The sequence below is a fragment of the Bufo bufo genome, chromosome 6 (assembly GCF_905171765.1).
Source record: "Bufo bufo chromosome 6, aBufBuf1.1, whole genome shotgun sequence".
Taxonomy (NCBI): Eukaryota; Metazoa; Chordata; class Amphibia; order Anura; family Bufonidae; genus Bufo; species Bufo bufo.
Window position 1 is genome coordinate 173,029,407 of NC_053394.1, and position 1,092,959 is coordinate 174,122,365.

Consider the following 1,092,959-nt stretch of genomic DNA (forward strand, 5'->3'; position numbering starts at 1 on the left):
GGAACCCAACGTTGTCAGCATCAAGGCAAGAAAACCCCTTTAAGCTTTTCCAGACCTCCATCATACATGTATGGCGGAAGTCTGGTCTTTAAAAATTTTACGCAGCAGAGGCCCGGGGCTAATGTCTGCGATTGGCAGTAATGCCAGTCGCGGACATCTAACTCCTCATGCCGTGGTCAAATGTGAGAGCACTAAAACCGGGAGCCGCTCACTTCCTGGCCCAGGCTGCCTTCCCCTGGCTGAGATCGTGGAAGGTGGCCCATACTAGTATTAGGCCTCAGTCTGTACAAGGCTTACAGCCCGATTTCTAGTACGTTTTTAAAAAAAAATATTTAAAAAAATTAAATACAAAAATTCAAACCACAACCCTTTTCTTAGAAACAAAATATGTTTTTTGGAGGGAAGATTTTGCTGGAATGATTTTGGGCACAATGTCGCATTCGAAGGGACACTAAGGTACCCATACAATAGAAACTCCAGTGACCCCATTTTGTAAACTACACCCCTCAAAGAATGTATTAAGGGTTGTACTGACCTCTTTGACCCCACAGGCATTTCATAGAATTTAGAAAAACCTGACTGTGAAATTTTAAGATTTCATTTCTTCAAATGAAATGTTGCATAAGCTCTGCATTTTTCATTTTCACAAAGGGTAACAGTAGAAAAAGCAAAAAACCCCAAATTTTGTTAAGCATTTTTTCCTGAACACGGCAACGCCCCATGTGTGGTTGTAAACTGCTGTTCGGGGACATGGCAGGGATCAGAAGGGAAGGAGCGCCATAGGGTTTTTGGAGGGTAGATTTTGGTGGAATGGTTTTCGGGGGCGGTGTCACATTCAAAGAGACCCTGAGACACCTATAGAATGGACCCTACAGGTGTTTTTAAAAAATGTATTCACAGCAGATGGTGCAAAGTGAAAATTGCAATTTTTCCACAGATATGGCATTGTATGAACATCCTACTTGTGGCCCTAATCTTTTTACCTGGACATACAGCAGGGCTTGGAATTAAAAGTGGATCATGGGCATTTGAGGGCCACTGTGGTAATATAAACTGCTCAAGATGACAACTGTAGAGGCTTCTCCCGAGAAGTTACCCCAATTTGTAAAGTACACCTCTCAAGGTATTTAGTATGGGATACAGTGAACATTTTGATGCCCCAGATATTTTGCAGAAATGAATGTGCAGCAGATGGTGCAAAGTAACAATTGCAATTTTTCCACAGATGGCATTTCAGTGCCCAATATGCCATCTAAGACTCACCCCACACCCTTTAATTGTTAGGTGGGTACTGCTGGGCATTGAAATACCATAAATGTGATTGTAAACTGCTGTCTGGGTCTGCTGCAGGGTTCAGAAGGGAAAGACCACCTTTTGGCTTTTGCAGCCCAGATTTTGATGGATTGGACTATTGAATGGCCTCTGGAGTACCAGTACAGCCCTTTTCTGAGAACCATTAGTTTTTGGTTTTTTTTCTCTCGATGAAGCTGTGTGAGGACTTGTTTTGTGAGATGAGTTGCCATCATCATTGGTTCTATTTTGTCCTATATAGTTTTGATCACTAATTTACCTTTTTGTTATTGTGGTGTGGGGAAAATGGCGTTATCTTTATTCTGCTGGTTAGTACGATTACAGATATATGATTACTTTTTCTGGCAATCGCCATGTGTGTGTGGGCTCGTTTTTTGCATTCACTTCTATGGGATGGCTCTGTAGTATACACTTGAATAGGAACGAGCCGTCCCATTGAAGTGAATGGGGCACACTGTTGACGGCGAGCAGGTAAACAAGCAGGGGAACGGTGCGCTCTCGTCAACTAGCTTATTGGTGACCCCCACCAATCAGTTATTGATTACATATCCTGAGGATAGGTCATCAATATTAAAATCCTGGCAATCCCCTTTAAAGTCTCATATACATCTATGGGCAGAGCCGTTTCTAGGGGCGGGCGGGACGGGCGGCCGCCCGGGGCGCTGTCAGAAGGGGGGCGCCGGCAGGGGCGCCCTGTGTGGTGTAAAAAAATAAAAAATAAAAATTGGTTATATATAATTGCCGGCCGGCGGCGCCCGTCATGCTGCGCCTCCTGAGCGGCTAAGCGCTTGCCGCTCCTCTAAAGAATCTCCTGCCTGCTGTCTCTGCTCTGTGCTCATGTTAATGTAGCGTGGCCGAGCTCTGGTCGGTCCGCGGTACTGGAGCTTCTGTTTCCTGTACCCGGCCGGACTGACAGGAAGTGCTCACTTAGTGTGCACTTCCTTTCAGTCCGGCCGGGTACAGGAAACAAATGCTCCTGTACCGCGGACCGACCAGAGCTCGGCCACGCTACACACTAGAGGTGACAATAGAATGGAAATGAGTGACGGGGGGGGGGGGGGAGAATGGAAATTAGTGACAGGGGGGGGGGAGAATGGAAATTAGTGACAGGGGGGGGGGGAGAATGGAAATTAGTGACAGGGGGGGGGGGAGAATGGAAATTAGTGAACAGGGGGGGGGGGGAGAATAGAAATTAGTGACCGGGGGGGGGGGGAGAGAATGGAAATTAGTGACAGGGGGGGGGGGGAGAATAGAAATTAGTGACAGGGGGGGGGGGAGAATAGAAATAGTGACGGGGGGGGGGGGAGAATGGAAATTAGTGACGGGGGGGGGGGAGAATGGAAATTAGTGACAGGGGGGGGGGGAGAATGGAAATTAGTGACAGGGGGGGGGAGAATGGAAATTAGTGACAGGGGGGGGGAGAATGGAAATTAGTGACAGGGGGGGGGGGGAGAATGGAAATTAGTGACAGGGGGGGGGGGAGAATGGAAATTAGTGACAGGGGGGGGGGGGGAGAATAGAAATTAGTGACCGGGGGGGGGGGGGGAGAATGGAAATTAGTGACAGGGGGGGGGGGGGAGAATGGAAATTAGTGACAGGGGGGGGGGAGAATAGAAATTAGTGACGGGGGGGGGGGGAGAATGGAAATTAGTGACGGGGGGGGGGGAGAATGGAAATTAGTGACGGGGGGGGGGAGAATGGAAATTAGTGACAGGGGGGGGGGAGAATGGAAATTAGTGACAGGGGGGGGGAGAATGGAAATTAGTGACAGGGGGGGGGGAATGGAAATTAGTGACGGGGGGGGGGAGAATGGAAATTAGTGACAGGGGGGGGAGAATGGAAATTAGTGACAGGGGGGGGGGGAGAGGGGAAATTAGTGACAGGGGGGGGGGGAGAATGGAAATTAGTGACGGGGGGGAGAATGGAAATTAGTGACAGGGGGGGGGAGAATGGAAATTAGTGACAGGGGGGGGAGAATGGAAATTAGTGACGGGGGGGGAATGGAAATGAGTGACAAGGGGGGGGGATGGAAATGAGTGACAAGGGGGGGGGATGGAAATGAGTGACAAGGGGGGGATGGAAATGAGTGACAAGGGGGGGGGATGGAAATGAATGACAAGGGGGGGGATGGAAATGAGTGACAAGGGGGGGGAATGGAAATGAGTGACAAGGGGGGGGAATGGAAATGAGTGACAAGGGGGGGATGGAAATGAGTGACAAGGGGGGGGGAATGGAAATGAATGACAAGGGGGGGGGGAATGGAAATGAATGACAAGGAGGGGGGGGATGGAAATGAGTGACAAGGGGGGGGAATGGAAATGAATGACAAGGGGGGGGATGGAAATGAGTGACAAGGGGGGGGATGGAAATGAGTGACAAGGGGGGGGGGAATGGAAATGAGTGACAAGGGGGGGGAATGGAAATGAATGACAAGGGGGGGATGGAAATGAGTGACAAGGGGGGGGATGGAAATGAGTGACAAGGGGGGGGGATGGAAATGAGTGACAAGGGGGGGGATGGAAATGAGTGACAAGGGGGGGGAATGGAAATGAGTGACAAGGGGGGGAAAATGTTAATGAGTGACAAGAGGGGGGGGGGGGGTAGAAGAGAGTGACAAGGGAGTCCCCAGAGCCAGACTGCAGCCAGAGACCAGATCATCGTATTGTCCTGGTGGTAAGTAGACAATGCAATATGTTTATTATGTAATTGTTTAGTTATTAATACTACATTGGAAACTAATTTACCTCACATTTAGGGTCCATTCACACGTCCGTATGTGTTTTGCGGATCCACAAAACACGGACAGCGGCAATGTGCGTTCCGCATTTTGCGGACCGCACATTGCCGGCACTAAGAGAATATGCCTATTCTTGTCCGCTATTGTGGACAAGAATAGGACATGTTCTATTTTTTTCAGGATCGGAATTGCGGCCCCATAGAAATGTATGAGTCCGCAATTCCATTCCGCAAAAAGACAGCTACAAGAAGCTGGATTAACCGTAAGGGAAGCATAGCAGTTATTTTAATTTAAAAGCTGAGAAAGGGGTGGAACATATGTGATGTCTGATAAGGGGGGGGGGGGGGGCGGCAATTTTTATCTTGCCTAGGGCGGCAAAAATCCTCGCACCGGCCCTGCCTCCCTCTGACATCTCGCCTGACCTGTGCCCGAGTGCCGAGTCCTCTCACTCTTCAGACAGTGCGGGCGGCACTTACTGACGTCACGCGCCTGCTCCTCCCACTAGGCGGCGCAGGCGTGTGACATACAGTGAGTGAGTGAGCGCCGCACTGCCTGCCTGTTACCGCCCGCCCTGAGCCCCTGAGCAGTGCTAATGCCTGCTGTGAGGCGAGTGATGGTCTGGGGGGGCATAAATTACAATGGGGGGGGGGGGGGGGCATTAATTGCAATGGGGGGGCATTAATTACAATGGGGGGGACATTAATTACAATGGGGGGGAGCACTGTGGGAGACATGAAAATGGGGGCCACTGTCACTGTGGGAGACATGAAAATGGGGGCCACTGTCACTGTGGGGGACATTAAGTTTAATAAGGATCAGTATGGACATTATTTAGAATGGAGGCTGCTGTGGGTGTCATTACTCATTATAACTGTATAATGTCAGGCCTAGTCCTGAGCTGAGTTATATCACCCTGCCCATGCCCTGTATAATAATGTACCCATCCCTGATACCCCTTAGTTATATTACCCGGCTGGGGTAATATAACTAAGGGGTATCAGGGTACATTATTATACAGGGCATGGGCAGGGTAATATAACTCAGGACTAGGCCTATCAGACATTATACAGTTATAATGACACCCACAGCAGCCTCCATTCTAAATAATGTCCATAGTGATCCTTATTAAAAATAATGTCCCCCCACAGGCAGGCAGTGCGGGCGGCGGCGCTCACTCACTGTACGTCACGCGCCGCGTGACGTACAATAAGTGCGGTGAGCACCGCCGCCCGCACTGCCTGCCTGTTACCGCCCGGAGCAGTGCTGAGAAAGAAGCCTGCTGTGAGTGAGAGCCTGAGACTGTGGGACAGTGGGTCACTGGGTGCGTCACTGTGACCGTCCGTGCAATGTGGTTCCACATTTTTTACAATGGGGAGACACTTATTTCATCGAGCAGTTTTGAGGCGGGGGTGGGGGGGCGAGTTTTTTTGACACTCGCCCTGAGAGAAATTTTACCTAGAAACTGCACTGTCTATGGGTGCTGCACCCAGGAGTTTGGGTACAATCCCTTACTTCTTCTGGGTGCTTCCTGGCTCTATGGGGGTCCCTGCCTATCCTTCAGGCCATCATAGAGCAAATATGTGGCTATAAGAGGAATTCTGGCAGGCCTCTGTCGCTGAGTGGCAAACCATGTTTGGCTAGGCCTGACTATGGGGCACCTATCCGTGCCTGTGGAGAGTGATGGTCATTATATTGACACTGAGATGCCACATTACACCTGTAGGATGGAGGCATGCTCTGTACAGTCCGGAGGATACTGCAGGCGTTATCACTGCATCCGATCTGTCCTTACAGCAGCCCACTGACAAACTACTACCGAGAAACTACAGCCCCCAGAATGCAGTTCGCGGTGTCCTTCCGGGCAGTGACGTGCGGGGAGGCGGAGCCTGTAGCTGAGCCGCAGCAGCAGGAGAACGGTGAGGAGAGCGGCTTGCGATGCTGCTGGTCATTGGCATGTGTGATATGTGTCATGTGTGATGCTGTGCTCTCCACGTCACGTTCTATGGCTGCCTGCCTTCCACCACAGTGTGTGCGGGATACTCCCTACTGCTGCCCGGATCCCCACCCCCGGGGTCTCCCCAATTATTGTAGCCCCCACATCACTTCCTGTGCCTAGTGGTTATTAAAGGGTGTTCTAGGGAGTTTAAAAAAAATGTAGCTGGGGCTGGAAGCAGACCCTGTTCTCAAGCTAGGCCTATCTAGACTAGGAATTTGTGGACCGTCCGAAAAAATAGGCCACTTTTTTCCCGTGTCCATGAAAAGAAATAGACGGTTCTGTGATATTTTTTTAGGCTGATAGTACTTGATTAGACTAATTTGGTGGTAATTCTCATCATTTTCCAGCTCACCGTTTATCGGTATATTGAGCTATAGATATGTATCATACTCATAATTTATTATGGTTTTCCTATTTGTCATCCAAAGTCGCTTCCTTCAAAACTTCGGAATAATACTGTACAGAAATTCGTCTCCGTACAGTATTAGAATGTATGGGCTCCGAGGAGCCGAAGTTAGTTATTCACAAAGTCACACTTTACTTCGTAGAATAAATTCGGTAGTTGGCTTTAAAAGTGGAAAACCCCTTTAAAACTTGAAACCGAACTCCGCTTCGCCTCCCAGGTACTAGTCGGAACGGAAGCCAAGTTTGGTTTCAAGTTTTAAAGGGGTTTTCCATTTTCAAAATCAACTAGCAAAGTTATTCGACGAAGCCCTGCGCCACTGTGTCATGGCTGGTCACCAGGCTTCCTCTTATAGTGGGCTCCCCAGTGTATTGGTCCAGAAGATGCTGTGTACTTATTGTGGTTTCCCCAATCATAGGGCGAGGTCTGGCTGTTGGGAGCTCATCAGTATTTTGCACCCTCCTTTGTTTTTATCGGGCACCGTAAACACTTTCTAGATGTGGTTTCCAACCTGGAGCCTTCACATTGCGCCTATTGTCTCCGACTACTCAGCACCGATGACCTAGTCCTAGAGCAGTTCTATGCCCTCACCTCAGTAGGCTTGCAGTCTCTGTAGGGCCAGGCTGTGTACTCTGAAGCTCACGTGAACATTGGGTTGGCAGCTAAAACTCCCAGGTCAGACTGGTGGGGAAGCACGTTGGCTAATATACTGTTTTGTGACTTCTGCAGTTGCTGGTCCATTATAACATTACAAGTAGTAGATCCTGTGGATGTGTAACCTACATGAGGACGCTGGAGAATTGCGCGTGGTCACAACAGGTCAGTATTATTCACACACTGGGCCAGATTTATTAATGAGAAGGCTCTGGCGCATGTGCTGTGCGCTGCATTTATGCCTCGCTCAACAAGTAGGCACGGCTTAGAGGGAAAGGGTGCGACACTCGGCACTCCAGTATCCTGAAGCAAAGGAAGCCGATGCACCAAATGTATTCAGCCACTGTGCTATATCTGGTGCATCTTTAGACCGTCTGGTCTGTTTACTCCTTCTAAACCTTAGGATTAAAAAATCCACTCCATCATTGTTCTTAAAGGGGTTTTCCAATACTTAGATGGTGATTATCCTTAGAATAGATATTCAGATCGGTGAGGGGCCTGACACCCCGCACCCCAACTGACGAGCACCAGAAATGATACAGTGGACAGAAGGCTTTTCTCCGCTGGCTCCCAATCCCTTGTATTAGAGCTGAGCTGCAGTACCCTGGAGCGACCACCACGCAGTGGACAGAACCTAGTGCTTCCATCTCTGTCCACGATATATCCGTGGCTGCCTGAAACGGTTGACTGGTGAGGGTGCGGATGTCAGATCCCCAACCATGTGATATAAAATCCCCCTTAATTCCTGCAGAGATATGTAAGGTGCATGTTCTCATAGACCATGTCAGTGTGAGAGAGGGGCAGCTTACTAAGCCCTGAACCACCAGGCATGTGATTGATGTTATGCTTCAGGCTCTGGAGACCATATGGTGGACCCCCACTAATGACTGGTATGGTGTAAAGTGGTCTCGTGTAGAGGAAATCATTATTCTTTAAACTGTTTCAGTCACAAGGAAGAAATGCTAAGTCTCTGAATATGGACAAGGAACGGAGTTACGTGACTGAGCGAATACTGAACCTCACCTTGGAGATCATCTACCTGCTGACTGGAGAGGTACAGTCTACTTGAATCCTAAACTTAATTAAGAATAAATGAAGGGCTATGTTGTAACTGTATAGTGTGACAAGACGGGCACTGCTGATATCACCCCACGGATGCAAGCTCAACACAAACTTGTCTAATACAAAAAAGAATACATGCAATGAAAGGGCGCACAGCAGAAAAGATCAAGAATAAGATATGGCTTTATTGGACAAAAGACCTTAAAAGCACATATAAAGAATCAGGGGTCTCAATAAACTAAATGTACCCGAGAACCTTCTGCAATAGCACTGCCCCCAGTAAGGCAAAAGAATACAATATATATAGCAAGGTCATCATTAAGGCATGCCAAGGATATAAGTGAAAATAACCCCCTAATCGTAATAAATAAGGAATTACCAAATAAAATACACCCAAAACTCCCAAATTAATATGAGAAGTTGACCTATGGGCTCAAAAAATGTCGGTAACAAAAAACTGTAAACAATATATAAATAATCACCAAGAAAAAATGTGCGTGCAACCACTAAAATATCACACACATTTTATACAATCGATAATGTGACATCACATAACCACAGCCAAGTATGTATGAAGTACAATTCTTTTTATTTAGCAAGTAAGGTATTTGCTACGGCAATGTAAATAGTGACGTTTCGGCACATCCGTGCCTTCATCAGACTGCAGCAAGAAAAGGAGATAAATCAATGTACAGTGAATATATCAGGTATTCATATCAGCATACATGATAGCGACTGTATTCTATATGCATCGGTTTTCAAGCACATAAATGAAAGGATAAACAATGATAATACTTAGAAAATAATAGAAAAGCTGAAAGTGAAATAGCAAAAAAAGTTCATAAGTGGATTTTGCAGCTGCAGTTCAAGGCTGTAAACAAGGTCTATATTGGCAAGGACACAGTCATTAAATAGTCATCCTCCTATATAAGAACAGTCATATCTGAGTTAAGTTAAGTAAGTAAACACAATGGAAAACAATACTAATATTATAATGCCTGGTGGCAGTGTGTTGCATATATCCATCATCAGGTAAACAGTTCAGAATGATTCCATAGAGGTTACTGGAAAATACTATTATTGTCTATGAGCTAGCAGGTGGGTACAGAAGGTCATGGTCCAGATACTCAGGAGTGACTTACCTAGTGCCGCTTGTAGTGCAGAAGATCTCAGGTGTGGACGCAGTGGAGGGAGAGACATGCGGTTGTACCTGATGTTGGATATATGCAACACACTGCCACCAGGCATTATAATATTAGTATTGTTTTCCATTGTGTTTACTTACTTAACTTAACTCAGATATGACTGTTCTTATATAGGAGGATGACTATTTAATGACTGTGTCCTTGCCAATATAGACCTTGTTTACAGCCTTGAACTGCAGCTGCAAAATCCACTTATGAACTTTTTTTGCTATTTCACTTTCAGCTTTTCTATTATTTTCTAAGTATTATCATTGTTTATCCTTTAATTTATGTGCTTGAAAACCGATGCATATAGAATACAGTCGCTATCATGTATGCTGATATGAATACCTGATATATTCACTGTACATTGATTTATCTCCTTTTCTTGCTGCAGTCTGATGAAGGCACAGATGTGCCGAAACGTCACTATTTACATTGCCGTAGCAAATACCTTACTTGCTAAATAAAAAGAATTGTACTTCATACATACTTGGCTGGAGTCTCTGAATTTATGATTGATAGGGGTGGGAACCCTACTCCAGCAGAAAAATCCACCGTGCTACAAGGGCTCTGCTTGCAATCACATAACCACAAATATATAAAATGCTAGTGCCAATATCGATGAAAATAAATGAACAGCATGGTGGATGAAATTGTGACCTGCTAGTGTATAGCTGAATTAATTACTACATGATAGCATAAATAATGGTGACATCGATGTTGGAAAGAGGCCTTCAGCACATGTTCATGGTGACATGCATGTGAACGTTCCAGTGGTAGAAAGAGTAGGTGCTTGCGCAGTGAAGCTATTGAAGCCACAAAGCATGGCAATTCCAGCACGCACAAGTGTAAATAGGAAATGTATAAACCCATGGGCACATGGTAGCTGGAGCCAAGGGAGACAATCCCATACCCAAAGCACACCTCCAACAAGCACAAAAATAATAAATCAGATGACCAAAGGCCACCCTGAAACATTTATACTGAGGTCCCTTGTTCTTTGTCTGTGATTTTTAATTAATTTTAATGTATTTTGTCCAATGATGCTATACTTTATTTTTGATATTTTCTGCTGTGCACCCTTTCATGGCATGTATTTTTTTGTATTAGGCATGCGCTATGTTGTAAGGCATGGAGAGAGAGGAGACCCCTATAGGACATACAAGTGCATCTCAATAAATTAGAATATCATTGGAAAATGTATTTCAGTAATTCAACAAGTGAGACTCCTATATTCTATAGATTCATTACACACAGAATGGTCTATTTCAAGCTTTTATTTCTTTAATGTTGATGGTTACAGTTTACAGCTAATGAAAACCCCAAGTATCTCTCTAGAATATAATCTAAGACCATGGAGGCGATCAGCCTGTGCCACTGCTGAGGTGTTATGGAAGCCCAGGTAGTTTTGATAGCGGCCTTCAGCTCGTCTGCATTGCTCGTTTTTCATCTTCCTCTTGACAATACCTCATAGATTCTCTATGGGGTTTAGGTCAGATGAGTTTGCTGGCCAACCAAGCACAGAGATACTGTGGTTATTAAACCAGGTACTGGTACCTTTGGCAGTGTGGACAGGTGCCAAGTCCTGCTGGAAAATGAAATCAGCATCTCCATGAAGCTTGTCACTAGAGGGAAGCTTTAAAATTTCCTGGTAGATGGCTGCGCTGACTTTGGCCTTGTTATAACAGTGGACCAACCCCAGCAGATGACAGGGCTCCCCAAACCATCACTGACTGGGGAAACTTCACACTGGACCTCAAGCAGCTTGGATTGTGGGCCTCTCCACTCTTCCTCCAGACTCCGGGAGCTTGATTTCCAAATGACATGCAAAGTTTACTTTTATCTGGAAACAAGACTTTGGACCACTGAGTCCAGTCATTGTTCTCCATATCCCAGGTAAGACGCTTCTGAGTGGCTTGACACAAGGAATGTGACAGTAGTAGCCCATGTTCTGGACACATCTGTGTGTAGTGGCTGTTGAAGCACTGATTCCAGCCGCAGTCCACTCCTTGTGAAGCACCGCGAGATGTGATGGCTTCTGGAGAAGTGTACAAGTGCTGCTCCTAATTGGCAGACCGCCGGATGTACACAGCGCTCCACAAACATCGCGAGTCGTGGTGTGAACTGAGAAGACACATCACTTCTCGCAATGTAAAGCTCCTCCCTTCCCTGAGTCTGGCGCCAAAACCCTGAAGTAACGGACAAGAGCAGAGCTGAAAGTGACTGATCTGTCAGTATCTTGTCACCTACTGTGAAAGGGAGCGAGGAAGGGACAGTGGCTGGGAGAGTTGAAGCTGGGGGACTCCCTCAGAGTTTATCTTGGCAGCTATTAATTGCCAAAAAACAGAGAATTATATATATACTGCAGGCGCTATTTTGTGCTGTAGGAATACAGCACATTTTTTTCATTAAGCACCAGTCAATTCCAAACCAGTTTATTTTTAAAAGCGTTTTTTATCCTGCAAGTAGCCAGCGTCACACATTTATTCTTTGGAGTGTAAAAGCGCATTAACCCACTGTTGAGGCATTCCTGTTATCCCTGAGAATATAGCACTCGTGTTTTATTTCTAGCTAATAACTACCTCTCTGTTGCCTATACACTCCACTGAACTAAACTATGTGCGATTTACTACGGCAGCTACAACAAACACTATACACGGTATTATGAACAATAAAGAATATTTATTACACAATACAATTATACAAGTCTAATAATATGCTATATCTATATATTTATAGATCAATGGTTATAAATATATATACATATAGACGCACACACCATAGTACAGCAATAACACTACAGTAAACAATATTATTAAACACAATACAAACCTAACTACACTACACAATACACAATTCCACCCCACACACTATCTATACATTACACTCGCACACATATAAATACCAACCCACCCGTCTGGCTACTCACTGTCCCTGCGGGGTACAAAGGGTAAATGGTGGCACTGCAAGGGTTAATACTTGCAGGCCAGGGATGTAGCCATGGGTACAGGTTCAGGGAATACAGGGTTAATACATCCCAGCAATGCAAGGGTTAAAGCGGGTCTGTAAACCACACAATCACTGCAATGTAGGGGTAATTACAGTGCTAGGGATGAACGACATAAAGGGGTTAACCCAGGGTTGGACATCAGGGGTTATCTGGCTCGGGTATTGGGGCTATTGCAGGGGACCAGGATATCAAGGGTTAATACAGGCCAGCAAGGGTATGCTGGGGCTGCAAACAGGGAATGCAGGAGAACTGGGGTGCAGGGATTGCAGGGGTTAATGCTCTGCATGGCAGGGAATGCTCTGCAGGGACAGGGAACTAGGCAGTGGTAATCCAGGAAAGGGTTAACAATGCAAGGGTTTCTGGATGGAGCAGCAGTGAAGGGGTTAACACACTGCTGTAGGGGTACAAGGCAGCAGCAGTGAAGGGGTTACTGCTATAGGGGTAAATACAGCCCAGCAAGGCTTCAGGGGTTAATGCTGGGCTGAATGCAGGGGTTCAAGGCAGACTCTGCTGGGCAGGATCAGTCCAGCAAGGGGTTAAATATCAGATGGGACACAGGGGGTTGCAGAGCAGGGGTTTTACCGATCTTATCGTCCGATATTCAGGATTTTCAATTTTATCTGCATCTATTTTGCCGATATGCTGATAACGAATCGGGAACAAGGATCGTGCTGCTCTCAGCGCGATCCGTGTTTTCCTCAGCAGCACAGGGGAGAAGGAAGCAGTGTCTCCTTCCGCTCTGTGCCACTGCTGTCACTGCCACCAATGAGAGGAGAGAGGAGGGGCTGTGGCCACTGCGCCACCAATGATGTTAACTCATTCATTCAAATTCAACAGGGGGCGGGAGCTGGCTGCAGAATCATATGGCCGCACCTGAGGGGTTAACTGCCGCGGATCGCAGCTACCGCTCATAGAGGTCGGGTGCGGCTGTATGATTCTGCAGCCAGCTCCCGCTTCCTGTATTTGAATTAATGGGCGAGTTATCTTCATTAGTGGAGCAGTGTCCCAAACCCCAGTATTAAAGACATTGGTGGCGCAGTGCGCCCCTCCCCCCCCCCACCCAAGCCCCCCAGTATTAGTCATTGGTGGCAGTGGCCACAGGGTCCCATCTCCTCTCCTCATTGGTGGTGCAGTGGCAGCTTCTGATCGGAGCCCCAGCAGAGTAATCCTGGGGCTCCGATCGGTTACCATGGCAGCCAGGATGCTACTGAAGCCCTGGCTGCCATAGTCAGCTCCCTGCTGCTGTGTGTACTATGCACAGGACAGCAGGGAGAGTGTGAAGTCCTATTCATCCTGATAGAACTCTATTAGGGTCAATAGGACAAGGGTTTTAGCCCCTAAGGGGGCTAATAGAAAAAAAAAAAAAGTTTAAAAAAACACAAACACCAAAATATTAAGTATAAATGAAAAAGAAAGATTTACAAAAAAAAAGCTAAATGTTAACAATAAACATGTTAATTTTCAGCAGATTTGTGTAGGGATTTTATTTACTTAAATTTTTTATTTTTTTTAATGAAAATGCACAGAATATCGATATAAATTATCGGCCTGAAAGTTCAGATTATTAGTATCGGCTCTAAAAAAAATCAATATCGGTCGATCTCTAGTTTCTATCTTTACAAATGCAAGTGTAAAATATAGCTACTAATCCAACAATCATAAAATGGCATTTGCAAAGAAGAGAAAAGTCGATTCCGAGTGTCGATCTTTCCAAGAGAAATGGACAAATGATTTTTTTTTTTTGAAGTTAAAGGCAAACCTGTGTGTCTAGTTCGCGGTGAATCGTTAGCATTAGTTAAAAAAGTCAATCCGGAGCGTCATTACAGCACAAAGCATGCTGAACTCAATGAATTGGGAGGCCAAATGTGTCGCGATAAAATAAATGCTCTACAGCGGAGATTGGAATGACAACAAGCCGCTTTTACTAGGCCTCGATGTGACAGAGATAACGTTATTCAGACAAGTTATGTAGTGAGCGAGCTAATCGCAAAGAAGCTGAAGCCCCATATAGAGGGAGAGTTTGTGAAAGAGTCATGGTGGCACCTGACAAAGTAAAATCATTTCAGTATGTTAGTTGGTCTTGTAGAACCGTCTCAGGTCGGATTACTGACTTGGCACAAGATATTGAAAAAATACTGAAGAATTCTGAAGGAGATTTTAATTTTTTTTCTCTTGCTTGTCATGAGACATAAGAAATACTGCCCAACTGGCCATTTTTGTTCGTGGGATAACTGCAGAGTTTAACACACATGCATGGCACTACAAGAGGTGAAGGCTTGTTTTATCAATGACAAAATTCGGGTAACATTTGAAAAGTTAAGTGGCCTTACTACAGATGGAGCTCCAGCCATGGTTGGCTCCAAAAAAGGATGAATTGCATTTGTCAAGAAAGAACTGATTCGTCTCGGTCTTGATCCAAGTGATTTCATTATATGCCACTGCATCATACACCAAGAAAGTCTCTGTGCACAGTCTTTGCACCTCAACAATGGGATGTCAACGGTAGTGTCCTGCATAAAATGTATCAAAAGCAGAGGAGTTACTGAATGATCTTGACTCTGAGTACGGTGATCTTGTTTATTACTGTGAAGTGAGGAAGCAGTTCATGGACATGTCAGAGAGCTCAGTAATAGCAAGTGGCTGTGTGATTTAGCGATCATGGTGGACATTACCAAGTACCTCTCACAGCTGAACGTCAAGCTGCAGGGTCTCAGCCAGCTTCCCAGCTCGTTGCTTTCAAACATGAAATCATTTGAAGCTAAATTTAAGGTTGTGGAAAGCGCACCTTGAAAAGAATAAGATGGTGCATTTCCCCACTCTGGAGGAACAAACACCTTCTAGTATGCTGGTGAATGTGCAAAATGTATTGAGGCATTTGTGAAAGATTCAAGGACGTCAAAAGTAAACAAATGGAACTGAACACCTTTCAATGTAGAACCATTAGATGTGATGACCTACAACATGAAATAATTGAGCTGCAAAGCAATGATGAGCTGGAAGCCAGGTACAGCAACCTTCCACTGCTTCAGTTCTGTAAATGTTACATAAGTAATGATGAAGTTCCCACTTTGAGGAGACAAGCACTGAAATCTGCATCTTAGTTTGTCACAACTTACTGCTACTACTACAATATTGAACTTTTTCACAGTATACTAGTTTTCTGAGATCCTGACTTTTGGGTTTTCATTAGCTGTAAGCCATAATCATCATGAAAAGAAATAAACAATTGAAGTAGATCACTCTGTGTGTGAGTTTCACTTTTTGAATTTAATTACTGAAATAACTTTTCGATGATATTCTAATTTATTGAGATGCACCTGTAAAAGGGGATGGAGCAAGTATTATGCTAGGCTTTTTGTGATCAGTGGGGGACCCAGACAGAGGGTAGATGGTTGTAACCATGGATGAAAACAGGCTAGGCATATAAGGAGCACATGGAAAAGGGTCAGATAGGTACAGCATTACTGATCTCCTTGTTAGAGTAATTTGTGTTGATATCTGCGTTATTTTCAGTTTTCTGTTCCATTATAGGAGCATAAAACCGTAAATTATGGAGCTCAAGATATGAAAAACACCAGTGGCGCTTAACTGACTCCATTAACTTATAATGAGGTCTATTGAGTTGCGCCTTGGTGTCCGTCATTTTACCAGAATCTGCAACACTGATTATTGTAATGCTTTATAAAAGTGATCATAAAATCACAAGTACAAACAAATAAAATAAAAAATGGGGTGGAATTTATAAACCGCTTTTAAACTGTTTTTTGGCAATAAAAAGTAACATTTTGTGCAAAAAAGGGTGCACATTATCAGATTTGCTAACCAAACCCAGCATGCTTTGCTCTGTAATGTTTTACAGGGCTTGCTCCACCTAGATAACATGGAAAGAGGAGGTGTAGGGGGTGTGACTACTGCAGGTGGAGGAAGAAACATTACAGCGCAAGCATGGTTGATTTGGAAAGTGCAGGCCTGAAGAACAGTAATGTGGGGTACAATACACAGTGTTTGGGGTATTCTGGGCAGATAATAAAATTCATTATGGGAACGGAGAACCCCTTTTAAGTCATTTTTAAAATATTTTTAACCCTTTCAAGCCATTAAAAAAAATTCTCTCCCTGAGAAAACTCCTTTATGGGGTAAAAGAGGACCTGTCACCATAGAATGCAGTGCAAACTGCAGGCAGCATTTTTACAGAGCAGGAGGAGCTGAGCAGATGGATATATAGTTTTGTGGGGAAATGCTTAGCAAAACTTGTGTCATGGTAGGGAGCAGTGGACCCTGAGCTAGCTGTCCCACTGTCCCTACCTACGTACTTGCATGATCCGCTTTAGGCAGTGTCCCACAACTAGTCGACAGTCAGTCCCTTCCTAGATAAGTGAGGGGGCCTGTAAGGTAGAAAGAACCTAGAAACAGATAGATGCCCAAGCCCCACACTAAGATACAAGTGGAACAAACTAGCTGTGTCAAACCAGGAGAGACCAGTATAAACCGAATCAGAACCAATAAGACAAACCAGAAGAGCAATCAGAGCAAAACAGAAACGATACCAAGCCAGAAGTCATAACTAGGGTCCAAATCGTCAGCCAAGTATCTGAGGTCAAGGTCCAAGCAGGGTCAGAATACTAGGAGAGTCAAGATAAGTTGAAGAACGCTAGTGAGGAATCCCAGGAGAAGACACCAATCACAGGCAACCTGTGGCCAGCACTAATAGGTCGCACTTCTTGGTAATCTGACATGTCTGGCATCACATGACTGATGACGTCAGTGCCACCTCAGATTGGCTGGCGCTCCTGCACCAGGAAGCCTGGCCCTGTTGTCCTGGCAACCAGACACCAGCGGCGCTGCCTGCTGGGGAGCATCCCTGCAAGCCAGATACGACAACTTAATTATACACTTATATCTCTCCTCTTTCTGACTTCAGTTGTACACGGGGGATGGGCTATCAATAATTGATAGCATTCTGTGTATACAGAGATAACTGTCAGTCTCTGATAGTTGTACATGGAGGCAGTCTTGCGTTCAGAAAGAGCAGAGGTTTAAATGTATTTTTTATATTGATGATCCATCCACATGAAAGGTGACAAATGTAAGAGAAAAAAAGTTTGAGAACTCTTGTAAGAAGTTAGTCTTTTCTAAGACTGTACTGGGCCAGAGGAGTAGGATGTCAAACTAGAAGGAAAGGCAGATAACAAACTTCCTTCTCGCTCTTCAAGGCAAAAAAACAAAAAAAATGTATATAGGTAGAGATGAGAGGGTCTAGAATATTGCATGAACATCAGCCATTAATGCTTGAGGAAATGAATTTAGTTTGGAATGTTCCATTATTTAGGATTACGCTCCTGTAAGAAAGACTTGTAATGATGTCAAGGACAGCCTTCAGCCCTGTATTCCAGGGAAGTTAAGCAGAACCAAGAGCACCATCACTGAGCTTCCTAACCCCTCTCTGATAAGGGATGAGTTAAAGAATGATAAGAAGATCCTAGACCTCACCAACAAGATCATTGAGCTGCTGACTGGAGAGGTGAGGACGGTGAGAAATTTTGGGACTATATACAGTAATATCAACAGGGGGTCTGGATAATGACTGTATCATTGTATTTGTCAGGTTCCTATAAGATATGAAGATATCACAGTCTGTTTCACTATTGATGAGTGGGAGTATGTAGAAAGACACACAGAATGCTATAAGGACATTTTAAAAGAGAATCAAGAGCCGTTGGTACCAGCAGGTAAGTGATTATAGGTGATCAGAGTGCCGCTCTTTCCATTTACTTCTATGGGAGTTCTGAAAATATAACTGTTCAACTATTTTCGGAAGTCTCATAGAAGGGAATGCAGAGAGCCCACGTGTGCAGCGGAGCGAGATGGAGCCGGTTCTAGAGATAGGGAAATGGGAATCTGAAGTGGGATATATGGATATGCCATAAATGTCCAGATGGGAATACCACTTTAACCCCTTCGGCCACCATAATGTACCTGTACATCATAGTGGTTAAAGGATTGTATGGAGTGGGCTGTTGTGCTGAGCCCGCTCCATTCATGGCAGGTGCCAGCTGTATAATACTGCAGGCACCAAGCCGCAATGATGCTGGACCTGGTCATTTAACCTGTCATTTGCCACGGTATTGATCATGTCATCTGTGAAGTCAGGCAGAGGGAGGGGGCTCAATGAAATTTCAGGTCTCCGATCTGTTCCAGGACAGGCTGCAGGTTGCTGAAGTATGTGGCCAAGTGATGCCAGGTTCTAGCCTCCTAAGGGGGCTAAAAAATTATTATGTTAAAAGTAAAAAAGAAAAAAGGAAAAAAAAAGATAAAAATAAATACAAATATTAAACATTCAAATTTCCCCCTTTCCCAATTTTACATGTGAAAATAAATGAGCAATACAAAAAAACATAACCGGTATTGCCGCATCCTATTGAGCTATTAAAATACAAAAATATTTTTTCAGCGGGGTGAACGCCATAACGGGGAAAAAAAATTATAAAAACATAATTGTTTTCCCCCAAAAAATGAATAACAGTAATGAAAAAGCCGTACTTACCCCAAAAATGGTACCAATAAAAACTACATTTTGTCCTGCAAAAAAACAATCCCTTATACAGCTCCATGGATGGAAATATTAAAAAGTTTAGATTCATTTTCCAATGGAGCTGGGAAAAATGAAAGGTGGAATCTGATTGGTTGCTATGGGTAAGTCAGTCAGTTCTACTTTACACCAGTTTGATAAATCTCCCCCATAATCTTTTGTTTGAGAAACCTACATGTAAGAACCTTGATGTCAGTCTCAAGAATTAATATGGAAACGAACTGCCTCCCTAAGTTTATTCAGCTTTCTAATAGTTGGGCCACGTATGAAAACTACTGGTGTAGCCCATAGTAACACTTAGTTTAATTTTCACCCAAGGTTTCATATATGAGGCTCATGGTGTTTCATTTCATCTTCCTTTCCAAGATCACTTTTGTTTCACAAGTCCAAACAAGACCAGGCCCATATCTCTAGCTGCTACCATCCTGAGATATGAGGGGTTATGGCAGCCCTCCCCTCTTCAGTCTGGAGGGGGGCAGTTGACACCTGCAAGCATGGCCACTGCTACTGGATTACAGGGTGGTTGTAACCATCAAAACAAGCAGTGTATAATGTGATGAAAAATTAGTCTACTCAGTAAGCAATATGGACAATCAAAGTACATTAGTAAGTGCCTTGTATTAACTTTCTCTAGATTATAAATGTCATTTGCTGGAGTGAGACAACCCATTTAAAGAGGACCTGTCACCACTCCTGACATGTCTGTTGTCGTAACTACTTGCATTCCTTGTGTAATAACAATTCTGGAGCATCTATTCCTATGGCTCTATTCTTCTACTAGAAGTTATGGATGAATTGCCAGCAGCTTGCAGTAAAGGTACAGATGGGCGGACTGCTGGCAATTTGTAATCTTCTAACAGGAATTATACAGGAATGGCACAACATAGAGTCATAAGAATAGATGCTCCACAATTTGTATTACAAGTAGTTACTAAAACTGACATGTCAGGAGAGGTGACAGGTCCTCTTTAAGGCTAAATGCAATTTAAAGGGGTTGTCCAACCATTAATATTGATGACCTATCTTCAGAATATGTCATCAGTATCTGATTGGCAGGGGTCCAACTCCCGGCACCCCTGCCAATCAGCTGTTTGAAGAAGAGGAAGCACTCCTTGTCAGCGCCGCTTCCTCCTCATTACACTGTACTTCGTCTCGGAAGTGCGCTGTAATACAAGTATCCGCTCCATTCAAGCTTCTCCTCATGAAACAGCCGATATTGATGACCTATCCTGACTTAACGGCTGGACAACCCCTTTAAGCCTGCTATGTGTTTTCCCTTGCCTTTTTTTACTATTGGCCTGTACTTTGCTGTACAGCACCTAAAGAAAGAAATCCACTCACCTGCTCTCCACCACTCAGTTCCAGCTCATTCTCCGCTCAGCAATGCTTCCGGCCCCAGGCATGAACACGTATGAACAGGGTCACAGGCACGGCTGTGGTCAATCACTGGCCTCAGCAGTGACATGTCCCCGAGTGGCACAATGCCAGTGATTGTCTGCAGCAGCACACACCACCTACAGACTTCAGAAAAAGCCTCAGCTCTTGAACGGAGTGGGTGAGTGGATTTATTTCTTTAGGTTCAGTGCATTACTGGACATTAGTAAAAAGTTGTCAAAAGCTGGAATAACCCTCTAAGGCTTTTTTCATGTTTTGAATACTGGAAGACCCCTTTAACTCACTGTGATATATCTGTTTCGTATTACAGATAATTATAGCGATGGTGATCGTGATGAAAAAAATAATGGCAAATGTGATGGACAAAATCAAAGTATCAAGCCAAACACATACAAGCCTGTTGCAAGCCTGGCATTGGACTTCTCATCTCACATTAAAGGAACTACAGTCAATCCTGTGTCTGAAACTAGCCCTCAACAGACAAAATGTGAATCTAGTCATATAGAGGAGGAAACAACCATAGATGACAAGAGACATCTGGAGTCAGAAACGTATGCATCTTCTCAACCTACGGTGTCAGAATGTTCTCAGATGGGAGAAGAGTCCATTTTTAATGAAGATGTTAATTATCAAGTCTCTTGTTTTTTCACTACAGCAGAACAGAAGGCTTGTGAATATTTATATATAACGGAAGACGGAAACACGCATGTCAGCAGCAATAAACTGGCTATAATGACTTGTAGTGATTGTAGTGACCGTTTTACTGTTGAGTCAGATGATGCACGTTTTCCGAGACTACACCCCTACAGGTGTCGTAAATGTTCTAAATGTAATTCAGGGACCGATGCAAGGGAAGTGCCAAAAGTGGCTATCACAGAGCTACCAAGAACATCTAACCTTGTGTATGAAGACTACGTGAAAAGAAACCTTGATCGTAAGAAAAGCTTTGCTAGCAGAAAACATTTCGACAGTAAAAAGATTAATAGGAAAAAAAAAGCCTGTTCTTACTCCAAATGGGGAGGTTATTCTGAAGATACTGCATCCCTTGATTCCTATAATCTACTTCCAGAAGAAGAAAAAGTGTTCATCTGCTCTCATTGTCGGAAATGCTTTAACCATGGAGCAAGTTTGGAGCTCCATCTGAAGACTCACACGGTGGAGAAAGCGTCCTTCATGTCTCAGAGTGGCAAGTATCTCCGAAACAAAGCTCTTCTTAAGGCACACCAACTAATTCACACAGGTGGTAAACAGTATAATTGTTCTGAATGTGGGAAAAGTTTTAAACGTAGTCTAAGCCTGGTGGAACACATGCAGTTACACACTGGAGAAAAAACATTTACGTGCCTTGATTGTGGACAGAGTTTTACCCAACGGTCAGCCTATGTCACCCATTATAAGGTCCACCAAGCTGGCAAACTTCACTTTTGCTTTGAATGTGGAAAAAGCTTCCGAACAAAGGCCGATCTCACCACCCATCAACGTATTCACATGGGAGAGACACCTTTTCCTTGTCCAGAATGTGGGGAGAATTTCACAAGACGTGCAAACCTGGTGAGACACCAGCGGATTCATACAGGAGAAAAGCCATTTTCATGCCCAGACTGTGGAAAATGCTTCACACGAAAGTTAGGTCTCATGAAACATCAAAAGATCCATTCGGGAGAAAAAGTATATAAAAAGGGATATAGGAAAAATGCTTTCTCCATGTATCGTGTAGTTGTGTAACTCCCTCCACTAGATGGAAATTTACACCTTAACCTCTTAAGGACACAGGGCATACGCCCTGATGTCCTGGTACGAGCGGTGATCGGAACTGGGTGCCTGCGGAAATCAATCAGCAGGCACCCTGGGTCAATGCCGAGGGGGGTCCTGTGACCCCCCCCCCCCCCCCCCCAGTATCGGCGATCGCTGCAAACCGCAGGTCAATTCAGACCTGCGGTTTGCGGCGCTTTTGGAAGTTTCTGACCGCGGGATCAGAAACTTCCAAATGCTTTTTTTTTTATGTTCCCACCCCCCGCAGCCCTCTTTGTGATGTGCCGGTGGGCTGTGCTAGGGGGGCGTGCAGGCGTGCGATCATCCGCCCGCCCCCTCTCTCAGGATGGCCGAGCGGTTTTAGCAGAGTGTCAGCACATTGCTGACACTCTGCTTGAAACGGCTGACATCTGTGCTGGCATAGGTATACATATTAGGTATTGCCACGTCCATAAGAACCTGCTCTATAAAAATTGTTACCTTACATCACAAAAAGTGTAATGGCAAGCGATCAAAAAGTCATATGCACCCCAAAATAGTGCCAATCTAACCGTCATCTCATCCTGCAAAAATGATATGGAGACACTAAAACATGATTTATTTATTTTTGTTTCAAAAATATTATTGTGTAAAACATAAAAAAAAAAGGTATACATATTAGGTATCGCCGCATCCGTAAGAACCTGCTCTATAAAAATAGCACATGATCTAACCTGTCAGATGAACGTTGTAAATAATAAAAAATAAAAACTGTGCCAAAACTGCTATTTTTTGCCAAATTTTCCATTTTAATCCATTTTTTCCCGTAACAAAGCAAGGTTTAACAGCCAAACAAAAGTCAATATTTATTGCCCTGATTCTGTAGTTTACAGAAATGCCCCATATGTGGTCGTAAACTGCTGTATGGCCACACGGCAGGGCGCAGAAGGAAAGGAACGCCATATGGTTTTTGGAAGGCAGTTTTTGCTGGACTGTTTTTTTTTTTTGACACCATGTCCCATTTGAAGACCCCCCTGATATACCCCTAGAGTAGAAACTCCAAAAAGTGACCCCATTTAAGAAACTACACCCCTCAAGGTATTTAAAACTGATTTTACAAACTTTGTTAACCCTTTAAGTGTTCCACAAGAGTTAATGGCAAATGGAGATGATATTTCAGAATTACTATTTTTTGTTACTTTGCCTCACAAAAAGTGTAATATAGAGCAACCAAAAATCATATTTACCCTGAAACAGTACCAAAAAAACTGCCACCTTATCCCGTAGTTTCGAGAATGGGGTCACTTTTTTGGAGTTTCTACTCTAGTGGTGCATCAGGGGTTCTTCAAATGGGACATGGTGTAAAAAAAAAAGGCCATCAAAATCTGCCTTCCAGAAACCATATGGCGTTCCTTTCCTTGTGCGCCCTGCCGTTTGGTCATACAGCAGTTTACGACCACATATGGGGTGTTTCTGTAAACTACAGAATCAGGGCCATAAATATTGAGTTTTGTTTGGCTGTTAACCCTTGCTTTGTAACTGGAAAAAAATTATTAAAATGGAAAATCTGCCAAAAAAGTGAAATTTTGAAATTGTATCTCTATTTTCCATTAATTCTTGTGGAACACCTAAAGGGTTAACAAAGTTTGTAAAATCAGTTTTGAATACCTTGAGGGGTGTAGTTTCTTAGATGGGGTCACTTTTATGGAGTTTCTACTCTTGGGGTGCAACAGGGGGGCTTCAAATAGGACATAAAACCATAAATAAACCAGTCCAGCAAAATCTGCCTTCCAAAAACCTCTACACCCTACCGTGTACCCGTACAGTAATTTACGACCACAAATTTACGACCACAAATGGGGTGTTTCTGCAAACTACAGAATCAGGGCAATACATATTGAGTTTTGTTTGGCTGTTAACCCTTGCTTTGTTACTGGAAAAAAATTTATAAAAAATTTGCCAAAAAATCTAAATTCTGAAATTTTATCTCAATTTGCCATTAATTCTTGTGGAACACCTAAAGGGTTACCAATAGGGTTGTCCCGATACCACTTTTTTAGGACCGAGTACAAGTACCGATACTTTTTTTCAAGTAGTCACCGATACCGAATACCGATACTTTTTTTAAATGTCATGTGACCGTTTTGGGGGATCTGTGGATCTGTGGATGACGCACTGTCATGTGGGGGATCTGTGGATGGCACTGTTATGGGGGACCTGTGGATGGCACTGTTATGGGGGATCTGTGGATGGCACTGTTATGGGGGATCTGTGGATGGCACTGTTATGGGGGATCTGTGGATGGCACTGTTATGGGGGATCTGTGGATGGCACTGTTATGGGGGATCTGTGGATGGCACTGTTATGGGGGATCTGTGGATGGCACTGTTATGGGGATCTGTGGATGGCACTGTTATGGGGGATCTGTGGATGGCACTGTTATGGGGGATCTGTGGATGGCACTGTTATGGGGGCTCTGTGGATGGCACTGTTATGGGGGATCTGTGGATGGCACTGTTATGGGGTGGGATATCTGTGGATGGCATTGTTATGGGGTGGGGGGATCTGAGGATGGCATTGTTATTTGGTGGGGGATCTGTGGATGGTGCTGTTATAGGGGATCTGGGAGGGGAACTGTTATGGGAAGGATCTGTGGATGACACTGCTATATGTCATCCACAGATCCCCCTCATAACAGTGTCCCCCAATACACCGGGCCCCGCCGCTCACCGAAGTATTTATAAACGTGAATCCTTATCCTGTTATTAAGTTGAACTAACGCTGCCCTCTCCCATGTTCCCCTGTATCCCCCTGTATCCCCACAGCACTTACTTAAGCTTCCATAGCAGGCAGAGCAGACGGCACCAGTAACGTCACTCACTGACGTCGCGCGTCTGCTCCGCCTGCTTCACTCATAAAGTGGGCGGAGCAGACGCGCGACGTCAGTGAGTGACGTTACTGGTGCCGTCCGCTCTGCCTGCTATTGAAGCTTAAGTAAGTGCTGTGGGGATACAGGGGAACATGGGAGAGGGCAGCGTTAGTTCAACTTAATAACAGGATAAGGATTCACGTTTATAAATACTTTGGTGAGCGGCGGGGCCCGGTGTAAGAGTACAGTGACTGCACCGGGCCCCGCCCATAGTTACGCCCATAGTATTCTATTTATGTATCGGGCGGGGTATCGGCGGCTGAGTACCGCCGAGAAAATTCGGAATCGGTCCCGATACCGATACTAGTATCGGTATCGGGACAACCCTAGTTACCAACGTTTGTAAAATCAGTTTTGAATACTTTGAGGGGCGTAGTTTCTAGAATGGGGTCATTTTTGGGTGGTTTCTATTATGTAAGCCTCATAAAGTGACTTCAGATCTGAACTGGTCCTTAAAATGTGGGTTTTTGAAAATTTCTGAAACATTTTAAGATTTGCTTCTAAACTTCTAAGCCTTGTAACGTCCCCAAAAAATAAAATGTCATTCCCAAAATGATCCAAACATGAAGTAGACATATGGGGAATGTAAAGCAATAACTATTTTTGGAGGTATTACTATGTATTATAGAAGTAGAGAAATTGAAACTTGGAAATTTGCTAGATTTTGGTAAATTTGGTATTTTTCTATAAATAAAAATGAATTTTTTTGACTCCATTTTACCAGTGTCATGAAGTACAATATGTAATGGAAAAACTATCTCAGAATGGCCTGGATAAGTCAAAGCGTTTTAAAGTTATCACCACATAAAGTTACACTGGTCAGATTTGCAAAAAATGGCCTGGTCCTTATAGTGAAAATGAGCCCGGTCCTTAAGGGGTTAATGGTGTTTGCTAATAATAGAGAAGAAACAACTTGCAGGTTGGGTTGAGCTTCCTACAAGAACACCTTTTATTGGACATTTAGGAATTTTATGCATGTTTGACACTTTTTTTTTTATGTCGTCTTCGGTGCAGGACTCTGGCACACTTGTAAATAATTGTAATATTTATAATTTGTTGTGCCGTGTCATAACTTTACCCTTTATTTTATTAAAATATTTTTTTAAATTTTTTGGCCATTGTATTATTTTTAGATTATTATACCATGTTTAGTAGCATAAACTTATGAAACATTGATAACTTGCAACAAAGACAATTTTTTTTCAGCACATGCACCTACAAGAACATAAACATGCTCATGCTCTCTTAAAGTAAACCTCAGGTTTTTAGCCCCTAAACCACTCGCCTAGCATTTTACAGATACTATACAACTGTCACAGAATAGCAAACATCTCTCACCCTACCCTGACCCAACACTATGACCTTCTTTAGAGGTCCACCCCGAATAGGGGGACACCAACCTCAAGCCTACTCCTGTTAAGGTTCTGATAAAGCCCTACCAAGATAGAGGGGATGGGGATATATATATATGAATGCCATTTGCGTCACACAGATGAACCCAAGGGTAGTTCACATCTCTTCACTATGCATGCATCGGATATTACCGCTGCTGGCTTGTAATGCCGCACACCAGGAGCATAGGACTGGATGACTCCTTTAGAACATACTCTTCACGAATAGCACACATTAATTTATCAGTTCCAGTGAACTTATAAATGAGGATCATCAATATTGGAACACCGGACACCCCTATAAATGTAGATGAGCTACAACATCCTTTACCACCAATGGACAAATGTGCTGCTGTTTTTTAAATAAAGCAACCAAGTAATTCTAATATTGTATTCAGTACAAACCCTTTAACCAGTTCAAAAGTGGGCCGAATACTCCCCTGCCTGACTAGACACAGTTCGTGTGTCTTCAAATGCCATAGCTTTTTTTAATTTGGTTATTTAAATAATTTGTCTGTACTGATACCTGGGCCTTTATTTTTATACCACTTTATAGTTTTTTGTTTTTTTAAACTGGGGAAATGTTTTTCAATTTTTTTTTTTTAATAGTACAAAGTGCAACTAAAATACATTGTTAAAGAGGACCTTTCAGTAGTTTAAAAACTAACTATATCAGTGGGCAGAGCGGCGCCCAGGGGTCCCCCTGCACTTACTAGTATGTCTGGGCACCGCTCCGTTCGCCCGGTATAGGCTCCGGTGTGTGCAGCTCCCTCTTTTGTACGGGGCGGAGTTTTTGTATTAGGGTTGTCCCTTGCTGCAGCGCTGGCCAATCGTAGCGCACAGCTCATAGCCTGGGACTAGTAAGTGCAGGGGGGACCCCTGGGCGCCGCTCTGCCCACTGATATAGTTCGTTTTTAGTTTTTAAACTACTGAAAGGTCCTCTTTAAATTGTCTATCCTTTCCGTTACGGTCGTTTTGATATAGGGGATATACAGATCATAGTCACCAGGGGTGGGGTAGATGGAGTCCGCTGTCACTGACAACCAGCTCCCACAACTGAATTATAATTATGCAGATGCTAACGCTGCAAGGAGGTTCAATGGGTACTATCCCTAACAGGCTACCCTATGAATTCCTGCAAGGGTCCTGCTGATGCCCCTTTTCTCGTGTCAGGCTACTTAGTGCTTCCCCCACTAAAGTCTGCTTAGTATTTCCCCTTGTTTCACTCTGCAGGCTGTTCCATAAATGGTGTGGGCTGGCTATGTTACACAGCTGACACCTGCCTACAGCGTATTAATACTACTCCAGAACAGCCATTTTTTTGGTCTCCTTGCACCCAATTTTTTTTTCAAGAGATCCTATGTATCCCAAAATGATACCAATGAAAACATCAACTCAGTCTACGAAAAAACAAGCCCCCACACAAGACCATTCCCAGAAAAATAAAAATAAATATTTCTCTAAGAAAATGGCAACACAAAAACATGATTTATATTTTATTTATTTTTTTCAAAATGCTTTCATTGTGTAAAAGTAGCAAAACTTAAAATTGGTATCTCTGTAATCTTACTAAACTGCAGAATAAAAGATAACATGTCATTTTTCATGCAGAGTGTACGTTGCAAAACCAAAACTCAAAAAACAACTGCAGAATTGCTGTATTTTCCTTATCCTGCTTCTCAAAGCAAAATAAAAAAAACTAACAAAAAGGTTGTATCTACCCCAAAATGGAGCCAATGAGAATGACAACTTATTGTCAGAAAATGGCTGTACTGGTCAGGGCTGTGGAGTCGGTAGATAAATGGTGCGACTCCGACGACTCAGTTTTTGGTACTTCCGACTCCGACTCCTCTGTATTTAATATGCGAATGTATTTTATACATTCCTTGAAGGAAAGAAAGGCAACATACACAGAACTACTGGCTAGGAAGCCGCTGCCTTCTCCTTTGTGTGCTGATCTTCTGCTGAAGATAGGGCAGTGGGACGATCCAGGAAGGGACAGGGGAAAGGGGCATTTATTTTAAAACACAATTTCCCTAGTACAGTGGTGGGCAAACTTTTTTGTCAACTGAGCCAAATATTGCCAAAACCACGATTGAAATTTCCACATTTTTAAAACCTAAAATATTGCGTCAACAGTACCAGTGAGGACTATTAGGGCTCATGCACACGACCGTGGCCGTGTGCAGCCCGCATCAAGCGCATGCACTACTTTTTTGCGGTGCGGAGGCACAGCCAGAAGCACCACGGAAGCACACTGTAGCACTCATATCCCGGATCCTGGACCCATTGAAGTGAATAGGTCCATGATGCGGGCTGCATCATGGACCCATTCACTTCAGCATACGCTAATTTTTTGCGGTGCTGGCAGTCGGATGCGGATCGTGAACCCGATTCAATTGAATGGGTCCGCGATCCTCATGCAGCTGCCCCATGGTCTGTGTCCATGCATTGCGGACCGCTATTTGCGGTCTGCAGCACAGGCACAGCGCCCTTACATTCGTGGGCATGAGCCCAGAGTGTGTTTTTACATACTTTTATATGTACTTTCTTTTATTTGGATCTTGATTATTATTTCATTTTATCTTTATCATTTTTTACGTTTATTAAACTTGTCTGCAGATGTGGATGTAATGTGGATGACGCACTTATGGGGGATATCTGTGGATGACGCACTTATGGGGGATATCTGTGGATGACGCACTTATGGGGGATATCTGTGGATGACGCACTTATGGGGGATATCTGTGGATGACGCACTTATAGGGGATATCTGTGGATGACACATATATAGCATAAGATGCTATATAAGTGCCCTCCACAGATATCCCCCATAAGTGTCCCTCCAGTAAGTAAAGTAATGTATTAGTGGGGGGAAGGGAGGAGGCAGGGACACTTGCGGCGGGGTCGGTGCAGTGCCCGGCGCTGTGCACACACCGGGGGCAGCTCCTACATTTCTGCTGCAGGACATTTCACTCCTCCTGAGCGGCGGCCTCTTCACCACTCCTCACATGGCCGGTGTTCTGCTGAAAGTCCGCCGCTGCCCGCCCTTCTGCTGCTGTGCGCAGCGTGACATCTCACCCTCCGTCATACGCCTCCTGCCCTGCCTGTCTGCTTCATTCATAAAGTGGAAGGAGCAGACAGACGGGGCAGGAGGCGCAAGACGGACATTTTGCAAGCTTGAGCGGCGCGATATGGCTGCGCGGCCGCCCACCCGCCAGCCCACACCAAAGAGCCGCATTCAAGGATAAAAAGAGCCGCTTGTGGCTCGCGAGCCGCACTTTGCCGACCACTGCCCTAGTAGAATCCCATAGTCATGTGTAAAGTTTAAGCTAACAATCTGAGTTTACAAGTTTTTATAGCCTTAGCTGAATGACAGCAGTTTTTCAAATGGTTTACAGCTTCAGTCTTGAACTATTGGCCCTCCATTCCCTTCACTTATACAAGTGTCTCTAGTCCTGTAAAAAACATATTTACTTAATCAGTTATCAGTGAAAGGCTAGGTTAACCATGGGCGTTGCGTTCCCTGTAACAGCGGAACACAACACAATGGAAAGTATAAGTATTGCCGCTCCTTAACTGTGCGTTGCGTGCCATATAGTGAAGCATATGAAAAGCATGCTTCTTCATGGTCACTTAACGTGTTTGTTTTGCAGTAACGTGACGCACTGCATGCATTGGCCTTTATTCTTACAGTAGAGAAGTACTGTATTCGCAAAAGTGGGGTAAAAATAGCAGTGCGTCTTATTGGGGGCGAATGCTGCGACCGTCCGGTGAATAGGCTGAGAGGGAGGAGGGGCTGGGGGCCGGCATCTGTTTCTGTAATGGCAGCGGGGCCCGATGCAGTCACTGTATTCTACTACACCGGGCCTCGCTCACTGTAGTATACGGTAATCATATCTAACTTGTGGGTATTGTTAAAGTATTCCAATCATCTTAAATCTAGCGCTGTACTACTTACTACTAACTTCTTGGCAGTCAGGAGGCCGGGTGGGCGCTCGTAGCGTAGCTCACGACGTCACGCGCCTGCTCCGCCCACTTTATGAATGAAGCAGGCACCGGGCCCCGCTGCCATTACAGAAACAGATGCCGGCCCCCATTCACTACACAGGGACACTGTTAAGTGGGGGGATCTATGGATGACACATAAGATAAGATGCTGTATATGTGTCATCCGCAGATGCCCCCACAATGATCCCCCATAACAGTGCCACCCACAGATGCCCCCATAACAGTGCCACCCACAGATGCCCCCATAACAGTGCCACCCACAGATGCCCCCATAACAGTGCCACCCACAGATGCCCCCATAACAGTGCCACCCACAGATGCCCCATAATAGTGTCATCCACAGACCACCATTAGTTCAAAACCCACCAAAAGCACACCTTTTGGTTCAAAATATATTTTTTATTATTTTCCTCCTCAAAAACCTAGGTGCGTCTTATGGGCAGGTGTGTCTTATAGGGCGAAAAATACGGGTAATTAATTATAACTTTTTGTGAATTGGGACATTTAAACTTGCTTTTTTTTTTTTTATTCCAATTTAAATCTAGTCGGAGTCGGTTCATTTTTTGCCAACTCCGACTCCAGGTACCCAAAATTGCCTCCGACTCCTCGACTCCACAGCCCTGGTACTGGTACCCAGAGGCTGTGTGAGAGCAACATGGCGCCTATAGACCAATCCACCAAAATCTGAGCTCCAAAAGTCAAAAGGTGGTCTTTCCCTTCTGAACCCTGCATCGTACCCAAACAGCAGTTTACCTCCACATTTACGGTATTTCCTCTGGAGAGAGGTATCTGGCAACAGTCTGCAAGCAAAAATGGAGCATGAGGGAACACAGGACCTGTCCAAATAGTCCTATTCACACTAAAAACAAAGCTTTGTGAATAGCGCCACGATGTGATTTTTTGCTACGCTTTTAGATTTTTTTCTTTTCGGAGTATGGAAAAAAAAAGTACTTGCTTTTTACCTATCAGTACATTCTGTACTATCCTTGTCCTCCCCTTATACATCTTAGGCCTCATGCACACGACCGTTTTTTTTACGGTCTGCAAAAACTGGGTCTGTAGGTCCGTGATCCGTGACCGTTTTATCGTCCGTGGGTCTTCCTTGATTTTTGGAGGATCCACGGACATGAAAAAAAAGTCGTTTTGGTGTCCGCCAGGCCGTGCGGAGCCAAACGGATCCGTCCTGAATTACAATGCAAGTCAATGGGGACGGATCCGTTTGACGTTGACACAATATGGTGCAATTGCAAACGGATCCGTCCCCCATTGACTTTCAATGTAAAGTCAGGAGTCCCTTTTATACCATCGGATCAGAGTTTTCTCATTGGTGGCCAGTGCGGCCGGCCCCCCCTCCCTCACCTGTAGTTAACTCTTTGTTGTCCAGTGCGGCCGCCCCCCCCTCCCTCCCATGTAGTTAACTCGTTGGTGGCCAGTGGGCCCTCCCCCCTCCTCCTAATTAAAATCTCCCCCCTATCATTGGTGGCAGCGGAGAGTACCGGAGTCCCAGTTTAATCGCTGGGGCTCCGATCGGTAACCATGGCAACCAGGACGCTACTGCAGTCCCGGTTGCCAAGGTTACTTAGCAATTTGTAGAAGCATTATACTTACCTGCGAGCTGCGATGTCTGTGTCCGGCCGGGAGCTCCTCCTACTGGTAAGTGACAGGTCTGTGCGGCGCATTGCTTAATGATCTGTCACTTACCAGTAGGAGGAGCTCCCGGGACTCCGATCGGTACTCTCCGCTGCCACCAATGATAGGGGGGGAGATTTTAATTAGGAGGGGGAGGGAGGGCCCACTGGCCACCAACGAGTTAACTACAGGGGAGGGAGGGCCGGCTTTTATGCAGACGGATCTTCGGATCCGTCTGTATGAAAGTAACCTACGGCCACGGATCACGGACACGGATGCCAATCTTGTGTGCATCCGTGTTCTTTCACGGACCCATTGACTTGAATGGGTCCGTGAACCGTTGTCCGTCCAAAAAATAGGACAGGTCCTATTTTTTTGACGGACAGGATACACGGTTCACGGTCTCGGCTTCAAAACGGTGCATTTTCCGATTTTTCCACGGACCCATTGAAAGTCAATGGGTCCGCGAAAAAAAACTGAAAACGGCACAACGGCCACGGATGCACAGAATGGTCGTGTGCATGAGGCCTAACAGTTTATACAGCGTGGATAAGGTTTGGCTTTACCCACGTGGATCTGAAAGCTTTGTTTCCTCTGAGCTGCTCTCAGCCTACATGGAAGGAATGACTTGGGATGGCAGGACTGTAAAGGAGACCTATTTTCCCCAAATCGCCCTATGGTCAGGTAGTGGTGAGTGGACTTGGCTTTATGCTGCTACTAAGCTTTAATGTGATTGCTGTGGGACAGTGTGTTAATTTCCTCTATAGAAATCGCCTAACAGTTGAAATGCCATATCTGTGGAAAACTTGCAATTTTAGGTTTGCATGGCCATCTGCTCCTGTGAAGGAGCCCAGCACCGCCTATGTCCTCCGAATCTCCTCCTTTCATCAACTATAGATTGCCGCAATCTCGCGATGCGCAGTGCCGGTATAGTGTTCTTTCCCTGTGCTGGCATCAGCCTCAGGGAAAGAACTGTGCATCGCGAGATTACGGCAATCTATAGTTGATGAAAGGAGGAGATTCGGAGGACACGGGCGGGGCGTGGCTGGGCTCCAGGAAGGTTAGTACAGCCCCTTGGACACATACAAGACTCATTTACATATATATATATATATATATATATATATATATATATATAAAATCATTTTTTAAGCACAATAAAAGCACACAGCTTTATGGGACCGGTATATTGCGGACATGCTAGCGGCGATCTAGCCGTGCATGTCCGCAGCTCTATAGCCCAAAACTTGGTGACAGAATCCCTTTAAAAGCAAACCTTACTGTAAGAATCTTGTGTTGGAACCTCATCTGATCCTGAGAACAGGCTGTGCAGGTGCAGTTACCTGTGCAACAACTGAAATGAACTTCCATAAACTTTCAATCCAGAGTGACAACTTAGGCTACTTTCACACTCGCGATTTGTGTGGATCCGTCTTGTATCTGCACAGACGGATCCGCACGAATAATGCAAACGTTTGTATCCGTTAATAATGGATCAGTTTGCATTATTCATAAAAAAAAAAGTCTAAGTCAAAACAGATCCGTCTTGACTTACATTGAAAGTCAATGGGGGACGGATCCCTTTTCAATTGCACCATATTGTGTCAGTGAAAATGGATCCGTCCCCATTGACTTACATTGTAAGTCTAGACGGATCAGTTTGGCTCCGCATAGTCAGACAGTCACCAAAACGCTGCAATCTACGTTTTAGTGACCGTCTAAAAAACGTAAAGGAGACCAAACGCAGCCAAACTGATGCATTCTGAACGGATCCTTATCCATTCAGAATGCATTGGGGCTAAACTGATCTGTTTTGGGCCGATTGTGAGAGCCCTGAAACGGATCTCACAAACGGACCCAGAAACGCCATTGTGAAAGTAGCCTTATTAACAGTTGGCACTGAATGTGGCCCCACCAATCTGACTTGTCATGCCGCACTGGTAAAGTGCCTCATCTAGCTATCTTAGACTAGGGTTCAGAATGACTTTAAGATTAGAGGAACAATAGGGATAAGAAAGGAAACAAGTTCTGGTCATCCTTTTATTCATCTCAATTGTTAGCTGCAGTTCCTAAACAGATTTCTTAGATGTCCATGTCCACACTGGGGAAGGATCATTTGCTTTGACACCTTTCATCTAACAGTCCACCTGCTGTAACAATTTTCTAACACAAGAATTTTTTTTTGCTCAGTCATGTTGATTCAAATTGGTAAAATTACCCAGCTCCTAGTAATCTTACGAAAAATATCTTCAAGCAAGGTCAGGTATTGTGTTCAGTCAGATATAGCTATGCAAGATAAATGTTTGGTAAGGTGGAAAGAGTCCTTAAAATGTCCTTTCTCTAGACTAAAGAACCTACATTTTCCTTCTTGCTTATGTAGCTAAACCATGAACGTGGTCAATGGGGCCCCCTGGCTAGTCCCATATATTTCATTTTCTTTCTTTACTTCATTGGTCTATATGTTAATATGTCTCCCGACCTACAGTGGGTATCAGTGGGCGAGTGGGAAATCTTAAAAGATAAAGAATGCCAGCTCACTAGACCTGTACAAGTAGACATCCGTTCACCATGAGGCAAACGTGACAGTTTCCAAAAGGAAAATTCAGTATCTGGGGAAAAGACTGCTGGCTTCACTTTATTACTGCATCTGGCACATACAACCAGTGAGAGAAGAACTCCAGTCTAGCAGTCACCGATCACTAATGAATGCGTCGTATCATCAAGGGGAGAATATAATTAAATTGACGCCAAGTTAACTCTTTAAAGGGGTTTTCCGAGACTTTTATACTGATGACCTTTCCTGTGGATAGGTGATCAGTATCTGATTGGTGGTGGTCTTACACCTGGGACCCCCCCGACCACCTTTTAGAGAATGCACCAGCACTTGCAGTAGCACAGCGGCCTTCTCCCTGCTCACCAGGCACAGCGCAGTATATAGAGACTGTGCTTGGTATCGTAGCTCAGCCCCATTCACTTCAATAGGGCTGAGCTGCGCCTACGCCACGTAACTGATGAACATACTGTAAGGTCACATGGATTAGGCTAAGGGTACTTTCACACTTGCATTGTGAAGATCCGGCAGGCAGTTCCGTCGCCGGAACTGCCTGCCGGATCCGGAAATCCGTGTGCAAATGGATAGCATTTGTAGACGGATCCGGATCCTTCTAACAAATGCATTGAAACACCGGATCCGTCTCTCCGGTGTCATCCGGAAAAACGGATCCGGTATTTATTTATTTTGCATTTTTAAAGGTCTGCGCATGCGCAGACAGGAACACTGGATCCGTTTTGCCGGAACACTTGGTGCCGGATCCAGCATTAATACATTTCAATGGAAAATAATGCTGGCTTTCCGGCAAGTCTTCTGGAATTTTGGACAGAGAAAATACCGCAGCATGCTGCGATATTTTCTCCTGCCAAATACCGTACTGTGACTGAACTGAAGACATCCTGAACGGATTGCTCTCCATTCAGAATGCATTAGGATAAAACTGCTTGGTAAGCTGAGAGAAGGCCACAGCACTCCCGCTGATCGGTGGGGGTCTGACCCCCAGGACCCCAATCAGATACTGATGACTAGGGATGAGCGAACTTGTGTTTCAGGTTCGGCTTACAAGGTTCAGGTTATCTAAGAATTCCGCTATCACGGACCCTAACGGAATTCTTCTATAACCCGAATACGAACCTTGTACACGGACCTATCCAGTGGATCGGTCATCAGTATTAAAGTCTTGGAAAACCCTTTTAAATGGTGACACCCACAATGGGGCTCCTGACACTACCAGGGGTGTTCAGAAGAGCAGTACTACCCTTCCTGCACATACCCCATGCTGGGAATGATCTACAGCAACATGAACATTTCTTAAAAACATATACAGTTCTATGACCAGTTCCAGGACCAGCTTCTATAGGAAACTGCTTTCTTTTCGTTAGCTCAGAAATATAACGCAACAAAAACAAGACCTCGACATATTATGATTACCACGCCCTAGGAAATGCATGGTTTTCAAGTTCAAGAAAGTCGCAGCAAAACGCAGTGTGAACACTGCACAGAGCCTGGTAAGTACGTGCACTGTCGCAAAAATAAAAATAAAAATAATAATAATAATCAAGCAATAGCGCCCCCTGTCTCTCAGCTCTAAAAGACGACTCGCGCTCTATGGTGGCCGCGGAGAGTCACGTGATAACGCTTTCTGAAGTGGCGTTCAGCTGCGTTGCCTGAACTACGCGTAAACGGTGACGTCACCACAGGTCGCCGTGAGTTGAGTGTGGCGGAGAAATACAGCTGTAAACATGTCGGGCTCGCGGAGAGTGAAGCTGCCACAAGTTGGTGGTAAAAGGTGAGTGCGAGACGTTTGTCCCCTCCACTACCAGCGTGTCTCAGTGACCTTTACAGTGTGTCCTTCTCGGAGTGTGTAATGGTGCATTCCACAACCCCCCCTCCCATAGTCTGTGTAATGGCTTCTTCCTTCATTCAGCACACACCCCCAGCCTGTGTAATGGTACTGTCCCAGTCACTCTCCTGTTTATAGCGCCCTCTTCACGCCATGTTTCACCTAACAACTCCCACATTGCTGCTGGAGGTCACCTTTAAGGGCCTGTATAGTTTTAGGAATTCATTATCGATATCCCATTGATGGCTCGGTCCATCAAGTGATGGTTCTTCTGATTAGTGGGGTCTCTGTGATCAGACCCCAGCAAGTATATCCCAGGAGAATACTATATAGTGGGGGTCCTACCTCTGGGACCCCTGCCAATCATGCTGATAACTTGCCAGTGTCCAGCCAAATGCCTTGTGGGCAAACAGGCTGCAGATGCTATGCAATTACCATACCCCTTTAATGACTCCTTGATTGATTTTGCCATTTACTTCTGTTTTCCATTTTTCCTCTGTGAACTCTTTTTCCCCAGCTAAGAATCCCAAATTGCCTGCTCGTTTCTATCAGCGTTGGCCGCGCAGACGCATGGAAAGAGCTTTGGCCTGCTGCTCTGGTGGCCGGGATTTGCAGGAACGAGCACGCACATATCAGCAGTAAAATGCGCGATTTTTCAGCGCGAGTGCAAAGCGTTTTAATGCGTTTTGCACGCGCGTGAGAAAAATCGCCATGTTTGGTACCCAGACCCAAACCCGGACTTCATCACTGAAGTTCAGGTTTGGGTTAGGTGTTGTGTAGATTTCATTATTTTCCCTTATAACCTGGTTATAAGGGAAAATAATAGCATTCTTAATACAGAATGCAAAGTCAATTAGGGATGGAGGGGTTAAAAAAAAAAAAAAAGTTAACTTACCTGCTCCATAGCTGCCGGTCTCTGTTCTATCTTCAGGACCTGGCAAAAGACCTGTGGTGATGTCACTGCTCATCACATGGTTCATCACCATGGTGAGAGAAGATAGAACATGTCCATTCACACGGACGTGTGAATGGAGCCTTAATCATTAATTAATCTCAAGCTTTAAAACAAGACCAGGATCAAAGCACTATCTCCTCAACATCGGGAGTTGCAGCCTTTGGAAATCGGGTTTGGAGTGAGCGGGTTTCAGCTGTTTTTACTCTCTACCATAATTTTAAAGGATATAGGGAAGATTTATCAAAACTGCTGTAAAGGAAAACTGGCTTAGTTTTCCTTAGCAACCAATCAGATTCCACCTTTCACTTTTCAGAGCTCCTTTGGAAAATTAAAGGTGGAATTAGGTTGCTATGGGCAACTAAACCAGTTTTTCTTTACACCAGTTTGATAAATCGCTCCCCTTATCTCTCTACCTATAGCAACTAATGCTGCAATCCTGGTCTTGTTTTAAAATTGATTGTCAACATTCATCTCTAGCTCTTACAGAGCCTGAGATATGAAGGGTTAAAGCAACCCTACAGCTGCCTGTGATCTCAGCCAGCCTGGAAGACAAGATCATTGGGGGAGCCGACAGGTTGCAGGGAGGAGAGAAAAACATCCTCTCTCATGACCCTAGGGGAGGATAACATGTATTTCTGGCCATGTTACCCATCCCCCTCTCTTCCATCAATCAGATAGCATCATTTCTCTCTGATTGTCACATATGTTTTTTTTTTTCCAGGAAAGTAGTGAGAAGATGAGTGCTTGACCATCTTATCGCCCCTCTGTGCCTAATTAGGTCATTTATTGAGGCCATGACTCAGATGTTCACCCATGTCGGATTACAGCGTCAAATAAATCACACCAAACTCTTGTACGCCGCACACAAACATCAATAAAGTTTCCATTGATGGAGCTGTTCGCATCTCGTTTTTGCTGTACTTCAAGTGGATATGTTTGTATACAGAAAAAACCTATGGAAACTTATTACTTGACATACCCATAGACTACCATTGGGCAAATGTAGTTTGTCACTGTTTACGTTTCTATACTTCCTTATGCAGCACATAATAGCTGACCATACCACACTTTTCTATCCTGTAAAAAAACGGAAATGTGTTTTGTTTTTTAAATTACAGTGAATGAGAGACGCAGGGGAACATAAAAGAATAAGTTTCCATCTGTTAAATGTATCCATTTTCTTCAGATGATGCCTTCAGATCTTTATTAAAAAAAAAAAAAAGTTATACAAAAACTAGTATGTTTTTTGTTTAAAAAGGACAAAAATGTATTGAAACGTATACATTAAAAAGGATGACTAACCTCAAAATTGCATACGTTTGTATACTTTTTTCACTGTACACACATGGACAAAATTGTAGGTACCCTTCTGTTAAAGAAAGAAAAACCCACAATAGTCACTGAAATAACTTGACAAAAAGTCCTAAATAACAATTTACTGAAAATCAGCTAATGAAAATCAGACTTTGCTTTTCAATTGTGGTTCAACAAGATATTTTTAAAAAACGAACTCCTGAAACTGGCCTGGACAAAAATGATGGTATTCTACAATATTTTGAGGCAATCAATGCAATAAAGCGATTTCTATAAAACCTCATTGACATCAGTGTCAGTGCTTAAATCTGTGAAAAGGTGGTCAGCGATGCCTCCGCGAAGATGTCTGTGATGGATCCGTTTTGGGTCCATGTGTCATCCGTGTTTCACTGACACTGAACAGCTGAAAAATAATTTTTAAAGCATCTCTTCCTAATGATCCGTGAAACACAGATGCCATCCATGTTGCATCCGAGGTTTTCACGGACCCATAGAGCGTGCATCCGTGCTAAAGTAAAAAGGACCCACGGACCGTGCTAAAACATTGACGTGTTAATACACACATTAAAATGAATGGGTATGTGTGCTGTTCGCGGCGAACACGTTCAGCACACGTCCATGGAAAATTGACGTGTGAATGAGGTTTAACTCTAAACGAGACTTCTGCACCTATCCACAGGTATGTTGGCCCATTCCTCGTGAGCAAACTGCTCCAGCTGTCTCAGGATTGAAGGGTGCCTTCTCCATGTTTCAGCAGATTTAGATCAGGGCTCATAGAAGGCCACTTCTGAACAGTCCAATGCTTTGCTCTTAGCCATTCTTGGATATTTTTAGCTGTATGTTTTGGGTCATTATCCTATTGAAGGGCCCATGATCTGCGACTGAGACCAAGCTTTCTGACACTTTCTGATAGTCTTGAGATTTCTTTGTACCCTGCACAGATTCAAGACTCCCTGTGCCAGATGCAGCAAAGCAGCCCCAAAACATAACCGAGCATCCTCCATGTCTCACATTTTTGCATCTGTAAACATAGAGCTGATATGATTTTCCAAAAAGCTCCAGTTTTGTCTCATCTGTCCAAAAGACATTCTCTTAGAAGCTATGTGGCTTGTCAATATGCATTTTGGCAAATTCCAATCTTGCTTGTTTATGATTTGCTTTCAACAGTGTTTTTTTCCTCTGTTGTTTTCCATTAAAGGGATTCTGTCACCTCGTATAACACAAATTCAGATTTTAAACCAGTCATGCTCCACAGCTTACCTTGAATCGGCTGTGCTGTTTTTTATTGTAATCCGTCCAGCAGTTTTGCAGAAAAACGACTTTTATAAAACCCTGAAGGTGCCCAGAGAGGCGTTATGTTCCCCTTTGTGTGCCCAGTAACGCCCCTCTTACAGTGCCCAAAACGCCTTCCTCCAGAATCCCTAACCGCCCACAGCGTCTCATCCCTCTCCTCCCCCTCCCTGACGGCCGAGCGAAGTCTCGTGCAGACGCAGTACCCACTGAGGGCTGCGCCAGTGCGATTTGCTGGAGACTGAGGGCAGGAGCTTCATAGTCGTCACTGGGCATGCGCCGAGCCCAGTGACGTCCGATGCTCGCGCAAGACTTCGCTCGGCCGTCAGGGAGGGGGAGGAGAGGGATGAGACGCTGTGGGCGGTTAGGGATTCTGGAGGAAGGCGTTTTGGGCACTGTAAGGGGCACCTTCAGGGTTTTATAAAAGTCGTTTTTCTGCAAAACTGCTGGACGGATTACAATAAAAAAAACAGCACAGCCGATTCAAGGTAAGCTGTGGAGCATGACTGGTTTAAAATCCGAATTTGTGTTATACGAGGTGACAGAATCCCTTTAAGTCCACTTTGGCAAAGACAGCGACAGATGGTGCGATCTGACACTGATGTACCTTGACCTTAGAATTCTTCTCTAATCTCTTTAGAAGTTGTTCTGGGCTCTTTGGTCACCTTTCATATTACATTATCCATCTATTCAAGTTATCATCGATTTTCCTTTTGCAGTCATGTCCAGGGAGGTTGGCTACAGTCCCGTAGACCTTTAAAGAGGTTGTCCAGTCCCAAAATCAAAATTGTTTTTGTGCTCCTAACATCCCTCACCATCCATACATATGCCCCCAATACCTGTTTGTCATGTCCAAGCTTTCTTTGTTCCCTGGAAGACAGACTATCCTGGCAGATCTCTTTACTTTCCTCCCTTCTTGTTTTGTTGAATACATAACTTTATTGATACACAAGCCTGGCTGCACTGCACAGTGATGAGTCACAGGCTGGCCACGCCCCCACACTGCTCTGTCTGCAGCAGCCACACCCACTACAACTCCTGCTTCCCTTTTTCTGCACACAGACATGAATCTACTTCTCACTCAGTGTCTAAATCCTATCACTGACTGTCCACAGGCTCTTCCCTCACCATCTCCAGAGTGTGATAAACAGCTGGAATCAGCAAGTACATCCAAAGACATCTGTATCTAATCCTATCCTGTGTGATACAGCCTGCTGAGCTGTGTATCTAATCCCATCACTGACCGTCCACAGGCTCTTCCCTCACATCTGTATCTAATCCTATCCTGTGTGATACAGCCTGCTGAGCTGTGTATCTAATCCCATCACTGACTGTCCACAGGCTCTTCCCTCACCATCTCCAGAGTGTGATAAACAGTTTGTGTATCCAAAGACATCTATATCTAATCCTAATATGTATGTGTTCCTGATACACAGCCTGGTGTGTGCGATACTGCCTGCTGAAGTGTGTATCTAATCCCATTTTGTATGATACAGCCTGCTGAAGTGTGTATCTAATCCCATTTTGTATGATACAGCCTGCTGAAGTGTGGATCTAATCCCATTTTGTATGATACAGCCTGCTGAAGTGTGTATCTAATCCCATTTTGTATGATACAGCCTGCTGAAGTGTGTATCTAATCCCATTTTGTATGATACTGCCTGCTGAAGTGTGGATCTAATCCCATTTTGTATGATACAGCCTGCTGAAGTGTGGATCTAATCCCATTTTGTATGACACAGCCTGCTGAGCTGTGTATCTAATCCCATTTTGTATGATACAGCCTGCTGAGCTGTGTATCTAATCCCATTTTGTATCATACAACCTGCTGAGCTGTGTATCTAAACCCTTATGCACATGACCGTATCCATTTTGCGGTCTGCGAGACCCAGATCTGCTAAATAAGGGTACTGTCCATGTGCGACCCGCATTTTATTATTATTATTATTATTTTGTAGTCCCATTGAATTCTATGGATGTCAGGTCTGCATTATGAGGACCAGAATAGGACATGTTGTTGTGTGTTTTTTCTTTTTTTGCAGAACTGACATACAGATGTGGACTTGGACTTCATCAGTGTGCTTTCCATATCCGTATATCAGTACAGCATAAAATAGAACATGTCTTATTCTGGTCCTCATAATGCAGATCTAAAACCAATAGAACTCAATGGCTCTGGAAGAAATGCACATCTCACACAGGCTATATCCTTTTTTAGCGGATCTGCTACTTGGAGAAAGCAGAACGGATACGGTCCTGTGCATGAGGCCTAATCCTATATTTTTGGGTTCTGACTGCTGAAGGGTTTATCTTGGGCCATCATGTGTGATACACGTGAGATAAGACTATGATCAGCCTGGGAAACACGGTCCGTGTGTCGCTGCATCTCCCAGGCCGACCGAACTGACGATAATGACAGTAATGTCTCTTATCTGGTCAAGGGGAGCCGAGGTTGGCCTGGAAATTGTGGCTGATACATGGACTGAGCCATGGATTCCTGGGCCGATCACAGTAGTTTGCATGATCCCTATCGCTCATACTGAGCCCCCATAACAGGGAGGTCCACAGTGCCCCCATAACAGGGAGGTCCACAGTGCCTGGTGATGGCAGCCTCGGCAAGTTGCTCTGTCTTTTTCTGTTTGTTTGATATGTTTTTGTTTTTCAACATTACCTTGTGCAACCCATCTCGGATCCTTGTCCTGCACTATCCATACTGTCTGTCCTTGTACTGTTTTGTTTGTGTCTGTCAAGCAACTGCCAAGTCAAATTCCTTGTAAGTGCAAACTTATTTGGCCAAATAAATTGATTCTGATTCTGATAACAGTGGCCTTCACAGTGTCCCCATAACGGTGGCCTTCACAGTGTCCCCATAACGGTGACATCTAGAGCGCCCCCATAACGGTGTCACTGTTATTGGAGCGCTGTGGATTAGGGTTGGACCGGGTATCGAATTATTGATACTTTTGTACCGATATCGATTCGATCCTGCGATTTGCCATTTACTGTTACTAGGATGGGCTACTGCACCGCCTAGTATCAGAGAACATGAAGCGCGCTGTTCCCTCAGCAGCACAGGGAAGAAGGAAGAAGTTTCTCCCTCCCCCTGTGCTGCCGCTGCCACCAATGAGGAGAGAGAGAGGAGGAGGGGAGGGGCTGTGGCCACTGTGCCACTAATGAAGATAAGTAATCCATTAATACAAATACAGGAGGCGGGTGCTGGCTGCAGAATCACATAGCTGGCACCCAGCCTCTATGACAGGGAGCTGCGATCAGCGGCAGTTAACCCCTCAGGTGCCGGCTATGTGATTCTGCCGCCGCACCCGCCTCCTGTATTTGTATTAATGGTTTAAAAACATTGGAGGCCCAGTGCGCCCCCTTCCCCCAGTATTAAATCATTGGTGGCAGTGGCCACAGGGTCCCCTCCCCCTCTTCATTGGTGGTGCAATGGTAGTTGTGATCGGAGCCCCAGCAGTGTAATCCTGGGGCTCCGATCGGTTACCATGGCAGCCAGGACGCTACTGAAGCCCTGGCTACCATGATAAGCTCCCTGCTGCTGTGTGCACAAAGCACAGGGCACCAGGGAGAGTGTAAAGTCCTATTCACCCTAATAGATCTTTATTAGGGTGAATAGGAAAAGGGATCAAAAGATCCCAGGTTCTAGCCCCTAAGGGGAAAATGGTTATTAAATAAAAAGTATCAATTTTTTTTTTTTTATAAAACAAACACCTAAATATTAAGTATTTCGCCCTCATTAGCTAACATATACATGGCATGGTGGGAACATACATACCTCAGTGAACAACCCATGGGCTACCTCCATACAGTGGTACGGGCGTTTCATTAATGATTTGCTGTTGGTGTGGTCAGGTGACTATGACGCCGTACCACTGTTTGGACAATTCCTCAGTGACAATCCTCTTAAACTTAAATTTACCATCCACTTTGATAGGGCCTCAACCTCCTTTTTGGACTTAAAGTTGGTTGGGGACAATTTTGCTCACAAGGTCACAGAACACTTTATTGCAGTTATATTATTTTAAACCTGCCTATAATGATAAGGATATATCACGTCTGTGTATAGATAAGACAGGATCCACCATTCACAATAGGTGATTGTCAGAGCTTATCTATTCTTTCCTTGTAAAATGACCTCTGCACAGATGTCACGGCTGTGTCTCGGTCTCTGTGTTTGCCGTGACACTTTTGCTGTGCATGCTGGTTGCCTGGGGCAACGTGTAGTTTATGCAGCATGTGTGTACACTTCTCCTTTAGGCTGGGTTCACACTTGAGCGTTTTACAGCGCGTTCAAACGCGCTGTAAAACGCTCAACAGATGAAAACCAATGCTTCCCTATGGCCCTAGTTCTCACTTGAGTGTTTTACAGCGCGTTTGAACGTGCTAAAAAACGCCCTACGCTCAAACAAGTTCTTGAGCTTCTTTGGGGCGTTTTGACGCGCGTTTGTGGCAATAGGACACTGCAGTCAATCACACAAACGCGCGTCAAACGCGCGTTTACTATTGCAAAAAACACGCATAAAAACGTGCGACTTAAACGCGCATATAAAAGGCGCTCAAGTGTGAACCCAGCCTTAAGGTTTGTTTCCCTTCCCTGTCTGGTGCTTGTGGGGGTTAACTACCTGGCTGGGTGTGGTCACTAGGTGCTTATATTGCCTGTTGCTGGTAGCCTGGAGTTGAGTTGTCCTCCAGGCTCTGTTGGTGCTGGAGCTATGCTCCTATCCTGGGTATTCCATCTGCCAAGTTATTGAGACATCGATGTCATCTCAATGTCACCTTCCCTTCCTTTCCCTATTCTATATGTGGTGTGTTATGTACGGGTTGGTGTTGTATGTCTAGTTGTTGTTCCATGTCTGGTCTGTCTATGGTGTGTATTGTCCTGCATGGATGCTAGACATATCCCCTGTCTCTGCCTTCGGTGAGAGGGCTCCTGGGTTCCCTGGAGGGGGAACAGCGAGTCATTGAGCAGCTCTGCCTGGGACCGCCAGGCATCCTGTCCTCTTGGGGGTTCAGGCCGTTGTTGGTGAGTTGGTTCCTCTGTTTGTTGTTTTGTACTGAGTCCGGTACGGTGTTCCGGTACCAGTACATATGCATGGGTTCCAGTTCGTTGTGTTCTGGACTGCTCGTGCGCCTTCCAGCAGCAGCGGCATGTAAGTGACCAAGTGTTCCGGTGTTCTTGGGTCAGTGGTTATTCTTGCCACTGGACTCTTACCCGCCGATCCAGTTTGCTTCTCACTGTCATCTCTCTATGTAAGCATGGTTTCTTACAGTTGCAGTGTAATGTTCTAGGGGTCAGGTGGACCCGCTCTAGGACATGACAGTAAGTTTTGATTTCCCGTTGTCGCTGGAAACTAGGCCTTAGGGAGACGCTTGTTCGTTCATCTGGGAAGAAACAGGTCTTCCCTAGTCCTGACATTACTTCCAGGGATCATTAGGGTTAGTAGGGCCCGAGGTTCCTGTGTATGAGCCCTCCTACCATCTGGGTTCGCTCACACTGTTAGGAGTCAGGGCTAGGATTAGGGTGGCATTAGGAGGTGCCATGCTCCCTTTCCTCTGTGTCCTGGCCTAGTTTCTGTCCCCGCTTCCTATCTGTGTTCCGTGTGGAGATTCCTCCTAGAAAACTGTCCCACAAAAGTCACTGAGGTCCTGACCATTGTGTCTATGGCCCATGGAGCTGCTGTAAAGCAATTTTTTTTTATGCTTTGTAAATGCTGTTAAGAACAGCTCAGGCAAGATGGCTGCCCCATAATCGTATTTGAGGAACAGAATTTAAAAAAAATCTGTAATCACAAAATAAAATCAGATTAGCAAAAAAGGAATGTGTTTTTGGTTTTAACTGGCAGAAAAAAGTTTTGGCAACACATTTCCTTTAAATATGCAGTCTGACTATTTAAGGCTACTTTTACACTAGCGTTTTGGCTTTCCGTTTGTGAGATCTGTTCAGGGCTCTCAAAAGCGGTCCAAAACGGATCAGTTTTGCCCTAATGCATTCTGAATAGAAAAAGATTTACTCAGAATGCATCAGTTTCCTTTGTTTAGTCCTCATTCTGCTCTGGAGGCGGACACCAAAACGCTGTTGTCCGCCTGACGAAGCAGAGCCAAACGGATCCTGGCACACAATGTAAGTCAATGGGGACTGATCCGTTTTCTCTGGCACAATAGAAAACAGATCCGTCCCCCATTGACTTTCAATGGAGTTCAAGACTGATCCGTCATGGCTATAGAAGACATAATACAACCGTATTCGTTCATGACTGATGCATGCGGTTGTATTATTGTAACGGAAGCGTTTTTGCATATCCATGAGGGATCCGCAAAAAACGCTGGTGTGAAAGTAGCCTAAGATTGAAGACACTTGTGATGCTAATTACAGGACACACGTTGGGGTACTTTCACACTAGCATTTTTGCTGGATCTGGCAGGGTCCAGCAAAAAACGCTTCCAATACTGATAATACAACCATCTGCATCCGTTATGAACGGATCCGGTTGTATTATCTTTAACATTGCCAAGACGGATCAGTCATTAACTCCATTGAAAGTCAATGGAGGACGGATCAGTTTTCTATTGTGTCAGAGAAAACTGATCCGTCCCCATTGACTTGCATTGGGGGTAATGCCAGGTCCGTTTTGCATCCGCATCCCAGGATGGAAAGCAAAATACAACATGCTGCGGTTTGCTCTCCGGTATGGGAACGCAACGACACAGAACAGAATGCATTTTGGAGCATTCTGTTCTGTTGAGTTCAGTTTAGCCCCCATTGACAATGAATGGGGACAAAACTGAAACGTTTTTTTCCGGTATTGAGCCCCTATGACGGAACTCAATACTGGAAAACTTAAACGCTAGTGTGAAAGTACCCTTAGTTTGACATGTCCCCATGGTCAAATTATTTTCAATCTTTTCTAGGCGTATCATCATTTATTTCGAAGCCAGTCTCATGTGTTGATGATTTTTTTTAATTACCCATATTCTGAACGATTCAAAAGCCACTTCCGATTTTCAGTAAATGTTTATTTATTAGTTTTAGCTGTTTCAAGTTATTTCAGGGACCATTGTGGGTTTTCCTTTCTTTAATGCAGCAGTCCCCAACCACCGGGCTGCGGTCCAGGACCGGGCCCTGGAAGAATGTTTGCCGGGGCGCGGCAATACAGAGGAGAGGAGACGCCAGATGCATGCGCGCCCGACGCGCACATCACACACGGCGCGCGGCCGTACAGTGGGAAGGAAGGAGAGCGTTCCTTCCATCCAACTGTGATGCCGGCCAGCCACTGCCACCAATGAGGAGAGAGTGGGCGGAGGAGGGGAGGAACTGTGGCCACTGTACCGCCAATGATAATTAACCAGAGGACCTTTCATGGGTCCGGACTTTATTAACTAAGTAGCAGGACATGTAGAGCGGCACCCAGGGATCTCCCTGCACTTACTATTATTCCTGGACGCCGCTCTGTTCGCCCCCTGTGGCCCCCGTTACATTCTCCCATGCTGTATGCTAATTACTACTATCTGAACACCAGGGAGGAGACATCAGCTTTTCCCCCTGGGCGTTCCTTCTCCCTGTCCAATCACTGCACAGAGCGTCACAGCCAGGGAGAAAAAAAAACTTCTCCTGTGACGCTCTGCGCTGCGATTGGCCAGCACTACAGCCAGGGAGAAGGAACGCCCAGGGAGAGAAGCTGATGTCTCCTTCTTGGTGTTCCGATGCTGTTACTTAGCATACAGCGCGGGAGACGGTAATGGGGGCCACAGCCGGTGAACGTAGCGGCTCCCAGAAATAATAGTAAGTCCAGGGAGATCTCTGGGTGCCGCTCTACATGTCCTGCTACTTAGTTAATAAAGTATGGACCCATGAAAGGTCCTCTTACAGATACAGGAGGCTGGTGCGGCACCTGACGGGTTAACTGCCGCTGATCGCAGCTCCCTGTCAGAGGTCGGGTGTCGGCTGTGTGATTCTGCCGCACCCGCCTCCTTTATCTGTATTAAAGGTTAATCATCATTGGTGGCGCAGTGCACCCCCCAGTATTAAAATCATTGGTGGCAGTGGCCACAGGGTCCCCTCCCCTCCTCCTCATTGGTGGCAATAGAAGCTTCTGATCGGAGCCCCAGAAGTGTAATCCTGGGGCTCCGATGGGTTACCATGGCAGCCAGGACGCTACTGAAGCCCTGGCTGCCATGGTAAGCTCCCTGCTGCTGTGTGTACTATGCAGAGGGCAGCAGGGAGAGTGTAAAGTCCTATTCACCCTAATAGAGCTCTATTAGGCTGAATAGGACAAGGGATGAAAAGATTCCATGTTCTAGCCACTAAGGGGAGAAATAGTTATTAAATAAAAAATAAAAAAATAAAAATACTAAGTATAAATCACCCCCTTTCCCAATTTTACATATAAAATATATAAACAATAAATAAACATATTACATATCTCCACATCTAAAAAGTCCAAACTATTAAAATATTTATAAAATTTCCTATGTGGTGAGTGCCGTAACAGAAAATAAAAATAAAAACCCTAAGCCCCCTTCCCCTCCGATCCCTGGGAAAATTGTCTTGCATGAAACTGGTCCTCGGTGCAAAAAAGGTTGGGGACCACTGCTTTAATGGGAAGGTACTGTCAGGATCATGACTTGATCAGACTCTGAATGTTAGCTTAAAGGGTCACCCAGATTTTTAACATCAACCTCCCACTCTGCTACTTTGAGCCACAAGGCTATGCTAAATATTCCCCCTTTAGCTATCGGACATCCACATCTAAGGCATATTAGCTGTCACCACTTGTCATATTAAGCGGAAAAGACCCCTTAAACTAGATAACTCTCAATTACCCTTTCAAACCAACTACTCTTTCTAGAATTCACAGGGTTAATACACCAATATACATAATGCTTCTTCTGAGGTTGTGAAATTGCTTAGAACACAAGAAGGCTCTTATTACAGTGAAGTTTTCATATCTCCAGGACAGTGCATACAAAAAATCAAGTTATCAAAAGGTAAAAAAGCAAGGATTTACAAACACAATGCAGAAAATAACAGTTTGCGAATAAAAAGGATAAAAGAAACGGAACCTATTATATTATATAGTTTAATACAGTTAAAAAAAAGACATAAGTCCATCAAGTTCAACCAAGGGATAGGTGGGGACATGAATTCCAGAAGGAAATGAGACTCAGACTTCTACACATTTTCATAAGCATTAATGTAATTTACTTTTAAGAATTTATCTAAACCCTTTTTGAAACTGTCCACTGTTCCTGCTGTGACCACGTCCTGAGGAAGTCTATTCCACAGCTTCACAGTTCTTACAGTAAAGACGTTTTGATGCTTCTGGAGACCGAACTTTTTCTTCTCCAGTCGGAGGCAGTGCCCCCTTGTCTGCTGAGGGCATTTGACATGGAACAGTTTTTCACCATATCTTTTGTATGGCCCAATTATATATATATGTATAGGTTAATCGTGTCCCCCCCATAGACGTCTCTTCTCAAGACTAAATACATTTAATTATTTTAATCTTTCTTCATAACTAAGACCCTCCATGCCCCTTTATCAGTTTAGTCGCTCTCCTCTGTACTTTTTACAGCTGCAGAGCGTCCTTTCTATGTACTGGTGCCCAGAACTGAACTGCGTATTCCAGATGATATCCAGTGGTATTATTACATCCCTTCCCCGCGAGTCCAGTCCATGCATGACAATATCCTGGTGGCCTTAGAAGCAGCTGATTGACATTGTGTGCCTTCATTTAATCTACCATCTACAAGGACACCCAAATCCTTCTCTATAAGTGACTCTCCCAGTGTTATATCCCCCAGGACATATAATGCACGGAGATTAGTACTACCAAGATGCATACCTTTACATTTGTCCACATTGAACCTCAGTTGCCAAGTTGATGCCCAATCACTGAGTGTTCAATTCAGCTTGTAGTTTATGGACATCTTTCATACACCGCACAGTACTACATAGCTTAGTGCCATCTGCAAAAATAGAAATGGTGCTATTAATCCCGTCCTCGATGTCATTAATAAATGCACTAATCATTGGGGTACACCACTTATTACAAACTATACTTTCCAAGCCTATAGACCTTATTTACCTATTAAATGTCAATGAGGGACAATATCAAATTCCTTTGCAAAATCCAAAATCAATTCTGTCCTGAATGTTCAAGTCAGCTTGTAGTTTATGGACATCTTCCATAGATTGTACAGTACTACATAGCTTAGTGTCATCTGCAAAAATAGAAATGGTGCTATTAATCCCGTCCTCAATATCATTAATAAATTAAATAATAGAGGACCCAGCACTGAACCTTGGGGTACACCACTTCTAACCCGGGACCATTCTGAATAGAAATCATTGACCACAACTCTCTGGACACTGTCCTTCAGCCAGTTTTCAATCCAATTACAAACTATGGTATGTAAATGGTAGAAGTCCGGTTGCCTGGGGGTAGCAGGAAAGTCATTTAGTTCATTAAACGAGTTGTCCCCCAAAGAAATGACAACTTGCTACAGTGACACATACACCTTAAACAGGACCTTTCATGGGTTTGTAGTGAGATAAATATCTGTACCTACCTGTTTTTTTCTCCCTGGCTGTGACACTCTGTGCTGCGATTAGACAGCGCTACAGCCAGGGAGAAGGAGACACTCACAGAGAAAGACTGCGTCTCCTCCCTATTGCTTCGATGCTCAGTATTAGCATACTGAGCTCAAAATTTGCGGGGAGCCATAACGGGGCGCCAGAGCGCTATTTTAAAAAAACAGGCAGGGTGGCTGCACAGCGTGGGGTACCCCGCAGGTACATATATTTATTTATCTCACTTACTACAAACCCCTAAAAGGTCCTCTTTAACCGCCTCCGGACCACCTAACGCAAGATTGCGGTCCGGAGGCGGCAGCCCTGCGCTCAGCGACGCATATACGCGTCATCTCGCGTGAGCCGAGATTTCCTGTGAACGCGCACGTTCACAGGATCGGAAGGTAAGAGAGTGGATCTCCAGCCTGCGATCGTTCGCTGGCAGGCTGGAGATGCGATTTTTTTTTTAACCCCTAACAGGTATATTAGACGCTGTTTTGATAACAGCGTCTAATATACCTGCTACCTGGTCCTCTGGTGGTCCCTTTTGCTTGGATCGACCACCAGAGGACACAGGTAGCTCAGTAAAGTAGCACCAAACACCACTACACTACACCCCCCCCTGTCACTTATTAACCCCTTATGAACCACTGGTCACCCCTGATCACCCCATATAGACTCCCTGATCACCCCCTTGTCATTGATCACACTCTTGTAAGGCTCCATTCAGACGTCCGTATGATTTTTACGGATCCACTGATACATGGATCGGATCCGCAAAACACATACGGACGTCTGAATGGAGCCTGACAGGGGGGTGATCACCCCATATAGACTCCCTGATCACCCCCCTGTCATTGATCACCCCCCCTGTAATTGATCACCCCCCTGTAAGGCTCCATTCAGACATTTGTTTGGCCCAAGTTAGCGGAAAAATTTTTTTTTTTCTTACAAAGTCTCATATTCCACTAACTTGTGTCAAAAAATAAAATCTCACATGAACTCCCCATACCCCTCACGGAATCCAAATGCGTAAAAATTTTAGACATTTATATTCCAGACTTCTTCTCACGCTTTAGGGCCCCTAGAATGCCAGGGCAGTATAAATACCCCACATGTGACCCCATTTCGGAAAGAAGACACCCCAAGGTATTCCGTGAGGGGCATATTGAGTCCATGAAAGATTTAAATTTTTGTCCCAAGTTAGCGGAAAGGCAGACTTTGTGAGGAAAAAAAAATAAAAATCAATTTCCGCTAACTTGTGCTAAAAAAAAAAAAATTCTATGAACTCGCCATGCCCCTCATTGAATACCTTGGGGTGTCTTCTTTCCAAAATGGGGTCACATGTGGGGTATTTATACTGCCCTGGCATTTTAGGGGCCCTAAAGCGTGAGAAGAAGTCTGGGATCCAAATGTCTAAAAATGCCCTCATAAAAGGAATGTGGGCCCCTTTGCGCATCTAGGCTGCAAAAAAGTGTCACACATCTGGTATCGCCGTACTCAGGAGAAGTTGGGCAATGTGTTTTGGGGTGTCATTCTACATATACCCATGCTGGGTGAGATAAATATCTTGGTCAAATGCCAACTTTTGTATAAAAAATGGGAAAAGTTGTCTTTTGAAGTGGTAAAAAATGGCCGGTGAAATCCGAAAGGTGCTCTTTGGAATGTGGGCCCCTTTGCCCACCTAGGCTGCAAAAAAGTGTCACACATGTGGTATCTTCGTACTCAGGAGAAGTTGGGCAATGTGTTTTGGGGTGTCATTTTACATATACCCATGCTGGGTGAGAGAAATATCTTGGCAAAAGACAACTTTTCCCATTTTTTTATACAAAGTTGGCATTTGACCAAGATATTTATCTCACCCAGTATGGGTATATGTAAAATGACACCCCAAAACACATTGCCCAACTTCTCCTGAGTACGGAGATACCACATGTGTGACACTTTTTTGCAGCCTAGATGCGCAAAGGGGCCCACATTCCTTTTAGGAGGGCATTTTTAGACATTTGGATACCAGACTTCTTCTCACGCTTTGGGGCCCCTAAAATGCCAGGGCAGTATAAATACCCCACATGTGACCCCATTTTGGAAAGAAGACACCCCAAGGTATTCAATGAGGGGCATGGCGAGTTCCTAGAATTTTTTTTTTTTGGCACAAGTTAGCGGAAATTGTTTTTTTTTTTTTTTTCGCACAAAGTCTCCCTTTCCGCTAACTTGGGACAAAAATTTCAATCTTTCATGGACTCAATATGCCCCTCAGCGAATACCTTGGGGTGTCTTCTTTCCAAAATGGGGTCATTTGTGGGGTGTTTGTACTGCCCTGGCATTTGAGGGTCTCCGCAATCATTACATGTATGCCCAGCATTAGGAGTTTCTGCTATTCTCCTTATATTGAGCATACGGGTAATGAGATTTTTTTTTTCCGTTCAGCCTCTGGGCTGAAAGAAAAAATGAACGGCACAGATTTCTTCATTCACATCGATCAATGTGGATGAAAAAATCTCTGCCAAAAAAAAAAAAGGAGGGGAAAGGCGTCTGCCAGGACATAGGAGCTCCGCCCAACATCCATACCCACTTAGCTCGTATGCCCTGGCAAACCTGATTTTCTCCATTCACATCAATCGATGTGAATGAATAAATCATTGCCGGTATTTATTTATTTATTTTTTATACACAAAGTGTTTGCCAAAGTATATGAACACCGCCACCTCCTCAGCTCATATGCCTCGGCAAACGTATCTTTTACTGCAGAGGAGAAATCTCGTCTTGCAGCGCCGCATACACCGACTTGTGTGTAATCTGACAGCAGCGCAATGCTTCTGTCCGAATGCACATCAGTGCTGCAGCTAGTCGATCGGTTGGTCCACCTGGAAGGTAAAAAAAACAAAACAAAATTTATTAACTTTATAATAACTTTTGAACATAACATATAAACTTTATTGAACTGAACGTTAACTTTTATACTTACCGGTGATTTTTTTTTATTTTTTATTTTTTACCTTTTATAGAACAAACCTCTCCTTCCCCATGGGACAATTTGCAAAGCGCAAATCGCCCAAATATGTGGCGAAGTACGTTATGCACTTTATCCCAGGTGAAAGGAGAGGTTTGCAGCAGCTGTGAGTAAAAGGGCCCTAATAGCCCTGTGTGCCTGTCCTGTGAGATGCAATCCCTATGCTAAGTGTACCTGTGTGTGGTACTTCTGGAAACACTCTCCTAAGCATAGGGCAGGGTGGTCAGGACAGTCAGGACAGAAATAGCGGGTGTCACGCCTTATTCCACTCCTGCTACAGACACATTTTTTTCTGTGACCGAAATCTCGCGTCTCGCGAGAGGACGCGTATATGCGTCCAGGAAGAATCAATCAACCACCTCCAGGACGCGTTGCTGCGTTCGGCGGTCCGGAGGTGGTTAAACAAAATTAGGCAGGTGCATAAATTTGGGCACCACAAAAAAGAAATGAAATCAATATTTAGTAATCCTCCTTTTGCAGAAATTACAGCCTCTAAACGCTTCCTGTAGGTTCCAAAGAGAGTCTGGATTCTGGTTGAAGGTATTTTGGACCATTCCTCTTTACAAAACATCTTTAGTTCATCCAGGTTTGATGGCTTCCGAGCATGGACAGCTCTCTTTAAGTCACACCACAGATTTTTTATTACATTCAGGTCTGGGGACTGAGATGGCCATTCCAGAACGTTGTACTTGTTCCTCTGCATAAATGCCTTAGTGGATTTTGAGCAGTGTTTAGGGTCGTTGTCTTGCTGAAAGATCCAGCTCCGGCGCAGCTTCAGCTTTGTCACTGATTCCTGGACATTGGTCTCCAGAATCTGCTGATACTGAGTGGAATCCATGCGTCCCTCAACTTTGACAAGATTCCCAGTCCCTGAACTGGCCACACAGCCCCACAGCATGATGGAACCACCACCATATTTTACTGTAGGTAGCAGGTGTTTTTCTTGGAATGCTGTGTTCTTTTTCCTCCATGCATAATGCCCCTAGTTATGGCTAAATAACTAAATTTTAATTTAATTTCATCAGTCCACAGCACCTTATTCTAAAATGAAGCTGGCTTGTCCAAATGTGCTTTAGCCCACCTCAAGCGGCACTTTTTGTGCTGTGGGCGAAGAAAAGGCTTCCTCTGCATCACTCTCTCATACAGCATCTCCTTGTGTAAAGTGCGCCGAATGGTTGAACGATGCACAGTGACTCCATCTGCAGCAAGATGATGTTGTAGGTCTTTGGTGCTGGTCTGTGGGTTGACTCTGACTGTTCTCACCATTCGTTGCTTCTGTCTATCCGAGATTGTTCTTGGTCTGCCACTTCGAGCCTTAACTTGAACTGAGCCCGTGGTCTTCCATTTCCTCAATATGTTCCTAACTGTGGAAACAGACAGCTGAAATCTCTGAGACAGCTTTCTGTATCCTTCCCCTAAACCATGATGGTGAACAATCTTTGTCTTCAGGTCATTTGAGAGTTGTTTTGAGACCCCTATGTTGCTACTCTTCAGAGAAAATTAAAAGAGGAGGGAAACTTACAATTGAACCCCTTAAATACTCTTTCTCATAATTGGATTTACCTGTGTATGTAGGTCAGGGGTCACTGAGCTTACCAAGCCAATTTGAGTTCCAATAATTAGTTCTAACGGTTTTGGAATCAATAAAATGACAACAGTGGCCAAATTTATGCACCTGCCTAATTTTGTTTAAACAATTATAGCACACTTTCTGTAAATCCAATAAACTTCATCTCACTTCTCAAATATCACTGTGTGTGTCTCCTATATGATATATTTAACTGACATTTTTTATCGTAACAACCAACGATTTATACAGGAAAATCATGACGATTAACAAGGTTGCCCAAACTTTCGCATCCCACTGTATCTGTAACCTCAGACCACTGTATATATTCTCTGTGCATATTGTGTTATATCTAGTGTGCCCTTACGGCGATTAAATATATAATTTAATCTTGTATTTCGATCACGAATCCCCACATCCGTGTTTTGGCCTACCGCAGGTTGGTTTCTCACCCTATATAATCCTGTTAGTGGACCAGGCTTATATCAAACGAGAAGCTGGTGGCAGATACCCGGGCTGAGACAGCGCTGTGTTCACTGCGGCAGTGAAAAGGCTCTCTCAGCTTGTTGCCTCTCTGTGCACGCGTGGACAGGAGGTGTCTGTGTAAACTGTACCAAGCTGACTTTACCTGCTCCTCTGGAGGGCATAACGTCACGCTGTGGTAACCTGTGACCATACCGCGTCTCGTGAGCTCGACGTAGGTGACGTCAAGTGGGCACGAGGTGTGGTATTCGTCACACTGGGTTAGACTCATATCCAGAGGTATGATGAGCTTCAGGATGGAGAAGGCTCTTGAAGCAGTGACTCCACTCAGCGTCATTATCCCTATTGCTTGTGCACCTTTTTCTACCAGATTTTTTCCTTCCACTCAACTTTCCATTAATATGCTTGGGTACAGCACTCTGTGAACAGCAAGCTTCTTTAGCAATGGCTAAATGGCTCATGGCTTACCCTCCTTGTGGATGGTGTCAATGACTGTCTACTGGAGAAATGTTAAGTCAGCAGTCTTACTCATGATTGTGTAGCCTTCTGAACCATAGTGAGGGACTATTTGTAGGCTTAGGAAACCTTTGCAGGTGTTTTGTGTTGATTAGCTGGTTAAAGTGTGACACCGTGAGTCTACAATACTGAACTTTTTCAAAACATTCTAATTTTCTGAGGTACTTTCTTTTGGGTTTTTAATTAGCCGTAATCCATAATCATCAACATTAAAATAAATAAACACTTGAAATAGATCACTCTGTGTGTAATGAATCTATAGGATATAGGAGTTTCACTTTTTGAATTTAATTACTAAAATAAATTAACTTTTCAATGATATTCTAATTTGGGATTCACCAGTATAGGAAGTCCAGCAAATAAAATCCACTACAAGATGGAATGAAAAGTTGCAAAACCTCTGAGGGGTGGCGATTGAAGAAAGAAATTGCTTCATTGAGAAGCCTTTTGGATATACCAATACTTTTACCTATTTTTTTATTTTTTTGCAATACGCAAATATGACTCTGTATATACCCATAAAAAACGTGTCTCCTTAAATGCACTTAGGTGTATTTGTGTCGGTATTACTTCTGTGGTAATTAGTAATTGTGAATGATTCTTTTCTACCCTTTCTCTTGTCACAATTCTTTATATTAATTAGAACACTAGCTAGTGTGTATTTAGACATATTATGGTAATATGACATTTTGGTTGTAAGGAGCATTCTTGTTTTCTCATTTCTACTCTCCCTTTTACCATGAGTGTACAGTCGTGGCCAAAAGTTTTGAGAATTACATAAATATTGGAAATTAGAAAAGTTGCTGCTTAAGTTTTTATAATAGCAATTTGCATATACTCCAGAATGTTATGAAGAGTGATCAGATGAATTGCATAGTCCTTCTTTGCCATGAAAATTAACTTAATCCCAAAAAACCTTTCCACTGCATTTCATTGCTGTCATTAAAGGGCCTGCTGAAATCATTTCAGTAATCGTCTTGTTAACTCAGGTGAGAATGTTGACGAGCACAAGGCTGGAGATCAGGCTGATTGGGTTAAAATGGCAAACTTGACATGTTAAAAGAAGGGTGATGCTTGAAATCATTATTCTTCCATTGTTAACCATGGTGACCTGCAAAGAAACGCGTGCAGCCATCATTGCTATGCATAAAAATGGCTTCACAGGCAAGGATATTGTGGCTACTAAGATTGCACCTCAATCAACAATTTATAGGATCATCGAGAACTTCAAGGAAAGAGGTTCAATTCTTGTTAAGAAGGCTTCAGGGCGTCCAAGAAAGTCCAGCAAGCGCCAGGATCGTCTCCTAAAGAGGATTCAGCTGCGGGATCGGAGTGCCACCAGTGCAGAGCTTGCTCAGGAATGGCAGCAGGCAGGTGTGAGCGCACAGTGAGGCAAAGATATTTGGAAGATGGCCTGGTGTCAAGAAGGGCAGCAAAGAAGCCACTTCTCTCCAAAAAAAACATCAGGGACAGATTGATCTTCTGCAGAAAGTATGGTGAATGGACTGCTGAGGACTGGGGCAAAGTCATATTTTTTGATGAAGCCTCTTTCCGATTGTTTGGGGCATCTGGAAAAAGGCTTGTCCGGAGAAGAAAAGGTGAGCGCTACCATCAGTCCTGTGTCATGCCAACAGTAAAGCATCCTGAGACCATTCATGTGTGGGGTTGCTTCTCATCCAAGGGAGTGGGCTCACTCACAATTTTGCCCAAAAACACAGTCATGAATAAAGAATGGTACCAAAACACCCTCCAACAGCAACTTCTTCCAACAACAGTTTGGTGAAGAACAATGCATTTTCCAGCACGATGGAGCACCGTGCCATAAGGCAAAAGTGATAACTAAGTGGCTCGGGGACCAAAACGTTGACATTGTGGGTCCATGGCCTGGAAACTCCCCAGATCTTAATCCCATTGAGAACTTGTGGTCAATCCTCAAGAGGCGGGTGGACAAACAAAAACCCACTAATTTTGACAAACTCCAAGAAGTGATTATGAAAGAATGTGTTGATATCAGTCAGGAATTGGCCCAGAAGTTGATTGAGAGCATGCCCAGTCGAATTGCAGAGGTCCTGAAAAACAAGGGCCAACACTGCAAATACTGACTCTTTGCATAAATGTCATGTAATTGTCGATAAAAGCCTTTGAAACGTATGAAGTGCGTGTAATTATATTTCACTACATCACAGAAACAACTGAAACAAAGATCTAAAAGCAGTTTAACAGCAAACTTTGTAAAAACTAATATTTTTGTCATTCTCAAAACTTTTTGCCACGACTGTACACATTGGCAGTAGGTGTGCATTCATGTTCTGAGGATTGTAAAAGGTGTCTTGCGTTCTCTGGCAATAGTCGGATGTACGTATCGGAGAGCTTCTGTCTGTTTTTCATTTTTACTTTTTTGCAACATGGTTTCTTTGGGTACACAAGCCATTTACTTTCAATCCTATTTTTATGGCATAGTTATATCTATCATTCGCCATTGTGTTTGCTGATGCAATTGTGCAAACAGGTGATGAAGTGGGGTGTTCACTACTTTAACTTAATTCATCGCTTTATTGGCTATGCTTGATCTTAAATATTTCCCTATATGTGACCTCCCGTGTGGTATGGGCGAAACGCGTAGCTGGGAGGATGCCATGAAGCTTATTATGTTATTTGTGCATACATACATATACAGTGGGGGAAATAATTATTTGACCCCTCACTGATTTTGTAAGTTTGTCCAATGACAAAGAAATGAAAAGTCTCAGAACAGTATCATTTCAATAGTAGGTTTATTGTAACAGTGGCAGATAGCACATCAAAAGGAAAATCGAAAAAATAACTTTAAATAAAAGATAGCAACTGATTTGCATTTCATTGAGTGAAATAAGTATTTGAACCCTCTAACAAAAAAAGACTTAATACTTGGTGGAAAAACCCTTGTTTGCAAGCACAGAGGTCAAACGTTTCTTGTAATTGATGACCAAGTTTGCGCACATTTTAGGAGGAATGTTGGTCCACTCCTCTTTGCAGATCATCTCTAAATCCCTAAGGTTTCGAGGCTGTCTCTGTGCAACTCTGAGCTTGAGCTCCCTCCATAGGTTTTCGATTGGATTAAGGTCCGGAGACTGACTAGGCCACTCCATGACCTTAATGTGCTTCTTCTTGAGCCACTCCTTTGTTGCCTTTGCTGTATGTTTTGGGTCATTGTCGTGCTGGAACACCCATCCATGACCCATTTTCAGTTTCCTGGCAGAGGGAAGGAGGTTGTCGCTCAGGATTTCACGATACATGGCTCCGTCCATTTTCCCGTTTATGCGAATAAGTTGTCCTGTGCCCTTAGCAGAAAAACACCCCCAAAGCAAAATGTTTCCACCCCCATGCTTGACGGTGGGGACGGTGTTTTGGGGGTCATAGGCAGCATTTTTCTTCCTCCAAACACAGCGAGTTGAGTTAATGCCAAAGAGCTCTATTTTGGTCTCATCAGACCACAGCACCTTCTCCCAGTCACTCTCTGAATCATTCAGGTGTTCATTGGCAAACTTCAGACGGGCCTGCACATGTGCCTTCCTGAGCAGGGGGACCTTGCGAGCCCTGCAGGATTTTAATCCATTGCGGTGTAATGTGTTTCCAATGGTTTTCTTGGTGACTGTGGTCCCTGCTAATTTGAGGTCATTAACTAACTCCTCCCGTGTAGTTCTAGGATGCTTTTTCACCTTTCTCAGAACCATTGACACCCCACGAGGTGAGATCTTGCGTGGAGCCCCAGAGCGAGGTCGATTGATGGTCATTTTGTGCTCCTTCCATTTTCGAACAATCGAACCAACAGTTGTCACCTTCTCTCCCAGCTTCTTGCTAATGGTTTTGTAGCCCATTCCAGCCTTGTGCAGGTCTACAATTTTGTCTCTGACATCCTTGGACAGCTCTTTGGTCTTTCCCATGTTGGAGAGTTTGGAGTCTGCTTGATTGATTGATTCTGTGGACAGGTGTCTTTTATACAGGTGACTAGTTAAGACAGGTGTCCTTAATGAGGGTGACTAATTGAGTAGAAGTGTCTAACCACTCTGTGGGAGCCAGAACTCTTAATGGTTGGTAGGGGTTCAAATACTTATTTCACTCAATGAAATGCAAATCAGTTGCTATCTTTTATTTAAAGTTATTTTTTCGATTTTCCTTTTGATGTGCTATCTGCCACTGTTACAATAAACCTACCATTGAAATGATACTGTTCTGAGACTTTTCATTTCTTTGTCATTGGACAAACTTACAAAATCAGTGAGGGGTCAAATAATTATTTCCCCCACTGTATATGTCTTTACAAAGTGATTTGGATAACTCCTTTTTGGACAAAACAAACCTGGTTTCCAGTATTAAATCCTTGTCATTGGAAGAAACCGATTCATCTAGCTCTAAGACCAGACCTCCTGGTCCAGGGTCCTCTCTGGAATCCAGATATCCAGAAATTCAAATTGACAGCATGGATCCGGAAACGGAGATACTGTATTCAAAACCCCAAGGTTTGTCAAAAAGGGTAACCTCCACCTTTAAAAAGTAACTGCAATTCATTAAAAAAATTGGAAAAAAGGTTGTTCTTGGTTGTTTACCTGCTCGCCATCGACAGTGCAGTGGAGAGCAGGTGTAATTACAAGTCGCCCCGTTCATTTCAACGGGACAGCTCTGTAGTATACACTGGAATGGTAACAAGCCGTCCCGTTGAAATGAATGGGATAGCTTGTAGTTAGACCTGGTCACAGCTGCTATGTCGATGGCGAGCAGGTAAACAAACAAGAAGGCTGCTTTCACATGGAGCATGGCCTTCCCTTCAACCAGCTGATCAGTGGGGTTGCCGGGTGTCGGACCCCTGACAATCTGATATTGATGACCTATCTTGAGGATAAGTCATCAATATAAAAATTCCCGGAAAAACCCCTTTAAAGCAGTTTGCAGAATCAGGCCAACTTTAAGACAGTCAGTCCCTCCCAGGACCCTAACAATAGTTGGAACTTGTGTTTGGCCATTTGAACCTGTGCAAGATTTGTCAATAAAACATCAGTCACTTGAAACAGCCCTTCTAGTGGTAATTACATCAACTCACAGAATAGGAGAAATTCAGGCCCTTTACATAAAAGAACTGTATCTTAGGGTCTGAGGTGGTGAAATCATCTTCAACATCGATCCATCCTTTTTTCCTAAAGTGGCTACTCCTTTCCATCAGAACCAAGAGATAATTTTACAATCTTTTTGAATCCCCAAAAATAAGAAACAGCGATTTCACACTTTGGATGTTAGAAGATCAATGCTGTCAAAGCCTCAAGATCCTGGAGAGAGGATTCAAATCTTTGTGTACAATTCTCTGAACGAAACAAACAGGGAAAAGTTTCAAAAACGGAGTTACGACAGTGCAGCGCGGGCCCCATCAAAGAAGACCAAGGAGGGTGAGTATCAGAAGCGCTTGCTGCGCTTCTTCCCCACTCCCGGCACCCGATGCATACTAGTGCACGCTTCCATAATGGAAGCGCTCACTAGTATTCGCCTTATACGCATTATCCGTATATCGGCAAGGTTAGATGCCGATACCGATAATGTAAAAAATCCTGAATATCTGCCAATAATATCGTTACTTACGATTATCGGTCGATCCCTACTAAGAATGTCTATTCAACAAACCTACAGATCACAAGAAAAGCACATTCAGGGATTAAAGCACATTCAACTAGAGCGGTTGCAGCATCATGGGCAGAGCAAACAGAGGCTTCTATAGATCAGATCTGTAGAGCTGCTACGTTGTCAAACTTCAGTACCTTTTGCAGACATTTTAGATTGGACTTTGGAAATAATGAAGCCTGGTGGTTTGGAAGGAAAGTCCTATAAGCTGTAGTTCCTCCCTAAGATATCTATTGGTATAGATCCATGTGGTGTTGTCATGGAGGACATCCTGGAAAGTAGGAATTAGTTCCTCCAGTAATTGGGTTTTCAATAACTAATATTTAGTTATTCCTATGCAGTCATAGATCTATTAAAGTGTATTCCAATGATATAAGAGTACCCCCTGTCCGCATTGTAAACCATGTAAAAAAAACTTTATATTCATCTGTCAATCGCATTCCTTTGTGCCCATGGGGCGTTTTTTCTCCTACATTTGTGCCCAGCGGCGCCCCAACTGTTGATTCCTACTGCCCCCCAGCTCATTATTATTCACTGCGCTGGGCGGCTCTTACATTCCCTGATCCCGCGCATGCCCGATAGAGACCTATGGGCATCGGCCTCAATCGGACCATCTGCGCATGCGCCGGATACCTGTAGCACCCTCCCAAGCCTGAAATTGAATGCGCCTGCGTCCCGTTTTCTTCTATGCAGCTGCTCTGTCTCCTGCTGCGCCTGCGCCGGATCTCTCCTCCAAGGCACTCGTATCCAGCGCTTCAGAGCGCTGATGTCATCCGAAATTCTGATAGTTAATGCGCCGGCCAAGAAACTCTTCTCTCCGCCCTCATTGCACGGGATCTGACAGGATCGGAGAATGTAAGAGCCGCCCAGCGCAGTGAATAATAATGAGCTGGGCGGCGGTAGGAATCGACAGTTGGGGCGCGTCTGGGCACAAAGGTAGGAGAAAAAACGCCCCATGGGCACAAAGGAATGTGATTGACAGATGAATATAAAGTTGTTTTTACATGGTTTACAATGCGGACAGGGGGTACTCTTTTATATCATTGGAATACACTTTAATAGATCTATGACTGCATAGGAATAACTAAATATGTTTATAGGGCCTGTCAGTGTCCCTTTAAAGGTGAATTGCGTTATGGATTCCATTACCACAGACCATAACACAATTCTATGATGGAATGCATAACGGAATGCCTTTAGAGGCATTCCGTTATTCATTCCGTCATAATGGAAGTCTATGGGCTGCAAAACGGATCTGTACCGTTTCCGTTATGCAGGGGAGTCCTCTCCTGCATAATGAAAACGGGACGGATGCATTATGCAGGCCATAGACTTTTATTATGACAGAATGAATAACAGAATGCCTCTAAAGGCATTCCGTTATGCATTCCATCATAGAATTGTGTTATGGTCCGTGGTAACGGAATCCATAACGCAATTCTGCTTTTACCACCAAACGAAGTGTGAACGAATAAGCGGAAATTCACTCATCTCTAGTAGTGGTGGCCGGGGCTTCTTAACCTCTGTATACCTGTCCCTACAATAGACTGGAAGGGCAACCTCCATGTGGTGCTGTCATGTCCTGGAAACCCAATTATCGATAGGACTAATTCCTACTTCTAGTGCCACCATTTTTAGGTACATATAACTTATGAACGTTACATTTTTTCGGGTGGTAATTGGGGAAAAAAAACTGCTCCACAATTGTTTTTGCATGTGAAATTTATGATGTTCACCGTGCATCATATTTATCATGTTAAGGATTATTCTATGGGTCAGTATGATTATGCCCATAAATACTGTAGTTGTATCTGTTTTTTTACTACTTTTGCACAATAATAGAACATCTTGTTATTTTGCTGCATTCCAAGAGCCAGAACTCATTCATTACTACGCAGTTGTAGCTGGTAGCTGTTTGAGGGCTTATTTGCAGGCTGAGAGGTAATTTTTATTGGTATCATTTTTTGAGTACATGGGACTTATTGATTTGGTTATTTTTTGGGGTGGGGTGAATAGGGAAAAAAACACATCTTAAATAACATGTTACCTTTTATAATACGGGTTTCGGCAAACACGGTGTGATATCATATATGTGCATTTATTTGCCACTTTGGGAAAAATAAAACCACTTTTGATGTAAAACATTTAATAAACTTTATTAACCCTTTATTTTATTTTTTTAAACTTCCTAGGGTACATTGCTTTTATAATGCAGTTGTATACCTTGTATACCTAAGCATTATAGCCTATTACTGTACAAGTCTAATAGAAATACAGCCATGGCAGTCCGGGTGACTGCGGCATCTAGGGAGTTACATCTGATGCTGGCTGGTTATCTTTGATGCCAACCGTTACAGCAGGAGGCCAGCTTAAGTCAGTGCTGGCTCCCGAGGTGATCTAGAGCACAGCATAACCTGTGAGGTCTGTTCAGTCCCTGCCACCCACGCCAGGATTAATGGTTCGGGCAACAGAGAATGAACATACTAGGGGCAGGAACAGAGAGAGGGTTTAAATCCCCCCCCCCCCCCACCACCACCAGCACCTGCGTTTCCTGTCCCTACAGAGGACAGGGGCAGAGAGAGGTGTTCCCCTGCCCTCCTGTGGTCTCTGTACTAATGCTGGGCAGGGGGTGATGTGGGAGGCCTTGCTCCGTTACTATACGTGAGCCTGCTCCTCGGTCGCGATCTCTCGCCGGGCCTCCTATGGCTGTAGCCGGGCTGCGCGCCGAAGCGCTTCAGGTTTGCAGCAGACGTCACTTCCGGTGGACAGAGGAAGTGACATCTTTAGGATGCGTCTCCTTTAAAACATTGGCACAGCACATGGAAGTGCCGAGCAACAAGCCGTTGTGTGTGCCGACATGTCTGCGGAACCCCGCTCCCCAGGAGACCCCTCCGTGCCGCCTGCCGTAAGTTCCCCTGTGGGGAAAGCGCTATTGCCCTGTTAACTGTGTCTGCACTGTTTTCAGGTTACCTGTCATTCATCCTCCTCCTCCACTCTTCAGGCTTGGGGTTTACATACTTTTCTATATATGTATGAGGTCAGCTAGCCTGAATGGGGCTATTTTCCCCCAGGTCCCTAAGGAGGCTCAGAAGAAAGTCAGGAAGCCTGCTAAATGTGTATCTTGTTTTAAGCAACTTCCGGACGATTACCGCAAAAGATTATGTAAAGATTGTATCTCTAGCGTTATACGAGAAGAACAGCCTTCCTTAATTGAGGAGCTTAGATCTATGATACACGAGGAAGTAAAATCCTCCTTATCCCAGCTCTCCTCCTTACCCAGGAACCTACCTCCATCTAAAAGACAGAGAAGGCCGTCTTTTTCTTCCTCGGATTCGGAAGAGGTTGCGGAAAACGCTTCATCCTCCAGACCCTGGGAGGGTGAGGAGGCTTCCTCTGATATAGAAATCTCTAAATCGGACAGAAGATTTTGTTTCTCCTCGGACGAGATGCCAGACCTACTAAGGGCAGTCAGAGCCACTATGGGGGTAGAAGGAGCTCCAAAAGCTCATTCTGTGCAGGACGAGATATTCGGGAGACTTCGTGTTAAGAAGACCTGGGTCTTCCCGATTAATGAAAATATACGCGACATGGTGCTCGATGAGTGGTCAAATCCCGAGAAACGCGTGGGGGTGTCCAAGTCCTTCAGGAATAGTCTGTTGTTCGATCCAAATGAATGTAAAATTTTCAATGAAACACCAAAAATTGATGTACAAGTAGCAAAAGTTAATAAAAAGACTGCCTTGCCCTTTGAGGACGCCTCCCAGTTACGCGACCCCATGGACAGGAAGGCGGATAGTCTGTTAAAGAAATCTTGGGAGGCCGGTATGTTTAACCTAAAATCTAATATTGCCGCCACCTCGGTGGCAAGGTCTATGGGGTTGTGGTTGAACGACTTGGAGTCTCATATTAGGGACAACACCCCTAGAGAAGAAATCTTAAGGTCCCTTCCCTTACTAAAATCCGCCAAGGCATTCATGGCAGATGCCTCGGCAGAATCCGTCAGATTCGCTGCTAAAGACGCCGGCCTCTCCAACGCGGCCCGCCGGGCTCTGGTGAGGGGATAACACCTCAAAGATGAAGTTGTGCTCCATCCCGTTCTCGGGGGAGTACGTCTTCGGCCCTGTATTAGACCGTATTTTAGAGAAAGCAGCGGATAAGAAAAAGGGCTTCCCGGAGGAACGACCCTATAAAAGAAAATATCCCTTTCGTGCCCCCACTAGCCAGAATAGGCCCTATAGGGATAAAGGAAAGTCAGGGCGTTGGAGCTACCCTAAAGGGGGCAGGGGGAGAGGTACCCCTCCCTCTTCCCAGAACAAATCTTCTGACAAACAATGACGCCAAGGTCGGGGGGAGATTGAAGAATTTTATGGCTCCTTGGGAGTCCATTACTCCGAACCCTTGGGTCCGGGACATCATAAAATTTGGATACCAGATCGAATTTTCTTCATCTCCCCCAGACCGCTTCATTGTAACCAACCCGAGCTCTTTCAATGTACGCAAGAAGATCCTGCAGGGAATTCAGAACCTTCTAGATATGGATGTGGTAATCCAGGTACCATCAACACAGCTAGGACAGGGGTTCTACTCGAATCTCTTCCTGGTAGAAAAGAAAGAAGGTTCATTTCGCACCATCATAAACCTAAAGACCTTGAACAGGTTTATAGTATATCGAAAATTCAGGATGGAATCCCTAAAATCCCTGATACCATTAATAAGGAGAGATGCTCTGATGTGTACAGTAGACCTACGGGATGCTTACTATCACGTCACAATCCATCCGGATTTTCAGAAGTTTTTAAGATTCGCTATTCAAGATCACAGGGGAGTAACCCTTCACTTCGAGTTTACGGCCCTTCCCTTTGGGATATCATCTGCTCCCAGAGTCTTCACGAAACTGGTAGTCGAGATGGTGGCCTTGCTGAGACACAAGGGCCTGGTGATCGTACCATACCTGGACGACTTTCTCCTGATTGGCAACTGAAAGCCAGCTCAAAACAGACCTAGTAAGCTTCCTGTCTCTCATTCAGGATCTAGGGTGGTTGGTGAACCAGAAGAAATCTAATTTTCTACCTTCCAGCACAATCCAGTTTCTAGGGGTCATCCTGGAGTCCCGGGTTCAACATACATTCCTCCCACCAGACAAGATCAGAAACCTTCAGTTACAGATCCGACGGTTTCAGAACAGGAGGTCTTGTCCCATAAGGGAAGCCATGAGCCTTCTGGGTCTCCTCTCGTCTTGCATTCCTTCTGTCCCCTGGAGTCAGTCGCACTTCCGATCCCTGCAGTTGTGGATTCTCAGAATCTGGAACAGGCAGCAGGATTCTTTAAATCACAAGGTGCTTATCCCTCCAACAGTAAAAGCCTCCCTAGACTGGTGGACGAGCACAAACAACCTGTCCTTAGGAGTTCCTTTGGAGAAGACTCCCTACATCCAAGTCCTAACAGACGCAATCGAAAAAGGATGGGGAGCGAAAGTGGGAGATCATTATTTTCAGGGTCCCTGGCGGCCAACAACTCACTCTCAATCCTCCAACTTCAGAGAGCTGAAAACTGTTTGGAAAACATTGAAAGCAGCAGAGGACCTACTCGAGGGCCTGCATGTGAAGGTCCTTTCCGAAAACACTACAACAGTAGCGTACCTCTCTCACCAAGTAGGGACGAGATCAGGAAAGCTGATGTTCGTGGCAGGGAAGATCTTCAATTGGGCGGAGTCCCACGTAAGATCCATCTCCGCGATTCACCTGAAGGGAGCACTAAACGTGGAAGCGGACTACCTCAGTCGACAGCTAATAGACCACACCGAATGGTCTCTAAACCAGGACGTGTTCCAGATGCTAATAGACAGATGGGGCACCCCTCAAATAGACTTGTTCGCCTCAAAGAAGAACACAAAGGTACCAACGTTCTGTTTCCTAAATCCACGAGACAATCCCTGGGCACTGGGATTGGAACCTCTGTTATGCATTTCCACCCCTGCCTCTACTTCCCAAGATAATCCAGAAGCTCAACCAAGAAGGTACAACCCTAATATTAATAGCCCCTTATTGGCCGAAGAGGAGCTGGTTCCCTTCCCTAAAGAACCTATCAGTAGAGAACCCATGGCCTCACCCATACAGGAGGGACCTGCTTCACCAGGGGCCAATCTTACACCCAAACCCGGGTTTCCTCAAATTATCAGCTTGGATCCTGAGGTCCAGATGTTGAAATCACAAGGTCTCTCTGATCGGGTAATCTCTACCCTGAAAGCAAGTAGAAAGAAGGTCACCTTTTCGATCTATCTGAAAATTTGGAAGAGGTTTTGCTCCTGGATCGGTAACCCTGCCCCGAACTTAGGGCCTCCTAACTTTCGGAAAATTCTAGAGTTCCTCCAGCAAGGTCTCGAGCTAGGTCTTAGACCTTCCACCCTGAAGGTACAAGTCTCGGCCCTAGCTTGTTTCTTCGATCAAGATCTAGCCAACCGGTGGCTTAGAAGATTTATGAAAGCAGCTTCTCGGCTCCGCCCTTCTCTAAAATCCCGGATCCCTAACTGGGACCTAAATACAGTGCTCACAGGCCTGACACTCGCCCCTTTCGAGCCCCTGTCAGATTGTTCCACTAAGCACCTATCTCTAAAAACCGCTTTTCTTGTTGCCATCACATCCGCAAGAAGGCTAGGTGAAATTCAAGCCTTATCAATACAAGAACCCTATCTCACCGATGATAGAATCATTCTTAGGCTAGATCCCGGTTTTCTTCCTAAAATGGTATCCGATTTCCACCGAAACCAGGAGATAATTTTGCCTTCCTTTTGTAGTAATCCCTCTAACAGTAGAGAATCCAGTTTCCATTCACTAGATGTAAGACGCTCGGTTTTACGGTACCTTGAGGTTACAAAAGAATTCCGTAAAACCAATAAACTGTTAGTCTTATTCTCAGGTAAGAATAAGGGTCTAAAAGCCTCCAAGTCTTCTCTAGCACGATGGATTAGAGATTCTATTTCTCTTTGTTATGAAATCCAGGGCCGACCTTGCCCCTCAAACCTAAGAGCCCACTCTACCCGAGCTATGTCCTCTTCCCAGGCTGAGAGGGCCGGAGCTTCTCTAGAGGACATCTGTAAAGCTGCCACATGGTCCAGCATTCACACCTTTATGAAACACTATAGACTAGACTTATCTAGTAGTTCAGACTTGTCTTTTGGACGTAAAATCCTTCAGGTGGTCGCCCCCCCTAGTTTATAATTTTTTATATCTCCTCGTGGCCGTCGTGGTGATGAGGTGGAAAGCCGGAATTAGACTTACCGGTAATTCAGTTTCCACGAAATCACCACAACGGCACATATATTCCCTACCCTAAATTTGGTCCTGAGCTTGGAGGTTATTAAGTAATATCCTCTTGACTTATTTTTTTTTTTCTCGCCACCTTTGTTTCTGTCTCTGTAATTTTGGACACACTGGTGCTGGTGGTGGGAGGGGGGATTTAAACCCTCTCTCTGTTCCTGCCCCTACAGAGGTCAGGGGTCAATCTCCTTGTGGCCGTCGTGGTGATTTTGTGGAAACTGAATTACCAGTAAGTCTAATTCCGGCTTTTCGCCCTATAAGACCCACCTGCCCATAAGACGCACCTAGATTTTTGAGGAGGAAAATAAGAAAAAAAATATTTTGAACCAAAAGGTGTGCTTTTGGTGGGTTTTGAACTAATGGTGGTCTGTGGATGACACTATTATGGGGGATCTGTTGGTGACACTAATATGGGGGGGATCTGTTGGTGACACTGTTATGGGGGGGATCTGTTGGTGACACTGTTATGGGGGATCTCTGGATGGCTCTTATTGGGGGTCTCTCGATGGCACTGTTATGGGGGGATCTGTGGATGACACATATATAGCATCTTATGCTATGTGTCATCCACATATCCCCTCCATAACAGTGTCCCTGTAGTGTGAATGTCCCCCAATACAGGGGGTGGGGGTCGCATCTGGTTTTATAATGACAGCGGGGCCCGTGCAGTGACTGTATTCTACTACACGGGCCCTGCTCACTGTATATAATCGTATCTGTAATTGTAGGCATTGTCAATATATAAAAATTCAGGGTAATCAGTGCCTGTATTACTTACAAGCGCTCAGTAGCAGAGAGGAGGGAGGAGGCAGGCCAGGAGGATGGGCGCTGGCAGTGTGAGTCACTACGTCACGCGCTTGCGCCTCCCACTTTATGAATGAAGCAGGCGGCAAGGGCGCATGACGTAGTGACTCACGCTGCCAGCGCCCGTCCTCCCAGCCTGCCTCCTCCTCCCTCCTCTCTGCTACCGAGCGCTTGTAAGTAATACAGGCACGGATTACCCCGAATTTTTATACATTAACAATACCTACAATTACAGATACGATTATATACAGTGAGCGGGGCCCGTGTAGTAGAATACAGTCACTGCACGGGCCCCGCTGTCATTATAAAAGCAGATGCCGGCCCCCAGCCCCTCCTCCCTCTCAGCTGATACACCCGCCGAGCGGCATCGCGGCGCAGCGTATTATTGAAAATTCAGCAAAATGCAGCTTTCGCCCCATAAGACGCACTGCTATTTCCCCCCCACTTTTTGGGGGAAAAAGTGTGTCTTATAGGGCGAAAAATACGGTAGCACTAAAGTCTCATGCGTAGAAATACGCACAATAGAGAGTAAAATTGCCTGTTTGAAGACTCGTGCGAGTGCTGCTTCCTCTAAATTATTTTCTGCACGTTGTCTCTCGCAGAGCAGTGTAATTACACTGAGGATAGGTCATCCGTAAGGCTGCAGTAAACTATTTTTTTAGAAATCGAGTATTCTATCATCAGACCCCCTGTCAACAGTCCCCAACACCCTTCGTTTTCCCCTGTGCGATCAGCCCAAGTGCATCAGTTTCCCCCAGTGCAAACAGGGATACCAGCCGTGTCCGTTCTGCATTTTGCAGAACGCACGCGGTGAGCCCTATGATAGAAATGCCTATTCTTGTCCGCAATTGCAAATAAGAATAGGACATGCTCTATAATTTTGGCGGGGCCGTGTAAGGGAACTATGGATGTGGACAGCACACAGTGTGCTGTCCGCATCTTTTGCGGCCCCATTAAAATGAATGGGGCCGCACCTGTTCCGCAATTAGTGGACCCATAAATCCGGTGGTGTGAATGTACCCTAATACTGTGCGATCCTGTGAGAGGAGGGGAGGTCAGCACGGGACCGGTCATGGACACACGCTCACTGGTAGCTGTCTGTCCTTATATGCTGCAAACAGAGATTTGGATTGAGGTGCAGAATCACTACATTCTGCTGCCCTCAGGTAGGGCACATCTAGCTGGTACACCATAATACTGGGCGCCTCTACAATTACTGACCAGAAACAATAGGGCACTACGGACAGCACTATCTATGCCAGTGGGGAATTTAAGTTAGCATGGAAAACGCTGAGTGAAGAGTACCACATGCAAGGCTGTACTTGTCATACACAGGTCGCCATATTGCTTGCTATCTCCAGAAGACCAACTTAGCAGCCTGTGACTTGCAAGCAGAGCGCATAGGTCCAGACACCATGGCTCTCAGCCTGAGCACCGGTCTCCTCCACAGGATGGTGCCACCTTCCTTCACTACACATACATGCCAGCCTAGCGGCCCCGCTGGTACATTACAACCAGACCTAACCAGCCATGAACAGCAACATCCTGTTCATATTGTCGTATATGAACGCACTAGTCACCTGGTGGCATTTCTTCTTAAGCTGAGACGCGTCTAACCAGACCCCGCACTCTTCTGGCTGCGGCAGGGCACGTTTTCTGCTCTTCATCTCGGGCACGGGCAGCAATGGAGGAGGAACACTGAGCTGGTGTCACTGGCCGCCTGATAGACTGGCTGTGAGATGCAGTTTCCAATTTTCCACGCCAGGTCCTTGCTGTGAGCCTGAGGTGTCCTGCACTGTGCGGACTACAGCCTAGTTGTCCGTGTAACTGCCTGCTCTTCGGTACTGAACATTGTACTTGAAGGCGAGAGGGAGACCCTGCCATGATTGGAGTACACAAGCAGTCAAAGGACATTGCAGGTGACCACGGAGCGGTGCGTCATAGCAAGCGCTTCACTCCCGCTCCGTGGTCACATGACACAAACTAATTTTGCATCAAGGATTTTTTTGTCTAATTACTGAATTCAATCGTTTCAGCCCTAGTCATCAGTATAAAGCTTAATTCACGCGTCCGTGTCCGTGCTCAAATCCGTGAGCAGGTGGTCAGTGATGCATCCGTGAAGCTGTCCGTGAAGGATCTGTGTGTCCGTTTTTTGCTGTCCGTTTTTCACTGACACTGAACAGCTGAAAAATAATTTATTTTTAATGAAACACGGATGGCATCCGTGGTTTTCACTGACCCATAGACTGCAATGGACATGATGAATCCGTGAACAAAATAGAGCATGCATCCGTGCTAAAAACACTGATGTCTGAATACACACATTAAAATTAATGGGGACGCGTGCTGTCTGTGGAGAACACGTACAACACACGTCCGTGAAACACTGACGTGTGAATGAGGCTTAACCCCACTGCGGAACCCCTTTAAAGGGGTTGTGTAATCAGAAAATGTCCTTTTGTTTAAATAATTATTTTTTTTATGTATGAAGGTGTGATGACACACTCACATTTGGTAAGAACTTAAGATGGTAGATATCTTTAATTGTAATAAAATAATGTTTATTGATAGTAAAAGAAGGTGTGCACTAAGCAACGTTTGTATAGAATCTGTTGTATAGCCACAAGTGGATAGTATATATAGACGTCAATTCAATCTGGATATACAAGGTGTTGTATATAAGTGTCAGTTTGGACACGCTGAGTTCATATAAATAGGCTAAATACATATGCTGGGTACATATAGATAAGCTGGGTATATATAAAAAAAAATATATAAAGCTGGATGTAGCTGAATGTATAGAATCTTGAATGTAAAGAAATATCAGTTGGATACGCTATGTTCATATAAATAAGCTGGGTACATATAAGTAGGCTAGCGTATCCAACTGATATTTCTTTACATTCAATATTCTATACATTCAGCTAATCCAGCTTTATATATTTTTTTTAATATATACCCAGCTTATCTATATGTACCCAGCATATGTATTTAGCCTATTTATATGAACTCAGGGTGTCCAAACTGACACTTATATACAACACCTTGTATATCCAGATTGAATTGACGTCTATATATACTATCCACTTGTGGCTATACAACAGATTCTATACAAACGTTGCTTAGTGCACACCTTCTTTTACTATCAATAAACATTATTTTATTACAATTAAAGATATCTACCATCTCAAGTTCTTACCAAATGTGAGTGTGCCATCACACCTTCATACATTGAATTTTTTTTACCACGCGGTTCCCTGGGTGTATCGGTGATAGAGCACCTCTATCCATACTACCTAATTGGTGAGCCACTGAACAATTATACTGCATATTTTTGAAATAATTTTTGGTCTTTTTAATTTTCTATGTCCCCACTATATTTAAACAAAAACAATAAAATCCTGCAGTTTTCGCACTGGCCACTAAGCCTAATAAATAGGAGCCACTTCTTGGTCTGTACAGATCACTTTACTGCAGGTCCCTGCTTATGTATACACAGAGGTGATATCATTACAGGCAGGATTAGAATGACAGATAAAACAGGATCCACCATTCACAATATGTGATTGTCAGAGCTTATCTACTCTTTCCTTGTACAATGACCTCTGCACAGGTAACAGAGCATGCCTAGAAAACTCTCCCATAGAAGTCAATCAGGCCCCCTCCTGAACATTGTGTCTATGGCCCGTGGAGCTGCCATAAAGCAATTTTCTTAATGCTTTCTAAATGCTGTTAAGAACAGCTCAGGCAAGATGGACGTCCCCAAAATCATGTTCAGAATCAGAATATAAAAAGAGATTGGCCTGGTATCACGGGTAGTAAGTAGATCATTGTACTTCCTTGGAAGCCAAGGATTCAAATTCAAAGATGAACCACAGGAATGATCATATAATGGTTGTAATGTGCTGTGTGAAGAGATTTTATTTTATTTTTTTACTTTTAGGTTCGGCTCGAAATGATAAACTGAAGTGAGGTTATCGGTTTCGTACAATGGCCTGGAACACAAGTAATAGGTTGCACAGCGTTTTAAGGTTTGCCATCAAGCTTAGACAGCTACTGACTGGAGAGGTAAGCCTCAATGAAGATATAGAAGTTGAATAAAAACAATCCCAATTCTTTCTTTTATCTCCTTTGTCTTCTGATCTTGTTTTTTCTTTTATTACAACTAAACTGAAAAATATATTGAGGAATCCTCTATGTATCCGAGTAGATCAAACATATCACCGCTTCTCCTCAATCCTGTGCCTGAAGCAGGGGCCTCCTCCAACTGCTCTGTCAGCAATAGGACACAGAGATTAAGCCCTGCCCCCTTGATTAGGCCACACCTCCGTCATTCATTAGTCAAAATGGAAGCGATCAGCAGGAGATGGATCATATGATCTCTGCAGGATTTCTCCAAGGGCTCATGCACACGACCGTGGTTTTGGTCCGCATCTGATCTGCAGTTTTTGCAAGTAGGATGCGGACCCATTCATCTTAATGGGGCCGCAAAAGATGCAGACAGTACATCCGTCAGTCCTTCTGCGACTAAGCAAAAAAATAGAACATGTCCTTTTCTTGTGAGTTTTGTGGACAAGTATAGGACATTTTTGAAGGAGTAAAAAAAAAAAAAACAGGCGGCACTCTTGGCCGGTATCCGTGACTTGCGGACCGCGAAAAACAGATATGGTCGTGTGCAGGAGACCTCACACTGTGTGTTTCAGGAGCACATGGAAAATCCTGCAGACTGATAGTGGGGCAGGGTTATTTCATGCTTTATTGTTAGTTATTTCTAAGTGTAGTAATTCTTTAACCCTTTAACAACCAATGACATACCATATCATTGGTCATTATGTAATGAATGGAGTAGGCTCCGCTCCTGAGGACAGAAGGCAGGTTACACAGCTGACACCTACCTACAGTGGCTAACCCCAAAGTTAAAGTCAAATTGTGACAAGGACATTTGAGCAGTTAGGTAGGCTAGAGCATTGTTCTCAGAGTGCCATTTCTGTGAGCTATTGTGATGCCAGCCCTCGGGCCTGCCAACTTACTGTTCGTATTGCACCATGTAATACAGACGCTTCAAGTCCCCTAGGAGGACTAAAAAGAAATGTAAAAAAAATTGCTTAATCAATAATTAAAACTGCAAATTAAAAAAAAATTCCCATTTATATTTAAAAAAATAAACAATTGATAATGGCCCATCCAGAATTACCCACAGAATAAATTGTCATTTTTATTGCACCATGAAAAAACCCAAAATTATTGGTGGAATCTAAGGTTTTTTTCCATTCCACCCCACAAATCTGATTACAGTTTCTCAATCTATTATATGGAACATTAAAGGGAACCCGTCATCACCTTTATGCTGACCTCACTGAGGGCAGCATAAATTAGTGACAGAAATGCTGATTTCAGCGGTGTGTCACTCATGAGCTAATAGAAAGTGGTTGCTGAGAACCAGCATCATAATCATTACAGCCCAGGCCTTTAAAATAGTCAAATCTACCTGAGAAGAGTCATGGTTATTCCTAATCTCCTGCTCTCACCGCCCATCTGCTGCTATAGAGAAAGGGGGAAAACTAGGTAGAAGCCTGTCAGACATCAGCAGGTGGGCAGGAGAGCAGGAATTTATGAATAACCAGGACTCTTCTCAGGTGGCCGTGACTCTTTTCCAGGCCCAGTCTGCAATGATTGTGATGTTGGTTCTCGGCAACCACTTACTTTTAACTTATAAATGAAAGACCGCTGAAATCAACTCACTTGTCTCTACTTTATTCTGCCGTTAGTATGGGCAGCATAAAGTTGATGACCGGTTCCCTTTAAAGGGGTTATGCCATGAGTGATGTAAAAAATTAAAATCAGACATCATATACACTGCTCAAAAAAATAAAGGGAACACAAAAATAACATCCTAGATCTGAATTAATTAAATATTCTTCTGAAATACTTTGTTCTTTACATAGTTGAATGTGCTGACAACAAAATCACACAAAAATTAAAAAATGGAAATCAAATTTTTTAACCCATGGAGGTCTGGATTTGGAGTCACCCTCAAAATTAAAGTGGAAAAACACACTACAGGCTGATCCAACTTTTGATGTAATGTCCTTAAAACAAGTCAAAATGAGGCTCAGTAGTGTGTGTGTGTGGCCTCCACGTGCCTGTATGACCTCCCTACAACGCCTGTGCATGCTCCTGATGAGGTGGCGGACGGTCTCCTGAGGGATCTCCTCCCAGACCGGGACTAAAGCATCTGCCAACTCCTGGACAGTCTGTGGTGCAACGTCACGTTGGTGGATAGAGCGAGACGTGATGTCCCAGATGTGCTCAATTGGATTCAGGTCTGGGGAACGGGCGGGCCAGTCCATAGCATCAATGCCTTCGTCTTGCAGGAACTGCTGACACACTTCAGGCACATGAGGTCTAGCATTGTCTTGCATTAGGAGGAACCCAGGGCCAACCGCACCAGCATATGGTCTCACAAGGGGTCTGAGGATCTCATCTCGGTACCTAATGGCTGTCAGGCTACCTCTGGCGAGCACATGGAGGGATGTGCGGCCCTCCAAAGAAATGCCACCCCACACCATTACTGACCCAATGCCAAACCGGTCATGCTGGAGGATGTTGCAGGCAGCAGAACGTTCTCCACGGCGTCTCCAGACTCTGTCACGTCTGTCACATGTGCTCAGTGTGAACCTGCTTTCATCTGTGAAGAGCACAGGGCGCCAGTGGCGAATTTGCCAATCTTGGTGTTCTCTGGCAAATGCCAAACGTCCTGCACGGTGTTGGGCTGTAAGCACAACCCCCACCTGTGGACGTCGGGCCCTCATATCACCCTCATGGAGTCTGTTTCTGACCGTTTGAGCAGACACATGCACATTTGTGGCTGCTGGAGGTCATTTTGCAGGGCTCTGGCAGTGCTCCTCCTGTTCCTCCTTGCAGAAAGGCGGAGGCAGCGGTCCTGCTGCTGGGTTGTTGCCCTCCTACGGCCTCCTCCACGTCTCCTGATGTACTGGCCTGTCTCCTGGTAGCGCCTCCATGCTCTGGACACTACGCTGACAGACACAGCAAACCTTCTTGCCACAGCTCGCATTGATGTGCCATCCTGGATAAGCTGCACTACATGAGCCACTTGTGTGGTTTGTAGACTCAGTCTCATGCTACCACTAAAGTGAAAGCACCAGCAGCATTCAAAAGTGACCAAAACATCAGCCAGGAAGCATAGGAACTGAGAAGTGGTCAGAACCACTCCTTTATTGGGGGTGTCTTGCTAATTGCCTATAATTTCCACCTGTTGTCTATCCCATTTGCACAACAGCATGTGAAATTGATTGTCACTCAGTGTTGCTTCCTAAGTGGACAGTTTGATTTCACAGAAGTGTGATTGACTTGAAATTACATTGTGTTGTTTAAGTGTTCCCTTTATTTTTTTGAGCAGTGTAGTACATGACGATCTTTTTCTAAGAACGCTAGAACCAGCCCTCTACCTCACATGGGTCCAGAGATCTCCCCATTCATTGCTCCAATTGTTCTGCTAGATTTATTTCGGGCTGGCAGCTCAATGGGCGTGTCCTTTCTTAGTGGGTGTGTCCATTTTGCTGTAGCTTTTTCCCTGTTAACCCTTTTAGGACCATTACATTACCGTCATCAACATAAAAATAATTATATATTTTTCCCTTTAAGAATATATTTTCAAATACTGGAAGCAGGTATTTTGATGCAACAGGAATGTAATAAGATACCTTTATTTGAGTTGATGGCTAAAAATTGGAAGGAGGCAAGAGAATTGTTGTCCCAGAGTGGTTTCCATGCTGACACCATAATGTGGGACAATTTTCATCTCACAGAATTAAAGTTTATTGAACAAAAAATCTGGTAGAAACATGGAATATATAAACTAGGCCAGGTATGGCAAGAGGGGGATATAATTCCCTGTGGAAAACTTAAGGATAACTGTCAATTGAAAAATATAGAGCTGAGGTTTTATTACTTTCAACTAAAGCAAGCACTGAATAAGTCAATAGGAAAAGGCACACAAATAATTGCCCTACCGCAGCCTTTGGCTAATATTACAAAATTAACATCAGGGAAGAAATTGGTCTCAAGAATATATCAATGCTTGTTACACCAAAAGACTAAGAGAAGAGCAGTCGATAGTTTAATGAACAAATGGCAGAGGGACCTAAACCCTCAACAGGAAGATTTTGGGGAAGTGGCCATACAGGCAAAAAATAAGGTCTCAAGGAATTTTTCACATAGAATCATTCAATTTAATATATTGTATCATCTATACTACTCCCCCAAGATGTTAATGAAGGGCTATAAGCCTAAAATCTTCACTTGTCAAAAATGTGAGGAGGTTGGGGTGGACGATATACATGTATTAAGGTCATGTGTAAAAATCCAAGAGTACTGGGAAAAGGTTATTGAAAAAATAGAGGAATATCACCGGATTAAAGAGTCAAGGCAATTAGAAAAATGTATATTGGGGGTGATGGATGCCCTTCAACATCGAGAGATAGTATCTAAACTTCTAAACTTGTATTCCAGGCCAGGAAATGTATTGTTGGACACTGGGGGGGGGGGGGAGAGAGGAGGCCCCCACGGTGAAAGAATGGGAGAGCTCCACTAGAGTCTCGCTCGCCATTGAGGAATCTCATTTGGTAGATGATAAGAAAAAATATAGATTCGCTAGGATGTGGCAGGAGTGGTTAAATAAAAATAGGTAGTTCCTGGGGAAGGAAAGTGGGGATCAGGGGGAGGGGGAGTTGGTGGGACGGGGAGATCGGAGGTGGGGAAGAGAGGAATATGAATATATATATATATATATATATATATATATATACACACTCACCTAAAGAATTATTAGGAACACCATACTAATACGGTGTTGGACCCCCTTTTGCCTTCAGAACTGCCTTAATTCTACGTGGCATTGATTCAACAAGGTGCTGATAGCATTCTTTAGAAATGTTGGCCCATATTGATAGGATAGCATCTTGCAGTTGATGGAGATTTGAGGTTTGCACATCCAGGGCACGAAGCTCCTGTTCAACCACATCCCAAAGATGCTCTATCTGGTTGAGATCTGGTGACTGTGGGGGCCATTTTAGTACAGTGAACTCATTGTCATGTTCAAGAAACCAATTTGAAATGATTCGAGCTTTGTGACATGGTGCATTATCCTGCTGGAAGTAGTCATTAGAGGATGGGTACATGGTGGTCATGAAGGGATGGACATGGTCAGAAACAATGCTCAGGTAGCCCGTGACATTTAAACGATGCCCAATTGGCACTAAGGGGCCTAAAGTGTGCCCAGAAAACATCCCCCACACCATTACACCACCAGCCTGCACAGTGGTAACAAGGCATGATGGATACATGTTCTCATTCTGTTTACGCCAAATTTGGACTCTACCATTTGAATGTCTCAACAGAAATCGAGACTCATCAGATCAGGCAACATTTTTCCAGTCTTCAACAGTCCAATTTTGGTGAGCTTGTGCAAATTGTAGCCTCTTTTTCCTATTTGTAGTGGAGATGAGTGGTACCCGGTGGGGTCTTCTGCTGTTGTAGCCCATCCGCTTCAAGGTTGTGCGTGTTGTGGCTTCACAAATGCTTTGCTGCATACCTCGGTTGTAACGAGTGGTTATTTCAGTCAACGTTGCTCTTTTATCAGCTTGAATCAGTCGGCCCATTCTCTTCTGACCTCTAGCATCCACAAGGCAGTTTTGCCCACAGGACTGCCGCATACTGGATGTTTTTCCCTTTTCACACCATTCTTTGTAAACCCTAGAAATGGTTGTGCGTGGAAATCCCAGTAACTGAGCAGATTGTGAAATACTCAGACCGGCCCGTCTGGCACCAACAACCATGCCACGCTCAAAATTGCTTAAATCACCTTTCTTTCCCATTCTGACATTCAGTTTGGAGTTCAGGAGATTGTCTTGACCAGGACCACCCCCCTAAATGCATTGAAGCAACTGCCATGTGATTGGTTGACTAGATAATTGCATTAATGAGAAATAGAACAGGTGTTCCTAATAATTCTTTAGGTGAGTGTATATAATATATATAATATATATAGAAAAAGGAAAATCCAGCGGGAGCACCAGCCCAAGTGTGGGTGCAAGGTCCAGCACAGGGTAACGGCTATACCCAATATTTGTAGAGACGGAAGAAGTCGGACTGCACTCCAAAATAATGGTGAAATAAAGTGTTTTAATCACCCATAGTATGGCAAACTTGCGACGTTTCGGCTCACAAGAGCCTTCCTCAAGCCCAAGATTTAAAGATTTATAATAAAAAAAAAAAAGAAAATTAATATATTTTAACAATAAAAAATGTATTTTAAAGGGTTTCTACCACTTTGTTTTCACATAATTAGCTTTCAGACACTAGCGATCCGCTAGTGTCTGCTCTCCCAAACAATCCTAATATAATAGCTTATTGTGCAGCCGTTTCGCTTAAAAACGAACTTATATTGATATGCTAATGAGCCTCTAGGTGCAATGGGGGCGTCATTAGCACCTAGAGGCTCGGTCTACCTTCACAAAATGCCGCCGCCCAGCGCGTCCCTCCAGCCCGCCCATTTCCTCCGGAATGCGATCCTCCCTGTGAGCCAGCGGACGAATTCTCGCGCATGCGCCGTGCGCGTCTGTCTTCGGCGCATGCGCAGTGAATGTCTGACCGCTCCCTGCTCAGATATCTCCACTGCGCCTGCGCCGATGACGTCATAGTGCTCCGAGGAACAGGCGCAGTGGAGATGTCTGTGCAGAAAGCGGTCAGACATTCACTGCGCATGCGCCGAAGACAGACGCGCACGGCGCATGCACGAGAATTCGTCCGCTGGCTCACAGGGAGGATCGCATTCCGGAGGAGATGGGCGGGGCTGGAGGGACGCGCTGGGCGGCGGCATTTTGTGAAGGTAGACCGAGCCTCTAGGTGCTAATGATGCCCCCATAGCACCTAGAGGCTCATTAGCATATCAATATAAGTTCTTTTTTTTGCGAAACGGCTGCACAATAAGCTATTATATTAGGATTGTTTGGTAGAGCAGACACTAGCGGATCGCTAGTGTCTGAAAGCTAATTATGTGAAAATAAAGTGGTAGAAACCCTTTAAGTTCTTAATCAGATGATACAGGCAATTAAAAACATGGGACAAATACGTCCCTTGGTCGGTCCTAAAAGGGCTAATTCCACAGTTTCTAACAGAAGATATGGTTGATGGCAGTTAAAGATTTTAACTGATGTACTGCAGACAACTACCTCAGTGAGGTGGACAGAGAAATAAGGAAAAATAACAGCAGGTGGCGCTATGTAGACACATATTTTATTTACTAGCGCAGTGGCTAAACTAAATTTTTATTACATGCAAATATAAAAGTATTCAGATCCAGGTACTGTGTTGAAAAATGTAGACTGTTTTTTGTGGCACAACCTTTTAAATTGGTGGCAATCAAAAAGATGAAGATGAAAAAACAAATGTTGCCACCAAAATTGGCTTGGTTTTTAAGTAGTTAAACTACTACTGACATGAGTTGTTTTAAGCTGATATTGTTCCTGTCAAATGCTCTTTTGTAGTTAATGGCTGCAGAAGTGTTACAAGGAAACTTCACCTTAAAAATCTTTCTCATTTCTGATTCCATTTTAGTTTTCACTGAGCAGGCATTAAGAGGTGTTCATTAAAATTAAGTCGGTGGATATGGCTGATTTCTACTTCAAACTTCTTGTAAAGCTTAAAGGGGTATTCCTGTTACATAAAGCTATCCTATAATTATTAGATTGGTGGGAGTCCTATCGCTGGGTCCCCCACCAATCACGAGAATGGTGACCCTGTATAGCCCCCTGAAATGATCAGAGCTGTCGATTTGCGCATACAGTCAGCTGCCCCAGCCATTTCTAAGGGAGTTCCAGAGATAGTCGAGTACAGCGCTCTGTTGTCTCAGGAACTTTCATAGAAATAAATGGAGAAGCTGTGCACATGCTCCACTGGCCTACTGTTCATTTGTGAGAGCTCCACAGGGTACATGGTCCCCGTTGTTGTCATCGTGGGGGTATCTGCACTAGGACCGCCACTGATCTATTAGTGATCCCCTATCCTAGCATGTGAATGGGGGAAAACTTTACATAACAAAAATACCCCTATAAAGGGTCTGTCCAGGATTAGAAAAACCTGGCTGCTTTCTTCAGATATTGGCACCGCCTCTGTTTACAGGTTGTATATGTTATTACAGCTTGGCCCTATTCACTTCAATAGAGCTAAGCTGCAATACCAGGCGCAACCCATAGACCATTGTGGTGCTGTTTTTGGATGTAAGCAGCCATGTTATTCCCACCCTGGACAATCTCTTTAACTCCTGAAGGACACAGTCTACTTTGGCTGCAGCAGTTTTTTTCATCTCTGCATTTTAACATCCATAATGTTTTTATTTTTTTGATCAACATAGCTGTATTGGGCTTGTTTTATATGGGACAAGTTGTATTGTTTTAATGCCACCATTTTGGTTAACTTTTGCTTAATGTATAATTTCTTAAATTGTTGTGGGGGGGGGGGGTGACATTGTGAAAACTCAATTTAACAGATTAACTTTAACTTTATTCTGCAGTTCAGTACGGTTGGCTGGAGATATCAAACTTATGAGGTTTTTGATGTTTTACTACTTTAAAAAAAAAAATACTTTGTGCTGCCATATTCTGACACCTATAACTTTTATTTTTTCTGCTGACAGCTGTGTGAGGGCTCATTTATTGCGAGGTGAGCTATAGTTTTTATTGATACCTTTTTGAGATACATGTGACATTTTTTAGATTTTTTTAATTTCGATTATTTGGGGAAGTAAGGTGGCAAACAAATTAGGGGAATTTTTTTTTTTTTTTTACATGTTCGCCTTGTGGGGATGGGATAATATAATGGATGGGATTGTTATGGATGCGACAATAACAGTTACATTTATCTTCTATTTTTTTACCGGTATGTATATGGTGAAATGGTCTTTATTTTTAGATTTTAGTTAAATATTTGTAAAAATTGTATTCAGCTGCTTGTTTGTTTCGTTTATTTTTTTTTTCTTCGTTTTTTTATTTTTTTTGGGGGGGGGGGGGGGGTTTAGTCCCATTAGACAACGTGAACCTGATAACTTGTACTATACATTGCAATACTTCTATCTTGCAGTGTATAAGCCTATTTTACATCCTCCCCTACAATAGAGACTGGAATATTGCAGGCCTTGGGAGGTGGGCCTGACTGCCATGACTGCTACTTGGCACCCCATGATTGCACTAAGAGCTGGGTGCCATCTGCATAACAAAACTGGCACCTGCAAGTGATGGCATGAGAACAATGAGTGTTTATTACATACACTTGACTACATGCACTTTACTACATACACGTTACATAATGGCACACTGTGCACAAAGGGGTTGCTATGCAGGAGAACATGCACAGGTTGCTATGCACAGGTGCCTGCGGAATATCTTCTGCTGGGGTGAACCTTTTTTATTGGCAAGGTAACCATGTGGCAGCATCTTACTTCGAAGTCCATGGCCATCTGTTTATCCTCCTGTTGACATCCGTAAGTATTCATATGACGTAAGAACACCAATGGTTTTTCAGAGTGAGAACTGCACTTTGTAGTTGCTTTCTGCTCTGGTTAATAGAATGGTGACTTAGTCAGGGAACTTATTTTGCTACCATATAATTTAGTACGGCATATAGAAAGGATTTGTCCTTACTTAAAGGGGTTGTCCAACCTTTGGACTTGACAACCCCTGGGGTCCTCTCTGGTCCCCCTAAATATAAAAAGGTTCACTTACCTGTTGCTGGCCTGCTGCTTTGTTCCCAGTTGCTTTTGGGTCCCGCAGGACCAGGAAGTGGCCCGTGACTGTTGTAACCAATCAAAGGTTTCAGTGGTCACATTGGCTTGAATGATAAATCACTGTTCTGGGTAAACTGTTTGAAGGTTTTCTAAGAGATGCTCTCCTGGAGTACCTCAATCATGGCTTCATGAGGGATTGGTCATGTCAAACTAATTTAATCATTTTATATGAGGAGGTAAGTTCTAGACTTGACCGCGGCAATTCAATGGATGTTGTATATCTTGACTTCTCCAAAGCATTTGATACTGTACCGCATAAAAGGTTAGTATATAGAATGAGAATGCTTGGACTGGGAGAAAATGTCTATATGTTGGTAAGTAACTGGCTGAGGGATAAAAAACAGAGAGTGGTTATTAGTGGTACACACTCAGATTGGGTCACTGTCACTAGTGGGGTACCTCAGGGGTCACTATTGGGCCATATTCTCTTCAATATATTTATTAAAGGGGTTGTCTGGGCTTTTAATATTGATGGCCTATCCCCAGGGTAAGGCTATTTTCACACTAGCGTTAATATTTTCTGGTATTGAGATCAGTCATAGGGTCTTAATACCGGAAAAAACGCTTCCGTTTTGTCCCCGTTCATTGTCAATGGGGACAAAACGTAACTGTACAGAACGGAATGCTCCAAAATGCGTTCCATTGTTATAACGGAGAGCAAACTGCAGCCTGCTGCGGTTTGCTTTCCGTCCTGGGATGCGGAGCAAAACGGATCCGTCTTGACCCACAATGCAAGTCAATGGGGACGAATCAGTTTTCTCTGACGCAACCCACTCCGCAGTCGCACACCACAACTGCCAACTCAACCACAGGACCAGAGGTAATCAATTTGTCCTCACGTCCTCTTTCCCAAGACAAGACTACCGCCCTTGAACTGGGACTTTCCTTTGTGCCCACCCCTAAGTTTGATAGGTTCACTGCTGTTAAAGATCTGAATCTATTCATTCGCAAACTAAGGTGGCACAAGCATTTCAAATACATTGATAAACGCCAATGCCTTGAGCTGGGTATTCCGGTAGAGTTGTTAGGAGACGTCCAACTATTGAATTCACTATCTATGATCGATAACTCAGCCTCAGGCCTTGGCCCTTTTACAGACCTTAAGTGTAAGAGCAACAAAATGCCACCCAGTTCTAGTGAAGTCTCCTGCATAGACGTCTTCCTAAACATGGTCACCAATGACCTGAAAAATCTTCAGATTTCCTCCCACCACTCCAATTGCACAGAGTCCATGGCCACCGCTATCTCCTCCCTTGCCAACGACCCCCAAATCATTATCAAACCTGCTGATAAATGGGGCAACATTGTGGTCATGGACTCTGTGCAATATAGGGACATGTGTAGGAGTCTCCTATCCGATAAGGAGACCTACGAGATCATGGATAGGGACCCCACGGACGTCAATATACGTGAACTCAAATCCATTCTTGATGAGGCCAAGGGCTCCAAAGTCATCTCACTGGAAGAGTACACGTTTCTGTTACCTCAATTCCCCCGTAGGTCCACATTTTACTGTCTCCCCAAGGTCCACAAGGGGACATCCCCCTTTAGAGGGAGGCCCATAGTATCAGGGGTAGACAACCTGAATCAAAACCTGGGGATCTACATCGACCGTGTCCTAGCGCCATTTGTCACTACGTTGCCATCCCATCTCAAGGATACTACGGACCTCCTCAAACAATTGGAGGGTCTAAGCCTTGAGAATGAGTGTTTGCTGTCAAGCATTGACGTAGAGGCCTTATACTCCTCTATACCACACCAATTGGGACTAGCGGCGGTTGAATTTTTCCTGAAATCTAGGGGGTGTCAATAACGCGCCCACAACCAATTCATCATCCGGATCCTGGAATTTACCCTGAACAGGAACTTCTCCTTCGATAACAAAATCTACCACCAGCTCAGGGGTACCGCGATGGGGAGTCCTTGTGCCCCGTCGTATGCTAATTTATTCCTGGGCTGGTGGGAGGAGACCCTGGTATTTGGGGAGAGGAATCCGGATGATCTGTCTAGAATTGGGCTGTGGGCGCGTTATATAGACGACATATTCATCACTTGGACTGGCAGCCCCTCTCAATTTGAATCGTTCATATCCCGTCTGAACCAAAACGAGATAGGTATGAGGTTCACATATGAGACACATCCAACCAGTCTACCATTCTTGGACATTCAAATTACCAAAAAAGATAGGGGGGAACTGGACACCTCTATCCATAGGAAACCCAATGCGACAAACTCTCTCCTGAGATGGGAGAGCATTCATCCTCTCTCACTCAGGAGAGGCATACCAAGAGGGCAGTTTTCTTCGTCTGCGCAGAAATTGCTCAGACAAGAAAGACTTTGTGGCGCAGGCAGCTGACCTAAGGGCTAGGTTTCTACAAAGGGGGTACCCTGATTATATCTTGAGATCTGCCTACAAGGCAGCACTTGCACGACAGAGACCCACCCTACTAATCACGAAACAGCCGAACATCTCTGCAACCAAACTATCTTGTGTAATTACCACGTTTGACAGAGGTTCAAGTCAGGTCAGAAAGATCTTACAACGTCACTGGGGGATCCTTAAAATGGACCCTGACCTTCAGGACATACTAGGAGACAGTCCACAAATCACGTACAGACGCGGCACCAACCTGCGTGACAAGCTCGTCCGCAGTCATTTTTCATCTATCGGCTCACACTCAACATGGCTGCGGTCCAGTTTAGTGGGCAGTCACAAATGCGGCAGGTGTGTCGCATGTAAATACATCATGACTACTAAATCTTTCACCAGCTCGGTCACGGGCAAGACGTATTCCATTCCACATTTCATCAATTGTAAATCCAGAGGTGTGATATACCGTATCCTCTGTGAGTGTGGTCTGGAATACGTCGGCAAGACCATACGGGAATTTCGGAGGAGGATCGGTGAGCACATGGGGGATGTCAGACACAAGAGGGACACCCCGGTGTCCAAACATGTGCACACCGATCACAATGGCAAAGCCCGGCTAAAGTTCATGGGCATTGACCTCGTGAAACCCCCACCAAGAGGGGGAGACTGGGACAAGAGCCTGCTCCAACGTGAAGCACGATGGATCTTTAACCTGAAAACAGCAGCACCAGGCAGCATGAACGAAAAACTAAACTACACTTGTTTCCTCTGAAAAATCACGTTCATCGCCATGCCTCGTCTGAAATTTTGTCTCCCTGGTGGTTCCCCCCTGGAGGGGTGGGGCATGTTGCACATATACATGCGCTTATTGTCCCATCTCTCAAACTGCGCATGCGCATCCCTGTGTGCACATCCCTCTCTCTAAATCTGCACATGTGTTCCCGCTTGCGCATACTTCCACTAGTATATAGGCGCATGCGTCCCTTGAGACACACTGTCTCCTGGGGTCGGTACAGTTGTATTATGTACATATTTACTGTACATCACGCTGGGGCTGCGCCGATAACGCGCATCCACAGGGATCCACCTTATCCCAAGTGCGCCTCATGTGATCACATGTTGTGCCTTGATCACACGGCACCTTTGTTCACCATATAGGCGCATCCCTATTTGCGAATATCTCACTTCATGTTGCCCAGTTAGTAACATCTCTAACATTATCTGCATCTTTTTTCACCTGTCAACCCTCGTTCTCTGCGCTAAATGCCATTAGCCGATTTAAGGCTTTATTATTCTCAGTGTTACTACGGAGAAGCATACACTATGCGTCCCATGTGATCACCAGACCATTTAACATTGGCTGAGTGATCTTGAATTCCGCCCATCTCCTGGCGCGATCCCGCCCATCCCACGTGGTGCCGCTGGCGTGTGACGTCACTGGCTGCGTCCGCTCCCTGCCTTGTATACGATGCCTTGGCTCAGGTTTCCCTGATGCCTGGGTCACGTGACCGGGCGGGCGGCGGCGCTCCAGGATGGCGTCGCGCACCGATGACGTCAGTGAGGAGGAGGGGCGACGGGGATGGAGCGCGATTATTTAAAACCCACTACCTAGGTATACTATTGTGGCTGGTTAATTACGTTGTTACCCCTAACCAGAAGGGTCTCCTCTATTAGGGATTATTGTATCCCCCGGACCGTCCAGCACACGACTACCCCTCCTGTGCAACACTGCATCCCACTCTGGGATAGCAGAGCACAAGCTTTTACAGCTTGTCCCCTTCTCCAGTGTTTACCCAGCCTCAGGTCAGATACCTGTGGCTATCCATCTGTCACCTTCCTGCAGTCATTCCCCTGAAGAGTCACGGACAGAAACATGCCACGTCGGGAGACCATTGGAAGCATTTTTTTTTGCATCACTGGTAAATTGTCTGTAGTTCTAGGGTTCAGGTCCAATACAGGGACAGGCTACCGGACGGGGTCGCCTTTTCTAAGGCGAGTGCTCCGTGTAGATAGCTAGAAGCATAATAGCCCCCTTTACCTTGATAGGGCTACATAGGACCAGTCCTGTTGCTCCATCTACCCGGCTATACAGATGCACTTACTCCCGCATGGCATACACCGAGTGTCTCCTGCCTCCTGTCACCAAGGACCTTTCCCAGTATCTACAAAGGGTCTGGTAAGACTGTTTGCGTCTTTACGGGCGGAGCAGAATTTTTCGTCTATACCAGCTAGGCACCATTAAGTTGGTCCTATTTGTGTATGTATGTCTACATTGTATAGTGAGTCTTATTATTCTGTATTTTCTAGACCATATTAAAAGTTATATTTTAAATAAGTATACTCCCCCCTTCCCCTGTGTAGGGGCCCATTGTCTGCCTGTTGCATCAATAGGGGCATAGATGCCGTGATGAGAACATAGTCCTACCACTTTACAAATCACTAGTCAGACCACATATGGAGTACTGTGTATAGTTCTGGGCTCCTCTGAACAAGGCAGACATAGCAGAGCTGGAGGGGGTTCAGAGGAGGGCAACTAAAGTAATAACTGGAATGGGAGGACTACAGTACCCTGAAAGATTATCAAAATTAGGGTTATTCAATTAAGAAAAAAGACGACTAAGGGGAGATCGAATAACATAACTATTTATAAATATATCAGGGGTCAGTACAAAGATCTCTCCCATCATCTATTTATCCCCAGGGCTGTGACTGTGACGAGGGGACATCCTCTGCAGGCCGAGGAAAGAAGGTTTGTACACAAACATAGAAGAGGATTCTTTACGGTAAAAGCAGTGAGACTATGGAACTCTCTGCCTGAGGAGGAGGTGATGGTGAATTCACTTAGAGTTCAAGAGGGGCCTGGATGTATTTGTGGAGCGTAATCATATTACAGGCTATAGCTACTAGAAATGGGTTGTTGATCCAGGGAGTTATTCTGATTTGCCTGATTGGAGTCGGGATGGAATTTTTTCCCCTAAAATTAGGAAAACTGGCTTCTACCTCACAAGTTTTTTTTGCCTTCCTCTGGATAAACTTGGAGGATAAGAGGCTGAACTGGATGGACAGATGAGCAACTAGTAAGTCCAGCTTACCTCATGTCCTCCGTGCGCAGTACGAGCCAAGGCAAACTCCGGCATGCATAGAAATCAAAGAAGAAAGTGATCCAGCACCGGACAATTCTGTCATTGCAACGTCTTTATTTTTCACATGCACATGGAACAATACATACGGTGGACATCTCCTCCCTCCTACTGCAGTTCGGTTGACATGTTTCGAACACTATGGTTCATGAGGCTATGATTAAGAACCGTAGTGTTCGAAACATGTCAACCGAATTGGAGTAGGAGGGAGGAGATGTCCACTATATGTATTGTTCCATGTGCATGTGAAAAATAAAGACGTTGCAACGACAGAATTGTCCGGTGCTGGATCACTTTCTTTTTTGATTTCTATGGATGGACAGATGTCTTCTTTTCAGCATTACAATGTTACTATGTTAGGTGGAATTCAAGCTGCTGTGATCGCTGAGTCTTGTGATTGGCCACAGCGGTCTCGTGACCAAGCCGATTCCTGGTCCTGCAGGCACTGGGAACAGAGCAATGGCAGGTCTGCGAACAGTTGAGTGGGTTTTTATTTTTTACATTCAGAGGGACAGGGGAGGACCACAGGGGTTGCTTGCTTCAAGGCCAAACAACTTCTTCTACGGGTGCAACTGTTATACACAAACAGACAATAAGGGTAATTTATTAAGACCGTCGTTTTAGACGGTAGTCTTAATAACCCCTGCCCTGGCGGTGGATCCACCAAAATTATGTAGAGGCGCATCCACCACCAGTCTAAATCTACTCCAGCTCCCTTGCTGGCATAGATTTAGAACATTTTCTACGCCTAAAACAGGCGAATGTGATTGGTCTGACAGCCCCCTTCCCTGCCAATGCCACGCTCCATTTTTAGACCTGACGTGAGCAAGGAAAAGTCGTATATAACCTTTGCGCCGCAATCTGCAACAGATATACGCCTGAAAACTGGTTTATATCACTTAATTAGTGACCCCTATTATCTTTATTTCTGCTTGGCTTGGATTGGGAAATGATGTAATATTCAATATAAGTCTACAACTTTTTAGGGTTATGTCCTCTTGAAGATTTTTGGGGACTCATTAAGACGCCATGGCTGTCTCACAATGTCTGCAGGAGTGAAAGGGTCTGATAACCCCACTTCATCTTGTATACAAGAGAGGAAGAATGATGAGAAGATCCTAGGCCTCACTAGAAAGATCATTCAGCTTCTGACTAGAGAGGTAAGCACTGCTGGCTTATTAGATAACTACACCTTTGGAGATGTCTGGATGATGACTGTATCCTTGTGTGTGTCAGATTCCTATAAGATATGAGGACATCACAGTCTTTTTTACCATGGAGGAGTGGGAGTATGTAGAAGAACACAAGGATCTGTATGAGGACGTCCTGGTGGAGAATACAATTCACCTTAAATATATAAGTAAGCACCTAATTCTTTGGGGTACATTGTAAATGGATGTAAACGGTTTCGGGGTCTGACGTACTCTTAGCTACATCACTACTTATGTGGAGATCTGTATACAACAATAGATATTGATATTATCTTTTTCTGTGGTAAGGTGACCATGATAATAAAATCTTACATAATACATCATCAGAGAAGATAAGTGACTCAAAGATTGTACATCAAGATAGGAATGGTGAGACTGAGAAGATTCTGCATCTCACTAAAGAAATCATTCAACTTCTGACTAAAGAGGTGAGGAACCGTCCAATATGTTCTCCAGATCGGATGAATAAAGAGGCTTTAAATAAGGGTCCATTCAGACAACCGTGAGGGCTCCATGCCCATATTGCGGCCCGCAAATTGCGGGTCTGCAATATACGGGCACCGGCCGTGTGCACTCCGTGACTTGAATGGGTCCGTGATCCGCAAGATACGGAAACAGATAGGACATGTCCCATCATTTGCAGAACGGAGACCCGTATTGGAAGCGCTTCCGTCTGCAAACTGAGTTCACACGCGTGGTGCCGGTGCATAACAGCATGGGCATGGGGCACTTCGTCTGAATGGACCCTAATAATCCTTATTAATTTCTGCAACAACTATATAGAAAGCGACATGGACCCCAGATCCTTATGCGACACATTTATCTATTGCCTCTCAACATAATGTATAATTATGAACACGAGGCGCTTTGTATACATCTTGAACAAAATGCCTAGGTCGATTCACCATGTCACGGTGGGCTCTTTAAATGGATCCCTGCACTAATGCATCAGAACTGCAACAAGGGACTAGTGAATGCAAATTATACTTCACTTTTTAAACTCATTCTGCCACTTTATTTAAAAAATGTTATCCCTTTGGAACATCTCTATAAATGGTTTTGTGTAGTGGATTATTTTGGACCATTAGTAGATGATTTGCAAGCCAATATGGGATATTGAATTGATTAAACGGGTTGTGCTTTCTTTAAAACTCATTGCCTATCTCTAGGATAGGGATAACTATCTGATAGGTGGGGATCTCTGGCAGTCCCATAGAGAATAAATGAAGCGTCAGGGCTCATGCTTGACCTGACACTCCATTAGGATGGGGAAATGGACCCCCATTCTCAGAATTAAGAGGTCTCAGCGGTCAGCCTTACCCAGTGAACAGATTCTTATTCTGTGAATAGGGGATAACATTTAAATATGGCACAGCCCTCTTTTATACTTTCTTATAGTATGTGTTGTTATATTATATAGAAATATATACTAATTTGGAATCATGGTAATCACACCACACCCAGTGGCACGGATCGTGTGTCAGGATTGATCACAGAATCATCACCCCCATCACTGATGCAAGAGAAAAAGAATGATGGAAAAATCCTGGATCTTACCAACAGGATCATTGAGCTGCTGAATGGAGAGGTGAGCACTGCTGGGAAATTATACAGTAGCACAAGGTATAATGTGTCTGTGTAATGACTGTATCTTTGTGTGTCAGACTTGGATTAGATATGAAGACATCAATGTATGCTTCTCCATGGAGGAGTGGGATTATATAGAACAACACAAGTATCTCTATAAGGGCATCCTGATGGAGAATGAAATGGTTGAGTCCTATGGTAAGTAAACAACATTTCAGAATTTAGGATCTAGTCCTCAATACTAGAACAGGGGTTATAACCATAAGGTAATTATAGGGGAAAGTAACTGCTATAGAATTCCTGATAAAAAAATATACTGTGAGCTGTGCTGTCCCAGTAATCAAGCAGTTTGTGCAGTTCTACATCCTCTCTGTCCTCCTCACGTCTTAGGCTGTACTGCATATGTGAAAGAAGCCTACCAGCAGGCTGTTCCGGCATTGAATGCCAGGATTCTGCCAGACAATGCAGTGTTTTTTATTTTTATTTTATTGCCGAATCCCGGCATATTTGCCAGGTAGTGGCCAGATCTCCACCAGACTCTACTATCGTTAATGGGGCCGTCTGGAATTCTGTTACCGTCCGGCAATGTCAGAAGGTATTAGCCAGTCATTGATCTGGTGTGTGGCAGGAACATTCCCAATTTCAAAATGCATGCCACTGATATGCCCCGTTTACTAAAAATATATGTGCACGCACTGATTTATTATGGAAATATGATAACATGGTGGTTAGTGCTGTTTTAAACAGCAGACACTTGGGGCTAATGTCTGCGATGTGCAATAATGCCAATCGCAGACATTTATCTGCTCAGATGCCATGGTTATTTGGGAACACAGCATCTGAAGCGGGATCCTTGGGAATGATGCTCTCCTGGGGCTTCAATAGCTTCCCCATGCAGGAAAAAACTCTCTGAAGAAACAAAGGCTTTTATAGCTGTAGTTTCTGTGGAGCCCTGGAAGTGGCAGGGCTCCGTTGGAACATAGTGAATCTGCAATGCATTGGAGTGGTAATCCATTGCAATGTATTGGAGAAGCAATCTTATCTAATGAACCTAGGGTGACTCAAAAAAATAAAACAATCAAACCCTCAATCAGACCTCAGATCACACACTCAATGTTAATAAGACCTCAGATCAGACCCTCAATCAGACCTCAGCTCAGACCCCAAGTTGAATTACCTCTAATCAGACCTCAGATCAGGCCCCCATGCTACAAATCAGGCCCCCATGCCACAAATCAGGCCCCCATGCCACAGATCAGGCCCCAAAACCTCATATCAGCCCCCAACCTCAGAGCAAATAAAATAAAAAATCCACTTACCTCTCCTGCTCAGGGCGCCACCACTGCTCAACTCCAGCTCTCTTTTTTTCTTCCTGCCGTCAGCTGTACTGTGTCCCGACGCGCACAGGACCAGGAAGCGGTGAGTAAAGAGCCCGGGGAGCGCTGCATTCACCGCTTCCCAGACCTCTGGTACTAATGAGCGCTTCCTAAATGGAAGTGCTCATTAGTATTTGCCCCATAAGACGCAATGACGTTCCCTCCCCACTTTGGGGGAGAAAAAAAAGTGTGTCTTATGGGGCACAAATACGGTGTGTGTGTGTGTGTGTGTGTATATATATATATATATATATATATATATATGTATGTATGTATGTATGTATGTGTGTATATATATATATATATATATATATATATATATATATATATATATCTCCGCTTCACAAAATGCCCACACTATTAAAATATAGACCTATTTATCCTCTACAGTGAGCAACTAAATGGAAAAATAATCAAAACGGCCAATTCACCAATTTTTTGTCACTTCACCTCCCGAAAAAATGTAACGCACACCAAAATGGTATCAACAAAAAGTGCAGATTACCCCGCAAAATATGAGCCCGCAAACAGCTCCATAGATTTAATATATAAAAAGTTATGGGAATCTGAATATGGAGATGAAAAGAAAAAGTGGAAGTTGTTTTTGGTTTTTTTCCCCACATGCCTGGGAGAAATTTCCTCGGGCCATGCAATTTCTGCTCCATCTTTTTGTAGTCCTCTGATATCTAGCTCTCACTTTTGCTGGTGCCCAGAGCATGAACAGCTTTCGGGGCCACTGGCAGTAATCTAGGCCCTGGCGCTGGCTTCAGCTAAGCTGCAACTCCAGGGCAGAGCTTTATCCCTGGTTGTCCTGCTTCTCCTTACTACCCGTTGTGAGTTCTTTGTGACTCTACCTCTTTATCCTCCACTCGCTGTACACTCATAGGGAGTTCATCAGCTACTCCATGACAATCAGTCGGTACATCGGTGCTCCTTCCACGCGGCCTGCATCTTCTCAGAGGGATTATGCAGCTACTCCTCTTTATTCTTGTGGTGGCACCACTACAGACCAGGGAAGAACTTCTAGCCTTCCTTAAGGGATAGCAGGTTACTCGCCATGTCAGAACACAGAAATAAGCCTCTAAAGAGGGGTCCCTTTGGTCATACATTTAGCTTGTTCTTCTTGTCGCACTAAATTTCAGTGCAGCCAATCAGAACCCCTCTGCATAGCTTGTCTTACCTCCCCTGCGCCTCTTCGACATGCTGCCCACATGGCCCCTGCAGCTCTGTTATCACTTGACACCTATTGAGCTTGTTGCCTCACTAAAATAGTACAGGACGTTTTCCTTACTAACGAGGCCACTGTGGAGATGCTGGGCCTCATGCCACTCTGTCCTTCAGGGTCCTCATCAGACTCTGAGGACCTTCCCAAAGGGTCCCAGCATGGTTGTCCTAGGAAAAGACCCAGACCTTATAGTTCATCCACTCACTTTGTGTCTCTAGGCTCCTTCACATCTCCACCCCCTTGAGGGAATATCTGTGTGATGCATCCTCTAGAGAAATGGACCATTCAGAGGGCAAGGTATCTGTTACACAACACGTTCTTCTCTATGCTTTATAGCCAAATTTACACAGTTGAGACCCTGCAACTCAAGGAAACTAAATCCTCTTTCACCCAAGAAGAGCGTTCTATCCAGTGCTCTCCAAAGTTTTACTGAACCACACAGATTTTGATTTCTCTCTGTCCAAGGAGTAGAATTCCCCAACCGACACTTTTCTATGCCAAAATGTCTGGACCTATACCTCTTTCCCCCCCCTTCATAGATCCCCTGATTGGTTTCCAACCTGGCTAAACATACTACTCTGACAATGGCAGATGCATCTTCCTCAACAAATTTGTCCACACAAAACACTGACTGCATACATGGAACTCGGGGAGTTTCTGTCCTTAGTCGATATCAGGGATGCATACCCACACATCCCTATCGGTGTCAGTTACCTAGGTCCCCTCCACTTCCAATTTGTGGTCCTTTCTTTTAGCTTGGAGACGGCCCCAAGAGTTTTCAACAAAATCTTTTCCATAATGGCCCTTTTGCATTTGAGGGGACTTGTCACAATTCCATACTTACACAACATCTTAGTCAAGGCTCCCTCTCGAGCCTCGAACCTGGCCTATTTTTTGTCATGGATACTCTGCATCACTTAAGGTGGCTTATTAACTTTCCCAAAGCCAACCTGATTCCCTCTCAAAGAATTATCTTTGGGATAGGCTTGGACACTTGTCAGGCCGAAGTCCTCCTTCCTCCAAGACGCTTTCCCACTTGAGCAGCAGTGTCCACCTGATTTGTTCTTCTCATCAGTGTCTAATTTGTCTTTGCATGCAGGTTCTGGGCTTCATGGTGGCTGTTATGGAGCCGTTCCTTATGTTTAGTTCCATGCCCATGCCCTTCAAAATGCAATCCTGACTAGATGGGACAAGTCTGCATTCTCTCTGTGTTGTCAGATCTGTCTCGCAGCCTCTGTACATTGCCGCCTCCTCTGTTGACTATCGTCTCCCTTGCTGACAATAGGCTGCTCCTTCATTAACCTTTCATAGGTTGTAGCCATAATGGATGCCAGCCTCTGAGGGTATGGAATGGTTCTCTATTTCCTCACAGTGAAGGGGATCTGGTCTCCCAAAGAGGCATCTCATTAATGTTTTTAAACTGAGGGCAATTCAGTTATCTTTGCACCATTGATCCAGTCTCCTAGATAGTGTCCCTGTCTGAGTCTGAGCAGTGACATAAATCAGTTACCAGGGAGGCACTCAGAGCTCATCTCCCCATGGGCAGAGGCACGCGTCCCAGCATTGTCCCAAGCTTCAACAACTGAATTGCCAACTTTCTCAGCAAGGTGGCACTTCATCCACAAGTTTTTCATGCCATTTGGAATTGTTGGGTTCAACCAGATGTGGACCTGGTGGCCTCTTGCTTCTTCCAAAAATTGAACGCCTTTATCGCATGGTCTCACAACCCTCTAGCCCTAAAGGTAGATGTTTTGGTCATTCTGTAAGGTCAATTCAGCTTTCCTTATGTGTTTCCTCCTCTCCCTCTCTTACCCCGGCTACTCCAGACAATACCCTGGTCTCTCATGTGTCCCCCAGTGAACGGAAGAGAAAAGGATTTTATGGTAGGGAACAAAAAAAAAATTTATTCTGAGAGTGCACAGCGCACCATGTGTAAATATACAACTTAATTTTGATATCCACCTCCATGCAGTCATTGTGTGCAAAAATTGGGTGAAAATTCAAATTTGCAATGTGAGGAGTTCATATATCCCACATGTCTCCATTCAATGCTGTATGTGTTAAAGAAATGCAGGAATGCACAAACCAACTTTTGCATGCAAGTATTGTAGTATAGTATAGAATTCTCCATTCCCGTATACAAACTGTAATGATAAATTCCTAAATCTAATATACAGTAATGTGTTAACTAAGGTTATCTTGCTTCTTTATTATGAACACAACAGCTGAACCTCCTGCAGTTCATCAGAATTGTAATTAGAGCACCATAACTCTGGTTCTGATGAACTGCTGGAGGTCCGGGTGTTGCCTCTATAAGGCCTCATGCACACGGACGTTTTTTTTCACGGTCTGCAAAAACGGGGTCCGTAGGTCCGTGATCCGTGACCGTTTTTTCATCCGTGGGTCTTCCTTGATTTTTGGAGGATCCACGGACATGAAAAAAAAGTCGTTTTGGTGTCCGCCTGGCCGTGCGGAGCCAAACGGATCCGTCCTGAATTACAATGCAAGTCAATGGGGACGGATCCGTTTGACGTTGACACAATATGGTGCCATTTCAAACGGATCCGTCCCCATTGACTTTCAATGTAAAGTCTGGAGTCCCTTTTATACCATCGGATCGGAGTTTTCTCCAATCCGATGGTATATTTTAACTTGAAGCGTCCCCATCACCATGGGAACGCCTCTATGTTAGAATATACTGTCGGATATGAGTTAGATCGTGAAACCTCATTTCCGACAGTATATTCTAACACAGAGGCGTTCCCATGGTGATGGGGACGCTTCTAGTTAGAATATACTACAAACTGTGTACATGACTGCCCCCTGCTGCCTAGCAGCATCCGATCTCTTACAGGGGGCCGTGATCAGCACAATTAACCCCTCAGGTGCCGCACCTGAAGGGGTTAATTGTACTATCATATCCCCCTGTAAGAGATCAGGGCTGCCAGGCAGGGCTGCCCCCCCCCCCCCCCCCCGATCATTGGTGGCAGCGGGTTACTAGCAATAGTACAATAGTAAAAGATTCATACTTACCTGGGAGCTGCGATGTCTGCTTCCGGCCGGGAGCTCCTCCTACTGGTAAGTGACAGTTCATTTAGCAATGCGCCGCACAGACCTGTCACTTACCAGTAGGTGGAGCTCCCGGCCGGACACGAACATCGCAGCAGCCGGTAAGTATGAATCTTCTACTATTGTACTATTGCTAAGTAACCATTGTAGTAGCGTCCTGGTTGCCATGGTTACCGATCGGAGCCCCAGCGATTAAACTGGGACTCCGATCGGAACTCCGCTGCCACCAATGATGGGGGGGGGGGTGGAGATGGGAGGACGCACACTGGCCACCAATGTTGTTAATGCTATAGAGGGAGGGGGGCCGATGGGGGGCGCACACTGTGCCACCAACGAATTATTACAATAGAGGGAGGGAGGGAGGGGGGGGGGGGGGGGGCGCACACTGTGCCACCAACGAATTATTACAATAGAGGGAGGGGGGGGCCGCACTGGCCACCAACCTATTATTACAATAGAGGGGGGGGGGCCGCACTGGCCACCAATGATATTCAAACTGGGGAGGGTCTGCCCCCTGCTGCCTGGCAGCCCTGATCTCTTACAGGGGGCCGTGATCAGCACAATTAACCCCTTCAGGTGCGGCACCTGAAGGGGTTAATTGTGCTGATCACGGCCCCCTGTAAGAGATCGGGTGCTGCCAGGCAGCAGGGGGCAGTCTTGTACACAGTTTGTAGTGTATTCTAACTAGAAGCGTCCCCATCACCATGGGAACGCTTCTGTGTTAGAATATATTGTCGGTTCTGAGTTTTCACGAAGTGAAAACTCAGCTTTGAAAAAGCTTTTATGCAGACGGATCTTCGGATCCGTCTGTATAAAAACGAACCTACGGCCACGGATCACGGACACGGATGCCAATCTTGTGTGCATCCGTGTTCTTTCACGGACCCATTGACTTGAATGGGTCCGTGAACCGTTGGCCGTGAAAAAAATAGGACAGGTCATATTTTTTTCACGGCCAGGAAACACGGATCACGGATGCGGCTGCAAAACGGTGCATTTTCCGATTTTTCCACGGACCCATTGAAAGTCAATGGGTCCGCGAAAAAAAATGGAAAACGGCACAACGGCCACGGGTGCACACAACGGTCGTGTGCATGAGGCCTTACAGTGATGGCTAACCTCCGGCACTCCAGCGGTGGTAAAACTACAACTCTTAACATGTACACTTGCTTGGCTGTTCTCAGAACTCCACAGAAATGAATGGAGCATGCTGGGAGTCGTAGTTTTACCACAGCTGGAGTGCTGGAGGTTAGCCATAAATGCTCTATAATATGGGCACACACAAAAAAAATAAAACTTGTATTGTGGCCGAATACAGTTTTTTTTGTTTGTTTTTAATTACCATAATAAAAAACAAATCATTTATGGGGACAGTAAGTGAAAATGTTTTTTCTTATTGAGGAATGTCTTAGGTTCCTCTCTAGTTAGAATCAATCGTTATCACTATTACACTAGTGTGTAATGGGTAACACTGGAGAATCTGTGTGCATATTTTACTCTACAGATCAGGTATAGACAGGATATTGACAGAGTAAAATGGAAACTTTATTGCTGTTTCTGTGTGGCGCAAGCATTTGTGACTTATTTGAGGTTCATATGGATGCTGGTTAATGACTGGGTCATGGTCTCAATAAATTGCCTAATTAGGTGCAGAGGGGTGATTAGAGGAGCAAGTGCATATCTTCTCACTCATTTTCTGGGGAAAAAAAACTTCCGTATGTAAGCAAGTATTGCTCTCTCATTGGTGGGGCTATTGAAAACATAAAGTCCCTATTACCCTCCCTCTGGGGTCAAGTGCAGTTATACAGGAAGATGAGGATCTATACCTCTCCTCCTGTCCTTGCAGGTTGTGAGCACATTTTCCACTGCCCCCCTCCTCCTGCACGCTGGCTGAGAGAAAAACCAGCTGAATGGGACGGGGGAGCTGCGTTAACCTGGTATATCTCAGGCTGCATAGACAATATAAGCTTTAGAACAAGACCAAAAGTACGGTGCTTTCTGGATACATTATACATTATATACAGCTCTCACTGGGACACATTGCTAAAGCCTGTATTTCAGGTTGTATTGCAGCTAGTACCATATTAGTCCTATATATAAAAAGTTCTGACTTATATCTCAAGCTGCTGTGCAGCCTGAGATATAAAAGGTTCAAGCAGCACCCCTTTCAACAGACCATGATCTCAGCTAGCATGCATGAGGAAGGGGGTAGCCGGTGTCGAATGCGCTGACAGCATACAGGGGCAGGGGGAGAAATATAGATCATCAGATCTCTGTATAACTGTATACCTTAGATAGTTAACAAAGTAACTTCAGCACTCCTTGGATTAGGTGAAATCAGTGCATCTTCTTATTTGAGTTTTATTTGCAGCCAATCAATATGTGTTGTGTGGTGTTTCGGTCCAATATGACTTATTTCAAACGCTACTTGCCGTACAATAAACAAGAAGATTAAAGAATCATGGAGGGTATGGCACAATGTAATCTATACCATTTTGGAGTGTATATTACTTTTTTGATCACTTTTTTCACTTTATTATTTTTTTTTTAGAGGTGGGACCAATTTTTTTCAAATCCGAATCTGAAAAGGTTCTCGAATCTCGAATCCTACGAATCCTGTACATAAGAATTGTGTAAAAAACAAAGTGATCCAAACACTTATGGGAGGAGGGGGATCTGTGGTTGGCACTGTTATTGGGGGGGGGGGGGGAATCTGTGGATGGCACTGTTATTTGGGGGGGGATCTGTGGATGGCACTGTTATGGGAGGGATCTGTGGATGGCACTGTTATGGGGGGGAACTGTGGATGGCACTGTTATGGGGGGGGAATCTGTGGGTGGCACTGTTATGGGGGATCTCTGGATGGCACTGTGATGGGGGGGGGGATCTGTGGATGACACATATATAGAATCTTATGCTATGTGCTATCCACAGATCCCCCCCCCCCCCCCCCCAACAGGGTCCCTGCAGTGTGAATGACCCCCAATACAGGGGCTGGGGGCTGGCATCTGGATTAGGAATGACAGCGGGTACTGGTGCAGTCCCTATTTACAAATGCACCGGCCCCACTCACTGTAGTATAATCTTATGATCTAACCTGCATTGTTAAGATATAATAATCCATCTGTATTACTTACATTACAACATTAAGTTCCGTAGCAGGGAGGAGGCAGGACGGGCGGGCGGCGCGTCACTCACTACGTCACGCGCCCATGTCGTCTGCTTCATTCATAAAGTGGGCGGCGCAGGCACGTGACGTAATGAGTGACGCGCCACCCTCCCGGCCTGCCTCCTCCCTCCTTTCTGCTACAGAACTTAATGTTGTAATGTAAGTAATACAGATGGATTATTATATCTTAACAATGCAGGTTAGATCATAAGATCATACTACAGTGAGCGGGCCGGTGCATTAGAATATAGGGACTGCATTGGTCCCTGCTGTCATGGATTCGAATTTAGTAAATGAGGTCGGGATTAGAGTCCACGAATCCCTCGAATCCAACAAGATTCGTGAATTCGACTGATTCGTTGTCCCACCTCTAATTTTTTTTTTATTAATTTCAATGGGACTTCTGACATGCTTGGCTATTTTTGGCACTCCCATAAGAATGAATGGTCCTGGACTTTGCGTGCTTTGTTCTAAGTATAGATGCGGGCCCCAGAGGTGGGACTCGCACCTACCAGACATTGGGGGCATATTCTAGCAATATGCCCCCAATGTCTGAGATCGGAATAACCCTTTAAAAGGCATTTTACAGCATAATGAGTGTAAATTATGGAGTGATGCCCAAAGTTAAGAACGTGGTACTAATTCTTATATCTTGTAATGAGGTTAATAGGTGTCTGTCTTGCTTACACTACTCATACCTATTTATTTCTTACCTACAGATACATCATGTTTCCTAGATTTAATAGAAGAAATGCCACTCGAATGTCTTCAACATTCAGAGAGCTCTTGTGTATTGACACACAACTCATCATACCAAGTGGGGAACTCAACAAAATCTTGTCATAATCAACCAAATATTGGAAAACATAAATGTAAAAGTAACTACAGAGAACAAACACCAGTTATTTGCTGTAAATGTGAAAAACCTCTTAAAAGAACTGACATTGGACACATGGAGACTTCTGACTCTAGTGGAAGCAAAAAATACTGCAGAAAATGTCTATTAGATAAGAGATGTAAGAACACACAAAAAAGGCGATTTTCTTGTTTAGAGTGTAGTAGTTGTTTTTCAAACAAGAGTGCACTTGATATTCACCTGAGGATACATACTTTGTCAAAAATCTTCACATGTTCAGAATGTGATAAGATTTTCACTAACAACACCTGCCTTGAGAGTCATATGAAAGTCCACACAGGAGAGAAGCCTTACAAATGTTCAGAATGTGGGAAATATTTTCTCAGTACTGGGAACCTTCAGGCCCATTACAGAGTTCACACTGGTGAGAAACCCTTCCCTTGCTCAGAGTGTGACAAGACCTTCAGGTATAAGTCACACCTTGTTGCCCATCAAAGATTTCATACAGGACAAACACTGCCATGTACCGAGTGTGGCAAACACTTCATCTACCAGTCACATCTTGTGAAACATCTTCGAATCCACACAGGGGAGAAACCCTATAAGTGTCCAGAATGTGGAAAATGTTTTCATCGAAGTTCCCAGCTCACTCACCATGAGATGATCCACACAGGAGAATCACGTTTTAAGTGTGAAGAATGTGACAAGTGTTTTCGGTTCCCCTCTGACCTGTTTAGACATCAGAAAACTCATACTGGTGAGAAGCCATACTGTTGTTCTGAATGTGGAAAAAGTTTTACACGCAGCACAAGCCTAAATGAACATACAATGCTCCATACAGGGGAGAAGCCATACTCTTGTCCAAAATGTGGGAAACGTTTTCTAACGTATAACTACATGCTCAGGCATCTAAAGACACATAATTCAAAAAAGAAAAAAAAGGCATAATCTAAATGCTAAGAACAGCAATCAGATTAAAGCTATTTGTACTCCTGGAAGAACATATTGCTGAGATTGGTTCTTTAGCCATGACCACTGTTTATCTGCACTACATTTTTATAACCCATAATCTTTGAGTTACTGTGCAAACTCAAAGTCATCAAGCTTTTTATTGGGTTTCTTTTTAATCATCAAAACTATCAACTATACTGTATTATTTATGATATGGTTTGAAATCTCTTTTTGAAAAATTGAGGTGAACATGTTTGCAGAGGAAGTCCTCTTGCTACAACTATCGATAATAGATTAGCAACCAGTTGGCTTATAGCCAAAGACGGGTCTGATCTGAAGTTTGTGATGAAAGCAGATGATCTCATGGGACATATACAGTATAATTATTTCTCACATTTTCCCCCAGTATGATACCATATAGGATCAAGGAGAGAAAGATATTAGTCACTGTACTTTCACACTATTTAATTCAATAGAGAATTGTGTTATTAAAAAATGTCTAATTTACCTCATTTAAAACCTGTATGACTCCCCCTGAAAACAAGCTGTAAAGACCTGGCTACTAGGGGTCTAATTTGCAGTCGATGGGCAAAGTCCTTCGCCAACAAAGAGAGGTAGGAGACTGCTATCGAAGTTGGTTGATGATGGTTCATAAGTCCTAATAGAAGCACTGTCTCTTCACAGCTGTTCAAAAGCAGAAAAGCATCCTGTCTTTCTGTAAGTGTGTTCTCACTCTCCTCCTCTGCTGTGTATGCTCCCTAGATGAAAACAGTGGAAAGTAAGGGAAGTCACTGCCTGTATAGTATTGGAAGACTTCCATAGAAAGGAGAATGCCCACTGCTTCTGAGAGAAATGCATTTCGCAGCACAGGTGAAAAGGGGAATAACTTGTCCATGGAAGACATTAGGGAACCCAAAAAAGACCTATTCCTTCACAGTTATGATTTTACAATAAAGCACAGCCAGAAAGAGATTCCCCTGTACTGTAGGTGTCTGTGAGAAGTCTATGTCAGCGTCCTTTTTAAAGGAGCTTACCAGTTATAATGATTTTTAAGCAAGTGTCTCCAGCTTTCCTGCTGAAACAGAAGATTAATACTTACCTGCGCAGTGCCAGTGTTTACATCTGGTGGTGCCTGGGCATGGTCACATGCACTTCTCCAGCCAATCCCTGGCTGCAGTGGTGACGTACTGCTTGTAGCCACATCATCGCTGAAGCCAGTCATTGGCTAGAGCAGTGCATGTGACCATGCCCATCAACAGTATAAAAATTATAACCGGAAAACCCTTTTAAAGTTTTTTTTTTTTTTTCCCTAAACATCCTCTGTTTCTGCTATAGCTGACCCTACTCTTCAGATTGGACATGGAGGTGCCAAGTAGTTTTAGTTTAATTTAGCAGTGACTTTGAAGTAAAATTGGTTCTGTTTGAACCTTATTAGAGCCACAGGTTAGCCAGTAAAGGAAAGAAAGTCACTAGCAACCTCTGTTCTTCCCTCCTGAGTTCTACAAGTACTTGACACCTACAAAGTTGTAAAGATAAATTTACATGAGACCCTTTGACTGTTCAAACTTTTTCAAAAGTGGTGGTGTCTAAACCTTGTGCTCCGCCGTTTTTTTTTTTTTTTTTTCTTTTTTTTCTTTTTTTATTCTTTGTGCCATGGCAAAATTCCATGGGGAAAAAAACCTAAATGTGAACAGGCCCTTAGTGGCAAAACTCTGCTGGAAGGAAACCCAAACCTTAGCTTCCTGACTACTATGTATATAGGGAAGAGGTAAGAGTTTGGCATTGAGTTAAGATTTTTTTTTCAATCAAATCGTTTTTTATTGTTCAAATAAAGTTGGCATATCACAAGACAATTTGCGTCACAATTTTTCTGATATTTTCTCCCCTCCACATCTCAAATACACAAAATTGTATAAAACATTATCATATGTCCATATATTTGATACATCTTCCACAGTCATTGTACATAATGAATATACCAAGATAAAGACAAAACATTTACAGAGTTATTTGACTGTTAAAACCCCAACAACTCCCCCCCCCCCTCCCCCAACCCCCCCCCCCCCCCCCAAATCAGAGCATGAATTTTCAAGACCTTTTATATTACAACATGAGTGTGAGACAACCATTCATTCCACAACTTTTCAAACTTCAGAGGACATCCCCTCCTAACAAACACTCCCCTCTCTAACGTTAACATATCATGCACCTTTCTCACAAATTCATCCACAGTTGGCGGACTCCCCTGGATCCACCTAAAGGCAATCAACTTCCTGGCCACATACAGCAGTCTCCCAACTGCCACCTTGACCGCCTCTCCCCCACCAATCTCCTTCACATATCCCAGCACACATATCTTTGGGTCCTTCTGCACCCTCAGCTCCAGGTTACGATTAATCAAAGTCAACACCTCGTCCCAATATCTACTTAGCACTGGACAAGACCAAAGCATATGAAACAGATCTGCACCTTCCGCCATACATTTTGGACAATTGTCATCAGTTCTAATCCCAATTTTCCGTAAAAACTCTGGAGTTTTGTAGACTCTGTGGATGATAAACAGTTGTGACAACTTGCCCTGTTCACTTACAGACACTCTCGGGACTGCATCCAATATATCTTCCCACTGTTCCTTAGGGATGTCCCCCAGATCCTTTTCCCATTTTCTCATCCTAGTAAGAGGGAATTCTATCAAAAATTTGTCTAAAATTGAGTTAAGATTTTAATTTGTTTGGGAATATAGGATTGAAAAGCAAGATATCTCAGGATATTTCCAGTACCGTGTGTTTCATCACCTCTTAGGATTGCATTTTTTTTTCCTGTAAAATCTATGAAAGAATTTTACATGTTTTAATAAGTTGAAGACAGCTTTATTCTGTGATGTCTTGTGATCTCATTACAATCCTTCCTGTTCTCTTTTCTGCAAATCCATCATTCCTACAGAGACAGTGTAGATCCAAATCGGCATTCATATCAATTCTCACAAAGAAAAACACAAAGTTGTCACTATTCAAGCTGTAGGCTTTGGAACTGTAAATTTCAAGCTCTGAATGGCCTTTCATATTTGTCTGTTTCTTTTAGAATGTGTTATCACATTATTAGTATTGTATCTTGTCCTGCAAGAGAGTAATAAAAATGTATGTATCAGTTTGCTCAATTCTTTTTATCCCTCTGAATACCAAAGTAATTTTTTTCTATGAATACACTGGATTTTTTATTAATAAATTTTAATAAATTATACTATCTATATTATAAAAATCAATGTCTGTTTGCCTGTCTGTCCTCTATACGCATCCAAACCCCTGAACCATTGGACACCAAATTTGGCACAAATGTACATCAGGTGTCTGGGAAGGTTTTCATAAAGCTCTCAGCTCCCTAGAACCTACCGTTTTTGAGATGTTTCCAAATAATGCAAATATGGCACTGTCACATGATCCATATTAGCCAATAGAAACTCGCAGCTCCTCTCATATCCTAACTGACATACACACAGTCATATGACCCCTATTAGCCAATAGAAGATCGCAAGTCCTTCAGTCTTTGCCCTGCTGACATACCCACAGTTTTACACCAGGTTTCCATAATAACGTAGCCATATAACACGGTTATAAGTCACTGTTAAGGGGGCATGGTGCTGTGGAGGTTACTGTTAAGGGGTGAGGTGCTGTGGAGGTCACTGTTAAGGAGGTGGGGTACCATGGAGGTAATTGTTTTGAGAGACGCATAAAATAAATGAAACGGTGTGTAACAGCAAGGGTTTATAGGTCTAGTAGCCCTCATGAAAAAAGAGGGCATGGATCGGCTTCCTGGGCACCCTTGGGACAAGTCCAATAGACGCCCGGACCAACACTTTATACTCAGGCAGGCCAGGTACTTTTTCTAGTTGCAAATAATCTCAACTGGATATCCATATGCTTACCATGTTTTCCTTGGCTATGAGCAAGCCAAGGATAAGCAATTAATATCAAAAGAGTGGACAACCTCTTTAAGAATAAGTCTTTTGCCATTTTTACAACCATCCATGTGGATCAAGATTGTCAGATTGATCACTTCAGAAGGAGATTTCCTAAGCTAAATGTGCCAGAATTCTGTCTGTTTGCACATTTGCCATGGACCACCTCTTTTGTAGGAAAATAGGTGTGATTTAGCATGAAGTGCTAGAATTTCTAACTTTGAATCTTAGCCTGTGATAACTGTTAAAAATCCTAATCATCTGCTATGTCCATTACGTTTCATTTCCATTCAGCAGTTATCTTATCTTTAGATTGTAAACTTTTGGACGGATGGGGTCATGTGCACCACTGTAGCTAATGACTGACATGAGGTGATTTTTCCTCAAGCGGTACATGACCCAATAGAGATGTGCCACTTGGCAACATGTCACCGCTAAGACCAAACATTGGTTGCAACAGAGCACATAACCCTATCTGTCTGGAGATTTCAGGATGGTGAAAGTAAGACTGCTGAAGGGAGCTGGAACAGAGCACAGGTATGTGTTTTTCAACAGGCTGGGATTCCAAAATAAAATTCTAGCTGGACAACCCCTTTAAGGGAATGATTCTTAATGAATTATTCTAACACTCCTTCCTTAACCACTTCCAGACCGGGCCATTTGCACCCTTCCTGACCAGATTTTGCAAATCTGACGTGTCACTTTATGTGGTTATAACTTTGGAAGGCTTTTACTTATCTAAGCCATTCTGAGACTGCTTTCTCGTGACACTTTGTACATCATGTTAATGGTAAATTTGAGTCAATATGTCACCTTTTTGAATCTCTCTGCTTTTAAGACAGTGATACCTCATAAAATACTCATTAATTAACATTCACCATATGTCTACTTTATGTTGGTATCCTTTTGGTTATGTTGTTAATTTTTTTAGGACGTTAGAAGGTTTAGAATTTTAAAAGCAAATTTAGAAATATTTAAGAACATTTCCAAAATCTATTTTTCTAAGGACCATTTCAGTTCTGAAGTCACTTTGAGGAGCTCACATAATAGAAATCACCCATAAATGACCCTATTTCAGAAACTACACCCCTCAGACTATTCAAAATTGGTTGTAGAAATGTTGTTAACCCTTTAAGTATTCCACAAGATTTAAAGCAAAATAGATGTGAAATTTTACTTTTTTTGCAGATTTTACATTTTCATTAAAAAAATAATCTGCAACACATCAAGGGTTAACAACAAAACAAACCTCAATATTAATTACTCTAATTCTGCAGTTTACAGAAACACCCCATATGTGGTCATATACCGCTGTATGGGCACATGGCAGGGCACAGAAGGCAAAGAGCGCCATATGGTTTTTGGAGGGCAGATTTTGCTGGAATGGTCTTTGGGCGCTATATTGCATTTGAAGAGACGCTGAGGTACCCCCACAGTGAAAACCCCGAAAAAGTTACCACATTTTGTAAAATACACAACCCAAGGAATTTTTAAGGGGTGTAGTGAGAACTTGACCCAACAGGTGTTTCATAGAATTTATAATACTTAGCTGTGAAAATTAAAAATTAAAAAAAAATTTTTAACAAGAAAATGGTGCTTTAGCCCTAATTTTTTTTCCACAAAAGATAACAGGCGAATATTCCCCACAATTTGCTACCCATTTTCTCCTGAATACAGTAACACCCAAATTGTGGTCATAAACTGTTATTTGGGGATACGCCAGGGCTCAGAAGGCAAGGAGCGCCATCTGGATTTTCTAACATGGAATTTTCTGTCATGGTTTTTAAGAGCGATAACTTTTTAATTTTTTTGTTGACTGAGCTGCATAAGGGGTTATTTTGTGCAGGACAAGCTGTAGTTTTTATTGGTACCATTTTGGGGTACATTTGGCTTTCTGGTCGCTTTTTATCTCGTTTTTTGGGAGGTGAAGTCACAAAAAAAGCAGTTTGTCATTTTAAAATATTTTTTTTTTTTTTTTTTTTTTTTTTACACCGTTCACTTGATGGGGTAGATCATGTGATATTTGTATAGATCCGGTCGTTACAGACGCAACAATACCAAATATGTCTAGTTATTTTTTTTTTACGTTTTACAAAATAAGAACATTTTGATGTAAGGTAAATTTATTTTATTTTTTTACGGCGTTCACCTGATGGGGTAGATTGTGATATTTTTATAGAGCCGGTCGTTACGGAGGCGATACCAAATATGTCTATTTAAAAAAAAAAAATCTATTTTTAAAATTTTTTAAATGGCTTAATTGTGGGAAAAATTATTTTACATGCGAGACTTTATCTTTTTTTTTTTTATAAAACCCCATTATTTTTATTTTTTATTTTACACTTTGTGTCCCCCATAAGGTCATACAAGAGACATTTAACATCACTTTCCCCCCCACTATTGATTTCTTCTGTAACTGGGGCTGCTATGTCAGCCCAAGTTACAGTGGAAATAAACCCCCCAGAAAGGCTGTACAGCATAATTATGTGCTGCACAGCCTCAGTTCAGGGCTGATCGAGGTCTATGGAAGACCCAGCAGCTTCTGCACTGCCCTGGCTGTGGCACACTGCTTCCTGATCAGTATACACAACGCTCGTTCTACTGTGTGTACAGTGATCTAGAAGGCAAGGACAACCGGGAACGGTCCCTGCCTTCTCTCTGGGGTGCCCTGCTAACAGCAGGCCCCCCGCTCGGCAGCTGACATCTCTGAAAAGACGTTCTAAAACGTCCGGTCAGAGATAAACCCAACTGCCCAGGACGTTTATAGTCAGTGGGCGGTCGGGAAGTGGTTAAAGAATCACTCCCACAAAAAAAAATTATTCTCTGACCTGTTAGAAAGGTACATGATGTAAACTGTAGTGAAGGTAATCTTCTTACCAGCTACTGTATTTGTGAGTTATAAACTCCCTTCTGATCCTGAGCTGTGTGATTTGGCCAGCACTCTGACTCTCCAAATAACACAGCATCTCATGTGTTTCTCTATGTATTCCTACAGAAACCTCAATGTCAGTCTCGTAAGAATGAATAGAGAAATAACTGACTTCCTGTCCTGTGTCAATTGGAGATCAGAGAGTTCTAACAGGTCAGAGAATAACATTTTTTGGTGGGAGTACATCATTTAATGATCTCTTTTCAATTACCTGGCTTAGTAATGACAATGGTGTTTGGACATTTTGCAACTCTGGTAGGCAAGAGCAATTGACATGTAAAATGTAAATTACAAAATGAAAATTCATACTACCCCACCCATACTAATATATTATTTGAAAGTAGACAACCATGCAAAATGCCTCTCAACACTTTATATACACACATACACATCATTTTTCAGAAACCCTGCATAAAAGTTATTAGCTGGTTAAAGTAACACGAGCAGAAAGTTATATAGTCCACACTACTTAAAAATAAACGTGCACAGTTCATACATATAAGTTGTGTGCATATAAGTTTAGGTCTATCTTCATGAAATCAAAACTAGAAAGACCAGTGTTTAAGCTAGAATAAAAAATGTAAAAAAAGTAACCTATAAAATGCAGGGATTACACTCTTTGAAAAATAGGCGCATCTTGAAATCTATATGTACAGTCCTGATCAAAAGTTTAAGACCACTTGAAAAATGGCAAAAAATCATATTTTACATTATTGGATCTTAACAACGTTCCAAGTAGAACTTCAACATGCAACAAGAAGAAATGAGAGTGAGACAAAACATTTTTTGAGCATTCAATTAATTGAAAATAATGTTTAAACTGAAACAGGCTGTTTTTCAGCTGATCCAAATTTTAGGACCACATGCCTTTAAAAGGCCAAATCTGTGCAAAGATGTGGATTCATTGTCATTTTCTGTAAGGTAGTCACGTTTTTAATAAACTCTCCCTTTTTGAACGTGGTCGGGTTGTTGAACTGCATAAGCAGGGTCTCTCACAGCGCGCCATCGCTGCTGAGGTGGGACGCAGTAAGACATTCATTTGGAATTTCTTAAATGATCCTGAGGGTTATGGAACAAAAAAGTCAAGTGGAAGACCCAAAAAAATGTCATCAGCACTGAGCCGGAGGATCCAATTGGCTGTCCGTCAAGACACTGGACGATCCTCGACCCAAATTAAGGCCCTTACTGGTGCTGACTGCAGCCCCATAACCATCAGACGGCATCTGAGACTGAAGGGCTTCAAAAACAAAAAAAAGTCTTCAAAGACCTCGTCTACTTGAATGCCACAGAACTGCTCGTTTGGACTTTGCAAGAGAGCACCAAACATGGGACATTCAAAGGTGGAAGAAAGTTTTATTCTCTGATGAGAATTTTTTTTACCTTGATGGTCCTGATGGTTTCCAACGTTACTGGCATGACAAGCAGATTCCACCTAAGATGTTTTCTACGCGCCACAGTGGAGGGGGCGCCATAATGGTCTGGGGTGCTTTATCCTTCAGTGGAACAATGGAGCTTCAGGAAGTGCAGGGGCGCCAAACGGCCGCTGGCTATGTCCAGATGTTGCAGAGAGCATTCCTCATGACTGAGGACCCTCATCTGTGTGGTAACGACTGGGCTTTTCAACAGGACAATGCTACAGTACACAATGCCCGCAGGACAAGGGACTTCTTCCGGGAGAATAACATCACTCTTTTGGCCCATCCTGCGTGTTCCCCTGATCTAAATCCAATTGAGAACCTTTGGGGATGGGTGGCAAGGGAAGTTCACAAAAATGGACAACAGTCCCAGACAGTAGATGGCCTTCGTGCGGCCGTCTTCACCACTTGGAGAAATGTTCCCACTCGCCTCATGGAAACGCTTGCATCAAGCATGCCGAAACGAATTTTGGAAGTGATAAACAATAACGGCGGAGCTACTCATTACTGAGTTCATGTTTGGAAGTTGGATTTCTGTTTTGGGGGGGGGGGTTTAGTTTTTTTTTGGAGGTGTGGTCCTAAACTTTTGATCAGCTGAAAAACAGCCTATTTCAGTTTATTCGTTGTTTTCATTAAATTGAATGCTCAAAAAATGTTTTGTCTCACTCCCAAGCTCTACTTGGAGCCTTGTTAAGATCCAGCCATGCTAAATATGATTTTTTGCCATTTTTCAAGTGGTTTTAAAGGGGTTGTCCGGGTTCAGAGCTGAACCCGGACATCCCTCCATTTTCACCCCAGCAGCCCACCTGACATGAGCATCGGAGCAGTTCATGCTCCGATGCTCTCCTTTGCTCTGCGCTAAATTGCACAGGGCAAAGGCATTTTTAGGAGTTACAGTGACGTACCGGGGCTCTCTATGGGGTTGACAGGAACCCCGGTGACGTCATCGGCACTGATGGGCGGGATTTAGCTCTGCCCTAACCAGTAAAACGGCTAGGGCAGAGCTAAAGCCCGCCCCTCAGAGCCGGTGACGTCACCGAACACACTGCCGGGCGGAAGTTACCGCCCGGCAGTGTGTTATTGAAAACAAAAAAGCCAGTGCCCTGCGCGATTTAGCGCAGGGCACGGGAGCACATCAGAGCATGAGATGCTCCAATGCTAGCCTCAGGGGGGCTGTCTGGGTGAAAAAAAGGGTATGTCCGGGTTCAGCTCTGAACCCGGACAACCCCTTTAAACTTTTGATCAGGACTGTATGATGAATGTGGACACCCTGAAGATTGCATTTTTCTTGAGAACCATGTCCACCTTAATGTAACTTTGTGACAAACAGGAAAATACACTGTTAAAAAAAATGAAGGGAACACTTAAACAACACAATGTAACTCCAAGTCAATCATACTTCTGTGAAATCAAACTGTCCACTTAGGAAGCAACACTGAGTGACAATCAATTTCACATGCTGTTGTGCAAATGGGATAGACAACAGGTGGAAATTATAAGCAATTAGCAGGACACCCCCAATAAAGGAGTGGTTCTGCAGGTGGTGATCACAGACCACTTCTCAGTTCCTATGCTTCCTGGCTGATGTTTTGGTCACTTTTGAATGCTGGCGGTGCTTTCACTCTAGTGGTAGCATGAGACGGAGTCTACAACCCACACAAGTGGCTCAGGTAGTGCAGCTTATCCAGGATGGCACATCAATGCGAGCTGTGGCAAGACAGTTTGCTGTGTCTGTCAGCGTAGTGTCCAGAGCATGGAGGCGCTACCAGGAGACAGGCCAGTACATCAGGAGACGTGGAGGAGGCCGTAGGAGGGCAACAACCCAGCAGCAGGACCGCTACCTCTGCCTTTGTGCAAGGAGGAACAGGAGGAGCACTGCCAGAGCCTGGCAAAATGACCTCCAGCAGGCCACAAATGTGCATGTGTGCATGCTCAAACGGTCAGAAACAGACTCCATGAGGGTGATATGAGGGCCCGACGTCCCCAGGTGGGGGTTGTGCTTACAGCCCAACACTGTGCAGGATGTTTGGCATTTGCCAGAGAACACCAAGATTGGCAAATTCGCCACTGGCGCCCTGTGCTCTTCACAGATGAAAGCAGGTTCACACTGAGCACATGTGACAGACGTGACAGAGTCTGGAGACGCCGTGGAGAACGTTCTGCTGCCTGCAACATCCTCCAGCATAACCGGTTTGGCATTGGGTCAGTAATGGTGTGGGGTGGCATTTCTTTGGAGGGCCACACAGCCTTCCATGTGCTCGCCAGAGGTAGCCTGACTGCCATTAGGTACCGAGATGAGATCCTCAGACCCCTTGTGAGACCATATGCTGGTGCGGTTGGCCCTGGGTTCCTCCTAATGCAAGACAATGCTAGACCTCATGTGGCTGGAGTGTGTCAGCAGTTCCTGCAAGACGAAGGCATTGATGCTATGGACTGGCCCGCCTGTTCCCCAGACCTGAATCCAATTGAGCACATCTGGGACATCATGTCTCGCTCTATCAACTAACGTCCTGTTGCACCACAGACTGTCCAGGAGTTGGCAGATGCTTTAGTCCAGGTCTGGGAGGAGATCCCTCAGGAGACCGTCCGCCACCTCATCAGGAGCATGCACAGGCGTTGTAGGGAGGTCATACAGGCACGTGGAGGCCACACACACTACTGAGCCTCATTTTGACTTGTTTTAAGGACATTACATCAAAGTTGGATCAGCCTGTAGTGTGTTTTTCCACTTTAATTGTCAGGAGTGAATAAATTAGCAGTGGGGCGGTGCTGGGCTCCAGGAGAAGGGGCGCGTCTGGGCTCCAACGGCCGAAGGGACAGCCTCTTGGGCACCTTGCTCAGGTAATTACCAAATTAATAAAAGCGATTTTCTAGACAAAGGACAACACTTAGAGCTTTTAACATCATCACATCAGTCTGCTCGTTTTGTATTAAAATATACTAGTATTACTACCCTGTCACTAAAATCCAGGTGACAGAATCCCTTTAAATACTCTTTTTATCTTCAGAATATCATCCATAACCTTTTTGTTATACAGTGGTCCCTTCGAGCTTTTAGTGATTGTATATAGTGTACGAAAATTAGACCACATGCGTAAAGCATGAAATATTATGTTATATCATTGTTTGACATTGGTGACTCAATATCAGGTCACTGTCCTGAGATTGACCACGTATTGCGGTTATTTCTTTTGTGAAAGTATATATATCAGGATTGAGTGTAACTATGCTGTAACGCTTCTGAGATCTTTTATTATGGTGCACCTCTTTGGCATTTATATAATTACCGACATGGTAGATGAATTATGTCTTATAATCATTGTGTCTGCGTCTGTTCCACCAATAGAATTTTTCTATACCCTATCCCTTTATAAATCTCTTCCTGGGTATGATATATGAGGCATTAATATATTTGCCTGTGATAGGTATGCCCTGATCTATATTAATGAGAAGTGAGGGCAAACTCACTACGGTTTATTGTATAATCATAGGTACGATATAATTCACTATAAAGCTTTCCCACTTAGATTTGGATACAACTAACCGATTTGGCTACTGTGCTGTAACTGGGGATGCAAGCACCGTGTGGAACGCATTAATATATCACAGGACCACACATGCAGGAACCAGGAAGAGATTTAGCAATTGGAGGCCGCGATTTGGAACGCATGTGCGTTCCAGAGACCAGAAGGACAGCACAGCATTGACTGTGCTAGTCTGCTGTGTCAATAAACGGAACATCCGCCCTGTGGAACGCATATGCGTTCCAACAACAGGAAGTGACATTAACCAGGAAGCCAGTTAGACTACCAATAGGGCTACAGGGCGCCAAGTGGCAGCACTTTAAATACAGCTGCAGCATCAGTAATAAATTGCCTACCAGGGGGAACATGAACACAGGGAAGGACTCCAGCATGTAAGTTAAATACACCTTGTCATTAGAACCATAAGTCTCTGGACTACTTAGCTCTTATTCAGCATGAGTGACTATGACTTTTGATTTTAGTGTGGGTCTCACTAGGACTTCATGATAGGGGGACAACAGGAATAAATTCTTACTGGGATCTTCCCTACTACCTTAACTGTGAGTCCGCACTGATCTCTGTATTTATGTATATCTGGATGACAAACGTCAAACTGACTTAGGTATATGATTATTTTCTGCCCCATAGGATGCAGAATATACTGTCTACCTCGGAAGGAGTCCACTGCAGGCACGATCATCAAAATGTGCACATAACTAGCCGGATATGATGCTACCAAGCATATCTACTGGCCTGATTATGTTCCCCCCTAATCAATTTATGTAGAGCAATTATCTCACTTTATATGTGCTACCTGGCTCTATGCTGGTGTATATCTTGTAGCACTTTTTCTTTGTGACCTGGCTTTATGCCAGTATCTATATGGTTGCATTTTCTTTGTATAGACTAATGTTGTATTATACCTCCTGATGATCCCATAGAACAGTATATGGGGGAAACGCGTCGAGGTAGTTAAGGTGTATGACTATCTATTCAACTCTGACCAATTGTATTTTTGTATATCTGTACCACGTTATTGTTGTTTTTTCTTTTCTTTCTTTTTGCATCCAGTTGATATATATATATATATATATATCTATTAATGATTTATATCCTCACCTCATATCTTGGTAAACTAGGAACATCCCTGCTGCACCCCCATAGGGACCTGTGAGGGGTAGGAGTTTAGGTACGTGGACAGGGGGCCTCCACCATTAGGAGCCCTCCCTGGGCTGAGGTTATAGGATAGGGGTAGTTATAGGGACAAATATCCCCGCACCCCAGGTTACCAAGTACACTGGATGTGATTATAGGATACACTATTCTGTTTATATATTATTTACGTTATAACAAGTGGACCCAAACGGGATCCCTTTTAAGGTATACCAATAAAACTGTTATTTTAGGGGTTACTTTATATGCTGGAATTGTTTACAACTATTTACCCCACTATATATTTATGTATATTGACTTTGCTGGAATTTGATTCTCTCTTACTGTTATGGCTAATTTTCTTTCTGGTACACTTTTCACTGAGGCTCTTATCAGTGAGGCGAAAGATATTTTTTCGGATAGGGATGTCCCGGGCTTGGCCACATCCTCATCGTGTAAGCAGGTATTTCATGAACTATACATTAGGTACAAGGATAACATCAAATCCTGGTGGGAAATAAAATCTATTGAGAGCTACTTGGAGCATAAAATAGTGCCCAGGGGCCTTCGCCACCAGGTCAAACCGGCTGAATGCATTACATCTGTAGAACTGATCGTCAAATGGGAGGAGGAATTGACTAGGAGTTCACTCGGATTGATGAATATCCTCTTAGAGGAACAGAAATCACTATTTGAGCGTACTTCTATTAAACTACAGGAGCAAATTGATTTAGCCCTCAAACTGAGAGAGGATCCTGACTTCGGTAGACGTGAGTCATCTCTACAAACCTTGGTGGAGAGATTCCAAAATCTACTGAAGGACAAATATCCCCACACCCCAGGTTACCAAGTACACTGGATGTGATTATAGGATATACTATTCTGTTTATATATTATTTACGTTATAACAAGTGGACCCAAACGGGATCCCTTTTAAAGTATACCAATAAAACTGTTATTTTAGGGGTTACTTTATATGCTGGAATTGTTTACAACTATTTACCCCACTATATATTTATGTATATTGACTTTGCTGGAATTTGTTCCTTCAAGATACAATGGCCTCAGGATACAATACTTTCAACATACAATGGTTTCATCGTAAGTTGAAACTAGACTCAACATACAATATCTCAGACTCAGATCCAACCAATCAAGGCCACTTCCTGGTAAAATAGCTGTATTAGTTACTAGTTAGCAGCTATTCCTGACTGTTATATGTAAGGACATGTTTTATCTGTCTTAGTTATTTCCTTTTTTTTCTTAAATCTTAATTTCTTCTTATCTTGGATGACATTTTGGGTCTTTGGAACCAATTACTCAACTTACAACGGTTTCAACATACAATGGTCCTCCTGGAACCAATTAATATTGTAACTTGAGGGACCAAAAATTCATCTTCACACGTCCGTATGTGTTTTGCGGATTCGCAAAACACAGACACCGGCAATGTGCGTTCCGCATTTTGTGGACCGCACATCGCCAGCACTCTCATAGAAAATGCCTTTTCTTGTCCGCAATTGCGGACAAGAATAGGACATGTTCTATTTTCTTGCGGAACGGAAGTGCGGATCGGGAAGTGCGAATCCGCAAATGCGGATGTGGACAGCACATTCTGGCCCCATTGAAAATGAATGGGTTCGCACCTGTTCACAAAATTTCGGAACGGATACGGACCCATTTTGCGGACGTGTGAATGGATCCAAAGTCAAATCCTCTCATCTTGTCCTGTTTGAATGTATGTAATTAACTTGATTTTGCATTTCGCATGGCTTACTTCATATAAATGTTTCTACATACCATATATATATTATATAAGTGTCTGTGAAGGTTCTTATTCATCCAGGCCATGGTATATTAGTATTAATAAGTCAGAGCAACTGTACTTGTTATACTTTCTATTAAAGACATTTCGCCAGTCATCCGACTGGCTTTCTCAATTAGAAATTGACCTGATGCTGTGCCGAGAGTACGCACGCTGCTCTGAGCTCCGACAGCCTCGACCAACTACCGCTCTGCAAAGCTGCCCTTCGCCATCAAAATTCACCCAGCCCTCTCACCAGCCCAGGAGATGACGAGGACAAAGAAAACACCAGGTCCTCCGACCAAACTCCCCTCCTTCACGGCAGCGCCGATCCAAGATAGCGCTCGCTCTCCCCATGAGGCAACACAGGATATGCCGAGTTCCTATTCCAAGTAAGCCACGAGGCAGCAGAACAAACATCCCCGGCAAGTAAATCAAGTATTTCAAGCGTGGGGGTCAGCACAAATCTCTCCTTTGGGAGCTAATTCTGGCAGTAATGCAAGACCTGAGCGGGAGGATATCATTACTTTGACTGCTATGCAGGACTTAATGGCAGATTTAAAAAGCTCCACCCAACTAGATATACAGTCAGCCCTAAATACCATAAGAGCTGATATTATAGCTATTGGGGACCGTACTGCTCATTTAGAAGTGAAAATGGAAGAATTTAAGGAGGCACACAACTCTATGGTAGACTCTTATAATGAAACCATAGGTGTCGCTACAGGGGGGCAAGGGGGGCCCCCCTAGGTTATTCCTTGCCCCCCGCGTGCCCCTCCACTGATTCCCCTTTAAAACGCTGGCCGTCGCTAGTATAGCGGCGATCTGTCCAGGGCCGTCTCTAACGCGGGGCAAAAGGGCCAGCTGCCCCGGGCCCAGTTGCTCCTGGGGGGCCCAAGACAGCTGCCTCTTGAGCCCCGATGGCCACTGGTGATGTGGGGGGGCGGCGGCAGGGCACAAGGAGATGAGCGCTTCAATTGTGGAAGCACTCATTTCCATAGTCATCTGTATCGCCATCCTCAGCGATACAGATGGAAGTGCTGCAGCGGGGCAGGGGAGGGAGAGGCGTCTCCCTTCCCCGTTCCTCTGATAGGCTGCAGACACTAGGCCTGCAGCCATCAGAGGCTGGTGCAAGCGGCGCGATGGTGTCATCATGCCGCCTGATCCGTACAGCGCAGGACACAGGCTGGAAGAGGCCTGCATCATATCGCTGGCAACATGATGGAGGTAAGTATAAGTGTTTATTTATTTTTTTATATGGTACTACTACTGGCACATGATTGGGGGGAATCTATGGGGGCACCTGTTACTGGCACATGATTGGGGGGCATCTATGGGGGCACCTGTTACTTGCACATGATTGGGGGGCATCTATGGGGGCACCTGTTACTGGCAAATGATTGGGGGACATCTATGGGGGCACTTGTTATTGGCACATGATTGGGGGGCATCTATGGGGGCACTTGTTACTGGCACATGATTGGGGGGCATGTATGGGGGAACTTGTTACTGGCACATGATTGGGGGGCACCTGTTACTGGAACATGATTGGGGGGCATCTATGGGGGCACTTGTTACTGGCACATGATTGGGGGACATCTATGGGGGCACTTGTTATTGGTGCAGGATTGGGGGGCATCTATGGGGGTACTTGTTACTGGCACATGATTGGGGGGCATCTATGGGGTACTTGTTACTGGCACATGATTGGGAGGCATCTATGGGGGCACTTGTTACTGGCACATGATTGGGGGAATCTATGGGGGCACTTGTTATTGGCACATGATTGGGGGGCATCTATGGGGCACTTGTTACTGGCACATTATTGGGGGGCATCTATGGGGGGCACATCTTACTGGCACATTATTGGGGGGCACTGTGGGGGCATCTATGGGGGCACTTCTTACTGGCACATTATTGGTGGCACTTTTTACTGGCACATTATTGAGTGGCTCTATGGGGGCAGTTCTTACTGGCACATTATTGGGGGCATCTACTGAGGCCACAAAGTAGGGGTATTTTATATGGAGGAAGGGGGAGAGGAATACTATGAGGGCTTCTACTGATGCCACAAAGAAGGGGTATTTTATATTGGGGGCTCTGTATAGGGGCATTTTATACTGGGGAACCTTATGTTGGGTACTATGGGGAAGGGGAGAGAGGAGTACTATGGGCTCACTAAGAAGGGGTATTTTATACTTGAAAATTATGGGGGACACTGAGGGCATCTACTGGGGCACTATATATGGGGCATTTTATACTGGTACATTATGGGGGGCACTAGGAAGAAGGGGGGAGAGGAGCACTATGGGGGCATTTACTGGGGGCACTATATAGTGGTATTTTATACTGGCACATTATGGGGGCACTATGGGGACACTAGCTCTACTGGGGGCATTAAAAGGGGGTATTTTTTGCACTGGCACATTATAAGGAGAATTAGTACTACTGGGGGGCATTATGATGGGCTTTAGTACTACTGGGGGTCTATGGGGAACATGAAGACTAATGAATCTTTTGATGCATGTGTCTTTACAGACGAAGAGGTTCTAAGTCAGCTGTCTAAAATTAATACAAATAAGTCACAGGGGCCTGATGGGATATACCCAAAGCTATTAAAAGAGCTTAGCGGTGAACTAGCAAAACCACTAATAGATTTATTTAACCAATCACTGGCAACAGGAGTCGTCCCAGAAGATTGGAAATTAGCAAATGTTGTGCCCATTCACAAGAAAGGTAGTAGGGAGGAATCGGACAACTATAGGCCAGTAAGCCTGATATCAATCGTGGGGAAATTAATGGAAACAATACTTAAGGAGAGGATTGTGGAACATCTAAAATCCCATGGATTGAAAGATGAAAAACAGCATGGATTTACTTCAGGGAGATCATGTCAAACTAATCTTATTGATTTTTTGATTGGGTGACTAAAATAATAGATGGCGGAGGTGCAGTAGACATCGCTTATCTAGACTTTAGTAAGGCTTTTCATACTTTCCCACATAGAAGGCTTATCAATAAATTGCAGTCTTTGAGCTTGGACTCCCATATTGTTGAATGGATTAGGCAGTGGCTGAGGGACAGACAACAGAGGGTTATAGTCAATGGAGTATATTCAGACCATGGTCTTGTTACCAGTGGGGTACCTCAGGAATCTGTTCTGGGACCCAAATTGTTTAATATCTTTAGCAGCAAAATTGCAGAAGGCCTCGATGGTAAGGTGTGTCTTTTTGCTGATAACACAAAGATTTGTAACAGGGTTGATGTTCCTGGAGGAATACACGAAATGGAAAAGGATTTAGGAAAACTAGAGGAATGGTCAAAAATCTGGCAACTAAAATTTAATGTTGATAAGTGCAAGATAATGCACCTGGGGAGTAAAAATCCATGAACAGAATATAAAATCAGTGATACAGTCCTAACCTCAGTATCTGATGAAAGGGATTTAGGGGTCATTATTTCAGAAGACTTAAAGGTAGGCAGACAATGTCATAGAGCAGCAGGAAATGCTAGCAGAATGCTAGGGAGAGGCATTACCAGTAGAAAGAGGGAGTGCTCATGCCTCTCTACAGAGCACTAGAAATGGCAGAAAAATGGTGGTCTGGTCTGAAGGTCTGAAAGGAGAAGATGAGGAAAGAGAACATCTACATCAAAGAGACGTAGTAGGCCTCGTTCACCCGACCGTGATGTTTTTTTCGGGCCGCAAATTGCGGATCCGCAAAGCACGGATGGCGCCCGTGTGCCTTCCGCAATTTGTGGAACGGAACAGGTGGCCGATCATAGAAATGCCTATTCTTGTCCGCAAAACGGACAAGAATAGGACAGGACTCATAATTTTTGCGGGGCCACGGAACGGAGCAACTGATGCGGACAGCACACAGAGTGCTCTCCGCATCTTTTGCGGACCTATTGAAGTGAATGGTTCCGTATATGGACTGTATGCGTAACACAGAAAACGGCTTGTATACGGAACGCAAAATACGTTTGTGTGAACGAGCCCTTATCCTATATGATGTAGGGGTGGATGGAGGAGTTATCCCTGCATCCACCTGCATACCGCAATACTCTCGTATTTTGTATTTATCTTATTTATATATAGTTTTTTTCAGTAGTATGATTAAGTGGTTAAAATTCTTAGTGCCCCCCAATTTTGACTGTGGTATCTTATGTGCCCCCCATGAAATTAAAATTAGCAGACCTGGAAGATCGCTCTAGGAGAAACAACATTAGGGCTCGTTCACACGAACGTGTGAAGCCCGTGCCCGTGCTGTGGACCACACATTGCGGTCTGCAATGCACGGGCACCGTCCGTGGGGCAGGCGCATGGGGATCGCAGACCCATTCACTTGAATGGGTCCGTGATCCTTCCGTTCCGCAAAAAGATAGAGCAAGTTCTATCTTTTTGCAGTGCGGAAGCACGGAACGGAACCCCAGAAAGCACTCCGTAGTGCTTCTGTAGTGTTCCGTTCCGTTCCGCATCTCTGGATTTGCAGACCCATTGAAATGAATGGGTTCACATCCATTATGCGGAATGGCCACGGAACGGTGCCCATGTATTGTGGATCCGCAAATGTGGTACGCAATACGGCAACGGGCATCACACGTTTGTGTAAACGAGCCCTTAGACTCAGGAGCCCTTAGGAATATCCCTGAAAGCATCTCAAATTACTCTCTCCAGGAGTTCCTGATAGACCTCTTCACGTCAATTCTTCCTGACACCCCTCAAAGGGATCTCCTCATAGATGGAGCACACCGGATTCCCAAACCCAGATCTATGCCTGCAAGTATGCCGAGAGATGTGTTAGTACGATAAAAAAATTTTATCTAAAAAATAACTTGCTTAAAGACATACCTGAAAGGTTCAAACAGATCCCATTCTATGTTACCTCTCTCCCGCAACTCTGGAGAGAAGGAGAGAATTTGCTAAATACACTGCTATATTAAGAGAAAACAATATCCCTATCCACAACAAAAGGTTTCCTCACATTTTTCACTCAAACTCTGAGCAAACCTTATTGCGGATGCATGACATGTGGAAATACTTGGGTGTTGGATTACTTACCTGGGTTACAGATGCTGTTGGAGAAGTCTACGATCCTCGAGGTGCTGAAGAGGTTTTTGATTGGAGAATCGATCAACTGGAAGTGTGAGATGCCTGTTAAAAGAAAATTAGCGGTTACTTGCTGCGCATTTAAGTAAGGCGCAGTGAAGAATCCGGACCTACGCTAGTCAAGTCATGGAAAAATTACTGAAACAACTCATCGGGAAGGCCGCAGCACAAGGAGGAGAAGAGTGGCTGCGTATTTGTATTCAGCGGGACTGCGATGTCAGGGATCTTCATCTGCAAGCTGATAATCCAGTCTGCGCTCCCTACTGTACTGAGAGCGCAGAGCTGGATAGGATGGTCGATTGTATTGCGGTGCCTGCTATCGGCGAAGCTCCTCCTTCTTCACCGCCCAAGAAAAGAAAAGAGGACCTTCTCACCATCGCTGGTCAACGCTAAACGCAGACATACAATTGTTGCTGCGCAAGCAGATATCAGCAACAACGGCACTATACTCACCAACAGTCGCCAGAGTCAACAGCCAAGAGACTGGTCGCATCTGAAAAAGAAAAACCACCGGTCAACACTCAGGCGGGTGAGCACCAGTATACTAACTTAAACAGTGACTGTCTTTTACAGTGCACTGAAACCCCTAGCATTACCATTAACAGTCCGGAGGAACATTGTCCCCAAGATAGGATTCAGCTATTCAGGGAATTTTTGGCATTTATGTCTCAAAAGGATTCTGATCATAATCAGGAATCTGCTTGGTCTTCTCCGGGCAGAGCTTCTGAATCGGATTGCCAAATATTCCCTGAATCCTCTAAGGCATTGAAGGATAAATGCCTTTTACCATCATTAGAGATGGGCAGTGGCATTAAAGAAATATCCTTAAAGGAAACTATGCCATGCCAGATATCCCCTTTGGGATTCCATTTAACTAAACAAGTAAAAGAAAAAATATGGAATAAAGAATATGTGTATGTTTTTTCCCTCCTACCCTCATCCAAAGAAACCTTGAAATATGACAAAAAGGAGGATGAGGAGAGGAGAAAAAGTCCACAAAAAACAATTTTGAATTGGATTCAAGCATTCTGCATTTATGCTGCAGTTTTGGGTGAAAAACATCCGATGCACTGCAGCGGTTTATTTCACCATCTTGACACTATATTAGAAGCTTATAGAAATTTTGGTGGTTCAGCATGGTGCAATTACGATGAGTCTTTTCACCAAAAGCTTGCTGTTTACCCTGACCTACATTGGGGATATAAAGATGTGGGCCTGTGGATAAATCTCATGTTGCCCCAAAGATAACATAATTTTAGTCTGCAATTACCCCAAAAAAGTGTTTGCTTTGCATTCAACGAGACAACTTGCAAATGGCAGGCAAACTGCAAATACAGACACGAATGCGCTTTCTGTGCTGGGAATCATCCAGCCACAAAGTGCTTTAAAAAGTTTGGTAACAACAATGAATCCATTAGAGGCGATGACTCTAATGAGACTGCCAAGGCTAATACAATGTTTAAAAATGTATCCAGACAAGGAGAAAGCTCAAGTACTAATTGAAGGTTTCTCTGAAGGTTTTTATGTTCCAGCATTCCAGGGTTCTGGTTGTTCTGTTGTTAATAATTTTAAATACGTTAATTTAAATAAGAAAGTGGTTTTGGGAAAAAGGAAAGAAAGAAATCTCTGAGTATAGAGTAGCAGGTCCATTTTCATCTTCTCCTTTTGAAAATTTCTGAATTTCTCCTTTAGGTTTGGTCTCCAAAAAAGAATCGGAGAGTTATCGTTTAATACATAACTTATCCTATCCGAAAGACAATTCATTAAACGATTCTATTGACAAAAATTCTGCTACGGTACGCTACGCTTCCTTTGACAAAGCTTTATCTTTACTCAGAAAAGCTGGGAGACATTATTTACTAGCAAAAGCAGATATTAAATCTGCATTCAGATTGTTACCAATAAATCCAACTGGAAACAATTCACTTGGATTTCAATTAGACGGTACTTTTATTATGACAAAGCTTTACCTATGGGTTTTTCTCTATTGTACTACTATTTTGAAGCCTTTTCCACATTTCTTCAGTGGATGATAGAGACTCATTATAGTGGAGGATATATTCTCCATTATTTAGACGATTTTCTATTCATGGGTAAAGAAAAATCTGAGGATTGTATCAACTTATTACAGACATTTAGGAACATTTCGGAATACTTCAATATACCTCTAGCCGAAGAGAAGACAGTTTATCCCACAAAATATATCAAATTTCTAGGCATTGACATTGATACCGTCAATATGGAATTCAGAATCCTAAAGAAAAAAATTTATTCTACAAAAATTGTATTGAATAACCTATTGAAATGTAAGAAATCTACTTTACAGAAATTGCAGTCGGCTCTGGGTTCATTAAATTTTATTTCTAGAGTAATCCCTATGGGGAGAATTTTCTCAAAACGTTTATACGCAGCCACAGCGGGTAAGAAAAAACCACATGATCATATCCGCTTAACTAGACAATTAAAAGATGACATTTCAATTTGGTTAGGTTTCTTGGAAAATTTCAATGGCAGATCTATGCGCCAAGAGGAATTTGTTGATTCTGATTCAATACAATTATATACAGATGCTGCAACATCAATAGGTTATGGTGCAATTTATAACAAACAATGGTCGGCTGAAAAATGGCCGTCTGAATGGTTAGACGAACCATTTATGAAAAACATAAATTTCCTAGAAATCTTTCCAGTATTGGTTTTATTATCGATCTGGCAGGATCAGTTCAGAAACAAACGCATCTTATTCCTTTCCGACAATAAAGGTGTGGTTTTCGCATTAAATTGTTTATCTGCAAAATCAAAAGCAGCTATTAACATATTGAGACAAATTGTCTTATTATGCCTAATTAATAACATGTGGATTGAAGCAAAATATGTAGAAGGTAGATCAAACATAATTGCCAATTTTATATCAAGACACGGAGGCTCATATTTGCTTAACTCTTTCTTTACTGAACATATAGCAGCAAAGACAACTGAAGAAAAAGCCATCAGTGTAACCATGGTAATAACTCCACCCCCATAGCCCCTATATAAGGCGCATCACCAGATGGACACCTCCTCTTTCTTTGCTGCTTCACAGATAAGTACATGGTTATTTTTTGCTCTGTACTGGATTTTAATCTGTATTTTTCATTATCTAGTGTATTTTATTATTAACCCTTTATAAAGGTAGGGTTCACCGTTTACTGGTTAGGGCTCCTTTGTTTGCCCGTTAGTCTCACACTTCTCTATGGGATTCCCTTTCCTTCCCCTCTTTTCTCTCCCCTATCAGGTGGCCCTTGGTTCTTTTTGTTATTGTGATTGTTTTTATTTCGGTCGGCCTTTGTTCTTGCCGCTTAGTCTCCGATACTGGTGTCCGGCGCTTGGGTCTCCTCCTTCACACTGTGCTGCGTTCGGCCATATTCCCCCCCCCCCCCCCCACTCCAGATCCTTACCTTCTTTCCGCTTCTTCCCGGGCTGCGCACGGTCGTAGTCTCGCGAGGTGCGAGATTCTCAGGCGCTATCTTTACTTTGATTGATTCTTGGCACCGAGATCTCGCGGGATTTGCGGACGTCATCCCTTTGGCGTCCGCTCATTGGAACTCACTCCTGGGAGGTGGAGACTTGTGGTTTCCACTCCCCCTCTTCTTCCCGGGCTTTTTCAGTGCGTCCCTGCTACCGGTACCTGCTGTATCTCCTCAGCACCGCACGTTTGCTTTTCAGCACATCCCTGCTATCGGTACCTACTGTGCCTCCTCTGCGCCGCACGTTTATTACTGTTTTGTCTTCCTTCTGCGTTTTTTCCTGTTGTCTGTTGGGGTGACTCACTCCTTCAGATTCAAGTTCATCATGTCCTCTGTACCAGCTTCTCCAGCCGTTTCTATCCAGGACAGACATACAATTCAGGTAGCCCCCACCACTCCTCACAGGGTTAATGAGGCTCCTGCTCCTGTAGTGCAGGCTACACATTTGCAGCAGTCTATTTCTGATGCGATTGTCACTGCAATGGGGACCATGTAAGCTTCGCTGACACAGTCGATATCACAGGCCCTTAGGGCGCACCCCGTTTCTGATATGCCCCCTCCTGCCTCCAGAACACTTCTGAATGATGGCTCTGGCCCATCCATTGACTGCGCGAATAAGTCGCGTAAGAGAGCTAACCCGCGCCCGGCAGAAAGGGTGCGATCATGGAAAACCGCCCGGGCACTACCGGATCCGGTATCTGATTCAGACGCAGAGTCTGTTGAGGAGGCAGTTGAGAATTGGTCCACCCACTCGGGGGATGAGTTAGTTGATATTGCAGTTGACACTGCTTTAGATGACCCGTCTCTGACAACAGGTGTCATTTCTGAGCCGCATGAAGACGTCAAGGACGCAATCATAGACCCCATGGGGGATCCTCTGTTTAACCCTGACCAATTACACCATCCACGGTCCTCTGAGTGGCTTCCTGCCACCCACGTGACTCAATATCTTGAGGCTAGGATCCGCACACCTCTTTCCAAGGAGGCTCGCAGCAAGCTGCGCGCGGAATGTCCCCGTCCCCTAATTCCTAACAGGATATGTGAAACCTCTACAGTGGATCCTAAAGTGGTCCAATTCCTGGCAAAAACCAGTTTCAACCCACGCAAAGGGCTTGATTCTGCACTCAAGGCTTGCCAGGATAAACTGCTTGATGTGACCGGCCCACTGGCAAAAATCTTTGATTTAGCCGAGGCCGCTAGGGTAGCTGGCACGCAGATCGACCCGGAGGATCTCAGCGGCTGGGCCCAAAGGGCCATATGTTTGGTGGGCAATGTAAACACTTCCATTGCCATTGAGAGAACAAAGGCCATCTTGATGAAGATAGAGCCCAAGTTAGCTAATCTGTCCCTATCTGAGTCTGGCAAGGAGGCGCAGGGCCTCCTTTTCGGAGATCCCTTTATTAAAGAATTGGGAAAATATGTTGGGGCCTTTACGGCCCTTGATAAGGCGCAGAGTTCTATGCGCCGTGTTTTCCAGCCTCGTTTTTCCTCCAGGGCCGGCAGCCTCAGGGGCCGACTGTCCGGCCGCTCCAATTTTCAGCCCAGAGGCACGGCAGAGGCTCCTTTAATTATCGTCAGTCCCTTCAGGACCCCAAATACAAGCCAACCTTCTTCCCGTCTCGCGGAGGTTCCTTCCGCTTCAGAGGATTCCGAGGCGCTCCAGGATCCAGACGCCCATATGGTAAGTCATCTCTGTGTGTCTTATCCGATTTCACCGCAGGTTGGGGGAAGACTCCGCTTCTTTTCCCATGCGTGGTCAAGGATCACCTCAGACCAGTGGGTCCTCTCCACAGTCCAGGGGTTCACCATCGAGTTGGTGTCCGCCCCAAGAAACCTTCCTCCCATCCCGAAGGTTTCTTGTTCAAACCAGATGCAGACACTCTTAGATTCAGAACTTTCAGCCCTCTTCCGGAAGGAGGCAATAGAGTTATCCCCCGATCCTCACACGGGAATACTGAGCAGTATCTTCCTGGTGCAGAAAAAAGGCGGACAATTCCGTCCAGTCATAAACCTCAAACACTTGAATGTCTTCGTTCGTTACAGACATTTCAAAATGGAGAGCATCCATCTGTTAAGGGATATGCTTCAACCAGGAGACTGGTTCGTCAAACTAGATCTGAAGGATGCATATCTCACAGTCCCAGTGGCTCCTGCATCCCGGGGTCTTCTCCAGTTCCTTTGGAAGGACCACATCTGGCGTTTTACCTGCCTCCCGTTTGGTCTGTCGTCCGCCCCATGGTGTTTTACGAAACTCATGAAACCGGCGGTGGCCTGGCTCAGAGGGAGGGGAATTCGTCTGATCATTTATTTGGACGACATCCTGATTATGGCTCAAGATCCGCCCCTTTTACTTGGTCACCTGAAGTTGACCCAAGACCTTCTTCAGGGCTTAGGGTTTATTCTCACCTGGAGAAGTCTTGCCTTTTGCCGGCCACTTCCATAGAATTCCTGGGTTTTACCATAGATTCTGGGAGTCAAATGCTCAGCTTGCCTGCGACCAAGGTCAAGGCGATCCGCAAAAAGATCCGCCATTCTCTCGCCCTCCCACAGGTGTCTCTCCGTCAGCTGGCTCGCCTGATTGGACTTCTAACTTCATCCATTCAGGCGATTTTCCCAGCCCCCCTTCATTATCGAGCCCTTCAGAGACTCAAAATTGCTCACCTCAGGGCGGGGGCTTCATTCTCGGACACTCTGGTCTTAGACATGGAGACCAGACACGAACTGGTGTGGTGGATCCACAATTTGACTGTGTGGAATGGCCGAGCCATTTTCGGCCCCAGTCCAGACCTAGTCATCGAGTCGGATGCCAGCCTCATGGGATGGGGGGCCCATTGTCACGGGGTGTCCACGGGAGGAGCGTGGTCTCCGGACGAATCACATCTACATATCAATGCTCTCGAGCTCTTAGCGGGATCTTTTGCGATCCGCAGCTTTGCACACAGTTCGGCTCGGGCGTGTGTTCGTTTACGGATGGACAATGTCTCGGCTGTCCGTTATGTGAACTGCCTGGGAGGGACGCGTTCCAGAGTCCTGTCTTCTCTAGCCAAAGATTTTTGGGAGTTTTGCCTGTCCAGAGGACTATCGGTGGTGGCTGAGTACCTACCTGGGTTACACAACACGTTGGCCGACTGGAGTTCTCGTTGTCTTTCAGATTCCAGCGACTGGAAGTTGGATTCGAGGGTTTTCCAGGATATTGTATCTCTCTGGGGCCCGTTGTCCATAGATTTATTTGCGTCGCGTTTGAACGCACAGCTCCCCAGGTTCTTCAGTTGGCGTCCGGACCCAGAGGCCGAAGTGGTGGATGCTTTCCTCCAGCCCTGGGACGGTCCTCTACTCTACGCCTTCCCTCTATTCGCACTCATCCCGCGAGTACTCGCTCAGGTGTGTCGCCAACAGGCCCAGTTAGTTTTGATAGTACCTTACTGGAGAACGCAGTCTTGGTTTCCCCAGCTACCTTGCTGGGGAAACCTGCCTTCTGTCGGAGGAACCTCGGCTCTTGCCATCTTTTCCACTCCTCCTGCTCGACCCTTACGGTCGTCCACACCCTCTACTTCTGGACGGATCGCTCCATCTTCTCGCCTGTCGAATTTCAGGGGTTCCTGGGACCCCTCAAGCTTTTCGGCAGCGACTAGACGGCTGTTGGAGTCTGCATGGGCTCCAGGCACTAGACGAGCCTATCACGCGGCATGGGACGTCTGGAGTCGTTGGTGCGATTCTCGGAACTTGGATTCCGTTCTTGCTCCTGTGACGGACGTCCTTCAGTTCCTCACATCTCTGTTTGAGGCGGGGAAGGCTTACCGTACTCTCAATGTGTACCGGTCTGCTATTTCTTCCAGGCATTCGGGTTTTGGCGGTGTTCCCGCCGGCCAGCATCCTTTAGTGTGCAGGTTGTTGCGCGGTTGTCGTTTAGCGCGGCCTCCACGACCTCGCTTCTCTTCCACTTGGGACGTGGCTACAGTTCTCAGGTTTCTAGAGTGTTGGCCTTCCAACTCTATGTTGTCTCTCTGACAGCTCTCGGCCAAGTTAGTGACCCTTCTTTGCTTAATTTCATGTAAGCGTGTCTCTGACGTCCGGGCCCTGGATATTGATGCTCGCTATTTTACGCCGGAGGGAGTTTTGTTCAATATCTCTCGGCGCACGAAGATGGGCATTAAGTCCGTTGCTTATCCGTCTTTTCCTTCCTCTCTGCAGTTGTGTCCGGTGGCTTGTCTCTGGGAGTATGAGGCTCGCACGCTGGCTTTTCGCACTGGGAATGATCCCCAGCTCTTAATTTCCTTCCGCCGCCCCTTTGCACCGGTTTCGAGCGTCACGCTGTCCCGTTGGGTTAAATGGATCTTGTCCCTATCTGGTATCGACACGTCTATCTTTACACTTTTGTTGACCGTTTCAGGTTCCAGGTTCTCGTCAGTTGAAGTCCACAAAGAAAGAGGAGGTGTCCGTCTGGTGATGCGCCTTATATAGGGGCTATGGGGGTGGAGTTATTACCATGGTTACACTGATGTCTTTTTCTTCAGTTGTCTTTGCTGATATATGTTCAGTAAAGAAAGAGTTAAGCAAATATGAGCCTCCGTGTCTTTCATAAAATCATGACTTTACGTCATGACTTAGGAAAATCCTGAATTCTTTTTCCTGACATAATTTTTCACTGTTCAGACAACTAGTTCCAGATGCGGAAAGAAGAGGAATACCATGTCCTCCAGAGCTATAGAAATCGATTGGTCTTTGATCAGCAAATTAGTTAGTAAAGCATTAGCTCCAAATACATGGGCTGCTTACACAGCCGCATGGAACATGTGGAATACTTTTTGTTCAACTCATGATTACAAATGCTGTGACAAGAACCTAATCCTAGACATTCAATTTATTGATAATCTTATAAGAACGGGTAAGAGAGGAGTATACATCCAAAAAATTTGGAATCTCGTTTTTTCAAAAGTTGTTGGATGTGCCCCCCTTTTCAGCTAGTTTTTTATTAAAACAAATCGTTAAAGGAGCTAACAGAGACATCCTCAAAATCCCTAGAACAAGACCTTTATGTTTAGATTCATTAAGGAAATTCACCGACTACTTACCTTCATTTGTTCTTCTAGTTACGAAGCTTCTCTATTTAAGGAAGCCTTTTTATTGACATTCTTTGGCACGCTTCGCATTAGCTAAGCCACAGCTGCAAACAGAATATCAGAGGCGCCATTACTTATCAAGGACGTTAGCATATCTTCAAATAAAAATTGCATTTGGATAAAAAGATCTAAAACTGATCAATCAGGAAAAGGAACTTGGATTAGTCTTAACAACATTTCCACTTTAAAGTTATGGCCGTTATGGCATTGAAAGAGTGGTTAAAAATTAGACACACCTCACAGGGCCCATTATTTATGCACCAATTATTTATGCACCCACTAACCAAATACGAATTAAATTTTATGCTGACAAAATTTTAAAAACATTTCAATTTAGAGAATGAAAAAATATCTTCACATTTATTTCGTATATGTGCGGCTACGCATGCCCATAGGATTGGGCTTCAGAAAAAAAACATTAAAAAGATTGGCAGATGGAGTTCTGATATATAAATTGTACATTACACTTGATCTATTGTGTTAATTTCTTTCAGAACTGAAGATCATTTGGATTTTGGGGTCTGCTGCTTGTAACCGTTCAACAATCAGGTTCAAATCGGATAACCTAGGTTTAGGTAGCAAGGTAATTATATTTTGGAGAGGCATCCCGAACATGCGTGTAAAAGACATTTATTTATGTGTACACTTCAAGAGGATCTGGCCTGGGGCCATTGCCGAAATTGTTAATCCTTCATGTGGGTTCCAATGATTTAGGTGAAGTTGGGACACATTTACTTATTAATGAGTATTAAATATTCAAGAACGTCTTCCTTTAACTAGATTGGCGTATTCAGAAATTGTTTCTAAATGGGAATAGAATTCTTCAAATTTGAGATTTATGGAGAAAATTTGAGTTAAAGTGAATAAAAACATTCATGTTAAAACACAATGAATTATCGTGTAGACACACTGAATTAGAAGGGTTTGTGTCAGGCTTATATGTCATAGAGAAGCAAACTCTTTCTGATATAGGCCTGGACATTTTTAACATTGGATTGCAGAATTTAGTGGAGTGTGGCTACGGTGTAGGTTAGCAATGTAGCCAAAATTGGCTATATGGCGGACAGGGTAATAGTCGCTCTACGAGCGGACTAAGTATTGAATTATTAATTTGTTGTTGGTAAAGTGATGGGTAGTTTGTGAAGTTGATGGTATACATTAATAAATTGTTGGATTGACATTAGTTTATGGTAAAAATAAAAAACACAGTGGCCAAATATTACCAATACATAATAAAAGATTTTAATGATTAAGGTGTGGTCTTCCTTTATTCATTTATTAAGGTATTTAAATATGGGTAAATATGACACCATGATAAAAAGAAAGCGGGTGTGATTATAGCAATTAAAGATACGGTCTCTTTTAACCTTATCTTATCTTTTGCTGATTCCCAAGGTCGATATACACTGCCTGTCCAAAAATAAAAAGCCGCCACCCAAAAAAAAGATCACACACTCTTAATATTTAGTTGGACCGCCTTTAGCTTTGATTACGACACGCTTTCGCTGTGGCATTGTTTCGATAAGCTTCTGCAATGTCAGAAGATTTATTTCCATCCAGTGTTGCATTCATTTTTCACCAAGATCTTGCATTGATGTCTGACTGCTGCGCAAAGCCTTCTCCAGCACATCCCAAAGATTCTCAATGGGGTTAAGGTCTGGACGCTGTGGTGGCCAATCCATGTGTGAAAATTATGTCTCATGCTCCCTAAATCACTCTTTCAAATTTGAGCCCAATAAATCCTGGCATTGTCATCTTGGAATATGCCCGTGCCATCAGGGAAGAAAAAGTCCATTGATGGAATAACCTGGTCATTCAGTATTTTCAGGTAGTCAGCTGACCTCATTCTTGGAGCACATACTGTTGCTGAACCTAGACCTAACAAACTGCAGCAACCCCAGATCATAGCACTACCCCCATAGGCTTGTACAGTATGCACTAGGCATGATGGGTGCATCACTTCATCTGCCTCTCTTCTTACCCTGATGCGCCCATCACTCTGGAACAGGGTAAATCTTGACTCATCAGACCACATGACCTTCTTCCTTTCCTCCAGAGTCCAATCTTTATGCTCCCTAGAAAATGGAAGCATTTTTTTCTGGTTTGCCTCACTGATTAGTGGTTTTCTCAAAGCTACACAGCTGTTCTGTCCCAATCCCTTGAGTTCCCTTTGCATTGTGCATGTGGAAATGCTCTTATTTTCACTATTAAACATAGCCCTGAGTTCTACTGTTGTTTTTCTTCAATTTGATTTCACCAAACGTTTAAGTGATCGCCGATCACAATCATTCAGGATTTTTTCCCCGTCACATTTCTTCCTCGAATACGATGGGTCCCCACTATCCTTCCAGTTTTTAATAATGCGTTGTACAGTTCTTAACCCAATTTTAGTAGTTTCTGCAATCTCCTTAGATGTTTTCTCTGCTTGATGCATGCCAATGATTTGACCCTTCTCAAACAGACTAACAAAATCTGTCTTTTGACATGGTTGTTTAAAAAATGGGAAGCAACTCATTGCACCAATTGGGGTTAAATAACTTATTGCCAGCTGAAAGATAATCGCCCATGCAGTAATTATCCAATAGGAGGCTCATAACTATTTGCTTAGTTAAATCCAGGTGGCGACTTATTTTTTTGGACAGGCAGTGTATAATCATAGTTTGTTCGATTGATAATCAGATTTACACTATTGCATCAATATATACCCCCAATAAATCACAAATTACCTTCCTACACCGATTCCTTACAACATTAATGTCTTTAAAACAAGGTTTCCTGGTACTATGTGGTGATTATAATAAAATTATAGACCCCCACAATGGATAAAGCATTGTACTCCTATCCTAACGCTCTAGTCTATACCTCAGTTTTTTTATCAGCTATGTTTGACATCACCAATGGTACTCGACAGGGATGTCCCATGTCCCCACTCATTTTTTCTTTAATTATGGAACCCTTAGCAGAGAGCATCAGAACCTCCCAGGTCATCACGGCATTAAAACCTAAAGGGCAACCACTAAAATTGGCATTTTTGCCGATGATACAATTTTGATTGTGACACAGCCCTCTGTTTCGCTACCAGCGGTTAAAGATATACTCAACCTTTTTAGCTAAGTTTCCTAGTGTGAGATTAATGTAAATAAATTCCAAATACTCTCTATAAACTTGGGAAGAGCTGAACTCAGAACTTTGAAATCCAAGTTTCATTTCCAGTGGGTCTTCCATGACTAGGTATAATATTATCTTATTCGCCCTCCACATTATTCCAATTGAATTATCTTGTTTTACTGGAAGAAATTAAAAGAAAACTTACTTCTTATAAAATGTTTGGTATTTCATGGATAGGTAGAATTGCTGTATCCAAGTTTATGATTTTACCAAAAATTCTGTACAGCTTTAGGAACGTACCGATTTATGTCCCATCTTCTTACATCAGAACATTGCAGGCCTTAATTATGAAGTTTATATGGAATAGAAGGAGAGCTAGGGTAAGGACGGACATCTTATTTTCTGATGTGTCTCAAGGAGAGGTGAAGTGCCCTTCTTTATCACTATACTATAAATCAGTAGTTTTAGCTCATTTGAAATCGCTCTGGATAAGAGATATCTCTAAGAGATAGGTACAAATCGAATTAGGAATGCTGAAAAATCATGACATTTCACTTTTTTTGTATGCGCGTCTCAATTTTGTACCATAATAAATCTCCCATTCTAACCTCCACATACAAAGCCATGATACGATTGTGGCTAGACCAATCTATTCATGGACTTTTCAACCCAATTGACATATTAGATATACCCATCGCTATTTTTGAACTTTTTATTTCAGGTCTTTCTTTACTGAGATGGACCAATAAAGGCCTCGTCTGTTTGAGAGATGGAGATCCTGAGTTGTTTCATTTCTCTACCATAAAATACGATTTCTTGAATCTGGACTACTTTATATACCTGCAATTGAGACAAATGGTTAAATGAAGGGTCGTTGTCCCCCCTCATATTTCCCAACTCTCTATATTACCATTGGGGTTGACAAACCCTAACTCCAACTCACACATTTCCTTCTGTTATAAAAATCTGTTGATGGGGAGAGAGATGGGACAGTGACTATAAATTATTGGCACAGAGATCTAAACCAGATCTTTTCAGATGACCAATGGCAGGCTGCTCTCTCATCTACTTTAAAATTTTCTAAGTGTACCTCTCACCTTGAGACACATCGAAAGATCTTCTATAGATGGTATTTTACCCCGAGTCTCCTCTCCCAAATATTTCTAGGCACTTCAAGTATGTGCTGTGTGGCAGAGCGGAAGGTACCTATCTTCATATGTGGTGGGATTGTAATCATATAAAGAGAATTTGGATCTAGACATTTCTGATATTATCCAAACTATGTCAATTTCCCCTTAATCCAGATCCAGCCTTAGCTCTCCTTTCGTTGGGTATCGATAGGTTTTCTTTTTTACATACTACCATTATCTCTCACATGTGTATAGCAGTGAGACAAAAAATTGCAGATTACTGGAAACAGAATGTACCCCTACACATTTTCAACATCATCCAATCTGTGAACGAGCAATACTGGTAAGAGAAGATGTCCACCTCGGGCTTTAACTACCTCTATAAACATTGCTCTAGGAGGAACTTATGGACTGCATCCATTTCTTATAAACCGGTGTATTAGTGTATATTTACTCTTGTTCTTATTTTGAACAAATGAATACGTGAACAAGATCTATATAGTTACCTCTACCTGTATAACTCTGAAATACATTATGACAACTGCCACAATGTAGATTGTACTTCGCATTCAACTGATATGATCTACCCCTCTTGTTGTTCAACAGGTATTATTTTTCTCATTTTCCTTTACGTTATTATATATAACAATGTAAACTAATACCATGTCAATGTAATCTACTGAATTGCTTTCTGTAACTGAAAATGGTATACCAATAAAAACTATGTTTAAAAAAAAAAAGAAATTGGGAAAGCCAGTTGGATGACTAGCAAAACATGTTTAATTGAAAATAATTACAGCCTGAAGTCTGGAACATATAGACATCACCAGACGTTGGGTTTCATCCCTGGTGATGCTTTGCCAGGCCTCTACTGCAACTGTCTTCAGTTCCTGCTTGTTCTTGGGGCATTTTTACTTCAGTTTTGTCTTCAGCAAGTAAAATGCATGCTCAATTGGATTCAGGTCAGGTGATTGGCCATTACATAACATTCCACTTCTCTCCCTTAAAAAACTCTTTTGGTTGCTTTTGCAGTATGCTTTGGGTCATTGTCCATCTGCACTGTGAAGCACCGTCCAATGAGTTCCGAAGCATTTGGCTGAATATGAGCAGATAATATTGCCCAAAACACTTCAGAATTCATCCTGCTGCTTTTGTCAGCAGTCACATCATCAATAAATACAAGAGAACCAGTTCCATTGGCAGCCATGTCATGACACTACCACCACCATGCTTCACTGATGAGGTGGTATGCTTAGGATCATGAGCAGTTCCTTTCCTTCTCCATACTCTTCTCTTCCCATCACTCTGGTACAAGTTGATCTTGGTCTTATCTGTCCATAGGATGTTGTTCCAGAACTTTGAAGGCTTTTTTAGATGTCGTTTGGCAAACTCTAATCTGGCCTTCCTGTTTTTGAGGCTCACCAATGGTTTACATCTTATGGTCAACCCTCTGCATTCACTCTGGTGAAGTCTTCTCTTGATTGTTGACTTTGACACACATACACCTACCTCCTAGAGTGTTCTTGATCTGGCCAATTGTGAAGGGTGTTTTCTTCACCAGGGAAATAATTCTTCGGTCATCCACCACAGTTGTTTTCCGTGGTCTTCCGGGTCTTTTGGTGTTGCCGAGCTCACCGGTGCAGTCCTTCTTTTTAAGAATGTTCCAAACAGTTGTTTTGGCCATGCCAAATGTTTTTGCTATCTCTCTGATGGTGACAACTCTTTGGATCTCATCTTGAGAGTTGACAGAAACAGATTCCAAATGCAAATAGCACACTTGAAATGAACTCTGGACCTTTTATCTGCTCATTGTAATTGGGATAATGAGGGAATAACACACACCTGGCCATGTAACAGCTGAGAAGCCAATTGTCCCATTACCTTTGGTCCCTTAACAAGTGGGAAGCACATATGCAAACTGTTGTAATTCCTACACCGTTCACCTGATTTGGATGTAAATACCGTCAAATAGTTAACTGTTTAACTGTTAAAGCTGACAGTCTGCCGTTAAAGCACATCTTGTTCGTTTCATTTCAAATCCATTGTCACTGAGTGCTGAGGTGTATAGTGCATAAAATACACCAACGCTCTGGGGACTCCATAACTACAGAGTCCCGACCTTATTTGCCATAAACATCAGCACAACAACTGTGTACCTTGAGCGTCCATTGCCAAGGAGCTGCATGCCAAACTCACATCACCATGCACAATGCCAGGAATCAGATGGAGTGGTGTAAAGATTCCACCTCTAGACTCTGGAGCAGTAAAAACATCTTCTGTGGAGTGATGAATCACTCTTCTCTATCTGGCTGGTGGACGAGTCTGGCAATGCCAGGGGAATGTTACCTATCTGACTGCATTGTGCCAGGTGTAAAGATTGGTGGAAGGGGGATAATGATATAGGGTTGTTTAATTTGTCTGAATTAAGGGACATCTTAATGTTTCACCATACTAAGACATTTTGGACAATTATATGCTTTCAACTTTGTGGAAACAGCTTCGGGAAGCCCATTTTCTGTTCCAGCATGATTATGCTACAGTGCACAAAGCAAGGTCCATAGAGGTATGGTTGGGGGAGTTTCTGTGGAAGAATTTGACTGGAAGCACAGAGCCCTGACCTCAACCCACTGAACACCTTTGAGATTAACTACAACAGAGAAACAGCCCCTCTCATCTGCCAGAAGCAACGTTCATCAAACAGAAAGCAGCCAAAATGCACACAACAGCATGACAGCTCCACCTCTGTGACTGAGACAGAAGAGACAGAGGAAACGGTTTCCTCAAAGCAGTGCAAAGCTCAATCATACCGTCTGATCTAGGGCAACATGAAAATGGTCCTGCACAGCCAAAACTGGCACATTTTCCATACGAACATTATGGCCTAAGAAAGCAAGCTTTCCAGTACAGTTTGTTTGAAAAGCATAACTGGCTTGAGTACTCTGTGCGAGAGAATGCTGCATTTTGTTTTCTATGTAGGAATTTTGGACATGAACAAAAGCGGAGTAATAAGGATGCCTTAATAAGTTCTGGTGGCTTCAAGAACTGGAAACAAGCATTGGATTCCTTTAAAGAACATGAGATGTCATAAGCTCATACATCAAACCCACAGGGCTGGCTTGCCTTCAAAGATTTCCAAAACACTGAACTATTATGGATCAGCTGTATATTGCCACTGAAATTTAAATAAGAGAGAGACGTGACTATATGTAAAGACTTGTCAGCATAATAAGATTTTTTGCACATAATACAATACCTATTTGTGGACATGATAAGACCAAAAGCAGCCTTAATAGAGGAAACTTTTTGGAATGCTTGAGTTTATTAAAAAAATTTGATCCTTTTCTACTATACACCCTCCCTGGCAATGCTACATATATATACACTCACCTAAAGAATTATTAGGAACACCTGTTCTATTTCTCATTAATGCAATTATCTAGTCAACCAATCACATGGCAGTTGCTTCAATGCATTTAGGGGGGTGGTCCTGGTCAAGACAATCTCCTGAACTCCAAACTGAATGTCAGAATAGGAAAGAAAGATGATTTAAGCAATTTTGAGCGTGGCATGGTTGTTGGTGCCAGACGGACCGGTCTGAGTATTTCACAATCTGCTCAGTAAGGCTACTTTCACACTAGCGTTCTGCTGTCCGCTCGTGAGCTCCGTTTGAAGGGGCTCACGAGCGGAGCAGAACGCTTCCGTCCAGCCCTGATGCAGTCTGAATGGATGCGGATCCGCTCAGACTGCATCAGTCTGGCGGCGTTCAGCCTCCGCTCCGCTCGCCTCCACACGGCCAGGCGGACAGCTGAACGCTGCTTGCAGCGTTCGGGTGTCCGCCTGGCCATGCGGAGGCGTGCGGATCCGTCCAGACTTACAATGTAAGTCAATGGGAACGGATCCGCTTGAAGATGACACCATATGGCTCAATCTTCAAGCGGATCCGTCCCCCATTGACTTTACATTGAAAGTCTGAACGGATCCGCTCAGGCTACTTTCGCACTTAGAAATTTTTCTAAGTTATTAATGCAGACGGATCCGTACTGAACGGAGCCTCCGTCTGCATTAATATGATCGGATCCGTTCAGAACGGATCCGATCAAGCGCTAGTGTGAAAGTAGCCTTACTGGGATTTTCACGCACAACCATTTCTAGGGTTTACAAAGAATGGTGTGAAAAGGGAAAAACATCCAGTATGCAGCAGTCCTGTGGGCAAAAATGCCTTGTGGATGCTAGAGGTCAGAGGAGAATGGGCCGACTGATTCAAGCTGATAGAAGAGCAACGTTGACTGAAATAACCACTCGTTACAACCGAGGTATGCAGCAAAGCATTTGTGAAGCCACAACACACACAACCTTGAGGCGGATGGGCTACAACAGCAGAAGACCCCACCGGGTACCACTCATCTCCACTACAAATAGGAAAAAGAGGCTACAATTTGCACGAACTCACCAAAATTGGACTGTTGAAGACTGGAAAAATGTTGCCTGGTCGGATGAGTCTCGATTTCTGTTGAGACATTCAAATGGTAGAGTCCGAATTTGGCATAAACAGAATGAGAACATGTATCCATCCTCTGATGGCTACTTCCAGCAGGATAATGCACCATGTCACAAAGCTCGAATCATTTCAAATTGGTTTCTTGAACATGACAATGAGTTCACTGTACTAAAATGGCCCCCACAGTCACCAGACCTCAACCCAATAGAGCATCTTTGGGATGTGGTGGAACGGGAGCTTCGTGCCCTGGATGTGCATCCCTCAAATCTCCAACAACTGCAAGATGCTATCCTATCAATATGGGCCAACATTTCTAAAGAATGCTATCAGCACCTTGTTGAATCAATGCCACGTAGAATTAAGGCAGTTCTGAAGGCAAAAGGGGGTCCAACACCGTATTAGTATGGTGTTCCTAATAATTCTTTAGGTGAGTGTATATATATATATATATATATATATATATTATCTCCATCTTCCCAGAATGAAATCATTGATTGTTGTGCCAAAGAAGTAATTGCTAGAATAATTACAGATGTAAAAAAATTCTGGGATGTATTCTGTTATGGCAGATGAGGCCAGGGATGGTTATAGGAAACCATTAGCTGTTTGTGTACGGTGTGTCAACCCTGAAAGTTGTACAGTTTTTGAATATTTGATTCAAAGACTATCACAGATTCCATGGAGGACAGCCTTAGAGAGTATGGACTGGACAGAATTCTCTGTGTTGCTCAAACTTATGATTGAGCTGTTGTTATGAGTGGGCGAGTGGTGGTGTACAAGCACTATTCCAAGACAATCACCCAGAAGCCATATATGTCCATTGTTATGCTCATGGGCTAAAACTTGTTCTATGTTACACTTGTAAGGCAGTACAGGAAGCAAGTGATTTCTTCTTAGGGTACTTTCACACTTGCATTGTGAAGATCCGGCAGGCAGTTCCGTCGTCTGCCTGCCGGATCTGGAAATCCGTGTGCAAACGGATAGCATTTGTAGACAGATCCGGATCCGTTTAACAAATGCATTGAAGCACCAGATCCGTCTTTTCGGTGTCATCTGGAAAAACTGTTCCAGTATTTATTTTTTTGCATTTTTAAAGGTTTGCACATGCACAGACCGGAAAACCGGATCAATTTTGCCAGAACACTAGGTGCCGGATCCGGCATTAATGCATTTCAATGGAAAATAAGGCAAGGCAAGTGTTCCGGAATTTTGGAAGGAGAAAATACCGTAGCATGCTGCAGTATTTTCTCCGGCCAAATACCATAAGAGTGACTGAACTGAAGACATCCTGATGCATACTGAATGGATTGCTCTCCATTCCGAATGCATTAGGATAAAACTGATCAGTTTTCTTCCAGTATTAAGCCCCTAGGACGGAACTCAATACCGGAAAACTTTAACGCAAGTGTGAAAGTACCCTTAGAGACATTGTATACATTTTTTACTACATCTTACAAATTAATGGATGTTTAGAGCTCTTTAGTTTTAAGAGAAAGTGAACTTATGCAGCTTTCAGACACACTCTGGGCTTATCAAATCCGGTCAGTCAATGCAGTGATTTCCAATTTCTCTCCAATAATTCAGTGTCTTTCAGAAATTAGATCAAAAGTTTCAACTGGTTTACTAATTACCTTCAAGAAGTTGTCTACAGTTTTCAGCCTTTTTATGTTTCAATCTCTACTGGTGTCCACCGATTGTTGCAAAAAGAAGATCTGGAATTTGCAACAGCAATTGATTGTAAAGACGCAGTGTATGATACTTTAAAAGATATGAGAACTGCTGAAAAAGTAAAGGAAATATATGATAAGCCAGTTGCTCAACAATATTCCAATTCCAGATGCTTGGGCGCCAAGGACAAAACAGAAAAAAATGTATGACTTTGTGGTTCAAACACCCTGTGTCATGAGGGAAAAGCTTAATGTGCCAGATACACTAACAAAAAATATGTTTTACCCATGTTTAGATTTTCCAGCATAAACCAGAACTTTTGAATGCGATTCAAGCATGTAATCCACAGTTAAAGAATTTTCTTTCATCTGACCTATGAGCATTAGCTGAACATCACAAAATTGAATTGAAACATGAAAAAGTACTTGTGGCCAAGAGTTATCTAGCAAGAAAGCACCAAGGTGCAGAAAAGTACACACTGAACACTCCTTTTGGAGACCTGTATCCACTAATGTTAACATCTTTAAAAGCAGCTAAGCAGCTGCAGCTGTATTATGACGACTCCATACCTGGCTAAGGCTACTTTCACATTAGCGTTTTTTGCAGATCCGTCATGGATACAACATAATACAACCGCATGCATCTGTCATGAACGGATCCAGTTGTATTATGTCTTCTACAGCCATGACGTTTTTTATTGTCAGAGAAAACGGATTTGTCCTCATTGACTTACATTGTGTGTCAGGGCGGAGCGTTTTTTTGTCCGCGATGGGGATGCAACCAAACGGAACGAAATGCATTTTGGTGCACTCCGTTTCATTCAGTTCAGTTTTGTCCCCATTGACAATGAATGGGGACAAAACTGAAGCGTTTTCTTCCGCTGTTGATATCCTATGACAGATCTCAATAGCGGAATTGAGAATGCTAATGTGAAAGTAGCCTTAGACATCCTTGCACTTGAGAATAGTTCTGCTTTCAGTTTCAGTTTGTATTAACTGTCGCTACATAAAAAAATGCCACTTGCTGAAGTGACACAACCCCTTTAGGCTTTTCCTGTCCCAACTAATAAAACTTTCTCTGAAATGGGCTCATCAGGGGATATTCTATTGTGCAAAAGGACAGGCTACATGGTGTGCAGTCTGGCAGCATTCTGACCTATGGTGCGGCCAGCTGTCAGTACTGCTATAACACTTTATATATCCAGAATGATTCCTCTCCAGGAGTATAGGTCAATCACCGCTGTACACATCAGACAGGGCTGGAGAAGCCCGGGCATACCCTTATCCAGTTAACAGTGAGAGGAACACAAACTCTGCCCACTTTTTCAGATTGATCCAGAATGATCCCTCCCCAGGAGTATAGGTTCAATCACCACTTTACACATCAGACAGGGCTGGAGAGGGCCAGGTATACCCTCATCCAGTCAACAGTGAGAGGAACACAAACTCTGCCCACTGTTTCAGATTGAAGGCCTGATAGAAGAAGCAGGCCAACCAGTCAAAGTGGGTGATCATGCACTGACAGCTGTCAGTGTGATTACACACTGTTAGCTAAGTGAGGTTCACAGAGATGCAGACAGAGAGCTGCACGGCATCTCACCCCCTGCATGTCACACCTCCTCCCCAATGATGTGAGACATATTTAGAGAAGGCAGGAGAGGCCACTGGGAGGTAAAAACTCTTCAGGATGTCTCTTATTTCCAAGTGACAAATGTCAAAAGGCCTAGTAACTCTAATCATATTTTTTTCTTCCTCCTTCGTTGGGGAACTAGAACTTCCATTCAATCACTGTCCCTTGCTCTGTTGTACACCTCACATAAAATTGCATAAAGATATCCTCGGCTCTGAAACTGTCCCTCAAGGATTTGGCTTCCTCCTCAAATGTGAGCATATCCAAGCAATTTCGCCTCACCATTAGGTATTGACCTGTTGGAATGTCCTGTTTTAGGGAAAGAGGTCTGCACTTTCCCATTTGAGGAGGTTATTTGTACCTTTTGGTTTATGAAATAAAAATGTACAGATCTCACCAGTTTCCTGCTTAATAATTTTTATGTCCAGGAAGCATATTTCCTTTTCGTTTATTTTATGAGTGAAGACAAGGCCAACATCATTGTTGTTTAATTCACTGATAAATTCGTGGGAGTCCTCTTTCATACCCTCCCAGTTATCAGGCTTGTCTATTTGGTGTTCAGCAAAAGTTGAATCAGGAATTTATTATGTTCATGTAGAGTACCTCTCTTCTCAAAGGGGTTCTCTGGGAATTAAAATAAAATTACTGAAAATACTTAAATATTAGTTTATTAGAAATACATTTCCAAGCAATCATATGGGGAAATAGCTGTCCTATTAGTACACACAAAACAGGTCCTAAACACACAGCACAAGTTACTTCAGAATGCTGAGGTAAAGAACTGCCTCATCCTCCTTTCTGCTCTACTTGTCAGAGATTATATTCCTGGAGTTCATGAGGAGACAGCTTAATTACAGAGAGTAGGTTGGGGGTGTGGTTAATTAACAGTGGCACTTGTATGCAGTGGGCTACATTACCACAGTCTGTCCTGTCCATCTTTACTTCAGCTGTCTCCTCATGAACTCTATTCCTACAGAGATTCAGCTGGAGATTGTATTAGCTTTATTCAGGATCATAACCCCTGACCAGCAGAGCAGAGAGGAGGCTAAGGCAGCTCTTTAGCTGAGTAGTCTGAATTAACTTGTGCTGCTGTGTGATTAGGACAGGTTTTGTCTGTACTAATAGGATGGCAGCAATTTTATTTCCCTTTATGATTACTCCCTAGGCAAAATGAGCCATTATAACTAATGAAAGGTATTTGGGAATATGTTTACAATAAAGTAATATTTAACTATTTTCAGTCATTTTATTAATTCCCGGTGAACCTCTTTAACCACTTCTTGACACAACAATTTACTTTTATTTCTTTACTCCCTGCATTACCAAAGCCTTAACTTATTTTTTATTTTTCCATACACATAGCTGTATGACGGTGCTGCAGATATTGATATTAATTTGGGTCCAGCTCTTCCCCCCTTCCTGGTGAGCCCTGCTAAAGAGTCACCTTGAATACTGATGTACTGTTGCTAAGAAAATAGAGGTCCTTAGGTGATCAATTAAAGCATATGTTCTCTGATTAGGACGAGCTAGTTATGAGATCATGGAGTCTTAGTGACATATTTAGCTTCTTTTAGATACTTGATTAGTGGACACTTGTTGGCTTCTTTAGTTTATGGCAAACACTTTCAAGGATAATGGAATCAGAGGACGATGGATCAAAGGTTAAAGATACATTAGATATTCATTCTCATACGTGTTAGAATTTTTTTTGCCAATTAACTATCATGAAATATAAGGAGGCGTAAGTCTTCCTTATGCATATTGATGTTGGAGGTGCAACTTAGGTACGTCAATGATTATGAATAGTAAAGTTATGTATAATAATGATGCAATAAGGTAATTTAGGTGTGTCACCATTCACTCCAATGGATTGCGGTACACTGCGGCAAACCTATATTATAATACTAATTATTTTGTTCTCTGGGGTATAAAAAAGCATATTTGGGGACATAATCACACACACAGCACTGCCATTTTTCTACTGCTGCTCCACACTTCCATCTATATCATGCCATATTCTGCCTGACTTTTATATTTATTTCAATGCTGCTCTTGTCTCTGTAAAAATGAAAGAATATTCTCAAGAAGTCGTCTCAAGAAGTTTTGTATTGCTGCGGCCAATTTCCAACAGTTGCCTTCTAGCTAGTCACACCTTAGCAACCCGAGATAACACAGGGCTGGCATCATAAAAGTCAAGAATCTAGCTATGCTCAGATCTTCCAGTGTCATCAGAGGATGGGGGGGATGGATATAGAAAGAAAAAGGTTAATAAGGTATAAAAAAAAACAGGGCTGAGTGTCATTTCTTGTGGGCTCTCCAAAGTAGTGAAGATTTGTCCTGGTTTTCTGCCTGCCCCGACACCAAAACCTATGCCATCTACGCGAGTGTTAGGTTTCTGGTTTATTCCCTTTTATTTTATAATTTCTGTATTTCTTTTATTACACCTTTTTTGTATATATATATATATAAGCATTGTAACGTTTTGTCATATTAAACTCCCTTTAATAAGTTTTTTCTTGTGTTCTTGAACAAATCCACATGCTAAGCTCCGAGCACATAAGGCTACCTGTTTAGATAAAAGTTTGGGAGGAAACTGTAGTAGTTAAGTAACAAACTTGTGTTGTGGTATTATTGGGGAATATTAATAATTTAGATAATTAGTTGTTTGTGTATTGGCTGCCCAGCTACACCCACACATCACGTAAACTCCAGCAAGGGTGATCGTGACAGAGGGCTTGTCTTTTTGCGTGAAAAGTTTTACTTACTATTAGTACCATTTACTATTGCATACCATGTAGTGAGAAACAGGAAAAAATTCCAAATGAGGTGGAATTTGAAAAAAAAAAATGCAATTTTGCCATAGTTTTTGGAATATTTTCTCTATGCAGTAAAACGGACCTGTTAACTTCATTTTCCAATTTTTAAAAAAAATGTTTTAAAGGGGTGCTTTCTCTTCACTGTTTACCTGCTCGCCATCGCAACTGCAGCAGTGAGCAATTACCACTCCACTGTCCCATTCACTTTAATGGGACAGCTCCTTCCTGTTCAAGGGAATACCGGTAGATGAGCTGTAATTACACCTGCTTGCTGCTGAAGTTGCGACAGTGAGCAGATAAACATTCAAGAGCACTGGATTCTCTTCAAAAAGCTAATCTGATATTGACGCCTTATCCTAGGTCCTCAATATAAAAAGCATACAATCCCTTTAGTACTTTAAAGGGAGGCTAAAGCCAGAAGTCAAACCCAAAAAAGAACATACCCTGGCTGGGAGGGCAAAAACTATTTTAAAAAGGCCAATTTCCCCAGGTTAATGGCAGCATTTCAGGTCATGGACAGAGTGGCTGGTGTCACACAATAGTGCAGAAGATAAATGAAAAAGCTTAAAATCTACGTTGAGTAAATATACTGCAAAATGTATTCCTGTAGGTAACAAGTGTAAAACAATAAACAAAAAAAGTACATTTAAAAAATACAAATCTAAGGGCCTTTGAAATTTACAAGGGGTTTAATAAGATCTGTAAAAAATACGGAAAAAAAAAAAGAGAGAAAATCTGCAAAAATACAAAATGAACAACAGGTGGCCAAAGAAAGCAAAAAAAATTTAAATCCCCCAAAATTCTCTAAATGTATAAATTCAAAAAACCAAGGTCAGAGCAGATAGGTCCCCTAAATAACTGTACTGGGGAGATGGTTTCTGAAGAACAGGAAAAGGCAGAGTTACTAAATGAGTTTTTTTTTTAGCTCTGTACTGTATATAAAAAATAAGAGACAAGAGCTGATATCAGTGGTGCCTGGATTGTTAGCCAATTTAGTATATTAGTGAATGTACTAACTGTATATATGGTCCAAGCTAAGTTAAATAAGGTAAATGTGAACAAGGCTCCAGGTCCAGATGAATTACACCCAAGAGTTCTTAATGAACTCCGTTCAGTCACTGCTATGCCCCTGTTCATAATTTAAAAAATTCTCTAGGGACTGTTCCAGTATCAAGCGACTGGTGCAAGGCAAATGAGGTTTTCATATTAAAAAAAAAAAAAAAAAAAAGGTCTTCCCAAAGTAATTATAGACTAGTAACTTTAACTTCTGTTTAGGGAAAAAATTTGAAAGGGCTCTTGAGGGACTATATACAGGAGTATGTGACTGTTAATATCATAAGTGATAACCAGCATGTGTTTACCTAGGACAGAAGTTGTCAAACTAACCCGATTTGTTTTTATTAGGAGTTAAGCAGAAGCTTGGACAGAGGAACGGCTGTGAATGTAGTGTTGTTGGATTTTGCAAAGGCATGATATTGTCCCTCATCGACGTTTAATAGGTAAAATAAGGTCTATAGACTTAGAAAGTATAGTTTGTAATTGGACTGAAAACTGGCTGAAGGACCGTGTCCAGAGGATCTGTAGTCAAACGGTGCCTATTCAGGGTCCATGAACTGGGGATTTGAGAAAGTTCATACCTCCGCAAACAGGTTAAAAATTACAAAAACATTTTGTGCCTCGGTTAGCCAGTGCCATAGTAGCACAGAGTAATATCATACAGACAGAGTTGTAGAATGAAAGCGATGCAGAGCCATGCTGTATTGCTGGAAGTTCAGTTTATTTTAAAGAAATAAACACAACATACTTTAACACTCAAAGAGAAACAAGGCCTACAGTGAGTTCTCTTCTCTGCTATATTATTTCTCTGTTCTACTACAAAAAGTGACATGTGGTAAACTATTGCCAAAAATAACAAGAAACATACACTGAGGTTATATGCCTTATACATGCAGTAATCAAGTACATGCAAAAGGTTTCCCATCTACATGGACTTGCAGATGTGCAGTGTAACAGTCTTTCTGGGTGAAGCACATCCCGCACTCTAAACATATAAAAGGCTTCTCATCTATGTGAAGTTTTTGATGTGCAAGATATGTTGCTTTCTGTGTGAAGCATTTTCCACATTCCAAGCACTTAAAGGGCTTTACCTCTGCATGAATTAACTGATGTCTTACCAAATAAACTTTAGCGCTAAAACTTTTTCCACATTCGGTACAGCCATAAGGTTTCTCACCCGTGTGAATTCTCTGGTGTACGACACAACTTGCCTTTTGAGTGAAACATTTGCCACAGTGAGTACACACAAATGGTTTTTCACCTGTATGAACTCTCTGATGTGCCACAAAACTGGCCTTCTGAGTAAAGCACTTTCCGCAGTCGAGGCATTTGAAAGGTTTCTCATCCATGTGAATTCTTTGATGTGCATTATAACTAGCTTTCTGGGTAAAACACTTTCCGCATTCTGAACACTTAAAGGGTTTGACGTCGGTGTGAATCAGCTGGTGCCGCACCAGATATACCTTAGAACTAAACCGCTTGTTGCACTGACAGCACTCAAATGGTTTCTCTCCTGTGTGAATCCGCTGATGCACAATGCAACTAGCCTTTTGAGTAAAACATTTCCCACAGTGAGTGCACACAAAGGGTTTCTCTCCTGTGTGGATCCTCTGGTGTGCCACGTAGCCTGCTTTCTGTGTAAACCGCTTCCCACAATCTGGACACTCAAAAGGCTTCTGTCCTGTGTGGATAATCTGATGTCTGACCAGATAAATCTTGGATGTAAAACATTTGCCACATTCAATACAGAGAAAGGGCTTCTGGTCTGTGTGGATACGGCGGTGGACAATGAGGTTTGAGGCACTGGTGAAGCATTTCCCACACTGAGAACAAACAAATGGTTTCTCACCAGTGTGAGTTCTCTGATGCGATACATAGCTAGCTTTTTGCGTAAAACATTTTCCACACACAGAGCAAGCATAGGGCTTCTCCCCTGTGTGGATTCTTTGATGTATGATACGGTTTGCTGCATTGGTAAAACATTTGCCACAGTCTGAACAAGGAAAGGGTTTCTCACCCGTGTGTGTTCTCTGGTGCTCATCAAAGCTCTTTTTTAGTCGGAAACACTTTCCACAGGAAGAACATTCAAAGGGTTTCTCACCAGTATGGATCCTTTGATGCACCACACAACTTGCCTTCTGTGTAAAACACTTCCCACACTGAGTGCACACAAATGGTTTCTCCCCTGTGTGGATTCTTTCATGAGCGAGGTAGCTAGCTTTTTGAGAAAAGCACTTACCGCACTGAGCACATACAAATGGTTTCTCCCCTGTGTGGATTCTCTGGTGGGTAATATAACTAGCTTTTTGTGAAAAACATTTACCACAATCATTACACACAAAGGGCTTTTCCCCAGTGTGGATTCTCTGATGTGCAAGATAATTTGCTTTCTGGGCAAAACATTTGCCACAAACATCACACTTGAATGGTTTCTCATCTGTATGAATTCGCACATGTGACATGTAACCTGATTTCTGGGTAAATCGCTTGCCACACTCCATGCACTGAAACGGCTTTTCTCCTCTGTGGATTAGCTGATGCCGAACAAGATAGATTTTAGAACTAAAGCATTTTCCACACTCCAAGCACTGATAGGGTTTCTCGCCTGTGTGGATTCTCTGGTGCACAATGCAGCTTGCTTTCTGGGCAAAACACTTGCCACATTGGGAACAGACGAACGGTTTCTCACCTGTGTGAATTCTCTGGTGGACGATGCAACTTGCCTTTTGAGCAAAACATTTTCCACACTGCGAGCAGACAAATGGTTTCTCACCAGTATGGATCCGCTCATGTGCCAGATAGCTCGCTTTCTGCGTAAAACATTTTCCACATAGTGTGCACATAAATGGCTTTTCCCCCGTATGAATTCTCTGATGTGTGAGGTAACTGGCTTTCTGTGTGAAGCACTTACCACAGAGGGCGCACACAAATGGTTTTTCTCCACTGTGGACCCGCTGATGGGTGATATAACTTGCCTTCTGTGTAAAGCATTTGCCACAATCCATGCATTTAAAGGGTTTCTCTTCAGTATGGATTCTTTGATGGGCATTATAACTGGCTTTCTGAGTAAAACACTTCCCACAGTCAAAACATGCAAAGGGTTTTTCACCAGTGTGGATCATTCTGTGTCGGACTAAGTAGATTTTGGAGCTGAAACACTTCCCACAGTCACTACATTCAAATGGTTTTTCCCCTGTGTGAATTCGCTGGTGCACAATGCAACTTGCCTTCTGTGAAAAGCATTTACCACAGTGAGAACAGATAAAGGGTTTTTCCCCAGTGTGGATCCTACGATGTGCCAAATAACTTGCTTTTTGAGTAAAACATTTACCACACTGTGAACAGGCAAACGGCTTCTCCCCAGTGTGGATCATGCGGTGTCTCATCAAATATACCTTTGAGCTGAAACATTTTCCACACTCAAAACAAACAAAGGGTTTCTCTCCTGTGTGGATTCTCTGATGAACTATGCAGCTGGCTTTTTGAGTAAAACGTTTGCTGCAATGAAAGCACACAAATGGTTTCTCACCTGTGTGAATTCGTTGATGTGAAAGGTAACTAGCTTTCTGGGTAAAGCATTTGCCACAATGAGAACACATAAATGGTTTCTCCCCAGTATGGATCCTCTGATGCACTAAACGGTTTCCAGCACTGCTAAAGCACTTTCCACAGTCCGAGCATGGGAATGGCTTATCAATTTCATGTATTCTCATGTGTCTATTAAGGTGAAGGCTAGTAATGAAACACTTTCCACATTCAGAACATACATATGGTTTCTTGTCTGTGTGAGTTTTCCTATGCATGATGAATTCAGAGGCACTTACAAAGGATTTTCCACATTCGTCACAAGAAAAGTTGCTCTCACCTTGGTGGATTCTCTGATGCTTTATGAAACCTAACTTAGAAGTGAAGAGGTTTCCACACACAGGACATACAAATTGTTTCTGTTTTTTGTGCATTCCCTCATGTTCAAATAGTTCAGACTCATAAGTCAACATTTTACCAGCATCAAAACACGCAAACAAGTTTGCTTTACGAAAGAGTTTCTCGTGCTTAACAAAGTCTGCATTCATTATGGACAGGTTAAGAGGTTTATCGTCTTGGTTTCTTTGGGTGTAATGAGTTGTAGAATATTCAGTCCAGGAACTGTACTGATGTGAAGGAAGATGTAAAGAATGGAATCCATTTTGTTCTTCTGACTTTATTTGAACAGGAACAAGTGACGACTTGCTTCTTGTAATTCTGGGAGTATATTCTTGAGTGACAATGGAAGGTTCCCAATCCAATGGAGGAAAGGGTGGGGAATTTCTCTCAGGAATGGTGTCATTGATGGACTCACCAGCTGAAATGAAAGAGAGATACTGAACTCTAAATGGCGAGATTCATATATTGTGCCACATGTCAAATCTTAATATTTGCATCTATCTCAAAAGACTTGCAACAACTTCAAACCATTAGAATAAGAAGCCTAATCTTTAACCCCTTAAGGACCGGGCTCATTTTCACCTTAAGGACCAGGCCATTTTTTGGAAATCTGACCATTGTCACTTTAAGTGCTAATAACTTTAAAACGCTTTGACTTATCCAGGCCGTTCTGAGATTGTTTTTTCGTCACATATTGTACTTCATGACACTGGTAAAATGAAGTAAAAAAATTTTTTTTTTTTGCACAAAAAAATACCTAATTTACCAAAAATTTGGAAAAATTTGCAAATTTCAAAGTTTCAGTTTCTCTACTTCTGTAATACATAGTAATACCCCAAAAATTGTGATGACTTTACATTCCCCATATGTCTACTTCATGCTTGAATTGTTTTGGGAATGATATTTTATTTTTTGGGGATGTTATAAGGCTTAGAAGTTTAGAAGCAAATCTTGAAATTTTTCCGAAATTTACAAAAACTCAATTTTTAGGGACCAGTTCAGGTTTGAAGTCACTTTGCGAGGCTTACATAATAGAAACCACCCAAAAATGACCCCATCTAAGAAACTACACCCCTCAAGATATTCAAAACTGATTTTGCATACATTGTTAACCCTTTAGGTGTTACACAAGAGTTATTGGCAAATGGGGAGGAAATTTGAGAATTTCATTTTTTTGTCTAATTTTTCATTTTAACCCATTTTTTCCACTAACAAAGCAAGGGTTAACAGCCAAACGAGACTGTATCTTTATTGCCCTGACTCTGCCGTTTACAGAAACACCCAATATGTGGCCGTAAACTACTGTACGGCCACACAGCGGGGCGTAGAGTGAAAGGTGCGCCGTTTGGTTTTTGGAAGGCTTATTTTTATGGACTGGTTTATTTACACCATGTCCCATTTGAAGCCCCCTGATGCACCCCTAGAGTAGAAACTCCCTAAAAGTGACCCCATCTAAGAAACTACACCCCTCAAGGTATTCAAAACTGATTTTGCATACATTGTTAACCCTTTAGGTGTTGCACAAGAGTTATTGGCAAATGGGGAGGAAATTTGAGAATTTCATTTTTTTGTCTAATTTTTCATTTTAACCCATTTTTTCCACTAACAAAGCAAGGGTTAACAGCCAAACAAGACTGTATCTTTATTGCCCTGACTCTGCCGTTTACAGAAACACCCAATATGTGGCCGTAAACTACTGTACGGCCACACAGCGGGGCGTAGAGTGAAAGGTGTGCCGTTTGGTTTTTGGAAGGCTGATTTTTATGGACTGGTTTTTTACACCATGTCCCATTTGAAGCCCCCTGATGCACCCCTAGAGTAGAAACTCCCTAAAAGTGACCCCATCTAAGAAACTACACCCCTCAAGGTATTCAAAACTGATTTTACATACGTCTTTAACCCTTTAGGTGTTGCACAAGAGTTATTGGCAAATGGAGATGAAATTTGAGAATTTCATTTTTTTGCCTAATTTTCAATTTTAACCCATTTTTTCCACTAACAAAGCAAGGGTTAACAGCCAAACAAGACTGTATCTTTATTGCCCTGACTCTGCTGTTCACAGAAACACCCCATATGTGGCCGTAAACTACTGTACGGGCACACGGCAGGGTGTAGAGTGAAAGGTGCGCCGTTTGGTTTTTGGAGGGCTAATTTTGCTGGACTGTTTTTTTGACACCATGTCCCATTTGAAGCCTCCCTGATGCACCCCTGGAGTAGAAACTCCATAAAAGTGACCCCATCTAAGAAACTACACCCCTCAAGGTATTCAAAACTGATTTTACATACGTCTTTAACCCTTTAGGTGTTGCACAAGAGTTATTGGCAAATGGAGATGAAATTTGAGAATTTCTTTTTTTTGCCTAATTTTCAATTTTAACCCATTTTTTCCACTAACAAAGCAAGGGTTAACAGCCAAACAAGACTGTATCTTTATTGCCCTGACTCTGCCGTTTACAGAAACACCCCATACGTGGCTGTAAACTGCTGTATGGTAGAATAAAACAACACCCGTCAAGGTATTCATCTAGGGGTGTAATGAGAATTTTTAGCTTTGTTATGGGTTTTATTAGAATGCCAATTGAAATGTGGAGAAACGGGAAATTAGAATTTTTACCAGCATACAGTTTCAAGGGGGTGTTTTATAAAATGATCAAAGGGGGTTTAGTTAAAAGTCAACAGAGGTGTGGTAGATTCTAAAGCAATCTTTTATGCAAAGACCTGGCTTTGAGGGGCACGTCTCACAATGATGAATTGTGTCTTTCCTGATTCCATTTCTGGAGCATACCCGACACCTTTTTTGTGGCCTTCTCCGTGTCTCTGTGGGGGGAACTACCCCAGGGAAATGCTGTCCTCGTATTATTCTGCTCTCACTTCCTGTGGCCCTGCTCCCTTCCCTTTCCTGTTCCCCAAATAAAAAGTTCTTTATTACTTTTTCTTGAAAGTGCAGGAATTTTCCTCTGTTTCCTGCACTTCTGTAAATTACAAAAGCATTATAGAGGGCAATTTGCGTCAGGTTCAATGCCAATTTTTTATACCATGCCCGAGTTTTGCGGAGGGCACTGTATGGTTGCAGTACCTGGTCTGACAGATCCACCCCTCCCATAAACTTATTATAGTCCTGGATGCACACAGGTTTGGGGACTGATTCTGTGGATCCACGTACTGGAACAGGGGTTGATCTGTCGGCATGTATGGTAGTAAGTACAAAGACGTCACGCTTGTCTTTGTACTTAACAAGCATCATGTTATCATTGCAAACTGCCCTGCTTTCCCTCACTCTTATCCTTTGATCTATAAAATTTTTAGGCAGATGTTTTTGGTTTCGTCTGATAGTACCGCATGCAACAGTGTCTCTGGAAAACAGGCATTTCAGTAGTGGGACACTTGTGTAGAAGTTGTCAAGGTACAAGTTGTACCCTTGACCTAGCAGGGGGTGAATCAAGTCCCATACTATTTTTCCTGCTATTCCAAGGAGAGGTGGGCACTCTGGGGGTTCAATTTTTGAATCTTTTCCCTCGTAAACTCTAAATTTATGTGTATAGCCACTTTGGCTTTCACATAGTTTGTAGAGTTTGATGCCATATCTGGCCCGTTTGTTGGGCAGGTATTGGCGAAAATGCAGTCTGCCTTTGAAGTGCACAAGGGATTCATCAATGGACAGATGCTTTTGGGGGGTGTAGACTTGGGCAAACTTGACATTATAATGATCTATAATGGGCCGAATTTTGTATAAACGATCGTATCCAGGATCATTAGGGGGTGGAGAATCGGCATTATTGTTATAATGTAGAAATTTCAGGAGACTTTCGAATCGGGTCCTGGACATAATGGTGCGGTATAGTGGTGTGTGATGTAGAAGGTCATTACTCCAATATGACCGTAGTGATGGTTTTTTAATTATCCCCATATTAAGTATTAGACCCCAAAATTTTTTCATCTCCAAAGGGGTCGTGGGAGTCCACTGAAGGGGTCTTGCATAGTATGAGTTCGGGTGGGCGGCTAAAAATTGATTGGCATAAATATTAGTTTGCTCCACTATCATGTCTATCAATTCATCAGAAAAAAAAAGGTGGAAAAAATCAGCTTCCGTGAAACCTGCAGTGTTCACATGAATGCCTGTAGTGGCCGTAAAGTCCGGCAACTGAGGTACAAAGTTAGTAGCAGAAGTCCAGCTGGGGTCATTTGTAGAAGCTGATGCGCTGCTAACTCTACTGCGTCTGTGAGAGGGTTCGTCAACTGAGGAATCAGATGAAGAGCTATACACAAGAAAAGATTCTTCTTCTCCACTGTCAGCGTCAGACTCTGAGGCAAGTATTTCATAAGCCTCCTCAGCGCTGTACACCCGTTGAGACATTTTGTAAAATTTATATATATATATATATATATATATATATATATATATATATTCAGAAAAAAATGGAAAAATAAAATTGTGGAGCTTTATATCACTGGTAGAAGATAGAGGTTCGGAGGTATGGGGGGGTTTGAAACAGAGTATTTATAATCGGGGACAAGTACGGACGTCCCCAATATTTTTTTATTATTTTTTTATTATTTTTTTTATTATTATTATTATTTTTTTTTTTTTTTTTTTTTTATTTCAATAAACGTCTAACTTACCCTAAAACAAGAGCTCTAACCCTAATAACTCCCTAACTAACCCTAATGATTTGCCAAAAACAGGTATGGATGACAGGGACTGGGGTGCTGATGTACTGTCACTATTGGCAGACAGCACACAGGCACAGGGTCACAGGGGACTAATAAGTGGGGTGATGAAGGGAACAGGAGACAAATGAGGGGTGATGAGGATCACAGGGGACAGATGAGGGGCACTTTTGGTGTGTGTGTTTTATCACAGGTCTAACTGCACTGCCTCCAACTTCTCTGACTGAAATGACAGGATCGAAGGTGAGAGATAGCGTCCTGTACATAACTCATTGTGATTGGTCCTGACTGTGGACCAATCACAATGAATTATGTTCAGACAGCTATTTCTCGTCTCCGATCCTCTCATTTCAGCGACAGCCGGGTGCCAGAAGAGGAGGAGATGTGTGCGCGCATGCGCACACGCGTGAGATCGCTCTTTTGAACGAACGGGATCTGCGGCGGTGATCTGCGGCCGGGACCACTGCTGATCGGTCCCTGGCAGTCAAGGGGGAGATGTTTGGTCCCCGATACAGCACGGTAATATGCGCATCAGGTGCGCGATCTCGGCAGGGGAGCTTTTAAATGAACGCCGTGCATGTACGGCGTTCTGCGTTCTGGCACAGTTTTCCCCGCCGTACATGCACGGCGTTCTGCGCTAAGGGGTTAAAAACAACATTTTATGGTAGTAGGATTACTGAGCACCTACAAAAATGACAACATTAAATTGGAAGATACTGATTGTCCTTGCAGAGATCCAGTAGCTACGGAGTCTTTAAAACAATGTTCCCTGGAGAAAATGGTTATCCAAGAAAATTCTCTCATTAGTGCTAAGAAAAGGTGGCTAACCTTTTAAAAGGCTTTATAACATGACTGAGGTTATTAGCCAAAACCAGAGACACAGCTACAGACAAGCTGACCAGTGAGGGGTGTCGGTCAGGAACCTGCCAATGTGATAATGGGTTTCAGAATACCACTTTAAAGGATAAAAAAAAGTCTGTTTTTTTTTCCTCCAAAAAATAGAACCGCGCCTGTCCATGGGTTGTGTCTTGTATTGCAGCTCTGCTCCAATGGAGTCAGTGAGGCAGAGCTTCAATACTGCACAGAAGCTGTGGGCAAGAGTGGTGCTGTTTTTGTAGGCAAGTAGTCATGTTTTTCTAATCCTGGACAACTCCTAAGGACTTTTTTATTGTTGTTGCAAAAGTTTTAGATTTTTAGTTATAATGTTTATAGAATTTTTTTCTTTTACAGTAAATATTTTTTTTTCCTTAAATTATTACTCACTTGAACATGAATATTCTGGAAGCTCCTTCTCAACTGAGTCCTGCGTGCCCATCAAATATGGTTCCTCTCCTTGTTCAATAACAGATACAATAGGAGGCTTTGCGTGATCCAAACCTACAAAAAAAGTTCTCCAATGATTCTCAGGTTACATTTTCCTGCATTTATACTAACATACATTTCACTGGAGCTGTTAATGATTGGCAGACTTTCTATGTGGAGCTTCACAGAAGGCAAAAGGACGGTGAATAATCCTTTTGTAGTACACGGTTATGTAGTACTGTACGGAGAAATTACTTACTTCTCCATACTCTAGAACAGGGATGCCCAACCTGCAGCCCTCCAGCTATCGCAAAACTACAACTTCCATCATACTCGGACAGCCTACAGCTATCAGGGCATGCTGGGAGCTGTAGTTTTGCAACCGCTGGAGGGCCGCAGGTTGGGCAACCCTGCTCTAGAACCTCTCTTCAGGTTGGCTACTTACTGTTGCTGCTTTTCTTCCTAATATTTACCCTTCTTTACCATCTGCACTCTCAGGAGCTCACAATTAGGGATGAGTGAATTGACTTCGGTTGAAACATCTGAAGTCAATTCGCATGAAACCTCGTTCTAATACTGTATGGAGCAGGATCTCTGTACAGTATTAGAATGTATTGGCTCAGATGAGCAGAAGTTATTGCTTAGCGAAGTCTCGCGAGACTTGGCGCAATAACTTCATAAATTAGTTTGCACTGTAAAAACCATTTGGAACCAGTGGTACCTTGGAACCGAACCCGAGTTCGGGAAATGGTTTTTTACAGTACAAATTAATTTATGAAGTTATTACGCCAAGTCTCGCGAGACTTCGCGAAGCAATAACGTCGGCTCATCGGAGCCAATACAATCTAATAATGTATGGAGCTCCTGCTCCGTAGAGTATTAACCCCTTAGGGACTTAGGTACGTCCTAAGTTTAAATGTAGATTGCGGCGCGGCGGGGGTTAATTGTGACAGGATGCCCGCTGAAATCATTCAGCGGGCATCCTGTCACAACGTCGGGGGGGGGTCATGTGACCCCCCCGTATCGGCGATTGCCGCAAACCGCAGGTCGATTCAGACCTGCGGTTTGTGGCTTTTACCTGGTGCGGCGGCGGTGGTGCCATCGGGTCCCCATGCGGCTGTGGGAAGGACCCGATGGCATGGAAGGCAGCGCGATGTCTAAGGAAGGCATCGCACTGCCTTCCGTTGGAGAGCCTGTGAGATCCAGCCCTCTGGATCTCACAGGCCGGAAGCTGTATGAGTAATACACACAGTATTACTCATACAGCCAATGCATTCCAATGCATTAAAAGTTCAAGTCCCAAAGTGGGACAAAAAATAAAGTGAAAAAAAAGTTTTCCCCCCCAAAAATTAAAATTTCAAGTAAAAACAAACAAAAATGTCATTTTCCCCAAATAAAGTAAAAAAAAAATGGTAAAAAAATAGGGGAAAAAAAAAGTATACATATTAGGTATCGCCGCGTCCGTAAAAAAGCTGTTATTGTGTAAAACTTACATAAATAAAAAAAAAGTATACATATTTGGTATCGCCGCGTTTGTATCGACCGGCTCTATAAAAATATCACATGACCTAACCCCTCAGATGAACACCGTAAAAAATTTTGAATAAAAACTGTGCTAAATAAACCATTTTTTGTCACCTTACATCATAAAAAGTGTAATAGCAAGCGATCAAAAAAGTCACACGCACCCCAAAATAGTGCCAATAAAACAGTCATCTCATCCCGCAAAAATTATACCCTACCCAAGGTAATCGCCCAAAAACTGAAAAATTATGGCTCTCAGACTATGGAAACACTAAGGCCTCCTTCCTGCACACGACCGTATGGCTTTTTCAGTGTTTTGCGGTCCGTTTTCACGGATCCGTTGTTCCGTTTTTTGTTTCCATTTCTGTTCCGTTTTTCCGTATGGCATATACAGTATACAGTAATTACATAGATAAAATTGGGCTGGGCATAACATTTTCAATAGATGGTTCCGCAAAAAACGGAACGGAAACGGAAGACATACGGATGCATTTCCGTATGTGTTCCGTTTTTTTGTGGACCCATTGACTTGAATGGAGCCACGGAACTTGATTTGCGGGCAATAATAGGACATGTTCTATCTTTAAACGGAACGGAAAAACGGAAATACGGAAACGGAATGCATACGGAGTACATTCCGTATTTTTTTGCGGAACCATTGAAATGAATGGTTCCGTATACGGACCGTATACGGAACGCAAAAAACAGCCAGTAAACGGGGGGAAAAAAAACATGCAGGAGGCCTAAAACATGATTTTTTTTTGCTTCAAAAATAAAATCATTGTGTAAAACTTACATAAATAAAAAAAAAGTATACATATTAGGTATCGCCGCGTCCGTATCGACCGGCTCTATAAAAATATCACATGACCTAACCACTATGAACACCGTCAAAAATTTAAAATAAAAACTGTGCTAAATAAACCATTTTTTGTCACCTTACATCATAAAAAGTGTAATAGCAAGCGATCAAAAAGGCGTTTGCCCACCAAAAAAGTACCAATCTAACCGTCACCTCATCCCGCAAAAAATTAGCCCCTACCTGAGACAATCGCCCAAAAAATATAAAAAAATATAGCTCAGAATATGGAGACACTAAAACATCATTTTTTTTGTTTTAAAAAAGCTGTTATTGTGTAAAACTTACATAAATAAAAAAAAAGTATACATATTTGGTATCGCCGCGTTTGTATCGACCGGCTCTATAAAAATATCACATGACCTAACCCCTCAGATGAACACCGTAAAAAATTTTGAATAAAAACTGTGCTAAATAAACCATTTTTTGTCACCTTACATCATAAAAAGTGTAATAGCAAGCGATCAAAAAGTCATCTCATCCCGCAAAAATTATACCCTACCCAAGGTAATCGCCCAAAAACTGAAAAAATTATGGCTCTCAGACTATGGAAACACTAAAACATGATTTTTTTTGCTTCAAAAATAAAATCATTGTGTAAAACTTACATAAATAAAAAAAAAAAGTATACATATTAGGTATCACCGCGTCCGTATCGACCGGCTCTATAAAAATATCACATGACCTAACCCCTCAGATGAACACCGTCAAAAATTTAAAATAAAAACTGTGCTAAATAATCAATTTTTTGTCACCTTACATCACAAAAAGTGTAATAGCAAGCGATCAGAAATTCACACGCACCCCAAAATAGTGCCAATAAAACTGTCATCTCATCCCGCAAATATCATACCTTACCCAAGGTAATCGCCCAAAAACTGAAAAAATTATGGCTCTCAGACTATGGAAACACTAAAACATGATTTTTTTTGCTTCAAAAATGAAATCATTGTGTAAAACTTACATAAATAAAAAAAAGTATACATATTAGGTATCGCCGTATCCGTGACAACCTGGTCTATAAAAATATCACATGATCTAACCTGTCAGATGAATGTTGTAAATAACAAAAAATAGAAACGGTGCAAAAACAGCTATTTCTCGTTATCTTGCCTCACAAAAAGTGTAATATAGAGCAACCAAAAATCATATGTACCCTAAACTAGTACCAACAATACTGCCACTCTATCCCGTAGTTTCTAAAATGGGGCCACTTTTTGGGAGTTTCTACTCTAGGGGTGCATCAGGGGGGCTTCAAATGGGACATGGTGTCAAAAAAACCAGTCCAGCAAAATCTGCCTTCCAAAAACCGTATGGCATTCCTTTCCTCCTGCGCCCTGCCGTGTGCCCGTACAGAAGTTTACGACCACATATTGGTTGTTTCTGTAAACTACAGAATCAGGGCCATAAATATTGAGTTTGGTTTGGCTGTTAACCCTTGCTTTGTAAGTGGAAAAAAAATTATTACAATGGAAAATCTGCCAAAAAAGTGAAATTTTGAAATTGTATCTCTATTTTCCATTAATTCTTGTGGAACACCTAAAGGGTTAACGACGTTTGTAAAAATCAGTTTTGAATACCTTGAGGGGAGTAGTTTATAGAATGGGGTCATTTTTGGGTGGTTTCTATTATGTAAGCCAAGTAAAGTGACTTCAGACCTGAACTGGTCCCTAAAAATTGGGTTTTTGAAAATTTCTGAAAAATTTTAAGATTTGCTTCTAAACTTCTAACATCCCAAAAAAATAAAATATCATTCCCAAAATGATCCAAACATGAAGTAGACATATGGGGAATGTAAAGTAATAACTATTTTTGGAGGTATTACTATGTATTATAGAAGTAGAGAAATTGAAACTTGGAAATTTGCTATTTTTTACAAATTTTACCAGTGTCCTGAAGTACAATATGTGACGAAAAAACTCTCAGAATGGCCTGGATAAGTCAAAGCGTTTTAAAGTTATCAGCACTTAAAGTGATACTGGTCAGATTTGCAAAAAATGGCCAAGTCCGTAAGGTGAAATAGGGCCGAGTCCTTAAGGGGTTAAAGTTTTATGTGAATCGACTTTAGATGTTTCATCCAAAGTCGATTCGCTCATACCTACTCACAATCAATTAAGGGGACTTGAGATGTGTAAAAGTGAACCTGTTGATTCTATGCCAAAATTCCTTTATTGCAGTGCAGATACATATGCAGTGATACCTACAGTTCAGCCTGGATAATAGTAAAAAATCAGTCTCTTCAGATTATGCCTTTCCCAAGAGTGATATTGGCCTAGTTGTAGATGTGGAGGGTCTCTTACACATAGCTAGATGGAAGGTATGTAGTGTTCAAGACCATACTCCCTAGTTTTCAGCAGGATGTCACCAGTCCATTTAGACAAGCAAGTCTGGGAGCTGATGTGTTCTGGATCAGTCATTAGAGCTTTACATTTTCTGTAAGCATCTGTCAACAGTTTTGACCATGCTAAACTGCTGACATCACTAGGCAGGGCTGTGGAAAGCACTACAAACGTACCTTTTGTGGGGCTTTAGCATAGGGAGTAGTGAGAATATGAACTATTATTCAATCAGATTCTGCTTGTTAAGTGCACTCTGCATTAAGCTGCTTCATTACCCCTCCCCTTTGAGTGACAGTATGCAGTTTCCCACAAACAAAACAAAAAACACTTGGACAACCTTTTTAAGCAGCACAATCTTGAAGACCTTACTCCTGATGAAGAAAGCTCCACAAAAGGTATGCTTGTACTGTTCTTCCAGCTGCTGCCCAGTGCTGTCAACAGTTTAGTATAGTCAATAGTGCTGACAGATTACCTTAAACTGGAATGTAGTAGAATAATCTGAATACAATACATGATTGCCTTCGACATCTGTATATCTACCTAAAGTATGCCCTAATAGGTATCATCACAGAACACCACAGCAATTACAATGTCAGACAGAAGAGGTGGGTGTGACCCCCTACGTTTGGTAGAACTCTTTAGACCAATAGTGTGGTATCTACTTGGTTAAAAAGCCAATACCTGCTGCAATAGTGGAAGTGTCACTGTCAATTACCTGAATACAAAGCCAAAGGTCAGTATCATCTTGACAGAACCTACTATCAACCTTAGAAAAAAATAAGGGGTTGGGTCAGCACAACCTGCTGCAGGTGCAGATCACTATGGCGAAATACATATACAAACGGAAAATGCAAATGTGATCGCACACTACATCCAGCACTCTGCCCTCCATGCTGGATGAGACATTGGTTTATATTTTGGCCAAAGCATAGTAAGCCACTCACCGCGTCAAGGCTGTCCCATGAGTGGTCCCTAACTCTTGTTCCCACCTGTTCATGGGCCATGACAGCCACATAAAATCCAGGGAATGCAGGTCAGCATGCAAGCAAAGTACACTTTGCTTGTAACCCCGTCCGGTGCCATTACAGCTTTCATCGGATCCAGGGATGCAAGTACCAACATGCATGCTGAACCCACCATACACTTCTCCTGGAGCCAAATGGCTAATGGTAGGTTCTATACAAGCAGACTCAGTTTTATACTGACTTTAAAACCAGCCTCAAGGACAGATTAACTGGTCAGGTGTGCAATGACTCCAAGGAGATCGCCACGCCTCCAATATATACTACAAAGAAAAAAATAAGGGGTTGGGTCAGCACAACCTGCTGCAGGTGATCTGCACCTGCAGCAGGTTGTGCTGACCCAACCCCTTATTTTTTTCTTTGTAGTATATATTGGAGGCGTGGCGATCTCCTTGGAGTCATTGCACACCTGACCAGTTAATCTGTCCTTGAGGCTGGTTTTAAAGTCAGTATAAAACTGAGTCTGCTTGTATAGAACCTACCATTAGCCATTTGGCTCCAGGAGAAGTGTATGGTGGGTTCAGCATGCATGTTGGTACTTGCATCCCTGGATCCGATGAAAGCTGTAATGGCACCGGACGGGGTTACAAGCAAAGTGTACTTTGCTTGCATGCTGACCTGCATTCCCTGGATTTTATGTGGCTGTCATGGCCCATGAACAGGTGGGAACAAGAGTTAGGGACCACTCATGGGACAGCCTTGACGCGGTGAGTGGCTTACTATGCTTTGGCCAAAATATAAACCAATGTCTCATCCAGCATGGAGGGCAGAGTGCTGGATGTAGTGTGCGATCACATTTGCATTTTCCGTTTGTACTATCAACCTTAGGCTGACCATACTAAATGGCTGCATAATGTAGACAGACTGATTTCAATAGTCTGTTACGTTTGTGCTAACATTAGTTGGTTGAGGAGAATAGTCATGGTTAGGCTGGGACTACACAGCAATCTTGGCCGACCAAAGATGCTATGTAGCAGTGCATAACCACTCTACTTACAAGTTACCTCGATCGCAAAAAATCAGCAATGTTGGATTTTTGGGGTTGCAGTAACTTGCGAGCCACAATGAAACCCTATTCAGTTCAATGGCTGTACTGCTACACAGCAATCTCTGATCTTGCAACAGGTGTTGCGGCCAAGATCTTTGTGTAGCCTCAATATTTTTTATGAGCTTTGGGTGAAAAAGATGCAGAAAGCTAGAGGTTCCCCCACGATAACATCTCCCCTGTACACAAGATCAAATATTTATCACCTATCCTAGTGAATGCTTGTGATATTTGCTATGCAATTATTCAAATGTGCAAACCAAGACCAGAATTCCATGAATAGCATTTTTAGCAAGACTGCTGCTATCTGGGAATGAGGAACACGGAGGCAGATTTACTAAGTCTGTTAATCACATAAACTTCAAGGGATTTTCTGGGAATAACTAACTTTTAAGTGATGCCAGCAGACTGCCTCTGCTATTGAAAGCGTCATCCTTATCTGCTCCTCCCTTCAGTCCTGCACGCCACGTGTCCATGGTCCCTGGCTTGTTTACTTCCAGCTGGAATTTACTCACAGAAAACCCATTAAGACAGGGTGTCTAGACCAGCACCAGATTTATCACAGGGGCGCAGGCTGGATTAGATATGCGGTGCAGGGACGTACTTTTCTCTGACTCTATACCAACTATTGATATGTTTACTTTGAAATAGAAATTTATACCAGAATTGTAGTTTAATTTTTGGAGCAAAATGTGGTATTTTAGGCCATACCCTTTCCATAAAGCCCTACAGGGAAAACTCCTGGTTGGCTGATGCATAGCGGGCCGCTGGCACCCTCCTCAGTTACTTCTTGTTATTAATACTTTTTACCTGTAGATTGGATTGAGCAATCATTCTACAGTGTGTGGATGATTTTTTATGATTTTTATCTCATTCATCTTTCTGCTTCGATAGATGGTACAGATTTGAACTGCAGTGTGAATTTTAATTCCGCAGCATGTCAATTTATGCTGCAGATTTCTACCAGAACGTTACCTTGATGACTTGTGTATTAGGCTACTTTCACACTAGCATTTTTGCTGGATCCGGCAGGGTTCAGCAAAAATACTTTCGTTACTGAAAATACAACCATCTGCATCCGTTATGAATGGATACGGTTGTATTATCTGTAACATTGCCAAGACGGATCCGTCATGAACTCCATTGAAAGTCAATGGGGGACGGATCTGTTTTCTATTGTGTCAGCATGCTGCGGTTTGCTCTCCGGTATGAGAACAGAATGCACTTTGGAGCATTCCGTTCTGTTCAGTTACGTTTTGTCCCCATTGACAATGAATGGGGACAAAACGGAAGCGTTTTTTTCTGGTATTGAGACCCTATGACGGATCTCAATACCGGAAAATAGAAACGCTAGTGTGAAAGTAGTCTTAGACAGCTTACTGATTGCTTTGCCTACCACTGCATGTATACATTGGCCCCACTTACCAGCAATGTGGTCATGCGTAACGACTTGCTGACACCACTTACAAGTGTTTGCCCCCACCTACAACATGGGGCCACTTTTAGGTTTTCTTTTTCCACAGCAATCTTAAGTTTCTAATCAGCCCATGAGTGTATTACATAATATTACTATTGGTAGATTTAATTCTACATTATAAAATATCTTCCTTTGGGCTAAGACCCCAGTTCATTACTTGCCTTGATTCGGTTTTGTAGCCCCTACATGTACAAACTACTTGTGGTATCTGTATTTTAAAGGACATCTGTCAGAACATTTGTATCTATGAAACTGGCTGACCTGTTCTATGTGCGCTTGGCCGCTGAAGGCATCTGTGTTGGTCCCATGTGTTCATATGTGCCTTCATTACTGTGAAAAATTAAGTTTTAACCCCTTCAGGACCCTGCCATATTTCACCTTAAGGTGCATTTTTTGCAAATCGATGTGTCACTTTATGTGGTGATAACTTTAAAATGCTTTTATCCAGGCCATTCTGAGATTGCTTTCTCATCACATATTGTACTTCATGACAGTGGTAAAATTGAGTCAAAAAAATTCATTTTTATTTATAACAAATACCAAATTTATCAAAAATAATCAAATTAGCAAATTTCAATTTCTCTACTTTTATAATAGATAGTAATACCTCCAAAAATAGTTATTACTTTACATTCCCCATATGTCTACTTCATATTTGGATCATTTTGTGAATGATATTTTATTTTTTGGGGATGTTACAAGGCTTAGAAGTTTAGAAGCAAATCTTAAAATTTTTCTGAAAATTTCCAAAACACACTTTTTAGTGACCAGTTCAGGTCTGAAGTCACTTTGTGAGGTTTACATAATAGAAACCACCCAAAAATGACCCCATTTTACAAACTACACCCCTCAATGTATTCAAAACTGATTTTACAAAATTTTATTAACCCTTTAGGTTTTTAACGGAAAATGAAGAAGAAATTTCATAATTTAACTTTTTTGGCAGATTTTCCATTTTAATAAATTTTTTCCAGTTACAAAGCAAGGGTTAACAGCAAAACAAAACTCAATATTTATGGCCCTGATTCTGTAGTTTACAGAAACACCCCATATGTGGTCGTAAACTGCTGTAGGGGCACACGGCATTGCGCAGAAGGAAAGGAACGCCATATGGTTTTTGGAAGGCAGATTTTGCTGGACTGGTTTATTGACACCATGTCCCATTTGAAGCCCCCCTGATGCAGCCCTAGAGTAGAAACTCCAAAAAAGTGACCCCATTTTGGAAACTACAGGATAAGGCCTCATGCACACGACAGTTGTTTTCTTGGCCTCCGTTCTGTTTTTTTTGCGTATAGGATGGGGACCCATTCATTTCAATGGGTCAGCAATAAAATGTTGATAGTTCATCCGTTTGTGTTCCGCGTCCGTTGTCCGTGTTTCCCTTCAGCAAAACAAATAGTGCATGTCCTACTTTTTTCACATTTGCAGATGAAGATAGTCATTTATTACAAGGGATCTGTGGAAAAAAACGGATCCTCCAAAAAAAAACGGATGCCGCATCCATTTTTTTTTGGCGGACGCAAAAAACAACTGTCGTGTGCATGAGGCCTAAGGTGGCAGTTTTGTTGGTACTATTTTAGGGTACATATGATTTTTGGTTGCTCAATATTACACTTATTGTGAGGCAAAAAAATTGCTCTTTTGGCACCGTTTTTATTTTTTGTTTTTTACAACGTTCATCTGACAGGTTAGATCATGTGGTATTTTTATAGAGCAGGTTGTTACTGACGGGATAATACCAAATATGACAACTTTTTTGGTTGTTTGTTTCAGTTTTACATAATAAAGCATTTTTGGAAAAAAAATAGATTTTTTTAGTGTCTACACATTCTGAAAACCGTCGTTGTTTTTTTTTCGGCGACTGTCTTCTGTAGGGGCTCATTTTTGCGGGATGAGATGACAGTTTGATTGGCACTATTTTGGGGTGCATCTAACTTTTGGATCGCTTGCTATTACAATTTATTTTTTTATGGTGTTTACCTGAGGGGTTAGGTAATGTGGTATTTTTATAGAGCAGGTTGTTACGGACGCGGCAATACCTAATATGTGTATATTTTTTTTTATTTACTTAAAGGGGTTGTTCGAGTTATGAAAAATATATATATAGCACTGAAAATCTGATGGGCAGCAATATATAACTAAGCTAAGCAAGTTTTATGCAAAAAAAATAAATATATATATATATTTCCTCATTTCCCTGGTTCTTTTCTGGCCCTTTGTTTACATGCAATAAAAAAAAATCTGTGCCCCTTCCCCTGCACTGCTAAGGGATTGAATACAAGAGCTGCCCTGAGTGACATGTCTGCCTGCTGGGAGACTCAGCAACATGTTGCATGTGTAGGACTACAAGTCCCAGATGTATAATGACACTGCTAAGGGAGTGAATACAAGAGCTGCCCTGAGTGACATGTCTGCCTGCTGGGAGACTCTGCAGCATGTTGTATGTGTAGAACTATAAGTCCCAGCTGTATAATGACACTGCTAATACACACAGGATCTTCCCCCTACCTTCTTGTGCAATGCTCTCTCTAGTCCTTCAGCTCCTGTGCCCAGAATAGTCACTGCTGCAGATACCCAGTGTGTGCAGCTGAAGGGGTTAAGAATCCTAGCAGAGAGAGCAGATGGCAGTGAAGGGGGCGTGGCCAGCACAGTGAGGTTTACAGGCTTGTAAACAAAGTTTATCAGAGCAGGGAGAGAAGCTGACATCACAGGTCATGTGACCCTCAGTGAAATTTGAGAAACCAGGCACTGGAGATAAAGTGAGTTAATTGGAAAGCTGTTATATTTGCCCAATTAGGAACATAGAAAGAACAAAAAAATAACTCGGACAACCCCTTTAAGTTTTACACAATAACAGGATTTTTTAAACCAAAAAAATTGTGTTTTAGTATCTCCATATTCTGAGCCATATTTTTTTTGTATTTTTTTGGGTGATTGTCTTAATATAATGTAATATGTCCACCTTTTTTTTTTCCTATTTACTTTTCCTATTTACTTTATTTTAGGAAAAGGACGCTTTTTTTTTTTAACTTTACTTTTTTTTGTAAAACTTTCTTTTTCACTTTTTTTTTCTGGGACTTCAACTTTTGGGGGTCTGATCCCCTTTACAATGCTTTACAATACTTCTGTATTGCAAAGCATTGGCTGTAAGTGTATTCCCAATTTAATACACTTACATCCTGCTTGCCTGTGAGATCCAGGGGGCTGGATCTCACAGGCTCTCCCGGAAGGCAGCCACCATGCCTAAGTAAGGCATCGGTCTGCCTTCCATGCCATCGGGTCCCTGTCACAGCAGCGCGGGGACCCGATGGCAGCTCCGATCCCTGCATGGACAGCGCACATGCTGCGGTCAGAGCGGACTGCAGCACATCAAGGTTTAATGTGTTGGCATATGTGTTTTCACTGATGCCGGCGCATGCAGCAAGGGTCCGGTTTCAGTGACTGCCGGACCCCTGCCACGGATCGGTCCTTAAGTCTGTATGGAGCGGGTCCTCTACTGGTTAATGTATAATGTATGCAAATAAGTCTCTAGATGCAAGGGGGGCATTGCCATTACACACTAACCCCTTTATTTACCAGAGTATCCTATTCTTCGGATTGCTGGGGAGGCCTGCCCCTGGAATCTCTGCCATTTAAAAAAAGAGAACTGAATGGAGCTGTAGTACCTGGTATAGTTAACAATATAGGCAACAATGAAGACCGATCAATTTTAGCGATACGAGGACACCTCATCAATTAATTAATCAATGAAGGCCTTTCAGAAGGAGAAAACTCATTTAATGAACATTATTGCAAATACTATTTTTTTAATAGATTCTTAGCAATGTATTTATTATTTTCTTTGGGGATGTTATTATACTAAACTATAGATTTCTAGATTTCCTTTTTTTTTTGTAGCCCCTGTTACAGAAGGTAACAGTTTTGAAAAGCTGATGAGCCAACAGAACTACAGATGTGGACAGCACATGGTGTGCTGTCCAAATCTTTTGCGGCCCCATTGACATGAATGGGTCTGCATCCGTTCCGCAAAATTGCGGAACGGATGCGGAGCCAAAAATACAGTAGTGTGAATGGACCCTTAGGGTCCATTCACACGTCAGTATTTTTCTTTTACAGATTTCCATTCCTTTTTTTGTGGATCCGTGTTTCCGCAAAAACCTTCCGTTTTTACCAATTGTACATCCCCATCCGTTCCATTATTCTGCAAAAAAAGCGGAAGGAGGAATATACACTGCCCGTCCCAAAAAAAAAGTCGCCACCAAAAATATTTTGATGGACCGCCTTTAGCTTTGATTACGGCACGCATTCGCTGTGGCATTGTTTCGATAAGCTTCTACAATGTCACAAGATTTATTTCCATCCAGTGTTGCATTAATTTTTCACCAAGATCTTGCATTGATGATGGTAGAGTCTGACTGCTGCGCAAAGCCTTCTCCAGCACATCCCAAAGACTCTTAATGGGGTTAAGGTCTGGACTCTGTGGTGGCCAATCCATGTGTGAAAATTATGTCTCATGCTTCCTGAACCACTCTTTCACAATTTGAGCCCGATGAATCCTGGCATTGTCATCTTGGAATATGCCCGTGCCATCAGGGAAGAAAAAATACACTGATGGAATAACCTGGTCATTCAGTATGTTCAGGTAGTCAGCTGACCTCTTTCTTGGAGCATTTACTGTTGCTGAACCTAGACCTGACCAACTGCAGCAACCCCAGATCATAGCACTGCCCCCACAGGCTTGTACAGTAGGCACTAGGCATGATGGGTGCATCAGTTCCTCTGCCTCTCTTCTTACCCTGATGCGCCCATCACTCTGGAACAGGGTAAATCTGGACTCATCTGACCACATGACCTTCCATTGCTCTAGAGTCCAATCTCTATGCTCCCTAGCAAATTAAAGCCTTTTTTTCTGATTTGCCTCCCTGATTAATGGTTTTCTTACGGCTACACAGCTGTTCAGTCCCAATCCCTTGAGTTCCCTTCGCATTGTGCATGTGGAAATGCTCTTACTTTCACTATTAAACATAGCCCTAAGTTCTACTGTTGTTTTTCTTCGATTTTATTTCACCAAACGTTTAAGTGATCGCCGATCACAATCATTCAGGATTTTTTCCCGCCACATTTCTTCCTCGAATACGATAGGTCCCCACTATCCTTCCAGTTTTTAATAATGCGTTGGACAGTTCTTAACCCAATTTTTGTAGTTTCTGCAATCTTCTTAGATGTTTTCTCTGCTTGATGCATGCCAATGATTTGACCCTTCTCAAACAGACTAACGTCTTTTCCACGACCACAAGATGTGTCTTTCGACATGGTTGTTTAAGAAATGAGAAGCAACTCATTGCACTAGTTGGGGTTAAATAACTTGTTGCCAGCTGAAAGATAATCGCCCATGCAGTAATTATCCAATAGGAGGCTCATAACTATTTGTTTAGTTAAATCCAGGTGGTGACTTTTTTTTTGGACAGGCATTGTATGTTGCTAGGGTACTAAAAAAAAAAAAAAAATTTTTCCTGGAAACGGATCCGCAATTGCGGATGACATATTGATGCATTCCACATGTCATCCACATTTTTGCACACCCATTGACTACAATGGGACCATGGACCGCATTTTGCAGACAATAGTAGGACAAGCTCTATTTTTTTGGGCGGATCTGCATAACGGAACAGGGCCATTGAAATAATTGGGTCCGCATTATGTTCCGCAAATTTGCGGAAGAGATGTGGATTACAAAATGCTGCCGTGTGAATGGACCCTTAAGCTGAGTTGGACAATAAGAAGTCCAACAGATACTTCTCCCCATGCCTGGCTCTTTCTAAAATTATAACTTACACTTACACTTACTAATGTGATTGTCCTTAGAATGTGCGTTGTAAAATATACCACAGTATAACAAAATTTAGACATATTTATAGGGCAAAACGGAAAAATCCAATGCATTGCGATAAATCTGGTGCATCATTAGACTGCCTAAGTTTAAACTACACTTTAGACAAAATTAATAAATTTGACCATGTTTTCTAAACTCAGATTTCATTCAGTATATTTCAGAGGTCTCTTGGAAAACTAAAGCAGCAACCTTTTCCTAATTTCCTTTGAACCAGTTAACATTACATCTTCTTTCCCATTAAGTTTAAACCATTTCTGCATTCTCAAAAGAGTGGCTTGGCTGTCTCTAACAGCAGTGCAGGCATAGCTGTGATTCTGTGAAGCATTAAAATGTTAAGCTGACAATAATCTTAAAGAGGACCTTTCATCTGGCAAAAAATTCTGAACTAAGTGTCATGATCTGTACAGCGGCGCCCAGGGATCTCACTGCACTTACTATTATCCCTGGGCGCCGCTTCGTTCTCCTGCTATGTCCTCCGGTATGTTCGGTCACTTGGTTATAGTAGGAGGAGACTGCCCTTGTTCTCCTGGGCGTCTTCTTCTCTTAGGCTGTAGCGCTAGCCAATCGCAGCGCAGAGATCACAGCCTGGGAGAAAAAACCTCCCAGACTGTGAGCTCTGCGATTGGCCAGCGCTACAGCCTGGGAGAAGAAGACGCCCAGGAGAACAAGGGCAGTCTCCTCCTACTATAACCAAGTCCCCTAAGTCTCCGCCTACTATAACCAAGTGACCAAAGATACCGGAGGGCATAGCAGGAGAACGAAGCAGCGTCCAGGGATAATAGTAAGTGCAGTGAGATCCCTGGGCGCCGCTGTACAGATCATGACACTTAGTTCAGAATTTTTTGTCAGATAAAAGGTCCTCTTTATTCCCTAAAGAGAATGACATGTCAAAACGTCAGGGAAAAAAATGAAAAAATTATTTTGACGTGCTGCAATTTTCAACAAACTCCAGAGACCTAAAAAACACCAGCTAAAAAAAACAACAAAAAAACAAAAAAAACCACAGCTAATATCTGGAGCTGCCAAAAAAACACACCAAAAACCACAGGTGCAAGAAAAGCCCCTAAAGCTGCAATAGTAGACAAAAACACTATAAACTATGTGTAAACCCACCCTAAAGAAGTTGTATGTTACAGAAACATGGTTGCTTTATTCAATAGGCTGACTTAAAAGGGGTTATCCAAGAGTAAGACAAATCACCAAGAGTGGCCAACCCGCAGCTGGGTTCAGTGTCTAATGCTCCAGAGCCAACTCTTCCTGCCTGACAACTGGTGACATGATGCAAGAGGAGCAGGTCACTGCTGCGGCCTGTGATTGATGGCAGCGGTCACTTGTCCCCCTGTCAACGGATGGTGCTCTCAGCATGGCAGGGAGAGGAAGAACCATCCCGGGAGCATCAGACACTTAACCCAGTGGTGGGGGCCAGATAAGTATGAACTCCACTGCAGGTCAGCTGCTTTGGGAGGTCAGTATTACTCTTGGATAACCTCTTTAAAGTCAATGGCCACATTTGGGGAGGGTCTTTTTAAATTATTATTATTTTAGTTTGATAAGAATTGTACTATAATGAGTATTTATGAGCTGTCAGGAGTTCAGAGGTCTGGGGTACAGACCGAGGCTTTAGAGTTGCTGTCTGACAGTAAACAGAAAGTCAGTGTCTCCGAACAGATAGAAACTGAAATCTTCACAGAGAAAACAGCTGAACATTTATAATAAAGACCAATTGAAATAATGATTTTAGCCCAAAATGAGTAGAATGCAATAATAAAAAAAAATGCCCCCAAATGTGTCCATAGCTTTTAAAGGGGGCCAAGTGGCAATACAGGACCCTGCCCATAGACCAGACTGAAGTTAAGAAAAAAGTCATGTCTAATCTTACACTTTTTTTATATTTTTTATTCTTCAGGCATACATGCCCCTATATATACAGGATAGAAGTGTCTCAGGATAGAAGTGATCTTGCCTGTATGAACCATTTTTTTTTTTTTACTTTTATTCAGAAACAAATAAAAAACAATTCAAGTTATGTTTGTCAAACACACCATCAATATGAAAAAAAGGTAATCATCATACAACTTTCCAGTGTATAGAACGCAATATTGCATATTAAAACTTAAAAAAATAATACTTGGTGTAATCTATAGGCCTCCTAACATCACAGAGGAGATAGAAGCTCAACTGTATAACCAAATACAGTGGGCTGCACAGGTTGGTACAGTGGTCATAATGGGAGATTTTAAAGTCCTAGACACTGACTGGGGTAATGGTTCTGCCTCAACTGCAAAGGGGAGAAAATTCCTCAACCTGCTGCAGGACCACATTATGGGCCAGTTTGTAGAAGATCCCACTAGGGGCGATGCTCTGTTGGATCTGGTAATTTCTAATGATGCAGAGCTTGTTACTGTTCGAGAAACACTAGGTAATAGTGATCACAATATAATTATATTCCCCCTGAACTAAAAGAAGCAAACTCTGTCAGGCAGAGCAAAGACACAGAATTTTAAAAAGGCCAATTTCCTCAGGTTGAGGGCAGCATTTCAGGGCGTATACTGGGAGCAGATACTGTCACATAATAATACTGAGGATAAATGGGAGAGCTTTAAATCCACATTGAGTAATTACAGGACAAAATGTATTCCTGTAGGTAACAAGTATAAATGGCTCAAATTAACCCCCACCCCCGGCGTTATAATAAGACGTATTTTCGCCCCATTTTTCCCCCCCAAAGTGGCGTCTTATGGGGCGAATACTAATGAAGCGCTTTCATTTTGGAGGCGCTTCATTAGTTCCGGAGGACCGGGAAGCGTTGAAGGATCTTTACTCACCGCTTCCTGGTCCTCCGCTCGGCTGTCTGCTGTGCTGTACTACCTGTTATGCGCCATAATGGCCGCCATAAAGTTCAGGAAGTGTTGGTTCCACATGCATGCTGGGTCCACTCTGCTTTTTAAAATTTTTGGTGACATAAAGGTCTCCATTACTTCCAGGGGATGCAGGTACCAACATGCATGCCAAGCCCACTCCATACCTCTCCTGGCGCCAGACACCTTCTAATGAATGTAGTGAGAGCAGGCCACAGCTTTATACTGAAACTAATTAAAATCAGCCTATGGGGCAGACAGGCTAATCAGGAGTGCACGACTCGACTGGAGTGCCACACCTCCAGCGCTGTAAATCTGCAAAAAAAAAGGGGGTTAGTCAGCACATTCCAATGCGCAGGTGCACGCTGCCATGGCTAGAAACATAGAGAAAAAAGACAATGCAACAGCACTCTGCAAACCAGATAAAGTACAATAATGCCATAGTCACAAAAAACATTAAAAGTGCTAATGCTACCTGCATCCCCTGGAAGTAATGGAGGCCTTTATGGCACCAAAAATGGTAAAAGGCAGAGTGGACCCAGCATGTATGTAGAATCAACACTTCCTGAACTTTATGGCGGCCATTATGGCGCATAACAGGTAGTATTTAGTGTTAGGTTCCCGTCTTACAGAGATCGCCTTAATATTTGGCAGACGGGCTCAAATGGTTTTGTACAAAATGCATTTGCCAAGCATCTCACTTTATAAATAAGCGTAGCATTAGCACTTGAATGTTTTTGTGACTATGGCATTATTGTACTTTATCTGGTTTGCAGAGTGCTGTTGTATTGTCTTTTTTGACATGGGAGCATGATGGCTGACATGGGGGGCTGATGGATGACATGGGGGCTGATCTGAAGCATTGGTGGTCTGATCTGAGGTCTGATTAACATTGGGTGGCTGATCTGAGGTCTGATGAACATTAGGGGTCTGATTGGGGCTGTGAGCTGAGGTCTGATTAACATTGGGGGTCTGATTGCTTGTCTAACCTGAGGTGTAATGGAAAATATTTTTTTCTTATTATCCTCCTCTAAAACTGTCTTATGGACCGCATCGAAAAATACGGTCCTCAAACCAGCAATTGACTGAAGCAGAGAGAAGATACCAGGACCACACAGAGGAGAAGCCAGCTTCTTCAGACAGGACCCGGGCCAGGTGAGCTGCGAGTGGGGGGGGCCCCCAAAATGTAGCTCCGCTTGTGTTGGCAAAAATCCTTGCACCGGCCCTGCTCACCCCCCATGGCTAACAGCTACTGTAAAAAGGGCAATAAATAACAAAAAAGGGCATTTAAAAATGCAAATCTAAGGGGTCAATAGTTTACAAAAGGCTTAATTATATCTGTAAAAAGGAGAGAGAATCTGCAAAAATGCAAAAGAAAGGCAGGTGGCAAAAGAGAGCAAAACAAATCCCAAAAATTATTTTAATATATAAATGCTAAAAAACCAAGGTCTGAGCAGTTAGGTCCCCTAGATAACGTTAAAGGGGGATAGTCACTGAAGATAAGGAAAAGGCAGCGTTACTAAATGTTTTTTTTTTAGCTCTGTATATACAAAAGAAGAGAAAGGAGCCAATATCAGTGGTACCAGGGCTGTCAGTATATCCAGTAATATACTCAACTGGCTAATTGTAGATATGGTCCAAGCTGTTAAATAAGGTAAATGTGAACAAGGCTCCGGGTCCAGATGAATAACACCCAAGAGTTCTTAAAGAGCTCAGTTGTCATTGATGTGCCCCCTCTTTAAAATTTTTAAAGATTCTCTAGGTACTGGTATAGTGCCAAGTGACTGGTACAAGGCAAATGTGGTGCCCATATTCAAAAAGGGATTGAGGCCCTCCACAGGTAATTATAGACTAGTAACCTTAACTTCTATTGTGGGGAAAAATGTTTGAAGGACTCTTAAGGGACTATATACAGGAGTATATGACTGTAAATAATATCATCAGTGATAACCAGCATGGGTTTACCAAGGATAGAATTGATTTTGAATTTTGCAAAGGAATTTGATATTGTCCCTCATTGACGTTTAATATGTAAAATAAGGTATATAGGCTTGGAAAGTATATTTTGTAATAAGTGGTGTACCGCAAGTTTTAGTGCATCTATTAATGACATTGAGGATGGGATTAATAGCACCATTTCTATTTTTGCAGATGACACTAAGCTATGTAGTACTGTACAATCTATGGAAGATGTCCATAAACTACAAGCTGACTTGAACACTCTGAGTGATTGGGCATCAACTTGGCAAATAAGGTTCAATGTGGATAAATGTAAAGTTATGCATCTTGGTAGTAATAATCTCTGTGCATTATATGTCCTAGGTTATGTAATACTGTGAGATTCACTTATAGAGAAGGATTTGGGTGTCATTGTAGATGGTAGATTAAATAACAGCATTCAATGTCAATCAGCTACTTCTAAGACTAACAGGATATTGTCATGTATTAAACGAGGCATGGACTCGCGGGGCAGGGATGTAATACTATCACTTTACAAAGCGTTGCTGTGGCCTCATGTGGAATATGCAGTTCAGTTCTGGGCACCAGTACATAGAAAGAATGCTTTGGAACTGGAAAGAGTACAAAAAGAGCAACTAAACTGATAAGGGGCATGGAGGGTCTTAGTTATGAAGAAAGATTTATTGAGTCTTGAGAAGACTTAATAAATCAAGGGGGGGCACATGATTAACCTACACAAATATATAAATGGGCCGTACAAAAGATATGGTGAAAAGATGTACCATGTAAAATGCCCTTGCACTGCCTCCGACTGGAGAAGAAAAAGTTCAGTCTCCAGAAGCGTTAAAGCTTTTTTACTGTAAGAACTACAAATCTGTAGAATAGACTACCTCTGGACGTGGTCACAACAGGGACAATGGATAGTTTTAAATTCTTAAAAGTAAATGACATTAGTGGTTATGAAAATGTGTAGAAATCTGAGTCTCATTTCCTTCTGGAATTCATGTCCCCACCTATCCCTTGGTTGAACTTGATGGTCTTTTCAACTGTATTAACTATGTAAAACCTGTGATAACATCAATCAAGCACAATAATAACTCAAATTCATTCCTGTTCCTTCCCTAATCTCTCTCACCCCATATTCTGTTTCAAAGGTCCTAGTGTGCCCTTTACGTCCTCTGTATAATATCAATTTGTGTGTATGAAAGTCGACATAAGTGTGACTATTTCCTCCTGGGTGAGGACTCTAATAATAAATTGCGTCCATCGTTTAAAGAATCTGTTGGTTTTGGTATTCTTGCTTCTTTCTACCTCACGTTTCTCCCTAAACATGTACTGTTTTAGCAACCAATGAAATTTGCAGACCTGTTGCAGAAAATTATAAGTTCCTATGAAAGCATAAAACTTGACAAAAAAAAGAGCTTTTTAAAAACCCCTAAGGGCGAGTTCACTTCTGCATTTAGCTTTCTGTTCTTCTGATCAGAACAGAAAAATGAAAAATAAACGGATCCGTCTTTTTTTTTTTTTTTAGCATAAGTATTATAACTGGCATCAGTTTGTGTCAATGAAAAGTCATTTTTGATGGGAGGAAAATGTCCTGCACGCAGGACTTTTTCTACTGTCAAAAATAACTGCTCTCTGACAGGAATAACACAATTTGATGCAAACTGATCATAACTGGTGCCCAAAAAAAAGACAGATTAGTTATTGTTAGTGCAAACTGATGCTAGGTTTCCTTTATCCAGGAACAGCCTGCTGGATCTCTCTGCTCTCTTAAAGGGATTCTGTCACCAGGTTTCACCCCTGTCAGCTAAACATATGCTGATGTTCAGGGCCTCATCACGATTCCTAATGTGGGCTTATAAATGTGATCTGTAGCCTTATTTTGCTAAAAAACAGCTTTTACTAACCTGTCACTCAAAGAAATAAGGTGCCCAAGGGGATGTCAAGCGATGAAAGGTGCCCGCCGCACCCACCGCCGTTCGTGCCCAGCGCCACCTTTCCAGACTTCTGCGCCGCCTCCTAATCCTCTGTGCCGCCTCTCGCTCTCCCTCCCCCTGCTGTAAGATCTCGCGCGTGCGCACAGGGCTCTGAGAGGCTGGTGCCAGAGTGCAGGTCATACAGGGGGTTGAGCAAAGTGCCGGCGCATGCGCACTTCGCTGTAAGAAGCCAAATGGAGAAGTCCGCACGGGCGCATCAGGCAGAGCCCTGTGCGCACGCGCGAGATCTTACAGCAGGAGGAGGGGGGAGGGAGGGAGAGCGAGAGGCGGCACAGAGGATTAGGAGGCGGCACAGAAGTCTGGAAAGGCGGCACTGGGCACGAACGGCGGTGGGTGCGGCAGGCACCTTGCATCGCTTGACATCCCCTTGGGCACCTTATTTCTTTGAGTGACAGGTTAGTAAAAGCTGTTTTTTAGCAAAATAAGGCTACAGATCACATTTATAAGCCCACATTAGGAATCGTGATGAGGCCCTGAACATCAGCATATGTTTAGCTGACAGGGGTGAAACCTGGTGACAGAATCCCTTTAACGCTCAATGCACATGTGAGGTTGGTCTACGCCAGTTTTCTGGTGTCAAAAAGGTTAATATTTTGGTGCCCCACTTGCACAAAAATTTGCTACTTCTTGAGTTTTGCTGAACTTGCTTTTTTTAAGTGGGTGGTGTGGGGCCTAGACAACACATTTACTATAATTTACAACAAAAAACTGTTGTGAAATTATACCTGAAATTTACACTAGCTCTTAGCTGGTCTAGAAATCAGTTCTGGTGACACAATTATTAAGAGGTGTTTACCATTTAATAACAGACTAACGGAACAATGGTTTAAAACCAGTGTATAAAACAAAGGCCTTAATGTCCTCCAAATAGTTAGATATCTGAATACTGCCATTATATAGATCTGCAGCTCTCCTTTTCTAGGCTACAGCTGAAATCATTACTGACCATGATAATATGACAGCCAAGCAGCAGTGGCATGGACCATGTGGTATGTTGCAATACAGTTGTAGTATTTCTTGTGCTGTCTGCCAAATAGCTTATGCCAATGCTTCTCTGGAGTCATGGTCAGCTGCTGCCTAGTAATAAAAAAATGGAGCCAAGATGCATACTTACCAATACTGTACTTGCTAGATTTGAGGCATATAAGCCCCACCCCAGGATTGTCTCCAAACCCATCAGGATCACCCATTTCATGGGTGGGGTACTGTAAATCCCACCCAGTTTTGGCCCAAGACACCCCAAATTTGCCAGGATTGAAAATCAGGGACAGTCCGAGCAAATTCAGCACTGTTGGCAACTATCCAAGAAGTAGCTCCATCATGACATGCCAAGAGCTGAATTATTTAAATTCTTTTGCCTGGAAATCTCCTTCAACAGCAATGCCTCTAAGACAGTTTTGATCCAGAAGGATTGATAAAAAAAAATTAACAATACTCACCCACTCAGTCTGTTGTGGCTTTGGTGGTCCCTGCCAACTTTGTTTACTAGCAATGATGTCACATACATTCACATGACTGCTGTAGCCAATCATTGGCCTCAGTGGTGATGCTAGCATGGATGGCACCTGACTGCTGAGGCCAGTGGTTGGCTGCAGTAGTCACATGAATGTGTCTAATGAAATTAAGGAGAAGTATAAAGAGACCATTGAAGAGGCAGGAGGATAGAACAAGTGAATAAATTTCGTTGTGTTTTTTTTTTTTTTTATTCACTTTCCTGCTGTTTGCAAATTTTTTGATAAATACACGACAAAGCCTTTAAAGTGTTGTCATCTAGTGACCACTATAAGGAAAACAATGTACTTCGCACAAAAGCTTCCTCCCTGGTACACCTGTATATAATGTGTGTAAACTTCAATCAATCAGAACAAAAAAGGCAAGAGAAGACCTCTACTCAGACCCATTATAGTAGGACCACGTCCCACTACCTCATAATCAGGTCACTGCAACCCCCACAATGGCCACAACAACTGCAGTGTTGCAGAAATTCTTTCCAATCGAAACAAAAAGAGGTTGAGGTTTTGTCCACAAGTACCTAGAAGTGTACTGTAGTGGCTGTGTTTCTCCCCATTCTTATAGGTTAAAAAAAGGTAATATTTGGATTGTGGGTGGGTTAGAACTGGCACAGCATGTAATATTACCATAGCATTTTAAGACTTTATAACATTATCATTATTATAAAAAACTTGAACACAGTCTTTGGATCAAAAATAAATAAATTTGAATGAATTTCCAGGTCTTGATCTCTTATGGGCATTGTAGATTTTGTAACTTGGTAAAGTTGGTAATTTCTAATTACTTAAACATAACATCACACTTAAGAAAAAAAAAAAAAAAAAACAAGATATGATGGAATATGTGTTTATTGAATTTCTGTCATGACAAGTACCACACCAGCCTCACCATAAATGTCACCTTCTTAGTCACACCAGATGGCCACTGTTCTTTTAAAATTAAACTTGTATGAAAATGTAAGATTTTTTTTATGTAAACTTTATTTCACCTTAACCTGGGAAAAAAAGTTGAAGAAGGATGAGTTAAACAGTCAGACATATTTGAGGGCTTAGTAATAGAGGAAGGGTGAAGCCATTGAATTCTACTAGGCAAGAACATATAGACATATATCCAGATGGACAGCAAAGCATTTGTAGAGCTTATAAGCAGCAGCTTCAAATTCATCATTAGCAGGTGGCTTTATATAGGGCTCCTAGAGCTGCATCTCCTACTCTGATTTGAGGTTAAATCACTTTATTTAAAAATGTAAAGAAAAAATAAAGTATTCCTGTTTCATAGTTGATAGAAGAAACCCAGAGTAATGTTGTCCACTGGTCTCTTTGAACAACACACTTCCATAAGCCCTATTATGGCATGTGGATGTAATAACGGCCAGTCCATCAATGACTCCAGATGACCACTGGCAGACGTCCACCAATTTCAATACTTGCTGTATAAGGCTTCATTTTCTATTAAGAAGTAATTACTCACCAAGCAGACTCCCGTGAGGTTTAATTAACCAGATAGCAAGCCAGCAAACTGCATTTCTACAAGTTGGCTTGCTGAGAAGGTAAAGTTCTTGAAAATAATACAATAGAAATCTGTTTACAGTCTGGTTGACATGTTAGATGAACACAACTTATCGGACAGTATAAGGGAAGGAACTGAATATGGAAGGTCCTACAACATTCATGAAAGGTCCTACAACACTCAACAAGAGGGAATGTCAGTTTATTTCATTTATTAAGAGTGAAACCAAACTATTTGACACAACACCAAAAAATCAGAAGACAGCTTGGTTGGTTATACCAAGACTGGATGATTTGAAAAGTATTGTCTTACCTAGAGATAGAAGGGTCTGATAGTTCTCCATCATCACCTCCCTATAGAGGTCTTTTTCTTCATCATTTAAGCAGTCCCACTCCTCCTTGGAGAAGTAAATTGCAACTTCATCAAATGTAGACCGAACCTGAAAAATAAAGTCTTTAATGTAGATTTTTTTTACCGCAGTTACACTCTCCCAGTTAATTGAGAAGCACCACCACTGTTCATCTACTATGTCAATTGCTATGTGGCTGTCATGGTATACTTCTACGAACTACACAGGTGGTAAACTTACTCAGTGACACGGTAAAACAGTGAGGACAGTTTGGGCAGCCACTTTTTACCATGGTTCTAGAAAATTATACTTACCTTGGGTTAAGTTCCAGTTTAATTTCTCAAATGTTGCTCCAAATCACAATTTCACCGATGTACCAACACTGACACAGCCGCAGCATAAAAATGGTCAAGAGCCAGTTAATTTTGAAATTTCTTTTCTACAAATGCAGTTATAATTTACAGCCTGCAGCCCTCCAGGTATTATTTTCTTCTATATAATGGGGAAGTTCAAAGGGCACGGTGAAATTAATGTACATAAAGTAAAGCACAACATCATGAAAGGCTTAAATGATGATGAAACAAGAAGTTTAAATTTAATTTTAAACAGGCTCCATGGATCAATGAAATTGGATTCTGGTACTCATTAAGGAGTTAAAACTCATAAAATTAAGAAGATCATTAAGTAGAATAATTACATGATTCAAAACTATACTGTATGACTACAGAAGCTAAGCCCCAATGCAGTACGAGTAACCAGTACCAGGGTCCATATGACATTTAGAACACTGCTGTCTTCTTACATGGCAGGGGGGCCTTTGGGACTCTGTAGGAACCAGGACCTGGCTGATACCTCTGCACCCCCTCCCCCATAGCTACACCACTTGCCAGTGGAGGTTCTCACTAAGAAGTTACATGGAATAAATGTCTAGTGTGCCATGAGTAGCAACTTAAAGAAGTTTCATGATCAATAAATGGTTAATAGTAGTCAGGCAGTCTGCTTATTCAAGAAATAGGAGTCAAGCTTTATTCAGCAGATAGGAGCTCTATTCCAGTTCACAGCTGAACCACATGAATGGCACTCAAGACTTGCCAAAAATTAAAGCAGCCTATGTATGGACCAGAAGTTACTTTCTCTACTCATTCGCGTGAGGCACTCAAACTGAGTCTCAGTAGTGGTAATGACTTCCAGTCCACATATAAGATGCTGTGAGATTCAGCAAGTCAGAGTGTGGGTCATGTGGTTCAGTGGAGGAGTAAACAGAGCTCCTATCTCTGAATAAAGATGCCAGAATACCTGACCTACGACTTACATCATGTAACTCAGTAGGATTCTTGTAGGAGTGCTTCAGAGAGACTGCATTCACCGAAAATAATCGGCATACCAACTCAACTCAAACAGGGTGTTTTGTTCCTCATTTAAAGGGGTATTCCAGGGGGAAATAAAACCTGTTACTTACATCCAACAATGGCATTGTATAGCATTTCATCCTAGGAAAGTCTAATGTTCCTCCAATGCTTTCTGCACTTTATCTCCTACTTACCAGGCCCAGGAAGTCTTGTAGTTCTATCCCGCTCTTCACCATGCCGTCTCCTCCATACCGCTCCTCTGCTTTACTCCCCCTCCCTGCCGAGATGACGAATCATCAACCATGTGGCATCAGGGGGTGTGGCTTCCTTTCCTTACTCAATAAAAAAAAGCACCCTTTTTCTCACAGCGCAGTATGGGCCTGCATACCTCTGATCACATGACTAACACAAATCAGTTGACGTGATCAGCAGAAAAGTGCTTCGCAAATTCCTGAAGTAAAAGCCGATTGGCCCTAACGGTTCACTTGCAATTAGGTCATGTGACAAGGACCTAATTGCATAAGAGCAGCTCCGCTACATTACAAAGGACGGGATATGGGCAGGAAGAGGGCATATCGGCGGTAAGAAAACGTGAACACGACAACCGACAAAGAGGGGAGGAGCTACAAAGGCAGTTAGCGGATTATGGGTAAGCTAGTTTAGAAAAGTGCGTAAAATTGCATTAAAGTGGAAGTTTATGGCATTCTGGCAGTGGAGGGAGAAAGAAGAGCAGGAGGTAAAATAGCTAAAAATTGAGCTAGAAATAGATCTGAAGGAAGCTGGAGTCAGTACTTGACTAAAGCATGGTATTTTTTTTTTTTATCCATCAGACAACCCCTTTAAGTATATTAGGAAGACTTCTACCATTCATTTTTGCTTAATGTGCCAAACTTGCATCCAGAACACTTGGGTATCCAGCCTCTTTCTTTCCAAGCCATACTTTATATACTCCATAACAAGCCTAAAACAACTATTTGAAAAGTGGGATAGGCCTGGATGTACCACTGGGTCACAAAATGTCAATTTAACCAAATGTAACCAAGGTATTACGACTGGATTTAGCAATATCTACAGTATCACCATTAAAAGTTTCTCCTAAAGATATACGGTAGTTAGCGTGGCTCCATCAGTCAGTAGTGTATGATGCTTTTTTGTTTGCTAGAAATTTTGACTTGTATATACCATTTTTCTAAAACGTTAATGCTGTGCTTTGTATTTTCAAATAGCAACCCTTAGTTGAATGATTCTCACGTACCTCTCCATTCAGATGATATGCATTGCAGGTGTAGTTTACCAACTTCTCCACTGCATCATCCATGGTTTCCAACTTCACTATGTGTGAATATTAAATTACCAAGATATATTCTCACTGTCACTGTGGTTGCTCTTCACCTTCGGCCATTTTGCTGTGAAAGGAAAAGTTTTATTTTATATCTTCGTGTGCGCAATATATCTAAACAGACAACAAAAAGCCTATTAAACCGGCATTTAAGAACTGTTCCCGGCACAGAATGTCAGAAGACTGGAAACAACCATGCGATTGGCTGCACACTCACTAACTTCCATTGAATGAGATGTCACCTTGGAGGACCTTTTCGTTATTGTATGTTTACATTTTCATGTCCTCCAAAAATCGTGCACTTATTAGGTCCACCGTAAAACAAGTTCTCTGGTATCAAAAGAAGGGTTAGCTCTCAGCAGATAGGAAGCGTGCTCCCAAGACCTGATACTCACTTTGGTCACAAAAGATGCTCCGAAAAGTGGATTTTGCAGAAGTGATGTACATTGGGTCTACAGGAAACCCCGATCCAAAGTACAAAACCAAACTATCTTTTAATATCACACATGTCTACAGTCAATGGTCACTTTATTACACCCATTTGAATTCAAGCTCAGGTATTTATATGCTTTATTATACATTTCATTAAATTCTTTATACATGTCTTCTTTTACCAAATCAGAGCTCATTGAAGAAGGCCTTTTCCTTTGTGTCACTACTGTAAAGACCCGATCCCACTGCTCAGGTTTTCCTTTTGTAAATGGACGATCTATTTATGGGGATGCTCTGCCTTTGCTACTTTAGAGCTCAATGTTTAGACATAAATACAGGAAAGGATTCTTTACAGTTAGAGCAGTCAAACTATGAAATACCCTACCCCCAAATACTACAAAAAATGGCCAGATGGTTATCTAACAGCAAACTGCATTGGTGGATCCTATAAATCTAATAATTAATGCTGTAAATTCACCAATAAAGGTTGAACTTGATGGACCGGAGTCTTTTTTAAGCTTATGTAACGTCTTTAGTAAATCTTGCACCACCTCTTTCCCAATGGGTGAGTGTGTGTGGAGGGGAAGGGGTACTCTGCATTGATTGTGGCAGCTTCAATATCTTATCTATTTATTTGCTGCTGGTCTGCTCAGTACTTTCTAATTTTCCCCTCATCCATGACAGCACCACAAGAGAGAGAGGCTCCGCCCCCATAGACAGGAAACCTGAAGTACAAAAAGGCGGAGGCTCCCCTCCCACTTCAGTATGGTTTCCTGTCTCTGGAGGGAAGCCTGGAGTATCGTGGGGCTTCTCCCTTGGGTGCCTTCCTTACCTGTCATTCCACTGTGGGCAGCATTCGTTGATGTGCTGGGGGTCAGCAGAGGCGCGGTAGCCGGTTTGAGGGCTCTGGAGCGCTTGGGGGCAGCTTGCTTGGTGGCGTTGTTGCGAACCATAGGCAATTAATTTTGGCCCAGGGGAGGAGCAGACACTTTCGGAAGCCGGAGCAGCGTAACAGGAAGTGGAGTACGTCAGAGGCTTGAAACGCATGGCGCGCCAGAAGAAAGACGCGACCACTGATGACGTCAGGGGAGGCACATATAGTGTGTGCAACCCGGAAGTGAGCTGCCAGCAGGTCTAGCGGGAATACAGACCGCATGTGAGCGTCTCCTGGTGGGTTCCCTGACAAAAACCCTCTTTAGGAGCGTTGAACCTCCAGGCAATCCACAATGGAGGAAGAAAGGAAAGATACTCCTGACAATCCTCCTGCCGCTCTAGCACTGGTACTTACTAAGGGGGGTTAGCGGCCACTCGCCATATTTATTAAAATATTCTATGCTAATGGTATATATATATATATATTACAGGGAAAGCCTAAAAAGGCATTGGCCAAGAGGAGAAATAAGGAGTGTGCTATATGCAGATCCTCTTTGTCTTCTGAGTATTCAAAGAAACTATGTCAGGGCTGTATTGACAGAACTGTAGCCTTGGAGTCACCATCGTTTTATAAAAATCTACAGTCCTTGGTTAGGTCTGAAGTTGGTTCTTCACTGGCCGCAAAGAAGTCGCAAAGGTAACAGAAGTTTAAACGGGCTCAACCGTTAGATATTATATGCTCTTCTGACTCAGAACAGGAGTCAGAACCCCTATTCTGAGGCTTCATCTTATTCTTTGGGGGGAAGATTAAAAGGAAATAGGAAGACCCCTTTTTCCGGTAGAGGATGTTGAGCGTCTACTGAAAGCAGTAAAATCGACCATGGGTATAGAAGATTCCAGGGAACCAAGTCAATTCAGGATATGATGTATGGGGGTCTTGAAATTAAGCATCGAAGATGTTTTCCGTTCCATAAGAATGTAGCATCTTTGATTAAAGGGGAATGGAATAGGCCCAACAAAAGAGTGTATATTTCAAAAAATATTAAAAGAAAATAGCCCTTTTCAGAAATGAAAATTGATGTAGCAATTTCTAAGGTAACTAAGAGATAGTGTCTTCCCTTTGAAGACATGGGTTTTCTTAGGGACCCGTTAGATAAAAAAGCAGATGGGTTTATGAAAAGGTGCCTGGGATGCTTCTACTTCTTCCTTTAGACCCTCAATTGCGTCCACCTGTACGGCCCGTGCTTTAATCATCTGGCGCCGGCACATATTGCTCATGGGCCAAACTGGACCACCGGGGGCATGCTGTAAATCCCAGTGACTGCATGGGACCATCCATTCCTAGTCTGGGCACGCAAGTAACATTATCTAACTTGCATGAGATGGCACACACTATCGATTATACACTCACCTAAAGAATTATTAGGAACACCATACTAATACGGTGTTAGACCCCCTTTTGCCTTCAGAACTGCCTTAATTCTACGTGGCATTGATTCAACAAGGTGCTGATAGCATTCTTTAGAAATGTTGGCCCATATTGATAGGATAGCATCTTGCAGTTGATGGAGATTTGAGGGATGCTCATCCAGGGCACGAAGCTCCCGTTCCACCACATCCCAAAGATGCTCTATTGGGTTGAGATCTGGTGACTGTGGGGGCCATTTTAGTACAGTGAACTCATTGTCATGTTCAAGAAACCAATTTGAAATGATTCGAGCTTTGTGACATGGTGCATTATCCTGCTGGAAGTAGCCATCAGAGGATGGATACATGTTCTCATTCTGTTTACGCCAAATTCGGACTCTACCATTTGAATGTCTCAACAGAAATCGAGACTCATCAGACCAGGCAACATTTTTCCAGTCTTCAACAGTCCAATTTTGGTGAGCTTGTGCAAATTGTAGCCTCTTTTTCCTATTTGTAGTGGAGATGAGTGGTACCCGGTGGGGTCTTCTGCTGTTGTAGCCCATCCGCCTTAAGGTTGTGCGTGTTGTGGCTTCACATATGCTTTGCTGCATACCTCGGTTGTAACGAGTGGTTATTTCAGTCAACGTTGCTCTTCTATCAGCTTGAATCAGTCGGCCCATTCTCCTCTGACCTCTAGCATCCACAAGGCATTTTTGCCCACAAGACTGCCGCATACTGGATGTTTTTCCCTTTTCACACCATTCTTTGTAAATCCTAGAAATGGTTGTGCGTGAAAATCCCAGTAACTGAGCAGATTGTGAAATACTCAGACCGGCCCATCTGGCACCAACAACCATGCCACGCTCAAAATTGCTTAAATCACCTGTCTTTCCCATTCTGACATTCAGTTTGGAGTTCAGGAGATTGTCTTGACCAGGACCACCCCCCCTAAATGCATTGAAGCAAATGTGATTGGTTGACTAGATAATTGCATTAATGAGAAATAGAACAGGTCTTCCTAATAATTCTTTAGGTGAGTGTATGTGACCATCCCTATTTGGCTGTCTAGTGGTATATCATCAGGATTATTTATCTGAACATGGTGTGGAATTCTTAGAGTATCTCTACCCTAATGGGTCTCCGCTCCGTGCGTATTATCTCCACTGGGAATGTTTGTGTAGGCGTGTCCTGTGGTTCTCATGTCCGACAGGACGAGCTATTCAAGTATATCATATCTAAAGGGTTATCTACCATGAATGTCTGATGCATTGTCATTAAGATTGATGGCTCTTGACAATTTTGCCATCTTTACTGAAGTGTTGATGCCTAGTACGACACTGAATTAAGTGTCCCATGAAGAGCCCAGGTCATTGATGTGGGTGAAACGCGTTGGTATTAAGGTGCCTAGGTGGATGCCGCTGCTCTAGGGCAGCAATTCCAGGCGCTTTCTATGAGAAAATATATATAAAAAATCATATTTATACCAGTAAATGTGTTTTGGCATTTGAATATATACATAGATATCTGCATGTGTCTTGGTATATACATAGATAACCATACATAGTGCATTTTGGGTATCGAGAAGACGACACACTAAGAGCGATTGCTTATCATCATCTAGGGTATCCACAGCCGTGGATGCCCATTAATAAGTGGCCTAGTCTAGGTACAAAAAATAAAATAAAAATTGTCATACAAAGAGCAATAGCTCTTTGTATGACAATTTTTATTTTATTTTTTGTACCTAGACTAGGCCACTTATTAATGGGCATCCAACACGGCTCTGCCTATAACAGTACAATAGGGTCAGCCTAGGGCATATCAGGAGGTTCCAGAACACGGGATCGCCCCTATCGGGGCAGCTATTCCGTTTTTCAGGCAGGGATTAAATAGTAGAGGGCCATATCTATGGATAGGCCCAATATCACAAGAGACTACCTTGCCTATACCTTTATATTCTCAAATCACAACTGAGGAATAGGAGTATTGCCACAGAGCATATTTAGTATGTACCCCTGATGTGTTGTCTCTTTATTTCTTTTCATTTCTATGTTTTGTTTGTCTGTGGGAGTTTGTTATTTTAAATGTAATTAATATTAAAGGCTACGTTTTACAACAGGAGGTACCCTGTGACTTAATAATTATACATACACACCACCTGTGATCATTACTCCCTCTGACGGGATATTGTCTTTTTAGCTGTGATTTTTTTCTGAGTTAGAGGATCAGATTAAAAACAAATGCCCTAGGGAGGAGATTTTGGCAGGGCTGTCCACTATTAAAAAAGCAGCTGACTTCTTAGCGGATGCTTCAGCATACTCTATTAGGCTGGCAGCTAGATCTTCTGCACTGGCTAACTCTGCGTGTGGGGGCTTTACAGCTAAAAGGCTGGAGCGGAGACTTGCTTTCTAAAAAGCAATTATGTGCTCTTCCATGCAAGGGAGAATATATTTTCGGTCCTGCGTTAGACAAGCTTTAGAGAAGGCCGCAAATAAGAAGAGAAAATACCCTGCTGAATCCTTTGCTGCCAGGGAGAGATCTGACCGTGCCTTTCGCCCCTTTCGAGGTAGAGAGGGGGATAAAAACGACAGAGTTTAAGTTTAGACCTCAAAAGAGGGGCGGAAGAGGTTTTTTCTTCAGTCAGTCCTTGGGAGAGAAGAAAAAGCCAGATCAACAATGACGCCAGATGCCATGTAGGAGGAAGATTGGCAAATTTTCTACCTGCATGGAAACAGATTTTCAACAGTTCTTGGATTCTAGATACAATAGGCGAGGGGTTAAAACTAGAGTTTCGTTATCCTCCTCCAGAGAGAGGAAGAAGCGACTCTATGGAACGAGAGGTTCTGGAATTATTAAACAAAAATGTTCTGATACCGGTTCCAGAGGGACAGGAGGGAGAAGGTTTTTGCTTCATTCAGAACAATAATAAATTTAAAAAAGCTAAACAGGTTCTTGCTCTAAAAAAAAGTTCAGAATGGAGACTATAAGATCAGCCATTAATCTACTATTTCCCAATTGCTTCATTGCAGTGCTGGACTTGAAAGATGCCTATTTTTATCTCCCTATTCATGGGGACTTTCAAAAGTTTCTCAGAGTAGCGGCAAATTTGACTTTCAATGGCACAGAGGGTGTTCACGAAGGTGATATCAGAAATGGGGGCTCACATCAGAGAGAGGGGCATTCTCTTTATCCCCTATCTAGACGATTTTTTGATAGTAGCAGAAACCAGAGAATCCTGCAAGAAAGCAGTAGAAGTGGTCTCACAGATCCTAGAAAAGATGGGATGGATCCTGAACAGGGAGAGATCAAGACCATAACCCTCCCAGAGTCAGCAGTTCTTGGGATTACTCCTGGATTCAAGAGTTCAGAAGTGCTTTCTGACGGAGGAGAAGATTGGGAAGTTAAAAGAAAGGATTCGGGACTTAACCAAGAACCCAAAGAAATCCCTGAGAAAAGGTATGTCGATTCTGGGAAGTCTAACGTCTTGTATTCCCGCTGTTGTATGGAGCCTTTCCAGGGATCTGCAGTGGGACTTACTGACAGCTTGGAAAGGGGGAAAAGAACTCTTAGACAATAGCATAGTAATTTCAGTTCGAACTTTAGAAAATCTGAGATGGTGGCTGATAAGGGACAATCTGATTCAGGGGCTCCTTGGAGGAAGTAAGATCTCCCATACTTAACAACAGACGCAAGCCCCTGGGGTTGGAGGGCTCATATTCTGAATCAATCCGTGCAGGGTTTATGGATGGGGAGCCTAAAGTCAGCCTCCTCGAATATGAAAGAGCTAATGGCGGTGAAATTCGCAATGTTGGAAGTTCTCCCGTTAGTGTCAGACAGGCATCTCAGAGTTATGTCGGACAACAAGACTGTAGTCTCTTACTTAAACAGACAGGTACCAGAAGCAGGAGTCTGATGTTAATGGCGGGCGAAATTCTCTGATTAGCGGAACAAAATTGCAAATTCATTTCTGCGGTTCACATCAAAGGGACAGAAAATATCCAGGCAGATTATCTGACCATCGTTTGATTTCTCAGGGGGAGTGGAATTTGAGCCAGAAGATTTTCAGGATGATTACAAACAGCTGGGGTCTCCCCTCGATAGATCTTTTTGCTTTAAGCCAGAACAAAAAGTGGAGAGGTTCTTTTCCCTGTCTCCAGAGGGATCCCCCTGTGGTCTGGATGCTTTTCTCCACAGATGAGACTTCCCTCTAGCTTATGCCTTCCCTCCTTTTCCCTTAATCCCCAGGGTTCTGCAGAAGATAAGGGAAGATCAAGCAAGAGTAATCCTAATAGCTCCGTTTTGGCCCAGAATGACGTGGTTCACGTGGTTAAGGAGGATGTCTGTGACGGACCCTTGGGTTCTTCCAGAAGTCCACGACCTTCTATCTCAGGGCCCGGTGTTTCATCCACAGATAGGGAACCTCAATCTGCTGATCAATAGGGGGTTTTCTTCAGATTTAGACAACACTCTTTTAAAGTGTAGGAAAAGGGTTACGGTCTATCTATGCCAGAGTATGAAAGAAGTTCTTAAGTTTTGCTGGTCTAGATTTTAGATGCATCCCTTCCCAAGCTCCAGTTTGCCAGATTTTAGAATGTCTTCAAAGAGGATTGCAGATAGGTTTGTCTCCTAGCAGTTTGAAGGTCCAGGTTTCAGCTCTCTCTGCCCTGTTTAACAAAAATGTGTCTTCCAATCCATAGGTTTGTAGATTTTTTTAGATCAATTTCCAGATTTTCTCTGAATATTTCTCCCAGTGTAGCTCCTTGGGATCTAAATTTGGTTCTGAAGGCCTTAACGAAACCGCCCTTTGAACCCACTGAAGAAATTTCTATTAGGCATTTATCATTTAAGCTATGCCTCCTAGTAGCTCTAACGTCAGCACGTAGGATTAGTGAGCTTCAGTGCATTTCTATTAATCCTCCCTATACTAGCATTTTGGACGATAGGGTTATCATCCGTCCTGACCTTGCATTCCTTCCTAAGGTTGCTTCTAGGTTTCACAGGTCCCAGTCCTGCCTTCCTGACTATGACTCTTTCCTAAGTCCAGCACTGCTCTTCCTGTTTCCATTAGCTGGAGCAGCGCGCGGGGGGGGGCGCTCTCGGGCTGGAGCAGCACGCGCGGGGCACTCTCGGGCTGGAGCATCGCGCGCGAGGGGGTGCGCTCTCAGGCTGGAGCAGTGCGCGCGGGGGGCGCTCTCGGGCTGGAGCAGCGTGCGCGCGGTGGGGCGCTCTCGGGCTGGAGCAGGGGGCACTCTAGGGCTGGAGCAGCGCGCGCACAGGGGCACCTAGACTGCCAATTAACAAAAGTAGGACAAGGAAAGCAAGAGCTCATAAATAAGGGCCAATTCACACAACTGCTCTCGGTCCAGGAAACACGATCCATGTGTATACTTTCTTCGAAACCGACTGCAGCTCCCCTGACCCGAACTGACTGCATCATAGAGTTTTATCATACAGTAAGTTCTCTGAAGACAGATCAGATAGGAGCTATCATAAAACACTATGAGGCAGTCAGTTTGGGTCAGGTGGTCGGTCCGGGAGAAGCACCATGGACCATGTTTCCTGGACCGAGCAAGCCCTATGATGCTTTTATGCGTGAATTTTATGTGGAAATCCACAGCATATTACACTACCAGCTAAATAGATGATATTTTCAAAATTTCATGTACATGTTGCGAAAATTTGGAGTGATAACTGTGCGGATTTTCAGCGCAGATTTCACCTTCTGCAACACAAATGGTGACATCTGGGGCATGTGCTTCAGAATCCCCAACAAAATCCACAAGATACCATGCATATTCTAGAAATGTGACTCAGGAGAAATATTCAGGAGGTTCTCAGAAACCACTGAATATTAGCTCATATGTACTGATGAGCAAACTTGTGTTTTCAAGTTCGGCGTACAAGGTTTGGGTTATCTTAGAATTCCGTTATGGATTCCACAAATTATGGTCAGTGGTAGCGGAATCCATAAGGGAATTCTTAGATAACCTGAAAACACAGGTTCGCTCATCACCACTCATAACCATTCAGACCAGTCACTGCTCAGAGATCACAGCTTCTCTTTAGGCCTCATGCACACGCCAAAGTCCGATACACATTCATTTCTGTGGGGCCGCAAAAAATGCAAATAGCACGCGGAGGTCACATGAAAATTATAGAACACGTCCTAGCCTTCTCTGCTCTGTTTTGCAGCCACAAAGAGGCATTTCTACAATGGGGGGTTGAGAAAAGTACAGGATGCACGCGTCCAGTATCCGTATTTTGCAGACCGCAAAACACATACGGTCGTGTGCATAAGGCCTTTTATTACATATACCTACAAATTATTTCTATAAAAAAAATATGAAGAAAGAAAAATGCTCAGTATAAAGACTAAAGAAAAATAAATGGTGGTTGTAATATTTCCGTGATGACCTGGGTAATGGCCGGCCTCCTTTATTGAGGAAATTTCCAGGTAGATAATGAGCGTCCTCCGTGGTACAGAACTATTAGGTGTAAGTACGGTGTGTGGCCGAGCGGCAGCCTTCTCATGCCAATAATGTAGAGATGCCAACACATTTTATCAATGAGGTACAAAATAAATAAAATATACAATACCAATGCAATTAAAAACAGATATTAAAAAATAAGTTTAAAAAATATATAAAATGAAGAAAAATGAGAAAGTAAACAAAAACAAGACCTTGGACATGAAGTGAACGCGAGCTTTTCCCAGCATGCCCTGCGCGCCCCGCACACTGAGCTGCGGGCTCTACATCCAGGTATATTAGAGAGGTGTAGGCCCCGCACATCACTGCTCCTATTGTATGACGGGTCCGCGGGCCTCTGCTCAGACCTATGCAGATTCGGGCGGCCTCCACACCCGCACATACCTGCTTGTCTGCAGCCAGGATCTGCTCCCGGTCTCCACTAACACCTCCCTGCTCTCCCCGCCACCGGGGAGAAAAGAACATCCCGAAAGACGCAGAGGATAACAATACGCATGCGTGAGGGACCACACAAGGAGCGCACTGCGCACTGCTCACCGGTCTGGTGGTTACCTGGGTAACCGGGATGCTTTATATGACGTCATGTAAAAGTATGGGGCGGCCATGATTGATCAGGGAGAAGAAGTAACTGTTTAGTGTAGGATGGAGGGAGCTTGCTGCAACAGATTTACTGACTCTTATGGGAGAAGACAACAATCAGAAGATGTATAGTTTTACAGGAGGAGACGATATGGCATGTGCTTGTCACAGTGATCAGACCCACCTCCTAGCAATGTGTGTGCTGTGAAAACTCCTCCTCCCTTTATGTGGTAATAACTGTGGAATGCTTTTACCAAATTTTTCGCCCTATAAGACACACCTAGGTTTTAGAGGAGAAAAATAAGACCCGCCAATGTTAATAAGACCTCAGCTCAAAGCCCTAATAAGACCCCAATCAGACCTCGGCTGAATAATAGCTATGTTTTAAATTTTTCTGCTTTTAAGGCTAGTTTCACACTTTTAGTCCGGCTGCCTCTCGCCGTGACGCCGCCGGAACTCCGCCCCCGCCCCTATTATAGTCAATGGGGACGGAGCGGCAGTCCGGGGCACACGTAAACTGGCGGCAGGACGGATCCGACAGACTGTTCACCCGCCGGAACAGCCTGCCGGAGTCCCTTGCCGCTAAAGTGAAAGTACCCTAAGGCTACATGCACACGAACATTGTTTGTTTCCGTGTCCGTTCCGTTTTTTTACACCGTGTGCTGTCCGCATCAGTATGTCGGGTAACGTAGAACATGTCCTATTCTTGTCCGTTTTCGGCATTGTTACAATGGATCCACAAAAAAAAAAAGGATGGCATACGGATGTCATTTGCGGACCGCAAAACACATATGGTCGTGTGCATGTAGCTATAGACAGTGATACCTCAAAGTAATTATTAACATTCATCATATGTCTACTTTATGTTGGCATCCTTTTGCAAATGTAATTTAATTATTTTAGGACATTCGAAGGTTTAACATTTTAGAAGCAAATTTTAATATTTAAAAAAATAAATTTAAAACTCACTTTTTTAAGACCAATTCAGTTTGAAGTGACTTACATAATAGAAACGACCCATAAATGACCATTTTAGAAATTACAGTCCTCAAGTTATTTAAAAATTATTGTACAAATTTTGTCCAACCCTTCCACAGGAAGAAAGGTTGAGGTGAAATTATTTTACAGATTTTCAATTTTTTATTTTTTTTTTTTCATGTAACACAGCAAAACAAACTTTGATATTGATTATCCTGATCCTGCAGTTTAGACCGATATGTTGTCTGCATGGGCGCATCACAGGGCTCAGAATGGTAAAGGGCACCATATGGTTTTTGGAGGGCAGATGTTGCTGGAATCGTTTTTGGGCGCTATGTCACATTTGAAGACACATTTCCATTTTGGAAACAACACCTCCAAAGGATTTTTTCAAGGGATGTCCTGAGTTCTTCGACCCAACTAGCGTTTCATTTAGTTTAGAAACACTTGGCTGTGAAAATTACAACAAAATGGAGATAAATGGAGAAAAATTGAGAAAATGCACTCCACAATTTTTACCCATTTTCTCCTGAATATGGTAATGCTATATGTGGTCATAAACTGCTATATGGGCACACCTCAGGGTTCAGAAGCATTGGCGTAACTAGAACTGACTGGGCCCCACAGCAAGTATTTGAACAGCCCCCCCAGTCCCCTTAATGCAGTCCTCAAACCGAACCCCAAAAAATACTGTACCCAGGGCCGGACTGGGGATAAAAACCAGCGCTGGAAAAAGTTGCATACCAGCCCAACAGCAATCGAGCAATACGAAATTGTACTAATCACCAAAATCCACTCAGCAATAGCTGAGTGACACAGCCCCACGAGCCAAGTCTCAACAAGGCGAGGCCCCCCACAAGCACTGCAGCCATTTCTCAACCACATTCTGCAAACACACATTAAAAATGTCAAGCCCCACCTCAGACAAATGCACGTCATCTGCTCTATACAACCCTGACTCAAAGCCTTCCAGATCAACGTGCCTGTAACTAAAACCACCCAACAGTAGAAGAAATTTCGCCATGGCCCTATTCACCCGCTTCCTAATCCTCTCAAAAAAGGCACAGTCTGCTCGCGCCCCCAACACAATCTCGAAATTATCTCCGAAAAGACCAACTTCGTATTCGGCAACATACACTGCAACAGAGAGAGGTCCTTCACCTCCCACAACAAGTCACACGTCTTAACCTTGCCAATATCATTACCCCCTACATGAATAATAATCAAACCAGGCAAAGGCCACATAGCAATAAGCCTCCTAATCTCCACCATCACCCTTTTCCAAGCCAGACCACGAACACCCCACCAAAATAACTGCAACAAAGAACTGTCAAAAGCCAGATTCGATGAATACGATCTCTTTTCAGCTCGCTTCTGAGCCCAGTATATAAAAGAATGGCCCAGGATCCACACTACACCCTGGCTGCCTGCAAAGAACAAACACATACAGTATTAGCTGGATATCAACAAATCTGGTCTCACATAAAGCTTGACTCTATGAGAATCCCAACGCCCGATCCTGCGAATTACCGACTCATCAAGACCACACCTGGCTGCCTCAGTAGCCGCGCCAATACTAAATGAATGCAACGAAATCTTAAGAGAATTAAGCCGCAGAACACCCAAACATTTCTTCAAAACTGACCCAAACTGAAATCTAGTCAACGGCGAACAATCCCTATGCAACAAAAACGGGCCCAACTTAGAAGGACAAACTGCTACCCAAGACCTAGCCACCGAAACCGGACAAAGCACCGACCCCGGCCATTGATTCAACTTAAAACTCTTCCCCTCCCAAACTGATCCATCTTAGAGTACCTCAATAATACCTCCACCGATGATTCCCTAACCGCCACATCCGAATACGCTAACCCAGAACACAGCGACTTACTCGCCGCCACCAATTCCCCAATCCGCAAAGCCACAAAAAAAGCAAAACTAAACGCTGTCCTAAATAAAAGCACCTCAAACTCATCAAAACAAACCTCTGATAACACCCTGAACAAATCCCCCAGTAACGGAATTGAGATCGGCCTCCTAACATCAATATTAGAGAACCGCTTCCTATACCCCTTCAACATCTGCCTAATCTGAAAACAGGAAGAAAGAGGTGGATCCCCATACAATTTCTGAAAAAAGGGAACCCCTGCGACCGTCCTAGAAACCGCAGAAAAGGACAGACGTCTTTCACACAATCCAGCCACAAATAACAAACCTTTCCCAGGAACACTACCAAATGACAACCAATCACGCCATGCAGCCGCATAGGCGGCCCATGTTCTCGGGGCCAAAGACCACACAATATTGTCCGTGATTATTCCCAAATCAGGTCCCACAGATGACGAAAACAAGGAATCCCTCGCTGATCCGCCTCCGGAGCGAGCTCCCGGAACCGCGGAAACTGCAAGCGAGACAAAGAATCAGCCAAACAATTTGCTGCTCCCTTCACATACTTTGCCTTAATCCAGATATTAAATTTCATGCAAAACAAAACTAAATGCCTTAAAAGCTTAACCACTAAATCGGATTTGGAGGACAGCGTATTAACTGCAAAAAGCACTCCTTTATTGTCCGTATGAAATAAAATTCTCCTATTCCTAAATTCCGAACCCCAGATGACCACTGCCACGACAACTGGGAACAATTCCAAAAACACAATATTCCTGGTGACACCAGACCTGACCCATTCCTCAGGCCACTCCTCCACCGACCACTTACCGCTCCAAAAAACACCACATCCACAACTCCCCGCTGCATCTGTAAACAAGCCCAGCGCCTCAGAATCAACGAAATCATACTGCCATAAACTAGAACCATTGAAATCCCGCAGAAATTCAAACCAAATAGCCAAATCATCCTTCAAACCCTTAATTAACCGGATATGAGAACCAGGCGACTTCAACCCTCTAGTAGCAAAATACAAGCGCTTAGAAAAAACCCTCCCAATGGGGATAACCCTGCTCGCAAAATTGAGCGAACCCAAAACCGACTGCATCTCCCTCAATGTACATTTCTTCTTCCTTAATAACGAAACCACCAAATACCTCAGCTTGTCTAGCTTCATTTCTGACAACCGAAATTCCATCCTTACTAAATCAATCGTGATACCCAAAAACTCAAGACAGCGACACGGTAACACGTATTTTTCCTCTGCTACGGAATGCCAAATGAACTACACATGCCAAAAAATCCTAACAATAACTCTGAACAAGCACTAGAACAGGGGGGCCAACAAACCAAAAATCGTCTAAATAATGTAAAAACCCACCCGAACCACCCTGAGAATGCAACACCCAATGAATAAAACCAGAAAACGTTTCAAAATAGAAACAAGATAAAGCGAAACCCATAGGAAGACATTTATCAAAATAATAAAAACCGTCAAACTGAAAACCCAACGAACTGAAACCAGACGGCTTCACAGGGAGAAGGTGAAAGGCTGATTTAATATCAGCTTTGGCTAACAAGGACCCTTCTCCATAGCACCTGAGCAAGGCTAAGGCATCATCAAAGGAAGAATAATTAACCGACGCAACCGATTTATCCACCATGTCATTCAAAGAGCCTTGCTCCGGGAAAGACAGGTGATGTATCAGCCTAAATTCCCCCGTCTCTTTCTTCGGTACAATACCTAACGGGGACAGTCTAAAATTCGCAAAAGGAGGGTCTCTAAACAGGCCCGCAATCCTCCCCAACTCCAACTCCTTCTGCAACTTCACCCTAACAACATCCGTATGGACAGAAACTGATTTTAAATTATTAACCCAACAACAACCAGTGCCAAGGAACTCAGGAATCTCAAACCCTTCATTGAAACCATCAAAAATCAACTTAGCTTTCTGTCGCTCTGGGTAGCGTTCTAACCATGGGAGCATTGCGGACAATTTCACTGGACCCAATGCTTTTAAGTAACTGTTCCTTGGTACCGGGCTGCTGTTGACTTGATTGTGAGTTTCTTTAGAAGCAACGCACCATGGGGTGTGCGCCCCCACAAAAAGAGCACCCGTGCCTGTAACGACAATTATTTAACCATTTGCATGAGCTTTCATTAAATGCAAAGCAAAAACCCTTCCTTATAGCAAGCTGAGCCGTAGTCGCAGTCCTGACTGGGGCTGATTTCATTAATTAAACATTAAATTTACCCACAGACCAATATCCTTCACACCCCACTTAAGCGCAGGGTGAACTGCCAATTTCTGGCGAAACATCTCATTATAATAGAACCAGGCTAAGCCCCCAAAATTGCGATACGCCTCAATAATAATATCCAGGTGTTGAAACAAACCAGTACAAAATTCCGGGTGCTTCTCACCAAAAACAGCCAAAAAAATACAGAACGCCTGAATCCAATTGTTAAGTGATCTAGGCATAGTACGTCTCCTTTCCTCATCACCTTTCTCATCCTTTTTATCCAACTTAGCTACTTGCTCTTTAACAGAAGGCAGTAATGACATAATGTCAACATATTCAGAACGCCAAATCCTCTCCTTAATGCTGATGCTTAAATGAAACCCAAGAGGTGACACTTCACATGCCAGCGCCTCCTTAACACACGTTTCCCTGACACCACTGCCTTTATCCAGAAGCAGAACATAAACGTCAGCATTAAGAGATTTGGAGCCAGCGCCCCGTACACCCGCAGCAGCATTACCTGTCAACTTGCTCACTGCATTAACCCTCCGACTACCCGTATCAACACATACATCCGCAGCAACATTACCTGTTAAACTGCTCACTGCGTTAACCCTCTGACTGCCAGCCCAATCCATAACTAACTTAATAAAACCATTCAAAGCTTCAGGGACAGGGACATCGTTCTTACCACTCTGCTGCACCTCCTGGAGACCACCAGAGGTTGAAGGTACCACTCGTCCTGCAGATTCATGGGGGTCCGGAGAAGGCTCAACCACATACTGTGGGAACCCCTCAACAGGCAACCCCAGCGCTTCCTGACGTCTGCTGCCAGCTCCCAAAACAGGATCGATCATAACAGCTTCCTGGTTCCGCCGAGAAATGACGTCCCCCACACAGCTGCCGGCTCCTCTATCGTTCCGGCCCCTCTGCGCAGAGAACTCTCCATGGTGCTGGAGGACCGGAGACTCCTACGGCGAGACTGCGCTGAAGTCTCGCGAGAACCGCTCCTCAGCAGCAGGGGGAGGGGCATAGGCAGCCCTGGCTTTACGAGCTCTCTTGCCTGGGCGCACCATACCCCCCCCCCTCCCCGCTCATACCCGGCACAGACATCGCAGGCAGGACCGGACCGGCACATGAGGCAAAGCGACGTTCTCTCTCCCTGGATCCTGGAACTTCGGACAGCGACACAGGTGATGATATCAGCAGAGGCGACGACATCACACCAGCAGGAGTCAGCTATGTAGGCAGCGGTGAAGGGAGGACAGATGGATCAGCCGGCGACGGACGAGGAGGTGAGTTAACCGCAGCAGCAGTTGGCACATAAGATGGCGGCATCTCCAGGCAGGCTCTCAACCAATCCTCCCCTCCAGACCCCTCGGCTTTCTCGATCAAGCGGCAAAGTAAGGCTTCCATCCCTCAGACAGGTGCGACGATCCGGTCTTGACAACTGGCCCAGAAGCACCTGCAATATAAAGACAGAGCACTTCCCGCCACAGTAATAGCCACCAACCAGGGTCCCCGAATCGCCTCAGCAACAGCAGCGGGCCAACCAGCTGAGACCCCAGCTGTCACCAGGGTACACAGGTAAACCATAACAACTCATCCTGAGGTAACCTGTAACAGGGATCTCAAGTCTCCCGGAGGTTCAGGGAGTCTCCCGCTATTAGATAGCGGCTCCCTGACGCCGGCATGTGAAACAATATATCCCGGCATGTGAAACAATATATCCCGGAAAGGTTTACTGATAGCAGAGCAGAGAGATAAGAGAAGTGACAGGACAGAGTTTAGATTACAGGTTGAATTAACCCTTTAGGGTCAAATTGGCTTCTCAAGGAGATATATATGTTAAAGGCATCCCTTCTTCTGTCTTATTCAGTAGCTATATAACTATTGAGAGAGATGTATTTTTTTTAAATACATTTACACATTTAACCCTCCATTTTAATTATATTATTTACCCCAGTGTTAAATTCCCACCCCCTGGATGCTTGATTTTTTCCTACAGTGGGGTAGATAATTACACACACGGTTTTAAAGAATAAACTTCCTGACTCAGACCAAAAGCCGACTCAGCGAGTCAGCAAGTGAATCGAAGCATCCGCGCAGGCGCATTGCGCAACCTAAGCTTCGGTTCACTTGCTTCTTGTCAGCTCAACGAATGAACCGAAGATTAGATTCATGAATCAGATCATTTGAATGAACTGATTCGAATGAACAGATTCATGTGAAAGATCCGAACTTCCCATCTCTAGTTTACTCGCAGTAAACCTTTCCGGTCCCCTGTAGCAGTGTCCCCTTCTCGGCGCGTGCGCACAGTGCAAGAAGAAGCCGATGCCAGCAGTCCGCAACGGCGCATCAGGCTGAGCCTGTGCGCACGCGCAGGATCTCAAAGCGGGAGGACGGAGAGGCGGCAATGAGGAGTAGAAGGCGGCGCTGGGCACGAACGGCGATGCGTGCGGCCGGGCACCATGCATCCACAGACCTCCCTTGCTTGGGCACCTTAATTCAATGATTGACAGGTTAGTAAAACCTGTTTTTCTGCAGAATAAAGCCACAAATAGCTTTTATAAGGCCACCTTAGAAATCAGAATGCTACCCTGGACCTGAGCATATGTTTAGCTCACAGGGCTTCTAGGTGGTGACAGAATCCCTTTAATCATATACATAAATATGATAATTTGGGACAGGGTAATGAGCCCAGTCCTCCACACCATAGAGCAAAGTGTGCAGATACTGCATATGTTTGGAAAATGTAATAAAAAGTTCGTGAAAGAAAACCTCCCTGAAATGAGTTTTTGCAGGTTGGGATGTCTGCTGTAAGAAATAGCGGAAAAGAGACAAGGAAACAAGAAAGTGTGTAGGGGGAAGGGGGAGAAAGGCAGCCATACTAATAATGTACCATACACATAAGCGACGTGCCATTGCCCCCATGTGTCCCCCAAGCGAAACGCTCTGGGGGGCCCTCTCATTCATTTTAACCGGTTGCCGCACACGTAACGCCAATAGGCGTCCGGGTGGCAGCGCTCTCAGGTCTCAGCGACGCCTATTGGCGTCATCTCTTGAGACCTGAGATTTCCTGTGAACGCGCGGATTGCGCTGTTCACAAGTAGATCTACAGCCTGCCAGCGCTGATCATTCGCTGGGAGGCTGTAGATGTTAAAAAAATTGTTTCAGAAAGGTATATTAGACGCTGTTTTGTTAACAGCGTCTGATATACCTGGTCCTCTTGTGGTCCCTTTTACTTGGATCGACCACCAGAGGACACAGGCAGCTCTGTAAGTAGCACCAAGCACCACACTACACTAAACCCCCCCCTGTCACTTATTAACCCCTGATCACCCCATATAGACTCCCTGATCACCCCCCTGTAAGGCTCCATTCAGACGTCCGTAAGTGTTTTGCGGATCCGCAAAACACGGACACCGGCAATGTGCTTTCCGCATTTTGCGGATCCGCACATTGCCAGAACTATATACAGTCAGGACCATAAATATTGGGACAGGGACACGATGCTAACATTTTTGGCTCGATACACCACCACAATGGATTTAAAATGAAACAAACAAGATGTGCTTTAACTGCAGACTGTCCGCTTTAATTTGAGGATATTTACATCCAAATCAGGTGAACGGTGTAGGAATTACAACAGTTTGCATATGTGCCTTCCACTTGTTAATAGACCAAAAGTAATGGGACAGAATAATAATCATAAATCAAACTTTTACTTTTTAATACTTGGTTGCAAATCCTTTGCAGTCAACTACAGCCTGAAGTCTGGAACGCATAGACATCACCAGACGCTGGGTTTCATCCCTGGTGATGCTCTGCCAGGCCTCTACTGCAACTGTCTTCAGTTTCTGCTTGTTCTTGGGGCATTTTCCCTTCAGTTTTGTCTTCAGCAAGTGAAATGCATGCTCAATCGGATTCAGGTCAGGTGATTGACTTGGCCATTGCATAACATTCCACTTCTTTCCCTTAAAAAACTCTTTGGTTGCTTTTGCAGTATGCTTTGGGTCATTGTCCATCTGCACTGTGAAGCGCCGTCCAATGAGTTCTGAAGCATTTGGCTGAATATGAGCAGATAATATTGCCCAAAACACTTCAGAATTCATCCTGCTGCTTTTGTCAGCAGTCACATCATCAATAAATACAAGAGAACCCGTTCCATTGGCAGCCATACATGCCCACGCCATGACACTACCACCACCATGCTTCACTGATGAAGTGGTATGCTTAGGATCATGAGCAGTTCCTTTCCTTCTCCATACTCTTCTCTTCCCATCACTCTGGTACAAGTTGATCTTGGTCTCATCTGTCCATAGGATGTTGTTCCAGAACTGTGAAGGCTTTTTTAGATGTCGTTTGGCAAACTCTAATCTGGCCTTCCTGTTTTTGAGGCTCACCAATGGTTTACATCTTGTGGTGAACCCTCTGCATTCACTCTGGTGAAGTCTTCTCTTGATTGTTGACTTTGACACACATACACCTACCTCCTGCAGAGTGTTCTTAATCTGGCCAACTGTTGTGAAGGGTGTTTTCTTCACCAGGGAAAGAATTCTTCGGTCATCCACCACAGTTGTTTTCCGTGGTCTTATGGGTCTTTTGGTGTTGCTGAGCTCACCGGTGCGTTCCTTCTTTTTAAGAATGTTCTAAACAGTTGTTTTGGCCACGCCTAATGTTTTTGCTATCTCTCTGATGAGTTTGTTTTGTTTTTTCAGCCAAATGATGGCTTGCTTCACTGATAGTGACAGCTCTTTGGATCTCATCTTGAGAGTGGACAGCAACAGATTCCAAATGCAAATAGCACACTTGAAATGAACTCTGGACCTTTTATCTGCTCATTGTAATTGGGATAATGAGGGAATAACACACACCTGGCCATGGAACAGCTGAGAAGCCAATTGTCCCATTACTTTTGGTTCCTTAACAAGTGGGAGGCACATATGCAAACTGTTGTAATTCCTACACCGTTCACCTGATTTGGATGTAAATACCCTCAAATTAAAGCTGACAGTCTGCAGTTAAAGTACATCTTGTTCGTTTCATTTCAAATCCATTGCGGTGGTGTATAGAGCCAAAAATGTTAGAATTGTGTCAATGTCCCAATATTTATGGACCTGACTGTAGAAAATGCCTTTTCTTGTCCGCGGACAAGAATAGGACATGTTCTATATTTTTGCGGAACGGAAGTGCGGACCCGGAAGTGCAGATCCGCAATTACGGATCCGAGCGGGACAAAGTCTGTCCCAATAGAAATGAATGGGTCCGCAATTCCGTTCCGCAAAATGCGGAACAGAATTGCGGACGTGTGAATGGGGCCTAAGGGTCCCTTATCACCGCCAGTTAGTTAGCTACTTGTTAGGTAGTTAGCGCCCAGCCCACCGCACCGCAGTCACTGATTAGCGTCATCGCTGTCGCTAATCAGCACTAGTACTATATAGTATCTGTAAGTGATCAAGACTGATCGCAATCAGATCTATATAAGTACATTAGGGTCACCTTAGGCTCTACAAAAAACGCAGTGTTCGCCCGATCAGGCCTGATCTTGTGCGCACACTTGCGTTCAGTCCGCCCCACAGCAGTGACAGAATTTTTTTTTTTAATGATTACTGCAAAAACACTGTAAAATCGCTGCGGCGCTATAAAGATCACTTTTGAGCTTTTTGGATCTTTATTAGCGATCGAAGCTTTTTTTTTTTTTGCACATTTTTTGGCAGAGATTTTTTCATCCACATTGATGCGAATGAAGAAATCTGTGCCGTTCATTTTTTCTTTCAGCCCAGAGGCTGAACGGAAAAAAAAAATCTCATTACCCGTATGCTCAATATAAGGCCTCATGCACACGACCGTGCCGTTTTTTGCCGTCCGCAAACGGCGGATCCGCAAAGAACGGAAGGCGCCCGTGTTGCCTTCCGCAATTTGCGGAACGGAACGGGCGCCGGCAATATAAATGCCTATTCTTGTCCGCAAAGCGCGGAAAAGAATAGGACATGTTATATTTTTTTAGCTGGGCCGCGGAACGGAGCCACGGATGCGGACAGCACACGGAGTGCTGTCTACATCTTTTGCGGCCCCATTGAAATGAATGGGTCCGCATCCGAGCCGCCAAAACGGCGGCTGGGATGCGAACCCAAACAACGGTCTTGTGCATGAGGCCTAAGGAGAATAGCAGAAACTCCTAATGCTGGCCATACATGTAATGATTGCGAAGACTCTCAAATGCCAGGGCAGTACAAACACTCCACAAATGAATCCATTTTGGAAAGAAGACACCCCAAGGTATTCGCTGAGGGGCATATTGAGTCCATGAAAGATTGAACTTTTTGTCACAAGTTAGCGGAAAGGGAGACTTTGTAAGAAAAAACAAAAATAAATCAATTTCCTCTAGCTTGTGGCAAAAAAAATAAATCTATGAACTCGCCATGCCCCTCACGGAATACCTTAGGGTGTCTTCTTTCCAAAATGGGGTCACATGTGGGGTATTTATACTGCCCTGGCATTTTAGGGGCCCTAAAGCGTGAGAAGAAGTCTGAAATCCAAATGCCTAAAAATGCATATACCCATGCTGGGTGAGAGAAATATCTCTGTAAATTGACAACTTTGTATAAAAAAATTGAAAAAGTTGTCATTTAGGCCTCGAGCTGCGATGTCTGCGTCCGGCCGGGAGCTCCTCCTACTGGTAAGTGACAGGTCATTAAGCAATGCGCCGCACAGACCTGTCACTTACCAGTAGGAGGAGCTCCCGGCCGGACGCAGACATCGCAGCTCGCAGGTAAGTATAATGCTGCTACAAATTGCTAAGTAACCATGGCAACCGGGACAGCAGTAGCGTCCTGGTTGCCATGGTTACCGATCGGAGCCCCAGCGATTAAACTGGGACTCCGATCGGTACTCTCCGCTGCCACCAATGATAGGGGGGGAGATTTTAATTAGGAGGGGGAGGGAGGGGGGGCCCACTGGCCACCAACGAGTTAACTACAGGGGAGGGAGGGGGGGGCCCACTGGCCACCAACGAGTTAACTACAGGGGAGGGAGGGGGGCCGGCCGCACTGGCCACCAACGAGTTAACTACAGGGGAGGGAGGGGGGGCCCACTAGCCACCAATGAGTTAACTACAGGGGAGGGAGGGGGGCCGGCCGCACTGGCCACCAACGAGTTAACTACAGGGGAGGGAGGGGGGGCCCACTGGCCACCAATGAGTTAACTACAGGGGAGGGAGGGGGGGGGGGCGGCCGCACTGGCCACCAATGTGTTAACTACAGGGGGGGGGGCTTCCCCCTGCCTGGCAGCACCTGCCAGGCAGCAGGGGGCAGTCATGTACACAGTTCTTTTAGTATATTTTAACCTGAAGCGTCCCCATCACCATGGGAACGCCTCTGTGTTAGAATATACTGTCGGATCTGAGTTTTCACGAAGTGAAAACTCAGCTCTGAAAAAGCTTTTATGCAGACGGATCTTAGGATCCGTCTGTATTAAAGTAACCTACAGCCACGGATCACGGACACGGATGCCAATCTTGTGTGCATCCGTGTTCTTTCACAGACCCATTGACTTGAATGGGTCCGTGAACCATTGTCCGTCAAAAAAATAGGACAGGTCCTATTTTTTTTGACGGACAGGATACACGGATCATGGTCTCGGCTGCAAAACGGTGCATTTTCCAATTTTTCCACGGACCCATTGAAAGTCAATGGGTCCGCGAAAAAAGACGGAAAACTGCACAACGGCCACGGATGCACACAACGGTCGTGTGCATGAGGCCTTACAGAGATATTTCTCACACACACAGTATGGGTATATGTAAAAATGCACCCCAAAACACATTGCCCTACTTCTTCTGAGTATTAACCCAACTTTAATTTGTATGTTATGTCAAATTATGTTTTTTATTGCTGAATATTAAGCACTTTTATGTTTTAGGCTACTTTCACACTTGCGGCAGGACGGATCCGACAGGCTGTTCACCATGTCGGATCCGTCCTTCCGCTACTTCGCCGTGCCGCCGGACCGCCGCTCCGTCCCCATTGACTATAATGGGGACAGGGGCGGAGCTCCGGCGCAGCACGGCTGTGCACGGCGAAAGCCGCCGGACTAAAAAGTCGGACATGAAACAGGTGCTGAGATCACACAGCCTTGTACTAATCCCCGGATCTCAAACAAAGATTCCAACCGCTGAATTCAAACACCGGACCTTCAAAAGGAATAAAGCAAATGGTGCAATACCTTCGATATCTTCAATAGTAAGGATTTTATTATACTTACAACAGGTAAGATTTAAAGTTTGCACATAAAAATGCCCGACCCGGGTTTCGCTGTTCGCTTCTTCAGGGGCTACGGTAGAAGCGAACAGCGAAACCCGGGTCAGGCATTTTTCTGTGCAAACTTTAAATCTTACCTGTTGTAAGTATAATAAAATCCTTACTATTGAAGATATCGAAGGTATTGCACCATTTGCTTTATTCCTTTTGAAGGTCCGGTGTTTGAATTCAGCGGTTGGAATCTTTGTTTGAGATCCGGGGATTAGTACAAGGCTGTGTGATCTCAGCACCTGTTTCTTCTATTCCGTGATCAAAGTTTTGGCTAAAGTTCTTTTTGAGACTTATCCAAGGACCGGGAGCAGCAGAATTTCTCTACCATCTCTGCGTGAAGAATCAGGTCCAGTGCACTTACCCTTGGTTACTTTTTGAATTTTACATCCCAGCTTTTCTACAGGATTTTATCACTGACATTTATTGTCTGGTTAGAGCGCGGTTCCCGCATTCCTTGTTCTTAACTGTTTAGGAGACTGAACCAACTCCATTAAGGGCACCGCTGCTTTTCTGTCTATCACTTCCATACCAGATTACTTTATTTTCTTCTAAAAAGTCGGACATGCAGGACTTTTAGTCCGGCGGCTTTCGCCGTGCTGCGCCGGAGCTCCGCCCCCGTCTCCATTATAGTCAATGGGGACGAAGCGGCGGTCCGGCGGCACGGCGAAATAGCGGAAGGATGGATCCAACATGGTGAACAGCCTGTCGGATCCGTCCTGCCGCAAGTGTGAAAGTACCCTTACCTGTGAAATGTTCGTTATAAATATAAAAAAATTATCAAAAAATCTCTAGCCTTTTATTTTCCAACCATCAAAATTTTTACGGTATACAACATTACATCACTACACTCAAAACATCATACACATCTTTTTAGTGGTGAATCATTACAACTCGGGCTGGCAATATACGTAAAGTCAACGCTGCTCAACCTTCTGCCATCTAGCTGTATTACAACTCCAATTACAACTCCAAGCATGCCCTAAGATTTTCATTATTATTATTTTTATTCTTTCTCTCTCTAGCCTTCCTTTTTGATGGATATCCAGCCGCCTTGCTCCTCTCTGATTCCTTAGGATTGGATTGCCTCCAGCATGTTATTGCTTTTTTTTTGTATAGTTTATTTGCGGGACTAATTTACGGACATAGCTACTATATACTTCTTCTTTCCCCCTTCTGCATTCCTCCCATTTCTTCTCACCCCATTTCTCTTTCCCCTTTCCTACCCCATGCATTCTCCCCTCAACCATCCTTCTCTTCTATTCCCTTTCCTTCTCCCATCATTCTTTTACATCCATTTTTTTCACGGTGCACTTCACACACAATTTTTTGGCACCGTTATACATATATCCGGCTTTTCTATGCTGGTATGTAACTGGTTCCTCCATGCGAGTATATAATCGTATTGGTTCTCTAAGTCTCATTTCTTATTCTAACAACACTATGTTTCTTGTATCTGACCTTAAACATTTATATACTTAGTTACGTATATATATATATATATATATATATATACTTTATGAATTTTTCTATTTATTATATATTATCATATTTATTATTCATCCCTACATATATACAATTCTTGATTCGTTTTTTTATTTTATTTCATCCCCCCCCTCTTACTATCATGTACACTATTGTCCTCCATTATCATTACATATTTTTTCTTTACACATCATGTATCATTCTTAATTTTTAGTCACCAATCATGGATTTCAATATTCTCTCGTTTGCACTATTCCTTACATATATTTATACTATACGTATAATCTTCCCTTTCCCTCACATTTTTTAGCATGTCTTCACCTATTTAGTTATATCACAATCACTGTCCCGCACCTTTTATATTACACTCTATTATGATCATGTTCGTTATTTTTCAACTATGTCGCTGCATGTATTTCTATGTACAATATGTATACATTTATATAAATGCATCTCTTTGTATCTGTCGTTCTACTTTATGTATATTATGTTCTGAATTGTTCATTTACATGTATACTGTCATAAAGTTAGACATGCCGCATCGATATATCAATATGGTATGGTTACTGTTTTTGATCTGAGAGGTAGCTTGTTTCCTTTTTTATGAATGATCACTCTTCTATGGTTATCCGCTGGTTTCCTGACTCTCCTCCCCCTCTGCGATGCGTGCGCGCGTCATCCGGGTGCCGCCTCCGGCGCCTCACGCCCGTGTGTCCTCACGCCGGAGCCGCCCGATCATGTGACTCGTCACATGGTTTGGGCGTGCCGGCGGGATGCCGGCCGTGGGGCGGCTGGATGCAGGCTGCCTGGATTCTCGCGCGCCACTCCAACATACGCACCTGGGGACGAGTAAGCATTTATTTTCATTGGCTAAGAGAGCCTATTTATACCTGATTCACAGTGATGGCGCTACCTCCTGACGAAGGCACGCCGAAACGCGCGTTGGGGTAGCGCCACCCTGGGTCTCTTTGCACACGGTTTGTTTAGGTGAGCTTTGGTCTCCTGCTGCCCCCCTCTGGCTATATGATCTTGTTATTCACCCACACTTGGTCTTTTTATGCAACATACTTTCACCTCATATGTGCTTGCATTTTTATGCCATTGGGGGTGCATGTGTTGACCCTGCCTTACCTGGCACCTTATGGTTCCATCATTTATTCATTCATTACATGGGTTGGGCATTGTACCCAGCACTCTCTTTTCCCATGTTATATACTACAATATACTATACTTTACCATTTTCCATCTGTGTGTTTCTCCTCCCAGGGTGGCTCTCTTTTTTGTTCTCCGCTCTCATTTCATGTTTTACGGCATCTTATGTATCAACTTTAATTATTTTTGTCATTTTTTAACATGTTCTAATAAAATTTATATATTTTTGGTACTATGAGCTGTCTTTTTATTTGTTTCTGCTCCAGGCTGTCAGGTTGAACCTATGCAGATCTGGGCAGAGGTGAGTCTCCCACGACACCAGGGTCTGCTGTGGGGGGAGCCTCCAATAATGTCCCCGACTCATCTGAATGAGCTGGGTAAACCAGGATCTCTTGGGCCAAAACGGTATGATGGCTATCACTGAGGCCTGATCCTGACGGATTTTCATCAATACCCTCGGTATCATGGAAAAAGGAGGGAAGATGTAAGCCAGCCTGAACCTCCACGGTATTGACAGAGCATCTATCGCCAGGGGGTTGTGCTCCCTGTAAAGGGAGCAGAACCTCTCCACCTTGGCGTTGAACCTCGTTGCCATGAGATCCACTTCTGGCAAACCCCACCTGAGGACTGGCAAACCCCACCTGAGGACTATCTGCCTGAATATCTCTGGATGTAGGGACCATTCCATCGTCGGCAGACCGCGACTTAGGCGATCCGCGATTATATTGCAGGAACCCCGAATGTGGGTGGCAGACAGGTGGGAAAGGTTCGACTCTGCCCACCGAAGAATTACCCTGATCTCCGAAAGGAGGGGTAGAGATCTTGTGCCTCCCTGCTTGTTGATGTAGAGGACTGCAGTCATGTTGTCTGACTGTACTTTCACCGCCAAGCCCCGAATTCGGGGGGCGAAGTGAAGGAGGGCTAGCCGGATGGCTCGAATCTCGCAGAGATTGGAAGAAAGTAGCCGCTCCTGAGGAGACCAAGTCCTCTGAACTGGGGAATTGTCTAGGTGAGCGCCCCAGCCTACTTGGGACGCGTCAGTTGTCAATATAACCCAGGATGGCTGGGTTATAGACTCCCTTCCCCCCGGGAGATGAAACCACCTTCTCAGGGAGGTTCGAGTCTGACAAGACAGGGAGCATAGGGAATTTAGCACGGCAGGGCTGCCATCCCATTTGGCAAGGACCTCCGATTGTAGAGCATCCGCAGCTGCTGACATGAGCCCCAACATCTTCATGAGAGTCCGAATGGGAACTCGACAAGGAACCGAAAGGAACCCTGCCAGGTCCAGAATCCGAGCTCTTCTTTCTGGAGTCAACTGGAGGGACATCCAAACGGAGTCGACTATGAAACCTAGATAGGTTACCGAAGTCGACGGGCTCATGTTCGACTTCTGCCAGTTGATGATCCATCCTAGGCGGAGCAGAAAGGAGATGGCTAAATGAAGATGGTGGGTATGGACTGGAACCGAAGGGGCTTTTAGGAGCCAATCGTCCAGATAAGGAATTATGGTCAGCCCTTGAAGCCTCAAAGCTGCCACCACCGAAACCACCACCTTGGTGAAAGTGATAGGAGCAGAGGAAATCCTGAAAGGTAAGGCGATGAACTGAAGGTGCCTGAGGACCCCCGAGACCTGAACCGCAATCCTGAAATACCTTCGGGGAGCAGGATGGATGGGGATATGAAGATATGCATCCTTGAGGTCCAGGGTAGCCATCATGTCTCCCGGGTTGAGAATGTGGATCACTGACCTAATAGTTTCCATGCGAAACATTGCCTTCCTTATAAATCGATTGAAAAATCTCAAATCGATGATCATCCGGAGATCTCCAGATTTTTTGGGGACTAGAAAAACCGGAGCGCCCTTGAGGATGTAGTCCTGGATGTAGGCCTCCAGAATTGCTGTTGGGAGGCGACTTGATATTTATTAGGTAGCCCTCGGATATGACTTTTAGGATCCAAGGGTCCGGAATTTCCTGGGCCCAATTTTCCTTGAAATGGGCGAGACGCCCCCCGACGGGTACAAGGTACCTGAAAATCTTCCGGAAGGATGGCAGGAGTAGCGGGGAATATCCAAGAGCCTCTGGGAGGCCCATAGTCAGGAGGGCTTAGCCTCCCTAGCTCCTCTGCGAGGGCGCTTTGAATTTCTTCGCTGCGCCCCCCAGTCTCTACGCGCTCTGGCTTGTTGGCCCGATCTACCGCGACGATCCTGTCTGCCCTGTCTCCGAAAGGGCTGCTGGGGAAGACTCTTCCCTTTCTTATCAGAGAGGCCCTCCATAATTTTGTCTAACTCTGAGCCGAACAAGCGGTCCGGCTCAAAGGGGAGACTGCACAGGTTATATTTTGATACGTTATCCGCGACCCATGGTTTAAGCCATAAGGGCCTGCGGGCTGCAGAAACTAGGGCCATAGACTTGGCTGCCAATTTCAGTTGTAACTGTGCAATGTCGCACAGAAAGTCCGTCGCTAAATTGACGGTTTTAAATGAGGCCAGGATATCATCCCTAGAAACTCTCGGGTCAACATCCGTCTGAATTTGATTTAGATGGGAACGGAGGAAGGATGAAACTTCAGTGGCCGCGATAGCGGTAGACGCGGAGGCTGCAGTTGCAGAGTAGCCTCTTCTTAATGTGCACTCTGCCTTCCTATCAAGGGGGTCTTGCAGACTAGACCCATCGTCTGCTGGGACCAGAGTGCGTTTGGACAATTTGGCAATAGCCATGTCCACCTTGGGAACGGAACCCCACGATTCCACCAAGGAGTTAGCCATGGGAAAGATGGTCCTGAATTTCTTAGTCAGGACCGGACCCTTCTCAGGATTCTTCCATTCCATCCGCATAACGGAAAGAAGGGTCTCATCCGCCTTAAAGACACCCTGTGCCCGACCGGCGGGATCGGAGGACTCACCAGGGTCAACATCATGGTCCCCCGACCTGATGGACTTTAACAATTTCTGTGTCTTTTCTGGAGGGAAAAAACATGATGTTAACTCGTCTTCATCCGAAGAGGAAGAGAGCAAGGAAATTGCAGCGGGTCTCTCAACGGGCACGGAGGTATCCATTGGAGCCTGAGTAGGAGCAGGAAGCCTCTCATCCAGAAGGTTAACCACGCCTTTGATGGATTCATCCACATATCCCTTGACCCACTGGTACATTTCTTGCATGGTGGGTTCCGTGGCCGACTGGGATCTACGGCAACCCTTGCATCTTGAAAAAGGACAATTGTCGTCCAGAAGCGTGATGCAGTCGAAACAGGCCAGGTGTTTCCTTTTTTAGACCGATTTACGGGTCTCCGGGTCTTTAGGTGAAGCCATCGACTGCAAAATACAAAGAATTAGTAGATTCTGACAAGGAAAAAGACATCAAAGAAAAGGAACGTAGGCAGAGGCCCACCGAAGCGACATAGCAGGAAGAACCGAAATGGATTCAGCAAAACGAAGTACTGAGTACTACTGGGCTCTGGGAGCTAGCTAACAATAAGTGTGTGCTGCCAGAGAAAGACTGAGAGCAAAGTGGCTCCTTAAATAGGCGGAACTCCGCCCCATTGGCGGAGATCCTGCCCCCAGGAGGATCTAAGATCTAGATCCTAAAATTAAAAGATCATACATCCTATATTAAACATGCCACTAGGCTAGTACCCTTCCCCCCCAAAAGCGTCTAGAATAGCCAAAAATACAGGCAGGGAAAAAGCTTCTCGGCGAAGCCGAGAACCGGAAGTGACGCTGGGGAGGCCGACGTCACTTCCAGTGATGGCGCCGCCCACCGCAGAGACCGGAGCGCCGCACTACCAAGGAAACCGCTGTCTGTAGAAAAGGGAAGGAAGGTAAGCAGGAACAGGAGCCCCGCATTAGTAAAATAAGCAGGGCTAAGCACTGAAAAATAAACAAATGAAAAAATCTTCTCCCAAAGTGAGGAGGGGGAACCACCAGTCCACCTGTCCAGAGGACAGAAAAGAACACAGTGGGCTGGGGGTGTCCCCTCCTTTTGTAGGGGTGTAAATCTTTATTATTGGTTCTTGGGTTCATTACAATTCCGCTGGTCCTACCAGTCCACGGGGGTAGTTAACCCCAATCTGTGCTGCTGGTAGGATGTAAGGGAAACATTTTTTGTTTTCATCTTATACGTTTTGTTTTCATCTTTTACATTTTCAAAATAACAAAAAAGGAAAGGGCCTGAAGAAAAACTTTGAGTACCCTGGATGGTTAGTTTGGCAAGTATCACATCTTTCACCTTTGGCAAGTATCACAGCTTATAAACGCTTTTTGTGGCCAGCCAAGAGTCTTTCAATTTTTGTTTGAGGAATTTTCATCCATTCTTCCTTGGAAAAGTCTTCTAGTTCTGTGAGCTTCCTGGGCTGTCTTGCATGCACTGCTCTTTTGAGGTCTATTCACAGATTTTCAATAATGTTCAGATAAGGGGGCTGTGAGGGCCATGGTGACACCTTCAGCTTGTGCCTTTTGAGGTAGTCTATTGTGGATTTTGAGGTGTGTTTAGGATCATTATCCATTTGAAGTCATCCTCTTCAACTTCATTTTTTTTTTATAGTTGGTGTTATGTTTGCTTCCAGAATTTGCTGGAATTTCATTGAATCCATTCTTCCCTCTACCTATGAAATGTTCCCCTGTGCCCTTTTTACTCCAAACATACCTTTGCTCGTTGTGTTCTGTTTTCACCTCATTGGTCCATAGAACTTATTTCCAAAATGCATCAAGCTTGTTTAGATGTTCTTTTGCAAATTTCTGACACTGAATTTTGTGGCGAGGATGCAGGAGAGGTTTTCTTATGATGACTCTTACATGAAGGTCATATTTGTGCAGGTGTTGCTGAACTGTAGAACAATATACCACAACTCCAGAGTCTGCTAAATGTCTTTTGCAGTCAAGCAGTGGTTCTGATTTGCCTTTTTAGCAATCCTACGAGCAGCTGTCTCTGAAAATGTTCTTAGTCTTCTAGACCTTCTCTTGACCTCCACTGTTTGTGTAAAGTGCCAGTTCTTAATTACATTTCAAACTAAGGAAATAGCAACCTGAAAACTCTTTGCTATCTTCTTATAGTCTTCTGCTTTGTGGGCCTCAACCATTTTAATTTGTGCCAGGCAGCTGCTTAGAAGAACCCATGGCTGCTGTTTTTTTAGGACAAGATTATAGGAGTCTGGGTATTTATAAGGCTTTGAAATTTGCATCCCCTGGCCTTTCCTAACAACGATTGTGAACAAGCCTTAGGCCCATTTTACACGGGCGAGAATTCCGTGCGGGTGCAATGCGTGAGGTGAACGCATTGCCCCCGCACTGAATCCGGACCAATTCACTTCAATAGGGCTGTGCACATGAGCGGTGATTTTCGCGCATCACTTGTGCGTTGCATGAAAATCGAGGCATGCTCTATATTGTGTGTTTTTCACGCAACGCAGGACCCATAGAAGTGAAAGAGGCTGCATGAAAATTGCAAGCATCTGCAACCAAGTGCGGATGCGGTGCGATTTTCACTCATGGCTGCTAGGTGACGATTCGGATGGTGACCCGATCTTTATAATTTTCCCTTATAACAAGGTTATAAGGGAAAATAATAGCATTCTTAATACAAAATGCTAAGTAAATTAGGGATGAAGGGGTTTAAAAATAAAAATAAAATATTAAACTCACCTCATCCATTTGTTCGCACGGCCCGGCTTGTCTTCTTTCTTCTTCATATGTGATGAGCGGAGTGACGTCACCAAAGGTCCTTTTCCTCCCAGGTCCTCAAAGAAGAAGAAATAGGAGAAGCCGGGCTGCGCGAACAAGTGGATGAGGTGAGTTTAATTATTTCACCTAGCAACCATGCGTGAAAATCGCACAGCATCCGCACTTGCTTGCGGATGCTTGCGATTTTCACGAAGCCCCATTCACTTCTATGGGGCCTGCGTTGCGTGAAAAACGCACAATATAGAGCATCCTGCGATTTTCATGCAACGCACAAGTGATGCGTGAAAATCACCGCTCATGTGGACAGCCCTATTGAAGTGAATGGGTCCGGATTAAGTGCGAGTGCAATGCGTTCACCTCACGCATCGCACACGCACCGAATTCTCACCCGTGTGAAAGGGGCCTAAGGCTTGCTCCCAATTGTTGTTAGGAAAGGCCAGTTGATGCAAATTTCTTATAAATACCCAGACTCCTCTAATCTTGTCCTAAAAAACAGCAATTGGTGGGGAGATGCAAGTGAAGAAAGACAGCGGCACTGCTCAAATACGTAAATCACCTATACCCCTTATAACTTCGGAGGTCACAGACCCGCGGCTCCACGGCGGACCCAGATGGCGTGGTGCTCAGCGTACATGTAGACATTCAACATGCGGCAGTAAGAAAAAAGAAACACGGCAGTCACCAGGGTCAAGCAAATCTTCAAGCAGCTTTATTGCTTACATAGTGGTATGGAGGCACAGGCTGGGGAGCGGGATGGCCATGAGGTGTGAGCCGGCGGTGACGGCCGTTTTGCGCGTGTCTTGCGCTTCCTCGGACCACTTGCGACGCACAGGCGCACCGCCGTGCATTTAAGAGCAAGCCGCGGGTCATCACCATGGTGACCATCGACGCTCCACAGGTGCGCTGCTGTAGCGGATACAAAAAGGAAAGGGAAACATTTTAACAACATACAAATAAGCACTGAAACAAATCATAGCAAAGAAAGTAGCTAGCCGGGAGGCAACAAATTCACAAAAAGCAAACATCTTAGCAGGGAGAGGTGCTTTTTGTGAATTTGTTGCCTCCCGGCTAGCTACTTTCTTTGCTATGATTTGCACTTGCACTTGCCCTATTAACTTCTATGGGGCCTGCGTTGCGTGAAAAACGCACAAAATAGAGCATGATACGATTTTCACGCAACGCACAAGTAATGCGTTAAAATCACCGCTCATATGCACAGCCCCATAGAAATTAATGGTTCCGGATTCAGTGCGGGTGCAATGCGTTCACCTCACGCATTGCACCCGCGCGGAAATCTCGCCCGTGTGAAAGAGGCCTTATAACCATGTTATAAGGGAAAATAATAAAATCTACACAACACCGATCCCAAACCCGAACTTCTGTAAAGAAGTCCGGGTTCGGGTAGCAAACATGCCGATTTTTCTCACGCGCGTGCAAAACGCATTAAAACGCTTTGCACTCGCGCAGAAAAATTGCGCATTTTCCCGCAACGCACCAGCATCTTTTCCCGCAACCCCCGTTTGAACCCATCCTTAACCCTTACAGGCTATTTAAGGTCTGAGACCTCGGTCAAAGATATCTGAGCTTTAAAATCTCCTTGGGTTCCCATACTTTTGCAAGGTACTCCTTTCCCTTTTCATTCTAAAATGGTACAAACCCAAAATAATACACTCATACTGCTTAAAATGTTGAAAAGTGTGTTTCATCTTTAACTTTATGGAGATAATTTTATCTCCAACTTGCTTAACTGCAGTAACAGTCATTTTGACCAGGGATGCCCAAACTTTTGCATGACACTGTATGTGTGTGTATATATTTATATATATATATATATATATATATATATATAATCCAGAAAAGTAGGCGGCACTCCGAGAAAGGTGACAAGTGGACTTTATTCACCCAGGTGGTGCAACGTTTCGGTTCTTCACTAGAACCTTTTTCAAGCAAAGTAACAACTCAAATCACAGCATTATATACAGGTGAATTAATTAGCATGTTCAACATGTGACTACACTCCACCCAGTGGGTGTGTTACAAAACATGATCAGCCAATACCAACAGTGTATATATCCAAAAAGAAAAAAAGGAAAACGAAATGTACATACATTGAAGCATACATGAAAAAAATTGCATATAGAAATATACATATTTGTAAACAGTGTATCCATAATCACAAACTATACCGATCAATTACAGAGTCGATCTGCCCAATGGTGCACTGTGATGTGATAAAGTGAAAGGAGACATAGCAGAGAGGATGGGGAAACGATCGAAAAAACATACAAGAGGGACAAGAAGAAACCTGCCATGCCGTTGTTCCGCGTTGTTTATATTCCACTGCGCAAACGCAATATCGCACCATTGACGGATATCCAGGCCGAGGACCTCTGATGTCATCAAAAACCGGCCGCAGCGTCATCTTACAGAGTCTCGCCCCCCGCGCATGCTCAGTGGACACGGTCTGTTCCCGGCACCATCTTACTTGATGGAAACAGATCGCTGCGTCTATTAACTCAGTGTAATACATCCTAGCCACTTAATCAAAGGGTATGGGCAGCCCAGAAAGAAGGGGACAGTCTAGAAACCAGAATGTCACCCATCATATCCACATGAAGTCATGCTGCGGTCACGAATCTCGCGGTCCCTGCAAGAACGACATTGTGGTTACTGAGTGCCCTCATACCCAAGAGGGATCTCCTCTATTGGGCATACGGATGTCACAAAGTATGGACAGCAGCTAAATATCTTATAACTCAAGTTGCCCCTGGTGCTTATCAGGATGCGCAAACGGCAAGTATAAAACATTTTTGCAGGTGACTAAAAAGTAATGAAAATAACCATGAAGGATAAAAAAACGTCCCACATAACCCTCTTCTCTATAGTATGTTTCGATCACCCCGACCGTCTATGCCAATCCTCAAATGGTGAAATGTGAGTGATCTATATGAAAAAGAGAAGAAAAAATAGTTAATTGTTAGGCGAGAAAAAAATATATTTTAATTGAGTTGATTAACTCCCTTAGTGTATACACGAGACGCCTACTGACATCTGACCTGACTTCAGGGGCAAGCCAACCTATAAAACATCCCCAAAATTATAATCTACATTTAAGCCATGAGGCTTCAAACTACCCAGCCTGTGAATCCAGCTCAGCTCTCTGTGTCTCAATGCCTTAGATCTATCCCCACCTCGCCTAGGTTGGGGAATCTGGTCCACTATCCAGCATTTCAGGTCGCCCTCCTTATGTTTGGCTTCCGTGAAATGCTTGGATACCGGTAGATCTTTCCTTTTTTTTCTAATGCTCAAACGGTGGTTATTAAGGCGAGTTTTCAATTCCGTTGTCGTCTCCCCTACATATAATAAATCACATGGACAAGATAGTACGTAGACAACGTAGCTGGAGTCACAGGTTAGGTGAAAAAGAATTTTAAAAGATTCTCCCGTCACAGGGTGTATAAAGACCTTCCCCTTATGAATGTATCTACAGTTGACGCAGTTGAGGCAGGGATAACACCCCAGACCCGACTGCGCCAACGTAGTCTGTTTTAAGGATCCCTTTGAGCCTATATCTGCCTTCACCAACTGATCCTTCAGATTCCTGGATCTACGGTAGGAGAGAAGAGGTGGGCGTTGGAATTCAGAAATGTCACTAAAACTAGTGCCTAATAGGCCCCAATGTTTGTTCAAGATTTTATTGACCGAAGGACTATGTTCACCATATACAGAAATAAAAGGAATTCTGGCCACCTTGTGTGTGGTTTTACGTGGTCTTAAGAGCTCAACCCTATCCAAACTCTGTACTCTGTTGATGTGTTCTTTCAACAGCCGCTTAGGATAGCCCCTATCCTGAAATTTATGGGCCATGGAGCTCAAGGTCTCTTCTAGTTTAGTCTCATTAGATACTATACGTTTGGCTCTAAGAAACTGGGAGAAGGGCAATGATTGTATCATTTTCCTAGGATGAGAACTGTTGAAACAGAGCAGCGTATTCACATCAGTGGGTTTGGTGTACAGTTCGGTCTGCAGCACCCCTTCCTTGAACACCACTTTAGTGTCCAAGAACTGGATCTCAGTTGCGGAGTGAATGAGAGTAAACTGTAGATCCGAATCATGGCTATTGAGGAAGCCATGAAAATCGATCAACTCTGTCTCAGAACCTGTCCATATGAGGAAGATGTCGTCGATGTATCTCCACCACCTCAGCACATGTCTGAAGTGGTGGGACAAATAGACGACACCTTCCTCATAACACCGCATAAAAATATTTGCGTAGGTGGGGGCCACATGGGACCCCATTGCCACACCCCGCTGTTGTAAATAAAATGTATCTCCAAATAAAAAGTTATAGTTATATTGCAGTACAATCCTGAGCAAATCTACAATGAACTCACTGGCCTGTGGGGTGTATGTAGATGTACTCAGCATTTTTTCAACTGCCTGAATGCCCCTCTCGTGCACTATCGAAGTGTATAGTGACGTTACATCAAACGATGCCAATAGTATTGTGGGTATCTGTGTCAGGTCAATGTCATGAAGTTTAACAAGGAAATCTGATGTATCTTGTATGTAGGAAGAGCCACCAGTTGAGAAGTCACGTAAAACTTTATCCAAAAAAATTGCAATGCCACTAAAAATGGAGTCACTACCCGAGACAATCGGTCTTCCCGGGGGGTCGATGACTAAAAATGGAGTCACTACCCGAGACAATCGGTCTTCATATAGATCACTCACATTTCACCATTTGAGGATTGGCATAGACGGTCGGGGTGATCGAAACATACTATAGAGAAGAGGGTTATGTGGGACGTTTTTTTGTCCTTCATGGTTATTTTCATTACTTTTTAGTCACCTGCAAAAATGTTTTATACTTGCCGTTTGCGCATCCTGATAAGCACCAGGGGCAACTTGAGTTATAAGATATTTAGCTGCTGTCCATACTTTGTGACATCCGTATGCCCAATAGAGGAGATCCCTCTTGGGTATGAGGGCACTCAGTAACCACAATGTCGTTCTTGCAGGGACCGCGAGATTCGTGACCGCAGCATGACTTCATGTGGATATGATGGGTGACATTCTGGTTTCTAGACTGTCCCCTTCTTTCTGGGCTGCCCATACCCTTTGATTAAGTGGCTAGGATGTATTACACTGAGTTAATAGACGCAGCGATCTGTTTCCATCAAGTAAGATGGTGCCGGGAACAGACCGTGTCCACTGAGCATGCGCGGGGGGCGAGACTCTGTAAGATGACGCTGCGGCCGGTTTTTGATGACATCAGAGGTCCTCGGCCTGGATATCCGTCAATGGTGCGATATTGCGTTTGCGCAGTGGAATATAAACAACGCGGAACAACGGCATGGCAGGTTTCTTCTTGTCCCTCTTGTATGTTTTTTCGATCGTTTCCCCATCCTCTCTGCTATGTCTCCTTTCACTTTATCACATCACAGTGCACCATTGGGCAGATCGACTCTGTAATTGATCGGTATAGTTTGTGATTATGGATACACTGTTTACAAATATGTATATTTCTATATGCAATTTTTTTCATGTATGCTTCAATGTATGTACATTTAGTTTTCCTTTTTTTCTTTTTGGATATATACACTGTTGGTATTGGCTGATCATGTTTTGTAACACACCCACTGGGTGGAGTGTAGTCACATGTTGAACATGCTAATTAATTCACCTGTATATAATGCTGTGATTTGAGTTGTTACTTTGCTTGAAAAAGGTTCTAGTGAAGAACCGAAACGTTGCACCACCTGGGTGAATAAAGTCCACTTGTCACCTTTCTCGGAGTGCCGCCTACTTTTCTGGATTACATATTGGGGTAAGAAGCCTATTCCCCTGGAGACGTGCACCCTCTTTTTCTTTGATTGTGTTCCAGTGCCGCCATTTTTCCTGTGTATATATATATATATATATATATATATATATATATATATACACTGCTCAAAAAAATAAAGGGAACACTTAAACAACACAATGTAACTCCAAGTCAATCACACTTCTGTGAAATCAAACTGTCCACTTAGGAAGCAACACTGAGTGACAATCAATTTCACATGCTGTTGTGCAAATGGGATAGACAACAGGTGGAAATTATAGGCAATTAGCAAGACACCCCCAATAAAGGAGTGGTTCTGTAGGTGGTGACAACAGACCACTTCTCAGTTCCTATGATTCCTGGCTGATGTTTTGGTCACTTTTGAATGCTGGCGGTGCTTTCACTCTAGTGGTAGCATGAGACAGAGTCTACAACCCACACAAGTGGCTCAGGTAGTGCAGCTTATCCAGGATGGCACATCAATGCGAGCTGTGGCAAGAAGGTTTGCTGTGTTTGTCAGCGTAGTGTCCAGAGCATGGAGGCGCTACCAGGAGACAGGCCAGTACATCAGGAGACGTGGAGGAGGCCGTAGGAGGGCAACAACCCAGCAGCAGAACCGCTACCTCCGCCTTTGTGCAAGGAGGAACAGGAGGAGCACTGCCAGAGCCCTGAAAAATGACCTCCAGCAGGCCACAAATGTGCATGTGTCTGCTCAAACGGTCAGAAACAGACTCGATGAGGGTGATATGAGGGCCCGACGTCCACAGGTGGGGGTTGTGCTTACAGCCCAACACCGTGCAGGACGTTTGGCATTTGCCAGAGAACACCAAGATTGGCAAATTCGCCACTGGCGCCCTGTGCTCTTCACAGATGAAAGCAGGTTCACACTGAGCACATGTGACAGACGTGACAGAGTCTGGAGACGCCGTGGAGAATGTTCTGCTGCCCGCAACATCCTCCAGCATGACCGGTTTGGCATTGGGTCAGTAATGGTGTGGGGTGGCATTTCTTTGGAGGGCCGCACAGCCCTCCATGTGCTCGCCAGAGGTAGCCTGACTGCCATTAGTTACCGAGATGAGATCCTCAGACCCCTTGTGAGACCATATGCTGGTGCGGTTGGCCCTGGGTTCCTCCTAATGCAAGACAATGCTAGACCTCATGTGGCTGGAGTGTGTCAGCAGTTCCTGCAAGACGAAGGCATTGATGCTATGGACTGGCCCGCCCGTTCCCCAGACCTGAATCCAATTGAGCACATCTGGGACATCATGTCTCGCTCTATCCACCAACGTCACGTTGTACCACAGACTGTCCAGGAGTTGGCAGATGCTTTAGTCCAGGTCTGGGAGGAGATCCCTCAGGAGACCGTCCGCCACCTCATCAGGAGCATGCACAGGCGTTGTAGGGAGGTCATACGGGCACGTGGAGGCCACACACACTACTGAGCCTCATTTTGACTTGTTTTAAGGACATTACATCAAAGTTGGATCAGCCTGTAGTGTGTTTTTCCACTTTAATTTTGAGTGTGACTCCAAATCCAGACCTCCACGGGTTGAAAAATTTGATTTCCATTTCTTTATTTTTGTGTGATTTTGTTGTCAGCACATTCAACTATGTAAAGAACAAAGTATTTCAGAAGAATATTTAATTAACTCAGATCTAGGATGTGTTATTTTTGTGTTCCCTTTATTTTTTTGAGCAGTGTATATATATATATATATAAAATCCCAAATATTGCAGCAGCACAGTCAGACGTTGTGCACTGGGTGCAATTCCTCACAGAGGCCGGCCCCTCCTCCAAGATATATACTTAACAAAATGATGAGGCAGCACTTCCAGCTTTAAGGTGACAGGGTGAAGACCCCAATAGACTTTAATCCGGCAACGTTTCGGCCTGCTCAATGAGGCCTTTATCAAGCTACATAACAGTGTATACAACCAGGTATATATACCCACAATCCAATACAAAATAATTACAATCAGTGATTACACATGTCATCAATCAAGTCACATGATCTCCAACTCCATCATCACGTGACTTTTGTGCATAGTAAACATTTATAAAAAAGTCATACAAAGATATAAAAGATACAAAATAGTGATCATCCTTGCTTACAGTAGATATGTGCATTTCAATCAATATATGTACGTACATCCATTTTAAAAAAGAGTTTATGTCCCCTGCATACATAACCCCAAGATGTACATAAAGTGCATAAGTGCTCCGTGCATAAAGAGTTAAAATCTTTTATTTGTGATGCAGCTGCATCATATCTAAACTTAAAATCAACCTGTTGGAGCTCACCATTCATGGACCCATAGAACAGACCGGCGTTGGCGTCCCTCAGTATGCAGCGCGCATGCTCCGGGTCAGACGTCACTGGTCCCGCCCCCTACGTCGCCGCGCTCCTACGTGCCAACTCCATGGACCGCAGCGTCATCCAATGGAGCGCATCGCAGGACCAACAGCAACGAGGGGAGGAGGGCCAGGTCATGTGACACAGAAATACGTCACGCTACATCAGACGGTGAATGAAGTGACCATAGAGAGGAGATTAGATGGACGGTGGCGGATGTGTGTCCAAGTGGGCGACTTGATGCGCAATGTGTCTATTGACCTCTATAAATTATTTTACAACTAGCGAACTACATGAGTTGATATACAATATTCACTTGCCACAAGCCGGATAGCGAGTGGTTATATACTGATGTCAGAGTTCGCGGTGCAGATAGATGGGAAGGGTTTGTCCCATTGTAATTGCACATATAATGATTTTGATAGTTGGGGACTCGGTGGAAGAGATGGGATCGCCTCTGGTTGGGGGTCGATTTCATTTTTTCCACCCCGTCCGCCCTTTATACGCTGAGGTTGTAGATTTGTTGTAGCATGCAAGGTTGCGCACTGTCACTACAGGCATCTCCGCGATTGTCCGCTATGAGATTTTTCAGATCTCCTTGAACACTGAACACGCCTTCTGGTGCGGCGAGGTGTTTACGCCGTGTCACATGACCTGGCCCTTCTCCCTCCTATGCTGTTGTCCCTGTGATGCGCTCCATTGGATGACGTTGTGGTCCATGGAGTAGGCACATAGGGGCGCGGCAGTGTGGGGGGCGGGACCAGTGACGTCTGACCCGGAGCGTGAACACGCCCTCTGATGTAGCGTGACGTATTTCTGTGTCACATGACCTGGCCCTCCTCCCCTCGTTGCTGTTGGTCCTGCGATGCGCTCCATTGGATGACGCTGCGGTCCATGGAGTTGGCACGTAGGAGCGCGGCGACGTAGGGGGCGGGACCAGTGACGTCTGACCCGGAGCATGCGCGCTGCATACTGAGGGACGCCAACGCCGGTCTGTTCTATGGGTCCATGAATGGTGAGCTCCAACAGGTTGATTTTAAGTTTAGATATGATGCAGCTGCATCACAAATAAAAGATTTTAACTCTTTATGCACGGAGCACTTATGCACTTTATGTACATCTTGGGGTTATGTATGCAGGGGACATAAACTCTTTTTTAAAATGGATGTACGTACATATATTGATTGAAATGCACATATCTACTGTAAGCAAGGATGATCACTATTTTGTATCTTTTATATCTTTGTATGACTTTTTTATAAATGTTTACTATGCACAAAAGTCACGTGATGATGGAGTTGGAGATCATGTGACTTGATTGATGACATGTGTAATCACTGATTGTAATTATTTTGTATTGGATTGTGGGTATATATACCTGGTTGTATACACTGTTATGTAGCTTGATAAAGGCCTCATTGAGCAGGCCGAAACGTTGCCGGATTAAAGTCTATTGGGGTCTTCACCCTGTCACCTTAAAGCTGGAAGTGCTGCCTCATCATTTTGTTAAGTATATATATATATATATATATATATATATATATAATTCTGACCCAGGAGTCAAGCCTTGAGCTCAGACACTATAAGGATACCTGCACACGATGCAGATTATGTGTGGAAAAACTTCAGCATAATACCAGCAAAGGTACACAAATCTCATGTACACTTGGCTTTTTTTTTGTGTTGAAATCCGCAGCATGCTAATTATTTGTACAATTTTTTGGTGCAGATTTCACCCTTTTTAATGGAAGAATGAGATATGTGGCAAAACCGCATCAAATCCACAACAAAAACTGCAAGTCAGTCCTCTTGAACACGAACCTGCCGTGTTTTGTGGTCCGCAAATTGCGGATCCGCAAAATACGGATGCCGCCTGTGTGCCTTCCTCAATTTGTGAAACGGAACAGACGGCCCATTAAAGAAATGCCTATTCTTTTCCGCACAACGGACAAGAATAGGACATGATCTATAATTTTTGCGGCCCAAGGAACGGAACAATGGATGCGGACAGCACACGGCCCTATTGAAGTGAATGGTTCTGCACCCGAGCAGCAAAAAATGTGTGCAAGAGGCCTAACACATGCAGTTTTTGGTGATTTAGTGTGGAAATGCTCCCAAATCCACATGAAAAATCACACAGATTTTCTGTTTTGCAATCTGCACTTGTACGACCACACAACGTGGTGGTGATGCGGCTAGCAATGCATAATCCTGCTTTTAGGATGCGTATATCGTCTGTGATCCTTTATGGACGGTTGTTTGAACTGTTGTGAATTTTCATGGTTCTTTAGCATTCTGATTACCTTAACCCATAGGATACCAGCCGCCGGGACAGAAATCCCAGCGCCGTACAGCTACAGTGCTCTGATCGAGCGGGTGCAGGAGCTACGCCCGCCCGATCAGCTGCAGGGGTCCAGCAGTCACTGATAGCCGGACCCCAGCTGTATGCGCATTAACCCTTGCACTGCAGGGTGTCCATTGGGTCCTTGTGCTGCTGTGATGGGGAAACTATGGCAGCCCAATGCATTCCTTAGGCATCGTGGCTGCCCTCCCTGTGAGCCTGTGAGATCCAGCCCCCTGGATCTCACGGGCAGGAAGGCTGTAAGTGTATTACACTGGTAATACACTTACAGCCAATGCATTACAATACAGATGTATTGTAATACATTGTAAAGGGGATCAGACCCCCCCAAAAGTTGAAGTCCCAGAGTGGGACAAAAAAAAAGTGAAAAAAGAAGTTAAAAAATAAAGTTTGACCAAAAAATTTTAAGTTTCAAATAAAAAAAAGCGTCCTTTTCCCAAAATAAAGTATAAAAATCTCACATGATCCACCCCGTCAGGGGTTAAAGTAACCTTCATGAAACCTGGATGCACATCCAGGCTATCAAAGAGATGTAAAGATTCGGGCGCCAGTGGGGTGGCTCACATAAAAAGATAAAGGTACCGTTACCAGGTGGGTGGAGGGAAGGGAGTGTGGTTGGGAGTGGAGGGTAAGGGAGGGGGGGGGGGGGGAATAAATTTGGACATATCCAGGTAGGCTGCTCAGTGGTTACGTGTGTAGGGAACATGTTTTGGACAGTCATAGAACAAACTAGGGATCGACCGATTATCGGTTTGGCCGATATTATCGGCCAATATTGAGGATTTTGAACGTTATCGGTATCGGCATCTATTTTGCCGATATACCGATAACATATTGGGAACACAGAACGCGCTGCTCTCAGCGCTCTCTGTGTTCCCTCCGCAGCACAGGGGAGAAGGAAGCAGTGTCTCCCTCCCCCTGTGCTGCTGCTGCCGCCAATGAGAGGAGAGAACATAAGAGGAGGGGAGGGGCTGTGGCCACTGCACCACCAATGAAGATAAGCCTTTCATTCATTCATATACAGGAGGCGGGAGCTGGCTGCAGAATCACATAGCCGGCTCCCGACCTCTATGAGCGATAGCTGCGATCTGCGGTAGTTAACTCCTCAGGTGCCGCGGATCGCAGCTACCGCTCATAGAGGTCGGGAGCCGGCTATGTGATTCTGCAGCCAGCTCCAGCCTCCTGTATATGAATGATTGAGAGACTTATCTTCATTGGTGGCGCAGTGCGCCCCCCCCCCAAGCCCCCCAGTATTAATCATTGGTGGCGCAGTGCGCCCCCCACCCCCATCCCAATCCCGGCCAATAGTAAAAACATTGGTGGCGCAGTGCGCCCCCCCACCCAGTATTACTCATTGGTGGCAGTGGCCACAGGATCCCCTCTCCCCTGCTCCTCCGATTGAAGCCCCAGCTGTGTAAGCCTGGGGCTCCGATCGGTTACCATGGCAGCCAGGACGCTATTGAAGCCCTGGCTGCCATGTTCAGCTTCATGCTGCTGTGTGTACTATGCACAGAGCAGCAGGGACAGTGTGAGCTACTATTCACCCTGATAGAGATCTATCAGGGGGAATAGGACAAGGGTTCTAGTCCCTAAGGGGGCTAAAAGTTAGTAAAAAAAAAAAACACTAAAATATTAAGTATAAATGAAAAAGATTTATAAAAAAAAATACACATTAACAATAAACAAAAAAATACACATTAACAATAAACATATTAATTTTCAGCAGATTTGTGTAGGAATTTTTTTTTTCTCAAAAATGAAAATTCCCAGAATATCGGTATAAATTATCGGCTATCGGCCTGAAAGTTCACAAATTATCGGTATCGGCCCTAAAAAATCAATATCGGTCGATCCCTAGAACAAACGTAGCAAAAAACACTGGAGAGTGCCACTCCTAGACACAGATCCGGGGGTGATTGGGAATTAGAATAATTGAACCATAAGCTAATTGGACAGATGGCGATTTATCAATTTATGATATACCAAATAGTTATGAATCAAAGATGTTGTATTGTGAATAAAATGTGAATTAAAATATAAAATATAGAAGAACAATAAGTCTCCACTCACTTCACTTAAGTGATTATTTTACTCCTGAAGAAGGGGGATACTTTGTTTGCACCCCCGAAACGCGTTGAGCAGCTCATATATGAAATAAAGGAAGTGAGAAGCTGTTTCATCCGAGTGCTGTGTTCCACATCTTTTGCATGACCGTGAGGCTGACCTCTATTTCTACAATACTACAGGCGATCCTGGCCAGGGGGAGGGGGGGGATATCTTTACCACAGGTGTCTTAAGCTTATCCTAGTGCCCCCCCAGTGAAGTGAGTGGAGACTTATTGTTCTTCTATATTTTATATTTTAATTCACATTTTATTCACAATACAACATCTTTGATTCATAACTATTTGGTATATCATAAATTGATACATCGCCATCTGTCCAATTAGCTTATGGTTCAATTATTCTAATTCCCCATCACCCCCAGATCTGTGTCTAGGAGTGGCGCTCTCCAGTGTTTTTTGCTACGTTTGTTCTATGACTGACCAATCAAACCATCATCTCATCCTGCAAAAAATGAGCCCCTACCTAAGACAATCGCCCAAAAAATAAATAAAAAATAGGGCTCTCATAAAATGGCAACACAAAAACAAGATTTTATTCTGTTCAAAAATGATTTCACTGTGCAAAACTTAAAAAAATATAAATTATAGACATATTAGGTATCGCCGCATCCGTAACAACCTGCTCTATAAAAATAAGGAAATAAGCGACAGACAGCTGAACAGTAAGTAGCATTCCAATATGGGGACTATAATGCTGATAATGGTGTTAGTGTTCTATAATGGTCAGTATAGGTGAAAGACTCCCTTTAGGCCTAGTTCACAAGAACGTATGGCTTTTATAGTTTTTTGCTGACCCATTGACTTGAATGGAGCCACGGAACGTGATTTGCGGGTAATAATAGGACATGTTCTATCTTTCAACAGAACAGAAAAACGGAATGCTTACGGAACACATTCCGTTTTTTAATGCGGAACCATTGAAATGAATGCTTAAGGAACACAAAAAAAGGCCTGTACACTCGCAAAAAAAAAACGATCGTGTGAACTAGGCCTTAAAAGTAGAGAAATTCAAATTTAGAAACTTGTGAATTTTTTAAAAAATTTCTGTAAATTTGGGATCATTTTATAAATAAAGGTGAAATATATTGACTCTAATTTACCACTGTCATGAAGTACAATGTGTCATCACGAGAAAACAATCTCAGAATGGTTTGGATAAGTAAAAGAGTTGCAAAGTTATTACCACATAAAGTGACACATGTCAGATTTGCAAAAAATCTGCCTGGGATTTAAGGTGAAAAGTGGCCTGGTACTGAAAGGGTTAAGATAGTGACACCTGTGATAGAATATGTTAAACATATACTGTAAGTGGCTACTCAACCGTACAAAGCAGTCAGCAGCAATAAGACATGTTTTATGTGAAGTCATCACAACTTTGAAAACTCCAGGTCTGTGTCAAAAACCTGTTTTCCCATTGACATCTATTAAGAAAAGCAGTTCATAAATGCATTATGACTGACAAGTTATCAGGCTGCGCGCAAACACCCAGTGTAAATCCCCACTACGAGGTCTGGAACGCAAAACCAGGAAGTAGGAATGGCACGCAAGCACTGCCCTTTCCGGTTAATGACTTCCGGCCAGGGAGCTGATGAAGAGCCCGGCGGATATACATAGCTGCAGGTCAGTGATAAACCCACATTGTGTGCAACGCTTTTCCTTACTATGGCAGTTCCACGTCACCGGTCGCTTGTGTATGGATAAGTCTATAGTATATATGTATGTCCATATAGATAAGTGCAATGGAAGGAAAACATTGACGGCAGTTATGTCAGAAGCCACAACAGTCCTGCTTTTATAGGAGTCAATAAAACAAGCCCCTTGGTCCGTATGAACCAACCACAGTGCCCCCATCCAGGTTAATACATGTAAGCTGCGCGGTGATTGGCCAGCTGTGCTGTTTTGATGAATGGCGTGCACTGTCATGTGTGACAGTCATTAGGACAGGACTGATGTTTCTTTCTGTCCCAGAGGACTGACAGTGACCCCCAAATATGGAAGGAAATGCACTAAACAGGATGCAGTGCAATGTATGTCCCTAAGAGGCATGGTAAAAGAAAGATGGGTGCTGGCACAGACCTGGTGGCTTTCATCAGCATCAGTTATCTGGTGCACATAGTTACAGCAGCCTCCCCAGTAGTCACAGCAAGGCCCCCACAACCTGCCTAATGGTCACAGCAAGGCCCCCACAACCTGCCTAATGGTCACAGCAAGGCCCCCACAACCTGCCTAATGGTCACAGCAAGGCCCCCACAACCTGCCTAATGGTCACTTCAAGGCCCCCACAACCTGCCTAATAGTCACAGCAAGGCCCCCACAACCTGCCTAATAGTCACAGCAGTGCCCCCACAACCTGCCTAATAGTCACAGCAAGGCCCCCACAACCTGCCTAATAGTCACAGCAAGGCCCCCACAACCTGCCTAATAGTCACAGCAAGGCCCCCACAACCTGCCTAATGGTCACAGCAAGGCCCTCACAACCTGCCTAATGGTCACAGCAAGGCCCCCACAACCTGCCTAATGGTCACAGCAGTGCCCCCACAACCTGCCTAATGGTCACAGCAGTGCCCCCACAACCTGCCTAATGGTCACAGCAGTGCCCCCACAACCTGCCTAATGGTCACAGCAGTGCCCCCACAACTTGCCTAATGGTCACAGCAACACCCCCACAACCTGCCTAATGGTCACAGCAGTACCCCCACAACCTGCCTAATGGTCACAGCAGTGCCCCCACAACCTGCCTAACGGTCACAGCAGTGCCCCCACAACCTGCCTAATGGTCAAAGCAGTGCCCCCACAACTTGCCTAATGGTCACAGCAACGCCCCCAAAACCTGCCTAATGGTCACATCAGTGCCCCCACAACCTGCCTAATGGTCACAGCAGTGCCCCCACAACCTGCCTATCGGTTACAGCAGTGCCCCCTTCACTTGCCTAATAGTCACAGCAGCACCCACTTTTCCACCACTCACAAAAGTGCCTACTCCACCTGTCCAGTGATCACAGTAGCTTCCCTTACATGTGCCCAGTTGTCTCAGCAGCACAGTCCCCACTTACCTAGTAATCATCCACAGTCTCCCCTTATTCTTAGTGATCACAGCATGCCCCCTTCTGTAGGCAGTATCGGCAAGCCACCCCCCCTTTGGCTGCCTCTTTAGGGATAGATAGGGCCCCATGCAGTCAGCACTGGATGGAAACACCTAGCCACCTTGATGGACAAGGGACAAAGAACAGCAGCCAAGGTGCTACCTTAACTTCATTGGGTGCCGCCACACATAATTTTGTGTTGTTTGCTTTCTTGGCAAAAAAACAAAACAGTTGACAGTGTTTTTTGTAACTTTTTTTTTGTTTTGTATGTTTGTTTGTTTTTTAAATAGGGAAGTATGTTCTACCACCTTCCCTCCCTGTAATCTTACTTCCCCTGTAGAGCAGTATGGGGGGAATACCTTGGTACAAAAAGGCCGTGCAAAAAAATGTATTTGCCAATGTGTAATTGGCATTCTTTTTTTGTTTTGTAACATATAGGGGCAGTGATACTGACCATTTTTGTAATATACTTTAATTAGTGAAATCGTACATTTCTATTAGAAAAATAGTTCTAAAGCGGCCCATTTTGTGCCTTAGAAACGATCCTTTGTCTTCGGTTTACTTAAGGGGTTGTCCGCTTTTTACTATTGATGACCTATCCCCCACTGATCTGATATTGATGACCTATCCATAGTAAAAATAGTTATTACTTTACATTCCCCATATGTCTACTTCATGTTTGGATCATTTTGTGAATGCCATTTTATTTTTGGGGACGTTAGAAGGCTTAGAAGTTTAGAAGCAAATCTTGACATTTTTCAGAAAATTTCCAAAACCCACTTTTTCAGGACCAGTTCAGGTCTAAAGTCACTTTGTGAGGTTCACATAATAGAAACCACCCAAAGATGACCCCATTTTACAAACTAGACCCCTCAAGGTATTCAAAACTGATTTTACAAACTTTGTTAATTTTTGATGTCACGGCTTTCCTACCTTTTAGTATAGTGGAGATTACTGGAAGAGGCCCCTTCCTTTTAAAGCTAGGCGTTCAATCTCCAAGCCGTCAATTTGAGTTGAGAGTCTCTGTCGTGGAGAATCGGACCCCGAAATAAAAGATTTGGAAGTGCTGGGAAGGTCCAGTATTCCCCTCCTGACAGATTGGACTGCTGATAAGGAAGTCAGAAAAATCCTCTTTGTGATTGCGGCTAGAAACTTGTTCTGAGTGCACCCCTGTCTGTTTATGTATGCAACCGTGGTTGTGTTGTTGGATAAGATTTTTTACATGGCGTAGCAGGGCTCCAGATGGCGACCAAAATGGTCGCAAATGCGACCTAGAATTTTGCTAAACGGCGACAAGACTTTGTAGTCTTGTCGCCATTTGCGCCTAGACCTCTGCCGCTTTCACATTACTGACATGGCACGCGCTGCTGTCAGCGCGTGCCATGTTCTTCTCAACAGCACAGGGGAGATGGAGGCAGTCCCTCCCCCTGTACTGCTGCTGCCACCAATGGGCTGATAGCAGGGAGGAGGAGGGGAGGGGCTGTGGCCACTGCATCACCAATGAACATCGTTTATGCTTATTACAAACCCAGGCGGCGGGTGCCGGACATATCCCATACCCGGCACCCAGCCTCTATGTCTGCACGCTGCGATCCGCCGCTATTAACCCCCCAGGTGCGGCATCTGAGGGGTTAATAGCGGCAGATCGCAGCGCGCAGTCATAGAGGCTGGGTGCCGGGTATGGGATATGTCCGGCACCCGCCTCCTGGGTTTGTAATAAGCATAAACGATAATCATTGGTGGCGCAGTGGCCACAGCCCCTCCCCTCCTCCTCCCTGCTATCATCCCATTGGTAGCTAAACTAAGTATTCAGACATGGAGAGCGTCGCCCAGGGATCTCCCTGCACTTACTATTATCCCTGGGCGCCGCTCCGTTCTCCCAGTATAGGCTCCGGTATCTTCAGATTTTCGGCTCAACCGGGAGGAGCCTGCTCTTGTTCTCCTGGGTGCCTCCTTCTCCCAGGCTGGAGTGCTGGGATAAAAAAACTCTCAGGCTATGAGCTGAGCGCTGCGATTGGCCAGCACTCCAGCCTGGGAGAAGAAGACGCCCAGGAGAACAAGAGCAGGCTCCTCCCAGTTGAGCCAAAAATCTGAAGATATCGGAGCCTATACCAGGGGAACAGAGCGGCGCCCAGGGATAATAGTAAGTGCAGGGAGATCCCTGGGCGCCGCTCTCCGTGTCTGTATACTTAGTTTAGATTTTTTATCGTAATGAAAGGTCCCGCATAAACGATATTTATTCATTCAACTGTATTCACCGAACATCCCCAACCCCAGTATTATAAAGTAAAATCATTGGTGGCGCAGTGCACCCCCAACCCCCCCTTCTAAGTATTTTCATTGGTGGTACAGTGCGCCCCCAACCCCCCAAGTATTATCATTGGTGGCAGTGGCAGCTTCCGATCGGAGCCCCAGCAGTGTAATTCTGGGGCTCCGATCGGTTACCATGGCAGCCATAGCCGTTATTGAAATCCTGGCTGCCATAGTCAGCTCCATGCTGCTGTGTGCACAGGGCACAGAGCAGCAGGGAGAGTGTGAAGTCCTATTCACCCTAATAGAGCTCTATCAGGGTGAATAGGACAAGGGTTCTAGCCCCTAAGGGGGTAAATAGGTATTAAATAAAAAGTTAAAAAAACAAACACCAAAATATAAAGTTTAAATCACCCCCTTGCCCAATTTTACATATAAAATAAACAATAAAAAAAATTACATATCGCCACACCCGAAAAAGTGTGAACTATTAAAATATTTAAAAATATCTCCTATACGGTGAACGCCGTAACAGAAAAAAAAAAAAAAAAAACGTGCAATTTGCCATTTTTTAGTCACCTTATCCCAACAAAAATTAGGTTAGGACTGTTCTATTATGGTCCAGACGATCCATAAAATCTGGAATGCACGCTGCTTTTTTGGTGTTTTATTTTTTTCACGTGGTTTCGAGTATCGCAATACTTTTTTATGGTATTGAAATCGAGTCAAAATTTTGGTATCGTGACAACCCTAGGTAAGACGTGAGTTTTTTATTATTTTTTATTATTATACCGTAATTATATGTATTTTAAGGCTACTTTCACACCTGCGTTCAGGTGTCCGCTCGTGAGCTCCGTTTGAAGGGGCTCACAAGCGGCACCGAACGCAGCCGTCCGGCCCTAATGCATTCTCAGTGGAGGCGGATCCACTGAGAATGCATCTGCCTGCCAGCGTTCAGCCTCCGCTCTGCTCAGTGAGCGGACACCTGCGTTCGGGTGTCCGCCTGGCCGTGTGGAGGCGAGCGGATCCGTCCAGACTTATAATGGAAGTCAATGGGGACGGATCCGCTTGAAGATGACACTATATGGCTCAATCTTCAAGCGGATCCGTCCCCCATTGACTTTCAATGTAAAGTCTGAACGGATCCGCTCAGGCTACTTTCACACTTAGAAATTTTTCTAAGTTATAATGCAGACGGATCCGTTCTGAACGGATGCAAACGTCTGCATTATAGGAGCGGATCCGTCTGATGAAACATCAGACGGACCCGCTCCGAACGCTAGTGTGAAAGTAGCCTAAGTTTGGCGACTAAAAATTTTAGGCTACTTTCACACCTGCGTTAGGTGCGGATCCGTCTGGTATCTGCACAGACAGATCCGTACCTATAATGCAAACGCTAAGATCTGTTCAGAACGGATCCGTTTGCATTACCATGAACAAAAAAAAATGACTTTACATTGAAAGTCAATGGGGGACGGATCCGTTTGAAGATTGAGCCATATTGTGTCAACTTCAAACGGATCCGTCCCCATTGACTTACAGTGGCGGAAATAATTATTTGACCCCTCACTGATTTTGTAAGTTTGTCCAATGACAAAGAAATGAAAAGTCTCAGAACAGTATCATTTCAATGGTAGGTTTATTGTAACAGTGGCAGATAGCACATCAAAAGGAAAATCGAAAAAATAACTTTAAATAAAAGATAGCAACTGATTTGCATTTCATTGAGTGAAATAAGTATTTGAACCCTCTAACAAAAAAAGACTTAATACTTGGTGGAAAAACCCTTGTTTGCAAGCACAGAGGTCAAACGTTTCTTGTAATTGATGACCAAGTTTGCGCACATTTTAGGAGGAATGTTGGTCCACTCCTCTTTGCAGATCATCTCTAAATCCCTAAGGTTTCGAGGCTGTCTCTGTGCAACTCTGAGCTTGAGCTCCCTCCATAGGTTTTCGATTGGATTAAGGTCCGGAGACTGACTAGGCCACTCCATGACCTTAATGTGCTTCTTCTTGAGCCACTCCTTTGTTGCCTTTGCTGTATGTTTTGGGTCATTGTCGTGCTGGAACACCCATCCACGACCCATTTTCAGTTTCCTGGCAGAGGGAAGGAGGTTGTCGCTCAGGATTTCACGATACATGGCTCCGTCCATTTTCCCGTTTATGCGAATAAGTTGTCCTGTGCCCTTGCAGAAAAACACCCTCAAAGCAAAATGTTTCCACCCCCATGCTTGACGGTGGGGACGGTGTTTTGGGGGTCATAGGCAGCATTTTTCTTCCTCCAAACACAGCGAGTTGAGTTAATGCCAAAGAGCTCTATTTTGGTCTCATCAGACCACAGCACCTTCTCCCAGTCACTCTCTGAATCATTCAGGTGTTCATTGGCAAACTTCAGACGGGCCTGCACATGTGCCTTCCTGAGCAGGGGGACCTTGCGAGCCCTGCAGGATTTTAATCCATTGCGGTGTAATGTGTTTCCAATGGTTTTCTTGGTGACTGTGGTCCCTGCTAATTTGAGGTCATTAACTAACTCCTCCCGTGTAGTTCTAGGATGCTTTTTTACCTTTCTCAGAACCATTGACACCCCACGAGGTGAGATCTTGCGTGGAGCCCCAGAGCGAGGTCGATTGATGGTCATTTTGTGCTCCTTCCATTTTCGAACAATCGCACCAACAGTTGTCACCTTCTCTCCCAGCTTCTTGCTAATGGTTTTGTAGCCCATTCCAGCCTTGTGCAGGTCTACAATTTTGTCTCTGACATCCTTGGACAGCTCTTTGGTCTTTCCCATGTTGGAGAGTTTGGAGTCTGCTTGATTGATTGATTCTGTGGACAGGTGTCTTTTATACAGGTGACTAGTTAAGACAGGTGTCCTTAATGAGGGTGACTAATTGAGTAGAAGTGTCTAACCACTCTGTGGGAGCCAGAACTCTTAATGGTTGGTAGGGGTTCAAATACTTATTTCACTCAATGAAATGCAAATCAGTTGCTATCTTTTATTTAAAGTTATTTTTTCGATTTTCCTTTTGATGTGCTATCTGCCACTGTTACAATAAACCTACCATTGAAATGATACTGTTCTGAGACTTTTCATTTCTTTGTCATTGGACAAACTTACAAAATCAGTGAGGGGTCAAATAATTATTTCCGCCACTGTACATTGTAAGTCTGGACGGATCCGCTTGCCTCCGCACGGCCAGGCGGACACCCGAACGCTGCAAGCAGCGTTCAGGTGTCCGCCAGCGGAGCGGAGGACAAACGGTGCCAGACTGATGCATTCTGAGCGGATCCGCCTCCACTCAGAATGCATTAGGGCTGGACGGATCCGTTCGGGGCCGCTTGTGAGAGCCTTCAAACGGAACTCACAAGCGGAGCCCCGAACGCTAGTGTGAAAGTAGCCTTAGTTTGGCCCCTAAATTTTTCAGGTTAGGAGCCAATGGCTCCTTGATATTTTTTTTAGTCTGGAGCCCTGCGTAGAGGCATCTTTGAATGGAGTGCAAGAAGAACCTCGAAAACTGCCAAAAGTTCCTTTTGATTTGACGAGGCAGTTGCCATGGAGTTGTTCCAAACTCCTTGAACCATCAGGTCTGCCGCATGACCACCCCAGCCTCTGTTGTGACTACTAGCAGATTTTTCTGACGCCAGCAGACTCCTGTCTGCAAATTTCTTCTTATTTTCACCAGGCTAGGGACTGTAATACTCTTGATGGAAGGCCTACCTTTCTTTCTAAGGAGGTTTGAGTACCGTCCCCGGAATCTAGAAGAAAGGATTGTAGAACTCTTGTATGGCTCTGTGCTCATCTGACTGCGGGTATAGAGGATGTTAGGTAACCTAAAACCTTCATGATGTTTCTAATGGTGGAAGCTTTTAACTTGCAAAATTGAGAGATCTTTTGATATATGGTCAACTGCTTTTCTTATGGGAGGAAGAACATCTGAAGGCATGAATCCAGTAGAACTCTTAAGAAGATTTTTTTGTTGACTTTGAGATGAAATCAGATTTTTTGTGATTTATAATCTATCCTAAAGAAATTAAGACTTCCTTTACTTGGTCTTCTAGATGAAGTAGCAGCTCCTGTTCTGTTTTGGCTGCAATTAGGAAGTCGTCTAGATAGGGTATTATAAGAATACCCTTTAGATGGAGGTATCTTGTCACCTCGGATATTATCTTTGAAAAGATCCTCGGAGCAGAGGATAGCGCAAAGGGAAGGACCTGGAATTGAAAATGACACAGGCGGGTTCCTATGTAAACAGCAATTCTCAGGTATTTTTGGTGATTTCTGAGGATTGGCACGTGATAATAGGCAACTTGTAAATCCATAGTTACCATATAGCAATGGTCATAAATAAGGATCAGTATTAGAGCATCCGAAACATGTACAAACCAGATTCCAAAAAAGTTGGGACACTATACAAATCGTGAATAAAAACTGAATGCAATGATGTGGAGGTGCCAACTTTTAATATTTTATTCAGAATAGAACATAAATCACGGAACAAAAGTTTAAACTGAGAAAATGTACCATTTTAAGGGAAAAATATGTTGAATCAGAATTTCATGTTGTCAACAAATCCCCAAAAAGTTGGGACAAGGCCATTTTCACCACTGTGTGGCATCTCCCCTTCTTCTTACAACACTCAACAGACGTCTGGGGACCGAGGAGACCAGTTTCTCAAGTTTAGAAATAGGAATGCTCTCCCATTCTTGTCTAATACAGGCCTCTAACTGTTCAATCGTCTTGGGCCTTCTTTGTTGCACCTTCCTCTTTATGATGCGCCAAATGTTCTCTATAGGTGAAAGATCTGGACTGCAGACTGGCCATTTCAGTACCCGGATCCTTCTCCTACGCAGCCATGATGTTGTGATTGATGCAGAATGTGGTCTGGCATTATCTTGTTGAAAAATGCAGGGTCTTCCCTGAAAGAGATGACGTCTGGATGGGAGCATATGTTGTTCTAGAACCTGAATATATTTTTCTGCATTGATGGTGCCTTTCCAGACATGCAAGCTGCCCATGCCACATGCACTCATGCAACCCCATACCATCAGAGATGCAGGCTTCTGAACTGAGCGTTGATAACAACTTGGGTTGTCCTTGTCCTCTTTGGTCCTGATGACATGGCGTCCCAGATTTCCAAAAAGAACTTCGAATCGTGACTCGTCTGACCACAGAACAGTCTTCCATTTTGCCACACTCCATTTTAAATGATCCCTGGCCCAGTGAAAACGCCTGAGCTTGTGGATCTTGCTTAGAAATGGCTTCTTCTTTGCACTGTAGAGTTTCAGCTGGCAACGGCGGATGGCACGGTGGATTGTGTTCACTGACAATGGTTTCTGGAAGTATTCCTGAGCCCATTATGTGATTTCCTTTACAGTAGCATTCCTGTTTGTGGTGCAGTGTCGTTTAAGGGCCCGGAGATCACGGGCATCCAGTATGGTTTTACGGCCTTGACCCTTACACACAGAGATTGTTCCAGATTCTCTGAATCTTCGGATGATGTTATGCACAGTTGATGATGATAGATGCAAAGTCTTTGCAATTTTTCGCTGGGTAACACCTTTCTGATATTGCTGCACTATCTTTCTGCGCAACATTGTGGGAATTGGTGATCCTCTACCCATCTTGGCTTTTGAGAGACACTGCCACTCTGAGAAGCTCTTTTTATACCCAATCATGTTGCCAATTGACATAATTAGTGTTAATTGGTCTTCCAGCTCTTCGTTATGCTCAAATTTACTTTTTCCAGCCTCTTATTGCTACTTGTCCCAACTTTTTTGGGATTTGTTGACACCGTGAAAATTGGAATCAACGTATTTTTCCTTTAAAATGATACATTTACTCGGATTAAACGTTTGATCTGTCATCTACGTTCTATTACAAATAAAATATTGACATTTGCCATCTCCACATCATTGCATTCAGTTTTTATTCACAATTTGTTTAGTGTCCCAACTTTTTTGGAATCCGGTTTGTAGACCTGCTTGCCGTGTTGGATTGTTTTTTATTCTGTGTCATTTTGGAATAAAGAACAACGTCTTTTTTGGAAAGCTGGACATCCCGTCTTATTTTTATACAACTTTATGCAACTCTGAGGAAGGAGGTTTATTGTCGACTTGATGGTTTCCATTTAGAATTTTTTGTAAGTTAAATATTTGTTCAACTTCCTTAGATTTATAATAAGTCTGAATGAACCCTCTGGTTTTTTGATCAGAAATATTGGAGAGTAGAATCCCCTTTTTTGTTAGTGGTCTGGAACCCGAATCAATACTTGCTTCTGGAGAAGAACAGATATTTCTGCCTCCGGGGATAGTTGTTTCTCCCTCTGAGGCAGTGGTTTGTTGATTACATAGTTATCTTCTGGACAGGTATCGAACTCTAGGTTGAACCATCTTTGGATAGAATTTAGAATCCAAGGGGTGGTTCCTATTTTTTCCCACTCTGGAGCAAAAGTTTTTAACCTTGCTCCAACCGGGCATCTGGCATCATTAAGTGGATTTTGCCAGCTTGTCTGGATTAAAGAGAAATCCTCTCACTCTTGAGGACTGCCAATTCCCTGAGTAATCCTTTCTCTTCTGATCCGTCTTCTGTCTGTTCCTCTGGTTCCGAAAGGACCACCTGTGCTGAAAAAATTACTCTGTAGGGAATCTTTTCTTCCTATCAGAGGCCTTTTCAAGGATATCATCAAGGACTGAACAAAAACACGGTCTCCTTCACAGGGGATAGGCGATTTTTTGATGCCGTATCCCCTGACCAGGAACGGAGCCAGATGGCCCTTCTTGTTGCATAGGAGACGGCGGCTGATCTAGCCGACAGTCTCACCAAATCAGCTGAAGCATCGGCTAAAAAGTTTTGTTGCTTGTTTCAACTTCGGTAGAGATGCTAAGATCTCCTCTCTAGGAGTTCCAGCTGCTAGGTGATCTTCTAATTTACCTAGCCATACCGACAAAGACCTAGCCGTGCAGGTGGAAGAAATACTGGGTCTAAACATCGCAGTATTGATCTCCCATGCTTTTTTAAGCAGGCTTTCGCATTTTTTGTCCATGGGGTCACGTTGTAAGCCCATATCCTCAAATGGAAGGGAGGATTTTTTTTTTATATACGGGCTACCGGTGCGTCAATCTTAGGAGTTTTATTCCAAGGAATCGGATCAGAATCCGCAAAAGGATACTTCCTTTTAAAGAGCTTGTAACCGGGACTCTTTTTCCAGATCTCTCCATTCCTTAGAGATTAGATCTTTAATGCTATTATGTACTGGGAAGATAAGTTTTCTTCTCTCACCCAGACCCTGAAACATTTGATCTCTTTAGGGTCTTCTATATCCATAGTAGCCCTGATTGTTTTTAGAAGACTCTGCAATTCTTCTGGAAGGAATAACAGTCTTCCATAACAGTCTTCCGATGAGACAGAGCTGTCATCAAGGATCTCCCCTTCATCAACGTCAAATTTGTATAATTGGGAACTGGGATTTCTGAGAGGTGGAAGTTTGTGGAGATAAGGGAGGTAGCCTTTATTCCACCGCCACATTTACTTCCTCTCTAATCATATTCCTCATGGAGTCCAGAAAAGAGGGAGACTCTTCTGATACTACTATTTCTGTTGTTCAATCAATTTTATTTAGGCATAAAAATGTAACAACATGAATCGGTACACTGCGAGAAACACATCATATTTAAAATGACATCAGTAGGTTACAGAACTTAAGCAAGTAGACCTTACATCTATAGGATTCACAACAAAGAGTGTTTCCTGAAGCCTATGCATAAACATGAAACGAGACAAACGGGGGAGACAAACACAGACATCACAGACAAACACATAAGGAAAAAGACAAACTACTAGGTATCTTCCATATAAGCAAACATCTACAATCTTATACAACCGGAGATACTACTATTTCTGTGCATTTTACACATAGTGACTTCTTGGATTTTGAGAAAAAGGACTTCCTGCATATAGCACACTTTTTGTGTCCTGAGTCTCCTCCTTGTGTCCTGGTAGTGGAGGTGTCTCTGCCCTAAAACAGTCAGATTTCAAAAAAAGGGCTAGTAATTTTATATATATTAACCTCCACCACCAGACACCTATAAGTGCGTTTTGTAAAAAGAGCAGAGCCCCACATCCAAGATAATAACTGCACAAGCTTACAGGAGAGGAGGCTTACCGGGCTGAGAGTGCTGGAACCAGGATCCACAGGCTTGAGGGCCACATCCTCCTGAGGAGTCGACATGCTGGAGCAGGGAAACACACCACTAACAAGGCAGTGGCCATGAATATTTAAAATCCCTGCCACCAGCGCACCCTGAACACAGGGACGTCCACGTGTGTGCACATGACGTCACGATGCACGTCGCAACGTCAACTCCGTTCCCAGAACCTCCTTCGCCCTAGAGAAGGCCCCACCTGCATCGACGCCTGTCGCGTCGGATACACAACCTCTAAGAAGGGGGAAGAAGCCCGGGGCTGCCTTCCACAGAAGGGCTTATGCCAAAGATCGGAGAAGGGAGCCACCGCATCCCCGGAGCCTCCGACCTATGCAGCAGCCCTCCCAATGCAGGGGAAACAGCAAGGCCGTGCGGAATCTTCATAGTACTGGCAGGAGGATCTGCACTGTCCGTGGACAGGAAACACTGGCTTAGGTAAGGAGAGGAGGCCTTTTTAATCCCTTCTACCCTGGGCCAGTTTTCGCTCTTCTGCCCAGGACATTTTTTGCAAATCTGACAATAGCTTTGTAACACTTTTACTTATCCAAGCCATTCTGAGTTTGTTTTCTCGTGACACATTGTACTTCATGATAGTCATAAATTTGAGTCAATATATTTCACCTTTATTTGTGAAAAAATCCCAAATTTACCAAAACTTTAGAAAAATTCCCAAATTTTTTAATTTCAATTTCTCTACTTTTATAATACATAGTGATACCTCATATAATAGTTATTACTTTACATTTACCATATGTCTACTTCATGTTTCGATCATTTTGAAAATGACAGTTTATTTTTTGGGGACATTAGAAGGCTTAGAAGTTTAGAAGCATATCTTGAAATTTTTCAGAAAATTTCTAAAACCCACTTTTTAAGGACCAGTTCAGGTCTGAAGTCACTTTGTGGCAGGGTGGATACAAATCAATGATTTAAAAAAAAAAAAAAAAAAAGGATTTTCTTTATATAAAATACTTTTTGAGGAAAATATATTACCATCCAAAGGTTATTCCATCATGAAATAAAGATTCGTTTTTTAATTATATAGAATAATAAGGCTGTATATGTTTTTTTTTTTGGTAAATAAATTCCATTAATCCATTCACAATGTCATGCTCTTCTAGAGGTTTTTGTGAGATTATTGGGAAGTTTCTCTGCCTACAAGATATTATCAATCACAGATGCTTGGTTTACTTTTGCAGTTCTCAAAACTGAATTTGACTCAGCAGAGATCACATGCCTCTTCTTCACAGCAAAAATGTTATAACATGAACAGATTTGAGAAAAAGACCTTAATCCTAACTTCTACAAACCTATGAATACAGAATCAACCTAATCAAACTAATATGAGACTTTGTTATTCTAAAAATCTTCATCTACTTGCATATTATAAGTTATACCAGCAAGAATTAGTCTTTATGTAGAAAACTATGATTTAAATCAAGCCTTACTGACTAGTGATTTAAATCATGATTTAAATCAGTTTGATTGAAATCAAATCCACCCTGGTTTGTGGGGCTTACATAATAGAAACCACCCAAAAATTTACCCTATTTTAGAAACTACACCCCTCATGGTATTCAAAACTGATTTTACAAACTTTGTTAACCCTTTAGGTGTTCCACAAGAATTAATGGAAAATGGAGATTTTTATTTATTTATTTTTACAGCGTTTACCTGAGGGATTAGGTCATGTGACTTTTTTATAGAGCAGATCGTTATGGAAGTGGCAATACCTAATATGTCTACTTTTAATTATTTATTTAAGGTTTACACAATAATAGCATTTTTGAAACCGAAATAATGATGTTTTAGTGTCTCCATAGTCTGAGAGCAAAAAAATTATGAAGAAGCAGCCCATCCCAATTTGGGGATAAACAATAGTAAAAGAGTAGCTTGTGGTGCACACGGATAGAGATCCAGGCTGGGGGTCCCATTCAGGTGCCAACAGTAAAAAAAACAAATCTGCAGAACTCGCCAATTAGGTGAAAAAAAAATCTGGTTGTTTTATTCAAACAGCAGCATAATCACAGCGACGTTTCGAACATGACTGGTCTTTGTCAAGCAGTGTGAACATAGCATAATATTGTGCCTTAAAGAGTGTGTGTTGTGGGAGTCCATGTCACCTCCCCTAAAGTGGGAGTATATCACCAAGAATAGTTAAACATTTTACACGTATCCATAATATCTATATTGCAATATAATATATCTTATAAGAAGACAGTATTCTAATATATACAGAACACATAAATTAATGCACTTACATTGAGTGTGCGGCATTCCTGTGAGGTCCTGCGCTGTACATAGAAAGTGTAGGCGCCAAATCCCGGCGTGTCCCTGTTCCAGCTGCGCATGCGCCATGCCCTCGCACGTGTCGCGCAACAGCCAATAGAAAAAAGAGGTCACGGGTATTGCCGACATCAGCTGTTGTCAGGGGGAGGAAGCAATCTGCAAGGTAACGGAGACGCTGTCACGGAACCATGAACCAGACGTACAACAAGAGATAAGTGAAAATAGAAGGCTTTATTGAAAATAAAGCTGTAAAGCAAAAGTCCAAACGGATGGTGAAACCGAGCAGAGTCTTTGCGAAGCCAGAGGTCAGGAATCAGAAGGGTAGTCAGACGAAGCCAGGATCAGGAACCAGCAGGGTAGTCAGACGAAGCCAGGATCAGGAACCAGCAGGGTAGTCAGACGAAGCCAGGATCAGGAACCAGCAGGGTAGTCAGACGAAGCCAGGATCAGGAACCAGAAGCAGCAGCAGTCTTAGAAGCATGTGAACACAAGAGGACCAAGCAAGGAACTGAAGCCACAGACCTCCTATATATATGAGCTAGGCATCCAGCTCCTCCCAGGGGAAGGAGGAGCCGCAGGGTGGAAGGCTACAAGAAACCCAGAAACCAAGATGGCCGCCAGCACATGTCAAACGAAGGAGAGCAGCAAGCAGGTAAGACCATGACAGTACCTCCCCCTCAAGGGCCCCTCCTCCGCGGAGCACAAAACGGTTTCTGAGGGAAGCGTGCGTGGAAGGCTCGGAGCAAGGCAGGAGCATGGACATCTGCGGAGGGAACCCAGGAACGCTCCTCTGGACCATAACCACGCCAATGGACCAAAAACTGCAACCGACCGCGGACCAGGCGTGAGTCCAGGATATTGCTCACCTCATATTCCTCACGATTGCCCACTTGGACCGGACGAGGCCGAGGAACCAAGGAAGTGAAACGATTACACACCAGAGGCTTCAACAGGGAGACATGAAACACGTTGGAGATCCGCATGCCAGGAGGAAGCGCAAGGGCATAGGCTACCGGGTTTACCCTGCGAAGCACTCGGAAGGGACCAACAAAGCGAGGCGCCAGCTTGGGAGTGGGCACTCGAAGGTTGAGGTTGCGGGTGGACAACCATACACGGTCTCCGACCTGGTAGGAAGGAGCAGGCGCTCGTCTGCGATCAGCCTGGAGTCTCTGGCGCTGCGCAGAGACCTCAAGGGACTTCTGGATCTGTACCCAAGAAGCACGTAGGACGGAAAGGTGATCCTCCACAGCCGGAATATCCTGGGGAGAGAATACCTCCGGTAACACGGCAGGTTGGAACCCATAATTGGCCATGAAGGGAGACGTCCCAGAGGAAGAGTTCACCGCCGTGTTCCTGGCAAACTCAGCCCAAGGCAGGAGGTCAACCCAATTGTCTTGGTGATCGGAGACATAGCAACGAAGGAATTGCTCCAAGGCCTGATTGGATCGTTCTGCGGCCCCATTGGACTGAGGGTGGTAGGCCGAGGAGAAGGAGAGATGAATCCCCAACTGGGAGCAAAAGGCGCGCCAGAACCTGGACACAAACTGACTCCCCCGATCCGACACAATCTCCTTAGGCAAACCGTGCAACCGGAAGACCTCCCTGGCAAAAATCGTGGCCAACTCTTGTGCAGAGGGTAACTTCTTGAGAGGAACACAGTGGCACATTTTGGAAAACCGATCCACAATCATGAGAATGACCGTATGGCCTCGGGATGCAGGGAGGTCCACAATGAAATCCATCCCCAGGTGTGACCATGGGCGCTCCCCGGTGGCTATGGGTTGCAGAAGGCCCAACGGAAGGTGCCGAGGGGACTTACTCTGGGCACAAACGGAGCATGCCGCTACATATGCGGCGATGTCGGAACGTAGGGAAGGCCACCAGAACAGACGTGAAACAGCCCAGGACAGCTGATTCTTTCCAGGATGCCCCGCGGTCTTGGAGTTATGGTAGGTTCGCAACAACCGAGTGCGCAACTCCTCAGGCACAAAACATCTGCCGTTGGGTCTCCCAGAGGGAGCACCAGATTGAGCCGCCAAAATCTGCTCACCCAGGGGAGAGGTCAGGCTGGTGCGAATGGCGGCCAAGATCTGATTCGGAGGTATGACCGAAGTCGGAATCGACTCCTCCCTGGACAGCTCGGAGTACTGCCGTGATAAGGCATCCGCCCTGATGTTCTTGGAACCGGGTAGGTAGGAGACCACGTAATTAAAACGTGACAAGAACAGAGCCCATCTGGCCTGACGTGGTGTCAATCTCTTGGCCTCAGAAAGGTAGGTCAGATTCTTGTGGTCCGTCAGGATGAGAACCGGAACCACCGAACCCTCGAGCAAGTGCCTCCATTCTTTAAGGGCCTGCACGATGGCCAATAACTCCCTGTCACCAATCTGATAGTTGCACTCCGCGGAAGACAGTTTCCGGGAGTAAAACCCACAAGGAAGCAGAGGACCCTCTGGTGTTCTACGCTGAGACAGAAGGGCGCCTACTCCCGTCTCAGACGCGTCCACCTCGAGGACAAAGGGCAACCCAGGGTTGGGATGCGACAGAATCGGAGCCGACACAAAGGCGGACTTTAGGGCCTCAAAAGCTCGGATGGCCTCGAGCGGCCAGACCTGGGAATTACTGCCCTTCCTGGTCAGATCCGTGAGAGGCTTGGCCAGCATGGAAAAGTCCCTGATGAACTTCCGATAATAATTGGCGAAGCCCAAAAAGCGCTGCAGGGAACGAAGACCACTGGGCTGGGGCCACTGTAAGACAGCCGAAACCTTCTCAGGATCCATGGAGAACCCCTCAGCGGAAATGATGTAACCTAAGAAGGTTACCTGGGATCGGTGAAATTCGCATTTCTCAAGCTTACCAAACAGCTTGTTCTCTCGTAACCGTTGCAACACTCGTCTGACATCCAGAATGTGGGCCTCCATGGATTCAGAATATACCAAGATGTCATCCAAATAGACTACCACACACTGCTGCAACAGGTCACGGAAAACATCGTTGATGAATTCCTGAAAGACTGCGGGCGCATTGCACAACCCAAAGGGCATAACCAAGGATTCGTAATGACCGGTCCTGGTGTTAAACGCGGTCTTCCACTCATCGCCCGCCTTGATCCTTACCAGGTTATATGCCGCCCTCAGGTCGAGTTTGGTAAAGACCGTGGCCCCTTTAAGGCGATCGAACAGCTCGGAAATCAAGGGTATCGGGTAAGCGTTCTTGATCGTGATGCGATTGAGACCCCTGTAATCGATGCAAGGCCTCAACTCACCGCCCTTCTTTTTCACAAAGAAAAATCCAGCCCCTGCCGGGGACGAAGATTTGCGAATGTGTCCGCGTGAAAGCGCCTCCCTCACGTACTCCTCCATGGCCTCATTCTCCGCTACCGACAGTGGATAGACTTTGCCACGAGGAGGAACGGCACCAGATTGTAACTCTATGGCACAATCGTATGGGCGGTGCGGAGGTAGGGCAACCGCGCGCACCTTATCGAATACCTCCCGGTACTCCTCGTATTCAGGAGGCAACAGAGAGTCCGAGGAAGTACACAGCAACTTGACAGACCCATGGATGCAACTAGCCCCACACTGCGGTGACCACGAGAGGATCTCGACCGATCTCCAATCGAAAGTCGGATTATGCTTCTGGAGCCAGGGGTACCCCAAGACCACCGAGTAGTGTGGAGACGAAATAACCTGGAGGCAGACCGACTCTCTGTGAACGGCACCAATCGCTATCCCCACTGGAAGGGTCTCATGAGTCACGTGTGGCGGCAGAAGGGGTCTGCCGTCTATCGCCTCAAGAGCCAGTGGGGAACCTCGAGCCTGCAGAGGAATGGAATTGGCGGCAGCGAACACACTATCAATGAACAAACCACCAGCACCAGAGTCCACCAACGCCTGGGTCGTCACCGAGCCCCCGACCCAGGAGAGGACAACAGTGATCAGTGGTTTGTCAACACGGGAAACCGGGGACGAGGAGACTCCACCCAAGATCTGCCCCCGACAGGATCTCAGGGTACGAGCGTTTCCCGGACGGTTCGGACATGCCAACCGAAAATGCCCACCGAGACCACAGTACATGCATCGGCCCTCGCGTCTCCGGAGTGCCCTCTCCCCCTCGGACAGGCGAGCAAACCCCAGCTGCATGGGTTCACCCCCAGACAAGTCATCCCCAGGAGGCGTGGGAGGAGAGGGAGGCACGGGTGGGACAGCAAACGTAGGCACCAATCTGTTAGAAGACCTCCGCAGGTTCTCCTTAAAGGAAGGTCTCTCCCTGAGTCTGGTGTCAATCAAAATCAGGAAAGAAATAAGAGACTCGAGCTCAACTGGTAGGTCCTTAGCTGCAACCTCATCCTTCAAGGCATCCGAGAGACCATGAGAGAAAGCAGCGACCAGAGCCTCATTATTCCAGCCCACCTCTGCTGCCAGGGTACGAAACTCAATGGCGTATTCAGCTACGGATCGTGAACCCTGTCTGATGGACATAAGGAGCTTCGCAGCAGAGGCAGCACGAGCCGGCACATCGAATACCTTCCGAAGAAAAGCAACAAAACCGGAAAACTCGGCAACCACCGGATTGTTGTTCTCCCATAAAGGGCTGGCCCAGGCCAAGGCCTTGTCCGAGAGCAGCGAGATCAAGAAGCCCACCTTTGATCTCTCAGTAGGAAAGGCATGTGGCAGCAACTCGAAATAAATGCCCACCTGGTTAAGGAAACCTCGGCACTGAGTTGGCTCTCCCCCAAAGCGCTGTGGAAGAGGGGCAGAACCGGTCATACCCCGAAACACCGCAGGGGCAACAACAGGTGTCGGGGTAGACTCTGGCGCAACAACCGGAGCGGCAGTAGGAGCGAGCTCAGGAGCGACAACCGACCCATCGGCAACGGGAGCGAAATGAGCCATGCGTTCAAGCAGGGTTTGCAACGCCACAGCGAACCGACCCAACAGGTGATCCTGCTGATCAAGTCTGGCAACCAGCGTGGGTAGCGAGGATGGCCCTGTACCGTCAGAATTCATGGCTTGGTCCTAATGTCACGGAACCATGAACCAGACGTACAACAAGAGATAAGTGAAAATAGAAGGCTTTATTGAAAATAAAGCTGTAAAGCAAAAGTCCAAACGGATGGTGAAACCGAGCAGAGTCTTTGCGAAGCCAGAGGTCAGGAACCAGAAGGGTAGTCAGACGAAGCCAGGATCAGGAACCAGCAGGGTAGTCAGACGAAGCCAGGATCAGGAACCAGCAGGGTAGTCAGACGAAGCCAGGATCAGGAACCAGCAGGGTAGTCAGACGAAGCCAGGATCAGGAACCAGAAGCAGCAGCAGTCTTAGAAGCATGTGAACACAAGAGGACCAAGCAAGGAACTGAAGCCACAGACCTCCTATATATATGAGCTAGGCATCCAGCTCCTCCCAGGGGAAGGAGGAGCCGCAGGGTGGAAGGCTACAAGAAACCCAGAAACCAAGATGGCCGCCAGCACATGTCAAACGAAGGAGAGCAGCAAGCAGGTAAGACCATGACAGACGCTCCTCACCCGAGGCATCCAGCCAAGAAGAACTTTACCCAGCAGCCGTCACGAACTGCAGAGACATAAATAAACCAGATTGCTCCCAAATTCCAGTGACTAGATAATATTGGATTATAAATTATTATATTGCATATGGCTTATCAGACACCCAATATGGGCAACCACATCGGGGGAGATGACATTAGCCGTTTATAGATAGGTAAATGGCTCAAGGTTGCTAATATACACACAGGGGGAACACAATCGGCTAGTGTCGACGTTGAAGCGGCTACTAGTCATGTCAAGTCCCCACAAGATCATGGTCAGCATTTGGTAGACCATTGGTCCTTTATAGGAGTACCGCGGTGACCATTCAGACCTCCCCTTTATATATAGTGTGAACAGCCCACTGGACTGGGCACGGCCACACTACATCCAATCATGGGGTAAAAACGGGGTTACGTATATATAAAATCCCCGGACAGGTCATTTGAATGACAATCCAGTCCCCAGGGTTAAAATCTGTGATCCCCAATCATGCAAACCAGCCCCCTAGGCCAACCTAAAGAAATAATTCACCCCTAGTGTGTCCATAGCGGTTGCTGGCCATTTCAAATGGGAATAATTGAGGGATCGGTTCATGGTAGTCCAAATAGGTGCATTTGGAGGAGTGGACAAGCCAGGAAGAGTGTTAAAAAAATGGACCTTTACAGTAAATGCTGCCTGTGGAGAAAAAAGGTAAATCAGTGATGTACAAGACTTAAAATCAATCACAACAAACCAGTTGTTGAGCACTATACTTATGTTATAAAACTATGTAGTTTATCTAAATAGTAAGAGTTCAGTAGAAAACGGAGTGGGGGAAAAAATCACGTTAGATGAAAATACTCAAGTTGAAATCCCTATTAAGTCCTTTTGGTTCAAGGGTGTTCAGTCTATGAATCCATATCAGTTCAAGTTTCTTGAGGAGGGTCTCCCGATCACCTCCCCTCCGAGGTAATGAAACCCCATCAATTATCTGGAAACTCTGTTGAGAGATATTATGTCCAAATCTAGAAAAATGTTCAGAGACAGGGAGTTCCATAATAGATTTTCGGATCTTCGATTTATGTTGCGCGAGTCTTTTTAATTTCTTGTGTGGTCTCACCCACATATAAAAGTCCACAAGGGCATCATAGGATGTAGATAACGTATGACGAATTACATGTATAGAAATCTTTGATGTAGTACCTGTATGGGGGTGTACAAATGAATTGCCCCTAATCATGCTGCTGCAATAGCAGCAGCCCAAACATGGGAAGCAACCAGTTTTTTTAGAGCGCGACCGTGGTCTTGGAGTAGAGTCTGCATGAACCAATTTGTCCCTTATGTTCGTACCCTTCCTGTATGAGAGAAGTGGAGGATTTTGAAACTCTGGCAAGCCCGGGAAAGCTTGGGTTAAAAATCCCCAGTTCTTCTTAATAATAGTCGCAACCTCATTTCTAAGGGGGGAATATTTAGAGACAAATGGAATTCTACAGGTGTCTCTTTTGTCCCTGTCATTCTTAATTAGCGTTTGTCTAGTGGAGGGTAGCCTGCAGGTATGCTCCTCACCCGAGGCATCCAGCCAAGAAGAACTTTACCCAGCAGCCGTCATGAACCGAAGAGACATAAATAAACCAGATCGCTCCCTAATTCCAGTGACTAGATAATATTGGATTATAAATTATTATATTGCATATGGCTTATCAGACACCCAATATGGGCAACCAAATCAGGGGAGATGACATTAGCCGTGTTATGTTGCTCAACATGGAGTACTTGCAATTGGAGATACAGGACAATAAGAAATATATTGACGATCTTGAGACCCAGATTGGAACACTATTACCCAGGGCTGATGCCATAGCTTTGCAAGAAAAACTGGGTACAGATCTCAGTAAATATCGCACTAATATTGAGACTACAAAACGGCAGAAATGGCATAGGGATATGGATGATTATACCAAAGGGGACATTTACAAAAAAACACCCACAGGACGACAGAGTAACCCACCAAAAAGAACCAAGTCAAGGTCCGGATGACCCTATAGTAGAACGGATACAGACATTACAGCAACAGAATCCTCTGAAGATCTAAGTGATGTCGCCCCTTTTTTAGGACAAAGACAGGGAATACATCAGACAAGCGGAAAAGACAGAGACAAAGGAGGGGAGGACGCAAACATAAACGATGGAGGAAACACCATGAATACCAGATCGAAGAAGCCACCAATAGGCTTGAACTGGATTGGACAAATGAACACAGAAGGACTCCTCACACAACAAACAGAGATGAACACATTAGTGGTAAATATATCCTCACACACCTTTTCTGATTTAGAATTACCTCTCTTAAACAAAGGGCTATCCTTTTGTCCAACTACACAGATAGAATGGTTTGACTATGACATAGACTTATTTGCCTTCTTTAGACGACTGAGACTCAAAGCACACTTTGCTGATTGCACACCAGAAGGTTCAATAAAAAGAACTCCAATCATTAATAGTGATACTACACTCAAAAGTCTAAACCTCTCAAAAAAAAAAAAGAAAAAGTAATTTTTATCCCCCACATAACAACAACATGATAGAAGCCTACATATCTCTAGGGCAGGATGACATTGAGAAACTTAAGAAACAATCTCCTCAATTTAGATATAGGTCTAATCTCACAAAAATGGAAAGAGAGGCACTTAAACAGTTAATCTGTAGGAGTGACATTACCATGAAACCGGCAGACAAGGGGGGAGCCATTGTCATTATGGATACAGATAAATATGAAGAAGAAATCAAACACCAAATTAGTGACACATCGGTATACCTGCAGGAAGAAGAGGTAGCGTATTATAAGACTTAACGTTTAATAAATACTCGGATAAAAATTACGGACATAATACAAAATGCCAAAAAGTGTGCACACCACAAACGTGTCACAAACAACACAATTACCAAACATAAACAGTCACCATAGGAAACCACAGTAGTATGGTTACAACCATGTGAACGAAGTAACACAATACCCCAATCCCACTACCCCCTCCGCAGTCGGAATACACAAGGGTCGACAACATAACAACATCTGTCACGAATAACCAGGTTATCAATTTATCATTTAGACCCCTATCCACTGCCGAAATTACACTACTCGGCCGTGGAGTATCATTTGTCCCCACCTCCAACTTTGAAACATTCAATTGGATTAAAGATCTCCACCTGTTTGCGTGCAGATTGAGATGGCACAAACATTTTAAAATCCAACAAAAAAAAGGAAAGCCGCGAACTGGGCATCCCGGTGGAGATCCTGGAGGACGTGAAAACCCTCTATAACCTCGAATCCGAGCTACCATCCAGCAAAGGGTTTGGCCTTTTCACGGAATTGAAGAATAAAAGTTGTAGAATGCCACCACAGGGGGATATCTCCTGCATAGATGTGTTTCTTAAACACACGATCGCTGACATAACCATGCTTGAACCATCTCCCTTTAGGCATAATTGTAGCCGAGAAGAGAGGAGGGCCATCAGTGATCTGGAAAAAGAGGTGTCCATCACTGTCAAGCCATCCGATAAAGGGGGCAACGTGGTAGTGATGGACACCTCTGCATACCGCTCTATGTGTCTCACTATTCTGAAAGATAGGAATAACTACGAATCCATCCCTATGGACCCCACCAAACAATACAGAGCAGAACTTCGTGAGATCCTGTTGAAAGCGAAACTTAATCATCTTATCAGTCAGAACGAATTTGACTACCTGGATCCCCTACACCCAGTGATGGCAACATTTTACTGCCTACCCAAGATACACAAGGGGGTGTCACCCCTGAAGGGGCGCCCCATTGTGTCTGGGGTAGGCAGTCTCTCACAGAACTGTAGGATCTACATAGATCAACTGCTGAGACCATTTGTTGAAAGTCTCCCTTCATATATCAGAGACACTGGTGACCTTCTGACCAAACTTGAGGGCATCTCAATTGAGGATAATTGGTTCCTCGCATCAATTGACGTAGAGGCCCTTTACTCCTCAATACCCCATGAAGCAGGTATTTCGGCCATCAGTCACTTTTTGAGGGCAAAGGGTCAACAGTTCTTGAGCCACAATGATCTTGTTATTGAACTCCTTCGGTTCGTATTAACACGTAACTGTTTCCTTTTCAATGGCACGTACTTCCACCAGCTCAGGGGCACCGCGATGGGCAGTTCCTGTGCGCCATCGTACGCAAATCTGCTCCTGGGCTGGTGGGAAGAAACCATGGTGTTTGGTGATCCCCCGATGACGGGTCTCACCAATGTAGTATTGTGGTCACGCTTCATAGATGACATTTTTGTCATCTGGAGCGGGCCAGAACGGTCATTCCAGGAGTTCGTGGCTGATCTCAACAAGAACTTGATAAACCTGAGATTTACATCAGTTATTGAGAAAGATCACCTGCCATTTTTAGACATCTTAATCCATAAGGGCTCATCAGGGCAAATTGAGACTTGTATCCATCGCAAACCAACATCTACCAATTCCCTGTTGAAATGGGAGAGTAACCACCCAGGTCCCCTGAAACGGGGAATCCCCACAGGGCAGTATTTGCGCCTTAGACGCAATTGCTCGAATAATGCAGAATTTATCAACCAGGCAGGTGACCTACGCAGAAGGTTCCGTGAACGGGGCTACCCAGACAAGGTTCTGCGTAATGCGCTTCAGAAAGCGTTAGCTCAGGAACGTACAGACTTGCTCCATGCTACCAATCACCCAGAGAGGAAGACCACGAACACCATGAGAGTGATTGGTACATTTGACACGGCGGCTGGTCAAGTCCGCAGCATTATCTCTAAGCATTGGGAGACCCTCCTAATGGACCCTGATTTGGGTGATGCCCTTAAGTCCTACCCCTCCATTACTTACAGGAGGGGCAGGAATTTGAGAGACCGTCTGGTGCATAGCCACTTCGCCGGGACATCCAGCCACAAAACTTGGCTGGGTGGTCCTGTGAGGGGCTGCTATAGATGTGGCAGTTGCAGTTTTTGCAACTATGTACAAACTGGCAAATCATTCGCTAATCGTGACAACGGGTACAATAATCACATAACTAGCTTTATCAACTGTCGGACGTCAGGAGTGGTGTACCTGATCACTTGTGACTGCAGTGCCCAATACGTTGGCAAAACGAAAAGAGAGTTTCGCCGCCGCATTGGGGAACACTGGAACGATGTCCGGAACAAAAGGGACACATCTGTGGCAAGACACGTGAACGAATGCCACCATGGTCTGACGAGTGTCCTTAAATTTAAGGGCATTGAAGTAATCACCAGAGGCAGTGATGGTAAACCTTTTAGAGACCGAGTGCCCAAACTGAAACCCAAAGCCCACTTATTTATCGCCAAGTGCCAAGCCAGCAATTTAACCTGAATAGCAATATAGTACACTGCTCAAAAAAATAAAGGGAACACTTAAACAACACAATGTAACTCCAAGTCAATCACACTTCTGTGAAATCAAACTGTCCACTTAGAAAGCAACACTGAGTGACAATCAATTTCACATGCTGTTGTGCAAATGGGATAGACAACAGGTGGAAATTATAGGCAATTAGCAAGACACCCCCAATAAAGGAGTGGTTCTGCAGGTGGTGACCATAGTCCACTTCTCAGTTCCTATGCTTCCTGGCTGATGTTTTGGTCACTTTTGAATGCTGACGGTGCTTTCACTCTAGTGGTAGCATGAGATGGAGTCTACAACCCACACAAGTGGCTCAGGTAGTGCAGCTTATCCAGGATGGCACATCAATGCGAGCTGTGGCAAGAAGGTTCGCTGTGTCTATCAGCGTAGTGTCCAGAGCATGGAGGCGCTACCAGGAGACAGGCCAGTACATCAGGAGACGTGGAGGAGGCCGTAGGAGGGCAACAACCCAGCAGCAGGACCGCTACCTCCGCCTTTGTGCAAGGGGGAACAGGAGGAGCACTGCCATAGCCCTGCAAAATGACCTCCAGCAGGCCACAAATGTGCATGTGTCTGCTCAAACGGTCAGAAACAGACTCCATGAGGGTGATATGAGGGCCCGACGTCCACAGGTGGGGGTTGTGCTTACAGCCCAACACCGTGCAGGACGTTTGGCATTTGCAGAGAACACCAAGATTGGCAAATTTGCCACTGGCGCCCTGTGCTCTTCACAGATGAAAGCAGGTTCACACTGAGCACATGTGACAGACGTGACAGAGTCTTGAGACGCCGTGGAGAACGTTCTGCTGCCTGCAACATCCTCCAGCATGACCGGTTTGGCATTGGGTCAGTAATGGTGTGGGGTGGCATTTCTTTGGAGGGCCGCACAGCCCTCCATGGGCTCACCAGAGGTAGCCTGACTGCCATTAGGTACCGAGATGAGATCCTCAGACCCCTTGTGAGACCATATGCTGGTGCGGTTGGCCCTGGGTTCCTCCTAATGCAAGACAATGCTAGACCTCATGTGGCTGGAGTGTGTCAGCAGTTCCTGCAAGATGAAGGCATTGATGCTATGGACTGGCCTGCCCGTTCCCCAGACCTGAATCCAATTGAGCACATCTGGGACATCATGTCTCGCTCTATCCACCAACGTCACGTTGTACCACAGACTGTCCAGGAGTTGGCAGATGCTTTAGTCCAGGTCTGGGAGGAGATCCCTCAGGAGACCGTCCGCCACCGCATCAGGAGCATGCACAGGCGTTGTAGGGAGGTCATACAGGCACGTGGAGGCCACACACACTACTGAGACTCATTTTGACTTGTTTTAAGGACATTACATCAAAGTTGGATCAGCCTGTAGTGTGTTTTTCCACTTTAATTTTGAGTGTGACTCCAAATCCAGACCTCCATGGGTTGAAAAATTTGATTTCCATTTTTTTATATTTGTGTGATTTTGTTGTCAGCACATTCAACTATGTAAAGAACAAAGTATTTCAGAAGAATATTTAATTAATTCAGATCTAGGATGTGTTATTTTTGTGTTCCCTTTATTATTTATTTTCCATGTATCATTTAGCTATAATAGCCTGCCTACATTCAATGCACTGCCTGTGCCATTCATAGTACGCACTGCGCTGATGAAGGACAGGAAAAATCAAAGGCATATTAGTACACCAAAGACTTTTTCAAGGATGCGGGTGCCCACAGAGAGGGCTCCGAGTGCCGCCTCTGGCACCCCTGCCATAGGTTCGCCAACAATGCCCTAGGTGGAGGGGACTGGGACAAACGTATCCTCCAGAGGGAGACCTGGTGGATATATAAGTTGAATACCCCCTGCCCAAACTGACTTAATGAACAGTTGAGTTTTGGCTGTTTCATTTAATTGCCATACTTACCGTATCTGTGTTTTACATATAGCACAGTTTGGGATTATTATCTCTTTAGTCCCACTATTTGGGTTCGCCGTTGTCTATGAAGTATAGCCAGCGACCCCAAGTTTTTTCTATGCTCTATGAAAGCGTATACTCCTGCTGGAGTAACCGCCCCTTCACTTAGCGATGCGCTGATTGGCTGCCTCCAACTTAGCACCATCAATGCATCATTAAATATATCGCACTTTGTCAATACCATCTCTCTGGTCTCTCTATAAGGTTTGTCGCCGCCTGTATAGCCGGCTATTCTAAGTCTCCTCCATGCCCCATGGGATGCGCACACTCCTGTTGGAGTAACCGCCCCTTCACCTAGTGACGCGCTGACTAGCTGCCTTCAACATGGCACTACTAGCACGTCACTGGTAGCCGCGCCCCCACACACGCCCTCTCCGGCTGTCAGTGACTGGCTAATGACGTCACCAGGGCTGTGGAGTCGGTAGATAAATGGTCCGACTCCGACTCCTCAGTTTTTGGTACTTCCGACTCCTCTGTATTTAATATGCAAATGTATTTCATACATTCCTTGAATTCCTTGAAGGAAAGAAAGGCAACATACATGTCATTACCACAGAACTACTGGCTAGGAAGCCGCTGCCTTCTCCTTTGTGTGCTGATCTTCTGAGAGCAGTGGGAGGATCCAGGAAGGGGAATTTATTTTAAAACATGATTTCCCTAGTAGAATCCTATAGTCATGTTTTAAAGTTTAAGCTAACAATCTGAGTTTACAAGTTTTTATAGCCTTAGCTGAATGACAGCAGTTTTTCAAATGGTTTACAGCTTCAGTCTTGAACTTCAGTCTTGAACTACCCGTTCCCTTCAGTTATACAAGTGTCTCTAGTCCTGCAAAAAACATATTTACCTAATCAGTTATCAGTCAGAGGCTAGGTTAACCATGGGCGTTGCGTTTCCTGTAACAGCGGAACACAACACAATGGAAACTTTAAGTATTGCCGCTCCTTAACTGTGCGTTGCGTGCCATATAGTGAAGCATATGAAAAGCATGCTTCTTCATGGTCACTTAACGTGTTCGTTTTGCAGTAACGTGACGCACTGCATGCATTGGCCTTTATTCTTACAGTATAGAAGTACTGTATTTTTCTCAAAAGTGGGGGAAAAATAGCAGTGCGTCTTATGGGGGTGAATAGCCTGAGAGGGAGGAGGGGCTGGGGGTCAGCATCTGTTTCTGTAATGGCAGCTGGGCCCGGTGCAGTCACTGTATTCTACTACACCGGGCCCCACTCACTGTAGTATACGGTAATCATATCTAACTTGTGGGTATTGTTAAAGTATTGTTAAAGATGTGTGAATTTTATTCTATATTTTGTATCTCTAGGACTGTAATGAGTTAACTTTTTCTTCTTCAAGTGCCTCCCAGCCCCCTCTTTGTTTCAAGACTGGAGAAGAGAGGGGGGGGGGGGGGGGGGGCAAAGAGCTGTGCTGTGAGAAGTGTCTGTTTTCTCATCTTTGTACAGGTGTATAGATTGTGGAGGAATGCATAAGCCAATCATATGACTTGATGATATGTATATATTATACACGGCCTATAGAGAAACACCCCCTTGAAGTGTCACATATGACGTATGCAGTATTATTGTTAGGATAAACGCCATTACAAAATGGCGACGATAACCAGATGTTTACATTAGTTCACATTCCAAAGTAGTGCCCAGTGCGCAGATGCCAGGGTGCTATCTCCTCTCTCTTATCTCTTCTTCCTTTTGAGCCAATGAAATAATGCCTGGGCCTCAGAAAGTACTGCCCTTTTCTGAAGATACATATACCACTTACTTTCTATAATAAATTAGAGATTGCTTTGACCAGCTTCTGTGTCAGTGTCCAGTCTCTCAACCACACGTGGATATTAACCCCCTGGGGGTACATTGATTTGGAGCACCAGAGTGTATCTCAAATGCTCTAATTTAGGGATACTTTAACAGATGGCACCCCAGATGGGACCCCAAGGCGAAGGGAGCATCAACAGCCGACACACAAGAGGCCCCAGGACTTGACGAACGGCAGAGAGGAGATGGCCGGCTTTAATAGAACGGTAAGAATACTCTTACCCGCCTTTCTGCCATTTAGTTCGTCACTTCATGTTGGCTTAGTCTGCTGTGAGGTGGTACCCATGTAAGTATAGTAGTCGGCTAATATGCTGAAAGCCTGGGGTCCATAGAACCATAATCTGAATTGATAGATCACTCTGGTGTGTATATGTGTTTATGTGTGTCAGTATGGTCCGAGGAGTGAATTGAGCATGGACAGTAAGACCACAGACAAAGGGAGGGGACAGTAACCTCCTGGTTTGGAAGGGGGCGCTGTAGCGCCGAGGTGTGGGACAAAGTAAACTCCGGCTCACCTGGCAGGGAGACGCGTGGAACCGTATGACCCTTAGATAAGGGAAGACTGCAGAGATATTCTCCACCTGACCTGAACCCAGGAAGGCGCGTCTGGAGCCGCCTGAGACATGCGGGGAGTCCCAGCTGACTAGTCAGACGTGATAGTCAGATCTGAGCCAACCAGTGGGAGGGTGAATCCTTTGTCTGTGGAGGAAAGGGTTAAAGGTGCCTCTTTACTCCTCTGTTTTGTGTGCGTCAGTCTGAAATACTACTGTTGAAATGGGTCAGTCCCAGTATTATGAAGAAGGAGAAAATACAGCCCCTAGCTAGTATCGAGGGAAGAGGGAGATTATAGGATGTGATATTAATGGAGAATTGAAAGTTAAAATGTGAAAAAGAATGTTAGAGAAAGTGTGGCCCCGGAGAGCAGGTCGCCTGGCTGACAACAGGGATGAAAATCAGTAAGAATCTGTGAAGTTAGTGCTTACAGACTGTGGGCATCAGAACTCCTGTGATGTTGAGGGGGGGGGGTTCTGATGAGTGAGAAAACAGAGCAGTGTCAGGATGTTAATTGATGGCACTAGCAAGAAAGAAAGTGCCACAGTGTCTGCAATCAGAAAGACTCTTGTGTTAAATGTTCAGAAATGAACTGGTTAAGTTTTGTTACCCTAATAATATGTGTGTGTTTAAATAGGGAATCATGCAGAGTAAGTGATGTGTAATATATTATACTAGACGAAGAATTGTTCAATATTTTTCTTTCTTCTTTCCCAAACAGTGTAATGTGGGAATCCAGCTTTTAACAAAATTACTGTATGATTATAACATGTATATTGTCTTCTTATAAGATTTGATTAATCACAGAGTGAAGACCAGAAGACATTGGAAAACGCAACACAACAGCGACATAGAACATCAGCAATTCTGGGTGTGGTGTGGCTATCTGTTTCCAGGAAAGCTGTGTTTGTCTGTGCTGCAAGTTTTGGGATGAAACAAAGAAAACTTTGTGGCTGGGTTGGAAGACATAAATGATTCAGTGAAATGTGAATGGGTGTGGCTTTGAGTTGTAGTTGAGTCGAAAATGTGTGAAGACTGATGGATGTTTTTAGCAGAGCTGTGAATGCAATTCATATTTTATGTATAAGGGCGTGGTTATGAGCTGTTTGTGAAAATGAGTACATGAAAATGTGAATGCGTATGGAGTACGATATTTGTTTTTTAAATAATATGCGCATTGAGGATTTTATTTTATTTTCCTTAGAAGATTTTTGTTTTTTTATTGGTGCCAAATTGATTTAGCTGTACATTTTTTTTAATTGAAGTCAATGAAAGTTTCTTATGGGCCCTTTGTGTGTTCATGTCTGTATTGTCAGATCTGTTTGTTTCAATGTTTGAAGTTACGTGTTACATGTTAAGTGTTGTGCTTCACATCAGAGCTCTGTTCTTATGGACAGCTGGCACACTACTGACGGACAAAAGGAGGACCACAGCGTCCAACTGAAAGGGGTGGACTTAGATGACTCAGAGCAGAGGGAGAAGGATAGGGGTGGACGTTACAGACAACGACAGCCCTTGTGCCCATCCCCTAGTTATAAGACACTCCCATGGAAGATGAGAAGTCCTGTTTTCCAGTCTATTAATTCCACGATAGGAAAAGTTGGATACTTCTGTAAGCCAAAATGCAGAGTAACATCAAGCAGCATTGGGTGGTTCAGTGGTTCCAACCATAGGTAGTGTTCCTTTGGCATTGCTTTAGCCCTGATGTCAAACGCCTCATTGAAGTGAGGAAAAAGTAAGTCTGCCACCCTATAATGGTCCTGGGAGATGGGCCTGCAGAGTCTGTGGGACCCAGATCCCAGAAGAGAGAGTGTTGTGCTGTGTGTGGTACTCCTCGTCCTGTTTTTTTTGTCATAAGGAAAACACAAAGACAGGTGAGGGGGGGGGGGGGGGGTTAGATCAAGATTAGGAAACAGGAAATCCAGTATCAGTCTGGCCCAATGATATCCCTCACTCTGGATGATAAAGAAGTAGTCCCGTTTTTGATTGATACTGGAGCAGCCAAGACAGTTGTGCACAGCAAACATGGCCTCCCCGGATTTACTCTCCAAGGACACCAGTCTTTGGGTAGAAGTGGATGGGAAAGTAGTACGCTCCCTTTTCAACAGAAACCATCCATATTCGATTTTTCACAGTATTCCAATCATCTTAAATCTAGCGCTGTACTACTTACTACTAACTTCTTGGCAGTCAGGAGGCCGGGTGGGCGCTCGTAGCGTAGCTCACTACGTCACGCGCCTGCTCCGCCCACTTTATGAATGAATCAGGCACCGGGCCCCGCTGCCATTACAGAAGCAGATGCCGGCCCCCATTCACTACACAGGGACACTGTTATGGGGGGGATATGTGGATGACACATAAGATAAGATGCTATATATGTGTCATCCACAGATGCCCCCACAGTGATCCCCCATAACAGTGCCACCCACATATGCCCCCATAACAGTGCCATCCACAGATGCCCTCATAACAGTGCCATCCACAGATGCCCCCATAACAGTGCCATCCACAGATCCCCCATAATAGTGTCATCCACAGACCACCATTAGTTCAAAACCCACCAAAAGCACACCTTTTGGTTAAAAATATTTTTTTTCTTATTTTCCTCCTCAAAAACCTAAGTGCGTCTTATGGGCAGGTGCGTCTTATAGGGCGAAAAATACGGTAATTAATTATAACTTTTTGTGAATTGGGACATTTAAACTTGCTTTTTAAATTTTTATTCCAATTTAAATCTAGTAGGAGTCTGAGTTGGTTCATTTTTTGCCGACTCCGACTCCAGATACCCAAAATTATAATACGCTACCGCTTCTTCCTGCACATATCCATTAATGTGGTAGCTGGCGAGTGGTATCCATTATCTCTTGCTGCTTGGGCAACTTTATTTATTTACACATCGGTATACCGCCTGATCAACCATGATCCAAAATTTGAATATATGCACAGGATCAAATTATTGGTTGATGACGTGTATGCCGATGATATAATAGATGGCCCCCTCCATGACTACATTATTGTGACAGATCCAATCACTCCGGTTCTATATACCCTGCCAAAAATTCATAAAGACAGGGATAATCCACAAGAACGTCTGTTAGTATCTGGTATGGATTCTATCTTTTCCCCGATAGCCGTGTTTCTTGATAAAATTCATCAAGAATTTGCAACTATAGCCACCTCCTTTGTCAAAGACACCTCACATTTCTTATTAAAACTTGAAAAACTCGAGTACACTGAGGGCAACCTACTGGTCTCTTTTGATGTAGTTAGCCTATACATTACATAGTAACATAGTACATTTATATAATTGAAGAACATTTTAGGGTTAGTTTTACTCTCTTTGGCAATTAATCTTTCGGTCTCTAGTTTGGCGTTTTTATTTGTTTTTTACATTAATATAGAACATGATAAAGGCCTGGAGGCAGTCCAACATAGAGTCAATAACTCTAACTACATCTCAGAGAGTACAGTTTATCCTGTCACTCCTTGAGATTATTCTTACCTGCAATTATTTCCTATTCAAAGATGAATTTTATATCTAGTGTCGGGGGACCGCTATGGGGTTAAATGTGGCCCTGTCATATGCAAACATCTATATGGCATTTTTTGAAGACATGTACGTGTATCCATCCAGCTTCTTGAAATTTGTAAGGGGCTGGATGAGATACATTGATGACATTTTCTTTATATGGACAGGTACACTGACACAGCTTCATGAATTCAATGACTACCTCAACAACATTCACCGGGAACTAAAATTCACTAGGGTCTATTCCTCTAAAAAAAAAAAAAATACAGTTTCTGGACACAATGGTCTATATACAAGACAATGCCCTACATACTGATCATTATACAAAAACTACTGATAGGAACAATATCCTTCAATTCAATAGTTTACATCCACGTGCGATGATTAAATCACTACCTTAAAGTCCATTTTTGAGTCAGTGAAGAACAAAATGTCCAGAATAGACTACAGGAAATGAACCGGAAGTTTACTAAAAGAGGCTACCCTCCACAATTAGTTACGAGACACCAAGACAGTGTCCAAAGCACCACTAGACAAACGCTAATTAAGAATGACAGGGACAAAAGAGACACCTGTAGAATTCCATTTGTCTCTAAATATTCCCCCCTTAGCAATAAGGTTGCGACTATTATTAAGAAGAACTGGGGATTATTAACCCAAGCTTTCCCTGGCGTGCCAGAGTTTCAAAATCCTCCACTTCTCTCATACAGTAAGGGTATGAACATAAGGGACAAATTGGTTCATGCAGACTCCTCGGTCGCACCCTAAAAAAATGGGTTGCTTCCCATGTTTGGGCTGCTGCCATTGCAGCAGCATGATTAGGGGCAATTCATTTGTACACCCCCATACAGGTACTACATCAAAGATTTCTATACATGTAATTCATCATACGTTATCTACATCCTACGATGCCCTTGTGGACTCTTATATGTGGGTGAGACCACACAAGAAATTAAAAAGAGACTCGCGCAACATAAATCGAAGATCCGAAAATCTATTATGGAACTCCCTGTCTCTGAACATTTTTCCAGATTTGGACATAATATCTCTCAACTGAGATTCCAGATAATTGATGGGGTTTCATTACCTCGGAGGGGAGGTGATCGGGAGACCCTCCTCAAGAAACTTGAACTGAAATGGATTCACAGGCTGAACACCCTTGAATAATAATTTTAATTTGAGTATTTTCATCTAACGTGATTTTTTCCCCCCACTCCGTTTTCTACTGAACTCTTACTATTTAGAAAAACTACATAGTTTTATAACATTAGTATAGTACCTAACAACTGGTTTGTTGTGATTGATTTTAAGACTTGTACATCACTGATTTACCTTTTTTCTCCACAGGCAGCATTTACTGTAAGGTCCATTTTTTTAACACTCTTCCTGGCTTGTCCACTCCTCCAAATGCACCTATTCGGACTACCATGAACCGATCCCTCAATTATTCCCAATTGAAATGGCCAGCGCCCGCTATGGACACACTAGGGGTGAGTTATTTCTTTAGGTTGGCCTAGGGGGCTGGTTTGCATGATTGGGGTTCACGGATTTTAACCCTGGGGACTGGATTGTCATTCAAATGACCCATCCGGGGATTTTATATATACGTAACCCCGTTTTTACCCCATAATTGGATGTAGTGTGGCTGTGCCCAGTCCAATGGGCTGTCCACACTATATATAAAGGGGGAGAGGGGTAAATGGTCACCGCGGTACTCCTATAAAGGACCAATGGTCAACCAAATGCTGACCATGATCTTGTGGGGACTCATGACATGACTAGTAGCCACTTCAACGTCGACACTAGCCGACTGTGTTCCCCCTGTGTGTATATTAGCAACCTTGAGCCATTTACCTATCTATAAACGGCTAATGTCATCTCCCCCGATGTGGTTGCCCATATTGAGTGTCTGATAAGCCATATGCAATATAATAATTTATAATCCAATATTATCTAGTCACTGGAATTAGGGAGCGATCTGGTTTATTTATGTCTCTTCAGTTCATGACGGCTGCTGGGTAAAGTTCTTCTTGGCTGGATGCCTCGGGTGAGGAGCGTCTCCGTTACCTTGGAGATCGCTTCCTCCCCCTGACAACAGCTGATGTCGGCAATACCCGTGACCTCTTTTTTCTATTGGCTGTTGCGCGACATGTGCAAGGGCATGGCGCATGCGCAGCTGGAACAGGGACACGCCGGGATTTGGCGCCTACACTTTTTATGTACAGCGCAGGACCTCACAGGAATGCCGCACACTCAATGTAAGTGTATGAATTTATGTGTTCTGTATATATTAGAATACTGTCTTCTTATAAGATATATGATATTGCAATATAGATATTATGGATACGTGTAAAATGTTTAACTATTCTTGGTGACAGGGACTCCCACAACACACACTATTTAAGGCACAATATTATGCTATGTTCACACTGCTTGAGAAAGACTATAAACTAAAAAAATTCCAGTTCACCAAATATCCCTCAGGCAGAGTAAAAGCTAAGGCCAACTCTGTGTAGTAATCTTCAAAGAAAAAAACTTCCAGCACGTAGTAGATAGGAAAATTGCATCCTCTTTATTCCATAAAAGACATTGTGACTAGGGTACAATGGACAAACCTCCCAGCACCTCCGGTCAGATCGACAGGTTTCGAACCAGCTGGTTCTTACCTATGATCTGATGACTGACTGGATTCGAGCACCCTTGTAAAAATCGAATCCAAAGAGCTCCCACTCAAAATATGACTCGCCATCACACAATGGTTAAAACATACAGTTAAAACCTAGAGGAAAGAACTGGAAACCATGCAAAGTTAACACTGCAATATAGATGCGCTATTTAGATTAATAACATCTAAAATACATGCATTAGCGTCAGATTATAGACAAAATAAACGCACAGTGTGCATGAGAACCAGTAAAGACCTACTAGACATAAAAGAGGGAAGAAAACACTAAAGTAGGGGGACAGAAGGAGAAAAAATTCTCACATAAAATATAGAATATAAAATAAATACGTCCAAACCCCACCACAAAACTGACAGCAACAGTGTATCACTGTATCTCAATACATCAATATAATCAACTATAAATATACAGCTATTTGTAAGTATATATGTAAATTCCATAGCATCAATAAAAATGCATTAATTCTTTTCTGAGATTTAATCCATGGGGGATTCTGGTATTAAGGCTAAAAATCCAGAAAGCTTTGCGTAATAAAATTTTCTTTTTAATGTCACCCCCCTTCCCCCCTGGGAGGAGGCGAAACTCTTTCAATAACAAATGTACATAAGCCATCTGTGTCTCGATTATGTGACATTATGAAATGATTGGCTACATTTGATATATTAGTTGCACGTGGGTTTGTGATATAATTAAGGTGTTCGCGAAATCTTATTTTAAATTGACGGCTAGTGCTTCCCACATACATCAGATCACATGCGGTGCATTTAAAGGGAGTCTGTCATCAACATTTCACTTTTTTAACCCTTCCCACAACTCCCTAGCATGCTTACAGTTAATAAAAACGTTACCTCTGGCATCAATCCTGGACTTATAAAACCATCAAAAACTATCTTTATAACATATGCAAATGAGGGCTCGCAAGTGCCCAGGGGCGGCGTTACCCTCGTAGGTGCCCTGCTAGCTCAGCCTTTTCATTGCTTCCCCCCGCCCCTTCCTACCCTCCGCCCATCCTTTCCCTCTGACCGCCTATCTACCAACTTGTTATTCCGCTGAGATCCTGCGTCTGCGCACTCATTCCTTTGGCCGGCGCATGCGCACTGCGATGCCCATTCCTTGTACGGCATCACAGTAATTAATGCGCATGCGCCGATGGACCGCCTCCTTTGTTGTGTTTTCGCGTCGTCAGCCGGCGCATGCGCAATAGTTACTGTGATGCCATACAAGGCATGGGCATCGCAGTGCGCATGCGCCAGTCAAAGGAATGAGTGCGCAGACGCGGGATCTCAGCGGAATAACAAGTTGGTAGATAGGCGGTCAGAGGGAAAGGATGGGCGGAGGGTAGGAAGGGGCGGGGGGAAGCAATGAAAAGACTGAGCTAGCAGGGCACCTACGAGGGTAACGCCGCCCCTGGGCACTTGCGAGCCCTCATTTGCATATGTTATAAAGATAGTTTTTGATGGTTTTATAAGTCCAGGATTGATGCCAGAGGTAACGTTTTTATTAACTGTAAGCATGCTAGGGAGCTATGGGAAGGGTTAAAAAAGTGAAATGCTGATGACAGACTCCCTTTAATTTTGTACCAAACTTTGTGGCTGTTCTGCTTTTTTCTGCTGCGGATAGGGTTCCCAACCCCGTAGTCATCAAAAACATGACTCCCTTTAATGACATAAATAACACCACATGTGTTACAGTTGGTATAGTTTTTGATGGAAAAAGTTTTAGAATTAGTGGAATTACTGAACTCAGTAGTCTGCATCACAAATTTACAAGTTTTACAGGGGTGACCACCACATCTAGCAAATCCGATAAATTTAAGTCAGGTATCTTTATGTATAATGGGAGCACGGGTAAAGAAGGACGGGGACAGAATATTGGCCAAAACCTTAGATCTCCTAGGAACTATTCGGCATCCATGTTTCAAAGTGTCAAACAGAATATTATCATCATAGAGAATTGGGAGACCTCTTTTGATCACCAAATTGGCGACTGTATGTCAACACTAATGTGGGTTTGTCAGTCTCTTTGTCCTCAATGTTTTCTGTTTTTTTATTTTTTTTTTATTTATTATTTTATGATGGTTGTAACTGACAGTATTATCTTGTTTAGTGTAGCCTTTGATCTTGGTGGTCTTATTAAACAGTAAATCGGCCCTTTCTTTGTCACTGGCAATATTAAGGGCTCTCTGTAGCATCCAATTAGAACAACCCCTAGATTTAAGACGGCTCCAAATGGTCATGCATTTGGAAGAAAAATAGGCTTCTGTACTGCAGTTCCGAGGTGCGCGGATAAACTCACCAACCAGGATCGCCTTAATGGTATGTAAAGGATGGTGACTAGAGGCCTTAAGAATAGTATTACCCGATGTCTCTTTATGGAATTTTCTGGTACAAATGTCTGAACCCTGTACACCTGTAAGTCGAAGATCGAGGAAGGAAATGGTAAGAGGGTCAGAGTGGTATGTGAACTTGAGACAATAAGGATTATTATTAACATACTGGACATAATCTGGTATGGCAGACACATCGGCGTGCCAAATGAACTGCAAATCGTCGATGTATCTGCCATACCAGACCACAGCCGCATCAAAAGGATTGTCAGCAGAGAAAATGTAACGCTCCTCCCAATATGCCATCGCAAGGGAAGGTGAGTACTTAGCCCCCATAGACACACCTTTAATCTGTAAGAAAAATTCCTATTGAATACAAAATTGTGTGTCATGAGGAAAGAAGTAATCTCAGAGACATAATCAACAAAATCATATGTATAACTGGTGTATCTATGGAGGTGGTACTCAAGAGCCTAAATGGCCACGTGGTGGTGAATAGAGGGGTAAAGCGAAACTACATCCAGTGTAAGCCAGGAATATTCTTTGCACCATTCATTATTATAAAATGTCCTCAATATATCTGACGTGACCCTGATATACCCAGGGAGTCTCCTAACAAGGGGCTGCAGGAGCGAATCGAGACGCTCCCCCATCCGCTCCGTAAGGGACCCAATGCCAGTGACTATGGGTCGTAGTGGAGGTGGGTTTAGGTTTTTATGAATCTTGGGAAGTGCATGTATAGTAGGTGTTACTGGTGAAGCCACGCACAGGAAATCATGTTCCTTAACTCTGAAAAAACCCCTGTCTTTACCTTTGTCTACAAGAGACATATAATTTTTATAAAACTTAGGTAAAGGGTTCTCATCCAATCTCCTGTAGGTGGATTCATCAGATAACATATCACACATTTGTTGACTATAAGCAACTTTCTCCATAATTACCACCAAACCACCCTTATCTTCCATTTTAATAATAAGGTTAGAACGTTCGCTTAGCTGTTTCAGGGCATTACGTTGTTTGATGTTAAGATTATGGGGTTTATATTTGTTGGGACAACTTATGTTACTAAAGTGAATATCTGTACGTTCCCTTTCCAGAGTTTCTTGGAAAGTATCCATGCTGCGTGTTCGTGACCGCACTGGGTAGTAATTGGGATTACTAGTTATAAACTCATGTCCGCTGGCAATACCCTCAAAGCCCCCGCCTGCTATCTGCAAATCGATCAAATTGACCAAACGCACACTAAGCGTTTATTTTGTCTATAATCTGACGCTAATGCATGTATTTTAGATGTTATTAAGCTGAATAGCGCATCTATATTGCAATGTTAACTTTGCATGGTTTCCAGTTCTTTCCTCTAGGTTTTAACTGTATATTTTAACCATTGTGTGATGGGGAGTCATATTTTGAGTGGGAACTGTATGAATTCGAGTGGTTTTTGTTTCCCACTATTTCCCACTTTCCCACCTGTGTTTTTCCTCCCCTCCCCTTCCCCCCCCCCCCCTCCTGTTCAGCTTGTTACACCTGCTGCACCTGAGCTATTCAGCTCTGCTGTTCTAACAGCTCCAGCTCTGCTAAATCACTAACTCAGCTCTGCTTCATCTGACTCTGCTGCTGCGCCCCTTCCATCCAGTGACAGCTCGCTCCACCTGCCTGTATCCCCAGTGCTTGCCTGCTCGGCCAGCTGCCACTTGACCGGGACCACTCTTGCGGTAGCGACCTGGTGTCTCCCCTGCAGCTAAGACCAGCTTCTGTATCTTGGAGCGGAATAAAGGGTGAAAAGCAGGGGAACACTTAGATTCTGCTCCCAAGTTTGGCCCAAAGTCAAACTGGTAAGTGGCACATCGGGTCCACACCCGTTGGAGCGTTACTAATCTGGAGCTCCAGTTGTTTCCTGTTCAAGGGGTGGGGATACCCTCCTGTCAGTGCCATTGGGGAGGTGCTGGGGAAAAGGGGGGATTAGACTTACAGACACACAGTAGGGCCCTGTAAATTCAGAAGCAGTGTAGAAGCAGTTCTTTTATCAGGCTCAGGATCTCAGGTAGCTCTGACACCCCCCCACTTCCTGTGAACTATCTTCTGTCTCTCTGTTAGGGCTCTTTTACACGAGCGGATGCCATCCGTGGAATCCGCTGCGTGAAAGAATGCCAAGCCCCGTTCCAGACAGCAGAGACACGGAGCATTAACCCCTTAAGGACCGGGTCATTTTTCACCTTAAGGACCAGACAGATTTTTGCAAATCTGACATGTGTCACTTTATGTGGTAATAACTTTAAAACGCATTTACTTATCCAGGCCATTCTGAGACTGTTTTCTCGTTACATATCGTACTTCATGACAGTGGTAAATTTGAATCAAAATATTTCATTTTTATTTATAAAAAAAATACAAAAATTTACCAACAATTTGGAAAAATTCGCAACTTTCCAAATTTTCATTTCTCTGCTTTTAAAACAGATAGTGATACTTCATATAATAGTTATTACTTTACATTCCCCATATGTCTACTTCATGTTTGGATCATTTTGTGAATGCCATTTTATTTTTTGGGGACGTTAGAAGGCTTATAAGTTTAGAAGCAAATCTTGAAATTTTTCAGAACATTTCCAAAACCCACTTTTTAAGGACCAGTTCAGGTCTGAAGTCACTTTGTAAGGTTTACATAATAGAAGCCACCCAAAAATGACCCCATTTTAGAAACTACACCCCTGCAGGTATTCAAAACAGATTTTACAAACGTTGTTAACCCTTTAGGTGTTCCACAAGAATTAATGGAAAATGGAGATGAAATTTCAGAATTTCACTTTTTTGGCAGATTTTCCATTTTAATCATTTTTTTCCCCCTAACAAAGCAAAGGTTAACAGCCAAACAAAACTCAATATTTTTTGCCCTGATTCTGTAGTTTACAGAAACACCCCATATGTGGTCGTAAACTGCTGTATGGCCACACGGCAGGGCGCAGAAGGAAAGGAATGCCACATGTCCCATTCGAAGCCACCCTGATGGACCCCTAGAGTAGAAACTCCAAAAAAGTGACCCCATTTTAGAAACTACACCCCTCAAGGTATTCAAAACAGATTTTTACTAACTTTGTTAACCCTTTAGGTGTTCCGCAAGAATTAATTGAAAATGGATATGAAATTTCAGAACTTTTTTTGGGCAGATTTTCCATTTTAATCATTTTGGAAACTATGGGATAAGCTGGCAGTTTTGTTGGTTCTATTTTAGGGTACAGATAATTTTTGTTTGCTCTATATTACACTTTTTGAAAGGAAAGGTAACAAAAAAATAGCTGTTTTGGCACTGTTTTTATTTTTGTTATTTACAACGTTCATTTGACAGGTTAGATCATGAGCTATTTTTATAGAGCAGGTTGTTACGGACGTGACAATACCAAATATAACTTTTTTTTGTTGTTTGTTTCAGTTTTACATAATAAAGCATTTTTGAAAAAAAATATGATTTTTTAGTGTCTCCATATTCTGAAAGCCATCGTTTTTTTTATTTTTTGGGCGACTGTCTTATGTACGGGCTCATTTTTTTCAGTATCAGATAACGGTTTGATTGGTACTATTTTGGGGTGCTTATGACTGTTTGATCGCTTGCGATTACACTTTTTGTGATGTAAAGTGACAAAATTTTTATTAAATTTTTTTTTTTTTTTACAGTGTTCACCTGAGGGGTTTTCATGTGATATTTTTATAGAGAAGGTTGTTATGGACGCGGCGATACACAGAGTAATACACTACCAGGTTGCCTAGGAGACCCAGACTGTGGGCAGCCTCTGCATGGCATCAGGCTGCCTTGTCACGCATCAGGTCCCCGCCACAGCAGCGCGGGGACTCGATGCGCTCCCTCACCCGACACAAACCCCTTCTATGTCGCGGTCAGCGTGGACCGCGGCATAGAAGGGGTTAATCCGCCGGCATCGGCTTTTACAGCGTTGCCGGCGGATACAGCAGGGGTCCGGCTACCAGGGACTGCCGGGCTCCTGCAGTGATCGCGCGCGCACCGCTTCGGTGCCCACCCGATCAACCCGCCGTGTATGTACGGTGGAATGCATTCTGCCAATGCATCCCCCGCCGTACATGCACGGCTTTTTGCGTTAAGGGGTTAACATGATTGATAATGCTCCGTGCCTCTCTGTGATCTTTTTACTACAAAATCACGGTGACAACTTTATCTCACTGTGAATTTGTAGTAAAAAGATCAGAGAGGCATGGAGCATTATCAATCATGTTAATGCTCCGTGTCTGCTGTCGGGAGCGGGGTTTGGCATTCTTTCACGCAGCGAATTCCACGCACGGCATCCGCTCGTGTGAAAGAGCCCTTACTCAGGATGGATCTTGCCTCACAACAGACAGTGGACTGCAAATTATTTGGAAGTGAGACCTAAGTGATGTAGAAATGTGCTAGTTACACCATTCTCTATTAAATGAAATTAATAGTACAGCGACTCTAAGGAAACAAAAACCATATAACTTTGGTATTGCTGTAGTCATACTCACCTGCAGAAAAAAATGAACATTTTCACCATCCTGTGAATGTCTTAAATACAAACTGGTAGAACAATGGTGGAATAGTATTTTTTCCAGCTTCCTGATACATCATATGGCTATGCAATATAGAAAGTACAACTTGTCCCTCATGTGGTTATGTGAACTGGAAGGCAGAGAGAAAAACAATACTTCTGGGTAGTGGCACAGTTGCTGCTACAGTAGCAGAGCCTCTTCACTTGCGCCACTTTTTAGGACCTAAGAGCAAGATGTCAAGCCCTGTCAATCAAGTGGAAGGGGGAGCCCTCGTTGCTCAAGAACTCTGAGGAACAAATCGATTTGTAAGAATTGATTCATGCATCTCTATTTCCAGGATAGAACTGCAGAGTGACGCCAGGTTCACACTAGCATTAGGAGATCCCGCGGCCTGATCCGGCATAAAGGTTGGCTGGAGAAAAACCGATGCATGCAATGCCAGATACGGTGGGAGAGGAACAGCCTGACGGATTTCTAACGCTTGTGTGAATGTACCCTAATGTGACCACAAAACTGTACAGAGCTCAACTATTTCTGATGATTTTTTCTGACAGACGTATAGCAACATCTTGTTTCTACCAATTGATCGTCCAGTCAAATGTTATAATCTAGCAGTTATCATGTCCCATACTGTAGTTCGTAGAAGTGGAACTTAGGGGTCATTCACATGACCATATCGTACCGGAAAACACGGATATGGCCATGTGCTCTCTGCATTTTGCGGACAAGGATAGGATATATGCCATATTTTCTGTGGGGCTGGGGAGCCATTCTTTTCAGTGGGGCCGAGAAAGATGTGGACTGCACACTATTTGCTGTCCACATCTTTTTTTGGCTCCATTGAAATGAATGGGTCCGCATCCAATCAACAAAAAATGCAGATCGGATGCGGACTGAAAATACAGTTGTGTGAATGTCCCTTTAGGGCATGACAACATGGGAAAATCCATCTTGGAGTCTGGCCCAATTTCCACAGCCAATTTGCTGCAAAATGCAGGTTTCACATGCGAATGTAAATTACATGGATATCACGCTATACACTGCAAGTGGTGACAATAAAAGCGAAAATCCACAGAAAGAATTAACATGCTGCAGATTAAGGGCTCAGGCACACATCAGCCTGGGAACGGCGAGTTCAGTACAAGGGATCCGCGATCAGAACTGACTGATCATAAAACACTATGATACAGTTAGTTTTGGTCAAGGGAGCCGCGGTCGGCCCCAGAGATCTGGCAGACACACGGACTGTGTTCCCGGGGCCAATCATGGTCATCTGCATGAACCCTTAGGGGGAGATTCCACTGCAGATCTGGGCAAAATCTCCACCAGATTGGGTAAATCTTGCTTTAGATTTTGTTGCAGAAACGCTGTAAATTTGCCACAGACTTCACCTTCTGCACTGCATAGTGTTAAATCTGTGGCAGATACCTCTCACCTAAATTGACATGCTGCTGATACTTAAAATCCGCACCGCACGCCGTGGGCAGATTCTGGGGCGGTCACTTTCTACAGCTACTTTGCTGTTACCATAGAACACTGCAGATTAGCTGCACAGAAGTTATTGGCGACCATTCTGCAGCGTTGTGCCACCCTTTAAATCTACATCACTTGAGAATGTGTCAGTGAGATTTGTTAAAATGCTGTCAGAAAATCTGCAGCATTTCCACCCCCTGTGGATATAGCATTAATTGCAGCATTTACTATCATAGTAAATGGAAGGAGTAGAGATTCATCTGTTTTACTTGTGTTGTAGGACTGAGATTGGTTCATCTCCACATATGGCTTCCCATGAATTCCAGTCATAGTTCCTGACGATGGACAAGGACAGGAATCACATGTCTGAGAAAATACTGAATCTCACGCTGGAGATCATCTATTTACTGACTGGAGAGGTGAGAGGTTCTGGAAATCTATATTACTACAGCAGGATCATGCCTGCCCTTGTGAGGGATTCTGGGAATGTTCTAGTCATGTGACTTTTATGTATGTTACTAGAGCCCTGTGTGCCATGTCTAGGACACTGTTATTCTCCCCATTCTCGTCACTCTTGTTACATCAGTCAAACATGATGAGTAAACTACCAGCTCCAGGGTCTGCAGGTCTTGTATGCTGCTGCTTCCAGGAAGACCTTCAGTCACACACAGCTTTTTCTGGCAGTTTTTCATGCAGTTGTTTTGAGCCAAAGCCAGAGGTGGATCCAGCAGGAGGAGAAGTAGAAGTCTTTCCTTTTATATTTCTCACTCCTTTTGCATCTACTGTATTTCTGGCTTCAAAAACTGCATCAAAATCTGCCACGAAAAGCTGTGTGTAAGACCACCCTTAGGGTCCCTACACATGAATTTTCCTCTGGCCTATTTTACCTGCAAAAGATCAGCAGCATAAGCGCACACTGTTTTTCCACCTGTGGTTTTTGCCACATATTTTTCTGTCATTTTATTGCATGCAGTGTCTTACCACTAGTGTTTTCTTTATAATGTTTGCTCCCAAGAGAAAAAGTGAATAAATGGCAGGAGCTACAGCATGCTGCATTTTTTTAAAGGTGCAAAAAAAAAAAAAAAAACACAAATAAAAAAACACTAAAATGCCACCTAAGTAACAAAAACGTCATTAGCAAAAATACACTTGCATATCCTGTGTTACATATTTCCCACAGACCTTCATCTAACATCGGTAGACACTAAAATGGCAAAAGTGCACAAAAACGCCACAAAAAAAGTACTTAGGGATTAATAAAAAAAAAAATCTGAAACCTTGTGTCAAAGAGGCAGGCTTTTAAGTTTAAGGGTGCTGCCACACTACGTTTGTGTTCTATTTTTGTAAAAAATTGCAAAATTCAAAAACGTGTTTTTAATGGCGTTTTGTTGCTTTTGTTTTAAAATATTACAGAAAAAAAAAAATAATGCACTTAATAATATAGATGCAAGCATTATATATGGACCAAGCCCTCACTCTGATGTAATAAAATCTGAGACACTTAGCCAATACATTTTGATCAAAACACATCTGTGCCCGCCTACCAAGCGCCAAGGTGGTCTCAGGTCAGGCGGGTCCCTACGCTAAACTTACCTAAGCTGTTGGGCTTCTATGTTCAGGAGCGCAGATGCCGCACATATGGTGTGCTGCTCCTAGTCACCTCCGTGTGAATCAAGCTGCCGATGGGAGGAGGAGCAAGCACACCTATATATACCACCTAATCAATGCGGTCTATTAGATAGGAAAGGCAAAAGTGCAGAGGAATGCTACTCCCAAGATAAAATAGGTGTGCATTCACACTTGAAGGTGCCACTCCCTCAAGCAAATGACTGAAAAAACTAAGATAAAAACATCCTGCACGGTATGATATAAAATTGTGGTCCCTGGCCATATTATTGGAGAAAATCACAGAAATAAGATAATAATGCACTTAGTAATATAGATGCAAGCATTATATATGGATCAAGCCCTCACGTATTATATATGGACCAAGCCCCTGATGTAATAAAATCTGAGACCCTTAGCCAATATATTTTGATCAAAACACATCTGTGCCCACCTACCAAGCGCCAATGTGGTCTCAGGTCAGGCGCCTTGGCGCTTGGTAGGAGGGCACGGATGTGTTTTGATCAAAATATATTGGCTAAGTGTCTCAGATTTTATTACATCAGAGTGAGGGCTTGGTCCATATATAATGCATGCATCTATATTATTAAGTGCATTATTATCTTTTTTCTGTAATTTTTTTCATGAATGTGGCCAGGGACATCCGCACATTTATCTATCATATCGTGCAGGATGTTTTTCTTTGTTTTTTTCAGTGATTTTTTTGTTTTAACAAATTGCGTTTTAGCACAAGCATTTAAATTTTTTTTTTACAAGCCATGTGTTTATTATCACGTCCTCTAGATCAATATGGATAAAAGCAATGGTTTATAAAAAAAAAAAGTTTAAAACTGCGATAATGCAAGATTGCCACTTTTTTGCTTCTTGAAAAAGCATATGACTACCTATGGGACAAAACACCACAAAATGAAGCAAAAATGCTATACCTAGAGCAGGCATGCTCAACCTGCGGCCCTCCAGCTGTTGCAAAACTACAACTCCCATCATTCCCGGACAGCCTACAGCTATCAGCCTACAGAACGGCATGGTGGGAGTTGTAGTTTTACAACAGCTGGAGGGCCGCAGGTTGAGCATGCCTGACCTAGAGCATGCTGTGGAAAAAACAAAAAAACAACACTATAAATCTGAAAAGTGGGCGGTGTTAATAGTGACCTTAGGACCGTCACATTTATGAATGTGTTATCAGAGGAAAGGCGCAAATATAGGTGATATTGTAAGTATACCCCAGACAAGTGCAAACTCATGAGAATTTGCACTCTGCAACCGAAATGGCAGCTTTTTGTTAAAAAAGTAGCAGGCTTCCGCAGAGGTAGCCTTAAGCCTTAAGTGCTTCCTGCCCTACTTGTAGAAACTCGAGTATTTCCATCAAAATGTCACAAATTTGCACTATGAGTGATTTATTATGCTCTGTACGACACTGGGTGAATTTGGTCTAAAATTTTAGTTTTATCACTAGCGCTAAAAGTTACTTCTGTTGCGAATTGCACCAAAATTGATATAATTTTTCCCCTTGTGTGAATTCACCTTTAAAAGGGTACTCCAGGGAATTCCACCGTTCAGCTGTTCTGTAGTAGCTCCAGTGTTGGAACTATACAGTCGTGGCCAAAAGTTTTGAGAATTACATAAATATTGGAAATTGGAAAAGTTGCTGCTTAAGTTTTTATAATAGCAATTTGCATATACTCCAGAATGTTATGAAGAGTGATCAGATGAATTGCATAGTCCTTCTTTGCCATGAAAATTAACTTAATCCCAAAAAAAACTTTCAACTGCATTTCATTGCTGTCATTAAAGGACCTGCTGAGATCATTTCAGTAATCGTCTTGTTAACTCAGGTGAGAATGTTGACGAGCACAAGGCTGGAGATCATTATGTCAGGCTGATTGGGTTAAAATGGCAGACTTGACATGTTAAAAGGAGGGTGATGCTTGAAATCATTGTTCTTCCATTGTTAACCATGGTGACCTGCAAAGAAACGCGTGCAGCCATCATTGCTTTGCATAAAAATGGCTTCACAGGCAAGGATATTGTGGCTACTAAGATTGCACCTCAATCAACAATTTATAGGATCATCAAGAACTTCAAGGAAAGAGGTTCAATTCTTGTTAAGAAGGTTTCAGGGCGTCCAAGAAAGTCCAGCAAGCGCCAGGATCGTCTCCTAAAGAGGATTCAGCTGCAGGATCAGATTGCCACTAGTGCAGAGCTTGCTCAGGAATGGCAGCAGGCAGGTGTGAGCACATCTGCACGCACAGTGAGGCGAAGACTTTTGGAAGATGGCCTGGTGTCAAGAAGGGCAGCAAAGAAGCCACTTCTCTCCAAAAAAAACATCAGGGACAGATTGATCTTCTGCAGAAAGTATGGTGAATGGACTGCTGAGGACTGGGGCAAAGTCATATTCTTCGATGAAGCCTCTTTCCGATTGTTTGGGCAATCTGGAAAAAGGCTTGTCCGGAGAAGAAAAGGTGAGTGCTACCATCAGTCCTGTGTCATGCCAACAGTAAAGCATCCTGAGACCATTCATGTGTGGGGTTGCTTCTCATCCAAGGGAGTGGGCTCACTCACAATTTTGCCCAAAAACACAGCCATGAATAAAGAATGGTACCAAAACACCCTCCAACAGAAACTTCTTCCAACAATCCAACAACAGTTTGGTGAAGAACAATGCATTTTCCAGGACGATGGAGCACCGTGCCATAAGGCAAAAGTGATAACTAAGTGGCTCGGGGACCAAAACGTTGACATTTTGGGTCCATGGCCTGGAAACTCCCCAGATCTTAATCCCATTGAGAACTTGTGGTCAATCCTCAAGAGGCGGGTGGACAAACAAAAACCCACTAATTCTGACAAACTCCAAGAAGTGATTATGAAAAAATGGGTTGCTATCAGTCAGGAATTGGCCCAGAAGTTGATTGAGAGCATGCCCAGTTGAATTGCAGAGGTCCTGAAAAAGAAGGGCCAACACTGCAAATACTGACTCTTTGCATAAATGTCATGTAATTGTCGATCAAAGCCTTTGAAACGTATGAAGTGCGTGTAATTATATTTCACTACATCACAGAAACAACTGAAACAAAGATCTAAAAGCAGTTTAGCAGCAAACTTTGTGAAAACTAATATTTGTGTCATTCTCAAAACTTTTGGCCACGACTGTACAGTCGGGCATTGTGCGGTGGATAGAGCTGATAACTGCAGTGCCGCTCCCCATTCAGTTCAGTGGGAGCAGAGCTGCAGTAACCAGCTGCTAGAGAACCACTGATCGGCGGTGATGTGTGGTGTCGGACCCTGCCATCAATAGTAACATCCTGTAATACTCTTCAGTGCTGTATAGGATGCCTCTTCATACCACCAGGGGCAGTTTAAGAGGTAGAAGGTAATGCCAGTTGTATGGATGATTTAAAAAATATATAAAATTCAAAGAGACAGTGATGTTAATAATTTGTTATGTATTTTGTTATTTAATATGCACAATTTCAACAAATAAAAAAACTGCTTCTAGGGGGTCCCTTAGCAGCCCTTCTCGACCTGCCTCTGCCAAGTCCCTGACTATCCTGTTTGATATGCTGCCAGTAATGATCGCTGCAGCCCCATTTACCTCTATCTTTCCAGCACATCCCTCTGCAGCGATCAAGTGCTACATAGTACACTTACTGTCAGTTATGTTCCCAGTCCACTTGCAAGGTAGAAGTGAAGGGGTCTGCCGCAATCAGCACTGACCGTAAGTTTACCTTGTCACTGTATGTCACACTGTAGGGTTGTATTACACTGGCAGATGAGCCTTGCGATTGCTGGAAAAGAAGCGTTCCTTCCCAACAATCGCCTGCTTGTCAGTGGAAGAGACCGCTGCTATCACATGCAGTGATCCCCTTATAATGCCATTACTTGTCCTCATACAGATTCATTATTTGCTGGCAGCAGAGCGTGATTAGACGGCATGATCTGCTGCCAGCAAACAATGATTTTTGTGCCTGCATAAAAGATGCAATTACCTGATAAACTAATGTGTGCTTGTTCATCAAGTAATCAGCGGCACCTTTACACCAGCAGATCATCGCTAAAGAGTGTTCCTACTGCCACTTGTTAGGCTGCATTCACACATACATGCATTATCACGGACCACGGTCCGTGAAAACCTGTCCTGCGAGTGCACGGCATCATTGGTTGCTATGACACTGTGCGCTTCCTGCCGCTGTACAGTAATACACTATTACATCTATCCACGTATGTGTGAATGCGTCCTTAGGGATGATCTGGCCGTACTGTCAGCATGGATTATGTATCCGATCTATCTTCTCAGAGCTTTCTAACTAACCAGAGACGACGCTGTGAAGACAGAGAGGAGCGGGCCAGTAAACCCCTTAGTGAAACATACATGTAGGGAGGCAGAGGCAGGCTTCTCAGCCTCATCTTACAGTTGGCTATCTTCAGTATTCAGAACGCTGAAGATGGATTCTCCTTAGCAACACTCAGTTAAAGGCTTACTAAGGAAACCTTTAGAGGCAAAATTACACATTGGTCAGAACCAATTGGTGTTAGTGCTATAGGCTTCATGTTACTAGACTTATAGACCTGTTTGATCTTCTGTATTATTTGTTGGTACCCCCCAGGATTATGCACCTGTAAGCAGGTCTACTCTGCATGTCTCAAGAAGCAGCGTTCCTCATAAGTCTGAAAGATCATGCAGGACCCAGAGTGTCCTAATGGATCAGGACAAAAAGAATGATCAGAAGATCCTGGATCTCACCAACAAGATAATACAGCTGCTGACCGGGGAGGTGAGCGATGATCAGACATTATTCAGTAATAATAAGGGAGGTGTCTGGATGATGACTGGTTTTATTTGCTGTGGCAGGTTCCTGTACGATATGAGGACATCATGGTCAGTTTCACCATGGAGGAGTGGGAATATGTAGAAGGACATAAGGATCTCTATAAGTATGTCTTGATGGAAGATCAGGACCTTGACAGTAGTAAAGGTTAGTGAACTCCAATGACTGATAACGGTAATGGGTCTTTTGGCTTTTTTTAATTTTTCAAAACGAGTGGTATATGTATACAGGGACAGCAGGCAGGGAGTAAGCATTCCAATATAGATATAAAACATTAATAACACCAGCAAGCCTTGGTCAGTAACCCCCCCCTCCTTAACAGGGCAAAGGGGGAAGAAGAAAAAAAAACTGCATTTAGAAAAATACCAATGTCGATCTTGATGCATTTTTTTTTGCGTCAAAGCCAGAAGTGGATCCATCAAGAAGTCCTTCCTTTATAGTTTCCATTCCTGTTGAATCCTCTTCTGACTTTGGTTCAGTAATGAAATGTATAATAGTTCACAGGATGGCTGGAGAGCGCCTTTTGCCATCATGTATAGTGTGGAGACACACAAGACCAACACCAGGTGTGGGGCGCATTAGCTACCATGGCCGTTCCCGTCTGGTATTGATGTAGGGAACATTGACCAGCCTTCAGTATGTCCTGGAATCAGTCTTCCTGACTTTCTTAACTCAGTTAGGAGATGTAGTGTTCCAACAAGATAAAGCTTGTCCATACACTGCCTGAGCTACACACCATACTCTTTAGGGTATCTAGCAGCTATCCTGGCCAGCTTGATCACCAGATCTCTCCCCACTGAGAATGTCTGGGATTGAATGGGATGAGTGATCTCCCATGCACAGCAGCTAACAACCACCTTGGCTGAACTACCTGTCTAAGTTGAAAGAGCTTGGAATGACATTCCACAGGGGGATCTCCAGTATCTGTATGAGGCCTCATGCACACGACCGTTGTTCGGGTCCGCATCCGAGCCGCAGTTTTTGCGGCTCGGGTGCAGACCCATTCACTTCAGTGGGGCCGCAAAAGATGCGGACAGCACTCCGTGTGCTGTCAGCATCCGTTGCTCCGTTCCGTGGCCCCGTAAAAAAAAATATAACATATCCTATTCTTGTCCGTTTTGCGGACATAAATAGTCATTTCTACAACGACGCCTGTTCCGTTCCACAAATTGCGGACCGCAAAAAATGGCACGGTCGTGTGCATGAGGCCTGACTGTTACCATACCAAAGTGTCAGCCTGTATCATAGCAAGGTGAGATGCCACCCAGAATTAATCTGACCCTGTCTAAACATATATCATGCTGCAGAACCCAAATCAAAGGGTGCTCCATCTTGGTTGTGTGATCATTAAGCAAGCACCACTAGCAGTTTATGCATTATCAATTTCAGCCGTCATAAGCTGTCAGTATGATTTTATTACAGAAAGATCAGGCAGAGGAACACAGCATTGTCAATCATGATAAGTCTACTTCCTAAGTCTAGACCACATGATCCCTATCTCACAAGGAGCGTGATGCCTGCAAGGGACACACTTGTGTGAAAGATCCCTTATACTCACTTAAATTACTTTCTTGTAGATTTAAAAATGGAAGAAGCTGAAGTGGAAGATGACCATGGTTTGCCTGCACCACCCTGCTTAAATGAAGATGCAAGAGACATACAAGCCAAAGCAGGCAGTAAAGCTTCTAAGTGTAGAAAACCCTGGAGAAGACGGGCCAAGTTCTTTAGCAAACGTAAGGACAAATTTGCTCCCCTTAAGAACATGCCTACAGATGACAGGCCACCAGAGAACATACCTAATAGTGAATCTTGTATGAATGAAGATGGGAACTCTAGTGGTGATGTTCTGTATTCAGCTACAAATGCCCACAATCCTTCAAGTGAGATAAAACCTCTCAGTGATGGGAGTTATACGCTCAATGATCATACACAGGACACAAATACAGCTATCCAGACTAAGCAACAGTTATCAGGTACTGGAGGGAATTCCACAGGCGAGGATGTAGATACCAAACCTAGTCATCCAGAGTTCTCGTCCTGTATTAGAGGATCCCCTATAGATACATTTATAGCCACATCTCATACACAGGCACAGTATTTGTGTACTCCTATTAAGGAGGAAGCTGTACCCCCAGAAGCTGATAATTATGGACCTACACAATATCCATCTATACATGGCCAGGAAGAGTCAAATGGCACAGGGACTAATATTTATGAAGTGAGCCCTACACAATACACGCTAGCTCATATTAAGAGAGAATCTGTCCTTTGTGAAGAAGAAGCCGATCTACATTCTTCGATTTACATACTACCCGATCACACGCAGACACCTAGTCAAGTTAAGGTGGAACCCGTCTCTCAGGAAGAGGGCTATGAAATATACATCCCCACAGACTCTACTCAGAGACTTCATACATCAGCATCTAGGCAGACAATGAACAGAAACAAAGGTGCATCAAAAACATACAAAAGATTTTCTGTAACAAAATATAGGGATTGGAATAAAACTTCTGAAAGTGCGCCATATACAAACCGCCAGGTTGTAGAGGGGATGTACGTCTGCTCTACATGCGAGAAAACCTTCACGTCACACTTTGGCCTTGTCAAACACCAGGCAATGCACAATGGAAACAAGGTGTCTTGTCCACAGTGTGGCAAATTATTTCTCTACAAGTCAAGCCTGGTCATACATCAGAGGATCCATACCGGGGAAAAACTTTTCACTTGCCCTGTATGTAACAAATGCTTCACCAACCACTCCAATCTGGTCGTACATCAAAGAATTCACACGGGAGAAAAACCATTTGTTTGCTTGGAATGTGGTAAACGTTTTGGACACAAAGGCCACCTGAACCGCCACCTCAAAACTCACGAGGCAGAGAAACCAGCCACCAGCATTGAGAACTATGTCAACAACAGCTTGCGAGACCATTGGAATTCCCGTAAAATAAATGGCTGGTCACACAACATTTATGACACTGGCATATATTCTACGTACAACAAACGTGTTTAGTAGATGGCGTATTTCACATGCTAATATATTTCTTTGTATTTGCTTGGTCTTTGCCCCTTTTATTTCCAGATTAAAAGGAAATATATAAAAAAGAACCCCCATGTCATCTTTCTTACATTCAAAGAATACTTTCAGGGATTTGACTTCTCAGGGTCTGGCTCTCAGGGAAAACAATAAAATGACTACATTTTTATAGCTTAGGATACGTTGCATCTCGGCATGCCTGATCTAGCACAAATGCCAGCTGTCGGACAGACAAAATCGTTGCATTTTTTGTCTGGCCGAAACCCGACATTTATAAAAAGAAACACAATGCAAAAGCCCTCTGCAAACACAAATAAAATACTTGCTACAGAAAATATACTAGTGCTAATGCTATGCTCGTTATATAAATTTGCCGGATTCTACAGTCCACCGCCTGTATCATTTGTGCCTGTCCACCACGACAAGGTGATCTCTTTTGGATAGGAGCCTACACTAAATGCTACCTCTTTGGTGCCATTTATGCTGGAAAGCGGCCGGACTCTAGTATAGTCAATGTGGATCAGGCGGTGGACTGTAGAATCCGGCAATGACAAATCTGGCAGCCTGCTCTCTGCCATCACAGCCTGCCAGATGTGCTGCCATATATATACACTTCTATTTTCATGCAAGCTGCCACCTGCGTTGATAAGTTTGGAAAGGAGAAGCCACTGCCACTATTCAACCACACTTCCACAGCATTCCCTGCTTTTCAAGCCAATAATTATAATAAATGTTCTTCCTTGAAGGCTATAGACACCTTTGTGCACTAAAAATCAATAACCTCATATCTTACCGTAATGCAGCACATAATACAATTGCACTTGTTTGTATACTGGTATCGGCTTTGCTTCACATGCCCTCAGAAATGCTCTGATATGATTTTTGCTCACTACTGTCATCTCCTGTGAGAATCTGTGGGCGTTCCTGTGGATTTCACATGCACCAGCACCAGCTCTGCTGCCCTGCCCCCACAGCTAGCAGCCACTTACATATAGGCTGCTGGAACTTGTAAGATTTCATTCCAATCCACAACATGGCGAGTTACAGTATGCTACAACCTGTAATCAGCAGATTTATTTCTCACTTTCTTTTCTGTAGAAAGTCCATTATTTGTAGACACAATAGATATTTCTGCTGATAACGTTAGTGCAGCTATCTACAGTCAGAACCATGGTATTATAAGCAGGATATAGATCTCATTACTGATGCTCTCACTACCTGCACTCTCTTCTGAATACAGTATTTGTGTGCAGTCTGCACAGTGAGCGTTCACTTTTCCCACATAGATTAGCACAATGTGACTACACACAATCATCTGTACACATAGAAGTACACAGGGGAAGGGGGGGATATTTATCAAAATTGGTGTCAATTAGAACTGGCTTAGTTGCCAATAGCAACTAATAAAATTCCTCCTTTCATTTTCAAATGAAGCTGTGAAAAATGAAAGGTGGAATCTGGTTGCTATGGGCAACTAAGCCAGTTCTACGTTACACCAGTTTGATAAATGACATATATATATATATATATATATATATATATATATATATATATATAAAAAAAAAAAGTGCGCTCTCAAACACTTTATTCACCCCTGTGGTCGCAATGTTTTCAGCTCATTCACAGACTCTTTTTTTTCAACCTATGAGCTAAAACGTTACGACTAGTGTTGAGTGAACTTGTGTTTCAAGTTCGGCGTACAAGGTTCAGGTTATCTAAGAATTCCGTTATGGATTCCGCTAGCACGGACCATAAAGGGTCCATTCACACGTCCGCAACTGTCTTCCAGTCTGCAAATTGCGTTCCACATTTTGCGCACCGCACATGGCCGGCACTATGATATAAATGCCTATTCTTGTCCGTGGCTGCGGACAAGAATAGGATATGCTTTTTTTGTGCGGATGCGGACAGCACATGGTGGTGCTGTCCACATCTTTTGCGGCCCCATTGAAAACGAATGGGTCCGCACCCCTTCCGCAAAATTGCGGAACAGATGCGGACCCATTACGCGGACGTGTGAATGGACCCTTAGTTATGGTCTGTGGTAGCAGAATCCATAACGGAATTCTTACATAACCTGAACCTTGTACGCCAAACTTGAAACACAAGTTCGCTCATATCTAGATGCGACCAACTGCAGTATGAAGCAGAGCAAAGGTCGCACTACAGCTAACAGCAAAGGTCGCACTACATTTTTTCCAGAAGAGTAAAAATACTCCTCTTAACAATTTTGAGGAGTATTTTTAGCCGAGAAGGAGTACAAATTTTGCGGCCATACACGGCGCCCTATTGACGCTGCCATACACTGCGTCCACCTGACGCTGCCATACACTGCGTCCAGCTGACACTACTATATACATATTACATACACCGCTCTACCACATGCCCATTACACAGATAGTTTACTATATACACATTGCACACACAGCTCTGCTACATGTCCATTACACAGATAGAACTACTGTGTGCACATTACACACAGAAAATTATACAATAGACTGGTTACACTGACATAGCCCTGCTTTATATACACCTTCCATACATAAAGTACCTCTGCATTCTCCACCAGCACAGTCCTACACGGATAGGGTAGCCACTGGCTTCACCCCAGAAAGCCGGACCTCATCGGCCACGCCCCAAAACCAATAAACCCACCTCTGTGAAGCCACACCCTGGCTCCATTAAGCCACGCCTCCCATTTCCAGCCAATAAATAACGGGGAGGAGAGGGAACTTTTTGAATGGAATTTGAGCTGGGGGCAGCCGGGGTGCTTCTCTCCCCCTCAGTTAGCCACAGGGAGCCATGTCTGTGGCTCTAGTGACTGACTGGGGGTGAGAGAAGCCTCAGTCAGTTGCTGCAGCTCACGATCAGACAGCGCAGTGCTGTTGTCTGAGCGTGAGCTAATGAAAGGGTGGACATCCCTGTATCTGTCCAGGCCCGGACGTCTGGCCACCCTATACACGGAGTCTTTGTTCCCCTAACTCCTCCCGCACACATGGCTGATCACATGACTGTGACATCACCACAGGTCCTGTAACCACAATGTAGTCTGGAGCTGCTCCTGGTGAGCGAGATGTTTGTGAGGGGCGGGGCTTTATGTGTGCCAGACCTGGCAGCTTCTGATACAGCATTCCTGACTGGGGCGGGGAGGAGGAGAAGGGAGAGGGAGACGTGGTCCTGTGTGGAACAAGGAGTGGTTACAGAGAATCCGTCAGATGAGAGCAGCCTGGTGTGCATAGGAAGCACAGCAGGCTGTAGAACAAAAATGAAAAAAGATAGATAAATAGAACCAATTGGAGAAATTATTTTCTCCACAAAATAAATTAGTGTAAATATTTTTTTTTTTTTACAAAGGTGTCCATATCCTTTAACATGTTACTAGTCCATGATATCAAATCATGTTTTTACCTCTTCAGGCATCTTCTCTGTTTTAGGCCCCATGCAAAATGATATTTTTGGTCCGCACCTGTTCCACATTTATTTCACGTGTAGGTCTTTCATGAACAATGTGATTCATACCAGTTTTTCCAAAATCCACAGTTTTTACCATTGCGTCTTACAGCGACACACAGAGATCAGTTATACACTGAGCAAAGATATAAACGCAACACTTTCGGTTTTGCTCCAATTTTGCATGAGCTGAAGTCAAACATCTGAAACATTTTCTACATACACAAAAGACCCATTACTCTCAAATATTGTTCACAAATCTGTCTAAATCTGTGTTAGTGAGCACTTCTCCTTTGCCGAGATAATCCATCACACCTCACAGGTGTGGCATATCAAGGTGCTGATTAGACAGCATCACTATTGCACAGGTGTGCCTTAGGCTACTTTCACACTAGCGTTCGGAGCGGATCCGTCTGATGTTTCATCAGACGGATCCGCTCCTATAATGCAAACGCTTGCATCCGTTCAGAACGGATCCGTTTGCATAACAGTTTATTTCAGATCTGATTTTTCACTTCGGAAAACTCAGATCCGACAGTATATTCTAAACACAGAAGCGTTCCCATGGTGATGGGGACGCTTCAAGTTAGAATATACTGAGAACTGTGTACATGACTGCCCCCTGCTGCCTGGCAGGTGCTTCCAGGCAGCAGGGGGCAGACCCCCCCCCCCCCCCCCCCTCCTGTATTTAACTTATTGGTGGCCAGTGCGGCCCCCCCTCCCTCCCCAGTATTAATTGTAAGCAGTGCGGCCCCCCTCCCTCTATATTCATCGGTGGCCAGTGCGGATATTAAATATGAGCAGTGCGGTCTCCCCCTCCCTCCCTCCCTCCCCAGTATTAAATATGAGCAGTGCGGTCTCCCCCTCCCTCCCTCCCCAGTATTAAATATGAGCAGTGCGGTCTCCCCCTCTCTCCCTCCCCAGTATTAAATATGAGCAGTGTGGTCTCCCCCTCCCTCCCTCCCCAGTATTAAATATGAGCAGTGCGGCCTCCCCCTCCCTCTATTCATTGGTGGCCAGTGCGGATTCAAAGTATTGTGATCAGTGCGGCCTCTCCTCTCGACCCCCCCCCCCCCATCATTGGTGGCAGCGGAGAGTACCGATCGGAGTCCCAGTTTAAATCGCTAGGGCTCCGATCGGTTACCATGGCAGCCAAGACGCTATTGCAGTCTTGGCTGCCATGGTTACTTAGCAACAAATAGCAGCATTATACTTACCTGAAGAGCTGCGATCTATGTGACCGGCCGGGAGCTCCTCCTACTGGTAAAGTGACAGGTCTGTGCGGCGCATTGCCTATAGACCTGTCACTTACCAGTAGGAGGAGCTCCCGGCCGGTCACATAGATCGCAGCTCTTCAGGTAAGTATAATGCTGCTATTTGTTGCTAAGTAACCATGGCAGCCAAGACTGCAATAGCGTCTTGGCTGCCATGGTAACCGATCGGAGCCCCAGCGATTTAAACTGGGACTCCGATCGGTACTCTCCGCTGCCACCAATGATGGGGGGGGGGGTCGAGAGGAGAGGCCGCACTGATCACAATACTTTGAATCCGCACTGGCCACCAATGAATAGAGGGAGGGGGAGACCACACTGCTCATATTTAATACTGGGGAGGGAGGGAGGGGGAGACCACACTGCTCATATTTAATACTGGGGAAGGAGGGAGGGGGAGACCGCACTGCTCATATTTAATACTGGGGAGGGAGGGAGGGGGAGACCGCACTGCTCATATTTAATATCCGCACTGGCCACCGATGAATATAGAGGGAGGGGGGCCGCACTGCTTACAATTAATACTGGGGAGGGAGGGGGGGCCCCACTGGCCACCAATAAGTTAAATACAGGAGGGGGGGGGGGTCTGCCCCCTGCTGCCTGGCAGCACCTGCCAGGCAGCAGGGGGCAGTCATGTACACAGTTCTCATTATATTCTAACTTGAAGCGTCCCCATCACCATGGGAACGCCTCTGTGTTAGAATATACTGTCGGATTTGAGTTTCACGATGTAACTCAAATCCGATGGTATATTCTAACATAGAGGCGTTCCCATGGTGATGGGGACGCTTCAAGTTAAAATATACCATCGGATTGGAGAAAACTCCGATCTGATGGTATAATCCTGACTTTACATTGAAAGTCAATGGGGGACGGATCCGTTTGAAATTGCACCATATTGTGTCAATGTCAAACGGATCCGTCCCCATTGACTTGCATTGTAAGTCTGGACGGATCCGTTTGGCTCCGCACGGCCAGGCGGACACGAAAACGCTGCAAGCTGCGTTCGGGTGTCCGCCTGCTGAGCGGAGCGGAGGCCAAACGGTGCCAAACTGATGCATTCTGAGCGGATCCGCATCCACTCAGAATGCATTGGGGCAGTACGGATCCGTTCGGGGCCGCTTGTGAGAGCCTTCAAACGGAACTCACAAGCGGAGCCCCGAACGCTAGTGTGAAAGTAGCCTTAGACTGCCCACAATAAAAGGACACTCTGAAATGTGCACAGTTTTGCCTTACTGGGGAAGGGGGGGGGTCAGAAAACCAGTCAGTATCTGGTGTGGCCACCATTTGCCTCACACAGCAACAAATCTCCGTCACATAGATTTGATCATAAAAGAAAAGGCTAGGAGGTTACCCGTCATACTATGCCACTAGCTGTGACATTTTGTGGGAAATTTCAAAATGTTGCACATAATAAATGCCCTTAAAAGTGAACTAATGACCGAAACAGACCTACATTTCACACCACTTTCCAAAGTGGTGGGGGGTGGCATAGCTCTCCAAAAGTTACAGGATTTAGCGTAAAAAGTTGCACGCATCGTCAGTTGTGATGTTTTACCACCAGAAAACTGACATGGCAGTCTTGATAAATGTCCCCACAATGCGTAGATTTATGATTTGTTACAGATGTGTGATTACAGTGGTTTTCTTTTACTGTCACTTTCCTAATCACATTTGAGAAGCAGCTTTTTTTTATTAGGGCCAGTTCACATATGGTTGTTCAGTTTGGATGTCGTGGACCCACTCACAGCTTAGTCCCATTAAATGGAGCCGTGTGCGCACAGCCACCATGACTTCAAGCAGCGGCTGTCCACACATCTGTGTCCCTTCTTGGGATCACATCTTTTATTTACTGGGCCACGGAACTGCAGCACTGCCTGCTATTGAAAACAATGGGAGGCAGAGCATACGCAGACCCCGGAATTTTGACATGTGTCTGTGCCAATATCTCAGGGTTAAAAGCTGCCTTGTAAATAGCCGGTATATAAATGGCAAATGAATCTGCCTGGGAAAGGCAGAATACAAAACCTAACAGGTACTTCATGTACACTGTATTATGACTGCCTAATGCAACATGAGTGACAAAGGAGCACGGGGCTAAAGTAAAAAATGTTATGCAAAGTATTGCATATTCAGTATACCAGGGAAAACGTTATAGGGATAATATACTCATGGACACACAGAGCTACTATTAAGGCCCTTTTACACTGCCGATAATCATCTAACGAAACCCTGATCAGATAATAGATTGTTGTGCAGTCACTCAAATTGTTTGCCGGCAGCAGATCGTGCCATCTAAACAGCCTCTGCTGCCTACAAGCAATGACTCTGTAAAACATTTTGTCCAGTTGACAAGTTGAGAAGGGGTGCATCATTTGACTGAGTGAAGCAGAATTATCATTTTGATCAACTGACCTAGTTGTTAGGAGGTGATGGGTGCAGTGATTACATGAGGGTGGGCTCTTTATGGCCCAGACAGACCACCATTAGGATTGTTTGATCCACAGACAAATATGAGCAGCTCCCAAAGTTTCATTGTCCACCATTTAGATACAGGTGGCACCTCCATTACACACCCCAGTCTCTTCCCAGTCCATTTCCAGGGCTTAGCATTAGTAAATCTGGTGTCACGGCGCCCATTCCGGGTCCTGGCTTTGACAGCCAGCAACCATTGCCTTTGTTTGCAGGGGTATCAAATGAGAAATCAGGACTGCTATGGACTAAAACTTAATCCAGGTTTTATTCTGGGATCTCATGATGGTTGGTTTCGAGTATGGAGACCTAATGGTGAGCACTTCAATCTAGGGTCATCACGATAACAAAATTTTGATTTGATTTGAATACTCGATACCATGCGGAAATAAAAACAAAACACCAAAATAGCGGTGTGCATTCCGCATTTTATGGAACGTCCGGGCATAAATTATAATAGAACAGTCCTATCCTATTTTTTGGGGGGGACAAGGTGACAAAAAAAGTTTTTTTTTTCTGTTACAGTGTTCACCGCGTAGGAGATATTTTTTTATATTTTAATAGTTTGGACTTTTTCAGATGTGTAATATGTTTTTTTTTTTTATTGTTTATATATTTTATATGTAAATTGGGAAAGGGGGTGATTAAACTTAATATTTTGGTGCTTTTCTAAAAAAAAATGTTTACTTTTTATTTAAAGGGCTTCTGTCAGCCCACTAAACCGTTTTTTTTTTTTTTGCTTAATAATAACCCCTACACTGCGATTTATCCATACATAAGTAAAATAAGAATTTTGGTTCAGTAGAATTAGCTAAAACCCTATTTTTATAATATGTAAATTACCTTGCTACCAGCAAGTAGGGCGGCTACTTGCTGGTAGCAGCCGCATCCTCCGATGGTAATGACGCCCCCTCTGCTTGTTGATTGACAGGGCCAGCGGACGGGATCTTTCTCCGCTGGCCCTGCCTGTTTTCATTCAATATCTGGCGCCTGCGCCGCGGCCGTACCTATCTTCAATCGGCGCAGGCGCACTGAGAGGCGGCCACTCACTCGGCCGCTTCATCCTCAATGCGCCTGCGCCGGGTGTAGATGTGACGTCATCGGCGCAGGCGCATTGAGGATGAAGCGGCCGAGTGAGTGGCCGCCTCTCAGTGCGCCTGCGCCGATTGAAGATAGGTACGGCCGCGGCGCAGGCGCCAGATATTGAATGAAAACAGGCAGGGCCAGCGGAGAAAGATCCCGTCCGCTGGCCCTGTCAATCAACAAGCAGAGGGGGCGTCATTACCATCGGAGGATGCGGCTGCTACCAGCAAGTAGCCGCCCTACTTGCTGGTAGCAAGGTAATTTACATATTATAAAAATAGGGTTTTAGCTAATTCTACTGAACCAAAATTCTTATTTTACTTATGTATGGATAAATCGCAGTGTAGGGGTTATTATTAAGCAAAAAAAAACAAAAAACGGTTTAGTGGGCTGACAGAAGCCCTTTTATAATATTTAGTGCTAGAACCCTTGTCCTATTCACCCTAATAGAGCTCTATTAGGGGGAATAGGACTTTACACTATTTACAATTCAGTAGCATCCTGGCTGCCATGGTAACAGATAGGAGCCCCGCGATTTCATTGCTGGGGCTCTGATCGGAAGCTGCCACTGCCACGAATGAGGAGGGGACCCTGTGGCCACTGCCACCAATGACTATAATACTGGGGGAGTTGGGGGGAGCACACTGCACCACCAATGAAGATAAGTAACCTGTCAATACAAATGTAGGATGCGGGTGCTGGCCATATCACATACCCGGTCTCTATGACAAGGTGCTGCGGTCCCCGTCAATTAACTCCTCAGGTGTGGCACCTGAGGAGTTGAATGCTGCGGTCCAGGGGATGGCTGCGCCCTATAGGGGCGGATGCTGTCCGTATCCGCATTTCCGGAGCGCGCCCCCAATCTTCCGGTCCGTGGCTCAGAAAAAAAAAAATATAGAACATGTCCTATTCTTGTCTGCAATTGCAGTTCTATGGGGTTGCCGGCCGGGTGTATTGCAGATCTGCACTACACTACAGACGTGTGACTGGACCCTTAACAGGTTAGGCGGTCCAAAACGGATCAGTTTTCCCTAATGCATTCTGAATGGATAAGGATCCGTTCAGAATGCATCAGTTTGCCTCTGTTCCGCCTCCATTCGGCTCTGGAGGCGGACACCTCCATCTGACAAAACTGAGCCAAACGGATCCGTCCTGACACACAATGTAAGTCAATTGGGATGGATCCGTTTTCATTGACACAATGCAAAATGGATCCGCCCCCCATTGACTTTCAATGGTGTTCAAGACGGATCAGTTTTGGCAATCTTAAAGATAATACAAATGGATCCGTTCTGAACGGATGCATGCGGTTGTATTATCGGTGCGGATCCGTCTGTGCAGATCCATGACGGATCTACACCAAACGCGAGTGTGAAAGTTGCCTTCATTGTATCTTCCCCTCTCTTCTCATTAGTGGCAGCGGCACAGTGGGGAGGGAGGGAGAGACTCTCTCCTTCTTCACTGTGCTGCTGAGGAGATCATGGCACTCTAACATGTTCTCTAACTGATAGTATCGGTAAATAGTAAAACCCGGTATCGAATCGATCTGGGTCTAAAAGTATTGATAGTTCGATACCCGGTGCAACTCTACTTCAATGTCACCTTAGCTGTGGAGTGACACACTGCCCCAACTGCTGGTGATAATCTAGGGAACCATGGCATATGACAGTCGGTCACCACTAGTGGTGATACGAGGGACTCTAACAGCCCAGTGATATATGCAAGACATCCTGCAGTCACTTATCTTACCTCTAATGGCAGGGCTTACAAATGGCATTTTTCAGCAAGATATTGCCAGATGTATTGTCAATGGAGCATTTATAGGATGAGATGGGATGAGTGTGTAGGATCTACAGGCCCACCTGCAATATCTGTGTGCAAATGTGCCACAGGATACCATAAAGAAGCTCTATGCCTTCATGCCCAGCTGTATCTCATCTTGTATCCAGGCTAGAGGCTACCCAACAGGGTACTGGAGCCTCCTTTCAATTATTCAGTTTAGACTTAACTCTTCCGCTTTAATATTGTAAACACATAGCATCATAACATTCACATATAAAGTTTCATTCCATTCCAATAACTCCTTGGTGCATTATTTTTGTCAATGTGTGGTTTAGTGGTTAAGCAGTAAGTAAAACTTGCAATTAATACATTTATAGGCTATGTACACCTTTGGGTGCAATATTATTATTTTTTTATGATTGCAGTTTACTCATTTTTGCCTTAAAATAATTTTTGGGATTTGTTCTTTATTAAAAATATTGAGCCATTGTGTCACAAATGGTTAACTGTTTTTCTAGCTGTGTGAATGGTACTTTCACTTTGTGTTATGGATACGGGAAAAAAAAGTAGAGGGTTAGTCGACGACAACCCTGAAGTGAATTCAGGTGGAGTCAGAGATTAACTGGCAGGGCGCCAAAGGGTGGATCTGGAGATTTTTTGATGGAAGGTGAGAATACAGACAGTGTATAATGGGGTATTCAGGGTGTAGAGAGGCTGCCAATGATGGTCACCTATGTGCGGAGACCCGCTACATCATAGGTAAAAGACAAAGAAGGGTGAGGTATATATGTAAAAACATATATACCTAAAAAAGTGACCACACTGTTGGCGCCAGTCTATTCATCCCAACTGGAGCTAGTGCTACGATTTCCTTAAAAGTGGTAGATTATCGCACAGGAGTACGTGTAGTAGACCAAATAGAGTGGTAGATCTGTACCGGTCTATGACCATGGACAGGTATCCGTGGTTTCCCTGAGAGATTAAGGGTGGCACTAGCTCACATTCAGTCCACAGACTAATAACAGCTAAACATTAGAAACCAATTGAAGATAAAATTAAAATTAAATTGAACTCACTTTACCAGGGAGGAGTCTTGTGGGATAAAGCTCAAGACACCCACAAAACCACCTCCCTCGCCTGGATCGCCTGTAGAATCTTAGGAAGAGACAGCAGTCTTTTGGACAGTACTTCTTGTCAATTCCTTTATTGTAAAGACAGATGTAGCTCAACGCGTTTCGGGGTTATCAAGAACACCTTCCTCAGGAGCAGTAGTAAGCAGCAGTAAACAATAGTGATGTGCCAGGATTTATATACACGTGCAACAGTCAGGAGCAGGGAAAAAGAGCACCAGGAAGTGGATCTGTGGCGTCACTTCCGGTATCGGGAGTAATGAGTTTCACGGTGGAATGCACTCGTTTATTTAAAAATAAAACATAATTAAATATCCATAGAGGGCTTCTTTAACCCCTTAAGGACACATGACGTACCGGTACGGCATGTTTCCAGAGTCCTTAAGGACACATGACGTACCGGTACGTCATGGCTTTAAATCGCGATGCCGGCGCCGCGGGGGTTAATCGGAACGGGATGCCGGCTGAAATCATTCAGCCGGCATCCTGTAACAACGCCAGGGGGGTCATTTGACCCCCCCGTACCGGCGATTGCAGAAAACCGCAGGTCAATGAACCGGAAAAAGACTGCGATCGGTGGCGTGATTATACACCACCAATCATTTGGAGAGGCAGTGCTGGCCTTGGTGCTGAACGCTGCTGTCCAGGGTGCTGATTGGTGCAGGGGAGAGAGGCGCGAGATTCAAACTTCCTGCGCTCCTCTCTCCCCTCCTCTTCATGTTCTGCACGAGCACCCTGCAGCACCAGCTCCTGAGTCCCCCTAATTGTAATCCATCACCCTCCTGCACCCATCACCCTCCAGGTAGGTTAGGGTCAGTGAGGGAGAGGCACCGTTAGGCAGGGATAGAAGGGAAAAGTTAAAAAAAAAAAAAAAAAGCACATTTATTCTAAACTTTTTTGTTTCAGCTTTCAGACCCCAGACCCCCCCTGCCACTTGCCCCCCCCGCATCCCATGAGGATGACCCCACGTTCCTTTTGTCATCCGCATCCTCTTCATCATCTGATGACGAGGAGACGCCGCCAGGCGGATCCAGGGGCCCCACATGCTAGGGATCCTGTGGCCCACCCTAGTACGAGCCGCCCCGGGGTTCGTACTGGTTTCCCGGCCCATCAAATAAGCCCACCGGAGCCCCCTGCCGATGAACTTAGCTGGTGTCCCCCAGTGGACTTTGAGATTCCGGATTTTGCTGGCAATCCAGATTCCCACAGTGGGGTTTACTGAAATTGACTTTTTTAGCTTTTTTTTCAGTAACCCACTGGTGAATCTGATGGTGGAGCAGACGAATCTGTACGCCCAACAGTTCGTCGCTCAAAACCCGGGCTCATTTTTGGCTAGACCCGGTGGCTGGACGCCGGTCAGTGCAGCCGAGATGAGGACATTTTGGGGCCTCGTGCTGCATATGGGTCTAGTGCAAAAACCCAGTGTCAGGCAATACTGGAGTGGGGACGTCCTATACCAGACCCCACTGAACAGTACGGCCATGACACGCTCCCGGTTTGAGGCCATCCGGAAATGTCTGCATTATTCCGATAATGCAGCATGTCCCCCCCGAGGTGATCCTGCCTATGACTGGCTGTATAAGATACGGCCGGTCATCGATCACTTTGGGGCCACATTTCAGAAGGCCTACGTACCTGGAAGGGAGGTCGCGGTTGATGAGTCTCTCGTTGCGTTCAAGGGGAGACTCAGTTTCCGCCAATACATTCCCACAAAGCGGGCGAGGTATGGTGTGAAGCTATACAAAATTTGTGAGAGTACCTCAGGGTACACATACAAATTTTGTGTGTACGAGGGGCGAGATTCCCGGATTCAACCCCCAGAATGTCCCCTCACTCTGGGTGTTACCGGGAAACTCGTGTGGGACCTTATGTACCCACTGCTGGATAAGGGTTACCACTTGTACGTGGACAACTTTTATACCAGCATTCCCTTGTTCAGGTCCCTTGCCGCCAGATCCACGTTCGCTTGTGGGACCGTGCGGAAAAATCAACGCGGCCTTCCTGCCCACCCCCTCCAGGTACCTATCCCCAGGGGTGAGACCCGTGCCCTTACCAGTGGAAGCCTGTTGCTGGTCAGGTATAAGGACAAGAGGGATGTCCTTATGCTGTCCACAATCCACGGTAACAGCACCACCCCCGTCTCTGTGCGAGGTACCGCGGCAATGGTCCTCAAGCCCGATTGTATCGTCGACTACAATCGGTATATGGGAGGAGTTGATCTCTCTGATCAAGTCCTCAAGCCATATAACGCCATGCGCAAAACCCGGGCATGGTACAAAAAAGTTGCGGTCTACTTGGTACAGGTTGCCATGTACAACTCTTTTGTACTATCCCGAAGCGCTGGCAGCACAAGGACATTCCTCCAATTCTATGAGGCAGTCCTCAAAGACCTGATCTTTTTGGACCGGGAAAGAGCGGGCCGGAGTACCTCGGGAATTGGAGGCGCCCGGATCGCCCCTGGCCAACATTTTCCAGGTGTGGTCCCCCATACTGGAAAGAAGGGACGAACCCAAAAAAGATGCAGAGTGTGTCACAAGAGGGGGATACGGAAGGACACCACTAGTCAATGTGACACTTGCCCTGATCATCCGGGCCTCTGCGTTATCGATTGCTTCAGGGAGTATCACACTTCCATGGAGTACTACATTTTTATAATCTCCAACAGTCCCCTAGAGAACATAAAAAACTATGTCTCAGACTTTGGAGACACAGAAACATTTTTTTTTCCCCAAAAAAATATTAGTTTTAGTGCAGGCATCCTCAAACTGTGGCCCTCCAGATGTTGTAAAACTATAACTCCCAGCATGCCCAGACAACCTACAGCCATCAGCAGGGCATGGTGGGAATTGTAGTTTTACAACATCTGGAGGGCCGCAGTTTTAGGATGCCTGCTTAGTGTCTCCAAAGTCTGAGAGCCATACATATTGGGCATCGTCGCGTCCGTAAAAATCGTCTCTATAAAAATAACATTTAACCCAACCCCCCCCCGGATGAACAGCGTTTTAAAAAAAAAAAAAAGGGTAAAAAAAAGCCATTTTTTTGTCACCTAACATCAGAAAAAGTGTAATAGCGAGCTAACAAAATGTCATATGCACCCCCAATTAGTGCCAATAAAACCGCCATCGATACCCGCAAGAAATGACCCCCTACATTAGATAGTCGCCCAACTAAAAAAATAAAAATTTTGCTCCCAGGCTATGGAGATACTAAAATAATTATTTTTGGTTCCTAAAATGATAATGTAGTGTAAAATCTAAATAACTTCTAAAATGTAGACATATTAGGTATCGCCGCGTTCATAAGAATCTGCCCTATAAAAATAACATTTGACCAAACTCCTCGGATGAACAGCGTTAAAAATATAAAATAAAAACGGTGCCAAAACACAAATTTGTGGGCAAAATTTCCATTTGAATCCTTTTTTGCCGGTAATAAAGCAAGGGTTAACAGCCAAACAAAACTCAATATTTATGGCCCTGATTCTGTAGTTTGCAGAAACACCCCATATGTGGTCGTAAATGGCTATATAGCCACATGGCAGGGCGTAGAACAAAGGGAACTCCATATGGTTTCTGGAAGGCAGATTTTGATGGACAGTTTTTTTTGACACCATGTCCCATTAGAAGCCCCCCTGATGTAGCCTAGACTAGAAACTCCAAAAAAGTGACCCCATCTAAGAAACTACACTCCTCAAGGTATTCAAAAGTTACTTTACAAACTTTGTTAACCCTTTAGGTGTTCCACAAAACTAAATAGCGAATGTAGAAACAATTTTAGAATTTAAATTTTTTGTTACCTTGCCTCAAAAAAGTGTAATATAGAGCAACCAAAAATCATATTTACCCCTAAAATAGTCCCAAAACAACAACCACCTTATCCCGTAGTTTCCTAGATGGGGTCACTTTTATGGAGTTTCTACTCTAGGGGTGCATCAGGGGGCTTAAAGGGTACATGGTGTAAATAAACCAGTCCAGCAAAATCTGCCTTCCAAAAACCATATGGCGTTCCCCTTTTTCTATGTCCTGCTGTTTAGCCAAATAGTAGTTTACGACCACATTTGGGGTGTTTCTGCAAACTACAGGATCAGGACAACCCATTTTGAGTTTTGTTTGGCTGTTAACCCATTTTTTTCAGTAATAAAGTAAGGGTTAAAATGGAAAATTTTCCAAAAAATAGAAATTTCTAAATTGTTTCTCCATCTGCCATTAACTCTTGTGGAACACCTAAAGGGTTAACAAAGTTTGTAAACCCAGTTTTGAATACCTTGAAGGGTGTACAGTAGTGGCCAAAAGTTTTGAGAATTACATAAATATTGGAAATTGGAAAAGTTGCTGCTTAAGTTTTTATAATAGCAATTTGCATATACTCCAGAATGTTATGAAGAGTGATCAGATGAATTGCATAGTCTTTCTTTGCCATGAAAATTAACTTAATCCCAAAAAAACTTTCGACTGCATTTCATTGCTGTCATTAAAGGACCTGCTGAGATAATTTCAGTAATCGTCTTGTTAACTCAGGTGAGAATGTTGACGAGCACAAGGCTGGAGATCATTATGTCAGGCTGATTGGGTTAAAATGGCAGACTTGACATGTTAAAAGGAGGGTGATGCTTGAAATCACTGTTCTTCCATTGTTAACCACGGTGACCTGCAAAGAAACGCGTGCAGCCATCATTGCGTTGCATAAAAATGGCTTCACAGGCAAGGATATTGTGGCTACTAAGATTGCACCTCAATCAACAATTTATAGGATCATCAAGAACTTCAAGGAAAGAGGTTCAATTCTTGTTAAGAAGGCTTCAGGGCGTCCAAGAAAGTCCAGCAAGCGCCAGGATCGTCTCCTAAAGAGTATTCAGCTGCGGGATCGGAGTGCCACCAGTGCAGAGCTTGCTCAGGAATGGCAGCAGGCAGGTGTGAGCGCATCTGCACGCACAGTGAGGCAAAGACTTTTGGAAGATGGCCTGGTGTCAAGAAGGCCAGCAAAGAAGCCACTTCTCTCCAGAAAAAACATCAGGGACAGATTGATCTTCTGCAGAAAGTATGGTGAATGGATTGCTGAGGACTGGGGCAAAGTCATATTCTCCGATGAAGCCTCTTTCCGGTTGTTTGGGGAATCTGGAAAAAGGCTTGTCCGGAGAAGAAAAGGTGAGCGCTACGATCAGTCCTGTGTCATGCCAACAGTAAAGCATCCTGAGACCATTCATGTGTGGGGTTGCTTCTCATCCAAGGGAGTGGGCTCACTCACAATTTTGCCCCAAAACACAGCCATGAATAAAGAATGGTACCAAAACACCCTCCAACAGCAACTTCTTCCAACAATCCAACAACAGTTTGGAGAAGAACAATGCATTTTCCAGCACGATGGAGCACCGTGCCATAAGGCAAAAGTGATAAATAAGTGGCTCGGGGACCAAAACGTTGACATTTTGGGGCCCTGGCCTGGAAACTCCCCAAATCTTAATCCCATTGAGAACTTGTGGTCAATCCTCAAGAGGCAGGTGGACAAACAAAAACCCACTAATTCTGACAAACTCCAAGAAGTGATTATGAAAGAATGGGTTGCTATCAGTCAGGAATTGGCCCAGAAGTTGATTGAGAGCATGCACAGTCGAATTGCAGAGGTCCTGAAAAAGAAGGGCCAACACTGCAAATACTGACTCTTTGCATAAATGTCATGTAATTGTCGATAAAAGCCTTTGAAACGTATGAAGTGCGTGTAAATATATTTTACTACATCACAGAAACAACTGAAACAAAGATCTAAAAGCAGTTTAGCAGCAAACTTTGTGAAAACTAATATTTGTGTCATTCTCAAAACTTTTGGCCACGACTGTACTTTCTTAGATGGAGTCACTTTTTTGAAATTTCTATTCTAGGGGTGCAACAGGGGGCTTCAAATGGGACATGGTATAAACAAAACCAGTCCTGCAAAATCTGCCTTCCAAAACTCATATGGCGTTCCCCTCTTTCTATGTGCTTCCATTTGGGCAAACAGTAGTTTACGACCACATATGGGGTGTTTTTGCAAACTACAGAATCAGGGCAACCCATATTGAGTTTTGTTTGGCTGTTAACCCTTACTTTATTGCTGGAAAAAATGGATTAAAATGGAAAATTTTCCAAAAATTTGCCATTAAGTCTTATGGAAGACTTAAAGGGTTAACAAAGTTTGTAAAAACAGTTTTGAATACCTTGAGGGGTGTAGTTTCTAGAATGGGGTCATTTTTGGGTGGTTTCTATTATGTAAGCCTCACAAGACATGATGTCCCAGATGTGCTCAATTGGATTCAGGTCTGGGGAACGGGCGGGCCAGTCCATAGCATCAATGCCTTTGTCTTGCAGTAACTGCTAACACACTCCAGCCACATGAGGTCTAGCATTGTCTTGCATTAGGAGGAACCCAGGGCCAACCGCACCAGCATATGGTCTCACAAGGGGTCTGAGGATCTCATCTCGATACCTAATGGCAGTCAGGCTACCTCTGGCGAGCACATGGAGGGCTGTGCGGCCCTCCAAAGAAATGCCACCCCACACCATTACTGACCCAATGCCAAACCGGTCATGCTGGAGGATGTTGCAGGCAGCAGAACGTTCTCCACAGCGTCTCCAGACTCTGTCACATCTGCTCAGTGTGAACCTGCTTTCATCTGTGAAGAGCACAGGGCGCCAGTGGCGAATTTGCCAATCTTGGTGTTCTCTGGCAAATGCCAAACGTCCTGCACGGTGTTGGGCTGTAAGCCCAACCCCCACCTGTGGACGTCGGGCCCTCATGGAGTCTGTTTCTGACCGTTTGAGCAGACACATGCACATTTGTGGCCTGATGGAGGTCATTTTGCAGGGCTCTGGCAGTGCTCCTACTGTTCCTCCTTGCACAATGGCGGAGGTAGCAGTCCTGCTGCTGGGTTGTTGCCCTCCTACGGCCTCCTCTACGTCTCCTGATGTAATGGCCTGTCTCCTGGTAGCGCCTCCATGCTCTGGACACTACGCTGACAGACACAGCAAACCTTCTTGCCACAGCTCGCATTGATGTGCCATCCTGGATAAGCTGCACTACCTGAGCCACTTGTGTGGGTTGTAGACTCCGTCTCATGTTACCACTAGAGTGAAAGCACCGCCAGCATTCAAAAGTGACCAAAACATCAGCCAGGAAGCATAGGAACTGAGAAGTGGTCTGTGGTGACCACCTGCAGAACCACTCCTTTATTGGGGGTGTCTTGCTAATTGCCTATAATTTCCACCTGTTGTCTATCCCATTTGCACAACAGCATGTGAAATTGATTGTCACTCAGTGTTGCTTCCTAAGTGGACAGTTTGATTTCACAGAAGTGTGATTGACTTGGAGTTCCATTGTGTTGTTTAAGTGTTCCCTTTATTTTTTTGAGCAGTGTATAAATTAAATAAATAGATAAGTAGATACCTAGAAAAAGGGGGAATAAATAGTAAAAAATGTATAAAGGAGATATATAAATGGTACACAAATATGAAGGGGGGGGCAGTAGAGTATAAAACCATTGGAATCTGAACAAACAGATGGACTAGACAATACAATTAGACATTAATAAAACCTAGTGCAGAGTGTGCAATATGCTGATCTGAATTTTTTTTTATCTAGGATCTGTCTAATCAATCGTCATGGGTGGATTGTCGCAGGGTGTACATCTGCTAATATCGGTATGCGTTCCACACCATGTCCAGACTCGTGGTATATCGAAATATATATATAAATATGTCCGTACATACATACAAATAAATGTGTGTATATAACAAATACACACACACATATGGTACACATAAAATAGATACAGCATATGAAATACATATACCTCATATCTAAAAAAAAAATAAAAAAAAATATATATATATATATCTCAAGATGTGCAAATGTACCTTTCGTTTGTGTATAGTGTTCAGGATTAAGCCTAGTTGGTGAAAAAAGTGATTTGCTTGTGCATATATAACAGAGAGAGGGGATGAGCATAAAAATTTAAAGATCTAGCGGATATCTAGAATAGGATACAGAATATTCAGACATAAAAAAATCACTATGTCCCTCTTCCAGATTTTTTCTTTTCAAAAACAGCTAATAATTAGTATGTTCGAGGGTCTCATTATGGCCAAAGGGGGACAGGGTGTTTAGACGGTATATCCAGTACATCTCCTTTCTGGACAGTTAATAGGAGGATGGGACCCATTCTAATGGGGTGACTTTCAGAAGGGAAGAATTGCTCGCATGGTGTTCGTAGAAGTGTCTTGAAGCACTGTGTGTCATGATCTTACGGTTAATGTTTGAACTATGCTCGTTCATTCGTTTCCTCAGCATTTGGGTGGTCCTGCCAACATATTGTAGTTTGCAAGGACATTTCAGTAGGTACACCACATTTCTAGTCGCACAATTCATTTTATGTCTAAGGTTAAATTCCTTGCCGGATCCAGCAATGTATATTTCTTTCCTATTAAGGGTTATCATACTGCAGCATTTGCACCTCTTGATATGACATTTGAAAGCCCTTTTCCTGTTTTTTTTGTGAGTCAGCCAGAAGTCTCCTGAGGGTATGTGCATCTTGTTTCAAATTAGGACAAGAGGGGGCTATAATATTTTTCAGTCTGCCCTCTCCTAAATGTGGAGCTAGAGGTAAGACGCTCCCCAGGATTGGATCTTTCTGCAGAATGTTCCAATGTTTCATCAGTATTTTTCTAATTAGGGTGTGTTTAACATTGTACCTAGTAATCAGATTGAGGTGGGGGTCTTTTTTGGTGTCTGTCTCCACCAATTTCGCTTTTAGTGTTTCTTGTTGATATAACTTAAGGGTTCGTGATCGTTGGAACAGTTCCTTCTTATCCTCTTCATCTGGCTAAAAGGGATATTCTTCTCCCATTTAGCATGGTGGCAACTTTTGAATTCCAAATAGCTATTCGCATCAACTTTTTTGAAGAGTATTTTTGTTGTGATCATATTGGACTTCGAGCTTCTGTGTATATCTAGAAAGATTGCCTCCTGGGCGGTGATGGTCAAGGCTAAGGCCCCTTGCAGATGAGCGTATCCGGATTAGGTCCGGATGGGTTCCGGTGCATTGCGGCAAACCCTCGCGAGTAGGAACGCAATTGCAGTCAGTTTTGACTGCGATTGCATTCCGATGTTCAGTTTTTATCGCGCGGGTGCAATGTGTTTTGCACACGTGTGATAAAAAACTGACTGTGGTACCCAGACCCGAACTTCTTCACAGAAGTTCAGGTTTGGGTTAGTTGTAGTGTAGATTATATTATTTCCCCTTATAACATGGTTATAAGGGAAAATAATAGCATTCTGAATACAGAATGCTAAGTAAAATAGGGCTGGAGGGGTTAAAAAATAAATTAAAAAAATTTAACTCACCTTAATCCACTTGTTCGCGCAGCCGGCATCTCTTCTGTCTTGTTCTGTGAGGAATAGGACCTTTGATGACGTCACTACGCTCATCACATGATCCATCACTATCCCCTCCAGCCCTATTTTACTTAGCATTCTGTATTTAGAATGCTATTATTTTCCCTTATAACCATGTTATAAGGGGAAATAATAATGATCGGGTCTCCATCCCGATCGTCACCTAGCAACCGTGCGTGAAAATCGCACCGCATCCGCACTTGCTTGCGATTTTCACGCAACCCCATTCATTTCTATGGGGCCTGCGTTACGTGAAAAACGCACAAAGAGGAGCATGCTGCGATTTTCACGCAACGCACAAGTGATGCGTGAAAATCACCGCTCATGTGCACAGCCCCATAGAAATGAATGGGTCCGGATTCAGTGCGGGTGCAATGCGTTCACCTCACGCATTGCACCCGCGCGGAAAACGGGCCTAAATGTTAGGCCCCACTCATTCTGATTTAAATCTTTAATGAAATCTAAAAGGTCCTCCGTACTGCTATCCCAGATAAAAATGATGTCATCTATGTAACAACGGTAAAATCTGATATTTTAGTGATTGAGAAGACCATACTGTTCCTCAAATAGGCCCATAAAAAGATTTGCATAGGGTCTTGACCGAGGAAATATTTAATAGCTGCGAGTCCCAAATAGCGTCTGATGTTGCTGTACAGGGAGGCCACATCAAGGGTCACCCAAACATGCTCATTTTTCCCTTGCAAAATCTCTGAGGTAGGAGGGGAGAGATTGAACGTCTTTTTGTAAGAAAAAAAATATATATGCTGAAAGATTGGATTTAAGTGAATCGATGCCTGAAATGATGGGTCTTCCCGGGGGATGGGTGGTGGATTTGTGTATTTTGGGTAAAAAGTAAAATTTTGCTGTTGAGGGGTAAAGTGGGGAAAGAAACTGTATTTCTTTTTTATCAATGATTCCTGCAGTGAAGCCAAATTCTATTAGTTCCGTCAAGGATTTCTTGAATAATCCGGACGGATCCTCGTCCAGGGTTCTATAATATTCAGGGTCAGAGAGTATCTTATTTGCCTCTGTAAGGTAATAATCTGAGTCCATTATTACTATCCCTCCGCCCCTATCTGCATTTTTGATGACCACTCCTTTGTTCTTCCTCAGGCTTTTTAGGGCCCTTTTTTCTGAGGGGGTGAGATTCTGTGTTTCTGATTGTTGGTGAGCATGGTCTTGAAGACATCAAGAACCATGTTATAATAGCTCTCTAAATGTGGGCCTCTGTTCTCCAATGGATAGAATGTGGACTTATTACGAAGTTTGGAGGGTATGGGGGTGGGGTCTTGTGAATAGGTGACTGAATTACCAGTTGTTACCGTAGAATTAGATGAAATTTGGTTTGTAGCATTCTTTACTGTAGATTTGGATGATTGCTCTGGGACTGGTGAGATTAATTCATTAATTCTAAAGTGCCATTTGAGGGTGAGTTTACGAATAATTTGAAGGGGTCTGGTTCGTTTGTCGGACAGAATGACAGACCTTTGCCGAGTAGTTTTATTTCATTCGGTTTCAGAGTATATTTAGAGAGATTGAAAATTCCTTTGTCTTTTTCATGGGTAGAAGAATTTTGGTCGTTGGTATTATTTGTGTCATTATCTACTCTGATTGTTGTTTTAGTTTTTTCTTTTCTGGTATGTTTGGATTTGCCTCCTCTGACTAGTTTTTTGGACGTTTTCGTGAGGAGGATAAGGGAGTGAAAAAGTGCATTATCTTGAGATTCTGTTGACTGGGGAGGATGTTTTTGGGCCTATCGGGGTCAGAAAGGGGCTCAATAGTTGGATACTCAATAGAATCTTTTTCTTGGGAGGTGTTTGATCCGGTGGAGTGACGTTCGGTGTTATTTTCCCTAAAAAAGGACTCTTGGATAGATTTGGTGGTAAGGCTAAAAAAAAAATCAGATTGTGTGGTGGAGGAAGAGTAGGTGGATAAGTTCAAAGTAGACTCTAATTGAACGTTCTCAGGTTGGGCAGATGCAAAAGTACCGAGATGGGTATTGAGAGGCGTAGAGCCCTGGTTAGTCAAGAGTGGTGATCTTCCCGTACGGATTGGTGTGGAGTAGATGGAAAGATTCACTAGTGTCTGTGTACCCTCCGTAGTGTCCAATCTTGGATTGCCGGGCTTGGGATCAGCATTACTCGTGGTGGGGATCGATGATGGGGGATTTTTATTGGAGAGTTGCGGTGTGTCAGGCTTTTTTGTTTCCATTCGGGGCCCATCTTCTGGCGGAGTAGGTCGTGAGTGAGGCCTCCCCATAGGGCGATCTGGTGGAAGTAAGCTGACAGGGGAGTTTTTTTGTAGGGCTGGGGGGTCTTCTGGTCCCTCGGTTATTGTGAAAGTCCTTATTATAGAAGGTTTTAGTAAAACGAGGTATTGCAACCAACTGAGTGTGTCTTCTTGGCTTCAAGAGGGAATGCTACTAGGGGTGGTAGCGGGTCCTGTGTGTTCTTCCTCTCATAAGGGTGGTCGAGAACAAATCTTGGTTTATTAGATCTATGGTAGGATTTACGTTCCCAGGACCTGATCCTATTTTGGTTGTAATCTGAGCAGTTTTCTGCACTTAGTGCGAACCTCATTGTACTCGAACCTTCTTAGGAATTCATGTCTAGGGGGTGATCCCTGATGGATATCCCTTGGTGGTAGTAAGCTTAGGATGGGCATGTGTGGAACGGGTTAAAAGGTTCCCTAAGTTTTTACATATATGTTTTCTCTTGATCACCAGAATGAGGCCGAGCTTAATATAACATGATAGAAAAAAAACAGTCAATCTCACTGCGTAGAAAGTTTATGACAGTCTCTATCAGGTTCTGTTTATTCTTCCGACATGGTGGTTTGGTTGTTGATTATCCATAGATGGCCATGTCCCGGTGATGTTCGTGTCCAATCTATTAAATACGTATGTTGGCATGATGGATTTGATTTCTCTTTGAAAGAGTCCTAAGAGATTTGGTAGATCGTTCTCAACATAGGTCCAACCTGAGTCTGCCACTGCTCCTCTGATTGGCCATTGTCTCCCATCGGCCGAGCAAAATGAGTTATGGATAGGGAAAAAAAAAAAGTAATGGGTTAGTCTACGACAACCCTGACATGAATTCAGGTGGAGTCAGAGATTAACTGGCAGGGTGCCAAAGGGTGGATCTGGAGATTTTTTGATGGAAGTTGAGAATACAGTGTATAATGGAGTGTTCAGGGTGTAGTGAGGTTGCCAATGATGGTCACCTATGTGCGGAGACCCGCAACATCATAGGTAAAAGACCAAGAAGGGTGAGGTTTATATGTAAGAACATATATACCTAAAAAAGTTACCACTGTTGGCACCAGTCTATTCGTCCCAACTGGAGATAGTGCTACAATTTCCTTAAAAGTGGTAGATTCCTCCCTGGTAAAGAGAGTTCAATTTAAATTTTATCTTCCATTGGTTTCTAATGTTTAGCTGTTATTACGCTGTGGCCTGAACGTGAGCTAGTGGCATCCTGAATCTCTCAGGAAAACCACGGATACCTGTCCATGGTCATAGACCGGTACAGATATACCACTCTATTTGGTCTACTACACGTACTCCTGTGCGATAATCTACCACTTTTAAGGAAATCGTAGCACTAGCACCAGTTGGGACGAATAGACTGGCGCCAACAGTGTGGTCACTTTTTTAGGTATATATGTTTTTACATATATACCTCACCCTTCTTTGACTTTCGCTTTGTGCCTGTCATCTAATAACCTTTATCTCTAAATTACTAAGAAGTAATAAACGTTTATTTAAGCCACATCCTTATCAAGATAAGGATTGAGCTTTAATTAGCGTTTATAAGGTCATAGAGCAGAGATAACGAGACTGTCAGCTCCCTGTATGACGGAGCAAAGAGAAAATACAGATCTTGCTAATAGAGCATCTCAGCTCTGTACAGAGAAAAGGACTCCATATTTTTAATAAAGACCATAAAAAAGATTTTTTTACCTCATGAGTACAATGCAATAATAAAAAAAGTTGCCCCCAAAGGTGTGCATAGTCTTTAAATCTCTGCTCTTTCTGATCTCAGTTGTACATGAGGGCCGTCTTATCAGTGGCTCAAAGAATTCTCTGCAGGGTTGCACCGGGTATCGAATTATCGATACCCAATCAATATTTTTGTACCGGTATTGATTCAATACCGGGATTTGCCATTTACCTATACTTTGTGCGGCACCTGAGGTGTAACTGCCACTGATCGCAGTTCCCTGTCATAGAGGTCAGGTGCCGGCTATGTGATTCTGCAACCGGCACACGCCTCCTGTATTTTTATTAATGGTTTAACAACATTGGTGGCGCAGTGCTTCCCCCCCCCCCCAACATGAAATCATTGGTGGCAGTGGCCACCGGGTCCCCTCCACCCTCTTCATTGGTGGTGCAATCTCTATTAGGGTGAATAGAACAAGGGATCAAAAGATCCCAGGTTCTAGCCCCTAAGGGGGAAATAGTTATTAAAAAGGTTAAAAAAAAAACACACCGAAATATTAAGTATAAATCACCCCCTTTCCCAATTTTACATATAAAATATATAAATAAATACATATTACATATCGCCACGTCCAAAAAGTCCAAACTATTAAAATGCAAAAAAAAATGAAATTCCTATGCGATGAACGCCGTAATAGAAATAAATATAAAAACTGTGCGATTCGCCATTTTTTAGTCACCTTGTCCGCCCCAAAAATAGGAAAGGACTGTTCGATTATCGTGGAAGGCACGCGGCTTTTTTGGGGTATTATTTTTTTCGCGTGGTATCGAATGGTATAGAGCAGGGGTACTCAACTGGCGGACCGCGGTCCAAATACGGACCGCAGCCGCCAGTTGTCCGGACCCCGGCCATCCTGCAGAGCGCTCCTCCTCTCCTGCACACTGTGCCGTGCAGGAGGAGGAGCTTACCGGCGCACTTCCGCCTGTCCCACAGCGCAGTGAGACAGGGCTCCCTCCACATGTAGCGCTCCTCCTCCTGCACACTCTGGTATGTGCAGGAGGAGGAGCTTACCGGCGCACTTCTTCCTGCCCCAGTGAGAGACGGCTCCCTCCACATGCAGGCACCAGCGCTTTCATCCGGCACCTGCACGTGGAGGGAGCTTTCTCCCTCAGTGCGCTCACAGGTCCCTCCTCCCCTGCAGCAGCGGCAGCACGTAAGGGAGCTTTAAGCTCCAAAGGACACTTACGTGCTGCTGGAGAGGGGAGAGACATCACCACTGCCACCAATGATATAAATGTCACATTTGGGGAGGAAGGGGGGCGTGGAGAGGGCTACAGAGAGGCGGGAACACGTCACTGACTGCAGGAAAGGACTCCAGTCAGTGTTGTGTTCCCATCTCTCCTGGGCCATCTTCTTTAAAATTAAAGGTAACCTGATTAAATAAAGTGATAAAGCCCCATCAAACCATGATAGTTTTGTTCCGCATCCAATTCCCATTATTGGGGCATTGGATGCGGACCCCTTAGTTTCAATGGAGCGGAAAAAGATGCAGACAGCACACAGTGTGCTGTCTGCATCTCTTGTGGCCCCATTGTAATTAAGGGGCCGCATCCAATCCCCCAATAATGGGAATTGGATGCGGAACAAAACTATCATATGTCTGTTCTGTGGCTTGGGTTGCCACCCGGCCAGTAGTTCACCAGCAAGGCTGGTATTTTAGTTCCCTTGCCGGTGCCAGAATTTTCCTGTAAGGACTGTTAGGGTACTTTCACACTTGCGGCAGGACGGATCCGACAGGCTGTTCACCCTGTCAGATCCGTCCTGCCACTATTTCGCCGGACTGCCACTCCCCATGGACTATAGCGGGAGTGGAGCTACGGCGCAGCATGGCAGTACACGGCGTGAGGCCGCCAGATGAAAAAGTCGGACATGTAGTACTTTTAGTCTGGCGGCCTCTCACCGCGCTGCGCCGTAGATTTGCCCCCATCCCCATTATAGTCGATGGGCACAGAGCAGTGGCACGGCGAAGTAGTGGCAAGATGGATCTGACAGGGTGAGCAGCCTGTCGGATCCGTCCTGCTGCAATTGTGAAATTACCCTTACTAATGAGCGCTTCCATCATGGAACGCCCATTAGTACAGCATTTACCTCCACCGCTACTTGTGCTAGTAAAAAAATAAATAAAGTTACGGTACCTCCACCTCCATTTGCTCACGCTGTGGAGAACACTCCCTGCTGACTAGAAGCTCAGGACAGGACCTACAAGACGTCATCACGTTGGAGCACCGGTCCTGAGCTTGCAGTCGGCAGCGAATGTTCACCGCAGCCAGGTGAATGCTAATTATTATTTTAATTTTTTTGCAAAAGCAGAGAAGGGGGGGCACTAATGGGGGCATTACTCTTACTGGGGGCACTAATGGGAACATTATTCTTACTGGGGCACTAATGTGGCCATTACTAATTCTGGGACTTACCCGGGGCGCTCCACTATAACGTCAGAGCGCCCCACGCGCATGGATCACATGATCGCATGGCATCTTTACTGTTGGCGTTCAGCTCGGACCTTCACCTGACTGCAGATCCAGGTATGTGGACCTTTAATAAAACTAGTTGAGTACCCCTGGTATAGAGTATCGCAATACTTTTTTATGGTATCGAAATCTAATCAAAATTTTGGTATCGTGACAACCCTAGTTCTTTGTATGGGTGTGTATACATAGATAGCAGTCAGTCACTGATACATGTGCACAAAAAAGCTGAGATTTTAATTAGGCTTGAGCAAAAAAAAAAAAAAAAAAAAAATAAAAAAAATAAAAAAAAAAAAAAAAAAAAAAAATCGAGCTTCGGATCATAGATCTCCGTACAGCATTAAAATGTATCGTCTCTGTGTAGGCAAACTTCGTATCGGCCGAAGTTGCGTGAGACTTCAGTGAATTAGTACAGTATTTCTATCTGCGTATTTAAAAACATTTTAAAATAGGAATCCGAATTGGGCTTTGGCACCTAGGTACCAGCCAGTACCAAAACCCACTTAGGATTCATATTTTAAAATGTTTATAAATACGCAGATAGGAATACTGTACTAATTCTCCAAAGTCTTGCACAATTTTGGCCGATACAAAGTTTGCCTACACAGAGACGATACATTTTGATGCTGTAAGGGAACAGCATTAAAATCAAAGTTTTTGAACGAATCGACTTCGGATCTATGATTTGAATCTCTATTTGCTCCAGCCTAGTTTTAATGTATAAATTACAATTTTAACTGAATCTTTTCCCACAAAGCGATAATTGTATCATGGATACATCCAGGTTAATTCTGCACATACAGTGAGTCACATAAGGTCTTGGAGGATTTGTGTAGACCAACACTTTCATTCCCCGCTGAAGGTATATAGATAATCACAATGTAATGACTGATAGAAGTATCCCCCCCTCTCCAGACGGTAAAATTCCTTTTTCTTCTTCTTACACCTATCACCTAGGCCTGTGATGGCAAACCTCCGGCACTGCAGCTGTGGTAAAACTACAACTTCCAAGATGCACACGTGCTTGGCTGTTTTCAGAACTCCATAGACCTGAATGAAGCATGCTGGGAGTCGTAGTTTTACCACAGCTGGAGTGCCGGAGGTTAGTCGTCACTGACCTAGGCTGAGCCCATATACCTTTGCTACTACACAGAAATGAATGTCCTATTTAAAAGGGACCTGGAAAATAATAATATTACAAGTTATGGTTACTAGATTTCTTGGGAACGGTCAGTGATAAAAGGAAGAACAAATTGCTTCAAGTAAGTCTCAAGTTCATTTACCTTTTCCCACTCTGATGAAGCATGGACAACCATAACAGTGTTCCCCAAAAACATTTTAAAGGGAGTCTGTTAGTAAAATGTACCCTTACAAACCACGAACACTGCGGTATAAGTGAAGTTAAATCAAGTAGAAACAAAGCTGTTGCCAAAGCAGTAACCTACCAGAACCTACCAAAACAACTAAGTTTAAAGGGGTTTTCTGAGACTTTACGACTAATGACCTATCCTCGAGGACACCCGGAACCCCTGCCTATAAGCCGTTTAGGAAGGCAGCAGTGCTCCTGTGAGTGCCAAGGCCTTCTCTCAGCTTTTCCTAGGCCAGTGATAACACATTCATCGATAACCTGGCCTAGGAGCAGCTCAGCCCCATAGAAGTGAATGAGGCTGAGCGCGATACCACTCACAGGAGCGCCGTTGCCTTCTCAAACAGCTGATCGGTGTGGGTCTGGGTGTCGGACCCCCACCGATTTGACATCGATGACCAATCCATAGAAAACGTTATCAGTTAAAAAATCCTGGAAAACCCTTCATCTTGTGGCATATATAAATTAGCTGGCAAGTGTCAGCTCCGGCGTTGCCTTGCCAGGAAAGTATCCTGGCTGTTTGTTAGTTGTCCAACCTAAACCCTGAGGGCTATGGCCTGAGCAATATACTGTGCATGCGCTGCTCCCAGTCACTCTTCTGGCTGTATTACACTGACACAACAGTGGGGAAATTCAATGCAAATGCACCAGATCTGCACTGTTCAAATTTAAATGGCAAGAATGTGACATAAGGGAACTCTGAGCCATCGATCAAGATGAAAGTGAAGGTTGGGAAGCATTACTGACAGCCAGGACACTGCCCTAGCAAGGCAACACCCAGCAGACACTTACCAGCTAATGTACATATGCCACAAGCTAGAATGAAATATGGCTTTTTTTTACTGGTATGCTACCATTATGAGTGACAACATAGCTAGTATACACAGCTTTTAACATCACTGTATAGGTGACATGAAGTTATGTACACCTTTTGAGGGCATTTTTATTACTTATTTTGGGGTAAAAAAAAATATTTTTCCAATTGGTCTCTATTAAAAAAAAATTATCAATTTGATAAGAATTTATCTTAAAATGAGTGTTTATGAGCTTTATCTGAAAGTACAAATAAAGGCTACAGATCGAGCCATCAGAACAGCTCTCCTATGGATTCACATTCTGCTGATGCAGTGAAACTGAAAGCTGAAGGGAGAAAAACTGCTTTTATGAATGAATATAAAGAATTAGAAAATTAGATTTTTAGTCCAAAATAAGTAGAATGCAAATAATAATAAAAAAGTCCCGAAAGATGTCCATAGCCTTTAAGATATGGTTCCATTAAAAACAAAAGTTCTGTTCTTCATTCTCCAGGCATCATTTGTTGGGGTTTAATATATGTACCTGCTTGCCATCTATTCCCAGCTGAATACAAAGTACCAATCTATTGATGTCACAAAAGACCAACTATAAAACAAGACTGTGCGTAATGAATGTATTTTACTGCAACTGACACTTCAAACACCCAGTAGATACCATCAGTCCATTAATTCACACAAACATATCATGTATGGGTTTCTAAGTGTTTAGTTAGGTAACCTTTTAACACAAAACCTTCCCCACATTTTGGACAATTATAAGGTTTCTCCCCAGTGTGCTGTTGTTCATGCACAATAAAACTTGCACGATCTAAAAAAGATTTATCGCACTGAGAACAGGAAAGTACTCTGCTTTCTACGCGTCCTTTTGTAGTACGATCAGAAAGATACTTTCTATATTTTGAATTTGAGGGGAGCTTTTCAGTGTTAAGATTTTTCTGGCGTAACTCTGCATTGGCAAGACTTTTTCCATGGTGGATATGTCGCTGTTCTGCTATATGAGTCATGTAATGTGTGGAAAGGGTAGATAAGTCTTTGAAACCTTTCCCACATTCTGAACACGTGAGCGACTTCTTTTCTCGGAGATACTGTGGTTGGGATTGAGAAGTGACATTTTCAGTGGCCTGATCACTTGGCTGTTCTCCAAAGTGACTTCTGTAATGCATTGTCAGGGCAGATACATTTGTAAAACACTGGTCACATTCTGGACAAGAATATGAGGTTTCTTCTTTATGAATGCCTTCATGCCGTTCCAGCCGTGACCGATTGTGAAAACATTTTCCACAAGTAAGGCACCTAAATGGCTGCTGTCCTGTGTGATTTCTCTGATGAACGACAAGTCCGGAGCGATCTCGGAAACATTTTCCACAATCATCACACGAATATGGCTTTTCTCCAGTATGTATCCTCTGATGTATAACAAGGCCAGAACGATCAGTAAATCGTTTGTCACATTCAGAACATGAGAATGGTTTCTCTCCAGTGTGGACTCTCTGATGCCTATCCAAATGGGAACGGCTTGGGAAACATTTACCACATTCAAAACATAGAAATGGTCTCTTCCGTGTTTGAGGGGCAGATTCTTTGCTTTCAGAGTACACACTACGCTTTCCCCCTGAGTGAATTCTACTGTGATTACTAAGATGCCCTCTTTTCATGAAACCTTTACCACACACGGGGCATACATAAATCTTCTCTTGTTTGTGACTCTTTTGATGTTCAGCCAGTGCATTGCTACTCTTAAAATTCATTCCACACTCCAGGCATAGAAGTGGGGCCTGGTCTATTTGAGAAAACTTTTCTTGGGTCAGCAGCTCAGTTTCTGTAGAAGCTGTTTTTTTATGAATTGACTGGTGAACAGTGACATCTGCACGGCTGGAAAACTGTTTACCACATTCTGGACAGGCAAAAGGTATTTGTTCTGTGTGAACTCTATGGTGTGTCACAAGGTCAGATTTTTGGGAAAAACATTCTCCACATTCAGAGCACATTAATGGTTTCTGATTCTCGTGACTCATTATGTGCAAATTAAGTTGTGTGGTGTTGGTGAAAGCCTTCAAACAAGAATTTTCACCATTTAAGGATCCTTGAGAGGACATTATCGATGACTTTGTGTAGTCACTGTCTGATAGATCCTGTGTGTACTCCATTTCACCATCTTCTTGGTCAGGGACTGGTCCCTTAAAGTAGTCTGAGCGTTTGCTAACTGGAGATACATAAGCCATTTCATCAAGATAAGGAACTATGAAAGTTTCTATATCAGTAAAATCTTCATCACATGAACTCAGTTCTTCTTTTATATGAATTATCGGGAGATTTTCATGTGGATCTTGAGCAAATGTTGGCCCCTTCTCCTGGTCGGAACTATTATCTGTCAAATTAGCAATGTTGTCAGATTTTACTCCATTACAAGAGATGTGCTCAGTCGTAGTCTGGAAATTAGATGGGTTAATGTCTTGCTGCTCGTCTGGCATAACTTTCTTTTCACTATGAAAGACAGATGAAAATTTTGCTTCTGAATGAGCAGTCTTTTTGTATTCAGTCTTGGAAACCTGCGAGTTGGTGGACTTTTCTGGTGCACTGCAATATTTTCTTGTAATAAAATCAATATGGTCTTCTGCCGGGGCCTTTTGGCTTTCAGGAGCATCTGGTAAGGAGACACATGCAACTGTTACAAGCGATATGTACAGTGGGGGAAATAATTATTTGACCCCTCACTGATTTTGTAAGTTTGTCCAATGACAAAGAAATGAAAAGTCTCAGAACAGTATCATTTCAATGGTAGGTTTATTGTAACAGTGGCAGATAGCACATCAAAAGGAAAATCGAAAAAATAACTTTAAATAAAAGATAGCAACTGATTTGCATTTCATTGAGTGAAATAAGTATTTGAACCCCTACCAACCATTAAGAGTTCTGGCTCCCACAGAGTGGTTAGACACTTCTACTCAATTAGTCACCCTCATTAAGGACACCTGTCTTAACTAGTCACCTGTATAAAAGACACCTGTCCACAGAATCAATCAATCAAGCAGACTCCAAACTCTCCAACATGGGAAAGACCAAAGAGCTGTCCAAGGATGTCAGAGACAAAATTGTAGACCTGCACAAGGCTGGAATGGGCTACAAAACCATTAGCAAGAAGCTGGGAGAGAAGGTGACAACTGTTGGTGCGATTGTTCGAAAATGGAAGGAGCACAAAATGAACATCAATCGACCTCGCTCTGGGGCTCCACGCAAGATCTCACCTCGTGGGGTGTCAATGGTTCTGAGAAAGGTGAAAAAGCATCCTAGAACTACACGGGAGGAGTTAGTTAATGACCTCAAATTAGCAGGGACCACAGTCACCAAGAAAACCATTGGAAACACATTACACCGCAATGGATTAAAATCCTGCAGGGCTCGCAAGGTCCCCCTGCTCAGGAAGGCACATGTGCAGGCCCGTCTGAAGTTTGCCAATGAACACCTGAATGATTCAGAGAGTGACTGGGAGAAGGTGCTGTGGTCTGATGAGACCAAAATAGAGCTCTTTGGCATTAACTCAACTCGCTGTGTTTGGAGGAAGAAAAATGCTGCCTATGACCCCCAAAACACCGTCCCCACCGTCAAGCATGGGGGTGGAAACATTTTGCTTTGGGGGTGTTTTTCTGCTAAGGGCACAGGACAACTTATTTGCATAAACGGGAAAATGGACGGAGCCATGTATCGTGAAATCCTGAGCGACAACCTCCTTCCCTCTGCCAGGAAACTGAAAATGGGTCGTGGATGGGTGTTCCAGCACGACAATGACCCAAAACATACAGCAAAGGCAACAAAGGAGTGGCTCAAGAAGAAGCACATTAAGGTCATGGAGTGGCCTAGTCAGTCTCCGGACCTTAATCCAATCGAAAACCTATGGAGGGAGCTCAAGCTCAGAGTTGCACAGAGACAGCCTCGAAACCTTAGGGATTTAGAGATGATCTGCAAAGAGGAGTGGACCAGCATTCCTCCTAAAATGTGCGCAAACTTGGTCATCAATTACAAGAAACGTTTGACCTCTGTGCTTGCAAACAAGGGTTTTTCCACCAAGTATTAAGTCTTTTTTTGTTAGAGGGTTCAAATACTTATTTCACTCAATGAAATGCAAATCAGTTGCTATCTTTTATTTAAAGTTATTTTTTCGATTTTCCTTTTGATGTGCTATCTGCCACTGTTACAATAAACCTACCATTGAAATGATACTGTTCTGAGACTTTTCATTTCTTTGTCATTGGACAAACTTACAAAATCAGTGAGGGGTCAAATAATTATTTCCCCCACTGTATATGTCAAACTACTTCATTCCTGCACTTCCAAATATTCCACAACTCTGAATTAAAAGTTTTATACATGGAAGATATCACTGTAAATCCATTTTACAGTAAAAAACTAAACGGTAACCTAGTCAGTGACTTTTTGGAAGATATCTCCAAAAGTAATCTAATTTATTTACTTCACAAATTAATTGAAAACTTACTCAGAGTTCTACGGGATTGGTCATTCTTCATTACATCCTTGTAGAGATCCCTGTGTCCTTCCACATACTCCCACTCCTCCATGGAGAAACAGACCACGATGTCCTCATATCTTATAGGAACCTGACAATGACACAGTCATCATCCAAAACCCTCTCATGAGATGACGATATAACAGTATCCCAGTATTCCCAGCAGTGCTTACCTCTCCAGTTAACAGTTGAATGATCTTGTTTGTGAGTTCTAGGATCTTCTTATCATTCCTTTCCCCAAGTAGACGTGATTGAGGGCATACCCATTCACCACACTTTTTAACCATGATAGAATCCTATGTAGACATAAAAAAAAATGTGTTTTATAAGGTTATTTTACAATCTTTATTACTGCAATAAAGTCATATTTTAAAGGGATTCTGTCACCAAGATTTGTGCTATAGAGCTGCGGACATGCACGGCTAGATAGCTGCTAGCATGTCCGCAATATACCTGTCCCATAAAGCTGTGTGCTTTTATTGTGTTCCTTCCCTGTGCTGGCATCAGCCTCAGGGAAAGAACTGCGCATCGCGAGATTACGGCAATCTATAGTTGATGAAAGGAGGAGATTCGGAGGACACGGGCGGGGCGTGGCTGGGCTCCAGGAAGGTTAGTACAGCCCCTTGGACACATACAAGACTCATTTACATATATATATATATATATATATATATATTATATATATATATATATATATAAAATCATTTTTTAAGCACAATAAAAGCACACAGCTTTATGGGACAGGTATATTGCGGACATGCTAGCGGCGATCTAGCCATGCATGTCCGCAGCTCTATAGCACAAATCTTGGTGACAGAATCCCTTTAAAAGCATATTCCAGACAAATAAAATCTAAAGTAAAGAAAGACTAAACATAAATTAATGCTATAAGCCTATAAGAAATATAGTTTAATAATATTGTCAGTCCACAGAAAAGGGGGTCATTTATTAAGACGTCTACGCCAGTTTTTGGCATAAAAAGTTGCAGTAAGTCATCAGTATCTGACCGGTATGGGTCCAACATCGGGGACCCCCGCCGATCAGCTGTATGAGAAGGCACACTAAAGGAGCCCAGCACCGCCCGCATCCCGCATCCTCTGAATCTGTAAGTGCCGGCATGGTGCACAGGGAAGGAACACCATGCTGGCACTCACATGCGGGCATGCGCGAGATAACAGCGCTTCAACTCTGTGATGTCGGGGGAGCAAGGAGGAGATTCAGAGGATGTGGGCGGTGCTGGGCTCCTTCAGAGTGGGCGTGGCTTGGCTCCTGAACTGTTGGCAACAGCCCCTTGGGCTCATTTACACACATATATATATATATATATATATATATATATATATATATAAAATAGTTTTGTTTTGTTAGTTTTTTCTATAAAAGCATTCACAGCTATGAGAAAAGTATATTGTGGACATGCTAGTGGCGATCTAGCAGTGCATGTCCACAGCTCTATATGCTCAAACTACCTGACAGAAGCCCTTTAAAATTTCCTGATAGACAACTTCACTGACTTTGGACTTGATATAACACAGTAGAACAACCCCAGCAGATGACAGGGCTCCCCAAACCATCACTGACTGTGGTAACTTCACACTGGATCTTAAGCAACTTGGATTGTGTGCCTTTCCACTCTTCCTCCAAACTGTGGGACCTTGATTTCCAAATGAGATGCAGAATTAACTTTCATCTGAACAGGACTTTGGACGACTGAGCAACAGTCCAGTCCTTTTTTTCCCTTAGCTCAGGTAAGACGCTTCTTACATTGTCTCTGGGTCATGAGCAGCTGTACACAAGGAATATGACAACTGCAGCCCATGTCCTGGAAATGTCTGTGTGTGGTGGCTCTTGAAGCATTGACTCCAGCTGCAGTCCACTCCTTGTGAATCTCCCGTGAACCAGACTAAGGTACCATTTAAAGGCTTAGGACACCTTTCCAGGTGTCTTGTGTTGATTAGCTGATTCGAGTGTGACTCAGTGGGGCACATTTACTATAGTGTCTGCGCCTATTTTAATGAATAAAAAGCCTGTTTAAGACGGTCTTATTTTTAAAGTCACATTTACCAATAGTTTTTGCACCTGTTTCACCTATTTTGAGTTTTAAAGGGGTATTCCGGTAAAGTAACTTAATTTTTGAAAAACTGCACCAAGGCTGTAAGCTGTGACCCAACCAGAAACCATACCTATACATACAGTCCTGATCAAAAGTTTAAGACCACTTGAAAAATGGCAAAAAATCATATTTAGCATGGCTAGATCTTAACAAGGTTCCAAGTAGAGCTTCAACATGCAACAAGAAGAAATGGGAGTGAGACAAAACATTTTTTGAGCATTCAATTTAATGAAAACAACGAATAAACTGAAACAGGCTGTTTTTCAGCTGATCAAAAGTTTAGGACCACACCTCCAAAAAAAAAAAAAAAAAAAAAACTAAACCCCCCCAAAACAGAAATCCAACTTCCAAAAACATGAACTCAGTAATGAGTAGCTCCGCAGTTATTGTTTATCCCTTCAAAAATTTGTTTCGACATGCTTGATGCAAGCGTTTCCATGAGGTGAGTGGGAACATTTCTCCAAGTGGTAAAGACGGTCGCACGAAGGCCATCTACTATTTGGAACGGTTGTCCATTTTTGTAAACTTCCCTTGCCATCCATCCCCAAAGGTTCTCAATTGGATTTAGATCAGGGGAACACGCAGGATGGGCCAAAAGAGTGATGTTATTCTCCTGGAAGAAGTCCCTTGTCCTGCGGGCATTGTGTACTGTAGCGTTGTCTTGTTGAAAAACCCAGTCATTACCACACAGACGAGGGCCCTCAGTCATGAGGAATGCTCTCTGCAACATCTGGACATAGCCAGCGGCCGTTTGACGCCCCTGCACTTCCTGAAGCTCCATTGTTCCACTGAAGGAAAAAGCACCCCAGACCATTATGGCGCCCCCTCCACTGTGGCGCGTAGAAAGCATCTCAGATGGGATCTGCTTGTCATGCCAGTAACGTTGGAAACCATCAAGGTTACATTTTTTCTCATCAGAGAATAAAACTTTCTTCCACCTTTGAATGTCCCATGTTTGGTGCTCTCTTGCAAAGTCCAAACGAGCAGTTCTGTGGCGTTCAAGGAGACAAGGTCTTTGAAGACGTTTTTTGTTTTTGAAGCCCCTCAGTCTCAGATTCAGTTTGATGGTTATGGGGCTGGAGTCAGCACCAGTAAGGGCCTTAATTTGGGTCGAGGATCGTCCAGTGTCTTGACGGGCAGCCAATTGGATCCTCCGGCTCAGTGCTGATGAAATTTTTTTGGGTCTTCCACTTGACTTTTTTGTTCCATAACCCTCAGGATCATTTAAGAAATTCCAAATGACTGTCTTACTGCGTCCCACCTCAGCAGCGATGGCGCGCTGTGAGAGACCCTGCTTATGCAGTTCAACAACCCAACCACGTTCAAAAAGGGAGAGTTTTTTGTGCCTTTGCCATCACAACGTGTGACTACCTGACAGAAAATGACAATGAATCCACATCTTTGCACAGATTTGGCCTTTTAACCACTTGCCGCACACGTAACGCCGATAGGCGTCCGGGCGGCGGCACACTCAGGCTCAGCAACGCCTATTGGCGTCATCTCATGTGAGCCGAGATTTCCTGTGAACGCGCGCTCACAGGAGAGCACGTTCACAGGATCGCGCAGTTCAGAAGTTCAACTAGAGCCTGCCGGCAGCGATCATTGGCTGGCATGCTGTAGATTTTTAAAAGATCCAATGAAATGGGTATGTCAGACGCTATTTTGTAAATAGCGTTGGATATACCTGCTACCTGGTCCTCTGGTGGTCCCTTTTGCTTGGATCGACCACCAGAGGACACAGGCAGCTCTGTAAGTAGCACCAATCACCACACACACACACACATTACACCCCCCTGTCACTTATTAACCCCTTATTAACCCCTGATCACCCCCCTGTCATTGATCACCCCCCCGTAAGGGTCCTTTATCACCGCCAGTTACTTAGCTACTTGTTAAGTAGTTAGCGCCCAGCCCACCGCACGTTACTGATTAGTCGCTGATTAGCGTCATCGCTGTCGCTAATCAGCACTAGTACTATATAGTATCTGTAAGTGATCAAGACTGATCGCAATCAGATCTATATAAGTACATTAGGGTCACCTTAGGCTCTACAAAAAACGCAGTGTTCGCCCGATCAGGCCTGATCTTGTGCGCACACTTGCATTCAGTCCGCCCCACCGCAGTGACAGAATTTTTTTTTCTGATCACTGCAAAAACACTGTAAAATCGCTGCGCCGCTATAAAGATCACTTTTGAGCTTTTTGGATCTTTATTAGCGATCGCAGCTTTACTTCACAAGCACTCCTTTTTACTAGGCAGGTTTGCTCTTTATCCTGGGTAGTCTCAGAGGAATACCCCCTAAATTTAGTTAGCCCAAAATGTCAAACAAGGAGTATTCCGCTGAAGAGGCCTACAGGATTCTGGCCGTGATGGATGAAAGCGATGGGGACGCCTCACCCGCTGAATCCAGTGGTTCAGAATATGAACCTGTAGACAGCAGTGGCACTCTAACCTCTAGTGAAGATGACGAGGTTGAGGTCCCTGCTACGGTCAGGCGTACCCGATCCCATGTCAGTGTTCTGCATACCCCGTGTGATGAGCCTCATTTGCAGCAGAGTGGTGCTAGCGCTGATCTTTTTTATGGTGCGGCATACACCAGCAGCGCAGCACATCCTGGAGCTTCTACCAGCACTGCCGTATTCCCTGGTGAAGTGGCGAGCACCAGAAGGGCAGTTCAAGCTGGTACGGTGGCACGTGCAGTAACTCCCCCGTCGCAGCCACCGCGTTCACAGGCCTGTAGAGCCCTTAGTCTCCCAGAGGTGCTGGCAAACCCAAATTGGCACTCCCCTGCTTCCGCCGCACCCGTATTGCCCTCTTTCACCGCCCAGTCTGGAGTTCGCGTGGAGACAGCTCATTTAGGATCAGCCCTCGAGTTTTTTGAGCTGTTCTTCACCGCGGATCTCTATGACTTAGTTGTGGCAGAAACCAACCGCTACGCCACACAGCATATAAACGCAGCCTTTCCGGTGGAAACCAGTCACAGTTTCCGAATTAAAATTATTTTTGGGCCTTATCCTCAGCATGGGTCATACAAAAAAAAATATGTATTGCGGTCCTATTGGTCTAAAGACCCAATACATTACATGCCCATGTTCTCTGCTGCTATGTCCAGGGCACGTTTTGAGGGCATCATGCGCTTTATGCATTTTACTGACAATAAAACCTGTCATCCAAGAGGCCACCCTGCTTATGACCGGCTCCACAAAATTCGGCCCCTCATAGACCGTTAGTCATCCAGGTTTGCAGATGTGTATACCCCCAAGCAGAACATCTGCATAGACGAGTCCCTAGTACATTTTACCGGGCGCTTTGGCATGAAACAGTACATCCCCAGCAAGCGCGCCCGGTATGGGGTCAAACAGTATAAGCTCTGTGAAAGGGCCACAGGCTATACATATAGTTTTAGGGTCTATGAGGGAAAAGACTCAAAACTGGAGCCGGTCGGATGTCCTGACTACCTGGGGAGCAGTGGCAAGATTGTCTGGGACTTGGTATCACCCTTACTCCACAAGGGGTACCACTTATACATGGACAATTTTTACACAAGCGTGGCCCTCTTTCGGCACTTACATCTAGTCGGAATTCAATGCTGTGGCACCGCGAGACCTAGTCGCCGGGGCTTCCCCCAACGGCTCGTTAATACCCGACTTGCACAGGGGGAGAGGGCTGCCTTGTGAGACAAAGAACTGCTTGCGGTGAAGTGGAGGGACAACAGGAACGTTTACCTTCTGTCCACCATTCACGCAAACACGACTGTCCAAATTGAAAGGGCAACTAGAGTCATTGAGAAACCCCTCTCTGTCCACGACTATAACCTTCACACGGGAGGGGTGGACTTCAATGACCAGATGTTGACTCCCTATTTAGCGTCCCGCCGCACCAGACGCTGGTATAAGAAGGTGTCTGTTTATTTAATTCAATTGGCTCTGTATAATAGTTTTGTTCTCTACAGTAAGGCTGGGAGAACGGGATCCTTCCTAAAATTCCAGGAAGAGATCATTTCGGAACTCCTGTATCCAGGAGGGTCCATGCCCCAAGTACCTGATGTAGTTAGCCGGCTACATGGCAGACACTTCCCGAGTGTCTATCCTGGTACCCCAACTCAGCGTTCCCCAAGAAAAAGATGTTGTGTCTGTAGCAGGGCTGGAATAAGGCGTGACACCACCTTTTTTTTTGTCCTGACTGTCCTGACCAGCCTGCCCTATCCATAGGGGAGTGTTTCCGCAAGTACCACACACAGGTACACTATTAGTGTAGGGATTGCGTGACACAGGACAGGCACACAGGGGTCTTAGGGCCCTTTCACACAGAGCTGCCACAAACCTCTCCTTTCACCTGGGACAAAGTGCATAATGTACTTCGCCACATCTCTGGGCGATTTGCTCTTTGCACATTGTCCCATGGGGAAGGAGAGGTTTGTCCTCTAAAAAAAATAAATAAAAAAAAAAAAAAATCACAGGTAAGCAAAAAAGTTAATGTTCAGTTTCAAATGTTATATAAAGTTTATAAAAGGTGATGTTAATAAATTTATTGCATTGCGGCCTGTTTTTTTTTTTTTTTTTTTTTAACCTTCTAGGTGGACCAAGCGATCAACCAGCTGCAGCACTGATGTGCATTCTGACAGAAGCATTGCGCTGCTGTCAGATTACACAAAGTCGGTGTATGCGGCGCTGCAAGACGAGATTTCTCCTCTGCAGTAAAAAAAGATACGTTTGACGAGGCTTATGAGCTGAGGGGCGGTGTTCATATGCTTTGGCAAACACTTTGTATATATAAAATAAATAAAAAATTCTGGCAATGATTTATTCATCCACATCGATTGATGTGAATGGAGAAATCGGGTTTGCCAGGGCATACGAGCTGAGTGGGTTTGGATGTTGGGCGGAGCTCCTATGTCCTGGCAGACGCCTTTCCCCTCTTTTTTATTTTTTGCACATTTTTTGGCAGAGATTTTTTCATCCACATTGATCGATGCGAATGAAGAAATCTGTGCCGTTCATTTATTCTTTCAGCCCAGAGGCTGAAAGGAAAATAAAAAAAATCATTACCCGTATGCTCAATATAAGGAGAATAGCAGAAACTCCTAATGCTGGCCATACATGTAATGATTGTGGAGACCCTCAAATGCCAGGGCAGTACAAACACCCCACAAATGACCCCATTTTGGAAAGAAGACACCCCAAGGTATTCCCTGAGGGGCATATTGAGTCCATGAAAGATTGAACTTTTTGTCACAAGTTAGCGGAAAGGGAGACTTTGTGAGAAAAAAAAAAAAAAAAATATATATATATATATATATATATATATATATATATATATATATATATATATATATTTTATCAATTTCCGCTAACTTGTGCCAAAAAAAATAAATAAAAAATCTTCTATGAACTCGCCATGCCCCTCACGGAATACCTTGGGGTGTCTTCTTTCCAAAATGGGGTCACATGTGGGGCATTTATACTGCCCTGGCATTTTAGGGGCCCTAAAGCGCGAGAAGTAGTTTGGAATTCAAATGCGTAAAAAATGCCCTGTGAAATCCTAAAGGTACTCGTTGGAATTTGAGCCCCTTTGCGCACCTTGGCTGCAAAAAAGTGTCACACATGTGGTATTGCCGTACTCAGAAGAAGTAGGGCAATGTGTTTTGGCGTGTATTTTTACATATACCCATGCTGGGTGAGAGAAATATCTCTGTAAAATGACAACTTTGTATAAAAAAAAAAAATGGGAAACGTCATTTACACAGATATTTATCTCACCCAGCATGGGTATATGTAAAAATACACCCCAAAACACATTTCCCTACTTCTTCTGAGTACGGCGATACCACATGTGTGACACTTTTTTGCAGCCTAGGTGCGCAAAGGGGCCCAAATTCCAATGAGTTCTTTTAGAATTTCACAGGGCATTTTACGCATTTGGATTCCAAACTACTTCTCACGCTTTGGCCTCATGCACACGACCGTTGTGTGCATCCATGGCCGTTGTTCCGTTTTCCGTGATTTTCTGCAGACCCATTGACTTTCAATGGGTCCGTTGAAAACTCGGAAAATGCACCGTTGTTCATCCGCGGCCGTGATCCGCGTTTCCTGTCCTATTTTTTTGACGGACAACAGTTCACGGACCCATTCAAGTCAATGGGTCCGTGAAAAAACACGGATGCACACAAGATTGGCATCCGCGCCCGTGATCCGTAGGCTACTTTCACACAGACGGATCGCAGATCCGTCTGCATAAAAGCTTTTTCAGAGCTGAGTTTTCACTTCGTGAAAACTCAGATCCGACAGTATATTCTAACACAGAGGCGTTCCCATAGTGATGGGGACGCTTCAAGTTAGAATATACTACGAACTGTGTACATGACTGCCCCCTGCTGCCTGGCAGCACCCGATCTCTTACAGGGGGCTGTGATCCGCACAATTAACTCCTCAGATGCCGGACCTGAGGGGTTAATTGTGCGTATCACAGCCCCCTGTAAGAGATTGTGGCCAGTGCGGCCCACCCCTCCCTCCCCCTCCTAATTTAAATTTCCCCCCCCCCCCCCCTATCATTGGTGGCAGCGGAGAGTTCCGATCGGAGCTGGGGCTCTGATCGGTAACCATGGCAACCAGGACGCTCCTGCAGTCCTGGTTGCCATGGTTACTTAGCAATTTTTAGAAGCATTATACTTACCTGCGATGTCCGTGACCGGCGGGGCGCTCCTCCTACTGGTAAGTGAAAGGTCTGTGCGACGCATTACTGTCCACTAATGAATGGACAGTAATAAAGGGGAGGGAGGGGGGGTCCACTGGCCACCAATGAATTTAAAACTGGGGAGGGAGGGGGGTGTGCCCCCTCCTGCCTGGCAGCACCTGATCTCTTACAGGGGGCTATGGTCCGGAACCTGAGGGGTTAATTGTGCGGATTACAGCCCCCTGTAAGAGATCGGGTGCTGCCAGGCAGCAGGGGGCAGTCATGTACACAGTTCGTCGGATATTCTAACTTGAAGCGTCCCCATCACTATTGGAACGCCTCTGTGTTAGAATATACTGTCAGATCTGAGTTTCACAATCTAACTCAAAGCCGATGGTATATTCTAACATAGAGGCGTTCCCATGGTGATGGGGACACTTCAAGTTAAAATATAACATCGGATTGGAGAAAACTCAGATCCGATGGTATAATAGGGACTCCTGACCTTACATTGAAAGTCAACAGGGACGGATCCGTTTGCAATTGCACCATATTGTGTCAACGTCAAACGGATCCGTCCCCATTGACTTGCATTGTAAGTCAGGACGGATCCGTTTGGCTCCGCACGGCCAGGCGGACACCAAAACGACTTTTTTTTCATGTCCGTGGATCTTCCAAAAATCAAGGGAGACCCACGGACGAAAAAACGATCACGGAACAACGGAAATCCGTTTTGCGGACCGCAAAAAAAAACGTCCGTGTGCATGAGCCCTTTAGGGCCCCTAAAATGCAAGGGCAGCATAAATACCCCACAAGTGACCCCATTTCAGAAAGAAGACACCCCAAGGTATTCCGTGAGGGGTATGGTGAGTTTATGTAAAATTTTATTTTTTGTCACAATTTAGTGGAATAAGACTTTCCACAAAAAAAAAAAATATCATTTTCCGCTAACTTGTGACAAAAAATAAAAAACTTCCATGAACTCACTATGCCCATCAGCGAATACCTTAGGGTGTCTACTTTCCGAAATGCGGTCATTTGTGGGGTGTTTCTACTGTCTGGGAATTGTAGAACCTCAGGAAACATGACAGGTGCTCAGAAAGTCAGAGCTGCTTCAAAATGCGTAAATTCACATTTTTGCACCATAGTTTGTAAACGCTATAACTGTTACCCAAACCAATAAATATACACTTATTGCATTTTTTTTTTATCAAAGACATGTAGAACAATAAATTTAGAGAAAAATTTATATAGAAATGTAGTTTTATTTGAAAAATTTTACAACAAAGTGAAAAATTTCATTTTTTTGCAAATATTTCGGTCAATTTTGATTAATATCAAAAAAAGTCAAAATGTCAGCAGCAATGAAATACCACCAAATGAAAGCTCTATTAGTGAGAAGAAAAGGAGGTAAAATTCATTTGGGTGGTAAGTTGTATGACCGAGCAATAAACCGTGAAAGTAGTGTAGTGCAGAATTGTAAAAAGTGGTCTGGTCATTAAGGGGGTTTAAGCTAGGGGAGCTCAGGTGGTTAAAGGGAACCTGTCACCTGGATTTTGGGTATAGAGTTGAGGACATGGGTTGCTAGATGGCCACTAGCACATCCACAATACCCATTCCCCATAGCTCTGTGTGCTTTTATTGTGTAAAAAAAACTATTTGATGCATATGCAAATTAACCTGAGATGAGTCCTGTCCCTGACTCATCTCACATACAGGACTCATCTCAGGTTAATTTGCATATGCAAATAGTTTTTTTTGCACAATAAAAGCACACAGAGCTATGGGGACTGGGTATTGCGGATGTGCTAGCGGCGATCTAGCAACCCATGTCCTCAGCTCTATACATTAAATCCCGGGGACAGGTTCCCTTTAATTTGCCCTTTCATTCAATCCTTCTGCTTTAATAACTTGTCCCACATTTCAGCTCGATCACATTGCAGCCATTGACCTCCCTTGGATGTGGTATCTCTTTCTCACACTCCCTCTCCGGCGTGGAACCCTGATTCGCCGATAACCATGATCAACATGGTACGCTCAGAAAAGAACTCCTAAAGTTGATAGAGAAGATATCAAAATGGATCGTGGACATCACGGGGACGTGCGATTAGGCAGAATTTATCTAGAGTCAACAAAGCGGCAGCACCTGTCTAACGTTTCCAAATCCAAAATACCCCAGTGACATTCCCTATAATTTTTTATTAATCATTCCAATAACAGGACATCTTAAGAGTCCTGTATTGTTATTTATAGTCACTACCTCCCCGAGTCGGGAGGTAGTGACTACCTCCTTTCCTTAAATTCTTCCGTTTTAATAGCTTCTCTCACATTTCCGCTCGATCACAATTAAATTTCATCCATTGATCTCCCTTGGATGTGGTCTCTCTTTCTCACGCTTTCTCACGGGATCAGGGCCCTCCTGGCGGATGCTGGAGTCTCAGACGCCGACATAGTGGTGGAGATGCTGCCTCAGAGCTGCATGAGCACCACTTTCATTTCTCCCGGCGCCTGACTTCACCTTGATGTGTCCGGCATGTTGCGACATAGCTCCGCCTTCCCCGCCTGTCAGCCCAGAGGATCAATGCAGCACCGGCTTTCGCAGCACACACGCGCGTCCCAAATAGATACGACATCAGCGGTCTGCTTCCTACCTCAAAAGTGGAAGGGGGACCGCGATAGTAAGAAGCGCAGGCCCCAGTATGAGCCAGAGTGAGCGTCCATGTTGCCCCCACTGCTCAGTCTTAACCACGGGAAGGCAGCACGGGATGATGAAGGTAAAAAAGCCTAGGAATATTCCTCTCCCCACCGGGTGGCCTCGCTCTGTATGCTTATCCCGTAGGGCAGGAATAACACTAAGGGTGAGGAGGTTTGGGGGCAATTTAAACTCACTCTGTATATTCCTGACCCTATAGAGGTCAAGGGTCATCTCACTTGTGGCCGTCATGGTGGATGGAATGGAAAATGTGGCGCAAGCGAGCTGAATTTTGGCGCACGTCTCCATGAAAGTAGGCAAATTGTGGCGCAACTCACCACTCAAAACAGAGACCGAAAAGTACTCCAGCCCTTAGGTGGCATTGAAATTAGACGGTTTTTACAACAAAATCTGGCACAGAATAAGGAGCACATACCTAAATTGGTTGGAAATCAGGCCCAAAAGTTAGGCTCAACAGGAATAAATGCCTCCAAAACAGTTGCAAAAATAAGCTGGTAAATGAGACTTAAAAATAAGACAGTCGGAAACAGGCATTTTACAGGCGCAGACACTTTAGTAAATGTGTCCCATAGAATTTTAGGTTTTCATTAGACGTAATCCATAATCAACATTAAAAGAAATAAGCGCATGAAATAGATCACTCTATGTGTAATGAATCTATATACCCGATGAAACCCTAATACAGATCATAAAGTAGTTGGAAAGTTTAAAAACCTAAGTGCAACACTCCGTTATTAGCAAAAGTGCAAACGTTCTTGAATAAATCCCTATTACCTAGAATTTCATGGTTAGGGCGGAAAAGCGTATTGACCTCTTACATCCTACCCCAAATACTTTATATGTTTCGCTCCCTCCCAATAACAATACCCAGATCATTCCTGAACAGATTGAGATCTATTATGGGAAAATATCTATGGGGTAACAAAAATGCTAGATTACCTCATTCTCTACTTATAAGGAAGAAGAGACATGGAGGAATCTCTCTGCCGGATATCTCCGCCTATGTTCAGGCAATCCATCTAGAGAGATGGTTGATTTTAACTAGAACTGGAGATAATCCTCTACATGTACGCTTTGAAAGAGAGATACTGGGGAAAAATAGTACGCACTTGTTATGGCATAAACCTCCAACTTCAAACACTCAGGAAATTATAAGTATTATAACTAAGAGTACTATTAAGGAGTGTCAGAGGTCATTAGCGTTAAACCTTAGCAAAGGAGATCTATTCCCTATTACACCTCTCAATATTTTGCCCTATGTCCTATCAGATAGAATTATAGAGGCCAACCCGGTATGGGATTCTGTATCAGAGCTCAAAGTAGGGGACCTTTTGAAACTGCCTCTCACCACTGATATCTTTGAATCTCTCAGAGGGGAGCCACCTGGAGTAGGATCAGATATTCAAAAATGGGACTTTGAAGTAACATGCAAAAAGTTTAACTTATCTAAAAAACATTCGAAGATAGATCCATCTTGGTTAGAGACTATGGTTCTATTGCCAAAATTGCCAACTAAAACTTTATCCTTAATATACAGACAGATTCTAGAAAAAAAGAGGAGATAATCCGCCCACTTACCTTAAAGAATGGGAGAAGGAACTAGGGATAAGCCTTGATGACCCTATCAGAGCTTTTATTCTGTCACATTCACATGGTTTCTCCAGATGTGTCAGAGTGCAGGAGAATTCACTCAAAACCTTAACCAGATGGTACCGTACACCTGAATTTCTCCGGAAAATCCACTTAATCAGCTCCAGTGAATGTTGGAGATGTAAGGAGGATGTGGGTAGCATTTCCCATATATGGTGGCATTGTCATAAAATTAGACAGTTTTGGGATTCAGTGGAGGAGACTATGAATAGGATCTGCTCAGGAAACCTGTCACTCACTGCCCCCTTAGTTCTGTTGTGGAGGCCAGAGGGCAACTTTACTCCTAATAAAAATAATCTACAGACACATATGATAACAGCCGCCAAGTTATTGGTCCCAGCTTTATGGAGAACTACAGAACCGCCTACTATAGCCATGTGGTATGAGAAAATGAATCACTTATGCAGAATGGAGGAATTAACCAGTTGGGAGTCTCACAATAGACAGAGGTTTTTGAAAACTTGGCAACCTTGGTTGTCGCATATGGTTACTCAACAGGAACAGTGACCCTGGGATAACGTCATACGGAAGAATTAGAGGAGCAGAACTCCTGACAACCCAGAGGGGAATTAATCTGTTTGTAAGAATAGGCTCTATATTAACATGGGTCTCAAGATATAGTTACAGCTTTTGCGGAAGGAAAACAGATATATAACACACTTTTCTCTGGTAGATAGACTTCAGAATGTGGTTGACCAGGTATAGATAGTGAACCACCTCGACTCTTAGGTTTTTTGTCTAACAATTTTGTATTGGTTTTTTAAACCCAATTTTAGTTATGTTAAATTATTTTATGTATGTTCATTTAAGTGGGAAATCCATTGTATGGTACCTGCAATCTCACAATGCATGATAAGTTAGGTTTGCGAACCACTTGTTATCTTTGGATAGAGGTTATACTTGTGACTTGCACTAACTTGCCATTTAGACCAGTTGCACTGGTCATGCCTTTTTCCTAAATACTTAAAAAGTATATGTGACAATATGATTTTATGTTGAAAACTTTAATAAAAAGAGAATGTTTAAAAAAAAAAAACCTAAGTGCAAATTAAAGGGGTTGTCCAGCGGTTAAAAGGGTTTTTCGGAATTTTATTGATAGATAAGGATAGGTCACCAATATCAGATTGGCGAGCGCAGCCTTCCCTTCATTGTTTACCTGCTCACCGTCGACATCACAGCGGTGAGCAGGTGTAATTACAAGTCGTCCCATTCACTTCTATGGGACGGCTCCTTCCCATTCAAGTGTATAGGAACAAGCCGTTCCATTGAAGTGAATGGGACAGCTTGTCTCGCGGCTGTGATGTCGACAGCGAGCAGGTAAACAATGAAGGGAGGACTGCAGCCTTCTCTTCAACCAGCTGATCAGCGTGGGTGCTGGGAGTTGGCCCCCCGCCGATCCGATATTGATGACCTATCCTTAGGAAAACCTAGAAAACCCCTTCAATATTTATAACTATCAGTATAGGCAATCAATATCTGATCGGTGGGGTCTCAACACCCGGCACCCCCACAATCAGCTGTTAGAAGAGGTGGTGGTGCTCCATGTGAACGCCACTTCCTCTTCATTACACTGCATTTCCTCTCTGTAGAGCAATGTAATACACATACTCGCTCTATTCAAGTGAATAGAGGAAATGCTTGTAATTACACTACGCCACCGCTCCACAGGAGACAAGACGTAGTGTGAAGACCAGGTGCGCCGCCTCCTCGTCAAACAGCTGATCGGAAGTCGGACCCCTGCCGATCAGATATTGATGATAGGGCTGAAACGAATACTCGATTAAATCAAGTAACTCGACACAAAAAATACTCGCTGCAAATTTTTTGCATCGAGGATTCGTTTGTGCCATGTGACTACGGAGCATGAGTGAAGCGCTTGCTATTACTCACGCTCCATGGTCTCCCGCTGCCCGGCACCGCACTGTATCCTGACATACACACATCGTCAGGATGTAGGGCACGTAAGCGCTCACTCTGACCTGACGCTGTGTGATGTACAGAGCGTGAAGAAGACGATGCAACTGCGGAGTGTCTGCGGTGCCCCTACAGGAAAGTTACGCGTTTTACTTCACTGGCGCTGGGGACTGATAGCTAGAAAGGGGAGATGATGGCACTGGGGGGGGGGGGGGGGGGGGGACCCCGATGGCAGCGGACGGAGTGGCCTAATGGTGCTGTGAGGATTGATGGTATGGGGGGGAATGATGGTATGGGGGGGGGGTATGAGTTTTTATAAAGGAAAACATTCTTTTAATTAGTTTTTTCTTATTAGAGTACTCGATTAAGTACTCTGAGTAATCTGGAAAATACTTGATTACAAAAATAAATCGATAGCTGCAGACTAATTGATGACCTATCCTGAGATAGGTCACCAATATTAACATTAACGGCTGGACGACTCCTTTAAGGCTCTGCATTCTGAAGTCTAAAAGATTAGCTATGAGTTTTTCAGGTTTGCCAAACGTATTACTTTTCCATCCACATATCAATGACTTCCCATACACTGAGAAACGTTACTGTGACATGAGTCCCAGAATCCCTCACCTCTCCAGTCAGCACACAGATGATCTCCAGGGTGAGACTTAATATCATCTCCATAACTGTACTCCCACCCTTGTCCATCATTTGTGAAATATGCCGAAGTTCCCGCAGTGGACTGTAGGGCATGTGGGAGCGCCGTCCAGGACCCTGCAGTGGATTAAATAAAGATTACTTTCAGCCTACGTCTAACCCGATAAGAATATTGGGGGAAGGACTGAGTGGTTTGGAGTTGTTAATACCATGGAAGCAATCCTGATGCCTTCATCATATTATGTCACCAGTGGACTATGTTGTGTCCACTTCTCTGGGTGTAAACTACAAGATGCACAAAGCAGGTTATGACCCTTATCAGTAATAACTGATACATATCTGCTGGCTGCCAAGCTAAGCTTATAGACACCATTAGGACGTTTATCAAACTGGTATAAAGGAAAACTGGTTTAGCTGCCCCTAGCAACCAATCAGATTCCACCTTTCATTTTCCAATGGGCAACTAAGCCATTTTTCCTATACACTAGTTTGATAAATCTCCCCCCATATCTTTACTTTAGGGTCATGGTGATAGCCCTATTTTTCAAGAAGGGCAAACTAGGTGAAACAAAGTGCCTGCACGCGGTGCAGATTACGTGCGTTTTTTCTGCACAGATTTTTGTGTGGAAAAAAAATTGCGTAATACAGTACCAGCAAAGTGTATGAGATTGGACAAATCTCATGTACACTTTGCTTTTCTTCAACAGTCGTTTGCATGAGCCCTAAGGGTGAGATTTGAGGAAAACCTGCACAAAAAAAAAAAAAAACAACAACATAAAAACCACACAAAAAACATGGCTCCGTGCCACACCGTATCTCCTAGATTGCAGACCCATTCAAGTGAATGGGTCCACATTCGTAATACGGCGCACACGGTGCCCCATGCCTGTATTTCGGTCCGCAATATACAGGGAGTGCAGAATTATTAGGCAAATGAGTATTTTGACCACATCATCCTCTTTATGCATGTTGTCTTACTCCAAGCTGTATAGGCTCGAAAGCCTACTACCAATTAAGCATATTAGGTGATGTGCATCTCTGTAATGAGAAGGGATGTGGTCTAATGACATCAACACCCTATATTAGGTGTGCATAATTATTAGGCAACTTCCTTTCCTTTGGCAAAATGGGTCAAAAGAAGGACTTGACAGGCTCAGAAAAGTCAAAAATAGTGAGATATCTTGCAGAGGGATGCAGCACTCTTAAAATTGCAAAGCTTCTGAAGCGTGATCATCGAACAATCAAGCGTTTCATTCAAAATAGTCAACAGGGTCGCAAGAAGCGTGTGGAAAAACCAAGGCGCAAAATAACTGCCCATGAACTGAGAAAAGTCAAGCGTGCAGCTGCCAAGATGCCACTTGCCACCAGTTTGGCCATATTTCAGAGCTGCAACATCACTGGAGTGCCCAAAAGCACAAGGTGTGCAATACTCAGAGACATGGCCAAGGTAAGAAAGGCTGAAAGACAACCACCACTGAACAAGACACACAAGCTGAAACGTCAAGACTGGGCCAAGAAATATCTCAAGACTGATTTTTCTAAGGTTTTATGGACTGATGAAATGAGAGTGAGTCTTGATGGGCCAGATGGATGGGCCCGTGGCTGGATTGGTAAAGGGCAGAGAGCTCCAGTCCGACTCAGACGCCAGCAAGGTGGAGGTGGAGTACTGGTTTGGGCTGGTATCATCAAAGATGAGCTTGTGGGGCCTTTTCGGGTTGAGGATGGAGTCAAGCTCAACTCCCAGTCCTACTGCTAGTTTCTGGAAGACACCTTCTTCAAGCAGTGGTACAGGAAGAAGTCTGCATCCTTCAAGAAAAACATGATTTTCATGCAGGACAATGCTCCATCACACGCGTCCAAGTACTCCACAGCGTGGCTGGCAAGAAAGGGTATAAAAGAAGAAAATCTAATGACATGGCCTCCTTGTTCACCTGATCTGAACCCCATTGAGAACCTGTGGTCCATCATCAAATGTGAGATTTACAAGGAGGGAAAACAGTACACCACTCTGAACAGTGTCTGGGAGGCTGTGGTTGCTGCTGCACGCAATGTTGATGGTGAACAGATCAAAATACTGACAGAATCCATGGATGGCAGGCTTTTGAGTGTCCTTGCAAAGAAAGGTGGCTATATTGGTCACTGATTTGTTTTTGTTTTTGAATGTCAGAAATGTATATTTGTGAATGTTGAGATGTTATATTGGTTTCACTGGTAAAAATAAATAATTGAAATGGGTATATATGTTTTTTGTTAAGTTGCCTAATAACTATGCACAGTAATAGTCACCTGCACACACAGATATCCCCCTAAAATAGCTAAAACTAAAAACAAACTAAAAACTACTTCCAAAAATATTCAGCTTTGATATTAATGAGTTTTTTGGGTTCATTGAGAACATGGTTGTTGTTCAATAATAAAATTAATCCTCAAAAATACAACTTGCCTAATAATTCTGCACTCCCTGTATGAAGCTGCTACAGACGTGTGCATGAGGCCTAAATCTACACTGTGTGAAGCCACCCATAGCCTATGTTCACATCTGTGTTGGAAGCACCTTTAGGGCCACATGGTGGACTCTGCTTGTCCAGTAAAATTGCAGGCCTTCTAATGAAACCAAGTAAAGAGAAGAAACTCCCACGGCGCAAAAAACAGTCTTTGATGATATAAACTTGATTTAATAATTCGGCTGGTGGTACAACGCGTTTCGGGGCAGAAGACACCCCTTTATCAGGTACAAACTGTATGAGCAGTTTGTACCTGATGAAGGGGTGTCTTCTGCCCCGAAACGCGTTGCACCACCAGCCGAATTATTAAATCAAGTTTATATTATCAAAGACAGTTTTTTGCGCCGTGGGAGTTTCTTCTCTTTACTTGGATCTATCCGCCTTCTTGGGGACTCCAGGCATCCCTACGTGGAAGTGCGTACATCCCTGGCTGCATGACCATCTGCCTTGGGGGCCTTTTATGACCCCCTTCAAGCCTTCAGTAGTGTTGTGCCTATTGATTGCACAACACATTAAGGTGAGCCTCGAATTTGGAGTATCTTTTGTTAATTTACTTAACTGGACTGTACTACCCTATGGTGCGCCTTTTGTGTTTTTCATAGAGAAACACCGCCTGTCACGTTCTAATGAAACCAGGCAGCTCCTGTATAGTCAACTGGAGTCCATTGAGGGCCGTTAATTTCTATTATTTGACAGAAACACTGCGTCTGTTATCACTGTTCGGAAAAGAACAGAAGGAATAATAACTGGAGATATGAACAATTCTCTCTATCATTTTCAAGATCTCTGTTTGCTGTCAGTGAATACAAACATTTTTGTTTGCACCTCTAAAGCCTTATTCACACATCAGTGTTTTGGTCAGTGATTTCTATCAGTGATTGTGAGCAAATATCGTGTCCACAAATACTGGACAAAAATGATGATTACTTACCAGTAATTAAATTTTCCATCACCCATTACAGCACCACGTGAGAGAGGATCCGCCCCCCACAGACAGGTAACCTACAGAATAAAAGGGCGGACACTCTCCTCCCAATTCAGTGTGATATCCAAGCATTTTTAAAAAAAAAAAAATTTATGCTACACCGTGTAAATATAGAACCAACACACAGAAAAGAAAACCCCAACAGGGAGGGAATATAAGGGTGCAGTCATGGGCTCTGGAAAATCAAATTACCGGTAAGTAATCATCATTTTTCCCTTCACCCATGACAGCACCACGAGAGAGTTCCCAAAGGAAAAATCAGGGTGGGAGAGTAGAAAGGAGAACCTTTTCCCCAAAGGAGGAACCTGAAGGAGAAGAAGAATTCAGATCCAGACGGTAGTGTTTAAAAAGGTGAGGTTTTTGACAGAACTGGATTCAATTGGTTCAAATGGGGGGGGGGGGGGGGGGGGAGAGAAGAGTTAGGGCTTTTAAGACTAGGTCCAAATCCCAAGGGGGAGGTCTAGCTGGCGCTATTGGGGTTAAATGCCCTACTGCCCTAAAAGAATCTTGAAACCTATGGGCATTCTGCTATGTCCTGATTAAACAGAGCTGAAAGGGCTGAGACATGAACTTTTTAAAAGGTATTACTTGCAAGCCCCCAGGTTCAGGTTCAGACCCTTTTAAAGAAATTCGAATATTAAATGGATGGGCACTGAAGGTGGAATTTCATTTATCTGGATATGCCCAAAATCTAAAAATTTCTGCCACACCCTAGCATATATGGCAACAGTTATTTTCTTTCTACTCTTAAGAAGGATTGGAGAATCCCTTCCTTTCTAACAGGAACATCTCAAGTTCCAGGCAGTTAGGTGGAGATTTCTTAAAGGGAAACTGACAGCCCCAAAAAGCATATTTAGGTATATATATGAGAGTACAGGTCTTATAAAGTGTATTAGAATCATCTAAGTATCCCCCCTGTCCACCTTATAAATACAGTAAAATGAAGTTTTAGAACCTGCTTGAATAGTGTTCAATCTGCCCAAGGGGCGGCGTTTCATCTCAACTTGCGCCCAGCCAGCCTCGCCCAACTGCCGTTTGAAGCGCCGCCCAGCTCATCAATATTCACTTCGCTGGGCGGCGCACTAATCAGCACTAATCATATCGCGCCTGTGCACTAATTAACCCCTTTTGAGATGTAACAGAGTAGCGCTCTGAAGCGCTGCTATGAACTGTGCCCGGCGCATGCGCATAAAGCAGAGGCTGCATCGGTCTCTTAGAATCAGACTGTGCGCAGGCGCGATGCGATCCCGGCCAGTGAGGGTGCCGGGCGCATGTGCTGAAGATGAGCCGGAGGCCGATGCCCATAGTATTGTTTTGGGCATGCGCCGGATCTTGCGTCGGGGACACTAGTAGCCGCCCAGCGAAGTGAATATTGATGAGCTGGGCGGCGCTTCAAACGGCAGTTGGGGCGAGGCTGGCTGGGCGCAAGTTGAGATGAAACGCCGCCCCTTGGGCAGATTGAAGACGATTCAAGCAGGTTATAAAACTTCAGTTTACTGTAGTTATAAAGGTGGACAGGGGGGATACTTAGATGATTCTAATACACTTTATAAGACCTGTACTGTCATATATATACATAAATATGCTTTTTGGGCCTGTCAGTGTCCCTTTAAGTCTGGATGAACTACTGGACCCTGGCTCAACAGGCCCCGGATCTCTGGAAGGACCCATGGCTCCGATATAGACATGATCCAGAGCCACGTGAACCAAGATCTCCTTGGCCAAAAGGGAGCAATGAGAATGACCCTTGCTCTGTCTTCTCTGATCTTTCGCAACACGCGAGGAATCAAGGGAAGAGGAGGAAATGCATAGGCCAGGGGAAAGTTCCATTTCTGCACCAGAGAATCGATTCCACAGGGGGATGCCGCTGGATCTAGGGAAAATAACTTTTGAACTCTCTTGTTCTGGTGAGTAGCAAATAAATCTATCTCCGGCTGTCCCCAGAGGGCTGTTATCTCTCTGAACATAGAAACATAGAATGTGTCAGCAGATAAGAACCATTCGGCCCATCCAGTCTGCCCAATATACTAAATACTATGGATAGCCCCTGGCCCTATCTTATATGAAGGATAGCCTTATGCCTATCCCATGCATGCTTAAACTCCTTCACTGTATTTGCAGCTACCACTTCTGCAGGAAGGCTATTCCATGCATCCTCTACTCTCTCAGTAAAGTAATACTTCCCGATATTACTTTTAAACCTTTGACCCTCTAATTTAAAACTAGAGGCTCAAAGGTTAAAAAGTAATATCAGGAAGTATTAGGCTACTTTCACACTTGCGTTTTTCTTTTCCGGCATAGAGTTCCGTCACAGGGGCTCTATACCGGAAAAGAACTGATCAGGTATGTCCCCATGCATTCTGAATGGAGAGTAATCCGTTCAGTTTGCATCAGGATGTCTTCAGTTCAGTCGTTTTGACTGATCAGGCAAAAGAGAAAACCGTAGCATGCTACGGTTTTATCTCCGGCTAAAAAAACTGAAGACTTGCCTGAATGCCAGATCCGGCATTTTTTCCCATAGGAATGTATTAGTGTCGGATCCGGCATTCAGAATACCGGATCCGTCCTTCCGGTATGCGCATGCGCAGACTGAAAAAAAGGTGAAAAAATAAATGCCGGATCCGTTTTTGCCGGATGACACCGGAAAGACGGATCCGGCATTTCAATGCATTTTTTCGACTGATCAGGCATTTTTAAGACTGATCAGGATCCTGATCAGTCTTACTAATGCCATCAGTTAGCATACATTTTGCCTGATCCGGCAGGCAGTTACGGCGACGGAACTGCTTGCCGGATCTCTCTGCCGCAAGTGTGAAAGTAGCCTAACTTTACTGAGAGAGTAGTGGATGCATGGAATAGCCTTCCTGCAGAAGTGGTAGCTGCAAATACAGTGAAGGAGTTTAAGCATGCATGGGATAGGCATAAGGCCATCCTTCATATAAGATAAGATGGAAGGATCTAAAGCCCACTCGCCCTGAGAGAGACTGTGACGACTGAGAAAGTCTGCTTGTTTGTTGTCCACACCTCTTATATGTACCGCCGATATTGATGCACAGTCTCTTTCTGCCAGAAAGAGAATCTTCCTGGCTTCCTGCATTAGAGTCCTGCACCTCGTACCTCCCTGCTTGTTCAGGTATGATACAACTGTACTGTTGTCTGTCATAACCCTTAAATTCTTGCCTCTTATCATTGGGAAAGTAGAATCCATTGCCAGGCGAACAGCTGTTAATTCTTTCAGGTTGGAAGACCCTTTTTTTTTAATACTGCTCCACTGACCCTGAAGTGAAATTTCCTGAATGTGCGCATCCCACCCCCAGGGACTCGCATCCGTAGTTAGGCATACTATGTCTTCTAGTCTCCATAGCACCCCTTGAACTAGATTTTCCCTCTCCAGCCACCAAGTCAAGTCCTGGAGAGTACCATCTGAGATTTTCACCTTCTTCTGTAGAGAATCGTTCTTCTCCCAGCGAGACAGAATCTCCCACTGCAGGGCTCTTGAGTGGAGCTGCGCCCATCGCACGGCCGGAATACACGATGTGAGTGATCCCAGGATAGACATTCCTTTCCTTAGTGTGACCACTGGATTCCTAATCAGATGCCAGATCTTTTTCTGGATGAGAATTAACTTCTCTTCTGGTAAAAAACATTTCTGGCATGAAGAGTCTAAAATCAACCCCAGAAAGGACTGTCTCCTGGTGGGACATGGCCTTGACTTTTCTTGGTTTACAATCCAACCTAGTTTGTCTAGGATCTTTGACACTATCTGTACTGCCATCCTGCAAGCATATTCTGTTTCTCCTACAATTAAAAAATCGTCCAGGTATGGTATGAAAAGGACAATCTTTCTCCCTTATGTGAGCTATTTCTGCAATGATTTTTGTAAAAACTTTTGGGGCCATAGAAAGGCCAAAACGGTAGAGCCTGGAACTGAAAATGTCTCAACCGACCTACTTTGACAGCGACTCTTAGGAACATTTGATGTTCTGGAAAAATCGGGATGTGAAAATATGCATCTTTGAGATCTAGCACTGCCATGAAGCAGTGAGGGAAGAGTAAGTTTGTGACAGATTTTATAGTCTCCATCTTGAATTTCTTTATCTGAAGAAAAAGGTTTAATTTTTTTAAGTTTATTATTTCCCTGAATGAGCCATCTTGTTTCTTTACCAGGAACAGGGGGGAGTAATATCCCTCGCCTATCTTTTTCTGCCACCGGGATTAAAACTGATTTTTATAATAATTTTAGAACTTCGTTTTCCATAGCAGAAACACCTAATGTTGAGGGCTGATCTTTTGTAGGCAAGAATCTTACTAAAGGGGCATGACTGAATTCTAACTTTAATCCGTTGAGAATGGTTTCCAGAATCCACAGACTTGAGGAAATTCGGGCCCAAGCATGAAAGAAATTTCTTAATCTGCCCCCTACCTGTCCCCTGGCGTCATTGTTGATCTTGTTTCTTTTTGTCCCCAAAGGACTGATTGAAGAAAAAACTTCTACCCTTCCTTTGGTTACGAAATCTATCTTCTCTGGACTTTTATTCTGACCACTTCTGAAGGGCCGCTTTGTCTAATAAATCATCCAGGGCAGGCCCAAATAGGTATTCCCCTTCACAAGGGACACCGCATAGCTTGTTCTTTGGTGGAAGGTCGCCAACCCAATTCTTCAGCCAAAGAGCCCTGCGTGCTGAATTAGACAAAGTGGCGGACTTTTCTGCCAGAATCGGCAGAGGCATCTGCCAGGAAGTCGGCTGCCTTTTTTATTGTTGACAGGGATGCTAGAATTTCCTCTCTAGGGCATCTATTCTTTAGTTGGTCCTCTAACTCTGATAACCATACTATAAGAGACCGGGCTGTACAAGTAGAAGCTATGCTTTGTCTAAACAAGGAAGTTGAGGCCTCTCAAGCTCCCTTAAGAAAAGTGTCGGCTTTCTTATCTAATGGATCCTTTAACATTCCCATATCAACAAAGGGCAACACTGTTTTCCTGGAGACTTTGGAGATTGCCACGTCCACCTTAGGAGCTTTATCCCAGATAGCACAGTCCTCCTCCTTAAATGGATATTTTCGTTTGAGATTTTTTTATAGATAAAAACCCCCTTATTAGGCTTTCTCCACACCCCTTTAATCAAGGCAGTAACATTTTTATGAACTGGGAAAGTACTGTGGTGTTGGAATTCTAGCCCCCCAAACATAATGTCCTGTATAGACCTGGGCTCTTATCTCCTCCATGCACATAGTAGCACGCACAGCTTTTAGGAGTTTCTCTGTATCCTCCATGGGAAAGCACGGCCTGCCGCTAGTTTCACCTTCCTCAGCAGACGACAGGGAAGACTCGCTACAATATCCAAATAAGGAGGAATGAATCTTCATCTGAAGATGATAATTGCTCCTGTGCCGACTCCCTGCGCTTCATTCTAGGGTCTTTCTCCCCCCCCCTTTCTTGGACGATAGGGTAGAATTGACCTCAGATCCAACCAATTGCTGCAGACATACATAAAAAGATGGTGACTCTTCTGCCATTGTTTTATCAATGCACGGCTGACACATTTTCTTCTCCCAGTCAGAAGACAGACCCACTTTACGCAGAGCACATTCTTTATGCCTCTTTTTAGACACCACCTTCCTAGGTGCAAAACAGCAGTACAAGTGTATCAGCACACAAAATCTAAGCTAAAAGCCCAGAACACTCACCCCCTTAGAGGTACCGATGCAGGAGGGAGCGCAGACTCCTCAGTGAGTTTGTCCTCCTCCATGGTGCAGCAGCTGGCAGCCCGTGAACACTCTCCTGCAATAGCCTGTGCCGGACGCCAGAGAAAAAACTCACAGCGCGCCTCTTAATAGGCGTATCCTGATGAGGCCACGACCGACGCAGTGCGCCGATCACGTGACCAGAAAGGACTTCCTCGGCACTCTGCCGGAAGCTCCTCCTCCTCCCTCTTGTATCGGCATTCGTGCCTCAAACGATCCTCAGGCACCGTAAGCTCCAGCACACATCAACCCCTCCGGGGATTCACTGCGCCTCTGCCCGTCCTCATAGCATCCTGCCGATGCCTCTCCTAGCTTCAGGACCGCAGGTATTGAGGGGATAGTATCCATGGAAGCACCGCCAGAGGGAAGGACCTGTAAGGAAAGAAAAGCTGCAGGCTTCCCCAGAGACAGGAAACCACACTGAATTGGGAGGAGAGTGTCCGCCCTTTTATTCTGTAGGTTTCCTGTCTGTGGGGGCGGATCCTCTCTCACGTGGTGCTGTCATGGGTGAAGGGAAAAATAGTCATTTCTATCATAGGGCTAGCCGAATGCATTCCGCAAAATGTGTGTTTTACAGATCCACAACTTGCGGACTGCAAAACATCGTTGTGTGAACGTACCCTAAAGCATAAAGTCTCATTCACACGTCAGTGATTTCCATCAGCGATTGTGAGCCAAAACCAGGGTTGGAGCCTCCGCAGACATAAGTTATAAAGGAAAGGTCTGCACCTGATCTGTGCATAGACTCGCACCTGGTTTTGGCTCAAAATCACTGACCAAACACTGGGGCACATTTATCAAGCTCACCTTTTTTGGAATAAAAAAAAAAAGTCTTTCTTCAATTTGTGTCTCATTTATTATCCCTTAAAGTAGGGATCGACCGATTATCGGTTTGGCCGATATTATCAGCCGATATTGAGGATTTTGAACGTTATCGGTATCGGCATCTATTTTGCCGATATTCCGATAACGTATTGCTCTCAGCGCTCTCTGTGTTCCCTCCGCAGCACAGGGGAGAAGGAAGCCGTGTCTCCCTCCCCCTGTGCTGCTGCCGCCAATGAGAGGAGAGAACATAGAGGAGGGGCGGGGCTGTGGCCGCTGCGCCACCAATGAAGATAAGCCTTTCATTCATTCATATACAGGAGGCGGGAGCTGGCTGCAGAATCACATAGCCGGCTCCCGACCTCTATGAACTGTAGCTGCGATCCGCGGTAGTTAACTCCTCAGGTGCCGCGGATCGCAGCTACAGTTCATAGAGGTCGGGAGCCGGCTATGTGATTCTGCAGCCAGCATGATTGAGAGACTTATCTTCATTGGTGGCGCAGTGCGCCCCCCCCCCCAATATGAATCATTGGTGGCGCAGTGCCCCCCCCCATCCCAATCCCGGCCAATAGTAAAAACATTGGTGGCGCAGTGCGCCCCCCCCCCCCCCCCCCCCACCATTACTCATTGGTGGCAGTGGCCACAGGATCCCCTCTCCCGTGCTCCTCCGATCGGAGCCCCAGCTGTGTAAGCCTGGAGCTCCGATCGGTTACCATGGCAGCCAGGACGCTATTGAAGCCCTGGCTGCCATGTTCAGCTCCCTGCTGCTGTGTGCACTATGCACAGAGCAGCAGGGACAGTGTGAGCTCCTATTCACCCTGATAGAGATCTATCAGGGGGAATAGGACAAGGGTTCTAGTCCCTAAGGGGGCTAAAAGTTTATAAAAAAAAAAACACAAAAAATATTAAGTATAAATGAAAAAGATTTATAAAAAAAAAAAAAATACACATTAACAATAAACAAAAAAATACACATTAACAATAAACAAAAAAATACACATTAACAATAAACATTAATTTTCAGCAGATTTGTGTAGGAATTTATTTTTTTTCTCAAAAATGAAAATTCCCAGAATATCGGTATAAATTATCGGCTATCGGCCTGAAAGTTCACAAATTATCGGTATCGGCCCTAAAAAATCAATATCGGTCGATCCCTACCTTAAAGGTAACCTGTCACCGGGATTTTGTGTATAGAGCTGAGGACATGGGTTGCTAGATGGCCACTAGCACATCCGCAATACCCAGTCCCCATAGCTCTGTGTGCTTATATTGTGCAAAAAAAACGATTTGATACATATGCAAATTAACCTGAGATGAGTCGTGTCCCTGACTCATCTCACATACAGGACACATCTCAGGTCAATTTGCATATGTATCAAATCTGTTTTTTTTACACAATAAACGCACACAGAGCTAAGGGGACTGGGTATTGCGGATGTGCTAGCGGCCATCTAGCAACCCATGTCCTCAGCTCTATACCCAAAATCCAGGTGACAGGTTCCCTTTAAAGAGGACCTTTCACCACTCCTGACATGCCTGGTTTAATAGCTTCATGCATTTCCAATGTAATAACAATTCTGGAGCCTCTATTCTTATAGCTCTGTGTTGTGCCATTCCTTTATTATTTCTACTAGATGTTATGAATGAATTGCTAGCAGTCTGCAGTAAGGGTACAGAGGGGAGGTACCCAGTTGGGGGGAGGGTGTACCTGCACAGACTCACTCCATCCAATCAGTGCTGCCATTGTCAGACTATGCAGAGACACCCCCAACTGTTTACCTCCCCTCTGTAGTTTCTCACATACAATTCAGCCACCATTCATTGGTATTATGATCAAGCGTATGAGGAAAAAGTTACTCACGCTTCAGAAGTATCTTCAATATATTTGTAGCTTTATTCTTCTTGATAAAAGACATATATGGCTCACAGGACGCTGAGCTATACCACACTAGTTCATGCGTGACGTTTCGGGGGTCACAACCCCTTACTCATGACTGAATATACTAGGGATCGACCGATATTGATTTTTTAGGGCCGATACTGATAATTTGTGAACTTTCAGGCTGATAGCCGATAATTTATACCGATATTCAGTGAATTTTCATTTTTGAAAAAGAAAAATTCCTACACAAATCTGCTGAAATTGAATATGTTTATTGTTAATGTGTAGTTTTTTTTTGTTGTAAATCTTTCTCTCATTTATACTTAATATTTTATTTATTTATTTTTTTTACTAACTTTTAGCCCCCTTAGGGCTCTTTCACACCTGCGTTATTGTCTTCCGGCATAGAGTTCCGTCGTCGGGGCTCTATGCCGGAAGAATACTGATCAGGATTATCCTAATGCATTCTGAATGGAGAGAAATCCGTTCAGGATGCATCAGGATGTCTTCAGTTCCGGTACGGAACGTTTTTTGGCCGGAGAAAATACCGCAGCATGCTGCGCTTTTTGCTCCGGCCAAAAATCCTGAAGACTTGCCGCAAGGCCGGATCCGGGATCAATGCCCATTGAAAGGCATTGATCCGGACCCGGCCTTAAGCTAAACGTCGTTTCGGCGCATTGCCGGACCCGACATTTAGCTTTTTCAGAGTGGTTACCATGGCTGCCGGGACGCTAAAGTCCTGACAGCCATGGTAAGTGTAGCAGGGAGCGGGGGAGCAGTATACTTACCGTCCGTGCGGCTCCCCGGGCGCTCCAGAGTGACGTCAGGGCGCCCCAAGCGCATGGATCATGTGATCACATGGATCACGTCATCCATGCGCATGGGGCGCTCTGACGTCATTCTGGAGCGCCCGGGGAGCCGCACGGACTGTAAGTATACTGCTCCCCCGCTCCTACTATGGCAACCAGGACTTTAATAGCGTCCTGGGTGCCATAGTAACACTGAAAGCATTTGGAAGACGGTTCCGTCTTCAAATGCTTTCAGTACACTTGCGTTGTTACGGATCCGGCAGGCACCTCCGGCAACGGAAGTGCATGCCGGATCCCAACAACGCAAGTGTAAAAGAGGCCTAAGGGACTAGAACCCTTGTCCTATTCACCCTGATAGATCTCTATTTACTGCTTCCTTCTCCCCTGTGCTGCTGAGGGAACACGGAGAGCGCTGAGAGCAGCGCCATCTATGTTCCCCATACGTTATCGGTATATCCGCAAAATAGATGCAGATACCGATAACGGTCAAAATCCTGAATATCGGCCGATAATATTGGTAAAACCGATAATCGGTCGATCCCTAGAATATACCACCTCTCTGTACCCTCTGTATTACATGGGGAATGCATGAAGCTATTAAACAGACATGTCAGGAGCGGTGAAAGGTCCTATTTAATAAATTTGGTTTGTCTTTTAAGTCTGACATCATATTCACTAAAACTGGTCTACATAGTATGTGCACGAAAATTTGGTGCAAGAGAACTGAATTTTGGCACACCTTTCCATGAAAGTAGGCAAATTGGTGCTAATCACCACTCAAAACAGAGACAGAAAAGTACTCCAGCCCTTAGGTGGCGTAGAAATAAGACCGTTTTCACAACAAAATCTGGCGCAAAGTAAGGCGCACCTAGGGATAGGATAGAAATTAGGCGCAAAAGTTAGAAAACCTTTAAAAAATAGGCTCAAAGGGTGCAAAAACAGCTGGTAAATGAGACTTAAAAAAATAAGACAGTTGTAAATGTGCCCCACTAAGGCTAGGGCTACACGACGACATTTGTCGCGCAACAATTTTTATAATGATAGTCTATGGTGTCGCACTGCGACATGCTGCGACACGACAGTAGCAAAAAATCCACCCAAGATGCGACACCATAGACTATCATTATAAAAATTGTCGCGCGACACATGTTGCAGTGTAGATGTGCCCTATGTGTCGCATGACATATTGTCACGCGACACATGTCGTCGTGTAGCCCTAGCCCGATTGAGTGAATATGGCATAAAGCTTTAAGCTTTAAGCCTCATTCACACGTCAGTGTTCGGTCAGTGATTTTCATCAGTGATTGTGAGCCAAAACCAGGACTGGAGCTTCCACAGACTTATGGGATCTGCATCTGTTCTGTGTTTTGAGCTGCACCTCTTTCGGTTGTATTTTATCTGTGTCGGACAGACTTTTCTATTTAATCGCATTTATTGTTAGGTTTACGCCTTGGCTTAGCCCCCTTTCACACGAGCGAGCTTTCCGCGCGGGTGCAATGTGTGACCTGAACGCATAGCACCCGCACTGAATCCGGACCTATTCATTTCAATGGGTCTGTGACTTACATGAGCGTTTTTTTTTCACGCATCAGTTCTGTGTTGCATGAAAAACGCAGCATATTCTATATTCTACGTTTTTCAAGCAGCTCTGGCCCCATAGAAGTGAATGGGGCTTCAGTGAAAAACGCATTGCATTTTTAAAAAGTCGCAAAAATTTATGGATGCGACTTTCAGTTTAATTTGTGACTTATCTGAGGAGAATGTGACTTTTTAAACCATTAGATCAGCGACTTTCATAAGCCACACCAGACATGAATAACAATAGAAGATACGACACCTCGAAAAAGAACAAAAAATGCATTTCTCAACTCACATAAAAACATATGATAAATAGGAGAAATTGAAACTTTCAACCCACAGAAAAACAGGTGTAAAATGGTACTAGCAGGGTAAACGTGCCCCGCTGACTGTGGGAATGAGGCATAAGGGGGGAGGTTTTTGTGGTAGTTTTTTTGAGCCAAAGCCAAAAGTGGGTCCATTCCCTTCCAACCCACTTCTGACTTTGGCATAAAAACTATCAAAAAGCTTCTTGTGACCCGCCCTAATGCCTCTAAAGGTGCCTGCACACGTGGCAGAATTTCCCACCACAAAATCAGCAAGATTTTTCAAAGTTTCAGTTTTCGCTTTGGATTCCGACACGTGTGAAGGCACCCTATAGGCATCACATGAAATAGTGACTCCCCCATTCTCATACACGCTTGGCACCACTGAGCATGCGCCTCCCAAGGGGAGAGGAGAAAGTTAGGCACCTCTGGCAGTGGCTTATGTCCTGGGCGACAGAGCAGATTGTTACAAGAAATGTCTGCGGCTGAGAATCCGGACCATTCACCTGAATGAGGCTTGCAGAAATCCATGTGCTTGCCGCAGCCCCATTCACCTGAATGAACTGATTTTCAGCTGCAGAAATTTCTGCAACAAAATCTGCCGTGTGTGAAGGCTCCCTTATAGAGTGCAGCGGCGCAGCGCATGTACAGGGCAGGGGACTGCTGCAGAGAACGACGCCAGAGATAGCGGTAAGTATACCAGCATTTTACACCATTGCAGGGAGAACTATCCAACCAGGTTCTCCATAATGTCCCTACAGCCTAACTGCTGACCAGAGCCCCTATGGCATACCCCTTGTAGACCATGGCACAAGCAGCCCCTGGTTCATTTGACAATGCCAACCACTGACACAGTCTCACTCTGCACCAGCGACTCCTCATACTGATACCTGTGCCCGCAGCCTCTCCTGGGTGGCCCAATGCCACGTGAGTCACTAGAGAGGGAGCGGGGTGTAAACAAATGTGTGTAGCGTCACGTGACTTCGGTCACATGACAAGCTGCGCATCTAATACACGGCTTGTATCAGCAACTGTACACCTGCCGCCATTACAACTGCTAGGAAGTTCTGGGAGCGCAGCACTGACCTGCAGCAGCTCCGCTCCCGGGATCTCACCGGAAGTCATCCACCGGAACGAGAACAGAGCCCGTACAGTAGTGACTAGAATAGAGCTGCTCTTCGTAGGTCTGATGTCACCGGAAAAGGCGTGGTCTTGTCGGGAAAGGGGCGGGCCTTAGGATTGCGGGAGAGACTTTTGCGAAATAGCATCTACCTCCAGACTAGAGCACCTTGGTGGAGAGGAGCGGATGCTGCAGATTGCTGTCTGGATGGGAGGACTGTATGGAAGAGAGGCTGAAGGGAGGGATGTCTTTACATGGGACTGTATAGTAGAGGGGCTGAAGAGAGGGAAGTGGAGGGATATCTTTACATGGGACTGTATGGTAGAGGGGCTGAAGGGAGGGGAGTGATGTCTTTACATGGGACTGTATGGAAGAGAGGCTGAAGGGAGGGATGTCTTTACATGGGACTGTATGGTAGAGGGGCTGAAGGGAGGGGAGTGATGTCTTTACATGGGACTGTATGGAAGAGAGGCTGAAGGGAGGGATGTCTTTACATGGGACTGTATGGAAGAGAGGCTGAAGGGAGGGATGTCTTTACATGGGACTGTATGGAAGAGAGGCTGAAGGGAGGGATGTCTTTACATGGGACTGTATGGTAGAGAGGCTGAAGGGAGGAGAGTGATGTCTTTACATGGGACTGTATGGTAGAGAGGCTGAAGGGAGGGATGGCTTTACATGGGACTGTATGGTAGAGAGGCTGAAGGGAGGAGAGTGATGTCTTTACATGGGACTGTATGGTAGAGAGGCTGAAGGGAGGGATGTCTTTACATGGGACTGTATGGTAGAGAGGCTGAAGGGAGGAGAGTGATGTCTTTACATGGGGCTGAAGGGAGGGGATTAGGGATGAGTGAACTTTGTGTTTCAAGTTCGGTGTACAAGGTTCGGGTTATCTAGGAATTCTATTATGGATTCCGCTACCACAGACTATAACTTATGGTCTGTGATAGCGGAATCCATAGCTAACCTGAACCTTGTACTCCGAACTTGAAACACAAAGTTTGCTCATCCCTAGAGGGAAGGGATGTCTTTAAATGGTAGAGGGGCTGAAGGAAGAGTGTGTGTTTTTATTATTTATTTATTTTTGTTTTGTTTTTTACATTGGACTGTGTTAGAGCAGCTGACAGCAGGTTGGTAATGGTTTTTGGGAATGTATTATGGGGCTGAAGGCGGGGGAGTGATTTTTATTTATGTATTTCATTTTTTTTTTTACATAGGACTGGATGTTGGAAGGGGTGGAGAGTGATGTCTTTACATTTGACTCATTTGACTGTATGATAGAGAAACTGAAGGGAGAGGAGTTAGTGATATGTACATGGGAGGGTGAGGAGAGGAGTGGTATTTTTTTATTTTTGTACATGGGACTGTATGTTCAAGGGGCTGCAGGCGGAGGGGGTGATGTTAGAGGGGGCTGAAGCGAGGGGAGTGATACTCACTCACATGGGGCTGTATGTTGGAAGAGAGTGGGGGGAGTGATGCTGTACATTGGGGGTCATATTTTACAGAATGGGATTGTATGTTGGGGGGGCAGGCCTGGCCCCTCGGAGCACCACTTCACCTCCTCGTTTCTCCCATTGCTATTGCCAACATGGCCTGCTTGACAGATTCGGGCATCCTCATTGTTTGGAAACCTGGCTCTGAAATCTTGTGCTTGCACCTGTGAGACTATTGGCACATGTGCGGTCATTCTCATGAGGCTCTCCCCGCTGAGATCTGAAGTGCTGACGATGTCACTTTCCTCCTGTAGGAGCAGATGCTTCTGGGAGGAGACTGACATCATACGCACCTACGCAGTGCAGATCTCAGTAGGGAGAGCCTTGTGAGATGAAGCACACATGCTCCGACGAAGTCTCACCGGTGCAATCATGAGATTTCAGGGCCAGGCATCCAAACAGTGAGGATGCCTGATGTTGTCAATCAGGCCATGAGAGTAATGGTGGTGCTCCAAGAGACTAGGCCAGTACCCCAGTGCACCAATTGTCTAATTTGCATACTAATAAAAGTAAAGATTTTTCTGTGACTGTGCATCCGTTTGCAGTAACAGAGGCTCATTCACAATGATCAGACCTACAAGGCAGTATGCATACGGCAGTTTAATATGTTGACCATGGTGACTAGTGTTGAGCGAAGCAGGTTTGGACTGCTCTGTCTGAACCCGATTCATAATATGCGCTCCGTACAGCGTTACAATGCATGGTGCACCACAGTCATCAACGAGCCAGAGTTCGGATTTAGAAGCATTAATATATGCGCAAAAACTGACTGTAACGGCGCAGGACTAAACAAGTCTCGCGTTACTGGTGGCGATAAGTTGCCTTAGCGGAGCCCATGCATTTAAGGCTACTTTCACACCTGCGTTTAGGTCGGATCCGTCTGGTATGTGCCCAGACGGATCCGCACCTATAATGCAAACGCTTAGATCCGTTCAGAACGGATCCGTTTGCATTACCATGAACAAAAAAAAAAAAAAAAGAAATTTTTTTTTTTTTTTTTTGTTCATGATAATGCAAACGGATCCGTTTTGACTTTACATTGAAAGTCAATGGGAGACGGATCCGTTTGAAAATTGAGCCATACTGTGTCAACTTCAAACGGATCCGTCCCCATTGACTTACATTGTAAGTCTGGACGGATCCGTTTGCCTCCGCACGGCCAGGCGGACACCTGAACGCTGCAAGCTGCGTTCAGGTGTCCGCCTGCGGAGCGGAGGCCAAACGGAGCCAGACTGATGCATTCTGAGCGGATCCGCATCCATTCAGAATGCATTAGGGCTGGACGGATCCGTTCGGGGCCGCTTGTGAGCCCCTTGAAACGGAACTCACAAGCGGAGCCCCGAACGCTAGTGTGAAAGTAGCCTAACTCTGTACGGAGCGCATATTATCAACAAATTGGTTTTGGACAGAGCAGTCTGAACCCACTTCTCTCAGCACTTACAGATGCTGTAAGTTTTATGTTTAAACATATTTCTATCTTTCCAATGGGTGGTTTAATAAAAACTTTCCCATCCAACTGTTAAAACAATAAAGTTGGAATGAAACGAATGAAAATTAACTTCCAGTAGGATCCTTATTATTGAGTTGGGTGTTTATTGTTTTTTTTTTTTTTTACAGCTAATAACACCAGAGAGCGCTTAACCACATCACCATGTACATGGATGTACTTGTACGTTGGGGGGAAGGGGGAATGTGGTACCTTGCCGCATTCCTACGCGCATGTACGTGATGCGGTTAAACTGTCACAGCAGAGAGCGATGTGTTGACAATTCAGTGAAGCCGGCACTCGAGGGTTGCTGGGCAACCAGTGACGCCAGCGGGAACCAGTGGCAGTGTTTACCGATCGCTGAGATTGGTCCATCTGCAGTAATGGACCTATCATATTTCATTGCTGCAGTTAAGGGCAAAGCTACATGTGCTTCCCTTCTCTGATCATGTCAGTTCCTGTCAGGGAAGAGATCAGAGACGGAGCTACTGTAAAAAAAAAAACACTCCACAGATAATTAACCTCTTCAGTGCCGAATTGCCACTTTTCTGTGCCCCAATGACACAGATCAGTAAGATTCTCAGCCTGTCATCAGGTTGACAGCCACCTCTGCCTTGTCCCCTGCCTACTGTGTGGCTCCTTCATCTGTCAAGGCACCTGTTACATACTCCCATTTTTAGTGTCATCTCCCTCAAGTGATGAGGTAGTGTGCAGTCGCAGCCCCATACAAGTGACTCTTTATGGATCCCCACAGATAACTATGTGCCCCAGGTTCCTGAATTTACAGCCACTCTAGGCATGAATGTAGATACCACAGGTTTCAGTGAAACGAATCTTTTCCAATTATTCTTCACTGATAACCTAATTAACTTGATGGTGGCACAAACAAATATATATATGCAGAGCAATTTATTAGCTCCAATCCAGACAGTTATATTGCAAGGCTCCACAAATGGACCCCTACTGATACGACTGAACTGCAAAGGTTTTGGGGCCTTCTCGTAAGCATGGGCATTATAAAAAAAAAAACAACAACAATACATTCGTATTGGAACAAAGATATTTTTTTATAACACCCCTCTTTACTGTCTTGCCATGCCCAGGGCCCGTTTCGAAGTTAGTCTAAGATTTCTCCACTTCAACAACAATAATAATGAATGTCCACCCCAAAGCGACCCCAGTTATGACCTTAAAATTAGGCCAGTGGTTTACCACTACAATTCCAAATTTGGTCAAGTATATAACTCCCATCTATATTTGGACAACTTTTACAATAGTGTCCCTCACCTGAAGTGCCTTGCTGCCAGAGGCATAGGCACATGTGGCACAGTTAGACAAAATTAAAAAGGGCTCCCTAAATCCTTTATAGACCAGACAGTGTGTCGCGGGGAAAGCAGGACTGTTTGCTCAGAAAATTTGATGTTGCTAAAATACAGGGACAAACGGGATGTTCTTGTGTTAACTACCATCCATGCAAATCCATCCATCCCAGTCCAAGGAACCACAGAGCAGAGCAGAAAACCAAGTCTGTGTGTATCCAGGATTACAACCAGTTCATGGGCAGAGTGGATTTTTCAGTCTAGGTACTACAGTGCCTTAAAAAGTCTAAGGTGTGGTACAAAAAGTTAGCTGTATATCTAACCCAAGTGTCACTATATAATTCCTTTGTTCTCCATAGGACAGCTGGTCATGGGGACCTTCTTGGAATTTCATAGTTCCATTTGGCAATCCAATAATAGCCCCCCCCCCCCCCCCCAAAAAAAAAAAATAGATAAAAGCCTTAAAAAATTCCCATTATACCCCTAGATTAATACATTTCCTTTTATGTTCTGGCACCCCTAGAGCCTCATTTTGGGGGATTTCACTGTTGGGTGCCTCAGGGTGTCTTCAAATGTAATATGCTGCCTGAAAATTTTTCCAGCAAAATCTGCCCTCTAAAAACCATATGGTGTTCCTCCCATTCTGGGCCCTACTGTGTGCTCATACAGCATTTAACAACCACATATGGGGTGTTGCCGTATTCAGGAGAAAATGGGTAACAAATTATTGGGTGCATTTTCTCCTGACACCCCTTGTTAAAATGAAAGATTTGGGCCTAAATGACATTCTTGTAAAATATTAAATTTTTCATTTTCACTGCCAAGTGTTTCTAAATTCTATGAAACAGCTATTGGGCCAAAGTGCTCAGTACACCCCTTGAAAAATTCCTTGGGGGGGTTTATTTTCCATAATGGAGTCACTTTTGGGGGTTTTCAGTGTTGGAGTGCCTCAGGGTGTCTTCAAATGCGACATGGTGCCTGAAAATTATTCCAGCAAAATTTGCCCTCCAAAAGCCATATTGTGTTCCTCCCATTCTGAGCCCTGCTGTGTGCCCATACAGCAGTTCACAACCACATATGGGGTGTTTCTGTAAACTGCAGAATCAGGGTAACAAATATTGAGGTTTGTTTTGCTGCTAACCCATGCTGGGCTACAGCAAAAATGGATTTAAATGGAAAAAATCTGCAAAAAAAAGTGAAATTTTAAAAATTCGCCTCCATTTTCCTTTAATTCTGGTGGAACACCTAAAGGGTTAACAAAGTTTTTAAAACCAGTTTTGAATAATTTGAGGGTGTAGTTTCTAAAATCGGGGTGGTTTCTACTATGTAAGCCCCACAAAGTGACTTCATAACTGGTCCTTAAAAAAGTGGATTTTGGAAATGTTCTTAAAAATTTGCTTCTAAAATTCTAAGGGCTCTTTCACACTTGCGTTGTTCTGTTCCGGCATAGAGTTCCGTCGTCGGGGCTCTATGCCGGAAGAATCCTGATCAGGATTATCCCCATGCATTCTGAATGGAGAGAAATACGTTCAGGATGCATCAGGATGTCTTCAGTTCCAGACCGGAACGTTTTTTGGCCGGAGAAAATACCGCAGCATGCTGCGCTTTTTGCTCCAGCCAAAAATCCTGAACACTTGCCGCAAGGCCGGATCCGGAATTAATTCCCATTGAAAGGCATTAATCCGGATCCGGCCTTAAGCTAAACGTCGTTTCGGCGCATTACTAGATCCGACGTTTAGCTTTTTCTGAATGGTTACCATGGCTGCCAGGACGCTAAAGTCCTGGCAGCCATGGTAAAGTGTAGTGGGGAGCAGGGGAGCAGTATACTTACCGTCCGTGCGGCTCCCGGGGCGCTTCAGAGTGACGTCAGGGCGCCCCACGCGCATGGATGACGTGATTGCATGGATCACGTCATCCATGGGCAAGGGGCGCTCTGACGTCATTCTGGAGCGCCCCGGGAGCCGCACGGACGGTAAGTATACTGCTCCCCCTCTTCCCACTACTACTATGGCAACCAGGACTTTAATAGCATCCTGGCTGCCATAGTAACACTGAATGCATTTTGAAGACGGATCAGTCTTCAAATGCTTTCAGTTCACTTGCGGTTTTACGGATCCGGCGGGCACTTCCGTCAAATGGAGTACACAACGGATCCGGACAACGCAAGTGTGAAAGAGCCCTAAGCCTTCTAACGTCCTAAAAAAATAAAATAACATTTACAAAATGATACAAACATAAAGTAGACATATGGTAAATGGAAAATAATAACTATTTTGTGAAATACCACTATCTGCCATAAAACCAGAGAAATTCAAATTTTGACAATTTTTTTTAAATAAATAAAGGTAAAACGTATTGACTTGAATTTATCACTAACATGAAGTACAATGTGTCACAAGAAAACAGTTTCAGAATGGCTTGGATAAGGAAAAGCATTCCAGAGCTATTACCACATAAAGTAACATGTTAGATTTGCAAAATGGTCCTGAAGGTGAATACTAGCTTGGTCTTGAAGAGGTTAAAAGAATTGTCTCACTTCAGCAAATGGCATTTATCATGTAAAGAAAATTAACACAAGGCACTTACTAATGTATTGTTATTATCCATATTGCCTCCTTTGCTGGCTGGGCTAATTTTTCCTTCACATTATACAATGCTCGTTTCCATGGTTACGCCCACCCTGCAATCCATCAGTGGTGGTGGTGAGTGCACACTATCTGTAGCAACATCCTCCTCCAAAAAGATACAACTAGTGATTCCAGTGGGGGCTCTGCTGAACCACTTAGTGGTAGCACAGATCTGGCATGCTGTTCCCCCGCCGGAACATACTGCCGCTAGTGTGAAAGTAGCCTAAGTATAATCAGTTCAGGCAGAGATCGAGCTGCATTCCGGCAGACAATGTGGAGGATCTGCCGGACACAAACCGCTGCATGCTATGGTTTGTGTCTGGCCAATTCCCGGCTTTGTCTGCCAGAACAGCCTGATGGAATTTACACCGGAGGTGTGAAACTAGCCTAACTTATATAGCGCCAAATATTCCATAGTGCTTTACAGACCTTGAGGTCCTTTATGGCATTAAAAAAAAGTCACATTCCCCTGTTTACCAACTTTTGAATGCCCCTGCACCTAAATATTTACTCTGCCCCAAACACAGGGGAGTGGTGGGGTCATCAGCCCCAGTATATTGACTAACCTTTATGCCAGTTTCCTGGAAGCGGCTGGATAAATGACCCCCATTATAATTACTTGTCCCCAGTGTGCCTCATAATCAATATTTCTTTGGGGTGTGGAAGGAAACCCAAGCAACACAGGGAGAACATACAAACTCCATGCAGATGTTCTTGGCCAGTACTGAACCCAGTGCTAACCACTGAACCACCATGCCTCCCAATTACCCCCTGCAATATTCAGGGAGCAGCACCAGAGTAGTGTCTCAGTGCAGGAGAAAGCAAGACATTTACGAAGGACCAGCGTTTTACGCCAGTCTTCGATAGCCCCTGCACTTCCAGAGGATGCACCTAAATAATGAGGAGGTGCATCCCCCGGCAGTCTGTGTGCTTAGATTAAAATCTACTCCATTCCCTGACTGGATTAATTTCAATAGTTATTTACATCTGGAAACCTGTGTAAATGTTAGTGCATTTAAATGGGCCGGCCCCAGCCATGCCCCCAGAGGCAAGGACGGCGTAATTACCTTGTGCGCAACTAGTGACTTTAGTCACAAGGACGTTCAAAAAGTCGCACAACAGGGGCGTGACTTTTTTACACTTAAAGGGGTTGGCCACCTTACGCATTAAAAAAAATATATATATGGCCCCAGATAATAACTAAAGCCAAGAGGTATTAGTATAATGAGAGATATGTATAATGTATATGTGTATGTACACTGCTCAAAAAAATAAAGGGAACACTTAAACAACACAATGTAACTCCAAGTCAATCACACTTCTGTGAAATCAAACTGTCCACTTAGGAAGCAACACTGAGTGACAATCAATTTCACATGCTGTTGTGCAAATGGGATAGACAACAGGTGGAAATTATAGGCAATTAGCAAGACACCCCCAATAAAGGAGTGGTTCTGCAGGTGGTGACCACAGACCACTTCTCAGTTCCTATGCTTCCTGGCTGATGTTTTGGTCACTTTTGAATGCTGCCGGTGCATTCACTCTAGTGGTAGCATGAGACGGAGTCTACAACCCACACAAGTGTCTCAGGTAGTGCAGCTTATCCAGGATGGCACATCAATGCGAGCTGTGGCAAGAAGGTTTGCTGTGTCTGTCAGCGTAGTGTCCAGAGCATGGAGGCGCTACCAGGAGACAGGCCAGTACATCAGGAGACGTGGAGGAGGCCGTAGGAGGGCAACAACCCAGCAGCAGGACCGCTACCTCCGCCTTTGTGCAAGGAGGAACAGGAGGAGCACTGCCAGAGCCCTGCAAAATGACCTCCAGCCTGCCACAAATGTGCATGTGTCTGCTCAAACGGTCAGAAACAGACTCCATGAGGGCCCGACGTCCACAGGTGGGGGTTGTGCTTACAGCCCAACACCGTGCAGGACGTTTGGCATTTGCCAGAGAACACCAAGATTGGCAAATTCGCCACTGGCGCCCTGTGCTCTTCACAGATGAAAGCAGGTTCACACTGAGCACATGTGACAGACATGACAGAGTCTGGAGACGCAGTGGAGAACGGTCTGCTGCCTGCAACATCCTCCAGCATGACCGGTTTGGCATTGGGTCAGTAATGGTGTGGGGTGGCATTTCTTTGGAGGGCCGCACAGCCCTCCATGTGCTCGCCAGAGGTAGCCTGACTGCCATTAGGTACCGAGATGAGATCCTCAGACCCCTTGTGAGACCATATGCTGGTGCGGTTGGCCCTGGATTCCTCTTAATGCAAGACAATGCTAGACCTCATGTGGCTGAAGTGTGTCAGCAGTTCCTGCAAGACGAAGGCATTGATGCTATGGACTGGCCCGCCCGTTCCCCAGACCTGAATCCTATTGAGCACATCTGGGACATCATGTCTCGCTCTATCCACCAAGGTCACGTTGCACCACAGACTGTCCAGGAGTTGGCAGATGCTTTAGTCCAGGTCTGGGAGGAGATCCCTCAGGAGACCGTCCGCCACCTCATCAGGAGCATGCACAGGCGTTGTAGGGAGGTCATACAGGCACGTGGAGGCCACACACACTACTGAGCCTCATTTTGACTTGTTTTAAAGGACATTACATCAAAGTTGGATCAGCCTGTAGTGTGTTTTTCCACTTTAATTTTGAGTGGGACTCCAAATCCAGACCTCCATGGGTTGAAAAATTTGATTTCCATTTTTTTATTTTTGTGTGATTTTGTTGTCAGCACATTCAACTATGTAAAGAACAAAGTATTTCAGAAGAATATTTAATTAATTCAGATCTAGGATGTGTTATTTGTGTGTTCCCTTTATTTTTTTGAGCAGTGTATAATTTTTCTAATGTGTTCAGCATAGCATGCTCCCATAGATGAGAGGCTGTGTGGGCGGAGCAGCTGCAAAGTGAAAGTAAAAATCCCAGCATGCATCACTGCAAGCATCTTCAGAGGAGTGGTCACATGACATCCCTGGCCAACTGTGATACCATAGTAACAACAGCACCTCAGGTGTCATTTCATCACAGACAAGTCAGCATCTGTCTGTCTATTTATCTATCTTCTATCTATTTAATATCTATCTATTCAATAAAGCCTTATTGGCATGTTGAAGTCTATCTCATTTCTATCTATCTATCCCCTGACATCACCTCTGCTTTACTCCAAAACACCAGTAATTGTCTGGCAGCTGTCTCTAACATCATGTCCTCTCTGTATCTAAAACTGAACCTCTCAAAAGCTGAACTTCTTGTCCTACTAACTCACCTAAACTTGATATTTCAATTTCGGTCTGCAGCACTATCATAACTCCTGAGCAGGCCCGCTGTCTTGGGGCCACATTTGAGCTTTCCTTTGTTCCCCATATTCAATCACTTACACGCTCTTGTCGTCTGCACCTCAAGAATATCGCCAGAATCCGCCCTTTTCTTACGGTGGAAACAGTAAAAACTCTTGTTGCATTGATTCATTCTCGTCTTGACTACTGCAACGCATTACTAATCGGTCTCCCTCTCACTAAACTCTCCCCCTTCAGTCTGTCCTAAATGCTGCAGCCAGGCTCATCTATCTATCCACTCACTATACTAATGCTACTAGTCTGTGTCACTTCACTGGTTGCCCATCCACCACAGAATACAGTTCAAACTTCTCACCCTCCCCCACAAAGCTCTCCACAGTGCTGCACCTCCATACATCTCCTCTCCATCTACCACCCTACTCGTGCTCTCCGTTCTGTAAGATTAATAACCTCCTTAATTCGTACCTCTCCCATCTTTAAGACTTTTCTCGAGCTGCACCTACTCTCTGGAATACTCTGCCCAGGAATACTAGGTCAATTCACAACTTCTCCACCTTCAAACATGCCTTAAAAACACATCTTTTCAGGCAGGCTTATCAAGCTTCCTAAACAGATCGTCCGACACCACTCCTGTCAGTTCAATAATGGCTCAAATCCTACTTATCACAGTCAACTACCCTAGGCTACTTTCACACTTGCGGCAGAGAGATCCGGCAAGCAGTTCGGTCGCCGGAACTGCCTGCCGGATCCGGCAAAACGTATGCCAACTGATGGCATTAGTAAGACTGATCAGGATCCTGATCAGTCTTAAAAATTCCTGATCAGTCCAAAAAAATGAATTGAAATGCCGGATCCGTCTTTCTGGTGTCATCCGGCAAAACGGATCCGGCATTTATTCTTTTCACCTTTTTTTCGGTCTGCGCAGGAAGGACGGATCCGGCACTAAAACATTTCTATGGGAAAAAATGCCGGATCCAGCATTCAGGCAAGTCTTCAGTTTTTTTTCGCCGGAGATCTATCCGTAGCATGCTGAATGAACGGAAGAAATCCTTATGCATCCTGAACGGATTGCTCTCCATTCAGAATGCATGGGTATATATCTGATCAGTTCTTTTCCGGCATTGAGCCCTTTTGAAGGAACTCAGTGCCGGAAAAGAAAAACGCTAGTGTGAAGGTACCCTTTGTGTCACCCCCAATTCCTCATAGATTGTAAACTCTTGTGAGCAGAGCCCTGACTCCTAGTGTTTCAGTTGCATATTAGCCAGTTAGTTTTGTTTCGTACATGAACCCTATGAATTTGTAAAGCGCTGCGGAATATGGTGGCACTATATAATCTTCTATCTCATATTATACCCCAGGGGCTGAAAAACTCCAGGCAGGCCCCCCGTCTAACATTGAAAATATACCACTTTTTTTTCTTTACACCCCTGCTGAACAGTATAACCAGGAGTCTGAAGCCTCAGCGGAGCGCTGCTTCCCCTCACTGTTGCGCGCAGTAGTGAAGACTATCCCATCGGCTTTCTATTGAGGCCGTCTTCAGTACTGCACTCAGCAGGGAGGAAAAACAGTGTTCGGCTGAGGCTTCAGACTCCTGGTTATAGAGATTAGCAAGGTTCTCAGAGCTGTGACCCCCGCTAAAGCCAACTGCCCACCAAGACCCCTTAACCTACCACGCGCCATCCGGTACGGATCGTGTGCCGCTGCCGGACTCTTCCCCCTAACTACAGAGCAGCGTGCTCAATGGTCGGCAGCCCGTTCAAACCGACCAATAACAAAGCTTCTTGATGTACGGAGCTTTGTTATTGGTTGTTTCAGGCAGCAGCATCGGTGCGCTGTCTGTGCTGTAAAAGTAAAAGGCCCGAACAAGCATCTATGACGCTTGTACAGGCGTTATTGTGACCTCTGCACACACACATATATATATATATATATATATATATATATATATAGTCAAGAAAACCAGACAGCACTCCAGATAAAAAAGCAAATGGTGTTTATTCACCCATGTGGAAGGCAACGTTTCCGCTCATACAAAGAGCCTTTCTCAAGCAATGAACACAAGTGCATCATGGGGTATATATAGTCCAACCCCTATTATATCACAATAAACATCAATCAACATATTGTACAGAAATAAAGTGCATGGAAAATTCATAAATACATACAAAATGTGTACAGCCCATGTGCGGACAAATCACATAAATATTACATTGTTTGTATGACAATAGACATACATAATACACAATAATGTGCAAGTGTCAATAATTAAATACATGTGTACATCATTATAAATGTGGGAGGAGTGATGTAATGCTGAGATACAAAGAGGGAGTGATGACATACCCCGCACGTTCACCTGAGTCTCACACGCCAGCAGCCGCCGAATCCGGCGTTCGGAAGTTGTCACTGCGCAGGCGCCAAGTTGCGTCAAAGGCCCACGGCAAGACGTCACCACGTGCCGTTACGGGAGCATGCGCACCAATGCTTAGCCATACTAACGGCCATTTTTCAATAGGTAAAAGCCTCCTATAGTGTGTGCGCATGCCCATGTAAATTGTAAACAGGGCAGCGCATCGCGGAGTGTATTCCGCGTCCTGGGACATGGATATACCGGAGAAAATGGGGAGGCTGCATCTCGTCAGAGGCACAGACCCTCTACCCATATGGACATAATGCGTTAGTGATTGCGACGGGACTCGCCACGACCACCTCCACAAAGTCTACCAAAAGACTCCAATAACCACCCCTAATGAAGAACACAAAATAATCAAAGGCTAATCTATACTAAAAATGCATATTTTGACAAAATTTGGAGAGTAGCAGAAGTACTATCAATAATATATATTAACAAAGGCATGTGGACACAGTGTTCATGAACAGGGCACGTCCCACTTCTCAATTCCTCAGCATCCATCCCATCTGTGGAGATATAAAAAAAGAGAGAAAAGAAGAGAAAAGAAGAACAATAAAATGGCTTGTTTGTGTTCATAGTTCACTATGTAAACCCAAGGGTATGCCGTATCTCACATGCACGTACATTATAGGGCAAACCACTTATCTAAGAATACACCCCCGGATTATAATCCATATTGAGCCCATTTAGTCTCAGACAATTCATGGTGTATATCCAAAATAGCTCCTTCTTTTCCAGCATCAGTACTCTATTGCCCCCACGTCTAGGCATGGGAACGTGGTCAATGACCCAACATTTGAGGTCTTTCTCTGAATATTTGAAAATAAGTGAAATGTTTGGGGACTGGAAGATCTTGTCTTTTTTTACGTATCGTATATCTGTGGTTATTCAACCGTGTCTTCAAATCGGTAGACGTTTCCCCCACATATAACAACCTGCACGGGCAGGTCAAAACATAAACTACAAAATTAGAGTTACATGTGAGATGGAAACGAATCAGATAAGAGACTCCTGTTACTGGATGGACAAATGTTCTACCTTTACACATCAATTTGCAATTGACGCAACTTAGGCAGGGAAAACTTCCCTTACCAAGTGTAGTCAAAGCAGTTTGTGTCAGTCTGGATTTGGGACCAATGTCTGCTTTTACTAGCTGATCACGTAAGTTTCTTGATCTGCAATACGAAAATAGTGGAGGAGATCTAAATTCCGGGACCTCACTCAAACATCCTCCCAGAATCCCCCAATGCCGTTTAATAATACAATTAATGTCTACACTCTGTTCAGTATATTTGGAGATAAAGGGAATCCTGGTCCGAGACCTATTGGTCACCCTGCTCTCCAAAATACTGGAATTTTTTAGCCATTGCATTTAGGGAATGGTCCATAATTTCTGGTTCAGAGACTATTAGTTTAACCCTAAGGAATTTAGAAAAGGGTAAATGCTTTATCATATTGCGCGGGTGGCCACTGTTGAAACATAAGAGGGTGTTTTTATCTGTAGGTTTTGTAAACAATTGTGTATGCAACTTGCCCTCACTATATTTGACAGTAGTATCCTGAAACTGCAATTCAGTCTCTGAATGAACCAGAGTAAACTGTAGATCTTTGTTTACACTGTTCAAAAATGTCAACTGAACAACACTGCCGGTCCATATGAGGAAGATGTCGTCAATATATCTCCACCAACGCAGCATATGGCTGCGGTGGTGGGACAGATAGACGACATCTTCCTCAAAGCACCTCATAAAGATGTTTGCATAAGTCGGTGCTACATTTGACCCCATAGCCATGCCTCGTTTTTGCTGAAAAAATACATCCTGAAACAGGAAATAGTTGCATCTCAAAATGATTTGCAATAAATCGGTAATAAATGTCTTGGCAGATATAGTGTAAGATGAAGAATCTAACATACGTTCAATGGCGCTTATGCCCAAATTATGGTCAATTGAGGTATACAAGGATGTGACATCAAATGATACCAAGTGGACATCATGGACATCAGTGAGATCGATCATATTCAACTTGCATAGGAAATCAGTCGTATCCTGTATATACGACTCATCCCCCATTGCAAAGTCACGCAAAACTTTATCAAGAAACACTGCAATGTTGCTGAAGATGGACCGGACACCATCGGGCGTCCAGGAGGGTCACTAAGTGATTTGTGCACTTTAGGGAGTATGTACAAAACAGGCGTGACCGGATGGTCAACAGTAAGTAATTCGCACAAATCCTCATCTATAGTGCCCGCCATACTTGCATCCATCAGACACTTCTTGATCAGTTTTGCTATGTCAAACTTCGGATCAGCCTGAAGGACAGAGTATACCTCTGTATCGTCAAGCTGACGTTTGACCTCAGCCACATATTTGTTGGTGTCCATGACGACCACTGCGCCCCCCTTGTCGGCAGGTTTCACTAACAACAGGGGATCACTTCTTAGTTGGTCCAGTGCTTCAATCTCCAACCTGGAGAGTTTGGGATGTTTGAGAGCACTGTTATTACATCTCGATTTGTATATTGCTACATCAGATTTTACAGCTGTAATAAATGCGTCCACAGAGGACTCATTGACATGTGGAGTAAAATGACTTTTCAAGGACAGATCGAGGCGTCCCAGGGAGAACTCGCTAGCCTGGGGCGCCGCGATCTGAGTCTTGTTTTTGAACCAAACCTTGAGCTTGATCCTGCGGAAAAATGCACACAGATCAGCATCTAGCTCAAACCAATTTAAGGAAGACATAGGACAGAAAGATAGTCCCCTATTAAGGACACTCACTTGAGCTGGAGTGAGCATCCTGGATGACAGGTTGATCACTGTCACTTCCTCTTGTTTGTCTGTGGTTTGTTGGTCTGGGCTCTGGTTTTGTTGTTTCGGGGTTTCACAGGTTCTACGGTGTCTACGACCCCCTCCTATGGTGCGCCTTCGTCTTTGTTTTGTGGATCCAGGCTCAATCAGATATTAATCATTCCTACTGATATGGCAGGATTCCTGGCGACGGGATTTGATGCAGAGAACTGGTTACATGAGGCCAAGGATATATTCTCTGATAAACAGTTTAATCAGAAAAAGTATTTACCATCTTTCCAAACCGCCTTTGTAGATCTTACCCAGGTCTATAAAGAACAGATTACGTCCTGGTGGGAGGTGCAAAGTCTGGACAACTACATTAAAAACAATATTGTCCCAAGGGGGCTGCGTATCTCTCTCCTCCCAGCGGCTCGTCTACGACAACATCCCGGCTTTCTAACTAAGTGGGAGCAGGAAGCCACCAGTAGTTCCCTCAGGCTTATGAGGCTTCTGCTGGATGAGGAGAGAGCTAATCTAGCCACCCTTAGTCAGAAATTGACAGAGTACACGGAGGTTGTGCAGACTTTTTCACAGGAAGCGGAATTCCAGAACAAAGAAAAGCAGCTCCAACTTACCTTAGAAAAATATCAATACCACCTCAAAGAAAGGAAACACCGGCAGTTTATTAGAGATCTCTCAGATTTTAAAGAAAACCGTATATACTCCTCTCTTGGTAACACAAGAAGAGATACCGTACCAAGCAACTCTGAGAGATCTTCTACTGAAACTGACCTATCCGATTCGGAGAGAGAAAAACTGTCCCTAAAGTGAGTCAACACCCCAACAGGGGCAGGTACAGGAAGGGTAAAGGTCGGGGCTCATACAGAGGCCAGGATAACCGTTTTTTAGGCCAGTTCAATCAAACTATGGAATATCCGCTACGCAGTCGCACACAGAAACCTCCGAACTAGTTTTAGGACCACAAGTCATAAATCTTTCTTCACGTGTCCTCAGCATTGATGAGACTAAAGCCCTAGAACTAGGCCTGACTTTTGTACCCACCCCAAAATTTGACAGATTTTCATCTGTCAAAGACATCAATCTATTTATTCGCAAATTAAGGTGGCATAAGCACTTTAGACTTATGGACCGTCGCCAATGCCTCGAACTGGGGATTCCAACTGATTTATTAAAGGATGTACAACTTCTACAGTCCTTAAACGCTAACGAGGACAGTACTCAGGGTAACGGTCCTTTTACCAATCTAAAAGTGAAAAGCACCAAGATGCCACCCACTGCGAATGAAGTATCATGTATAGATGTATTCCTAAATATGGTCACCAGGGATCTGGAGGACCTTAGAGTATCCACGCATCATTCCAACTGCGCCGAGTCCGTGACCACTGCTATTTCATCATTAGCTGATGACCACCAAATAGTCATCAAACCCGCTGACAAAGGGGGGAACATCGTGGTCATGGACTCGGCGCAATATGAGAATATGTGTAGGAATATACTATCAGACACAGGGACGTATGAAATATTGTACAATGACCCCACCGAGGGGTATAGGCGGGAACTTAAAAATATTTTGGATGAAGCGAAAGCTACCAATATCATCAACGCTGAGGAATTTGCTTTTCTCTTTCCCTTGCATCCCCGCAAATCTACATTTTATAGTCTCCCCAAGGTGCATAAGGGGGTCAGTCCTCTGAAGGGGAGAGCTATTGTTTCGGGGGTGGACAATCTCAACCAGAATCTGGGTATTTACATTGACCGGATATTGGCACCGTTCGTTACGGCTCTCCCCTCCTATGTCAGAGACACCACTGACCTCCTTAAGCGTTTGGAGGGTCTGACATTGGAGGAGACATGTCTCCTTTCCAGTATTGACGTGGAGGCCCTATATTCATCGATACCACACAATTTGGGCCTCACTGCAGTAGAACATTTCCTTCGATCACGGGGATGTCAGTATCGCGCCCACAGCCAATTTGTCCTGCGTCTTCTAGAGTTTACGCTAACACGTAATTTCTTCACCTTTGACGGGAGGACCTACCACCAGCTCAGGGGTACTGCGATGGGGAGTCCCTGCGCCCCATCGTACGCTAATCTATTCCTGGGCTGGTGGGAGGAGACCATCGTTTTTAAGGAAGACGAAGCTCTGGACACTTATGAAATTGGCTTGTGGGCGCGATACATCGACGACATCTTCATACTCTGGAATGGAGATCAGGGGACCTTTGAAGCCTTCGTCCAGCATCTCAACCAGAACAAAATTGGTATGCGCTTCACTTGTGAGTCGCACCCTACGACCTTGCCATTCCTGGATATTAAAATCTCCAGGAACGCGAAGGGGGAACTGGACACGTCAATTTACAGGAAGGCTACCTCTACGAATTCCCTCCTGAGGTGGGAGAGTAACCACCCTCTCCCACTTAGGAGAGGAATTCCTAGAGGCCAATACTTGCGACTCAGACGCAATTGCTCAGACAAGCATGATTTTATCCATCAAGCAGCTGATCTGAGGATGAGATTTTTGTCCAGGGGATACCCTGACTTTGTTTTGAGATCAGCGTATCAGACAGCCCTGTCCCGACCAAGATGTTCATTGCTCACTTCTAATCAACCATCCACTCCGCAAACTAAGGTCATGAGAATCATCACCAATTTCGATAGGGGGTCCAAACAAGTCAGGCAGATTATAGGGCGCCATTGGCAAGTCCTTAAAATGGACCCTGACTTAAAAGACGTTTTGGGTGACCAACCACAAATAACCTATCGTAGGGGGCCGAACATACGCGATAAGTTAGTGCATAGTCACTATGCACCCGATCGCACCAAGACCACCTGGTTGCGATGCAGGACTGTGGGATGTTATAGATGTGGTAATTGTATAGCGTGTAAACGCATACAGGTTACCAAGTCGTTTGTGAGCAATGTAACAGGCAAAGCATATTCAATCCCACATTTCATTAATTGTAAATCCAGAGGGGTCATTTATCGGATCCAATGTGAATGTGGGATTGAATATGTTGGCAAAACGATACGGGAATTCAGGAGGCGGATAGGGGAGCACATGGGGGACATCTCACACAAACGAGATACCCCAATCTCAAAACACGTCCACACTGTGCACAATGGTAAAGCCTCCTTGAAGTTCCTGGGTTTTGATTTGGTCAAACCGCCTGTGAGAGGGGGTAATTGGGACAAATGTCTGCTTCAACAAGAATCCCGATGGATTTTCCATCTCAAAACATCTGCACCCCTGGGCCTTAATGAAAGGCTGGACTATGGGTGCTTTATATAGTTCGTGGTGAAGCTCTCTCTTCAACAGGAGTAATGCTCATATTAACGGTGGCATCCTATTCTTCCGGAAGGGACGCACATATATGAGACATATTACTAATTCAAAATATTCTCAATTTTACTTGGTATTATGTCCAGTTCTCCCTGATTAGTTCCTGTCACTGCGAACCTGCAAGAAATGTCAGTTCTATTCTGCTACGATTTTGTTTTGTAGCGTTGTCACGGACGCCTCTACTATGGGACGCACTGTGAGGTTACCTTCTGTTGACATATTCTCCTAGGTAACCACTATCTCCCTCCGCCTCCTGATCCGATTGGTCGCCGCAATCATGTGGCATCGGCGGTGGCGTCTGGTGCGTCGCGGCGCATGCGCGTGACGTCACACGCCGACGCTGATGCTGACAGGGCGGTCTCCCTGGAAGAGGCGCGCTGGGGCTCTATTTAAACTCCATGAAGGTATGTGTCAGTGTGGCTGGTATAGGTTGAGGAACCCCCTTAACAATAGGGATATTACCTTTAGCGAGGACCACCAGATCCTCACACACCAAGGAGCAGAGAAGCATCTATTCCTCTGCATCATGGCAATCCTGCACCATGGATGCCTGCCCCTAGACTTTGACTTTGATTTTTGGGTCTAGTCTTTAATGCAACCGTCCAACTGCAGCATATGTCTAACTGCTACCTGCGGTCATAGATGGTATTTTTTGTGTTTTGTTTCTACATGTACTGAATCCCCCTGAGGAGTCGACACGACAGAAACGTGCCACGTCGGGAGGCCTGTAGTCACTTTATTTTTGTTTATTATACTAGGGTTCAGGTCCATAACTAGGGACAGGTATCCGGACGGGGTCGCTCTTTTCAGGGCGAGTGCTCTGTGTAGACAGGCAGCATGGGAGTAGGCCCCAATCCTACCAAGTATATAGGGTGATATAGGGCACAGCATCTATACTCTCATGACTGCATTCCTTGTCTACACTCCCTTCCATCAGGCCTGATTCCCCTGCCACGCTGATCCTAGTCACCTGGTCGGTCAGGTAAGACTGCTCGCGTCCACACAGGCGCAGCAGTTACTGTACATTACTTATCCTTGTTCCACCAGAAGTGGGGTATCCGTCATAGAACCCCAATACATGTTGTATATTTGTGTTGGCTGGGTAACACTGTTAGCGTTCACACAGGCGCATCAGTGCTAAGTTTTGTCTCTTTTTTCTCTACCAGCAGTGGGGTATCTACCCTAGAAACCCCTTGACTATATGTTTTGTATTGTGATGCATCTTCAGGTGTATATTTTAATGTATATCATATAAAGGTTATATTTTATAAGGATATTTCCCCACACTCTCTCACTGTGGGCCACTCACAGCTTTGAAATCTTGAAATATCAGTGGGACTGTTGTCACCAATAGTCTCAATCAGATATGGATCCAGGCTGTTCCCTAAAAAAAGATGGGATTGTACAGAAGTTGACTGCAGATTCCTTTTCTTTTTCCTTGGATCTTTGGAATTGTAATTGCTGTTATCAGACTGCCAGGTGTAAACGGCCCCCTTTTTGTAATCATTGGAGTCTCGATTCCACTTAGATCTTTTCCCTTCCTCTAACTCCATCTTGGATTGTGTCACATGGATCAACACATTATCACTGAATTGTAAATATTCTTCAGGAGACAAGGATGTCCGTAATGTTGTTATATGTGGGGGAAACGTCTACCGATTTGAAGACACGGTTGAATAACCACAGATATACTATACGTAAAAAAAGACAAGATCTTCCAGTCCCCAAACATTTCACTGATTTCAAACATTCAGAGAATGACCTCAAATGTTGGGTCATTGACCACGTTCCCATGCCTAGACGTGGGGGCAATAGAGTACTGATGCTGGAAAAGAAGGAGCTATTTTGGATATACACCATGAATTGTCTGAGACCAAATGGGCTCAATATGGATTATAATCCGGGGGTGTATTCTTAGATAAGTGGTTTACCCTATAATGTACGTGCATGTGAGATACGGCATACCTTTGGGTTTACATAATGAACTATGAACACAAACAAGCCATTTTATTGTTCTTCTTTTCTCTTCTTTTCTCTCTTTTTTTATATCCCCACAGATGGGATGGATGCTGAGGAATTGAGAAGTGGGACGTGCCCTGTTCATGAACACTGTGTCCACATGCCTTTGTTAATATATATTATTGATAGTACTTCTGCTACTCTCCAAGTTTTGTCAAAATATGCATTTTTAGTATAGATTAGCCTTTGATTATTTTGTGTTCTTCATTAGGAGTGGTTATTGGAGTCTTATAGTGGACCTTGTGGAGGTGGTCATGGCGAGTCCCGTCGCGATCACTAACGCATTATGTCCATATGGGTAGAGGGTCTGTGCCTCTGACGAGATGCAGCCTCCCCATTTTCTCCGGTATATCCATGTCCCAGGACGCAGAATACACTCCGCGATGCGCTGCCCTGTTTACAATTTACATGGGCATGCGCACACACTATAGGAGGCTTTTACCTATTGAAAAATGGCCGTTAGTATGGCTAAGCATTGGTGCGCATGCTCCCGTAATGGCACGTGGTGACGTCATGCTGTGGGCCTTTGACGCAACTTGGCGCCTGCGCAGTGACAACTTCCGAACGCTGGATTCGGCGGCTGCTGGCGTGTGAGACTCAGGTGAACGTGCGGGGTATGTCATCACTCTCTCTTTGTATCTCAGCATTACATCACTCCTCCCACATTTATAATGATGTACACATGTATTTAATTATTGACACTTGCACATTATTGTGTATTATGTATGTCTATTGTCATACAAACAATGTAATATTTATGTGATTTGTCCGCACATGGGCTGTACACATTTTGTATGTATTTATGAATTTTCCATGCACTTTTTTGCACTTTATTTCTGTACAATATGTTGATTGATGTTTATTGTGATATAATAGGGGTTGGACTATATATACCCCATGATGCACTTGTGTTCATTGCTTGAGAAAGGCTCTTTGTATGAGCTGAAACGTTGCCTTCCACATGGGTGAATAAACACCATTTGCTTTTTTATCTGGAGTGCTGTCCGGTTTTCTTCACTATCTACACGGGGTAAGCAGCTATATCCCTGGACATAGCACCCGCCAGTTCTCATTTTCCAGTGCCGCCATCACTTTCCTTATATATATATATATATATATATATATATATACACACACAGTACAGACCAAAAGTTTGGACACACCTTCTCATTCAAAGAGTTTTCTTTATTTTCATGACTATGAAAATTGTAGATTCACACTGAAGGCATCAAAACTAAGAATTAACACATGTGGAATTATATACATAACAAACAAGTGTGAAACAACTGAAAATATGTCATATTCTAGGTTCTTCAAAGTAGCCACCTTTTGCTTTGATTACTGCTTTGCACACTCTTGGCATTCTCTTGATGAGCTTCAAGAGGTAGTCCCCTGAAATGGTTTTCACTTCACAGGTGTGCCCTGTCAGGTTTAATAAGTGGGATTTCTTGCCTTAGAAATGGGGTTGGGACCATCAGTTGCGTTGAGGAGAAGTCAGGTGGATACACAGCTGATAGTCCTACTGAATAGACTGTTAGAATTTGTATTATGGCAAGAAAAAAGCACCTAAGTAAAGAAAAACGAGTGGCCATCATTACTTTAAGAAATGAAGGTCAGTCAGTCGGCCGAAAAATTGGGAAACCTTTGAAAGTAAGGGCTATTTGACTATGAAGGTGTAATGACCGGCGTCACACAAAGGGAGGGAAATGGGAAGGCCCTGTCCAAGGGAGAGGAAAAGGTGGTGACCCCTGACTCACCTTGCGGCTGGCACCTGACTGCCCTGACGTCCCTAGACGGGTTCCTCACCCGTACGCCGATCACGTGCCTAAACCCTGGCTTTCCCTAAGATGAGCCCTGTGTAGTGAACGGGGAGGTGGGATCGCTAGTCCGCACCACTGACACTAAAGGAAAACACCAAGGAGAGGACAGACAATACAGACAAAACATATAATCCCAGGTGGGCGACAACAGCAGACCACCAAGGCCCACAGGGATCCGGAGGGTAACACTCTGGAACAACAACCAGGGAACACAGTTACACAGCTCCAGTGGGTCAGTATAGAAGTCCAGGCAGGAAGCTCTATATCTGGCAACCAGAGAAGTGTGAGAGGGGAATATAAGGAGGTTGTGAGTGCTGGACAACAAACAGCTGAGGAGAAGGAGCTACGGATCCCTGAGTGAGCCAAAAAGGGTTGCAAGGCAAACCCAGAAAGCTACCATAAAGAAACAGCACTATGTTTCTACATAGAGCGCGCAGCCACCTGCTGCGACTTCCTGACCCCGGGTATAACGGAGTCAGGCGTGGCTCTTGCCACCCTCGTGACAGAAGGAGAGTGATGGGGTGCTGCGCTAGATGACCTGGCCTTCACAGTCACCGGACCTGAAACCAATCGAGATGGTTTGGGGTGAGCTGGACCGCAGAGTGAAGGCAAAAGGGCCAAAAAGTGCTAAGCATCTCTGGGAACTCTTTTAAGACTGTTGGAAGACCATTTCAGGGGACTACCTCTTGAAGCTCATCAAGAGAATGCCAAGAGTGTGCAAAGCAGTAATCAAAGCAAAAGGTGGCTACTTTGAAGAACCTAGAATATGACATATTTTCATTTGCTTCACACTTGTTTGTTATGTATATAATTCCACATGTGTTAATTCATAGTTTTGATGCCTTCATAGTCATGAAAATAAAGAAAACTCTTTGAATGAGAAGGTGTGTCCAAACTTTTGGTCTGTACTGTATCTATATACAGTGGCGGAAATAATTATTTGACCCCTCACTGATTTTGTAAGTTTGTCCAATGACAAAGAAATGAAAAGTCTCAGAACAGTATCATTTCAATGGTAGGTTTATTGTAACAGTGGCAGATAGCACATCAAAAGGAAAATCGAAAAAATAACTTTAAATAAAAGATAGCAACTGATTTGCATTTCATTGAGTGAAATAAGTATTTGAACCCCTACCAACCATTAAGAGTTCTGGCTCCCACAGAGTGGTTAGACACTTCTACTCAATTAGTCACCCTCATTAAGGACACCTGTCTTAACTAGTCACCTGTATAAAAGACACCTGTCCACAGAATCAATCAATCAAGCAGACTCCAAACTCTCCAACATGGGAAAGACCAAAGAGCTGTCCAAGGATGTCAGAGACAAAATTGTAGACCTGCACAAGGCTGGAATGGGCTACAAAACCATTAGCAAGAAGCTGGGAGAGAAGGTGACAACTGTTGGTGCGATTGTTCGAAAATGGAAGGAGCACAAAATGACCATCAATCGACCTCGCTCTGGGGCTCCACGCAAGATCTCACCTCGTGGGGTGTCAATGGTTCTGAGAAAGGTGAAAAAGCATCCTAGAACTACACGGGAGGAGTTAGTTAATGACCTCAAATTAGCAGGGACCACAGTCACCAAGAAAACCATTGGAAACACATTACACCGCAATGGATTAAAATCCTGCAGGGCTCGCAAGGTCCCCCTGCTCAGGAAGGCACATGTGCAGGCCCGTCTGAAGTTTGCCAATGAACACCTGAATGATTCAGAGAGTGACTGGGAGAAGGTGCTGTGGTCTGATGAGACCAAAATAGAGCTCTTTGGCATTAACTCAACTCGCTGTGTTTGGAGGAAGAAAAATGCTGCCTATGACCCCCAAAACACCGTCCCCACCGTCAAGCATGGGGGTGGAAACATTTTGCTTTGGGGGTGTTTTTCTGCTAAGGGCACAGGACAACTTATTCGCATAAACGGGAAAATGGACGGAGCCATGTATCGTGAAATCCTGAGCGACAACCTCCTTCCCTCTGCTAGAAACTGAAAATGGGTCGTGGATGGGTGTTCCAGCACGACAATGACCCAAAACATACAGCAAAGGCAACAAAGGAGTGGCTCAAGAAGAAGCACATTAAGGTCATGGAGTGGCCTAGTCAGTCTCCGGACCTTAATCCAATCGAAAACCTATGGAGGGAGCTCAAGCTCAGAGTTGCACAGAGACAGCCTCGAAACCTTAGGGATTTAGAGATGATCTGCAAAGAGGAGTGGACCAACATTCCTCCTAAAATGTGCGCAAACTTGGTCATCAATTACAAGAAACGTTTGACCTCTGTGCTTGCAAACAAGGGTTTTTCCACCAAGTATTAAGTCTTTTTTTGTTAGAGGGTTCAAATACTTATTTCACTCAATGAAATGCAAATCAGTTGCTATCTTTTATTTAAAGTTATTTTTTCGATTTTCCTTTTGATGTGCTATCTGCCACTGTTACAATAAACCTACCATTGAAATGATACTGTTCTGAGACTTTTCATTTCTTTGTCATTGGACAAACTTACAAAATCAGTGAGGGGTCAAATAATTATTTCCGCCACTGTATACACACACACAATTTTTAGAGTTCAATACCACATTAGCAGTTCCATATGACTAAACTCTCACTTACTGTATATAGGTATGTAGGGTCAACTGAGTGACAGGCTGAGCTAAATACAAACAGAAGCACTCTTCCTTCCTTTCCAGCAGCGCTAAATCCTGTCAAATAAGGAAATATATACTAAATATATATACACAACTCACAAAAAGTTAGGGATGTATAGAATATATACATATTATACACAATTGACTCCCATTATTCTGAGTAGAGATGAGCAAAGTTTAAAAAAATCAGATTCGATCAGAATTAATTTTGACGAATCTCGTAAAATATAACTGCTATTTCATGGTTGTTTTGACACAGTTTTTTATTTTATTGTTTTACGACCATGTGATATTTTTATAGAGCAGGTAGTTACAAATGCAGCGATACCTAATATGTATACTTAAAAACAAACAAAAAAAAAAACTGTTTATTGCACTGGCCGTAATCAGTCAGTACCATCCTGGGGGCCGACTGCCTCTCCAATCTGCATGACACCCAGCACAAGCACATGAAAGTCATCATACAAGCCTTCTCCAGGGAAATCAATGTCCAGCAAAAAATATATCTAATTAATGGGTTAAATATCAAAAATAGTAGTCCAGCTGAAGCATAACCCTAACAAATCTATAGGTAAATATTTATTAATAAATTACAAAATCTTATCCATCATATGTCCAAGCGCACACCAGGCCAACCATATAACTGTTAGGGAGTGGGGTAACTGACCGTATTGACATATACTATAGCTAGGCCCTAAGCCCAGAGGCGGCTCCTAGTGGTGGAGCCCCCCTGTCCTCCAACCTGGCTAACAACTCCTGTACAACCCTAAGGGGATGGCTATTAGGTATGGTACAGGATGTTGGGCTGGTGTGGGCATGGACAGAGAGGATCAAAACAAAAAATGATAAAAAAGCACAGTGTATACAGCCCCGACGATAGGGTCTATCATCAGGTACACGGTGCATCCAATTACAAAACTACAAAAAACTCCTAGGTAAGATAGCTCTAGATGCCACAGAAATAACCCGTGGTAAAGCCCAACGCGTTTCCCCCACGGTGTGGGATCATCAGGGGGTAATAGATAAAAGATAATTAAATAGATTCAAGCGGAGTACAGAGTAAACGGAAGGAGGCCCAGATACAGTTGGCGCATCCGTACAAAAACCGTTCAGTACATGGTGTCAAATATGACATTAAGTAATAAGATCAGAATTGTTTGGACCAGATGACAATCTTGGGAGGGACGGATAGAAGGACATATATCGTCAGTCCTGATGTATCATATGCGTGCATCATATCTGTGAAGAAAAAGGAGGATATCCATATATACATATAGATACTTAAGTATGCATCCCAACACCACATACAAAAGTGTGAGAAACCATCACCAGTATGGGTTAAATTAGAGGGATTCACTCACAGTATCATGAGGGAAATTCCTTATACTTAAGTAGATTCGATCAGTCATATAGATAATGCAGATGACTCCCTTGTAGATAATGAAGTATGCAAAGACCAATCGTGTCACTGATGTTCACATGTATCAATCACAGAGGTAGGCTATAAACACAATGAGATAATCAAATAGTGGAGGGTCATAATACTCTCAGCCCACATGAGATCATCGAGGTGAAATAAAAAGGTGAGCATACCTTCAGATATATGTTGAATCACATACCACAGTCACCCATGCCAGGTTAGCCTGTTAAATACCGGTCCACTATATGACAGAGAAAAGCATATATCACTAAGGCCACACTGCAGACAATTCATGTCTAAGGGTGCATTGGTCAAGTTACTTACTGTTTGTAGTCACGCCGCAGACATACGTCCCCTCCCTGGGTCCAACAATTACTCTCTCAGAGTTAGCCCCTCTTATAGTAGGCACCAGAGGTCCTCTAATTGTATACACCTGTGTTGGGGCGGCGTCCCAAACCACTCCTCCACATAGGGCTGCTGTATATGCCCTGTTGAAGCGCATATTAAGCGCCATAAGTGGTAGCGTGCGTTCCAGGGTGGAACGCACGTCACGCGACTTCCGGTAAGGCTGCCGGAAGTAGCGTCATCGGGACATAAGCTCCAACCCGGAGCAAGCCTAAACAGATAGCTAGTCACATAGAAGGCGTCCGGGTATGACGTCATCTCATCGGGCCCTTGCGTTCCAACATGGAACGCAAACCGCCGGATTGGACAGAACACTGTGGGCAGAATAGAAACGGCTACCTAACACAGGTAATAACCGCAGTTATGGTGCATGGTAAAACCAGAACATGAAAGGGGCAGGGTAAATGATACGGTCGCCAAAAAGGGCGACAATGCCCTACCTCCCTACAGAGAACTATGGAGAACTATGTACCCGTCATGGAGCACAGAGCGATGCTCCCCGCAGATCCAGCACAAGCCTGCGACTCTGTGCAAGGCCATTCAGGAAAGGAACAGAGTGAGTACCGTGCCCTGCTCCACCAACCCGGGAGGTGCCCTCTGTAGGTTCCATGGATGTCTGTACATTTCTTGCCCTCTATAGGCTCCCTGGATTCAGTTGGCCTCAGTAGAGTTCTTACAGTAGTTCATTTACACAGGTGCCCTATGTAGGGTTGGTATCATTAGTTGCCCTTTGTAGGGTCTATGGTTTTGGCACAGTTTTTATTTTTTGTTATTTACAACGTTCATCTGACAGGTTAGATAATGTGGTATTTTTATAGAGCAGGTTGTTACGGACGCGACAATACCAAATATGACTAAAATGTTTTTTTTGTTTCTCCTTATTCTGAAAGCCATATTTATTTATTTTTGGGAGATACTGTCTTATGTAAGGGCTCAATTTTTTGGGTATAAAATGACGGTTTGATTGGTACTATTTTAGGGTGCATATGACTTTTTGATCGCTTGGTATTACACTTTTTGTGATGTAAGGTGACAAAAAATGGCTTATTTGACACCTTTTTATATATATATTTTTTTACAGTGTTCACCTGAGGGGTTAGGTCATGTGATATTTTTATAGAGCAGGTTCTTACGGATGCAGCGATACCTAATATGTCTACTTTTTATTTTGCACAATAAAAGCATTCTAGTGTCTCCATAGTCTGAGAGCCATAATTTTTTGATCACTTTTATTACCTTTTTTGGGAAGTGAGGTGGGCAAATTTTTTATTTCATCATAGTTTTTTTTATTTTTTTTATAGTTTTTCTATTTTTTTATGGCATGCGGGGAACGTAACATGACCCTTTCATAGATCAGGTCCTTACGGACGCGGTGATATCAAACATGTAGTGTATTTAATTTTTTTATAATCGGTGATAAATGTGCGGCTATAAGAATAAATAAATTTTTTTTATTTTTACTTTTCTTCACTTTTTAAAAAAATTTTTTAGGCCGAGACCCACTTGGTTCTTGAAGATCCAGTGGGTCTGATGCCTATATAATACACTACAGTACACTATATAGTGTACTGTAGTGTATGACTTTACACACAGGCTGATCAAGCTGCTGCTGCCTTTAGCATAAGACTGATCCAGCTTAGCTATACCATGGCAAGCCGAAAGCCTGTGAAGGCGTCCGGTTGCCATGGTAACCATCAGCCGCTGCCACAACAGAGCAGCGGCTGATTGGTGAGAGAGGGGGGCCCCTTCCCTCTGTGATCCTGTCAAGTATCGGGTGGCTGCAAAGGCACAGCAGCGCCCGATGGGAGAGGGAGCTCCCTCCCTGTTAACTCCTTCCATACAGCAGTCCCTATGGACCACAGCATGGAAGGGGTTAAACAGCTGACACTCTGCTAAAACTGCTCGGCCAACCTGAAAATTAGAGGGGGGGGGGGGGAAATCGGGGAATCGCTTACCCACCTTCCCGCCCTGTTACAATCCTACAGGCTCACCTGAGTCAGAGGATAGCTGGCTGGAGGGGGAGCCCAGTGGCAAGGACCGCAGGCAGGTTGTAGTTGCAGCGTAGTCAGACAGAGGCGTAATCGGTTAGCAGGCGGTGGGTCAGGGCAGGCGGCAGTGAGCGTGGTCAGACAATCCGGATCGGGAACGGTGGAAGCAGGTCAGTTGGTAGGGACAAGCAGAAGAGTAGTCGGGGACAATTCCAAGGTCGGCAGCAGTCAAGTTGGTAGCAGTAGCAGCAGAGGAACAGCAGTAGATGCAGCAGGATCAAGTCCAGAAGAACAATAACCAGCAGGGATCTGGTGCAAGAGGCTGGGCTTATAAAGAGGAAGTAGCAGGTGCAAGGAATCACAGAGATTAACAAGGCAAGGCTGGAACAAGGTAGATCAAAGAGTTCAGTAGAAGGAAATGTCCAGAAGGGTTGGTAGTCTAGTGGCTAGAGCTACTGCCTGGGACATGGCTGGTCACTGGTTCGAATCCCGACAGTACTCCCCCCCTTCCAAGGTGACCTCCGGGCACCGCAGATGATGGTTTATCGGGATGTCTTTGGTGGAAAGATTTTACCAGTCTGGGGGCATGGACATTTTCCTCCGGCTCCCAGGAGTTATCCTCGGGGGAATAGCCTTTCCACCCAACTAGATACTGCAGCCTTCCACGGTGGAGTCTGGAGTCAAGGATCTTGGCCACAGTGTATTCCTCCTGGTCTTGTACTCTTACCGGAGGAGGAGGAGGGGGGTGGCGGCCTGGGAAAGTGTTCTCAACATGTGGTTTCAGGAGAGAGCAGTGGAAAACCGGGTGCACTCGGATGGAGTCGGGAAGGTCGAGTCGGAAGGTGACTTCGTTGATTCGAGCCGTGATCCGGAAAGGACCCATGTATTTTTGGCCCAACTTCCGGGAGGGAACCTTTGGGCTTAGGTTTCTGGTGGAGAGCCACACCTTGTCCCCTACCTGGAATTCCGGAGCGGGTTTGCGGTGTTTATCCGCTGCCTGCTTGAAGCGGCTCTGGGCTCGATGTAGATTGTCCCGAATATTTTCCTGTGCCTGTTGTAGACTTGCAAGACGTTCGGCCACAGCTGGGACTGTGGTGGAAATGGGCAAGTGAGGGATGAAGGTTGGGTGTAGTCCGGTGTTAGCGTAGAACGGGCTGTATTGGGTAGAACTGTGCTCCGCATTGTTATAGGCAAACTCGGCCGTAGAGAGGTGGTCCAGCCAGTCGTCCTGCAGATGGGTGACGAAACAGCGCAAATACTGCTCGAGGGTTTGATTCGTTCTCTCGGTCTGCCCATTGGATTGGGGGTGGAACGCAGAAGACAGGTTCACCTTGATCCCAAGGGCTTGACAGAAGTTTCTCCAGAACCTGGAAGTGAACTGTACTCCCCGATCCGAAACAACATCGTCCGGGGCCCCATGTAGCCTAAAAACCTCTCGGAGTACGAGATCGGCCGTCTGTTTGGCGGTAGGTAGGCCCTTGCAGGGGATGAAGTGGGCCATTTTGGTGAGACGGTCGACGACGACCAGAACGGTGTTCATGCCTTTGGAGGGAGGAAGTTCCACAATAAAGTCCATGGAGATTGAACCCCAGGGGCGGGAGGGAACCGGGAGTGGACATAGCAAGCCCACGGGGGAGGAGCGGGGGGTCTTGTTGCGGGCGCACGTCGTGCATGAGGAGACAAACCTCTCGGTATCTTTTCTGTAAGTTGGCCACCAGAAGAAACGGGAGAGGAGCTCCTGGGTCCTTCTGATACCCAGATGGCCGGCCGGTTTGGAATCGTGGTTGAGTTTAAGTACGTCAAGTCGTGCAGATTCTGGTACGTACAACTGCTGATCCCGGTACAACCAGTAGCCACCCTTGAGAGTAAGGTTTACAGCTCCAGGTGGGTAGGTGAGGAGGTGATCGTTCTCATACCCTTCCTTGAGGGAACCCAGAAGTTCCTTCAAGTAGGTGGCTCCTATGATGCTTCTGTCGGGAAGGATACCGGCCGAGGACGAGGGAGGAAGGATATTATATCTACATTTTAGAAGGTTCTGATCTCCACAGTCACAAACTGTGGAGATCAGAACCTTTCCTCCGTGCACTCTGTGGCAAGCGGGGTACACCTACCGTCAAGGGCTGCTGTAGGTAGGACGGCACTGGCGCTGGATACGAGCTGCACACGAAGGATACATGACCCTATACCCCCTGCAACATGATCGCACACATGTATACACAGGAAATCCACTCCTACCAGGCTCCCGCTCAGAAGTCTGACAGAAACAAGCAGAGTAGGAGCAGGGAGCGCGCCTGTGGCAGGGGCAGACTGGGCATGCGCTGCGATGTGGAAAAGCAGCGCAAGCTTTTCCGTGTCGCGTGCAGCCATGGACGGACTGGCTGCACAGCAGATCGTGGCTTCAGATTGTTGAAAAAATCTACAGTTGTAGAAAGTACATGGAGAGTGGCCATTAAAACTTGCATAAGGGGCCATGATACCCACTGTAAATGGAGAAGGAACCTAGGAATACTAGAGATATCAGCAGTATAACAGGCCTTGTGAGCCAAGAATCAGGACAGAAGAGTGGTCCAGAAACTTTGAGTAAGTATGGTGCCTGATATACCAAACTTCTGATTTCCAATAGGTACAGACGGGGGCGTAACTACCATAGCGGCAGACCATGCAACTGCTATGGGGCCCAGTCTTAGTTGGGATTATCCCTTCTACTGGAAGTGAAAACTTGGTCAGGACCCTACCCTCAGTCTAAAGGAACAACTTTTAGCAAATGAGTGGAAAAATGGGCCAAGGGTCATTGAAAAGGGTTTAGGCAGAAACCGTTCTGTCCTGTGTGGGGAGCCTGGGTTGATACTTGCTATAGGGCCCTTACTTCTCTATGTACACCACTGGGTACAGAGATTGTTGAAAATTGCCTTATAGTTGAGTGTCCAGTATGATCAGAACTGCCACTAAATACAGTATATTGGGGCATTGTGAGTGAAGAGAGGGACGTTATTCAGAATCCAGTAGCTGGAGCACAGAGCAGCTACAAATCTGTTTTATCATCTCCATGGGCTTCATTTCCCTTGTGGTGATGATGCAGGAAACTGAACTCTTGTTGCCAGATTCTCCCACAAATTACAGATATTGAAGAAGATGGGTTTGCACGTGGCACACGCGTCCAACTGGTATGTAGCGAAGAAGGACCAGCACTCACTTTCTTGACGATATGAAGAGACGTTTAGTCAAGGCATAATAGCATCATCAGTGACTAGTTGCGGCCCAAGCCTGAGCCTTTTTCAAAATGTAATACTCCATTAGGCTGCTTTCACACCAGCGTTTTCCCTTTCCGCTATTGAGATGTGTCATAGGGTCTCAATAGCAGAGGAAAACGCTTCAGTTTTGTCCCCATTCATTGTCAATAGGGATAAAACTGAACTGAAGGGAACGGAGTGCACCAGAATGCATTCCGTTCCGTTTCATTGCATTCCCATGATGCGCACACGTTTTTGAGTGCGTCCTGGGATGCGGAGCAAGATGGATCCGGCGTGACTCACAATGTAAGTCAATGGAGACTGATCCGTTTTCTCTGACACAAAAACAAAACATTGATAATCTGAAATTGTAATTGTGGTATTTTATATTTGCAAGCATCAAAGTGATAGGGTATGGTCAAGAGTAGATTTTTTTTTACGGATAGTTGACTTGTACTTGCAAAATCTTTCATCCGTGTGGTGGTCTCTCCCATGCATAGTGGGCCGCAGGGACATTTTAAAGTATACACAAAGCTGCGGTCACATGTATAATACCCCTTAATTGGGATTTGTTCTCCTCTTTGTGGGTGGGTCAGGTTTTCACCTTTAATCACACTGGAACAGTGTATACACTGTAGGCACAGGAAAGTACCCCTCCTTTGGGTAGGCAATAGGGATTGTCGCCACTCCTCCCTGCTGCCCCCCACGTCTGCTCTAACAATTTTGTCCTTAATATTCTCTGATCTTTTATAGCATACCATTGGTGGGGATTGAAAATCAGTCACATGTTGGTAGGATTTGGGGAGAATATTCCAGTGTCGGTTAATTACTGATCTGACTTTCGATATCCATGGGTGATATTTGTTGACCAGGGCAATGCGGGGTGGTGTGTTTTTATCTTTGTTCCTGAAGTACTCTATCAGGATAGCCAGATTCCTCAAATTTAGATGACATTTCAAGTTTCAGCTCCCTAGAGTCCTCCCGGCTAACTATCCGATTAACCCTTTGGTATTGTGAGAAGGGGAGTGATTATCTTTTTTGTCTCAGCTGGATGGTTGCTCGGACAGCAGACTATTACGGTCTGTTGGCTTGATATACAAATCTGTATACAAGCCACCACTACCATTTCTGATGACCCAGGTGTCCAAGAAATTGACCTTAATATTGACCCAATGTAACGTGAATTAGAGTAGTCGCATGGTCTGCCACTATGGTAGTTACGCCCCTGTCTGTACCTCTTGGAAATCAGAAGTTTGGTATATCAGGCACCATACTTACTCAAAGTTTCTGGACCACTCTTCTGTCCTGATTCTGGGCTCACAAGGCCTGTTATACTCCTGATATATCTAGTATTCCTAGGTTCCTCCTCCATTTACAGTGGGTCATCTATCATGGCCCATTATGCAAGTTTTAAGTGTAAAAAAGTCATGCCCCTGTTGTGCGACTTTTTGAACGTCCTTGTGCCTAAATTATGTTGCGCACAAGGTAATTACGCCGTCCTTGCCTCGGGGGCATGGCTGGAGCCAGCCCATCGGCCCATTTAAATGCAATATTCTCGCCAAATCCTACCCACAGGTGACTGAATTTCAATCCCCACCAATGGTTTGCTATAAACGATCAGAGAATATTAGGGACAAAATTGTTAAAGCAGACGTGGGGAGCAGCAGGGAGAAGTGGCGACAATACCTATTGCCTACCCAAAGGAGGGTAACTTTCCCGTGCCTACAGTGTATACACTGTTCCAGTGTCATTAAAAGGTGAAAACCTGACCCACCCACGAACAAGAGAATAAATCCCAATTAAGGGGTATTATACAGCAGCTTTGTTGTGTATATTTTAAAATGTCCCTGCGGCCCACTATACGTGGGAGAGACCACCACACGGATGAAAGATAGGTTTTGCAAGCACAAGTCAACTACCGTAAAAAGAATCTACTCTTGCCTATACCCTATCACTTTGATGCTTGCAAACCTAAAATACAACAATTACGATTTCACATTATCGACCATGTCTCCAAAATTATACCAATGAAATATACAAGTCATCCCCCAAAAATAAAGCCCTCACACAACTCCATGTAAAGAAAAATAAAAAAGTTATGGGTCTTGGGTAGTAGCAATGCAAAAACATTTTCTTAAACAAAAGGGGTTTTATTGCAAAAAAGTTGTAAAACGTAAAAAACAATTTTTGTATTTGGTATCACTGTAATTGTACTGACCCAGAGAATAAAGATATTATGCCATTTATACCAAAAAAAGAACGCCGTTAAATTTTCCCATCTCCCTCCCAGAAAGAGTTAATAAAAGTTAATCAGAAAGTTATGTGTACCCCAAAATGGCGCCTTTAAAAACTACAACTTGTCCTGCAAAAAACAAACCCTCATAAAGCTATATAGACGGAAAAATAAAAAAAGTTATAGCTCTTGGAATGCGACAATGAAAAAAGGAAGAAAATGCTTGGTCAGTAAGTCCCAAAACAGGCAGGTCACTAAGGGGTTAAATCCTGTCTTGCTCACTAATGGGAGTATTAGGCCTCTTTCAGATGGGTGTTGCGGGAAAATGTGCGGGTGCGTTACGGGTGTTTGAACACCCGCGATTTTTCCGCGCAAGTGCAAAACATTGTAATGCGTTTTGCACTCGCGTGAGAAAAATCACGCATGTTTGGTACCCAAACCCGAACTTCTTCACAGAAGTTCGGGCTTGGGATCGGTGTTCTGTAGATTGTATTATTTTCCCTTATAACATGGTTATAAGGGAAAATAATAGCATTCTGAATACAGAATGCATAGTAAAATAGCGCTGGAGGGGTTAAAAAAAAATTTAAACATTTTTTACTCACCTTAATCCACTTGATCGCGGAGGCCGGCATCTCCTTCTGTCTCCTTTGCTGAACAGGACCAGTGGTAAGCATTCATTACAGGAAAAGGACCTGTGGTGACGTCACTCCGGTCATCACATGATCCATCACCATGGTAAAAGATCATGTGATGACCGGAGTGACGTCACCACAGGTCATTTTCCTGTAATGAATGCTCACCACAGGTCCTGTTCAGCAAAGGAGACAGAAGGAGATGCCGACCTCCGCGATCAAGTGGACTAAGGTGAGTTAAAAAAAATTTAACCCCTCCAGCGCTATTTTACTATGCATTCTGTATTCAGAATGCTATTATTTTCCCTTATAACCATGTTATAAGGGAAAATAATAATGATCGGGTCTCCATCCCGAGCGTCTCCTAGCAACAGTGCGTGAAAATCGCACAGCATCCGCACTTGTTTGCGGATGCTTGTGATTTTCACGCAACCCCATTCACTTCTATGGGGCCTGCGTTACGTGAAAAACGCAGAATATAGAGCATGCTGCGATTTTCACGCAACGCACAAGTGATGCGTGAAAATCACCGCTCATGTGAACAGCCCCATAGAAATGAATGGGTCGGTATTCAGTGCGGGTGCAATGCATTAAACTCACGCATCGCATCCGCGCGGAATACTCGCCCGTGTGAAAGGGGCCTTACAGTTTGAAAAAGGCTCACGCTTGAGCCAAAACTAGTGAGACCCTTATTATGGGGACACCCTAAAAGCACTGTCAACCCCTTGCTGACCTCCCGTTGACTATACAGGTGAAACTCGAAAAATTGCAAAGTTAATTTATTTCAGTAATGCAACTTAAAAGGTGAAACATATGAGACAGACTCATTACATGCAAAGCGAGATATTTCAAGCCTTTATTTGTTATAATTTGGATGATTATGGCTTACAGCTTATGAAACCCCAAAGTCACAATTTTGAGGTTCCCTTTGCTCAGGGGGTATAGATTAATTGGCTGACTAGAGTGTGACACTGTGAGCCTAGAATATTGAACCTTTTCACAAAATTCAAATTTTAACCACCTCAGGCCCCAGTGCTTAAACACCCTGAAAGACCAGGCCACTTTTTACACTTCTGACCTACACTACTTTCACCGTTTATTGCTCGGTCATGCAACTTACCACCCAAATGAATTTTACCTCCTTTTCTTCTCACTAATAGAGCTTTCATTTGGTGGTATTTCATTGCTGCTGACATTTTTACTTTTTTTTGTTATAAATCGAAATTTAACGATTTTTTTGCAAAAAAATGACATTTTTCACTTTCAGTTGTAAAATTTTGCAAAAAAAACGAGATCCATATATAAATTTTGCTCTAAATTTATTGTTCTACATGTCTTTGATAAAAAAAAAAATGTTTGGGTAAAAAAAAAAATGGTTTGGGTAAAAGTTATAGCGTTTACAAACTATGGTACAAAAATGTGAATTTCCGCTTTTTGAAGCAGCTCTGACTTTCTGAGCACCTGTCATGTTTCCTGAGGTTCTACAATGCCCAGACAGTACAAACACCCCACAAATGACCCAATTTCGGAAAGTACACACCCTAAGGTATTCGCTGATGGGCATAGTGAGTTCATAGAACTTTTTATTTTTTGTCACAAGTTAGCGGAAAATGATGTTTTTTTTTTTTTTCTTACAAAGTCTCATATTCCACTAACTTGTGACAAAAAATAAAAACTTCTATGAACTCACTATGCCCATCACGAAATACCTTGGGGTCTCTTCTTTCCAAAATGGGGTCACTTGTGGGGTAGTTATACTGTCCTGGCATTCTAGGGGCCCAAATGTGTGGTAAGGAGTTTGAAATCAAATTCTGTAAAAAATGACCAGTGAAATCCGAAAGGTGCTCTTTGGAATATGGGCCCCTTTGCCCACCTAGGCTGCAAAAAAGTGTCACACATCTGGTATCTCTGTATTCAGGAGAAGTTGAGGAATGTGTTTTGGGGTGTCTTTTTACATATACCCATGCTGGGTGAGATAAATATCTTGGTCAAATGCCAACTTTGTATAAAAAAATGGGAAAAGTTGTCTTTTGCCAAGATATTTCTCTCACCCAGCATGGGTATATGTAAAATGACACCCCAAAACACATTCCCCAACTTCTCCTGAGTACGGAGATACCAGATGTGTGACACTTTTTTGCAGCCTAGGTGGGCAAAGGGGCCCATATTCCAAAGAGCACCTTTCGGATTTCACAGGTCATTTTTTACAGAATTTGATTTCAAACTCCATACCACACATTTGGGCCCCTAGAATGCCAGGGCAGTATAACTACCCCACAAGTGACCCGATTTTGGAAAGAAGACACCCCAAGGTATTCCGTGAGGGGCATGGCGAGTTCCTAGAATTTTTTATTTTTTGTCACAAGTTAGTGGAAAATGATGATTTTTTTTTTTTTCATACAAAGTCTCATATTCCACTAACTTGTGACAAAAAATAAAAACTTCCATGAACTCACTATGCCCATCAGCGAATACCTTGGGGTCTCTTCTTTCCAAAATGGGGTCACTTGTGGGGTAGTTATACTGCCCTGGCATTCTAGGGGCCCAAATGTGTGGTAAGGAGTTTGAAATCAAATTCTATAAAAAATGACCTGTGAAATCCGAAAGGTGCTCTTTGGAATATGGGCCCCTTTGCCCACCTAGGCTGCAAAAAAGTGTCACACATCTGGTATCTCTGTATTCAGGAGAAGTTGGGGAATGTGTTTTGGGGTGTCATTTTACATATACCCATGCTGGGTGAGAGAAATATCTTGGCAAAAGACAACTTTTCCCATTTTTTTATACAAAGTTGGCATTTGACCAAGATATTTATCTCACCCAGCATGGGTATATGTAAAAAGACACCCCAAAACACATTCCTCAACTTCTCCTGAATACAGAGATACCAGATGTGTGACACTTTTTTGCAGCCTAGGTGGGCAAAGGGGCCCATATTCCAAAGAGCACCTTTCGGATTTCACAGGTCATTTTTTACAGAATTTGATTTCAAACTCCTTACCACACATTTGGGCCCCTAGAATGCCAGGGCAGTATAACTACCCCACAAGTGACCCCATTTTGGAAAGAAGAGACCCCAAGGTATTCGCTGATGGGCATAGTGAGTTCATGGAAGTTTTTATTTTTTGTCACAAGTTAGTGGAATATGAGACTTTGTATGAAAAAAAAAAAAAAAAAAAATCATCATTTTCCACTAACTTGTGACAAAAAATAAAAAATTCTAGGAACTTGCCATGCCCCTCACGGAATACCTTGGGGTGTCTTCTTTCCAAAATGGGGTCACTTGTGGGGTAGTTATACTGCCCTGGCATTTTCCAGGGGCCCTAATTTGTGGTAAGTAGGTAAATGACCTGTGAAATCCGAAAGGTGCTCTTTGGAATGTGGGCCCCTTTGCCCACCTAGGCTGCAAAAAAGTGTCACACATGTGGTATCGCCGTATTCAGGAGAAGTTGGGGAATGTGTTTTGTGGTGTCATTTTACATATACCCATGCTGGGTGAGAGAAATATCTTGGCAAAAGACAACTTTTCCCATTTTTTTATACAAAGTTGGCATTTGACCAAGATATTTATCTCACCCAGCATGGGTATATGTAAAATGACACCCCAAAACACATTCCCCAACTTCTCCTGAATACGGAGATACTACATGTGTGACACTTTTTTGCAGCCTAGGTGGGCAAAGGTGCCCAAATTCCTTATAGGAGGGCATTTTTAGACATTTGGATACCAGACTTCTTCTCACGCTTTGGGGCCCCTAAAATGCCAGGGCAGTATAAATACCCCACATGTGACCCCATTTTGGAAAGAAGACACCCCAAGGTATTCCGTGAGGGGCATGGCAAGTTCCTAGAATTTTTTATTTTTTGTCACAAGTTAGTGGAAAATGATGATTTTTTTTTTTTTTTTTTTCATACAAAGTCTCATTTTCCACTAACTTGTGACAAAAAATAAAAACTTCCATGAACTCACTATGCCCCTCAGCGAATACCTTGGGGTGTCTTCTTTCCAAAATGGTGTTATTTGTGGGGTGTTTGTACTGCCCTGGCATTTGAGGGTCTCCGCAATCATTACATGTATGCCCAGCATTAGGAGTTTCTGCTATTCTCCTTATATTGAGCATACAGGTTATGAGATATTTTTTTTCCGTTCAGCCTCTGGGCTGAAAGAAAAAAATGAACGGCACAGATTTCTTCATTCGCATAGATCAATGTGGATGAAAAAATCTCTGCCAAAAAAAGAAAAAGGAGGGGAAAGGCGTCTGCCAGGACATAGGAGCTCCGCCCAACATCCATACCCACTTAGCTCGTATGCCCTGGCAAACCCGATTTCTCCATTCACATCAATCGATGTGGATGAATAAATCATTGCCGGGATTTTTTTTTTTATATATACAAAGTGTTTGCCAAAGTATATGAACACCGCCACCTCCTCAGCTCATATGCCTCGGCAAACGTATCTTTTACTGCAGAGGAGAAATCTCGTCTTGCAGCGCCGCATACACCGACTTGCGTGTAATCTGACAGCAGCGCAATGCTTCTGTCCGAATGCACATCAGTGCTGCAGCTAGTCGATCGGTTGGTCCACCTGGAAGGTAAAAAAAAACAAAACAAAAAAGAAAAAACCAGGCCGCAAAGCAATAACTTTATTAACTTTAGAACAGAACATATTAACTTTTTTTAACTTTTTTACTTACCGGTAATTTTTTTTTTTAGTTTTTTTTACCTTTATAGAACAAACCTCTCCTTCCCCATGGGACAATGTGCAAAGCGCAAATCGCCCAAAGATGTGGCAAAGTACGTTATGCACTTTATCCCAGGTGAAAGGAGAGGTTTGCAGCAGCTGTGAGTAAAAGGGCCCTAATAGCCCTGTGTGCCTGTCCTGTGAGATGCAATCCCTATGCTAGGTGTACCTGTGTGTGGTACTTCCGGAAACACTCTCCTAAGCATAGGGCAGGGTGGTCAGGGCAGTCAGGACAGAAATAGCGGGTGTCACGCCTTATTCCACTCCTGCTACAGACACGACATTTTTTTCGGGGTGGCGGTTGGGTTGAGGTACCAGCAACGACACTGGGGAAATGTCGCTCGTGTAGACGGCTAACTACACTGGTGGATGGGGCCACGGAACCTCCTGGGTAAAGGAGGTTCTCGTTGATCTCTTCCTGGAATTTGAGGAAGGATCCTGTTCTCCCAGCCTTACTGTAGAGAACAAAACTATTATACAGCGCCAATTGAATTAAATATACAGACACCTTCTTATACCAGCGTCTGGTTCTGCGGGAAACTAAATAGGGAGCCAACATCTGGTCATTGAAGTCCACCCCTCCCATGAGCGCGTTATAGTCGTGGACTGAGAGGGGCTTTTCAATGACACGGGTTGCCCTTTCAATTTGGATTGTCGTGTCTGCGTGAATGGAGGAGAGCATGTAAACGTCACGCTTGTCTCTCCATTTCACCGCGAGCAGTTCTTCGTTACACAAGGCAGCCCTCTCCCCCCTTGCAAGACGGGTGGTTACAAGCCGTTGGGGGAAGCCCACGCGACTAGTTCGCGCGGTGCCACAGGCGCAAATCCGTTCTAGAAACAAATGCCTAAAGAGGGCCACACTTGTGTAAAAATTGTCCACATAAAGATGGTACCCCTTGCCGAATAAGGGTGACACCAAGTCCCAGACTGTCTTCCCACTGCTCCCCAGGTAGTCAGGGCAACCGACCGGCTCCAGGGTCTGATCTTTTCCCTCATAGATCCGAAATTTGTGGGTATAGCCTGTGGCCCTTTCACAGAGCTTATACAATTTGACCCCATACCGGGCACGCTTGCTTGGGATGTATTGTTTGAAGCCAAGGCGCCCGGTAAAATGTATTAGGGACTCGTCTACGCAGATGTTTTGCTCAGGGGTATACAAATCTGCAAATTTCTGGTTGAAATGGTCTATGAGGGGCCGAATTTTGTGGAGCCGGTCAAAAGCTGGGTGGCCTCTGGGACGGGAGGTGGTGTTGTCGCTAAAATGCAGAAAACGCAGGATGGCCTCAAATCGTGTCCTGGACATAGCAGCAGAGAACATGGGCATGTGATGAATCGGGTTCGTGGACCAATATGACCGCAATTCATGCTTTTTTGTCAGGCCCATGTTGAGGAGAAGGCCCAGAAAATTTTAAGTTCGGAAACTTGGACTGGTTTCCACCGGAAAGGCTGGGCATAATAGCTTCCCGGGTTTGCGGTTATAAATTGTGTGGCATACCGGTTTGTCTCTGCCACGACTAAGTCCAAGAGCTCCGCAGTCAAGAACAGCTCAAAAAATCCCAGGGCCGAACCGATTTGAGCCGTCTCAACCCGAACTCCAGACTGGGCGGTGAAAGGGGGAACTACAGGTGCGGCTGAAGTTGGTGACTGCCAATCAGGGTTTGCCAGCACCTCAGGGATTCTAGGGGTTCTACGGGCCTGTCTGCGCGGTGGCTGCGACGGGGTAACTACTGCACGTGCCACCGTACCAGCTTCAACTGCCCTTCTGGTGCTCGCTACTTCACCAGGTTGTACGGCAGTGCTGGTACTAGGTCCAGGAAGGGCTGCGCTGCTGGTGTATGCCTCACCACGTGATCCGGCAGCGACAGCCCCACTCTGCTGCTCTTGAAGCGGATCCTGCGTAACCTGTGGTCTAGCGACACGGGGCCGGGTACGCCTGGTGCTGCCAGGGACCTCAACCTCCTCGTCCGAACTTTGGGTCAGAGAGCCACTGCTTTCTACAGGTTCATATTCTGACCCGCTAGATTCGTCAGATGAGGGTTCCCATTCCTCATCCGACTGGGTCAGAATCCTGTAGGCCTCTTCAGAAGAATACCCCCTGTTTGACATTTTGGACTACTAAATTTAGGGGTATTCCCTGAGACTACCCAAGAAAAAAAGCAAACCTGTCTTACAAAGGGGAGGCTAGCGAAGTACCGGAGGCCGCTGCGGTTGATAAAAAATATCAAAACTGATTTTTTTATCGCCGCAGTGCGTGTAAAGTGAATGTGCAGTGATCAAAAAATAATAATTTTTTTGTCACTGCGGTGGGGCGGGCGTGGGTGAACGCACGTGTGGGCGACCGATCAGGCCTGATCGGGCAAACACTGCGTTTTGGGTGGAGGGCGAGCTAAGGTGACACTAATACTATTATAGATCTGACTGTGATCAGTTTTGATCACTTACAGATACTATAAAAGTACAAATGCTGATTAGCGATACGCTAATCAGCGAATAAAAGTGACTGCGGTGCGGTGGGGTGGGCGCTAACTGACGCTAACTACCTAACCAAGGGGCCTAAACTTTCCCTAAAACCTAACAGCCAATACTAGTGAAAAAAAAAAGTGACAGTTTACACTGATCACTTTTTGTCTTTCACTAGTGATTGACAGGGGCGATCAAAGGGGTGATCAAAGGGTTAATTGGGGTGCAGGGGGGTGATCTGGGGCTAAGGTATAGTGTTGGTGCTACTCACAGTTCAGTCTGCTCCTGTGCTGGATCCAACCGACGAAAAGGACCAGCACAGGAGCAGAGAAGCCATATAACAGATCATATTTACTAATATGATCTGTTATATGGCTTGTGATTCGATTTTTTAAAAATCAGCAACCTGCCAGCGACGATCATTGGCTGGCAGGTTGCTGATGCAATTCTCCTCGAACTTTTGCCGGCCCGCGATGCGCATGCGCGGGCCGGCTGTGACCGAAATCTCGCGTCTCGCGAGAGGACGCGCCGGCGCGTCCACTCAGAATGAAACAACCCCCTCCAGGACGCGTCTGTGCGTACAGCGGTCCGGAGGTGGTTAAGCTGCATTAATGCAATTCCTTTTCATTTGCATTACTGAAATAAATGGACTTTTGCAAGATATTCTAATTTTTCGAGTTTCACCTGTATATGTCCCGGCGGTCCTTCAGAGACCTCAGCTGCCCATAGAGAAGGTTTTTCACCATCCCTGCCTTCCCAATCGTTCAATACACAGCAATGCCATTTCCTGCTCCACTCCCAGTGGTCATGTGATCACCGAGGGCTGGAAGTATGCACGAGCTGGAACCGAACCCGAGTTCGGTAGCAAGGTTTTTACAGTAGAAATTAATTTACAAAGTTATTACCCGAAGTCTCGCGAGACAGTATTCTAAACGAAGTTTTATGCGTCCGAAATCGATACGCTCATCCCTAGTTACGACCACCCTAAAATCCAGCAGAGGTGGAAAAAGTGCTGGCCTTTCTGGTGGGACTGTGGGAGCGCACATAGGCACACATGCGCAGCAGCTCCCTTACTTGCCACCTTGAATCTGCTCTGTAGTGGTGGCCGTAACACCTGGAAACGAGCAGTGTATAATAATGTCTACATAAAAGCCATTTGCTGACGTGAGACCTTTTTAAGTATATGTTATGTGTATTACATGCATTTGGTCATGTAGGGGCTAGTCCTGTGATTATTATGTTCAAAGGAGTATTCCGATAGGTACAAGTTATCCCCTATCCACAGAATAGGGGATAACTATCAGATCGGTGGTTTCCCTACTGCTGGGACCCCACGATCACGAGTACGGAGGCTCCGTACCTCTTGCAAGCCCCTTGCTGCTCCCGTAAAATGATCGGAGCCCCCAGCCACTCCATTCATTTCCATGAGAGTTCTGGAGATAGCTGAGTACAGCGCTCATTTATCTCTGGAATTGCTATAGAAATGAATGGAGCAGCCGCACACACGTGCAACCGGCAGCTCCGTTGATTTCAAGGGGGCTGCAGGGGTTACGGAGCCCCCGTCCTCGTGATTGGTGGGGGTCCCAGCGGGTGCTGCTTTTCGAGATTTGGGTGTTTAAAGTTAAATGGAGTGTGTCACCTACATTTTAAACTGATTATAAAGTTGTGTGGGACACAAGTACATGACGCTGATATTACCTTTGTTTAGTTAGGAGAGCCTCTAAAGCACCAAAAATTCAAGTTAAAGATAAGCAAATGAGCCATCCCAAGTGACCAGCCCCCCCACTGGCCTTACTCATGCCTAACTCCTCCCCTGTGTATCCTGCGCCAGTTAAGTAACCTCCAGGCCTGGATTTCGGCTGCAGAAAATGAATGATGTCACAAGCATACAGGGCTGGCCGAAGGATATACAGGGGAGGAGTTAGGCACGAGTAAGGCTAGGAAGGGGGGGGGGGGCTGGGCACTTGCAGCAAATGTGCCGCCCCTGGGCACTTGGGATGGCTCATTTGCATTTCTTTAAAACTCGATTTTTGGTGCTTTGGAGGCTCTCCTAACTAAAGAAAGGTAACATCAGCGTCATGTACTTGTGTCCCACACAGCTTTATAATCAGTTTAAATAATGGCATGTAGGTGACAGACTGCCTTTAGAGAAGCACTTCCACAAAAAGTTTTATTCTCTAACCTGTTAGAAAGATGCGCTGAAACAGGTCCCTCCACATGCAGGCGTTGGATGGAAGGGGATGAACGTGCTGAGGGAGACAGGTTCCCCTACATCTAGGTGTTGGATGGAAGGGGGTGAGTGCGCTGAGGGAGACAGGTTCCCCTACATCTAGGTGTTGGATGGAAGGGGATGAGTGCGCTGAGGGAGACAGGTTCCTCCACATGCAGGCGTTGGATGGAAGGGGATGAGTGCGCTGAGGGAGACAGGTTCCTCCACATGCAGGCGTCGGATGGAAGGGGATGAGCTTCCGGCTCCAAAGGACCCTTACGTGCTGCTGGAGAAGAGGGATGGACATCACCACTGCCACCAATGGAATAAAGTCCATAGTTTCATGGGGGAGGGGACTGAGGGTTAGAGACAGGTGGGAACACATCACTGACTGCAGGACTTCCTTCCAGTGTCAGTGGCGTGTTCCCATCTTGCCTGTGCCTCTCTCTGTAATGGTGAAATAAAGATAATGGTATTTTTGTTCCACATCCAATCCCCATTATTGGTGGGTTGAATGCGGACCCCTTCATTTCAGTGGGGCCGCAAAAGATGCAGAGAGCACACTGTGTACTGTCTGCATCTTTTGTGGCCCCATTGAAATGAAGGGGTCCGCATCTAATCCACCAATAATGGGGATTGGATGTGGGACAAAAATACATGTCTGTTCTGCGGCTAGGGTTGCAAACCGGGCAGTATCTCACCGGCAAGGCCGATATTTTAGTGGCCCTGACGCCGCCGGTATTTTCCTGTGCGGACTGTTACTAATGAGGCTTTCGTTGTGGGGCACTCATTAGTAAAGCACCGGCACTTGTGTTAATAAAAAAAATAAATCCAATCCATTTGATTGCGCGGCTGTGAACACTCACTGTTCACTGGAAGCTCAGGACAGGACCTCAGAGACGTCATCACGCTGAAGCACAGGTCCTGTCCTGCACATCCGGTCAGCGAGTGTTCACCTCGAAGCGAGCAAATGGAGGAGGTAAGTTTTCTTTTTTTTTTTTTGCAAAAGCAGAGAAGTGGGCCAATAATGGGGGCATTATTCTTACTGGGGGCACTAATGGGGGCATTCATCTTTACTGTTAGCATTCAGCTCAGACCTTCACCTGACTGCAGACCCTGGTATGTGAACCTTTAATAAAAACTTAATCTTACCTGTGACTGGATTTGTGAGTTATAACCTCCCTTCTGATCTTCAGCTGTGTCATGTGACCGACACTCTGACACTCTAAATAACACAGTATCTTATGTGAGGACAGGGAAGTCAGTTTCTCTATGTATTCCTATGGGAGCCTCTATGTCAGTCTCATAGGAATAAATAGAGAAATAACTGACCTCCTGTCCTGTGTCAGTTGATGATCAGAATGCTGGTAACAGGACACAGCTAAGGATCAGAAGGAAGGGGATTACTCACAAATACAGTCACTGGTAAGAAGACTACATCCGGTACCTTTCTAACAGGTCAGGGAATAAAAATTGCCGTGGGAGTACTATTTTAATAGAAATAATTGTGCTTTACAGTTTTGCTTTTTGGATATAAAGGAATTTGCACTGAACTGGATGTGTGTCTCTTACATATGGACACGGGAAGCTTTCCATCTCTCTTCTGGAGATTTTCTTCAGCATTGGAAAGCCAACTGCTTAACTACTCAGATTTCAATTTGTGATAATTCCAAGTATGATGATAAGGATCTAAATTCGGGATTAAGGGTCATCGGTAGCCTGAGCTCATAGTCTGTATATAATATATTCTGGCAATGATGTGCGAGGGGTGCAGACTCCCCTGTAATTAGCATTTACTTTGCTGTTATGCTTAAATAATGTACTTTATTATTAAAATAGATGTAAACAGGAAGCGATGAAACAACAACTGTTTCTTAACAGGGCAAGTGAATGGATGAATAACGGAATGGCTTAATGAGAATGTGTCAGCAGGATCAATCCTATGAAACCAGGCATAATGTCTGGTAGCATTGATACCTTAACATACAAAAACCGCCTCAGCAGCAAATAACAACCAGGGAAGCATTGATACCTTACATAGTTAATACGGTTGAAAAAAGACATAAGTCAAGTTTAAACAAGGGATAGGTGGGGACACGAATCCAAGAAGGAAATGAGACTCCGATTTCATTTATGTTCCTCCGTTTGCGATGTGCCCCTCACAGCTCCTCCTCTGTTCATTTACAGCTACTCCCCCCCCCCTGACAAGGCCAGGCGAGATGCTGCAATCTCGCACGGTGGTTTACACTCTCGCACATATGCAGTACATCATCCTCTGCTTTCCCAGCAGTGCAGATCACTACTGCACACCGTTGACATCATCCTTCATCCAAATAAAGCCGATCATCTCGTCATCTGAGTAAAAGTATTACTGTCCTGGGACTGGCTCCAAGTGCAGAGTGAAGCAGCTCTGGTGCTCCAAGGGGCTTGGGCCCGCCCTCGATGCACTGAAGACATCATTTATAATAATTATTTTTTTAGGCATAGTGCGACAGAGAGACATAAAATCGGTTTGCTCGCCAGGATCAACCCTACCAGACATTGTTAGTTCCATAGGGTTTATCCAGCTGACAGATGCTCTTTAAGGCAAGCAAAACATGATAGAGAAATTGCACAGCTGCTACAATGGTGAATAAATAATAGAGAAAGGGGAACATTTATATTAATGGGTTTGCAAACCAGAGGCTCATGCACAACGCCTCATCTGTCCTTGGGACTGAGGGTGAGGACAACAGCAACCTAAAGCCACTGACAGGTTCCACCTTAATGAATCTTTCCATATGTCATAGTGATATAACCCCCCAACCCCCTAGTGATTCCCAAGACTAAATGGTGGGTGTTCTTTAAGGTGCTCCAACCCCTTGGTACTGATCAGATTTCTGGCAATCAATGGAGTTATATACTGTAAGGTTAACTGCTGCAAATCTCAAATCTCACTGTCAGTGGAGTTAAAGCTATGGAAGGGGAGGGGAGGGGGATGTATCAAACCCTTTACTACATAATTCCTTCAAAAGACACAAAAATAGGGCTGCAACATTTTCCAATGTACATCACTCCAATTTGGAAAAGCGGGTGGGAAAGTTTGAACAGTTTGCTGTTAGTTTCACTCCAGATTTATTACTGCAACTTTTTTAAAAAGTCCATAAAAAAAACTGGAGTAGCATTTCTAGACAAAAGTATTAGGTTTAAAGATGCACCAAATTTAAAGGGGTTCTCAGGAAATGATTTAAAAATGGCCATCAGCAACCCGTCATGGAACATGAGCAGGACTGGTTGCTTTCACTTGCAAAGCTGCCTAGGAGGGGGAGAGGGAGTGGGGCCTCTATACACTTATACACTACTCTACAATAGATGGTAATGATGTCATCCTGCCTATGATATGCTATCATGGCTGAGCAGCCTGACAGGAAAACTCACCAATATGTAGTAAATGCCACAGAGTAGCGTGTAGTGAGTCCCTGCCCCCTCACACCTCCCAGGCAGCTCTGCAAGTGGTCACAACCAGTCCTCCTCACATATTAGGACAGGTTGCTGGCAGTCATATTAAATCATTCCCAGAGAACCCCTTTAAGAAACAACATGTGCCGTTTCATAAATTTAGTGCAAAGTACACCAACACAGATTCAAGCAATACTGACTTCAGATATTCCCCCATACAATTTCCATGGGTATCATCTCACAGATCTCTGCCGATGTAATCTCCTCATATATTACTCTACAAGATGCGTTAAGGAGGAATTCCCCTTTAAGTAGCTGCCGTCATTTTGATTGTACAGTTTACAGCGGACCTCTCTGCTCGTAGTGAGGGGTATTTAATGACAAGCAAGAAAACACCACCGTCATCATCATCTTGTGTGGATCATTTGGTGTCTATAGAGATTGGTTTCTCTGTTGAAGCACTTTCCACAAATTTTGCAAGCATATGGTTTCTCCCCTGTGTGTGTTCTTTTGTGGCGGTTAAGACTTCCGCTGGCAGTAAACACTTTCCCGCATTCTTCACATTCATATGTTTTCTCCCCTATATGTGTAGTCTGATGGAAGGATAGGCGGGCACTGGAGGTGAAACACTTGCCGCAAATAGTGCAGACGTACGGTTTCTCAAGAGCATGAATGGACATATGCGTAATCAGGGAGGATTTCAGTGCAAAATGTCTGCCGCATTCAGCACAGGCAAAAGGCTTCTCCCCCGCGTGAATGGCCTTGTGAGCGACCAGATTTGACTTCAATGTAAAACACTTTCCACACTCGGGACAAGCAAACAGCTTCTCCCCTGAGTGCACCTTAATGTGTGTGCCGAGCTCAGAAGACGTGGTGAAGCTCTTCCCTCCCTCCGCAGAGGCAAACAGGGCAGGGATGCTGTGGAATTTCCGATGGCTCTCAAGGTGTAATGCTTCTGAGAAACACTTGTCACATTCAGAACAAGGATATGAGTTCACGTCAGGGGGGGCAGTCTTAGACTCATGAGTTCTTCTTGAGGTTAAAGTATATTTTCGCTTAGAATCTGGTGGTCCTCCAGACGTCATAAGATGTGTTGACCCATCTGTGGGGAAAGGGATGTTCAACAGGAAAATTAATCCTTTTAGTCCAGCACCTGATATCTAACAATTCCAACAGTCCAAAACTGGAAACAGACGACCAGATAAGATTTTTGTATAACTTACCAGTAAAATCTCTTTCTCGCTCTTCATTGGGGGACACAGGAACCGTGGGTATAGCTATGTCCTCTAGGAGGCGTTAAAACTAGGCAGAAGCTGTTAGCCCCTCCCCTGGCAGCTATCCCCACTCCAGCCAGGAGAGAGAGCTTCAGTTTGTGTACAAGCAGTAGGAGAAGCAACCCAAACAAGAAAAAACACCACCATGCCAAAAGACCCAACGGGGTTCAAACCCGCAACTGCCACAACTGTGGTCAAACAACAATACTGGGTGGGTGCTGTGTCCCCCAATGAAGAGCGAGAAAGAGATTTTACTGGTAAGTTATACAAAAATCTCCTTTTCTCGCCCATATTTATTGGGGGACACAGGAACCGTGGGACGTCCAAAAGCAGTCCACAGGGAGAGAAAAACCACAGACCCATGGAAGCAATCGTCCCTGCAGGCATCTAAGAACTGCCGATGCACCTGGTAAAATTTTGTGAATGTGTGTAAGGAGGGCCAGTAGCCGCCTTACACAACTGTGCAGCCGAAGCGCGCTTCCTCCGAGCTCAAGATGCGCCCACCGCTCTGGTGGAGTGAGCCGTGACACCTAAGGGCGGAATCCTGCCTCGAACGAGGTATGCTTCAGCAATTGTAGACCGAATTTAGCGTGCGATTGCCACCTTGGAAGCCGCCAATCCCTTTCGAGGACCCTCCGGAATGAGAAAAAGGGGATCTGTACTGCGAAGGGACCGGAGACAACGTCCAAATGGTGTAACTCCTTTTCCTGAGGGCGTGAAGGAAATGGGCGCAGTGAGGGAAGGACAATTTCCTCGTTAATATGGAAGTCAGAGACCACCTTCGGGAGAAAAGGAGGGACAGGCGCCGCCAACTTAGAAACCCGTCTGCGGGAAGTGATAGCGACTAGCAAAAACTACCTTCCAGGACAGGAGTCGGAGAGAAATCTCCCGCAAGGACTCCAGGGGAAAAGCATGGAGCGCTGAGAGGACTAAATTCAGATCCTAATGCAGTAAAGGAGGACGGTACAGAGGAACCATATGTGCCACTCCCTGAAAAAAAGTCCTTACAGGCCCCAAGGGGGCCAGAGGTAGCTGGGAAAGAATAGAAGCGCCGACACCTGACCCTTCAAAGAACTAAGGGCAAGACCAAGGTCCAACCTTGATTAAAGAAGGACAGGACCGTGGGGACAGGACTGTGGGGAGAGAAAAACGAAGTGGTGGAATATTTCTGAGTTTACAGAACCCAGTAAGGACCTCCAGGTCCTGTAATAGATCCTGGACAACGCAGGCTTCCTGGCCTGAATCATAGTGCTGAGGACATCCGCCGAAAACCCTCTGCGCGTTAGAATGGCGGTTTCAATGGCCACGCCGTCAAACGAAGAGACCTTAAATGCTGTTGGAAGACCGGACCCTGTGACAGAAGGTAGTCTCTGAGTGGCAGTGACCGAGGGACGTCTCCTAGAAAGAGAACGAGGTCAGCGTACCATGTGTGACGGGGCCAATCCGGATCGAATAGGAGTGTCGGAATGCCCTCCATTCTGATCTTCCGTAGAACTCTCGGTAGGAGGGGGAAGGGGAAAACCCATAAGGATGGAGAACTCCTGTCAAGGAGACATCAGGGCGTCCACGCCGCATTCTTCCGGATCTCTTGCTCGGGAGAGAAAGGTGTGAATCTGTCGTGTAGATACCATTAGCACACCCAGGAGCAATGGAAGGATTCCCTGGAGAAGGAGGGATGTGATGGGCGCAACAGCCCACCAGTCGGGACCGGAGTGCCAGAAAACGCATACTCCGTGCAAAAGCAGATGAGAGAAGGTAGTAACATAGGAGCTACCAAGACTTGCGGGGTGGCTATGGACCATGAGCTAGAGGAAAAGACAGGAAATGAATAGGCTGTGACTGAAGCCCATTCCCCATCTGAGACCGGCGCTATCCAAAAGTAGCCAAGGATTAAGTGGCTGCACAAAAAAACTCCGCCTGAGGAGAAAGCCAGGCGAGAGGAGTTACACTGTATTGATAGCCCGATACCGCAGCAGAGGAGGGGACCACCCGCAGAGGCCACCGAATTCAGTGCTAGAAGAGTCCACCACCTGACGAATGTGCAGCTGTGCAGTAAAAACCGAAGTATGTAGTGGTAACGCAAATACCACTCCCACAGTAGGAGCCAGCGCTTGCCCCGTCAGTGCACAGTGAGGGGGGCCTGAGACTATTCGTAGAAGTCACGTACTATACTGCTCCAGTGAAGTAGAGCTACCATAAAAAAAAAACTCTACCTGGAAGGGCGCTGAACAGGAGCAACTGCCAAGCTAGCGCCAGGGTAGGACCCCTACCTGAGAGGGATGTCCCACTGCAGCAACTACGAACTCTAGCATTAGCGAAAAAGCTGCACCTGTATGGGGGAACACGCTGTAGTAGCTAAACCAGAGTGTCAGCATAACCACTTCCTCAGAAAAGGAGGAGTGGTGGATAGAGAATACAGAGTCAGTGAACACTCGACTCGCTGGAACGTACTCATCATATATGTGCAATGGTGTACGCACTACGCATTGATGCAGACAATATCATGACCGACTGGAATGGTGGAGGCCCAAGGAGATGGGGGGTCTCTAGGACACAAGTGATGCTAGGCAACCCCCTGAGAAGACAGCGCCAAAAGAAAGAAGGAATAGCCACCGTATCCACTGGCGGCACCCATATACCACTAGAGTAAGTGTACCGGGCACCCGCGGGTACCGACTGTTGCCACGCCCCCTTGTGAAATAAGCGAAGGCACGTAGAGCCGTGGCGTAGTTGAATTGCAGCATCCCGAGGTGTTTAGGTATTCCCCACTAATGGATCACTTGTGGAAGGGGGAAATGTAGCTGGAAGCACGGTGAAGTGCAACACTCCGCCTATGGAGAGGATAACGACAGTCGGGACCATGTGCAATTACCCTACCTATGGAAGGTTGAATGCATACGGCGAGTACTGAAGCCAGTGGTAGGGAAATACTCCCCTAAAAAGAGGGGTTAATGCCCACGGCGGGAAATAGCGCATATGGCGAGTCCTGTACCCTGTGGGAGTGCAATTATTGCACCTACGAAAGGGGGTAATGCATACAGCACACAAAGTAACCAGTGATGATGTCATCCTGGCACCTATGGAAGGGGCTAATGCGTACGGCGGGTACTGAACCCAGTGGAGATGCAATTCCGCCAACTGGACAGTTGGGGACTTATCAACCAAACTACCCAGGGGGTGGATTGGGAACTTCTAGAGGTCCTTCCACTGGATTGCGCAGGTGGAGCATTATCAACCGAACGACCCCGGAGGGTGGATTGGGATGGTCAGAGGTCCTGTATTGAATTGCGCAGGCAGAGAATTATCAACCACACAACCCAGAAGGGTGGATTGGGAATGTCAGACGTCCTCTATTGAATTGCGTGGGTGGAGAATTATCAACCAAACGACCCAGAAGGGTGGATTGGGATGTCAGAGGTCCTGTATTGAATTGCGCAGACAGAGAATTATCAACCACATGACCCAGAAGGGTGGATTGGGACTTCCAGAGGTACTCCACTGGATTACGCAGGTGGAGAATTATCAACCAAACGACCCAGGAGAGTGGATTGGGAATGTCAGGGATCATCCTTGATTGCGCAGGTGGAGGATTGTCAGCCAAACGGCCCCGGAGGGCGTATTGGGAATCCTTCAGTGGTCCTTCTGAATTGCGCAGGTGCATGCAGAATTATCAATTAAGCGACCGTGTAGGGCGGATTGGGACTATGAGAGGTCCTCCTGTGACCGGGACAGGGCACGGGCCCACGTATTAAATGCGCCTTTTCTTTTTTTTAAAATAACGTATGAAGGGTTAATTTGAGTATCAGCAACTGCACTGCCTTCTAACCCGGCACCGGCCTAAAAGAAGTGGCTGGCCAGGAAGGGGGCGGTACTCAGGGGGCGGTAGACCACAGGCGGTACTCAGCTGGCTTCTGGGGGAGGGGAATAGCTAGGTGGGAAGAATTCGCGCCAGTTCGCATCCCCCCCCGCCCCGCTCCCAAAAAGGGGTGGAGTATGGTGGTGAATAACGGGGAGCGGGAGTCACCCACGCTCCTCTCTTTTTCGCTGTTGCGCAGGTGGAGAACTTTTCATTAACCCCCTATGAGCCAGAATAGTCGTCGGCCTAGAGGGGTAGTGAGAGGGGGTGTCCGCGTATCGTTGGTGGTGTCAGCACAATTCATGTGCTCCCATCTCCCACAGTGGCGGAATTACCCTTTCTGTCTTAGGGGTCTTGTTTGTAAAATAAATAAAGTCCCCTGGCAGCCGTGCCTGTTAACTCTTGATATGCCAGAGAGGGAGGGGGCAGAGGGCTTCATACTTACCTAGTCCCGTGTACTCACCTCATCTTCATCCTCTTCTCTTTACCCTCCATAAGTGTACCCGCAGGGTCACCTTTTTCCAGCAGGGTCACCTCCTCAGCAGCTGGCACCGGAGGGGCAGGAGTCTGGTATGGCGGAAGCGTCTTTCTTTGGCGGACCTAGGTGACCCTTCTGCTGGCGGGATAAAGGGGAGCGAGGCTGCCCTGGTCCACCTTGTCCTTCTTGTGGGGGAGGAGGCAGTGTGGTGGACCAACGCTGGCGTGCTCCCCCGGGAGAACAGGGAGGCTAGGCGACCACTGTTTCCCACCTGAAAAGAAGAAAAATAAAAAAATAAAATAAAAAAATCTTCAGGAGCTACCCTGCAGAGCAGGGACGTCTTGCCTCCTATTGACACTAGAAAAAACTAAAGCTCTCTCTCCAGGCTGGAGGGGGTATAGCTGCCAGGGGAGGAGCTAACAGCTTTTACTAGTGTCAACGCCTCCTAGAGGACATAGCTATACCCACGGTTCCTGTGTCCCCCAATGAATATGGGCGAGAAACAATTACTAGACTAAATATTTAGGAAAACATAAAAGTCACTGTGTTAAGTAGTCACAGGAAATTCTACCAAGATTAAAGATTCACACAGAAAAGACTCCACTGTGACCTGAACAGAAGCATCATGAGGTGACAGTACAAACCAAAGGTAATATGGATTGGTATACATAATAATACACAGTATGTATGGTATAGCATGCAATATGTATAGTATTCAGTCCCACCAACACCCAAATCTCAAGGTCATTTTTATTAGATGCTCCTTATAACTTTGCAATACAGTTAAACTTGGATGATAGGTAAAACCTATCACTCACCTTCATGAATCTCCCACTCTGCTGTTCGCTGCAGGTGTCCGACCTCCTCTGCATCTATTTCTATCACAGATGGAAGCAGGCGTTTAGCTCTATGTGGCAGTTCTGTAAGTACAACAAAGCACAGATTAGGTGAGTACTTCTTGATGGTCATCAGTACAGTAACATTCCAATAATCCCAAATCAATGGAAGCCTACAGGTCCCATATTATTATTTTTTTTAATCAAATCGTTTTTATTGATTTTATGATATAATCATTTTCTGTAGACACTTATACATTTTACCATGGAACATACAAAAATAAAATGCAAAATACAATAATAAATTGCATCATCAGACTAAATGCCAGCTACAGCAGTAAGGAATAAACAATCATGGGTACCTGAAAATGTATACAATATACAGCATCAATACAAGATATATCCCCAAACACTTTTTATGGCACAAAGCATATCCAATTAACGCTCTTTCCCCCCCCCTCTTCCCACCCCATCCCCCCCTCCTCTTCCCACCCCATCCCCCCCTCCCCCCCATGAAAAGGAGTAAGAAAACCTCTGTCATAATTTATAACACAATATGAGTATGAGACATCCAATCATTCCACAATTTCTCAAACTTCTGAGGACAACCTCTCTTAACAAACACACTTTTTTCCATAATCAACATGTCATTCACCCTCCTTTCAAACTCTTCGATCGTTGGCGGACTCCCCTGGATCCACCTCTGCGCCACCAGTTTCCTGGCCACATATAACAGTCTTCCCACCGCCACCTTGACCAACTCACTTCCTCCTATCTCCGACACATATCCCAGCACACACGCCTTAGGATCCTTTTGCAATCTCAGCTCCAATTTGCGATTGATCATGTTCAGCACCTCATCCCAATATCTTCCTATCACAGAACACGACCATAACATATGTATCAAATCCGCTCCTTCCTCCATGCACTTCGGACACCTATCATCATTCCTAACCCCGATTTTTTGTAAAAATACTGGTGTTTTGTATACTCTGTGAATAATAAACAGCTGAGACAATTTAGCCTGCTCGCTTAAAGACACTCTAGGAACTGCCTCTAATATATCATCCCACTGATCCTTGGAAACTGCACCCAAATCGCCATCCCACTTTGTCATCCGCGACAGAGGAAACCCATCTAGAAACTTATCTAACAATAGTGTATACACCTGTGATATCAATCCTCTTTTCCCCCCCTTGGGAAGAATAAGTTTCTGTACCACATCCATTTTAGCTATATTACACCCTTTCCTTGCAGTGGCCTCATAGGCATGCCTCAGTTGCAAATACTGATAAAACCACCTCTTGGGGACCTTAAACTCTTGTTGTATTTCCTGGAAAGATTTAAAAACATTACCCTCGGTTAGTTGACCTATCCTCAGTACCTCATGGGATTCCCAATTCCTAAATCCTGACAAGGACGTGAATTCTGGCAATAGATTATTATTCCATATTGGGGAAAGCTCTCCAACTCCTCCCACACCTGCTTCACCTTCGCCCATACTTTCTTCATAAGTTCAATAAGTAAAACTTTCTCTCTCCCTCCATGCATTCCCGCCCCCTCCAGTATACACATAAGGTCTCGACTGCCCAACCAATGCTGCAGTATCTTGCCTGTCACATCTGGAACCTGAAAATCCATCCAGCCCTTAAAGTGCTGGCACTGAGATGCCAGAAAATAAATCCAAGCATTAGGGACCGCCAAACCCCCTTCTGTCTTAGGATATTGCAGCGTCTCTAATTTGATCCTTGCTTGACCATACTTCCATATAAGATCTCTAAATATGGAATGTATTTTCTTGAACCTGTCTAGCGGGATCCAGACAGGCGCATTATTAAGTACATACAGCAGCTGAGGCATTACTACCATTTTTAAAAGGTTCACTCTTCCCACTACTGACAGAAATAGTCTACACCAAGTTCTCACCTTGAGTCTGAAAGTAGCAAGCATGGGGGTCAGATTTAGTTCTTCAAAGTCCAGCAATCTAGGCGTCATGTATAGCCCTAAATATTTGAACTTGTTCACCCAGGGAATTCTATCATCCACTCTCTCCACTGAAAAATCATGTCCATCCACCGGCATCAAAGCAGATTTTTGCCAATTAATCCTACAGGTCCCATATTATTGACGTAATAGCAAACGCTATAAAACTCACTTGTAAGGTCAGAGAGCCTTCAGAAAGACTAAGGGCCGTTCACACTGCAGGTTTTACAGAGGAATTTTGATGTGGACAGCCACGCCAACATTTGTCGGCAGCCACGTCCTTTCTGCCTCCCATTAATTTCAACAAGAGGCAACGCTAATGACCGTAGAGCAGTGGCTTAAAGCCACAGGCACACAGAGAATGGACATGACCCTTCTCTGCATGGCTTTCTGCAATCCTCAGAGCTGTCTCCCATTGAAAGGAATATCTGCCGCAGTAACTGCTGTTGTGGTGCTCTCCGATCCGTCTGCTGTGCCGCACTGGAAACAAATGCCAGATTATGAGACTTCAGAATTTTCAGGCTCCACATACACACATAGCAGGAGGAAGTTGGGTGGTATAGGAATGTCGATGAGCTCTCAGAATAAAGTGAAAATCATATCAATGATCCATCCTGCCATGTGATATAGAGAGTTTATATATTCATATTTTTGAAGAAAAAAAATATTAATATTTATGGCTAGACCGAAGTGGAACTTCTCAATAGTAATGGGTAGCTAGTGGTAAATGGGTTGTATAGGATGCAAAAAACATGGCTCCTTTCTACCATGAACAGCTCCACTCTTCTCCATAGGCGGTGTTTGGTAATGTAGCTCACTCCCATTCACTTGAATACAGGCTGACTTGCAATACCAAACATAGAACATGGACAAGAGTGGAGCTGTTCCTGAAAGAAAGCTGCTATGTTTATTAAATCTCATAACACGTTAAACTCATAGCAACCAAGTGCGTACGCGTACGGAGCTGGCCTTTAATTCAGAGAGTCATAGGTGTATGGTGAGAGATCAAAGCTCCTGCAATCAGAGACAGCCGGGGTGCCACAGTACAAAACAGAAGAGGTTTGTTACCACTTCTGAAGTGAACAGAGAAAGAGGCCATGCCGCTTCCTCTGTTGGACCTAGTGATCATATGGTCGTCGAATGTCTTGGGCAGAGCACAGCTGCTGGGTCTTAGCAGACCAGGATCAGATCTGTATGTGTAAAATGCCCCCACAGGAGGCTGTTTTGCCTTATAACTGAGGCTCTGGTTACAATGGAAAAGTGCAAAAGAAAAAAGTGTAAATACCCTCAAGGGATTTTTAAATGACTGACCTTTTTAATGGAGGACATCTATTTTAATATATGTATGCCATATAAGTAAAGAAAAGAAAACTATTTAAAAAAAATATACTAATAAGCGAAAAAAAAAATGAAAATCCATGTCAAATAAAATAGTCACAATAGTCGCCCCTTTCAAAAAAATAAAAATTATAATATATACACTGAACAAAAATATAAACGCAACACTTTCGGTTTTGCTCCCATTTTGCAAGAGCTGAACTCGAAGATCTGAAACATTTTCTACATACACAAAAGACCCATTACTCTCAAATATTGTTCACAAATCTGTTAGTGAGCACTTCTCCTTTGTTGAGATAATGCATACCACCTCACAGGTGTGACATATCAAGGTGCTGATTAGACAGCATGAATATTGCACAGGTGTGCCTTATACTGCCCACAATAAAAGGTCACTCTGAAATGTGCACAGTTTTGCCTTACTGGGGGGAATCAGAAAACCAGTCAGTATCTGGTGTGGCCACCATTTGCCTCACGCAGCAACAAATCTCCGTCGCATAGAGTTGATCAGGTTGTTGATTGTGGTCTGTGGAATGTTGGTCCACTCCTCTTCAATAGCTGTGCGAAGTTGCAGAATATTGGCAGGAACTGGAACACGCTGTCGTATCCGCCGATCCAGAGCATCCCAAACATGCTCAATGGGTGACATGTCCGGTGAGTATGCTGGCCATGCAAGAACTGGGATGTTTTCAGCTTCCAGGAATTGTGTACAGATCCTTGCAATATGGGGCCGTGCATTATCATGCTGCAACATGAGGTGATGGTCGTGGATGAATGGCACAACAATGGGCCTCAGGATCTCGTCACGGTATCTCTGTGCATTCAAAATGTCATCTATAAAATGCACCTGTGTTCATTGTCCATAACATACGCCTGCCCATAATATAACCCCACCGCCACCATGGGCCACTCGATACACGACGTCAGCAAACCGCTCACCCACACAACGCCACACACGCTGTCTGCCATCTGCCCTGAACAGTGAAAACTGGGACTCATCCGTGAACAGAACGCCTCTCCAACATGCCGGACGCCATCGAATGTGAGCATTTACCCACTCAAGTCGGTTACGAAGACGAAATGCAGTCAGGTCCAAACCCCGATGAGGACGACAAGCATACAGATGAGCTTCCCTGAGACTTCTTTCTGACAGTTTGTCCGGGTGGCTGGTCTCAGACGATCATGGAGGTGAACATGCTGGATGTGGAGGTCCTGGACTGGTGTGGTTACACGTGGTCTGTGGTTGTGAGGCCGGTTGGATGTACTGCCAAATTCTCTAAAACGCCTTTGGAGACGGCTTATGGTAGAGAAATGAACATTCATTGCATGGTCAACAGCTCTGGTAGACATTCCTGCAGTCAGTATGCCAATTCCACGCTCCCTTAGATGTTGCAACATCTGTGGCATTGTGCTATGTGATCAAACTGCACATTTCAGAGTGGCCTTTCATTGTGGGCAGTCTAAGGCACATCTGTGCAATATTCATGCTGTCTAATCAGCACCTTGATATGCCACACCTGTGAGGTGGGATGGATTATCTCGGCAAAGGAGAAGTGCTCACTACACAGATTTAGACAGATTTCTGAACAATATTTGAGAGTAATGGGTCTTTTGTGTATGTAGAAAATGTTTCAGATCTTTAGAGTTCAGCTCATGCAAAATGGGAGCAAAACCCAAAGTGTTGCATTTATATTTTTGTTCAGTGTATATATATATATATATATATATATATATATACACATATACACACACACACACACACACACACACATCAAAACGACCAAGATAAAATAGGGAACTTATTTTTATACCAATTTCCATATTTCAAGAATAAAGTGCTATAAAAATGCCTGTTTTGCACATTTATTTCTAAATTAAACTAAAAATATAAAAAGGAAATATCACAAAAACATTAATGGTACATGTGGTTCTGTTGCACGGCAAAAACCAAAGCAAAAACTGCATGTATTTCATGTAGCTTTTGCCACGGAAAATGGCAGTGGATTTCACCCACTCCCCTGTAAAAGGGTGAAATCTGCAGAGGAGAACCGCTGCGTAAATTGACTGTAGATTTCAACTCTGTACTGCAGGTCAATTTACGCTGTGGTTTTTATATGTAGAATGTGGATAAGATTTATTAAAATCGGAACCACTTTGCTGCTACTGTAAAATGCTGCAGATTTGAATCACAATAATCCATAACGGCAAATGTGCAGCACTTCACATTTTAAGATGCAGCCTTTAGCCAAAAATTTAAATTTATTTTTTTCCCAATCATTCTGCACTCAGTACCCCATCATGAGATAGAGAAAACCGAACAGTAGAAATGTTTGCAAATTTGGGGGGGCGGAGCCAACTGAGCATGGTGGAAGACGTGTGAGCTCTGAGCTCCTCACCATACCACCCGATCTAAAGCTTTTTTACAGCCCTGACCGACATAAATATGGGCAAAACTAATAAGGAGAGAGGTGGAGAGGTCACCCAGGTGACAAAAGCAAGAAAATCGCATGGGGATCTGGATAAATACCGTTACAAGAGGACGGCGTCTCCTGCAGTCAGAGGGAAGATGGCGGCGGCTGAGGACAACGCTGCAGCCCTGGATATAGATTCGGATGACGCAAGCTCCTGCGCTCCCTCAGATCTACCTGATGAACCAGATCCTGCTCCGATCACCAGAGCCTTTCTGCAGAGGTCTCTACAGCAGTCCCTAGCTCAAGCCTTATCTCCAGTGTTGACGGAGCTGGCGGTCATCAGAACGGAGGTAACTCATGTGGGGCAGAGAGTAGAAGCGCTAGAGGAATTTCAAGCGGCTGTGGTACAACATAGCAAAGGCTTACAAAGCCATGTGAGATCACTAGGCTCCCAAGTGGACAGTATATACCTCCACTTAGAAGATCAAGAGAATAGGGGGAGAAGAAAAAATGTAAGGATAAGAGGTGTCCCAGAATCGGTGGCGGCAGAAGCATTGCTGGACAGTGTTAAAGAGGACCTTTCACCGATTCTTACCCTATGAACTAACTATACCGACATGTAGAGCGGCGCCCGGGGATCTCACTGCACTTACTATTATCCCCGGGCGCCGCTCCGCTCTCCTGCTATGCCCTCCGGTATCTCCGCTCACTAAGTTATAGTAGGCGGAGATACCAGTCCCTAAGTTATGGTAGGCGGAGTCTGCCCTAGCGCTGGCCAATCGCAGCGCAGAGCTCACAGCCTGGGAGGTTATTTTCTCCCAGGCTGTGAGCTCTGCAATGCGATTGGCCAGCGCTAGGGCAGACTCCGCCTACCATAACTTAGGGAACGGAGATACCGGAGGGCATAGCAGGAGAACGGAGCGACGCCCGGGGATAATAGTAAGTGCAGAGAGATCCCCGGGCGCCGCTCTACATGGCTGTATACTTAGTTCATAGGGTAAGAATCGGTGAAAGGTCCTCTTTAAGCAGATATTCGCCATACTTGTGGGAGCAGAGCGGGCTGAAAATATCATCATTGAAAGGGCGCACAGAGCGCTTAGGCCTAAGCCTGCTGCAGGTGAACCGCCCAGAGATATCATTTGTGCCCTCCTAAATTACCTCGACAAATCTGCAGTGCTCAAAGCGGCAAGGGAGAGAGAAGAGGTCGCCTTTGAGGGGAACAAAATCCTGTTCTTTCAGGACTTGGCAGCAAGCACGCTAGCTAAAAGGAAGGCATTGAAACCCCTCACGGCCGAATTGAGGGAGAGGAGGCTGCCCATGAGGTGGCTTTTTCCGTTTGGTCTGAGTACCACTATTAACGGCAGGCAAATTGTAGTACGCCATCCAGATGAACTTACCAAGATATGGGAGGCCCTGGAGATTTCTCCCCTGGATATCCCTTCCTGGCTTCCTTCAGCTAATATGGAGAAGTTGCCTAAGCTTTCTGGCCCGTTACCCTGGCGAGATACGCCTAAGCACAAGAATCCAAAGAAGAAACCGCTGACGGGGGACTGATTTGCTGTCTTCTGATGCTGGAAGTTGAAGTTTAGCTTCTCTCATGGTAGTCACTTGTCCCAGAGAGAATCTTTGTTTATCTACTTACTATATATGTGCTCTTTAGTAATAGATATTTAAAGTTGTCACTGTTGAGAATGTTCAGATTCAGCTATTGCTAGCAATCTAATCAGATGCTCAGTTTGATATGCCTTGGTACTGAGAGAGAGGCTTAGCTATTGTAATACCACCATAGGCCTCAGAGGTCGTGGAACAGCAATTTCTTAGTCCATACATTTGGCACGAGTTATGAACTCATGAAGAGTTGAAGTTAATCGGTTAGATTTACTGCAATTATATAAGAGGTCGGGTGAGTGGTTCATCTAGATTTTTCTAGAAGTCTTTACCTATGTCCCCTCCCCCAATCTCTTATTCTCAAAATGTAACTACACCTTTGCGCTGTACAGCGCCTATAGGACTGGGAAGTCCTTTCATCCTGTTTATATGAGTTTTTTATGTCTTATTGTCCTTTTATTTAACTTTTTCGAGTCGAGTCTCTAGGTTCGCTGATATTAGTGAGAAGTTTGGTCTAGATACCATGTATTCTAGATATGACGCACATTACACTTTATTCACTTAATGTGAATGGAATGAACATTCCGCAGAAGCGTAGCCAAGTTTACCACACACTTAGAAAGGAAAACCCTGATATTGTGTTTCTACAAGAAACACATTACAGACATGACCATATCCCCAATATGTCCAGTAAACATTTCCCAGATTGGCACCATGCCACTCACTCTTCGGCATCTAGAGGTGTCTCTATTGGTTTTAGTAAGAATATCCCATTTCAGTTAACAGCGAAATTAATTGACCCCAATGGCAGGTTTCTATTTATTAAAGGGTTTCTATCACTTTGTATCACATAATTAGCTGTCAGACACTAGCGATCTGCTAGTGTCTGCTCTGGCCAACCATCCTACTATAATCGCTTGTGGTGCAGCGGTTTTGCTAAAAAACGAACTTTTATAAATATGCTAATGAGCCTCTAGGTGCTATGTGGGCGTCATTAGCACCTAGAGGCTCCGTCTACCTTCATAAACAGCCGCCGCCCAGCGCGTCCCTCCAGCCCGCCCATGTCCTCCTCCGTGTGACGCAGCGGACGAATTCTCGCGCATGCGCCGTGCGCGGCTGTATTCGGCGAATGCGCATTGAATGTCTGACCGCTCCCAGCTCAGACATCTCAAATGCGCCAAATACAGCCGCGCACGGCGCATGCGCGAGAATTCGTCCGCTGCGTCACACGGAGGAGGACATGGGCGGGCTGGAGGGACGCGCTGGGCGGCGGCTGTTTATGAAGGTAGACGGAGCCTCTAGGTGCTAATGACGCCCACATAGCACCTAGAGGCTCATTAGCATATTTATAAAAGTTTGTTTTTTAGCAAAACCGCTGCACCACAAGCGATTATAGTAGGATGGTTGGCCAGAGCAGACACTAGCAGATCGCTAGTGTCTGACAGCTAATTATGTGATACAAAGTGATAGAAACCCTTTAAGGGATAGGTCTTAAACTCAATGGTCACCCTTGCGGCTATATATGCCCCAAACAAGGGTCAAATTAAATGGCTGATACAGGCTTTAGATTCTTTGAAAATATTCACTGAAGGGATTTTGGTACTAGGGGGGGATTTCAACATTGCACTAGACCATGGAATGGACTCCACATCTGCCACGCCCCAGTTATCGGGAAGACAGAAGCGTAGATTGCAGATAACTCTGGCAGATATGGGCCTATCTGATGTGTGGAGATTGATTCACCCTGAGGAGAAGGATTTTACCTTTTTCTCTAAAGTGCACGGCTCTTACCAGCGCATTGATTATATATTTTTATCTAACAATGTTATCCCGATGGTTAAGGAAGCCTCCATAGGGTCGATCACGATATCAGATCATGCCCCGGTGAGCCTGAAGTTAGTATTGAATGGTATGCCTGTGAGGTCCTGGTCATGGAGGCTCAATTCAACCCTTTTGGAGGAGAATGAACATAAAGATAGAGTTAGGAAGGTAATCCTAGACTATTTTTGCTTAAATGAAACCCCTCAGATGTCATGCCTGCTATTGTGGGAGGCCCACAAGGCTGTAGTAAGGGGAGAATTCATCAGCATAGGTTCCAAAGTTAAAAGACAAAGAACTCAGTTGATAAATTCTCTGCTTTTGCAGATTTCCACACTGGAAAAGCTACATAAAAAGTCTCAGACAGTAGAGGTTTTAAATCAGCTAAAATCCCCAAGGTCTCAACTAAAGGACAAACTGAACATTAAATCAGCTAAAATTCTACAGGCTCTGCGTTTTAAATACTATTCACATGGGGATAAGGGTTCTAAATTGATGTCAAACCTGTTAAAGTCCCAGAGGAATAAGTCCTTTATTCAAGTAATTAAATCTAAAGAAGGCCACAGGTTAACGGCTACACCAGCTATAGCGAAAGAATTCTGTAAGTTCTACACCTCGCTATATAATCTGGAAGGAGAAGGGGGGCCCGAAATTAGGGATAATGCGTTGCTGCAAAATAACATAGATGATTTCCTGAAATCTATTGATGTGCCTGCCTTGTCTGCCGGAGACAGGACAAATCTACTGAAGCCGTTCACTGAGGAGGAAGTTACCAAGGTTCTCAATAGCATCCCATCTGGGAAAAGCCCAGGTCCAGACGGTTTTCCTATAGTGTACTATAAGAAATTTGCGGAAATACTGATTCCACATTTCACCAAGATGTGCAACTCCCTCCTCAGTGGTTCGGTCCTCCCTTCGCAGGCCCAGGAGGCGACTATCACTATCATTCCCAAGGAAGGGAAAAATCCTGAGTAGGGTGGTAGCTATCGCCCAATCTCACTCCTCAACACAGATTTAAAATGGTGGGCTAAATTGCTAAGTCATCGTATAGCAGGTTTGCTGCCTGGGTTGGTGGGGGCGGAGCAAGTGGGGTTTGTGCCCGGCAGAGAAGGCAGGCACAATGTTAGCCGAGTGGTTAATGCAGTTTGCTATGCTAAAAAGAAAAACATGCCTTTAATATTACTAGGGACAGATGCTGAAAAGGCATTCGATAGGGTTGATTGGCCTTTCATGCGTAGTACTTTACTGGCGTTTGGCTTCCCTGATACATTTGTCAGAGCAATTTTCTCCCTGTACTCAGCTCCCACAGCCCGTATTTTAGTTAATGGTACATTGTCTGACCCCTTCGTTATTAAGAATGGCACTAGGCAGGGGTGCCCCCTCTCCCCATCTCTATTTATATTAGTCCTAGAAACGCTTCTGCGAAAGTTCAGACAGGATCCTAGTATTAGAGGAATCAAATTCAGAGGTGATACGCAGAAAATGGCAGCATTTGCTGACGATTTGCTGCTATTGGTCACCAACCCTATCGAAGCAATGAAGCAAATATTAGACACCTTTAAAGCCTTTGGAGAGATTTCCAATTTTAAAATTAACATGGAAAAGTCTGAAGCCATTGGAGTTTCTCTAACCCCTTCCCAATCGAAAAAGATTAGAGGTATGTCCCCCTTTAAGTGGCCCTCCACAGCGATTAAATATGATACCAGCCAACCCTACCCAGCTGTTCCAGCTTAATTACTCTCCGTTATTAACAAAAGTTCAAACGTTCCTGAATAAATCCTTATCACCCAGGATTTAATGGATTGGACGGAAAAACGTATTAACCTCATACATCCTCCCCCAAATACTTTATATGTTTCGTTCCCTTCCAATAGCAATACCCAGATCATTCCTGAACAGACTGAGATCTATTATGGGGAAATTTCTATGGGGTAACAAAAAAGCTAGATTACCTTACTCCCTACTTATAAGGAAGAAGAGGCATGGGGGAATTTCTTTGCCAGATATCTCTGCCTATGTTCAGGCTATCCATCTAGAGAGATGGTTGACTTTAACTAGACCTGGAGATAGTCCCCTACATGTACGCTTTGAAAGATAGGTATTGGGGAAAAATAGTGCGCACTTGCTATGGCATAAACCTCCAACTTTAAGCCCTCAGGAACTTATAAGTGTTATAACTAAAAGTACTATTAAAGAATGTCAGAGGTCATTAGCGTTAAACCTAAGCAAAGGAGATCTATCCCCTATTACTCCCCTTAATATATTGCCCTATGTCCTATCAGATAGTTATAGAAGCCAACCCGGTGTGGGAATCTGTATCAGAGTTCAGAGTAGGGGACCTTTTGAAACTGCCTCTCGTCACTGATATCTATGAATCTCTCAGAGGGGAGCCACCGAAAGTAGGGTCAGATATTCAAAAATGGGACTTTGAAGTCACATGTAAGAAGTTTAAGGTATCCAAAAACCACTCGAAGATAGACCCATCTTGGCTAGAGACCATGGTTTTATTGCCAAAATTGCCAACTAAGACTTTATCCTTAATATACAGACAGATTCTAGAAAAAAGAGGGGACAATCCACCCACTTACCTTAAAGAATGGGAGAGGGAACTAGGGATAAGTCTTGATGAACCTAGTAGAGCCTTTATTTTGTCACACTCACATGGTTTCTCCAGATGTGTCAGAGTGCAGGAGAATTCACTCAAAACCTTAACCAGATGGTACCGTACACCTGAATTCCTCCAAAAAATCCACTTAATCAACTCTAGTGAGTGCTGGAGATGTATGGAAGGTGTGGGTAGCATTTCCCACATATGGTGGCATTGTCATAAAATTAGACAGTTTTGGGATTCAGTGGAAGGTATTATGAATAAGATCTGTATAGGAAACTTGTCACTTACTGCCCCCCTAGTTCTGCTGTGGAAACCAGAAGGCAAATTTACTCCTAATAAAAATAATCTACAGACACACATGATAACAGCCGCCAAATTATTGGTTCCAGCGTTGTGGAGAACTACAGAACCGCCTAGTATGGCCATGTGGTATGAGAAAATGAATCACCTCTGCAGAATGGAGGAATTGGCAAGTTGGGAGTCTCACAACAGACAAGGGTTTTTGAAAACTTGGCAACCTTGGTTGTCGCACATGGTTACTCAACAAGAACAGAGATCTTGAGATCCCTCCGTCCGGAAAGTGTTTGAGGAACAGAGGTTCCTTTCAAACCAGAGGGGAACTAATCTGAGAGTAAGGATAGGTTTCTATCTTAACATGTTTCTCATTATAAAGCTACAGCTTTGCGGAAGATAAACAGGTCTAAAACATACATTATCTGGTATATAGACTTCAGAACACGGCTGATCAGGTTTAGAGAGTGAACCAACTCGACTTTTAGGTTTTGTTTTAAGATTATGTTTTATGGTCCATTTTTTGGTATGTGAATTATTTTATGTCCTTTAAAGTGGGAAATCTAATGTATGGATCCTGCAATATCACAATGCATGATAAGTTAGGTTTGTGAACCACTTGTTGTCTTTTGATAGAGGTTATACTTGTGACTTGCATTAATTTGCTATTTAGACCAGTTGCACTGGTCATGTCTTTTTCCCAAATATTCAAAAAGTATATGTGATATTATGCTTTTATTGATGTCTACTATAATAAAAAGAGAATGTTTAAAAAAAAAAATGTTTGCAAATTTAATAAAAATGTACCCAGGAAGACTGAAGGCTGTAATCACTGCCAGAGGCGCTTCAACTAAGTCCTGAGTAAAGGGTCTAAATACTTACGTCAATGCAAGATTTAAGTTTTTCCTTTTCAACAAATTTGCAAAGATTTTTAACATTCAGTTTTTTCTTTGTCATTATGGGGTACTGAGTGCAGAATGATGGGAAAAAGAACCTTTAGCATAAATCCGCAACATAACAAAATGTGAAAAAAGTCAAAGGGTCTGAAAATTTTCCAAATGCACTGTAGGGTAATAGACAGCCCTACATGTCATGCAAAAATGTATTAAAAATTATTCTCGCAGCCTAACAAATAAAAAGTTAGGGCTGTTAAACCATGTGCATTAAAATCACAAAAAGTATCAGGTGGTCCCTTCTACCCAGGCCAGTTTTCGCCAAACTGACATGTGTCACTTTATGTGGTAATGACTTTGGAACACTTTTACTTATCCAAGCCATTCTGAGATTGTTTTCTCGTGACACATTGTACTTCATGATAGTCATAAATTTGAGTCTATATACAGTACAGACCAAAAGTTTGGACACACCTTCTCATTCAAAGAGTTTTCTTTATTTTCATGACTATGAAAATTGTAGATTCACACTGAAGGAATCAAAACTATGAATTAACACATGTGGAATTATATACATAACAAACAAGTGTGAAACAACTGAAAATATCTCATATTCTAGGTTCTTCAAAGGAGCCACCTTTTGCTTTGATTACTGCTTTGCACACTCTTGGCATTCTCTTGATGAGCTTCAGGCTGGGTTCATTTTATATGCGCGTTTTTGTCGCATGTTTTTATGCGCGTTTTTTGCAATAGTAAACGCGCGTTTGTGTGATTGACTGCAGTGTCCTATGGCCACAAACGCGCGTCAAAACGCCCCAAAGAAGCTCAAGAACTTGTTTGAGCGTAGGGCGTTTTTCAGCGCGTTCAAACGCTCAAGTGAGAACCAGGGCCATAGGGAAGAATTGGTTTTCATGTGTTGAGCGTTTTACAGCGCGTTTGAACGCGCTGTAAAACGCTCAAGTGTGAACCCAGCCTCAAGAGGTAGTCCCCTGAAATGGTTTTCACTTCACAGGTGTGCCCTGTAAGGTTTAATAAGTGGGATTTCTTGCCTTATAAATGGGGTTGGGACCATCAGTTGCGTTGAGGAGAAGTCAGGTGGATACACAGCTGATAGTCCTACTGAATAGACTGTTAGAATTTGTATTATGGCAAGAAAAAAGCAGCTAAGTAAAGAAAAACGAGTGGCCACCATTACTTTAAGAAATGAAGGTCAGTCAGTCAGCCGAAAAATTGGCAAAACTTTGAAAGTAAGGGCTATTTGACCATGAAGGAGAGTGATGGGGTGCTGCGCCAGATGACCTGGCCACCACAGTCACCGGACCTGAACCCAATCGAGATGGTTTGGGGTGAGCTGGACCGCAGAGTGAAGGCAAAAGGGCCAACAAGTGCTAAGCATCTCTGGGAACTCCTTCAAGACTGTTGGAAGACCATTTCAGGGGACTACCTCTTGAAGCTCATCAAGAGAATGCCAAGAGTGTGCAAAGCAGTAATCAAAGCAAAAGGTGGCTACTTTGAAGAACCTAGAATATGACATATTTTCGGTTGTTTCACACTTGTTTGTTAGGAATATAATTCCACATGTGTTAATTCATAGTTTTGATGCCTTCATAGTCATGCAAATAAAGAAAACTCTTTGAATGAGAAGGTGTGTCCAAACTTTTGGTCTGTACTGTATTTCACCTTTATTTATGAAAAAATCCCAAATTTACCAAAAATTTTGAAAAATTAGCAATTTTCTAAATTTACATTTCTCTGCCTTAATTATACCTTATGTATTACTTAACATTCTCCATATGTCTACTTTATGTTGGCATCATTTTGTAAATGTCATTTTAGATATTTAGGACATTAGAAGGATTAGAATTTTAGAAGCAATTCTTAAAATTTTTAAGAAAATTTCCAAAACCCACTTTTTAAGGACCAGTTCAGGTCTGACGTCACATTGTGGGGCTTACATAGTGGAAACCCCCCATAAATGACCCCATTGTAGAAATTACACCCCTCAAGTTACTCACAACTGGTTTTACAAACTTTGTTAAGGCTACAGTCACACGTCAGTATTTTTCTATATCCCGATTTTCGGTCCGTTTTTTGCGGATCCGTTATTCCTGAAAATGTTTCCGTATGTCATCCGTATGTCATCCGTTTTTTGCGGATCCGCAAAAAACGGAAACATGTATAAATTTCAATAAGCAAATAAAGTTGCTTGGATTTCTTTGAAAAAAAAAAATATTTAAATGTAATTTCCAGGAACGGAATCCGCATAAAACGGATGACATACGTAATGACATCCGAATATCTTCCGTTTTTTGCGGATCCATTGACTTTGTATTGTACCAGGATCCGAACTTTGCGGAAAAGAATAGGACATGTTTTATATTTAAACGGACATGCGGAACGGAACAACGGAAACGGACGGCACACATTGTGCTGTCCGATTTTTTCCAGGACCCATTGAAAATGAATGGGTCCAGATCTGTTCCGCAAAAAACGGAACAGATCAGGAAAGAAAAAACGGACATGTGAATGGACCCTAACCCTTCCACAAGAATTAAAGGAAAATGGAGATGAAATTTCAAAATTTCACTTTTTTGTCAGATTTTGCATTTTTTTCTTTAACACATTGAGGGTTAACAGCCAAACAAAACTCAATATTAATTACCCTGATTCTGTGGTTTACCGAAACACCCCACTTGTGGTCGTAAACTGATGTAAGGGCACACGGCATGGCGCAGAAGAAAAGAAGCGCCGTATGGTTTTTGGAAGGCAGATTTTGCTTGACTGGTTTTTAGATGGCATGTCCTATTTAAAGCCCCCGTGATGCACCCTTACAGTAGAAACTCCCAAAAAGTGACCCAATTTAAGGGATAAGGTGCCAGTTTTATTGGTATTATTTTGAGGTACATATGATTTTTAATTGCTCTATATCACGTTTTTGGTGAGGCAAGGTATCCAAAAAATGGCTGTTTTGGCACCGTTTAGATTTTTTACAAGATTCATCTGACAGGGTAGATCATGTGCTATTTTTATAGAGCAGGTTATTACGGATGCAATATCAAATATGTCTACTTTCTTTCTTTGTTTCAGTTTTACATAATAAAGCATTTTTGAAAAAAATTATGTTTTTGTGTCTCCATTTTCTGAACGCCATATTTCTTTTATTTTTCAGCCGATCGTCTTGTGCAGGGGCTCGTTTTTTGCAGGAAGAGTTGACGTTTTTATTGGTAGCATTTTTGGCTACATTTGATTTTTTGATCATTCATTATTACACTTTATGGGGCAATGTGACCGAAAAATTGGTTGTTTTGGCATTTATTTATTTTTTTACGGTGTTCAGCTGAGGGGTTAGGTCATGTGATATTTTTATAGAGCTGGTAACGGACGTGGCAATACCTAATATGTGTACTTTTTCTTATTTATTTAAGTTTTACATAATAATAGCAGTTTTAAAACCAAAAAATTATGTTTGATGTCTCCATGTTCTGAGAGCTATAGTTTTTTGTTGTTTTTTGAGGGATTTTCTTATGTAGGGTCTCATTTTTTGCGGGATGAGGCGACGGTTTTATTGATCCTATTTTGTGGAACATACGCCTTTTTGATCACTTGGTGTTGCACTTTGTGTGATGTAAGGTGACAAAAATAGCTTTTTATGACATTCTTTTGTTATGGTGTTTATCGGACGGGGTGGATCATGTGATATATTTATAGAGCCGGTTGTTACGGACGCGGTGATACCTAATATCTGTGTTTTTTCCTTTTTTTCCAATTTTTTTAATTATAAAATCAGGGGAAAGGGGCGTTTTTTTCTTCTTCTTTTTTTTTACTAGAAACTTTTTTACTTCAACTTTTGAGGATCTGATGCCCTCTGCAATGCATTACAATACATCTGTATTGTAATGCATTGCCTGTTAGTGTATTACACAGAGTAATACACTAACAGATTGCCCAGGAGACGGGTCTTAGGCTGGATCTTCTCGGCACCCATAGAAGGTAGGTCCCGATGCTGTGCAAGGCATTGGGCAGCCTGTGAATGGCATTGGGCTGCCTTGTCACCCATCGGGTCCCCGCCACAGCAGCGTGGGGACCCAATGGACTCCCTTACCCGCCGCATGCACCTTCTATGCTGTGGTCAGCGCTGACCGCGGCATAGAAGGGGTTAGTCCGCCGGCATCTGAAAGGGGTTACATATGTTTTACATAGTTCCATTGATTTATGTGGCCAGATCCTTCCTCACTGCTTTGACTGACAGGGCCAGGCAGTGGCAAAACAGTAAAAGGAGGGACTGGCCATAAAATAAAGTGAAGCTTAGGTGCTACAAGGGCAATGGTGATGCCCTCATTGCACCAAACACCTAACTTGCATATTGGGAAAAAGTATTATCACTTGGGAACGGAGCCTTGGATCTACAAAAGAAAAAACTGTGTTTTAATCAGGTGAAGCACAGTTTGATAGGGAGGTCACTGGTGACACATTGCCTTTAAGGTGATAATTTGACAGTATATAGACCCTTAGGGTGAAACTGCTGTAGAAAGTACCCATTGTTTCCCCTATACAGGCGCACTGCCCACAGTATTAATTCCTGGAAAACTGACTACTGACCTCTTTTCTCTTCAGGAGCCTTCTCTTTTTCATACAGTTTTTTAGCTTCCTCAGTCCCTGACTTCTTACAAGTCCATCCTGTATAATGATAATTATTACAACATAAATATTATTAATGATAACACAAAAACATATGTTATGCTTTGAGGTCAAACCATGAGTCACGTTGCAGTGTTTCCACACAGAAAAAAGGACAGCATTAGGGTCCATTCACATGTTTGTATGAAAGGGTCTGCATCCGTAGTTCCGTTCCGCGGTGATAGATCATGTGATGGACCATGTGACGAGCGCAGTGTCGTCACCAAAGGTCCTTTTCCTCCCAGGTCATCAAAGAAGAAGACGTTACATTTTTATTATTTTTTTAACCCTCCATCCCTATTTTACTATGCATTCTGTATTAAGAATGCTATTATTTTCCCTTATAACCATGTTATAAGGGAAAATAATAAAATTTACACAACACTGATCCCAAACCCGAACTTCTGTGAAGAAGTCCGGGTTCGGGTCTGGGTACCAAACATGCAGATTTTTCTCACGTGCGTGCAAAACGCATTAAAACGCTTTACACTCGTGCAAAAAAATCGCGCATTTTCCCGCGACACACCTGCATCCTATCCGGCCCTCACACGCGACGCCTGTGTGAAAGAGGCCTAAGCCTGTGTGAAGGGAAGTAACCCCTATAAAGATATATTATGACATTAAAGGGGTTGTGCCATCATACCATTTTCCCATCGATCTGGAAGCAGCATAGCTTGTTCTGCTACAGTGTTTATGCAGCTCCCATTGCAGTATGCATACGGATCAAAATGAAAGACACAAAGCAGTAGATGTCAAAAAGACAGTGAGATCTGGGTAATTCCTTGCTAGTAACACACATCCAACATCAGAAAAAGAACAAAAGAAACTATTAAAGGGAACCTGTCACCGGGATTTTGTGTATAGAGCTGAGGACATGGGTAGCTAGATGGCCGCTAGCACAAAAAAAAACGATTTGATACATATGCAAATTAACCTGAGATGAGTCCTGTACGTGAGATGAGTCAGGGACAGGACTCATCTCAGGTTAATTTGCATATGTATTAAATCGTTTTTTTACACAATAAAAGCACACAGAGCTATGGGGACTGGGTATTGCAGATGTGCTAGCGGCCATCTAGCAACCCATGTCCTCAGCTCTATGCACAAAATCCTGGTGACAGGTTCCCTTTAACGCAAAGGTAGTGTGTGAAAAAAACGAGGCGCAGCCTATCAACACGATCCCAGCTGAAAAGTCACATCCACAGGGGCCAGAAGGCATTATATATAATGGAAAAAATGCTCTGTGGAGGAAAACAGCTTGGGGTTGGCAAACAGGAGGCAACGCTTCGGGTATAACCCCGCCGTCAGGTCTCTGCACGCAGTTTTGGAAGCCAAAATCAAAATCATAAAAGAGAGAAAGTTACAGGACAGATCCGACTTCTCATTTCTGAATTAATTCCTGGTTTTGGCTTCCAAAACTGCATCCAGAAACCTGACCATGTGGCCGTACACTTGTGGCTCTTCTCCCAAAACCCCTTTACTAGCGGGCAGGACCATATTAAATGGTAAAAAGAGGAATGGTCACAGAATTCAGGCCTAAAGTTATGGAGCCTCCGTGTGATCATATATGCTCTGGGAAGAATATAAACCTAAGACATTATTTCACAATGACTCTGAGACACCAAATCCCATTCCTCATCCGTACGGGCCCCCACATCTCTAAGCAAGAGGGTAGTTCTCTCACACCTCAGTGACTGGATCTTTCCATAATGAGCACAGAATTTTTGACTTTTTTTCGAATGAATTAAATGAAACAATAGATTTTAACTGTCATTTTTTTCACTGGCGAATGAGGAGTCCCAAAAGCCATAGAGTCCCAGCTCCATTTAAGGACTAGGCTTATTTTCGTATTTTTCATTTTTGCCCGGCCACATTCCAATAGCCATAACTTAACTTACATTTTCTGTTCATATAGCTATATGAGAGCCTATTTTTTGTGGGACAAGATGCATTTTTTATGGCACCATTTAATTTACCATGTCTTGTATTGGAAAATGGGGAAAAACTTGTTTGTGTAAAATTTGAAACTTCGGGTAAAAAAAAAAACTATTCCACCAAGGTTTTTTGGGTTTTGATATTTGAAGTTCACGGTGTGCTAAAATGGACATGATGGCCTTATTGTGAAGGTCAATAAGATAACAATTGTACCAAATTTGTACAGTTTTTATTTTGTTTTATTACTTAAAAAAAATATAATAACCTCTGGAAAAAAAAAATTAAGATTTTCTTTGCAATGCCATTTTCTGATAGCCATAACTTTTTTATATTTCAATCTACAGAGCTGTATGAGAGCTTGTTTATTGCGAGACAAACTGTAGCTGTTATTGGTACCATTTTTGAGGTATGTACAACTTTTTGTACAGTGTTATTCAATACTTTGGGGGGGTATAAGGTGACAAAAAAATGCCAATTTGGGCTCTGATCGGAAGCCAGAGCGAGCCTCTTCCCTCTGCCTAACTCCACAGATGCCGCGACTGCTAATGAACACAGCATCAGAGGGGTTAAATGACCAGTTTCAGCATCATCGCAGATCCAGGTCATTGTGACCAGGTGCCTGCTGTATTATAGAGCTGGCACCTGCCATGTTCTTGCGCATAATGCCGTACATGTACAGCATTATGTATTAAGGAGCTAAAGAAAGAAAACAATAACACCTCTTCTACTGCGATACATTTATCACACAGCATAAAAACTTGCTATAAGGTGAAGGTATAAATATTCACAGGTCACCTCTTTTCCATTTTTTTGTAAAGTCTTCTTCCTTACATTGACCATCACCACACTTGTTCATCTCTTCTCCATCTTCAAGGGATTTAATTTCAATATTAAGATCATCAAAATCATCACGCTAAATAATGAAAGGTGGAAAACAATACATTAGATTCACATAGTATTATAATCATTTGTACTGTGATTACTATCTTACTATTATTAATAAACTCTTGTCCTTGACATTTATCATTTTTACAATAGTAATTAGAAATGCAAACCTGTTTCACCTGTACATTTTCCAATCAATGTTTGTGCATTGTGTATTATTACTAGATTGACTTTTTTTTACCAATTGACTCATTTAATTGCAGACATTAGCTCCCGAGGGTCAGCTGTGTGAAACAGCAGGCACCTGGCGACTATGGCGCCCTCTCCGCAGTGGTCCAGTCTCTATCTCCCCCATTGAAACAGCACTACTCTTGTCTGTTGAGTCTGATATTGCTCATTCCTATTCAATGGAATGAGCCTGAGCCGCAATTCGAGACACAGCCTATGGGCAAGCGTGGTCTTACTGACACATGCCAAATACAGCTGTCAATCACCCTGTATAGTAATACCACCATATGATGTGTGTAACCCAGTCGACCGTCATAACATAGCATGACATGCATAATAACAGTATTATCCCATGTGTAAACTGAGTTCTAGAGCAGCTATTTTACCACGATCACAAATTGTCAGAAGCCATGCATTGTGATATAAAGGTTTAATCCACCTGATCATCCTGCAGCATTTGGTCACCATCTTCTAAGAAATCCTCAGGTGAAGGAGGAGGTTGATGTTTCTCTGGTGTATTTCCATTACTTGATGTTCCTGAAGGGCAGAAACAATGGAACAATCTAACAGGGGTTATTGAGCTTTGTGAACAAGCAACAGTCTCTATGCGGCACATGATTCCTCTAGACCAGGGATGCTCAACCTGCGGCCCTCCAGCTGTTGTAAAACTACAACTCCCAGCATGTCCTAATAGCTGTAGGCTGTGCAGGCATGCTGGGAATTGTAGTTTTGCAACAGCTGGAGGGCCGCAGGTTGGGCATCCCTACTCTAGACGCTCCATGCTAAATAGAAAGCTGATGAAGGACCCGCAGTATAGACCATGTTAGGCCAGACACAGGCGAGAGAGTTCAATGGCTGTGTGCCCCTGCAACACCAAATCCACTGAAATCAGTAGCTTCCAGGTCTCGCAGGGACACACAGTCTTAGAAATTATTATAATGCTGTGCGATCCTGCCAGGGGAGCAGAGGTCAGAACCGAGAACTCACACTGCCACACGCGGCTAGTTTCTCACAATGAACTTACTCGACTGTGTCTGGCCTTAGGCTATGTAGGTATGAGGCTAATTTGAGAAAAAGGCCATGTGTGGTAAAGACCTCCATTAAGAATCTAAAGATAACCCAACTACAGAGCATTTGGAAAATCTTCAGACCCTTTCACTTTTTTCACATTTTGTTATGTAGTGGTCCTGGGCTAAAATTATAAAGTTTAACTATCAATCTGCACTCAGTACCCCATAATGAGAAAATAAAAACTGAGGGGGTCATTTATCAAACTGGTGTAAAGTAGAACTGGCTTAGTTGCCCATAGCAACCAATCATATTCCTCCTTTCATTTCCCAAAAGAGCTGTCCAAAATCAAAGGTGGAATCTGGTTGCTATGGGTAACTAAGCCAGTTTTACTTTACACCAGTTTGATAAATGACCCCCAGAATTTTATTAAAAAGGAAAAACTTAAATTTTACATGGACATATGTATTCAGACTCTTTGCAATGACATCTAAATTTAGCTCTGGGGACCTCCCATTTCTCTTCATCAGCTTTGAGATGTTTCTAGACCTTGCTTAGTGTCCACATTGGTAAATCCAGTAGATTGGTTTATAAAGACACAACCCTGTTAATATAAGGTCTCACAGCTGACAATGCATATAAGAGCATAAACCAAGCCATGAGGAGGAAAGAACTGCCTGTAGAGCTCAGAGACAGGATTATGTGCAAGTACGGATCTGGAGAAGAGTACAAAAAATTCTGCTGCACTGAAAGTTCCCAAGAGCACTGTGGCCTCCATAGTTCTTAAATGGAAGAAGTTTGGAACAACCAGGGCTCTTCCTAGAGCTGTCCACCCAGTAAATCAGGGGACAAAGGGCCTCGGTTAACCAAGAACCAAATGGTAATTCTGTCTAAGCTCCAAAGATACTGTGTGCAGATAGGAGAAACTTCCAGAAGGTCAACCATCACTGCAGCACTCCCCCAATCTGGGCTTTATGGCAGAGTGACCAAAAAGAAGCCTCTCCTCAGTAAAAGATACATGAAAGTTTGCAAAAAAAGTACCTAAAGGACTTTCAGACTGAGAGAACAAAGGTGATAATACCAAGACTGAACTTTTTGACCTCAATTCTAACCTTTATGTCTAGAGGAAACCAGGCACTGCCATCACCTGCCCAATATCATACCTACAGCAAAGCATGATGGTGGGAGACTGGTCAGAGTTGAGGGAAAGCTGAATGAGCCAAAGCACAGAGCTATTCTTAATAAAACCTGACCCAGAGTGCTCTGGACCTCTGACTGAACCGAAGGTTTACTTTCCAACAAGACAATGACCTTAAGCACACAGCCAAGACAACACAGGACTGGCTTAGGGCCAACTCTGTGAATGTCCTTGAGCCAGAGCCCTGACTTGCACCCAATTGAACATCTCTGAAGAGACCTGAAAATGGCTGTCCACCAACGGTCCCCATCCAACCTGACAGAACTTGAGAGGATCTGTTGAGAAGACTGGCAGAAAATCCCCAGATCCAGGAGTGCAAACCTTGTGGCATCATACCCAAGAAAACTGGAGGCTGTAATTGGTGCATCAACTAAGTAATGAATAAAGGGTTGGAATACATAATGTGAATACAAAATTTTAGTTTTGCCTTTTCAATAAGTTAGCAAAGATTTTGAACGTTTGAACTTTTTTTTATATTTTAGCACAAGGCTGCAACATAACAGAATACACATAACGAGATTTTTGTAAAACTTACCAGTAAAATCTCTTTCTCGGTCTTCATTGGGGGACACAGGAACCGTGGGTATAGCTATGTCCTCTAGGAGGCGTTGACACTAGTTAAAGCTGTTAGCTCCTCCCCCGGCAGCTATACTACCTCCTGGAGAGAGAGCTTCAGTTTGTGAGAAGCAGTAGGAAAAGCAAGTAAACCAACGAAACAACGTGGAACACCAACAATGCTAAGAACCCCACTAGGTTCTAACCAGCAACAGCCACGACTGTGGCCGAACAACAATACTGGGTGGGTTCTGTGTCCCCCAATGAAGAGCGAGAAAGATTTTACTGGTAAGTTTTACAAAAATCTAGTTTTCTCGTCCATATTCATTGGGGGACACAGAAACCGTGGGATGTCCGAAAGCAGTCCACAGGGAGGGAAAACCACAGACTCATGGAGCAAGCGCCCCTTCAGGCAACTAAGAACTGCTGCCTGGAAAACTATGCGGCCTAAGGCAGCGCCCACCGATGCATAAGCATGCACCTGGCAAAATTTAGAGAGTGTGCGTAAGGAGAGCAGTAGCCACCTTGTACCACTGTGCGGCCAAACCTTGAATCCTCCGAGCCCAAGAGCGCCCACTCGCTCTGGTGGAGTGAGACGCAACGCCGAAGGGCGGAACCCTGCCCCAGGTGCAGTATGCTTCAGCAATTGCAGACGCCGTAAGGAACTGGAGGCCAGCAAATAAAACGTCAGAGCCCTGACTGCGTCCAAATGGTCTAACTCCCTTTCCCTAGGGTGTGAAGGGGAGAGACACAGTGATGGACGGACAATATCTACATTGAAATGGAAATCCGAGACCCCCGTCGGGAGAAAGGAATGAATGGGCCGGAGATCCGCTTATCCTTGCCGAGAACCAGGAAGGTTCTCTGCAAGAGAGCGCCCCAACCCGGACACCCGTCTGATGGGCGAGATAGCCACAAGAAAAAACTACCGTCCAGGACAGGAGTCGGAGTGACATCTCCCGCAAGAGTTCAAGGGGAGAATTCCGGAGCGCTGAAAGGACTAAGTTCAGATCCCAAGGCGGAAAAAGAGGACGGTACAGAGTAACCGTATGTGCCATTCCCTGAAGGAAGGTATTATGGGCCCCGGGTGAGTCAGAGGACGCTGGAAAAGGATACAAGCGCCGAACCTGGCCCATCAAGGAATCGAGGGTTAAACCAAAAACCCAGAACCGTAGGATCCACTCCTGCTAAAGGGAAGCGCTCCACGGAAACGGTAAGTGGTCCACCAATGTCCCCTGAGCCGAAGGCTTGTGGGGAGACTGAGAAGCTGGTTGATAAAACAACTGAGAAAAAAAAACGCCTGAATGAGGCATGTCCAACCGCAAGCAAAGGAATCAATACATTGGATAGGTAGGAGTAGAGACGATAAGGAGTTCCGTCAGCGACCGTGTATTGACAGTGTAGTAACACTGCACGACAGAAATTTAGACCAGACCAAGATGAGAAACAAAACTCCTGCATCGAGGAGAATAGAAGGGGAGTTCCGTTCCAGGAACGAAAAACTCCAGTCGTGACAGCACCCCCGCTCAGCCTGGCGTGGCGAGTCTCGTATGTCTAGCCACGGAATGTGCAGTGAAAAGGCATGACTACATCGGACTGACATGGCAGTCACTAGTCAAGTCTTTAGAGAGGTAGTTGTGGATACGAGTAGTACACCCAGGACCAATAGAAGGGGGGATATGGAAAACGTCACAGCGCAAAATTTGGTCCGGAACAAGACTGGAAGAAAAAAAACACAGAACCAATACCCTGCATCAACGTAGATGATGGGAAGTAGTAATGTAGTGGCTACCAAGGTTTGCGGAGTGGGCGTGAACCCTGAGCCAGAGAAGGAAAAAAAGTGGCAGGGCGAAGCCCATTCCCCATCTGAGACTGGCACTACACAGAAGAAGCCACCGGATGATAGTGGCAGTGCCATACTCCGCCTAAAGAGGAGGCCATGCAGCGTACGCCACCGAATTTGGCGTTAGAAGAATCCGTCACCTGACGAAGGAGCCGTGCAGGGGGAGCCAGAGTACGTAAAGGCTACTCCAGGACCCCCGTACCGTAGGAGCCGCAGCGCGCCCCGCCAGCACCAACTGAGGGGCAGACTAGAGGAATCCGGTAGAGGCCATGGTCTCATACTGTCCCAGGGATGGAGAACTAACCTTAAACACTTCACCTGGGAAGGGCGTTGAACAGGAACAACTGCCAAGCCAGCGCCAGGGTAGAACCATGCCCCACTGCAGCGACTGCGAACGCTAGTACCAGCGTAAAATCTGCACCAGCGGAGGAGAACACGCTGCAAAGCTAAACCAGAGTGCCAGCACAACCACTTCCCACATCAGGAATGGTGGATAGGGAATATAGAGTCAGTGTAACACTCGACTTGCTGGAACGTAAGCACAATATTACGTGCCATGGTGTACGCACTACATATTGTTGAAACACATTGGAACAGTGGAGGACCATGGAGATAGGGGACGCTAGGACCCATGAGTGATGCCGGGCAACCCCCTGAGGGGAGAGGTTGTCATATTCATGCTCCAAACCGGCACCAAAGGAAAAAGACACAACATGGAAACAGCCACAGTATCCAATGGCGGCACCGAAATACCATTAGAAGAAGAATACAGGGCACCAGCGTGTATCGATACTCGGTACGCACCACTTGTAGAAGAAGCAAAGGCATCTATAGCTGTGGCGTAGTTGAAGTGCAGCATCCAAGATGTGTACTCATTTCCCACGGTAGTGGACCACTTGTGGACGGGGCAATGTTGCGACTATCCCACCAATGACAGGGGGCAATGCTTACGGCAGGCACTGCACTCAGTGGTAGTGTAATACTCCACCATGAAGGGTGACAATGCAGCAATGCATCTAGCAGGAACTGAATCCAAGTAGAGAGAATACGCCTCTTACGGAAAAGGCAAGGCATAAGGAGAGTCCCGTATCAATACCCCACCTACGTAAGGGGGTAAAACATACAGTAACCACTGAACCAGGGATAATGCCATAGTGCCACCTATGGAAGAAGGCTAACGCCTACATTAAGTGCTGTCCCCTGTGGGAATCCAGTTCTGCCAGCTACTAAAAGGCATATCAGACACGGCGTATCACTGTACCAGACACGGCGTATCACTGTAAGTGAGGTCGCGCCGGACCGCAGAGAAATGCGCCCGCTGTGCACGCATGCTGGGGAGGCCGCAAGCCGAGGCTGGATTGCGCAGGCAGAATGTCGCGCTGGCCGGAGTGATCAGGCGGGGCCAGATTTCTGCGGTGCCCGGACCCGATCCTGGTGTTAGCCTCCTGGAGCGGCGCACTCTTAGGCGCCCGCTTCCAGGGGATGATTAGCGCTGGGGAGCGGAGACAATGGGGGATATGAGGTCCAACCCTGCGTTATGCACAGGCACTCTGCATCTACTCTACACCCGACCAAAGCGGTGCGCACGGTCGCCCGCTGTGATTTAATGTCATTAACCCTCTATGTGCCCGAGTACCGACGGCACAGAGGGGGAGGGAAGCCTGTGGAGCTGGGCTTAGTAAAAATAAAAATAAAATGAAGCCTGAGTCTGGCCAAGTTGGGAGCTATTTCCGTAGAACCCTTGAAATAGGAAAGGAGGGAGAGGGTTAACATACTTACCTAGTCCAGTGTACTCCCCTCTCTCATCCTCTTTCCTTCACCCTCTCTAAGTGGACCCCAAGGTCACCTTCTCCAGCAGGGTCACCTCCTCAGCAGCTGGCACCGGAGTGGCAGGCGTCTGGTATGGCGGGAGGGTCTTCTCTTTGCCGAACCTAGGTGACCCCTTGGCTGGCGGGATGCAGGGGAGCGAGGCTGCCCTGGTCCACCTCGTCTTCTGTGGGGGAGGCAGCAGTGCGGATGACCGGCACTGACGCAACTCGACCCCGGGAGAACAGGGAGGCGAGGCGTCCACTGTTTTCCCATCTGAAAAAGAAAGGAAAAAATATAAAAAAATCTTCAGGAGATCCCTGCAGAGCAGGGAGGTCTTGCCTCCTATTGACACTAGAAAAAACTGAAGCTCTCTCTCCAGGCTGGAGGGGGTATAGCTGCCGGGGGAGGAGCTAACAGCTTTTACTAGTGTCAACGCCACCTAGAGGACATAGCTATACCCACGGTTCCTGTGTCCCCCAATGAATATGGGCGAGAAATATTATTTATAACTTCATCCTTTATTAGTAAAATGTCATACAACACACAATATTTGACATAATAAATATACAAGCAGCATACAGGACAGTGCCATGACATAAAACGGTTCCCCCCAGCCACAGTAGGTAAGCACCTATAAGTCTCAAAGGAGTGTGCAATCTATGTATGTAACACAAGACACAAAAAATCTCAAGTACTAGTTCAACTACACCTGGTCCTCCATTCTGCTACAAACATACTTGCACACGCCCATAAACACAGTGCCAATACTCATTTGCAAAGAATCCCAACCCAGAGATACCGAGAGGAAGCGAGGCGAAACACGCGTCGGGGGTCGGTATCCCCGAGCCCTTGGTCTGTATATGTTTCTTTTATGTGCTACTTGTTAATACTGGTTTCTGCCCTTCGGCTGCCTTTGTGTTTTTTCGTTTGTAGTGTGTATTTCACCTATTTAGGTATCTCTGGGTTGGGATCCTTAGCAAATCAGTATTGGCACTGTGTTTATGGGCTTGTGCAAGGAGGTTTGTAGCAGAATGGAGGACCAGGTGTAGTTGAACTAGTACTTGACATTTTTTGTGTCTTGTGTTACATACATAGATTGCACACTCCTTTGAGACTTATACAGTACAGACCAAAAGTTTGGACACACCTTCTCATTCAAAGAGTTTTCTTTATTTTCAGGACTATGAAAATTGTAGATTCACACTGAAGGCATCAAAACTATGAATTAACACATGTGGAATTATATTCATAACAAACAAGTGTGAAACAACTGAAAATATGTCATATTCTAGGTTCTTCAAAGTAGCCACCTTTTGCTTTGATTACTGCTTTGCACACTCTTGGCATTCTCTTGATGAGCTTCAAGAGGTAGTCCCCTGAAATGGTTTTCACTTCACAGGTGTGCCCTGTCAGGTTTAATAAGTGGGATTTCTTGCCTTATAAATGGGGTTGGGACCATCAGTGGCGTTGAGGAGAAGTCAGGTGGATACACAGCTGATAGTCCTACTGAATAGACTGTTAGAATTTGTATTATGGCAAGAAAAAAGCAGCTAAGTAAAGAAAAACGAGTGGCCATCATTACTTTAAGAAATGAAGGTCAGTCAGTCAGCCGAAAAATTGGGGAAACTTTGAAAGTAACGGCTATTTGACCATGAAGGAGAGTGATGGGGTGTGCGCCAGATGACCTGGCCTCCACAGTCACCGGACCTGTACCCAATCGAGATGGTTTGGTGTGAGCTGGACCGCAGAGTGAAGGCAAAAGGGCCAACAAGTGCTAAGCATCTCTGGGAACTCCTTCAAGACTGTTGGAAGACAATTTCAGGGGACTACCTCTTGAAGCTCATCAAGAGAATGCCAAGAGTGTGCAAAGCAGTAATCAAAGCAAAAGGTGGCTACTTTGAAGAACCTAGAATATGACATATTTTCAGTTGTTTCACACTTGTTTGTTATGAATATAATTCCACATGTGTTAATTCATAGTTTTGATGCCTTCATAGTCATGAAAATAAAGAAAACTCTTTGAATGAGAAGGTGTGTCCAAACTTTTGGTCTGTACTGCAGGTGCTGACCTACTGTGGCTGGGGGGAACTGTTTTATGTCATGGCACTGTCCTGTATGCTGCTTGTATATTTATTATGTCAGATATTGTGTGTTGTATGACATTTTACTAATAAAAGATGAAGTTATATTATATGAGTGTTCTAAAATTTTTTTGTGAGCTATTCTATATGTACACACATATTCAGCTATTTGTGTTTTGGTAACATAACAACAGAATGTGAAAAAAAGTGAAAGGATCTGAAGACTTTCCAAATGCACTGTATCTAGCTGTTCTACTAGGTAGACTGTTAGGGAAAACATCAGAGGCTCCTAAAAACCATACTAGAAAAACTCATATCAGCCGTTTGCCAAGCGTCAATGGGCTGCTCTCATATTAAAAGGATTGTCTGTGATGAGACAAGGTTACGTGCTTTGAAATGATGGCGCTCCAACTGCTCACCTGTACTTTCTGAGCTAAGCTCAGGCACTGCCTCTTCATCAACCATCTCATACGTCTCTTCTTCTTTGACAACCAACGTTTGGGTTCCTGATGTGCTTGTTGGGATCTCACTCTAAGTAGAACACAAAATATATTAAGTTCTGTTGCCTCAATGAAGCATATTCCTTAAAGGGAGTCTGTCAGCACTTTTGACCATGCTTAACTGCTGACTGCACTAGGGGGGCGGGGGACAACAGGACAAACATACCTTTACTGGATCTATTCTCATCACGAGTAATGTGAATATGAAGTTTTATTCAGCCAGATTCTGCTCCTGCAATTCCCCAAGAGGCGGTGCTTCACTGGCCACTGACATCGCCATCTATGGAGATCCCTCAACCCTAGCTGAACGATTTATGGGAGTGTATCTAATTCATGTCTTAGTCTATATGCCTAATCAGTGTTTGACTCAGTTTGCGTTTATTTGGGGATTGTTCCCCACCTTCCCTAAGTTGTACACTGAATTATCACTTTGAATCTAAGGACTATCTATGTGATTATACATACTATAAACCTGTTGGCATAATCTGTGTTAGGACGGATGATCTTGATAGGGATCTCCATATTAGCACATCTTTATATCTCTATCTTTATACATCTATATATTTAATCTATTTGGTTTGAGTCCCCTGATGAACCTTTGTATATTTGAAGGGGAAACGCGTCAGGACCTGGGATCTGTTATATATCTACCCACAATAGGGATTTGTAAAGGACACAATAGCATTAGGTACGGGGACAGAGTGCTTCTACCATCAAGACGTATCTCTGGGCTGAGGCTATACAAGGGAGAGTCCAGGGACAAATTCCACCCCCTCTCCCAGAGTGTTAGTATCCCTGTATGCTGATTAAGAGTAAGGCCCAAAATTTTATACCAGTTTTTTCTTATTATTATTTTTTTTTTTGGTCAAATGGTTTTACACATGCGTGGTATATTGTGGCCCTCAAAGGAGCCTTTTTTAGCATATTATCTAATATTAAAAGTTATGTTTTAGGTTTTGCCCACTGTGAATTCTATGTAATACTAGCATTACCTACCTAGGAGCCCTATATCACGGTTCTTCTTTGTTGTGTTGGATTCTTCACTGTGAAGTGCTCTCTCCATTGAGCTTGATTCACAGTCCCTCAGCTGGACTGGTCTCCTAGCTGGATGCTACAGTTATAGCTCAATGCAGAGGACACTTCACAGTAAAGATCTGCCTCCTGAGCACTTGTAATAGCAGAATAAAAACTTCATATTCACACAATTACACAGATAATAAAAGCTCCACAATAGGTATGTTTGTCCTGCTCTCTCCATTGGAGGACTGGCCATAGACCCTACAGGGAAATTTCCCAGTGGGCTGATGCCCAGAGGGCCACCCAACACCCTCCTTGTGGCCACCAGCCAGATACTTAAAGATCTGATGCTCTCAGCATTAACTAACGTAGGAGCATCAGGCACTCAAATTAAATTGTATTGCCGTACTCACGACAATGATACAGGTTCATACTGTGACACTGCCGGCAGTATTTTGTGCTGCACTGTAGTATCTGGTTCTGCAGAGACAGTATTTAGTGCTGCACTGTAGTATCTGGTTCTGCCAAGACAGTACTTTGTGCTGCACTGTAGTATCTGGTTCTGCTGAGACAGTATTTAGTGCTGCACTGTAGTATCTGGTTCTGCTGAGACAGTATTTAGTGCTGCACTGTAGTATCTGGTTCTGCTGAGACAGTATTTAGTGCTGCACTGTAGTATCTGGTTCTGCTGAGACAGTATTTAGTGCTGCACTGTAGTATCTGGTTCTGCCGAGACAGTATTTAGTGCTGCACTGTGTTATTTGGTTCTGCTGGAGCGTTATTTTGTGCTGCACTTACCACCTACTTGTCCCACCTTCTGCCAATTTGGACCTACAACATGGGGCCACTTTTAGTTTTTTTTTTCCAGGGACACTTTAGGTTCCTAGTCTGCCCTTGGCTCTCCAGCCCCTACCTACTGCAGTCAGCAGTTTAACAGGGTCAAAATTGCTGACAGAATCCCTTTAACTAGGAACTCCAGGCACATAATAGTACCAAGTTATATTATATAGGTTAAGCAGATGCAATTCAGGTAGGTTGTCAGGAGCAGAAACAGTATTTACAGCTATTTGTTCATTATCCCCATAGATGTACCTTCAATATTCTGCCCAATTGCTCCTTCTATTGAAATGAATGGAAACTTTACATTTCCTGATTGTGTGCTAAGCTTTACAGACATGAAGAAAGAAGAGCAGCAGGAAGGACATTACATGTATACTTGTAGACCTGCTGACTGACCACATGAAGAAAGAAGAGCAGCAGGAAGGACATTACATGTATACTTGTAGACCTGCTGACTGACCACATGAAGAAAGAAGAGCATCAGAAAGGACATTACATGTATACTTGTAGACCTGCTGACTGACCACATGAAGAAAGAAGAGCAGCAGGAAGGACATTACAGGTATACTTGTAGACCTGCTGACTGACCACATGAAGAAAGAAGAGCAGCAGAAAGGACATTACAGGTATACTTGTAGACCTGCTGACTGACCACATGAAGAAAGAAGAGCAGCAGGAAGGACATTACATGTATACTTGTAGACCTGCTGACTGACCACATGAAGAAAGAAGAGCAGCAGGAAGGACATTACATGTATACTTGTAGACCTGCTGACTGACCACATGAAGAAAGAAGAGCAGCAGGAAGGACATTACATGTATACTTGTAGACCTGCTGACTGACCACATGAAGAAAGAGCAGCAGCAGGAAGGACATTACATGTATACTTGTAGACCTGCTGACTGACCACATGAAGAAAGAAGAGCAGCAGGAAGGACATTACATGTATACTTGTAGACCTGCTGACTGACCACATGAAGAAAGAAGAGCAGCAGAAAGGACATTACATGTATACTTGTAGACCTGCTGACTGACCACATGAAGAAAGACGAGCAGCAGGAAGGACATTACATGTATACTTGTAGACCTGCTGACTGACCACATGAAGAAAGAAGAGCAGCAGGAAGGACATTACATGTATACTTGTAGACCTGCTGACTGACCACATGAAGAAAGAAGAGCAGCAGGAAGGACATTACATGTATACTTGTAGACCTGCTGACTGACCACATGAAGAAAGAGCAGCAGCAGGAAGGACATTACATGTATACTTGTAGACCTGCTGACTGACCACATGAAGAAAGAAGAGCAGCAGGAAGGACATTACAGGTATACTTGTAGACCTGCTGACTGACCACATGAAGAAAGAAGAGCAGCAGAAAGGACATTACATGTATACTTGTAGACCTGCTGACTGACCACATGAAGAAAGAAGAGCAGCAGGAAGGACATTACATGTATACTTGTAGACCTGCTGACTGACCACATGAAGAAAGAAGAGCAGCAGGAAGGACATTACATGTATACTTGTAGACCTGCTGACTGACCACATGAAGAAAGAAGAGCAGCAGGAAGGACATTACATGTATACTTGTAGACCTGCTGACTGACCACATGAAGAAAGAAGAGCAGCAGGAAGGACATTACATGTATACTTGTAGACCTGCTGACTGACCACATGAAGAAAGAAGAGCAGCAGGAAGGACATTACATGTATACTTGTAGACCTGCTGACTGACCACATGAAGAAAGAAGCCTGTCCCTTACAACAGGAAGAGCAGCTCCACAGCACTATTTGCCATTCTAGCAAGGTACATTAAATTTGCTGGGGCTACATAATCTAGATTTCCTTCATGATCAACATCATGATTACATTTGTGGTCTAGAAAAGCGTGGGCATATTGTAAAATTATAGTAAAACGTACCACAGAATCTGGACTGTGAAACAATTAGCGGTCTTTCACACCAAGTTTTTGTTAAACTTAGGCCTCATGCACACGACCATTGTTGTGTTCCGTGTCCGTTGTTCCGTTTTCCGTGATTTTCTGCGGACCCATTGACTTTCAATGGGTCCATTGAAAACTCAGATAATGCACCGTTTGTCATCCGCATCCGTGTTTATAGTCCATCAAAAAAATATGACCTGTCCTATTTTTTTCACGGACAACGGTTCGCGGACCCATTCAAGTTAGACTGGTTTCACACGGGCGTTGCGGGAAAAGGTGCGGGTGCGTTGCGGGAACAAGCGCAATTTTTCCGCGCGAGTGCAAAACATTGTAATGCGTTTTGCACGCGCGTGAGAAAAATCGGCATGTTTGGTACCCAAACCCGAACTTCTTCACAGAAGTTCGGGTTTGGGTTAGGTGTTCTGTAGATTGTATTATTTTCCCTTATAACATGGTTATAAGGGTAAATAATAGCATTCTGAATACAGAATGCATAGTAAAATAGGGCTGGAGGGGTTAAAAATACTAAAAAGGAGACTTTTGTATTACTTACCAGTAAAGTCTCTTTCTCGCTCTTCCTTGGGGGACACAGGAAACCATGGGTATAGCTCTGCTCCCTAGGAGGCGTGACACTAAGTGAAAGCTGTAAGCCCCTCCTCCATCAGCTATACCCTTCAGCCTGGAGAGAGAGACTACCAGTTGCGTGTCCAAGTAGTGAAAGATAACCACCAACCGGAAAAAAGAACTGTCAAGCCCCAACGGGGGCAACCAAGCCGGAACCACAACTGTAAACCCAAATGAAGGGTGGGTGCTGTGTCCCCCAAGGAAGAGCGAGAAAGAGACTTTACTGATAAGTAATACAAAAGTCTCCTTTTCTCGCCCATATTCCTTGGGGGACACAGGAAACCATGGGACGTTCTAGAGCAGTCCCAGAAGGGAGGGACCAGAACAACTAGACCAACACCAGAGGCATCAATCAACTGCCGCCTGCAACACCAGACGGCCTAAAGCAGCGTCAGCCGACGCATGAGTATGCACCCTGTAGAACTTGGTGAAAGTGTGCAAGGAGGACCACGTGGCCGCCTTGCAAATCTGCTCCGTAGAAGCCCGATTCCTCTGAGCCCAGGAAGCCCCGACCGCTCTAGTGGAGTGAGCGGTAACACCAAGGGGCGGAACCTTGCCCTTGGCGAGATAAGCCTCAGTAACAGCCATCTTGACCAAACGGGCGATAGTAACTTTGGACGCCGCCATCCCTCTGTGCGACCCCTCCGGAACCACAAAGAGCGAGTCAGTACGCCTGAAAGAGCTGGTTACCTCCAGGTAAACCTTGAGCGCCCTGACAACGTCCAGGCGATGAAGCTCCCTCTCCGGGGGGTGGGAAGGGGAAGGACACAAAGAGTGGAGAACGATGTCCTCGTTCAGATGAAAGGCGGAGACCACCTTAGGAAGGAAGGAAGGGACCGGACGAAGGACCACCTTGTCCTGGTGGAACACTAGGAAAGGTTCCAGACAGGAGAGTGCAGCCAATTCGGACACCCTCCGAAGAGAGGTGACGGCCACAAGGAAAATAACCTTGCAGGACAGAAGTCGCAAGGAAACCGTCCGCAGAGGCTCGAAAGGAGAAGCCTGGAGCGCTGAGAGAACCAGGTTCAGGTCCCAGGGCGGTACCGGAGGGCGGTACGGGGGAACCGCGTGAGCCACGCCCTGAAGGAAGGTCTTGACAGGACCAAGGGGGGCCAGTGGGCGCTGAAACAAAATGGACAGCGCAGACACCTGACCCTTCAAAGAACTAAGACCCAGACCTTGGGCAAGTCCGCTCTGCAGGAAGGACAAAACAGTGGGGAGAAAAAAGCGGAGCGGAGGAATCCCCAGATCGGCACAGAACCCCAAATAGGTCCTCCAGGTCCTATAATAGATCCTAGAAGAGGACGGCTTGCGGGCACGGATCATGGTGCGGACGACGTCCGCAGAAAAACCCCTACGTGTCAAGACGGTGGTCTCAACAACCACGCCGTCAAACGTAGGGACCTTAAACGCGGGTGGAAGATCGGTCCCTGAGAGAGAAGATCTTCCCTGGCGGGCAGCGGCCAGGTCGCGTCTGCCAGGAGCAGCATGAGGTCGGCATACCAAGACCGGCGGGGCCAGTCCGGAGCGACCAGAATCACCGAGACGCCCTCCGCCGCGATCTTCCGAAGGACTTTGGGCAGGAGTGGGATGGGAGGGAATATGTACGGACGCGCGAAGCCTCGCCAAGGACGAACGAGGGCGTCGGCTCCGCAAGCTCCCGGATCCCTGGCCCTGGACAGATAGGCGGGGACCTTGTGATTGAACTTGGAGGCCATGAGGTCCACGTCCGGCATGCCCCAACGAAGGCAAATGGCCTCGAATACCTCCGGGTGAAGAGACCACTCGCCGGGGTCGACTGTGGTGCGACTGAGGAAGTCCGCCGCCCAATTGTCCACCCCTGGAATAAAAATTGCCGATAGAGCCGGGACGTGGGCTTCCGCCCAACGGAGAATGCTGGTGACCTCCCGCATCGCTGCGAGTGCCCCCCTGGTGGTTTATGTATGCCACGGCCGTGGCGTTGTCCGATTGCACACGAACTGGATGACCCTTCAGCAGATGAGTCCAGTGTCGCAGAGACAGAAGGGCCGCTCTCAGCTCCAGGACATTGATCGAGAGTTTGGACTCCGATGGAGACCAAATGCCCTGGACGGATCGGGGAGGAAACACGCCTCCCCAGCCCAAGAGACTGGCATCGGTTGTAACCACCAACCAGTTGAGCGGCAGAAAGGACCTGCCCAGAAGAGGGGACTGTAACCACCAGCGGAGAGATGACCGCACCGGAGGCGATAGATGGAAGGGATGATCCAGAGACTGCGGCGATTTGTCCCAGGAGGAGAGGATCGCCCGTTGGAGAGGGCGGGAGTGAAACTGCGCAAATGGGATCGCCTCGAAGCAGGCAACCATCTGCCCCAAGACCCGCATGCAGAAGCGGAAGGACGGTCGACGGTGGAGAAGGAGACCCCGAATCGCCCGGCGGAGGGTCAATCGTTTTTCCGAGGGAAGACGTACCTCCGCCGCTCCCGTGTCTAAAAGCATTCCCAGGAAGACCAGTTGTCTGGAGGGGGGAAGGGAGGACTTGGGGAAGTTGATGACCCAACCGAACCTCGCCAGAGTCTCTAGAGTGAGATCCACGCTGGCAACCGCTTGAGAAAGGGACGGAGCCTTGATGAGGATATCGTCCAAGTACGGTAGCAGAAAAACACCCCTGGAACGGAGTAAGGCCAAAACCGGGGCCAGGACCTTGGTGAACACCCGGGGGGCTGTTGCCAGCCCAAAGGGAAGGGCGACAAATTGGAAGTGGAGGTCCCCCACGGCGAATCGGAGGAAGCGATGGTGACACCGGGCTACCGGAACATGGAGGTAGGCATCCTGTATATCGATGGAAGACATGAAGTCTCCCCGCTCCAGGGAAGCCACCGCGGAACGGAGGGACTCCATCCGAAACCGTCGAAGGAGGAGAAAACGGTTGAGCTTTTTGAGGTCCAAAATGGGCCGCACCGAACCTCCCTTCTTGGGAACTACAAAGAGGCTCGAATAGAACCCTTGGAACCTTTCCTCTAGAGGAACGGGGGTAATCACCCCTCTGTCCAGTAAGGCTTGAACAGTCGCGGAGAACGCAGCCGCGCTTTTCGGGTCCCGCGGCGGGCGGGAGCGAAAGAACCGATCTGGAGGGAAGGACGCGAATTCGATTTTGTATCCGGAGGACACAATTTCGAGAGCCCAGGCGTCGGAGACGTGAGCCATCCAGACGTCCCTGAAAAGGAGGAGCCGGCCCCCCACCCAGGTGGGTGGGGGCGCGCCTTCAGGCAGAGGACTGTTTTGCTGCGGGTGTGCGGGCAGCCTGCGGCCTGCGCCAGGAGGGCTGCGCCCGAAAAAACGGCTTCCTACGCTTATCCTGGGGAGGGACTGAAGCGGCAGCTGTGGGGGGAGCCCCAGAGGTCCTGCGGGAGGACCGAAAACGAGATGCACTAGGTCGTCCGCGGGGGGCGCCCCTGGCTTGGGGTTGAGGAAGATGGGTGCTTTTACCACCCGTGGCCTCCGAAATAAGCTCGTCTAGGCGGACCCCGAAAAGGCGGGAACCCGCAAACGGTAGCCCCGCCAAGGAACGTTTGGAGGCAGCGTCCGCTTTCCAAACCTTCAGCCAGAGTTCCCTCCTGACAGAAACTGCCAGGGCGGAGGAGCGTGCTATAAGGGCTCCCGCATCAAGGGAGGCCTCACAAACAAAATTCCCGGCCCGAATAATAAGCTGGGCCAAGGAACGTAGGTCCTGGATGGGGACGTCCGAGTCCAACTCCTGCTCCAGCTGCGCACCCCAAGCAGAAATTGCTTTACCTGCCCAAGCAGAGGCAAAAACCGGTCTGAGGGCAGAACCGGAGGCAGCAAAAATGCCCTTGGAAAGGGTCTCCATGCGACGGTCCTCCGCTGACTGAAGAGAGGACCCGTCGGGAACAGGGATGGCCGTGTTCTTTGACAAACGGGCCACAGGGGGGTCCACCTTGGGTGGGGACGACCAGGTGGCCACGACATCGGCTGGAAAAGGATAGCAAATGTCCAGCTTCTTGGGGTTGACAAAACGGGCGTCCGGGCGAGCCCAAGCCTTAGACACCACGGAGGAGAAATCAGAGTGGATTGGAAAAACTTTTGAGGCCTGCCTGGGTCTGATAAAGGAGACGCTAGCTGCGTCAGAGCTAGGGGGGTCATCTTGCACCTTAAAGGTGTCACGAATATCAGAGATGAGTTGACCCATCGCTGAGGCTAGCTTGGACGGCAGGGCCGAGTCCATTTCCAAATCTGAAACCGCCAATTCACCTTCAGAGAGCGAATCCTTTGGAGAGGAGAGGCCCGTCTGAGTGCGCACGCGTGGCAGGGAGAGGGAGGCATCCGAGGAGGAGGCTCGCTCTACTCTAAAACGCTTCTGAGAGTGCCTAGCTCGGGAAGGGTCACTAAGAGAGGGTGAACCCGCCGCAGCGGCAGAAGCGATGGACCCGGAGGGCGCGACAGTAAGAGTGGCGTCCTGCGGGGTAGGCGGCCTGTCTATTAGGCGGCCCACGACATGAGTGAGGCTTTCCACGGCCTGGGACAGGGATCTAGCCCAGTCAGGCGGGTCAGAGGAAGCAGGGAGCGACACAGCGGGCGACTGAGGCTGCGGTGGAGCTCGGCATGCAGGACAGTGCGGATCAGACTGCCCCCGGGGAAAGGCTTCCCTACAAGCGGTACAGGCATGGTACCAAGGCTTGGCAGCTGCAGAAGGGTCTGACATGGTGGAAAAAAAAAAAAAAAAAGTTGCACTTAAAGTGGGAGACCCCAGGTGAAAAACGGGGATCACACCCAAGCAACAGTACTGGTGGCACGGAGGGGGTTAACAGTCCTACCAGACCCAGATGATGCAAGCGGCAGACAGCAAGGGCAGCAGACTGAAGAGAGGCTGTGGAGGAGAGGCGGCAGGCACGGAGATGAATAGCTTCAGGATCGGACGGCAGAGAGGGTTCCACGCAGCACCTGAGATGTGGAGCCCGACGAAACAGGAAGTAGCGGAGCGCATGTAGGAAGCTCCGCCCCCCCCCTTGCCGCGCTGAAGGAGAAGCAGAGCCGCGCGCGCGGCAAAATGATTTAACCCCCTAGGTAGATGAAGTGCCGGCCAAAATGAAAAGGTGCCGTTCGCGCCAAGTAAGCGGCCCCCGCCGCGCCTGAATGTGACGACTCCTGCATACAGCCGTCCCCCTGACTGCCCTGCCGTTAAAGAGGTAATCACCCCTCTAAGAACCACCTTGTCCTGGGTCTGCAACACCAGAACGAAGTCCCCCCCAAATGATGGCCGGTAAAGTTGCCGGCCCCGATATGCCCATGGGGGAGGGGGGGGGGGGGTTGATGGACACCACGGAGAGATGTAGCAGCGGTGGGAGGGAGGGAAGGGGAGGCTGGAGCAGCCACTCTCACCATACGCTGTCTTCGCCCTCAATCCATCCAGCAGGGTCGCCCCTTCAGCCACTGGCACCGCAGTGGCAGGAAGCCGGGGGAGGGACTTGGCGTGCGGGCGACCCTTGAGCTGGCGGGACGCAGGGGAGCGAGGCTGCCCTGGTCCACCTTGTCTTCTGTGGGGGAGGCGGCAGTGCAGTATTACCGGCACTGGCGCGACTCAACCCCGGGAGAAAACAGAGGGGTCTAGTGCGCCTCTGTTGTCCCTGTAAGTAGAAAAAAACCGAATTAAAAACAACAAATAACGCAAAAAATAAAAAATTATAGGAAAACAACCCTGCCTAAGCAGGGAGTGTCTTGCCTCCTTGGACACTAAGCAAAAACTGGTAGTCTCTCTCTCCAGGCTGAAGGGTATAGCTGATGGAGGAGGGGCTTACAGCTTTCACTTAGTGTCACGCCTCCTAGGGAGCAGAGCTATACCCATGGTTTCCTGTGTCCCCCAAGGAATATGGGCGAGAAAAATAATTTAACTCACCTTAATCTACTTGATCGCGCAGCCGGCATCTCTTCTGTCTTCTTCTTTGCTGTGCACAGGAATAGGACCTTTGATGACGTCACTGTGCTCATCACATGGTCCAATCACATGGTGAGGGACCATGTGATTGGATCATGTGATGTGACGTCACCACAGGTCCTTAGCCGGCAGCTCAACATTACAGAAGAAGACAGAGATCCGCAACTACGCGATCAAGTGGACTCGGTGAGTAAATTTTTTTTTATTTTTAACCCCTCCATCACTATTTTACTTTGCATTCTGTATTCAGTTATAAGGGAAAATAATACAGATCGGGTCCCCAGCCCGATCGTCACCTAGCAACCATGCGTGAAAATTGCACCGCATCCGCACTTGCTTGCGATTTTCACGCGGCCCCATTCACTTCTATGGGGCCTGCGTTGCGTGAAAAACGCAAAATATAGAGCTTGCTGCGATTTTCACGCAACGCACAAGTGATGCGTGAAAATCACAGCTCATGTGCACAGCCCCATAGAAATGAATGGGTCATGATTCAGTGCGGGTGCAATGCGTTCAACTCACACATTGCACCCGCGCGGAATACTCGCCCGTGTGAAAGGGGCCTTACACCCACAGTGACGTAACTGTACATGGATGGTGCAGTATAAGTCCTGAGAGAGGCAAATGCACTGAGCCCATTCCAAACATTGAGAGTTCCACATGTGTAATACAGCCGGCACATGGCCGCAATCGGAGATACACAGCCTGACGAATAGTATTCTACTGCAGTCTATGAGATAAGTGATCAGAAGGTCGCACGTTCAAGTCCCCTAAGGGGCTAAAAATAGCAATTAAAAAAAGTTTCACATTTTTTTTAAAACCCCCCAAAAAATAATAAAAATTCTAATCACCCCTTTTCCAATTTTACATATTAAAAAAATGGGCAGCGCCACATCTTAAAATGTCTTAACTATTAAAATATAAAAAAATATTTTCCTGCGCTAGTAATGCTGTAACAAAAAAAAAAATTTTGCTGTTATTTGAACACCTCGCCCTCCAAAAAATGTTGAATAAAATGTAATAAAGTCATATGTACCCCAAAAGGTACTAGTAAAAACAGATCACCCCACAAAAACCATGCCCCCTCACAACTCTGTAGACAGAAATATAAAAAAGTTGTAATAATATAGTGATGCAAAGGAAAAAAAAACTTTTTTTTTCAAAGTAGTAAAACATAATGAAAACAATGTAAATTTGAATAAGTTCGCCTTGTCATTTTTAGCACACAGTGAACGTTGTAAAAACAAAATCCCAAAAACCTTGGTGGAATTTCCATTTTTTTTTTTTCCCAATATTATCCCACAAAGATTTTTTTTTCCTGTTTTCCAGTACAAGCTATAGTAAAAATATGGTGCTATTAAAAAATACAACTTGTCATGCAAAAAACATACGGCCATATAAACAAAAAAAAAAATTAAAATTATGGGTCTTGGAAGGCGAGGAAGAAAAACTGAAAATGAAAAAATAAAAATAGCAGGTGTTCTCAAAGGATTAACTGATAATTTTTTCTTTAAAAAAAAAAATGATTGACCTCCAACTGACACACACCTTGTCCAAAAATTCAACCAACCAATCACAGGTCACTCGCCTTGCTTCCAGGTAAAAATTGTAAAAACAGATGCAAACTTTGAAACTATTTAGTTTCTCTAAAAAACTCATTCTGTGTCTGAAACAAAAATGTGATGTGAAAGAAGCCATATATGGAAAAAGTAAAAAAGGTTGAAAATACTGATGTCATGCACCATCTAGTAACTTACCGTGACCTCACACTGTGCTGCCTGACTCTCTTCCGAATTCTTAGGGGGGGACTCGTAGGGCTTTTCACTCCTGGTTCCATCTGAAAGAATGTGAATGGGAAAACATTACAAAATATCTACCTGCGTTGTAATTCCTCTTCTCTAAGGGTATCTGCACACATTGCAGATTACGCACGGTTTTTCCACGTGAATTCTTGTGCAGGAAAAATGCAGCGTACTACAGTACCAGCCAAGTGTATGAGATTAGATTGCTTTTTTTCTTCCATGCCGAAATTTACCTGACTTGAATGTCAATTCCTTGTGGGATTTTTGGGGTGGATTTCACTCTTTTCAATGCAAGCCAGGGGCGTAGCTATAGGGGGTGCAGAGGTAGCAGTCGCTACCGGGCCTAGGAGCCTGAGGGGGGCCAAGGACCCTTGTACCAGACAAGAAGACACCGGTATTATAGAAAGTGCATGCTGGTAAAGTTACTCCTCTTGCTGGAGGGAAGAGGTTAGGTCAAGAATTTGGCATGGGGAAGGGGGGGGAGGTGCCGTTTCAATTTTTGCCTCAGGCAGCACGAAGGGTATGTGCTTCCCTGCCCCTGGCCACAAAGCACTTTAGGGGAGGGGGGCCAAAGCTGAACTCTTGCACCAGGGCCCATGAGCTTTAGCTACACCCCGATGCAGGTGTGAGATGCACGAAAATTCTGCATCAAATCCACACCAAAAACTGCAATTACATTATGTTTTGAGATCCGGCAGGGCTGCTGTTCTAATAATACAACCGGCTGCATCCGTTCAGAAGGGATCCGGTTGTATTATATCAAAAATGTAAAAACCGTTTTTTTCGGCACCATTGACTCACATGGCTTTCCCATGATGCACACAAAAGCACTGCTTGCAGCGATTTTGTGTCCGGCATGGGAACGCAACAAACCGGAAGGGAATGCATTCTGGTGCACTCCATTCTGGTCTGTTAAATTTTTTCCCCCATTGACAATGTGTCGATCTTAAAACCGGACAGAACAACGCAAAGGTGAAAGTGGCCTTACACATACGGTTTTGGGTACTGAAACGCACAGAAAATCTTACGAAAACCATGTTGATTTTTTGTTTTGAAAGCCGCACCCATTTGCAGATAGCCTTTTACACAGCGCCGAATGAGCGCTCATTGGAATGCTTGTTTCCTATCTGCCCCCTGTAAGCCGGGCAGCGATCAGTCGGCAAACACTCGTTTGTCAGCCAAAAAAAATATCACTGGTCGGCATAATCCATAAAATTAGAAGATCGTGCAAAAGTTCATTTATTTCAGTAATGCAACTTAAAAGGTGAAACTAACATATGAGAGAGACTCATGACATGCACAGCGAGATATTTCAAACTTATTTTTTGTTATAATTTGGATGATTATGGCTTACAGTTTATGAAAACCCCAAAGTCACAATCTCAGAAAATTAGAATATTACATGAAATCAATAAAACAAGGATGTTAAATAGAAAAATGTAGGACCTCTGAAAAGTATAATCATGCATATGTACTCAGTACTTGGTTTGGGCCCCTTCTGCATCAATTACTGCCTCAATGCGGCGTGGAATGGATTTCATCAGCCTATGGCACTGCTGAGGTGTTATGGAAGACCAGGATGCTTCAATAGCACTGTTTGATCTCATGTCTCTCATCTTTCTCTTGGCAATGCCCCATAGATTCTCAGGCGAGTTTGCTGGCCAATCAAGCACAGTAATCCCATGGTTATGGCAGTGTGGGCAGGTGCCAAGTCCTGCTGTAAAATGAAGTCACCATCTCCATAAAGCTCGTCTGCTGAAGGAAGCATGAAGTGCTCCAATATCTCCTGGTAGACGGCTGTGTTGACTCTGGACTTAATGAAGCACAGTGGACCAACCCCAGCAGATGACAGGGCTCCCCAAATCAACACAGACGGTGGAAACTTCACACTGGACTTCAAGCATCTTGCATTGTGTGCCTCTCCATTCTTCCTCCAGACTCTGGGTCCTTGGTTTCCAAATGAGATGCAAAAGTTTCTCTCATCAGAAAAGAGGACTTTGGACCACTGAGCAAGACCAGTTCTTTTTTTTCTTTAGCCCAGGTAAGACGCTTCTGACGTTGTTTGCTGTTCAGGCTTGACAAGAGCAATACGACATTTGAAGCCCATGTCCAGGATCAGTCTGTGTGTGGTGGCTCTTGATGCACTAACTCCAGCCTCAGTCCACTCCTTGTGAAAGGGTGACCCCCCCGTGTTGGCGATCGCCGCAAACCACAGGTCAATTCAGACCTGTGGTTTGAGGCTTTTACCTGGTGCTGCAGTGGTGCCATCGGGTCCCCATGGGGCTGTGGGGGGACCCGATGGCATGGAAGGCAGCGCGATGCCCCATCCCATTCACTTCTAGGGGACAGCTCCTTCCGATTCACTTGAACAGACAGGAGCTGTCCCATAGAAGTGAATGGGGACACCATGAGCGCTGCTTTCTCTTCAAACAGCTGATCAGCGGGGGTGGCGGGAGTCGGTCCCCTTCTGATCTGATATTAAAGGGGTATTCCCATCACATACAATGGGGGCGTATCGCTAGGATATGCCCCTATTGTCTGATAGGTGCGGGCCACACCTCTGGAACCCGCGCCTACAAGGAGAATGGAGCGGGGAGAGTGGTAGCTGGAGGACCCCGGGTTTCCCGGGGTCAGTTCACCACCAAGTGCTGTTCCCATAAAAGTGAATGGGAGCGCACCACACACACGCGGCCCCTGCTCCCATTCATTTCTATGGGGCCGACGGAAATAGCCGAGTCAGCGCTCGGCTATTTTCGGCGGCTCCATTGAAATGGAGGGCAGCTGCGCATGTGCAGTGCGCCCTCCATTCATTTCCCCGCTCCATTCTTGTTGTAGGTGATGGAAAAACCCCTTTAATGACCTATCCTGATGATAGGTCATCAATAGAAAAAAGTGGACAACCCCTTTAAGGTACAAATCCAAAGCAAACCATGTCTCATCTGTGGGCTCTCCAGGTAATGGTTAGGTCAGGGAAAGTCTCACCAGGAGATGCAATGTGCTTCTGGTCTTCAGACATCGCATCCTTTGTTGGAGCATTGGGTCTTTCTAAATTATCCCCCTCCTCCATGGAGAAATAGACAGTGACATCCTGACACCCCATAGGAACCTGAGACACACAAAGATACAGTCATCATCCAGGTACATTACTACATAATATCCCAGCATTCCCAGTGGTACTCACCTCTCCAGTCAGTAGCTGAGTGATAGTGTTGGTAAGTGCCAAGATCTTCTCATCATTTTTACTCTCTTCCATCACGTCAGTTTGGGGGCTGTTGTTTAAGCTCTGATTTCTACAGAATCCTCCTGCTACAATAGGGCTACTACTGTGCGTGACTTGGCCACCAGACATCTTTAATACAATGTAATCCTGCGAGTAGAAATATATTTTATACTTAGTGCAGACCGCCATGGTTCTACGTGGTCACTACACCGTACATACCTGGCTTATGTAATGACAATGTGCCCCGTAATCCAGTTATTTGTCATGTCTATTATTTATTAATAAAGATGTCAAATGACATTATTCCCAGAATCCCTCACTCGTCCTGTCATACAACTTTGTTTTATTAATAAAGATAAAAGTGAAGTCATGTGACACCATTCCCAGAATCCTTCATCATTCATATCCCCGTATTATTAAAGGGATATTCCACCACAACCAAAACCCTGTTCCATAAAAATAAAAATGAAACAACCTTATAGTCACCTCACCGATCTCCTACAGCTGCGACAGTGCCCCTACGCACTGTGCTGGAATACCACTTTAATAGCCATAGCAGTCATGTCCCAGAATCCCTCACCTCTCCAGTCAGCAGGTAGAGAATATCTAAGGTTATATGCATTATCTTCTCAATCAAGTGATTCCTGGCCTTGTCCATGTTGAGCACTTCAGTCAGGTCATCTAGACGAGAGAGCTTCATCTTAAGGGTTAACGCCTGTGGTATCCAGGAGGAGTGTGGCCTTCAGCTGGAAAACAGATCCGCAAAGCAATAAGTGCACAGAAAGTAGCCCAGAATGCTGGTGTACATGTGCCCTACATTTATTAAAGGGGGTTTCTGAGATTCAGATAAGGAGATTAGGAAAATTGGACAAAAGTGTTCGGTTTAAAGAAGACAAATTTATCAAACAACAGGAGACATTTGATAAATGTGCTATAAAGTATTCCAATGCAGACTCAAGCAAAACTTCAAATATTCCCCTCATAGACTTCAATGGGTCTTCGATCTGCACGATGTGGTGAAATATAGGACATGTTCTATCTTTAGAAGCACAGACCCGGAAGCATATAGAAGGGCTTCACAAATATTGTTGCACAAGCATTTAAAAAGTTGCAGAAGGGGGGCGCGAATCTCTGGCTCCTAAACATCCCCGGCTTATTTACCGCATATAGGGCACTCTTGGCTGCTATTTATCAGCGATAGGTCACAGGAAGGGACCCTCTTCAACACTTGCACCCACGGATCGGGATTCTGGAGGTATTTCCCACTTTTTCGAGGGCAGAGTGTCTACCAATATGGCGGAGGAAGCGCCTGGGGCAGCCTCGCCTGCGCATACCCAGAACTAGAGTTTCCCGACATGTGGACTCTCTACACACCGGGACGCTAAGACCACCGGATGCCCGGGTTCCTATGCAGTGGCAGCGATTCCCAGCTCAGCGGCTCCCTCCTCTCCCTCCCTTTCGAGATATGTGGAGGCATCCTCTGGCTCCTTGCCCCAGCAAGGAGGCTCCCCCACCATGACACCCAGGTCAGTTAGGTTGTCCGACGCAAAAGACCAAAATGGCGACTGGGACTGGAAAATGCGCCTTGAGGCACTCCCAATAAAATCAGAGATAGATGCTTTATTCACGAGATTGGAGGCCTCCCATAAGCAGGATATGGCGGCCCTATATCAGGACATTAAACATGTCGGCCAGAGGGTAGAGGAGATAATGGAGCTACAAGACCAAGTACTTGCAGTACTGGACTATCATAAGGTCATAAATGACCTTATTGCACAGATCCAGAATATACTAACCCACCTGGACGACACTGAAAATAGGAACCGGAGAAACAATCTCCGCATCAGGGGGCTCCCTGAATCAGTATCTCCACCAGACTCTGATCGAATCCACAGAGCTCTGGGCCCAAAACAGGAGACCTTCCCGCCCTCGTGACATTATATGCAGAATTCATTTCTACAAGGACACGGAAGCCATTCTTAGAGCTGCTAGAAACTCAGAGGCAAACCTTTTCGAAAACAAAGAACTCCTCATCTTGCCGGATCTCGCGAGGCGCACTTTAATTTTCCGCAAGGGCCTTAAACCCCTCCTGACAACTCTCAGGGACAACACCATTATCTATAGATGGGGATATCCCTTTCATCTAATTGCCAAGAAAAATGGGAAAACAGCAATTTTTAAATCTCTAGCTGATTTACCAAAACTACTGGAATCTTTTATCTACCATCAGTGGAACTCGCTGAGTGGCCAAGGCCACGCTCGATCCACTCCATTCCACATCGGTCATTGTTTAGTACTCCACTGAGCCGATCTAGCTGGCTCTCCTTTTTTCTGTTCGAGTTTTCACCCCTGAATGTTATGTTTTCATACTGTCAACCTTGTACCTGTCTTCCCCACCATATGTCCTACCCTCCTTTTATGTTCCTACCCTGGGTAAGGGATCTGACCATTTTGAGAATTATACTATTTACCTACCCACCATGATGACACCTCTCTCATTCTGCACCTACAACGCCAGAGGTCTTAACAAGCCTGAGAAACGTAGCCAAATTCTATACTGTTTCCATAAGAAAAGGGTTATGCTAGTCATGATCCAAGAAACCCATTTTAAGGCTACATCTACGCCCAGGTGTAATAGCAGATACTATCCTGACTGGTTCCATGGCCCCAATCCTACTAAAAAGGCAGGAGTCTCTATTGCTTTTCATAAAAAATTCCGCCCTATGGTCTTGTCCTCAGACCCTTCCTTAAACTCTCAGTTGATCAATCCATTCTCACAGTCGCTATGTTTATTTTCCTAACCAGGGACAGACGACCTTCGGATCCAAAACGGTTGGCCAGATTTGCAGAGGGATCTTCTACCATCCTAGGAGTTGACTTTAATATAGTGATGGATCCAACCATTGATTACTCAACCGGTAAGTCCTCTGTCTCCCCAGTGTCCCTGCGGTGTTCAGGGCCGACCTTGCGGCACTTTGGCTGGTTGACCTGTGGCGTATTCTGTATCCAGGAGTCAGGGACTATAGCTTCCATTCACAAGTTCACAATAGCTATGCAAGACTTGATCACCTTTTTATTTCTCATAAACTCTTAGATTCTGATCCCCGTTGCTCAATGGATGCTCTCTTATGGTCAGACCATTCACCTTTATACGGCCTATTATGCCCACTTTCCACACCCTCACGCCCATATACTTGGAGACTAAATGGTAACCTGTTAAATGACTTGGTCTGTATGATGGATACACAAGCTGCTATCCTGGATTTCACTAGGAACCACAAGTCTAACACAACTGCAGCACCTGTGATATGGGAAGCCCTCAAATGTGTGATCAGGGGTTTATTCCTATCTCACGGAGCCAGACTCAAAAAAAGAATGTTCACACAAGCTTGCCACCCTTCTTGCGCATCTTGATCACAAGGAGACCCAAAATAAGACTTCCCCATCTGACCAACTCAAAGCAGATATCGCTTCACTACGTCAGCAAATACTTAAGATACTAGATCAAAAATTCCTGTGTATCCAAGATAAAATCAAACAAAGCTTCTATGAATACGGAGATAAAAGTGTCAGATGGTTGGCGAGGGCACTCCACCCCCGGATACCTCTATCATATGGGTCAACTCTTAACACGGCTTCTAGAGGCCCGGTTCACTCTCCCTCGGAAATAACATCAGGCATACTATACCAAACTTTATGATCTTGGGGCTAGAGGAGGTGCCAATTTTGGGTCTACCCCATAAGACATTATTTAAGCCAGTTTGGTCCTACACGTATCTCACATACCTCATCCTCTAGCTTGGAGGAGGATTTTTCTTCCTCGGAGCTCCTGTATGCCATCAAGGATCTCAAAACCGGGAAAAGCCCAGGTCCAGATGGTCTGACTCCCCGTTTCTATAAGCTACTTGGAGAGGAGCTGGATCCAACCATCATTCAGGCATTTAACTCAATCTCAAAGGATTGCCCTTTTCCCCACCAGGCTCTACAGGCTCAGATTACAGTCATTCCCAAACCGGGCAAGGACGCTTCCCTATGTGCCAATTACCGACCTCTCTCTCTACTTAATGTAGACTTAGTTATACGCCAAGCTTCTGGCCCTGTGACTACACCCACACATTCCTGGATGCATTCATAGGGAACAGGAAGGCTTTCTCCTGGGTAGGGAGGCTCGGGATAATACCCTAAAGTCCATGTGTTTAAAAGCTAGAGCAGGGCTGATGAAAACACCCTTATGCCTGCTCACAGTTGACACGGAGAAGGCATTTGACAGGGTTAACTGGCAGTTCTTAGCGGAGACACTGGTTTCTATAGGTCTGGGAGATAGGATGATAGACAGGATTCTCGCGCTCTATTCCTCTCCGTCAGCACAGGTCCGAGTTAATGGCTCGCTGTCCAACCCCTTCACCATACGGAACAGGGCTCGCCAAGGATGCCCTCTTTCACCATTCCTTTACATCCTAGTTATGGAGTCTCTAGCTAATGCCCTTAGAGCAAACCAGTCCATTAAAGGAATACAAATAGGCAAAACCGAACACAAACTGTCATTGTTTGCAGATGACCTCCTTTTATATTTATCATCACCTAGGCTGGGTCTGCCCTCGGTTCTCCGAGAATTTGAGCTCTTTGGACGTCTCAGCAACTTCAAGGTGAATATCCAGAAGCCACCCAACTTAGGGAAGCATTCTCCTTTGAATGGGCTTCACAATCCATGAAGTACTTAGGTATTCACCTGTCCGCAAATCCTTCCCACCTTTTTAATTTTAATTGTAAACCCGCATTGAGATCCATTGGGAGTCTACAGAGGTGGTCCTCTCTCCAAATCTCATGGTTTGGCAAAATCAATGCTCTTAAGATGGACATTTTACCCAGACTTCTGTATCTATCTCAGATGATCCCTTGTGGGATCCCTCAAGCATTTTTTTGCCCACCTCAGGAGACTGACTCCTCAATTCATATGGAAAATCTCTAGGGTTAGGTTAACCTCTTATGGACACAGGGCGTACAGGTACGCCCTGATGTCCGAGTCCTTAAGAACACAGGGTGTACATGTACACCCTGTGTATTTCCGATCACCGCCACGCGGTGATTAAAACGGGGTGCTCGCTGAAATCATTCAGCAGGCACCCTGTGACAATGCTGAGGGGGGTCCTGTGACCCCCCCCCCGTATCGGCGATGCAGTGTTTCCGGGTCATTCGGGTCTCCGGTGATCAGATGACCCGGAATCGGTGACGCCACCTCTCAGGATCTCCTGTGATTGGCTAGATGGACGGTCTCCCCGCCCACAGACTTCAGTGTGACAGAGGAGAGAGGAGCCCCGTGTTGGTACCTCTGCCGCCCACGCGATCCGCCACCATAAAGGGCCATCTGGCACATAAACAATTAGGGAGAGCTTTAGCTGCAGCTTAAAACCCCCCTGCGCCGATGACATCACCGAAAGAGAAGACGTCATCGGCGCAGGCGCACTGAGGGAGTTCTGAGGAGACGAGCCTCCTCATCTCAGAGCGCCTGCGCCGAATGAACAGAGGCGCGCGATTTTTGAAATACTGACAGGGCCGGCCGGAGGAGGAGATCACGGCTGGCCCTGTCAATCAACACGACGAGGGGGCGGTTTTCTGCTGCGGCTACCAGCAAGTAGACGCCCTACTTGCTGGTAGAGACCGGATTTACATATTATAAAACTTCGTTTTCTAAAGAAACGGCCGCATAAGAGTAAGTGATAAGATTATATTCTTCTATATCGCGCTATAAGGAATGTAACTATCCCAAAAAAATAAAAATGACTTTTGTGGGGTGACAGAAGCCCTTTAACCACCTCAGCCCCCAGTGCTTAAACACCCTGAAAGACCAGGCCACTTTTTACACTTCTGACCTACACTACTTTCACCGTTTATTGCTCGGTCATGCAACTTACCACCCAAATGAATTTTACCTCCTTTTCTTCTCACTAATAGAGCTTTCATTTGGTGGTATTTCATTGCTGCTGACATTTTTACTTTTTTTGTTATTAATCGAAATTTAACGATTTTTTTGCAAAAAAAATGACATTTTTCACTTTCAGTTGTAAAATTTTGCAAAAAAAACGACATCCATATATAAATTTTGCTCTAAATTTATTGTTCTACATGTCTTTGATAAAAAAAAAATGTTTGGGTAAAAAAAAAATGGTTTGGGTAAAAGTTATAGCGTTTACAAACTATGGTACAAAAATGTGAATTTCCGCTTTTTGAAGCAGCTCTGACTTTCTGAGCACCTGTCATGTTTCCTGAGGTTCTACAATGCCCAGACAGTACAAACACCCCACAAATGACCCCATTTCGGAAAGTACACACCCTAAGGTATTCGCTGATGGGCATAGTGAGTTCATCGAACTTTTTATTTTTTGTCACAAGTTAGCGGAAAATTATGATTTTTTTTTTTTTTTTTCTTACAAAGTCTCATATTCCACTAACTTGTGACAAAAAATAAAAAGTTCTATGAACTCACTATGCCCATCAGCGAATACCTTGGGGTCTCTTCTTTCCAAAATGGGGTCACTTGTGGGGTAGTTATACTGCCCTGGCATTCTAGGGGCCCAAATGTGTGGTAAGGAGTTTGAAATCAAATTCTGTAAAAAAATGACCTGTGAAATCCGAAAGGTGCTCTTTGGAATATGGGCCCCTTTGCCCACCTAGGCTGCAAAAAAGTGTCACACATCTGGTATCTCCGTACTCAGGAGAAGGTGGGGAATGTGTTTTGGGGTGTCATTTTACATATACCCATGCTGGGTGAGAGAAATATCTTGGCAAAAGACAACTTTTCCCATTTTTTTATACAAAGTTGGCATTTGACCAAGATATTTATCTCACCCAGCATGGGTATATGTAAAAAGACACCCCAAAACACATTCCCCACCTTCTCCTGAGTACGGAGATACCAGATGTGTGACACTTTTTTGCAGCCTAGGTGGGCAAAGGGGCCCATATTCCAAAGAGCACCTTTCGGATTTCACAGGTCATTTTTTACAGAATTTGATTTCAAACTCCTTACCACACATTTGGGCCCCTAGAATGCCAGGGCAGTATAACTACCCCACAAGTGACCCCATTTTGGAAAGAAGACACCCAAGGTATTCCGTGAGGGGCATGGCGAGTTCCTAGAATTTTTTATTTTTTGTCACAAGTTAGTGGAAAATGATGATTTATTTATTTATTTATTTTTTTCATACAAAGTCTCATATTCCACTAACTTGTGACAAAAAATAAAAACTTCCATGAACTCACTATGCCCATCAGCGAATACCTTGGGGTCTCTTCTTTCCAAAATGGGGTCACTTGTGGGGTAGTTATACTGCCCTGGCATTCTAGGGGCCCAAATGTGTGGTAAGGAGTTTGAAATCAAATTCTGTAAAAAATGACGAGTGAAATCCGAAAGGTGCTCTTTGGAATATGGGCCCCTTTGCCCACCTAGGCTGCAAAAAAGTGTCACACATCTGGTATCTCCGTACTCGGGAGAAGTTGGGGAATGTGTTTTGAGGTGTCATTTTACATATACCCATGCTGGGTGAGATAAATATCTTGGTCAAATGCCAACTTTGTATAAAAAAATGGGAAAAGTTGTCTTTTGCCAAGATATTTCTCTCACCCAGCATGGGTATATGTAAAATGACACCCCAAAACACATTCCCCAACTTCTACTGAATACGGAGATACCAGATGTGTGACACTTTTTTGCAGCCTAGGTGGGCAAAGGGGCCCATATTCCAAAGAGCACCTTTCGGATTTCACTCGTCATTTTTTACAGAATTTGATTTCAAACTCCTTACCACACATTTGGGCCCCTAGAATGCCAGGGCAGTATAACTACCCCATAAGTGACCCCATTTTGGAAAGAAGAGACCCCAAGGTATTCGCTGATGGGCATAGTGAGTTCATGGAAGTTTTTATTTTTTGTCACAAGTTAGTGGAATATGAGACTTTGTATGAAAAAATAAATAAAAAAAAAAATCATCATTTTCCACTAACTTGTGACAAAAAATAAAAAATTCTAGGAACTCGCCATGCCCCTCACGGAATACCTTGGGGTGTCTTCTTTCCAAAATGGGGTCACTTGTGGGGTAGTTATACTGCCCTGGCATTTTCCAGGGGCCCTAATGTGTGGTAAGTAGGTAAATGACCTGTGAAATCCTAAAGGTGCTCTTTGGAATGTGGGCCCCTTTGCCCACCTAGGCTGCAAAAAAGTGTCACACATGTGGTATCGCCGTATTCAGGAGACGTTGGGGAATGTGTTTTGGGGTGTCATTTTACATATACCCATGCTGGGTGAGAGAAATATCTTGGCAAAAGACAACTTTTCCCATTTTTTTATACAAAGTTGGCATTTGACCAAGATATTTATCTCACCCAGCATGGGTATATGTAAAATGACACCCCAAAACACATTCCCCAACTTCTCCTGAGTACGGCGATACCACATGTGTGACACTTTTTTGCAGCCTAGATGCGCAAAGGGGCCCAAATTCATTTTAGGAGGGCATTTTTAGACATTTGGATACCAGACTTCTTCTCACGCTTTGGGGCCCCTAGAATGCCAGGGCAGTATAAATACCCCACATGTGACCCCATTTTGGAAAGAAGACACCCCAAGGTATTCAATGAGGGGCATGGCGAGTTCATAGAAATTTTTTTTTTTGGGCACAAGTTAGCGGAAATTGATATTTTTTATTTTTTTTCTCACAAAGTCTCCCGTTCTGCTAACTTGGGACAAAAATTTCAATCTTTCATGGACTCAATATGCCCCTCACGGAATACCTGGGGGTGTCTTCTTTCCGAAATGGGGTCACATGTGGGGTATTTATACTGCCCTGGCATTCTAGGGGCCCTAAAGCATGAGAAGAAGTCTGGAATATAAATGTCTAAAAAATTTTACGCATTTGGATTCCGTGAGGGGTATGGTGAGTTCATGTGAGATTTTATTTTTTGACACAAGTTAGTGGAATATGAGACTTTGTAAGAAAAAAAAAAAAAAAATTCCGCTAACTTGGGCCAAAAAAATGTCTGAATGGAGCCTTACAGAGGGGTGATCAATGAGAGGGGGGTGATCAATGACAGGGGGGGTGATCAATGACAGGGGGGTGATCAGGGAGTCTATATGGGGTGATAACCACAGTCATTGATCACGCCCCTGTAAGGCTTCATTCAGACGTCCGGATGCGTTTTGCGGATCCGATCCATCTATCAGTGCATCCGTAAAAATCATGCGGACATCTGAATGGAGCTTTACAGGGGGTTGATCAATGACAGGGGGGTGATCAGGGAGTCTATATGGGGTGATAACCACAGTCATTGATCACGCCCCTGTAAGGCTTCATTCAGACGTCCGGATGCGTTTTGCGGATCCGATCCATCTATCAGTGGATCCGTAAAAATCATGCGGACATCTGAATGGAGCTTTACAGGGGGGTAATCAATGACAGGGGGGGTGATCAATGACAGGGGGGTGATCAGGGAGTCTATATGGGGTGATAACCACAGTCATTGATCATGCCCCTGTAAGGCTTCATTCAGACGTCCGGATGCATTTTGCGGATCCGATCCATCTATCAGTGCATCCGTAAAAATCATGCGGACATCTGAATGGAGCTTTACAGGGGGTTGATTAATGACAGGGGGGTGATCAGGGAGTCTATATGGGGTGATAACCACAGTCATTGATCACGCCCCTGTAAGGCTTCATTCAGACGTCCGGATGCGTTTTGCGGATCCGATCCATCTATCAGTGGATCCGTAAAAATCATGCGGACATCTGAATGGAGCTTTACAGGGGGGTAATCAATGACAGGGGGGGTGATCAATGACAGGGGGGTGATCAGGGAGTCTATATGGGGTGATAACCACAGTCATTGATCATGCCCCTGTAAGGCTTCATTCAGACGTCCGGATGCGTTTTGCGGATCCGATCCATCTATCAGTGCATCCGTAAAAATCATGCGGACATCTGAATGGAGCTTTACAGGGGGTTGATCAATGACAGGGGTGTGATCAGGGAGTCTATATGGGGTGATAACCACAGTCATTGATCACGCCCCTGTAAGGCTTCATTCAGACGTCCGGATGCGTTTTGCGGATCCGATCCATCTATCAGTGGATCCGTAAAAATCATGCGGACATCTGAATGGAGCTTTACAGGGGGTTGATCAATGACAGGGGGGTAATCAATGACAGGGGGGTGATCAGGGAGTCTATATGGGGTGATAACCACAGTCATTGATCATGCCCCTGTAAGGCTTCATTCAGACGTCCGGATGCGTTTTGCGGATCCGATCCATCTATCAGTGCATCCGTAAAAATCATGCGGACATCTGAATGGAGCTTTACAGGGGGGTGATCAATGACAGGGGTGTAATCAATGACAGGGGGGGTGATCAGGGAGTCTATATGGGGTGATCAGGGGCTAATAAGGGGTTAATAAGTGACGGGGGGGGGGGTGTAGTGTAGTGTAGTGGTGCTTGGTGGGACTTTACTGAGCTACCTGTGTCCTCTGGTGGTCGATCCAAACAAAGGGGACCACCAGAGGACCAGGTAGCAGGTATATTAGACGCTGTTATCAAAACAGCGTCTAATATACCTGTTAGGGGTTAAAAAAAACACATCTCCAGCCTGCCAGCGAACGATCGCCGCTGGCAGGCTGGAGATCAACTCTCTTACCTTCCGTTCCTGTGAGCGCGCGCGCCTGTGTGCGCGCGTTCACAGGAAATCCCGGCTCACGCGAGATGACGCGTATATGCGTCGCTGAGCGCAGGGCTGCCACCTCCGGAACGCGAATCTGCGTACAGCGGTCCGGAGGTGGTTAATGGAGCCAAGGAACGTTGGTTCCGTATACGGGACGCAAAAAACGGCCTGCAAGACGAAAAAAAAAAAAACGGTAGTGTGAAAGAGGCCTTACAGTGGAACAGTGCAACAGTGTCCTGTAGACTGCAGGAACTCAACTACAAGATACTGACTCGGTGGTATAGGACATCGGTAAAGTTCCACCAGGTTTAGGCCTCCTGCACACGGCCATATGGCTTTTTCAGTGTTTTGCGGTCCTTTTTTCACGGATCCGTTGTTCCGTTTTTTGTTTCCGTTTCTGGTCCATTTTTCCGTATGGCATATACAGTATACAGTAATTACACAGATAAAATTGGGCTGGGCATAACATTTTCAAAAGATGGTTCTGGAAAAATGGAACGGAAACGGAAGACATACGGATGCATTTCCGTATGTGTTCCGTTTTTTTGCGGACCCATTGACTTGAATGGAGCCACGGAACGTGATTTGCAGGCAATAATAGGACATGTTCTATCTTTAAACGGAACGGAAAAACTGAAATACGGAAACGGATTGCATACGGAGTACATTCCGTTTTTTTTGCGGAACCATTGAAATGAATGGTTCCGTATACGGAACGCAAAAAACGGCCAGTAAACGGGGAAAAAAACGGGTCGTGTGCAGGAGGCCTTATGCTTCTGTACCCGATACCTGCTGGCGTTGTTCGGCAGTGGTCGGCACAATGCTTCACGTCTGGTGGGATTGCCCGGGGGTGGCTCCTTTATGGCGAGATGTATTCACCTTATATAATTCCCTTTACCGGTCTACTATACCTCCCTCACCTACAGTAGCCTTGTTATCTGTTTTTCCAGGTCGGATCCAACAGATTAAGGCCTCCTGCACACGGCTGGTTTTTTTTCCCGTTTACTGGCCGTTTTTTGTGTTCATTTCAATGGTTCCGCAAAAAAAACGGAATGCATTCCGTTTCCGTATTTCCGTTCCGTTTTAACATAGAACATGTCCTATTATTGCCCGCAAATCACGGTCCGTGGCTCCATTCAAGTCAATGGGTCCGCAAAAAAAACGGAACACATACGGAAATTCATCCGTATGTCTTCCGTTTCCGTTCTGTTTTTTGCTGAACCATCTATTGAAAATGTTATGCCCAGCCCAATTTTATCTATATAATTACTGTATACTGTATATGCCATACGGAAAAACGGAACGGAAAAACGGAACAGAAATGGAAACACAACGGAAACAAAAAACGAAACAACGGATCCGTGAAAAACGGACCGCAAAACACTGAAAAAGCCATACGGTCGTGTGCAATAGGCCTAAGAGAGGAGCACTCAGACTCTTTGTTTTGGCCATGATGAGGCAAATAATTCCCCACAAATGGAGATCAACTGAGAGTCTTCAGAGAATAACTTGGGTTTCTGCACCCGATATCCTTGTTCACATGGAAGAGCTCGGGGCTGAAGATCGCGATCTGGTGTCTGCCTTTGCACGGGCTCGGGAGCCTGGGCTTCAGTTCCACAAGTCCTTGCAATTCTCGGACTGGCTGATCAATGGCGTTGTTCCTTCACAGGTCACCTAGATGGTCAGTGTCTCTGATAAGGTACACACTCTTACCCACCCTTGTATCTGTCCAGTCTCTTATGTAAGTCTGATACTGCATTATGTCAAACTTTACTGATGGAGACACAATGTTTTTGTGCCTATAGCACTTTGTTATTGTATTTCAAAACTGTCTTAATAAAAAAGAGATTGAACCATAAAAAGTTGCAGAAAAGGGGGTCATGCTGCAATTTTTACTACAAAAAGAGGCATAAAACTGTTAGGAAATGATCCCCAACGTCTTTAAGAGCTAGCTCAGCTGAATGTAATGATACCTTTCACTTAGCAATCCGTAGCTTCATTTTGGAGAAAAAGTGCTTTTAATCTATATGCAAATGAGTAGTTAAGTGCACTGAGGGCAGGCCCAATCAACTCTGTGCCCCCCTTCTTTTCCTGCTTCCTCTACCAGCTTATACCTCCATGACTGAAAGGGCCAAGTTGGGCTGGCAGAGGAAGCTGGAGGAGCAAGGGTGCACTGAGTGGCTTGGGCCCGCCCTCAGTGCACTTAACTGCTCGTCTGAACATGAATTAAAAGTACAATTTCTCCAGAATGAAGCAACGAATTGCTAAGTGAAAGGTATCATTACATTCGGCTAAGCTAACCCTACAAGACATTACGCCTGGTGTAACACTGAATTTCCAGGTGACAGACTCCCTATAATACTGGTATGAACCAGCTTTCTGGAGCAAAATAACACGGATGAGAGTTTGGGCTCATGCACACAAACTTATTTTTTGTCCGTGTCCGTTCCTTTTGCGGCCTGTATGAGGAACCACTCACTTCAATGGGGCCGCAAAAAAAAACGGAAATGACTCCATGTGCATTCTATGTCCACATGGCCAATCTGCAAAAAAAAAGATCATGTCCTATTATTGTCTGCATTACGGACAAAGATAGGGCTGCTCTACCAGGGGCTGGCCGTTCTAAAAAACACGGAATGAACACGGCGGGTACCCGTGTTTTGCGGATCCACAATTTGCATACCACAAAGCACCAATGGTCGTGTGCATGAGCCCTTTGTAGAAACGTTCATTACTGATAATTGGTCTCTAATGGTCTTTTTGCCCATAGCAACTAGTTTTGATAAATAAGGCCCCATTGTTCCTGTGCAGCAGATGATGGGGTCTAAACAGCGACCTGCTGCCCTGGAACAATGATGGTCTATACGATCAGGCAATTATCTGGAACATGTAGTTCAGTCCCGATAATTGTCCGATATACCGGTACATGTAAAAGGACCTTTACCCTGCGTTTTCCTATTTAGTATGTAGTGGTGACATGTCAGTTTCCCTCCCATGTGCATAGCCTTACATTTATCTTACTCCTTGCCCAATTTTCCATTTCATTGTGAGAATATTAATATAAAGAACTATAAAAAAAAAAAAAAGTTTTTAATTTATGTGTAAAAGGGTCTACTTTTTCAGCCTATTGTGAAGCAGGATATCACCTCCTTACCAGTAATAAGCGGAGGACATAAAACAGAATCATAGCTCTACTGTGCTGCCAGAGCCAAGATAGGCAGCATTCTCACTCTGTTCCGGATCTACATACAGGGACTAGGACTGTATTGCTCACTGATAGGAGCCCCTTCTGGTCAGGAAATGGCTGACTGTGGTATTCTATACAAGGAATGGTATATGGTATTTTTTATTTTACAGAATGCTGCCAATGGGTTCTCCAGACTGCAAGCCAAGCAAAGGCTTAGTAACTGACAGGCACCAAGGTCCCGTTAGCAAAACGGAGTCAAACAGTGACAGCCATCAGATTTATTGTTGTCCATGGCAACCATTCCCAAGCATTATCTGACTGGAATTCCCATCATGCTCTGTGTTAGGCCCCGCCCACACCGCTTCTTAGCGGTCTACAATGAGACCCACAAGTCACATCCCTTTATACGACATTACGGTGCAATAATTATCCACCCCCATTTCTACCGCATCCCGGCCCCTTCCTGTGATGGCTCCCCGGGGCCCCGCGCCGCACATACACTGGAGGCGTCACCTGTGAAAGCCGGGTTATCTCGGTCCTCCAGGGCGTATATAGGAGAACAGTTCTTTCTACCGGAGCCCAGTCTCATCTTTCGGCGTCTCCGGCAGAGGAAAGTCACGTGATCCCGCCATGTCTGCAGTTATAGGAGACATTTTGTTGAAGTCCGCCTTCACTTCGTGGAGGAGAATGTTTAGAAATAAAGAGGGCAGGTCTGGACGGCCTCAGTGGGGACTGTAGACTGTTCTGTGTCGTTCTGCCTCTAGTGAACCACTACTTACTGGTCGGATATCTTCTTAGTGGGGCTGCTGTGATTCCCTGCCATCTAGTGGTGACATGAAGTGTAGCCGATGCAGCGATCCTGAAGTCTAGTGTAAGCAAAAAAGGAAATTAGTGGAAAAAAAAATAAGCACATTTATTTATTGATAAACTCCTCTTTAGTGTCTTCATAGCAGTGGGAAGTTACAGTGATGCCTAGTTCTGCCTCATATCAGTTACACTGACCCACAATTTTAGCTCTCTCATTGCCAGCCACATTACCCCCATAGCAATGCCACTTACACTGCCACCATAGCAGTTTATGCCACACTAGCTATAGGCACTGATGTTGTCCGCACATCTTTTGGCTCTTGGGGTGCACCTCAGTTCAGTCAGTCTAGTGGTACGGCTTCGTTGTGGGGGCACAGACAGAACTACATGTTGGTATTGAAGGCTCAAACCACTACACCTGGAAGGAGGGTATGCTTTGCCTTGCATAACCCGTCTTATGAGACCTAGCACTTAACTCCACTATTTGGCAGTGGGGTGGTAGTCCCATGTCCCAGGTGCCTCTCACCTAATTGGTGTTGTGCGGTCTGCCACCGCAGCTTTTCTAGCGATACCCGTTAAGGCTGCAGTAATGGCGGCTATTACCAGAGAGGAAGATCTAATATATCTCTGACAGATGGAGAAGGTTTGTCAGAGCAGACATTTTCTCTTGTCGCCAGAAACCATCTTTTTCTATTAGGCCCCTTGCAAGATGAGCGATACGGATTAGGTCCGGATGCGTTCAGTTAAAAATGCGCGATTTCGCAAGCAAGTTCATTCAGTTTTGCCTGCGATTGCGTTCAGTTTTTATTGCGTGGGTGCAATGCGCATTGATGCTTTTTTTTACGCGCGTGATAAAAAACGGAAGGTTTACAAACATCTCTTAGCAACCATCCGTGAAAAACACATTGCATCCGCACTTGCTTATGAATGCGATTTTCACGCAGCCCTATTCACTTATATATGAAAAACGCAGAATATAGAACATGCTGCGATTTTCACGCAACGCAGAAGTGATGCGTGAAAAACATTGCTCATGTATACAGACCCATTGAAATGAATGGGTCAGGATTCAGTGCAGGCACAACGCGATCACGTCACGCATTGCACCCAGGCAGAAAACTCGCTCGTGTGAAAGGGGCCTTAGTTTTACAGAACAAACCAGTATGATAAACCAGGGCTGCACGGGGCTCCTGCATAGGGCTGCACGGTTCAGGGGCACCAGTGAAATCGGGAGAGGCGATGGATTTTGCAGCATTTCATTGCAGACACTCTCGGCAGCTTGTGGGTGACATTTTTCCTGTACACAATTCCACTCTGCAGCATTTACGCTACACATGGTCGTACCCTAAGACTGTCCAGTCTAACTCCATACCACTATTGGTAGATCTTAACGGCTATGTACATCTTCAGAGGCAATTTTTGTTTATGATTGCATTTTACTCATTTTTGGCTAAAAATCCTATTTTTAATTGGCCTTTATTAAAAATATTGAGCCGTTCTGTCACAAAGAGTTAAAGGGGTATCTGAGCCTGAAAATGCCCCCCACGTGCCTGGGCCCCTCACACTGATTCTACTTACCTGGCTCCCCGCTCCCTGAGCTGTAGATGAAAACATTCAGTGTCGGGGGGGGTTGTGCAGTGACGGGGACGAGCCTCCCTAGCGTTATCCAGCCTCGGATAACCCATTTAACTGTTTGTCAGAGAGCAGAGATAAGGAGTCTGTCTGCTCCTAGTCTGACAGAAAAGAGAGACAATTCAGATCTCTCAATTAGAGCATGTCAGCTCTGTACAGAAAAAATGGGTTCCATATCTGTAATAAAGACCAATTTAAAAGGTTTCTGTCAGCAGAATGAACCCTATTAAACTGGCTGACGTTAGCGATGTGCTAATGTCAGCAGACCCTAACTCTCCTAATCTTATGCTTATAGATGCCCCGGTTACTGCACAATTTTAACTTTGATGATATGCAAATTAGCCTCTAGGAGCGGGGGTGGGGGGCATTGCTCCAGCTCCTAGAGGCTCCGTTCTCCCACCTCAAGTCACGGCCTGCCGTCCTTGATTGACAGGGCCAGCGTTCATCTTCTCCTTCCGGCCCTGAGCGCTGGATAAATCTCGCGCCTGTGCAGTCCCAGCGCTCAGGGCCAGCAGGAGGAGACGAACGCTGGCCCTGTCAATCAAGGACGGCAGGGCATGACTTGAGGTGGGAGAACGGAGCCTCTAGGAGCTGGAGCAATGCCCCCCCCCCCCCCCTGCTCCTAGAGGCAAATTTGCATATCATCAAAGTTAAAATTTTGCAGTAACATGGGCATCTATAAGCATAAGATTAGGAGAGTTAGGGTCTGCTGACATTAGCACATCGCTAACGTCAGCCAGTTTAATAGGGTTCATTCTGCTGACAGAAACCCTTTAAAAATATTTAGCTCAAAATGAGTACAAATGTAATAATTAGGGATGAGCGAATCGACTTCGGATGAAACATCTAAAGTCGATTCGCACAAAAAGGAGCTCCGTACAGTATTAGAATGTATTAGCTACGATTAGCCGAAGACATTACTTTGTGGTACCTTGGAACGATTGGAAACATTTTACAGTAGAAATCAATTTATGAAGCCATTAATAACTTCGGCTCATAGGAGCCAATACATTCTAATACTGTACAGAGCGCTCGCTCCGTCCAGGGTTCAAACGAAGGTTTATGCGAACTGACTTCGGATGTTTTATCCAAAGTCGATTCGCTCATCCCTAGTAATATTAATATTAAAAAAAAGGCCCCCAAAGGTGTACAATAAGTCATGGCCTTTGTAGCATGAAGGTCCTTGCTCCAAATTACACTTCAGAAATAAACGTTCCTCTACACAACTGCTCCATCGCCCTTACTGCACACAAAAGATACATAGATTTTATAATATAAAGTTTATACTAAATTGTCCAGCACGAGGTTATTGTCCCTCTGTACAGAACCACGAAGCGCACTTGTTATTTCAGTCAGAGGACGCCATGCTCCCACCTCTACTCTATCTTCTTCTGGACGTGTAGCACAGGGCAGAGCGCTTTCCATGGGTTCTAATTGCGCATGTGCAGACGCTGTCGGCGGCGCTTGCGTGACGTCACAATGGGGTTGTGGTGATGCTGCTTTTCCAGGGTGTCATGGTGTTGACTGCAGGGGACGCGTTCCGCACAGGGTAAGGGGCAGTGCGGCTGTTTGCTGTGACCCGCGGTATTGACGCTCCCAGACCATATTCCATTAGACGTATCTGTCCACACCTTATGTGAAGGCTTGCCCTTAAAGGGGACTTGCACTTTTCCTTACCTTGTTACATGTCATGCTTTGTAAAGAACTGTGGGCCCTTTAAGACACCCAGCAACAAAGTGTCAGCTTGGTAATGTTCTTCAGAAGTGCTATAGATTTCAGGCGGTGGACCCCCCTATGACATTGCCACCTGGTCCCCCTGTTATATAAGGCACAGCAAATAAATATGGAATATAACGTACCAAAGGAGGCGCCCCCAAACCCATGAGCCGAGTCCAGTCACTAGGTTGTGCCATTGCTTCCCACTGGATTAAAGGGGGTGACATAAAAGGTGACCTGCATTTTTCTGTGAGTTACAGTAGTAATTGGAGCTAATGGATAAGTATGGGGTGACAAAAGGGCCCTAGTGGGATTGTGGCACAAACAATATTTGAGGAGAGACCAATGGGTGGTGTGCCCACTTGATGGCGCTATGCTTATTGGGCACAACCCAAGTTTAGATGTAATCCCTGTGGGCCTCGTTATTCAGGGGGCGTCTAATCCGTACAACTCCTTGTTACATGAATCTATCCTGGAATTCAGCTGATAGCTGGGATTTCACGGGAAAACGTATTACACGCCAGCCATGTGGGAGGTATTCTATTAGCGGCTGGCTACCCCGCTTCATAGCGGATGTATCCAAAGCTGGGAACTACCCCCAAGTCACCTAATAGGGGTTCTCTTGTTGAAGGGTCACTCACAGCTCAAACATTCATGCCTAATAAGTGCAAGTCTTAGGCTACTTTCACACTGGCGTTTTGGTATCTGTTCCTGACATCCGTTCAGGGCTCTCACTAGCGGTCCAAAACGGATTAGTTTTGCCCTAATGCATTCTGAATGGAAAAGGATCCGCTCAGAATGCATCAGTTTGGCTCCGTTCCGTCTCCATTCTGCTCGCAGTGTTTTGGTGTCCGTCTGATGAAACTGAGCCAAATGGATCCGTCCTGACACACAATGTAAGTCAATGGGGACGGATCTGTTTTCACTGCCACAATCTGCCACAATAGAATTCGGATCCGTCCTCCATTGACTTTCAATGGTGTTCAAGATGGATCTGTCTTGGCAATGTTAAAGATAATACAAACGGATCAGTTCTGAACGGATGCAGGCGGTTGTAGTATCGGAACGGATCCGTCCATGACATATCCGCACAAAATGCGAGTGTCAGTTACCTGAGAATGAAGAGGGGGTCCCAGACGGGCTCCCCCCCGACCTGTATGCAGCCAAATGTGGTCACAAAATATGTACGTGTTGTACTGTTATGCAAATTGGCGACCATATTTTCTCGACTGCCAATGGCCAGTCCTTTTCTCTTAAACAATACATCAATTGCAATCCCACGCATGTGGTATGTTGCATCGCTTGTACCGTGTCATCTCCAATATGTCGGCTGCGCTATCAATAGTTAAAAAACGGGATCTGCAGACACATTTCTGATATTCCACACGCTTTGACCAGGGAGATCTATTGGATTTTCCGTATGGGCTCTCGGCTCTTGCATCATTTAATATTGCTTTATCGATCTTTTCATTTCTCTTTGTGTTTTATGAATACATGCTGCTTTTTATATGTTTCTATGTACTCTAGTTAATAATTTTGTATGGAGGTGTGGCTATGGTTAATTTTGGCCACCTGCCTTTTTCTCAGCTGGCCATTATTTAATCCTGGTTCATATGGTCCTTTCCTTGTCATGAATAAGGATCCGAAACGCGTAGACGTGGATTGTCTTTGGTTTTTAATGCACTGAATCATTAAAGTTACCACGAGTATTTGGAAGCTGGACTCCTTCCCTTTTCAGTATGCAGCCATATACACTCACCTAAAGAATTATTAGGAACACCGTTCTATTTCTCATTAATGCAATTATCTAGTCAACCAATCACATGGCAGTTGCTTCAATGCATTTAGGGTTGTGGTCCTGGTCAAGACAATCTCCTGAACTCCAAACTGAATGTCAGAATGGGAAAGAAAGGTGATTTAAGCAATTTTGAGCGTGGCATGGTTGTTGGTGCCAGACGGGCCGGTCTGAGTATTTCACAATCTGCTCAGTTACTGGGATTTTCACGCACAACCATTTCTAGGGTTTACAAAGAATGGTGTGAAAAGGGAAAAACATCCAGTATGCGGCAGTCCTGTGGGCAAAAGTGCCTTGTGGGTGCTAGAGGTCAGAGGAGAATGGGCCGACTGATTCAAGCTGATAGAAGAGCAACGTTGACTGAAATAACCACTCGTTACAACCGAGGTATGCAGCAAAGCATTTGTGAAGCCACAACACACACAACCTTGAGGCGGATGGGCTACAACAGCAGAAGACCCCACCGGGTACCACTCATCTCCACTACAAATAGGAAAAAGAGGCTACAATTTGCACGAGCTCACCAAAATTGGACTGTTGAAGACTGGAAAAATGTTGCCTGGTCTGATGAGTCTCGATTTCTGTTGAGACATTCAAATGGTAGAGTCTGAATTTGGCGTAAACAGAATGACCACCATGTATCCATCCTCTGATGGCTACTTCCAGCAGGATAATGCACCATGTCACAAAGCTCGAATCATTTCAAATTGGTTTCTTGAACATGACAATGAGTTCACTGTACTAAAATGGCCCCCACAGTCACCAGATCTCAACCCAATAGAGCATCTTTGGGATGTGGTGGAACGGGAGCTTCGTGCCCTGGATGTGCATCCCTCAAATCTCCATCAACTGCAAGATGCTATCCTATCAATATGGGCCAACATTTCTAAAGAATGCTATCAGCACCTTGTTGAATCAATGCCACGTAGAATTAAGGCAGTTCTCAAGGCAAAAAGGGGTCCAACACCGTATTAGTATGGTGTTCCTAATAATTCTTTAGGTGAGTGTAGGTCGGCTGTAGGGCCGAGAGAGAATAGATAACTGCTAAGAGACTGGAGCACTTCTTCAGAATCAGATTGTAGGACATATTAGGTCCTAGCAATTCTTCTTTGTATAGGAAAAAGAAGAGGAAAGGACAAGCCAAAAAGAAATCTATATTGATTTTACATATTCGAATTTTTTTTTTTGTTATTAAAGAGAGTGTGAATTTTTTAATTATTCACATTAAAAGAGACCTTCCAGTTTTTGCTGTATATACTTAGCGGGTGGGTGAGTTACTGACGGCTTTATTAGCTAGAGGCCCAGGTAATGCAGACTAAGGCTGCATTCACACGTCCGTGCTGTGTTGCGGGTCCGCAACACACCTGCCCGGCACCCCCATAGAAATGCCTATTCTTGTCCGCAAGCTGCGGACAAGAATAGGACATGCTCTATCTTTTTGCGGAGCTGCGGACCCAAAAATCGGGGCCGCGCACCGCAAATGCGGATGCGGACAGCACACTGTGTGCTGTCCGCATCCATTCCGTCCCCATAGAGAATGAATGGGTCATCACCCGTTCCACAAAATTGCGGAACGGATGTGGACCCATTTTGCGGACGTGTGAATGGAGCCTAATACTACCATATGCATCTCCGCTCTCTGCGGGGAGGGGACACTACAATATCACTTCCCGGTGACTGTAATCATCTAAGATGTTAAAATGACACTTCTATCACATATTAACAACCTATATGTTAATATATATCTTTTTTATATTACATAATGGGTGGATGGTTTCCTGGATATTATTTCTGAAGTCTCTTTGTCTAGATTATTTCCTTTCTCGAGTCTTTAACCTCTTTGGACATTTAGGACGACAGAGTCTCACTTGGAACTTTCAGCAGAGGATCTCAATGCCGGAATTAAACGGATCCGTTTTGATTTTACACCTCAGGATGCATCCGTTCCAGTTAGGATGCAGTTGTGTGAAATCAAAACGGAAAAAAAAAGGATACGTCACTAAATACATTGAAAGTCAACGGGTGATGGATCCGTTTTTTTAGGCTTAAATTGTTTTCAGTGCTTTTATGACTGGACACAAAACTGCAGTTTGGACAAAACGGAATGCTGACGGAATGGAAGTCATCCTGATGCACCTGAACGGATCTCTTTCCATTCAGAATGCATGAGGACTAGAGATGAGCGAATTTCCGCTTATGAAATTCGTTCACACTTCGTTTGTTGGTTACCACGGACTATAACGCAATTCTATGACGGAATGCCTTTAGAGGCATCCATTATTCATTCCGTCATAATAGAAGTCTATGGGCTGCTTAACGAATCCGTCCCGTTTCCATTATTTAAGAGAGGACTCCCCTGCATAACGGAAACAGGATCGTGGTCACAGGACATTTGCTGCTGTGTTGCTTTCCTGTCCTGATGACATCACGTCTACATCTGAGGCGTTGCAAGGATTGTAAGGCTCTGCCCTGTAGACAATGACCTTGTCTGTGTGGGTACTGCCCATTCTCCTGGACCCTGCCCTGTAGATGTGATGTCAGCCATGATGCTGAGTCTATGGGTGGGTTTTTCCAACAGGGCTACAAGCAGGCTTGGATCTGTGATGTTCGAGCAGGAGAGGCAGACACCTGATGTTGCAGACACGCCACATGAGTCTTGCGCTGGGATGTAAACATAGGGTGCGGGTCACAGGTAGGAGTCTGAATGCAATCATAGGAATTATATAATGTAGTAAGGTTTGATGCTGGAGACAGAGGAGGCTGGAAAATATATGAAAATATCCAGGCTGCAGAGGACAAAGAGTGGGAAATTTCTATTAAAGACCAAATGGAAAAATGGTTTTAGCCAGAAATAAGTTCCACACAATAATGAATAAATGCTCCCAAGAGTTCGGTCAATGTATAATAGTGGAGCCTTAGGCCCGATACACACGAGCCAGTTGAATGCAATAAATTTGCAGCGTGTGAGTGAGAGGTCCCATTTTGGCCTCCGCTCCTCTGAGAGGATGGCGAAGCATTATACTGATTTACAATGCTGTGTAACCCTTAGGCTGGGTTCACACGGGCGTTGCGGGAAAAGGTGCGGGTGCGTTGCGGGAACATGCACGATTTTTCCGCGCGAGTGCAAAACATTGTAATGCGTTTTGCACGCGCGTGAGAAAAATCGGCATGTTTGGTACCCGAACTTCTTCACAGAAGTTCGGGTTTGGGATCGGGGTTGTGTAGATTGTATTATTTTCCCTTATATCATGGTTATAAGGGAAAATAATAGCATTCTTATCTTAATACAGAATGCATAGTACAATAGCGCTGGAGGGGTTAAAAAAAAAATATAATAATTTAACTCGCCTTAATCCACTTGCTCACGCAGCCGGCATCTCTTCTGTCTTCTTCTTTGCTGTGCACAGGAAAAGGACCTGTGGTGACGTCACTCTGGTCATCACATGACCCATCACCATGGTAAAAGATCATGTGATGGACCATGTGATGACCAGAGTGACGTCACCACAGGTCCTTTTCCTGTACACAGCAAAGAAGAAGACAGAAGAGATGCCGGCTGTGCGAGCAAGTGGATTAAGGGGAGTTAAATTATTTTTTACTTTTTACCCCTCCAGCACTATTGTACTATGCATTCTGTATTAAGAATGCTATTATTTTCCCTTATAAACATGTTATAAGGGAAAAGAATAATGATCGGGTCTCCATCCCGATCATCTCCTAGCAACCGTGCGTGAAAATCGCACCGCATCCGCACTTACTTGCGGATGCTTGCGATTTTCACTAAGCCCCATTTACTTATATGGGGCCTGTGTTGCGTGATAAACGCACAATATAGAGCATGCTGCGATTTTCACGCAACGCTTAAGTGATGCGTGAAAATCACAGCTCCTGTGCACAGCCCCATAGAAATGAGTGGGTCCGGATTCAGTGCGGGCGCGGAAATCTCACCCGTGTGAACTCAGCCATAGAGTTATGGAATCTACTGAATTACACTGATGTAATGCTGTCTATGGGAGAAATGATCAGACAATTGTACAATTAAGTCCCCTGGAAGGACTTAAAAAAAGTGCAAAAAATTTTTTTTAAAATATTATTTAGAAAAGGATATAAAAATTCTAATCACTACCCTTTCCCCATAATAAAAATAAATAGTCAAAATAAAGACTAGTAGCATTGACACATCCCAAAATGCAAAAAACTATTAAAATACAAAGGTATTTATCGCCATTTTTCCTCGCCTCCCAACAAAATTGAATACCAAATACATTGTATGCAATATAAAATGGCGCCATTAGAAAGTACAACTTGTCTCGCAAAAAACAAGCCCTCATATGGCTATGTAAACAGAAAAATAGAGTTGGGCAGGGAGTAAAAATGAAAAAAAAAAACAATAAAATAAAAACGAAAATAAGCCTGGTCCTTAAAGCGGTTGTCCCACAAAAAATATTGTACAGTTTTCAAACCAGCACCTGGATCTGAATACCTTTGTAAGTGCATATAAAATTTAGCATAGCCACTGAAGTATTTAATAAAATGTGTCTGTACAGCGTAGGGTTGCACCGGGTATCGAACTTTCGTATTCGGATCGATTCGATACTGGGATTTGCTATTTTCTGATAGTAGGCTGTGCTCCTGAGCCAGCACAGTGGAGAAGGAAAGATTCCCTCCCCACTGTGATGTGACTACCGCTGGCCACCAATAACAATCGCACTGAGGAGGAGGGGAGGTGCAGTGGCCACTGTGCCACCAATGAAAGGATTAAGAGGAGGGTGAAGGAGGCGGCTGCGCCACCAATGCATATAATTAACCTCCTAATACAAATGTAGGCGACGGGTGTTGGTGTTCCGTGAAATTTCCCTACCCTCATCACTTTCTGTTATGACGTGGCCACACCGGACATGACGTTCCCAGCTTTGGAAGGAAGTGTGCCGCGCCGTGCAGGTGCACAACAACGGGGTAGGGAAATTTCACACCAGAGTTGAGGAGAAGGAGCCACCTAATGCGCTTGCGCCTTACCTCTCAGCTGGCTCCAGATGATAAGACACTGCTCGTGCGCAGTAAGGCCTCTTTCACACTTGCGTTGTCCGGATCCGTCGTGTACTCCATTTGCCGGAAGTGCCCGCCGGATCCGTAACACCGCAAGTGAACTGAAAGCATTTGTAGACGGATCCGTCGCGGGGTGCTCCAGAATGACGTCAGGGCGCCCCATGCGCAAGGATGACGTGATCCATGCAATCACGTCATCCATGTGCGTGGGGCGCCCTGACGTCACTCTGAAGCGCCCCGGGAGCCGCACGGACGGTAAATATACTGCTCCCCCGCTCCCCACTACACTTTACCATGACAAACAGGACTTTAGTGTCCTGGCAGCCATGGTAACCATTCAGAAAAAGCTAAACGTCGGATCCGGTAATGCGCCGAAATGACGTTTAGCTTAAGGCCGGATCCGGATTAATGCCTTTCAATGGGCATTAATTCCGGATCCGGCCTTGCGGCAAGTGTTCAGGATTTTTGACCGGAGCAAAAAGCGCAGCATGCTGCGGTATTTTCTCTGGCCAAAAAACGTTCCGTTCCGGAACTGAAGACATCCTGATGCATCCTGAACGGATTTCTCTCCATTCAGAATGCATGGGGATAATCCTGTTTAGGATTCTTCCGGCATAGAGCCCCGACGACGGAACTCTATGCCGGAACAGAACAGCGCAAGTGTGAAAGAGCCCTAAGTTGTAGGGAGATTTAACAGAACAAATTGCCATCAGATCTTCCTACACTGCGCACGCACGGTGTATCCCGACGGGAGTAGTTAGCCGCGCTTGCGCACTGGCCCGTAATTTTTACCCTACCCTCTAACCGCTGCTGAGGCTCCCGGTGCATGCGCAGTATCGGCCGGTGTCTAGCTGAGAGGTAAGGCGCAAGCGCATTAGGTGGCCCCTTCTCCCCAACTCTGGTGTAAAATTTCCCTACCCCGTTGTTGTGCGCCTGCGCGGTGCGGCACACCTCCTTCCAAAGCTGGGAACGTCATGTCCGGTGCAGCCGCGTCACAAAAGGAAGTGACGGGTAGGGTAATTTAATGGAACACCGGCTCTATCACACAGCCGGCACCCGGCCTCAATGATGGGGCGCGTCGAACCCAGTCAATTAACCCCACAGGTGTGGCACTAATATTATATATTATAATCATTGCTGTCGACCCCTTCCCCCCCAGTATTATATTCATTGGTGGCAGTGGAATATTACTGACCGCCACGTCCGAAAAAGTCTGAACTATCAAAAAATATCTCCTATGTGGTGAACACCGTAACAGAAAACATGCAATTTGCCACTTTTTGGTCACCTTGTCCCCCCCCCCCCCCCCCCCCCCCCCCCAAAAATAGGATAGGACTGTTCTATTATGGGCCGGACGTTCCATAAAATGTTAAATACACACATGTTTTTTTGTAGTTTTTTCGCGTGGTATTGAATGGTATCAAGTATCACAATACTTTTTATGGTATCGAAATCGAATCAAAATTTTGGTATCGTGACAACCCTAGTACAGCGCCACCTGCTGTTTGTTCTTTTCTTATTACGCCCCTGAGCTGTAGCAGAAAGGACACTCCCCTTGAGCTGTCCGCCTGATCTAAATCTTGCAGAACAATGAATGTGGAGATCTCTGGATCCAGGTGAGGTACAGGCTGGATCTAGCTTTGTTAGAAAGAGATTGTCATGTACATTTTTTTTACATTAGTCGTAGGATAACCCCTTTGAGTGGTAAATATAAATGCATTATGTGTGTAAAATAGTACAGGTATAATTAATGGGGTCAGAGGTGTACATCCCATAGAGCCAGATCATACTGTAAGGCCCTTAGAGAAAGGGAACCTGTCCTGGTTGGCCCAATTCCTGGTGCAAGTATTCTCCCCTCAGGAGGAACTGCATTGTTACCTCACAAGAGATGACAAAATTGGCCTAGGGGTCACAGGATGTGAATGGGGGTGCAAACACCAGAGCCCTGTGTCCGGAGTGTCAAAGCCCAGCACTGGGGTGGGGGGAGGGCATGCTCTTAGTGCCTGAGCAGTAGTAGTGTCATTGGGTCAGTTTATCTGTGTAACGTGTCGTGTCTGCTTGTTTCAGGTCCCAGTCTGGGTTCTGTAGGCTGAGATCATCTGATGGATCGGCTATAAGTGGACACTGAATAAGTACACGATTGGAGTGACATAATGGAGGTGGACAGAAGTCATATGACTGGGAAAATCTTAAGCCTCACCCTGAAGATCATCTACTTATTGACTGGAGAGGTGAGGGATTCTGGGAATGAGTTGTTCCCATGACAATCACTGTTCTCTCTTTTATTAACATCTGTTCTGTTAGGTTCCTTAAAGGGGTTATCCAACCCTAAAATGAACCCCCCCCCCCCAATGCCCGGGCCCCTCGTATACATTATACTTGCTCCCTGGCATCCGCGTTGCTTTGGATCACTGCACGGCCACGGCTGTATCTCCCCGTCACTTGGATCGAAAACACCCAGCGACGGGAGGAGCAGCCAATAGCACTCCGTGACAGTAAACAGCCTCCCTAGCATCGCGGGTGATGCAGCAGTGGTCGTGCAGGGGTCCAGAGAGACACAGGTACTGGGGAGCGGGCAAGTATAATGTATACAAGGATCCCAGGCATTGGGAGGGTCATTATAGGAGTTGGATAAACTCTTTAAAGGGGTTTCGAATACGGATGACCTAGTTCAGGATAGGTCGTCAGTATCTGATCGGTGAGGGTCACTCTGGACTTCCGCTGATCAGCTGTTTGAGAAGGCAGCGGAGCTTGTGTGGGCAACTGAATGCGGAATGGTGCTGTGCTTGGTAAGCTGCGAGAAAGCAGTGGTGCTCACAGGAGCACCAGTGCCTTCTCAAAACAGCTGATCGGTGGGGGTCCAGGGTTTCAGACCCCCACCGATTAGATACTGACGACCTGTCCAGAGGATAGATCATCAGTATAAAAATCCAGGTAAACCCTTTTAAGGTCAATCAAACGATTTGGGGTTATTTGGTACTGGCCTCCCTGAAAGTGGAGAAGCCTGTCATCTGATTTGATATTCACTGCTGAACAACAGTACACATGATTGGTCAAGTCTGTGGGCTCCACCCTCATAACACTTGATCAGACAAAAAATTGATTATTAATATTATAATCAAACATAGCAGAATGGCAAGTTTTCTTTAATCCCTTCTCGATGCAGCTATGTTCCATATTACCATTTTTTCACCGTTTCTTTCTCTCTGTCTTCCCAAAGCCCTACCTTTTCACTTCACATAGCCGTATGAGGGCTTGTTTTTAGCGGAACCATTTTCCATATGAGGTATTTGGAAGCTGGAAAAAATTATGGGAAAAAAACCCCCCTCAATTTTGTCATAATTTTTTAGGCTAGGGCTACATGATGAAATGTCTTGGGCGACAATGGGGTACAAATAGATTGTGACGTGTCATGCGACATTCATGTCGCACAACATTATTTGTAAGTAGTGTTGAACAAAGCGAGCTTAGGATGCTTCATCCGAAGTGGTTTAGTTCAAAACTTCGGAATAATACTGTACGGAGATTCATCTCCATACAGTATTAGAATGTATGGGCTCCGATGAGCCGAAGTAAGTTATTCGCGAAAACGTGTGTGACTTCGTTGAATAACTGGAAAACCACTTTAAAACTTGAAACCGAACTCTGCTTCAGTACCGAGTTACCGCAAATAACTTACCTTGACTCATCGGAGCCCATACATTCTAATACTGTATGGAGATGCATCTCCATACAGTAATATTCCAAAGTTTTGAACACTATTTGTAATGATGTCATAAAAAATGTTGCGTGACAAATGTAGCCCTAGCGTTAAAGGGGTTTTCCCATCACAAACAATGGGGTCATATCGTTAGGATATGCCCCCATTGTCTGATAAGTGCGGGTTCCACCGCTGAGATCTACACCAAGAACGGAGCGGGGAAAGGTGGTGGAGGGCACAACTGCGCATGCGCAGCCGCCCTCCATTCATTTCTATAGGGCCGCCGAAAATAGCCGAGCGCTGGCTCAGCTAACTCTCTTGGCCCCATAGAAATGAATGGATGCAGTGGGCGTGCAAGCGTGGTGCGCTCCCATTCACTTGTATGGGGAGATCGCTTGTCGGAAACCTGGGGTCCTCCAGCCACCGCTGTCCCCGCTACATTCTCGGCGTAGGTGTGGGTCCCAGAGGTGGGACCTGCACCTATCAGACAATGGGGGCATATCCTAGTGATATGCCCCCATTGTCTGTGAAGGTAATACTCCTTTAAGTCTTAAAGAGGACCTTTCACCACTCCTGACATGCCTGGTTTAATAGCTTCATGCATTTCCCATGTAATAACAATTCTGGAACCTCTACTCTTATGTCTGTATGTTGTGCCATTCCTTTATTATTTCTACTAGAAGTTATGGATGAATTGCTAGCAGTCTGCAGTAAGGGTACAGAGGGGAGGTAACAAGTTGGGGGGGTGAATTGTTATTACATTGGAAATGCATGAAGCTATTAAACCAGGCATATCAGGAGTGGTAAAAAGTCCTCTTTATTTCCTGCAGGTGAGTACAATTACAACAATACCAAATTCATATAGTTTGTCTCATGCGTTACTACTTAAAAAAAAAAAAACTTTGAATAAAAAAAAAAATCTTTGCATTGCCAATTCTGACACCCATAACTTTTTTTTATATTTCCGCTGTGAGGAGGCTCTGGCGAGCTGTAGATGTTATGTAGTAAAATCACAGCAAAAGTATTTGTGAAAGTTGATTATATTTTTATTTTCATTCAGTAGACGTGAAATGCGTCTCTCTTAGTGCGAACGTTTTCGGCCGATAATTCAGCCTTCGTCAGGCACTGTGCCGCTGGAGGGTAGAGGTACAGAAGGAATTACACCAGTTGTGGCAAAGGGGGGCCTAAAGACCGCCTAGAGTGCTTGGTGTGTAGGGAGCTGTAGATGTTACTCATAGCATTTTGACATTTTGATCACATTTTATACTATATGTTGGGGAGGAAAAATGACCACAAAACAGTCATTGGAGTAGTTAGATTTTTTTTCTGTTACGATGTTCACTGTGTGGGATGAATAATTTTATGTAGTAATGATTCAGGCATTTTAAGACTTGGCAACACCAATGATGTTTATTTATTTTTTTGTATTTATTTTGATATGTAAAATGGGGGAACAGATTATATGAATTTGATTAGTTTTTTTTTAAAACCTTTTTTATTTTGAATTTTGTAACTGTATTTTTAGTGCTTCTACAGGACCTAAAGGGATATTCCAATCTCTGACAATGGGGACATATCACTAGGATATGCCCCCATTGTCTGATAGGTGCAGGTCCCACCTCTGGGACCTGCACCTATCTCTAAAACGAAGCCTAACATGAGGCTGGCAAAGTGGTGGCCAGCGTTGCTGGGTCCGGCCACCACCATACCTTCCTATTGGCCTGCAGAAAATAGCTGAGCGGCGCGCTCAGGTATTTTCCAAATCCCCATAGAAATGAATGGGAGTGTACCGCGCTTGCATGGCCACCACTCCCATATATTTCTGTGGGGCAGACAGAAATAGCCGAGACAGAGCTTGGCTATTTTCAGTGGCCCCATAGAAACGAATGGAGGGCAGCCGCGGATGCGAAGTGCACCCTCCGGGACTTTGCCGGCTCCGTTTACAGGATAGGTCACCTCTGGGACCCGCACCTATCGATATAGCGATACGCCCCCATTGTCTGAGATGAGAATACCCCTTTAATGCATGTGCTCATTAGATTGCTTATACCAAAGACTGCGACAGTTTACGGTCACTGTGTATTTCTGAAGACCTTCTGGTCACAGTTCAATAAATAACATTTCTGATTTTGTGGTCACAATTGAACACTGAATCTGAGGGTTTAAATGTCATTGATCGGTGTTAGTTGCCTCCAATCACAGACACTGCCAGAGGATGTCTCTTGTGTAAAACAATAGGCACCTTTCGGCAATGCGCCCACTCAGCTCCTGAGCAGACATTTGTGTACATGTTGGCTTGGGTGTATTCACCATTACTCTGCAGTCTAGCAATACTAACAGTAGTTCACTTTTTACTTAGGACTATGTACCAATAAAGAGATCTGATGATGACAATATTACAGCTTCTTTACCTCCCTCACATGAGAGAAAGAATGAAGAGAAGATCCTGGAACTCACCAACAAGATCATTGAGCTACTGACTGGAGAGGTGAGCGCCGCTGGGAATACTGGAACATTAAGGGGGCTCGCACACAACTGTATTCGTTTTGCGGTCCACAAATCGTGCATCCCTGCTGTGTGCATTCTGCATTTTCCCCTTCTGCAGGGCCTACACAAATGCCTATTCTTTTCCTTTGATTGACAGGGCCAGGCATGTTTTCACTGCCTGGCCATGTCAATAAAGTGCAGAGACCAGAACCTCTAGGTGTAACGGCAACGCATATATTAAACCTAAATTTTGTCACTAATGCGGGTACATATAAACATGGGACCAACACAGATGCCTTCAGCTGCCAAGCACACAGGTAACAGGTCAGCCAGTTTCATAGTTACAAATCTGCTGACAGATGCCCTTTAAGTCCACAATTGTCATAGTGACATATGAAAAGTTTTAATCAGTGAGGACCCAAGTGCTTTGCGTCTCTGTCTCCAGCAGTGAAGAGAGAGCGTGCTATATTCTAGTAATCGGGGGGGGGGGGGGGGGGGTCTCAATGCTTAGACGCTTACTGGTCAAAACTTTTGATTTGTCGCTACAAAAGTACAGGGACGCTTTAAAGGGAACCTGTCACCGGGATTTTGTGTATAGAGCTAAGGACATGGGTTGCTAGATGGCCGCTAGCACATCCGCAATACCCAGTCCCCATAGCTCTGTGTGCTTATATTGTGTAAAAAAAACGATTTGATACGTATGCAAATTAATCTGAGATGAGTCCTGTATGTGAGATGAGTCATCTAGCAACCCATGTTCTCAGCTCTATACACAAAATCCCGGTGACAGGTTCCCTTTAAGGACTAGTTTCTGGTGTTCTTTATAAAGCCACCATGTCAAGGTGAGTGTGTTAATAGCATTTTGAGAGGGTTCAGCAGACAAAGTTGCAAAACATTATAAACATGATCCCAGTGGTAACTATGTATCATGTACAGAAAGAAGCTGTAGATTGCAGTGGATTTCTGGCCTTGTAACCTTATCCCTAAACTCTGTGGATTAACGTGTCCATATTGTAAATTATAGCATCACTCAATTTAATGACTCAATATTCTTATCACTTACAGTACAGTAGGTGTCATCTCATATAATTGGTCTCTTCAGTTATTGTTCTAAGTCCTCCTGAACATGACCGTATCCATTTTCTGGTCCACGTTTTTTGCGGACCCTTTGTCTTCAATGGGTTGGCAGGCCACATTTTGCAGACAAGTATAGGACATGTTCTGTCTTTTTTGATCCGTGCGCGTTACGCATCCATATGTCCGTTCTACTAAAAGATCATTTATCATGCTGAAATATGCCTAAATTAGGCGTATTTCAGGTGCAGATTGCAGGGCAACGGTTAATTGCGCCGCAATCTGCGTCTTCTCCCCACTCACACTATGTCTAAAAAGGTGGGCGTGGCGGGGAAGGGCTGGTAGGCCCATCTCATTTACCATTTTCTGCGCCTGTTTTAGTCATAGAAAAAGGTCTAAATGTAAGACAGCAAGGAAGCTGTCTTGCATTTAGAACTGGCGGAGGATCAGCCAAAATTATTCATAACTTTGACGGTTCCACTGCCAGCTTAGAGGTTCATTAACAGCTTGCCGAACTGGCCGGTACTTGGCGCCTTAGGACGAGCATTCTTGTCCTAGGGTTAACCGGCTGCCCAATATGCGCTACCGCGATCAGCAGCATGGGCCCGGCTGATACTGATAGCCAGGCCCCTTCTGTATCCGCCAGCATCGGTGAAAACACTGATGCCGGCGGATTAACCCACTGTATGCCACGGTCACGCTGACCGCAGCATACAGGGGGTTTGCGGCAGCTTGTACATCCCCATCGGGTCCCCGTGCATGCACAGGCATCGGGACTGCAAGCTACGGAAGCCCAGGAGATCCAGCCCCAGGCTGGGTCTTCCCTAGGCAACTGTCAGTATCTTACAGTGTAAGGCACTGACAGTTCAATACAGCACAATACAAATGTATTGTGCTGTATTGAAACAGGGATCAGACCCTGAAATGTTGAAGTCCCATAGTAGGACAAAAATAAAAAGTGAAATAAGTGTTTTTAACCATAAAAAAAATTAAAGTTTAAATTTTAAAAAAAGCCCCTTCCCCATAAAAAGAGATATATAAAATTGTAAAAAAAATAGAAACAAAATAAAAAAAACACACATATTAGGTATCTCAGCGTCCGTAACAACCTGCTCTATAAAAATATCATTTTCACGGATGATTGGTGAGAAAAATTATAATGTCTAATAGCAAAATGTGATCACGGATAGGGAAAAAGACGCTAAAACTGCAATTTTATTAGGTATGCCCAAAAAAAACTTCTAAAGGGAACCTGTCTCCAATCCTGCTCTCCCCGCCTCCCGCCGCCTTGATTGACACGCCGCATCTCAGTGCCGGGACCGCGCTCTCAGCCCGCATGCGCAGTAAAGGGCTGCTGTAGCGGGATCCCGGCTCCGGCTCGTACACTCAGCCGGCTTACAGCGCATGCGCCATTTGATAAGGAAAACCTTATCAAATCCCTATTCAAACTCCCTAATGGCGGCAAAACTAGCCTCCGCTTTGTACAGAGGACTTGAATAGATAGGTCATGAACCAGCGGGGTGGATACAGTGTAATGCTATAGGGTAACTGCCACCATTTCTATTGCCGCATGGGAGTACTTCTTTATTTCACTTAACTTGATTGTTGTTGGTCAACCGCTAAACGCAGGGTGTGTAGTACGTCAAAGCACCCAATACGTATAGGGATTCCACAAGAATAGCAATCGGGTAAGAGAGAAACAATGTAACTTCACTGTTGTCAGCCCCTATATGTTGGAGACAACAGAGGAGGAAGGTGTGTAGGTGATTATGCACACCTGAGGCTGAACTAGCTCAGTGAGCACACAAAAACAAGTGGCAGTAAAATCCACCAGGGATCCCAACATGTATCATGGGATTTAATTTATTACCCTATAAGTGGAAAACTTAGTGGAGCACTACACCATCGGCCTGATACCGTAGTAAATCCCTAGACCGGGTGTAGGAATACACTCCTGACTGTCACTTGCACACGAGCTAAATCAGCTTGAACTCAAAGCAGGATATATATGCTCGACGCGTTTCTTCTGAAAGGAGTCATCAGGAGCTATCACAACTGCCTAAATTAATACATTTGCTGAGGTTCAGCTGTCCCACCAACGTGGTGACAGCCTCCGGCGCTAGTTCGGCCATGAAGCGGCAGCCGAACATGCGGGCTTATGAAGGAGAGGTCCCTACCTCCAGCTGACATGGAATAAACATACTGACCAATCACCGGCCAGGAGGCGGCAACATTGCCTGACCGCTCCTGCCGGCGCATTCTTCCGTACTGAGGGAAGAATTCCACCGTCAGAAAGGTAACAGTGGCAATAAGAGGCAGGACTATGTACTTGTGTTATCATAATCGCAGGGCGACAGAATTGGAAAACTGGTAAAAAGAAAGACAAGAGTGGGAGTACACAGGGACAACCCGACTGGAACCGATGGCACCGGCTCATTCCAGACGGCGCCACACAAGATCATTATATATATATATATATAAAATAACAAAAATGTGCTAAAAAAGCCTCTTTTTTTTATCACCTTGCATCTCAAAAAGTGTAATACCAAGTGATCAAAAAGTAGTATGTACTTAAAAATAATGGCAATCAAACCGTAATCTCAAGCCGCAAAAAATGAGACCCTACATAAGACAATCAGCAAAAAAATAAAGATATGGCTTTCAGAAAATGGAGACATAAAAACATGATTGTTTTTCTTTCAAAAATGTTGTTATGTAAAACCAAAATAAATATAAACAAATAGACAAACTAGGTGTGAAAACCGTAAAAAATAATTAAAAACCGTGCCAAAAAAAAATAATTTGTCACCATATATCACAAAAAGTGTAATACCAAACTATCAAAAAGTAGTATGTACCCCAAAATAGTACCAATCAAAAGTGACATCATGCCGCAAAAACTGAACCCCTACATAAGATAATTGCCTGAAAAACAGGATTTTTTTTTTGTTAAAATGCTTTATTATGTAAAACTGAAACAAAATAAAAATAAAAGTAGACATATCTGATATTGTTGCCTCCAAAACAACATGCTCTATAAAAATAGCACTTGATCTAACCTGTCAGGTGAACACCATAAAAAAATAAAAATAAAAACTGTGCCAGAACAGCCATTTTTTTGGTTACCTTGTCTCATAAAAAGCGTAATATAGAGCAATCAAAAGTCATATATGCCACAATATAGTACCAATAAAAGTGTCACCTTATCGTATAATTTCCAAAATGGGGTCACTTTTTAGGAGTTTCTACTCTAGGGGTGCATCAGGGGGTCTTTAAATGTCATATGGCAACTTAAAATTATCCCAGTGAAATCCTCCCTCCTTCTGCGCCCTTGCCAGTTGACCATATAGCAGTTCACAAATGGGGTGTATATGTAAACTGCAGAATCAGGGTAATACATTTTGAGTTTTATTTGGCTGTTAACCCTAATTTAATCAGCTTCTATGAGAAGGTAAGTTCTAGACTTGACAGCGACGAATCAATAGATGTTTGTATAGAAAGTTGTATATCTGGACTTCTCCAAAGCATTTGACACTGTACCACATAAAAGGTTAGTATATAAAATGAGAATGTTTGGACTAGGAGAAAATGTCTGTATGTGGGTAAGTAACTGGCTCAATGATAGAAAACAGAGGGTGGTTATTAACGGTACACACTCAGATTGGGTCACTGTCACTAGTGGGGTACCTCAGGGGTCAGTATTGGGCCCTATTCTCTTCAATATATTAATGATCTTGTAGAAGACTTGCACAGAAAAATATTAATTTTTGCAGATGACACTAAACTGTGTAAAGTAATTGACACGGAAGAGGACAGTATACTACTACAGAGGGATCTGGATAAATTGGAGGCTTGGGCAGATAAGTGGCAGATGAGGTTGAACACTGACAAATGTAAGGTTATGCACATGGGAAGGAATAAGTCACCCGTACATCCTTTTTTTTTTATTTTTATATATATATATAAATCTTTATTACATTTTTCCAATTTTTTACATAATTATTAAATAGTCATTTTATTCTTACATTATTGTATTAATACATTACATATAAATATTTCCCCAACCCCCACCCATAATATGCCGGTTGCTAAAAAAGAAGAAAAAAAATAAAGAAAAAGGGAAAAAAGAATATTGCTCTCCTCTCTCTCTCTCACTCCTCCCCCCTGCCAACCCCTAGTTTTAGTTTAGCCATTTCTGCCATAACCTGGCGAATCTATGTTTTTTCTTAATTCCAATCAAATGGAACTCCTCCCTGGCTAACGATATCCTAGTGCGGTTCTCCCATTCTTGAACTGTGGGGACCCCACTCTCCCACCCCCTCAATGCCCAACTATACATTTCCTGGCTTGGAACAGTAGTTTAGTTGCTAACTTCCTGTGTTGGGGCATTTCCGCTTCATCCATCACCCCTAAGATGCATTCCTCAAAAGGTCTCGGCACTGTAATCTGATGGTATTCCTCTATTTTTTCAATTATCTTTACCCAATAGTCTTAAGTTTTTAGACATGTCCATAATATATGTATATCATCCACTCCTATCTCTCTCCACATTTTTGACAGGTAAAAACTTTAGTTCTGTAGTATTTCATTAAAGGGAACCTGTCACCTGAAAAACGCATATTAAACCGACCACAGTACCTTACAGTATCCCCCAGTGTGTTGCTAATCATGTTTTTCTTGCCTCTTTGTGTTTCTTCATACTTGTTAAAAACGATGTTTTAATGTCGGTTGGCGCTGTCTCCGAGTCAGGCTTGGAGTCAAGGGGGGCAGCGGCCTAGGCGTCTCCAATCCTGCTCTCCCCGCCTCCCGCTGCCTTGATTGACACGCCGCATCTCAGTGCCGGGACCGCGCTCTCAGCCCGCATGCGCAGTAAAGGGCTCCGGCTCGTACACTCAGCCAGCTTCAGTCTCGCTACAGCTCATGCGCCCGCCAGCCTTACATACTCGCGAGTATGTAAGGCTGGTGGGCGCATGCGCTGTAAGCCGGCTGAGTGTACGAGCCGGAACCGGGATCGCGCTACAGAAGCCCTTTACTGCGCATGCGGGCTGAGAGCGCGGTCCCGGCACTGAGATGCGGCGTGTCAATCAAGGCGGCGGGAGGCGGGGAGAGCAGGATTGGAGACAGGTTCCCTTTAACTTCTTGGGAGAATAGTAAAGACGATACAATATATTAAATTGGGTTATCCTATAAGAGAAATTCCTTGAAACCCTGGTCTTTGCCTGTATAGCTGCATCCCAAAAATCTTCCCGCAAAAGTTCCAGAATGCCCTGCCATTTATGCGTCAGGTTGTCAACTGCTCTTCTATTATTCTTTTGATGCGACAGCCATTGGTATATTCTTGAAATCAACTTTTTACCAGGTATTAACTTGGTAATATTATCCAAAGGCTGTGGCAAAGTAGTTATTTGTGTGCCTTTCCCTATCATCTTATACAGTGCCTGTTTTAGTTGTAAATAATAAAACCTCGACCCTATATTTTTCAAGTGATATTTCCTTTTTAACTCTTCATAAGGCATTATATCCCCCTCCTCCCATACCTGACCTAATTTGTATATACCATTTTTCCACCAGATCTTCTGTTCAATTAACTTTAATTCTGTGAGGCAAGTATTGTCCCATAGAATGGTGTCTACATAGACCCCAGTTTGGGACCATAATTCTTTTACCGTCTTCGAGCTCTTGGCCATCAACAGAATCAAAGGTCTATACAGGGAGTGCAGAATTATTAGGCAAGTTGTATTTTTGAGGATTAATTTTATTATTGAACAACAACCATGTTCTCAATGAACCCAAAAAACTTGTTAATAGCAAAGCTGAATATTTTTGGAAGTAGTTTTTAGTTTGTTTTTAGTTTTAGCTATTTTAGGGGGATATCTGTGTGTGCAGGTGACTATTACTGTGCATAATTATTAGGCAACAAAAAACAAATATATACCCATTTCAATTATTTATTTTTACCAGTGAAACCAATATAACATCTCAACATTCACAAATATACATTTCTGACATTCAAAAACAAATCAGTGACCAATATAGCCACCTTTCTTTGCAAGGACACTCAAAAGCCTGCCATCCATGGATTCTGTCAGTGTTTTGATCTGTTCGCCATCAACATTGCGTGCAGCAGCAACCACAGCCTCCCAGACACTGTTCAGAGAGGTGTACTGTTTTCCCTCCTTGTAAATCTCACATTTGATGATGGACCACAGGTTCTCAATGGGGTTCAGATCAGGTGAACAAGGAGGCCATGTCATTAGATTTTCTTCTTTTATACCCTTTCTTGCCAGCCACGCTGTGGAGTACTTGGACGCGTGTGATGGAGCATTGTCCTGCATGAAAATCATCTGTCTCGGTCTTGTTCCCGGAGGAGGTGGTTTCGCCGGGACCCTGTAGGCCCTTTCAATAAAATTCTTATAGTCTGAAATGTCCTGTCCCAGTTTATCAATCAACCACTTTTGTATAAACCCACAAAGGGGTCCGGGAACAAGACCGAGACAGATAATGGTTAGCCTATTGTCAGTAAAAGATAAGGAGTCGATTATGAGTAGGTCTAGGAAGAGGGGCAGGTTGGATTATTTGGGCACAGATGCGATGTTGTTTTTCAGATTATGCAAGAGAAACAGTGAAAGAAAAAAGTAAATTTATTGATGTAAAAAAAACATTGCGCCTGAATAATGTGAAATACTCAATGTTGTTTCCAGCTAAATTACGGATAGAATGGGACAATAGAACTTGGTTCTTTGATTCGGCGGAGTCGGTATGCGAGTGGATTAAGGAAAAACTAAAGATCTGAGGTGTAGCGGGTTGGGGCCGCCCCCTCCGGGATCCCAAAACATCTCAAATTTGCCCTCCTGGAGTTATTGTCTAATTCTAATACCTTATCTTTTAGGGCTCTATTTTCCTCCTTTTAGTATGTTTTCCTCTTTAACCGTGTTCTGTTGGAGATTTTCCGAATCTGATATTCTCTTCTCTGCTTCTGATAGTCTATCTTTATACTTTTGTAGATCTACTCTAAGAAGCCCAACTACTTCCTTAATGTTTCCGGTCTGGAGGGAGAGGTCCTTTATAGCCAAACTAAAGTTTTTAATCTCCTGGAATATATCCTGCAGACTAGGCGCTTGTTCCCCTTGTTGGGGGTTGTTTCCTTCTACCATTTTCTGTTGTTTGGTACTCCTCTCTCCAGTCCGGAATTCCTCCACTACCATATTCTCAGTAGTACCTTCCAGCGACCCAAGGGATTCACCCTCTTGGTCCTGGGAGGTATCCTCATTCCTTTTCCTAGGAGGGTTTGCGTGTTTGTCAGGAGCTGTTGTCTAGTCCTTTCCATAAACATAGGGGAGATTGAGATATTCAACTCCTGCTGACCCTTCCCCTTTTTTCCTGCTCCCTGTCTAGCCATTATCCAAATATTTCTATTATAGGGCTCCTTAAAAGCAATATGTATTGGTTCAATCAATTAGCATCAAAACCGTTGTGGTAATAATTCGGTAACTTATTACAGGTTATGCGGACCCTCTGCCGACCCCGTATGTGGCAGGCAGCCCACCAGCCCCTATATTTTGTACTTACTGACCTAATTACTGGCCAAATAATTCAATATATGGGCAGCCAACCACAAAGGGGCCCAACTGCCGCCCGCATCCCACAATATACCCGGACTGGCGTCCACCCCCCAAAAACAAAAAACTGATATTATGCGGTTAAGCCAGTCTCCTTAGTCCCGGTTAGTTTGCTATTAACCCAGTTAAGGGCTTTCAATCTTCTTTTCAAACAATGCCGTTGGCAGATAATAACATACGTTTTAATCAGTTTCTATGAGAAGGTAAGTTCTAGACTTGACAGCGACGAATCAATAGATGTTTGTATAGAAAGTTGTATATCTGGACTTCTCCAACGCATTTGACACTTTACCACATAAAAGGTTAGTATATACAATGAGAATGCTTGGACTAGGAGAAAATGTCTGTGTGTGGGTAAGTAACTGGCTGAGTAATAGAAAACAGAGGGTGGTTATTAATGGTACACACTCAGATTGGGTCACTATTATTAGTGTGGTACCTCAGGGGTCAGTATTGGGCCCTATTCTCTTCAATATATTAATGATCTTGTAGAAGACTTGCACAGAAAAATATAAATTTTTGCAGATTACACTAAACTGTAAGTAATTGACACGGAAGAGGACAGTATACTGCTACAGATGGATCTGGATAGATTGGAGGCTTGGGCAGATAAGTGGCAGATGAGGTTGAACACTGACATATGTAAGGTTATGCACATGGGAAGGAATAATGCAAGTCACCCGTACATACTAAATGGTAAAACACTGGGTAACACTGACATGGAAAAGGACCTAGGAATTTTAGTGAACAGCAAACTAAGCTGTAAAAACCAGTGTCAGGCAGCTGCTGCCAAGGCTAATAAGATAATGGGTTGCATCAAAAGGGGCATAGACGCCCGTGATGAGAACATGGAGTACTGTGTGCAGTTCTGGGCTCCTGTGAACAAGGCAGACATAGCAGAGCTGGAGAGGGTTCAAAGTAGGGCAACTAAAGTAATAACTGGAATGGGGGGACTACAGTACCCTGAAAGATTATCAACATTAGGGTTATTCACTTTAGAAAAAAAGACGACTGAGGGGAGATCTAATAACTATGTATAAATATATCAGGGGTCAGTACAGAGATCTCTCCCATCATCTATTTATACCCAGGACTGTGACTGTGACGAGGGGACATCCTCTGCGTCGGGAGGAAAGAAGGTTTGTACACAAACATAGAAGAGGATTCTTTACGGTAAAAGCAGTGAGACTATGGAACTCTCTGCCTGAGGAGGTGGTGATGGTGAATTCAGTAAAAGAGTTCAAGAGGAGCCTGGATGTATTTCTGGAGTGTAATAATATTACAGGCTATAGCTGGAGATGGGTCATTGATCCAAGGAGTTATTCTGATTGGAGTCAGGAAGGAATGTTTTCTCGTGCATGGCATTGGGGGACACAGCACCATGGGTATATGTCCAACTACCACTAGGAGGCGACACTAGACATAAAAAGTGTTGGCTCCTCCCCGTTGGGCTATACCCTCTCCACAGACACTACGCAGCTCAGTCTTGTTCTAGTGTCCGTAGGAGGCAGACCTGACCTGCTTTTTGTGCAGGTCATCCTGCTACTTTTTTTTTTTATTTTTTTCTTCAATCATTTTTTCTTTCTCTTCTCTGCAGGTTCCGGCCTGCTGCAGGGGTGGCTCCATCGTGGTCCACTTTAGTTGCCCCCCTGCGGGCGCGTACTTAGGTACCTGGCAGCCACCCAGTCCCCAAATCTGCTTCCGCAGTGGAATTCCGGCAGTCCCACGGTTCCCGTGTTGGGTCCGCCGAGGGGTTGGTTACTGCTGCGCCTGAAGACGTCTGAGGGTGAGTATGTTAGATTAGGGATCCCACCCTCCTCCCCGGGCCTGGGCGCGTTCCCCCCTCATACTCCCTTCCCGGATACCTAATACAGCTCTCATTGCTGTGTGGGTAAATGCCTTGCCTCTGATAAGTGCCTTGCCTCTGTTACATTAGGTTGTGGGTTTTTCTCTCAGCTGTATCCTGGCCCCAGAAGCCCCCTGGCCTTCCGTTTTTTCTCTCCCTGGGGGTCTCTTCTTTAGTTCTTCTCCCCCACCTGGCCCCCGTTCGTCGCGGCAGTTCTGGGGCACTATCGCGATCGCGGCCGTTCGCTCCCGGCCGCGCTCCACTAATTTAGTCCCTGGCTTTTCGGGCCTACTAGGCCGCAACTCCCCGCCTACTTTCTCCCTTCCCGGGCTTACTCTGTCTCCTCCCCTCCGTGGGGGGAGCCTGGGAGGGGCCTCTTCTGCCTGCCAAGCCAGCCCCAGGTTCCCTGCTCTCTCTCTGAGGGGCGGTTCTTCCTCCTGCTGTCGGCTCTTTCTCTCTCCGGTCGCCATCTTCTGCGCTGCACAGCTCCTGGGGTCCTGTAGGCAGCCTCTGGCTGAATTGCTCCGCAAGCTCCTTTCCCTCTCTCCCCTCTCGATTGCTGCATTCTCCTGCAGTCCTGCCACCTGCTCTATAGCTGCTGCAGCACCTCTTGGGAACTGTGGCATCCGGGGTCAGATAGGTCAGCCCTGCTGCTCTATGGGGCCTCCTCTCCCAGCCTCCCTATCGGATCGCCACGTATTTTACGTGCGTCCATTGTCTACGGAGGTTTCGACGGGGTCGCCTTGTCCCCCCTCCCACCCTTTTGTGTGTAGGTCCCCCCTGAATGGGCTCCCTCCATGTTGATCCATGGGAACCTTGCCTGACTCGCCCAATCCCTGGCGGAGTCGCTGGAGCGCTACCTACAAATTGCGGTCTCCTTCCCCCCTGAGCCACGCTCACGCTCAGATACAGGGTCATGCAAGGAGTAGCCCATGGACCAACCTTGGGTGGTCTCAACTAGCTTCCACCCTTCTTCGGCATCCTCGGGTCCCCCAGGACAGGCCTGAGGCTGGTGACGAAGCCTTCTCTGTCAGTTGCCTCTGGGGACACCTCTGCACCGATTCCCTCGGAACAGAACATCAGGCGGTCTTCCACCATGCAGAATCCCTCTGCGTGGTCAAGTCAAACGTGCATGGTGGTACCTACCCTACCAGGTTTGGTGCCCCTCTAGTGGACTTTCGGATGGCGCTCTCCTGCCTGCACAGGTAATTTCCGCACTGGTAAGGCAGCCGTCACCGTGCTTAGCAACTGGGACACCTACGCGGTGTCTCTGGTACGTACGCCCTCGTAGGCTGTACACGACAGACCTTCCTGGTTCCCCTATCCAGGGGCTATGTTCTAGGCAAGCTGATAATTCAGGCAAACGCCACTTGTAGGGTTGGCAACCCTTCTCGGCCTCTAAAGGTTCTTTTGTAATGCCTGTACCAGAGAATACAGGCCGGCTTCTATGCCGTGGCGATTACATCTGTCTGTTTCCAGCTGCCTTGTTACTTTCATAGGTAGAGTTCCTGCTGACTGGCTATGGTGTTCCATGCGGCACTATTTCCTCCTACGGGGTGAGATATACAGGCCGCCTTCAATTGCCGTAGCAATTGCACCTGTCTGTTTCCAGCCACCTTGCTCCCTTCTTGGGTAGAGTCCCTACACCATCTCCTGATGCTGTATTCAATATCCCTGGCGGGCTCTATTGTGTTCCGTGCGGCACTATTTCTCCTTTCTCGGCGAGATATAGAGGCCACTCTCAATTGCTGTGCAATTGCCTCTGTTTGGTTCTAGTGGGCACCAGGCTGCCACCTTGTTCCCTTCATTTTTATTTAACTTCTCTATCTCCAGGGGCTTTTGCCGTTGCTCCTGTCTGGCCTTATGGTGTACCTTGAGGCACTATTTCTCCCTTACCGGACGAGATATTGAGGCCACTTTGTAGTGCCTCATCTAGTGTGCTCCAAACAGCCATCTTACTCCCTTCTTAGGTAGAGTTCCTGCACCGTCTCTGATGCTGCAGCCGTTACACCTGTCGGGCTCTATGGTGTACTATGCGGCCCTGTTTCCCTCTTTTTAGGTGAAATAGAGGGCATTCTTCAGTTGCCATTGCACTTACTTAGTTGTGGTGTGCACCTATCGTTCCGTGTGGTACCGTGCGGCCCTATTTTTCCCTTCCCGAGCGAAATATAGGTGCCATAGCTAACGTGGCAGCCGTTGCACTTCTCTGGTCCTAGGGTGCTCCATGCGGCCACATCGCTCTAATCTTAGACCTAGTACCTCTGCCATCTCCAGATGCTGTACCCATTGCACCTCTCTGGTCGTATCTCTGCACTACACAGCCGTATTTCTACCTTACAGGTTGAGGACCTGTACCCTCCAAATGCGGTCGCATTCCTGGATGCTGTGGCTTTGTTTCCACCCTCCTTAGTGTGCAACATGCAGCCACTTTACCTCTGTTTTAGGCTTGTATTTTTAGTACCCACGTGCTGGGCCCTATGGTGCAATCTGTGGCCCATACAGTTTCGGTATTACTGGGTGACTTCCTCCCCGGGCTCTAATCTGTGCTGTGGATGTTGGTTACTTCCCTTTTCGGCCATCCTGGTTCAGCACGAACATGGTAGCCATATCTGGCAGGGGTGGGCCAGCCCAACCCCCACCTCCACCTTGTCTGTCTATTACTACTTCTGGTGTACCCAGTATATGGCTGATCTGTTCTGATCTGGTGGGTGGTCCACATACAACCACGCTCCCTACACCATGGCCAGGTGGTTGTTGGTTTTTGTGCTAGGGTTGCTATTGCCATCCCTATCAAATACTACTTTCGGCTGCACTCCGCGTTCCCCATATTATAAAGGAGTACCCGCGTTGTTTTCTATTACAGGGCGGACCATTCCTGGTGGAGTACAGTGATCTCCACTGGATCTTCTCCTTGTTGGGATACGTAGCTTGGTGAGCACCGGCCGCTGCAGCAGTTTTCAGCCATCACTGGATGTCCTCCGCCACACGGAATCCTCCTGGGGTCAGCGACATTATCCTCGCTGGACGTCCTCCCTGATGAGTCAGGGACAGAACCACTGAGCGCCACACACCTGCCTGGTAGGTGAATTTCTGCTGATTGCTCTGACATAGGACAGGGTTCCGTAGTTTCTTCTGGGTCCGGGTGTTCCCTTATATTCTCTGCTTAGCTGTACTATCTAACAGAGGGCAGTCCCTTGGGACCTTGCTATTGTCTGCGCCCATCTGGTACTCTCTCCCCCTGGGAGGCTTCTGTATGTCGGTCGCAGCTGGTTTCTACATTTCGTGTAGTCACTCCCGTTTCTTTTATAGCGACTTCGCCATTCCTTATGCATATGGGTGTCTGTTGTTTTAGTGGTACAACCCAAGCCGCTGTACTTGCCCTCCCCGGGACAATGTATGCAGATTGCTAGCCACTATTCTTTGAATGGCTAGTTGTCCATGGCCAATTCCTTCCCATATGGTGGTTCTTTTCATTTTTTCTTGGATATTCTGGTTTTTGTTGTCCTCTGGTGGTTCAGTTCATGGTTCCTTGTGAGCCCATTGCGGGTACTCCTTTCTGGAGTCCCTGTCCCCGTTCATTTGACCACACAGATTCTGTAGGATTATCGTTGGGAGGGGCCTGAGTTGATTGTTCCTCTTGCGGGTTCCAATAGCCTTGTGGACCTCTTGGGATTCGTGTCTATCTTCCCATCCTCCCACGTCAAGTACTTTGTGTTGAGTGGTTTAGTGCTACGGTTTGCATTTCCACCTTATGGTCTCCTTCGGGAGGGACTTCCTCCTGTTTGTAGAACCTTCCTCCTTAGACTGTTGGGAGTGCGCTCCTTCTCCTCCCATGTCCCTCAGTCCTGTGTGTCCCTGCTGAGATTTCCTGGGCCTGCATGTCCCTGATACTTCACTTGGCCGGAGTTTCTCCGGTCTTGCGCTTCTCAGCGATATTTTGTTTTCAGAGGCTCGTTCCTCGTCTCCTGGTTTTGGAATGCAGGTCTTCTCTTATTTTTTTTTCTTTTTAGCTGGCCTTTACTTACAACCCCCTCCCTTTCCAAGGGTTGGCGGTTTCCCTTAGCGCCTTTGGGGTTTTCACTTTTCAATAGGACGCTTAACTTCATCACCTGCTTCGTGGTGGGGGGAGTCCTGCTCCCTTCATATGTGAGCCTTGCTATGGCTTCCCTCACTCCAGTGTGCCCCTGCTGAGATTTCCTGGGCTTGCATCTGGTTCCCTTCTTCCCTGATAATTTGTTTCGCCTGAGTTTCTCCGGTCTTGCGCTTCTCAGCGATATTTTGTTTTCAGAGGCTCGTTCCTCGTCTCCTGGTTTGGGGATGCAGGTCTTATCTTTTCTCTTTTCCTGGTTTTTACTTACAACCCCCTCCCCTTCCAGGGGTTGCCGGTTTCCCTTAGTGCCTTTGGGATTTTTTCCTTTCAATAGGGCGCTTAACTTTTTCACCTGCTTTGCGGTGAGGGGAGACCCGCTCCACTCACATGTGAGCCTTGCTATGGCTTCCCTCACTCGTTGGCCTTCAGTGATTCCATGTTCCCTTGCTCCCCTGGCCCTTCAGGGGTTGACCTCAGGGTGTTTGTGCTTTCGCCTGAGACAATTGGGATGTTAGGTAGATCCGATACGCGATGCTGTCCTACTTTCTCTCCAGCCTTCGGCTGAGCTGGGTGTTCCCCTTTGCCTTCTTCTTGCATTTGGGACCTTCTCCCAGGCATTTGTCCTGGGGTGCTGGCAGTCGTCACTGTGGCCTCCTTGGGGTTTCTCCCTTGTTATGAGGCTTCCTGCCTATTCCGTGCTTTTCTCCTGTTGGGTCACATGGTTCTCCCGCACCTGTATGCCCAACAGGTGTCATGGTTATTCTTCCCACCCTCGGGGACTGCTTTGGGACGTCCCATGGTGCTGTGTCCCCCAATGCCATGCACGAGAAAATTGGATTTTTTATACTCACCGTAAAATCCTTTTCCCGTAGTAGGCATTGGGGGACACAGATCCCACCCTATGTTGTTTTACTTCCGCTTCTCCGGGCTGGTCTCTTGATCTTTCCCGGTACGGGAGTTGTTGGTTCCTTGCCTTTCTTCTCTCTCCTACTGCTTTTGGTACAAACTGAGCTGCCTAGTGTCTGTGGAGAGGGTATAGCCCAACGGGGAGGAGCCAACACTTGTTATGTCTAGTGTCGCCTCCTAGTGGTAGTTGGACATATACCCATGGTGCTGTGTCCCCCAATGCCTATTACGAGAAAAGGATTTTACGGTGAGTACAATTTTCCCCTTAAGTGGGGAAAATTGGCTTCTACCTCACAGTTTTTTTTTATTTTTAGTTTTTTTTTTGCCTTCCTCTGGATCAACTTGCAGGATAACAGGCTGAACTGGATGGACAAATGTCTTTTTTCGGCCTTATAGACTATGTTATTAAAATGGAAAATCTGCCAAAAAAGTGAAATTTAAAAATGTAATCTCCTTTTTCCTTTAATTCTTGTGGCACACCCAAATGGTTAACAAAGTTTGTAAAATCAGTTTTGAATAATTTGAGGTGTGTGGTTTCTACAATGGGGTCATTTAAGGGTGGTTTCTATTGTGTAAGCCCCACAAAGTGACTTCATAACTGAAAATGGGTTTTGGAGATTTTCTTAAAAATGTAAGACTTATAAGATCCTAAAAAAAAATGGGACATATGGGGAAGGTAATAACTCTCATATGATATATCACTATCTGCCTTAAAAGCAGAGAAATTCAAATTTTGAAAATTGCTCATTTTTCTAAATTTTCTGTAAATTTAGGATTTTTTAATAAAGGCGAATTATATCGACAACATTTTTTCACTATCATGAAGTACAATGTATCGCGAGAGAACAATCTCAGAATGGGTTGGATAAGTAAAAGCATTCTGGAGTTATCATCACATAAAGGGACACATGTCAAGTTTCCAAAAAATGGCTTGGTCCTTAAGGTGAAAAATGGCAAGGTCCTTTAACCCCTTAAGGACACAGACATATTTCACCTTAAGGACCAGGCCATTTTTTGCAAATCTGACCAATGTCACTTTATGTGTGAATAACTTTAAAACGCTTTTACTTATCCAGGCCATTCTGAGACTGTTTTTTCGTCACATGTTGTACTTCATGACACTGGTAAAATAGAGTAAAAAAATTTTCATTTTTGTTTATAAAAAAAAATACCAAATTTACCAAAAATTTAGAAAAATTAGCAAATTTCCCTACTTATATAATACATAGTAATACCTCCAAAAATAGATATTATTTTACATTCCCCATATGTCTACTTCATGCTTGGGTCATTTTGGGAATGCCATTTTATTTTTGGGGGACGTTACAAGGCTTAGAAGTTTAGAAGCAAATCTTAAAATTTTTCAGAAAATTTTTAAAACCCACATTTTCAGGACCAGTTCAGGTCTGAAGTCACTTTGTGAGGCTTACATAATAGAAACCACCAAAAATGACCCCATTTTACAAACTACACCCCTCAAGGTAATCAAAACAGATTTTACAAACTTTGTTAACCCTTTAGGTGTTCCACAAGAATTAATAGAAAATAGAGATAAAATTTCACTTTTTTGGCAGATTTTCCATTTAAATCCATTTTTTCCAGTTACAAAGCAAGTTTTAACAGCCAAACAAAACTCAATATTTATGGCCCTGATTCTGTAGTTTACAGAAACACCCCATATGTGGTCTTAACCACCTCCGGACCGCTGTACGCACAGACGCGTCCTGGAGGTGGTTGATTCATTCCGAGTGGACGCGCCGGCGCGTCCTCTCGCGATGGCCGAGATTTCCTGTGAACGCGCGCACACAGGCGCGCGCGCTCACAGGAACGGAAGGTAAGAAAGTGGATCTCCAGCCTTCCAGCGGCGATCGTTCGCTGGCAGGCTGGAGATGTGATTTTTTTAACCCCTAACAGGTATATTAGACGCTGTTTTGATAACAGCGTCTAATATACCTGCTACCTGGTCCTCTGGTGGTCCCCTTTGTTTGGATCGACCACCAGAGGACACAGGTAGCTCAGTAATATGTTGCACCAAGCACCACACTACACTACACCCCCCCCCCGTCACTTATTAACCCCTTATTCACCCTTGATCACTCCTGATCACCCCATATAGACTCCCTGATCACCCCCCTGTCATTGATTACCCCCCTGTCATTGATCACCCCCCTGTAAAGCTCCATTTAGACGTCCGCATGATTTTTACGGATCCACTGATAGATGGATCGGATCCGCAAAACGCACACGGACGTCTGAATGGAGCCTTACAGGGGCGTGATCAATGACTGTGGTGATCACCCCATATAGACTCCCTGATCACCCCCCTGTCATTGATTACCCCCCTGTCATTGATCACACCCCTGTAAAGCTCCATTCAGACGTCCGCATGATTTTTACGGATCCACTGATAGATGGATCGGATCCGCAAAACGCACACGGACGTCTGAATGGAGCCTTACAGGGGCATGATCAATGACTGTGGTGATCACCCCATATAGACTCCCTGATCACACCCCTGTCATTGATTACCTCCCTGTCATTGATCACACCCCTGTAAAGCTCCATTCAGACGTCCGCATGATTTTTACGGATCCACTGATAGATGGATCGGATCCGCAAAACGCACACGGACGTCTGAATGGAGCCTTACAGGGGCGTGATCAATGACTGTGGTGATCACCCCATATAGACTCCCTGATCACCCCCCTGTCATTGATTACCCCCCTGTCATTGATCACACCCCTGTAAAGCTCCATTCAGACGTCCGCATGATTTTTACGGATCCACTGATAGATGGATCGGATCCGCAAAACGCACACGGACGTCTGAATGGAGCCTTACAGGGGCATGATCAATGACTGTGGTGATCACCCCATATAGACTCCCTGATCACACCCCTGTCATTGATTACCCCCCTGTCATTGATCACACCCCTGTAAAGCTCCATTCAGACGTCCGCATGATTTTTACGGATCCACTGATAGATGGATCGGATCCGCAAAACGCACACGGACGTCTGAATGGAGCCTTACAGGGGCGTGATCAATGACTGTGGTGATCACCCCATATAGACTCCCTCATCACCCCCCTGTCATTGATCACACCCCTGTAAAGCTCCATTCAGACGTCCGCATGATTTTTACGGATCTACTGATAGATGGATCGGATCCGCAAAACGCACACGGACGTCTGAATGGAGCCTTACAGGGGCATGATCAATGACTGTGGTGATCACCCCATATAGACTCCCTGATCACACCCCTGTCATTGATCACACCCCTGCAAAGCTCCATTCAGACGTCCGCATGATTTTTATGGATCCACTGATAGATGGATCGGATCCGCAAAACGCACACGGACGTCTGAATGGAGCCTTACAGGGGCATGATCAATGACTGTGGTGATCACCCCATATAGACTCCCTGATCACCCCCCTGTCATTGATCACCCCCCCTGTCATTGATCACCCCCCCTGTCATTGATCACCCCCCCTGTCATTGATTACCCCCCCTGTCAGGCTGCATTCAGATGTCCGTATGATTTTTACGGATCCACGGATACATGGATCGGATCCGCAAAACACATACGGACATCTGAATGGAGCCTTATAGGGGGGTGATCAATGACAGGGGGGTGATCACCCCATATAGACTCCCTGATCACCCCCCTGTCATTGATCACCCCCCTGTCTTTGATCACCCCCCTGTCATTGATCACCCCTCTGTAAGGCTCCATTCAGACATTTTTTTGGCCCAAGTTAGCGGAAATTATATATTTTTTTTCTTACAAAGTCTCATATTCCACTAACTTGTGTCAAAAAATTTAATTTCACATGAACTCACCCTACCCCTCACGGTATCCAAATGCGTAAAAATTTTTAGACATTTATATTCCAGACTTCTTCTCACGCTTTAGGGCCCCTAGAATGCCAGGGCAGTATAAATACCCCACATGTGACCCCATTTCGGAAAGAAGACACCCCAAGGTATTCCGTGAGGGGCATATTGAGTCCATGAAAGATTGAAATTTTTGTCCCAAGTTAGCGGAAAGGGAGACTTTGTGAGAAAAAAATAAAATCAATTTCCGCTAACTTGTGCCAAAAAAGAAAAATTTCTATGAACTCGCCATGCCCCTCATTGAATACCTTGGGGTGTCTTCTTTCCAAAATGGGGTCACATGTGGGGTATTTATACTGCCCTGGCATTCTAGGGGCCCTAAAGCGTGAGAAGAAGTCTGGGATCCAAATGTCTAAAAATGCCCTCATAAAAGGAATGTGGGCCCCTTTGCGCATCTAGGCTGCAAAAAAGTGCCACACATGTGGTATCTCCGTATTCAGGAGAAGTTGGGGAATGTGTTTTGGGGTGTCATTTTACATATACCCATGCTGGGTGAGATAAATATCTTGGCAAAAGACAACTTTTCCCATTTTTTTATACAAAGTTGGCATTTGACCAAGATATTTCTCTCACCCAGCATGGGTATATGTAAAATGACACCCCAAAACACATTCCCCAACTTCTCCTGAATACGGCGATACCACATGTGTGGCACTTTTTTGCAGCCTAGGTGGGCAAAGGGGGCCACATTCCAAAGAGCACCTTTCGGATTTCACAGGTCATTTACCTACTTACAACACATTAGGGCCCCTGGAAAATGCCAGGGCAGTATAACTACCCCACAAGTGACCCCATTTTGGAAAGAAGACACCCCAAGGTACTCCGTGAGGGGCATGGCAAGTTCCTAGAATTTTTTATTTTTTGTCACAAGTTAGTGGAAAATGATGATTTTTTTATTTTATTTTTTTTCCTTACAAAGTCTCATATTCCACTAACTTGTGACAAAAAATAAAAACTTCCATGAACTCACTATGCCCATCAGCGAATACCTTGGGGTGTCTTCTTTCCAAAATGGGGTCACTTGTGGGGTAGTTATACTGCCCTGGCATTCTAGGGGCCCAAATGTGTGGTAAGGAGTTTGAAATCAAATTCTGTAAAAAATGACCAGTGAAATCCGAAAGGTGCTCTTTGGAATATGGGCCCCTTTGCCCACCTAGGCTGCAAAAAAGTGTCACACATCTGGTATCTCCGCATTCAGGAGAAGTTGGGGAATGTGTTTTGGGGTGTCATTTTACATATACCCATGCTGGGTGAGAGAAATATCTTGGTCAAATGCCAACTTTGTATAAAAAAATGGGAAAAGTTGTCTTTTGCCAAGATATTTCTCTCACCCAGCATGGGTATATGTAAAATGACACCCCAAAACACATTCCCCAACTTCTCCTGAATACGGAGATACCACATGTGTGGCACTTTTTTGCAGCCTAGGTGGGCAAAGGGGCCCACATTCCAAAGAGCACCTTTCGGATTTCACCTGTCATTTTTTACAGAATTTGATTTCAAACTCCTTACCACACATTTGGGCCCCTAGAATGCCAGGGCAGTATAACTACCCCACAAGTGACCCCATTTTGGAAAGAAGACACCCCAAGGTATTCGCTGATGGGCATAGTGAGTTCATGGAAGTTTTTATTTTTTGTCACAAGTTAGTGGAATATGAGACTTTGTAAGAAAAAAAAAAAAAATCATCATTTTCCGCTAACTTGTGACAAAAAATAAAAAGTTCTATGAACTCACTATGCCCATCAGCGAATACCTTAGGGTGTCTACTTTCAGAAATGGGGTCATTTGTGGGGTGTTTGTACTGTCTGGGCATTGTAGAACCTCAGGAAACATGACAGGTGCTCAGAAAGTCAGAGCTGCTTCAAAAAGCAGAAATTCACATTTTTGTACCATAGTTTGTAAACGCTATAACTTTTACCCAAACCATTTTTTTTTTACCCAAACATTTTTTTTTTATCACAGACATTTAGAACAATAAATTTAGAGCAAAATTTATATATGGATCTCGTTTTTCTGAAAAATTTTACAACTGAAAGTGAAAAATGTCATTTTTTTGCAAAAAAATCGTTAAATTTAGATTAATAACAAAAAAAGTAAAAATGTCAGCAGCAATGAAATACCACCAAATGAAAGCTCTATTAGTGAGAAGAAAAGGAGGTAAAATTCATTTGGGTGGTAAGTTGCATGACCGAGCAATAAACGGTGAAAGTAGTGTAGGTCAGAAGTGTAAAAAGTGGCCTGGTCTTTCAGGGTGTTTAAGCACTGGGGGCTGAGGTGGTTAAACTGCTGTACGGGCACACAGCAGGGCGTAGAGGGAAAGGAATGCCATACGGTTTTTTGAAGGCAGATTTTGCTGGACTGTTTTTTTGACACCATGTCCCATTTGAAGCCCCCCTGATGCACCCCTAGAGTAGAAACTCCAAAAAAGTGACCCCATTTTAGAAACTACACCCCTCAAGGTATTCAAAACTGATCTTACAAACTTTGTTAACCCTTTAGGTGTTCCACAAGAATTAATGGCCCTCCCGCCCACACCGCCGCTTGCCATACCCCCCCCCCCCCCCCCCCCCCCGCTGCGCCCGCCGGCACATCACAAAGAGGGCTGCAGGTGGGGGTGTTAAACATTAAAAAAAGGCATTTTGAAGTCAATCAGCAGGCACCCTGGGTCAATGTGCGGCGGTGATTGGAACAACACAGGACGTACCTGTACACCCTGTGTCCTTAAGTACCAGGACATCAGGGCGTACAGGTACGCCCTGTGTCCGTAACAGGTTAAAGGGGTTCTCCAGGAATTAAGAAAATGAAAATACGTAAATATTACTTTATTATAAATAAATTCCCAAATACCTTTCAAACTAGCCTAAAAAAGTGACATTTTTGGGAGGGTTTTTTTTCAATTTTAACTTGACTGTTAAAATGGCCTAGAATGTGAGCAGGTGAGTTGCCTCCACTTGCATAACTGCCTAGGGGTGAGTGATGATGCCTCAGTACACACTACTTTGTAAGTTTTCCTGTAAGGCTGCTCAACCATCATGGTATATCAGAGGCAGGATTACATCATTACTGTCTACAGTATTGTAGAGCAGTGTAGTGAGGTCCCGCAGCCTCACCCCCCTCAGCAGCTCTAGGACAGGTTGCTGGTGGCTATTGCTGACAACACAGACCAGTGCATGCCACCAGCACTTATAATTTTCTGTGTCCTCTAGGATGAATATGGAAAAGGTGAACCGATGACCAGTACTGAAGAAGACAACATACATGTATGGGCTACACTGAAGTGCAAGGAGGAAGAAATCCCTATGGCTATATGTGCAGGTGAGATACCGCTGTAGGATAGCATCTGTATTGCTAGTACTTCTTGGTTAAAGGGAGCAGTTTTGACCATACTACACTGCTCCCAGCAACAGGTGTGGCCTGCAAGAGTAGAACAAACAGGAGTAGTGTGAAGTTTTATTCTGGCTTGTTTTGATTTTGCCCCTGGACTGGGCACTGTGAAATGTTTTCTGCATAGAGCTGTTTCACAGCCCCTGCCCTCTGCGCTGACTGACATCTGTTGCATTTAACCAGGAGACCAGTAGATCTGTCACTTAGAGAGAGGGGAGGGACTGTGAAGCAGATCTATGCAGAGAGCACAGTCCCTACCTAGTGCTGGCAGCATTGTAGCATGGCCAAAACTGACGACTGACTCCCTATATGGGAATGTTGGACTGTCCCTGTAGAGCAAGACCTAAAAATTAAAGGTGTTTTCTGGGAGATCAATATTTGTGACCTGTCCTTAGGATAGGTGTTCAGTATCAGATTACCAGGGGTCTGACTCCTGGTACTCATCCCAATCAGCAGTTAGCAGAAGTTTAAGTCTGCCTGTTGTGTGTCCTATCCCTGGCTGTGCAATCTCGGATTTTGTTGTATCTTCGCACATTCTGTCTGGATTCTGTGAGGTCTGTTCCTGATTCCTTTTGGATCTGTTCACTGTTTGTCTGTTCGCAGTCTTGTCTGTTATCCAGTTCTCTTGAGTCTGTTCCCTGTGTGATCTGCATTCTGTCCTTGTTCTTTTTACCATGTTCTTGAGACTGTTTTGTGCATGGTCTTAGTTCTGTTGGCCAATATATTTTCTAGTTCTAGTTCTTGTCTGTTTGGCCTTGCCAAGTTTCTATATCTTGATCTGCCTTTTCTGAACTGTGTGGTAGAGTTATGTGCCTGTTCCATCTTCCTAAGTATCTACCCATGTTATGTCTGAACTGTGTCCTGAAGTTTTTGGCATGTTCTCTTCCTGTTTATCCACAGCTTGGTTCTGTCCGTACTTTGCATTGGATTCGCTTGTATCCTGCCAGTTCTTTGTCTGGTTTTGTCTATCATCTTACTTTTGATTTCAATGCCTTGCACTTGTGGTTCTAATCCAGTGTATCAGCTGCCAACTACTACGACTATTCCAAGAGGTAGTGCCTGGTGGCTCCCCTGCAGTGAAGCCCAGATCCCTGTATAGAGGTTAAAGAAGGAAAACCAGAGGACCGACAGGATAACACCCTCCGGTCTAACCCAACATCACAGTGGCATAGTTGGCCCAGTGGCTCCAGAACCATTGTCCGAAACACATTGTTCTGGTGTATTTCACTCTTAGGACCACACAAACTTTATATATCCTGCTCCTCCTCAGATAATTTATTAAGTTGCTATGTTTCTATGTGTTTCACAGATCAATCCAATCAAACAGACTCGCGAGACAAGAATATCTCTCAGGGAGATGAAGCTCAATGTAAAGAGGAGGAAATCCCTACAGATATAAGTTCAGGTAAACAGTGGTTATGTCATCTGTGGGTTTTTTCAGCTAAATTCCTAGAAAAACAAAGCTGCAGGAAAGTGTTGGGTGGAGTAGTCTTAGGTACATTAATAAAGGAACCTTAAGCCCTTAATGACTATTCATCAGTATTGTATCGCGAGCTGCCCCAGAACTGGTGCTTGGTTGACTAATCACTGTCTACCTTCTGCTCTAACAGCCAAGATTGGAGGAGCCTTGGTTCTGGCCATTTAAAGAGAACCTGTCAGCAGGATGAAGAGTTGATCTAGCTGATTAAAATCATTCTTGTCCTTTGAAAACGGTTGTGTCATTCCTGGCAAAACTTTTATTCTTTATGCAATTTAAGATTTCCGTGCACTGAGGAGCATGACCAGCGCTGAGAAGCTGAGGTGTACCAAGGGGCTAGGACCTGCCCTTCAGCGCCCTAAACCCCTGAACCCTGCAACCGATTTTCACGAGACAGGTAACTCTTTAATCGGCAGGATCAAACCTACCGGACAGAATGTCTGGTTTAATGGGGTTGATCCTGCTAGCACTCTTTAAATCCTTTGATTGCTCCAGTCAAGAGTGACTGCAGCATAATCATAGGAGACTTGCCCCTTCAATTGTCACTGTGTTTCCCATTGACACAGTTAGGACTGAGGGACCCCTGTGCACTACTTGTGCCCTAAAAACAGACTGTGTCATAGTGCCACACAGGATATGGTATTGTTATTCGGGAGTGTGATCAACTAAACACGGAAACAAGTAATTTATTAATAAAATAATTTAAAATTTTTTAATAATTGTTATAATTTCATCAATGAAAAGTGACTTACACATATGTTACATAAAAAAAAATAATTTACAATTAGTTTGTATTCACACATCTTTATTGAAAATCATCTGTGTAGCAGCAGCCACTCACTGACAATTTTTCACACGGCAGTGAGGTTCTTATGTACGTGTAGGACATTGACCTGGCCACACAGTAATGCTAAGAGTTTCTAAGAACGAACCCTCAGCTGAAAAATGGTGTTGTGAATAGGATTATAGTGTTGGACCCCCAGGATAGGTTATCGATATCTGATTAGTGGGGTTCCAACTCCCGGCACCAACTCATACGAGTGCTACTTCCTCAAGATTACACTGCGCATCATCCTGGAAGTCTTGGTGGCGCAGTGTAATTACAAGTGCTTGTTCCAGTCATTTGAATAATTATGAGATTATGCGCAGTATAATCATGAAGCGGAAGCAGTGCTTGTGCGAGTGCTGTCTCCACTTCAAACAGCTGATCGATGGGGGTGCCGGGAGTCAGACCCCCACTGATCAGATACTGATTGCTACCTATCCTGAAGATAGGTCATCAATATGTACTGGCTGCACAACCCCTTCAAAGGGGTTGTCTCATCATAGACAATGGGGGCATATCGCTAGGATATGCCCCCATTGTCTTACAGGTGCGGGTCTCACCATTGGGACCCGTACCTATATAGAGAATGGAGCCCTGCAAGGTGGTGGCTGGAGGACTCTGGTCCAGCCACAACCAAGCCGGCTCCTCATAGAAGTGAATGGGAGAGTACCGCGCATGACTGGCCCCCACTCCCATTCATTTCTATGGGGCCGACGGAATTAGCCGAGCCAATGCTCGACTATTTTCACCGGCCCTATAGAAAATGAATGCAGTGCGCCCCCCTTCACTTGCGGGGCTCTGTTCTCGATATAGGTGCGGGTCCCAGCGGTGGGACCCGCACCTATAAGACAATGGGGGCATATCCTAGCGATATGCCCCCATTGTCCATGATGAGCCAACCCCTTTATGAATTTAGACAATCATGGCATCCTCGTACCATGCCATTACTGTAGCAACTGCCCCATTTCTCATGACCGCCACCCTTTTCTAAATACTCGTAAAACTTTTTTTGCAATTTTTCTACCCAGGCAAATCGAATATCAGTCATATGCACCAAAGCAGTCAAGGACCAGTAGATGTGACACAAAACATGGTGGATCTCCTAGTAGGACGCAGAGAGGATTCCTCTGAGACAAAGGTAAATGAATAGTGTATTGGCTGTGTAAAGCAGCAGTGTCTGGAAATAATAACTGAGTCCAGCTCTCAGGTGGTATATCCTTCATTAGCCTTCTCAAGCACGGGTCCTAATGGTTTGTTCATGAAAAAGTGGATCCAGTGGATCCAACCCCAGATACACATTGCTACCATCTTCTTTTATCAATTCTTTAATTCAGTTATTACAATACAAACAAAGGTACGTGAGCTCTCATAGAAAAGTATACAAAGAGTAGAATCAATACGATCATGAGAGACACATCGATACCTTATAGCCAAAATAGCTAATTACAGCAATATCAAATGAAAAGGTAGGACAAAGGACAAAAGAAGGGGGGGGCTGCTCCTACATGTTAAGATGGGCTGCAGGTAAAAAGTATACATTACAACGCATGTGTAAAAGTAAGACCTGGAGACTTATAAGAAAACTCTCTGAACCTCAGCTACAGTATCAAGGAGTAAGCAGGATGAAGATTGAGAATCCCTAGAGTTGAGGGAGATGTCAGATGAAAGATTGAACTGAAATTGTATCCATGGGGACCAGATCTTAAGCCACCTATCTCTCGTCATACTAGGCAGACTAGTAAGCTCCTCAAATTGGCATATTTGGTTTACCTTTGAAACCCATTCTTGAAAGAAGGGGTGGGGGGGGGGGGGGGTTGGCTAAGCCAATGATAGGGAATTCGGGCCTTGGTTGCCACCAATAGATGCGTGATTCGATTTCTTCGAGTGGTTTGTAACCAGAGCTAGGTCTGGCTAGTAAGACATGATCAATAGTAAGGGTAAAAAAAGGGAGAACGGATCTTCTGGATAGATTGCTCAATACGTTGCCAGTATGACGTTATCAGTGGTCACGACCACCAGATAGAGAGAGAACCGACGTGAATCTCACACCTCCAACAGTCCTTACAACTAGAAAGGTTATGTGTGAAGAGGAATTCTGGGGTTTTCTACCACCTTGTAAGAAGCTTATGATGATTCTCCTAACGTCTGACACAAGTGGAGAAACCATGAAATTATCTGAGAATTGTGTGGACTTCCGCATGAGTTAGGGACACGTCGAGTTCTCTTTCCCAAGAAGAAATATAGGCAGGTCTAGAGGAAGAAGAAGAGGGAGTTAGCGGCAAAGTGGCGTAGCTATAGGGGTCGCAGCGGTCGCAATTGCGACCGGGCCCCTAAGTCAGGGGGGCCCACGGGGCCCCCGCCTCAAGCCAGGAGAACGCGGCCCGCAGGCGCAGCTGATAACTGTCTGAAATCAGATTCACAGGACAGGGGGCGGAGCAGAGGCTGAGAGCCGAGCCCTGCGTGACGCGCACTGTGCAGGGCAGGGCCAGGCGAAGTGAGGAGGGGGAGCGGCTTCAGCCTTCAGTTGAGGTCGGAAGAGGAAGCTGCTGTGTGCAGCGCGTGGTGCTGCGAACTTGCGAGACGAGTGAGTGACTGTCTGACTCCGACCTCTCTCCCTATCCTGCGAGTGCAACTGCGAGACAGTCACTGACACTGACTGACTGACTACTGACTTACTCAGGTGAGCGTGGCGCCGGTCCGGCGGCGTGATAAACTGCCTGATCATCCGACCGGGGTCCTGGTCCGGTCCAGACTCCAGTGAGTGACTGTCCCTGAGTGAGTCCGGGCCCCCCTGACCCGCCTGGTGGGAGCGCCGGTGGTGAATCGTGATAACTTAAGCAAGCCCAGACCAGTCAATACCCCCTTTAGGAAATCTCAGTCACTCTCGTCATCAGATGTGACTGCAGCAGGCCAGCAGCGATCGATCAGCCAGGTCTGCCAGGATTAATGTGCATAGCCTGCGAGGCCCTCCTTAGGCAAGTGACAAACTGCCCCCCCTCAGTCTTAGGCAAGTGACAAACTGCCCCCTCCCCCTCAATCTTAGGCAAGTGACAAACTCAGCTCTGCTACGTCTACAATGAGCAACTACAGCAAATGTAATGCCAAACTGCAGTTCCTTGTGATGCCTTGGATAGCTTCCACTGGACCCACAGCCTGTGGGTCCAGTGGAAGCTATCCAAGGCATCACATAGAATAGAAGAACTGCAGTTTGGCATTACATTTGTTGTAGTTGCTCATTGTAGATGTAGCAGAGCTGAGTTTGTAACTTGCCTAAGAATGAGGTGGGGGAGCAGTTTGTCACTTGCCTAAGGGGGGGCCTCTCACTGTGCACATTAATCCTGGCTGATCGATCGCTGCTGCTCTCACATCTGATGAGAGATTTCCTAAGGGGGTATTGACTGGCATTAGGGACGGGCTGGTGGATGAGGGCAGCCATCCGGTCCTGCCTATTGATCACCCAGTTTGCACTTAGCTATGCCCAGGCCCCATGCCAGGGGGTCCCTGATGTAGTAACTGACCAATAACATGGATGGAGATCCCAGTGCCAGCTGCCTTGCTGGTGGACGATTGGCATATACTTCTGCTGTGGCCCACAGCAGAAGTATATGCCAATCGTCCACCAGCAAGGCAGCTGGCACTGGGATCTCCATGTTATTGGTTAGTTAATACATCAGATTCAGGGATGTATTAACTGGCGGCGTAATAAACTAAACCCCCCCCCCCAGTCTGTGACTGTCCCTGTCGGCTGCTGCAGATGAGGAATCTCATCTGTCCCTCCCTCTTGACTGATAGGGCTGCAGGCTCTGGACATGTTGTGGGGCCCTAAAAAGTCTCCCTCCTGCACTGCTGCTACAATGGTAGAAGAGCAGAGTACATGTGCTGCTACTTCTGGGTTGCAGTGAAGCCTCTGACTCTGAGCACATGCGCCACTAGGCGTGCAATTGTCCTGGTACGGCGAGATAGGACTGGACCGGTCTGTTCCTCCCAGCCACTATCATATGTCTCACTGTCATAAAGCTAAACTAACAGGATTGTGCTCCACACCTGGTGATGACATACCGCCATATGTATGAAGTGTACTTCAATAAAAATAAAAAAAATTACTACTTTTAGATGGCATCCTTATCATCATTATTATTATGCTCTTATTGGATTAAAATGTATTTTCTCTGTGAGATTTTAGTTCTGCAATTGGGCATGGTGGGCGTGCAGGGGTCTGGTGGTGTTAGGAAACGGTATTGAGGGTAGGGGGGCCCAAATTGAACTCTTGCACCAGGGCCCATGAGCCTATAGCTACGCCCCTGGCAAAGAATATAACTTTCCTAGACAATTGTAAAGAGGTTGATAAGGCAGTTTCAAGTGTAGTGAGTGAGCTGCCTTTTAAAGGAAAAAGCCTGGAGAAACTGTACTGTCAATTTCTGAAAATGTGTAAAGGGACGTTAATTGGGTGGGTTTCAATAGGTCACTGAGGGCATCATGTGATGGGACTGTACCTGCATGAAATAAACCAAATATGCTGCTACCCTATTCGGAATTGTGGGCCAACATGCATTTACTGCTGTCCAGCAATCGGACAGCAAGACAATGGATCCATAGAGCCTACAGGGACTAATGTTAAAGCAAAGACTTTAAAGGGGTTGTCTCACTTCAGCAAGTAGCATTTATCATGTAGAAAAAGTTAATAAAAGGCATTTACTAATTTATTATGATTGTCCATATTGCCACCTTTGCTGGCTTGATTCATTATTCCATCACATTATACACTGCTTGTTTCCATGGTTATGACCACCCTGCAGTCCATCAGAGGTGGTCATGCTTGCACGCTATAGGAAAAAGCACCAGCCTTTGTGCGCACCTACGGTCTCGGCCACCTGGAGGCTGGTGCTGTTCCCTTTAGTCAAGGAAGCGGCAAGCACGACCACCTCTGATGGATTGCAGGGTGGTCCTAACCATGGAAATGAACAGCATATAATGTGATGGAAAAAGGAATCCAGCCAGCAAAGGAGGCAATATGGACAATCACAATACATTAGTAAGTGCCTTGTATTAACTTTCTCTATATGATAAATGCTATTTTCTGAAGTGAGACAACCCCTTTAACCGCCTCCGAACGCAGCGACGCGTCCTGGAGGCGGTCGATTCATTCCTCCTGGACGCATATACGCGTCCTCTCGCGAGACGCGAGATTTCGGTCAGAGCCGGCCCGCGCATGCGCATCGCTGGCCGGCAGTAGTTCGAGGAGTATTTCGTCAGCAACCTGCCAGCCAATGATCGTCGCTGGCAGGTTGCTGATTTTTAAAAAATCTAATCAGAAGCCATCTAACACCTTATATTTGTAAATAAAAGGTGTTAAATGGCTTCTCTGCTCCTCCGCTGGTCCTTTTGGTCGGTTGGTTCCAGCAGAGGAGCAGACATCACTGTGAGTACCCACCAAACACCACACTTAGCCCCCAGATCACCCTCCATCACCCCCATCATCCCAATTAACCCCTTGATCGCCCCTGTCATTTACCTAGTGAAAGGGAAAAAAGTGATCAGTGTAAACTGTCACTTTTTTTTTTTCACTGGTATTGACTGTTAGGTTTAGGTTAGTTTAGGTCCCTTGGTTAGGTAGTTAGCGTCAGTTAGCGCCCAGCCCACCGCACCGCATTCACTTATTCGCTGATTAGCGTATCGCTAATCAGCATTTGTACTTTTATAGTATCTGTAAGTGATCAAAACTGATCACAGTCAAATCTATAATAGTATTAGTGTCACCTTAGCTCGCCCTCCACCCAAAACGCAGTGTTTGCCCGATCAGGCCTGATCGGTCGCCCACACGTGCGTTCACCCACGCCCGCCCCACCGCAGTGACAAAAAAATCAGTTTTTGGTGAAGTGGCGAGCACCAGAAGGGCAGTTGAAGCTGGTACGGTGGCACGTGCAATAGTTACCCCGTCGCAGCCACCGCAAAGACAGGCCCTTTTATGCCCAGCCTTTCCGGTGGAAACCAGTCCAAGTTTCCGAAATTAACATTTTTCTGGGCCTTCTCCTGAACATGGGTCTTACCAAAAAGCATGAATTGCGGTCATATTGGTCCATGAACCCGATTCATCACATGCCCATGTTCTCTGCTGCTATGTCCAGGACACGTTTTGAGACCATCCTGCGTTTCCTGCACTTTAGCGACAACAGCACCTCCCGTCCCAGATGCCACCCAGCTTTTGACCGGCTCCACAAAATTCGGCCCCTCATAGACCACTTCAACCAGAAATTTGCAGATTTGTATACCCCAGAGCAAAACATCTGCGTAGACGAGTCCCTAATACATTTTAAAGGGCGCCTTGGCTTCAAACAATACATCCCAAGCAAGCGCGCCCGGTATGGGATCAAATTGTATAAGCTCTGTGAAAGGGCCACAGGCTATACCCACAAATTTCGGATCTATGAGGGAAAAGATCAGACCCTGGAGCTGGTCGGTTGCCCTGACTACCTGGGGAGCAGTGGGAAGACAGTCTGGGACTTGGTGTCACCCTTATTTGGCAAGGGGTACCATCTTTATGTGGACAATTTTTACACAAGTGTGCCCCTCTTCAGGCATTTGTTCCTAGAACAGATTGGCTGCTGTGGCACCGTGCGACCTAGTCGCCGGGGCTTCCCCCAACGGCTCGTTACCACCCGTCTTGCAAGGGGAAAAAGGGCTGCCTTGTGTAACGAAGAACTGCTCGCGGTGAAATGGAGAGACAAGCGTGACGTTTACATGCTCTCCTCCATTCACGCAGACACGACAATACAAATTGAACGGGCAACCCGTGTCATTGAAAAGCCCCTCTCAGTCCACGACTATAATGCGCTCATGGGAGGGGTGGACTTCAATGACCAGATGTTGGCTCCCTATTTAGTTTCCCGACGCACCAGATGCTGGTATAAAAAGGTGTCTGTATATTTGATTCAATTGGCTGCATATAATAGTTTTGTTCTCTACAGTAAGGCTGGGAGAACAGGATCCTTCCTCAAATTTCAGGAAGAGATCATCAAGAACCTCCTGTATCCAGGAGGTTCCGTGGCCCCAACCACCAGTGTAGTGAGCCGTCTACACGAGCGACATTTCCCCAATGTCGTTGCTGGTACCTCAACCCAACCGTCACCCCAAAAAAATGTCGTGTCTGTAGCAGGAGTGGAATAAGGCGTGACACCCGCTATTTCTGTCCTGACTGCCCTGACCACGCTGCCCTATGTTTAGGGGAGTGTTTCCGGAAGTACCACACACGGGTACACTTAGCATAGGGATCGCATCTCACAGGACAGGCACACAGGGCTATTAGGGCCCTTTTACTCACAGCTGCTGCAAACCTCTCCTTTCACCTGGGATAAAGTGCATAATGTACTTCGCCACATCTTTGGGCGATTTGCGCTTTGCACATTGTCCCATGGGGAAGGAGAGATTTGTCCTATAAAAGAAAAAAAAAAAAAAAAAAAAAACACCAGTAAGCAAAAAAGTTAACGTTCAGTTCAAAAAGTTAAATAAAGTTTCTATGTTCGGTTCAAAAGTTATTATAAAGTTAATAAATTTATTGCGTTGCGGCCTGGTTTTTTCTTTTTTTTTTTTTTTTTTTTACCTTCCAGGTGGACCAACCGATGAACCAGCTGCAGCACTGATGTGCATTCGGACAGAAGCATTGCGCTGCTGTCAGATTACACAAAAGTCGGTGTATGCCGCGCTGCAAGACGAGATTTCTCCTCTGCAGTAAAAGATACGTTTGCCGAGGCATTTGAGCTGAGGAGGTGGCGGTGTTCATATGCTTTGGCAAACACTTTGTATATATAAAAAAAAGAATCCCAGCAATGATTTATTCATCCACATCGATTGATGTGAATGGAGAAATCTGGTTTGCCAGGGCATACGAGCTAAGTGGGTATGGATGTTGGGCGGAGCTCCTATGTCCTGGCAGACTCCTATCCCCTCCTTTTTTTTTTTTGGCAGAGATTTTTTTCATCCACATTGATCGATGCGAATGAAGAAATCTGTGCCGTTCATTTTTTTCTTTCAGCCCAGAGGCTGAACGGAAAAAAAAAAATCTCATTACCCGTATGCTCAATATAAGGAGAATAGCAGAAACTCCTAATGCTGGCCATACATGTAATGATTGCGGAGACCCTCAAATGCCAGGGCAGTACAAACACCCCACAAATGACCCCATTTTGGAAAGAAGACACCCCAAGGTATTCGCCGAGGGGCATATTGAGTCCATGAAAGATTGAAATTTTTGTCCCAAGTTAGCGGAAAGGGAGACTTTGTGAGAAAAAATCTAATAAAAATCAATTTCCGCTAACTTGTGGCAAAAAAAAATAAATTCTATGCACTCGCTATGCCCCTCATTAAATACCTTGGGGTGTCTTCTTTCCAAAATGGGGTCACATGTGGGGTATTTATACTGCCCTGGCATTTTAGGGGCCCTAAAGCGTGAGAAGAAGTCTGGGATCCAAATGTCTAAAAATGCCCTCCTAAAAGGAATGTGGGCCCCTTTGCGCATCTAGGCTGCAAAAAAGTGTCACATATGTGGTATCGCCGTACTCAGGAGAATTTGGGCAATGTGTTTTGGGGTGTCATTTTACATATACCCATGCTGGGTGAGAGAAATATCTTGGTCAAATGCCAACTTTGTATAAAAAAATGGGAAAAGTTGTCCTTTGCCAAGATATTTCTCTCACACAGCATGGGTATATGTAAAATGACACCCCAAAACACATTGCCCAACTTCTCCTGAGTACGGAGATACCACATGTGTGACACTTTTTTGCAGCCTAGGTGGGCAAAGGGGCCCACATTCCAAAGAGCACCTTTCGGATTTCACCGGCCATTTTTTACAGATTTTGATTTCAAACTACTTACCACACATTAGGGCCCCTAGAATGCCAGGGCAGTATAACTGCCCCACAAGTGACCCCATTTTGGAAAGAAGACCCCCAAAGGTATACCGTGAGGGGCATGGCGAGTTCCTAGAATTTTTTATTTTTTGTCACAAGTTAGCGGAAAACTATGATTTTTTTTGTTTTTTTATATATTTTTTTTCTTACAAAGTCTCATATTCCACTAACTTGTGACAAAAAATAAAAAATTCTATGAACTCGCTATGCCCCTCATTGATTACCTTGGGGTGTCTTCTTTCCAAAATGGGGTCACTTGTGGGGTAGTTATACTGCCCTGGCATTCTAGGGGCTCTAATGTGTGGTAAGTAGTTTGAAATCAAAATCTGTAAATAATGGCCGGTGAAATCCGAAAGGTGCTCTTTGGAATGTGGGCCCCTTTGCGCATCTAGGCTGCAAAAAAGTGTCACACATGTGGTATCTCCGTACTCAGGAGAAGTTGGGCAATGTGTTTTGGGGTGTCATTTTACATATACCCATGCTGGGTGAGATAAATATCTTGGTCAAATGCCAACTTTGTATAAAAAAATGGGGAAAAGTTGTCCTTTGCCAAGCTATTTCTCTCACCCAGCATGGGTATATGTAAAATGACACCCCAAAACACATTGCCCAACTTCTCCTGAGTACAGAGATACCACATGTGTGACACTTTTTTGCAGCCTAGGTGGGCAAAGGGGCCCACATTCCAAAGAACACCTTTCGGATTTCACCGGCCATTTTTTACAGATTTTGATTTCAAACTACTTACCACACATTAGGGCCCCTAGAATGCCAGGGCAGTATAACTACCCCACAAGTGACCCCATTTTTGAAAGAAGACACCCCAAGGTATTTCGTGATGGGCATAGTGAGTTCATGGAAGTTTTTATTTTTTGTCACAAGTTAGTGGAATATGAGACTTTGTAAGGAAAAAAAAAAATCATCATTTTCCGCTAACTTGTGACAAAAAATAAAAAGTTCTATGAACTCACTATGCCCATCAGCGAATACCTTAGGGTGTCTACTTTCCGATATGGGGTCATTTGTGGGGTGTTTGTACTGTCTGGGCATTGTAGAACCTCAGGAAACATGACAGGTGCTCAGAAAGTCAGAGCTGCTTCAAAAAGCGGAAATTCACATTTTTGTACCATAGTTTGTAAACGCTAAAACTTTTACCCAAACATTTTTTTTTAATCAAAGACATGTAGAACAATAAATTTTGAGAAAAATGTATATATGGATGTCGTTTTTTTTGCTAAATTTTACAACTGAAAGTGAAAAATTTCATTTTTTTGCAAAAAAATCAATAAATTTCGATTAATAACAAAAAAAGTAAAAATGTCAGCAGCAATGAAATACCACCAAATGAAAGCTCTATTAGTGAGAAGAAAAGGAGGTAAAATTCATTTGGGTGGTAAGTTGCATGACCGAGCAATAAACGGCGAAAATAGAGTAGGTCAGAAGTGTAAAAAATGGCCTGGTCATTAAGGGTGTTTAAGCTAAGGGGGCTGAAGTGGTTAATACCAAAAAGGGTTCAGGGGTTAGAAAAAATACAAAAGGAGACAAAATAAAATGACCTAAAACAAGCAAAACAGTTATAAATAAATGGGTGAAAAGGGCAGAAAAACCTAACCTACAAGCTATGGTCCTTCTATAGAAGGAAAATATGGAAAGACTCGTAGCTGATGCCTGCATTTGTAACCCTGTTCATATGGTCAGCCCCATGTTGTATAATTTCAGCCCTTGGCTCAGGTTTCCGAGCCACCCTTCAGTATCATTGTTCCTATCCTTTTCTGACTGGCTGCATTATAAGGGGCAAATTCCATGAATATTAATTTGTATGTGGTTTATTAAGTCACTTCCCTGAATAGGGTGGGGGTGCCCTGGGATGTCCATTTCCTCATTCTTTGTGCTTGTACAAGTGTTAAAAGTCACACTCTTGTTTCTCCAAGGACTGCTATAAAAATTCTCATGAGCAGTTCAAAGGGTGTTTTTACAAAGTTACATTTACACATCTGGAGACAAAACTATAATAGAATTCCCCTGACAAATCTATACATCCATGTCACCTTTTCATGACAATTTTTACGGTCCCATCTGCTACTGGCACATGTGAATGGGGTCTTACAGACAGACTTTGGCTTGTGAGAAGGCCCAGAACAAAAAAAAAATAGAAGAAATCTTTTATTTATTTTTAACAGTTTTTTGCAGTATGAGACTGAATATATTTATTATTTTCTGCATAATTTTTAAATGTTGTTACATCTGTTGTATTGATTGTGTTTTCTGTGTGTAATCTAGAATGCCCGCTTAAATATCGTGGTAATTGATGCTGGTGAAGACAAACTACGGTTTAAGGAAGAGGAGGAGGAAATTCCAATAGGTCCTAGATCAGGTGATTATAAATACCGTATTTTTCGCCCTATAAGACGCACCTAGGTTTTAGAAGAGGACAATAAGAAAAAAATATTTTTCATTAGACCTCAGATCAGGCCAGCAATCAGACCCCCAGTGTTAATCAGACCTCAGCTCACAGCCCCAATCAGACCCCCAATGTTAATAAGACCTCATATCTCAGACCCATGCCTCAGATCGCCACCCCCCCCCCCCCCCCCCCCAATGCCTTATATCAATCAGCCCCATGCCACAGAGCAAATAAATAAAATAAAAAAACACTTGCCTCTCCTGCACCGGACGCTGTTGCTCCACACCGCCAGCGCTCTTCTTCTTCCTGGCGCGGCTGTGACCCGATGGGCACATTGTGCGCTGCCACAGCACAGCCGAGGACCAGAATTAGTATTCGCCCCATAACATGCACTGACATTTCCCCCCACTTTGGGGGAGAAAAAAGTGCGTCTTATAGGACAAAAAAATACGGTATGTGAATCCATGCCTACTCAGTGGGTGAACCTTTACTTTTATATTAGGGATACCCATAGAATGAGTTGGGGTGATTTGGCTAATAAGGGGTTCATGTGAACCCTAGTGCTTGGTCAGTAGTGTTGGTTCTGGAAAATACGGGATGCCGTTTGTGGCAGAAAAATACGCCATTTTTTTTACCATAAATTCGCTGCAAAATCCACATAAGTTATTTGAGAATTTGCCATAGATTTCACCCTGTGTATGTCAAAGAGTGTAATCCACAGTGGAAACCCGCAGCATAAATTGACATGCTGTGGATTTAAAATCCATTCTGTAGGCCAGTTTCCAAGATTTCTTAAAATCACATCCATTTGAGGCTACTTTCACATCAGCGCTATTTATGTCCCTTCTGCTCCGTTATAGGAGCAGAAGAAGGAAAATAACAGAAGTGGCGGATTCTGCACATAATTGACAGGAACGATGCCTAACAGATCCCATTGACTATCATTTTTTTTAGTGGAAAAGAAGTCTTGCATGCAGAACTTTTTTCTCTGCTATTTTTGACGTAATCTGTAATGGAAACCCCGAATTGAGTCTCCAATGCAGACATGAATGTAGCCTTACTGGTACTGTAAAACGCTGTGGGTTTACCATATGCAAATCCACTACAGTAAAAAATATAGGAAAATTGTTTAGATTCTGTACATTTATCATAAGGTTTTTTTAAACATTCATTTTTGACACTTGTGTCCTTTGTATGTATGTTTTCTGTTGTACAGATTGTTCTGAGAACAAATTTCAAAAAGCTCCTAGGCCTCTTAATTCAAAGGAGTGCACAGAGACGGAAGATGAGGAGAGTGATGACACGGACACGGAGACGGAGGAAGATGAGGTAGGTATCATTTCTGTCTTTTAATTACAGAAGTGGATATCACAGTAGTGGGATGACTTTTGGTAGTTTCATCTCCCTTGCTTATTAGTAAAACAGATTCCCAGAGATGTGTGTGTATATACGCTCCATACACGGCGGGTTGCGGCTGTATCATACAGCCGGCATCCGTCCACACTGACAGGGCGCGGTGATAGCGCCGCCCCTGTCATTTATCCCCTCAGGTACCGCAATCGAAGCTGATTGCAGCACCTGTGAGTGAAGGCAGAGTGTTGCGGCTCCCTTTGCCTTCCAGTCGGAGTCCCCACAGTGAAATCGCAGGGCTCCGATCGGTTGTCATGGCAGCCTGCAATGCCTACCATGGCATTCTCCTTACTGATGCATAGCTCAGAATGGAGAGTGTAGAAATCCTATTCACCCTAATAGAAATCTATTAGGGTGAGTAGGAGAGGGGAGGAAAAGATCCCATGTACTAGGCCCCTAAGGGGTCTAATAGTAAAAAAAACTTTTCCCAATTTTACATATAAAAATATATAAACAATAAAAAAATAAACATATTAGGTATCGCCGCATCCGAAAATGTCTGAACTATTTTTTTTAAATTCCTGTATGGTGAATGCCATAACAGAAAAAAAAAATTGAAAACGCCATTTTATTGTCATCTTGTTTCCCCCCCCCCCCCCCCAAAAAAATATAACTTAATAACAGTGATCAAAAATACGTACCTACCATAAAAATGGTAAACCACAAAAAGCCAGCTCTCATACAGCTCTGTAGACCGAAATATAAAAAAGTTATGGCTGTCAGAATATGGCAATGCAAAGAAAATGTATTCTTTTTTTTTTTCCCAAAAGGTTTTTATTTATTTTTTCCCCAAAAGTTTTTTTTTTTTTTTAAAGTAGTAAAACAAAAAAAAATATACAAGTTTGGTATTGCCGCATTCGTATTGAGCCGCAGAATAAGGACATCAGTTCATTTTTAGCACACAATGAATTTGATCAAACTGTATACTAATTGCCTCTTCTAGTGCACAGCAAATGATTGATAGCATTGCTGCATAGCCATGTTTTATCATAAGAAATGCTGCTCATTATTGTAAACAATGGTCATATCAGTAGCATAGGAATGAGTAGGTGCGATCCAGATTCACTCTACAAACTATAAGCATTTCCACTATAGTTTCTTTTCCCCCCTCCCCTGAATCAGCACTCCTCCCCATTTGGCTCAGGTGCTTTTAAATTAGCAGAAGTCTGCATAGGGTCTATAAATTCCTACCACATCCCAGTTGGAGTCCCTGGGAGGCCGTGAACAGGTGAACCTTTTGCACCAGTTCACATGCGGCGCTGGACGGTGGCCGTCGCTGCTTCTGTGCCGTGCTGGTGGAGCGATGGGACCCGGGGCCCAGGTGGCCTCACTGTACAGTGGGGCCGCTGTGCGGCTGCTGGATCCCATTGCCTGCTGGAGCGGCGTGGAGGCACGGCGGTCGCCGCACGGCTCTGCGCCATGGTTAGAGTAGGTTCCCACTTAAACAAGAGGCAACCTTGTCGCGGTAAGTGGGCCTATGCTCTTTGATCAAACTGTATACTAATTGCCTCTTCTAGTGCACAGCAAATGATTGATAGCATTGCTGCATAGCCATGTTTTATCATAAGAAATGCTGCTCATTATTGTAAACAATGGTCATATCAGTAGCATAGGAATGAGGAGGTGCGATCCAGATTCACTCTACATACTATAAACATTTTTTTATTTTGCCACACAGAATTTTTTTTCCCGTTTTCCAATACAAGTTATGGTAAATTAAATGATAGCATAAAAAAATGTATCTTGTCCCACAAAAAAATAAGCCAGAAGAATAAAAAGTTATGGTTATTGGAACATGGGGGGAAAAATTGAAAATGCCAAAATGAAAATAAGGCTCGACGCCAAAGGGTTCAGATCTGCGCAGATAAATCTTCCCCAGTGTAAATTCCATAAGTGCATTCATTTTTGCAGCCATTTTGTTTATTACTTCACTGCATCTTAATAAAAAAATGGAGAAACTGCAGATAGTCTGAAAGTGTCTACAGCTTCTGTACAGACTTATAAGTTTCCATGGTAACAGATTACAAACAAAGCCCTCTGTAGTCTGGTTCTACAATCATATCCCTTCCATCTGTTTCTTACTTCTTCGTAGCATAAATATTATGTAGGATTCCAAGATGTAGGGGACAGATAAAAGGATGTACGACTACAGGATCAGACTACACTGGGTCGGTTCTTCTTAAATGTGCACCCTGCCTGTGACATGCATGCTGCTGCGCAGTGTATATATAACCTGCAGCCTCTCCTGTGCCTTAGCCTGCATTTGTTGTTTTGCAGCATTCTGCTCACAGTTTGGAATGATCTATAAAACTAGCACTTCTGATATGGAATCGGCCATATGAAGTTTGTTTGATATCAAGTGGCATGTAGTGACCAGAGCTTTTTAGCATCAAGCTTTTGGAGAGATCCTGCATATTAAAACTTAGAGGTTGCATTGATTAAGAATAGAACACCTTAAAGACTGGGCCAAATTTCATTTTAACATTTTTAGTTTTTTACTCCCTGCCTTCCCGAAGCAATAAAGTTTTTATTTTTCCATTCACGTAGCCATATGAGGGCTTGTTTTTTGTATTTCCATTTTATATTGCATATGATATAGTGGGAAGCTGGAGAAAGTTTCCAAATGGGGTGGAATTGCGACCCCCCCCCCCCCAATTCTGCGGTTGTTTTATGGGTTTCATGTGATAAAACTGACCTGTTACCTTCATTCTGCAAATCGGTACGATCACAGGAATACCACATTTTTATAGTTTTTATTGTTTTTTAATACCCTAAAAAAATGAATAGTTTTAAAAAAAAATTTTTCCTTGCATCACCATATTCTGACCGCCACAGATTTTTTATATTTATGTCTACGGAGCTGTGTGAGGGGTAATTTTTTTTGCAGGGCAATCTGTAGTATTTATTGATACCATTTTGGAATATTTTTATTTCTTTTTTTAAACACATTTTGTTTACATTTTTAGCCGTTGAAGAGACAAAAATGCAGCAATTTGTCCATTTTTTTCCCCCCGCTACAGCGTTCACCATATGGGATAAATGTTTTTAATTTAAACAGTCTGGGTGTTTTGGAACATGGCGAAGTCTTATTTTATTTATATTTTTTATAGTGGAAAAGGGGGTGGTTTGAATTTTTGAATCTTATTTTTTTTATATTTTTTATTTTATTTATTTATATATTTTTACCTTTTTTAACACTTATTTTAAGTCCCCCTAGGGGACTTTAGCATGTGATCCCCTAATTCACCATGTTTCTATGGAGCCCTGCCATAGACAGGGGTCAATGGGAGCTTTGCTGTGGCAGAACTTGGAGCCTTCAGAAGGCCCAAGGCTGCCATAGCAGCTGAATGGTTCCCTCAATTTTGCCGCAGAGAACTGTTCAGGTACCGGAAGCACCGCACTCCTGGGAATTCACCGCTCAGATGTCATGGTCGAAATTGACCACGGCATCTCCGAGGATAAAAGTCCATGATCTGCGTTACCGTGGATAATAATAATAACCCTAATTTATATAGCGCCACCATATTCCACAGTGCTTTACAATTCAGAGGGTTGATGTACAAATCAAAAGACATCACAAAGTTACACAATGAACCAAATAAAACACTAGGATTGAGGGTCCTGCTCGCAAGAGCTTACAATTTATGAGGGACGGGGGTGTCGCAAAAGGTGAAGTTAGTTGTTTTACAAAGCGGTCCAGCCACCTATATACTAAATAGAGTTGTGCAGGCCGAGCTGCATGAGCTAGTGCAGGGATGCCAAATCTACGGCAAGGGGAGGTAACAAACAGGTCAGTAGTCACAGACAATGCCTTTGGGTGTCTTCTGTCTGCTCAGTTTCTGAGCGGACGCCATGTAAAGTGCAGACTTCTGCCATACGTGTATGACTGATCTCCTTAAGAGTCCCTTCTCTGCTGATGGGGAGTCCAATGCCAACATGGGAGAAATTGTCAAGTAATCAATTGATTAATATTGTAAAAAATTCTCTCAAATTTGAAATCAGCATTCTGAAATTGTGGCTATAAAACCTTGAATCCAGTATTCTTACACTTTTGTACAATGAAATTATATTTATTCGATTATGAAACGGACTAAATAAATTTCTTTAAAGTTCTAGTTGCTTTACCAAGAAAGATTAGGGAAACTGTGGTTTTAAATTTGAAGCTTAAAACAAAGACAGCGGGTGGAGGGGTCTAATTTCTCTGTATACAATAACAGATATATATTCCATAGTAGAAGGCGAGAAGATATTGGTGTCTGGCTTGGAGCAGCATGCAGGCTCGGACTGGTCCACAGGGTAGCAGTTGAATCCCATGGTGGGCCCCTAGTACCCCATCTCCTTCTAAAGTGGCAAAGTACAGTGGAGGCACTACATAAAGATGGACTGCATACATATTTAGTTCCCCGAAAACCCTTTTAAATAATCTATGCTAGTTTTCATATGGACACATAGGCTGGTTGAAATAACTAGGCTATATGTCAATATGAAAAACAGGATAGATTATTTAAAAGTGTTTTCGGGGAACTTAATATTGATGGTCTATCCAAAGGATAGGTCATGAGTATTAAGTTCCATAATGAAATGTCATAAAAGTAATGGTTATGAAAAGGTTATATGTTGCTCTTACTTATTTTGTGTCTGATAGGACGACAGTGTTAGTGGTCTGAAGATTATTGTTAAGTCAGAAGAAGTGGTGACCCATGTGAAAATTAAAGAAGAGGTTGCTTCAGCCATCATCCCAGGTGTGTAAGAAATCTTACTTAATTTTCCTCATTCTTAGGGCTCATGCACACAAACAAATTTTCTTTCCATGTCCGTTCAGTTTTTTTTTGCGGACCATATGCAAAACCATTCATTTCTATGAATCCACAAAAAAAACGGAAGGTGCTCTTTGTGCATTCCGTTTCCGTATGTCCATATTTTCTTTCAGCAAAAAAATAGAACATGTCCTAATATTGTCCGCATTACGGACAAAGATAGTACTGTTCTATTAGGGGCCAGCTGTTCCGTTCCGCAAAATACGGAATGCACGCGGACGTAATCGATATTTTTGCAGACCGCAAAATACATATGGTCGTGTGCATGAGGCCTTATACGGATAGTCTCATGCTTTTTCCAAAGCACAGGCTGGCTGAGTCCAGCAGAGTCCAAGCTGCTGCGGTATCCTAAGGGTTAATATTCTTCTCACATGCCTTTTTAACAGGGCTGTGAAGTCTAGAAATCTACTAACTGATATAAAATATATATTATTAATATAGTATAGTTGATTTATTGAACGCAGAACCTGTTGCATATTTACCTTTATAGGAATTTTGGAAACTCCATCTAAGGCCCCTATTTATCAAAAAAACTGCGATAACTGGGAGTTGAAGCAGCAATTGAACATCAGTAATCACCCCTCCTTTATTCTCTCCCCTTTTTTCAGCTGGCCATACATATGAGATAGTGGTCGCCTGAATGCTCAAGCTGAGCATGCTTAGGGTACTTTCACACTAGCGTTTTAGTTTTCCGGTATTGAGTTCCGTCACAGGAGCTCAATACCGGAAAAAAACGCTTCAGTTTTATCCTAATGCATTCTGAATGGAGAGCATTCCGTTCAGGATGCATCAGTTCAGTCCCTCTTACGTTTTTTTGCTGCAGTTTTATCTCAGGCCAAAAATACTGATCACTTGCTGGAATGCCGGATCCGGCATTTATTTACATTGAAGTGTATTAGTGCCGGCATTAAGTGTTCCGGCAAAACGGATCCGGATTTCCCGTCTGCGCATGTGCAGACCTTTAAAAATCCCCCAAAAAATTTATGCCGGATCTGTTTTTCCGGATGACACCAGAGAGACGGATCCAGTATTTCAATGCATTTGTCAGACGGATCCGTCTGACAAATGCCATCAGTTTGCGTCTGTATTGCCAGATCCGGAATCCTCTGCCGCAAGTGTGAAAGTACCCTAATGTAGTGAATGGGGAGAGGGGAGAAAGCTGCTGACAGACATCTCTGAGTACACCAAGTACAAAAGTATTGGGCGTTCGAATCCAAAGTGCCTTATGCTTATCTTCCACGAAATTAGCCACAGGTAGAAAGTCGGGAGGCCCCATATGCATTAGGTGATCTGTCAGTCACAGTATTTGTGACTTTTTTCCACCAGAAAACTGGAGTGGGGGGGAGGGGGATGTAAAATTCCCCCTCAATGTATCTTCATGCTGCTACTCCAAGAACCTTAGCTAAAATGCATCTGCCCTGCACATTCCTCCTCTGAAGACCACAAGAGGTGGTTCACCACCAATGTAGTCATCTCAGAACTGCTAGAGAGAACAGGAAGGAGAGTAATTAAGATGATAGCAAGTTTGTTATTACTATTATATATGAGCCATTTCTGTCAGAGTTGAAAGTTTGGCTGACTGACTCCAAGGTCCGTAAAGGTGGTTACATACATATTCATGGATGCCCACTTCTTACCATCATCAGAGAGCAGTATAATTCGGATGAAGGGATATCATTTTGTTACAGTAGTGTCGGACTGAATTTGCTGTGTTAGCTGGTATAATTTTCACAGTAAATGCCTTTCCATTTTACAGATGGTACGAAAGCCTGCCTCGAACATCAGACAAGCAAACAAGACACGGCAGCGTCCACAGCAGACAAGAAAATCTTCCCCTTCAACCGCAAATTGGTGACTGCAGAAAAGCCGTTTTTTTGCGCCGACTGTGGGGGTTTCTTCAAGCACAAGTCCAGTCTGGTCCTGCACCGTAGAATCCACTCTGGTGAAAAACCATTTACATGTTCACATTGTGGGAAAGAATTTATACAGAAGGCGAATTATATTCGACACCAGAGACTTCACACAGGCGAGAAGCCATATAAATGTACTGAGTGCGGGAAGCTGTACGCACAGAAACAAAGCCTCATCTTGCATCAAAAGTTTCATGCTGAAAATGAACCTTTCTCATGCCCTGAATGTGGGGAAAACTTTATTCGTCAATCTCATCTGGTCAATCATAGGAAAACACACAAAGGTTTGAAGCGTTATTCGTGCCCAGACTGCGGAGATTTCTTCATGTTGAGGTCCAGCCTGGTCATTCATCAGAGGGTTCACAGTGCTGAAAAGCCGCTTACTAGCTCAGTTGATTAAAAGATTAGAATATCTCCGGACATGTGAAAAACATACTGTTTGCTGCACTATATACTGTATATTAAAGGAGCTTGTCTTGTAAGATGAGCCATTCCCATTAAACAGAGCACAAAAGAAGTGATTGGGGGCCTTATAGACTTAATACCCTTCGTGGCAAGACTCAAGTATTTTCTTTTTGATACGTTGAGTCGTGATATGGGGACATATGAGATCTTATAGAGCTGCAGTCTGGATGTGGGGTCCCCTGATGGCTTGGCCCCATCTGACACTTCAATTGTGCTCCTCAGTTTGTAAATTTTGCCTGGCTTTTGGGAGCCAACTGGTTCATCATCTTGGGAAATCATGGTTGCTGGGGTTTTCCAACCAGTAACCCACATGCATAGGAAAGTTTGCCATCCAGACAATGCTAAAACGAAGGAGGTCTGGTACTCTCCCAAATTGCGTCTCACGAGAAATACCAGCCAAGGACTCCTGGGACCCCCACCGATCAGCTGTTTGAAAGGGCTGCAGCCTGTTCACAGTACATCAAGCACATCGCCATATATTGTATAGCAGCTGTACTTGGTATTGCAGTCCTGGCTCATCCACTTGAATGGGACTGAGCTGCACATAGGACATGTGACCAATGAACATAATGTTTCTGGCCTAGGAAGAATTTGTGCCGCTCACTGGAGTGCCACATCCTCTTCAAACAGCAGATCAGTGGGGGTGCCAGAAGTTAGACCTCCACTAATCAGATATTAATGACCTATCCTGAGGTAAAAATTACATCAGTGTTCATGTGAATCAATAGCTACGATTGATATAATTATTTATTGTATTCCAGTTGAAGAGCAGGACAATGGGGCTTGTTAAAGGGCATCTGTCAGCAGTTTTGTACCTATGAAACTGGCTGACCTGTTACATGTGCACTTGGCAGCTGAAGGCATCTGTGTTGGTCCCACGTTGATATGTGCCCACATTACTGAGAAAAGGAGCAATGGGGTGTTGCCGTTACACCTAGAAGCTCTGCAACTGCAGCACCTTCTCAACTTTGATTGACAGGACCAGGCAGTGAAAATATCATCATGTCTGACCCTGTCAATCAAATTGCAAAGGGGGCAGAGCCTCAAGGTGTAACAGCAACACCCCATTGCTCCTAAAGGCTCATTTGCATATATTAAATTGTTTTTCTCAGCAATGTGAACACATGAACATGAGACCAACACAGATGTCTTCAGCTGCCCAGCGCATATGTAACAGGTCATCCAGTTTCATATCTGCTGACAGATGGCCTTTAAATGTTTTCCACTGTCTCAGACTTCTTCCTTTCTAATATTCCTGCTGTGGTGCTAGTCTGAAGCAATGGAGTCAGTGGTCACAGGGCTGTCCAACCAATAACATTAAACTGAAGCAGATCATGTTTCATCAATGGGTAGAAAATTTAAACCCTCATTTATAAAAAAACGGTCTAACCGGCAGCAACCAATCACAGTGCAGTTTTCGTTTTTCTAGAGCAGTGTAAGGAATGAAAGCAGAGCTCTGATTGGTTGCTTTGGGTAAGAAGGGCAGTTTTGATAAATCTAACCCATAGTTCCAGGTTTTATTTTATACCATTATTCCAGTGTTTGTGCTTAGCAGGTTACTATGCTTACGCTTTTTAGAACTGCTGTTGTTTCATGGTTAATGGCTTTGTTATATAATACACTTGTAAATTATGGAAGCAAAGGGAGTCATATCATTTTCATTAAATGACTGTATGCTTATCTCATGTTTCGCATGATTTCTTTGGAGAAGTAGATTCCCAGACATAAAATATTCAAATGTCAGACAAAAAAAGTATTCAACCCCCTAAAAATCTAGATTTGTCTTGATTTCTTCCAGTAGTTTTTATTGTCCAGTAACCTCTTTCCAATTCTTGATTCATTACGTTTTTAACATTATTTGGCTGGTTGACGCATGTGACCGCAGCTTTTAGATTTCTGATCAGATGTTACATTCTAGAACATTCATCTTTGTGCCTGGGATCACTTTTCTGCTGAAGGGTGACCTTTTCAGCCATGACACCTTCCAATACAGGCCACTCATATTGTCAGCTCCTAAGTGAGTATTGGGCTCTCTGTGGCTTTCCTCACAAGTCTCCTGCTTACTCTCTTAAAACCCCATTGGACGGCATTAAAAGTCGATGAGCTCCATCGCGTCAATGGATCCAGCCATCACCGCCATGTGGGACGCAGACTACACAGGTCGCAGAGAGATCAATTCTGACCCACAGAGAAGCACCAGGCTGGCTACAAGAGGAACCAGGACCATAACGATAAAAAACTCAAGCCTTTATTTAAAATACATGTTAAGAACAATGTGGTGTGCATCCATAGACCTAAGATGGGTTTGAGCCCTATCATGGGTCCTTAGTCTACCCATCATAGGTTTTGAAATGCGTAAGCATGAACCCATCGGACCGGAAGTCATCACATCCCATTCCCTTTTCATGTGACCATTGGTCTTAGTGGTCACTTGTGCAAGAATGGCATGTGACCACAAAGCCTTTGTGGCTACATACTGTACATACTGTACTATTCTTGCTCATGTGACCTTTTAAGGTCAATGACTGGCTACAACAGTCTCTGATATGGCAGCCACCCCACTACAATGACGGGACTTTCAAAAGTGAGTTTATTTTTTACACACATTCCCCTGCCTGTAATTCATTTTTCATTTTTAGCAGACAACCCCTTTTAAGGACACAGCCTATTTTGGCCTTCAGGACACCACTGTTTTTCATCACTGCCTTCAAAGAACCATGTTTTTTTATTTTTCCATTAACGTAGTCATGTGAGGGCTTGTTGTTTGCAGGTCAAGTTATAATTTTTTTTAATGGAACCATTTTGGGGTACAGATTTTTATTGCTAGTTTTATTGGGTTGATCCTGATGACAGAGGTCCTTTAACTTCATCTTATGTGTCAATATGATTATGGAAATGCCAAATTTATATAGTTTTGAAATGTTTTACTACTTTTTGCACAATAAAAACACTTTTAAATGGGAGTCTGTCACCAGGAAATTCACTGTTAAACAGGCGCAATGCCTTTAAGGGCTAGCTGAATAGAATGATTTTACTCATCGATCCTTTGCTTAAGGCTACATGCACACGAACGTTGTTTGTTTCCATGTCCGTTCCATTTTTTTGGCGGATAGGATGTGGACCCATTCATTTCAATGGGTCCGCAAAAAATGCGGACAGCACACCATGTGCTGTCCGCATCAGTATGTCCGTTCCGTAGCCCCGCAAAAAAAATAGAACATGTCCTATACTTGTCCGTTTTAGGCATTGTTACAATGGATCCGCAAAAAAAAATGGATAGTATATGGATGTCAAAGCGGACCGCAAAAGCAAAACACATACGGTCGTGTGCATGTAGCTTAATTCTGGAGAAAAAGTAATAATATTCTTTATTTATATAGCGCCAACATATTCCGCAGGAATTTACAATTCAGGGGTTCATGTACATAAATAACATTGCAACAGACAAGTCAATAATTACAATAAAAGTACTTTCAAGGCTTCTTTCACACGTCTTTCACACTTGCATTTCTGAATCCAGCAGGCTGTTCCAGCAAGTTAACACCATATGCAACCGGATCCATTTGACGGATGCGGTAAAAAAAATAACGAATCCGTATCATCCAGAATGACAGATTTTTTAAGTTTTGAAAAATTCTAAAGCTTCAATAAGATATGCAAATTGGACGGTGGCTATAAAAGAGGACAGGAAGTCACATATCCTTGAGATGCTGTTTGTGAAGATACTGAACATGCTGCCAGACCACATCCAATTTGGATTTGAAATATTATATCAAGCTGGAGGAGATGTCTTCGAGCGAGACAACAATGTTGTCGATATTGGGTTCACCCTATCACTTCAGCCAGAATGAGAAGGCGGCATCCTGTCAAGTTTTTCAATCATCTCCGGATGACCATAGCCATAATGACCATAGTTATGAAGATCTTCTGCAAAGAGGTCTATCATCGGATTAAAAGATCTGATACCACTTTCCGAAGAAGTATATCACTTGCTGAACGGTTACCGTAATACTTCCAATAAGGTAATTTTAATCATTTAAATTTTTATGTTTTTCCAGAGTATATTTAATAAAATATCAATGTTTAAAATTAAAGGGATCCTGTCACCAGATTTAACCCTATTAAGCTAGCTGACATTAGTGATGTGCTAATGTCAGCTAAACCTAACTAGCCTATTCCTACTTTTATCTATGCCCCCGTTACGCCAGAAATCTAACTTTTATAATATGCTAATTAGCCTGTAGGAGCAAGGGGGGGGGGTGTTGTTCCTGCTCCTAGAGGCTCCATTCTCCCACCTTTGTCGCCTCCCTCCAAGTTCTGATTGACAGGGCCAGGCAGCGTTTGCATCTGTCTGCCAGCCCTGTGCTCTGGTGAAATCTTGTGCCGTTCAGTATTTGGCCCAGGCGCGGTGAGGAAGCTGGCAGCCTGAGTGTCTTTCCCTCACCGCGCCTGTGCCAAATGCTTGCCCCGATAGCCTCGGACTTGGCCGACATCAAAGAGGACATCCGCCATATTGGGGAGAGAGTGGAAGCACTAGAAAACTCACACCAATGTTTATTAGCCTTCGACATGGCACTGAAAGAGACCTTAGCTGCGCACATAATGCGTATTAATGACTCTATGCTCCTGCTCAAAGATCAAGAGAATAGAAAACGCAGGAAAAATTTCAGGATCTGCACGGCCTGCCCGAGGCCGCAGACGGAGTAGACACTACAGCTGAGGTACGCCGCCTGTTTGCTTCACTGTTGGGGACGGAGAGGGCTGAAACTGTCACTATTGAGAGGGCCCTAAGCCGACGCCTCATGAGAAGCCAAGAGACAATATATATACGGCCTCTTATATTAGCCAAAACAAGGGAGCTGGGTGAGATTCCCATTGATGGCCTACCCTAAAATGCATTTCCTGCAACATGACAATGTTAACCTGTAGATTAGCATTAGCCATTAGTGTTTACATACATTCCATTAGAAATGTCAAGCCTCACTCCCATGACCCAACAAAGCAACAGATCAAATAACAAAAAACTGAAAAGATGAAAAATAATACAGTAGATGAAATAGCATGACTGCTTCAAACAATAAAGGCTCCTAATGGAGCAGGGTGGGGGGGATGGAATATCTTGTGTAGCCTGATTGAACAGACTCCCACCCTGTAAACCCAGCAATGAACTGCTATACAGTCATCTCCCCATAAGGAGGGAAAAAAGAGTGAGGGGGGCCCCCTGACCCCACTCGGGTAAATAGACCAACAAAACGTGGGCTCAAACTCTACATATCCCCAACCTTTCCCATTCATATCTCCAAACTTGGTATCATGGGTGCCATGACAGTGCAGCGTCCAGAGGTGTCAGCATCGGTCTTCATAAAAATGTACCCTTCTCATTATCTGCCAAACTTGTTGATCCTGAGTGGAGATACCTGCTTATTAAGGGACAAATTGGTAACAAAGAGGTTACGCTATGTAATCTTTACGCCCCTAATACTAACACTGTGAAATGGCTAAGAAAGACCTTACACACCATTTTTCTCTTTGCCGCTGGTTTCATTATTTTAGGCAGAGACCTTAAAGGCGTTATCCAAGTTATGGGGGGGGGGGGGGGGGGGAATAAAAGTATAAAACTCATCAGGACATACATATAAGCTTGATTTCCCCATACTTACACCTTTGCATGGTTCTGTTATTCATGCTTTGTTTACAAGCTGCACCAAAGCTGTGGGGGCGTGTAACAACAATGCCTGAGCTCTCCCTCAAGAATATTTGTGGGCATGAACAATCTGACCTTCCCCTCACCCTGCTCTGCACATCCTAACTTTGCATAAATAAAACAGTCACATGATCATCTCCTAGCTCACACGGGCAGAAGATCTTCCTATCACATTGCAGATACTCTATATAGATGGTATATATAGATATATATGTATATAGAGATATGGATCGGTAAATATATATCACCATATACATATATATAGATTGTGTGTGTGTATATATATATATATATATGTGTGTGTGTATATATATATACACTCACCTAAAGAATTATTAGGAACACCTGTTCTATTTCTCATTAATGCAATTATCTAGTCAACCAATCACATGGCAGTTGCTTCAATGCATTTAGGGGTGTGCTCCTGGTCAAGACAATCTGAACTCCAAAGTGAATGTCAGAATGGAAAAGAAAGGTGATTTAAGCAATTATTATTATTTTTTTAATCAATAGTTTTTTATTCAATTTTCAAGAAATCATTGACATACATTATCGGTATTGAAGTACCGGCATACAGTTATACTGTATTTCCTTGAGCAAATTGACATAATGATTTATGTGAATGAAAAGGGGTAGAGGGGAGGGAATGGGGGGAGGAGGGGGGAGAACAGAAACAACATGTAGGAAAACATACATGAAAGCAAATAGATCCAGTTAGGTACATGCATATCCGTGTGTTAGGTACAATTACACTTTGTTCAGCAACAACAAGAATCGTTGTACTCTGGTGCAAGTTTGATACACTGAGTCAGGTCAATTGGAGCTTTGCTCTATATTCTCCCCAGGCATGCCATGCTTTATCAAACTTCAGAGAGGGTGGAAAGTTATATGCCAAGATCCTTTCATATGAGTGGGTTTTGTCTACCCTGTCAATTATTTCTTTAACCGTGGGGATTGTCTGTGATTTCCAGTATTTGGCTATAGTTATCTTCGTTGATATAAGGAGGTGTGCTACACTCACTCGGTGGGATGGTGGGAACCTTCCCATATCAATCAGGAGCAATGTCAATTGTGGGGTTGGTGTTGTTGAGATTCCGGTCATGTCGGAAATTATCACAAAGATCTGTTTCCACAGATTATTTAGAAGGGGACACTGCCACAAAATATGAAGCAATGTACCTTTGCATACACATCCTCTCCAGCAAAGGTGCGATGAACCTGGGTATATTATACTGAGTCTATCCAGGGTGTAGTACCATCGTAAGGCTGTTTTCATATATGACTCATAATGGAGAGTGCATCTAAAACATTTGGCAGCAAATTGAAGGGCATGTGTCCATTGAGCCATATCAATTGGTAGTTGTATTTCAAGCTCCCATGATTTAAAAGGGGTGGTTTTCACAAATACCTCTTTATCTCCTAGTGCGGCATATAGGGGCTTTATGCCTTTCTTTGCTGGAATTGCTTGAGACCAGGATTTGAATATCTGATGATCAGCTTTTACAACAAGCGGAGCATTAGAAGTCAGGAGGTGTCTAATGCGGAGGTATTTATAAAAATCGCGATTGGAAATATCGTATACATGGTAAATGTGTTCGAAACTGCACAGTTGGTCACCCATATACAAGTCAGAAGTCTTATTTAGCCCTTTTTTCCTCCATGAGGACAGGTCTATGTCTGCTATGCATATCTCTAGGAATTCTATAGGGGCCCATTTGCATATAGATTTTTCCCTATCTGACCCCGCTGAGTGATACTCTTTCCAGTTGATCAGGGAAGCTGAGACGCTGCATGGTATATCTTTGGGTATTTTAAATGGTGTGCATAAGGTAGCCAGGAGAAAGGCTTTTAGATTATGAGATGGGGACAAGGCGGATTCGATAGACACCCAGGGGTATGTTTGGGCATTCGCCCACCAATGTCTCAAATGTGAGATTTGGGTGGCAAGATAGTAGTGTTTGATATTGGGAAGACCTAGGCCTCCAGCTTTCCTATCCCTTACCAGAATGTTATAGGCTATACGGGGTTTACTTTTATTCCAGACAATGTTTTTTAGGGCCAAGTGCGCTTTATGGAAGAAGGTCTGTGGTAAAGTGATCGGAAGGTTCCTGAATAGGTACAGCAATTTCGGAAGTATAAGCATCTTATATGATGCGATCCTCCCCAACCAAGATACCTCACATTTAGTTAATTGATCCATCTCTGCATCCAGATTCGCCATCAATGGGATGTAATTAGCAGTATAGAGAGACCCGATCTGTGTGGTAATATATATCCCTAGGTATTTGATTTTATGGTCTTGCCAGTCTAGTGGAAATTGCCGTTTCATTTGTTTCCGGGTTGCGTCCGGAATTTGTAAGGGCAATACTTGAGACTTATCTAGGTTAAGTTTGTAATAAGAGAGCTTGCCGAAGTTTTCTATAATTTTCAGTGTCGCGGTTAGGGAATTAGGGGGATCAGTGAGAGACAATATAATGTCGTCTGCATACAAGGATATGCGGTGGTCTGACCCTCCTATGTTCACCCCATGAATGTGTGGGCTCTGTCTGATCGCCTGCGCTAAAGGTTCTATTGTGAGAATAAAGATGATGGGAGATAAGGGACAGCCTTGCCTGGTTCCATTTGTTATGGCAAATTCGTCAGACATAGTGCCATTGACAAGGACTCTTGCTGTAGGTTCTGTGTATAATGCTTTTATCATGGAGATGATTTCCGTTGTAAATCCCATTCTACCTAGCACTGAAAATGCAAAAGACCAGCTTACACGGTCGAAAGCCTTTTCTGCATCTAAGGCCACTAGCGTTGATGGTAGTTTCTGTTTATTTACAAAATCCAGGATATTTACTATTCGTCTCGTATTATCAGAGCCACATCTACCTTGGACAAAGCCAACTTGGTCAATTGTCACTAATTGTGGGATGATCGAGGTCAATCTGTTTAGTAAAAGTTTGGCGTAAAGTTTAGTGTCGGTGTTTAAGAGGGATATGGGGCGGAAAATTTGGTGATAAATGGGGTCTTTTACGCAGATGGGGTATCAGCTCAAGCATAAATATTTTATAGTATTGGGTAGATAATCCGTCTGGACCTGGGGCTTTGTGAGAGGGAAGTGTTTTAATAGTATTCTTTATTTCCTCGTTGGAGAAAGGTATAGATATGGATCTTGCTTGTTCTTCAGACATGTGAGGCAAAGATACCGAGTCTAAAAACCTATTAACCTCTTCTTGAGAGGGGATGTGAACATTGGAGGAAGCCAGGTTATATAAAGAGGAATAATAATCCCTGAATTTGTTGGCTATGCTTTTAGGGTCATATATTTTTGCTCCTGTTGCATCTTTTATCAGGAAAGGGATTTTGGATTTGTATGTTCTGGCTTTTAGTCTGCGGGCTAGCAGTTTGCTAGCTTTGTTATCTTGCGAGTAATATTGAACCTTCAAAGATCTCATACTCTTTTCATAATTAAGCAAAAGGCACTCATTTAGCTGGGTACGCAACTGTCTTAGTTTGTCTGTTAGGGAAGGTGAGATATCTCTTTTATTAAGTGACTCAATGCGTCTAATCTCAGACATGAGATCTGTGAATCTCTTTTCCCTTTCTTTTTTGAAGCGGCTACCTAGTTTGATAAAAAATACCCCTAATGAATGCTTTGTGAGCATTCCATAAGATAGCTGAGTCCTTCACAGAACCCGCGTTTAGAGCGAAGAACTCCTGTAATTCTTTGGAGAATTCGGATTGGTACCTTTTATGTGTCATGAGATATTCATTGTTCCTCCACTGGGGAGACACCGATGGCTCAAATTTTTCTGTAAGTGTTAAATTGATGGTAGCATGGTCCAACCATGTGATAGTATCAATGAATGCGGAGATGGAACATGGCAGGAAAGACCTGGAAAGAAATAAATCCCTGCCAGCACGTCCCTGGGTACGGAATCTGGAATATGCCTGGGTTTAACTATGCGGTGCGCACGGTCGATCACCAGCTCTCTTGGTTCACAGCCTGGAAGCAACTTTTTAAATAAAGTCTGTAGAAATGCAGACAGATCAGCAGACGGAATTTCTTCTGTAATGCCTCTAAACTTTATATTATTTCTTCTTGATCTGTCTTCCAGGTCAGTAACTTTTGCCCTTAATGGTTCTACTTCCTCTGTGAGCTCATAGTGAGAATCGATAAGCTGGTTGTGGGAGTTACAATATTCCCCCATTTTATGCTCGATGTGATCCACTGTGTGAAGAGGGGTATACAGCTTGGTGATATCTTGATGCAGCGACTTATTAAGCGCTAACAGCAGGTTTTTAATTAACGAGCCAGATGCAGGCTCATCTGAAGTCTCTATAGAGGAGAGAGTGTCTGAGAGGGCATCTGGAAGTACAGAGGTAGGTGAGACTAGTGCGTTTACCTCATTAATGTCGTCTGATGCTGCCGCCATGGATCGTTGCGTGGCGGGAATTCCGGCTGGCAAAGATGGCGCCTCCTTCTCCACTAAGTCTCCTTCTCCTCCTGTATCCTCCCATGTCAGCTGGGAAAATCTGGATCCGCTGTCTGAGGATAACGGCAGTTTCTTTTGTGGGGCATGCTGGTTGCTTTCTATGTCGGCAGCAGCGTTTCCCATCTTGTGAGCCGGGGACGGAGGCTTCTGCTTTGAGACTGGTAGGTTCGTGCCTTCCTCCATGAGCGCTCCGGACTGCTCCCGGTCTTTTTCGAAGTAAAAGTCCAGTTTGCCCTGCGCCTTGTTCGACTTTCTTCCTCTGGTCATCATGTGGTTTATCACCAGATTATTTATCCACAGAATGGGGCAGAAAGAGGGTGATATGCAGCATAAAACCTGAGGTGACGACGGAGCTCCTCTAACGTGCGGCCATGCAGGTCAGCGGCAAGCCACGCCCCCTATTTAAGCAATTTTGAGAGTGGCATGGTTGTTGGTGGCAGACGGGCCGGTCTGAGTATTTCACAATCTGCTCAGTTACTGGGATTTTCACGCACAACCATTTCTAGGGTTTACAAAGAATGGTGTGAAAAGGGAAAAACATCCAGTATGCGGCAGTCCTGTGGGCAAAAATGCCTTGTGGATGCTAGAGGTCAGAGGAGAATGGGCCGACTGATTCAAGCTGATAGAAGAGCAACGTTGACTGAAATAACCACTCGTTACAACCGAGGTATGCAGCAAAGCATTTGTGAAGCCACAACACGCACAACCTTGAGGCGGATGGGCTACAACAGCAGAAGACCCCACCGGGTACCACTCATCTCCACTACAAATAGGAAAAAGAGGCTACAATTTGCACGAGCTCACCAAAATTGGACTGTTGAAGACTGGAAAAATGTTGCCTGGTCTTATGAGTCTCGATTTCTGTTGAGACATTCAAATGGTAGAGTCCAAATTTGGCGTAAACAGAATGAGAACATGTACCCATCCTCTAATGGCTACTTCCAGCAGGATAATGCACCATGTCACAAAGCTCGAATCATTTCAAATTGGTTTCTTGAACATGACAATGAGTTCACTGTACTAAAATGGCCCCCACAGTCACCAGATCTCAACCCAATAGAGCATCTTTGGGATGTGGTGGAACGGGAGCTTCGTGCCCTGGATGTGCATCCCTCAAATCTCCATCAACTGCAAGATGCTATCCTATCAATATGGGCCAACATTTCTAAAGAATGCTATCAGCACCTTGTTGAATCAATGCCACGTAGAATTAAGGCAGTTCTGAAGGCAAAAGGGGGTCCAACACCGTATTAGTATGGGGTTCCTAATAATTCTTTAGGTGAGTGTATATACTTACCTCTTTCCCATGCAGGCTAAAGATGTCTTAAGCATCAGATGTGGATGACAACATGTCATTGCCCGGGTCCTCGGTGTCGGGACGCACCAGTAACCAGTCCCTTCGGAGCTGGACCATACCCAAGCTCATCTCGGAGCTCAATAAGAGAGGAATTTGTCATCCCGCATCAGTGAGGAAGGCAGAACTCTACCGTCTCCTGATGACTGAGTCAGGCGGTTCAGACGAACAGCCCTCTCTCTCTTCTATTCAGCTATCCCTGCTGCAGCTGCAGTCCACCATCGGCAGCCTGGCCGGATCAGTGGCGGATATTCAATCCAGAATGGGGGAGTTGGAATCTCGGTCTCCGGTGGCGTCACAGTCGCCGGCTCCGCCACCCATCCCTTCCACTTCTCAGGACGCAGCTCCAGGTACGGTCTGTGCCAGCCCCCAGATCGCTCCATCGCATTTCATCCCGGAAAACTTAAAAAGGGATATCCTAGCAGGGAAGGATGTTAATCTAGCATCCATTCTCATTGCGTCCCAGGACGTTTCAGAGAACAAGATCATTAATTGTGGGGAGGTGTCGGTGGTACTCAGAGCCAAGGACGCTCGCTTGAATCGAAAGCTGTCGATTCCTGAATTTGTTCTAGCATTCAGCCTGTACAGACACCATTTGCTCGGTGCAACCCCACAGGCGTGAGGAATTCGATTCTTACCTGTACCGCATCACTGACTTAGGTTACAAGTACGGTGGCACAAATTTTTACGACTATCATAGGTCATTTTCGGCCAAGGCAGCCGCAGCCCTCGCCCAGTTCCAGTTTATTACTGACATGGAGCTCTTCTGTCGGCATTTCGCCGGTCTAAGAGCTCCTACTTGTGCAGCTTGCCAGTCGATCCTGCATACTGCAGACTGGTGCCCCAACCTGCCAAACCCGGCTCGGGAAGGTTCCCTTCCAGGTCCCTCTAGCACCCAGCAGTACCAGGCCTCAACGGATAAGCTGGGTAGACCAATTACTTATCTGGGTCAGAGCCAAATATGTAACAACTTCAATTTCGGGGGATGCGGGTTCAACAGTTGCAGAGCCTTGCACATCTGCTCCCTCTGTTTCAGGGCCCATCCTCGTTCTAGCTGCCCGAAAAAACAGCACAAGACTCTATGACTAGCTGACATCAATATTGAGCTTTTAGGTGTTCCCTTTAGGACCATCCTGATCGCCAGTTGACTCAGTTCCTTCTCTCCGGATTCAAGAGGGGTTTCCACACGGGTTTTATTGCCCTCCCTCAAGTTTCCTGGGAGGGAAGGAACTTTCTGTCGGCTACCCGGTAGCGGAGGTCCAAAAAGGTTTCCTGTTGGGTCCGTTCCAGTCGATCCCCTTTGCAACTTGGAGGTTAAACCTGATTGGCCTTGTAACCAAGCAGTCCTCCAATAAAAAGCGTTTAATTTACGACTTGTCTGCTCCTCACATGTCATCCATCCCCAGTCTGAATTCTTTAATCCCGTCCGAAGAATTCACCATGAGTTACTCGTCCATCGATGAGGCCATTCAGTATATCTTGCTAGCTGGGGAAGGAGCTTGGTTGGCTAAGGCCGACATAGCGGATGCGTTTAAATTGCTCCCTATTCTTCCCCAGTTATGGAAGTATTAAGGCTTGCATTGGGCACATAGGTACTATTTCGCCAACTGGCTTACTTTCGGGTCTAAGAGCAGCCCATGGGGGGCGTGGCTAGCAGCCGGCATGAACGGTCGCACCTGATCTGAGCTCCGGCTCCCAACTATAATCCTGAGCAATCCTGAGTGCCATTGCAGCCTATCAAACTGATCTAAAGGTGTACAGCAGATTGATCCTTCACAGCAACCGGAGATGGGACCCAGTAAAGCCCAAGCTGCTGCAGACCGGCTGAAAGAGTTCGCACGCCAAGAAAATCAAAATGGCGCCGCGACAGCCAGCACACCTCGCACGCAACATACCCGTGGTCAGGCGGCACAGCAAGCGGCTACTGAGGAACCTGAGGCGGCTGAACTCTCTCCGAAAGAGGCACATGAGCAGCTGATGTCGGCGATATTAGTTTGCCAAACTTCCCTCACCACAAAGATAGAGGTACGTGTGGATGTGGGCCTCCTCAGGCACAATGTTCAGCAACTCAGAGAGAGTGCGGGGGACAGAGGAGAGGATCTCTGAGCTGGAAGACCTCACTCACCCCATACCTGCTAAAATACAGGCCCTGGAAGGTTCCGTCTCCTTATGGCAGCAGAAATGCGATGACTTGGAGAACAGGGCCAGGAGAAATAACGTGCGCATTCTGGGCCTACCTGAGAGAACAGAGAGACGCGATCCTGCAGCATTTCTTGAGGCCTGGTTTAGGTCAACTTTTCCTCAGGCGTCTTTCTCTATGACATATGCAGTGGAGCGGGCCCATAGGGTCCCGGCTCGACCACCACCTCCAGGGGCACCACCCAGGCCGCTCCTAGCTCGCATGTTAAATTGGAAGGACCGCGACATAATCCTCACTCAAGCAAGAAAGTTGCAAACCGTCATGCATGAAAACGCCAAGGTATCTTTGTTCCCTGATTTCTCTGCCGAGCTCCAGAAGAAAAGGGCGACTTTTGTGGCCGTCAAAAAGAGACTCAGGGACATGAACTTACCGTATTCCATGGCCTACCCCGCCAGGCTGAGAGTGGTGGATGGAGAGAGATCACATTTTTTCACGGATCCCAAAGAAGCGGATGAATGGGCCGCAAGAAAATCGCGGAGATTACCGCCACCTCCTTGAAGTATATTAATGAGTCAGCAATCCAGTTTTATTTTTGTCCAGGACCCTATTGGTCAGGCCGCATTGTTGATGATACCAACGCAGCCTTAAAATCTGCACCGGACACCGGTTTGATACTGTGCTTTCAGCGTGAGTTTTGCTGTTTACAATGCACACAGAAAGTTAGCTGCAGGCACGAATTATATCGTGCAGAGGGAGCTGGTCGGATACCGGCATATTCTTTTTACATCTAGTAATATGCTGGTCCCTGACTACTCAGCCACAGAGAAATTATTGCCTGATTTTTGGCATTATACTATGTATATTAATGCTAATCCACAGCATAGTTGGCTCAGATTTAAATGTTTATATTATGTTTTGGCACTGTATGGTATAACAATGTATACAGACAGCAGCGTATCTGTATTAGGAGTGATGAGGAGATGCAGACACTGGAGAATCCAGAAAGAGAATAGCCTTATGCATAGATCACTGATATTGATAAAATGGCTGCCATAGTGTTAATGTCATGGAATGTGAGGGGATTGGGGGATCCGGGTAAAAGAATATCTGTCTTTGCACATGTCCGCAGATATAACCCACACATAATTAGCTTGCAAGAGACTCATCTCGCAGCCGAAACGGCAGCTAGACTACAGAAGCCCTGGGTACAATGGTCTGGTCATTCGTTTGATACTTCTCACTCTAAAGGAGTGTCGCTAGTAATTAACCGCTCCATTAGATGGGAACCACACGCAGTTGAGACTGACACGGACGGCAGGTATATTTTTGTACATGCACATGTGAATAATATTCTGTTTGTGATTATGAACATTTACTGTCCCCCTCCTGCAAATATGTCAATCCTTCAAACCTCAGCCACCTTTGCAGCTCAATACCCGCATGCTAGGTTGTTATGCGTAGGGGATCTAAACATGGTCATGAACCCACGGATAGACCGCTTCCACGCTAATCCTGCACCCCCCGACTCTTAGCCCACCCAGCTTAATAGCGGCCTGGATCGAGGAGATGGGATGGCTGTACTTATGGAGGGAAAAACACCCGGACTCCATAGAGTACTCCTGTTTTACTCCCTCTTCAGGTGCAATGTCTAGAATTGACTATATGTTTGGTACCCCTGATGTGTGCTTGGAATTGTCGGAGATCTCACATGGCCCCCAGAGCGTTTCTGATCATGCGCCATTGATAGCGAGGTACAATGACACGCAGGAAAGTAGGTCTTAGGGCTCTTTCACACTTGCGTTGTCCGGATCCGGCGTGTACTCCACTTGCCGGAATTACACTCCGGATCCGGAAAAACGCAAGTGTACTGAAAGCATTTGAAGACGGAACCGTCTTCAAAATGCGTTCAGTGTTACTATGGCAGCCAGGACGCTATTAAAGTCCTGGTTGCCATAGTAGGAGCGGGGAGCGGTATACTTACAGTCCGTGCGGCTCCCGGGGCGCTCCAGAATGACGTCAGGGCGCCCCATGCGCATGGATGACGTGTCCAATGCGATCACATGATCCATGCGCTTGGGGCGCCCTGACGTCACTCTGGAGTGCCCCGGGAGCCGCACGGACGGTAAGTATGCTGCTCCCCCGCTCCCCGCTACACTTTACCATGGCTGCCAGGACTTTAGCGTCCTGGCAGCCATGGTAACCATTCAGAAAAAGCTAAATGTCGGCTCCGGCAATGCGCCGAAACAACGTTTAGCTTAAGGCCTTTCAATGGGCATTAATTCCGGATCCGGCATTACGGCAAGTGTTCCGGATTTTTGACCGGAGCAAAAAGCGCAGCATGCTGCGGTATTTTCTCCGGCCAAAAAACGTTCCGTTCCGGAACTGAAGACATCCTGATGCATCCTGAACGGATTTCACTCCATTCAGAATGCATGGGGATAATCCTGATCAGGATTCTTCCGGCATAGAGCCCCGACGACGGAACTCTATGCCGGAAGAAAAGAACGCAGGCGTGAAAGAGCTCTAATATTAGGACGAGAATACACCCATTCTGGCTCACCCTCCTGAAAGAACAGGATAGGATCCCTGACCAATTGCAAATGTTTTTAGAAGTACAGGACGCAGATACGAACCCCCTGCTATTATGGGATACGTTGAAGGCTTATCTTAGAGGATGTCTTAAATCATCCATCTCCTTTATTAAGAGAGACACCAGGAAGAAAGAGGACTCTCTCAATACATGTGTTAGGGAGGCTGAGGCAAGGTTCGTGCTAGATCCCTCTGAAACAAATCGACAGGATTGGATGCAGAAAGGCAGGATGTATTTAGTTCACATACATGAAAAAAGCAATCGTAAATTATTCTTTTACAAACAACAGGCTTTTGAGGTGGGAGATAAGGCAGGGCGAGTATTGGCGCATATTGTCCATAAGAATTCAACAGCTCCACCAGTTCTGAGAATACGGGCCCCAAACGGTGAGATTAGGGATTCTGTATCAGATATTTTGTCAAACTTCGCTGACTTCTATCAGAACTTATATCATACAAGAGCGGAATACTCGGAACTAGAACTTGAGCACTACCTAAATGAAATAGAGCATCCAACTTTATCAATGGAGGACAGCAACAGGTTAGAGGAAGATATAACTGTAGAAGAGATACAGGAGGCTATAAGCAATCTGGCAAATGGGAAAGCCCCTGGCCCAGATGGCCTACCCTTAGAGATATACTCCAAATATGTAGATATACTAGTACCTCAACTTAAAGTGATGTTTCAGGAGGCCTGGCGGACGGGCAAACTACCAGACTCCCTTTATGAAGCAACCATAGTTGTACTTCTGAAGCCGGATAAGGACCCTTTAGACTGTGCATCCTATCGGCCGATATCTTTGTTAAACCTAGATTACAAGATTCTGGCAAAGATCTACGCCAATAGGTTAAACAAGATAATTACTAGCATTATACACAGTGATCAAACTGGGTTCATGCCTGGACGCTCGACCTCTAATAATATTCGTAGGACTCAAGTCATAGCCCAAATTGGAACCAACCATGACAGACATTGGGCCCTGGCCTCACTAGACACAGCTAAAGCCTTTGACTCACTGGAGTGGCCGTATTTGATGAAAGTCATGGCAAAATTCAGCTTTGGGCCTAGGTTTATGCAATGGATCCGGATACTATATAAAAGCCCTAGAGCCAACATCCTAGTAAATGGTACGACTTTAGCTTACTTTAACTTGCAGAGAGGTACGAGGCAGGGATGTCCCCTCTCCCCCCTCTTGTTTGCAATTGCCATTGAACACCTGGTCATTCGTATTCGTCAAGATCAAATATACTCAGGAGTCGAGATGGGCGGGAGGGAAGACAGAGTAGGCCTGTATGCAGATGATCTCATACTGTTCATCAATAGAATGGATATCTCTCTACCGCGGGCGATCACTGTTATAGAATTGTTTGGGAAATTTTCCAGGCTGCATATCAATTGGTCCAAGTCAGCACTAATGCCACTATGGAGCTCTGACTGGCCTAAAGTCTGTCATAAAACTTAAGATAGTAGACCATTTTAAATACTTGGGGATTTATATTACTAGAGAGCCAAGAGAGGCCTATACCAAAAATATTGCCCCATTAGAATCTATTTTTTCGGGCAAATTCAAAATTTGGAGAACACTGCCTATATCTATCATGGGAAGAATCAATCTGATAAAGATGATCCTCTTACCCAAGGGGTTATACTTACTGGAACATGCCTGTACTCCAATACCTCAGAGCTTTTTTGACCGCCTTCACTCATTAATGGTTCAGTTCATTTGGGGCAGGGCTCTTAAACACTCTGCAGCGCTCTAAATTACAGGGTGGTGCAGCGCTACCAGACTTCCATTTATACTTTCTTGCAGGCCAGCTGAGATTTTTGGCTAACTGGGTGAATGGGAAACACCTTATGAATATGGAATATTATCTGCAACAATATTTGGAATTGTCCAATCTATGGCCAGTGCTGGAAGGAGTCTATATCTGGGAAACTGCTACAGATCCATAGGTTGGCACAACAGGCTTGGAGAGACACCAAATTGCGTCAATACCAGGACTGGCCAGATGATATACCGTTATGGGATAATCTATTATTTCCGCACTTGCAGTCCATAGAGGGTACTGACATTTGGTTATCTTTAGGGATTACTGCGCTGTGAGACTTATATAAGGACGGCATTATCTGTTCCTTCTCCCAAATTCAAGAGAAATTTGGATTGGAACGTACTAAATTTTTTAGATATCTGCAGATCAGGCACGCCTTGCAGGAACAATTTAAGGATCGGAACAGAGTAATTTCCTCCTATCCTTTAATTGGAGTCATAAAATCGCAGGGACCTAGGGGCATAATATCAGCTCTTTATACCTACCTGTTGGGTTTACGGATGTCCTCACAGCCCATACTGGCTGAGACTAGATGGAAAGGGAACATTCCCCATCTTACTGCAGAGGAATGGACGGATGCGCTGGAGGCTGTGATTCATGTGTCCCCCTCGGTTAATAACAGACTCATCCAATTGTTTATGCTGCACCGTAGTTATTTGACTCCTACCAGGTTGCATAAGATGGGGAGGATGTCCCAGCCTAATTGTCTTAGATGCACTCACAATAATGCTGACTTCTGGCATATGATGTGGGAATGTAACCATATCAGATCATACTGGCGTGATGTACTTGAAATGTTATCATCTTTAGGTATGGGCCCTATACCTTTATGTCCCAAGATATGTCTGCTGGGTATTCTAGATAATGATGGGTGGACTCACTATAATAAAATACTCCTGAGTGAATCCCTGTTTATGGCCCGCAAAGTCATTGCCCTTAAGTGGATGGCAGAGGAATACCCTACAGTAGGTATTTGGAAAAAGCTAGTAAACCAGATCATACCTTTTGAAAAAGTACTATATGTGAATAGAAAATGTCCCGAGAAATTTCAGAAAGTGTGGGGTTTATGGTGTGAATCTAACCTAACTACCTCGTCTGGCTCTGCGGTCTCTATAGATTCTTGAAACGTTATAGTAATAAATCTTACACGCTTATCATAATTCTAATAGCTTAAACTTATTATTATGGGTGTATGCATTTCATGTATAGTGAATTTAACGCAACTAAATCCGTTGTATTATATTTTATTGTACTTATATCAGAAAAAGTCAATTTGCATGTTAATGTATGCTGTATAAGAATATTTTGTGTGCATATGTCTGTACCATGAAAGTGCCTTTATTACTCTTTTTCAATAAAACGAGTTTAAAAAAAAAAGAGCAGCCCATGGCTGTTTGATCGATTCGCGTGCGCTCTACATTGGATTCTGGTTCATCACGGGGGGTTGGACATTGTTATCCATTATCAAAAAATCATCGAGAGCCCACAGGGTGAACCTACGGGTTTAGGAAGTTTGCTGCAACTTTTCTCCAAGCTAGAAGTTGCCGTGGCCGCAGCAAAGACTGAGGGGCCAGCTACTAGGGTTACCTTCTTGGGCATCATCCTCGATTCTGTCCGCATGGAGGCCAGCCTCCCCATAGCAAAGCTTTCCAAGATCCAGGCCGCTGTCTCCTCTGCGGCTTTGTCCAGGGTCCTGTCCAAGCGGAGCTCCAGTCCCTGTTAGGTTCCCTCAACTTTGCTTTCAGGATCATGCCCCAAGGCAGATCATTCACGTTTAGGCTCCTCAGTCTCCTTCCTTCAGCTCCGGATCAGGATTCCACCGTCCAACTGGACAATCATGCTGTGGCGGACCTACGAATGTGGCAATCATTCCTTTCCAGGTGGAACGGCATTTCTCTGTTCGTGCCTTCCCCGGATTCCGTGTCACCTAGTCTTTTCTGACGCCGCTGCGTCTCGTGGGTTCGCGGCCATATTCCATCCCCATTGGTTCGTTGGCAGTTGGCCGGTGGAATTCATCTCCGACGCCGGTTCTCTGAGGTCATCCCCATTATTAGAACTGTACCCGATAGTGGCAGCCGCCCAAGTCTGGGGCTCACTCTGGACCAATAAATCAGTGATTTTCATGACAGACAGCCAGGTGTTAGCAGATGTTATCAAGAAAGGTAGGGCAAAGTCCCAGAAAATCATGTCCCTCTTGCGTAAGTTAGTTTGGCTGTCCTTGCATTTAAATTTTTATTTCTTCGCATTTCACATTCAGGGGGCAAAGAATGTCGCGGCTGATGCATTATCCCGCTTTAATTACGCCATCTTTTTCCAGGAACTACCAGATGCAGACCCCGTCGGTACTCCAGCTCCGTCATTCAACTCCCTCCTGATGGACTAGGGTCCCTGGTAGCCTCGGCAAGGATCTTAGTTCAGCGTTCTTTAGCAGCCAATACCACCAGGAACTACAGAGCAGGATTTAAGGTCTTTCTTCAGTTTGTAGACAACCATCCACAGGGTGACTTGGACGAAGTCACTTTCCTCATGGCATCCATAGCTTATTGTCATTCTCATCGCCACCTAGCTTTTAATACTATCAAGCTGTATCGAGCGGGAGTTCAGCACCATCGGATGCTCAGCGACCCTTCTGGCAAGTCCATCATGGCAAATCAGGCCATCAAAGCTACTCTTAGGGGTATTCAAAAGAATAGCGTGAGGGTTCAGGTACGCAGGCAACAGGTTTCAAGCGAGCTGTTTCGCAAGTTGTCTCTAGCCCTGGACGGTCTTCCTTTTGGGCACTCGGCCAGCATCACCATCAAAGCGGCCATGTACCTCGGGTTCTATGGGTTCCTTAGACCCGGGGAATTCACCTGCGGCTCGTTCAGCCGTACCACCCTCCTCAAGTGGCATCTCATCTGGCATGATAACCACTTCACGCTGTACATACCATCCACCAAAACCAACCAGGCAGGTCCTCCCACTGAAGTCAAGTTTTTCCCCACGTCCAATTGCTGGTGTCTGGTCAAAGTTCTCAGGGAACTTATAGCCTCACCTCAGTCAGCTGCCTTAGACGGCCCGTTGCTCCCGTTAGATGGCAGGCCCCTTTCTTCTGCCCGTTTCATCACTAACATACGCATACTAGCGGCAGGGTTAGGATACAATCCTAGCTCAATTTCCGGGCACTCATTCCGTATAGGAGCTGCTTCGGCGGCTTCTAGGCATCAGGTTCCGGCTCATGTGATCCGTAAAATGGGTCGCTGGCAGTCGTCATGTTACGCTAGATATATTCCTAATCCGCAGGTTGAAATATCTAGGGCCTTTTGTTCTTTAGCTTTGTAAATCTTATTTTGCTCAAATAAACTATTGCACCCTCCACAGTGGCGGCCGTCATTATTTTGCCCACATATTTAGGCCTTACCTCGTACCTGGCTCCGGGCACACTCCAGCCAGATAGGTCAGGACAGTGTGTAGGCATGCCTCTTACGTCCCACGCTCAGCTCTTACCACAAATAGTGAAGGCTGTGTACAGCCTGTAATTGTGGGAGGGGCTGCCTCCTCTACTTATACTCAGCGGCCGGGAGTCAGAGGGCGGTCGTTTTGTGCCCCACCCTCCCATCCCCTTTTTCTTATATGTCTCTCCTTGGGTGGCCCACATATTTAGGCCTTACCTCGTACCTGGCCCGGGCACACTCCAGCCAGATAGGTCAGGACAGTGTGTAGGCATGCCTCTTCCGTCTCACGCTCAGCTCAGCTCTTACCACAAATATATATATATATATTTATATATATATATATATATACACACACACAAAATATATATATATATATATATATACACACACACACTATATATATATATATATATACACACACACACACACATATATATATATATATATATTGTGGGGATTCGCTCTGGTAGGCAGATTAGCGGACGCAGTTACAGAGGCAAAAACAAAGTCTTTAACTTAAACAGTTCAGTGTTTATTCGCACATCAACAAAATGACAGGTCGCCGTCTTGGTGTTCATTCACACCATGGCAAGTACACAGAACAAAAAACATTCACCTTGTCAGCGGTTTTGTCAGCAGCAGTCCACAACAGGCTTTAGGGGCCTGCTTCCCAGCAATGCGGCTCTCAACCCTTTAGCACGGCACACATCCTTAGATCTCAAAGCACAGAGACTCCACAGCTTCCCTGTCAGGTGGAGGATAATCCACACCCAGCTGAGACTGCTGGCTGGGTTTTATATAGGCCAATAAAGACCCGGCCTGGAGCGTGGGGAGAAGCCACCCACCCAGCACTTTGGCTTCTCCTAGTAAGAGCCGGCCCGGTACGGCTTTACAGCCATACTAATGCCAAACAGTGTCAACCAGCACTAGCTGCCGCTGACACTTAAAACTACCGGCTAGGAATCTCAGTGACATACCTTCCATCAATGACAGCCCCTTTCGCCTTCCTACAATATATATATATATATATATATATATACATACACTATATATATATACATATACACACAGACAATATATACATACGTAAAATTCTGAAAAAATATACATACTTTTTTCATTTTTATATATAGTATATATATATATATATATATATATATATATACACTGCTCAAAAAAATAAAAGGAACACTTAAACAGCACAATGTAACTCCAAGTCAATCACACTTCTGTGAAATCAAACTGTCCACTTAGGAAGCAACACTGAGTGACAATCAATTTCACATGCTGTTGTGCAAATGGGATAGACAACAGGTGGAAATTATAGGCAATTAGCAAGACACCCCCAATAAAGGAGTGGTTCTGCAGGTGGTGACCACAGACCACTTCTCAGTTCCTATGCTTCCTGGCTGATGTTTTGGTCACTTTTGAATGCTGCCGGTGCTTTCACTCTAGTGGTAGCATGAGACGGAGTCTACAACCCACACAAGTGGCTCAGGTAGTGCAGCTTATCCAGGATGGCACATCAATGCGAGCTGTGGCAAGAAGGTTTGCTGTGTCTGTCAGTGTAGTGTCCAGAGCATGGAGGCGCTACCAGGAGACAGGCCAGTACATCAGGAGACGTGGAGGAGGCCGTAGGAGGGCAACAAGCCAGCAGCAGGACCGCTACCTCCGCCTTTGTGCAAGAAGGAACAGGAGGAGCACTGCCAGAGCCCTGCAAAATGACCTCCAGCAGGCCACAAATGTGCATGTGTCTGCTCAAACGGTCAGAAACAGACTCCATGAGGGTGATATGAGGGCCCGACGTCCACAGGTGTGGGTTGGGCTTACAGCCCAACACCGTGCAGGAGGTTTGGCATTTGCCAGAGAACACCAAGATTGGCAAAATCGCCACTGGCGCCCTGTGCTCTTCACAGATGAAAGCAGGTTCACACTGAGCACATGTGACAGACGTGACAGAGTCTGGAGATGCCGTGGAGAACGTTCTGCTGCCTGCAACATCCTCCAGCATGACCGGTTTGGCATTGGGTCAGTAATGGTGTGGGGTGGCATTTCTTTGGAGGGCCGCACAGCCCTCCATGTGCTCGCCAGAGGTAGCCTGACTGCCATTAGGTACCGAGATGAGATCCTCAGACCCCTTGTGAGACCATATGCTGGTGCGGTTGGCCCTGGGTTCCTCCTAATGCAAGACAATGCTAGACCTCATGTGGCTGGAGTGTGTCAGCAGTTCCTGCAAGACGAAGGCATTGATGCTATGGACTGGCCCGCCCGTTCCCCAGACCTGAATCCAATTAAGCACATCTGGGACATCATGTCTCGCTCTATCCACCAACGTCACGTTGCACCACAGACTGTCCAGGAGTTGGCAGATGCTTTAGTCCAGGTCTGGGAGGAGATCCCTCAGGAGACCGTCCGCCACTTCATCAGGAGCATGCACAGGCCTTGTAGGGAGGTCATACAGGCACGTGGAGGCCACACACACTACTGAGCCTCATTTTGACTTGTTTTAAGGACATTACATCAAAGTTGGATCAGCCTGCAGTGTGTTTTTCCACTTTAATTTTGAGTGTGACTCCAAATCCAGACCTCCATGGGTTGAAAAATTAGATTTTCATTTTTTTATTTTTGTGTGATTTTGTTGTCAGCACATTCAACTATGTAAAGAACAAAGTATTTCAGAAGAATATTTAATTAACTCAGATCTAGGATGTGTTATTTTTGTGTTCCCTTTATTTTTTTGAGCAGTGTATATATAGTTTATTTGTGGTCAGGGCGACGGCCCCTGGACGTAGGAACTAGAGCTAACCTCTGGCTGGGAAATGCCGGGAGCCCGTAGCGAGGATAGGCCTAAAAGGGGGCCTATCCTAAAGGAAGAGCTAAGAAAAGGGAAGGGAGGGAGGGATACCTGGCCGCACGTCCCGTCCCCTGACCTGCGTGGGGTTAATATAGCCAAGGGGCGTGGCCTCTGCCCCTCCCACAAATACAGGCTGCACGGCAGCCTTAACTACATACACATACAGTGAACACATGCGGGCCGCCATCCTAACTCACAATTCCGGCGATGCACAGGTAAGTCCTTACCTGTGCCGGTCTGAAACAAATGCGGTCACCGGGAGCAAGCAGTTCGGAGAACAGCCGCCGGGGGCCTTCATTGGGCTGTTCTCGGAACTGCCTGCTCCCGGTGACCGCATTTGTTTCATACAGGCTCCCGGCACAGGTAAGGACTTACCTGTGCATCGCCGGACTTGTGAGTTACGATGGCAGCCCGCATGTGTTCGCGGGCGAACACGGCGAACTGGCCATCACTGTACACATATAATTATGTATATACTGTAAATATATAACACACATGTATATATATTTATATATATAGTTGGAAAATCTAGGCTCCACCCAATTTTCATTAGCCCCGTGGGACAGCGACCGGAAATAATCTTTCAAATACCTAATGTATGCAGGGGGTCAGGAGGGTTTGCTTGCAGGGAACTTCAGGGAAGCACATCCGCCTTCTCCACTAGCTGCTGATTTCTTTCAGACTTGGAGGGCACCACTGATGGGAGCAGATTGTACATGCTCTGCTCTTACAGGTGAGGGAGAAGAGCGCAGGCGCATATAGGCTGCACAGATCATCTGGCATGGACAAGCTTGTTGTGAAGCTCCTCCATGTCGTGTGCAGCCATGGACGAACTCGGCTGCAGGGCAGAGCCGGCTCAGGGGGCGTGGCTTCAGATAATAGAAAAAACAGGCAGATCTACTTAAAGAGGACCTTTCACCAGAAGAAAGTATCTAAACTAACTATACAGACGTGTAGAGCGGCGCCAAGGGATCCCCCTGCACTTACTGTTATCCCCGGGCGCCGCTCCGTTCTCCGGTATGTTCGTAGTTAGGCTCCACCCAGGGGAACCTGCCGCAGTCTCCTCCTATGCTGTAGCGCTGGCCAATCGCCGCGCTCAGCTCATAGCCTGGCTATGAGCTGAGCGCTGCGATTGGCCAGCGCTACAGCATAGGAGAAAGAGACACCGGCAGGTTCCCCTGGGTGGAGCCTAACTACGAACATACCGGAGGCTATAACCGGAGAACGGAGCGGCGCCCGGGGATAATAGTAAGTGCAGGGGGATCCCTGGGCGCCGCTCTACACGTCTGTATAGTTAGTTTAGATACTTTCTTCTGGTGAAAGGTCCTCTTTAATGACATATATTATATACATGATCTATACGAGTGTATTACTGTAGTGCAGCGGCGGCATGAAGCGCACGGCATCATAGCAACCAACGACACCATGCGCTCCTGCTCTCAGCAGGATGCCAGGCCGGGATACCACGGACCACTCACGGCCATGGAACACGGAGAATCCAAAGCATACAGTCTATTGGTCTAGTTGAGGGAGTTTTTGGCAAATGGGAAAGGGAACTGGGAGACAAGGACTGGACACGGAAAATGAGGGAAGGTATGGATCTCATAAGGCGTGCAACATATAATGAGCAGTGGCATGAGATGCAACTACGTATAATGCACAAAGCCACTCATGCACTTGACCTTTCTTATGACAGTGTCCTAAATGTGAATTGCCAAAGGCTGGACTGCTACATGGCCTGTGGGAATGCCCAGACCTGCAGTCGCTTTGGGCACGAGCTATACAGTATATACACTCGGTATGGGGGGTGACTGTTCGACTCAGTCCGGAGGAGGGTGTCTTTCAGTACATTCCGAGGGACCAAGATGCAGACTCTTTAACTGCAGTTGTATAAGGAGGGCTGCATTTGCTGATATTTTGAGACACTGGCTACAAGCGGAGGTTCCTTCATGGGAGGAAGTAATAGGTACTACGAAACAGTTGTAATAGTAATAAGGGAAGTAATAGGGACTACGAATTCAATTGAAAGTTTATAGAATTTTCATCATCAGATGTGGAAATACAGGAGTTGATGGCCCCCTTCAAACAAACTACATGGTACTTGGAGGCCCAAGTAGAAGGAACATAGGGCAGATTACGCTGATAAAAGTTGTGAGAAGTGAACTATTGAGGAGAATTGCAATAAGATGAGCGACGATCAATGTGGAGCTTGAGTTCTAGTTGGGTTGGGGTTGGGAAGTTTCAGGAGAGAGGATGTTTTTAGAAAGGAGGGGGAAAAATAGAAAATGGATTGGGAGGTATCTGAGACATTTAGCTATGTCATTGTGATTATCAATGTCTTAACTGTAATGTATTCTCCTCCTGATCACAATAAAAACAATGTTAAAAAAAAAAAAGGCAGACAAGCAGATTTATTACAATAAATACAGGACCCCTCTGTTCTCAGGTTGTTCTGCCACGTTGGGCAAAAATGGGCGTGTTGGTGCAAGTGCAACACTGGGAGAGTGGGATGGGGGGTGGGAGTGGGATGGAAGAAAGGACTGGGATTGGGGAAATGGCTGGGATGGAGGAAAGGATGGGGGGAGATGTTGCACTTGCCACAAGGCACAGTCCACCAGTCTGCGGGCCTCAAACAACTGGTCGGGCGTGAACTGTTCCATCACGGGGACCAGAGAATTCAAAAAGTTCTGCACCGGACTCATTTGTAGCGCCGACACCGCACCCTCCTGCAGACGCACCAAACGATTCTCCAAAGTGGCAACCCTATTTGAAGATCCCATCAAGGACTCGTAAACGAGCCTTGTGAGATCCTCATAGTCTGCCTGACGGCTGCTACCTACCCTCTGGCGACGTATGTTTGCCTGAAAGACAGGAGCCAATGTGGCCATCGTTGGGTCGCCAGGTGGTTCAGATAGGGGAACATCAGTGTCCTGACCAGTTGTCTGACCAAGACCAGAGGATCCTGCGGTAGCTGGCTCATCAGGGAGCGCCTCTTGAAGAACTTCGGATGCCCGAGTGCTGCCTGTTGTTCTGGAAAGCAAACAAAAATAAAATTAGGGTTGGTTTACAGAGATCCCCACCACAGAGTCAAGAAATCAACATTAATGTGAACTTTAACAAGGCAGTCGCTCCTCTCTTGACTGAAAACGACAAACCAAAAGACCGTTCATCATGCTAACATCACAGCGTGGGCAAGTCGAAATCGAGCATTAAGGTCATCACGCTTTTGGTCTTCTTCAATCTAGAGATTGCAAGTAGTTTGATGAATATCTTAATTTTTTTTTAACCTTTTCCATATATTTACCTAGAGCCCACTGATAGTGGGCCTCCCTCCGATTTCGAATTGGTGTTGGCAAATATAATGGTCTTTACAGGGGGACATTAAAACACACTAGAAGTGTGGCTGACCACTATGATGGACAGTTTAAATTTGTGGAGAGCCATTTATCTAACATCACAACAATACCACTATGTGGATTTCTAAGACAGAGTGTCAAATAGTTGTCTGTCTGGGTCAGACATACAGATTGGATTGCAAAATTCAAAATAAATCACAATGTACAGAATCTCTTACCTTCGCAGCTCTAAGGTTCTCCTCAAGAACCCCACAGCGGCATGATAACGGTATTCCCGCCTTGAGGTTCCAACTGAACCACTCGGGGCCCGAAGTTCCTCATTATAGTCCTTCTTATATCGGTCCCTGATGGACCGCCACCGAACCATTATCTGCGCCCCTGAAAAATAAAAATACAAAGTTAATCTTTGTACTCGAAGGCTTATGTGAATCAAAAATGGCTTACTATTGAGTTGTTATAGTCACTGCGAAAAAGAAATGAACATTTTGTGTGAAACTAGTAGTAGCAATAATCCACATCAACTGTATGATAAACCACTTTTCAGTCATTTAACTATGCATTTCACAAATATAATTATCAATACTTACGACACTGATCCCGTTGCCTGTCTCTGAGGTCCTCCCAATTCGGCACTATAGCCTTACATATCTCATGCCAGAGGAGCCGGGTCGCATTGTGGTCTGCATGTCGGCGGTCAGTGTGGTCCCACAAGGCTGGGCGTGCCTCCACCAGTTGAATGAGGAGGTCATTGTCAATGTAGAAGATGACTTCTTCCTCATCCTGCCCGGTGGAGACTCTGGAACCCTAAAAATAAAATAAAAAATCATTAAAATACTGTTCACACCAATCAAAAATTACTGGAATTTAATTAAAAAAACTTACAAGAACCCGACCTCTGCGAGCTCCCCGCCTACCTCTGGCGGGGGCTGGAGAACCTGTCTGTGAGGCTACAGGATCAGATGGCTATAAAATAAAATATGGTAGAAATTAGATTATAAAAAATAGAAGACAATAAAAATAGAAAAATAATACATGAATACACCTCTAACAATACATACCGCAATATGTCGGCGAGGAGGAAGGCTCCCAGCATCACTTGAAGAGGACATATCTTTAAAAAGAAAAGAATCTTAATATTTGAACTTTACAAAATAAAAGCATACCACTAAAATGTTACTTACTTTCAAATAAAAGAGTGGACAGCTCTATTGGCAACAGAATGTTGTTTTTTCTGGGTTTCTAAATTTTTTAAAATGAAATAAACATTAATATACATAAATATTAGTTTATCTTAGTTTCAGAGGCAGAGACTTGGCTGATTAATAGTCGTTTTTTTTGCCACTTCAGTTATGCCCCTTTCACAGTAGTTTGGCCCTCACTATGCCCCCTTCACAATAGTTTTGCCATCATTATACTCAATCACAGTATTTTTGCCTTCACTGTTCCACCAAAAGATTTATTATGGCCCCAAGTGCCCTATTGCGATTTCTCACACTGTACCCCCATCCTACTATGCCCCCATATAGTGCCACCTTCAACCCTGCAGCCCTCACTGTGTCCCCATCAATTTTGTGGTCGCACATAGTGCCACCTTCCATCATGAAGTGCCCCTATTGTGACCCCATATAGTGCCACCTTCCACCCTGCAGCCCTCACTGTGCCCCCATCAATTTTGTGGTCGCACATAGTGCCACCTTCCATCATGAAGTTCCCTCATTCTGTTGTGCCCCATGTGTCGGATCTCAATATTGGAAAAGAACAACGCAAGTGTGAAACAGCCCTAATCCATATGCAAATGAGCAGTTAAGTAAACCAAGGACAAGCCCAAGCCAATCTGTGCACCTTGCTCCTCCTGCTTCCTCAGCCTGCCCCTCCACCTTGTTCTTGATATACAGATCCAGGCAAGATAATGGCAGATACCTGACCTGTCAATCAAAAAGGAGAGGGAGAGGATGGCAGGGGAAGCAGGAGGAGCAAGGTACCCAAGTGGCTTGGGTCCAGCTTCAGTGCACTTAAAGGAAACCTGTCACCAGGATTTTGTGCATAGAGCTGGGGACATGGGCTGCTAGATGGCCGCTAGCACATCTGCAATACCCAGTCCCCATAGCTCTCTGCGCTTTTATTGTGTTAAAAAAACGTTTTGATCCATATGCAAATGAACCTGATATGAGTCCTGTGTCCGGAGATGAGTCCAGCGGAAAGGAGCCCAGCACCGCCCCGCGTCCTCCGAATCTCCTCCTTGTTGGCTGACGTCACAGAGCTGGAGCGCCGAAATCTCGCGAAGCGCGAGCTAGCGCATGCGTAGTTCGCTCCCTGTGCTGATGCCAGCACAGGGAATGAACATGATGCCGACACTGCGCATGCGCTAGCTCGCGCATCGCAAGATTTCGGCGCTCCAGCTCTGTGACGTCAGCCAACAAGGAGGAGATTCGGAGGATGCGGGGCGGTGCTGCGCTCAGAAAAATGGACTCCTCTCCGGACACAGGACTCATATCAGGTTCATTTGCATATGGATCAAAACGTTTTTTTAACACAATAAAAGCACACAGAGCTATGGGGACTGGGTATTGCAGATGTGCTAGCGGCCATCTAGCAGCCCATGGTCCCAGCTCTATACACAAAATCCTGGTGACAGGTTCCCTTTAACTGCTCAGTTGCACAGGTGCTCATTACATTCAGCTAAGCTAATCCTACAAGGCATTGTGTGCCTGGTTTATCAGTAAATTAATTTAAAAGGTAACTTTTTTATTTTTCTAGTTAAAAAATAAGAAGAAGGAGCACTCTTATTTGAAGACCCCCAAAGCAGTAACAATATTTTGACATTGGTTGTGTTTACTATATAGACATGTGCATTGCCAGGAACATCTCTAGCATAGGCCTTCAAATAGCCCCATCAGCTGCAGCTCTTCATCCTCAAGCTTCAGAACGAGCAATATTGGAAAAAAGGGGTTTAAAACAGAGGACTGCTCTAAAGAAATACAACGTGTTTGGTCAGTGAGCCGCTGATTTCCTCAGGACCATGAAGAAGGTTGTACGCAGACCAGATAAATGGCAGCATCCCAGAAGTGACATCGCAGGATTTCTGTGGGAATTCTCAACTTCTACTTAAAGAAAACCTAAATCAAGAAAAAAGGTAGGTATATGGGTCTAATAATAAATAATATGTACTGTATATAATAATTCAATGTCCTTTAGGTATTTTTTTTCCATGTCTGTCCCGTTGTTTTTCTTTTGGGGGGGGGGGGGGGAATGACGTGTGCATTCTGTGTCCACATGGCCGGTCCGCAAAAAAACAAAACAACATATCCTTATCGATAGGGATGAGCGAACTTCAGTTTTTGAAGTTTGAGTTTGGGTTTATGGTGAATTGCGTTAGGGATTCCGTTACCACTTACCATAATGCAATTCAAGAACAGAATGCCTTTAGAGTCCTCTCCTGCATAACGGAAACTAGACGGATCCGTTATGCTGGCCATAGACTTCTATTATGATGGAATACCTCTAAAGGCATTCCGTTCTTGAATTACGTTATGGTACATGGTAACGGAATCCATAACGCAAATCACCATAAACCCAAACTCAAACTTCAAAAACTGAAGTTCGCTCATCCCTACTTATCGGCATTACAGATAAGGATAGGCTTGTTCTATTAGGGGCCGCTCTGTAAAATGCATTACAAGAAGTAGGTGGACCCAGCTTCAGTTGCGACACAACAGTAGGAGCTTAATGTGATTGGTAGATAGCACGCGCCTCCAAGTTTTATAGTCCCAAGCACGGCCTTCATAGTTGCCATTGCCTATAAGCCCTTGAAGACGCCAGGGATCTGGCGAAACATGTTCGGGGGCAGTGAATTATAGGTTTTAATAGCAAGCAGTGCCGATACTAATTTATTAGCAGCGCCAATCATTTGGAAACAGGAGAGCAAAGATTAAGGGCAGTTGTACACGCTGCCGCGATCCATACTCTATATCAGTACACAGATAGCAATATAGAGTGTAGTGACTGCTTGGTGGGTTTTTAAACTAGTAACAAGATCTTAGAAGTGATTAATAAAGAATAATGGGGGTCATTTTTTAAGCAGAAATACACCTAAATTAGGCGTATTTCCGGCACAGATTGTGGCAAAAAGGTTCTTTGCGCCGCAATGCGCAACTCCTACTTGCTCATGACAGGTCTAAAAGTGGGTGGGGACGGGTCGGCATGTCCGCCTCCTTTACCATTTTCTGCGCCTGTTTTAGGCATAGAAAACGATCTAAATGTAAGACAGCAAGAAAGCTGTCTTACATCTAGAATTGGCAGAGGCTCCACCGAAGTTATGGAGAGAGGCCTGCACCTCTACACAACTTTGGTGGATCCACTGCCTTCTATGGAGCTTTATTAAGATCGGCGTCTAAATGCCAGTCTAAATGTGCCCCAATGTTTTTAGCAGGCACACACAATTTGGGTAAATGAGAAATGGGTAACAATTGGCTGGAGTGCCTGAAACTAGAAGTAACTAATACTCCTCATTTATCTGGGTCAAATATTCACTATTGCTGGCATTTAGCTGGCGCACGGACATTCTTCCTTCATGCACCTGAGGAAGTCAGTGCCCCACTGACGAAACACATTGCATTCTATCCATTCTTAGTGCCCAATAAATACGGTAGTATTTTATAACATTGTTTTGTTTTTTAAAAGCACACACTGAACGCAATCGCAGACAAAACTGATTGAACTTGTGTGCAAAACCTTCCATTTTTCCTGAACAGATCCTGACACAATCGCATGTTCGGTCCTCATTTGAACCACATTTTTGTGGATCAGATGTGAACCCATTCATTTCAATGGGGCTGCACAAGATGCAGACAGCACACCGATCAAGTCCAATCTTTGTCCATTTTGCTGAGAAGGATAGGACATTTCTACATAAGTTAAAAAAATAAATGGTGGCATGTACTCCCCGGAATTCCTGTTTTGCCGAACCGCAATTTGCAGACCCCAAATCACGGGTGTGTGCATGAGCTCTAAAGGACAGATACGTCTCCTCTTTTTTGAATTCGCTCCAGGTTTTGCCTTTCAAAACTGATGCAGAAGCCTGAGAGTGGCCGTCCCTAGACTGCTACACTGGCTACAGTCTTCTCTCAGTGAGCTGCGCAGTATATGTACAACTATGGAGACTGTACAGCAGTTTTACAGTCTTCTCTCAGTGAGCTGCGCAGTATATATACAACTATGGAGACTGTACAGCAGTTTTACAGTCTTCTCTCAGTGAGCTGCGCAGTATATATACAACTATGGAGACTGTACAGCAGTTTTACAGTCTTCTCTCAGTGAGCTGCGCAGTATATATACAACTATGGAGACTGTACAGCAGTTTTACAGTCTTCTCTCAGTGAGCTGCGCAGTTTATGTACAACTATGGAGACTGTACAGCAGTTTTACAGTCTTCTCTCAGTGAGCTGCGCAGTATATGTACAACTATGGAGACTGTACAGCAGTTTTACAGTCTTCTATCAGTGAGCTGCGCAGTTTATGTACAACTATGGAGACTGTACAGCAGTTTTACAGTCTCCTCTCAGTGAGCTGCACAGTTTATATACAACTATGGAGACTGTACAGCAGTTTAACAGTCTTCTCTCAGTGAGCTGCGCAGTATATATACAACTATGGAGACTGTACAGCAGTTTTACAGTCTTCTCTCAGTGAGCTGCGCAGTATATGTACAACTATGGAGACTGTACAGCAGTTTTACAGTCTTCTATCAGTGAGCTGCGCAGTTTATGTACAACTATGGAGACTGTACAGCAGTTTTACAGTCTTCTCTCAGTGAGCTGCGCAGTATATATACAACTATGGAGACTTTACAGCAGTTTTACAGTCTTCTCTCAGTGAGCTGCACAGTTTATATACAACTATGGAGACTGTACAGCAGTTTTACAGTCTTCTCTCAGTGAGCTGCGCAGTATATATACAACTATGGAGACTGTACAGCAGTTTTACAGTCTTCTCTCAGTGAGCTGCGCAGTATATATACAACTATGGAGACTGTACAGCAGTTTTACAGTCTTCTCTCAGTGAGCTGCGCAGTATATATACAACTATGGAGACTGTACAGCAGTTTTACAGTCTTCTCTCAGTGAGCTGCGCAGTATATATACAACTATGGAGACTGTACAGCAGTTTTACAGTCTTCTCTCAGTGAGCTGCGCAGTATATGTACAACTATGGAGACTGTACAGCAGTTTTACAGTCTTCTATCAGTGAGCTGCGCAGTTTATGTACAACTATGGAGACTGTACAGCAGTTTTACAGTCTCCTCTCAGTGAGCTGCACAGTTTATATACAACTATGGAGACTGTACAGCAGTTTTACAGTCTTCTCTCAGTGAGCTGCGCAGTATATATACAACTATGGAGACTGTACAGCAGTTTTACAGTCTTCTCTCAGTGAGCTGCGCAGTATATGTACAACTATGGAGACTGTACAGCAGTTTTACAGTCTTCTATCAGTGAGCTGCGCAGTTTATGTACAACTATGGAGACTGTACAGCAGTTTTACAGTCTTCTCTCAGTGAGCTGCGCAGTATATATACAACTATGGAGACTTTACAGCAGTTTTACAGTCTTCTCTCAGTGAGCTGCACAGTTTATATACAACTATGGAGACTGTACAGCAGTTTTACAGTCTTCTCTCAGTGAGCTGCGCAGTATATATACAACTATGGAGACTGTACAGCAGTTTTACAGTCTCCTCTCAGTGAGCTGCACAGTTTATATACAACTATGGAGACTGTACAGCAGTTTTACAGTCTTCTCTCAGTGAGCTGCGCAGTATATATACAACTATGGAGACTTTACAGCAGTTTTACAGTCTTCTCTCAGTGAGCTGCGCAGTATATATACAACTATGGAGACTGTACAGCAGTTTTACAGTCTTCTCTCAGTGAGCTGCGCAGTATATATACAACTATGGAGACTGTACAGCAGTTTTACAGTCTTCTCTCAGTGAGCTGCGCAGTATATATACAACTATGGAGACTGTACAGCAGTTTTACAGTCTTCTCTCAGTGAGCTGCGCAGTATATATACAACTATGGAGACTGTACAGCAGTTTTACAGTCTTCTCTCAGTGAGCTGCGCAGTATATGTACAACTATGGAGACTGTACAGCAGTTTTACAGTCTTCTATCAGTGAGCTGCGCAGTTTATGTACAACTATGGAGACTGTACAGCAGTTTTACAGTCTCCTCTCAGTGAGCTGCACAGTTTATATACAACTATGGAGACTGTACAGCAGTTTTACAGTCTTCTCTCAGTGAGCTGCGCAGTATATATACAACTATGGAGACTGTACAGCAGTTTTACAGTCTTCTCTCAGTGAGCTGCGCAGTATATGTACAACTATGGAGACTGTACAGCAGTTTTACAGTCTTCTATCAGTGAGCTGCGCAGTTTATGTACAACTATGGAGACTGTACAGCAGTTTTACAGTCTCCTCTCAGTGAGCTGCACAGTTTATATACAACTATGGAGACTGTACAGCAGTTTTACAGTCTTCTCTCAGTGAGCTGCGCAGTATATATACAACTATGGAGACTTTACAGCAGTTTTACAGTCTTCTCTCAGTGAGCTGCGCAGTATATATACAACTATGGAGAATGTACAGCAGTTTTACAGTCTTCTCTCAGTGAGCTGCGCAGTATATATACAACTATGGAGACTGTACAGCAGTTTTACAGTCTTCTCTCAGTGAGCTGCGCAGTATATATACAACTATGGAGACTGTACAGCAGTTTTACAGTCTCCTCTCAGTGAGCTGCGCAGTTTATGTACAACTATGGAGACTGTACAGCAGTTTTACAGTCTTCTATCAGTGAGCTGCGCAGTTTATGTACAACTATGGAGACTGTACAGCAGTTTTACAGTCTTCTATCAGTGAGCTGCGCAGTTTATGTACAACTATGGAGACTGTACAGCAGTTTTACAGTCTTCTCTCAGTGAGCTGCACAGTTTATATACAACTATGGAGACTGTACAGCAGTTTTACAGTCTTCTCTCAGTGAGCTGCGCAGTATATGTACAACTATGGAGACTGTACAGCAGTTTTACAGTCTTCTCTCAGTGAGCTGCGCAGTTTATGTACAACTATGGAGACTGTACAGCAGTTTTACAGTCTCCTCTCAGTGAGCTGCACAGTATATGTACAACTATGGAGACTGTACAGCAGTTTTACAGTCTTCTCTCAGTGAGCTGCACAGTATATGTACAACTATGGAGACTGTACAGCAGTTTTACAGTCTTCTCTCAGTGAGCTGCGCAGTATATATACAACTATGGAGACTGTACAGCAGTTTTACAGTCTCCTCTCAGTGAGCTGCACAGTATATGTACAACTATGGAGACTGTACAGCAGTTTTACAGTCTTCTCTCGGTGAGCTGCGCAGTATATGTACAACTATGGAGACTGTACAGCAGTTTTACAGTCTTCTCTCAGTGAGCTGCGCAGTATATATACAACTATGGACACTGTACAGCAGTTTTACAGTCTTCTCTCAGTGAGCTGCGCAGTTTATGTACAACTATGGAGACTGTACAGCAGTTTTACAGTCTTCTCTCAGTGAGCTGCGCAGTATATGTACAACTATGGAGACTGTACAGCAGTTTTACAGTCTCCTCTCAGTGAGCTGCGCAGTATATATACAACTATGGAGACTGTACAGCAGTTTTACAGTCTTCTCTCAGTGAGCTGCGCAGTATATATACAACTATGGAGACTGTACAGCAGTTTTACAGACTTCTATCAGTGAGCTGCGCAGTATATGTACAACTATGGAGACTGTACAGCAGTTTTACAGTCTTCTCTCAGTGAGCTGCGCAGTTTATGTACAACTATGGAGACTGTACAGCAGTTTTACAGTCTCCTCTCAGTGAGCTGCACAGTTTATATACAACTATGGAGACTGTACAGCAGTTTTACAGTCTCCTCTCAGTGAGCTGCACAGTTTATGTACAACTATGGAGACTGTACAGCAGTTTTACAGTCTTCTCTCAGTGAGCTGCACAGTATATGTACAACTATGGAGACTGTACAGCAGTTTTACAGTCTTCTCTCAGTGAGCTGCACAGTATATGTACAACTATGGAGACTGTACAGCAGTTTTACAGTCTTCTCTCAGTGAGCTGCGCAGTATATATACAACTATGGAGACTGTACAGCAGTTTTACAGTCTTCTATCAGTGAGCTGCGCAGTTTATGTACAACTATGGAGACTGTACAGCAGTTTTACAGTCTTCTATCAGTGAGCTGCGCAGTTTATGTACAACTATGGAGACTGTACAGCAGTTTTACAGTCTTCTCTCAGTGAGCTGCACAGTTTATATACAACTATGGAGACTGTACAGCAGTTTTACAGTCTTCTCTCAGTGAGCTGCACAGTATATGTACAACTATGGAGACTGTACAGCAGTTTTACAGTCTTCTATCAGTGAGCTGCGCAGTATATGTACAACTATGGAGACTGTACAGCAGTTTTACAGTCTTCTCTCAGTGAGCTGCGCAGTTTATGTACAACTATGGAGACTGTACAGCAGTTTTACAGTCTCCTCTCAGTGAGCTGCACAGTATATGTACAACTATGGAGACTGTACAGCAGTTTTACAGTCTTCTCTCAGTGAGCTGCACAGTATATGTACAACTATGGAGACTGTACAGCAGTTTTACAGTCTTCTCTCAGTGAGCTGCGCAGTATATATACAACTATGGACACTGTACAGCAGTTTTACAGTCTTCTCTCAGTGAGCTGCGCAGTTTATGTACAACTATGGAGACTGTACAGCAGTTTTACAGTCTTCTCTCAGTGAGCTGCGCAGTATATGTACAACTATGGAGACTGTACAGCAGTTTTACAGTCTCCTCTCAGTGAGCTGCGCAGTATATATACAACTATGGAGACTGTACAGCAGTTTTACAGTCTTCTCTCAGTGAGCTGCGCAGTATATATACAACTATGGAGACTGTACAGCAGTTTTACAGTCTTCTATCAGTGAGCTGCGCAGTATATGTACAACTATGGAGACTGTACAGCAGTTTTACAGTCTTCTCTCAGTGAGCTGCGCAGTTTATGTACAACTATGGAGACTGTACAGCAGTTTTACAGTCTCCTCTCAGTGAGCTGCACAGTATATGTACAACTATGGAGACTGTACAGCAGTTTTACAGTCTCCTCTCAGTGAGCTGCACAGTATATGTACAACTATGGAGACTGTACAGCAGTTTTACAGTCTTCTCTCAGTGAGCTGCGCAGTATATATACAACTATGGAGACTGTACAGCAGTTTTACAGTCTTCTCTCAGTGAGCTGCGCAGTATATATACAACTATGGAGACTGTACAGCAGTTTTACAGTCTTCTCTCAGTGAGCTGCGCAGTATATGTACAACTATGGAGACTGTACAGCAGTTTTACAGTCTTCTCTCAGTGAGCTGCGCAGTATATATACAACTATGGAGACTGTACAGCAGTTTTACAGTCTTCTCTCAGTGAGCTGCGCAGTTTATGTATAACTATGGAGACTGTACAGCAGTTTTACAGTCTCCTCTCAGTGAGCTGCACAGTTTATGTACAACTATGGAGACTGTACAGCAGTTTTACAGTCTTCTCTCAGTGAGCTGCACAGTATATGTACAACTATGGAGACTGTACAGCAGTTTTACAGTCTTCTGTCAGTGAGCTGCACAGTTTATATACAACTATGGAGACTGTACAGCAGTTTTACAGTCTTCTCTCAGTGAGCTGCGCAGTTTATGTACAACTATGGAGACTGTACAGCAGTTTTACAGTCTCCTCTCAGTGAGCTGCACAGTATATGTACAACTATGGAGACTGTACAGCAGTTTTACAGTCTCCTCTCAGTGAGCTGCACAGTATATGTACAACTATGGAGACTGTACAGCAGTTTTACAGTCTTCTCTCAGTGAGCTGCGCAGTATATATACAACTATGGAGACTGTACAGCAGTTTTACAGTCTTCTCTCAGTGAGCTGCGCAGTATATATACAACTATGGAGACTGTACAGCAGTTTTACAGTCTTCTCTCAGTGAGCTGCGCAGTATATGTACAACTATGGAGACTGTACAGCAGTTTTACAGTCTTCTCTCAGTGAGCTGCGCAGTATATATACAACTATGGAGACTGTACAGCAGTTTTACAGTCTTCTCTCAGTGAGCTGCGCAGTTTATGTATAACTATGGAGACTGTACAGCAGTTTTACAGTCTCCTCTCAGTGAGCTGCACAGTTTATGTACAACTATGGAGACTGTACAGCAGTTTTACAGTCTTCTCTCAGTGAGCTGCACAGTATATGTACAACTATGGAGACTGTACAGCAGTTTTACAGTCTTCTGTCAGTGAGCTGCACAGTTTATATACAACTATGGAGACTGTACAGCAGTTTTACAGTCTCCTCTCAGTGAGCTGCGCAGTATATGTACAACTATGGAGACTGTACAGCAGTTTTACAGTCTTCTCTCAGTGAGCTGCGCAGTATATATACAACTATGGACACTGTACAGCAGTTTTACAGTCTTCTCTCAGTGAGCTGCGCAGTTTATATACAACTATGGAGATTGTACAGCAGTTTTACAGTCTTCTCTCGGTGAGCTGCGCAGTATATGTACAACTATGGAGACTGTACAGCAGTTTTACAGTCTTCTCTCAGTGAGCTGCGCAGTATATATACAACTATGGAGACTGTACAGCAGTTTTACAGTCTTCTCTCAGTGAGCTGCGCAGTATATATACAACTATGGAGACTGTACAGCAGTTTTACAGTCTTCTCTCAGTGAGCTGCGCAGTATATATACAACTATGGAGACTGTACAGCAGTTTTACAGTCTTCTCTCAGTGAGCTGCACAGTTTATGTACAACTATGGAGACTGTACAGCAGTTTTACAGTCTTCTCTCAGTGAGCTGCGCAGTTTATGTATAACTATGGAGACTGTACAGCAGTTTTACAGTCTCCTCTCAGTGAGCTGCACAGTTTATGTACAACTATGGAGACTGTACAGCAGTTTTACAGTCTTCTCTCAGTGAGCTGCACAGTATATGTACAACTATGGAGACTGTACAGCAGTTTTACAGTCTTCTGTCAGTGAGCTGCACAGTTTATATACAACTATGGAGACTGTACAGCAGTCTTACAGTCTCCTCTCAGTGAGCTGCGCAGTATATATACAACTATGGAGACTGTACAGCAGTTTTACAGTCTTCTGTCAGTGAGCTGCACAGTATATATACAACTATGGAGACTGTACAGCAGTTTTACAGTCTTCTGTCGGTGAGCTGCGCAGTTTATGTACAACTATGGAGACTGTACAGCAGTTTTACAGTCTTCTCTCAGTGAGCTGCGCAGTATATATACAACTATGGAGACTGTACAGCAGTTTTACAGTCTTCTCTCAGTGAGCTGCGCAGTTTATGTACAACTATGGAGACTGTACAGCAGTTTTACAGTCTTCTCTCAGTGAGCTGCACAGTTTATGTACAACTATGGAGACTGTACAGCAGTTTTACAGTCTCCTCTCAGTGAGCTGCGCAGTTTATATACAACTATGGAGACTGTACAGCAGTTTTACAGTCTTCTCTCAGTGAGCTGCACAGTATATGTACAACTATGGAGACTGTACAGCAGTTTTACAGTCTTCTCTCAGTGAGCTGCGCAGTATATATACAACTATGGAGACTGTACAGCAGTTTTACAGTCTTCTCTCAGTGAGCTGCGCAGTTTATGAACAACTATGGAGACTGTACAGCAGTTTTACAGTCTTCTCTCAGTGAGCTGCGCAGTTTATGTACAACTATGGAGACTGTACAGCAGTTTTACAGTCTTCTCTCGGTGAGCTGCGCAGTATATATACAACTATGGAGACTGTACAGCAGTTTTACAGTCTTCTGTCGGTGAGCTGCGCAGTTTATGTACAACTATGGAGACTGTACAGCAGTTTTACAGTCTTCTCTCAGTGAGCTGCGCAGTTTATATACAACTATGGAGACTGTACAGCAGTTTTACAGTCTTCTCTCAGTGAGCTGCGCAGTATATGTACAACTATGGAGACTGTACAGCAGTTTTACAGTCTTCTCTCAGTGAGCTGCGCAGTATATATACAACTATGGAGACTGTACAGCAGTTTTACAGTCTTCTATCAGTGAGCTGCGCAGTATATGTACAACTATGGAGACTGTACAGCAGTTTTACAGTCTTCTCTCAGTGAGCTGCGCAGTTTATGTACAACTATGGAGACTGTACAGCAGTTTTACAGTCTCCTCTCAGTGAGCTGCACAGTATATGTACAACTATGGAGACTGTACAGCAGTTTTACAGTCTCCTATCAGTGAGCTGCACAGTATATGTACAACTATGGAGACTGTACAGCAGTTTTACAGTCTTCTCTCAGTGAGCTGCGCAGTATATATACAACTATGGAGACTGTACAGCAGTTTTACAGTCTTCTCTCAGTGAGCTGCGCAGTATATATACAACTATGGAGACTGTACAGCAGTTTTACAGTCTTCTCTCAGTGAGCTGCGCAGTTTATGTACAACTATGGAGACTGTACAGCAGTTTTACAGTCTCCTCTCAGTGAGCTGCACAGTATATGTACAACTATGGAGACTGTACAGCAGTTTTACAGTCTCCTCTCAGTGAGCTGCACAGTTTATGTACAACTATGGAGACTGTACAGCAGTTTTACAGTCTTCTCTCAGTGAGCTGCACAGTATATGTACAACTATGGAGACTGTACAGCAGTTTTACAGTCTTCTCTCAGTGAGCTGCGCAGTATATATACAACTATGGAGACTGTACAGCAGTTTTACAGTCTTCTATCAGTGAGCTGCGCAGTTTATGTACAACTATGGAGACTGTACAGCAGTTTTACAGTCTTCTATCAGTGAGCTGCGCAGTTTATATACAACTATGGAGACTGTACAGCAGTTTTACAGTCTTCTCTCAGTGAGCTGCACAGTTTATATACAACTATGGAGACTGTACAGCAGTTTTACAGTCTTCTCTCAGTGAGCTGCACAGTATATGTACAACTATGGAGACTGTACAGCAGTTTTACAGTCTTCTATCAGTGAGCTGCGCAGTATATGTACAACTATGGAGACTGTACAGCAGTTTTACAGTCTTCTCTCAGTGAGCTGCGCAGTTTATGTACAACTATGGAGACTGTACAGCAGTTTTACAGTCTCCTCTCAGTGAGCTGCACAGTATATGTACAACTATGGAGACTGTACAGCAGTTTTACAGTCTTCTCTCAGTGAGCTGCACAGTATATGTACAACTATGGAGACTGTACAGCAGTTTTACAGTCTTCTCTCAGTGAGCTGCGCAGTATATATACAACTATGGACACTGTACAGCAGTTTTACAGTCTTCTCTCAGTGAGCTGCGCAGTTTATGTACAACTATGGAGACTGTACAGCAGTTTTACAGTCTTCTCTCAGTGAGCTGCGCAGTATATGTACAACTATGGAGACTGTACAGCAGTTTTACAGTCTCCTCTCAGTGAGCTGCGCAGTATATATACAACTATGGAGACTGTACAGCAGTTTTACAGTCTTCTCTCAGTGAGCTGCGCAGTATATATACAACTATGGAGACTGTACAGCAGTTTTACAGTCTTCTATCAGTGAGCTGCGCAGTATATGTACAACTATGGAGACTGTACAGCAGTTTTACAGTCTTCTCTCAGTGAGCTGCGCAGTTTATGTACAACTATGGAGACTGTACAGCAGTTTTACAGTCTCCTCTCAGTGAGCTGCACAGTATATGTACAACTATGGAGACTGTACAGCAGTTTTACAGTCTTCTCTCAGTGAGCTGCGCAGTTTATGTACAACTATGGAGACTGTACAGCAGTTTTACAGTCTCCTCTCAGTGAGCTGCACAGTATATGTACAACTATGGAGACTGTACAGCAGTTTTACAGTCTTCTCTCAGTGAGCTGCGCAGTATATATACAACTATGGAGACTGTACAGCAGTTTTACAGTCTTCTCTCAGTGAGCTGCGCAGTATATATACAACTATGGAGACTGTACAGCAGTTTTACAGTCTTCTCTCAGTGAGCTGCGCAGTATATGTACAACTATGGAGACTGTACAGCAGTTTTACAGTCTTCTCTCAGTGAGCTGCGCAGTATATATACAACTATGGAGACTGTACAGCAGTTTTACAGTCTTCTCTCAGTGAGCTGCGCAGTTTATGTACAACTATGGAGACTGTACAGCAGTTTTACAGTCTTCTCTCGGTGAGCTGCGCAGTATATATACAACTATGGAGACTGTACAGCAGTTTTACAGTCTTCTGTCGGTGAGCTGCGCAGTTTATGTACAACTATGGAGACTGTACAGCAGTTTTACAGTCTTCTCTCAGTGAGCTGCGCAGTTTATATACAACTATGGAGACTGTACAGCAGTTTTACAGTCTTCTCTCAGTGAGCTGCGCAGTATATGTACAACTATGGAGACTGTACAGCAGTTTTACAGTCTTCTGTCAGTGAGCTGCACAGTTTATATACAACTATGGAGACTGTACAGCAGTCTTACAGTCTCCTCTCAGTGAGCTGCGCAGTATATGTACAACTATGGAGACTGTACAGCAGTTTTACAGTCTTCTCTCAGTGAGCTGCGCAGTTTATGTACAACTATGGAGACTGTACAGCAGTTTTACAGTCTTCTCTCAGTGAGCTGCACAGTTTATGTACAACTATGGAGACTGTACAGCAGTTTTACAGTCTTCTCTCAGTGAGCTGCGCAGTATATATACAACTATGGAGACTGTACAGCAGTTTTACAGTCTCCTCTCAGTGAGCTGCGCAGTTTATATACAACTATGGAGACTGTACAGCAGTTTTACAGTCTTCTCTCAGTGAGCTGCACAGTATATGTACAACTATGGAGACTGTACAGCAGTTTTACAGTCTTCTCTCAGTGAGCTGCGCAGTATATATACAACTATGGAGACTGTACAGCAGTTTTACAGTCTTCTCTCAGTGAGCTGCGCAGTTTATGTACAACTATGGAGACTGTACAGCAGTTTTACAGTCTTCTCTCAGTGAGCTGCGCAGTATATATACAACTATGGAGACTGTACAGCAGTTTTACATTCTTCTCTCAGTGAGCTGCGCAGTTTATGTACAACTATGGAGACTGTACAGCAGTTTTACAGTCTTCTCTCGGTGAGCTGCGCAGTATATATACAACTATGGAGACTGTACAGCAATTTTACAGTCTTCTCTCAGTGAGCTGCGCAGTATATATACAACTATGGAGACTGTACAGCAGTTTTACATTCTTCTCTCAGTGAGCTGCGCAGTATATATACAACTATGGAGACTGTACAGCAGTTTTACATTCTTCTCTCAGTGAGCTGCGCAGTTTATATACAACTATGGAGACTGTACAGCAGTTTTACAGTCTTCTCTCAGTGAGCTGCGCAGTATATATACAACTATGGAGACTGTACAGCAGTTTTACAGTCTTCTCTCAGTGAGCTGCGCAGTATATATACAACTATGGAGACTGTACAGCAATTTTACAGTCTTCTCTCGGTGAGCTGCACAGTTTATATACAACTATGGAGACTGTACAGCAGTTTTACAGTCTTCTGTCAGTGAGCTGCACAGTATATATACAACTATGGAGACTGTACAGCAGTTTTACAGTCTTCTCTCGGTGAGCTGCGCAGTATATATACAACTATGGAGACTGTACAGCAGTTTTACAGTCTTCTCTCGGTGAGCTGCGCAGTATATGTACAACTATGGAGACTGTACAGCAGTTTTACAGTCTTCTCTCAGTGAGCTGCACAGTTTATATACAACTATGGAGACTGTACAGCAGTTTTACAGTCTTCTCTCAGTGAGCTGCGCAGTTTATGTACAACTATGGAGACTGTACAGCAGTTTTACAGTCTTCTCTCAGTGAGCTGCGCAGTATATATACAACTATGGAGACTGTACAGCAGTTTTACAGTCTCCTCTCAGTGAGCTGCGCAGTATATGTACAACTATGGAGACTGTACAGCAGTTTTACAGTCTTCTCTCAGTGAGCTGCGCAGTATATATACAACTATGGAGACTGTACAGCAGTTTTACAGTCTTCTCTCAGTGAGCTGCGCAGTTTATGTACAACTATGGAGACTGTACAGCAGTTTTACAGTCTTCTCTCAGTGAGCTGCGCAGTATATGTACAACTATGGAGACTGTACAGCAGTTTTACAGTCTTCTATCAGAGAGCTGCACAGTATATATACAACTATGGAGACTGTACAGCAGTTTTACAGTCTTCTCTCAGTGAGCTGCGCAGTATATGTACAACTATGGAGACTGTACAGCAGTTTTACATTCTTCTCTCAGTGAGCTGCGCAGTATATGTACAACTATGGAGACTGTACAGCAGTTTTACAGTCTTCTCTCAGTGAGCTGCGCAGTTTATGTACAACTATGGAGACTGTACAGCAGTTTTACAGTCTTCTCTCAGTGAGCTGCGCAGTTTATATACAACTATGGAGACTGTACAGCAGTTTTACAGTCTTCTCTCGGTGAGCTGCGCAGTTTATGTACAACTATGGAGACTGTACAGCAGTTTTACAGTCTTCTCTCGGTGAGCTGCGCAGTATATATACAACTATGGAGACTGTACAGCAGTTTTACAGTCTTCTCTCAGTGAGCTGCGCAGTTTATATACAACTATGGAGACTGTACAGCAGTTTTACAGTCTTCTGTCAGTGAGCTGCGCAGTATATATACAACTATGGAGACTGTACAGCAGTTTTACAGTCTTCTCTCAGTGAGCTGCGCAGTATATGTACAACTATGGAGACTGTACAGCAGTTTTACAGTCTTCTCTCAGTGAGCTGCGCAGTATATATACAACTATGGAGACTGTACAGCAGTTTTACAGTCTTCTCTCAGTGAGCTGCGCAGTATATATACAACTATGGAGACTGTACAGCAGTTTTACAGTCTTCTCTCAGTGAGCTGCGCAGTATATATACAACTATGGAGACTGTACAGCAGTTTTACAGTCTTCTCTCAGTGAGCTGCGCAGTATATGTACAACTATGGAGACTGTACAGCAGTTTTACATTCTTCTCTCGGTGAGCTGCGCAGTTTATATACAACTATGGAGACTGTACAGCAGTTTTACATTCTTCTCTCGGTGAGCTGCGCAGTATATATACAACTATGGAGACTGTACAGCAGTTTTACAGTCTTCTCTCGGTGAGCTGCGCAGTTTATATACAACTATGGAGACTGTACAGCAGTTTTACATTCTTCTCTCGGTGAGCTGCGCAGTATATGTACAACTATGGAGACTGTACAGCAGTTTTACATTCTTCTCTCGGTGAGCTGCGCAGTTTATATACAACTATGGAGACTGTACAGCAGTTTTACAGTCTTCTCTCAGTGAGCTGCGCAGTTTATGTACAACTATGGAGACTGTACAGCAGTTTTACAGTCTTCTGTCAGAGAGCTGCGCAGTATATATTCAACTATGGAGACTGTACAGCAGTTTTACAGTCTCCTCTCAGTGAGCTGCGCAGTTTATATACAACTATGGAGACTGTACAGCAGTTTTACAGTCTTCTCTCGGTGAGCTGCGCAGTTTATGTACAACTATGGAGACTGTACAGCAGTTTTACAGTCTTCTCTCGGTGAGCTGTGCAGTTTATGTACAACTATGGAGACTGTACAGCAGTTTTACAGTCTTCTCTCAGTGAGCTGCGCAGTATATATACAACTATGGAGACTGTACAGCAGTTTTACAGTCATCTCTCAGTGAGCTGCGCAGTTTATATACAACTATGGAGACTGTACAGCAGTTTTACAGTCTCCTCTCAGTGAGCTGCGCAGTTTATGTACAACTATGGAGACTGTACAGCAGTTTTACAGTCTCCTCTCAGTGAGCTGCGCAGTTTATGTACAACTATGGAGACTGTACAGCAGTTTTACAGTCTCCTTTCAGTGAGCTGCGCAGTTTATATACAACTATGGAGACTGTACAGCAGTTTTACAGTCTTCTGTCAGTGAGCTGCGCAGTATATATACAACTATGGAGACTGTACAGCAGTTTTACAGTCTTCTCTCAGTGAGCTGCGCAGTATATATACAACTATGGAGACTGTACAGCTGTTTTACAGTCTTCTCTCAGTGAGCTGCGCAGTTTATGTACAACTATGGAGACTGTACAGCAGTTTTACAGTCTTCTCTCAGTGAGCTGTGCAGTTTATATACAACTATGGAGACTGTACAGCAGTTTTACAGTCTCCTCTCAGTGAGCTGCGCAGTATATATACAACTATGGAGACTGTACAGCAGTTTTACAGTCTTCTCTCAGTGAGCTGCACAGTATATATACAACTATGGAGACTGTACAGCAGTTTTACAGTCTTCTCTCAGTGAGCTGCGCAGTTTATATACAACTATGGAGACTGTACAGCAGTTTTACAGTCTTCTGTCAGTGAGCTGCGCAGTTTATGTACAATTATGGAGACTGTACAGCAGTTTTACAGTCTCCTTTCAGTGAGCTGCGCAGTTTATATACAACTATGGAGACTGTACAGCAGTTTTACAGTCTCCTCTCAGTGAGCTGCGCAGTATATATACAACTATGGAGACTGTACAGCAGTTTTACAGTCTTCTCTCGGTGAGCTGCACAGTTTATATACAACTATGGAGACTGTACAGCAGTTTTACATTCTTCTCTCAGTGAGCTGCGCAGTTTATATACAACTATGGAGACTGTACAGCAGTTTTACAGTCTTCTCTCAGTGAGCTGCGCAGTTTATATACAACTATGGAGACTGTACAGCAGTTTTACAGTCTTCTCTCGGTGAGCTGCGCAGTTTATATACAACTATGGAGACTGTACAGCAGTTTTACAGTCTCCTCTCAGTGAGCTGCGCAGTATATATACAACTATGGAGACTGTACAGCAGTTTTACAGTCTTCTCTCAGTGAGCTGCGCAGTTTATATACAACTATGGAGACTGTACAGCAGTTTTACAGTCTTCTCTCAGTGAGCTGCGCAGTTTATGTACAACTATGGAGACTGTACAGCAGTTTTACATTCTTCTCTCAGTGAGCTGCGCAGTATATATACAACTATGGAGACTGTACAGCAGTTTTACATTCTTCTCTCAGTGAGCTGCGCAGTTTATGTACAACTATGGAGACTGTACAGCAGTTTTACAGTCTTCTGTCGGTGAGCTGCGCAGTTTATGTACAACTATGGAGACTGTACAGCAGTTTTACAGTCTTCTATCAGTGAGCTGCGCAGTTTATGTACAACTATGGAGACTGTACAGCAGTTTTACATTCTTCTCTCAGTGAGCTGCGCAGTTTATGTACAACTATAGAGACTGTACAGCAGTTTTACAGTCTTCTATCAGTGAGCTGCGCAGTTTATATACAACTATGGAGACTGTACAGCAGTTTTACAGTCTTCTCTCAGTGAGCTGCGCAGTATATATACAACTATGGAGACTGTACAGCAGTTTTACAGTCTTCTCTCAGAGAGCTGCGCAGTATATATACAACTATGGAGACTGTACAGCAGTTTTACAGTCTTCTATCAGTGAGCTGCACAGTATATATACAACTATGGAGACTGTACAGCAGTTTTACATTCTTCTATCAGTGAGCTGCGCAGTATATGTACAACTATGGAGACTGTACAGCAGTTTTACAGTCTTCTCTCAGTGAGCTGCGCAGTATATGTACAACTATGGAGACTGTACAGCAGTTTTACAGTCTCCTCTCAGTGAGCTGCGCAGTTTATGTACAACTATGGAGACTGTACAGCAGTTTTACAGCAAGACACGGAGGCTCCTATTGCTATCTCCTTCTTTACTGTCCACCACACAGCAGCAAAGAAAAATTTACATAACATGACGTAACCATAGTAACATCACCCTCCCCTCACAGTCCATATAACAGACGGCTCCTCCTATAGATCCTCCTCTTTCTTTGCTGCTGCCACCAAGATAAGTTCTCATTTTGGCAGCTCCTGGTTTATTCATATTGTGCACTTATTTATATATTCTGTATTCTGATTGTGCATTTATTAGATATGCTGTATTTCATGATTTTGTTTTAACTGCACGCTTTTCTCAGCGTTTATGGTGCAGGGCATTGCTTGGGGCTAGTTCCCCTGCGGCCATCTCCACTGCTGGTATTTTGTGTCATGGGGATCGTTCTGTTTTCCCCCCCATAGCCTCCGCTTCTTGCGGTTTACACTGTGCGCCCATATAGCCTTCTATTCATTACTGCGTCTTACCGCCATCACCGCATCGCTTCCCGCGCTCTGCCCGGTCTTCTCCTATGGTCGCGTGATCTCGCGAGATCTCGGCAGCCATTTTGGTACACCTTTTGCCGCCTCCCGCTGGATATCGCGGGATTTCGGCGCCCATTTTGTTTTTCCCCTGGTGTTACCGTCGGGCGTCGCGAGACTTCGGCGGCCCTTGCATTTTCACCGCATCGTCCTGGGTTCCAGTCGCCTGACGCCGGCGCTACTCTCAAAGCGGGTGAATAACCCTATTTTAGCTAGTGTCTCTTAGCGATCTTTCTATTGAGCTCCGATCCCTTACCATTAGATTAAGATCAGTTTTATTCCCCTGCAGTATATATATATTTTAGTATACTACCTCACCATGCCTCTTTCAGACCCTACCCCTGAGGCCTCAGCACCTTCATCTCCTGTGAGGGATTCATATATGGATAGTGACACTCAGGCAGTAGCGCTGCAGCGCTCTGTCTCGGCCACAATCACTGCTGCAATGGATTCCATGTCCTCTGTGCTGTCTCAGACGATAGCACAGGCACTGGCTGGCCACCCTGTTCCAGGGCCTGTACAGCCTGCGGTCCCCATAGCTCAGCAACCTCCTATGAATAGTCCTGTGTCACAGGTACAAGTGACTGGTGCGCCTCCGGCCACCCTTGAACACGCGCATAGATCGCGTAAGAGAGCCTTTCCGCGCCAGGCAGAACGGGCGCGGCCTTGGAAATGCGCTAGAGCGCAACAATTGAGCGATTCTGACGCCGATATTGGGTCAGATGAGGAGGCTTTCGCTGGAGCTAATGCTGATTCAGAGGAAGAAACGCTTGCGGGGCCTAGTTCCCCCCACTGCCCCACTCCTTCCACTTCTCAAGTGAAGGATTCCTCTGCTAGGTCTACTCCGGCCTCCTCCCTTGTTGACTCTTTGGGAGAGCCCATGTTTGACCCTAACGCCCTCCACCATCCTAGATCAGCGGAGTGGCTACCGATGGACCATGTTGGTAAATACCTGGAACATTGGGTCCGCCGCCCCCTTAGCAAGGAGGCGAGAAACAAGATAAAGGCTGAATGCCCTAGGCCCATTGTACCTAATAAGGTATGTGACACCCCTGTGGTTGACCCCAAGGTCACACAATTCCTGGCCAAGTCCGGCTGGAATCCCCGTAAGGGGTTAGACTCAGCTCTGCGTAGCTGTCAGGACAAGCTCCTGGATGTGTTTGGTCCCCTGGCCAAATTGTTTGAGATGGCTGAGAATGCCAGATCGGATGGGTCCCCTATTGACCCTGAGGAAATGAGAGGCTGGATCCAGTGTGCAATCTGCATCGCGGGCAATGCCAACTCCTCTCTAGCAATCGAGAGAAGGAAGGCAATTCTATTTAAAATAGACCCGAAACTGGCCAACCTGGCACTTACTGAATCAGGCGCAGATGCTCAGGGTCATCTCTTTGGCGACTCCTTTATTAAGGATTTGGGCCGGTTCGTGGGAGCTTTCACTGCCCTAGATAAGGCCCAATCTTCAATTAGGAGAGTATTCCAGGGACGGGTCTCCACCAGGGCCGGCAGTATTAGGGGCCGTCTGTCCGGCCGTTCCAATTTTCAAACCCGTAACGCGGGCAGAGGCTCCTTTCATCAACGCCCCGCCTTCCAGGAACAGAGGTTTCCATCCCCGTTCTTCCCGGCCAGAGGTGGACAATGGTGTGGCAGACCCTACAGAGGAAATCAGTCCTCACGACGACATTTCGGTAAGTCCTCCCCCGATGGGGGCTTCTTTGGAGCATTGCATAGGGGGCAGACTTCTGCATTTTTCCCCTGCTTGGGCGGCAATAACATCCGACCCTTGGATTTTATCCACTGTAGAAGGCTTCCACGTGGAACTCGTGGCTTCGCCAGACCAGATTCCAACCCCCCCCCCACCTCCCTGCTGTCTCGCCCCGACGCCGCGCTGGTAGACCTAGAACTCACTTCCCTCTACCACAAGCGGGCGATCGAGAGGGCACCACCAGGCATGACGGGTGTCATCAGCTCTATCTTTCTGGTCCAGAAGAAAGGGGGTCAGATGCGCCCTGTTATCAATTTACGGGCTCTGAATGCGATTGTCCGCTATCGCCACTTCAAGATGGAGGGCATCCATCTACTCCGAGATCTCCTCATGCCGGGCGATTGGTTTGTAAAACTAGACCTCAAGGACGCTTACTTAACAGTACCTGTGTCCGCCCCATCCAGGGACTTACTTTGTTTCCTGTGGAGGGGAGAAATCTGGAGGTTCTCTTGCCTCCCGTTCGGTCTTTCCTCAGCACCGTGGTGCTTCACGAAACTAATGCGACCAGTGGTGGCCTGGCTCCGCAGTCGTGGGGTCCGCCTCATAATATACCTGGACGACATTCTTGTCATGCACCAGTCAGCCTCGACTCTGTTGATACATCTCCGCTGGACGACAGACCTTCTATCCCGTCTAGGTTTTCTAGTCAACCACGAGAAGTCGTGCTTAGAACCATCGCAGAAGATGGAGTTTTTGGGTTTTACCGTGGATTCGGTTTCCGAATCCCTCTCTCTACCCGCAACGAAGCTGCGTTCCATACGCAAGGAACTCAGACATGCCCTGTCTATGCCTCGGCTGTCCCTACGCCATTTGGCCAGGATCATAGGTCTTCTCGCCTCATCGATCCAAGCAGTGTTTCCGGCCCCATTGCACTACAGGGCCCTTCAGCGCTTGAAAATAGCGCATCTCCGCTCTGGCGCTGCGTTCGCAGACACTCTGATCCTGGACCCGGAATCTCGGGAAGAGATCGCTTGGTGGATCGACAACCTGGAAGCATGGAACGGCAAAGCGATATTCGGTTTACAACCCGATTTCACTGTCGACACCAGCCTTCACGGTTGGGGTGCCCACTGCAACGGGATCTCCACGGGTGGCCGGTGGTCCGCAGAAGAGGCACGACTTCATATCAACGCGTTGGAACTTCTTGCCGGTTCCTTTGCCATTCGGAGTTTCACCAACGGGATGGCTCGGGCGTGCATTCGTTTGAGGATGGACAATGTGTCTGCAGTGCGATACATCAACCGGTTGGGAGGTACGCGCTCGGCTACCTTGGCTCGGTTAGCGAAAGATTTCTGGGCCTTTTGTCTCTCCAGGGAGGTCATGGTTCAAGCGGAATACCTCCCGGGACTCCACAACAGTCGGGCGGATTGGGGCTCTCGCTACCTTACGGACAGCAGCGATTGGATGCTAGCGCCAGAGACATTTTCAGAGTTATCCAGGAATTGGGGTCCTTTTGCTATAGACCTATTTGCCTCACGTCTGAACACCCAGCTTCCACGGTTTTTCAGCTGGCGCCCGGATCCGGCGGCAGAGGCAGTGGACGCGTTCCTTCAATCCTGGTCCGGTCCGCTGATGTATGCATTCCCGCCATTTGCTATGATCCCGAGGATGATGTTACATGTTCGTCGTCATCTGGCCGAATTGGTAGTGGTGGTCCCCTTCTGGGGGACTCAGGCTTGGTTTCCGTCACTACTGGGTCTCCTGATAGATGTGCCGTTTCTTCTCCCGAATCGGATGGATCTCCTCCAAGACCCTCGAGGATTACACCACCCGCTCCTGTTGGACGGATCCCTACGTCTGATAGCCTGCCGGATCTCAGGACGCCTGGAGAAATCGGTGATATTTCAGAGGCAACTAGACGCCTTTTGGACAACGCATGGGCTCCCGGCACCAGAAAATCTTATCGGGCAGCCTGGCGATCTTGGTCTGGTTGGTGCGTGGAACGGGACTTGGATCCCGTTTCGGCCCCTGTGACCCATCTTTTAGACTTTCTTACTTCCCTTTTCGAAGCGGGTAAAGCTTATCGGACAATTAATTTGTTCAGATCCGCTATTTCGTCTACGCATCAGGGTTTTGATGGTGTCCCTGCGGGACAGCACCCTTCCGTATCGCGTTTGCTTCGCGGTTCCCGCATGTCTCGTCCTCCCCGTCCTCGCTTTACCACGACTTGGGACGTGTCTTTGGTTTTGTCCTTTTTATCCAACTGGCCAGGTAACCCGGATCTCACCTTACGGCAGTTGTCGGCCAAATTAGTGGTTCTTTTTTGCCTGATATCCTGTAAGCGGGTCTCTGATGTTCGGGCGCTTGATCACGACGCCAGATCATTTACTCCGGAAGGGGTCACCTTCAATATATCCAGACGTACTAAGACCAACATTAGGTCAGTCTCTTACCCATCGTTTCCAGCCTCGCCGGTTCTTTGTCCGGTGGCTTGTTTGAAGGAGTATGAATCCCGGACGCGTACTTACCGGTTGTCTTCGGTTCCTCAGCTTTTCTTGTCCATTCGGCATCCGTTTGGTCCTGTGTCCAGCCCTACTTTGGCGCGCTGGATGAAGTGGATTATGTCGTTAGCAGGAATTGATACTTCCATATTTACAGCTCATTCCGCTAGAGGTGCATCAGCTACCGCCTTGGCTGTTTCGGGGGCACGATTGGGGGACATTCTACGTCTTGCGGACTGGTCTTCGGCATCGACATTCAGGGAGTATTATTTTAGACCGCCTCCACATTTGTTTTCTGCTGTGATTGCTCAACTTTAAACTTAGCAATAGGAGCCTCCGTGTCTTGCTGTAAAACTAGGTGATTTTCCTAGTCTATGACGGAAAGTCATGGTTTTATTAAAGACACGGAGGCGAGTATTGCCCACCCTGGGATTCCCTCCCTTACAATGTATTTTCTGTGGTTTTCACTCTGATTTGCATGCTTTGTCTGCATAGTCAGCTTAAGATGTTTATGATGGCAGGATCGCGTATGACTGGCGATGTATTCTTCTGCCCATTGCTTAATTTGTTTATCACTTTCAGGAGGAAGTTGATTCGCTACGGGCTTCAATTGCTCTGCTCCAGTTATAGCCATGTTGGCTTTCAAGGAAGAAAGGTTCCAGTGATCTCAGCTGATGATGTTCGTTCGGATGTTCCGGTGGTTCCATGCTGGTCGTTTTCCCGATTCAAGGTTCCGGTTTCGTGTTCGGTGGTTCCGGTCATGGTGTCAGGCTCGTAAAGAAAGAGGAGGATCTATAGGAGGAGCCGTCTGTTATATGGACTGTGAGGGGAGGGTGATGTTACTATGGTTACGTCATGTTATGTAAATTTTTCTTTGCTGCTGTGTGGTGGACAGTAAAGAAGGAGATAGCAATACTCGCCTCCGTGTCTTTAATAAAACCATGACTTTCCGTCATAGACTAGGAAAATCACCTAGTTTTACAGTCTTCTGTCAGTGAGCTGCGCAGTTTATGTACAACTATGGAGACTGTACAGCAGTTTTACAGTCTTCTGTCAGTGAGCTGCGCAGTTTATGTACAACTATGGAGACTGTACAGCAGTTTTACAGTCTTCTCTCAGTGAGCTGCGCAGTTTATATACAACTATGGAGACTGTACAGCAGTTTTACAGTCTTCTCTCAGTGAGCTGCACAGTTTATATACAACTATGGAGACTGTACAGCAGTTTTACAGTCTTCTCTCAGTGAGCTGCGCAGTATATATACAACTATGAAGACTGTACAGCAGTTTTACAGTCTTCTCTCAGTGAGCTGCGCAGTTTATATACAACTATGGAGACTGTACAGCAGTTTTACAGTCTTCTCTCGGTGAGCTGCGCAGTTTATATACAACTATGGAGACTGTACAGCAGTTTTACAGTCTTCTCTCAGTGAGCTGCGCAGTATATATACAACTATGGAGACTGTACAGCAGTTTTACAGTCTTCTCTCAGTGAGCTGCGCAGTATATATACAACTATGGAGACTGTACAGCAGTTTTACAGTCTTCTGTCAGTGAGCTGCGCAGTTTATGTACAACTATGGAGACTGTACAGCAGTTTTACAGTCTCCTCTCAGTGAGCTGCGCAGTTTATGTACAACTATGGAGACTGTACAGCAGTTTTACAGTCTCCTCTCAGTGAGCTGCGCAGTTTATATACAACTATGGAGACTGTACAGCAGTTTTACAGTCTTCTCTCAGTAAGCTGCGCAGTATATGTACAACTATGGAGACTGTACAGCAGTTTTACAGTCTTCTCTCAGTGAGCTGCGCAGTATATATACAACTATGGAGACTGTACAGCAGTTTTACATTCTTCTCTCAGTGAGCTGCGCAGTTTATATACAACTATGGAGACTGTACAGCAGTTTTACAGTCTTCTCTCGGTGAGCTGCGCAGTATATATACAACTATGGAGACTGTACAGCAGTTTTACAGTCTTCTCTCAGTGAGCTGCGCAGTATATATACAACTATGGAGACTGTACAGCAGTTTTACAGTCTTCTCTCGGTGAGCTGCGCAGTTTATGTACAACTATGGAGACTGTACAGCAGTTTTACAGTCTTCTCTCGGTGAGCTGCGCAGTATATATACAACTATGGAGACTGTACAGCAGTTTTACAGTCTTCTCTCAGTGAGCTGCGCAGTTTATATACAACTATGGAGACTGTACAGCAGTTTTACAGTCTTCTCTCGGTGAGCTGCGCAGTATATCTACAACTATGGAGACTGTACAGCAGTTTTACAGTCTTCTCTCAGTGAGCTGCGCAGTATATATACAACTATGGAGACTGTACAGCAGTTTTACAGTCTTCTCTCAGTGAGCTGCGCAGTATATCTACAACTATGGAGACTGTACAGCAGTTTTACAGTCTTCTCTCAGTGAGCTGCGCAGTTTATATACAACTATGGAGACTGTACAGCAGTTTTACAGTCTTCTGTCGGTGAGCTGCGCAGTTTATGTACAACTATGGAGACTGTACAGCAGTTTTACAGTCTTCTCTCAGTGAGCTGCGCAGTTTATGTACAACTATGGAGACTGTACAGCAGTTTTACATAGGGGTGCACCGAAATTCCGGCAGCCGAAAATATCGGCCGAAAATGCACCTAATCCACTTCGGCCGATATTGTTACATATCGGCCGAAAATATGGGGTGTGGGATTTGTCACCCACCATCTGCGGGCGGGCGGTTTACTTTGTCACTGCATCTTTATTTTACCTTACAATCGTGAGGCTCCAGTAACTAACAACTCTGCAGGCAGAGCGGAGGCCGGCGTAACGTCACTTACTCACGTGACGCGCCTGCTCCGCCCACTTTATGAATGAAGGAGGCGGAGCAGGTGCGTCACGTGAGTAAGTGACGTTACGCCGCCCTCCGCTCTGCCTGCAGAGTTGTTACTGGAGCGTCACGATTGTAAGGTAAAAATGCAGTGAGTGATGCTGTGAGCAGCAGGGCCGGGGCTGTTATGGGTAGGGGGATCGGTCTATGGCACTGCTATGGGGAGGGGGGATCTGTGCACTGTTATGGGGAAAGGGATCTGTGCACTGTTATGGGGAAAGGGATCTGTGCACTGTTATGGGGAAAGGGATCTGTGCACTGTTATGCCCATAACAGTGCACATATCCCCCTCTCCATAACAGCGCCACCCACAGATCCCCCTCTCCATAACAGCGCCACCCACAGATCCCCCTCTCCATAACAGCGCCACCCACAGATCCCCCTCTCCATAACAGCGCCACCCACAGATCCCCCTCTCCATAACAGCGCCACCCACAGATCCCCCTCTCCATAACAGCGCCACCCACAGATCCCCCTCTCCATAACAGCGCCACCCACAGATCCCCCTCTCCATAACAGCGCCACCCACAGATCCCCCTCTCCATAACAGCGCCACCCACAGATCCCCCTCTCCATAACAGCGCCACCCACAGATCCCCCTCTCCATAACAGAGCCACCCACAGATCCCCCTCTCCATAACAGCGCCACCCACAGATCCCCCTCTCCATAACAGCGCCACCCACAGATCCCCCTCTCCATAACAGCGCCACCCACAGATCCCCCTCTCCATAACAGCGCCACCCACAGATCCCCCTCTCCATAACAGCGCCACCCACAGATCCCCCTCTCCATAACAGCGCCACCCACAGATCCCCCTCTCCATAACAGCGCCACCCACAGATCCCCCTCTCCATAACAGAGCCACCCACAGATCCCCCTCTCCATAACAGCGCCACCCACAGATCCCCCTCTCCATAACAGCACCACCCACAGATGAATTTCATTCATGAAAAAGAATTATTAATAAAATCATTAACAAAAAAGTATTTTAAAAGTATTTGGGCAAAAAGGCAGTTTCGGTTTCGGTTTTCGGTCAAGGGCATCCTGAATTTTCGGTTTCGGACCAGAATTTTCATTTCGGTGCACCCCTAGTTTTACAGTCTTCTCTCGGTGAGCTGCGCAGTTTATATACAACTATGGAGACTGTACAGCAGTTTTACAGTCTCCTCTCAGTGAGCTGCGCAGTTTATATACAACTATGGAGACTGTACAGCAGTTTTACAGTCTTCTATCAGTGCGCTGCGCAGTTTATATACAACTATGGAGACTGTACAGCAGTTTTACAGTCTTCTCTCGGTGAGCTGCGCAGTTTATATACAACTATGGAGACTGTACAGCAGTTTTACAGTCTCCTCTCAGTGAGCTGCGCAGTTTAGATACAACTATGGAGACTGTACAGCAGTTTTACAGTCTTCTATCAGTGCGCTGCGCAGTTTATGTACAGCTATGGAGACTGTACAGCAGTTTTACAGTCTCCTCTCAGTGAGCTGCGCAGTTTATGTACAACTATGGAGACTGTACAGCAGTTTTACAGTCTTCTCTCAGTGAGCTGCGCAGTATATATACAACTATGGAGACTGTACAGCAGTTTTACAGTCTCCTCTCAGTGAGCTGCGCAGTATATGTACAACTATGGAGACTGTACAGCAGTTTTACAGTCTTCTCTCGGTGAGCTGCGCAGTATATATACAACTATGGAGACTGTACAGCAGTTTTACAGTCTTCTCTCAGTGAGCTGCGCAGTATATATACAACTATAGAGACTGTACAGCAGTTTTACAGTCTTCTCTCAGTGAGCTGCGCAGTTTATATACAACTATGGAGACTGTACAGCAGTTTTACAGTCTCCTCTCAGTGAGCTGCGCAGTATATATACAACTATGGAGACTGTACAGCAGTTTTACAGTCTTTTCTCAGTGAGCTGCGCAGTTTATATACAACTATGGAGACTGTACAGCAGTTTTACAGTCTTCTCTCAGTGAGCTGCGCAGTTTATATACAACTATGGAGACTGTACAGCAGTTTTACAGTCTCCTCTCAGTGAGCTGCGCAGTATATATACAACTATGGAGACTGTACAGCAGTTTTACAGTCTTCTCTCAGTGAGCTGCGCAGTTTATATACAACTATGGAGACTGTACAGCAGTTTTACAGTCTTCTCTCAGTGAGCTGCGCAGTATATGTACAACTATGGAGACTGTACAGCAGTTTTACAGTCTTCTCTCAGTGAGCTGCGCAGTTTATATACAACTATGGAGACTGTACAGCAGTTTTACAGTCTTCTCTCAGTGAGCTGCGCAGTTTATATACAACTATGGAGACTGTACAGCAGTTTTACAGTCTTCTCTCAGTGAGCTGCGCAGTTTATATACAACTATGGAGACTGTACAGCAGTTTTACAGTCTTCTCTCAGTGAGCTGCGCAGTTTATATACAACTATGGAGACTGTACAGCAGTTTTACATTCTTCTATCAGTGAGCTGCGCAGTTTATATACAACTATGGAGACTGTACAGCAGTTTTACAGTCTTCTCTCAGTGAGCTGCGCAGTATATGTACAACTATGGAGACTGTACAGCAGTTTTACAGTCTTCTCTCAGTGAGCTGCGCAGTTTATATACAACTATGGAGACTGTACAGCAGTTTTACAGTCTTCTCTCAGTGAGCTGCGCAGTTTATATACAACTATGGAGACTGTACAGCAGTTTTACAGTCTTCTCTCAGTGAAATGTGCAGTTTATGTACAACTATGGAGACTGTACAGCAGTTTTACAGTCTTCTCTCAGTGAGCTGCGCAGTTTATATACAACTATGGAGACTGTACAGCAGTTTTACAGTCTTCTCTCAGTGAGCTGCGCAGTTTATATACAACTATGGAGACTGTACAGCAGTTTTACAGTCTTCTCTCAGTGAGCTGCGCAGTTTATATACAACTATGGAGACTGTACAGCAGTTTTACAGTCTTCTATCAGTGAGCTGCGCAGTTTATGTACAACTATGGAGACTGTACAGCAGTTTTACAGTCTCCTCTCAGTGAGCTGCGCAGTATATATACAACTATGGAGACTGTACAGCAGTTTTACAGTCTTCTCTCAGTGAGCTGCGCAGTATATATACAACTATGGAGACTGTACAGCAGTTTTACATTCTTCTCTCAGTGAGCTGCGCAGTTTATGTACAACTATGGAGACTGTACAGCAGTTTTACAGTCTCCTCTCAGTGAGCTGCACAGTATATGTACAACTATGGAGACTGTACAGCAGTTTTACAGTCTTCTCTCAGTGAGCTGCGCAGTATATATACAACTATGGAGACTGTACAGCAGTTTTACAGTCTTCTCTCGGTGAGCTGCGCAGTATATGTACAACTATGGAGACTGTACAGCAATTTTACATTCTTCTCTCAGTGAGCTGCGCAGTATATATACAACTATGGAGACTGTACAGCAGTTTTACAGTCTTCTCTCGGTGAGCTGCGCAGTATATATACAACTATGGAGACTGTACAGCAGTTTTACAGTCTTCTCTCGGTGAGCTGCGCAGTATATGTACAACTATGGAGACTGTACAGCAATTTTACATTCTTCTCTCAGTGAGCTGCGCAGTATATATACAACTATGGAGACTGTACAGCAGTTTTACAGTCTTCTCTCGGTGAGCTGCGCAGTATATATACAACTATGGAGACTGTACAGCAGTTTTACAGTCTTCTCTCGGTGAGCTGCGCAGTATATATACAACTATGGAGACTGTACAGCAGTTTTACATTCTTCTCTCGGTGAGCTGCGCAGTATATATACAACTATGGAGACTGTACAGCAGTTTTACAGTCTCCTCTCAGTGAGCTGCGCAGTATATGTACAACTATGGAGACTGTACAGCAGTTTTACAGTCTTCTGTCGGTGAGCTGCGCAGTATATATACAACTATGGAGACTGTACAGCAGTTTTACAGTCTTCTCTCGGTGAGCTGCGCAGTTTATGTACAACTATGGAGACTGTACAGCAGTTTTACAGTCTTCTCTCGGTGAGCTGCACAGTATATGTACAACTATGGAGACTGTACAGCAGTTTTACAGTCTTCTCTCAGTGAGCTGCGCAGTATATATACAACTATGGACACTGTACAGCAGTTTTACAGTCTTCTCTCGGTGAGCTGCACAGTATATGTACAACTATGGAGACTGTACAGCAGTTTTACAGTCTTCTCTCAGTGAGCTGCGCAGTATATATACAACTATGGAGACTGTACAGCAGTTTTACATTCTTCTCTCAGTGAGCTGCGCAGTTTATGTACAACTATGGAGACTGTACAGCAGTTTTACAGTCTTCTCTCAGTGAGCTGCGCAGTATATATACAACTATGGAGACTGTACAGCAGTTTTACAGTCTTCTCTCGGTGAGCTGCGCAGTTTATGTACAACTATGGAGACTGTACAGCAGTTTTACAGTCTTCTCTCAGTGAGCTGCGCAGTTTATGTACAACTATGGAGACTGTACAGCAGTTTTACAGTCTTCTCTCAGTGAGCTGCGCAGTATATGTACAACTATGGAGACTGTACAGCAGTTTTACAGTCTCCTCTCAGTGAGCTGCGCAGTTTATGTACAACTATGGAGACTGTACAGCAGTTTTACAGTCTTCTCTCAGTGAGCTGCGCAGTATATATACAACTATGGAGACTGTACAGCAGTTTTACAGTCTTCTCTCAGTGAGCTGCGCAGTATATATACAACTATGGAGACTTTACAGCAGTTTTACAGTCTTCTCTCAGTGAGCTGCGCAGTTTATGTACAACTATGGAGACTGTACAGCAGTTTTACAGTCTTCTCTCAGTGAGCTGCGCAGTATATATACAACTATGGAGACTGTACAGCAGTTTTACAGTCTTCTCTCAGTGAGCTGCGCAGTATATATACAACTATGGAGACTTTACAGCAGTTTTACAGTCTTCTCTCGGTGAGCTGTGCAGTATATGTACAACTATGGAGACTGTACAGCAGTTTTACAGTCTTCTCTCAGTGAGCTGCGCAGTATATGTACAACTATGGAGACTGTACAGCAGTTTTACAGTCTTCTCTCAGTGAGCTGCGCAGTATATATACAACTATGGAGACTGTACAGCAGTTTTACAGTCTTCTCTCAGTGAGCTGCGCAGTTTATATACAACTATGGAGACTGTACAGCAGTTTTACAGTCTTCTCTCGGTGAGCTGCGCAGTATATATACAACTATGGAGACTGTACAGCAGTTTTACAGTCTTCTCTCAGTGAGCTGCGCAGTTTATGTACAACTATGGAGACTGTACAGCAGTTTTACAGTCTTCTCTCAGTGAGCTGCGCAGTATATATACAACTATGGAGACTGTACAGCAGTTTTACAGTCTTCTGTCAGAGAGCTGCGCAGTTTATATACAACTATGGAGACTGTATAGCAGTTTTACAGTCTTCTCTCAGTGAGCTGCGCAGTATATGTACAACTATGGAGACTGTACAGCAGTTTTACAGTCTTCTCTCAGTGAGCTGCGCAGTTTATGTACAACTATGGAGACTGTACAGCAGTTTTACAGTCTTCTCTCAGTGAGCTGCGCAGTTTATGTACAACTATGGAGACTGTACAGCAGTTTTACAGTCTTCTCTCAGTGAGCTGCGCAGTTTATGTACAACTATGGAGACTGTACAGCAGTTTTACAGTCTTCTCTCGGTGAGCTGCGCAGTATATGTACAACTATGGAGACTGTACAGCAGTTTTACAGTCTTCTCTCAGTGAGCTGCGCAGTATATATACAACTATGGAGACTGTACAGCAGTTTTACAGTCTTCTCTCGGTGAGCTGCGCAGTTTATATACAACTATGGAGACTGTACAGCAGTTTTACAGTCTTCTGTCGGTGAGCTGCGCAGTATATATACAACTATGGAGACTGTACAGCAGTTTTACAGTCTTCTCTCAGAGAGCTGCGCAGTATATATACAACTATGGAGACTGTACAGCAGTTTTACAGTCTTCTCTCAGTGAGCTGCGCAGTATATATACAACTATGGAGACTGTACAGCAGTTTTACAGTCTTCTCTCAGTGAGCTGCGCAGTTTATATACAACTATGGAGACTGTACAGCAGTTTTACAGACTTCTCTCAGTGAGCTGCACAGTATATGTACAACTATGGAGACTGTACAGCAGTTTTACAGTCTTCTCTCGGTGAGCTGCGCAGTATATATACAACTATGGAGACTTTACAGCAGTTTTACAGTCTTCTATCAGTGAGCTGCGCAGTATATATACAACTATGGAGACTGTACAGCAGTTTTACAGTCTTCTCTCAGTGAGCTGCGCAGTTTATATACAACTATGGAGACTGTACAGCAGTTTTACAGTCTTCTCTCAGTGAGCTGCGCAGTTTATATACAACTATGGAGACTGTACAGCAGTTTTACAGTCTTCTCTCGGTGAGCTGCGCAGTTTATGTACAACTATGGAGACTGTACAGCAGTTTTACAGTCTTCTCTCAGTGAGCTGCGCAGTATATGTACAACTATGGAGACTGTACAGCAGTTTTACAGTCTCCTCTCAGTGAGCTGCGCAGTATATGTACAACTATGGAGACTGTACAGCAGTTTTACAGTCTTCTGTCGGTGAGCTGCGCAGTTTATGTACAACTATGGAGACTGTACAGCAGTTTTACATTCTTCTCTCGGTGAGCTGCGCAGTTTATATACAACTATGGAGACTGTACAGCAGTTTTACAGTCTCCTCTCAGTGAGCTGCGCAGTATATGTACAACTATGGAGACTGTACAGCAGTTTTACAGTCTTCTGTCGGTGAGCTGCGCAGTTTATGTACAACTATGGAGACTGTACAGCAGTTTTACAGTCTTCTCTCGGTGAGCTGCGCAGTATATATACAACTATGGAGACTGTACAGCAGTATTACAGTCTTCTCTCGGTGAGCTGCGCAGTTTATATACAACTATGGAGACTGTACAGCAGTTTTACAGTCTCCTCTCAGTGAGCTGCGCAGTTTATATACAACTATGGAGACTGTACAGCAGTTTTACAGTCTTCTCTCAGTGAGCTGCGCAGTTTATATACAACTATGGAGACTGTACAGCAGTTTTACAGTCTTCTCTCGGTGAGCTGCGCAGTTTATATACAACTATGGAGACTGTACAGCAGTTTTACAGTCTTCTCTCAGTGAGCTGCGCAGTTTATATACAACTATGGAGACTGTACAGCAGTTTTACAGTCTTCTCTCAGTGAGCTGCGCAGTATATGTACAACTATGGAGACTGTACAGCAGTTTTACAGTCTTCTCTCAGTGAGCTGCGCAGTATATGTACAACTATGGAGACTGTACAGCAGTTTTACAGTCTTCTTTCAGTGAGCTGCGCAGTTTATATACAACTATGGAGACTGTACAGCAGTTTTACAGTCTTCTGTCAGTGAGCTGCGCAGTTTATGTACAACTATGGAGACTGTACAGCAGTTTTACAGTCTTCTCTCAGAGAGCTGCGCAGTATATATACAACTATGGAGACTGTACAGCAGTTTTACAGTCTTCTGTCGGTGAGCTGCGCAGTTTATATACAACTATGGAGACTGTACAGCAGTTTTACAGTCTTCTCTCAGAGAGCTGCGCAGTATATATACAACTATGGAGACTGTACAGCAGTTTTACAGTCTTCTCTCGGTGAGCTGCGCAGTATATGTACAACTATGGAGACTGTACAGCAGTTTTACAGTCTTCTCTCAGTGAGCTGCGCAGTTTATGTACATCTATGGAGACTGTACAGCAGTTTTACAGTCTCCTCTCAGTGAGCTGCGCAGTATATATACAACTATGGAGACTGTACAGCAGTTTTACAGTCTTCTCTCAGTGAGCTGCGCAGTATATGTACAACTATGGAGACTGTACAGCAGTTTTACAGTCTTCTCTCAGTGAGCTGCGCAGTATATATACAACTATGGAGACTGTACAGCAGTTTTACAGTCTTCTCTCAGTGAGCTGCGCAGTATATGTACAACTATGGAGACTGTACAGCAGTTTTACAGTCTTCTCTCGGTGAGCTGCGCAGTTTATATACAACTATGGAGACTGTACAGCAGTTTTACAGTCTTCTCTCAGTGAGCTGCGCAGTATATGTACAACTATGGAGACTGTACAGCAGTTTTACAGTCTTCTCTCGGTGAGCTGCGCAGTTTATATACAACTATGGAGACTGTACAGCAGTTTTACAGTCTTCTCTCAGTGAGCTGCGCAGTTTATGTACAACTATGGAGACTGTACAGCAGTTTTACAGTCTTCTCTCGGTGAGCTGCGCAGTTTATGTACAACTATGGAGACTGTACAGCAGTTTTACAGTCTTCTCTCAGTGAGCTGCACAGTATATGTACAACTATGGAGACTGTACAGCAGTTTTACAGTCTTCTCTCAGTGAGCTGCGCAGTTTATGTACAACTATGGAGACTGTACAGCAGTTTTACAGTCTTCTCTCAGTGAGCTGCACAGTATATGTACAACTATGGAGACTGTACAGCAGTTTTACAGTCTTCTCTCAGTGAGCTGCGCAGTATATGTACAACTATGGAGACTGTACAGCAGTTTTACAGTCTTCTCTCAGTGAGCTGCGCAGTATATATACAACTATGGAGACTGTACAGTAGTTTTACAGTCTTCTCTCGGTGAGCTGCGCAGTTTATATACAACTATGGAGACTGTACAGCAGTTTTACAGTCTTCTCTCAGTGAGCTGCACAGTATATGTACAACTATGGAGACTGTACAGCAGTTTTACAGTCTTCTCTCAGTGAGCTGCGCAGTTTATGTACAACTATGGAGACTGTACAGCAGTTTTACATTCTTCTCTCAGTGAGCTGCGCAGTTTATATACAACTATGGAGACTGTACAGCAGTTTTACAGTCTTCTCTCAGTGAGCTGCGCAGTATATGTACAACTATGGACACTGTACAGCAGTTTTACAGTCTTCTCTCAGTGAGCTGCGCAGTATATATACAACTATGGAGACTGTACAGCAGTTTTACAGTCTTCTCTCAGTGAGCTGCGCAGTATATGTACAACTATGGAGACTGTACAGCAGTTTTACAGTCTTCTCTCAGTGAGCTGCGCAGTATATGTACAACTATGGAGACTGTACAGCAGTTTTACAGACTTCTCTCAGTGAGCTGCACAGTATATGTACAACTATGGAGACTGTACAGCAGTTTTACAGTCTTCTCTCGGTGAGCTGCGCAGTATATATACAACTATGGAGACTTTACAGCAGTTTTACAGTCTTCTATCAGTGAGCTGCGCAGTATATATACAACTATGGAGACTGTACAGCAGTTTTACAGTCTTCTCTCAGTGAGCTGCGCAGTTTATATACAACTATGGAGACTGTACAGCAGTTTTACAGTCTTCTCTCAGTGAGCTGCGCAGTTTATATACAACTATGGAGACTGTACAGCAGTTTTACAGTCTTCTCTCGGTGAGCTGCGCAGTTTATGTACAACTATGGAGACTGTACAGCAGTTTTACAGTCTTCTCTCAGTGAGCTGCGCAGTATATGTACAACTATGGAGACTGTACAGCAGTTTTACAGTCTCCTCTCAGTGAGCTGCGCAGTATATGTACAACTATGGAGACTGTACAGCAGTTTTACAGTCTTCTCTCGGTGAGCTGCGCAGTTTATATACAACTATGGAGACTGTACAGCAGTTTTACAGTCTTCTCTCAGTGAGCTGCGCAGTATATGTACAACTATGGAGACTGTACAGCAGTTTTACAGTCTTCTCTCGGTGAGCTGCGCAGTTTATATACAACTATGGAGACTGTACAGCAGTTTTACAGTCTTCTCTCAGTGAGCTGCGCAGTTTATGTACAACTATGGAGACTGTACAGCAGTTTTACAGTCTTCTCTCGGTGAGCTGCGCAGTTTATGTACAACTATGGAGACTGTACAGCAGTTTTACAGTCTTCTCTCAGTGAGCTGCGCAGTATATATACAACTATGGAGACTGTACAGCAGTTTTACAGTCTTCTCTCAGTGAGCTGCGCAGTATATGTACAACTATGGAGACTGTACAGCAGTTTTACAGTCTTCTCTCAGTGAGCTGCGCAGTATATATACAACTATGGAGACTGTACAGTAGTTTTACAGTCTTCTCTCGGTGAGCTGCGCAGTTTATATACAACTATGGAGACTGTACAGCAGTTTTACAGTCTTCTCTCAGTGAGCTGCACAGTATATGTACAACTATGGAGACTGTACAGCAGTTTTACAGTCTTCTCTCAGTGAGCTGCGCAGTTTATGTACAACTATGGAGACTGTACAGCAGTTTTACATTCTTCTCTCAGTGAGCTGCGCAGTTTATATACAACTATGGAGACTGTACAGCAGTTTTACAGTCTTCTCTCAGTGAGCTGCGCAGTATATGTACAACTATGGACACTGTACAGCAGTTTTACAGTCTTCTCTCAGTGAGCTGCGCAGTATATATACAACTATGGAGACTGTACAGCAGTTTTACAGTCTTCTCTCAGTGAGCTGCGCAGTATATGTACAACTATGGAGACTGTACAGCAGTTTTACAGTCTTCTCTCAGTGAGCTGCGCAGTATATGTACAACTATGGAGACTGTACAGCAGTTTTACAGACTTCTCTCAGTGAGCTGCACAGTATATGTACAACTATGGAGACTGTACAGCAGTTTTACAGTCTTCTCTCGGTGAGCTGCGCAGTATATATACAACTATGGAGACTTTACAGCAGTTTTACAGTCTTCTATCAGTGAGCTGCGCAGTATATATACAACTATGGAGACTGTACAGCAGTTTTACAGTCTTCTCTCAGTGAGCTGCGCAGTTTATATACAACTATGGAGACTGTACAGCAGTTTTACAGTCTTCTCTCAGTGAGCTGCGCAGTTTATATACAACTATGGAGACTGTACAGCAGTTTTACAGTCTTCTCTCGGTGAGCTGCGCAGTTTATGTACAACTATGGAGACTGTACAGCAGTTTTACAGTCTTCTCTCAGTGAGCTGCGCAGTATATGTACAACTATGGAGACTGTACAGCAGTTTTACAGTCTCCTCTCAGTGAGCTGCGCAGTATATGTACAACTATGGAGACTGTACAGCAGTTTTACAGTCTTCTGTCGGTGAGCTGCGCAGTTTATGTACAACTATGGAGACTGTACAGCAGTTTTACATTCTTCTCTCGGTGAGCTGCGCAGTTTATATACAACTATGGAGACTGTACAGCAGTTTTACAGTCTCCTCTCAGTGAGCTGCGCAGTATATGTACAACTATGGAGACTGTACAGCAGTTTTACAGTCTTCTGTCGGTGAGCTGCGCAGTTTATGTACAACTATGGAGACTGTACAGCAGTTTTACAGTCTTCTCTCGGTGAGCTGCGCAGTATATATACAACTATGGAGACTGTACAGCAGTATTACAGTCTTCTCTCGGTGAGCTGCGCAGTTTATATACAACTATGGAGACTGTACAGCAGTTTTACAGTCTCCTCTCAGTGAGCTGCGCAGTTTATATACAACTATGGAGACTGTACAGCAGTTTTACAGTCTTCTCTCAGTGAGCTGCGCAGTATATGTACAACTATGGAGACTGTACAGCAGTTTTACAGTCTTCTCTCAGTGAGCTGCGCAGTATATGTACAACTATGGAGACTGTACAGCAGTTTTACAGACTTCTCTCAGTGAGCTGCACAGTATATGTACAACTATGGAGACTGTACAGCAGTTTTACAGTCTTCTCTCGGTGAGCTGCGCAGTATATATACAACTATGGAGACTTTACAGCAGTTTTACAGTCTTCTCTCAGTGAGCTGCGCAGTATATATACAACTATGGAGACTGTACAGCAGTTTTACAGTCTTCTCTCAGTGAGCTGCGCAGTATATGTACAACTATGGAGACTGTACAGCAGTTTTACAGTCTTCTCTCAGTGAGCTGCGCAGTATATGTACAACTATGGAGACTGTACAGCAGTTTTACAGTCTTCTCTCGGTGAGCTGCGCAGTATATATACAACTATGGAGACTTTACAGCAGTTTTACAGTCTTCTATCAGTGAGCTGCGCAGTATATATACAACTATGGAGACTGTACAGCAGTTTTACAGTCTTCTCTCAGTGAGCTGCGCAGTTTATATACAACTATGGAGACTGTACAGCAGTTTTACAGTCTTCTCTCAGTGAGCTGCGCAGTTTATATACAACTATGGAGACTGTACAGCAGTTTTACAGTCTTCTCTCGGTGAGCTGCGCAGTTTATGTACAACTATGGAGACTGTACAGCAGTTTTACAGTCTTCTCTCAGTGAGCTGCGCAGTATATGTACAACTATGGAGACTGTACAGCAGTTTTACAGTCTCCTCTCAGTGAGCTGCGCAGTATATGTACAACTATGGAGACTGTACAGCAGTTTTACAGTCTTCTGTCGGTGAGCTGCGCAGTTTATGTACAACTATGGAGACTGTACAGCAGTTTTACATTCTTCTCTCGGTGAGCTGCGCAGTTTATATACAACTATGGAGACTGTACAGCAGTTTTACAGTCTCCTCTCAGTGAGCTGCGCAGTATATGTACAACTATGGAGACTGTACAGCAGTTTTACAGTCTTCTGTCGGTGAGCTGCGCAGTTTATGTACAACTATGGAGACTGTACAGCAGTTTTACAGTCTTCTCTCGGTGAGCTGCGCAGTATATATACAACTATGGAGACTGTACAGCAGTATTACAGTCTTCTCTCGGTGAGCTGCGCAGTTTATATACAACTATGGAGACTGTACAGCAGTTTTACAGTCTCCTCTCAGTGAGCTGCGCAGTTTATATACAACTATGGAGACTGTACAGCAGTTTTACAGTCTTCTCTCAGTGAGCTGCGCAGTTTATATACAACTATGGAGACTGTACAGCAGTTTTACAGTCTTCTCTCGGTGAGCTGCGCAGTTTATATACAACTATGGAGACTGTACAGCAGTTTTACAGTCTTCTCTCAGTGAGCTGCGCAGTTTATATACAACTATGGAGACTGTACAGCAGTTTTACAGTCTTCTCTCAGTGAGCTGCGCAGTATATGTACAACTATGGAGACTGTACAGCAGTTTTACAGTCTTCTCTCAGTGAGCTGCGCAGTATATGTACAACTATGGAGACTGTACAGCAGTTTTACAGTCTTCTTTCAGTGAGCTGCGCAGTTTATATACAACTATGGAGACTGTACAGCAGTTTTACAGTCTTCTGTCAGTGAGCTGCGCAGTTTATGTACAACTATGGAGACTGTACAGCAGTTTTACAGTCTTCTCTCAGAGAGCTGCGCAGTATATATACAACTATGGAGACTGTACAGCAGTTTTACAGTCTTCTGTCGGTGAGCTGCGCAGTTTATATACAACTATGGAGACTGTACAGCAGTTTTACAGTCTTCTCTCAGAGAGCTGCGCAGTATATATACAACTATGGAGACTGTACAGCAGTTTTACAGTCTTCTCTCGGTGAGCTGCGCAGTATATGTACAACTATGGAGACTGTACAGCAGTTTTACAGTCTTCTCTCAGTGAGCTGCGCAGTTTATGTACATCTATGGAGACTGTACAGCAGTTTTACAGTCTCCTCTCAGTGAGCTGCGCAGTATATATACAACTATGGAGACTGTACAGCAGTTTTACAGTCTTCTCTCAGTGAGCTGCGCAGTATATGTACAACTATGGAGACTGTACAGCAGTTTTACAGTCTTCTCTCAGTGAGCTGCGCAGTATATATACAACTATGGAGACTGTACAGCAGTTTTACAGTCTTCTCTCAGTGAGCTGCGCAGTATATGTACAACTATGGAGACTGTACAGCAGTTTTACAGTCTTCTCTCGGTGAGCTGCGCAGTTTATATACAACTATGGAGACTGTACAGCAGTTTTACAGTCTTCTCTCAGTGAGCTGCGCAGTATATGTACAACTATGGAGACTGTACAGCAGTTTTACAGTCTTCTCTCGGTGAGCTGCGCAGTTTATATACAACTATGGAGACTGTACAGCAGTTTTACAGTCTTCTCTCAGTGAGCTGCGCAGTTTATGTACAACTATGGAGACTGTACAGCAGTTTTACAGTCTTCTCTCGGTGAGCTGCGCAGTTTATGTACAACTATGGAGACTGTACAGCAGTTTTACAGTCTTCTCTCGGTGAGCTGCGCAGTTTATGTACAACTATGGAGACTGTACAGCAGTTTTACAGTCTTCTCTCAGTGAGCTGCGCAGTTTATGTACAACTATGGAGACTGTACAGCAGTTTTACAGTCTCCTCTCAGTGAGCTGCGCAGTTTATGTACAACTATGGAGACTGTACAGCAGTTTTACAGTCTTCTCTCAGTGAGCTGCGCAGTATATGTACAACTATGGAGACTGTACAGCAGTTTTACAGTCTTCTCTCAGTGAGCTGCGCAGTTTATATACAACTATGGAGACTGTACAGCAGTTTTACAGTCTTCTCTCAGTGAGCTGCGCAGTATATGTACAACTATGGAGACTGTACAGCAGTTTTACAGTCTTCTCTCAGTGAGCTGCGCAGTATATATACAACTATGGAGACTGTACAGCAGTTTTACAGTCTTCTCTCAGTGAGCTGCGCAGTTTATATACAACTATGGAGACTGTACAGCAGTTTTACAGTCTTCTCTCGGTGAGCTGCGCAGTTTATATACAACTATGGAGACTGTACAGCAGTTTTACAGTCTTCTCTCAGTGAGCTGCGCAGTTTATGTACAACTATGGAGACTGTACAGCAGTTTTACAGTCTTCTCTCGGTGAGCTGCGCAGTTTATGTACAACTATGGAGACTGTACAGCAGTTTTACAGTCTCCTCTCAGTGAGCTGCGCAGTTTATGTACAACTATGGAGACTGTACAGCAGTCTTACAGTCTCCTCTCAGTGAGCTGCGCAGTATATATACAACTATGGAGACTGTACAGCAGTTTTACAGTCTTCTCTCGGTGAGCTGCACAGTATATGTACAACTATGGAGACTGTACAGCAGTTTTACAGTCTTAGACACACAGATTGTTGCCATTCACAAAAGTTTCTAAGAAGTTGACTGTTAAAAAATATTTTTTCGAAAACCTTTTTGCGCAGTCTCACCGAGAGTGTGATCATCTATACAGTTGTCTGGGTCAGGAGCTTGGGTTGGACGATATCAAAAATATTCCCACGATAACGATATTAAGAAATTTATCGCGATAACGATATAAATCGCGATAAATGCCCATTTAGAAGAAAAAAACACTAGGGGCCACAAGGAGACATTATACTGTATGGGGGCAGCCACAAGGAGACACTACTGTATAGGGCAGCCACAAGGAGACGTTACACTGTATGGGGCAGCCACAAGGAGACACTACTGTATAGGGCAGCCACAAGGAGACGTTATACTGTATGGGGCAACCACAAGGAGACGTTACACTGTATGGGGCGGCCACAAGGAGACGTTACACTGTATGGGGTGGCCACAAGGAGACGTTATACTGTATGGGGCAGCCACAAGGAGACACTAATGTATAGGGCAGCCACAAGGAGACGTTATACTGTATGGGGTGGCCACAAGGAGACGTTACACTGTATGGGGCGGCCACAAGGAGACATTATACTGTATGGGGCGGCCACAGGGAGACGTTACACTGTATGGGGCGACCACAGGGAGACGTTACACTGTATGGGGTGGCCACAAGGAGACGTTATACTGTATGGGGCGGCCACAGGGAGACGTTACACTGTATGGGGTGGCCACAAGGTGACGTTACACTGTATGGGGCAGCCACAAGGAGACGTTATACTGTATGGGGCAGCCACAAGGAGACACTACTGTATAGGGCAGCCACAAGGAGACGTTATACTGTATGGGGCGGCCACAAGGAGACATTATACTGTATGGGGCGGCCACAAGGAGACGTTACACTGTATGGGGCAGCCACAAGGAGACGTTATACTGTATGGGGTGGCCACAAGGAGACGTTACACTGTATGGGGCGGCCACAAAAAGACGTTACACTGTATGGGAACAGCCACAAGGAGACGTTATACTGTATGGGGGCAGCCAGGCAGCCACAAGGAGACGTTAATTGTTATACTTTTATATGTCATTTTTCACCATTTCGGGTATCTGTAACTAGTCAACTGACTTCTAGTAACAAAAACATTATAGGGTTAATTCAACCTCCCAGCCTCTGATCAGCCCCCCAGCCTCTGATCAGCGCCCCAGCCTCTGATCAGCCCCCAGCCTCTGATCAGCCCCCCAGCCTCTCATGTGCCCCCCAGCCTCTGATCAGCCTCTCATGTGCCCCCCAGCCTCTGATCAGCCCCCCAGCCTCTCCCTCTCATCAGCCCCCTCTGGTAACTCACCCCCCCCCCCCCCCTAGTATTAATCATTGGTGGCAGTGGCCACAGGGTCCGCCTGCCCCCCCCCCCCCATCATTGGTGACAGTGGGCAGTGCCCCCCCCCTCCCTCCCCAGTATTAATCATTGGTGGCAGTGGCCACAGGGTCCCCCTCCCCTCCCATCATTGGTGGCAGTGGGCAGTTCCAATCGGAGTCCCAGCAGTGTAATGCTGGGGCTCCGATCGGTTACCATGGCAGCCAGGACGCTACTGAAGTCCTGGCTGCTATGGTATGTCAGTGAGCAGCATTATACTCACGTGCGCCGTGGCCGCCGGTCGCTCCTTCTTCTGTCTGTGCGGCGCATTGCTAATGCTTATAGCATTAGCAATGCGCCGCACAGACCTATGAGAAGGAGCGCTCGGCGGCCACTATGAGTATAATGCTGCTCACTAACATGCTGCTCACTGCCCACTAACATGCAGAGACTGAAGAACATTCCCGGGACCTGACCTCTGACAGGACGCTGTGATCCGCGCAATTAACCCCTCAGGTGCCACACCTGAGGGGTTAATTGCGCGGATCACAGCGTCCTCTCAGAGGTCGGGTGCGGGGAATGCGAGTCACAGAATAAGAGCGCCGCCACAAGCGGCCAGCAGGTATCGGCAGTGGTATCGGGGACATTTGCACGAGTACAAGTACTCTGCAAATGTCCAGTATCGGTTCATGCTGGGGCGGGCCATATCGCCGTTTTTTAATACTGCGGTATATCGTGATACCGGTATATCGCCAAACCCTATCAGGAGCCTGAACCATAGAGCATTGGGTCACATCTACTAAACCCAGGAGTTTCATACAAGTCTGCAGGAGTAAGGCTACTTTCACATGGACGGATCCGTTCAGAAAATGCATCCGTTCAGAACAGATCCGTTTGTATTATCTTTAACATAGCCAAGACGGATCCATCATGAACACCATTGAAAGTCAATGGAGGACTGATCCGTTTCCTATTGTGTCAGAGAAAACTCAGTTTTGGTGTCCGTCTCCAAAGCGGACTGGAGACTGAATGGAGGCAAACTGATGCATTCTGAGCAGATCCTTTTCCATTCAGAATGCATTAGAATGCAAACTGATCCGTTTTGGACCGCTTGTGAAAGCCCTGAACGGATCTCACAAACGGAACCCCAAAACGCCAGTGTGAAAGTAGACTAAGCTGTGCAGACATCTCTAAATAAATTAGTCTACAATCCAGGGGGGAAACGCGTCAGACCCGATGTACTTGATGATGTCTAGACAGATGTGAAACTATGCTGTTTTGTAGACACGTGGACCTAATGGGTCTGTTGATATCTAGCTAGCTCTCTGGCCTCTGATACAACATGGCACACGCTGTTCTGTCAGTGAGACCTGCTACTAAGCTGCGTAATATCAATCGAAAATCAGTAACCACCTCTTCTCTCCTCTCCCTTAAAGGGGTTGTCCAGGAATAAGTAGCAATACTGTCCTGTATACTTTATTGAAGACTGGAGGAGCATTGTATCAAATAGAGCGCATACAAAGACTCACAAGTATAGAAAGGTGATAGACTTTTCCAGTGTATGGACGGATGGCCATGTTTCTCCGCACGACATTCATACATTGGCCACCACGGAAGCATGCTACCACAAGATTGTCCCAAATTGGTATAAGGGATTATTTTAGATCCTCTCTCTGCTTTTACATACCGCCACTGAATATATGGAAAACCATTCTAAAATGGGATCAAAAGACTGGGTTTTTGTACCCAGATGATTGGGACCATTATGGTCTGTGGGCTTCATGATTTGCTTATAGGGGTTTTCTGAGATTCTTATATTGATGGCCAATCCTCAGGAAAGGTCATCAATATCAGATTGGCAGGGGTCCGACAACTGGGACCCCTGCCAACCAGCTGTTTGAAGAGGCCATGGCATAGCGGTCTCTTCCTAGGCCAGTGGCGTCATGTTCATTGGTCACGTGGTCTAGATGCAGCTCAGTCCTCGCTCCATTCAAGTCCCATTGCACTGTATCACCTGGCATAGAGGGGCGCCATATTTGAGCCCATTGCAGTGCCCTTTTTTAGGATGTAATATTCATCGCCAAGTAAGAAAATATGCCATGGCTGACCAAAGCGTAAAGACTATTTGCACTTTTACTTTGATTATCATTAGCCTGTCTCAATCTCCACTCCATTGACGAGGTCTGCTCTGAAGCCATTTCCAGGGAACAGGATCTGAGAATTTAGATTTTTTCCCCAAAAGCATGAAAGGGTCCGGACAGCACCGAACACTGTTTCATAGAAGCTTACTGTGGGCAGGCAGGATGGGTGGTCTCTAATCTCTAATAACTCATTTTCTGTATGAACATAAAGATCTGGTGCATGAGCTCGCCATCTGCCCTTATACACTACAGGCCTACAATAAATAATGTATAGCCAAGACATATGGACCAGTAGGTGAACAGACCTAACAGACATACATATACAGGAGGCGCCCCCACCTCACACCTATCGCATATACAGGACATTTATGCACGTACATGTATGTATATCAAAATCCTCCCCTCTCCATCGCTCCCGCGGCAGCCATGATGTGTTCACAGGAAGCTCCGCCCCCATCGACTAGCCAGAACTCTAGAGCGGCGGCCATCTTAACAGCGACTATAACACGTCCCCAGCTGACTACGAAAACATGGCTGCCGACCCGAGGACGTGTGTGTTACATTCCTCACTCCCCCTAGCGCGGAGTGTTCGGAGTGTATGACATAATAAAGAGCAGCCGACATGTTGTTGGGAGTTTACATTTAGTGAGGGTGGAATGAGCTCGAGCTTCTTGTGCATGTAATCCCCCAGTGTTGTCTGCGCCTGACAGGTGAGACGCGGCCTCTAGGGCTGCAGGGGAGGACCAGAGCACAGTGCATGTCTTTTATGTAGCTGGAGGGGACACGATGTACATACACAACGTTCAGTAAATGTAGGGGTACATGGGGGGACTGTTACCTGTAGCTGTTATAGACTAGTCACTGGTAGTAAGAACAGGCAGAAGTTTTCACACTGTGGGAGCGCAGATTGAAGTCTGTGCTACCACTATTGGGCACTGCACAGAACAGCACCACCTAGTGGCTGGGGCACCACTTTACCGTCACACACCATACAGTCATCCTATTGTCACTTTATACCAGGCTGTAACTCTGTTCCACAGTGCCCACCCCACCCCCTCTTTGTACCCACATTGCATACTGGTGTTTCTATAGACTCAGGTACCCAGCAGTCAGTAGCCACAGGTACAGGAAAACTATTGAAGTCTGATTCCTATTAAGCTTTCCAATAGAAGATGGTGTTTGTGGACTGTAATGGATGTTAGCCATAGAGGGGGGAGGGTGACCCTTTGATGAAGGCTTTCATGGTGACTTTCCTGTTTAGTTGCGTTCCTTCTTGTTTTTGATGACACCTTTGTTCGGTTCACAGAAGGCATGGTTGAGGCTGCTCTTTGTTAGAAGAAGTTACTCCTGGTTAGTCAATGGAATTTATTTTTCAGAAGATGGTCCTTATTGATAATAACAAAACATTACTGGTTAGAAGAAGGCATTTTTGGTTGGAGGAAGACATTTCATAGGTGAATGTGTTCCACAATAGAAGAAGACATTCCTGACTAGGCAAGGGTGTTCCTGATAAGGAGAAGATGTTTTCAGGTAAAAGAAGGAATTAGTAGAAGATGTTTCTGGTTAGACAAGGGCATTCTCAGGTTCCTGGTTAGAAGAAAACATTCCTGGTTAGCCAAGATCGTTCCAAGTTGGAAGAAAGCATTTACTATGCAAAGTTCAAATGGTATGTCCATCACTGTGATGTCTCCTTAAAACAGGAACTTTATGATAGCGAGGGTAAAATACACTGATGCGTTTCGGGCTTCTGCTTTGAGAGAGTGTTACTTGCATTTTACACCCCTTCATCCATAATAAAGTTTCTGTTTTATGGAAACAATGCAGTTCTGGACATATCATTTAAACTTTGTCTTGGAGCTCCAACTCAATCCGAGCCACGCTGCTCTCCAGGTGAATTTTATTTTATCAGATTCCACTGTAGCTGGTGACTAGTGCTGTTGAGCTAATATTTGCAAAGCATTTCCTATTTGGTGAAGGTGTTCATGGTTAGAAGAAAGCATTACTAATAAGAACATGTTTGGGATGAAAGTAGGGTTACCTGGTTAGAAGGCAACTTTTTTCATGTTTCTGGTTAGGTGAGGACATTCTCGATTACAACAGCATGTTCCTGGTTATATAAGAGCAAAGTTTGTCTCACTAAAATTAAAGGGAAACTGGTAAGAAACAAGTTTCCTACTGTAGCGTCTTAATCTTTCAGAATCTCAAATAAATAATGGGGGGAATGTATTAAGACTATCGTTTTGTATGTTAGTCTTAATAGCTAACCCCGCCGGTGTATGATGCATCAGGATTAAAAGGCAATAATTCTGGCACATTGTTCGAAGTACCGTGCGCCAGAAAAAGAAAGCGAAGCAAGGAGGGTAGCAAAGATTTCTGGTCTAATGTGCACTATCTTTTTGGCTTTCTATTGTTACATGAGTCAGGCCATGGAGTTGCCACCCCTGGCCCATGACCTGATGTCCACACCCTGCCCACATTTTGTATAAGTGGTGAGGGAGGTGAAAAAGGGCAAAAAGTGATGATTTTTTTGCACAAAATAGCACTTGCGCAAAAATTTGCAACTTCTCTATGTCTGAAAACTGCACATTTTTCCCCAATGTCTCTCTGTGCTTGATGGCTAGCAACAGGTCCAGCCACAAGAAGTGACCACTTGATTCTCTTAGTCCTGTGGAGAACAGCATGGTTGCCTTCCATACTACAGAAGTGCTTGTGGTGTGTATAGCAGGCACCTAATTTCCACATCTGCTTGCATTTTCTTGAAGATTCTCAACTAAACATAGAGTAAAAAAAAAAGTAGTCAGCCACCAATTGTGCAAGTTCTCCCACTTAAAAAGATGAGAGAGGTCTGTAATTTTCATCATAGGTACACTTCAACTATGAGAGACAGAATGGGGGAAAGAATACAGGAAATCACATTGTAGGATTTCTAATGAATTAATCGCTATGGAATGAATGGCGCTTTAATAATTGGTTCAATAAAAAAGGTTAGAAATTGATGGAAACGCCATCAAAATGGTTTGGAAACAGCATTAAGAGGATAGCTGGATGCGTCTTAGACTCCTATTATGTATGACATACAATAGACAAGCACACAAAGGCTATATGTCAAAAGCCAGGTATGTACAAGCCATCCATCTATCCATGAGACAGATAACAGCCAGCATACCTTACAATGGCAGCCTTGTGCACTATGAGATATTCCAAACCAGCTCTCATCTGACTGAGAACCAGTAAGCTTCAAAGTTAATTCAGATCTGTTGGATGGCTTGGGTGGACCTGCACACCTAGATCAATATCATTAGGGCGACAAAAAGTTTTCTGATTGTCCTAACATAATATTCAATAACCTTTCTATACAGTTTTGTCATGTAAAAACTTATTTGCATAAACATGGGCATATAGGAAAGACATGCAACTGAGCAGAATCTGCCTTGTTTTTCAGCTGTCATAAGACTATGAAAACCAATAGATGACACTATTGAGTTATGAACAGCGCCATCTATTGGTTTCACAGTCTTATGACAACAGACTAATAGTTTTGTCAGAAGACTATGAAACCAATAGATGGCGCTGTTCATAACTCAATAGCGCCATTTATTGGTTTCATAGTCTTCTGACAAGAATATTAGACTATAAGTCTTATGACAAGCTTATTAGTGTAGCCTTTTGCATGGAAAATTCGCAATAAAAATTTGCGATTAGAATATTCGCGACCTACACTGAGTTATTACCCAGCTTTCCCAGTGTCAGATATCTTCACTGAGTTATTACCCAACTTTCCCAGTTTTTAATTTTATCACTGAGTTATTACCCAGCTTTCCCAGTGTCAGATATCATCACTGAGTTATTACCCAGCTTTTCCAGTGTCAGATATTATCACTGACTTACTACCCAGCTTTCCCAGTGTCAGATATCATCACTGAGTTATTACCCACCTTTCCCAGTGTCAGATATCTTCACTGAGTTATTACCCAGCTTTCCCAGTGTCAGATATATTCACTAAGTTATTACCCAACTTTCCCAGTGTCAGATTTTATCACTGAGTTAATACCCAGCTTTCCCAGTGTCAGATTTTATCACTGAGCTATTTCCCAGCTTTCCCAGTGTCAGATATCATCCTAGTGTAGATCGCAAATATTCTAATCGCGAATTTTTATTGTGAATTTTCCATGCAAAAGGCTACACTTATAAGCTTGTCATAAGACTCATAGTCTAATATTCTTGTTAGAAGACTATGAAACCAATAGATGGCGCTATTGAGTTATGAACAGAACAAAACTATTAGTCTGTTGTCATAAGACTGTGAAACCAATAGATGGCGCTGCTAATTTGCATGTCTTTCCCATATGCCCATGTTTATGCAAATGAGTTTTTACATAACAAAACTGTATAGAAAGGATATTGAATATTATGTTAGGACAATCAGAAAACCTTTTGTCTCCCTAATGATATTGATCTAGGTGCACAGGTCCACCCAAGCCATCCAACAGATCTGAATTAACTTTGAAGCTTACTGGCTCTCAGTCAGATGAGAGCTAGTTTGGAATCTCTCATAGTGCACAAGGCTGCAATTGTAAGGTATGCTGGCTATTATCTGTCTCATGGATAGATTGATGGCTTGCATATACCTGGCTTTTGGCTTATACGGTAGCCTTTGTGTGCTTGTATGTTGTAGATAATAGGAGTCTAAGACACATCCAGCCATCCTCTTAATGCTGTTTCCTACCATTTTGATGGGGCTTCCATCAATTTCTAACCTTTTTTTGTGAACCAGACACCCTCTTCTCTTCTTCAGAGCAGGGTGTGCCTGGTTTGATGCTCGGGTCTCCCATTGACTTTCATTGTATTAAAATGAACTGCATGCTCGCTCAACACTAGTGTCCACCAGACTTGTACATATGCTAACCCGAAGAAAATCTATTTAAAATTGGTGTGTTTAAAAACTGTAAAATACAATGTGCATTTGTTGTTCACTGCAATTACATTGTTCATTATTGTATCTTGATCATTGTAGACCTGTTCCTTGGAGTTGATCAAAGCTAATTAAGTCAGAGGGAAGCTGCTTGCTATTGCCCTGATGGGATATGTAGACCTAACAGTGGCAAAAAGTTATCATATAGCCTAAGATAAATTCTGGCTCTATGTGATTTTTTTATATTCAAGACCGAAAAAGGGGATCAAATACGGTCATGGAAAATTTTTAATAAAATTTAAAATTATTTTATAATGATGAAAAATACCGATCTTGTGAAAGTGACCTTAGTGATCCGAATTTTGTCAGTAAATATGCAACATTCTTGGAGCCACTACATGGTACCTATATATGTATTCTGAAATCACGTGAGCTCATTGACAGTTATTTAAATTGAGTTTGTGAAGACCCAAACACATCCATAACTTTAATATCATGGTTTTATAAAACTGGCTTTAAAGCGTACCTGAGCTTTCCAAAAAAAATAAAAAATTGTGTGTAATGGCAGTGCTTCATTGTACAATCATAACTGTGAAGGAATAGGTCTTTTTGGCTCCCCTAATGTCTTCCTCGCCCAAGTTATTCCCCTCCTCACATGCACTGCTAAATGCACTTCTCTCAGAAGCAGTGGGCCTTTTATGTAAGTCTTAACAGTTTTATACTGGAAGTTACTTCCCTTCCCTTACCTCCCACCATACTTGTTTTCATCTAGAGAGCTTACACATCAGGCTCAAAGCTGAGTTGACATCACAAATAATAATTTTAGGTGCCACATGAAAGATCACCCTATGTACCATTATACAAGACAGTTATTGGGAACACAAGTTTGTATGACCAATAATTGTCCCAAACCTTAACTCGTGTAAATGTGCCCTAATGTTATAGGGACAACTGTGCTGTCACCCATTGTCATCTATTAGAGGAAGCAAGCAACAGGGAAATTGTTTGCCTTTGAGATAAGCATTATCAAGGTTGTCTTACAGCAATTTTTTTTTACCTCCTACTGAGGTAAGGCGATCATTTGAGTAAGGGTAGGTTCCCACCATCGTTTAACTGATCTGGCAGGTTGTTCCGGCAGAGAACAGTCTGCCAGAGCTCACCGGATACTGCCATTCTCTGCTAGACCCCATTGACTATAATGGGATCCGGCCTCTTTCCGGCATGAGTGACAGGTTTCGGACGGGCAGAAACAGCAGCATTCGCCAGATCTGTATACCTGCTGGATCCCATTATAATGGTCAGCTCCAGCAGGCTGTTCTTTGCCAGAACAGCCTGCAGGATCAGTTAAACAGAGGGGTGACCCTACCCTTACAGATATCTTAAGTGGTTAGTGCAAGTATTCATATATCAAAAGTGTTAATGTTTTTAGACTCACAGTCTTGTTTGACTGCCCTTCAGCTTCTTGTCCTATCATTACCTGCTTCACATAGACCTGCTTTACTACCTCACACATCTGCAACTCCAAACCACTTGACATCGTGATCTCAGACTGTCCACATTGTAGCTGTTGGGCTCTGTTGCCCCTTACCCGTTTTTCATTGACAACACACCACCCATTGCCTAGCTCATCTCTAGCCTTCTAGTTCCAGTGTTTGTCCTCTCTGAGGCATCAAACCTAATGTCCATACAGCTATACACATCTACTGTACATACAGGTCAGGATAAAGACATCATGTACGCAGAGGACTGCATACAGATTCAATGCAGACGTTGCTCTAGTTGGTTTTGTACTCTGAACCACTGGGAGAATACATAATATTTTGTTTGAGGAAACCTTTTGCTGTTTAATTTCGGCAGGTATTCTACTTCCAGAAGATGGAAAAAGACAGAAATCAAATGACTGACAGGATATTAAATCTTACACTGGAGATCATCTACCTACTGACTGGAGAAGTGAGGGAGTTCAGGAATAAGATCACGTGACATCTCTTTTATTTATTAAAAAAAATCATGGTTAATAAAACATATACTGAATATTGAGAATAAGTGATATGTTTTTGGAGGCAATAGATTTAACCGATCATAATTACAGATTATTCTCCTGCCTCATACTGGACTCTTTTGTTATGCTGCATGTGTGCACCTTATAGAGGAGAATGATCCTTCAGTTATTTTCCATAGTACATGAACCACTACAGTTTACTTGCAACTTATTTTATTTCTCCCCATGTTTTGTATCATGCAACTCTCTAGGACTATGTACCTGCAAAAAAGTCAGATGAGGTTGTGAACCCAAGCAGTTGCCACTCAGAAGGACTGAGCAGGACCCAGAGTCCTAGTACTGTGTCTCCTACTCACTCACGGACACATGAGAAAATCAATGAAGAGAAGAAGATCTTAGATCTCACCAACAAGATCATTCAGCTGCTGACTGGAGAGGTGAGCGCTGCTGGGAATGCTGGGACATTGTACACCAAGGTTGTAATATGCCTGACTGATGACTCTGTCATTGTGTGTGTGTCAGGTTCCTGTAAGGTGTCAGGATGTCACAGTCTATTTCTCTATGGAAGAATGGGAGTATTTAGAAGGACACAAAGATCTCTACAAGGACATCATAATGGAGACCCACCAGCCCTTCACATCACCGGGTAAAATAGCCTTGTTTGATATTGGATTTTGATTTGTCTAAAAGACACTACTAATTACATATGTTACGTAGTTGGTGTGTCAACCAACAGATTTGACTGTAGGACTATGTACCTGCAAAAAAGGCAGATGAGGTTGCTACACCAATCTGTTACCCCTGAGCAAGACCCAGAGTCCTAAGGATGTTATCCTTAGGACAGCATTGTGGCTCAGTGGTTAGCACTGTTGCCTTGCAGCGCTGGGGTCCTAGGTTCGAATCCGAACAAGGACAACATCTGCATGAAGTTTGTATATTCTCCCTGTGTTTGCGTGGGTTTCCTACGGGTACTCCGGTTTCCTCCCACACTCCAAAGACATATTGATAGGGAACTTAGATTGTGAGCCCCATTGGGGACAGCGTGTTGCTAATGTCTGTAAAGCACTGCGGAATATGTCAGCACTATATAAGTGCATAAAATAATAATAATAATCCTGGCAGTCCCCTAGTTTTCATCCTTTAACCCCTATACTATTCACCCCTCAGAAGGACTGAGCAGGCCACTACCTTCTGGAGTTCTGTCTGTATGGTTGAGTTCAATAGACAACAGTGCACTGAGGGATCAGGCAAAACCATAGTCAGGAACCGGCCAAGGTCAGGCAGAATACGAGCTATACAGTAAACAGTCCAAAGTCAGGATGAGCAGCACAGGGTCAATACGGAGTACAAACACAGGTAAAGTCAGGCAGCGGATGGTTAATGTCCAGAAAACAGGATGAAGTTGGTACACAAGTAGACAAATAAAATACACGACACTTAGCAGGAGGTCTGCTCAGCCGGGACAGAGGTAAGTGAGCAGGGCTGCGGCAGCCATGAGCCGCCAATGTAACAACTTAATTTAGGTCTGACCTGATTTAGATCTTCTTGTCCAAATCTGAGATAGAAGGCTTAAAGCTGATGTCAAACATTGAGAGGCATTGTAGTTATTAAAAAGAGAAGAAGAAAAAAAGCTGTTGTGTAAGCCTTCCCTTCTATATGTTTCTTCTTGGCATTGTTGAGTCATCCACAAGAGAAATGTGGAAGAGCATTAGCAGAATGACTCTAGGGAGAACCCATGGTGCCCATAGTTAAAGCAGGGTAGGTGTTGTTGCCCCACTTTACACAGTGCCAGTACATAATAAATATCCACTATCAACAATGGACAATTGGCTGCAATAATAGGCTAAAAATGGTCTTGATGTTGGAAAACCATTTCTTCCGACATCTGGTAAAAATCATTTTCATAATTAGCATGGTATAGATATTTATATACACAATCATGTTCTCTTTTTATTTTTCACCAACAGATAAGGTCAAAATTTCTCAGAGAGGATTTCACTCCACTTTTCATCCCCCTTTTTACATAGAACAGAATAAGAACTTTAATAAGTCTAATCTGAGACCAGAATTGTTGAAACTATACAAAACAATTGATCGACCTGGAAAATCTGTAAGTGATGAATCAGAGGACTCTTCTTCTAGTGAAGACGATGATTTCCCACACAGTGACCTTTACATACACACTCAATACACAGCTACTGATGGCCAAGCCACAGAGTCCGACTCCAGTGATGAAGACGTAATTTATATATCCACACAACAAACTCAAACAAAACATCCTCCTCTATTTAGGAGAGAAGAGCCAATGCCACGGAATGCAGCAAACCTCTTACAAGTCTACAACCCAAGAGCTTTAGCCTACAGACCAGCCCCTATTAAACAAATTCCCAAAACTAACATCAACACAGAGAAAATGAATGCCATGTTAATAAAATATGGTGAATTCAACAGGAATTTTAACATGAAACCAGCTCCTCCACCTCCTCAGCAGTCATTACAGATGACCCGGAGACTGTTCACCTGCACTGAGTGTCCAAAGTTTTTCACTGGTAATGCAGAACTGATTAGGCATCAGCGTGTTCACAGGAGAAAGAAACTGACTTGCTCCGATTGTGGGAAGCTTTTCCCATACAAGTCACATCTGACTAGACACCAGAGCGTTCACACAGGGGAAAGAGCGTTTGTGTGCTCGGAATGTGGGGAGAACTTCATCTGCAAGTCACACCTAGTGACACATCTAAGAACCCACACAAGAGAAAAGCCTCTTGTCTGTCAAGATTGCGGCAAACATTTCTCATGCAACTCTGCTCTCATCACTCATAGGAGAATCCACACCGGAGAGAAACCCTTTGTTTGCCCCATCTGTGGGAAGGCCTTTGCTCAAAGTTCAAACCTTCTCTCACATCAGAGAGGGCATACTGGAGTGAAGAAGTTTATCTGTCGCCAGTGTGGCAAGAGCTTTGCCCAGAAAAATGACCTGAATAGACATTTGAAAATCCATAGAGGACAAATTGTTTTTCAACATATGTAGAGCTTTTTTGACTTTAAATAAAACCTGTTAACCTTTCAAGTACTATAAGGTGTTGTTAATTTTATATGGCCAGAAGTAGACTTTTACCAGATTGTCCACCAAGACAGTTTATAGGATTGTTAAAGGGCTTCTGTCACCCCACTAAACAGTTTTTTTTTTTTTGTTACTTTTAATCCCTATACTGCGATTTATGCATACATACTGTAATTAATCATTTTGGTTCAGCAGATTATGTTAAAAACTTACTTTTAAAATATGCAAATTACCTTGCTACCAGCAAGTAGGGCGGCTACTTGCTGGTAGCAGCCGCATCCTCCTATCCTAAAGACGCCCCCTCCGCATGTTGATTGACAGGGCCAGCGGACGGGATCTCTCTCTGCTGGCCCTGTTTGCATTCAAAATCTGGCGCCTGCGCCGTACCTGTCTTCAGTCGGCGCAGGCGCACTGAGAGGCGGACGCTCGCTCGGCCGCTCCATCCTCAATGCGCCTGCGCCGATGACGTCACATCTACACCCGGCGCAGGCGCATTGAGGAAGGAGCGCCGAGCGAGCGTCCCCCTTCTCAATGCGCCTGCGCCGATCACGTCACATCTACACCCGGCGCAGGCGCATTGAGAAGGGGGACGCTCGCTCGGCGCTCCTTCCTCAATGCGCCTGCGCCGGGTGTAGATGTGACATCATCGGCGCAGGCGCATTGAGGATGGAGCGGCCGAGCGAGCGTCCGCCTCTCAGTGCGCCTGTGCCGACTGAAGACAGGTACGGGGCAGGCGCCAGATTTTGAATGCAAACAGGGCCAGCAGAGAGAGATCCCATCCGCTGGCCCTGTCTATCAACATGCGGACGGGGCATCTTTAGGATAGGAGGATGCGGCTGCTACCAGCAAGTAGCCGCCCTACTTGCTGGTAGCAAGGTAATTTGCATATTTTAAAAGTACGTTTTTAACATAATCTGCTGAACCAAAATGATTAATTACAGTATGTATGCATAAATCGCAGTATAGGGATTATAAGTAACCAAAAAAAAAATAAACTGTTTAGTGGGGTGACAGAAGCCCTTTAAGCTAATAAAAAACTAAACACAAGAACAAGGGGGCACAACCTAAAATTAGTTGGGGGGAAGATCATAACCAGTGTTAGGAAATATTACTACACCGTAATTTGAGGCTTGGATCAAACTTCTATCAGATATGGTTGGGAAATCTACAGTAAGTGAATTTAAACATGCCTGAGACACGTGTATTCTAACATATAAGAAAGGGAAGACAGGATGGACCGTGTGATCTTTGCTGTCAATCTTTTATGTTTCTAATGTTATTGTTACTTGAATTATAACATTTTCTTTTAGTACATTTGGGGTGAAATCTTTCTAAAATTAAGCAAACAAAAAATACTAATACAATACATAAATATAGTGAATAGCCCAGAAACAGTAGGAAAAGAATTTGCATTTCATGGTAATAGCCTGGTGAGAAATCTTATCTGCCTGATCTTAATAGAAAGCAAATGCATCACATAAGACTGGACAGAGTGTAAAACGTCTCATAAACTGGACCTTTCTCCTCTAACCAAGAATGTTATAACTATGGTCTAGAAATTACTTATAAAAGATGCATGTTGTAGCACACCCAGTATGTAACCTGCATAGAGCAAGTAATACATTTGTGCATTGTAGCTCTAAGAGAACCCTCCTTGGACTTGACTTGGCTACAAGATTTGACAGGCCTGGATCACTGGACCATGGTTGAGTGTTAAATACAGTCCATAACATTGAAATTGCAGCACAAAGAAGAACAAGCTGCAAATCAAGAAAGCACGTTTTCAAAAATTTGCAGATAATTACATTTTCAAGCACCTAGCTCCAATCTGTGGTATGTGTGAGGGGCATAAAAGCCAGATTGAAGGTAGAGTTTTTTTCCATCCTGTGGGATAATTGTGTGATGCCTCCTTTTCATCAACATGCCAGTTATTGACACTGGTCGCAAACTGACAGGGACAGAATCCTTGAACTGAGAGACCTTGGTTTATCACTCCAGCAGATCACAACACGCCTTGGCTGAGATGTCAGCACTGTTCAACATCGCATGTCCCACTGGTTGAGAGAACAACAAACTGGAATGACAGCAAGAAGTGCACAGCAGTGAACCTCTGCATGGATGGAGAGTCTGATTAGAAGAATGTTGGGTAGTGATCCATTCTGTACTGCAAATGAAATTGGACGTCATATCACAAGGCTAGGTCGGCAGTGTCTACACAAACCAGAAGGCATTTGCACAACATTAGGCTACAAAACATATTCATCTACAGGTGTTCTATATATTTTTTTATAATTGTATATTTATTAAAGAGTAAAGAAATGACAAAGCATATCCACAACAGATTCATCCACAATAGTACAAAGTAAGAGGTAAAACATGTAAAGCATCGTATTCACAGTAACTGAGCACTAATAGCATTCCATCATAGAAAGAGAAATGTCGAGCAATAATTTGTCAAACAAGTGCACAGAAAAAGAATAAACTATGTCTGTCTATATTCAGTCCAGTATAGGACCATTGAGCAGTATATCTCAGAACAGGGAGGCCTCAGGCAGTAGGGAGGGCACCCCAAGAGCCCAATGCCCATCAAGAAGACATGCTTTGTCAAACTAATAACAAAGAGACAAGACAAAGACACAATGGGAAGGGAGGGGGGAGACACATAATTCTCGCAAGATCTCTAATGGTGTCTCGTAGCCCAGTAATCGTCCCAGGGATCCCAATATCGCATTGAAGAGTGCAATTTTGTCCTGAAACATAGCTGTGGAGTATTCCAGTGTTCGGACCTCCGTCACCCTAGCATACAAATCGGAGACCCTTGGTGGTTTAAGGCTTTTCCAACATCGGGGTATTAGACAACGGGCTGCCGTAAGTATCATTAGTAATAACTTAAGTGAGTGTTTTTTAACCTGACGAGGAACCACATTAAGAAGGAAGGACAGAGGGTCAGGCTGGATTTCCACTGCAAAAATATCACTCAAAAGGGTGCCTACTCCAGTCCAGTAGGAGCGTGTCTTGGGACAGTCCCAGAAGATATGGGGCAATGTACCCCTATGTACCCGCACCTCCAGCACTCTCGGAACTACTGGGTTCATTCTATGGAGAAGGTCAGGAGTGTGATACCAGTACATCAAAATTTTATATTGGTTCTCCTGGTGTAGCACCGACATTGAGGATTTCGCTGTCCTCCTCCATATAAGGCGCCAAAGTGTCCGGTAAGGTCTTCCCCAAGTATTCCTCCCACCGTACCATGTAGGAGTGTCTCTGGACCCGCTCAGGAAAGGGGATCAGCAATATGGAGTAGATCTAAGAAATTAGACCCTTCGCATGTAACCCTTCCCTACAAAGGCGTTCAAAGGAAGTTGGGAGGGAGACTGCAACCCCCGAAAAAATGGACTGGGCAAAGTGATTAATTTGGATATAAAAGTAATTGGAGGAGGAGGGGAGATCATATTTGGTCTGGAGGGTTGGAAACGGCAAAAGGTACCTAGTGAAGGGGTCCACAATGTCTGCAAACCTGAACACCCCTCGCTGAAACCATGGTCTCGTCGTGGACGCGGTAAGACTAGTGGGGAGCTTAGGGATATACAGAAAGGAGTTCATGGCGGAGTGGGTAGAAACCAGAGGGAACCGACTGCTACATAACTGCCATAATGATCTAGTGCAGGCCATAGGCCCTAAAAGATCCCTACCTGGCAGGGCGCCATGGGATCCTGACCATAGCATAGAGTTGGGATGTATCGGAGCCAGCCAGAGTCTTTCTATCTGAATCCAGACAGAGTACGGGTGCAGAGAAACCCAGGCCGTGACGTAGCGTAGTTGGGCTGCCCAATAATATTTAGACAGGTCCGGTACTCCTAGCCCACCTTGGGATTCTATGACGTCTCCCCGCCCATATGAATCTAAGGAGCTGGGATTGGGTGGATCTCAGATCCTTGAGGGGAACTGCAATTGGAAGAGTCTCAAAGAGGTACAGAAGTTTGGGCAAGATCGTCATTTTAGTTGCGGCAATGCGTCCCAGGAGAGACAGCAGGAGAGAGTGCCACTTATCCAGAAGACCCCTGATTTCGGCATATATGCGTGGGAAGTTGGCTTTATAGAGGTCCCTATATCGGGGCGTAAGATCAACACCCATGTATCTCAAGGAATCCCTCTTCCATTGGAAAGGGAAGTTCATCTTAAGAGAGCTCAGGGCCGCCTGAGGAACATTAAGAGGGAGAGCCTCAGTTTTATGGGTGTTGACCCTATACCCCGAGAGCCGACCAAATTCCTGTAGAATGGAGTGGAGGTTTGGTAGGGAAACATGAAGTTTGGTAAGGGTAAGAAGGATGTCGTCCGTGTATAGAGATAGCTTGAACTCCTTGTTCCTAACTTGAACACCTCTGATGTTCGGGCAGGCTCTGATTTTGGCCGCCAGGGGTTCGATGCACATAGCAAATAATAGAGGAGACAAGGGGCACCCTTGTCTCGTCCCGTTGGCAATGCGTATGGGTCAAGACTGGGCATGGGAGAGTTTGATTGTCGCTGTGGGGGAGGAGTATAGGCTACGTATGACGTGAACGAAGGGGCCAGGAAGACCGTATGCTTGTAGAGTAGCAAAGAGGAATGGCCAGATTAAACGGTCAAACGCCTTTTCGGCATCTAAACTAAGAAGTAACGCCTTCTCCCCCGAGCGAGACACAACATCTATCAAGTCAATGCTTCTACGTGTGTTATAAGCTCCCTGGCGGCCTGGCACAAATCCTACCTGGTCTTTATGGATCAGGGAGGGGAGAAAAACTTTAGTCGGGAGGCCAGTACCTTGGTATAGATTTTTTTTAAATCAGATAATTTTTATTGAAGATTTTCAATTTTAATCACAGACAGAAAGAACACTGTCCCCCCTCCTCCCAACATAACCCCTTGAGACAAGAGCAGATAAATGATATTGCATCATATGGTCTGACATATCAGCACATTAGTTTTACATATTACAGTGTATCAAATCCGTACAGTACAATTTGAGCAATACGATACATTTTGTAAAAGTAACCAGTCATGTACGCATGGTATGTAACACTTTTATCCCCGAGCTCGTTCAAGACTACCCTCTTAAGTGCCCATTCCCCTTATATTACTTCTCTCCTCTCACCGCCCATTCCTGTACATCTCTCATACATTCCCTCACTCATTCCCTCATTCAGTCCCTTACATTTGCAGATTATAATGTTGAATCCAAAGTGACCATATCTTTTCAAACTTTTTCATACAGTTTCTCTTTTGGTATACATATTTTTCCAGACTGATCAGCACATGCACCTTTTTTTCCCATTCATCCACTGATGGGGGTTGAGCATCTAACCAGTGGAAAGCAATTACCTTCCTAGCTTGGTAAAGCACTCTAATAATAGCCAATCTTTTTTCAGGCACCGATCCCGGTACATCCACGCACACCAATATGCACGTCGCAACATCCATACTGAGGTCAATATAAAAGACAGTTTTCACTATCCCTACTACCCCACTCCAGTACCTTCTCAGTCTAGGACAATTCCACATCAGATGAATGAGGTCCGCATTCGCCACATCACACCTCGGGCAACAATCATCCGCTCTATACCCCATTCTTTTCAATAAGACAGGCGTTTTGTATACTCTGTGTAACAGTAAGAGTTGAGATACCCTTTGAGCTTCACTCACCGCTACTTGTGTAAACTCCTCCAGGACAGTGTCCTATTGCTCCTCAGTTAATTCGGGGGCATCCCTCCTCCATTTATCATATAAAGGGAATTCCTGTTTTTTAAATTGCGCTTCCATAAGACACGTGTAATTTAAAGATATCACTCCTGCTGTACCTCCGCCAGACTTTACCAAGTCTACTATTGAATTTTTCTGCGCAGGACGTACTGCCCCTACCTGTTCCTGAGCACGTAGAGCGTGCCTAAGTTGCAAATAAAGATAAAATTGGGACTTTTGCAATCCAAATTCCTGCTGGTATAGATTTTAAGGTCTGAGTTACAGGGCAATGGGCCTGTAATTTTGGCAGTCGTGGGGGTCTTTCCCGGGTTTCGGGATCATTGTGAGGTAAGAGTGAGACATCGGCGCAGGTACTGCGTTGCCAGCTAGGAAATTATTAAAAAGGGTCACTAAGTGAGGGGTTAGTTCGGATTTGAAAGTCTTATGATATTTATACGAAAAGCCGTCAGGTCCTGGTGATTTACCTTCAGGCAGGCGGTCAACCACTTCCCCTATCTCTTCAGTAACTTGAGTAACCGGACTGTTAAGGGTGGAGAGATCGGAGGCTGGCAGGGTAGGAAGGTGACAGGAGGTTAAGTAAGACTGGAGTGCACTGTCTCTAAGTCCCTCATCGGAGGGGAGGTCAGAGGGTAGGCTGTATAGGGCAGTGTAGTCGGCCGAGAACCTCTGCTATCACTCAGGGGTCATAGTGAATCGTTCCATCCGCCCCCTTAATAGCACTCGGACCCGCTTGGGGAGTGCGGTTCCTAAGTTGTCTGCCCAGTAAAGTGTGTGGTTTGTTCCCCCAGGCATAGTAACGCTGTCGTGTGTAAAGCAGTAGCTTGTTGACACGACCTAAAGCTAGACTCTTCAGTTGGGCTCTAGTGTCGACGATTCGTCTCAGTGTGCAGCGCGAGGGATAAGCAGCCATCTTGTCCTCTAGGGTTCGCAAACGGGAGGTAAGGGTCCTGACCAGAGCAACTGAGTCCGTTAGTTTAGAGCTTATTGCAATACAATGCCCCCTCATGACCGCCTTATGGGCCTCCCACAGGGGACGGACATCCCCTACTGACCCCTCATTCAGATCGAAGTAGGACTTCAGATGTTCGCGAAGTTCCTCCTTAGTGATGGGCTGCTTCAGAAGGGAGTCATTAAGTCTCCAGTGGCATTGGCGAACATGACCCGACCCACTACTAATGTCGACCAGCACTGGGGCGTGATCAGACCAGGTGATTTGGCCCATGTCTGCCCCCTCCAGTAACCTGAGGGTCGAGATTGTACCAAAGAAATAATCGATAGGGGTGTGGGAGCTGTGTGGGGCAGAGTAAAAGGAGAAGGACCTGTCAGTGGGGTAGGTGAGACGCCAAAGGTCATACAGGGAATATTTCCGCACCAATTTACGAAAGTCCCTAGCTAAGTGCTGCTGTGTCGCGTGCACCGGCCTGCCTGGTAGAGCTAAGCAAACCATGGATTCAGAAAAAATGGCATTAAAGTCCCCGCCCAGAAGCACCAAAGGTTCCGGAGAGTCCGCTCCGCAGAGAAAGTGGATCTGCGAAGTATTTGGGGCATAAATGTTACATAAAGTAATGGGTTTATCTGCCAAGTGACCACGGAGAACAATGTAACGCCCCTGGGGGTCCAGAATTGAGGATTCGATTCTGAGGGGACACTTTGCAGATATCAAGATGGCGACCCCCGCCCTCCGACGGCAATGAGTAGCCGAGTAAGCAATAGGGTACAAGTGAGAGGCAAAACGGAAGGAGTAGTCGCCATCAAAGTGTGTTTCCTGTAGGAACACAACGTAAACGCTTTAAGGGATTTCAGTTCCAGGAGCAAGAGTTTTCTCTTGGCATTGGAGTTGAGCCCCTTGACATTGAAAGTTACTCACCGCACCATGAGGGTATGTGATGGTATATATTTTATGCAAGATATAGCTCGCCAAGGGACTCCGTTTGCGTCAGTGGTGTCACACTAACGGAGCTACGGACCACAGGCTAGACTGAGGTATACAATCCCCACAGACGAGGAGGTTCAGGCACCTACAATAGGAGAAAAACACAAGAAGGAGGGGGAAGGAGACAGGACGAGACAACACAAAGTCAGACAAATAAGTAACAGTAAATAACTATTCCCAGGGATGAAATCCCTGCCAGGGGAAAACAAAAATCCCCTCAAGAGGTAAGAGTGTCGGAGACCAGCGAGTCGAGGCAGGCCAATGAGCAAATCACAGAAAACGTATAAAATAAACGAGCAACTATAAGGGCCCTACGGAGAGCCCGCACCGTAAGGGAGCAAAAAAGTAGTCAGCAACTGGCTAAACAATACTAATAGACGACCCATATGATGATCCATCAGAGTCCAATGTCCCTGTGAACCTGAAGGGGTTAAGAACAAGGCTCAGGACGGCCAATTCCTCGAGGCCAGGAGCAGTCAGGCAGGCGGACGTTGCCCCGCTGACATAGGAGACCACGGAGAAGAGGATGCACTTGAGCCGGGCCTTCTTTTCCTGGTTACAGATGACCAAGTGCGTGGTGGCGGAGGCGCTGGGGACTCAAATTCCCAATCAGGGATGTCAGGTACAGGAATTCCCAGCGATTTGCAGAAAGGGTGGAGATCCGTGAAAGAACGGCGAGTCTCTGTTCTTCCCTGATAACGGGCTACCAGGGCAAATGGGAATCCCCAGCGATATGCAATCTGGCGGTTCCTGAGTGACGCAAGAAGAGGTTGAAGGTGTCTCCTTTTCTGGAGCGTAAACGAGGATAGGTCAGGAAACAACTGTACAGGAGCGCCGTTAAAATCAAAGTTGCGCAGGGATCGCGCTTTAGCCATGATGGTTTCTTTAAGGGCGAAGTCATGGACACAACAGATTACGTCCCTGGGATGAGCCGCAGAGCCCTTGGGCTTTAGTGCCCTGTGCACCCTGTCCAGCTTGATCTTATGAGAGGGTGGGTGCCCCAAGATCATATTAAATATGGCTTCCAGTGTGGCAAAGAGGTCTTCTTCTCCAGATGCTTCCGGAAGGTCGCGTACCCGGATTTTATTTCGACGACCCCGGTTATCCAGGTCCTCCAGATGCCGTCCCATGCCCCTAAGCACAGCTGTTTGGGCAGTGATGGATTCATGAAGAGCAGAAAGGTACTGCCTGGTGTCATCATGGGCATTTTCTAGAGAGTCCACCCTGTCCACCATGTGTTTGATATCAGTGCGAACCGCTGCAATTTCAGCCCTGCAGGCTTCTATAACTTCAGAGATAAGAGCCCGAAAGTCCTCCTTTGTAGGCAAACGGCTAAAATAACTCGCCCAAGGTTGTGGGGGTTCAGATAGGGCTGGTGGGCCCATAACAGCGAGTGGCAGAGGACTTGGTGACCTGGCCCATATGTCAGAGGGCAGAGGAGAGCTGCTATCCCCCTGATCCAGTACAGGGGGGGATGGAGGATACTTGCCAGGCCAGGGTTCTTGCAGAGGGGCCCTAGTAAAGCTAGGTGTGGGGGCCACAGGGGTAGTATCCTGAACCCTAATAGGAGTCCCGGTACCTGTGTGCACTGCCTCTCCACGAGGGATGAATCCAGGAGCCGCCATGACAGGGTCCATGCTTCTAGCAGCGGCTGGCAGATACTCCAAGGCAGCAGGGGAAAGCTCCAGAGCTGATACTCCACACGGAGGGGCCACAGATGAGGCTCCGATCCCCTGGGGAGAGCCAGCAGATGTTCTCTGCGCCGATCTGCGCTCACTGTCCGGAGCGCGGCAATCGGGTGGAGGAAGGGAGGAGTGGCGGGAGGCCCTCTGTGCCCTGGTGTTGCGTGGCGGGAGCGCCGATCCAGACGCTCGATCCCAGCACTACTCAAGGGTCCTGGCAGGTGAGGGGGACCGAGGAGGGAGAGGGGTTCTCCTGGGTGCCGATTTTTTCCCCATATGGGCCGGTACTGGAGCGCTGCAGGCCAGATAGTTGCGGTGCGGGCAGGAGCCGGTCTTTCAAGCGGCCATCTCCAGCGGTGTCCGGACACGCCCCTCTACAGGTGTTCTATTGACTTCACGCTACCACTCTCAAAGGCAATGCTGTTGCACAGCAAGATGGCAGTGCATAGCAAGAGGTCTATCCTTTTCAGCGATGAGTCCCGCTTTTGTCTTGGACGCAGTAATAGTCAAGAGATTGGTCTGGAGACCTCATGGGAAATGCAATGAAGAGGCCTTTACAAGGTAAGGTCACACCGGTATTTTGGTGTGGGGTGGCATAATATAGGGTAGCCAGACCACTCTATGCTTCATTTCAGTTACACTAAGGCCTCTTTCACACGGGCCGGACAAGATGCGGGTGCGTTGCGGGAAAATGCGCAATTTTTCTGCGCGAGTGCAAAGTATTTTAATGCGTTTTGCACGCGCGTGAGAAAAATTGGCATGTTTGGTACCCAGCCCCGAACCCGGACTTCTTCACTGAAGTTCGGGTTTGGGTTAGGTGTGTAGATTTTATTATTTTCCCTTATAACATGCTTATAAGGGAAAATAATAGCATTCTTAATACAGAATGCTTAGTAAAATAGTAATGGAGGGGTTAAAAATAATAAACAAATTTAACTCACCCCATCTACTTGATCGCGTAGCGGATCTCCTCTTCTTTCTTCAGGACCTGGCTAAAGGACCTGTGGTGACGTCACTGCGCTCATCACATGGTCCATCAACATGGACCAATTCTTGCCTGTGTGAAAGGGGCCTAACAGTTTGGTGTTAATTGATTTGGTTGTAAAACCATAGGTACAGCTATTTCTCCTATCTGTCTCAGTAGCTGTTTTCAGTCATGATAACGACAGACTGTATGTTGCTCATTTTACTATGAGCAGTCTGTGTGGCCTACTACTACTTGCTACCTTGGTCTGCAGTGTCTCCTGACTTGTCTCCCATCCAGGGCTGGTGCAAGTATTTTTGCCACCCAGGGCAAAAGCAAATTTTGCCGCCCCCTTGACTCCGCCCATTGACCACACACTTTTACCCGCCCCTTTTTCAGCCACCTATTGCATGCAACATTTAACTATGGTCGTGTACCCTGTGCCAGTCTATGGTCATGTACCCTGTGCCAGTCTGACTATGGTCGCGTACCCTGTGCCAGTCTGACAATGGTCATGTATATATAATATCCAGCCATTGTCTGCCACCTAGTACCATCCGAGTGATGCCAATCACTCTGCGCTGTTCAGCAGGTTGGCACACCAAACACGAGCAGTGCCACCTATTCACTGCCAGGCGCCATTCAGCCACTGTCTGAAATCCTGTGCCACCAGGGCAACATAAAACAGTATGCTGCCTTGTGCCCTCTGCCAGTCTGGCACTGTCCTGCACCCTGTACCATTCATAGCCCTTTAGACAGTCTGTGCCACCTATTAGGCTCCATGTGCCACTGCTGGGCACCCTGAGCCAGTCAGAATCTATGGCCCCTAGTCAAGCAGCAGGTGTGCCCTGACCCCTGTACACAAGTGTGTGCCACCCTGCTGCCAGTCACTGTCCTGCAGCCTCTGACACCCTAGTGCAGGTTCTCAGAGTGCGGTTGCCAGGGGTGCTCACCAGGTTCTGCTCCTCGCTGTGCTCCAGGTCCACATTGCCTTGGCTCTTGCCAAGATCATGTGTCTTCGGCGCGTGATCCCACGAGACCCACCTCTGGAGGTCACTGGTCTCGCAGGATTGCGTGCCCGAAGTCAGGGCCTGTGCAAGGATTTTTGTCAACACAAGTGAATCTACATTCCACCCCCCCCCCCCCCCATCATTTCACATTTCTGACCCTCATGATTCATGTCCATTTCTTGCCCCCCCATCATTTCACATTTCTGCCCCTCATGATTCGTGTCCATTTCTTGCCTCCCCCCATCATTTCACATTTCTGCCCTTCATGATTCATGTCCATTTCTTGCCCCCCCCCATCATTTCACATTTCTGCCCCTCATGATTCATGTCCATTTCTTGCCTCCCCCCATCATTTCACATTTCTGCCCCTCATGATTCATGTCCATTTCTTGCCCCCCCATATCATAGTGCCATCCTCTCCCCCTGCCCCCTAATGTGCCAGTATCAAGTGCCTCTCTCCTCCCCCCTCCATGTGCCAGTATCATGGCGCCAATAGCCCCCCTCCCCGTGGCAGTAAAGTAACAGTACGGTATTTAAAAAAAAAAAAAAAAAAAATTTTATACTTACCTCAGTGATGCGATGCAGGCTTCTTCCTCTTCCTGTGTTCCCACCAGCTTCTAGTGTTGAAGATTTGGTGCTCGTGTTCTTATTTAGCCTGTCTTTTAGAAAAGTTTATGCTGGGATTCAAACCCATGACCTTCTGTATCAGAGACAAGGCATTTACCCACACAGCTATGAGAGCTGTATAGCCAGTTACTTAAAAAAAATTATAAAATAAGACTTCTACTGTAGATAACTTTGATACCTAGTGTACATCCATACACATGACAGCTGCCCCAGTACACTGTGTATGGATGTAGCAGAGCTGGGTGTGTTGGGGCAGCTGTCATGTGTATGAATGTACACTAGGTATCTTATATATTTATTTATTTATTTTTTATTTATTAAGTAACTGGCTATACAGCTCTCATAGCTGTGTGGGTAAATGCCTTGCCTCTGATGTGAAAGGTCGTGAGTTTGAATCCCAGGAGAAACTTTTCTGAAAGTCTTGGGTAGACAAAATATACCTCTACGTGGCCACCGAGATGATGGTGCATTAATGGATGAATCCACTCCGGACGTGAATGAAGTGAACTTTCAGGAATTGCTGAGATACCGCGTTGCATCTGGAGACAAAATGTTAGAGAAGCACGTGCTACGTACATTTCAAAATCCACACAAAATGATTTAATCAAGTGTTATGGTGATGAAATCTGCAATATCATTGTTGGTAGAATTAGAGGCTTTCTATTTTAGTGTAATATTTGATGAAACTACAGATATTTCACATATAGAACAGATTTTATAAAATTCGTAGATGCCTGTGAATTTGAAGCTCAGAGTGAGTCAGGATTGGATAGTTCAGATTCAGAACTAAGGCTTACATGACAGGTTTTTGGCTAGATGGTAACTAATCAAAGACCTCTCCCTGCATATCACTCATTGTGTTGGCATTGGAACAGACAGTTGCAGTGTTATGTCTTCAGAGGTGGCTGGTGCCGTTTCAGAAATTATTAGAGCAGCACCCAACAGTTGCAGATGTCCTTGCTACAACCATTCTCTGAACAATTCAATTTCAAAGTCCTCGCAAGTTTCAGCAGTGCGCAATGCAGTAGCAGTGGTCAAATCAACCATTCCATTTTTCTTTTTTAACAAATCTTTATTTAAGATTTTCTTCAGTTTACAAGGCAGATAAAGGTGCATTACATATTTGAGAAATATTAATAAACATGAACAATACATCCTTGGTCAGTGCGTATCATATAAGATGGTTAAAGGTATAAGACAATACGGCTCATATGGTAAGCATGAAGATGGCATATAAATTATAACATGCATACAATCATAATAGCAGAACAATGCGTAAGGAGAAAGACTGATGAGCATATGATTTTGGTGTGCACATGTTGTCTATAGAAATGGAAGGTCAGGGGCAAAGAACTCCACCCCCATCATTCCACCCAGAAGTCAGATCACCAACCCTCTGATGGTAAGAAGCACAATACATAAAATATAATAAACATTGTAATAAACATTAGTCACTACTGTTGGGATCAGATGCTACTCCCATTGCCCGAGCTTTTTGGTATTTAGCCTGCCATTGCAGCCATGGAGCCCATGTTTTCAGGTGTTTTTCGTGTGTTAGAGATTCCCAGCTGGACAGCTCTTCTAGTAGTTGAATCTCCTGAACTTTGTTTACCCATTCCATATTTGTTGGAATTTTATTGGTGAGCCAATGGACTGGAACCAGAAGTTTTGCTGCAGCTACTAGGGATGATAATAGAGAGTGTTTGGTAAGAATGAGTTTATCATTAGGGAGATTTAACAGGACCACTAAAGGGGTCAGTGAGGAAGAGGAAGGGATGATTTCCAATATGTTCCTTGAAATCATCTCCCAGTATGGTTTTATCGAGGGGCAGGTCCACCAGATGTGCAATAATGTACCACTAGAACTTCTACATCTCCAGCATTGTTCCGTATGCGAGGGGTCCATGGCATGCAATTTTGCTGGCGTGTTGTACCACCTGGTTACCAATTTAAATGCATTTTCTTGGATCCTGATGCACCGAGAATATCCATGTGAATGGCACAGAATCCTATCTACCGTTTTTTATCAAATGTAGTATTAAGGTCCTTTTCCCAATGGGAGATAAACCAAGGTTTTCCATGGCCCTCCTCCTCCAGTAACTTATTATATACTCTAGATATAGCTCCTTTCTTGTTTCCCTGGCTAAGCAGACAAGTGTCATACCATGTAGGGTCTAGTTTACTAGGGGTACATGCCAAATATAGAGTGCATATCTTTTGGAACTGGGAATATTGAGTGGACAACCAAGGAATATGAGGAAAGCTCCTTGATAAATTTTGAGCAGAGGGGATTACCCTTTCTTTCAAGATATCCCCAATTGCTACACTACCCATTGCTTTCCATAAGCCCAAATCGTCTTGAAATCCTTGAGTAACCAAATACGGGATGTAGCAAATGGGAGTGTACGGAGACATGCATGGGGGGCTACGCAGGAGTGGCGATATCTTTGACCAAGTGACCATGACTCCTTGTAGAGGATTTAGTCCCCTTTTACCTATGGTACGGTTCATTGCTAGTTTCGGGTCCCATAATGCTGCCATTCCTCTAGGACCTAGTAAATTCCTAGCTATCCTGCATCCGAGCTTTGTATTCATAGGACTGCAAATTTCAGAATGCAGCCTAAGTTGTACAGCTCTATAATATGTTGTAACATCAGGAAGACCAAATCTTCCCTTAAATATGGGTTTGGTGAGAATCTTATAAGCTAACCTGGGTCTACAGCCTCCCCACACAAAAGAAGAGAAAAGACTCCGGACTCTTGCTAGGAAAGACTGAGGAAGGGGTATGGGCAAGGTCTGGAGTGTGTATAATATTCTAGGAAGTACATAGGTCTTCAGTAAATTTTTCCTCCCCAACCAAGATAAGAAGGGAATTTTTATATCAACTAGTTGTTGTTTTATACTATCGAATAATGACGTGTAGTTATGGTGGAATAATAAGTTAGGGTCTTTAGTTATGTTAATACCTAGGTACTTTATATGGGAGTTGTTCCATTCAAACGGGAAATCCCTCTCCAGTTTCGTGATAGATGAGTGAGAAATGTTAATACTCATTGCCGTACACTTAGAAAGGTTAATCTTGAAATTGGAAAGGGCTCCATATACTTCTAACTGTCGTAAGAGGGATGGGAATGCCTTTTCGGGGTTGGTCAGAAATACAAGCATATCGTCTGCAAACGCGGCAATAGTATGTATGTCCTTTCCTATTGTGAGCCCCTGGATCTCAGGATCTTGCCTCAGAGATTGTATAAAGGTCTCTAAACACAGGATGAATAAGGTGGGCGAAAGCGGGCATCCCTGACGTGTCCCGTTTAAGATTTTAAATGGTGGTGACAGGATGCCGTTCACCTGTACTTTTGCGGAGGGGTTAGAATACAGGGACAGCACCGCCCCCACAAATTGGGGGGGGAGGCCAAACTTATGCATAGTGGCTTCCATAAAATCCCAAGCCACTCTATCAAACGCCTTTTCGGCATCTGTGCTGAGGAACACAAGCTTCTTCCCCTGTTTTAAAGCGAATTACTGCATTTCCTGCCCCCCACAAAGCCTGATTGTTCGGGGGATACAATCCCTGGGAGTAGGGGTGATAGCCTATTGGCCAATACCTTGGCCCATAGCTTAACATCTGTATTTAGCAGAGAGATTGGCCTATAGCTAGAGGGGATCTCGACATCTTTACCTGGTTTAGGCAATACAATTATATGTGCTTCTAGTGCTTGATTGGCTATGTGGGAACCCCTTAAAAGGGTGTTGAAAAAATTAACTAGTTGTGGGCCTAAATCCGGGAAAAACTTTTTATAATAGGCCACTGTAAACCCATCAGGGCCTGGGCTCTTGCCTGATGGAGTTGAGTTCAGGACTTTTTTTACTTCTGCTAATGAGATGGGGGCCAGTAGTGATAATTTGGAAGCGTCATCTAGGGTGGGGAGGTTTAATGTCTCCAGGAATTGCTCAATCTTCCTTTTTCGATCTATCCGTACCTCCTCCTGTTCTTCCCCTCTGAGGTTGTATAGATTATGGTAGTAATCTCTAAAGATTTTTGATATATCTCTTGAATCAGTCTTAACCAATCCTGCTTGTGACTTCATACGTTTAATGAAAACCTGGTTTTCCCGCTTTTTAATAAGTGCAGTCATTATTTTCCCGCCCTTGTTTCCATGGACATAATGCTTGTGTTTCACTTTTAGATAGGCTTTAGACGCCTTAATGTTTAACAGCTCCTGCAGTTCACGTCTCACTATCTTCAACTCCTCTAGATCTCTAAGTGCGCCAGAACGTTTGTGGGATGATTCTAGGCTAGCAATATGAGATAAGAGGTCTGACATTTTGCGCTTTCTTAGTTTGCTGATATGGGACCCCAATGCAATAAATTCTCCCCTAATCACCGCCTTATGTGCCTCCCATATTATTGCCTGGGATATATCGGGCGTTGTGTTGGTAGAAAAGTAAGACCGCAACTTCTGTGTTATGGAGTCAACTCTAGACTGCGAATCCAAAAGGGTGTGATTCAGCCTCCATGTCCACTCCCTACTACATAGCTCTGGTAAATTTATAGCAAGGGAGACCGGTGCATGGTAAGAGACCGTGATGTTGTGGAGAGTGGAGGACTTAATAGCCGGCAGGTATTTATCCTGCACAAACATGTAGTCCAACCTCTGGTATGATTTGTGAGGATTAGAATAGAATGTGTAATCACGCCTGTCACCATGCGCCGACCTCCAAACATCACTAAGGTGCAAGGATCTCAGACGTGACTGGATCGTTTTTAGGGCTCGGAAAGAAATGGCAGATTTCTGGGTAGAGGAGTCAAGTAAAGGATTCAGGGTTAAATTAAGATCACCACCAACTATCAATAGACCCGCAGCAAATGGACCAATTTTGTGCAGTACCTCTGTCATCCAGCCAACCGTCCCCACATTTGGAGCATAGAGATTACATATTGTGACAGTTAAGTGTCCTATCTCTCCCTTCAATAATAGGTATCTCCCTTCCGGGTCTTTTACTGCAGATTGGAAGGTAAATGGTGTGCCCCGCCTAAAGCCTATACTGACTCCTCTAGCCGCAGAACTACTGGAGGTAGCATGATACCACACATTAAAAGGGCTATGTTCTAAGTTAGGAATATGCGAATGAGAAAAATGGGTCTCTTGGAGTAGTATTATATCCGCACCAATTCTCCTGAGAACCTGAAACACTCTACTCCGTTTTTTAGGGCTATTACAACCATGTACGTTGAAGGTGGAAAGACATAAGGTTAATGGAGCCATCTCATAGAAGTGACATTTTGTATAATTAGGTCGCTTGTCTTACTAGACCACTTGGATGTACCAAACAGGTTAAAGAACCAATTAAAACAATAACAATAACTTAAAGGTAATAGTAAAGGTAATAGTAAAGAAGTACGGCCTTTTGGGCCGGGGGGGGGGGGAAGAATCGCACATGTGGAAACCATGTGTATCCCAATCAGCCCAGAACCCCATTTCTAAACCTCGTGCACATTAGTATATAGTTCAGCTATAATAAAGCTAAGCTATAATAAAGCTAAAGCAAAGCTAAATCCAAGCTATGCTAAAGCCACAATAAAACTATCATAAAGTTATAATAAAGCTATAATAAAGCCATAAAAAAAAAAAAACTATCCTTGACCAACATTTTGTTAAAAAAGGAAGGCACAATACACAGCAGCCTGGCAGAGCATAGCAATAGGCCCTTTAGCCACCCAGCTGGGCATGCGTCCCCATCCAGACAAGATGCTAGTATACTAAAGAATGTCAGTGGTACTGACTACCATGGGCATTATAATAGGCAAGGTACTCCTAAGTAGGATAGCCAGCATCCAACAGGGACGCAGCGCCACTATGCCGACAATGCTATACTGCTATAGAAGAAAAAAGAAAGATGCATTAGCAATGAACCCTTAGTCCGGGACTCCTTGCGGCCTTGCTCTTTTATTCTTCCCGGATCTCTGGGGTTTTGGCTTCACCCATCCCGACGTCTGGGGGAGCGGTGGTAGATCTTCCGCGGGTAGGACGGGTAACCAGGAGGGAATCTCGATCGGAGGCTGTTGGAGTGCCTCCCAAACAGGTGGTAAGTCCTCAGGCGATCGGACGGTGTAGCGGCGATTCCCTATCGTGATTGAGATCCCAAATGGGAAGAGCCATCTGTATGGGAATTTGGACGACCGCAGTAGATCAGTAAGAGGCTTTAATATGCGCCGTTTTTGCAGTGTGGATGCAGCTAGGTCTTGGTAGACTTGAACTTGGGCCCCTTGGATTTTCATTTCCCCTTGTTTCCTTGCCGCCTGGAGTATTAATTCGGTATCTCTGAAGCTTAAAATACCGCAAATTATATCTCTTGGATTGTCCCTTGACGCTGGCTTCGGCTTTAATGCTCTATGCACTCTCTCCACAGTAATATGTGACGATTGCTCTGGGCCTAGAAGCATACTAAAGAGGGAGTCCATGACTTGAAAAAGATCTTCCTTATCCTCCGCCTCTGGAAGCCCCCTGAGCCTGATGTTCCTTCTTCTGTTCCTGTTCTCCTGGTCTTCCATTTGAAGCAGGAGTGTATTCATCGCCCTGGCATGCGAGAGCAAGGAATCCTTTACAGACGCATTGAAGGTGAGTATGGCGTCCTGCGACTGCTCAAGCGTCTCAACGCGGTAACCATTCCATTTTTCAACCAATCAACAAAGCATCATTTTGTTTTAAAGCAGGAGTTAGGCTCTCAACGGACCAGTCTTTGTGAAACCAGATGGGTAGAGCGCTACGATTCTCTTATAAGATTTCGAGATGGACTAGTTAAAGATCAGCAATATCTCAATGGAAATGCTCAAGCTCTAGTTCATCAGCCTCTACTCTCATCCATTCTTTGTGCAGTGTAGAATTTATCTTTTCCTTGATTTCACTTATCAATGTTCTGAAAGTAACCCTACCTCTGAGTCATTTTCTTCAATCTCCAACACTTGATTTGACAAACGCATCTAAATGTCTGAATGTCACCATGGCAACCCTGGAGAATATGCGATGTAACGCTGATCATACTTTTTCCACTTTGCATATGGAGGCTACAGAATTGGCCTCAGAACTTGGAGTGGAACTAAAAATTGCCACGTCTTGTAGAAAGACAAGTGCACAGATCAAATTACAATGCAGGATCAACTGAAGAATTCTACAGGAAATCTTTGTATATTCCTTTGCTGGATAACAAATAACGATTTAAAATCTCGTTTGCCAGAAAACTCGATGAATGTCAGATGAAAGATTAAATAGTTTGAGTTTGCTTTACATTCACAGAGCTGTTCCTGTGAATACTGACCGAATAATTGAGCTGTTTGCAAAGCAAAGAAAAAGAAGACGAGCTAATTCTGTAAATTATTCATGTTATTTAATGTACAAATGTAATGTGTCTGTTGCTTTTAGTGTTTGAAAAGTGACACTTATCAGTATATTTCTACCATTTTACATATAATTGTGCATTGTTTGTTACTGTTTTGTCTGGGAATATTCTGTTCTATAATCAGTATACAAACTCCTGATTAAAATGTCTCCAAAACTGTTCAATAATAAAGTTATATGTGGTTAAATATCACCTATTTGTTTGTAATTTTTAAAATCCGTAATTTGGAAAGACAAATGTGACTGTTTTTAAATAAGGTTAGAGCTGTACGATAGGTTAAATAAAATAGTCTGTTCTATAAGCACGACATTATTTTCTGTCCGCCGCCACAAAACAATCTGGAAGTGCCCCTCCCGAGATGCCAATTTGATGTGTTCCCAGTTGATTTATTTTTAATGGTTGGTGCTACCTTGAGACCTATATTGGGGGCTCTAGTATATGTGCTAGTAAGCTGAGGCCCAATAATCTTGTCCCGTAAAAGATGATGCCAATATTTATGTATTATTTTTTGAACTGTCCTATATTCAGAATTAAATGGTAGAATAATCCGAAGAGTGTCCTCTTGTTCACGTTTTTTTTTTGTGTGGGTGTAAAAAAGTCACTTCTCTTCATACAGTCCTGATCAAAAGTTTAAGACCACTTAAAAAATGGCAAAAAAACATATTTAGCATGGCTGGATCTTAACAAGGTTCCAAGTAGAGCTTCAACATGTAACAAGAAGAAATGGGAGTGAGACAAAACATTTTTTAAATACAAAAGGATAATTAAGGAAGATATGGCACTCATATATCCGGAAGACTGCTCAAATATTTAATTTTATTATATTCAGATATTCTGCAGGTCACAAATTCTAAAAATCATACATCTAAAATCAACATACAAGATACGTAAATTGTACTAGAAATACACAATAAAAGCATTAAAACGACACTGAAATGACGATTATTTGATGTTAAAATAGCTGAGGAATAGGGTATTCGTTAAACCTATGTGCCTAGCAGCAAATATAGTCAGGTCATCAAATAAAGGTGATCGTTCAGGCTGGATGTCGATCAGACCATCACCCTATATTCGATAACCACAAGAATTCGATAACCGCGATTCACAATATGTTCTGGTTAACAGATATAGTAGTCATTCAAACCAGAATCTCGATTAGATGGTCTCCAAATATTCTGCATTAATAATCGCTAATCCAAATTTCTTCCAGACGCGTTTCAAAGTCTTGTGGATTCTGACTTCTTCCTCACTGAGGAAGACTTCGAAACGCGTCTGGGAGAAATTTGGACCCTCCAATACCACCATTTCTGCATACGCTACAGACCACCAGGATCTGCACCTCTCTCTTATCTGCTGGCTGAGAACAGATTGTCCCATGCCTACTAAAGAACTCCCTGGAGCCATACTGTTCCACTCCACCTTAATTGGAGCAACCCAGGATTTGAGCACGAGGGACGCTGAAACAGCGGAGACCAGAGGAAAGGCTTTATTTCGCTTTGGAGGTAAGGGAGTAGTACAGCTCATAAAGATGTGGGACACCACCAGAGAGCTGGAATCCCGAATTATTCAAGCTAATCTGTGAAATCTGATATAGTGTTTCTATAACGAAATATTGACTTTGTGAGCCGACCGAATATATGGTGTTGGATCGATACAACACCTGTAACTCACAGCCAATAATCGAACTAAAACCACGTCCTGCTATCTGGGAAAATTATACAAATGTATTCCAACATGTTTAATAGCGATTATTAATGCTGAATATTTGGAGACCATCTAATCGAGAGTCTGGTTTGAATGACTATTATATCTGTTAACCAGAACATATTGTGAATCGCGGTTATCGAATTTTTGTGGTTATCGAATATAGGGTGATGGTCTGATCGACATCCAGCCTGAACGATCACCTTTATTCGATGACCTGACTATATTTGCTGCTAGGCACATAGGTTTAACGAATACCCTATTCCTCAGCTATTTTAACATCAAATAATCGTCATTTCAGTGACGTTTTAATGCTTTTATTGTGTATTTCTAGTACAATTTACGTATCTTGTATGTTGATTTTAGATGTATGATTTTTAGAATTTGTGACCTGCAGAATATCTGAATATAATAAAATTAAATATTTGAGTAGTCTTCCGAAAATATAAGTGCCATATCTTCCTTAATTATCCTTTTGTATTAATTTTTGGTGTGTGGAGTTCGCACCGAGATATAGAGCACCATCCCATCCCCATTCATTAGTAGAGCCACCCCATTCTGCCAAAACATTTTTTGAGCATTCAATTTAATGAAAACAACGAATAAACTGAAACAGGCAGTTTTTCAGCTTATCAAAATTTTAGGACCACATGCCTTTAAAAGGCCAAATCTGTGCAAAGATGTGGATTCATTGTCATTTTCTGTCAGGTATTCACACGTTGTGATGGCAAAGGCAAAAAAACTCTCCCTTTTTGAACGTGGTCGGGTTGTTGAACTGCATAAGCAGGGTCTCTCACAGCGCGCCATCGCTGCTAAGGTGGGACGCAGTAAGACAGTCATTTGGAATTTCTTAAATGATCCTGAGGGTTATGGAACAAAAAAGTCAAGTGGAAGACCCAAAAAAATTTCATCAGCACTGAGCCGGAGGATCCTGTCCATCAAGACACTGGACGAACTTCGACCCAAATTAAGGCCCTTACTGGTGCTGACTCCAGCCCTATAACCATCAGACGGTATCTGAGACTGAAGGGCTTCAAAAACAAAAAACGTCTTCAAAGACCTCGTCTCCTTGAACGCCACAGAACTGCTCGTTTGGACTTTGCAAGAGAGCACCAAACATGGGACATTCAAAGTTGGAAGAAAGTTCTATTCTCTGATGAGAAAAATTTAACCTTGATGGTCCTGATGGTTTCCAACGTTACTGGCATGACAAGCAGATCCCACCTGAGATATTTTCTACGCGCCACAGTGGAGGGGGTGCCATAATGGTCTGGGGTGCTTTTTCCTTCAGTGGAACAATGGAGCTTCAGGAAGTGCAGGTGCGTCAAACGGCCGCTGGATATGTCCAGGTGTTGCAGAGAGCATTCCTCATGACTGAGGGCCCTCGTTTGTGTGGTAACGACTGGGTTTTTCAACAGGACAACGCTACAGTACACAATGCACGCAGGACAAGGGACTTCTTCCAGGAAAACAACATCACTCTTTTGGCCCATTCTGCGTGTTCCCCTGATCTAAATCCAATTGAGAAGCTTTGGGGATGGATGGCAAGGGAAGTTTACAAAAATGGACAACAGTTCCAGACAGTAGATGGCCTTCGTGCGGCCGTCTCCACCACTCACTCAGAAATGTTCCTACTCACCTCATGGAAACGCTTGCATCAAGCATGCTGAAACGAATTTTTGAAGTGATAAACAATAACGGCGGAGCTACTCATTACTGAGTTCATGTTTGGAAGTTGGATTTCTGTTTTGGGGGGGTTTAGTTTTTTTTTTGGAGGTGTGGTCCTAAACTTTTGATCAGCTGAAAAACAGCTTGTTTCAGTTTATTCGTTGTCTTCATTAAATTGAATGCTCAAAAAATGTTTGGTCTCACTCCCATTTCTTCTTGTTGCATGTTGAAGCTCTACTTGGAACCTTGTTAAGATCCAGCCATGTTAAATATGATTTTTTGCCATTTTTCAAGTGGTCTTAAACTTTTGATCAGGACTGTATCTCTTACTTTACCCAAGGAAATGTCTAACGATTAATTTTGCTACAAATTGTTCTTTAAGTATTATAGCCTCTCGTTCAAATTGTTCCCGATTAGTGCAGGTATGCTGGATGCTCCTGAATTGGCTTGTGGGGATGTTTAGAAGCCACCTTGGAAGATGGCATCTGGTGTATAGAATATAGCTATTTTTCATTACCGGCTTGCGATACATGCTACATATTACCGTACCTAGGTTTTTGAGGAGGAAAATAAGAAAAAAAATATTTTGAACCAAAAGGTGTGCTTTTGGTGGGTTTTGAACTAATTGTGGTCTGTGGATGACACTATTATGGGGGATCTGTGGATGGCACTGTTATGGGGGCATATGTGGATGGCACTTTTATGGGGGCATATGTGGATGGCACTGTTATGGGGGCATCTGTGGATGGCACTGTTATGGGGCCATCTGTGGATGGCACTGTTATGGGGGCATCTGTGGATGGCACTGTTATGGGGGCATATGTGGATTGCACTGTTATGGGGGCATATGTGGATGGCACTGTTATGGGGGATCATTGTGGGGACATCTGTGGATTGCACTGTTATGGGGGCATCTGTGGATGACACATATATAGCATCTTATCTAATGTGTCATCCACAGATCCCCCATAACAGTGTCCCTGTGTAGTGAATGGGGGCCGGCATCTGGTTCTGTCATGGCAGCAGGGCCCGGTGCAGTCACTGTATTCTACTACACCGGGCCCCGCTCACTGTAGTATAATCATATCTAACTTGTGGGTATTGTTAAAGTATTCAAATCCTCTTAAATCCAGCGCTGTACTACTTACTACTAACTTCTTGGCAGTCAGGAAGCGTAGCTCACTACCTCACGTGCCTGCTCCGCCCACTTTATGAATGGCGCAGGCGCAGTGAGCGTAAGAATTAATGGAAAATAGAGATAAAATTTAACTTTTTTGGCAGATTTTCCATTTGAATCCATTTTTTCCAGTTACAAAGCAAGGGTTAACAGCCAAACAAAACTCAATATTTATGGCCCTGATTCTGTAGTTTACAGAAACACCCCATATGTGGTCGTAAACTGCTGTATGGGCACACGGCAGGGAGCAGAAGGAAAGGAATGCCATATGGTTTTTGGAAGGCAGATTTTGCTGGACTGGTTTTTTGACACCATGTCCCATTTGAAGACACCCCTGATGTACCCCTAGAGTAGAAACTCCAGAAAAGTTACCCCATCTTGGAAAGTACAGGATAAGGTGGCAGTTTTGTTGGTACTATTTTAGGGTACATATGATTTTTGGTTGCTCTATATTACACTTTTTGTGAAGCAAGGTAACAAGAAATAGCTGCTTTGGCACCGTTTTTATTTTTTGTTATTTACAACATTCATCTGACAGGTTAAACCATGTGGTATTCTTATAGAGCAGGTTGTTATAGATGCGACAATACCAAATATGACTTTTTGTGGTTGTTTGTTTCAGTTTTACATAACAAAGCATTTTTAAAAAAAAAAATTTTTTTAGTGTCTCCACAATCTGAAAGCCGTAGTTTTATTAATTTTTTGGGCGACTGTCTTGTGTAGGGGCTCATTTTTTTCGGGATGAGATGACGGTTTGATTGGTACTATTATAGGGTGCATATGACTTTTAGATCGCGTGCTATTACACTTTTTGTGATGTAAGGTGACATAAAAATAGCTTTTTTTACACCGTATTTATATATTTTATTTTTACGGTATTCCCCTGAGGGGTCAGGTCATGTGATATTTTTATAGAGCAGGTTATTACGGACGCAGCGATACCTAATGTGTCTACGGCTCCTGGTGCCGGCTTCCTCACTGTAACGTAGTCGGCGGAGGCAGGAAGCCGGCACCAGGAGCGCGGCATTCACTCACTGCACCTGTGCCGAATACAGAAACGCACGGCGCAGGCGCGGGATTTAGACAGATGTAGGCAAATCAGACGTCAATCAAGAGGAGCGGGGCGGGCTAGAAGAACTACATGGGCGGCGAAAATGGTCAGTAGACGGAGCCTCTAGGTGCTGAATCGACGCCGACATAGCACCTAGAGGCTCATTAGCATATGGATAAAAGTAGAATTTTTTAGGTGAACAGCCGCAGACGGAAGTGAACAAAGAAGACTGTTATGTACTGCTGACACTAGCACATCGCTAGTGTCAGTCAGCTACAAATGGCAAAATCTGATGGTAGAAACCCGTTAAGTCCCGGAAAGAAATGACGTACATGTACGTCATGGGTCCTTAAGGGGTTAATATCCATGTATTAACTTTATATTCGTGTATCTTTTTCAAGTGGTGAGTTGTTTACATACTGCCTCTATCCCCTGTTTATGATTTATTATTGCATATAAAGAACTGACATACAGTGGGATGCGAAAGTTTGGGCAACCTTGTTAATGGTCATGATTTTCCTGTATAAATCGTTGGTTGTTACGATAAAAAATGTCAGTTAAATATATCATATAGGAGACACACACAGTGATATTTGATAAGTGAAATGAAGTTTATTGGATTTACAGAAAGTGTGCTATAATTGCTTAAACAAAATTAGGCAGGTGCATAAATTTGGGAACCACAAAAAAGAAATGAAATCAATTTTTAGTAGATCCTCCTTTTGCAGAAATTGCAGCCTCTAAACGCTTCCTGTAGGTTCCAATGAGAGTCTGGATTCTGGTTGAAGGTATTTTGGACCATTCCTCTTTACAAAACATCTCTAGTTCATTCAGGTTTGATGTCTTCCGAGCCTGGACAGCTCTCTTTAAGTCAAACCACAGATTTTCAATTATATTCAGGTCTGGGGACTGAGATGGCCATTCCAGAATGTTGTACTTAGTGGATTTTGAGCAGTGTTTAGGGTCGTTGTCTTGTTGAAAGATCCAGCCCCGTCGCAGCTTCAGCTTTGTCACTGATTCCTGGACATTGGTCTCCAGAATCTGCTGATACTGAGTGGAATCCATGCGTCCCTCAACTTTGAAAAGATTCCCAGTCCCTGCACTGGCCACACAGCCCCACAGCATGATGGAACCACCACCATATTTTACTGTAGGTAGCAGGTGTTTTTCTTGGAATGCTGTGTTCTTTTTCCTCTATGCATAACGCCCCTTGTTATGGCAAAATAACAAAATTTTAGTTTCATCAGTCCAGAGCACCTTATTCCAAAATGAAGCTGGCTTGTCCAAATGGGCTTTAGCCCACCTCAAGCGGCACTTTTTGTGCTGTGGGCGGAGAAAAGGCTTCCTCTGCATCACTCTCGCATACAGCATCTCCTGTGTAAAGTGCGCCGAATGGTTGAACGATGCACAGTGACTCCATCTGCAGCAAGATGATGTTGTAGGTCTTTGGTGCTGGTCTGTGAGTTGACTCTGACTGTTCTCACCATTCGTCGCTTCTGTCTATCCGAGATTTTTCTTGGTCTGCCACTTCGAGCCTTAACTTGAACTGAGCCTGTGGTCTTCAATTTCCTCAATATGCTCCTAACTGTGGAAACAGACAGCTGAAATCTCTGAGACAGCTTTCTGTATCCTTCCCCTAAACCATGATGGTGAACAATCTTTGTCTTCAGGTCATTTGAGAATGGTTTTGAGACCCCCATTTTGCTACACTTCAGAGAAAATTAAAAGAGGAGGGAAACTTACAATTGACCCCCTTAAATACTCTTTCTCATAATTGGATTCACCTGTGTATGTAGGTCAGGGGTCACTGAGCTTACCAAACCAATTTGAGTTCCAATAATTAGTTCTAAAGGTTTTGGAATCAATAAAATGACAACAGTGCCCAAATTTATGCACCTGCCTAATTTTGTTTAAACAATTATAGCACACTTTCTGTAAATCCAATAAACTTCATTTCACTTCTCAAATATCACTATGTGTGTCTCCTATATGATATATTTAACTGACATTTTTTATCGTAACAACCAACGATTTATACAGGAAAATCATGACGATTAACAAGGTTGCCCAAACTTTCGCATCCCACTGTACATAGTGCCTAAAATCCAATGTTCCCTATAGTGTCATTTTTCCAGCGTGTGTCACGAGATGGAGGTCCCAGGAGAGACCACAGCATCGTCAAGCAATAAACAAACGGAAATCAGGTACAGACACACAAGAGTTTATTGCACAAACAAAAACCAGGGAAGGCAGCACAGACAAAACATGAGCTCTATGTACCGTCAGCACAGTGGGAGAAAACCCCCACTGCGCCACTGTCTAGTAATACTCCAGAGGGGCGTGACTAAGCAACTCCTGGTATTCACTAGGGCCCCAGAAGGTAGGGTTAGGCTTTGCCACAGGAAGTTGCCAGGGTCCACTCTGGAGCGTAAACTAGACAGTGACAGCAGGAACGAATGGACAACAGGTACCAGAAGGTACCGACGGCACATAGGCAAACATAACAGACAGGCAAATACAAAACAGGGCAACTAATAATACAAGCAGGAGTTCACGCAAGGGAGCAGGAGTGGCAATGAGCAGAGAAGGACTTGCTCCACCAGTAGTAAACTGCATGGCCTTGCGCATGCCACTCTGCTGCAAAGGCTTGCTGAACAGAGGCATATAACATAACAAACATAACTGGCATAACAGATAACAAACACAGGAATGAGGACGGGAGAGAAGACGTCAATGAACAAGTAGGGAAACCCACAGAGCACAGACAGACAGACACGGATCCCATGGGTCAGCAGCATGGGAGAGAGAGTACAAACCAGGAGCAGGACAGGACAAGACAACACACACCAGGAGAGCTGACCCAGAACTGAGGAAACCTCAGCCTTATATACAGGTTCCTTGGGTGCAGCAGAGAGGCCACACCCATGGAGCAGACAGAGAGGATTAACTCCTAATAGACACACAGGGGAGTTAACCCATAAAGAACCACAAATGACACACAGGAACGGAGCTGCAGCGAGAGCATAGACAGAAGGTCACAGCCAGAGGTAATGACTGTGACAGCGTGGCTATAATGTCCGTAGTGTCTTTGATATACAGTACAATGGTATTTGTCTCACTGTCGATTGTAATAGTTTATCAATATACTGTGACAGTATAGTGACCAGCCCCCAATATAGGTCTCAAGGTAGCACTGACCATCAAGAATAAATCAACTGGGAACACATCAAATTGGCTGACATCAAAAGGTTTTCACCGGTGTGGTAGGTGCAATAACTGCAAAGTCACCAGTTTTACAAAGAAAACAACAGAAGTAAGATCAACACAAAATTCATTTTATTTTAAAAAATAAAGAAGGCCTCACCTGTGACTCAACAGATGTCATCTATCTGTTACAGTGTCCATGCTCCAAACAATATGTAGGCAGAACAAAAAGACCATTTAAGAAGAGGGAAGCTGAGCACATAGCGAACATCAAGAAAGGCTTCCAATTACATTCTGTATCTAAACATTTTAGAGATTATCATAATAATGACCCCTCCACACTTACCTCTGTAGCTTTTGACTCACATTTCCTACAAAAAACTGGTCCTATATAAAAAAAAAACGCTGTAAAAACGCACTGTTTAATAATATTGCGTTTTTTTGGAACAATGGAATGTCTGTTTTCTATGCCTAGGATAAACCAATAATGTGAAATAAGATACAAAGGGTACATATTTTACCCCTATTAAATCCTTTTTTATTTTTATTTTATATTTCTATTTGTATTCTTATGATGTACTACAAGAGCAGCTGCATAACAGTGAAAATTGTTTTGTAAAAGTTATAGTATATTAATACGATCGATTATGTTTCTAGTCTGTATTTTTTATATCTTTTTGTATTGTGTAATGCAATTATTGTTTTTTAAGTATAGACATAGGAAATAACATCCAGTCCAGGCTTTATCCAAATCTTGGATTTTAGAAAGATACCTCCTCCTAATGAGAGGCAACTACTTAAAATGGAGATATGGATCTATTCACTGCAGGCCACTGAGGAAGGAACACGTAGTTCCGAAACGCGTTTGGTGATAATCTGTATGCAGTGAATAGACATTGATTGCGGTCTCTAGCGATACTATAATATTGCGACAGCTCAGTGATTCTAAGAACTGACTGTATTTTGTTACTTGAGCTGTTCGCATTGTGTTACCTGTGCATTACTGCCTGACCACGTGGGACACCACTTACCGAGTCAGCGTGCACATCTATGCAGGTACCGTGCAAATGGGGATTGTGATATAACCCAGTGATACCAGTTTCTACATGAATACTCAGCATTTTCCGACTATAGGAGAAGGTGAGATAACAAGCTGATCCATCTATCATCTAGTGAGATCGTCACGCAGCCATCTTCTGGATTGGTAACGTACCACCTCATGATTATGCCGCTCGCTGCTACTTTGCTGTATTTTACTGGACTGGATACATACCTCACAGCTATAGCGATTATCCTCATGGGTATAGCGATTACTTTTAAGAGGTTTACAATTGCTATTGAGTTTATTTTAAACCGACTATATTGCACTTGAGTCCGGTGTAGCAACAGCTGCTCTGCTACAGTTACCAGAGGATTGGAAACATACTATCCTGAGACTATAGTGATCACTGTCAATAGGAGCGCAGCTGATACTGCGCTGGTCTCAAACTGACCATATTGCAATGTTTTTTTTTAAATCTATATATTAAGGAGACAAAATCCACCACTACAATATACCATAAAGATACAATTCTACAAGAACTATATGTAGATAGGTATACAATTTATACCACACAAGCTACTGGATTTTTGGACTATCACCTTTACTTTAATATTGTATTATTTTATTGATATATTTTATATTTGATATTTTGATGTCTTTTTATGTTTTTCATTTATAGTTGATAAACTATAAAACTATGTTTTGGGAATACAATTGTCTTTATATATGCAGATTGTGCTGTTCCTTTCAAATTGAATTTCTGCACTGTATTATTATTTCTTGTTTTACCTATGTTGTTTAAATCTGTTGTTCTCTGCTGCCATCTGCTGGCCGGAATTCGTATGCTGCACGCCTTCGTTCTTGTTAAATAAAGTTTTTTCTCTGGGCGTGGTTTTGCAGCCTTGGGCCTGGTCACTTCCTGTAGCCTTTTTCAGTGCTGCATCCTTTGTGACTGGAGACACACACCTTGGCTTGTGAAGGCATCAGTTTTTGACCAGCAGTTGCCTCAGCAGTAGTCTCAGCAGTTAGCCTCAGAAGTCTACTGTATTCCATCACTGTATGTCACTGCTCTAGATCAAAAAAACCCACGTTTGATTGCATCCTCATGTCTACGTCTGGATCCATCTAACCTGAGCATCTGCCGGTCCGGTCTGCTCCACTGCTTGGATACGAAGGTAGGACAGTCACAAAGCCATTATCAGTTACACCTTCATTCGCCTTCATGTGGGGACAGAACAGTCAAAAACTGCCTTAAAGCCTTATACCCAGTCAATATCCGTCTGAATGTCCAATGCCTGGCTACAGGTTCCCTCAGAGCCCAGTGCCACACTCAGGAACCTCCCCTGCAACAGGCCCACTCCCAGCAAATCTGCCCAGCAACAGTGCACGTCCCATAAGCCCAAGGGGAAGCACGGCGTGTCCGCAGTAGATATACTCTCGCCTGGAAGTCCTCCACTACTCGCCAAGCCACTTTCTGCATCCTATATTAACCCTTGCTCGCGTGATATAAGAACTGTTCACGCACGCGGGGCCTCCCTTAAACCAAACCCCGCAATTCACTCAAAACACCTTGGGAAACTCATCGGGGTGCCTCATCTGAGCCGCACTGCAATTTTCAGCCCCCAATTCAAAAGTTCAATTTCTTAAAGAGACAGCGCACCTTAAATCAAAATGTCCGAAAAGGACCTTGTACAGTTCCCCAGTGATGAAACAAAGCAAATGCAACCTGATACTGATCATTATGAAGAGCTGGAGGTAGAACCCACACTTCCAGCAGACCAAGTCACGCGACCAAGGCGCTCTCTCAAACCAACTATAAAGATCACAGAATATTATCACACCAGGAAAGATGAGCTATGTGACGACCTGGAAGAGCTATGGGAACGAGTTTCCTCCCTCATATCAGGACTTAAGTCCTCCTCAGGCGATGCCACCAGTTTACAAGTTGCCGTCGGGCGGCTGAATGCAGCCCATGAAAGATACAAGAGACTGTCCACAAGGTATATAACCTTTCTAAAAGACTCTAATATTGAAGAAGCCCCGTCAGAATTGTGCAAGGCAGAATCAATAGACAGACAAAGAGACGCCATGGTGCTGGACGCTAAAGATAAAGTGGAACTCCGCATCTCTCATTTACAAGAAACCAGATCACACAGATCGCATTCATCCAAACATTCCTCGCGGTCCTACAGATCATCATGCTCTAGAAGCTCCGCCCTGAGCGACAGATTACTAGAGGCCCGCATAAATGCAGAGCAATCCAAAGTGAGACGTTCCTTCACTGAAAAAGAAGTCCTTGCGAGGGCAGAAGCACAGATGGCGGCGGCCAAGAGGGCAGAAGCGGAGGCAGAAGCCAAGAGGGCAGAAGCAGAGGCAGAAGCCAAGAGGGCAGAAGCAGAGGCTCGAATAAAGATCCTTGAATCAGAGAGGGAAGAGGAAATTGCATTAGCAAAAGTAAGACTACTTGAGCAAGCATTAAGCCAAGGCCTTGATTCAGTCTGCTTACCACCAGAGGAGATAGACGATCCAGCTGATCGCACCAGCGACTATGTACTGAAACAGTTATCTGCACCACCCCCAGTGTGCTGTACTGTCCAAGCCAACAACACTGAAACCTCCAAGTCAGCTCTACCTGCAGTGCCAGCGATACCCACAGCACCCGAGCAATCCAATAACAGTCGCCCAGACGCGCTCTCTCAAGGGCAGTTATTACAGCAAGATGGCTACCAGGTGTTTCCTGGCCTACCTCCACAGCTCAAACAGCAGTCATCAGAATCTACAGAGGCTAGACCACAGCTCAACCCTGCAGCAACATCATTCTACCCGGAAGCATCTCACCCTTTCACGCCACGCAGCCTATACGCCCCAGGGGCATCACAAGTTGTCATGGCAACAAGCAGTGAGAAATCAGATATGTCTGAGTTTGCCAGGTTTATGGTGAGCAGAGAGCTAATTAACACCAGTCTCTCAAAATTTGATGACCGTGCAGAGAGCTACAGAGCCTGGAAGGCAACCTTCAAAGCCGCCATCGCCAAGCTCAACCTAACTGCAGAGCAGGAGCTCGACCTCTTGATCAAATGGCTGGGCCCAGGCTCCACAAATCGCATCAAGAGCCTTAGAACTGTCTATGTGGGACAAGCAGAAGCAGGTCTCGCTGCAGCCTGGCAGAGACTCGAACGCACCTTTGGCAGTGCAGAAGCAATAGAGAAGGCACTATTCAGGAGACTGCAGAACGTCCCCAAGATCAGTCTCAAGGATGTCCATAAGCTTCAGGATTTAAGTGATTTGCTCATGGAACTGGAGCTCGCCAAAAGAGACCCTCGTCTGTCCGGGCTGTGCTACCTGGATACAGCCCATGGGGTGAACCCAATTGTCGTGAAGCTACCATACAGCCTGCAAGAGAAGTGGGCGGCATCAGTCTCAAGGTATAAAAGAGTGCATGACGTCACCTTTCCCCCATTTATTCATTTCTGTAGGTTCATCGATGAACAGTCCCAGATGAGGAATGACCCCAGCCTCGACTTCCTGGAGTTCAATACTACAGCCTCAGTGACACCATCATCAAGGTATGAAAGTATTGTGCATAAACACAGAGACTTTAAGAGCAGCGTGAATGTTAGAAAGACTAACCTACCATCATCTGCAGTACCCACTGGTAGACAGTACACTACCTCATCAGGAGACGAGGCCTTCAATCGTGAATGTCCCATTCATAAAAAACCACACTCACTGAACAAATGCAGAGGATTTAGATCCAAAACCATACAGGAGCGCAAGAAAGTCCTCACCGAGCTTGGGGTATGTTTCAAGTGCTGCGCTTTATTGGAGCACATGGCTAAGGACTGTAAATCCATTATCAAGTGTGAGGAGTGTCATAGTGAAAGACATGCCTCAGCTATGCACCCAACTCCACTCACAAGGGATTCACCGGCTGCTGTCACCACCAGTCCTGCTCAAAGTCATGGCGGGGAGCAGAACAACGCTAACACAGCCACTGCTGTTTCCTGCTCATGCTTGGACGTATGTGGGGAGGGCCAGAGTGAGAAATGTTGTGCCCGCATATGCCTAATCAAGGTCTACCCGGAGGGGCTACCAGAAAAGGCAGTAAAAATGTATGCCATCATTGACGACCAAAGCAACCGCTCCCTAGCAGGACCTAAACTCTTTGAAGCCTTTGGTATAAATGGACCGTCAGAACCCTACATCTTAAACACCTGCTCGGGTAGCATAGAGACTAGCGGCAGGAGGGCACAAGGATTCATCGCTTGTTCCGTCAGTGGAAATACGGAAATACCTCTACCGACGCTGATCGAATGCGATCAAATACCCAACCATAGGGATGAAATTCCTACCCCGGAAGCTGCATTTCACCATCCACACCTAAGGCACCTAGCCAACGTTATCCCACCTATGGACAACAACGCCGAGATTCTACTCCTGCTTGGCAGAGATAATCTAAGGGTACACAAGGTGCGTCAACAGTGTAATGGTCCCGACTATGCACCGTACGCCCAGAGACTGGACCTGGGATGGGTAGTCATAGGAAATGTATGCTTGGATCAACCAAAAATCCGCTCATTCAAAACGTACGTGCATGGAGATGGACGCACAACTTGCATTAAGCCTTGCCCTCATCACTATGAGGTGAAAGAGAAGCCTCCAGACCTCATACAACCACCTGACGACATTCCTCCCTACTTTGCTGACAACTTGGGAAGATTGGTCTTTCACACAAGCAAGGACGATGATAAAGTAGCTTTGTCAGTAGAGGACAGAGAATTTATCAAGATAATGGACAATGAGTTCCTTAAAGACGAAACCAATCACTGGGTTTCTCCACTACCCTTCCGAGCTACCAGGGTGAGACTCCCGAACAATAGGGAACAAGCTCTGTCTAGATTTAACTCTCTTCAGCGTACCATGAACAGTAAGCCTGAGATGAGAGAACACATCGTTGCCTTTATCGACAAAATATTTCGCAACAACCATGCAGAACCAGCTCCATCCTTAGGGAAGAACGATGAGTGCTGGTACTTGCCTTCATTTGGAGTGTATCACCCACGGAAACCTAATCAAATTAGGGTTGTTTTCGACTCAAGTGCCAAACATCAAGGTGTATCGCTTAATGATGTCCTTCTCACAGGTCCTAATCTGACGAATAACCTAGTTGGAGTGCTGATGAGGTTCAGAAAAGAGCTCGTTGCCATCACCGCCGACATTGAACAGATGTTCCACTGTTTCGTAGTCAGAGAGGACCACCGGAATTTCCTCAGGTTTCTGTGGTACAAGAATAACGACACCAACGCAGAGATGGCAGAATATCGAATGAGGGTACACGTATTTGGAAACAGCCATTCACCTGCCGTGGCAACTTACGGCCTTCGGCGAACTGCATTAGAGGGAGAATCCGAGTACGGTAAAGACGCCAGAGACTTTGTAGAAAAGGACTTCTACGTAGACGATGGACTCAAATCACTACCGACTGAAGAAGCGGCTATTGATCTGCTCAAAAGGACTCAAAGTATGTTGTACAAAGCTAAACTTAGACTACACAAAATTGCTTCAAACAGCCTGGCCGTTATGAGGGCCTTCGAATCAGGCGATCATGCACCAGGATTCAAGGACATTAACTTGGGACTGGACAGTCCACCTGTGCAGAGGAGCTTGGGCCTCAGATGGGATCTCTCGGCTGACTCCTTCGGTTTTCAGATAAGTTGTGCAGACAAGCCATTCACAAAGCGAGGCGTCCTATCAGTGGTAAACAGCCTATTTGATCCGCTGGGATTTGTAGCGCCCATTACCATACAAGGTAAATCTCTACTGAGACAGTTTTCTGAAACAGTCAAGGATTGGGATACCCCACTTCCCTCCGAGAAAGAGCAAAAATGGGAAGCCTGGAAGCGATCTTTGTGTGCCTTGGATGAGATCCACATCCCGAGATGCTATATTAAAACCTCACTTTCCTCTAGCATAAAGAAAGAACTCCACGTGTTCTCGGACGCCTCCACGGAGGCCATCGCAGCGGTTGCCTATCTGAAGGTGACAGAACACAACAACCAAAACCACGTTGGATTCGTCTTTGGTAAGGCTAAGTTAGCCCCCAAGCCTGATCATACTATTCCCAGACTGGAACTCTGTGGGACTGTGTTGGCAGTGGAGATTGCGGATTTCGTACAACAAGAACTGGGTGTCGACATTGCCGAAGTCCAGTATTACACCGACAGTAAGGTCGTTTTAGGTTACATCCACAATCGGACCAAGCGATTTTATGTGTACGTTAGTAACCGCATAGAGAGAATCAGGAGGTCCTCCAAACCTGAACAATGGCACTACGTACCATCCGAACTTAATCCAGCAGATCACGCCACTAGGCCTATGTCTATAGGTTCCTTTACTAACTCTACTTGGCTTACAGGTCCAGAGTTTCTACTTGGAGAGGCGGACGAATGTGTACAGGAAGTTTTCAGCATCCAGGATCCGGATAATGATCCAGAAATCCGCGCTGAAGTTAGTGCATTAGTCACTGGAACTAAGCAAACCGCCAGCTTCGGTTGTCAGCGCTTTGAACGTTTCTCCAGCTGGATGAGGCTCGTCAGAACTATTGCAAGGTTAGTGCACATTGCAAGATGTTATCATAATACTCACCAAGATAAAGATTGTCATGGTTGGCACGCCTGTCATAAACCCTTCTCTGCTGAGAACATCTCTCATAGTGAGTACCTCATAATACGTCACGTCCAGCAGGAAAATTTCAACATAGAATGGAAGTGCTTGCACAACAAACAGCAGATTCCTTTAAAAAGTCCTCTTGCCAACTTAAATCCAGTTATCGACAGTTTTGGCTTGCTAAGAGTTGGTGGTCGTTTGAATCAAGCCCACCTGGGAATTGCAGAACAAAATCCTCTCATCATTCCCAGCAAACATCATATCACCGTCTTGCTAATCCGACACTATCACGAAAGGGCCGAACACCAAGGCAGGCAAATTACTGAGGGCAAATTACGGTCTGCAGGCCTTTGGATTATAGGTATGAAAAAACGTGTGGCCCAAGTACTGCATGAATGTGTGCACTGTCGTAAAGCAAGAGGAAAACAACTACACCAACAAATGGCCGACTTGCCTGCAGACAGACTATGTACAGAGCCGCCTTTCACCTATGTTGGCCTAGATGTCTTTGGGCCATGGATGGTATCCGCACGCAGGACCCGCGGCGGTCACGCAAACAGTAAGCGTTGGGCTGTACTATTTACTTGCATGAGTGTGCGAGCAGTTCACATAGAGGTGATAGAATCTATGGACACATCCAGCCTTATCAATGCCTTAAGACGGTTCTTCGCAATCAGAGGACCAGTAAAACAATTGAGGTCTGACCAGGGAAGCAACTTCATCGGAGCTTGTAGAGAACTTAACATCGACACCAAGTCCATTCAAGATCAGTTGGCGGAAAAAGGTTGCACCTGGATTTTCAATCCTCCTCATAGTTCCCACATGGGGGGCTCCTGGGAGAGAATGATCGGCATCTCGCGCAACATCTTAAATTCTATGCTGATGGATGTAAACTCGTCAAGACTCACACATGAGACTCTAGTCACCCTTCTTGCCGAAGTTTCAGCTATTATCAACTCAAGACCCCTTGTGCCAGTGTCTATGGATCCTGAAACACCAGCCATACTGACTCCGGCTATTCTACTTACCCAAAAGACTGAGAGTACGCTAACACCTAGTGGAGAATTTACTCATGCTAACATCTACCAAAAACACTGGAAACGTGTACAATATCTAGCAGATTACTTCTGGAACAGGTAGCGAAAGGAGTACCTCAGTATTCTTCAAGGAAGAAGAAAATGGCAACACAACAAACCAAACTTGAAGGAAGGAGACCTTGTATTGATGAAAGAGCAACAAACCGAAAGGATTGACTGGCCTATCGGACTAATTTCAAGGGTTTTCCCTAGCAAGGATGGCAAGGTCAGAAAGGTGGAGTTGAAGATCTTCAGGAAAGGCGAGCTTAAAACGTTCTCAAGACCAATCAACGAACTAATTTTAATATTACCCATCGAGAACGTCCCTGCTGGGTGAACAGGACTGTATCAAGCTTCGCAGATCTTCTCCATTCCAAGTTGGAAAATAGGACTAATCTATGTTTTGCATTCTAACATGTTCTTTTTACAGGTTGTTTTATATTTTATGGACATTCGTCATAGTGAAATCCCCTAAGTGAATTTCAGACGGGGAGTGTGCTGTTCCTTTCAAATTGAATTTCTGCACTGTATTATTATTTCTTGTTTTACCTATGTTGTTTAAATCTGTTGTTCTCTGCTGCCAGAACACAGATATTTAATTAAATATATATTTTAATTCACACTGTGTAGCCATACAATTGCCAGATATCTGAGTGCCACCCGAACATTCGCATTTTCAATTTAAACTCAATTATACGGTGTGTGTGCCATTGTTTTCTAAGTTGGTGGAGCCACTGGTTTTCTTGTATTCTTTTCACAAAATAATGCTTAAGTTAGTGTCTTCTACCCCTCCCATATACAGGTGGGTGCTTCTCAATAAATTAGAATATCATCGAAAAGTTAATTTATTTCAGTAAAAGTGAAACATATATTCTATAGATTCACACAGAGTGATCTATTTCAAGTGTTTATTTCTTTTAGTGTTGATGATTACAGCTTAAAGCTAATGGAAACCAAAGAGTCAGTATCTCAGAAAATTAGAATGTTATATAAGAGCTGTGATGAATACCACACCTCGTGCCCACTTGACGTCAACTGCGTCGAGCTCACGAGACGTGGTATGGTCACGGGTATACCAAAAACGTGAAGTTACGCCCTCCAGTGGAGCACGTAAGGTCAGGTTTGTATAGCTTTACACACACCTCCTGTCCACGCGGGCACAGAGAGGCAACAAGCTGAGAGAGCCTTTTCACTGCCGCAGTGAAACAGCGACTCCTCAGCCTGGGTATCTGCCACCAGTTCTAGTTTGATATAAGCCCGGTCCGCTAACGGGATTATATAGGGTCAGAAACCAACCCGCAGTAAGCTTATAACTAGGCCAAAACACGGACGTGGGGATTCGTGATCGAGATACAAGATAGCACAAGATTAAATTATAGATTTAATCGCCGTATGGGCACACTAGATATAACACAATATACACAGACAATATATACAGTGGTCTGAGGTTTTAGATTACAGGTTATATGGTTACAACAGGGTTAAGCCGTGTAAAAGCCAGTTACCGGATAAGATCAAAGTTCCTTTGAGATGTTCTTTGCTGGAGTCCACATGAAGGGCCGTGATCTCAGCTATTTCCTGGGTCCCTCTAAACACATTTGTAGGATGTGACCCCTATTCAGAGAAAGACCCGCCTACTTGCTGGCACCAGACTTTTAACCTGTAGCCGGCCCCTCCCCTCCCGGCCTCAGGGAGGGGTCCACTCCCCCTCTTCTGGGCTGGCAGCAAATGACCCACAAAACCCTTTAGGGTTTATAGCTCCAGACCAGAGGGTCATAGGGAGATGGTTCTGGGACCAATGGACCTGCCTGGGTTCCGGCTACAAGTAGAGCCCAAACCTGGTACCGTTATGTGGTTTCTATGGGGAGATATGGATATCTCTCTACCCTGACCTCATCTCATTAAACAAAGACCATGGGAACGTACCTCGTGGCCACCGGGACACAAATATGTATCCGGTTTGCGCCTGCGATGGCCAGGCGGTTCATAATTCCTTATGGAAGGTAGGTGCCAACATGTCTGGGAGGTCTCATTGATCCTGGGCAAGGGCAGATACCCCCTGCTGGGGGTTTTCCTGCAGGAGTCAGTTGGCTCCAAACTGGTGTAGGTGAGGTGTGACCTTCTCCTTGAAGCCTGGACCCCATGGGGGGCTCTCTTCCTTGCCAACTGACATTCAGATGACAATCAGGCCTGGGGCTTTGAAGCAGGGCCCTCCTGTGGAGTTCACTACCTCCGCTATCTGTCAGCACATGGGGGTGTGAGGACATGGCTGACAGTAAATATTAATCCATATTCCTCACACCTCCCCCTTTTAGAGGGCGCCAGGGGGCAGCACATTCCTGTGTTCCCCCGTGCGCCCATCCGCACCCTCTCCTTGTCGGGATAGCCCATCGGCGTTCCCGTGGTCACGGCCCCTTTTGTGGCGAATGGTCAAGTGATACTGCTGGAGAGCTAGGCTCCAGCGTAGCAGCCTCCCATTCATCCCATATACGGTGTTTAACCAGCTGAGGGGGTTGTGGTCGGTCTCCACCGTGAAGCGGCGCCCGTATAAATACGGCTGCAACCGTTGCAGGGCCCAGACAATTGCCAGGCACTCCTTCTCCATTGTGGTGTACGCCACCTCCCTCGGCAGGAGCTTCCGACTCAGGTACAGAACGGGGCGTTCCTGGCCCGTAGTGTCAACCTGGCTGAGTACGGCACCGAGGCCAAAATCACTGGCGTCGGTCTGCACTATAAACGGCAGCGTGAAGTCGGCCGCCTGTAGTACAGGGAAGCTCGAGAGGGCGGCCTTCAGCGCTCGGAAGGCCGTCTCGCAGTCGTTCGTCCAATCGACTGCGGAGGGCAGCTTCTTCTTGGTGAGGTCCGTCAAGGGCTTCGCCAGGCTACTATAGTGGGGGACGAACCTCCTATAGTACCCAGCGGTGCCCAGGAAGGACATCACCTGTTTCTTGGTCCTGGGGGTGGGCCTAGGATGCGATAGCATCCACTTTCCCAGGCTCTGGCTTAAGGGTCCCCCCGCCTACCCGGTGCCCCAGGTAGTGGACCTCGCTCATGCCCAGCTGGCACTTTTCCGGCTTGATGGTCAAGCCTGCCTGGTGGATCCGCCCCAGCACCTGCGTTAGGTGCTGTAGGTGATCCTCCCAGGTGGGACTGAAGACGGCAATGTCATCCAGGTACGCGGCCGCGTACTCTTCAAGTCCCTTAAGCAGCGTGTTGACCATCCGCTGACAAGTGGCAGGGGCATTCTTCATGCCAAACGGCATCACCGTGGATTCGTACAATCCAAAGGGAGTGATAAAGGCAGAGCGTTCCCTGATGCACGAGGTACAGGCCTTCCCAGGCCGCCTGAAGCTTGTCCTGAGGTACGGGAACCAGTACCCATACCTTCTGACCCACCTGGTAGGTCCTCTCACAAGCATTCTGGTCATACCATCGCTTCTGGTCGGCCTGGGCCCGCTCCATATTATCCTGCACCAGCTGCGACAAGGCCTGCATCTTGTTCCGGAAGCGCATGACATACTCGACGACCGACACTCCAGGGGTGGCTACATCTCCCTCCAAGGCCTCTTTCACCAGAACCAGGGGCCCCCGCACACGTCGCCCATACAGGAGCTCGAAGGGGAAGAACCCCGTGGAGGCCTGTGGGACCTCTCGGTAGGCAAACAGTAGATGTGGGAGGTACCGCTCCCAGTCACGCCCGTGGGAGTCGACCAACATCTTAAGCATCTGCTTTAAGGTGCCATTAAATCGTTCACACAGGCCGTTTGTCTGTGGGTGGTACGGGCTGGTCACCAGATGTTGCACCTGTGTTTGCCTACAGAGGGACTCCGTCAATTGCGACATGAACTGGGTCCCCCGGTCGGTGAGCATTTCCTGGGGAAAGCCCACTCTGGAGAAAATCTCCAGCAAGGCAGTAGCCACCTTGTCGGCCCGAATGGATGACAAGGCTACCGCCTCCAGGTACCGGGTGGCATAGTCTACTACCGTCAAAATGAAGCGTTTCCCGGAGCTGCTGGGAATGGACAGCGGTCCAATGAGATCCACAGCCACCCTCCTGAAAGGATCTTCAATTATGGGCAGCGTTACCAGTGGGGCTTTGGGGCCCCGCCTTCCCCACCCGCTGGCAGGTGTCACATGAACGGCAGCAGGCAACCACATCAGCCCCCATCTTTGGCCAGTAGAAATGCTGGGCTAATCTGACCCTTGTCTTAGCGATCCCTAGGTGTCCAGCCATCGGAATCTCATGCGCAACCTGCAACAAATCCGTCCTGAACTGATAGGGTACCACTAGCTGTCGTTCCCTAGGCCACACCTCCCGTGAGCCCGGCTGGACCGTGACCCGGTACAGCCGTCCTTGGTCCCAGACCATCCGCTCGAGGTCTGAGTCCGAAGGGGGCTGTTCCGCTTGCTCCTTGAGAGCGTTCAGGCTGGCGTCAGCCGCTAACGCTGCCTGAAACTCCTGACTGGACGTGGCCAGAATAACACGAGACTGCCGCGTCCCCTGTCAGGTCCCCGGCACCTGTCTCCTGGCCTCCCTCTGACTCGGCAGCCACTTGGTCGGAAGGGGGAAAGCCATCAGACCCCTGAGGGGCCCCTAGGGGCCCAGCACTCCCACTGCGCGTGACAGCAGCTATGGCCGCTGCCACGGCTGGCAGTGCCTGCTTTCCCTCGGTTCCCGACCAAGTAGCCAGTCCAGACGGACTAACTTGGCCCTCTGACATCCCAGTGGGGGAGGAACCCTGCACTGAGGCTTCACCTGGCAGCCCTACTTCTCCTGGGACAGCCCTGACCTCATTTGCATCCTTCCCCCCCGCAGCTGTCTGCCCCCTGCTTGTCCCCTCAGTCACCACACTGGAGGACAACAGGGTCCAGCAGGCTTGCTGGCCACAGCCTGGGGTTTCAGCCCAGCTGGCAGGAATGACCCCCTCCCCACTAAGGGGAGAGGCACTCATTACATCCCCCACCCCCACATCCCCAAAAACAGGCATGGTAGGTACATTCACAGTATCATCAGGGGGGGGAAGGGCATTACAGGTACATCACATTCTGGGGAATCGGACATCGGGGGGTCAGCGGCCACATACTTAGACACCAGCCGCCGCAGGTCTGTCCCCAGCAAAACACTGGCGGGGATTTTTGCGGATACCCCCACCTCCCTTACTCCTGGACCGGCGCCCCAGTCCAAATAGACCTTGGTGACGGGCAGCGACGGTTCTACTCCTCCAATCCCGGAGACAATGAGGGATCTCCCGGGCAGTAAATCATGGGGTGCCACCAGTTCAGGCCGTACCAGTGTCATTTCAGCGCCGGTGTCTCTAAGTCCCATGGCCACGGCCTGGCCCACGGTGACCGGTTGAACATTGTCAAGGGACCTCCCTCCACCCCCACCCACACACAACACAGTGGACGGTTTCCGGGTTGATGACTGGGACGGATCCCTCGGGCGCTGGGGACACATGGCTTTGAAGTGTCCTGGCTGCTTACACAGGTGACACAGGCGGGGTTCCCCCACCGACGTGGAAAGTGCAGCAGGGGCCAGTGCCCACTTGGGCCTAGAGGCAGGGGTAGCAGGTGCAGCGTGCGTCTTACCCCCTCTCCAGCCGACAGGTTTCCGGGCCTCTGAAGTCCTGTTGTTGGTGTATTCATCGGCCAGGGCTGCTGTTGCGGAGGCCCCCTTTGGCTTCCGGTCATGGAGGTACTGCTGGAGATCCTCCGGGCAGTTCCACAAGAACTGTTCTGTGGCGATGAGCTCCTTCAGCTGCTGGACGGTGGAGAGCTCCAACCTGGTGGTCCATTGGTCGACAGCTCTCAGCAAGGCCCGCATGTGATCGGCCCAGCTCTGAGTAGAACCCCGGTGCAAATTCCTGAGCCTTTTCTGGTACGACTCAGGGGTTAAGTTATACTGCCTGACCAGAGACTGTTTGATGTCCTCATAGCTCAGGATGGTCTCGCTGGGCAGGTACCCGAAGATTTCAAGGGCTTTTCCCCTGAGCCGTGGTGTGAGGAATCTGACCCACTGGTCCTCTGGCAGCTGGTATTGATGGCAGGCTGTCTCAAATGCCAACTAAAAAGTGTCCAGGTCCCCATCTTTGTCCAGTAGGGGAAAGTCCTCCGCCCGCAGTTTGGGAATCCGGACCTCTGGAGACTCACATTGGGCTGGGGAGGGCTGCTGGAATTGAAGCTTCAGCTTGAGCATTTGTAGCTGGTGCTCACGCTCGGCCTGTGCTTGCTCGCGACGCTCTGCAGCCTCTGCTCGTTCGCGACGCTCTGCAGCCTCCAGGAGGAGCTCAGATGCTGCCTGGTCTCCAGCCTGGAGATGGTCCATGGCAGCTTGTAGGAGAGCAGCTGAGCCAGCTTGGCTGGGGGGATGGACAGGTGGAGTGAGGTCCACCGCGGACCACACCTCTGGCGACTGGCTCCTTGGGGAGCTTTGGCTGTGCTCCCCCTCGCCTTCCACCTCCTCTCCGCCACCATTCAAAGCATCGGTCATCTCCCTAGCTTTGCTCCTTGTGATACTGGCCGTCATTGCAACGGATGGTCACTGACACCGACTGCAACCTGATGCCCACACACCTTATTGTATCTGCCCTCAGACTGTCTAGTGTTGAGCTGATCTTAAGACTCCAGCGGCAAGAGCTACTGCTGGTCGTCTTTAGTGTCTGGGAGTATGGGTCTCACACTCACACACACTAGTATCTCGATCCCACGTTGCTGCCACCAATATGTGATGAATACCACACCTCGTGCCCACTTGACGTCAACTACGTCGAGCTCACGAGACGTGGTATGGTCACGGGTCTACCAAAAACGTGAAGTTACGCCCTCCAGTGGAGCACGTAAGGTCAGGTTGGTATAGCTTCACACACACCTCCTGTCCACGCGGGCACAGAGAGGCAACAAGCTGAGAGAGCCTTTTCACTGCCGCAGTGAAACAGCGACTCCTCAGCCTGGGTATCTGCCACCAGTTCTAATTTGATATAAGCCCGGTCCGCTAACGGGATTATATAGGGTCAGAGACCAACCCGCGGTAAGCTTATAACTAGGCCAAAACACGGACGTGGGGATTCGTGATAGAGATACAAGATAGCACAAGATTAAATTATAGATTTAATCGCCGTATGGGCACACTAGATATAACACAATATACACAGACAATATATACAGTGGTCTGAGGTTACAGATTAGAGGTTATATGGTTACAACAGGGTTAAGCCGTGTAAAAGTCAGTTACCGGATAAGATCAAAGTTCCTTTGAGATGTTCTTTGCTGGAGTCCACATGAAGGGCCGTGATCTCAGCTATTTCCTGGGTCCCTCTAAACACATTTGTAGGATGTGACCACTCTTCAGAGAAAGACCCGCCTACTTGCTGGCACCAGACTTTCAACCTGTAGCCGGCCCCTCCCCTCCCGGCCTCAGGGAGGGGTCCACTCCCCCTCTTCTGGGCTGGCAGCAAATGACCCACAAAACCCTTTAGGGTTCATAGCTCCAGACCAGAGGGTCATAGGGAGATGGTTCTGGGACCAATGGACCTGCCTGGGTTCCGGCTACAAGTAGAGCCCAAACCTGGTACCGTTATGTGGTTTCTATGGGGAGATATGGATATCTCTCTACCCTGACCTCGTCTCATTAAACAAAGACCATGGGAACGTACCTCGTGGCCACCGGGACACAAATATGTATCCAGTTTGCGCCTGCGATGGCCAGGCGGTTCATAATTCCTTATGGAAGGTAAGTGCCAACATGTCTGGGAGGTCTCATTGATCCTGGGCAAGGGCAGATACCCCCTGCTGGGGGTTTTTCCTGCAGGAGTCAGTTGGCTCCAAACTGGTGTAGGTGAGGTGTGACCTTCTCCTTGAAGCCTGGACCCCATGGGGGGCTCTCTTCCTTGCCAACTGACATTCAGATGACAATCAGGCCTGGGGCTTTGAAGCAGAGCCCTCCTGTGGAGTTCACTACCTCTGCTATCTGTCAGCTCATGGGAGTGTGGGGACATGGCTGACAGTAAATATTAATCCATATTCCTCACAAGAGCACTTAGGCTACTTTCACATTGGCGTTTTGGATTTCCATTTGTGAGATCCGTCATGGACTCTCACAAGCGGTCCAAAACGGATCAGTTTTGCACTAATGCATTCTGAATAGAAAATGATCCGCTCAGAATGCATCAGTTCAGTCACCATTCCACTCTGGAGGCGGACACCAAAACGCTGCCTGCAGCGTTTTTCTGTCCGATGTGGTGCGGATCCGTCCTGACACACAATGTAAGTCAATGGGGATGAATCCGTTTTCTCTGACACAATAGAAAACAGATCCGTTCCCCATTAACTTTCAATGGTGTTCATAACGGATCATCAAGGCTATAGAAGACATAATACAACCGGATCCGTTCATGATGGATGCATGCGGTTGTATTATGGTAACGGAAGCGTTTTTGCAGCTCCATGGCAGATCCGCAAAAACCGCTAATGTGAAAGTAGCCTAAGTATGTACAGTACTGTGCATGCACTCAGCACTTGGTCATGGCTCCTTTTGCATGAATGTGATCAGCCTGTGGCACTGCTGAGGTGTTATGGAAGCTCAGGTTAATTATAGATTGTATTTTTTTTTTTGCTGTAAAAATCCCATTTGTATTGTGTTGCCATTGGACAAGCAGAGAGCTAAAGATTTACTTACCCCAAATTTACTGGAGTCTGTAGGTAGCAGAAGCTTCCTGCCCCTTGATAAAAATTGATATTGCTGCATAAAAATACACTGACTCATGTTTCTGAGTCTAGCTTTACAGAAAAGTTGTTTAATTGTTTAGCGTGCTTTCACACATAGGTTTCTGTGGCGGTTTTCTCCAGTTTTGCGGTTTTTTTGCAGCGTTTTTTGCACCTGCCTTTTTTGTGCATTTTCCTGTGGTAAAATCCAATGTGTATTTTCAGAAATGTCTGCAAAAAAAAAGGGGGTTAGTCAGCACTTCCCAGTGCGCAGGTGCACGCTGCTATGGCAAAGACCTAGAGGAAAAAAAGAGACAATGCAGCAGCACCCTGCAAATCAGATAAAGTACAATAATGCCATAGTCACAAAAATTATAGTGCTAATGCTACGCTTATTTATAAAGTGAGATGCTTGGCCAATGCATTTTGTACAAAACCATCTGAGCCTGTCTGCCGTACGTCAAGGCGATCTCTGTTAGACGGATCCTAACACTAAATACTACCTGTTAAGTGCCATAATGGCCGCCATAAAATTCAGGGCGTGTTGGATCCACATGCATTTTCAGTGCCACAATGGCCTCCATTACAAGGGATGCAGGTACCAACATGCATGCCGAGCCCACTCTATACCTTTCCTTGTGCCAGACAGCTTCCAATGAATGTAATGAGAGCAGGCTACAGCTTTATACTGAAAAAAAAAAAAAGGGGGGGTTAGTCAGCACCTCCCAGTGCACAGGTACACGCTGCCATGGCAAAGACCTAGAGGAAAATTTTCCTAAACATATTACTTGTTAACCTTTCCCCCTGCTTGTAGATTTTTACATCCAAAAAACTTATACATTCGGTCTGGATCTCTGAAGTGAATCGAAGTCCGATCTCGTTGGTATTAAGAGCATCAACGAAATTTGTGAACTCATCTCTTGTTCCATTCCACAACACAAAAACATCATCGATGTATCTTGTCCAGAAGGCGATTTTATCCTGCCACCATGTTGTGTGGCCAGGGAAGACAATGTTGTCCTCCCACCAGCCCAGGAAGAGGTTGGCATACGTGGGGGCGCATGCGCACCCCATCGCCATCCCCCTGAGCTGGTGGTAAAATCACCCCCTGAACAAGAAATAGTTGTGTTTCAAGACATATTCCAGCAGACAGAGAATAAATAGGTAGTGATTTCTAAAATGTGTCCCTCTCTTACTAAGATAATAATTGATTGCTATTAATCCCTTTTCGTGTGGAATGCTACTGTATAAAGACTCAACGTCTATGCTTGCGAGCAATACAGATGGTTCAACAATTAGGGACTCTACTTTATTTTAAAAAGTCTATTGTATCTCTTGTGTACAAAGCCAGTGAGAGAACAAATTCTCTCATCACTTGATCTATATATACCCCACTGTTTTTGGTGAGGGAATTGATACCGGAGACTATCGGGCGACCCTTGAGGGGATTTGTCCCCTCGTGTATCTTTGGGAGGCTATAAAAGGTAGCTATTTGTGGAGCTGTGAGTAACAAAAATTCACATTCGGCCTTGCCAATGGTCTTAATGCCCAGGCCGAATTGAAGAATCGACCTAAGCCTTTCCCTGAACACATCAGTCGAGTCTCCCGACAGGATCCGGTACCCCCTCCATCTTTCAGGAGGTCCAAACACATCCCAGAGTAAGAGTCATGATCCATGATCACCAAGTTTCCTTCTTTTGTCGGACTGCTTGATGATGATGGATCTATTCGACTCCAGGGTACTCAGTGCCTCTGCTTCTAATTGTGACAGATTTCCATGCCCACATTGGGGGACATTGAGATTCTCTAGTTCATTGGTCACGAGTTGCTGGAATATGTCGATAAGTTCATAATTGGAGAGTGATGGTGGTGACCTGGTACTCTTGGGGCTGAGCTTAGTAAAAGGACCCTCTCCAGGTCCCCTCGAGCTCTCTTCCCATAGTTCCATGAGAAGTTCCATATCGGCTCGATCACTATCCAGTATTCCTAATCTCTCATAAGACTGCTTATTAGAGCCCTCAAAGAATTTCCTCCATTTTAGTTTTCTGCAGAACAGGTCCAAATCCTTTACCCAAGTAAAGGCCTTAAAATTTGTCGTGGGGACAAAGGACAGGCCCTTCCGCAGAACCGAGATCTCAGCCTCGGTTAGTGACCGTGGGGATAAATTAATTATCTGTAGGGCATCACTTATTTGTTCCTGCCTCTCAGTTGGTAAGGGGGTTGACCCTGACCTAAAAAAGAGGAGGATGAACCAGTAGGTAATAGTACCGATGAAGAGGTGGGTGCAGCTTGTTGGGATGCCATCCCTAAAGTTGGACTTACATTGGTAGGCTGTGGAGTCACTTGGGACACACCCTGATAATTCCCACCTTGTTGCTTTCCCCATCTCCTCCTTCTATTGCCCTGTTTTTTGAAAGATCCCTGTCCCTTTTTAATCTGGTTCCTTCCTGGGTTATATGTTCCTTCACAGTCTGAGAAGTCAATGTCTGACGAAGAGATCTCAGACGTTGATGGATTGCTGCCCTTTTTGCCCGTTTGATAGGCCCTCTTTTCTCTGAAATCACTTAGATATTTTATAAATTGCCAGTGTTTTCTTCCTTTAACCACCTCAGCCCCCATAGCTTAAACACCCTGAAAGACCAGGCCACTTTTTACACTTCTGACCTACCCTACTTTAACCGTTTATTGCTCGGTCATGCAACTTACCACCCAAATGAATTTTACCTCCTTTTCTTCTCACTAATAGAGCTTTCATTTGGTGGTATTTCATTGCTGCTGACATTTTTACTTTTTTTGTTATTAATCGAAATTTAACGATTTTTTTTGCAAAAAAATGACATTTTTCACTTTCAGTTGTAAAATTTTGCAAAAAAAAACGACATCCATATATAAATTTTGCTCTAAATTTATTGTTCTACATGTCTTTGATAAAAAAAAATGTTTGGGTAAAAAAAAATGGTTTGGGTAAAAGTTATAGCGTTTACAAACTACGGTACAAAAATGTGAATTTCCGCTTTTTGAAGCAGCTCTGACTTTCTGAGCACCTGTCATGTTTCCTGGGGTTCTACAATGCCCAGACAGTACAAACACCCCAGAAATGACCCCATTTCGGAAAGTAGACACCCTAAGGTATTCACTGATGGGCATAGTGAGTTCATAGAACTTTTTATTTTTTGTCACAAGTTAGTGGAAAATGATGATTTTTTTTTTTGATTTTTTTTTCTTACAAAGTCTCATATTCCACTAACTTGTGACAAAAAATAAATACTTCTATGAACTCACTATGCCCATCAGCGAATACCTTGGGGGGTCTTCTTTCCAAAATGGGGTCACTTGTTGGGTAGTTATACTGCCCTGGCATTCTAGGGGCCCGAATGTGTGGTAAGTAGTTTGAAATCAAAATGTGTAAAAAATGACCGGTGAAATCCGAAAGGTGCGCTTTGGAATGTGGGCCCCTTTGCCCACCTAGGCTGCAAAAAAGTGCCACACATGTGGTATCGCCGTACTCAGGAGAAGTTGGGGAATGTGTTTTGGGGTGTCATTTTACATATACCCATGCTGGGTGAGATAAATCTCTTGGTCAAATGCCAACTTTGTATAAAAAAATGGGAAAAGTTGTCTTTTGCCAAGATATTTCTCTCACCCAGCATGGGTATATGTAAAATGACACCCCAAAACACATTCCCCAACTTCTCCTGAGTACGGAGATACCACATGTGTGACACTTTTTTGCAACCTAGGTGGGCAAAGGGCCCCATATTCCAAAGAGCACCTTTCGGATTTCACCGGTCATTTTTTACACATTTTGATTTCAAACTTCTTACCACACATTTGGGCCCCTAGAATGCCAGGGCAGTATAACTACCCCACAAGTGACCCCATTTTGGAAAGAAGACACCCCCAGGTATTTCGTGATGGGCATAGTGAGTTCATGGAAGTTTTTATTTTTTGTCACAAGTTAGTGGAATATGAGACTTTGTAAGGGAAAAAAAAAAATCATCATTTTCCGCTAACTTGTGACAAAAAATATAAAATTCTAGGAACTCGCCATGCCCCTCACGGAATACCTTGGGGTGTCTTCTTTCCAAAATGGGGTCACTTGTGGGGTAGTTATACTGCCCTGGCATTTTCCAGAGGCCCTAATGTGTGGTAAGTAGGTAAATGACCTGTGAAATCCGAAAGGTGCTCTTTGGAATGTGGGCCCCTTTGCCCACCTAGGCTGCAAAAAAGTGCCACACATGTGGTATCGCCGTACTCAGGAGAAGTTGGGGAATGTGTTTTGGGGTGTCATTTTACATATACCCATGCTGGGTGAGATAAATATCTTGGTCAAATGCCAACTTTGTATAAAGAAAATGGGAAAAGTTGTCTTTTGCCAAGATATTTCTCTCACCCAGCATGGGTATATGTAAAATGACACCCCAAAACACATTCCCCAACTTCTCCTGAGTCCGGAGATACCACATGTGTGACACTTTTTTGCAGCCTAGGTGCGCAAAGGGGCCCACATTCCAAAGAGCACCTTTCGGATTTCACCGGCTATTTTTTACAGATTTTGATTTCAAACCACTTCTCACGCATTCGGCCCCTAAAATGCCAGGGCAGTATAACTACCCCACAAGTGACCCCATTTTGTAAAGAAGACACCCCAAGGTATTTCGTGATGGGCATAGTGAGTTCATGGAAGTTTTTATTTTTTGTCACAAGTTAGTGGAATATGAGACTTTGTAAGGAAAAAAATAAATAAAAAATAAATCATCATTTTCCGCTAACTTGTGACAAAAAATATAAAATCTAGGAACTCGCCATGCCCCTCACGAAATACCTTGGGGTGTCTTCTTTCCAAAATGGGGTCACTTGTGGGGTAGTTATACTGCCCTGGCATTTTCCAGGGGCCCTGATGTGTGGTAAGTAGGTAAATGACCTGTGAAATCCTAAAGGTGCTCTTTGGAATGTGGGCCCCTTTGCCCACCTAGGCTGCAAAAAAGTGTCACACATGTGGTATCGCCGTATTCAGGAGAAGTTGGGCAATGTGTTTTGGGGTGTCTTTTTACATATACTCATGCTGGGTGAGAGAAATATCTCGGCAAAAGACAACTTTTCCCATTTTTTTATACAAAGTTGGCATTTGACCAAGATATTTATCTCACCCAGCATGGGTATATGTAAAATGACACCCCAAAACACATTGCCCAACTTCTCCTGAGTACGGCGATACCAGATGTGTGACACTTTTTTGCAGCCTAGATGCACAAAGGGGCCCACATTCCTTTTATGAGGGCATTTTTAGACATTTGGATCCCAGACTTCTTCTCACGCTTTAGGGCCCCTAAAATGCCAGGGCAGTATAAATACCCCACATGTGACCCCATTTTGGAAAGAAGACACCCCAAGGTATTCAATGAGGGGCATGGCGAGTTCATAGAAAATTTTTTTTTTTGGCACAAGTTAGCGGAAATTGATTTTATTTATTTTTTTCTCACAAAGTCTCCCTTTCCGCTAACTTGGGACAAAAATTTCAATCTTTCATGGACTCAATATGCCCCTCACGGAATACCTGGGGGTGTCTTCTTTCCGAAATGGGGTCACATGTGGGGTATTTATACTGCCCTGGCATTCTAGGGGCCCTAAAGCGTGAGAAGAAGTCTGGAATATAAATGTCTAAAAATTTTTACGCATTTGGATTCCGTGAGGGGGTATGGTGAGTTCATGTGAGATTTAATTTTTTGACACAAGTTAGTGGAATATGAGACTTTGTAAGAAAAAAATAATAATTTCCGCTAACTTGGGCCAAAAAAATGTCTGAATGGAGCCTTACAGAGGGGTGATCAATGACAGGGGGGTGATCAATGACAGGGAGGTGATCAATGACAGGGGGGTGATCAGGGAGTCTATATGGGGTGATCACCCCCCTATAAGGCTCCATTCAGATATCCGTATGTGCTTTGCGGATCCAATCCATGTATCCGTGGATCCGTAAAAATCATACGGACATCTGAATGCAGCCTGACAGGGGGGGTGATCAATGACAGGGGGGTGATCAGGGAGTCTATATGGGGTGATCACCCCCCCGGAAGGCTCCAGGGAGACGCCTGTATGTGTTTTGCGGATCCGATCCATCTATCAGTGGATCCGTAAAAATCATGCGGACGTCTGAATGGAGCTTTACAGGGGGGTGATCAATGACAGGGGGGTAATCAATGACAGGGGGGTGATCAGGGAGTCTATATGGGGTGATCACCACAGTCATTGATCACCCCCCTGTAAGGCTCCATTCAGACGTCCGTATGCGTTTTGCGGATCCGATCCATCTATCAGTGGATCCGTAAAAATCATGCGGACATCTGAATGGAGCTTTACAGGGGGGTGATCAATGACAGGGGGGTAATCAATGACAGGGGGGTGATCAGGGAGTCTATATGGGGTGATCACCACAGTCATTGATCACGCCCCTGTAAGGCTCCATTCAGACGTCCGTATGCGTTTTGCGGATCCGATCCATCTATCAGTGGATCCGTAAAAATCATGCGGACATCTGAATGGAGCTTTACAGGGGGTGATCAATGACAGGGGGGTAATCAATGACAGGGGAGTGATCAGGGAGTCTATATGGGGTGATCACCACAGTCATTGATCACGCCCCTGTAAGGCTCCATTCAGACGTCCGTATGCGTTTTGCGGATCCGATCCATCTATCAGTGGATCCGTAAAAATCATGCGGACGTCTGAATGGAGCTTTACAGGGGGGTGATCAATGACAGGGGGGTAATCAATGACAGGGGGGTGATCAGGGAGTCTATATGGGGTGATCACCACAGTCATTGATCACGCCCCTGTAAGGCTCCATTCAGACGTCCGTATGCGTTTTGCGGATCCGATCCATCTATCAGTGGATCCGTAAAAATCATGCGGACATCTGAATGGAGCTTTACAGGGGGGTGATCAATGACAGGGGGGTAATCAATGACAGGGGGGTAATCAGGGAGTCTATATGGGGTGATCAGGGGTGATCAAGGGTGATCAAGGGTGAATAAGGGGTTAATAAGTGACAGGGGGGGGTGTAGTGTAGTGGTGCTTGGTGCAACATATTACTGAGCTACCTGTGTCCTCTGGTGGTCTATCCAAACAAAGGGGACCACCAGAGGACCAGGTAGCAGGTATATTAGACGCTGTTAGACGGGGTTAAAAAAATCACATCTCCAGCCTGCCAGCGAACGATCGCCGCTGGCAGGCTGGAGATCCACTCTCTTACCTTCCGTTCCTGTGAGCGCGCGCGCCTGTGTGCGCGCGTTCACAGGAAATCTCGGCTCGCGCGAGATGACGCATATATGCGTGACTCTGCGCAGGGCTGCCGCCTCCGGAACGCGAATCTGCGTTAGGCGGTCCGGAGGCGGTTAATAGGCCTTGGAATCGCTCTACTGACGTCTGCAGTGAGGCCTCTCGTCTCTTAAAATCTGGATCTTTTTCAAACCTCAGGGCTCCCTCTTTTAAAGTACACAATTTTTCAGAGGTTTTTTCGAAAAGGGCCTTTTCTTCCTCTAAGAGGATTCTCATCAAATTGAGTGAACTCCTAGTCAGTTCTGCTTCCCCCGGAGAGGCCAGAGAGATTCTATCTGCAGGGACTATTGGGATACGTAGACCCCTGGGGACTATATTGTGTTGTATATAGCTCTCTAGGGATCTAATTTCCCACCAAGATTTTATATTATCTTTGAACCAGTATACAGGTCATTGAATAGCAATCAATTATTATCTCAGTACGAGAGGGACACATTTTAGAAATCACAACCAATTTATTCTCTGCCTGCTGGAATATGTCCTGAAACACAACTATTTCTTGATCAGGGGGCGATTTTACCACCAGCTCAGGGGGACGGCGATGGGGTGCGCATGCGCCCCCACGTACGCCAACCTCTTCCTGGGCTGTTGGGAGGACAACATTGTCTTCCCTGGCCACACAACATGATGGCAGGATAAAATTGCCTTCTGGACAAGATACATCGATTATGTTTTTGTGTTGTGGAATGGAACAAGAGATGAGTTCACGAATTTCGTTGATGCTCTTAACACCAACGAGATCGGACTTAGATTCACTTCAGAGATCCAGACCGAATGTATACGTTTTTTGGATGTAAAAATCTACAAGCAGGGGGAAAGGTTAACAAGTAATGTGTTTAGGAAATCCACAGCAACAAATTTTATATTACGATGGGAAAGCCACCACCCGCCCCCACTTAAGAGGGGCATCCCCAGAGGACAGTATCTGCGCTTGCGCAGAAATTGCTCATCTCTGGAGGATTTCCATTGGGAATCTAAAAAATTATACTATCGACTACAAGATAGGGGCTATCCTAAGGCAACTCTTAGGAAGGCTTTTCAGCATGCCTTGGGCACAAATAGAGAGGCCTTGCTTACCCCCAAAAAACAAGATAAAAATGAAAAAACACAAACCCGATTTATCTCCATTTATGTTATGGCAAATAAAGAGGTGAAAGAAATACTAGAAAAGTACTGGCCAATCCTCAAAATGGATCCTGAAGTGACCAATAACATTATGCCCTATCCAAGTATCACCTACTGCAAAGGCAGAAGTTTGAGAGATAGGTTGGTGCGTAGCCACTATATTCCTCTGGCATTGCAAGGAACTTGGGTGGACCGTAAATCCACGAGTGTGTTTAGATGTGGAGCATGCAAGGCGTGCAACTCTATTTGCACTATAAGTCGACAGTTACATGCTCGGCGACTGGCAGTATTTTCACTATAAGAGATTTTATCAATTGTAGGACAAAAGGGGTAATCTATATACAGGGAGTGCAGAATTATTAGGCAAGTTGTATTTTTGAGGATTAATTTTATTATTGAACAACAACCATGTTCTCAATGAACCCAAAAAACTCATTAATATCAAAGCTGAATATTTTTGGAAGTAGTTTTTAGTTTGTTTTTAGTTTTAGCTATTTTAGGGGGATATCTGTGTGTGCAGGTGACTTCTACTGTGCATAATTATTAGGCAACTTAACAAAAAACAAATATATACCCATTTCAATTATTTATTTTTACCAGTGAAACCAATATAACATCTCAACATTCACAAATATACATTTCTGACATTCAAAAACAAAACAAAAACAAATCAGTGACCAATATAGCCACCTTTCTTTGCAAGGACACTCAAAAGCCTGCCATCCATGGATTCTGTCAGTGTTTTGATCTGTTCACCATCAACATTGCGTGCAGCAGCAACCACAGCCTCCCAGACACTGTTCAGAGAGGTGTACTGTTTTCCCTCCTTGTAAATCTCACATTTGATGATGGACCACAGGTTCTCAATGGGGTTCAGATCAGGTGAACAAGGAGGCCATGTCATTAGATTTTCTTCTTTTATACCCTTTCTTGCCAGCCACGCTGTGGAGTACTTGGACGCGTGTGATGGAGCATTGTCCTGCATGAAAATCATGTTTTTCTTGAAGGATGCAGACTTCTTCCTGTACCACTGCTTGAAGAAGGTGTCTTCCAGAAACTGGCAGTAGGACTGGGAGTTGAGCTTGACTCCATCCTCAACCCGAAAAGGCCCCACAAGCTCATCTTTGATGATACCAGCCCAAACCAGTACTCCACCTCCACCTTGCTGGCGTCTGAGTCGGACTGGAGCTCTCTGCCCTTTACCAATCCAGCCACGGGCCCATCCATCTGGCCCATCAAGACTCACTCTCATTTCATCAGTCCATAAAACCTTAGAAAAATCAGTCTTGAGATATTTCTTGGCCCAGTCTTGACGTTTCAGCTTGTGTGTCTTGTTCAGTGGTGGTCGTCTTTCAGCCTTTCTTACCTTGGCCATGTCTCTGAGTATTGCACACCTTGTGCTTTTGGGCACTCCAGTGATGTTGCAGCTCTGAAATATGGCCAAACTGGTGGCAAGTGGCATCTTGGCAGCTGCACGCTTGACTTTTCTCAGTTCATGGGCAGTTATTTTGCGCCTTGGTTTTTCCACACGCTTCTTGCGACCCTGTTGACTATTTTGAATGAAACGCTTGATTGTTCGATGATCACGCTTCAGAAGCTTTGCAATTTTAAGAGTGCTGCATCCCTCTGCAAGATATCTCACTATTTGTGACTTTTCTGAGCCTGTCAAGTCCTTCTTTTGACCCATTTTGCCAAAGGAAAGGAAGTTGCCTAATAATTATGCACACCTAATATAGGGTGTTGATGTCATTAGACCACACCCCTTCTCATTACAGAGATGCACATCACCTAATATGCTTAATTGGTAGTAGGCTTTCGAGCCTATACAGCTTGGAGTAAGACAACATGCATAAAGAGGATGATGTGGTCAAAATACTCATTTGCCTAATAATTCTGCACGCAGTGTATGTCAATGCCCTTGCCCTAAAGACTATATAGGGAAGACATTTAGGGAATTCAGAAAAAGAATTTGTGAACACCTAAATGATGTAGTGAAAAAGAATGTCACGCCAGTCGCCGACCATGTAAATAAATTCCATGGAGGAAATGCCAAAGCTCTGAAATTCTCTGCTTTGGAATGTGTACCCATGTCCCCTAGAAAGGGAGACTGGAATAAAAAAATCCTCCAAAGGGAAGCAGAATGGATTTTTAGATGCAGGTCACAAGCACCCCTAGGCTTGAATGAGAGACTATCCTTCTCATGCTTTATTGAATAGTGTAAATTTGCACACCAACCCCACAGCTAGAAAAGCGAAACTGGTCTGACTGTGGGATTGGATTGTATTCTAGATGGATATTAGGGATTTGGATAGCAAAATCAAAAAGAATAGGAATGGATTAAAAATTTCCCTACAAAAAAGATCACCCTGAAAAGAGAAACAAGGCCCAAAAAGCTTTCTGTTTAACTTATTATTGACAGTTCAAAAATGGTCATGAGTGCGGGAAGCACTCAAATGAATACAAGATGACGTCATCAGGGTCATGATTGTGATCTGTTATGAATCTGGACCTGCATCTGGAGATCCAGATTCCCTCATGTCCTAATCTCTGGAAGGACAAATATAATTTTAGCATCAATAGCCACTGGGGGACCCTTCCCCCCCTTGCAGGAGGCATAACAGGGGTTAAACTGTTCGCCGCATAGCCTCTAAGGAGCAAAAGTGTCTCCACCTACTCCTAGTAACTACTTGAGGCCGGCGTCCTAGCGATTCGCAGAACCTAAAGTGACGTCTGTGTTCCACTAGACCGGAAGTTAGGTCGCGGGGTGCGTTCCACGGGCCGGAAGGGCCTGAGGAGCGCAGACTTTTAAAGAACAGGACTCCCCCTATATGCCACTGCCATATCGATCCTGGGAGGAGGCAAGTCATGCTACGAGCTGGGAGCATAACGGTAAGTGCACACGAATGTCTTTGGATTTTGAAGCAAAGAGTATATGACCTTTGATCAAGGGTCTCTCTGGATGCATCTTCACCTGTATCTAGTACAAGTCTCTTACTATATCTGTTGGATTACAGGTAGCAGCCCCTACCATCAAAATAGGAGCTAGCGGATCCCCAGCACGCATCTGATAAGCTCTGTTGCACCATTATAGTTTATGACGTCTGCAATAACTATTTAGGACGACAAATAGACAGTCATAATAGAAGCTGGGAGCATAACCACAGCAGCGCCTATTATTAAAATAGGAGCTAGCGGATACCCAGCCAATATATGATAAGGTCTGTTGTACCATCACTGATTATGACGTTTGCAATATCTATATAAGACGACAAATGGAATAACGTATATACAGTGATTATATCATCTACCTAGACACTGCAATAAGTGTTACTGCATATATCACTGGATAGACATTGTTATCATACTTTATATATTACTGGAACCGAGACCCTCTGAGGAGCCCTTGAATGGGCGAAACGCATTGGGGTATTGTATTGTACAACAATCATCTTTGTTGTGGCAGCATCAGATTTGTGTTAATTGTTTACACTACACTATCACTGTTAGGGTGTTACAGGGAAAAAAGAGAAGGTACGCGGACAGGGAACCCCACCATCAGGGATGACCCCTGGGCAAATGTTAGAAGGAGTGTGTACTAGGGAAAGAATTCACACACTAATCATTGACCTTCTAAATTCACATTGTACACTGTGTAAGTCTGTATTGTTTGTATGTCATAAGCGTGGCGGATGTTAATGTAGAATAAGAGGAGCCGGCCAGAGGCCTGCACCATCTGCATGATACCAAGCCACCAACAAGGGGCATTTATTTTAAAGAATAATAATAAAAGTATATTTTAAAAGGGTCCGAAAATTAACTGTAGAGAGAATAATATTGATGAGAGGACCTATATCTCAAAACATAATAACAAAATGTAAGTTCAACACCCTGCACCCCAGCCTACATACTCATTTAGAAGGTGACACCGGAGGTACATAGCTTCGTCCATTGTGTAGTGAACGGAGCTGGTTACTGCAGTATTGCTCCCATTTCCTTAAATAGGAGGAGTCCTGCAGTAACTAGTTCCATCCGCTATGTGTAGTTCTGGTGCTGAAAGTCAGCGCCAGAACTATAACTATATAGCTGATCAGCGGAGGTGTCAAATCCCCACTGATCAGATACTGATGATCTATGCTAAGGATAGGCCATTAATAGTAAAATCTAGGACAAACCTTTTAAGAATGTCACCAAATTTTCTAAGACCACTGATATTAGGCACTGTATAGCATCACGGGTGCATAAAATTCTGTAATACCCTTTTAATGATGCTGGTAAATTAGGGGTCAAACAGTGCTGTTTTTGTAAGTATGAAATTTTTTTGCCTTTGGGGAAAAGGAAAGATCATGTCGCATTATCCAGTCATAGTATGGTGTTATTATTAAGCCACAGTATGACGATATTATTCAATTATGGTATGGTGACAGTTCTGGCGCTGGTATGAAAGGGAGCGCTTTTATTAGTGCTTTTATTCCCCCCCCCCCAACTATACTCGCAAGTCTACCTATCACCACTGAGTGAAGGGGGACCTCTGTGAACTTGTGGAGCTATTAACTAGATGGATCAGTAGTACCTCTTGCAGAGTGGTAAAAAGCCAACAGTGTGAACTAGTGCTTTCTCAAACCAACATGGCGCCATCCTGACTTCGACCCAGAGAACAGGAGCCAGCTTTAGGTGAAGATAGAAGACTGTGCACTTGAAGTACGTACTAACCAGGGCTGCTGCTGTCACGGCATGGTGTGGGAGGGGAACTCCACACCAAATGCAAAAGGGAGGGAGAAGGTAACAGGCCTGCAAACTAGGGAAAGGTCACCACCTAATAAATCCCAACCCGAGCCGTGACTGCTAACAGAATGAACAGACCCCGATGGTAGGACTGTTCATCCACAGGAACCTAAGCCTGGCTCACCCTAAAAGGCCCTGAAGATAGTGATAGGGCCACAGACGACCTGGTCCTTCCCAACTGAAGGAACAAAAGTCTGCCTCAGGTCTGGTACCAAGAGACAGGGAAATAAACACAATACAAAAAGGAAAGACACTTAACTCCGGGTAAAAGGAAAGCAGGAACTCAGCCGAGATCCAGACACCAAATGATCCACAACCAGAATGAGATATCAACCGCAAGGAGTGATGGGTAAAGCCAGACTAAGAAGGAAGTAGTAATGGTCACATGATCTACACCTGAAAAGGAAGTGTGGACATCCCAGCAACACATACACAAAATTAAACGAAAAGAAGCTGTCAGATCACTGACGTGCAGCCAGTCTTTTAGATCTTCTACCACCTGTCACAAGTGTGACAGCTGCACATTATTAAAAGGTATAAAAGGGGTTGTCAGGTTCAGAGCTAAATCGCGCAGGGCAAAGGCCTTTTCTGGAGTTCCGGTGACGAACCGGGCTCTCCATACGGCTGCAGTGAGCCCGGTGATGTAACCGACACTGATGGGTGGGCTTTAGAGCTGCCCTAGGCTGTAAAACGGCTAGGGCAGCGCTAAAGCCTGCCCATCAGAGCGGTGACATCACCGAACACACTGCTGGATGGAAGCCTCTACCCGGCAGTGTGTTATTGTAAATAAAAGAGCCCTTGCCCTGCATGATCCAGCGCAGGGCAAGGGAGCGCATCGGAGCATGACATGCTCCGATGCCAACATCAGGGGGGTTGCCTGGGTGAAAACCATAATTAGACTTACCAGTAATTCTGTTTCTTTGAGTCCACCATGATGGCTATACATGAGATTGACCCCTTGACCTCTGTAGGGGCAGGAACACAGAGGGTTTAACCTGTTGGGGACACATGACGTACCGGTACATCATGATGTCCCTTTGCTTAAGGACACATGACGTACCGGTACGTCATGTGTATTTCCGATCACCGCCGCTCGGCAGGCGGTTGTCACGGCGGACTGGATCTCAGATATACAGACAACCAAATAAACAAGTGTCTAGGCGAGATGCTGGGGAATGGTCACCTCCTAGCATATCCCTGACTTCTGTCCCTACGCTGCTAAGCCCACATTCAGATCTAGATGGTAGGAATAATGTGTCCTCGTGCCTGGACTGCAAACACCCTCGAATCCCTGAGATGGTGAAAGGGGAGAAGGGGCAGAAGACACACAAACAGCCTAGACCGCAAGTAACAAAAACAGAAACCAAACTTATCTGAGCTGGAACAGACAAACCTTCCTTCCTTGGATCCAAGGCCAGACTGAATTCTATAACCCGCACGGCCCTCTGGGAGTGAAGGCAATTTAAGCCAATGACCCCACCCAGAGCACCTGAAGGAAGGCGGATCCAGCATGATTCCAAAACAAAACAAATGGTTAGACAAGTGCTGCCAATCTGACAGCCCTCCGCACACAGTCCGAGCAGGGCATGACAGTACCCCCCTTTCTACGGGTGACCTCCGGGCACCCCGGACCAACCTTATCCGGGTGGGCTCTGTGAAAAGCCCTAACCAGTCGGCTGGCGCTGACCTCCAGCGCCGGAACCCACATCCTCTCCTCGGGGCCGTATCCCCTCCAGTGTACCAGGAACTGAAGGGAACCCTGAAGAACTCTAGAGTCAAGAATCCTGGAGATCTCGAACTCTAAATTTCCATCGACCAGAACAGGAGGAGGAGGCAATGGCGATGGTTCCACCGGTCTCACATATTTTTTCAATAAAGATCTATGGAACACATCACGTCTGCGGAAGATCCAGCCGAAACGCTACTGGATTGATCACCGCAGATATTTTGTACGGGCCGATAAATCTTGGGCCCAGTTTCCAAGATGGCACTCTCAATTTAATATTTTTAGTGGACAACCACACCAGATCACCCACACACAGGTCCGGACCAGTCACACGTCTCCTGTCAGCCATTCGCTTATATCTCTCACCCATCGTCTCCAAATTCACTTGTATCCTCCGCCAGATAGAAGATAAGGTAGAAGAAAACCTTTCCTCCTCTGGCATCCCAGAGGAACTAGTCCCCGAAAAGGTACCAAACTGAGGATGAAAACCATATGCGCCAAAAAATGGCGACTTACCTGTGGATTCCTGCCTACGGTTATTCAAAGCAAACTCCGCTAGGGGCAGGAATGAGGACCAGTCCTCCTGATTCTCCGCCACAAAGCACCTCAAGTAGGTCTCCAGGTTCTGATTAGTACGCTCCGTCTGTCCATTCGACTGCGGATGGAAAGCCGAAGAGAACGAAAGTTGAATGCCAAGATGAGAGCAGAACGCCCTCCAGAACCTGGAGACAAACTGCGTGCCCCTATCAGAAACCACATCCGAAGGAATACCATGCAATTTCACGATATTATCAACAAAAATTTGCGCAAGAGTCTTGGCATTAGGCAGACTAGTTAACGATATAAAATGAGTCATCTTGCTAAAACGGTCAACTACCACCAAAATTGCTGTTTTCCCAGAGGAACTCGGTAGATCCGTAATAAAGTCCATGGACAAGTGCGTCCAAGGACGAGACGGAATAGATAAAGGAAGGAGTGAACCAGCCGGTCGAGTATGAGCAACCTTAGATCGTGCACAGGTCTCACAAGCTGCCACGTAATCCTCAATGCTCCTACGTAACCCGGGCCACCAGAACCTCCGGGACACAAGGTCACAGGTGGACTTACCACCAGGATGTCCGGCAAGGACCGTATCGTGATGTTCCTTGAAAACCTTGTATCGCAGTTCTTCGGGAACAAACAACCTCCCTGGAGGACAAGAACCAGGAGCCCCCTCCAACCAGTGACGCCATTCCTCAAAGGCCAACTTTATAGCCAGCAACTCTCTATCTCCCACATCATAGTTCCTCTCGGCGACCGAGAGCTTCTTAGAAAAAAAAGCACACGGGACGCACTTGCCAGGAGAAGAACCCTGCAACAGCACCGCTCCCACCCCCACCTCTGATGCATCCACCTCCACCACGAATGGCTGAGACACATCGGGCTGCACCAGAATGGGAGCAGACGCAAAACACTCCTTAATAGTCGAAAAGTCCTGCAATGCCTCCTCCGACCAAACAGAGACGTCAGTGCCCTTCTTTGTCATATCAGTCAGAGGTTTAACAATGGTGGAATAGTTCAGAATACATTTTCTATAATAGTTAGTAAACCCCAAAAACCGCATCAAAGCTTTCTGATTCTCTGGTCGGTCCCATTCCAGAACCGCCCGGACCTTTTCGGGATCCATACGGAAACCAGAGTCGGAAAGCAGATATCCCAAAAACAGAAGCTCCTGCACCGAAAACACACATTTTTCCAATTTGGCATATAATTTATTCTCCTGAAGGATCGTCAAAACCTGTCTCACATGATCCTGATGGGTCTTCAGATCAGGAGAGAAAATTAAAATGTCATCTAAGTAAACTACCACGAACCTCCCCACCAAGTGATGAAAAATGTCATTGACGAATCTCTGAAATATCGCTGGCGCGTTCGTCAACCCAAAAGGCATAACCAGATTCTCAAAATGACCCTCGTGCGTATTGAAGGCCGTCTTCCACTCATCCCCTTCCTTGATTCTGATCAGATTGTAGGCCCCTCTCAAATCCAACTTGGAGAACACCCTGGCACCAACAATCTGATCAAAAAGGTCGGAGATCAAAGGAAGGGGATACGGATCCCGGACCATAATACGGTTCAATTCCCGAAAATCCAAACACGGTCTGAGTGATCCATCCTTTTTCTTAACAAAGAAAAAACCTACTGCCACCGGAGACTTAGATGGCCTAATATGACCTTTTGCCAAACTCTCGGCGATATACTTTCGCATGACCTCTCTTTCAGGTTGGGAAAGATTGTAAAGGCGAGACTTTGGCAACTTAGCTCCTGGGATGAGATTAACAGGACAATCATAGTCACGATGAGGGGGCAATTCCTGAGTCCCACCCTCCGAAAAGACATCCGCAAAGTCTGAGAGATATTGAGGTAGAACCGCAGTGGACACCCCAGAGATAGATGTGCCAAGACAATTCTCCGAACAAAACTCTCCCCAACCAATAATTTGTCTTGCCTGCCAATCAATAATTGGATTATGTTTTGTCAACCACGGTAAACCTAGGACTATAGGAGCAGGCAAATTCCTCATGACAAAACAAGAAATAAACTCTACATGTGAATCACCCACCCTCAACTGAATACCATGTGCAATATGAGTGAGACTCCTTTGAGAAAGAGGTGAAGAATCTATTGCAGACACCGGAATCTCCCTTTCTAAAGTGCACGTACTTAGACCCAGATTCTGAAGGAAAAGAAAGTCAATAAGGTTTAGCCCAGCACCACAGTCAATGAATACCTCAACAAAAAAAATTCTTGAGTCTAGCGCCACCATAGCTGGGAGGAGAAAACGAGAATTACAGGGAGCTTGCATATCTGCTTGTTCCACTACTCCATTCATGCTACCAAGAGTCAGGACGTTTTTTTTTCTTTCATATCATCACGCGGTTTAACAAAAGGACAAGCAAAAACAAAATGGTCACGTTTACCACAGTAGTAACATAGTTTATGTAATCTCCTAAAGTTTCTCCTACCAGAACGAAAAGATATCTGACCCAACTGCATGGGTTCCTCCCCTACCCCAGAGCTATAAGTAATATCACCCTGGGCAGCAGGTGAGACAAAACCACACGCAGAAGGGATCCCTTGCACGGAGGGACCCTTACACCTCTCTCTGATACGTCTATCCAACCGTATAGCCAAAGACATAGCATTCTCTAGAGCAGTGGTTCTCAACCTTTCTAAAGCCGTGACCCCTTAATACAGTTCCTCATGTTGTGGTGACCCCCAACCATTACATTTTTTTCCTTGCTACGTCATAACTAATTTTGCTACTGTTATGATGACCCACCAAAAACACGCACAGACACCAATACACCAAATGTTAATTCAAATACACAAGTATTCATTCATAACCACAGAACTTTAGCATAAATACAAAATATTTGTAAACCAAATAAATAACTTTAAAATAAGTAATAAACAGCAAATACCCCCTAAAAAATAAATCAGTGGTGCGCACAGTACCCCTCAAATAAATAACTCAATGGTGCTCACAGTACCCCCCCCCCCCAAAAAAAAATAAAAAAAATAAAATCAGTGGTGCTCAGGGTACCCCTCAAATAAATAAATCAGTGGTGCTTCAAGTCCCCCCCAAATAAATAAGTCAGAAGTGCTCAGGGTCCCCCAAATAAATAAATCAGCGGGGCTTCAGGTCTCCCCCAAATAAATAAATCAGCGGTGCTCAGGGTACCCCCAAATAAATAAATCAGTGGTGCATCAGGTTTCCCCCAAATAAATAAATCAATGGTGCTCAGGGTCCCCCAAATAAATAAATCAGAAGTGCTCAGGGTCCCCCAAATAAATAAATCAGCGGTGCTTCAGGTCCCCCCCAAATAAATAAATCAATGGTGCTCAGGGTCCCCCAAATAAATAAATCAGAAGTGCTCAGGGTCCCCCAAATAAATAAATCAGTGGTGCTTCATGTCCCCCCAAATTAAGCTTTGCTCAGCCAAATAATTAAAATAAAATTAGCCAGGCTCAGCCAGGCTCAATTAAATCATTGGTGGCAGTGGTGCTCAGCGGCGGTGTCATTAACGAAAAAACTCGGACCTCAGCAGACAGGCGGCCGACTTACCCGTCCAGACGTCAGGCTCCTTCAAGCACAGGCAGTGATAGGACATCACTTCCTGTGCGCGAGGATAAGGGGCCGCTGCCATTGTGCCGGCGACCCACAATAGGAAGCCTCAGGCGACCCCCCGGAAAGGACCGATCGACCCCCAAAGGGGTCGCGACCCCTAGGTTGAGAACTGCTGCTCTAGAGTATCCGGGTACTCATGAAAAGCCAGGGCATCTTTCAACCTCTCAGATAACCCCTGACAAAACTGACTACGTAACGCGGGGTCGTTCCACCCCGACTCAGTAGCCCATCTCCTAAACTCTATGCAGTAAACCTCTTCAGTATGTTCACTAGGGGTGCACCGAAATTCCGGCGGCCGAAAATATCGGCCGAAAATGGGCCTAATCCATTTCGGCCGATATTGGTACATATCGGCAGAAAATATGGGGTTTGGGATTTGTGGGATTTGTCACCCGCGCCGGGCGGGCGGTTTACTTTAAGTCACTGCATCTTTATTTTACCTTACAATCGTGACGCTCCAGTAACAACTCTGCAGGCAGAGCGGAGGGCGGCGTAACGTCACTTACTCACGTGACGCGCCTGCTCCGCCTCCTTCATTCATAAAGTGGGCGGAGCAGGTGCGTCACGTGAGTAAGTGACGTTACACCGCCCTCCGCTCTGCCTGCAGAGTTGTTACTGGAGTGTCACGATTGTAAGGTAAAATAAAGATGCAGTGAGTGATTAGTCTGCTGTGAGCAGCAGGGCCGGGGCTGTTATGGGTAGGGGGATCGGTCTATGGCACTGCTATGGGGAGGGGGGATCTGTGCACTGTTATGGGGAAAGGGATCTGTGCACTGTTATGGGGAAAGGGATCTGTGCACTGTTATGCCCATAACAGTGCACATATCCCCCCCTCCATAACAGCGCCACCCACAGATGAATTTCATTCATGAAAAAGAATTATTAATAAAATCATTAAAAAAAAAGTATTTGAAAAGTATCTGGGCAAAAAGGCAGTTTCGGTTTCGGTTTTCGGTCAAGGGCATCCTGAATTTTCGGTTTCGGACCAGAATTTTCATTTCGGTGCACCCCTAATGTTCACCTTGTAATAAGTTACGCAATTTAGATTCTACCATCGAGACCCGATCTGGATCATCGTAAATCAATCCCAGGTCTCTGAAAAATTCCTCCACCGACCGGAGGGCAGAGAAAAAGCCCAGGATTGCGCGTCCCCTTTTAGCAGAGACATGATTATACCAACCCTCTGACTTTCATCACCTGACGAAAATGGATGCAGTCGAAAAACAATTTGCATGACTCTTTAAAGCGGAAAAAATCATCTGCACCCCCTGTAAATTTCTCGGGAAGAGTGACTTTAGGCTCCCCACCAATTTGACCTGCACCTGATGCCAGAACACTCTGACACCGTGTGACCGAACTACGCAGATCCGCAACCTCTAGGGATAATCCGTGCATGCGGTCAACCAGTGCATCAATTGACGCCATCACAAAACCGCTGAGTAATGGCAGTCACAGTACGGCGGGTTATAATGTCACGGCGGACTGGATCTCAGATATACAGACAACCAAATAAACAAGTGTCTAGGCGAGATGCTGGGGAATGGTCACCTCCTAGCATATCCCTGACTTCTGTCCCTACGCTGCTAAGCCCACATTCAGACCTAGATGGTAGGAATAATGTGTCCTCGTGCCTGGACTGCAAACACCCTAGAATCCCTGAGATGGTGAAAGGGGAGAAGGGGCAGAAGACACACAAACAGCCTAGACCGCAAGTAACAAAAACAGAAACCAAACTTATCTGAGCTGGAACAGACAAACCTTCCTTCCTTGGATCCAAGGCCAGACTGAATTCTATAACCCGCACGGCCCTCTGGGAGTGAAGGCAATTTAAGCCAATGACCCCACCCAGAGCACCTGAAGGAAGGCGGATCCAGCATGATTCCAAAACAAAACAAAACAAATGGTTAGACACGTGCTGCCAATCTGACAGACCTCCGCACACCGTCCGAGCAGGGCATGACAGCGGTGATCGGAACTGGGTGCCTGATGAAATCAATCAGCAGGCACCCTGAGACAATGCGGGGGGGTCCTGTGTCCCACCTTCCCCCCCCCTTATCGACGATCGCGGCAAACCGTCTCTGGTGACCTGATAACCCGGAACAGGATGGTGATCAGTGGTGTGATAATGCCCCTTCTCTCCTTTCACCATCTCAGGGATTCTAGGGTGTTTGCTGATCAGCTTCGGACGGCTGATCAGCGAGTTTAAATCTTTTTTTCAAATTTTTGGGGCTTTTTTTTTTTTTCTCTCTAGGGGTGCATCAGGGGGGGCTTCAAATGGGACATGGTGTAAATAAACCAGTCCAGCAAAATCTGCCTTCCAAAAACCACCCACCGTGTGCCCGTACAGTAGTTTACGACCACATATGGGGTGTTTCTGCAAACTGCAGAATCAGGGCAAAAAATATAGAGTTTTGTTTGGCTGTTAACCCTTGCTTTGTTACTGGAAAAAATGGATTAAAATGGAAAATGTGCAAAAAAATAATGAAATTCTGAAATGTTATCTCCATTTGCCATCAACTCATGTGGAACATCTAAAGGGTTAACAACGTTTGTAAAATCAGTTTTGAATACCTTGAGGGGTGTAGTTTCTAGAATAGGGTCATTTTTGGGTGGTTTCTATTATGTAAGCCTCACAAAGTGACTTCAGACCTGAACTGGTCCTTAAAAAAGTGGGTTTTTGAAAGTTTAGGAACAATTTCAAGATTTGCTTCTAAACTTCTAAGCCTTGTAACATCCCCAAAAAATAAAATGGCATTCCCAAAATGATCCAAACATGAAGTAGACATATGGGGAATGTAAAGTAATAACTATTTTTGGAGGTATTACTATGTATTATAGAAGTAGAGAAATTGAAACTTGGAAATTTGCTAATTTTTGGTAAATTTGGTATTTTTTTTATAACTAAAAATGATATTTTTTTTAACTTCAATTTACCAGTGTCATGAAGTACAATAGAAAAAAACTATTTCAGAATGGCCTGATTAAGTAAAAGCGTTTTAAAGTTATTCACACATAAAGTGACACTGGTCATATTTGCAAAAAATGGCCTGGTCCTTAAGGTGAAAATGAGCCCGGTCCTTAAAGGATAACGGTCACATTTAGACCCTAATTTCAATTTTTATATATGTAGTTACTAATAACATGATATTCCAGAATCAGTTACTATTAGACTGACTTACCCCATATTTAATAAGATTCAGCCCTTAGCAACCAGTCTGCATAAAACTGCAATTTCACTATTCAATTAAGATGGCCGCCACTGCCCTCACCCTGAGGCTAATCCCGCCTGCCCTCACTAGCCAGTAACAATAGCCCCCCAAAAGTGTCAGTAACCAGAGCCCTCCCCCCCTAAAGGGTTAATCTCCTGCAGCACAAAGGGGTCCTCTTACCACATGTTGCTTTTTATTTATACACTGAGCAGATGGCAGATCTCCCTTCCCTGGTCTGCGCTGCTCCAACTCTGCATTCTCCAAGTCTGCTGAGGGAGGGAGTGTCTGCCAAGAGCAGGGACAGGGAGAAGTGCACACAGCCCAGGCACTGTTATCAGCTGCTGGGGAGGACCTGGCTTTAATCATTTACTTACAGTCTCTGTGTCACAGTCGTTACCTCTGGCTGTGACCTTCTGTCTATGCTCTCGCTGCAGCTCCGTTCCTGTGTTATTTGTGGTTCTTTATGGGTTAACTCCCCTGTGTGCCTATTAGGAGTTAATCCTCTCTGTCTGCTCCATGGGTGTGGCCTCTCTGCTGCACCCATGGAACCTGTATATAAGGCTGAGGTTTCCTCAGTTCTGTGTTAGCTCTCCTGGTGTGTGTTGTCTTGTCCTGCTCCTTGTTTGTACTCACTCTCCCATGCTGCTGACCCATGGGATCCGTGTCTGTCTGCAGAGTGCTATGGGCAAGGCCAAGCAGTATACCACTGGTGGAGCCAGTCCTTCTCTGCTCATTGCCACTCCTGCTCCCTTGCGTGAACTCCTGCTTGTATTTTTAGTTGCCTGCTTGTTTATGTTTGCCTATGTACCGTCGGTACCTTCTGGTACCTGTTGTCCGTTTGCTCCTGTTGTTACTGTCTAGTTCACGCTCCAGAGTGGACCCTGTCAACTCCCTGTGGCAAAGCCTAACCCTACCATCTGGGGCCCTAGTGAATACCAGGAGTTGCTTAGTCACACCCCTCTGGAGTATTACTAGACAGTGGCGCAGTGGGGGTTTTCCTTCCACTGTGCGGATGGTACATAGAGCTCTCAATTTTCCCTGTGTTTCCCTCCTTGGTTTCTGTTTGTGCAATAAACTCTGTTGTGTCTGTACCGTATTGCTGTATGTTTTTGTTTGACGACGCAGAGGTCTCTCCTGGGACCTCCAACTCGTGACACCCTGGCTGTCAGTAATGTGACCCTGCACGCTGCATGCTCTGTCTATCAACAGAAAGAAGGACCATGCCTAGCAACCCTACTTTAAGCACAGGTAAAAGTAGGCAATACAGGGAACAAAAATGTGGAATTAAGGGGTAATTGAATACACAGGGAAAAGTTGAAATAGGGCCACCAAGGTGATATTAATCACCACAATCCTATACTCCAAAAAAAATATATATACGACAGTTATCCTTTAAGGGGTTAAAAGGCCACCACCCACTCTCACCCTCAGTGTTTACAAATTACCAAAGTGGGTGCAGCCCTATATTTTATCAAAACATTTTATTTTCTTTTTTGAGTATTTCTTCATACACAAACCTATTTATTATTTTATGGGGGGAAATAGGAGCCGTCATGGTGGACTCAAGGAAACAGAATTACCGGTAAGGCTAATTACGGTTTTCCATTTTGTCCACCATGACGGCTACATATGAGAACTATCAGATTACTTGGTAGGGAGGGTAACTGCTTGCAGTACCTTCTGGCCAAAAGTCATAGCAGCAGAATTAGAGACATCAATACGATAATGTTTTATAAACGTATTTATACTTGACCAGGTGGCGGCTCTACAGATTCTATCAAGTGAAACGCTAGCTCTTTCCGCCCATGAAGATACCATTGCCCTCGTGGAATGAGCTCTAACATTTGTGGGGCTAGTAAGGCCTGACATTTGGTAGCAGCAGGATATTGTGGATTTAATACAACGACCTATAACATAACATAGTAACATAGTACATAAGGCCGAAAAAAGACATTTGTCCATCCAGTTCGGCCTGTTATCCTGCAAGTTGATCAAGAGGAAGGCAAAAAAAAAACCTGTGAGGTAGAAGCCAATTTTCCCCACTTTAGGGGAATAAAAAATTCCTTCCCGACTCCAATCAGTCAATCAGAATAACTCCCTGGATCAACGACCCCTCTCTAGTAGCCATAGTCTGTAATATTATTACGCTCCAGAAATACATCCAGGCCCATCTTGAATTCCTTTATTGTACTCACCATCACCACCTCCTCAGGCAGAGAGTTACATAGTCTCACTGCTCTTACCGTAAAGAATCCTTTTCTATGTTTGTGTACAAACCTTCTTTCCTCCAGACGCAGAGGATGTCCCCTCGTTACAGTCACAGTTCTGGGGATAAATAGATGATGGGATAGATCTGTATACTAACCCCTGATATATTTATACATATTAATTAGATCTCCCCTCAGTCGTCTTTTTTCTAAAGTGAATAACCCAAATTTTTATAATCTTTCAGGGTACTGTAGTTGCCCCATTCCAGTTATTACTTTAGTTGCCCTCCTCTGGACCCTCTCCAGCTCTGCTATGTCTGCCTTGTTTACAGGAGCCCAGAACTGTACACAGTACTCCATGTGTGGTCTGACTAGCGATTTGTAAAGTGGTAGGACTATGTTCTGTTGTGCCTTTTCATAGGTAAATGCATTGATATCCAATTCATTATTGTCAAAATGGATGTTCATTTCCTTTAAGAGCCATGCTCGATTATAGTTGCAATTTTGTATGTCTTGAGTAGGCCAAATTTAGGTCACACAAAGCTTAATGTTATTTTTCTCATGAATGTACCAGTCTGAGAAGATGCCTCCTTGTCTACTTTTAAATTTATGACGGGAGAAAAAGTTAAGCTCTATGCAGCTGGTGATAATTACCTATACAATTAGGCATTTATTAATGAAGCAAAGTATATAATATTCATGTATTCATTTAATGATCCTTAGTTAGTCCTTTGCATAAAACAATCAGTAGGACATATATATATATATATATATATATATTTGTTTATATTATATTGTTATATGTTACGAAGACAACATGTATCCAGTATATTGTATATATTTCTCATTAGAAGAGTGTCTGTGAAGATGTGTGTTTTGTAACAATTAATCACATCTTTGGTATGACAGAGGAGGTACTGATTTTAGTTGCCTGCTTGTTTATGTTTGCCTATGTACCGTCGGTACCTTCTGGTACCTGTTGTCCGTTTGCTCCTGTTGTTACTGTCTAGTTCACGCTCCAGAGTGGACCCTGTCAACTCCCTGTGGCAAAGCCTAACCCTACCATCTGGGGCCCTAGTGAATACCAGGAGTTGCCTAGTCACACCCCTCTGGAGTATTACTAGACAGTGGCGCAGTGGGGGTTTTCCTTCCACTGTGCGGATGGTACATAGAGCTCTCAATTTTCCCTGTGTTTCCCTCCTTGGTTTCTGTTTGTGCAATAAACTCTGTTGTGTCTGTACCGTATTGCTGTATGTTTTTGTTTGACGACGCAGAGGTCTCTCCTGGGACCTCCAACTCGTGACACCCTGGCTGTCAGTAATGTGACCCTGCACGCTGCATGCTCTGTCTATCAACAGAAAGAAGGACCATGCCTAGCAACCCTACTTTAAGCACAGGTAAAAGTAGGCAATACAGGGAACAAAAATGTGGAATTAAGGGGTAATTGAATACACAGGGAAAAGTTGAAATAGGGCCACCAAGGTGATATTAATCACCACAATCCTATACTCCAAAAAACTTTAAGTTAGACGCCTAGAGGTCTGTCTCTAATTGCTACAAGTGTCAGAATTAATCCCTATAGCTTTGAATTAAAGCTTCTAAGGTCAAAATGTATATTCAGACTTACATAAGTTAACCCTTTATACTATGATGCAGATGGCTTACACAGCAGTGCCACCTAGGTATGAGTAGGTGACATTACAACAGTAGCAAAAGTGCATTCTGGGTAAGGTTATGATGTCACATTTTTATCAATGGTCACGCCCATCCGACAATGATTGGAAAGTTCCAAACTAGGAAGGTGTGTCTAACTGATAAGTTTAGGATCATAAGCCATACACAGCAGGTGAAGAGGTAGAAGGAAAAGGAGAGAGGAGTTGAGTCTCTAGAGGGGTCTATCAAGATGAAAGTCATGGTGAGATGCACTATGATGGACCACCCAGCTTTCCTAGGAGCAGAAGTGAGATTCCTACTAGGACTTGGTAAGAGACACAGAAAATGATATGTCATTTTATTAAGACTAATTAGATAGCGTGGGTGAAATTATACCATCTAGATTGGCGAATAAATAAATAATTAAATTCATTTATCATCTCCATATTGAGATGTAGTCTTAGTAGTCTTAGGATATTGTGAGGCTTCATTCTACCTGCAGAAGAATCTAGACTTATAATCTAGCAAAGCATTAAATAATTGCTTTTATATATATATATACACTGCTAGGTTGTAGACTCCGTCTCATGCTACCACTAGAGTGAAAGCACCGCCAGCATTTAAAAGTGACCAAAACATCAGCCAGGAAGCATAGGAACTGAGAAGCGGTCTGTGATCACCACCTGCAGAACCACTTCTTTATTGGGGGTGTCTTGCTAATTGCCTATAATTTCCACCTGTTGTCTATCCCATTTTCACAACAGCATGTGAAATTGATTGTCACTCAGTGTTGCTTCCTAAGTGGACAGTTTGATTTCACAGAAGTGTGATTAACTTGGAGTTACATTGTGTTGTTTAAGTGTTCCCTTTATTTTTTTGAGCAGTGTATATATATTTATTGATAGAACATTCTTCGCCAAGCTAAGTGATGGATTACCACAGGAAAGATTTGTTTCAAGTCATTCCCATTTAAGATCCTAGATCCCTGTTATTTGTCTTAATAGTCTTACCAAAGTTATATATGTGAAAATAGTCCAGGATGGGGTGGAAGGATACAGTTATCTCTTCTAAAGTTATATCCTTGAATGGATTTGCCCATGCCTGAAGCCATGTGATGTGTAGTTGGTTAGAGGGGGGCAGAATGTATTTAGCATTCCATATTGATGTCTAGGATTAGACATGCCCATCCTGATATCATAAGGTTTTCTCTGAACAGAAGTAATGTATATAACTTTTGTTCATATTTTGATATCCTAACCTAATAATAGCTTTGTTATAATGTGACGAGTTATTTCCACTAACATGTATTGTTAAGCTTGTAATGCTTTATATTAACGCTATATATATTCATTTGCATGTATCATTGTGTTTATTTACTTATATATGTTTATAACCTTGTAACCAATAAATCTGCATATTTTTATAATACCAGTGTATTATTGTATAATGCAAAACTACATTTTATCATTAACGTCATCTCACGTCAAAAAGAACTTATTTATCTGAGGAAATAGTCGGACTCAGATGTGAATTGTATCAATTAGGTTGTCTACAATTCACCAGGTCATGATTTTAAGAATTTATGACAAATTTTATAAATTAAATTTTTTTATGGTTAATAATTTTTATGACCATAATTAATAATTCTTAATTGAATTATTACCCACCGACAGTTCTTATCACGGGCATCTATGCCCCTTCTGATGCAACCCATTATCTTATTAGCCTTGGCAGCAGCTGCCTGACACTGGTTTTTGCAGCTTAATTTGCTGTATATTAAAATTCCTAGATCCTTTTCCATGTCAGTGTTACCGAGTGTTTTATCATTTAGTATGTACGGGTGACTTGCATTATTCCTTCCCATGTGCATAACTTTACATTTGTCAGTGTTAAACCTCATCTGCCACTTATCTGCCCAAGCATCCAATCTATCCAGATCCCTCTGTAGTAGTATACTGTCCTCTCCAGTGTAAATTACTTTACACAGTTTAGTGTCATCTGCGAAAATTGATACTTTACTATGCAAGCCTTCTACGAGATCATTAATAAATATATTGAAGAGAATAGGGCCCAATACTGACCCCTGAGGTACCCCACTAGTGACAGTGACCCAATCTGAGTGTGTACCGTTAATAACCACCCTCTGTTTTCTATCATTGAGCCAGTTACTTACCCACATACAGACGTTTTCTCCCAGTCCGAGCATTCTCATTTTATATACTAACCTTTTATGTGGTACAGTGTCAAATGCTTTGGAGAAGTCCAGATATACGACATCCATTGATTCGCCGCTGTCAAGTCTAGAACTTAACTCCTCATAGAAACTGATTAAATTAGTTTGGCATGACCGATCCCTCACGAAGCCATGCTGATATGGCGTTATTTGCTTATTTCCGTTGAGATGCTCTAAGATAGCATCTCTCAGAAAACCTTCAAACAGTTTACCCACAACAGATGTTAAACTTACCGGCCTATAGTTTCCAGGCTCTGTTTTTGGACCCTTTTTGAATATTGGCACCACATTTGCCATGCGCCAATCCTGTGGAACATTCCCTGTCAGTATAGAGTCCGCAAATATCAGAAATAAGGGTCTGGCTATGACATTACTTAATTCCCTTAGGATACGGGGGTGTATGCCATCCGGTCCTGGCGATTTGTCTATTTTAATATTTTTAAGTCGTTGATGTAGTTCTTCCTGGGTCAGACAGGACACTTTTAATGGGGAATTTATCTTTACATTCTGCATGTCATCTGACAGTTTATTTTCCTCAGTGAATACATGTCACGACTATGACTGATCCAGACAGGTCTGGGAGGAGAAGCTTGTGAGTTTGCTCTGTGGTTCAGGGTATGTCATCGGGGTTTTGACTTGTGAACCTTTTTGTTCTGACTGGGAGTTTGTAGGCATCCTTCTCAGGTGAGTCCTGTCTGCCACTCCCAGCTACTATATTAGTTTCAGTTTCACTTGCAGTCATTGCCAGATATAGTCCTTACTTTCAGTGCTATTCTGACCTTTGAAGGAGATCGTTGGACGGTATTGCTGTGGAGCTCTTGTCTGGCGTGGACTGTCGTCATTGGGATCACCTTCTCTGCTCGTGACTGGATAAGTCTATCTCTGCTGTAGACTGTTTGTTTCTTGCTGTCTTCCCCTGTTGTTCTCCTAGACATGAGTGATGGTGACTAGTGCTCCCATCTGCCTTTCCCCAGTCTAGTCTTGTTAGGGTGACTGAGGGTTTAGGCATCCTGCTCGCCGCACGGGTTCACACCCCGTCTAGGGTATCAGGGCAGACAGGTGCCAGCTTAGGGTTAGTCAGGGGTGGCCGTTCTATTTCCCATCCGTAGATAAGGGTCCCCCTTCCCCTCCGTCTGGTGCGACACGACTGCTGCTGGGGTAGCAGTCGTGACAATACACTGGAGAAAAAAATATTTAACAGTTTTGCTTTCTCCTCATCGCTCTCTGCGACTCCCCCCTCATTACTCTTTAAAGGGCCGACACCTTCAGATTTATACTTTTTAACATTTATATAATTGAAGAACATTTTAGGGTTAGTTTTGCTCTCTTTGGCAATTAATCTCTTGGTCTCTAGTTTGGCCGCTTTTATTTGTTTTTTACATGTTCTATTTTTTTCCTTATAGTTTTTCAGTGCTTCCGTGCTACCCTCCTGTTTTAGTGATTTATATGCTTTCTTTTTGTCATTTATTGCTTTCTTTACAGTTCTATTTATCCACATTGGTTTCTTTTTGTTCCTTAACCTTTTATTCCTATACGGTATGTACCTCTCACAATGAGATTTTAGGATGTTTTTAAAGATATCCAATTTTGTGGCTGTATTTTTTTTGAGGACTTTGTCCCAGTTAGTTAGGCCTATGGCCTCTCTTAGTTGGCTAAATTTAGCTTTTTTGAAGTTTGGTATTTTTGTTCCTCCCTGTAGAAACGCTCTTTTGAATGATAATTGGAAGGTTACTACTTTATGGTCACTATTTCCCAGGTGTCCACCAACCTGCACGTCTGTTGTTCTGTCAGGCCTATTGGTTAATACTAAGTCCAGTATGGCCGTCCCTCTAGTCGGGTCCTGAACCAGTTGGGAGAGATAATTGTCTTTGGTTATTGCCAAGAATCTGTTTCCTTTATGAGATATACAAGTTTCAGTTTCCCAGTCTATATCTGAGTAGTTGAAGTCCCCCATAATAACCACCTCATTATGATTTGCCGCCTTGTCTATCTCGTTTAGTAGTAGATTTTCTGTGGACTCTGGTATATTAGGTGGTTTATAGTATACTCCTATTAGTAATTTATTGTTGTTTTTAGCTCCATGTATCTCTACCCACAGTGACTCCACATGTTCATGTCCCTCACTTATGTCTTCACGGAGTGTGGGCTTTAGACAAGACTTTACATAAAGGCAAACCCCTCCCCCTCTCCGGTTTTGACGATCCTTTCTAAACAGACTGTAACCTTGTACATTAACTGCCCAGTCATAGCTATCATCCAGCCATGTCTCAGTTATTCCCACTATGTCATAGTCCTCCTTGCACATCACTAATTCCAGCTCCCCAGTTTTATTAGTCAGGCTTCTGGCATTAGTATACATACATTTGAGAGGTATATGTATATTTTTTACCCTACACCTTTCCTTCTGAACTGTTCTAGTCCCTCCTTCCATTCCTCCCCCAGTCCCACTACCTTGCCTATAGAGGCCTTGGAAGCTTTTTTCCCTTTGTTTTGACCTGCGAATTGAATAAGGAGGTTTTCCTCCTTCCTGAATTCTTTTGTAGCTGCCAGGTACTGAATAATTGTCTCCCTTACATCCAGGAGCTGGAATTGTTCTTCAGATGAACTCCCTGTGTCTGTAGAAAAGGAAGGTAGGATGATTTCCTGATCTCTATTGAAGTCTGTGACGACTTCTGGAAGGAACCCCGGATCTAGCTTCAAAACAATTCTGTCCGAAAAGATAGAGAGATATGGTTCTCGGCAGGACAGAGCCTGAATTTCTCCCAGGCGTCTAGCTGAGGTTATGGCTATTAAAAATGCTGCTTTGAAAGAAAGGTGTTTAATTGAAATGTCCAGTAAAGGAGTAAATGGGGGTTTCATTAGCCCTTTTAAGACCAGGTTAAAATCCCACTTGGGGTTATAGAGGGTCTTAGTCTAGAAGCGGCCCTATAAATCTTGTTATCCATCTATAGTTGGCTAAATCTACAGATGCAAGAAAAAGTATGTGAACCCTTTGGAATGATATAGATTTCTGCACAAATTGGTCATAAATTGTGATCTGATCTTCATCTAAATCACAACAATAGACAATCACAGTCTGCTTAAACTAATATCACACAAATAATTAAATGTTACCATGTTTTTATTGAACACACCATGTAAACATTCACAGTGCAGGTGGAAAAAGTATGTGAATCTGAGGTATTTTTGAGAATTTTGCCGAATTTTCTCTATTATATTCTGACTGTGGGAGGTTATCTGGAACTTTTTTGGAGGAGTTGAGGAAAATTCTATCTTGTATTCGTTTTTTATAATGTCCAAGGCCCAGGGATTCTGTGTTATGGATTCCCCCTGAGATAGAAAATTCCTCAAACTTCCTCCTACCCTGGCGTCATTGTTTTTCCGGCCTGTTTATTCTGGGGATTGAGGAGGAAACCCCTGCCCTTCACCCCTTTTTGATAGCTCCACCATCCCGACTTCCCTTTGCCTCTATAAGACTTGGATTGAGGGTTAAAGGAACGAAAAAGCTTCTTTTTGCTTTCCTCTGGGAAACCCTTCTTCTTGTCCGCTGCCTTTTCAAGAATTGTATCTAAAACTGGGCCAAAAACATATTCGCCGAGAAAGCAATACAGCATAACTTAGCCTTGGAGATGAATCCTCAAAGGGAAGAGAGGTCTTTTTCACAACTTTGGCCACCTGAACGTCAATCTCATTAAAGATGAGGGGTCTCATTAAAGATTTTTATTTCCGCCTGAAAAAGCAGCAACCTATTCCTAAACTCGCTAGAAACACCCAGTCTTCTTTCTGGGTCCATCCACTCATCCAGAATCATGTCTTTGATATTCTCATTTACAGGGAATACTTTAGATCTATTTGCTCTAAGCCCTCCAAACATTTCATCCTGAACTGACCGGGGCTTTTGCACATCTTCAATGCCCATAGTAGCTCTCACAGCCCCCAGTAACTCCTCCATATCCTCAGAAAAAAAGTAATATTTCTTTCTATCTTCCACAATTTCTCCCTCTGACAGTCCATCAATATCAAAATTCTGTCTAGAGGTGGAAGCCTTCTCATCCATATCCTCTGCTTCAGAGGAGGATGGAACGGAAACGTTAGACCTTTTGGCCGGAGGTGTATGAGGGATGGAACTGAGGGAGGCCAAGGAGGATTTTATCTCATTCTGGATCATAGATTTAACCTCCATAAGGATAGACGGTTGCTCTTCTTTTACAAAGTCATTAATGCAAGCCTGACAGAGCTTCTTTTTGTGATTTTCAGGGAGTCTTTTGGTACAAGTTGCACATCTAGCGACCTTGGATTTAACTCTGGGCTCTTTCACTCCCTATAAAGAGAGGAGCAACCCGATATCAGAAGTACATAAACATAAAAAAATGTCAGGGTAACAGATATTCTCCCCCTAGGGGAACTCATGGTTGGAGCAGCTGAGGGTGGGTCTGTAGAATCCATCTGGCTTGCAGGAGCATCAGGAGCTGACATCCTAACTCTGGGGCCGGGAACAACCACAGTGGAGTAGCGGTAGGTAGTTGAAAGCACCACTCTTTTTCATCCAGGCGCAGCGTCTGGCGTCACAGGCGCGTATGCGTGTATTCCTCATGTGGTTCCCAGGCTCTGCCCCCAGCAAAGCTGGGAACAGAGCACAGTGCTGTAGTTCAGTGTGGTCAGCTGCCTCACAGAAGGGAAGGAAGACCCTGCGAAAATGGAGAGAAACAGGCCCCCGTTAATCAGGGACGAGATCTGCTCCTATTTTAGTCCTCTGCCCAGCTTTAGTAAAGACCGCAGGAGGGCAGAGGTGAAGGAGAAACCGCAGTAATCCCCTCCTGAAAGGTACCATAAAAATAAAAAATCTGTATAAATCTTCACCTCCCACAGGAGGTCTCTCTGTGAGGTGCCCTCTTAGGGACATGAAACACTGAGGGTGAGAGTGGGTGGTGGCCTTTTAAACTCTCTGTGTCCTGCCCCTACAGAGGTCAAGGGGTCAATCTCATGTGTAGCCGTCATGGTGGACGAAATGGAAAATATGGGTATGTCCGGGTTCAGCTCTGAACCCGGACAACACCTTTAAAGGGCTGGTTGTGGAGGCACTCCAGATATAAGCGAAGACAACCTCCATACTGTGTGAGAGAATAGGCCTAGAAAACAGGTCATGCAGGAGCAATCTTTTGGCCTCTCTGAAGAGATTTTACCAGATAGTGCTAAAGCAGTTCTGTGAGGCTGATTTACTGCAGGCATTAGGTTTGGAGAGGCTGAGGAAGGTGGAAAGAGTCCATAGAGTGGGCCCCCCAAGAAAATATACCTGGAGCCCCAACACTACTAACTAACATACATGCTCCTCTGGAATTCTGGGAAGAAAGGGATGCAAATGAGCTCTTAACAAGCTCTGCCTCTAATGCCACCAGATGTGAGGCAGCTATCCTATAAGTAGGGTTGCCACCCATACGGGATTGACCCGGACAGTCCGGGTTTGTAATCCTGTGTCCGGGTACAAGCCTTTCTCAGACCCGGACACAGGATTCATTTCAAACTGCAGTGCAGACTGTCTGACTTGCTCGCTCACGGTCCTGACAGCTGGCGGTGAGTGAGTGGTGGCGAGCTGTGAGCGGCCGGTACTCAGGGACCGGCTCGAACCTGAAGAGGACGAGGCCGCCTGTCAGGATGGATTGGAAGACGGAGAGCTGGGGGCTGCGGGTGGTCAAGAGCAGGAGCACGAAGACGCTGCTGAAGTAGAGCAGCAAACCCTCGCCCCACAGCATGGCGGCCGCACCGGGACTGAGCTGCTCTCACTCCCAGATCAGGCCGGATAACAATGAGACGAGCCGCATGCCTGCGCTCCTCTCGTCCCCGGCTCTTCTACTGCGCTCCTTTCCTATCACGACACCTCCCCTCTCCCCCGGTCTCCGTTACTGGGCCCAGGAAAGCTGCCGGACTCTCACACACCACTCTACAATCAGTGTGCCAGCCCGGAGTGACGGTTCCCGGGGGATGAGGGCCACATTACTCTAACTGGGGGTCACTAATGGGGACATTATTCTTAATGGGTGGCACTAATGGGGGCATTACTCTTACTGGGGGGCACTAATAGGGAGCATTATTCATTCTGGGGCGCACTAATAGGGCCATTACTCTTACTGGGGCACACTAATGGGGACATTACTATTACTGAGGGGGCATTACTATTACTGGGTGCATTACTATTACTGGGGGCGCTAATGGGGGCTTTAATATTCCTGGGGAGCCACAGTATGACAACGACTTCACACCCCGTGTTAAGCCATGCCACCAAACCCACACCCCCTTTGGGGTGTGGCTTAACTTGCCTGGTATTTTTTGTTGGGAAAGGTGGCAACTCTAACTATAAGTCAGTGTTTGACCCTTTAAATAGGCCTTGCGACATGACTCTGATATTAAATAAGCCAGCATCTCATCTGCAGACAGGTGGGCATTGTAACATTGTTGTATCAAGAAAAGAGAATAGGAGACACCCTGTTGGATGGGGGACAGTCCTCCACTTCTGCATCCCCAATTTTCTGGAAACATCGTAATTTCTTATTCCCTGGGTTCAGGATGTGCAGGTCAAAGGCCTGTTATATCAGTTATGGAATGGTGGTGTTATTCAGGCATATCTGCTAGTACTACCCAGTCAAAATATGTGGGGTAGGGTGAATACTCTGCTTTTCCACTGCATGGAACCTGCTCGACTTTTCCGGCTCTACCCTGTTTTTCCCCCCACTAGACCACTGTAAATGACAGTGTCAGCGCCTCCTCAGCAGAGAGGTTACAGTGTATGCCAGATATACACTTCTGAAGGATTTGCAATTTGCCTTATATGCCCATGGCACCAGAACACCTTGTCCTATATACATTACTCACAAACACAACTCTGCTACATAGACATCGCTCACAAAGAGCTCTACTACATGCACATTCTACCCACAAACACACATACATCTCTACTGCATACCTCCCAACCATCCCGGATCTGGTGGTACAGTCCCGGATTTCAGTGGCTGTCCCTCTGTCCCGATACAGGGGAGGTATGTCCCGCTCTTACTGCCTTTGAAGGGGGCACTTTACTGCACATATTACTGCCTGTGAAGGAGGCACTTTACTGGGCATATTCCTGCCTGTGAAGTAGCAGAGCTGGGCATATTACTGCCTGTGAAGGGGGCACAGCTGGGCATATTAGTGCCTGTGAAGGGGGCACTTTACTGGGCATAGTACTGCCTGTGAAGGGGGCAGAGCTGGGCATTTGACTGCCTATGAAGGGGGCACTTTACTGGGCATAGTACTGCCTGTGAAGGGGCAGAGCTGGGCATATTACTGTCTGTGAAGGGGGCACAGCTGGGCATATTACTGCCTGTGAAGGAGACACTTTACTGGGCATATTACTGTCAGGGGGCACTTTGCTGGGCATACTACTTTTAGGGATCATTTACTGGGCGTATTATTATGAGGTGGCACTTTACTGGGCATATTACTGTCAGGGGACACATATCTGGGCATAACTACTGTGAAGGGGGCACAATGCTGGCATAACTACTATGTTGTGGCATAAAGGAGGAATAATAACTATGTGGGGGCATTTAGGGGACTGGGTGGAATTAGGTGTTTAGTTATGTTTTGGGTGGAGTTAGAGGCGTGGCCTATTGCTGAAAAAATTTGCAGCAACGCATATAATGTCCCTCTTACGTATTTTAAAAAGTTGGGAGGTATGCTACTGCACGCACAGTATAACCACAAAAGCTCTGCTGCATGCACATTACAGCCACAAACACATGCAGCTCCACTGCAGATTAGAGCTGCAAACATGCATACATTTCTGCTGCACGCACATTACAACCCAAAACACATTCAGTTCAACTACACGTATATTATATCCAAAATCACACATACTGCTCTGCTGCACACCCATTATGCCCACAAAAACACAGCTCTGCTGCATGCACATTACACATACAGCAGCTTTTCATATCCTTCCTCACACAAGTTTTCACATAACAAAGCCTGACTCCACCCAGACATGTGACTGGTCACATGACCATGACATCACCATGGTTCCTTTAGACACAAGGATGCAGCAGCATACCATGTCTGGTGCAGCCATCACACGTGCAGTCTGTAAATGAAGGATATATGCTGATACATCTGCCTGCACTAAACATGGAGGAGGACAAGAGTCACATGACGAGGCGGATAGTAAACCTCACCCTGGAGATCCTCTGCCTGCTGACTGGAGAGGTGAGGCATGCTGGGAATTCTATGTCACATGACCTCCGCTTTATCAATAAAACAGTGTTATGATGGAGAATTCTGTCACATGATCTCAGTCCTAGCATCCGGGGTGCACCTTGGCCACGGTGCTTGGGAAACGTGTGAACCCAGCCGTAAAGAGGACCTGTCACCGCACGCAGGGCCGGTTTTAGACAAAGTGTGACCCTGGACAAAATTGAAAGTGGGGCCCCAAATCCTGAAATATTGGACTAGCAGCATGACAGATCTTTGTAGGCACGGACAGCGGTTGCAACCACAGCAGCTGAGTGTAGACTGCCACATCATCTCTCTTTAGCCTTTCCACTGTAAACTGCTGATCCTGCAGCCTCTTTGGGTATGTTCACACAGTATTTTCTGTGCTTAAAAAACCTAATGCAGAATCCGCATCAGTTTCTTTTTGGATGCGTTTTTATTCTGACTAATTTTATAAAACATTTTGATGCAGTTTTGGCATGGCTAGCAGTGAATGGAGATAATGCTGCGTATGCACACTGTTATGGGGGATCTGTGGATATCACACTGTTACGGGGGACCTGTGGATGTTGTGATACGGCCACAATGTGTGACATAGCTTTACAGATTCCTTTATTAGCAGCCCTGGTCTGCTCCCCCCCCCCAAGTACTGAAAAAAAAAAAGACACTGCTAATTTGGACTCAGCTAGGTTCTTAATCTATACTCAAATGCACCCCCCCCTCCCCCATTAACAATGCAGACAATATAGTCTTCATTAGTATAACTGGAGCCCTCTATGGCCCAAACAGCCACGTGGTAATAGAACACAGCACGGCCACGTCACAAGCAAGCCGTTTGGTTGTGCCCTGAAGTCACATGGAGCCCACAGGACACAAGGAGCTTACACAGGGGGGGTCAAAGTAAGCACACACAGAGGGCACAGGGATGACACACAGAGGGGGCATAGGGAGCTCACACAGGAGGGGGCACAGGGGAAACAGAGCTGACAGTGGGAACTTACAGGTCAGTGACCATCAGTAGTTGAGGGCAGTGCAGGGCTGCTACAATGAGAGTGTGACCCCAGCAGCCCTGCACCCCCTGCACAGATATGCTGCATGCTTCTTACTAGATGGACGTACCAGGTGCTTTAGGCCTAGTTTCACACTAGCGGCAGGGGAGTCCGGCAGGCTGTTGCGGCGGGTGAACAGCCTGTCGGATCCGTTCTGCCGCTAGTTCACGTGTGCCCCCGGACTGCCGCTCCCTCCCCATTGACTATAATGGGAGCGGGGGCGAAGTTCCGACGGCAGCGCACGGCGAGAGGCAGACATGCAGTACTTTTAGTCCGGCTGCCTCTCGCCATGTGCTGCCGCCGGAACTTCGCCCCCATTATAGTCAATGGGGAGGGAGCGGCAGTCCGGGGGCACACGCGTGAACTAGCGGCAGGACGAATCCGGTAGGCTGTTCCGTTGGGTGAACAGCCTGTCGGATCCGTTCCTGCCGCTAATGTGAAAGTACCCTAATAGAAGGGTCCTAGGAGCTCCTGCAGTCCAGCAGCTGAGGTCAGAGCCTGTGGGTTGGACGCAGCAGAAGGCCCAGTCATCCCAGTCTGACGTTTTGGCCTTGCAGCCTGGAGCAAGTGAAGGCAAAGGATGGGGGCGGAGCTATGATAGCTCCACCCACACATAATGTCCTGATGCCAGTCTGTGGCATCAGGATTGTGGATAATGCTGGCCTGTTATCGAGAATAAAACATCTAAACTAAGTATACAGACATGTAGAGCGGCGCCCAGGGATCTCCCTGCACTTACTGTTATACCTGGGCGCCGCTCCGTTCGCCCGGTATAGCCTCCGGTATCTTCATAGTTAGGCTCCACCCAGGGGAACCTGCCGGCGTCTCCTTCTCCCATGCTGTAGCGCTGGCCAATCGCATCGCTCAGCTCATAGCCTGAGAGTTTTTTTTTTCTCTCAGGCTATGAGCTGAGCGCTGTGATTGTCCAGCGCTACAGCATGGGACAAAGAGACGCCGGCAGGTTCCCCTGGGTGGAGCCTAACATGTGAAGATACTGGGGGCTATACCGGGCGAACGGAGCGGCGCCCAGGGATAACAGTAAGTGCAGGGAGATCCCTGGGCGTCGCTCTCCATGTCTGTATACTTAGTTTAGATTTTCTATTCTAGTGAAAGGTCCTCTTTAAGGTAAGTATCTAACAGCAGGGGGCCCTGGTCAATTACCCTGTCCCCCCCCCCCCCCCCTAACGCTGGCCCTGACCGCACCATTCTTTAGTAACTATCATTCCTAATGTAATAATAATTCTGGAGCATCTATTCTTATGACTCTATGTTGGGCCATTCCTGGATTATTCCTGCTAGAAGTTATGATTGCATTACCAGCAATTTACGATGAAGATCCATCTCCGTGTTACCAGTTGAAGCTTTGTCCCTGCACAGTCTAACGTTATCCAATCAGTGCTGCCAGTGTAAGACTGTGCAGGGACACTCCCCCAACTGGTGACACCCTCCTGGACCTTCATTGCAAACTGCTAGTAATTCATTCTGAACGTCTAGCAGGAATAATAGAGGAATGGCACAACATACAGCCATAAGACTAGATGTTCCAGAATTGTTATTACATGGGGAATGCAAGTACAACAGACGTGTCAGGAGAGGTGTCCTCTTTAAAGGGATTGTCTCATCAGGGACAGCTTTTTCAGAAAGAAGCCTTCTTGGTGAACAACTGACTGCTGCAGACAGTGCGGTCGCCATTATTACACAGATTCTGTACATTGTGGATCATAGAGGGGTATCTAAAGCTGTGTCTATATGCAGTAAGCATATCTGCAGGATATTCTGTAAATGTATGATTGATGCAGGTCACCCCGTGGGACCTGGACCTGTCTGAACACCAGGGCCAACAACCTATTAACTGCTTGGATGGAGCAATCAGAGGGGTTGGGGCTATGGAAATAGACAAGCAGGCTGTGGTACGCTGTTTCAGTAACTCCCATTCACTTCTATTGGAGTTGAAGAAACAGTATAGTACAGCCCACCTGGCTGTGTAGTCCTGGCCACCATCTCAAGGTGGGACAGGGCCGGGGATTTCTAGTTCTATCCTGTAAATATACCACTAATATCTGAGATAGAAATAACCCTTTAATAAACCAGGATAAATGTACTTGTTTCACATGATATGAGCAGTAATATAGGATTAAGGCCTCTTGCACACGACTGCATGTCTTTTGCTGTGTTTTGCGGTCCGTTTTTGTTTCCGTTCCGTTTTTCCGCAAAAAAATCTCTATATGGTTTCCGTATGCGATACGGATCGCAAACGGAAACATAAAATTTGTAATCATTACTGTACAGTACAGTAATGTTTGTAAACAGTAAACACATGGGCAAAGTGGGCATGGATCCACAAAATACGGATGACATATGCATGTGTTCCGTATGCATTCAGTATTTTTGGCGGACCCATTGACTTGGAATGTTATTTAAGACAATAATAGGACAAGTTCTATCTTTTAGTGGAACAGATATACGGAAATACGGAAACGGAATGCATATGGAGTACATTCTATTTTTTTTTTGCGGAACCATTGAAATAGAACCCACAAGAACGGAAACGGAAAAAAGAAACGTTCGTGTGCAAGAGGCCTAAGTATGACGACTCTTGGAGATTTCAGAGCCTGCTTTGACTGGTGACAATGGTTGGTATATAGGTGCACCTCTAAAGTTAATTTATTTCAGTAAATCAGTTCAAAAAGTGAAACTCGTATATTATATGGATTTATTACACACAGAATGGTCTATATCAAGTGTTTATTTCTTTTAATGTTGATGCTTACAGCTAATGAAAACCCAAAAGTCAGGGTCTCAGAAAATTTGAATGTTATATAAGAGCACTTACTGAAAAGTATGTACAGTACTGTGTATGCACTCAGTACTTGGTCATGGCTCCTTTTGCATGAATTACTGCATCAATGTAGCGTGGCATAAAGGTGATCAGCCTGTGCCATTGCTGAGGTGTTATGGAAGCCCAGGTAGTTTTGATAGCGGCCTTCAGCTCGTCTGCATTGCTCGTTTTTCATCTTCCTCTTGACAATACCTCATAGATTCTCTATGGGGTTTAGGTCAGATGAGTTTGCTGGCCAACCAAGCACAGAGATACTGTGGTTATTAAACCAGGTACTGGTACCTTTGGCAGTGTGGACAGGTGCCAAGTCCTGCTGGAAAATGAAATCAGCATCTCCATGAAGCTTGTCACTAGAGGGAAGCTTTAAAATTTCCTGGTAGATGGCTGCGCTGACTTTGGCCTTGTTATAACAGTGGACCAACCCAGCAGATGACAGGGCTCCCCAAACCATCACTGACTGGGGAAACTTCACACTGGACCTCAATCAACTTGGATTGTGGGCTCTGGGACTTTGGGACTTTGAGTTCCAAATGAAATGCGAAATTCACTTTCATCTTAAAACAGGACTTTGGACCACTGAGCAACAGTCCAGTCCTTTTTCTTCTTAGCCTAGGTAAGACCCTTCTGATATTGTCTTTAGGTCATGAGTGGCTTGACACAAGGAATACGACAGTTGTAGATCACGTCCCGAATACGTTTGAGTGTGGTGGCTCTGGAAGCACTGACTCCAGCCACAAGAAGAATGAAAGAAAACCGGCACTCCCAAAAATCTTTGCTGGTGATAGATTTATTGGTCACTCATATGACGCGCAGCGTTTCGGCACTCACAGGTGCCTTTTTCAAACAAGAAGTGAGCAGCAGTATGAGTACTCATACTGCTGCTCACTTCTTGTTTGAAAAAGGCACCTGTGAGTGCCGAAACGCTGCGCGTCATATGAGTGACCAATAAATCTATCACCAGCAAAGATTTTTGGGAGTGCCGGTTTTCTTTCATTCTTCTGATTTTGGGATTACCTCCACACAAACCGAGCACCCCTCAACCAGTACGCTGTGCCGCCTGACTTCATTACACTGACTCCAGCCACAGTCCACTCCTTGTGAATCTCCCTCAAATTTTTGACTGGCCTATTCTTGACAATCCTTTCAAGGCTTGTGCATCTTTTTTTTTCTACCACACTTTTTCTTTCCACTTAACTTTCCATTAATATGCTTGGATACAGCACTCTGTGAACGGCCAACTTTTTTAGCAATGACCTTTTGTGGCTTACCCAGTCCTCCCCATGATTGTGTAGTCTACTGAAGCAGATTGAAGGACCATTTAAAGGTTTAGGAAACCATTGCATGTTTTGTGTTGATTAGCTGATTAGAATGTAGACTCACTACAATACTGAACTTTTTCACAATATTCTAATTTTCTGAGGTACTTTCTTTTGGGTTTTTATTAGTTGTAATCCATAATCATCAACAATACAAGAAAAAAACCACTTGAAATAGATCACTCTGTATGTAATGAATCTTTATAATATATGAGTTTCACTTTTTGAATTGAATTACTGAAATAAATTAACTTTTGATGATATTGTAATCATGACTCTAGATGTTGCAATATAAGATTACTGTATCTAGTTTCTACATTATTTCTTATAACCCAGATTTTAGGACCAAAATGTCTAACCAGATCTGTATGTAAAGGGAGAAGTAGTACCATTGTATGGAGGGTGGAGAAGAATTCATGTATGCACCAATAGGTATACCATTCCTTCGAACAAAGCTTAGTGAGGTATCAAGACAAGTCTCTATAAGGTATTAACTGACCCTCTAATTTTCCTAGATCTACGTACCCATGAAGATGTTTGGTCATCATGTGAATAACCATGTGTCAACAGGCAATAAGAGGAACAAGGACTCCATTGTAGTGCCACAATCTCTCAAAAATGAACAGAGGATCCTGGACCTCACCAACAAGATCATTGAACTGCTGACTGGAGAGGTTAGTGCAGCTGGGAATGCTGGGAAATTATAAAGTAACACAAGGGATGATGTGTCTGGATAATGACTGTATAGTTGTATATGTCAGGTTTCTATAAGGCATCAGGATGTCACTGTCTACTTCTCCATGGAGGAATGGGAGTTCATAGAAGGACACAAGGATCTGTACAAGGACATCATGGTGGAAAATCACCAGAACCTCACATCACCGGGTAATAGACCTAACTATATGCCCACTTCCTCTGATGAATTCTATATAACCAATGTATCCAGTGATTGTATGCCTCCTACAGACAGGTCCAGTAACAGAAATACACTGGAGACATATCCCAGTCCTATCTATCATGAGGAAAATCATAATATCCTACAGAATCACCAGGTAAATGGCCATTTACTTCACACAAGACATCTTGTCATCCTACCACCACCCCATTAATATATAAATTGTGCCTGAACTCACCTTTAGTGATGTGCGAATATTTCCTGGATGACTTTTGATTTTCTATGTTCTTAGAATCTGAACATTGTTGTAGTGGATATCTTACCAGCCATGGATGATGGTGCAGATACTATGTGTCACCAGCAGTGCACAAATGAGGAAGTCTCAACATATATCAGCACGGGTGAGTACAAGCAACTACAGGCATCTTCATTCAAGCTGGCCGTAGAAATAACATAGGTGTCTGCTGAATGACAATTTGACAACTACCTTGCTCATCCACATGAACATGCAAGCTCAGTGAAAAGGATATGTTATTTTAATAATGGTGGAAGAGATAAGTGGCATACTTGACAAGCGCTGTCCATATACCCTATTAAGACATGTGGTCATTACAGAGGACGGTTCCTAATAGAAGGACTCAGTTTGGCCATGTATTACATTGTCATCTATTTATATGGATGGACGCCGTCCCTTATAAGTATCAGTTTGATAAATCCGCTTCCTACAACAATAAACCATGGCTCGTCCTACAGAACTTGTGCAGCATGGTACTCTGTAGATTGGTATATTGGTAGGGTATGCCATTCTTGCTGATGGTTTTTGAAGAATAGACTAATAATAGTAAGTTGTAGCTACCAAGGAACCTGGGTAATTAAAACTATTAGGCTAGTAACGTATCTGCAGTATTGCAGCAATATATTGTCCAGCAAAATACCGTAATCGTAATGGATCTCATTTTAGTCAGTGGGATCCAGTGGTTGGTGTCATGCATATGCTACATTGACTCTGCAGCTTTTCTGTGCATATACTGGAACAGAAGAAGTGAACAGCCCTGCAGATGTGAACCTATCGTTACAGGTATTTCTGCATATCGCAGTGGCTAAAGCTGGATTACAAATTTGTTGCACTGCTAAGCACTTTTATCTAACGTTACACCACCTTTTGGCTTATCAAGCTGGAAAATCAAAACAGGCTTAACTAAGTGCAGGGGGTTAATGTTGTTACCATACCACCATGCAACTTATAGCACATTTTAAGCCACATTCTAGGTGCAATCACAAAAAAACGGAAAAAAAACGCAACAATAAATTTTTATTATTTTACAACAGATGGGCACGGAAGAGAACACGAGCCTGGTATGAACCCAGTTTACTGCACAGACCACAAAACAGAAAAGAGAGACATTCCGGATGATGGACAAAACCCTACAAGCGACAATACACATCTACTACTCCCCAATGGACATATATTATTTGGATGCTTGGAAAATGGGGGTAGTCTTCCTCTTACCTTGGTAGATGGTTTACACTATGCTGCTAACATGACTGAGAACTCTTTCCATTGCTCTGAATGTGGCAAAAGCTTTGTTGCAAATTCTCAGCTGTTGAGGCACCAGAAGTGTCATAAAAAGGTTAAACTCTATGGTTGTCAGAACTGTGGGAAATCCTTCACACGAAACTCCATCCTCATCAAACACCAGAGAATACACAAAGGCGAGAGACCATATGAATGTTCTGAGTGTGAAAAGTGTTTCAGAAAACGTTCAGATCTGATCCGTCATCAACGGATCCACACAGGAGAGAAGCCTTATTTGTGCCAAGAATGCGGAAAAGGCTTTAATCAGAGGTCACATCTTTTGAGACATTATAGAACTCACACAGGAGAGAAGCCATTTTCCTGTTTAGAGTGTGGGAAGTGTTTTACAAATACTTCGAGTTTGGCTGCCCACCAGAAAGCAGGGGGACATGAGTAACGCAGACAGAGTGATGGAAATGTTCTAGGGAGAGCAACTGTCCAGCTGTAGATCTGATGAATTGCTTGGGAGACAGGGCATTTATTTTAGGCTACTTTCACACGTGCGTTAGCCTTTTCTGGCAGGCTGTTCCGGGTGTTCTGCCGGATCTGTGCTACCGCAAGTCCACCGTGCCACCGGAAGTCTGCTCCGGCCCCATTCACTATAATGGGGTGGGCCGGAAGTCTGGCCGAAGCACGGCAAACAAGCCGAGATGCGACCGGCCAAAAACCGCAGCGTGGTGTAATTTTTGTCCCCCTGCCTCTCGGCATGTTTGCCGTTCTGAGGCCGGACCTCCGGCCCGCCCCCATTATAGTGAATGGGGTCGAAGTGGACTTCCAGTGGCACGATGGACTTGCGGTAGCACAGATCCGGCAAGCTGTTCCTCCGCCAGAACAGCCTGCTGGAAAAGGCTATCGCAAGTGTGAAAGTAGCCTAATTTCAATATGATAACAATATTTTGCATGAGTTTTAGCATTTCTTTTTTAAATATCAGACCTTATGTGTATGTGCATTCAGATGTGCAAATGGGTTTTCCAGTAATTACTTTATATCTAATGCCTGCAGCCTGCCTCCTGAAACAGAAAATTCACACTTGCAGTGCCTTGAAAAAGTATTCATACCACTTTAACTTTTCCACATTGCACCTTGAAACCTAAATGTATTTTATTGGGATTTTATGTGATAGACCAACACAAAGTGTCAAGTATGTGTGAAGTGAAAAGAAAATGTTACATGGTTTTCAAAATTTTTAATAAATGCTGGGCCTACCTCCAATCTGTCTTCATTTCGTAATACCGAACAAATTTGCACAGGCAATCATGTCCCTTTACAAGCAACCTAGTGCCAGGATCAGGGTTAATGGCACCTTGTCTGCTCCCTTTGAGATTTCGAATGGGAGCAGACAGGGGTGCCCTCTGTCTCCAACCTTATTCATATTAGTCATCGAAACGTTACTCCAAGCCATAAGAGAACATGAACATATACAAGGATTACAGGTTGGAGGAGTATGCCATCAAAATGCTGCATTCGCTGATAACTTGCTAATCCTCATCACTAATCCTGACACAGCATTCCCACACATATTGGAATTATTCAAGGAGTTTGGGACTGCCTCGAACTTCAAAGTGAACTACACTAAATCGGAAGCATTCAATATATCAGCGCCTTCAGAGTTAATCGGTAAACTGAAAAAGACACTCCCTTTTCAATGGCAGCCGTCCAAATTGAAATACTTAGGCATATACTTGACCAGGGACATTCCAGATCTGTATGGGGTGAATTACACCCTATTGATGGGGGACATAAAAAAGATGCTGTCATCTCTCTCAATACCCTATGTCTCCTGGATGGGTAGAAAGAACATGTTGAGCACCTATGTTATGCCCAAACTTCTGTATCTCATGCAAATGGTCCCCATTTTCCTGTCTCAAAACTTCTTCCGCATGGTGAAATCCATCTTTTCCTCTTTCCTATGGGGAACTAAGAAATCTCGAATATCTTACACTCATCTGACCCTCCCTCGCTCTCTTGGAGGCTTTGGAATGCCAGATGCTTTTATGTACTACAAAGCGATTCAAATGAGGAGATGGATCTCGCTATGTGTGGACGGCCATACCCCTTTAGGCTCTGACATCGAAAAGGCCTCACTAAACGACCAGCAGTGGGCTAAACTGTGGGGAATTGCGATGCCACACTCACTATTTACCGGTCTCACGAAAGGCGTATTTTCAGTCATGGGCTCCTTACAAAGAGAGACCCAGATTTTGTCGGATCCCCCTATCTACTTACCAGCTCACCTAATTCCATATTACGTTTTACCATCTAGGGCCAGTGCCCCCAGCTTCGGGTCCAATTTTAAGGGGAAGTCCCTTAAGGACGTCCTTTCAGGGGTAGGTATAGAGGGCAATGTCTCGAGCTATTGCTCTGGGGTGTTATCTACAGGAAATTTCCTGGATGTCCATGAACTATCGTGCTCCTTGAAGAAGATTATTCCTCAGAGCAATGTGCCTAAAGACCCCACAAGCCAAACGTCCCAGGTGGATCTCATTCCTATACCACTGCTTGCTTTCGAAAACCCTATCAAACCGACCTGCTTTCATTGGGAGTTGGGAACGGGAGCTGGAAAGGTCCTTTACGGATGCAGAACTGGTCACAATAAACCTTAAATCACATGGGTTTTCCAAATGTGTACGCATACAGGAACACTCCATCAAAGTTTTGACCAGGTGGTATAATTACCCAACCAAATTATTCATAGCTGGCCTATCTCAAAGTGACAAATGCTGGAGGTGTACACAGAGTTCGGGTTCCCTCCTCCATATCTTCTGGGAATGCCCTCTCATCCAGAGATTCTGGAAAATGGTGGAAGGCGAGGTTAATCGTTTGTGTGCGACACAAATGAAGTTGTCCCCAGAATCAGTCCTGCTGTGGTTACCCAATGAGACGTGGAACCCAGTCAAGTCAAATTTGCCTACTCTTCTTGTGCAAGCCGCTCGCTTGCTTATTCCCCTCAACTGGCACAGCGTAGACACTCCTTCTAAGGAGCAATGGTTTGATAAGGTTAATCAAATATACAGGTTAGAGGAGTTGGTTGGTTGGGCAGCTAGGAAACACGATCGCTTTGCCAAACTGTGGCTACCCTGGAAAAAAAATTTGGATGCCCAGAGAGCCAAAAGCTGAGATTATAGCCTACAATTAGTCCACTCTCTTCCTGTCCATGCCACCTCACCCTTGTGGGGCGCGGTGGGTCTCCTGGCCAGGTGCCCTCCTCCTTTTAGGGCTGTTTCACACGAGCGGATGCCGTGCGTGACATCCGCTCCGTGAATGACAGCCAAGACCCGATGCAGACTGCAGAAGCACGGAGCATTAACATGACTGATAATGCTCCGTGCCTCTCTGTGATCTCTTTACTACGAAATCACAGTGACAACTTTATCTCACTGTGATTTCGTAGTAAAGAGATCACAGAGCGGCACAGAGCATTATCAATCATGTTACCGCTCCGTGCTTCTGCAGTCTGCATCGGGTCTTGGCTGTCATTCACGGAGCGGATGTCACGCACGGCATCCGCTCGTGTGAAACAGCCCTTAGTCTCTTTCACTCCCTACGTCATTGAATGGCTCTTTATGATTTTGGGTGCTAGTAGTAGATTTTTCCTTAGCTTTGTATTGAAGGTCCCATATTTGTGATCATATCAGTAATTACGGATTTATATGTCTCTACCTCATTGTAACTCTGACTATCCAAGATTATGATTGTCTGACAATGTACTATATGTTAAAATTGTCTAAACATTTAATAAAAAGATTTATTAAAATAATTAAATAAATTGTAATAAATAAAAATCTGAAAAGTGTGGCATGCATATGTATTCAGCCTCCTGTACTCCGATACCCCTATAGATAAAAGGCAGTGTGACCAATTGCCTTCAGAAGTCACCTAATTAGTAAATAGAGTCCACCTGTGTGTAATTTATTCTCAATATAACTACAGCTGATCTGTGAGGGCCTCAGAGGTTAGTTAGTAAACATTAATGATCAAACAGCATCATGAATACCAAGGAACACACCAGACAGGTCAGGTATAAAGTTGTGGAGAAGTTTAAAACAGGATTAAGTTATAAAAAAAAATCTCAAGCTCTGAACAGCTCACGGACCACTGTTCAATCCATCTTCCGAAAATGGATGGCACAACTGCAAACCTACCAAGACATTGCCGTCCACCTAAACTGACAGCCCAAGCAAGGAGAGCACTAATTAGAGAAGCAGCCAAGGTCTATGGTCATTCTGGATGAGCAGCAGAGATCCACAGCTCAAGTGGGAGAATCTGTCCACAGGACAAGTATTAGTTGTATACCCCACAAATCCAGCCTTTATGGAAGAGTGGCAAGAAGAAAGCCATTTTCAATTGCAAGCCATAAGAAGTCCCATTTGCAGTTTGCCACAAGCCATGTAGGGGACTCAGCAAACATGTGGAAGAAGGTGCTCTAGTCAGATGAGTCCAAAGTTTAACTCATTTGGCCTAAATGCAAAATGCTATGTGTGATGGAAAACTAACACTGCACATCACCCTGAACACACCATTCCCACACAGGGGTGCACCACAAATGAGCCTAGGTGAGGCAATTGCCTCAGGCAGCAACAGGTAGTGGCAAGAGGGGGGCAGCCAAAGGGCCATGGGCTGAAGGGAAAGCATTAGGTTAAGAAATTGGCATTGGGAAGGGGGGCGCCGTTTCAGCTTTCGCCTCAGGCAGCAGAAAGGCTAGGTGCACCCCTGTTCCCACCGTGAAACATGGTGTTGGTAGCATCATGCTGTGGGGTTGTTTTTGTTCAGCATGGACAGGGAAGATGGTCAGAGTTGATGGGAAGATGGATGGAGCTAAATACAGGGTAAGGCTACATTCACACGACCGTAGTGTTTTGCGGATCCGCAAAACACAGATACCAGCCTGTGTGCATTTCGCAATTTGGGCACCGTACATGCCACCACTATCATAGAAAATGCCTATTGTGGACAGGAATAGGAAATGCTCTATTTTTTTTTTTTTGGCGGGGCCGTTGAAATGAGTGGGTCCGCACCCGTTCTGCAAAATTGCATAACGGATGCGGGCTCATTCATAAGGTCGTGTGAATTTAGCCTTAATCCTCAAGGAAAACCTGGTAGAGACTGCAAAAGACTTGAGACTGGGGCAGAGGTTCACATTCCAGCAAAACAACGACTCTAAACATACAGCCAGCGCTACAATGGAATGGTTTAGATCAAAGCATATTCATGTGTTAGAATGACCCAGTCAAAGTCCAGACCTAAATCCCATTGACAATCTGTGGCAAGACTTAAAAATTGGCATTCACAGATGCTCTCTATCCAGCCTGATTGAGCTTGAGCTATTTTGCAAAGAATGGACAAAAAATTCAGCCTCTAGATATGCAAAGACATACCCCAAAAGGTTTGCAGCTGTAATTGCATCGAAAGGTGGTCCTACAAATTAACGACTCAGGAGGGTTGACTACAAATGCATTTCACACTTTCCAGATGTTTATTTATTAAAAAATAAAAGATAACTTTATAATATTCTTTTTACTTCACACATACTTGTTACTTTGTGTTAGTCTATCACATAAAATCCCAATAAAATACATTTACGTTTGTGGGTGTAACATGAAAAAAATTTGAAATGTTCAAGGGGTACTTTTTCAAGGCACTGTACCTGCTCCCTGCCACTCCAATCCTCCACACAGCCTCCGGCTTAGTCCATGTTACGGTCCAGTTTACATCTGGTGCCGCATGCGCCTGGTCACATGCTCTAGATTTAGCAGTGATGTGCTGCTTGTGGTGTGATGGTGTGAGTACGATCACATAGAGACTTACTATGATACAGTTAGTTCTGGTCAAGGAGCCACGTTTGGCCAGGGAGATGCGACTGACACACAGACTGTGTTTCTTGGGATTTATCGTGTGTATCAGCCCTAAGGCTTATTTCACATGAGTAATATATGGAATAAGTCAGGGGTCTGTTCAGGGAAAAACTGATGGTTTTGTGTGCAAGTTCAATCAGTTTTGCATGCGAATGCGTTCAGTGTTTCAGTTTTTTCCATGTGGATGCAATCAGTTTTTGATGCGTGATAAGGGGATTTTTGCTTCTTGGAAATTGGAGATTTATATATATATCTCCGTTTTCCATCTCTTCTATTCTATTCCTAGCATGTTGCCCTTGTTTCCCATACAACCCGATTAGTCTGTGTATAATTACACCTCTTCCAGTCCTTCATATACCCCAGGAGCAACACACAACCCTTGCAGATACTTATATATAAATAGTTTACTGATAACATAGAGATGACAAAGCAATGGACATTATACATAAAGATACAGATAACACAATACATAGAGGACACCACCACACACAGCCACCTTAGTTCTTGCCCACCCTGGATGCTAAGCAAATGTGGCTAATAATCTGTATGTATATACAGTATATCCAGAGTCCACCAATATACAGTCTACTGGATCTACTCTTCTAACCAACTCACATCCAGTACCTGACCATTAGTACATGTACATATAGAGACTCATGCATAAACAGCATATATAATCTAACTGGTAATACAATTGACTACAAATATCTATATGTACACATATAAAGTCTACTGGGATATTATACTTATATACAGTACAGACCTAAAGTTTGGACACACCTTCTCATTCAAAGAGTTTTCTTTATTTTCATGACTATGAAGGCATCAAAACTATGAATTAACACATGTGGAATTATATACATAACAAACAAGTGTGGAAACAACTGAAAATATGTTATATTTTAGGTTCTTCAAAGTAGCCACCTTTTGCTTTGATTTCTGCTTTGCACACTCTTGGTATTCTCTTGATGAGCTTCAAGAGGTAGTCACCTGAAATGGTCTTCCAACAGTCTTGAAGGAGTTCCCAGAGATGCTTAGCACTTGTTGGCCCTTTTGCCTTCACTCTGCGGTCCAGCTCACCCCAAACCATCTCGATTGGGTTCAGGTCCGGTGACTGTGGAGGCCAGGTCATCTGGCGCAGCACCCCATCACTCTCCTTCATGGTCAAATAGTAATGATGGCCACTCGTTTTTCTTTACTTAGCTGCTTTTTTCTTGCCATAATACAAATTCTAACAGTCTATTCAGTAGGACTATCAGCTGTGTATCCACCAGACTTCTCCTCAACGCAACTGATGGTCCCAACCCCATTTATAAGGCAAGAAATCCCACTTATTAAACCTGACAGGGCACACCTGTGAAGTGAAGACCATTTCAGGGGACTACCTCTTGAAGCTCATCAAGAGAATGCCAAGAGTGTGCAAAGCAGTAATCAAAGCAAAAGGTGGCTACTTTGAAGAACCTAGAATATGACATATTTTCTGTTGTTTCACACTTGTTTGTTATGTATATAATTCCACATGTGTTAATTCATAGTTTTGATGCCTTCAGTGTGAATCTACAATTTTCATAGTCATGAAAATAAAGAAAACTCTTTGAATGAGAAGGTGTGTCCAAACTTTTGGTCTGTACTGTACATACCCACATAAGCACACATATAACTTAGCTTGCTCCTGAAATGCTGTTTATCCAAGCGTGTCCAGGAAGAGAAGAAAGAGCCCCACTCCCAACTTTCACCTATATGTTCCTGTGTCACAGCCCCCCCACCATAGACTCCACCCTGTGACCACCCAAATATCTTCCCCCATCTCTTGGTCAAGAGAATGTTGTTCAACTGCTTTTACAATGTGCCCTTCCTGCCTTAGATATGCTAACAAGGGACACAATGCTACTGGCCATACTAAATGGGTGAATACCACTGGGTCCAATTATTAGGCATATTTGTGTGGTCATCAGGATGAGGTTCTGGCTGAAAGTCATATTTCCTGTAACAATGCGTTTTTGATGAGTGCATAAAAACTGAAGGCTAACACTCAACCTCTAGTCCAGCAAGTAGAGATACAATCGAAGTCAGGGTTCATAGACAAAAAATTCAGCTCCAGCAATTAGTGTAACCCTTACAATTAATAACCTTTAATTAGATATCCTTAAAATAAATAAATTAGACACACAGAACAAAAATCACTGAGAATAAACTCAGATAATTCCACAGCAGGAAACTATATAAATATCCTGAAGGGTGGGGAGAGCTGTCCCTATAATCTCGCCCTAGTCTAGTGCTCAGCCCAGGGATGACCCCTGATGGTGGGGACTCCCTGTCCTCGAACCTGGACTAAAAAGATCCTACAGCAGCCCTAACACAGTGGTGGGGGTTGAATATGTGCCTGTAAGTGGAGATGAAAAAAAAAGATAAAAGAAAAAGAAGAAAAACTAAACATATACTCTCCCCTAAGAAGATAGGGTAAATTGGTGGACTCTGTATACAGCCCTAGTACTGTGTTGTGACAGTTAACAAGGTACACAGTGCATCAAGGTATATGTAGTAATTTGCACCCTATAAGTAGATAGACGTAAAAAAAATATATATAACCCAACGCGTTTCCCCCACTATGTGGGATCATCAGGGGGTAGATAAACTCAATTGATATCATAGATATCGGATACCAATATTGTAGTGATATCTGCAATATCTATGATATCAATTGAGTTTATCTACCCCCTGAGGATCCCACATAGTGGGGGAAACGCTTTGGAGTATATATATATTTTTTACGTCTATCTACTGCAAATTACTACATATACCTTGATGCACTGTGTACCTTGTTAAGTGTCACTACACAGTACTAGGGCTGTATACAGAGTCCATCAATTTACCCTATCTTCTTACGGGAGAGTATATGTTTAGTTTTTCTTCTTTTTCATTTTTTTTTTTTTTATCTCCACTTACAGGCACCTATTCAACCCCCACCACTGTGTTAGGGCTGTTGTAGGATCTTTTTAGTCCAGGTTCGAGGACAGGGAGTCCCCACCATCAGGGGTCATCCCTGGGCTGAGCACTAGACTAGGGCGAGATTATAGGGACAGTTTTCCCCACCCTTCAGGATATTCATATAGCTGCCTGCTGTGGAATTATCTGAGTTTATTCTCAGTGATTTTTGTTCTGTGTGTCTAATTTATTTATTTTAAGGATATCTAATTAAAGGTTAGTAATTTTAAGGGTTACACTAATTGCTGGAGCTAACACTCAACCTCTCCTAGCGACCATCAGTGAAAAACGCACAGCATCCAGATGCCTTCAGTTTTTCATGCAGACCACATTAATTGGGGACAGGGCTGCGTGAAAAACGCTAAATATAGAACATGCGGCGCTTTTTCATAAACGCAAAGATGGTCAGTAAAAAATGCTGCTCATGTGCATATACTTATTGACATGAATGGGTCAGGATTCAGTCCAGATGTTGTCTGCTCGCAACATGCATCACATCTGAATGGAAAACTCTCTCATGGCCTTAAAGAGGCCTTAGAGGTAAAAATACAGAGGTTGTTTGAGTTAAATTAAAACTTGGACAACGCGTGTACATGTGATAAAATAACAAACAAAGTGATAATCACCCCTTTCCTCCCCTACTACTTCCAACAATGAACTCTGGTTCTCCTCGCTGCTGTATATTCACCTGGCTGCAGCAGTGACATTTTGTGCACATAGGTCATCACTGTATCCAATCACTGGCCTCTACAGTGAAGTCCTGTATATTGTTGAGGCCAGTGATTGGCTGCGGTAGTGACCTGTGTGCACAGACGTCACCAAAGCAACCAGGAAGATGACGTTAGTGTTGGTGAGGACCAGAGATCAGCACTCTGCTTCCCTCGAAGTCCCGGTACAAGAGGCGAGAATTGATTCATTTGATTTTGCCACATTTACGGCGCTGTCTGAGTTTTTATTTAACTTGGGAAACCCCTTGAATTAGTTGGTGCCTCAACAGGAGTGGAGCTGTGACAAACCCTTATAGAATTCTATACTATTTCCAAATAAATGCCGGTCTTAATAAATGACCCCCTATGTTCTTTATTTAGAAGAATACATGGAGCTCCAAATTAGTTGTCACAACCAGACAGTTGAGAAGCTCTGACAGGAGCTTTCCAGATCCTCCTCCTTGAGTTTCTTTGTTTTGGTTAAGTTCCTCATCTCGTTAGTCTATCTCAGCTGTCATGCAGTTGGACTGATTGCTGCCCTTTAAGTTCCTCCCCAGAATGCAGTAGTGTGCGGCTTATACAACTTCCTGGAGTGTGTGTGCATGCTGTTCCTAGTTCTCAGTCCACAGTCCCCAGTCGTCTGCAAGATAAGTTCTGTTTATGTATTTATGATTTTCTGTTTTCTGGATCCAGGTGACCCTGACTCCCTCCGTGTCTGTGTAGGGAGCCGGTGGTCGTGTCCCCTCACTATTGTAGGGTCATCAGGTGTAAGATAGTTGAGGTACGTGGATATGCGCCCATCCACCTTTGGGGTGGTCGCATAGGCTGAGCAATAAGGGAGAGCGGCAGGTCTCTTGCAGGGGTCTCCCTTTTGTTCCTTAGTTGTGGATCCAGTGAGTCATTATTCATATTGTATTGTCTTGTTTCCTGTACATCATCCGTGACATTATAAGCCGCGAAAACCGTCTCAAGCATGGATCCGGTTTCACTTTTGGCTGAGCGCTTCCATTGTCTTTCATTGGAGGTAGCTGATCTCCGTAAGACTTTTTCTCAGTTTCAAGTGACCGGTTCAGCTTGCGTTCATGGAGTTTGTTCTGAGCCTAAGATCTCGCTCCCGGATACGTTCTCCGGGGGTAGTGAGTATTTTGTGCGTTTTAGAGAGGCTTGCAAACTCCATTTTCGCCTTCTTCCCCATTCCTCTGGTGATGAAGAACGGAGGGTGGGGATCATTATATCGCTGCTCAGGGGTAACGCTCAATCCTGGTCCTTTTCGCTGCCGGAGGGGGCACGGCCCCTCCGTTCAGTGGATGAATTCTTTTTAGCCCTGGGTCAGATATATGATGATCCGGATCGTATTGCTCTGGCTGAGTCTAGACTACGTCTGTTATGCCAGGGTAAACAATCCGCAGAGAGATACTGCTCAGAATTTCGGAGATGGGCAGCTGATACTGGTTGGAATGATGCTGCACTCCGAAGTCAATTTTGCCATGGTCTTTCAGAGAGATTGAAAGATGCATTTGCCTTTCATGAGAGACCTACCTCCTTGGATTCTGCTATGTCTCAAGCCGTTCGTATTGACAGGCGTCTTAGAGAGAGAGGAGAGATCTCTCCTTCCTGTCATACCCAGTCCCGGGACAGTGCAGCGGTCTCTTTCTGTGCGCAGGGGTCTCAGTCGCTGTCAGTCCCTTCTGAGCAGGAGCCCATGCAGCTGGGGTTGATTGCCTCTGACAATAGAAAATTCAGCCCGCATGGGAGGGTTTGTTTTTGTTGTGGAGGTATAAATCATTTGGCAAATGTTTGTCCCTCTAAGAGATTCAGGCAGTTTTCTGGGAGTAATAAAGAAACAAAAAGGAAAAAATCTTTTAAAAATGTTCCGTCTGTTACTATTGGCAGGGTTGAGGCGGAAATTGAAGGTTTTCCGTTTGCTTGTACTTCCCGTTTTGTCCTGCCTGCTAGGGTGGCGCTAGAGAGCAAAAGCATTTTTTGTGAGATTTTTGTGGATAGTGGAGCAGCTGTCAATCTCATTGATAATCAATTTGCAATAACTCATGGTTTCCAGGTATGCACTTTGGGAAAGGATATTCCTGTTTTTGCTATTGATTCCGCTCCACTTTCTCAGAAATCATTAAAGGGCATAGTTCACAATATCCGTTTAATTGTGAGTAATGCTCATGTTGAGGATGTGTCATGTTTCGTCCTTAGCGGTTTGCCTACTCCTCTAGTGTTGGGGCTACCCTGGCTCACTAAACATAACCCCACCATTGATTGGCAAGCGAGGCAAATAAATGGTTGGAGTGACTTTTGCAGAGAGAATTGCCTCATGACATCTGTTTCTGAGGTTTTTACTAAGACTGTACCACCTTTCCTCTCTGAATTTTCGGATGTCTTCTCTGAGAGTGGAGTTCAGGATTTGCCCCCGCACAGGGAGTACGATTGCCCTATTAATCTCATCCCAGGCGCCAAGCTGCCTAAATCTCGTTTATACAATCTTTCCCAACCTGAGAGGGTCGCTATGCGTGCTTATATCTCTGAGAGTCTGAGAAAAGGACACATACGACCCTCGAAGTCACCTGTTGCCGCTGGTTTTTTCTTTGTTAAGAAAAAAGATGGTTCTTTAAGACCTTGTCTGGATTTCAGGGTGCTTATCCGTGACCCTTATCCGCTTCCTCTGATCCCGGACCTGTTTAACCAGGTTGTTGGGGCTAAAGTCTTTTCCAAATTAGACCTAAGAGGGGCATACAACCTGGTCAGGGTCAGAGAAGGAGACGAATGGAAGACGGCTTTCAATACCCCTGAGGGCCATTTTGAGAATTTGGTTATGCCTTTTGGTTTGATGAATGCCCTAGCTGTTTTTCAGCATTTCGTGAACAGCATTTTTTATCATTTAATGGGAAAATTTGTATTAGTGTATTTGGATGACATTTAGATTTTTTCTCCTGATTTCAAGACTCATAAGGAACATTTACGTCAGGTCTTGCTCATTCTGCGGGAGAATAAATTATACGCGAAACTGGAGAAATGTGTGTTTGCGGTTCCAGAAATTCAATTTCTGGGGTTTCTTCTCTCCGCTTCTGGTTTTCGCATGGACCCCGAGAAGGTCCGCGCTGTGCTTGAGTGGGAGCTTCCTGAGAATCAGAAGGCGCTGATGCGTTTTTTGGGCTTTGCCAATTATTACAGGAAATTTATTTTGAATTATTCCTCTGTTGTTAAACCACTCACTGATATGACCAGAAAGGGGGTAGATTTTTCTTCCTGGTCGGTAGAGGCGCGTAAGGCCTTTTCTAATATCAAGGAGAGTTTTGCTTCCGCTCCCATCCTGGTACAACCTGATATTTCGTTACCCTTCATAGTTGAGGTTGATGCTTCTGAGGTAGGGGTGGGTGCGGTCTTGTCTCAGGGTTCCTCTCCTGCCAAATGGCAACCGTGTGCCTTTTTCTCAAAGAAACTCTCCTCCGCAGAGAGAAATTATGATGTGGGAGATAGGGAATTGTTGGCCATCAAGTTGGCTTTTGAAGAATGGCGCCATTGGCTAGAGGGAGCCAGACACCCTATTACTGTGTTTACTGACCATAAAAATCTGGCCTACTTGGAGTCAGCCAAGCGTCTGAACCCGAGACAGGCCAGATGGTCTTTGTTCTTTTCAAGGTTTAATTTTGTTGTCACGTTCCGCCCCGGGGTTAAGAATGTGAAGGCAGATGCCCTGTCACGTTGTTTTCCGGGAGGTGGGAATTTTGAAGACCCGGGTCCCATTTTGGCTGAAGGTGTGGTGGTCTCTGCTCTTTTTCCTGAATTGGAGGCAGAGGTGCAGGCAGCCCAGTCAGAGGCTCCTGATCTTTGTCCTCCTGGGAGGTTGTTTGTGCCTCTCGCTTTGAGACACAAGATTTTTAAGGAACACCACGATACGGTCCTTGCTGGGCACCCGGGGGCAAGAGCCACACTGGATCTCATCGCTCTGAGATTCTGGTGGCCTGCGCTTCGTAAGTCGGTTGAGGGTTTTGTGGCAGCTTGCGAGACTTGCGCTCGTGCCAAAGTCCCTCATTCACGGCCATCAGGTCCTCTCCTTCCCTTACCCATTCCTTCCCGTCCTTGGACACATCTGTCCATGGACTTCATAACGGACTTGCCTCGTTCCTCGGGGAAGACTGTGATTCTGGTGGTGGTGGACCGTTTTAGCAAAATGGTGCATTTCATCCCTTTTCCTGGTTTGCCCAATGCTAAGACGCTGGCGCAGGCATTTATTGACCACATTGTTAAATTGCATGGTATTCCTTCAGACATAGTCTCTGATAGGGGCACGCAGTTTGTTTCCAGATTCTGGAAGGCTTTCTGTTCTCGCTTGGGGGTTCGGTTGTCATTCTCTTCTGCTTTCCACCCGCAGTCGAATGGCCAGACAGAGCGCGTCAATCAGAATCTGGAGACATATCTGCGCTGTTTTGTGGCGGAGAATCAGGAGGATTGGTGTTCTTTTTTGTCCCTTGCTGAGTTTGCTTTAAATAACCGTCGTCAGGAGTCCTCTGATAAGTCACAATTTTTTGGTGCATATGGGTTTCATCCGCAGTTTGGGACTTTCTCGGGAGAGGGGTCTTCTGGTTTACCTGATGAGGACAGATTCTCCTCGTCTTTGTCATCTATTTGGCAAAAGATTCAGGATAATCTAAAGAGCATGAGTGAGAGATATAAGCGTGTGGCAGATAAGAGACGTGTGCCTGGTCCGGACCTGAATGTTGGTGATCTGGTGTGGTTGTCTACCAAGAATATCAAATTGAAGGTTCCCTCCTGGAAGTTGGGTCCTAGGTTTATTGGGCCTTACAAGATCCTGTCTGTCATCAATCCTGTTGCCTACCGTCTTGATCTTCCTCAGACTTGGAAGATCTATAATGTTTTTCATAAGTCCTTATTGAAACCTTATGTTCAACCTATTGTACCCTCGCCTTTGCCTCCTCCTCCGATTATGGTTGATGGAAATCTTGAATTTCAGGTCTCTAGGATTGTGGATTCTCGTCTTGTCCGCGGTTACCTCCAGTACCTCGTTCATTGGGAGGGTTATGGTCCTGAGGAGAGGATGTGGGTCCCAGTAACGGACATTAAGGCCACTCGTCTCATCAGGGCTTTCCATAGGTCCCATCCTGAGAAGGTGGGCCCTGAGTGTCCGGAGTCCACTCGTAGAGGGAGGGGTACTGTCACAACCAGACAGTTGAGAAGCTCTGACAGGAGCTTTCCAGATCCTCCTCCTTGAGTTTCTTTGTTTTGGTTAAGTTCCTCATCTCGTTAGTCTATCTCAGCTGTCATGCAGTTGGACTGATTGCTGCCCTTTAAGTTCCTCCCCAGAATGCAGTAGTGTGCAGCTTATACAACTTCCTGGAGTGTGTGTGCATGCTGTTCCTAGTTCTCAGTCCACAGTCCCCAGTCGTCTGCAAGATAAGTTCTGTTTATGTATTTATGATTTTCTGTTTTCTGGATCCAGGTGACCCTGACTCCCTCCGTGTCTGTGTAGGGAGCCGGTAGTCGTGTCCCCTCACTATTGTAGGGTCATCAGGTGTAAGATAGTCGAGGTACGTGGATATGCGCCCATCCACCTTTGGGGTGGTCGCATAGGCTGAGCAATAAGGGAGAGCGGCAGGTCTCTTGCAGGGGTCTCCCTTTTGTTCCTTAGTTGTGGATCCAGTGAGTCATTGTTCATATTGTATTGTCTTGTTTCCTGTACACCATCCGTGACATTAGTTTTCCTTTTAATGCGTCAGGCTTGTGTTGCCTCCTTCCACCCATGATGGGGTTTTCACTGCACTCTACTGTCGAGCATTCCTAACTGCCATGTAATACAGTATGGAAAAATCCATTTTGCTTTTAATACTCACATGTATTATTTGTTGAATGGGGCTGACATTATCTGTCATCAGTTTTATGCTTTCTTTCAAGGTCACGTTTTTGAGTTGTCACAGCAGGTTTTCTAAAAATCAGTTCAGTATTGAGCAACTCCAGCATGAGCTGAGCCATTGCCAGTGGGATTTGTCTGGTGCTAATCAAGACCATTTAACCCCCTTAGAAGCCACAGTTAATATCAACCACAGCATGTAAGGTGTTTAACAGACATAGGGGGGCTCCATCTGCCAAAATATTAACCAAACCCCAACCTGGTCAGAACCCTGCGACCTTTTGATTGCTAAGGGAGGTCTCACAAACAGCTTTTTTGTAATACTACTGTATTACAGTGCACAGTCGTTCTGACAGGCAGGCTATTACATCCTGCCAGAGACAGGATGTACTAGCGGCCAGAACATAGCAGGCCTGGGCCCGTCAGAAGACCTCTGTCTGCCATGCCAAGTATTCAGCTCTCTGTGATGTCGGTTACGGAGTGCCAAATGGAGGACAGAGGAAGCTCCCTCTGTCTAACCACTCAGATGCCGCAGTCAACATTGATTACAGTATCTGAGGGGCTAAACTGCTGGATCTGAGTTATCTCCATTTCAGGCAGTGAGAGATGGGTGCCATCTCTATAATAAGGCCGACACCTGCAAGTGATGGCGCCGTCTGCCTCCCGAGCCTGAGTCATCTCCATGATATACTATTATGGAACAGAGCGTTAACTACCAGCGCTCTATGACATAATAGTACAGCACAGAGTGGGAAGGGTTAATGAACAAGTGGTATACCTAAAACTGTGCAGCCAATAACAAAGGAGGCAGAATGATCACTTTACCGTTTCTTTATTATTTCCTTCTTTAGAACAAACATGACAATGGCTGAGATCTTGTATGTGGTCCTTGAACACTTGCAGGGGTCTTGTCTCCACACTCTCTATTTGTACTTTGATGTTAATGTTATTTTAAATGATAACCATGCATTATTCTAATCTCTGTAATGATATTACTATATGGTAAATCCAAGGAAAATGTTTAAAAACAAGAAAACAAACAAAGGAGGTAAATCTTATTTCATTAGCAGACCCATTACTTTTGGCCGCATCAAGTCTGCATTTCAGCCTTGGCTCGGCTGTGCAGTGGAGCTACATTGGACACCTCCCATAAATCTACATCTCCAAGCAACCATCAGTAAAAAACGCATTGCATCCGGTTGCCTTCCATTTTTCAAGCAAGCCCCATTCGCTTCTATGGAGCTAGAGCGGCATGATAAACACACATGCTGCGATTTTTCCTGAATGCAGATGATGCAAGCAAAATGTCGCTCCTGTACACAGACTGATTGAAGAGAATGGGTTGGGATTTAGCAGGGATGCTATACGTTCACTACACGCATTGCGACTGGGCGGAAAACTTAACATGCAAGAAATCCTTCAAACTTCGCACAGATGAAAGAAATACTCCACTGAGTCTTGAGAGTAAAACAAAATCATCTATTTATACCTCATTCACACGTCAGTGTTCGGTCAGTGATTTCCATGAGTGATTTTTAGCCAAAACCAGGTGCGGCTCTAAACACAGAACAGGAGCGGATCTTTCCCTTATACCTTATGTCTGCGGAGGCTCCAATCCTGGTTTTGGCTCACAATCACTGATGGAAATCACTGACGTGTGAGTGAGGCTTTAATGGCAAAGACTACTAGTTATTTCTACCAAATGGAGAAAACAACTAGTGTTATTTTTTTTTGCATTGAAGTTAATGATGCATTGTGACTCTATTGTTTTATTAATTATTATATAGTAATTTTTTGTACAATTCCCTTTCTGTGCTGATCAATTTAAAGAGGACTTGTCACATCTACTGGCACTGCCACTTCTGGGCTAGAATTCAGTATTTTTACAGTACTGACAGGGCAAACTTCATAGTATGCGCTAGCGCTGCAGGGGAGATAGGCCCGATTCATGGCCCTGCTCCCCCCAGCATGAGTCCCATCAGACTCATCACCTTTTACAGCATGTGCCAGTACTGAATTCTAGCCGAGAAATGACAGACCACTGAAATCAGTGGGTCTGTCACTATACTATGCTGCCCTCAGCAAGGGCAGCATGGTAGAGGTGACAGGTTCTCTTTAAAGATTGCTTTGCTTGAGGCTACTTAGCCATAGACCAGACAGGGTATACATACTGATCCCTATCCAACACTAAAAGTGCCTACAAATGGCACTTGAGCATTAGAACTGGAAATATGGAGCAACAGATGGTGACCTGGTCTGATGAATCCCATTTTCTTTGAGTTCATGAGGATGGCTGGGAGCTTGCAGGTCGCTTACCTGCACGAAAGCAACAAATGGCAGTATGATACTCTGGGCAATATCCTGCTGGGAAACGTTGGGTCGTGATATTTATGTGAAAGTTACCTTGAAATGTTTCACCTACCTAAACATTACATAGTAACATAACATAGTAACATAGTTTGTATGGCTGAAAAAGCCATACCGTACATCCATCCAGTTCAGTCTGTGATCCTGCAAAGTTTATGCAGAGGAAGGCAAAAAATCCATCATGAGGTAGAAACCAATTTTCATCATTTAAGGGGAAAACAACTCCTTCCCAACTCCAATCAGGCAATCAGAATAACTCTCTGGATCAACAACCCTTCTCCAAAATTCTAGTAACTGTAACTTGTAATGTTATTACAATCCAGCAATACATCCAGGTCCTTCTTGATCTCTTTTAGTGAGTTCACCATCACCGCCTCCTCTGGCAGAGAGTTCCATAGTTCCACTGCTCTTACAGTAAATAATCCCCTTCTATGTTAATAGAGAAACCTTCTCTCCTCTAGACGTAGAGGATTTCCTCCATTGTTGCAAACCACTTTCAGCAGGATAATGTGCCCTGGCACGTGAAACGCCCATGAATGGCTTGAGAAACATGACAAAGAGTTGGCCTCCAGAATCCTCAGATCTCAATCCAAATGAGCATCTGTGGGATGTGCTGGAAAAGCCAAGTCAAATCCACAAAGGCCTCACCTCTTAACTTACAGGAGTTAAAGAATCCTCTGCTAATGTCTTGGTGCCAGATTCCACAGGAATTCTTCAGAGGTCTTGTGCAGTCCATGTTTTGATGGCCCAGACCTACACAATATTAGGCAGATAGTTTTAATGTCATTGCGAATCGGTGCAAAATATATTCTACCTTTGTCAGAGTGAACTGGCTTGCAAAGAACCAAAAACCACTTGTGTGAGGTGGAAATGTGTTCAAAGCTATTGTCAATTACTCAATCCAACTCTTCTTAAAAGTAGAACACCTCATTGTAAACAATGTAAAATCTGTGCTCCGTCCTTAGACATGATGGGCAAGATATTGAAAATAAAAGTAGGATTTAGAAAAACCTGTATTATAGAAAGGTGAGAATAGTTAGGCCTCTTTCACACGGGGGTCATGTTTTTGGGCCGGATAAGATGCGGGTGCGTTGCGGGAAAATGGGCGATTTTTCTGCGCTAGTGCAAAACATTTTTATGCATTTTGCACGCGAAAAATCGGCATGTTTGGTACCCAAACCCGAACTTCTTCACAGAAGTTCGGGTTTGGGATCGGGGTTGTGTAGATTGTATTATTTCCCCTTATAACATGCTTATAAGGGAAAATAATAGCATTCTGAATACAGAATGCATAGTACAATAGGGCTGGAAGGGTTAAAAAAAAAATTAAAAAAAATTTAACTCACCTTAATCCACTTGTTCGCGCAGCCCGGCTTCTCTTCTGTCGTCTTTCTTCAGGACCTGGGTAAAGGACCTGTGGTGACGTCACTGGTGATGGATCTTGTGATGGACCATGTGATGGACCATGTGATGAGTGCAGTGACGTCACCACAGGTCATTTTCCTCCTGCACAGCAAAGAAGAAGAAAGAAGAGAAGCCGGGCTGCGCGAACAAGTGGATTCAGGTGAGTTTATTTTTATTTATTTTTTTTAACCCCTCCAGCCCTATTTTACTAAGCATTCTGTTTTAAGAATGCTATTATTTTCCCTTATAACCATGTTATAAGGGAAAATAATATAATGATCAGGTCCCCATCCCGATCATCTCCTAGCAACCATGCGTGAAAATCGAACCGCATCCGCACTTGCTTGCGGATGCTTGCGATTTTCACGCAGCCCCATTCATTTCTATGGGGCCTGCGTTGCGTGAAAAACGCACAAAGAGCATGCTGCGATTTTCACCCAACGCACAAGTGATGTGTGAAAATCACTGCTCATGTGCACAGCCCCATAGAAGTGAATGGGTCCGGATTCAGTGCGGGTGCAATGCGTTCACCTCATGCATTGCACCCGCGCGGAAATCTCGCCCGTGTGAAAGAGGCCTTACTGATCCTAACCAAACTGAGAATTACCAGCCCCAAACTGGACAGATTCCTTGGTGTCATGACTTTGCCGATGGTCCTGATATTTTATCTACCGTAAAAAAACTTTTAAAAAAACAAACAAACAAAGGAACGGTTTCTCTTGGATGTAAACCTTCTGATGTGCCAGGAAACTTATGAACTGTGAGAACTCTTTCATGCATTTCGGCCATGTGTATGGGTTTCCAGTAGTGTGCACAATCTGATGTTGTAATAGGTTCAGCAGCAAAGTAAAGTCTCTCCTGCGTTCTGTGCAGGTAAAGGATCTCTTCCCTGAACTAGTTTTCAGGTTCAGTGGAAAGGTAGGTTTTCTTGCTGGATCTTGGGTTTGTGGGTTATTGCCACCATAAGTTCTCTTGTGCTTAGTAAACTGGAACTTACTGATAAATGTCTTCAGACAAACTTTACAAATGGTCCTAATGCTGCAGCTTTTTTTTATAAGCTTAAGGTCTTTGACTGGACAGATATCCATTAGCACTTGTTATTGATAGATATGTCTTAGGAGTTTTTGCAAGACTGACAAGCTCAAGATTGTAGGCAGTGGAACGTATACTATTAAAACTTATATGGTAGTGCAAGTGTATGGGCCTCTCAGCATCTGCTCTAGTGTGTTCAGGGGCGCAATGATCGCGGTCGCAGAGGAGAGGGGGCCCACTTCGCTCACATGTAATGGGAGTGCTCTGACGGGGCCCGGCATGAAGTACAGTGACAATGCCGGGCCCCGTCAGAGTGCTCTTCAAACATGTATATTATGCGCCCCGGGCACACAGACAAGAGGGGGCGCAGAGGCAAAAGGGGGGTGGGGAGCACATACTCACCCGGCAGTTCTTGTCACTGCCGGGCTGTCGTCTCCAGAGTGAAGCAGGGAGCTCTCTCCGCACCCTGCTTCACTTTTCTTCTGAGCTCCGGCGCTCCCCCTGCAATCTGTACATAGCGCTGCTGGCTGTGGGAGGAGCGCTGAAAGCCCGGGAATCAGCCTCCAGCACAGCCAGCAGCACAATGTGAGTGTGGGAGCGTATCATCAGGGAAGAAGGTAAGTATATGTATTTTTTCTTTTTTTTTCTTTTCATGAAGCTGCAGACTGGAGGCAAAAAGGGGACCACAACAAGAGTGAGGGGCACAAAAGTGGGCATTTTTACTGGGGGGGGGCACCTATCTGGCATAACTACTGTGAGGGGGCACATAACTGGGCATAACTACTGTAAGGGGGCACATAACTGGGCATAACTACTGTGATGGGGCACATAAGCTGGCATAACTACTGTGGGGGGGCACATAATCTGACATGACTACTGTAAGGAGGCACATAACTGAGCATAACCACTGTGAGGGGGCACATATCTGGCCATAACCACTGTGAGGGGGCACATATCTGGCCATAACCACTGTGAGGGGGCACATATCTGGCATATCTACTGTGAGGGGGCACATATCTTGGCATTACTACTGTGAGAGGGCACATATCTAGGCATTACTACTGTGAGGGGGCACATATCTGGCCATAACCACTGTGAGGGGGCACATATCTGGCCATAACCACTGTGAGGGGGCACATATCTGGCGATAACCACTGTGAGGGGGGATATATCTGGCCATAACCACTGTGAGGGGGCACATATCTGGCCATAACTACTGTGAGAGGGCACATATCTGGGCATTACTACTGTGATTGGGCACATATCTGGCCATAACCACTGTGAGGGGGCACATATCTGGCCATAACCACTGTGAGGGGCACATATCTGGCCATAACTACTGTGAGAGGGCACATATCTGGGCATTACTACTGTGATGGGGCACATATCTGGGCATTACTACTGTGAGGGGGCACATATCTGGCCATGTAAACAATAGATGCGGGAACCGCGCTGTATATTAGTGGTTTATGAAAGTTGTTAGAATGAAGAACCGTAAAAATAGGGAACTGGATTCACATTCAGCTTTCACTGAAGTAACAGTCACAAGTATGTCATTCAAAGAAGCTGCTTTACACCTCCAGCTGTTCATCAGATCCCGCCTTGAGCCACCGACCGCTCACTCCAACACCGGGTCAAAATTACCTTCACAAAAGGACAGAGAGATGGTGCAATACCCTCAATATTCAGAGGTAACAAAGGTTTTATTGTACTCACATATTCCAAAATATTCACATGCGTATAGAAATGCCCGACCCGGGTTTCGCAGTTAGCTTCGTCAGGGGCTGCATTTCTATACGCATGTGAAAATTTTGGAATATGTGAGTACAATAAAACGACTACAGGGACCTGGTTCCGGATCCATTGGCTTGTTCTGGACATCAAGCCAACACCAGCGACACCCTGGATGAGGTAGGACCAGATTTTATTAGGACTGAGTGAGTGTAGCTATGCATTGGGCTTAGGGCTCTTTAACACCAGTGGATTCTGTGTGGGTAATCTGCTGCGTGAAAGAGAGCCAAGCCCCATTCCAGACAGCAGAGATATGGAGCATTAACATGATTGATAATGCTCTTTGCCTCTCTGTGATCTTTTTACTACAAAATCACAGTGACAACTTTATCTCACTGTGATTTTGTAGTAAAAAGATCACAGAGAGGCAAAGAGTATTATTAATCATGTTAATGCTCCATGTCTCTGCTGTCCGGAACGGGGCTTGGCTCTCTTTCACGCAGCAGATAAGCCGCACGGTATCCGCTCGTGTGAAAGAGCCCTTAGTGTAAAGAAAATCTGTCGCCTCTTTGTAAAAATGGGTGGGGGGGGGGGCCCGATCCAAAGTTTTCACTGGGGCCCATAACACTCCATAGTTACGCTAATGAGTGTGTTCATTGTGAGGTATAAAATCACAGAAACAAGATAATAATGCACTTAGTAAAGTAGATGCAAGCATTATACATGGACAAAGTCCTCACTCTGATATGATAAAATCTGAGACACTTAGCCAATACATTTTGATCAAAACACATCTGTGCCTGCCTACCAATCGCCAAGGTGGTCTCAGGTCAGACGGGTCCCAAGCTAAACCTACCTAAGCCGTTGGGGTTCTATATTCAGGAGCGCAGACGCCGCACATATGGTGTGCTGCTCCTAGTCACCTCCGTGTGAATCAAGCAGCCGATGGGAGGAGGAGCAAGCACACCTGTATGTACCACCTAATCAATGCGGTCTATTAGATAGGAAGGGCAAAAGTGCAGAGGAATGCTACTCCCAAGATAAAATAGGTGCGCATTCACACTTGAAGGTGCCACTCCCTCAAGCATACACTATATAAACACACTATATAAACAAAAAAATCACAGAAAAAACTAAGATACAAACATCCTGCAAGGTATGATATATAAATGTGCGGATGTCCCTGGCCAACTCGCGTTTTGGCTTTCCATTTGTGAAATCCGTTTAGGGCTCTCACAAGCGGTCCAAACCGTATTAGTTTGCATTCTAATGCATTCTGAATGGAAAAGGATCCGCTCAGAATGCATCAGTTCAGTCTCCATTCCGCTTTGGAGACGGACACCAAAACGCTGCTTGCAAACGGCCTGGCACACAATGTAAGTCAATGGGGACGGGTCCATTTTCACTGGCACAATAGAAAACGGATCCGTCCTCCATTGACTTTCAATAGTGTTCAAGACGGATTTGTGGCTATGTTAAAGATAATACAAACGGATCCGTTCTGAACGGATGCAGATGGTTGCATTATCTGAACGGTCCGTCCATGACGGATCCGCACAAAACGCGAGTGTGAAAGTAGCCTAATATTGACTTCACAGTTTTACAATCAGAATCAATTTCCAAGAGCATCAGTATAATCATCCTAAGTAACCAAGCATACTGCTTGGCAGGGTTGATCATGCTAAGTGCAATGAAGCTTCTGTTGCATCAAAAAAAGGTGTAGTTTTAGAGAAATGTGTACTTTTATTTTTATGGCAAAGTGCTGCTCGGAGCCTCTCCTTTGTTGTCATGTACTAATTTGACAGTGAGGATGCCTGGCCTTGTCAAATCAGTGCAGGAGTGGAGTATTCCACAAGATTTGGTTCAGATTGCTATGGTATATTATCTGAATAAGTAAAGCTTTTATTTAGCAGAATTACAGGAATATATACTTCATTGTATTGATTTTTTGTTAAAACTTCAATTTTTTTGTTTTTATGGTTAGTATTATATACAGTCGTGGCCAAAAGTTTTGAGAATGACACAAATATTAGTTTTCACAAAGTTTGCTGCTAAACTGCTTTTAGATCTTTGTTTCAGTTGTTTCTCTGATGTAGTGAAATCTAATTACACGCACTTCATACGTTTCAAAGGCTTTTATCGACAATTACATGACATTTATGCAAAGAGTCAGTATTTGCAGTGTTGGCCCTTCTTTTTCAGGACCTCTGCAATTCGACTGGGCATGCTCTCAATCAACTTCTGGGCCAATTCCTGACTGATAGCAACCCATTCTTTCATAATCACTTCTTGGAGTTTGTCAGAATTAGTGGGTTTTTGTTTGTCCACCCGCCTCTTGAGGATTGACCACAAGTTCTCAATGGGATTAAGATCTGGGGAGTTTCCAGGCCATGGACCCAAAATGTCAACATTTTGGTCCCCGAGCCACTTAGTTATCACTTTTGCCTTATGGCACGGTGCTCCATCGTGCTGGAAAATGCATTGTTCTTCACCAAACTGTTGTTGGATTGTTGGAAGAAGTTGCTGTTTTGGTATCATTCTTTATTCATGGCTGTGTTTTTGGGCAATATTGTGAGTGAGCCCACTCCCTTGGATGAGAAGCAACCCCACACATGAATGGTCTCAGGATGCTTTACTGTTGGCATGACACAGGACTGATGGTAGCGCTCACCTTTTCTTCTCCGGACAAGCCTTTTTCCAGATGCCCCAAACAATCGGAAAGAGGCTTCATCGGAGAATATGACTTTGCCCCAGTCCTCAGCAGTCCATTCACCATACTTTCTGCAGAAGATCAATCTGTCCCTGATGTTTTTTTTGGAGAGAAGTGGCTTCTTTGCTGCCTTTCTTGACACCAGGCCATCTTCCAAAAGTCTTCGCCTCAGTGTGCGTGCAGATGCGCTCACACCTGCCTACTGCCATTCCTGAGCAAGCTCTGCACTGGTGGCACTCCGATCCTGCAGCTGAATCCTCTTTAGGAGACGATCCTGGCGCTTGCTGGACTTTCTTGGACGCCCTGAAGCCTTCTTAACAAGAATTGAACCTCTTTCCTTGAAGTTCTTGATGATCCTATAAATTGTTGATTGAGGTGCAATCTTAGTAGCCACAATATCCTTGCCTGTGAAGCCATTTTTATGCAACGCAATGATGGCTGCACGCGTTTCTTTGCAGGTCACCATGGTTAACAATGGAAGAACAATGATTTCAAGCATCACCCTCCTTTTAACATGTCAAGTCTGCAATTTTAACCCAATCAGCCTGACATAATGATCTCCAGCCTTGTGCTCGTCAACATTCTCATCTGAGTTAACAAGACGATTACTGAAATGATCTCAGCAGGTCCTTTAATGACAGCAATGAAATGCAGTGGAAAGTTTTTTTTGGGATTAAGTTAATTTTCCTGGCAAAGAAGGACTATGCAATTCATCTGATCACTCTTCATAACATTCTGGAGTATATGCAAATTTCTATTATAAAAACTTAAGCAGCAACTTTTCCAATTTCCAATATTTATGTAATTTTCAAAACTTTTGGCCACGACTGTACAATGCATCGGAGCTCCGATGGGTTCTAAATTTTCTCCCACGTTGGCCATTTTATATAGCCTAGTGTTAAGAAAACTATATCTTTTCTACATCTAAACCCTTTTCTGAACAAATAGTATGGTGCAGGTGCTACATCGATGACATACTCATGGTGTGGGACATCAGTGTAGTACCCCTATAGAATTTTTTTTAAACAAATCAAGAATAACGATGTCAAATTCACAGGTACCAGCCATTAAAGTGAAGTCCCTTTCCTGGACATTTCCCTGAGAGGGGACACTGATAGGGTAATCATGGCACTGCATTGAAAACTCTCAGCAGGGAATACCATCTAAGTGCAAACAGTAGCCATCCATGACATACAATTAAAGCTGTTCCTATGGAAGAGTACACTAGGTCAAAGAGGATTTGCAACAAATCATCCACCTATATAACAGCAAGTGAAGAGATTGGTAAAAGGCTGTATGAACATGGGTAGAGAACATGGATGCTGAATGCCACTAAAAATAAGAAAAGCACAGAACACATTATGGTTTAATAGAAGTTAGCCCAAAAAGAACATCTGCAGAAAAACCCATATTGCTTTTATACAGCTTACAGTAGAAATTTTCTGAAAAGAAAAAATATATTTTACAAATATTTGCCTGTTTAACATAAAGATACCATATCACTGATATTGAAATGAAAGGGATGGCAAAAAGATGAAAAAGACCTAGTTTGCTTAGGAATTCCAATAAAAAGTCTGTAATCATGAAGCTTTTTGGATTATGAAACTAAAAACTAGAGTTCCTGCAGGCTTTAATCTAAGAAGTGATCTGATGTGTATATATATATATATATAAGTAAAATGCTGTGACTTACAGTCTCTGTATTTTTGTTACTGACTCATAGTATTTGATCTATTTAGACAAACTGACAAAACAAAGTGGTCTCAAGAGGCAGAGAAATGCTCAGAACCCCAAATGCTGTTGCGCATTTATAACTGGGGGAACAGATCTTGCACATGTGATCTGTTGCTAACAACAATCCCCAGCAAAAATGCATACAATGAAGTATGCCTGCAACGGACCACATGTGCCACAAGAACATCCTACAGAGGATAGCTAAATATGTGGATGTGATTGATTATGTAAAACACTGCAAAAATTTGGTGCACTACAATGGTAAATGCAATTGACAATATATGGCTAAACCCTCACACTTATATTAAAAATGTGACTTTTGACAATATATTCTTATATCAAGAACATACTGGAGCCCGCGCACCTCGTCAAGGTCTCTCATAGTGGCAGGGGATATAACGCTAACCTACCTGCGCCGTATGGGCAATTACAGGGGCCATATGGGCTAGTACAGGAGCATAAGGTCTGACACACAGCAAACAACTCCCAGTCACCTCCAGCGTGAAATCACACATACATTGGGAGTAGGGAAGCAGATATAGGTCCCAGGTTACCTCCAGCATGAAGTCACAAATACAATAGGAGGAGGCTGTGAGTCCCACCTATTACTGAGTCATGTGACGCAAGCTACACAGGTGCACCTAAATAATACTCAATCTGGAGTTTCCACACCTCCAGGTACACATACAGTTGCAAGAAAAAGTATGTGAACCCTTTGGAATAATATGGATTTCTGCACAAATTGGTCATAAAATGTGATCTGATCTTCATCTAAGTCACAACAATAGACAATCACAGTCTGCTTAAACTAATAACACACAAATAATTAAATGTTACCATGTTTTTATTGAACACACCATGTAAACATTCACAGTGCAGGTGGAAAAAGTATGTGAACCCTTGGATTTAATAACTGGAACTGAACCTCCTTCGGCAGCAATAACTTCAACCAAACGATTCCTGTACTTGCAGATCAGACGTGCAAAACGGTCAGGAGTAATTCTTGACCATTCCTCTTTACAGAACTGTTTCAGTTCAGCAATATTCTGGTGTGAATCGCTTTCTTGAGGTCATGCCACAGCGTCTCAATCGGGTTGAGGTCAGGACTCTGACTGGGCCACTCCAGAAGGTGTATTTTCTTCTGTTTAAGCCATTCTGTTGTTGATTTACTTCTATGCTTTGGGTCGTTGTCCTGTTGCAACACCCATCTTCTGTTGAGCTTCAGCTGGTGGACAGATGGCCTTAAGTTCTCCTGCAAAATGTCTTGATAAACTTGGGAATTCATTTTTCCTTCGATGATAGCAATCTGTCCAGGCCCTGACGCAGCAAAGCAGCCCCAAACCATGATGCCCCCACCACCATAATTCACAATTGGGATGAGGTTTTGATGTTGGTGTGCTGTGCCTCTTTCTCCACACATAGTGTTGTGTGTTTCTTCCAAACAACTCAACTTTGGTTTCATCTGTCCACAGAATATTTTGCCAGTACTGCTGTGGAACATCCAGGTGCTCTTGTGCAAACTGTAAACGTGCAGCAATGTTTTTTTTTGACAGCAGTGGCTTCCTCTGTGGTATCCTCCCATGAAATCCATTCTTGTTTAGTGTTTTACGTATCGTAGATTCGCTAACAGGGATGTTAGCGTATGCCAGAGACTTTTGTAAGTCTTTAGCTGACACTCTAGGATTCTTTTTCACCTCATTAAGCACTCTGCGCTGTGCTCTTGCAGTTATCTATACAGGACGGCCACTCCTATGGAGAGTAGCAGCAGTGCTGAACTTTCTCCATTTATAGACAAATTGTCTTACCGTGGACTGATGAACAGCAAGGCTTTTGTAGATACTTTTATAACCCTTTCCAACTTTATGCAAGTCAACAATTCTTAATCGTAGGTCTTCTGAGAGCTCTTTTGTGCGAGGCATCATTCACATCAGGCAATGCTTCTTGTGAAAAGCAAACCCAGAACTGGTATGTGTTTTTTATAGGGCAGGGCAGCTGTAACCAACACCTCCAATCTCATCTCATTGATTGGACTCCAGTTGGCTGACACCTCACTCCAATTAGCTCTTGGAGATGTCATTAGTCTAGAGGTTCACATACTTTTTCTACCTGCACTGTGAATGTTTACATGCTATGTTCAATAAAAACATGGTAACATTTAATTCTTTGTGTGTTATTAGTTTAAGCAGACTGGGGCGGAGCCTAGCAGCAGAGCCGGATGCACGCACCCGTGTGAGCTCTGCAGAGGATCGTCGGTGTGCAGGCATATTAGAGGCATATCACCAGCCCCAACATGGGTAAATCTACAAAAGATAAAGCTAAAGAGACCCCTGGGACCGGTAAAACGCTGCCAGGGCAAGGGGATTTGGACCGTTTCGTGCGGAAAGCGGGTCCACAGAGAGTGAGGCGAGCCGACAAGATGGCGCCGAGAGCAGAGACGCCGGAGGCTTCTGACTCCGATGACGGAGATGGCAGTGAAGCAGCTGCTCCTACTGTAAAAGAGGACTTGCCTGTCTCTAGGGCTTTCATGAGACAGCTTTTAGCGGAGGCACTAGACCCACTGGTCTTGGAGCTTAAAGAATTGAAACAGGATCTCAAACAGCAAAGTGACCGAGTGGAAGTGCTGGAATCCGCTCAAGCGTCCATAGTGGACTTTAACACCGCGATCTCCCGTAACATGGACCATGCACAGGCCCACCTGAATTCTCTATACAGCCAGATTGAAGATCAGGACAACCGGGGTATGCAGAATAACCTCAGACTTAGAGGTTTCCCGGAATCTATACAAGCGGACGCCATTATGTCCACACTGACGGTCTTTTACAAAAGTTTAATACAGGAGGGCGAAAACCTGGACTTCACATTGGAGAGAGCTCACAGAGCCCTGCGCCCGCCGCCAGGACCGACTGATCCCCCAAGAGATATAGTGTGCAAACTGAACAGCTTCCAGGCTAAAGAATGCATACTCATAGCAGCAAGATCAACGCCGCATTTCTCTTTTGATGGCTCCAATATCCTGATTTACCAAGACCTTTCACCGCTGACCCTGAGAAAGAGGAAAGTGCTCAAACCATTGCTGGAAATATTGAGAGACCGCAAGGTGACTTACTGCTGGCTGTATCCCTTTGGTCTGCTGATAAACTTCCCAGATAGGAAGATCACGGTCAAGTCACCAGCAGACCTTAGAAGAATCTACGACAAGCTGGATATTGCCGACCTGCAGATAGAGGACTGGAACCCAGTTCAAGAACTTACTCAGCTCCCAGCTTTGCCGTTGATTAACCCCTGGACGCCGGTGAGTGCTGGACGACCACAGCGTCAGAGGAGAAGATTTGAGAAACGCTGTTCCTGCAGTCCTCCATTTGGAAAAGACTGAGTATATATTGCATAAGCCTAAAGTTCAATAACATATGTGCCTTATGTTAAATCTATGTTGCACTCTGGTTAGAATAATGCCTTTTAACCCTTTTTTGTTCCTATGTTGCATCAGCTGCCTGCCCACCCCTCTAGATCCTCTATGTGGCAGCCTACGCCCACGATTCTCATAACTACTCATGAGAACCACCAGTTGTTCCTAAAAGGAACTATGTTGATGTTCTTGTTAGATATAGTTTGTACTAAGAAGCTAACGATCGCACTTATGAAAACTGCATATGCTTTTGAGATTGATGTATTAGTCAGGAGTTGTGCGATTTCTCAGACGCCAGAACCGTTTAATTTTGTTATTTGCGACGATGATTCTGTAATTTTTATGCTGGGTTTACCTTTTCATTTTACTAGCAGAGAACTGGAAATCCTAAGATGTGAATGGCGGTAGTCAAAGTATGTTCATTTAATGTGCGAGGGATGAACGCACCTGCTAAAAGGGGTCAGATCTGCGCTTTAATGAGGAAGCAAAAAGTAGAAATTTTACTTCTACAGGAGACCCATTTCAGGATGAATCACGTGCCCAAACTTAACCACATGACCTATAATCAGTGGTTTCATAGTACCTCACCAACTTCTGCCTCTAAAGGGGTTAGCATAGCAATCCACAGGCATGTTCCCTTTGAGGTGCGTTCATCCCTTGTCGACACAGAGGGAAGGTATATCTTTGTCAAAGGATTAATAGGACAGCAGATATATACATTAGGAAGTATATATGTACCGAATTCGGCACAGGCGGCTTGGTTAGGGCATATATTGGCACTACTCCAGGGGTTCGCAGAAGGTCCAACAATCTTAGGTGGAGACTTGAACGTGGCTATTTTCCCAGAAGTGGACACTTCCTTCGGGAGGTCATCGATTTCACATGTAGCGTTGAGGTCAATCAGAAGAAATATCACCAACGTAGGACTAGTAGATAGTTGGAGGGACCTCCACCCGAGACAAAAAGACTACACTTACTATTCACCGGCGCACAAATCCTACCAAAGGTTGGATTATGTCTTTGTGTCCACCTCACTGCTGCCTTATTGCACTATGACATCAATTGGCTCCATATTGTTGTCGGATCATGCACCAGTTTTCATGAGCTTCCATCTGACCAATATCCCAAAAAAAGAAATGATCTGGAGACTCAATGAAACTCTCCTGCATGCTGCGCAAAATTTGGAGAGCATAAAGGAAAAAATTGAAGAGTACTTTGCTCTCAATGACTCCCCAGAAATATCCCCTGGAACGGTATGGGAAGCGCATAAGGCAGTGGTGAGGGGACACTTCATCTCCCTAGGCTCATATCTCAAAAAACGAAGAGAGGCAGATATAATTGACCTACAGAGCCAAATATTCAGGGCGGAATCCTTGCATAAAAAAAGACAGACACCTGAAGTACTAGAACAACTTGACCTCCTTAGATCGCAAATAAAAAATTTGCTGAATTCTAAGTCGGCAAAGTTATTCTTGTCAGCCGAGTTTAAATACTATGCTCATGGCGACAAGGCCTCTAAATTTATGCTGTCCCAACTGAAAAAACGGAAAGCCCACTCATATATCCAAAAAATTCAGCCTTCCCCGGCACAAACGGTTTACCAAACTGAGCAAATAGCGACATGTTTCACAGAATATTACACTAAGCTATATAATCTAAGTAAGGGGATATCCACCTCTGAAAGTCAAGCTAAACTCCTAGACATGATGCAATGGCTATCAAAACTTGAGCTGCCCAAGCTAAAGAGAGAGCAATCACAGGTGCTGTCCCGTCCGTTTAACATTGTTGAACTGAAGAAAGCTCTTAAAGACTCACCCCTACATAAAAGCCCAGGCCCGGACGGATTACCGATGAAATATTACGAATCCTTCCATAAATCCCTCCTGCCCAGATTCTTACTTGTATGCAACTCACTATGGGAAGGAAGACCCCTGCATCCACACATGTTAGCAGCCCAAATAACAATTATCCCCAAGGAAGGGAAGGATCCCTCATTATGCGCCAGTTATAGACCAATATCCTTGCTCAATACAGACCTGAAATTACTAGCTAAGATGTTAGCCTCTCGCCTCCAGTTGCTCTTACCCCAGTTGATTCATATGGAGCAAGTGGGTTTTGTCAGAGGTCGTGAAGGGAGAATGAATATAAGTCGCCTGATCAATATCATACACCATGCCAACTCTACTTCCACTCCATTAGTTCTTCTCGGCACGGATGCCGAGAAGGCTTTTGATAGAGTGAACTGGTCTTTTATGTGTGCTGCACTGAAGGCCTTTGGCATACCGGACAGCTTTATTACGGTAGTAATGGCTATGTATGGTAATCCCAGCGCAAGAGTCCTGGTGAACAACACACTTTCCCCCCTTTCACAATTAGTAATGGCACCAGGCAGGGCTGTCCTCTCTCCCCACTCCTCTTCATTCTGTCAGTAGAGCCATTATTACAGGCTGTACGGCAGGATGAAAAGATCCAGGGATTGACCATAAAAGGGAAAACCCACTCCCTTGCTGCGTTCGCAGATGACCTCTTTATTATCACGAACCCCATTGAAGCCTTCCCAGCGATTCATACTCTATTGGAGTATTTTGGAACCCTATCTAACTTTAAGGTCAACCTCTCCAAGTCGCAAGTTTTGAATGTATCGCTAAACACAATCCCTTTTAGAACAGAATACTCCTTTCGCTTGGTCTAACAGCAGCATTCCCTTCCTGGGCATGAATATCACTTCCCGTTACTCAGACTTGTACGCAGAAAATATTTAAAATATTCCACGCAATGTTAAAGATCTTATGACATCATGGGACCTGCCGTTTACCTCCTGGTTTGGCCGTAGAACCTTAATCAAGTCGATAGTCCCCCCGAAGGTGCTCTACTATTTACAAGCACTGCCAATCAGTGTACCTAGAGCTTTTTTCCTACAGCTAAAGGGGATACTGACGCGCTTCCTCTGGAGTAGTGCCAGACCTAGACTGCCTTACAGCCAAGTGATTAAACCTCAGAAACTAGGGGGTTTAGGAGTATCAGATTTCCTTCTTTACTATAAATCAATCCAGGGCCTAAGGGTCTTAGAATGGTTACGTAATTCGCCAGAGAGGCTAGATGTGGGGCTAGAACAAGACCTAACGGGACTCTCCTTGCGATCCCTAGCTTTACTCTCGAGCTATAGACAGGAGACCATGAGACAAATAACTAACCCCCTTACACGCAATACCCTCAAGGTATGGTTCGCGGGAGTTTCGAGGAAACTGATATCAGAGCAAACCTCGCCATTATTACAGGTTAGAGATGTTTTGTGGGATTCCACCTCAGAATTTAGGTCTACGCTGGGTGACGGGCCTAAGACGAATTCCACCCCGATACATGATATCTTTTGTACACACCACGAGGGAGATGATGTCGCCCTAGAGCATCCCCAACTAGGGAATCTAACCCATTTTCAGTACGCCCACATCTTAAAAGTCACCTCAGGAAGACTGCTTCAGCACCAGACCACCCCCACCCAATTCAAACAAATGATCTTAGGAAGAAATTAACCAAAAAAGAAAATCTCCAAAATCTATACCTCCCTACTTGAAACACCCCAAACAATTACTCCCCCTTTTATTAAGAGTTGGGAGAAAGATCTAACTATTAAATAAAAATATTGCTGTCTCAAACCAACAAAATATCTAGGTGTGTACACCTGCAAGAGAATTATTACAAGATGATTACTAGATGGTACTATACCCCAACAAGATTACATAGGATCTTTCCCTCCTCCTCATCGAAGTGTTGGAGATGCTTAGACACTGAGGTTTCATTCTTACACATTTGGTGGGATTGCCACCTACTGAAATCTTTCTGGTTGGGAGTATGTGACATTATTTCTAAGTTGCAAGGCGGAACTCTTCCGCTTTTGCCACAGTACTGTCTTATAGGTCTAAAACCGCCGAACTGTCGTTCTTCATATGCCAACCGCTTACATCAGCACCTCTTGGCAGTAGCCAGACTCCTTCATAGCTTCAAACTGGAAGTCGATAATAGTGCCTAGTATCCCTCAATGGTTGGCCCGTTGCGATCAGGTGTTTTGGATGGAACAAATAGCGTATTGGGAGATTAATAATACCCCCCTATTTGACAAGGTGTGGGGGCCTTGGAAGAAATTCCAAGACTTTACATAAAAAGAAATAAAAAATAGTAACAGGATGACCTTGCAGGGTGTTCGTACCTGCCGTTCACTGGAAGATTAAAGTCGGATTATCGCTAATTTACACTATCCATGCAGATTAAAAATGGCGGTAGATCACGCATATTTCAGCAAGTCACTTTATGTCGCTTGTTGATATTATTTATTGCTGTATAAATTTATTGCAAATTCTCTATGTAAATGTCTGATTCTATGTCGCACTGTGTATGTACACAATTTGATGACTTCTTTCATTCTTCTCACAATAAAATATTTTACAAACTAGTTTAAGCAGACTGTGATTGTCTATTGTTGTGACTTCGATGAAGATCAGATCACATTTTATGACCAATTTGTGCAGAAATCCATATCATTCCAAAGGGTTCACATACTATTTTTTACAACTGTATACAAACAAACTGACAAAGTGGTTTCAAGAGGCAGAGAAATGCTCAAAACCCCAAATGCTGTTGTGCATTTATAACTGGGGGAGCAGATCCTGCACATGTGAACCGTTGCTAACAGCAATCCCCAGCAAAAATGCATACAATAAAGGATGCCTGCAACGGACTACATGTGCCACAAGAACATCCCACACAGGATAGCTAAATGTGTGGATGTGATTATGTAAAACACTGCAAAAATTAGGTGAACTACAATGGTAAATGCAATTGACAATATATGGCTAAACCCTCACTCTGATATAAAAAATGAGACTTTTGACAATATATTCTTTCCAGATTTTTGTTAGAACCAAGACATTTGCACACATCACAAGTGATGGGTCCATAATGTTTATAATATACAGGTGAAACTCGAAAAATTAGAATATCATGCAAAAGTTATTTCAGTAATGCAACTTAAAATTAAAATATTGTGAAAAGGTTGTAGGCTCAAAGTGTCACACTCTAGTCAGCTAATTAATCCATACCCCCAGAGCAAAGGGTACCTGAGATTGTGACTTTGGGGTTTTCATAAGCTATAAGCCATAATCATCCAAATTATAACAAATAAAGGCTTGAAATATCTTACTTTGCATGTAATGAATCTATCTCATATATTAGTTTCACCTTTTAAGTTGCATTACTGAAATAAATGAACTTTGCACAATATTCTAATTTTTTCGAGTTTCACCTGTAGTATGTTGGTACTTAGTCTTGTGGTATGTAGTGAACAAAAGCAGGTGTAGGCTCGGACATGTAGACATGGACTGCATTCCCTATTTTATGGATTTACAATAAAGAATTTGAATTTATGGAATGCAGACATTTCTTTTATCTGGATACTTCCCGCTGTGGGTCAACGGTCTTCTGCAGATTTATTATAACAGTGGATCTAATTGAAAACTTTTTTTATTTTTTTAAAGGGAACACCCTTGTCGAGTCCAATTGTCACAGTAGTGAGCAGTGAACCCTGAACTACCCGTCCCACTTTCCCTACCTACTTGCAACATCCACCCTAGGCAGCGGCCCACAACTGGGCGACAGTCCCTTCCTAGATAAGTGCAGGGGCCTATAAGGAAGGAAGAACATACTGACAGATCGACGACCACACTAAGAAATTGTCAGACAAGAAAAACGCCAGTGAGGAATCCCAGAGAACACAAATCACAGGCAACGTGTGGCTAATGTGTGGCTAGCAGGTTACCTGTTTATATAGGCCATACTTCCTGGCCAAGTAAAACGTCTGGCATCAAATTTCTGAGGAAATTAGTGGGCTAGACGTGTACTGCCACCTCTGATTGGCTGGCACTTCCTACCCCAGGAAGCGTGGGCCTGTCGTCATGAAAGCCAACGGTGCTGCAGGCTGAAGATCGCGACTGCCAGCTGTGGCACCCATTTGTTGTCTGAAAATTATATGTTGTAAGTCCTGCATTTTAAACTTTAACTGTGACTCAAAAGATGCCCTAGAAAAACATATTTAGTCAAAAGCTTTCTCTGCGGCCAATGAAATCAGGGCAAAAGGGGTATATAAAGCCCTGAAAAATGTCATGTCCTACCTGATATACACCAAATTATTCAGATGATGAGATTACCTGGTGATGTTGGTGATTCATCACCATCATGTTGTCCTTCTACTGATCCTTTTGTCCTTCTACACTGACCAAAAATATAAACACAACACTTTCGGTTTTGCTCCCATTTTGCATGAGCTGAACTCAAAGATCTGAAACATTTTCTACATACACAAAAGACCCATTACTGTCAAATATTGTTCACAAATCAGTCTAAATCTGTTTTAGTGAGCACTTCTCCTTTGCCAAGATAATCCATCACACATCACAGGTGTGGCATATCAAGGTGCTGATTAGACAGCATGAATATTGCACAGGTGTGCCTTAGGCTACTTTCACACTAGCGTTCGGGGTTCCGCTTGTGAGCTCCGTTTGAAGGCTCTCACAAGCGGCCCCGAACTGATCCATAGAGCCCCAATGCATTCTGAGTGGATGCGGATCCGCTAAGAATGCATCAGGATGGCTCCGTTTGGCCTCCGTTCCGCTCAGCAGGCAGACATCCGAACGCAGCTTGCAGCGTTCGGGTGTCCGCCTGGCCGTGCGGAGCCAAACGGATCCGTCCAGACGTACAATGTAAGTTAATGGGGACGGATCCGTTTGAAGTTGACACAATATGGTGCAATTTCAAACGGATCCGTCCCCCATTGACTTTCAATGTAAAGTCTGGACGGATCTGTCTGACTAACTTTCACACTTAGAATTTTTTCTGAACTATAATGCACAAGGATCCGTTCTGAACGGATCCCAACGTTTGCATTATAGGAGCGGATCCGTCTGTGCAGACACCAGACGGATCCGCTTTGAACGCAAGTGTGAAAGTAGCCTTAGACTGCCCACAATAAAAGCGCACTCTGAAATGTGCAAAGTTTTGCCTTACTGGAGGATTTGGGGAAGGTTGGAATTGATCAGGTTGTTGATTGTGGCCTGTGGAATGTTGCTTCACTCCTCTTCAATAGCTGTGCGAAGTTGCAGAATATTTCTGCACAAACTGTCAGAAACCGTCTCAGGGAACACAGGTGCATTTTATTGATGGCAATGGCATTTTGAATACCGTGACGAGATCCTGAGGCTCATTGTTGTGCCATTCATCCACGACCATCACCTCATGTTGCAGCATGATATTGCACGGCCCGATATTGCAAGGATCTGTACACAATTCCTGGAAGCTGAAAACATCCCAGTTCTTGCATGGCCAGCATACTCAATATTGGCAGGAACTTAAATACACTGTCGTATACGCCGATCCAGAGCATCCCAAACATGCTCAATGGTTGACATGTCCGGTGAGTATGCTGGCCATGCAAGAACTGGGATGTTTTCAGCTTCCAGGAATTGTGTACAGATCCTTGCAATATCATGCTGCAACATGAGGTGATGGTCGTGGATAATTGGCACAACAATGGGCCTCAGGATCTCGTCACGGTATTCAAAATGCCATCAATAAAATGCACCTGTGTTCCCTGAGACTGTTTCTGACAGTTTGTGCAGAAATTCTTTCGTTATGCAAACCGATTGTTGCTGCAGCTGTCTGGGTGGCTGGTCTTAGACGATCATGGAGGTGAACATGCTGGATGTGGAGGTCCTGGGCTGGTGTGGTTACACAAGGTCTGTGGTTGTGAGGCCGGTTGAATGTACTGACAAATTCTCTGAAACGCCTTTAGAGACAGCTTATGGTAGAGAAATGAACTTTCATTGCAAGGCAACAGCTCTGGTACACATTCCTGAAGTCAGCATGCCAATTGCACGCTCCCTTAAACGTTCTGTGGCATTGTGCTGTGTGATCAAACTGCACATTTTAGAGTGGTCTTTTATTGTGGGCAGTCTAAGGCACACCTGTGCAATATTCATGCTGTCTAATCAGCACTTTGATATACCACACCTGTGAGGTGGGATGGATTATCTCAGCAAAGGAGAAGTGCTCACTAACACAGATTTAGACAGATTTGTGAACAATATTTGAGAGTAATGGGTCTTTTGTGTATGTAGAAAATGTTTCAGATCTTTCAAATTATGCAAAATGGGAGCAAAACCGAAACTGTTACGTTTATATTTTTGGTCATTGTATATACTCCCACTTGTCCATTTAGAAATAGACAGTGACATCCTGACATATACAAATAAACATCGTGACCCATCAGTTTGGTATTATTGTATAATGTCCCAGCATTGCCAGCAGTGTCACCTCTGCAGTCAGCGGTGCAATGATCTTGTCAGTGAGTATAAAGATCTTCTGAACATTTCTGCTATCATGTAGAGTGTCAAAGTAAACTCCACAATAAAAGTAGCCTGTCTGACCCAGGAAGAAGTGCGGCAGCATCTTAAAAAGATTAAAATAGACAAATCACTTGGTCCAGATGGCATACACCCTTGTATCCTATGAGAGTTGAGTAATGTAATAGACAGACCCTTATTTCTAATATTTAAGGACTATATAATGACAGCGAGTGTTCCACAGGATTGGCGCTTAGCAAATGTAGTGCCAATATTCTAAAAGGGGTTAAAAACATTCTAGAAACTATAGGCTGGTAAGTCTGACATCTGTTGTGGGTAAACTGAAGTTTTTTTTAAGAGATGCTGCTATCTTGGAGTATGTTAATCAAAATATGGGAATAACGTCGTATCAGTATGGCTTCATGTGGGTTCGGTCATGTCAAACCTATTTAATCAGTTTCTATGAGGAGGTAAGTTCTAGACTGGACCAGGGTGAGTAAATGGATGTCATATATCTTGACTTCTCCAAAGCATGTGATATTGTGCCACATAAAAAGGTTGGTACATAAAATGAGAATGCTTGAACTGAAAATATCTGTATGTGGGTAAGTAACTGGCTCAGTGATAGAAAACAAAGGGTGGTTAATAATGGTACAAACTCAGATTGGGTCACCGTCACTAGTGGGGTACCACAGGGGTCAATATAGGGCCCTATTCTCTTCAATATATTTATTAATGATCTTGTAGAAGACTTGCACAGTAAAATATATATTTTTGCAGATGACACTAAACTGTGTAAAGTAATTGACACTGAAGAGGACAATATACTGCTACAGATGATCTGGATAGATTGGAGGCTTGGGCAGAGAAGTGGCAGATGAGGTTTAACATTGATAAATGTAAAGTTATGCACATGGTAAGGAATAATGAAAGTCACCCGTACATACTAAATGGTAAAATACTGGGTAACACTGACATGGAAAAGGACCTAGGAATTTTAGTGGACAACAAACTTTACTGTAGTAACCTGTGTCAGGCAGCTGCTGCCAAGGCCAATAAGATAATGGGTTGCATCAAAAGCGGTATGAATGCACGTGATGAGAACATAGTCCTGCCACTTTATAAATCACTAGTCAGACTGCATATGGAGTACCGTGTACAGTTCTGGGCTCCTGTGAACAAGACAGACATAGCAGAGCTGGAGAGAGTTCAGAGGAGGGCAACTAAAGTAATAACTGGAATGGGTGGACTACCGTTCCGAAAAAGATTATTAAATTATTAAATGTAGTTTAGAAAAAAAAGATGACTGAGGGGTGATCTAATAACCATGTATAAAAATATCAGGTTTCAATACAGAGATCTCTCTCATGATCTACTTATACCCAGGATTGTAACCATGACGAGGGAACATCCTCTACTGTACGTCTAGAGCAGGGGTGCACAACCTATGGCCCGGGGGCCACATGAGGCCCTTGATACCATTCTGTGCGGCCCCCAACCATCTGGTGACAGAAATGTATGTCTATGTCTTGAGGCTGCTTACATGTATTTTTGTATGTATTTCTTCCATTGGATGGGAGTCCTGGAGGTGTAACTAGACATTAATGGTATATACAGTGTGTTCAATATGCCATAAATACAGTATTTATGTTTTTAATCCTCCTTTAAACTTTATTTTCGGCCCTCATCATTAGTTCAGTCTGGCAATGTGGCCCCCAACCAGAAAACGTTGTGCACCTCTGGTTTAGAGGAAAGAAGGTTTCTACACAAACATAGAAGATGATTCTTTACTGTAACAGCAGTGAGACTATGGAACTGTCTGACAGAGGAGGTGGTGATGGTGAACTCACTAAAAGAGTTTAAGAGGGACATGGATGTATTTAAGGAGTATTATAATATTACAGGTTATAGTTACTAGAAATCTGTTCATCCAGGGAGATAAAATGAGGACAATTGGCTTCTCCTTCATTGTTTTGTCTTGTTGTTTGCCCTCCTCTGGATCAACTTGCAGGATAACAGGCCAAAAATCTGAACTGGATGAACAGATGTCATATTTCAGCCTTACAAATTATGTTACTATGTAGGGGTTCTTTGTTGGATCCCTCAGATGTTTTTATGCGATTGGGAGCTTTTACAATAATGTATTTCTTAAATGACAACGCCAGTTTCACTGAGGACACAAGGGGAGAGCAGCTGGGTATCAGTGGCTTCTACTCTGGCAGACCCAGGATGTCCGTGCATGGATGTCCAAATGACTATATTTCTAGTCACATCCTCCCCTAGGAATAACAACTCAGCCTCAGAGTTTCAGAAGCTGGTCACAGGCTTCAATACAAGAAGGATTGTCATGGTAAGACATCTCCATTAGGGCCCTTGGCACAAGCTGATCATGTCCATGTGCTCTGCTACTGTAGAACGGATAGCACCCAGACTTAACACTGACACATTATAGTCAACGAGCCAATTAACATGTTTGATTTTCCACACAGGATAACATTGCAGCATTTACTACTTTAGTGCAATTTTTGTGGTAGGCTCTTTCATTCAAGTGAACAGGTCCGCAAAAAATGCAGACAGCATGCAAACTCCATCGATGTGAGGTCAATTTTTAGCAGACGAAACATGAACAAGTTTTACATTGCTTATCTGAATGAGCCCCAAATGAAAATTAGAGTTGTGATGTGATTTCCAGAATTTATCAGCGCACCCATCCCCCCCCCCCCCCCCATCAGCAGGTAGAGGATCTGAATGATCATTTGTATTGTTGTCTCCGTTAAGCACATCCTGTTCTGTATCCTGAAGTTTCTCAGTACAGATAGCGGGCCAGAATGGACTGGAGCAACCTGAATAAAATAAAATAAATTCTGAGATTGTTTTATCATGACACATTGTACTTCATGTTAGTAGTAAATTTGAGTTGATATGTTTTACTTTTACTTATAAAAAAAAAATCCTAAATTTACTGGAGCCCGCAAAGTGCTGGAGGGTGCACGTCGCATGCATCCATTCATTCCTATGGTAGTGCAGAAAACAGCTGAGCGCTGCCACGGCTATTTCCGTAAGCCCCATATAAATGAATGGAACGGTGGCCGTGCTTGTGCAGTGCGCTACCCATTCATTTCATTGGGACTTCAGAAAATAGTCAAGTCACACCACTCGACTATTTTTGGCATTCCCACAAAAATTAATGGAGGGCGGTCTCGCATGCGCTGTGCGTCCTCCGGCACTCTGTAGGCTCCGTTCTAAGTATATGAGTGGGTCCCAGAGGTGGGATCTGCACCTAGCAGACATTGGTGAGAATAACCCTTCAATATCAATTTTAAAATTTTCAAGTATATTTCCAAAACCAACTTTTTTTGTAGATTTGTACCATATTATGTGGAATCCATGTGATTCAATTGTATCAAGCTTATATGACCACAGAAACCTGAACAGTGGGGTGTCTGAGTCTTGTAAAGTAACGAACGCCAGCTTCTGCTCAGACCTCCGGGGCACGGATGCTGCACTCCCACAGCGATAAATATAAGCGATTTTCAGCCACCGGTATTGGTAAAATCCATTCAATTAATTTTTTTCTCCATTAAAAGCAGTTACAAAAGATAAATATAAAACAGGCCTCACATCTCTCTGACGCGTCACTAGATGACTACACTAGTCAGGTTTTATGGTGGAAAGGGGGGAGAGGACACACCCAATGGGTGTGATTGGCATAGAGGAATACTAGCCACTTCCAAATGAACTCCTTGACCACCATAGAAAACTAGACTGTGTGTGAACAGGACCCTAAAACGACATTGCCAAATGAACACAAAATACAACAAAGCATTTCCTTACATAAAATGTAAAACTTTGTGCGCTGACACAACAATATACATGACAATCTTCAAACATAGATTAATAATGTAAGAATAGATCTTGTTTTCTATTCAATCCATGGGGGACACGTGATTTAAGCTTGAATATCCAAAAAGCCTCACGATTGAAGAGTTTTCTCTGTAGATCTCCACCCCTCTCATATAATCTTACTTTTTCAATACCCTGTACCATAATGTGACTCCCATCCCCTCCATGATGGTGTAAGACATGATGGGAGACTGCTGAGATATGGCGGAATGTGTTTGTGTTTTTATTGTCATCTCTGATTGCATCCGACAAATGCCGTCTAATCCTAATTTTTAAGGGGCCAGATGTACACCCTACATATTGGAGTAGGCACGTTTTGCAGGTAATCAGGTAAACTACACCATATGTGCTACAGTTAATGTATTGTTTATTCATGTATGTTTGTTTCTCTGTGCAAGAAGTAAAGTCTTTTGATACGTGAATAACAGAGCAGCAGGTGCAGACATTGTGGCCAGGTATACTTTTAATTGTATGTGCAGGATGACATGATTTACCATGGACTATAGTGTTACCTGCCATATTTTTTCTATAAGTGGATGTAATAATCCTCCCTGTGTCTGGTGAGGCTGTCAGATTCAAATCAAGAAAGGACATATCCAAAGGATCACAATGATATGTAAAGCACAGATTATTTGTGTTATTATTTATATATTATAATGAAATCCGGTACGGTCGCCACATCTCCGACCCATATAAACAACAGGTCAACGATATAGCGACCGTACCACTGCAGGTGGTCAATAAATGGGTTGTTGTCAGAGAACAAATGTTGATGTTCCCACATACACATGAAAATATTTGCAATTGATGGCGATACCTTCGCCCCCATAGACGCACCAGATATTTGTAAATAGTGTGAATTGCAAAACATGATGGAGTGTAATCGCTATATGTTAACAAAAACCACTGTAAGGCAGATATCGCCTGATCCTGGGGTATGGAAGTGTATAATGCAGTGACCCTTAAAGGGAACCTCTTTTCCTCACTGGAGGTTATGCATTGCTTGTAGTACATGCTTTGTGTCACATATAAAACCAGGCATGGATCCAATTAGTGGCTGGAGTAGGCTGTCAGCCCACTCAGACAACCTTTCATTCAGTGACTCAATGCCTGAGACTATAGGTCTAAGTGGTGGAGGGAAACAATCTTTATGAACCTTGGGCAGGGCATGAAAAAGTGGGAGGACTGGATATGCAGGAATCAAATATTCGGATTTTTTAATTGTAGTAACACCACATTGTAGCCCATCCGCTACCAGTCTTTCCAATTCTTTTTTAAATATTTGTGTAGGATCTGATGTTAGTTTTTTATATGTTGACATGTCTTGTAACATTAATAAACATTGTTTTTCGTACAGACCTGCATCCAAAGCAACAATAACACCCCCTTGTCTGCTCGCTGTATTGTTGTGTCAGCGCACAAAGTTTTTACATTTTATGTAAAGAAATGCTTTGTTGTATTTTGTGTTAATTTGGCAATGTCGTTTCATGGTCCTGTTCACACACAGTCTAGTTATCTATGGTGGTCAAGGAGTTCATTTGGAAGTGGCTAGTATTCCTCTATGCCAGGGGTCCTCAAACTTTTTAAACCGGGGGCCACTTCACTGTCTCTCAGACCATTGGAGGGCCGGACTATATTTTTTAAAGGGGTATTCCCATCTTGGACAATAGGGGAATATCGTTAGGTGCAGGTCCCACTGCTGGGACCCGCACCTATATAGAGAACGGAGCCCCGAAAGTGAATGGGAGCGTACTGCGCATGCTCCCATTCATTTCTATGAGGCTGGCGGAAATAGCCGAGCTATTTTCGGCAGCCCCATAGAAATGAATGGACGGCGGCTGCTTATGCGCTGTGCGCCCTCCTTCACTTTCGGGGCTCTGTTCTCTATATCAGTGCGGGTCCCAGCGGTGGGACCTGCACCTATAGGACAATGGGGGCAGTGTGGACAGTTACCTCTTGCAGGCTTTTCTATGCAGACCAGCTCAGTCCCTGATGGGGTTCTGTTATATCTCCCTATATAACGGGCCAAATTGATACGTTCTAAATCCGAACACTGAAAAGGAAACGCTTATCAAATCTTAGTATTTCTATCAAGGAGACCCCTTTAATCAGTAATCTATTTTACACTTCAGTTGACGTTCTGGTTTGGAATAGCTATATAAGCAGGAAGATCCTTTCCATGGGACAACCATGACACTAAAATAGGATCTTCCTGCTTATATAGCCATTCCAAACCAGAACCCCCACTTACAGGCCCCCCCCACACGTGGACACTTACCTCTTGCAGTCTTTTCTATGAAGACAAGATCAGTCCCTGACGGGGTTCTCCCTATATAACGGACGGGGTTCTCCCTATATAACGGGCCTAAAAGGAAATGCGTATACACTGCGTGCAGAATTATTAGGCAAATGAGTATTTTGACCACATCATCCTCTTTATGCATGTTGTCTTACTCCAAGCTGTATAGGCTCGAAAGCCTACTACCAATTAAGCATATTAGGTGATGTGCATCTCTGTAATGAGAAGGGGTGTGGTCTAATGACATCAACACCCTATATTAGGTGTGCATAATTATTAGGCAACTTCCTTTCCTTTGGCAAAATGGGTCAAAAGAAGGACTTGACAGGCTCAGAAAAGTCAAAAATAGTGAGATATCTTGCAGAGGGATGCAGCACTCTTAAAATTGCAAAGCTTCTGAAGCGTGATCATCGAACAATCAAGCGTTTCATTCAAAATAGTCAACAGGGTCGCAAGAAGCGTGTGGAAAAACCAAGGCGCAAAATAACTGCCCATGAACTGAGAAAAGTCAAGCGTGCAGCTGCCAAGATGCCACCAGTTTGGCCATATTTCAGAGCTGCAACATCACTGGAGTGCCCAAAAGCACAAGGTGTGCAATACTCAGAGACATGGCCAAGGTAAGAAAGGCTGAAGGACGACCACCACTGAACAAGACACACAAGCTGAAACGTCAAGACTGGGCCAAGAAATATCTCAAGACTGATTTTTCTAAGGTTTTATGGACTGATGAAATGAGAGTGAGTCTTGATGGGCCAGATGGATGGGCCCGTGGCTGGATTGGTAAAGGGCAGAGAGCTCCAGTCCGACTCAGACGCCAGCAAGGTGTAGGTGGAGTACTGGTTTGGGCTGGTATCATCAAAGATGAGCTTGTGGGGCCTTTTCGGGTTGAGGATGGAGTCAAGCTCAACTCCCAGTCCTACTGCCAGTTTCTGGAAGACACCTTCTTCAAGCAGTGGTACAGGAAGAAGTCTGCATCCTTCAAGAAAAACATGATTTTCATGCAGGACAATGCTTCATCACACGCGTCCAAGTACTCCACTGGCAAGAAAGGGTATAAAATAAGAAAATCTAATGACATGGCCTCCTTGTTCACCTGATCTGAACCCCATTGAGAACCTGTGGTCCATCATCAAATGTGAGATTTACAAGGAGGGAAAACAGTACACCTCTCTGAACAGTGTCTGGGAGGCTGTGGTTGCTGCTGCACGCAATGTTGATGGTGAACAGATCAAAACACTGACAGAATCCTTGGATGGCAGGCTTTTGAGTGTCCTTGCAAAGAAAGGTGGCTATATTGGTCACTGATTTGTTTTTGTTTTGTTTTTGAATGTCAGAAATGTATATTTGTGAATGTTGAGATGTTATATTGGTTTCACTGGTAAAAATACATAATTGAAATGGGTATATATTAGTTTTTTGTTAAGTTGCCTAATAATTATGCACAGTAATAGTCACCTGCACACACAGATATCCCCCTAAAATAGCTAAAACTAAAAACAAACTAAAAACTACTTCCAAAAATATTCAGCTTTGATATTAATGAGTTTTTTGGGTTCATTGAGAACATGGTTGTTGTTCAATAATAAAATTAATCCTCAAAAATACAACTTGCCTAATAATTCTGCACTCCCTGTATAAGTAGGATGCTATTTTATTATCATGGTTGCCCCATGGAAAGAAAACTGGCAGTTGGCTGGATTGGCATGCTCTCAATTGTTTCCCAAAGATACTTGGATAATGAAATATCAGGGTGCCAGTCTGCATTTCAATAGGTCAGATTCTGACCTATTGAAATGCAGACTGGCACCCTGATATTTCATTATCCAAGTGTCACTCTGACTGACCTGTTGACAGGCAGACTGGCATTTTGTTATCCAAGTCTCTTTGAGTATGAAATGAGAGCATGCCAACCCAGCTAACTGCCCGTTTTTTTTTTTTCAACTGTCACAGTGGCCACCATTTTCATGTCCCCCACAGACAAGTGGCCGCCATTTTCATGTCCCCCGCATCGGCCACGCCACCCCCCCCCCCATTGTAAAAAATGCCCACCACACACTGTCTCCCCATTGTTAATATTAAAATGTTAAGTGCCACACTGACGCACCCACAGTTGTCCAGGCTGTCCCTGAGCCTGAGGCTTCTTCTCTCTGCTCCGGGCGGTGATATGAGAAGCAGACAGCGGGCGGGCGGCAGCGGCGCTAACTCGCTCACTGTAGGTCACGCACCAGCGTCACCTGCGTCGCCTGAGAGGAGCAGGCGAGTGACGTCAGTGAGCAGTCACGTACCGCCGGAGCAGAGCTGACATCGGAGGGAGGGAGCCAGGGTGCAGGAGGAGGAGAGCAGAGCCTGAGCATGCTTAAAGGTTAACTGTTAAACAGACCCGGCGGGCCGGATCAGATTCCTCGGCGGGCCGCATGTGGCCCGCGGGCCGTAGTTTGAGGACCCCTGCTCTATGCCAATCACACCCATTGGGTGTGTCCTCTCCCCCCTTTCCACCATAAAACCTGACTAGTGTAGTCATCTGGTGACTCTATGATTAAGGGTGCTACAAGCGTGTACCCGAAACGCGTCAGTGATGTGAGGCCTGTTTTATATTTATCTTTTGTAACTGCTTTTAATGAAGAAAAAATGTAATTGAATGGATTTTAACAATACCGGTGGCTGGAAATCGCTTATATTTATCGTCTGAGTCTTGTAGCCACAATGCACAAGCTAAAACGTGGCCATGTTATGGCCCACTTCATTTTGGAAATGTCAGAAGAGTAAAAAAAAAGTTATACAAAATGTTCATAAACCCTGGCTGTGAACTTTTTTTTAGGTCCACAATTCTTTGCTGATTGATTTCATAATATACATTATATGGACAACATTTTTGGGACACCTACACATTACACCTTACAGGAGCTTGTATGAAATTCTATATGTAATCCATAGTCATTAAAGGTGTTTTCCCAGACTACAATATTGATCTGTGAGGATCTGACTCCTGACACCGCTGCCAAGGGCAGTGGCACTCCAGTGAGTGCTGCAACCCCCCCCCCATAGCATAGCAAACACAGCAGCATACATTACATAGTGGCTGTGCTTGGTATTGCAGCCCTCATTCACTTGAATGGGACTGAACACGACACCACTGGCCAAGGAAGAGGCTGTGGTGCTCACAGGTGCACCACAGCCTCTTCAAACAACTGATCAGCATAGGTTGTGGGAGTCAAAAAGATGACGTGATGACCACGGCACTCAATATTTTCAATGTTACTTCAGAGTTTATTCACCAATCATGCAACGTTTAGACTCATGCAAGTCTTTTTCAAGCATCGTGAAATACAACAGAGTGTGACATATATACATAAAATTCACAAATCATGAGTGTCAGAGTCCACCTCTATGGGGTCATCTCCACCCCTCAACAATGCATCGTGTGACATCCAAGTGTAGTCCATATTATACACAAAGGGATAACATTACTGGTATATACAATACCGTGATTCAGTGGGGCTTATCATAGAAAAGATATGGTGCACCAAACATACCCAAACCATGCTGCTGGAGACTGCAGTTCTGTAGGTCCGACGTGTAGCATCCATGTGGATGAACTGCACATGCGTCCCTTTTCGGATGGTACTCCTGCCAAAAAAGTAGCATGTAGTGTGCATGTTGCCCTCCCTTGCATACATACATTGTAGGGAGATCATGTTCTGGTCTATCCTAGGCCGGATGTATTGGCGGTAGGCAAGTACAGGTACTTCCGCTGGTGCGTGTCTGTTACCGTCACGTCACCTAGCAACAGAGACGCTCCGTCCCGATCAGCCATAAAATGTATGGTCAAACGGGAGGCAAGAGTTCTCGGTGCTAAAGACTACCAGGTCCCATTATCTTCAATTATGAATTACATTAAAGTGCATTTCAAACGTTATCTTGTGAATAGTACTGACTACACTTGGCTGTCACACGATGCATTGTTGAGGGGTGGAGCTGACCCCTTAGGGGAGGACTCTGACCCTCATGATTTGTAAATTTTATGTATATATAGGTCACACACTGTTGTATTTCATAATGCTTGAAAAAGACTCGCATGAGTCGAAACCTTGCATGATTGGTGAATAAACTGTGAAGTAACATTGAAGACATTGAGTGCCGCGGTCATCTCTTCATCTTTTTGGCTACCAGGGGCTCAGCAGGCTAGGGCCCAACACTGCTGGCACCAACACCTTTTGGACCAACTAAGAAGTTTTAGTGAGTAGTGCGGTCTTATTATGGATTTTATTAGGTTCTGAGAGTCACACCCCATCAATCTGACAGTGATGACCTATCCGAACCTGTCACCATAAAAAGTAATCTGCAGGTATTATGTTATAGAGCAGGAGGAGCTAAGCAGATTGATATATAGATCTGTAGGAAAAGAGTCAATATAATTTCTGTTTTATACATTTAATTTCCTGCTCATTCTGGGCTCAAGGAGGCGGTCCTACAGTGATTGACAGCCTTCCCTCTAGGACTGTGTATACAGAGATAGCTGTCAATCACTGAAAGGACCGCCTCCTTGACTTCAAAGCCCAGAAGGAGTAAAAATCTAAAGGAATTTAATACAACTTACACTGAATCTTTTCCCACAAAACTATGTATCGATCTGCTCAGCTCCTCCTGCTCTATAACATGGTGTCAGCAGCTCCATGACACGATAAAACGCGTCAGGTTCCCTTTAATGTGAAGTTCGTAACCCTCTTTGCAGTTAAAATAGCTTCCACTCTTCATTTTTGCCCATTCATCCAGAAGATCATTTGAGAGGTGAGACACAGATGTTGGAGGAGAGGGCCTGGCTTGCATTCTCTGTTCTAGTTCATCTCAAAGGTCTTCAATGGGGTTGGTTGAGGTCACGGCTCTATGTGGGCCAGTCAAGTTCTTCTACACCAAACTTATCCAGCCATGTCTTTATGGACCTTGCTTTGTGAACTGGGGCACAGTCCTGTTGGAATAGAAAAGGACCTTCCCCAAACTGTTCCGACAATGATGGAAGCATACAGTTGTCCGAAATGGCTTGCTATGCTGAAGCATTAAAATCTCCGTTCACTGGAACTATGAAGCCTAGGCCAACCCCTGAAAAACAACCCCATAGCATTATCTCTCCTCAACTGACACAAGCCTGTCACACAGGTAACGTTTTCCTGGCATTTGCCAAACCCAGAATTGTCCATCAGACTGCCAAATAGAGAAGCGTCCAGTGGCAGCTAGATTTACACCACTCCATCTGACGATTACCATTGTGCTTGGAGATGTAAGGCGTGCATGCAGCTGCTCAGCCATGGAAACCCAGGCCATGAAGCTCCTGGCACAACCTTTTTGTGCTATTAACCCCTTAAAGACGGCCTATTTTTCCTCCCCACGCTCCAATAGCCATAACTTTTTTATTTTTACGTTCATAACTATATGAGGGCTTATTTTTTGAGGGACAAGATGCATTTTTTTTAATGCCATCATTAAATTTACCATATCTTGTATTGGATAACGGTAATAAAAATTCTTTGTGGGGTGAAATTGAAAAAAACAAAAACAAAACACAATGGTTTTGACATCACGGTGTTCACTGTGCGCCAAAAATGACATGACATCCTTATTCTGCAGGTCAATATGATTATGGTGATACCAAATTTGTATAGATTTTTTTTTATAGAAACCTTTGAAAAATCAAAATTTACTTTGCATTGCCATTTTCTGACAGCCATAACTTTTTTTCATATTTTGGTCTAGAGAGCTGTACGAGGGCTTTTTTTTGCAGAACGAACTGTACCATTTTTTTGGTATGTACGACTTTTCTGTTGTTGCTGTTATTCCAATTTTTTTTTTTTTGGGGGGGTTGGGGGTGAGGCAAATCACATTTTTTCCATTCCACCGCACAGGAAATAAAAAAATAAATCTTTTAATACAGTGACACCTAATATGTTTATTTTTTTATTGTTTATATGTATATTTTTATATGTAAAATTGGGAAAGGGGGGTCATTTAAACTTTTAATATTTTGGTGTTTTATTTAAATTTTTTAAAACTTTTTATTTAATAACCATTAGCCCCAGGGGGCTAGAACTTGGGATCTTTTGATCATTTGTGCTATTCACCCTAATAGAGATCTATTAGGGTGAAAAGGATTCAGACACACTCCCAGCTGAGTTGTGCCTTGTACACAGTGCAGCAGGGAGCTTACCATGGCAGGCCTGGAAGGCTTTAAGCCTCCAGGCTGCCATGGTAACCAATCGGAGCCCCGTGTTTTCACTGCGGGGACCCCAATCTGAAGCCAGTGAGAACCGCATCCCTCTGCCTGACTGCAAAGATGCCGTGATCGTTGTTGAATGCGGCATCTGAGGGGTCAAATTACATGGTTCGCCGCAATTGCTGTTCTCCATCATTGCGGCCGGGTGCCTGCTGTATGAGCCCACTCCATGCAATTGCGGGCGCATAATGCTGTATATGTACAGCATTATGCGTTAAGGGGTTAATGGCAGAGGTGGTTTGGAGCTCTGCAGAGAATTGGCAACTTTTATGCATTATTGCTTCAGCAACTGGTGACCCCGGTCTGTAACTTTATGTGGTCTGCCACTTTTGGCTTAGGCTACTTTCACACTAGCGTTTTCAATTCCGCTATTGAGATCCGTCATTGGATCTCAATAGTGGAAGAAAACGCTTTAGTTTTGTCCCCATTCATTGTCAATGGGGACAAAACTGAACGAAACGGAGTGCACCATTCCATTCCGTTGCGTCCCCATCACGGACAGAAAAACGCTGCAAGCGATGTGGTGCGGACCTGACACACAAAGTAAATCAATGGGGACGGATTCGTTTTCTCTGACACAATAGAAAACGGATCCGTCCCCCATTGACTTTCAATAGTGTTCACGACGGATCCGTTGTGGCTATATAAGACAAAATACAACCGGATCCGTTCATGACGGATGCATGCAGTTGTATTTTTGTAATAAAAGGGTTTTTGCATATCCATGACGGATCCGCAAAAAACGCTAGTCTGAAAGTAGCCTAAGTTGCTGTGGCTCCTAAACGCTTCCACTTTTAAATCAATACCACTCACAGTTGATGGTAGAATATCCAGGAGGGAAGATATTTTATGAACTACCAGGACCACACTGAAAATGAGTCAGCTCTTTACAACGACCTAGTGCATAGCTAGGTGCTGGATTTTATACACCTGGGGCAAAGGAGACAAATGAAACACCTGAATTCAATGATTAAGAGGTATGTCCCAAATACTTTTGTCCATATAATGTATCTTTATAGGGGTCCAGGGAGTCCAGTTTTCTGATACTGAGTTACAAATCCTCTACTTCACTTCACACAGGCACCGAGTTAAAGGGAATCTGTCACCACATACCTACATAGCAATTCTAACAAAATGGAGGTCACTTACTAATGTATTGTGATCATCCATATTGCCTCCTTTGCTGGCTGGATTCATTTTTCCATCACATTATATACCTTTCTTTTCCATGGTTACGACCACCCTGCAATCCAGCAGCAGTGGCCGTGCTTGCACAGTATTGGAAAAAGCACCAGCCCATGTGCCCTGCCACAGTCCCAGCCACCAGAGAGGCCAGTGCTTTTTCCTATAATGTGCAAGCACGACTACTGCTGTGCTACTGGATTACAGGGTGGTCGTAACCATAGAAACGAGAAGCATATAGTGAGATAGAAAAATGAATCCAGCCAGCAAAGAAGGCAATATGGACAATCACAATACATTAGTAAGTTGCTTGAATTAACTTTCTCTACATGATAAATGCCATTTGCTGACGTAGGACAATCCATTTAACTAGATGGCTGTTTAAAAAGAAAGGTGATCTGTAACACAAACACAAAGCACTCAACCTCTATAAAGATTGGGAAAACTCCATTTAAAAACCTATGCTCCAATTTGTCTACTTATTTGCAAACTGTTTAAAGGCGCACAGTTACTGTTTCAAATGGGTTATCAGAGTTCTTGTATTTCTCCAAACTGCTAGGAACCTAATAAAATAATAATTAAAAAAATCCCCTCCAAACCAGCACCACCACCACTTTTTTTGGGCTGCAGCCATTCACTGACCTCAGAGGCCACATAGCTAGTGACTGGCTGCGGTATACAGGATGTCACTACTGCAGCCAAAACAATACATCATGGCAGAGAGGATAGAGCAGCAGCGCTGCATTGGAGGCGGCTTGGGAAAGTAATGCGAGTTTTTCTCAAGGCAGTTTGGAAATATAAACAAAAAGAACTCTAAAAAAAAAAAAACATTAATAAATTGGGTACATCTTTGGTCCTAATTGTGCAAAAAGGTCAAATATATGCCAGCTAGTGTGATTTCATCTATAATTTACACCGTTTCTGGTGTCAATTACAGTAAACTTTCCAGGCCATGGGATGCCACATTACTCCAATAAGCCTGCATGAACTTCATGCCCAATTTTCGGAAGATGGTATAAAAAGGCAGAAAGCCACCATTTCGGCCACAAAATGGCACTTGCTCAAAAATTGTTTGTTTGGTTTTTTTACACCAGAAAACTGGCATGGAACCTTTGATAAATTTTCCCAAACATGTTGACATTTTGCTGACACAGCATTCAGCTGTAACAGCCCTAGGACACTTTCTATGACCAGGGATACCTAAGCAAGGGTGTAACCAATATGGTATTCTATGTGATGTCAAAGAGGGGCTGCGGCATTTGATGTTTTATGACAATCACTATTCAATAATGAATGCTACCATTGTACGTGTGAAGATCCCACAGATCTACTGAACAAGAGACGACACAACAAAGTGACCTTGACATGAGGCACACTGGTGAACATGAAGAAATGAGCAGTTTAATAGGAGTCAATAAGGCATGGGCTATGCCTTTGTCTTCTCACCAATGTGAGTCCTTTGATGTTTAACTAGATACGAGTTTGTAGTGAAGCACTTCCCACAGTCAGGACAAGAGAAGGGTTTTTCCCCTCTGTGACACGTCTGATGGAGAAGAAGGTAAGATCTTTGGGAAAAACTTTTGCCACAGTCCATGCACGAGTATGGTTTCTCTCCGGTGTGAATTCTCTGATGCATACACAGACTAGCGTTCCGAGCAAAGCATTTCCCACATTCCGAGCAGGAAAACGGCTTTTCCCCCGTATGGCACCTCTCATGAAGAACAAGGTAGGACTTTTGAGTAAAAGATTTCCCACAGTTTTCACACGAATATGGTTTCTCCCCTGTGTGTATGATATGATGCCTGGCCAAGTGCGAGTTGTATGCAAAACATTTTCCGCAGTCCGAACAGACATACTGTTTTTTACCCGTGTGTAACTTCTGATGTGACACTAGGTGTGACTTGCAGTTGAAGCTGTCACCGCATTCGGAACATACATATACCTGATCCCCAATGTGAGGTATAGAGTGTGTGATCATGTATGGAGGACTGGCAGAAAATGACTCATCAGAATGATGATACGCTGAATGGACATTCCGAGTGGTAGGGTGCTCCTCATCTTGCATGTTCTCTTTAGTTTCAGAATCTGGGGAGCATTAAAAAAATAGAAAAGCATAGGCAAGTCTATTACAATGCACGGATTAATCAAATATAAATATTTTTCACATTTTTACTGCAACTTTTTATCTAGAACCCAGTAGTCCAACTATAATAACAAAGTGAAAACCTATGCTAATTTATTGCAAAGAAAAAACCCTAGCGAGCTTGGCTTCTCTATGGCAGTGCTGCCAGTGTCACTCCATTGCTGTGGCAAGCAGCCCTGCTGACAGTGGGGCTGGTCGGCCTAGGAGGGAGCAGGGATGGTGGGCCAGTCAAGCTTTGCACCAGTTTCAAATGCTTCCTGTCTATGGGGTATTTAAACAGGGGACTGCTGGCCACTGTCGCCTGTGATTGACTGCCTCACACGTGTACTATTGCATATTCTCTGGATTCCTGACCTTCTGCCTGTTAGTGACCTCGCCTATGACTGCTGATTTTGCCTCTGACATTACCTCCTGGTTTTTAACCTGCTTGGTAGTTGACTCTACATTTGTCTCTCCATTGGTTTTGATGTGACACACTGGTTTTGACTTGGGCTTGTTTTCGGTTTTGTACTTTGGTACTTTTTCTGTCTGTCGTGTCTGTTTGGTTCTGACCCAGTCTACCGCTTCACCCTCCAATTAGGTCCTGTGCACTTAGCCAGGTCAAGGACTGTCACCATGTTAGGAGCCGCTATTTAGGCAGATCACTGAATTAGGTAGGGACAGTAGTGTGGGTGGAGGCTGCACTCTTTCCTACCTAACATGACAATATTGCATTGACTAAGTATTTAGTAGTTTTACTTTAAAGGGGTTCTGCAGTTTTTTAAAACTGATGATCTATCCCTGGATAGATCATCAGCATCTGATCGGCATTGGTCCGACACCCGGGACTCCTGCTGATCAGCTGTTTGAGAAGCCAGAAGCGCCGGCAGTAGTGCCGCGGCCTTCTCACTGTTTACCGCAGGTCCAGTGACGTCACGACTAGTATCAATGGCCTGGGCGGGGCTAAGCTCTGTTCACTTGAATGGAGCTTAGCCACGCCCAGGCCAGTGATACTAGTCGTGACGTCACTGGGCCTGCGGTAAACAGCGAGAAGGCCATGGCACTACTGCCAGCGCCGCTGCCTTCTCAAACAGCTGATCGGCAGGGGTCCCGGGTGTCGACCCCTGCCGATCAGATGCTGATGATCTATCCAGAGGACTCCGATCAAGGTGCAGGAACATTTTAAAGATGATAAAGAGAAATGAGAGGCCCCAAGGGCTAAATTTTAAGTGTCACAGCAAAGGGACTGACTGAATACTTATGTCCATGCGAAAGCTTTTCCTTTTAAAAAAAATTTGCAAACACATTTTAAAACTAGATTTTTGTACTTACTCTTGACCTTGGGTATAGCTATTGCCACTAGGAGGCGACATTAAGCAAAACAAGTGTTAGCTCCTCCTCTCAGCTATATCCCTCCTGCAGACACTGGGCTAATGAGTTTGTAAAAAAGCAGTAGGAGAAGTCAGGAGAAGCCAACAGCAAATAATAAAAAGGAAGAAAACCGGAGATGGGTCATTCTGAAGAACCAGAAGGACCCATCTAGGAGAAACACTAATGTACATACAGGCTGTGAGCTGTGTCATACAAAACACACACGACCAAATTCCAGTAGTCAAGGCCAAATTTGTAAGCGGTAACAATATTGACAACTCTTTTCACATGATTCACCGCAATTAAAACATAACATTTATTAATATACAGGGTGGGCCATTTATATGGATACACCTTAATAAAATGGGGATGGTTGGTGATATTAACTTCCTGTTTGTGGCACATTAGTATATGTGAGGGGGGAAACTTTTCAAGGTGGGTGGTGACCATGGCGGCCATTTTGAATCCAACTTTTGTTTTTTCAATAGGAAGTGGGTCATGTGACACATCAAACTTATTGGGAATTTCACAAGAAAAACAATGGTGTGCTTGGTTTTAACGTAACTTTATTCTTTCATGAGTTATTTACAAGTTTCTGACCACTTATAAAATGTGTTCAATGTGCTGCCCATTGTGTTGGATTGTCAATGCAACCACTCTTCACACACTGATAGCAACACTGCAGGAGAAATGCTAGCACAGGCTTCCAGTATCTGTAGTTTCAGGTGCTGCACATCTCGTATCTTCACAGCATAGACAATTGCCTTCAGATGACCCCAAAGATAAAAGTCTAAGGGGGTCAGATCGGGAGACCTTGGGGACCATTCAACTGGCCCTCGACGACCAATCGACTTTCCAGGAAACTGTTCATCTAGGAATGCTCGGACCTGACACCCATAATGTGGTGGTGCACCATCTTGCTGGAAAAACTCAGGGAACGTGCCAGCTTCAGTGCATAAAGAGGGAAACACATCATCATGTAGCATATCCAGTGGCCTTGAGGTTTCCGTTGATAAAGAATGGCCCCACTATCTTTGTACCCCATATACCACACCATACCATCAATTTTTTTGTTCCAACAGTCTTGGAGGGATCTATCCAATGTGGGTTAGTGTCAGACCAATAGCGGTGGTTTTGTTTGTTAACTTCACCAGTCACATAAAAGTTTGCCTCATCACTGAACAAAATCTTCTGCGTAAACTGAGGGTCCTGTTCCAATTTTTGTTTTGCCCATTCTGCAAATTCAGTGCGCCGATCTGGGTCATCCTCGTTGAGATGCTGCAGTAGCTGGAGTTTGTAAGGGTGCCATTTGTGAGTAGCTAATATCCGCCGAAGGGATGTTCGACTAATGCCACTCTCCAGTGACATGCGGCGAGTGCTACGCTGTGGGCTCTTGCTGAATGAGCTAGGACAGCTAGGACAGCCACTGATGTTTCTTCATTAGAGACAGATTTCATACGTCCTCATTTTGGCAAATCCAACACTGAACCAGTTTCACGAAACTTAGCAAGCAGTTTGCTAACTGTAGCATGCGAGATGGGTGGTCTCGTAGGGTCTTGCATTGAAATCTGCTGCAATGACCCGGTTACTGCGTTCACGAGACATCAACACAATTTCTATCCGCTCCTCACGTGTTAACCTTGGCGACATGTCAATGGCTGTAAACAAAGAGAAACTTGTAAATAACTCACTAAAAAATAAAGTTACGTTAAAACCAAGCACACCATTGTTTTTCGTGTGAAATTCCCAATAAGTTTGATGTGTCACATGACCCTCTTCCTATTGAAAAAACTAAAGTTGGATTCAAAATGGCCGACTTCAAAATGGCCGCCATGGTCACCACCCATCTTGAAAAGTTTCCCCCCTCACATATACTAATGTGCCACAAACAGGAAGTTAATATCACCAACCATTCCCATTTTATTAAGGTGTATCCATATAAATGGCCCACCCTGTATAATATTAAAAGCCCAAAAATATTTATAAAACAAGACAAGGACGCACCAAAAAAATTCAATCAATGCGATTTCTAACTGCAAAATCCAATAGGCAAAGAACAGAAGGGAGGATAGAGTGGAGAGACAGGGGTAATGGGACGCTGCCCCTATGTATCCCTAGAAGCTCTCACTAGTAGTACTCCCTCTCTAGACTTCCCCTTACTGTCCCTTAATTAGGCAGCAGTGACTGCCCAGTTTCGTCAACAACAAAAATGGAAACAGAAAGGGAAAAATATAGTAATCCAAAAAGTGACTCAATGGTCCCAGGTGCAATTATGCTATAATTGACCCGACGCGTTTCATTGGCATCCTCCAAATCATCAGGGGCCCAATTTGCAGATTATTAAAACTTCCTATAAATGCCTAGTAAAGCTCCTGTACAAAATATATATGTGGTGGTCACATCAAAAATACATCAAGAGTACATATAAAACTACTTAGCTTTCCATGGTGCATTATTGTGGTCCAGCTGTAGTCCTATCCACGGTCCTGCATGTGGCAGCACCTATATACAACATCCTGCAGTGGCAGCAATAGTATGAGTGTCTGGGGCGTTCTATTTAAATCCCCACTCAGACACTCAAAGTCCGCCTCTACCAACACGTGATCCGCCCCCTTTCCGATCATGTGACTAGTCAGGTGACTCCCGACGTCACTTGAAAGGTTCGAACAGCAGAAAGGGAAGCCAAATTCAGCTGAAAAAGAATGATTTCTAGATTGAACGCGTCGGTTCAATATAGCATAATTGCACCTGGGACCATTGAGTCACTTTTTGGATTACTATATTTTTCCCTTTCCATTTCCTTTTTTTCTTGACGAAACTGGGCAGTCACTGTTGCCTAATTAAGGGACAGTAAGGGGAAGTCTAGAGAGGGAGTACTACTAGTGAGAGCTTCTAGGGATACATAGGGCAGCGTCCCAGTACCCCTGTCTCTCCACTCTATCCTCCCTCCTGTTCTTTGCCTATTGGATTTTGCACTGTTCTGAAGGCAGTAAGAGGTCACATTGATTGAATTTTTTGGTGTGTCCTTGTCTTGTTTTATAAATATTTTTGGGCCTTTTATTATATATTAATAAATGTTATGTTTAAATTGTGGTGAATCATTCATGTGAAAAGAGTGGGAGCTGTGTCCCCCAATGAACGGAAGAGAAACTGATTTTAAGTACAAAAATCTAGTTTTCTCATCCGTCACATTGGGGGACACAGTCTTGACTTTGGGACGTTCCAGAGCAGTTCCCGGGGTGGGTCATAAACAAAGAAGCCATCCTGCCAATCCGAGGACCGCTTTTTGCAAAACCAGGCAGCCGCCCTGCAACCCTGAAGGGCCGAAGCCCCAAGATGTACTGCCCAACCATTGCCCGAGCAAAATGAGCAGTAACCCGGAAGGGTGGAGCCCGTCCACTGATGCGGTACGCTTCCACAATAGCCAAACAAATCCATCGGGAAATGGAAATTTTGGAGACAGCCAGCCCTCGTCTCGGTCAGACCGGAATGACGAATAATGAATCCGTCTGTCGGAAAGAGGACGTCTGAAACAGATAGATGCAAATCCAAACCAGATGCCTGCTAATGATATAGGGCGACCGAAAGGCAAGAGCCGCTAGATCAGACACCCTAGGGATGGAAAAGGCTGCCACTAAAAAGGCCACCTTGCAGGACACCTGGTGCAAAGGCTCAAACTGAGAGGACTGGAGAGCGCTGAGCACCAGATTAAGGTCCCAAGGATTCAACGGAAGCCGGTAAGGGGGCACAGCGTGCGCCCCCTCCTGCAGAAAGGTCCGAACAGCAGAAAGGGAAGCCAAATTCAGCTGAAAAAGAATGATGTCTAGATATCAAGAGCCAAAGAACTGCAGATGTGACAAAATTTGCCCCCATGGGGGAGAAAGTAGGGATGCCTGAAGGAATAGGCCCCACACACCATACCGGACTGCCAGAAGAGAAGAACACCCCAGCGGGACCATGATGAACAAGTCAGGGGTAGAGAACCTGGACAAACACCACCTGCGCAGGCACCCCACAGCAGAAAGGGGGCATACGATCCCCCAATGGCTATGAACACTAGCCGAGCAGGCAGTAACAGTATGTGGAGAAAGTGCAACTACTCGCCCTGCGAAAGGGGAGATATAGAGAAGGCTGATGCGGCTCAGTGGGGAACCAGCATCTAGGGGTGACAACAAGGACAGTACGAGGACAAGGACAGCAATACACATATGCAAACTGAATAAGTGCATACCCAAAACCACACGGAGGCAAAGCTGTAGAAGGTAGAGGCAATGCACTACCTTGTAAAGGCTTGAAGCCCTAGAAATCGTCAGGTTATACCATGCACCGAAAGCCGTACTAATACCCACGAGAAGTGAGCAAACCCATACATATAAGGCCTGGAAGATCTATCGCACCTGGTGATGGCAGAACATGAACACAGTGCCACCTGTGATAAGGAAATGTAGGCACAATCACAGCTACAACTAGCAAGAAGGTTCCACTCCTAGAAGGGGGGCGATGAACAGAAATACTGGGACGGAGTCACACAGTAGGGGCACAGAACAAGAGTAGCCATAAAATCTATGGCCAGCGCAAGGCTGCCTCATAGGGGGGAGGCCATAGCCCAACTATGGTTTCCAGGACCAGAGGAGAGGTTCCCCCTGAGACTGAGGCCAAACAGCAGTAAACACCCAGAATATGGTGCTAGCGCCATCCTCCACTTGAGAAGCAAGGAAACTGACAAGTAGCGCATCTGTTCCACCTACTGACAGAGAAGGGATGTCTATCGTGTTGAGTCCACAGCCTGTCAGCTACCGTCCCACCTAAGAAAGACGGAAAATGCGATAAAGCATCACTCCGCTGACTGAAGAAGGAAACCCGACACAATATACCGGGTCCACGGGTAGTGTAATCACTACTGGTTGTGCAACTACTCCACCAATAAAAGGAGGGTAATGCTACAGTATGCAATTGTGGTGCAACTAATCCACCTATAGAAGGGGGAAAACCGAAAGGACAGATGACAACCAGTATTAGTGCAATTACTCCACCTGCGGAGGGGGTAATGCAACAGGACGTATGGTATCCAGCGGAAGTGCAGTTACCTGCCCAATGAAGAAGGGTGGTAGAGCAACCACTCTATACAAAAAGGGTAATACCACAAAATGTACAGTATACGGAGTAAGTGCAAATACTACTATTACGGAAGGAGAGGAAAGCTAGCGAAAGCATAGGATCCAGTGATAGTGCAACTACTCCGCCATGGAAGGAGGGTAGTGCTACAGGACTTCTGGTATGCCATGGTGGTGTAAATAGTCCACCTATGGAAGGAGAACAATGCTACCTGATGTACAGGAGCCCACGGAAGGTGCCAATACTCTGCCTAAGAAACGTGCAAACACTCCGTCCTTTAAAAAAGGAGGGTAATGCTACCAGCCGAACGGCACCCACTGGAATTGCAATTACTGCGCCCATGGGAGGAGGGTAAAGCTACCGGCTGTACCGTGTCCAGAGTTAGTGGCACTACTCCACCTATGGAAAGAGAATAATGGAACGGAATGTATTGTACCCCATGGAAGTCCTATTACCCTGTCTATGGAAGAAGGGTAATAGTACAGGCTATACAGTACCCAATGGAAGTGCAAGTACTCCGCCTATGAAAGAAGTGTAATGCAACAGGCAGTACAACATCCAATGTAAGTGCAATTACTCCGCCTTATGGAAGGAGGCAATGCTACAGGTAGTAAAGCATCGAGTGTAAGTGCAATTACTCCGCCTCTGGAAGGAGGTAATACTAAAGGCAGAACAGCACCCAGTGTAAGTGCAATTACTCCACCTATGGAAGGAGAGTAATGCTATAAGCTGACCCGTATCCAGTGCAATTACTCCGCCTATGGAAGGAGGTAATGCTACAGGCAGTACAGCATCCAGTGTAAGTGCAGTTACTCCGCCTTTTATGGAAGGAGGGTAATGCTACAAAATGTACAGTATCCATTGGAAGTGCAAATACTCCGCATTTTTTATGGAAGGAGGGTAATGCTACAGGCTGTCCGGTATCCAGTGCAAGTGCAATTACTCCACCTTTTGCAGAAGTAGGGTAATGCTACAGGCTGTACAGTATCCAGTGCAAGTGCAGTTACTCCGCCTTTTGTGGAAGGAGGTTAATGCTACAGGGTGCACGGCATCCAGAGCACGTGCAATTTACTCCGCCTATGGTAGAAGGAGATGCTACAATGTAACTACTCCGCCTATAGAAAGGGAGCAAGCTACAGGGAGCTTACGCTATAGGACATATGTATCCAGCAGTAGGGTAAAGAAATTCTGCCTACAGAATGGCATGGGAACTAGGTTCAGACAGACCAAATAGCTCCAAGGGTTAATAATATATAAATATTTATATATTCCTGAGGAAGCCAGCGAGTCTGGCGATACGCGTCGGGCTTTTCTTCTGACCACCACACACGCCCCCCCATCATGCCATTTTTATGAAAAGTATTTGAGCCTTATTTATTGTTGATGGATTACATGCACTTTACAATATTATATGCTTATGGATGTGGGGGTCTGTCTATGAGTTTGTGGTCAGATGGGCATGTGCCGATACATGGTTCACATGGCCTTGATCTGTTGTATACAACGATTTTAACTTACTTTGTGTTGTGTCTGTCTCCTTTAATAAATTTGTAATATTTTAGATGTACGGCTCCTGTTTCGGTATTCTTTTTTCTTTTTCTTTGTTATATAAATATTTATAGACTTTTTATTTTATTTTATATACAGCTCAATTCTAACCAAACAGACCTAAGGGAACTACACCCACATCCATCTGTACTGTGACACAGTGAGAGGTTTGGTCTGGGAAAACAGGTATTTTCCTCCCAGCATGTGCTGCTGGGCTGATTTGGAGCCAGGTGAGGTCAAATACCGGACCGGATTTTAAATGCCGGTCTGGCTTTTGGCAGCACCTGGCTGTCCTTAAATAGGCAGCTGGGCTCAGAAGCCATGTCTCTGTGTTGGGATCTGGGAGCCTTGTGTCTGGATGAAGGCTTGCTACCTGTTTGGTGTGAAAACAGGTTGGTGCTGTTATCAGCAAGGACTCTTTGAGGCAGAATTGCCGCATGGTGTGAATTACCACCAACACCGCAAGGTGACTTTTTGTTTGAATATGACTGCTTGTTTTGTCACTTGCCTAAAGTGTGAATAAAACACTGAACTGTTTGATCCAAAGAATTTGTTGTTGCCTCTATACTGCGTCCGCTAATCCTGTCTACCAGAGCGAGTCCCCACAGTACTAATAACCAGCACTGCAAGCCTCAGCAGAGCCCGGAAGCACATTCCTCAGCACAGTAGCACTGAGGCAAAGAAGGGGTTAAGCAGAAGGCAGGGGCGGAGCTTATTGGCAGCTGGTGGGACTAGAGCAACTACTACACCAGATTGGACTCTCCTCAACAACACATCCTGCTTAGCTTCCAAATGCACATGCAGGTTAATCACCAGATTATTAGGGCATTTTACTTAGTAAACAACCTAATAACACACTGAGCTATTAGAGAAAGTCTGGGAATAAGCAGAAGTCTCCCCCCCCAAGTGACACCTGCCGAAACTGATGACTCAGGTGGAGGTAAGTAGGCCTCCATGGGGGATATTCACATGAAAAAACCTGAGGAGGGGGAGGAGGAGGAATGGGGGCCTTGGGGACTGAGAGAATACTCAGCCGTCTGGCGTTTTCTGCCCCCCTGGCTCCAGCTGAGAGTAGCTCAGGGACTTTGGCGGAGAACGGACATGGTAACCCGAATGCTGGCGGGAGACAGAGGTTTTTACAGGAACCTCTGGTCCTCCTTGCCTTCTGGAGACCGGAAATGTGCAGCGGGCTTGGGGACCCCCTGGACTCCCGTCTCCTGGGTGGGAACGCAGGCAGCTTGGAGATTGCCCTCAGCCCAGCTAAAGGAAAGAAAAAGAGAAAAAATTTGGAAGAATGAAAAGAAAAAATTTAGCAGACCTGCAAAGCAGGGAGGTCTGCCTCCTACGGACACTAAGCTAAAACTGATTAGTTCAGTGTCTGCAGGAGGGGTATAGCTGAGAGGAGGAGCCAACACTTTTTTTGCTTACTGTCGCCTCCTAGTGGCAATAGCTATACCCAAGGTCAAGACTGTGTCCCCCAATGATACGGATGAGAAATTCTGTTTTCATTTTTTATTAAGGGAGATTGAGCGCAGATTGATGCAGAAAAACTAGATTTTTTTTTTTTCATTTTAGCACAAGGCCGCAGCATAACAAAATGTCAAAAGAGGTTAAAGGGTCTGAAGACTTTCCAAATGCACTGTATGTCTTTGTTGCAGCCAAAGGCATTAACCCAACTGTCAACAAGAGCAACAAAGTGGGTAAGAGGAATCCCCCTCCTACTATGCCTCTTGGCATTGCCCTAGCCCATACCCCTATACCAGCCCCCTTGTCACCCACACTGCAGAGTAAGATGAAAAATAAGGTCAGCCTTCTGGAAGAAAGTAGTGTAGATCACTGACAATTCACTGTCTGAAAATGAAGAAATTGTGCATGCCATAGAGGGACTTGTACATAGCAATATCAAAGAACAAGAAAACATGCACAGAAGACTGGACTTCGTTAATTATTCTAAAATATATTATAATATTTTATTAATGATTTCAAAATGCATGACAAAACACAAAAGGCACATGTTTAAAAGAACTCGAATCTATAATGAACTGGGTGGATAATACCCCTGACCCCTAATAGGGTCAGGGCACCTCCACTTGCTGATCGAAAGATTAGGTTTGCCCTACTATGGACAAAAAGTAATTATTATTACAGTACACATATGTAATATATAAACAAAAATAAAAGAAACAATGTAAAAGCAGCTGGTCCTCTGTGGTGTCCAGCACCAGCTGCCAAATTCTGTCATCCTCCTCCTTCAGTTGTCTATAATTAAGATATAAGGGGAAGGGGGGGCTGAGGGGGTGAGCCAGCTCTACCTTCAGCGCTACCATACATACAGGAGAATACAGTACTACATGCCTATTACATTTAGTGAAAGCTCCTCTAATGTATATGTTCTCTTTCTTCATCTTCTCCATCTGGCCCAGACAGCTATGACAACTTCTTTCAGCCACGTCTTTTCTCTGCAGAGTTTGCCATACAGACAACTTTGATTCCTCACTTTTTCATCATCCTACCCATCCTGGTGCCCCAACTGTGCCGGCTGTGCTCCCCAATACCCTCAAATACTTTATTGCAGAAAAAATACAATTTCCAGTTGTAATAATGTCCCCCATAGTGGCCCTAGTAGTAATATGTCGCAAAGTGTCTCCAGTAGAAAGAAAGCCCCCTGTAGTGTCTCCAGTAGTCTTAAAGCCCTCCATAGTGTCCCAGTAGTAATAAAGCTCCCAGTGTCCCCAGTAGTAATAATGCCACCCTATAGTTCCACAATAACAATGCCCCTATACAGGGAGTGCAGAATTATTAGGCAAGTTGTATTTTTGAGGATTAATTTTATTATTGAACAACCACCATGTTCTCAATGAACCCAAAAAACTCATTAATATCAAAGCTGAATATTTTTGGAAGTAGTTTTTAGTTTGTTTTTAGTTTTAGCTATTTTAGGGGGATATCTGTGTGTGCAGGTGACTATTACTGTGCATAATTATTAGGCAACTTAACAAAAAACAAATATATACCCATTTCAATTATTTATTTTTACCAGTGAAACCAATATAACATCTCAACATTCACAAATATACATTTCTGACATTCAAAAACAAAACAAAAACAAATCAGTGACCAATATAGCCACCTTTCTTTGCAAGGACACTCAAAAGCCTGCCATCCATGGATTCTGTCAGTGTTTTGATCTGTTCACCATCAACATTGCGTGCAGCAGCAACCACAGCCTCCCAGACACTGTTCAGAGAGGTGTACTGTTTTCCCTCCTTGTAAATCTCACATTTGATGATGGACCACAGGTTCTCAATGGGGTTCAGATCAGGTGAACAAGGAGGCCATGTCATTAGATTTTCTTCTTTTATACCCTTTCTTGCCAGCCACGCTGTGGAGTACTTGGACGCGTGTGATGGAGCATTGTCCTGCATGAAAATCATGTTTTTCTTGAAGGATGCAGACTTCATCCTGTACCACTGCTTGAAGAAGGTGTCTTCCAGAAACTGGCAGTAGGACTGGGAGTTGAGCTTGACTCCATCCTCAACCCGAAAAGGCCCCACAAGCTCATCTTTGATGATACCAGCCCAAACCAGTACTCCACCTCCACCTTGCTGGCGTCTGAGTCGGACTGGAGCTCTCTGCCCTTTACCAATCCAGCCACGGGCCCATCCATCTGGCCCATCAAGACTCACTCTCATTTCATCAGTCCATAAAACCTTAGAAAAATCAGTCTTGAGATATTTCTTGGCCCAGTCTTGACGTTTCAGCTTGTGTGTCTTGTTCAGTGGTGGTCGTCTTTCAGCCTTTCTTACCTTGGCCATGTCTCTGAGTATTGCACACCTTGTGCTTTTGGGCACTCCAGTGATGTTGCAGCTCTGAAATATGGCCAAACTGGTGGCAAGTGGCATCTTGGCAGCTGCACGCTTGACTTTTCTCAGTTCATGGGCAGTTATTTTGCGCCTTGGTTTTTCCAAACGCTTCTTGCGACCCTGTTGACTATTTTGAATGAAACGCTTGATTGTTCGATGATCACGCTTCAGAAGCTTTGCAATTTTAAGAGTGCTGCATCCCTCTGCAAGATATCTCACTATTTTTGACTTTTCTGAGCCTGTCAAGTCCTTCTTTTGACCCATTTTGCCAAAGGAAAGGAAGTTGCCTAATAATTATGCACACCTAATATAGGGTGTTGATGTCATTAGACCACACCCCTTCTCATTACAGAGATGCACATCACCTAATATGCTTAATTGGTAGTAGGCTTTCGAGCCTATACAGCTTGGAGTAAGACAACATGCATAAAGAGGATGATGTGGTCAAAATACTCATTTGCCTAATAATTCTGCACGAAGTGTAGTGTCCCAATATTATAATTCCCTGATATTCTGTGATAGACCCTACAGCAACAATAATGCCCCCTCTAATACCTCCTCCAGTGCACCTAGTAATGCCTATGTATTAAAAATGCCCTCAGTCATACCTCCTATAATGTCCCCAGTAGGCTGCCAATAATGTATCCCAATTGTCCTAATCCTGTGGCCTGAGACCTGGCTGAGGTGGTTGCAATAATGTCACTGCTTGGTGACCACCTGTGGTGTTCGCACACCACTTCATAGGCTTCAAGCCTAGCTTCTTGTAGCCTATGAGGGTGGAGGGTGAGGCAGGGAGACAATGGCTCTCATGACCCGCCACAGAATTCAACTGTATCGCTGTTCTAAGGATGGTGAAATTGTTTATTTCAGGAGGGCCCCTGTGGCCTTTCTCAGGAACAGTAAAACACATTCAAATAGCCCCATGTTTTATAGATGCAAAATTACCCAGAAGTCACATGAATAATAAATCATATACAAAATCTTCTATGACTGAGAACATGTTTGCCCATGTGGAAAACCAAGTTTATGCAACTTAAATGTTGCAATAGTAATCCAGGCCAAAAAGGTTGTCCCTGATGCACCAGGCTATTCATGTTCATTGTATCTGTAACAGAGAAGGTCACTTATGTCCATCTTTCCCAGCAAAAGAGTAGATTAGGCCAGAATATGCCAGTCTCTACCAGTTTCTAGTGGAGGGGCTAATGGGTAGCAGATAAGCATATACGAGGCTGACCTCCAGCTTATTCAATGTAATAAGTGTATTCATACATAACAAAAATTTTCATATGTAGATGAAATTTGTGAATATTTCAAATAACTGTTTAAACATGACTGGCAAAGAAAGCTGTTACAAAATGATGTGTATGATGATTGCCTAATTTTTGTATAATGTTTTCATAAAATAAATTTTTTGCAAACAATTAGCCACATAAGCTTATTGATCTTAGATCCAACCATATTTGTGTCTGGTTTCTCTCTGAACTATGGTGATCACTGTATATCTCTATAAGTTCCGAACACCAGACAAAAGAAGGGCTGTACTATTTATCTACAGATTTAAAGGGGAACTACTCTAACATGTGCATTCCTACATAATAATGGCTTTCTAGTTCTTTTGATATTGCTGTGTAGGTGCCTGCCCATCTACTATATTAAGGCATGGAGGAAGCTGTGTCCAGACCAGAGTTCACAGACCTCCCAGAAATCCAACAAACTGCTTGACTGATTCACAGAAAAGAGCCTGCTTGAGTTTCCAAAAGATGAGGATCCACCAAAAAGTAGTGATACCTAAAGGCCCCTTTACACTGAAAAATTTAGCAGGTGATTGTTGGGAAGAAAGCGTTCCTTCCTGACAATCATCTGCTCGCCAGTATGGGAAGGAGCAATCTCTAATGCCATCACCACCATACAGAACCATTGTTTGCCGGCAGCAGTGCGTGTTCAGACAGCGCGATCTGCTGCCAGAAAACAATTATTTTAGTGGCAGCACAAACGATCATATTACTTGATTAACAAGCGTTCCGCTCTTTCATCGCGTAATCAGCAGCACCTTTACACCGGCAGATAATCGCTAACAAGCGTTCGTATAAACACTACTAGCAATTCCTCTCTTGAATTTTGACTAAAAGATCCTGACCCTGGTACAGGCCAACCAGCTAAAAGCTATTATCAGAAGGATAATTCAACTGGACATAACCTTTCCCACATTGCGTACACAGTGCAGTATGAGTCCAAGTGTCCGCTGCATAGGTCAGTCATAAGCAGGAAAAGGCATTTGATAATGTTTCACATGGGTCATGGTAAGTGTGCTGGGAGAAATGTTCTGCTTCTATATTAACCCAATGTACCTTAAAATATTCAGAATGGTACTGAAGAACAGCTAGAAGTCTGACTCCTTTTTGGTGCTTTCCCGGGGTCAGACATGTTGCCCTTTTTCACTTTATTGGTTTATAGAGCTTCGAGGGTGACAATTTTCTAATGAGGTAAGAGGGTCAGCTTCTACTTTTACAACTGGAACATCCCCTGGAACATACCAGCTGGAGGGTCTTTCACTCACTTATACAGCTGTGTTCAAAATAATAGCAGTGTGTTTAAAAAAAAGTGAATCAAGCTCAAAATCCTTCTAATAGCTTTTATTTCCATACACACAAATCCATTGGGAACACTACACATCCAAATCAAAACATGAAGAAAAATATATCAAATTTGTGTTGTTCCTCTAAAAAAAATGAAGAAAAGTGAATATTAGACTGTTCAAAAAAATATTGTATTCTTCTTTACAAACTCAAACATTCACTATATAAACTGAAAAATGTTTGAAGATTTTGCTTTCCTTTGAATCACTTAACCAATATTTAGTTGTATAACCACTGTTTCTGAGAACTGCTGTACATCTGTGCTGCATGGAGTCAACCAACGTCTGGCCCCCGTAAACAGGTATTCCAGCCCAGGATGATTGGACTACATTCCACAATTCTTCTCTATTTCTTGGTTTTGCCTCAGAAACGGCATTTTTTATGTCACCCCACAAGTTTTCTATTGAATTAAGATCCGGGGATTGGGCTGGCCACTCCATAACCTCAATCTTGTTGGTCTGGAACCAAGATGTTGTACGTTTACTGGTGTGTTTGGGGCCGTTGTCTTGTTGGAACACCCATTTCAAGGGCATTTCCTCTTCAGCAGAAGGCAGCATGACCTCTTCAAGTATTCTGATGTATTCAAACTGATCCATGATCCCTGGTATGCGATAAATAGGCCCAACACCTTAGTATGAGAAACATCCCCATATCATGATGCTTGAGCCACCATGCTTCACTGTCTTCAGTGTACTGTGGCTTGACAAACTGTCTCCGACCACTAGACCCAAAAAGAACAATCTTACTTTCATCAGTCCACAAAATGTTGCGTCATTTCTCTTTAGGCCAGTCAATGTGCTCTTTGGCAAATTGTAACCTCTTCAGCACATGTCTTTTTTTCAACAGTGGGACTTTACGGGGGCTTCTTGCAGATAGCTTGGCTTCACGTAGGCGTCTTCTAATTGTAGCAGTACTCACAGGTAACTTTAGACCTTCTTTGATCTTCCTGGAGCTGAGTCCTTGCCATTTTGGCTATTCTTCTATCCATTTGAATGGTAGTTTTTTGCTTTCTTCCACGTCCTTCAGGTTTTGGTTGCCATTTTAAAGCTTTTGCGATCATTTTAGCTGAGCAGCCTATAATTTTCTGCACTTCTTTATATGTTTTCCCCTCTCCAATCAAATTTTTAATCAAGGTACGCTGTTCTTCTGAACAATGTCTAGAACGACCCATTTTCCTGAGAATTTCAGAAAGAAATGCACTGTAACCAGCATGTACAACATTTGCTGCCTTCCTTTCTTAAATAATTTCTGCTCAAAGCACATCCCACTATTGCAACAATTTATGCGATCCCCAAGAACCACAAACAAAGGCTACCCATTCCTGGGCGACCAATAGTGTCTGGCAATAATAGCCTAACTGAAAATAGCAGGAGATTGAGGTCACAGAACAGACGCAACTTGCCAGTTCGGATATTGAGGCCCTATATACCAGCATCAAGCATGAGTTACCGGTAGGTATAAAGGCAGTGGCTTCATTTCTTTTCACCAAAAGCACGCAATTTCACGCTCACAATAAGCTAATACTCACACTTTTACGTTATCTTTTGACACGTAATTATTTTCTATTCAATGGGCAATTTTATTTACAGTTAAATGGTACCGCAATGGGTAGTAAATGTGCACCAAATTATGCAAATCTTTTTTTAGGGTGGTGGAAAAACACTATTGTTTTCACGGAACACTTTGGAATATGCACTGAGCACATTTTATTTTGGGGCCGTTTTATAGATGATGTTTTGATTTTATGGGATGGCACCACAGCACTATTTCAGGAATTTGTGATGGCTCTAAACACTAACGACATAGGAATGAAATTTACTTCCGAAATACATGAGCATACTCCAACGCATCAGAACAGAGATATATCGTAAACCCACCCCCACCAATAACCAGCTTCATTGGCAGAGTCACCACCCGCTATCTCTGAGAAAGGGTATAACCATTGGACAGTATATACTGGCTCGAAAAAAACAGTTTGGATGATTCTGGGTTCCTTCAGGAAAGCAATACATTACTTCAACGCTTTTCTGAAAGGGGATACCCCAAAAAAATTTCATAGGGCCAAGTCGACAAACCGTGGGGACCTCCTCTGCAATACATACAAAGCGAACACTAAGACTCCGTCGAACATTAGCTGCATTGGCACCTTTGATGCACAAAACCATAGGATTTTTCAAATGCTTCTAAAACATTGGCATGTTTTACGAGCTGACAATGATCTCAGGGAGGTGTTGACCGTCAAACCTGGTATTACTTACCGGAGAGGAAAAAATCTTAAAGGGCTTCTGTCACCCCACTAAACAGTTTTTTTTTTTTTTTCTTTTGTGTACTTATAATCCCTATACTGCGATTTATCCATACATAATGTGATCATTTTCGTTCAGTAGATTCTGCTAAAAACGTACTTTTATAATATGTAAATTACCTGTCTACCAGCAAGTAGGGCGGCTACTTGCTGGTAGTATAAACAACGTTGTACAATCACACAGATATATGGCACAATAATGAGGATCAGCTAGTTTTAACCCACAAAAATGTTGCTCACTTATAGTATTGTAATAGTTTAATAGTTTTTTATACTATTTTAACCATTTTATTAAAAGTAATATTTTAATATCTGGGACAAGAGAGGATATTAGCTTGTAGCTATTTGATTGTTCCTTCCTTAAATAAGGGCAATAATTGCCACCTGTTTTTCAAAGAACGAATGACCTCACTCATTGAACTCCACACTGCTGTTATTTTGAACATGCCCCTTTCAATTACTGATGACTGTTGGATTACTCTACTACACCTGCTAGTAAATTATTTGCCATGTAGAAATATCATTTCCACCAAAAACAGTGATTGACCAGGTTAGTGATGTCTGACTGTAATATTTTGAACACAACTGTATAGCTCTGATATATTCCACAGCGCTTTACAGACATTATGATCACTTCCTGTCTCCAATGGAGCTCACAATCTAAGTTTCCTATTAACGTGTCTTTGGAGTGTGGGAGGAAACCGGAGTACCGGGAGGAAACCCACACAAACACGAGAAGAACATACAAACTCCATGCAGATGTTGTCCTTGGTCAGATCTGAACTGAGAACCCCAGCGCTACAAGGCACCAATGCTAACCACTGAGCCAGTCTCAAGACTAAATAAAAAAAATGACCTGTCACCACAAAATACAATGCAATCTGCAGGCAGTATGTAACCGAGCAGAAGATGTACAGATTGATATATAGTTTTGTGGGGGGGGGAATTCAAAAAAATGACAAGTTTTACTGAAAACTTTTCCCACAAAACTATACATCAATCTGCTCAGCTCATCCAGCGCTATAACATGCTGCCTGTAGTGACAGGTCCTCTTTAAATACTAGGAAGAATTTGAATACTTTGTGGTTACCACTCACCTGGACTGATAGCCGTAGGAATCTCCTCCTCTTTACAGCGCTTTATGCTCAAGTCCTTCTCACCAATCGTTGATATAACTACAACCTTCACGTCAGCCATATCAGAAATCTAATTGCAAAAGGAATAACACAATGAAAGGTATGGAACTGTCCACTCCAGGTCAGCCACATGTCATGTAGCTATTTAGGAGATTCCTTTCTAATTAATCAAATGCTAAGTGTCCCATTCCTAGCACCCCTGGGCTGATGGGACTAGATCTAAATTTCCTATATACTGAGGAATCGTTATGATTTGTTTTTTCTGAAGGGAAATGAGTGGAGCTTATCTGTTTTTATTTTACGATTGTAGATTTTTTATTCTGTTCCTGAACAGGATTATGGGGCTGCCATCTTTCCTTTATTAGAGATATGCTTTACAGTAGCCTCATGGGCCATAGATACAATAGTCTGGAGGGGACCTCATTGCCTTCTATGGGAGATTTTTTTAGACATGCTCGGTGACCTGTGCAAAGGTCATTGTATAAGAAAGAAATAGATGAGACGTGACCATCGCCTACTGTGAACGATGGATCCTGTGTTATCTATATGTAGTTTATCTTTCATTGCAATCCTGCCTGTGATGATAATCATATGACTGCTGAAATGTGATCTGTACAGACCAAGAAGGGGAGTTTATTATTAGGCTTAGAGGCCAATGCAAAAACTGCAAGATTTTATTATTTTTTTAAATTCCAAATGGGGTGGAATGGGAAAAAAATACATTTCCTCCACCGTTTTACGGGTTTTGGTCCCACGGCATTCCATTTGTGGCAAAACTGACCTGTGCCCTTCATTCTCTGGGTCAGTACAATTAAAACGATGGAATCAAAAACTCAAAGATGGTGGCTCACCTCAGGCGGGGTTCTGGATGAAGGTGCTGCTAGCCCAGACTAGAGGAACACCCCTCCTCTAATGACGTGTGTAAAGAAAAATCAAGTTTTAGGGCGAGCACTCAACACTAGCACCAATAGAATAGGGATAAAATATTTATTAAATCACAATTTGGAACACGTGTACATTTCAATAAAATAAAGGGATAAAATACATACAAAATACCACATATAGGGATAAGAGTCGTGACAGTGACTAGTCAAGAAACTTGGATACTGTGTGGAATCTAACACTTGTGGTGGAGCAGCTAATAAGTATTCAGCCAGCACAATAGAATGTAGCCAAGGGCATATATCCCATGTGCAGATGATTTGATCAATCAATAGTGCCGGCTTGTATCCGCGGCTCCAATGTTAATAACGTAGCAGCAACTAAACGCAACAATTGTTCCTATGGTGTGAATACAGGCTACAATGTCCTTCAATTGCGATAGTAGATAATGATAGCTGATATATGCGGCTCCAATGATGATGACGTGATGGAGCGGCTAAGTTCAACAATTGCCGCTAGTGATTAAACACAAGTTTCACTGTCCTTTAACAGTAATAGTACGGTCTAGTAGCCGTACACATTCAATAGTGTGCCTGATCGCATACAAACTGCAACTGTAACGTTCCTACCTTCCTCTTTGATCAATAACGAGGACGTCTCTGTGGACGTGTGCGGTGGGTAAGCTATAGGTGGATCGTTCCGGCGTCTGGATAGTGACTGCTGTAATTCGCTGTCTCCAGATATCGCGGGATTACGGAAGCAGTAGGTGTCCTGGATAGCCCAAAGCACTGTTCGGCAAATAATATGTTTGGCGTCCTAGAAATCCATATTCCTCCGATTTAAATTGATGTTTGCATGGCCATGCATAGGATGCGGAGGTACTTCTGTTACAGGTGTGCGGCCCAGACGCGTTTCGGGAACTCCTTCCCTTCGTCAGTGGTACTGCAACACCTGTCATACTCCGCCTTTTATATCTTCAACTTGCCTGAAATCCTGAATCACTTGATTACCTTTCAGCTGAAATAAATCTCCTGCGTTTCTTCATGCGTTTTCAGTGCGGTTTTTTTGTAAACTTGTATGCGTTTTTTCATACTATACATTGTTCATGACATTCTACATGTCCTACAGAAATCCAATTTGTAGTTTCATATTGCTCAAGAGTAATATACTCATTATACTGCATAAATGGCACAAATTGATATTATCTTACTTCATAATTAAACGCACTGGATATAATCTTACTTATGCACTATCCTATATGATGCACAATGCAAATAAATAAAGAAATAAAAAACTATAATCATACAAAATATATATACATATACACTATGTGTACACATATATACGTATATGCATATCACACGTATTAAAATCCAATAAAACTACCAAAATACAAAGCAATGTGTAATCCATATTTTAAATATTTTAAATATTGTAAGTGGTGCAACATCTTGATAGATAGATTGAATAAAACGACTTATAAAAATATAAAATGTATAAAAAATAAATATACATAAAAAAGGTTGAGAGAGAGATCCAAGGGCTGTTTTATAAAAAGGCGCTCATTCAGGTAGATTTCAGATGTACAGATATTGATGGTTGGACTGTACCTCATTATCTAAAATTATTCTCCCATTTAACAATAGTCACAAACGACTACAGAAAATCATTAAAACCCACTGGCATCATCTGCTTAGTGATAAAAAGATAGGACATCTATTATCAACTACCCCGGCATTAATATTCACTAAGGCACCCAATTTAGGCCTAAAAATAGCCCCATCAATTAAAACATCCAAAATAACGAAAAAGGAGAATACAATTCTGGGCTCCTGGATGAATTTAAAAGGCTTTTTTAAGTGTGGGAAGTGTATGGCGTGTAAGGTCAACCCCACACCTAGAAAAACCACCAATATCTCCTCATCACAAAATAAATTTATGTGGGAGATTAAGGACTGCCTAACTTGCAACACGCCAGGAGTTGTCTACCTTATCCAGTGCCCCTGTAGGAGACAATATATAGGGAGAACAAAACGCCCCTTGAAAACCAGACTGGCTGAGCATATAGCTAACATAAGGAAAGGCTATGATAAGCATTGTCTATCAAAGCACTATAAAGATATACACAACAAAGATCCCTCCGGCCTGGTATTCACGGCACTGGAGAAGGTGGTCAAACACTGGCGTGGGGGAGATTACATCAAACAAATGTCCAGGATAGAATCCAAACACATATACCAGTTTGGATCTCTGTTGCCAGTTGGTTTGAATGCTGACTTGGAGATCTTTGGATTCTTGTAGACTGGGTGCCCCCGTTCTGACTCTTGCGACTCAGTTTGGTCGTTTATCGACACTGTGTCGCGGACTCGGGTGTGGGCCCCCAGTCTCATACACATCTAGATAATGAGGTACAGTCCAACCATCAATATCTGTACATCTGAAATCTACCTGAATGAGCGCCTTTTTATAAAACAGCCCTTGGATCTCTCTCTCAACCTTTTTTATGTATATTTATTTTTTATACATTTTATATTTTTATAAGTCGTTTTATTCAATCTATCTATCAAGATGTTGCACCACTTACAATATTTAAAATATTTAAAATATGGATTACACATTGCTTTGTATTTTGGTAGTTTTATTGGATTTTAATACGTGTGATATGCATATACGTATATATGTGTACACATAGTGTATATGTATATATATTTTGTATGATTATAGTTTTTTATTTCTTTATTTATTTGCATTGTGCATCATATAGGATAGTGCATAAGTAAGATTATATCCAGTGCGTTTAATTATGAAGTAAGATAATATCAATTTGTGCCATTTATGCAGTATAATGAGTATATTACTCTTGAGCAATATGAAACTACAAATTGGATTTCTGTAGGACATGTAGAATGTCATGAACAATGTATAGTATGAAAAAACGCATACAAGTTTACAAAAAAACCGCACTGAAAACGCATGAAGAAACGCAGGAGATTTATTTCAGCTGAAAGGTAATCAAGTGATTCAGGATTTCAGGCAAGTTGAAGATATAAAAGGCGGAGTATGACAGGTGTTGCAGTACCACTGACGAAGGGAAGGAGTTCCCGAAACGCGTCTGGGCCGCACACCTGTAACAGAAGTACCTCCGCATCCTATGCATGGCCATGCAAACATCAATTTAAATCGGAGCAATATGGATTTCTAGGACGCCAAACATATTATTTGCCGAACAGTGCTTTGGGCTATCCAGGACACCTACTGCTTCCGTAATCCCGCGATATCTGGAGACAGCGAATTACAGCAGTCACTATCCAGACGCCGGAACGATCCACCTATAGCTTACCCACCGCACACGTCCACAGAGACGTCCTCGTTATTGATCAAAGAGGAAGGTAGGAACGTTACAGTTGCAGTTTGTATGCGATCAGGCACACTATTGAATGTGTACGGCTACTAGACCGTACTATTACTGTTAAAGGACAGTGAAACTTGTGTTTAATCACTAGCGGCAATTGTTGAACTTAGCCGCTCCATCACGTCATCATCATTGGAGCCGCATATATCAGCTATCATTATCTACTATCGCAATTGAAGGACATTGTAGCCTGTATTCACACCATAGGAACAATTGTTGCGTTTAGTTGCTGCTACGTTATTAACATTAGAGCCGCGGATACAAGCCGGCACTATTGATTGATCAAATCATCTGCACATGGGATATATGCCCTTGGCTACATTCTATTGTGCTGGCTGAATACTTATTAGCTGCTCCACCACAAGTGTTAGATTCCACACAGTATCCAAGTTTCTTGACTAGTCACTGTCACGACCCTTTATTTTATTGAAATGTACACGTGTTCCAAATTGTGATTTAATAAATATTTTATCCCTATTCTATTGGTGCTAGTGTTGAGTGCTCGCCCTAAAACTTGATTTTTCTTTACACAATTAAAACGATACTACATATGTTTAGGTTTTTATGTCTAAAAAGTGTGTAAAAACGAAATGTAAACTTTGAGAAAAAAAATCACCATATTCTGACCTCCATAACTTTTTTATAGTTATATCTACTGAGCTGTGTGGGGGCTCAGTTTTTATTGATACTATTTTGGAGTGTGTGTGACTTTTTGATCACATTTTATAAAAAAAAATTGGGGTAAGAGAAGCAATGAAAAAATTGCAAATTGGGCATTTTGACCCTTTTTTCATTCCCTGTATTGGAAAAATAATATTTTTTATTTTAATAGTACGGGCGTTTTCGGTCACGGTGATACCCATAATGTTTATATTTTTTGTTATTTATGTATTATTATTATTTTTTTCATTAAGGCAAATTGAATGTATACATGATTTGTTGATTGTGCACACATAAATTTAGATATAATGCTTACACTTACAGTCAATAAAAAGCCTTATACAATGCCTGTCCAAAAAAAAAGTCGCCACCTGGATTTAACTAACCAAATAGTTATGAGCCTCCTATTGGATATTTAACCCCAACTGGTGCAATGAGTTGCATCTCATTTCTTAAACAACCATGTCGAAAGACATCTCGTAGTCTGTTTGAGAAGGGTCAAATCATTGGCATGCATCAAGCAGAGAAAACATCTAAGGAGATTGCAGAAACTACTAAAATTGGGTTAAGAACTGTCCAACGCATTATTAAAAACTGGAAGGATAGTGGGGACCCATCAGCTGTGTAGCCGTAAGAAAACCACTAATCAGTGAAGCAAACCAGAAAAAAAGGCTTTAATTTGCTAGGGAGCATAAAGATTGGACTCTGGAGCAATGGAAGAAGGTCATGTGGTCTGATGAGTTCAGATTTACCCTGTTCCAGAGTGATGGGCGCATCAGGGTAAGAAGAGAGGCAGATGAAGTGATGCAACCATCATGCCTAGTGCCTACTGTACAAGCCTGTGGGGTCAGTGCTATGATCTGGGGTTGCTGCAGTTGGTCAGGTCAGCCGACTACCTGAACATACTGAATGACCAGGTTATTCCATCAATGGATTTTTTTGTCCCTGATGGCACAGGCATATTCCAAGATGACAATGCCAGGATTCATCAGGCTCAAATTGTGAAAGAGTGGTTCAGGGAGCATGAGACATCATTTTCACACATGGATTGGCCACCACAGAGTCCAGACCTTAACCCCATTGAGAATCTTTGGGATGTGCTGGAGAAGGCTTTGCGCAGCAGTCAGACTCTACCATCATCAATGCAAGATCTTGGTGAAAAATTAATGCAACACTGGATGGAAATAAATCTTGTGACATTGCAGAAGCTCGAAACAATGCCACAGCGAATGCGTGCCGTAATCAAAGCTAAAAGGCCAACAAAATATTTTTGGTGGCGACTTTTTTTTTGGACGGGCAGTGTACCTTATCAAACAGGATTTTTCTGTTCCCCACCTTTCCTCCCTCCCTTTCACCCCATCGCTCTGCACAATCTACCTTTTTTCTATTAATACCTTGTTATCTTGTTTTGGTTTAAGTCTCCATTGATCCTCTTATTTATTTCAGCTGACCCATGGTTTTCCTTTACTGATATAGTATATTTTTCTACACTCCTGTCTGTCCTTAGGATTTTGTGATCTATTTATCCATCTGAAGTTCTGCCTAATCTATTAGTATGTTTCCCTAAGAGGCACCATGTTGTCAATTGTAAAGGTGCTACTATCATTTGTATTTCTTCATCTGTTGAGAAACTTTCAATAAAAGTCTGCCATTTTTTTTTAAATGCGTATGTCATTTTTGTTTTTTTACTTTCTACCTCCACTAGTTCCAGCCTTATACATTTCTTTAACTGAACAATCACTTCAGAGGGTTGTGGGCTTCAACCAATGCTACAATAGACAACTCTTCGCTGCCAATAGAAAGAGATGCGCTATCGTCGGAACATGTTAGTGGGGTGCGTTATTTTGGAATATACACTGCATCGGTGATTCTAAAAGTTGTATATGCGTTTTGTCTAGCAGTAAACTACGCAATTTTCCCCAAATTTCCTTTACCTTAGGGCATTGCCAAAGGCCAAGAAAGAGGTTAGTGTTTTCTAAGTGACATTTCGGACACCTGGACAATTTGTCTGTTTTATCTTTCCTGGTATAAAAGCCATAGATGGCTCTATGAATTATACGGAACTGAGATACCCTTTTCCATCCCTCCAATACCTCTAGTGGAGTATTTAATTCCGGTTTTTCCTTCTTCCAATTATGAAAAACTGTTTCACCGATGTCTTACTTCTTATATCTTTATATATAGATGCAAGAGTGACATTCGCATCTTTCTGTCCGATCATCAGATCAAAGTCGTTCTGTGGGATTTCCTTAGAACAAGTGAGCTGATGATACCATAATATGACAAGAAGGAGGAATCTGTCACTCCTGTTTTCAATCTGATGTCCTGAAAAGTTTAATATTTTCCCTGCTCCTCGTCCCAGAAGTCAGATAGGGTTTGGGATCCTTGCCAGTTTAATGGTCTCCCCGTTGCTGCTGTGCCCAGTTGTTTTATATCTAGATATTTAGAGCACTGGAAGTTCAGTCATTTTTTGGTGACATATTCCCTCTAATAAAAATAAAAAGTATGAGAAAAATGTAATCTTAATGGGTACCTGAGATTCTTCTGGCACACCTTTGTTATCCTCTGTATAACCTCTTAGAGAACTGTGACATTTCAATATAAGATTTCTGGAACCATCTGTAGGTAACACACATAATTAATGATTTGGTTAGGATCTATTACCATGTAATAAATATTATGATACTGCGCTCTGGGACTGTGGACGTGTTTAAATTAGTACAAGAGTATCGTATGTTAGTTCCATTCAGCACATGAGTATACACCAATACGCAAGTATCTGTCTGGCTTCACCAGTGTACCTGAAATGTAGACTCCTGTTTGTGCGCTGATACTTCTGCTTGTGCTCCGATGCTTGGTGAGGTGGTTCGCCTTCCTGAAATCAGGGATTGTCGATTAGGTGAATGTTATTCGCCGAGTCATCGATGCTGGAGTCCGGGGAATAAGTCAGTCCAGGTATCGAATAGTTTGGCGTGCTGCTCCGCGCCCAGGCCGGTGGCGTGATGCTGAAGCAGGTAGAGGTTGGGCAAAATTTAGCGCTCACTAGGAGCAACGAGTGACGTCACTACCGCGGTCGTCAATGACCACAGGTGCCAGGTATCTCTTCTCCAACGCGTTTCGAACAGACGCTGTTCTTCATCAGGGAGTGTTACATGGCTACTCATGCTCTCTCTATTTATGCGCTCATTTCCAACTCAAAATATTAACCCCTTCCATGCCATTCCTACACAGATCCATTACCAATCATCATTCAAAAGCGAACAGCTCTATTTCTGCATTTAAACCATTAGGCATTAGGGTGTCCATGTTGAATATCCATTTTGCCTCTATTTTGGACATTTATTTAACATAGTCACCCCCCCTTTTATTTCTCTGTATTATTTCTACCCCACAGAAATTGGAACCCACAAAACTGCCTCCATGTTTCTAAAGATCACCTGCACAAGCCAGAAGGCTATTTGAATAGTGTTTTGTAGACGGATTAGACCATAACAAAACTTTTTGGTTCAAATGAGCAGCGTGAGAATGTTTGGAGAAGGGAAAATACTGCATTCCAGTATAAAAACCATATCCCATCGGTGAAATGTGGTGGTGGTAGTTTCATGGTTGTGGGTCTGTTTTCTCCACCTGGACCAGGGCAGCTTGTCATCATTGATAGAACAATGAGTTCCAAATTACACCAGCTAATTCTAAAGGAAAATGATGATTACACTCACCGGTAATTGGATTTTCCAGACCCCACGCCAGCACCACAGAGAGGATCCGCCCCCAGGGACAGGAAACCTGCAGAATAAAAAGAGCCTCTCTCCAACCTCAGTCGTTTACAAAGTGTGAGAGTCACTCCAACCCTAGGTTAGTTCATCTAATTATGTATACATTTTTTATTTATTTTTTGCTACACCCTGCGCAACTTAAACCGAGAACCATGAAACACCAGGCAGGGAATAAGTAAGGGTACTGTCGTGGGGTCTGGAAAATCCAATTACCGGTGAGTGTAATCATTTTTCCCTTCCCCCACGACAGCACCACAGAGAGAGATTACAGAGAAGACTACCCCTTCCTTATAGGGGGCCACCACTTGCAGAACCTTTTTTATAAATAGAAGATCAGAGACAGAATTTAGTTGGAGCCGATAGGGTCGGTAAAAGGCATAAGGAGAAGACCAAGTGGCAGCCCTACAGATTTGCACAATAGAAACATAAGCCCTTTCAGCCCAAGAGGTAGAGACTGCGCGAGTAGAATGTGCTCTCAGTAGAACTTCCAGAAGAGGTGTAAGCCAGATAAAGAACTGTCCTAATCCATCTGGCTAGTGAACTCTTTGAGGTCACCTTACCCTTAATTATGCCACAAAGAGAACAAAAAGCGCAGAAGACTTTCTACAATCCTTGGTCACCCCTAGGGAACATACAGTATAAGGCATCTCCTGACATCCAGACTGAAAAAGCAGCCAGGTACAGACTCAAAAGGCAGCCAGCCAGCCACAGGCTCAAAAGGCAGCCAGACAGGCACAGGCTCAAAAGGCAGCCAGCCAGACAGACAGGCACAGGCTCAAAAGGCAGCCAGCCAGCCACAGGCTCAAAAGACAGTCAGCCAGCTAGTCACAGGCTCAAAAGGCAGCCAGCCAGCCAGCCACAGGCTCAAAAGGCAGCCAGCCAGCCACAGGCTCAAAAGGCAGCCAGGCAGCCACAGGCTCAAAAGGCAGCCAGCCAGACAGGCACAGGCTCAAAAGCCAGCCAGCCAGCCACAGGCTGAAAAGGCAGCCAGCCAGACAGGCACAGGCTCAAAAGGCAGCGAGCTAGACAGACAGGCACACGCTAAAAAGGCAGCCAGCCTGACAGACAGGCACACGCTCAAAAGGCAGCCAGCCAGACAGACAGGCACAGGCTCAAAAGGCAGCCAGCCAACCAGGCATAGACGCTACAGGCGTTCAGCCATAGACGCTACAGCCGTTCAGCCGACCAGGCATAGACGCTACAGGCATTCAGCCGACCAGGCATAGACGCTACAGCCGTTCAGCCATAGACGCTACAGCCGTTCAGCCGACCAGGCATAGACGCTACAGCCGTTCAGCCGACCAGGCATAGACGCTACAGCCGTTCAGCCGACCAGGCATAGACGCTACTGTTAGAGATGTGTGAATTTTATTCTATATTTTTTGTATCTCTAGGACTGTAACTTGTTAATCTTAAGTTGTTACAAACTTCTTCTTATCTCAGGAGCCTCCCCCCTCCCCTTTCTGCTGTTAGTCGAGCTCTGTCTATGCAATGCTATGAGGAGAAGAAAGGAAGGGGGGGGGGGGCAGAGAACTGTGCTGTGGGCAGCGTTTCTCTTCTATCTCCCCACAGATGCTTTGAAGATGTGTGCACTGTGAAAGGATGCTAAATCCAATCCCTTGGCTGGATGAATATGATACACACATATTACTCACTGCCTATAAAAGAACGCCTCTTTGAAGTGTCATATATGACATGTGCAGTACTATTGTTAGGATAGACGGCATTACAACATGGCGACGATAACCAGATGTTTACATTAGTTCACATTCCAAAGTAGTGCACAGTGCGCAGATGCTAGAGTGTTATCTCTTCTTCCTTTTGAGCCAATGAAATAATGCCTGGGCCTCAGAAAGTACTGCCCTTTTCTGAAGATGTATATACCGCTTACTTTCTGTAATAAATTAGAGATTGCATTGACAATCTATGTGTCAGCGTCTAGTCTCTCAGCCACGCATGGATATTAACCCCTGGGGGGTACTTTGATTCGGGGCACCAGAGTGTATCTTAAAGGCGTTAATTAAAAGCCGCTTTGTCAATTGGCACCCAACGTGGGGCCCCAAGGTGAAGGGAGCATCAACAGCCGACACACAAGAGGCCCCAGGACTTGACGAACGGCAGAGAGGAGATGGCCGGCTTTAATAGAACGGTAAGAAAACTCTTACCCGCCTTTCTACCATTTAGTTCGTCACTTCATGTTGGCTTAGTCTGCTGTCAGGTGGTACCCATGTAAGTATAGTAGTCGGCTAATATGCTGAAAGCCTGGGGTCCATAGAACCATAATCTGAATTGATAGATCACTCTGGTGTGTATATGTGTTTATGTGTGTCAGTATGGTCCGAGGAGTGAATTGAGCATGGACAGTAAGACCACAGACAAAGGGAGGGGACAGTAACCTCCTGGTTTGGAAGGGGGCGCTGTAGCACCGAGGTGTGGGACAAAGTAAACTCCGGCTGACCTGGCAGGAAGACGCGTGGAGCTGCCTGACCCCCAAGGGGGAAGACTGCGGAGATATTCTCCACCTGACCTGACCCCAGGAAGATGCGTGCGGAGCCGCCTGACCCCCGGAGAGGGGAAGACGTGCGGGGAGTCCCAGCTGACTAGTCAGACGTGATAGTCAGATTTGAGCCAACCAGAGGGGAGGGTGAATCCTTTGTCTGCGGAGGAAAGGATTAAAGGTGCCTCTTTACTCCTCTGTTTTGTGTGCGTCAGTCTGAAATACTGCTGTTGAAATGGGCCAGTCGCAGTATTATTAAGAAGGAGACAATACAGCCCCTAGCTAGTAGCGAGGGAAGAGAGAGATTATAGGATGTGATATTAATGGAGAATTGAAAGTTAAAATGTGAAAAAGAATGTTACAGAGAAAGTGTGGCCCCAGATAGCAGGTCGCCCGGCTGGCAACAGGGATCAAAATCTGTAAGAATCTGTGAAGTTAGAGCTTACAGACTGTGGACATCAGAACTCCTGTGATGCTGAGGGGGGGTTCTAATGAGTGAGAAAACAGAGCAGTGTCAGGATGTTAATTGATGGCACTAGCAAGAAAGAAAGTGCCCCAGTGTCTGCAATCAGAAAGGCGCTTGTGTTAAATGTTCAGAAATGAATTGGTTAAGTTTTGTTACCCTAATGATATGTGTGTGTTTAAATAGGGAAGATCCGTAGCCCTAGCATTAGAGATTAGAGCAGTAAAAGATGGTCAGTTAATGGATAAGTACTGTACCTAGTGTAAGAAAACACAGTATTGTCTGGTGCAGTATCTGCAAAAGTTTGAGGAATATTTAAGACGGTTGAACGTCCTGTGATGGGCTGATTCACTTCCCCTGACTTAACAGAGAAACATTCCTAAGATAAGATAAGCAGGCAAAGAAAAAAGGGGGGAGGGAATCATGCAGAATAAGTGATGTTATATGTGTAATAACATTATACAAGACGAAGAATTGTTTAATAATTTTCTTTCTTCTTTCCCAAGCAGTGTAATGTGGGAATCCAGCTTTTAACAAAAATTATTATATATGTGTAACACTAACTAAGACCACCTGGCATATAAGATGATTTGGGTTTAACAAAATGACTGAATGATTATAACATGTATATTGTCTTGTTCTAAGATTTGATTAATCACAGAGTGAAGACCAGAAGACATTGGAAAACACAGCACAACAGCGACATAGACCATCAGCAATTCTGGGTGTGGTGTGGCTATCTGTTTCCAGGAAAGCTGTGTTTGTCTGTGCTGCAAGTTTTGGGATGAAACAAAGAAAACTATGTGGCTGGGTTGGAAGACAAATGATTCAGTGGAATGTGAATGGGTGTGGCTTTGAGTTGTAGTTGAGGCGAATATATGTGAAGACCGATGGATGTTTTTACAGAGGTGTGTATGCAATTCATATTTTATGTATAGGGGTGTGGTTATGAGCTGTTTGTGAAAATGAGTACATGAAAATGTGAATGCGTATGGAGTACGATATTTGTTTTTAAATAATATGCGCATTGAGAATTTTATTTTATTTTTCTTGGAAGATTTTTGGTTTTTATTGGTGCCAACAATGTTGATTGAGCTGTACATTTTTTTAAATTGAAGTCAATCAAAAGTTTCTTATGGGCCCTTTGTGTGTTCATGTCTGTATTGTCAGATCTGTTTGTTTCAATGTTTGAAGTTATGTGTTACATGTTAAGTGTTGTGCTAAACATCAGAGCTCTGTTCTCATGGACAGCTGGGACACTACTGACGGACAGAAGGAGGACCACAGCGTCCAACTAAAAGGGGTGGACTTAGATGACTCAGAGTGGATGGAGGAGGATAGGGGTGGACGTTACACACAACGACAGCCCTTGTGCCCATCCCCTAGTTATAAGACACTCCCATGGAAGATGAGATGTCCTGTTTTACAGTCTATTAATTCCGCGATAGGAAAAGGTGGATACTTCTGTAAGCCAAAATGCAGAGTAACATCAAGCAGCATTGGTGGTTCAGTGGTGCCAACCATAGGTAGTGTTCCTTTGCCATTGCTTCAGCCCTGATGTCAAACGCCTCATTGAAGTGAGGAAAAAGTAAGTCTGCCACCCTATAATGGTCCTGGGAGATGGGCCTGCAGAGTCTGTGGGACCCAGATCCCAGAAGAGAGAGTGTTGTGCTGTGTGTGGTACTCCTCGTCCACACCACACGAGAGGATTGTATTCTATGTTGACCATGCCCGGATCACTGTCCGTCCCCACAGACACCCATGTTTTTTGTCATAAGGGGAACACAAAGACGGGGACGGGGGGGAGGGGGGGGGGAGTTAGATCAAGAATCAAGATTAGGAAACAGGAAATCCAGTAACGGCTCTACTTTTAAACATTTTTAGCAGATTCAGTCTGGCCCAATGATATCCCTCACTCTGGGTGATAAAGAAGTAGTCCCGTTTTTGATTGATACTGCAGCAGCCAAGACAGTTGTGCACAGCAAACATGGCCTCCCCTGATTTACTCTCCAAGGACACCAGTCTTTGGGTAGAAGTGGATGGGAAAGTAGTACACTCCCCTTTCAACAAAAACCATCCATATTAGATTTGCCCCTAACCAAGATGCGCTTGCCCGTTTGCTGGTCAGTGGTAACGCCTCTTGTTGCCTCCTGGGTGCAGATTTGCTTGCAAAAGTACATGCTAGTATCTCATATCAGGAGGACGGCACTGTGAAGACTACAGGTGCCCTCAATGACCAGGAACTTAGTTTGTTGGCCATTAGTGATAAAATTTCCTGGTCCATGTTTGTATCAGTACTCCCAGAAGCTGAGAAAAGCAAACCCACTCACCATTGGATGGTACATGACCTACATGCCGTTAATGAAGCCACAGTTTTTAACACAACATCGTGCCCAATAGACACACCTTGTTGGCTCAGGTTCCCATTACCTCTACTCACTCCACTGCGATTGATTTGTCCTTTAGTCCCTACCGCTTCACAAATGAGGTGGTAGATGCTTTTTATGCCTAGAGCTGGCAATTTTGTGTTCCCCCACACTGGGCCTATCAGATTATTACATTTAGATTGTATTGTTATGAAGTGAGTGGCCATGACTCAGCTGTCCTCACCCAACTGCATGGCCAGCAATAACGCCCCGTAGCATATTATTCAGCCAGACTTGATCCCGTGGCCAGAGGTGTCCCTTTCTGCATCAGAGCTGTAGTAGTTGTACTAGCTATGCTTGATGAAAGCTCTGAGATAGTTCTGAACCACAAAGTGATGGTGATATTACATCTATCCTCATGAACGTACAATCCAAATGATTGTTTTGTTGCCCGTTATTTGAGAATGCAGTGTTCCATTTTGTTGCCCGACAATGTTGCTCTCCAAAGGTGTAATACTTTGGACCCAGCCACCCTGTTGCCTCTGGATCAAGGGGGGAGGGAAGAGTTAGGGCACCGCACTTTAAACTTTTCTTCCAGATTTCTTCCAGATTCAAAGGAAGAGGCTCCTGACTGCTTGCAGATGATGTCACAAGAGGTAGTGGGATTTGGTAAATCAACCATTAGGTAATCTAGATCATATGCTCTTTGTGGATGGATCGAGGTATGGCCAGGATGGCAGGTACTACACAGGTTGGGCAGTGGTGATTAAACGTGAACTAGCAGACATGTCTGCTCAAGAAGTGGAGCTAAAAGACTGAAGATGGCTTGCAGATATGCAGATGGAAAAACAGCCAACATTTACACTGACTCCAGGTGTGCTTTTGGGATAGCCCATGACTATGGGCCCATATGGAAAGCCAGAGACTCCTTGATCGCTTCAGGTAAACCCATCAAAAATGGGGAAGCAGTGAGGTCTCTGATGGAAGCCCTCTTGTCACTAACATGAGGGGTGATGATAGCAACGAAAGGCCACTGTAAACAGATGCAGAGGAGGCAAAGGGGAAAGCCACGGCAGATCAGGCGGCAAAATTACCTAAGCAGACCCCTGTCTTAAGTGGCCACAGTTCAGGTCCCTGAAATAACTCCTCCTGTCTCCCGAAAGTTCTTAAGACCTTACAGAACCAGATGGGGAAGGAGGAAAGGGACTGGTGGATGGAAAAGGGGGGACTACAAATAAGAAGGGCCTAAAACAGTTCCAAGGGAAACTTTGCCTTCCCAGGTCCCTCTACTCCACGATGGCACAGGCAACCCATGGAGTGATGCACCAGACAAAAACTGCTATGTGTGATTTAGTACGTAGCATATGGTACGCCCCAGGGTTCAGCACTGTAAGAGTCAGATATACTCAAGGATAAATGATTTGTGCCCAGAACAACGTGGGCAAGGTGGTTAAGGTACCCAAGAAACACATCTTGCTTTTTGTATCTGTTTCAACGTTTGCAGACTACCTTCAACTACCAAAGGTGGAAATGTATGAGTATGTATTGATATGTGATGACTTGTTTTCAGGATGGCCAAAACCGTACCCAAAGAAGATTATGGCTGAAGTTGTGTGCAGGTATGGGGTACCTTAGATCATTGAAAGAGAGACAGGTGTTCACTTCACAGGTGAAGTGATGAAGGAGATGATGAAGGTTTTGGGTGTAGGACAGGCCTTACATGCTTCGTACCATCCACAAAGCAGCAGTAGAGTAGGAAAAAGGAACTGAACGAGACACTAAAGTTAAAGATTCAAAAAGCCTTAATAGAGTGCCTGCTGGTAGCCCTCTTTTAGTAAGGTATACGCCTAACCGTGAGACAGGCCTTTGTCCCTATAAGGTCCTTTTTGGGTCAGCCCCTAGGATAGGATTTTATTTCCCACAGCAGCTCCAGATGCAACATGGTTGTCTGACAGATTATGTGATCAGTTTTGTACAAGCATTTGATTAAAGTATATTTTCAAGTTTTTGCTTCACTTCCAGGTTTTGATAAATTATCAGGAACCCACCCACTTGTGTTTGGAGATTGGGTGGTAGTAAAAAACACGTTAGAAAAGTCCTAAAACCCTGGTTTGATGGTCCATTCCGAGTGTTGTTGACCACAAGCACAGTGAAGCTCAAAGAAAAGCATAATTGGATTGATTTCAAGGAAGTGTTGAGACTGGTTTTCCCTTGTGACTGTTGATCATGACTCAAAAGAATATGAAAAAATTGTATGAAAACTTTGATCCAGACAAATCAGAAGCACTGATGACCTCAAGTCTCCCCCATATGATGTCAACGCAAATTAGGGAAAGATCATCTGACTTCCCCGTGCTCAAATCCAGTGTCATGGAAGGCTGTTCACTAGGAATGGCTTGTCGTGGAAGCTGGTGAAGAGGAGGCGGAGCATTGGGACAGATGTTTAGGTTTAGGGAGAGAATTAAAACTCAAGGGGGGACTGTTAGAGATGTGTGAATTTTATTCTATATTTTTTGTATCTCTAGGACTGTAACTGGTTAATCTTAAGTTGTTACAAACTTCTTCTTATCTCAGGAGCCTCCCCCCTCCCCTTTCTGCTGTTAGTCGAGCTCTGTCTATGCAATGCTATGAGGAGAAGAAGGGGGGGGGGGGGCAAGAGAACTGTGCTGTGGGCAGCGTTTGTCTTCTATCTCCCCACAGATGCTTTGAAGAAGATGTGTGCACTGTGAAAGGATGCTAAATCCAATCCCTTGGCTGGATGAATATGATACACACATATTACTCACTGCCTATAGAAGAACGCCTCTTTGAAGTGTCATATATAACGTGTGCAGTATTATTGTTAGGATAGACGGCATTACAACATGGCGATGATAACCAGATGTTTACATTAGTTCACATTCCAAAGTAGTGCACAGTGCGCAGATGCTAGAGTGTTATCTCTTCTTCCCTTATCTCTTCTTCCTTTTGAGCCAATGAAATAATGCCTGGGCCTCAGAAAGTACTGCCCTTTTCTGAAGATGTATATACTGCTTACTTTCTGTAATAAAGTAGAGATAGCATTGACCATCTATGTGTTAGCGTCTAGTCTCTCAGCCACGCGTGGATATTAACCCCTGGGGGGTACTTTGATTCGGAGCACCAGAGTGTATCTTTAAGGCTTTAATTAAAAGCCGCTTTGTCACTACAGGCGTTCAGCCGACCAGGCATAGACGCTACAGGCGTTCAGCCGACCAGGCATAGACGCTACAGGCGTTCAGCCGACCAGGCATAGACGCTACAGGCGTTCAGCCGACCAGGCATAGACGCTACAGGCGTTCAGCCGACCAGGCATAGACGCTACAGGCGTTCAGCCGACCAGGCATAGACGCTACAGGCGTTCAGCCGACCAGGCATAGACGCTACAGGCGTTCAGCCGACCAGGCATAGACGCTACAGGCGTTCAGCCGACCAGGCATAGACGCTACAGGCGTTCAGCCGACCAGGCATAGACCCTACAGGCGTTCAGCTGACCAGGCATAGATGCTACAGGCGTGTGGAGCGGGCTCAGCGCAGAAGCCCACTACATACAAATCCTTGCGCATAATGCCGTACATGTACGGGATTATGTGTTAAGAGGTTAAAGAAAATAAGGTTAAAATTTTGGAATGGTCAAAGTCCTGACCTTAATCAAATGGAAGTGCTATAGAAGGACATGAAGTGAGCATTCCATGAAAGGAATCCCATCAACAAAAGGGTTGAAGCCGTTTCATATAGAGAAATGTACTAAAATTCGAACAAGCCAATGTATAGGACTAATCAGCAATTACTGGAAATGTTTAGTTACACAAGCGGTCACACCAGGTACTGAGCGCAAAGGTTCACATACTTTTGCCACTCAGACATGTGATATTGGATCATTTTCCTCAATAAATAAATGTCTACTATTTTTTAGTCATTTGTTTGATTTGGTTATATTTATCTACTTTTGGGACTTGTGTGAAAACCTGATGTAGCTTTAGGTCACATTTATGCTGAAACATAGAAAGTTCTGAAGGGTTCACAAACTTTCAAGCATAACTGTACATATATTTTTACACAATCACTGCATTTCACTGTCACTGTTGTGGCTGGAGTGGTGACAATGACCTGAGATGGTTGAGGCCAGTGATTGACAATATGTCACTGGTAGCAGGCAACACAGCGAGTATGGACCGGCAGCGCTAAATCAAGGCAGGCTGGAAAGGTTAAATGTTAGTGCTTTTATGATTTTATCAGGGCCAAGGCAGTCTGCATTAATAAAAAGGTGATGTGGACAACAAATTTAATAATTAGGACAACCCAACAGCATCCCTTTAGATGTCTCTGTCCCTATCAAGGTGGTAGTAGACACTCCTTTAAGCAGATGGACCAAATTTTCTCTCTGGGTCAGAATCAGCTTAAGGCCCCATGCACATGACTGTATTTTTGTTCTTCAGCCGATCTGCATTTCTTCTGGATTGGATGTGGAACCATCCATTTCAAATGGGCCACAAAAAAATGTGGACAGCACACCATCATGCAAAAATAATAGAACATGTCCTATACTTTTCCATGTTGTGGACAAGAATATAAATTTTTACCAAAAAGCAGGACATGTTTAATGAGAAAATGTGGAATGCACGCGGTCAGTATCTGTTTTGCAAATCGGCGATTTGTGGACTGTAAAACAGTCATGTGCATGGGGCCTAATTAAGATGATTATGTTGTCCAATATTCCATATCTACTCCCCCCTTTTCTAGAACAACAGATGGGCTTTAGTGGACACCACGTTAGGTGCCATTACTAGGTGTCATTTTTTATTATTTTTGCAGCCAGTTTGCATAGTGCAAAGATCTCAGCATCTATGTTTCCTATCGCACTTCCAATCTCTTAAAATTTTACCCCAGTCTGGGTTAAAGAAATGTTGACACCAAATTCAGAAATACTGAACTAGCTTGACAGGACTCACCCAACCCCTCTACCCCCGGCCCAATTAAATAAATCCATACGCAATCACTCAAAAACTGTCCGAACTCTTTAACATCCTTGCATTGTATATGGAAGGGGATCTTGGTATCCTAACTAATGTACAGTGAGAAAGGCATCTTGTGTCAGCCAATGATACTTCTATTAACCACGCTGATAGGCAGATGCAATTCTACATCCTGCATAGAGCCTAGTCTACTACCCCAATCTCTGTGGTACATAGATGTTGGTGCCAAGAGGAGCAGGGCTCGTGTTTCTACGTTCTCTGGTTCTGCCACAGAATAAAGGGTATTGGGAGAAGCTCCTTAAATTTATGAATGATGAAATTAGCACACCAATGTCACTGTGCCTTAAAATCCGGCCGCTGTAGACCCAAGAAATGTGGAATCAATCTATGCTTGTACCTTCATATCGGAAGCTACATATTACACAAAAAGGCAGTTGTCCACCTCATTATACGGCAGCAGTCAATGCTAGGCTTGTAGCTTGTTCTCTCCTAGTCACTGGTATACGTGGCCATCACTGTTGCTTGTTTATAGCCCAGTTTCCTCTACTATGCAAAATGAATGTTCCCTTACCTATGGAGTTCAATGGATGACATTTTTCCAATTTCTTCTCCTTATAGAAATCTGTCTCATCTTCTGAACAATGTACATCCTAGGTGAAGGATTGGAGAGTGACAACCTTAGAGGTGACTGACACATAGAACGATATGGTCATTATCCACACAGCGCTCACCTCTCCAGTCAGCAGGTGAAGGATCTTGCTGGTGAGTTCTAGGATCTCATTGCTCCTTTCATCTATCAGTGACTGCGGTAATACCGTCATATGTTCTCCGTCTTTTTTCAATGGCACATAGTCCTATTATAAGGGTAGAACACAACGTAGGGCTATATGAACCTTGTCAAATCCGTTAAAACAGACTAAAGTGATGTTATGGAATATTTTCCTCAATCCAATACCTTTCTGCTGTGTCCTGGTTTTAGTAATTGGAATGTCATGTGACATAACTCCCACAATCCCCCTCTCCCATCATGTCCCTGTCAAATTTACATAGATAAGAGCGGTCATCTGACATACCTCATGAAATCCTTCCCTTGCGTAGTTGCCAACAGTCTCGAATTTGGCAGGACTGTACCTGATTTTCAGAGACAGCCCCAGCAAATTTGGCTGTCCTGGGCCGAAAATGGGTGCGACTAACTAAAACCCTACCCATAAATGGGTGTTCCCAGCCAGCATTGGGGGCGTTCCCATTATACATTGCTTGTTTCCTTAGTTACGACCACCCTGTAATCCAGCAACAGTGGTCGTGCTTGCACACTATAGGAAAAAGGACTGGCCTATGTGAACTCCCACGGTCCCGGCCACCAGAGAGGAAGGCGCCTTTTCCTATAGTGTGCAAGCACGACCACCGCTTATGGATTACAGAGTGATCGTAACCATGGAAACGAGCAATGTACAATGTGATGGAAAAATTAATCAAGCCAGTAAAGGAGGCAATATGGGTAATCACAATACATTAGTAAGTGCCTTGTGTTAACTTTATCTACATGATAAATGCCACTTAGTGAAGTGACAACCCCTTGGTATAAATACAACACAAAGTAGGTAACGCTCCAGATTTACAGGTCGAGAGGGTCCCTCACCTCTCCAGTCAGCAGGTAGATTATCTCCAGGGTGAGCTTTAATATCCTCTTAGTCATACGATTACTGTTCTTCTCCATACTGAAGCCTCAGAGAACAGACTGTATTTGTAATGCAGGTGACTTTTCTAAGGTGGTCTATAGAAACAGACATACACAGGGAATCCATGTTTACTGCACGCAGCCCGGCAGGGACGTCTATGACAATCGACACTGTCTCAGGTTTTAGCGCAAAAAACATTTTAGAAGCTATTCCACAGTGCGGTGCCGGATCTGTCACACCACAGACTCCAGCGGTGCACACTGAAAGGGATTTTCCAGGATTTTGATACTAATGACCTCTGGATAGGTCATCAATATCTGATCGGTGAGGTCAGACACCCAGGACCGCCGCCGGCATCTGGTGAGCGATTCTCACAGCTCACCAAGCACAGCCGCTATACAATGTACGGCGCTGTACTTGGTAAGCACAGAGAGGCCGGTGCACTGACAGCTGATTGGCGGGGGTCCCGGGTGTCAAACCCCCACCCATCAGATACTGATGACCTATCCTGAGGATAGGTCATTAGTATCAAAATCCTGAAAAACCCTTTAACATGGTACTAATAGAGTTATGGATACAGATGTGAACATAGTCTTAAAGGGAGGAACAGGCAAATATTCTGGAGCCGCCAGTGAGCGTTCCATCTGTGCAAAATGAATCCAGCCACAAGACTTACGTCACAGCACTTTAATTAGATGCCATATAGTCAGGCGCAGTGACAGATTTCCCCGTAATGGACATCTGTCAGCAGATTTGTAACTATGAAACTGGCTGACCTGTTACCTGTGTGCTTGGCAGCTGAAGGCATCTGTGTTGGTCTCATGTTCATATGTGTCCACATTGGTGAGAAAAATGATGTTTTATTATATGCAAATGCAGCTCTAGGAGCCACGGGGATGTTGCCTTTACACCTAGAGGCTCTGCTCTCTCTGCAACATCTCCACTTTGATTGACAGGGCCAGGCAGTGTAATGAGGTTTTCACTGCCTGGTCCTCTCAAAGTGGAGAGGGCACAGCAGTTGCAGAGAGAGCAGACCCTCTAGGTGTAATGGCAATGCCCCCAATACTTCTAGAAGTTCATAGACAGGGATGAGCGAGCCTGTGTTTTCAATTTGGCGTACAAGGTTCAGGTTATCTAAGAATTCCGTTATGGATTCCACTACCACTGACCATGAGTTATTGTCTGTGGTAGCGGAATCCATAACGGAATTCTTAGATATCCCGAACCTTGTACGCCAAACTAGAAAACACAGGTTTGCTCAACACTAGTCATAGTCAATTTACTTTGTTTTCGTATTCTGGAAGCACGTGTGCCATACACAGAGATCAGCGCTCCATGAAGTCATACAGGTAAGGCTACTTTCACACTGGCGTTTTGGCTTTCCGTTTGTGAGATCCGTTCAGGGCTCTCACAAGCGGTCCAAAACGGATCAGTTTGCATTCTAATGCATTCTGAATGGAAAAGGATCCGCTCAGAATGCATCAGTTCAGTCTCCATTCCGCTTTGGAGACGGACACCAAAACGCCGCTTCATGACGAATGCATGCGGTTGTATTATTGTAACGGATCCATTTTTGCAGATCCATGGTGGATCCACTCAAACGCGAGTGTGAAAGTAGCCCAGACTGTCAATCCTGCTAATCTGACACACATGGAAAATAGACCCCTGGTGAAATAGTGGGGAATCTAATAGTCCAGCATTAGGACTGCGGTGACAAGTCAGCAGCACATCTGCAAGGAGAGGGATCCAGAAGTTGCAGGTGCACATACATTACATAACAGCTTCCGTTACCCCCCTCCACCAGCAGTAAATATGGCAGGGCCCTACACATAATAATGATGACTGCCACCTGTCCTCTCTGTTTCAGGGTCCAGGCACCCAGGGCTCCACTCTCACAGATGTCACAAAGGCTGAGCACCCGGCACAGTTCTGCACGCATGCGCAAACATCCAATGGCTTCTCTACCTGTGGGCGCATGCGTAAGCCGCGGGATGTGACGTCAGAGTGCGGGCGGCACGTTTCGTGTTCATGTGAACACAATGTTGTGCGACGTCATAGCGCATCCTGCCTGCTGCAGGGGAGCTGAATGGTGAAGCGGGGATGGTAAGGATCCCTGCTTCATCACAATTGATTGATAATCGGAAAAACGGGCAGTGACCTATTCAAAGATGGCTGCAGACTTTTATACAGCCTTCTCCTACTTACACCTGGCAACACGCATGCGCATGTTCAGCAGCGTTGTGTCAGCCGCAATCTCTAGTATAATACCGCATAAACTCCTTGAAGGATATATCCAACAGCTGTCCTCGCTATCACAGCCATGTTTCAGAAGACATTCGCGTCGACGTCACTATGCACTGGCTTCAACATGTCGGACGCTGCATAGACAGGAGACTCAGAGCCTGTAGACATTAGGATGTTTGTTCTCTAGTGTAAATGTGAGCAGTCATTAATACGTTCTGAGGACAAAGCCCTTAAAAGCCAGTGCTACTGAATAGTGGATGTGACATGAGAAGATGATCTAGGATAACAGGTAACCTGCACGGGCTGTCATGGCAGATATAAATACATACAATATATATTGCATAGAGAAAATGCTGCAGTCTTCACTTGCCATTTAATGTCTGGTCACCTCACTTCTTGAGCAACCATTCAGACACAGCATCCTGCAGTACCATGCTGTCAGATGCTATAGAATGGCTGATTGCATGACCCAACCCTTAGGCCACTTTCACACGGGCAAGTTTTCCGCGCGGGTTGAACGCATTGCACCTGCACTGAATACCGACCCATTCATTTCTATGGGCTGTGCACATGAGCGTTGATTTTCACGCATCACTTCTGCGTTGCGTGAAAATCGCAGCATGCTCTATATTGTGCATTTTTCACGCAACGCCGGCCCCATAGAAGTGAATGTTGGTTCGTGAAAATCGCAAGCATCCGCAAGCAAGTGCGGATGCGGTGCGATTTTCATGCATGGTTGCTAGGAGACGATCGGGATGGAGACCTGATCATTATTATTTCCCCTTATAACAAGGTTATAAGGGAAAATAATAGCATTCTGAATACAGAATGCTAAGTAAATTAGGGATGGAGGGGTAAAAAATAAAACTCACCTCATCCACTTGTTCGCGCAGCCCTGCTTGTCTTCTTTCTTCTTTGATGACCTGGAGGAAAAGTACCTTTGGTGACGCCAATGCGCTCATCACATGGTCCATCACCATGGTGATGGACCATGTGATGAGCGCATTGATGTCACCAAAGGTCCTTTTCTCCTAGGTCCTCAAAGAAGAAAGAAGACAAGCAGGGCTGCGTGAACAAGTGGATGAGGTGAGTTTTATATATATATTTTTTTATTTTTAACCCCTCCATCCCTAATTTTCCCTTATAACCATGTTATAAAGGAAAATATAAAAATCTACAGAATACCTACAGAATACAGTGAAGAAGTCCGGGTTTGGGTCTGGGTACCACATTCAGTTTTTTCTCACGCGCGTGCAAAATGCATTGCACTCGCGTGGAAAAAACTGAATAACGCAACGCAATTGCATACAATATTCACCCCACTCGCAGGCAAAATCGCACGATTTTCCCGCGACGCACCCGCATCCTATCCGGCCCTCACACGCGACGCCCGTGTGAAAGAGGCCTTAGGCTTGCTATGGGCAACTAAGCCAGTTTTGATAAATCTCCCCCAAGGAGTTAGAAACGCTCAGCTAAGTGCTGTCTCCCCTCACTGCTGGAGATGGAGCTGAAGACAGGCTCATAGACCTTCTACTGAGGATGTCAGCTGAGCGCTGCTGTCGCTGAGTTTTAGTGATTATGGGTGCTGCTGAAAGGATGGGTCATTTTGAATACAGCTCTGGATGTGACAACTATAATGAGGTGGGGCAGATTTACCAGTCCTAAAGATGGCATAAGCATAGACGCACAGTGGCTCGGGGTGGATGATGACATCTATTGGTTGGATTACTTTGAAACAGAATTTTACGCCAGAAAAATTGGCGGTGCCGTTTGAAAGGGTGCTTCCTAGGCCCAGCCCCCTCTTAGCCCCATATGTAATCATTGTTTGTTGGTAGCTATAGTATTTGTGAACCCAAATTGTTGGTCTTTAAAATCTTTATGTTTCACATTTTATATTTGGTAAATGACTTCTATGTGCTGGTATCCCCATAGGATCAAAGATCAGGGCCCAGTCTCAGGTTCTTCGGGATGGACCAAGACAGGAGCCACATGACTGAGAGGATATTAAGTCTCACCCTGGAGATCATCTACCTGCTGACCGGAAAGGTGAGGGATTTTGGGGAATTAGGTCACACGTTCTCCCTATTATCTGTATTAATAAAACAGGCACATGACCGGAGAGGTCAGATATTATGGGAATACATCACATGGCTTATCTATTATCAATATTAATAGAAAATAGACACGACCAGAGAGGTGATAGATTCTGGAGGTTATGTCACTTGACATCACTCTAAGGGTCCATTCAAACGATCATGTCCATTTTGTGGACCGCAAACTGCGTATCCACAATACACAGACACCTGCCATGTGCACCCTGCATTGCGGTGTGGACCTAAGGGCTTCAGTGTGTTTCCAGGTCCATGCAGCCATGCTGCAACACATAGGACACGTCCTATCTTTGAGCGGGTAGCGGGCCCATTGAAGTCAGTCTGTTTGTACTACAGTGCGATGTGCACACAACCGGTGTCTGTGTTTTGTGGTTTCTCGATTTGCAGTCCACAAAACAGAGATGGTTGTGTGAATGCACCCTATAGAAGGTTTTCCAGGAACAAAATATTGATGACCTATCCATAAGTAATACCCGAAACCCCGATTAGGTGTTAGGGTACATTCACACAACAGTGGAAAACGGCCATGTGAACCATTGCACTTTACGGGGCTATTCATATGGCCGTATGGGGCAATTTGTGGCTGTTTTGACTGCGAGATTGACTTTATTGAAGTTAATGGGGCCATTTAGAAAGAAGTGCACCCGTCGAACAGCCCTTAACCCATAGAATACCAGAAGTTATTTAGTTTTACATTTTTTTTCCCTATCTTCGTTGAGCCATAACTTTTTTATTTTTCCTTTCACATAGCTGCATGAGGACTTATTTTTTTGTGGGACAAGTTGTACTTTCTAATGCCACCATTTAATATGGCGTACAATGTACTGGGAAACGTGAAAAAATTCCAAATGGGGTGGAATTGGGGGGAAAAAAAACGCAATTCCTTCACCGTTTTACGGGTTTTGTTCCCACTGCGTTCGTTGCAATTACGATACCACATATGTTTAGGTTTATGTCTAAATAGTGTAAAAATAAATTTAAACTTTGAATTATTTTATTTTGTTTTACATCACCATATTCTGACCCCCATAACTTTTTTTATAGCTATATCTACTGAGCTGTGTCATTTTTTTGTGGGACAATCTGTAGTTTTTATTGATACCATTTTGGAGTGTGTGTGACTTTTTGTTCACATTTTATTAAAAAATTTTGGGTAAGAGAAGCGATTGAAAAACTGGCAAATTGTCATTCGCTGTATTGGAAAAATATTTTCATATTTTAATAGTACGGGCATTTTCAGACGCGGTGATGCCCATGGTGTTTATATTTTGTTATTTATGTATTTCTTTTTTTTATTCTACGGAAAGAATAAAATAAATTGTTTCAAATTTTTATCTATTTAAGTTTTTTTAAAACTTTTTTTTAATGATTTTTGAAGCTCGTATTTCCATGTTTGCACTTCGCTCCAGCGCTGTACATGTACGGCGTTGGTAGCGAATGGGTTAAAAATGGGTATGCTACGGAAAATAAAAATACTCTCCTCACCACAGGGAACACTTGCTCCACACTGGAGGCAACAGAACCTGACTTGCTGGGGTTTAAAAGAAAAGCCAGTGAAATTCCTTCATTTTGAACAGCTGTTAAAAAAGGATGCAAAACATATGACAAATGAACATTAAAAATGGATAGTCTGGCAGGAAATAGAAGCACATAAGGATGTATAATGGCCATGAAAAACTGACAGTTTATCCGCTTTTAAAGCCGAAATGCCACAGCTTGATACATTGTGTAGTGGCCGTTCAGGGGTCCTGCAGCTGATGCTCCTAATCAAGTGAATAGGACCCAAGAACCTATTGGATACTGCTGTGGATAGGTCTTCAATATGTTAGTCCTGGAAAACCCCTTTTTGAAAGAATGGACATGACTGAAGAGGTGAGTGATTCTGGGAATTACATAACATGAACTTCCTCAAGTAGAGAGGTAGAGATTGCTGGGCATTCTGTAACATGACATAAATGGAGTGGTAAGGGGTTCTATTAATAATAAAGGAAACTATACTGCTCAGGATTGTGGGACTCTCTGTATTTTAAGTATCTATCTAATTGAACAGGACTATATGTCTATGAAAAAAGAATTTACTGATTATGTGACGCATCAAAACAAGTTCCATGAGTCAGGAAAGTTGGACAAACCCCAGAAATCCATAACGGTGCCACCACCTCAGTCACACGTACATGAGAGGAACAATGAGCAGAAGATCCTAGACCTCACCAACAAGATCATTGAGCTGCTGACTGGAGAGGTGAGCGCTGCTGGGAATACCGGGACAATAACACAAGGGGTAATGTGTCTGTATGATGACTGTATCCTTGTCTATGTCAGGTTCCCATAAGGTGTCAGGATGTCACCGTTTATTTCTCTGTGGAGGAGTGGGAGTATTTAGAAGAACACAAGGCTCTGTACAAGGACGTCATGGAGACCCACCAGCCCTTCACATCACCATGTAAGAGAAATAACTAAATACAGTCCTCTGGTAAACCTTGAACAATGAAGGAGATGTATTAAAACGGATTCAAAGAAAAAGAAGAGCAGTTGGACATGACAGCTAATTAGATTGTTACTTGGGTCCACCAAAGAAATGACATGCATCCAAATATATTCTGTCACTGTATGTCTTCTACAGATGGTTCTAGTAAAATATGTACACCAGAGAGATGTCCTACTCCCCACTGTAAAGAAGAAGACGATAAAATTCATCCATATTATGAGGTATGTTAGGACAAGCAAAATAATTAGGTCTCCTAATTATGAAGTCATCCAAAATGTATTTTATAACATCCAAGCTATTACGTTTTTTTTTTTTTTGTTTTTTTTATGTGTACAGGATCTTCTCATGAGTCAAGTCATAGTTGGATCACAGGTTGAGGATGATGATGATGAGGTGTGCATGATGAGTGACAAGCAGTGTAAAGAGGAGGAGACTCCGATGTGTATTCATCCAGGTGGGTAATATTTAGTACTAAATACAAAAACATTGATGCTATTCTATCTACTCCACATGGGCCTAGTGTCTTGCAGGGCGCATATACTGACCACATATTTTTATTTTTTTTATAAATGTGTGTGCATTATTTATACTATTGTGTTTTTTGTATTTTGTTATAAATATTTACAGTTTTAGAAATCTTTAACCCTTTCGACCCCAGTCCAGTTTTCATCCAGGCCATTTTTTGAAAATTCAACGTGTCACTTTATGTGGTGGTATTTTCGAAACTCTTTTACTTAAGCTACTTTCACACTCGCGTTTGGTGCAGATCCGTCATGGATCTGCACAGACAGATCCGTTCAGATAATACAACTGTCTGCATCTGTTCAGAACCGATCCGTTTGTATTATCTTTAACATAGCCAAGACGGATCCGTTCAGATAATACAACCGTCTGCATCCGTTCAGAACTGATCCGTTTGTACACTGCGTGCAGAATTATTAGGCAAATGAGTATTTTGACCACATCATCCTCTTTATGCATGTTGTCTTACTCCAAGCTGTATAGGCTCGAAAGCCTACTACCAATTAAGCATATTAGGTGATGTGCATCTCTGTAATGAGAAGGGGTGTGGTCTAATGACATCAACACCCTAAATTAGGTGTGCATAATTATTAGGGATGTACCGATACCAGTATCGGTATCGGGACCGATACCGGGCATTTGCACGAGTACATGTACTCGTACAAATGTCCCCAATACCACTGCCGATACCTGTGCGCCGCTTCTTTGTGTCTGTGTCAGTCCGCAGCCGGCCCCTGCACCTCGCACAGCTAACAGCTTCAGAGGGCAGCAGCAGGCACTGTGTAATAGGAGCCGACAGTGGAAGCTAGCTCCGCCCCTCCCCGCCCTCCAACCAATCAGAGACTCAAAGCACAGGGAGCGTAGTGCAGGGACTCAGAGAATCGTCTGACAGTTTATTAGTTAAAAGAATCTAATGAGTCACAGACTGTGTCACAGAGTCCCTGCCAGACTTCCTGCTCTGCGGCTCCCTGTAAGTCCGTCCGGGGGGAAGGGGGGGCATTATTAGCATAGATAGCATGTAGTGGAGCTGTGTGTGTACAGGGTGCATGTAGCAGAGCAGGAAGCCTGGCAGGGACTCGATGACACAGTCTCTGACTCATTAGATTCTTTTAACTAATAAACTCTCAGACGATTCTCTGAGTCCCTGCAATAACTATAATTACATCACAGTCTGCTCCACTGCATTCACTGCAGCAGAGCTGTGTTTGCCAGGAGCGAGTCCCTCTAAAGGTGATAGTGTCTGTCTTCTATGGCCCTGGTCCTTCCCTTCCTGCCTGCAAGCTGCACATTGATCTCTAAAAGCAGGCATTAGGGCAAGAAGAAATATACATTACTGTATGATGGCCACAAGACTATTATACTGAGGAGGGAGGGGCTTCAAAAATTGTTGTCCTGACTCCTTACAGTAGCGTCTCCTTGTGGCCGTCCCATACAGTATAACGTCTCCTTGTGGCCGTCCCATACAGTGTAACGTCTCCTTGTGGCTGCCCCCATACAGTATAACGTCTCCTTGTGGCTGCCCCCATACAGTATAACATCTCCTTGTGGCTGCCCCATACAGTATAACATCTCCTTGTGGCCCCCATACAGTGTAATGTCTCCTTGTGGTTGCCCCATACAGTATAACGTCCCCTTGTGGCTGCCCCATACAGTATAACTTCTCCTTGTGGCTGCCCCATACAGTATAACGTCTCCTTGTGGCTGCCCCTCATACAGTATAACATCTCCTTGTGGCCCCCATACAGTGTAATGTCTCCTTGTGGTTGCCCCATACAGTATAACGTCCCCTTGTGGCTGCCCCATACAGTATAACATCTCCTTGTGGCTGCCCCATACAGTATAACATCTCCTTGTGGCTGCCCCATACAGTATAACGTCTCCTTGTGGCTGCCCCCATACAGTATAACGTCTCCTTGTGGCCGCCCCCATACAGTATAACGTCTTCTTGTGGCTGCCCCCATACAGTGTAACGTCTCCTTGTGGCTGCCCCCATACAGTATAACGTCTCCTTGTGGCTGCCCCCATACAGTATAACATCTCCTTGTGGCTGCCCCATACAGTATAACATCTCCTTGTGGCCCCCATACAGTGTAATGTCTCCTTGTGGTTGCCCCATACAGTATAACGTCCCCTTGTGGCTGCCCCATACAGTATAACATCTCCTTGTGGCTGCCCCATACAGTATAACATCTCCTTGTGGCTGCCCCATACAGTATAACGTCTCCTTGTAGCTGCCCCCATACAGTATAACGTCTCCTTGTGGCTGCCCCCCATACAGTATAACCTCTCCTTGTAGCTGCCCCCATACAGTATAACATCTCCTTGTGGCCGCCCCATACAGTATAATAGTGGCTGCCCCCATACAGTATAACATCTCCTTGTGGCTGCCCCATACAGTATAACGTCTCTTTGTGGCCCCCATACAGTATAATGTCTCCTTGGAATGTTATAGTTCTGTTTTTGGGCCTTTTGGTTGGTCAGTGGTCAGAAAATACATGTGTGTGTATTTTATTGTTAAAATTAGTATCGGTAATTGGTATCGGTGAGTACTTAAATAAAAGTATCGGTACTCGTACTCAGTCTTAAAAAAAATGGTATCGGGACATCCCTAATAATTATTATCCTTTCCTTTGGCAAAATGGGTCAAAAGAAGGACTTGACAGGCTCAGAAAAGTCAAAAATAGTGAGATATCTTGCAGAGGGATGCAGCACTCTTAAAATTGCAAAGCTTCTGAAGCGTGATCATCGAACAATCAAGCGTTTCATTCAAAATAGTCAACAGGGTCGCAAGAAGCGTGTGGAAAAACCAAGGCGCAAAATAACTGCCCATGAACTGAGAAAAGTCAAGCGTGCAGCTGCCAAGATGCCACTTGCCACCAGTTTGGCCATATTTCAGAGCTGCAACATCACTGGAGTGCCCAAAAGCACAAGGTGTGCAATACTCAGAGACATGGCCAAGGTAAGAAAGGCTGAAAGACTACCACCACTGAACAAGACACACAAGCTGAAACGTCAAGACTGGGCCAAGAAATATCTCAAGACTGATTTTTCTAAGGTTTTATGGACTGATGAAATGAGAGTGAGTCTTGATGGGCCAGATGGATGGGCCCTTGGCTGGATTGGTAAAGGGCAGAGAGCTCCAGTCCGACTCAGACGCCAGCAAGGTGGAGGTGGAGGTGGAGTACTGGTTTGGGCTGGTATCATCAAAGATGAGTTTGTGGGGCCTTTTTGGGTTGAGGATGGAGTCAAGCTCAACTCCCAGTCCTACTGCCAGTTTCTGGAAGACACCTTCTTCAAGCAGTGGTACAGGAAGAAGTCTGCATCCTTCAAGAAAAACATGATTTTCATGCAGGACAATGCTCCATCACACGCGTCCAAGTACTCCACAGCGTGGCTGGCAAGAAAGGGTATAAAAGAAGAAAATCTAATGACATGGCCTCCTTGTTCACCTGATCTGAACCCCATTGAGAACCTGTGGTCCATCATCAAATGTGAGATTTACAAGGAGGGAAAACAGTACACCTCTCTGAACAGTGTCTGGGAGGCTGTGGTTGCTGCTGCACGCAATGTTGATGGTGAACAGATCAAAACACTGACAGAATCCATGGATGGCAGGCTTTTGAGTGTCCTTGCAAAGAAAGGTGGCTAGATTGGTCACTGATTTGTTTTTGTTTTTGAATGTCAGAAATGTATATTTGTGAATGTTGAGATGTTATATTGGTTTCACTGGTAATAATAAATAATTGAAATGGGTATATATTTGTTTTTTGTTAAGTTGCCTAATAATTATGCACAGTAATAGTCACCTGCACACACAGATATCCCCCTAAAATAGCTAAAACTAAAAACAAACTAAAAACTACTTCCAAAAATATTCAGCTTTGATATTAATGAGTTTTTTGGGTTCATTGAGAACATGGTTGTTGTTCAATAATAAAATGAATCCTCAAAAATACAACTTGCCTAATAATTCTGCACTCCCTGTATTATCTTTAACATAGCCAAGATGGATCCATCTTGAACACCATTGAAAGTCAATGGAGGACGGATCCGTTTTCTATTGTTCTAGATTGTGTAATAGAAAACGGATCCGTCCCAATTGACTTACATTTTGTGTCAGAACGGATCCATTTGGATCAGTTTCGTCAGACGGACATCAAAACGCTGTAAGCAGCGTTTTGGTGTCCGCCTCCAAAGCGGAATGGAGACGGAATGGAGGCAAACTGATGCATTGTGAGCGGATCCTTTTCCATTCAGAATGCATTAGGGCAAAACTGATCCATTTTGGACCGCTTGTGAGAGCCCTGAACGGATCTCACAAACTGAAAGCCAAAACGCCAATGTGAAAATAGCCTTATCCAAGCCATTCTGAGACTGTTTTCTCGTGACACATTGTACTTCACGACAGTGCTAAATTTGAGTCAATATATTTTTCCTTTATTTATAAAAAAAAATCCAAATTATCAAAATTTTTTAAAAATTCACAATTTTCAAAATGTGAATTTCTCTACTTTTAAGACAGATAGCAATGCCTCATAAAATACAGATATAGCATCGCTAGCGCTCCCTTCAGAATCGCGGCAGCGCAAAGCGATTTTCCAATTCATTTAGCAAACCCGAATCGCATAAATAGCCATTGAGAAAATTCAGGGTGCAATGTTGGTTTGTGAACACCAGGTGGCGCATGCAACTACAGTCAGTAGTGCAGGTAAAGTGCAGGTTATTTTCCTGCTGGAGACCCTTTCACTGCTGGTGCCTTTCACTGCGCTTCTGGTGGGTTACGTGTTTATTAACCACTTCAGCCCCCAGTGCTTAAACACCCTGAAAGACCAGGCCACTTTTTACACTTCTGACCTACACTACTTTCACCATTTATTGCTCGGTCATGCAACTTACCACCCAAATGAATTTTACCTCCTTTTCTTCTCACTAATAGAGCTTTCATTTGGTGGTATTTCTTTGCTGCTGACATTTTTACTTTTTTTGTTATTAATCGAAATTTAACGATTTTTTTGCAAAAAAATGACATTTTTCACTTTCAGTTGTCAAATTTTGCAAAAAAAAATACATCCATATATAAATTTTGCTCTAAATTTATTGTTCTACATGTCTTTGATAAAAAAAAAATGTTTGGGTAAAAAAAAAATGGTTTGGGTAAAAGTTATAGCGTTTACAAACTATGGTACAAAAATGTGAATTTCCGCTTTTTGAAGCAGCTCTGACTTTCTGAGCACCTGTCATGTTTCCTGAGGTTCTACAATGCCCAGACAGTACAAACACCCCACAAATGACCCCATTTCGGAAAGTACACACCCTAAGGTATTCGCTGATGGGCATAGTGAGTTCATAGAACTTTTTATTTTTTGTCACAAGTTAGCGGAAAATGATGATTTTTTTTTTTTTTTTTTCTTACAAAGTCTCATATTCCACTAACTTGTGACAAAAAATAAAAACTTCCATGAACTCACTATGCCCATCAGCGAATACCTTGGGGTCTCTTCTTTCCAAAATGGGGTCACTTGTGGGGTAGTTATACTGCCCTGGCATTCTAGGGGCCCAAATGTGTGGTAAGGAGTTTGAAATCAAATTCAGTAAAAAATGACCTGTGAAATCCGAAAGGTGCTCTTTGGAATGTGGGCCCCTTTGCCCACCTAGGCTGCAAAAAAGTGTCACACATCTGGTATCCCCGTACTCAGGAGAAGTTGAGGAATGTGTTTTGGGGTGTCTTTTTACATATACCCATGCTGGGTGAGATAAATATCTTGGTCAAATGCCAACTTTGTATAAAAAAATGGGAAATGTTGTCTTTTGCCAAGATATTTCTCTCACCCAGTATGGGTATATATAAAATGACACCCCAAAACACATTCCCCACCTTCTCCTGAGTACGGAGATACCAGATGTGTGACACTTTTTTGCAGCCTAGGTGGGCAAAGGGGCCCATATTCCAAAGAGCACCTTTCGGATTTCACAGGTCATTTTTTACAGAATTTGATTTCAAACTCCTTACCACACATTTGGGCCCCTAGAATGCCAGGGCAGTATAACTACCCCACAAGTGACCCCATTTTGGAAAGAAGAGACCCCAAGGTATTCGCTGATGGGCATAGTGAGTTCATGGAAATTTTTATTTTTTGTCACAAGTTAGTGGAATATGAGACTTTGTATGAAAAAAAAAAAAAAAAAAAAAAAATCATCATTTTCCACTAACTTGTGACAAAAAATAAAAAATTCGAGGAACTCGCCGTGCCCCTCACGGAATACCTTGGGGTGTCTTCTTTTTAAAATGGGGTCACTTGTGGGGTAGTTATACTGCCCTGGCATTTTCCAGGGGCCCTAATGTCTGGTAAGTAGGTAAATGACCTGTGAAATCCGAAAGGTGCTCTTTGGAATGTGGGCCCCTTTGCCCACCTAGGCTGCAAAAAAGTGTCACACATCTGGTATCTCCGTACTCAGGAGAAGGTGGGGAATGTGTTTTGGGGTGTCATTTTACATATACCCATGCTGGGTGAGAGAAATATCTTGGCAAAAGACAACTTTTCCCCTTTTTTTTTTATACTAAGTGTGCATTTGACCAAGATATTTATCTCACCCAGCATGGGTATATGTAAAATGACACCCCAAAACATATTCCCCAACTTCTGCTGAATACGGAGATACCACATGTGTGACACTTTTTTGCAGCCTAGGTGGGCAAAGGTGCCCAAATTCCTTTTAGGAGGGCATTTTTAGACATTTGGATACCAGACTTCTTCTCACGCTTTGGGGCCCCTAAAATGCCAGGGCAGTATAAATACCCCACATGTGACCCCATTTTGGAAAGAAGACACCCCAAGGTATTCAATGAGGGGCATGGCGAGTTCATTGAAAAAAAAAATTTTTGGCACAAGTTAGCGGAAATTGATTTTTTTGATTTTGTTCTCACAAAGTCTCCCTTTCCGCTAACTTGGGACAAAAATTTCAATCTTTCATGGACTCAATAAGCCCCTCAGCGAATACCTTGGGGTGTCTTCTTTCCAAAATGGTGTTATTTGTGGGGTGTTTGTACTGCCCTGGCATTTGAGGGTCTCCGCAATCATTACATGTATGCCCAGCATTAGGAGTTTCTGCTATTCTCCTTATATTGAGCATACGGGTAATGAGATTTTTTTTTTCCGTTCAGCCTCTGGGCTGAAAGAAAAAAATGAACGGCACAGATTTCTTCATTCGCATCGATCAATGTGGATGAAAAAATCTCTGCCAAAAAAAGAAAAAGGAGGGGAAAGGCGTCTGCCAGGACATAGGAGCTCCGCCCAACATCCATACCCACTTCAGCTCGTATGCCCTGGCAAACCAGATTTCTCCATTCACATCAATCGATGTGGATGAATAAATCATTGCCGGGATTTTTTTTTTTATATATACAAAGTGTTTGCCAAAGTATATGAACACCGCCACCTCCTCAGCTCATATGCCTCGGCAAACGTATCTTTTACTGCAGAGGAGAAATCTCGTCTTGCAGCGCCGCATACACCGACTTGCGTGTAATCTGACAGCAGCGCAATGCTTCTGTCCGAATGCACATCAGTGCTGCAGCTGGTCGATCGGTTGGTCCACCTGAAAGGTAAAAAAAACAAAACAAAAAAGAAAAAACCAGGCCGCAAAGCAATAACTTTATTAACTGTTGAACAGAACATAGAAACTTTTTTTAAACTTTTTTAACTGAACGTTTAACTTTTTTACTTACCGGTATTTTTTTTTTTGTTTCGTTTTTTTTACCTTTATAGAACAAACCTCTCCTTCCCCATGGGACAATGTGCAAAGCGCAAATCGCCCAAAGATGTGGCGAAGTACGTTATGCACTTTATCCCAGGTGAAAGGAGAGGTTTGCAGCAGCTGTGAGTGAATGGGCCCTAATAGCCCTGTGTGCCTGTCCTGGTGAGATGTGATCCCTATGCTAGGTGTACCTGTGTGTGGTACTTCCGGAAACACTCTCCATAGCATAGGGCAGGGTGGTCAGCACAGTCAGGACAGAAATAGCGGGTGTCACGCCTTATTCCACTCCTGCTACAGACACGACATCTTTTTCGGGGTGACGGTTGGGTTGAGGTACCAGGAACGACACTGGGGAAATGTCGCTCGTGTAGACGGCTAACTACACTGGTGGATGGGGCCACGGAACCTCCTGGGTAAAGGAGGTTCTCGATGATCTCTTCCTGGAATTTGAGGAAGGATCCTGTTCTCCCAGCCTTACTGTAGAGAACAAAACTATTGTAGAGCGCCAATTGAATTAAATATACAGACACCTTCTTATACCAGCGTCTGGTTCTGCGGGAAACTAAATACGGAGACAACATCTGGTCATTGAAGTCCACCCCTCCCATGAGCGCATTATAGTCGTGGACACAGAGGGGCTTTTCAATGACACGGGTTGCTCGCTCAATTTGGATTGTCGTGTCTGCGTGAATGGAGGAGAGCATGTAAACGTCACGCTTGTCTCTCCATTTCACCGCGAGCAGTTCTTCGTTACACAAGGCAGCCCTCTGCCCCCTTGCAAGACGGGTGGTTACAAGCCGTTGGGGGAAGCCCACGCGACTAGTTCGCGCGGTGCCACAGGCGCAAATCCGTTCTAGAAACAAATGCCTAAAGAGGGCCACACTTGTGTAGAAATTGTCCACATAAAGATGGTACCCCTTGCCGAATAAGGGTGACACCAAGTCCCAGACTGTCTTCCCACTGCTCCCCAGGTAGTCAGGGCAACCGACCGGCTCCAGGGTCTGATCTTTTCCCTCATAGATCCGAAATTTGTGGGTATAGCCTGTGGCCCTTTCACAGAGCTTATACAATTTGACCCCATACCGGGCACGCTTGCTTGGGATGTATTGTTTGAAGCCAAGGCGCCCGGTAAAATGTATTAGGGACTTGTCTACGTAGATGTTTTGCTCAGGGGTATACAAATCTGCAAATTTCAGGTTGAAATGGTCTATGAGGGGCCGAATTTTGTGGAGCCGGTCAAAAGCAGGGTGGCCTCTGGGACGGGAGGTGGTGTTGTCGCTAAAGTGCAGGAAACGCAGGATGGTCTCAAATCGTGTCCTGGACATAGCAGCAGAGAACATGGGCATGTGATGAATTGGGTGCGTTGACCAATATGACCGCAATTCATGCTTTTTTGTCAGGCCCATGTTGAGGAGAAGGCCCAAAAAAATGTTAAGTTCGGAAACTTGGACTGGTTTCCACCGGAAAGGCTGGGCATAATAGCTTCCCGGGTTAGCGGTTATAAATTGTGTGGCATACTGGTTGGTCTCTGCCACGACTAAGTCCAAGAGCTCCGCAGTCAAGAACAGCTCAAAAAATCCCAGGGCCGAACCGATTTGAGCCGTCTCAACCCGAACTCCAGACTGGGCGGTGAAAGGGGGAACTACTGGTGCGGCTGAAGTTGGTGACTGCCAATCAGGATTTGCCAGCACCTCAGGGACTCTAGGGGCTCTACGGGCCTGTCTGTGCGGTGGCTGCGACGGGGTAACTATTGCACGTGCCACCGTACCAGCTTCAACTGCCCTTCTGGTGCTCGCTACTTCACCAGGTTGTACGGCAGTGCTGGTACTAGGTCCAGGAAGGGCTGCGCTGCTGGTGTATGCCTCACCACGTGATCCGGCAGCGACAGCCCCACTCTGCTGCTCTTGAAGCGGATCCTGCGTAACCTGTGGTCTAGCGACATGGGGCCGGGTACGCCTGGTGCTGCCAGGGACCTCCACCTCCTCGTCCGAACTTTGGGTCAGAGAGCCACTGCTTTCCACAGGTTCATATTCTGACCCGCTAGATTCGTCAGATGAGGGTTCCCACTCCTCATCCGACTGGGTCAGAATCCTGTAGGCCTCTTCAGAAGAATACCCCCTGTTTGACATTTTGGACTACTAAATTTAGGGGTATTCCCTGAGACTACCCAAGAAAAAAAGCAAACCTGTCTTACAAAGGGGAGGCTAGCGAAGTACCGGAGGCCGCTGCGGTTGATAAAAAATATCAAAACTGATTTTTTTATCGCCGCAGTGCGTGTAAAATGAATGTGCAGTGATCAAAAAATATATATTTTTTGTCACTGCGGTGGGGCGGGCGTGGGTGAACGCACGTGTGGGCGACCGATCAGGCCTGATCGGGCAAACACTGCGTTTTGGGTGGAGGGCGAACTAAAGTGACACTAATACTATTATAGATCTGACCGTGATCAGTTTTGATCACTTACAGATACTATAAAAGTACAAATGCTGATTAGCGATACGCTAAACAGCGAATAAAAGTGACTGCGGTGCAGTGGGGTGGGCGCTAACTGACGCTAACTACCTAACCAAGGGGCCTAAACTATCCCTAAAACCTAACAGCCAATACCAGTGAAAAAAAAAAAGTGACAGTTTACACTGATCACTTTTTTTCCTTTCACTAGTGATTGACAGGGGCGATCAAAGGGGTGATCAAAGGGTTAATTGGGGTGCAGGTGGGTGATCTGGGGCTAAGGTGTAGTGTTGGTGCTACTCACAGTTCAGTCTGCTCCTGTGCTGGATCCAACCGACGAAAAGGACCAGCACAGGAGCAGACAAGCCATATAACAGATCATATTTACTAATATGATCTGTTATATGACTTTGGATTGGATTTTTTGAAAATCGCCAGCCTGCCAGCCAATGATCGTTGCTGGCAGGCTGGTGACGAAATACTTCTTTTAATTTTGCCGGCCCGCGATGCACATGCGCGGGCCGGCTTTGAGCGAAATCTCGCGTCTCGCGAGATGACGCGTATATGCGTGACTCTGCGCAGCGCTGCCACCTCCGGAACGCAATCCTGCGTTAGGCGGTCCGGAGGTGGTTAACTAAAATCAGGACAATAGCTATCTTATTTAATCTGTTTTGTCCATAGTGATAGTGCCAACATTACAATAAAAGATGGACACTTTACTTTCAGTGAGTCCGCGATCCCGAGATAACACCTGGTGTTATCAAAATCCAATCCACTTGTACAGTCACAGATTTAAAGACATACTGTACATACGCACAGCCTTTTGTTATTCATGTCTTCTTTTTAATTTATGGATTGTCCTTGTGCACGTTTTTTATTCCCCTAACAGTGATTTGGTAATAACAGGGTAGGCTGAGACGCCCTATAAATAAATATCATACACTACTGACCCTATATGGAACACTAGATATACAGTATATAGCTATATACCTGATATCTAATTTCATCATCCCCAGTAGTGATATTTCTATCTATACCCCCTTTTGCCTAAATGCCAGTATCGCTATATCAGGATAATACACCCATCTCCTGCAGCCTGGTCCTTATAAAAAGGCCATACTGTACTGTACTGTACACATGGCAAGGCACACCTTACCCTTCCATCTCCTAACAGATCCTCCTCCCCACACAAAATTACAGTAACGGTAGGCACAGTACTTTCTTATTTAATGTGTTTTGTCCATAGCGATAGTGCCAACATTAGAATAAAAAAATAGACACTTTACTTTCAGTGAGTCCTCGATCCCAAGATATGTATGGGGTTGTATAGGGTTTTTCTGTGTTGACTCCACTGCTTGTCTGTATTAGATCCTATTGTAGCCATACTGAGGGTGTAAAGTAACACCATATAGTGTTAAACAGACTCCCTCACTTGTTCAGAAAAAGCCAAACATGTGATAATTGTCACACCCATGTTTATGGTCGTGACTCAGGATCTGCATGCAGTTGCACATGGTGAGGGCTGCTGGTATGTTGCCTCATGTGTGGTTGCCGCTGGCAACATGTTTGTACTTGGCAGTATAGCAGCCTGAGCTGTTGCTAGGCAGCTTGCTGTCAAGTGCATGCGGTTACACCTGGTTGGGTGTGTGTGTATGTATGCACTTTGTATGTCTGGTGTGCACAAGGTTTATGTAGGTGTGCACTGTGACACTTCCCTTCACTGTGGCTGCCCGTGGCAACGTTTGGTATTGTGTACATGTGGTGGCAGTGTCTCGGTCTTCTGGCTGACTCCCAGGACATGGTTGCCACACATGTCGTTGCCTGCGGTAACAGCTGCAGTGTGATGTTTATTTGGACACTTCCCCTTTAAGTGGCTTTTTCCCTTGCCTGGTGTAGGAAGGGTTAACTCCCTTCTTAGTGTGTGAACACTGGGTGTGTCTGTGTGTGGCCACTTGGGGCTATTTAGCTCCTGCTGGATGCCAGACTCTGAGGGGTACTTCAGCCATGGTTAGCTGGAGTCATCCTCCTGGTTATTACCATCTGTCAATGAGGGCCACCCTTGTGGTCATAAATTACGTTACATGGTGTTATGAAGGTGTGTGTGTGGTCTCATTGTTATTGCAGCTTATGGTCCTGGGTTCCTGTGTGATGTGTGGCGTGTGCTGTCTTCATTTGTGTTCTGGACAGCAGCACTTGCACATGGGTTCCAGGCTTTGTTGTCTGTGGCAGGTGAGTGTGTGTATGTTTGCATTTACCTGCCATTGCCATAAGTTGTTTCTGTTCCCCTTGTAGCTTGGCCACTTTAGACTCCTGTTTCTCCGCGTCCAGGAGGAACGGGCTGTCTACCCAGCTCCTAGCTCAGGGATCTGCGGAGGGTTAGTAGGGATCCGAGGTTCCTGAGCATGAGCCCTCCTACCTTCAAGGGCGGCTCATGCAGCTAGGAGTCAGGGTCAGATTAGGGAAGCTCTAGGAGGTGACCTGTTCCCTAATTCTGTGGTTCTGGCCAAGTAGCGACCTTTCCATCTTCTGGCACCGCACGGCGGAGGGTTTTCCCCATCCTCAGCCGTGACAATAATCAAGGACTGCATTAGCATATGAAAAAGTTATTAGAGAATGTCCCAATTTCAAGTAATAAGATAGTTTTCTTTAAGTATGTCAGATACACAATCTATATTATTGCATTCATCAGTTTTTTTTATCCTTTAAGTGTATAATGCTATTCTTAATGTTGGATCTATTTCTCCACAATTGTGCAATGGAAACCTAATATGAATTATGTGGTTAACACTGACACCATTAAAACAAATAATATTGTTACATGAAAAACAAAAATAAATAAATCAATACAGCTGCAGCGCTGGGTAAGTTTTAAAATACGCCACAAGTTTACAGGCAAAAATAGACCAATATATACAGCGTTGCTGCTATATTGATACATTATCCTGATATAGCCGGCAAGGAGGAAATAATCAAAAGGCTTTGCTAAATACAAATGTATCCATACTGTACATGTTTTTCGATACTGTAATAACATTCAGCCACTATAGGAACATAGCTAATAAATACACTCTGTATCCACTACATTATATATCTGTATACTGTACACTGCTCCATTACATATCTGTATACAACACTTCATTATATATCTGTATACACCGCTCCATTATATATCTGTATGCAGTTGTACCGGATTTTTTGCGGTCTATGTATCACCAGGTGTTATCCAAAACTAATCCACTTGTATCACAGATGTAAAGACATAATGGAGCGGTGTATAAGGATATATTATAGAGCTGCATATGCAAATATATAGTCTAATATTCTAGATGTACTGAATCATAATTGTGATCGATACATAAATATATGAATGTACATTTAGTCCATTGTACTGTAGTTAGTCCTGTAACTGTGCTTAGCATGAGCACAGCTACAGCTCCTAACAAAAAGAAAGAGTGCTTCAAACCATTGGACAACTGCTGTGACTAATCCCAACCCCCACAATTATCTATTGTTCTAAAAAAAAAAAAAAACGTAGTGCATATAGTACTTTCTTTAGCTGGGGGAGGGTAACACACCAAATGTGTAACACCAAACCAGAAATAGAGGTGGGAAGGGGAAACTCTGTTTTATTCTTTTTATTTTATTTATCCATGGTATCTTTCTGAGTGTATATAGTATGTATTCTAGTTCCACCACAATAGACCACTCCCTCATAGTGATAACAGACAACCTGTAGCTTTGGATATGCTAAATATATATTGATGTATACAGAGAAAAACAAATAATAAATAAAAATTGCTTGCTAGAATTAACTAAGATAGAGAATATAACGCTATATTTTCTATCTTCGTTAATAAGAAGATATAATGTATATTATTATTTGTGTTTCTCTATATACATAAACGGAGAGCTTAGAGACATAATCTGTACCCAGTATGAATGACTATTTATTTAAATACTGTAGTAAGGTTGAAGGCAAAAAAAAAAAAAGACAGTAATAAGGAGTACTAGAACTCCCCCTCATGTCCTTGCCACCAGAGCATGACCCTTTTTAGTACAATAAGTTCAACCTGTATCACTGTTCATCCTGCACCTCCTGGTTCATGAATAGAATGCCAGGTCTCTTGAGCTCTGCTAATCCTGATCTTCATTAACCAGTATGATAACCACTGCAGGATGTTCTCTCAGTCAAGACTGGGATTTATTTCCATAATAAATCTGTATAATATATCTGTATACACCGCTCTATTATATACAGTACTGTATCTGTATCCACCATTCTATTGTAGATCTGTATACACCGCTCAATTAGTGTACAGTATGTCTTTAGATCTGTGACTGTACAAGTGGATTGGATTTTGATAACACCAGGTGTTATCTCGGGATCGCGGACTCACTGAAAGTAAAGTGTCCATCTTTTATTGTAATGTTGGCACTATCACTATGGACAAAACAGATTAAATAAGAAAGTACTGTGTCTACCCTTTTGCATATATTTAAATATAGGATCGATGGTCGGCTCTGTATATAAAATATTAATCTATTTATTTTTTTAATAATTTACTGTGCATAAAATCACAAAAATCCCTGTATCCTTATTTAAAAGAAAAACATAGAAAAAGATAACAAAAAATAGAAAAATACAATTGCACATTTTATTACTACCATATAATAGTACTGTAGTGAGCAGATAACCACTACACAAGATTCATGATTGCCAGATATATATATATATATATATATATACATACAGTAGATACACTGTACAGTATATACACTCTGAACCTAAGCCATTCCAATATACATAACTGCCCCCTGCTGCCTGGCAGCACCCGTTCTCTTACAGGGAGCTGTGATCCACACAATTAACCCCTTAGGTGCCACACCTGAGGGGTTAATTGTGCGGATCTCAGCCCCCTGATCGAGTGCTGCCAGGCAGCAGGGGCCAGACCCCCCTCTCTCCCCAGTATTAAAAGCATTGGTGGCCAGTGCGGCCCTCCCTCCCCAGTATTAAAAGCATTGGTGGCCAGTGCGGCCCCCCCCCCCCTATTAAAAGCACTCTGGTGAACAGCTAGTGGGGTTAAAAATAGGGCTGGAGGGGTTAAAAATTAATAAAAAATGATTTAACTCACCTTAATCCACTTGATCGCGCAGCCGATCTTCTTCTTTGCTGTGTGCAGGAAAAGGACCTGTGGTGACGTCACTCCGGTCATCACATGATCCATCACCATGGTAAAAGATCATGTGACGGACCATGTGATGAGCGTAGTGACGTCACCACAGGTGCTTTTCCTGTGTACAGCACAGAAGAAGACAGAAGAGAAGACGGGCTGCGCGAACAAGTGGATTAAGGTGAGTTAAATTATTTTTTATAAATTTTTAACCCCTCCAGCCCTATTTTTAACCCCGCTAGCTGTTCACCAGAGTGCTTTTAATACTGGGGAGGGAGGAGGGGGGCCGCACTGGCCACCAATGCTTTTAATACTGGGGAGGGAGGGAGGCCGCACTGGCCACCAATGCTTTTAATACTAGGGAGGGAGGGGGCCGCACTGGCCACCAATGCTTTTAATACTGGGGAGGGAGGGGGCCGCACTGGCCACCAATGCTTTTATACTAGGGAGAGAGGGGGGGGGGGTCTGGCCCCTGCTGCCTGGCAGCACCCGAGGGGTTAATTGTGCAGATCACAGCCCCCTGTAAGAGATCGGGTGCTGCCAGGCAGCAGGGGGCAGTTATGTACACAGTTCTTAGTATATTCTAACTTGAAGCGTCCCCATCACTATGGGAACGCCTCTGTGTTAGAATATACTGTCGGATCTGAGTTTTCACGATCTAACTCAAATCCGATGGTATATTCTAACATAGAGGCGTTCCCATGGTGATGGGGACGCTTCAAGTTAAAATATACCATCGGATTGGAGAAAACTCAGATCCGATGGTATATTAATAGGGACTCCTGACTTTACATTGAAAGTCAATGGGGGACGGATCCGTTTACAATTGCACCAATATTGTGTCAATGTAAACTGATCCGTCCCCATTGACTTAACACCATATACAGTTGAGGTGCCATCGCCCGGCTCCTGTATAGTGTCGGGATGACTACGGGCTGTATCAGGAGCCGGATAGCGATATTAACTTTAACTCAACACCGCCATCTACTGCCATTGGTGTGTATTGATAGACTGTGGGAGATAAAATCCCATTTAGTTAGTAACGAATTGCGAAATAAGGGAGCGGTAGCGATGACACATCTGTAGTTATTAAAGTGATTTTGAGGGGCTTACATAATGGAAACCACCCATAAATTACCCCATTTTAGAAACTAAACCCCTCAAATTATTCAAAACTGATGTTACAAACTTTGTTAACCCTTTAGGTGTTCCTCAAGAATTAAAGGAAAATGGAAGCAAAATTTCATTTTTTAATGCAGATTTTTCATGTTAATAATTTTTTGCTTGCAACACAGCAAATGGGTCAACAGCAAACTAAACCTAAATATGCATTACTCTGTTTCTGCAGTTTACAGAAATACCCCATATGTGGTAGTAAACTGCTCTATGGGCACGTGGCAGTGGTCAGAAGGAAAGGAGCGCCATATGGATTTTGGAGGCAGATTTTGCTAGAGCGGTTTTTGGGAACCATTTTGTATTTGAAGAAACCCTGACGTACACCTCCAGTGGAAACTCTCACAAAGTGACCCCATTTTGGAAACTACACCCTTCAAAGAATATATTAAGGGGGGTACCGAGCACTTTGACCCCCCTAAGCGTTTTTTACGGAATTTGAAAACACTTGCCTGTGAAAATGAAAAGTTTCATTTCTTCCAATAAAATGTTGCTTTAGCCCCATATTTTTCATTTTCACAAGGGGTAACAGGAGAAAAAGCACCCCATAATTTGTTACCCATTTTCTTCTGAATACGGCAACACCCCATATGTGCTGGTAAACTGCTGGGGGGGGGGGCACATGGCAGGAGATTCAGAATAGAAGGAGCGCCTTATGGCTTTTGCAGCACAGATTTTGATGGATTGGTTTATAGGCGCCATTGGCTTTTTATTTTTTGAGTGATTGTCTTATGTGGGGGCTCATTTTTTGTGGGATCAAATGGCGGTTTGATTGGTACCATTTTGGGCTAAATACGCCATAGCATAGCGAGGGTCAATGAGCCGGCATCGGTATTTTCACCAATGCTGTCTCATACAGCAGGGGTCTGGCTAACGAGAACAGCCGGTCCCCTGCAGCTAATCGGGTGGGCGCCGCTCCTGTAACCGCCCGATCAGCACGCCATAGTGCTACGGCGCTGGACGGGAAGGGGTTAATATTAATGATGAGCTTGAAAAATCTCTGGCCCTCTTCACATTTTCCTTAGGAGCCGATGTTGAAATTTCAATGGAAAAATAGGGCAGGATTCTGAGATATTCTTCCCATTGAAATTACATCATGGGGGGGCGGAGCCTGACCGCGTTAGATGGTGGAAGCTTGAGAGCTGAGCTCCCGCCACCGAGCCTCTTCTAAGCCTATTTACCTGCACACCAACACATCGGTATGGTGAAAATACAGCCGAAGAACTCTCTGGACTACACGGCACCTTCCTCGGAGAGCTCACATCAGAGCATGGAGAAGTTTGTGAGCCGTCAGTCCCAGCAGCAGGCTGGGCGCGCTGCCAAGATGGCGCCTCAGCTGAAAGAAGCGCCGCTCCCTCGCTCTGAATCTCCGGTCTCAGGCGCCACTGATGCAAGGGAACCCTTACACCCTGAGGTGAGCGATCCTGCAACCCTTACTAGGAGCTATCTGGACGAGGCTCTGTCCAGGGCTCTGGCCCCTATAGCTGCCGACCTGACGGTCATCAAGGCGGAGGTCCGCCATATTGGAGATAGAGTGGAGACCCTGGAGCAAAACCAAGACGCACTGCTAACATTTAATACTGCAGTTAGGGTCACTCTGGACACTCATCGCACGGCAATAAATAACTCCCTTCTGCTCCTGGAAGACCAGGAGAACAGGAGCCGAAGGAGAAACCTGAGAATCAGGAACTTTTCAGAATCTGCAGATACTGAAGATTTATTTAAAGTCATGGGGTCCCTTTTTGAGCTTCTGCTCGGCTCTGACAGGGCTAATAGTGTGGTAGTGGAGAGAGTCCACAGAGCCCTGCGCGCAAAACCCTCACCCTCTGAAAACCCCAGAGATGTTATTTGCGGGCTACTTAGCTTCACAGATACTGAGGCCATATTACAGAAAGCCAGATCGATGGGAGAAATCCAACTGCTGGGCTCAAAGGTCCAGATATATCAGGACATTGCCTCTTCTACTCTGCAAAAGAGGCGGCAGTTAAAACCCCTCACGGACACGCTGCGCTCCTCAAAAATTGCTTATCGCTGGTTATTTCCCTTTGGCCTCCTCATCACTCATGGGAATAAGCGTTTTACGATTCGCACGCCAGAGGATCTCCTACAGATTTGGATGCCACTTAATCTGGAGCCTATGGTCCTGTCCTCATGGTTGCCGATCCCACTAGAGGAAGATTTGCCACCGTTGCAGATCCCGTCGAAATGGTCTACAGTTAAGAAGCAGAAGACCAGAAGAAACGGAGGCCCCTCTAGGATGGACGCTAATGATTGATTTAGCTATAAGCCATTTTATGTTTTTTCACTTTACTGAATGTGGCACCTAGATGTGCCTGTTTTTCAGATACCTAATGTGACCGGCTGCTCTTGTTTTAAGTTAGTGTGATTCTAGCATATTCCTTGCACCCTGCAGCTCCGGTCTTCCTTTTGCAGTCCATCAGGACCTGCAAACAAAATGTTCTGGTATTTTCCTTGTTCACTATTCCAATGATGATGTTGGTTCATTTGCCTTCTTTCTGTCACAGGCTTGGATCACGAGGCTTGGGCAGATCAGGCTACATATGGTTGTTCTCCCCAACCCACATGACTGTGTGTATACCTGGTATGCGCTTAAGCGGGGCCTAAGTTCCAATAGGCTCCTGTTGATTTTTGTTTGTATTTTTTGTTGGATCATAGAGCAAACTTCAGACAGCCCGCGATCTAGTTTTAAAATCATAGATGTCTGACCTAAAACTTAATGTGACCACCTTTAATGTTAACGGAGGTAATAATCCTATTAAGAGGAGCCGCATCTTCCTATCTGCTGAGGGCGAATAGGACGCAGATAGCTATGCTGCAGGAGACTCATTTCAGGAGTGGTCAGGTTCCCAGCCTGGCACGCTCCTCCTTTCAACATTGGTATCACGCGTGTAATTCCTCTGCGGCTACTAGAGGGGTTAGCATCGGAATTCATAAAGATGTCCCCCTATGTGTAACAGCGGAATTAGCAGACCCTGAAGGCAGATTTCTTCTTCTAAAGGGTACCTTGGGAGGCGTTGAAGTTACCCTTTGCAACCTATATGCCCCCAATAACCATACCCCCAAATGGCTATCCAAGATTCTTCACAAGATTTCCATTTTTGCCTCAGGTCTATTGATAGTGGGTGGAGATATGAACTTAGCGTTGAACCCCCTTTTGGACACCTCTGCTAACAAATCTGCGATCTCTGCCGGTGTACTGAAGGGGATTCTTAGCAAGCTCAGGAATATGGGTCTGTGCGATGTGTGGAGAACTCTGAACGCCGATAAAAGAGATTATTCCTACTATTCTCATCCCCATAAATCCTTCCAACGCCTGGATTACTTTTTTGTCTCTGACAGGTTATTGCCTCAGATCAGGAATGCTATAATTCATAATATCACTATCTCGGATCACGCTCCGGTTTCTTTTACATTTATAGCCCCTGGAGTATCTGGGAAGGAGTGGGTTTGGTCCCTGAATCCTACACTTTTGAATTCTCAGGCGGACACCATCTCGTTTGAGGGAAAGCTGACAGAATATTTTTCTATTAATGCCCAAGCTGGTGTAGCTTCAGTATGGGAGGCCCATAAGGCTGTTGTGCGGGGAGAATTTATAGCATTAGGTGCATTTTTAAAGAAGAAGAGTGACAGTCGTCTAAATTCCCTACTTTTAGAGATCTCTTCTCTTGAACAAGCACACAAACGATCTATATCAGATACTGATTTGAAGGCTCTGACTGCTTTAAGGAGGGAGCTGAAAGACCTTCTGAATGTTAAGGCTGCTAAGGCTTATCTAAAAATCCGTCACCGGCAATATGCTCATGGAAATAGAGGTAATAGATTACTGTCAGCCCAAATCAAACAGAGAAATGATCAATCCTATATTGCCAAGATGTGCAATGATAGAAATGAGACAGTTGCAGACACCCCAGGTATAGCTGGGATTTTTACCTCCTACTACTCTGCCCTATATGACCTCCGGGGGAAGGAATCTCCTAATACTATCCAGGACAGAAACACCCTTACCAACTCTTTCCTCTCCTCGCTCAATTTACCAAAACTGTCATTGGCAGACAGTGAATCCTTGACCTCCCCCACATCCCTTTCAGAGATTCAGAAAATCCTCTCCTCCACCCCCTCGGGTAAAAGCCCTGGCCCCGATGGCCTCCCAATTTCGTACTATAAGAAATTTTTTCAAATACTGGGACCTCACCTGGTGTCTTATTTTAATTCTATGCTAGATGGTGCTCCTCCTGCTAGACAGGCTCTGGAGGCTCATATTGTGGTCCTTCCAAAACCTAATAAAGATCCAGTAATCCCTTCTAGTTATAGACCTATATCCCTTCTAAACGCCGACATAAAATTATGGGCCAAATTGTTGGCTTACAGAATAGCCCCCTTCTTGAAATCTCTAATCTCTTCTGACCAGTCCGGCTTCGTGGGTGGGTGTGAGTGCAGGGACAGCACATTTAGGGTTCAGATGCTAATCCAACATGCTCTACGAACTAAAAGTAGTCTGGCTCTATTGAGTACCGATGCCGAAAAGGCCTTCGATAGGGTGGATTGGGGTTTTATGGAGGCTGCTCTCATCAGATTTGGTTTCCATCCTAAATTCGTGGGAGCTGTGCTGTCCCTGTACTCGGCTCCCCATGCCCGGGTAAGGGTTAATGGTGTTTTGTCCCCTTATTTTGACATCTCTAACGGAACTCGACAGGGGTGCCCATTGTCCCCATCCCTCTTCATCCTCTGCCTAGAAGCCCTTGTTCAGAAAATTAAGCAAAGTAACGTTATTAAGGGGTTAAAAGTCGGCTCCACTAGCCACTGTGTGGCGGCCTTTGCAGATGATATGCTGCTTATAATGTCGGACCCGGTCACTGCTTTCCCAGAGGTTTTGAGATTGTTAGACGAATTCGGTCATCTCTCTAATTTCAAAGTCAATTTGGCTAAATGTTCAGCCATGGGCATTAATCTCCCTAGGAAGACCTTATCTAGCCTTTCATCCTCTTACCCCTTTCTCTGGTCTACAACTCATATTAAATATCTGGGCGTCAATTTAATGCCCTCCCCTAGTCAGCTGTACCATTCAAACTATTTGCCCCTATTGTCGGACATTAAAGCACAATTAGAGAACCTCAAATTCCCTTTCTGTCCTGGATAGGTAGGAAAAACCTTTTAAAAACGTACGTCCTCCCTAAGCTACTGTATCTTTTCCAAACCCTTCCGATTTCCCTTCCAGCTTCCTACCTTTCTCAGATCCAGAAACTTTTTTCTTCCTTCGTGTGGAAGAGGTTGAAGCCGAGACTTTCATACAGCCGTTTGTTCCAGCCTATTGCCAGGGGAGGGTTTGGCCTCCCAGACATCAGAAGTTATTATTTGGCCAATCTGATGAGACTCCATTCAGAAATTCTCAACCCTCATTCTCCTAAACTAGGCTGCCAGATAGCTAATATTTCGTGGGAGCCTGGGGAACTGATTAAACTCTGGGAGTCCTCGCCCTCTATGGTAGGGGGTGACAACCTAGCTAGCCCCTCATTTGTTGGGATCTGTAGGGAATGGAAGAAATTTGCGTCTCTACTGTCGCTTCCAAGGGGACTTACCCCTTTCACACCAATCCGCCTAATTCCATATCATCTGAACCCAGGTTATGTAGATGTTCTTAACATATGGTCTGGCCTTGGTAACGTTGCTGTAGGTGATGTGTTGAAGGGCGATAAGGTCCCTGACTTAGAGTCCTTGAAAAAGTCCTTCGGGGCGTGCAATTGGTCTCACTTACATTACTTACATTTCAGGAAAATTTGCGTAGCCTACTTGAACACCGCCCCTAAGGAGGAGTACATTCCATCTTGGTATGATGTCGTTCTCCAGTCCCCTAGCCCTAGAAGTAAATTACTTTCAAACATATATAACAAGACTCTGGACCTGGGGGATTCGGGTAGACCTCATTACATTACCCAGTGGGAATCTGAACTTAATATGCAATTCTCAGATGGTGATGTGAAAAGGATCTTGAGCCACTCTCATGGTTTCTCCCGCTGCATATCCATACAAGAGAACGCGTTCAAGATAGTTACAAGGTGGTACCGCACACCGGATGTATTAAGCAGAATGTTCCCTGGGGCATCTGAGAACTGTTGGAGGTGTTTGACGGGAAAAGGTACAGCTTTGCATGTTTGGTGGTCCTGCCCGGATATCCGCCCTTTTTGGGATGATGTGGCTAGCGAAATAAGGAAAATATGTCCGGCCAGTACAGCCCTAACACCCATAGCTGTTCTTCTAAATTTTTCTGATCTCAATTGCCCCCTTAGCAAACACTCCCTATTATCACACCTTATCTCAGCTGCGAAACTTTTAATCCCATTAAAGTGGCTCTCGGTTCAGCCTCCTACGGTGCAGATGTGGAGGAAGAAGGTGCACGAGATCTGTAGATTTGAGGAGCTGACTAGTTGGGAGACATTGTCACACGATAAGTATCTGACAATCTGGGCTAAGTGGTTGGGTAAATCCTAGGAGTACTTGTTTTAAAATCTCTATTCCTCTTAGATTACCATGGTCACCCTTGTTTCCTTCTAAGTGCCTACATCATTTGTCGTGGTTTTCACATGAGGTATTGTATGTATGTGTACTTCATATGCGCGCCATTGTCGAGTTTTTCTATGTAAATGCTCTGCTTTATGATCCTTGGACATGTTGTCCTTTATGTTTATAAGTGTATATTTCGATTTATTATGCTTAATAAAAAGAAATTTGAAAGAAAGAAATTACATCATGAAGGAAAACCGACAAACCTGATATATGACTGAGCCAAAAAATGAAAGTTTTTAAACAGATGTGTAATTAGAGCCCAAGTTTCTCCAAATGCTTATGGCATGTAGTCAAAAACTATTTATAACCTTTATATTATATTGATAAACCTCTTCAGCAATTTTCTGTTGAAAGCTGTAGCTGCATTTTCACAACCTTTTAGAGGCTCAGTTTACCTTGGACTAAACGTTTGAAAAAGGAGTTTTATCAGTCCAATAGCTAAAAAAAAAATTCTGCCTGGGAGAACTGAGATAAAAGACCTGAGTTGAACCCATTTCCACAAATGAACGTAACTGTACATCCAAAATGCAGTATTGTTATAAGGTCGTTACAGTTACGTTTACTGGATAAAACCGGAAAGGAAGCTGTGCCCATTCTATCAGCAGTAGGTACCAGCTGTAATATGTTGCAGCATCCAAGATTGGATATATCGCTGATCCTGTCCATTTAATCACTTAGGCATTACAGTCATTAGCGACTGCAGCATCTATGTAGACCGATTGATGGATCTCCCTCTGCCACCCCAACAGCAGCTTGCCAATAGGTTGCCTTGACATATGGGGCCTAATAAAAACCTGCAGGTCTTCTGTGGCTATAAGTCATGCCAAATACAGTCCATTTCTGTAAGGCAATAATGCTTTGGGATGTGGGTTGTACAAAAACATTCTGTATAAATGATCATCAGGTTACATTATAAGTTTCATAATGGGGATTAATAAAAAATAAAATTTTAAAGGGACATTTATGGCATATACACAAGATATGCCATAAATGTCCAATCGGTGTAGGTCTCACCTCTGTGACTCACTCCTATCCCAAGAGAGGAGCCTGGTCTCATAGAGAGAGTGTTGCACTCGCACTGCTATGGGAATCTCATAACAATAGAGAGAGCTGCACATGCATGGCCTCCTGCATGGAATGGGCATATGTGAGGAAGGAGCCTCAGTTCTTGAGATATGTCCCACCCCTGGCACCCACTTGCATCTGAAGAACCGTGGCCTATTACCCTGCACTACTGGGAATGGAGAGGAAAGTTCACCATTCTCTCCTATGGGACTTCCTGTAGAAGTGAATGGAGACTTTTGCGCATGTATGGCATGCTCTCCATTTATGGAGGCATCTGACAAAGCCCGTGCTTAAAATAGGAAAGATCCTAAAGATGGGACCTGCTCCTATTGGGCATTTATGGCATATCCTGTGGATATGCCATAAATGTCCACATAGGAAAACCCCTTTTAGAAAACCTATTTAAAATGTAGGCAGTAAAAACTATTTGCCATAAAAATTGTTTTAATTTGAAACTAAAAAATACCGTAATACACTTATGTTGTTACCACAGCCATAATGGCATATATAATTAAAGGGGTTGTTCAGTGGAGTGGAAAATGTTGGGAAAGAGTTTATAGTGAGTTAAAAAAAAAAAAAAAAAAAGAAAGAAACTATACTCCCCTCATCGATTTCCCCCTACGCTGACATTCTATACTTCATACAGGTAATGCCTGTTCAGCCAACTACTGGTCACCACCCTAGAGATTGAATGGCTGTGCAGACATTCCCTGGGTGTCGAGATGAGATCAGAAAGTAGAGTCCAGCTGTAACCTGGTAATTGTTGGAACAGCAGAGTTGGTTGTGGTACATCTTGGCACTCTAGATCTTATGAACATTGCTCAAATAGTCTACTCTTAATTTTTCACCATTCTCCTCTTTTACAGATGCATCTTCCTCAATTAACAGTTTAGACAGACAGTATACATTCTATGAACATTTCGAAATGGGAGATGATGTGGTCCAATATCCTCAAGTCGAATATCCTGTCCTCTTGCATTTCAGCCCCTTTAGTCCTAGTGCACACGCATCATCTGATGTCCAAAATGTCACAGATTATGTGACTCTCAACTCTGAATCTTCCAATCTACTTCAAAGTCAAGAGACAGAGCCTGGAGACATTTCAACTTTGTCAAAAGACATTTCAGGTCCAAAGGCTGGGAAAAGATTATTTACCTGTGGAGAATGTGGGAAAAGCCTAACCCGGAAAGAAAATCTAATTTCCCATCAGAGAATTCACACTGGGGAGAAACCATTTTGTTGTCCCAAATGTGGGAAATGTTTTAAGAAAACTTCACATCTGTCAAAGCATCTACAGATTCACACTGGTGAGAAGCCATTTTCCTGTTCTGAATGTGGAAAAACATTTGCCTGGAAAGGAGATCTAGTTGTCCATGAGAGAATCCACTCAGGTGAAAAGCCATATTCATGTTCAGAATGTGGCAAATGTTTCTCCATCAAGTCCTACCTCGTCAAGCATCAGAGAATCCACACTGGAGAGAAACCATACTCCTGCCCTGAATGTGGCAAATGTTTCTCATCAAGTTCAAATGTTCTGCTGCATCGGAAAATTCATGCTGGGCAGAAGCCACATGTGTGCGCTGAATGCGGAAAGTGTTTTGTATGGAAATCGGATCTCGTCAACCACCAGAGGATCCACACAGGAGAAAAACCTTATGAGTGTCCCGAGTGTCAGAAATCATTTTCAAGCGTCTCATATTTTGTAAAACATCAGAGGATTCACACAGGGGAAAAACCATATCCATGTTCTGAATGCAGTAAATCTTTCTACTCCAGATCAAATCTGGTTTTACATCAGAAAACACATACAGGGGAGAAACCATTTTCATGTTCTGAATGCAATCGGTGCTTTGCGTGGAAGACAGACTTTGTAAAACATCAGAGGTTTCACACGGGGGAAAAACCTTTTGAGTGCCCCGAATGTGGAAAACGTTTTATGACAAAGCCAGAACTAAACGATCATAAAAAAATTCACACTGGAGAGAAACCATTTTCATGCTCAGAATGTGGAAAGGGATTTGTTCAGAAGGCACGACTTCTGAAACATGAACTCTTACACACAAAAACTGACACATAGATTTGTCAGGTGCTATAGACCTGGCACCATATTGCCTGAACATTTTAGTAGACTACATAGGTTGGAAATAGTTTTCATACTATGATGGCACAAGTTCTCTTCTCATCACGGACAGGCTCCAAAAAGTGGTAGATCATTTAAAGATTGTCTGGCCTTGGAGACGACATTCTCTGAGGTCCTAACGTGTCTCTGATCATAAAAAACCCACTCACATGTTCACAGTCCCGCAGCTGCTCTGTTCCCTGCCACTTGGGGTCTCTAGAGGACCAGAAGTGGCTTGGGCCCAAATATGCTGCGGCCAATCACAGGCTTCATTGGTCTCAGCAGCTTGAAAGGTTCATCACTGCTGTGATGTAGTATTCAGGCTGCTGTGACTGCTGAGGTCTGTGATTGGTAACAGTGGTCACGGGAGAAATCCACTTCCTGGTCCTGCAGGGACCGGAAGATGCAGGAAATAGAGCAGTGTTGGGACTGCGGACAGGTGAGGGTTTTTTTCATTTTTTTTTTTCAGGGGCACAGGTTAGGACCCCAGAGGCTGTCTGCTCCAAGGCCAGACAATCCCTGTAATTCAAAGGGTACCTTTAGAGGCTTTATTAAATTTAAGGGGCACTCCATAGCATCAAGTATTTGACCACTAAGAACTTATAAGGTCATACAGTCATGTGTGAATAAGCAAAAAACACCCATTTTATAAAGCATTAGTCCCTAGTGTTGGTCTCAGCTACTAGTACAGGATCTCTAAATGTTACAGAATTGAAGTAAATGGTAAGTTCAGCTTATTTTCTTTTGTGACAAGTAGAAGTACCTTCATGACCATCAATAAGCAAATCTACAGGGCCAGAACGTGGTTATTGTGCATTCACATGACCATACTTTCAGCAACAAATGGAAGCTGATCATATAGGAAGAAATTAAAGGGGTTGCATGTTTTAGACTTTGATCATACGATGTGCTTTAAAAGTGCAGCATGAGCACAGTGCAAAAATATACCGTACAGACATAGCTTTAGAGTTTAGACAACTCCTTTTCATTTACACTGTTATGAGCTATGTAATAAAGGTTATCTGCCTAGACACCCTTTGGCATATAGAGCTTCTCTATGGTGGACAGAACCAGAATTCTCCTTCCCTTTTGTGGTGGCCATGCTGGTATACTATAGCTTAGCTCCTATTACTGCAACTCAGCTCCGATTCACTTGAATGGGAGTTGACCTGCAGTACATCAGCATGGCGATTTCCAGCTCTGTCCACTGTTTTGTTTTTGGCACCTTCCAAAAACAGCTTATTGGTGCGAGCGCCAGGTGTCAGACTCCCACTAATCTGATATTGATGGCCAGTCCTGACAACAGGTCATCAATATATAAAGAGTTTAAAAACCCTGTAACTTCTGTTTTAACCAGTTTCTTTTTACAATCTAAAATATATTTTTTTTGCAGTTTTCCTTTTTTATTTAAATGATATCTTATAAATATTCATAGGAGCACCACCCATTCCAGCATATCCAGTACTGACATTCTTGCTGGCGTGCGAGATTGTCCTCAAATCCATTGCTGATTAACAGAATAAGGGTCCATTCACACGTCCGCAAAATGGGTACTCATCAGTTCCAATTTTGCGGAACAGGTGCGGACCCATTCATTTTCAATTGGGCCGGAATGTGCTGTCCGCATCCGCATTTACGGATCCGCACTTCTGTTCCGCAAAAAAATAGAACATGTCCTATTCTTGTCCGCAATTGCAGACAAGAAAAAGCATTTTCTACGAGTGCCAGCGATGTGCGGTCCGCAAAACACATACGGACGTGTGAATGGACCCTAAGAGTGTTCAAGCCCTCTCTTACCAAGTTTATAAGCTCCACCCACTTGACTTACTTATATAAAAAAATGAGAAAGGGGACACTGACTGTATGCAGTGGTATACATTGCAGCCTTATCAGTTTAAAGGTGCGGGGCTTCAATGCTGTGGCAAGGCCTCCTCTCTGTCACTGGGGCACTGAGCTCAGACTAGCTTCAAAGGACAGGAATGCTCCAGCTGTGGGGACGGGCTACAGGTCGAGTAAGTCAAAATGGTCACCAGTGAGAATGTCCTGCCTCATTAGTGTATGCCAGATAGTTACAGTCCCATGATTGGGGGTCAGAAATGGGAGTAGGAGCCCAAGCTGGAAACATTTTGTAATTGGTAAGTGTATTAGTTTATGAGAACATAATTCTGTCTATATCATTTTATATGACTGCACAAACCCTTTGAGACCTCCTAAAAAGTAGGTATTGTATGAAAGCAGAGAACCATTTTGATGGCAGTGATGTAAGGCAAATTTATCGAAGAAGGCATGTGCAGTGATAAATTAGTCACAACATACCGGCATGTCAAAAGAATTAGCATTGCTTTACGACATTTGTTAGCAGGACACCACTTTCTCGGTTCATTGTTTTTCACCAAACCCCAAGCACGTTCACCTACAGCATGTGGCTCCTATGTTATGTCCTTGGCTCTGAAACTGATATGAATGATCACATAAACTAGGTAGCAGTACCCAGGTCTACAACATCTGCATCTTTAGATGACCATCTTCTTATCTTTTGTTTTTAAAATCCTGAAAAGTATTCTACTTTTATAAAAATTCTAAAAAAGCTGTAATTTTCAGTGTGAAATCATAATTTCTATTGCTGCTTTCTGAATAATAAAATTTCAGGCAGAATGTGCCTAAGCTTTCAGGTGCTTTCTCTAAATGATGTAAGGCCTACCAGTCCAGCATCTGTGCCTTTCCCTACTGTGGACCAGAGCTTGCACACTACCTGTGATGTATGTGCTGGTGCACACACACATTCTGTTGCCTCTCGTGCGCCCTTTCATGTAATTTATTTCTGGCGATTGGTATGATTTACTTTGCTTGAAGGTAAAACCATGCGGTATGGCTGAACACTTGTGTCCAAGCTTTGCCCCTTGGCATGATTATGTACTCCTCACTCTTAGTGTCTCTTTAATCCCATATTGCTTTAACCAGGAGTGGACTGGGAACTTAAAGGGATTGTCTCATCTGAGACAGTGGTGGCATATCTCTAGGAGGCCCAAGCTGCAAGCTTCAGAAGCCAGGAGGAGAAGTTCTCTGGATAAAGATAAAGAGAGAGTCAGACAACCAAGCTAAGTTCAGCAGAAAGGAAAAGTGTCTATTCAATCCTGATAGCAAAGCAAAGCCGAATGTGTTTACCTGCCAGAACTTATGCCAAAGCTTGCTGGCAACCAAGATAAAGCTGGAAGATTGTTCTCTGATGCAAGTTTATTCAAGTAAAGCTGTTATCATATACAAAGTCTGGACTCAATAATTTCTACAAATCCCTCAACTATTCCCCCTGTTTGCACTGCTTCGGACGACCACACCTGAGGTTCCAGGATATCCAGGTAGGAGCACCGTGATACATGCACATCCACAACACCTAAAGGGACATTATAGGCTACCCTTGCCCCACTCTGGCATTCCTACACCTGGGTACTACCAACACCATTTACTCAAGGGGATTCCGTTCCCTGTTGCTGAAATGCAACTGGCGTCACAACAAAACTTTCATTTTAAGGGCGCTGGTCGGGAAGGGGTTAACGATATTAGACCTGCTTGTGACTTTACCACTTGGTTTCTCTGGTGTAGCAATAGGCTATGTCACTCAGGAACCACTAGTATTCTGCGTCCTCAGAGGCAGTCCATAATGAGCAACAGCGATATTAGATCTGCTTGTGATGTGCCAGACATCCTCAGAGGCAGTCTATAATAACTAAGCAACTGAGTGCTGACTATCTGGTGATCTGAATAAAGTGCAAAGACCATAATCCATACAAGATGCATATAATATCACATTGTTGTACCTGAAAGAGAATACACACAATGGGCACAGTACTTGTAACGTTGCTGTAAATTCAAAAGGTTAGTGCAAATCAATAAGGCACACTTTTATTACAATAAAACTGTGCAATAGCAAAATCACATTAAAGTCCATTCTTGAAGGTGAAGTGCACTGAACTGGAACTAAAGTGCAACAAAGTCCTTTGTAATCCATGGGAACAGTAATGTCATTATTTGTAATCCAAATGAGGTGATATTTGTTATCCACATAATGCACAATGTCATTTGTAATCGACATGGGTAATAATAGAACAGCAGCACAGGTCATGAGAAGAGGCTCGCAAATAACCTGAAAAGTGTGTGTGTGGGGGGGGGGGGGGATTTTTGGCACTGTTACGCGCAAACGGGAGATAAATGAAGATGGGGGAGTCCTTACTCACATGGCCATCCGGGTGAGGACTAAAACCAAGGGCAATCTGCAAAAAGAAAACATATAAAAACATGCCAACAAGCCCTCACACTTCAGACGCAGTCCACGGGGTGGCTCCCAAAAGTCAGTAGTTCTTTAGTTAAACATCTTGAGAAGGAGCAGCTCTTTAGAGGAGGGATTTCAGGTCCTCCTCACTGCTTGAGCTGCTGAACTGGAAGAGAGGTTGATCCTGCCTCTGGTATCTCATCCTTGCCTCAACAGTGGTGCTTTGGCGACACCTACTGTCACTCCTGGGTAAGGTCCTGGTGGTGGTGCTCTTCATGGCCGCCATGACCTTCTGCTTAATTGGAGTGGATGCTCCTGCCATACTAAGATGATCCAGAACCTCTGGCTGCAAGCGGACCGGTAGGTGGGTCTCCTCTCGATATGGCCTGATGGATAGTTCCGGATGTCCCTCTTTCACAAATTGTGGTCGAGACTTCCAGGGAAGCTGGTAGGTCACTATAGTCGGGCTATAGACCAGGGCAGTTTGGCCTCCACTTCCCATCCGCTGTTCAATAGTTGGAGGTGCAGGCAGTCCAGGTATTAGTGGCTCTGGTGCTGGTTTTTCAAGGTAGCGAAGGACGCCTTCTCCCGTCTCTTCTAGGCGACCAATACGTCCTTGGGCAGCTGGATCTTCCTGCCAGTGCTCTGGTGTGGACACTGGGACCAGCGGTTTAGACAGTAAGCTTACCCCCGTGGCGAAGAGACCTTTAGGGGACCGCATGGGGGTATACTCTACTTGCTCTCCCTTGTACAAACTATGGCAGGCCTGAGGCAGATACGGCCTTTTCACTGACCGTCTATTGACAAAAAGTTCCATCCCCGACCGGTCATCCTGGATAAACCCCGTACCTCGTTTGATGTTAAACCACAGCACGGTTCCGGTCCGCCTCTCCAGCACCGGGTTGTGGGGCAGGTGTCGATCGAGTAGTTGGAGGACACAGTCCTCCACGGACTTCCTGTAATCCCAGGCATTTGTGGTATGAGTCGCCACTTTCCAGGGGACCACCGGGTTAAGATCATCTCTATCAGTGTTCTTCTGGGGTGGCTCACTTCTGGGCGGCGGAGTGGGATCTCCAGCCGCCTCCGCCCTGCCAGCCAGCGCGGGCTTTTCGTCCCCCATCCTTGGACAATCTGCTCCATTCTGATCTTCTCCACTGCCTCCTTGAGCTCCAGGAGGTCGTCGCCACCGACCATGGCTCCCCAATTAAAGCAAGTTTAAAAAAAAAAGCAAGTTTAAATATCCAAATTCACAAAAAGTTATAATTAATTACTTCTCTACTGTAAGAATAAAGGCCAATGCATGCAGTGCATCACGTTACTGCAAAACGAACACATTAAGTGACCGTGAAGAAGCATGCTTTTCATATGCTTCACTATACTTTCCATTGTGTTGTGTTCTGCTGTTACAGAGAACGCAACGTCCATGGTTAACCTAGCCTCTCACTGATAACTGATTAAGTAAATATGTTTTTTGCAGGACTAGACACTTGTATAAGTGAAGGGAATGGATAGTCAATAGTTCAAGACTAAGTAACATACATAGTAACATAGTACATAAGGCCGAAAAAAGACATTTGTCCATCCAGTTCGGCCTGTCATCCTACAAGTTGATCCAGAGGAAGGCAAAAAAAAACCCTGTGAGGTAGAAGCCAATTTTCCTCACTTTAGGGGAATAAAAAATTCCTTCCCGACTCCAATCAGGCAATCAGAATAACTCCCTGGATCAACGACCCCTCTCTAGTAGCTATAGCCTGTAATATTATTACACTCCAGAAATCCATCCAGGCCCCTCTTGAATTCCTTTATTGTACTCACCATCACCACCTCCTCAGGCAGAGAGTTCCATAGTCTCACTGCTCTTACCGTAAAGAACCCTTTTCTATGTTTGTGTACAAACCTTCTTTCCTCCAAACGCAGAGGATGTCCCCTCGTCACAGTCACAGTCCTGGGGATAAATAGATGATGGGATAGATCTCTGTACTGCCCCCTGATATATTTATACATAGTAATTAGATCTCCCCTCAGTCGTCTTTTTTCTAACGTGAATAACCCTAATTTTGATAATCTTTCAGGGTACTGTAGTTGCCCCATTCCAGTTATTACTTTAGTTGCCCTCCTCTGGACCCTCTCCAGCTCTGCTATGTCTGCCTTGTTTACAGGAGCCCAGAACTGTACACAGTACTCCATGTGTGGTCTGACCAGTGATTTGTAAAGTAGTAGGAATATGTTCTCATCACGGGCATCTATGCCCCTTTTGATGCAACCCATTATCTTATTGGCCTTGGCAGCCGCTGCCTGACACTGTTTTTTGCAGCTTAGTTTGCTGTTTATTAAAATTCCTAGATCCTTTTCCATGTCAGTGTTACCGAGTGTTTTACCATTTAGTATGTACGGGTGACTTGCATTATTCCTTCCCATGTGCATAACTTTACATTTCTCAGTGTTAAACCTCATCTGCCACTTATCTGCCCAAGCCTCCAATCTATCCAGATCTCTCTGTAGTAGTATACTGTCCTCTTCAGTGTTAATTACTTTACACAGTTTAGTGTCATCTGCGAAAATTGATATTTTACTATGCAAGCCTTCTACAAGATCATTAATAAATATATTGAAGAGAATAGGGCCCAATACTGACCCCTGAGGTACTCCACTAGTGACTGTGACCCAATCTGAGTATGTACCGTTAATAACCACCCTCTGTTTTCTATCATTGAGCCAGTTACTTACCCACTTACAGACGTTTTCTCCGAGTCCGAGCATTCTCATTTTATATACTAACCTTTTATGAGGTACAGTGTCAAATGCTTTGGAGAAGTCCAGATACACGACATCCATTGATTTGCCGCTGTCAAGTCTAGTACTTACCTCCTCATAGAAACTGATTAAATTAGTTTGACATGACCGATCCCTCACGAAGCCATGCTGATATGGCGTTATTTGCTTATTTCCCATAAGATGCTCTAACATAGCATCTCTCAGAAAACCTTCAAACAGTTTACCCACAACAGATGTTAAACTTACCGGCCTATAGTTTCCAGGCTCTGTTTTTGGACCCTTTTTGAATATTGGCACCACATTTGCCATGCGCCAATCCTGTGGGACATTCCCTGTTAGTACAGAGTCCGCAAATATCAGAAATAAGGGTCTGGCTATGACATTACTTAATTCCCTTAGGATACGGGGGTGTATGCCATCCGGTCCTGGCGATTTGTCTATTTTGATTTTTTTAAGTCGCTGTTGTACTTCTTCCTGGGTCAGACAGGACACTTTTAATGGCGAATTTATTTCAGCATTCAGCATTTCATCTGACAGTTTATTTTCCTCAGTGAATACATTGGAGAAAAAAATATTTAACAGCTTTGCTTTCTCCTCGTCGCTCTCTGCGACTCCCCCCTCATTACTCTTTAAAGGGCCGACACCTTCAGATTTATACTTTTTAACATTTATACTGAAGCTGTAAACCATTTGAAAAACTGCTGTCATTCAGCTAAGGCTATAAAAACTTGTAAACTCAGATTGTTAGCTTAAACTTTAAACATGACTATGGGATTCTACAAGGGAAATCATGTTTTAAAATAAATGCCCCTTCCTGGATCGTCCCACTGCCCTATCTTCAGCAGAAGATCAGCACACAAAGGAGAGGGCAGCAGCTTCTGCCCAACTACCTCTCTCTGCTATAAGAGCTTAGAAGAACTTGGTGGAACAGCTTCTTGGATTAAACTAAGTGTTTATATTTATTTTAAAACCTGCATGGCTGCTTGTCTGTATGAGGGAAGACTGTGTGCACATGTTTCTGGAGGAAACTACATAGCTGCGTCTGCTTGTCTGTATGAGGGAAGACTGTGTGCACATGTTTCTGGAGGAAACTGTAGGTTTGTAAGTGTGGTGCAAGAATGTATGAATGTTTATGTATAGTGCAGATTGTTTATATGCTCCGAGTACTAAAATGTAGGCTCTGTGTTGTGTGTGTGTGTTCAGTACATTTCTGTGCATGTTTTTCTGTATAGGACAAATCGTGTCTAGGTTTAGTGCTGGGCTATATAGCTTATTTGTATGTATAAAGTCATGTACATACAACTTACAAGACTGTGTATGTTGATATTAAAAATCTAATTTTATGCCAGTTAGTATAACATATTTTAGGGAAAGAGGCATCCTAAACAATGGCTAAAAGACTGTCAACAACAAACATAACAAAGTCTACTGTTTATGAGCACTTTGCATTATCAAGTGATGGAAAACATTATGTGTGCCAATGTATTAGTAGAAAAGATGATGGTGAAAAACAATGTGATGCAAAAATTTGCAGTTTCAGTGGGCCTGATAAAAATGCACCTACAAGAGCATCAAATTTGAAGACACTTACAGTGTTTTCATCCCAAAGTGTTAGAAGCCGTGAATGAGAAAGATAGCAATGAAAACATTGCATCTACTTCTGCGACAAAATTTTTTCAGATATCTACTGGAGAACAATCACAAATAAAATTCTTTATATCTGACAAAAGGTACCATACTGATGACGCCAGAAAAATTCAAACACCACATTATTGAAATGGTAGTAAAGAATAGTGTACCACTATCCTTCTTTTCGCAGCCAGCCTTTTTAGGCCTAAATGGAGAAATGGCAAAAAAAATAAAAATTGGTGTTTCTCTGGAAAGAGAAAATTTAAGGAAACTTATAATTGAGGAGGCCAAATGTAAAAAGGAAGAACTACAGAAAGTTCTGAAAGGACGTTTTGTCTTCCTTAAAATTGATGCATGCACACATCACAGAGTCAATTATTTTGCTATTAATGTTAGATTTGTGGATGAAAATAACAAAACAATAACACGGACCTTGGGATTAAAGGACACTCCGGCACATCACACCAGTGACTACCTTCAGAAGTTAGTGGAGGGTGTTCTAGAAGATTTTGAAATTAAAAAGGAACAGATTTTATGTGTTGTGACAGATAACGCTTCTAACATGTTGAGCACAATTAAGAAGATAAACGCAGATGAAGAAAGTGACAAACAGATATTAGAGTTAGAGGAAGACAGCTCTGCAAGTATTGGAGAAAGTTTAGAAACTGAAGAGAATGCCAACATTTTTTTAGACAACTTTGTTGAAGAAGCATTGAAGCTTGCTACTATTCATCATATGCAATGTGCTGTTCATACACTGCAACTTGCCATAAGAGATGGATTAAAAGATCGCCATGCAGCTACTCTAATTGGCAAATTATGGCAAGTAACTGTTGCAGCCAGGGCCCCGAAAACAGACGCAATATTGAAAAGACATGCAGGAAAAGGAGCCATTTTGGATCAAAGAACCCGCTGGGGAAGCACTTATTTAATGGTGAAGCGTTTGCTTGAACTTAAAGACTTCATGGAAGAAATGGACAATGAAAATATTGCATTAACTGAAAGCCAGTGGACACAAACAAAAGACCTGGAGAACATTCTCACACCTTCACTGTCACCAAGAGGTTGCAATGTGACGAACTAACCCCAGGTAAATTCTTCTTGGAATGGAAGAGCCTGATATATCGCCTAAAAGTGGAGGGTTAATAGCTGACGACATTGCATCTTCAATAATGAAAAGGGAGAGTCTTTTGCTGGAAAATGAAATCTTGTTAGCGGCTATTTATGTTGACCCAATGAGCCGAATTTTGTTGAACAGTGAACAGACTGCTACTGGGAAAAAGGCACTCTATGATGTAGCAGGATGAAGTTCTAAGCACCACTGGTAACTCAGGATTATCTTCTTCAAATGAAGAATTAGACTTTGATTCCTTCTTGGACAAAATGGAAGTTGCAAAAGGAAAGCGACGTCGCATAAGCGTTACAGAACCATAAATGTCCAAATAAAAAAATTCCAACTGGAGTTTTTTTAAAGTACTAAAAGAAGTTGAAAAGTATAATCGCTCATCAAAACTTACTGTAGAAGAAGCCATCCTTGTTTATCCAGAGATCATTAGTGATGTGGCCAGAATTGTTACTGCAATGCCACCCACCCAAGCTAGTGTTGAAGATTATTTTCAGCTCTAAAAATAATAGTCTGATTTAAGAGCCTCTATGAAAAAGGATCTGGAAGATGCAATTCTCTTCCTTAGAACTCTACATTGAATTGATTTTAAATTGCATTTGCTATAACTACATTCCAAGATTAATATAAACCATTTCTAGGTTTTACATAATTTTGTTTTTAGTTCATATAGATAAGCTTTGTTTTTGTTCTAAAACAACCAAATAATGTGGTTTGCATTTTTGAACGGGTAAAGTTCCTGTTCCTGATGTTTATGCCTGCTGCTACTATCCAACCACTTAAAAAACAAACAGGTCATGGTATATCTGTAAAGAATAAATCAAGGCAACTGGACGTACTGTACCTCTGACCCCATGCTGGGTATAATTACCAGATGTTGATTCAGTTACATATTTATTCCCAGAGAATTCTTGTACAGTCACTCAGAATTGAGAAAGCTCGATGGAAGAACGAGTGAAACGTTTTCAAGAAATCTACAGTACATCCAGTTGCCTTGATTTATTCTTTACAGATAAAAGAAAACGTTGTTGTTTTCATTGTTTGTCTTTTGCTTAACCACCTCAGCCCCCATAGCTTAAACACCCTGAAAGACCAGGCCATTTTTTACACTTCTGACCTACACTACTTTCACTGTTTATTGCTCGGTTATGCAACTTACCACCCAAATGAATTTTACCTCCTTTTCTTCTCACTAATAGAGCTTTCATTTGGTGGTATTTCATTGCTGCTGACATTTTTACTTTTTTTGTTATTAATCGAAATTTAACGATTTTTTTGCAAAAAAATGACTCTTCACTTTCAGTTGTAAAATTTTGCAAAAAAAACGAGATCCATATATAAATTTTGCTCTAAATTAATTGTTCTACATGTCTTTGATAAAAAAAAATGGTTTGGGTAAAAGTTATAGCGTTTACAAACTATGGTACAAAAATGTGAATTTCCGCTTTTTGAAGCAGCTCTGACTTTCTGAGCACCTGTCATGTTCTACAATGGCCAGACAGTACAAACACCCCACAAATAACCCCATTTCGGAAAGTAGACACCCTAAGGTATTCGCTGATGGGCATAGTGAGTTCATAGAACTTTTTATTTTTTGTCACAAGTTAGCGGAAAATGATGATTTTTTTTTTATTTTTTTTTTTTCTTACAAAGTCTCATATTCCACTAACTTGTGACAAAAAATAAAAACTTCCATGAACTCACTATGCCCATCAGCGAATACCTTGGGATGTCTTCTTTCCAAAATGGGGTCACTTGTGGGGTAGTTATACTGCCCTGGCATTCTAGGGGCCCAAATGTGTGGTAAGGAGTTTGAAATCAAATTCTGTAAAAAATGGCTGGTGAAATCCGAAAGGTGCTCTTTGGAATGTGGGCCCCTTTGCCCACCTAGGCTGCAAAAAAGTGTCACACATGTGGTATCTCCGTATTCAGGAGATGTTGGGGAATGTGTTTTGGGGTGTCATTTTACATATACCCATGCTGGGTGAGAGAAATATCTTGGCAAAAGACAACTTTGTATAAAAAAATGGGAAACGTTGTCTTTTGCCAAGATATTTCTCTCACCCAGCATGGGTATATGTAAAATGACACCCCAAAACACATTCCCCAACTTCTCCTGAATACGGAGATACCACATGTGTGACACTTTTTTGCAGCCTAGGTGGGCAAAGGGGCCCATATTCCAAAGAGCACCTTTCGGATTTCACAGGTCATTTTTTACAGAATTTGATTTCAAACTCCTTACCACACATTTGGGCCCCTAGAATGCCAGGGCAGTATAACTACCCCACAAGTGACCCCATTTTGGAAAGAAGACACCCCAAGGTATTCGCTGATGGGCATAGTGAGTTCATGGAAGTTTTTATTTTTTGTCACAAATTAGTGGAATATGAGACTTTGTAAGGAAAAAAAGAAAAAAATATATATAAATCATCATTTTCCACTAACTTGTGACAAAAAATAAAAAATTCTAGGAACTCGCCATGCCCCTCACGGAATACCTTGGGGTGTCTTCTTTCCAAAATGGGGTCACTTGTGGGGTAGTTATACTGCCCTGGCATTTTCCAGGGGCCCTAATGTGTGGTAAGTAGGTAAATGACCTGTGAAATCCTAAAGGTGCTCTTTGGAATGTGGGCCCCTTTGCCCACCTAGGCTGCAAAAAAGTGTCACACATGTGGTATCGCCGTATTCAGGAGAAGTTGGGGAATGTGTTTTGGGGTGTCTTTTTACATATACCCATGCTGGGTGAGAGAAATATCTTGGCAAAAGACAACTTTTCCCATTTTTTTATACAAAGTTGGCATTTGACCAAGATATTTCTCTCACCCAGCATGGGTATATGTAAAATGACACCCCAAAACACATTCCCGAACTTCTCCTGAGTACGGCGATACCAGATGTGTGACACTTTTTTGCAGCCTAGATGCGCAAAGGGGCCCAAATTCCTTTTAGGAGGGCATTTTTAGACATTTGGATACCAGACTTCTTCTCACGCTTTGGGGCCCCTAAAATGCCAGGGCAGTATAAATACCCCACATGTGACCCCATTTTGGAAAGAAGACACCCCAAGGTATTCAATGAGGGGCATGGCGAGTTCATAGAATTTTTTTTTTTTTGTCACAAGTTAGCGGAAATTGATATTTTTTATTTTTTTCTCACAAAGTCTCCCTTTCCGCTAACTTGGGACAAAAATTTCAATCTTTCATGGACTCAATATGCCCCTCACGGAATACCTTGGGGTGTCTTCTTTCCGAAATGGGGTCACATGTGGGGTATTTATACTGCCCTGGCATTCTAGGGGCCCTGAAGCGTGAGAAGAAGTCTGGAATATAAATGTCTAAAAAATTTTACGCATTTGGATTCCGTGAGGGGTATGGTGAGTTCATGTGAGATTTTATTTTTTGACACAAGTTAGTGGAATATGAGACTTTGTAAGAAAAAAAAAAATAATTTCCGCTAACTTGGGCCAAAAAAATGTCTGAATGGAGCCTTACAGGGGGGTGATCAATGACAGGGGGGTGATCAGGGAGTCTATATGGGGTGATCACCCCCCTGTCATTGATCACCCCCCTGTCATTGATCACCCCCCTGTCATTGATCACCCCCCTATAAGGCTCCATTCGGATGTCCGTATGTGTTTTGCGGATCCGATCCATGTATCAGTGGATCCGTAAAAATCATACGGACATTTGAATGCAGCCTGACAGGGGGGTGATCAATGACAGGGGGGTGATCAATGACAGGGGGGTGATCAGGGAGTCTATATGGGGTGATCACCCCCCTGTAAGGCTCCATTCAGATGTCCGTATGTGTTTTGCGGATCCGATCCATGTATCAGTGGATCCGTAAAAATCATACGGACATCTGAATGCAGCTTTACAGGGGGGTGATCAATGACAGGGGGGTGATCAGGGAGTCTATATGGGGTGATCACCTCCGTTATTGATCACTCCTCTGTAAGGCTCCATTCAGACGTCCGTATGTGTTTTGCGGATCCGATCCATCTATCAGTGGATCCGTAAAATTCATACGGACGTCTGAATGCAGCCTTACAGGGGGGTGATCAATGACAGGGGGGTGATCAGGGAGTCTATATGGGGTGATCACCTCCGTCATTGATCATTCCCCTGTAAGGCTCCATTCAGACGTCCGTATGTGTTTTGCGGATCCGATCCATCTGTCAGTGGATCCGTAAAATTCATACGGACCTCTGAATGGAGCCTTACAGGGGTTATCAATGACAGGGGGGTGATCAATGACAGTGGGGTGATCAGGGAGTCTATATGGGGTGATCAGGGGTGAATAAGGGGTTAATAAGTGACGGGGGGGGGGTGTAGTGGTGGTTGGTGCTACTTTACTGAGCTACCTGTGTCCTCTGGTGGTCGATCCAAACAAAGGGGACCACCAGAGGACCAGGTAGCAGGTATATTAGATGCTGTTATCATAACAGCGTCTAATATACCTGTTAGGGGTTAAAAAAAACACATCTCCAGCCTGCCAGCGAACGATCGCCGCTGGCAGGCTGGAGATCCACTCTCTTACCTTCCGTTCCTGTGTGCGCGCGTTCACAGGAAATCTCGCGTCTCGCGAGATGACGCACGGATGCGTCCAGGAGGAATGAAATCAACCACCTTCCGGACGCATCCGTGCGTTAGGCGGTCGGGAGGTGGTTAAACTGTTCAATACAGTAGACTGTTGGCTTCCTAGCCAGTAGTTCTGTGGTAATGACATGTATGTCGCCTTTCTTTCCTTCAAGGAATGTATAAAATACATTCGCATATTAAATACAGAGGAGTCGAAAGTACCAAAAACTGAGGAGTCAGAGTCAGAGCATTTTTTCTACCGACTCCACAGTCCTGGTTGTGACGCCAGTTGCATTTCAGCAACAGAAAAATGAAGTCCCCTTGAGTAGATGGTGTTGGTGGTAGGTGGTACCCAGCTCTGCTATATCTGTCCCTCTTTGGCTCTGCTGTGCTATCAGGATTGAATATAAACTTTTCCTTTCTGCTGGTAGTCTGACTGTCTGTATCTTTATCTAGGGAACTTCTCCTCCTGGCTTCTGAAGCTTGCAGCTTGGGCCTCTATGCCCAGCGGAGCTGAAGGTGTGCTCTGCTGGCTTAAACACATCCTTCCCCTTGCAGGGGGTACTCTAAACTAAACTCTAACTAGCTGAACTCCTCCCTCTCTAAAGAAGGGTTCCATTCTAGCTAACACAGCTCTGCCATAGGTGCCACCATCTGCTGGTGGACCAGGTACATTACACTTAAACAGTTACAAAATCGGAAATACAGATTCACATTATGCAGGACCTGGCAATAAATACACAGAATTACACCGTACCAGCATACACAGATAGAAGCAGGACGTAAGAGTGGTAATGACACGCTGGGGAGTTACATGTGGCCACAATGTCATCAAGCCAACTGCGTCCTGTATCAGGCAGTGGCAATGTCATCACTTCTTGACCGCCAGTGTACTGCCTCATAGTCTTCAGCCTTAGTATCCTGTGGCATGTAAAGGTGAACGGCAGCATTCAACTGTGACGCTGTCCTGAGGCGGCAATACAGTTGAATTCAAAAGGGCGATCTATGGCTACCTGCTGGGTACATACAGTAGGTTCATGATACTCCCAGCATTAGCTAAAGGGATTGTCTCATCTCGCTGTTACTAAGGTGAGATGGGATTAAGCCTCGACTACCAGATGGCCAGGAAACAGCAAAGAGGGCCGGTGCTCCACTGTTTCAGTAGCTCCCATTGCACTACATGCAGAGTTAGCTATGCTGTTTCCTTAACTCAAACTCCATAGTCTGCCGGAACGCTTGTGTTCGTGTTCGGGGCTTAGTCCCATCTCGCCTTAGTAACAGCAAGATGAGACAACCCCTTTAATCCCAGTCGGTAGCCCAAGCCCCATGAGGAGGGCTTGGGCTACCGACTGGGAAAGTTTATTCACAGAGTACCACCCTAATTTAATACATAGCCTTTATTATAAGCACTAAAATTACCCAAAACTAATATATTATTACCAAAACGAAAAAAGAAATAATATATCAAAACAAATATGAAAAAATAGATATAGTGATAAATATTCCACAATACGGGATATGATAGTACTGTAGGCAAGGTTGCGGTGATAAAGATAGGGGCCTTTCCCTGATTCTCACCCTACGCTATGTAGCCCTACCTACATAACGGAATAGCCGCCCCAATAGGGGCGATCCCTACAAGCCCTTGCATGGCCCTGAAAATGGATTTTAGGGGGCAAACCTAGATAGGGTACCCTAAAACGGTGTCAATTCAATGACCTACTATAAATGCCAAAAATAATAAATGCCGAGTACATCCAAGATGGATACATGCTGAATACATCACAATAAATATATGCTCAGTGCAATTACTGTCATGTCGGATTCAATAGTTATATGCCAAAAGACACCTTCTGCTTCCAATGATCATAACATTTAAAGTATAGGGCCCTTTATTCCAACACGTTTCGCCCATTACAAGGGCATCCCAAAGGGACAATTCCTGAGGGTACGAAGAAACAGTTCGAACCACAAGGATTTTACCAGGCAGGCCTCACAACAATTTCATCGTCTCAAGCAGAGGGGATACCCCCGACTTTTGTCTCTATGAGGCCTGGAGTAATGCTGGGTCCGTGGATAGGTCCACACTATTCCAATCTGAGGGGAGACAGTGTTCACCAGAAATAATCAGAATTATCGGCACATACGATACCGCATCACAACAAGTTCGGGAAATCTTGGGACGATACTGGTCTCTCCTTAAAACATACCCCGACTTGACAAACTTACTCCCAGACTACTCGGCAATAACGTTTAGGTGGGGTCGCAGCATAAGGGACACCTAAGTGCACAGTCACTTTCAAGCCCCAACTAAAAACACCTGGCTGTTGGACAGGAGATTGGGTACCCATAGGTGCAGAAAATGTAAGGCATGCCCCTTCAAAGTGGGCGACACTTTCTCTAAAAGTGCCCAAAAACTGACGTACACCGCCTGTACGTTTGCAAACTGTAATACCGTAGGGCTAGTAATTACTATCGGAGTAATGGAGAGGAGACATCAGCTTCTCTCCTGGGGGCGTTCCTTCTCCCTGCGCTGCGATTGGACAGCGCTACAGCCAGGGAGAAGGAACGCCCACTAGAGAAGCTGATGTCTCCTCCTCATTGTTCCGATAGTAATTAGCATATGAAGCAGGAGACAGTAATGGCGCACAGTGGGGTTAACTGCCGCTGATCTGCTGCCAGTACCCGCCTCCTGTATTAAGGGCTAATTATCATTGGTGGCGCAGTGCGCCCTCCCCCAACCCCCCACCCCAGTTAAATCATTGGTGGCACAGTGCGCCCGACCCGCTCAACCGCCCAGTATTAAAATAATTGGTGGCAGTGGCCACAGGGTCCCCTCCTCTTCATTGGTGGTGCAGTGGCAGCTCTGATCGGAGCCCCAGCAGTGTTATCCTGGGGCTCCAATCGGTTACCATGGCAGCCAGGACGCTACTGAAGCCCTCGCTGCCATGGTAACATCCCTGATGCTGTGTGCATCGAGCACAGGGCAGCAGGGAGAGTGTGAGGTCCTATTCACCCTAATAGAGATCTATTAGGGTGAATAGGACAAGGGATTAGAAGATCCCAGGTTCTGGCCCCTAAATGGGGAAATAGTTATTAAATAAAAAGTGTAAAAAAAAAAAAAAAACACAAGTATAAATCACCCCCTTTCCCAATTTCACAGGGCTCTCCACGTCTGCTCCTTGTGCTTCAGGGCTCACCCTCGTTCCGCCTGTCCCAAGAGGTCTGCCAAGCAGTCCTGACTAGCCGACATTAATGTCGATTTTATAACAAGACACGGAGGCTTCATATTGCTTTAACCTTTCTTTACTTCTACCATAGCAGCAAAGAGAAAAAATGGTACATACAGTGGAAACCATAGTAACAAGCTCCTCCCCTTATCCCTGTATATCAATCCTTGTCTGCCTGGGATCTTCCTCTTTCTTTGCTGCTACTAGGCAGATAAGTACACTCCAGCTCTGTAGCTCTGCTCAGGGTTTGGTTTCTTCTATTATTAACTAGTTTTTAATACCCTTTCTGGGTTCTAGTGTGTTTTCGTTAATCCCACTTGCTAGGTTATTATCGATAGCCTTGTTCCATATTATAGTTTTTTCCTACAGGTTGTACTCCTTTGTTCCCTATGGCGCTCTAGGGTTATATATTCCCCCTTTTTCTGTCAAACCTAGCGGCCTTCCGCCCTCTGGCGTGATCAGCGTTGCCTTATTGTTATGCTCGTGTCCTCTTTTACCTCAGGTTGCGTCCGCCATTTCGCGCGCGCTCCCTGTCCTCTCCTTCTTCTTCTCCGCCCGAAGTCTCGTGTCGCGAGATTTCGGGCGCCGTTCCTGTATCGGCCTATTGCGGACTCCGAGATCTCGCGAGATTTCGGCGTCTGTCAGTTACCCGCTCTGAACGCACACCGGATAGTATCGCTCCGTTGTCTGACATCCTTGCGGCTCTTTTCTTCTGCTTCTTGCTTGTAAGTACCAGTGCCTTTGTAAATCCACCTATAGGCCTTTTGCTTGTACTGGTATTACATTGCTGTCTCTTTTTTCTTCCTCCTAGTGCAATATCTGCTGCCTTCTGGTTGGGGTGACTAACTCCTGCCATCTCCTGCAGCATGTCCATCAGAAAAAATTCTGTTGCCTCGGTGGCCCCAAGTGAGCCCCCCCCTGTAGAACAGGCTTCCCCTAATCAGGATAGGAGATCCGAGGTGCTTCACCCGGATGATCATGAGTTGGCACTACAAAGGTCCATTTCTAATGCCATCATAACCGCCATGGGTTCAATGTCCTCTGCATTGACCCAGTCAATTTCTCAGGCCCTTTTGGCTCGTCCTAGCACTGCGGCCCAGGGATCATTCCCGCCTCCAGGGCCATTACCTATTGCCTCCAGAACATCTCAGATTGATGGGCCATCCCCATCCCAGATTAACGCGCCTGGTTCGCGTAAAAGAGCTTGCACCCGCCAGGCAGAAAAAACGCGGGCATGGAAAACTGCCAGGTCTCTACCTGAGCCAGTGACAGACTCTGAAAGAGAGTCGGAGGAGGAGGCTCATGATAATGTCAATGATTTGACTTATGACTCTGAGGACGATTTGGCGGATGTCAACGTAGACCCGGCACCCAATGTAGGCCCGGATACCCCGTTACTGCTCCAGGGATCAACAGAGGATCTCTTAAAGGATCCTTCCGGGGAACCATTATTCAACCCTGATGAACTGCACCATCCCCGTTCTGCGGAATGGATGCCCGCCACGCATGTGGCGCAATATTTAGAGTCTCGCATACGCAATCCTCTTAGTAAGGAATCGCGTAATAAGTTGCGGGCAGAGTGCCCTCGTCCCTTGATACCACACAAAGTGTGTGAAACCCCCTCAGTGGACCCAAAGATGGTCCAATTTTTGGCTAAATCGGGCTTTAATCCCCGAAAAGGTTTGGACGCTGCCTTAAAGGCAGTCCAAGATAAATTACTGGACATTACTGGTCCTTTAGCGAAGATTTTCGACATGGCCGAATCCGCCAAAGCGGCAGGTAACCAGGTAGACCCTGAAGAATTGAGGGGTTGGGCCCAGAGGGCCATTTGTGTAGCCGGTAATGTCAATGCCTCACTCGCCATTGAAAGGCGTAAGGCTATACTGATTAAAATCGAGCCAAAGTTATCTAACTTGGCCTTAACTGAAGCGGGCAAAGATGCCCAGGGGTTGCTCTTTGGCGACTCCTTCATTAAGGAGTTAGGAAAGTATGTAGGAGCCTTTACGGCTCTCGATAAGGCCCAGACATCGATGCGTCGAGTCTTTCAGGGGCGTTTTTCTAACAGGGCCGGCAGTTCAAGGGGCCGACTGTCCGGCCGTTCCAATTTTCATGCCCGGGGTTCCGGCAGAGGCTCCTTTTCATATAGAGCATCCCTCCAGGATTAAAGACACCAGCCAGCCTTTTTTCCATCGCGAGGCACCCCCTTCCGATCACGCGGTTTCAGAGGGAATCCAAACTCACGTAGACCATATGGTAAGTCCTATTCCTCGTCCTTTACCTTTTTTAGACCAATATGTCGGAGGCAGACTCCGGTTCTTTTCTCATGTGTGGCCAAGCATAACTTCCGACCAATGGGTTCTTTCTACTGTGCAGGGATTCACAATAGATCTGATTGCCGATCCAAGTTTTATCCCGGCTTCCCCTCCAATATCACAGTCAAATTCGACTCAGTCCCTCTTTCAAAGGGAGCTGTCGAATCTTCTACAAAAAGGCGCGATCGAACGCGCACCAGAGAATCAAAGGGGAGTAATCAGCAGTATTTTTCTGGTGCAAAAGAAAGGGGGCCAGATGCGCCCTGTGATCAATCTGAAAGCTTTAAACGCTTTCGTGCAGTATCGGCATTTCAAGATGGAGGGCATCCATCTGTTGAGAGATCTGCTTCTTCCTGGCGATTGGATGGCCAAAATAGATCTCAAGGACGCTTACCTCACGGTTCCAGTGTCTCCCTCTTCAAGAGACCTACTTCGGTTCCTTTGGAACGGTCAGACTTGGCGCTTCACCTGCCTTCCGTTTGGCCTATCCTCCGCCCCCTAGTGCTTCACCAAGATCATGCGCCCAGTGGTGGCATGGCTCCGCCGCAGGGGTGTCCGCCTAATCGTCTACCTAGACGATATCTTGATCATGGCCCAAGCACACTCTCTTCTACTGAAACACCTTCACATGACGGTTTCACTTATTTCCAGTCTGGGGTTCATCGTCAACCGGGAGAAGTCGTGTCTGACCCCTGCCAGGTTGATGGAGTTCCTGGGGTTCCAAGTGAACTCGCTAGAGTTATCCCTCAGTCTTCCCCTCTCCAAAATCAAGGCCATCCGCAAGGAACTGCGGCATGTCCTTCAACTGCCTCAGATATCTTTGCGACATTTGGCGAGGATAATCAGACTTTTGGCCTCCTCCATTCAGGCCATCTTTCCAGCCCCCCTCCATTATCGGGCGTTGCAGCGCCTCAAAATCGCTCATCTTCAGACGGGGGCCTCTTACGCAGATTTTGTCACACTGGATGCAGAAACGAAAGACGAGATGAGGTGGTGGATCCACAACCTCTCTGTCTGGAATGGCAGGGCAATTGTGGGTCCCCAACCTGATCTGATCATAGAATCCGATGCGAGTCTTCACGGGTGGGGAGCACATTGCAGTGGAGTTTCCACGGGCGGTCCTTGGTCTCAGGAGGAATCTCGGCTTCACATCAACGCCCTGGAGCTTCTGGCAGGGTCGTTCGCCATTCGCAGTTTTGCCAATGGGGTGGTCAGTACAGCCATCAGACTCCGCATGGACAACATATCAGCGGTCAGGTATGTCAATTGCATGGGGGGGAACACGGTCGGTAGTTCTCACCCATTTGGCGAAGGACTTTTGGGAGTTCTGTCTCGACAGGAACATTTCTGTGGTGGCAGAATACCTTCCGGGCCTTCACAATACCTTAGCGGACTGGAGTTCACGCTACATCTCGGACTCCAGCGACTGGAGACTAGACGAGACGGTTTTCTCTGCTATTTCTTCTCTGTGGGGTCCTTTTGCAGTCAACCTCTTCGCTTCCCGGTTGAATACCCAGCTGCCCAGATTTTTTCAGCTGGAGGCCGGATCCCTTAGCGGAAGCAGTAGACGCTTTACTTCAACACTGGGGACACGCTCCGATGTATGCGTTCCCTCCTTTCGCACTCATCCCGAGAGTACTCCTTCAGGTCCGTCAGCAGTTGGCGAACCTGGTTCTGATTGTGCCGTTTTGGCGAATTCAGTCATGGTTCCCTCAGATCCTGGAACTTCTGGTGGATTTTCCGCTCCTACTTCCCGATCAGTTGTCTCTGCTTCTAGGACCTGCAGGAGAATTTCACCCACTCCTACAGAACGGATCGTTACGTCTCCTGGCCTGCAAGATTTCGGGAGTCCAGGAGATGGCGCTGGACTTTCAGGAACAACTAGGTTCTTATTGGACTGCGCTTGGGCACCCGGAACAAGGCGAGCTTATAGAGCCGCCTGGGGCTCTTGGTCTCGCTGGTGCTTCGAGCGGACTTTGGATCCCGTTGAGGCTCCTGTAAATTCCATTCTAGCCTTTTTGTCCTCACTCTTTGAGGCGGGAAAGGCTTATCGTACCATCAATGTCTTTAGGTCAGCAATCTCCTCCAGACATAACGGGTTCGATGGACGTCCAGCGGGACAGCACCCCCTGGTCTGTCGTTTACTCAAAGGTTCACGTTTGGCCCGACCTCCTCGGCCACGGTTTTCATCTACATGGGATGTCTCAGGTGTTTTAACTTTTCTAATCAACTGGCCCTCTAATGCTCAATTGTCTTTGCGTCAGTTATCAGCCAAACTGGTGACTTTATTCTGTCTTATATCTTGTAAAAGAGTGTCGGACGTACGGGCTTTGGATTGGGACGCTAGATCCTTCACCCCGGAAGGGGTTCAATTTAATATTTCCCGACGCACTAAGACCAATATCTATTCGGTCTCTTATCCCCGTTTTCCGGCTTTGCCACAACTATGTCCTGTGGCTTGTTTGCGCGAGTATGAAGATAGAACCCGTCCTTTGCGGTCGCCTTCTCTTCCCCACTTATTAATTTCTTTTCGCAGCCCTTTTGCACCGGTCACCAGCGTTACCTTATCTCGCTGGGTGAAGTGGGTTCTTTCCCTTTCCGGGATTGATACGGCCGTTTACACGGCCCATTCGGTCTGCAGTGCGGCAGCTACTTCAATGACTACATCAGGAGCTCACTTAGAAGATGTTATGAGATTGGCGGATTGGTCCAGAACTTCCACATTCCGCGAGTTTTACTTTAGACCGGCATTACACGCTTTTGATTCTTTAGTGGCTCAGCTTTAAACTAGCAATATGAAGCCTCCGTGTCTTGTTATAAAATTGCAGGATTTTACTAAAGTATGACGTAAAGTCATGATTTTATTAAAGACACGGAGGCGAGTATTGCCCGCCCTGAACCCACCCTGGTTGGGTCTGAGTGAGTATGTAATGTCTGTTTACCCTATGGTTAAGATACTGAGATTGTTAGTATTTTTTCTGCATGTAATCCTACAGTTCGGATGCACTGAATTATGGTCTTAGAACGTTTTCTTTATATCCTTTTTTCTCCTAGGTTGAGAGACTAACGACTTCAAGCGTTTGAGCTACACAGTTCCAGTCCGGTCGGATGTCCGTTGGTTGCGGTCCAGACCGACAGGTTTTCAAGAGTTTATTTCGTTACTTCGTTGTTTCAGCATAAGGCGTTTGGTTTGGAACAGCGCTGGTTGAGGCGCAAAGAAAGAGGAAGATCCCAGGCAGACAAGGATTGATATACAGGGATAAGGGGAGGAGCTTGTTACTATGGTTTCCACTGTATGTACCATTTTTTCTCTTTGCTGCTATGGTAGAAGTAAAGAAAGGTTAAAGCAATACTCGCCTCCGTGTCTTTAATAAAATCATGACTTTACGTCATACTTTAGTAAAATCCTGCAATTTACTTTGTGTCCTTCTGCAGGATCATCATGACAGTGGGTTCGTTCAATTTCTGTTGTCCAGTTTTACGGAAGGCTTCCACACAGGCCTTATTGCCCTTACGGAAGGCTTCCACACAGGCCTTATTGCCCTTCCTCAGACCTCTTGGGAGGGCGGTAACTTGCGGTCTGCCACTGGGGACCCGGCGGCGTTTGAGGAGTTGCTCCTGTTGGAGGTCGATAAGGGGTTCCTCATTGGCCCGCTTGATGTTATCCCCTTTTCTTCCTGTCATATCAACCCGATTGGTCTGGTCTCTAAAAAAATCGTCTAATAAAAAGCGTTTAATTTACGATCTTTCCGCTCCTCATGCTTCTGCCACACCTAGTCTCAATTCACTCATCCCATCAGAGGAGTTCTCGATGCAATATTCATCTATTGATGAGGCAATTAAGTCAATCGTGCTCTCCGACAGGGGTTCTTGGTTGGCAAAGGCAGATATCGCTGATGCCTTCACGCTTCTTCCTGTCCAACCGCAATTATGGGGATATTATGGACTCAAGTGGGCTGGTCGCTACTACTTTGTGAACAGGCTCACGTTTGGTTCCAAGAGTAGTCCATGGTTGTTCGACCAATTGCCAAGGCTTTGCATTGGATCCTCCTTCACCATGGCAGTTTGCCTACTATCATCCACTACCTCGATGATTTTCTGATCATCGAGGGTCTGCGCGGCGGGTCGGGCAATCTGGCTACTCTGCTCCAAATCTTTTCAAGTCTGCAGGTTCCGGTGGCCCACGCTAAGACTGAGGGTCCCGCCACTAGGGTTACATTCCTAGGCATCATCTTGGATTCCATCCGGATGGAGGCCAGCCTTCCGGAAGAGAAGCTAGCTAGCTGCCGGGCAGTGATTTCTCACGCCACGTCCTCAGGCTTCCTTTCCAGGGTTGAGCTTCAATCCTCGTTGGGGTGGCTCAATTTCACCTCCAGGATCATGCCACAGGGCAGGGCATTCACCTCCAGGCTGCTCCAGTTGCTGCCTTTGGCTCCTGACCAGGACAGCATCGTCCATCTGGACAGCCATGCTATGGCAGACTTGGCCATGTGGTCGCTGTTCCTGTCCCGGTGGAACGGCATTTCCCTCTTTGTGCCTTCTTGGGGGCCATTATCCCCCACTATTTTTTATGATGCGGCTGCATCCCGCGGGTTCGCAGCAATATTTGGATGGCTGGTCAGTGGCCCGGTGAGGTCCGGTCAGATCCCGAAGGTCTGAGCTCCTCTTCCCTGCTGGAGCTTTACCCTATTGTGGCAACCGTCCAAGTTTGGGGACATCAGTGGGCTAATGCGCCTGTCATGTTTGTCACTGACAATCAAGCTCTGGTCGACATTATTTTGAAAGGCAGGGCAAAATCCCTTAAGATTATGTCCCTCCTCCGCAAGTTAGTGTGGCTCTCCCGGTCCCATAATTTTCATATCTTTTGTAGCCACATTCCAGGGGCAGATGCTCTGTCCCGCTTTAATTTCCCCCTTTTTTTCCAGGTGATGCCAGAAGCAGACCCCACAGGGTCCCCACCCCCCAACCTTCAATTCCCTGGTGATGGATTAGAATCCCTCCTCTCACACACCAGGAACCTAGTTCAACATTCTCTCTCCTCCAACACCGCCAGGAATTACCAAGCCGGCCTCAAAATTTATAAGGAATTCTCCAGGTCTCACCCGCAAGGTACTCTGGATCATATCTCCTACATATTGGCATTCATCGCCCATTGTCATCTCCACCTCAAGCTAGCTTATAATACCATTAAACTGTATTTAGCTGGGATCCAGCACTGCTCCATGCTCCACAGACCAGGCGGAGGTTCCATTTTTTCAATACAGGCCGTCCGGGGAATCCAGAAAAGCGGGAATGCCTCCCCTGCCCGTAGACAGCCTGTCTCCAGTGAAATGTTTAGGAGACTTTCTTCTGCTTTGGATGGTCATCCTTTTGGGCCCTCTCACAGCTTAATCATCAAGGCAGCAATGTACCTTGGATTCTACGGTTTCCTCATGCCAGGCGAATTCACCCGCGCCACCTCCAGGCATCAGGGGTTGCAGAGACAGCAACTGACCTGGGCCCAAGATTATTTTGTCCTCCATCTACCTTCCACCAAAACTAGCAAGCACGGGCCTCCCTCCGAGGTCAAGTTTTTCAGGCCCTCCAATGATTGGTGTCCAGTCAGGGTCCTTCAACAGTTGTTGGCTCTGCTGCAAGACGCTCCCCCTGATTTCCCGCTGTTTCCTTTCCACAAAGGTTTTCTGTCTTCTGTCCAATTCACATCCCATATCAGGACCTTGGCGTCAGGTCTCGGGTATAACCCTCTCACCATCACCGGTCATTCATTCCGTATCGGGGCAGCTTCGGCTGCTTCCAAAAACAGGGTCCTGGCCCACGTGATTAAAACAAAATGGGGCGGTGGCGGTCCTCTGTTGGTGGATGGATCATGTGACAGACCATGTGATGAACGTAGTGACGTCATCAAAAGGTCCTATTCCTCACAAAAGAAGACAGAAGAGATGCCGGCTGCGCGAACAAATGGATTAAGGTGAGTTAAAAAAAAAATTAACCCCTCCAGCCCTATTGTACTATGCATTCTGTATTCAGAATGCTATTATTATTTTCCCTTATAACCATGTTATAAGGGAAAATAATAAAGATCGGGTCCCTAGCAACCGTGCGTGAAAAATCGCACCGCATCCGCACTTGCTTGCGGATGTTTGCGATTTTCACGCAGCCCCATTCACTTCTATGGGGCCTGCGTTGCGTGAAAAACACACAAAATAGAGCATGCTGCGATTTTCGTGCAACGCACAAGTGATGCGTGAAAATCACCGCTCATGTGCACAGCCCCATAGAAATGAATGGGTCCGTATTCAGTGCGGGTGCAATGCGTTCAACTCACGCATTGCACGCGGGCGGAAAACTCGCCCGTGCGAAAGGGGCCTTAGGGATCTATACAGGGAGTGCAGAATTATTAGGCAAGTTGTATTTTTGAGCATTAATTTTATTATTGAACAACAACCATGTTCTCAATGAACCCAAAAAACTCATTAATATCAAAGCTGAATATTTTTGGAAGTAGTTTTTAGTTTGTTTTTAGTTTTAGCTATTTTAGGGGGATATCTGTGTGTGCAGGTGACTATTACTGTGCATAATTATTAGGCAACTTAACAAAAAACAAATATATACCCATTTCAATTATTTATTTTTACCAGTGAAACCAATATAACATCTCAACATTCACAAATATACATTTCTGACATTCTAAAACAAAACAAAAACAAATCAGTGACCAATATAGCCACCTTTCTTTGCAAGGACACTCAAATGCCTGCCATCCATGGATTCTGTCAGTGTTTTGATCTGTTCACCATCAACATTGCGTGCAGCAGCAACCACAGCCTCCCAGACACTGTTCAGAGAGGTGTACTGTTTTCCCTCCTTGTAAATCTCACATTTGATGATGGACCACAGGTTCTCAATAGGGTTCAGATCAGGTGAACAAGGAGGCCATGTCATTAGATTTTCTTCTTTTATACCCTTTCTTGCCAGCCACGCTGTGGAGTACTTGGACGCCTGTGATGGAGCATTGTCCTGCATGAAAATCATGTTTTTCTTGAAGGATGCAGACTTCTTCCTGTACCACTGCTTGAAGAAGGTGTCTTCCAGAAACTGGCAGTAGGACTGGGAGTTGAGCTTGACTCCATCCTCAACCCGAAAAGGCCCCACAAGCTCATCTTTGATGATACCAGCCCAAACCAGTACTCCACCTCCACCTTGCTGGCGTCTGAGTCGGACTGGAGCTCTCTGCCCTTTACCAATCCAGCCACGGGCCCATCCATCTGGCCCATCAAGACTCACTCTCATTTCATCAGTCCATAAAACCTTAGAAAAATCAGTCTTGAGATATTTCTTGGCCCAGTCTTGACGTTTCAGCTTGTGTGTCTTGTTCAGTGGTGGTCGTCTTTCAGCCTTTCTTACCTTGGCCATGTCTCTGAGTATTGCACACCTTGTGCTTTTGGGCACTCCAGTGATGTTGCAGCTCTGAAATATGGCCAAACTGGTGGCAAGTGGCATCTTGGCAGCTGCACGCTTGACTTTTCTCAGTTCATGGGCAGTTATTTTGAGCCTTGGTTTTTCCACACGCTTCTTGCGACCCTGTTGACTATTTTGAATGAAACGCTTGATTGTTCGATGATTACGCTTCAGAAGCTTTGCAATTTTAAGAGTGCTGCATCCCTCTGCAAGATATCTCACTATTTTTGACTTTTCTGAGCCTGTCAAGTCCTTCTTTTGACCCATTTTGCCAAAGGAAAGGAAGTTGCCTAATAATTATGCACACATAATATAGGGTGTTGATGTCATTAGACCACACCCCTTCTCATTACAGAGATGCACATCACCTAATATGCTTAATTGGTAGTAGGCTTTCGAGCCTATACAGCTTGGAGTAAGACAACATGCATAAAGAGGATGATGTGGTCAAAATACTCATTTGCCTAATAATTCTGCACGCAGTGTATAGTATTCACAAAGAATACCAAAAATCGTGGTGGGAAATTCAGTCCCTTGACAACTACATATAAAACTCAATTGTACCAAAGGGTTTACATATCTTCATTAAACCAGCTAAATGTATATGTACTCCCGATTTACTATCAAAGTGGGAAGTAGAGATCACGGATAGCTCCCTACGTTTAATGAAATTACTAGACCAGGAAAGGGTCAATATAGAAGGAATAGAAAAACAGCTCAATAGCCAAACAGAAATAGCATTGAAGTTTATGGACCATCCAGAATTCTTCAAAAAAGAATTGGAACTACAACAGAATATAAAGAGGTTTAAGTCGAGCCTAGTTGAACTAAACATCGCCAGTTTATTAAGGACTTGACTGAATTTAGAAATAAAACTGCGTATGAAGTAACACAGTCCAATCAGAAAGGATCGGTAACTGGAAGCTCTGCATCGGAAGCAGATCGTTCTGATCTAGACTATAGTCAATCACAACAATATCAAAACCGGCGAATAAATTGGAGAGGTAGAGGTCGGACCAGGGCGAGGTCTAGATATTCCACCCTGAGATCCCAACCAAGAGTGAATCAACAAATCGTCAATGTAGGATTGGCACACTCAAAACATGCGGAGCCCCACGGAGTTGAAACAATTTATTATAACTACGTTTAATAAAATATAATAAAATACAATAATTTTATCAAACGTAATTTATTATATTTTATCAAACGTAGTTATAATAAGTTGTTTCAACTCCGTGGGGCTCCGCATGTTTTGAGTGTGCCAATCCTACATTGACCGTTATACAATTTGAAGGGTGAATTCATCAGATTGTGCACCTTTTATGGTTGTGGGACTAGTGAGCTATTTCCAATATATTCACTAAGTTTGAATCAACAAATCTACTCATTTGTAATGACCGACGACACGCACAGGGAGGAAAACAGGGAAAGCCCTGCCCAAGGGAGAGGGAAAGGTGGTGACCCCTAACTCACCTTGCGGCTGGCACCTGACTGCCCTGACGTCCCTAGACGGGTTCCTCACCCGTGCGGCGATCGCGTGCCTAAACCCTGGCTTTCCCTAATATGAGCCCTGGATAGTGAACAGGCCGGTGGGATCGCTAGTCCACACCACTATCACTAAGAGGGAAACACCAGGGAGAGGACAGACAAAACATACAAACACATACACCCAGGTGGGCGACCACAATAAACAAACAAGGTCCAACAGGGATCTGGAGGGTAGCGTACTGGACCAACTACCAGCGAACACAGCAACACAGCTCCAGAAGGTCAGAATAGATGTCCAGGCAGGAAGCTCTATCTCTGGCAACCAGAGAAGTGTGAGAGAGAAATATAAGGAGGTCTGGGAGTGCTGGACAAGGAACAGCTGAGGAGAAGGAGCTACGGATCCCTGAGTGAGCCAAAAGGGTTTGCTAAGCAAACCCAGAAAGCTACCATAAGGAAAACAGCCCTATCTTAAATAGAGCGTGCAGCCAAACGCTGCGACTTCCTGACCCCGGGTATAACGGAGTCAGGCGTGGTCCTCGACACCCTCGTGACAGTACCCCCCTCTCTACGAGGGGCCTCCGGACACTCAGGACCAGGTCTCCCAGGATGAGAGGCATGAAAAACCCGAACTAACCTGTCGGTGTTTACCTCAGACGCAGGAACCCACATTCTTTCCTCGGGACCGTAACCTCTCCAATGCACCAGATATTGAAGAGAGCGGCGGACCCGACGAGAATTAACAATTTTGGATATCTGAAATTCTAGGTTACCATCCACGACAACAGGAGGGGGTGGCAGCGGTGATGGTTCTAGAGGTGGAACATATTTTTTGAGTAACGACTTATGAAAAACATTATGAATTTTAAAAGTCTGAGGTAACTCCAGGCGAAAAGCCACGGGGTTGATGATGGCTACAATTTTGTAAGGGCCAATAAACCTAGGACCCAGTTTCCAAGAGGGAACCTTCAATTTAATATTCCTAGTAGACAACCACACATAGTCATTCACTCCTAGGTCCGGACCTGGCGACCGTCTCTTATCAGCCATGCATTTGTATTTACCTCCCATATTTTTCAAGTTAGCTTGCACCTTCTGCCATACCGATGAAAGAGATGACGAAAACCGTTCTTCTTCGGGAACCCCAGAAGACCCCCCCTCTTTGAAAGTACAGAATTGGGGATGAAAACCATATGCACCAAGAAATGGTGACTTGCCAGTGGATTCCTGACGACGATTATTTATGGCAAACTCAGCTAACGGTAAATATGATGACCACAACTCTTGGTTTTCAGACACAAAACATCTTAGATATGTCTCAAGGTTTTGGTTGGTACGCTCAGTCTGTCCATTCGACTGAGGATGGAAAGCAGAGGAAAAGGACAAGTGTACCCCCAAACGAGAACAAAAAGCTTTCCAAAATTTAGAAATAAACTGGGTACCCCGATCCGAAACAACATCGGAGGGGACCCCGTGAAGCTTCACGATTTCACTGACGAATACCTGAGCAAGAGTCTTAGCATTAGGTAGTGCGGGTAACGCAATGAAGTGTACCATTTTGCTAAACCTGTCCATTACTACCAAAATAACTGTTTTACCCGCAGACAAAGGTAAGTCAGTGATAAAATCCATTGACAGATGTGTCCACGGTCTATTGGGAATGACGAGTGGTAATAGAGACCCTGCAGGACGTGTATGTGAAACTTTTGCGCGCGCACAGGTAGAACAAGAAGACACAAAATCCAATACATCCTGACGCAACCTTGGCCACCAAAAATGACGAGACAATAGTTCCAAGGTTGCTTTACTACCCGGGTGCCCAGCAAGTGCCGAATTATGATGTTCCTTTAATAATTCGAAACGTAAGTTCAACGGTACAAACAATTTCTCTGAGGGGCAAGAGACCGGGGCGTCCCCCTGGGCCTCTAACACCTTCCCCTCCAAAGCAGAGTGTACCGCAGAAACAACCACTCCTCTTTGAAGAATGGGTACCGGATCACTCACATTACCCCCTCCAGGGAAACAACGAGATAGTGCATCAGCCTTGGTGTTCTTTGCCCCAGGACGATAGGTAATCACAAAGTTAAACCTGGTAAAAAAATAGCGACCACCTAGCCTGTCTAGGGGTGAGACGCTTAGCTGATTCGAGGTACAGAAGATTTTTGTGGTCCGTAATTACAGTGACGGGGCTGACTGCCCCCTCTAAGAAATGACGCCACTCCTCAAACGCAAGTTTAATAGCTAATAGTTCCCTATTGCCAATATCGTAGTTCTTTTCTGCTGCAGATAGTTTTTTAGAAAAGAAAGCACAAGGACGCCATTTGCCAGGAGACGGACCCTGAGACAGCACCGCCCCCACTCCCACCTCTGACGCATCGACTTCAACAATAAAAGGCTGAGAGACATCAGGTTGGACCAGTACAGGTGCTGAGGTAAACCTCTCTTTTAGAGAGGAAAAAGCTACTTTAGCGGCGTCAGACCATTTAGAAAAATCAGTCCCCTTCCTAGTCATGTCAGTAAGCGGTTTTACAATAAGTGAATAATTTTTAATGAATTTCCTATAGAAATTCGCGAAGCCCAAGAACCGTTGTAGTGCTTTGAGGTTCTCAGGAAGATCCCAATCTAAAACTGCCTGGACCTTTCTAGGATCCATACGGAAACCTGACGCAGATAAAAAATAACCCAGGAATTGTATCTCCTGAACGGCGAAGACACATTTTTCAATTTTAGCATATAATTCATTCGTCCGTAGGACCTGCAGTACTTGTCTGACATGCACCTCATGTGTTTTCAGATCGGACGAATAAATTAAAATATCATTTAGGTATATTACCACAAACCTGCCGATTAGATGACTAAAAATGTCATTAACGAAATGTTGAAAGACGGCAGGAGCATTGGTCAGACCGAAAGGCATAACTAGATTTTCATAATGCCCCTCAGGGGTGTTAAACGCTGTCTTCCACTCATCCCCCTCCTTAATACGAATCAGATTGTAGGCACCCCTAAGATCAAGTTTGGAGAACCACCTAGCACCCGCAATCTGATTAAACAGGTCAGGAATGAGAAGAAGAGGGTATGGGTCTCGGATGGTTATCTGATTTAATTCGCGAAAATCTAAGCAAGGACGCAGACCCCCATCTTTCTTTTTAACGAAGAAAAACCCTGCAGCCACGGGTGAAGAAGAGGGTCTGATGTGTCCCTTAGCCAAGCTCTCGGAGATATAATCTTTCATGGCTTGTCTCTCTGGACCCGAAAGATTATATAACCTGGTCTTGGGTAATTTTGCGCCGGGAATAAGGTTAACCGGGCAATCATAAGGACGATGAGGTGGTAACCTCTGACAACCCTTTTCAGAAAAAACATCCTCAAAGTCCGAAATAAATGTAGGTAGGGTAGTTATGGAGGCGACTAAGCAATTGCTATTTAAGCAATTTTCTCTGCACTGCTCACTCCACTCCAATATCTCCCTGGCCTGCCAATCCACCACTGGATTGTGCGCTACCAACCAGGGAAGACCCAGCACTACCGGAGTGGGAAGCCCCTCCAGAACATAACCTGAAAGCATCTCGTTATGGTGGTCCCCTACCCGAAGGTGTAAATTATGAACCATGTGCGTGAGGTTTCTCTGAGACAGGGGAGCAGAATCAATAGCGAATATGGGAATGGGTCTCTGTAAAGTACAGAGAGACAAACCCAAAGTGCGGGCAAAATGGGCATCTATCAAATTTACCCCTGCTCCACTGTCTAGAAAGAAAGAAATAGTCTCCGTCTTATCACCAAAAATAATAACCGCTGGCAACACAAATTGCGATGTACGTATGTAGGAAACGTATACCCCCCGGCTGACATCCTCCACACAGCCTGGGGTTAGTAGTTTTTCCGACGGTCTTTTGTTTCTGAGGAAAGAAGGACAGACATTAATGAAATGACCCCTCTCCCCACAAAAAAAACAAACCCCACGCCTACGGAATTCAGAGCAATACTCCTCTACCGGCCGCTCTCCTTGTAAGAGTCTCCGTAATCTTGATTCAGCCAGGGCGACTCGGTCAGGGTCATCATATATGAGACCCAAGGCCCCAAAAAACTCATCCACTGACCGAAGAGCCTGGGAATCAGTAGGTAAAGAGAACGCCCAGGACTGCGGATCCCCCTGCAGCAGGGAAATAACAACCCCCACCCGCTGATCTTCATTACCAGAGGAGTAAGGGCGCAGTTTAAAATATAACTTACAGGCCTCACGGAATGTCAAAAACTTGTCCCTTCCCCCAGAAAATCTGTCAGGGAGAGGGACCTTGGGTTCCGCAACAACCTGGTTACCAGTAGCAACCGCTGGGCTTGCAGTCAGTTGTAATTGCTGCTGTTGCTGGAGGACCGACGCCTTCAATCCTACCACCTCCAAAGACAGGCCATGAAATTGTTTGGACAGAGCAGCAATTTTTATCCATACTGGATTCTAAGTAGGTAAATTTTTTTTTTTTTTTTTTTTTTACCTACACAAAATAATGGCCAGAGATAATGTAAGGAGGTCTGGGAGTGCTGGACAAGGAACAGCTGAGGAGAAGGAGCTACGGATCCCTGAGTGAGCCAAAAGGGTTTGCTAAGCAAACCCAGAAAGCTACCATAAGGAAAACAGCCCTATCTTAAATAGAGCGTGCAGCCAACCGCTGCGACTTCCTGACCCCGGGTATAACGGAGTCAGGCGTGGTCCTCGACACCCTCGTGACATCATTATCCCGGGAGACAATGGGACCCCCAAAATACCCTGGCAATAGGGGGAGAGGGACCCATTATGAAAGGGAACCAACAAAAACTAGGAGAACCGTCCCCAATGTTAGTTCCACCTGGGACTCCCTTATTAGATGCCTCCTCCTCCTCAATACCCTCCACTACGAATTCCATATCTTTTTTTTAGGCCAGACTCCTCTGAACACCTACACTTTGAGAGATTGGGTACAACTACCATCTCAGAAGAGCAAGAGGTACTAACATCATCTTCTGCTCATATTTTGTTGTTTTGTTATTTTGAACCTGTCAGAAATACCTTTATCAGATATGGAACAGAGAATTCTAACTAAAGGACTGTCGTATGTACCCACCACGCGATTTAATTCCTTTGAATAGGTGAATGATCTTCACTTGGTCATCAGAAAACTAAGGTGGCTCAAAATTTTCTGTTCCTCTGATAAAAAAAAGAAGCCTTGAACTGGGACTTGAACCCAGTGATCTACAAGGACTTGATTTGGTGGAACTACTGGATGAAAACGAACGTCCGAAAGGACAAGGTCCCTTTACCACTCTTATAAATAAGAGCACCAAAATGCCCCCAAAAACATTGGGAGAAGCCAATATTGACCTTTTTCTGAGATCCGTAACAAGGGATCTTAAGAATATTGTACTGACACGGAGGGTATAAAAACTATACGTCTACAGAGGTGGAGGTGTTACGACACCTAAACATAAACAAAAACCTGGTAACTAAACCCTCGGATAAGAGGGGTCATGTGGTTATGTCTGTTCAACAATATCGAAACATGTGTCTGTCACTTCTGTCTGACAGAAAAAGCTATGAATTATTGAAGTCTGACCCCACCTTTCCATATTCACAAAAGCTATCCCAGATGCTGCGGGATGCTCTTGAGGGAAAATTAATTGACCGTAAAGAATTTGACTACCTTGGACCATCCAATCCTAGGGTGGATACTTTTTACGGTCTTCCTAAAATACACAAAGGCACCAGTCCCCTCAGGGGCCAACCGATTGTATCTGGGATAGGCAGCCTTACTGAACATGCAGGCACTTATATCGATCACATACTTCACCCATTTGTCACAGCCCTACCATCGTATTTACAGGACACAACAGATCTACTTAAACGCCTTAATGGTATTACATTGGAACCAGACAGTTGGCTAGCATGTATTGATGTGGAGGCATTATATACCTCAATTCCCCACAACAAAGGTTTGGCAGCGACTAAACACTTTTTAGATTCTAGGTCCAAAGACTTAAAGGAACATAATCAATTTGTCATTCAACTCTTGGACTTTGTTCTTAACCACAACTACTTTGTGTTTAATGGCTAATTCTACCACTAGCTCAGGGGCACCACGATGGGTAGCCCATGTGCACCGACCTATGCAAATCTACTCCTGGGCTGGTGGGAGGATACCATTGTTTTTTCCGAGACCATGGCACACTGGACCAGATTTATCACCTTCTGGTCCAGATTTATAGATGACATTCTGCTACTGTGGTCTGGGACAGAGGATGACTTTAAACTCTTCTTGAGTGAGCTCAATATAAATCACATAGGGCTATATTTCACATATGAACTTCAGCGTGACACAATCTTTTTGGACACAAATCCAGAGGGGAGACAATAATGGTATCAAAACCACACTGTTTCGGAAAAAAACATCAACCAACAGCCTGCTAAGGTGGGATAGTTTCCACCTGAGACCACTGAGAAAGGGCACCCCAAAGGGACAATTCCTGAGGGTACGAAGAAACTGTTCGGACCACAAGGATTTCACCAGGCAGGCCTCACAACTATTTCATCGTTTCAAGCAGAGGGGATACCCCGACTCTTGTCTCTATGAGGCCTGGAGTAATGCTGGGTCCGGGGATGGGTCCACACTATTCCAATCTGAGGGGAGACAGTGTTCACCAGAAATAATTAGAATTATCGGCACATACGATACCGCATCACAACAAGTTCGGGAAATCTTGGGACGATACTGGTCTCTCCTCAAAACAGACCCTGACTTGAAAAGAAGAATTGAATATATTGTGACGGCTCACCTAGTTGCTAATGTGGAACGGGTGCTCCAACCAGTATAGACACACCCTGTCTATAAAGTACATAATATTAAAGAAATATAGATTGGTTGTGCACACCTCATATGGAGTATAGCATATGTATCGAGACTTCTTTGAGTAGGTACTAAATATTTATTGTACACAGAATTATTTAAAAAATATTATGTAAAAACACTAATAGCTGAAATAAGTGCCACAGGACATCTTTGTATTTAGTGACCGTGGTGGGATATTAACCTTATAGAGGTTCAATCCCTAGGGCAGTGGTGGCGAACCTATGGCACAGGTGCCAGAGGCGGCACTCAGAACCCTCTCTGTGGGCACCCGCACCCTGGAAAAAGTCTATGGTGTACCAACATGCCTTAGACTTTCCTGTCATTCATCAGCGCAGGGAGTACTATGAACAGCACAGGCAGTTTATTGAATGTAGGCAGGCTATTATAGCTAAATGATGAAGTACATGGAAGATATACTATATTGGACTGCAGTATTCAGGTTAAAGGGAACCTGTCACAGGGATTTTGGGTATAGAGCTGAGGACATGGGCTGCTAGATGGCCGCTAGCACATCCGCAATACCCAGTCCCCATAGCTCTGTGTGCTTTTATTGTGTAAAAAAAACGATTTGATACATATGCAAATTAACCTGAGATGAGTCAAAGCTTGAAAATATGACTCTTCTCTGGTCGTACAAGTAAGATATGACTCTTTTATGTTAATCTGCAGATGTATCAAATCAGTTTTTTTACACAATAAAAGCACACAGAGCTATAGGGACTGGGTATTGCGGATGTGCTAGCGGCCAACTAGCAACCCGTGTGCTCAGCTCTATACACAAAATCCAGGTGACAGGTTCCCTTTAAATTGCTGTGTTGGCACTTTGCGATAAATAAGTGGGTTTTGGGTTGCAGTTTCGACACTCTGTCTGTAAAAGGGTTGCCATCACTGCCCTAGGGTGATATTTAAATTCATTCTATAGATATAATAAAAATGAAAATAAAAATAAATACATAAATACAAGTGAAGTTCACACTAACACCAAAAAAATATTATGAAATCCTGCAAAAAAAGGTAGATCTAGTGTATAAAGTGAAAAAGACTAATTAAAATATAAAGCTTATGTCAATGACAAGATATGAGCAGCTATGTAGCAAAATCGCAATGGAAAATTAATAAAATAATAATAAACCACAATGGGGTTATGACTCCTATGGTGAACTGTGTCCAGCAGTTCTGCAGGTATACACACTACACCATACTGAATAATAGCATTCGATCCAACAATAAAGACATCAAGAAGGCACAGTACAAAAAATGGATATATAAAACTGAAAAACCGCAGTAGTGAATAATAGTCGACCGTTATGCGGCAATGAGTCAACTGACTTGACCAACTTACTCCCAGACTACCCAGCAATAACGTTTAGGCGGGGTTGCAGCATAGGGGACATCTTAGTGCACAGTTGTAATGCAAGGCACCAACGAAACAGACCAGTGAGGATGAAGTCAAAGGGATTTATTAACAAAATAAACAAAAGTCTAGGTAAACTTCACTGGGCAAATGTCAGGCAAACACAAAACAAAAGGAAAGCCAGGAGTAGTCCCAATGCTCTTTGGAATGTGGGCCCCTTTGCCCACCTAGGCTGCAAAAAAGTGTCACACATGTGGTATCTCCGTACTTAGGAGAAGTTGGGCAATGTGTTTTGGGGTGTCATTTTACATATACCCATGCTGGGTGAGATAAATATCTTGGTAAAATGCCAACTTTGTATAAAAAAATGGGAAAAGTTGTCTTTTGCCAAGATATTTCTCTCACCCAGCATGGGTATATGTAAAATGACACCCCAAAACACATTGCCCAACTTCTCCTGAGTACGGAGATACCACATGTGTGACACTTTTTTGCAGCCTAGGTGGGCAAAGGGGCCCACATTCCAAAGAGCACCTTTCGGATTTCACCGGTCATTTTTTTACAGATTTTGATTTCAAACCACTTCTCACGCATTCGGCCCCTAAAATGCCAGGGCAGTATAACTACCCCACAAGTGACCCCATTTTGGAAAGAAGACACCCCAAGGTATTTCGTGATGGGCATAGTGAGTTCATGGAAGTTTTTATTTTTTGTCACAAGTTAGTGGAATATGAGACTTTGTAAGAAAAAAAAAAAAAAAAAAGCATCATTTTCCGCTAACTTGTGACAAAAAATATAAAATTCTAGGAACTCGCCATGCCCCTCACGGAATACCTTGGGGTGTCTTCTTTCCAAAATGGGGTCACTTGTGGGGTAGTTATACTGCCCTGGCATTTTCCAGGGGCCCTAATGTGTGGTAAGTTGGTAAATGACCTGTGAAATCCTAAAGGTGCTCTTTGGAATGTGGGCCCCTTTGCCCACCTAGGCTGCAAAAAAGTGTCACACATGTGGTATTGCCGTACTGAGGAGAAGTTGGGCAATGTTTTTTAGGGTGTCATTTTACATATACCCATGCTGGGCGAGAGAAATATCTTGGCAAAAGACAACTTTTCCCATTTTTTTTTATACAAAGTTGTCATTTGACCAAGATATTTATCTCACCCAGCATGGGTATATGTAAAATGACACCCCAAAACACATTGCCCAACTTCTCCTGAGTACGGCAATACCACATCTGTGACACTTTTTTGCAGCCTAGGTGGGCAAAGGGGCCAACATTCCAAAGAGCACCTTTAGGATTTCACAGGTCATTTTTTACACATTTTGATTTCAAACTACTTACCACACATTAGGGCCCCTAGAATGCCAGGGCAGTATAACTACCCCACAAGTGACCCCATTTTGGAAAGAAGACACCCCAAGGTATTCCGTGAGGGGCATGGCGAGTTCCTAGAATTTTTTATTTTTTGTCACAAGTTAGCGGAAAATGATGATTTTTTTTTTTCTTACAAATTCTCATATTCCACTAACTTGTGACAAAAAATAAAAACTTCCATGAACTCACTATGCCCATCACGAAATACCTGGGGGTGTCTTCTTTCCAAAATGGGGTCACTTGTGGGGTAGTTATACTGCCCTGGCATTTTAGGGGCCCGAATGCGTGAGAAGTAGTTTGAAATCAAAATCTGTAAAAAATGGCCGGTGAAATCCGAAAGGTGCTCTTTGGAATGTGGGCCCCTTTGCCCACCTAGGCTGCAAAAAAGTGTCACACATCTGGTATTGCCGTACTCAGGAGAAGTTGGGCAATGTGTTTTGGGGTGTCATTTTACATATACCCATGCTGGGTGAGATAAATATCTCTGTCAAATGCCAACTTTTTTTTCTACAAATTGGAAAAGTTTTCTTTTGCCAAGATATTTCTCTCACCCAGCATGGGTATATGTAAAATGACACCCAATAAAACATTGCCCAACTTCTCCTCAGTACGGTGATACCAGATGTGTGACACTTTTTTGCAGCCTAGGTGGGCAAAGGGGCACACATTCCAAAGAGCACCTTTCGGATTTCACCGGCCATTTTTTACAGATTTTGATTTCAAACCACTGCTCACGCATTCGGGCCCCTAAAATGCCAGGGCAGTATAACTACCCCACAAGTGACCCCATTTTGGAAAGAAGACACCCCAAGGTATTTCGTGATGGGCATAGTGAGTTCATGGACGTTTTTATTTTTTGTCACAAGTTAGTGGAATATGAGACTTTGTAAGAAAAAAATAAATAAAAAATAAATCATCATTTTCTGCCAACTTGTGACAAAAAATAAAAAAATTCTAGGAACTCGCCATGCCCCTCACGGAATACCTTGGGGTGTCTTCTTTCCAAAATAGGGTCACTTGTGGGGTAGTTATACTGCCCTGGCATTCTAGGGGCCCTAATGTGTGGTAAGTAGTTTGAAATCAAAATGTGTAAAAAATGACCTGTGAAATCCTAAAGGTGCTCTTTGGAATGTGGGCCCCTTTGCCCACCTAGGCTGCAAAAAAGTGTCACACATGTGGTATCGCCGTACTCAGGAGAAGTTGGGCAATGTGTTTTGGGGTGTATTTTTACATATACTCATGCTGGGTGAGAGAAATATCTCGGCAAAAGACAACTTTTCCCATTTTTTTATACAAAGTTGGCATTTGACCAAGATATTTATCTCACCCAGCATGGCTATATGTAAAATGACACCCCAAAACACATTGCCCAACTTCTCCTGAGTACGGCGATACCAGATGTGTGACACTTTTTTGCAGCCTAGATGCGCAAAGGGGCCCACATTCCTTTTATGAGGGCATTTTTAGACATTTGGATCCCAGACTTCTTCTCACGCTTTAGGGCCCCTAAAATGCCAGGGCAGTATAAATACTCCACATGTGACCCCATTTTGGAAAGAAGACACCCCAAGGTATTCAATGAGGGGCATGGCGAGTTCATAGAAATTATTTTTTTTTGGCACAAGTTAGCGGAAATTTATTTATTTTTATTTTTTTTCTCACAAAGTCTCCCTTTCCGCTAACTTGGGACAAAAATTTAAATCTTTCATGGACTCAATATGCCCCTCACGGAATACCTTGGGGTGTCTTCTTTCCGAAATGGGGTCACATGTGGGGTATTTATACTGCCCTGGCATTTTAGGGGCCCTAAAGCGTGAGAAGAAGTCTGGAATATAAATGTCTAAAATATTTTCGCATTTGGATTCCGTGAGGGGTATGGTGAGTTCATGTGAGATTTTATTTTTTGACACAAGTTAGTGGAATATGAGACTTTGTAAGAAAAAATAAAATAAAAATTCCGCTAACTTGGGCCAAAAGAAATGTCTGAATGGAGCCTTACAGGGGGGGGATCAGGGAGTCTATATGGGGTGATCACCCCCCCGTCATTGATCACCCCCCTGTAAGGCTCCATTCAGACGTCCGTATGTTTTTTACAGATCCACGGATACATGGATTGGATCCGCAAAACACATACGGACGTCTGAATGGAGCCTTACAGGGGGGTGATCAATGACAGGGGGGTGATCAATGACAGGGGGGTGATCAGGGAGTCTATATGGGGTGATCACCTCCCTATAAGGCTCCATTCAGATGTCCGTATGTGTTTTGCGGATCCGATCCATGTATCCGTGGATCCGTAAAAAACATACGGACGTCTGAATGGATCTTACAGGGGGGGGATCAATGACAGGGGGGTGATCAGGGAGTCTATATGGGGTGATCAGGGGTTAATAAGTGACAGGGGGGGGTGTAGTGGTGTTTGGTGCTACTTATTACAGAGCTGCCTGTGTCCTCTGGTGGTCGATCCAAACAAAAGGGACCACCAGAGGACCAGGTAGCAGGTATATTAGATGCTGTTAACAAAACAAATATACCTGTTAGGGGTTAAAAAAAAAATCGCATCTCCAGCCTGCCAGCGAACGATCGCCGCTGGCAGGCTGGAGATCCACTCGCTTACCTTCCGATCCTGTGAACGTGCGCGCCTAGGTGCGCGCGTTCACAGGAAATCTCGCGTCTCGCGAGATGACGCGTATATGCGTGACTCTGCGCAGGGCTGCCGCCTCCGGAACGCGATCCTGCGTTAGGCGGTCCAGAGGCGGTTAATTAGCTCCTCTGATTGAGGTGACATTCACACAGGGGATGCTGGTCGATGGTCTAATTCCAGTCCTGAGCAGCACACGGTCAAGTTATAAATTAGGTCCAGTAATTCAATGATGAATATTTATCTGTATGGGTTTTTATACATGACCCTCTACTGCAGGTCATGGTATCCTGTACCTGACTTTTCAAATGGCTCCACAAGGACAAAGGGGCTTTGAGGACATCTCAAAGGCTACAATAAGGTTTATGAAGTGCAATCTCCTGTGTGTAAAGTTGTTCTGCTCCTCTGGTTGTGTGTATACAGACCTGGTGTTCTGGTTTTGGGAATAAGGCATCAATGATCTTATGGCCTGAAATCTACAAATTATTTTGCTCTCTCTATCACCACAATCAGTGATAACTCAGATCTTGACAGATAAACCCCCTAGATGCAGCTGTCAACAGCACAGCGACTGCAACATCTAGGCAGATTAGCAAAGGGAAGTGACCCATGGGCAGGATGATTTAGTTGTGCTGATTATTCCATGCCAGAGCTATAGCCTAATGAATTGACTGGCAGTGGAATACTAAGCAGAGATAAAAGTTTCAAGTCCCTTAGTGAGACAAAAAAACATGTCAAAATTAATCCCCCCAAAATTTAAACATGTTTGTTTTTATTAAAACATCAATGTTCAAAAATAGGACACCATAAAAACACGATATTGCCATAACGGTAGGTTTTTTTGAAATGTTGTTATTAAAAGGAGTTTTTTCATTTTCTATAAATTGATTAATTATCCTCTGGACAGGTCATCAATATCAGATCAGTGGGGGTCCATGACCCAGCATTCCTGACGATTAGCATGTTTCGGCGGGCACTGGTGCCAAAAACAACACAGTGCTGAAGGTTGCTGTGGGACCACATCCAGCATAAGCTGACCATGTATGGGACAATTTGGCAGATATATTTTGCACGACCCTTTTTAATAAAGACAAATACATTGTACTTCCATGGACAATTCTGCATGCATGGTGGGACATCTCAGTCTTGTAGTTAATAGGCCTCATGTATCAAAACTGTTTAACAGAAAGGCCTTATTCACATATCCATGTAATTTTCCGTTCATGAAATGAAGGTGCAATGTTCATCTGTGACAGTGTCCTTTTTTATTCTATGCGTCCGTTTTTGTCCTCACATGCACTGCTGGGCCGAAAAGGAGATTTCCAGAGTGTCTCTTAGCAACAGTGGGACTGACCATGGATGGCATCCACATGTTCTCTGTGGTTTTCAGGTGCTTATAGGTGGAAATGTTTTAGTATGGTAAATGTATCAAAATAATGTGAATTATTTTGCTGTGAATCAATGGTCCACATCAAAAATGGTCGTCTGGATATATCCATTGAATTCAATGGATCTGTGTGTTGTCTGTGGAGAATAGCGACAGCACATGTCTGTGATTCATTGACGTGTCAATAAGGCTGAAGTCTGTCTTTCTTGATAGTGTGCTTACCTGATGAAGGGATTGGTTCGATCCCGAAACAGTTTGTCACAAATAAAGAGTTTTCTTCATCCAGCTCCTCGGTACCTTCTGTCCGCAGCACCGCTGGCGATCCCTTTCTTTTTCTTCAGCATCTTCTTGTGTAGACCAGATTTTCCATGGAACTAAGGGATGATGAGCAGCAGCGGTGACAACCTTCACTTTATGCAATATTAGCCATTGGGCGCTCAGCACAACAAAACCAGGTGAGCAGCCCCTTGAACTCCCCTGACTTGCAGTTCAACCCAGTGTTCTCTCCTCTCCAATAAGCATTAGGGCAATATTTGGCACAGTTCAGGATGGGGTTTTATACTACTGTTGAAGCAACATCTCGCCTGGTCTCCACTGTGATCCTACACCACTGCAGAGACTACATTTATTATGTTCTTCTATGCAGTAACAGACTACCGTAGAGGATGCATTTGGAATTTTCTACAATGTAGTGTTAGTCTATTCCTGAGGCCACATTTGCATACTTATCAATGAAAATATAAGTGTAAATTTAGGGCATTTAAACCTGCCCGAGCCAAACCCAGGGGAGTGACTATGTAACTAGCTGGTGGGAGGAGCTATAAACTAGCTGGGGGGAGGAGCTATAAACTAGCTGGGTGTTGTTAGTGGCGGTGCTGGAGCTGTGGAAGTGCATTTTGGGTATGGTTGAATACAGCATCAGAAAGTGCTATATACAGGATGTAAAAAACCAGAGTGATTTATTTACATGGTGAGAATGGGTCTGGAGAGTCCAAATAAAAAAAAAAAGCATGACGAAAACTACTAAATAAGCATCTCTGTTAGAAATCCCAGAAAACCCCTTTAAGGCAAATAAATATTTTCTGTCAATATGTCTTAGTAAAATTAAGAAAATACAGGCAATAGTATCTTTTAACATCTTTAAAAAAAAAACAACAAAAGATGTCTAAGTTCCTTCTTTTCAGTCCTGCGCAGAATGAAGTTTCTGGTGTTTGACAAGACTTGCCTTCTGTGTAAAGCTATTTCCGCACTCTGCACACTTGTAAGGTTTCTCCCCTGTGTGCGTGATCTGATGTTTTAACATATTAGACTTGCGAGTAAATGCCCTTCCACACATGGAGCACACAAAAGGCCGCTCTCCTGTGTGATTTTTCTGATGTTCATTGAGTATGGACCTCTGGGTAAAGCTCTTGTCACAGTGCAAGCAGGAATATGGCTTTTGTCCAGAATGGATTACCAGATGTTTCACGAGAGTAGACTTCTAGGTGAAACACTTTCCACATTCAGGGCAGCTAAATGGTTTCTCTCCTGTGTGGATCCTCTGATGATAGACCAGACTTGATTCCTGTGTAAAACATTTACCACACTTTGAGCAAGTGAAGGGCTTCTCACCAGTGTGGACCCGCTGGTGGCCAATGACATGGGACTTGTGTCTAAAAGACTTGCCACACTTGGAGCAGGTGAAAGGTTTTTCACCTGTGTGAATTCTTTGGTGTTCTAAAAGATGGGATTTGTAGAAAAAGCATTTTCCACAGTCAGAACATGAGAAGGGCTTCTCGCCCGTGTGTATTCTCCAGTGTTTAACAAGTGTTGATTTACAGGTAAAGTCTTTGCCGCACTCAGTGCAGGAAAACGGCCTTTCGCCTGTGTGTGTCTTTTGATGGGCCATCAGGTTAGCTTTTTGTGTAAAGGGTTTTCCACACTCGGGACAGGTATATGGCTTCTCCCCGGTGTGGACTCTCATGTGAATGATGATTTTATCTTTTTTGGAAAAACCTTTGCCACATTCAGAACAGGCATACATGTTGTCACTTCTGTAGCCAACTTTAAATGTAGCAATCTCAGGAACATGTTCTCTATGTTTGGATGAATCAGAAGATTCATTAGTTGATGGTGAACCTATATTTGCTTTACTGGTGTTTGAAGAATCTTGTGCGACATCTCCATCTTCCATTCCACCGGGTGGAATTGTACAATCCTTCATGCTGCCCCCACTGTCGTCTCTGCCTACAAAAATATATAACAATATCAATACATAAAGTAGGCTGTGGTGTTTTCTGTAAGATCTGAACCCAGAGGTGTATGTGAAGTGCTTTCTAGAGAGTGGCCAGCAAAGTTGTCCACTTCCTTCAACCCAAAGTTCTCTGAAGAATAACCAAACCATACAAGGAAATGTGGGAGTCTTGTCTATGGCAAGTGCTTAGTACTCACCCAGGTTGATACCAATAGGTATTTCTTCTTCCTTAACCTTCACATCTAATAATTCATTTTCATTCTCTGGATCAATATCCATCAACACAATATTCAGATCACCCTCCTAAATAATGAAAAGAAAATGAAGTCTAAAAAAAATCCATAATTTGTAAAAGTGGCGAGTGTGGCTGAGATTGTCAAAAAGTTACAAATTGTGGAGCAAACTAGCACTTGCATCAACATTTTTGACATGATATATGCCCCCTAGTTTTTCCGCCCCATAGTGCAGCTTACAGATAGCCTAACCTAAACGGCTTTAATCGGTAACATGGATCCTCCTATGCAATACTTTGAAATATTTATTAGTCTTTTATTGACCTTGTAAACTTGTGAGGTGTTCTTATTTTCCTTTATGGCATCTTCATCATAAATTGGACTAGGACATCTCTCTGGTGTATCCCTCTTACTAGACTCACCTGTAGGAGACACATACCATGACTACATTGTTTATATAGGGTTTTTAAGTAGACATATTTATCTGGTTATGTCTCTTACCCAATGAAATGAGGGTCTGGCGAATCTCTATAATGTCTTTGTAGAGATCCTTCTGTCCTTCTAAATACTCCCATTCCTCCATAGAAAAATAGACAGTGACATCCTGACACCTTATAGGAACCTGGCATAGACAATGATAGTCAACATCTAGACACCTCCATTAGTTTCACTCTATAACAGGGATCAGCAACCTGCGGCACTCCAATTCCCAGCATGCTCCATTCATTTCTATGAGAGTTCTTAGAAGAGCAGAGCAAGTATGCATGCTGGGAGTTGTAGTTTCACAACAGCTGGAGTGCCGGAGGTTGCCTACCCCCGCTCTATAATGTCTCAGCATTTCCAGCAGCACTAACCTCTCCAGTCAGCAGCTCCACAATATTGTTGGTTAGTTTGAGGATCTTCTGCTCATGTATCAATGAATGAGGTGAAGTCACTGTGACAAGCTCCTTCTCAGCCTTCTTTAGAGGTATGTAATCCTATTTAAGAAACAAGACAACATATATTGGAAAATGCCATCTTGATTTATAGCACCAGCAAGAAGTGTAACCCATTATCGATTTTCAAGTTAAATAAGAGACCAACAGAGTCACCCTCTGGCAGACTGGTGTCCACCTTCCATCATTTAAGACAAAGACTTAAAAGGGGATCTGTCAGCATGATCAACAGTATTAAACCAGGCATACTGCCTCGTAGGGGTCATCATGCTGATTAAAATGATATATCTTTCTTTTGTCTGTATGCAAATGAGAAAACTGGAGCACTTAGGGGGTAGAGCTGAATTCTGAATCCTTTTGTAACACCCCCTGTTCTCTGCACACTCCCCCCTGCCCATGATTGGTAGGGCTAGACACTGGCATGGTGAGGGCACAGCTGTGTCCTAGTATGTACATACCATATACACTACTTTACTGTAGCCTTACAATGTTGAGAAGAGCGGATTTCCATGTTTAAAAAGCTAATATACATATTACTGCTTTATTCACAGGCACAATATGTGATTATAATGAAATCAGTAATACACTGACGAGCAAAAGGGTAACAATGTTTTGAACTTTTGACTTTCAGGCTCCATATCTCAACATCCACTACAGCTTAGAACGTGAGACTACCATCATTTTATAGACAATCATTGTGGCCATCTCATACATAAATTGTACTTGCAACTATTTAGCATATGGTTAGTTAGGTAAATTCTTGTTGTGTAACTGCATTGTTACTGTTTTCTCCTGGTGGTGGAACAATCTTTCTTTTTGTATACTGCAAATTACAACTTGTTCTCAAGCAAAAGATCACTGGTTTGAATCCAGGAGTGGCTATGAAGATGATTTCCCAAAAGAGAGAAACAGCATCATCCACCTCATCGATAGCGGTATCTCGGCCAAGAAAATTGCCAAACTGCATCATGGAGTGCCATGACAGTTGGAAGAATATGAAATGAAGTCCATCCATTTCAAAGCTAAGAGATGGACGTCTAGGCAAAATATCGGAGTCAACAAGTCGGCTCATCACAAGGTCTATCAGTTCTGGAGGGAAAAACACGACAGTGGAGGTGGCTCGTATGCTTCTTAAGGGTCCATTCACACGTCCGATGTTTCTTTCCTGATCTGTTCCGTTTTTTGCGGAACAGATCTGGACCCATTCATTTTCAATGGGTCCTGAAAAAAATCGGACAGCTCAATGTCTGATTTTTTTTCAGGACCCATTGAAAATGAATGGGTCCAGATCTGTTCCACAAAAAACGGAACAGATCAGGAAAGAAACAACGGACGTGTGAATGGACCCTTATAGTGAGATCACAAAATACATGCAAGCACCGTGCGAAACGCTTTACATAAGTCTGGAATGTTGGCCCGAATAAAGGTGAGGAAGCCTTGCTTGACTTTGCAAAAAAGTATGAACAGTGGACAGTAGAAGATTGGGAAGGGGGGCGATTTGGAGTGATGAGACGAAAGTCAATAGACTTAACTCTGATGGGTACAAATGGGTCTGGAAGAAACAAGGGAAAAGAAGACGAACGGATCGAGAAATTGAAGGAATTGTCAAGTTCGGTGGAGGAAGCCTGATGATATAGGGTTGTTTCCCAACCAAAGGTGATGGATATTTGACCAGGATTGATGGTAGTCTCAATGCTGAACTATATGTTAATATCCTACAAGATGAGTTACTTCATATGCCCGAGTACTATGGGTATGAAAAGGATGACAACAGGACAATGACCCGAAGCATACATCGAGATTGTCGAAGAAATGATTCAATGACAATAAAGAAGAGGTGCTGCATTGGCCCCCACAGTTCCCAAACCCAAAAGAGACCTGGGAACAGATTTCAGTTTGAGACATGCTTGAATCTGATTGAGAGCATGCCCAGAAGGATTCAGGTGTTGAAAGCCAAAAGGTGGATTTACAAAATACTAACAAAATAATAAAAATAAAATTTTAGGACCAAAACAGTAACAATGCAGTTACAATAAAGTTACCAGACAAGAATCTGCATAACTAATCATACATAAATTGGGCTTGCAACTATTTAGCATATGAGATGGCCACGATAATTGTCTGTCTATAAAATTATGGTAGTCTCACGTTCAAAGCTGCAGTGGATGGTGAGATATGGAGCCTGAAATTCAAAAGTTCAAAACATTGTTACCCTTTTGCTCGTCACTGTGTGTTAGCATTCTAAATATAGGAAAAAAAAAAACATTCTTCTATATGTGGTAAGGCTATGGCTTGGTGATAAGTGTTCAGCTTTGTATGTAGAGATCCTAAGTTCAAGTCCCAGGGGAGACTTATGCATGTTTTTTCTGTTATTTTATTTCTCCCTCATTCAACCCATAATTTAAAAAAAATTGCTTTAATATATTGAGAATAGTGTTTTTATGCTTAGAAACCTAAAACATATTAGTGGTTTATTGACCGGCACATGATATGGCTGAAATACCTGCAGGGAAATCTGCCTCAAAACCTTCTCCAAAAACTCTATGTGAACATACCCTAAGACGAATGTCTACACCATTACAATCACATTGTATTTACTATGAACAACTTCACTCACAAAGCCAATCTAACGTTTACAACGGACAGAGATTTTTTATGACAGAAAAACAATACTTGAGCACTTAGAATTTTAAAATTACATCCTAACAACCCCTTACCTCTCCAGTTAGCAGGTAGAGGATCTCCAAGGTAAGATTTTGTATCCTCTCAGTCACATTACTCTTGTCATTGTCCATCCTCAGAACTGCTAATGATCCTGGTTAAAGGGTCTGATCATGATAACCCCTGTAGATGGAAAGATTCTGGTTAAAGGGATTGTTCCATCTATTAGGATATGCATAAATGCCTGATAAGTGTGGGTCCCGACATGGGTCATGAACACAGCCCCAACGTAAACTCAGAGGGCGCTTGACTATTTTTGAAAGTGAATGGAGAACAAGCTGCTCATGCGCAGCCACCCCTCTATTCCTGCTATAGGAGTTCCAAAATTAGCCGAGCCAGAGGTGGGACCCGCACCTATTATACGCACATATTGCATTTCAAATAGATATTAAACCTTCTTTACTAATAAAGATACAGGTTGATGCCTTCTTAAACAGCTGATTGGCGGGGGTCCCGGGTGTCAGACCCCCACCGATCAGATATTGATGACCTATCCAGAGGATAGGTCATCAGTATGAAAGTCCTGGAAAACCTTTTTAATCAAATAAAAGGGTGGGTGGAAATATCATTATGGAGGAAAAGTCCACCCTAATTTACACTCTTCCCCTTAGCACAGCAGTATTCTGAGACTTGTAGGCAAGACTGCAGCAACATGGGAAGACATTTCGAAAGAGCAGCAGACATTTTTTAATGAATATAGTACAGTGAAAAGGCAGATAAAGATGGCAGACCAGCACAGGGAAACCAGAAATGGTTAATAAGCATATGACAAAAAGTTTTTAATTTTGTTTATTAAATGTATATGTAATTGGATTGAGTTTTAATCCTAATCATATAATGCAAAATGACAATTCTGTATAGTATTTTATATTTTTTCTGGTTTTATTTTATAGTTATAACCATTTTATGGATACCTTAATTTTGCAATCACAATTAATTGTATGTACAAGAGGAGTGACAGTTTATATCAGTCAACTGATTATTTCCATGACTTATGTATATTATACATTTCTGCATAATTTGGATATCACTTATACATTGTTGCACATTTGGACTTTCTTATGACTCCTGCACCTACTTTTTTAAATTCATTTTAAATTTATTGTATTAAGATTGCTGGATGCCAGAGAATATATATTATGGTAACAGACATTACGAATGTCGGCAGCAGGGTGTCAGGCGCTTGGGTTACTTTTTCCTCTTTCAAGTTAGCATGTCCCTCCCACCTGAGCCCTGCACACCAAATGGATTTTAAATTTCGGATGCGTTATGTTTAACTGTGTACCTGCCTCTGTACGGCGCTGATTAATAGAAGTCCATCCTTTTTTATTTTTCTGGAAACCATTGGTGAATGTCCCAGACGCTGATTCAAGCGCATAGCGGATGAGGATTAAGGAGCAGGACAGGAAGGAGACCTTTCCGCGGTTAAGGTCTGCATACACTCATTCATTTCACAATGAAGCCAGGCGAGTGTCTTGACAGCTTACTGAACATCCCTGAACTCTGGTGGTATTACAGAAATGGCGCTGCCTCCGTTCTCTCTTTTATCTCCATTGAAGATACACCACTGCCTCATGGTACCCTACCATGTGTGTGTCTTAAGATCTGTGCAAATATTCCTGTTTTTGATTTAGGTCACATTGCTCAGAGAAGATGCGTGCCAAAAATCACAAAGTAGGCAAAAAGAACCCTTAAAATATGCACAACAGAGGAACCTCTATAAAAAATGTGATAGAGGTGGGAGACCTATATTTTCATTTTTTTTAACCTAAAAAAAATTATATTGTACGAGTACTGACTGGGTGATGAAAGAAACCCCTGCCTCTAACAGCTCAGATGAAGGGTTCACCATTGACCACAGCATATGTAGGCGGTTAAATGGACCAAACTGGTGTTATCTCCATTACCAGTCATTTGTGTTATACGGCTGGCAACAGCCAGCGCGCCCGCTTCATACACTCCTGTTTGCTGGGAAAAGGGTCTGTATTTTTAAATAAGTTTGTCTCTGATGAAGATCTGTCTATGTACTTCTCATATACCACTTTTCTGCTTTCGCTTCTATTCCATGCACTCTTCACCCTACCAGCACTGTGCCGCTACTATTCCGTGTACTCTTCACCCTGCCGGCACTGTGCCGCTACTATTCCGTGTACTCTTCACCCTGCCGGCACTGTGCCACTACTATTCCGTGTACTCTTCATGCTGCCGACACTGTGCCACTACTATTCAGTGTACTCTTCATGCTGCCGACACTGTGCCACTACTATTCAGTGTACTCTTCATGCTGCCGACACTGTGCCACTACTAGAGATGGACTTGCGGTTCGCGGTGAATTTTGCTTGTTCGCGATTCGCCGAACATATGGAGAAATTCGCGCCCGCAATATTCTTTTACATTGTGAAGAACTTTGACCGATGACACATCCATCAGGTGGTACAGGACAGCCAATTGAGACATTTAAGCACATGGACATACCCCCTACCTCATAAATAAACCTGATCTGGCCGCCATTTTACATTCAGTCTTTTGCCAGTGTAGGGAGAGGCTGCTGTATGGAGCAGGGACAGGCTGTTAGGGACACCAAACGCTAGCTGATAGGGCCACAAAAGTCTTTTTAAGGACTGGTATAGGTGTGATACACAGAGGGGTGCGATATACTTATAATATACTTTTACAATGAGTCAAAAACACACAGATCTACAGGGAGTGCAGAATTATTAGGCAAGTTGTATTTTTGAGGATTAATTTTATTATTGAACAACAACCATGTTCTCAATGAACCCAAAAAACTCATTAATATCAAAGCTGAATATTTTTGGAAGTAGTTTTTAGTTTGTTTTTAGTTTTAGCTATTTTAGGGGAATATCTGTGTGTGCAGGTGACTATTACTGTGCATAATTATTAGGCAACTTAACAAAAAACAAATATATACCCATTTCAATTATTTATTTTTACCAGTGAAACCAATATAACATCTCAACATTCACAAATATACATTTCTGACATTCAAAAACAAAACAAAAACAAATCAGTGACCAATATAGCCACCTTTCTTTGCAAGGACACTCAAAAGCCTGCCATCCATGGATTTTGTCAGTGTTTTGATCTGTTCACCATCAACATTGCGTGCAGCAGCAACCACAGCCTCCCAGACACTGTTCAGAGAGGTGTACTGTTTTCCCTCCTTGTAAATCTCACATTTGATGATGGACCACAGGTTCTCAATGGGGTTCAGATCAGGTGAACAAGGAGGCCATGTCATTAGATTTTCTTCTTTTATACCCTTTCTTGCCAGCCACGCTGTGGAGTACTTGGACGCGTGTGATGGAGCATTGTCCTGCATGAAAATCATGTTTTTCTTGAAGGATGCAGACTTCTTCCTGTACCACTGCTTGAAGAAGGTGTCTTCCAGAAACTGGCAGTAGGACTGGGAGTTGAGCTTGACTCCATCCTCAACCCGAAAAGGCCCCACAAGCTCATCTTTGATGATACCAGCCCAAACCAGTACTCCACCTCCACCTTGCTGGCGTCTGAGTCGGACTGGAGCTCTCTGCCCTTTACCAATCCAGCCACGGGCCCATCCATCTGGCCCATCAAGACTCACTCTCATTTCATCAGTCCATAAAACCTTAGAAAAATCAGTCTTGAGATATTTCTTGGCCCAGTCTTGACGTTTCAGCTTGTGTGTCTTGTTCAGTGGTGGTCGTCTTTCAGCCTTTCTTACCTTGGCCATGTCTCTGAGTATTGCACACCTTGTGCTTTTGGGCACTCCAGTGATGTTGCAGCTCTGAAATATGGCCAAACTGGTGGCAAGTGGCATCTTGGCAGCTGCACGCTTGACTTTTCTCAGTTCATGGGCAGTTATTTTGCGCCTTGGTTTTTCCACACGCTTCTTGTGACCCTGTTGACTATTTTGAATGAAACGCTTGATTGTTCGATGATCACGCTTCAGAAGCTTTGCAATTTTAAGAGTGCTGCATCCCTATGCAAGATATCTCACTATTTTTGACTTTTCTGAGCCTGTCAAGTCCTTCTTTTGACCCATTTTGCCAAAGGAAAGGAAGTTGCCTAATAATTATGCACACCTAATATAGGGTGTTGATGTCATTAGACCACACCCCTTCTCATTACAGAGATGCACATCACCTAATATGCTTAATTGGTAGTAGGCTTTCGAGCCTATACAGCTTGGAGTAAGACAACATGCATAAAGAGGATGATGTGGTCAAAATACTCATTTGCCTAATAATTCTGCACGCAGTGTATATAGTGATCACCTGGAAGTCAGGGGGCTAGGGGCTTACTAGGGCCATTTTTATATAGGGTAAGGTTCCGGGGTCGCTCTTATTAGGGCGGGTGGTCTGTGGTTATAGCACCCCCCTGTAGGGCAATATCAGGGACAGTTCTTTGCCCACCCTGTCCTTCAATACCACATCATCATCTAGCCCAGGGATGGATGTTTTTTTGCTTTCCCTCCTTGATTCATCGATGTGCATTGGAACCCCCCAGATTGTAGTAGGACATATAGGTTCTGATTTGGTGCCGCCGAGCACTTGTTATTGTCTACCACATCTATGCTTTTTGGTTAACTTTAATAATTTCATTGATTTTGAGGGATATCTTTTCCATTCACACGTCCGCAAAATGGGTCCGCATCCGTTCCGCAATTTTGCGGAACGGGTGCAGACCCATTCATTTTCAATGGGGCCGGAATGTGCTGTCCGCATCCGCGGATCCGCACTTCCGCATCTGTGCTTCTGTTTCCGCAAAAAAATAGAACATGTCTTATTCTTGTCCGCAATTGCAGACAAGATTAGGCATTTTCTATTATAGTGCCGGCGATGTGCGGTCCACAAATTGCGGAAGGCACATTGCGGACTTACGGACGTGTGAATGGACCCTCATAGTAAAATTATTAAAGGTTACGTTTTATCTTCATGTATATTCTAATGGATTGCCTTCCTTGTACAATGTTATAATATGCTTTCTATGTTAGAAAGTACATTATAGTGCATTTGTATTGTGCGGCAGTTGTGTGCGGTTCTGCTGCGATACTGCAGGTATATAGAGGGACAAGCGTTATTGGAACAAATAATTTTTACTGGTGTGATATACCAGTCGTCCCCCAAAAAAACTGATTGAAGCGGGGTGTTATATACCAATATACTTTCTTTATAGTGCATTTGGGTACTGTATAGTGCATTTGCGCGTACGCGAAAATTATATTGCCGATATTTCGCATTGAAAACAAAAATGAATGGAGATCGCAAATTCGAATAATACATCTGGTATGTCACTGTCCATGTTGTGGGACTATTTGTGCACTTCTAGTAATTATTTCTTGGCTGCAAATATGAGCTGAAGGTTTTTCAGGTTCGCCTGCCATTAAAATGAATGGGACCCGCCGCGAACTTGTGGTTCGCGAACATTTGATCGCGAACCGCCACGGCAGATGTTCGTCCATCACTAGCCACTACTATTCAGTTTACTCTTCATCCTACCAGCACTGTGCCAGTACTATTCCGTGTAAGCTTCATCCTACCAGCACTGTGCCACTACTATTCCGTGTACGCTTCATCCTACCAGCACTGTGCCACTACTATTCCGTGTACGCTTCATCCTACCAGCACTGTGCCACTACTTTTCTATGTACTCTTCATGCTGCTGGCACTGTGCCACTACTATTCCATGTACTCTTCATCCTACTGGCACTGTGCCACTATTATTCCATATACTCTTCATCCTACTGGCACTGTGCCACTACTATTCCGTGTACTCTTCACCGTACCAGCACTGTGCTACTACTATTCTGTGTAATTTTCATACTACTAGTTTCCGCATTGCTCCCGATACACACACTTGTCTCTATTGCGTGTACTCTTCATTCTACCAGCACTGTGCCACTACTATTCTATGTACTCTTCATGCTGCTGGCACTGTGCCACTACTATTGCGTGTACTCTTCATCCAACCACTTTGTCACCAACTTACCTGTGCGATCTCCTGCGCTGAAGTCTGGGGCTCAAGTAGGGCCTCCCTGTTGATGTGCCACCTAGGCCATGCCACTTGCCGAGGCATCACTTAAGCCACGCCTGCTGGTGATCCACCACTTTATCCATGCCCCCTGATGATGTGACAATTTAGCCATGCCCCCCGGTGATGTAAGCGCACATACTTGTTGGGGGTGATTAGTTCTTTATTCAAACCACCTGCTGGAAATACTCCTTGCTAGTTATAGGTTTTCCCTTGCTGTGCTCCTGTCCATTTTTGGATTGGTGATATTTGGATTTGACCTCTCTCTCTGCGATTTTATACCCCGTTTCCCATCCGGTGTGAACCCTTGGCTTGGCTATTTGTTACTACCCTCCTCTGTGATTAGGTACTGTATTGACCTCCTGGCTTGACCTATTTCTGTACGACCCTTCTCTGTGTGTTTGTCAGTTTTGTTTTCTGTTGTGTGTGAACAGGTCCCTGTGGTTTTTACCACAGCTGCTTGGTTTGGCTCATACACCTACCACTATAGGGATGGTCGACTAGTTGTGGACTCGCCGCTTAGGGCTTGCTCTGCAAGTAGGCAGGGACAGCGGGTTGGGTTCCAGCTAGGGTTCACTGTGTGAGTGTGTCCCAGTCTACAGTCATGACACACTGTGCCCACTACTATTCCGTGTACTCTTCACCCTACTGGCACTGTGCCACTACTATTCCGTGTACTCTTCACCCTACTGGCACTGTGCCACTACTATTCCATGTACTCTTCATCCTACTGGCACTGTGCCACTACTATTCCATGTACTCTTCATCCTACTGGCACTGTGCCACTACTATTCCATGTACTCTTCATCCTACTGGCACTGTGCCACTACTATTCCGTGTACTCTTCACCGTACCAGCACTGTGCTACTACTATTCTGTGTAATTTTCATACTACTAGTTTCCGCATTGCTCCCGATACACACACTTATCTCCTCTATACCCAGCCCTACCCATTACTTCTTCCCCTGCAGTTGCCCATCTATCCAGACCTCTATGGTCAGGGCTGTGCTGCTTTCTCCTAATACCTTGTAGCTGGCACTCCACCTAGTGCTAGGAAATTGCAAGGAGATAACTCACCTCCCAGCTGAGTCTAGATCAGTCACGTGATTCTCCTCTGAATTCCGTTTTGGCGCTCAGCTTGGGAGAGCTGTGTGGGGTGGTCGCTGAACTCCTGTGTGCATGTTGGAGGGTGGCTGTCTAGTGCTGAATGGTATGTGGCTTTTTGTGGTTATCGGGGTCTTAGGAAGTCGTTAAGTTAATGGGTACAACATGGCGGCGGTAAAGGTCCGCTATTGGGACATTTCGTGTGCTGTGCAGGGAGGCGTCTGGTCTCCTGCTTCCCCTAGCGGCAGGTCTGTGCATTACCAGACTGCTGCCTGATACTAATATCCCTGCTCCAGACAGAACAGTATCTGTCAGTAGAAGACCAGGTATTGTGCTCTTTGTGTACAGTACACCCATCACACTACAACAGCTGCCGATGATACTTTCCTTCCTTCACTTCCACCGTTACATGCGGAGTTCAGCACAGATCCTGGACTGCTGACAGAAATAAAACCTAACACCGATATCATCCAATTATGAAATTCTCTATTATGAATTTTTTTTACAAATATTGAAAGTTTGCAGAAATTAGAAATTCAATCTTTCTGTAAGAAGCTTTGGGGGAAATGTATTGATACTGGTATACTGCGTGACAACCTGTGTCTCTTCCTGGTGAATCAGGGCACCTCCACAGAATGATAGATTTGGCTAAAAAGGGTGCCATGTCTTTTCTGCGTCCCGATGGGCTCCGACACCATGCCCACATTTTACACATGCAGTCCATTTTTGGCAGAAGCTGCCATGTATACACAAAAGTATCTGAGATTTTTCCACTTTTCTGCAGTCAAGGCCATTTTTGGGCTGGAAAGGAGCAGGTGAAGAGCACCTGAATACGGCCTATTCTATTGGTTGGGTCTGTGGTATTATTGCTGGTGGCCTCACTTGCCCCTTATGTGTTCATCAATGCCACTTCCCTTCCACATCAATTAGATAACCACAGATATCGTGCTGGTGCCCACTATAACATTTAACATTCGGGCACTGCTGTACCCTCCAGTAAAGCCACAGTCATACAGTGAGGAAAAAATTAGCCACTAAAAACATACACTGCGCTTTTTCATGGCCATTTTCCATCAATGTGTGCATTCATTCCGGCTGTGTATCCGTTTTCATTAATGGCCATTTTTAACAAATGTAGTTCCCCGGAGACAGCAGGACCTGCGCTCCCAGCGTGATGAAAGGGCCCCCCAGAGCGGCATTGCTTGGAGAAAAATGGCAACACAGTCCCTGAGGGGTTAATATTGTAGGTATGTGTATGGTCCCCCCTTATTTTTCTTTCTCCTCATCTCTTCAGGTAAGGTACCTATGGACTTCAATTGGAGGATTGCGTCTGCAGAGGGAAAAGGGTTTCCTTTATATGTCCCGTGATCGTGTTATCAGCTGCCAGTCTGAAGAAGAAGAGCTATAATACCGGACCTTCTGAAGAGCTATACACCTAGCCATGGAGCAGCTACTGCAGAAAGTGGAGCCAGCGGACAGCATTGACTGGCTTCAGCGGTGCCTTAAAGAGGACCTTTCACCGCTCCTGACATGCCTGGTTTAATAGCTTCATGCATTTCCAATGTAACAACAGTTCTGGAACATCTACTCTTATGTCTGTATGTTGTGCCATTCCTTTATTATTTCTACTAGAAGTTATGGATGATTGCTAGCAGTCTGCAGTAAGGGTACAGAGGGGAGGTAACCAGTTGGGGGGGGGTGTACCTGCATAGTCTGACAATGGCAGCACTGATTGGATGGAGTGAGTCTGTGCAGGTACACACCCCCCCCCCCCCAATTGGTTACCTCCCCTCTGTACCCTTACTGAAAGCCAATTGTAATTCATCCATAGGCATCGCTACAAGGTGGCAAGGGGGGGGGGGAATTGCCCCCTAGGTTATTCCTTGCCCCCCCATGTGCCCCCCCTGACAGCGGCGATCTGTCAGTTTTGCCAAACTGAAAGTACTGCCCATGCTGCCCAACCGCTTTATTACGGGCTCCTCGGCAGCCAAGTGAATCTTCCCCCGCCCACCTCAGCTGCTAGTGGCTAGGAGGGAGAGGGCAGCACTGCCATTGGCTGCCTGTGTGTTTCAGCCTAGCAGGGCCTACAGAGGGATTTAACATCCGGTATCCCTGCATACCGCAATACTCTCATATTTTGTAATCTTATTTATATATACTTATTTTGGGGGTTTTCAGTAGTATGATTAAGTGGTGAAAATTATTAGTGCCCCCCCATTTTTGACTGTGGTATCTTATGTGCCCCCCCTATATATTGCCACTGATTATTCATCCATAACGTCTAGTAGAAATAATAAAGGAATGGCACAACATACAGACATAAGAGTAGAGGCTCCAGAATTGTTATTACATTGGAAATGCATGAAGCTATTAAACCAGGCATATCAGGAGCGGGGACAGCTCCTCTGTGATGATCCCTTAGGCTACTTTCACACTTGCGTTATTGTTTTCCGGCATAGAGTTCCGTCAAAAGTGCTTTATGCCGGAAAACGACTGATCCGTCATATCCCCATGCATTCTGAATGGTGAGTAATCCGTTCAGGATGCATCAGGATGTCTTCAGTTCAGTCATTTTGACTGATCAGGCAAAAGAAAAAACCGTAGCATGCTACGGTTTTTTCTCCGGCGAAAAATACTGAAGACTTGCCGGAATGACGGATCCGGCGTTTTTCTCCATAGGAATGCATTAGAGCCGGATCCGTCACAAAGATTTCCGTTGTTTGCCTGATCGACGGATCCGGCTCTTCTTTCTGCGCCTGCGCAATCGAATAGGAGGAGCTGTGGGCGCCGTCAACTTCCTGTCTCTCTTCGATCCTGCCTGCGAGGGAGAAGGGAGGACGCCAGTCTAGGTGAGTAGAAAGTTTGTTTTTTTTTTGTTCGTTTTCAATTTTACAGTGAAAAAAAATATAAGCAGCTCCTATTATACATAGGAGCTGTATAGATCATGCTAGGAGTAGTAGTCTTGTTGATTACTACTCCTAGCATCCACTATGTACTTGTACCACCAGTGGGGCCTATGTACTTTTGCATAGGGACTGCATGTGTTGCAAGTACATAGTGGCTGGGATGCTAGGGGTAGTAGTCCTGTTGACTACCACCCCTAGCATCCACTATGTACTTGCAGCACATGCAGTGTCTATGTAGTTTTGCAGAGGCACTGCATGTGGTGCAAGTCGATAGTTGATGCTAGGGGTGGTGGTAGTAGTAGTAGTCCTACAAAAAGTTAACTCGCTTTTTTTTTTCTCAAGGAGTTCAAACTCGATTTATATTTTTGGGCCAAAGACAAAAAAAAAAATATTAAAGATCAGAAAGGGACGTAAAACCTAAAGAATAAAGAATTTTTATACTATAATGTCAAGTAAGTATAATTAGTCTTTTTTTTTTTGTATTAATAGTATTTAATAATGATAATTTGATTAATATATTTTTTTTCTACAGGCTCAACATCTTCTACTGATGCCGGGACCTCTCCTCCAAGACGTCGGCGCAGACATGAGGTAAAAAATTTTTGAAAGCATTCTGCATTTACATTATGAACGCATTTTAAATTTTCATTTTTTTTATTTCATAGTCATCATCTGTGGAGGAGAGGCCTCGCGACACAGAGCCTGCTGCTGGAGAGGAGGAAGTTGGTGGTGGAGGACATGAAGCGGTAATTTTTAAATTTTTGTTTTATTTATTTTTCTCTCAATATTATTATTTCTCTTTTAATTTTTTTTTTATTATTGTTACAGGTCGCTAGTCCCGTTGACTCCAATAGAGGTCGTCAATCTCAAGCCAGAGGAAGTCGTGGAGCCCGTGGCGGTCGTGTTCGTGTGAGTATTTCATAGAGGAGTATTTTTAATTGCAAATCTGTTAAAAGCATTTCTGTCACTAGGTTTGGGCCTATAGAGATAGGGACCTGCACGGCTAGATCGCCGCTAGCATGTTCGCAATATATCTGTCCTATAGGGCTGTGTGCTTTTAATTGATTTTATAAAGTATTTTATAGATATGTAAATGACTGTTGAATTTGTCCAAGGGGCTGCACTAACCTTCCTTGTGTGCAGTGTCGGTATAGTGTTCCTTCCCTGTCCTGACATCAGCTTCATGCAGAGAACAGCGCATGAGCGACACATTCAACACTCATTTACATATCTAAAAAATAATTTCTTTTTTTAAATTTAAACCACACAGCCCTATAGGACACATATATTGCGGACATGCTAGCGGCGATCTAGCCGTGCAGGTCCGTATCTCTATAGCCCCAAACCTGGTGTTAGAATCCCTTTAAACATTAGATATTAATTTATTTTATATTTTTTATATGTTTTTAGGGTTCAAGACGCTCCACCAGAACGGATGAGGAGGAATTTGGCAGTTGTATAATTGACAATGACCTCCTCATCCAGATGGTGGAGGACAGACCACCACTGTGGGACCACACGGACCGCCGCCATGCTGACCATCACGGTACCCGGCTCCTCTGGCTTGAGATATGCGAAGTCTTGGTGGCTAATTGAGAGTCAATGGGAGGAGTGCCGTAAGTATACTCTAGTATAATGCACATGTCTACTTTTCATTGAGAATTGGTTTTGTGTCTGGTTGAATTTTGTCACTCACTGCTACCTATAGTGAACATCAATAATTTTTTTATTGTTGTTGTAGCAGGTTCAAACAAATACTAAACCATTTCAGATGTCAGAAATAAAAATTATTATAATATTAATTTTTATTTATTTTTCTTCCCGACAGGGACTACAATCCTGGTGCGGTGGCGGTCAATGAGGGACCGCTATAAGAAGGACTACAACGAGGAGGTCAAGCGCCCGAGTGGTTCGAAAGCAGCCACAAAGCGGCCGTACCGGTATGCGGCCGCATTAGGTTTTCTACGTAGAACCCTACAGCTGCGAACGTAAGCTCTAATCTTTATAATAATTATGAATACTAATCTCCAATCTATGTGTGTGGCCTAGCCAGACTGTCATTTGACACTCTGTCTGGGACATTCACATATAGTTCCCTATTTGTCCATTAATTATTATTTTTTTGCTTTTACAGCACATCTAGCAGTACTCGGGCGCACCAAGCTCCTCGTGAAGTCCTTCCAGAGGCCGGAGCACAAGAGGCGGTCCCCGAAGAGCCGCCCACCGCAGGTCCCTCACGTTCTACTCCAACAGCTGGTCGGGACCTCAATGTTCCCCTACCTGTGCCCTCTGGCGACGCAACAATGGCCACAATGGCACCACTTTTTGAGGCATTGATGCGTCGCCAGAGGACCGGTAGGAGCCGTCAGGCGGACTACGAGGATCTCACAAGGCTCGTTTACGAGTCCTTGATGGGATATACCAATCGAATTGCAGCTTTGGAGGAACAAGTGCGACGTCTGCAGGAGGGGGCGGTGCATACGTCGCAATTGGGTCCTGTGCATCACTATTGGTATTCGTTGCTCCCCGTGATGGAACGATTTACGCCCGACCAGTTGTTTGAGGCCCGAAGACAGGTGGACAGTGTCTTGTGGCAAGTTCAGCACCGCCCCACATCCTATCCCCAATCCATGCCCTATCCCCCATCCATGCCCTATCCCCCATCCATGCCCTATCCCCCATCACAACCTCAACAACCCCCTACCCAAACTACCTACCCCCCTTTCCTACCTCCTCAGCCCCCATCCCAGCCTCCCCATTCCACCGAGCACTTTTCTCACCACTTTTCTCCTTCTCCTCCTCAATATTTTCCTTCTGCCAGTTTCAACACTCCTTCTACTCTTGCTCGGTCAACTCCTTCTCCCGCTCCCCCATCCAGATTGAATACTCCCTCTGTTGTCCTTGCCACAACACACACTTTTATGTCCACAGGGGCACAGGAACGAGGGGGACCAACCAGTGTTCAAACCTCCACCACCACCCAACCTTCTACTCCCACTGGTCCTACTTACAGGCATTTGTAGCCTTTTCTTTTAATATTTTTTTATTTCAAAAAGTTATTTATATTATTTAAAATTATTTAATTTTAAAATAAAAGTTTGATTGTTTTTAAAATTTTATTTGCTTTGTATTTATTTAAAAAATTTTTTTAATAACAGTGAACATCCACATCGCTTTTGAAGTGAACTATACTTGGTTTGCTCCACCAGCGATGGGATATTACTTTAGTGTATGTAGGAAAGGTCTTTAAAAATGTCCAATCGCCAGCGGAGCGACACAAGTATGTGTCGCTCCTCTGGCGTTGGTCAGATCACTACACAATAACAGGCCTGATTAAATCTACCTGCGCCAGCAGAGCGACACAAGTATGTGTCGCTCCTCTGGCGTTGGTCAGATCACTACACAATAACAGGCCTGATTAAATCTACCTGCGCCAGCAGAGCGACACAAGTATGTGTCGCTCCTCTGGCGTTGGTCAGATCACTACACAATAACAGGCCTGATTAAATCTACCTGCGCCAGCGGAGCGACACAAGTATGTGTCGCTCCTCTGGCGTTGGTCAGATCACTACACAATAACAGGCCTGATTAAATCTACCTGCGCCAGAGGAGCGACACAAGTATGTGTCGCTCCTCTGGCGTTGGTCAGATCACTACACAATAACAGGCCTGATTAAATCTACCTGCGCCAGCAGAGCGACACTAGTATGTGTCGCTCCTCTAGTGATATAGAAGATTGAAAATGAGTATATAACAACACAATAATATAACATCAGTGTTGAAAACAAAGAATGTATTTCTCTTCTATCGTGGTATATAAATAAAAATTCAAATACTTTGAAAAACAATATTTATTCAAACACAAATCCTATTTAAAAGTAATACAAAAATCTGTAAACAACCAAATAAACAGAAATTAACAGTAAAATTAAATCCAAAATGTTTAGACAAATCGGTCCTGCCAGTCCACCCTTCCTGCCTCCGAGCAAAAAGAATCTGCAAAACAGTCTCTCATCCGTGATACCGCAACACTTGACCGTGGTCCAAAACTTTCAATGCTTGCCATCTCGCTGTCCTCCGGTATCTGGTCCAAATTGAGTGGTTCCTTTTTAAGGAGGTAGTTGTGTAACACAACAGCACACTTTACAACCTCATCCACCGATTCCACCTTCATATGAATTGGTTTTGTAAAAATTCGCCATTTTGCAACCAAAATTCCAAATGTACATTCAACCATTCTCCGAGCCCTGGTCAAGCGGTAGTTGTATGTCCGTTTCATTAAATTTAATCCGCGGCTTGAATAAGGTTTAAGAAGATTTCCACACATTTGGAATGCCTCATCACCAACCAATACAAACGGCATGGGTGGGGCATCAGTACCTGGCAGTGGTTGAGGCTGAGGGAAATCAAATTGTCTGTTATATAGACTCCGTCCCATATAAGAATTTTTAAAAACCATTGAATCGTTGGTGCGTCCATAGGCCCCTACGTCGACGGCAACAAAACGATATTCTGCATCAGCGATAGCCATTAGAATAATAGAAAAATATTTCTTATAGTTGTAAAACTCAGATCCGGTTCCTTGGGGCTTGATTATTCTTATATGTTTCCCGTCTACTGCACCTATGCAGTTGGGAAACTGACAAATTTGCCAATATTTTTCAGCAATTTCTTTCCACTGCTGTCTAGTTGGATGTGGAATAAATTCATCATGAAGTTGATCCCACAAAACACGGCATGTCTCCTTCACAATAATTGAAACAGTCGATATGCCAAGGCGAAATTGGAAATGGAGTGAGCTAAAACTTTCTCCACTTGCAAGAAACCTATAGAAAAATAGAATTTTATGTATTTAAAAAAATTATATAATGTATATATAAATATAGACAGAAATTGGTACTATATATAATATTTATCTACTTTACCTTATGGTCAACAACAGGCGTTCTGCTGGGGAAACACAGCGGCGGAAAGTGGTGTCTTGTCTTTGAATGTGAGGTGACACCCGTTGTAAAAGATCATCAAAACTTTCTACCGTCATCCGTAAGTAATTAGAAAATTTGTCAGGATAATTCCTCAATTCGGGAAACAGAGTTTCAAAAACTCCCCTTCTTATCCTTGCAGAGGTTATTGGATGCACCCAATAGCGACGCTTTCTACGCTGTCTGTCTCGAAGACGTCTTCTCCAGCGCGAAACCAGAATAAGAGCCTGAAATCCAAAACTAATATGGCCTGGCATCATCTTTGCACTCTGCAGAAGGAACTTCTGAGTGGTAAGTGACCTTGTTTTTTCTTTTATAGCCACTTGTAGTATTTGCTTAACAGATTAAAATCTTTTATCTCTGAAATTTAAATAACGGATCCGTCTTTCCGTTTACAAACGGAAGGAAATGGAACAGACGGATCCGTTATTATGACGGATCCGGCAGACGGATACGTCGAAAAGTGTATGCCGGATGCAACGGAATGACGGATCCGGCATAAAATACTATTGCCGGAACGACGGATCCGTTGCATGAAAAATATCCGGTAATGTTGACTTTAACGGATCCGGCAGTCAATTCCGGCAACGGAACTGCTTGCCGGATCACTCTGCCGCAAGTGTGAAAGTAGCCTTACCTGCTGCTGAGAACCTGAAGCAGCGCCTAGATCTTCATCTGCCAGAGCGGCCGGGCTGAGAGTCGGCATTGGAGCAACAGGAGAGAGGCATCCAGCCTGAAGTTCCAGCAAACCGAGTCTGGGGCAGCCCCAGCACAGCAGCAGGGTTGGAGCAGGGTTGCAGCATGGGCTTGCAGAGGGGAGGAGAGACCTGCGTCAGCTGAGGGTCCGAGTTCAGCTGTCTGCAGGGGGCGGGGCTTCAAGGGTCAGCTGATCGCAGCGTCAGGGATCAGCTGTCTGAAGAGGAAGTGCCTCGCTTCCTGGGAGCTGCTGCTGCTGCTGCACAGACAGTTAACCCTTCATGTCCTGGATCCTCTTTTTCAAGCATCTGCGCTGGCTGGAAGTGGTGTGGAAAAGCATCAGCAGCACTCTACGGAGGATTCTCTGCCTTATTCCTCACAGTCCCACAGGAGCAGCCTGCTGGTGAGAAAATCTCTGTCCCTTCATCCTTTGATTTCTTTTCTGAATTGTTTTCTCGTTTTGTTCCTAAGGTACTTTCACACTAGCGGCAGGACCGATCTGACATGCTGTTCACCCTGTCGGATCCGTCCTGCCGCTATTTCGCTGTGCCGCCGGACTGCCGCTCCGTCACCATTGACTATAATGGGGACGGGGGCAGAGCTCCGGCGCAGCACGGCAGTGCACGGCGAGAGCCGCCGGACTAAAAAGTCGGACATGCAGTACTTTTAGTCCGGCGGCCTCTTGCCGTGCTGCGCCGGAGCTCTGCCCCCGTCCCCATTATAATCAATGTTTACGAAGCGGCAGTCAGGCGGCACAGCAAAATGGTGGCAGGACGGATGCGTCCTGCCGCTAGTGTGAAAGTACCCTAACGCTAATTGCGGATCCACAAAAGAAAAACGGATAACATACTTTTTTTTTTGCGGATCCATTGTAACAATGCCTAAAATGGACAATTATTTTTGCAGGGCTATGGAATGGACATTTTTTTGCGGACCCATTGAAATGAATGGGTCCGCATCCTATCCTCATGTAGCCTTAATGAAAGGTTTGATTGTGCTATCCCAGTGCTTGATAGAGGTATTGGGCTGCCACAAACTTGTGTTAACGAGGCAATTCCATGTGGTTACCATTTTTTTCAGTGAAGGATCGGATTTGGCGCCAGGAATTTATTGATGTTTTATCGCTTTTACCTTCTGCTAGAGAATTGGTTCGCGCAGATACAAAAGGTGATAAAGTTGATGATGAAAAGAAGCGTGCAGTGCCCAAGTCTTTTAACAGTGCTGCAGTAGAAAGATTTCCTGACAAGTGCTGTGGCCTGTTTTAGGACGTTGATATAGGGCTTGGGGCATACAGTCACTTTTGCGGTATGGCCTCTTTCAATTACAAGTCGTTTCGTCAGAAATTAGCAATCCATCTTTCATTGAAATAATTGAATAATTGTCTGTATCGGCATGAGTGCTCGTTTTGTGCGGGTGCAGTCAATCCTCTCAGCAGCAGCCAGGTCCTAAGGAGCAGTTATCCAAAAGTGTTGACAGCAGTGAAGCTGGTAGAAATGTGGCGTACCCCGACCAAGTGACGGCTAAATGACTGATATCCGTTTTTTATGAGTCTATAAGGGTCCATTCACACGTCCGTTATAACACTCCGTTTTCATTCCGATTTAAATCGAAACGTTATTTTCGAATCCATTAATTTCAATTGCCTCTGCAAAAATGCGGACACCAATCATAGTGCTGTCCGAATCAAGGAATCCGTTCCGTTTTCCTATTTTCGAGTATGCGGATCCTGAAAAAAAATTAAGCTTGTCCTACTTTCTGTCCGTTTTTCGGGTCCGTTGTCCATTCAAGCATAAATGCGGATGACATGCACAAAAACCATCCGAATGTCATCCGATTTTGCGGATCCGTTGACAGGAAAATGGATGGAAAAAAAAACGGAATAACAGAAACACGGAACGGATTCTGAAGCACTTTAGTAAAAAAAACAGAAGGTTGTACTGAAAAACGGATCCGCAAATAAAAGGAACGTTTATCTGGAAAGTTAAAAATACTGATGTGTGAATGGACCCTAAAGGGCCTGGCTGTGTTTGGGTGGAGAATTTAAAGGGAGTCTTTCACCTAATACTGACCGTTTTTGAACACTAAGGCCCCTTTCACACTGGGCGAGTATTCTGCGCGGATGCGATGCGTGAGTTGAACGCATTGCACCCGCACTGAATACCGACCCATTCACTTCTATGGGGCTGTTCACATGAGCGGTGATTTTCACACATCACTTGTGCATTGCGTGAAAATCGCAGCATGCTCTATATTCTGCGATGGAGACCCGATCATTATTATTTCCCCTTATAACATGGTTATAAGGGAAAATAATAGCATTCTGAATACAGAATGCATAGTAAAATAGCGCTGGAGGGGTTAAAACAAAGAATAATAATTTAACTCACCTAAGGCCTCTTTCACACTTGCGTTGTTGGGATCCGGCGTGCACTTCCGTTGCCGGAGGTGCCCGCCGGATCCGGAAAAACGCAAGTGTACTGAAAGACGGAGCAGTCTTCAAAATGCTTTCAGTGTTACTATGGCACCCAGGAAGCTATTAAAGTCCTGGTTGCCATAGTAGGAGCGGGGAGCGGGGGAGCGGTATACTTACAGTCCGTGCGGCTCCCGGGGCGCTCCAGAATGACGTCAGAGCGCCCCATGCGCATGGATGACGTGATCCATGTGATCACGTGATCCATGCGCTTGGGGCGCCCTGACGTCACTCTGGAGCGCCCGGGGAGCCGCACGGACGGTAAGTATACTGCTCCCCCGCTCCCCGCTACACTTTACCATGGCTGCCAGGACTTTAGCGTCCCGGCAGCCATGGTAACCATTCAGAAAAAGCTAAATGTCGGGTCCGGCAATGCGCCGAAACGACGTTTAGCTTAAGGCCGGATCCGGATCAATGCCTTTCAATGGGCATTAATTCCGGATCTGGCCTTGCGGCAAGTTTTCAGGATTTTTGGCCGGAGCAAAAAGCGCAGCATGCTGCGGTATTTTCTCCGGCCAAAAAACGTTCCGTTCCGGAACTGAAGACATCCTGAACGGATTTCTCTCCATTCAGAATGCATTAGGATAAAACTGATCAGGATTCTTCCGGCATAGAGCCCTGACAACGGAACTCTATGCCGGAAGAAAAGAACGCAGGTGTGAAAGAGCCCTTAGTCCACTTGCTCGCGCAGCCCGGCATCTCCTTCTGTCTCCTTTGCTGAACAGGACCTGTGGTGACGCCACTCCGGTCATCACATGATCCATCACATGATCTTTTACCATGGTGATGGATCATGTGATGACTGGAGTGACGTCACCACAGGTCCTGTTCAGCAAAGGAGACAGAAGGAGATGCCTGGCTGTGCGATCAAGTGGACTAAGGCGAGTTAAATTATTATTATAATTTTTTTAACCCCTCCAGCGCTATTTTACTATGCATTCTGTATTCAGAATGCTATTATTTTCCCTTAGGCTGGGTTCACACGGGCGTTACGGGAAAATGTGCGGGTGCGTTACGGGAACACCCGCGATTTTTCCGCGCGAGTGCAAAACATTGTAATGCGTTTTGCACTCGCGTGAGAAAAATCGCGCATGTTTGGTACCCAAACCCGAACTTCTTCACAGAAGTTCGGGCTTGGGATCGGTGTTCTGTAGATTGTATTATTTCCTCTTATAACATAGTTTATAAGGGAAAATAATAGCATTCTGAATACAGACTGCATAGTAAACTAGCGCTGGAGGGGTTAAAAAATAAATAAATAATAATTTAACTCGCCTTAGTCCACTTGATCGCGGCCCGGCATCTCCTTCTGTCTCCTTTGCTAAACAGGACCTGTGGTGAGCCTACAGGTAAAGGACCTTTGGTGATCTTTTACCATGGTGATGGATCATGTGATGACCGGAGTGACGTCACCAAAGGTCCTTTACCTGTAATTAATGCTCACCACAGGTCCTGTTCAGCAAAGGAGATAGAAGGAGATGCCGGGCCGCGATCAAGTGGACTAAGGTGAGTTAAATTATATATATATTTTTTTTTAACCCCTCCAGCGCTGTTTTACTATGCATTCTGTATTCAGAATGCTATTATTTTCCCTTATAACCATGTTCTCCATCCCGATCGTCTCCTAGCAACCGTGTGTGAAAATCGCACTACATCCGCACTTGCTCGCGGATGCTTGCGATTTTCACGCAGCCCCATTCACTTCTATGGGGCCTGCGTTGCGTGAAAAACGCAGAATATAGAGCATGCTGCGATTTTCACGCAACGCACAAGTGATGCGTGAAAATCACCGCTCCTGTGAACAGCCCCATAGAAATGAATGGGTCGGTATTCAGTGCGGGTGCAATGCGTTCACCTCACACATCGCATCCGCGCGGAATACTCGCCCATGTGAAAGGGGCCTTATAAGCATGTTATAAGGGAAAATAATACAATCTACACAACCCCGATCCCAAGCCCGAACTTCTGTGAAGAAGTTCGGGTTTGGGTACCAAACATGCGCGATTTTTCTCACGCGAGTGCAAAACGCACCCACACCTTTTCCCGCAACGCCCATCTGAAAGAGGCCTAACACCATTCTCAGCATTATAGTATCCATATGTGAATGCTACTTAGGCCTCCTGCACATGACCGTATGGCTTTTTCAGTGTTTTGCGGTCTGTTTTTCACTGATCCATTGTTCCATTTCTTTGTTTCCGTTGTGTTTCCGTTTCTGTTCCGTTTTTCCGTATGGCATATACAGTATACAGTAATTACATAGATAAAATTGGGCTGGGCATAACATTTTCAATAGATGGTTCCGCAAAAAACGGAACGGAAACGGAAGACATACAGATGCATTTCCGTATGTGTTCCGTTTTTTTGCGGACCCATTGACTTGAATGGAGCCACGGAACGTGATTTGCGGGCAATAATAGGGCATGTTCTATCTTTAAATGGAACGGAAATACGGAAATGGAATGCATACAGAGTACATTCATTTTTTTGGGCAGAACCATTGAGATGAATGGTTCCGTATACGGACCGTATACAGAACGCAAAAAACGGACAGTAAACGGGGAAAAAGCGGTCGTGGGCAGGAGACCTTACTGTTTAGCTGTCCGTCGATTATTTCCTTCAAAAAACATTTTTATCCAATATTCAAATTAGGTCTGAAGGTGCCCAGGGGCGGCGTTCAAGCGGCCGGTGCCCAGGCCCCTCTTCGCTAATCATATGAAACCCCTCACCTTTAAACACTCAGGCCGGCCCTAGGTTCTTCTTATTACCGCCTCCCTTCAGACCTAATTTGAATAAAAGTGTTTTTTTAAGGAAATAAGCGACGGACAGCTAAACAGTAAGTAGCATTCACATATGGGTACTATAATGCTGAGAATGGTGTTAGTGTTCAGAAACAGTCAGTATAGGTGAAAGACTCCCTTTAAAGTCTGTACTGCAATATAAGGAGATGGTAAGAGAGAAGTTGTTGAAGGAATTTCAGGCTGATCAGATTGCTGGTCCACTTTTAAGCCCACCTTAGCTGGTCTCCGCTAGGTGGTGTTCCTAAAAAAGAGCCTGGCATTTAATCCATTTGTCTTATCCTGCTAAGAGGACCTTCCACCGCTCCTGACATGCCTGGTTTAATAGCTTCATGCATTTCCCATGTAATAACAATTCTGGAACATCTACTCTTATGTCTGTATGTTGTGCCATTCCTTTATTATTTCTACTAGAAGTTATGGATGATTGCTAGCAGTCTGCAGTAAGGGTACAGAGGGGAGGTAACAAGTTGGGGGGGGGGGGGGGGTGACTGCACAGACTCACTCTATCCATTGTCAGACAATGCAGGTACACCCCCCCCCCCAACTGGTTACCTCCCCTCTGTACCCTTACTGCAGACTGCTAGCAATCATCCATAACTTCTAGTAGAAATAATAGGACTGGCACAACATACAGACATAAGAATAAATGTTCCAGATTTGTTATTACATGGGGAAAACATGAAGCTATTAAACCAGACATGTCAGGAGCGGTGAAAGGTCCTCTTTAAATGACGAATGCCTAAGTCTTATTGTACGGTGATTGATGTGAAATCAGCTGTTAGGCTTCTTCCGATTCATCCGTCTGGGTACAATTCTTTAGGTTTCCTGTTTGATGGTCAATATTTTTATGACAAATGTCTCCCCATGGGATTTTCTTGTTCTTGTTTTTATTTTGAAGCTTTTTCTAGTTTTCTTCATTGGGTTTTGAAAGGTAATGTTGAAAGTGGTGGTATTTTGCATTACCTTGATGATTTTTATTTGAAGGACCTGTTGATTCTGATTGTTGTTATAATTTGTTTATTGAAGTTTTTTGATATTTGTATATTATTTGGTGTTCCGTTAGCTCAAGAAAAAATGGTTTTATCATGTAATTGTTTGAAATTTCTCAGTATTCGGGTAACATGGAATTTTGTTTACCTACGGATAAGTTAGAAAAAGCCTGTTTGTTGATTGTAAATATGTTAGCTAGCAAAAAGACTACTTTAACCCCTTAGTGACTAATGACATACTGTGTACGTCATGATATGGTGTTAGTTACCGCATCATGACGTACACAGTAAAGTATACTTGCGGTGACAATGGCATCTAAACAGGTGTCACAGACAGCAGAGCTGTCCGGGCACCTGTCAGGGGACCAATCACAGTGGTTCCTGCTTTTTGATCACTGCGATTGGTCAGTCAGATCTGACTGACCAATCGCAGTGCGTCCTGCTTGCCGGCTATCACGTCTGATATGGCAGGTAAAAGATGTGCGGCGCTGAGGGGAGTGAAGGAGAGTACCCTTTCAATAGGGAGAGGGAGGAATGGTGACCCCCTAACTCACCTAGCACTGGCACCTGGCTGCCCTGACGTCCCTAGACGGGCTGCTAACCTGTACGCAGATTACGTGCCTCGTCCCTGGCTTACCCTGAAATAAGCCCTAGGTAGTGAATATTGCTGTGGGAGCACTAGTCCTCGCCACTGACACCTAGGGTAACAGGGAGTGGACAAACAATCCCCAAAGGGAGACAACAAACAGGAGACAACAACAGAAGTGAACCGGAGATCCAACAGCTCCACAGCAACTCCAACTCCATATCTATATCTGGCAACAAGGGATGCAGAAAGGGAGAATAGCTGGGAGTGGCTGACAGAGAACAGCTGAAAGGAAAAGCTACAGATTCCTAACTGGGACAAAAAGGATCGCAAACCTAAGCAGGAAAACCTGGAACGGAATCCATTCCCACCACTAGGTCATGGAGCGATCTCTTGAAACCGAGTGAGTAGCCACCCGCTGCAACCTTCTGACCCCAAGCTCAACTGGGTCAGCAATAGGTCGTGACACCCTCGTGACAGTACCCCCCTTTCTATGAGGGGCCACCGGACACTCAGGACCAGGTCTTTCCGGATGAGAAATGTGGAAAGAACAAAGTAATCTGCTGGCGTTTACTTCTGATGCTGGCACCCACATTCTTTTTTCCGGACCGTAACCTCTCCAAAGCACCAGATATTGAAGAGAGCGTCGGACAAATCGAACAACAATTCTTGCCACCTCAAACTCCAAATTGCCATCAACAATAATTGGAGGATGCGGTAACAGTGATGGTTCCGGCGGTGCAACATACTTTTTGAGCAACGATTTATGAAATACATTATGGATTTTCAATGTTTGAGGTAGCTCCAGGCGAAATGCCACGGGGTTAATGACGGCGACCATTTTATAAGGACTGATAAACCTAGGACCCAATTTCCAAGATGCCTTTAACGTAATATTTCTAGTCGACAGCCACACATAGTCATTCACCCCTAGGTACGATCCTGGTAAACGTTTTTTATCAGCCATACGTTTATATCTGCCGCCAATATTTTTCAAATTGCTTTGAACCTTTTGCCATACAGAAGAGAGTGATAACGTAAACCGTTCTTCCTCAGGTATCCCAGAAGGTTCCCCCTCACTGAAAGTGCAAAATTGAGGATGAAAACCATATGCACCAAAAAATGGTGACTTACCAGTTGATTCTTGATGGCGATTGTTTATAGTAAACTCTGCTAAAGGTAAGTAAGATGACCATTCCTCCTGATTTTCAGACACAAAATACCTAAGATAAGTCTCTAGGTTTTGGTTCGTGCTTTCGGGCTGGCCGTTCGACTGCGGATGGAAGGCTGAGGAAAAGGACAAATGTACCCAAGACGAGAACAAAAAGCTCTCCAGAATTTAGAAATAAACTGGGTTCCACGATCCGAAACAACATCGGAAGGGACCCCCGTGAAGCTTAACTATTTCACTGATATAAACCTGAGCCAGGGTTCTAGCATTTGGCAATGCGGGTAAGGCAATGAAATGCACCATTTTATTGAACCTGTCTACTACTACCAGGATAACCGTTCTACCCACAGATACAGGTAGGTCAGTAATAAAATTCATTGACAGGTGTGTCCACGGTCTGTTGGGAATTACCAGTGGCAACAGAGACCCCGCCGGACGAGTATGAGTGACTTTAGCACGTGCACAGGTTGTATAGGTAGACACAAAGACAACTACATCCTGCTGCAACCTCGGCCACCAAAAACGATGAGACAATAGCTCCGAGGTTGCCCTACTACCTGGGTGCCCAGCTGTCACGCTCTAGTGTGGGAGGGAAACCCCACACCGAACATGTTAGGGAAAGGGGAAAAGAAATAAGGCCTGAAAACTAGGGCAGGAAGATGGACACCTCCTAATGAAAACCCTAATCAAAGCCCTGACTGACTACCAGTATAAACAGACCCCAGAGGTAGGTGAGTTCATACACAGGAATACCTAAAGTCCTATCTAACCCTAAAGGACCTTGGTACTAATGACAGGAATAAGACATCCTGTTCCTCCAAAAGGAAGGATGAACAGGAGTCTCTTAGACCTAATACAACAAGGAAATGCAACACACAGAAAAGCCAAAATACAAAGGGAAAGGTAACACTTAACTTCCAAGAAGCTATGGCAGCACCAGGAACTCAGCTGAGATCCAAACACCAGCTATCTACAGGTTCAACTGAAGCTATAAACCGCACAGCATTGTTGGAGAAACCACTATAAATATTGAAATATAATTGACCACAATAGCAACACCTGGAGATTAGGGGGGGAGGCCAGTACCAGAAACAACACAGGCGCCTATTGATCCACAAGGTAAACATGTCAAATCAAACCACGTGTTGCCAGTCTCAAAGATCTCCTGCCACTCACTGTCGCTGAGACGACCGTATGTGACACCAGCGAGTGCAGAATTATGATGTTCTTTTGAAATTTCAACGCGCAAATACAAGGGCGCAAACAACTTTCCTGGGGGACAGGAGACCGGGGCGTTCCCCTGAGCCTCCAACACCATCCCGTCCAGGTCTGAGTGTAACGCAGAGACAACCACACTCCTATTGTAAAATCGGCACCGAATCGTCAACATCACCCCCTCCAGGAAAACTTCGGGATAACACATCAGCTTTGGTATTTTTTGCCCCCGGACAATAGGCGATAACAAAATTAAACCTGGTAAAAAACAAAGACCACCTAGCTTGTCTTAGGGGTAAGACGTTTAGCAGATTCAAGGTACAGTCCTGATCAAAAGTTTAAGACCACTTGAAAAATGGCAACATGCAACAAGAAGAAATGAGAGTGAGACAAAACATTTTTTGAGCATTCAATTACCGGTAATTGAAAATAACGATTAAACTGAAACAGGCTGTTTTTCAGCTAATCCAAATTTTAGGACCACATGCCTTTTAAAAGACCAAATCTGTGCAAAGATGTGAATTCATTGTCATTTTCTGTCAGGTAGTCACACGTTGTGATGGCAAAGGCAAAAAAACTCTCCCTTTTTGAACGTGGTCGGGTTGTTGAACTGCATAAGCAGGTTCTCTCACATCGCACCATCGCAGGTGGGACGCAGTAAGACAGTCATTTGGAATTTCTTAAATGATCCCGAGGGTTATGGGAAAAAAAAGTCAAGTGGAAGACCCAAAAAAATTTCATCAGCACTGAGCCGGAGGATCCAATTGGCTGTCCGTCAAGACACTGGACGATCCTCGACCCAAATTAAGGCCCTTACTGGTGCTGACTGCAGCCCCGTAAACATCAGACGGCATCTGAGACTTAAGGGCTTCAAAAACAAAAAACGTCTTCAAAGACCTCGTCTCCTTGAACGCCACAGAACTGCTCGTTTGGACTTTGCAAGAGAGCACCAAACATGGGACATTCAAAGGTGGAAGAAAGTTTTATTCTCTGAGAAAAAATTTAACCTTGATGGTCCTGATGGTTTCCAACGTTACTGGCATGACAAGCAGATCCCATCTGAGATGTTTTCTACGTGCCATAATTGTCTGGGGTGCTTTTTCCTTCAGTGGAACAATGGAACTTCAGGAAGTGTAGGGGCGTCAAACTGCCGCTGGCTATGTCCATATGTTGCAGAGAGCATTCCTCATCACTGAGAGCCCTCGTCTGTGTGGTAACGACTGGGTTTTTCAACAGGACAACGCTACAGTACACAATGCCCGCAGGACAAGGGACTTCTTCCAGGAGAATAACATCACTCTTTTGGCCCATCCTGCGTGTTCCCCTGATCTAAATCCAATTGAGAACCTTTGGGGATGGATGGCAAGGGAAGTTTACAAAAATGGACAACAGTTCCAGAGAGTAGATGGCATTCATGCGGCCGTCTTCACTTGGAGAAATGTTCCCACTCACCTCATGGAAACGTTTGCATCAAGCATGCCGAAACGAATTTTGGAAGTGATAAACAATAACAGCGGAGCTACTCATTACTGAGTTCATGTTTGGAAGTTGGATTTCTGTTTTGGGGGGTTTCGTTTTTTTTTGGAGGTGTGGTCCTAAACTTTTGATCAGCTGAAAAACAGCCAGTTTCAGTTTATTCGTTGTTTTTTCATTAAATTGAATGCTCAAAAAATGTTTTGTCTCACTCCCATTTCTTCTTGTTGCATATTGAAGCTCTACTTGGAACCTTTGTTAGTATGGTGGTCTTAAACTTTTGATCAGGACTGTATAACAGATTTTTATGATCCGTAATCACCGTGACGGGATGAGCTTCCCCCTCCAAAAAGCGACGCCATTCCTCAAACGCTAATTTAATAACTAAAAGTTCCCTGTTGCCTAGATCATAATTCTTCTTGGCTGCCAACAATTTCTTAGAAAAGAAAGCACAAGGATGCCATTTACTTGGAGACGGACCCTGGGACAGTACAGCCCCCATCCCCACCTCCGATGCATCAACATCAGGCTGGACTAGTATGGCTGCCGAGGTGAAACTCTCTTTCAGAGAGGAAAAAGCCAGTTTAGCAGCGTTAGACAATTTATAAAAATCAGTCCCCTTCTTTGTCATGTCTGTAAGGGGTTTAACAATCACCAGATAATTCTGAATTTATTTTCTATAGAAATTGGCAAAACCCAAAAAACTCTGCAGAGCTTTTAGGTTCTCATGGAAGATCCCATTTTAGGATTGCGCTGACCTTCTCTGGATCCATACGGAACCCCAAAGCTGATAGCAGATACCCCAGGAATTGTACCCCCTGTACGGCGAATACACATTTCTCCAATTTAGCATATAACTTATTCGTCCGTTAAATCTGCAACACCTGCCTGACATGTACCTTGTGTGTCTCCAGATCGGGTAAATAGATCAAAATATCAAGATATATCACCACAAATCTGCCGACAAGATGACAAAATATATCTTTGACAAAGTGTTGAAAGACAGCAGGAGCATTAGTCAAGCCAGATGGCATGACCAGGTTTTTATAATGCCCCTCAGGAGTGTTAAACGCTGTCTTCCACTGATTCCCCTCTTTGATGCGAATCAGATTGTAGGCTCCCCTTAAATCCATTTTGGAAAACCATTTCGTATCCGCAATCTGATTAAAGAGGTCGGGAATGAGAGGAAGAGGATAGGGGTCTCGGATAGTTGTCCGATTTAGTATACAAAAATCTAGGCAAGGACCCAAACCCCCATCTTTCTTCTTCACAAAGAAGAACCCTGCAGCCACGGGTGAAGAAGAGGGTCTGATATGTCCATTAACTAAACTCTCGGCTCAGTTTTATTACCCAAAACTACCATAGCTGGCAAAACAAACTGAGACGTTCGTATGGAGATGTATACACCCAGGTTGTCATCCTCCGCACAACATGGGGTCCGTAGTTCCGGTGGTTGTTTCTTTTTGGGTACGGATGGACAAGCTCCAATGAAATGACCCATCCGACCACAAAAAACAAACCATTGTCTTACGGCAAACCCCTGGAGGACCAACCTGATGAGTGGCTCCCCCTAGTTGCATGGATTTGTCTGGGTCAAATCAGACTCCGGCCTGATAAAAGTCTCTGCAGGACAAGAACTCCTTAGCCTATCCCTAAGGCGTATATAAATTCTTATAGATAGCGGCCTCAAGGGATATAGGAGTCTCATACAGCTCAAGAGCGTCTTTTACTTTCTCTGACAACCCCTGGCAAAACTGGCTCCTGAGAGTGGTCATTCCACCTTCGAAATTCGGAACAATAAACTTGAAGCCATCGTAATCTAGACTCAGCTAGGGAGACTCGGTCAGGGTCATCCTATATGAGACCCAGGGCCTCAAAAAACTAATCTACCAATCGGAGGGCCTGGGTACCAGCTGGTAACGAAAAAGCCCAGTATAGAGGATCCCCTTGGAGAAGGGAGATAAAAATTAAGACCCACTGTTCCTCATTACCAGAGGAATTTGGGCGCAGCCTGAAATATAATTTACAGGCTTCTCGGAACACCACAAATTTCTCTCTCCCTCCTGAAAATTTGTCTGGGAGTGCAACTTTAGGTTCCAGATTGACCTGGTTACCCATAGCAACCACTGAGTTTGAAGTCTGCTGCAGCTGCTGCTGGTGAAGGACCAACGCACTTAATTCTGTCACTTCAAGAGACAGACCTTGCAACTGCTTTGCCAAAACAGCAATAGGATCCATAGTGGATCTTAAAAAAAAATAATTATAATTTTTATTTTATTTTTCGACATAAAGGCCAGATATAATATCACGTCTGATATGGCAAGTAACAGATGTGAGGCGCAGAGGGAAGTGAAGGAGAGCACCTTTTCACTAGGTAGAGGGAGGAGTGGTGACCCCTAACTCGCCTAGCACTGGCACCTGGCTGCCTTGATGTCCCTAGACTGGCTGCTAACCCATATGGCGATCACGTGCCTCATCCCTGGCTTACCTTAAAAAAAGCCCTAGGTAGTGAATAGGGCGGTGGGAGCACTATTCCTCACCACTGACACCTAGGGTAACAACAGGGCAAGGACAAACAACACAAACACTACAAACAATCCCCAAAGGGAGACAACAACAAGAGTGAACCGGAGATCTAACAGTTCCAGTTCCAACACCTCCACAGCAACTCCAACTCCACCAGAGGTCAGAATAGAAGATCTGGAAAGAAAGTCTATATCTGGCAACAGGGGAAGCATAAAGGGAGAATATACACTCACCTAAAGAATTATTAGGAACACCTGTTCTATTTCTCATTAATGCAATTATCTAGTCAACCAATCACATGGCAGTTGCTTCAATGCATTTAGGGGTGTGGTCCTGGTCAAGACAATCTCCTGAACGCCAAACTGAATGTCAGAATGGGAAAGAAAGGTGATTTAAGCAATTTTGAGCGTGGCATGGTTGCTGGTGCCAGACGGGCCAGTCTGAGTATATCACAATCTGCTCAGTTACTGGGATTTTCACGCACAACCATTTCTAGGGTTTACAAAGAATGGTGTTAAAAGGGAAAAACATCCAGTATGCGGCAGTCCTGTGGGCAAAAATGCCTTGTGGATGCTAGAGCTCAGAGGAGAATGGGCCGACTGATTCAAGCTGGTAGAAGAGCAACGTTGACTGAAATAACCACTCGTTACAACCGAGGTATGCAGCAAAGCATTTGTGAAGCCACAACACGCACAACCTTGAGGTGGATGGGCTACAACAGCAGAAGACCCCACCGGGTACCACTCATCTCCACTACAAATAGGAAAAAGAGGCTACAATTTGCACGAGTTCACCAAAATTGGACTGTTGAAGACTAGAAAAATGTTGCCTGGTCTGATGAGTCTCGATTTCTGTTGAGACATTCAAATGGTAGAGTCCGAATTTGGCGTAAACAGAATGAGAACATGTATCCATCCTCTGATGGCTACTTCCAGCAGGATAATGCACCATGTCACAAAGCTCGAATCATTTCAAATTGGTTTCTTGAATATGACAATGAGTTCACTGTACTAAAATGGCCCCCACAGTCACCAGATCTCAACCCAATAGAGCATCTTTGGGATGTGGTGGAACGGGAGCTTCGTGCCCTGGATGTGCATCCCTCAAATCTCCATCAACTGCAAGATGCTATCCTATCAATATGGGCCATTTCTAAAGAATGCTATCAGCACCTTGTTGAATCAATGCCACGTAGAATTAAGGCAGTTCTGAAGGCAAAAGGGGGTCCAACACCGTATTAGTATGGTGTTCCTAAAAATTCTTTAGGTGAGTGTATAGTAGCTGGGAGTGGCTGACAGAGAACAACTAAAAGGAAAAGCTAAAGATTCGTAACTGGGACAAAAAGGATCACAAACTTAAGCAGGAAAACCTGCAGCAGAATCCATTCCCAGCACTAGGTCATGGAGCAATCTCTTGAAACCGAGTGAGTAGCCACCCACTGCGACCTTCTGACCCTAGGAACAGCAGGGTAAGCGATAGGTCGTGACACCCTCGTGACACTGGCAGGCAGAATCATCCAGCGCAGCTCCGATCCCCTTATTCTGACAGTTACCCTTCAGGAGAACGGAGCTGCGCTGTTCTGGTCTCCTGTCAGAGTGCCCACAAGTGCCACCAACACCCCACAGTGCTCCAAACACACTCTGTTCCCCTTGACTCCCCATCCTCCTTTTTTGTGTTTTTATTTATAATCTAGTATAGTATAGTCTTAGTTAGTTAGTGTTAGCGTTAGGCATTGGTAAAAAAAATATTTTTTATACAGTATGTGTGTGTGTGTGTGTGTGTGTGTGTATATGTGTATATATATATATATATATATATATATAATTAGCAGAAGGACACGGCTTCGCACGGGTATATTTCATATATTTTATTTAATGTTTGTGTGTGTCGTTAACCGATATCAACAGTATCCCCCATAACAGTGACCTCTACAGCACCCCGCCCCTTTAACAGTGAACTCGACAGTCCCCCACTCCTTAACACTGACCCCCCCCACAGTGCCCCGCCACTTTAAAATGGGCCCTTCGCAGCAGCCCATCCCCTTATCTTTGACCTTTACAGCAGCCCGCCCCTTTTTAACAGTGAGTTTCACAGCACCCTTACTCCCTTGACAGTGACCTCCACAGTACCCCGCTGCCTTAACAGTGACCTCACAGTACCCTGCTGCCTTAACAGTGACCTCCACAGCAGTTACCCCTTTAATAGTGGCCCCTGCCCCCTTAAAAGTGACCTTCACAGCACCCGCCCCTTTAACAGTAACATCCACAGTGCCCGCCCGTTTAACAGTGACCTCAACAGTGCCCTGCCCTTTAATGCTAGGGCTACACAACATGTGTCGTGCAACATTTTGTCTCAACAATTTTTATAATGATAGGCTATGGTGTAGCACTGCGATATGCGACATACTGCGACACGACAGTCGCAAGAAATTCATCCAAGATGGATGCATGTAGCAGCGTAGTTGTGCGCTATGTGTTGTGTGACTTATTGTCATCCTGTAGCCCTAGCCTAAAGCTGACCTACAGCAGTGAAGAAAAATGGCTGGGTTGTTATGGAAACCTGGAGTAAAACTGTGTGTATGGCAGTTGGGATTTGAAGAGAAAGACTTGCAGGCTTGTATTGGCTAATGCAGGTAATTTTTTTGGGAATATCTCAGGAACAGTACGTCCTAACCTTCCCGAACACCTGATGTACCTGTGTGCCAAATTTGGTGAAGATTGGTTTAGTCGTTTGGTCGCGCATAAAGAACAGACAGACAGCCAAACAAATTTTTATATACAGTACAGACCAAAAGTTTGGACACACCTTCTCATTCAAAGAGTTTTCTTTATTTTCATGACTATGAAGGCATCAAAACTATGAATTAACACATGTGGAATTATATACATAACAAACAAGTGTGAAACAACTGAAAATATGTCATATTCTAGGTACTTCAAAGTAGCCACCTTTTGCTTTGATTACTGCTTTGCACACTCTTGGCATTCTCTTGATGAGCTTCAAGAGGTAGATCCCTGAAATGGTCTTCCAACAGTCTTGAAGGAGTTCCCAGAGATGCTTAGCACTTGTTGGCCCTTTTGCCTTCACTCTGCGGTCCAGCTCACCCCAAACCATCTCGATTGGGTTCAGGTCCGGTGACTGTGGAGGCCAGGTCATCTGGCGCAGCACCCCATCACTCTCCTTCATGGTCAAATAGCCCTTACTTTCAAAGTTTTCACAATTTTTCGGCTGACTGACTGACCTTCATTTCTTAAAGTAATGATGGCCACTCGTTTTTCTTTACTTAGCTGCTTTTTTCTTGCCATAATACAAATTCTAACAGTCTATTCAGTAGGACTATCAGCTGTGTATCCACCTGACTTCTCCTTAACGCAACTGATGGTCCCAACCCCATTTATAAGGCAAGAAATCCCACTTATTAAACCTGACAGGGCACACCTGTGAAGTGAAAACCATTTCAGGGGACTACCTCTTGAAGCTCATCAAGAGAATGCCAAGAGTGTGCAAAGCAGTAATCAAAGCAAAAGGTGGCTACTTTGAAGAACCTAGAATATAACATATTTTCAGTTGTTTCACACTTGTTTGTTATGTATATAATTCCACATGTGTTAATTCATAGTTTTGATGCCTTCAGTGTGAATCTACAATTTTCATAGTCATGAAAATAAAGAAAACTCTTTGAATGAGAAGGTGTGTCCAAACTTTTGGTCTGTACAGTATATAAGACTATCAGAAGGACCCGGCTTCGCACGGGTATATTTCTTCTATTTCATTTAATGTTTCTGTGTTTCGTAAAAAGATAACAGTGCCCTCTACAGTACCCGCCGCTTTACCAGTGACTTCCACAGTGGCTGCCCATTTAACATTGACCTCCACAGTGACCGCCCCTTTAACATTGACCTCCACAGTGCCAGCCCCTTTAACAGTGCCCGCCCCTTTTACAGTGTCCTCCACAGTGCCCTCCCCTTTAACATTGACCGCCCCTTAAACATTGACCTCCACAGTGCCAGTCCCTTTAATAGTCACCTCCATAGTGCCCGCCCCTTTAACAGTGACCACCTCTTTAACAGTGACCTCCACAGTGCCCGCCTCTTTAACAATGACCTCCATAGTACCTGCCCATTTAACATTGACCACCCCTTTAACAATGACCTTCATAGTGGCCGCCCCTTTAACAATGACCTCCATAGTGCCCGCCCCTTTAATGGTGACCTCCACAGTGCCCGCCCCTTTAATAGTGACCTCCACAGTGGCCGCCCCTTTAACAATGACCTCCATAGTACCCACCCATTTAACATTGACCACTCCTTTAAAAATTACCTTCATAGTGGCCGCCCCTTTAACAGTGACTTCCACAGTGCCCGCCCCTTTAATGGTGACCTTCACAGTGCCTGCCCCTTTAACGGTGACCTACACAGTACCCGCCCATTTAACATTGATCACCGCTTTAACAATGACCTTCATAGTGGTCGCCCCTTTAACAGTGACCTCCACAGTGCCCGCCCTTTTAACGGTGAACTCCACAGCGCCTGTCTGTTTAATATAGGCCCCTGCCCCCCATGCATGTAGCAGTGTAGTTGTGCCATCATACGTTATATGACTGAATATTTAAGGACCTGCGACCTGCTGGAACCTGTGATCAGTTGTTATGCCAACCTGGAGTAGGACCTGCAAGCTTCTTGATAAGAAACATGTGACCGTGTGTATGGCAGTTGGGATATGAGTGAAAAACTTACAGGCTTCTATTAGCTAATGCAGGTAATTTTTTGGGAATATCTCAGGAACGGTAAGTCCTAGAAAGCTGAGAAAACCTAAAATCTAAAACCTTACTGGACACCTGATGTACCTGTGTGCCAAATTTGGTCAAGATCGGTTTAGTCATTTGGTCGTGCATAAAGAACATCTAGACAGACAGACAGAAACCCATTTTTATATATATATATGTTGCCTCTATACTGCGTCCGCTAATCCTGTCTACCAGAGCAAAACCCCACAATTGGTGGAGGATGCGTGCATGAGCAGTGAGGCTGTTGTGAACGCCAATATTTTTGGTTTCTGCAACTTTCAGGCACGGTTGTATGTCGTACAGGAAACCAGCTGTATTACAACCAGTGCCCCATGACAAAATGGAGGCTGTTGTGAAGGCCCTCATGGAGGCTAATCTGCAGCAGCGAGAGACAAACCTGCAGCAATGCGAGGCTAATAAGCAGCAGCAGGAGACTAACCAGTTGCTGCTACAACACGTGATGGCAGGAGCAACCACCAGCGTCCACGATGCCCGGAAATCAGTCCGTGCCGCGATTCCTAAGATGACCCCCGCAGATGACATCAAAACCTACCTGCCGATGTACGAGAATGTGGCCTTCAGGCAAAAGCTACCCTGTGATCAGTGGGCTGAGGTCGTCGCTCCGTTCCTGGCATCCGATTCCCAGCGGGTGTATTTCGACATGCCAGACGATCAAGCGTCTGACTACCAGAAAGTCAAGGGTGAGATTCTGGCAAGACTGGGGGTGAATGTGTTGGTCTGGGCCCAGCGGGTGCATCAGTGGAGGTTCAACCCAGCTGAGCCTGCAAGACCCCAGTATTATAACTTACTTTACCTCTCGCAAAAATGGCTACAGCCTGACGTCCTACTGCTATGCTGGATCATCTGTTAGCCGATATGTTCTGGAGGGCTTTGCCATACACTCCAGCACTGGATCGGTCAGGTGTCTCCTGGCAATGCCCTTGAGATGGTGGACCTGGTGGAACGCTATGAAGCTACCAGGAATCTAAAGGAGGGTTCTGTCTGGAGAGGGTTGGCAAACCCCTGAAATCTCCACCCCAGGCCCGGAGATTTGATCCGATAAAACTCGCCCGGGATGTACCCATGGCAGACCTAGCTCCGATAGTCTGCTGGCGGTGTCAGGAGCCTGGTCATGTAAGGACTGACTGTCCCCATCGGGTTGAGCCCATGGACATGGCTACCTTCAGTCTCTATAAGCCAGGAGGCTGTGTGCAACAGGTACCCCAGAGTCTCTAGATCACTTGTGCCAGGTGGAAGTGGGAGACTCTCCGGTGGAGGCTCTGCTGGACTCAGGGAGTCTGGTGTCCTTAGTAAGGGCTACCCTGGTGCGGTCCACTGAGTATACTGGCTGGAAAGTCGGAGTGATGTGCATCCATGGAGACTACCCCACTGCACTGATGTCTCTAACTACGGTGGCTGGTAGATGGACCCATGAGGTGGCTGTCACCACAAATCTACACTATGAACTCATAATAGGGGGAGACTTCCCGACACTGTGACCTGCTATGAGAGTGACTGATACCCATGGGACAGGGGTAACCCTAGCAGGGTGGCCCCGCTTAGGGAGGAGACCAGAACCCTGGAAATCTGAGACCGAAGGGCCAGGGGTAGGGGTGACCGCCAATTCGGTGGAAGAGGGGGAGACAACCCCGCTAAGTGTGATGGTGGGAGACGTGGAGAACTTGCCGCCGGGTCCTGAATTGGCAGACCTCAATGTCTGCAGGGATAATTTTAGTACCGCCCAATGTTGGGACCTGACCCTATCCCACGCCTGGGAAAATGTGTTAATAGTAGATGGTGAACCACAACAACCTGGGGCAGAGTCAGTGTGATTCCCCGTTTTGTGGTTCATCAGGATGTGTTGTATCGGGTAAACCAACAACGGAGTGAGCCTATTGAATAGTTGGTGGTCCCCAAGGCTTATCGCAAGCTTGTGTTAGATCTAGCCTACCAACACATTCTCGGGGGTCACCTGGGGCTGCAGAAAACTCCAGAATCATATTCTACAACGATTTTACTGGCCCAGCATATTCAAAGAAGTGGAAGAGTTTTGTAAGTCTTGCCCGACCTGCCAGATAACTAGCCCCCAGCCACATTTCCATAGTATCTCTTCCGTTTATCGAAGTACCGTTTGACCGAATAGCTATGTACCTCATAGGCCCAGTACCGAAGTCCACCAGAGGGCATCAACACATCTTAGTCATTTTAGACTACGCCACTCTGTATCCGGAGGCGGTGCCACTGCGACATACCTCGGCCAAACTCATAGCTAAGGAGTTAATGGAGATGTTTTCCCGAGTAGGACTACCTAAAGAGGTTCTGACCGACCAAGGACCCCTTTTATGTCCAAGGTGATAAGGGGACTCTGTAAGTTGCTGCACATAAAACAGCTACGGACGTCCGTTTACCATACGCAAATGGATGGTCTGGTTGAAATGTTTAACCAAGCATTGAAAAATATGTTAAAAAGGGTGGTGGCTAAAGATGGGAAGGACTGGGACCTCCCTCTGCCTTATCTCATGTTCGCAGTGTGAGAGGTACCTGTCACAGCCAGACAGCTGAGAAGCGCTCACAGGAGCTTCTCAGATCCTCCTCCTTGAATTTCTTTGTTTTGGTTTAGTTTCTCATCTCGTTAGTCTATCTCAGCTGTCATGCAGTTGGACTGATTGCTACCCTTTAAGTTCCTCCCCATAATGCAGTAGTGTGCGGCTGATACAACTTCCTGGAGTGTGTGTGCATGCTGTTCCCAGTCCTCAGTCGTCAGTCATCTGCAAGATAAGTGCTGTTTATGTATTTATGATTTTGTCTTTTCTGGATCCAGGTGACCCTGACTCCCTCCGTGTCAGTGTAGGGAGCCGGTGGTCGTGTCCCTTCACTATTGTAGGGTCTTCAGGTAATAGATAGCCGAGGAACGTGGATATGCGGCCATCCACCTTTGGGGTGTTCGCATAGGCTGAGCAGTGAGGGAGAGCGGCAGGTCTATTGCAGGTGTCTCCCTTTGTTCCTTAGTTGTGGATCCAGAGAGACATTGTTTATATGGTATTGTCTTGTTTCCTGTACACCATCCGTGACAGTACCCCAGGCCTCTACTGGGTTCTCGCCTTTCGAACTGCTATATGGCAGGCACCCTCGCGGTCTCTTGGACGTGGCCAAAGAGGCATGGGAGCAACAACCCACTCCACATAAAAGTGTCATTGAGTACGTTACCCAGATGCAAGATCGGATAGAGACAGTATTGTCTCTTGTTAGGGAGCATATGGAGGCAGCTCAGTGAGCCCAGAGTCGGATCTATAATGTGTAAAGGTTCACCATGTGAATTTACTCAAACCGTGGAAAGATAGGGAAACCTGTACAGAAGGCAGCCCGCTGCCGGGTTTTCTAGGAGAAGAGGTACGGGCCCCTCTGTCTGATGCAAGAGAGGCGGCTGCCACAGTAAAAATTGCTGACAGCCTGTCCTCTAAACAGTCGCAGGAGGCCAGGGAATTCGTTAGTCGGAACACGGATGTGTTCTCGGACCTCCCTGGACGCACTTCCATAATCCAGCAGGACATTGTCACTGAGCCTCAGGCAAAAGTCTGATTAAAACCATACCGGGAACATACTCACCCTTAGGGACGAGCGGGGTCAACTAAAATCACACCCTAGGGAAATAAATAACATTCTGAAAGATTTTTACCGCAAACTTTATCAATGTCATCCCACATCACATACTCTGAGATAACTGATTACAATCAACCTCACTTCTGGCTTTAACGGTAGAGGAAAGAGTTTCTGAATGCTCCCATTAATGTAGATGAGGTCGCTTGCGCCATAAAAAATCTAACTCTAGGCAAGGCCCCAGGTCCTGACGGTTTTAGTGGGGAGTTTTACCGCATACTATCGACGGATGTGGCACCGTTACTCTCCCATCTGTATTCGGGTTTTATGCAAGGCTCCCTGATACCGTCACAAACTAACATGGCATACATCAAGGTATTACCTAAACCAGGGAAGGACCCAACAGAGGCAACCTCATACCGACCAATTTCGCTAATAAATATTGACCTTAAATTGGCTTCTAAGATTGTTGCGGATAGGTTGGCAAACATCCTACCTAGACTGATATCTCCCGCACAGGTGGGCTTTGTCCAGAAAAGGGAAGCAGTTACTAACATTCGTAAAGTTCTTGCAGTCCTGGATGAGGTCAAGATGCGACCAGAAGCACATCCTTTCCCAGCGATAGTCACTATTGACGCTGAAAAAGCATTTGACAATATCGACTGGGGATGGATGGGAGATGTATTAGACATAATGGGTTTTACGGGCCAATTTAGACAGTATATAAATGCAATTTACTCCAACCCCCCAAGCACAAGTGCACACACTGGGATTTATCTCAGACCCCATAACCATGTATAAAGGGACCAGACAGGGATGCCCACTTTCCCCACTTCTTTTCAATTTGGCAATTGAACCCCCTATCTAGAAGAATAGAACTGGATAAGAGTATCGAAGGTATTAGCGTAGGCAGTATAAAGATTAAACACGCCCTCATCGTGGATGATTTGCTGGTGTTTCTGGAACATCCATACAGGGACGCAGGGAGTCTATTCCAACTACTGACGGCTTTTGGCTTAGTATCAGGTTTCAAAGTAAATACTAATAAATCCGAAATCACGTTCCTCGGTAAATAAACTTCTAGTTCACCCAAACAACCCCTTGACCCTCCCATTTCGATTGCCTCCAGGGCGATAAAGTATTTAGGTATCCAAATCGGGAAAAACCCTGAATCTTTATATGAGCTAAACTATCTTCCCCTTTTCAAAAAAATCCTGGCAGATATAGAGAGGTGGATGCAGCTCCCGTTGTCAATAGGGGGAAGAAGCCAACTACTAAAAAATGATGTGCGTCTCAAAGCTCCTGTATCCTATGCAAACCATTCCAGTTCTCCTAAAACATTCAGACACAAGTCTCTTGGAGACAGCGTTCAGGTCCTGACTAAGGACAGCAGGATAGCACTGACTAAGCTACAACTTCCTAAAGACATGGGGGCTTGAATGTTTCAGATCTTAGAAGTTACAATTTAGCTAGCATCATGAGACACTGCACTGATTGGATTTCAGGTACAGGATATTATATCAATACTACTCTAGAGGCGCAATTGGTATATCCGTGGTCATTACCTGCCCTACTCCACACTAAATTCAGTGTATTGCCATCTATCATTAAGGGCAGTGGTTAGGGACACTGTGGCCGCTTGGAAGGCAACTCGTAAAATCTTTGGCCTGTCCTTCTCACTCTCCAAATATATGTACATTCAGGTCCATAAATATTGGGACATCGACACAATTATAATATTTTTGGCTCTATATACCACCACAATGGATTTTAAATAAAACAAACAGGGTGTGCTTTAACTGCAGACTGTCAGCTTTAATTTGAGGGTATTTACATCCAAATCAGGTGAACGGTGTAGGAATTACAACAGTTTGCATATGTGCCTCCCACTTGTTAAGGGACCAAAAGTAATGGGACAATTGGCTTCTCGGCTGTTCCATGGCCAGGTGTGTGTTATTCTCTCATTATCCCTATTGCAGTGAGCAAATAAAAGGTCCAGAATTTTTTTCAAGTGTGCTATTTGCATTTGGAATCTGTTGCTGTCAACTCTCAAGATTAGATCCAAAGAGCTGTCACTATCAGTGAAGCAAGCTATCATTAGGCTGAAAAAACAAAACAAATTCATCAGAGAGATAGCAAAAACATTAGGCGTGGCCAAAACAACTGTTTGGAACATTCTTAAAAAGAAGGAACACACCGGTGAGCTCAGCAACACCAAAAGACCCGAAAGACCATGGAAAACAACTGTGGTGGATGACCGAAGAATTCTTTCCCTGGTGAAGAAAACACCCTTCACAACAGTTGGCCAGATCAAGAACACTCTACAGGAGGTAGGTGTATGTGTGTCAAAGTCAACAATCAAGAGAAGACTTCACGAGAGTGAATACAGAGGGTTCACCACAAGATGTAAACCATTGGTAAGCCTCAAAAACAGGAAGGCCAGATTAGAGTTTGCCAAACGACATCTAAAAAAGACTTCACAGTTCTGGAACAACATCCTATGAACAGATGAGACCAAGATCAACTTGTACCAGAGTTATGGGAGGAGAAGAGTATGGAGAAGGAAAGGAACAACTCATGATCCTAAGCATACCACCTCATCAGTAAAGTATGGTGGTGGTGGTGGTAGTATCATGGCGTGGGCATGTATGGCTGCCATTGGAACTGGTTGTATTTATTGATGATGTGACTGCTGACAAAAGCAGCAGGATGAATTCTGAAGTGTTTCAGGCAATATTATCTGCTCATATTCAGCCAAATGCTTCAGAACTCATTGGACGGCAATTCCCAGTGCAGATGGACAATGACCCAAAGCATACTGCAAAAGCAACCAAAGAGTTTTTTAAGGGAAAGAAGTGGAATGTTATGCAATGGCCAGTCAATCACCTGACCTGAATGCGATTGAGCATGCATTTCACTTGACAAAGACAAAACTGAAGGGAAAATCACCCAAGAACAAGCAGGAACTGAAGACAGTTGCAGTAGAGGCCTGGCAGAGCATCACCAGGGATGAAACCCAGCGTCTGGTGATGTCTATGCGTTCCAGACTTCAGGCTGTAATTGACTGCAAAGGATTTGCAACCAAGTATTAAAAAGTGAAAGTTTGATTTATGATTATTATTCTGTCCCTTTTACTTTTGGTTCCTTAACAAGTGGGGGGCAAACTGTTGTAATTCCTACACCATTCACCTGATTTGGATGTAAATACCCTCAAATTAAAGCTGACAGTCTGCAGTTAATGCACATCTTGTTTGTTTCATTTCAAATCCATTGTGGTGGTGTATAGAGGCAAAAATGTTAGAATTGTGTTGATGTCCCAATATTTATGGACCTGACTGTATGTCTGGGGCCACCCGGAATTTCCGGCAGGCATAGACTTGAAATACTTTCAACAGTGAAAATTGAAGGGTATAAAACCTTGTGGAATGTGCAGGAAGGGAGACTTTATTCTTTCAATGAGTTTTTAGATAGGTACCACTTGACAAACACACAACAACTTCTGGCATATTTGCAGGTACAAGGTTTCCTAAAAAAAGAGTTACCAACCTTGCCAAAGAAATGTCCCCCAATGATTTTGACTCACTGGTAGGTCAAGGCAATCGTAAAACATTGTTGTCAGAATTCTGCCATCTGCTAAGAGGCAAAAAAAATGCAGGTGGCAGAAAAAGTTTTTTGCCATTGGAGGAAGGAGTTCCCAACAGTGATGGCCAGTTCGCAGTGTTCGCCGACGAACACATGCGATTTGCCATCTTCACTCCCAAGTCCGGTGATAGAGAGGTAAGTCCTTACCTGTGCCTGCGCCGCGAGACGCTCTGAAACACATGCGGCCACCGGGAGTAGGCAGTTCAGAGAACAGCCTTCATCGGGCTGTTCTCAGAACTGCCTGCTCCCGGTGACCGCATGTGTTTTAGAGCGGCTCGCCGCGCAGGCACAGGTAAGGACTTACCTCTGCATCGCCGGACAGTACTTGGGAGTGAAGATGGCAGATCGCATGTGTTCGTCGGTGAACACTGCGAACTGGCCATCACTGGTTCCCAAGTGCTGACATCGGACAGAAGATTCTATAGGGGTGGAATAAAATAAGAAAAATAATACCAAACGAATTGTGGAGGGAGACCCAGTTTAGAATGATTCACAAAGCCATCTATGGGTTTCACTTTGCTTCAAACTCACCATCCCAGGACATGATGACTGTCCCAAATGTCACCTGAAAAGTTCTGACTTATATCATGGAATTTGGCAATGTCCAGAATCGGTTAAGTTCTGGAAGATGATTAGGTATCAAATTAAGCAACACCTTCAGGTGACTGTTCCTTTAAATCCTCTTCTCCTCTTGTTTCATGCGTCTCCAGAGGGGGAGAAAATTGCCCCACTTATTCATATACTGATTTTGGCGGCTAAAAGATGCTTGTTCAGGGATTGGCTACAACCCAGAGTTCCGACAGCGACTGACGTACTCCATCATATTAGGTCGTGTTTCGACTTAGAAAGAACTGAGGCGGAATAATATAAGGGAAAACTCATTGAGGCATTTTTTGGTAAATGTAAAAGTTTATTATAGCAGTTTTTTCGGACACCGAAATGAAGGTACTAATGGCGCCATTTATTTATTTAGAGTGGAACCTAAAGCGAAAGGTGGCGAACCAACTAGAAAGACTTCAAGTGGATTAATGTCTGATGAGGATCGAGGGGTCTGGTTTTGCACCTATTGGCGGGGTTACTAGGTAATGGGGGATATATGTTAAAAAGGGAGGGGGGCTAGTGAGGAATTCTGGTGGTTAGTTCAGGACACTATTTACCACCATGTTAAGAGTTACAGGACTTATTACACGCAAAGACTTTGTCATACTTTCTGTTCGATGGTCCTGTTCCTTTGGCCTATAGTGTTGTTGTTTCAATGTTTTTATTGTAAAATGCCAATAAAGATTATATAAATTTTTTTAAAACATACCGGGTACCCGAGGTTCGGCGACAAGCCATATCGGAGGAGGTGCAGCTAATGTTGCAGCTAGACGACATTGAGGAGTCAACACCGCAAGGTCACTTTTTGCTTGATTACGACTGCTTGTTTTGTCACTTTGCTAAAGTGTGAATAAAACTGAACTGTTTGATCCAAAGAACTTGTTGTTGCCTCTATACTGCGTCCGCTAATCTTGTCTACCAGAGCAAAAGCCTACAATATATGAAGGAGTTATATGTATGTTCCGCGATCACTCAAAAACGCAATCATCGATTTCAACGAATCTTGGTATATACATCCCTTGCTACCTGGGAAGAAATCGTGTGGGGGTCACAGCTCTCTAGGACGTACCTTTCCTGAGATATTCCCCAAAAATTACCTGCATTAGCCAATACAAGCCTGCAAATGTCTTTCTATTCATATCCTAACTGCCATACACACGGTCACATGTCCCTTATCTGTCAGTAGAAGCTCGCAGGCCCTTAGTTTCCACACACAGTTTTACTCCAGGTTCCCATAACAACCCAGCCATTTTTCTTCACTGCTGTAGGTCAGCTTTAGGCTAGGGCTACAAAACGACATGTGTGGTACGACACATAGGGCACAACTACACTGCGTGACTACATGTGTCACGCGACATTGATCTCACACGACTATTTTTAAAATGATAGTATATGGTGTTGCACTGCGACACGTTACATACTGCGACACGAGAGTCGCAGAAAAATCCATCTTGTATGGATTTTTTGCAACTGTCGTGTACATGTCACATGTTGCAGTGCGACACCATAGCCTATCATTATAAAAATAGTTGAGACAAAATGTTGTGCAACACGTCGTCGTGTAGCCCTAGCATTAAAGGGGCAGGGCGCTGTGAACGTCACTGTTAAAGGGGCGGGCACTGTGGAGGTCACTGTTAAAGAGGCGTTCACTGTCGATGTTACTGTTAAGGGGGCAGGCCGCTGTGGAGGTTATTGTTAAAGGGACGGACACTGTGGAGGTCACTGTTAAGGGGGCAGGGGCCACTATTAAAGGGGCAACTGCTGTGAAGGTCACTGTTAATGCAGCAGGGTACTATGAGGTCACTGTTAAGGCAGCGAGGTACTGTGGAGGTCACTGTCAAGGGAGTAGAGTGCTGTGAAACTCACTGTTGAAAGGGCGGGCTGCTGTGAAGGTCAAAGTTAAGGGGATGGGCTGCTGTGGAGGTCCCATTTTAAAGTGGCGGGGCACTCTGGGGAGGTCAGTGTTAAGGGGTGGGCGACTGTGGAGTTCACTGTTAAAGGGGCGGGGTGCTGTAGAGGTCACTGCTATGGGGGATACTGTCGATATCTTTTAATGACACACACAAACATTAAATAAAATAGATGAAATATACGTGTGCGAAGCCGGGTCCTTCTGCTAGTATATATAGAAAAATTACAGGTAATTAGATAGCCTTAGTTCGCCAGAGTACCGACAGTTAGCTAGAAATAGTTTAGAGTAGGGCTGCACGATATATCGCAAAATTAATCAAATCGCGATAATCGGCAAATGCGATATGGCGATTTGGCCGACCCGAAAATGCCGCGATTATAACTGGTTTTGTGTGTAAAGTATTTTACTAGTGTGTGAAACAATCTCTCTCCTATTGATAACAGGTCCAGCCTCTGTACTCACTGTCACTATGAACGAACTGCAGCGAGCTGGCCGGCCGGCGCGTGACTGACGTCACTTAGTAACGCTCCTGCTTCCTGAAGTGGGAGGAGCGTTACCAAGTGACGTCAGTCACGCGCCGGCCGGCCAGCTCGCTGCAGTTCGTTCATAGTGACAGTGAGTACAGAGGCTGGACCTGTTATCAATAGGAGAGAGATTGTTTTACACACTAGTAAAATACTTTACACACAAATCCAGTTATGTGCGCAGTTTAGGACACATAGGGCCATGTGGGGGACCAGCATAAGATGCTATATGTATGTCTTATGCTGGCCCCCCTCATGGCCCTATGTGTCATAGCACACATCCCCCATAACAGCGTCCTCCACAGATCCACCCCATAGCAGCGTCCTCCACAGATCCACCCCATAACAGCATCCTCCACAGATCCACCCCATAACAGCGTCCTCCACAGATCCACCCCATAACAGCATCCTACACAGATCCACCCTATAACAGCGTCCTCCACAGATCCACCCTATAACAGCGTCCTCCACAGATCCACCCTATAACAGCGTCCTCGCCACAGATCCACCCCATAACAGCGCTTCCTCCACAGATCCACCCCATAACAGCGCTTCCTCCACAGATCCACCCCATAACAGCGCTTCCTCCACAGATCCACCCCATAATAGCGCTTCCTCCACAGATCCACCCCATAACAGCGCTTCCTCCACAGATCCACCCCATAACAGCGCGTCCTCCACAGATCCACCCCATAACAGCGCGTCCTCCACAGATCCACCCCATAACAGCGCGTCCACCACAGATCCTGATCTACAGCCTGCCAGCGGCGATAATTTTTTAACCCCTGAAAGGTATATCAGACACTGTTTTGTTAACAGCGTCTAATATACCTGCTACCTGGTCCTCTGGTGGTCCCTTTTGCTTGGATCGACCACCAGAGGACACAGGCAGCTCTGTAAGTAGCACCAATCACCACACTACACTACACCCCCCCTGTCACTTATTAACCCCTTATTAACCTCTGATCACCCCATATAGACTCCCTGATCACCCCCCTGTTATTGATCACCCCCCTGTAAGGCTCCATTCAGACGTCCGTACGGCGATACCACATGTGTGACACTTTTTTGCAGCCTCTGTGCGCAAAGGGGCCCAAATTCCAATGAGTATCTTTACGATTTCACAGGGCATTTTTTACGCATTTGGATTCCAAACTACTTCTCACCCTTTAGGGCCCCTAAAATGCCAGGGCAGTTAGGGGCATGGCGAGTTCATGTAAAAAAAAAAATTTTGTCACAAGTTAGTGGAATATGAGACTTTGTAAGATAAAATAAAATAATTTTCCGCTAACTTGTGCCAAAAAAAAATATATTCTAGGAACTCGCCATGCCCCTCACGGAATACCTTGGGGTGTCTTCTTTCCAAAATGGGGTCACTTGTGGGGTATTTATACTGCCCTGGCATTTTAGGGGCCCTAAAGCGTGAGAAGTAGTTTGGAATCCAAATGCGTAAAAAATGCCCTGTGAAATTCTAAAGATACTCATTGGAATTTGGGCCCCTTTGTGCACCTAGGCTGCAAAAAAGTGTCACACATGTGGTATCGCCGTACTCAGGAGAAGTAGGGCAATGTGTTTTGGGGTGTATTTTTACATATACCCATACTGTGTGTGAGAAATATCTCTGTAAATTGAGAACTTTGTATAAAAAAAATGGGAAAAGTTATATTTTTCTCACCCAGCATGGGTATATGTAAAAATACACCTCAAAACACATTGCCCTACTTCTTCTGAGTACGGCAATACCACATGTGTGACACATTTTTGAAGCCTAGGTGCGCAAAGGGGCCCAAATTCGAATGAGTACTTTTAGGATTTCACAGGGCATTTTTACGCATTTGGATTCCAAACTACTTCTCACACTTTAGGGCCCCTAAAATGCAAGGGCAGCATAAATACCCCACAAGTGACCCCATTTTAGAAATAAGACACCCCAAGCTATTCTGTGAGGGGTATGGTGAGTTCATGTAAATTTTTTTTTTTTTTGTCACAAGTTAGTGGAATATGAGACTTTGTAAGAAAAAATAAAAATATAATTTTCCGCTAACTTGTGACAAAAAATAAAAACTTCCATGAACTCACTATGCCCATCAGCGAATACCTTAGGGTGTCTACTTTCCGAAATGGGGTCATTTGTGGGGTGTTTCTACTGTCTGGGCATTGTAGAACCTCAGGAAACATGACAGGTGCTCAGAAAGTCAAAGTGCGTAAATTCACATTTTTGCACCATAGTTTGTAAACGCTATAACTTTTACCCAAACCAATAAATATACACTTATTGCATTTTTTTTTATCAAAGACATGTAGAACAATAAATTTAAAATAGAAATGTAGTTTTATTTGAAATATTTTACAACAGAAAGTGAAAAATGTCATTTTTTTGCTAAAATTTATGTCAATTCCGATTAATATCAAAAAAAGTTAAAATGTCAGCAGCAATGAAATACAACCAAATGAAAGCTCTAATAGTGAGAAGAAAAGGAGGTAAAATTCATTTGGGTGGTAAGTTGTATGACCGAGCAATAAACCGTGAAAGTAGTGTAGTGCAGAATTGTAAAAAGTGGTCTGGTCATTAAGGGGGTTTAAGCTAGGGGAGCTGAGGTGGTTAAAGTGCCTCTGATTAACCCCAAATAAAGTTCAGCTGCTCTATTTGGTCTTTTCTGAAATTTTCTTAGTCGCATCCCACAGCAAAAGCCATGGTCCTCAGAGAGCTTCCAAAGCATCAGAGGGATCTCATTGTTAAAAGGTATCAGTCAGGAGAAGGGTACAAAAGAATTTCCAAGGCATTAGATAGATATACCATGGAACACAGTGAAGACAGTCATCATCAAGTGGAGAAAATATGGCACAAGTAGGTAAGGCTGCCGTGCAGCCTGTATTTGTGGGAGGGGCAGAGGCCACGCCCCTTGGCTATATAAACCCCACGAGGTTCAAGGGACGGGACGTGCAGCCAGGTACTTCCGAGTTACGGCTACATGCCTGGTTCCCTGCACGTCCCGCACCATCGCGTCCAGGTTTGGGTGAGTATCGTGGCAGGTCGGCGTTTCATCAGTTCATGCGGCCACAGGTAAGCGGTGAAGTCCGGTGTCGGGCATCGGCGTCGGCTGCTCGCACGAGCATCACATTTACTTACCCCATTGCAGGAGGGTGGATGTCGGGTCCTCAGCTCACGATCACGGGGCAGGCCGGACGGCGCAGGGCCACCCTCGTCGGTCACATGTTCTGGGTGCGGCGGCGGCCGCGGGTGCCGGTTGCTAGGCACGCTCGGCGGCTCCGCCCCCCTGCCACGCTCGCTCCTCCTGCAGCCAGTGGCGTCCTGTATTGAATCATCTATCGCCTGCAGGAGCCTCCATACGTTCATGTCCTATAGATATATACATTCAGGCTTGGGGGTACAGATGTTACTAAGCATGTCCACACGAGGTCCCGGGACAGGGTGTCTCCATTTATTGTGCATTGCTTGGCTATACTGCGGCAGCAAGTATTTGTATATGTGCCGTCATATAGGTGGGAAGGCCACATGACGCTATGTCCTATTTGCATCTCACCTATTGCTGTGTAGTTTCAAGGTGTACATGCCCTGTGTTACAGATACTACTAAGTCAATGGGTGCTGCAGGGGATTCTTTAAACTGGTACACATAACATAGGTTGCTGGGGGTGTTACACGGGACGCGGTCACTTTGTGGTTTCAGTTTAATCCATGGTATTCATCAGTTCACTTTCATGCTAGTTTGTGTTAGCTGGAGCTATGGTGCATGGGTTAAATATTTCACTAGAAGTTGAGGGGGTCCCCGTTCTGGATCCACGGTTGGCCGTGTTCAGTTGCAGACCAGTGGCTCTGGCTGGAGGATCTTGCCTGTCCTGCGTAAGGCAGGCTACTCAATAAGGGTGACAAAAATAAAAAATAAAAATTTTGCTGGTCCTATGTGTTAATTTGTCTCGCTTATACATTTCCGGTCACGTCTGGTTCCTGCACGTCCCGCTCCCTTAAGCCTCGATCCGGGTAAGTATTGGTTCGGCTTCGCCTCGTCTCGGTCACCCAGGTAAGCAAGGTATCCGATGCCAGTCCGTTGGTCGGATCCTTACCATGGTGCGGGGGGCGGCGTACGGCTGCTCAAGTCCTCACCTCACAACGGGGACGGCGCAGACACGCGGGGGGTTGGGGCCGGAGCTCCGCTCACCGCCTTGTTTCAGGCCGGGCGGCGCAGGCAAGTCGCGGGCAGGCGTGTGTTCCGAGGGCAGCCGCGTGTGCCGGTTGCTAGGCGCGCTCGACGGCTCCGCCCCTGGTTACGCTCGCACGGTATTGGTAACCCCGCCACCGGCCGGGGGGGGTCTGCGGTCGCATTTGCAGACGCGCATGTACACCAGCACGTGCACATTACTAGGCACGTGGCTGGTTTTCATGGGAGCGGTCACCCATTTACCTTGTTCCCAGTGTTCCACAAACGTGTATTATTGTTTATAGGTGCTTTACATTACTGAACACAACCTCTTTAAATCATAATGGGAAATGATGTCATGTCTGGGATTTTAGCTTACTTAGGTGAACATTCGCCCCAAACGTATTCCACTGTCTACCTACATACCAAATAGATCTGCTATTTAGTTCCATTTAAGGTAATGTTTGTGCAGTCGAGACACAGTTTAACAATTCAGTATACTTCTTAAGCACCACATAAAGTTGAAGTGGCGTGTCAGATAAATACGACACACGTCGGGTGAACCTAGACATGAATTCATTGTGGCACATTTCTCATTCTGATCATATGGGCTTCTACGGTACATTTAACCTGCGGCCTTTACAGTGCCTGTCTGTGATTGTCATATATGAATACCTCAAGCTTCTCGATATCTTCTACTTTCCCTGCTCTAGAGCGGGTTGTGGGGCTCTCGTGCGGGAGCAGCAGTGCCTGCATTGTTGTCATGCATTATCATTGCAGTGTCTGTTTCTGGTCGGTTATCTGACGCTCCACTCTATTCCAAGGATTCCTTACTTGCAGTAGGTGGTACGTCCTGGTTTCTATACGGGTATGGTATGTGTCATGGGGGTTTGGCCGCAGGCACATTCACACGTCCCATATGTGATGTACGCCGCACCAGTGGCATGTGGTCCCTCTTGGCACGTCCAGGTTGTCATACCCGTCTCTCTCCCTCGTTGCTCGTCTGCTTGAAACGTTCAGGCGCTATTCTGTCGGCCACCCCGGTGACACATGATTCTGCCTGGAACGTCCAGGTTGTCACTTTGTCTATTGTGGTACGTCTGCTTGAAGCGTTCAGGCATTGTTGCGTCCGCCACTCCGGTGGCATGTAGTCCTGCCTGGAACTCCAGGTTGTCGCTTTGTTTATTGTGGTACGTCTGCTTGAAGCGTTCAGGCATTGTTGCGTCCGCCACTCCGGTGGCATGTAGTCCTGCCTGGAACTCCAGGTTGTCGCTTTGTTTATTGTGGTACGTCTGCTGGAAGCGTTCAGGCAATGTTACGTCCGCCACTCCGTGACACTGTGTCCTGCCTGGATCTCCAGGGGGTTTTTTCATCTCATGTGGTACGTCCGCTTGAAGCGTTCAAGCATTATTATGTTGGTCACTCCAGTGACAGGTGGTCCTGCCTGGAACGTCCAGGTTGCCATACTCGTCTCCTGTTGCACGTCTACTTGAAACGTTCAGGCAAAGTATGTCTGCCACGCCGGTGGCTCGTGGTCCTGCCTGGAATGTCCAGGTTGTCATATTCATCTCGTGATCTTGTCTCACGTCTGCTTGAAGCGTTCAGGCAATGTTACGTCTGCCGCCCCGGTGGCATGTTGTCCCGCCTGGAACGTCCAGGTTGTCATACTCGTTATCTTGTCACACGTCTGCTTGAAGCGTTCAGGCAATGTTACGTCTGCCGCCGGTGGCACGTGGTCCTGCCTGGAACGTCCAGGTTGTCATACTCGTCTGTCTTGTTGCACGTCGGCTTGAAGCATTCAGGCAATGTTACGTCTGCTGCCCCGGTGGCATGGTGTCCTGTCTAGTACGTCCAAGTGGTCATACTCGTCTTGTCGCACGTCCGCTCGAAGCAGCATGTTGTGTCATGGCAGCGCCTGTGGGGGCATGTCATCCCGGGGTCGTCCTGGTTGGTCTGTTCGTCAGTCCTCATCAATGTCCGCCTGGAACGGTCAGGCCCATGTTTTTCGTTGCCCATGGTAGCAGGCTGTCCGGCCTGGTACCTCCAGGTGAGTTAAGTTCCGGTGCATTAAGGGTTCATTCATTATTTTTCGTTTATATGGCAGCACGTTGGCGGGATTCTGTTCCTTCGGCCTTCCTAAAACAAGGCCTCTACCTCCGTCAGTGGGTCCGGCCCTCCGGTACGGTATCTGTTCCATTTTTTTCCAATTCCATAACCAGGTGAGTATCAGTACTGGTCCTCTGGGGGTCCGGCCATAGTCAGATGATCGGTCCCCCCTCTTTTCTAACGGGCAGGGGTCAGGTGTGGGCACCGGGATGTCCGCGGTACGCTTGGTCTCCTCACAAGTAACAAAGGTTTTGTTCTCAGGTGGTGGCCCGGGTCGTAGAATCAGTCGGCGCAGTCAACATGTCCCAGGCCTCAGACATTGATGATGCCTCGTCCATCTCCGGGTCCCAGGTATCAGGTTGGACAAGTTGGTAGGCCGATTGTGTGTCTGGGCAAGAGCCAGATATGCAATAATTGTAACTTTGGTCACTGCATGTTCAGTGGGTGCAGGGCCCTCCACGTGTGCACGGTCTGTTTTCAGGCACATCCCAGGTCCACCTGTCCGAAAAAATCCTCCAAGCAGGCGTGACTGTCTGACATCAACGTGGACCTCCTGGAGGCGCTCCTGAAAGGTCATGACGACCAGCAGTTGTGTTACATTTGATTTGTTTGTTGGACCAACAGGCCATGGCAGACCTGTCCATGTGGAGCATATTCATGTCATCATGGAATGGCGTGAGGTTGTTCATTTCCCCCCCGGGTCCCGTCCTCTCCCACGATCTATTCTGACGCAGCCGCATCCAAGGGCTTTGCTGCCTTATTTGGCAATCATTGGCTGGCCGGTGCCTGGCCGTCCCAGATTGTGATGGATGGAGAGGCACTTCGGTCATTCCCCCTTTTGGAGTTGTATCCGTTGGTAGCAGCGGCCCAGGTTGGGGCCACAATTGGTCAGACTCGAGGGGGTTGTTTATCACCGATAGTCAGGACTTGGTGGACATCATCCGCAATGGCAGAGCAAAACCCCCTAAGATCATGGCCCTCATGCGTAGGCTGGTTTGGTTGTCCATGGTGCATCATTTTGCATTGAGTGCTCCCACATTCAGGGTTCCAGGATACAGCTGCGGATGCGCTGTCCCGGTTTTAACGTTAATGTCTTTTGTCAGAACATGCCACACGCAGACGCAACGGGGGCAGGCATTCCAGCATACAGCGGCCTGGTGTGGGATTACGTCATTGATCAGGACAGCAAGGACCTGTTGCACCAGAGCCTGTCTGGAAATACAGTCAGGAACCATCGCATGAGCTGGAATCTTTATAGGGAGTTTGCCAAGAATCACCCACAGGGCCATGTGGATGACGTGTCAGTCATTATGGCTTTCATCGCGCATTGCCATGCCGTCCTCGGTCTCGCTCACAATACCATCCGCCTGTATTGGCGGGGGTTCAATATCAGTTCACGTTGAACAATCCGGCCCGCATCTTTCTTTACATTGCAGGCCATCATGGCCACACTCCGGGGCATTGAGGAAGCCGGTGCAAGTAGGCCGGTGGTCCGTCAACCCATGTCCGGCTCCTTGTTTAGGCAGTTGTCCTTGGCTCTGGATGGTGATCCTTTTGGGCCCTTGGTTAGCACCATCATTAAAGCCACCCTTTACCTAGGGTTTACGGGTTCCTTCGGCCGGGGGAATTCACCGGTTGTGTCCTGAACAGCCGTCATCTCCAGAAGCAGCATTTGACCTGGCAGCACGACCTTTTGTACTGAGCATTTCGTCTACCAAGACCGCTCAAACAGGGCCTCCAACCCTGGTGACGTTCTACCCCTCGCACAACAACTGGTGCCGGTCAAGGTGCTGCGTCAATTATCAGTGGGGCTGCAGGCGGCGGCAGCTGATAGCCCTCTACTTCCCTTCAAGGGAGGGCCGTTGTCCACACCCCAGTTCATGTCACACGTACGCTCTTTTTGTGGCGGGGTTAGGTCAGGACCCGAAGGCCATCTCAGGCCACTCCTTTCGTATTGGGGCGGCATCTAGGCACCAGATACCTCCTCATGTGATCAGGTGCATGGGGCGTTGGAGGTCGTCGTGCTTTTCCAGATATGTTTCAAATCCTCAAGCAGGGATCCATAATACTTTCTGTTTCACTTGCCCTGTACCGGTGCAATTAAATGTTTGACAGTATGGTTGTGTCTCCTTTTTGGCCCCTTTTAGGCCTATCCTCGTTACGGGCTCCTGGCATTCACCAGCCAGAGGCTAGCTCTAGTTCCTACGTCCAGGGGCCGTCGCCCTGACCACAAGTAGGTAAGGCTGCCGTGCAGCCTGTATTTGTGGGAGGGGCAGAGGCCACGCCCCTTGGCTATATAAACCCCACGAGGTTCAAGGGACGGGACGTGCAGCCAGGTACCCCTCCCTCCCTCCCCTTTTTCTTAGCTCTTGCTTAAGGGTAGGCCCCCTTTTAGGCCTATCCTCGTTACGGGCTCCCGGCATTCACCAGCCAGAGGCTAGCTCTAGTTCCTACGTCCAGGGGCCGTCGCCCTGACCACAACAGTGACATTACCAAGAACTGGACGTCCCTCCAAAATTTATGAAAAGACGAGAAGAAAACTGGTTTGGGAGGCTACCAAGAGGCCTACAGCAACATTAAAGGAGCTGCAGGAATATCTGGCAAGTACTGGCTGTGTGGTACATGTGACAGCAATCTCCCGTATTCTTCATATGTCTGGGTTATGGGGTAGAGTGGCAAGATGAAAGCCTTTTCTTATGAAGAAAAACATCCAAGACAGGCTACATTTTGCAAAAACTCATCTGAAGTCTCCCAAAAGCATGTGGGAAAAGGTGTTATGGTCTGATGAAACCAAGGTTGAACTTTTTGGCCATAATTCCAAAAGATAATTTTGGCGCTAAAACAACACTGCACATCATCAAAAAAAACACCATACCCACAGTGAAGCATGGTGGTGGCAGCATCATGCTTTGGGGCTGTTTTTCTTAAGCTCAAACTGGGGCCTTTGTTAAGCTAGAGGGAATTATGAACAGTTCCAAATACCAGTCCATATTGGCACAAAACCTTCAGGCTTCTGCTAGAAAACTGAACATGAAGAGGAACTTAATCTTTCAGCATGACAACGACCCAAAGCATACATCCAAATCAACAAAGGAATGGCTTCACCAGAAGAAGATTAAAGTTTTGGAATGGCCCAGTCAGAGCCCAGACCTGAATCCGATTGAAAATCTGTGGGGTGATCTGAAGAGGGCTGTGCACAGGAGATGCCCTTGCAATCTGACAGATTTGGAGTGTTTTTGCAAAAGAAGAGTGGGCAAATCTTGCCAAGTCAAAATGTGCCATGCTGATAGACTCATACCCAAAAAGACTGAGTGCTGTAATAAAATCAAAAGGTGCTTCAACAAAGTATTAGTTTAAGGGTGTGCACACTTATGCAACCATATTATTCTATTAGAAAAAAATTTCTTCCCTCTACCTAAAAGATTTCAGTTTGTTTTTCAATTGTGCACAGTTTATAGGTCACATTAAAGGTGGAAAAAGTTCTGTAATGATTTATCTTTGTCTAATTTTTTTACAGCACAGATACCTGACATTTTAACAGGGATGTGTAGACTTTTTATATCCACTGTATATAAATTGTTTGTACTAGTGTTAGGGTTAGCGGTTTGAAACATAAATATTTTAATATATATATATATATATAAATAAATAAATAAAACAATGGAAATCAAATTTTTCAACCCATGGAGGTCTGGATTTGGAGTCACACTCAAAATTAAAGTGGAAAAACACATTACAGGCTGATCCAACTTTGATGTAATGTCCTTAAAACAAGTCAAAATGAGGCTCAGTAGTGTGTGTGGCCTCCACGTGCCTGTATGACCTCCCTACAACTCCTGTGCATGCTCCTGATGAGGTGGCGGACGGTCTCCTGAGGGATCTCCTCCCAGACCTGGACTAAAGCATCTGCCAACTCCTGGACAGTCTATGGTGCAACGTGACGTTGGTGGATAGAGCGAGACATGATGTCCCAGATGTGCTCAATTGGATTCAGGTCTGGGGAACGGGCGGGCCAGTCCATAGCATCAATGCCTTTGTCTTGCAGGAACTGCTGACACACTCCAGCCACATGAGGTCTAGCATTGTCTTGCATTAGGAGGAACCCAGGGCCAACCGCACCAGCATATGGTCTCACAAGGTGTCTGAGGATCTCATCTCGGTACCTAATGGCAGTCAGGCTACCTCTGGCAAGCACATGGAGGGCTGTGCGGCCCTCCAAAGAAATGCCACCCCACACCATTACTGACCCAATGCCAAACCGGTCATGCTGGAGGATGTTGCAGGCAGCAGAACGTTCTCCACGGCGTCTCCAGACTCTGTTACGTCTGTCACATGTGCTTAGTGTGAACCTTCTTTCATCTTTGAAGAGCACAGGGCGCCAGTGGCGAATTTGCCAATCTTGGTGTTCTCTGGCAAATGCCAAACGTCCTGCACAGTGTTGGGCTGTAAGCACAACCCCCACCTGTGGACGTCGGGCCCTCATATCACCCTCATGGAGTCTGTTTCTGACCGTTTGAGCAGACACATGCACATTTGTGGCCTGCTGGAGGTCATTTTGCAGGGCTCTGGCAGTGCTCCTCCTGTTTCTCCTTGCACAAAGGCGGAGGTAGGGGTCCTGCTGCTGGGTTGTTGCCCTCCTACGGCCTCCTCCACGTCTCCTGATGTACTGGCCTGTCTCCTGGTAGCGCCTCCATGCTCTGGACACTACGCTGACAAACACAGCAAACCTTCTTGCCACAGCTCGCATTGATGTGCCATCCTGGATAAGCTGCACTACCTGAGCCACTTGTGTGGGTTGTAGACTCCGTCTCATGCTACCACTAGAGTAAAAGCACCGCCAGCATTCAAAAGTGACCAAAACATCAGCCAGGAAGCATAGGAACTGAGAAGTGGTCTGTGTTCACCACCTGCAGAACCACTCCTTTATTGGGGGTGTCTTGCTAATTGCCTATAATTTCCACCTGTTGTCTATCCCATTTGCACAACAGCATGTGAAATTGATTGTCACTCAGTGTTGCTTCCTAAGTGGACAGTTTGATTTCACAGAAGTGTGATTGACTTGGAGTTACATTGTGTTGTTTAAGTGTTCCCTTTATTTTTTTGAGCAGTGTATATATAGTTGTAGTTTGCACCATATAAAATGGATGAGCGTATGTATATGGCAGAGGAGGCATACGCATTTAGCGAGACAGAACAGTTTCAAATTTTGTCATCATCCGCTAGCACTAGTGATGATGAGCCACGGCAAAGTCGCAGACGAGACTTTTTGCCTGGCACTAGTGCCATTGACCCCGAATGGATGCCCAAAGAGTCATATGCTCTGTCTGTTCCAGAATTTAATTCTGTCACAGGCAGCCGTTTCGATGTTATGGGGTTTAGGAAGGGGTGGAATGTTTTTAACTCTTCTTATCTTTGGCTTATGGTGCCCTGTTGTTGTGGCGGACATTTTAAAATTTTGGGGTCTCTTTTTAAATATGGGTCTCATAAAAAAAAACACTATGAGATCTTGGTCATCTGATGTGTTGTACGATACCCCCATGTACAGGGAAGTAATGACAAGACAGCGATTTGAGACAATCCTACGATTTCGGCATTTCCCTGACAACACACGGTGATGACCCCAGCCATGACAGGCTTTATAAAATTAGGCCCCTTATAAATTATTTAAATAAAAAATTTAAAGAGGCTTACACCCCAGAAAAAAAATATTGCCGTGGATGAGTCACTTGTCTTTTTTAAAGGCAGGCTTCAATTTCGCCAATATTTGCCAAGGAAGAAGGCACGATTTGGGCTAAAAATGTATAAGCTCTGTGAGAGCTGATCTGGCTACTCCTATAAATTTAGAGGTGTATGAAGGCAAAACTACCCAGTTTTGCCCTCCTGAATGCCCCCCTTCCCTCAATTTGGCAGGTAAAATAGTGTGGGATCTTTTGCAGCCTCTTTTAGATAAGGGGTACGACTTGTACATCGACAATTATTACACCAGCATACCCCTTTTGAGGTGCCTTTCAGTCACAAAGGCAGTGGCATGTGGCACCGTACGCTGCAATCAAAGAAGCCTGCCCAAGCCTTTTGTGAACCAAAAATTTAAATCTGGAGAAATAAAGGGCCTTTGCAATGGAGACATCTTACTTGTAAAATTTGGAGACAAAAAAGATGTCCTCATAATGACTTCTATACATCTAGACCAGGCATCATCAAACTGCGGCCCTCCAGCTGTTGTAAAACTACAACTCCCACAATGCCCTGCTGTAGGCTGATACCTGTAGGCTGTTCGGGCATGCTGGGAGTTGTAGTTTTGCAACAGCTGGAGGGCCGCAGTTTGAGGATGCCTGATCTAGACAGTAGCAGCCCTATTCCTGTGTGTGGACACATATGGAGTGTTGCCGTATTGAGGAGACAATGGTTAACAGACTTTGGGGTGACTTCCTCCTGATACCCCGTGTGACAATGAAAAACTTGGGCCTAAAGTGACATTTTTCAGTAAAATATGTCATTTTTCTTTTTCACAGCCAATGGTATCTAAATTTTATGAAAAGCATATGTGGCCAAAGTGCTCACTACACCCCTCACCCCTTGAAAAATTCCTTGTAGGGTGTAGTTTCCAAAATGGGGTCACTTTTTGGGGTTTTCCACTATGGGGTACCTCAGGGTACCTTCAAATGCGACACAGCACCTGAAAATTATTCCAGTGAAATCTGCCCTCCAAAAGCCATATGGTGCTCCATCTGTTCTAAGCTCTGCCGTATGCACATACAGCAGTCGACAACCACATATGAAGTGTTGCTGTATTCAAGAGACAATGGGTAACACATTTTGGGGTGACTTCCTCCTGTTACCCCTTGTTACAATGAAAAACTTGGGCCTAAAGTGACATTTTCCAGTAAAATATCAAATTTTTCTTTTTCACAGCCAAGGGTTTATAAATTCTATGAAAAGCATTTTGGGCCAAAATGCTCACTACACCCCTTGAAAAATTATTTGGGTGTAGTTTAAAAAATGCTCCATCTGTTCTAAGCTCTGCCGTACGACCATATATCAGTTGACAACCACATATGGGGTGTTTCTGTAAACTGCAGAATTAGGGTAATAAATATTGAGTTTAGTTTGGATGTTAACCCTTGCTGTGTTACAGGACAAAAATCAATAAAAATGGAAAATCTGCCAGAAAAGTGAAATTTAAAAATTTAATCTTTGTTTTCCTTTAATTCTTGTGGAACACCTAAAGGGTTAACACAGTTTGTAATATCAGTTTTGAATAACTTGAGGGGTGTAGTTTCTAAAATGGGGTCATTTTTGGGTTGTTTCTACTATGTAAGGCCCACAAAGTGACTTGATAACTGAAGTGGTCTTTAAAAAAGTGGGTTTTGGAAATCTTCTTAAAAAATGTAAGAATTGAGTCTAAAATTCTAAGCCTTCTAATGTCCTAAAAAATTAAAATGACATGTTTTCCCAAAATAAATTAAACATATGGGAAATGTAAAGTAATAGCCATGGTATTTTGTAAGGTATCATTATCTGCCTTAAAAGCAGAGAAATTCACATTTTGAAAATTTACTAATTTTTCCACATTTTCTGTAAATGTAAGATTTTTTTATAAGTAAAGGTGAAACATATTGACTCAAATTTACCACTAACATGAAGTACATTGTGTCACAAGAAAACATTGTCAGAATGGCTTGGATAAGTAAAAGCATTCCAGAACTATTACCACATAAAGTGACACATGTCAGATTTGCAAAAATCTGTCTGGTCACGAAGGTGCAAAATTGCCTGGTTATTAAAGGGGTTATCTGGGAATTAAGAAAATGAAAATACCTAAATATTACTTAATTATATATATTCCCAAATATCTTTCATTAGTTATAATGGCTCATTTTGTCTGGGGAGCAATCATTAGGAGAAATAAAATGTCTGCTGTCCTATTAGTGCACACAAAACCTATCCTAATCACACAGCAGGACACCGCCACATCCCTACCTCCTCTCTGGAGGGTCAGTGTTCTGCTGAATGTTGGTCACAAGCCTGAGTTGATAGTGGTATTACTAGGAATATTGTTTAGAATAATTTTTGGTTGTTGTTGCTATTGTGATTTGGGGTGGTTCTTTTAGGAATAAGCAAATTTTGTTATATGCAGATAACAAGGGTGTTATGTTTGCTGTAAATGCTCGTTCTGCAAAATGTCGTCTTATGTTGTTTAAAATGGAATATTTGGGTGAAGGCAAGGTATGTTGAGGGTCGATATAATGTCTTAGCAAATGCGTTTAGAGAATATTGAAAAGTCGCTTGCCCCACGAACATGGGCCAGTTATTCGGCTGCATGGCGGGAGTAAACTGCTTTCAGGTTGATGCTGGTTTGGCAATGCTTTTTGTCAGTTCTTTGATGAAAAAAGGTTTATCTCATTCTTATATTTCTAGGTTATTGGCTGGAGGTTCTTTTTTTCTAAAATTATATGGCTTCAGCCTTTATCAGCTTTCTTTCCAGTCAAATAGTTGTTGAACGGTTATAGGAAGTCAGGTCCATTGTTGGATTCTAGGAGGCCTAATTTCGGCTAGTTTGTTGATTCAGTTGTATATCATATTTGTTTTGACAGTTTTGATGTGGATCTTGGATTCGGCTTTGTCAGATGCCTGGCTTTGTCATTTGTCCTCTAGTCTAAGGAATGTAACAAATTGGCTATCAATAAGGCCTTCTGGTTTTGAACCTTTTTTAATTCATAGAGATGGTTTTATTAATGGTTCTGTTAATGATTTTTCATTTTAATGCAGTACTGAAGCGATGCTTGGTTTTTATGGGTCTTGGTAAGACCTGGACCTGGTTTATCTATTGAGGTTTTAAGATTATTTTTGCAGGTGTATGGATTTTAGAGGCTGCTGTGCAAGATTTGCATCGTGGTGATAAGGTCCATTTGTCACATGTGAGCATTTGGTATTTTTAATTTGGGTTTGCAAAATGTTGAGCATTGGCTACGGTGTTTTTGAGCGGGCATGTCTCTGTGAGGCATGACTTGTGGGGTTCTGTCACCCGGCTTGTGGTCATTGTTGATATTATATTGTTGGATTTAATATGGTTCAATATTTATTAAATTAATATATTTTACATTTATTTATTGGTAACCCTGAATAAACATCGCAGTCAATATTTATTCCAAATGGTGGTCTTGTGTCTTTATTATATGGGAATTGTGTTGCCATGAAAGGACCCCCAGAGCGGCATTGCTTGGAGGGCACATGGCAACACAGTCCCTGAGGGGTTAATATTGTATGTATGTATATTGTTTCTCCCCCCCCCCCCCCCCCCATTTTTCACCTTAAGGACCATTTTTTGCAAATCTGACCAGTGTCACATTACGTGGTAATAACTTTAAAACACTTTTACTTATAGAGGCCATTCTAAGATTGTTTTCTTGTCACATATTGTACTTCATGACAGTGGTAAAATTGAGTCCAAAAATGTCATTTATAAAAAAAATTATTTACCCCAAATTTGGAAAAATTAGCAAATTTCCAAATTTTTATTTCACTACTTTTATAATAGATAGTAATAACTCCAAAAATAGTTATTACTTTACATTCCCCATATGTCTACTTCATGTTTGGATCATTTTGTAAATGCCATTTTATTTTTTGGGGACGTTAGAAGGGTTAGAAGTTTAGAAGCAAATCTTGAAAGTTTTCAGAACATTTCCAAAACCCACTTTTTAAGGACCAGTTCAGGTCTGAAGTCACTTTGTGAGGCTTACATAATAAAAAAACACCCAGAAATGACCCCATTTTAGCAACTACACCCCTCAAGGTATTCAAAACGGATTTTACTAACTTTTTTAACCCTTTAGGGTTTTAACCCTTTCGCCCTATAAAACGCACTCCCCCCCCCCCCCCCCACTAGCAGTAGCAGTGTGTCTTATGGGGCGAATGCTGCAATTTACAATTATACACGGCCGCTGCAATGCCGCACAGCGCGGTTGGCGGGTGTATCAACTGAGAGAGAGGAGGCATCTGGATTAGGAATGACAGCGGGGACCGGTGCAGTCCCTGTATTCTAATGCACCGGCCCCGCTCACTGTTGTATAATCTTATCTAACCTGTAGGCATTGTTAAGATATAATAATCATGTGTAATCCATCTGTATTGCTTACAACATTAAGTTCCGTAGGAGGGAGGAGGCATGGCGGGCGGCTTGTCACTCACTACTTCATGCGCCTGCGCCACCCACTTTATAAATGAAGCAGGCGGCACGGGTGCGTGACGTAGTGAGTGACGCGCTGCCCACCCGCCCTCCCGGTCTGCCTCCTCCCTCCTCTCTGCTACGGAACTTAATTTTGTAAGTAATACAGATGGATTACACATCTTAACAATGCCTACAGGTTAGATAAGATTATGCAACAGTGAGCGGGGCTGGTGCATTAGAATACAGGGACTGCATCGGTTTGATTGGTACTATTTTAGTGTGCATATGACTTTCTGATCGCTTGGTATTACACTTTTTGTGATGTAAGGTGACAAAATATGGCTTTTCTGACACACTTTTTATTTTATTCTTTTTACGGTGTTCACCTGAGTGGTTAGGTCATGTGATATTTTTATAGAGCAGGTTGTTACGGATGTGGCAATGCCTAATATGTATACTTTTTATTTATTTATTTATTTCACTTTAGCACAATAATAGCAGTTTTGAAGCAAAAAAATAAAATATTTTAGTGTCTCCATTGTCTGAGAGTGATAGCTTTTTTATTTTGTGACCTATTGTCTTAGGTAGAGGCTAATTTTTTCCCGGACGAGGTGACGGTTTGATTGGTACTATTTAGGGGGGCATACGCCCTTTTGATCGCTTGGTGTTACAGTGTTTACCTGAGGGGTTAGTTCATGTGATATTTTTATACAACAGGTTCTTATGGACGCGGCGATACCTAATATGTATACTTTTTTTTAATTTAATGTTTTACCCAATAACAGCATTTTTTAAACAAAAAAAATCATGTTTTATTGTCTCCATAGTCTGAGAGCCATAGTTTTTTTTTTTTTTTCGTGTCTCATTTTTTGAGGGAGGAGGTGACGGTTAGATTGGTACTATTTTGGGTGGCATATGCCTTTTTGCTCACTTGGTGTTGTACTTTTAGTGATGTAAGGTGACAAAAAAATGTTTTTATTTAATGTTTTTGACGGTGTTCACCTGAGGGGTTAGGTAATGTGATATTTTTATAGATCCGGATGCGACCATACCCTATTTTTGCAAATTTTTTAAACTTTATTTTGGGAAAAGGACGCCTTATTATTATTTTTTTCTTGAAACTTAAAAAAAAAATGTACTTTCTTTTTTTAACTTCTTTTTTCACTTTATTTTTTTTCCCACTCTGGGACTTACAGGATCTGATCCCTGTTTCAATGCAGCACAATTAATCTGAATTGTACTGCATTCACTATCAGTGTATTACACAGTGTAATACACTGATAGTTTGCCTATGAGACCCAGCTTGGGGGCTGGGCCTCATAGGCCTCCATACATGTTGGGCCCCAAGGCCTTGGAATGGCTTGGGGCTGCCATGGCAACCATCGGGTCCCCGCCACAGCAACGCTGGGACCCGATGGCTAAGGTGAGGGAGCGTAAACCTCCCATATGCCGCGGTGAGCGCTGACTGCGGGATATAAGGGGTCAATCCACTGACATCGGCGTTATCACCGATGCTGGTGGATGCAGCAGGGATCCGGCTGTTACTGATCGCGGCACCGCACGTGGGGGAAGAAAAGGGCGGCAGGACGAGAATTCTCGTCCTGGGGCGCTAAGTACCAGCCCTTTAGGATGAGCATTCTAGTCCTGGGTCCTTAAGGAGTTAAAGAAAACTCAGCAGGATAAGACTATTATGGACTTCTTTTGGAGGATTTGGCCTGTGGCAGGAAAATGGTTTCCTTTATATGTCCAGTGATCAGGGTTAGAGATGAGCGAATTTTATTTTTTGAAATTCATTCACACTTTGGCGGTAAAAGGTGAATTGCGTTATGGATTCCGTTACCACGGGCCATAACGCAATTCTATGACGGAATGCATAACGGAATGCATTTAGAGGCATTCTGTCATAATAGAATTCTATGGGCTGCAAAATGGATCCGTTCTGTTTCCGTTATGCATCATCATACATTAACTAAGGTACAACTAACCCCTTAACTGAATGCACTCAAGTCCCCCATAACATCACGTTTAACTCTTTTATGGCTGGATAGCAGGGTGGCTAAAAATCAATGATTTTTAAAAAATAAATTTAAAAAATCGGATTTTTTATTTAAATCAGATTTTTTTAATATAAAATGCTTTTTGAGGAAAATACACTCACCTAAAGAATTATTAGGAACACCATACTAATACGGTGTTGGACCCCCTTTTGCCTTCAGAACTGCCTTAATTTTATGTGGCATTGATTCAACAAGGTGCTGATAGCATTCTTTAGAAATGTTGGCCCATATTGATAGGATAGCATCTTGCAGTTGATGGAGATTTGAGGGATGCACATCCAGGGCACGAAGCTCCCGTTCCACCACATCCCAAAGATACTCTATTGGGTTGAGATCTGGTGACTGTGGGGGCCATTTTAGTACAGTGAACTCATTGTCATGTTCAAGAAACCAATTTGAAATGATTCGAGCTTTGTGACATGGTGCATTATCCTGCTGGAAGTAGCCATCAGAGGATGGGTACATGGTGGTCATGAAGGGATGGACATGGTCAGAAACAATGCTCAGGTAGCCCGTGGCATTTTAACGATGCCCAATTGGCACTAAGGGGCCTAAAGTGTGCCCAGAAAACATCCCCCACACCATTACACCACCACCACCAGCCTGCACAGTGGTAACAAGGCATGATGGATACATGTTCTCATTCTGTTTACGCCAAATTCGGACTCTACCATTTGAATGTCTCAACAGAAATCGAGACTCATCAGACCAGGCAACATTTTTCCAGTCTTCAATAGTCCAATTTTGGTGAGCTCGTGCAAATTGTAGCCTCTTTTTCCTATTTGTAGTGGAGATGAGTGGTACCCGGTGGGGTCTTTTGCTGTTGTAGCCCATCCGCCTCAAGGTTGTGCGTGTTGTGGCTTCACAAATGCTTTGCTGCATACCTCGGTTGTAACGAGTGGTTATTTCAGTCAACGTTGCTCTTCTATCTGCTTGAATCAGTCGGCCCATTCTCCTCTGACCTCTAGCATCAACAAGGCATTTTCGCCCACAGGACTGCCGCATACTGGATGTTTTTCCCTTTTCGCACCATTCTTTGTAAACCCTAGAAATGGTTGTGCGTGAAAATCCCAGTAATTGAGCAGATTGTGAAATACTCAGACCGGCCCGTCTGGCACCAACAACCATGCCACACTCAAAATTGCTTAAATCACCTTTCTTTCCCATTCTGACATTCAGTTTGTAGTTCAGGAGATTGTCTTGACCAGGACCACACCCCTAAATGCATTGAAGCAACTGCCATGTGATTTGTTGACTAGATAATCGCATTAATGAGAAATAGGAAAGGTGTTCCTAATAATTCTTTAGGTGAGTGTATATTACCATCCAAAGGTTATTCTATCATGAAATGAAGATTAGTTTTTTAATTATGTAGTATAAGGCTGTACGTGGACTCCCATATTGTTGAATGGATTAGGCAGTGGCTGAGGGACAGACAAAAGAGGGTTGTAGTCAATGGAGTATATTCAGACCATGGTCTTGTTACCAGTGGGGTACCTTAGGAATCTTTTCTGGGACCTATATTGTTTAATATCTTTATCAGCGAAATTGCAGAAAGCCTCGATGGTAAGGTGTGTCTTTTTGCTGATGACACAACGATTTGTAACAGGGTTGATGTTCCTGGAGGGATACACCAAATGGAAAAGGATTTAGGAAAACTCAAGAGCAGAATATAAAATCAGTGATACAGTCCTAACCTCAGTATCTGAGGAAAGGGATTCAGGGGTCATTATTTCAGAAGACTTAAAGGTAGGCAGACAATGTCATAGAGCAGCAGGAAATGCTAGCAGAATGCTTGGTTTATAGGGAGAGGAATTACCAGTAGAAAGAGGGAGGTGCTCATGCCGCTCTACAGAGCACTAGTGAGACCTCATTTGGAGTATTGTGTGCAGTACTGGAGACCATATCTCTAGAAGGATATTGATACTTTGGAGAGAGTTCAGAGAAGAGCTACTAAACTAGTACATGGATTGCAGGATAAAACTTACCAGGAAAGATTAAAGGACCTTAACATGTATAGCTTGGAAGAAAGACGAGACATAGGGGATATGATAGAAACTTTTAAATACATAAAGGGAATCAACAAGGTAAAAGAGGAGAGAATATTTAAAAGAAGAAAAACTGCTACAAGAGGACATCGTTTTAAATTAGAGGGGCAAAGGTTTAAAAGTAATATCAGGAAGTATTACTTTACTGAGAGAGTAGTGGATGCATGGAATAGCCTTCCTGCAGAAGTGTTAGCTGTAAATACAGTGAAGGAGTTTAAGCATGCATGGCATAGGCATAAGGCCATCCTTCATATAAGATAGGGCCATGGGCTATTCATACTATTCAGTATATTGGGCAGACTAGATGGGCCAAATGGTTCTTATCTGCCGACACATTCTATGTTTCTATATGTGTAATTTTTTTGGGTAAATAAATTCCATTAATCCATTCACAATGTCATGCTCTTCCAGAGGTTTTTGTAAGATTATTGGACAGATGCTTGGTTTACTTTTGCAGTTCTCAAAACTGAATTTGACTCAGCAGAGATCACATGCCTCTTCTTCACAGCAAAAATGTTATAACATGAACAGAGTTGAGAAAAATACCTTAATCCTAACTTCTACAAACCTATGAATGCAGAATCAACCTAATCAAACTAATATGAAAAGTTGTTATTCTAAAAATCTTCATCTACTTGCATATTATAAGTTATACCAGCAAGAATTAGTCTTTATGTAGAAAACTATGATTTAAATCAAGCCTTACTGACTAGTGATTTAAATCGCGATTTAAATCATTTTGATTTAAATCAAATCCACCCTGCTGGATAGCTTCTCCTACACCACAGTATGTACAGTGATGAGGCAGGAGCTTGGTCACGTGATTTCTACCAGTCACTCTATGCGATCCCTCCAAGCTAGTTCACTAGTTTCACACCAGTCCCTCCCGTAACACAAAGTAACCCCCAATGCCTCAGTACAGTGCTAAAGCACATTAGAAGACGGTCCGGAGGAGACCGTCACCCATCAGCCATAATTGCCGGAAGTACTGCTGACCTCGGCACCTGTACCCAAATATGGAGTGGAACGCAGAGATGTACATTATGTGGAACGCACGAACCGCCAGTAAGATATCAGGCAAGGAAGGGAGACCTCTAGTTGCGGAAATACAATAAACAGGAAGATGAGGCTGCCCTGAGTAAGTGGTGACATGTCTGTAACGTACGATCTTCCCTGCAGGATGGCAGTGTACAGTGCTCATGCTGTTTAAATGCCCATCATCATAGGTGCAGCTGTGGATAGGTGGCACTGTTATAGTTACTCGTGGTATTGATGTATTTTACACATGTAGCCTGCCTGTTCACCTGTCCTCCCTCTTCTGCCATGTCTTTTGCTCATCTGAGAGGTCTCTGTAATGGTGCTCCTCATATTACCCCAATTTTCACCCAAACAAAATTAGGACTCATATTGATGTGCTAACCGACACCATGTTGTCACCGGTGACCTCTTCAGTTGTATTGTCAGTTTGGCTTCTTTCCATCTTAGCCACATGAGAATAGACTGAAGAAAGACTCCTGCCCGTGGAATCACTACTATAATGTTGTTTATCTCCCGTCTATATGTGTGACTGGTATAGGGTGCTCCGTCTTAACATGGAAGACAGCGGCAGTGATTGGGCCAGCTTGACCACAAGTGTTCAAGCAGGGCTCTTGTTGATGTTTGTGTTTCAGAGTTAGATCATTTTTTGGGATCCTACACCTTGAGGGTGGACACAGTATCGATGGATGTAGGGAAGGGTTGACCGCTGTCTGTCTTTCCATGAGGAAGGAGTAGAGGTTTGTCTCTTGGACTCTCGAATGGAGAGTAATATAACATTAATAACAATAACGCAACTTCTTGGGTTTTCTAGGAAGGCCACCAGATATTGCTTGTGCATCTAGTCAGATTGACATGACAAGAAGCTCTTAGGGAGATCTTGAGCTGTCCTTTCATTATAATTTCAGTACCACAGCTTCATTGCCTGAGCGACCCAATAAATGTAAAATATTTTTGGATATACATAAATATATAAGGAAGTTAAATCTGGCTAAATATGTATTGAATAATTGACAACCATCTATGAAGAATATATCTATGAGTAACACAGTGATACACACCATTTTACATGAGAGGTCGAGATTCTTCCCCAAAAATAGGGAGAATGAATGCATTGAAGCATTCAAAAGAGGGGTATTAAAAGAACTTGAAAAAAATGGAGGTTGAACCTAAATATTACAATTTTACATCTGAATTAAAACTTGCTTTAAAAGCACTCGAATCTTTACCCCCATATAGTGATCAAGCCAGCAGATAAAGCGGGAGGGGTGGTTGTGATGTATATAGAAAAGTATGAAGGTGAACTGCAAAGATTATTCTCAGACCAAAGAACCTACCTTGTTCTTAAGAAAGATCCCACAGTAGATTTTAAATTAAAATGGATAAAATGCTTCAAGTGGGTTATAATAAAGGTATTATAAATAAACAACAATTTAATTATGTAACTGTGAAATTTCCAGTGATTCCAGTAATATATCAATTACCCAAAATACATAAAAGTCTGACGAATCCACACGGGAGGCCCATTGTCTCTGGAACTAATTCTCTGACTAGTAGATTTAATGAGTATGTGGATTTCTTTTTGCAAAAGTATGTGGGTAAAACTCCCTCCTACCTAAAAGACACGAGTAGTGTAACTGACCTTATAAAAAAATCTTGATATTAGTTGTGAAAATACGTGGTTAGCCACGGTAGATGTGGCTTCTCTTTATACTATTCCCAAAAATTTGGGGATCAGAGCAATAACTGAACAACTGGATAATGATCCACAAATGTCGCTAGAACAAGGGAATTTTATATTAGAATGTCTTGAGCTTTGTCTCAGCCATAATTATTTTTGGTTTAAAAATACATACTGTATTATTTACAGCAGACTGGGACTGCGATGGGGGTGAAATTCGCTCCCAGTTTCGCAAATCTGTTCATGGCCCTATGGGAAAAGGAGACCATCGAACCCATTTTATGTAAAGAACAACAAAAAGGTAAATTAACCTTATGGAAAAGTTATATAGACGATTGTTTACTGATATGGGTAGGAGAACGTCAGGGTCTGGAGGATCTTATTGCAGATATTTATAAAAAATGCAGGAATCTGACATTTACTAGTACTATTAGTTCTACCTCAATTAATTTTTTAGATCTTACTATTTTCGTTGAAAACAATCTGTTTAAAACCAGAACCTTTTTGAAGGAGACAGATGTTAATGCATAGATTGAAACAACTAGCTGTCATTATAACCAATGGCTGGAGAATATTCCGAAAGGACAATTAAAAATAATTCACCGTAACTGCACTAGAAGACTAGACATAGAAGACTATAAAAAACAAAGTCAGCTAATTCAACATCGTTTTATTGAAAAGGGTTATTCAAAAGAGAAACTAGCTATGTGCAGTAAAGATAAAGATATAGGAGTTTGTGGCAAAACGGAACCTAAAGAAAACCAAAGAACAGTTAAAAAAGTAAAAGATTTCAGGATTACATTTTTTACAAATTATTGTGAATGCAGGCTTTACAGGGAGTGCAGAATTATTAGGCAAATGAGTATTTTGACCACATCATCCTCTTTATGCATGTTGTCTTACTCCAAGCTGTATAGGCTCGAAAGCCTACTACCAATTAAGCATATTAGGTGATGTGCATCTCTGTAATGAGAAGGGGTGTGGTCTAATGACATCAACACCCTATATTAGGTGTGCATAATTATTAGGCAACTTCCTTTCCTTTGGCAAAATGGGTCAAAAGAAGGACTTGACAGGCTCAGAAAAGTCAAAAATAGTGAGATATCTTGCAGAGGGATGCAGCACTCTTAAAATTGCAAAGCTTCTGAAGCGTGATCATCGAACAATCAAGCGTTTCATTCAAAATAGTCAACAGGGTCGCAAGAAGCGTGTGGAAAAACCAAGGCGCAAAATAACTGCCCATGAACTGAGAAAAGTCAAGCGTGCAGCTGCCAAGATGCCACTTGCCACCAGTTTGGCCATATTTCAGAGCTGCAACATCACTGGAGTGCCCAAAAGCACAAGGTGTGCAATACTCAGAGACATGGCCAAGGTAAGAAAGGCTGAAAGACGACCACCACTGAACAAGACACACAAGCTGAAACGTCAAGACTGGGCCAAGAAATATCTCAAGACTGATTTTTCTAAGGTTTTATGGACTGATGAAATGAGAGTGAGTCTTGATGGGCCAGATGGATGGGCCCGTGGCTGGATTGGTAAAGGGCAGAGAGCTCCAGTCCGACTCAGACGCCAGCAAGGTGGAGGTGGAGTACTGGTTTGGGCTGGTATCATCAAAGATGAGCTTGTGGGGCCTTTTCTGGTTGAGGATGGAGTCAAGCTCAACTCCCAGTCCTACTGCCAGTTTCTGGAAGACACCTTCTTCAAGCAGTGGTACAGGAAGAAGTCTGCATCCTTCAAGAAAAACATGATTTTCATGCAGGACAATGCTCCATCACACGCGTCCAAGTACTCCACAGCGTGGCTGGCAAGAAAGGGTATAAAAGAAGAAAATCTAATGACATGGCCTCCTTGTTCACCTGATCTGAACCCCATTGAGAACCTGTGGTCCATAATCAAATGTGAGATTTACAAGGAGGGAAAACAGTACACCTCTCTGAACAGTGTCTGGGAGGCTGTGGTTGCTGCTGCACGCAATGTTGATGGTGAACAGATCAAAACACTGACAGAATCCATGGATGGCAGGCTTTTGAGTGTCCTTGCAAAGAAAGGTGGCTATATTGGTCACTGATTTGTTTTTGTTTTGTTTTTGAATGTCAGAAATGTATATTTGTGAATGTTGAGATGTTATATTGGTTTCACTGGTAAAAATAAATAATTGAAATGGGTATATATTTGTTTTCTGTTAAGTTGCCTAATAATTATGCACAGTAATAGTCACCTGCACACACAGATATCCCCCTAAAATAGCTAAAACTAAAAACAAACTAAAAACTACTTCCAAAAATATTCAGCTTTGATATTAATGAGTTTTTTGGGTTCATTGAGAACATGGTTGTTGTTCAATAATAAAATTAATCCTCAAAAATACAACTTGCCTAATAATTCTGCACTCCCTGTATGAAAAACGCCATAAAGAAAAATTGGGCTGTATTGAAAAATGACCCTATTTTGGGGACCGTGATCCCAAATCAACCGAGCATAGTATATAAAAAAGCACCAAACTTAACGGAATCTTTTAGTACATAGACACATCCCTATGAATACTGGTAATAATAATAACAAATTCACATGGTGCGGTTTCTGTCTTCCATGTAAAACCGAAAAAAAAGAGAATAGATAAAAAAGAGTGTGCAGACAATTCAATCCATGGGGGGAGGTTCTGGTTTTAAAATAAAGGGAGAAATTACTTGCGACCATGCAGGGGTCATATATTTATTGAAGTGGCCTCCAATAGGTTGGACGAACAATGAGGAAATTGAAAACAAGGGTTCAGGAGCATATCAGAAATATCAACAAAAAAAAAGTCTCGGAAACACATAGTGTCCCCCTACATTTTAAGAAAGTAGATGGGAAAGATCCCAGTGGACTTAAGTTCACTGGAATTGAAAAGGTTAATCAGAAGTGGCAGGGAGGGGATCCACTTGCTAGAATCAATCGGTGTAAAGTTGCGTGGATTTATAAACTAAAAACACTACAACCACAAGGATTGAATATTGAATTTGATCTGAAGCCATGTTTGGTGTCACAGATATGCTCTGTATTGACAACCACTGCACAGAACCTGCATATAAATCCATTTCTCCGTAGGTATAAGCGTCAGGAATTGTTTATTAGTTGGATTAGAACATGTGATCTAAATAATGAATGAGAAGGAGCTGAATATGGGGGAGGAGTTTTTATGAATGAAAGGGATGTGTGAATCTTTATTAGCTGAATCCAAACATATGACTGGCACTACTATAATAATAGGGGCTCGTGTCCCATTAGGTGGATTCGTACTAGTGGAAGGTTCATTTTGTTAATAGTAGGGCAGAAAAGCTTCTAATAGATAAATGGAAAGAACAACATTTGTTTAGTTTATTTTTATGAAGTATTCGTATGTTTTTTTTTAAGTTTACTTTTACTGTATAAATAATTGGGAGGCGTTTTTTTTTTTTTACCTCTGACTGTATAAATGTAACGTCTTAATGAGGGTGGATTGTGTGCCCCTGATGAAAGCGAAACCTAGGTGGGGCAGAGACACGAGAATGGATATAACTATATGATATGCCTGAAACTTTGTTACGTTTGTGAGTATAATAAATGATTTGTTTATTTTACTCGTATTGGTGATTCTTCACTATTTGCACCTATTTGGCTTCCACAGAAGGATTAACTTGAATACAAAAGAAGTCCTGTGGACCATCGATGTTTGTCTATATCTGAATGCGGTTTTTGGCCTTCATCAAATAAGGGATACCTTCTGGAGTTTTGGAGCAGCGCGGTCCTATATTAAGATTTATTGACTGACTGTGTGAATTAACCCACTTCACTTTGGGACCTGCAGCGCCACTATCAGGCAACGTAATTGAGAAATTTATTTTGTGGCCTGAGCGACCTATGTTTCCACAGGATGGATTCTACTGATTGTAAGCAAGGCCACACTATCCACCCACAGGATCCTCAGGTAGACCAGATGTATAATTTCATGTTTCTACCATCAGAGATAACTCAGAACTTTTTATTGTCTAAATTAATTAAATTATATAATAGGGTGGAGTTCAAATACATATGCAAGACGAAGATGGAGAAATCATGTGTGTGAAGATTAAGGAAGAGGAGATACCTGCTGAGATCAGCCCTCGTGAGTAACTAGACATGAAAACAAAATTTCTCAGCTCTTGATATTGTCTTGCATTCTACTGTATAATGTCAGTACAAGCCTATCGAGGGTAAAGTAGAGCCAGCAGGGTGCATCCATAAGCTCCCATGCAAAATTCACACCTTTTTCGGAAGCCAGCAGTCTTTGGTCTGTCTTTATTCATTAAAAAACGGGTACCGATCCCTCTATTATTCATTATTATTTTATGCACTAATATAGCGCTACTATATTCTGCATCGCTTTACAGTCATTAGCGTCCAACTGTCCCCAATGGTGCTCACAATCTAAGGTCCCTATCAGTATGTCTATATGAGGGGGATGAAAAGCTTTCCCTGAAACCTCTCAAGGAATGTTGTTTTTTCCCTTGTACTGAGATCTGTCTCCATTTTTTATGAATAATGATGGACCAAAGAAACGAGAGCACAGTACTAGAAAGCTGTAACAGAACAGGGGGACACATGAGAGTGGCAGCTAACTAATGCATGTTTACCAACACTACAGTTCTTAAATTAGGGACAAATAGACTCCACCCTGGGAATTCCCCCCAAAAGAGTGAGGACTCTCAGTTATGGGTGTGATTTACATAAGCTCCGTCTATTATTGGCCATGGGCAGCCTGAATTTGCAGGGACAGTCCCTGCAAATTCAGGACTGTTGGCAATGGTTGTAACGTAAAGTGAATTCAAAAGATTTGAGAATGAATAAGCTTATGCAGGCTACGTGAATAAATCTATTTACTAAGTTAATAATTATATGATAACAAAGAAATCACATACAGAAAAATAAATAAACATCACTAGCCTAAATGGGGTGGAGACTCCTTCGATCATGCTATAACCCATGGCTGTCTACCCCGTTATAACACATGACCGACACCACAGGATGTACAAGATAGATAGGGAAATCATACTCACATCCTACCCTGGAGGGTCTGGTTTACTGAGTGAAGGTGGATAGCAGAGTTTTAACCTGTTAGCCCCTCCTCCAGTGTGCATCACGCATGTCTCTGAGATCACTCAGGAATGTGGTCTTATCAGCACAATGGGGGATGGGTACTATCTCTAACCCACTTCATTACAAGGGAAACTTATAAACTATTTTACAGAGTATTAAGCAGAATTAAAGTGGAGAACCAATAAGTCACTTAAAAATACCCTTACAATACGGTCCACCCCTGGTTTTTCCACTTTAATTAATTTTCAACACCCAATATCAGAACCTATTCTACATATATAGCCTAGTCATTTGACAGAAAAATACTTCAGGACCATTGGATCTCTAAAAAAAACAAAAATCAAAAAACTGTGTGTTGGACTAATAAGAAGTGAGATCTTCTTCACTTCTGATCTTCTTGGATAACAAGTCAATTGTCCATTTCTGTGCATGGACCGTTTTCGTGTTGTTACAAAGTTCAGTCTATGACCCCTCCTTATATATGTGAAAGGGATTTTGTAGGTGTAAGGACAGAACAGATCTTAGAGCCTCTTATCAGTGGGTGATAGACAGTCTATTACCTTGTCTGTGAGAGGAGCTTTTACACAAGGACCTCCTCCATTCACTGGTCTGCAGATCGTTGCATCAGCCCTGCTGGTTGGTCAGGAAATCTTGGGCAGACGATTACCTTTGAGATCCACCCCTGGACAGCCATAGTACGAACAGCAAGGCTTGTTCAGCATGGCAGGCCAGTGTTTGAAGCCTTTTCTTGTCGGGTGAAAACTATTTCTTACCACACTTGGTTTCGTTGACTTGGACAGTCCCTGGACTTTTCTGAGGTTGCCAGTCCTGGCTGTGTTTAACAGAAACTTACTCCATATCAGGGAAAGTTGGTAAGGATCAAATGGATCAAATAAACAAACAAAAGTCCTTGAACTTTTGTCAGTCCAACACTTATTTAAATAACTCTTTCCAATGGTACCATAGAGGTCTGCCAAAGCAAAATAAACTTTTATAAAACCCTAAACCTGATCTAATTTTCTGTATATTAACATTAATATTACTAATACTTCAAAACAAACATACACATTCTTTTTACAAAGAGATCTTTATCTTCATACTGCAACACATTAAACAATAGCAATGCACGGGTATCTTTTTCAATGTAAATGTAAAACCTTTTAACCAATTATAATCTTAATTAAACACAACACCATTAATATAATTTTTATTTATGATTCTTCTTAAGATACCCAATGCTGTTTGTTGTTAACTAATGTGTTATATTGTGTATTCTGCACTTAATACCCTTTGGCATTTTGCAGAAGTACCCAGATTTTCTTGATGTTGAAATGAATAGATTTTTTTTTCTTGGATGAACATAGGACTTCTTGTCTTTCATGGGGGTGTCTTCTATCTAGGGGATGGGCACAAGGGCTGTCTTTGTGTCTGTGACGTCCACCTTGTCCTCCTCCCTCCCCTTTAGGTCATTTAAGCCCACCCCTTACGGTCGGACGGTGTGATCCTCCCTTTTTCAGCCAGTCTACTCTTAACTGTTCATGAGGACAGATCTCTTGTGTTAGCACAACATTTAACATATAACACGTAACTACAAACATCGAAACTAACAGATCTCACAATCCAGACATGAACACATGAAGAACCCATAGGAAACGTTTCATTGACTTCAATAAAAAAATGTAGAGCTCAATCAAAACTTTTGGCACCAATAAAAACCAAAAATCTTCCAAGAAAAATAAAATAAAAATCCCCAATGTGCATATTATAAAAAAACAAATATCGTGCTCCATCCACATTCACATTTTCATTTGTTCATTGCTTGCTGCAGCATCATTTATTCATATTCACGCACAGCTCATAACCACGCCCTTAGGCTACTTTCACACTTGCGTTCGGAGCGGATCCGTCTGATGTTTCATCAGACGGATCCGCTCCGATAATGCAGACGTTCGCATCCGTTCAGAACGGATGCGTCTGCATTAAAACTTAGAAAATTTTCTAAGTGTGAAAGTTGTCTGAGCGGATCCGTTCAGACTTTACATTGAAAGTCAATAGGGAACGGATCCGCTTGAAGATTGAGCCATATAGTGTCATCTTCAAGCGGATCCGTCCCCATTGACTTACATTGTAAGTGTGGACGGATCCGCTCGCCTCCGCACGGCCAGGCGGACACCCGAACGCTGCAAGCAGCGTTCAGGTGTCCGCTCACTGAGCGGAGCGGAGGCTGAACGCTGGCAGGCAGATGCATTCTCAGTGGATCCGCCTCCACTGAGAATGCATTGGGGCCAGACGGATGCGTTCGGGGCCGCTCGTGAGCCCCTTCAAACGGTGCGCACGAGCGGACACCCGAACGCTAGTGTGAAAGTAGCCTTATACTTGAAGTACAGACTGCACACACAGCTCTGCTCAGCATCCAACAGTCTTCACTTCACACATATTCAAGACAACTACAACTTAACATTCCACTAAATGTGTTATGACTTTCATCTACACAGCTTTCCTGGATAAAGATACACACACCACACCCAGAATTACTGATAATCTCTGTTGCTGTTCTGCTATTCTTTCCAATGCCTTCTGGTCTTCAACTGTATTCAATCAAAATCTTATAGCAAGACAGTATACAAGTTATAATGATAAAACAATTTAGGTTAAACCCAAATGATCTTATATGCCATGTGGTCTTAATTGGTGGTGCACATATATAATAATTTTACTTTAAGGCTGGGTTCCCACATTACAGTTAGCTGCTTGGGAAAGAAGGAAAATTATTAAATCTTCACCTTTCTGTGTCTTGTAAAAGGTATTACACATATCGCATCACTTACTAAACACTAAACTCCCCCTCTAATCCAAACCAGTCACTTTTAGACCCTTCTTAGCAAAGCAATCAGAATCTAAAATTCCTTATCTAAGGAATATGTATGACTTAGCAAACTATATGTCTCTTAAGTAACATAGTAACATAGTACGTAAGGCCAAAAAAAGACATTTGTCCATCCAGTTCGGCCTGTCATCCTGCAAGTTGATCCAGAGGAAGGCAAAAAAAAAACTGTGAGGTAGAAGCCAATTTTCCCCACTTTGGAGTCGGGAAGAAATTTTTTATTCCCCTAATCAGGCAATCAGAATAACTCCCTGGATCAACGACCCCTCTCTAGTAGCTATAGCCTGTAATATTATTACACTCCAGAAATACATCCAGGCCCCTCTTGAATTCCTTTATTGTACTCACCATCACCACCTCCTCAGGCAGAGAGTTCTATAGTCTCACTGCTCTTACCGTAAAGAATCCTCTTTTATGTTTGTGTACAAACCTTCTTTCCTCCAGACGCAGAGGATGTCCCCTCGTCACAGTTACAGTCCTGGGGATAAATAGATGATGGGATAGATATCTGTACTGACCCCTGATATATTTATACATAGTAATTAGATCTCCCCTCAGTCGTCTTTTTTCTAAAGTGAATAACCCTAATTTTGATAATCTTTCAGGGTACTGTAGTTGCCCCATTCCAGTTATTACTTTAGTTGCCCTCCTCTGGACCCCCTCCAGCTCTGCTATGTCTGCCTTGTTCACAGGAGCCCAGAACTGTACACAGTACTCCATGTGTGGTCTGACTAATGATTTGTAAAGTGGTAGGACTATGTTCTCATCACGGGCATCTATGCCCCTTTTACATAGAAACATAGAAACATAGAATGTGTCGGCAGATAAGAACCATTTGGCCCATCTAGTCTGCCCAATTTTGATGCAACCCATTATCTTATTGGCCTTGGCAGCAGCTGCCTGACACTGGTTTTTGCAGCTTAGTTTGCTGTTTATTAAAATTCCTAGATCCTTTTCCATGTCAGTGTTACCGGGTGTTTTACCATTTAGTATGTACGGGTGACTTGCATTATTCCTTCCCATGTGCATAACTTCACATTTGTCAGTGTTAAACCTCATCTGCCACTTATCTGCCCAAGCCTCCCGTCTATCCAGATCGCTCTGTAGTAGTATACTGTCCCCTTCAGTGTTAATTACTTTACACAGTTTAGTGTCATCTGCGAAAATTGATATTTTACTATGCAAGCCTTCTACAAGATCATTAATAAATATATTGAAGAGAATAGGGCCCAATACTGACCCCTGAGGTACTCCACTAGTGACAGTGACCCAATCTGAGTGTGTACCACTAATAACCACCCTCTGTTTTCTATCCCTCAGCTAGTGACTTACCCACATACAGACGTTTTCTTCCAGTCCGAGCATTCTCATTTTATATACTAACCTTTTATGTGGTACAGTGTCAAATGCTTTGGAGAAGTCCAGATATACGACATCCATTGATTTGCCGCTGTCAAGTCTAGAACCTACCTCCTCATAGAAACTGATTAGATAAGTTTGGCATCACCGATCCCTCATGAAGCCATGCTAATATGGCGTTATTTGCTTATTTCCGTTTAGAGGCTCTAACATAGCATCTCTCAGAAAACCTTCAAACAGTTTACCCACAACAGATGTTAAACTTACCGGCCTATAGTTTCCAGGCTCTGTTTTTGGACCCTTTTTGAATATTGGCACCACATTTGCTATGCGCCAATCCTGTGGGACATTCCCTGTCAGTATAGAGTCCGCAAATATCAGAAATAAGGGTCATGCTATGACATTACTTAATTCCCTTAGGATACGGGGGTGTATGCCATCCGGTCCTGGCGATTTGTCTATTTTAATCTTTTTAAGTCGCTGTTGTACTTCTTCCTGGGTCAGACAGGACACTTTTAATGGGGAATTTATTTTTACATTCAGCATTTCATCTGACAGTTTATTTTCCTTAGTGAATACATTGGAGAAAAATATATTTAACAGCTTTGCTTTCTCCTCGTCGCTCTTTGCGACACCCCCCTCATTACTCTTTAAAGGGCCGACACCTTCAGATTTATACTTTTTAACATTTATATAATTGAAGAACATTTTAGGGTTAGTTTTACTCTCTTTGGCAATTAATCTCTCGGTCTCTAGTTTGGCCGCTTTTATTTGTTTTTTACATGTTCTATTTTTTTCCTTATAGTTTTTCAGTGCTTCCATGCTACCCTCCTGTTTTAGTGTTTTTATATGCTTTCTTTTTGTCATTTATTGCTTTCTTTACAGTTCTGTTTATCCACATTGGTTTCTTTTTGTTCCTTAACCTTTTATTCCCATACGGTATGTACCTCTCACAATGAGATTTTAGGATGCTTTTAAAGATATCCAATTTTGTTGCTGTATTTTTATTTTTTAGGACTTTGTCCCAGTTAGTTAGGCCTATGGCCTCTCTTAGTTGGCTAAATTTAGCTTTTTTGAAGTTTGGTATTTTTATTCCTCCGTGTAGAAAGCTCTTTTGAATGATAATTGGAAGGTTATTACTTTATGGTCACTATTTCCCAGGTGTCCCCCAACCTGCATGTCTGTTGTTCTGTCAAGCCTATTGGTTAATACTAAGTCCAGTGTGGCCGTCCCTCTAGTTGGGTCCTGAACCAGTTGGGAGAGGTAATTGTCTTTGGTTATTGCCAAGAACCTGTTTCCTTTATAAGATGTACAAGTTTCAGTTTCCCAGTCTATATCTGGGTAGTTGAAGTCCCCCATAATAACCACCTCATTATGATTTGCCGCCTCGTCTATCTCATTTAGTAGTAGATTTTCTGTGGACTCTGGTATATTAGGTGGTTTATAGTAAACTCCTATTAGTAATTTATTATTGTTTTTAGCTCCATGTATCTCTACCCACAGTGACTCCACATGTTCATGTCCCTCACTTATATCTTCACATAGTGTGGGCTTTAGACAGGACTTTACATAAAGGCAGACCCCTCCCCCTCTCCGGTTTTGATGATCCTTTCTAAACAGACTGTAACCTTGAACATTAACTGCCCAGTCATAGCTATCATCCAGCCATGTCTCAGTTATTCCCACTATGTCATAGTCCTCCTCACACATCACTAATTCCAGTTCCCCAGTTTTATTTGTCAGGCTTCTGGCATTAGTATACATACATTTGAGAGGTTTATGTATATTTTTTACCCTACACCTTTCCTTCTGAACTGTTCTAGTCCCTCCTTCCATTCCTCCCCCAGTCCCACTACCTTGCCCCCGGTCTCTATCTGCACTATCTTCCCCTCCTATAATGTAATTTTCCTCCCCCCCAGTCCCTAGTTTAAACACTCCAACAACCTTCTAGCCATCTACTTCCCCAACACAGCTGCCCCTTCCCCTTTGAGGTGCAGCCCGTCCCTACGATAGAGCCTGTAGCCGATAGAGAAGTCGGCCCAGTTCTCCAGGAACCCAAACCCCTCCTTCCTACACCAGTTCTTGAGCCACTTGTTAATCTCCCTAATCTCCCGCTGCCTTTCTTGTGTGGCCCGTGGTACAGGTAATATATCGGAAAATACTACCTTTGAGGTCCTTGCCCTAAGCTTTTGACCTAAATCCCTGAAATCAATTTTAAGGACTCTCCACCTACCCTTAACTTTGTCATTGTTTCCGATATGGACCTTGACCGCTGGATCTTCTCCAGCCCCGCCCAGTAATCTGTCAACCCGATCCGCGATGTGTCGAACTCTAGTGCCAGGAAGACAGCACACTGTTCGGCGATCACGGTCTTTGTGACAGATTTCCCTATCTGTTCCCCTAATAATAGAGTCTCCCACTACGAGCACCTGTCTGGCCTGCCCTGCTCTCCTGGTCCCCTGCTTACTGGAACTGACATTCCCCTGACTGGCAGGGGAAGTGTCCGGCTGCAGCAGTGCCGTCCCTGGGCTGACATCCCCCTCATCTGCCAAACGTGCAAACTTGTTGGGGTGTGTCAGATCAGGGCTAGCCTCCCTGGCACTCTTCCCTCTACCCCACTTTCTAACTGTTACCCAGCTAGCTACCTCACTTTCCTCAGCCTCCTTTCTGTCACCCTCCCCCTCATCTACCCCAAAAAGTGCTTGCTCGGTGAGACGCAAACTCTTTTGCAAATTGTCAATGCCTCTCAGTGTTGCAACTTGCCCATTTAGAGACTCGATTTGCGATTCCAAACGGGTAATTTGCTCACATCTTGAACAAAGATATACACCCTCGAACGGCTGTTCCAGGACTGCATACATCATGCAAGATGTGCACTGGACTGCGTTGTCAATTGTGCAACACATACTAAATGGGGATTACACCACAAAAGCGAAAAATACAATATAATGTAGTACTAAGAAACTGGCTAATTACAGTCCCCCACTGAAGTTCCTGAATCTAAAGTCACTTAATCTTGAGTCATACACTTACGCAACCACACTTAATCAACCACGCGTCACGGTCAAACTCGCGTTATATATCTGCCTATATAAATATAAATGCAGCTCACTACACCAGCCTGGTTTGTTTTCCCTCTGGATTCAAAAAGAGTCTTCTCTTTTAAGGCTGGGGGATGGATTCAGCCCCCCCTTTCCTGACTTGAGCCGTCAGCCCCCCTTTCCTGACTTTTATCTCTCGAGGATTCATACAGCTTTCCTGAGACTTCAGCAAAGGGATTAAAACAGAGCTAGACAATCAGACTAGAACGAATGGGGCAATAAAATACCACTATCTGTTTGAACAGCCCAGACACAACAACCCTTGTTTAAAGGTAGGGTATTGTTCAAGGTCAACCTTCTTAAACCTTCTTCAAGCATTTTCAACTTTATACATCTAGCAGACAATACTTTATCTTTCTGACCAACATATCTTCTCACACTCTGGAAAGCAGAACTGTTTCAACAGAGATATATTTCTAACACCTTCATATTTTTAGTGCTAGCCACACATCTATTGGCACACACTAGGTACAATACTTATTTATTAACTGACCATCCTTTACTGCTCTAATCTCCAATGCTATAGCCAAAGGTCTTTCCTACTTAGACACACACATAGCATTAGGGTAACAAAACAAAACTTAAACAATTCATTTCTGAACATGTAACACAAGTGCCTTTCTGATTGTAGACACTTGGGCACTTTTCTCTTTTGTTAGTGCCATAAATTAACATCCTGACACTGGTCTGTTTTCTAACTCATCAGAACCCCCCTCAATATCACAGGAGCTCTGATGTCAAGTCTACAAGCTCTAACTTCATAGAGTCTTAAATTTTCACTAGAATCTACTCAGTTCTACAACTTTCAAAAGAACTTTGTAAGAATCAACCAAGCCTACCACAGCTCCACTCATAGCAGATTTGCACAACACGTGCAAACCTAATAATCCGCCTGCAGATTATTAATTCCCGCAAATTCCCGGCTTCCCATTCAGAGTGGCAGATTCAAACTACACTATCTCTATGTCATACCCTATCAACTGTAAGCATATTCATTTGCTAAAATCCCACCGCTGCCACCATTTATAATGTAAAGTAAATTCTAAAGATTTGAGAATGAATAAGCATACGCAGGCTACGTGAATAAATATATTTACTAAGTAATTAAATATACGATAACACAAAGAAATCACATACAGAATAATAAAAAGTAAATAAACATCCAAAAACATAAACGTGGTAGACAGCCATGGGTTATAGCATGATCGACGGAGTCTCCACCCCATTTAGGCTAGTGATGTTTACTTACTTTTTGTAAGCAGTAGATAAGGGGGCACACTGTAATGAAGGTGGAGTGCACTGGCAGCTCATCAAACACATACATATCCAAAAACAGGGCTGCATGGCCCAAGAAAACCCTAGTAATGCACATCGACTAAGTATAAAACCAATGTATAAATTACATTATACAAGAGACACACTGACAAAGTAAAAAATTGTATACAATAAGCCATGTGCTGGAACAAAATAAGACCATACACCTACACAGCTCCCACCAAAAGCCACAAATATGGGCACAATATATAGTCCTGAGTGACAATAAGGAATACGAAAAGGCAAATATGCAGCCTGAAATGTACAATAAATAAATAATTGATAATGTAGCATCAGAGCGTCAGTGTTTTTCCCAGGCCCACCTGGATAGTCCTGAGTTGGCATTTCATATGTCATTTGGGTATTAGGTGCTCTGATGCTACATTATCATTTATTATTTATTTATTGTACATTTTAGGCTGCATCTTTGCCTTTTTTTTATTCTTTATTGTCACTTAGGTCTTTATATATTGTGCCCATATTTGTGGCTTTTGGTGGAAGCTGTGTAGGTGTTTGGTCTTATTTTGTTCCAGCACATGGCTTATTGTATACAATTTTTTACTTTGTCTGTGTGTCTTTTGTAGACTAATAAAATGTATACATTGTTTTATACTTAGTGGATGTGCACTTTATTGGGGTTTTCTTGGGCCCTGTTTTCGGATATGTATGTGTTGAGCTGCCAGTGCACTCCACCTTCATTACAGTGTGCCCCCTTATTTACTGCTTACAGAAAGTAAATAAACATCACTAGCCTCAATGGGGTGGAGACTCCGTCGATCATGCTATAACCCATGGCTGTCTACCATGCTATAACACATGACCGACACCCCAGGGTGTACAAGAGAGATAGGGCAATCATACTCGCATCCTACCTAGAATGGAGGGCCTGGTGGATTCTCCTGATTGAAGGTGGGTAGCAGAGTTTTAACCTGTTAGCCCCTCCTCCAGTGTGCATCAAGCATGTCTCTATGATCACTCAGGAATGTGGTCTTATCAGCACAATGGGGGATGGGTACTATCTCTAACCCACTTCATTACAAGGGAAACTCATAAACTATTACACAGAGTATTAAACAGAATCAAAGGGAAGAACCAATCAGTCACTTAAAAATACCCTTACAATACAGTGGTACAGGTGAGAAAAAAAAAGAAGAGGGTTATTAAGATCTTAGGGGTAAAATGCCCCTCAGATTGTGAAAAAACTTGGGCGCCACAGGGAGTAGGAGTATTAATGGCAAAATAAATGTCTTGTTAGTAAATGATAAATACGCAACAGGGTATATGGCAGATGTGTAAGGGAAGACGGCTACTATAAGTGCTGACACCACGTGCACTTCCAAGAATAAATGTAAAGGAGGAGATAGATGCTGTGGTGGTGTGATATTTCACATCACCAAAGGTGCTTATCTGTTTTCCCAAGAAGGACAAAAATAGCAACACTCCCTTTATTTGGCTGAAAAGAGTCTCATAGAATGTTAAATGATGTCTAGGGACGTATATTTCTAAGTAATATAGAATAAATAAAGGTAATGCAACTAAACGTAATGGATCACTAGTAACTGCATAGACTAGATAAGACTGTGCAAATAGAACAAATGCTAAATTAGATAGATATATATTGAATAGTGTAAAATATCAAAGAGGGTATGTATACCCGATAATAATCTACGGGGAATGGTAGAACCGGTCACATATAGTGGAGCTGGTCTTCTTGGCTACACATTAGAGAACTTAGAATTGGGATTCATATGTGATGTTCACTCCATATTACAGTGTAGTAAAAAGGGTTGAAATCAACAGGTAAAAGTAGTAAAAAAAGGTATTCGACTCACTTCCTTTGGGGGTGGTCTGTAGGATAAACTCAAGACACCTACAAGACCTGAAACCCCTCTGCCCAGGATCGCGTATCAGATGGTAGAGAATTAATGGCAGCTTGACCTCAGGAAGCTACTGATCAGTCCTTTTTTATTTAAAAAAAATATGTCGCTCAACGTCTTTCGGGGGTCTTGTAATCCCACTTCGAGCGCTCGGCGGCCGAGGTGTGTCCAGGTTGGTAAGGAGGATGAATGCAGGGGTTGACTGCTAGCGCTCTGCTAATACAATATGGCGCGGGCCCAGCAGTATCCGCAATGGTGCTCGGGAAGATACTTCACAGTAATGAGGGGAGGAGAGAAGGTGCGGCTGTGGTACACAACAGGATTTAGGGATTTAGGATGAAATTACACATGCAGTTTTTTTTTACTAAACCAGGAGTGGATTCAAAAGTTGGGAAATATAAATGAAGGGCTTCTTCCTGTTGCATCATCTTCTGGCTTTGGCTCAAAAAACCTGCATGTGTGATTCTAGCCTATGGATTAAATGGGTTTTCCTGGATTTTAATATTAATGTCCTATGCTTAGGATATGCCATCAATATCTGGCGCATGTTCAACAACTGCACCCCCGACGATCAGCTGTTTCACAGTAGTGCCGGAAGTTGGCACCGGAACTAGACAGCTTCATCCATGCACTGGACAATGCTGAAAACTGCAGCGCTGCTTGCATTTACTTCGATGGTAGCAGCAGTGACCAGTTCCATTCACTACACAATAGATGAAGTTATGTCATTCTGGAGCATGGTATAATACAATATACACTGTAAGGGATCACTCTCTCACAGGGAGTTGACAATGACAGATTCCTCCTCAGACAACTGGGTTAAGGTCTGAATGGTGCTTTATTTTGGCACTTCAGCAGCAGCACAAACATAAACCAAAATAAACACCTGCCCATCAGGGCTATACCTAATACATAGGTCTTCTCCCTGACTCATCTATAGAGTGCAGTTCACACACAGGGTATCCAGCTCTGACACTCAGCAGGTCAGCTTCACAAGGCATAAGTCCCACACAGGGGAGAGATCCAGCTTCACACAGCCTCGTGGCCCCCCAGCCCTCCTGGCTGGGACCACACCAAGCCTCACAGGCTTCCCCCTCTCTAGGGTCACTTCCTCTCCCCCAGACTCATACACTGAGGGTTGGTTTTATCCCTCCTTGATTAACACAGCTGGCCTCACCTGGGGCCAGGGAACCTGTAATGGACTGGGGTGTGGACTGAGAGACTCCCACTACCAACCTGTCTCCCAGTCCAAAGAAATCCAGCCCATACAAATTTAAACAAAATGATCTCCAGCAAGCTATGCCTCGCTGAAGCAGCACAATTACTGGATTCCAGTTATTTCATCCAGCTAAACTGAAAACGCGGGTGAGCTACACACCCTCAGCACACCTCTATCATGCACTTCACCACAACACAAAACGACATAGGAACAGTGTGGTGAATATGAAGCAGAACCATTAACCCCATAAGGACCCGTGTCGTACATGTACGTCATATCTGGACTGAACTTAAAGACCGGTGATGCAGGCAGCCATGCCGGGTAAGGGTAGCATGGTGCTGCACCGCCCCTTGCATCTCCAAGCGCTGCGACCGGCACATCGCAGCGCCGGAAGCTGTATACAGCTGCCGGTCGGGCGGAGGTCAGGTGGAGGTGACCGGTGCTAAACTAGTCAGCACCGGTCTCCTCTGAGGTGAGGCAGGGGACACCAGTGTTTGGGGTCCCCTGCCAGCGCTGCGATTGGCTCCAGCCAATGGCAGCGCTATAGCTGCACAGGAAAGGGCAGAACCCCCTGCACGGAGCCATTCTAGCTGGTGACTGCATGCAAAAAGGTTCTGTGCTTTTCTGTGCTGCTGTTGGCTTGCTGGAACTTGTGCACCACCACAGTGCTTTTAACCCTTTCCTGCTGAAAGAAGAAGAGAAGAACATCATTGCTGCACAGATTATTTTTTTTTTCATTTGCAGTTGTTCCAGATTCCTAAACACCCATCAGTCCTTTTTTTATGGACACCATTTGGTCCATGCGCTTTTTTTGTTTTTGTGAAAAAAAAACTGCAGTTAGTGGTAGATAGTTATTTTTATATATATATATATATATATATACACTCACCTAAAGAATTATTAGGAACACCATACTAATACGGTGTTGGACCCCCTTTTGCCTTCAGAACTGCCTTAATTCTACGTGGCATTGATTCAACAAGGTGCTGATAGCATTCTTTAGAAATGTTGGCCCATATTGATAGGATAGCATCTTGCAGTTGATGGAGATTTGAGGGATGCACATCCAGGGCACGAAGCTCCCGTTCCACCACATCCCAAAGATGCTCTATTGGGTTGAGATCTGGTGACTGTGGGGGCCATTTTAGTACAGTGAACTCATTGTTATGTTCAAGAAACCAATTTGAAATGATTCAAGCTTTGTGACATGGTGCATTATCCTGCTGGAAGTAGCCATCAGAGGATGGATACATGTTCTCATTCTGTTTACGCCAAATTCGGACTCTACCATTTGAATGTCTCAACAGAAATCGAGATTCATCAGACCAGGCAACATTTTTCCAGTCTTCAACAGTCCAATTTTGGTGAGCTCGTGCAAATTGTAGCCTCTTTTTCCTATTTGTAGTGGAGATGAGTGGTACCCGGTGGGGTCTTCTGCTGTTGTAGCCCATCCGCCTCAAGGTTGTGCGTGTTGTGGCTTCACAAATGCTTTGCTGCATACCGCGGTTGTAACGAGTGGTTAGTTCAGTTAACGTTGCTCTTCTATCAGCTTGAATGAGTCGGCCCATTCTCCTCTGACCTCTAGCATCCACAAGGCATTTTTGCCCACAGGACTGCCGCATACTGGATGTTTTTCCCTTTTCACACCATTCTTTGTAAACCCTAGAAATGGTTGTGCGTGAAAATCCCAGTAACTGAGCAGATTGTGAAGTACTCAGACCGGCCCGTCTGGCACCAACAACCATGCCACGCTCAAAATTGCTTAAATCACCTTTCTTTCCCATTCTGACATTCAGTTTGGAGTTCAGGAGATTGTCTTGACCAGGACCACACCCCTAAATGCATTGAAGCAACTGCCATGTGATTGGTTGACTAGATAATTGCATTAATGAGAAATAGAACAGGTGTTCCTAATAATTCTTTAGGTGAGTGTATATGTGTGTATATATATATATATATATATATATATATATACAATAATTCTTTAGGTGAGTGTATGTATATATATATATATATATATACACTCACCTAAAGAATTATTAGGAACACCTGTTCTATTTCTCATTAATGCAATTATCTAGTCAACCAATCACATGGCAGTTGCTTCAATGCATTTAGGGGTGTGGTCCTGGTCAAGACAATCTCCTGAACTCCAAACTGAATGTCAGAATCGGAAAAAAAAAAGGTGATTTAAGCAATTTTGAGCGTGGCATGGTTGTTGGTGCCAGACAGGCCGGTCTGAGTATTTCACAATCTGCTCAGTTACTGGGATTTTCATGCACAACCATTTCTAGGGTTTACAAAGAATGGACCCTCTAGAAGGCGCCCGAGGTTAGCAGCAGAGGCAGCCCCCCAGAGTGAACCCTTATGGACCCCACCCCCTGACGATTATTAGCCCCAAATTCCAGATTTTGAGGGCAGCTCTGGATTACAGATAGACTGTGCGGGCTTCACTGACCTAGATTTTTTCAAAATCTTCTCTGAAGATTTTGTAAATTTAATGGTGGCCGAAACCAATTTATACGCCCAACAATTCATTGATCAGAACCCTATATTGGCATACGCTAGACCCCTAGGTTGGATCCAGTAAGTGCAGCAGAAATGATGACGTTTTGGGGACTCGTGCTGCATATGGGCATTGCAAAAAAAACAAAATGTTAGACAATATTGGAGTTCGGACATTTTCTACCAGACTTCAATTTACAGTAACACCATGACTTGGAAGGGATTTGGGTCAATTAGGAAATTCCTACACTACAATGACAATGCACAGTGCCCACCCCAAAACAACCGAACATTTGACCGTTAGTTCTGTCATTGACCAATTTAACACCAAGTTTGCTGAGGTGTACAACCCAGATAAAAATGTCAGTGTAGATGAGTCCCTATTACTTTTCAAAGGGAGGATTAGATTCCCCAGTACCTGCCTAACAAAAGGGCAAGGTATGTTATAAAGTTATACAAACTTTGTAAGAGTAGCTCCGGGTACACCCACAAGTACACCCACAAGTTCCACATTTACGAAGGGAAAGATTCCCAGATAGAACCCCCAGAATGCCCTCCATCCTAGGAGTTAGTGGGAAAATTGTGTACGACTTACTGCACCCACTGCTGGATAAGGGTTACCACCTCTATGTGGATAACTATTATACCAGCATACCCCTATTCATGTCCCTAACTGCCAGAGGTACTGTGGCTTGCGGCATAGTACGCAAAAATCTGAGAAGCCTCCCTAGATCCCTGGTAGGGCAGCCACTGAGAAAGGGTGAAATCAGGGCTCTCCTCCGTGAGAACATGCTGGTGGTTAAGTACAAGGACAAGAGGGACGTCCTTGTACTGACCACCATTGACACCAACGTCAGCTCCCCTGCTCCTGTACGAGGTACCACAACCACTACCCCCAAACCAGTTTGTATCCTGGACTACAACAGGGAGGGGTGGATCTTTCAGATCAACTTCTGAAGCCCTACAATGCCACATGAAAAACAAAAGTGTGGTACAAAAAGCTGGCCGTACACATTGTACAGATGGCAATGTGCAATGAGTACGTGCTATTTCAGTCTGCAGGCCACACAGGAACTTTCCTTCAGTTCCAAGAGGTGGTTATCAAGTCCCTAATTTTTCAAACCCAAGTCAGTGAGGGTCCCAGTACTTCTGGAAGTCATGGTGCCCGTGTCGTACCAGGGCAACATTTTACAGGTCAAGTCCCCCAGACAGCAAGGAAGGGAAGGACCCAAAAAAGATGCAGGGTGTGTCACAAAAGGGGGATAAGGAAAGACACCATTTACCACTGCGAAACCTGGCCTGTGCATGCAGGAGTGTTTTAAAATCTACCACTCATCCATGGAGTATTAATTTAATTTCATCCATGATGTACCCTGTAGTATTACCACCTTATATCTCTGATTTAGTTCACATAGCTAACTTTACACCAACCACTGCATATTCATTTCTGTGAAACACCTGTTAGTTCAAAAGTACCTTTTCCACCACTTAAAATGTTCGTACGGGGGTACTCTTTCCAAAATGGTGTCACTTCTTGGGGTTTTTAATTTCTAGGGACCTCAGGAATTTTTTTAATGCAACATGGCACCTAAAATCAATGTCTGCCAATTCAGGTCAGCAAAATACATATTTTGCTGTTTGACTCTAGAGCCCTGCTGTGCGCCCATACATAATTTTTTGAGCAAATATGGGGTATTGCCGTATTCAGGGGAAAATGGGGAACAAAATGTGGGGTGCATTTTGTCCTGTTACCCCTTGTGAAAGTGAAAAATGTGGGTGCAAAGCAACTTTTTCAGGAAATCTTTTGAATTTTTCCTTTTCATAGCCAAGTGTTTCGTCATTTTGTGAAACGCCTGATGGGTCAAAGTGCTCACTACACACCTTGAAATATTCTTGAGGGGTGTAGTTTCCGGAATGGGGTCACTTTTTGGGGGTTTCCACTGTAGGGCTACCTCAGGGTGTCTTCATTTGTGACATAGATCCCAATTACCATTCCAGCTAAATCCGATCTCCAAAAGCCATATGGTGCACCTTTCACTCTGAAGCCTGGGTTTTGGAAATTTTCCTAAAAATTTTAAGATTTGCTTCTTAACTTCGAAGCCTTCTAACGTCCCAAAAAAATAAAATGTAATTTTCAAAATGATCCAAACATGAAGTAGACATATGGGGAATGTAAAGTAATAACTATTTTTGTAGGTATTACGGTACTATCTATTATAAAAAGTAGAGAAATAGAAATTTGAAAATGTGCTTATTTTTAAAAAATTTGGGTAAATTTGGTGTTTTTTTTATAAATAGAAATTTAATATTTTGACTCAATTTTACCACTGTCATGAAGTACAATATGTGATGAGAAAACAATCTCAGAATGGCTTGGATAAGTAAAAGCGTTTTAAAGTTACTACCACATAAAATGACACGTCAGATTTGCTAAAAATGGCAGGGTCCTTAAGGTGAAAAATGGCAGGGTCCTGAAGGGGTTAATACCAGGATGCGAGTAAATAGATGTAGCAGGAAATATTGGGGCAGTTCTTTGATACGGAATGTGAAAGTTTTATTGTCCTTTGATCTGGTCCATGGTTGTGATGGCCCACAAGATCCGAGGGGCACATTTATTAAGTGATGTAGAAGGACATAAATTCATCCATCCATTCATCTATGTACTGAGTGTGTAAGGGTTCATCCACATGTAACTGGATTGCTGCAGATTTTCTGTCAGGATTTGCAGATGGGACACCAGCAGCCAATTTGAGTACCAGAAAAGTTACTGAGATTTGTAGACATCTCCTTGACGCATTGCAAATACTTGCCATGTGGAAATTGACCTGTGGTGCAGATTTTTTTTAATTTGCAGCATTGTCAATTTCGATTGTGGAATTGTCATGGCTTTTTGTGGACCCATTGACCTCTGTCTTTATTGAGAATCATTGAATTCACAATCAAAATCCACCACAAAAATCTGTATGGTTTTCTGCATCAAATCTTTAACCCCCCCCCCCCCCAAAAAAAAAATAAATAAAATACAAACCCTATTGCTTTGATGCTTTATCAAAGACCTGCCTTTTACTCTAGTCTTTGATGGCCCCAACGCTGCTGAAGAATGTGCTTACAGGGGTTTTCCAGGCTTTTAATATTTTAATATTGATGACCTAGGTCAGTGGTGGGCAACCTTTTTTTTCAACTGAGCCAAATCTCGCCAAAACCACGATTGAAATTTATTTTGAGAGCCACATTTTTAAAACCGAAAATACATAGGATGGTACACTGTTTTTAGTTTCAATAAGTTTTTATTGAGAATATTGTGCATGCAAGTATCCACATAGGTCGGGTACTGTGGGACTCTTTGCACCGGCCCTGTCACGTGGACGTGACCAGAGCCTGTGCAAGGATTTTTTGGCAACACAAGCGAAGCTACATCTCGGTGACCCCCTTCTCCCACCGCCCCGCCCGCAGCTCACCTGGTCCTGGTTCTGTCTGCAGCAGCTGGCTTCTCCTCTGTGTGGTCCTGATATCTTCGATCTGGTTTGAGGACTGTACTTTTCGCCCTATAAGATGCACATAGGTTTTAGAGGAGTATAATCAGAAACAATATTTTCCATTATACCTCAGGTCAGACCACCAATCAGACCCCCAATGTTAATCATACCTCAGATCAGCCCCCTATATCAGCAGTCAGCCCCCATCCATCATGCCCCCATGTCAGCCGTCATGCCCCTATGTCAGCCGTCAGCCCCCCATGTCAGCACCCCATCTATCATGCCCATGTCAGCCGTCAGCACCCCATCCATCATGCCCATGTCAGCCGTCAGCACCCCATCCATCATGCCCATGTCAGCCGTCAGCACCCCATCCATCATGCCCATGTCAGCCGTCAGCACCCCATCATGCCCATGTCAGCCCCCATCCATCATTACCCCCCATGTCAGCCATCAGCCCCCCATGTCAGCCATCATGCCCCCCATGTCAGCCGTCAGCACCCCATCCATCATGCCCATGTCAGCTGTCAGCCCCCATCCATCATGCCCCCCATGTCAGCCGTCATGCCCCTATGTCAGCCGTCAGCACCCCATGTCAGCCGTCAGCCATCAGCCCCCCATGTCAGCACTCCATCCATCATGTCCATGTCAGCCGTCAGCCCCCATCCATCATGCCCCCCATGTCAGCCATCATGACCTTATGTCAGCCGTCAGCACCCAATGTCAGCACCCCATCCATCATGCCCATGTCAGCCGTCAGCACCCCATCTATCATGCCCATGTCAGCCATCAGCACCCCATCATGCCCATGTCAGCCCCCATCCATCATTACCCCCCATGTCAGCCATCAGCCCCCCATGTCAGCCATCATGCCCCCCATGTCAGCCGTCAGCACCCCATCCATCATGCCCATGTCAGCTGTCAGCCCCCATCCATCATGCCCCCCATGTCAGCCGTCATGCCCCTATGTCAGCCGTCAGCACCCCATGTCAGCCGTCAGCCATCAGCCCCCCATGTCAGCACTCCATCCATCATGTCCATGTCAGCCGTCAGCCCCCATCCATCATGCCCCCCATGTCAGCCATCATGACCTTATGTCAGCCGTCAGCCCCCCATGTCAGCACCCCATCCATCATGCCCATGTCAGCCGTCAGCACCCCATCCATCATGCCCATGTCAGCCGTCAGCACCCATCCATCATTACTCCCATGTCAGCCATCATGCCCCCCATGACAGCCGTCAGCCCCCATCCATTATGCTCCCTAATGGGGGACAATGTTGGAGTCTGCACCATCGGGGGGGTGACATGATGAGGGACAATGTTGAAGTCGGTACCTGATATATCACTGGGGTCTGGCTGGAGTGGGGTCGGTCTGGTCCTGGCTCCAATCTCAGCTGGCTCTGCCTTAAGGTGTCTTCTCCAGAGTCCAGACTAGAGTCCAGCAGGGTCGGCCAAGTTCCAACAAGTCGTGCCTCAGTGTTACTCTGTGACTGTGTTCTTCTGCTGCCAGCCTGGAGGGGCAGCTTTTACAGGTCATAGCAGACAGAGCAGCTCCGCCTCCTCGCCTCCCTCCGCCGCGGCCCCACTGACAGTCAGTGACGCCTCCTTTGGCCTGAGCGCCGCACGGCACACATGTAGGCAGGACAGCCGCAGGCTGCCGCCCCCGAGAGGAGGGAGGGGAGCGGGCGCCGGGCACACAGAACAGTGCTCCAGACTAAAAAAAAATTCCAAGTAGCCATTGGCTCCTGAACTGAAAAATTTAGGAGCCAAATCAAATTTTTAGTTGCCAAATCGAAACTGAATCAAAATTTTGGTATCGTGACAACGCTACGCCGATCAGATCGGCGTAGGGTTGTTTTGAAACCAAAATTTTGATTCGCTTTCGTCACCATAAAAAAGTATTGTGATACTCAATACCGTGCAAAAAAAAAAAACAACAAAAAAAGCTGTGTGCATTTCGCATTTTATGAAACATTCGGCCCATAATAGAACAGTCCTATGCTATTTTTTGGGGTGACAAGGTGACTAAAAAGGCTATGTAATATGTTTATTTATTTATTGTTTATATATTTTATATGTAAAATTGGGAAAGGGGGGATTTAAACTTAATATTTTAAAGTACTTTCACATTAGCGTTTTTCATTTCCGGCACTGAGTTCCGTCACAGGGGCTCTATACCGGAAAATAACTGATCAGTTTTATCCCCATGCATTCTGAATGGAGAGTAATCCGTTCAGGATGCATCAGGATGTCTTCAGTTCAGTCATTTTGACTGATCAGGCAAAAGATAAAACCGTAGCATGCTACGGTTTTATCTCCGGCGAAAAAAAATGAAGATTTGCCTGAATGCCGGCTCCGGCATTTTTCCCCATAGGAATGTATTAGTGCTGGATCCGGCATTCAAAATACCGGAATGCACCCGCACTAAATCCGGACCCATTCACTTCTATGGGGCTGTGCACATGAGCGGTGATTTTCACACATCACTTGTGCGTTGCGTGAAAATCGCAGCATGCTCTGTTGTGCGTTTTTCGCGCAACGCAGGCCCCATAGAAGTTAATGGGGCTGTGTGAAAATCGCAAGCAAGTGCGATTTTCACGCATGGTTCCTAGGATGAAAGTCTATTCACTGTATTATTTTCCCTTATAACATGGTTATAAGGGAAAATAATAGCATTCTGAATACAGAATGCTTAGTACAAGGTCAATATAATAAACATTGGTGGCGCAGTGCGCCCCCCCATCACCCCAATATAATAAACATTGGTGGTGCAGTGCGCCCCCCTCAATATAATAAACATTGGTGGCGCAGTGCGCCCCCCCCCATCACCCCAATATAATAAACATTGGTGGCGCAGTGCGCCCCCCCTCAATATAATAAACATTGGTGGCGCAGTGCGCCCCCCCATCACCCCAATATAATAAACATTGGTGGCGCAGTGCGCCCCCCCTCAATATAATAAACATTGGTGGCGCAGTGCGCCCCCCCCATCACCCCAGTATAATAAACATTGGTGGCGCAGTGCGCCCCCCCCCATCACCCCAATATAATAAACATTGGTGGCGCAGTGCGCCCCCCCAACACCCCAGTATAATAAACATTGGTGGCGCAGTGCGCCCCCCCCATCACCCCAATATAATAAACATTGGTGGCGCAGTGCGCCCCCCCTCAATATAATAAACATTGGTGGCGCAGTGGGCAGTGCCAATGAGGGTTAAAAAATAAAAAAATAATTAACTCACCTCCTCCAATTGATCGTCTCCTGTTCTTACTTCTTTCTAGTTTCTTCAGGACGCAGGACCTGTGGTGACATCACTGTGCTCATCACATGATCCATCACCATGGTAATGGGCCATGTGATGAGCTCAGTGACGTCACCACAGGTCCTGAAGAAACTAGAAAGAAGTAAGAACAGGAGACCGGCAGCTACCTGATCAACTGGAGGAGGTGAGTTAATTTTCTTTTATTATTTTTAACCCTCATTGGCACTTCCCACTGTGCCACCAACGTTTATTATACTGGGGGAGGGGGGGCGCACTGTGCCACCAACGTTTATTATACTGGGGGGGGGGGGGGGCGCACTGTGCCACCAACGTTTATTATACTGGGGGGGGGGGGGGTGGCGCACTGTGCCACCAACGTTTATTATACTGGGGGGGGGGGGCACTGTGCCACCAACGTTTATTATACTGGGGGGGGGGGGGCACTGTGCCACCAACGTTTCTTATACAAATACAGGAGGCGGGTGCCGGAATCAAATAGCCGGCACCCGACCTTTGTGACAGGGAGCTGCGATCAGCGGCAGTTAACCCCTCAGGTACCGCACCTGAAGGGTTAACTCAACTGCAGCGGATCGCAGCTCCCTGTCACAGAGGTCGGGTGCCGGCTATTTGATTCCGGCACCCGCCTCCTGTATTTGTATTAACAGGTCAGTTTTCTTCATTGGTGGCGCAGTGGCCACAGCCCCTCCCCTCCTCCTCCTGCCTCTTCTTATTGGCAGCGGCGGGGACAGCAGCAGCACAGGGGGGAGGGAGAGACTCCTCCTGCGCTGCTGAGAACGATCATCTCCTGTGCCCGCCGCTGTATTGAGCAGAGCTGCGGCGGCGGGTCTAGTCGCTAATGGCATCTGGAGCCCTGCAGAAGAGCCGCATTAAAGTGTGTAAAGAGCCGCATGTGGCTCGCGAGCCGCGGCTTGCCGACCACTGACCTAGGTCATCAATATCAGATCGGCGAGGATCTGGGGCTGCACCCCGGCCAATCAGCTGTATGAAGAGACGACGCGTGCAGTGTCTCCCATCTTTCTTCCTGCTCACCATAGACATAGCAGCAGAGCAGGAAGAGAGACAGGAGATGGCACACGCACACGGCTGATCGACAGGGGTCAGACTCCCGCCTGATATTAAAAGCCTGGAAAAAACCTTTAATTTATGACCCCCACTGTCTTCTGTCAAACAGCTGTCAACCAAATCTCAACCTGTGTCCACATAATAATAATCTTTATTTATATAGCGCCAATATATTCTGCAGCGCTTTACAATCAGTGGGTTCACGTACAAACAGTCATACATTACATAGCGTCCACCTCCACATAGAATTTTTGGAAATATCAGGATAGTGAAGGATTGAGGCAGATGCAAAAGCTTGTTTAAGGGACTAGAAAGCTGTCTCAGCTTCAGGAGTCCATTCCTTGGCATTAAGGGACTTGCCTGCAAGAGCTTACAATCTATGAGGAGGTAGGGGTGACGCAGAAGGTAACAAGTGCGTGATTTGTATAATGGTCCGGCCATCTTAACAAAATGAGGGAGCAGATATAAAGCTGCATGAGCCAGCCACCAGCCGATATCTGTAGTGCTTCTGAGTGCATGAGGTGTGGTGGATACTAATGGATGATGGATCATAGTAACATAGTTTATAAGGCTGAAAAAAGACATCAGTCCATCCAGTTCAGCCTGTTATCCTGCAAGCTGATCCAGAGGAAGAATAATACTTAAAGGGGTTATCTGAAATATGGCTGCCATTTCCGGGTTCACATGCTGTACAGTTGGCATATGATCCCAGCCTGGGATTACAGCCTGCAGTACATGCGTGAGTCTGAATCTCTCACTAGCACTTCAGCGAGAATTTCAGACTCACACATGCTCTGCATGTTGCAATCCCAGGCTGGGATCATGTACTGAATGTACGGCACATGACCCCAGAAGTGGCGGCTGCGCGGGATCGCTGCTGCATCTTGAATAACCCCTTGAAGGGGGTGAATGGAGAAGAGTTAGATTATGGGATGTGATGAGCCACCCTATATTTATATGTGTGTCTTTTAGGGAGAACTAAAACGGTAGGAGTTTGGAATTAACCTAATTGCCAGAGGTAGTGAGTGAGAGGCTTGGATTATGGTGGATGCATGGGTAGGGTGGTGAGTGAGGAGCCATTCCGGGGTGCAGCACTGTGAAGAGCTTTGTGAATGAGAGGGAGAAGTTTAAATTGAATCCTGCAATGTCTGGCACAGGGCGGAGGCATCAGAGTTGCGAATTCAGGATAGATTGGAGAAGGGAGAGTTTAGTGAGGGAAAAACTGATTAGAAAGTGTTATTAGTGAAATAAACAGTGTATTGTATTGTCTCCTGCAGATGGATCTAGTGGCAGAGATACACCAGAGAGACGCCTCAGATTTCGTTACTCACATGCCTTAAAGCCAGACAAAGACGTAAAGGTATCATCAGCATACATGGATTTTCATCTTATTCCCAAATGTTGGATGTGTCTGTAGTGCATCATGACCGTAAAAGGGGTATTCACATCTAGGACATTGATGGCATATGACTAGAATATGCCATCAGTCAGATAGGTGCGGGTCCCATCACTGGAATACAATCCTGTTTCCAGAACGGAGTCTCTGACGTGAAGGAGAGCACACCACACATGCGTGGCTTGCTCTCTATTTACAGCTATGAGACTTCAGAAGATAGCTGCGCAAGCGCACTGGGCTATTTTTGGAAGTCCCACAGCGGCAAAGGGAGAGCAAGCGGTACAGGTGCCACCATCTATCTCTACAGAGGGTGGTAACACAACTGTCCTCCCTTCACTTTAGGGGCCCTTTTCTGGAAATAGGAGCATTGACATTGATGGCATTTCCTAGCAATATACCATCAGTGTCCCAGATGAGAATATCCCTTTAATCGGTTTGTCTAATCTGGACATTTATGGCACTCTAATGGAAGCAAATGGAGAGAGCCACAGCTGTCTCTCCATTCAAAGCTGCACAAGACAGGTCCGTGTTCTGGAGACAGGGCCATCTATCGGACGTTTATGGCATATCCTCTAAATATCCAGATTGCAATAACCCGTTAGATGAGTTCTCCCGGAATTAATAAAATACTATTTCTGAGATTACTATAATATTACGTTATTTTAAATACATTACTAAATTGTTATAATGGCTTGTTTCGTCTCGAGGGCATTCATCAGTCTGAAATAAAATGGCCGCTGTCTTATTAGTGCAAACAAAACTGGTCCTGATCATACAGCAGGGCAGGTTACTTCACACACTGAGCTAGAGTCCTTCAGCCTCCTATCCGCATTGCCTGTCAGTAGTTCCCATCGTCCATAAAACACATGCAATCTTCAGCTGAGTGTCTGTAGGAACGGAGCACATGAAGAGACAGCATGAGCTCAGCACCTATGGACATTCATCTGAAGATCCTTTCAGTTAGGCTACATGCACACGACCGTTGTGTGTTTTGCGGTCCGCAAATTGCGGGTCCGCAAAACACGGATGGCGTCCATGTGCGTTCCGCAATTTGCAGAACGGCGCGGACAGCCATTAATATAACTACCTATTCTTGTCCGCAAAACAGACAAGAATAGGACAGGTTATATATTTTTTTGGAGCAACGGATGCGGACAGCACACGGAGTGCTGTCCGAATATTTTGCGGCCCCATTGAAGTGAATGGGTCCGCATCCAAGCCGCAAATACTGCGGCTCGGATGCAGACCAAAACAACGGTCGTGTGTATGAGGCCTTGTATGTATGACTGTAATTACTTATCAAAGAACCACGGCACTCTATAGCTGCTTTAAGTTGCTTGTTTTATTTCCTTTCATTAATTCTTTATCCATCCAAAAATTAGCCACTGGCCAACGTTTCGGTCTAGTCTTAGACCTTGGTCACGGCCTGGTGTATAGGCAAGTGAATATTAGATCAATATATACAATATATTGATCTAATATTCACTTGTCTATACACCAGGCCTTGAACAAGGTCTAAGACTAGACCGAAACGTTGGCCAGTGGCTAATTTTTGGATGGATAAAGAATTAATGAAATGAAATAAAACAAGCAACTTAAAGCAGCTATAGAGTGCCGTGGTTCTTTGATAAATATTAGATGTACCTCTACCACTGAGCACCGCCCACCCTCTAACAAGGAGTGCCGCTCAACCCCTTTCCTCAACATTGTTGACTGTAATTACTGACAGGCGGAGTGGAGAGGAGGCTGAAGGAGGTCTGTAGCTCAGCCTTCTGATGTAACCCGTCCTGCTGTGTGATTAGAATGGGTTTTGTTTGTACTAATAAGGACATTAGTCATTTTTCTTTGGAATGATGATTGCCCCCTAGACAACATGAACCATTACAAATAATGAAAGGTGCTTGGTCATGTATTTATAATATACGAAAGGGTGTCATCACCTAACAATACAATCAGTGTCACATTCACCAAGATCCTCAATATGAATAACTCCTTGGGGATATAGAAACTCCAATGGACAATATCGACCCTGTTTTTGACCCATTATCTCGACATGCCATGTTTTGTTAAGTACACTAATCAAGGTACATGGATAGAGTTGGAGGGCTGACTTTGTAAAATCTCATCCACTTTTCTGCTACTGTAATATGCGTCAGTTTTTCCAAATGCAAATCCACGATGGATGATTCACAGCATATGCATCACATGTGAACATACTCTGAACAATCTTCTGGAAATAAGGAGTTAACTCCACTCGAGCAGATGGTTCTTCTGTTTATGTGTTACTTTCCCTAGTAAGACTATTACCAAGACATTAGCTTACTTCTGAAATTTCTTTTTTAGGAGGAAGCATTGAATATTGTTCTAGTTAATGCTGATTCAGCGATAGATGGAGACAGTTCTTACTTGGATAAGGAAGAGGAAATTCCTATAGATTTCAGTCCAGGTGAGCAATAACCTATATCATTTCAGTGCACCCACTGCATCAGGGTCTTCTTCCACACAGTCATCAGCCCCCTGTCATGTTTCTTCTATTTAGCCCTCAGTAGGAAGGCTGGCAGCATGTGTTTACTCCGTCTTCCTTACCAACTATGGCACCATTCCAGCCTTTCCAGAGATGCACACAGATTGGATCATAGCATCCTAGGCCAAAGCATTTGATGGCTATTGTCCAGGCAACTGATTTTGCTATGTTTATAAATGTCCATACACATTAGAAGATATCTAATGTATATGGGAGCAAATAGAAGAGAAGCAGCACTCCAATGAACTCAAGTTTAAAGTGACTGCATGGAGCAGTGGAAATGCTGCTTCTTCTCTGTTTGCCACCCTGGAGTCAGGCCCCTTGAAGATTGCCCCCTTTTATTTTCATATGTCTTCACAGTGTATTGTATCTGGGAAGTATCCCTGCTCTTCCTTAATTGTAAAAGTCAGGGAAAGAAGGGTTGGACTTCAACATGCCCAAACCATTGTTTCCACATAAGATAAGCCACTAAGGCACCTATCAGTGGCTTATTCTTCTTTCCCACTATAAACACTTGCTGCATGCTCAGTCAAGTATGCATGTGTATGGAGGAGTAGGGAAAATAGCTGTTGCCTTATCTTATGGATAGCCATATGATCTCAGGGAAGTATTTCTGCATTGGAGTTCTCCATCACGGATGCTTTCAGGTTTGACAGGAGGAATAGCACTGTATACAATGTTATTCTTTCTGTTAAAATGACAGAACCCATCATAAGTCCTTGGGGCACTGTTGAATCTGTTGTTTTACAGTTCTTGCACAGCTTTGTAATATTCTATTTAAACTAGAACCAGATGCAGATAGGAACAGAGCCTAAGTTGACATGAACTTTAAAGAATTTAGGCCGTTTACTTGGGAAACTTTGCAAACAATTATCAGGAACAAATCATTCATTCCCAATAATTTCCTGCTTCTCCGAGGAGGTGACAGCTACATTTACAGGCAACAATCATCTCCTCTGTATGGTCCCCATACACAGTCCTTGCTTCTGGGCAGCTGATCCCGGTATGCACAGGATGATCTGCTGCCCAGAAACAATGATCTTGGGTGTCAGCGTCAGGGGTTTGGGCTCTTTACCAAGGTCTGTGTCCTCTTTTTCTTAGGACGTACCAAATTGCCTTTTAATTCCTTGGAGAGCTTTTAAATGCATTTTGTAGAGTTCTATAGACAACAGCAGAGGGTATTACACCATAACTGACAAGTGTCATTTTTATTATTTACAGTACCATCAGAGCATCTTGGGACTCATTTACAAGTTGTTAAGAAGTATGTAAATCTTCATCTAGCCATTATACTGGCCATTTCTGGCCCCATGTATTCACATTAACAAGCGGCCCACGTCATTTTCTTTGTCCTAGTAGAACAAGCAGTAATGGCAGAGCCAGCACTTTCACACACACTCGAAAGAGACAGCCTTCAACAAGGTAGGTTACATTTTCTTAGTGTTCAGCCTTGCTTCACATGAGACTAAACAAAGTGACTTCTTTTAGGATGACAGATAGTCGAGGTTATATTGAAGTAAACAGCCTCATAACTGCAGTGTCTCATCAACCTGCCATCTGGGATGCCAGGGACCCCAGTTACATGGATCGGCTTAAGAGGTCTCATGCATGGGAGAGAGTGTGTCAGGAAATGACTGAGGACTGGGATGACTTGCATGCAAAAACCAAAGACCGACGATGTAAGTACAAGTAAATATGTCCTTCCAAAAATCCTATCATCAGATCAGACTGCAAACTTTGTGTGATGTCAGTACTGTGGGCATTATAGTGTTAATGTCAAATATTAATATCAACAGTGAAGGATCTGCAAACTAGATGGCGTTCTCTGAAGGACTGTTACAGGAGGGAGCTACAGCAGCAGAGGAAAGCGGAGAAGAGTGGGGGACCAACGGTAAAGAGGAAGACATACTTGTATTTTCGCCAGCTTCAATTCTTGAAGCCTGTCTTGGAGGCACGAAGACAAGTTTGGAAGCAGAAGTCAAGCGACTGGCAAGTTTTGTTTTCCTTTTTATTCTTTGCTTCTTGCCCGTTACTTAGGTCCTTTGTAGGTAGACTTCCAGCATCACTTACTCAGAATCTATGATCACACTAACAAGGAAACCCTAACTTTTCTTGTCTTTTTAGGACCATATTTATAATAACAGGAAATGCTAATTTATTTATTTTTTTGACAGCCCTTCTGGAAACCTCAGAGAGAAGACAGAGGAATCAAAGTTGGACATTACGTCATCTGCCACATCTGCAATCCCAAGGGCTGGTGCTACATCTTCTTTACCCTTAATGGAGAGTCCCCTCCTGAAGCAGCCCCTGAAGAGGAGAAGGCAGCAGAAGCAGTCAAATTTCACTCAAAATTCTCCTGTAACCTCTCAGGGAGTTGTCAGGGAATATCAAGAACAGGAAAAAGACGCAGACTATCACTTCTATATGTATATCATGGCTGTAACAAAGAAATTCTCTCCGGAGAAGAAGTGGGCTTTTAGAATGAAGATTATGGAATTGCTCCAGATGCATTCTCTTGACCAGCAGGCTCCTTCTTCCTACTCCCCTCACCTCACCTACTCATACACACCCGAAGCTCATATCTCTCCATCTGCAAACCCACCTGCTTACCCACACTACTATCCCTATGAAGCCTCCCATTCCTCCAGACATTCCCCAACACCAATCTACATACCTTCTAACTACCAACACAATTCCTTAGACCTGTCAATACTGCCTGGTGCTCCTAGTCAGCCACAATCACCCACCGAATCTCCTTATCGAAGTCCCTTATCTCGCTCTTCACAGACACCCTCAAGCCAGGCCAGCCTAGACACAGAAGGGGACAGCTCATTTTTGGACTACTAAAACACAAAGCTAAGTCAGTATATATACAGTTTATGAAAAATATATATAAATCAGTATATATACAGTTTATGAAAAATATATATAAATAAATATATGTATAAATAAAAAAGGTATACAAGTGAAATATAAGCAATAAAGCTTTATTTATTTAGAAAGTTGTCCGTTTTTTTAATTTATTTACATGGCACATAACCCAGCCCTCCATTCAATCAAAGACAGGGAAAGGAATAATAATAATTCTCTCATATTTTCACTGCATCTTTTTGGAGTAAAACATAGCTGTCCATATTGAGGGGGCCTTTCAGGATTTCATGCCAACCGTGGTTCCTTTTAGCTGCATTGTAATAACTTGTATGTGTAGAGCTGATATTTCTCACTGTACAGTTAATGTTATATGGTAATATGTAATAGTGTGTATTATTTTTAAATTGAGTTATACTGCAAAGTGGGCCATAAAAACAGACCCCTGTTTCCCTTGTGTGGTTTGTACGGGATAATGCTTAGGCGGTATTCATCAAAACTGTCTTACACTCAAACTGTCTTTTTGCTCTTAACAACCAATCAGGGCTCAGCTCTTATTTCACCAGAGCAGATTAAAGGAATGAGGCCCATCGTATCCTTCCTTGCCAGTTGAGTGGTAACTCTTTGTGGAGGGCAGTAGTGTTGTGAGTGTGTTCAATGTGCCATAGTTAATTCAACAAAGAATTATGATAGTGAAGGCCTACGTACACACAGGCTCATTCAGAGAAACACAGGACTGAAACATTTTCTGACCTTTCCATTACAACAAGCAGTAACCATGGTTTGGTACAGAGTTGATGTAACAGAAGCAAGTGTGTATTGCAGTTGGCCACTGGATACGACCATAGGCGGACATTAGCACCTGTTACAGACACAATACATCATGTCCAACTAAGCGTGGTTCCATCTAACTAGGTGTTCATTTTTGCAGAACAATAGGCACTGGAACACAGAAATTCACACGAGCTGCCGCAACGGCCACTTCATGATCCTAACGTTTGGTGCTTGTCTATCTTTGGACTTCTTTGAGCTAATCTATAAACAGTTAACTGATCACAAACATGAGTATTGTGTCTCAGTAAGTCAGGGCAATTAGCCATATGCTGCAGGCATCCAAGTGGACAATTCAGGTGGCTTCCACAGTCACCAGACCTTACCTGGGGTTATATTAGTGAATACTGGGTGAGCAGATGCTGCAGAAGCTGTTCCTAAACTGGATAAAGAAACCACTTACAGCATGTCCTCTAACAGGTAAGTAGGTCATTCTTTCATTATCCTATACAAACCATACAAAGGAGAGGAGTTATATACATACAGTATATCCACACAGACATATATACAGTGAACTCACAACCAGATTCACAAAAATTAGTCCGACCAATTAATCCAAAGCTTTTCTGGTTCATTTTGGACGGATTGCATGAAACGGCACACAGTGCCATTTAACTGTTGGCAGGAAAAACTACAAGGGAGGAAGGAAGATGGTCACATGACACTGGGAGGAAGTGGAGGGAACGGCCCGCAGGCTGACATACAGCCTGGATCAGCCAATCGAGGGGCAGCAGGCAGAGAGGTGCCTGTGCAGAACATCATTCAGCTTTGTACTTCCAACCTGGCAGGAAGCTGCTGTGGCTCTGCCTATGCAGACGGATATACAGAGAGAAGTACAGTATAAGAAGTTTATAGGAAGAGAATAGTTGATAGGGACAGTAAAAGAATATTATAGGGAAAGAAGATTTTTGGGGTATATTAACCCCTTCCCGAACAGCGCCGTCCATGAATGTCGCTGGCAGGGACTTTTAAACAGCAGGCACCTGAGACTAATGTCTGCTACCTGCAGTAATGCTGATCGCGGACGTTTAACCCTTCAGATGCCATGGTCAAATGTGACCATGGCACCTGAACAAGCAAAAACCCGGAAGAGCACGCTATGTGTATTATTATTTTTTTTTACTTTTTTAAGTCACCCAGGGTGACTATAACTGGCAGTCATTAGATTGCCCATTTTGTTCATTGATGGCTAAATAGCCATAATTGAACACTTAATTTTCAATATAACAATACAGTGCCGCCACCTAGTGGCCTGTATTGGTATATTTCACTAATAGCTATTGAAGCCTGCTTGAGGCTTCAGGTTCCCTGCTTCACGGTGTGTCGTTCAAATACATTTCACTGCACAAATACCATTTATTAAAACTGTATATTTGTAAAGTGTGTTTGTGGAAGGGATAAGTAAAAACACAATCTTGCGAGCACCGTTTAATAATTAATCTGTGTGTGTACCAAACCATTTATCGGCCTCATAATAAAATGTCTGGAAAACAGAAAAGTGCAAAATGAAAGACCCAGGTGTCGTACTCCCTGAATCAGAATGTGGTTAGCAGCACCAGCTATCCATCCAGTTGTAATATTAGTAGTAGTAGGTCACAGTTCTCCCTGGTTTCTGAAAGGAGCAACATTATTATTGAGGACAAAGAGGATTAGATTGTGGACTGGAAGGCTCACTCCTCCTCTCAGTCACAGCAGGATGACGTGGAGGTTACTTCTGAGTCTGACACCGAGCCTTGGATTCAGGGGTCATTGCATTCCTCCTACTACTCCTCCTTGCAACCCCAGAGAAGCCTTTCAGTTGCATCCTTTCTGTCATCACTGTCCCTCCTAGTGGGGCACTTTCTTTTTTACTAAGAGAGGCAAAGATTCTCCACCATGCACTGCAGAAGATAGTCAAGACAATCTCCTGGTTGAGTTGTGTGAGAACAGTCAGTGTTTGGGCTGCCACTAGGAGGGAGTTCAGGGGCCTGTGGGGGACCCCATGCATAGTTGTGTTTATAGGGGAAGTAGTGGCAGTTGTAGTCATGGTGGTGGTGGTAGGGGCAGTGGTAGCGACAGTGGCAAATATAGAGCAGGGAATCAGGAGGGGGCCAAGGAGCTCACAATAACATCACAATCTGATAAAAGTAGCGGGCAGAGTGATGATCTTTGCTTGTTGGACAGGACCTGGAAGCTAGATAGGGGTGCCGAGTAGGAAGGTAACATGAGAGGATGCAGTAGAAGCCACAGCTACCAGTTCAGTATCATCAATATGAGGAATCCAGAGGGAAAAAAAAGCAGTCTGGTTTGAAGTTGTTTGTGAGCAGCACCTATGCAAGCAGACAAACAACGCGAGTTTGTGAGCGTTCGCATGCTTGATTTCTAGTGTGTGTTTGTATTGTGTGTGTGACTTTAGATTAAGTTACTTGAGATTCAGGGACTTTAGGAGGGGAAATCAGTAAATCAGTTTCTTATCATTGCACTGTATTGCATTTTTTCTCTCCCATTTAGTATGTGTTCCATTATTGACAGCACGGTCCAGTGCACATCTTGTCTAATGTATGCAGTCCTGGAACAGCCGTTTGAGGGTGCATATTTTTGTTCAAAATGTGAGCAAATTACTAGTTTGGAATCACACATCGTGTATCTAAAAAAGCAAGTTTCAACACTGAAAAGCATTGGCAATTTGGAAAAGAGTTTGCTGCTCACTGAGAAGGCACTCTATGGAGTAGATGTGGGGGAGGGCAGTAGCATGGAGGCTTAGGAAAGTGAGGTAGGTAGCTGGATAACAGAAATTAGGGTAGAGGGAAGAGTGCGAGGCAGGCTAGCCCTGATCTGACACACCCCAACAAGTTTGCAAGGTTGGAAGATGAGGGGGATGTTAGTTCAAGGAGAGCACTGCTGCAGCCATAAACTTCCTCTGCCAGTCAGGGGAATGTCAGCTCTAATAAGAGGGGGCCAGGAGAGCAGGGCAGGCCAGACAGGTGCTGGTAGTGGGAGAGTCAATTATTAAGGGTACAGATAGGGCGATCTATCACAAAGACTGGGATTATCGAACTGTGTGTTGTCTTCCTGGTGATCGAGTTCAACATGTTGCGGATCATGTTGACAGATTACTGGGAGATGCTGGCGAAGATCCAGCAGTCATGGTCCATATTGGAACCAATGACAAAGTTAGAAGTAAGTGGAGCGACCTTAAAAATTATTTTAGGGCTTTAGGTAACATGCTTAGGGCAAGGACCTCAAAGGTAGTGTTTTCTGAAATACTACCTGTACCACGAGCCACACAAGAAAGGCAGCGGGAGATTAGGGAGGTTAACAAGTGACTCAAGAACTGGTGTAGGAAGGAGGGGTTTGGGTTCTTAGGGATGGGCTGCAGCTCAATGGGGAAGGTGCAGCTGTTTTGGAGGAGAAGATGACTAGAAGGTTGAAGGAGTGTTTAAACTAGGGACTGGGGGGGGGCGGGTAATTACATTATAGGAGCAGAAGATAGTAAAGATAGAGACCTGGGACCTAGAGACCTGTACTGCTGTTCCCAATAAAAAGTGAGAATTTTTCCAAGCTCGTTCAAAACAAACCTTTCTTCTGACAATTAAAATTGTGCATTTATAAATATGGGCAGGCATTTTGCCCCCGTTAACGCATTATTTTTGGATGTTTGTGCAGAACAAACCACTCTTTTTCCCATTGTCCTATGACAGCACCAGAAGAGAGGAAACCCTCATTTCTAAAAAATAAAAAAAAGGAGTAGCCTTTCCCCTCTTTCAGTGGTTTCCTGTCCCAGGAGAGGACACCTGCTGGGTCAGAAGTTCTTCAGGCATGGTTGATGTACCTGGATGGGACTAGATGGGAGTCATTTCTTCCTGTATGTGTGGATTGAACTGGCTGGGCAGGGGTGCATGTCGGGTGAGTTCCCCACTCCACACACCCTGAAGATAAGTTTGTAGTGAGACCAAACGGCAGACGAGGGATTGTGGCCGGGAGTGATGTCACTAGATCGTGAGACCAGAATCAGGAAGCACGGGGAGCGCTCCAGTCTTTTTTTAACCCGGAGCGCGGGCAGGGACGTGATCAGAAGTGAAAAGTTTGCATGATGTCACAGGTATCGCGAGATAGGAACCAGGAAGCACAGGGAGTGCGGGTTCTATGAAAAATGTAATAGCACAGTTGCTATGCTGTTCATGTATTGATAACACGATTGTAGAGGAATCCCCTTCCATGATGAAGTGTATGAAGAAAATAATTAGGGAAGATGTCAGTAGTGCCCTGCTATGATGATATTACAAAGCACAAGACTTCACAATTGGTGTAGAACATCTAAACCAGAATCACTTTAGCTCGACATCTTGAAGAGGACAAGTCCAGAAGAGCGGGACATGCATTTTGTATTAGATTGTAAGCAATAAGCAGAAGGACAGATGTGATCCACATCTGGGGTCAAGAAGTAATCTGACCGCCCCAACCCCCACCCCCCAATGTAAAATTCTCGGGTGGTTTGTTCGCCTTCCTCTGGATCCTTGGATCGGTGGCTGTCATCTCAGGACAACAGGACAGAGTTAGACCTCAGAGTCACTGTGATCCCTGTTTATTTAAAGGTCCAGTAATATTTTTATTAAAATGTTGCTTATTGCTATTCCAATAAAAAAAGTTAGTTTTTGTCTTCCATTCTTTGTTTTGATTCTTCATATACAGTGACCGTATTGAGAGTGATTATTACTGCTCAATATTCTAAAACTAGACATAGCTGCTGATCCAGCACATAATAAAGTGCATCATCCTCCTAAACATGTGGCGGCAATTGCTGTAGGGGGCTCCAATAGAATAAAGTGTATCATCTCTTAAACATATGGTGGCAGCTGCTACAGGACCAGGCACTACAGATGACTCCATTATATTAAAGTGGATAATCTAAACACGTCAGGGGTTGCTACAGGACTAAAGAAGACTTCATTCCAATAAAGTATATCTTCTCCTAATCGCATGTCACATGGTGGCAGCTGCTAGATGTTGCGCTATAGAGGACTCTATTATAATAGGTGTAGAGGTGCATGATTATATTATACCAGTCAGAAATCACAATAGCATTAATAGTAGACTGTATTGCATAGAGTATGGTTCTATAACGTAGTTGGCAGAATGCTGTCGTCCATTCACCTGCAGTTTTGGAATTAATCTGTGGTACCCCAGTAAAGGGTGTGTGTGCAAATGATTGGTTTGTAATGTTATTTAATGTTTGCAATGTACACCAGCAGGTGAAGTATGGTTGGCATCAGGAATTGGGCTTACCACCCTTGTAATGTGGGTTCTTTCACTTTAATTCATTTTCAACACCCCACATCAGGACCTATTCTACATGTATAGCCTATTAATTTGGCAGAAAACCACTTTGGGACCATAAAAAATATGAAAAAACTGTGTTGGACTAACACGAAGTGTCTCACCGAGGTCTTCACTTTTGATCTTCTTGGATAATCTCTGGTGTAAAGTCAATTGTCCATGGCCCTATTTTGTGTTGTTACAAAGTTCAGTCTATTACCCCTCCATATTTATGTGAAGGGGTTTTGAAGGTGTACTGACAGTGCAGGTCTCAGAGTCTTTAATCAGTGGGTGTTAGGGTGGGTGTCCATTACCATGTCTGTGGGAGGAGCTTTAACACTAGGACCTCTTCACCTCACTGGTCTGCAGATCGTTGCATCAGCCCTGCTGGTTGGTCAGGAAGTCTTCAGCAGACGATTACCTTTGAGGTCCACCACGGGACAGCTGTAGTACAAGCAGCAAGGCCTTGTTCAGCATGGCAGATCAGTGGTTGAAGTCTTTTCTTGTTGGGCGACAGTCAGGTCACCGAAAACTGTATCTTACCACACCTGGTGTTGTTGACTTGGGCAGCCCCTGGAAACTTCTGAGGTGGCCAGTCCCTTCTCTGTTTAACAGCTGCTACAACCTGCACTTAGGGAATATGTACTTGGAACAGTTCCAAAAACTCAGTCCATGATTTTAAACTCAGTTCATGTCAGGGAAAGCCGTTGATGGGGTGGTTTTCTCTCCACCCCTGCATCAAATAAAACAAAAACAAAAGTCCTTGAACTTTTGTCAGTCCAACACTGTATTTAAATAACACTTTCCAATGGTACCATAGAGGTCCTCTGCTAAAGCAAAATAAACTTTGATAAAACCCTAAACCTCATCTAATTATCTGTATATTAAGAATAACCCTTCAAAACAAACATACATATCATTTTTGCAAGTAATAGAGATGCTCGTCTTCATCCTTCAACAAATTAAACAGTAGCAATTCATGGGTATCTTTCTCAATGTCAATTGTAGATAAAACACAACACCATTATAATCACATTTATTTGTGAACCTTAAAAATGTGTATTGTGTATTCTGCACTTAATACCCTTTGATATTATTCAGAAGTACCCAGCTTTTCTTGAAATGAATAGACCTTTTTTCATGAAGCAACTCATGACTTTTCATCTTTCATGGGGGTGTCTTGTAACTAGGGGATGGACGCAAGGGTTGTTTTTGTGTCTGTGACGTCCACCCTGTCCTCCTCCCTCCCCTCTAGGTCATCTAAGTCCACCGCTTCTGGTCGGATGGTGCAATCCTCCCTCTTTCAGTCAGTCTACCCTTAACCAGTCATGAGGACAGATCTCTGGTGTTACCAGAACATTTACCATGTTATAGTCAACATAATACAAAAAAATCGGACAATACAGACATGAACATATGAAGGGCCCATAGGAAACGTTAAATTGAATTCAATAAACAAATCTAAAATTTTGTCACCAATAAAAACCAAAAATCTCCCAAGAAAAAATAAGAATCCTCAATGTGCATTATATAAAAAAACTAATATCGCTCTTTATACACATTCACATTTTAATTTATTCATTTCTTGCTGCAGAATAATTTAGTCATATCCACTCACAGCTAATAACCATGCTCTTATACTTGTAGTACAGACTGTACACACAGCTCTGCTGAGCATCCATCAAGTTCTTCACAACTTCACACATATTCAACACAACTACAATTTAAACCGCACCCATTCACATTCCACAGAATGATTTATGACTCTCAACTACACAGCTTTTCTGGAAACAGATACATACACCACACCCAGAATTGCTGATAATCTCAGTCTCCTATTTCCAACGCCATCTGGTCTTCAATCACCACACAACAAAAAAAAATCTTTTAGTCTGCTACTGGGCAAAAACCATATGTCCTATACTAAATGGAGTCTGCGGATTACAAATCCGAAGTCAGATTTGTTGTAACACATCACAAAAGTTTGCTATGCATAAGTATGCCTAAATGAATTAAGCACTTGGAAAGCATTGAATAATTTTGAACAGAACGAGTTTTACTCCAACAATTACCTGATCTACATCAAAGTTTGCGTAGTAAACAGTGTATGAAGATGTAATGGAATAACTAAATTTAAAAAAGTCAAATTTTTCAGTTTAAAAGTATTACTTGAGCAAGGCCCAGTACTGCCAAAAGTGCTTCAGGCATCTGCTTTTGCTTTTGTGAACGGTCATATTTTCCCGTTGCAAAAACCAGCAGTAGTCCCCCATCATGTTGGGATTCCAGCGGCCTTGATACCTGTTCTCCATTGTAGAAATATCTTTATTGAACCGCTCTCCATGTTCATCACTTACGTGTGCCAAATTGGGTGGGAAAAAGTCAAGATGGGAATGTAAGAAATGCACTTTCAATAACATTCGGCAGCCAAGTTGTTCATATGCTGTAAGCATGTTGTCTACTAATTCAGCATAGTTTGCAGCTCGTCTGTTCCAAGGGAAGTTCTGCACTACTAGCACAAATGCATCCCAAGCTGCAAGACACACTCACTTTCTTGCTCTGATCATAAGTAGTGTATTTGCCACATATGTAGCAGAAATTGTCTGGATTGTTAACACATTTGCATTTATCCAAAACTGATAGCACTATAAGGCCCCTTTCACACGGGCGTTGCAGGAAAATGTGCGGGTGCGTTACGGGAACACCCGCGATTTTTCCGCACGAGTGCAAAACATTGTAATGCGTTTTGCACTCGCGTGAGAAAAAACCGCGCATGTTTGGTACCCAAACCCGAACTTCTTCACAGAAGTTCGGGCTTGGGATCGGTGTTCTGTAGATTGTATTATTTTCCCTTATAACATGGTTATAAGGGAAAATAATAGCATTCTGAATACAGAATGCATAGTAAAACAGCGCTGGAGGGGTTAAAAAAATAAAATAAATAATTTAACTCACCTTAGTCCACTTGATCGCGGTCCGGCATCTCCTTCTGTCTCCTTTGCTGAACAGGACCTGTGGTGAGCATTAATTACAGGAACAGGACCTTTGATGACGTCACTCCGGTCATCACATGATCCATCACCATGGTAAAAGATCATATGATGGATCATGTGATGACCGGAGTGACGTCATCAAAGGTCCTGTTCCTGTAATTAATGCTCACCACAGGTCCTGTTCAGCAAAGGAGACAGAAGGAGATGCCGGGCCGCGATCAAGTGGACTAAGGTGAGTTAAATTATTATTATTACAAACCGGATTCCAAAAAAGTTGGGACACTAAGAAAATTGTGAATAAAAACTGAATGCAATGATGTGGAGATGGCAAATGTCAATATTTTATTTGTAATAGAACGTAGATGACAGATCAAACGTTTAATCCGAGTAAATGTATCATTTTAAAGGAAAAATACGTTGATTCCTATTTTCACGGTGTCAACAAATCCCAAAAAAGTTGGGACAAGTAGCAATAAGAGGCTGGAAAAAGTAAATTTGAGCAAAACGAAGAGCTGGAAGACCAATTAACACTAATTATGTCAATTGGCAACATGATTGGGTATAAAAAGAGCATCTCAGAGTGGCAGTGTCTCTCAGAAGCCAAGATGGGTAGAGGATCACCAATTCCCACAATGTTGCGCAGAAAGATAGTGGAGCAATATCAGAAAGGTGTTACCCAGCGAAAAATTGCAAAGACTTTGCATCTATCATCATCAACTGTGCATAACATCATCCGAAAATTCAGAGAATCTGGAACAATCTCTGTGCGTAAGGGTCAAGGCCGTAAAACCATACTGGATGCCCGTGATCTCCGGGCCCTTAAACGACACTGCACCACAAACAGGAATGCTACTGTAAAGGAAATCACAGAATGGGCTCAGGAATACTTCCAGAGACCATTCTCAGTGAACACAATCCACCGTGCCATCCGCCGTTGCCAGCTGAAACTCTACAGTGCAAAGAAGAAGCCATTTCTAAGCAAGATCCACAAGCTTAGGTGTTTTCACTGGGCCAGGGATCATTTAAAATGGAGTGTGGCAAAATGGAAGACTGTTCTGTGGTCAGACGAGTCACGATTCAAAGTTCTTTTTGGAAATCTGGGACGCCATGTCATCCGGACCAAAGAGGACAAGGACAACCCAAGTTGTTATCAACGCTCAGTTCAGAAGCCTGCATCTCTGATGGTATGGGGTTGCATGAGTGCGTGTGGCATGGGCAGCTTGCATGTCTGGAAAGGCACCATCAATGCAGAAAAATATATTCAGGTTCTAGAACAACATATGCTCCCATCCAGACGTCATCTCTTTCAGGGAAGACCCTGCATTTTTCAACAAGATAATGCCAGACCACATTCTGCATCAATCACAACATCATGGCTGCGTAGGAGAAGGATCCGGGTACTGAAATGGCCAGTCTGCAGTCCAGATCTTTCACCTATAGAGAACATTTGGCGCATCATAAAGAGGAAGGCGCAACAAAGAAGGCCCAAGACGATTGAACAGTTAGAGGCCTGTATTAGACAAGAATGGGAGAGCATTCCTATTTCTAAACTTGAGAAACTGGTCTCCTCGGTCCCCAGACATCTGTTGAGTGTTGTAAGAAGAAGGGGAGATGCCACACAGTGGTGAAAATGGCCTTGTCCCAACTTTTTGGGGGATTTGTTGACACCATGAAATTCTGATTCAACATATTTTTCCCTTAAAATGGTACATTTTCTCAGTTTAAACTTTTGTTAATATTAGAAGTTGGCACCTCCACATCATTGCATTCAGTTTTTATTCACGATTTGTATAGTGTCCCAACTTTTTTGGAATCCGGTTTGTATTATTTTTAACGCGCTGATTTACTATGCATTCTGTATTCAGAATGCTATTATTTTCCCTTATAACGATGTTATAAGGGAAAATAATAATGATCGGGTCTCCATCCCGATCGTCTCCTAGCAACCGTGCGTGAAAATCGCACCGCATCCGCACTTGCTTGCGGATGCTTGCGATTTTCACGCAACCCCATTCACTTCTATGGGGCCTGCGTTGCGTGAAAAACGCAGAATATAGAGCATGCTGCGATTTTCACGCAACGCACAAGTGATGCGTGAAAATCACCGCTCATGTGAACAGCCCCATAGAAATGAATGGGTCAGTATTCAGTGCGGGTGCAATGCGTTTAACTCACGCATCGCATCCGCGCGGAATACTCGCCCGTGTGAAAGGGGCCTAACAGATCACTTTATCAAAATCTGTCCAGCTTGCCTTATATACTTACTGCTGACATCAGCCTGAATGCATCCGAAGAGGTCTGGACATGTCCATTGGAATTTCTCCAATATAATGCATTAACATTATAACTGAATAGGCTTTGCATGTATAACTTAACCCTTTAAGGACCTCCGCTATACATGTACCGTGGAAGTCCGGTCCCCAAACATGGCACCCGCTCGCACGTGAAGCGGGCGCCATATCCGCCGGGTTTCTGCTATTTTAAATAGCAGAGACTCGCGGCACATTTATGCAATCAGCCATAAGGATGATCGCATACATTTTCCCTTTTAGATGCCGTGGTCAAATGTGACCACGGCATCTGCGCAGTCCGGAAGCGGAAGTCACGCACTTCCGCTCCAGTAACAGCGTGCCCCGGGTGAGATCGGGTAACCTGTTACATTGATCTAATAGGCTGAAGCCTCAAGCAGGCTTCAGTGCCTATTAGATGAATATACCAATACAGGCCACTAGGTGGCAGCATTGTATTGGTGTAGTGCAAATGAAGTGTTCAATTGTGTCTATATAGACATCAATGAACACAATAGGCAATCTAATGATTGCCAGTTATTGTCACCCAACTTACCGTATTTTTCGCCCCCTATAAGACGCACCGGCCCATAAGACGCACCTAGGTTTTTGAGGAGGAAAATAAGAAAAAAAATATTTTGAACCAAAAGGTGTGCTTTTGGTGGGTTTTGAACTAATTGTGGTCTGTGGATGGCACTGTTATGGGGGATCTGTGGGTGACACTTATGGGGGATCTGTGGGTGACACTTATGGGGGATCTGTGGGTGACACTTATGGGGGATCTGTGGGTGACACTTATGGGGGATCTGTGGGTGACACTTATGGGGGATCTGTGCGTGACACTTATGGGGGATCTGTGGGTGACACTTATGGGGGATCTGTGGGTGACACTTATGGGGGATCTGTGGGTGACACTTATGGGGGATCTGTGGGTGACACTTATGGGGGATCTGTGGGTGACACTTATGGGGGATCTGTGGATGACACTTATGGGGGATCTGTGGGTGACACTTATGGGGGATCTGTGGGTGGCTCTTATTGGGGTCTCTGGATGGCACTGTTATGGCTATCTGTGTATGACAGTTATGGGGGGGATCTGTGGATGACACATATATAGCATCTTATGCTATGTGTCATCCACAGATCCCCTCCATAAGTGTCCCTGTAGTGAATGACCCTCAATACACGGGCTGGGGGCCGGCATCTGCTTTTATAATGACAGCGGGGCCCGTGCAGTGACTGTATTCTACTACACGTGCCCCGCTCACTGTATATTATTGTATCTCTAATAGTAAATTGTTATGCATATAATCGCATAATGAGCGCTGTGTATTACTTACAACTACAGTACAAGCGCTCGCCGCTCGGTAGGTAGCAGAGGGGAGGGAGGAGGCAGGCCGGGAGGACGGGCGCTGGCAGCGTGAGTCATACGTCACGCGTCTGCGCCGCCTGCTTCATTCATAAAGTGGGCGGCGCAGACGCGTGACGTATGACTCACGCTGCCAGCACCTGTCCTCCCGGCCTGCCTCCTCCCTGCTACCTACCGAGCGGCGAGCGCTTGTACTGTAGTTGTAAGTAATACACAGCGCTCATTATGCGATTATATGCATAACAATTTACTATTAGAGATACAATTATATACAGTGAGCGGGGCCCGTGTAGTAGAATACAGTCACTGCACGGGCCCCGCTGTCATTATAAAAGCAGATGCCAGCCCCCAGCCCCTCCTCCCTCACAGCTGATACACCCGCCGCACGGCATCGCGGCGGGTGTATCATTGAAAACTCGGCAAAATCAGCAGCATTCGCCGTATAAGACGCACTGCTATTTCCCCCCCACGTTTGGGGGGGAAAAAGTGCGTCTTATACGGCGAAAAATACGGTAACTTAAAAAAGTTTAAAAAAAAGTTTTTGCAAATATAAAAAAAATGTAAAATATAAAAGTTCAAATCACCCCACTTTCCTTAAAATAAAAATAATAATACTTAATTAAAAAAATAAACATCATGGGCATCGCCGCGTGCGAAAATGCCCATACTATTAAAATGTAACAATATTAATGGCATAATGGGAAAAAAAATTAAAACTGCCAATTTGCCATTTTTTGTCACTTCAACTAACAACAGAACAAATCGTCCCTCAAACAATGAGCCATCACACAGCCCCGTACACATAACTACAAAAAAGTTATAGGGGTCAAAATATTGTTATAGAAAAAAAAAAATCATCAAAGGTTTAAAAAAAAATGTGAGTATTAAAACGCTAAAAAAATTATACAAATGAGATCTCGTTGTAACCATACTGACCTGGAGAATGAAGTTAACAGATCAATTTTACGGTTTTTCCCAATTCTACCCCATTTTGAATTTTTTTCATGGTTCCTACTACATGGTATGCATCCGTAAATGGTGCCATTGTCTGAGATGAGGAAACCCCTTTAAGGGACATAGACCAATATTTTATGCCCCCCTTCTAGTCTGATTAGCAATATGCCCCCATTGTCCGATATGAGACAACCGCTTTAACCTCCCAGACACACCAACCCTTGTTTAAAGGTAGGACCTTCTTCAAGAGCACATTTCTTCACTAATCCTATTCAACTTTATACATTTACCAGACAATACTTACTCTTTATGATTAATATATCTTCTCACACACTAGAAATCAGAACTATTTGAATAGAGATATTTTCCTAACACCTTCATCTTTATATTCTTATAATAATTCTTATCTATTGGCACACACTAGCTACAATACTTTATTCATTATTAATTGATGAACACTCCATGATGTATCACTGAACAAACAAATCTCTAATGCTATGGACATTAGGTCTTTACAAACACACACAGCATTTAGGGTACCAAAAAAATTCAACAGTTTATTTCTGAACATTTAACACAAGTGCTGTTCTGATCATTGTAGACACATGGGTGCTTTCTTTTGCTAGTGTCATAAATTAACATCTTGACACTGCAATGTTTTCCAACTCATGAGAACCCTCTCAACATCACAGGAGCTCTGATGTCCACAATCTGAAAGCTCTAACTACACAGAGTCTTACAGATTTTCATTAGAATCTGCTTAGTTCTATTAAAAAAGTTGCTAGATTCTACCAAGCCTACTACAGCCCAACTAATAGCTTGTAGTAGATTTGCACAGCATGTGCAACCCTAATAATCCGCCTGCAGATTATTAATTCTCGCGAATGCCCGGGTTCCCATTCAGAGTGGCGGTTCCAAACTACCCTCTCTCTACATAACACCATACCAACGATAAGCATATTCATTTGCTCAAATCTCACCACTGCCACCAAGTGTAATGTAACTTGAATTCAAAAGAATTGAGAATGAATAAGCTTACGCAGGCTAAGTGAATAAATATATTTACTAAGTGAATAAATAAAAGAAAAAAAAGAGAAATCACATACAAAATAGTAAAAAGTAAATAATCATCACTGGCCATGCAATATGGGGTGGCACTCCAGTCACCCGCACACTCCAGGGTGTACAATAGATAGGGCAAATCAATACTTACATCCTACCTAGAATGAAGTCTTCAATGGAGTCCCCTGAATGTAAGTGTGTCACAGAGTTTATACATTTTAGCCCCTCCTCCAGCGTGCAGCACGCATGTCTCTGAGTTCACTCAGTAATGTGGTCTTATCAGCACAATGGGGGATGGTTACGACATTACAAGGCAAATCATTGCACAGAATGGTAATAATAACAGGGAAGAGAATTAAAAAGACAAAACCAATTACTTAAAAAATACACTTACAATACAAACCCATTTCCCCTTTTTTGGTAAGCTGTCACACCTATCATAAGCTGTCCCCAAGCCACATGGTCAATCCCCAGTTAACAGCGTGATCAGGCCCACCACCCAATTAGAGCCTGGCTCGGGTATGTCCACTTCACGTCTAATGTCACTATAAAGGAGAATATTTGGGGTTGCCAATGTGTAGATGTCTAAACCCTTGTTCCTCTAAATAGGGAATCAATAGACAGGCCCTTTAGACATCTGGGCGAATATGACTGATTCCTGCCATTCAGGAACAGGTTGTAAAGAATCCTGCTCTTCCCACTCTCTTCCCTGCGCTCAGTAACTAACAGGAAAGAGAGAGGAGAACCTGAATGCCGCCAATTAGTGCTGACAGTAGGTAATCATGAACATATGTAGTACACTAATTGCTAAGCGCTACCAGTCTGTTTCTCTTCTCTCATCCCTGTTAGTTAATGAGTGCAGGGAGAAGAGAAAAGAACGGGACTGGCAGCGCTTAGCAATGACAGTAGGAAACATAGTATCCTTACTGTTATTTCTAAGCTAAACCCACAATCTCTCTACCTGTGTTCAGTAACTAACTAGGAAGCTCAAGGAAGATATAAATGTACAGAGATCCTAACAGTCAGCGCTGGAAGCAAGTCACAAATGCAGAAACAAAGGAAGAGAGGGCACATATAGGGAGCTAGAAGGTGGGCTATTGAGACAGATTGGAAGCTGCCTCAGTATGTTCCATATAGTTGTCTTCAGTGCTCAGTAGAACACTGAAGACCGACTCTCCTTACCAATGCTCAGATTGATGTTAAGGAGTCTCGTTATGTAGTGCCCTGGAGCAAAGGTACTTTGGACTGTGGATAATTGTGGACATTTGCCCTTATTGCTACTATGCAAAGCCATCAACTCCTACTGTATTGCACTTTGAAGAGTTAACGTGCACTGTGTTTTCAGATTCCATGGGATTGCGGTATGACGCGATGACGTAGACATGCTACGTTGTGCCTCCCGCCTGTCGCTTCACCCCGCCACGCTGTGAAAAATATGCTTTGCTCCGACCGACCCGAAAGATCCGTCTGCTGCCGAACTCTCCACGTGAGCCCTCCACATGCCTGGTTCTTTCCTGGAACGACCTTCACGTCTCCCATGCTGCCATCTCATTGCCACCTGTCTTCGCATGGTGCTTCCTGGAGGTCTTTGTCTCGGTTCTCGGCTGCTCCCTCTAATTCCTCTGCTCCTTGCTCCTCCGTTTCCTCACTCCCAGTTCCCCGTTGGCTCCTGGGTAAGGTTTAAGGAGCGTCTGCCTTGTGTCCTTTCCTGATTGTATGTAGGATCCAGCCTCCCTCTCAGATCCCTCGCTGTCTTCAAGGTTCGTCTATATTCGTGCTTCCCTTATTCTAACAGTGGACTGTGCTAACCGTACTTTACTTTGGAGAACTGTGCCAGCCGTACCCTGTATGAATGACTGTTGGTCTTCTTTTTTTTTCTTGCTATTATAAGAAAGCCGGATAAGACTTTTGTATATTTTATTGAAAGGAAGAAGAGAGAAGAAGAAGTAACAGGAAAATAGACAAAATATAACTAGGGGAGGAGGAGGAAAAGAGAAGGAAGAAAAGAGGGAAAAAGAGAAATAAAATAATAGGGGGACAGAGAGAGAGAAAAGGGGGGGGGGGATATCACAGAGAGAAAGAGAAGAAAAAAATAATGGGTTCCAAGCAAAACAGACGATCATTGGACTATTCCAAAACAAGCCAGAGGCCTTTGGAAACAGCAAAAATAGATCACTTTCTGAAATCTCCTAATATAATTACTAGAGCAAGAGCAGGGCAAAAAGGCACCTATGATAGCAATGTTAAAAAAAAATGCTGGTTCTGAAGTGGAGGAACCGATGGCTGATCACTCCCAAGAGGGGGTGGCGGAGAGAGAAGACTCTACTGATTGGATTACCATTGAATCCTCCCCACTAAAAGAGATTTTGGTGGCAGTAAAAAAAAATGGAGAATACAAGACATTTCAACACAGCTTGGCGCAATCCAGACTGATGTGATCCTGATAAGGGATGGGAGTGCAGCAAAAACATTTAAAACTCCAATCTCCTCTTTAAAGACGGATGTTAACACCTTACAAGAAAAGTGGTGGAATTGGAGGATAGGTCAAGGCGATATAATGTAAGAAGGTCAGAACCTGGCTGAAATTATACAGACCTTAATCCTTGAGAAATTTGGAAAAGAACATTTCTTGCCGATATTTTTGGTAGAAAGAGCACATGGGGTGCCAGGGGGAAAACCAATCCCTGGAAGGCCTCCACGGATAATATTAGTGAAGATACTTGTTTCACGGGACAGAGATATGATCTTGTAAAGGGCTAGGGAATGCCCTCCTATCCTACACAATGGGAGTAAAGTGTCCCTTTTCCCTGATTTTTCTAAATATATTCAAGAAAAGAGATGCAGTTTTACTGCGGTAAAAAAAAAACACTTGCAAGAAAGGGACATTAAATACTCATTTGCTTATCCAGTTAAATTTCGGATAATTTTTAAAGGGGAAATTCTCTTTTTTGATACCCCTGATCTCGTGACAGACTGGTTGGATCGGAAAATATTTAAGCATTGCTGTCGTATATGTGTTTTGTTTTTCCTTCTTTTTCTCCATACTTCAAGGGCTATTTTATATCTGCACAGTTATGGTTATGCTGTCAATGGAAGAATAGCCCACTATGTAAGACTTTGGTCCATAGATCTGGTTATGATAACATGTTTACATTATTAGAATCTGGGCAGTTATCTAATGTGCGACAGGACTACGGTGAGACAAGGAAACTTTTTAGTAAGTCCTGGTGCACTATTAGAGGATGGCTAGGAATAAAGGGATCCTTACCCTGCACACCCCTTTGGCATAATTATCACCTACAGGTCTTAGATGAACTAGTAGGGGATCACTACTGGCAAAAATATATTTTTTATCTTGCACAGGTGATGAGGAAAGGAGATATACTCTCGTTTTTGGAGTTATCACAAAGAGAGAATATAACTAATCTATCATGGTTTAGGTATTTTGAGCTTTGTTCGGCACTTACTAGTCTTGAAAAATTTTTTTGTTAGATATAAATATTTTGACACCCTTAAATGGATTAATGGGGAATCTAGGGCACAATGTTAAGATTGCTTTATAAATTATTAGTGAAAGCACTATTTAATAATTTAAGTTCACCTGGCCAAAAAGCTTGGCAAGCTGATTGTCCAATGATACAGCTAGAAGATTGGGAAAATATATTATCTAATTTTAGATTAGTGTCCCACAATTTCAATCACGTTTTCGTTCAGTTTAATATTTTACACAGAGTTTATGTTACGCCACTATTGCTCACCAAATGTGGTGTGAGAAATACATCTAATTGCCCACGGTGTGAGTCACCTGGGGCTAATTATCTCCACGTGTTCTGGTTTTGCACAAACTTAAAAGAGTATTGGGGAGCAACTGATACGGCTATTATTGAAAAAATTAAAGTAGTGATCCCTTTTAGGGCTGAATGTTGGATATTGGGTGATCTTTCTAAGGTAAAGTGCCATAAAGATAAAAAAAATATTTTGGCAAATGTTTTTGCCTAGACTTTTGATTACACAGATTTTGTTTTCACGGGATACACCAATTGTAAACTTATGGTTAAACTTGGTTAATAAGATCAAGAGATATGAGAAGGTGCTGTATAAACAAAGAAATATAGAGGAAAAATGGACTAGGATATGGGGTGCATGGAAATATTAGTCTTCCTCAGTTAGAGAGACACATCGCTAAGGTGTATGGGGGTATTATGGGTGGGGTTTAAAATGAAGAAAAAAAAAGTTATAACAATGTTGATATGAATATTTTTGTAAAATGAATTGTTGGATTCTTAATAAAATATTGGGGGGGGGAAATGTGCACTGTGATTTATGCTGTTATGTGCACTTTTACTGTTTGATATTGTTGAACTGCATTTTGTGTGTTTATTGTAATATATCCTGTTCCTTTGCATTGCTATTACACTATAGCTACAATGCATTGTGAAATGGGTTAATGCACAGCCAGCTAATACTGAGAGACTTTATGACTTTCTACCTATGCAAAGTTTTGGAGACAGGAAAAGCAGACACACTGGCCTACTAACTGTCTGGTTTAGCTCTGTTGTTTATGTCTGGAAAAACTGCTTATTCGATGCTATAACACTTGCACTGAAGCTCTATACAAATGATAGACAAAAAATTGGAACTCTGTTTCTGTTTAGGCTGTGCTTCTTCTCTCCACCTCTCCCACTAGGAGGTTCAAGTTAAGCTAGAAACTGCATATACAGAGAGCAGTCATAGCCTCTAGTTGTCTGCAGATAGGCACCAGTGCTTAGTAGGAGAGACTGTGTCAGACTGCATGAGTGACCAGAAGAAGACGCTTGGGTATATTTTTGATGATGTGTGCCGGATGACTAGATGTGGCCAAAAGAGTGGTCTTTTTTAAAAGTACATGTTGTGACTTTTGCCATAGCAATATCAGCCTGTAGACACAAATCTTAGAAAGACAATGGACAGTGGATAACTGTGTGCACTGAGCTTGATTGAGGGAATGCATTGATTCAAATATTTCATCATTATATACTAACATTCCCCACCATCTTGGGATTGAATTGGTATTTGGCAACTTACAGTAATTACAAACTAGTCCTTCGGGACTTTTTGTGTTTATCAATTGATTTTTTATTACGACATAATTTTTTTATGTTTAATGAGACTTTTTTTCTCCAGATTTCTGGAGTCTCCATGGAAGCCAAATTCTCACCATCGATAGCCAATATATTTATGGGATGGTGGGAAAAGAATTTTTTGTTTTCAGATACAACCCCTTTTTGTCAAAGTATAAAGTAGTATGGCCGGTATATTGATGACATGTTACTGGTTTGGCAAGGGAATGCATATGACATTCCATCCTTTGTGAAATATTTGAATCAATGCATTCCCTCAATTAAGCTCAGTGCACACAGTAATCCACTGGCCATAGTCTTTCTGGATTTGTGTCTACAGGCTGATATTGCTATGGCAAAAGTCACAACATGTACTTTTAAAAAAGACACTGCAGGCAATTCCACTCTTTTGGCCACATCTAGTCATCCGGCACACGTCATCAAAAATATATCCAAAGGGGAAATTATTAGGACAAGATGTAATTGCTCTAGTACAAACATTTTTGAACTTGAAACAGACAAGGTGGCAATGAGGTTACAGAAAAGACAGTATACAGTGGAAAGTAGAGCAAAAGCAAAACAATGTGCTCTAATGCGGGATAGAAAAACTCAATTATTTCCACACACTGTTAGAGAAGGGATGAACAATAGAAGGAAGGGGAAATTCTCAAAGGGCACTAATCAACAGAATACACCAATTACCTTTGTTACAGGGTTCAGTAGAGAATACACACAGATTTGCAGTATTATTCGGCGGCATTTACCTGTTCTGAATTATGATAAGGAGTGGGCTGATGTAGTGTCGGCAGGAGTTAGATATGTTGCGAAAAGAGCCCCTACCATGGGCCAGAGAGTCATTCCAAGTCTGTTTTATAGTCGTATGACTAATAAACCTACTTGGCTTACTTACAAGGGTAATTTTAAATGTGGTAGCAATAGGTGTATTTGTTGTAATCATATGAGTGTGTGCCAAACTATCACTTCTACAGCAAATGACACCACTCTTAGGATTACATAAACTGCAACACCGAATATGCAGTTTATGTTATTACTTGCAAAGATTGTGCACTACAATATGTGGGTTGTACTACTAAACAGATCAAGGTTAGAATCAGAAAACATCTGTCTGACATTCCCCATTATAAAATACGAAATGTCTCAGCGGCGACTTTCCACTTTGCTACTGTTCACAAGGGCAGCACGGCTGCGTTTGTGGCACAGGGAGTGGAAAAAGTCTCCCTACCTGTCAGAGGGGGCAATCATAGCCAAAAACTTCTAAGTAGGGAAGCATTCTGGATGTTCAGATTAGGAAGTTGTGTCCCAAGTGGTTTGAATAGAAAACATGATTTAGCTCTTCAATACAAGTGAATGTTTTTATTTGGACTGTCACAATTTTCTCCCTCCCTCTTTTGTGATTGTGGTTTCTCACATGTTTGAGAAACAGGTGATGGGAATGATTTGATTGTGCTGGGTTTCACCTTTGTTTATAAGGAGGTGATTCATTTTAACTTTTGTATGTCATGATAAAGGACCAATATTCTGGAGGTCCGAAACGCGTAGACTGCATAATTGCACATTTTTGATGTCTGGATATTATTTCTAACGAATAAAGATCACATTTTAAAAGAAGCTGGATCGGTTTGATTTTTTAAATCTATGCTTGACCCCGTCCAGGTCTTTCTTCCGTGCTTCCTTTGAAGGATTATACAGCGCTGCAGTATTTGTCTTAGATTTGAGGAAATCTAAAACATTAGGAAAAATTATTCTGAACCAATCAAAAATATAAACAATTCAAAACACATTTAAGTCCAGGAATGAGCATCATTATTCCAGGCATAGAGATTCCAGAGATAAGTCTTTCTGTGTGCTATATGATTCGGATATTTCTAGTTCTGAAGTGCAGGTCTGGGGTTTAAAACATGGAGAAGTTGATTCAGACTCCTCCACTGATGGAGAAAAAGGTGGTAAACCATTTTTCCCATTCAGGATGTGGACCAACTATTGAAAGGTATTATGGCGACCATAAACAATGAAGACCCTAAGGAGGTTTGTTTAGTCCAGGATGTTATGTTAGAAAATTTAGAAGGGAGGAAAAGAAGATCCCTTTTCGCTCACAAAAATGTAGCAGCGCTAATTACTAAGGAAAGGAAGCAACCGGACAAGCCTACCAAGCATATCAAGTTCAGTTTTAATGAAACTGATTCCCTTAGTTGGGATCAAGCCCCTAAAATAGATGTCCTAACAGCAAAAGTATTGCGTAGATCTTCCCTTCCTTTTGATGATCTGGGGCAGCTGAAGGATGCCATGGACAGGAAACCTAATAGCTTCCTTAGGAGAACTTGGGAGTCTATTGGGGCTTCATTTAAACCCAACATTGCAGCAACATGTACTGCTAGGGACCTTATTTTGTGGGTTAAACAGATTAGGGATAGAGCTCTTAGGGATCAGTTGCTAGAATCCCTCTAAGCCATTTCTAAGGCAGCTGATTTTTTGACAGATGCCTCTGCAGATGCGGTTAAGCTATCCGCCCGCCTCTTTCCAGGCTAATTTGGCCCATAGCGCTTTATGGCTAAAGAATTGATCAGGAGATATGGCCTCTAAAAGTCAACTATGTAATATCATTTGTGAAAGTAAATACTTATTCGGATCGACCCTAGATGATATATTAGAAAAAGCAGGAGATAGGAAGAGGATAGAGGTTTTCCCTCTAGCTTTTGTAGGCAATTTAATTCCTTTTGGCAAGGCAGAAGATTTGGAGGTAATGAAAAAAGTCTGGGTAAAAAAGATAATAAGTGGACATTCTCAAGATCAAGGGCCAAGGGTTTTCTCTTCAAAAATCAGTCCTCTGATTCCACCAGAAAAGATAGTTCCCAAGGATGCCACAGTGGGAGGAAGGCTAAAAAACTTCCAGCCAGCCAGGTCCAAAATTTAAAACAGTGCCTAGGTTTGGCAGTCACTAGAAGAAGCTTTCAGGTTAGAATTCAGACTTTCTCCACCAGAAAGGTTTATGATTACAAAGGTAGGAGAGACTATTCAGGGAGCTCTAGAAAAGGAAGTATTTTCACTTCTTCAAAAAGTAGCCCTTATTCCTTGCTCAAGAACATGGGAAGGTATGGGAATGCTTTTATGGGATTTTACTTAATGCTTTTCTTTCGATTATATGACCATAATAAACTTAAGAGTCTTGAACAGATTTCTATCATACAAGAAATTCAAGATGGAGACAATAAAATCAGAGGTGGATCTTCTGTAAAAGGATTGCTTCATGGTAGTTCTGGATATAAAAGATGCCTATTATCATCTTCCAATATTCCCAGATCATCAGAAGTTTCTAAGGGTGGCATTATAGTTCCAGGGTCAGCTGAGACATTTTCAGTTTTAAATGCTACCATTTGGAATATCTATGGCTCCAATAATATTTACGAAACTGGTATTGGAAATAGTGGCAAGTATGAGAGAAAAGAATATCCTATTTGTGCCGTACCTAGATGATTTTCTTATTGTGGCTTCATCCAGTAAGAGTTGAATGTCTCAAGTGGAACAGGTGATACGAATTTTGTCATCGTTGGGTTGGATTCTGAACAAAGAAAAATCCCAACTGATTCCTTAGAGGGTGCAGCCGTTTCTGGCCATATTACTGGACTCAGAAGCTCAGAGATCTTTCCTTACCCAGGACAAGGTCCTAAAAGTAAGGTCAGTAGTCCACAGTCCGAAATGAGCCCTTATGTTTTCATAAGAAGGGGGATGTCAGTTCTAGGGACTTTAACATCTTGAATGCCAGGAATTCACTGGGCTCAGGCTCATTCCAGAGCTATTCAGTGGGAAATTCTTCAGTCCTGGACAGGAGGGACAAAAGAGGGACAATTAGATAGGAAAATTCTAATATCCACCCAGACGTGTCAGGCTCTAGATTGGTGGCTAGGTTCAGAGAATCTGGTACAGGGAGTCCCATGGAAGATAACAGACCCTTAAGTAATTACGACAGATGCCAGCCAGACAGCTTGAGGAGCCATGTAGAGGAGAGGCTACTTCAGGGTTCTTGGGAAGAATTGATCTTTGACAGTTAGAGTTTAATTGTTTAGACGTTAGGAGATGTGTATTGGCTAATTTAGAGGCTAAAAAAGAATGGAAAAATCTTCCTCTTTATTTGTCCAGTTTTCAGGTCCAAATAGGGGGAAATCTTCTAGTAAGGTCACCTTACCTAGATGTATTAAACAGGCTATTTATTTATACCAATAAGCAAAGGAACTATCCTTTAGGGCATATTAGGGATACCTCCCCATTTTAGGGTAAGGTATCCGGACAGGTCCGCCCCATTCGGGGTAGGAACTCTGTGTAGACAGGCAGGTGCACAGTAGCAATGCCCCCATCTCCAATCAGGGATTAATAGGGATATTGGTTCCCTGCACTGTCTACAGCTCCAATTTACCAACGACCACATCCAGCAACCGGCACAGGTGTATTCCTTCCACCACGCTCAGTTGATCCCTATCAGGGTTGCGTCGGAATGGTAAGACTGTTCCATATTTTTTAAGCCATATCCTCATTATCTGTACATGGCGCTTTTTCTCTTAAAAAGTATACTAGTAAAAGTTATATTTTAAGCTCCCTCACATCCATGATTGTTTTTCAATAAGCAAAGGCAAAATACCGCAAAATATAACTAATGCCTATAGTATAAAATCAAATACAAACACCTCTAAAATAACTACCAGACCGCATGGAATCAATATTATATTTTATGTAACAAATTAGAATAAATAACAATAAAAACAAGTGCAGGAAAAAAAGTGACATCACCAGAGGGGGTACTACAATAGTACTAATTCATACTGCTCCAACATTAAGTACAAAAATATAAAGTGCAAGTGCTATTACAAAAAGTGCTACAAATTACAAGGCAGAATCAATTACCCATAGTGTGCCTTCTCCGAGATGGCGCCAAAAATGTGCTGAATTGGACACAAAATGAATTTCAAGAAGTTTTCTCATCTCTAATACAAACCAAATTCCAAAAAAGCTGGAATGCTGTGTAAAATGTACAGCAATGTAAATAAATTCAAAGAATGATTTGCAAATCTCATAAACCTATATACAGTACAGACCAAAAGTTTGGACACACCTTCTCATTCAAAGAATTTTCTTTATTTTCATGACGATGAAGGCATCAAAACTATGAATTAACACATGTGGAATTATATACATAACAAACAAGTGTGAAACAACAGAAAATATGTCATATTCTAGGTTCTTCAAAGTAGCCACCTTTTGCTTTGATTACTGCTTTGCACACTCTTGGCATTCTCTTGATGAGCTTCAAGAGGTAGTCCCCTGAAATGGTCTTCCAACAGTCTTGAAGGAGTTCCCAGAGATGCTTAGCACTTGTTGGCCCTTTTGCCTTCACTCTGCGGTCCAGCTCACCCCAAACCATCTCGATTGGGTTCAGGTCCGGTGACTGTGGAGGCCAGGTCATCTGGCGCAGCACCCCATCACTCTCCTTCATGGTCAAATAGCCCTTACTTTCAAAGTTTTCCCAATTTTTCGGCTGACTGACTGACCTTCATTTCTTAAAGTAATGATGGCCACTCGTTTTTCTTTACTTAGCTGCTTTTTTCTTGCCATAATACAAATTCTAACAGTCTATTCAGTAGGACTATCAGCTGTGTATCCACCTGACTTCTCCTCAACGCAACTGATGGTCCCAACCCCATTTATAAGGAAAGGAATCCCACTTATTAAACCTGACAGGGCACACCTGTGAAGTGAAAACCATTTCAGGGGACAACCTCTTGAAGCTCATCAAGAGAATGCCAAGAGTGTACAAAGCAGTAAATCAAAGCAAAAGGTGGCTACTTTGAAGAACCTAGAATATGACATATTTTCAGTTGTTTCACGCTTGTTCGTTATGTATATAATTCCACATGTGTTAATTCATAGTTTTGATGCCTTCAGTGTGAATCTACAATTTTCATAGTTATGAAAATAAAGAAAACTCTTTGAATGAGAAGGTGTGTCCAAACTTTTGGTCTGTACTGTATATATTTTTTTATTTTATGTTTATTGGATTTTTCATAATAAAAATATTCATGTACTGATATTCTACATGGCAAAGAACTAGTATCAAGAATGGAATTCAATAATAAATCAATCCATCTACTCATAAGGGCAAATTCCCAGGACAGTCCTCACAGTAGCAAAGCTACAGTAGCTCAGCCCTTGATCTAAGTGGGGGCGGTGGAAGTGCTCATTTCTATGTACATCTGTATCGCCGTCCTTAGGACAGCGATACAGATGGATGTGCTGCGCCGCATTTTTTTTCAATCTTGGACCCCCCTAGACAAAATTGCTGGGTGCTCCCCAGGAGCCAAGTAACATTGTTTGTGGACAGATGTCTGAAAGTAATGGAGGAGGAGGGGCATAGGCCTGTAAATACTATTATAATGCTACTCCATGGATAGGTTCAGCAAAAGAGCTATCTGTCAAAGCTTGCCATCTAGATTGGGTTTTCTTACTAGGGGGAAAGTCTGAAGCATAAATAAGCTTATGTTGTGAGTATTGGTTTATAAGTTCACAGATGCCATCCATGTTGTGTCCGTAATTTTCACAGACCCATAGACCTAAATGGGCATGTTTGGTGCGCATCACGGACCAAAGTAGACAATGTCTCTGTGATTTTTTTTTACTGACCCACAGTTAAAGAAATATTGATATGTACACAGACACATTTAAACAAATAGGCACGTGTGCTGTCGGTGGAAAATGCAGACAGCACACATCAGTGAAAAACGGAAATGTAAAAGAAGGCCTAACTTTCCAGGTAGCAGTCAAAGCATGAGTCCAGATCCATCTGTAGCAAGGGGGAATAGTAGAAATGCCTATCCCTAAACCAGATGAAAGAATAGGGAAATGGTTTACAATTTACACATCATATCAGAGAATTGCTTCCACAGTGGGGCAAAACCACCACATATTTGCTGCTGTTCCCTGCATGCCACATCCACTCCAGCAAAGTATTGAATAGCTTGGGATAATGTGGGAAACTCAGGTCAGGTACCAGCAATGTTAAATTTGCAGTTCTGTTCCACATGATTAACGCAGTGGTAACCCTCCAACTGCCTAAAACAGTGACTTCTCCCAGCTGTCAAGAAGGTCTCCCGTGGTTACATTTCCCATGCAGTTGTGAACCAAGAGCAAGGCAGGTGATTTGACTCCGCCACCAGAAAAGAGTGCGTACGCAGAAGTCAAGATTAAGAAAATTGCATTTATTATAAATTACTAAAAGCAGGTTAACAGTGAAGTTACAGAGGTAAAGACAAGCAAAATCTTCAAAACAGTATAAACAATACAAGTTAAACACTGCAACAATTTTCACCTTTGTTGTGTCTGTATTCGCAGTGCGGACACTAAGAAATAATAGTCCCAGAAACTGTTCCTAACTGACCCTAACTTTCAAGCGGGTGCGCACCCCCCTTTCCCAGTGGTCCAAGTGGACCGCTTACAGTTTGTGGAAGTGCACGGTGGGGCCCGATGTCGTCCTTTTCCTTTAACCACACAGGGAAGTCCTTTAGTATCTCCACACACGTCTTACACAACACAGAACTTGTTTTCTATCTTGCCAATATGGCGGCAGTTGTAGTTCAAGTCTCTCTTCCTCCTTCTTCCTGTTCACTCTGAGGCAGGGTGACATCATAAGGGGCGTGTCACTTCAACACTTAGCTGCTGCCTTAAAGAACTAGTATCACAGTAATACACTTTCTCTATGGTAACCTCCAATGCAAATTGGTCCTATGCTGCCATCTACTGACCAAACGAATACTGCAGGCATTTTACATTAAATGTTAACACAGTTTACCAGGGTAATGAAACTTAGAGACATTACATGACTGTTTCTTACATATTCCCCCCCACTTTAAGATTGGCAGTCCCTGCCAATGACTGAATATCCAGAAGGCTGTACTCTTATACGTAGAGTGGTAATGTACCGTTGTATGGCAGGCCAAATAAACTCATCCTGCGCATACCGAACAGGGGGAGTGCCAGCATTTGGTCTAGTGGTGTGTCTGAGAACCACTGGTATACTCTGGGGTGCTGTAGCCATAGGCTGAGCAGGACCAGCAGACTCCGCACCAGAGGGGGCACAGTAGTCATAGGTGGAACATCCTCAGGAGTAGGGATTGGCCAACAATCATCTTCATCATTGTAAGCCCATTCCACACCACCAGTCTCTGACTGTGGGAGCTTGTTGACATTATCAGTTCCATCACAATTAGCTTCTTCAGATTGACACAGGCCCAAGATATTTCTGTGAAGTACTCGGACACAATCAGTTCCTTCCTTCTGGACTTCGTACACTGGTCCATTTGCATACCTGCGGGCAACTACACGATACGGCACAGCCTCCCACCTGCTTTCAAATTTTCCTTGAGGCTTCTTGACACGTACCAGCACCAGGTCACCTGGCTGCAATGGTGCCCTCTGCACCGATATCTTATCAGGATGAGAATTTTCTTGCAGACGCTGCCGCACCAATCGATGAACTGTCTCAAGTCTCTGCCGGTGTGCCCGCACCCAGGAGGCTGGATCTCTGGGAGGGAACCCATCCACATCATTTAACTGTAACTCTCCGACACTTCGCCCAGACCGTCCAAAGAGGAGAGTATAAGGAGAATACCCTGTTGTAGAATGGACCTGATTGTTATAGGCCCACACCATCTCAGACAAGAACTGAGGCCACTGTAACTTCTTGTCCTCCTCCAAAGTCCGCACCATCTGTAGCAGAGTTCTATTGAATCGTTCGCAGGCTCCGTTTCCTTGGGGATGGTATGGAGTCGTGTGCGACTTCTTTATCCCGTAGATACGTTGAACCTCTTTCATCACATGTCCCTCAAAGCAAGCCCCTTGGTCAGAGTGGATGCGTTGTAGACACCTGTACACTCGGATGAAATCTTGGCATAGGGCTCGAGCTGCCGACTCAGCGGTCTGGTCCTTGGTGGCGGTCACCACCGCAAATTTGGTGAAGTGGTCCACCATTACGAGACAGTACTGGTGCCCACAGTTGGATGGGCGCACCATTAGGTAGTCTATCATGACGATCTCCAAAGGTTCCTGGGTCACTATGGTTTTCAGGGGAGCTCTTTGTTCTATCGCCTTATGGATCTCACAAGTTCGACATCTATGACATACTTCTTCGACCATTTGATGGAGGCCTGGGCAGTAAATCAGTCGCTGTAGCCAACGAAAGGTCTTCTCATGACCAAAATGTCCATTCTTATTATGAGCCTCAAGAGCCAATTATTGAGTCAGTTCACTAGGCACTACGATTTGGTAACGAATGTCGATTTCAGAAGGTAGATATACCTTTCGGCATAGCACTCCATTTTTCATCTCTAACTTTTCCCACTGACTCAGGACTGATAGCATTTCACGTGTCAGTCGTTCTCTTTCCTCTTTACAGGGCTTCTTGCCTTTCTCAACACACTTGATCATTTTCGCCAGCCCCTCATGAGCCTGCTGTATTTGCACCTATTCCTGTCGTGAGGGGCCAAAGAAAGGAGCCGTTTCGGTCCCTTCCACTGCACACTGCATAGCAATGACCAAGGCTTGTAAAAATCTGCTGAAGTCAGGCACCTTCACATGCTCTAACTCATGATCCACGTCTCCGCTGGGGGCCTGGGTAGTCACCCTAGAAAATCCATCGGCAGTTTGGTTCTCTGTCTTGGACCAATACTTAATGCAGTAATTGAACTTAGACATTCGGGCTATCCACCTCTGCTCCAAAGCCCCGAGCTTGGCATTTTCCAGGTGAGCTAATGGGTTGTTATCAGTCAGTACTAAGACTTCAGCTCCGGTCAGATACTCAGAGAATTTCTCAGTCATGGCCCATACCAGTGCCAACAGTTCTAACTTAAATGAACTATAATTGTCAGGATTTCTCTCAAAATCTTGCAAAGATCGGCTGGCATACGCTATGACACGCTCTTGGCCATCCTGGAACTGAGAAAGCACCGCTCCGAGACCATACAGGCTTGCATCCGTATATAGCTGGAAGGGCAAGTGGTAATCAGCATACGCCAAGATTGGGGCTGTTATAAGAGCATTCTTCAATGCCTGGAAGGCGTGTTATTGTTCAGGGCCCCATTTCACGGACCGGTTCTTCGGACCCCCGGAGGTGCCTCGTAGGAGAGCATTAAGTGGTGCTGCTACCCTAGCAAAGTCCTTAATAAACCGTCGATAGTAGCCGGCTACTCCCAGGAACGCTCTCACCCCTCGCAGGGTAGTCGGTGTCGGCCAATCTTGAACAGCCGCTATCTTGTCCCTCGACGGCTTTACCCCTTCTCCTGATACACAATGACCCAAGTAATCAATTTCAGATTGGAACAACCGACATTTACTGGGTTTCAGTTTGAGCCCATGTTCCTGCAATCGTTGAAATACTTGTTCCAACTGGTGGAGATGGTCCTCAAAGGTTGCAGAGTACACTATAATGTCGTCCAAGTAGATGAGAGTGAACTCAAAGTTGAAGTCACCAAGACATTTCTCCATCAATCGTTGAAACGTTCCAGGTGCATTTGTCAACCCAAAGGGCATCCGGTTAAATTCGTATAGTCCCATGGGCAAGATAAAGCCTGTCTTTTCTTTATCTTTCTCGGCCATTGGCACCTGCCAATACCCACTAGCCAGATCTAGAGTGGAGAAGTACCGGGCTCTTCCTAGTGCCAAAAGGGACTCCTCAATCCGTGGTAAGGGGTAGGAATCTCGTACGGTGCAGGTGTTCAACTTTCGATAGTCTACACAAAACCGAATGGACCCATCTTTCTTCCTTACTAGTACCACTGGAGCTGCCCAGGGACTTTGGCTTTCTTGAATGATCCCACTCTGCAGCATCTGGGTCAACAGTTCTTTCACCTCCTGATACATCTGTGGAGGAATTTGTCGGTAGCGCTCTCTGATTGGAGGGGTGTCTCCTGTGGGAATCTCATGGTAGATCGGAGGGGTACTCTCCCATCGCGGACTACTGCCAAGAAACGGGCTACTAGTGGATCAACACTTCTTCCGGCTGTCGGCAGTGGTTCTATCAACACAGCTATGCCCTCTAGTTTCCTACAGGTGCCTACAGACATGGACACTATCATCTCCCGTCTGGGTGGCAACGTAACTTTTGTATGCAGAGGGACCGAAATTCGAGCAAGAGGACACTGTGCATCTGAACTTTTCTGTAAGCCACATGTTCGGACCAGCCGCTGGAAGGCCGTTTGAGTAGGCCGATGGCTAGTGGTTTCTCTCCAATAACCGTGACCTTTCTTTTCAAAGAGAATCTTATCCAATTCTTTTAACACATTCATCCCCAAGATGACAGGGACCTTTACTTCATGTGACTCCTGTACCACCACAATGCCTTTCTTGCCTAGATCTTGGCCACATAATCTGACATTCATCCAGGCCACTCCCACCACCGGTACTGGTAACTGATTAGCTGCAACCAATCGTATGAATGTATGGGGATTGTAAAGGGGGAATATTAATCACCAATATTTATGTAAATATCGGTAATTAATATTCATAAATAGGAGGAGTCAGCTATTGATAACTCCGCCTATTTATGCCTTTATATAACAATAACAATATTTTCACTATGCCTTACACTGATCGCTACACTAGCTGCATGCGCCTTACTAACTATTGCCAATAACTACACGTTACACAGATAGATACAAATATAACAGTATTTATTAACAATACACTGCGCAATACACTAACAATACAGCACTAATTATACAGTACTCAACTACACTACACGTTCCCAATTCCGCCTATAAACTAACTATACGATACACACATTCAATATTAACAGCCCACCCACCTAGTACTATAAACTGTCCCTATGGGGTAGACGAAGGTTGACGGTGGTCTTACACGGGTGTAAGCCGACCTCAAAGCATTAAAGGGTTATTAGGGGTATATAGGATTACCAGGGGAGGATAGGGTTACCAGGGGAGTATACCAGGGGAGTATAGGGTTACCAGGGGAGTATAGGATTACCAGGGGAGTATAGGATTACCAGGGGAGTATAGGATTACCAGGGGAGTATAGGATTACCAGGGGAGGATAGGATTACCAGGGGAGGATAGGATTACCAGGGGAGGATAGGATTACCAGGGGAGGATAGGATTACCAGGGGAGGATAGGATTACCAGGGGAGGATAGGGTTACCAGGGGAGGATAGGGTTACCAGGGGAGTATAGTAGTGGGGTATATATATAGTAGTAGTGGGATATATATATAGAGTGGTAGGGGGTATATAGGGAGAGAGAGTCGTAATAGGGGGGTATATAGTGGGGTATATATAGTAATAGGGGGGTATATAGTGGTGAGAGTGGTAGGGGGTATATAGGGAGAGAGTGGTATGGTGTATATAGGGAGAGAGAGTTATATATAGTAATAGGGGGGTATATAGTGGTGAGAGTGGTAGGGGGTATATAGGGAGAGAGAGTAGTGGGGTATATTGCAGGGGGGTCCGGAGGGTAATGCAGGGGGGTCCGGAGGGTATATGGATACTTAGGATTGATGCTCGTTGGTCCAGGGGTCGCTCGTTCGTCTAAGGGGGATCTCCTTCAGCGGCGGGGGGGGCGGCACGGCTCTTCTACCCCAGTGCTGGGTCCGTGGGATATTTATATCCCACGGCCCGCACTGCCGCACCGCCCACAGGGTGGCGCGCGCGCGCACGCGCGCACACCACTATTGGAGACACGTGGGCCGGCGCAGTGAGATGATGTCACTGCGCCGGCCCGTGCGTCTCCTGAACGAGCGCATCGGGGCTGCGCTTTCATACCAACAGGCGGGGGAAGCCTTTGATCTCCCGTCTGTGGTATTTAGCATTCCGGCCAGCGAGATGTTAATTTCGCTGCCGGAATGCGCATAATAGAAGAAGGGGAGAAACCTCCTCTCCTTCTATCATGCATAATTGTCTCCAGCGGCGCTGGTGACAATTATATCAAAGGGCTCAGATTCTGTGGAATCTGAGTCCTTTGAAGTTATCAGGATGACCAGACCTTAGTCTGGTCATTCTGAAACAATCAACCAGATTGCATCTGTGTGAATGCTTGGGGGACATTCACACCGATGCATCTGGTTTCAGATGTATGGAGGGGGGGAATATCATATAATATATATCTATATATGTGTATAGATGCATGGGGCACATCCATACACATGTATACACCAACATAGGGGACAAATACACACACATCAGGGGGCATAAGGGGCCCAGTTATATACATGTATACATATCCTAATATGTATACACATGTATACAAGGGGCCACTGCCCTATACATATTATAAAGGGGGATTATGGAAATACATATACATATATATATAGAAAAGGGGGCCACAGTATATATGCTAAGGGTGCATATATTTCCCACAGGGGCCACCATGAGTCCCTGTGGGCACCCATGGGCAAACGCGCACAGATGCTTGGCACATCTGTGCACATCATCCCAGGATGCGGTAGTACATGTATGCATATATACCATACATGGCCGCACGTGATTGCATGCATGTATGGGTATATATGCATACGTCTCAACCCTTCCTCAACAATCCCCCTGTTGTCGGGAATACGACAATATCTTGGGAGAAGGGTTGAGATGTATTTGCCTCCCCTTCCCCCTCAACCCCATCTTCAGTGATAGTTCAGGAAGAACTGTAGTGTCCAACAGGGTCTTAGGTACCTAGACATCACCCCTCCAGGTTTCCTCTGACCTGCCGTTCACCGTAACCTACTCCTCCATCCACCGGGCACACCATCTTCTTCTTTAGAACTTTCTTGACCTCTTTTATCTTGATCAGTCCCTCCTACTGTCATCTTGGACTTCCGGAGCGGCTTGACCCTTGCAGTCTTTGACTGGTCTTCCTTATTGGTGACTGTCTTCCGTTGTTAGCCACCCCTGGGGTTGGGGTGACCACACTCTTACTGTCTCTCAGCAATGCTGCCGATCTTCAAGTCCATCCCGCCCCAAAGGAATCTGGAGCGGGTTGACCTTCGCAACCTTAGTCTTTTACTGCGCCAACCTTCAGGTACGACTTTTGCCAACATCTTGTGTTCAGTCTGGGTAGGTGCGGTACTCCCATGGACAGGTTAGTAGGTCTTTACTAGGCAGGTCAGTTCTTCCATAGAGCGGGGTGATGTCTCGGAACCCAAATTCTAACGGTGGAGAACACCTCCGCCACACTACACATCCAGCCCTTCCCTTATGAACTTCACTATTCCAGGGTTCAAGGTGGCAAATGACAAACAGAGGGGCCCTGTCCCTGTCGTGTCCTAATCTAATCCCCATTCATACAAAACATCTATCACAATTCCCCTTCCCCTCCTCCAACCCACCCACACCCAAAAACATTTATATGCAATACTATGAGGTCTTAGGATGGGCAGGGTGTACCTCCCAGAACCTCATACGCACCAGTCCAATATACATCACATAGGGTCTCAAGATCAATTAGAGATTTTCCATCCTGAATCCCCCCCCCCACATGAATTGTCCTGTCTTTAGAATCTTCCTCGGCTTCAGGGTTTGGTGAAATCAAGTCCTGAGCCTCCGGCGATTGTGTTCGTGAAGTGCTGTCTGGTTCTGGCTTAGTTGGTCCGTTAGTCTCTTGACCCTCCGGTACATCCACCCCAGTCCTATGTACATGAGACCGACCAGAACCAGTAGCACTATCACCAGGTGTATCAGCAAATTAAAAAACGAGGTTGCCTTAGGACTGTATCCAAAAAGACTCTCCCACCATGAGATCTTTGAGTCCTTGTCCAAAGCTGTGGCAACTGCGGTAATTTTCATTCGGTCATGGGTAAGTCGAATAGTGGCCTGTTTCTCCGTCTCCCGAAGATGTTGTAAGATTTCTTCCTCTTGGCTGAAATCCATCAGGGGCTGTTTAAGTTCTTTGCCGAGGCCAAGGGGAATCTTCTGAAGTCTCACGGGAACATCGGGGCGGATGTCGAGTCTTCTTTCCGGGGTGATTGGGGTTCTTCCTTGCTGTCCTGCGACGTCCAGACCTAGAACGGGGCTAAGGGTACAGTACGCTCCGGGGAAGAGTGTTCCTCGCTCGGTACAATTGAATCCATAAATTGTATATGACCCATTATTCCCTTGGTACCAACACCAATATCCCTGTCCCAAGTATTTTAAAGAGGATGAAGGTATTGGGTTGACCTTCATCTCACAGGTCCCCTCGGTGTTCCAACACTGGTGCCCAAGCACCCGATCTCGACCACCCTGACATAGGATGGCATCCTCTCTCAACCAACATCCTTCTGTGTCAAACAAAGAAGGATGGCCTTCTTCATAGGTTAGAACGCTCGAGGGGAGCTGGGGATGAAGTACCGTTCGGTTGTTCATCACCGTACCTAGATTGATGACACTGTATCCCTGTCTAGTGCGACCGGACACAGGTGCCAATGACGAAGCAGTACAGGTTGAATTTCGACACCCATGCCACTGAACCGCCCACCAGTTGGTATGGTTGATGGCGAAAGGAGAGATCAGTGGACTTATTCGCTGGCGGAGGTTGAATGGGAAGTGGCCGTTGTGTAGTGCTGAGACAATATGTTTAAGGTTGTCCGAGAGTTCGCTTTGGACCTGCGTACACGCCAGAGCAAGCTGAGCCCGATCCTGCTCCTCTAACAGACCCACCACTAACCTCCTAAACTTCTCACGTATAGCAGAAGATAGAGAGGTGGTGGCATCAATGTGCGAATGCTGTAAACCCTCTAGGACGTGGTTTACATCAAGCTGGGTCCTGAATCCTTCCCCGGCATGTCGCGCAACTTCTCCAAGCTTATTTCTCAGGACTTCCATATCCATAGTGTTCAGGGCGCCCACTCCCAAAGCGCCTCCGCCAAGTCCCATAGCCACTAGATCTCTCCTCCCCCTGTTCTTCCTGCGTGGGGGGTCGTCTTTTCTTACCTCTTGTCCCGCCTCTATCCAACCTCTTACCATGTCAATTTGGTTCCTGACGAACTCCTCACACCTGTGATCCCAATGGTCAACTCGGAAGTCATCTACGGAAATTCTCCAGGTAAATAGGATGAATTTGGCGTCCGTGATGATTTTCCAGGGGGATGACAGTTGAGGAGCTACAGGATCTGCCAATTGATGGATAGGGGCGGTGCAAGAGTCGGAATGTGGTTTTACCGGTTGGAGATCTTCTGTATCGTAGGGGACCCTCACCACTGTTGTACAGATCTGTCCCCTTCCTTTGAAGGGGTACCACTGATCGTTTTCTCCAGCCTGTAACACTAGCTTCCCTACAGGTTTTGTTTGGGACAGATAGACCCACTGAGTAAAGGTCCAGCACCCCTCGTCTGCTGTCTCACAAAAAGGCCATTTAAACGAACCATCTATATTGATGTCAAAGTTAATATCTCTACCCCTGGGGTCCTTCCAATCGGAAGACACATACCTCCCCCGGTATTCTTCAGTCATAGGAGTACCATCCATCCATACATCCACCGTAGGGGTGTCTATCCCGTTGCACACCAAATCCCAACTCCAGGGATTAGTGTCCAACATCACCATCTGGGTTTCTTGCTCCCAGTGAGCATAGGTGACAAAATAGTATCCTGTCACCTCAGAAACACAGTTGTCTCTCATGATGGTGATCATGAAAGACCGTATGGATGGAGATCCCCTTAACCGAGCATACCTGGGGTCCTCTGCGTCGGTCCGTACCTTTAAAACTGTGGCTCGATATAAGCCTTCCAGTTTCACCAGACCACTCTGATCGTTCCAGATGGCTTGACCAGAGTCACTGCAGTTTAATTTTAACATCATTATATTGGTTCGTAAATAATCAGTGGACACATGTCCCTGAACGTAACTGGATTCCCTGGTGATAATCATCTGGGAATCTCTTAACATGCAATAAGCCTTCAGGGTGCCTTTTACTGGAATCGGCCTATCAAAATATGTCCTAACCCTTAACCTGTCTAGGCTATCCTTCTCCAGGAAGGTAGCCTTCAGGATGTGCCAACCGCTGTACTCTGCCCCAGTGACATCTTCAGGACTCAGTATTCCCTTCTTAGTGCATAACACCGTAGTAGTGTTAGCTCTCACTTGCTGGTATGGGTGCAAGTGTGGGTCTTTAGATACCCATCTTAAGGATTTGATAGGTGTAGGGTCTGAGTCCTGAAAATGCCTAAATTCGTTGAGACAGAGGGCGTGTAAGTCATGTTGAATGGCAGACACATTCTCCACTGGGGTATAATGCTGAATTACACCGTTGGCAAAACCCTCTCTTTGGAAACCATACAGATACCACTGACCTGAAGTAAAGGCGAAGTTCTCGTATGGTTTCCGGATTTTGCCACCCAAACATTCCACCATTAAAAGGCCGGGTCCATTAAGTGATATGTTTGCCATATCAATGTTAGTCCCCAGGCCCTCCCCTGAAGAGGCCGACCCTGCCGTCAACATGCTTACCGCCAGTGTCACAAGCTGGAGACATATCCCGTTCAGAGAATGCCTAGCTCTTCCCTGGTCAAGTGGTCCCATGGCGTGTCTCCCTCTTGTGTTCTGTAATTAGATGGAGTGTGATCAGTGGAATGGATTTATCATCGACCCACCAAGCCCTATTACCCCTCCCCCCCTTCACCCAACTCAGAACGGTATATGTTATTGAGTTGGGGAAGCTCGGGTGGCTTTGGCTTGGTCGATGTGAATCCACAAGAGTTCCTGCCGTCTATGGGATTTCTTTTTGTTGGTGATTGGCCTTTGCACTTTCAGCATGGTGTCTCCCATTACTTCAAGGACCTTGTATGGTCCTTCCCAGTTTGCGTCCCAGGGGCCAGCCCGACGGAATACTTTTACCATCACCATTTCTCCTACAGCGGGCATTGGCGTTTCCCCTTGTAGATACGGTTTGTGTAGCCGTATTGCTGCGTGAGGCAGTAGCTCTTTCAGGTTCTGTTGAACCTGTTGGAGAAACATGTCTCTGGCGATGGCGTCTTTCGTGGGCTCTGACACTTGAGGTTCGTTGGGGAGACATAGGGGCATCTTACGTCCGGTCATCAGTTCATACGGGGAGATACCGGTACTGGAGGCTTCGGTGGCTCGAATACCCATCAGCACTGCTGGAAGATAGGTTACCCAAGAGGAACCCTTCTCCAGCAGCGCCTTGGAAAGCCGGGTTTTGATGGTCCGGTTCATCCGTTCCACGATACCCGCTGACTGAGGGTGGTAAGGCACATGAAACCTTTGCTTTATGTCTAAGAGACCACAAAGCGCTTTCATTACCTTACCCGTGAAATGTGTCCCTCTGTCTGATTCTATCACTCTGGGGATACCCCATCGTGACAGAACCTGTTCCCAGAGAACCCGGGCAGTCGTGGAAGCCGTTTCATTGACCGTGGGGATGGTTTCTACCCATTTCGAGAAGACATCCACTATTACCAATGCGTAACGGCAGTTACGACTTCCGGTTGGTAATGGTCCAATGAAATCGATTTGTATCGCGGACCACGGACCATCCGCAGGTGGAACCCGTTGCAACACTGGTTTCAGGGCGGATGCCCTTGGGTTGACTTGAGCACACACCAGGCACTGTTGGGTAACCTCCTCTACTGAATGGGACATCCCTGGCCAGTATAATTTGTCTCTCAGGAGAGGCAAGAGTTTATTCCGGCCAAGGTGTCCAAACAGTTGGTGGTTCAATCGCGTCAGTTCTGCTTGCAGATGTTGCGGGACCACCGGAAGAGGAAGTTGCTGAGTACCGGTATCGTAACACAGGATCCCTTGTTGTACAGACCAGGGGTGTTGAGGTGATTTGATGTGTGTCATTAGAAGAGGATCCTTAGATTGTTCCTCTTCAAATGACACCGGGCCGTCACTCAGATGGGTACGTGCTGCAATCCGGTGAGTTGGTAGCGGCACCATGCCCGGTTCCCGGAGGGTACCAGACACTGCCGCTAGTTTAGCCAACTCGTCTGCCTTGTTGTTTCCCATTATCAAAGGTTCATCGCCTTTTTGATGTGCCGGGATTTTGATAATGGCTGCTTCCGTCATATGTGCCATGCCCCACTCCCACAGCTCTTTCAGGACCGACACATGAGCCAGAGGTTTGTTTTGGCTGTCTACAAAGCCTCTCTTCTTCCATATGTCAAGATGCAGGGTGAGGGAGCGAACTACATACGAGCTGTCGCTGTATATAGTTCGTTTCCCTGGGGGCTGAAGAAGCAGAGCTTCTTTGACCGCCTCTAGCTCTGCACGCTGTGCTGACATGTGACCCGGTAGCCTGACAAGACTCTGGGTACCAGTGGTCTCATCCAGTACAGCAAAACCCGTGACATATTCTCCTTCCAAATAGAATCGAGAGCCATCAACAAAGATGACTCTGTCATCTGGACATCTGTCGGTTCTGAACATCTGTGGAGAGTCGTCCAGTTCGGGTTGGCCACAGTCATGTTCGGTTCCAGTCAGGTTTAGCAACTGAGACAGAACATACTTGGCCTTATGGTCCACCTGCAGATTCCGGCCACTGAGATCCATGATCCATCTCCCGAATCTCTGTTGGGAGACTCCAGGGAGAGTATCACGGAGCAAGAGGGCTAAAGGAGAATGTGGAGTCTGCAAGGTGAGGGGTCGGAAGCCTACAATATGCTCGGTAGTCTTGACGGCATAGTGTATGGCTGCCAATTGTTTGGCACATTCATCGAACCCTCGTTCGACGGGTGAAAGTAGCCTGGAGAAATATCCCAGCGGTCGGGCCTCATACCCTACTTTCTGAAGAAGGACCGCTGCGATAGACTCCATCCCTGCATGCGCCTGTATGGCCATTTCCCCATCTGGATGTGGAGTAGCCAACACAGGTGCAGAGGATAGGTCCCTTTTCAAAATTGAAAAGGCCTCTTCCTGTGTCTCGGACCAGCCTTTGATTGAGGGTTCTTCCCCTCTAAGGAGCTCATAGAGAGGTTTTGCTTTGGCAGCAAAGTCCTCTATGAATTCCCTCATAAAGTTGGCCACCCCCAGGAATTTTCTCAAATCCTGAAGAGTGCCGGGTCTGGGTAGCTTCACCATGGCTTCCACACGGGCTGTCATGATTCCTTTGGTTCCAAAGGAAATTTGGACCCCAAGGAAGGTTACCTCCGCTTTGGCCAAATTTGCCTTATGGGGACTCAGCTTGAGTCCTGACTTTGTCAGGAGTCCCAGCAGCTCTTTCAACAGAACCAAATGTTCCTCTATGGTTTCTGTATGCAAGAGCAGGTCATCCACGTATTGTAGAAGGCATTCCGGTCGTGAGAACACACTCAGTACGGCCGCCAATGCCTGATGAAAATACGTGGGGCTGCTGTGTAACCCCTGAGGCAGTACAGCAAACATGTACTGTTTGTCCCCCACCGTAAAGGCAAATTTGTACCGGCATGACTCCGTGAGTTCGATAGAGAAGAACCCGTTAGCAACATCTAGAGTCGAGAATACGCGGCTTTTGCCGCTTATTCTGGCCATGATGTCGGGAGTCTGGGCCACCACTGGAGCTGACATTGGGGTGTATTTATTGAGGATCCGGAGGTCTATGGTGAGCCTCCATGCACTAGTGTCCTTTTTCTTGACTGGCCAGAGGGCATTGTTGCATTTTGAATTACCCTCAATAACCACACCCCTAGTCTTCAACTCCTGGACCGTGTCCATAATTGAATGGGTGGCTTCTGGTGGAAATCGGTATTGGCGTTGAGGTGGAGGGTCAGGACCCTGAATGTCCACCTGAACTCCAATCAGTCTGCCACAGTCATTTTTGCTCTGGGCCCACAGTTCGGGATGCTCGTACACAATAGGCTCCAGGTCTAGATTATGTGAGACCTCAGGCCACTTGTGTTCGAGTATGTCAGTAGAATTTTCTACTGCTTGCAAAGGTGGTCCCAGACAATGGCGTTGGATAACAAACACCTTAGCTCGTCTGGGACCCTTCCACACAATGCAATTTGCCAGATCCAGGATCCACCCATTTTGTGTCATTACATCGGTTCCGATAATGTTGTCAGAACCGGGGTAATACCACATGGGGATCCTAAGGGTCATGTAACTGGTGATCTGGACGATTACTTCCTCTATTCTGTGGGCCTTCACTCCCCCTTGTTGGTGATCAAATCCGATCACCACACACTGAGGGCTGTTGGGATGTAAATCATGTTTGACATTGGTAATGGAGATTTCCGCACCAGTGTCAAGCATGATTTCAGTGTCCTGATTCTTTATTTTGGCTTTTATGTGGGGTCTCCCTGAAGAATCCAGTATGATAGGACATACTGGCGCCAGATCTTTAGGGATCCCTGATCTTCAGTCAATTTCCACCAGACTCCCCGTAGGTACCTGTGAGGTACATACTGCCACTTGTGGGTTCTTGCTATGGAACCTTGGTGTGGATTCCGGGGATTCCACACCCGTTACCGAATGTGCTGGAACGTTCGCCACAGACACACGTTTTGGTGTCTGGACCTGTGAATATCCCAGATTTCTCTCAACATATTCCCCCCCTGATTTGGCATAATTAGGTTTCATCTTGAAACCGTTATTATTGCCTGTTCTCTCAGAATTAGTCCGGTTATTACGTGACCATTGTGGACAATTCCTCTTTATGTGCCCATATTGCAAACATAGGAAGCATCGAATGCCTCCCATCCTTTCCAATGGCGGGGCTGTGGGGCGAATAGCCGAGTTACCTTTTGTGTGCTGTACCCGTTCATCCTGAGATGAATCGTGTACCGGCGCACGCTCCGTCACTTTGACAGATTTCTTATTGAGCAGTGTATCCTGTCTGCACTGCTCAATAATCATAGCAGCATCCGTGAGGGATGGCTCCCTAGCTGCACTCAACCGGATTGCAGTGTCAAGGTATGGGAATTTTTCCACAAACATACGTATCATACCCTGTGGAATTCCGATACCGTGATCTTTTGTAACCCTTCTGTACATTGCTTCAAACCGACTACACATAGACAGAGGTTCGTCATGTATAGTGGGTTTGAACTTGGACAGGATATCCGGAGTGACGTCCCAATGGCCCGTTGCCAGTCTCATGAGTATGGAGAGACGTTCCTCCTTGTCATAAAACTGTCCATTCATGGGTTGCGTCCTCCCCGTTACCTCATACCTTTGGTTTAGGTGTGTAGGTAACCATAACTTGAATAACTCCATGCGATATTCGTGAGCCACTGAATACTTGTTACAGTGACCCTCGAAGATATCACATGAAGTAAACGGATCTACACTGGGATCATATTTTGGGATCTCCTTGCAGATCCGTAACAGGAAGTTTATCCTTTCCATACTGGAATGGTTAGGATAAAAATCTTCCTGTCTTTCCGGACGCGTTGGCGGATTGGAAGTGGTAAATGGCCAACCACTTTCCTCTCTCCAATCGTTGCCCTGTTCCTGGGATCGGTTGCTACTATTCTCCCTGGGTGTGTGGGTGAAATGTATCGTCCGTTCCACCCGTCCCCTAGTGTCTACTGTATCGGATGTTTGATCCGTGGAAGATCTTGGCGCTGTCGCCGCTATCTCCCCCTGTGCCATTTCCGAAACACAAACCTGTTTCGTGGGCACCATACTGTTAGCACCAGGCCGTGACAGATTCGAGATGACCTGCTGCAAATCCGCAATGGTTTGCGTTTTTGCAGTCAGGTCCTCTCGAAGTTGAACAATCATGTTATCCATAGATACCGTATTGTTCCTGAACTGGTTTATCTCAGTGTACAGTCTGAGCAGTTCCTTATCCATGTCAGAGTAGAAACTCTCCTTGTCCGAGAGTCTAGACTCTAACACGCAAATTTCCCTGCCCCTCTCGACCGTACACTGGGATTTCTCTTGTAGTTGTGTTTGTAATGTGTGTAACTGTTTAATGTTCTCAACACAACAATTGCAGTGGAAGTTTGCAGTGTTGGAAACTTCCTCTGCCTTTGACGTGCTGTTAAGTGTTTCCAGATGTTCCGGCTTCCAAATGATATCCTCAAAGGTGTGAACCAATTTGGCTAACATTTGGAGCCGTTTTTTGGTTTTTTTAAACATGCTGCGATTAATGCAGAGTTTGTCATGAGCGTATGCCTGGTCCAATAAGGTGGACCATAGCAACTCAGTGGATTTGTACGTGGTGGGGATGATGGGGTTGTATGTGCTATGTTTGCTGAGGTGTTGCAGTGTGGCGAAGTTCATACTTACTTTTTGACGAGAGGCCATCTTCATTGGTGTCGTTGTTGCTTGTGCTGTTTTGCTGCGTGGAGGAGGTCCTTCAATATTCGGAACGCCTTCTCCCGACCAGCCAGACGACTTCTGTTCGACTTCAATGACGATGGTTCTCTCTTCAGTGGTGTAGGTGATGACTTCTCTCCAGTGGGCGTGTAAGGGAATCAGAAAATATTAATACGGAAAAGTCAGAAAATATTATAGATTCTCTGCTGTAGAGATTGCTCTGTGTCTGGTTCTGATTGAACAAACCGCTTTACCTGTACGAACTATCAGGCAATGGACGCTCAGAATCCACTGACCGCGTCCCTCCTGTCTGACTAGTTTACAGCGTAAGCGATTCTCCTCACCAAACCAAAACCCAGAAAACAAACTCTTAGCAGTGGGCCTGGTTCGCCAATGTAAAGGGGGAATATTAATCACCAATATTTATGTAAATATCGGTAATTAATATTCATAAATAGGAGGAGTCAGCTATTGATAACTCCGCCTATTTATGCCTTTATATAACAATAACAATATTTTCACTATGCCTTACACTGATCGCTACACTAGCTGCATGCGCCTTACTAACTATTGCCAATAACTACACGTTACACAGATAGATACAAATATAACAGTATTTATTAACAATACACTGCGCAATACACTAACAATACAGCACTAATTATACAGTACTCAACTACACTACACGTTCCCAATTCCGCCCATAAACTAACTATACGATACACACATTCAATATTAACAGCCCACCCACCTAGTACTATAAACTGTCCCTATGGGGTAGACGAAGGTTGACGGTGGTCTTACACGGGTGTAAGCCGACCTCAAAGCATTAAAGGGTTATTAGGGGTATATAGGATTACCAGGGGAGGATAGGGTTACCAGGGGAGTATACCAGGGGAGTATAGGGTTACCAGGGGAGTATAGGATTACCAGGGGAGTATAGGATTACCAGGGGAGTATAGGATTACCAGGGGAGGATAGGATTACCAGGGGAGGATAGGATTACCAGGGGAGGATAGGATTACCAGGGGAGGATAGGATTACCAGGGGAGGATAGGATTACCAGGGGAGGATAGGATTACCAGGGGAGGATAGGGTTACCAGGGGAGGATAGGGTTACCAGGGGAGTATAGTAGTGGGGTATATATATAGTAGTAGTGGGATATATATATAGAGTGGTAGGGGGTATATAGGGAGAGAGAGTCGTAATAGGGGGGTATATAGTGGGGTATATATAGTAATAGGGGGGTATATAGTGGTGAGAGTGGTAGGGGGTATATAGGGAGAGAGTGGTATGGTGTATATAGGGAGAGAGAGTTATATATAGTAATAGGGGTGTATATAGTGGTGAGAGTGGTAGGGGGTATATAGGGAGAGAGAGTAGTGGGGTATATTGCAGGGGGGTCCGGAGGGTAATGCAGGGGGGTCCGGAGGGTATATGGATACTTAGGATTGATGCTCGTTGGTCCAGGGGTCGCTCGTTCGTCTAAGGGGGATCTCCTTCAGCGGCGGGGGGGCGGCACGGCTCTTCTACCCCAGTGCTGGGTCCGTGGGATATTTATATCCCACGGCCCGCACTGCCGCACCGCCCACAGGGTGGCGCACGCGCGCACACCACTATTGGAGACACGTGGGCCGGCGCAGTGAGATGATGTCACTGCGCCGGCCCGTGCGTCTCCTGAACGAGCGCATCGGGGCTGCGCTTTCATACCAACAGGCGGGGGAAGCCTTTGATCTCCCGCCTGTGGTATTTAGCATTCCGGCCAGCGAGATGTTAATTTCGCTGCCGGAATGCGCATAATAGAAGAAGGGGAGAAACCTCCTCTCCTTCTATCATGCATAATTGTCTCCAGCGGCGCTGGTGACAATTATATCAAAGGGCTCAGATTCTGTGGAATCTGAGTCCTTTGAAGTTATCAGGATGACCAGACCTTAGTCTGGTCATTCTGAAACAATCAACCAGATTGCATCTGTGTGAATGCTTGGGGGACATTCACACCGATGCATCTGGTTTCAGATGTATGGAGGGGGGGAATATCATATAATATATATCTATATATGTGTATGGATGCATGGGGCACATCCATACACATGTATACACCAACATAGGGGACAAATACACACACATCAGGGGGCATAAGGGGCCCAGTTATATACATGTATACATATCCTAATATGTATACACATGTATACAAGGGGCCACTGCCCTATACATATTATAAAGGGGGATTATGGAAATACATATACATATATATATAGAAAAGGGGGCCACAGTATATATGCTAAGGGTGCATATATTTCCCACAGGGGCCACCATGAGTCCCTGTGGGCACCCATGGGCAAACGCGCACAGATGCTTGGCACATCTGTGCACATCATCCCAGGATGCGGTAGTACATGTATGCATATATACCATACATGGCCGCACGTGATTGCATGCATGTATGGGTATATATGCATACGTCTCAACCCTTCCTCAACAGGGATCATATTTCACATGTTGCTGAAAGTACCATTCGTAACAGTCTCTACTCAGGGTCGTTACTTGGGAACTCGTGTCAATCATCCCGGTAACCGGAATACCTTCCAATTCCATCTGTATGATGGGACTTGCAGCGATCAGGTCCTCTTCAGGGCATTCTCCCCTCATAGTCTCCTTCTCAGTTTCCCCTACTGCCCGCCCTACTGCAGCAGGGGATTTCAGTTTAACGGCGGTCTCTCATAAACTTGTCGCTGCTCTGGACATCTAGCAGCAATATGGCCCACGCGTCCACACACCCAGCAGCGTATTTCCCGTCGCTCTGGCCATCGGTTTGGGCCCCTTTGGTAAGCCCCATCAGTCTCTCCTGAGAGTTGTACTACATTATTGGGACCCCTTCGGTAGGACCTATCCTCATCCCTCCAGCAGGGTTGTGGGTGATTCTGACCTTCTTGGTGTGAACGGCCCACCCCTTCATCTCTAGTTTTCTGGAGGCCTACAATTCTCATAGAATTCTCATTACAACTGGTTTGTAGGTGTTCCATTTGCTTTTGCAATTTCTGCATTACTGTAAGTATCTCTTTAACTGTCCCTTTTTCCACAGTTTCTGAGCCAGAGCTAGCCCCCTGCGACAATGTAACTCCAACTGCGGTCTGAGGCTTCTGAACCATACTATTGGCACGTGAGATGGCCTCTACCTGTACGTCATGAAATTTAGCATCAGTCTCCCGTCGTATAAAGTCCTGCATAGCAACAGTCAAACTGCCATCACGGATCCCCAGAATAAACTGGTCACGGAGTGTCCGATCAGGGTTACAGAAGGCTGGTGAGCCCCCTCTTTCCTTCCCTTGAATATCTCGGAGCAGTTTTTGTAGGGCATTTGCATACTGAGGGAGACTTTCATTCTCCTTTTGTACCCTCTGGAAGAACCGTGCCTGCAGGGACCCCAGCAATGGGGTTTCTCCATAGATAGTTTCTAGAATCTGGACAACTTTCTCAAATGTCTGTCTTTGTTCAAATGGCCGCAATATCACTGTAGTCTTAGCATCTCCTTGTAACGTCAATATGGCTAGCTCTACTAGTACTTCTGGTGCGGTCTGGTACATGCGCTGTACCATTCGTATCTGCTCTGCCCACACACTCACAGACATATTATTGCCATCAAACTTTGCTAACTGACTCATTAGAGCCCCTGCTGGCATTCTTCCTCCAGCACCATCCCTCCTAACGGGTGCGTCGCCGTCCATTCTGGTAGGCGGATCCTGCCGAACTATGCCAATTTGTGAACCGAGAGCAAGGCAGATGATTTGACTCCACCACCAGAAAAGAGTGCGTACGCAGAAGTCAAGATTAAGAAAATTGCATTTACTATAAATTACTAAAAGCAGGTTAACAGTGAAGTTACAGAGGTAAAGACAAGCAAAATCTTCAAAACAGTATAAACAATACAAGTTAAACACTGCAACAATTTTCACCTTTGTTGTGTCTGTATTCACAGTGCGGACACTAAGAAATAATAGTTCCAGAAACTGTTCCTAACTATCCTAACTTTCAAGCGGGTGCGCACCCCCCTTATCCCAGTGGTCCAAGTGGACCGCTTACAGTTTGTGGAAGTGCACGGTGGGGCCCGATGTCGTCCTTTTCCTTTAACCAGTGCAGGATCCGCAACAAAGAAGTCCTCCTCAGCAGGCCGGAAAACCAGTTGAATATAATCCAGGATTATTACAATTACTGTCCGGTACCTCGACAGCACTGTGAGTCTCTTTACTGTTTGGGGCAATCCACACAGCTCAATGTCGGCTCCACAGGTTAGTTGCTGTACACCAAGCATGTCAAACTCAAAGGCTAACATGGGCCAAAAAAACAAAATTTAAGTTTATGTGGGCCGCATCAAAAAAAAAAAAAAAAATCGTACATTTTCATAGAACAACATTGTAGTTTCATGACTGCTGACCCCCAACATCCCGTTGCCCAATAACACAAGTGAGACCTATATATATATACAAATATTAAACTTCACTATAAGACGCACCTACGTTTTTGAGGAGGAAAATAAGAAAAAAATATTTTTAACCAAAAGTTGTGCTTTTGGTGGGCTTTGAATTAATGGTGGTCTGTGCATGACACTATTATGGGGGATCTGTGGATGACGCACTGTCATGTGGGGGATCTGTGGATGGCACTGTTATGGGGGACCTGTGGATGGCACTGTTATGGGGGATCTGTGGATGGCACTGTTATGGGGGATCTGTGGATGGCGCTGTTATGGGGGATCTGTGGATGGCGCTGTTATGGTGGATCTGTGGATGGCACTGTTATGGGGATCTGTGGATGGCACTGTTATGGGGGATCTGTGGATGGCACTGTTATGGGGGATCTGTGGATGGCACTGTTATGGGGATCTGTGGATGGTACTGCTATGGGGTGGGGTATCTGTGGATGGCATTGTTATGGGGTGGGGGGATCTGTGGATGGCATTGTTATGGGGTGGGGGATCTGTGGATGGTGCTGTTATGGGGGATCTGTGGATGGCACTGTTATGGGGATCTGTGGATGGTACTGCTATGGGGTGGGATATCTGTGGATGGCATTGTTATGGGGTGGGGGGATCTGTGGATGGCATTGTTATGGGGTGGGGGATCTGTGGATAGTGCTGTTATGGGGGATCTGTGGATGGCATTGTTATGGGGTGGGGGGATCTGTGGATGGCATTGTTATGGGGTGGGGGATCTGTGGATGGTGCTGTTATGGGGGATCTGTGGATGGCATTGTTATGAGGTGGGGGATCTGTGGATGGAACTGTTATGGGGTGGGATATCTGTGGATGGTACTGCTATGGGGTGGGATATCTGTGGATGGCATTGTTATGAGGTGGGGGGATCTGTGGATGGAACTGTTATGGGGGGGATCTGTGGATGACACTGCTATATGTCATCCACAGATCCCCCTCATAACAGTGTCCCCCAATACACCGGCCCTCTGCTCACCGAAGTATTTATAAACGTGAATCCTTATCCTGTTATTAAGTTGAACTAACGCTGCGCTCTCCCATGTTCCCATGTTCCCCTGTATCCCCACAGCACTTACGAACAAGCTTCCATAGCAGGCAGAGCGGACGGCACCAGTAACGTCACTCACTGACGTCGCGCGTCTGCTCTGCCTGCTTCATTCATAAAGTGGGCGGAGCAGGCGCTCGACGTCAGTGAGTGACGTTACTGCTGCCGTCCGCTCTGCCTGCTATTGAAGCTTAAGTAAGTGCTATGGGGATACAGGGGAACATGGGAGAGGGCAGCGTTAGTTCAACTTAATAACAGGATAAGAATTCACGTTTATAAATAAAGCACTTACTTAATCTTCAATAGCAGGCAGAGCGGACGGCACCAGTAACGTCACTCACTGACGCCTGCTCCGCCCACTTTATGAATGAAGCAGGCGGAGCAGACGCGCGACGTCAGTGAGTGACGTTACTGGTGCCGTCCGCTCTGCCTGCTATGGAAGCGTAACCAGAGCAATGAATATCTTTGCCGGGCCACAAAGATATTCATTGCGGGCTGCATGTTTGACACCCATGCTGTACACAGTCCTTTTTAACTTGGCTTCACTAAATGCACTGTTTCTTTGTACTCCATCCGTCTCTAGGCCGAAGTTCACACAGCTTGGCCACACAGGGAAGTCCTTTAGTATCTCCACACACATCTTACACAACACAGAACTTGTTTTCTATCTTGTCAATATGGCGGCAGTTGTAAATCATGTCTCTCTTCCTCCTTCTTCCTGCTCACTCTGAGGCAGGGTGACATTATAAGGGGCGTGTCACTTCAACACTTAGCTGCTGCCTTAAAGAACTAGTATCACAGTAATACACTTTCTCTATGGTAACCTCCAATGCAAATTGGTCCTATGCTGCCATCTACTGACCAAACGAATACTGCAGGCATTTTACATTAAAGGGATTCTGTCACCAGGTTTCACCCCTGTCAGCTAAACATATGCTGATGTTCAGGGCCTCATCGGGATTCCTAATGTGGGCTTCTAAATGTGATCCGTAGCCTTATTTTGCTAATAAACAGGTTTTACTAACCTGTCACTCAAAGAAATAAGGTGCCCAAAGGGATGTCAAGGGATGCAAGGTGCCGGCCGCACCCACCGCCGTTCGTGCCTAGCGCCGCCTTTCCAGACTTCTGCACCGCCTTCTAATCCTCTGTGCCGCCTCTCACTCTCCCTCCATCCCCCCTCCTCCTGCTGTAAGATATCGCGCGTGCGCACAGGGCTCTGAGAGGCTGGCGCCAGAGTGCAGGTCATACCTGGGTTGAGCGAAGTACCGGCGCATGCGCACTTCGCTTTAAGAAGCGAAATCGCGAAGTCTGCATGGGCGCATCAGGCAGAGCCCTGTGCGCACGCGCGAGATCTTGCAGAGGGAGGAGGGGGGATGGATGGAGGGAGGAGGGAGGATGGAGGGAGAGCGAGAGGCGGCACAGAGGATTAGGAGGCGGTGCAGAAGTCTGGAAAGGCGACGCTGGGCACGAACGGCGGTGGGTGTGGCCGGCACCTTGCATCCCTTGACATCCCCTTGGGCACCTTATTTCCTTTAGTGACAGGTTAGTAAAACCTGTTTTTTAGCAAAATAAGGCTACGGATCACATTTAGAAGCCCACATTAGGAATCCTGATGAGGGCCTGAACATCAGCATATGTTTAGCTGACAGGGGTGAAACCTGGTGACAGAATCCCTTTAAATGTTAACACAGTTTACCAGGATAATGAAACTTAGACATTACATGACTGTTTCGTTTCTTACACAGTCATGTAAGGATTAGTAGTCAGGTCAGGAATAAAAAAGGAGTTATAAGACAGGGACAGGTCTCTCATCTGTGGTTTAGAGCTACGAAAGAAACCCTCTAAGTGCAACTCTGATGAAGATATAGGGGAATAAGAGATAGTGAACAAAAAGTTGTAAATTTGCAAATACTGATAAAAACATTAGGAAGTGAGTATGTGTTATGCAAGGACTCAAATTGGAGAAATGAGCCATCGCAATATAATTTATCTATAGTGTCAATACTGTAAGCATCCCATCAATATAGAGATAAGCTAGGTATATGGTATTCAATTACTATGATGGATCAATCAGTCTCCTGGGAAGTACCAGAGTCCGCCAACCAAATGTGCAAAGCTGTTTTCATAGATAAAAGCGGTACCTGATAAGATGTCTGGGAAATAGTAGAAGCAGCAAAAATGTTATCTGCCAGTTAAAACCAGATAGTAACACATCTCTTTTTTTTTCTAATCTGATTTTATTTTCTGATTACAGATTTTTTATTCTGTTCCCTGAACATGATTATGGGGGCAGCCATCTTGCCTGAGCTGTTCTTAACAGCATTTACAAAGCATTAAAAAAATTGCCTTACGGCAGCTCCACGCGCCATGGTCACAATGGTCAGGACCTCAGTGACTTCTGTGGGACAGTTTTCTAGGCATGCTCTGTGACCTGTGCAGAGGTCATTGTACAAGGAAAGAATAGATAAGCTCTGACAATCACCTATTGTGAATGGTGGATCCTATCTTATCTATACACAGACGTGATATATCCTTATCATTATAGGCAGGTTTAGAATGATATAACTGCAGTAAAGAGATATGTACAAACTGCAGGAATTCCCCATTAGCATAATGTAGCTTTTTAATGAGAGCCACATTTGTGGAGCCGAATATGACCACCATTCCTTCAGCCGATCAATCAGACAAGCCTGATGATACATGAAGAGACCAGGAACTCCCAATACTCCTTTACAGAGAGGAGGGAATAGAGCTGATCTATTTATTAGAGATGAGCGAATTTTTCAAAAATTCTATTCGGATGCTTTACCGAATTTTCCCAAAAATTTGTAGTGACGAATTGCATTAAAAATCTGTTAATTCCCGGCTGCAGAGAGCCTTTGGTGTACAACACTGTGGTAGTTAAACATCAGTATGACACGCAGCTCACAGGCCTCACTCTTAGAATCACTTCATACTTACAGCTGTAACAGCGGCTGCTGTGCCCCGCTGTTCCCCTGCTTGCTGCCTCGTGTTCAGCGGTGATCTGCTGCCAGTGCTTCTCCATTCACAGCTGCAGTCCTGGGCTCTGTCCAGTTTCCTTTCAGCCCTGGCCACAGCATGCTTGCTGCTTGTTCCCTGCAGCACTTCCTTAAGGGCCAACGTGTGTCACTTCCTGTGCTTTATGGGTTAGATCATGTGACCAATCCTAGCCCTCCTGAATGTATATAAGTGGCTCAGCCCCCTTCCCAGATGCCTCAGCGTCAAGATCCTTGCGTCCTGCTAAGGTTGCTGATATCTCTGCTTGTGTTCCCGTGTACCTGACTCGTACTTGTGTTTCTGGACTCCGCTACCTGTTTGATCCCTGCCTGCTTGACTTGACTCTCCTGTTGCCAACCTGGATTGCCTGACCTGTGCCGCCTGCCCTGACCTATTGCTTATTTGACCTCTGCCTTATCCTTCGGTCCTGCACTGTTGCTCCTGGTTACGACTCAGGTGCTCAGTTACTTCCTGGTCTGCCTGGACCAGCTGCCTTTTGTGCTAATCCTCCTCAAGAGGTAGAGACCTGGTGTTCCCCTCGGGAAAGTCTATCCCCACCATCTGGGGTACTGTGAAGAACGAGGGGTTCACTTAGACAACGCCCTTAGAGGAGGTAGGACAAGTGGCACAGTGGGTTCACACCTGCTGGTTCATGACAGTACGCTGAGCCAATGGACCCCGCTGGTCACCCCAAGCCTGTTGTTCAGGAATTGTTACATGAAGTGAGGCTTCAGAGCGAACATCAGGATGTCATGATGCCGTTCATGCAAAATGTCGCTGCTCGTCTGGATGCCATCTCTTCTCCAGTCGCTGCTACTCCTGCAATACCCAAACTGGTGAATCTGGATTTGTGTGCCGCTGGTGTACAACTCTCTCTGCCATCACGCTATGGTGGAGATTCCCACGGAGTGGCCCAAGGTTGCCTTCATTGTGTCCCTGCTGTCTGATGAGGCCCTTGCTTGGGCAAATCCTATTTGGGAACATGGAGGTCCAATGACCACTAATCTGCAGTCTTTCCTGGCTACCTTCCGGCTGGTTTTTGAAGAGCCCGGCCGCATGTCCTCTGTTGCTTCTACGACAAGGTTCCTTGTCTGTGGGTCAGCACGCCATCCAGTTTCGTACCCTGGCTGCCGAACTTGTATAGAACAGTTAGGCTCAACTGGCGGTGTTCTGGGAGGGCCTCTGTGACCAGATTAAGAATGAATTAGCTGGTCGTGATCGTCCGTCTACTCTGAATGACCTGATCACCCTGGCCACAAGGATAGATATGCGTTTCAGGGAACGTTCTATGGAGGTCACATGCACCAGAAGACCACTTCGCTTGGCTCCAACCTTCCAGATGCCGGTTCTTCCTCTAGTGTCCACCCCATCTGAAGAGCCTGTGCAAATAGACCACCTTCAATTGTTTGACCAGGAACGTTTACGCCGCAAAGCAGAGAACCTGTGTCTGTATTGTGGAGGCAAGGCCCACTTTCTGCGTAATTGTCCACAGAAGCTGAGAAACGCCAATGTCTAGGATCAGTTGGAGAGGTGGTCCTAGACAAGGAGAAGTCCTCCCTTAAACTTCCAGTTCTGGTGACTCTCTCTCGCAACGGATTCACACTGTGCCTGCATTCTTGCACTCTGGGTCAGTCGGTAACTTCATTCAGCAAGCTCTGGTCCATCAGTACCGGCTCCCTACCATCTGTCTAGAAAAGCCTCTGTCAGTGGCTTCTTTAAATGGACTGCTACTTCCTGAACCTTTGGTTTCTGTTACTATGCCCTTTAAGTTGCAAATAGGGGTTCTGCATTCAGAGATGATCTCCTTCTATGTGCTGCCAGCATCCGTGAATCTGGTGATCCTTGGTCTTCCCTAGCTGCATCAACAAACTCCAGTTCTGGACTGCCACTCCGGTCAGATTCTGTGTTGGGGATCATCCTGTCAGTCGACCTGCTTCATCGCCTACTGTACCTGTAGACCTGCTTGAACTTCCGCAGCAGGATGCCAGTTTTGCGGATGCCAGTTTTGCGGATGTCTTCAGTAAGAAAGAGGTTGAGACCCTGCCTCCTCATCGTCCATATGATTGTCCGATTGACCTGCCTGGTGCCACCCCTCCTCATGGTCAGGGTACCCACTCTTGCTTCTCGAGACTCAAGCGATATCTGATTACATAAAGGAGAATCTCGAGAGGGTTTATCCGGAAATCTACTTCACCAGCCGGTGCCGGGTTCCTCTTTGTGCAGAAAAAAGATGGATCCTTATGGCCCTGTATCGATTATCTAGGTCTGAATAAGGTCATGGTCAAGAATCGATACCCTCTTCTGGTAATCTCCAAACTCTTTGACAAGATCTGGGGAGCTATGGTCTTCACAAAATTAGACCTGAACGCTGCATACAACCTTATCCCCATTCAAAAGGTAGATGAGTGGAAGACTACTTTTAACACTCGTGACGGTCACTACGAGTATCTTGTCATGCCCTTTGGTATGTGCAATGCTCCCGTAGTATTCCAGGAGCTGGTAAACAATATCTTCCGGGACCTGCTCTATGTCTGCGTGATAGTGTACCTGGACGATATACTGATTAGTGATGGACGAACATCGGCCGAGACGATTCACGAACGCGCGTTTGTGATCAAATGTTCACGAACTGTGCGTTCACGGCGGGCCCCATTCACTTTAATGGCAGGCGAACCTGAAAAACCCTCAGGTCATATTTGCCGCCAGCAAATACTAGAAGTAAACAAATAGTCCCACAACATGGACAGTGATATACCAGAGGGGGATCATTGGCAAAAATTCCCACAAAATATATGTATTTTAATCAGGGGCCATTTTTATGCATCTTAGGCTACTTTCACACTCGCGTTTGGTGCAGATCCATCTTGTATCTGCACAGTCGGATCCACACCAATAATGCAAACGCTTGTATCCATTCAGAACGGATTCGTTTGCATTATTCATAATAAAAAAAAAGTCAATGGGGGACGGATCTGTTTTCAATTGCATCATATTGTGTCAGTGAAAAAAGGATCCGTCCCCATTGACTTACATTGTATATCAAGACGGATCTGTTTGGCTCCGCATAGTCAGACGGTCACCCAAACGCTGCAATCTGCGTATTGTTGACCGTCTAAAAAACGCAACGGAGACCAAATGCAGCCAAATTGATGCATTCTGAATGAATCCTTATCCATTCAGAATGCATTGGGGCTGAACTGATCTGTTTTGGGCCGCTTGTGAGAGCCCTGAAACGGATCTCACAAGCGGACCCAGAAACGCCAGTGTGAAAGTAGCCTAACACACAGGCGTCTTCAGGACTTTACAGAGGCTTTCAGTCGCCTCTTGTCACTACTCCACTCCCTGACTACGTGCATGTGCCCATCACCCTGCCTATCTGACTCGTTAGACTGAAGGCAGACTCTCCTTAGTAAGGATCAGTTACAGCCTTGCTAAGAAGATGCTAACTGAAATGACCCCTCTAGTTACACATACCGGTGCCTAACTCCTCCTACACATGTGACTGATCACATGTTCATATCATCATGAAAAATCCTTTAGCTCCTCCTATACAAGTGACTGATCACATGTTCATGACATCATGAAAAATACTTTAGCTCCTCCCATACATGTGACTGATCACATGTTCATGACATCATGAAAAATCATTTAGCTTCTCCCATACATGTGACTGATCACATGGTCATGACATCATGAAAGGTCCTTAAGCTCCTCCAGCAGCACAGCCTGGAGTCTGACTCCTTCCATATATGTGACTGATCACATGGTCATGACATCATGAAAGGTCCTTAAGCTCCTCCAGCAGCACAGCCTGGAGTCTGACTCCTTCCATATATGTGACTGATCACATGGTCATGACATAATGAAAGGTCCTTAAGCTCCTCCAGCAGCACAGCCTGGAGTCTGACTCCTTCCACACATGTGACTGATCACATGGTCATGACATCATGAAAAATCATTTAGCTTCTCCCATACATGTGACTGATCACATGGTCATGACATCATGAAAGGTCCTTAAGCTCCTCCAGCAGCACAGCCTGGAGTCTGACTCCTTCCACACATGTGACTGATCACATGGTCATGACATCATGAAAAATCATTTAGCTTCTCCCATACATGTGACTGATCACATGTCATGACATCATGAAAGGTCCTTAAGCTCCTCCAGCAGCACAGCCTGGAGTCTGACTCCTTCCACACATGTGACTGATCACATGGTCATGACATCATGAAAAATCATTTAGCTTCTCCTATACATGTGACTGATCACATGTCATGACATCATGAAAGGTCCTTAAACTCTTCCAGCAGTACAGCCTGAATTCTGACTCCTCCTACTCATGTGACTAATCACATGGTCATGACATCATTAAAGGCTCTTAAACTCCTCCAGCAGTACAGCCTGAATTCTGACTCCTCCTACACATGTGACTGATCACATGGTCATGACATAATGAAAGGTGCTTTAGCTCCTCCAATAGCAAGGCCTGGATTCTAACTCCTTCTACATATGTGACTGATCACATGGCCATGAAATCAACAAAGGTCCTTTAGACCGCCAGGATCTAACATCTGCTGTTGGGTGGACTGTGCTCTGTGGCTATATTCTGCACTAACAGGTGATGTTAACATCAAATAAACACTAGAAGATACAAATGTAAGAACCTCCATCAGTGGCATTTATTGGGGTAGCTGGAAAGTATTTCCCCTAAAACCACGCTGGAACCGAACAGATACAGAACTACCTTTAGTCCCTTAATTTCAATCTGCACATTCATAGCCTATTACAGGAGGGGATTTTTATGTTACTGTTCTGCCTCCAGCAAGAGGTAAATTACATGTTTTATTATATCAGACGGGGCATATAGTGGTTTCATATAGACATTGCCCTTCAAACCCTAGTAAATGTAACTGAGCAATGGGGACGTGATATATTTCTAGGCAATAACAGTGTAGGTGACCCCAGAACATGTACAGACACTTCTTCTACAGATGGCTTCTTCTTCTTCTGGGACAGCAGCTCGGTGTCCTATGGAACTGAACTATTGATGAAAATCTAGGACTGTCCAGCTTTGTCGAGGACATGAGATAGATTAATAGACAGAAAAAAAAAATCTGATTCTGACGTTATGTCTCTACAGTGGTTACTTCATGCTTACATCTTTACACCGTAACTACATCCCGCTCACAGAGTATGCATGATGAACACCTACCAAGATCATGTGACTGGAAAACTATTACATCTCACCCTGCAGATCATCTACCTGCTGACTGGGCAGGTGAGTGATTCAGGCAGTGATTTCACAGAATAGTATAAAAGAAATGACCTATCATATTTAGTGTTGTCTGTCTTACTATTTAGGATTATGGGCCCATAAAGAGGTCCGAGGAGGCTGTGAAGCCCACCAGTGATCATCATAAGTCAGGAAGATGGAAAAGAATCCAGACCTCCATTATGGAGTCTTCAACCCATGCACACACGACACTTGACGCAAACAATGAGCAAAAGATCCTAGAAGTCACCAACAAGATAATTCATCTGCTGACTGGAGAGGTGAGTGCGGCAGGGAATACTGGGACAGTATATAATGACACCAAAGTAGGTGCCTGGAGAATGACATTGACTTTGTGTATATCAGGTTCCTATAAGATGTCAGGATGTCACTGTCTATTTCTCCATGGAGGAGTGGGAGTATATAGAAGAACATAAGGATATGTACAAGGATGTCATCGTGGAAAATCAGCAGCTCCTCACATCACTGGGTAAAAATAGTTTTTTTTATTGTAAAGATATGGCATTCTTAAGGATCCTGTAGGTATACAAGTATAATATAATCACCACATCACCCACTGTATTTGTATTCTATAGAGAGGTCCAGTAAGAAAAGTTTATTAAAGAGGTGTCCCGACCAGGATTTTCCTCTGGATGAACAAGAGGAAAATTATAATATCCTTCATGATTTTAAGGTATGTCCTGCCTGTCCTTGAAATTTGTAATCAATGTGATTTTATTAAAGGGATATTCTGTGGCATTATCCTTACAATAGGCCATCAATGTTTGATTGGTGAGTGTTGAAATTAATTTGAAAAGCCAGTGCAAACAATGAAGGGGATGCAGAACTCACGTGAGTGCCAAGGCCTCTTCCCTGTGTTGATCAGTGGATGTCCCGGAGTTCAGAATCCTACCAAACTGCAGACAATCAAAGTAAAAGTTCAGGGAGCCCCTTTAAAAATGTAATGCCAGAAAACCTTATTTATTTCTCCAGTTTATAAAGTTGCTGGTATACATAATCATTTGTTTAAGAAACGTCATGTTACACCTGATGGGACGTCGCAATCCTGACATTAAGGCCCCTTTCACACGGGCGAGTATTCCGCGCGGATGCGATGCGTGAGTTGAACGCATTGCACCCGCACTGAATACTGACCCATTCATTTCTATGGGGCTGTTCACATGAGCGGTGATTTTCACGCATCACTTGTGCATTGCGTGAAAATCACAGCATGCTCTATATTCTGCGTTTTTCACGCAACGCAGGCCCCATAGAAGTGAATGGGGTTGCGTGAAAATCGCAAGCATCCGCAAGCAAGTGCGGATGCGGTGCGATTTTCACGCACGGTTGCTAGGAAACGATCGGGATGGAGACCCGATCATTATTATTTCCCCTTATAACATGGTTATAAGGGAAAATAATAGCATTCTGAATACAGAATGCATAGTAAAATAGCGCTGGAGGGGTTAAAAAAATAATAATAATAATTTAACTCACTTTAATCCACTTGACCGCGGAGCCCGGCTTCTCCTTCTGTCTCCTTTCTTCAGGACCTGGGTAAAGGACCTGTGGTGACGTCACTCAGGTCATCACATGATCCATCACATGATCTTTTACCATGGTGATGAATCATGTGATGGATCATGTGATGACCGGAGTGACGTCACCACAGGTCCTTTACCCAGGTCCTGAAGAAAGGAGACAGAAGGAGAAGCCGGGCTCCGCGGTCAAGTGGATTAAGGTGAGTTAAATTATTATTTATTTATTTTTTAACCCCTCCAGCGCTATTTGACTATGCATTCTGTATTCAGAATGCTATTATTTTCCCTTATAACCATGTTATAAGGGAAAATAATACAATCTACAGAACACCGATCCCAAGCCCGAACTTCTGTGAAGAAGTTCGGGTTTGGGTACCAAACATGCACGATTTTTGCACTCGCGCGGAAAAATCGTTGGTGTTCCCGTAACGCACCCGCACATTTTCCCGCAACGCCCGTGTGAAAGAGGCCTTAGGCTATCATAAGAATGAGTAGAAAAACTGACCTGACTTCCTGTCCACACAGCAGATGCAGAGTCCAAAGGTTTACAATTGTAATCTATGGTAAAATTGCTGTGTTTCTATTAGGCTGTGCTACAGACAGGGATTAATATCAACTTTCTTATTGCAGGCCTGGGAGCTGTCAGAAGGTTGTGGAGCGGCTGTTCTGTCATGATGACCCTTCAGATGCTATGGTCACAATTGACCATGGCCTCTGAGGGGGTACATGTTCGTGATGAAACATTTGCAGCGAGTTAAGCAAATGATTACGTATACCCGATCACTTACAAACTAACCAAAAAAATTGTTGGGGAATGCCTCTCTAACAGAGATTCTAATGTTTAAGCACAAGTAACTGAATCATATACATAATGTTTGGACTCTTTAGAGGGAAGAACTGTATTTTATTAAAGTTGAAGGTATAGATGGAGAAGAAGAGAGCAATGCAGGAAACTGTCAACAATATCAAATGGAGGAAATACTTCCTACTATCTGCTCAGGTGAGCAAGAGCCAAATGTTCAGTCAAGACAATCATCTCTCTTTCTATACCCTGTAAGAGCCTACTCTCACAGTATCATTCAAGCTTCATTCTCTTCACCAATGTGGCCTGGAGATACTGACCCATTCCAACTTTCAGGGGATAGCTTCATGTGCAAGTAATATGTGTCATGTCACGGCTTGCATATTAATATATGATCAAATATGAATGCGTAATATGATTTTTTTTTTACAATTAGATTTTTTTTCAATAATGTATTTGTTTTGGTTTCATATTGTGTTCTGAAATGTTTGTTTTTTCTTATCCTTATATTTGTTTGGTAAAGACACACATGAAATATGTAAACATGAAGCAAGTATTTTTAAATTCAACCCACTGACTTCCCAATCACTACCCTTAGGGATCTGTTGGAATATTCTATGTACAGAAAAAAAGTAATTTACTATCCAGAAAAATGCCTATATTAGGTGTATTTGTAGCTCAGATTGCCATGCAAAGGTCATTTGCGCCGCTATCTGCAACTTCTCCCCGCTCACGCCAGGTCTAATAAAGGGCGGCTTGGTGTGGGCGGAGAAGGGGACAGGCCGGTAGGCCCGTCACAATCATAATTTTCTTCGCCTATTTTAAGCGTCGAAAATGGTCTAAATGTAAGACAGCAAGAAAGATGGCTTACATTTAGACTCGCTCTGGATACGCCGAAGTTATGTAGAGGCCAGCGCCAGCTATAGAAGTTTTTAAGACCAGCGTCTAAAATGTGTGCTTAAAAAAATGCATGAAAGAGTAATTTGAATACAGACATAAAACTGTATTGGCAAGTGTGAATATGCCCTCTTGCTATGATGTTGTTGGCTCCCCTTCCACTCCTGATGAAATGAATATATGTTAATATAGTTTTTATATTTTCAGGAGAGGAACTTAATATTGGGATTCTTCCTGAGGACCATCTTCCAAAGATAACAGAAAGACATGATATCCCCAAGAATTCTTCAAATCTTATTACCTTGGACATCCATCCATTTCAGTACAGGTCGACGCAAATTCTATCTGATTGTATAGATCCAGGAGGTTTAACTGGATCTCCTAACCTATCTCCATGTTCCAGTTTTCATCCTATGCAAGTTCAGGAAAAGCAAACTGGGGAAAATACAAATCTAATCTTACAACATGGGAATAACATGAAAAATGGATTGTTCTCTTGTCTGGAGTGTGACAAAAGATTTAAACAAAAAGCTTATCTCATGGCACACCAGAAACTTCACAATGGTCAGAACCAATATCAGTGCACAGAGTGTCCAAATAAATTTCCATGCATGTCCAAACTTACTCAACATCAGAAATTACACAGCAGAAAGAAGCAGTTTAATTGTAACAAATGTAGAAAGGGCTATATGGCAAAGGACAATCTTATTTGCCATCAGGAATCCCACATTAGGGAAAAACCCTTCAATTGTCCCGAGTGCGGCAAATGTTTTTCACGAAAGATGGTGCTCATGAGACATCTGAGAATACACAATGTAGAGAACCCCTTTGCATGTTTGGAATGTGGGAAAAGTTTTACCCAGAAATCTGATTTGGTGCGACATCAGCGAACGCATACGGGAGAGAAGCCATATACCTGCCTGGCATGCTCAAAAGGTTTTGCACAGAAATCTGGGCTTGTGAGACATCAGCTAATTCATAGAGATTAGAGATTAGATTGTATTTTGTTTTGAGATACATATTTCTGCACCATAGGGGGCAGTGTTGTAGGAATAACTGCTGGTAGTCCCTTAGTCCCTTAGTGGGTTAATGAAATTGTATTTGTGAGCCATAAATGTTATTACTTCCTTTTCCCTGCTAATACAAAGTGCAAGAGAATGAGTAAGGAAAACATTAGATTCATACTTAATGATATGTGATTTCTAGAGCTAGATATTATGCAGAGGTGATGTTGTATAGTCTATATATCTATTAAGACAATGTTCTATTTAAAAAAACACTGATGCCGGCGTGTTAACCCCTTGTAAGCCCCAGCTAACCAAAAGCAGTCATAGTTGGTTGGCCCAATGCATCTTCGCACCTACCTTCCTCAGGAGGCGTGAAAGGTGGCACTGTTATAGCAACTCCACTGGCTGCGTTACTGTGAGACCGTGGTGCTCCCACAGTGACAATACCAGCTGCGCTGCGCATGCGCAAGTATAGTGGGGCTCGATGCCCTTACTATATACTGTGACGGACAGGCCAAGGTAGCTTGCAGAGAGTTGAGATCACCAGCAGAGGGGTAGGGCATCGCAGGCAGTTAGGAGCGCACGGGAGAGGTACTGGGCACTGTCAATGGGTGGGCTGAGCTCTTACAAAGTTTAGAAACAACCTGCTGGGCACTTTGCACCCTAATTTGCATATAGAATACACATTGTTTTCTGGACATAGAAAATCCACCCAAAAATAACAAAGGTATGTTTTAAACCAAGTCTGACTCCACAACAGCATGGTAGCATTACTGATATAGGGCAAATGGTGATAGATTCCCTTTAACCCAAAAATCAAACATCCCTGCCTACATTAACATCAGGGGTTGTTTCAAGGCCCACCAGTTTTCCCAGGTTTTCCCCCATTATGTAAATTGAAAGTCTCTATCAACCTATCAATTTCAGCCCTTGACCAATGTCTAATAAAAAATTGGTTTTCATTTGGCAAAAAAACGTACTGGCATGTGATTCTTTATGTCGAACGTATCTAACGGTTCATACCTATGAATTTTTGCAGTTGCGCTATAGTATCAAAGGTTGTGTGAACATTTGGAGACCACCAGTTGGTGAGACTAGAATGCTTGACCACTAAAAGGATCAACTGGAACAAGGGAGGTGTAGCTGACCAGCTAGGACCTGTCCTAGGTTGCTAGTATAGCTTATATGTGTATACAGCTAGACCTGCCAATAGCCTTAATACAGTTCCTATGTTTATGTGTTAAAGACAAAAGCAAAGTTATTTACTGTGACATCATGTTTTGGATGTCATATATATTTTGTGTTGACAGAAGCAGAAAAAGATAATATGCCTTTAAGATTCATTTTGTAATGTAAGGTAAGCTCAGTGACACAGCAGAAACAACAGAAAGCATAGTGTTTATCTGTTGTTGCTGGGCAGAAGTCTTCTTCCCAGCTTACAAGCTCCTCCATTCTATATAATTGGTCCACCTTCTCTTTCCACTGACCTATCATTAGAGGATCCCTACTTAGCCACTTCAGAGGTATTAAAAGTCTAGCAGCTTGGATCAGATGTGTTGCTAGATTTTTTTGGAAGGATGCCAGTTACCAGAGGGGAGCCATAGTAGTACATTCTCTGGGGCTAGATCAAGAGCCCTGGCCGTTATTGCATTAGTAGTATGAATAACTCCTGCCCAGAATTCTGTCAGACGTGGGCAGGACCAGAAGATGTGGCTTAAAGAACTTTCTCTAGCTCCACATCTCCAGCATGCATCAGAATCACACAAGCCCCTCAAGTACTGCTGTCTGGGGGTCTTGTACCACTGGGTCATGACCTTATAAGAGTGCTCCTGGACCCTAATGCACCTAGAAAAGCCATGTGTGTGTGTGTGTACTCGTAAAACCTCTGTCTCTGAGAGGTCTTTGCCTAATTCAGAGGACCAGGTCTGGACATAATACAGTGTCACTTTTTTAAGGAGGGTAAGTAGGTGATATCTTTTCAACACGTGTTATGTACATGGACTATCTGCTGCGGAGGCGGCAGTGTTATATATGAAGAAAAGTTGAAGTTTATAAAGAAGTTATTTGGAGCATTTGGTGTGCTCGTTAAACCTACTGTTTCCATAGAGCGTTGCTAGAGGAATTACAGAGTAATAGACAGTCTGGTTAGACTAAAAGTCAGAGATACCAAAATTCTTCTAATGCCACAGCGCAAAAGGCACTTCATAGTGCTGCGCCTGCCACAGTGGAACTATTGCCCTCAGAGGGCGAAGTGATAGCGCTCCTCAACTTGAAAAGTAAAGAGCGCACTAGAGCAGCGGAGCGCCAGCATATGATGCAGCACAGCAACTGTCCCCTGAGTGAGCAAGCAAAGACACCTCAGCGGAGATACCATAGAACGTGCAGATTAGTCAAACTGCAGCCGACGCTTAAAGCGGCAGAACGGCAAAGGCAAGATAGTCAGAGAAAGAGCGCCAACCCTCCTGCGATCCCTAGAGAGAGAAAGAGCCTTAATACAGTTCCTATGTTTATGTGTTAAAGACAAAAGCAGAGTTATTTACTGTGACATTATGTTTTGGATGTCATATATATTTTGTGTTCACAGAAGCAGAAAAAGATAATATGCCTTTAAGATTCATTTTGTAATGTAAGGTAAGCTCAGTGACACAGCAGAAACCAACAGAAAGCATAGTGTTTATCTGTTGTTGCTGGGCAGAAGTCTAGACCAATCATAGTCAGCTTCTCACACAGCAAGAGTTTTCACCAATCACAGCCAGCCTCACAGACAGCCTGTCTGGGAATTCCCCTAGCAGGAGCTACTAGAATCATTATTCACCAGAGACAGGAGCTGAAGAGACATTCACTCCACTGAGAGCTGTGTTTTTATGGGAACAAGAGGCCAAAATAGGTATTTAGATTTACAGTTATATACTGTTCATATTGTTAGTATTGTGATTAGAACTGTATATTGAACCAGTTATATATGTGTTTACTTACAGTTCCACCAAATCAAATCAATTGCAAATATCAAGTTCAAATTTCCAAATCCAAATTGCAAGCATACAAATTCAGATTCAATATTGCAATCCAAATTGCATACAACCATACCAGATCATACTCAACCAATCTGCAAATAGTCACTGCTAACTGCATACTGCAAGCAGAACTATTAGTTAGACCTCAGATATACCTCTCAGAGAGATCATAAAGTGCTTAAATAACTTAAAGTGAGAGTACAGATACTCAAGAGAGAAATATATCCCCCATTTTATGTTGAATGACAAGATTGAACAGTTGAACCACCATCTTATGCATACCACCATTTTGTGATATCTTTTTTTTCTTTCTTTCAAATTAATTTTTATTATTCAGCAACATTAAACAAGTACATACATGACCCTTAACCTCTTAAGGACACATGACGTACCGGTACATCATGATGTCCTGGTACTTAAGGACACATGACGTACCGGTACATCATGTGTTGTTCCGATCACTGCCGCCCGGCCGGCGGTGATTGGAACCCGGTGCCTGCTCAAATCATTGAGCAGGCACCTAGGCTAAATGCGCGGGGGGGTCCCGTGACCCCCCCATGTCGGCGATCGTGGCAAACCGCAGGTCAATTCAGACCTGCGGTTTGCTGCGATTTCTGCATTTTCTGATCCCCGCGGTCCCTGACCGCGGGGATCAGAATTTTTATTTGCCTAAAATAACGTTTTATTCACCACCCCTGCACCCCCGAATGATTTTATGGTGGCGGGAGGTGCAGGGGGAGGGTTGCGGGCGGTGGGGGCGGTGCGGGAGGCGGGCGGTGCGGCAGGCGGGATCGCGATCCCCCGCCCGCCTCCCCTTGTATAATCGTTGGCTTCTAGTGGGTATACCAGGGTGCCAGCACATTGCTGGCACCCTGGTATAAACGGCTGACATCTGCGATGCGATGTCAGCCGTTTAACACTTTCCATACAGCGGTCCGTACAGACCGCTGTATAGAAAAGGTTAACAGCGCAGGGAGCTCCCTCCCTCTCCCATCGGGGGGCTGCTGTGCCTTTGCAGCCCCCCGATGGGAGGGAGAGAGCCCCCAGACAGCCCCCCGACAGATCCCCTCCTTACCCTTCCCCGTCTGCGCAGTTCTGAGCAGTACTGAGCAGACAGGGAAGGTTCCCATGGCAACAGGACGCCGTCTCAGGCGTCCTGCTGTCCATGGTGCTGAACAGATCTGTGCTAAAAGGCATAGATCTGTTCAGACAAAGTGTAAAATACAGTACAGTACAATATATATTGTACTGTACTGTATTATACAGACATCAGACCCACTGGATCTTCAAGAACCAAGTGGGTCTGGGTAAAAAAAAAAGTGAATAAAAGTGAAAAAAAAGTAAAAATCAAAAAACACATTTATCACTGATTAAAAATGAAAAAAATAAAATTCCCTACACATGTTTGGTATCGCCGCGTCCGTAACGACCTGATCTATAAAACGGTCATGTTACTTTACCCGAACGGTGAACGCCATAAAAATAAAAAATAAAAAACTATGATGAAATTGAAATTTTGCCCACCTTACTTCCCAAAAAAGGTAATAAAAGTGATCAAAAAAGTCGCATGTACGCCAAAATTCTAACAATCAAACCGTCATCTCATCCCGCAAAAATCATACCCTACCCAAGATAATCGCCCAAAAACTGAAAAAACTATGGCTCTTAGACTATGGAAACACTAAAACATGATTTTTTTTGTTTCAAAAATGAAATCATTGTGTAAAACTTACATAAATAAAAAAAAAGTATACATATTAGGTATCGCCGCATCCGTATCGACCGGCTCTATAAAAATATCACATGATCTAACCCCTCAGATGACCACCGTAAAAAAATAAAAATAAAAACGGTGTAAAAAAAGCCATTTTTTGTCATCTTACGTCACAAAAAGTGTAATAGAAAGCAATCAAAAAGTCATATGCACCCCAAAATAGATGCCAATCAAACCGTCATCTCATCCCGCAAAAAATGAGACCCTACTTAAGATAATCGCCCAAAAACTGAAAAAACTATGGCTCTTAGACTATGGAGACACTAAAAGATTTTTTTTGTTTTAAAAATGAAATCATTGTGTAAAACTTACATAAATAAAAAAAATTGTATACATATTAGGTATCGCCGCGTCCGTGACAACCTGCTCTATAAAATTACCACATGATCTAACCTGTCAGATGAATGTTGTAAATAACAAAAAAAAAACGGTGCCAAAAAAGCTATTTCTTGTTACCTTGCCGCACAAAAAGTGTAATATAGAGCAACCAAAAATCATATGTACCCTAAACTAGTACCAACAAAACTGCCACCCTATCCCGTAGTTTCTAAAATGGGGTCACTTTTTTGGAGTTTCTACTCTAGGGGTGCATCAGGGGGGCTTCAAATGGGACATGGTGTCAAAAAAAACAGTCCAGCAAAACCTGCCTTCCAAAAACCGTATGGCATTCCTTTCCTTCTGCGCCCTGCCGTGTGCCCGTACAGCTGTTTACGACCACATATGGGGTGTTTCTGTAAACTACAGAATCAGAGCCATAAATATTGAGTTTTGTTTGGCTGTTAACCCTTGCTTTGTAACTGGAAAAAAAATATTAAAATGGAAAATCTGCCAAAAAAGTGAAATTTAGAAATTGGATCTCTATTTTCCATTAAATCTTGTGCAACACCTAAAGGGTTAACAAAGTTTGTAAAATCTGTCTTGAATACCTTGAGGGGTGTAGTTTCTTAGATGTGGTCACTTTTATGGAGTTTATAATCTAGGGGTGCATCAGGGGGGCTTCAAATGGGACATGGTGTCAAAAAAACAGTCCAGCAAAATCAGCCCTCCAAAACCAAACGGTGCACCTTTCCCTCTACGCCCCGCTGTGTGGCCGTACAGTAGTTTACGGCCACATATGGGGTGTTTCTGTAAACGGAAGAGTCAGGGCAATAAAGATACAGTCTTGTTTGGCTGTTAACCCTTGCTTTGTTAGTGGAAAAAATGGGTTAAAATGGAAAATTAGGCAAAAAAATGAAATTCTCAAATTTCATCGCCATTTGCCAATAACTCTTGTGCGACACCTAAAGGGTTAACGACGTATGTAAAATCAGTTTTGAATACCTTGAGTGGTGTAGTTTCTTAGATGGGGTCACTTTTAGGGAGTTTCTCCTCTAGGGGTGCATCAGAGGGGCTTCAAATGGGACATGGTGTAAATAAACCAGTCCATAAATATCAGCCTTCCAAAAACCAAACGGCGCACCTTTCACTCTACGCCCCGCTGTGTGGCCGTACAGTAGTTTATGGCCACATATTGAGTGTTTCTGTAAACGGCAGAGTCAGGGCAATTAAGATACAGTCTTGTTTGGCTGTTAACCCTTGCTTTGTTAGTGGAAAAAATGGGTTAAAATGAAAAATTAGACAAAAAAATGAAATTCTCAAATTTCCTCCCCATTTGCCAATAACTCTTGTGCAACACCTAAAGGGTTAACAACGTATGCAAAATCAGTTTTTAATACCTTGAGGGGTGTAGTTTCTTAGATGGGGTCATTTTTGGGTGGTTTCTATTATGTAAGCCTCGCAAAGTGACTTGAGACCTGAACTGGTCCCTAAAAATTGAGTTTTTGTAAATTTCTGAAAAATTTCAAGATTTGCTTCTAAACTTCTAAGCCTTATAACATCCCCAAAAAATAAAATATCATTCCCAAAACAATTCAAACATGAAGTAGACATATGGGGAATGTAAAGTCATCACAATTTTTGGGGGTATTACTATGTATTACAGAAGTAGAGAAACTGAAACTTTGAAATTTGCAAATTTTTCCAAATTTTTGTTAAATTAGGTATTTTTTGGTGCAAAAAAAATTATTTTTTTTGACTTCATTTTACCAGTGTCATGAAGTACAATATGTGACGAAAAAACAATCTCAGAACGGCCTGGATAAGTCAAAGCGTTTTAAAGTTATCAGCACTTAAAGGGACTCTGGTCAGATTTGCAAAAAATGGCCTGGTCCTAAGGTGTAAAAAGGCTGTGTCCTTAAGGTGTTAATTATAGTCACATACCATGGGCCTAGTAAAAGTATAGGTATACAAAAATAATGAAAAATACAGGTTTGAATATGTGGTCGCATATCATCCAATACACATAAAGCATATTCTATAATTACCCGTAGTATGCATTATACTCTTGTTACTGCGTTTCCTTGAATAAAAATGGGAAGGGGATGAAGGGGGGGGGGGGAGGGTAAACAGTGTGTGGGTAAGCCCGTAGGGCCACCCAACTATTCCCTAGCTATTTCCTCGGAACTTGTCATTGCTGTGATATTTTTAATAGAATCTCAGGTAGTTTGCGTCAAGGGCTTATCTGAATTCTGTGTGTTTGGACTGGGGTTGTTGGTTTGGCAATATGTCTTCCAGGGACCCCACATCCGTAGAAACCTATCGTGGTTTCTTTCTTCCCAGCTTACAAGCTCCTCCATTCTATATAATTGGTCCACCTTCTCTTTCCACTGACCTATCGTTAGAGGATCCCTACTTAGCCACTTCAGAGGTATTAAAAGTCTAGCTGCTTGGATCAGATGTGTTGCTAGATTTCTTTTGGAAGGATGCCAGTTACCAGAGGGGAGCCATAGTAGTACATTCTCTGGGGCTAGATCAAGAGCCCTGGCCGTTATTGCATTAGTAGTATGAATAACTTCTGCCCAGAATTCTGTTAGACGTGGGCAGGACCAGAAGATGTGGCTTAAAGAACTTTCTCCAGCTCCACATCTCCAGCATGCATCAGAATCACACAAGCCCCTCAAGTACTGCTGTCTGGGGGTCTTGTACCACTGGGTCATGACCTTATAAGAGTGCTCCTGGACCCTAATGCACCTAGAAAAGCCATGTGAGTGTGCGTGTATTCGTAAAACCTCTGTCTCTGAGAGGTCTTTACCTAATTCAGAGGACCAGGTCTGGACATAATACGGTGTCACTTTTTTAAGGGGGGTAAGTAGGTGATATCTTTTCAACACGTGTTATGTACATGGACTATCTGCTGCGGAGGCGGCAGTGTTATATATGAAGAAAAGTTGAAGTTTATAAAGAAGTTATTTGAAGCATTTGGTGTGCTCGTTAAACCTACTGTTTCCATAGAACGTTGCTAGAGGAATTACAGAGTAATAGACATTCTGGTTAGACTAAAAGTCAGAGATACCAAAATTCTTCTAATGCCACAGTGCAAAAGGCACTTCATAGTGCTGCGCCTGCCACAGTGGAACTATTGCCCTCAGAGGGCGAAGTGATAGCGCTCCTCAACTTGCACAGTGAAGAGCGCACTAGAGCAGCGGAGCGCCAGCATTTGCTGCAGCGCAGCAACTGTCCCCTGAGTGAGCAAGCAAAGACACCTCAGCGGAGATACCATAGAACGTGCAGATTAGTCAAACTGCAGCCGACGCTTAAAGTGGCAGAACGGCAAAGGCAATATAGTCAGAGAAAGAGCGCCAACCCCCCTGCGATCCCTAGAGAGAGAAAGAGACGCATGGTGGGAGGTCAAAGCCCAGAGCTAGAGTGCCTGCACCGCTATCCACGGAGAGACCATGTACTGCAGTCAGCTAGTTTCCCACCATTAGGCCCAAAGCCTGCAGCAGCGTATCCAAGCCAGCGTATCACAAGTCATCACAAGTCATCTCAGATGATCACAAGTCTACACAGAGCATCACAAATCTGCACAGAGTATCGCAAGTCAGCGCAGAGCATTGGATCATCAAGAAAAGACACTTCTCCCTTAAGATTGACATTTGTTCCTGCTCTTCAGAATAAGGTCAGAGCTTTCCTTTTATTACTTATCATTGCATATAGGCTTTGGCATAAAGAGACTTTTTTTTGTGTTCAGAAATAGACTTTAAATAAAAACAAAGGACAGTTTGTAGTAGAAAGGATTTAAAGAGGAACTTTCACTAGAATAAAACATCTAAACTAAGTATACAGACATGTAGAGCGGCGCCCAGGGATCCCCCTGCACTTACTGTTATCCCTGGGCGCCGCTCTGTTCTCCCGTTATAGCCTCCAGTATCTTCATAGTTAGGCTCCACCCAGGGGAACCTGCCGGCGTCTCATTCTCCCATGCTGTAGCGCTGGCCAATCGCAGCGCTCAGCTCATAGCCTGAGAGGCTTTTTTTTCTCTCAGGCTATGAGCTGAGCGCTGCGATTGGCCAGTGCTACAGCATGGGAGAAGGAGACCCCGGCAGGTTCCCCTGGGTGGAGCCTAACTATGAAGATACCGGAGGCTATAATGGGAGAACGGAGCGGCGCCCGGGGATAATAGTAAGTGCAGGGAGATCCCTGGGCGCCGCTCTCCATGTCTGTATAGTTAGTTTAGATGTTTTATTCTAGTGAAAGGTCCTCTTTAAAGTGAAAGACATTTATTGCCTGCATTTATCGCTGTTGTATTTAAAGTGACAGTCATTTATTTCTGCATTTGTCAGTATTGCATTTAAAGTGAAAGGACTCTTAATATTCGTATTAATTGTCAGTATTGCATTTAAAGTAAAATGTCTGAGCTTAGTATTACCATGCCACTGTTAGAGGATACAAAGATAGATAGAGTAGAAGTTAAAAAGCAAGGGAACCTGTCTGAGGTAGAAGATTCTTTTGCAGCATTAGTCTTGCCTCAAACAAATATAGCCAAAACAGATGAACTAAGACGTTCATCATGTGCCAGAAAACCGACCCCAAAGATGCTGGAAAATTTGGAGCAAGAAGCAGCATTAAAAGGAAAAATGTTTGCCAGAATGTAAGAGAAGTGGAATTCATATATTAAAGGCATTTGTAGAAAGCTAAAGCAAGAAAGTATAAAAAGGAACTTGAGTGATATGGTAGAGACGGTAGAAGAATCTGAATCAGAGCTTATGGCAGCATATGTCAACCTGCGCTTGCTTACGACACCTTCCCAGGATATTGTAAGGAACATGGACACATGTACTGCGGTCAATAAATATTTAGTAAAGCTCATGAGAGAACTATCATCTGCAGCAAACTATGATGAAGTTAAAGCAAGAAGTAGAATGGATAAGCTTTTTGTATATTCTCTTTTTATTAATTTTCATTTTAAAAATAATGTATCACAAGAGGAGGACACCTCGGGACGCAGCCCAAGAGAGTTACCTCCATAAGACATGTGTGATACAATAGAAAACGCATTAAGTGCTATAAAGGTAAACATGAAGGAAAATCGAATGGCAAGTATATAATGCCAGCATATGTCAGGTGATATCCGGACATTCCTTTAGTAAAGGTGCAGCCTAGTAACCAATTAACTTCAGGTAGTTCGCAGTCGAGAGGGAGAGACCAGGTCAGGTGGGGAAGGGAAGCGGGGAAAAGGAAGGGGGGAGGGGAGGGAGGGGGAGGCAAAAAGAAATTAAAGGTAAAAAGAAAACTCAGAAAGAGCAAAAAAGAAAAGGGAAATGAATGGCCAAGAGAGATATACAAGAGCTTTCAATCTTATGAAGCGCGGAGAAGTTTATAGTCGTGAGTAGTTTGAAATGTGATTCAGCCTTTCCATGTCTTAAGAAACTTATTTTCAGTGTTCAGTAGCGCAGCGGTCCCCAACCGCCATGCCACGGCCCAGGACCAGGCCGTGGAGGATTGTTAGCCGGGCCGCGGCGATCAGGGCAGTCTTTAACTCTGTACTAATGAAGCGCTTCCATTATGGAAGCGCTTCATTAGTACAGAAGGACCAGGGAGCGGTGAAGGATCTGTACTCACCACTTCCTGGTCCTCGGCTCGGCTATCGGCTGTGCATGGCATGGCTCACAGAGAGACCTCACGCTGTGCGCCGCTATACACAGCCAGCCGACAGCAGAATGAAGAGGATTGCGATGGTGACCAGGAGCAGGAGAGGTAAGTGTTTTTTTAATTTTATTTTATTTGCACTGGGGGCTGATGGCTGACTTGGGGGACATGGGGCTGACATGAGGGGCTAATGGGGGCTTATGGCTGACATGAGGGGCTAATGGGGGGGCTTATGGCTGACATGAGGGGCTAATGGGGGGCTTATGACTGACATGAGGGGCTAATGGGGGGCTTATGGCTGACATGAGGGGCTAATGGGGGGCTTATGGCTGACATGAGGGGCTAATGGGGGCTTATGGCTGACATGAAGGGCTAATGGGGGGCTTATGGCTGACATGAGGGGCTAATGGGGGGCTTATGGCTGACATGAAGGGCTAATGGGGGCTTATGGCTGACATGAGGGGCTAATGGGGAGCTTATGGCTGACATGAGGGGCTAATGGGGGGCTTATGGCTGACATGAGGGGCTAATTGGGGGCTTATGGCTGACATGAGGGGCTAATGGGGGGCTTATGGCTGACATGAGGGGCTAATGGGGGCTTATGGCTGACATGAAGGGCTAATGGGGGGCTTATGGCTGACATGAAGGGCTAATGGGGGGCTTATGGCTGACATGAGGGGCTAATGGGGGGCTTATGGCTGACATTGGGGGCTAATGGGGGGCTTATGGCTGACATGAGGGGCTAATGGGGGCTTATGGCTGACATGAGAGGCTAATGGGGGGGCTTATGGCTGACATTGGGGGCTTATGGCTGACATTGGGGGGTTTATGGCTGACATTGGGGGCTGATAGATGGCTAAAGGTTTGGGGGTTGATCTGAGCCATTGGGGGTCTGATTTGAGGTCTGATTAACATTGGGGGTCTGATTGCTGGTCTGACCTGAGGTGTAATGAAAAATATATTTTTCTTATTGTTCTCCTCTAAAACTAGGTGCATCTTATAGGGCGAAAAATACGGTACAGTGCAGCAGAGACCATAGTCAGTTTATATAGTCATTATATAGTGTTATATATTTTAATATGCACCTTGTGTTTTGTTATGCGCGTGAATCAGTCAGCCCCGCTCACCCCCTAAGCCCCCACCCAGAATTGGGTACAAGGGCGAGGGTGAAATGTCCGCACAATCCGCAGTGGAGGAGAAGGCTCGAAGAGTCGGATCAACGGTTGGATGGAGACGCGCTTGCAAGGGGACATGTGCGCCTAACCACGGTGTCGCCGCCAACGGAGTGGGTATAAAGGATTGTTCGGTTTGAACCCATTGTTTATGCGAACTATGCCGGCACCAGTCAATGATGCGCATTAGGTGTGAGGCTTTGTGATAGTTCACGAAGTTTGGTAGTCCCAAACCTCCACTGTGTTTAGGGCGGAACAGGAAGGAGCGGGCGATCCTTGGGGTTTTCCCCACCCATATGAACTTTGTGAGCATTTTTAACAGTGTATGAAAGAAAAGTCTGGGATTGCGTATAGGGAGCGTTTGAAAGAAATAGAGTATCCTAGGGAGGATGTTCATTTTAAAGATCGAGATTCTCCCGAACCAGGGGAACGTACCCGTACACCACTTATCAAGATCAGTTCGTATCTGACGGAGTGGGGGGGGGGGGGGGTAATTCTCTGTGTAAAGATCGGCTAATGTGGGGGATAGACGGATACCTAGATACTTTAGAGATGACCGCGCCCATTTAAAGGGAAATCCGACCAATAGATCCCTAACCGTTGCAGCAGGTAATGTGATATTAAGCGCTTCCGACTTCTGTAAATTGATTTTATAGTTTGACAGGTGGGCGTAAGTTTTGAGATCTTGCAAGAGGTTTGGGATAGAGATTCTGGGGTTAGAGACGAAGAAAAGCAGGTCGTCCGCATAAGCAGCAACTTTGTGGTAGGTTCCCCTTATTTGTACACCCGAGATATCCGGATTTAATCTGATATGCCCTAATAATGGTTCTAGGCAGAGGTTCAGTCTGGATTTGCAGAGTGCCCGTGCTAGTGTCCTGCCTGGTTTATTTCCATGCTCATAATAATGCCTGCGGCATTTGACTATGGAAGCTCTCGCTTTAGATAGGCATAACAAGCGGATTTGATCTCTTAAGAGACGTATTTCAGTTCCTATTTGATCAACCTGGGTGGTCTTGTGTTGTCTATCAAGGACATGTAGTTTGGAGATCAGTGCAGTCAGAGTGGCTGCCCTCTCTTTTTTGAGGCGGGCCCCTAGTTTAATGAAGATCCCTCTGACAAAACATTTATGCGCTTCCCAAACAGTAATCGGACTACTTTCCGGGGTCACATTTATGGAAAAGTAGTGTCACGGGGTTCCGAAGGTGCACTCGGTCCCCCATCGCCGGCGGACCTGTTGCTTAGCTTTGGGAATGAGGATCTGTGTTTGACCTCATTCCCAGGGCAGCTTTACTAGCTGGGTGGCTCCCTGCTCCTAAGTCTGCCTTGAGGGCCGAGCTGATCACTCGGTGCTCGACTGGTTGGTCTGTCGGTCATGTGACGCTGGCCACGTCACATGACCCTCACTCCCCACTATAAATACAGGCAGCCTGCTGGCTACAGGTTGCCTGTTAATTTCTAGGTTCCTGGCTATTTGTTGGACTGCTGAAATCTTACCTGATCCTGTTCCTTGACCATCCTTTTGCCTGATCCTCCTGTACTGCGCATCCGTCCTGGTATTGTGACCTCGGCTCCCACCTGACTACTCTCTTAGGACTCCTCTTGTACTTCTCTGCTCTCCTGGTATTTGACCCCGGCTTCCCCTGACCATTCTTTGCTTAATCCTTTGTACTTTGAAGCTTTCCTGGTATTGACTCGGTCCGTTCACGTCCTGTTGTTTGTCTGTCTGTCATCCCTGCACTTATTTCCAAGTTAGGGATTGCCGTCCAGTTGTCCCCTGTCATTAGGACTCGCGAGGCAAGTAGGCAGGGCCAGGGGTAAGGGTGGAGCGCAGTGGTCACTTCCCTTCTCCCCTGTGTGTGTGTGTACGCGACCGTTACAGATTAACAGGCCCAATAACCACTGTATTATGAATCCTCTGGTGACCCTGACTGACTATGTCTCTAATCTGACGCAGATGGTGCAGGAGTTAGGGGAAAAACTCGGCTCTTTTGAGTTAGGGCAAGGCTCTTCCACTCCTCAGGCCTCCAGTCCGCATTTTGAGCCCCAGATTAAGCTCCCAGAAACCTTTTCTGGAGACCGGAAGAAGTTTCTCTCTTTTAAGGAGAGTTGCAAACTTTACTTCCGTTTGCGCCCTGTGTCCTCTGGGCCCGAGAGTCAACGCGTGGGCATTATCATTTCCCGATTACAGGGTGATCCCCAGGACTGGGCGTTCTCTTTACCTGCTGGCACCAGTTGTTTATATTCTGTGGAGGGGTTCTTTCAGGCCCTAGGTACCCTCTATGATGAACCAGACAGGGCTCTAGTAGCCGAGACGGCTCTAAAGGCACTGGTTCAGGGCAATTTACCAGCGGAGGATTATTGCACCCAATTCAGAAGGTGGTGTGTCCCCTCAGGATGGAACGAACCAGCCCTGAAGAGTCAGTTCAGGTCAGGTCTGTCTGATAAATTAAAGGATCTTCTGGTCAGTTATCAACTTCCAGAGACCTTAGAGGAGATGATGACCCTTGTTGTCCGACTTGACCGACGGGTTAGAGAGAGACGACAGGAACAACAGTTCTCTTCCCAGATGGTGGTCCAGCCAGAGGCCTATCCCAGAGACAATGCTGAGGTCTCCACCGAGGAACCCATGCAGGTTGGCATGACCCGAGGGAATCTTCGCCGCAGACGTGGAGAATGCTTTTACTGTGGAGATACTGACCATTGGATCAACCAGTGTCCTAAGAAGGTCCTCTCTGTCAAGTCTCCAAAGGCAAGGCAACCTAAAGACCAGGTACACCCTGAATTTTCTAAATGTAAGCTTTCGGTACCCATTACGATTTCTCTGGGAGTAGATAAATGGCCGGGTAAGGCCTTTATTGATTCTGGCTCAGCGGCTAGCTTTATTGACTCTGAGTATGCTGTAAGATTGGGTATTCCTATGTTTGCCTTACCAACTCCTATCCATGTCATGGCTATTGATGCTACTCCTCTTATTGGTGGTACGGTGATCTTATGTACCTCGGAGATTTCTCTAACCGTGGGTGTGTGCCACTCAGAGAGATGTTCGCTTCTAGTCCTGGAGAACCTACCTGCTGAGGTGGTACTAGGGTTGCCTTGGCTCCGACTACATAACCCCACTATAGATTGGTCCAATGGGGAGTTGGTGAGATGGGGGCCTAAGTGTGACTCGTGCCTGTCCGTGGTACAGGCTGGGGTCTCAGTAAAGTCTGATACTTTACCCTCTGTTGTTAGAGAATATTCTGATGTATTCTCATCACCAACCCCGGAGGTTCTACCCCCCCATAGACCTTATGATTGTACCATAGAGCTAGTAGAGGGGGCCAAGTTTCCTAAAGGACGAATTTATAATCTTTCTATGCCCGAACGCAAGGCCATGGAAGATTATATTAAGGAGAGCCTTGGTAAAGGGCATATTAGACCTTCTGTCTCTCCTATGGGGGCTGGGTTTTTCTTCGTTAAGAAAAAAGATGGTGGTCTTAGGCCATGTATCGATTACCGGAGATTAAATAAAATCACTGTCCAGAATAGATACTCCCTCCCATTGATTCCGGATTTATTTAACCAGGTCCTGGGGGCAACCTGGTTTTCCAAAATTGACCTGAAAGGGGCATACAATCTAATCCGAATCAAGGAGGGAGACGAATGGAAGACGGCGTTCAATACTCCGGTAGGACACTTTGAATATCAGGTGATGCCTTTTGGACTCAGCAATGCCCCAGCTGTGTTCCAAAACTTCATGAATGACATTCTTAGGGAGTTCTTAGGTAAATTTGTTATTGTCTATCTTGACGACATTTTGATATTCTCTCCTGACTTCGAATCCCATGTGTCTCATGTTAGACAAGTATTAGAGGTGTTGAGGGAGAATCAGCTATCCGCTAAACAAGAGAAATGTGTCTTTGGTGTGCAGGAGATTCTGTTTCTAGGGCATGTTCTGACTCCTCACGCCTTCAAGATGGATCCTGGTAAGGTACTAGCAATTAAGGAATGGGTAAGACCTTCATCTTTAAAGGCCTTACAACGGTTCTTAGGTTTCGCTAATTACTATCGTAAATTTATTATGAATTTTTCCGTAATTGCTAAACCGTTGACCGACCTTACTAAGAAAGGGGCGGATTTGGAGAATTGGTCTACTGAGGCCATTTCTTCATTTGAAAAATTAAAAAAGGCATTCAGTAGCGCTCCCATTCTGATTCAGCCTGATCAGGAGAAACCTTTTATTGTGGAGGTGGATGCGTCCGAGGATGGCGCAGGAGCAGTCCTTTCACAAGGTCCTGCTAGCCTCACTAATCTGAGACCATGTGCCTTCTTCTCCAGGAAATTCTCTCCCACGGAGAGAAACTACGACATAGGGAATAGGGATCTGCTGGCCATTAAATGGGCATTTGAGGAGTGGAGGCATTTTCTGGAGGGGGCAAGGCATTGTGTAACTGTTGTCACTGACCATAAAAACCTTATGTTTCTCGAGTCTGCTAAGAGGTTGAATCCCCGTCAAGCCAGATGGGCTCTGTTTTTTACTCGTTTTGATTTTTCCATCACGTTCAGGCCGGGAAGTAAAAATGTGAAGGCGGACGCATTATCTCGGAGCTTCCAGGCTTTTCAACCTACTGAGGTACCACCTGAATCCATCCTACCAGCAAAAATCTTCTTAGCAGCTCTTACCCAGGATATCTCGGCTCGCATTAGGTCGGAACAACATCTGGCACCGGTATCCACCCCAACAGATAAGTTGTTTGTTCCCGTACAATTTCGTCTCCAGCTGTTGGGTGAGTGTCACGATTCTGCCTTTTGTGGACATCCGGGTGTTGAGGGCACTAAGGATCTGGTTTCTAGATCTTATTGGTGGCCCACTCTAACTAGGGATGTCAAGTCCTATGTGTCAGCCTGTGAGGTTTGTGCCAGGTCCAAGACACCTAGGACTCGCCCTGCTGGTAACCTACGACCCCTACCCAGTCCCAGTAGACCCTGGTCCCATATCTCGATGGACTTTATAACTGACCTACCGCCGGTGGAGGGTAAGACTGTAGTGTGGGTAGTGGTGGATAGGTTTAGCAAGATGGTCCATTTCATTCCCCTGTCTAAACTCCCGAATGCCAAAACCCTGGCGTCTATTTTTGTTAAAGAAATTGTTCGATTGCATGGTATCCCGGAAAATATTGTTTATGACAGGGGTGTGCAGTTTGTGTCCAAATTCTGGAGGGCCTTCTGTCAAAAATGTAAAATTTCATTGTCTTTTTCCTCTGCCTACCACCCTGAGAGTAATGGGCAGACTGAACGCCTTAATCAGTCTGTCGAACAATTCTTGAGGTCGTATGTTGCTGATGACCAGCAATTATGGGTGAAATTTCTTCCATTGGCTGAATTTGCTTTGAATAACCGTGTCAATTCTTCCGCTGGGGTCTCCCCTTTCTTTTGTAACCATGGTTTTCATCCCCGTTTTCATTCTGGGTCGTCCGTCTCCTCCTCTAACCCTGAAGCGGATAAACTCTCCTCCGAACTGTGCAAAGTTTGGGCCCGGGTTCAATCGAACCTAGAAAAGGCTCAATGTTCTCAAAAACTCAAGGCCGATAGGAGACGATCAAGGGGGGTAAACTTTCAGGTTGGGGATAAAGTATGGTTGTCCTCCAAGAATCTATCTCTCAAGGTAACTTCTAAAAAATTTGCTCCTCGTTTTATTGGACCATATAAGATCACGGAAGTGATTAACCCGGTATCTTTTAGGTTGGAGCTGCCCGAGTCATTCCACATTCATAATGTGTTCCATAAATCTCTGCTTAAAAAATATTTTGAACCGGTAGTACCATCAAAAGCCTCGCCTCCGCCGGTTCTTGTTAATGATGCTGTCGAGTATGTGGTGTCTAAAATAGTGGATGTCAGGAAGGTGCGTAATTCCTTGCAGTACCTGATTCACTGGAAGGGGTATGGACCTGAAGAGAGATCTTGGGTACCTGCCAGGGAGGTTTATGCTCCTAGACTTGTTCGTAAATTTCATTTAGAACACCCTGAAAAGCCATCGCCTGAAGTCTTGGGTCCGGTGGCCCCTCGTAAAAGGGGGGGTACTGTCACGGGGTTCCGAAGGTGCACTCGGTCCCCCATCGCCAGCAGACCGGTTGCTTAGCTTTGGGAATGAGGATCTGTGTTTGACCTCATTCCCGGGGCAGCTTTACTAGCTGGGTGGCTCCCTGCTCCTAAGTCTGCCTTGAGCGCCGAGCTGATCACTCGGTGCTCGACTGGTTGGTCTGTCGGTCATGTGACGCTGGCCACGTCACATGACCCTCACTTCCCACTATAAATACAGGCAGCCTGCTGGCTACAGGTTGCCTGTTAATTTCTAGGTTCCTGGCTATTTGTTGGACTGCTGAATACTTACCTGATCCTGTTCCTTGACCATCCTTTTGCCTGATCCTCCTGTACTGCGCATCCGTCCTGGTATTGTGACCTCGGCTCCCACCTGACTACTCTCTTAGGACTCCTCTTGTACTTCTCTGCTCTCCTGGTATTTGACCCCGGCTTCCCCTGACCATTCTTTGCTTAATCCTTTGTACTTTGTAGCTTTCCTGGTATTGACTCGGTCCGTTCACGTCCTGTTGTTTGTCTGTCTGTCATCCCTGCACTTATTTCCAAGTTAGGGATTGCCGTCCAGTTGTCCCCTGTCATTAGGACTCGCGAGGCAAGTAGGCAGGGCCAGGAGTAAGGGTGGAGCGCAGTGGTCACTTCCCTTCTCCCCTGTGTGTGTGTGTACGCGACCGTTACAAGTAGTCAGTCAATTCCTTACGAATCTCCGCCTGCACCTGAATGTCCTGTAAAAGGGCTGTATTTGCCAGGCCCTAGGTTGATGAGTAGGCAGAGAGAGAGTAATGTAAATGAGGGCGTGGTCTGAGAACATTATTGGATCTATATGAGCCCCTGTCAGGATTTCCAAGTTGGAGTGTGAAATAAAAAATTAATCGAGTCTCGAGTAAGTATCGTGAGGAATAGAGTAGAACGCGTAGTCTCTAGAGGATGGATGGAATGTCCTCCATGTGTCTAAAAGCTGATGTGTGTGTAGTAAGTCTTTGACCCTAGTCTGTGAGGAGCGAGAAACGTAAGAGTGACCCTTTGAAGAGTCTACAGTCGCGTCCATTAGAAGGTTAAAGTCGCCCCCCAAGATCAAGACCCCTTCTGTAAATCCTTCCAGGTCAGTGAGAGTCTCATCTAGGAAGGGTATTTGACCCGAATTGGGTGCATAAAGTGTGGCAAGTGTGACCTTTCTACCTGCTAAGGTACCTTTCACGAAGAGGGAGCGTCCTGCTCCACCAGCACGAACCTCAGTCAGGACCCATGGGATGGCACCGGAGACTAGAATGGAGACTCCCTTCATCTTGGAGTCAGGAGAGGTACTGTGGTACGTATATGGAAACCGTTGATCGGTGAGAGATTGCATAGCGTCTGAACGAAAGTGCGTTTCCTGAATGAACGCAACATGCGCACGCTTCTTCCATAGAAGTCTGAGGAGGGAGGATCGTTTTTCAGGAATGTTTAGTCCCTGTGCGTTAAGAGAAATCAACAGGATATCAGACATGGCCACTGTATGCAAGTTGTAATTAAAAGACCCAAGAGTAAAAGAGCAAAGAAGAGAGAAGGGAGAACGGAGAGGTTGGGAAGGGGGGGGAGGAAGGAAAGAGGGGGGGAGGAAAGGTTATAGGCAACTGGGAATTAGTGAGGGATATTCAAAAGACAAAAACACTACTAGATGGTAGCAATATTGCTAATAAACTGTGGTTCGCCCACTCCGGGAAACAACCAGAAGTGGTAGATTACACAAGGCCCTAGTGGGAGAAATGGAACAAATGACAGACGAAGTACAATTAGATGAACTCAATATATAAACATTGCGAGAGCAACCATAGGTCCCTCATCTTCAGAATAAGAAAACAATGTGAGGAGAAAGCACACGGTTCTGTAGAGTAAATCGTAGCAGGCAGCTTCGTTTCTAACAGAAAAGCCAAGATGGCTAAATGGAGGTAACCAGGCTTGAGGGTAGAAGTGGTCACTCAGGTAGCTGACTGTAATTGCGGACCAAGTCCAATCGAAGGTCCCGTGGGTGACCGGTTAAATAAAGGTCAGCCATCCGCCAATCCAGGGCCATCAGCGGGGTGGAGTACGCGAGGATCTCGGCTGGGATGGACGACATCGGCGGTCCCATGAGTTCTGAAGACGATCACCCGATAAACGTTGTGGAAGAGGGCGCTGAGGTCTTCCAGGTGGGTCTCCTGGGAGGGACCGAGATTGGAACAAGGGGGGAGCAGTCCAGTCTGGGACTGAAACCGGCGGAATGTCTAGGAATATAAAGGCTTCTGGAAGATCTTCTGGAGAGCGAACAGAAAAAGATTTACCTCCCAACTTCCTAATAATAATGTGGAACGGATGGCCCCAGCGGTATAAAGCTCCTGTCTGTTTGACGGCCTCCAGGAGTGGTCGGACCATACGTCTCATGTACAGGGTTAGGCGGGAGACATCCGGCAGGATCAGCAATAAAGCGTCCTCAAAAAGTATTTATTTTTTCTCCCAGGCTTTGTGGAGGATGTCCTCCTTTATTCTATAAAAATGGACCCGGCATATAACATTCCGTGGTGTATTTGGATCCCGAGGTCCAGGACCTGCGGTCCTGTGGACCCTGTCTAATTCAATCTCACTGTGTAGCGGTCGGTCCAGGACAGTATTAAAAATAGACACCACTGCGGCGTAGAGGCGGTCGCCAGTTACTGATTCTGGTAGGTTACAAACCTTGAGATTGTTACGGCGACCCCTGTTTTCAACGTCGTCTAGGTGGAGTGAAAAATCTCTCATTCGAGAAGTATGTGTGGACATCATGTCCGAAAGAGAGGCCAGTTTAGATGAAGACGCCCCAACTTGTTGTTCTAGAGACGATACACGCTCATCTATGGCCTGTACTGTGGCCTGGACAGCCTGCAGGGCTTGGGTTTGATTAGCTTCAATACTGGCAACATGTGCCTCTAAGTCAGCTCTAGTGGGTAGAGCCTTCACCATCCCCCATAATTCAGCCAGTGTGCGGTCTAGTGACGGTGGTGGAGGTGGGTCACACAGTCTATCATCCGATAGGTGCGGCGTGGGAGAGAATATGGCCGGCATGCCCTGGCTAAGGGAAGGGGTCTCAGCCACTGTCTGAGGTGAGAGTGGTACCTGCATAGTTGAAGAGCAGGGGCCCGTCTGAGCGGGTGGTCGTGCTGCAGGAGCGGATCCCCGCAGTGAAGCCTGTGCTCGTTGCTGTGTGGCGGGATCAGCGAGGATAAGGCCTCCAGGTGTCTCCACATAACTGTGTGCCAGCGATGGGGAGAAGGGCGGTGCGGTAGGCCGCAGCTCCGGTGATGCGTCCGCCATTTTGGGGCTCTCTGCAGCGGGTGAGTGAGCGGGGCCGGAGCGGAGGAATCGGCTTAATGTCTGGCCTGAGGGGACTGCAGACTGGCTCCTGGACCATCTGCCTCTTGTCATGGCCCGTGGTGGAGTAGATTGTGCACTTTGTCTGGCCAGGCTGCTTCAGGTGACCACGGAGCTCTCGGTGTGCACGTCCTCACGCTGCCATGTTGAAGCCACTCCCCATGAACAAGCTTTAGTTGAGAGACTGCTAGGTCCTTAGGTGGTACCACAATCTCAAGTGTGACTTCCTTCGCTAGCAGAAGTGCAACCCACATATCAGAGTCCTCAAATACTTCATCTAAAAGAAAGGAATTGGCTGAACAACTTGCTGTCAAGAAAGCAGAAATTGAGATGAAAGCTGCCATCGAGGCGTAGCATCAACTGAAAAGCAAGCTGAAAAGGACGCACAACGCCATCAGATGGAAGCTGAAATGGAGGCACAGCGCCATCAAATGGAAGCTGAAATGGAGGCACAGCACCATCAAATGGAAGCTGAATTGAAAAGTCTGGAAAGGCAGAAAGAAGTTAAGATCATAGAAGCCAGACTCAGAGTACATGAAGAGGATATGAATCAGAGTAGTCTTAGGTTAAAATCTGTACTAAGTGAAGAAACAAACTCCTATTTTCCTCCATACGCCCAAGAGAATGGAAGGAAATCTCCAGTATGTAGCGAAGAAATAAGTTATTATCCTTCCATCCCTGCTCATAAAAACAAAGAGAGGCCTAGTCCAGTGTTAGGAAAAAGGTGTGTGAATTTACCCTCTATCTCTACTGGAAAAGATGAAGAAAAGGACTAACCTAATTCATAACAAAGTGAGAAAATAGAACCAGATGATTCTATTCCTAGATGCCACGGCAATGCTCAGGAGAATGTTACAACCATTATCCCAGCAAGACCACAGAGAACAGTCCTAGCTAGACTTCCCGTTCCGGAACCTACTGTATTTTCAGGTGACGTACTGAAGTTCATAGAGTGGAAGGCAAGTGCTGAAATGATCATTGAGCATCATTGCTTCAGTCCAGTTGACAAGTTATTCTACCTTCAGAGATATGTTGGTGGAGAAGCCAAGGAAGTTCTTGAAGGTAACTTCTTTAGAAAAGACGAAGAAGCCTACAAACAAGCTTTGGAAAAATTTTATGCAAGATATGGTCATCCTTTCTTAGTACAAAGAGCCTTTAGAGAGAAACTGAATAACTGGCCTAAAATAGGTCCTAAAGAACACTTCAGACTCCAAAAGTATGGTGACTTCCTGCAAGCATGCAGTAATGCCATCCCACATGTTCAAGGACTGGAAGTACTGAACGACTATCTAGAAAACCACAGGATGCTGATTAAGCTACCTGAAGAAGTGGCTTCTAGATGGAATCGCTATGTGACTAAACAGTAAGAACTTCCCAAGATTTAAAAAGTTTTCTGAGTTTGTCAATGAGGAAGCACGGATAGCATGTAATCCAGTAACATCAACTTACATCTTAAAATCCTTAGAAGAAAGGCCTGCAAGACAGATAAGACATGCAAGAGCAACTAGCTTTGCAACCAGTGCAGCAGCTAAAGGTCCAGATACCTAGGAGAGCAAGTCCAAAGTCACTACTGGGATCAGTAGAGAGAATGAACAAGGCCATGTTACTAAGGAGTGTAAGAAAAAGGCCACATGCAGCATTTGCAAAGGATGCCATCCTACACCACTACATGAAGAACATCCAAAGAAAGATAAATCCTCAATACCTAAAGATACTGAGGAAGGAAAGAAAGTATCGGTATTCTCTTGCAGAGTGAGGGAAGGAAAAAGCAATGGCACAACAATGGTTGTACAAGTGTGCATATTAAATCCTAAAAGGAGTAACAAGAAGGTATACGCCTATGTGCTACTGGATGCCCAGAGTGATGTCACCTTCATTGATCAAGAAATCTGCAAGAAATTACAAGTGGCTACAAAACCAGTGACGCTCAAACTCACCACAATGACGGTGTCACGATAGGTAGGTAAGCGGGGAAATAACCAAACACGGGAAAACAAACAGAACAAACGACTAGGCCCAAAAGCTAGGGAGAAAAGGGTCACCTCCTAGCGATCCCTAAAAGCTTTCCCTAAACTGCTGTGTTCATGTGCATACCCTTAGGGTGGATATGCACATGCCCTCGTGCCTAAACCTAAACACCCTGGGCAAACCCTAAGCAGCAGGGAAGAGGCAACCTGCTTCTTCAGACCAGGAAGAAGCAAGCGTCTCTCTAGAGGCCTAGATAAAACACACAAAGGGAAAAAAAGGAGATGACTAATCTTGAGCAGAGCTGGAGCAGACGATCCACCACAAATCAAGAGCTCCCAGGAAAGAACTATAACCCGCACAGGCCACTGGGGGAAGGAGGGATAAATAGCCTCACTAAAAATGAAACCAAGTACACCTGAGGGAAGGTGGATCCAGCTCAAACCCAAATCAAAACAAACAGAGAAGTCAGACATGTGAAGCCAGTCTGACAGATCTCCGCACATTCACAGGGCAAGGCGTGACAGACGGGGAGAGACACATTAGTGAACAGTCAAAGGGTCAAAGGACTGAGAGTTATAGGACTTCATTCAAACTTCACATTAGATCTAACTCCAGCTTATACAAAAGACGATATACCTCTAGATAGCATACCTACCTGTGAAACAACCAATGAATGGGAGCCCCTATCTGTCATATCTCATGAAATGTCCCCACTGAAGGAGTTTGGTGTTGGACTGTTGATAGGTTACAATTGTCCCGAAGCCTTGGTACCATGAAAGATAATCACAGGAGGAAAGGGTAAACCCTATGCTGTTCAAATTGATCTAGGATGGGGTGTTGTTGGAGGAAAACAGCAGATCGCAAACCCAAGACAGGTGACAGAATTGTGTCATCGAATATCTGTCTAAGAGTTACCACCTGTAAGTCCAGCAAAAGTAATCAAGATCCTTGAATACGACTTTTCAGATATAAGGTCTAAAGAAAAGAGTGTATTCCAAGAAGAATATAACAGTATAGATAATTATTAGAGACCACCTGAGTCAGACAGAAATTATAGAATAAGTGATCAATTATTTAAAACTTAACGTTTAATATAGTACACATAGAAAATTGGTCCCACGATAATTGGATACAAAAATTACAAAAAAGGAAACAATGCGGTGGTTCACCACATCGGTATTAATGGTACTAACAACCAAAACACATGAATATAACAAAAAGTGCCCGGCGGCACCAAAAGGTAGCCATGTGGTCCTACCGCTCTGATGAGGTGCTCCTTGATACAACGAATGCCCAGCTGGTGTTAATGGATGTGCACACCGTCGCTGAAAGCAGTTGTAAAACACAGGGTTAAGAGTGCTAGGTATGCTGGCCCTAGTAAAGCCCTAGAGACCTACAATGACCTAAGTGACCTGACCACGGATCGACCAGTCACACGCAGGAACCTAACCCTGGAATTTGTACGCCCTAGAAAGCCCTCTCCTGCCTGATCCCTACACGCATGTTTCGCTGAAAGGATGAGTAAAAAGCTCATCAGGGAAACCACGGGAGCTTGGGCTAAAGCTGTGCAGGGCACACTGACAATGATATCCGATGTGTGCTCTGCACAGAGGCAAAGTGTGACAACGATCCTGATGTGGAAAATAGTGGCCAAACTAGCTGTAGGGTAATAGGAGAAAAAACTGATACTGAGCCCCTCTCCTACTAACAAACTTATGGCGCATGGGCTGATGTAGCCTAAGGTAGCGCAGAAATCCGCCACCTTTTGAAGAAGAAGCCGGCCTCAAAACGAGGCTTGGCTAAAACACTCCCACCTGACCCGGAAGACGCGGCGCATCTGCGCATGCGCGAAGAAACGGATCGCATGGAGAAAGGGGGAGGTCACCGGGCGGGCGCATGTGACAGAGGTGACGTCACCGTGCCCGATCTCGTGTGTTCATGCGAGATCACGCAACAGTTGCCAGGCAATCAGGACGCTATTCCCTGACACTGTCGGACAGCACAGCTGCTGGTATGCGACTGCTCTTAAGCAAAGTATATGCCATTAATGGCAACAATGATAATAATAGAGTCATGAGTATGACGACAGTAAACGGACACATGTGATAAGGGAAAGGGGGCGGCACAGTCGGACAGCAGACAGGAGGGAGAAGGGGGGGGGGAAACTGGAGGGAGGAGAGGGGAGAGAACATCTGCCTGGAGTACTCTGTAGATTCAGAAAGTATCCCGTAGCGGTCATGTGTCACGTTGAAAATATGTTCTACCAGTTTCATGTGAAAAATGAAGATAGAGACTTCCTGAGGTTTCTATGGTGGGAGGACAGAGATACAGATACAGAGCCAGCAGAATACAGAATGAAAGTACACTTGTTTGAAGCAGCATCATCTCCAGGTTGCGCCAATGATGGTATGAAGTACCTGGCCAATCAGAATGAAAAGGATTGCCCATCAGCTGCAAATTTTCTGAAGAAACACTTTTACAGGGAGTGCAGAATTATTAGGCAAGTTGTATTTTTGAGGATTAATTTTATTATTGAACAACAACCATGTTCTCAATGAACCCAAAAAACTCATTAATATCAAAGCTGAATATTTTTGGAAGTAGTTTTTAGTTTGTTTTTAGTTTTAGCTATTTTAGGGGGATATCTGTGTGTGCAGGTGACTATTACTGTGCATAATTATTAGGCAACTTAACAAAAAACAAATATATACCCATTTCAATTATTTATTTTTACCAGTGAAACCAATATAACATCTCAACATTCACAAATATACATTTCTGACATTCAAAAACAAAACAAAAACAAATCAGTGACCAATATAGCCACCTTTCTTTGCAAGGACACTCAAAAGCCTGCCATCCATGGATTCTGTCAGTGTTTTGATCTGTTCACCATCAACATTGCGTGCAGCAGCAACCACAGCCTCCCAGACACTGTTCAGAGAGGTGTACTGTTTTCCCTCCTTGTAAATCTCACATTTGATGATGGACCACAGGTTCTCAATGGGGTTCAGATCAGGTGAACAAGGAGGCCATGTCATTAGATTTTCTTCTTTTATACCCTTTCTTGCCAGCCACGCTGTGGAGTACTTGGACGCGTGTGATGGAGCATTGTCCTGCATGAAAATCATGTTTTTCTTGAAGAATGCAGACTTCTTCCTGTACCACTGCTTGAAGAAGGTGTCTTCCAGAAACTGGCAGTAGGACTGGGAGTTGAGCTTGACTCCATCCTCAACCCGAAAAGGCCCCACAAGCTCATCTTTGATGATACCAGCCCAAACCAGTACTCCACCTCCACCTTGCTGGCGTCTGAGTCGGACTGGAGCTCTCTGCCCTTTACCAATCCAGCCACGGGCCCATCCATCTGGCCCATCAAGACTCACTCTCATTTCATCAGTCCATAAAACCTTAGAAAAATCAGTCTTGAGATATTTCTTGGCCCAGTCTTGACGTTTCAGCTTGTGTGTCTTGTTCAGTGGTGGTCGTCTTTCAGCCTTTCTTACCTTGGCCATGTCTCTGAGTATTGCACACCTTGTGCTTTTGGGCACTCCAGTGATGTTGCAGCTCTGAAATATGGCCAAACTGGTGGCAAGTGGCATCTTGGCAGCTGCACGCTTGACTTTTCTCAGTTCATGGGCAGTTATTTTGCGCCTTGGTTTTTCCACACGCTTCATGCAACCCTGTTGACTATTTTGAATGAAACGCTTGATTGTTCGATGATCACGCTTCAGAAGCTTTGCAATTTTAAGAGTGCTGCATCCCTCTGCAAGATATCTCACTATTTTTGACTTTTCTGAGCCTGTCAAGTCCTTCTTTTGACCCATTTTGCCAAAGGAAAGGAAGTTGCCTAATAATTATGCACACCTAATATAGGGTGTTGATGTCATTAGACCACACCCCTTCTCATTACAGAGATGCACATCACCTAATATGCTTAATTGGTAGTAGGCTTTCGAGCCTATACAGCTTGGAGTAAGACAACATGCATAAAGAGGATGATGTGGTCAAAATACTCATTTGCCTAATAATTCTGCACGCAGTGTATGTAGATGATGGTCTCATCAGTCTAGAGTCCACAGAATCTGCAATCAAACTGGTGAAAGAAAGCCAAGAGTTATGCGCAAGAGGAAACCTACGCCTTCACAAATTCATCTCAAACAACAGAGAGGTACTGGAATCCATCAGTGACTCTGAACGTGCAGCAACAATGAAGAATGTAGATCTCAATTATGATCATCTTCCAGTTCAGAAAGTACTTGGATTGGGATGGAATGTAGAGAACGACAAGTTCTTCTTTGAAGTATCTTTTGAAGAGAAAGTTGCAACTAGACGAACCATTCTTTCCTCAGTGGCTTCTATATTTAATCTATTGGGATTCTTGGCCCCAGTAGTCCTCAGAGCAAAAGAAATACTGCAAGAATTATGCAGACAGAAGTTACGATGGGATGAGCCCATACCTGAAAATTTGATGCCAAGGTGGGAGAGCTAGATAAGAGACTTGCAAAACTGGAGAGAAGTTCAGATACCCAGATGTTTTGTACCTCATAATTTGGCAAAGTACAAGAAAAAGGAACTTCATCACTTTTCAGATGCCAGTAGTGATGGTTATGGTCAGTGCTCCTACATCAGAGTAAGGCTACTTTCACACTTGCGTTAGGAGCGGATCCGTCTGGTATCTGCACAGACGGATCCGCTCCTATAATGCAAACGCTTGCATCCATTCAGAACGGATCCGTTTGCATAACCATGAACAAGAAAAAAAAAAAAAAAAATTTTTTTTTTTTTTTTTTGTTCATGATAATGCAAACGGATCCGTTTTGACTTTACATTGAAAGTCAAGGGGGGACGGATCCGTTTGAAAATTGAGCCATACTGTGTCATCTTCAAACGGATCCGTCCCCATTGACTTCCATTATAAGTCTGGACGGATCCGCTCGCCTCCGCACGGCCAGGCGGGCACCCGAACGCTGCAAGCAGCGTTCAGGTGTCCGCTCACTGAGCGGAGCGGAGGCTGAGCGCTGGCAGGCGGATGCATTCTCAGTGGATCCGCCTCCATTGAGAATGCATCAGGGCTGGACGGCTGCGTTCGGGACCGCTCGTGAGCCCCTTCAAACGGAGCTCACGAGCGGACACCTGAACGCAGGTGTGAAAGTAGCCTAATAGGAGAAGAAAAGATACACTGTGCCCTGGTTATGGGGAAGGCCAGTGTTGCACCTACCGGTATTCAGACAATACCAAGACTTGAAGTGACAGGAGCCGTAGTTTTAGCATCAGTAAGCAAGTTTCTGAGAGAAGAATTGGAATTGAAAATAGATGAAGAATATTTTTGGACAGACTCAAAAGTTGTCCTAGGATACATAAACAACGAAGCTCAAAGATTACATATCTTTTTCGCCAACACAGTTGAGAAGATTCAGGAAATAACCAATCCGGAACATTGGCATCGCATTGACACAAAGCTTAACCCAGCAGATCATGCTTCAAGAGGCCTGAATGTAACAGAATTGAAAAATTCTAATTGGTTCACAGGCCCAGAGTTCCTTTGGGAAAAGGAAATCACGCCTAGTAAAGGTTACACATAATTGTCTATGGGTGATCCACAAGTAAAAGTTATACAAACGTTGAGCACTGCTTGAAAGAGTGCCCAGATGTTCAAAATGGAATACGGTCATAAACGTAGTAGCTCGAATTCAACGTTTGGCAAAGAGAATCAGAAAGAAGGAATCATTGTAGAAGAAAGACTGAAAGCTGAAGAAACAGTCATAAGACTCATTCAACAGAGATTCTACAGTGAAGAGTTGAAGAGACTTAGACAAGAACCTAAAAGGCTTCGAAACAACCACCCATTGTACAAGCTTAATCTTGTTCTGCAGGATGGTATACTGAAGGTGGGAGGGAGACTGGAAAATGCATCGTTACCTAGCAGAGTGACGCATCCAGCAATTCTACCCAAAAACTCTCAAGATTGATTATTGATCACTACCACAACATATCCTTGCACCAGTGGCGGATCCAGAGCCTGGTCTCGGGAGGGGCACTTTCAGATTTTTTTCTGTCCGCCACCACAAAACAATGGTGCTTATAGAACAGACTACACAGTGTAGCGGTATACTGTATATTGTGTGGCACAGTGTATGCTATATGTGTATAACAAACATATTTCACATGAAAACTTACAGTTACTTGGCTTGACCCTTGGGGATCTCGGACACCACTTCAACACTTTGGCCGCGGGCTCGGCGGAGCTGATGTGTTTTATCCTAATGAGAAAGATTTCATAATAAGGATTTGGAAAAGGAGCAGAGGGATAGCAGAGCAGGGAGAGGATGGTGCTGCTACTAGGGGGTCATACAATAGGGGAATAATAAAGCCCAACATAATGTCCCCCCCAGTAGAAATAATTCTCCTTATAATATGACAGTGCAAAAAATACCCCCTTGTAATGCCCCCAGTTGAGCTAATGTCCCCATAGTGCCCCCATAATGTGCCAGTATAAAATACCCCTATATAGTGCCCCTAGTAAATGCCCCCATAGTGCTCCACACCCTCCTTCCTCCTAGTGCCCCCCATAATGTACCAGTATACAATGCTCCAGTAGATGCCCTGTGTCCCCCATAATTTGCAAGTATAAAATACCTCTTCTTAGTGCCCCCCGTAGATGACCCCATAGTACTCCTCTCCCCCCTTCCCCATAGTACCCACCATAATGTGTCCCAGTATAAAATTGTACTGTACAGAGCGCCCATATAAAATACCCCTTCTTTGTGGCCTCAGTAGATGCCCCTATAGTGCCCCCAATCATGTGGCAGTATTAACAGCCCCCCCTGTGCCAGTATTAATAACAGCCCCCCCCCCCGTGCCAGTATTAATAACAGCCCCCCTGTGACAGTATTAATAACAGCCCCCCTGTGACAGTATTAATAACAGCCCCCCCTGTGCCAGTATTAATAACAGCCCCCCCCCCGGTGCCAGTATTATTAATAACAGCCCCCCCTGTGCCAGTATTAATAACAGCCCCCCCCCCTGTGCCAGTATTAATAACAGCCCCCCCCTGTGCCAGTATTAATAACAGCCCCCCCTGTGCCAGCAATAACAGCCCCCCCGTGCCAGTATTAATAACAGCCCCCCCCTGTGCCAGCAATAACAGCCCCCATGTGCCAGCAATAACAGCCCCCCCCCCCGTGCCAGCAATAACAGCCCCCTCCCCCCTGTGCCAGTAATAACAGAACCCCCTCCCCCGTGCCAGTAATAACAGCCCCCCTCCCCCCTGTGCCAGTAATAACAGCCCCCCCCTCCCCCCCTGTGCCAGTAATTACAGCCCCCCTCCCCCTGGGCCAGTAATTACAGCCCCCCTCCCCCTGTGCCAGTAATTACAGCCCCCCTCCCCCCCCCCTGTGCCAGTAATTACAGCCCCCCTCCCCCTGTGCCAGTAATAACAGCCCCCCTGTGCGATTAATAACAGCCCCCCCACCAGTAAAAGTATTGTACACATACTTACCTCCATGTCAGCGATGCGATGCAGGCCTCTTCCGGCCTGTGTCCCGCGCTGTATGACTCAGGCGGCGCGATGACGTCATCGCGCCGCCCTCTGATAGGCTGCAGGCACTAGGCCGGCAGCCTATCAGAGGAAGGGAAAGAGACATGCCTCTCCCTTCCCTGCCACAGCGTAGACATCTGTATCGCTGTCCTGAGGACGGCGATACAGATGACTGGAGATGAACGCTTCCACAATAGAAGCGCTCATCTCCCTGTGCCCCGCCGCCAGCTCAGGGGGGGCAATTGCCCCGTTGTCCCCCCCCTGGATCCGCCACTGCCTTGCACCAAGGAAGAAGCTTTACCCAAAGCTGTTTGAGAGAACGTGGTTACTGGATTTTGAAAGGAAGCAAAGTTATAGCAAAGTATATACAGTACAGACCAAAAGTTTGGACACACCTTCTCATTCAAAGAGTTTTCTTTATTTTCATGACTATGAAAATTGTAGATTCACACTGAAGGCATCAAAACTATGAATTCACACATGTGGAATTATATACATAACAATTAAGGGTGAAACAACTGAAAATATGTAATATTCTAGGTTCTTCAAAGTAGCCACCTTTTGCTTTGATTACTGCTTTGCACACTCTTGGCATTCTCTTGATGAGCTTCAAGAGGTAGTCCCCTGAAATGGTTTTCACTTCACAGGTGTGCCCTGTCAGGTTTAATAAGTGGGGTTTCTTGCCTTATAAATGGGGTTGGGACCATCAGTTGCGTTGAGGAGAAAGTCAGGTGGATACACAGCTGATAGTCCTACTGAATAGACTGTTAGAATTTGTATTATGGCAAGAAAAAAGCAGCTAAGTAAAGAAAAACGAGTGGCCATCATTACTTTAAGAAATTAAGGTCAGTCAGTCAGCCGAAAAATTAGGAAAACTTTAAAAGTAAGGGCTATTTGACCATGAAGGAGAGTGAAGGGGTGCTGCACCAGATGACCTGGCCTCCACAGTCACCGGACCTGAACCCAATCGAGATGGTTTGGGGTGAGCTGGACCGCAGAGTGAAGGCAAAAGGGCCAACAAGTGCTAAGCATGTCTGGGAACTTCTTCAAGACTGTTGAAAGACCATTTCAGGGGACTACCTCTTGAAGCTCATCAAGAGAATGCCAAGAGTGTGCAAAGCAGTAATCAAAGCAAAAGGTAGCTACTTTGAAGAACCTAGAATATGACATATTTTCAGTTGTTTCACACTTGTTTGTTATGTATATAATTCCACATGTGTTAATTCAAAGTTTTGATGCCTTCATAGTCATGAAAATAAAGAAAACTCTCTGAATGAGAAGGTGTGTCCAAACTTTTGGTCTGTACTGTAAGTAAATGTGTAGTCTGCAGAAAGGCACGTAGACATACAGAAGAACAAAGAATGGCAGATTTACCGGCAGATCGTGTAAACCCATCACCACCATTTCTTTATAGCGGAATGGATTGTTTTGGCCCATTCATCACCAAACAGAACCGCAAGGAGTACAAGAGATATGGACTAATATTTACATGTCTAAGCTCCAGAGCAATTCACCTGGAAATGTTAAAAGATATGTCAACTGACGCATTTATCATCGCCTTAAGATGTTTCATAGCCATTAGAGGTACCGTCAGAGAGCTTAGATCTGACCAAGGATCTAATTTTGTTGGAACAAAGAATGAACTGAAGAAAGCTCAAAAAGAGATCGATAAAGAAAAAGTGTTTGTTAGAGAAACAGTGTGATTTTCATATGAATGCTCCACATGCAAGCCATACAGGAGGAGTTTGGGAAAGACAAATCAGAACTGTGAGAAATGTGTTAAGTCCAGTGTTGAAGAAAAACGCCAGAAGAATAGAGGATGCTTCACTAAAGACCCTATTCTATGAAGTAATGTCTATTGTTAACAGTCATCCACTTATAGTTGATAACATCAACGATCCAAAAAGTTTGGACCCTTTAACCGCCTCCGGACCGCCTAACGCAGGATTGCGTTCCGGAGGCGGTCGATTCATTCCTCCTGTACGCGCCGGTGCGTCATCTCGCGATGACGCAAATCCTTTTCTACAAGTGACTCTCCCAGTGTTACCTCCCCTAAGATATATGATGCACACAGATTATTACTACCCAAATGCATAACTTCAAATTTATCAACATTGAACCTCACTTACCAAGTTGATGCCCAACTATACATACGCTACACAAAAAGTTAGGGATATTTGGCCTGTGGGTGAAATTTAAGGATGAATCTAAAATGCACTCTAACCTTTACAGGTAAACTTAATGTGACCTTCTGTATACTTGTCCGAATGCTCATGTCCAACTGTTTAGTGTTTCAGTACTTTTTGCACAACTTGCAACTCTAACAAGGAGCTTAACGGAAAAATTCACAACAGGTGTTTGATCCATGAATGGCCCAATAAATTTCCTGGTTCAGTTAGAATTGGTATTTAAACAGTCCTCCTCATCATGCGGTTAAAATTTTGACATCATGAGACCAGGACAACACCTAACAATTGATCAACAGTACCTCGCCATTGCAAGGCTTCAAGCAGGGTGTTCTCAGACAGAAGTGGCCACTGAGCTTATAGTGTCACAGATCGTCATCAGCAGGTTGCAACAGAGATACAGAGAGACTGGAAGAGTCACAGAAAGGCATAGAAGTGGATGTCTTTTGGCCACATCCCACACTGATGACCGCTTCATTGTGAACAACGCCCTGCTGAACTGGATGATGAATGTCACACAACTCCAGCAACATTTAAGAGAGGTGAGAGGCACTCAATTATCACATCAGACCATTCAAAATCGTTTACATCAGTGTGGTTTGTGTGCTATATGACATGCAAGGGTACCTGATCACACCAACAGGCACAGGCGTCATCGCCTTGCATGGGCCAGGGAGCATCTACGATGGACCAGGGGGCCTCAGTGCTGTTCACTGATGAAAGTTGATTCACACTGAGCAGAAATGATGTCATGCATCAGCCACTGTTGTCACCAGATGAGCCTTTGATGGTGGTGGTGTTACAGTGTGGGCAGGTGTGTATAGTCAATACAGAACTGCCCTACACTTTGTGAATGGTACAGTGACAAGTCCATACTACTTGAATAACATAATTAATCCAGTCATTGTGCCTATGCACAATGTTTCACAATGTTATGTTTCCCATAAATTTCACCCGAAAGCCAAATATCCCTAAATTTTTGTGAGTAATGTAGCTTGGTGTCATCTGCAAAAATAGAAATGGTGCTATTACGGTAATTCCATCCTCGATATCATTAATAAATAAATTAAATAACAGGTGGCCCAGCACTGAACCTTGTTTTACACCACTTATTACCTGGGACCATTCTGAGTAGGATTCCTTGGAATCAATCTCTCTGGACACAGTCCTTCAGCCAGTTTTCAGTCCAATTACATACTAGACTTTTTAAGCCTATAGACCTTATTTTATCTATTAAACGTCTGTGAGGGACAGTATCAAATGCATTTTAAAAATCCAAAAACAGTACATCCACAGCCACCACTCTGTCTAGGCTTCTACTCACCTCCTCATAAAAACAAAAAAACTGTGTAACAAAAAGCCATTTTTGTCACCTTACATCACAAAAAGTGAAAAAGTGCAACACCAAGCGATCAAAAAGGCGTATATCCCACAAAATGGTATCAATAAAACTGTCACCTCATCCTGCAAAAAATGAGCCCCTACCTAGCCAAAAAATAAAAAAAAATATAGCTCTCAGAACATGGAGACACTAAAACATCATTATTTTTGTTTCAAAACTGCTATTATTGTGCTAATGTGAAATACATTAAAAAAATATACATATTTGGTATCGCCACGTCCGTAACAACCAGCTCTATAAAAATATCACATGACCTAACCCCTCAGGTGAACACCGTAAAAAAAAAAAAAAAACGGTGTAAAAAAAAATACATTTTTGTCACATTACATCACAAAAATTGCAACAGCAAGTGATCAAAAAGGCGTATGCCCCCAAAATAGTACCAATCAGACCATCACCTCATCCTGCAAAAAATGAGACCCTACCTAAGAGAATCGGTCAAAAAAAAAAAAGCTATGGCTCTCAGACTATGGAGACACTAAAATATGATAATTTTTTGCTTCAAAACTGCTATTATCGTGCTAAAGTGAAAAAAATAAATAAAGTATACATATTAGGTATCGCCACGTCCGTAACAACCAGCTCTATAAAAATATCATATGACCTAACCACTCAGATGAACACCGTAAAAAAAAAATGGGTAAAAAAAAAACATTTTTGTCACATTACATCACAAAAATTTCAACAGCAAGTAATCAAAAAGGTGTATGCCCCCCAAATTACTACCAATCAGACCGTCACCTCATCCCGCAAAAAATTAGACCCTACCTAAGAGAATCGGTCATAAAATAAAAAAGCTGTGGCTCTCAGACTATGGAGACACTAAAATATCATTATTTCGGTTTTAAAAATGCTATTATTGTGTAAAACTTAAATTAATAAGAAAAAGTAGGCATTGGAACCCCTGTCCAGGAAATTAGCAAGGGAAGATAAAATTGAGGGGATTAAAATAGGGAATAGGGAACTTAAACATGCCCTGTTCGCGGACGACTTACTAGTATTTCTGGAGAACCCATACAGAGACTTACCCCACTTGTATCGTTTGCTATCGGAATTCGTGATTTGTCAGGTTACCGGGTTAACGCCACTAAATCTGAGATCCTATTTCTGGGCCCCACTATTCCAAACACATCTGAGAGACCACTGGTTGTCCCCCTACAAGTAGCTGGCAAATCAATCAGATATCTTGGTATCCAGGTGGGAAGGTGCCCAGGGTCGCTCTATTCTTTAAACTACCCACCCATTATTCAAAAGATTAAAGGGGATTTGCAGAGGTGGATGAAATTCCCATTGTCCCTAGGGGGAAGAATACAATTAATAAAAATGTTGTGCACCCCAAAACTCCTATATCCGATGCAAACGATCCCCATTTTGATCAAACACAAGGATATAATGGATATAGAATCTGCATTCAGGGCTTTCATCTGGAGGGAACGCAAAGTCCGCATAGCTTTTCAGAAACTTCAATTATCAAAAGGGCTAGGGGGAATGGCACTACCCGATATAAGATCATATAATTTAGCCAATCTTTTAAGACACAGTATAGACTGGATCTTCGGATCGAATTTCTACACTAACTCACTGTTAGAGACCCAACTAGCTCGACCATGGTCTTTGGGGGCACTCCTCCACACAAAGTTCTCTGCTCTACCCCCTGTGGCCAAACGGAGTACTCTATTGACAGACACTATAGCGGCCTGGAAAGGGGTGCGTAAAATCTTCAAACTCCCTTTCATGATATCAAAATTTATGCCAGTCTGGGGTCACCCGGAGTTTCCCGCAGGTAGTGAAACAAAGCATTTTGTCTTGTGGAAGCGAGGGGGTCTAGGGAAGGTTCAAGACTTCTGGGATAGACAAGCTAATTCCTATCTGTCATTTGCAGAAATGCAGAATAGATATCCACAAATTAAACCACAACACTTTCTGGCGCATGCCCAGCTAATGGGATTTCTTAGGTGTAGGGTAAAAAACCTGAGTGGGGAATTCACAGCCAATGCCTTTGACCGGGTGGTGGGTCCAGAAAAAGATCACTTTCAGAAATTTATCACGAGATACGGGACCGCAAGCAAAAGTGTCTGGCAGACAATCTATTCTCCCACTGGAAAAAAAACGTTCCCCTCACTAGGTGCGGATACATTAATCATTCAGGGATGAAACACAGTCAATAAAGTTATAATCAACCAAGTCTGGAGAGAATCACATTTTAGATTTATTCATAAAGCCATTTATGGGTTCCAGTTCTCGTCACCCCTCCCTTCCTCTGATAGATTATCTAAATGCCCTAAGTTTCAGTTGGAAAAATCTGATTTGAGTCATGGGGTGTGGTCCTGCCCAGCCTCCCAGAACTTTTGGAGGTTAGTCAGATCCCAGATAAAACGCTTCCTGCAAATCTCGATACCCTTGACTCCCGACTTGATGCTCTTCCATGCTCGGGCAAATGGGTCTAATGTGCAACCAGTTATACATATCTTACTGTTGGCAGCCAAACGTTGTATTTTTAGGCACTGGCTCAAACCCCAAATGCTATAAATGACGGAGGTTCTTAACCATGCCAAGCTTTGCCTGAATATGGAGAGGATCGAGGCGGAACAGATGGGAGGGCGGTTTATAAACTCTTTCTTCAAGAGATTGGAGTCTTTCATAGGAGTGGTATATTCTGATGAAGACATGTGCACTTTAATGGCCCCATTCATCCTTTCAGAGTGGTACCTGAAGAAGAAATTAGCCCAAACTTTGGGAAGACTTCAGATTGATTGAAAAATAATGATATTACATTAAGAGAAGAAGAGAGAGGGGGAGAGGGGGGGGGGGGGGGGGTAATTTGTAACTTGTAGTTTGTATTTGACAGTGTTTTATTAATGCTGAATAAGATTGAAAAAAGTAAATGTACGACTTGTACCACTGATAATGACTTATTTTGATATATTGCACCTTGTATAATTTGCTCACTTTGTTGAAAATCAATAAAAATTATATAAAAAAAAAATAAAAATAAGAAAAAGTAGACATATTAAGGTATTGCGACGTGCGTAACGATCTGCTCTATAAAAAAGTCACATGACCTAATCCCTCAGATAAACGCTGTAAAAATAAAAAAAAAGGTGCCAAAACATCAATTTTTTGGTTACCTTGCCTCACAAAAAACGTAATATAGGGCAATTAAAAATAATATGTACCCCAAAATAGTACCAATAAAACTGGCACCTTATCCCGTAGTTTCCAAAATGTGGTAAATTTTTTGAGTTTCTACTGTAGGGGTGCATCAGGGTGGCTTCAAATTGGACATGGCATCTAAAAACCAGTTCAGCTAAATTTGCCTTCCAAAAACCATATGGCGTTCCTTTCCTACTGCGCCCTGCCGTGTGCCCGTACAGCAGTTTACGATCACATGTGGGGTGTTTCTGTAAACCGCAGAATCAGGGTAATAACTATTGAGTTTTATTTGGCTGTTAACCCTTGCTTTGGTACTGGAAAAAATGAATTAAAATGTAAAATCTGCCAAAAAAGTGAAATTCTGAAATTTCATCTTTATTTTCCATTACTTCTTGTGAAACACCTAAAGGGTTAACAAAGTTTGTAAAATCAGTTTTGCATACCTTGAGGGGTGTAGTTTCTAAAATGGGGTCATTTTTGGGTGCTTTCTATTATGTAAGCCTCACAAAGTGACTTCAGACCTGAACTGGTCCTTACAAAGTGGGTTTTGCAAATTTTCCAAAAAATTCAAGATTTGCTTCCAAACTTCTAAGCCTTCTAACGTCCTCAAAAAATAAAATATCATTTTCAAAATGATCCAAACATGAAGGAGACATATGGGGAATGTAAAGTAATTACTATTTTTGAAGGTATTACTATCTATTATAAAAGTAGAGAAATAGAAATTTGGTATTTTTTGTTGAGGCAGAACCATGACCCCAGTCAATATCTGGGAAGTTAAAATCTCCCATTATGACCACTTTACCAGCCTGTGCAGCCTGCTCTATTTGGCTCTATCTCCTCTGTGTTGTTAGGGGGTCTATAGATTACAGCAAATATTTTTTTTTCCAGAGTTTATTGTCCTGCACCAGCTTGTGAGCCACTTATTTAACATCCTAAGCTCTCTCTGGTGGTCTGTGCCTATTGGTGTACCCTTGCTCCCTGCCAGTGGAGCATCGCAACTCCATCCACTTCACATAGGCTGGGGCTTGCTGTGCCTTCTTCCAACCATAGGGCGCATGTGCAAGCTTCTACTGGCTCTTAAAGGGCCACTTTTCCTGCACCTCAGTCTTGCCCAGCTGAGAAAATGATTTTATATATATGTAAATGAGCCTGGGGCTGTACTAACCGTTATGTAAGGAGCCCAAGGGGCTGTACTAACCGTTCTGGAGCCCAGCTACTCCCCCCTGTGAAGGAGCCCAGCACCGCCTGTAACCAACAATCTCCTCCTTGCTCACAAAGTCAGATCGCCGTAATCTCGCGATGCGCAGTTCCTTCCCTGAGGCTGATGCCAGCACAGGGAAGGAACACTATGCCGGCACTGCGCATGCGCGAGCTTGTGCATCGCGAGATTATGCGATCTGACTTAGTAAGCAAGGAGGAGATTGCTGGTTACAGGCGGTGCTGGGCTCCTTCACAGGGGGCGTGGCTGGGCTCCAGAATGGTTAGTACAGCCCCTTGGGCTCCTTACATATATATAAAATCATTTTTTCCCCCTAAATAAAACCACTCAGACATATGGGACAGGTATATTGCGGACATGCTAGCGGCGATCTAGCCGTGCATGTCCGCATCTCTATAGGTAAAAAGAGGTGATTATAAAAAGAAAGAAATATACGCGCTTAACAGGTGCACTTATTTGTTGCAAAAGCGTTTAGTGGCCTTTTTCAGAACAGAAAGAAAAATATATACGCACTTCACTGGTGCATTTATTTCTGCTAAAAGTGTTTACTGGCCTATTTCAGTACAAAAAGAAAAATATATTCTCAGTTTACGTCGGTGGCGGTTATATGTCTTGAAAGCATTTAGTGGCCTATTTCAGTACAAAAAGAAAAATATATTCTCAGTTCATGTCGGTGGCGGTTATACGTCTTGAAAGCATGGCTGGGAGTCAGCAGGGGGGCAGCAGTGGGAAGTCGGGAGCCAAACGTGCCCGGGGGGTAGACTAACCTAATACCTCGTATTCTCAGTTCACATCGGCGGTGGTTTTACAGTCAGGTCCATAAATATTGGGACATCGACACAATTCTAACATTTTTGGCTCTATATACCACCACAATGGATTTTAAATGAAACAAACAAGATGTGCTTTAACTGCAGACTGTCAGCTTTAATTTGAGGGTATTTACATCCAAATCAGGTGAACGGTGTAGGAATTAAAACAGTTTGCAAATGTGCCTCCCACTTGTTGAGGGTGCTAAAGTAATGGAACATAATAATAATCATAAATCAAACTTTCACTTTTTAATACTTGGTTGCAAATCCTTTGCAGTCAATTACAGCCTGAAGTCTGGAACGCATAGACATCACCAGGCGCTGGGTTTCATCCATGGTGATGCTCTGCCAGGCCTCTACTGCAACTGTCTTCAGTTCCTGCTTGTTCTTGGGGCATTTTCCCTTCAGTTTTGTCTTTGTCAAGTGAAATGCATGCTCAATCGCATTCAGGTCAGGTGATTGACTGGCCATTGCATAACATTCCACTTCTTTCCCTTAAAAAACTCTTTGGTTGCTTTTGCAGTATGCTTTAGATCATTGTCCATCTGCACTGTGAAGCCCCGTTCAATGAGTTCTGAAGCATTTGGCTGAATAGGAGCAGATAATATTGCCCGAAACACTTCAGAATTCATCCTGCTGCTTTTCTCAGCAGTCACATCACCAATGAATACAAGAGAACCAGTTCCACTGGCAGCCATACATGCCCACGCCATGACACTACCACCACCATGCTTCACTGATGAGGTGGTATGCTTAGGATCATGAGCAGTTACTTTCCTCCTCCATACTCTTCTCTTCCCATCACTCTGGTACAAGTTGATCTTGGTCTTATCTGTCCATAGGATGTTGTTCCAGAACTGTGAAGGCTTTTTTAGATGTCGTTTGGCAAACTCTAATCTGGCATTCCTGATTTTGAGGCTCACCAATGGTTTACATCTTGTGGTGAACCCTCTGTATTCACTCTGGTGAAGTCTTCTCTTTATTGTTGACTTTGACACACATACACCTACCTGAGAGTGTTCTTGATCTGGCCAACTGTTGTGAAGGGTGTTTTCTTCACCAGGGAAAGAATTCTTCGGTCATACATCACAGTTGTTTTCCGTGGTCTTCCGGGTCTTTTGGTGTTGCTGAGCTCACCGGTGCGTTCCTTCTTTTTAAGAATGTTCCAAACAGTTGTTTTGGCCACGCCTAATGTTTTTGCTATCTCTCTGATGGGTTTGTTGTGTTCTTTCAGCCTAATGGTGGCTTGCTTCACTGATAGTGACAGCTCTTTGGATCTCATCTTGAGAGTTGACAGCAACAGATTCCAAATGCAAATAGCACACTTGAAATGAACTCTGGACCTTTTATCTGCTCATTGTAATTGGGATAATGAGGGAATAACACACACCTGGCCATGGGACAGCTGAGAAGCCAATTGTCCCATTACTTTTGGTCCCTTAACAAGTGGGAGGCACATATGCAAACTGTTGTAATTCCTACACTGTTCACCTGATTTGGATGTAAATACCCTCAAATTAAAGCGGACACTCTGCAGTGAAAGCACATCTTGTTTGTTTTATTTCAAATCCATTGTGGTGGTGTATAGAGCCAAAAATGTTAGAATTGTGTTGATGTCCCAATATTTATGAACCTGACTATGTCTTGAAAGCGTTTAGTGGTCTATTTCAGTACAAAAAGAAAAATATATTCTCCGTTCACATTGGCGGCGGTTATATGTCTTAAAAGCATGGCTGGGAGTCAGCAGGGTGGCAGCAGTGGGTGGTCGGGAACCAAACGTGCCCGGGGTAGACCACCTGCTTCGCAGCCTACCTACTCGGGAAGTAGTGGTGCAGAGGTTCACGGAAGTAGTGGTGGTAGCAGTCAGTCAGTGCGGCGGTTATATGTGTTATTTTGTATTTCTGTAAAAAAAGAAAATATATTCTCTGTTCACTTCGGCGGTTATTTGTGTTGAAAGCGTTTAGTGGCCTATTTTAGTACAAAAAGAAAAATATATTCTCAGTTCACGTCAGGGGCGGTTATATGTCTTAAAAGCATGGCTGGGAGTCAGCAGTGGGAGGTCGGGAACCAAACATGCCCGGGGTAGACCACCTGCTTCGCAGCCTACCTACCTGGGAAGTAGTGGTGCAGAGGTTCACGGAAGTAACGGCGGTAGCAGTCAGTCAGTGCAGCGGTTATATGTGTTATTTTGTATTTCTGTACAAAAATAAAAATATATTCTCTGTTCACTTTGGCGGTTATTTGTGTTGAAAGCGTTTAGTGGCCTATTTTAGTACAAAAAGAAAAATATATTCTCAGTTCACTTCGGCTGCGTTTATATGTCTTGAAAGCTTTTAGTTGTTTATTTCAGTACAAAATGAAAAAAAAATTCTCAGTTCAAGTCCGCGCCGGTTATATGTCTTGAAAGCATTTAGTGGCCAATTTCAGTACAAAAAGGAAAAATATATATGCATTTCACTTCTGCAGTCATATGTGGTGAAAGCTTTCAGTGTCCTATTTCAGTGCAAAAAGGAAAAAAATATACGCACTTCATTGGTGCATTTATTTCTGCTAGAAGCATTTACTGGCCTTTTTCAGTACAAAAAGAAAAATATATATTCCATTTTTTTTCAGGGTTCAGCACTGCAGTTATATGCGGTAAAATCTTTATTGATGTATTTCGGTCGAAAAACATATTTTATTCAGCATTCAGTGCTGCAGTTATATGCAGTAAAATCTTTCGTGACGTATCTTGATGAACTTCGCGACTCTTCCAGGCTCAAAGCTATTTTGACGCTTTGTCTTCTCATTGTCTGTAGCTACTAGAGGCCTGTTCATACCAGGCAGGTTCCCCTAGAAGTATCTGGATTGATGAGCAGCCGATACCGCACATGCATCAATCTTGACAGGATTCGTCTCCAGGTGGAGAGAAATTGTTTTTTGGAATGCTTTCTCTATCGTAACCACGTCGTTGAATAAACAGAAGACTTTCCTGTCTTAGGCCACATTTAATTTTTATTATAAAATTTATTAAATATTAAATTGAACCAAAACTTGATTAAAATTATAAGAAAGTAAACTTAAATTCGCCAATATATATCCCAATCTTCGAGGGAAATTCACAGACAATCAATTTGCCAAGCCTTTTGTGCTGCAGAACGTGCAGTTTGAATGAAGTCCTATAACTCTCAGTCCTTTGACCCTTTCACTGTTCACTAATGTGTCTCTCCCCGTCATTGTGGCGAGTTTGAGCTTCACTGGTTTTGTAGCCACTTGTAATTTCTTGCAGATTTCTTGATCAATGAAGGTGACGTCACTCTGGGCATCCATTAGCTCATAGGCGTATACCTTCTTGTTCCTCCTTTTAGGATTTGAAATGCACACTGGTACAACCATTGATGTGCCATTGCTCTCTCCCTCCCTCACTCTGCAAGAGAATACAGATACTTTCTTTCCTTCCTCAGTATCTTTAGGTATTAAGGATTTATCTTTCTTTGGATGTTCTTCATGTAGTGGTGTAGGATGGCGTCCTTTGCAAATGCTGCATGTGGCTTTTTTTCTTACACTCCTTAGTAACATGAGAAAAAAGTAGAATTTAACGTGCTTAACTAAAAACAATACCTTTATTATTTGACTGGGTTATAGAGCAAAAATTGTTTGCTCCAAGTGATATCCTAAGTAAGATAGATATATTGAAACAAGAACTCCTATTGTAAAAAGGATAAATTCTTAGGTGGGGTCAATAGAGTACTGACTAGGTAAAGATGGGGGTAGTGGGTAGACGGATGGGAAAGAAACTTTCCCGAGATGACCCTCAAGATCTAAAGTCCTGTGCACAGGGATGTCCCCTGATGGTGGAGACACCCTGCCCCCGTACCTAAGTCTCTCTATTGCCCTAAAAAAGCCCTACTAACGAACCTGGATTGGAAATAAATAAATCCAGGGAAAAACACACATACAGATGGAAATATGTATAAACAATAAGACAACCCCTTAGTAACATGCCTTTTCTTAGGCATCCGAAACACAGTTGGTTATCCAGCGCAATTTTTTTTTTTCTTCTGGGGACTTCACCTTCAATTGTTGCCACTTATGTATGGAGTGGTTCTCTCCACAGAACATACACTTGAAGGTAGTCTGAAGATTTGTCGGTTCTGTCTCTCTACTGATCCCAGTAGTGACTTTGAACTTGCTCTCGTAGGTATCTGGACCTTTAGCTGCTGTGTTGGTTGCAAAGCTAGTTGCTCTTGCATGTCTTATCTCTCTTGCAGGCCTTTCTTCTAAGGATTTTAAGACGTAAGATGATGTTACTGGATTACATGCTATCCATGCTTCCTTATTAACGAACTCAGAGAACTCTTTAAAACTTGGGAAGTTCTTGCCTAGATCTAACTATTCAGTCACATAGCAATTCCATCTAGAAGCCACTTCAGGTAGCTTAGCATCCTTTGGATTTCGAGATAGTCTTCAGTATTTCCAGTCCTTGAACAGGTGGGATGTCACCGTACTCTTGGAGTCTGAAGTGTTCTTTAGGGCCTATTTTAGGCCAGTTATTCAATTTCTCTCTAAAAACTCTTTGTTCTAAGAAAGGATGACCATATCTTGCATTTAATTTTTCCCGAGCTTCCTTGTAGGCTTCTTCGTCTTTTCTATAGAAGTTACCTTCAAGAGCTTTCTTTGCTTCCCCACCAACATATCTCTGAAGGTAGAATAACTTGTCGATTGGACTGAAGCAATGATGCTCAATGATCAGTTCAAGACTTGCCTTCCACTCTATGAACTTCAGTACGTCTCCTGAAAATACAGTGGCTTCCGGCATGAGAAGTATAGCGAGGACTGTTCTCTGATGTCCTGTTCGGACAAATAGTTGTAACACTCTCCTGAGCATTGCTGTGACATCTAGGAATAGAATCATCCGGTTATATTTTCTCACTTAGTTCTGAATTAGGTGAGTCCCTTTCTTTATCTTTTCTGGTAGAGATAGAGGGTAAATTCACACACCTTTTTCCTAACACTGGACTAGGCCTCTCTTTGTTTTTATGAGCAGGGGTGGAAGGATAATAACTTATTTCCTCACTACAAGCTGGAGATTTCCTTTCATTCTCTTGAGCGTATGAAGGAAAATAGGAGTCTTTTTCTTCACTTAGTACAGATTTGAACCTATGACTACTCTGACTCATATCTTCCTAATGTACTCTGAGTCTGGCTTCTATGATCTTAACTTCTTTCTGCATTTCCAGACTTTTTATCTGTTGGCGCTGTGCTTCCATTTCAGCTTCCATTTGATGGCGCTGTCCCTCCTTTTCAGCTTCCATCTCAATTTCTGCTCTCTTGACAGCAAGTATTTGAGGACTCTGATATGTGGGTGGCACTTCTGCTAGTGAAGGAAGTCACACTTGAGATTGTGGTACCACCTAAGGACCTAGCATAGTATCTCATAAAAAGCTCATTATTCTACTTCTTGCTTTAATTTCATCATAGTTTGCTGCAGATAATAGTTCTCTCATGAGCTTTACAAAATCTTTAGTGACTGCAGTACATGTGTCTATGTTCCTTACAATATCCTGGGAAGGTGTCGTAAGTGACCGCAGGTTGACATATGCTGCCATAAGCTCTGATTCAGATTCTTCTACCGTCTCACTCAAGTTACTTTTTATACTTTCTTGCTTTAGCTTTCTACGAATGTCTTTAATGTATGATTTCCACTTCTCATACATTCTGGCGAACTTTTTTCCTTTTAATGCTACTTCTTGCTCCAAATTTTCCAGCATCTTTGGGGTCGGTTTTCTGGCACGTGATGAACGTCTTAGTTCATCTGCTTGGGCTATATTTGTTTGAGGCAAGACTAATGCTGCAAAAGAATCTTCTACCTGAGACAGGTTCCCTTGCTCTTCCACTTCTTCTCTATCTATCTTTGTATCCTCTAACAGTGGCATGGCAATACTAGGCTCAGACATTTTACTTTAAATGCAGTACTGAAAAATGCAGAAATAAATGACTTTCACTTTAAATGCAACAGCGATAAATGCAGGCAATAAATGACTTTCATTTGAAATGCTTTCGAGTCCGTGTACTACAAACTGTCCTTTGTTTTTATTCAAAGTCTCTTATTTCTGAACACAAAAAATGTCTCTTTATGCCAAAGCCTATATGCAATGATAAGTAATAAATGGAAAGCTCTGACCTTATTATGAAGAGCAGGATACTGCAATCTGAAAGTTGCTGGAACAAATGTCTGTCTTAAATGAGACTTGTCTTTTCTTGCTGTGATGCGATGCTCTGCGCTGACTTGTGATGCTCTGTGCAGACTTGCGATGCTCTGCGCTGAGTTGCGATGCGCTGGCTTGGATACACTGCTTCAGGCTTCGGGCCTAGTGGAGGGAAACTATATGGCTGCAGTACGTGGTCTCTCCGTGGATAGCGGTGCAGGCACTCTAGCTCTGGACTTTGGCCTCCCACCATGCGTCTCTTTCTCTCTCTAGGGATCGCAAGAGGGTTGGCGCTCTTTCTCTGACTATTTTGCCTTTGCCGTTCTGCCACTTTAAGAGTCGGCTGCAGTTTGACTTATGCACATGTTCTATGGCCTTTATGGTAGCTCCGCTGAGGTGTCTTTGCTTGCTCACTCAGGGAACAATTGCCTTTTGCGCTGTGGCATTCGAAGAATTTTGGTATCTCTGACTTTTAGTCTAACCAAACTGTCTATTACTCTAATTCCTCTAGCGCCGTTCTATGAAAACAGTAGGTTTAAAGAGCACACCAAATGCTTCAAATAACTTCTTTATTAACTTCAACTTTTCTTCATATATAACACTGCCGCCTCCGCAGCAGATAGTCCATGTACAAAACACGTGTTGAAAAGATATCACAAAATGGCGATATGCATTAGATGGTGGTTCAACTGTTCAATCTTGTCATTCAACATAAAATGGTGGATATATTTCTCTCTTGAGTATCTGTACTCTCACTTTAAGTTATTTAAGCACTTTATGATCTCTCTGAGAGGTATATCTGAAGTCTAACTAATAATTCTGCTTGTTCAACTTGGTTTGCAATTTGCAGTATGATCTGGTATGAGTTGCAATTGGTGGAACTATATTGGACTTTTGTTCCCATAAAACTTAGCTCTCGGTGGAGTGAATGTCTTATCAGCTCCTGTCTCTGGTGAATAATGATTCTAGCAGCAGGAGCTGGGGGAATTCCCAGACAGGCTGTCTGTAATTGGTGAAAACTCTTGCTGTGTGAGAAGCTGGCTGTGATTGGTCTAGACTTCTGCCCAGCAACAACAGATTAACACTATGCTTTCTGTTGTTTTTGCTGTGTCACTGAGCTTACCTTACACTATAAAATGAATTTTAAAGGCATATTATCTTTTTCTGCTTCTGTGAACACAATATATAACAATTATATGACATCCAAAACATGATGTCACAGTAAATACCTCTGCTTTTGTCTTTAACACATAAACATAGGAACTGTATTAAGGCTATTGTCAGATCCAGCTGCATAAACATACAAGCTATATTAGCAACCTAGGACAGGTCTTAGCTGGCCAGCTACTGTCATTGTGCCACTCTGTGGCCTACTGATGCTGCCGCCACCTCCACACTGTCATTGTGCCACTCTGTGGTCTCCTCACGCTGCCACCACCTCCAGACTTTGTCATTTTGCCACTATATGGCCTCTTGATGCTGCCGCAACCTCCAGACCCTGTGGCCACTCTGTAGTCTTCTCATGCTGTTCTCACCATCCCCACTTCATGACTGGACCACTATTTTGCCTTTCGGCCTGGCTGACATCATAATTTGTTTGACCCTTCTTCTGATCTGTCAGAAGGAAGGAAAAATTTGACGCAAAACAGATCCTGTCTGTGTAGCAGCTGTAAGGCCTATATGGTCCCATCAGAATTGGCTTATGATTTGATAGCCAAAAGCAGGAGTGGGTACAAAACACAGAAGACATGCAAATATTCCAATTAACGTGTCATCTCTGTTTTAGATCCAGTCCTGTTTTTTTTTTGCATTAGCAATACTGATGGATTATTGAGAAAACGCTGACTGAGTGAAGGTGGATGCTCCACAGACAGGATCCGTTTTTTACTGCTGACATCATCTCCACTCTGTCGGGGGGGTTCTACTTGTATAAGCGTTTAATAGAACAGGTTCTAATAACATCTATGTGGAATCAGCTGGCGACAGTGTAAAAGGAGTGCGCTTCTTCTTGGCACTAACATCGACCTGTAAGGTTGAGTTCATACTTGAGTTATTTAGTCAGTTTTGGCCCCGTGACTGCCCGAATAAGTGAAGTGTGCAGTGATTCTAAGAGCGACGCCTGTCATCTGCATGTCATACGGACTCACAGTATTATTTCACTACCATGCAAACTCCCTATGCTTGTTACTACAAGGCACAGTGTTCTACACCACTATAAAGGCTCTCAGCAGCCAGGAAATAGCCGTTTTTTTAATGTAATTTGACGCAAATATATTTGGATTGAACCAAATTTTCCCGAAAAATTTGGCGAACCGGCAAATCAAATTTTTTTAAAATTCGCTCATCTCTAATTGTTACTGTAGGTTACAGAAAATGGGTCGGCTCTCATCTACCGCTTGTATTAGATGTGATTGCATGCGATCCCACTATGATCTGGGAATGGCCAGTTATACAAGGTAATTGATCTTCTTTCGGAAATTTTTGGGACTTCAGTTGCTCGCTAAAGGGTCTCTCTTTATGATACTTGAAGAAGAGCAATGGCAACACCATACTAGGATATTTTAAGGGAATCTTTTTTATTTGGATGCTATAGCGATTAGATGGATGGATCCTAGACTTCCTACAATCTTTGGAATATACCACTTGTAGGGATCGTCTCTTATTCGGGGGTCATTCTCACAGAATTATCTTCATAACCGCTGGGTTTCAGGTCCAAACAGTGCGATTTATTTGACACTCTTCATACACAACATGGCATAAAACAAAAGCCTGCCCATCTGGGCTCTACCTAAACATAATAAACATTGTATCCCTAACTCGGCTATACGATAGCGTTCACACATGGAACCAGGTGCGGCTTACCCCAGACATACAGTCCACCAGCCCTCAGACTGTAACAAATGCAGTACCTTTGGAGGGGGTTGTGGTCTAGCAGTCCTCCCGACTCTGACCTTTCAATGCTTGTTCCTGGGTGTCGCTGGGTCCCCCAAAGTCCAGGCTATTGCATAGCCTCGTGGCCCCTCAGCCTTGACTAGCTGAGACCACACTAACAGAGCCTCACCAGGCCTCTGTCTGCACACTCTCCAGAGTGAGACACACTCAATTCCAGCAACCAGATTAAATGGAATCCCTGGACGTGAGCATGCCCTAAGTCCCGGACTGGAGCATGGGGAACAGACACCCACCCAGCACATTGCCTGTTCCCAGTAAAAGCCCGCCCCGGACTAGCTGGAACCAGCTATTCTAACTATATCGGTGTCCACCAGCTAACTTAGTGGCCACCTATCTAGGGGCCTTTACTCCACCAAGGCCGAGCCCCTTGGTGACACGCTCCTGGTGCAAACAACACCCCTTTTATCATGCTTCCCCGGGACTTTACTGCACACCTCAATGTTCACATTGCCACACACTGAGGAAGAAACTATTATTAGTTTTGAAACCCTTCTGGTTACCTGTTCCCGTTTATACCATACGAATATTGTCCATAAAAAAAATGTATGAATTGAAGTATCTAAGTTTGGACACGATTACACAATATCGCAACACCATAAGGCAAACTCGGCGTCTCCATACTGCAAAGAGACATGCGCAGGAAACCATAGCGCAGCTAACTATAGTGCCAGCACTTACACGAAGGAGACTAACCGAATTCACCTAGCGGGACACTACCAACTAAACCCGACCAGCGAGATGTGACATGAAGCTTCAACCCACACGTATGGGTCGGTAAGAGCAGTCACCTGCATCTTTGGATATAAAGTTGAAATCACTACTATAGTCACTTGGTGTAAAAGCGTAATCAATTGCTACATACAAAAATTGTCCACTCACGGAACACTCCAGAGTTGAGTAGATCTGTGATTATTCAATACACAAAGATCACATGGAGAAACTTACATCTAAAGGCATATTTATTACTCTCACTATCAGTGTGTGAGCTCCTCACCAGTGAGGGACTGTGCTATATACACTCACCTAAAGAATTATTAGGAACACCTGTTCTATTTCTCATTAATGCAATTATCTAGTCAACCAATCACATGGCAGTTGCTTCAATGCATTTAGGGGTGTGGGCCTGGTCAAGACAATCTCCTGAACTCCAAACTGAATGTCAGAATGGGAAAGAAAGGTGATTTAAGCAATTTTGAGCGTGGCATGGTTGTTGGTGCCAGACGGGCCGGTCTGAGTATTTCACAATCTGCTCAGTTACTGGGATTTTCACGCACAACCATTTCTAGGGTTTACAAAGAATGGTGTGAAAAGGGAAAAACATCCAGTATGCGGGAGTCCTGTGGGCAAAAATGCCTTGTGGATGCTAGAGGTCAGAGGAGAATGGGCTGATAGAAGAGCAACGTTGACTGAAATAACCTCTCGTTACAACCGAGGTATGCAGCAATGCATTTGTGAAGCCACAACACGCACAACCTTGAGGTGGATGGGCTACAACAGCAGAAGACCCCACCGGGTACCACTCATCTCCACTACAAATAGGAAAAAGAGGCTACAATTTGCACGAGCTCACCAAAATTGGACTGTTGAAGACTGGAAAAATGTTGCCTGGTCTGATGAGTCTCGATTTCTGTTAGGACATTCAAATAGTAGAGTCCAAACTTGGCGTAAACAGAATGAGAACATGTATCCATCCTCTGATGGCTACTTCCAGCAGGATAATGCACCATGTCACAAAGCTTGAATCATTTCAAATTGGTTTCTTGAACATGACAATGAGTTCACTGTACTAAAATGACCCCCACAGTCACCAGATCTCAACCCAATAGAGCATCTTTGGGATGTGGTGGAACGGGAGCTTCGTGCCCTGGATGTGCATCCCTCAAATCTCCATCAACTGCAAGATGCTATCCTATCAATATGGGCCAACATTTCTAAAGAATGCTATCAGCACCTTGTTCAATCAATGCCACGTAGAATTAAGGCAGTTCTGAAGGCAAAAGGGGGTCCAACACCGTATTAGTATGGTGTTCCTAATAATTCTTTAGGTGAGTGTATATTTGCAACATTAACGAGTTGATTTTATGTTTTTTTTATAATTGTATATGGTGTATTAAATAGTTATTGTACTTTTATATAGCAGCTGACCATTGTGTTTTATATACACTGAACAAAAATATAAACGCAACACTTTCGGTTTTGCTCCCATTTTGCATGAGCTGAACTCAAAGATCTGAAACATTATTCTACATACACAAAAGACCCATTTGTAATGGGGCACCGAAGGCGCACTTGGTCTCCCATCAGCCGCAGACCTGCTGCTTAGCTTCGGGAGCGAGGATCTGTGTTTGGCCTCGTTCCCAAGGCAGCCTTGCTAGCTGGGAGGCTCCCTGCTCCTAGGTCTGCCTTGAGCGCCAAGCTGATCACTCGGTGCTCAACTTGTTTGTCTGTCGGTCATGTGACGCTGGCCACGTCACATGACCCTCACTCCCCACTATAAATACTATAAATACAGGCGGCCTGCTGGCTACAGGTTGCCTGTGATTTTCGTCCTATAGGCTGTGTACTTTATTGTTATTAAGCTACCTCTGGAATTGAACCTCGATCCGCCTCTTGACACCTCTTCTGCTTGCTCCCTGTACCTTGACGCTACCTCTCGGATTTTTACCTCGGCTTGTTTACGGATTTGTCTTTGCCTCTTCCCTTGTTCTGACGTGACCTCCTAGACTGACCTCGGCTAGTTGACCCGCCTCGCCTTCCGTTTTTGTTCTACCTCTTGTCCGCTTATTGTAACTTCTCAGTGGCTGTTCTCTTCCCTGCTGTCTCTTTCTCTCTGCTTGCACTTAGTAGGTTAGGGACTGCCGCCCAGTTGCGCTCCGTCACCTAGGGCGGGTGGTGCAAGTAGGCAGGGACACGGGACCGGGTGGCAGCTCAGGGGGTGCACCTCCGCTCTATCTTGATTCCCGTGACTCTACCCGTGACACCATTACTCTCAAATATTGTTCACAAATCTGTCTAAATCTGTGTTAGTGAGCACTTCTCCTTTGCCAAGATAATCCATCCCACCTCAAAGGTGTGGCATATCAAGGTGCTGATTAGACAGCATGAATATTGCACAGTTGTGCCTTAGACTTCCCACAATAAAAGGCCACTCTGAAATGTGCAGTTTGATCACACAGCACAATGCCACAGATGTTGCAACGTTTGAAGGAGCATGCAATTGGCATGCTGACTGCAGGAATGTCTACCAGAGCTGTTGCCATGCAATGAATGTTCATTTCTCTACCACAAGCCATCTCCATAGGCGTTTCAGAGAATTTGGCAGTACATCCAACTGGCCTCACAACCACAGACCACATCAGCCCAGGACCTCCACATCCAGCATGTTCACCTGAATGTTCCTGAATGCTTTCGTGTTCAATTATTGGGTGAATGTCATGACTCCGTGCTCTGTGGTCATCCAGGTATTGCTGCCACTAAGGAATTGCTGTTGAGGTCTTTCTGGTGGCCCACTTTGTCTAAAGATGTACGGTCTTATGTTTTAGCTTGCGATGTTTGTGCCCGGTCTAAGACCCCAAGAACACATCCCGCTGGTAAACTACAACCACTGCCCATTCCCTGTAAGCCATGGTCTCACATCTCCATGGTTACCTATGTCAAGGATGCATGCTTCAAGGTTAATTACTAAATTTCACCGGGTACACCCTGAGAAACCTTGTCCACAATGCTTAGGTCCGGTGTCACCTTGTAAAAGGGGGGGGGGGGTACTGTAACGGGGCGCCGAAGGCGCAATTGGTCTCCCATCAACTGCAGACCTGCTGCTTAGCTTCGGGAGTGAGGATCTGTGTTTGGCCTAGTTCCCAGGGCGGCCTTGCTAGCTGGGAGGCTCCCTGCTCCTAGGTCTGCCTTGTGCACCGAGCTGATCACTCAGTGCTCAACTTGTTTGTCTGTCGGTCATGTGACGCTGGCCACGTCACATGACCCTCACTCCCCACTATAAATACAGACGGCCTGCTAGCTACAGGTTGCCTGTGATTTTCGTCCTATAGGCTGTGTACTTTATTGTTATTAAGCTACCTCTGGAATTGAACCTCCATCCGCCTCTTGACACCTCTTCTGCCTGCTCCCTGTACCTTGACACTACCTCTCGGATTTTGACCTCGGCTTGTTTACGGATTTGTCTTTGCCTCTTCCCTTGTTCTGACGTGACCTCCTAGACTGACCTCAGCTAGTTGACCCGCCTCGCCTTCTGTTTTTGTTCTACCTCTTGTCCGCTTATTGTAACTTCTCAGTGGCTGTCCTCTCCCCTGCTGTCTCTTTCTCTCTGCTTGTACTTAGTAGGTTAGGTACTGTCGCCCAGTTGCGCTCCGTCACCTAGGGTGGGTGGTGCAAGTAGGCAGGGACAGGGGACTGGATGGCAGCTCAGGGGGTGCACCTCCGCTCAATTTTAATTCCCGTGACTCTACCCGTGACACCATTACTCTCAAATATTGTTCACAAATCTGTCTAAATCTGTGTTAGTGAGCACTTCTCCTTTGCCGAGATAATCCATCCCACCTCAAAGGTGTGGCATATCAAGGTGCTGATTAGACAGCATGAATATTGCACAGTTGTGCCTTAGACTTCCCACAATAAAAGGCCACTCTGAAATGTGCAGTTTGATCACACAGCACAATGCCACAGATGTTGCAACATTTGAAGGAGCATGCAATTGGCATGGTGACTGCAGGAATGTCTACCAGAGCTGTTGCCATGCAATGAATGTTCATTTCTCTACCACAAGCCGTCTCCATAGGCGTTTCAGAGAATTTGGCAGTACATCCAACTGGCCTCACAACCACAGACCACGTGTAACCACACCAGCCCAGGACCTCCACATCCAGCATGTTCACCTCCATGATCGTCTGAGACCAGTCACCCCGACAGCTGCAGCAACAGTGTATTTCCTTATTGAAGCTATTGAGTGGAATAGCAGGCTAAGCCTTGATCCGGTGAGCGCTCTATTGTATTGATTGTTTTATTTTTCTACAATCTCAGCACAGCATAAATTGGTAAATTAAATTAAACTCTTTAATAGAATAGTCTATAAAGTAGGGGATGTCTGGTGAAATTTAACAAAGTTATAGGGCTTATGGTGTGCCTCTCCACTTACTCTCTATTCCCCACAACTTAATACATGATCTTTATACCATCCTGTTGTGTTTCTCCATTTACGTATGCTATACATGTATGACCTATGTTTGTTTCTTTTTTTTTTCTCAGTCTCAGCTCTGTAGATATGTTAATTGAACTGTCTATGGCTTTGAATTGTATATGCCAATGTTTGTTTATTTTATATCCTGCAAAAATTTCAAGAAAATTTGTTTAAAAAAAGAATAATGTAGCAACCAACCACATTTCAATGACATTTTGCATTTTATTTGAGTAGTATAACTAGGCTGTTTATAAAACAAATACAGACATTTAGTTTAAATTAGTTTCACTGTATCAGCACACTGTTCCTTCTCCTCTGTGAATATGTCACGAGGGTATCAAGAGCCACGTCTGACTCTGTTATACCCGGGGTCAGGAAGTCGCAGCGGGTGGCTGCGCGCTCTATATCTAAAGATCACGTTGTTTCTTAGTGATTGTTTTCTGTGTTTGCCTTGCTATCCTTTTTGTCTCTCTCAGGGATCCGTAGCTTCTCCTCCTCAGCTGTTTCTTGTCTGCTACTCCCTACCTCCTTATATTCTCCCCTCACACTTCTCTAGTTGCCAGTTATAGAGCTTCCTGCCTGGACATCTATACTGACCCACTGGAGTGGTTAATCCTGGTTGTCGTTCCTGAGTGCTACCCTCCGGATCCCTGTTGGGCTTATTGTTGTCTCCTGTTGTCGCCCACCTGGGAATATATGTTGAGTCTGTGTTGTCTGTCCTCCCCTTGGTGTTTTCCCTTAGAGTTAGTGGTGCGGACTAGTGTTCCCATCGCCCTGTTCAATACCTAGGGCTCAGCTCAGGGAAAGCCAGGGCTTTAGGCACGTGATCGGCGTACGGGTGAGGAACCCGTCTAGGGACGTCAGGGCAGCCAGGTGCCAGCCGCCAGGTGAGTCAGGGGTCACCATCTTCCCTCTCACTTGGGCAGGGCCTTCCTCGTTCCCTCCCTCTGTGTCACGTATGTGATAGCCACGCCGACCGTGATATTATAACTGGCCCTTACTTTTTGAGAAAAAAAAAAAAATAATAATAATTTATATAATTTTTTGTTTGTTTTTTTTTTTTTCTCTCTCTACTTAGAATCCAATATGGATCCTATTGATGCCTTGGCAGAACAGCTTCAAAGCCTGTCTTTGGAGGTGGCAGGATTGAAGGCGTCTGTTCTCCAACAACAGCAGCAAATGCAGCAGACCGCACCCCCAGCGGTTGCTATGGGTAACCAGGTTGTCACTGAACCCAAGGTTGCTCTTCCCGACAGATTTTCTGGGGGAAGGGACAAATTTGCGACGTTCCGTGAGGCCTGCAAATTATATTTTAAGTTGCGCCCTTACTCCTCAGGTCATGAAGAACAGCGGGTAGGGATTGTCATTTCCCTGCTTCAGGGGGATCCGCAATCCTGGGCGTTCTCGTTACCTCCTGGTTCTCAGGCTCTTCGGTCAGTGGAGGGATTTTTTGGGGCTTTGGGTCTCATATATGATGACCCTGACCGAGTCGCCCTGGCTGAGTCGAAGTTGCGGAGACTCCTACAGGGAGATCGGTCAGCAGAGGAATATTGCTCAGAGTTCCGTAGGTGGGCTACGGATACTCAGTGGAACGACCCGGCTCTCAGGAGTCAGTTCTGCTCTGGGTTATCTGAAAGGGTTAAGGATGCACTGGCGCTGTATAGAATAGATAGACGTCTTAAGGAGAGATCGAAAATTCCGGAGCAATTGGTTACCTCTCCCAAGCAACAGTCAGCCTGTACTGACTTAGATGAGCCTATGCAGCTAGGCAGAACTTCTCGTCAGGTCCGTCCTCCCGAGGTTCGCCGTAGGGGGGGGGGCTTGTTTTTTCTGTGGGGGGAGGGGTCATTTCATTAATGTCTGTCCCTCCTTTCTCAAAAACAAAAGACCGTCGGAAAACTACTAACCCCGGGCTGTGCGGAGGATGTCAGCCGGGGGGTATACGTTTCCTCCATACGAACATCTCAATTTGTGTTACCAGCGGTCATTGTTTTTGGTGTTAAGACGGAGTCTATTTCTGTTTTTCTAGACAGTGGAGCAGGGGTAAACTTGATTGATGCCCATTTTGCCCGCACTATGGGTTTGTCTCTCTGTACGCTGCAGAGACCTATTCCCGTATTCGCTATAGATTCTGCTCCTTTGTCTCAGAGAAACCTCACCCACATTGTTCGTAATTTACACCTTCGGGTAGGGGACCACCATAATGAGTGTCTTTCATGTTACGTTCTGGAGGGCCTTCCCTCTCCGGTGGTATTGGGTCTTCCCTGGTTGGTAGCGCACAATCCAGTGGTGGATTGGCAGGCCAGGGAGATATTGGAGTGGAGTGAGCATTGCAGAGAGAATTGCTTAAATAACAATTGCTTAATCGCCTCCATAGCTTCCCTACCTACATTTATTTCGGACTTTGAGGACGTTTTTTCTGAAAAGGGTTGTCAGAAACTACCACCTCATCGTCCTTATGATTGCCCGGTTAACCTGATTCCCGGGGCAAAATTACCCAAGTCCAGGTTGTATAATCTTTCGGGTCCCGAGAGACAAGCCATGAAAGATTATATCTCCGAGAGTCTGGCTAAGGGACACATCAGACCC

The 1,092,959-nt window shown here is 44.4% G+C and overlaps 14 protein-coding genes and 2 long non-coding RNA genes across 37 annotated transcripts; 8 read left to right on the forward strand and 8 right to left on the reverse strand.

The window, feature by feature from the left end:
• Nucleotides 1–5,927: 5,927 nt before the first annotated feature.
• On the forward strand, nt 5,928–525,172 carry LOC121006072 (zinc finger protein 287-like). Of its 3 annotated transcripts, XM_040438964.1 has the most exons (11): nt 465,935–466,038; nt 475,114–475,277; nt 479,106–479,234; nt 489,018–489,065; nt 501,874–501,982; nt 503,361–503,456; nt 505,383–505,492; nt 515,541–515,634; nt 516,881–516,993; nt 521,720–521,816; nt 523,648–525,172. In XM_040438964.1, the coding sequence occupies exons 2-11, from the start codon at nt 475,200–475,202 to the stop codon at nt 524,199–524,201; spliced, it is 1,428 nt and encodes a 475-aa protein (XP_040294898.1). In that variant the 5' UTR covers nt 465,935–466,038; nt 475,114–475,199; the 3' UTR covers nt 524,202–525,172. The 3 variants fall into 3 exon arrangements, with proteins under 3 accessions (XP_040294897.1, XP_040294898.1, XP_040294899.1); XM_040438963.1 differs by lacking the exons at nt 465,935–466,038; nt 475,114–475,277; nt 479,106–479,234; nt 489,018–489,065 and adding exons at nt 5,928–7,266; nt 8,048–8,155; nt 17,690–17,881; XM_040438965.1 differs by lacking the exon at nt 489,018–489,065.
• Nucleotides 90,254–102,870, forward strand: LOC121006076 (zinc finger protein 2-like). The gene is made up of 6 exons (XM_040438974.1): nt 90,254–90,450; nt 90,527–90,650; nt 90,790–90,929; nt 91,922–92,089; nt 92,166–92,286; nt 101,647–102,870. Exons 1-6 carry the CDS (start codon nt 90,334–90,336, stop codon nt 102,729–102,731), a joined length of 1,755 nt encoding a protein of 584 aa, XP_040294908.1. The 5' UTR covers nt 90,254–90,333; the 3' UTR covers nt 102,732–102,870.
• On the reverse strand, nt 147,916–164,313 carry LOC121004223 (zinc finger protein 585A-like). The gene is made up of 3 exons (XM_040436391.1): nt 164,226–164,313; nt 157,010–157,123; nt 147,916–151,496 (listed from the first exon to the last, which is right to left on the reverse strand). The coding sequence occupies exons 1-3, from the start codon at nt 164,311–164,313 to the stop codon at nt 148,054–148,056; spliced, it is 3,645 nt and encodes a 1,214-aa protein (XP_040292325.1). The 3' UTR covers nt 147,916–148,053.
• On the reverse strand, nt 181,423–193,752 carry LOC121006093. The gene is made up of 3 exons (XR_005780018.1): nt 193,670–193,752; nt 183,999–184,149; nt 181,423–181,484 (listed from the first exon to the last, which is right to left on the reverse strand). It is a non-coding gene; the product is annotated as an uncharacterized LOC121006093 (long non-coding RNA).
• LOC121006073 (oocyte zinc finger protein XlCOF7.1-like) lies at nt 229,834–283,462 on the forward strand. Of its 3 annotated transcripts, XM_040438968.1 has the most exons (6): nt 229,838–229,887; nt 264,234–264,376; nt 274,183–274,321; nt 280,133–280,300; nt 280,378–280,501; nt 281,932–283,462. In XM_040438968.1, the coding sequence occupies exons 3-6, from the start codon at nt 274,244–274,246 to the stop codon at nt 283,365–283,367; spliced, it is 1,806 nt and encodes a 601-aa protein (XP_040294902.1). In that variant the 5' UTR covers nt 229,838–229,887; nt 264,234–264,376; nt 274,183–274,243; the 3' UTR covers nt 283,368–283,462. The 3 variants fall into 3 exon arrangements, with proteins under 3 accessions (XP_040294901.1, XP_040294902.1, XP_040294903.1); XM_040438967.1 differs by lacking the exon at nt 264,234–264,376 and having other exon boundaries at nt 229,834–229,887; XM_040438969.1 differs by lacking the exons at nt 229,838–229,887; nt 264,234–264,376 and adding an exon at nt 251,889–251,912.
• Nucleotides 313,160–348,735, reverse strand: LOC121006068 (oocyte zinc finger protein XlCOF7.1-like). 3 transcript variants are annotated; one of them, XM_040438959.1, is made up of 5 exons: nt 348,414–348,486; nt 332,864–333,007; nt 317,348–317,470; nt 317,145–317,265; nt 313,162–315,296 (listed from the first exon to the last, which is right to left on the reverse strand). In XM_040438959.1, the coding sequence occupies exons 2-5, from the start codon at nt 332,984–332,986 to the stop codon at nt 313,336–313,338; spliced, it is 2,328 nt and encodes a 775-aa protein (XP_040294893.1). In that variant the 5' UTR covers nt 332,987–333,007; nt 348,414–348,486; the 3' UTR covers nt 313,162–313,335. The 3 variants fall into 3 exon arrangements, with proteins under 3 accessions (XP_040294894.1, XP_040294893.1, XP_040294892.1); XM_040438958.1 differs by lacking the exon at nt 348,414–348,486 and adding an exon at nt 348,610–348,735 and having other exon boundaries at nt 313,163–315,296; XM_040438960.1 differs by lacking the exons at nt 332,864–333,007; nt 348,414–348,486 and adding an exon at nt 348,610–348,708 and having other exon boundaries at nt 313,160–315,296.
• Nucleotides 395,027–396,721, reverse strand: LOC121006092. The gene is made up of 2 exons (XR_005780017.1): nt 395,253–396,721; nt 395,027–395,197 (listed from the first exon to the last, which is right to left on the reverse strand). It is a non-coding gene; the product is annotated as an uncharacterized LOC121006092 (long non-coding RNA).
• On the reverse strand, nt 396,762–462,671 carry LOC121006077 (oocyte zinc finger protein XlCOF8.4-like). 4 transcript variants are annotated; one of them, XM_040438975.1, is made up of 12 exons: nt 462,564–462,671; nt 448,737–448,902; nt 448,118–448,303; nt 447,919–448,042; nt 444,892–444,971; nt 432,694–432,805; nt 424,220–424,317; nt 423,463–423,580; nt 420,655–420,732; nt 403,085–403,186; nt 396,979–397,760; nt 396,762–396,943 (listed from the first exon to the last, which is right to left on the reverse strand). In XM_040438975.1, exons 2-11 carry the CDS (start codon nt 448,854–448,856, stop codon nt 397,066–397,068), a joined length of 1,713 nt encoding a protein of 570 aa, XP_040294909.1. In that variant the 5' UTR covers nt 448,857–448,902; nt 462,564–462,671; the 3' UTR covers nt 396,762–396,943; nt 396,979–397,065. The 4 variants fall into 4 exon arrangements, with proteins under 4 accessions (XP_040294909.1, XP_040294910.1, XP_040294911.1 ...); XM_040438976.1 differs by having other exon boundaries at nt 462,550–462,622; XM_040438977.1 differs by lacking the exon at nt 448,118–448,303.
• A 25,500-nt stretch (nt 525,173–550,672) lies between the features above and the next one.
• Nucleotides 550,673–599,524, reverse strand: LOC121006090. Its single transcript, XM_040439008.1, has 7 exons — nt 599,404–599,524; nt 553,193–553,250; nt 553,070–553,122; nt 552,894–552,974; nt 552,599–552,815; nt 552,230–552,389; nt 550,673–551,685 (listed from the first exon to the last, which is right to left on the reverse strand). Exons 3-7 carry the CDS (start codon nt 553,118–553,120, stop codon nt 551,070–551,072), a joined length of 1,125 nt encoding a protein of 374 aa, XP_040294942.1. The 5' UTR covers nt 553,121–553,122; nt 553,193–553,250; nt 599,404–599,524; the 3' UTR covers nt 550,673–551,069.
• Nucleotides 599,525–599,631: 107 nt separating this feature from the next.
• Nucleotides 599,632–609,006, forward strand: LOC121006080 (zinc finger protein OZF-like). Of its 2 annotated transcripts, XM_040438984.1 has the most exons (6): nt 599,642–599,735; nt 600,500–600,555; nt 605,795–605,890; nt 606,191–606,376; nt 606,462–606,585; nt 607,907–609,006. In XM_040438984.1, exons 3-6 carry the CDS (start codon nt 605,813–605,815, stop codon nt 608,968–608,970), a joined length of 1,452 nt encoding a protein of 483 aa, XP_040294918.1. In that variant the 5' UTR covers nt 599,642–599,735; nt 600,500–600,555; nt 605,795–605,812; the 3' UTR covers nt 608,971–609,006. The 2 variants fall into 2 exon arrangements, with proteins under 2 accessions (XP_040294917.1, XP_040294918.1); XM_040438983.1 differs by lacking the exon at nt 600,500–600,555 and having other exon boundaries at nt 599,632–599,735.
• An 82,144-nt stretch (nt 609,007–691,150) lies between these two features.
• LOC121006086 (zinc finger protein 582-like) lies at nt 691,151–699,702 on the forward strand. 5 transcript variants are annotated; one of them, XM_040438996.1, is made up of 6 exons: nt 691,151–691,320; nt 697,046–697,204; nt 697,292–697,415; nt 697,497–697,582; nt 697,718–697,826; nt 698,755–699,697. In XM_040438996.1, exons 1-6 carry the CDS (start codon nt 691,216–691,218, stop codon nt 699,396–699,398), a joined length of 1,227 nt encoding a protein of 408 aa, XP_040294930.1. In that variant the 5' UTR covers nt 691,151–691,215; the 3' UTR covers nt 699,399–699,697. The 5 variants fall into 5 exon arrangements, with proteins under 5 accessions (XP_040294930.1, XP_040294934.1, XP_040294929.1 ...); XM_040439000.1 differs by having other exon boundaries at nt 697,279–697,582; nt 698,755–699,702; XM_040438995.1 differs by having other exon boundaries at nt 697,292–697,582.
• A 52,005-nt stretch (nt 699,703–751,707) lies between these two features.
• On the reverse strand, nt 751,708–793,617 carry LOC121006089 (oocyte zinc finger protein XlCOF8.4-like). Of its 3 annotated transcripts, none has more exons than XM_040439004.1 (7): nt 793,513–793,617; nt 791,624–791,745; nt 790,716–790,838; nt 790,556–790,634; nt 778,425–778,510; nt 770,899–771,007; nt 751,708–752,926 (listed from the first exon to the last, which is right to left on the reverse strand). In XM_040439004.1, exons 2-7 carry the CDS (start codon nt 791,699–791,701, stop codon nt 752,268–752,270), a joined length of 1,134 nt encoding a protein of 377 aa, XP_040294938.1. In that variant the 5' UTR covers nt 791,702–791,745; nt 793,513–793,617; the 3' UTR covers nt 751,708–752,267. The 3 variants fall into 3 exon arrangements, with proteins under 3 accessions (XP_040294938.1, XP_040294939.1, XP_040294940.1); XM_040439005.1 differs by having other exon boundaries at nt 791,624–791,758; nt 793,513–793,588; XM_040439006.1 differs by having other exon boundaries at nt 791,624–791,758; nt 793,491–793,575.
• A 489-nt stretch (nt 793,618–794,106) lies between these two features.
• Nucleotides 794,107–826,901, forward strand: LOC121006074 (oocyte zinc finger protein XlCOF22-like). 3 transcript variants are annotated; one of them, XM_040438971.1, is made up of 8 exons: nt 794,173–794,196; nt 795,840–795,953; nt 797,509–797,890; nt 798,069–798,260; nt 798,341–798,461; nt 798,642–798,727; nt 798,843–798,960; nt 824,092–826,901. In XM_040438971.1, the coding sequence occupies exons 3-8, from the start codon at nt 797,873–797,875 to the stop codon at nt 825,300–825,302; spliced, it is 1,746 nt and encodes a 581-aa protein (XP_040294905.1). In that variant the 5' UTR covers nt 794,173–794,196; nt 795,840–795,953; nt 797,509–797,872; the 3' UTR covers nt 825,303–826,901. The 3 variants fall into 3 exon arrangements, with proteins under 3 accessions (XP_040294904.1, XP_040294905.1, XP_040294906.1); XM_040438970.1 differs by lacking the exon at nt 797,509–797,890 and having other exon boundaries at nt 794,107–794,196; XM_040438972.1 differs by lacking the exon at nt 797,509–797,890 and having other exon boundaries at nt 794,174–794,196; nt 795,840–796,029.
• Nucleotides 826,902–867,209: 40,308 nt separating this feature from the next.
• LOC121006087 (oocyte zinc finger protein XlCOF7.1-like) lies at nt 867,210–889,779 on the reverse strand. Its single transcript, XM_040439001.1, has 7 exons — nt 889,626–889,779; nt 873,960–874,086; nt 871,162–871,284; nt 870,809–870,929; nt 870,632–870,729; nt 870,272–870,377; nt 867,210–870,067 (listed from the first exon to the last, which is right to left on the reverse strand). Exons 2-7 carry the CDS (start codon nt 874,035–874,037, stop codon nt 869,322–869,324), a joined length of 1,272 nt encoding a protein of 423 aa, XP_040294935.1. The 5' UTR covers nt 874,038–874,086; nt 889,626–889,779; the 3' UTR covers nt 867,210–869,321.
• Nucleotides 889,780–889,865: 86 nt separating this feature from the next.
• LOC121006079 lies at nt 889,866–975,304 on the forward strand. 4 transcript variants are annotated; one of them, XM_040438980.1, is made up of 11 exons: nt 889,866–890,087; nt 897,584–897,706; nt 944,877–945,176; nt 945,263–945,353; nt 969,684–969,766; nt 972,146–972,248; nt 973,548–973,590; nt 973,683–973,748; nt 973,815–974,005; nt 974,123–974,315; nt 974,501–975,304. In XM_040438980.1, exons 3-11 carry the CDS (start codon nt 945,123–945,125, stop codon nt 975,171–975,173), a joined length of 1,497 nt encoding a protein of 498 aa, XP_040294914.1. In that variant the 5' UTR covers nt 889,866–890,087; nt 897,584–897,706; nt 944,877–945,122; the 3' UTR covers nt 975,174–975,304. The 4 variants fall into 4 exon arrangements, with proteins under 4 accessions (XP_040294914.1, XP_040294913.1, XP_040294916.1 ...); XM_040438979.1 differs by lacking the exon at nt 897,584–897,706; XM_040438982.1 differs by lacking the exon at nt 897,584–897,706 and having other exon boundaries at nt 889,867–890,087; nt 973,686–973,748.
• Nucleotides 975,305–1,031,375: 56,071 nt separating this feature from the next.
• Nucleotides 1,031,376–1,037,332, forward strand: LOC121006085 (zinc finger protein 605-like). The gene is made up of 7 exons (XM_040438994.1): nt 1,031,376–1,031,493; nt 1,032,016–1,032,153; nt 1,032,237–1,032,428; nt 1,032,514–1,032,637; nt 1,032,744–1,032,841; nt 1,034,577–1,034,688; nt 1,035,595–1,037,332. Exons 2-7 carry the CDS (start codon nt 1,032,073–1,032,075, stop codon nt 1,036,374–1,036,376), a joined length of 1,389 nt encoding a protein of 462 aa, XP_040294928.1. The 5' UTR covers nt 1,031,376–1,031,493; nt 1,032,016–1,032,072; the 3' UTR covers nt 1,036,377–1,037,332.
• The last annotated feature ends 55,627 nt before the right edge of the window (nt 1,037,333–1,092,959 follow it).

Coding starts and splice junctions, on each gene's coding strand:
- LOC121006090 (XM_040439008.1), bottom strand. CDS start 553,120: ATGTCCTCTTCAAGTGATGCTGGGAGCCTTCCTCCTCGCCGACATATT. Junction 552,816..552,893: donor CTCGCAGAGGTCGGGTTCTT/GTAAGTTTTTTT, acceptor TTTTATTTTTAG/GGTTCCAGAGTCTCCACCGG. Junction 551,686..552,229: donor AGAACCTTAGAGCTGCGAAG/GTAAGAGATTCT, acceptor TTTGCTTTCCAG/AACAACAGGCAGCACTCGGG.
- LOC121004223 (XM_040436391.1), bottom strand. CDS start 164,313: ATGGACACGTGGCGTGCAGGACTGAAGGGAGGAGCAGATAAGGATGAC. Junction 157,124..164,225: donor TCTGCTGGCATCACTTAAAA/GTTAGTTATTCC, acceptor CTTTTTTTGTAG/GTTTGGATCACGCAAAGCCT. Junction 151,497..157,009: donor TCCAGAATATTCATGTTCAA/GTGAGTAATAAT, acceptor CTTTCATTTCAG/CTGGTGAGTCCATCAATGAC.
- LOC121006076 (XM_040438974.1), top strand. CDS start 90,334: ATGTCTGCAGGAGTGAAAGGGTCTGATAACCCCACTTCATCTTGTATA. Junction 90,451..90,526: donor TTCAGCTTCTGACTAGAGAG/GTAAGCACTGCT, acceptor TGTGTGTGTCAG/ATTCCTATAAGATATGAGGA. Junction 92,287..101,646: donor TGAAATGGTTGAGTCCTATG/GTAAGTAAACAA, acceptor TCTTACCTACAG/ATACATCATGTTTCCTAGAT.
- LOC121006077 (XM_040438975.1), bottom strand. CDS start 448,856: ATGAAGCTCTCTCGTCTAGATGACCTGACTGAAGTGCTCAACATGGAC. Junction 423,581..424,219: donor AAATGCTGCAGGATGATCAG/GTGGATTAAACC, acceptor TTCATTATTTAG/CGTGATGATTTTGATGATCT. Junction 397,761..403,084: donor AGAGTGGGAGATTCATGAAG/GTGAGTGATAGG, acceptor CTTTCCCCACAG/ATGGGTCAACACATCTTATG.
- LOC121006080 (XM_040438983.1), top strand. CDS start 605,813: ATGGAAAAAGACAGAAATCAAATGACTGACAGGATATTAAATCTTACA. Junction 605,891..606,190: donor TCTACCTACTGACTGGAGAA/GTGAGGGAGTTC, acceptor GCAACTCTCTAG/GACTATGTACCTGCAAAAAA. Junction 606,377..606,461: donor TTCAGCTGCTGACTGGAGAG/GTGAGCGCTGCT, acceptor TGTGTGTGTCAG/GTTCCTGTAAGGTGTCAGGA.
- LOC121006089 (XM_040439004.1), bottom strand. CDS start 791,701: ATGGAGAAGAACAGTAATCGTATGACTAAGAGGATATTAAAGCTCACC. Junction 790,635..790,715: donor TTCACCTGCTGACTGGAGAG/GTGAGCGCTGTG, acceptor TCCTTCACCTAG/GATGTACATTGTTCAGAAGA. Junction 771,008..778,424: donor GTGTGCCAGAAGAATCTCAG/GTACCCATTAAG, acceptor TTTTGCAATTAG/ATTTCTGATATGGCTGACGT.
- LOC121006086 (XM_040438995.1), top strand. CDS start 691,216: ATGCTGATACATCTGCCTGCACTAAACATGGAGGAGGACAAGAGTCAC. Junction 691,321..697,045: donor TCTGCCTGCTGACTGGAGAG/GTGAGGCATGCT, acceptor TAATTTTCCTAG/ATCTACGTACCCATGAAGAT. Junction 697,827..698,754: donor CTCAACATATATCAGCACGG/GTGAGTACAAGC, acceptor ATTTTACAACAG/ATGGGCACGGAAGAGAACAC.
- LOC121006074 (XM_040438970.1), top strand. CDS start 795,876: ATGGACCAAGACAGGAGCCACATGACTGAGAGGATATTAAGTCTCACC. Junction 798,462..798,641: donor CCAGCCCTTCACATCACCAT/GTAAGAGAAATA, acceptor TGTCTTCTACAG/ATGGTTCTAGTAAAATATGT. Junction 798,961..824,091: donor TCCGATGTGTATTCATCCAG/GTGGGTAATATT, acceptor CCTCTTTTACAG/ATGCATCTTCCTCAATTAAC.
- LOC121006079 (XM_040438980.1), top strand. CDS start 945,123: ATGGATTCTACTGATTGTAAGCAAGGCCACACTATCCACCCACAGGAT. Junction 945,177..945,262: donor TCCACCCACAGGATCCTCAG/GTAGACCAGATG, acceptor ATTATATAATAG/GGTGGAGTTCAAATACATAT. Junction 973,749..973,814: donor AAGAGACAGCCTTCAACAAG/GTAGGTTACATT, acceptor GACTTCTTTTAG/GATGACAGATAGTCGAGGTT.
- LOC121006072 (XM_040438963.1), top strand. CDS start 7,231: ATGAGGACGCTGGAGAATTGCGCGTGGTCACAACAG. Junction 503,457..505,382: donor CCCTACAGATATAAGTTCAG/GTAAACAGTGGT, acceptor TTTTCTACCCAG/GCAAATCGAATATCAGTCAT. Junction 505,493..515,540: donor AGGATTCCTCTGAGACAAAG/GTAAATGAATAG, acceptor TGTGTAATCTAG/AATGCCCGCTTAAATATCGT.
- LOC121006073 (XM_040438967.1), top strand. CDS start 274,244: ATGGACAAGGACAGGAATCACATGTCTGAGAAAATACTGAATCTCACG. Junction 274,322..280,132: donor TCTATTTACTGACTGGAGAG/GTGAGAGGTTCT, acceptor GGTACCCCCCAG/GATTATGCACCTGTAAGCAG. Junction 280,502..281,931: donor GGACCTTGACAGTAGTAAAG/GTTAGTGAACTC, acceptor ACTTTCTTGTAG/ATTTAAAAATGGAAGAAGCT.
- LOC121006087 (XM_040439001.1), bottom strand. CDS start 874,037: ATGGACAATGACAAGAGTAATGTGACTGAGAGGATACAAAATCTTACC. Junction 871,285..873,959: donor TCTACCTGCTAACTGGAGAG/GTAAGGGGTTGT, acceptor TTTCTTAAATAG/GATTACATACCTCTAAAGAA. Junction 870,930..871,161: donor TGGAGCTGCTGACTGGAGAG/GTTAGTGCTGCT, acceptor TGTCTATGCCAG/GTTCCTATAAGGTGTCAGGA.
- LOC121006085 (XM_040438994.1), top strand. CDS start 1,032,073: ATGATGAACACCTACCAAGATCATGTGACTGGAAAACTATTACATCTC. Junction 1,032,842..1,034,576: donor ATATCCTTCATGATTTTAAG/GTATGTCCTGCC, acceptor TGGACTCTTTAG/AGGGAAGAACTGTATTTTAT. Junction 1,034,689..1,035,594: donor ACTTCCTACTATCTGCTCAG/GTGAGCAAGAGC, acceptor TTATATTTTCAG/GAGAGGAACTTAATATTGGG.
- LOC121006068 (XM_040438958.1), bottom strand. CDS start 348,648: ATGACTTCCGGTGAGATCCCGGGAGCGGAGCTGCTGCAG. Junction 317,471..332,863: donor TCTGTGTGCTGACTGGAGAG/GTGAGGGATTCT, acceptor ATGTCTACATAG/GATTCTATCATGGTTAAAAA. Junction 317,266..317,347: donor TTCAACTGTTAACTGGAGAG/GTAAGCACTGCT, acceptor TGTCATTGTCAG/GTTCCTATAAGATATGAGGA.